This window comes from Triturus cristatus, chromosome 3_2 (assembly GCF_964204655.1).
Source record: "Triturus cristatus chromosome 3_2, aTriCri1.1, whole genome shotgun sequence".
In the NCBI taxonomy this organism is placed as follows: Eukaryota; Metazoa; Chordata; class Amphibia; order Caudata; family Salamandridae; genus Triturus; species Triturus cristatus.
Window position 1 is genome coordinate 519039752 of NC_140584.1, and position 1103617 is coordinate 520143368.

The 1103617-nt window shown below is 46.6% G+C and overlaps 1 protein-coding gene across 5 annotated transcripts; it reads left to right on the top strand.

Annotated features, from left to right (window-relative positions):
- Window positions 1–444173: 444173 nt before the first annotated feature.
- Window positions 444174–972466, top strand: FAR1 (fatty acyl-CoA reductase 1). Of its 5 annotated transcripts, none has more exons than XM_085648214.1 (12): window positions 444174–444361; window positions 597644–597839; window positions 599011–599186; window positions 626585–626764; window positions 663696–663873; window positions 677424–677468; window positions 677567–677694; window positions 750496–750563; window positions 808560–808731; window positions 922030–922159; window positions 957434–957561; window positions 970701–972466. In XM_085648214.1, the coding sequence occupies exons 2-12, from the start codon at window positions 597651–597653 to the stop codon at window positions 970861–970863; spliced, it is 1557 nt and encodes a 518-aa protein (XP_085504340.1). In that variant the 5' UTR covers window positions 444174–444361; window positions 597644–597650; the 3' UTR covers window positions 970864–972466. The 5 variants fall into 5 exon arrangements, with proteins under 5 accessions (XP_085504340.1, XP_085504342.1, XP_085504339.1 ...); XM_085648216.1 differs by having other exon boundaries at window positions 677567–677685; XM_085648213.1 differs by lacking the exon at window positions 808560–808731 and adding an exon at window positions 808126–808297 and having other exon boundaries at window positions 444175–444361.
- Window positions 972467–1103617: the final 131151 nt, after the last annotated feature.

The window sequence follows — 1103617 nt, forward strand, 5'->3', positions numbered from 1 at the left end:
TGGTTGTGCTGGGGTCCGGGAGTGGAGTCCGAATGCAGCATTTTCCGGTTTCTTCTAGGCTTGCGCCATGCTGTCTACCGTCCAGTCATGCGGAGGAGCCTGGCACGAGAACGTTCCATTGGTGAGTTATTTATTTTTACACAGTACATTATATTGATCAAGAGACCAATGCTGAACGCTACACACAGCGGACAGATTGGTTTTGTTAATGTGTGTTACATTCTTAAATTGTTTATTCTTTGTCGCTGTTACTCTACCATTCTGAGAATCTCATCCGTATCTGCCACGAGGCCGCACTGCTTGGTTTCTTTAAGAAGCTTCCCTGCTTTAAGGGAGCTTATCCCGTCTTTCCTTGGTGTGCAGGGGCCGGCGAGACGTGTTTTAAAACGTCTCCTGCGGCTGCCCCGTGTCTACTGTTTTTTCTCCATTTATACTCTCATGTACTATTTCTGCGAAACGGCAAAAATCCCTTGTGAGTTTTAATTTCCACTGAAAATGAAGGTGCCATTTCCTCACATGTTAGCTTTATTTTATTGCACCAACTTGGAAGGGGTCGGAGATTCGTGATTTTTACTAGAAAATCCATATGCATAGAGTACTGTGATCAGAGGGGGCATTTGGGCAAATAGCGCCCCGGGTGAGACCAAATTTGACGTACCCTCCCACATGTTGTCGGTGTGTAGTTAAAATTGGAGGGGTTGTGGGGGGAGTGAGAGGGATAAGAGATAGTAGGGATATGGGAAGGAAACAAGACAGCATGCGGACATGGATGCCAGTGCTTTACACACTTTTCTCTGCAGCCAGGTTAGAGGAAGGCTGCTGCAGGTAGGTCCTGCGTCAAGTGACGTAACGCAAAATGATGCTCCCCCCTGGAGAATGAGTGAGGGGCCCCTGAGACTCCCATATCTCACCGATATTCATTCACCCCGTGCTGAATGCAGCCCCCTTGAACGAATTGTGCTCCACCCCCTTCGTTGCACCACGCAATATGCCTCTTCCTGTGTCCTTCTGAAGATCGGTGGTGTTTGGGCACAGCTCGCCTATGCTAATGGTCGTCCATGACTGGGATTATGGGTGGCAGGCGCGGTGCGCCCACGCACCCGCCCGTGCCCGCAGCTCCCTCGGTGTCTCTGAACTTAGTTTACTTAAGTTCAGAGACGCCGAGGGTGGGGAGAACTCAACTGACAATGCATGTCAGTCAGCATGACGTCGGACCGTGGGCGGTCCGGCGTCATGTTGACTGACAAGCATTGTCAGACCAGGCAGCACTGCAGCACAAATGCGCATGAGTGGGCATGGTGAGCTAGTTTTTAGCCCGTGCCCAGTCATGCGCACTTGTGTTTTTACGGATTTGCGCATGCCCATTAGGAGCCCCTCGGTCTCCTAATGGGCAGGTGGCGGGCGAGGAGTAGGCTGTGCCCTCAGCCAATCCTGGCGCTGCAGCAGCGCCAGGATTGGCTGAGGGGTTGCCACTGCAGTGCTGACGTGACGACGTGCTGTTCAACTTCCATCCAGTTTGAAGAGGGCAGAGGCGGTCAGGTAAGAGGGGCTGTAGGCGCCAACGGACGGACCCGAGGCGGCGCGGACGTGCTGAGGACCTCAGGTAGGATTTAAAAAAAATGTATTTTAACACTCCCCACCCCGCGCGACACCCCCCGTGACATCCCCCCCCCCGCGACTTCCCCCCCGCGACTTCCCCCACCACGCGCGACTTCCCCCACCACACGCGACTTCCCCCACCACGCGCGACCCCCATCCTGCGAGCCGCTACTGTCTAATTTTCAAGATGTACCTGAAGAACATGTCAACTTGTTGCATTTTACTCCGGCTGTAGTATAATCTTGGGGCACGTATTTTGACTTACTACTTTAGTCCACTAGCTGTGCTAACGCCAATGTGCACAGGGTATCAGCTGGTTGCACTTTTGCTTCAGGCGCCCCATCGTGACGGGCTTTTGTGGCACAGTGTATATCCAGTGATTCTTTTATGGGCCTTCCTTTACCGAATATTTCTCAGAGTTAGAAATATATTTTCACACACCACAGCTCTGAAGCAGAACGAGACAAACTTTGCTCGCTATTTCCAAGCTGTACAATTTGAAAATAAAGCGCTAGCTCCGAGAAATATCGGGTTACATGAATTCACTCTGCGTAGCATAGGCACTCGGCTCGGCGCCACGCCAGCTCAGCCCATCAAGATACCACCATCTGTTGCCAATCCGCAGCGCCACTTCAACAAAAGATTTCTGCTTGTGTTGTGGATGAACTCTGATTTATTACATAGGTCTAGTTCTAAATTTTCAACACCGGCTTGAGTCTGCAATTAAAGACGAGCGCAACTACACTTGTTATACCTCACAAATGGCTAATACTTGTCTTCCAAAACATTTGTATAGCTTTAGGGGACTGGGACAATATGAATTGTAACACTTGGAGGAATGTGAAATATAGGTGAAGTATAAAAATAGCAGCGTAAAAACAAAATAATATATAGCAGGAAACTTACAGACTTCCAGGACGCGAAGAGAAGGGAGGCGCGGAGCTGTTTCTGGAGATAAGGCAGATTGTTTAAAGCGCTAGCGCATTCATTAGTGGCTTTAAGGGCCGTGACATTCATCTCAGGTCAGGGCGGTGAGGTAAAAGTGGCTTTGACATTCTGGAAGATTCAGACGCCAGTACTTATAAACAGTTTGGTGAGCAATACTCTAAATTCTCATTTTAACATTTCATGTCTGTTTTCTTTGCTTTATTGATCATTTATGAATAAATTAGATAGCTCTAAATTGTTTTTCAATTGATTTATTAATGTATTTGCTGCTTCAAGTTTATATTCCAAAATGGAAAAAATACCAACTTTTGTTGAACGTCCCGGTATTTGTTAATAACAGTGTGGTGAAAATACTAAGCAGGTGGAACCCCAATTGAGAATAGATTAGGTGAGCACCAGAGCTGTCAAGCTTATACATTTCATGTTTTGTCTTTGCATACTGGTACTCGTAGCTGTGATGATTAATTATACATTTCGGACTACAAGTCCCAGAATGCAAATTACAAAAAAAAATGCTTAGCTATTCAAAAATGATCCCAGGAAACCTGAGAATGTTGTTTTTAACTCTGCTATGGTTTTATTGCTAGAGTAGACCCAAACATTCTCGACTGTAACAAGGATCATTTACTCCCTTCAGGTAATATCAAATACTAAAATGCCTTTAAACAAATAGTATTTACACTGGGAATTTGGTGTGTTTTCGTCTCCGATTTATACACTTTGTAAATAATAGATTATAATGTGTGCAAGAATTGGTTTTGCTCCTATTTGGATGCATTTTGTACATTTAGCGAGGAAATGAAAGTGTCTGGACTAAAACTGGAGTTTGTATAGTTTGCGTTTTACTCCTAGTGTTAAAATTGCATAAACACACAAACACTCTCTTTATGTGTTTTCCAAAGAGATCCTTTTTGTTTGAAATATATAAGGCCTCATGCCACTCTCAAAACATTTGTAGTTGTAAGACACATTTGAATGCTAAGAAGTGTTGCCCCGGATGCGTTGGTGGTCCTTTCAGAGGGCATGGATTACAGGGCGTGTAGTGCGAGGTGGTAGCAATAACTGCAGGGCACATATTAGAGTAAGAATTTGGAGACTGGGGTGAGGCACGGAATGGCTGAAATTAAAAAGTACGGTGTTTTTGGATGGACACCGTCTGACCTGGACTAGAGGGTTTCAGACGTAGGGGATTTTGCGCTCCACCACACATTTTACGCCTCACCACTTTCAAATGTCACCAGCCGCCCCTGATGGGTGGTAATCGCTGTACTTGTGAGAATGACCATTCATTTAAATGCTCGTCTGAGATGAATTTCACTGCCCGTGAATCTGTGTCCAAAATGTCAAGAACTACAATGACTTAATACATCCTGATACTGTGACGAGCTGCTTGTGGTGGTGTGATGTGTCTTGTGATGTTACAAGTTGCCTTGATCTCTGATGTGATGGGCTGCACTGAGCTATGATGCGATGCAGTGATGTGCCTTGAGTTATTGGCAATTTATTGATTCAGGCGATACAAATTTTCAACTGGAGCCCATAATACTGATCGTTTATTTTTACCTTTCAAAGTTATGGATTATTGCAGGAAAACCAATCAGTGGAACATTTAGCATTTTAGGTCCCTCTTCTTTTCTAAGGTCTTACTCCCAATAACCCTCGCAAGGAAGCATTTGCCAAACAAAGCAGTGTAGCGTCCAAAAGACTAGCAAACCCTGCCCACCTCAAACCATGCGCAGCCTTTCGTTTCGTTTCTACCATGCCTCCCTCCATATACAAAAGAAACACACACACACTTCTGTGTGTGTAGGGCTTTAAGCAGTTCGGGCTAGCTCGCTTCGCTCGCTCGCATATTACATTAGGGTACAACATTTTCGCCCCGCCACTATCAAAATCCACCAGCCGCCACTGCCTGTAAGCAGTCTGGTGGATGAGTTCTGTAGAAGTTGTAGTCTTTGCAGCAGACGCTCCTGGATATTAAGGTAAAGTCTGTTGCAATAGTCCAGCCTTGTCATAGTCAATGCAGTCACTACTGTGCGTTGATTTTCCTTTGGAAGATACCGTAGAATTTTCTTACAGGTTCTCAGGGCAAATGTGGTAGCCGAGACAACTGAGTTGACTTGATCTTCAAACTGAAGCCTATCGTCAATCAAAACTCCTAGGTTCTTTACTTTCCTGGAGGGAGTTGGAAGTAAGCCCAGCGAAACTGGTCACCAACTTGCGGGTCCAGAACTTGGGATCATTACCAAACAAAATGACCTCCGTCTTGCTTGAGTTGAGTTTTAAGCAGTTCTGGGACATCCATATACCCACTGCATTCATACAATCATGAAATCGTAGTTCTGTCCCCCTCTCTTGCCCTAGTAGCAGAGACACCACAATCTGAGTGTCATCTGCATAGGATGTCAGATCGAATCCAAATGACCTGATCAGAGGGGCAAGAGAGGACACGTATATATTAAATAGTGTTGGACTAAGACAGGAGCCTTGCGGCACCCCACAGGGCAGAGAAAACGGTTTAGAACAAAAAGTGCCAAGAGACACTGTCTGCTTTCTATCCGAAAGGAAGGACTTCAGGAGTTCCCATGCTTTGCCTTGTACTCCAAATTCCCACAACCGGTCCATCAACAAATCATGATGGACCGTGTCGAAGGCCGCGGACAAGTCCAGCATGATCATTGCGGCCTTGCCTCCCTGATCTAGTGTGGTGCTAATTTCCTCTGTAGATTTTAACAGAGCGGACTCCGTCCTATGGCCTGCTCTGAACCCGTATTGGATTGGATCTAATACTTGAGCTTCCCGTAAGTATGTAGTAAGTTGTGCATTCATACTTTTCTCGGCCAGTTTAGCTGGCAGAGGGATACGCGAGATAGGTTGAAAGTTATTAGGATCCTTCGGGTCCAGGTTAGGTTTCTTCAGTAGAGGCAAAATTGATGTGGATTTCCAGGCTATGGGGAAATATCCTTTCTTGAACATGGCATTTATGATCGATGTCAACGATATCGTAATCGGTTCTGGGGCTAGCTTTAAAGCTACCACGGGACATGGATCGTAAGGAGAGCCTGATTTAGTAGACATCAATAACTTATAAGTCTCACTGATAAGTAGAGGTGCAAATTCATCAAAACTAAAATGTGAGCCTGATCGTAATTTGTACCTCTCTTCGACATCTAATTTCCCATCTGTTGTAGGGCCATTAAATGTAGCGAAAATAGCCTCCACCTTACTATAGAAGAATCTAGCTATTTTGTCGCAGAGCTCCTGGCTCGAGGGGATACTGGGAGTGCCCGGGTATGCCAGGCTGATTACTATTTTAAAAAGTTCTTTAGCTGAATTTATAGCGGAGTTTATACGACTGGCAAAAAAAAAATTCTTAGCTGCTTGGAGAAGGTATTTATAGGCTACTAGGTTTAGTCTATATGCCTCTAAGGCTTTGTATCCCTTTCTCCACTTCCTCTCTAATAGCTTACACTTCAGTTTAAGATCTTTTAATTCCTATCCATACCAAGGAGCAGAGGGCCGTACTCTATTAGAATATAAAACTTTTTCAGGCGCTAACTTGTTACCGGCTGCCTCAAGCCAGTTAGAGTATTGGGTGGTCGCCTCTTCTATATCTATTGATAAGTGAGGAAGAGTAGCGTTCAATAGATTCTCTAGCTCTTTAGCCTCAATTTTATTCCATGCTCTAAATGTCACTTCCTTCTTTGCTAATTTATTCATCTCATGTTGACTAGGAAATGCCAACTCAAAGCATACTGCCACATGATCAGACCAGACCAGGGGAAGCAGGCCAGTAAACCTGAGTTGCGGGTTACTAGAAAAGATCCCATCTAGGGTATGCCCTGCAATGTGGGTAGGGCCAACAACCCGTTGATGAAGATCAACACTTTCCATAAATTTCAAAAGAGTCGCTGTATCAGGGTCAGCCGGGGCCTCTAAATAAAAATGTAAATCTTCCAGCAGGGTAAAGGAACTGGCACAGATACCTCTTTCCAGCAGATTTCCCACTGAAGTTAAAAAAGGCGTCCTAAGGCCTCCTAAGGCATGTATTGACTGATAATTTCTTCCCAGATAAATTATGCTTTTACAGAGGATAGGAGACCAATTGTCCATGCCATGTCCCTGAGTGCTACTACCTCCTTTCCTACGATGTATATTCCTTCCTTCCTTATTGACTAACTCTTTTTCTGCTATTTGAGCAACCACCATCTCCCAAAAATGTTCTCTCTCCCTGTTGAAGGCCATCTCCCTAGGTTGAGAACTATGAATAGGCCCCTCCCAAAAATGTATCCTGAAACCTCTTATAGTTTCCAGAACCCATGGGTAGCTAGTCACTTCTACCAACTTGTATGCAATTGGTTTTAGCCTTCCGGGTACCTTTACTTGGGAAGAAGCAATGCAAACCTTGGAACTTACCTTCATGTCCTGAGCCTTGAGATCTAGCTCTAACCTCTCTGGTAGAATCCTGTTGAGGGTTGGAAGCCTCTGTCATATCCTCTTGTATTCTGAGAGTACTGATTTTCTGTAAAAAAGTGGGACCTTCTAACACCTTGGCGGGCAGTCCCCTCCTGTCGACCTTCCAAAAACGTGCATGCCAAACACACGTTGCATGTTGTATTGAGTCTTCCTCAAAGTTGTAAATGTGTATACATATGTGCCCATAGACTTAATGAAGTCATGACCGGATAGGAGGCCCTGAGGTGGCCTTCCGTGTCCTTATTGGCCAATTTAGCAAATTTTGAGCACATCCTCATAAGGATGGCCTTTTTGCTTTCATAAATAAGGCCTGCGCTGGTGTTACCCTTTAACTGCAACCCCTTGAAAGCTCCTCGTCTATCGCCATGATATTTATATATGCCTCTTCAGTCATGTCTAATATATGTGCCAATGGGCCCAGGATATCTAGAAGTTGGTCCTGGCATTGTTTCAGGCACCACTCTAAGCCCTTTATAGGGAAATTACCTGATTTCAACAGGAACGTTATTAGTGCTGGATCCAGGCTGAGTGTATGATGACACGCCTTATTATCTATTACTGGCCTTGGGCATTCAGACTGCATCAGATTCCCATGCTGCCTCTCTAGGGGGTTTTCTTACCAATTGTTTGATAAATCTTGCCACGTGTGTCAGTAGCCCCCATTTAGAGCTATGCTGATGCCTTATGGCATCTGGGCTAAACATATCCTCCCCCCAGAGATTCCTTGACTGGCTTTGTGGGTGAAATTCCCTGTAAGTCGTCGTCTAGACTCTCAAAGACTTCTGAACATTCATCAGGGTCAAATACGAACTCATCACACCCTCTGTCATCGTTGTTGTCATCAAAAATATCATCCAGGCTAAGAGAGTCCTGGTTCTGTTTTGTGCCGCTGAGTACGCCACTCTTTCTTGTGCCACTGCGGACACCACCATCTCTTGTAGTGCTAAGGCTACCCCAGTTTTTTGTAGCACTAATGCTAACACTCGTAGAGGACATGGGTTCTTCCCTTCTTGTTCCTGACCCATTATTCAAGGGTCTGTTCAGATGCCTCATTTTTTTTAGGGCCTTTCCACCTTTTTGGGGGTTTGTGGGTTTGTCTTCCTAAGAAGCTGAGAAGTACTCCTCCTCTGAAGGAGTGCTTCAGAGGAGGAGGCTTCTTGGACTCAGCGGCCACCACCTCTTCTTTGCTAGAGGTCTTTAGGCCCTCTTCAAATTACCACCTAAACATTTCTTCACTTACCTCTAGTTGAGGGGTTTCTATTTCCTCAGCCATTCCACTCCCGAAAACAACCAGTTATAGACACTATACTGATAAATATTAACTGATATTATTTAATTTTTAAACCTAAATCTATTAGCTATTGTAATAATTATCCAAACTATAAACCCAAATTTACTAAATGTATGAACTATTGTACAATCCTCAACTAAACCGTTTTTTTTGTAATATTTTTATATCCAACCTACTACCTCTGCTACACACTACTTAAATGGACAAGAAAAGAAACAAGCATTTGCAATGCAATAGGTCTCGCATTTACGGAAGTTTGAGCTAATGGCATTGTAAATGGCAATGCCTTCTATTTATGTTTTGGTTTTCAAAACACAAATAAAAGGCATTGGGCCATATGTAGGTAAAATGTGTTTTGCGATTCTCAAATTGCAATTTTTAGGGAATCGCAATTAGAGAATTGCAAAACGCAATGTAGGTAGGATTAGCAAAATATTTTGCGATTCTCACCTATTCCTTATTTGCGAATCACAAATTGAGATTCGCAAATAAGGAATACCTTGCCGTTCATTCCTATGGGCTAGAAGGCCCATAGGAATGAATAGGAAGACATTCTCAGGTTGCGATTCTCAATTAGAGAATCGCAAATTGAGAATGCAATTTCAAGGTTGCAAGGGTGTCAATAGGACACCCTTTTGCACCCCTGAAATAAACATGTGTGCACATGTGGCGCACATACATGTGCTAAGGGCATGTATGTGCGCCACAGGGCACTTTGAAAAATGCAAAAAAGTGCATTTTTCAAAGAAATCGCAAATTACCACCAACCTGAAGTTGGTGGTAATTTGCGATTCCTTAAGCCAAAATCGCACAACTTGGGTGCTTCCTACATTGCATTTAAGGAATCGCAATTTGGGATTCCTTAAATGCATTAGCAAAATAAGGAATCGCAAATTTTGCGATTCCTTATTTTGCATGTGGGTTTTTGTGTGCTACATAGCACACTGCCCAAATTGCGATCGCAAACGCTGAAATTCGACGAATTTCTGCCTTTGCGATCGCAATTTGGCTTCCTACATATGGCCCATTGTCATTTACAATGCCAACAGCTTAAACTGGCGTAAATGCGAGACCGATTGCATTGCAAATGCTTGTTGAATTTAGTATTCGGCCCAAAACAGGAACTAACAGGCACTTAGCTAGTCAGCCACTAAAAGTTAAGGAGGGGGGGAAAAATGCTGTCAACCAAGGGGGACAGGGGAGACAGCATTGAAGTAAGGGGTTTTGCATTAAATTGAAAGTGTTTCAATATCAGAACATTCACACCCGTTCAAACAAGCTTTTTATTAGCTTGTGAAAATAAAACAATGATTAGCGAGAGATGCTATTTGTAGTAGCAAGTTCTGATACCAGGTATGCGCTTTAAAAATATGGGGCGTCATACATTTTGAAGGCAGAAAATAGAAAAATGGTAACACAATGGCACCCCTTTGTTTTGAATCCAGTGCTGCTTCAGTAGTGCAGCACGTTCTACAGTAAATACAACTGCCCTTTATTTCTACCATAAACAGTGACGTTTGGTATAAATATGGAAAGGCATTAAATGAGTTGTGTAACTGAACTGAGAGGAAAGAGACGAAGGCAAATTACTGACCCGCCTCCTTCTATACTACCGACACACTGCCTGATTTATTCTTCTGTCCCTGGGACCACAGAAACATCCTCGAATGTACTTTGTAAGCACAGTTTGCATATATTAAGTGCTTTGTGGCCTTGGTCCGTGGATAAAAGCATACCCATGGCTGTTCCTTAAAATTAAGACAGCTGAACACGCAGGGGCATTTGTACTTTATTTAAGGCATAAAAGCATTGAGGAAGAAAATGCTTTTTAAAATAATACAAAGATGCGGTGCGCGCGGCGGCAAGATGGCCGCGCCCTGAGGAGGCTCCGCAGCGTCGACACTTTCTTTAACACGAAGAGACTACTCACCGGAACCGCACCCGCTCACAAACAAATGTGAGTACGTCGGAAACCGCCAGGATTACGATGGCGAGTTTTTGACCAACGTGATGTAGTATTGGACCTGTTTTTCACGCTTTGACTCTGCTATATTTGCCCGGCATTGCGGCCGCCATTTTGGGCGCGCTCGGAGCGGCGCAGCTCAATTTTCCCTCAGCGCTGCTTACTTCACGGCTGCCACCGGGTGCGCTTGTAACAGCGCATAAAAACGGAAGACAAAAGAATAAAACCAACAGAAACCTTTATCATTTTGTCTGCACAGAGGTTGCAGTTATATCAGCGCTTGGGGCATCGAATTATACTCTTCCTCAGTCATTCTGCAGCATGGCTTTCATTTTGTGGGCACTTGTATCTACGCAATTTCACACACCTCAGCTTAACAGTCATTACAGCTGATTTTGTGTGTGCACTTCAAATAGTATGACCAACCTTACATCAGTTTCACCAACATTGTGGCTGCCATTGTATGCACGTTTTTTCTAAGGCACAATTAATTCTGCTTTATCTCAAATTGCATTTTTGCTGTCATTCTGTACATGCTGGTATTAACCTGTATCAACTTGCAATGCAGCTCACTTTTTAATTATGCACTGAACCTTCTCACGCAGCTCCCTCCTATGTGCATTACGTCTGGATAATGTAACAGCGTTTTGGTGCCTACTAATCTGTTATTCTAATCTTCAACTGGATTTTGGGACCTATTTACTTGCTAGGAAGGCAGAAATTCTTACCAGTCTTTCTCCTGATAACAGTTGGAACTTCTTTGTGCTTGTTTTAGCAACGCCATTTGTCCCTGGGTAGATTCCTACAGCTACTTACCTTATTCCATAAGTACGTACAGTTATGTCTACCATCATATTGACTGTTTTTCAACGCTTTCAGTTTCCACTGCGTCTACTTAGATTACTGGCTTTGTACCTTCCAGAATTATTATTTATTTATTTTCATCAATGACTTTAATCCTTGTGATTCAGTAGACGTATCCTGCTTTTTTTCTTGATTTGTGCCTTTGACATTATATTAATATCCTTTTTATCTTCTCAACATGGATCATACACAATCTAACAAATCTCTTGGGACTTCAGGGACCGCTTCTGGAGGTCGTAACTCTGCAGCTAACAATAGCAAGCGCCTTAAGAAGGACCCTTCCTCTCCAACCAAATCTCCTCTTCCCATCACTTTAGAGGATATCATGGAAGAACTGCGTCTTTTTCGCCCATTCATGTTGGACACCACCACCACCCTTCAAAGAATCGAAGATAAATGGTCCAGGCTTGATATGAGACTATCTGATGTTGAACAGAAGGTAAGCGATGCACAAGATGTCATTGCTAAAGTTGAGACCCTCACTAAGGAAGTTAACCAACTTAAAAAATCTACTGAGGATTTAGAAAATCGCAATCAGCGTAACAACCTACGTATTTATGGAATTACAGAGGGTTCCGAAGATTCCGACAGGATCTCCTTCTTGAAATCTCAGGTCTTGCAGATTGTTGGCCTCCCAAAATCAGTTGACTTTAATATTCAAAGAGCGCATTGACTGGGGCCTCAAAATGCATCCTCTGCCACCAAACCAAGAGGTATCATATCTTATTTTCTGCTATACTCAGACCTTATGGCTATCCTCACTGCAGCCAAACAACACAAGCAGATGTTCTGGTCAGGCCACAAGGTTTTTTTTAGTCAGGATGTGTCTAAACCAACGGCCAGTAGACGCAAAGAATTCCTAGATCTCAGACCGGCTTTAAAATCCATGAACGTTCGCTATGCCCTTATACACCCCTTTTTCTTCAAGGTGACTCACAAAGACAGAACATTTTCATTCGACAATCCAGCTGATCTCCGGAAGTTTATCCATACCCATCTAGAAGAACACATGGAACTTGGTAAACATTGATTGTCTTGTTAATGTTTTCTGATTTATTTTTTTAGTCATGCATATATTGTATGTCTTTGTTAATTGTTTTTTGTCCGTTTTCAGGTTCATCCTGTGCTATGGTTCAGGACTCCTGCTTTCATCATCCGTTTATCTATTTTCTTTGATGTATCCAGTTGACTTGTTCCCTTGTGTCTGGTAAGCTCCCTTTTTTTTGTACTTCCTTTTCATCTGATGTTATATTGTCAATTTCTGTTCTCAGTGCTCCCCCCAGTGGTGTGGTTGTCTTGGCTTTTGCCGTCAACAATGTTATTTGTTCTCTCTCTTTTGACCACCATGACTAAAGCCTCTTGGCTTTCCGTCATCCTTTCTTTCCTAATTTCTTCAGGAGATTATGCTCCCCACTTCCACTATTTTTTTTGTTTTTTCTATTCTCTACACTTACTTTCTCTTTCGCGTTTTCCTCTTGCCCCTCCTTTTTATCTAATTTCATCCTTGTATCCTCAATATACGGTACTTTACTGTTTTCCTTCTCTTCTTTCTTGTGGCCAGTCTACACAAAATCTCTCCCTCTTCTATTCTCCACGCATCTTCTCAACCTTTAATCCACTTCTTTTCTCTAATACCTTTCTTCTTCCTTTTTCTGGCTTGTTTTTATTTTCAAGCCTAACATCAGTTAATTCCCATAGATGAAAGGTTTTTGTGTTGTATCCTGGAATGTCAAAGGTATTCACAACCCTGTTAAGAAGCAACGTGTCCTATCTCACTTAGCAAGATTAAAATGTCAGGTTGCTTTATTACAGGAGACACACCTTAAGTCACAAGAACTATCTTCATTACGTAAACAATGGGTAGGAGAAGTTTTTTGTTCTCCTGCAGTAAACAACAAAAATGGTGTGATTATATTGTTTCACAAATCTTTAAGCGTTCAATTACAGAATGAGTTTCATGATGATAATGGTAGAAGGTTGTTTTTAAATGCTATTGTTAATGATACTCAACTCTCGTTTTGTAATATTTATGGTCCGAATGGTATTGACTTTCAATTCTGGAAGGATTTTTCAACCTTTCTTTCTTCACATGCTGTGGATGATTTGATCTTGGGTGGTGATTGTAATCAACTGATGGATCCTTTCCTGGATCACAAATCACAAACCAAATATGTCCCCAACAAAATCCCAAAACTTTTTCACAAAGCAATTTCCTCTAGAGGCCTTATAGACTCATGGAAAGTCTCTCACCCTGACACAGTGGAATTTTCTTTTTTTTCACCCGTTCACAAATCTCACTCCCGTATTGACTACATCTTTCTCACTCAACAGGCCCTACAGTTTATGAGCAATTCAGAAATTGGCTCCATCCTTATCTCAGATCATGCCCCTATCATTTTAGATATGGACTTTCCTTCACCTTCCTCTACTTCCCGCCGTTGGCGCTTTAATAACTCTCTTCTCTTAGATGCCCAATTTGTTGAACAATTCACACTTTTTATTGATGAATTCTTTCTCAACAACCTCTCTTGTACTTCTCAATTTCACTCGGTTTGGGATGCCTTTAAAGCCACTGCTAGAGGCTTCATTATTGATTTTGAATCCCGTAAGAAGAAAAAAGCCCTTTCTGATTCCTCTCTTATCCATCAAATCAAAGCTCTCGAACATCAATACTTCACCACCAATTCTAACGACACCCTTTCCTCTCTTATTAAGGCTAAAATGCAATTTAACAAACATTCATGGGATTCCGCATGTAATAACCTCCGAAAATTCAATGCTAAAATGTATGGTGGACGGAATAAAGCTTGCAAATCTCTGGCCAATTATCTTAAAATTAAGAAATAGAAATCTAAAATTATTGCTATTACCGATAACTCTGGTGTTCATCACACTGCTGACGATAGAATACTTGATTGCTTTGTCCAGTATTATACTTCTCTTTACACTCCAGAATCCACTCCATCTTCAGTTCAAATTGACTCATTCTTTCAATCCCTCCCTCATGCTTCTAATGGTCCTTTAGATTTTAAGTCATTAGACACTCCTATTTCGGAAAAGGAATTTCTTAATGCTCTTAATCTTCTACCCAAAGATAAAACACCTGGCCCAGACGGTTTCACTGTTCGGTTTTATCTCCAATTTAAAAATTCTCTAATACCTCATTTATTTTCACTGATAAGTTACATTCTTGGTGAGGGTATATCAAAGGGAACCTTAACCCAAGCAATGCTTTGTTTAAGACCTAAAAAGGATAAAGACCCCTCCTTCTGCAAAAATTATAGGCCCATCTCTTTAATCAATACTGACTGTAAAGTATTCACAAAAGTATTGGCCATCTGTATCTACAAAGTGATTCCTGATCTTATTAATATTTATCAATCTGGGTTTGTCAAAGGAAGGTCTATAACCGACAATTCGAGAACCCTCCTTAACATTATTCACCTGCCTCTAAAATGGATTCTCCAGTTGCTGCCATCACGCTCGACGCTGAAAAAGCATTTGATAGGGTGAGTTGGGACTTTATGTTTGGAGCATTGAGATGGCATGGTTTCAGTCCCCCATTCATTCGATATATTCAATTGCTGTATTCTGAACTCTCTACTTCTAAATGGGTTAACGGACATCAATCTACATATTTTCCTCTTCATAGAGGAACAAGACAAGGGTGTCCCCTTTACCCACTTCTTTTTATTCTTGCTTTAGAGCCCTTTCTGGAAAAAATCAGGCGCTCACCTTTATACACAGGTTTTCAATTCCAGAATATTGATATTAAGTTTACTGCTTATGCAGATGACATTCTGCTTTACATCTCCAATCCTTCCACTTCTTTGCCGGCTCTTTTCTCTCTACAACAAGAATATTCATTAGTTTCCGGCTATAAATTGAATATTGATAAATCCGAAGTTCTGCCCCTAAACAAATTTTGTCTATCTCATATGTTCCATGGTTCTGGCTTTGAATGTAATCCCAAGAACATCAAATGTTTAGGCGTCCTTTACGCTAGCACTATTAGAGAAACTGTTAAGATTAATCACATAGATATCCTTAAAAAACTCTCCGTCCTCATTGAGAGGTGGTCCCCTCTTTTTGTATCCTGGTGGGGTAGACTAGCCACTATTAAAATGATGCTTCTCCCTATTATTAATTTTTATCTCTCTATGTTTCCTGTTTCCCTCCCGCTTTACGTTTTTTAGTACCATTAATCGTTCCTTGACAAACATTTTATGGAACAACCGTAAATCCAGGATTTCTCTCTCTCGTCTCCAGAAACCCAAAGATTTAGGCGTCGTCAATTTCCCGAACATAAACCGATATCATTCTGCCTTTACATTAAAGCAAATTTGGCCTTTTTTCTCTGATTCTCCTTGCCCTTCAGCAACGGCTTGGAGTACACTTGAACTTGCTCAACTCCTACCCTTTTCACTCCTTACAGCTACTCATTTATCTCAGCCACCGAAGCATCTTTCCACTCCCATTTTTAACCACTCCAAAGCCCTCGCTCTTTCTTTGTTTCGATCTCATCTTTCCCCTAAGGACTTTTTATCCCAAACACCAATATGGTACAATAAATTCTTAAAGATCAACATTAGAGCACTCTTTTGGAAGGAATGGATTGATAAAGGTATCATTACTCTTGATCAATTAATGAAGGACAATTTGCAGAGGGATTTTTCAGATATTCGAGAATCTTTTGGCATCTCTGACACTCACTCTTTCCATTACCCCCTCTTGACAGCTTCTCCCATTCAAATTTTTTCTCAGTTATCTCCTCCAGCTACTCCTGGTCAGGCTTCATCCTCTCTAATTGATTTTTCTATCCCTCTAAGAGCTGCTGCCATCTATAAATTGCTCTCCCATCCGTTAGCTGATAGATCGAAGACAGTAATAGAATTATTATGGGAGAAAGGCTTAACACAGGAATTTTCTCTACAGCTCTGGGAATCTGTTTGGTCCAAAATACATACCTCTTCCCGTTCTGCTAGTACTACACAAACTCAATTCTTCTTTTACAACTGGCTTTTTTTTACCCCTTCTGACTTATACAAATTCAAATTACTGAACACTTAAAAATGATGGCCATGTCCATGGAAGATAGTGACATTCTCCACATGTTTTTTCACTGTCCATTGATTAAATCCCTATGGTTTCGTATTTGGTCCAAATTAAATGATATTTTGTCCACAAGTTTCACTTTTGACATTGCACATATATTTTTGGGCGGTTCCTCTCCAATATGGGATGCTCACTGTAATGCACAAAGATTCATAGACTTATTTATTGCCATCTCCCTCCAGATTATCACAACTAATTGGAAAGATACCTCCAAAATTTCCTATCAGGCATGGTGGAACTTGTTATGTCATCACCACCGGCTTGATCGTGCATTCGCCACTTCTGTACCTTTACTAATTAAAAAGGATTTATTATGGTCACCTCTTACAGCATACCTTTCTAAACATGTTCCTTGACTATTTTTGTTTTTATTTAAAGTACCTTCTTCTTTTCTCACTATTTGATTACTCTTAACTCTTGCAGAGGTTATGGTTATTGTTTCGGCATGTCTCCTCTTTGTTTCTCCTTCCCTCTCCCCCCTCTATCTTTTTTTTAGGTCGAGGACCGTCCGGTCTACCAAAGGCAGAACCGGAAGTCGGAGATTTAATGTTTCTGAGAGTGGCTCCTTAGCCCGCCTCTCTTTTTGCCTCTCCTCCATTGGCTGGCTTCCTAAACGTAGGCCAGCCATTGGAGGAGAGAGCCATCCCTCCAAATAGGCTCCGTCTTTTTCAGATTCGGGGGCGTGTTTCTTGCTGTTCTTTCCACTTTTTAGCAACGCCCTTTTTTAGGCGTGTTTTTCTCTCCTCCTGCCAATGGCAAGAGAGAAAAAGAAACACGCCCCCGAATCTGAAACCGCCGCTGCGTTTCTCCGAGGCATTTCTTCTTCGCCTCGGAGAAAGGTGGCAGTGTTCATGGCGTCCTCTCCCCCTGCTCATGGCTCCCTGATATCTGCTATGGTTACTTAAAACTGTTTATATTGTCCGGATGCAGTCCGTAACCAGCACGGAGTGAATGACTCTCCAATCGTGTCTCAGAGGATCTAGGTCCTACTCCTATGCATTATTGATATCCGAGACTCATTAGCTCAAGCTAGACTTTCACTCCTATATGTCGTTTCTCGCAACAGATGCAGCCCACAGGACTGAGCAGTCGTATTTAGGCAGTGCCTTGGGACTAGTTTCATTTGGGTATGTTTCAGCGTTTTTTATATCCGGTTGATGTTCCCCTTCCTAGAGGCCCCACTGCCTCTATTCTTACACTACTGTTGGGCTTTGATCCATCTCTGTGTGACCAATTTTGCTGCTTCTACGTTCAGGCTGAGAGAGCAGGGCTATCCCACCCGCTTCGTTACTGCGTCGCAGTGCGCCACCCCAGCCCATCACCCTTTTCGGCCAAAATCATTCCGGTGGTCATGCAGGTCTTCTGAGGCCTGTATATCTTCCACTGCCCCTCGGATGCCTGCTAGGTGTAGCTGAGATCCTCTGTTATTTGAACCCAGGTTAAGCACACAGCTCCCATGGGGATCTCTCGCTCTATCTGCTGCATCACTGTCTCATGCGGACTGATTTTGTGCCCCCGGGGACTCCGGTGTAACTGCCGGGCTCACCTCTTGCCAGCATCTGCTACTTCGTCAGCTCCTGGGTCTCGTTGCACGTTGCAGCCGTAGCACTGCTCACCCCACAGGGGTCCGTCTACCCGTCGGACCATCTCCTTTTACATCAGTCAGCTCACCATTGGGTCACCGCGCAGCGGCCGCCACCTCCTTCGTCCTCGGAGCAGCCTCCGGATCTCTTCAGGCAGTGCTCTGCCGCTTGTACGATCTTCTAGTGGGCATTGGCTGCCATCAATGGTCGTTCAACCCACAGTCATTTTGCAGCTCTTGCTACCCCTCTCTAGGCCCCGGTTTCAGGATCCGAGTTGCAGTCAATAGCGCTCCAGACTGCTTTCAGGGATAGTGGCGGCCGCCCCCACTGGGTCAGGTCATCACCCCCGGCTGACAGCCGACTTTTCCGCTATAATGCACCCGTAGATTCAGGGTATTTCAAGATTATAAGGCCTGGGCTGGTACAGAGCTCTTTCCTGAGCCAGCGAGGTTTCAAAGAAATGTGCAGAGTAGGTTTAAGAGAACAGCGTATATGCATTGACCGAAAATTAATAAGATGCAGAGTTCAGAATTAGAAGCTCACAACCTCACAACTTCACTCTCACTCACTCACTACCTCAATCACTCTCTATCTCACTACCTCACTCTTTCTATCTCACTAACTCACTTTCACTCTCTCTTTCACTACCTCTCTCTCTATCTCACTACATCACAACATCACTCTATGCTTATATATCACTACCTCACAACATCCCTCTCCCTCACTACCTCTCTCTTTCACTCTCTCTATCTCACTACCTCACTCTCTATCTACCTCACTCTCTCTATCTCACTACCTCACTCTCTCTCTGCTAATGCAATAGATATCACATATGCAAAAAAAAGCTAATGACAATGCCATTTATTTAGGGATACAAAAATGATAAAAAAATTATGAGCAATACCAAATGCTCGGGGGAGGATTAAATGAACTAAGCTCAAACACATTCAATTTTGTCCTTTGACAAATGCTTCTCTTTGCAAAGTTTTTCTCCTCTTCCTGGTGCGTGGTGTTTAGGTCACAAGGCGGGTCTGTGGAGACGCTCGCCTCTGCCTTTTAGTCTCTAAACGCTGAAACTGGTATCATCCATATTTCATAAACAGGGGAAGCAAAAGAGACGGCAGAGGGGCTCCTGACTTTAAAAAAAACCATGTATATCGCACCCCTCAGCCGGAGCACACACTTTCATATCGTGCGGTCAGAGCTGTTGTTGCCTTTAGAAGTAGGTTTTTGCAGCAGCTGTCACAGCATTTGCATCTCTGCCATGGGGGTTTAATGGAGGAATCTGCTTGTGACCCTGCGAGCTTCACTGCTATGAGCTGAGGAGATCAAAGCTGGGAAAACAAGCATTTGCAATGAAATAGGACTTGCATTTACGCGAGACCTATTGCATTGCATTACAGACAATGGGGAAGGTGGGGGGGCATGACAACTGGAGTGCGGGCGAGGGGAGAAAGGGACAAACAAAATAGTGCTTACAGTCTGATTAACACAGTACCCTAAAGTGTAACACTCGAAGTAAAGGGGCCAGTAGCCATGGGAGGGTACAAATGACGACATGGACATATGCCGCTGACCGCGGCCCCCGCAGGGGGCCACTCGGCGGTCGGCGCCTTAGTGGCCCTGGGGCCCCGGTCACCCCTCCCCACTCCCTCCTTCGGGGGGGGGGGCAGGGACACAGACTGGTGCCCCCCTCCGTGTCAGGGCCGGAAGTGACGCGCAATGCGCGTCACTTCCGGGCTCAGGTGTGAGGGGGAGGCTATTTAGCCTTCCCCCACCCTCACTGGCGACCTCTTTTGTCGCCCACCTCGCCTTTGGGATCGCCACGCAGCATCGGTCGTGTCTCGTCTCGTTGCTGTGTCCCCCGGATCCACGCCGCATCGGTCGTCGTCTCGTCCGGATCCACGGTGAGTCTTGCTGTTCCCACTCCGCCCCGGCCCTGTCCCTGGGCAGTACCAGGTGACGGGGCCTTGTGGCACGGATAGCCACGGGCGGAGGGGGCGCAAGATGGAGTCACGATTGGCGTCTTGAGTGGGCGGCTATGAGCAGTGCAGTGGCGGAATCGTAGCGGGATCACTGCCCGCACCCCCCCCCCGTTCCTAATAGTTAACCGGGGGCGCAAGCTTCTGCAATCATTCACCCGCCACGCGCTTCCTGGCAAGCCCGGGCTAATCGTCTTCCCCCTCGCGCATCAACCTAGGGTCCGAGGGGGGGGGGGGAGTTTCGATTCTTCGCCCTCCCTGCGCCTCAAGATAGGCCCTGAGGGGGGGTTCGCATACGCTGCATTGTCGATCAACCCATTACCTTGACTCTGGGCGATAGTTTCCTTATGCTGTGTTTGCAGTGCTGCCGATTTGCGGCGCTGATTAGTACCAGCACTTGTCTAGAGCGCGAGAGGTAGCGGGGTCGATGCCCGCACTCTCCACCCTGAAATTGCCACATAATTTAGACCCACGTAATCTCCTCGGTCCGGCCCCGTGTGACGACTCTAAAGCCCCCGCGAGACTGGTGACTGCATGCTGGTGACTGCAAGCCCCCCTCCGGCGTACGGTGGCACTGGGGGGTGCGTCACGGAGGCCCACGCGGGTTTGGGTCGGACAGTTAGCTCCCCCCCTTCGGCGCTCGGGTCTGTCACCAGCGTGAGTGTCGCGTTCCACTTGCCGTCCCCCCCTTAGATGCGGGGCCGCGTGACCGGCTTCGGCTGGGGCAGTGGCTTTATGGCGTGATTGTGCGGGGTTTACCATCTGGGGAGGGGTAGTGCGACCTTCTCTGAGCGGGCAATGCGCCTTGCGGAGGGGGTGCTATGTAAGGTGCTCCAATACCTACGGGTCGAGTTCGCGCTATATAAAATACGCATAAAAGCATAACGTGTACAAGGACCGAACATCGTGTCCGCAAATTCCGAATCTGGTTTGTGTTTTCGCGTCTCGGGGCCTAACGCGCGGTTTCGCGCGGACAGCCCGCCTCACCTGGTGCTCACGGCTGGTCCGTGGGGACCCGCGCCCGTCTCTGGAGCTTCTGGAACCGGGGTCGAACCTCGGAGTCCTGGGTTGATGGATGTATGTTTGGGGTGCTTTCAGGGCTCCGGCGGCTGACCACTGGGTCGTGCACCCGGCGCCCTGGTCCGGGGGAACCGCGCCCGGCTCGATTTTCCAACCGGCGGCCCGCTATGCTCGATGTAGCTCTGCCGGCAGAGCATTAGATATAATGCAAGTCTCTGCTTTGGCTGGCCAGTCTTCCTGTGTAGGGTCATGGGAAGTACCAGACCGGGCACGGTTGTATGAGCATGGAGGGCTTACGCCTCTGAACCGATGGGCTGCGCAGGTTCCGAGGTGCAAAGTCGGGAGTGGGCGGGGTCCGGCGGCTTCACTGCCACCTCTGGTGCAGGAAACCTTGGGTTCGAGCACGCGTCCGCATCCTGTGATTCTGGGCAACTGTCTCAACCGCACCGTGCCTGAATGTGTAATGTGAATACGGCTATGTTAAAACACCCCAATAACTTCGGGTCGGGTTTGCGCTATATAAGTCTGCGTCCGGTGATTCGGGCAACTCTCTCAACCGCACCGCGCACCGTGCCTGAATGTGTAATGTGAATACGGGCTATGTTAAAGCGCTACAATAACTGTGGGTCGGGGTCGCGCTATATAAATATAACAGGCGGCATGCTATGCTACACACGGGGGCGGGGCTCGCGAGATCGGGGACTATTCACGTGCCCCGATGTGTCATTTAAACGGTAATTAGGATCGGGGACATTCGAGCGGGAGATAGCGGACTAAGCCCCCAGTGTCGGAATGCGTGTTTTGAATACGGCGCTCATTTAAAGCGCTCCAACACCTCCAGGTCGGTCTCGCGCTGTATCATCAGGTAGCCTGTAGTGGCTGGCTGCCGTCGGGCACGAGAATTTGGCGCATCACCTTCCTGTGTTCGTGGGCAAATCATTTAATTATCCCTGGGAGTCGAGTTGGCACCGGGTGTAGGGACTGTAGCTCCAATGGCAGAACATCTGCTTAGCAGGCGGCAGGTAGCGGGATCGGTGCCCGCATGCTCCCAATATTAAAAGTGGATCCCCTTCGTTGCAGTCACTAACTAACCACAACGTGGATTGCGGACTGGTGGCAGCGCGGCCGCCCAGGGGGCGCGAACGCAGGTGGGAGCTTCGTGGCTGCGTCCACATCCTGTGATCAGGGGCAAATCACTTATTTTCCCCTGGTAAGGTGTCCCATACACTCGGGCGACCTCGCGTGATGATTACCAAAGCAAATAATTACTATTTGAGCATAGTGGCGCGTCTAGCACCTGTTACCCCGTCCCTGAATGATTAATGTACAGACGGTGACAATGCAGGCAATTGTGTGACACGGTGGGGAGCTCCAGCTCCATCTGCATTCGTGGTGCGCCCCATCCTCGGTGATTTCGGCCGGTATGACACCCCCTGCTCCGGAATGGGCGGTGCTAGTGCCCGGCGCTTTAGGGTTTTCGCGCACAGTACAGGTTTGAAGGAATTTCGGTATTCCCCGCGGATGGGGCGAGCGGGGGCAAGGGGTAGGCGTTGTAACCTGTGAGTTGGCTGTTGGTTTAGGGTAACCAGTTCCGGCCCGCGGGGTTGCGTCCGCATTCGGCCATTACTATACCCCCCGCACCTCACTGGATAATCGGGTGCGGTGCTCGTGTTATCTGGTACACTCGATCACGTAATATTGTATTTTGAATTAAGCGCCCAGTGCCTGGATGTGTAACGTAAATAGGGCACTCATGTAAAGCGCTCCAATACCTTCAGGTCGATCTCGCGCTATATAAATATGCAACATGTAATTGCGGGCTGCCTATATAGGCAGACCCATGACACCAGTGCATGCATTGCTCGCAAGATTTTGCTCCCATATACTCGAGCACGTAGGAGACTAGCGTGGGTTCACGGCCCCAAAACACCAGCACTGCACGGCTGGGAGCTGCCTGGGTCCCCGCTGATCGTGGGAGGTGCAACACATGTGGCGCTCCCTGGTTAAGGTTATCGCCCCCCCTCCCGTCGGCTACGCTGCCATTGAGGGTGGGGGGGCATGCAGTGGGCTGCGTGCGGCAGGCACAATGGACCTGGCACGGGGATCGTTTAGTATGATACGAATCTTGTAAGCTCCCCGTGCTTGAATGTGTAATGTAAATAAGGTGCTCAGGTAAGGCGCTCCAACACCTTCAGCTTGCGCTATATAATTATGCAACATGTATTGCTGGCTTCCTATAAGGCAGATAAATAATACAAGTGCATGCAATTTTCACATACGCGATTACGGGCATTAATAAACCCCCCCGCACCTCAATGGAGAAGCTGGTGCGGTACTCGCGCGGTTCGGTCGGGGAGCGGGTAATATGGTATGAATGTCGTAAACACCCCCTGCCTGAAGAGGTAATATAAATACGGTGCTCATGTTAAAGTGCTCCAATGCCTTCCGGTCAAGTTCGCGCGATATAACTATTCATCATGTAATTGCAGGCTTCCTATAAGGCGGACACATGATACCAAGACATGCCCTGTCCACATCACGCGATTACAGGTATTACTAATCCCCCCCGCTCCTCAAGGGTTAATCTGGTGCGGTGCTCGTGTGGCCGGGCACGGCGATCGTGTTATATGGTACGAATCCCCTATTCTCCCCGTGCCGGCTTGTGTAAGTACGGTGCTCATATACAGCGCTTCAATACCTTTGGCGTCGGGTTTGCGCGACACAAATATGCAACATGTATGTGCTGGCTTCCTATAAGGCAGATACTTGATACAAGTGCAGGCATTGTTCACAAAATTTGCACCAATACCTTCCGGTCGAGCGCGCGCTAGATAAATAGGCAACATGTGGTGGCTGGCTTCCTATGATGCAGACACATGATACAGGTACATGTATTACTCACAAGAAGTTGCTCGTGCCCACTTTCGCGCGCATTAGGCGATCCCGGGCATTACGACTCCTCCTGCACCTGAACGGGTTATTTGGTCGGTGCTTGTGTCCGGCGCTCTAATTATTTGGTGCGCAGTACGGTTTGAGCTAATCACTAATCGACCGTGCCCGAATAAGGTATGTAAATACGGGGCTCATGTTCTGCACTCCCAACACCTTCGGGCGGGTCACGCGGTGACTCTGGCCAGATAATTATTATCCATGTGCCTGATGATGTATGTATATACGGTGCTCATGAACGGCGCGCCATTACCTTCGGGTCGAGTTCGCGCGACATATAAGTGCTAATTACAGTAAGGGTCGCGCAGTCCGATCCTGACCACACGTGACCACGTGTCGCTCGTCTCCAACCTTTTGCTGAAAGGGGGCTTGGGTCGCTCGTCATTGTTGTTGTCTCGTTACCCACCCCCATTGCTTACGGCCTCGCCCTCCCAGGGCATCAGTCCTTGGGCAGGGCGGACCAGTGTGGGGATAGTCCTAACGTAGAACTGTCATTGCCATGTTAGTAACAGTTAAACACGGGTCGCTGCCGACAGTCTAAAAGAGGTATGCTTAAGCCCGCAACTTGGCCCCGCCAACATGCATATGTGGGCCGCCTTCAACGGTCACTGATATGGGGAACTCACACATATCTAACTGTAACCTAGACACCCGGGTGGGTGCCTAGTCGGGCAGGGCAACGCAACCGAGATAGAATGGTAGTTATTATCTAATGCTAAAGGAAGTCTGGATTGAGCCACTAGATGGGTTAGATATGGGTGCAGCTCAGCGCCCCAATCGCATTGAATTCGGGGACGCACTGACATAGCGGCAAAAGAATAAGTGGTCACCACATAGCGCATCACTAGGGCCTAAATCACGGCACAAGGTTACCGGCGTGATTGTCCAAGTGGTTGCGGGTGCGCCGCTCGCGAGCGGATTGCAACCCGTGGTTTACCTCTGTCTCAAATCGACTGATAGTTCATGGTTAAGCCGATTGGCCTGCAGAACACTGAGCTGGGCACCATAACCAAGAGTTAGGCCTGCAGGAGGAGTAGCTGAAGGAACCATATAGGAATAGGTCCAGATGTACTTTGGGGGGCATTCCCCTGCAACCAAAGACAGATTTCGGGTTGCTTCAATGAAGACCTTCCACCCGGCTGGTGGGTGGTATGGTTGTTATATAGCAAGTGTGCGGTCGTTCAAAGTTTGGTAAAGACCACGTAGAGCCCCAGGGCATCAGGGCATTATTGACCGTGCAGCATTCGCTACGTTCAGAATAGGGCCGGTATTTGCACCAAAGTTTCCGGTTGGTTCCCACAGACTTGTCTGCTCCCAAGGTTATCCTCTAGGGGTAGAACTTGAGACTAAGGGGGCATTGCCTGCTTCGGCGGCACAAATAAGCGATAGCTACGCCGGGATGGAGTTACCATGCAGGTCCTGCCACCACTGGGTTCCCCCCCAGGTGATGGGATCAAGTTAGGTGGGACCGCGAAGTCTACGGTTCTTGGGAAACTTCCTGCAGTAGGGCATTTAGCAACAGATAAGGTACCAGCGTGTGAGTATCAGATATCTGCCTTCCAGCAGCATCGTGCCCTGGGAGCACACGCGTTGCCCTAACTCTGTGGCCCTCCCACAAGGGAGCCGGGTAGCAAAACAAGTGAATAGGCTCCTTAGGCGGGCCTCTGGCCTTCAGCTGGGTGTAATCACCATCAATTGGAGAGAGGCCCAGGTAAAAAGGGGCTTTCCGTAATGCTTGGAGGACCATTGCGGTTGGTGGCACTCCCCACCGGAATCACTGGTCGCGTACGGCAGCTGCAGGAGACTGGGATCCTGGTTTACGGACACTTTTACCGCGCTATGGGTGCTGCTGTCCCAATATCTGGGGTGTCAGCGGGGCAAACACAAGGGGACATTATGACAGCGCGCAACGCTTAAGCCAAACAGATTCCCGAAGCTGGTATGCCTAAGGGATCATCACTGAGGGATCCGTAGGGGCATAATTCCTATAAGGTATAAGGGATAGTGGGCAGGGGCAAGAGTCGCCCCTTGCCCATGGTCACGCGCTGGCAGTTAGGTGCACTCCCGTGCCCCAGGTTAACTATCTGAGGGGACTGTACAAATGTTAAGTAACCCTTCTCGTCATAATAGTCAAAGCGGGCAGGCCCAGGATTGTGAATAGGTGTAACCTTCCCGCTGGGGGGCGAATAGTTATCGCACATCTTCACAGGCCCCTCTATTTCAACAGACCCTATCCGATTAGGATAGCGTCTAGGGATTGGGGACATAGATGGGGCCATCTACAACTCCAGGAGCTATAGCTCACTGGTAAGTCTTCGGCCTGTGGTTATAAGGGATCTCACAGGGTTTGAGTCCCGCGAGCACTGTCAAACTGTCATGAGGTGGCAGAATGTCAAACTCTTCTGTCGGCAGGGATGGTTCCCTTCCAGCTAGTTGCAGGAAGCCCTAGATAGGAGAGGTGCAGGTAAGACTATAGCGGGTTGGTGGGGGGCCCTGGCTGCGACGGTTAGCCGCCTCCAGGGCTGTGGCGGAGTTACAGGGCGATCTGGAAGCAGGCCGGTACAAAGGGTACCTCTGCGCGGCACCACGTGGTGCCTGAGCCAAAACGAGGAGCCTCCAGAGAGGTCCCGGAAGCCGGTCGGCGCCCCGCTAGGCCTGCGGGCGGTTGTGGGCCTGAACAACCGGGGGCTTGCTATGCGACGCTCCGCCCCGAGAGGGGGGGTGTGAGTAGAATTTCAACGGCACGTGATCGTAAAAAAGAATCACTTGGGGGGTAGCACTTGCGGGTCGTTCCCGTGCTGCCCGGCTCATCAGGCGGGCAGGTGAAGTAGATGGCCACCTGCCCTTGGATCGCCCGTAAGATAACCCACCTATTACATATACTGGAATTATGTAATAAACCTGCAGCATTGGTTACCCACTTACAACTGTTTCTTGTGTTTTCATTGGGTAACCTAATTTGGGGGAGGGGGGAAAGCGGGGTGCCCCTGGGGGTACTATGCCGCTGACCGCGGCCCCCGCAGGGGGCCACTCGGCGGTCGGCGCCTTAGTGGCCCCGGGGCCCCGGTCACCCCTCCCCACTCCCTCCTTCGGGGGGGGGGGGCAGGGACACAGACTGGTGCCCCCCTCCGTGTCAGGGCCGGAAGTGACGCGCAATGCGCGTCACTTCCGGGCCCAGGTGTGAGGGGGAGGCTATTTAGCCTTCCCCCACCCTCACTGGCGACCTCTTTTGTCGCCCACCTCGCCTTTTCCCTACCTACCGCTTACCCGGCGTAGGCGTGGTTGGGGGGGGTTTTTCTGAGCGTTGTAATGTTTTCCTTTTCGTTGCAGGCGGAGTTACAGGGCGATCTGGAAGCAGGCCGGTACAAAGGGTACCTCTGCGCGGCACCACGTGGTGCCTGAGCCAAAACGAGGAGCCTCCAGAGAGGTCCCGGAAGCCGGTCGGCGCCCCGCTAGGCCTGCGGGCGGTTGTGGGCCTGAACAACCGGGGGCTTGCTATGCGACGCTCCGCCCCGAGAGGGGGGGTGTGAGTAGAATTTCAATGGCACGTGATCGTAAAAAAGAATCACTTGGGGGGCAGCACTTGCGGGTCGTTCCCGTGCTGCCCGGCTCATCAGGCGGGCAGGTGAAGTAGATGGCCACCTGCCCTTGGATCGCCCGTAAGATAACCCACCTATTACATATACTGGAATTATGTAATAAACCTGCAGCATTTGTTACCCACTTACAACTGTTTCTTGTGTTTTCATTGGGTAACCTAATTTGGGGGAGGGGGGAAAGCGGGGTGCCCCTGGGGGTACTAATAAGGAGGGACTAACAAGCCTCATAATCAATCAGAACACAGCATTTACGAAGGGCAAAGACACAAGCCAATGAAAAAATGGGTGGGCAGTGGGCAGATCTTCCCTCATGTAGTGAACTACCACAGATTTTCCCTAGAGCAGCGCTTGCACACAGACTCTAAACTCAATCTAAAAGGGGGGGGGGGATTCAGACCAAGGTTAGTGTAAATATAGGTAATTTTGGTGGGGAAATGAGGGGGCACCACCAACCAGCTGACAGCTTAATCAGTGTGTGAGTAATGACAGTTTGAGAACAGCCGGCGATCGCCTTTGAAACAATCGTATTGCCATGGCAGCCAGTTATGCTTTTCTTGCTCCAATACAAATTGATGGCTAATCTTAGTCCACTTTCTATTGTTCTTTTTCTTTTTATGTCCATACATCCGCACAACTGATAAAATCACAGCTGCAGCCGGACTACTACATCCCTGGGATCGTGCACCTGATTTAATCACTGATGTGAACTCTGATCACCGTCGCGACTGGGCTTCGCTAAGAAGACAGGCGGCACATTTGCTTGCAGCTGGGAGAGCAAGGGATCCCCTCTAAAGTACGAATGAGGTCTGGGAGTAAGAGGGGGCTAACAGAACAATATGTGCCAGAAACAAACTCCCCTTAGACCTATATTATTTTATAGTAGATTGAATCTAGTATGGGTAAACGTGTGGCGAACATCAAGTATTTATAACATCACAAAATAGTTATTTTTAAAGTCCATATTTTTATTTTCATTGATTACTTGTTTCTTTTTTTTCCAATGCATTAAATGTCATTTTTATACATAGAAACATATCTTTATTTTAATTTTTTTTGTAAAAAATGTGTATACATATAAGCAATCATGCAAAAATGAAAACACTTTGATTGGGCCCTAATTTGACAAATATTCTTACAACTCATTCATTCTTCACATGCGTTCACATTCATACAAGACACTATTGCACATCTGGAATAAACGGGAAACATAAGATGTAAATCATTTCCACCAAGATGAAAAAAATTGATAATAAGGACTGGACACACGAGGTCATACATGCATGCTGCTGCCTTTGTGTTTCTGCTCCCAGCCTATTCTCCGTGCACTTCTAGTGTATTGGGAGAGACCGGTCAGGGGGGGTCGCGAACATGTGGGCCTGGGAGCCACCAGGCCAAGACTCTGACAACTAGGAGCGTGCAAGTCGGAGAGGTTTCCAGACCAGTGCGATTCTCGCTGCCAAGGAGCCATATCCTCACTTGAGCGAACCGCTCGCAAGCAACATCATATTTAAATGAAGCCAAAGAGCTGAGTGCTTGAGTTGAATTGCCACATTGGAGGAACGGATTCTGATTGAGTCATAATTGACTCTTTATCCCATGATTGACTCCTAATTAACCCATAAGAATGGCACTTAAATAAGAGCTAGACGTGTAAAACCTAAGAATTACTTTATTAATTGGAATAACTCTTTAAATTCTAATAGCATACATTTTCTAGAAGTATAAATATCTGTTATCACAATATATTCTAATAAAAGAGATACATCAATCAAATAATGAATTCCCAAGAAAAATAAGCGAACTTATCTGTGAGGGAGCAGCTATTAAAAGAGGAAGATGGATGTGTGTCAATGGGTATATAGACTGTATTGTGATTCCAAAATGGAACTTTTGACTTTGTAATGTGTTTAAGTTTTTTAAAGGGCTGCATGTGTGGAGCAGCAATAAAGATTTATGCATAATAATTACAAAGAAAACACAATAGATGCACAATTGTATATTTCCAATGGCCCTGCCCATGCCCCAGTATGTATCAAGAATATGGGCATCGTAGCAAGCCATGCTCTTTTCTCGCAACATACAGAGTTGCCCTATGCTCCTGTATGGTGTTGGGCATAGTTTTGTTATGTCAAATTCGGTCCAGATTCTTCCCTTCAATGGGTTGCACTGTTAATAACTGGATTTTACCAAGCATGGAATTGTCGATGTGCATGTGATGACATCAATGAAGTTATTGGCGATGTATGTCAGCGATTCTTAACCTGAGTCTTGGGAACCTCGGACATCCGCAAAGCCTACTTAGGGGGCTGCGACTGATTTGTGTACTGTTTTGCGGTTCTAATAATCGAAATTGGTTTCGGGGGTCCACAGCAGCAGAGGTTTCTGTGCAAGGACGTCGGGGCTCCACCCCCTTTACATTCAAAGCAATAATAGCAATGCTCATATCTATATGTTGTTTTTTAATTTTAAAAAAATACCCCCTTTTAGTAAGTTTCTAGAACACAGGGCACTGTCTGCCCCACTCACCAACACCACCATTGTATAATGTGAACACATGACTCACTGCATCAACTCCTATCTCCCCAGGCTGAAGTCTGAGCGATTGCCGGGCTAACAATTTCACAGCCCTAAAGCCTGTGAGGTCATCAGCTTGGCAACGACATAGCTTCAAGGCCTAGTCTCCACACCCTGATGGCGTGGAGGTAAAGGTAGCCCCGGGCGTTTTAAATTCAAGCCCAGTATCTCTAAACCTCCATGTCAATGAGAGAGTGGAGAACATTGTCACCCCTACCCTTTCCCAACTCATTACAAGGAGTGGGTTGGACCCCATGGGACCCCACCCTCTGACGAGTTGGGAAAGCGAGTGGCTGGCAGGAAGCCAAGTAATCAAGTCTGCGCAGCATCGACTTGTTGCAAGGCTGCTTGCTGCATGTGAATCTGACCCGGAGAGGTCGTGGTCTGGACACCATTTTATGAATAACTGTGTTGAGGCAGTCTAACACATGATTTACTGATAGCACTGCAGGTTGCAGTTGGCATCGGGACTTGTGGATTTCATGTGCGGTGCTCTCCAGATAAAGCTAAAAATAAATTACAGCTGCTGCGCCCAGGCAGGCACATTTTTAGGTTTCGCCTGAGCAAGCACGCATGCGCTGCTCTGTGAGGCATTAACAAAGGGCTTTTGAGCTCTGAACACACGCTTGTGCGTGTGCTTTTTTGTATGAGCCCGCAATTGGCTTGTGCATGGGTTTTTTGAAACACAGCACGCAATTGGTGCAAGGTGGGTGATTATCCGGCCTTGTTTGTTGGATGGCCTAGGGTCCTCAGGCGCGAGCTTCAACCTTATCTGTCTCCAATTATCGCGTTGGCGGTAATTGGAAACAGATGGTGCTTGCTTTTTTTTTTTTTGTGTACCGTAAGAATGAACCTCGTGGTAGCTATAACCCCGCAATTGGTGATAAACACTGCCTCAGGCTAAGTTTTATTCTTTGAGAATGGAGACTACACCAGGCGTCACAGATTTGGCTGGATTTAGTTATTTTACTTTGGTGTTTTGTGTTTTTACTATGCCCATTATGTTTTGTTTCGGAATTGGTGAATTTGCAATGAGTATTCATCCCATCCCGTCTTTAAGGAGCCCATCCATCTCTTGGTAGGCAGGGTTCCTGTGTGCCCACTTATGCCCCCCTCTTAGTGGCTTAACTGTTAGAGCTGCTTCTCTATACCGAAGTATGTACAGTCTTGAGCAGTGTTCTCCCTACCTAATTGTGCACAATCCTGAGCAGGCTTCTTTCTCCCTAACAAATTGTCTGAAATTCTGAACAGTTTTCACCCATCTAATTGTGCGCAATCAAAAGCAATGTTCTCCCTACCTGTGTACAATCCTGAGTAGTCGGCCTGCTATGTTAGGTGCATAATCCTGAGCAGTGAGGCGGCTATGTTAGGTGCACAATCCCGAGCAGTCAGTCTGCTATGTTAGGTGCACAATCCTGATACGTCAGTTTGCTGTTTCGTGCACACTCCTGAGCAGTTCACCCCTTTTGTTCTGTCCAGAATTTTGAGCAGTTAGCTCTTGTGGGCAATCCAAGGGTTCCACCTATGTTTAATGCACCGTCCTTACCAGTGAAGCCCCTACCCTCCTCTGCCCGGCCCCTATGCACAGTCCAGAGCAAGCACCTACTGTCCTGTTCATTGCTTATTCCTTAAAAGCCAATCCTCTCTCTCTCTCTCTCCCTCTCTCTCTTAATCTCTCTCTCTCTCTCTATCTCTCTCTCTCTCCCTCTCTCTCTCTCTCTCAATCTCTCTCTCTCTAAATCTCTCTCTCTAAATCTCTCTTTCTCTCTCTCTAAGGGCCATATGTAGATAAATTATATTTACAGATTCATAAATACCGAATTTTACCGAATCTGTATTTATGAATCGGTAAATAGTATGTAGGTAAACAATCGGTAATTATTACCGATTCGGTAAATATCGGTATTTATGAATAGGTATTTACCGAATCGGTAATAATGCATCCCTTCCCCTTCATTCCTATGGGCCTGGAGGCCCATAGGAATGAATGGGAAGCCATTTACTATTACCGATTCGGTAAATACCGAATTGGTAATAGGGGAAGCATATTCATGGGTGGCAGGGTGTCACATTGACACCCTGTTGCACCCCTGATTCGTGCATGTGTGCACATGTGGCGCACATACATGCCCTAAGGGCATGTATGTCTGCCACATGGCACTTTTAAATCAGCCAAATATAGCTTTTTGAAAGGTATTCGTTATTTATCATCAACCTGTAGTTGGTGGTAAATACAGAATCCTTACTACTGAAATTCACTCACTTGAGTGCTCCCTACATATGATTTAAGGATTCGGTAATTTACCGAATCTGTATTTTACCGATTCAGTATTTTACCGATCCCTTACCGATTCGGTAAATTACCGAAACCTTAAATCATGCCTCCTACATCTCAAATGCCTAAATACCGGTCGGTAACGGGATATTTACCGATTTTCGGCCGTTACCGACCGGTATTTAGCTACCTACATATGGCCCTAAATCTCTCTCTCTCTAAATCTCTCTGTCTCTCTAAATATCTCTGTCTCTAAATCTCTCTTTCTCTCTCTCTAAATTTCTATTTCTCTCTTTCTAAATCTCTCTCTCTCTCTAAATCTTCTCTCTCTAAATCTCTCTCTAAATCTCTCTCTCTCTAAATATTTCTCTCTCTCTCTAAATCTTTCTCTCTCTCTCTCTCTCTGTCTGAGGTTCTGAAATTTGTTGTTTCTCGATCGTACCCAGACTCCATCTTGTGTTCCCCGCCATTTTAGGTTGCCCTCACTCAGGCAGCTGGTAAACAAGATGTTTTTGTCATTTTTGCCCTTGCGTGTGTTCTGCTTGGGTTTTCGGATCAGATAGAACCCGCTCATCAGAGCCTCTCTAACCCAGCCAGAACGTTACCCTCTCCCTAGGGCCTATTCACAACAAGTAACCACCGATATATACCACCAAAGGACAGGGAATTCCTAATATATATATATATATATATATATATATATATATATATATATATATATATATATATAAAAACACAGGTTGCCCCAAATGAGGATATCGCACTATGAAGGGGTTACGCACACAGCCACCGGTAGCAGACCCTTCAGCCAGCCCTCCAATTCCTGTTGTGTGACTGCCAAACGCGTTTCGAGCATGAATGCTCTTGTTCACTGGCTCTCATCAAATGAAGTATGCAAGGCGGTTTATGGTGGAACACTGATTTATTTAAACTCATAGTCCCGCCCATGTGGGCGTGGCAGAACCGGGCATGCTGGTCAATGTAGTCGCGCCCATAGTATCTGACACAGTTCCATCCAAAACCCGGTTGGGTACCACTTTGCAAATTGAAGAGTTCACTCAAATGTCTTACCCAAGTGGGCACACGAAAAGAAAGGGCCGCTTCCAAGCTCACCAATGTCAATCCAGCAGCTAGGCCCCCTTCACTCCATACAGCGCTCAGCATATTGAACGCCTTGGAACCGCAGAGATGGCGGCGGGACATCCTCGCGGCTAGGCTGCCGCTCTACACAAAAACACAGGTTGCCCCAAATGAGGATATCGCACTATGAAGGGGTTACGCACAAAGCCACCGGTAGCAGACCCTTCAGCCAGCCCTCCAATTCCTGTTGTGTGACTGCCAAACGCGTTTCGAGCATGAATGCTCTTGTTCACTGGCTCTCATCAAATGAAGTATGCAAGGCGGTTTATGGTGGAACACTGATTTATTTAAACTCATAGTCCCGCCCATGTGGGCGTGGCAGAACCGGGCATGCTGGTCAATGTAGTCGCGCCCATAGTATCTGACACAGTTCCATCCAAAACCCGGTTGGGTACCACTTTGCAAATTGAAGAGTTCACTCAAATGTCTTACCCAAGTGGGCACACGAAAAGAAAGGGCCGCTTCCAAGCTCACCAATGTCAATCCAGCAGCTAGGCCCCCTTCACTCCATACAGCGCTCAGCATATTGAACGCCTTGGAACCGCAGAGATGGCGGCGGGACATCCTCGCGGCTAGGCTGCCGCTCTACACAAAAACACAGGTTGCCCCAAATGAGGATATCGCACTATGAAGGGGTTACGCACACAGCCACCGGTAGCAGACCCTTCAGCCAGCCCTCCAATTCCTGTTGTGTGACTGCCAAACGCGTTTCGAGCATGAATGCTCTTGTTCACTGGCTCTCATCAAATGAAGTATGCAAGGCGGTTTATGGTGGAACACTGATTTATTTAAACTCATAGTCCCGCCCATGTGGGCGTGGCAGAACCGGGCATGCTGGTCAATGTAGTCGCGCCCATAGTATCTGACACAGTTCCATCCAAAACCCGGTTGGGTACCACTTTGCAAATTGAAGAGTTCACTCAAATGTCTTACCCAAGTGGGCACACGAAAAGAAAGGGCCGCTTCCAAGCTCACCAATGTCAATCCAGCAGCTAGGCCCCCTTCACTCCATACAGCGCTCAGCATATTGAACGCCTTGGAACCGCAGAGATGGCGGCGGGACATCCTCGCGGCTAGGCTGCCGCTCTACACAAAAACACAGGTTGCCCCAAATGAGGATATCGCACTATGAAGGGGTTACGCACACAGCCACCGGTAGCAGACCCTTCAGCCAGCCCTCCAATTCCTGTTGTGTGACTGCCAAACGCGTTTCGAGCATGAATGCTCTTGTTCACTGGCTCTCATCAAATGAAGTATGCAAGGCGGTTTATGGTGGAACACTGATTTATTTAAACTCATAGTCCCGCCCATGTGGGCGTGGCAGAACCGGGCATGCTGGTCAATGTAGTCGCGCCCATAGTATCTGACACAGTTCCATCCAAAACCCGGTTGGGTACCACTTTGCAAATTGAAGAGTTCACTCAAATGTCTTACCCAAGTGGGCACACGAAAAGAAAGGGCCGCTTCCAAGCTCACCAATGTCAATCCAGCAGCTAGGCCCCCTTCACTCCATACAGCGCTCAGCATATTGAACGCCTTGGAACCGCAGAGATGGCGGCGGGACATCCTCGCGGCTAGGCTGCCGCTCTACACAAAAACACAGGTTGCCCCAAATGAGGATATCGCACTATGAAGGGGTTACGCACACAGCCACCGGTAGCAGACCCTTCAGCCAGCCCTCCAATTCCTGTTGTGTGACTGCCAAACGCGTTTCGAGCATGAATGCTCTTGTTCACTGGCTCTCATCAAATGAAGTATGCAAGGCGGTTTATGGTGGAACACTGATTTATTTAAACTCATAGTCCCGCCCATGTGGGCGTGGCAGAACCGGGCATGCTGGTCAATGTAGTCGCGCCCATAGTATCTGACACAGTTCCATCCAAAACCCGGTTGGGTACCACTTTGCAAATTGAAGAGTTCACTCAAATGTCTTACCCAAGTGGGCACACGAAAAGAAAGGGCCGCTTCCAAGCTCACCAATGTCAATCCAGCAGCTAGGCCCCCTTCACTCCATACAGCGCTCAGCATATTGAACGCCTTGGAACCGCAGAGATGGCGGCGGGACATCCTCGCGGCTAGGCTGCCGCTCTACACAAAAACACAGGTTGCCCCAAATGAGGATATCGCACTATGAAGGGGTTACGCACACAGCCACCGGTAGCAGACCCTTCAGCCAGCCCTCCAATTCCTGTTGTGTGACTGCCAAACGCGTTTCGAGCATGAATGCTCTTGTTCACTGGCTCTCATCAAATGAAGTATGCAAGGCGGTTTATGGTGGAACACTGATTTATTTAAACTCATAGTCCCGCCCATGTGGGCGTGGCAGAACCGGGCATGCTGGTCAATGTAGTCGCGCCCATAGTATCTGACACAGTTCCATCCAAAACCCGGTTGGGTACCACTTTGCAAATTGAAGAGTTCACTCAAATGTCTTACCCAAGTGGGCACACGAAAAGAAAGGGCCGCTTCCAAGCTCACCAATGTCAATCCAGCAGCTAGGCCCCCTTCACTCCATACAGCGCTCAGCATATTGAACGCCTTGGAACCGCAGAGATGGCGGCGGGACATCCTCGCGGCTAGGCTGCCGCTCTACACAAAAACACAGGTTGCCCCAAATGAGGATATCGCACTATGAAGGGGTTACGCACACAGCCACCGGTAGCAGACCCTTCAGCCAGCCCTCCAATTCCTGTTGTGTGACTGCCAAACGCGTTTCGAGCATGAATGCTCTTGTTCACTGGCTCTCATCAAATGAAGTATGCAAGGCGGTTTATGGTGGAACACTGATTTATTTAAACTCATAGTCCCGCCCATGTGGGCGTGGCAGAACCGGGCATGCTGGTCAATGTAGTCGCGCCCATAGTATCTGACACAGTTCCATCCAAAACCCGGTTGGGTACCACTTTGCAAATTGAAGAGTTCACTCAAATGTCTTACCCAAGTGGGCACACGAAAAGAAAGGGCCGCTTCCAAGCTCACCAATGTCAATCCAGCAGCTAGGCCCCCTTCACTCCATACAGCGCTCAGCATATTGAACGCCTTGGAACCGCAGAGATGGCGGCGGGACATCCTCGCGGCTAGGCTGCCGCTCTACACAAAAACACAGGTTGCCCCAAATGAGGATATCGCACTATGAAGGGGTTACGCACACAGTCACCGGTAGCAGACCCTTCAGCCAGCCCTCCAATTCCTGTTGTGTGACTGCCAAACGCGTTTCGAGCATGAATGCTCTTGTTCACTGGCTCTCATCAAATGAAGTATGCAAGGCGGTTTATGGTGGAACACTGATTTATTTAAACTCATAGTCCCGCCCATGTGGGCGTGGCAGAACCGGGCATGCTGGTCAATGTAGTCGCGCCCATAGTATCTGACACAGTTCCATCCAAAACCCGGTTGGGTACCACTTTGCAAATTGAAGAGTTCACTCAAATGTCTTACCCAAGTGGGCACACGAAAAGAAAGGGCCGCTTCCAAGCTCACCAATGTCAATCCAGCAGCTAGGCCCCCTTCACTCCATACAGCGCTCAGCATATTGAACGCCTTGGAACCGCAGAGATGGCGGCGGGACATCCTCGCGGCTAGGCTGCCGCTCTACACAAAAACACAGGTTGCCCCAAATGAGGATATCGCACTATGAAGGGGTTACGCACACAGCCACCGGTAGCAGACCCTTCAGCCAGCCCTCCAATTCCTGTTGTGTGACTGCCAAACGCGTTTCGAGCATGAATGCTCTTGTTCACTGGCTCTCATCAAATGAAGTATGCAAGGCGGTTTATGGTGGAACACTGATTTATTTAAACTCATAGTCCCGCCCATGTGGGCGTGGCAGAACCGGGCATGCTGGTCAATGTAGTCGCGCCCATAGTATCTGACACAGTTCCATCCAAAACCCGGTTGGGTACCACTTTGCAAATTGAAGAGTTCACTCAAATGTCTTACCCAAGTGGGCACACGAAAAGAAAGGGCCGCTTCCAAGCTCACCAATGTCAATCCAGCAGCTAGGCCCCCTTCACTCCATACAGCGCTCAGCATATTGAACGCCTTGGAACCGCAGAGATGGCGGCGGGACATCCTCGCGGCTAGGCTGCCGCTCTACACAAAAACACAGGTTGCCCCAAATGAGGATATCGCACTATGAAGGGGTTACGCACACAGCCACCGGTAGCAGACCCTTCAGCCAGCCCTCCAATTCCTGTTGTGTGACTGCCAAACGCGTTTCGAGCATGAATGCTCTTGTTCACTGGCTCTCATCAAATGAAGTATGCAAGGCGGTTTATGGTGGAACACTGATTTATTTAAACTCATAGTCCCGCCCATGTGGGCGTGGCAGAACCGGGCATGCTGGTCAATGTAGTCGCGCCCATAGTATCTGACACAGTTCCATCCAAAACCCGGTTGGGTACCACTTTGCAAATTGAAGAGTTCACTCAAATGTCTTACCCAAGTGGGCACACGAAAAGAAAGGGCCGCTTCCAAGCTCACCAATGTCAATCCAGCAGCTAGGCCCCCTTCACTCCATACAGCGCTCAGCATATTGAACGCCTTGGAACCGCAGAGATGGCGGCGGGACATCCTCGCGGCTAGGCTGCCGCTCTACACAAAAACACAGGTTGCCCCAAATGAGGATATCGCACTATGAAGGGGTTACGCACACAGCCACCGGTAGCAGACCCTTCAGCCAGCCCTCCAATTCCTGTTGTGTGACTGCCAAACGCGTTTCGAGCATGAATGCTCTTGTTCACTGGCTCTCATCAAATGAAGTATGCAAGGCGGTTTATGGTGGAACACTGATTTATTTAAACTCATAGTCCCGCCCATGTGGGCGTGGCAGAACCGGGCATGCTGGTCAATGTAGTCGCGCCCATAGTATCTGACACAGTTCCATCCAAAACCCGGTTGGGTACCACTTTGCAAATTGAAGAGTTCACTCTTATATATATATCTAGACCTCTTATAATACAAGTGGCGGCCTCGCGATCCCAGACGGACCCAGGACTTCCTACCCAGACGGCAGCCTCAGCCTCACGGTACCAGACGGACCCAGGACTTCCTACCCAGACGGCAGCCTCAGCCTCGCGGTCCCAGACGGACCCAGGACTTCCTACCCAGACGGCAGCCTCAGCACAAGTTCATCCTATGATTACCATAACATACAGCGGGGGAATCAGTTCTACTATTTACCAGATCACACAAGAACTGCCAGTTTGAGCACAACCTGTTCTCTGGTTCGAGGGGTTCCTCTCTCCCTTATTCAGTTACCACTTACCTGATCAGGGTTAACATCTGTTCATGTCAAGTCACAGCTGACTAGAAGAATAGGCTACCCTCTTATACAAGAACACGCAGCACATGTTGATTCACTACAAACTGGATACTTTATTATTTATTATATACGCAATCACACAACATTACTGTGTAACACATAACCTGCAAAGAAAAGTGAAAGATTAGGTTGTACACTCTAATAAGAAAGGGGTCGACATCACCTTAGTCGTGTGTAGCCTGCACTCAATGGTCATCTAGGTTCCCTTCTCGTCTGTGCCTCGGCTCGCCTGGAGATCACACCTCCGTAGCTCCCTTCTCCGAGTCACTGGGACCTCTTCCTCATCGGCTACTCTCTCCTCTCTGGCAATTCTGCTAGAAGAGTATCTGTCTCTCGGTTTTTCTCCGCCTTCAAGTTTGTCATCTGTCTTCCCTGGAATAAGTAGTAGCTTTACTGCTAACGGCTAGATGCCGCCTACGGACTGAAGTAAGTGCCTCGTAACTGCCTCAGACTTTTACTAATATAGAGGTGCATTTCCTCATGGAAAATTCCGGCCCGTAACCTGCCGCCCACCAAATTCTTGTACCTCCCCGTGCCAAGGACACTTTCCCAGCCGGCCGGCCTGATGTAGCGTCTTCGGCATGTAGAAAAATACAATCCTTCGATAAGGGCCGGTCTGAACCGGTTCTCTCCAAGCGAATAACACCTCATAACTAAAACATCCCCTTTAACCTAGAAGCATCTCAAGCTGCCGGAGCAGAAAGAAAGATGGAGTCTCTCCCGTTTGAGGCCTACCAGGCCTGAATTCAGCACGCTCCATGAAATACCCTCACTACAGGGCAGGTTATCCCTAATACTAACGAATCTATCCCCTAGGATATGTGTGCAAGCCCTAATCTATGGGGAAGAACACAGGATCATGTCGAAGTGCCTAGTAAATAGACTTCATTCACTACTCTAACCCTTAGGCTTGAATGGTAAAGAGACTGAAGTCACCCTAATCACCCATCAACACAATAGGGCCGGGAAAATCGAGCAGTACATTTCACCCTTGACTTCAGTCTATTATACATTCATTAAACAGAACTAACATCTGTGGAGGAATAATATGAAACAAAGCTAACTGATCTATGTCTAGTACCAAATGTGCAAAATTGAAGTAGTGAAGGAATACACTGAATAAAGCAACAAATAGAAATCAAAACAGCGATGGTAATTAGAATACCTCCTAATATTCGACGTAACAGATACAAGTCAGGTAACCAATTAAAGAGCCAGTCAAACCAGCCCTGGTCAATGTGTTTTCTAACTTCCTCCGTCAAGTCATGTAGCCTGTCAATGTGAGCGCGAATAGATTGTGTATGATCAGACAAGTTAAAACAACAAAGACCCTCAAAATCGGAACAGTCGTGTCCATGTTTAAGCAAAAGATAATCAATGGCCGCTCGATTTTGCAAGATGGCTCTCCGTTCACCCTGGGCGTCTAACAGCATGTCAGACAGAACTGTAGAAGTATGATTAATGGATTTTACCATCCAGCAGGCCATTTTCTCAATAGATTTAGCATTATAAACCGCCAAAGCAGGAACACCAATAATTGAAATAGCCAGGCTAAGGTATTCAGACTTGGAAAATAAATGCAAAGATGAGTCACAATCCTCCTGTAACATCACTGTATCTCGAATCAGACGAGAATTGGCATTCGGATGTGACGAGAACATCAGTAAGCTGAGTCTCGTAATGGCACAAGGGCCTCCAGAAATATTTGCGGGGACATATGGCCAGGAAGTATTACCACATGAGAAAAGCCATCCGGCAGGTAGTAACATCGTGCGATAATGACTAGGGGTAACTACCAAACTCTTGCAAGTCATATTGTTCTGGACCGAAGCACATGTTTTCGGTGTCCTTTGAAAGCACAAAGTTCGCTCATGAAGGGTGAAGGAAGTAGCACCTTTCAATTTCAGACGTAGACATTCAGAAATTGCACCAGGATTACACGTAAGGAAAAAACACATATCTCCTTGTGTGATATTATAGGTAACTATTTGGGACTGGACGGGGGGTATCTGGTCTGGTAGTTCAGTACATAAGGGGCAATACGCATGGGTGGCAAAATCGCCCAGAAGAACATTGGGGCGAGCCTTTGAAATGTTGAAAATATTAGTTGAAGTTTCCAGCGAAGCAGGGACAGCAACCAGACAGGTCGCTAAGATGTCGTGTACAGATCTCATCGGCGTCAAACAAAAGTGAGGGGCATCGGTCACCCTTTTCGCCAGTAGGGTCCAAAAGTTCGATGACGAATCCCACGCAGCGAGGGAACGCGACACTCGGGTGCGTAGCTCATCCCGGGTTGAAGGGATTCCTCCTCTCTCGTCGAACCAACCCGAAAATAGTCCGACGACGACACATCCTGCAGCAACAGTCCAAAGAATGATCTGAAAGAGAATCAAATACAGGCATTAATCATTCTCGTAAGTAACATTTGTCAGCCGGGACCGCTTCCCAGCTATCTTTCCCTGGTCTCATAACTAAAATGGTGTTATCATGACCGGTGGTGATGACCTCTGCCTGTTCAGAGGGAGTCTTAGGCGACTGCACCCAAACCCTGGCCCCAGGGTTATCTGTGGAGCCAAAACCTTTCTGGCCTCGTACAGTTAGCAAAGTTGAGGCAGTGCCTTTTACCATCCCACCACTGAAGACAGGCATTATGAGTAATTGAGCCACTCGGTCAGTTCGATGGATCAGCAAATCAGCCTCACTGCTATTTAGCAGGAGCACCTTAATCTCTCCCTGATAATCACTGTCAATGACCCCTCCAAGTACCTGAATGCCTTTTACAGCCAGCCCCGATCTAGGGGCGATTAATCCAAAATTCCCGGGTGGTATATGAACACCAACACCGGTCGCGATGATGACCCGATCTTTACCTTTTATAACGGTGTCATCCATGGCATGCAAGTCTAAACCTGCCGACCCTGGGGTCGCTCTACATGGAGCCAAAGCTCCGGGAGTAATCTCCCAGTACATCACAGTCTGTCTGATTTCATTTGGCTGAGCATTAACATTCGGAGGGAACAAACGCATAAGTGGAGATTCAGCATTTAGAAAAGGACGATTATTCAAAATTAATAGCGCTTGGGACAAAAAGTCTTGCCAATTCTTATATTTGTCATCAGTTAATTTACGCAGCTGCCCCTTCAGCAGACCATTCAATCTCTCCACAAGACCCGAGGCCTGTGGATAGTATGGGACATGAAACACCCAGTCAATATTGTTTTCCACACAGAATTCCTGTACCAATCTTCCACGAAAATGGGATGCATTATCAGATTGAATTTGGAATGGCACACCATAATACATGATAATCAATTCCAATGTTTTAATGGTATTCAATTGGGTAGCTTGCTTACAGGGAAGGGCTACCAACAGGCCACTGTATGTATCAACAATAGTGCAAACATATTGACAATTCTTACTCATGGGAAGTGGACCGATGTAATCAATTTGCCAAATTTGAGCGGGCAGTTTCCCGCGATGTAAATGACCTTTAACAATTTGGGGCACTTTGCGCTGTCTGATATGCTGACAAATGGGACAATGTAAAATAACATTCTTGATCAAATCTAGGGGAATATAAATTCCTCGATCAGCAGCCCACCTGCTAGTGGCTTTCTCTCCAAAATGTCCTGCCTTCTGGTGGGCCCATTTCGCCAATCCCGCAATATCAGAATCTTGCCTGTCCACCACTGCCTCAGCAATTTTAGATTTCTCATCTGCAATGTTATGAAAAAATTTGTCAAGAGAATCTATAGGGGTGTGAGCATCCACATGGAAGATTGTAACAGTACTCTGTGGGAGCATCTCCCAAATCTCCTGCCATAATTCTTTTCCCCACAACTGTTTTGAATGCAATTCCCAATTATGGGAATGCCAAGTCGGTAACCAAACTGCCAGTCCATTGGCAGTAGACCAAGAGTCGGTGAAAATATGACATGTGCCGGGTAATTCTTGTTTCAGGACTTGATAAACAGCATACAGTTCAGCAAATTGACTGCTCTTACCTTCACCAGTTGTGCTCAGCAGTTTTTGTGTGATCGGATTATAGGACACCGCTTTCCAGTGCCGTTTCGGCCCTATGAACCTTGCTGAACCATCCGTAAACCAGACATGGTTCCTGTCCTCCGCGGACAAATCATCAAAAGGTCTACCCCACTTGACAGGAGACTCCTGTACTAAAGGTACGGAACATACACTCTCAGTCTCAGTCGATGGCGCTCGCGCCACCTGCTCATGTAAAGATGCAACTCCTTTTTGTCCCACACGTGCCCTGTCTTGTATATACCATTTCCATTTAATCACACTCGCCTCTTGAGCATGTCCAATTCGGTGAGTTTTCGGCGAACTCATAACCCACTGCATGATAGGAATTTCAGGTCGCAAAACTATATCATGACCCAAAGTCAGTTGCTCGGTATCCACCAGAGCCCAATAACATGCAAGTAACTGTTTCTCAAAAGGTGTATAACGCTCACCAGCATCAGGTAACTTTTTGGTCCAGAAACCCAACGGCACTCTACTCCTGCCTTGCTTCTGCCACAAACTCCAATTCGCATAAAGGCCCTGTACAGACACATTCAAATCTACCTCACCATCACGTACGGGCCATAAATCCAAAGCATGTTGAATTGCCTGTTTTGCTAGGTTGAACGCATCTTGCTGTGGTTTATCCCAATCAAATGCATTCTTTTTACGGGTGACACGGTACAAGGGGGCCAATATTTGACTCAAATGAGGAATATGCTGACGCCAAAAACCAAATAAACCAATGAAGCTTTGGGCTTCTTTCCTATTCCTTGGAACTGCAAAATCAAGAATTTTCTGTTTAACCTGAGGGATCACTTCACGGTGCCCTTCATGCCAATTAATACCCAAAAATTTTACAGCCTGGGACGGGCCTTGTAGTTTATCCGGATTGATTTCCCAACCTTTCTCACGCAGGCACCCAATGACTCTGTCCAATTGGGTCTGAACTTCCTCTTGTGTTTCGCCTTGGATCAAAACATCATCAATATAATGACACATCTGAACTTGCGGATGAACCGGTACCTCAGCCAAATGCTCTGCCACCAGCCGGTGACATATCGTAGGGCTATGCACATAGCCCTGAGGAAGACTTCTAAACGTCATCTGACGCCCATTCCACGTAAAACTGAACTGTTCCTGACACTCAGGGGCAATCGGAATCGAAAAGAAAGCATTAGCAATATCAATGGACGCATACCATGTACCTGGATGTTTTTGGATTCTTTCAAGTAGAGTAATGACATCCGGTACTGCAACGGTCAAAGAGGGTGTGTGTTTGTTCAATTCTCGATAATCAACAGTCATACGCCAAGAATTATCACTCTTACGTACAGGCCAAACAGGATTATTCCAAGCAGAAGTAACTGGGGCTATAACACCTGCATCCACCAACTCCTGAATAGTGGTACTAATCTCCTCAAGACCACCTGGAATACGATACTGCTTCTGACAAACCACTTTTGTCGCCTGAGGAACTTTTATGGGGGGCATTCTTAAACGACCAACCCGTATAGGCCTGGACGATATATAATGCGTAGTTCCAAATTGGTAACATCCATCATCTAAATGCAAAGTCATTCCTTTCAAAATATCAATTCCAATTATGAATTCCAAGAGTGGCACCACTAGTACAGAGTATTCTTTTCTAGGGATTCTACCTATTCTCATTTCAAGTAAGGTTTGAACTGCGGGAGTTTCCTTTCCACCTAATCCGGTAATTGTAAAAGGCTGACCTTTAAACTTCTTTGATTTTCCATGAATAAGAGTGGCCTCCGCTCCTGTATCTACCAATGCTCGGGCCCTTTGGATATTACGATGTCTCCAATAAATTTCAATATCTACATAGGGTCTATTATCTCTGTGAGCCCATCTGTGTACTGGAGCTTGACCTATTTCCTAGTCATGTTTACTGCATTCTGTGTACCAGGATAAATCAGGATAAAGACTCTCACGTTTCTTAGGTATCGGTACCTCCTGTTCATATCCATTCCCAGTACGAAATGGATTCGTGTCTTCTGCAGTACACTGCTGGTTTCGATCGGCCAAATTATGACGATCCTCGCTCCTCCTCAACTCAGGGGATTGATCCCTATCATCTCTACGTCTGCTGTAAATATAATCATTTTTTCCCCTCTCTCTTTCCTCTTCTCTCTCTCTGTCTCTCTCTCGACGGGGGGACATATCACGTACATAACGTCGGTCATCACGACGAACAGAGCGCCCACGGCGGTCGTCATCACCGCTACCGTCAGAACCACCACGATCACACTCAGATATCCGAACACGCCGGGCACCCTCCTTCCGATCCAAGCCACGTTTGCGAAACAACTCCCACAAACGAGCAGTAGTCTCACCGTCAATGTCCTCCCTCCGCACACCATCGGCCAGAAGACCAGAAAAGATATCACGTCTAGTAAGTTTATTGTCACCAGGAGTACGAGTGTCAGGCCGGGACTGACGTTCAGGTTTAAACCACTCACCTAACTCACCGAGTTGGCGTACCGATTCCAGTACCGTAGATAACACGTTACCAGTTTGATTAATCAATAAAGTCATCATGACCTGCTTATAAGCAACAGGGGAAGAACGAATAATACGATTCCGCACAGAAGATGTCAACGAACCATCAAGCAACCTGTCAGCAGTACCCAGAAAAATTGCCGTTTTCATCACCTCCTCTTTGAGACGTTGTGCAGCGTCGCGCAAAGTATACCATGGTTTGTCATTCACAGGCCAATCAGACTCAGTAGGGTACTTTATATTACAACCCTCAGTCGCCAATTGAAGTAAAGAAATTTGACCACCACCATTATAGTTACGAAAATGATCCTGTACAGTAGAATCCGAACTCAAGGAACAAAACTTCAAACAATCGCCATTATCTAACATAATGCCAGCAGCGCCCAGTTCATAAAGGCGCACCATCCATGTGAGTAAGGTCTCACCAGCTCGCTGCCGAAATCGCTGCAAAATATCACTAATTTCCTGTTGAGTAAAGTCCTCTAAAGAGTCTAAAGAAACACCCTGCGGAGCAGCGGGAGACTGCTGCAATTTCCGACGAAAAACTGGATGCACCGAGACCGCGGGATGAGCATCACAAGGAGCTCGACCAGTACACGTAGAGGAACAATCAGTGGAAGAAGCATCAACCCCACTCGAAGGACGAGCGCAATCACGGGGTACACCATCAGGGGTGCGAGAAGCAGGCTTACAATCATGGCGGGAGCGAGAGGACTCGCGCTTGACAGATTCCTCACCCGAGGAACAAGAATCACTCGAATTCCAGATATTACCATCCCATTCATCAGGATTCCAATCCAGTCCGGCTTTCGCCACGACCAGACGCACCTTTCGCGTCGAAACCCGACCGCGCCGATTCTTGTATTTATAACGGGCAATTCGCACAGCCGCCCTCTCGGCAATAGTCTGGTAAGTCTCAAGTTTGTCAGCAAGCAACTTATTTTGACACCGCAACAAAGTATGAGAATTCTGAATCTCAACAAAGTGCGCTTCCACATCCTTAAGAGATATCTGTAGCTTCAACAACCTCTCATGCAGAATCCTGTACGCAGACAGAACAATCCAACCTCTGCGCCCCAAAATGGGAATCTCCTCACCCTTCGAGATGGGTGCCTTCTGTAAACAAGTAATCACATTAGCCGGCTCCGCCAGCTCCAAAGAAGAATTCCAATTCTCACTCAAACCAGTAGAATCAGCCCACTCACGGGCTAAGGCTTCATAAGGCGTTGAATCCCATCCGGGAATATCAACGGGCAACTTAAAAGTAGATTTTGACTTTCTAGAAAACATCGTGAAAAAGAAAGAAGAAAAGAAAGAAAAAGAAAAGAAAGAAGAAGAAAAACTATACACACAATTATACCACAAATAATATACAAACAAAACCACGCACACGCCGAAAGCAAACACGAGACAACACGACGCACACAGGTTTCGAAAACGGTTCGTGACGCCAAATGTTCTGCTTGGGTTTTCGGATCAGATAGAACCCGCTCATCAGAGCCTCTCTAACCCAGCCAGAACGTTACCCTCTCCCTAGGGCCTATTCACAACAAGTAACCACCGATATATACCACCTAAGGACAGGGAATTCCTAATATATATATATATATATATATATATATATATATATATCTAGACCTCTTATAATACAAGTGGCGGCCTCGCGATCCCAGACGGACCCAGGACTTCCTACCCAGACGGCAGCCTCAGCCTCGCGGTCCCAGACGGACCCAGGACTTCCTACCCAGACGGCAGCCTCAGCCTCGCGGTCCCAGGCGGACCCAGGACTTCCTACCCAGACGGCAGCCTCAGTCTCGCGGTCCCAGACGGACACAGGACTTCCTACCCAGACGGCAGCCTCAGCCTCGCGGTCCCAGACGGACCCAGGACTTCCTACCCAGACGGCAGCCTCAGCCTCGCGGTCCCAGACGGACCCAGGACTTCCTACCCAGACGGCAGCCTCAGCCTCGCGGTCCCAGACGGACCCAGGACTTCCTACCCAGACGGCAGCCTCAGCCTCGCGGTCCCAGACGGACCCAGGACTTCCTACCCAGACGGCAGCCTCAGCCTCGCGGTCCCAGACGGACCCAGGACTTCCTACCCAGACGGCAGCCTCAGCACAAGTTCATCCTATGATTACCATAACATACAGCAGGGGAATCAGTTCTACTATTTACCAGATCACACAAGAACTGCCAGTTTGAGCACAACCTGTTCTCTGGTTCGAGGGGTTCCTCTCTCCCTTATTCAGTTACCACTTACCTGATCAGGGTTAACATCTGTTCATGTCAAGTCACAGCTGACTAGAAGAATAGGCTACCCTCTTATACAAGAACACGCAGCACATGTTGATTCACTACAAACTGGATACTTTATTATTTAATATATACGCAATCACACAACATTACTGTGTAACACATAACCTGCAAAGAAAAGTGAAAGATTAGGTTGTACACTCTAATAAGAAAGGGGTCGACATCACCTTAGTCGTGTGTAGCCTGCACTCAATGGTCATCTAGGTTCCCTTCTCGTCTGTGCCTCGGCTCGCCTGGAGATCACACCTCCGTAGCTCCCTTCTCCGAGTCACTGGGACCTCTTCCTCATCGGCTACTCTCTCCTCTCTGGCAATTCTGCTAGAAGAGTATCTGTCTCTCGGTTTTTCTCCGCCTTCAAGTTTGTCATCTGTCTTCCCTGGAATAAGTAGTAGCTTTACTGCTAACGGCTAGATGCCGCCTACGGACTGAAGTAACTGCCTCGTAACTGCCTCAGACTTTTACTAATATAGAGGTGCATTTCCTCATGGAAAATTCCGGCCCGTAACCTGCCGCCCACCAAATTCTTGTACCTCCCCGTGCCAAGGACACTTTCCCAGCCGGCCGGCCTGATGTAGCGTCTTCGGCATGTAGAAAAATACAATCCTTCGATAAGGGCCGGTCTGAACCGGTTCTCTCCAAGCGAATAACACCTCATAACTAAAACATCCCCTTTAACCTAGAAGCATCTCAAGCTGCCGGAGCAGAAAGAAAGATGGAGTCTCTCCCGTTTGAGGCCTACCAGGCCTGAATTCAGCACGGCTCCATGAAATACCCTCACTACAGGGCAGGTTATCCCTAATACTAACGAATCTATCCCCTAGGATATGTGTGCAAGCCCTAATCTATGGGGAAGAACACAGGATCATGTCGAAGTGCCTAGTAAATAGACTTCATTCACTACTCTAACCCTTAGGCTTGAATGGTAAAGAGACTGAAGTCACCCTAATCACCCATCAACACAATAGGGCCGGGAAAATCGAGCAGTACAGCGTGTCAGGTAGCTTTTCGTCCCGTGTTTATTAACTAGTGTCAGGGTCTGGCCGAATACACTAATTCATGTCTGAGCTGGATAATCCCCGCCCGAACTGTCTGTTAGCTCACACCATTCTTTCCTCTCGCTTATCTTATCTACTGCCCTTCGCTACACATCTTATGCATTCTCTGGTTTCACGACTGTCCTTCTAGAGCATACAACCATGTTTTCTTTCCTTGTAAACTGTATCATGTGGATTCTCTTTGCAATTTGCTTAAAGGGGCCAGCAACAAACATTACCTGGAACTCGAGTCAGTTTTTAGCTTAAACCATTGTTGGTAACATTTGTCGATGTCTCAACTACTATATGTGTTTGGGTTATCCATTGTATCCATTGTATTTCACTGTATAAAAGCCTGTGCGCCACGGAGTTAAGGGGCAGTCTCTTGTGAATCCATCCCTGTGTGACTTCATGGACAACTGTACTAGCTGCATTATAAAACTCGATCTTTTACGCCAGATGGAGCGTCCAGTGTCTCTGTATTGCAAGGCAGGAGAACTAGAGGATTTCAGGCGTACTCTGCGCCGCTTGGCCCTTAAAGGTCAGGTTCCTCAAATGGCGACCACGAAGGGACGGCTTGAGTGGTAGCGGTGCAGCCAGAAGGTCGTGAGGGGCCCGCAAGAAAATTCCGGAGGAGGCGCCCCCCGTCATTGACCCCTGTATGTCGGAAGTGGACCGAAGGATTTTACGGCGTGGCTTCTCCTTTCAGACGGCTGCTGCGGCTGCTGCCCTGACTGCCGTCGTGCCTTGGCCCCGGTTTTTGTGACGATTTGGTAGAGCGAGACGATAGACGGACCTCCGGTTGGCGTAAGAAGATACTTAGTTAAGTATTTGATTGGTGGGTCGCTCCCACAAATTATTTTTTTTTTTGGGTCTTTGAGTTTTTGTATTTCAATTGTTGCAATAATTGAAGCCAAGGGGTGAGTACGTTTGTGCTGTTTTGTTAAGAATTGACACCCCCCCCTTTTTTTTTAAGTTTAGTCCAGAGAAATAACGATGCCTGGTCTAAGAAAGTTTCGTCGATCTTGTTGCTTAGGTTGTACTAGGGACTCCCAGCTCGAGGACTCTTGTCCGATTCCTCCGGTTGGAACTCCCACTTATGAGCTCTATTCAAAACTTGGTATTGGTCCCATTACTTTTAACAAAACATGGGTCCGATATACCAGAAGAGATGGTGTTTTGCAGTGGCCACAAAATGGCAGTTTTGAGCCCAATATATTAGACAATTTAGAAACCACTTTGTTTAGAAGAAAAGCCCGGCCGGCAATGTTTGACTCGTTCCGCCTTTGGCGAAAGGAAGCCAAACAGAAAAAAATGAAACAAGCAAGAAGAGATCAAAAAGATAAAAATGTGTCGATTTTACAGGCTGCCCAGCAGTTAAGAAATAACGAAGTAGACTCTGCTAGGGAGGTATCAGAAAGACAACATCGCATGGCAGTAGATAGATGCTATCCGGTGTTGCCTACTTCCCCTTCAGAGAAGAGTAAAGATATAGAGGAAGACCCTTTAATGTCTTGTTTGTTGAATTCTCCTCCACCCTATGTGCAAACTCCTAATGCACCTCCTATGGCTCAGCCAGCAGCTGCTCAGCGACCTGCTCAGCCAAATAATACTTCTCTTCTTTCTCAGCCTTTGTTTTCTCCTCCTCCTGTTATTCCATCTCCTTTAAATTCCTCTCTATCCCCTGTTCTGGTGAGAGATTCTCCAGGTACACCGAAGAGACTCACAAATGCTGTCACAAGTTTCTTTTCTCCCTTAATTGGAGCCCGGAATCTGTCTCTGTCTTTTTCTAGACAACAATCTCGTTGTCAGTTTCCTCTTACGGACGAAAAAGCCGTATTAGGTTCCCTCGCCCGTAAATGGATTGAGAAAGGTCCGATATATAGTGCACGGGATATTATGATCACCTTTTGTCAATGGACAGAGCCCATTCAAAGATATGTTTTTGACATAATGTGCGATACTCTCATTAAGGGTTGGGACGATATGGAATTAGACACGGCTCCTATGGAACTGATGAAGCTCCAAGCAGATTTTGATAAAGGTTTTATAGTAGGAGCAGACGTTGAGAAAGCGGTGATTATGCTGATTGAATTTAGGACTTCATTTCTCTCTCTAAAACTCCCCGAAACTGATCTTATTGACAAAACTAAACATTATCCAATGCGTGATGTTCCCCCAGTAAGGAGAGAGGCGGTAGGTGGTGCTCATCCGGTGGATGCTCATTTCCAGCGTATATGGGTACATGAACCTTGGAAAAGAGCCGAAGTTTTAGCCCTTAAACAAACACTTCCAGACCCACGTAAAAATCCTACTGGCTATTATAAGGAGCTATCCCAGACAGTTGAGGCTTGCGTTATGAACTTAGCTGATATTGATATGTTATTTGGGAATGTTGTTCCACAAGCAATATGGGCGAAAATTCGTAGGGAAGATCATGCTGCCGAACTAGGTGGTGTTTGGGCAGCTATTAGAGCTGCTGACACAGCACAAGTTGGCGGCGCAAAGCCTGATGATCTGATTACAGCACTTCCTGGTAGAATCATTAATTTAATGAAGACTCTTATGCCTGTAGTACAAGTAAATTGGGATAAGTTAACCGCCTGTAAGCAAAAGAAGGACAAGAGCGTCTCCGATTTCTTCACTCGTTTTGACTTGAGGAGACCTTTCTGGATCATAGTGGTCAGGATATGAGCACGGAAGGTGGACAACGCTTATTTGTGGACAAGTTCGTATTTAACTTGCTTCCCGAATGATCAAATAAATTAAAAAGTTCCGAGAGTGCATGGGCTGTTTCATCTACTGCTAAAATATTGGCTACAGCACAATATTATGAAAACAGAGACAAGGAAGAGAAAGATAAGCAGGAGAAGAAAAATAAAGATTTAAAAACAAAGGTTCTTTTACAGCAGGCTTATCCTCCACGTCCTGCTCAGCACCAGTCTTTTCAGCCCCCACAGTTTCAGAAAAGTGTTTCAGAAGCCCGAACATTATGTACCCCGATTTATGCTAGGTCCAAACCAATGTGCTTACTGTAATGAAGAGGGACATTTTAAGAGTAATTGTCTAGTTTTGCTCCAACGTAATAATGGAGTGTTTGTCCCACGAGGCCGTGGTAATTTCCAGTCAGTCTCCAGGGGTAGAGGTAGAGGTACATCCCTCCAAGAGAAGCGTTCCTTTCCCTCTCCTAACGCTGTGAATTCTTTTGACCAACAGAGAGTCCAGTCTACACAATATTATAGTGACGACTATTATGTTGAAGGTGGCGACGAAAGTTTCCAAAATGAATAGGACAGCCATAGACAAAGTAAGGGAGTAGTATCAATTCCAGTAGATCAGAATGGTCCTTATGTCACTGTCAATGCTATGGGTATTTCAGAGCCATTTCTTTTGGATACTGGTGCAATGAGAAGTTCTATTATTCATTCTAAACTCCCTGGGGCACCTTTGTCTGGCTTAATAAACACGTCTGTAGGATATTCCGGCGCCCCAGTTCGTAACCCAGTCTCTTGCCCTTTACCTGTTTCGATTGGTCAATATGACCTGGAAGCATCACTTATCCTTACAACTGGTTGTGGTGAGAATCTATTGGGTTTGGATCTGTTGAAAAAGTTACATGCCACGTTACACTGCTCCCCTTCTGGTGTGTATCTTACGCTAGGTAAGAAACTAACATCGTCAATGCATTTGTGTAGAGATAAGTTTCCACCTGAATTACTATCTCTTCCTGAAAGTCTTTGGGCTACGGGTCCGAATGATGTGGGTCGTCTTGCGATTCCACCATATGTTGTCACCCTCAAGCCTAATGTTAAACTGCCACGTATAGCTCAGTATAAGATTTCCAATGAGGGTGAAAAAGCATTATTGGCTATTGTTCAAGATTTGGTCCAGAAGGGTGTGGTGGAAGAAACGAGAGGAAATGTGTGTAACAGCCCTATTCTTCCGATTCTGAAGCGAACTGATCCTTCTCAACCACCCGTCTATAGATTTGTGATTGATCTTCGAGAGGTGAACAAAATTGTTTCACCACAGTTCCCTGTTGTCCCAGACATTACAGCCTTACTGACGATGATACCAGCTTCAGCAGCTTGGTTCACCGTGATTGACTTAAAGAACGCTTTCTTCAGCATTCCGATTGCTAAAGAGAGCAGAGATATTTTTGGATTTTGTTTAGGAGGCCGAAGCTTCCGATTCAAAAGAGCACCACAAGGCTATTGTGAAAGTCCATCCATTTATAGTCAAGCTCTTAAGTCACAGCTTGATACATTCCCTTTGCCTCCAGGAGCCACTCTTATTCAGTATGTGGATGATTTGTTGATCGCGACTGATTCAAAGGATGTGTGTAAAGATGTGACTGTGGCATTGTTGCGGCATTTGTCTGATCTCAATCATAAGGTATCACCTTCTAAATTACAGTACGTGTGCCAAGAAGTTACATACTTAGGTCATCTCTTATCAAAGGAGGGAAGGCGACTGACCCCGAGCGTATTGAAGCAATTACGCACATGCCTGTACCATCGACCCAGAGAGAAGTACGTGCTTTTTTGGGCATTACTTCCTACTGCTGACAATGGATACCTAATTTTTCTTTATTGGCCAAACCTTTATTAGCACTTACACAGAAAGACACGCCCCATCCACTCCCATGGACTGATGAATGTCAGAAGAGTTTTTCTGACTTACGATCAGCCCTGGGTTCTGCTCCTGTGTTAGGTACCCCTGATTACAGTAAATGTTTCACGCTCTATGTCCATGAGAGAGAAGGTTGTGCATTGTCAGTTTTGACACAACAATTTGGAGACAAACAGAGGCCATGTGCCTACTTTTCTGCTACGTTAGACCCGGTAGCTAAGGCGTTACCTTGCTGTCTCAGAGCCACGGCGGCGACAGCAATCTCTATTCGTCAATCAGCTGGAGTAGTGTTGGACCACACACTCACTGTCATGGTACCACATGCTGTGGACACTTTATTGAATAGAACTAAAACACAACCTCTCACGAGTGCCCGGTTGTCTGGTTACGAGTTGACTCTCTCAGCAAGCCAAATACGTATAAAGCGATGTAACACCTTGAATCCAGCTACTTTGTTACCACTCCCAGATGAAAGAGATCCTCAGGATCATCATGATTGCTTTCTTCCAACAGAAGAAGAAACAAAAGGAAGAATAGATTTAAAGGATACTGCGCTTGAGGATCCGGATGGAACCTTGTGGGTTGACGGTTCCTGTTTCAAATTACCCAATGGCGAGACTACCTCAGCTTATGCAGTCACCACATTACATACAGTAGTGGAGACAGCATGCATCAGATACAATTCAGCCCAGGCTGCAGAATTGATAGCCTTGACTAGAGCATGTGTGCTGTCAGAAGGGAAAAGAGTGAATGTTTACACAGACAGCCAATATGCCTTTGGCGTGGCACACAGTTTTGGTCGTTTATGGAAGGAAAGAGGATTCTTTACTTCCCATGGAACGAAGATTCAGCATGGCCAGTTGGTCACTGATCTTCTTGACTCTCTCACATTACCTACCCAAATTGCCATCATCAAGTGTAGTGCACATAAAAGAGTCACAGATAACATTGGTCGCGGGAATGCTTTCGCAGACGAGGTAGCGAAAAACACAGCTAGGAACATCACTAGTCACATGTATGTTGCAGGCCCTGCAAATCAGATCCCGGAAAGAGGAATGTGTGAGGACACAATTGAGAGTGTAAGAACGATTCAGGAAGAGGCTACAGAGAAAGAATTGAGTAAGTGGAAAGAAAGTACGGGAATGTTGGATTCGAATGGATGTTGGACAGAATTGTCAGAGCATCAATGATGGATGTTGCCAGATGCATATGTATTACCTGTAGTGACTATGGCTCATGGACCAGCTCACATTAGTGCTAAAGGCATATGCAAACTCCTGGCTCCAGTTTGGCAAAATGAAGGAATTCCGAAATGTGCAGACAATGTGGTAAAACATTGCATTATATGATTAATGCATAACCCAGTGAAGGGTACTCCAACTCCTGCAGGCCATTTCTCTCCCCCTACGTACCCCTTTGAAGTATTACAGATTGATTATATACACATGGATCGATGCAACAATCTCAAGTATGTTCTGGTGGTAGTATGTGCATTCTCTAGATGGATAGAGGCTTACCCCTTGAAAGATAACACAGCTGTATCAACTGCTAAAGTATTACGGAAAGAGTTTTTTCCTAGATTTGGTTTGCCGCGAATTGTCTGGAGTGACAATGGAAGCGAATTTGTTGGCCAAGTCATGCAAAAAGTTTGTGCAGGTCTTGATATCAAACAAAAATTCCATGCGGCAAACCATCCACAGTCAGCGGGTTTGGTAGAGTGCTACAATGGCACTCTCAAACTCTAATTGGCAAAGATTCAGGCCAGCACAGGTCTTGCCTGGCCTGACGCTTTACCATTGGCCTTACTATCCACCAGAACTACTGTACACTCTCGTATGGGACTTAGTCCATATGAAGTGATATTCGGACGCCCCGCCAACATTTGGGGAGTTCCTCATCCTAGGAAGTACTCAGACATACCGTACCCTATGCTTATTGATTACCTTCATGACTTGACTGCTAAATTAAGTGTTCTTCGTCAACAGGTTCAAAGTGCTCTGCCAGAGGCCTCAACAGACCCAGGTCACTCTATCAAACCGGGAGACTGGGTCTGCACCAAGAACTTTCAACGAAAGAAAAATCTTGATCCTCGCTGGTCACCTCCTCGTCAAGTTCTACTGGCTACGCGGACAGCAGTAAGGATAGAAGGCAAGAAAAACTGGGTCCACGCCGTGCATTGCAAAAAGGTACCCTTGCCCTTGCCTTTTGACCAGTGGGTCCGCGGGGGCATAGGTGAGTCTGAAGGAGACAAGACTCCCCGGTTCGTACCATTTAGTAACGCACGGCTGGAAGACACCCAGACTGAGGAAGAAAGTGATGACATTCTTCAAAGAACCATTCCATTACATCTGCAAGTGAACACTACTAATCCGGAAATAATCTTTCAGGACCAAACGATTCCAACAAAGAAGCAATACAACCTGAGGACCAAGCCTGAAGCAAAGACTTGAACATTTGCTACTTTTGCCACCAATTAACTATTTTTCTTTTTCAATAGTAATTGTGCCATCTGCCCCCGTCGCAGGGTCTTGGTAGGAGTCTTGGACTGAACCTGGTTTATGGTCAAGATCCACTAGGTTCAGGATTATCAAATAGCCAAGTGATTGAGGAAGATTGCCGCGAGCCACAAATTTTTCTAGCCAGGATGGATGGTACATCACGTCAGGTAGATAGGAGATAGAATGTGAAAACCAAATATTGTAAATCGTTTTGGCGTAACCTTGTGTGTGTTGCTGATTCTATGTGTTTTATTAGCATGTATAGGTTGAATTGTCCATGTGTTGCAACTAAAAACTGTTCCTTTATCTACTTCTGTACCTTCTCGTCCCACTAAATTTCAACACAAGATAAGTGCCCTTTCCTCACATGAACAAATAAGAAGGATGGAGTATCAAAATAATTTGTTTATCCAGCTGTTACACCAACACCAGTTAGTTGTCAACATATCTGACTGTTGGGTGTGTGGACTCATGCCTCACACTGCCCATAAAGGGATGCCCTATCTAGTATTGCCTTTCTCATATGAAGGTTCAGCATGGGCTTACCTGACCATGTTTTCGGCTGCCTACCACAACAGACTTCGATATCCGATAGGTACATTTGAGAATGGAATGGATTTTAGCCACGGTACTTTGATAAAGGGTATAGTGGCCATGGCTAAATTCCTAGGGAAGAGTAAGATTCCTTTGGCTGAAAAGAAAGCCTACGAAGGTTGGAAGGTAACTCATTACATTTCCAGTCTTAATAACAAGACCAAACAAGAGAAGTCTTCCCCAGCATGGACTGTACCCCACCAAGGCAACTTTTGCCTCCGAATCAATAGCAAGGAGAATGACACTCAACAAAACTGTTCCCAGATATATGTATTCACGTCTCAAAATAACCCTCCATTGATCCCATCACAAGGAACCTATTTTGTCTGCTATGACAAAGCATATACATGGCTCCCCTCTGACTTTTCGGGAACATGTTACATAGCATTCTTGCTTCCCCCAACGTATACTGCACCCTCAGACCATCACAGACACAGATATGGTAGAGGCGTATTTGATGCCAAAGACACAGCTGGCCAGGAGGGAGGAGATTTCTTCAAAGGATTCATTCCCTTCTGGGGACCAATGATTAACAGCAGAAACATTAGGCGATTAGTTTGCGTGGTTGAGACAACCATCGATGTTACTGCAGGTGCCTTAAGTAACATCACTGCAGAACTCCGAGCGGACCGCCTTATGACGTTACAAAACAGAATTGCGCTAGATGTGATCCTAGCAGACCGAGGAGGAGTCTGTAAATTAATTGGATCGAGCTGCTGTATATACATTCCTGATGACGCCCCGACTGTATATCAGGCCATCTCAAAATTACATACCATCTCCACATCGATCCATCAGGACGAAGGAGATTGGTCCCTCATGGGATGGTTATGGGGATTATTATCTACCTGGGGATGGAAGATACTAACATTCCTTGGAGCAATTCTGGCCATCATATTCTCTTGTTGCTTGTGCATACACTGTGGTCCTGCTATCTGTGGTCTGTTCGCTACCTTATGTGTATCAAGGCCTGTAACCCAACAAACAGAGAATATTAAGATGATGGTCCAGCAACAGTTAAACGACCTTATGGCAATTGATATCGACTCCGACTCAGGCTAACATGAGCCCAGTCATTGTGTTATTGCCTGAGTTATGGCAAAAGGAGGGTCTGAGGTTCTGAAATTGGTCGTTTCTCGATCGTACCCAGACTCCATCTTGTGTTCTCCGCCATTTTAGGTTGCCCTCACTCAGGCAGCTGGTAAACGAGATGTTTTTGTCATTTCTGCCCTTGCGTGTCAGGTAGCTTTTTGTCCCGTGTTTATTACCTAGTGTCAGGGTCTGACCGAATACACTAATTCATGTCTGAGCTGGATAATCCCCGCCCGAACTGTCTGTTAGCTCACACCATTCTTTCCTCTCGCCTATCTTATCTACTGCCCTTCGCTACACATCTCATGCATTCTCTGGTTTCACGACTGTCCTTCTAGAGCATACAACCATGTTTTCTTTCCTTGTAAACTGTATCATGTGGATTCTCTTTGCAATTTGCTTAAAGGGGCCAGCAACAAACATCACCTGGAACTCGAGTCAGTTGTTAGCTTAAACCATTGTTGGTAACATTTGTCGATGTCTCAAATACTATATGTGTTTGGGTTATCCATTGTATCCATTGTATTTCACTGTATAAAAGCCTGTGCGCCATGGAGTTAAGGGGCAGTCTCTTGTGAATCCATCCCTGTGTGACTTCACGGACAGCTGTACTAGCTGCAGCTAATAAAACTCGATCTTTTACGCCAGACGGAGCGTCCAGTGTCTCTGTATTGCAAGGCAGGAGAACTAGAGGATTTCAGGCGTACTCTGCGCCGCTTGGCCCTTAAAGGTCAGGTTCCTCATCTCTAAATCTCTCTCTAAATCTCTCTCTCTCTCTAAATCTCTCTCTCTCTCTAAATCTCTCTCTCTCTACATCTCTCTCTCTCTCAAACTCTCTTTCTCTCTCTCTCTCTCTCTCTCTCTCTCTCTGTTTCTCTAAATCTCTCTCTCTCTCTTAATCTCTCTCTCTCTAAATCTCTCCAAATCTCTCTCTCTCTCTAAATCTCTCTCTCTCTTTCTCTCTCTAAATTTCTAAATTTCCCTTATTCGTTCTCTGTGGTAAGGGTTCGGAAGAACCCGCAGAGCTACAAGGCGCCATACAAATGCAATTAATATCCAGTCAATGAAAGATGGTTCACTCGGGGTGAGCGTTACTCAGCAACAAAGCAGGCTGTAGCTCTCTTTCTCTGGCTGTCTCTCCAAATTCTCAGAGTCGCAAGAACTACAACCTCAGAAGTGCAGAGTAATACCCCATAGACACAGACAAGTAAGCACTGGAGAACGCGCCATCGCCTTAAGGTGACGACAGCCTGACAGGAGCCGGACGCAAGGGTCACTCCTTCGCAGCCACTTTGGGACTCTACTGATGCATAGGTACGTAGGTCTGCGCACCAGTAATTGAAGAAGGAACAAGCATCTGCAATGCAATAGGTCTAAATACACTCCACATAATACCACACTGTGCCACATAATTATATGCTGCATAATTACATTGCACTCAGTGCAACATACACTCCTACTACCACTCAGTGCCACATAATTATACACCACATAATTACACTCTACTGAATGCAACATACACTCCACACTATACCACTCATTGCCACATAATTATTTGCAACATAATTACACTGCACTCAATGCAACATACACTCTAAATAATACGACTCAGTGGCACATATTTACACGCCTCATAATTACACTCCACTGAATACAACATACACTCAATGCAACATAAATACACTCCACATAATACCACTCAGTGCCATATAATTACACGCCACATACTTACACTCTACTCAATGCAACATAAATACACTCCACATAATACCACACAGTGCCACATAATTATATGCTACATAATTACATTGCACTCAATGCAACATACACTCCAAATACCACTCAGTGCCACATAATTACACTCTACTGAATGCAACATACACTCCACACAATACCACTCAGTGCCACATAATTACTTGCTACATAATTACACTGCACTCAATGCAACATAAACTCCAAATAATACCACTCAGTGCCACATAATTACACTCTACTGAATACAACATACACTCCCCATAATACCACTCAGTGCTGCATAATTATACGCCACATAATTACACTCTACTCAATGCAACATAAATACACTCCACATAGTACCACACAGTGCCACATAATTATATGCTACATAATTATATTGCACTCAATGCAACATACACTCCAAATACCACTCAGTACCACATAATTACATGCCACATATTTACACTCTACTGAATGCAACATACACTCCACACAATACCACTCAGTGCAGGAAAAAGTTGCCAGCAGTGCAAGTACAAAAAAAGTAGAAGACATTTATGATGTTAAAATCTTTTTTTAATCAGGTTTTTCGGTTGTATATAATGTCGTCTTCGTTTGTATAAAGTTAACAAAAATGATTCACACTTTTTATTATAACTTTTCAACATAATGCACAGCAGCCACAATGCTCTACGACATAGCCAAATGTTCCTGCTATACACATAAGGTCCCAAAGGCGAGACCTATTGGCTATGCCAATGCTTAGTAAAGTTGTCATTAGGCCCGTATAGAGTCTTGTCACACGGATGGGTGTCGGGGAGGGGAGCCGGTGGGGCATGTGTTAATTTAAATGTGTTTAGTGGCCCCAGAACAGCATGGGGCTGTGCGTCATGCTGCACCTAAGGCTACTAGAGACCCGCCATATCGCTCCTGGGGCAAATGGCCCGCGGACAATTATTTTGAGGCTTTCTCATTGGTGTGTTTCAAACATGGCTGGCAACACAGACTCCGTTTTGCTGGGAATACTCTTTATGTGGTTGGGTTCAGTGTTTATTTTGTTTAAGAATAAGCGTCAGCGCCCAAAGCTCTGCTCAGAAGCTGGAACCTGGCCCTGGCAGGCCGAACCCCAAGGCTTCGTGGTCTGGAATTCAATTCATGCTTCTTGAATCCATTGCCCTTTTACATCAATAATGTAGGTGTCTGCTTTATCTCTTTGTGACAATTTTGTAATCCTTCTCTTTCTCCGTCTATTCCCTCTGTATCCTTTCCCTCTCTTGTTCTCCGTAATGTTGACAATGAAAAATGAGTGGGGGGTTGCCAAAAATGAGTCCTGGCATGGATGGATGTGGGGGAGGAGGGCAGACAGTACAGATGTGTTAATTTAAATGTGTTCAGCTGAGCAGCGTGAAGCCGTGCCCAGGGATTTATTTCCGAACATGATTACAGGTTTTCACTAGGTGTTCAGGTATAATTGTGGGCATACGAATATGCGACGTGTGCGGTAGTTTAGGCCTGTTGTTGCATGTGAGGCATTTGAGGAGGGTTGCTGGACCTGTGATGAAAGTCTGACTATAATGCAATATTTCACTGTCACAGCCTGTGAGAAAACTACTGGATTCGCCCAGAATCCCTATAAATAATTGTGTTGCTCCAAGAAGTTACATTTTGACACATTTTAACCGGTCCACATTTGCTACCTGTATGGAAATATCATATGTGTATGCCCTCTATTGCCTTGCCCCAGAGCTCGCCCGGAAACCACCTGGAAACGGAACATGTCTGTCCAAGCTGCTAACAGGCTGATCTCTCTATGTAACTTTGATCTGCGTTTGACCCATTGGTCACAGGTTCAAATCTCACCGGGCCCACCCAGTCCTTCATCCTTCCAAGATCAAATAATGAGTACCAATGATTTGGGTAGCAAAAACTTCCTTACCTGGCTCTGTTGATTTCTATAGTGGAATAAACTTGCTTTGAATCCTTACCGCAATCCGCCTCTTCACTGCAACACCTTGCAAGACGCGAGGCAGCAGCTGTTCAGGGCCACTTAACATTTAAATTAACACATTTGCACTGTTTGCCCCAACTGCCCTCCTCCCCGACCATGGATGGATGGCAGTTGTGGCAGACAGTGACCATGTGTTAATTTAAAAGTGCCAAGTGGTAAATGGCCCCTGAACATCATCCTGCACCTACTGGAGATTAGACTCCCAAAACATAGTGCTGGGGCAATTGGCATGCAGGCACCCCCCCCCCCCTTCATAAGCCCAGCCCTACCACTCACAAACCTCACCAGCCGTCACTGGTCCATGGAGTCCAATAATGACTCAGGGGGTTTCCCATGTTCCAATAATGATTCAGTGGGGTTACCCGGATTCCAGTAATGATTAAATGGGTGTCCTCAGAAGTCAAAAGGTTACGAATCACTGTCTTATGCGATGTTATAGGTTATATTAATTTTTTAAGGGCACTTTTCAGTATGTATAAATATATGTTCATTTGGTATGAGAAAAGGTAACCACAACTCTCCTTTAAAGATATAATGTGTCAGGATATGTCAAGGATTTGTGACCATGGAACAAAAAGAGAATATTTGTAAAAGAGCTGCTCAAAATCACACAGAGAGTCAGAGGAGAAGAGGCCTCCAATGAGTATGCCCATCACACTGTAACAAAGCATGTCAAAGCTCCAAAAGAACAAGCAGTCAAGAGACAAATCAGAATGTTCAGCATTCAAACTAACTAACATTTAGGGAGTGCAAAACATATAGATAACAACATTATGACTAAAGGAAATGTGTGGTAAAGCACTGAGGAGTTTGAAAGGGTAAGACTGAAGCTCAGTAAGTTGTTTACCTATAACTGCAATCACAGGTGCTCTCTGCAAAAATGCACATGTAGAACATACATGTAAGAGCATGGTTTGTGAAGATGGAAATTTGGGGGCATGATTTAAGATATGGTAAAGCCAATACTCTTAACAGATGATAAACACACCCTAGATTGCCAACTGTGCCTGTGATTTCTGACGATCATACATCAACACACCAGGCAGTAATAGTAAGAGTGGGGAACATAATGCACAGCCAAGTTAAACAGAGAGCTAGCGCGGTATCAATCTTAATAGAGAACAAGAAAAAACAATAAGTGACACTTGGTAGAATGTAAGCACACTTTAAACAAGGAAACAGGGAACTAAGGCAGCAGGTATAGGAAAGCTGCGCAACAATAACTACGGAATTAGGGAAAGAAGGCAGGGACTGTAAGAAGTGTGACTAATGAAAGTAGTGGGATTTCGCGAAATATAGTTCCACTGAAATAACAAGGAAACACAGCAAACAAGAGAAGGTCCAGAAAGCAAGGCTACACTGAAGACGGTGGAAGTTCAAGGCAGAAGGAAATGCTTCTAAACAGTGCAGGTCCAGTAAAGAAGGATGTACTGTAAAACACTGATCTTTTGAGAAACAGGGATATATTGGCTAAAGTACCCCCTGCCATACTCTAAAAGGATATTGCAAGTCACCAGGGAATTTGATGGCCATATAGAGTAACGAGACCGAAGTCTGAGTTCCGTAATATGGTTATGGAACTCTGAGGTGACTTGCATTATGCCTATCATGTAAGGCAGATGAGATGTCACGTTATTCCATATAAGAAATGGCCACACCATTACCTTTCCCACAAATCACTGAAATCCTTAGTGCGTAGCTCTTTTATACCAAAGAGAGAGCATGTTTACAAACATGAAGAATAGAAATAGAATTTCTAGTACAAAATAATTAAACACATCAAAAAAGCTCTTAGATATTTGTTACAAAAAGATATTAGGGGGGCATTGTGTGGGCGATTGAGGCACTCACCTGACGCCCGGACGCTCCGCTGCGCATTTCTGCATCACTGGGGGGTCGGAGACGCTGCGGTCTCCCTCGCACTTGCTGGACGCCACGAAGGAGGACTACAGCCCCCAGAGTCCATAGCGGCACCTCCTACTTCCGCTTTCCTGCGCGCCCGGAGGCGCTTAAAGCTGAGAGGCTCCCTCGGTGGAGCGGGGGCATTGTGTGGGCGATTGAGGCACTCACCTGACGCCCGGACGCTCCGCTGCGCATTTCTGCATCACTGGGGGGTCGGAGACGCTGCGGTCTCCCTCGCACTTGCTGGACGCCACGAAGGAGGACTACAGCCCCCAGAGTCCATAGCGGCACCTCCTACTTCCGCTTTCCTGCGCGCCCGGAGGCGCTTAAAGCTGAGAGGCTCCCTCGGTGGAGCGGGGGCATTGTGTGGGCGATTGAGGCACTCACCTGACGCCCGGACGCTCCGCTGCGCATTTCTGCATCACTGGGGGGTCGGAGACGCTGCGGTCTCCCTCGCACTTGCTGGACGCCACGAAGGAGGACTACAGCCCCCAGAGTCCATAGCGGCACCTCCTACTTCCGCCTTCCTGCGCGCCCGGAGGCGCTTAAAGCTGAGAGGCTCCCTCGGTGGAGCGGGGGCATTGTGTGGGCGATTGAGGCACTTACCTGACGCCCGGACGCTCCGCTGCGCATTTCTGCATCACTGGGGGGTCGGAGACGCTGCGGTCTCCCTCGCACTTGCTGGACGCCACGAAGGAGGACTACAGCCCCCAGAGTCCATAGCGGCACCTCCTACTTCCGCTTTCCTGCGCGCCCGGAGGCGCTTAAAGCTGAGAGGCTCCCTCGGTGGAGCGGGGGCATTGTGTGGGCGATTGAGGCACTCACCTGACGCCCGGACGCTCCGCTGCGCATTTCTGCATCACTGGGGGTCGGAGACGCTGCGGTCTCCCTCGCACTTGCTGGACGCCACGAAGGAGGACTACAGCCCCCAGAGTCCATAGCGGCACCTCCTACTTCCGCTTTCCTGCGCGCCCAGAGGCGCTTAAAGCTGAGAGGCTCCCTCGGTGGAGCGGGGGCATTGTGTGGGCGATTGAGGCACTCACCTGACGCCCGGACGCTCCGCTGCGCATTTCTGCATCACTGGGGGGTCGGACACGCTGCGGTCTCCCTCGCACTTGCTGGACGCCACGAAGGAGGACTACAGCCCCCAGAGTCCATAGCGGCACCTCCTACTTCCGCTTTCCTGCGCGCCCGGAGGCGCTTAAAGCTGAGAGGCTCCCTCGGTGGAGCGGGGGCATTGTGTGGGCGATTGAGGCACTCACCTGACGCCCGGACGCTCCGCTGCGCATTTCTGCATCACTGGGGGGTCGGAGACGCTGCGGTCTCCCTCGCACTTGCTGGACGCCACGAAGGAGGACTACAGCCCCCAGAGTCCATAGCGGCACCTCCTACTTCCGCTTTCCTGCACGCCCGGAGGCGCTTAAAGCTGAGAGGCTCCCTCGGTGGAGCGGGGGCATTGTGTGGGCGATTGAGGCACTCACCTGACGCCCGGACGCTCCGCTGCGCATTTCTGCATCACTGGGGGGTCGGAGACGCTGCGGTCTCCCTCGCACTTGCTGGACGCCACGAAGGAGGACTACAGCCCCCAGAGTCCATAGCGGCACCTCCTACTTCCGCTTTCCTGTGCGCCCGGAGGCGCTTAAAGCTGAGAGGCTCCCTCCGCGTCACGGGACGTGCGCGGGCGGCGCCGGGCTAAGCCCGGGCAAAGGGCGGGCCCTCTGTGGCCCTCAGAGGACCGATTGAGGCCGGGACGGGCCACCTCACTAACGTGTAAGACTTTACAAGACTATATATTTAATTTTACGGTGGGGGCGAGCTGCCCTTTTCATGGTATATCGGCTCCGTAGTATTGGTTTTAATCAGTTCATATTTGGCTATTAGGTATCATCATATGTGTTGGTGTTGCCACATTGTGCGAACGTTTAATTTAAGTTTAATCTAAGTTTTAGGTTCTCCCAGGGGTTTGCCAAACATGGCTAAAGCTTTAGCAAGCAGTAAATCCACGACTACGTCTACGCTAGATAACTACTTAGTCAAAGTAGTCACCAAAATTAATAGCGATAGGCTTAAATCCATAGGACAGGGTTCAAACTTAACGATAACTAGCCCTCTGTTAAATAACACAGTCACCTTATCCTCTCCCCCACCTCATGCTACGAACTGTTTAAATGAGAATAATGATTTATTAACCCTGGGTGATCGACTTCCTAGTGAACAAGAATCGCCTGATGTTAACAGGGACTTAGTAACTGATGTTAATGAGACCGTAGAAGACTCTTCGGACCTGCCAACCCAGAGAGTGCTAAGATCTCGTAAACGCACTCATTTGAAACAGGGTTGCCTACGAAGTACTCATAAAAAGACGGGCCCTGCTTCAACAAATCAGGTCACCAAGGAACTAGCCATCCCTAACAACCCTATGGCCAAGTTAGACTCTCATCAACTTGATTCCTTGTTAGGTCTTTTAGAGTCTAAAATTTTGAAAATTGTTGAACCCTTAGTCACCAAGATTGATGAACTATCTGCTGAGATTGAAGGCCTTCGTAATCTTTTGGCACGTAAGATTAATTCCCCTGGGAATATGACTAGAGTAGCCAAGGGTCTACCTGTTTCTGCTGACATCCCTAGGCCCCCAATGGATACTTTAAACAGTACAGCGCCACTGGTTGTTGAACCCACGACAAATGAGAATAACATTTTACCTCCTGAAAGTTGCTCAAGTAGTAATAACGCAACGGCAAGCACACATCTAGGAGGAGCAAAACCAGATCTTCCACCTGATTGTGCTCCATTTGTCGTAGTGTTAACAAATGTACCCCCCTTGAAGGACGTCGCCCAGAAATCTTTCCCTGAAACCCATGAATCCCTTAAAAATAAATCAGTCTCGTGGTTAAATAAGCATTATGGTTTTCCAACACATTTAGCCCACCAGATTTTGACAACGAGAAGAGTTTCCTGGGTTGGGCGCTCGCGCAAGACCATAAAGGGGGATTGTGTTGTAATAAATTTTAGAAATCCCTACATAGTGCATAATATCTTATCAAAAGCCACTTTGCTCCCCCACACTGACGAGGGCATTACCCTTCACCCATTGGGTTATTTCTACAAACAACAGATACATTTACCCCGCAGTGTCCCACTGGAGGGCAGAGTATGTCATCCTGAAGGCCTGTTTCCTCAAGGTCTTGTTACCTCAAATCGTTTTCAGGCTTTGAGTAACTTAGACTCTAATGATTGACTGCACTCTGTTGGGGCTACTTCTAGATTTATTACGGAAAGTTCATACTCTATAGAGGAAGAGGACATGGTTTCCAGTGGTTCTGTGCCAGTTATAAGTAGAGAGGGCACCCAAAACGTTATGCCTGCGATGGGGAATGTCATTGATGAAAGAGTGGATGATACTGTTGGCGCCCCTCGAATGCCCTCAGGCACAAGTGTCCTTAGTTGGAATATAGCTGGACTAAACAACAAAGTTCATGACCCTATTTGGAGGGATAGCCTATTAGGCCACGAAATTATTGGTCTACAAGAAACCTGGGACACCGAAAACACCTTTTTGCTGGATGGGTTTTCTGCTTTTTGGTCACCAGCGGTGGCCTCTAGTAGGGGGAGGGCTAAAGGCGGACTTTTAACCCTTATCGCATTGACCATTGATGGTAAATATAGTAAAGTGGAGACAGGCTCGCCTTATTGTTTAGCAGTAGAAATCCACTCCAACTCTAATGGGACTTGGCTCATTGTAAATTTTTATAATTCATTTATTAAGAATACGCCAAATGAACACTTACTCAGTCTATTTGATTTTTTAAAAATGTATAATGAATCTTGTAAAAATCCTTATTCGGTTATTGTGCTTGGTGATTTTAATGTCCATTCCTGTTTTAATAACTGTTTTATATGGGACAGTTTAGGTCCACACAATCAAGGAAACCTACATTTTGAACACACACCACAGGGGATATTTTTAGATGAGCTTCTGGTTGGGAACTCCATGGTCTATCCCGTCAATCACATTAATGACATCCCGTCCTACAAAGGAAGTGGCTTAGGTTCCACTATTGACTACATCTTTGTTACATCTAACTTAGCCGATAATGTAAGTCAATATAAGGTAAAATGGTCTGTTTATAGTGATCACAACCCTGTCCAGCTAATTCTCACTGATGATCTCAAAAAAAGAGAATCTGATAATCTTACTGTCAGAACACTGGACATAAGGCCAACTGACCAAACTCGACGCCTGAAATGGTGTCAGTTGGTCCCAGAGGACTTTATTGAAAACTTATGGGGCACGGTTGGGGATGAAATACTTTTGTGTTTACAAGACGGGATCTGTAGTGATGCAGTTCTGACAGCTTATGATAAAATTTGCTGTCAGGTAAATAGTGATCTTAAAAAAGTATGTAAGGATAAACCCAAAATTGGGGAGAAATGGTTTGATCACAGCTGCTCATCCGCCCAACGGAAGCTAATGTCAGCTCTCAAAGCGGTTCCACTTGATAGAGCAGAAATTGCCATTTGTAGGAAGGCCTATAAAATGGCTCAGAAAAAACGTAAAAATGAAATTAGGGATGAGGCATGGAATGAACTCCTGTCCATTGATGTCATTAAAAATAGTGCGAAATTTTGGTCTATCTTAAACAAGCCTTTTTTTAACGGTAAGAGCAATAATGAGCTTGAATGCGGTATCCAAGAGGACAAATGGTATACCCATTTTAAACAGGTGTATGATGGAGATGGCTCGAGGGTGGGGCCTCATTTAACTCTGAGAGCTATACTTTGTCCTTCACAGAACTAGAGGTCACGAATGCAATCTTGCAAATGACAAGTAATAAGGCGCCGGGACCTGATGGAGTCCCGGCTGATCTTTTTAAATCAGATATAAAACTCTGGTCCAAAATCCATTTTAATGTTTTCACAAATGCTTGTCAACTGGGCCTTCCATCAACATGGGCGAAATCTGTCATCATTCCCATTTTTAAAAAGGGGGATAGAGGCGACCCGAGCTGTTACCGTCCAATCTCCCTTATAGATTCCTCAGTGAAAGTACTGGGGAGGGTGGTCCTCGCCCAACTAAACGGTTGGCTAGAGGAATCAGGATAACTCTCTAAGGTCCAGTATGGATTTAGGAAAGGGATGGGTACCACAGACCAATGTTTAAATCTACAACTTTTAATTGGTAAATACACGGTGGCCAAGAAAGGAACCTTGCTGGTTGCCTTCATGGATTTGTCATCGGCCTTTGACCGTGTAAATAGATCAAAATTATGGCCCATGCTCCTTGCACTTGGTGTAGACAAAGATATCGTCCACTTTTTAGCGGATCTACATAGAGAGTTAATAGCTACAGTTCGCTATGATCGAAGGGGTAATTGCACAAAAGATACACCCATATCTTATGGGGTTAGGCAGGGGTGCATTTTGGCACCTCTCCTTTTCACACTGTATATAAATGATTTAGACAATACCCTTATCGCCTCATGTAAAGATATCCCCCGTGCAGGGAAATATTTAGTCCCTGCTCTTTTATATGCTGGCGATGCCGCCCTAATTGCCAGAACGGGAGTGGGCCTTCAGTTACTACTTAATTCATTTGCCGATTTTATGAAGGCTTTGGACTTATCTGTTAACTTTGTCAAATCACATGTTATGGTCATCGGCCCTAAATCTGCCAAATCTAAAACCTTTTTATGTGGGGGTCATCAACTATCCAGGGTTTCTTCTTTTCCTTATTTGGGTGTTCTTTTTGATGATCGAGACTCTGGGGTAACCCAAATAATGGCAAAAAAGATTGTGTTTTCAAGAGCAACTGTGGGTGTTCTGGGCTTCGCCAGAAAACTAGGTGCTAGACCAATGAAGGCCCTTATCCAGGTGTACAAAGCTAAGTGTCTCTCCATAGCTTTGTACGGAGCTGAGGTTTGGGGTATTAATAATGCAAAAAGTATACAGACTGTTGAGGATAGATTTTTTAAAAACCTCCTCTCAGTCCCGATCTCAACTGCCAACTATATCGTTCACCAGGAACTTGGTATCGGTTTTCTAGAAGATAGTATTGCTCTGGCCCCGATGCTTAAATGGATCAGCATTTGGCTTAACCCGGATTTACACCTGAATCACACAATTTTGAGAGACTGTTTGTCGCTTGATCTTGGGCTACATATACCCTGGTTGAAATATATTCGGAACCTGGCGAACAAGCTTGGTAGACCAGAATTGTTTCTTTTTCCTGAGACCCTGGTAAAAGGCGACATTAATTGGTGTAAAGAAACTCATATGTACATATCTACCTCGGTAAGGGAAGAGAAGGAGCTGGGTAAGGGCACCGCTAGGGCCCACCAGCTCTGTAAAACAATACCCTCTATGGAACCTTATCTTGGATATGCAACAAATGCAAATCATCGCTTTCTTTTAACCAGATTTAGACTGAATCAATTACATCTATTGATTGGAACTAAGAAAGACTGGAAAAGGGCGTTGGACCCTGGCCCCTGTTCTTGTGATAATTTTTCCCCCCAGGATATGATACACCTTTTTTTCTTTTGTGAGCACTTTATTGACATTAGGAAACGCTTTTTAATCCCAATATTAAGAGATAAAGGCTTTGTTCAAGTAAGACCTGCTTTCTTGTATTTACAGCTGTTAAACAATGTTTGGGAAACTTTTAATATTGCAAATGTTTTAACTGTGGTAATTCGCACCTTGAAGAAATGAACTGTACCCTTTTAATGTTTTTAATTGGACACGTTACCTTGTTAAACCTATCTGGGTTAATGTGTTTCTTTTTAAGTTTGGTAATCCACCAAAAATGAATTCTGTTTTTTAATATGTATTTATTGTAGTATGCTTTTATGGTTTGCACTTAAACCGAATAAAGACTTTATGACTGACTGATATTAGAATCAGTGTAATACAGTCAAACTTCTTTTTAAAAGGTGCAGTATCTCAGAATGCACATGCTGAAGGATTTTAGCTTTTCCATAATTAGCTAAGGAGTGCAAAAAAGGAATATGTTGTCATAAATATCTATGCTCCGTGACCTAACCTGCCATTCCACTCTGCTACAGGTCTGGGAGCAGGCATTAGGACATCAGAGATGGGTTGTAATACAAGGATTGCAGAATCCTATGTATTATAGACTGATTAAGAGTGCAGGCTCAAGTACCAATAATGCACTATAAAAAGGGTATTCGAGTCAAGAAACAAAAATTATATGTATTGAGATATGCCACGAGGCCAGTGCTTATGGAAAATCTAGTCCTACAGGAGGGAAAGCCTTCTGGCTGTCACAAAGGTCCTACTTGGATCCAAAATGAAAGGCAAGGTCTGAATATTGTCCAAGAGGTTGGAAGTCAGTACAGTACAATGTCAGAGAATTTAGTCCATTATTTTAAAGCCCACCAGGCCCTGCAGTCTTGTGTCTCTCAGTGGTGTGCAGATGACAGCAGGTAGCAACTTGTGACAGCACCACGTTTTCAGTGATTATACATATATAAATGTAAAAAAATAACTTGAAGTGTTAGAAGCAGATTTGTGCAGAACGTATCGGTATTCGGAGTATGACAGGCTGGGTGTGTAAAGCTGGAATCAGGGCAAAATGTAAGAGATGCTGCATTGAAGAATTGCTTCTTGTGGATATTTTGGGCTGCAAGTGGGACTACTGAAGCACAAGAACAGGAAGGATTGGATGGTATAACATTTGAAAGATTGAAATCCATGGAGGAAAAAATGGTAGCATTTAACCAGAAAGTAGGGATTGGTTGTATAACATTGGAACATCCCACAGAGGACAGACACCTAAGTGACCCCAAATGGCGGTGGGTCTGAAACCAAAGCCATTTTCCTGCAACACTTCTACGTATACATCACGGACGTTATGTGTGATTTCAAAGAAGTACAATTTCAAAAGAAGGACTTGGCAGTACCCAGAAACCATGTCACCTAAACTGTTTTTATGGAATTTTCCAAGATGGAATGCATTTACTATTGTAGTAAGGACTCCCTTAATACATACATACATTGTTAAGTTAGCATAACCACGTTAGATGTTAGAAAGCCATCTTGCTGCTTTTGCGCACGACACTGCGTTTACATGTTATTGCTTAAACAAACTGCTGACTCAAGCTTTGCCTCACACGAGAGCAATCTGTTGTTACCATCCCGAGCTCTGCGCAGCGACCTTGGTCTGTACATGATGTGACAAACAGTCTGGGTTGTTAGACAATGCATGTTTTCCACTCTAGGTTGATCGACCCACTATTTAGCCATAACACACAGGCCTGAAAGTTGGTGCTTTTAATATTACAGACATCATGTTTAATATTCAGACCGAAGACAAGCCTTCCTGCGAGAAGACTCCGGATGCTCCTGTGATGTGATTTCACTAAGCTGGTCTTTGAGGTATGGGGTCCCCTATTCAAGCCTAAGAGACCTTCTATTAGCATAATAAAAATAATATTAGCTTCTTAGTAAAGGGAAGGTGGTAGTATCCACTGTCATTATAACATGATCACCCCTTTTATATTCTATGGTATTGTAACGATGCTGATGGTTTTGATTTTAATCATTTGTCTGCTTGTATTAGCCAAAGTACTGCATCTTAGGACACGTGGTCTATAAAAATAAACTCTTTTTATTTTCACTGTGTCTCTGTTGATTCTTGTTGTGGACTGATGTGAGTTTCATATACGAATAGGTATTTCCGATTCCCACCATTCCTGAGAGTATACTGAGTCGCTTGTTCTGGGTTGTCTTTTCATTGGGATTGCCGAGCTAAATCTCGAATAACGAATGGGACACTTATGCTAGCCGGATACTGGGTTCTGAGGTGAGTTTCTGGTACACCACAATTCACTGAGGTCCTGGGGTTCTACGCATAGTTCTGTATATAAGCAGAATCCCTGCAACATGGCGCACCTAACGTTTGGTCTATGAGTTGAAACGCCTTAGTAGTGCTTATATTAGTCCACAGCACCCTCATTCTTGTTTCCGGATAACAAGTCTGACGGATTTAAACCTACCTATTTCTGTTGAAATAGGTTTATTCAAGCTTGATCATTAAAAAGGTTATTGAACCCTTGTGCTACTGAATGCTTCAAGCGTAGCTTGTCCTTATGGCGGTAGATATTGCGGCGCATAGCCGTGCAGCTCTGAAACGTCATTTGACGCAGTATGGGGTGCCGGACACTGGTATGAACGTCATCTTTGTGGTGGGAGCCGATGCGGCTCATCCTTATGAGTTGTTCTACTCTTGGGTGACGATTCCGGCGGTGAGTGGGGATGATGATACTTTTCATTCTTACACTGCCACTGCCGTGCCAGCGAACTATACACCGTATAGGACACAGGAAATACCAATATCTGCTTGGCAGCATCATATTTGGTTTAATGGCGCCCTTCCCCATGTGGTTATACCGCCGAGAATGGGCCCTTTATCAATTGCAGGGGCCACTTGGCCGGTACTAGCCGGATTTACGCCTCATCCCCGTTACCTCACGGTGACGGTGGCTGAGTTGTGTGTACTACACACTGCCCTTATTACGATATATAGGGCGTTAGTGCAGTACGTGTCGCTCAATATGCAGGCGGGGGCACCTGCTGTTGCGGGGCAGCCTACTGACCACCATGCGGTAGTCATTAGTCCTGTTATGGTTAATTCTATTATGGGCAAGCGCCCCCAAACTAGGGATGATTTCCCCTTTTGGCTTGCTGAAAAATTTGACCAAATAGAAGCGGTATACCCGAATACTTCTCCTGTGGAGAAACACAGGATCCTTACCATTAGTTTGCCTAAAGACTTGGTCCCCAACGTAGATGATTGTGTTAACTGGGGTAAGGTCTTTGCAGCGACGTATGCGCAGTGCTTTGGCACTCAGTCTATATTGCAGCTGCCCTCCGTTATTAAACGTGTTCAAGAGAACCACGGTGCGGAGTCTGCGATAGAATTAGGGATGCGGCTCCTCGGACAGTTTGACCTGGTGGCTACCATGATAATGGGTAACCTTAAGGGTGATGCTTTGCAATTCCAGGTTCGTAATGAACTGAAGAAAGTTGCTGAGGAGGATAAGCCGCAGGAATTTGCGAAGATAATCTCGTGTGCATACAGAGATTTAGGTCGTAGCTCTTTAGGAGTTAAGCCTGTGATCAAAACTCCCGATATTAAGCAGCAGGGTAAGGCGGAAGCCTCTGGTAAGGATGACCGGCCAAGCTTTCCAAAACAAAATTGGCGGTCTAAACAACAGGGAAAGCAGCAGCAGAAACAGGGCTCTCGGCCTGCCTCTCCCGTTCAGTCAAGTAGTGAACGCACTTATGATCTGCGAGATCGTGCTACTATTAAGTCTCCTGATAGATTTCAGGTTTCTGAACAACGTTCTCCTCGTTCTTCACAGGAAACATCGGCTTCACAGTCCGGTGGCGGAGGCGGTGGCAAAGGTCGGGGTGCTCCACAAACACGTGACCAGCCCCGACAGACTGAGGGTAAAGGCAAGCAGGACGAATTTGCACGACAAAGACCCCCGTTTCAGAAGAAGAAAGTGGCGGCTCTGACGGCAAGGTATGCCTCAGATAGTGCGGACACAGCTTCGGAACCGGACATGGGCGCTGACGCTACTGGACAGCGCAGCGGAAATTACCATAGTCCGTCAAGCTCTGCGTCCATTTCTGGCAGCGACAGCAACTGATATATTGGTTACTGTTGAGACAGCTGACTCCAGAGTGGCACCCCCTGACAGACTTTATGAAATAGTCTTATTAATTGAGGGTGACATACAACGTACAATAAAGGGGATTTTTTGGGATAATCTGACTACCACCTATGATATCCTCCTAGCAGAGGCAGATTGGCCCCCAGCTTTCATTTTAGAAGCTCCTAGAGGGGAGGAGGTCATCCTCCCGTCCTTTGCGCACACAGTGCCTAAGGACCAGGCTGAAGTGTACGCTGAGGAGTGGGTGCTGGCGCTTGCGCCGGCGGTGTATCGTACTCAGGTGGGATGGGACCGGTTGTCCCCCTGCCATGAGATTCCATTGCGGTCTATGCCCCAGCCTCAACCCCAATATCCCATGCGTCGTGAAGCTAGGCCACACGTCGCGGCGATCCTTGAACAATTGGAATATCAGGGTGTTGTTGAAACTTGTGTGTCCCCTATGAATAACCCTTTATTCACTGTAACGAAGCCTGACGGCTCGTACCGTTTAGTTTTGGATTGCCGGCACCTAAATTCCCATTGCCGGACCTGCGCGGTACAAAATACACATAGCTCGGCTCTTGTCGACAGTCTCGTGCGTAAAAGATTTAAAACGACACTTGACATTTCCAATGGCTTTTTTAGCCACAACCTGTCCACACTAAGTAGCCAGTGGACGGCGTTTACTTCGGGCGGCAAACAAAAACAGTTTACGAGATTGGCCATGGGCTACAAAAACAGCCCTGGCGTCTTTTCCGCTCGCGTGGTCTCTCTCTTAGAGAGAATAGACCCCGATGCATACTCCTATGTTGACGATATCTACCTCACGGATGATGAGCTGATGCCACATCTGTCTCGAGTCGACAATATTATAGTGAGTTTTGCTGACTATGGCTACAAATTCAATTTTGCGAAGTCTCACATCGCGGAATATACAGTGTTGTTTTTGGGCTACGAGCTCAACAATGAGGGTAAGGGATTAGCTCCTCACTTTCTGGAGAAGTGCGCATGCTTGCGCGCTCCTACAACGCTGAAAAAATTACAATCTCTCCTGGGCTTTCTGAATTTCGGACGTACGTATATTCCTGATTATGCCCAGCGTATCAAACCGCTTTATGCCTTGGTACAACCTTCCTTTTCGAAGTCTAGCTGGCAGCTGGAACACTCTGCTATTCTACAGTCTTTACAGGCTGATCTTCTTGCTTCACAATACTTGCTGACGCGTGATAACCGCACTAACCTGGTAATAAGAATAGTGCCAGGCGCCGTGGGTTTCACGTATTTAACGTTTAATGAGGGCGATACAGTCCCCATTGCGTATAAATCACACTTGTACACCTCTGCTGAATTACGTTTTTCCACAGTCGAGAAAGTTCTGACTGCTGTACAGATGGCGATCCTTAAAGAACGCGCACTGTCGCATGGGAAACAGATTCTGGTTGTAACACCATATCCTGCCCTAGAGGCAGTGACTAAAGCAAGTGTACCAAATTCTAAAGCTTTGCATCCACGGTGGATACAATGGGCAACAACTCTGACGTCGCCAGATGTCACTTATATCTTTGACGCCTCATTACAGACTCAAGAGTACTTGCAGTATGAATTCGTTCATCCGGCTCCTCTGTCTTTGCGCCCGCTCAAAGAATACCATTGTGTCATATACACTGACGGCTCGGCGCAGCCCGCGATCGGATCAAAGCACGCTTATTCTGCGGCTTGCGCAATTGTCGTAGGTACATTCGTAAATGGTGAATTCCAATCTGATGCAGTGCATACGCAGTCATTGGGTGATTGTACCGCGCAATAGGCGGAGCTTCGGGCTCTGGTGCTTGCACTGGAGTTTGCTGATCCCCGTGTCACGACTTTAATAGTTAGTGACTCTTTTTATTGTGTCCAGTCATACAATGACAACTTACACTTCTGGTCTCAAAATGATTATCGAGACACCAAAGGTAGCACAATTAAGCATAAACTGCTTTGGGTTCGAGTGGCAGACTTTAAAGACCGTCTCCCACTCGTGAATGTTATTCACACTCTTGGTCACCAACGACTTGGTGTCCATGCTGTCGGTAACAGCTTGGCTGACGAGGCGGCAAAAACCGCAGTGGCTACATACTTAGTGGCAGCAGTTACAAGATCCAAAAGTAAGATTGATGATGACATCTTGGCAGCTATTGCTGCTACAGAGAAGGGAAGTGATTACCCGAAGGGTTTTCCTTCTCCTTATTTTTATCATTTAAGTCCTGATAACGTCCCGTTAGTGAGGATTAACGACGTTGGTAACAGAATTATTCCCAACGCGGACTGCAGACCAGCACTGATTCTAGCTGCACACGAGGGGTTGGCGTCAGCCCACGCCGGCGTGTCCGCTACTATATCTCTGTTACAACAACGTTACTGGTGGTTTGGTTTATATAAACAAGCGCGCGCTTATGTTCTTGATTGTGACATTTGCCAACAGATTAAACCTTCTACTGTTGCGCGCCCACCACAAACACAGTTGTATATATCTAATAAGCCATTTGGTTGTGTTTATTTAGATCACTGCGGTCCTTTTTCTTCTGATACTGCGTACAAGTATATCTTGGTTGCAGTGGATTCGTGCACACGTTTTCTCTGGGTATGGCCACAAAGGAGTGCTGTCTCGCGGACTGTCATCAGGGATTTGCGTGTCTTTGTGGGAACTTTTGCGTGTGGTACCTTCCATTCTGATCAGGGCCCTGCGTTCGCCTCTAAGGCTTACAAGGAGGCTATGAGAAATTTGGGGGTCCTAGTCAAATTTTCGTCCCCCTACCGACCTGAGGGTAATAGTGTGGTGGAGCGAATGAACCGTGACTTAAAGCAATCATTGACAGCACGTGTTTTAGGCACAGGCCGGAACTGGCTAGCCCATTTGTATAACGTCCAACGTGCACTTAATAATCTCCCTAGAAGGTCTCTGGGTGGGCGGACCCCATACATGATGCTCTTCGGAATCAGAATGTTTGTTCCAGACCTTGATGGTCTAGACATGGCGGCGTCGACCGCACCCTTTGACGTAGATGATCACTGTGCTGTTTTGCAGACTCTACAAGAAGCCAGAGACACTCTTTCGAAGGAACCCTTGCCCTCCACGTCTGAAGCTGAGGTTCAGATTCCGGTAGTCGGCTGGCTACCCCGATTTGGAGACCTGGTCCGTGAGAAGGTGGAGAACAAGAAGGAGTTTGGCTCCTCTTATCGTGCACCAGTTCCAGTGCTTGGAGTGCAGGGTACAAGAACAGTCATTTTACCTCCACTTCCTGGTCGAAAGGACAACAGGTACATCTCTATTGACAATGTCAAACTTCAGCGAGTGGCCGATACTTCTTAGCCTGACTCCAGCAGTTTCATGCCAGACGATGCAAAGAAATTCAATGTTGGTTCCTGCTTCTACCACCTTGTCTGATGTTGCCATCGAGATGCAGTCAGTTACTGATCCCCTGTTAATACCACTGGCTGGTGGTCTGCCCGACGAGACTGAGTATGCTTATCCTACAAGTGGTCACTCGCCTGTTTTACAATCTACGGCGCTTGACCAGTCCCGTTTCTCCTTTGACACTAACTCATTGCCCTCCACTCCCCCTTCGAACATTGCTGTTTTTGCTAATTGGTTTAAAAGACATTTTTTGGTTACCCCTTGGACATACATCTGGCTATTGCTTTTCAGTATTTTTTTGTTTATGTCCATTGGATTTGTAATGGTGTTTTTCCGTCTGGTGGATGGCCACTATCTCAAAGAGAGATCAACAATTAGACTTATCGATGGAACTTTGGTCCCCCACTCCTCGTCCCACATCATGAAAAGAGACCAGACTTTTGTGAATATTACTGCCTGGCCAGTTTTGGATGGAATCGCGTGGGATGCTGTTAAATTCCAAATTCATGGACCCACAGAGGTCATCAATGTCCCTAATGTGTTTCGTGTTTCTATGGGTGATGTAGTTAAACAGAACATACGTTCTGATGATTGGGATGTACACGCCATTGAAGCACTGTTTTCAGATTTGGAATATTATGCCGCTTTTGATGCTGAAGATTTATATGAAAATGCGGCTAACTATGCGGAACAGTATTGTTTTCAGCATTATGGCAATCACTTCCTGCATAAAGCGAATACATTTAGAAATTTTGAAAATTTTACCCAATGGGAACACTGTCCCACCCCCTCTTTTGGCAGTTCACCTACATTAGTTGACAAGTATACTTATTTTACTGATTTCAGTGTCTCCGACCCGGCATCCTTTTATTTTAAAGTTATGCCTGAGTATGCCTCAAAGGTTAGACTGACACACACCAAATTACTTTATTCTAAGTCCTTTATGGATGAGTTGTCAATCAAAGGTTATGATCTATGGAAGGCTACTATTGATCTTAAGTCGGTTTGGGGTTCCAAACCGTGGCAGGTTCAGGGAACTGAAGCTTTACACCGTGCCTGTCTCGTACCACATCATATGTTGTTTTTAAATGCAACCATCTTCCAAACCACCTGTTTCGGATTGGCCACTTCTAAAAAACTAAATTCGCCTTCTGTGCCGGATCTGGTCGCTTACCCCAATTGGGATAACCACACAGATCTGTCCCTTCCTGCTTTGCAGTCATTGGTTTCTAATACATCTTTCAATATTTCGACCTTTAGTAGTGAGGGATGGTTAATTTGGCAAAGCAGTTCTGATACCTGTCAACGCCGTTTTCTAGGACTGAAACCGGGGTATACTCAGGAACGCGTAGACCCTCGATTTGAGTCGTCACATACAGTAACTACATACTCTGTAGGGAAATTATGTCAGTCCTGGCTGCGACATTCCACCTTGGCATCTGTCAAAGTTCATTTGTCAAAATTACATGACAAAATAGATTTGAATGATTTTGTTAAAGGTCCTGTGGGTGGCAGATCCAAAAGGTGGGCGTATGCTATTTACAACGAAGTATGGAAATTGTCGCAAATTGAGGCAGCTTCACGATTGAGAGCTATTGATCAGGCTAATATGGAAAAAGTATTAGCAGTTATTGATAACAGCATTAGCACTCTTTCTTCTCGAATTTATACATTAGATAATATTATTTCTTCAATTGTTGATATTGTGCATGATGATATGTCGGTATTGTATCATGGTCAAAACCAGTTGCGTTCTGTTATGCAGTTTGCATGGACATTACAAACGTTAAAGGCAGGGAAGGTCCCCTGGGACTATCTGAATACAACATCATTATTTCTTCCCTTTAACCTTACTGACAAACAGCAGTTTATGTCCATGAAAGATGCTTCATATTCCTTGTTACATATTGAAAAGTTGGAGCCGTTACCTTTCTCTGTGGCGGAATTGGATTCAGCAGTGTGGTTATTACATGGGTTGATAACTCTACCGTTCGCCCTTTTTAAGTTTACATCTTGTATGAAACACTATGCTCTGGGTAGATATGAACAGCTGGGTACCGCTTTCATACATGAGGTCTGGTCCCTCCCTTTTACGTATAGATGTACAAGAGACGGTACTGAGGTTTATCTGAAGGGTGAGGAATGTACAACGACACCTGATCATTCTGTAGTATGTAGGCACATTCAGTTGCACGGTGCTTGTAATGTACACGCCCCGAATTTGGCCTGTGGTGCGGCGCATGGAATCCTGGGTAATTGGGACATCGCAAGGGCGGCATATGACTTCTTGGATATGAGTTATTTGGAAGTACACGCTGGTTGCCCTCTGATGGTGCTAGAGGCTCCGCTAATGGAAGAACATGTATGTTCCTTTTCTTTGATTACCTGGATGGCTGAAACCTTCAGTGGACGTGCCAACGATTTTCTGCTGGAAGCAGTGGCCACGTATGCTGCATATACGTTCATGGATTGAGTGAACTGTTGTCCACTGTGTTTCCTCACGTGTCTTGACCAGTACCTGTGCCTCTGCACTTCTGCCCGGTGAGGCGTTTTTTCATTTTTTTTCTTTTTTCACCCCCCGCTGCACGTTTGAGGTTTTTCTTTTTTCTCTCCACTTTTGGTTTTTTTTTTCTCATTCTCGGACTTTGTCTGAACTGAAACTTGTTTTTTCAATTGGATACGCCTTGTTCTGCTCTGTCGCACTTGAACTCTGCGTTCTCTCTTTTCTTGCATACTAAGTAGTGCTTCGATCAAAGGGGCATGTAGTAAGGACTCCCTTAATACGTACATACATTGTTAAGTTAGCATAACCACGTTAGATGTTAGAAAGCCATCTTGCTGCTTTTGCGCACGACACTGCGTTTACATGTTATTGCTTAAACAAACTGCTGACTCGAGCTTTGCCTCACACGAGAGCAATCTGTTGTTACCATCCCGAGCTCTGCGCAGCGACCTTGGTCTGTACATGATGTGACAAACAGTCTGGGTTGTTAGACAATGCATGTTTTCCACTCTAGGTTGATCGACCCACTATTTAGCCATAACACACAGGCAGCTGTGAATACCTGAAAGTTGGTTCTTTTAATATTACAGACATCATGTTTAATATTCAGACCGAAGACGAGCCTTCCTGCGAGAAGACTCCGGATGCTCCTGTGATGTGATTTCAGTAAGCTGATCTTTGAGGTATGGGGTCCCCTATTCAAGCCTAAGAGACCTTCTATTAGCATAATAATAATAATATTAGCTTCTTAGTAAAGGGAAGGTGGTAGTATCCACTGTCATTATAACATGATCACCCCTTTTATATTCAATGGTATTGTAACGATGCTGATGGTTTTGATTTTAATCATTTGTCTGCTTGTATTAGCCAAAGTACTGCATCTTAGGACACGTGGTCTATAAAAATAAACTCTTTTTATTTTCACCGTGTCTCTGTTGATTCTTGTTGTGGACTGATGTGAGTTTCATATACGAACAGGTATTTCCGATTCCCACCATTCCTGAGAGTATACTGAGTCGCTTGTTCTGGGTTGTCTTTTCATTGGGATCGCCGAGCTAAATCTCGGATAACGAATGGGACACTTATGCTAGCCGGATACTGGGTTCTGGGTTCTGAGGTGAGTTTCTGGTACACCACAATTCACTGAGGTCCTGGGGTTCTACGCATAGTTCTGTATATAAGCAGAATCCCTGCAACACTATTTCACAGAAATCAATCATATAATTTTTGGGGGGGGAAATTACATTTTGCATTCTATTTTTGTAAGGTGTAACTGCCATACATTTTGAAAAATAGTTATCTTAGTTGTTTTTTTCTACTAGGTATACATAAATTCTGTATCCCTATAGCAACTATAAATATTTATGTTTAGCTTTAAGGTTAGTTTTAGTAATTAGACCTTAACATATGTTTCAAACATTAGAAATTTTAAAAAAAACTGAGTTCGAGCTATTGTAACAAAACAAAACCTCACAAAAATTTAAATTTGCCAGTTATGGTTAGGTAAACTAGCTGTCATGCACTGCTTGCACACTCACCATGCGGTGCTTCTGGCCTCATATAGGCTATCACTCGCAACTTATTAAATGACGAGTGGTATTTATTCCAGAATTTATGAACATTCTAGTTCTAATGTAAGTCAAACATTATTTTAAAATGTCTCGTACTGCAGAGTTTATTTAAGTTCATAATGTGCACTGTTAGCGGCAGGCCCCAGGAATAGTCAAAGCGTCAGTGCACTTGGAGCACATCCCAGAAATGCTTTGGACTATCCGAGGTGCTGGGGCAGCTGGCTGACAGGAAGCGGCCATCCAAGACTCTGCCCATGCAGAGTACGTGCTTCAGAGAGGAGTGGGTCTGCTGCTCCAAATGGAAGGCGCAGCCCCCCCAGGCATATATGACCTCTTTTGTAGAAGAATGTGGGCTAGATTGGGTCAAAGTGATTAAGAGTGGCACATACTGGGATTCAGACGAGCGTTTTCTCTTTGCATGGTAAGAATTCTCACATCAAATATTACGTTTAGGTTCTTTTTGAATGGGGTTTCACCAGCCCTCTGGTAAACGCGCTTTACCAAGATAAATTCGCATGTAGTTTATGAGGGCGCGGTGCCACGATCTAAGCCCGTGAATGGATGGTGTACATAACATCACACATTGACAGCCAGAGAAAATAGACTATCGATAAGATGTACAATTCGATTTTGGGAAGACAGGCACTAAAATGTTTTAAACTGGTAGAAGAAAAGTGAAATATTCCGAACAGATACAGTAAAAGGACTTCATGTGTATTTCATGATCAAATATGTCGAAGCCCCTCGTCGTCATAGCTTACTGTGTGTGTGTTAATGTTTTAATTTCTGTCAGAAGTATGTGTGTACTCGGGGATTTATTTCCGAACATGATAAGGTTTTCACTAGGTGTTCAGGTATAATTGTGGGTATACGAATATGCGACGTGTGCGGTAGTTTAGGCCTGTTGTTGCTCGTGAGGCATTTGAGGGGGGCTGCTGGGCCTGTGATGAAAGTCTGACTATAATGCAATATTTCACTGTCACAGCCCGTGAGAAAACTGCGGGATTCAACCAGAATCCCGGAAAATAATTGCGCTGCTCTCAGAAGTTACATTTTTAACATTTTTAACTAGTCCACCTTTGCTACCTATGTGGAAATCTGTATTATAGGTGGATGCCTTCTGTTGCCGTGCCCTAGAACTCGCCCTGAAACCAACTGGAAAGTAAACATGCCAGTCCATGTTTGTAACAGGCTGGTATCTCTATGTAACGTTGATCTGTCTTTGGCCCATTGGTTACAGGCTCAAATCTCACCGGCCCCACCCAGTCTTCCATCCTTCCAAGATCAAATAAAGAGTAACAATGATTTGGGTAGCAAAAACATCTTTACCTGGCTATAGCATCAAGAGACCCTTTGGGGGCCTCAAGGGGTAGGCACTAATCTTTGGTCACAGAGGGACCACAAATATTTGGTGTAAATTGTACACATACTTACTTGCGTTAGTACATCGATTTTTCAGATGTACAATTTACTCCAGAATATGAATTGAGCACATCGGAATGGAACATAACACATCAACTCTGCCAGTTATTCCTCATTTTTTGAAGGGGCGGAAATGACACATCTGTGCTATTTGTTTATGTATATTGTAATCCAGTTTTTAGTGGAAGGTGCACATTGCACAGAAAAAACAGCATTACCTGCAGCAGCATAATCACAGCGGTTAATCCCCCAGCACAACGGGGCTGTATACATCAGGAATACATTGAGTGACTGCTCATTTGCAACAGAGCAGTGTGTGCAAACTAGCAGGTGTGAAATGTGCCACCACGTTTGACTGGGATACTTGGAATGGAGAATAGTGCACTAAAAGCACAGGTTATTTATTCCCCTCTCATAAACCTCTAGAGGTGCGCGAGCCATTGACAGCCGAAGCAAGGCTCGAGCCTGAAGCCTGGCTCTGGCTCGGCTCAACGTTCAGTTGGAACCCCGAGCCCATAAGGAGCCCAGCTTTCATGCTTCTGCCTGCCTACTTCCTGGTTCGCTGGATGTTGCATTACAGTAGAGGTGTCGACTTAGGTTCTGGATAACCAGATTCGAGTCTCGGCGTTGGCTCCTGTGATTCTGGGCACATCTCTTAATCTCGCATGCCTAGAAATAATGAATGGTGATCTTTTGTAGTGTAACTGACTGGTGCTAATATAAAGCGTTCCAATACATTCGGGTCGAGTTCGCGCTATAGAAAATGCACACAAAGCTAAAAACAAGCCTTAACATAAGGACTGACAATTAGTTGCCCATTTAGTGGCTGACTTGTAAAATTTGAAATCAGAAAACCTGTATAGATTGCGGCGTCAGTGCTTAAACTGTGTGATCGTAGGCATACATTTTCTTTCACCAAAGCTCTTTTTCTGCATTATTTCATATGCAAGCACTCTGAGACATGTAAGTTCAGAATGCTAGTTATACAAAAACCTATTGTGTTTCGTTTAATAGACTATAATGTTGCTCTATAATAATCTGGGCCACTACAAGGTTTACATGCCAACTATCTTGCCTCTTACTTTACTAATGATTCATGTTTTCAAACTATCACTTTTAACTAAAGTACTTCTCAGTGCAGTGCTACAACAAGACAAATTAATGTAACAGCTTCCACACTTTAAAGAAATAAACTTTTTTTTAAATTTTGAAGACACTTTATCATTGTTTATGTCTTGTATGATTTATATAACCAACATTTTCCGGGCGCCGCTCGTCCACAGGCTCTGAAATCCGAGCCAGACCCGTGCTCTGGCTCGACTCTCCTTGTTAGTTGGTTGGCCCGCCCATCTCTACAAATAGCGCACGTATGCTATGGTTTAACAGACCATGTGGTGTTTTTGCCGAATCCTAAATATTAAAAAGTTCTATTCCAACTATAGGTATTAAAAGAGCTTGTTCCACAATAATCGGCCTTGGTCTCTGAAACTATGATTGGATTTCTCAGCAGGCATCTTGTTTTGCACTCCGAATTATGGAATCCTGCATGTGACGTAAGTGTGACTTTCAATGATGAGGTGAAAAAGAAAAACAGAAGCAAACCCGTTACCCCAGTTGAGACCGGGTATATATAATAACAAAAAACAATGTCTCAACAGGAAGATTATGTAGGAGAACCATTAGACAAAAGAATTAATCATAACGACCAAAGAGGGACAAGGGAGACCAAAGGGAATGAAAATTGTTATTTGTAATTAGATACACAGCAGGTATGTACAATTTACAGAAACCATAACAATCATGAATATTCTCGTTTGACCGTTATGATCTAAATTGTCCTTTCTGGGATTGGGGGGTTTTAAGGGTGGGGGGGTGTTTTTGGAGTTATAGGGTTGTTTAGAAAAGCAGATGAAGGACAACGAATCCTCCGGGCCGACCCCGACAACCTCCTGAGCCCCCACGGACTTTCGCCGCCCGACCCCAGGGTTGTGGGCTGAACGGCTGTGTAAGCAACTTCCGGGGGGGATCGGAGGGTTGGGTTTCAACGCTCCGGCTTGAGATGTAATGCTGGCCGATTATGTAAAGATTTACTAATTCCTGCAATAAAAATAATTTAAAAAAAAAAAAAAAAATGATCTAAATTGTCCTTTTGCCGCACTACGTTGTTATTTTAACACTTATGTCCCTGCGCCGTTCACTTTTTCACTTCACTATCAGTGCACATATGATTGTTATGGTTACTGTAAATTGTTATATCCATGTATTGTGTAGCACTGGACTTTATGAGTATTTGTTTTGATAGTCATTTCATGGCGCTGGATCTAGCGGTCCAACAAGGCAGACGTGCTTTACGCAAGCTACGGCAGCCGACTCGACATTCTTCAAATTCCTGCCTAAATTGCGCTTCAATATCCCCCATGCATACTCTGGAATTTGGGGTGCACAGAGGGGTGGTGTGGCTGTAGCAGAGTGCTGTGAAGCTGCAGGCTCTGGGGGCTGGCCTTGAGGCGGTATCTGTGCGCCTGAGGCGGCAGCCAAGGGCTATCTGGCCTTGCCCTAAAGAAGCTGGTTGTGGTGGTATCGGTGACCTTGTCGGGCCGCGGCGGTATATGGAGGCCTAATTGTGCTGCCCTTGCTCCCAGCCCTCGTGGTGGATTGGGGCTGATCATCGGGGGCCGCCGGCACTTCACTGTGAGTGGTGGTGCGGGGCTGTTCCCGGTGTGGCCTGGAAGCGATCCGGGCCTTGCCCTTCCCCTTGACTGCAGGAAGTGGTGGTGCAGCTGGGGAGTGCTGTTTCGCTGGGAACTGGCTGCCACTGTTAATCCCACAAATTTGCCTTTACCTCTACATTTTCAAGGAACTGCGGCCTACAATTCAGACACCGCATTGACCCACACATGCTCCAGTGGGCCCCCTCATTAGGAAGCAGTGATGCAGGTGGACTCCTGATTGCAGAGGCCCATCGTTATCCTGACTGCTTGTGCTGCCCCCTTGGAGCTGTGGTTAGGGGGGTCTGGCGGGTTGGAGGTTCCTGCGGCTCTGGACAGCAGTTGGGTATGGATTATGTGCCTGCAGTAGCTTCATATTGACAGAGGATAAACTAACATGTTCCACGGCCACACAAAGCACCATGGATACATTTACAGGGGTTGGGGCCGCGGCAGCCAACTCTGGCAGGGCCCTTGGGGCTGAGCCTGACAAACCAGCGCTCCTGGGCTCCATTACCCAGTCAAGGGACATGCTGGATGCCACAATCAGTGCAGTTGGCTTGGATATGAATTTGCTGCACCCAGACTTACGGATAGCGGTAGAGAGGATCGCTGAGGCCGAGACTAGAGTATCCAGTGTCGAGGTCGCCATGACATCCCTCCAGCAAAAAGTCACTACACTCACAGCCGTGACCAGGGAGCTGATTGCGCGGGTCGCTGATGCAGAGGGTTATGCTTGTCACAAAAACTTATGGTTTGTGGGTTTTCCTGAGGGCTGTGAAGGGGGGTCAATGGGCAAATTCCTCACCCACAAGGATTAGTGCAATTGCACCCTGGGACTCTCTCTCCTCCTGTTTCGTGACCGAATGGGCCCATCGGGCACTGGTGAAACACCCCGCGCATGCAGTTAAGACACATTTCGTTTCGAATCCCACATCATCATGATATTTGCAGATTATACTAAAATGGTTCAACAGCGCCAGTCCTTTGTTGCTGCAAAGAAACACCTACGCAACCTCAAAATACCATATAAGCTACTTTTCCCTGCTCGCATGTGTGTGGTGTTCAATTCTCAAACCATATTCTTCTACACCCCTGAGGAGATCTTTACATGGACAGATGAGACTGTGTCCATGAAGCCCCACACTCTGCTGCAACTAGGCTCTGATTTATCTTTGAGTGACAGATGCTCGCAGCACGCTAAACCCACAGAGAAGCATCGGAACAGGCGGTCCAAGCATCGTGATGATGAACGCTGAGGCTTCTCTGTGACATTAGGACATTGCTCTCGCTCTGCTGCAGTTTGTGGAACTGTCCTTATCTTATATGTTGGACTGAACCTTATTACCTGTGTGCCCACGATGAAGACATGCTTCCATCGGCTGCACTAGCATGTCTCGGACTAAGGCTCTCTAGAGGAGACTCCGGGTTGTTAGCGGGATATGGGGATCCATTGGCAAGCTTTTGGTCCCCGTTGGGATAGGTCATGGGACCTCTACGCGACAGATCCTTCAATGTTTGTGAGGTATTGGGGTGGTGCAGGGAACAGGGGTTTGTTTTAATGTTTTCTTAAAGGCTGAATTGCACAGAGCGGGCATCCACTTAACCGTAACTCCATCTGCAGCTGTTGCGACTATTTCTGTCCCGGTTAGAGATGGCTAATACAGACCCCACTGGCCTCACATGGAATGTCCGAGCTGTTGTAGACAAGGTCAAGCATTGGATGGTGCTAAAAGGTTACAATCTGACATTCTCCTTCCACAGGAGATGCACCTCCTGGGGTCCAAGTTCTCATGCCTGGCTAGATTCAGTTACACACAGACATTCAATTCTGGGTTTGTGAGGAGATTGCAAGGTGCAGCTGCTCCTATTCATCGCAGGGTTCACTTTCAGTCCTTCAAAACATGGATGGAATGCTTTTGTAGCCGGTACAGTTTATGGGGAATCCCTGGTCATCGACAGTGTCTATGGCCCTCGCCACTGGGTCAATCCTTCGCTGACCGCATCATTGGCCTATGTGGAGAGTTGCCAGATGGTCTGGCTGTCGTTGGAGGCACTTGGAACAATGTAATGTCCCCAGAGGTGAATAGAAGGTGCACAGATGGAGGTGGTGTGGGAGCCCAGGGGTCCAGAATGAGGTCTTTAGTGACCGCGCTAGTGTGGGCAGATGCTTGGCGAGCGTATCATCCAGCTGATGCAGGTTATGATGTCAGCCTTGGGGCTCCAGGCGCATTGGGATAGGCAGGAACCACCAAGCAGAGATGAGCTCAAACGTTTGTATTGGGAATGGGTGGACAACCAGGAAATCTGCAAACCCAATGTCTGTTGTTGTGGGTAGACTAACAGCAGAATTTTATTTGCATAAGCAGACTAGATACTTAGAGCCCTTTTTAGACACAATTCAGGTCCCAAGGGACAGGATGTTGTACATCCATTTTAGGTTCGGTACACTTCCTGTTTGCGAGACAACAGCGAAATGGCATCCACCCAATCAGACACCAAAGGATTGCCCATGTTGCAGGGCCCCAATGGAAAGTGTTGCGCATGTCATGCTTGCTTGTTCGGGATATAACATCCCGAGGGCCATGTGGCTAAAACCGATCTTCCAGCAATTGGGCACACGGGACCATCGGGTTGCGCTGTTCATTCTTAGGTCCGACTCCAGACCCTTTTTTGCGTGCTGCATGGCAAAGTTCCTTAGCCATGCATGGCTAATAAGATGAAAAGCCCTGTCAGGAGTGGCTCAGCACTCTACCGAATGAAGCTGAGATGAAACTGCTTTAGGGCTCCAAGGCCACCCATTTAAGCTTCAAAACGACACTTTATGCACTAGCACTTTACATTTGAACCCTCTGTGCTGTTACTTTGAGGGCTGGAACCATGTTAAACGCGTATGATTGGGGGTTTTGACCTGAACCCATAACAAACTTTTTAACAAGATGGATTGTCATGCTGCTTCTTCTTTTCTTTTCTTTCTTTTTTTTATCATATTTAATGTGTGTTCTTATTGACGTAATGTATATTAACTTTCATATTTAGCTGATCCCGGCAACCGCACCTCTCACAGTGGGTGCAACAGTGTATCGCTATGGAATGCCTGTGTACATTACTTTTTAATTTGTTGTTGCTTATCTTGTATTTCTTTTATTAAATGTCTTTAATAGCTTTTATGACACTAGTTGTCGAAATAAAGCTTATACAACAACAGCATACTATTACACAGTCCATGGCTCCTTCTCCCGGCTAGACCACCTGCTGGTACCGGCTGGCCTCATTTATTCGGTATCTGGGGTTGACATTCTCCCTAGAGGGTTATCGGACGACTCCCCGGTGGCATTGAGGCTTCATGTGGGTCCACGGCGCCCTCCCTACAGATGGCAGCTATTGCCATGGCATCTTAGAAACCTGTCTTACAGGGCACATCTGCATTACACCATAGTGGAGTACTTCTCTCTTAACCTCGAGATCGCTTCCTCCAAGATAGTACTGTGGGAGGCCATGAAGCCCACTCTTAGGGGTGTCAATATCAGTTTTTGTGCCAGCGAGCGCAAGCGTCGGTTTCAGGAGTTGTCTCAATTGGAGACGCAGATGCTTGACCTTGAGGAGTGTGGCTGCGACAAGGGTGGCAGAGCAATGAGACTAAAGTTGGGCCTGATCCAACAAAAATCTCAACAGGTGCTCCAAGAGGCGTTCAAGTGCACATGGCAGACTTCCCAGAACCGTATATACCAATGGGGCGAGAAGTCTAGTAAATGCTCCATAGGTTTTGTCATTGTCTCCTCTATTGGTTGCCCTGGCAATGTAGCCTTTGGCTGCCTGGGTCAAGGTAGACACCCAGATGAGGGGCCTTTAAATGGCCTGTGAGTTTGTCAGACAGCATTGCGCTATATGTAGATGTCTTGTTTTTCATGACTGACTCCACGGTTTCGGGACCTCAGATCCACTATGCAAATTATGCAGGTCTGTGGTGAGACTTCTGGACTGTATATGAATGTATGCAAGTCCATGCTGTTGCCGTAGGGCGGGTCGCTAGGCGAAGTGGCCTGGGCATCAAAGCTGTCTCTTGCGGCTGAAGGGTTTAAATATCTTGGGGTGTTCCAATCACCTGTTCGTGCTGTTTCATGGGACCACAATATGGTTCCATTGCTTGGGCGTGTCAAGGCTGAGGTAAAGTCTTGGTCCCCATTGCCTCTATACCTATTTCGCAGATCAGCCATTTTTAAGATTGTCTCATTGTCCCGCCTCCTATATCAACTTTACAATTACCCTTATACTGTCCCTCCTGCATGGTTCCAACAGATCAATACATTACTGGGTTAGTTCCTGTGAAGCAGATGCGCCTCTCGTGTAGCCCTTCGAACATGCTTCCAGTCTACCTATTGAGGTGGTATAGCTGCTGCGTATGTCCAATCATACTATGCCGCCTCTCAAATGCAGATCCTTAATGAATGTTGTACAGTCCACAGGATGACCCAGCCTATGCCACTGAGAGATGGGTGATGGGCGAGGTCTTTGTACTTGACCTGCTGCATAGCGGATCAGATGTGGGTGCCCTCCTCCCATGATTAGAGTAGTGGCACAGGTGTGAAGACTATCCCTCTGCAGAATGTGCTGGTGGGGGTGCATGACACAGAAGACACCGCTGTGGCGGGGCACTCTCCTACCACAAGTGGCTGGGCTGAAGGGCTTTTAGGGTTGGGATCATATTGGCATTTCCACACTGGGTGCCGTCATGCATGGCATCATACTTAAATCATTCCAGGAGCTCCAATCTGAATTCTTGATGCATTGCAGTCAATTTTATAAATATTTGCAATTGCGCCATGCTACTCCCTGTGCCTGCGCACACTTTCGAACCTTTCAGATTTTAATCTGCTCGAGGGTAAACTAATGGGCGATCTGGAAAGCCAAAAAATCTCCAAAATATATCACTCCCTAGTTACTACCAGCTTTACTACGCTGCCTGCCTTCCAAACGGTGTGGCACACTGATCTGGACAAAATGGACGAAGATGATTGGGCAGAGGTCCTGGAGGCACCTCATGGTGCGGCGATATCATCCCATCTGAGATTGATTCAATTAAAATATCTACACAGAATATATTATATGAGAAGCCGACTGTGGCGCATTGGCCTCATGGGTTCTCCTACGTGTCTGCATGGTGCGGCTGAGGAAGACACGTTCAAACACACTTGAGCAGATTTACAAGGAAGTGCCACAGCGCTGCAACGCAAGCTCTTTGGCTCCGCCACTCTGCGGCACTTCCAAAGCACAGGAATGCAACATATTTACAATAATATGTAAATATTATCGCATTTTAGTCGCATTCCTGTGCTCTCCCCTGCGCTGGCGCACAATCTACTGCCATATGCCGGTGCAGGCATCCTTGCACCATGGTGCAAGGATGCCTGCATCATGGGGAGATTGTTTTTGTGCAGCAAGGGATACCTTCCTGCACAAAAACAATCACTACAGGCATTTTCCTCTTTCAATGCGTGCTGTAGGATGCAGCACGCATTGAAAGAGTAAACAACGAGGAGAAATGAAAACATTTCTCCTCGTTGTGCCTCGCTACGCCACCCTATGGGTGGCGTAACATTCAGACGCATTTCCAGATTCACGATTCCTCATATCCTGGAAATGTGTCTTGTTCCATGGGTGTTGCGTGGGAACACCCACAGCAACACTCATGGACCACCCCTTTCACGCAAAGTGCTGCGTGTAAAGGGGCCATATTTAAAAGGACAGGAAAGGCCACGCAGGGGGGCTTTTCCTGTCTTTGTAAATATGGAGCAGTAACATGCGCCACCAGTACGTCACAAAAAGTGACGAACTGGTGGCGCAGGGGGCTTGTAAATCTGCCCCACTGTGTGCAGCTGCAATGTATTGACACATTTCTGGAAGGGAGTGGTGTCTTGTTTTGCGTAGGTTTTTGCATGGGACATTCCATTTGTCCCAAAGCTGCTCCTCCTTCACAGTACAGAGGGGATAGGCGGGAGCCTTTATAAACGCCATTCGTTATTTCTTGGGCTCACACTAGCGAAAAGGGACATCGCACGACAGTGGAAGGCCAGTTAGCCTCTGCATCTGGGTGCATGGAAGTGGGGGATGGACTTTTGCATGGAGTTGGAGGTAGCAGTGTTTCAGGTCAGGGGATGCCCTCAGAAACATTCGAAGTTTTGGCAGAGGTGGGCAGATTATCAAGGCTTGTTCTTGGAGCCAGTACGCACTGCTGAACTACAGCTAGATACTGGAGTTATACACTATGGCCAAGATATACTTGACACTGCGACGAATTTGCAAACTGCAACTGCATAAGATCTTGGACACTGCATTGAGGTGGAAGGGAGGGTGCCAAGGGCTTACTCTGCATGTGTTTTTGTTCTAGACGTTTTTGAGGATAAAAGAAACAAAACGCATATATGGCCCGATTAGGTCCTTTTGTTGGCAAAAAACCCAATAAAATTTGTTGTGAAAAAACCCCCAGTCATTTCAGCATTGAAAAGGGCCCATTCACAAGGACCTATGTATTGACTGTGTACTGTTTAAATTTAGAATGGCTGTTTTAACATGGTGATAATTACTCGAGTTTGGCTGTTAAGAAGCCACCTCTGAAATCAGGCTGTGAACGGCACCCCAGTACTTTACAAATTGCTTCAACTTTGGGATTTCTCTATTGTTTGGCCTTTACTAATTAAGGGAAGGTTGCTGCTCAAAGTCTCCTGGTATTGTCATTTATTTATGATTTTGGTGGCCTGGCTGACCCTAATAGATGTGGAAAGAAACAGAAATAGAACAATGTTGCCATGAAAGCAATTAGAGGCAGGCACGTGCTACACTGGAGGATAGGGGAGGTCATCTAGATCTCAGAAACATGAAGTCAGAGGCACTTTTGGCGAAACATCTGAGATGAATGTGGGGATCTCTAAATAGGGCAGACCATCAACAGCTGGGTCAGGGGAGGGAGAGCCTACATTCCCTCATCCGGTGAAGGCCAGCTGGGAGTATCTTCAGTGAAGAGGAACATTGCCGGTCAATCACACATGCCATGGAAGCATGACTAGCCAGATTCTTTTAATTTGCCAAAGAACGGCACGCAAAATACAGGATTTTGTTGGAATATTTCGAACGGGCAGTACCGGATAGGATACAAAAAATATATGTTTTGACATCACTAGGTTTGTCGTAAACATGTTGGTTCTTCTGATACCACCTCAGCTGGCAGCTTGTCCCAGAGAGATTTTTTTACAATGGTGGAGTGAGGTGTGACTCAGTACTGTTAGACATGTAGTAGTTGTCACAGGATTTGTTTTCTTTTATCTGATTACCACCAACCATGAAATTACCCCTAGACTCACCTTTCCAAAAAAGCACACTCTTCATAAAGTCTCAGCACCACCACAAATCCACGAAGAAATCAATTAATTTCCATGTAACGCTGAGCAGAACATGTACACCCCCAACCACCTGCACCGTCTGGGCAGGGGTGTAGCTTCAGGTGTGGTGTTAGGGGTGTGACATCCCCAAATAAATGCATTCTTGGCTTGGTAGTCTGGGGACCCTGTTTATGATTTGCTGTATCTATGGCGGTTTTACTCTTTGTGAGTCAAGAATGAAAGACATAACAGTGACGTTTGAAGTAAATGGGTGAGAGAGAGAGAGAGACAGAGATACTCATCTGGTGACTGAATTTCAAAACGTGAACCCAGATAGGCTGGAATCAATACCGGCTTCCTTGATTGTCCAAATTGTGTGATCCGAGGCAAATACACTGTTTGTTGCACGATTTACGTGCCAAATGTTTTCATGAAGTACCAATGATTTGGCTTGTGCATGGACCTTTAGAGCCAAGTCAAACCCATGGCTTGACTCTGGATTGAGAAGTCCTGATAATATGCCCATGCGCTCTTCTCTATTTGTGACTGGCGCTTAGTACATGGAGTTGTCAGTCACTTGATAAAATGATTTGTAAAAGGCGATGACTAGAATAATGGAGCCCTGCCCACATGCACTAATTTAACAACTCTACCACCATTGCTTCAGGTAGAAGATGAAGAAGAATGCGTGCAATGAAAATACATGTAAAATAAGTGTTTCCAGGGCAGGTACTCCAGGCCTTTGTCTAGTATGTGACCATAGGTATAAGTTCCCAAGAAGAATGACCTGGCTCAGGTGGGACAGGCAGGGGGGTAGCTTCAGCGGGGTGTTTGGGGTGTGAAACTCCTCAGTAAATGCATTCTTGGTTTGGTAATTGGGTCTGAAGAGCCTGGGTTAGGTCTGGTATGTATGTGTCGGTTTTCCTTGTCATTCTCATTTCACTAAGAGATTTTAACTTGTTCATTTTTTAGAGCAGGATCGGAAATATATATATAGTGACCGGTATACCAAAAACATAGTAAATCTGCACCTCTAGGAGTACTCCTTGAATTGATGCATATGTACTACTTTACAGTAGTAGGTTTCCAGGCACAGCACTGACAATCAAACACCCAAAGGTTGATGGGATGAATCCTTCAGTGGCAACTTTTCTGGGTAGCATTTCAACCCATCATTTTTCACCGATTGTGCTATTCTAGACAGAGGCCACATAATGCAAATCAGTACTGGCCTTGCTCCTCATGGAAACAGTCCATCCGGAACCTTGGTCATCTCATTTTGAGTTTCTTGCCCACACTTCAAAATGCAAGGAAGCTCTGCACACAAGTATGCAAAGCAGGCATGATATCAGAGTCTACCTTCCTTAAAGAAAGTCCAAAACATCTGAACTAGACGACAAATACATGAAGTGTATTTCAGAAACCCTTGCCTCCTAGGAGAGCAACTAAAGGATTCATTTTGAGAATACACTCAGAATGAGACACTTTTAAATGATTCATTTTAACAATGTGCCCCACTGACAGACTGAGTTATTAAAATGCACAGTTCTGGAGTCAGGGGGCTAAGGAATGAAGAAGGGGTGTGACCAAAGCTACTGAGATTGACAGGAGGGGTTGGTATTAGCAAACTCAGATCTAGGGGTATCATACTGAGAAACCGCGGAGGGAAGGTGTAGACCGCCAGCGCGGATAGGCAAGATTTACAAAAAAGTCAGTTTGCTATCTACTGATTCGAAATTAGGAAATCCCAAACACCCATGTACACATGTGTCTTAGACACATTCTGTGATTCCAAGTGGTTCGCAAATAGACCTACCTCATTAATATTCATGAGGTAGGTTTTGCTGTGCGACCCTTTGGGAAGGGCCTGCAGTCACAGGGGTGGTGTCCTGCTGGGGTCAGCAGACCACCATGTCTGTGATTGCTTTTTAAATTAAGCTATTTTTTTTGTAATGCAGCCCGTTTTCCTTAAAGGAACCAGGACTCATTTTAAAAATAAAAATTTAAAGCTACCTTTTCATTTTTTAAGAGTAGGCGGCAGTCCCTGGGAGCACTTCCTGCTCTTAAAAAATGCTGGTGCCCGCATTCACATAGGGAGGGTGGTCCATTGGGGACCCCTCCCCATTTGCTAAGGGGTTATCACTAACTTGAAGTTGGCAACAAAATATTCCTACATACCAGTGCGACTCGCTATTAGTAAGGGATGCCTTTAACACGCCCCTATCTAATAGCAACTCGCAAACCCTATTTTGAGAGACAATGAATCAATCAATAAAACCTTTATTCGATCTCTTTAGAAACAGATCATAAAAGCACCATTTCATCAGACAACCCATAAAATAGACAGTACAAGCAATGTTTTGAAAACATATAAAATCATTAAAATCTTGTCGAGCTTAAAGTGTTTCTTAATCCAGGGTTAGTTAAAATATATACATTTAATTCATGTTTACAGTAATTAAGCCATTAAACAGTCCCACACCTTTCTCTTTCTCATGCAAGCCCACAGAAAGGTGGCTACTGAAAAACAGACAAAGGGGTTGGAAAGTGCCTTTAAAAAATACAGTGCCACCCTACATTGGTTAAAATTGTAGTGTCTTAGAATTGGAAGAATAAAGGCTTCTCTTTCTGTCTGATAAAGCCTACAGAACAGCCCTAAATGTAAGTCCAATTAATGCGAATGGTTATGGCAAGGACATGGGATTAGATCTGAATGTTTACATTTTCTCTCGGGGTACCCTAACATCAAAGGGATGAGGTTCAGGCGAAAACGCAATAGGATGTATCTGTGCTGCGCGATTGTGATGTGGGCTAGGTAGGAGTATCTTTCCTCTGGTCTCGAGGGGATAAGTAAGATCATAAGCAAGGGATGCGTTTTGTCGCTGGTTCTTTTCCCTGCAGACAAGGTTAGCCCTCTGCATGAACACCTCAATTAGTTTCTGTTTGGAGAACCTCCTGCAGGCAGCATGATCCTGAAATAATTCTCCCAACCCAATTGCACTTAGTTCTGCCTATACATATCTAATCCATCCAAACTTATTACAATGATCCAGCTTCAGACAGTCTCTAATTATACATTGTGTTAGATTGATGGTGGCCCTAAGCCATTTGGAGAACCATAAAACAATTGGCGCCAATCTAATAGTGTCTACCATATTAGGTAGCCCTAATTCAAGGTGTAAGATATAATTAGAGACTGAAGGGGGTAACGACACCCAAGATTTAAAAAAGCTGTCTTCCAATATTTGTAATTGGTCAATATGGGCCATCCCCCAGACTCCGGCCCCCAAGGTTACCGCTGCCTTTGTCTTTGCTTGGTAAATGTTTTTAATTGGGACCAGAGGGCTGGTGCCTAGTTTCTTGATAAAGCCCCTAATGGCTTGGCTACTTCTTTCCATGCCTAGCATTCTTGCCACCACCAAATTTACCCATGAGTGTTTTTTGTCAAATATGACTCCCAGATATAAAAAGGACTCTATTATATAAATCAAAGAGAGAGAGAGGAAAAAAGGAAGCTGGTTCAATTCCCCTGAGTACAAATGTAGAAAATCAAAATGAACTAGCCCCACGGTCGAGGGGGATATGTGTATGTAGATATGAAGAAACAGAATAGTCTCTTTAGTCAAGGGAAACCATTTAGGTTTTTAAGAAAGGCCTCACTCACCAACCAAGTTGGTGGCATGCTTCATCATCGGCCCCCACTAGGGGTACCGAGTGTACCCCAAGTGTGCTGCGACGCCTGCAATTGCAGCGAAGCTGGTTTATTGTCAAGGTGAGTGTGCAGCGATGGTGTAGTGCGTGTATATTTAAAAGCTGTCCCTCTGGTCCCAAAAACCAATTAGAATTATTTAATAATGGGCCATGGGCAGCATTAAAAGGAGGCAGGGGATGGCTAAGGAGGTATCAATGGCCGCCACCATCCAGTGGGGTCAACATGTTTCAGCCAGTGCCTGGAAATTGGGGCTGGCTTTCATCAGGACCAAGAAAGTGGAAGGTGAAAGGACAGGTCTAACAGAGTGTGTATAGCCGTCTATGTGCGGCGCACGCTAAGGCGCCTTAACTGGCAGAGGGGGTATTCCTCTTATTTCCAATCCTGTGGGAGGGAAAAGACAAACATGCACAAAACATACCACATATAATGTTAGCCTCAAGCAATATCAAGTAACATGAGTGACATGGTATACCGCGGTGGAGGTGCAGGGCGGTACGGCACGTGAGGCAGCGTCAAAAGCGTGCTATAAGTGGCGGTGCACGCTAAAAATACGCTGTAATGTGTCAAGTGACTCAAGGACACGGTAAAAACATGGTGAACAAAAAAACTAGAATGAACCCATGAATGCTTACACCAAAGATTAAAGGGACAGGCTCCATGAGTCAGGAGTAGGAGTATTCTGTCACAGCTACCATCTGGACAGGGTAAAAAAAGAGAGACAAAGGGACCAAAAGAGGGGGAAGTAAATAAACTTAATCGGCAAAGGAATCAAAGCCGGTCAGAGATTAGATCCCACTTACTTGTAGCTGACAGAGCTCATACCGCAAACCTGTGTGGCCTCTCTCCGACTCCGTGGTTGGAAATGAGCTGAGGAAGCTGAGGCTTAAATAGCACACCCGCCAAGATAGCGCTCAGGTGTGGGGAGCAGCTGCAGGCAATTAACAGGCAGGTGTCTGTAAAAAAAAAAGAAGGAAACAGAAGACAGACACACAGGGACCGGTAAAATACCGGGCAAAAAGAAAAGAAAGACTAAAAGGACTAATAAGACCAGCGCGTCACACAGAAGGTGTGTAACCGCGTATCGGCAGTGAAGTGCAGCTCGCACATGCCAAGCAATGTGGCGAGTGTATTATGAGCATAAGCAGAGAGGCCAATAGCCGGGGGTAAATCGCGCACGTGACCGACAAAGGGGCATGTATGTGTGGAGCCTCCAGAGTGGGTAAGGACTAGCGCGAAGTTGCTTATGTCAACTGCAAATCATAGAAGAAGTCAAAAGTGAAACCAAATATAATGAAAAAAATAAAAATAAAAATAAAATAAAATGAAAGCAAAAATAAAACAGAAGAAGCGCAAGTGTGGAGGGACGATCTCAATTATTCACGATCTCAATTATTGAGACCTTCCACATGGGCCACAGCTTCTGATGGGAAACGCAGTCGAAGGTCGCTGTCAGGTCCATAAAGGCCATATAGATCCTCCCGCCTTTTGCTTTATATATTTGTCTATACAGAGTGAGAGATTACGGCATTGATCTACTGTGCCCTTCCCCCTCTGGAAACCATATTGTTCCTGCATCAGGGCCCATTCCTCCAACCTGGATAGTAAGAGCTGTCCTATGAGCTTGGTGGTTATATCCAGTAGGGAGATGGGTCTGTAGTTCTTTGGACTGCCCCTGTCTCCTTTCTTGTAAATTGGGACTATTACACTATGCTTCCAGGATGGTGGAGGCCCCTCGACCACTAAGCTTTTAAAAAAAATGTTAGTTAGTAGGGGGGCCCACAGATCATAGTCATCCTGACAGAGGTCAATCGGCAACCCGTCGGGACCTGGGGCCTTCCCAGGGACACAGGGCGCCAGCCCTCTTCTTACTTCACAAAGTGATAAATTTAAGGTGCCTGGAAGCGAAGGATCCATCTTGGGAGGAGGGATATCAGGGGAGGTGTTGGAACCAAAAATGCTTTCGAAGTGTCCCACCCATGAGTCCTCACTTACATGTACATCCAGGGATGGATCCTGGAGATCTTTAAAGTAAGCATTTATTACTTTCCAGAACTCGCCACTGTTACCTAAACTAGCCACTTGCTCAAGATCGTCCCAAGCCTTCCCCCTGATTTCCTTCTCTCTTTTTCTTCTGATGGACTTATAATCGCTGCGTAGCGATCTTATCAATGCTGGATCTCTGGGTTAGGTGTTAGTGCATTGACAAGACCTTTTTTTGCTATAGAGCATGGAGAATCAAACCATTGACCGGCAGATAAACCATTTGCCGGCTTGGGATGAGTAAGGGCCAGTTTTAATTTCACTATGAGGTCTCTAAACAGGGATACTAGTAGTGATGGAGGGGTATCCTCGGCCAGGCAGTGTGAGATATCATCCCGTATATGTACTATAATTACAGTGGCCAGATTCTGCTTCTCAACCTGTGCCCACTTTAGCTGATACCCATTTTTCCGAGTTAAATAAATATTTGCTACTGCCTGTTGCTGTTTTGCCACCTTACTGGGAATGCTTAGCTGAAAAAATAGAACGGCATGATTGCTGTAACATGTGAATAGATTATCTATGTGGGACACTTTTTCACTTAATGGGGAGGAAACTAAGAGGAAATCAATCATGGACTCATAATTAATCCGCCTAAATGTTTTTCCTGAGTGCCCTACCTTCATGTTATTAATTACTCCCATATTTCTCATGTATAGGAGTCTATTTAGGGTATCACCATATTCATTATGGGTGAAATGGGGGAAAGGGTTGCCCTGGTAGTCTTCCAGCGCACACACCGTAACATCTTTCTACTTGCATAGATGAGTATTGATGTCACCTACCCAAATGATGTTAAGTGGGCCCTTTTTGGTAAGCAAGTTGATTTTATCTATCTCACTGTTTAATTCCTCTACCTCTAGCTTCATGTTTCCACCAAATTCATTGTTATAATAATTAATTAAAAAACAGACTCCTTCATTTGTAGTCTCCAGTGGGAGTAAATGGAAGTTTGTAATCGGGGAGCCAACCATCCTAACTTGTAATGATAGCGCATTGTTAACATAAGTTAAGAGTCCCCAGTTCGCTCTGCCTGACACTGAGGGCACTGCTGCTGTGTTGAAAGAACGATACCCAGAAACAAAAACGGGCTCCTTGGCCCATGTTTCCTGTAAGCACATAATCTCATGGGATTGCCAGAGTTTGTGCCACTGGTCATTGCCTATCTATGAAGCAATACCTGCCACATTTCAAGACGATAAGTTAATCTTATGTTTATCAACTACACTCAGCGATGGAGAAGTCGCGGTGCTCACCTGTATTAAAGGCAGTGGATTGACTGATGTAATTGCTCCCCTAACAACGGAAAGGTCAGCTGGAATTAGTCAGTCACAGGTTTCCAGTTCTGAGAGAACAGCATATCAGTTATGTAGCCTTACCCCTGGGATACTGCTAGAACCCTCCCCGTATCTCAGTGGCTGGCCTGTCCTTGTCCTGCCCCTCTGTTCGGTGCCAAACAAGATGCCCTGATTATAGAAGTGCTCCAATGATAAAGGGATGATCTGAGTGCTCCTAAGAGAAATTCTATGGAGATTACTTATGAGTAAATTACCCACATGTGCATTGTTAAAAGTTATCACCACACAGTCTCCAGCAATAGATTTGGTAGAGGTAGCCAGCCACCCCACTCTCCTGGCCATAATGATTTGATTAGACAATGCATAACTCCTCATTTCTTAGTCAGTTAGATGGTGTGAAAGCCAGTGCAAGCATTTGTCCATTAGCTGCGTTGTAGATTCAATCTGGTTTTTCTGCAGGGGAGGAACATTAGCCAGGACCAATACTAAGGGGGAGGCAGATGGTGTAAGGTGGAGGAATTGCTGTGAGCAGTGGTCTGTATCTGCCATGAGTCTATCTAGTCTTCCCGTCGGCCGAAGGTCAGTTCTTGTATCCCCCAGTACTGATGGTGCCTGATGAGACAAACCCCTTGCGCCCAGTGGTAATAGAGATGAAGCCTCTAGCAACATGTTGGAATAGCCGGTAGCTGAGGGTTGCGACTCGCAAGTCCGTGTGGCAGAGCTCGATGGAGTAAACAAAATGGTTGGAGCAGTAAAACCCTGCTCGCTGCACACTTGCAGTTGAACTTTTTCCACAGCTAATCATGCAGGCACGGCATACGAAGGATCTAGATGACGCTGAGCAGATATATTCTCAGCCTCTATACCCGCCAGTCGCTCTTCAATCAGCGCTAATTTGACTAAGATGGGGTCCAATAGGGTAGCCATCATTTTGCTTAATCGTGCCCATAGCGCCTCGCCAAGTACTATAGATGGAGGCAGCATGCTTGGGGTGGATGGTCTCCATTGGCACCCTGTGGTGGAGCTCGTGGCCATATTGGGATTTGCTCCCTTCGATTTTGGGACTCGGGTAGGTTTACTTATCTTTGCCTTAGGAATCCCACCACCCCCGCTTAGCTGGAGGGTCATTTGAAGAGTCGGTGTGGGGTGAATGCTCCGGGTCTCTACTAGGTGTATCAGGCAAGGCTGGTATAGCAGTTGAAATTTGCAAATGGTTTTGTGGAGGACTGTCAGACATAAACAATTGTGAGGGCTGCGTGAGAGAGTTGTCCTCAGGAGAATTCCCTAAGGGACTCCCCAGCAGGTAGAGGAGGGGTTCCATTGATAACCGCCTCTCAGTTAACTCAATCTCATGAGTGAACATTTGCTGGTCTGGACAAGAATGCGTCGAGCGTTGCCAGTCCCTCTACCCATTTTCTCGGTAGGCCCGTCCCGCTTCACCATTTTAATAAACAAAATATATAGACAGTACTTTAGGTCGAGCGCTGGTTGTTAGGGGGGCACAGCCCAGCCACCTCCAGGCTCTGATGGGCATGGATGGGCCCGCCCTTGGCCAGGGCATGTACCCACGCACATCCCGCGCCGCTGGCCAGTGTTGGTGTTTTGCCAGCTTTCCAGGCGCAAGAGAGGTTGGGAAATGCAGTCCCCCAGCAGCGGGAAATACGGGTTCTCCCCAGCAGCAGGGACAGCGAGATGAAACTGCCCAGCGTCCAGCAGAGCAGGTGAGATGAGGCTACACATGCCACGGCCCGGCGTTGGTGTTTTGAGCACTTCCCAGGCCCAAGAGAGGTCGGGAAATTCAGGCCCCCAGCGGCGGGTAACGCAGGTTCTACCCAACAGCGGCGAGATGAAACTGCCCAGCGTCCAGCAGAGCAGGTGAGATGAGGCTACACACGCTGCGGGCCGGCATTGGTGTTTTGTGCGCTTTTCAGGCACAAGGGATGTCGGAAAATGAAGTCCCCCAGTGGCAGGTAACATGGGTTCTCCCCAGCAGTGGCGGTGGCGAGATGAAACTGCCCAGCGTCCAGGAGAGCAGGTGAGAGTTGATAATGTCCTATTACTTACCGGTAATCTTCATTACTCCGGGTCCCGTAGTCCTCGACACCGTCATGGACAAGTGAGATGTAACTATCTCACTGACAGAAAAAAGAACGAAGGAATGCTGGACCTACCCTTCCCCCTCCCACTGGGGGTACATAAGGAGTACCGGTCCCAGCATTCCTCCTGAAATACCATGCCCCAATGAAGGCCGGCAGACAGGGAGGGAGGGAGGGAAGTCATGACGGTGTCGAGGACTTCGGGACCCGGAGTAATGAAGATTACCGGTAAGTAATAGGACATTACCCCCAGGTCCCTACGTCCTCGACACCGTCATGGACAAGTGAGAAATACCAAAGCAAACACCGGCATTCATACCAGAAACACAACAAACCACCAGGACAGCAAAAAAAACCAGAGATTCATTGGAAACAAATAAGAAAAAAACACCAGAAGCGAACAGAGCTCAACACCCCCAATGCAAAACCTCCATCAACCCCCAACAGATTGAGGAGCCGATAACGCCTGATGAAAGTAGTAGAAGAGGCCCACGTGGCAGCCCTACAATTTTTCAGAGAGAGGAACACCCCGAACCTCCGCCCAAGAGGGAGCCACCCCTCTCGCAGAACGACCCCGAACCCCCAAAGGAGGAGGAGACCCAGACAGAGAGTAGGCCAAGGTAATGACCTGCTGCAGCCAACGTCCGATCGACACAGAAGAAGCCCAACCCCCAAGCGAAGCCGCTCCAAAGGAGACAAAAAGGGAGTCTGACTTGCGAAACACCGCCAAGCGGGCAAGATAAACGCGCAAAGCCCGGCACACATCCAACAAGGACCACTGGGGACCACTAGGAGAAACCAAAGCAGAGCCCAAGGCAGGCAACACCAACTCCAGGCACCGGTAAAACTGCGAAGAAACCACCGGCACAAAAGAAGAATCAAGGCGCAGCACCACCCCATCCTCCGTGAAGGACAGAAAAGGAGCACGCGCCATCAAGGCCCCCAACTCCCCAATACAACGAGCAGAGGTGACAGCCACCAGAAAAACCACCTCGAGAGTAAGAAACTACAAATCCACCTCATCGAAGGGCTCAAAAGGAGGACCGATCAAGACCCGAAGAACCAACGGTAAATCCCAAAGGGGAAAAGAAGGACGAGGCACAGGACGAGAAATCGGAAAACAGCTGAGAAGACTGCTGCAGATCGGCGCATATAAAATCTCCCTGCTTCCACGGACAGAGTAAATCTACAGTCACACGCACATACATACATCATACGCTAGGGCCCATCACACTAAACTCACGCTATTACTCTATCCACACTGAATATAGGAGAGAAAACCTAAACCAATCTGCATCTACAATGAGGTCAATGTAACCATAAGGTTATTGTCCTGAGTCATGATTTTAAACATAGGAAATACATTGGAAACTCAATAAATGACAAGAAATGAACACCCGACACTGTAATTCAAACAAATGCTCATTTATCTAAATTAATTCAAATGGAAAGTCAATCATTAGCAAAATCATTATTCTCATAGTTACCTATTCTAGCTAAAATGGGTCAGGACAGGTCTCTCGGTAAAGTCTCTCGAGCTGCCGTCCTCAGCATAGGTTCAGGAAGAAGTCCAAAACGCGATGAACCGCAAGGAACACCATGAACGTAATGAACACGAATGGGACAGCAAGGGAACACGGACCCTCTCTAGTCTAGCATATTTATAGGAAATGTTGCGAATAAAAAGTTACAACAAATGTTGAATATCCATTGAGCCGCTGAGCAGAGCGAGCAGGAAAGGAAGTCACCCAGTTACATTTAAGAAACCTCCGCTCAGGAAAAATCACAAAAATAAAAAGACGGAAGAAGGAAACTCGAGTTTGCAAATGTATCTTTCGTAAATGTTCTTTCCTTGATATCTTAGCAGAGCCACCGCAGGCTGGTTATTGTCCATTGTGACTTTATCCTAGTCCAAGGGCAGCTGGAATCGTTCCCAGAGCTACTGTCCTCACGGAAAGTTTTCTAACCAGGCAAAGGCTGCGATCAGGTGACTCTCGACCATATTCAGCAAGGCCTTTCATCAAAATTCAATCACTCGAGTGCAGGCTGTAAAAGGCAGCCATCTTGTTCTAGGCCAAAACGGACCATCTTAACCCCTTCAGTGCCCGCCCCTTTCCCCGCCCAGTGCCGGCCGTTGCATTAGCGGGCGGGGTCTATGACGAGCTGGACTCGTCATGGGCACAGCGCCACCGCGGCCCATGACGAGTCCAGCTCGTCATGGGCACTGAAGGGGTTAATTAAAAGAAACACAAAACAACGTTACCACAGCATAATGATTAAACAGTGTCAATCCCCACTAATACCCATATGTGTATGTAATTATCTAGACTTCTGCAGCACGATAAAGCATTAGTACACGTTATTTTAAAAAGCGTTTGTGCTTTAAACAAATAGCACTTTGCAACATTCATTTAATTAGAACCGCACATTATTATTAAGCAACATATATGCATTTCCACGTGTAGTTCCTCTCATTAGTAATGTTGATTAGTCAAGACTTATAACAAAACTAATAATTAGTCATAAATCAGTATTTTTAATCAAAACATATAAACGAAACTGAAGCTTAAAACCCAATAAATTTTCAACAGAAAACTCTGCTCCAGCAATCCCCCCTTTGGTGATATCTTATCACCACAAAAACCAACCCAAAAAAAAAATTTAGTCCCAATTTTTAGGAGAAATCGGAAATGTCTTTTATAACACAACATTAAACACCAGACTCCCTCACATCATCCCTCTTTGACTCCAAGTAAACACTCTCCCTCAATTCTTCTAATTCTATTTCTTGTGGGTCTCTCTTTGACCTCTTTTGTTTCTTTTCAGTATTTCTTCTAATTATTCTCTTTTTCCCTCCCCTGTTTTTACAACACAAACACCCCAATCTTAGTATCAATAAAGCAACAATTATGCATGTCAAAGGAAATAAAATTTTACCAATAAAGGTACTACCTATTTTAGCAATAAAATTTAAAACAGCAACTATCTTATTAGCTATCTTGGTCCAGACACTTTCAGCTTCCAGTGGTACTAATTCTTCATGCAAATCTGTAATATTTTTTATATAGACCTTTAGGTCTTTGCTTTCGTCAGGAATGTAAGTGCAACAATGTTGAACTTTCAGCATTCCGCAGACTCCACCCTCTTTGGCCAATAGAATATCAAGGGCAAGTCGATTCTGCATAGACATGGCACGTACGGCAATCATCTCCGTATTTACCAAAAGAAACCCTCCAGCGGTACTTGTCGATAAGCGATCCACCACTGTTGACAGTTTCCGAATCCCATATGCATTCAAAGAAATTCCCACTGCTGGAATTAAAGCACCAAAAATATCACCCACTATTTCTGACCAAGTTTCTCTTTTAAAACGTGTTAGTAAATTAATGTGTTCTACATCTTCTATCTTATCTATATGAAAAATCTTTGGAAAAACCAGGCCCACATAACATGTGCCATACCAATGGTCAGGCAACTTGTAATAAGCCTTGTTCCCACAAACATAATACACTCCCGGGAAAACTGGATCTTCTCCACCTTTAAAACCCCATCCTGTTGCAATGAAGTATGTATCATAACACTCAGTAGTCCCAACAAAATGCGTATCATATTGAGACTTCTTTCTGGTAATACATAGTTTACGCCTCTGTGGTGCATCTAAAGCTAAAGTCGGACTAGCTCCATTCTTCAATTCTCTTCCCATTTCAATGTCCCAAATTGTCTCACTCACTTCATATTTCCTTGCCTTCTCATGCAGGCTCATTCTTCTTTCCTCTACCATGTTTAGGAAAGCCTTTTCTTCTTCTTTCAAACTGCAAGTTAAATTGTTTCTAAAAATGTAATCTAATGTTAATTATTCTTTCTCAATAAAAATCTCACCAAAAATGTTAGCTTCTTTAGCTGGATTCAGCTTTTGGTTCATAGGCAATTGCCCAAAAATGTTATCTTTGTTAGACATCTCATAATCTATTTTCCCTAACAAATAAAAAACACTACTTAACGCACTACATGAAATTCCATACGTAGCTGGTAAATGGTGATAAGTAACACCTTCTGAAACGGATGCAGGTAATTGCATGCAGACGTAGCAATCCCTAACTTCCATTGTCTTTACGTATTCGTACAATAGCTTTGAAAAAACATTACTAGAAAAATCATTAATTGACCTATCTTTATGTATGTAAATGTTACTAATTCTAGTTGGAATTACTTTTTGTGAACTCTTCTCTACATTTGTCATATTCTCAGTATGTATTCCAAAATGGTCTATTGTAACTCTGAAAGTAACTAGTAAAGCTAGTACACCCCATAATAGCATTAATAATCCAGTACAGCAGCAGCACATTCTACACCATCTTTTCAAAAAGGCACATCTGCTTTGATTATTTTCTGTGTTAGCCATTTTACTACTTTGGCAGTGTCTTTTGACTTAGCCTCTTCTACTCCACTACTGAGTTTTGGAACTCTAGATTATCTCACACAGTTAATTTCAGATCTTTCTCTTTCACTTTTCCAAGTGATTCCTTTAGTTTACTCAATTTGGATTTTCATCACTTTTCACTTCTTCTTCAGCAACATCAAATTGTATCAGATCATCAACAACATCCTGTGCATCCGACTCTTCTCCAATGTCAGTCAGGATAACTTTCAGGATTCCAACAGATTTTCCCTCTCCCTCAACCACTTTTCTCAAGATCCCCTCCGGATTGTCTTGACTCTCTGCTTCTTCTTCTTCTCCTTCAGACAGTGCCACATAAGACCATTCCGGTGATCTGTACTTTTGGTTGGGTTTTCTAATTCTTTTGATCTCCTCTGGTTCTTTTGATTTCTTTTGCTCCTCTTCCTTTGCTTGATTTTGACTCAACACCTCGTTCACTTGCTCAGCTTTTGATGAATCCACTCGTGTCAGTCGATACCTCAGCCTCTTTATCCTGTTAGGCCAAAGATCTCCTCTTACACTCCTTTTCGGTCTCACTTCTTTATTATTTCTTTCTCTGATCCAAGTTCTCTTTCTCAGAACTCGACCTTCTGATTTCTCATTTTCACTCTCATCCGATTCTGTCTCCTTTGCCTCTTGTTCTTCAGCAGTTTTCTTTTGTTCCACAGTCTTTACCACCACTGATTGAGATTTCCCTATTTCTGTCCCTCCTCGGGTCTCCGACACGCAATCTTCTTGCTGTCTACTTGTCCCTTCACCTAGCTTATTAGAAGTGTTCCCTAAACCTCCTCGGGGGTCTTCCGCAATCTGTCCCTCTCTATCTTTTACTGACCCTGCTTCTTCAGGTGTAATCTCAAGTGGAATTTCAACCTCCTCATCTGATTCGGGAGTATTCCCTGTGGAATTGCTTTTTTCTCTTCTTTCTTCTCCACTGCTTGTTGGAACTTCAGGCACTCTTACAGAATCCGACCTCTCCTCTGAAACTCTCAATGTTTCCCTTGAAGACTCTTTTGGAAGGAAAGAATCACCTGACTCTCTTTCTCCTTCAGCTCTTTCAGGATTCTTCTTCCTTCTCACTGGCTCAGTTTCTTCATCATCACTCGAGTCTGACTCTTCAAAATACTCTTTACCAGTCCCTTCTTTTGGATTTGGAACTCTCAGAGTATGCACCCAGTTTTTCACACTGGCACACTTTACTGCAGTTGTCGTAGTCAGAATAACTTGTCTTGGCCTTCCCCACCTTGGAACCAAGCAATTTCTTCTTCTGTGTACCTTAATCCTCACCCAGTCTCCTGGACTCAGATCATGGGCTTGCTTCTTCTCAAGTGTGGTAGCGTCTTCTCCAACCTGGTGAAACACAGAATGAACTGCGTCAGCCAGGCCTTTACAGTAATCCAAAATCATGTCATCAGTTATTGTCATCAACTTGTTGACAGGCACAAATGCATGTCTCATTGCACGTCCCATTAAGATTTCGTGCGGACTCAAACCTGTGGTTCTATCTGGAGTAGACCTAATAGTCATCAACACTAGATGCAAGACATCTGGCCATTTCATTCCAGTGGCTAAACACATCTTACCAATACGGTTTTTTATTGTGCCATTCATCTGTTCAACGACGCCAGAAGCCTCTGGTCTGTATGCACAATGTAGCTTCTGCTGTATGCTCAATGCTTCACAAATTAAACCCATAAGCTCATTATAGAAGTGTCCACCTCTGTCTGACTCAATTGTCACTGGGAACCCGTACCTAGGAATCAACTCTCTCAACAGTAATTTTGCAACTGTTATTCCATCATTTCTCCTAGTCGGATAGGCCTCCACCCATCTTGAGAACAAACAGACTACCACTAGAACATACCTCAATTTGTTCACTTGGGGTATTTCAATGAAATCTATTTGCATTCTGGTAAAAGGACCTCCTTCTCTGCCTATTGTTCCTAGACTCACCACTGTTTTTTTCCCAGTATTGAACTGCTGACAAATCAAACATCTCTGACAGATGCTTTCTGCAATCAACCTGAACTTTGCATTGTACCAGGTTTGCTTGAATGACCTGATCATTGCGTCCCTCCCCAGATGTCCCTGGCCATGATACATTCTTGCCATTGTCGACAGCATGGAGTTTGGCATGACTGGTCAGTGGTCTACCATCTCTATAGATCCAAACATGATCTGTCTCTCTTGGGGCACAACCTGCCTTGATCCAATCTCTCATTTCCTCATTTCCCGCCTCATCCTGCAATTGTTTCACTTCATCCCACGTTTCTAGGACATTAGTAAACATCACAGAACAAAAAGACATTTCCTTTTCTCGTGCCATATTAATCGAATGATTATTCCTCGCACAATACTGCGCTATGTCATTGGCAAATCTATTACCAAGGGTAACAAAATCATCTCCTTGTCCATGAGCAGCACACTTCACAACTGCTAGTTCTTTGGGCAGCTGTATCGCCTCAAGCAATTTTCCAATCACCTCAGCATTCTTTATTGGAGTCCCACTCGACGTCAAGAAACCTCTCTGTAGCCAAAGCTGTCCAAAGTCATGAACGACTCCAAATCCATACTGACTATCAGTCATCACAGTCACTCTCAGATTCTTCCCAATCTTGCAAGCTTTCGTCAATGCCACCAATTCAGCCACTTGAGCAGATCTCACTCCTTTCAAAGGCGAAGCTTCCATGACTTCTGAAACCTTGCACACTGCATATGCTGCACTCAGCACACCATCATCAGTCCTCAGACATGATCCATCCACAAACAACACATGATCACTCTCAGGCAATGGTAAATCTCTTATGTCCGGTCTTGGTTTTGTGCAGTAATCAAGCACATCCAAACAATCATGATCAACATCATCTCCAACATTCACATTATCAGCATCTGGTAACAACGTTGCTGGATTCACATTCACACATCTCTCAAGAGTCACGTTTGATGCTCCCAGAATGATTTTCTCATATTTAGTCAACCGACTATGTGACATGTACTGAGTCCTGCTTCTTGTCAAAAGAATAGCCACATCATGAGGTACGAATACCCTTACAGGATATCCCATTATTATACCCTCACTCTGTTCCAAGCTTCTGCATGTAGCAGCTACTGCTTTCAGACAACCTGGCAAACCCACAGCTACGGGGTCAAGTGTCGATGAGAAGTATGCAATCGGCCTTCGCAGTTGTCCATGCTTCTGGATTAACACTGAAAGTGCACACCCATTTCTCTCACTACAATACAACTCAAACTCTTTCTCATAGTCTGGCATTCCCAAAGCAGGGGCTTCACACATTCTGTTCTTCAACTCTTCAAATGCTGCCATTTGTTCTCCATCTAATTCCAATGGGTCTCTCACCTCACTTTTTGTCAACTTAATCAGTGGCTTTGCTATCAGGGAAAAATTACTTATCCACTGACGACAATAACCCACCATCCCCAGAAACATCCTCACTTCTCTCTGGGTCATCGGGGCTCTCATTCCTCTGATAATTTTGATCCTGTCATCGGTCACCTTTCTCAGACCTTTTTCAATATTGTGTCCAAGATAATGCACCTCTTTCTTGCAAAATTGCAATTTGGCTGGAGATACCTTTAATCCTCCATCTGCCAGATGATTCAGTAACGCCATGGTATCTACTTCACAAGCTTCACGTGTCTTCGATGCCACTAGTAGGTCATCGATGTATTGCACTAGCACTGAGCTTTCAGGCATGATCAAACTCTCCAAAGACTTTTTCAACAACTGATTGAATATCGAAGGACTCTCCGTATACCCCTGTGGGATACGACACCATGCTAAAATACGCTGGCCAAACCGAAATGCAAAAATCGGCTGGCTGTCATGATGCAATGGAATTGAAAAGAAAGCATGACACAAATCAATCACCGTGTACCACTCAGCATCATGAGGAATCTGATACAAAATCACTGAAGGATTTGGCACAATCGGACAACATGCCACCACAATTTTGTTAACTTTTCTCAAATCTTGTACAATCCTGAACTTTCCATTAGGTTTCTTTAGCCCCATTATCGGTGAATTACACGGGCTACTCAGTATTTCTCTCAAAACACCCTGTTGAATCATTTTGTCAATTATAGGAGTTATTCCCTCAATTATCTCTGGTGTCAATCTGTACTGAGGAATATTAGGATAAACAATCCCTTCTTTCACTGAAATCTTCACTGGATCTACATTATTCATCAATCCCACATCTTCTCCGGTAAAATCCCAGACTGCTGTTTTCACTGTGTGTCTCAACTCCTGAGGCAAATCATCTGGATTAAACACTGCATATGTACCAACAATCTCACTCTCTCTATTATCTAGAGTCATCCGGTACAAAACATCCTCATCTGGTGTCTCAAAAGCTATTCCATCTGGAGTACAGAAAATTGTACAATTCATCTTGCACAATAAGTCCCTACCTAATAAGTTCACTGGACTAGTGTCACAGACCACAAATCTGTGCATATCTGAAAATTTCCCTATTCTTACCCTTACTGGTTCAGTAAGACGAGTCTTAATCTGTGTATTGGCTACACCAACTACTTGGATTGCTTCGTCCGAGAGAGGAAGATTTCTAATATCTGCTGACCTGACAGTTGATCTCGTCGCTCCTGTGTCTACCAAAAAAGTAACACTCTCCCCATTTATTTTCCCATCTACAAATGGTCCTGCCTGGTCTATTTCTAGAGTTGCACCAAGTATGCACTCTTCCTCCTCTCTTCGGCACCGTCAATAGTCCCCTTCAGACTCACTCCCCTCATTTTTTAACCAGTACTGTTGTACCGGGTTAGAACGTCTCGGTTTGTTTACCTGCTCATCATTGTAGAATCCTGAGTCCTGGTTATACTTTTGGGACCCTCTATTCTGCGGCAAAGGCGGTTTTGGCTCTTGGCTCTGCTGTCTGACCACCTTCTGCTGTTGCTGCTGTTGATTACACCCCTCGTTCTGCACCTGTTGATTTAAGGATTTATTTTCATTATTCACTAATGGTGGATTGGTACACTCGGATCTCCAATGCCCCAATTGTCCACAGTTGTGACAAGGGAACTTCTTCTTGGCCTCCTCTAAATTCCCTTTCCCTTTTCCCGCATATCTGGGTCTAATCCCTGGATTATTTGCCTGTTCCATCAACTGTGCTTCTTGTCTCTCAGCAACTTTCACCTGTGCCCACATTGCCTTTTCTTTCAACTTTCTCTGTTTTACTTCAATCTCATCACTGAAGTATTTTGCATGTCTCAAGATTTCATCAATCTTTTTACTCTGCCAGTCCACTGTATGTTCACGTATTCTCTCACTTATTTCAGGTCTCAAGCCATATACAAATCTGTATACAAAATGACTCAAATCCTTGTCACCCAGGTGTTCATCTCCACTAAACTGTTTAAAAGCTAGTATCAGCCTTTCGTAAAAAAGCATGAACTGATTCTTTTGCTTCCTGATGTGTTCGATCTATCTTAACCCAGTCTGTCTCTTTCGGGGGTACCTTATTTTTCAGGAATACAATAACCTGATCATACTTCTTCATAACCTCTGGATCTGGTGCTCCTGTCTTCGGATCTCTTGGATACTCTTTCGCAGGCCAATCTATAACTATCTTACACTCAGCCCACAAGTCTGCTGGAACAATTATATCAAACAGACTATTCAGGTCAATCCAAAACACTTTTGACAATTTCACAAACCTGTCTACCTGCCTATACCACTCGACAGGTTTTTCTCTCAGTCGAGGGAAATCATTCGTAAATGACAAAATATCCTGTCTAGTCCATGGGACATGTACATATCCACCTCCAGGAATCTCTCTCATAGGATAAGCATCCACTGTTTTCTCTTTTTCTCTCATGGGAAAAGCTGAATAAGTCCTGTCCACTGAATCTTCCCTTTTCTTGTACCATCTATCCTTCCATTTTTCTACGTCACCCCATTTTCGCAATAAGGCAATCATTTCCTTAATCTGTCCTGTTCTGCCAGCACCATTTAGATTTTCAATATCCTTGTCGGTGAAATCCATCCTGTAAGACTTCTGCAAAGCTTTCACATTATCCATGTCAACTCCTTGTTCACTCGCTATTGCCCTTAACCTGTCATGGGTACTTTTAGCCCTCCAGGTGATGCTCTTACACATGAATAACAACTCCCCATCATGATGATTTTTGAGTATATCTGTAGGAATTGTTCCTGCAATAAGCTCCTCCAGTTCTATGCGTAACCTGGCTACATCAATTGCCTGTGAATCTTTATCCTTCTTTTGAAGAACTTTCAACCAATCATTCAAATCCTCAGCTGTTATTTCAGTAGACTTTTTCACTGCACCCACTTGTTCTGTCACCCTCTGTGGTTCCAGAATTGTTCCTCCCAAACAACCAGTATTCAATCCTGAATTAGACTGCACATCTAATCCTCCACTATATGTGTCATGTCTTGACTGTCTCAAGTTATTTTCACCAGTTTTCATTCTTGATTCCTCCAAAGAGCAAGTACCAACCAAACCATTTCCAACATAAGGAACTGTCAAACCATTTTCACCCATTCTTTGCTTATCAAAAATAGGCACAACCGGACCAATAGTTACAGGCACCGTAACTGCTTCAAGATTTTTCGTCAGCTCTCGGATTTTCTCAGTCAGCTCAGATGTTGTTCTGGCTAATTCTCTTGTTTTCTCATCACTGACTCGATTCTCTCTCTCTCGCTCTCTCTCTCTTTCCCTTTCCGTGAAAGAGCTATCACTTTTCAGATCTGGTGTCACAACCTCAGTTTTAATAATCCGCAAAGTATCTCTTATCGGAGTAGCAACTGGCGTGCTCTCTTCTGGTTCCGGTCTATATGGAGGTGGTCTCTTGTAAATCATGTCATCCAAGACCTCATCCTCATAATCATTAGCCCCATACCTTCTCACTTCTGTATCAGACACCTTCGCTGCACCTTTCCTCCCTTCCGCTTCTTCAACTGTCCTCATAGGATATAATCCCTCTGACATACTAGCATCTCGCCATCTCCTCATTCGATCATGATGAGTTTCACGATCATATTTCCTCCCAAAAAAGTACCTATAATTACCTCCACTCCTCTGCTTTTCTCGCTCATGCACCTCATCTTCCCATTCCACCAACGCCTCGAACTGTGTCGGCCTTGGTCTAGGCTCTAGACACATCATCTTTTCTCGTAAATTTCTCAACACGGCCAGATTAAATGAACCATGTTCCGGAAACGCTAAGACACCATCATCCTTAGTATACTTAGCCCAGTTATCTAACCATATACAGGTATGATACCCATATTTTGCAACCATGAAGGATGCAGGAGTTCTCGTTGGAGGTAGCAATTCACCCTCTCTGGTTATTATGTTCTTATCCTTGTCGAACCACCTCTTTATTTTACCGAACAAGGATTTTGTCTTCTTTTCCTCCGGTTGGTAATACATTTTAATGTTTACCAATATCCTCTAGTCCCTTCCGTACTGTTGCGGATCTTTTGTCCAATAACAGCGCGACCCACACCAACGCACCAATCCTGGAGCGTCTACATCACTCTGTACTCCTTCCAATCCCTGCGCGGCTCACACTAACGCACCAATCCTAGTGCAAGCACTGTTCTGATCCACTACCCAATCAGAGCGCAGTCTGTATGACGTCAACAGTCGCTGACTGCAGCTTCTGCTCTGTCTCCTGTCACTCGTCTACCCCTCCTTTACAAAGCCTTCTCGGTAGACTTCGTTTCAGACTCTACAAAATCTATTAGTTACAACATATAAACATCTCCATTGTCTGTTTCGCTAACCACAGAATAGTAAATAAAATCCTTTTTCACAAGAATCCCGCTTCTCTCTAGAACAGCGCTTACCTCTGCCCTACCACGGAATTATTACTCTCATTGACACAGTAGCACATCCCTCTACTCTGCCCTTCCAACATGCATCTATTAACTGTTTCCTCTAGGACTGCTCCTAAGAGTCTTACAATCAATTAAATGCTCATACATTCACGCACTTTCACCAGAAAATATAGCACAATCACACAGAATCCTGCCTTTCCCGAGAACAGCGAACAGTCTGTCCCACTACAGAATTATAACACACATTAACCAAGCAGCGCTTACCTCTGCCCAGTCCTTCAGACAAGCTCAGAGAATACCTATTACTCCTCCCGCGATAGGCTTTAACGGCAAACCTTACGGATCCCTGGGACTTAAGACCAGAGTTTCACAGATAACCTTCACTACCATACACACTTCTTTTATACCGAAAATATGTCCCTAATAGTAACACACGACGATGTCACTGATTCCGAACCCAGACAATGTGACGCGCAACTTCAATTGTCACACGTTTTTCCTGCATACGTACAGGTAATTCCAACAATCCCGTCTTTCCCGAGAGCAGCACACACTTCCCTCTGCCCTACTACGGAACCATTACCAGGTCTCAAATTCCAGAAGCACTACATAAAACTCAACACGACGACTTCAACATATAGTATTAGTACATATACCAACATCAATCAATAATCAATAAATCAAAAGCCAATGTACAAGCAATCTAATCAGATCAAGACAATAATCTAACCATCATACTGCTACCAGGAAACTGCTGCAGATCGGCGCATATAAAATCTCCCTGCTTCCACGGACAGAGTAAATCTACAGTCACACGCACATACATACATCATACGCTAGGGCCCATCACACTAAACTCACGCTATTTCTCTATCCACACTGAATATAGGAGAGAAAACCTAAACCGATCTGCATCTACAATGAGGTCAATGTAACCATAAGGTTATTGTCCTGAGTCATGATTTTAAACATAGGAAATACATTGGAAACTCAATAAATGACAAGAAATGAACACCCGACACTGTAATTCAAACAAATGCTCATTTATCTAAATTAATTCAAATGGAAAGTCAATCATTAGCAAAATCATTATTCTCATAGTTACCTATTTTAGCTAAAATGGGTCAGGACAGGTCTCTCGGTAAAGTCTCTCGAGCTGCCGTCCTCAGCATAGGTTCAGGAAGAAGTCCAAAACGCGATGAACCGCAAGGAACACCATGAACGTAATGAACACGAATGGGACAGCAAGGGAACACGGACCCTCTCTAGTCTAGCATATTTATAGGAAATGTTGCGAATAAAAAGTTACAACAAATGTTGAATATCCATTGAGCCGCTGAGCAGAGCGAGCAGGAAAGGAAGTCACCCAGTTACATTTAAGAAACCTCCGCTCAGGAAAAATCACAAAAATAAAAAGAAGGAAGAAGGAAACTCGAGTTTGCAAATGTATCTTTCGTAAATGTTCTTTCCTTGATATCTTAGCAGAGCCACCGCAGGCTGGTTATTGTCCATTGTGACTTTATCCTAGTCCAATGGCAGCTGGAATCGTTCCCAGAGCTACTGTCCTCACGGAAAGTTTTCTAACCAGGCAAAGGCTGCGATCAGGTGACTCTCGACCATATTCAGCAAGGCCTTTCATCAAAATTCAATCACTCGAGTGCAGGCTGTAAAAGGCAGCCATCTTGTTCTAGGCCAAAACGGACCATCTTAATTAAAAGAAACACAAAACAACGTTACCACAGCATAATGATTAAACAGTGTCAATCCCCACTAATACCCATATGTGTATGTAATTATCTTGCCTTCTGCGGCACGATAAAGCATTAGTACACGTTATTTTAAAAAGCGTTTGTGCTTTAAACAAATAGCACTTTGCAACATTCATTTAATTAGAACCGCACATTATTATTAAGCAACATATATGCATTTCCACGTGTAGTTCCTCTCATTAGTAATGTTGATTAGTCAAGACTTATAACAAAACTAATAATTAGTCATTATAAATCAGTATTTTTAATCAAAACATATAAACGAAACTGAAGCTTAAAACCCGATAAATTTTCAACAGAAAACTCTGCTCCAGCAAGACGAGAGACCAAGCCCTCAACAACCGAAACATTCCCCCACGGGGAACGAAACGCCCGAACCGCGGCCCACTGGGCACGCAGAGTAGACACAGCCAAACCCTTCTCGAAACCCTCCCACAAAAATTGAAGCACCACCTGCAAGGAGCAGAACAAAGGGGAGATGCCCAACGCCGAACACCAACGACCAATTTCACCCCAATGCCGATCATAAGCTTTGAGGGTAGAAGGCCGCCGGGAACGCTGCAGAGCCACAGCCAAATGATCCGGGAAACCGCGCCGCCACCAACCCTGCCACTCAACCTCCACACCGACAACCTCAACCGGAGAAGAGACAGGGACGGGGAAGACCGTAGAGGAGACGGAGACAGGGGAAGAAACCAGGGACCCTGCACCGCCAAAAGATGAACCGTCGGAAACCAGAACCTCCGAGGCCAAAACGGCAGGACCGCCACCACCTCCCGAACCAACCGACACAGACGGGCCAGAAAACGGGGAACCAGAGGCAGAGGAGGAAAGGCATAGAGGAGACGCGACGGCCAAGGTAGCGACAGCGCGTCCACCCCCCAGCACCCGTCCCGCAGAAACCGGGAGCAGAAGCGAGGGAGCCGAGCATTATGCCGGGAGGCAAAGAGGTCCAGAAGGGGACGCCCAAACCACCCGCACACAAGCCGAAACGCAACCGGGGTGAGAGACAACTCCAGAGAATCCGGAAAGCAACGACTCAGGACATCCGCCACACAGTTGTCCACTCCCTGAAGACGAACCGCCGTCAGAGACAGCAGATGGCCCGCCGCCCAACAAAACAGGGGGACTACCACCGCATCCAAAGAGGCCGAACGAATCCCCCGTGATGAATGAGAGAAGCCACCGTCACCAAAATGTCGGACCGCACCAACACGTTCCGATCGATCAACAGACCCCGAAAACCCATCACAGGCCGGGACACCGCCGTGAGCCCTCTCCAGGCTGAAGACCGGCGGCTCTCCAGGAGGGACCAACGACCTTGAAGGGAGCGAGACCCCAAGGTCTCACCCCAACCCAAGGCGCTAGCATCCGCCGTCAAGACCAGAGAAGGAGAAGACTGCAGGTACAGACCCAGCGACAGATGACGCCACACAGACCACCACAGAAGAACCGGGAGGACCACCAGAGACACAGGAATCAGAACATCCAAACGCGGGACAGGTGATCCCAGAGAGACAGGAGGTACACCCAAAGGGGGCGCAGATGAAAACGCGCCCAGGCCACTGGAAAAACAGTCGCCGCCATCAGACCCATAAGACGCAACCAAAGGCGTACCGGAAAGGCACCCCCCACCCGGAAACGACGAGCAAGGGACACCAACGTCACAACCCGAGGCTCGGGGAGGAACACTCGGGTCAGATCCGAACGGAAGCGGGCCCCAATGAAAACCATGTCCTGAGACGGCGTTACATTGACACTTGGGCAAGTGGAGCAGGAAACCATGGGCCCGCAACGCCGAGCACACCACCTCCCCGGCCTCCAGCAACAGGACCCGAGACGGTGCATGGTGCAATCAGTCGTCCAAGTACGGGTACACCATCACCCTTTGGAGATGAAGCCACGCGACCAAAGGCACCACCACCCACGTAAACACCCTCGGCGCCGACCGGAGACCGAACGGCAACACCACGAATTGATAATGACGCCCCAGAACACAAAACCGCAGAAACCTGCGGGACCGAGGATGGATCGGAACATGGCAATACGCATCCTGAAGATCCAGGGTACACATGAAGTGACCCGGCAGCACCAAGGAAACAACCATTCGCAAAGTCTCCATGCGAAAAGGAACCCAGGTCACCCATACGTTCATCACCTGCAGGTCCAAAACCAAGCGGAAACCCCCCCGTATGTTTGGGAACCAGAAAGATTAGGGAATAAAGCTCTCCCCATCTCCAAAGGAGGAACCTCCTGAATGGCACCCTTCTGAAGAAGATCCACAATCCCCTGAGAAAGATGAACCCGCATGAAACGGCCCAACGGCCCGGGAGTCGGTCGAACCCCGGACCCCGGAGGCGGAAACGAAACACCAGAGTATAACCCAGGCGAATGATCTCCAACACCCAGACACCGGAACAAGACCGAACCCAGGCAGCCAGGAAGAAGCGAAGAGGCCTCCGACCAACAACCCGGGAACCACCGCCAAGAGTCAGGAACGCGGTTTGGCAAGCGGAGGGGACTTAGCCTCACGATCCCGACCCCGGCCAGACGCAAACCCTCCCTGGCCTCTCACAAACTGTCTATGAGAGGCAGGAGGAAGAAAGACCTGGACTAGAAGGGACAGGAGCAGAAGAGGAGACCTTAAACGAAGAAGAATGCACCTTCCCCCCAAACAGTTTGTGCAACTTGGCCTCCAATTCCCCCCCAAACAACATAGTACCCTGAAAAGGCAACCGCAAAGCGCACGAGTTCTGCGCAGAGCCAGTCTACCAGTCCTTAAGGACAAGACTGCGACGAGCCGCCACACAAGCCCCATCGGACAGTGCAGAAGCACGCACAACGTCAAAGGAGACAACGGACAGAAGCTCCACCTGATGCTCGAACTGCACAAGCAACCCGGAACAGTCAGTGGCATTGTCCACAGAGTGATAGAGCGACGTCAGGTCAGACAGCAGAGACTGCGACTCAGATGTGCCATAGATGCCAGCCTGCAAGGCCAGGTGGGAACCAGAATAAACCTCCCGGAGCGCAACCTCCGCCTACTGGTCAACAGGATCCTACCTCACAGCGTCCACAGCCAGGGAAGCGCGCCCCACCAAACTAGCCCAAAAGAAGTCAATAGGGATAGAATCCGGAAGGGCCGAAGCCATATCTAGCAGAAGATAAAGGCGTGCCATAAAGCGTGGAAAAAATGCGAACAGGACCAGCACACTCCCGCTCCAGAACATCCCAATGAAGGGAAGAACAGGAACATCAAACGTGGCAGCACTCAGAAACTGTCGCAACAATGGCCCCCTAGATGTACACGGAGCGTCCTCGTCAGGGAACCCCATGTCCACCTCAACATGTTACAGAAGACATGGCAATGCGTCCTTGTCCACATATATGCCCTGCAATCCACCGTCCCCCAACCAAGCAGACTCATCGCCAGAAGGGGCCGAAGAAACTGGAGCAGGGCACCTGCGACGGGACCCAACATCACCCATCACGGACAAAGGCTCACGGAACAAGCGCCGAAGTCGTGCATCACCACCAACATCACGGCGTCTGGACCTGGCAGGGGAAGGAGACCTGGAAGCAGCCGTGGAAGAAGAAGAAGAGGAACACCTCTCACGATGATGTCGCATCCTAGAACGTTTACCCATGGTAGTTTCACACAATAAACACCAAAAACGCTACAGCAGAAAACCGCTATGCGGTACTCACCCCACCGGCCCGTTTGGAACGAGCAGCCCACAGCCGGAATCCACGAGGCGCCTGACTTCCGTCCCGCCATCCAAAACCGGAAGTCAGGCATGTCGAAACCGGAAGGGGAAGGAGGCCGCATCCTATCCCGGAGCAGCACACCGGCCGCGCCCCCTAGCAAGCCCGGCAGGCCAGGAGGGGCGGCCATCGGGCCGGAGCAAAGCCAATGCGGTATTACACCGCCGCGCGGCCGAAGAAACCATGTGAAGCCCGCGCCACTCCCCCCAAGCCCGGCAGGGAGGGAGAGGCCTCCAACGAAGGATCGCCGACAGAAGAAGAATCAGCACCTCCGCGTAAGTAACAAAATCCAGCAAAAGGCAGGAGCGCCCCCGCTCCTGCCACGTCCACACACTGTCAGGATGACAGAAAAAAGAACAGGAGGAATGCTGGGACCGGTACTCCTTATGTACCCCCAGTGGGAGGGGGAAGGGTAGGTCCAGCATTCCTTCGTTCTTTTTTCTGTCAGTGAGATAGTTACATCTCACTTGTCCATGACGGTGTCGAGGACGTAGGGACCTGGGGGTAATAGGTTACCGACTTGCAAAATAAGGTTTGTACATGGCAAAAAGCATTTTACTAGTCACAAACAGCCGTAAAAGGCGTCATACATCTGGCCCACAGAGCTTTATAGACTAGGGGGAGAAAGATACAATGAGCACATTAATGAACGGAAATACTGTGTGAATACATTTAATGGTGTATTTTTGCAGCACAGGATGATCTGGACTCAGCCAATCCTGTAGGAATCACGCGCTGTAGGACTGAGCCAATGTACTGTACAGATAGTATTGGAAGTTAAGAAGTTATCTGTGTGATGAAACGTAAAGCAGACACTAGATGGACAGGACGGGAAATTGTTTTCTGACTGAAATGCGTGCCTTTCTGCTAGAAGCGTTTTAATACCCTACGCTGGGGAACTGTGATATGAGTAATGTGAGCACGGGACAAGGGTGGGCAGGAAATTAGAAAATAATCTTAGTGTCTTTTACGACAGTAAACATGCATTGGGGCAAAGAGCAGTGGAGGTAGCCCCGATCAAAATACTGTCATTTCTTTTTAAACAAAATCAGGATACATTTAAAAGGTAAAATATTTCTATCGTGAAAAGTGAACACACTTAATTTTCCATTTGGAAAATGCAGCTACCAACACAGCATTATTGATTCATGAACCATAGTCGGACAGGTCTGTGAACTAACTTGGGTTTAATGCTAGTAATTCCTATCCAGTAAACAGAGAAAACATCTACTGAATGTCATTTGTTATTTCAAACGCTATAGCCCCAGGCTGTAGAGGGATAGTTCATCAGCACAGAAGAGAGTGATTGATCAATGAATCTCATTACATGGAGAAAACGAATTTAATTCCTATTGCCTGGATTTAAGGGCTAATTGCATTGTAAAGCTCCCTGAAGATATGGCTGTTTCCAATGATCTCTACGCTCAAGAGGCTGCCTTTGGTTGAAGGAACCTGTCACCTCCTTACTGCCCATGTAAGTGTATAGACTGAATGTCACAGCAAGACAACTGGGAAATTAAGCCGCGCATTGCCCGAGAGATTTCTGTGCGAGGAGCTTTTACTCGGAGAACAACTGAGCATGAAAAATGGCAATGTGTGGCGGGAAACTGGGAGTAGAAAAATTAAGAGTAAAGCAAAAGTTGAAGTACAGTAAGTGTGTATAGAGAAAACATATTCTAACCCTAGGCACAATGAGGTCTCATGTATATCGTGTCGCCACTAACCCATTTGAAGGCACTTCTAAAGGCTATCTTTATTCTTCCTGCAATTTTTTAAATGCTTAATGTAGAGAATCTGCAGTTCTGGGTTTCATCATAACTTATATTTAATGCCATATTGCTCTTTCAGGCCTAGATTAATAGTCACTGCTAGAGAGGGTGAGATCAGCAGCTGGTGTTTTGCCTTGTTTTGAAAACCATGAGGGTCCCACTGCCATGCAATCCATATCCACTACTTGTAATGGCAGAGGCCTCAATGCAGACCCCTCACCCATACATGAGGAACACTTCCATAGAGTGCGCATCCTTAGACAAGTCTCTCTGCGGTAGCTGAAGGAGTGGCCACCCCTGCAACCAAGGGGCTTAGGCCATGAGACTATAATGAGGTTGATGGAGCCAGCGAGTAAGAAGCTTATTCGTGGATGTATAGTACAGGTGCATAGCCTCAGAGAGTAAATAACTGCACACACGTGGTTAATTGAACCATAGTTTCACAAAATGACTGGGAGAACACATTTCCATGATTTTAAAGGAACTCAACGGTTTTAGTTAAAAAATATTGCATCATACACATATATCCAAGGTCAAGCAGCAACCTACCTGATAGACAAAAACAGTGTTAACCCTCCACCAAGATTAATTCTTCGTACCTCTAACTTCTGAAGAGACCAAGAGCCTTCTTAAATATATAAAAGTGTCAGAGACCTGCTCATAGCTGACCGGGAATTCCAGAAAACAATAAAAGGTCTTTTTAATGTGAGGCAGCAATTCTAGACCACTCCACTTTTTCCATTTCATGGTCTTCAATGTGGCAAAGCCAAAGGCCCTGGTGGGTTCACAAATACATTGCACAAGCTTTACGCAAGAATCCTGGGATTTTTATTAAAGCATATGATCTCGGACATGGGTAATACATCATTGAGCGTCTCAAGGAAGTTATAATACACTATTTTTGTTCAGTGCAGCATTAGTACATTTCTTGACCTATTGGTACTTTTGGTTGTTGGGACAGAATGATGTCGTTGAGAGTGTACCCATCCTAGGGTGGGGCAGGCAGTGACGGTCTGTGCAGATAAGTGTGGTGAGCCGGGGCATTGGAAGAGGGGAGATGTAAGTGACAAATGACGGAATAGGGAAAATAAAATAGATAAATAAAACCACTTACCTTGCGCCTGCCTGCACGGGCCGCTACTGGCTGCAGGATTCTCTTGGCCTGAGTATGTATGGGCCACGTGCTTTGTAGGATGAGTGTTACCCTGGCGGGTCATATCTTGCCGATCCCCAGCATTACCTGTGTGAGTGCTAAATATGTCATGGGTTATCCCTATGAAGTTTTCCAAAGGAGAGTGTTATGGTTGCAATAACTCGGCAGTGCAGATCCAACTGGAGCAGTGCTTATATCCACACTTCCCACTGACAGCCATGCAAAGGATATCTATGCTGGCCTGCAGTAGATGGCTGAAAGGGGAATTGGGCAAGAGAGAGGGAGAGAGAGACAGACACAACCGGTATCCTCACTATGCCTGTTCTTAATCTCAATCTGCATATTCGATATCTACAACAAGTAATACTTTGTTTATTATTTGGTCAATGATATTACAGTTCACTATTTCTACTGTGACATCTGATAAACCTTGTGACAATCTCTGTATGAACCACTCACTGGGGTAGCTGAATAGTCCATGACTTCCAAGAACTGAAAGATATAAATAACGGGCCCAATTCACAGAACTAACTTACTACAAAATCCTAAACAAGGATATTATATTTTATTGCTGGAGTATAGAATCTGTAGTAGCCTGGGAGAGTGGTTCTTTCTGTGGCTCAGGTCTCCTGAAATCACAGGATGCCTCCGATGTGAAGATAGTCAAGGGCTGAGTTGTCCTCTGTAGTTTTCTTGAAGACTGCCACATTCCAGGAAATAATTGTTCATTGAGGGCTGGGGAAGGCCGTACTAGAATTTATACTTTGAGTCCATGTGTGGATGGTGTTAGGAATGCCATTGGTGGAGACTCGGGCATGAAAAGCATGCTGTTCCTGTTCCCAGTCCACACTGGTGTCCCGGGAGTACACTGCCCATTGATCGCTTTTGAGATTATTAAAGAGTAACAAAGAAAAGAGATATACCAATATTACCATAGAATGAAGTGTTATTTAACATAAAAAGAAAAAGAGAAGAATAAGGGTACATAATAATATTTGTATCACATGGTATACCAAGTTAAAATGCATCATATAAAACAATAAGAAAACAGGGAGGGGAAATTCTGAAAAAAAGAAATGCTATAAAATAAGCAACAATTGAGGGTCAGAAACACATTATACAAAAATGGTAACAAAGTAAGCATAACAATAAATGATATTATAAAACCAGCATAGTAAAAAATAATCAGTAATGAAAGACTAACTAATCAAATCAAATCAAATCATATGTTTGTTAAGCGCGACTACTCACCCGTAAGGGTCTCAAGGCGCTGGGGGATGTAGGGGGGGTTCGCAGGTTCCAGTCCATCAAGGAGGGGGTCTGTCGAAGAGCAAGGTTTTGAGGTTTCTTGCGAAGATGGGGAGCGATGTTATCTGTCTGAGGTGGAGCGGAAGGTCGTTCCAGGCTCTGGCCGCGCGGAAGAAGGAGCGGCCTCCCAATCTGGTCTTTCTGGTGCGGGGGACCACGGCGTAGGAGAGCTGGGCTGATCGTAGGGTCCTTTGGGGTGCATGGAATTTGAGTCAGCTATTCAGGTATGCTGGTCCGGTGTCGTGGAGGGCCTTGTGAGCGTGAGTTAGCATCTTGAAGGTGACTCTAGCTTCGATGGGGAGCCAGTGGAGTGTGCGCAGGTGCTGGGAGATGTGGCAGTCTCTTGGCAGGTTGAGGACCAGTCTTGCGGCGGCGTTTTGGATGTTCTGTAGCTTGCGAGGAGGTTTTTGTTTATTCCGGCATAGAGTGCATTGCCGTAGTCGAGCCTGATGGTGACCAGGGCGTGAGTGACAGTCTTTCTGTGTTCGAGGGGGATCCATTTGAAGGTCTTACGTAGGAGGCGGAGGGTGTGGAAGCAGGAGGATGAGACAGAGTTGATCTGGCGGTCCATTTTGAGCTCTGAGTCCAGTATGGTTCCCAGGTTGCGAATGTGGTATGTGGGTGTGGGCGGGCTTCCGTGGGGCAGGGGGCCATCAGGTGTGGTTCCAGGCGTCTGGGTTTGGGCCCATGATCAGTACTTCTGTTTTGTTGGTGTTTAGTTGTAGGCAGCTGTTTTTCATCCATTTGGCAACGGCTTCCACGCCTTCTCGAAAGTTGTGTCTGGCGGTGTTGGGTTCGTTGGATAGGCTGAGGATGAGTTGGGTGTCGTCTGCGTATGACACAATGTTGAGTCTGTAGGTTCTGACGATGGGGGCGAGCGGAGATATGTAGACGTTGAAGAGCGTAGGGTTGAGGGAGGAACCCTGGAGGACTCCACAGGTGGTAGGTGTAGGGTCCGAGAGGAAAGGGGGGAGTCTAACCCGCTGCGTTCTGCCAGATAGGAAGGAGTGGATCCAGTCGAGAGCCTTGTCTTGGATCCCTGCGTCATGGAGTCTGCGTATTAGGGTGCGGTGAGAGACTGTGTCGAACGCCGCTGGAGGTCGAGGAGGATGAGGGCTGCAGTTTCTCCTTTGTCCAGTAAGGTACGGATGTCGTCTGTTGCGGCGAGGAGGGCGGTTTCCGTACTGTGGTTTTTTCTGAAGCCGGATTGGGAGGAGTAGAGGATGTTGTGCTCTTCGATGAATGTGGCGAGTTGGCTGATGATGGCTTTCTCAATGACGTTCGCTGGGAACGGGAGCAGGGAGATGGGTCTGTAGTTTTTGAGGTCGGTGGGGTCCGCCGAGGGTTTCTTCAGGAGGGGGTTGATCTCAGCGTGTTTCAAGTCGTCAGGGAACGAGGCGGTTGCCAGGGAGCGGTTGATGGTGAGGCAGAGCATGGGTGCGATGGTGTCGGCGGCCCTGTTGAAAATGTGGTGGGGGCAGGGGTCCGTGGGGGCCCCAGAGTGGATTGACTTCATCGTCTTCAGTGTGTCTTCAGTGGTGAGGGCTGTCCAGTTGTCGATCGCTGGCTTCAGGGTGTCGGGGGTGGTTGGTGAGGGTTCAGTGTGTTGGTTGTCTTCGTCGAAGTTGTCGTAGATGCTCTTGATTTTGTGGTGGAAAAATGTGCTGAGTTTGTCGCAGAGGTCTTGTGAGGGAGGGATGTCGGTGGACTCGCTGATGGGTTGGGCGAACTCCTTGATGATGTTGAAGAGTTCTTTGCTGTTCTGTGCAAGAGTGGAGATTCTGTCTTCAATCACTTTTTTCCTCGTTTTTCTGATGAGTTGGTAGTGGTGGCCGTTGGTGGCGGCTCTGAATTTGTTGTGGGCTTCTGTGGATTTGGTGTCTCTCCAGGCCTTTTCGAGCCGGCGACAAGTGCGTGGGTGTTGTTGTTTTTCTTGAGGGGGCTATGGTGTTGGCGCTGTCGGAGATCCATCTGTGCATGGTTTGGGCTGCGGTGTTGGCGTCGTCGTTTTCCACGATGGTTGGGGTGGAGTTGCTGAGTGATGAGGTTAGCTGGTCGTCGGTGATTCTGGTCCAGTTTCTTCGTGGGAGCAGGTGCTGGTGTCTGTCGATGGTGGGTGTTCTGAAGGTGAAGTGAACACATCGATGGTCAGTCCATGGGAGTTCGGTGGTGTGGCTGAAGGTGATGGAGTTTCCTGTTGTGAAATATGAGCAAGTAATCACCTGGTTGCACTCTAAGGTGGCTCCGCAGATTGTTGATTGACTTAAAATCGATCGTACGACTCAAGAGCCTAAGGAATCAGTGCATGATTATTACGAACGATTGTTATTGTCTTTTAAACAGCATAGTGGATTGGATACTATTGATCAAAAGGATATGGGACAGTTTGTCTCCAAGTTTGTGTTAGGTTTGAAATCATCAGATGCCCTTGTTCGAAGGGTATGAGGAGTTCAGCCCAGACCCGTTGACATGACGGTGCCTGAGAGGGGAGAAGGACTGCACACTTGGAGCAATCTTGGAGGTAGACCAGAGGGGACCATTTGTAGAAGCAGACGTTGATGGTCACCCTACCACCTTTTTGGTTGATACTGGTGCTACCCGGTCTACTGTGAGATCCGCAGTAGTCCCTAACCTACCCCTCTCGGGACAATCGATCCAAGTTGTTGGAGTAGCAAACAAGAAAATGACCAGTCCACTGACAGAGCCAATTCCTGTGAGAATAGGAACTTTCCAAGATCGACACCAGTTCGTGGTGTGTGACTCGAGTCCAGTTTGCCTGTTAGGAAGAGATCTGTTGTGCAAACTAAATTGCACCATCTACTGCACACCGAAGGGAGTTGAAGTACAGACAAAGGATGATGATGCGACCTTTAAAGTTGCTAATCAGCACTTGTGCATAGAAATGTACCCAGCGCTGACAGCGGAGGAACTTCCCCTTGACTTGAGAGATTCAGTGTCACACGAGGTGTGGGACTTCACTGGAGAAGAGATTGGGTTGATCAAAGGTGCAGAGCCAGTGAAGATTCAGGTCAAGCAAAACGTAGAATTCCCTAGGACGCCCCAGTACACTCTGTCCCCCGAGACTATTGCAGGGATCAAACCTGTAATCGAGTCTATGATCAAGCAGGGAATTCTGAAGGAGATCATGGGTAGCCCATGTAATTCACCTATCATGGGACTACAGAAACCGAGTGGGAAATTCAGGATTGTGCAGGACCTGGAAAGGTCAACACGATAGTGGTACCGACTCCATCTGTGATTCTGTTTCAGATTCCGTGTGAAGCTGAGTGGTTTACAGTGATTGATCTGTGTCAAGCATTCTTCTCAATCCCACTCCATGAGGAGAGCCAATTTCTTTTTGCTTTCCGGCTGGAAAACCATATGTTAACGTGGTGTCGTATCCCCCAGGGGTACACAGAGAGTCTATCGATCTTTAATCAGATCTTGAAGAAGAATCTTGAGAGTCTCGTGTTGCCACAGCACTCCGTTCTGGTGCAATACATCGATGACTTGCTCATTGCCTCAGAAACAGAAGACGCTTGCAGGATTGATACCATTGCTTTACTGAATCATTTGGCAGAGAATGAACACAAAGTGTCCCCGAACAAATTGCAGTACTGTCTGAGTGAAGTGCATTATTTGGGTCACAGAATTGAGAAGGGCAAGAGGAAGGCGTCACCAGATCGCATTAAGGCAATCATGAACATGCCTGTGCCTACCACACAGAGAGAAGTCAGAATGTTCTTGGGGATGGTTGGCTACTGCCGCCAATGGATTCCCAACTTCTCCTTTGAAGCAAAGCCTTTACAGAGGCTGACACACAAGGATGTGAGTGATCCGGTACCATGGGACAACAACTGTTTAATGTTGTTTTTAAGGCTTAGAGAGGCTATGTGTCGTGCTACAGGTTTGGGAATGCCTGAATACAACAAGGCGTTCTCGTTGTTCTGTTGCGAGAGAGAAGGTTGCGCATTGTCAGTTTTGACTCAGAATCATGGAGGTGTCCGTAGACCAGTTGCCTACTTTTCAGCTACTTTAAATCCAGTGGCTTCTGCGTTGCCCGGATGTCTGAAATCCGTTGCTGCAACAGGTGTCAGTATTGAAAGGTGTGAGAGTATTGTCATGGGACATCCACTTACAGGTTATGTACCACATTCTGTTGAACTGTTGGTGACAAGGACCAAAACACAGCACCTCACAAATAACCGATTAACACGCTATGAGCAAGTTATACTTGCCGCAGAAATGTGACGTTGAAGAGGTGTTCTGTTTTGAATCCAGCAACATTAATGCCCATTCCAAATGCAGATGGTGAAGATTGTGAGGATCATGATTGTTTCGATGTGACTGAACTATGCACCAAACTGAGACCAGACATTGTTAATGAACCGCTACCTGATCTTGATGAAACTTTCTTTGTGGACGGTTCATGTTTGAGAGACAAATTTGGTCGATTAAGAGCAGCGTTTGCTGTATGTACCATCACTGGAGTTGTTGAAACTGCTTGGTTAGAGGGAGTACACTCCGCACAAGTAGCTGAAATCATTGCTTTGACCCGTGCCTGTTTGACTGCTGATCAGATTCGGATAACAATCTACACTGACAGTCAGTACGGGTTTGGTGTGGTTCATGACTTCGGACAGCTATGGTCACAGAGAGGTTTCATGACATCTTCAGGTTCGCCCATCAGAAATGGGGAATATGTGAGACAATTGTTGGAAGCATTACAGTGTCCCAAGGAAATTGTGGTTGTCAAATGTTCTGCTCATAGTAGAAGGATTGATTTTGTTTCATAGGGTAATAACTATGCAGATGGGGTTGCCCGTTTCTGTGCAGAACAAGGATGCATATTCACAGGAGGTTACACTGGAGAAAGCCAAGAAAGAACAGAGCTCAGCATGATGATAGCCATGGCAGACACTTGGGAGGAGCTAAAACGATTGCAGGATGAGGTTACCGACCAAGAACAAGATGCCTGGATAAGATCAGGGTGTGAGAAAGGAGATGTGGATGTGTGGGTCTCGAGTGATGGTCGAGCTGTGTTTCCGGAACGTCTGTTGAGCCCAATGGCAAGATTGATACATGGTGCTGTACATCTTGGCAGGGATGCAATGGTGCGAGTGTTTAGACAGACACGGTACAATTCGAAGTTTCGTGCGGTTGCTGAAGCTGTATGCCAGAGGTGTGTCACGTGTCAACAGATGAATGCAGGAAAGAAGACTGCCGTAACTTTGAGTCACATTGGGAGGTCAGAAGGGCCTTTCAATAGAATGCAGTTGGATTTCATTGAGATGCCAAAGTGTAGTGGGCTGAGGTACATTCTAGTTGTGGTATGTGTGTTTTAAGGTGGGTGGAGGCTTACCCAACACGTAGATGTGACACACTCACTGTAACTAAGCTATTGTTGAGGGAGCTCATGCCGAGGTTCGGTTTTCCGACCTCTTTGGAGTCAGACAGAGGGACACATTTCCATAGTGAGATCATGAAGTTGCTCTGTGCTGCATTGAATGTGGATCAGAGGTTACATTGCAGCTACCGACCAGAGGCTTCTGGGATTGTGGAGCAGGTTAATGAAACTTTGAAAGCACGGATGGCAAAAGTGTGCACTTCAACATCTCTAAAATGGCCTGATGCACTGCCCTTGGTCCTCATGAGCCTTCGTAGTGTTTCAGATAGGAGAACGGGGTTGTCACCTCACAAGATCCTGATGGGGAGGGCAATGCGATTACCAGCGATACCTGCTACTGCTCTAATTAGCATCACCGATGACTTAATTCTCGACTACTGTAAGGGACTGGCTGACGTAGCCCGTTCTGTGTCTCAGCAAGTACAAGTAGAAACTGTTCCAGCCTCAAGTGACCTGTGCCACGACCTGTGCCCGTGAGATTGGGTGCTAGTTCGCAAACATGTGAGAAAGAGCTGCCTGTATGTTCGTTGGCGTGGCCCGTAACAGGTAATACCGGTCACAAACACAGCAGTGAAGTGTGGAGGGTTGCTGAACTGGGTGCATGCCTGCCATACCCACAGAGTTCCAGCACCCTTGGAAGAAACAGCCCCTCTCGTAAATGAAAATCCAGCTGAGGTGGCAGGGCCATCTGAGAGGGCAAGTCAAGCTGTGAGGGTTGCTGACGCAGTTGGTTGTGCACTCGATGGAGCTGAACGGGGTGGTGTCAATCAGAGCCCCAAATTTGACTCGGACAGAGAAAGCATTGCTGTGGGTGGAGTAGAGTCAAATTCAGCAGAAGAAGGAAGTAGTGCACAGGGTACCTAGAAGGAGAGCAGAAGAGGTTTGGCCCATGATCCAGAGGCGGCTGAACCTGAGGTTGGCACCTGAAAGAGATCTTGTCCAGTCTCTGAAACGTCTGAATCCGAACAGAGTGACCAAGAGCAAGCCCAAGGTGGTCTGAGGAGATCCAGGAGACTAAGAGTGCCGTGTGAAAGATACGCCTCACCGGAGTGGACATACGCTGTGACTGATGCCAGGAGTGGTGAGCTTGGGGAGGCTGAAGTCCTTGACGTTGGTCAGTGAATTTCCAAACCTGAAAATGGATGTTTTGCTGTTGGTTCCGGGGGTGGAGAATGAAGGAATACTGACTCTCACTATTCCGAATCCTCCACGTCTAAGCAGAATTCGTGAATTAATTTTGGAGAAGCTGGTTTTTCCAACATTTGGCTATGTGCCACCGCATCAGGAATTAGTGTGGCTTCGTCTTGAACTTTTGCAGCATGTTTTAGAGATTCTGGGAGCTGATCTTATTTTGGACTGAAGGTGAACTTTATTGTAAATAGAAGTCTAAAAGAAGATAACCTAAGCCCGAGTTGAAGAAGAAGAAATTTAGGGGCTTTGTGTCAAGACGACGAAAGAGGGCTAGGAAAGACTTTTGTGGTCTTTGTAAACAAGGAACTGAAATTGCAAGGGGATTTCCAGCTTTTGAAGTATCGTTCGAACTGGTTAGCAAGCGACATCTGGAGGAGAAAAGAGACTCTTAATTGTTTGCTGCTGAAACCAAGAACTTTGAGAACTTTGCAAGATCATGAATGCTGGAAATACTCATCGTAGATCCAAATTAGTAGTTGGTACAGTTGTAGGGTTAGTGATAGTTTCTGTAATAGTTGTAGCCTCATATATCGTTTCACATGAGCAGGAAGCGGAGGGACAGGGAACCTACCACTTCTAGCCAAAAGGAGATCACTATAGGAGCTAAAAGAGCTTTACTAATCGAAGAGAGTCGTAGATTTCACATAGATTTGTCTAGAAGTGATTTTAAGCTTAATGCATATGCGAAGCTGCTATATGAGTATGTGGATGTGATGGATGCGAAAGACTGTTATGTGTGCATGCAGTTACCTGCCTCAGTGGACGAGGGTATCAGATATCATCATCTTCCACTGACGTATGGAATTTCCTGCAGCTTGTTGCTTAGTATCTTCCATGACAGAGGTCAGTTTGAGTATTTCTTTTCCAATTATGATGCAGTGCTTCCTGAAGTTCCAGCTTACAAGCATTTGAATAAGTATGATTATTACAAGTCAGAAGACAGACTCCGGAAGTATTTCATACCGTCTTTGGAACTGGATACGGCTTATGCTCATCTGCATCTGCATAATTTGACCTGTTCATTGTCAGATGTAGAGAATAAATTTGTAGATCAGGTAGAAGATAGATATAGAAAACTAACTGGAACACGAGATACAGGAGACAGTCCAATAGATTGGACTGATGAGGAAAGATTACACAGATCCAAAGGGAGTTATGGTCCCATAGCATTAGACAACGAACAGAGAGGGAAGCTGTGTGTGAGACATTATCAGACCTATTATGAAAAGGTTCCGGTAGGCCAGAGTATGTGTGATCAGTCAGTCATAAAAGCTTTATTCGACAATGTGTCATAAAAGCACAATCCAATACACAATAAATGACCAATATTATAAAATTGATAAAACAGGAAATTTTTACTTGGTTAAAAGAAGCCATAAAACAGATAAAAAAACAACAAGAATAAGATTCATGAGCTCGTCTCCAGACTATATAACAATGTGCAAGTAGTAGCAAACAGTTTACATTCATAGGCAGGGTAACATGCATGGGTTAAAGTGCCGCCATCGCTTTTGATCTTATTTTCCATGCCCAACCTAGAAATTTGGCTATAGCTATAAGAAGTGGTAGCCAAGTTTCGGTGCGAATCAATCTGAGGGCAACCTCGCATTTTCGAGTACCCAAAACGCGGCAAATAGGAGCCAGCCATATGCGCCGTGGAATAGTATAAGCAGGGCACACAAATAGTAAATGAGCCAAACACTCCATAGATACATGACAGAAGGGGCAAGACGTATCAGCTGAGGTCCCCCAGTTTGCTGAAAAGGACTTGACAGGTAGTGTGCCAACTCTTAATTGGAACAGGAGCTTTCTATCAAGAGGCTTTGTGATAGTGTCCCAATAGGCTTCAAGCCTTTGAGTTGGTTTAGCCATAAGGAATTGGCCTGTCAGCGTCGATGGGTCACTATTCCTGAAAGTGTTGGCATCCACCCATCCCCAATATCTTTCTTTCAATTGCACTTTGGATGGGAACTGCTTTTTTTCTGGATTCTCACAAAGTTCAGCCATACCAATATTTCCTAGCATCGATCTAAGATTTTGCAACCATTTAATTTTCTTGAATTGGTCAACTCTTATTAGATCTTTAAAACCCTCAGCATACGAGGACAATTCTGGAGTTGACCAAATTCTTCGCCAGTATAATAGAAGTCGCAGTCTGGCACTGTCGGCCAATGCCTTCCTTCCTAGATCGCTAAGTAGAGGCAGCACAGGTGTACTTTGCGGGAGATTAGTGATTTTTCGTAGAAAACTATTTTCAGCAACAGACAATTTAGACAAGTTTTTATAGCCCCATAACTCTGCCACATAAAGAACTGCACTAATGACTTTCATGTTATAAATAGTCAGGACTGGGCTAACTGGTTTTGTAAAAGATGCATTAAACTCAGCTAATAAAGTTCCATCTAACTGTCGATGTTTCAATGTAGCCATATCCAGTTGTTTGCCCCATTTCATATCCCTCTGTATGACAACCCCAAGATATGTATATTCTTTTACCTGCTCCAGCGGGCGTTTATTTAGCAGCAATGTTCCACCAAACGATCTATGGGCGTTAAACCTCATATATTTTGTTTTAGAGACATTTGTTTCTAATCCCCGAAGTTGGCAAAATTCCTCAAAGAGAGATAAAGCACGCTGTAAACCGCTCAGTGTTTTTGCTAATAACAACGTATCATCGGCGAACATAAGAATTGGAATTCTTACACCCGCCAATTTTGGAGCATCCGTTGGAGTATCTTCCAGGAATTTTACTACCCCGTTAATAAAGATGGAAAACAAGGTTGGGGCCATCACACAGCCTTGTCTCACCCCTCTTTCCACTCCAAATGGGAGAGTAACCTGGCCCTGGCATCCCCACCTAATTTTTGCATATGTGTCCTGATGGAGTCTAACAATGAGAGATAATAATGTATGGGGCATCCTCAGGTCTTGTTAAACTCTCCATAATCTATTACGGGAGACGAGGTCAAAAGCTGACTTTAAATCTACAAAGGCAGCATACAAGCTGCCTTTTTCCAAGACCACCATCTTCCAGTAAAGTAATGTAAAATGAAAGGTTTGATCGATAGTACTAATACATGGCCGGAAACCAGCCTGGAAGGGAGATAAAATATCTTGTGCACTAATCCATTCCTGAATTTTATTTAACACCAAACGTCCCATAATCTTCTGTGATGAATCAATTAAACCTATGGGTCTATAATTCCCAGGTAGTGACTTATCACCCTTTTTATAAATTGGAAATATCTCAGCTCCCTTCCATGACTCTGGTACCGGCAAACCTTTAGCAATTTCATTCATTAAAATCAGGAAATAACGGTTCCATTTGAGTTTGTTGGAAAGAAATATATCAGCTGGAATTCCGTCAGGACCTGACGCTTTACCACCCAAGAGAGTACCTAAAGCAATATTAACATCATCTTCATTAAAAGCCGGTCCATCATAATAAGTATGAAGAAGCTCGGGTATCTCCCTGTCATCTAAGCCACCAGCATATTGGGATGGGAAGTGCGTTACCCATTGATCTTGGCTTACATGATTTACCAACTCTGATGGACATCTCTCTCTACCCCATTTTACCACATCCCAGAATACTTTTTGGTTTTTATTTTCACAGGCCCTTTTTAAGACCAGCCAATCTATTTTCGTCCCAACATTTTTTTGCCAGGTCCTGGGCTTTCTTGTATTTCAACCTGGCTAGCCGGATCTTAGGGATATCACCTTCCCTGATGGCAAGCCCCAGAGAACTACGAGCCTCCTTACAATCCCTATTGAACCATTTGCTTCCCTTCTTTTGATGGGTACCCTTATTTTTAGTAGTTTTAAAAAAAATAGGAATGAAGATGAATGAAAAACTCATCATGAAATCCAATAAGCATTTCTGGGGGTGCCAAATTAGCTAAAAGTTCTTCCAGGTCTAATACCGCCTTGCCTACATCTAATGAAATCCTAACTATAACTTCCGGTTTTGCTACTAAATTTACCCATTTTAGACGTCTCATATTATTTGTGGGAACTAAGTCTAAAGTTGTCATGTATGTGTGATCATGTTTTCACCATGGAAGATTCTGCTTACAACTTCCTGCAAGGCTCAGTGCAAGTGATTCCAACTGTTTATTATGTGTGCGGAAGGAATGCCTATGTCAGGTTGCCTGCGAATTGGCATGGTACATGCTATTTGGGAATTATCTTTCCGAAGATTTACCATGCAGAGGATTTGGAGATTTTGGAGAATGGACGACATTCGAGAGCAAAGAGGGCTGCGAGTGCAGGAATCGTGATTGGAGACATCTTTAGAGCAATGATACCGAGTTTGGGTGTGGTTTTGTATGATGTGAAGATCAGAAGACTGGCGACTGTGGTTGATGAGTTGTCAATGAATACAGCGAAGTCATTGATACTTGTGGATGGGGAGATGTTATCGATAAGGACGATGGTTTTGCAGAACCGCCTTGCTTTAGACGTATTATTAGCAAAAGAGGGCGGAGTCTGTAAATTATTGAAAGTTCAGGAATGTTGTACGTATATTCCAGATAACATCAAGGATCTGACAAAATACATAGACAACATTACCACGATCCATTATGAGATAGAGGATTTGACCGAAGAGGGGGTGTTGGAAAAGATCAGTAAAGGATTTGGTCGCGTGGGAAGTTGGTTTGCCAATTTGGGAAAAGGGTTCCTTGGCTTTGTGCTAAAACCCCTCATCATTGTTGTGGTTTGTGTGGTTTGCTTGTGGGGATTCATCAGAGCTTATAAGTGGTACAGGGGAAACAGAGTAGAGAGAGCTCTCAGAGCGAGTGAAATACGAATGGCCAGACTGCAGGACAGTCAATATCAGAACCTTAAGAATAGAGAGACTCCAACGGGGAAGGATGGCGACAAGTACTGTTTAGCTCGGTTCTTTCTCCAAGGGAATTGTGAAATGGTGTGATGACACTAGTCATCAAAGGGTGGAACTGATAGAGCGCCACGTTATTCAGAAAATTGTTGGGGTGCATCATATTTACTGTTAGTCCGCACCCACATATTAATCGAAATTGTATTAAGGTGTGACTTACAAATGTATCACTCAAATCATGTAACCATGTCCTCGAAGTGTTTCTGGGGGGGCGACAGGCACTCTGCGTGTTGGGGGGGGCGGGGGGTTTAGCCCCGTTCTGCAGGGTAGCAGGGAGGGATGGGTATGTTGTGGGATTGAATTTAATGGGGGGGTTGTTTTGCAATGTTCCTCTGCACTAGGTATGCATGCTATCAGTATTCAGAATAGAGTACCAATTGTTCACCTAGGAATGTTCATGCTCCTCTCAGTCACACTCAGTAAGGGTGGGGGCGTGCGGGTGGCGTCATGGAGGGGGTCTGGTTCGGTCGCAATAAGCGGGGTTCACACGGACCGTTCGGGACAGATGCTACTGAGGTCCACTGGAAATGGCTCAGACACTTAGTTTGATGACCTGGAACGTCAACGGACTGGGCGATAAAATTAAGCGGGGCATAGTTCAGAACTACCTACACCGCCATCGTCCGGATGTGGTGCTGCTCCAAGAAACGCACCTCATAGGTAACTCCTGTCACGCCCTAGACCGGAAGGGATACCGTATGGTGGCCCACTCCGGTTTTACCTCGGGTTCTCGTGGGGTGGGACTTCTCCTGCGTAAGGGCTGCCCATATGTGGTACACAACACCCACACTGAACCTCAAGGTCGATATGTTGTCTGTTCGGGACAATGGGAAGGGAAGGCCCTTACCGTGATCTCGGTCTATGCACCGCCGGGCCTTCAGCGCCAGACCCTGGCGGACGTTGGGAAGATTCTACTGACCCTGCCGGAGGGCGCCGTGATTGTGGGCGGCGACTTTAATTTAACGATGGACGATACCATAGACCGTACCCCGCCCCGAGGGACCGCCTCGAGGGGCACGCCACTGGGCAGTTTCGTGGACGCATTCGGTTTGGTGGACGTTTGGAGGTGGTCACACCCCCGAGAAACGCTTTATACTTTTCAATCCGGAGTGCATGGCAGTCAATCTCGGCTTGACTACTTGTTCACGCTCGCGCAGGATATTCATAAATTCACGGATGCCTCGGCGCTGGCAAGGGGGATTTCCGATCACTCCCTGGTCGTGGCTTCCTTTGGGGCCAGCAGCATCCGACAGACGGGCCCCATCCGCATTCAGCCATGGTTGCTGAAAGTCCCACACATTCGAGACTCTCTGCGTCACGACACTGATTGCTATTTTGCAGAAAACGAGGGGTTGGTGGCCTCGGCGGTGATGCTATGGGGGGCCTGAGGGGCAGTTATTAAAGGAAGAGCGTTATCCCTCATGGTGGGGCACAAAACGGAACGACGTCGACGGGTTAGCGAGCTTGAGGCGGAGATACTTCACCTCGAACGGGGGAATGCTCTCGCCTCGGCCCATGACGCCCCACACTTGCTTGAGGTAAAGCGACGAGACTATAAGGAGCTGCTCTATGAGGAGGCCAGCCGCCGATCCCTAGCCGCAGAACACAGGATATATGAGCTGGGAGAACGCACGGTTAAACTGCTGGCGTGGTTGGAACGGAGGGAACTGGCGGCGCGATGGGTGGGGGTGGTCAAAGGGCCGGACGCAACACTGGTCACCGACCCTCAACATATAGCCGAAGTATTTGCTAAGTATTATGAGCAAATTTATACCCCGCCACTAGACTCACAGGCCGGCTGGGCAACGGACCTCCTCGCAACCATCGAGATGAAATGTCTCTCCCAGCAAGATCGAGAGACGCTTGAGTCAGACATTTCGCTGGAGGAAGTTCTGACAGCCATCCGCGATGTACACTCGGGAAAGGCCATGGGTCCCAACGGAATGCCGATCGAACTCCTGAAAAATATGGCTCTGAAGGTGGCACCCCACCTGCTGAACCTCTACAAGGAGTGCTATGAGACCGGCGCCCTTCCAACCGACATCCGCACAGCCACGATAATGGTGATCTGCAAACCCGGCAAACCTGCGGACGAATGTGCTTCATACAGGCCCATTTCCTTGATAGCAGTGGAGGCCAAGATCCTAGCTAAGCTGCTGGCCAACCGACTTCTTCCCTTACCTCGCGGATTTGATTCACCCAGATCAGTCGGGTTTAATGCCGGGCCGTAACACCGCACGAAATCTGCAGCGCGTCCATGGCGCCCTGGGCCGGGCGGCGACACTCCGGGAAGATGCGCTGTTGTTGGCACTAGATGCCAAAATGGCATTCGATACGGTGGCCTGGGAGTATCTATTCGCGGTTTTGGCCCGGGTGGGACTGGGCCCTCGGTTTCTTGGATGGATCCGACTATTATACACCCGGCCTACGGCCTGTGTATCGGTCAATAACCACCGCTCGACCTCCTTCTCCCTGGGTCGCGGCACGAGACAGGGCTGCCCCCTGTCACCGCTCTTGTTTGCCCTGGCGCTGGAGCCCTTGGCGTTCTGGATCCGTAATGACCCCGAAATTCGGGGCCTCAAATGGACAGCGGATCATGAAGACTGCATTTCGCTGTACGCAGATGATATCTTGCTATACTTGGCCTCCCCCGCTCGATTGCTTCGCTGGGTACTGCATATTTTTCATATTTTTGGGGCCCACTCAGGATACCAGATCAACTGGTCCAAATCCCAGATGTACTCACTACGGGGCGATCCGCCGCTTAGCCCTAGGGGGTATACCATACCGGTTGCAGTGCAGGGCTTTCAATATCTAGGAGTTTTCATAACATTAGATGCCACACTATTCTATGTGCGAAACCTTGAAGGCCCTTTGCAGAGGTTCAAATCTGACGTGCTCCACTGGAAAACGCTGCCCCTCACGCTCCTTGGCCGTGCAGCCCTCTTCAAGATGCTAGCGCTCCCCCGTTTCCTCTATGCCCTCTATGTCCCGGAAGCCTATTTCTTACAGGTTGACGCGACACTGCGGGGATTGTTGTGGGATACCGGAACGCTGCGTATCGCAATGCAGAAACTAACTATGGGCTGGTATGATGGGGGGATTGGTCTGCCGGACCTACGTCTTTATTATCAGGCCACACAACTTATTGCAATCAACCAGTGGGTGTTCGGGGCGCATGATGACCCTAGCTTCCTCACCGACCGCTGGCTCATGGGGAAAGGTAGATATAACCGAGCACTGTACTCAAACCCGAAGAAACTGGGTCTTACTGGACCCACGGCCAGAACGGTGGAAATTTGGCATCTCCTCCAGAAGCGAATGGGGTGGTCTGGGCGGCTGACTAAGGCCACTCCGCTGTGGGAACCGGATTGCCTGGGACGGCTGAGCACATGTGTGGGGTTCGATAAGTGGGACCTCATTGGCATCTCCACAGTGGGAGACATGTGGGTTAAAGGTAGAAGGGCGACGTTCGCAGAGCTGCAGATTAAATACCAATTGGCCCCTTCGGAGCAGTTCCGATACTTACAAATTAGCCATGCAATTGACGGCGCCCTGCCCGCTGAGGCCCCGCTTCCAGCCTCCTCACCCTTGGAAGACAGATTGTTGCTTGACCCAATGGACCGCAGGGCGACTTCCCTAACATATAAGAAACTAATCAATAATCGAGAGGACCCGATGCGGAAACTGCGGGCCAGATGGGTGTCAGATGTGGGCGAGCTGTCTGACGAGGGATGGAGAGATGCGCTGGCCTCCCCTCGGGAGGTGGCAATATCAATGCGCCTCCGCCTGGTCCAACTCAAGGTTCTACACCGGGTTTATTTTGATGCGGTCCTGTTGTGCAGGTTGGGTCGGCGCCCAGATGAGCGTTGTATCCGGCAGTGCTCTCAGGTAGACACGTTCACGCATATTCTATGGGCGTGCCCCCCCATACAACACTATTGGACAGAAGTCACCCGCCAGATGGCACGGGCCACCGGGAAGTCGGTGGTCCCCTCCCCTCAGTTATGTCTCCTGAATGTGTGGGAGGACACAGACCTTACCCCAGTAGAACAGGAATGGGCGGCGCAGGGTTGGGCCCTGGCTAAAAGAAATGTTGCCCAGAAATGGGGGGTGGCCACTTTGCCGTCCTTGAGCGCCTGGGCCAAAGATATGGATCTAGCAATGGTGGCAGAGAAGACAGTCTATAAAGACACATTGGGCCCCGGGAATATGTCCGGTTCTCTGGTAGACCCCTAATCAGCTGCTATGAGCTTTGGATCGAGTTTGTCGCTGAACGAATTTACCCTTGTTGTGCTGATGATCGCTAATGATGCCTTTAAATGTACTCTGTAAAATTGCACATTGCCTAATGATCACGATTGCTGTAACTGCTGCAGATTTTAATGTTAATAAACAGTTATTTAAAAAAAAAAAAAAATCATGTAACCATGCTTTTCATGAAGAGCAGTGTCGCAGTTCACTGCAAATGTATTTTAGTCAACGCATAATGATTGTTTTTCATGTAATGCGGTGCATTAGGTTTAAACGTGCACCATATTACAGTCTGCACATGTAGTTTGCTTGTTCATATATAAAGTGTAATGAAGTTAATGCTTATAATGTGACTTTAGAAGTGTGGGTTTAAAATGTGTAAAGGCCTGATCACATATACGTTTAAAGAGAAAGGCCTATTCATTTATTATGTTAGCTAAATGTTGTAGGCCGAGAATGATTTCCCTTGGTAAGGCTTTGGGTTTCAGTACATTAGAAAATCTCAGAGAAGTGGAAAGTTTCTCGTTCCCATGTTTCTGTTGCAGGTGCAAGGACACTGAGCTCGTTAGAGAGACTAACCCTTTGTTTTAGGAGTTAGGACGGTACGAGAAGCCAATATGGGAGTATACTGGAATGTAGGGATGATACTTTCGGCAGAGAAGGTGCCTGGGACCCAAGGTCAAGCTAACCGTCATTGGATGAGAGACAAGTTTTGCTGGAAAAGTACTGGAAGAAGACCTGGCTGAAGAGGTGTGCCGGAGGGCGTGTTCTATGCTTTTGTGATTTTGTATTAGGGACTGTGCCCCAAGGATTGAGCAGTTGAGGCTTAGATGGGAAGCTAGAAGGAGCATCTAAGAGCGAGCTCTGACTAAGTGAGTGCACTTCTAAGGAAGTCTTCACTTCTGACACCTTTTTACTCTCTTGCCTGGAAGGGAAAATGCTAAGTAGGGATGTCACTATAGAGATAGAGTAGGGATAGACTAACTGATTTTTCTTTTAGGCTAATGACTTCTAATGTAGAGACTGGAGTAATTATCGCATTTCTGATGTTATTGTAACTGATTATTCTTCTTATTCTGAGTTGGATGCGACTCCTGCGTAGAATCTCGTTTGTATTAGTGCCAGTTTGTTTTCTTCACCTTGTACTGAGGTGCTTGTATGTGCAGTTATTCTTGGTTGTAATAAATTCCTAAAATTTGAGATTCGGAGTCAGTGGTCCTTTAGAGATTAAACTCAATTTATTGATTATGTGTTAAAATTTGACTTCCTCCCCTCTACACTATTTAGCAGATAAGAAGATCCTGGCGACCTGAGAGGATTCTTAGTGATGGTAAGGTAGAATCCGGCGTCATCATACGTAACATGAAAAACATAGTCAAGTCTAACAATGGTTCATTTTCTCACCATAGGATAACCAGTAGCAAAATGTAACAACCCTCAGGTTTAGATTAGTTCATATAAATGTTCACAAAAAGTTTGTTTCATCAATAATATTCCTTTTGGAGCACTTATTTGTATTGAAGTGTGCTGTCCAACGAGTCCAGCCGATCTGCACATTTGTGTAGTATCCAATGATTACTCAAATACTTAGGTCACTTTACGTGTGTAATAAGGATGCGTCTCTCGAACCAGCAATGACCAATGTATCTTTTGAAACACAAGCCAACGTTGGCCTGTGTCTCCTCTTGCAAAGGTTCAAGAAATTAAATCTTATTTCGTGTTATGCTTTTATGTCATTCCATTTATTCACATGAATGCTACGTGCATGTAATCACAAGTGCACCCCTGTGTCCCAATGTATTTTTGGGGTGATCCTTTTGTCAGGGTTCTATATTTTATAGATTTCACGATGCTCTAAATAGATTGACAAACAAGAAAAGAACAGAGAGAATATTATCAAGACTGTTTTCTAATCTCAGTATGATGAAGCAATATTTATGCTGTTTGAATATTACTTCATCATCTTCAGCTTAGAATGTCATCTTGTTATTACTAGCAATCACAATTTAATTATCATATAAAAACTATAAAGTCCAAATAAATGAAGTAGGTGTAAAAATATTAAAAATGTTTAATGTAAACCAGAATTTGAGAAAAAAAGTGGACACAATCAGAATAAAAAATAGCCTTAACCATTTTACAGTGTAAGTTTTTGGACTTTATGATTCACATATGTTACTGGAAATGAAGAATTAAACTCCACTGGAATCCGTGAGCATTCAAAATAGTTTTTAAGGGTACTGATGGGTCATTTTTCCAGCACAAGTGTTGAGAAGTGGACATTAATGTTAGAGCACAGGCGACACATGGGCTGTTGTTTGGCGAAGGGAAGAAGTAACCTTTAAACTCAAAATAATTTACCATGCTTATCTTAGTTACTGATGGACTGGTTGCTGGTGATATATATATACATATATTACCCAGTAGCGATCGCCACTTGGTAGTAATAGTTAGATCAGCTTTTCCATAGGAAATGTTTTTTTTGTGTTGCTAATAACTTTGGCCCCTTTTGACGAATCTCCATAAAACTTTCTAAAAAAGATGCTATTTTTAACTAGTTTGTGCATGGAAAGATTTGGGGTGATCTGTCAAGTGGGTGCCAAGAAAATGAGGGGTTCTAAAACACAAAATCCCCATGCATTTTCCATAGACTTCTTTAGGAAGCGCTTCCGCAAAAACGGTGGACCAGAATTATACCAAATTGTTAGGAAGCTAGATCTTGGTCTGCAGATATTGCTTTTTGTATCTTTGGTGTAAATCCGTTCAGTAGTTTTTGAAAAATTAAGGTTTACAAATATTTGTATATCGAGACGGTTTGGTCTGTGAGAGTCACTCGAGAGTCTTGAGGAAGAGCCAGTTTCAAAATAGAGCACTCTGATTGGAGCTTTGGTTCCCTTGATCCATCTCACTCCTCTGGTACTCAGACTCCCGCGGGAGTGAGCACTCTGATTGGCTGCCAGCAACATGAGAAAAATGTTGCTGGCAGCCATTACAGGATTCGTGGACTTGGTCCATGCCCTAAAGTTACAAATAAATAAAAGAGCTTTAGGGGGCAGGGTGGTGACCCAGAGGAACCAGCCCTGAGATCAAAATACAAAATAATTGTCTCTTTTTGCCAAGATCCCATGGGATTGCAGCCACAAAACAAAAAAGAGTCCCAGGGCTGCATTGTTTCAATAACGGAAAGGGGCATGTGGCCCCCTCCCTGAGCAATTATAGGTCCCCTCGGTAGCCAACCCCCACAGGGTCGAAATGTCCAGAAAAAGGGAGGGGACTGAGTGGCACCCCTTTGCGAGCCTTCCTACGCCCCGGGGATCCCATTCCCCGGGGCCGATTTCTTTAATTTAGGAGTTCACAGGGCCTAATGAAGCTTGTGGATCGGGGCCACACAGCTCCCTCCCCTTTTCATATAATTATGGCCCTGGGGAATTGGGTCACCAAAGACTCTCTTCCCTTTAAAACAAGCATTTGCAATGCAAAAGGTCTCGCATTACTGAAAGCTTGAGGTATTGGCGTTGCATTATAATGTGCAACGGCAATAGCTAAAACTTTTATTAATGCGAGACCTATTGCATTGCAAATGCTTGTTTTTAATGAAACAGTCGATGGGTTGGATCTGATTTCAGGAGGAAGGGCATTCCAAATTCTTGTAGGATGGTATTCATTAAAGAAGGGTTAGCAAAGACGCCTCATACCACCCGAAGGTCTGTGGCCTTTTCGGACCAATGTGGTGAACTAGCGTCAGAGGCTGTGCATGTATGAGCAAATTCGCCTCTTTTTTTTTAACCAGGGGGAAACTTTATTTTGGGGCATAAAATATCACCTGGGACAACACACTGAATACTCCTTCATCAACATAAGTGGTTCCTTGTAAATTCAGTTAAGTGGGTTATAAGAGAGTCAATTGCTGTTGCATCCGGACCTTCATGTTTTTTATGCTTATATTATGCTGGGCTATATATTTTGTGCAATGAAAAGTTTGCCTTGATCTCTGTCGAAGATGGAATGTGCTTTTCATTTCGAACATATTCCGTGTGTATTACAACATTGATGTATATCAAAAGAAATATCTGGTTTGCCATCAGGCACGCTTCTGCCACTCAAAAGTGAAAGAAGTAATTTCCTTCCTGTTGCATTGCTTCATCCCTAGTCGTGCTCACGTGATGCTACACAAGGAAAGAGACAGCCCTGCTCAATGAGCTTGGGGCGGGGGAGGGAGAAACAGAGGGCAGCCTGTCAAAGGAACCAAAATAGGACAGAATAAGGAAAGAATGTGCAAACGCCTAAATAAACAAATGAGTTTCCAGTGTATGGAAAAAGCAAAGGTAAAAAAAAATAGATCCAAGTAATATTGTGGCTTAAAAACACACTAAGGGCTTTTTTTCGAGGCATGGACCAGGTTGTCAATGACTGACCAAGTATAATTTTGTGAAGACGTTTGTTTTATAATGTTTCATTAAATACAACACGCGATAAAAATACACTAGAAAACCCGGGACATTTTGTTTCTGTCTTATATTTATTGTGGAACAACTGTCCAAATATTATGCTGGGAGGAGAATGAAATAAACGTTACAACTTCCTGAAGTGCAAAATTTGTGTTGTCGCAGATGAAGTTATACTTTTGCCTATTTTAGGACACTGAAAAGAGAAGAACTTTCTAGACTTCATTTAAGCTACAAAATAACTATTTTCTCCAGATTACTGTTTGATTATGGCCACTTTACTCTATAAGTGTAATTATAAGATTCTGGCATTCCCATTCACATTTTACAACAGCAAGATAATTAATTACTAACATGTCGTCAAAACACTGAAGTTAATAATAACATCCACACCTATGAAGTGCACTTTACAAACAGAAATAAATCCAAGCACCAATAACCCAGAGCATGGTACACGCTTCATCCACTTTGGAGGGATGACCGGCTGCGTGGATGACTAGGATTCAAAGCAGTGACCTACAGGTAAACACACAGATATCTGCATTATTGAGCCACCGTAAAGGAAAGCGGCAGCCCCTTAACGCAGTGTAACCCCAAAATGTCCACAGAAGTGACTTATGTGCAGTCCTGGTTATAGGAAAAACATTTGAGCCCCTCCGCGGCCCCGGTGACCTCAGAAATCTCCTCTCCTTGACCCGGATCCATCGCCAGTCCCGGGGGGCAGAGCCGGCACGGCTGGATTCAACCGCAGCCTCCGTGCTTTCTGACGCAAGGAACCAACCTACTACTATGTGTCAGTTTGTTTTGGTTTTTAGAAAACGACCAAAATCAAAATTGTTTATCCTGTCCAAGGATTCCAGTCAAATATAAGGATTTCTCACAGAAAAACCCAGGATGGCTCGTAAGAGATGGCAGGGTTTCGGGACACCAGTGCGATTTCGCGATCGCTATTGTAAAAAAAAAGACGCCCGCGAGTGGAGCGCGTGCCACAGCGAACATGTGCTTTCAATTATCGTGCCCGTGTCTGGGCACGATAATTGAAACCACATGGCCTTTGGTGCGCATAATAGACACCAATAGGCCATGGGCGGAGCAATGCGTCTGCCTTTGGCCTATTGCGTGCTGTCTTAGGAAAAATACGCACGCAAAGGCCAATCGCAGAAGCCAAAAGGAAAAGCACACGCACAAGCGTGTGCGATTCCAGGCTCCGTCTTCAAACCCCGAACAAAAGGGCTCTCGCCTGCGCAAGCAGTGCTGCGCACTGCAATGCTAGGGCACGAGCCCTAATAAATACAGATATACGGCCTCCCCTCTACTTTAAAAAAGAATGCGGCCCTGGGGCATGGGGTCCCCTGGGTCTAATGAGGCTCAGGGAAGGAGATCACATGAAAGATAAATTCTAGGTTCGAGAAAGTAACAAAAATAACTGAGCATGATTCACAACCTGGCCTACGAGTTACACAGTCAATTTTCACAGGCTTAAATGTCTGGAACAATGTTGTTTCAAGCAGGAAAACCCAGGTTATCTGTGGAGGCGGTTCATCGGATCAGGCAGAAGGTGCTTGTTGTGACGAATTTTAAAGGTGAAGTAAATGATGATGAACAAAGCAGAGGCTAAGTCTTCACCAATAGGGTGGTCTGTCCCAAACCTATTTTCATGGTTTTAAGAACAACTTCCATTTGGGAAGCTGTAATCCATTGGTAATAAGTTGCTCTGTCCTCAGTTGTGTTCACTTTGTTACCATGGGTTTTAATTACCAGTCTTTAACAGTGTTTTCAGATTTAGATTTTCATGAGATACGCTACAAAATGAGAAAGTTCTGCCCAGTTATTGTCCTGCAGTCAATACAGCTGATGGCAACTTCAAGCTTCTAAAGTGTGTAAAGCACAGGACGTAGGGTGGAGAGGTTATAAATCCAGACGTTCTATTGGTCTGTCCCAGTGATCACATGGGATGGACTACAAGATGCTTCATTTCTTGCTCAAGTAGGGAGACAATGCACCACAGCCATTAGTCTCTAGGGCAGTGTTCTTCAATCTGTGGGGCGCGCCCCCCCAGGGGGGCGCGACAACATCTCAGGGGGGGCGCGCACTCCACACTAATATCTTCCCTTTGTTGGTCTTTTACTGTCCCGCGTCGCAAGTCTTCACCCATTTCAAATGGGAATTTTTTCATTGTAGAGCTCCGGTAACAGAGGGTTGGAGGGGGAGGGAGGGGAAATAGATAAGGCAGGACTTGCCCGTGCTTTTGTCATGTTGAGAGCTGAGTTAACTGTCCCTGGAGGGGATTTATTCTTAGAGCTGAAATGCATCAGCTGCAGTGGGAGGCAGGGAGTCTCCTGCTAAAAACGAAAGCAAACGAACAGACGTTCGATTTCATAGCAGAGGAGACTCCTTGACTCCCACTGCAGCTGAAATGACTGTCTGTCCCTTGCTTTCAGTTTAGCAGAGGAGACATCCTTCCTTGCAATGCAGCTGAAGCATTTCAACTCTACAAGTTTAACCCCGTCCTGGGAGGGTTAGCTCTTAGCAAAAGGAGACAAAGGGCCCGATTCACAGAACTAACTTAAGACAAAATCCTAAACTTACTACCATTTTGGTATTCACAGAAGGCACTTACTCATTTTGGAATCCACAGAAGGCACTTACTCATTTCGGTATTCACAGAAGTTAGGAGTCCTAACTTTAGGACACCTAAATGCCTTCTGTGAATACCGAAAGTCTTAAAATTAGGATTTTTCTCAGTGTAGTAGTAGTATAGTTACGACTCCTAACTTTAGGACTCCTAAATGCCATCTGTGAATACCGAAAGTCTTAAAATTAGGATTTTTCTAAATTTAGTAGTAGTATAGTTAGGACTCCTAACTTTAGGACTACTAAATGCCTTCTGTGAATACCGAAAGTCTTAAAATTAGGATTTTTCCACATTTAGTAGTAGTAAAGTTAGGACTCCTAACTTTAGGACTCCTAAATACCTGCTGTGAATACCGAAAGCCTTAAAATTAGGATTATTCTCAGTTTAGTACTAGTATATTTAAGACTCCTAACTTTAGGACTCCTAAATGCCTTCTGTGAATACCGAAAGTCTTAAAATAAGGATTTTTCACAATTTAGTAGTAGTAAAGCTAGGACTCCTAACTTTAGGACTCCTAAATGCCTTCTGTGAATACAGAAAGCCTTAAAATTAGGATTTTTCTCAGTTTAGTAGTAGTAAAGTTAGGAGTCCTAACTTTAGGACTCCTAAACTGAGAAAAATCCTAATTTTAAGACTTTCGGTATTCACAGAAGGCATTTAGGAGTCCTAAAGTTAGGACTCCTAACTTCTGTGAATACCGAAGTGAGTAAGTGTCTTCTGTGAATACCAAAATGAGTAAGTGCCTTCTGTGAATACGAAAATGGTAGTAAGTTTAGGATTTTGTCTTAAGTTAGTTCTGTGAATCGGGCCCAATGTTTCTTTTAAATTTACACAGGCAGGCGCGCAACGCCCACAGGGCTTCAAGTTGCCAAAAGAAAAATGCCAGCCAGCCAAGTGTAGTTTAAACAGCTTGCAGATTGATTGTCCTGACACTAAATATGTTTATAAAGAAGTATGCATACATTAGTAATGTGACTTTCCGGTCTTTGTTCCATTTTATTAGCAGTCATGGATCATTCAGGCAGCCCTAGAACACAATTAAAAGTGCTTCTATTTATATTTTCTGTTCAAGGTATGCACATACAAGTGCTGACAATACAGCATTAGGTGACTTATTTTTTATTTTTGTACTGCCTGGGACATCGAACTAGTGATCTGGCAACCCTAATCATAAAACTGGAAGTTTGTTGCAAAATCAGCACATTTATTTCCTCCACCCTGATCCCTGGTTAATGCCATATTAGCAATAGTTTAACTTGTATCTTAAAGCCTAGGCCACGGTCAATAACATGCTGAGTTACTTCAAGTGTCTGGGAATGCACCTTGCATTCAGACAACTCGTTCCTCATTCTCGCCCTTCCCTTTCACGCTCACCTGCACTCAGTGATCACAATGCCACACTGATCCCGATGCACTCACACCATTCACCTGCTTACCTTGTACTCACAGTGATCACTTTGCACTCACAATGCACTTGCGCTGTTCACCCTGTACCTCACCTTGCAGTCACACAAGCACACTACTCACCCTGTACTCATGACACTTCACTCACCTGTCCCTCTTACTGCTCAATCTGCAATCTCACTCAAAGACCATCACTAACCATACATTCATTCGTCCCACACTGCACTTACATCCGCACCCAAATTCATATGTCACCTTACTCACCCTGCCGTCACTCCTCTTACCCTACTTTCACACTGTTGCATGGCTCACCCTGCACTCACATGGGTACTCCTACCACCCACACAGCACAGAGGTTTAATGTGCTTGCTACAAAGAACGTGTACCATGCAGATCAAAGAACTGAGTGTGAGTAAACAATGAGTAGTGCTATAAAAAATTAAATGTTTGCCAGAAAGGTTCTATAGAGGGATGAGTTGCATTGTTGGGGAGTGGTAGTGGGGAAATTAATGGTAGACGAGGAAATGGGGGAGGGGCGCTAGAACAGACCGTTCCACTGAGTGCGACCAGTGCTAGGTCCAGCCCTGGCTGGGAGTGTTCGCCCTCACCCAAAGTTTAGGTCTAGTTGTGCCCCTGTACACAAGTATGGGCATGTCGTGCCCCATCAAGGTTTTCTTCCTAAATTACAAAAGGACACATTTACATGCACTGCAATCCAGCCTTTCAGGGTGCCCACTTGATAGAGGCAGCTCTGTTTTTGCCCTGATGGCCTGGAATAATTCTTAAACAGATTCTTGTAAATACCGTTTTGTTTCATTTCTTTTTAATGTGATTGATGTGAGAGAGTCTATTACTATTTGCAAAGAAATGTTTTTGTTTTATGCAACAACCGTAAAACTGTTTATTTTAGATCAAAACGGATCCTCACATATGAAAAATTGGAGGATATCACAGATATTATTCTCTGTAAAATTTGTGGGCTGCTGCTTTGTTACAACAGTGAAAAAACATCACTCTCTGAATATTAGATGTAAACACTTTTAGAATTTCGACCATAGCGCCTGTGCACCGTTAGTAGCCTGGCTAAAGAGGGTATGGCAGAGCTGAAAGTGAATTATTTAATCTCAAAGCTGTTCTGAACAGGGACCCCCTAAATAGTATTGGCCCAGGGCACCCAAAATCCTTAACATGTCCCTGCCACCACAAAGTCTGTCAGACAACATTGCTCTGAAGTAAAGTAGGCAACATCATTCATTTATTATCAATTCTACTTTTTTTTAAACATAAGCCCAACGTGTCCTAAACACCCACTGCTTCAGGCAAGCAACTTATCGTACCACTAAGGAATTCTCAATTATGTGTTCGGTCAGCGCCCTCTTTCTGGAATTTCACCTTTGTCTTCGGATCCATAACTGGTTGGTGGGCAATTATCCCATTATAATGCTGCCTAAAACGGTTGTTAATGGGGGGCGGAGCTTGCCGGCAACGATGGCGGACGTGTGAGCGCTGCGCTCTCCACCGTAGCCCTCGCATAATCCTTACAAAGATCCTGTCCTGCGGAGCTACATAGTGGATCAGACGGGGGAGTACTTCCTACACCTGACGGAGCGGTGTGCGGACCCCGAAGGCCGGCGGTTGGGCCGTGCGGCGCGCGGACGGCGTGAGGCGGAGCACTGGGTGGACTGGGCCGACATCCCCGGACGCTCCCCGGTGTGCGTGGCGCGGCGTGCGGCCTGGCCGTCGGCTGCCGGCCCGCTCTGCCGTGCTTGGTCGCAGTCTTTGGGTGGACTGGAGGGGCCGGGACGCGGCCCCCCCTGGAGTGCAGTGCGGACCTGGGCGCCTCCACGGTGCAAGGTGGGAGCTCACGACGAGGGGACCCTGGCGATAGGCGGAGCCGGTCCGCGCGCCGCTGCCGACGACGTCCTGGGCTCGGGACAATTTGGGGGCCTTGGTCGGTGGCAGCCTACCCGTGCAGGGGGTCCTTCCAAGGTGGAGGTTGCCGCATCGGGCCTTTCCTCGGAGCGCCGCCACGTGGAGAGGAGTGATCCCGGGGTGCCTGTGAAGGAGGAGCAGCCCCTTGCGCCCCTTGCGCCCCTGCGGAACTGTGTTTGGCGCGCCACCCTCCCTACTACGGCCTGGAGTGAGATCCCTGGCGACTGGCGGAGACGGTGTTGGGCCTGGGCCTGTGGAGATCTTCGGTGAGGTGGCCCTGGAACAGCGCGGAGGCGAGGCCTGCCGGCGTCCCCTGTGTTGGCGCCCCCTTCCCTGCCACTCGGGGGCAGTCGCTTGGTGGTGCGGAGCCCGCGGGAGGACTCACCGGTTGCGTGGATAGGCCCTTGGGCCCGGTCCTAGGGTGTACGCCGAGGCTGGTGCGGGTGTAGGTCCCAGCCTGCCACTGGTTGGGGCCGCTCTTGATCCACGAGGCTGCACGGCATATTGTACAGACTCCTAAGACGACGGTGCCACGGGACACGGTGGGCGCATAGAGACTTTGGACCTGTGGAAGCGCTGACCTACCGCATCGCCATGGGCAAGGGCGACAAGACTCAGCCTAAACTATCCTTTGACCCACGCAAGGCGAAGGGGTCTACAGTCGCGGTGCCGGAGGCGTCCACCGGCGGTGCGGCCTCAGAGAGCTCTATGTGTGTGGACATCAGAGAAATGCTGGCGGCGATGGAAAAGGGCCTGCAGGGCAGTCTGACTGCAATCGACGCCAAGCTGGACACACTCACATACCGCATGGACCGCATGTCGGAGCGGGTGGACAAGAACGCGGAGCGCCTGGACATGGCTGAGAGGCCGGTCACACACGTGGAGGAGGCGCAAACGGAGTGGGATGCAGACCGTAAACACTTCAGCAGACTGCTCCAGGTCATCCAGGACAAGTCGGAGGACTTGGAGGCCCGCTCGCGGAGATCGAACATTCGTATAACTGGTGTGGCGGAGTCGACACACACCGGACGGATGCAACTCTTTGTGGAAAAACTTTTGCATTCCCTGCTGGGGGCGGAAGTGTTCTCTCCCATGTTGGTAGTAGAGCGTGCCCACCGTTCGCTGGGGCCTCGCCCAAAGCCGGGAGCGCCACCAAGACCGATAATAGCTAAGCTGCTCAATTACAGGGACAGGCATGCAGCCCTGCGGGTGGCTAGAGAAAAAGGGAAGCTGCAATTCGAGGGAATGGACATCTCCATCTACCCTGACTTCACGGCGAAAGTGCAGGAAGAACGGAAGCACTTTGCGCCGTACAAAAAACAACTTCGTGACCTCGGACTGGATTATGCGATGTTGTACCTGGCGAGACTTCGGATTAACAGACAGGGCCACTCGCATTTCTTCACGGACCCGAAGGAGCTGCAGAAATCCTTGAAGGAATGGTCTAAGGAACAGCGGAACAGTCCTCAGGGGCAAAATGACACTCTGGCGGAGTCCTCAAGTTTGGAGGAGCGGGCCTAGTCTGCTGCGGGTGGCCCGGCTTGGCATGCGGCCACGCAGTCTGGGTCTGCAGTTTGGGTGGGGGGTGTTTGCGGCTCCGGCAGGTGACCGGAGCGCCTAGAGCTAAACGGACAACCGCGGACGGTAGTGCCGCACACGAGGACTACGCAGCTGATATTTGGTGAGACCTTTCTGATACCTTGAGCATGAACAGTCTCAGTGGGCCTACTTGCACGGAACTCCTGGGGGCGGCTGCGTTGACTCTCACCTGCAGATAACTTGATTGCTCCGAGCTCCCTAGGGCCGGGGGGCCCTACATGGATCTGTTACAGACACTCGCTTATCTGGCCTGTGACTGGGACTAAGAGAGGAAGGGAGGGTTTGTCGCTCGGGCCTCTCGGGGCCAACGGGAAGGTTCCCCTAGGCGTAGGGCTCGGACCCGTACAGGGGTAATGGGGGACGCACCTGCCCTAATGGTGGTGACAGGAGAGCAGCTCGCGCAGTATGACTATTTGGGGGCGGGGAAGCGGGGGCGCGGCGTTACTATGGGTTGTGGACAGGTTGTGATTGTTTCTGGCCAGGTAACCTCTGCCCCAGTGCTGTTGTCTCGCATGGTCCCTATGGCGTTACGAATGCTGACGGCGGCAGCATGACTCTGAGAGCGTTGACCTGGAATGTTAGAGGGTTGAATGATTTTCGCAAACTGAGAAACGCGCTGAATTATCTCCGCAGGCACCACATATATCTGGCGCTTCTACAAGAAACACACCTCCCTCTCACGAGTAACATGCTCTCTGCGAGGGGATTGGCGGGTAGTAGCGCTGCGGCAGGCTTTACTACGCACTCCAGAGGGGTGGTCACATGGGTGAATCCACGATCAAACCTGACACTGACAGTACTGGAAGTGGACCCCGAGGGGCGCTATTTAATTGTCAGATGCGTCGGGAAAGGTCATGACCTAGTGGTCGTTAATGTGTACGGACATAATTATGATAACCCAGCGTTCTACGCCGCTCTGGCCGCGCATTGCAGGCAATACACACACGCTAGTATGGTGTGGGGGGCGATTTTAATTTCACATTTGACCCGACCATAGACCGCTCCTCGGGGCCGCTGCGTGGTCCGGCGGCTGCTGCATCACACATACAAGCGGAACTGACTAGGCTTGATATGGTGGATGTCTGGCGACATGGACACCCTGGGAAAGGGGGATATACGCACTACTCTGCGTTCCATGACGTGCACACTAGAATTGACTACTAGCTAGCATCACAGTCGCTGCTAACGGTGATTAAGGGGTGCGTGGTCTTACCGCGTATGTTGTCGGACCACTCCCCTCTTCTCCTGATATTGGATACACCGGCCAAATGCATCCCGCCGTTCACATGGCGGTTCCCGCCCTACTCACTGTTGGATGAGGTATTCAGGGGCGAATTGGCGGAGGATATAGACACTTTCTTCTAAAAGAATTTGGGTTCTGTGCAGAGTTTCCAAACGCTGTGGGACTCGTTCAAAGCATACATTCGTGGCATGGCTATGGCCAAGCACTCCGGGGTTCTCAAGTCCATACGGCAGAGGCTGAAGACTATGGAGACGCAACTGGCACAGTTAGAAGAGCAACATCGGGTGGCCGCGGACTCCGACGTCGCAGCTCGGATTCGAGCGTTGGTCTCTGAATACAATAGGGAGGCGGATAGGGAAGTGCAGCATATGGGCAAGTATGCTACGGCCCGAACATATGGGGAGGGTGAACGCCCGGGTTCCTTACTGGCGAGGGTACTACGTAATTCCAGGAGGCCCCTGGTCATTGACGAGCTTGTCACCTCTACAGGCACAGTGGTTACTGGAGAGGAAGAGATACTAGATGAATTCAGAGATTACTATGCTGGGCTTTATACATCTAAGTCCTCTCAGATGGAAGAGGAAATAGAGGACTACCTCAGCTATATCAAAATGCCCTTTTTGTCCAACTCGCAGAGGGAATTTCTGATGTTACCAGTGCAAGGGGATGAGATACTGGAGGCCCTGGAGGGAATGAGATCAGGCAGTGCCCCAGGGGCTGATGGACTGACGGTGGCCTTTTACAAGGCCTTTAAGGATAAGCTCCTCCCGCATCTGATTACGCTATTCAACGATATATGCCAGGAAGGGTGCATGCCAGCTACTATGAGAGAGGCCCTGCTCGTCACTATATTGAAACCTGGGAAACCCCCTAATCTGTGCGGATCCTATAGACCGCTCTCCCTGATCAACGTCGACGCCAAGCTGTACGCCAAGGTTTTGGCTACGCGTCTTGCGCTGCTGGCGCCGGAGCTCGTAGCTCCGGAACAGGCGGGATTCATCCTGGCCAGAAACCTAACCTATAATATCCGTACAGTCTTGGGCACCATGCAGCATGTGCGCCCAGAGTGCAAAGCCTTAGCCCTTTTTCTGGACATGGAAAAGGCGTTCGACTCTGTGGAGTGGCCCTTTATGGTGCGGGTGCTGAGGAAGTTTGGTCTAGGTGAACCCTTTTTACAGATGCTCAGGGCATTGTATTACCGACCCACTGCCAGGCTGAGGATAGGAGACCGGGTTACGGAGGCCTTCGACGTTGGCAGGGGTACCAGGCAGGGCTGTCCCCTTTCCCCCCTCCAATATGCGTTAGTGGCGGAACCCTTGGCGTGCGCGATACGGGAATACCACAGTTTAGAGGGTATTAACTTTCCCACCTATAAGATCGGTATATCAACATATGCAGATGACACGCTGCTGTACGTCCGGGACCCGGAGGTGAACCTTTCGTCGGTACTGAGGGAGGTGGTCAGGTATGGGGCCCTGTCCGGCCTTAAGGTGAACTGGAGTAAGTTGTTAGCGTTCCCGCTGACTCCGGTTACTCTGCCGTTCCAGATGGAATATCCCCTACAGTGGACGACGGATTCGGTTCGGTACTTGGGGATACGGCTTCACAAGGATCCGGAGGTTCTCCTTAGGGAAAACTACGGAGTAGCATACGCCAAGCTAGTAGAGGACGTAGAGGTGTGGAATCGGCTTCCCCTGTCACTGCTGGGCAGAATAGCCATCATGAAAATGGTGGTCTTGCCACTCTTCAATAACCTCCCTATAGTGTTGTCCAAGATCTTTTTCAAGCAGTTAACCCAAACCCTAGTCAAGCTGGCCTGGGGTGGTAAACAGCCTAGAATTCGGTGGGAGGTGTTGACGCTGCCATACTAGATGGGGGGGCTGGGAGCTCCAGATCTGGAACGATATTACAGGGTAGCGCAGGCGGCTCACCTGCACTCGTGGATCCACGCCGACCCTGCAGTCCCACACGTCCTTCTGGAGCGACTGTTTGCAGACCCGCTTCCCTTGCCGGCGACGGTTTTTCAGCCGGTTGATCGCCGCGTGGGCAGTTTGGACTCTCTCAAAGCCACGAATCATGCGTGGCAGGCGTTAATGAAAGCACAAGACTGTGCATTACTGTATTCCCCGCTGATGCTGGTGGAGTGGGCGGTTTGGCTCCCCCCTCTGCGAGAGAAAGGGGTGCTGCAGGCGTTAGGACATTTAGGCATCGTCAGGATGGCGGATTTGTTTCTGGATGGGGTGGCCAAGACATGGGAGCAGATCGGCTCGGCACAACCTACTCCCACGCTCCTACAGCGTTTTCAATTCCATAGGGTCCGTAGTGCTCTGTCGGTCCTGTTGGGGCCGGGCACGGCAGAACCCCCGGAAGTCCCGAAGCTTACCTATGTGATTAAAACTGTGACGCCGTCCAAATTGGTTTCGGCCCTTACCAAGATGGGAGACCAGCACACGGAGCGCCAGTGCACCAAAGCGAGGCAAGACTGGCAGATTGACCTACAAATGGACATTTCTGACGAGATGTGGAAATACTGCTGCGCCAGCACCAACAAGGTGTCGCTAAATGGCCGGCACAGACTTGTGCACTTTAAGTACTTACAACGGGTCTATTACACCCCGGAGAGATTGCATAGGTACGGGCTACGCCAAAAAGCGGAGTGTGAACGTTGCCACTTCCTCATGGCGGACATCATGCATATGGCCTGGTACTGCCCGGGAATTGCTAAGTTCTGGATGGAGGTATTCCAGGAACTGAGCCGGATTTTGGGAACAGAGATACTACCCGACCTATCGTTGGCGTTGCTGGGGTACTCCAGGCCGCTCCCACTGGCACTGCGGCGCCTGACAGATATAGCGCTATTAATAGCTAGACGAGTTGTGGCGATATGTTGGATGAGAGGGCCACTTCCCACTAGGAAGCGATGGGCCAGCGATATGCTGTACTGCAGCACACAGGCGGAGACATACAGCGGATTGCTACCGCCGAAAAGTCGCCCCAAGAACTTCTGGGGGTTGTACAGTACGTATTTGACTTCCAGGGTCACTGAGACGGCTGGCCAGGGGGAGGCACAAAGCGAGGGACCCAATGCGCGCACTTTGGACGAGGGTGGCACGGGACACGATCAGGACTCTGGGGGCGTGTGATTGTGAAGGACTCTGGAGTGATTGTTGGATGGATGCTCGCGTATAGAGAGTGTGGACGGGCGTTTGGCAGACCGGAACAGGACGCCAAAGCGGGGTAATTCAGGGGGTGAATGACTAATGCAGGGTTGGATGCGGACTGCTTGCGGGAGGGTGCCGCTGATGGTTGTGCATAGACTATCGGGCTGCGGCCCAGTGTGAATGGGGATGGGAGACGTGTGGAGACAGCCAGCGTACGGTGGGTGGGGTGGGTGGTTGGGGTTAGTGTTCAGTTTAGAACTTCCTGGTCTAAGCCAGGAGTGCAGGCATCGGAGGCTACTTTTAAGCTTCGAATTCATAACCGTAGTCGGAGTCATAGACTGGGGACTGGTGCAAACTCCAATTGAAGCTTTGTTCATGATTGGGCTTTTGTATATGCTGTATTATTGAAACGCCGCCGGTCCTTCGGGATGTCGGCTAAATGGCTGTGTATGTGTTAACCTGACTGCCCAACTGTCAGGCAGAGTCCTCTCACGGCTACGTTGATGGTAGACGATTTGTCCTGTACAATTTTTACAAGTCAATAAAGGTTTTTGAATTTTTTTTTTTTTTTAAAACGGTTGTTAATGGTTTCTAGAGAAGAATTGTTTCTTGTGTACCAACTCTGAGCTAGGGAGTGCTCAAAAAATCTGATAATACTGTCTCGCTTACAGTCACTGTTTTGGCTGAAAATGTCTGCAGAATATTCAGCTTTGAGAGAAACTGCTATCAAAACTCTCTTGCCTTTCAGTTCGTCCTATTTATGTGCGATTGGGTTCTCAGCACTTGCGGTATTAAAGACTAAGTACCGTCAAGACTGGATGTGGAGCACAACCTGAGGATGGCAGTAGCAAAAATCCATCCACAGATTGACAGTCATTGTGGCTGAAAACCGGCACACCCGTCACATTTATGTTGGTGGTGTTATTATTAATCTATGTCATGTGTAAAACAAAGCATCCTAGTTAAAACAATTTGCACACATTTTATCTTGGAAAATTGTGTTTTGAGCTGTGTAATAAGCCTCTGTCATTTCACCACACCCATTCACAAACCTGCAGTTTACTTAGCACTCTTATTGTGTTGAACATTATTTGCCGGATATGGCCCGTGATATGCGTGTGGCGGTCGATTATGTAGTGTACCAGATTCCAGAAATTTCTGTCAGGTGGTGGGGGGGTCCAAAATATAAAACAATTCAGCTGGGGGGGCTCAACCTACAAAAGTTTGAAGACCTCTGCTCTAGGACTTATACACACTGAAGCTTCACCACAACTCTAATGAGAAAGTGCAAGTCTGAAGCTGTTTCTGGGTGGACAAGAGACATGTAATTCTTCCCTGGAAGTTCTATTCCCTTAGAAAGTTTTTCCCTGAAATTTAGTCACCATCTAAACAACTCTATTTACAGCTCAGATAAAATCCATACGGAATGCCTAAGTGGAAACGAGGCCAAAGCGACAACTAAAGCTGTCTCTATTTCAGCCCTGAAAACATATAAAACCACACATGTGCATTACATCCTTTATTTTTAGGGCTGTTTAATTTAAATCATCGCTTCGGTAACCAAATAAATTAATTGTTCAATCAGTCATCTCAAATATACCGCAAACCATTCTTACTAATCCTATATTTCCTGGAATACCCACTCATAAGGAGGGACTGTGTAAGCAGATTGACCTGGAATCCTTTGGCACAATTGAATAGAACATTCACGACAGGAATTTTCCATTGGAATGATGGTATCCCTCTAGTAAACAGTGGACCCTTTTCCCTACAAGGACTATTTACGCCTTTAGGTTACTCGCCACAGATGCTTGGGTATTTGTTTAAAGATTCTAAAAGGAGAGGCACATTATATTTGTCTTGATAAAGGTGGCCATTATTCTGCGAACACCACCAAAACACGTCGACGCTTGGGATAAACTAAATCCAGTGTACCGGCCAGTCATTGTGACATAAACACTTGTACTGCATACATGTCTAGCATTTGAGTTTTTTTACCTGGATTAGTCCACGAACCACTAATAAATGTACTGTCGTATTTGCTGTCTGTCTCTCTATCTTCTTCTTTTGTTTTATCTTTCTTTTAGACTATACATTTTCTATTGTTTTTAATACGTGGATATAGTGTATGTACTATTTGTAGGATTTATATAAGTGATATATTATTTGTTTTTGATACTTGATGAATTCTTGCATCTCCCTCTTGATTAATTGATATGCTGTCTATTTAATACATGAAATTGTATAATGAAATATGTTTTTTATAATATGAAGATTTATGAATTCTGTATAATGAACATTTTTAATGGCTCCAACATTTCTTTAATAAAATATAGGTGGCATTCCATAATTAGTCAGTGGTTGTCTTGTGGCATTGCAAATATGGGTTTATGGGTTTTTTGTATGATTGATATGAATCATTTTCGGTATATTTGAGATGATTGGTTGAACAATAGTTTTATTAGGTTACCAAAGGGAATTTATCTTCTTCTTTGACTAAGTAAAGCCCTTTCTCTTTAGTACGTGAGGCTTCTCTCTCTTTATTGGGTAATTTAAATCATCTGCAGACACATGCACTTGAGCATGGGCCCTCGCTCGTGCTCTCCTTGCAGCTGCAATGTAGCTAAAAGCTTTTGTTCATAAAGAGCCAGATGTACGGCTATCTATAGCAGTTGCAAAAGGAGAATCAGGCCATTTGCGACTGCTAAAATGACTCTTAGGGCCAGATGTACGATACATGTTACCAGTCACAAATGCGACCGGTTAAATTCATTTTTCTATGTACGAACCCTATTTTGCGAGTCAGTAACCTATTACTGACACGCAAATAGGGTTTGCAAACCGCTATTAGGAAGGAACGTGTAAAGGGCGTCCCTTCCTAATAGCGAGTCGACCTGGTATGTATAAAGGTTTTGTGACTGAGAATGCGGTCGTAAAACATTTGCAGGTTAGCGCCAATTTCCAATTGGTTGTAAATCATTCGCAAACGGAAGGGACCCCTTTTCCTTTGTGAATGGGGGCCCCAATATTTTTTCAGCGCAGGCAGTTGTCCGATGTACCACTGCAAAAAAATTAAAAGAAAACTTTTCATTTTATTTTTGTAATACATCCCGTTTTCCTTTAAGGAAAATAGGCTGCATTTAAAAAAAAAAAACTGCTTTATTTAAAAAGCAGTCACAGACACGGTGGTCTGCTAACCACAGTAGGCCACCTTCCCTGTGAGTGCCGGTCATTCTGATGGGTTGCAAATTGCGACCTGCCTCATGACTATTAACGATGCACGTCCTTTGTGACCCATTTGGGACCCGCAACCAGTTTCTGAGACACTGTTGAACATCAGGTTTTGAGTCGCGAAAAATCGCAATTTGCCAGTCGACAAATTAGACTGCCGTACATGTGGTTCATAGCATGCACCAACACTATTTTGCGAGTCTGTAACCTATTACCGACTTGCAAAATAGGGTTTGGGTGTCGGTTTTAGGAATTGGCGTGCCAAGGGCATCCCTTCCTAATAGCGAGTCCCAAGGACATGTATGAATGTTTTGCGGTTGGAATGCGGTCGCAAAACATTCTTATTTTCCCAACTCCACTTCGCAAACAGGAAGGGGTCCCCAAGGGACCCCTTTTCCTTTGTGAATGTGGGAGCTAACATTTTTTAAGAGCAGGCAGTGGTCCCACTGAAAAGGTAGCTTTTAATTTTTATTTTTGAAATGCATCCCGTTTTCCTTTCAGGAAAAAAGCATTCACAGACATGGTGGTCACACTGTAGTACATTGTAAAAATTTGCTAATAGGAAATTGCAAACCCACGATTTCGTACATCTGTCCCTATAGGTTTAAAAACTTTACACTTTCGCAAAGACGCAGACCAGAATCCTTACGAAGTCACAAGACAGTGACTAACAAACGTTAAGGATAGGGGGACTCTTCAATGACCTTTTCTCTGTTTTACCTTAACAGACCGACATGAGCCATTGCTTTGTTTTTACTGAAGTTCGTTTGACAAGCAGACATATTGATGTCTGCTTGTCAAACGAACTTCAAGGGATTCCCTTAGACCGCATTTATTTTCATTGACAGACACGACTCTTGAGACGGGATTAATTCAGTTGAGAAGGGATTTTAAGACCTGTCTCTGGACGCACAACAGTTTAACAATATGGCATAGCGGCGAAGATTGATTATACCTTAAGATACCATAGCCCACAAGGGACAATATTTGGACTTTTTCCACTCATGATCGATCTTTCACGGTAATTGTTTTACCAATTTGTGTGGCCGCATACGCATTTTATCAGCATGTCAATCACCGTAAACGTTTCCTTCCCCCTGCAGAGCGCGCCATTTGCTGGCAACGCAGCCTCTCATTTTCACAATCATGTTCATCAGTTTTGTCTGATATTTGCCTACGAAAGAGACAGTTCGCCTGAAAAATCGCCATTAATACTCTTGCTTTCGAATTTTCCATTTCAGCCCCTGTATCCTTTGAGTTTTAGGCATTTCTTACACCTCTTGGTATTTTTCATTTCAGCTTGTAGATGTTATTATGCAATACCTGTGCTCCATTTACTTTCCACACCTTGTTTCTTACGATATCATTAAGAACACGGGAAAGGCCCTGTGTGTACTGTATTCTTTTGCAACACACATTACAGGATGTGTTTACTCAAGCCCACGGCGACTGGTGCACTGCCTGCTGTCTGCTAACGTTAGCCATCAGTTTTAATTATACCTATGTAGCACATCATGATCTTTTATTATTAGGCCCAATTAGCACTGCCTTGGGCCACTGTCACAATGTAGAGGCCTGACTGCATCGAGACAAGGTAGCTTAAGCTCATCGTACCCAGTTGGCATTACACCTAGAAGTTAGATATCATAATTCCAGTGTGTTCTGTTAGCAGATCATGAGAGCTGTCAATAATGCTTAGTAAGATTGTCATCGTTAGAGGTCATATGGCCACACAGCACACTGTCACCAGTTCCCATAATGCAAGAAAGCACACAACTAGCCTATTTTCCTTGTATCTAGCTGGAACATCATGACACATTACTATTATGCTCATTTCGCATACCAAAATCAGTTGCCACCGTGCAGATTAAACATTTGATGGCCAATTTCCATTATGCCCAGTTAGGACAAGATGGCCACTTTCCATTATGTTTAATTTACACCCTAATACTGGCAGTTGTCGTTATGCTCACTAAACACATTGGTTCTAATTACTATTATGCCACAGGAGAATATCACTTCACATCAGTTTGATTTTTGGTCACCCTGCATCTCTGTGTCAAGTTAGCGCATCGTTGACACTTAACTATTATACCCAATCATGGTGCCACTCTGACTGTCCATTATACCCAATTCTAATACTTCTGGCACGTTTAAGTATGCCAAATCAGCATCTAACCATTCTTCATTATGCCCATTTAGCATCTCCTTGCTTGTTTCAATGATGCTCAGGTAACATATCAAGGAAAGCACAGTTTGAGTGTGTTCAGTGATCACATCACCATCAGAATCCATTATGCCCAATTAATCTGTCACTGTCGCTTACCAATATATCCAGTCATCACATCATGGCCTAATTGCAGCATACTCAGCATAATAGTAAATTATCATTATTATTAGTTAGTACATCATGTGAGGTTTCAAATATGCACAATTCGCGCACCCAGTCCCATTGCTATTATACTCAGCTAAAACATCATGGGTTATTTCATTATGCCCAGTTAGCTAATAATTTTCAGTTACTACGAGGCTTACTTAGTACACTGTGGTCAGTTTTCATTAGTTCTAATTAGCAAGACATCAACAATTTTCGTTGTAACATGTTAGCACATCACTGCTACTTGCCATTATGCCCAGTTAGCACCTCACTGCCTCTTGGGGTTATACCCAAACAGCACAACATGAAGACATTCTATACACCCAGTTAACAAACAATGATTTATCTTGGTCATGTCGCTCATTACTGCTAATTTGTATTGTGCCCATTACACTCATTACGACCACTCACCATACACTAGCCTAGTTACTTCATGACTAGGTAGGCCCTCATGACAATGTACATTATGTGCCTTCTAGCTCCTCATGACGATTTCAATTATTCCCATTTAGCAAATCACGGCCCACTGACATTATGTTCAGTCAGCACATGATGGTAAGTTTCCATTATGCCCATTTAGCAAAAGAACTCCCATTTTACATTATGCACAGTGAGTACATCACTGGCAAACCTATTTATGCCCAGTTGGAACGGGATGTATGACGTTACAACGCACACTTTTACAACGCATGCACTTACAACGCATTTTTTACAACGCATAATCCATTACAACGCATGACATTACAACGCATGACACTACAACGCATTTTTAAAAACTACCTTTACAACGCATTTCCATTACAACGCATACTACCTTTACAACGCATACCATTACAACGCATAATATTAAATTGCATTTAAGGTAAGTATTAGATAGTATAGGGGTAAAAGTTACTTTTCTAACTCCAGGGGGTGCAACAGTAGGGTAAGTGTTGGATAGTATAGGGGTTAAAATTACTATTCTAACTCCAGGGGGTGCAACAGTAGGGTAAGTGTTGGATAGTATAGGGGTAAAAATTACTATTCTCACTCCAGGGGATGCAACAGTAGGGTAAGTGTTGGATAGTATAGGGGTAAAAATTACTATTCTAACTCCAGGGGGTGCAACAGTAGGGTAAGTGTTGGATAGTATAGGGGTAAAAATTACTATTCTAACTCCAGGGGATGCAACAGTAGGGTAAGTGTTGGATAGTATAGGGGTAACAATTACTATTCTAACTCCAGGGGGTGCAACAGTAGGGTAAGTGTTGGATAGTATAGGGGTAAAAATTAGTATTCTAACTCCAGGGGGTGCAACAGTAGGGTAAGTGTTGGATAGTATAGGGGTAAAAATTACTATTCTAACTCCAGGGGGTGCAACAGTAGGGTAAGTGTTGGATAGTATAGGGGTAAAAATTACTATTCTAACTCCAGGGGGTGCAACAGTAGGGTAAGTGTTGGATAGTATAGGGGTAAAAATTACTATTCTAACTCCAGGGGGTGCAACAGTAGGGTAAGTGTTGGATAGTATAGGGGTAAAAATTACTATTCTAACTCCAGGGGGTGCAACAGTAGGGTAAGTGTTGGATAGTATAGGGGTAAAAATTACTATTCTAACTCCAGGGGGTGCAACAGTAGGGTAAGTGTTGGATAGTGTAGTGTAATATTATGCGTTGTAATGGTATGCGTTGTAATGGTAGTATGCGTTGTAATGGAATGCGTTGTAAAGGTAGTTTTTAAAAATGCGTTGTAGTGTCATGCGTTGTAATGTCATGCGTTGTAATGGATTATGCGTTGTAAAAAATGCGTTGTAAAGGTAGTGCGTTGTAAAAGTTGCGTTGTAAAGGTTGTTCCCCGTTGGAACGGTATGGACCTTTTCCTTATTCCTGGTTACTCAATCCTCACATCACATTCCAATCTCCATTATAGCATGTTTTCACATCATGTTGGCCTTTCGTTATGCTCATTTAAAACTTTATGACTTAATTCTAATATGCCTATTAGCAGATATACCAGATGCCAATTTCACTTAAGAAACGTTAGCGCATCACAGCCAATATTTATTATGGCCTGGTTTACTATTGTCATTTTCCATTACTCACAATTATCAGATCATAACCAGTTTTAATATGCACAACTAAAACACCATTTCTACTTTTCATTATATCCAGTTAGCATATTATCGCCTAATAACATTATACTCAATTAGGGTTTCATAACCAGTGGCCATTTTGATGAGTTGGCACATAACCTCAGTCTTATTACAAAACAATTTAATAAACACAAACGTCCAGTCACCTCCTTAAACAAAATCATTTGATACCATAAAGACATAGCTCACCTAAAATCCTGCTCTCCTGAACATGCTGAACCCCTATGAATGGTTGTAGGTGACTCTGGTGAAAAACTTTCTTTCAGAATGATGTTTTTTAGAAATGTTATCCTCTCTTTCCTCAAATTTGTCACACTTAGCGGTACTCCCAGGACATACCTGGTGAATGATAGTATTACTACAGGATCAGAAGGCAATAAGAATCTCTTCTTCCCTGTTCACAGAGCAACCTCCAGACCGACTTTCTTTCTCCCCCCTGTGTACCCTACCCTTGTCTTGTTTGTGGTATGGGGTCTCACATCCCTAACCACTTATCTGTTCTCTTCTATTCATCCCTCTCCATATACAATACCCTACATCTCCAACTTCTACCTGAACTAGACTTTTTCGTTACTTCTGTATTGCAGCTGTCAATAATTTAGAAGATCTAGGGAGGTGAGGGACTGTTCGAGGTCATAAGGGTTTGGTGCCGGGTTTTTTTTAGGAGTAAGGGGATGTGGCCTGTTTTAAACACTTCTGGGAGGATGCTTTGAGTAAGGGAGGCATTGATAGTGTTGAGCAGGTATAAGAGAGCTTCTCTGTTGAGAGCTTTGATAAAGGATGAGGGTAAGGCATCATCTCTTGAGGCAGTTGAGAATGTCAGGAAGATTAGTGAGAGATAGGTCTTTGAAGGCTGACCATCGTGGGATTCCATGAAAGGGGTGGTCTAAGAAGAGAAGCTTGCATAGTGTTGTAAATGTGTTATCAGACCTTCTGTAATTTTCACTGAAAAAGAGGCAAATGGCATTCCATTTGCCTGAGAGTATGGGATAGGAGGCCCAAGCAGGAGGCTTATGCAGTGCTTTATTGTCTTGAAGAGCATTCTGCTTCCTTCTGCAGCTTCATTGATGCTGCTGCTATACTGCCTTGCTTTGACTGGTGGGATATGTTGTTTGTATAATAAATAGAGGGGGACAAATAGTATTAATTCATCAAGGGGTTCTGTCTTTCTTCCATTTTCTTTCCACTCTGCGTATGGAGCTTTTTTTTTGTCAGAAACGTCTTTGGAGAAGCATAAAGGGTCCTGAAAGTTTCAGCTCGCGCTTGAGTGTTTTAGCAGGAATGTGACTGTACACAAAGATTTCCAAAAAATGCTGTTGAAGTCATTTGGAAGGATGCTGGAGGTGGCGGGATGAGTTCAAGTTTTATGTCGTCAATGGATAAGTCTTTGAAGGATCTAAAGGTTTGGGGTTCTCTGCAGGGAGATAGGGATAGCAAGGATTGTTGATGCTGAGTTGATGAGGTCGAGAATGTGGCCTTCGGTTGGTTGACAAACTGTACTATATTGAGTGGGTCATTGAGGTTGAGGAGGATGTCGTCTTGTTTTTTTAGAGCTTGTGTTGTCTGGGAGGTTGACGTCACTCAGGATGGTGAGGCGCATGTTTCGATGGATGAAGTGGGAAAGAGATTTTAAAACTGTCAATGCAGTCCTTGTTCGGCCGGTATGCCTGTAGAAGAGATGAAAGGTGGCATACTGAGTTGCATAGAGTCGTAATTGCCATGTGTGGAGGTCTACCGAGTTGAATCTCAATTACTTGCCTAGGGTGTAGGAACAAGAGGACTTATAAAAATCCATTACCCTGGAAAAGGCCAGGTTTTTAATTTCTTTCTGAATCTACTGTGATTATTAATGAGACGGATATCCAGAGGTAAAGAATTCCACTGGGCACGGCCAAATAAGAAAAAGATCAGCCACCTGTTCTAACTTTCCTTATACGTTTAGGTTTTATGAGGGCTAAATTATGAATATCAAATTCTTCTCTGTCCTGTAAGATCTCGGGCCCGAATTATAAAGGGCTTTATGTTAGTGGCATTAAAGTTTGAAATTGGCTCTTTTGCCCATAGGTAGCCAATGTAAGGATGCCACGCAGGCCGAAGCAGAACTAAATCTGTCCCATATTACAGAAAAGCTTGGCAGCAGCATTTTGAATTACCTGTAATCTTGTGACCAGGTAATCCACTATGCCTACATAGGTTCCCAGCTGTACTCTCTGCCTTCTGTTCATTAGAAAAGAGCTCAACCATTGAAGGGCATGTGAATGTAGGCCAATCTCATAGAGTTTGCTAATCAGAAAACTGTGGGATACAGTATCGAAAGCTGCAGATATGTCAAGTAGGGTCGTGGCCTTGCACTGATCAACTTCTTTTAAGTTCAAAAGATTCTTATTAGACAAGTAAAGGTGTCAATACATAAGAAAACCTAAAACAATAGTGTGGATATAATAGGTGGATTAAAACATGACCATGAAAGTAAACATTAAGTTAAAAGGTAACAAATAAATGAGGCTATATAACAGAAAGCAATACTGGAAATAATATGCAATAAAAATGGAGTATATATAAAAAAAAAAAAATACAGAGGAACAAAAAGGCCGATCAAGGAGGCTTAGAGACCTCCTGCTGAAAGGGAGGCAAATGGGATGAACGTTTAGCATAAATATCAAAGTACAGGGTCACAGGAAGCCAAAGATCGTGCCGCTTCTTGGCTAGACTAAGGGGGTAAACAAAGACAGTGTCCAGCCTGTGATTGTGACATACATTGTACCACCATGCTCTGAAAGAAATATTAGCGAAATCTTTCCAATTTACAGTAATTTGCTGGAATGCAACAGCCAACAACAAGTCAACAATTTGTATATTGGAATCCATATCTGCCCAACAGGGAGAAAGACTTCCTAAAAAAATGTTAACAAAGGAGAAGGGAAATGTAGTATGAAATATGGCATTAATTTGGGCCCAAACTTGTTTCCAAAAATTGTGCGTAATAGTACAAGAAAAAAGCACGTGAAAAAGAGTAGCCTTAGGTGTCGAACAAGACCAGCAAAGCTCGGGAACTGAAGAAAACCTCTTATTTAGCACATGGGGTGAAAAGAGGAGTCTGTTATAGATAAAGAAAATGGTTTGTGTGAGAGATGCAGCCCTAGATGACTTGCGGAGCTTGGTCCACACTTTATCCCAAAGAGAAGTGGGCCAAGAAGAGTCAAAATCGGACTCCCATTGTTCCTCAACCGTGGATTTTGGCCTAGGTGTGAGAACCCTGTGAAATGAGTGGTAAATTGAAGAAGCCGTGGGATGAGAACGCAGCAGGGAGTGGAGGCGCAAAGTAGGATTGGGAGGATAAGATTGAATGGGAGAACGAGAGAATTGGGTATAAGTAAACATAACTGCATTCTTAAGCGTGAGATATTTACGGGCAAAGGAAGGAGGGAGATTGAAATTGTGGCTAAGAACGGAGAAAGGTAAGAAAACGGAGCCAGAAAAAAGATGGGACACCCATATCAAACCCTTCTGTCTCCAAGATTTCCAATAAAAGGGTTTATGGTTGATGAGGATACTATTGTTATACCAAATGGTGGTATTAAGAAATTCAGTTGCAGAAGAAGGAGGGCCTGGGGAAGTGGAAAGAAGAAGTTTGGTAGTGTGCTTATGGATGGGAGTGGAGACAAACTGGGGCTTACGGGAAAATGAGAGATATTCAGCGAAAGTAAAAGGGAATAAAGAAAGACGTTCAATGACAAGCCATAAGGGGGAAGATTCAGCAGGGTCCCGCAACCAAAGGGAAGCTTGTCGCAAGAGGAATGCTTTAAGATAAGTGGGAAAATCTGGAAAATTGACCCCACCTTCTGATTTGGGAAGTCGTAGTCTAAACAAGGACATACGCAGAGGAATGAACCGGCGGAGAAAAGGAGCTCCGTGAGGCTTTGGGTGATTGGCATTACGGTTGAATGCTGCACAAACCACGAGGACTCACACAAGGAGCCTTAGGGTGACCTCATTGAATGAGCTGGCACGCGAGGCCATGGCTCCACAAGGTCCCCGAATGTGACTCTAAGAAGTGTCCCTATCGTGTGCCAAGCGACTGTAGTTGCCCTGACGAAATCGCCACAAAGACTCCTGGCGATGAAACATGTTGGCATATAGGAATGGTATGCATATTTAGCAACCTTTTTAAGCATTGAATTAGGTGCACTCCTAAGGAGGAATAAAGTTTGAACCTATAGAGGGTGTACCTTTTTCACTTTTTATTCTTCACTATTCAGTCGCACCACTTACCTACGAATTTTCCGTTGGCTTTATTTTGTGGACACCTGGTTTATTTGTTTATTACTTTCGAGCGTGATGGCTACCGATGATGATAAGAGTGGGCAGAGCTGACGAGTACCAGCCAGCAGGCTCGATTGGGGTTGCGCACGTGAGGTGCCATCACGTCTCTTTCACATTTTTTCACATTTACTTTTCACGTTTCTCTCATGAAGCAATTGAATTGAGAAACTTCTGGTGTACTATACATGAGTTTTGACACCGTGAGGATCATTGGGGAGACTGCTTGAAGTAAAATATTTTATTAATTTAAAAAGTGAAGGTGGCAAACTTGTTGGTGACTACCCAAAAATTTCAAATCAAGGGGAGTACAAAATACCTATAGGGTTTTGAACCAATTTTTATGGCCAATACACCTTCGTAAACCTAGGTCTTCGTAGTAATAGAATGAATAGGACAAACCAGGGAACCACAGCGTCAATAACAAAAGCAAGCAAGGAAAGCATAAACTCATCAAGAGAACAAGCAAGTTTAAGAACCATTGAACTAGAAAAATCAGCAAACATAAGAAACTGGAATAGCACAGTACAACTTCAGAAAAAGTCACGGTGGGAGAGAAGAGGAAGGACCAGAAAACTCCATGGCAGCCTGGCCGCAGGAATTCAGGAAACTCCGAAGTCACATAGGCTCCTCATATGTCGTAGTCTTATTATCGTAGGTGACTTTAAATAAACAAGGATGGAAAAGACCATGTCTGGCACCAATGGAACGAAGGTCAGGTCTCATGTCCAAAAAGGCCTTACGACGATTTGCAGTGGTTCTGGCGTAATCTTGCGCAAAGAACAAAGTGGAGCCCGACCATGTAAGACGAGGCGAGGCTCTGGCCGCTGAGAGGACTTTCAGCAGGTCTGTGTATTCTAGAAAATACATTATTACACCTCTAGGCTTCGTTGGCGCGGAAAGAGAGGATGAAGTTCGACCAAGTCTGTGGGCACGTTGGATATTGAGTGAGGTATCCTCGGGCAAATGTAAGATCTTAGGAAGGAAAGACTTGAAAAAATTGATGGGATCATTCCCCTCACATCCTTCCACCAGGCCGTAGAGGCGAAGATTATTGCGTCTATTTCGATTTTCAAGTTCCTCCACCTGTTTCTGGAGAGATGAGATCTGCGTGTGCATATGGATGACCTTGGCTGCAGAATCCTGAAGAGAGGAGACATCACGTTCCACAGATGACATTCTTTCATCCATCAAAGTCCCATTGTCAGTAAGAATTTGCAACTTAGCATTGGTTTCTTCCATGAAAAGGCGCAGGGCCCGTATCTCCTCAAGGAGTAACTCCATCGAAATGGTCGAAGAGGACTTAGGAGGTGAAGGTGGATCTTTTTTTAACCTCTTAGGAGTCGTTTTTATTGAAGGCTGTGAGGAGGCTTCCATGTACGGCGTCGGATCACTTGTAGGGAGAGAGTGAGAGGTTTCTAAACGCGCCAATTCCGTGAAAAGCTTGGAATTTTTAATGTAGTTGCGTTTTTGGACCTTGCTGGGGCAGTCAGCCATCAACACGTCCGTGAAGTATAAACTCACTAAGAACACACTGCCAGGTTAGAAATAAAAACAGGCGCTTTGCAAAATCCAGAAAACGTGGAGGGAAGCACTTAAAAAGATTTGACAGGAAGATATGTTAGGCCAATAAAAGAAAATGAGTCATGAAAACCGAAGAGCCAGGAGACGCAGATTAAGGTCCTAAAATGGCCGCCAGGTTTGAGGAGAACAAAAAATGATGATTAAATCCATGAAGAATGCCATAATGGTTGAAAAAAGTCACCTGGAAATGCAGATCAGCTTCATCTGTGCCGCTGGAGGTGCTGGGGATATTACAAGTCCAACGAGGCAGTCCGGAATCCGATGCGCGGTGAAGACGCGCTGCCAAGAAGATCACAGGCAAACAAAAACAAAATGGCGGTCGCGGCCGATGTAGAGCCGCGACCGGGAGTCAAAGAGGCAGCAGGATGGGAAATAAAACTGCCGCAGCCTTAGAAATGCCCTCAGGACATTCCCGACATGTTCCGGTAACGAAGTCTTCCCTCCGCTGCTTGCAGAAGAAGCGCGAACCGCCGGTGAGCTCTGGAATGAACGGAGCTGCTACCCCGATGCCGCCATCCTCCTCGGGCGCCTAGCCACGCCCCCCCACTGATCAACTTCTGACCTGATATAATCCAATACTGCTAACAGTGTGGACTTCGTGTTGTTGTTTGCATGAAAATCCATCTGAGAGGGATCCAGTAGCTTGTTATTTTCTAAAAAATCAGTCAAATGGCTATTCATTGGAGAATTTGAGCATGAAGGGAAGGAGCGAAGTAGTCCAATAATTGGAAAAAATGGGCACATCAATACCAGGTTTTATGGCCAGGAGTAGTAGTGCTGCTTCCTTTCAAATCTCCAGGAACGTTGCCTCTACAAGAGATTTATTAGAAATTTGAGTAAAATGGGACCATAGTATGTGGGATAAATAAGAGTAGATAAAATGGTTCAGGGGTCAAAAAAGGAGCCAGATTCGACCTTCATCATCTGCTGAAGCAACTAAGGGGTCCATTAGGATGTAGGGCGGATCCGCCCTACATCCTTCCCCGCCCGCCACCCATTTCCCCCCGCCATATTAGTATGGCGGGGGTACCGTGGCAGACGGGAAGACCGTCCGCCGATTTTCCGCCCAGTCGACTAATCGACCGGCCGGAAAAGGATTTAATATGGTGGCGGTGTCTGCTAGACACCGCCATCCATATTTGTATGCAGGCGGAGAGCAGCCTTTCCGTGGCGGATGAGGATTCACATTTTGGGGCCCGTTGCAGGCCCCCAGGAAGTTGGGGGGGGTGGGGGTGCACATGGGGGGTACCATAGGTACCCCCTGCATTTGCATGCACAATGCGGCAGGCACCGCACAGTGCCTGCCACTTTGTGCATGCAAATGCACAACATGCATTTTTACCATTGCGGTGGGAGCTGCTGAAAGCACCGCCCGCCGGAATCTTAAAAATGCGTGATGCGCCCGCCAGTGTGGCGGGCGGATCCTAATCTCTCCCACGGGACCGCCGCACTTATGGCGGGCGGTCCCGTTTACCGTCAGGATTTGTCCGCCAGCCATCCTAATGATGCCCTAAGTTTCTGAAAATTGTTCAAAGGCTCCCAGATGTATGCTAGTATCTGGGTGGGGATCAGAAGAAGCCTGTATGTCATCATAGGAAGATTGTTGGATCTCAAAAGACAAATAGATTTTTTCAATTTTCTCTGTAAAATAATTCCCTATGTATTGGTGATTGGTTGAGAGAGGCAAGTGGTCTGTGCGAGCTCCTATACAATCTTGAATAATTATTTCGAAGAGCTATTGTTCTCTTCAATTTTGTGAATGAAAAAATCCTTCTAAGTTCTCCTCAATGACTTATGATATTGTTTTGTTCTTCTTTATATTTAGAGTGATCTATTTTGTTTCTAGAAGACCTCCACTTTTGTTTATTTATTAACTAGACGTTGACAGAAGTAGGGAGACAGAAGGAAGTGATGCCAGTTCCTAAAGATATGGATCCCAAGGATGATGTCACTTTGTATAGAGATGGAAGATGGCGAGTGACTTGCCTGGCATTTTCTTTAAAAGATAGTTTTTGTGAAATATTTTTATTGAGTTTATCAACAACACAGAAAACAAACACCACTCGTTTAGTGCAAGGCATGACATACAAAGGTTACGAGGTATCGCAGCATTGGCAGTACAGGTGTCACAGAGAGGAATAAACAGCCCAATGATATCATACCATCGTTTCCTTCCCCGCCCATCTCCAGCGGTGGAGCCACTAGTCCTGGTCACTGAGATCCGAGTCTGCTGCATCTGGTGGGGGCTCACAAATATTCCCCCTGTAAACATTCCATCCACCCCAGACCTGGGACCATTTCCTGGGGCACCCTCTATGAACATACACAGTTTTTTCAGTCACCATTACAAGGTCCATATCTCGGATCCAATGCGTCAGGGTAGGCACCTGCCCCGATCCCCACTTCTGGGCTATATTACGTTTCGCAAGCATGAGCCCCAATGTCACCCAAAGCTGGGTCACTCTCTTGTGGTCCGTCTGTTCCCAGACATTAAGGAGACACAGCCGAGGTTCCGGCAGCGTGGGAATTTTGGTTACCTGGGAGAGAATACTCAACACCCCTTTCCAATAAGTCGCCACGACAGGGCACTCCCAGAGGGTATGCAAGAAGGTCCCCTCGTGGCCACAGTTCCTGAGACACAGCGGGGACTCCACCCGGTGGAGTCTGAATAGGAGGGTACGGGTCTAGTATGTGCGGTGCAAAATTTTAAGTTGGACCAGTCTTAGCTTGGAAGATATGCCCACCTCCCTGGGGGACGAGAGCGCGGAATTCCAGTCCGTCTCATCAAATTCTCCAAGTTCTGCCTCCCACTTCCCCTTAAGGGCGGAAAAAGGGTCGGGGCGGTTATTTATTATCTTCCGGTACGTTAGGGACGTCGCTCTCTGGAGCAGATGCTCCATGAGGAGCCGGTCTTCCAAGGGCGATGACGCGGGGAGCCGAGTCCCACATGGAATCGCCGTCCGAAGGGCGTGATGGACTTGTAAATATCGGAAGTGTTCGGTGTCCGCCAAGTCGTACTCCGCCTGCAATTGGGCAAAAGTGATCACCTCTCCCTTACGCCAGAGGTCTCCAACCCTGGAGATACCAATAAGATCCCACTGGTGGAACCCCTTGGTAGTGCGAAGTACCCCGAGCTGCCCAGTGTCCCAAAGCGGCATTGCCTGGGTAATCTTTCCAGCCCAGCCCATCGCCCGCTGCGCCGCGTGCCATATCCGGAGGGTATGAGCTGCGGGCCCCGCCGGAACGCGACCCCTTTTTGGGTTGTAAAGGGCTCCCATCACCCCTCCGGGGCCGAGTAGTTGTCGATCCATGCGGTATGCGGGGTCATCCCCCGGCACATGGAGCCACTGGTTAATAATCATTAGGTGTGACGCCCAGTAATAGGTCTTAATGTCTGGGAGGGCTATACCTCCATCATACCAGCCACTGGTAAGCTTGTGGAGGGCAATACGAGGCAACTTGTCCTCCCAAAGAAGACGAGTGATCTCAGCGTTGACTGCCGTGAAGTAAGAGGGTGCAATCGGGAAGGGGGTATTTTGCAGCGCATAGAGGAATCTCGGGAGGGCGAGCATCTTAAAGAGCGAAGCCCTTCCAAGCAATGTCAGTGGCAAGGCGCGCCAGTGTTTGACGTCGGTGCGAAGCCGTTGGAGGGGCTTCATTAGATTTTCCGCGATAAATTTGTCTCGATCGGCCGTGACGTACACGCCAAGATATATGAACCCGTCGTGAGCTACTAGAATGTTACAGCCTCGCGGAAGCCGCGGTGGGGAGCCTCGGAGCATATATAAAATGGATTTCTCCCAGTTTATTTCGTATCCGGACCTACTGCCGTACGATTCACATATGTTGAGGAGACAGGCGATAGAGCGCGCCGGCGAGGCAAGATAGAGGAGCACATCATCCGCATAAAGGGATATGCGATCCTCCCAGTCCAACGTCCACCTAAGGCCACGGATCATCGGATCCTGTCGCACCCACGCCGCCAATGGCTCGAGAGCCATAGCAAAGAGGAGCGGGGAGAGGGGGCAACCCTGCCTAGTCCCTCGACCCAGCGGAAAGGCGTCAGAGACGCGGTCATTTACCACCACCTGTGCAAGCGGCTGAGTGTAAAGCAGCTGGATCCACGCGCAAATCCTGGGGCCAAGTCCCATGTGGCGGAGGACGGCGAAGAGGAAAGGCCACTCCACTCTATCAAACGCCATCTGCGCATCTAACGACAGTATGGCCGCATCTTCCTCGATCGAGGAGCGGCAAGCAATGATGCCATGGAGACGCCGCAGATTCAAAGCGGTGTTCCGGTGGGGCATAAATCCCGACTGGTCAGGGTGTATTAGGGTCGAGAGGTAAGGCTGCAGCCGTGTTGCCAGTACCTTGGCCAGAATCTTCGCCTCGGCGTTAAGCAGCGAAATCGGGCGATAAGAGGCGCACTCGTGGGACGGCTTGTTGGGTTTCGGGATCACCACTATTGTAGCCATCCTCTGATCACGGGGGAGAATCCCCGTCGATAGACCGTCCCTATACATGGCCAATAGGTGAGGGACCACTAGAGCGGAATTTTGCTTGTAGTATTCGATTGGGATTCCGTTGGGCCCCATCGCCTTACCACTGCGGAGGGCCAAAATCGCCAGCGTGATCTCCTCAGCCGTCAGATCCGCCTCCAGGGCCTCGGCCCCCGAAGCGGTCAGCCTAGGCATTGCGATGTCCCTCAGGAAGAGCTCATTGTCCGCAACGGTAGCGGAGGCCTCAGGGGTATAGATGCGTTGATAATGGGCCGCGAAGGCCCCGGCTATGCGCTGGGGCTCCGAGGTAAAGTCCCCTTCGCCCAGGCGAATCCGCGCCACCCACCGCGACGCTCGGTCCCCCTTCTCCAACCACGCCAGGAGTTTGCCAGCCTTGTCACCGAGTTCGTAGATGGTGTGCTGGGTCGCTACTTGTCTAGCACGGGCCCCCTCCCAAAGATGAGACCTATACTCTTGCTGCGCCATATGGAGGGTATGTGCCGAATCTCCATCCCCGTGCAGTGTATGGGATGCTTCCGCCTCAACTATCGCCCGCTCCAGCTCCAGCACAGCGAGCCGCTGGGTCTTCGTGTGGTCCGTAATGATGGAGATGGCATGGCCACGGAGGACGGTTTTAAAGGCCTCCCAGAGGGTTACTGCGCTCCCGACGGACTCAGCATTCTCGGCGAAATAGTTCTTGGTCGCCGTTTTGAGGGTCTTAGCGATTTTAGGGATTTTAAGATATCCGGGGCGGATCGGGAACAACGTGCGCCTACATGGGTCACCGGACGCAAATGTGATGACCACCGGCGAGTGGTCCGAGATGCCCCTAGGGAGGTGCGACACCTCAGTCACCCCTTTGTACCCGGCCGGTGAGGTGAAGATGTAGTCGATACGTGAGAGGGTATGGTGAACCCCGGAAAGGAAGGTGTATTGTCTCTCATCAGGCCAGTATGCCCTCCACGCGTCCACTAAGCCAAGCGCGGTAGCAAAGTCTGCGAGCGTGGAGGCGTCGGCCCCGAGCGCCCTGTGGGAAGACCTGTCCAGTGCAGGGTCCATGGCTGCATTGAAGTCCCCGCCCATGATGAGCTCCCCGGCGGGAGCGCCAAAAGGAATTCACCCAGTGCCCTGAAGGAGGCTTGGTGTAGTGTCGGGGGGATGTAGACAGTAACCAGATTATAAACCCTCCCCTCCCATTGACAGGTGAGTGCCGCGAAGCGGCCATAGTCGTCTCTACGAGAGTCAAGCAGAATCAGAGGAAAACGCTTGTTAACCAGTATGCCCACCCCTCGGGACCCTGTCGTAAACTCTGAATGTGTCGCCATCTTAAACCCCCACCTATCCAGGGCTTTGGTGGACGTACCCACTAGGTGTGTTTCTTGCAAGAGCGCCACCGCGGGCCCCCTGCGCTTGAGATATTGCAGCACTAGCCCCCTCTTAATCTTGTCTCCCAATCCATTAACGTTCCAGGAGAGGACCGCAAAAGAAGGAGAACGCTGCTGAGCAGGGGCACCCGGCAGTGAGTCAGTGGTCGCCCGGGTCAGGCTATGTGACGCCATCTCCAAGGGAGGGTGTGTGAAACGCGCCCTGCCGTGTGCCACCCCTGTGTATCTGTAACTGCCCAATCAGCCGAATGCACCCTTGAGTGGTTGGTGAACCTAAAACAAAACACAAATCAACGTTTAAACGAAATCCCCATCCCCCCACCCCCCTCCCTGCCTCCCTGCCCTGCGGATTCACAACTACCCGCCACCCCAACTCGGCAGAGTGCTTAGTTCCCATAAACTTGGTACGTGCGTATGGGGGGAAGCCGCTCAGCGCACAGCCGCCAATCCCCACACCGTGAGCTTGTCCCCTCAAGCAACAGACTGTCAGATGATAGAAAAAGGGCCCGGGGTCTTCAGCCCCATGTAGGTTCAAGGCCCCCAAGGGCCGACAGCCGCAGCAAGGCCCCAGGTCGCCAAGCGTCCAATAGTCCGGTCGCATCACAGCACCATGCCTCAAGGCACTTCGTCACCTGCCCCGAAACGTATTTCTAATTAAAATTTGTATGCTATCTAGGTACTCAATATCTGTAGTGCCTATCTCACTGTCACTCACTGGTATTTCTGCCACATCAAAGTGAAAAGGTTGCTGTTAAACACTACCTGCGTTTATGTTCACAGGGTGTAACAACAACTATACGACCCTAAATGTCTAAGTGTTTCCCTGCACTGTGGTGCTGTAAAAACCTGCCAGTGATCAAGCCAAGACCAAAGAAGGTAAAAAAGGTGTGATAGGACGGCAGCACCTCACGGAAGCAGCCCCAACGAGGTTTATGTAGACCGGTACTCGCCTACTACCTCCTGTTGTCATCATCGGTCACTGCCGCCCAAACAGAAACAGGAAAGTAAGAAAATGATAAGGAACTCTGGAACCCTCGTGTTAGTCCTAATGACTGGTGTCTACGGGGCAAACTATATAGTGAAGTGTGTTTGATAATCTAAGGAAAAGAGGAAGTGTCGACCCAACTATTGGTGAACTGAGTCTGATCAGGACTCGGGTCACTCCAATTAAAACCGAGCAGCACTACACTGGCTATATGGTACTTTATTCTAAGCTGTGTCGCTGCTCATTAAAACCAACATGTTTCGTTGCCCGTTCAATTTACCGGCAACTTCATCAGGGCTTGGGTCGACTGGTCTCTCTGCAACGCTAGTGTAGACCAGCGATTACTTTTAGTCAGCACCGTCAAAGTGGCTGTCTTTCAGCATACCTGATCGAGGATGAGTCAACCCCCGACGCACAGGCTGACGAGAAACGCAGTTCCGCAGCTCTGGAAGAAACAGGCAAAGGGTCTTTGGAAAACAATACAGATACTTACACACTGAAGGTGCAGGTATGCTGAAAGACAGCCACTTTGACGGTGCTGACTAAAAGTAATCGCTGGTCTACACTAGCGTTGCAGAGAGACCAGTCGACCCAAGCCCTGATGAAGTTGCCGGTAAATTGAACGGGCAACGAAACATGTTGGTTTTAATGAGCAGCGACACAGCTTAGAATAAAGTACCATATAGCCAGTGTAGTGCTGCTCGGTTTTAATTGGAGTGACCCGAGTCCTGATCAGACTCAGTTCACCAATAGTTGGGTCGACACTTCCTCTTTTCCTTAGATTATCAAACACACTTCACTATATAGTTTGCCCCGTAGACACCAGTCATTAGGACTAACACGAGGGTTCCAGAGTTCCTTATCATTTTCTTACTTTCCTGTTTCTGTTTGGGCGGCAGTGACCGATGATGACAACAGGAGGTAGTAGGCGAGTACCGGTCTACATAAACCTCGTTGGGGCTGCTTCCGTGAGGTGCTGCCGTCCTATCACACCTTTTTTACCTTCTTTGGTCTTGGCTTGATCACTGGCAGGTTTTTACAGCACCACAGTGCAGGGAAACACTTAGACATTTAGGGTCGTATAGTTGTTGTTACACCCTGTGAACATAAACGCAGGTAGTGTTTAACAGCAACCTTTTCACTTTGATGTGGCAGAAATACCAGTGAGTGACAGTGAGATAGGCACTACAGATATTGAGTACCTAGATAGCATACAAATTTTAATTAGAAATTCGTTTCGGGGTAGGTCCTGTTTTGATGTATGGTCTTGAGAGGGGGGCTTCCTACCCTTCAAACCCTAGGCTCCTTTTTTTTTGAGAAACTTCGTCACCTGCGCCTGACTCCTCAACGTCCAGGGTATCGTGAGAGGCGGGAAGGCCGCCCGGGGCGCGCTCTCCCCTGCCCCTCAATCTTGCCGGACGCCACCCCTCGAGCCATTCCGAGGCCTCCGCAGGCGATGTGAAGAACCATGTGCGCCCCTCCGCCTCCACTCGCAGCTTTGCTGGATACAACATTGAATACTTTAGCTCTCGAGAGCGGAGGTCTGCCTTAACTGCCATGAAGTCCTTACGTTGCCGCACTACTGTAGCGGTGTAGTCCGGATAGAGGGTGACCTTAGCGTTGTCCACACGCAGCGGGGGGGCGGCACGCGCCGCCTGGAGGATCGCATCTCGGTCGCGGAAGTTGAAAATGCGGGCCAGGATCGGGCACGGGGGGGCCCCAGGCCTAGGCCTCCCACCCGGCACCCGGTGTGCCCTCTCAACCGAGAAGAACTTGGAGAGCCCGCGGGGCTTCAGCTGTTCAGTGATCAGTTTTTCAACAAAAAGGTCTAAGGCCGGGCCGCGTTCACTCTCAGGCACACCCACGACCCGCACGTTGTTGCGTCGGGACCGGCCTTCCTGGTCATCCAACTTGGCCAGCAGCTGCTTTTGCACCAGTTCAAGAGCTTGTATGCGTTTGTGGTGGTCTGTCGTGTCCCGCGTGAGGGTCTCCGTGGTGGCCTCGACCTCAGTCAGTCTGGAGTTAATTTTGGCGACATCCGCCCGGAGGAGCGCGACATCTGTGGAGATAGTGCCGATCGAGGCCTGCATCTGTGTCAGCGTGGCCATGACGTCCGCCAGTGTGTACTCCGCAGGCCCGTCCGGGGGGGACTGTTTCTGATCCTGACAGAACGCGTACTTTTCAAGCTTCGCCTGTGCCCCACTGCGGTGACCCTTCCCTCCCATGGTGCCAAGCCGTCTCCGCGACCACTCCCGGCCGATGCAGGCACAGGGCTACCGCAGGAGTGTCCGACCCACGTGCAGGGCGGGCCCGGGGACGGCGCCGCCAGACCACGGGAGCCGCAGTGGGCCGAGATATCTTCAGGTCGCCCCCACGGCGCGACCGCCGATGTCCGAGGCGCCCCAGCGCCCGCCGCCCCGGGGGAGGCACAGCCCCGGCCAGCCACCGGCAAAGCGACGGTCCCCACAGCAAAAAGTCAGAGTAAAGGCAGCAGGCACAAGGGCGATGCACTGTATCCCACTACAGCACGTGCTGGCCGGCAGTCTCCGTAGGGGCCCCACCCGGGTCAGGCGCTCACAGTTCCCTCAGAAGGCCGCAGAGGGGCCGCAACACACAGCGGCCGGGCGCCGCCAGCACCGCATAGGTCGAATCACAGTCCGATCTCCACTAACCTCCTTGTAGCAGGCGAGTCCACCTCTGCTCCTCCTCGAGGCTGGTCGCCTCGCGGCGCGGGCCGCAGCCCAGGCCTCTCTAGGCACGCAGATGGGTGGGCGGCGGGACACGAGGCCCCTACTCCAGGACGCGATGCAGGCGGCTCAGCTCACACGATCGCTCCGTGGGGCCGTCCCGACCCCGCCGCGGCCAGACCAGTACTCCGCCTCCGCCCCGGCGCGAATCAGCCGAGGGCCACAGAATCCTGCCGCAGGTCGCCCCGGGGACCGGCCCGTCCCGACAGAGCCCGGCCGCACGCAAGGCGACGCAGCCACGCCTCCTGCCTACCAAGCCTCGGGGATGCGAGGCCCAGCAGCGCGCCAGAGTCCCCGCCTCACAGCTCCGGAACGGGGGGCCCCCGAGAGTCGAAAGTCCAGATCTGGGACGCCAAGGCCCCCGGACCCAGAAACAGCCGTCCAGTGATGAGTTATGCCTGAGGGGCAGTCGGATAAATGCAGGATAGTAGGCCGGTGTGGAGGAGCTCCGGGCTCAGGCGGCCATGTTCGTCGCGAGCCAAGCTCCGCCCCCCTAAAAGATAGTTTTTGCAGGAAACCAGTGATGTCACTTCCAGGAGAGCTGGATGCTGGAAAATATAGTGATGTCACTTCCTGTGGCGATTTATGATAGAAAAATGGGGTTGTCAGGCCTGTGTTCTCCATTTTGTTTTGTATCTGAAAAGAGGTAGAACGTTTCCTGACAGTTGTGAGATGGGTCTCGGGCCAAAATACTGATTTACACATTTCACCAGTGTTAAATGCTATGAAATAGGAACTTCAAATATTTATTGAAATTAGAGCATGTAGAGCTGTAGCAATCTTTGATTAAAGGCCTTCATATCTCTAACATTAATGGATACGGACATATTTCTTGCAATAAAATAATTACATTTCTTGCCAAACAGACAAGCTATGTTGTACCTTTTGCTCCTGTAGGCAGGGTCGACTTTAGGGCAGTGCGACTGGTGCGGCCGCACTGGGCGCTAACCTGTGGAGGGGGGCACTGTGACCTCAGGGGGCGCTGTGCGTAGCAATATCTTATGATAGGTGAGATGAGAGGCACTTTTACAGTTGGTTTTGAGAGAATCGAGGAGGCGGTCAAGGGACGTTGGAAGTGCCAAAAGTGATTGTTGCACTGGGCGCCACCAGCGCTAAAGCCGGCCCTGCCTGTAGGACCCACGCTATTCATAGATTACCTAATTAGGAACCTTCAATTAGATGTGCTGATGAATTCAGCTATGTATAATAGAAAAGGAAATACTGTTCAAGGTAAGTTATTATGAATGTCTGAATTTCTAGGTCTGGAATCTTATTTGCGAACTTCTTCAGCAACTTAGAATCAACAGAAGCAGCGGTATTTTTAGCCATTTTAAAAAAAAAAGAACAACTGAACTGTACTTCAGCGCAAAGCTTGTATCATAGATTCAGATTTCTGCTAACCATTCTTATAAATGTCTACCTTCAATTATAGATCTCTTACATAAATGCAGTTTTTTTGATACCTTCTTGTATGCAGGTTTTTAACTGTCCTGATTTAACCTGTTGCTTTTGTTACTTTTTTATTGGAAAAAAAGTTTGAATAATATGAAAAATCATAGCAAATAGATATAAATATAACGTTTTAGCTACAAGTGTGAAAGGTAATTCATAAATCTATAAATTTTTAATTTGTAAGAGGAGAGGGATGGAAATCTAGAGGCTAGATATAATTACAAGGTAATGTACTTGTTGAGCAAAATATAATGAATAATTAATCAAGCACACCTATATTTATGATCATAGACTTATGCAAAGAGGTATTTTAAAGAATCTCTGTAAGCGAGATCGCTCAGCTGTTGGCTTTTTCCTACTTAATTATTATTAAGAGTTCCATCGCACTATGATCCATAAATATTATTTTTCACCATAAAGTCAGCAGATGTGGTTTCTTTAATCCAGCCAGTATTTGGCTATGCAAAGAAGACAAATGAAAATGGCTGCAAAACTGAATACATTCTAATTTGACAAGTATATCTGCAAAATATCCTAGCACCATCAGTTTTTCTATGTGGAAGTGCAGATGGCCCACCAGCAAAACAAGTTGCCTAAACAGCCCAAGAAAGTATTCATGTATATCTTTGGTTCAACAAACATGTGAACAAGATCAGCATCGACAATATTGCATCAACAACAGCAACAGCAAGAGTTAGCTTGACAACCTCATTGGTATTATTTCCATGGTGCTTCAAACAAGCCACGTATCAAAATGTTGCATTATAAGACTACAGTATTGACTAAGTTACAACTTTTGTAATTCTACCAGTCATTTCATAAGTAGGAACAGTTGCCCTGAGTTTAGATATCCATGTTTTGGAAGAGTGTAACAAGTTATCATTGTTTCTCCCATACATCTATTGTATAGCTGTTTGATCATATGCTTACAGTCATCATCAGTACGTGACTTGAATAAAGGAATTTCTGTTAAGCTAATGTTGAATAGTGTAATAGTGTACCGTGGAGTTGAATACAGTGAAATGGTTTAGACTGGCGTATTGTGGGTTAGAGAGAAATAGCATACAGTGGAGTGAGATAGAGGGGAATACCATACAGTACAGGGGCAAGTTGAAGTTGCGTACATTGTAATTAACCCTGGGCGCGACACTACGCTTCGCCCATGTAGTGTACGTAGCGCTGCCTGCTTCGCAGTTTTCGAAGTAGGCGAAGCAGGCAGCGCCTACGTACACTACGTGGGCGAAGCGTAGCTGCCTGCCGCCCACCACCCGCCTCCCGCCCGCCGTACTTTTAAAAGGTAAAATAAATTTGTAATAAAGCAAATTAGGCACTTACCTGACGCGCGGCGTCTCCCGGGGCTCCCTCTTCCTGTTTTTCAATTCTCCTGACAAATGCGCATGCGCGGACGCCCGCGCATGCGCATTTCTCGCAAGAAATGCGCATGCGCGGGCGTCCGCGCATGCGCATTTGTCAGGAAAATTGAAAAACAGGAAGAGGGAGCCCCGGGAGACGCCGCGCGTCAGGTAAGTGCCTTTAATTTGCTTTATTACAAATTCATTTTATCTTTTAAAAGTAGGGTGGGTGGGTGGCGGGTGGCGCGTAGTGGGGCTACGCGAAGCGCGTAGTGTGCGTAGATTTGGGCACACTACGTGCTGCTTCACGTAGCCCCACTACGCCCACTACGCCCACCCTTAATTGTAATAGCGTAGAATAGAGTGCTGTACAGTGAAATAGCATACAGTGGAGTACAATGTTGTGGCGTAGCGTAGAATAGCTTAGAGTAGAACATCATAGAGTGGAGTGGCATAGAGTGGAGTGGTGGAGACTGAAGTAGTGTACAGTGGAGTGTAGTAGAGTGACATAGCATATAGTGGAGTGGCATCCAGTGGACTAGCGTAGAATGGAGTGGCGTAGACTGGAGTGGCGTAGAATGGAGTAGCATATAGTGGAGTGGCATACAGTGGAATAGCATAGGGTGGAGTGGTGTACTGTAGAGTGGCATAGACTGGAATAGCGTATAGTGGAGTAGTGTATGGTGCAGTGGCGTACAGTGAAGTGGTGTAGACTGGAGTGGCTTACATTAGAACAGGGTAAAGTGTAATAGCATTGAGTGGAGTGGCATGCAATGGAATAGCGTTTAATGGAGTGGAGTAGAGTGGAGTGGCATACACTGGCGTGGTGTAGATTGGAGTAGCATACAGTGTAGTGGCATACGGTGGAATAGCAAAGAGTGAACTGGCATACAGTGGAATGGTGTAGAGTGGAATAGCAAATACTGGAATAGCAATAGTGGAGTGGCATACAAGGGAGTGGCATGCACTCAAAAGAGGCGTAGAGTGGAGTTGCATACAGTGTAATAGTGTAAAGTGGAATTGTGTACAATGTAATAGTGTAGAGTGGAGTGGCAAAGAACAGAGTTTTGTACAGTGGAGTGGCGAAGAGTGTAATAGTGTAGAGTAGGGGGTCCAATTGTTTAGCGTAGAATGAAGTGGCATAGAATGGAGTGCCATACACTGGAGTGGAGTAAAGTGGAGTAGCGTATAGTGAAGTGGCATACAGTGGAATAGCATAGAGTGGAGTGGCATACAGTGGAATGGTTAGAGTGCAATAGCATTTAATGGAGCAGCATATAGCAGAGTGGCGTACACTGAAGCAGCGTAGAGTAGAGTTGCATACAATATAATAGCCTAGAGTGGAGTGGCATAGACTGGAGCTATGTGTAGTGAAATATTGTAGAGTGGAGTGGCGTAGAGCAATGGAACGGCATGGAGTGTAATAGTGTTTAGTGAAGTAGCATACAGTGGAGTGGCGCATAATGGATTGGTGTAGACTGGAGTGGCGGACAGTGTCTTAGGGTAGAGTGGAATAGCATACAGGGGAATGGCATTAATTGGAGTGGGGTCCAATCGTTTAGCGTAAAATGAAGTGGCATAGAATGGAGTGCCATACACTGGAGTGGAGTAAAGTGGAGTAGCGGATAGTGAAGTGACATACAGTGGAATAGCATAGAGTGGAGTGGCATACAGTGGAATGGTTAGAGTGCAATAGCATTTAATGGAGCAGCATATAGCAGAGTGGCGTACACTGAAGCAGCGTAGAGTGGAGTTGCATACAATGTAATAGCCTAGAGTGGAGTGGCATAGACTGGAGCTGTGTGTAGTGAAATATTGTAGAGTGGAGTGGCGTAGAGCAGTGGAACGGCATGGAGTGTAATAGTGTTTAGTGAAGTAGCATACAGTGGAGTGGCGCATAATGGACTGGTGTAGACTGGAGTGGCAGACAGTGTCTTAGGGTAGAGTGGAATTGCATACAGGGGAATGGCATTAATTAGAGTGGGGTCCAATCGTTTAGCATAGAATGAAGTGGCATAGAATGGAGTGCCATACACTGGAGTGGAGTAAAGTGGAGTAGCGTATAGTGAAGTGGCATACAGTGGAACAGCATAGAGTGGAGTGGCATACAGCGGAATGGTTAGAGTGCAATAGCATTTACTGGAGCAGCATATATCAGAGTGGCGTACACTGAAGCAGCGTAGAATGGAGTTGCATACAATTTAATAGCCTAGAGTGGAGTGGCATAGACTGGAGTTGGGTGTAGTGCAATATTGTAGAGTAGAGTGGCGTAGAGAAGAGTGTTGTACAGTGGAGCGGCATGGAGTGTATTAGTGTTTAGTGAAGTAGTATACAGTGGAGTGGCGCATAATAGAGTGGTGTAGACTGGAGTGGCGGACAGTGGCGTGGGGGAGAGTGTAATAGCATACAGTGGAGTGGTGTACATTGGAGTGAGGTCACATCGAATACCATAAAATGAAGTGGTGTAGAGTGGAGTTCCATACCCCGGAGTGGCGTAGACTGGAGTAGGGTACAGTGGAGTTGCATACAGTGGAATAGCGTACAATAAAGTGTTGTAGAGTGGACTGGCATACAGTGGAATAGTGTGGCCTAGAGTGCAGTGGATTAGAGGACAGTGGTGCAGTCTCGATTGGTACAGAGTGTCTTGGTTTTGAGAAAAGTGGTGTTGTGTGGATTGGCGTAGATTGCAGTGATGTAGAGTGGCATAGAGTGCAGTGGCATTGAGTGGTGCAGAGTAGATTGCAGTGGCGTACAGTGGAGTGGTGCAGGTTAGAGTGCAGAGGTGTGGAGTAGAGTGTCATAGAGTGCAGTGGCATAGAGTAGAATAGTGTAGGGTGCAGTAGCATGGCGCAGAGTGGAATAGCATATAGTGGAATAGCATCCATGGAGTAAATCTAAAATTTTACAGATACAGTTTATTGGGGGTTTTTTTGGGCTTCCTTGCTAATTTTAGTAGTATAGTGCTACAAGATACAAGATATCACTTAGGGGTCGATTACGATCCAGGTCGAAAGGGCATCGAACGCGATCCGGCCGGAAAAACTACGAGCCGTACACGTGTTTTCCGGCCGACTCGTACAGCTGTACGAGCGAGCAAGTACGTTGCAAGCTACATGAAATTCACCAACCGAGTTGTTTCCGGGTCCGAACCGCTCCGTATGTCTCGGTCGTAAGCTAACCATGGCATGCAATGGATGCGATTCACGACCGAGCCAGTACGATGCACGCGTCGGACAGCCTGTGTGAACCGAAGTCTCCGGCTCGCAAATTGTTCGGGTGGTTGCCTTTGGGGTCCGCGTCGGACCCCCTGTCACCTGCAGCCCTACGACTCGGACACAGGGGTTGACCCATGGGTCTCCCCAACACAGGCATGTACGGTGCGGATGGCACCGACGCAAACTCACTGTAGGGGGCACATTTGTCCGCGACGTACCCATTCAGTCAATGGGAGCCCATGTACGCGTCGTACAACCGGCTCCCATTGACTTCTATGGAAGTCCGACCGAACCGAGTCCGGCAGCATACGGCCGCATCGTACTCTCTCGGTTGGACTGCAGGACTCCGGCTCGGTCGGAAAACACTCCAGATCTGGCTCGGTCGGAGTGCTTTCCGACCCGGATCGGAATCGGCACCTTAGTTGAAAAACCTTATAACTTGAAACATATTTACTTTACTTGCCTGCAGCACCCAAAATGAATCATCTGTGCACCCTAATATCTAATGCTGGCATATTTTAGCAAAATCCGACTGGCTGTTTTTGCACTATGTGAAATACCAAAGTCTATGTAAAGGGCATTACAATTTAAGCCGGTTTGGGACTGCCCTTTTTTCTTTGCACCCACTTGAGCAAACTCCGCAAAACTTTCACATCTCCGACAATGAAAGGGGTGCAACAGGTCTGCAAAGTTTCACAGACATTTGTCAAACGGGTGCAAAGTTATTAAGCGACTAAAATCAAAAAAATCCCTATCTCAGGTGACCCTAACTATAACTACAGAGTGTGTACTGCCACTCTCTGTGTGTGTGAATTTATATATATGTTGCAGATTTCCTATGGAAAATAGGTCCTAACTATAACTACCTACTGGCGACCGCCAGTAGATAATATATATATATATATATATATATATATATATATATATATATATATATATATATATATATTCACTGAAAAAACCATAGGTTTCAGACATGTTATAGTTAGGAATTAGCATTTAAAAAACCTTAGAAATTCACTGAAAAAAACATAGGTTTCAGGGGTGTTATTTATAGTTAGCTGGACATTTCACTCGTACAAAAACATTGAAATTCCTTTGGTATAGTTAGTTCTACTAACTACAACTCGCGTGGCCGCAATCCACTGCTGATGATGTAACATATTACATCATTCATGACATGGTCAGTGACATCACTGATGACATCACTGATGACATCATCGAGTGAATGTGGTTTGGTTCGATATTTAAATATGTATTATATATATAGCAATCTGCATTGAAGAATGAGTGGAAGTGGAAGTGTCTGGATGGAGGATTTACTAGCAGTGTGATTGACTGTTAAAGTGACTAACTTAAAGTGGCTCACTAAATATATGGGATAGTAATTAAACTGTGTGAATATCTGTATCACTCTGTCTCTTGTTGTGTAAACTACTGCATAAGTTGGTTACTAGCTATGTGAAAGTATGTATTAGTTATTGATTAGTTAAGTGAGTATTTTTATGGGAGAGTTAATGTGTGTGTGGTTGGGTGGGAGGTGTGTGACTGTCCAAAGATGTGTACATAGTTGATTTGGTGGGTATATGAGGTTAAGACTGCATGTGGAAACAGTTGTTTGGGTGAGTGAATGTCTTTATGGGTGTAGTGATGAGTAAATATATTTCTCAATGATACATGTCCAACAAAGTAGAAATATAAGGCAGTGTATGTGACAGTTGTTGTATATAAATAAGTATACATAAGACTCAGTGATTCTATGAGTGACTGTATGGAACTGTATACTTGTAATAGTGATTTTATAACACACTAAGTATGAGTTACTATCTATATGAATAAATGAAGTGGTGATTGTATAAGTGTGCAGCTGAGTAAATGTAAGTATGATCAATTGTTTGCATAAGTGAGTAGGACGACTGCATACGTGAATAGGATGTATGCTGGTGTGTAATGTTGTGTAGGTGTATAAGTATATTTGATAGTGTTCTATTGATCTTTGTCAGCATGTATGAGTGAATCTATAGGTAAGTGTTTAGATGTGTGTGTAGATCTAGGAATCACTGAGTGGGTTTTTAGAAACTTATATTGGTGTGTCAATGGTTTCAAATATGGTACTCCCTATTTTATAATGAGTGATGAAAGGTTATACTAGTGTATGATGAGGTGTATCAGATTGTCACATGGATGATGTCATCAGTGATGTCATTTGAGATGTCATCAGCGATGTCACTGACCATGTCATGAATGATGTAATTTGTGACATCATCAGCAGTGGATTGCGGGCACGCAAGTTATAGTTAGTAGAACTAACTATAATGAAGGACTTTCAATGGTTTTGTACGAGTGAAATGTCCAGCTAACTATAACACCCCTGAAACCTATGTTTTTTTCAGTGAATTTCTATGGTTTTTTAAATGCTAATTCCTAACTATAACATGTCTGAAACCTATGTTTTTTTCAGTGAATTTCAAAGGTTTTTTAAATACTAATTGCTAACTATAACATGTCTGAAACCTATGGCTATTTCAGTGAATTTCAAAGATTTCTTAAATGACAATTTTTAAATGTAATAATAGTTATATTCATTTTTTTGATTCTGATTTTCTACATTTTTTAAACTATTTACTTTTACATATTTTATTTTTTAAATTACATTAGATATTTTTAATATAAATGGATTTTTGTTAAATATTGAAACTCTAATGTTTTTTTTGTTTTATATATATTTTTTAATATATTTATATTATTTTCTTTATTGTTTTTTTTTTTCAAATTTTTTTGGGGAGTCGCGCACCCAAAGCGTACCTTTCTCGATCACTGCGCGGAACCTAGCCGTCATTTTTGGATTGTTGTGTGGGATGCCCGTAGGATGTGCGATGGGTGCGTATTTTCGTGCGCGATCACAATGCCACCGGTACGCGCCTCCAGGCGCATACGTGACACATGAGTATTACTTTACGCGACGCTCACGTGCTTGCATGTGAAAATCCCTGGGGGTGGTGGTCCCCGGGGCTGCGGGGGGCCGTGAGCCCCCCCATATATTGTAAAGAAGCCCCGGGAGTGGCGGTCCCCGGGGCTTGGGGGGGCCTTTGTACCCCCCACCCATGAATATTGAAGCCCTGGGGGGTGGCGGTCCCCGGGGCTGGGAGGGCTGTGAGCCCCACATACATAATTTTATAAAGCCCCTGGGGGTGGCGGTCCCCGGGGCTGGGGGGCCCCTCTGGGCCTCTATTCACATAATATTGCCCCCGGGACTTGCCCCCCGAGGGCTAATAACCAACGAAATGCGGGAGCCCGTGCTTCGTTTTTTTTTTTTTTAAATCGGCAGGATCCACGCACCCTGCGCCCATGTTCCCGTTTAAGTTTAAATCTTTTTTTATTTTAGTATAGTAAACAGAGTATCATCAGCGGCATCAGCAGCTTTCGCCTACAACCCTGCGGGCCGGCGGATTACTGCACATGTATGTCAGCAGGTCAATGGCCCCATCAGGATCCCCGTGGTTGAACCACCCCTAAACACAGCATGTCGCCTACAACCCCTTGGGGCCGGCCGCGTCACAAACTGAAGGGAATGGGAGGACCCCCGGGTCCCCTGAAGGCCAATGCTGGACATCCATCCACTAGGTTGAACCCAGTTCAGATATACCATGGAGAAGTAAATTCAAAGGATACATGCCGGAGAAAGGGCGCCACCACTTAGAGGCTAAGACTCCGCTCTGGGCAGAAGGCTCTGCAACCAAAACCAGCCCGTTAGCGCGTCAAACCGCCTCGATACTCAGAAGAAAGAAACACCTTCTGTCCCCAGAAACTCCCCCCCCGAACCCCAACACTCGAACCCCCCCACCCCTAACCCACCCCTCGTCCAGTGCGTGTTGCCGGGTATTCCCAGGGGTCCCTATTGGCCTTTCCCAGGTACCTCGTGTCAAGCTCAGTCAAGAGGCGCCATCCTCCTGCGTGGTAAGCCGCAGCAGTCGAAGATATCGCGGGCAAGTCAGTTCTCTGAATTCCGCGACCAATAAAGCCCGGAATGGCTGCCATATGTCGGCGAACCGTTCCGCGTCACCTGCCACTGCCAACGACATCTTCTCCATACCTAGCACATGCCACAATCTATGGAGCCAGCCCGTAACCGTGGGGAGTGTAGTGGTGCGCCAGTGTATCAGGATGTTCTGGATAGCCGACCCCAACGCAATGGCTATCTGCCTACCTCTGCGGGCTTTTAAGGGATACATCAGCTTGTTCGGGAGGCCCAGTAAGATATAGGCCGGGAGACGCGGCAGCTCAGTATCAAAATTAGAGTCTACGTTATCTATCACCTCCTGCCAATAGGTGTCGAGAAGAGGACAATCCCATAGGATATGCGTCAGCGTTCCCACCCGCCCATAGCCCCTCCAACACGTGGCCTCTTTACTATGGTCCATGGCGTGTATGCGTTCTGGGGTATAGTACCAATATGTCGAGACTTTAGTGAAGGTTTCAGTGAGGCTTGTGTGATATGCCGAGTGTCTGGCTCTATAGGCTATCTGTTCCCATTCGTCCTGACTCAAGGACCTGCCCAATTCCTTCTCCCAGCGCTCCGTTCCCGGATTATAGAAGTGTGACGGGGGCGTTTGGAGAAACTGATAAAGGTCACTTATGAGCTTAGCGTCCGAAGTCCGCGACATGAGCCAGCGTTCATAAGGGAGGAATCGTCTGTCTGCTGTCTCTTGCACTTGAGGATGCAGCGCCCAATGGCGCACCTGCATATAGCGCAACCTCTCAGTTTCCTGAAATGTGTATTCTTGTCGGAAGCACGTGAAGGGAATGACCCCTTCTGAGTGGTACAAATGACACAAAGTCCTGCACCCCGCCGTGCGCCAGTGAGTAAACGCTCCCCTTTCCATCCCTGGGGTAAAGTCAGGATTATCCACCAGGGGTGTCAGCGGCGAAGGAAAGGTCGTCAGGCCGTGCGTAATATTGGTGGCGTCACAAACCCGCAGAGGCACCCTGGTTATAAAGGAGGCATATAGATTGGCGGGACGGTGCACCCTGCGCAGAAACGGCACTTCCTGTAGAGGCCTGCACGCAACTGCCTGATCCTAGAAGAGCCAGTGCTTGTCGGATTCCCACCTTCTCCACTCCACGAGATAGCGCAACTGCGCCACCTGAAAGTATTTGCGGAGATCCGGAATGCCAAGTCCTCCAGCTTCCGGTGCTAGCATTGAGAGTGCTCTCCTCATCCGGGGCTTCTTGCCCTGCCAAATAAAGCGTGCCAGGTCAGACTGCATTTTCTGGGTCCATCCAACCGGCGGCTGCAGCGGAAGCGCCCGAAACAAATACAGGACCTGAGGTAGAATCGTCATTTTAACGGCCGCCACTCTACCCAACAGCGAGAGGGTGTTGCGGTCCCATCGAGCCAATTCCTCCCGTATCTTCCTACCTAAGGCGGTGTAGTTTGCCATGACCATAGCGGGCAGAGTGGGGGCTAACAGGATTCCCAGGTAGGGCACCGGATCCGACGACCAGACTATCGGAACCCGGTGCTGTAAAAGGGTTCTGGTCGCTGATGAGAGAGAAAGATCCAGGGCTACTGACTTTCCCATGTTCATCTTGAATCCTGCGACCTCCGCAAAGGAGGTCAACTCCGCAATACAGGCTGGCAAGGCGTGTAGCGGATCTTCCAGTGAGAGTATAACGCCATCAGCGTATAAGCTAACAGCATGAAAAAAGCCGCCAAACTTCACCCCCCTCACTGCCGAGTTGCTACGTATCCGTTGCGCAAAGGGCTCCATGTATAAAGCAAAGAGTAAAGGTGACAGCGGGCATCCCTGCCTCGTGCCTCTTTCAATGTTAAAACTCTTGGAGCAGTGCCCATTCACCCGCACCACAGCTGTCGGAGACCTGTAGCAATTGAAGATCATGCAGCGGAACTTTTCCCCCAACCCCGTCTTTACTAATACCTGTTCTAGATAAGGCCAGTGAACCCGGTCAAACGCCTTCTCGGCGTCCACCGATAGCAACAGTCTCTCCCCCGGGATCCGTGACGCCTTTTCGATGAGATGAGTAATCCTTTTGGTCTTGTCCACCGTCTGCCTTCCCGGGACAAAGCCCGCCTGATCCGGGTCTATAAGTCCCGGCAAATGGGGAGCCAAGCGCGCCGCCAGGATCCCGGTGTATAGTTTGAGGTCTATATTTAAAAGGGATATCGGCCTGTAAGAGCCGCACTGCGACCTGTCCTTTCCCGGTTTGGGGATAACCACGAGGGACGCTTGTAGCAGGTCCGGCGGTATGGCCCCCGGTTCGGCGAAAGTGTTGAAAAGGCGCGTGAGGATCGGTGCTAGCGTCACACAAAACGTTTTATAAAAGAGGGACGTATAACCGTCCGGCCTTAGGGATTTACCGTGCTTAAGATTAGTGATGGCGGATACAACTTCTTCGACCCGTATCTCCTTGTCCAGACTCTCCGCTTGTGAAGGTGTCAAGGATGGGAGGGAGACCGAATCCAGATATCTCGTTGTTGCGAGGTCGTCTGGGGGCTTCCCAGTATAAAGGTCGGCATAGTACCTGCGAAAGAGCTCCGCTATATGGGCCTCCTCCGTGACCGTCGAGCCCGTGGGGCTGGTGATTTCTTTTACCATCTGTTTCTGTCGTGTCACCCTGAGCTTACTCGCCAGTAGCCGGCCGCACTTGTCCCCCCCTGTGTAATAGGCGTGCTTTAAACGCAACACAGCATATTCCGCACGATCCATGTCCAACGCCGTCAGGAGCTTTCTCGCCTCCTTGAGCTGCCGCCAAATCCGGGGAGCCCCTGTCCTGCAGTGCATTTGCTCCAGTTCACGGACCCTCTGGGTGAGTTCCTCTCGCTTATGCCGCCGAGCGGGATTATCCGCTGAGGAGATAGCGATAAATTCCCCCCATAGCACCGCTTTCAATGCTGCCCACTGGGTCGCTCTGGAGGTGTCGGAGCCCTCATTGTGTGAGAGGTATTCCCGAATCGCGGTCGTAACCTGCGCGACCACTTCCTTCCTGTATAGTAAGGTGTCCCGGAGCCGCCAGACCCGAGGGGGGCAGGAAGTCGGCGGTAAGCAAAACGTAGCCGTGACTGGGGCGTGATCCGACATGGAGACCACCCCTATCTCCGCCGCCGTGGCTAAGGAGCACACAGGCCCCGTGACCAGAAAGTGGTCCAGCCGCGCGTAAGTTTTGTGTGCGTGCGAGTAATAAGAATAGTCTCTGTCAGTAGGGTGCAGGCGTCGCCAGAGGTCATGTAGGTCCATATCTGCCAGCTGGGTTTTGCACCCGGCCGAGAACTCCCCAACCTGCGGGTATCGATGTGCGGACCTATCGAAGGCTGTGTCAAAGACCATGTTATAATCGCCCCGATGATAATATGCCTGTCTTGTGTGGCCGTGACCTCCCCCATCGCCGAACTAAGGAAGCGTTCCTGCCGGTCGTTCGGGCTATATAGAGACCCTATTTTAAAGGAGAGGCCTGCTACTCTGAATCTGTAAACTAACAGCCTGCCCTTCTGTTCCGCTTGTTTGTGGAGAACTTCTCCCCTAAAGTGTCGGGCTACCAAGATCGCCACCCCCGCTGTTTTTGTGTTGCAGGACGAGAAGAACTGTGTCCGGAATGTGTGTGAGCGTAGTCTAAGGCAGTCTCGGGGTAAGAGGTGCGTCTCCTGAAGAAGACAGATATCTGCCCGGGTGCTTTCTAATAGGGATAGTACAGCCCGCCGCTTAACCGGGTTGTTGAGGCCCCTGACGTTACAATTTTAAGTGTTGTGGTCATTTTGTGAAGAGACAGTTGTGGCTGTGCAAGTAGTGTAGTAGACCCCTGGATCGTGTCATGAGCGCCGCCGCCGCGGCCGGAACCCCAATCCCGCACTGGACGACCCCCCCTCCCTCCCCGATCCCCCCCACGCTTCTCCATCTAACCCTCAGACCTCCCTCCCTCCACCACCCCTCCCTGCCTCCCTCAACGACCCCCCCAACTACCCGCCGACCCACCCACCGGCAACATGCCAACAACTCTGGGTCTCCCTTCTCCGGTCTTCCCCTCCCCCCCCCCCGATCCTTGTTCATCATAGTCCAAGTCGAGTCCCACTGGGAACAAGTCTTTGGCAGAATACTCAAGTGGACGTCCAGCCACCGGTCCCTCCCTGCCCGCCACCCCCCTCTCCCAGCCCCCAAACCTGCAAGTTGAAGTTGGCGATAGCGATCTCCCCCCGGAGTGTTTTCATGCTGTCAGTGCCACGTCGCCGGAGCCAGTGTTCCCGGCCACCTGCATCACCGCGTTTTCCATGCTGGCCCTGATGGCGGGCGAGTCCAGCCTCATGGAACGCTCATGGGATCGTCGCCTGGACACCCGCTGCCATCCATCCCTCCCAGAGCTCCCCCGCCGCTGTGCGGTCGTGTCGTCCTCCATCGCGGTGATGCCCAGGACCCCACACGTCTCCTGCAGGGAGCGTAGTTGGTGCATAGTGCCATTCCACCGGAATATGAGTCGGAAAGGGTGACCCCAGGCATAGGGCGTTCCATGTTCTCTCAGAAAGTCAGTAGCAATTTTGAAGGTTTTTCGCTTCTGAAGTGTGATGGCGGATAAGTCCTGGTAGAGGGCAACCGGATGACCCCGGAAAGTCAAGGACTGCTGCTTCCGCGCCTCCGCTAGGATGCGTTCTTTGAGTGGAAAGTCCGGGAGAAAGGCCAAAAAATCCGGGGGCGGCGCCGACGCTCTCCTCGGCGGCCCCACTCTGTGCGCTTTGTCGATCCGGATTGGGAAGTCCGCCGATTCTCCCAAGACCTCCCGAAACAGGTCCCGCAGATAGCCTGCAGCGTCCGCCCCCTCTTCTTTGGATGGGACTCCCCGAACCCTTACATTGTTTCGCCGTGATCTGTTTTCGAGGTCTTCGGCATGTGCCTGGAGGTCTATCTGCTGGTCCCGGAGGCGCAGCACCTCTTGTTGCAATTGTTCAAACTCTTCATCTCTCCTCTGGCCTGCATCTTCCACTGTAGCCACACGTTCTCCCAGGCCATCCACCTCCCGGCGCATCTCCCTCACTTTACTGGTCACCTCTTTTTGCAGGGTTTGAAAGTCTTCCCTGAGGGACCCAAAGAGGGACTCCATAAAGGACCTGGTGATCGGAGGTTCCCCGCTGTTGGCGTCCAGTGATCCCCCAGAGGAGCCGGGCGATGGCTGCCCTCTCTCAGCTCTCTGCTGATTCCTGCCCAGTAGTTCGGGGAGTGTGCGTTCCCCCTTCTTTCCTCCCTTGGTACCTGCCATGTCCGTGAGGGGGTGAGGCCGCCCGATCCGTCCGCGCCGCCCACACCTCTTAAAGGCCCCTGTCCACGTTCGTCGCCTCCAGGTCCCTCCGGCAGAATCCACGCTCTCACCCCTCCGTGGCAACTTCCTCCACACCCGGTGACGCCAAGCACCAGGCCTCTGGATCGCTCCGGACTCCGGCGACCCGGTCCAACGTCCGCTCACTCGTCGCTGCGGCTAGGGCCCCGCACCCCGCTCCGGTCTGTCTGCGGCCAGCTCCGGCCCCCCGTAGGCAGCGCCCCCGTATCTCCACCTGCCAGCGTCCGGGTTCAGCCCTCGTGGTCGGTGCAGGCCTTAGTCGCCGCTGCCCGCTCCAGGCTCCCTGTCTCCAGGTGCCACGGGCCCTTGCCCACTCCGCTGTATCCCACCGTTGCTAGTCCGCTAGGAAGAGCTGCCGGGGGGAGGGGGGGCGCCCCCTCCCCCGCCGAGATCCGGTAATCAGCCCTCTTCAGCCCCGCCACTCCCAGGCAGGCGACCGGCCCCCGACACCCGGTCACGTTGCGGGGACCCTCCCCGGGTCTCTCCTCCACCACTACTGCTCCTCGCGTGTTGTCCCGCTGCCACTCCGTGAGACAGAGCCCACCGTCGTCGCTGCTGCCTTCTCCTGTATCTAGCAGCCCTGCTCCTGAAGGGCTGGGGGCGCGCCCTGGGCCGCCGCACTGCCAGCTATTTGCACCCTACGTCCACTGGGAGAGCCTCCTCACTCGCTGTAGGTGCCGATCGGTGCAGCTCCCTCCTCCGGACGCTCGCTGCCTTTGGTGCTCTGCGCTACCCCACTGTCGGCATCTCGTCCCCTCGCCTCAGCTCCCGGGTATCAGTCGCGAGTTCAATCGCCACGTGTCTCCAGGCCTCTTCGCTATGTAGCGGTAGGCCGCAACTCCAGCCCCGGGCACTCACGTAGATCGCAGCCCAGGATCGTGTCTGTCAGGCTCGGCCTGTCGCTCCGCCTCCTGGCCGCCCCTTCTGTCGTGTGGGCTGCTGGGCGCCGCTGGTGCCCCCCAGGGACTCCAGGTCTCAGCTCAACCCCCACCAGCACTCCGCCGCTTCCTCCGCCGATTCCCCCGCAGAACAGGGGGAGATTCTGCAGTAGAACCGGGTCTAGGGGCTTAGGGGTCCGGGAGCTCGCAGGGAAGACGTCCGCTCACCTCGCCATCTTGGCCACGCCCCCGCATGTTCCCGTTTAAAAAAAAAAATGTTTTGGGGCCCAGGGGGTGCTAGTGGGACGCCCTAAGCAGGCCTAGGGAGTCAGGGTGTTTCTACCCTGCCCCCTTTTTGTGTTTTGCACACTTTTTTCAAGGATTTCATGTGCCTCGGTTCTACCGAGGCACAAAATGGCTGCCAACACTTCCTCGTTTGGAGTGCTGACAGCAAGTTGACAGCCAATTAACATGCAGCTCATGATCGGGAGGGTGCGCTCAGGATGCGCAGAGTTAACCGTGCCCATGGATATATATGTGATTTTACTTTTGATTTTCTCAGGGCCTACTGAACGGATTTACACCATTTAACCAAAAGGCACGATTCTGAACCAAGGGCGACCTTTTTGCCAAATTTGGTGTAATTCCGTTCAGCAGTTCGGGCTGTAGCTGCGAGTAAAGGTTCCTATGGAGAATTGCATGGGGAAAACACGTTTTGGGAAGATTCGTCAACCGGCGCCAAAGTTATTTGGAATAGAATGTTGCGGATTTAATATGGAAAATAGGTCCTAATTATAACTACCTACTGGCGACCGCCAGTAGGTAATATGTATATATATATTCACTGAAAAAACCATAGGTTTCACACATGTTATAGTTAGCGGAAATTTTACTGATAAAAAACCAATGAAATTCCCCCGTTATAGTTAGTGCAGGCAACTATAACTCACGCGACCGCAATCCTCTGCTGATGCTAATACTGTATTTAGACACTTATTTGCCCATGTCTTCTTCCATACATTTTTAGCTATACATATATTACAAATATTTTTTTTTCATAAAGACACATATGTCATCAGCAGAAGATTGCGGTCGCGTGAGTTATAGTTGCCTGCACTAACTATAACGGGGGAATTTCATTGGTTTTTTATCAGTAAAATTTCCGCTAACTATAACATGTGTGAAACCTATGGTTTTTTCAGTGAATTTGCAAGGTTTTTTAAATGCTAATTCCTAACTATAACGTGTGTGAAACCTATGGTTTTTTCAGTGAATTTGTATGGTTTTTTAAATGCTAAGTTACTTTACGCCATTCGTGGCGTGCGCGCCCACTTAACGCAGTTCGTTCCGTGCGCGCACGGTGCGCTTCGCGCACCGTGCGCGCACAGTGAGCACGCGGTGCGCTTCGCGCACCGCGCGCCCACTTTACGCAGTTAGTGCCGTGCACGCACGGTGGGCACGCAGTGCGATGACAAAGCAAGAAAGCACGTCAACAAATCTGTTTCTGCTTTCCTCCGTGACTATGGTATGGGTGCCATTTACCACAACAACTTGCGTTATGACATGCAAGACATTTATAGAGGAGATGGTGTGCACTTCAATGATGAAGGGAACAGAGTCTTCCTCTTGAACCTTAGACTCTGCATCGGTACTTACTTGTAGGTACCACTAAAAAATCATTTCATAAACACAACGGCTCTTTTTAGAGCCCCCTAATATCTAAACACTTAAATCTGATTTTCATTTTTTTTTTTTTTTTTTCCTACCGTACGCTTACCGTAAGCTTACCGTACGCGTACCCCGTGATTTTTTTTAAAATCAATAAATGTTTTCTTTGTACTTTTCTGTCCTTCTTTGACCCCCTTACAAATGTTAGGGGGTCTGTAACTCTCCTCATTGCCCCCTTTCCTTGTTTTCACTCTTTTTTTTCAGAGTGAAATACACAAAATGGCGGCCGTCGCTTCCTGGTTTCGGCCGATTCGAATGTTTACTAAGATCTAAGAGCCAATCAGAATCGCGCTCGCGCACGCCACCGTACGCTTACCGTAAGCGTACGGTAAGCATACCGTAAGCGGGCTCAGATATATATATTGATTTAAAGGCTATTTTCTCAGAATCTACTGAACAGATTTACACCAAACCTACAAAAGGCACTTCCTTGACCTAGGGACTACCTCTCTGCCAAATTTTGAGTAATTCTGTTCAGCCGTTCGGGCTGTAGCTCGTTCTAAAGGTCCTATGGAAAAATGCATGGGAAAAACGTTTTCGGACCCCCTTTTATCTCAGCCCCCGCTTGACGGATCCCCCCGAGACTTTCAGGGTAGGAGCGGAGCGTAGCGCCCCACCTATTTTGAGAAATTCGCGAGGATTCGTCGACCGGCGCCAAAGTTATTCAAAATAGAATGTTGAGGTTTTCCTATGGAAACGTGGTCCTAACTATAACTACCTACTGGCGACCGCCAGTAGGTAATATATATATATATATATATATATATATATATATATATATATATATATATTATCTACTGGCGGTCGCCAGTAGATAGTTATAGTTAGGATCGTGTTTCCATAGGAAGTCTCAAAATTCGATTTTGAATAACTTTGGCGCCGGTTGACGAATCCTCGCGAAATTTTCAAAACAAATGGGGCGCTCCGCTCAGCTCCTACCCTGAAAGTCTTGGGGTGAGTCGTCAAGCGGGGGCCGAGAAAAAAGGGGAGTCCCAAAACACGTTTTCCCCATGCATTTTTCCATAGGACATTTAGTCGAAGGTACAGCCCGAACGGCTGAACAGAATTACTTGAAATTTGGCAGAGAGGTAGTCCTCAGATCAGGGAAGTGCCTTTTGCAGGTCTGGTGTCAATCTGTTCAGTACTTCCTGAGAAAATAGCATTTAAAAGCATATAAATATCTATACGCGCGCACCGTGCGCGCACTGTGCGCGCACGTGCACGCACGGTGCCGTGCGCGAGCGAAATTCTGATTGGTTGTTAGATGTCGGTAAACATTCGAATCGGTCGAAATCAGGAAGTGTCGGCCGCCATTTTGTCTCTCGCACTGAAAAGGAAACAGCGAAAAAAGGTGGAAAACGTGAAAAGGGGGCAGGGAAGAGAGTTCCTGACCCCCTAGCCTTTGTCAGGGGGTCACTGAAGGACCCCCTAGGGGAAAAAAATAATTTAATTATTTTAGAAACAAATCGCGTGGTGCGCGCACGGTGAAAAACCTTGGAAAAAAAAAATAATAATAAATACATAACTTAGCATTTAAAAAAACGTACAAATTCACTTAAAAAACCATAGGTTTCACACACGTTATAGTTAGGAATTAGCATTTAAAAAACCTTGCAAATTCACTTAACAAACCATAGGTTTCACACAGGTTATAGTTAGGTGGATATTTCACTCGTAAAAAACCAATGAAATTCCCCCGTTATAGTTAGTTCAGATAACTATAACTCGCGCGACCGCCACTCTATCACAAGGATGATGTCATCAGTGATGTCATGAGTTATGCCACTGACCATGTCATGAGTGATGTAATATGTGATGTCATGAGCAGTGGATTGCGGGCGTGCGAGTTATAGTTATCTGAACTAACTATAACGGGGGAATTTCATTAGTTTTTTACGAGTGAAATATCCACCTAACTATAACCTGTGTGAAACCTATGGTTTTTTAAGTGAATATATATATATATATAATCATTTCAGAGATTTCTAGCTCGCGGTTATACTAAGAAGGATTTGGAAGCTGCATTAGCTAAAGCCAACACTACTAACCGCAATGATTATCTTGAGTCGATAATCAGGACTACTACCCTTAAATCTACTTCTAAGATTGAGCTAGAGTGCAGCGAACCAAGCTCTATTCGGTTCATTACCACCTTTAGTAATCAGGACAAGGAGTTAAGAAAATTGATCTATAAAAACTGGCCCATAGTGAGAACTGATCTTACTATGTCACAATTAGTGCCTGACTTACCCCAAATTACCTTCAGGAGAGCACCCTCTATGAGGGATGCCCTGGTTAGGACTAGTCCTGAGGTTACCATCACGAGTACATGGCTATCTAACCGTAAGGGCTTTTTCAAGTGCAGTTCGTGCCGAGCGTGCAAGTTTGGCACTAACACTTGCAAATTCATGAGCGCATTTGATCAGACTCCCACTACTCTTAAAGGTTTTTTCACGTGCAAAACTGATCATGCAGTTTATGTTCTTGAATGCTCGTGTAATTTAAAGTATGTTGGTAGCACCAAATTACAGGCATCAATCAGAATTTTGCAACATTTAAGAGCTATTGTCAATTCTGATTCAAGCTACCCTGTTGCCCGTCATTTTAAATTAGTTCACCAGAACAACTTGAACGATTTAAAATACTTTGTGATCGATGCAGTACCTAAATTAACTAGAGGGGGAAACAGGGAAAAGTGTCTTAGGAAATTAGAAACCCAATATATTCTTTTATTAGACACTAAGATGCCGAATGGCCTTAACACAGGGGAAGACATGCTTACTTTCCTTTGAATATTATTCTTAGGCAAACTTTTCTCTGTGTGTTTTGTTGACAATCTCTTATTGCACTTTATACAGCAGTCTTCTTGATGATCTGATTTTATTATTCTAATGCATATATGTGACCTATGTTTTTTAACTATTTGTACCCTTTGGGGTAGACTTGGGTTTTTCTCTATGGTCTTGTGGTTATGGTGGGTTTGTCTGTATAACTTTGGAAGTGCCTCCATAAGGTTTTTATCTTGCAACCCCAGCTGTAGTGAGGATTCTATCCAGTTTGCTATTTATTTCTTCTGGTTATATCCCCCTTCCCTGTTTCCTAATTGCTTTTGCTGCTATACTACTTTGCTATTTGCACATGTTTTGCCTATTTGCACAGATGCACTTGCATTTTATTTCCAGTATAGTTGTTTTTATCAGATACCATCCGCAGTATGGCCAAATGAATATTTAAGGATTATTCCTTTATATCGGTCTGAATTATACAATAATCTTTTTTTGCACTTGCAAAAATTCGACTCATGCCCTATATGCCTAGCAATATTTGCACTGATGCACTTGCACTTTATTTCTGATATAGCCAAATTATTATATTGGGCTAGCATCATCAACTATGCTTTGCGATATTCATCGTATATGCTATGTGCTGTTTGCACTAATGCACTTGCACTTTATATAACTGAATTGGTTTTATTATTATGCGTGCAAATGTGTATTTATGTGTATTTTCATGTGTATATTTATGTCATTCTGTAGTTATGAGCTACATTTGCAAAAAAGGAAAAAAAAAAACTAAGAAAGGGGTTTGTGCCAGATTGTTGACATCGAATTTGCTTCATCTGAATTATGGGGCTTTGATTTCTTTATATTGAATTTATTACTCTGTTTTTTGTATCAACTGTTTTTAGTTGGTTATCCCTCCGTCATGTTAAAATTCATTCCCAATTTGATTGGGTATATTTCTTGTTATTTTTTGGCAATTGTAAGGAAATGCGTGCATAATAACACACATCAGGGTGTATTCAGCTTTGTAACCACTATGGTATAATTGGTTTGGACATTGTCATTTATTTTTGGAAATATGTACAGCATTAGTATTTCTTCCATGATCACTCTTTTGTAGTTTGAAGTTTGTTGTTTTGTATGCCGCTATTCCATTGGCTCTTACGTGAGGGAGGGGACAACATTACACTATATCTTTATTGTTTGGTTCTTCAGGTGTCATGTGATCAAGGCCGTGGTAACGCGGCCGAAACGCGTGATGCCGATCGACTCGAAAGAATAAACCTGCACCAAATACATTTTTCAGCGTGTTGTGGTCTGTACCTGTTCCAGTTATCTGCTGGAGTTTGGGAACTCTTCGCCTTCTATATATATATATATATATATATATATATATATATATATATATATATATATATATTCCCAACAGTCCTGTGCCGCTTTCAACAACACAATCAGGGACAGACCACAAAAGGTGCAGATGAATGTCTCCGTGCTTTATTTCTCCAAACAATATATATATATATATATATATATATATATATATATATATGTAGCTATATATACATATATATGTATGTATGCCTCTGGTCCTCTTCAAGAATGAGAATGGCACTCCACTGTGGATTTCAAAGAATATATATATATATATATATATATATATATATATATTACCTACTGGCGGTCGCCAGTAGGTAGTTATAGTTAGGACCCCTTTTCCATAGGAAAACCTCAACATTCTATTTTGAATAACTTTGGCGCCGGTCGATGAATCCTCGCGAATTTCTCAAAATAGGTGGGGCGCTACGCTCCGCTCCTACCCTGAAAGTCTCGGGGGGATCCGTCAAGCGGGGGCTGAGATAAAAGGGGGGTCCCAAAACGCGTTTTTCCCATGCATTTTTCCATAGGACCTTTAGAACGAGCTACAGCCCGAACGGCTGAACAGAATTACTCGAAATTTGGCAGAGAGGTAGTCCCTAGGTCAAGGAAGTGCCTTTTGTAGGTTTGGTGTAAATCTGTTCAGTAGATTCTGAGAAAATAGCCTTTAAATCAATATATATATCTGAGCCCGCTTACGGTACGCTTACCGTACGCTTACCGTAAGCGTACGGTGGCGTGCGCGAGCGCGATTCTGATTGGCTCTTAGATCTTAGTAAACATTCGAATCGGCCGAAACCAGGAAGCGGCGGCCGCCATTTTGTGTATTTCACTCAGAAAAAAAAGAGTGAAAACAAGAAAAGGGGGCAATGAGGAGAGTTACAGACCCCCTTACATTTGTGAGGGGGTCAAAGAAGGACTGTAAAGTACAAAGAAAACATTTATTGATTTTAAAAAAAATCACGGGGTACGCGTACGGTAAGCTTACGGTAAGCGTACGGTAGAAAAAAAAAAAAAAAAAAATGAAAATCAGATTTAAGTGTTTAGATATTAGGGGGCTCTAAAAAGAGCCGTTGTGTTTATGAAATGATTTGTTTAGTGGTACCTACAAGTAAGTACCGATGCAGAGTCTAAGGTTCAAGAGGAAGACTCTGTTCCCTTCATCATTGAAGTGCACACCATCTCCTCTATAAATGTCTTGAATGTCATAACGCAAGTTGTTGTGGTAAATGGCACCCATACCATAGTCACGGAGGAAAGCAGAAACAGATTTGTTGACGTGCTTTCTTGCTTTGTCATCGCACCGCGTGCCCACCGTGCGTGCACGGCACTAACTGCGTAAAGTGGGCGCGCGGTGCGCGAAGCGCACCGCGTGCTCACTGTGCGCGCACGGTGCGCGAAGCGCACCGTGCGTGCACGGAACGAACTGCGTTAAGTGGGCGCGCACGCCACGAATGGCGTAAAGTAACTTAGCATTTAAAAAACCGTACAAATTCACTGAAAAAACCATAGGTTTCACACACGTTATAGTTAGGAATTAGCATTTAAAAAACCTTGCAAATTCACTGAAAAAACCATAGGTTTCACACATGTTATAGTTAGCGGAAATTTTACTGATAAAAAACCAATGAAATTCCCCCGTTATAGTTAGTGCAGGCAACTATAACTCACGCGACCGCAATCTTCTGCTGATGACATATGTGTCTTTATGAAAAAAAAATATTTGTAATATATGTATAGCTAAAAATGTATGGAAGAAGACATGGGCAAATAAGTGTCTAAATACAGTATTAGCATCAGCAGAGGATTGCGGTCGCGTGAGTTATAGTTGCCTGCACTAACTATAACGGGGGAATATATATATATATATATATATATATATATATATATATATATCTCTGAAGCAAAGGGTGTCCCCAATGGAAAGGTCGCACACAGTAGGGTATCCGCACACCCTCTCCGGCAGTAACCACCACCATGGACATACGCAGCCATCCTGATTGCAGTATGCCAAACGTTTCAAGCCGTAGCCCTTGATCACCGGCCTGCAATCAACACAAAGAGGCATCCACATGGAATAGGAACTTTTTGTTGGCTAATAACAGTCCCGCCCCAGTGGGCGTAAGCAGGCATGGCATTCTGGTAGATGCAGTCCATCTGCTAAAAACTGACGTTCCCTATACACCCCAGTGGATTGGATGCCCCATAGTGTCACAAACAATGTTAACCCAGTTGGGTGGGGGCATGCGTGAAGACCGTAGTGTAGCTCACCAATACAATCCAGAAATGAGGCCCCTTCTGTTCCCGATACGTGCCCGTGATAACGAACACCGGGATTCGCCAAGATTCAGCAGCGGGACCTTTCCGCGGCCGGACGAGCCGCAAAACATCTGAAGCAAAGGGTGTCCCCAATGGAAAGGTCGCACACAGTAGGGTATCCGCACACCATCTCCGGCAGTAACCACCACCATGGACATACGCAGCCATCCTGATTGCAGTATGCCAAACGTTTCAAGCCGTAGCCCTTGATCACCGGCCTGCAATCAACACAAAGAGGCATCCACATGGAATAGGAACTTTTTATTGGCTAATAACAGTCCCGCCCCAGTGGGCGTAAGCAGGCATGGCATTCTGGTAGATGCAGTCCATCTGCTAAAAACTGACGTTCCCTATACACCCCAGTGGATTGGATGCCCCATAGTGTCACAAACAATGTTAACCCGGTTGGGTGGGGGCATGCGTGAAGACCGTAGTGTAGCTCACCAATACAATCCAGAAATGAGGCCCCTTCTGTTCCCGATACGTGCCCGTGATAACGAACACCGGGATCCGCCAAGATTCAGCAGCGGGACCTGTCCGCGGCCGGACGAGCCGCAAAACATCTGAAGCAAAGGGTGTCCCCAATGGAAAGGTCGCACACAGTAGGGTATCCGCACACCATCTCCGGCAGTAACCACCACCATGGACATACGCAGCCATCCTGATTGCAGTATGCCAAACGTTTCAAGCCGTAGCCCTTGATCACCGGCCTGCAATCAACACAAAGAGGCATCCACATGGAATAGGAACTTTTTGTTGGCTAATAACAGTCCCGCCCCAGTGGGCGTAAGCAGGCATGGCATTCTGGTAGATGCAGTCCATCTGCTAAAAACTGACGTTCCCTATACACCCCAGTGGATTGGATGCCCCATAGTGTCACAAACAATGTTAACCCGGTTGGGTGGGGGCATGCGTGAAGACCGTAGTGTAGCTCACCAATACAATCCAGAAATGAGGCCCCTTCTGTTCCCGATACGTGCCCGTGATAACGAACACCGGGATTCGCCAAGATTCAGCAGCGGGACCTTTCCGCGGCCGGACGAGCCGCAAAACATCTGAAGCAAAGGGTGTCCCCAATGGAAAGGTCGCACACAGTAGGGTATCCGCACACCATCTCCGGCAGTAACCACCACCATGGACATACGCAGCCATCCTGATTGCAGTATGCCAAACGTTTCAAGCCGTAGCCCTTGATCACCGGCCTGCAATCAACACAAAGAGGCATCCACATGGAATAGGAACTTTTTATTGGCTAATAACAGTCCCGCCCCAGTGGGCGTAAGCAGGCATGGCATTCTGGTAGATGCAGTCCATCTGCTAAAAACTGACGTTCCCTATACACCCCAGTGGATTGGATGCCCCATAGTGTCACAAACAATGTTAACCCGGTTGGGTGGGGGCATGCGTGAAGACCGTAGTGTAGCTCACCAATACAATCCAGAAATGAGGCCCCTTCTGTTCCCGATACGTGCCCGTGATAACGAACACCGGGATCCGCCAAGATTCAGCAGCGGGACCTTTCCGCGGCCGGACGAGCCGCAAAACATCTGAAGCAAAGGGTGTCCCCAATGGAAAGGTCGCACACAGTAGGGTATCCGCACACCATCTCCGGCAGTAACCACCACCATGGACATACGCAGCCATCCTGATTGCAGTATGCCAAACGTTTCAAGCCGTAGCCCTTGATCACCGGCCTGCAATCAACACAAAGAGGCATCCACATGGAATAGGAACTTTTTATTGGCTAATAACAGTCCCGCCCCAGTGGGCGTAAGCAGGCATGGCATTCTGGTAGATGCAGTCCATCTGCTAAAAACTGACGTTCCCTATACACCCCAGTGGATTGGATGCCCCATAGTGTCACAAACAATGTTAACCCGGTTGGGTGGGGGCATGCGTGAAGACCGTAGTGTAGCTCACCAATACAATCCAGAAATGAGGCCCCTTCTGTTCCCGATACGTGCCCGTGATAACGAACACCGGGATCCGCCAAGATTCAGCAGCGGGACCTTTCCGCGGCCGGACGAGCCGCAAAACATCTGAAGCAAAGGGTGTCCCCAATGGAAAGGTCGCACACAGTAGGGTATCCGCACACCATCTCCGGCAGTAACCACCACCATGGACATACGCAGCCATCCTGATTGCAGTATGCCAAACGTTTCAAGCCGTAGCCCTTGATCACCGGCCTGCAATCAACACAAAGAGGCATCCACATGGAATAGGAACTTTTTATTGGCTAATAACAGTCCCGCCCCAGTGGGCGTAAGCAGGCATGGCATTCTGGTAGATGCAGTCCATCTGCTAAAAACTGACGTTCCCTATACACCCCAGTGGATTGGATGCCCCATAGTGTCACAAACAATGTTAACCCGGTTGGGTGGGGGCATGCGTGAAGACCGTAGTGTAGCTCACCAATACAATCCAGAAATGAGGCCCCTTCTGTTCCCGATACGTGCCCGTGATAACGAACACCGGGATCCGTCAAGATTCAGCAGCGGGACCTTTCCGCGGCCGGACGAGCCGCAAAACATCTGAAGCAAAGGGTGTCCCCAATGGAAAGGTCGCACACAGTAGGGTATCCGCACACCATCTCCGGCAGTAACCACCACCATGGACATACGCAGCCATCCTGGATTGTATTGGTGAGCTACACTACGGTCTTCACGCATGCCCCCACCCAACCGGGTTAACATTGTTTGTGACACTATGGGGCATCCAATCCACTGGGGTGTATAGGGAACGTCAGTTTTTAGCAGATGGACTGCATCTACCAGAATGCCATGCCTGCTTACGCCCACTGGGGCGGGACTGTTATTAGCCAATAAAAAGTTCCTATTCCATGTGGATGCCTCTTTGTGTTGATTGCAGGCCGGTGATCAAGGGCTACGGCTTGAAACGTTTGGCATACTGCAATCAGGATGGCTGCGTATGTCCATGGTGGTGGTTACTGCCGGAGATGGTGTGCGGATACCCTACTGTGTGCGACCTTTCCATTGGGGACACCCTTTGCTTCAGATGTTTTGAGGCTCATCCGGCCGCGGAAAGGTCCCGCTGCTGAATCTTGGCGGATCCCGGTGTTCGTTTTCACGGGCACGTATCGGGAACAGAAGGGGCCTCATTTCTGGATTGTATTGGTGAGCTACACTACGGTCTTCACGCATGCCCCCACCCAACCGGGTTAACATTGTTTGTGACACTATGGGGCATCCAATCCACTGGGGTGTATAGGGAACGTCAGTTTTTAGCAGATGGACTGCATCTACCAGAATGCCATGCCTGCTCACGCCCACTGGGGCGGGACTGTTATTAGCCAATAAAAAGTCCCTATTCCATGTGGATGCCTCTTTGTGTTGATTGCAGGCCGGTGATCAAGGGCTACGGCTTGAAACGTTTGGCATACTGCAATCAGGATGGCTGCGTATGTCCATGGTGGTGGTTACTGCCAGAGATGGTGTGCGGATACCCTACTGTGTGCGACCTTTCCATTGGGGACACCCTTTGCTTCAGATGTTTTGCGGCTCGTCCGGCCGCGGAAAGGTCCCGCTGCTGAATCTTGGCGGATCCCGGTGTTCGTTATCACGGGCACGTATCGGGAACAGAAGGGGCCTCATTTCTGGATTGTATTGGTGAGCTACACTACGGTCTTCACGCATGCCCCCACCCAACCGGGTTAACATTGTTTGTGACACTATGGGGCATCCAATCCACTGGGGTGTATAGGGAACGTCAGTTTTTAGCAGATGGACTGCATCTACCAGAATGCCATGCCTGCTTACGCCCACTGGGGCGGGACTGTTATTAGCCAATAAAAAGTTCCTATTCCATGTGGATGCCTCTTTGTGTTGATTGCAGGCCGGTGATCAAGGGCTACGGCTTGAAACGTTTGGCATACTGCAATCAGGATGGCTGCGTATGTCCATGGTGGTGGTTACTGCCGGAGATGGTGTACGGATACCCTACTGTGTGCGACCTTTCCATTGGGGACACCCTTTGCTTCAGATATATATATATATATATATATATATATATATATATATATATATATATATATATATATATATATATACATATATATTACCTACTGGCGGTCGCCAGTAGGTAGTTATAGTTAGGACCACGTTTCCATAGGAAATCCGCAACATTCTATTTTGAATAACTTTGGCGCCGGTCGACGAATCCTCGCGAATTTTTCAAAATAGGTGGGGCGCTACGCTACGCTCCTTCCCTGAAAGTCTCGGAGGGATTCGTCAAGCGGGGGCTGAGATAAAAGGGGGGTCCCAAAACGCGTTTTTCCCATGCATTTTTCCATAGGACCTTTAGACAGGGCTACAGCCCGAACGGCTGAACAGAATTACTAGAAATTTGGCAGAGAGGTAGTCCTCAGGTCAAGGAAGTGCCTTTTGTAGGTTTGGTGTAAATCTGTTCAGTAGATTCTGAGAAAATAGCCTTTAAATCAATATATATATCTGAGCCAGCTTACGGTGCGCTTACGGTACGCTTACCGTACGCGTACGGTGGCGTGCGCGAGCGCGATTCTGATTGGCTCTTAGATCTTAGTAAACATTCGAATCGGCCGAAACCAGGAAGCGGCGGCCGCCATTTTCTCTCTCGCACTGAGAGTGATGTTTAAAATATAAAGCACAAAAACATGTAAAGGGGCTGTTTAGACAGCTCCCACACACATAGCAATGTTGAGGGAGTCCCCAAAGATCCCCCAAGGCCAAAAACGGAATTTTTATTTTTTCGCTAATTTCGCCGATTACGCTTACCGTACGCGTACGGTAAAAAATTATAAAAAAAAAAAAATTATCCACACTCTCCCCACCCCGTGTGCAATTGGTGCCTGAAGGGCACCAATTTGCTCATGGCTTATTAAAGATGAGTTAAACTAAAATATTAAAAAAAAAAATAATAAAAAAAAAAATTATCCACACTCTCTCCACCCCGTGTGCAAAGGGCGCCCGAAGGGCACCATTTGTGCATGGCTTATAACATATACGAAAAATTAAAATATTACCTTTCAAAACGAAGTGCATCATATGTCCTCCATGTGCGCACGGTGCGCGAAGCGCATCGTGCGTACATGGCCCATCTAGCGTAACGTGGGCACGCGGTGCGCGTAGCGCACCGTGTGCCCACCGTGCGTGCACGGCACTAACTGCGTAAAGTGGGCGCGCGGTGCGCGAAGCGCACCGCGTGCTCACTATGCGCGCACGTTGCGCGAAGCGCACCGTGCGTGCACGGAACGAACTGCGTTAAGTGGGCGCGCACGCCACAGATGGCGTAAAGTAACTTAGCATTTAAAAAACCGTACAAATTCACGGAAAAAACCATAGGTTTCACACACGTTATAGTTAGGAATTAGCATTTAAAAAACCTTGCAAATTCACTGAAAAAACCATAGGTTTCACACATGTTATAGTTAGCGGAAATTTTACTGATAAAAAACCAATGAAATTCCCCCGTTATAGTTAGTGCAGGCAACTATAACTCACGCGACCGCAATCTTCTGCTGATGACATATGTGTCTTTATGAAAAAAAAATATTTGTAATATATGTATAGCTAAAAATGTATGGAAGAAGACATGGGCAAATAAGTGTCTAAATACAGTATTAGCATCAGCAGAGGATTACGGTCGCATGAGTTATAGTTGCCTGCACTAACTATAACGGGGGAATTTCATTGGTTTTTTATCAGTAAAATTTCCGCTAACTATAACATGTGTGAAACCTATGGTTTTTTCAGTGAATTTGCAAGGTTTTTTAAATGCTAATTCCTAACTATAACGTGTGTGAAACCTTTGGTTTTTTCAGTGAATTTGTACGGTTTTTTAAATGCTAAGTTACTTTACGCCATCTGTGGCGTGCGCGCCCACTTAACGCAGTTCGTTCCGTGCACGCACGGTGCGCTTCGCGAAGCGCACCGTGCGCGCACGGAACGAACTGCGTTTAGTGGGCGTGCACGCCACGAATGGCGTAAAGTAACTTAGCATTTAAAAAACCGTACAAATTCACTGAAAAAACCAAAGGTTTCACACACGTTATAGTTAGGAATTAGCATTTAAAAAACCTTGCAAATTCACTGAAAAAACCATAGGTTTCAGACATGTTATAGTTAGCGGAAATTTTACTGATAAAAAACCAATGAAATTCCCCCGTTATAGTTAGTGCAGGCAACTATAACTCACGCGACCGCAATCTTCTGCTGATGACATATGTGTCTTTATGAAAAAAAAAAATTTCTAATATATGTATAGCTAAAAATTTATGGAAGAAGACATGGGCAAATAAGTGTCTAAATACAGTATTAGCATCAGCAGAAGATTGCGGTCGCGTGAGTTATAGTTGCCTGCACTAACTATAACGGGGGAATTTCATTGGTTTTTTATCAGTAAAATTTCCGCTAACTATAACATGTCTGAAACCTATGGTTTTTTCAGTGAATATATATATATATATGAGATATATTACCTACTGGCGGTCGCCAGTAGGTAGTTATAGTTAGGACCCCTTTTCCATAGGAAATCCGCAACATTCTATTTTGAATAACTTTGGCGCCGGTCGACGAATCCTCGCAAATTTCTCAAAATAGGTGGGGCGCTACGCTCCGCTCCTACCCTGAAAGTCTCGGGGGGATTCGTCAAGCGGGGGCTGAGATAAAAGGGGGGTCCCAAAACGCGTTTTTCCCATGCATTTTTCCATAGGACCTTTAGACAGGGCTACAGCCCGAACGGCTGAACAGAATTACTAGAAATTTGGCAGAGAGGTAGTCCTCAGGTCAAGGAAGTGCCTTTTGTAGGTTTGGTGTAAATCTGTTCAGTAGATTCTGAGAAAATAGCCTTTAAATCAATATATATATCTGAGCCAGCTTACGGTACGCTTACCGTAAGCTTACCGTACGCGTACGGTGGCGTGCGCGAGCGCGATTCTGATTGGCTCTTAGATCTTAGTAAACATTCCAAACAGCCGAAACCAGGAAGCGGCGGCCGCCATTTTCTCTCTCGCACTGAGAGCTAGGTTGTTAAATAAAACCAATAAACATGTAAAGGGGCTGTTTAGACAGCTCCCACACACATAGCCATGTTGAGGGAGTCCCCAAAGACCCCCCAAGGCCAAAAATGCAATTTTTATTTTTTCGCTAATTTCGCCGATTACGCTTACCGTATGCGTACGGTAAAAAATGTAAAAAAAAAACACTATCCACACCCACCCCACCCCCTGTGTTTTTGGTGGCCTCAGGCCACCAAATGTGCAGGGCTTATTAGAGGTGTGAAAAACCACAATATTTTAAACAAAAATAATAAAAGAAAAAATTAACAACACTCTCTCCACCCCACTTATAAAAATTACGAAAAATTTAAATATTACCTTTCAAAACGAAGTGCATCATATGTCCTCCATGTGCGCACGGTGCGCGAAGCGCATCGTGCGTACATGGCCAAGCTAGCGTAACGTGGGCACGGCACTAACTGCGTAAAGTGGGCGCGCGGTGCGCGAAGCGCACCGCGTGCTTACTGTGCGCGCACCGTGCGCGCACGGAACGAACTGCGTTAAGTGGGCGCGCACGCCACGAATGGCGTAAAGTAACTTAGCATTTAAAAAACCGTACAAATTCACTGAAAAAACCATAGGTTTCACACACGTTATAGTTAGGAATTAGCATTTAAAAAACCTTGCAAATTCACTGAAAAAACCATAGGTTTCACACATGTTATAGTTAGCGGAAATTTTACTGATAAAAAACCAGTGAAATTCCCCCGTTATAGTTAGTGTAGGCAACTATAACTCACGCGACCGCAATCTTCTGCTGATGACATATGTGTCTTTATGAAAAAAAAATATTTGAAATATATGTATAGCTAAAAATGTATGGAAGAAGACATGGGCAAATAAGTGTCTAAATACAGTATTAGCATCAGCAGAGGATTGCGGTCGCGTGAGTTATAGTTGCCTACACTAACTATAACGGGGGAATTTCACTGGTTTCCATAGGAAGAGAATTTATTGTTTGCCCAAAACAAACGTGTTTTCTCCATGTTAATTTCCATAGGAAACTTTAGACCAGGCTACAGGTCGAACGGGTGAATGGAATTACCCCAAATATGGCAGGGAGAAGGGTCTTGGTCTAGAAAGCACGCTTTTGTTTATTTGGTATTAATCCATTCAGTAGTTTTGGAGAAATATCGAAATGTACAGATATCGATATTTGGGAATTCTGCCATCTGATTGGCTGAGGTGTTACGAGCACGAGCTTGATGCTTATTGGCTGCGAGCTGTTGCAACTAGGAAGTGTTGGCAGCCATTTTGTGATTCCGTTGAAACGAGTATGGGGGAAAAAGGGCGAAAAGAGTAGGAAACAGGAGGATAGGAGCACTGTAATCTCTGTACGGGAGTGCGAAGTGAAGTAGTCACTCCTACTGGACTGAAAGTGCGGTGTTGCTCAGCTGAGATGAGATGCTGCTACACTCGGGTATGAAACCGAGAGCCTAAACCGTGAGGTCATTGCTGTAAAGTGAGGTGCTCTGGTCTTTGTAGCATACCTGTAGAAGTAGTGTTAGTAGGCGTTTAAACCACACAGGGAGTGGGAAACAAACTACTGACCTCTACCGTGCGTTTATACTATACCGGAAGTGGGAAGCGAAGTACTCACGCCTACTGGTGTGAAGACTCGGGGATCAAACCGAGCTGATTGCTGTAAAGTGATGGGCTCTGGGCGCTGTAGCATACTGGCCGCTGTAGTATACCTGTGTAAGTAGTGTTAGTATGCGTTTATACTATACAGGGAGTGGGAAGCGAACTACTCACCCCTACTGGTCTGAAGACTCGGGGATTAAACCGTGAGCTCATTGCTGTAAAGTGATGTGCTATGGGCACTGTAGCATACCTGTAGAAGTAGTGTTAGTTTGCTTTTATACAATACAGGGAGTGGGAAGCGAACTACTCACCCCTACCGGCCTCAAGACTATTGGATGAAACCATGAGCTCATCGCTGTAAAGTCATGTTCTCTGTGCAGTATTCCAATGTAAGTCATAATAGAATGTTAGTATGTAATGCTACTACAATGTAAGTATGTAATGTTAGAATGTAGGGCTGTCATGAGGGGAATCTTGGGGAGTTTGTACACGGTGCTTGAGAAGACGGTTACCTTGCTGTCTGGTCCTGTTGGTGGCTGTTTAAGCTGTCTTCTTTTCCTGCAATATATCTATTTATCGGATCCACTGCTGTCTTCCTCTTCACTACATAAATTTGGCGACGATCGGGAGAAGGTAAAAAGAGGGCAGAACTCACCATGATTTTGAGCTTGCTTGCGTTCTGCTGAAGACCCGTTTTCTTGGTGAAGCTGTTTCTACTCATCCCAGGGTCGTCGGCTCATCGAACTATGTGATCCTACCTCTTGTAGGATTTATATTGTTTGATTTTTGGCTTCCTCTGCCTCTTCACTACAATCTGGTTGCTGTACTACATGTGTGCAAATAGTGTTAGTATGCGTTTATATTATTTCTGTAGTTATGCAGTAACCAATGCATCATGGCCCTATGGAGCGCCACCCCCCAGGCGCAGCTCATACAATGTCCCGGGGTGTGCATCTGCGGGACATTTATGTTTGCTATTACAGGGTGGGAGCATGGCTTCCACCCTGTGATAGTAAATTGTTGTTTGCCTCATTAAAGCGAGAGGAGGAAAACCTTGTATCGCTTAAATAAAGCGGATCCGGATGGTAAAAAAGGAGAAAAAAAATGAAGCGGGGTCTCACCCGTTCATTTAAATGAGCCCACTGGTGGGTAATGTTCCGGGGCCAAACCTATTATTATATTGCGGGGTCTCTGCAGCACTGGGGACCTTAATCTCACATGTAAATTAGGCGCGGGAGGGCACAGAGACGTTTCGCAGCCTAGAGGATCGACACCACCCCGGGTATTGTTTACAAATTGTTCGGGGGGCTTCGGAGCCAACTCAAGACCGGGGATCGGCAACCTTCGGGGCTTTACTTAAATATGCAGGGTGGGCCTCGCCAGTCCTTGAAGCCTCGGTGGACCTAGACAGTGCCTTATTGGTTCTGTAATCACTCGGGCAGTAGTCATGGAGTTATAAAGAGATACACTCATAGAACCCTTGCCGTTGTAGAATTACCCAGGCTTCATTTATGTAATAGTCTGTTGGTTTATATTTGGTAGGTGCACCGCAAAATTACAAATGTTTTCCCTCATAACCTCCTATCAATCGCCGATTTTCACGATAAACTACAGACACGTGTTGTCAGAAAAAGAAGACCCATACACTCACTTATTTATTGGTTAAAAAAAATAACTTTTATTAAAACAACACAAATAAATGGAAACGTAACTTTATTCGAACAAACAACAGTAAAACATTAAAGAAGTGGGTGGGACTCCTCCGAAAGCAGCGTACAAAACCTGCAAGAGAAAAAAGAAACATAAGTATGTGTGCCATGTCCAAGAGAAAAAGAAAGATAGTCAGAATGAAAGGAAGAAAGTGAGAATGGGACAGAGAGCGAGTGGGTGGAAGGGAGAAGGGGAGGGAGAGTCAAAAGAACAGAGGGAGGAGGAGACAGAGCGTCGGCCTACTGCACCCAGCCCTCACTGTTCAACTCCCGTCACCTGTGTGTGTGGGACACTGGGGTCTGTGAGAAACAGTGCGGTCCAGAGATATGAATGAGGCCAGAGATTATATTATTATCTACGGCAACATCGCTTGCCTGCACCTGTGCACCCAGGATGCTGCACTCCTGCGCACTGAGGCTTCACTGCTCACCTGCCACAACCGGTGTGTCCAACGAGGTGCCGGTGCGAGCTCTGACTCCAGGGTGCCTCTCAGGGTGGCACAGCAGGTCTCCGGGGTGGGACGGTGTCTTGATACCAGGATGGAAGGCATCAGAAAGGCCAGAGCATCATTACCGGTTGAGCACCTGCTGCGTGCTTTTTCGTGCAACTAACTTAGTGTCTGAAAAGGGAGAAATAATATAATGGTGGAAACGTCTTAAGGTAAATGAAGGTTTATTTCAAGCTTAAGAGAGCACACCAGTTGAGTGCATCCTTCCTTCTTGAAGTACGATCTACCAACTGTTATTGGTAATCGTGGTTCAAAGAGGAGTTGGAGTGTATGAGAATACACAAGGTTAAATAATAATATGTTATGCCAACATTCACATACAAAGGAACAGAGCGCATGCTAGAAGCATAATGTGCGCGTGCAATGCAGTGGTGCAAGCCTGTGTGCATGTACACTTAGTAGTCAGCTCACTACAGTGCCCCAAAAGCCAACACCACGTGTCTGTAGGGCAGCACTGCCCGTTGGCTCAGGCCTACAGTACGGTCCAGCAGGTCCTTAAAATGAGACAGAGATGTGACTGAATGAGGTCAGAGACCACATCATTACGCACTGCAACATCGCTTGTTTGCACCTGTGCACCCAGGCTGATGCACCCCATCCCTCCCGCCGCAACGCGCTTAATTGCAGCCCCTGTGCACCCAGGCCCCACTGCTCACCTGCTGTCATTGGTATGTGTCCGAACACGACGGCCAGCAGGGTTCAGAATTCAGATAGAGTTTCGATTGCGAGGATGGTGTACACCTCATGGATCCCTTTTTTTAATTGCGCATTGTGATATGCGAGGTGGATATCACCTGAAGCAGTGTGGAAGAACTGGGACATTTGGCGGAGTCGTTATCCTATTTATACATACGCAAAGTGGGCTCGGCTTGCGTACGCCAGGCCAGCGTAGGGGTGTGAATAATTATTCCGGGGACCTAGGCGTTGTTCAGTTCCTGCCTGGGCAGGAAGTGTACTTATGTGTGTGTCCCTGTTGCAGTTTTGAGGTCATACAATCTGCAATTCACATTAATGTAGCATGTACCGGGAGGGCGGCAACTATCGCTAATGAGATGCTATCCGAAAACATTGAATGGACAACATCACATGTCGTTGTCAAGCTGGTGGATATGCGCAAACACGCATGTCAATGGTGTGCGCTATTATTGAAAGCGTTGCTATTGAGAAGCGCACACATGTGAATGTGCTCGGATAGAGGGAGGATCAGCAGTGAGGTTATGTCATACACAGTGATAACGCTCATTACAGTCAAGCAATTCATGTCAAACGTGAAGCTGAAAATCTGACATATGACACACTACTATACTGGTAAAGCCTGACAACAGAGCATACTGCAACACAAATCTACACATTACTCAATACTGTTTGTTACATGTGATCTATGATGTGCACTCTGCCCGTGGCTGATGATACCCCTTAGAGTCACCAATACCCAGGCCGAAATGCAGCACAATAATGCGCGCACACACACACACCAGGGGCATCGTTTAACACACATTTATTTTTGATTGTAATGTTTCAGATGCATGGCTTTCACACATGGAAGGCTACTGTACAGAGCATGATTATTGATCAAGATGATCGTTGCATGTTGTGTGTACTATAAGATATGTGTACACAGCAAACAACTTTTCAAAAAAGCTCTGTAAGCAGAAGAGGTGTCTCTCATCAAACGGTGTAGAGAGAATGAATAAAATGGGTGGGGTCTCCAACTGTTACAATGGGAAATGTTACGAACCAATCAAAAGCTTTTTTTTAAGGTCACATGGCAATCTCGCACCGAGCTTGCAAGGAGGCCTCACCCGACGTGATTTTGAGAAAATATATTTACCATAATATAAGTTTATTACAGTTAGAAATATATAAATGTGGAAAATATTTTAGATTATCGCTTGCTCTCATATACACTTTAAACTTATTTATAGTTTAGTAAATGAGGGAATGGCATACCCGGCGCCTTACCATACATCTATGGTGTAACACAGGGCCTGGCAGCGCGCACTTGTCACATATGGAACGTGCAGCCGGCGCTACCCCATACGTATATGATGTAATGCGCGTATTGGTACCGCGCACCCGTCGCACATCAAACTAGGGGCTGTTGCGACCTTATACGTATATGATGTTAGACGGGACACGGTGATACGAAGCCGTCGGATCCAAAATGCGCAGCCTTAACGAGTTTCACAATACGGTGGATAGGATTCACGTGGTGATGGAGCTTGGTACACTACCGGTACGGTAGTCTAGTTTTAAAAAATTTATATATATACATACATACTTTTTTTTTGAAGATATAAAAAATTACATAATTTTTCAAATTTAAAAAAGAAGGATAATAGAGTTAAAAAATATTACAAAAATAAATAGAAAAAATATAGGTTTTATAAATATTAAAATATGAAATTAACATTTAAAAAACCTTTGAAATTCACTGAAAAAAACATAGGTTTTACAGACGTTATAGTTAGGAATTAGCATTTAAAAAACCTTTGAAATTCACTGAAAAAACCATAGGTTTTACAGACATTATAGTTAGGAATTAGCATTTAAAAACCCTTTGAAATTCACTAACAAAAACATAGGTTTCAGGGACGTTATAGTTAACTGGACATTTGACTCATATAAAACCAGAGATATTTGCCTGTTATAGTTAGTTGAGCTAACTAGAACTCGCGCACCCGCAATGCACTGCTGATGATGTCACATATTACATCACTCATTACATGGTCAGTGACATCACTGATGACATCACTGATGACATCTCAAATGACATCACTGATGACATCACTCATGACATCATCCAGTGAATGTGTGTTTCTGTAAAGCTTAAATATTTTTCATATATATCTATGCCAAGGTGTATTGAAGAATGAATGCATTTACAAGTGCCTGAAGGGGTTATTTAGTAGGTGCGTGACTGACTGTATAAGTGAGTGATTGAACGTGTCTTACTGAATGCATGGGTTAGTGACTACACTGTGTGAAAGTCTGTATTAGTCTCTCAGTTGGTGTGTAAGCAACTGCATGGGTTGCTGAATAGCTACATGAGTATCTATATGGGTTTTTGATTTGCTGTCTGAGTGTCTGTATGCGTCCCTGAGTGTCTGTATGGGTGGGTGGGGGGTGTGTATGACTCTGTGCATAGATGTCTGAGTAGGTGATTCACTTGTTGTATGGATTCAAAAGCGCTTCTGGGAAGGGCTGTATGGGTGAGTTACTGTGTGTATGGGTGTGTTGGTGAGTGAATGAATGTCTCAGTGGTATATGTGTGACTAACTACATATGTTTTAAGGCACTATATGTGAGTGTTGGAGTATATAAATGACTATACATGAGAGTAAGTTATTTGAAGAGTTTGTGTATAAATGAGTGTCTGCTTGTATCAGTAATTGTATAAGACAGTAAATATGTGTTAGTATCTCTATAAATAAGTGATATGGTGTGTCTATAAATAACGGACTTGGTGTGATAACTGTATACATGAGTAAATGGATATGTGATTGATTCTTTGTATTACTGACTAAGTGTGTGAGTAACTCTATAGATGAGCGGCAGAGTGTGACTGCATGTATAGATATATGAGTGCATATTATACTACTGTATTGATGAGTAACTACATGTATAAGTGACTGGATGTGTGTGTAGACCTAGGAAACAGTGAGTGGTATGTAGTATATGGCATTGTTGTGTGTATAGTTTCAAAAATTGTAGTCTGCATTTTAGAATGGGTGTATCAAAGTTTATTTTAGGGAATCAGTATGTGCATCAGATTATCACATGGATGATGTCATCAGTGATGTCATTTGAGATGTCATCAGTGATGTCATCAGTGATGTCACTGACCATGTCATGAGTGATGTAATATGTGACATCATCAGCAGCGCATTGCGGGCGCGCGAGTTATAGTTAGCTCAACTAACTATAACAGGCGAATATCTCTGGTTTTATATGAGTCAAATGTCCAACTAACTATAACGTCCCTGAAACCTATGGGTTTTTTTGTGAATTTTAAAGGTTTTTTAAATGCTAATTCCTAACTATAACGTCTGTAAAACCTATGGTTTTTTCAGTGAATATCGAAGGTTTTTTAAATGTTAATTTCAGATTTTAATGTTTATAAAACCTATATTTTTTTCTATTTGTTTGTGTAATATTTTGGAACTCTATTATACTTCTTTTTCTTTTAACTTTAAAAATTATGTAATGTTTTATATCTTCCCCCAAAAATATGTATATCTTTTTTTTTTGTGGAGAAAACTGCACTCCCATACCGGTAGTGTACCAAGCTCCATCACCACGTGAATCCTATCTGCCATATTGCTAAACCTGTAAAGGATGCACATTTCGTATCCGACGGATTCGTGGCACCGCGTCCCGCATAACATCATATACTTATGAGTTCGCGCCAGCTGCTACATAGGTATCCGACGGGTACGCAGTACCAAATCACGCGTTACGTCATGTATGTATGGGGTCGTGCCCGCTGCGCGTTGCGTATACGATGAGTGCACGCTGCCAGGCCCTTTGTTACGTCATAGACGTATGGTGTCGTGCCGGGTACGCCATTCCCTCGTTTTTTTTATGTCTCAAAACTATATCTAAATTACTTTAAACTATATATGAGAGCAAGCAATAATCTAAAATATTTTAAACATTTATATATTTCTAACTGTAATAAACTTATATTATGATAAATCTTGTAGGGTGCGGCCTCCTTGCGCCCTCGATGCGCAATTGCCATGTGACCTTAAAAAAAAGCATTTGATTAGTTCATAACATTTCCCATTGTAACAGTTGGAGGTCCCCACCCATTTTAGTCATTCTCTCTACAGCGTTTGATGAGAAACACCCCTTCTGCTTAGAGAGCTTTTTTGAAATGTTTTTTGCTGTGTACACATATCTTCTACTACACACAACATGCAACAATCATCTTGATCAATATTCATGGTCTGTACATTAGCCTTCCACGTGTGATGGCCTTGCATCTCAAACGTTACATCAAAAATCAAATGTGTGTTACACGATGCCTCTGGTGTGTGTGTGTGCACATTATTGTGCTGCCTTTTGGCCTGGGTATTGCTGGCCCGAAGGGGTATCATCAGCCACAGGCAGAGTGCACATCCTAGATCACATGTGACAAACAGTAAACAGTAATGTGTACATTTGTATTGCTGTATTCTCTGTTGTCAGGCTTTACCAGTATAGTAGTGTGTCATATGTGAGACTTTCAGATTCACGTTTGGCATGCATTGTTTGACTATAATGAACGTTATCACTATTTATGACGTAGCCGCACTGCTGATCCTCCCTCCATCCGAGCACATTCACATGTGTGCGCTTCGCGATAGCAACACTTTCAATAATACCGCACACCATTGACATGAGTGTCTGCGCATATCCACAACCTTTACAACGTCATGTGATGTTGGCCATTCAATGTTTTCAAACAGCATCTCAAAAACGATAGCTGCCGCCCTCCTGGTACTTGCTACATTAATGTAAATTGCGCATTCTGCGATGTCAAAACTGCGACAGAAACACACTTAAGTACACTTTCTGGCCAGGCAGGGACTGAACAACCCTCAGGTCCCTGGAACTATTATTCACACCCCTACGCTCGCCTGGCGTATGCAAGCCCAGCTCACTTTGCGTACGTATAAATAGGAAACGACGCCGCCACATGTCCCAGTTCTTCTACACTGCCTCAGGTGATATGACCGCATCCACCTCGCATATCACAATGCGCAATAAAAAAAGGGATCCATAAGGCGTACACCATCGTCGCAATCAACACTGCACCTGAATTGTGAACACTGCTGCCTGTCGTGTTTGGACACACAACAATGACAGAAGGTGAGCAGTGGGGCCTGGGTGCACAGGGGCTGCAATTGAGCGCGATGCTGCGTGAGGGGTGGGGTGCATCAGCCTGGGTGCGCAGGTACAAACATGCGATATTGCCCTGCTTAATAATGTGTTCTCTGACCTCATTCAGTCACATGTCTGTCTCATTTTAAGGACCTGCTGGACAATATTGTAGGCCTGAGCCAGCGTGCAGCGCTGCCCTACAGACACATGTTGAGTGCAGTGCTGCGGGAGGGGTGGGGTGCATCAGCCTGTGTGCAAAGGTGCGAACAACCGATGTTACCCTGCATACCGATGTGATCTCTGACCTCATTCAGTCACATCTCTGTCTCATTTTAAGGACCTGCTGGACCGTACTGTAGGCCCGAGCCAGCGGGCAGCGCTGCCCTACAGACATATGTTGAGCGCAGTGCTGCGGGAGGGGTGGGGTGCATCAGCCTGTGTGCAAAGGTGCGAACAACCGATGTAACCCTGCGTACCGATGTGATCTCTGACCTCATTCAGTCACATCTCTGTCTCATTTTAAAGACCTGCTGGACCGTACTGTAGGCCTGAGCCAGCAGGCAGCACTGCCCCACAGGCACGTGGCATTGGCTTTTGGGGCACTGTAGTGAGCTGATTACTAAGTGTACATGCACACAAGCTTGCGCCACTGCATTACACGTGCACATTATGCTTCTACCATGCGCTCTGTTCCTTTGTATGTGAACGTTGGCATAACATATTATTTAACCTAGTGTATTCTCATGCACTCCAACTCCTCTTTGAACCACGATTACCACTAACAGTTCGAAGATCGTACTTCAAGAAGGAAGGATGCACTCAACTGGTGTTCTCTATTAACGTTGAAAGAAACCTTCATTTACCTCAAGACGTTTCCAACATTATATGTTTTCTCCCTTTTCAGACACTGGGTTTATGGAGTCAAAATGGGCGGAGCAGGTGCTTACCCCGTGTTGATGCCCTGGGCATTCAGACGCCTTCCACCGTGGTATCAAGACACCGTCTCCGGACGGAGACCTGCTGGGCCACCCTGATAGCGGCACCCCGGAGTTGGAGCTCGCACCGGCACGTCCTTGGACACACCGGTTGTGGCAGGTGAGCAGTCAAGCCTCGGCGCGCAGGAGCTGCAATTGAGCACAGTGCGGAGAAAGGGGCTGAGATGCAGCAGCCTGGGTGCACAGGTGCAAGCAAGCGATGTTGCCATAGATAATAATGTAATCTCTGGCCTCATTCATATCTCTGTTTCATTTTAAGGACTTGCTGGACCGCACTCTTTCTCGCGGACCCTAGCGTCCCAGACACACGGGTGACGGGAGATGAACAGTGAGGGCTGGGTGCAGTAGGCCGGCGCTCTGTCTCCTCCACCCTCTGTTCTTTTCACTCTCCCTCCTCTTCTCCCTTCCACCCACTCGTGCTCTCTGTCCCATTCTCACTTTCCTCCGTTCATTCTCACTACCTTTCTTTTTCTCTTAGACATGGCACACATACTTATGTTTCTTTTTTGTCTTGCAGGTTTTGTAAGCTGCTTCCGGAGGATTCCCACCCACTTCTTTCATGTTTTACTGTTGTTCGAATAAAGTTACATTTCCATTTATTTGTGGGTGTTTTTTACCAATAAATAACTGAGTGTATGGGTCTTCTTTTTCTGACAACACTGGTCTTTAGTTTATTGTGAAAATCGGCGGTTGATAGTAGGTTAAAAGGGAAATTTTGTTTAATTTTCCGGTGCACCTACCAAATATAAGCCAACAGACTATTACATAAATGAAGCCTGGGTAATTGTACAATGGCAAGAGTTCTATGAGTGTATCACTTTATAACACCATGAGTAGTGCCCGTGTGATTTCAGAACCAATAAGGCACTGCCTAGGGCCACCGAGGCTTCAAGGACTGGCGAGGCCCACCCTGCATATTTAAATAAAGACCCGGAGGTTGCCGATCCCCGGTCTTGAGTTGGCCTCGAAGCCCCCCGAACAATTCGTAAACAATACCCGGGGAGGTGTCGATCCCCTAGTCTGCGAAACGTCTCTGTGCCCTCCCGCTCCAAATTTACATGTGAGATTAAGATCCCCAGTGCTGCAGAGACCCCACAATATAATAATAGGATTGGCCCCGGAACATTACCCACCAGTGGGCTCATTTAAATGAACGGGTGAGACCCCGCTTCAAGTTTTTTTTTTCTCGATTTTTACCATTTGGTTCCGCTTTATTGAAACGATACGAGGTTTTCCTCCTCTCGCCTCAACGAGGCAAACAAGAATTTACTATCACAGGGTGAAAGCAATGCTCCCGCCCTGTAATAGCAAACAGAAATGTCCCGCGCTTGCACACCCCGGGACATTGTATGACCTGCACCTGGGAGGTGGCGCTCCATGGGACCATGATGCTTTGTTTAATGCATAACTACAGAATTAGTATAAACGCATACTAACACTACTTGCACATGTGTGGTACAGCAACCAGAGTGTAGTGAAGAGGCAGAGGAAGCCCAAAATCAAAAAATATAAATCCTACCAGAGGTAGGATCACATAGTTCGATCAGCCGACGACCCTGGGATGAGTAGAAACAGATTCACCAAGAAAACGGGTCTTCAGCACATGACCCTGGGATGGGCAGAAACAGATTCACCAAGAAAACGGGTCTTCAGCACAACGCAAGCAAGCGCAAAATCTTGGTGAGTGCTGCCTTCTTTTCACCTTCTCCCGCTTGTCGCCAGATTTATGTAGTGAACAGGAAGACAGCAGTGGATCCGATAAGTATATTTATTGCAGGAAAAGAAGATAGCTTAAACAGCCACCAACAGGACCAGACACCAAGACATCCGTCTTCTCCAGCACCGTGTACAAACTCCCCAAGATTCCCCTCATGACAGCCCTACATTCTAACATTACATACTTACATTATAGTATCATTACATACTAACATTGTACTGTGACTTACATTGAAATAGTACACAGAGCACATCACTTTAGAGCAATGAGCTCTCAGTTTAATCCCAGAGTCTTCAGACCAGTAGGGGTGAGTAGTTCGCTTCCCACTCCCTGTATAGTATAAATGCATACTAACACTACCTACAGTTATACTACAGCGGCCAGTCTGCTACAGCGCCCACAGCCCATCACTTTACAACAATCAGCTCGGTTTGATCTGCGAGTCTTTACACCGGTAGGCATAGTACTTTGCTTCCCACTTCCGGTGTAGTATAAACACATGGTAGAGCTCAGTAGTTCGCTTCCCACTCCCTGTATGGTATAAACGCCTACTAACACTACTTCCACAGGTATCCTACAAACACCAGAGCACATCACTTTACAGCAATGACCTCCCGGTTTAGGCTCTAGGTTTCATACCTGACTGTAGCACCATGTCACTCGGAGCAACATAGCACTTTCAGACCGGTAGGTGTGACTACTTCACTTCGCACTCCCCACAGAGGTTACAGTGCTCCTATCCTCCTTTTTCCTACTCTTTTTGCCCTTTTTCCCCCTTACTCGCTTCAATGGAATCACAAAATGGCAGCCAACACTTCCTAGTTGCAACCGCTTGCAGCGCTCACAACCAATAAGCAGCAAGCTTGTGCTCGTAATGCCTCAGCCAATCAGATGGCAGAATTCCCAAATATCGATTTCTGTAAATATTATATTTCTCCAAAACTACTGAACGGATTTACACCAAATAAACAAAAGTGTTCTTTCTAGACCAAGACCCTTCTCCCTGCCAAATTTGGGGCAATTCCGTTCACCCGTTCGACCTGTAGCCTTGTCTAAAGTTTCCTATGGAAATTAACATGGAGAAAACACGTTTTGCGACCCCCCTTTTTTCTCCGCTCCCCCCGTGATGAATCACCTCCAAACTTTCCACATAGGAGCTGATATGAACAAAGAATTAGTTTGGAAAATTTCATGAAGGTTCATCAAACGACGCCAAAGTTATAAGCAAAACAAAAAAGCTCTTCCTACGGAAACTTGGTCCTAACTATAACTACCTACTGGCGATATTTATATATATATATATATATATATATATATATATATATATATATATATATATATATATATATATATATATATATATATATATATAGAGAGAGAGAGAGAGAGAGAGAGAGAGAGAGAGAGAGAGAGAGAGAGAGAGAGAGAGAGAGAGAGAGAGAGATATATACATACTTTGCAAAGCAACTTATCTGTCTTGGTGATAATATAATTCCATCATCTGGAACATTGGAACATTGCTACATGCACTCTCTCGTTTTTATTTCACTTTGTTTCATGAAGCTATCCATTTGTGGAAACAATTTAATATTTATGTCTCTACAGATGACTGAGGAACCATCCCATTATGAAATTTCTAATAGTAACCCTGCATATGAGACAATCACTTATATTCCTCGTTTATCTAACTATGATTTTTTACCGTTTTAAGTACTTCTTTTACAGAGTATGGCCACCCTAAATATTGAAGGGAGTTTCATGTCTGAATTGGGTCTATTGGCATGTATGCAATTTCACCCTTCTCCCACCTCGTTACCTGCTATTGCGCCTTGCGCTTCTTGCACAGTAAGTCTCCTGTTGGTAACAGAGTCATGAAGCATTAATTTATGTTTTTTAATTTCCCCAGGCATAAGCCCTTGTCACCTCTATGTCCAATATTACAAATAATGTGGGTATACTGTATATTAGTTTCGTTTTCACCCTTTTCGTTACCTACATGTCTCTGTTCTGGATCCCTTGCACTGTCGACCTCCCGCGAGGCTTGAGGGAATACGTAAGACCAGAGCAGGGACTTTCTCAGGAAAGGGCTGCTGCTTTGTATTTTAGTCACACCTGTGCTCGTAGCTGTGCTTGGCTTCAATTCTCCAGTCGCCCTATCCCTGGCTCCTTGGTATATGATTGGTCTTCGCTCCTCTAAATTCCTGCTGTACTTCAGTGTTGGAGCTGCCGTCCAGCCTTTGTCATCTCTCCAAGACTTCCTGCATTTTCTCCGGTGCTGAGGACGCGGTAACGCGTTGGTGATTTTGCGACTCTCATTGTGCTGCACTCCCTCGTTAGCAGCTGCCCCGGGCAGCCCAAATTGTTTGCTGTTTCGTGCAGGAGCCCCGGTGCTTTCCTGCGGGCATTTCTCAGGACTGGAGAGTCATACACTGGCATTTCACATCTTCATTTCTTGACCTTGTTATATTGGTTATTCCCTTCTTTGGATATTCACCTCTCAACCGCATAAAGGTCAGTGCACTGATTAATGGATTACAGATGTTTGAGAGAAATATCCATGATTGTATTATTGTTTCAACTCTCCCCAAACTCAATGTAGCTAATATTTTTGTTGATATTGTTCCGCTCAAGTTGTGGAGAATTTGTATTTGTGGAGCCATACCAAAACTCATACTGAAAATCATTTCTGGATTTGCGGTTTGTCGAGTGATATTAACTCGTCCTCTGTGATGACTTGCTGTTTGGTTGTGACAGTATCCAAAGAACCCTATCCGTCCAGTGTTGTCCTTCAGTCCTATATCTACCTCCTTTCTCCATGGGAATGGATACCAACACTCGTTTTGAGCCACGTTTTGGGACTTCCCTTAGTAAAAATAGAAAACCAGCACTTGAAATCGGAATTAGAGCAGCACTAATGCCAAAGGGACCTGGGGGGGGGTGGCGCCTGGGGCCTTGCCAAAACGCCACACAACATACATACAACCAGGACATTTTGCTGTACCCATGCCCAACCCTAACATATCCTCTTCCAGGCCTGAAGGTAGTCAGCCAGTGAATGTGACTGTAATGACACCTAGTCCGCATCCATTAGCAGTACCAGAATGGTTTAATGGAGGCAGTATGAAATGTAACATTTTCATGAATCAATGTCATCTTCCTTTTCTCTGTCGTTCTGCAGCTTTCCCTGATGATGTAGCCAAGGTGGCCTAAGCGATCTCCTATTTAGTAGGTAATATGGCCACTTGGGCCATTCCCAGGGTTGAGAACGGTGATCTGATCTTGTATAACGTTGTTCAGTTTAAAGGAAAAATGCGGAGCCCATTCACAAAACATATGTTCATGCAAGCCAGTGATAATGAATTGATGAGTGTAAAGCAAGGTTCAAAGGACTTGATCATGTAGTTAATGAATATTAATAGGCTAGTTGCTGAAACACTTTGGGCAGAGGACAAAAGAATATCTCTCTTTTATCGGGGACTCCATGATGAACTCAAAGATATACTGTCTCAGATAGTGAATCCTCCGGAGGACTGTTCAACCTTTGTTGATCTAGTGGTCAAGCTAGACAACAGGCTGAGAGAAGGAAGGGGAGGAAAATAAAAAAGTGATTCACCACATGCACTAAAAAGAAGGAACAAGTAGAAGGAAGGGACAGCAGTGAGCCCATGCGGATAGGAGGGATGTGTGGCCCCCTTTCTGCTGAAGAGAAGGAAAAAAGGAGTAGGTTGAATTTGTGTTTATAACGTGATAAACGGGGTCATTTTGCTTGGAAATGTCCATTGAAACCTAAGATACCCAGAAAGACTATGGCCCTAGCTAATCAGCATGACGATGTGTCGGAATGGGGTTGAGTTCAGCCCTTCGAGTTCTGGTTATTGTGAGATCTCTCAGTGTTTTGCAAATACAATGGCTTGTTTTCCTAAACCCTTTACCATAACAATTAGCTTAGTAATCGCTACTCAGCTCCGAAAGACCATGCCAATCTTATTGGATTCTGGAGCGACTGGGAATTTTTGGGATATCACCCTTGCCAAAGCATTGGGAATAGCTTTTGTCCCCAAAGAATGTTTTGAACAGGTCAGAACCATCGATGTGTCATCACTTATCGATAATGGACATTCTGAGGTGATTTATTTTGATTTGATTGACGCTCCCAATTTTGGGCCATCCTCAGTATTCCTTAGCTTCAATTGCACAAAGCATATTGATTGGGCATCTTGTACTGTAACTTTGAATTTGCAGTTTTGTTTGTTGCATTGTGTAGCTATTTCTGAATCAAGGCACGGGACATAGGGATGAGTCAAAGAAGGTTTTATTTTATGGAGCACTTGTCTCCTACCTGTAGCCAGTATGTAGGTATAAACGGAAAAACAATTCGCAGGCCTCTTCTGGTTATTTCAGCCTCGTGGTAACAGCTTCCTCAATCACTAGGCGTTCTCTTTCTGCTATTTCCAAGCAGCCGGTTGGTAGCGCCTTTTCACTCAGGAACCCAATAAGGAAGATGAGAACAGCGTATAAGTGCTTCTGTGTTATAGTGCGATGGGAGGGATAGCAAGTGAAGGAGCCACCACAAACCAAACAAACCAGTGTAGCACTTCTATATGGAGAGGAGTGATGGTGTTGGGATGGGGGAAATTCTTATATACAGGGTCCGGTAAGGAGATGCCGCCTCTACACTTCAGGCCTCTCCCGCCTCCCTACCCAGCCTGCGAACCGCTCTCGTACCTGGGTTAGCCATGCTCCTCCTGGAGCGTGGCTGGGCGGAGCGTGTTCCCGGTAGCCTCCTGGCTCTCCCACCATCTCTGGACTCTCCTCCTCCGCTCTTCCTCGGGCTGATGTTTTCTCCGTACTCCTCCGCTCTCCTTCTCACTCTCCACTCTTCGGCTTTCCTTCTCGCTCTCCACTCTGGCTCTCCTCTCACTCCTCTCGTTCTCCAGTGATGTCACACCCCGTCTTCCTGGTCGCTTCTCCTCTTGTTGGCCCGACAGCCGTGACGTTGTCCCCGGGGGCAGAGTCTCTGATCATCGAGTCCCAGTTAAAGGGACCAGGACTGATTTCCGTGGTGTCTCTTCGTGACGGACAACTCCAGGCATCCTGTTGCGGGAAAAGAAGAGGTGTAGTAACGTCTTGTACCTCCCACCAGTCTCTTATCTGGTTTGGTCCTTCCCAGTATACCCCCGCCCCGTGACACATTGCTATCAGGAAGCAACAGAGTAGAAAACATATCTTTGTTGTGTAGCTTCTATGGAATCTCTAAAGTTACCCTCCTTGTATTCCGACTTTCAGGATGTCTTTAATAAAACAAAAACTACTGCTTTGCCACCACACCGCAGTTTGCATTGCAGAATTGATTCGCTTCCAGGAGCTGAGTTTCCCACTAGTAGCGTCTATGCCTTGACTGAACCTGAAACAAAACATTTCAAGAAATATATAGATGATTTATGAGCCTGCCTGTATTGACTATAGAGCACTGAACAAGGCACTTGTAAAGAATAAATACCCCCCTCCGCTCATTCACGTACATTTAGACCCAGTAAAAAAGTCAACCACATACACCAAGTTAGATCTGGGGGGGCTTACCACCTGATTAGAGTAAGAGACAGAGATGAGTGAACTGCTTTTAGCAGTAAGTTTGGTTTGTTTGAATAGTGAGATATGCTGTTTGGGTTGTGCAATGCCAAGGGGGCCTATCAGTTTTTTATCAACAAAAATTTGCGATATTATTTGGATATATTCATCATTGTATATATAGACAATATACTGTTATATTCCCAGTCCAAAGAAGAACGCGTTGATCATGTCAAAAAGGTTTTGTGGTTTTTTAGAGACAACCATCTATTTGTTAGCCTAGATAAATGCGTTTTTCACCCAACCCGGGTTGATATGTTTGTCATTGTATATAGAGACGATGTACTGATGTATTCCCAGTCCGAAGAACACATTGATCATGTAAAAAAGGCTCTGCAATGTCTCAGAGACAACCATCTATTTGCTAAACTAGATAAATGTGTTTTTCACACAACCCGGTTTGAGTTTTTGTGGTTTATCTTCTCACCATCAGGTAGTCATATGAACTCCAAGAAAATTGAAGCCAACCTGCAATGGCCCAGTGCATGTAAGATGTTCAGTCGTTTCTTGGTTTTGCCAACTTCTGCAGGTGGTTATTAACCACTTTTCCGATATAAAATCTTCTATCACTAAACTATTCCATAAGGGTAGTACTTTCAGTTGGTCTGAACAGGCTGAGCAAGCTTTTGCTGTACTAAAAGAGAAGTTCACTTCTGCCCACATATTCATGCATGCGGACTCCTCCCCTTCTTACTTTGTTGAAGCTGCTGCATCCCAATCTGCTGTGGCTGGTGTGTTGTCACAGAGGGATGACAAAAGTGGGAGGAGGCATCCAATTGCCTATTTCTCTAAAATACTAGCTGAGCAGAATTATACAATTGCTGAGGGTGAGTTATTAGTTATCAAGCTTGCAGTTCAGGAGTGGAGCATTATTTGTTATGGGTACCTCATATTTTAACAATATACTCTGACCATAGGAATTTACATTCTTTCGGTTTGCCCGAGTGCTTACTCCTCACCAGATAAAATGGGTAGTGTTTTTTAGCAAGTATGACTTTGTTATCACTTATCGCCCTGGCACAAAACAAGACATGGCCGAGGTACTGTCACCTGTTGGAAAGGGAGTTAAGATACAATCTGAAAGATAACACCTATAATCCCATCAGAACAAATAATATGTGTGTGGGAAGATGAATCTGCTGCATTTGTGAGAGAACTCGTTTTAGTCCTTTGTTCTATACAGTGTCATGAATGGTTGGTTGATCCTGTCAATAGCATCAAAGATGGGATAATGTATCATGCTGACAAAATATATATTCCAACTCCTGAGTTACAACAACAGGTATTGCATTGGTGTCGCTCCACTCCAATAGCAGGTCATCCAGTTGAGGAAAAAACCAAACAATATTGCCAGCAGTGGTTTTGGTGGGACGGTATGACTATGAAGTGTAGGCGTATGTTCAGTCTTGTCCCTCATGCGCACAACAAAAGGCTTACTGTTGAGCTCCTGCTGGGTTATTACAGGCTTTGCCCATTCCTCCCAGTCCCTGGCACTCCATAAGTATGGATTTCATTACTGACTTGTCTCTAGCTCATGGTTCTACAACTATTCTTGAAGTGGTGGACCTTCTTACCTAGATGTCTCATTTCTTCTCCTTAAGAAAATTCCTACAGCCAAAGAATTGGTTGAAGTATTTACTGGCCAGGTGATATTATTTTCTATCATGAAGCACAGTATGTTTCTAGATTCTGGCAGAGAGTCTGTACCGCCCTTCAGATTGACCATAGTTTGTCCTCTGTTTATCACCCACAAACAGACAGACAAACAGAACGAACCAATCAGACTTTGGAGCAGCATTTACGATGTTTATTGATTACCTCTACCAGCAATTGGGCTCAAGCAATTACAGATTCAGAATTTGCAAACAAAAACAATACACATTCAGCAACCAAGATTTCACCATTTTTTTACTTCCTGGGGTATCATGCTAAAGCCATTACTCTGTCTGCACCCCAGTCCATTGTCACGTTGCACACCATGACAACTTAGTTTTGACACAGCCATATACAAATCAGTCTTGACCCTGCTCCAATAGGAACAGTCCAGCCCAAACTGCCAGACCAGGTCTTCCTTGAACCAGAATACAAGTAACCCTGGACCGGTTTTGCCTTAGTTAGGGCTCATCAGCCAGGTATAGCTTGAAAAGCATGTCTCTCAACCCTGCTATGAGGGCTGTACCAAGCGAAGCCCAGGCCATCATTGCCTGACTAGGCCAACCCTCTTTGTCCTATGACTTATTATGCCTTGGGGATAGTGAGACTGGTGCATTCTGGATTAGTGTAAGAGTTAAGGTTTTATTACTGCTGCTGCAATATACACTTGGATTGTTTGCATCACTTCACTAGAATTGATGGATTGGTATATGCAATTGATAATTGTCCTGATATATAATGCTAGTTTAGAGATTGCTTTGACATCAGGGAAGAGATGAGGAATTCTGGTGTCACTGGCTGGCTTACCCTGCTTATTTTATACTTCTTGAGTGCTGCAATGGGTAAGAGGACACCGGTATAGACACAGGGAGTTGTCAAGATGTCAAAACATGCAGCTGAGGATTGCACTTTAAGGGACATAGATGTCTAGATAGAAGAATTAGAATCCATTTTAAATCCTGCGAGAAACAAAAAGACCTCTGGTACGGCTCCTAAAGTAGCTAAGCTGATGGGAATTTGCCCTTTCTGGATCATCACCACAATGTGTTTGCCTCTTTACTGAACACTATTTTAGCTGGCTATAGAATTTTGTGCACTGCATCCGTGCTAACCAGAGGTAAAGTGCCTGTGCTCCTCCTTCAATCATTGTGCAATTGGTATTTTCCTGATTGGCATATTTGACATGCCTACAAGACCCTATTATATGGTATCAAGGTGTGCAGAGGGCCTGCTAAATTTCACAAGTAAACTGTAGCACCCATTGTGCCTCCACTAAAGTGACAACTTATACAAGACTTCAAGCCTTTCACCAGTAGGATGGCTGTTCAAGGTTAGCTGCAAATTCGACCTGTCAAAACAACCCCTTTTCACAGGCCTAAGCCTTCCTTTTAATTATTAATAAGCTATCCATAAGCAGATCGTATTGCCCATAAAGGCAGGCTGCATGGGATTTAAAGTAGGCCATGTAAAAGTTTAATGTTAAACCTGTCTTCAAAGTGAAGTTAGGAGTCCTAACTTTACTACTACTAAATTGAGAAAAATCCTTATTTTAAGACTTTCGGTATTCACAGAAGGCATTTAGGAGTCCTAAAGTTAGGAGTCCTAACTATACTACTACTAAACTGAGAAAAATCCTAATTTTAAGACTTTCGGTATTCACAGAAGGCATTTAGGAGTCCTAAAGTTAGGACTCCTAACTTCTGTGAATACCGAAATGAGTAAGTGCCTTCTGTGAATACCGAAATGAGTAAGTGCCTTCTGTGAATACCAAAATGGTAGTAAGTTTAGGATTTTGTCTTAAGTTAGTTCTGTGAATCGGGCCCTAATCCTTCATCTAATGATTAGAACTAACTAGAAAAACAATTAAACAACTATTTTAACAGTTGTTAAAAATCCAACTCAATGCAAATTCATATTTTTTCTAAATGTTATGCAAAGGTAAGAATTGAAAAGTTACCTTTGCCTTGCCTGAAAACTCTGGAGGCTAAATTTGTATTTTGTACTCCAACTTTGGCCAGTCAGTAATTAGTATTTAACTAGGAGTGAATGAGGTGTGAACATACTCCCATCAGCAAAACAAAAGAATGACCTGAATGGGCAGAGATGACCCCACTGAACTTGCCAAAATATGCAAGGGGGGTCGGAGGACCCTTTTTACATTAAAGTGTCAGTTCCTGCTTAATGCCACATAATGCTTAACAGATCTGTTGGGGCTTTTCATATGTCACATCCTACTTAACAGGTTTGCTGGGGCTTTTCATGACACTTGGGACGTACTTCAATGAGGCCTACCCTGTCACAGGCACATATCAGCTGACACTTGGGCCAGACTCTTTTGTGGTCTTCCCAGCCTGTCAGGCCCTATGCACTGTGGGCCTCTTTTGACAATAAAATGTCACAGCCTATTTGACAGGTCTGCTAGGTTTGCATACAGCATTATGGGCACACTTCAAAGGAAGAAAAGAAAATACCAAAACAATTTGCATGTATCCAATGTCGGACTGCTAAAAGTTCAGATTTGTTATACCAGACTTCTGTCTCTGAGGTTGTTGTGGGGACAGCCACTCCATCAAACTGAATTTTGTGTGCTAGATGTGAAACTGGGATTAGTGTAGGACATTCCCCATGCACAACCCGGCCCTCAGAGCCCAAGTGTAGTGTGGCTAAAGACTTTGGCCATCTTCAAAATGCTCAATGTAGGTAGAGTTAGCCCTGGGAACCTTTACCCCATTGATCATGGCATCTCCAGGGGCCATTGCTTTCCACTAGCTCGTGCTCAACATAAATGTTGCACCTCTAGGCACCCACTTCAAAACACTCCTGAACCTGTGGAAGAGGACTGAACCTCCTGTCTTAGACCTGAGGGGAGCCAAGAAGACTAAATCTGCTCTCCCTCTTGTACCCAGGACAAAAAAAGTTGACTCTAAGGATCATAAAGCTGACCTCATGTTAAAGCTACAGGGAAACAATAAGCTACAAGTGGTCTTTAACTGCAACTGCCCAGCTGACCATTAGCATCTGGGCCTGGACTGGAGCCTTTTGTTAGCCCCTGCCTGCTATTCCCTGAGTCTCTAAGTGCCTGGGGGCTTTAGATGTGTATTCCTGTGGTAGATTGGGACTTAAAGGACTAAAGTCAGACGGTAAAATCTTTGACCACGACAAACCTTCTTAGAGTATCTGAGCCATGCTCTATCGTGGTAAGTTTCAAATTGCGCCTAGGTCCTGTTCAAAAGTGACAATTGACTATCATTACACTTCGGGCATCTTGGCACTATTTCTACTTAAAAGAATTAAAATGCCCTATTCTGAAGAGGGATAGAGCGAGTGTGGCAGCTGGGTTCTTTGAATCTTCTGTGTTGTGTACTGATGCTATTTTCTTTCTGTACATATATGATTCTGTGATGTTCATGTGTTTCTATTCAGTTCTCACTATGCCACTTACCTATGCTGTTTTCTTCCCAAAGATTCAAAGTCTCTTTTTCTCGTTCCATTCACCCTCGCCTCTCTTACTCTCTCTTTGATCTAAAAACTGCTATTTCGATTGTCAGAGATGAAGCAGGAGGAGCTGGATTCCCTTCGGAACCAGAGCCCAACTTGCAGAGATTGTCACAGTGGGGAAACAGGCAGTGCTCCTCCTGGCCAGGCCACAGCCGTGACCCCAGATTCCGTATTTAGGCACAGGCATAGAAGTGTTAGATTCTGGCCCACTAAATTTCAATACCAAAATCTGACCAACTCAATATGGGGGCCTAAATGTCACAAGGGCATTTTTCACCTTGTGTTTTTTAGAGCTTGTGAGGTTTTTCACCTTAGTATCTTTCTTGAACATAAATCCAAAAATAGAAAATCTTTTCACTTCCCAATCGCACATCAGTACGATTTGAAGTCCCCTCTTCCCATTTATCAACAAATCTTTCCATCCCCTTTCTCAACTGTTAAAGTATATGACGGTCCTGAGACAGCGACTATTTTGTTCATTACTCCCTTATCTTTACCATGTACTACAGAGATTTGTTAACATCTTTGCTTCGCTTTCCTTGATTTCCACTATCATTGTCCTCAGAAGTATTGTCTTACACATATTTTAAACACTTTTAACCTTTTAACATATATTCATACATTCAAAATGACCTGATACAATGTATAATGGAATGCATGGGCCATGCAAGCAAGACGTATATAATAAATGATTCACAGTAACTGATCAGCATATAGTTTATTGGCAAATAAACAGTAGTTTGAATGAATTTGCCATTGAGAACGGAGGCTCTTTCAGTCCCTTCTATCCTGTGTTCTGACTTATAAAGGGATGACATTTGGGTTTAGTTGTTAGCATTGAATGTTTCTCTTTTTGCAGCTAAATATGAGGCTTGGGTCCTTGTCTTGCAGGTAGATTTCAGTCTATTTCCAGTAGGTTCGGGTAGGCAAGGCCTGGAAAGGCCAGGTCTTCGCCATTCTCCTGAATTCCAGGTAGTTATTGATGGCTTGTATTTTGGCTGGAAGAGGGTTTCACAGTTTAGCAGATTGGAGGCAGAAGGATGTGCAGCTGATGCTTTTCTTCCTAGAGCCTGGAATGATTAGTATATTGTTAAGGTGGAATGCTGTGTTGTTTTTTATGTATCTCTTCAGGGGCATTGTTCCATTGCTGTAAGATCCAGGCAGGTACAAGTTTTCATCATTTCCTGATTTCCAAATGGTTTCTAATGGGTCGTATCCTTGCTGGAAGTGAGTTCCATAATTTAGTAGCTTTGTTCGAAAAGAAGGTATTACTAATGGCTTTCATCCTGTAAGGTGGTAAAATCAGCAGGATTGCTAATCTGAAACACAATGTCCTTTTCCAAGAGTACCACTTAAACGGGAAACAACCTTTACAACGCGGTTATTACACCGCGATGCGGTTACATCGCAATCGTTACAACGAACGCGATGTAACCACGCTATGCCATTACAACGCAAGTCTTTACATTGACTTGCGCTAGATGGCGTGCTAACATTAAAAATAGTGTAGTTTACTATCCCAACACCTTCCCTACTGTTAAGTGGACTGGAGTTGGAATAGTAAATTACACTTTTCTAATGTTAGCACGCCATCTAGTGCAAGTCGATGTAAAGACTTGCGTTGTAATGGGATAGCGTGGTAACATCGCAGTCGTTGTAACGGCCGCGATGTAACAGCACGCGATGTAACAGCACGCGTTGTTACATCATACATCCCACTTAAACCTCATCTGAAGAAATGCTCATAGCTTTCCATTTATTATCATGTGACTGTGATGTACAGTATCTAGAAAGTAGATCTTCTAGTGACAGAGGGCGAGTGAATGGCCTTTAAGATGAGAAAGACACTCCCAAGTTTCTTACCTCGTTTGAAATTATTGTTGGTGCTCCCATTCTTTCGGGCCAGGTGATCAATCGATCATAGTTTTTCCAGCCTCTGCATGTTAGAATCTCAGTTTCTGATGCACTGAATTTATGCTAGTTTGTTATTCAGAGTTCAACAGTTTGAAGACAATCACCTTGTTTAGAATCTTAGGTTTTCCAGTTTTAGGATTATCTGGGTATCAACAGCATAGTTACAATACGAGAAGTGGAAGGACATATTGGTGGTTGTATTTGATTCTGGGACTAGGAGTGGACTAAAGTATACTCTGAAAAGAAGAGGTCAAATGATTGATCCCTAAAGTACTCCTCTATTGATACTGTCTGAAATGGAACTGAAGGGAGGTAATGAGATATTGTTTGTCTTGTCCATGATGTAGGAGTTGAAAAAATCCAGGATCATTTAATATAAGCCAATTTTTTTTTAGTTTGTGTTGTAGTGTCATGCCACCCGAAGCCAAAGATTGAATGGGCTATATCCAAGCAGCGCAGAACAGGATCGACTGCAATGACCACAGTCACTGCGGAAGCAATTCATCAAGGCTCCATGACAGGGGTTTCCCCACGATCCCTCACTCAGCTGGTGGACCCTAATGACGGGGCTACACTGCTTACTCCTACTAGGCATTCCCTTGAGGTTTCTACATATTGCTCAACTATGTTTTGGCTTCCTGACCAAGTCACAGTATACCCCCAGCTACTTCAGGGCCAGTGAGTAAGAGTATATCCACAAGAGGAGACTGAATCTGGCAGCAAAGAGGGACACGTTTGCAATGCTATCTGTTAAACAGCTTCAAGAATTTTTGATGAAATCCCAAGCCAAACTGGCCACCACATGATTATTTTGTTTTCTTAAAACCAATACAATATTGTGCAACTTCCTATTTTGAAACTTCCTGTTTCCTTTCCAGCACTATGAAAGGGACCTACAAACAGTCCCTCATTACGTCACAACACAGCCAAAGTCATGTTTCTCAACAGTTTCCTCTCCTTGGTTCCTGAATTCAAGTTTCTGCTGGGGTTGTTGAGCACTACAGACTGCTGCTTTTACTTCATTCCGGTTGGTGCTCTCTTCCTAACTATCACTCCTTGAAGAATTTCCTTTTGCCTTACCTGATTCTGTTTCACCATTGCTTTGGATGTTTTTATGCCTTGGAAGGTTTTTCCTCATACCAGGGATCCCTTGTCATAGACACCTAGGGGCATATCAGCAACACCCGGCGATAATTATCGCTCAGCGCTCTTAGCGTGAGGATAATTATCGCTGGGTAACGTGGATTTTTATCGCTGAGATAGCGTGCTATTAGCAACGCTTATCTCCTCAGCGATAAAAATCCTCACGCTAACTGCCTAACTTGAGATTATCGCTGGAAACCCAGCGATAATCTCACGTAGTGTGGCGCTAGCTTGTTGATAGGGACTCACAAACTTAGCCATGATATCCACCTTCCATAGGATATCATGGCTAAGTCAGTCCTGAGGCAGGCGTAAGGAAAGTAGCGATAACAGGGGCTATCGCTACTTTTCCTGACGCTATGCTTCATATCGTGGGGCTTGATGATAGGAGAAATGTCCCTTAGCTGTCATGTTAGGTCAGGAACGCCCACTTTGCATCTCATTAAGAGATGCAAATCTGGGCGTTAGGAATCCCCATGCTAAAGCAAGGTTTCACGCGCAAGCGCCCTTGCTAATTAGGCGATAAAATTATCGCCGGTTTTTGGCAGCAAACGGCCGCAAAAGCGGCGATCATTTTTTATCACCAGCTTGTAAATATGCCCCCTAGATCCTTCACATTCCACAACCGTGAGGTGAGCAAAGTGGCTAATGGATACCATTACCCCTAGCTCAAACAGGCTGGGCTTCCAATAAAGAAGTCACCCCAGTGTCCAACTACTGCTAAATAATGAATGTTTATGTTTATGTTTATATGTTTCTAAAGCGCTCGAATGCCGAGGCATCTTGGCGCTGAGGTGTAGTAGCAGGGAACATAGGAAAATCACTCATATGGTTTCAAAGAGGCGAGTTTTTAATCCTTTCCTGAAAACCTGGAGGTCGGGTTGCAGTCTCATGGCCTGAGGCAAGTTATTCCACAGCCTGGCAGTGCAGTATGTGATCGTCCGACCCCCCCAGCGTGCTCTTCTGATTTTTGGGACTCTAACAAGACCCTGCATAGCTGATCTCAGGGGGTGTTCAGGAACATAGGGTACAAAGAAATTCTCTAGGTCCTCTGTGGCGCCGCCATAAATTGCCTTGTGCACATAAGTAAGCGCCTTGAATTCTATACGTTGTTTTATAGGTAGCCAGTGAAGAGATCGTATCCCTGCTGAAGTTGACTGTCCTCTATTTAGACCCAGCAGCAGCCTGGCTGCTGCGTTCTGTAATGACGTTACAACAAACAAATGATGGACGGAATGCTGACAATGCAGACATTCTCCCCCAGTCAAGAGATCTGGGTTAAATCCATCGTTCTTTTGCCCACTACGCCACCCCAGTTCAGACATGGCCATATGCAAATCAGTCTTGACCCTGTGCCTCATGGGAACAGTCCAGCTCGAACTGCCAAGCCATGTCTTCCCTGGACCGGAATCAAGCATCCTAGGACCGGTTTCTGGCTATCAGCCGTCATCAGCCAGGATAGCTTGACTCCAGTGGCGTAGTGAGCACGGGTCCCACGTCTGGGAATACCCATCCCACTTAGGGCGAAGAGCGTTACAACAAACAAATGATGGACGGAATGCTGACAATGCAGACATTCTCCCCCAGTCAAGAGATCTGGGTTAAATCCATCGTTCTTTTGCCCACTACGCCACCCCAGTTCAGACATGGCCATATGCAAATCAGTCTTGACCCTGTGCCTCATGGGAACAGTCCAGCCCGAACTGCCAAGCCATGTCTTCCCTGGACCGGAATCAAGCATCCTAGGACCGGTTTCTGGCTATCAGCCGTCATCAGCCAGGATAGCTTAACTCCAGTGGCGTAGTGAGCACGGGTCCCACGTCTGGGAATACCCATCCCACTTAGGGCGAAGAGCGTTACAACAAACAAATGATGGACGGAATGCTGACAATGCAGACATTCTCCCCCAGTTAAGAGATCTGGGTTAAATCCATCGTTCTTTTGCCCACTACGCCACCCCAGTTCAGACATGGCCATATGCAAATCAGTCTTGACCCTGTGCCTCATGGGAACAGTCCAGCCCGAACTGCCAAGCCATGTCTTCCCTGGACCGGAATCAAGCATCCTAGGACCGGTTTCTGGCTATCAGCCGTCATCAGCCAGGATAGCTTGACTCCAGTGGCGTAGTGAGCACGGGTCCCACGTCTGGGAATACCCATCCCACTTAGGGCGAAGAGCGTTACAACAAACAAATGATGGACGGAATGCTGACAATGCAGACATTCTCCCCCAGTCAAGAGATGTGGGTTAAATCCATCGTTCTTTTGCCCACTACGCCACCCCAGTTCAGACATGGCCATATGCAAATCAGTCTTGACCCTGTGCCTCATGGGAACAGTCCAGCCCGAACTGCCAAGCCATGTCTTCCCTGGACCGGAATCAAGCATCCTAGGACCGGTTTCTGGCTATCAGCCGTCATCAGCCAGGATAGCTTGACTCCAGTGGCGTAGTGAGCACGGGTCCCACGTCTGGGAATACCCATCCCACTTAGGGCGAAGAGCGTTACAACAAACAAATGATGGACGGAATGCTGACAATGCAGACATTCTCCCCCAGTCAAGAGATCTGGGTTAAATCCATCGTTCTTTTGCCCACTACGCCACCCCAGTTCAGACATGGCCATATGCAAATCAGTCTTGACCCTGTGCCTCATGGGAACAGTCCAGCCCGAACTGCCAAGCCATGTCTTCCCTGGACCGGAATCAAGCATCCTAGGACCGGTTTCTGGCTATCAGCCGTCATCAGCCAGGATAGCTTGACTCCAGTGGCGTAGTGAGCACGGGTCCCACGTCTGGGAATACCCATCCCACTTAGGGCGAAGAGCGTTACAACAAACAAATGATGGACGGAATGCTGACAATGCAGACATTCTCCCCCAGTCAAGAGATCTGGGTTAAATCCATCGTTCTTTTGCCCACTACGCCACCCCAGTTCAGACATGGCCATATGCAAATCAGTCTTGACCCTCTGCCTCATGGGAACAGTCCAGCCCGAACTGCCAAGCCATGTCTTCCCTGGACCGGAATCAAGCATCCTAGGACCGGTTTCTGGCTATCAGCCGTCATCAGCCAGGATAGCTTGACTCCAGTGGCGTAGTGAGCACGGGTCCCACGTCTGGGAATACCCATCCCACTTAGGGCGAAGAGCGTTACAACAAACAAATGATGGACGGAATGCTGACAATGCAGACATTCTCCCCCAGTCAAGAGATCTGGGTTAAATCCATTGTTCTTTTGCCCACTACGCCACCCCAGTTCAGACATGGCCATATGCAAATCAGTCTTGACCCTGTGCCTCATGGGAACAGTCCAGCCCGAACTGCCAAGCCATGTCTTCCCTGGACCGGAATCAAGCATCCTAGGACCGGTTTCTGGCTATCAGCCGTCATCAGCCAGGATAGCTTGACTCCAGTGGCGTAGTGAGCACGGGTCCCACGTCTGGGAATACCCATCCCACTTAGGGCGAAGAGCGTTACAACAAACAAATGATGGACGGAATGTGGACAATGCAGACATTCTCCCCCAGTCAAGAGATCTGGGTTAAATCCATCGTTCTTTTGCCCACTACGCCACCCCAGTTCAGACATGGCCATATGCAAATCAGTCTTGACCCTGTGCCTCATGGGAACAGTCCAGCCCGAACTGCCAAGCCATGTCTTCCCTGGACCGGAATCAAGCATCCTAGGACCGGTTTCTGGCTATCAGCCGTCATCAGCCAGGATAGCTTGACTCCAGTGGCGTAGTGAGCACGGGTCCCACGTCTGGGAATACCCATCCCACTTAGGGCGAAGAGCGTTACAACAAACAAATGATAGACGGAATGCTGACAATGCAGACATTCTCCCCCAGTCAAGAGATCTGGGTTAAATCCATCGTTCTTTTGCCCACTACGCCACCCCAGTTCAGACATGGCCATATGCAAATCAGTCTTGACCCTGTGCCTCATGGGAACAGTCCAGCCCGAACTGCCAAGCCATGTCTTCCCTGGACCGGAATCAAGCATCCTAGGACCGGTTTCTGGCTATCAGCCGTCATCAGCCAGGATAGCTTGACTCCAGTGGCGTAGTGAGCACGGGTCCCACGTCTGGGAATACCCATCCCACTTAGGGCGAAGAGCGTTACAACAAACAAATGATGGACGGAATGCTGACAATGCAGACATTCTCCCCCAGTCAAGAGATCTGGGTTAAATCCATCGTTCTTTTGCCCACTACGCCACCCCAGTTCAGACATGGCCATATGCAAATCAGTCTTGACCCTGTGCCTCATGGAAACAGTCCAGCCCGAACTGCCAAACCATGTCTTCCCTGGACCGGAATCAAGCATCCTAGGACCGGTTTCTGGCTATCAGCCGTCATCAGCCAGGATAGCTTGACTCCAGTGGCGTAGTGAGCACGGGTCCCACGTCTGGGAATACCCATCCCACTTAGGGCGAAGAGCGTTACAACAAACAAATGATGGACGGAATGCTGACAATGCAGACATTCTCCCCCAGTCAAGAGATCTGGGTTAAATCCATCGTTCTTTTGCCCACTACACCACCCCAGTTCAGACATGGCCATATGCAAATCAGTCTTGACCCTGTGCCTCATGGGAACAGTCCAGCCCGAACTGCCAAGCCATGTCTTCCCTGGACCGGAATCAAGCATCCTAGGACCGGTTTCTGGCTATCAGCCGTCATCAGCCAGGATAGCTTGACTCCAGTGGCGTAGTGAGCACGGGTCCCACGTCTGGGAATACCCATCCCACTTAGGGCGAAGAGCGTTACAACAAACAAATGATGGACGGAATGCTGACAATGCAGACATTCTCCCCCAGTCAAGAGATCTGGGTTAAATCCATCGTTCTTTTGCCCACTACGCCACCCCAGTTCAGACATGGCCATATGCAAATCAGTCTTGACCCTGTGCCTCATGGGAACAGTCCAGCCCGAACTGCCAAGCCATGTCTTCCCTGGACCGGAATCAAGCATCCTAGGACCGGTTTCTGGCTATCAGCCGTCATCAGCCAGGATAGCTTGACTCCAGTGGCGTAGTGAGCACGGGTCCCACGTCTGGGAATACCCATCCCACTTAGGGCGAAGAGCGTTACAACAAACAAATGATGGACGGAATGCTGACAATGCAGACATTCTCCCCCAGTCAAGAGATCTGGGTTAAATCCATTGTTCTTTTGCCCACTACGCCACCCCAGTTCAGACATGGCCATATGCAAATCAGTCTTGACCCTGTGCCTCATGGGAACAGTCCAGCCCGAACTGCCAAGCCATGTCTTCCCTGGACCGGAATCAAGCATCCTAGGACCGGTTTCTGGCTATCAGCCGTCATCAGCCAGGATAGCTTGACTCCAGTGGCGTAGTGAGCACGGGTCCCACGTCTGGGAATACCCATCCCACTTAGGGCGAAGAGCGTTACAACAAAGAAATGATGGACGGAATGTGGACAATGCAGACATTCTCCCCCAGTCAAGAGATCTGGGTTAAATCCATCGTTCTTTTGCCCACTACGCCACCCCAGTTCAGACATGGCCATATGCAAATCAGTCTTGACCCTGTGCCTCATGGGAACAGTCCAGCCCGAACTGCCAAGCCATGTCTTCCCTGGACCGGAATCAAGCATCCTAGGACCGGTTTCTGGCTATCAGCCGTCATCAGCCAGGATAGCTTGACTCCAGTGGCGTAGTGAGCACGGGTCCCACGTCTGGGAATACCCATCCCACTTAGGGCGAAGAGCGTTACAACAAACAAATGATAGACGGAATGCTGACAATGCAGACATTCTCCCCCAGTCAAGAGATCTGGGTTAAATCCATCGTTCTTTTGCCCACTACGCCACCCCAGTTCAGACATGGCCATATGCAAATCAGTCTTGACCCTGTGCCTCATGGGAACAGTCCAGCCCGAACTGCCAAGCCATGTCTTCCCTGGACCGGAATCAAGCATCCTAGGACCGGTTTCTGGCTATCAGCCGTCATCAGCCAGGATAGCTTGACTCCAGTGGCGTAGTGAGCACGGGTCCCACGTCTGGGAATACCCATCCCACTTAGGGCGAAGAGCGTTACAACAAACAAATGATGGACGGAATGCTGACAATGCAGACATTCTCCCCCAGTCAAGAGATCTGGGTTAAATCCATCGTTCTTTTGCCCACTACGCCACCCCAGTTCAGACATGGCCATATGCAAATCAGTCTTGACCCTGTGCCTCATGGAAACAGTCCAGCCCGAACTGCCAAACCATGTCTTCCCTGGACCGGAATCAAGCATCCTAGGACCGGTTTCTGGCTATCAGCCGTCATCAGCCAGGATAGCTTGACTCCACTGGAGTCAAGCTATCCTGGCTGATGACGGCTGATAGCCAGAAACCGGTCCTAGGATGCTTGATTCCGGTCCAGGGAAGACATGGTTTGGCAGTTCGGGCTGGACTGTTTCCATGAGGCACAGGGTCAAGACTGATTTGCATATGGCCATGTCTAAACTGGGTGGCGTAGTGGGCAAAAGAACGATGGATTTAACCCAGATCTCTTGACTGGGGGAGAATGTCTGCATTGTCAGCATTCCGTCCATCATTTGTTTGTTGTAACGCGTTCTGTAATGACTGCAGCTTCAACAGTTGACATTTATCAATCCCCAAAAATAAGGCATTGGAGTAATCCAACTTAGAGAGAAACAGGGCCACCATCACTGTTTTTTGAAGTTCTAATGGAATGAAAGGAAAAACCTTTCTCAGAGTTTTCAAGAGGAAAAAACAGGAAGACACTAGACTGTTCACTTGGGCCCCCAGATTAAGTTTGTTATCAAAGAGGACGCACACATTTCTAACCTTCTCTACTGGGGACGGACATAATCCAGCCTCTAATGGCCACCATGATTTATTCCACAGGGGCAAACCTGGCCCAAACTCCATCACTTCTGTTTTATCTGTATTTATCTTTAGATAATTCTGACCCATACAGGACATGATCTCTGTAAGGCAAGAATGAAATCTGCCTGCTATAGCTCCGAGCTGATTGTTGGTAGCTAGGACAAGTTGAGAGTCATCAGCATACGAGACCAAGACAAAGCCATGTTTCCTGACGAGATCAGCTAAAGGTGTCACATACAGATTGAACAGTGTGGGAGATAGGGCTGACCCCTGTGGGACTCCACAAGGAAGGAGAAAATCATCCGATGTCATACCTTCCCAAAACAGCTTCTGCTCCCTGCTACTGAGAAAGGATACCAGAAGAGCCAGGGCTGTTCCTCCTATCCCAATTTCCCTCAGCCGCTGCGCCAGAGCCATGTGGTTGATGGTATCAAAGGCGGCTGACAAGTCAAGGAGTACTAAAATTGCCTTTCCACCACTATCTACAGCTCTGCGGATCTCTTCGGCTGCCTTAACCAGAGTTGATTCTGTCGAATGTCGTGGCCGAAAGCCATGTTGGGAAGGATCTAGCAAGCTATTAGTGTCTAAGGGGCATATCAACAACAACCGGCGATAATTATCGCTCAGCGCTCTTAGCGTGAGGATAATTATCGCCGGCTAGCGTGAATTTTTATCGCTGAGATAGCGTGCTATTAGCAACGCTTATCTCAATAGCGATAAAAATCTACACGCTAACAGGCTAACGTGAGATTATCGCTGGAAACCCAGCGATAATCACACGTTACCTTGTTGATAGGGACAGGCAAACTTAGCCATGATATCCTCCTTCCATAGGATATCATGGCTAAGTCTGAAAATTAGCAGACGTAAAAAAGCAGTGTTAACCGCGGTTAGCGCTGCTTTTTTTGTCTCTAACAGGGTTAGCGACATTCTTGTTAATAGGAGAAATGTCGCTTAGCGACATTTCTCCTATTATTTTACTCTGAAACGCCCCCTTTGCATCTCATTAGAGATGCAAGGGGAAGCGTAGAGTAAAAGGGTGCTAACATGCAAATTTGCGTGTTAGCACCCAGTTGTTGACAGGGCGCTAGTTTTATCTCTGCTTTTTTGGCTTTTAAAGCCAAAAAAGCAGAGATAAAGCCCTTGTTGATATGCCCCTAAATAAGATGTGAGCACTTTATTCAAATATTTCTCCAGAACCTTGGCTTCAAAAGGAAGGCCGGCAATGGGGCGATAGTTATTAACATTGGCCGGGTCCAAGTTTGTTTTTTTTAAAAGGGGAGTGATAGCCGCCCGTTTCCAGATAGCGGGGTACTGTCCAGATTTTATAATTTGATTCAGAATGGGTGTAAGGTATTTACAGATCGGATCAGCTGCTCGGTGCATAAAAGAGGGTGGACAGGGGTCGGTCGGAGCTCCAGATTTCAAAGAGAGCAACATGTCATTAACCTCCTCTTTGCTCATCGACTGAAAACTAATCAGCCTGTTCGAAAGCTGTGTGGGGGGCACCGGCGTATCCCGAGGTTGTATTGTATTTGAAAATTTGTCATAAATTCCCTTAACCTTCTCTTGAAAATGTTCCGCAAGAGCATTACAGAAAATCTGGTCTGGCTTAAAAATACTAATTTTCTGGGGTTTAATCAGCGAATTAACTGTTTTGAACAGTTCTCTAGTAGAATTACCCGCCTCTTTAATTTTAACTGAAAAGAAATCTTTTTTGGCGGCCACTATTGCCTCCTTGTATTCTTGAATGGCGAGATTGTATAAGATTTTCTTAGAATTGTCATAATCTATCCTCCAGAGGCGCTCCGCCTTTCTGCAGGTAATCTTTAAACTTTTAAGTTCGGGGGTATATCACGGGGATGATGTCTTCCCTTTCTGTATTTATACTAACTTTACTGGTGCAGCCTTATCTGCTGCTCCCAGAAGCCAATTGTTGAAATGCTGTATTATAGTATTGTTGTCGCAATTTAACCCAGTAGGGCCTGGTTTCAAGGCTGACTCAAAGACACCTTCCTTTACTTTATCCCAGCGTCTAATAGAAATTTTGGTTGAACTTACTTGTACTGTGGGCTGCCTTTTAGGAATTTTAAGTTTAAAATGAATGGCCTTGTGGCCAGTCCATGGCAGATCCACTAGATTGGAGAGGGAGATACCTACATCATTAGTGAAAATCCCGTCCAGCGTATGACCTGCCATGTGAGTAGGACCCACTATTATCTGACCTAGATTAAAAGCCGCCATGTTATCTAAAAGTCTTGCGGTCTCAGAATTATTGTTTAACTCCAAGTGATAGTTAAAGTCTCCCAGCACCGTAAGAGAGTGAGGATCAGTGTACGATTCCAGGAGCATCATTAGCGTTTGCGCGAAAGTTCCTCTGGGGCCAGGAGGGCGGTATATTAAGATACCCTGGAAGATCTGCAGATTATTGACTTTTCTACGAAATTGCAGCGGTTCTGCTGGAAGAGTCGGGATGCATTCTATGTGACTTTAAGATTAGCTCTGTAGATAATAGCTATCCCTCCACCTTTCCCTGTTCCTCTATTTTGCGAGAAATATGCATATCCATCCGGGACTGCAATATTCCAGTCAGGGGCGGAAGAGTTGTCTGTCCAAGTTTCAGTCAAAACAACAATATCTGGAGTGGAAGAGCGTATGAAATCTTCCACTTCATACCTATGCTTGACCACGGAGCGAGCATTTAACAACACACATTTAATATAATCAAATGTGATTTCCTTAGAGGTAATAGTTGCTTGCTCCGAGGCCCTCACAGCAGGACCTGGCTTCATATAATTATCTGGAGAATTCTCCTCTGTCTTTCCCTTCTGGCCTTTACACTGCCCATATTGTTCCAGTTTAAAATATCACTTTGGACAGCCAACCGCAGCTCTCATGCCTTGAAGTATGGGTAGATTGTGGGGTACGCAGACTATGGGTCTTAAATTCAATAAAATCTGTCTGTCGTACCTTACTGGTCTGTTTAGTCCAGGGGTCCTGGAGCTGGTCGCGCTCCGGGTGCCGACGGGCGCAGACGGGAGCAGACGGGCTTGACTTGGGCGCGCCCGCTGCGCGCACGCTCCAGCGTGCCAGATATAGTGGCGGTGGAGCAAACAACTAGAGCGTCAGCCCCTGGTGCACTGTGATTCCCGATGTACTTCCGGGAATCGCGGGGGCCGAGCGCTCAACACTAGGATATGGCAGAGTATACGTAATCAATGGCGGAACACAATTGACAGGTACGTTGAGCCAGGCTTTCGCAACTTTAAAATGAGCAGTTATTTAAAACACCTATGTTAAAATATGTTTTAAAAATAGACCAGACTATCAGCAGAAAACTGTAGAAGATCAGTTATTGCGTCAGGACTCAAGTGCAAGGCGGTAAATGTGCAAATTACGCAGTAGTTCACCTTCAAATAGCGAGATCAAAGCCCCCGCTATCTACTCGCTGCGCACACACTCCAGCGTGTCAGATATAGTGGCGACAGAGCAAACAACTAGCGCGTCAGCCCCTGGTGCAGTGCGATTCCCGATGTTCTTCCGGGTCAGTTTCTTAATGGAATTTAGGGTTGTGGACCTTCTTTTTGGCTTGATTCATTATATTAGTGTTCAGATTGGAAGATGATTGTTCTGTTTAGGAGATAGAGTTGTATTTGTTTGTGATGAAGTGACCTGCCTTGATCATAGAAATCTTGTGTTTGAGGCACTGATATTGAGGTATATTCTGGATTGGGAATTTGGATAGCATTTTCTGTATTTCTTATGTGGAATATTTGGGGTCACTTGCTGCTGAAAAATCTGTATGAGCAGTGAGATGTATTTGTATTTTTTTAATGGTGGATTTATAGCAGTGTATTTTGTCTAAATTCCTTTTTCATTTGCACCATTAGCATTGAAGAGTGCATAGTTTTGTTTTAATGTTTTTATTGCTACTTTTATCCATTGTCTTCTGTTTTATTTTTGCCTGTGTTAAATGTTTGCGTGGGATAAGTCTATTAAATGCTTTTAATCCACTCATTTTATGTTTTATAGTAGTTACCTGTTGAAGATTGGAGCTTGATGTCAGGAAAGCTTTGCGTTCCTCCATGTTAAGCTAATTCCTTTGTAGGTTGTTGAGTGAGAAAGTGAGATGCTCATAGGTCCTGATGTGATCTTATACATTAAACAAATGAGGTGATGATTGCTTCAGGGAATGGGATCTTAACTGGTTCTGAATGGAGATTGTAAGCTTACAAGCATGTTCTGATGCTATTTGGTGAAAGCCTTTTTGGATGTTCTAGGGACTGAGGATGCAAAGGTTACAGTAGTTGAAAATATGTATGATATGGTGTAAGGACATGTACATGTGAATTCTCCATTATTTAGAGGTGGTCTGTGCAATACTAGAAAGGTGCAGGAGATAGTGGGTAAGGGACTGCATCCTATTGAGAACTGTATAAAGGGAACAAACTGGTTGTGCAGTCGAAAGGCCTTTAGCTGTCATCAAGCAAGTCTGTGTTTGGCTTTGATATCCCACCATGTCTCTCCCAGGTAGGTCTCCATGATCAAAAGTAAGTCCAGTCTTGAGTCATATTTTAAGTCAAAGATATTTAGGGGCATATTTACTAGAAAATTACGCAGCGTGGCACTGCAAGTCACCTTGCTGCACCGAGCTGAGCCATTACAAAAGTGCAGAAATGTGTTGTATTTACATTAATACGACGCACCCCTGTGCTTTACTCTGCAAAACTGGCTGCACCATGGTGCAAGGGTGCCTGTGTTGCAGGGATGATTGTTTTTCTGCAGGAACCCTTCCTGCACAAAAACAATCATTGATGGACTTTTCCTCCTTTTATGTGTGCTGTAGAATGCAACACACATAAAAAGAGTAAAAAACGAGTAGAGATAAAGGCATTTCTCCTTTTTGCGCCACTTTAATGCATCCCCTGGGGAGGCATTAGAATCTGACACATTCCCAGGTTTACAAAACCTTGTCAATCTAGGAATGGGGCAGATTCCATGAGTGTTGCGTGGGAACACCCACAGCAACACCCATGCAATGCCACTTTCACGCAGAGTAATGCATGAAAGGGGCCATATTTCCAAGGCCATGAAAAGTCACGCAGGGTGGCTTTACGTGGTCTTGTAAATATGGGCTGGCACACTGTGCCTGCGGAGCACCACAAAAGTGACACTTCGGTGGCGTAAAAGTGACGCAGGGGCATTGTAAATATGACCCTTAGTCTTTTCTTGCACGTTGTCGCACATTGGGCAGAAGGCAGATCAGATGAGAGTGATGGTATGTGGGGGAGAGGATGGCAATTGAGGTTTTGGTGGAGAAGTTTTAAAAAATTGACTCAGTTGTGAAATGGTGTTGGTGAATGGGGGAGGTATATTGAGTTGGATGAGGAATGCAAGACTTGTATTGCAGTCAAATGGTGGGCTGAAACAGCTTTCTCCAGTACAGTATTTAACTTTGCCCACTCCCACGTACTTTCAAAAGACACCATGGGGCATATGTATCAAAAAAGAGTTTTGCGATTCGCAATATGAGAATCGAAAAATTCAATGTATGTAGAATTTGCAAAAAAAATTGTGAATCCTACATATTCCTTAATTGCGACTCGCAAATTGCGAATCGCAATCAAGGAATACCTTCCCATGTATTCCTATGGGCCTAAAGGCTCATAGGAATAAATGGGAAGGCATTCGCTATTTGCGATTACCAAATAGCTAACCACAATTTGCTAATGCAATTTCACGGGTGCAAGGGTGCCAAAAGGACACCCGGTTGCACCCCTGAAATACACATGTTGCACACATACATGCCCAAGGGCATGTATGTGCGCCATATGGCACTTAGAAAAAAGCAAAAAAGCACTTTTTTCTAGAAAATCGCAAATTGACACCAACTTGAAGTTGGTGGTAATTTGAGATTCCTTAAGGCCAAATAGCACATTTCTGGTGCTTCCAGAATTGCATTTAAGGCATCGCAATTTGCAATTCCTTAATTGCATTCGCAAAATAGAGAATCGCAAATTTTCCGATTCTCTATTTTGTGATGGCCTTTTGTGATGATACATCCCAAAAGGCATTTTCCCATTCGCAAACGGACAGATTCTGAGAATCGGCACGTTTGCAAACGGGAAAAAGGCTTAATACATATGGCCCTATGTGTCTTCCAGCTCTCCTTCACAAAGTAGGTTTCTCCTGGGCCCCTATGGCCCTCTTAATACCACTTCCCTGAGTGCCCCCAAAGATGGCCTGCATTCCATACCTCCTCCGAGACTTCTACCAAGTAGATCTCTGCTCATCTTGAAACTGGATTTTGGAGCAATAAGCATTGTTGCTCCATCTAAATCCCATGCTTCACTACAGCAAGGCCCTCTTATGAACAATCCCTTTAATGTTCCTGTTCCTCTGTGGTTTCCTTTCACTTTCCTGTCTGCAGCGTCACCTTTATGGTTCATCCATCTTACACTGGTTTGAGTCCTCACCTTCAAAGTACAGCAGAAAGTTATGATAATGAAATCAAGACTTATTCTGACAAACAACCTCCAGCGCTAACCATCGCAGTCCCAACTGATGAAGAATGTCAGTACAACTCTATACCTGCACAATCCTCAGGTGCAAAGGAAGGTCAATACGTGCACAAGACATTACATAAACTCAAACACCATGTAGTATGTTCATTGCCTAGGAAACCTGGTGAGTAAGGTGGGAAGGGAATGAGGCTAATATGTAGCTAAATCCAACTGATATAGAGAATTCACATACATACATAAATACGTACATTTTGAAGAGAGCGAAACAGGCAGAAGCAAGGGAAGACTGTATGGCACAAGAGCTCAAAGATAAAGCAGAAGCATCAAGGGTGAAACAGCAAAAAAGTCAGGAAATTGCAAAAGCTGTGACAGTAATTGACCAAGATGCTTCAACTCTTGCTTCTAATGCATGATTTCCTGCCAAAAATGTAAAACCAAATGTATTTGATATTTCATTCTATATTCCATTAAAAAGTTATCTGTCAAGATGTTGCATCTGACATATGAATACTCTTTTATATGCAGAAATCTTGGTTAAATACATTAACAAATCTCGTCGTCTCTGTACCACAGTTACCACTCATCTATTGTGTAGAGTAGTCAGTCCCATCTTGTAATGTAATCAATGGAAAAGACTTATCAAATAGCACTTTCATTCTAAAGAAATGTTAAAAACTGCATGCACTAGGGAGTGTGGTCTGAAAGCCGAACAAGATGGCCGCGAGTCCTTGAAGCTCCGTGCCTCAGCAAAGACCCCTTTCGCCACGGAGCGGCAGCGGCTTCTTTCGGGACAAATGGACACGCGCAGCATGCTGCTCTGACGCGGGAGAGCAAGTAGCTGATTTTTTTTGTATTTTCCAGCCATTTTTCACCTGCTACTCCCACGTTTTGTTTCTCCTCAGAAAACGCTGCTGAGGCCGCCATTTTGCCTGCTGCGAGTCGTTGTAATTGCTGACGGCCGCTTCGAAATGTGCTACGGTGTTTTTTATAATGCTTTCACCTGCCTGCCAATTTTTTGTAATGCACTGACCCGAGGGGCAATTATACACTCCCTGTGATTGTTTTACTTGTTGACTCTATATGCCCTTATGCCCTATATCTTAAACATTAGCACGTGAGGAGGATACAGCAGATTATTAATGTATGTATATGTGCCTCCCTCTGTGGTCGCTTTCGCTGCTTTTCATTGTTCCTTCTCACCTGCCAACACTGGAGTCTTGTCCTTTTACAAATGTTTATGAAGCCTCCGTCTTCCTCTAACCAAAGAGTCGCCCCTGCCAGCATGTCTTTAACTTGTAAGAACTCCACCACTGCTGCGTCTAAGCGTCAGGAGAAAGAGCCTGGTTCTCCCTCTAAATCTCCACTGCCTGTAACACTTGAGAATCTCATGGAGGAGCTAAAACATTTAAAGCCCTTTGTAGTGGACACCAACGCTACCCTCCAGACACTAGAGGAGAAATGGTTCAATTTGGAGTCCAGGGTTGCAGTGGTGGAGCAGAGAATTAGTTGTCAAGACTCACTGTGTGTTTGCCGGAACGTCAGGGGGCTTGAATATCTATCCACAACTTCCCTAATCCACCTACCGCACCCAACAGTAATTAGGATGTCAGAGGTAGTCCGGGGAGGAAGGGAAACACAACAAGTAACAGAAGGAAATGCACTGCAAAGATTCCGTTATGGTTCAGGATTCATCTAAATGGAAAAACAAACAGGAAATAAATAAATATCACAATGTACGGAGGTATCCTATTAACTATTTCTCATTTGTAATTGCCTAGTAAATATTCTATACCTGATCGTTAAATGAAGAGAGGTACGTGACTATTCTTCCCTTCCTTTGTGCTCAGCTTGAATGCTTTTGTTTGACTCTTTATAATGGATGAAATAGTGTTGTCGAGTTTTTGTTTTTATAAGTAAATAAGTCCTTAACTTCAGGTGTCTTCTTTACTACTTGTCTTACAGGTGAAGTAACAACAATAAACTAAAAGAAGGACGAAATCCCGCAGCACCAGAACAACTCAGGTAAGTATAAAGTAAAGGAATACTCAAAAATAAACAAGGTCAGCGCATAAGCGCTGTTACCGTAATGAACTTTGTCTTCCTTCTTTTTGTATATGTTCCTCTGATAGCTGTATAGTCTACCCGGCGGTCACCAGCGCGTTCTCATGCAGGAGGTTGCAGTCAGAAGTCAGGCAACACCCACACCGAGATACAAGGGCACCGTCGCAACGAGGGAGGTAGTTATAGGAAGTTCCAGGACAAGAGACTTGCTGCTGGCCCTGCGCTGTTCCCGGAGAAAAAAACGAAGAAAGCGTCAACGAAGAAGCCGGTAACCCGACACTTATCCAGGAGTCCCAGGAGTCCAAACACCGTGAAGGGAGCGACGCTGCAGACACCGTAGGTAACAGGGGTGCGAGAAATCCAGTAGAGCGCGAAGCACCTGCGGCTACGGGAGGTCGGGTTTTAACGCACGCCCGACCTCCGCCGCGCATGCGCATATTGCGGGTGCCATTTTAGTAGTTCCGTAACACGGAACTCCATCGGGGCAGGTAGTCCTGACATTAGTGATGCTCAGGATGTAATCCCTACGGTGCAAGCTATGTCAAAAGAATTAGCTCTCCTTGGAGTACTTGGAAAATCGTAATAGGCGCAACAACCTTAGGCTTTATGGCATTCCTGAGGGAGAGGAGGGCTTGGACATGATCGCCTTTCTTAAACTCCACATCCCCAAGCTAGTTGGCCTTAAGGAAGGTACTACGCTCACCCTACAACATGCGCATCGTATTGGTCCTACACACAGGGGCTCTTCCTCTTCCTCATCAGTCAGCCGTCCCAGAGGGATTATTTTTCTTTTCCAAGAATACACTGAACTCTTAATGGTCTTGTCTGCAGCAAAACAGAGGAAGCAGATCTTATGGGCTGGTCACAAAGTTTTTCGGTCACAAGATGTAGCCCGTGCCACCGCCGCTAGTCGTAAGGAACTTCTTTCCTTCCGCCGTGCTCTCCGTTCCATGAAAGGCAGATAAGCCCTTGTTCATCCCTGCTTTTTTAAAGTTACTTATAAGGAACGGACCTATTCTTTTGACAGCCCTGAGGATTTAGGACAGTTCATTTCTCGTCACAAGGGAGAAGCAATGGACTGTGGGAAAACCTGAATATCGACTTTTCTAACATGTTTTTGTTTCCTATTTTGCTTAACTTTTATTCAATTTACAGGTTTCAATGTTTTTTTCAGATATTCATTCACCTGTTTTATCTATGAATGTTATATTTGAATCCCCATCTAATATCACCCTCTAACATTTTTGTGTTTTTTTCCCCGCAGATACATCCTGCCTAGTATCGATTCCCTTCCCTGCTGTTCCCTCCTCATTGTGTCTCTCCTCCTACTCCTATCGTGAATAGTACTCCATGTATTGGTAAGTGTTCCTCCTTCCTCAATGCTTATATGTTTATTATATTTGTTCTCATTGCATTTCTTTCCTTTTGAGTTAATCTACCTATCTTGTATCTCTGGCTGCCGCTCTCTATTTTACTATATTCCTTTTTATATACTGATTCACTGGTCTTTCTCGCTTATTTCTGATCTCGTTGGTTCCCGTCTGTCTTTCTTTCGCGGTTCCCCACCTTCTCATGTCAATTCTCTTAATTTCTTTACTCTGGCAATATGTTCTGGTTATTTTGACTGGAGTCTTTCGACTTCTTGTCAATCTGTTTTTTCTCTACCACTTCTCTCTTTTCTTGTTTTTTCTTCTCCTCTCATCTACCATCCTTATCTTTCTTCTGTCTTTCTTTTTATTTTCCGAATTCCTTGAATAGTTCATCTCCGATCATTCTCTTATCCTTTTTCCTTTTCTCTTATTCTTTATTTTTTTACTGCTCCTTTTTTTCTTTGATTTACTGTAGAATATCCTACCTGTCGATTCTAATATTTCCACTTGTTTAATTCTCAGCTCTATCAGTTTTACTATGCTCATGGTGTAACTTAATGTTTTTCCTCCACCACTATGACTGATAATGTTTGCATTATATCCTCGAATGTTAAGGGTTTGCATAACCCTGTCAAGAAATAAAGGGTTCTTACCCATTTATCCAGATTACACTGCAAAATTGTGATGCTTCAAGAGACCCATCTTACCGAAAAAGATGTTAGCCCTCTCAAAAAACAATGGGTCAGGAACGTTTCTTGCTCTCCAGCTAAACACCGAAAGAATTTCGTGGTGACACTATTTCATAAATCTCTCTCTGACTGTAGAGAGGGAAGAGAAAGAGGCTGATGAAAGTTGGCTTCTTTTACATCTCACTATTAATAGTTCCTCTATTTCTCTTCTTATCATTTATGGTCCCACTGGTGTTGATTCACAGTTTTGGTTGTCCATGTCCCACACTCTTCAATCCTGTCATGGTTCTAACCTCCTGGTGGGTGGTGATTGTAATCAGGTTATGGATCCCTTCATTGACAGGAAATCCACTGCAGAGTACATTCCCAATAAAATGCAAAAAACCTTCATTAACACTATTCATTCCAGATTTATAATCCGGATAGTTTAGAATTTACCTTCTACTCTCCCACTCATAACTCTACTTCTAGAATTGATTACATTTTCTTAGGTCCTCATCTTATTCCCAATCTAACTCATGCTAAAATTGGATCCATACTCATTTCTGATCATGCCCCTGTATTCATTCATTTGGATCTCCCTTTGGAGCCCTCCAAACCCCGCAGATGGCGTTTTAATAACTAAAAGACCCCACTTTTATTGAGCGCTTTATAGATTTCTTGTCAGAATTTTTCTTTCTTAATGCGAATCCTGATATCCCCTTCCATACCATCCGGGAGTCTTTCAAGGCAACAGCCAGAGGTTTCATTATTTATTATATTGCTGTTAAAAAAAAAAGAACTTCTTAAGGAATCAGTTTCTTTACTATCCTCCATTAAGCAGCTTGAGCATTCCTACTTTTCCCCCAAAAATGATGATACTCTGAAGAAATGAGTCCAAGCTAATTTGAATTTTAACAGGAAATCGTCGGAGGAAGCCTCTGGGGTGTTACTTAAAATTAATGCTAAATGTTATGGTGGCCGTAATAGAGCTGGCAACCAATTTGCTAATTATTTGAAGGTTAAGTCTCACAGATCCAAAATTATTAATATTATCGAAGATAAGAGCGTTAATAATTTTAAAGATGGGGAGATATTAAACTGTTTTACGGAGTTTTATGACCATTTATACCCCTGAATCTTCTCCTACTGACACTAAATTGAAGTCATTTTTTTTAATCATTACCACCTCGCCCCTCTTCTTCTCCTGATTGCTAGAGAAGGATTTGTCCCTTTCTGGGTTAAAGTCTGCTCCCCTGGTCAGTTACCGAAAGATAAAGCCCCTGGCCCAGATGGGTTTACCACTGAATTTTATTCTTGCTTCTCACAGACTCTTCTTCACTACCTTCTGTCTCTTTTTCAATATTTTTTCTCAAATAAGGAAGCTTGTGGCTCATTTCTTGAAGCTATGATCTGTTTAATTCAAAAGAAAGATAAAGATCCCTGTTCCTGTGCTAATTACCGTCCTATCTCTTTAATTAATTTGGACTGCAAGATTTTGCTAAGATGCTGGCCCTCCGTATCAATCAGGTTATCCCTGATTTGATTGGATATGAACAAACTGGGTTTGTCAAAGGCAGAATGCTAGCAGACAATTCAAGAACCTTTTTAAATATTATACATCTTGCCTCCAAGAGTGACCACTGCGCCTTTCAGTAGGCCTGGTCACCCCCCTGACTCCTGCCGCTACCTGCCCCTGCTCCTGCCGCCGCCGCTGACACCCCTGATCCCGAGCGACCCAGCCACAGCTGAGCCGCCCGGCCGCCAGTTTTCCCGCCGCTGACCACTGCGGACACGCCTACCTCCAGCCCATTGGCCGCCCCGCTCCCGCCAACCCAGCGGACCCGCCCTCCCGTCCCCCTACTTAAGGAGCTCGCCGAGTGTACTCGGGAGTGACCACTGCGCCTTTCAGTAGGCCTGGTCACCCCCCTGACTCCTGCCGCTACCTGCCCCTGCTCCTGCGGCCGCCGCTGACACCCCTGATCCCGAGCGACCCAGCCACAGCTGAGCCGCCCGGCCGCCAGTTTTCCCGCCGCTGACCACTGCGGACACGCCCACCACCAGCCCATTGGCCGCCCCACTCCCGCCAACCCAGCGGACCCGCCCTCCCGTCCCCCTACTTAAGGAGCTCGCCGAGTGTACTCGGGAGTGACCACTGCGCCTTTCAGTAGGCCTGGTCACCCCCCTGACTCCTGCCGCTACCTGCCCCTGCTCCTGCCGCCGCCGCTGACACCCCTGATCCCGAGCGACCCAGCCACAGCTGAGCCGCCCGGCCGCCAGTTTTCCCGCCGCTGACCACTGCGGACACGCCCACCACCAGCCCATTGGCCGCCCCGCTCCCGCCAACCCAGCGGACCCGCCCTCCCGTCCCCCTACTTAAGGAGCTCGCCGAGTGTACTCGGGAGTGACCACTGCGCCTTTCAGTAGGCCTGGTCACCCCCCTGACTCCTGCCGCTACCTGCCCCTGCTCCTGCCGCCGCCGCTGACACCCCTGATCCCGAGCGACCCAGCCACAGCTGAGCCGCCCGGCCGCCAGTTTTCCCGCCGCTGACCACTGCGGACACCCCCACCACCAGCCCATTGGCCGCCCCGCTCCCGCCAACCCAGCGGACCCGCCCTCCCGTCCCCCTACCTACGACGCCCCCGGAGCGACCGCGCAGCGGACGCGCGCAGCGGGAGCGCCGATTGAGCGCCGAAGGTGCGCCAAAGGTAAGCCCGTCTGCGCCCGTCCGTGCCTGGCCCGCGCCCAGCGCCCGAACCCCTGGCCCCCGAGGACCCCAGCCCACCCGCCAGACGTACGACGCCGCCACCCTCAACGCACTCAACACCGGCCGAACCCCGGGATGCCACCAAGCCACCCCGAGACGCACCCACGGACCCTTCAGCTGCCTCGCCTGCAAGTACACCTGCATCCGGACCTGCCCCGCACCAGCACCCGCCAAGCCGAACAACAGCAGCAACCACCTCAAGTGCATCCTGCTCAACACCCGCTCCGTCCACAGACACGCCATGGAACTCTGGAACCTCCTCGACACCACATCTCCAGACGTTGCCTTCCTCACGGAAACCTGGATGAACGACTCCTCAGCGCCCGACATCGCCATCGCCATCCCAGAGGGATACAAGATCACCCGGAGATACCGCGACGACCAGACTGGAGGAGGCATCGCCATCGTCCACAAGAACACCATCCGCATCACGACCAACACCGACGACACCCTGACTACCGCCGAACACCTACACTTCCAGATCCACACCGACCCCAAGACCACCCTCAGAGGCACCCTGATTGCCGACCCCCGGGACCACGCACAACATTCAGCGAAGACATCGCCGACTTCATCAGCCCGCACGCCCTCCCCTCCGCTGACTACATCCTCCTGGGGGACATCAACTTCCACCTGGAGAACAACAACGACCGCAACACCACCACCCTGCTTGACAACCTCGCCAACCTCGGACTCAAGCAGCTGGTGTCCACCCCCACCCACCTCGCCGGACACACACTCGACGCCGTCTTCTCATCCAGCAAAGACATCGCCTTCAGCCACGCCACTGGACTCCACTGGACGGACCACAGCTGCGTCCACTTCACCTTCAGAAGAACCACGATCCACCACCACCAGCAACAGGAGGCTCGAAGAAGCTGGAACAAGATCACAGCCGACCAGCTCGCCGCCTCCCTGAGACAGCACCCTCCAGCCAGCTCAGCGAACCCTAGCCAGGCCGCCGACAACCTCACAAAGTGGATCAGCACCTGCGCGGACGAACTCGCCCCACTGAGGACCCCGCCCAACAGACCCGGCAGCAAGAAGGCCCCATGGTTCACCGACGAACTCAAGAGCTCCAAGAAGAACTGCCGAGCCCTCGAGAAAGCCTGGAGATGGGAGCCAACACCGGACAACATGACCACCCTCAAGCTCGCCACCCGGAAGCACCATCAACTAATCCACGCCACCAAGAAAACTGCATTCAAGGACCGGCTGGACAACAACACACACAACTGCAAGGAACTCTTCAACATCGTGAAAGAGCTCTCCAACCCCAACGCCGGAAACAACGACATCACCCCATCGCAAGACCTCTGCAACTCCCTCGCCTCCTACTTCCACAACAAGATCGCTGACATACACAACAGCTTCATCCCACAAACAACGCCCCCCACGACCGCACCAACGCCCCCCACCACCACCCTCAGCGCCTGGACCCCGATCAACACAGAAGACACCATCCACACGATGAACTCTATCCACTCCGGATCTCCGACCGACCCCTGCCCTCACCACGTATTCAACAAGGCCGACGCTGTCATCGCACCCCACCTGCGAGACATCATCAACACCTCCTTCGACACCGCCACCTTCCCTGAGAGCTGGAAGCACGCCGAACTCAGCGCTCTACTAAAGAAACCAACAGCGGACCCCACCGAACTCAAGAATTACCGCCCCATCTCGCTCCTCCCGTTTCCAGCCAAAGTCATCGAGAAGACCGTCAACAAGCAGCTGGCCGCCTTCCTCGAGACGAATGGATCCCTCGACCCTTCACAGTCTGGCTTCCGAGCCAACCACAGCACCGAGACCGCCCTCATCGCTGCCACCGATGACATCCGAGCCCTGCTGGACAACGGAGAAACAGCGGCCCTCATCCTCCTAGACCTCTCCGCGGCATTCGACACTGTTTGCCACCGCACCCTAGTGCAGCACCTCAGCAACGTCGGAATCCAGGAGAAGGCACTGGAATGGATCATCTCCTTCCTCGACGGAAGGACACAGAGAGTCCGCCTACCACCGTACAAGTCAGAGGCCACCGAAATCATCTGCGGCGTCCCCCAAGGATCCTCACTCAGCCCCACCCTCTTCAACGTCTACATGAGCCCCCTTGCAGCCATCGCACGCCAACACAACCTCAACATCATCTCCTACGCCGACGACACCAAGCTGATCCTCTCCCTGACCAACGACCCCGCCGCCGCCAGAGCCAACCTCCACGAAGGGATGAAAGACGTAGCCGAGTGGATGATGACCAGCCGCCTGAAACTGAACTCAGACAAGACGGAAGTCCTCATCCTGGGCTCCTCGCCCTCCGCCTGGGATGACTCCTGGTGGCCCCCCGCCCTGGGCACCGCACCCAAACCGACAGACCACGCACGAAACCTGGGCTTCATCCTGGACTCCTCCCTCTTCATGACCAGACAAGTCAACGCCGTCTCCTCGTCCTGTTTCAACATCCTGCGCATGCTACGGAAGATCTTCCGGTGGATCCCCACCGAGACCAGGAAGACGGTCACCCAGGCCCTTGTCACCAGCCGACTGGAATACGGCAACGCCCTCTACGCCGGAACCACCGCCAAGCTCCAGAAGAGACTCCAGCGGATACAGAACGCCTCAGCCAGACTCATCCTCGACGTCCCCCGAAGCAGCCACATCTCCGGACATCTGAGAGACTTGCACTGGCTCCCCGTCAACAAGAGAATCACCTTCCGTCTCCTCACCCACGCACACAAAGCCCTACACGACCAAGGCCCGAGCTACCTCAAAAACCGCCTCAACTTCTACGCTCCCAAACGCCATCTCCGATCAGCCAGCCACGCCCTCGCCGCCGTCCCCCGCATCCGAAGAGCGACAACAGCAGGAAGGTCCTTCTCCTACCTGGCCGCCAAGTCCTGGAACTCCCTCCCGACCGACGTGCGCCTGACCCAAGACCACCTCTCCTTCAGTAAGAAGCTCAAGACCTGGCTGTTCGAGCAGTAGCGGCACCCCCCCCCCCCCCCCTAGCGCCTTGAGACCCTCCGGGTGAGTAGTGCGCTTTATAAATGGCTTGATTGATTGATTGATTCCCTGTTGCTGCTATCACCTTGGACGCTGAGAAAGCTTTAGACCGTATTCACTGGCTTTTCATGATGCGCTCATTGAAGTGGCATGGTTTTGGCCCCGTCATTTTATCTTTTATCAATCTGCTGTATTCCTCTTCTACCACATCGGTTTTTGTTAACGGGTCCCAATCTTCTTAATTTACCCTTCAACGAGGCACTCGTCAAGGATGCCCTCTTTCACCTTTGCTCTTTATTTTATCTCTTTAACCTTTCCTCCATTTTCTAAGACATTCTTCTGTATTTCGCGGTTTTACGAACAAGTCCTTCGAAATCAAATTCACTGCCTACGCGGATGATATTTTACTATATCTCTCTGACCCTTCTGTTTCTTTGACCGCTTTCACAGATCTTTTATCTTCTTTTGCTGCTCTATCCGGTTATAAATTAAACTTTTCTAAATCAGAAGTTCTCCCACTAAATAAATATTGTTTAAAAACTATGTTTAAAAGGACTGACTTTAAATGGAACTCTAACTATATTAAGTTAGGGAGTAAAATACGCCTCTTCTATCGCTCAAACGGTTCAGCTTAATTTGGAGGTTGTCATACTAAGACAGAACGCAGCGGCCCGTCTAGTCCTGAAGCACCCAAGGAAAGCACCCTCCAAACTGGCTCTTACTTCCTTACACTGGCTCCCTATCCAGGAACGTGTTCGCTTCAAGGCACTATGTGTATGCCACCGCATTATGCATGGGATCTCTCCAGCGTATCTGCGGAACCTTCTTACCCCCTACACTCCCACCCGCCACCTCAGGTCTGAGGGGCTGGGTTTAGTCTGTACCCCGATGGTGAAGAGAGCCAGGATGGGTGGCCGCTCTTTTCGGTTTTTGGCAGCCCAATCCTGGAACAAACTACCAGTATGCCTTCGTTTGGAACCCATCGAAGGCATCTTTAGGAAGAAACTAAAGACTCTCCTGTTTCCCTCCTGAATAGACCTTAGTGCCTGCTCTTGTTGCCTCACCGCAGCGCGGGGACACACTGTTCTAAGTGTAACCATGCGCTTTATAAGATTCGTTAACATAACATAACAGAATATCTCGTATGGCAGAGAAATGGTCTCCCTTATTTTTGTCATCGTGGGGCAGGCTGGACATTTCCAAATTGATGATGCTCCCAGTTATTACTTTTTATTTGTCCATACTACCAGTGAAGCTCCCCTTAAAATTCTTCAAAACTCTTAATGGTGTTTTAATTAAATTTCTCTGGAATGGCCAGAAAGCTTGTTTATCTTTATCTTCCTTATCTGCCCCTAAGGACAGGGTAGGTGTTCATTTTCCCAATTTTCGTCAAAATCACTCTTCCTTCTTAATCAGTCAGGTTTTACCCTATTTATCTTCCCCTGATGAATCCTATGTACCAGTATGGTATAGACTGGAGGAATCCTTTGTTTACCTGTTTACCTTTTCCTCGTTAGCCAATTTTATCCAGTCTCCTCTGCCTTTTAAGTCTCCTGTTATATCACATTTTATATCAACCTTTAACCCGGTCCTTAGAAAATCCCTTTCTCCTCTGTAAGCATTCCTAAATTCCTCCTTATGGCACAAGTCCATTAAACTTTTCAATCGTACCTTGTTTTGGAGGATTTGGGTGAATAGGGGCACTATCCAAGTTAAACACGGAGGCTTCGGATGATTGCTCGTTTAACGCTTAGCAAACACCACAGTAGTTATATCACCCACCGGTTTATAATAAAATTGTTTAAATGTAGACTCTGAAGACCAATCAGCAGACTTCATACGGTCTTGAATAGTAGAACCTAACATACAAGTTTTAGAAGCAATGGCACCACGTACAGAGTGTGCCCCAAATAGCTGGGTATAAATTCCAGCTTCTTTCATAACAGACCTTAACCATCTGGCTATCGTAGCTGCAGATACTGGCTCAAACGGTTTTTGCAAAGTAATCAATAGTTGTGTTGAACCCTCTGGTCGCAAGGACCTTGTACATTCTCCATGGGCTTTAAGGCATTGCACCACACACAATTTAGCTGGGGAAAGCAGTATATTCAATATTACGTGACAAAGTCTTCATCCTACCAGTAATGTTAAAGGAAACCCCTTCCGGAGTGAATACTCTACCTGTAATGTCCAGAGCTCTCAAATCCGAAGAGCGTCTGCAGGCAGATAAACACAACAGCATAGCTAGTTTAACTGATCGTTGTTTCCTGGATAGCAAATCATTATTCGCCCATTTGTGAAAGAGGCCAAGAACCAATGAAACTTCCTATAAACATGAATATTTCGGTTAAGGAGGGATAGCCACTCTACCGGTTTTCCGTCCACCTGTGTATGTCCTGCCGATATGGCGGATCTGAAGTTATTCACTGACCGATATGCCAAGCCTTCTGAAGCTTTATCAGACAGGAAATTTACAATATGGGATAACTCTGCCCCCACAGGATCCACGTTCCGTTCCAAGCACCAACGTACCCAGCATTTCCAAGCTGAGGAGTATCTCTTTCGTGTGGAAGGGGCCCAGGCTTCCTTAATGAATTTGGAAGCTGTGTCCGAAATGCCTGGCATTTCCCATTGTTGCCGGAAAGCCCCCATGTCATTAGGGACAACTGTTCCGATGTCACCATCTGATGCAGTTGTCCGTGAGTGCCCTGGAGCATCATCTGAGATGAAGGGAGCTTCCTGGGGAAGTCGCAACTCATCTCCAATAGTATCGGAAACCAGGGCTGCGACTTCCAGAGGGTGTCACCAAAATCACTTCCGCTTGCTGTCGGGCTATATGGGTCGTCACTCTGGGTATTAGGATGAAGGGAGGAAAGGCATAATTCAGGTTCATTGCCCAATTCTGGGAGAAGGCGTCTGTTGCTCCCACTAATGGTTCTGGCCTCCAGCGGAAGAACGTTTGTAATTGCCGATTCAGTCTGGATGCAAAGAGGTCTATTTGGCAAGGACCCCACACTGTCTGTTACCAATGGAACAGTCGCAGTTGGCCATATCAATCCTTGTAATCTTTAGTTGCCTGGAATTCCAATCCGCGACAGTGTTCGACTGTCCCGGAATGTATTCCGCTATCACGGATATCTGGTGACTCAGGCGATAGTGCCAGAAATCCTTCGCTATCTCCACTAGCAGAGACTACCTCGTACCTCCCAACTTGTGGATATATCTCACTGCCGAGATATTGTCCATCCTGAGAAGGATGCAACAAGGGACCTGCTTGGGGGAGAGTGTCCGAATTGCAAAAGACCCAGCCAACAACTCCAGACAATTGATATGGAGGGATAGTTCTTGTAGGGACCATCTTCCTCCTGTGGAGATATCTCCGCAGCACGCTCCCCAGCCCCAACGGCTGGCGTCTGATTCTATAATGACTTCCGGTTTAGAGCCGAAGATAGCTCTGCCGTTCCATGCCTCTACGTGGCCCAACCACCATTGCATACCTTCCCTTACATCCTGCGTCAGAGGGACCAAGTCCATGTAGGACAAACCCTTCCTCAGGTGTTGGATCTTTAGTCTCTGAAGGGCCCTGTAATGCAAGGGGCCCAGAAAAATAGCTTGGATTGAGGATGTCAGTAAGCCCACTACTCTGGAGATTGTTCTGAGGGAGACCGTGTGCTTGGCTAACGCTGAGTTGAGTTCCTTCTTGAGATCTCGTAGCTTTGACTTGGGGAGGCTCTGTTGAGCTGTCTGTGAGTCTATGACAAACCCCAGGAAGTTCATCGTCTGAGAGGGACATAAGGCCAACTTGGGTTTGTTTATTACAAAGCCCAAGTCCTGCAGAAGGGACATTGTCATTTGTAAATGAAGGTGGGCTAGAGACTAAGACTGGGCCATGATCAGTATGTCATCTAGATACACTATCATGCGAATAACCTGCTCTCGAAGATGAGCTGTCACCAGCTTCATGACTTTGGTGAAGCACCATGCAGCCGAGGAAAGCCCGAAGGGAAGAGACAAATATTCCATTGAAACTGTAGGAAAAATAGGAATCATCAGGTACACATCCTTTAGATCCAGGCGGACTATCCAATCTCACTTTTTTAGAAGATCTGCTAAGAGATGGATACCCTCCATCTTGAAGTGCTTGTAACTCATGAAGTGGTTGAACTCTCTCAGACTCAATACCAATCGGTGACCACCACCCTTCTTCTGCACCAAGAAAACATTGCTGCAGAAACTGCGAGGCCCATTGTCGCAATAGGCAATCGCGCGCTTCTGCAGCAATTCCTCTATCTCTGCGTCTATAAAAGCACATTCTTGTTGGGGAAAAATGAGTTGCCTTGGGTGTGCGGTTTGGTATGGAGTTTGGTAGAATTATAGATGAAACCCCTGAATGGTCTGTATAATCCATGCATTCTGTGACAACATTACCCAATTGTGTATGAAGAACTGAGAACGACCCCCCAAAGGTAACTGAGATATCTCGGTAACTCTTACCTGTAGCATTTTGGGCTTGGAAGCCCGCCCTGTGTCCGCCTCTATTGAATAGGCGCTTGTTGAACCTCTGTCTTGTGGGGTAAAAGGTGCCTCGTCTGGTGGAGTCCCAGTCGCCTCTACCGCGTCCATAATCTCCTCTGAGAGGACCTTGGTAATACTGACAGCCTGGTGAGAGTCCTCTGCTTCGCCCTGTTAAAAAGGCCCGCCTGAAACGCTCTTTATTCCTGATTGGGCTTTGTCCAAAGACGTGAACGTACCCACGTACTTTGAGGCATCCTTAACAAACCTCTCCCCAAAAAGGAGGCCCTCTGTAAGAGGACCTGGTTTGGCCGAGGCAATACACTAAGATCAGAATCCATCCTCATAAGTATGGATTTGCGTCTTTCTGTAGAGATGGCACAATTTGCGTTTCCCAGGAGGCATATTGCTCGCTGTGTCCAGCCTGCCAAAATGTCTGGATCCACTGGACCAGGTGATTCTTTCGCCTCTAGTGCCATTTCTATAATCTTGGCAAGGGGACCTGCCACATCGAGTAGTTTGTCCTGGCAGCCCCGCCAGGCATGGTCAATACCTTTTTTAGGATCCTTAGCTAATTTTTTTTTAAAGGTTAGGAGGCTGGCGTCAATCTCTGGTGTTTCCGCCACCTTGTCCGGTATATCTGGCATGGGACATTCCGATCGCAATTTGTTGCGCACTTCCTTGTCAAAACCCTTCCTAAGGTTTTCGTGCAAGTACTCCGCTACCTCCGGGGAAGGAGCCCAATCTGAGGAGCGGGGGTGAATAAAGTCTGCTGGGTTGAAGGTGGACGAGGTATTAGGAGTCTGGGGAGTTGTATCGGGCACAAGAATGACCGCCTTCCTAGCCTTCTTCTTGGGGGGGCCTTCACCATCCGATTTCGTCGTGTCAGTGGTGTCAGTTTCTATGTACACCTTTTGCTTGCGCTTCGCCTTTCCACCTTCTGTTGTTGGTGGGGTGGAATAGCCATTTTCGTCTATGGTTGCTGGTGGCAGGTTACCCAATGCACCTGCTTGAGGCCACTGCCTTGCCTTGGGTTTACTTTTGCCCGAGGAGGCACCATCTTGGGGTTCGGGAGGATTCTGGAAACCATGGCGCTTTGCAAAGCTCTCAAGCTGCTTAGTGATCGGTTTCAGTGCTGCTGCCAATGCTTGTTGTAGTGTGTTTGGCACAGTGCTCTCAATGCCCTGTTGACTGACTGCTGGACGAAGCGTCCAGGACATCAACTATATTATCCTCTAAAACAGTCTCCTGTTGCCCATCATAGTAGGGTTCATCTTCATATCTAACCCACTCTTCCATTTTGTTGTAAAATCAAGCAGTGTATTTCTGGTAATACCCAGATAAGATTTAGCCAATTATTGGAGGAGTCAAGGGGGAGCTGACCCACGTGCACCCACAAATAAAACTTTACTTTGCTCTTCAGCAGTGCTGTAATCCACAATTATTGCAGCCTACAAGTCCCAGGGCGTAAATGAGCCGAAATTCACTTTAAGGTAGTGTGCATGCGCATCCAGGCCGACCACTATTGCAGCCTGTCCAGGCGTCTGATCTCTAGCAGAAACTCGGGTAGAAATGACCACCGGAAGGCTCGGGTTCATGCTAGTCATGCATAGCCCAAAAACCGCCCAAAAGTAGCCCAATTGTGCCACGCAAGTCAGGAAGCGTACGGCTCTTCACAGAGGTCAAGCCCGATCGGGGGGCTTCCGACACGAACGCGGGAGACCGTGCTGACCCAGATGCCAGAAATGCGCTGAAACAACCACGCTAGCAAGCGCAAGCAGTATTGGAGGCAAAACAAGTATACAGCAATATTTGTATAAAAAATTAAAGCAACAAGCGACCACGGTCGCGCAATGCAAATATCACAATGGCAACTTATTCCCACCCGCACGAGCGCTTGTGGGAAAAACAGCTGTCCACACACAATATATATATGACAAGTAGAAAGGTATAATGAGAGCACTTATATCCACTGTGAGCAGCAAAGAAAGAGGCTCATGGGATGGAGTTGATGGCTCTTATAGGGTCTGATGGGACGTGATTGGTCTAAGAGCATCATGGGATATGTAGTTTATTTTATGTTGAAATGTTTTTTCATTGGCTGCTGTGATTTAACAGTAAAGAAAGAGAAGCAATAATTCAAAGCCTCCGGTCCTGTAATACAATTCCCAAAATAGAATTTGTTTTTACAATACAGCATGTGTGCCTTTAATTTAATTGGCATGAGATGCACTGCTTTTGTTTTTAAATGCCAAGATAGTGATCTGTTGTTCTTTGCATGTTACTTTCGCTGCATGAGCAGCCATCCAAATGAATGCCCAATTCTTTTCTGACCCTCTTCGAATGGATATTTTGGGATGTTTCTGTCTGGATATACAGCAGGCCCCAAGTTATTTTAATGGTTACTACAAACGATTCTGAGTGTCATGGCTCTGGTGGGTGTGGTAAATGTGCATGCAAACCTACCCATAACGCAGTAAATCCACTCAGTACCGTGCAATTACGAGTTAAGTCTTTTGAAATGGGTAATTACTGCGCAAGGCCGGATTTACCAGAAATAAAAACAAGCATTTGCAATGCAATAGGTCTCGCATTTACGCGAGTTTAAGCTATTGGCATTGTAAATGACGATGCCTTTTATTTATGTTTGAAAAACGAAAACACAAATAAAAGGCATTGTTATTTGCAATGTAAATAGCTCAAACTCGCGTAAATGTGAGACCTATTGCATTGTAAATGCTTGTTTCATTTAGGAGGTGAGAGAGTATTAAATTGCGTCCCCTCCCAAGTTAACATGAACGTACCACGTTTTATTTCATACAGTCTGCTGTGCAAATATTAAAGTCGAAATAGGCTCATACCGAGAGAAAGGAATGGCACAGCACATCTCAAAGGGCATTCCCGGCGAATAAATTGTTAATTGACTACTGACGTGCGCGCGCCTCCACGTCGTATGTCAGCATTCGAAAGTTCTTAGCTGCTGCAGGAATTTGAGCCTTTGAAATAGTTTAGCGCCAAATGCGTTTCTGAAGTGAGACTTTGGGGACTGGGCTACGAAGGCAGAGAGAACAGGAAGATAGTTTTTAAATGGGCAGCGGCTCTAATGTCACATTGCAGAACAGGCTGTTCAGTGATTGCCGCTTCCAGGCCAAGAACACAATAAAGCTATGAACGTTATTTATTGCCACTTACATAACACAGCTCAGTTGTTGAAGCTGTACTTCTAAGAGGGGTAAGAGGGCATTCAATACCCATTAAATACATTTACAGACTGCATAATAAATCGACAAAATGTGTTGCATTACCAGGGGCGGGGGTTGGTTTGGAAATTCAGCTGGGAGCAGATTCGAACATACCTACTGCTTGATTTGTTTGCAGAGAGTATGAGGTTAAAAAGGTGACTCGTTCTCCTAAGGATTAAGACTACCGGAGTTCGGTTGAGTGAAAGAGTTTAAATATGCTTGGTCCTAGTTTGTAATAGCTTAGGCGAGGTCAAAACGATGGAATGGAATGCGCGCAGTGTCGTTCTCAGTGGTTCAGGCTGGCTAGGGCATTTCTAGCCATTGCCTTTGTGCTAAGTGAGTTGCCCTGAGTCACGGAGTTATTCCCAAACATGGGTCTTGATATCATTGTGCCCTAGAGATTCAAGCTGCGCGTCACTGATTAGGATCAAGAAGACCACAAAGTGCCTGGTGTTGTAGCATTCTTAATCGAAGTGGTGGCATAGAAACACATTAACACTGATTTTCTATGCAGCTCAGTGGGTTGGGTCATTGCTGCTGCAATATGTAGTCATCATCAGTTTGCGAGTTGAAACCCTGACTCCTACTCAGAGCTCCATATCTTGAAGTTCAATAAATTATAGCGCTTAGAAAAAGAAAAAAGGCCTGTTATGTAACTCGTTATAAAAACAAGTTATTTGTATTGTTTCTATCTGATTGGTCTGTATGTCATGGCACAGTCATGCTAAACATTTCACGGAAGGGAATATACACTAACTGGGTTCAGACTTATTTCAGCATCTCTTCGCTCCATCAAAAACAGGCACAGTAAGCACCACAACAACTGAATAATACATACATTGCTTGTAAATTTCATCTGCATACAGGCACTAGCACATAGATATCAATGTGTAGTGTCAGATGCACACAGATCAGGTACTTACATCCAGTCTTAACAGAGTCATAGAGACATGCCTTTGACAGCAATCGTCCACGACCTATATGACTGTTGTTTAGGAAATGGGCCATGATTCAATGTCAAAGGGGAAATTACAAGCCAATGATTTTATGACAGGTTAAAATTAAAAAACCAACAGGCTAAAACACATGTTCTTTTGCCAGAACAATGCGAGTAGCTTTAGCTTGGCGTGTGTTAAGAGAAACTGAGAAAGGGAAAAAAGCAGTCCACTGCCCACCCTTCTTCCGGAGGAAGTTTGTTGTGACTTAAATGAAGCGCCAGAAGTGCCCCGGTGATGCCCTGCCTTGAGTATTGTAGTTTTTTGTGTGGGCATGGGGATCCGCTTAGAAATAAGTCAAGTACCCTCGGATAGAGAAGGGTTCGGTTGAAACTGGTTGAAACTGGAGATTCTGTGGAAGAAAAGAGCCTTCGCGGGATTTACACTTTGTAAAGCAAAAGGGACATTTGAAACTCAGTGAAGTACAAACTGTGTAAAGTGATACTGAGTAAAGTGGCCAACTCCACAATAGCGTGTGCATTCACTGTTGTTTATCTGACGCACAAATATGTGAGTTTGAAAACCGGGAATTTAATCTGCTGATATTCTGTAATAATGAACGCGCATTCCGTTCTTTTCCGCCCGGTGTTGTTTTTCACGGCCATGATACGGCACGTGACGTCCTATATTCCTCGGGTCACCTTGAGTGCTCCGGTTTCCAGGGTAACTGAACCCGCGGTGTGTATTCCAATGTGTGATATGTTTCTGAAACACACGGAATCGCTTTCACGTCTTTCAGTAAGAGATGGACGGAAATCCTATACCGCATGCTGAGATGAAACAAGCTTTGGCAACGCGGCCGCGAAGTGACACGAAAGTGAAAGTGATCGCGATGACACATGGCGCTGCGCGCGTGCACGTTCACGTGCACTGACGCTTTAGGCCACGGCAGCACTTTAAAAAGCCTGTATACAAAATATCTCGGCCAGATCAGCGCAAGCGCTGGATCAGACGAGACCTAACAAACAGAATTCCCAATTCTGTGGGATTTAACACTTGTATTTTACATTCTGCTCTCAGCCCAGGGGCGGGGTGGGAGTGGGAGGGTGTGTGGGGCATAGGAGGTTGGAAGTGAAAGTTATGCTCTGGCACGAAGGAGCTTTGTGGAAAAAAAGGGGAATGAGGCTTGACTGCTGAGATTTTTCCAGATGAAGGAAGAAAACAGATGCTTGGACACCGCCCACTCCGAATGAGGCAGAGTGGAATTCCGTACAAAAATTCTGCTGCGCCTCACTAATAATCAGGGCAAAATTAGAGGTTCTCCTTTCCCTTCCTACATGATAAAAGTTGAGTGGCGTCGGCAGAAAAGATGGTCCGGATTTTTATGTACGGTATATGTGCGAAGGCAGAATCGGAAAGTAAAGGAAGAAAGTACATTAGGTTAAAAAGGCTGTCATCTTTGCCAAACAATTGACATCAACTTGTAAATCTTATATTTGCTAAAGCTCTGCAGTGATTCTGCACTTTTCTAACGTGGCAGAGTTCCACCACTTGAACGTCTGAACACTTCTTTTCCTGTCATCTCTTTAAATGAATTTCCTCTGCGTGGTGTTATTTCCTTTTCTGTTTGAGCTCGAAGTTACTGTTGGGTCACGTGGACATGCTGAGTCATGCGGGCAGGGTACGACTAGGCACAGAGGCCGTTCTTGTTTTTTCAGAATTTATGCATCAATCTTGATTATGTGCTCCTTGGCTTGTGCATCATCATTTTGTTTGCATTTCACAAAAGGCGTGGTTTGTGTGCCCAACGTTTTGGGACATTTGAAACGGATAAAACATTTTGCTCCTCACTACGCATATTTGCACTTGGCCAGAGATGCTTGCAGTGGCATTATTTTAAACGACTAAAGCAGCGAATTAAACGCCCCTGTTCATCACAGCGAGCTCTCGCCCCACATCGAAACCCTACTGAACAACGTGTTAACTGGCTTACAAGGCGCTGGCCCTGCCTCACCAGGCTATGAAGCAATAAATAAAGCTGCAGTTGCAAAATAACTAATGAATGTTGCTAGAAGATTCAGTCACATTGGAACTTTTAATGGCAATATGGAAGTGGCACCTAAAATAACAATCGAAACAATTTTTAAACTCAACTGTACAATAATTGTCGTTTCTAACAAGAGACATTGTTGAGCTAATGTTAATTATGAATTTGATTAATTGTGGTCCGGGTTTGCATCGGGAGCTCAGTTCAATGTTCTATACAGATGGTGGAATTATTATTATATTATTATTTCCTCTTCTAAAAATTCCAGAAGGCTGGGAATGTGTTCATAAAGCTATGTTGTAAAATGCTTCCTCGCCCTCACCAAGCTGCTGCTCGAAATAGGGATAAAATAGAGAGAAGGGTGCAGTTCGCCATTAAAACTTTCCCATCGAAAACAATGCGGAGCACTGACGACAAGAATGAATTGCTGTCTCTATTTAAACAAGCATTTGCAATGCAATAGGTATCGCATTTGCAAGAGTTAGGACTATTGACGTTGTAAACGACAATGTCTTCTATGTGCTTTCCTTCACAATACAGTGGCCTTTGGGACCTTATAAGTGTTTAGCAATGCAGTTTATTATCCTGGGTGCAGTCTGTGGTGTTCATCGGTGTAATCGGCTGGTTGAGAATCTAAGCTGTTGTGTGTAATATCAGTAAACACTACCCTCTTCCAGCCTTGAGCATTTTCATATGCTTGCGACCACGTGCTCAAGAGGTTGGAATGCTAAGGTTACACTCGGCGAGAGATAGCCCTTTTAATGTGACCTACCTAAATTCAGTTTGCAAGGCTAACCGCCATGCCTGCCCAGATCTAGAAAGCTTTTTTTATGGAGCTTTGAACATTTAACAAGTTTAACAAACTGTGTGATCCTGAGCAAATCACTGTATCTATTAATGCTGCACTACCGCTAGCTGCTAAACACAGATCCCAAGAAACACGGTAAGTGCAGCATTGTTCCTTTAATTTCGTTGTATTTTAGGGACAGCTGAGTGTACAGATGGAGTGCTAGGTGTACAGAGGGATAAGAAACGTGCTTTCAGAGGTTCTTTAAAGAGTGTTTAAATGGCCTGGTGGCAGTGTGTTGGGAGGTGACAACACTAAGTTTAGTTTAGCCTGGCTAGCGCCAAAGAGTCGGGCAGGAGGCTCTCTCTTTTTGACTGCTGTAAATTATTGTTATGAGGCCTTCTGTGAATCACTGGCACACGTGCAAGTAATCCACGACGAATAGACAGCCAGATTGGTAATCTATTTATTACACCGCCAACACTAAGATGACTGTACCTGCTCTGAGACACGGATACCATTAAAATGTGCATGTGTTGTGCCTCAAACAGTAAAAGGCCTTCTTACCTAACTATAAAATCGATCCTGCTGAAGCACAACTGTTGTGACGCTGAACCAAGCAGAAACTGACTGCTTTCACGGGGGATTCTTCAGACGAAGCACCCCACCTTTCTGGAACTAATATCCAACTAATGTTAGGGCTGAAACCGAACGCCTGACGTTTAGCCAACTACCTGTTGTTCAAACAGATCCTAACAGATGCAATGGAAGCCATGCTGCTTGTAGACTGTCTCTCTACAGTGTGCTGTGATCTAAAATGTTCTGTTAGGCTGACTGTCTCTTATCTTCGCCTGAAGACCCCAGAAGTTTCTTTCTCAGCAACGGATGAAAAGCCTATTTTCCAGGTTCTGTCTCAATGGCCCCTTCTAAGCAACGCACCCCCGTCGTCTGCCTATCAATACATGATATCAACTCTTAGTATGGATTGGCCACTTCACTTACGGGTCATATTAAAGCGACTGCTTTTCGACCCATTAAACTTAACTTTGAATTTAAATATTAATAAATGTAACAATGTGACACCACGGTATGATATTTTTTGTTACCCATTAACCGGTACCATTTCTAAGGGACAAAATACAAAAACATGAAACATGCAAGCTTTTTTTAATATCTGAGGCTTTTACATTCTGACAATGTTAATGCCCTGAAACCTGACACTCGCCATCGGCAGCAGCCCTCCCTGGCCTCAAGGGTGAAGCTGATTGTTGTACCCCAGGCGTAGAGCAGCAGCAGTCCCTTTTAGGTCTCGCCTGAGCCAGCGCATGCGCTGCACTGGCGAGACATTTAGCAAGTATTTTTCAAAGTGCTACCAAAGCGGCCACCAGCTTGCGCCACCCTCCACCTCTGCTATGCGTGCATCCCTCGCATGCTTTGCACAGAGCGCGTCATTGCGATCACTTTCGCTTTCACGGCCGCGCCGCGTTACTTTTACTGCCGCACGGCCAGTCCTTCTTCTCACAGCTAGCCTGGACACAGACCTTCTTTTCGCAGCCAGTTCTGATGTAAAACTGCTTCCCATAACCGGGAGGTACCTTCTGTCAGGGTCCTTATCACAACCAGGCAGTATTTTGCGTTGGTTTGCTTCTCGCTGTCGAGGGTACGCTGTTGCCAGCTTAATTCTTGCAGATATACACTGAGCCCATCTGCCCCTGGAAGACAGTCTTAGCCTCAACCTTGTCCTCACAGTCAACTTTGCTGACAGCCTGTTTCACTCAACCTGCTTTGGTGTCAACCTGCTTCTCACAGCTAGCTTGCTTCTCCCCTCTAAGGGGGTGCTGTGGCGTCAGCGTTACTCCCACCAGTAAGAGGTGTTCTGGTGTCAGTCTGGCGTTCACAATCAGATTTGTTTTCAATCTGCTTCTTATAGAGGGGGGTTCTTTCTGTCAAACTGTTTCTCACACGTTTTGATATAGGGCTGCTTATTACAGACGCACTCGCCTTAAGGTCACCCGACTTCTCACAGCCAAATGGTCCATTGATTGTTTTTTCCTCACAGTCAAGGAGGCCTTCGTAATTAGCTTGATTTGTCCTCAATCTGTTTCTCCCAATCGCGAATTCTCTGTGTCAGACTGTTTCGTACATCCTGGTATTCCGGGCTGCTTCCAACAGCCTGAAGTGCCTTGGGGTCAAGCAACTTCTCAGGGCCAGCCTTGAAGTAAGCCAACTCCTTACTGCCTAAAATGGAAAGGTCACAAGGACTTCAGCCAGTGTAAGACTTCACATTACTACTGCCTCTACCATTTCTATGGGACATTGTTATCTCCCTTACCATGATGCTACGTTCCACCAGCGACCACTGTCTGAAGTCAGACTACACCTCTCAGCAGCCGCGCGTGCAAGATGGATACTGTGTTTCTTTCTTCCGTCTCTCTGCCCCTCCAGCGCCCCCACCCCTTTCTTCCTCCCGGTCAGCCTCCGCACCCCTTCCCCCATCTTTATCTCTCCCGGCTCTCTGTTCTCATTCCTCCAACCTTGTGCCCCTGTCTCCCACAATCCTTCACTGTACTCCATCTTTCCGCCTCTCCTGTTCTTACCCCCTAATTCTCTTTCCCTCTCGCCCTCCTGCCTGTCTTCCCTCTCTATCTTCCTCTAACCGACTCACTCACCCTTTTGGTGAGCTTCCTCCCTTTCTCTGTCTTTTCTGTTTTCCCCTCACTCGCTCACCCTTCTTCCAAGTCCATGCGCGTCCCTGTCCTTCCTCCCTTTCTCCTGCTTCTCTCACCCCATTGTTTCTCCGCCCCCCCCCCTCCCCGTGCTGTTGTTTATTTGGTGGCTCGTCTTTACAAGGTGCCCTTCAGTTCATTCTCTTATAATGCTCCTCCCTTTCTCTTATCAATTTGTATCTCTATTCAGCTGATTCAATAGCACTGTACTTTAGCAGAGTGACAAGTTAAACACCCTCTTCTGAGGCAAATGGATACATTACACCAATGACACGCCTCTCTGCCTCCCACCTCTACTCACATTTCCCTCCTTCATCTCTCCCTCTTCCTCTCTTGTTGTAAGTTAACTCTCTTTACCTGACCAGAGACTAAATCCCTACCCTTCTCTCTAACTTACTTCTCTACATACCACACTCTGTGACTAGATGTCACTTCTCTATACCACCCAATACATTTCTTTCTCTGTCGCACCTTTCTGTCCCATGTCTCATTCCTTTACCTAAACACTCCCTATTTAGCTGTCTATTTATACATGGCTACGTACCTACCACACTATTGCTCTACCTTTAAACTCGCTCTGTACATCACACCTCTCTTTCAATAAACCTCAGTGCCCCACAGCACTTACCTCTCATGACCTCAACTTGTCACCTCTCTCCGATCCTACCTCTAGATCTCTAGCTCTCTGCCCCTCTCTTCTCCTCAAGTGCCTCTCTGTCTACTTTCTCTTCTTTCTGCATCTTGCTGCTCTGTATGCATCTCATCCCCCTTCATTTGTCTTCCATTTACTCCACCTCCCTCTTAATTTAATCTCTCTTTATCTTACCCTTTCTATAATTTTTGCCATCTATACCTTACCTTTCTCTACCTCTCGCATGCCTCTTTCTACCTCACCATTCTCTCTTTCATTTCTCTCTCTGCCTCACAACTCACTGCCTCATCTCTCTCTTCCCCACTTCTCATACACTATCTAGCCTCTCAATTCACCTCACCTATTGGCCTTATATGGCTCTCTTTTTGTTGAGACTCAGCCTCTACACCCCCACCTGCCAGCTCCGCTCCGCAGACCGCGCCCTCGCCACCGTCCCCTGCATCCGAAGAGTGACCGCCTGGAGCAGATCATTCTCCCACCTCGCCACCAAGACATGGAACACCCTCCCCATCTGCCTGCGGCAGACTGAAGACCTTCTGACCTTCAGAAGACTCCTCAAGACCTTGCTCTTCGAACAGTAGCAGCTTCCTCCCCCCTAGCGCCTTGAGACCCCCACGGGTATATAGTGCACTTTACAAATGCTATGATTGATTGATTGATGTCCTCTTTCCCTCACCTTTCCCATTATTGTATTTCTTTTTCTCTACAATGCTCTCTCTACCTCTTCCACTCCATCTATCACTCCCTTTGCTTTCATCTCTCTTTCTATCTCCTTCACTGTTTCCGTTCACTCTCTCTGCTTCCAATGTCTCGCCCGTTTAATACATCTGTCTTACCTCTTTCTCTCTCTCCCTTTTTCACCATTCTCTACTTCTCCTTCGCCCTTCCTCTGTATTAGCCTCATCTCTCTACCTCATCTGCACCTCTTTTCTCTCTACTTCTCATGTCTTTCTATTTTTCCTCTCATCGGCTCGACCTGCATCTCTGCCTCGCTACTTTGTTTACCTGACCTGTCATTCTGTGCTTCACCTTTCTATTTGTGCTATCTCATTATAACTTGCCTCTCTTCCTATCTTATTTCTCTCTAGACCTTGCCCCTCGGGTTGGCACCTTTCTTACCAGCCTATATTTAAAACTGCATGCCAGGCTTCTAAAAACAAGCATTGGCATAGCCAATAGGTCTAGCCTTTGGGACCTTATACGTTTTTAGCCATGCAACAGTTGATGTTATTGCAACTAGGATATTGTGCTGCATAACTAAATACTTATAAGGTCCCAAAAGTGAGACCTATTGGCTATGCCAATGCTGGTTTTAGCTTGGAGGCCATTGCCAGGGAGAGCAGCGGGCCTCTGGAGGAGATAAAGGGAAAGGCAGGCATGTGGAGCGCTGCGTGATGGGGCTATGCTGCTCCCAGTGAACGAGACGCCAGAGCCTGGGAGCACCTCTGCTACATAGAGAAGCAGACAACTGCCCAAACCAGATCACGGCAGCCCCGTGCCATGGAAGGAGAGAAGCAGCCGAGTTTTGGCACAGGATACAGGAGGAAGCTGCCGCACGTTGCACTTGTGCCTTTGGTTACAGTGGTTGCTCCCTGGGCTCGCAAGTACAGTATGGTGTCAGAACCACCATTATTTTTTAAAACAAGGACATCTGGTACCGCTCGGAGCAGATCAGAGAAATATCGAAAACGAGAGCGGCCCGCAATGAGACGCGCGGCCGCTATTTAAGTATGTGAATATGACACTAGATTTTTTAAGTTGAGACAGCGCCCGACTTGCGGGCGTTTGTGCAGGGGGCGGGGAGTTTGGAACACAGCGTATTATGTATGTCTGTGTATGTCTAGATGGGCCACCTGAAATAAAGTGTGATCCTGCTATCTCTAGCGGTTCGCGCATGCCCAAGCCTAGGTGAAATACGTGTGATGGTACACTATCTATAGGGTCCATTTATTTAACAAGTGAATGCATGCACAGCTATATGGACCTGGTGGCACAAGTGCGACATTCATGATATCTACAAGTGCTCGTATTTTAAAAATATACATTAGCAGATGTATAGGTACTAGGTCGTACAAGCGCGTTATTATTAAGCCTGGGCGAAAATTTCCATTCCGCTCACGGAAGTTGCGAAGTTTTGGCATTTCCACGTTCTGCGGAGAAGTCGAAACTTCCGCGACCCGCTGTGAAAGCGGAAGTATTTTCTTGTTCGCGCTTTAAAAATGCATTCTTGCGAGCGTGGTAGCGACTTACCGGATCCCTGCGTTCGCCGACAAGTTTTCCTATCCGTTCGCGTGCGCCACAAGATGTTGGATTGCTGATAGCCGGTCGAGCTATCCCACGAGAGTTTGCGAACACATCATTCGACCCGGAACAGGAAATAAGCATCGCGAGCAAGATGGCTGCGCCCATTAGCGACCGCATGGGCAAGTTAGAGATATATTTCCCCGCGAGCATGTAAAAACACATCGCGAACGGGCGGGAAAAGCAATCTCCGTGTCTTCACGAAAGTTCTACGTGCTTGCGGAGATTTGGAGCAATTTTGCGATAATTTGTGTAGGGTAACCACGCAAATTCCGCCCACCCCTACTTATTATACTATTCAGAGATAACGTGCATTTCATAATATATACATATACATCCATAGCGACCTGGTGGCTCGAGTGTTATATTACACTCTCAGACTCTATTTAACACGTGTACACTAGCACATCTATAGGGGACAGGTGGTACAGGCACAATATAGTAGTATATCAAGGTGTGTATGTTTCACAAGTACATACTGGCACATTTCTAGGCACCAGTAACACGAGTATCCAGAGGTACCCGCATGCCACAAGCAGACATCGGCACATATACATGATACAGCTGGACTACCGTGATGTCACTTTATTCAAAGTCACCCAGGATCGGCAGATGAATGTTAACACTTCCAGGCGTGCACAGTCGAAACGACTTGCAAAAATGCGTGTTCTATAGGGACTGTACCCCCCCTCCCCACACTTTAGCCAGACTTTCCATGTGCACACCTGAAGCCTCACTGTATAGATGTGAAGGTCCCCTCCTGCACCTCTTTTCATTCCAGCGCCTCCTTATTTACAGATATTCGCTTAGCACCTCATTTCCTTTTTAGGCGTACGCGGCGCTTTAACCGGACAGGTACTGGGTAAATACACTTTTATTTGTCAGGGAGAGTGCAGGCACTTTAGGACTGGGCTGCTGTGGTTATAAAGGAGACAGTGTGCGAGCACTGCACCGAGAGTGCGTGCAATTTCATATTTTCATTTGAAACACTCGGCGCATCCTTCTATTTTGGCATGTTTATCTCTGCGCCTCTTAAGAGACCGATCACGCGCCCAGGTTCCATAGTACCCCCAGGGGCACCCCGCTGTCCCCCCTCCCCCATAGTAGGTTACCCAAATGACACACACAAGACAGTTGGTGTTGGGTAACAATGCTGCAGGTTTATTACATAATTCCAGAATATGTAAGGGGTGGGTTATCTTACGGGCGATCCAAGGGCAGGCAACCAACTGGGTCGCCTGCCCGCCTGATGAGCTGGGCAGCGCGGGAGCGATGCCCGCTGATGCTGCCATCCATGTGATTCTTTCTACGATCACGTGCCGTTGGTAACTTCTACTCACGCCCCCCTATCGGGGCGGAGCGTCGCTTAGCAAGCCCCCGGTTGTTCAGGCCCACAACCGCCCGCAGGACTAGCGGGGCGCCGACACGGCTTCCGGGACCTCCCCTGAGGCTCCTCGGTTTTGGCTCAGGCACCCCTTATGGTGCCCCGCAGAGGTACCCTTTGTACCGGCCTGCTTCCAGATCGCCCTGTAACTCCGCCACAGCCCTGGAGGCGGCTCACCTTCGCAGCCAGGGCCCCCCACCAAACCGCTATAGTCTTACCAGCAATTCTAACTAGGGCTTCCTGCAACTAGCTGGAAGGGAACCTTCCTAGCAGAAAGAAGAGTTTGAAATTCTGCCACCTCCTGACAGTGTGACAGCGCTAGCGGGACTCAAACCCTGTGAGATCCCTTATATCCACAGGCCCAAGACTTACCAGTGAGCTATAGCTCCTGGTGTTATAGATGGCCCCATCTATGTCCCCAGAGCCCAAGACGCCATCCTAATTGGATAGGGTCTGCTGAAATAAAGGACCCGTTGGGCCTGCGAAGATGTGCCAAGAACTATTCGCCCCCCTGCGGGAAGGTTACACCTCTTCACAATTCTGGGCCGGCCCTTTTTGGCTATTAAGGCGAGAAGGGTTTTACTTAACCTTTGGCCAGTCCCCTCTGATTGCTAAACCTGGAGCACAGGAGTGCTCCTAGCTGCCCGCGCGTGACCATGGGCAAGGGGCGACTCTTGCCCCTGCCCACCATCCCTTATTCCTTATGGGAGTTATGCCCCTACAGATCCCTCAGTGATGAAACCCCCTTCGACCAGCTTCGGGTATCTGTCTGGCTTAAGCATTGCGCTAGGCATAACAGCTTCGGGAATCTGTCTGACTTAAGCATTGCGCGCTGTCTGTAAAGTTCAAGCATTGAGGGTTGACTAAGTCCTACTTCGCCCCTCCCATCATGCTCCCTAGTACTAGGGTGGCAGGGGGGGGGTGCCACCCCCACAAACCCAGAGCATCCCCAGCGGTGCCAAATTCCTGCTCCGTTGAAGTAGAGATTTAATGCACCCTGGGCGTGACAAGTGTTGTATTGACATAATGTCCCCTTGTGTTTGCCCCGCTGACACCCCAGTTATTGGGACAGCAGCACCATATGTAGGCTGGCAGCACTCCCTGAGTGCGGTAAAAGTGTCCGTAAACCAGGATACCAGTCTCCTGCAGCTGCAGTACGCGACCAGTGATTCCGTTGGGGGATACCCCCAACCGCAATGGTCCTCTAGACATGAAGAAACCCTATTTTACCTGGGCCTATCTCCAAATAATGGTGGTTTCACCCAGCTATGGAACCTATTTACTTGTTTTGCTATTCTGCCCCCCTATGGGTGGGCCTCAGAGTTAGGGCAACGCGCGTGCTCCCTGGGCACGGTGCTGCTGGAAAGCAGATATCTGATACCCACACGCTGATACTTTATCTGTTGCTAAATGCCCTACCGCTGGAAGCTTCCCAGGAACCTTAGACTTCGTGGTCCCACCTAAATTGATCCCATCACCTGGGGGGAACCCAGTGGTGGCAGGACCTGCATGGTAACTCCATCCCAGCGTAGCTATCGCTTATTTGTGCCGCCAAAGCAGGAAATGCCCCCTTAGCCTCATGTTCTACCCCTAGAGGATAACCTTGGGGGCAGACAAGTCTGTGGGAACCAACCGGACACTTTGGTGCAAATACCGGCCCTATTCTGAATGTTGCAAATGCTGCATGGTCAATAATGCCATGGGGCTCTACGTGGTCTTTACCAAACTTTTGAACAACCGCTATATAACAACTATACCACCCACAAGCCGCCCTGGCTAAAGCGCGGGTGGAAGGTCTTCATTGAAGCAACCCGAAATCTGTCTTTGATTGCAGGGGAATGCCCCCCAAAGTACATCTGGACCTATTCCTATATGGTTCCTTCAGCTACTCCTCCTGCAGGCCTAACTCTTGGTTATGGTGCCCAGCTCAGTGTGTTGCAGGCTAATCAGCTTAACCATGAACTATCGGTCGATTTGAGACAGAGGTAAACCGCGGGTTGCAATCCGCTCGCGAGCAACCACTTGGTCAATCACGCCAGTAACCTTGTGCCGTGATTATGGCCCTAGTGATGCGCTATGTGGTGACCACTTATTCTTTTGCCGCTATGTCAGTGCGTCCCCGTATTCAATGCGATTGGGGCACTGAGCTACATGCATATCTACACCCATCTAGTGGCTCAATCCAGACTTCCCTTAGCATTAGATAATAACTACCATTCTATCTCGGTTGCGTTGCCCTGCCCGACTAGGCACCCACCTGGGTGTCTAGGTTACAGTTAGATATGTGTGATTTCCCCCATATCAGTGACCGTTGAAGGCGGCCCACATAAGCATGTTGGCAGGGCAGAGTTGCGGGCTTAAGCATACCTCTTTTAAACTGTCGGCAGTGACCCGTGTTTAACTGTTCCTTAACATGGCCATGACCATTCTACGTTAGGACTATCCCCACTCTGGTCCACCCTGCCCAAGGACTGATGCACTTGGGAGCGCGAGGCCGTAAGCAATGGGGGTGGGTGTCAAGACAACAACAACAGTGACAAACGACCCAAGCCCCCTTTCAGCACAAGGTTGGAGGTGAGCGACACGTGGTCACGTGTGGTCAGGATCGGGCTGCGCAACCCTTGCTGTAATTAGCACTTTTATGACGCGCGAACTCGACCCGAAGGTATGGCAACTCAGTGCATGAGCAACATATTTACACACATATTCGGGCACGGGAGTGAGATCATGAGCCGCCATGTCCGCGACCCTCGGGAACCCAGGCATACCAGGTCCAGTGCGAACCCGATCCGAAGGTATAGGCGCGCAGTACATGAGCACCGTATTTACATACATAATCGGGCACGGGAAGATTAAGTGATCTGCCCGCAGACACAGCGCGACTCGCCCGACGTTATATGGAGCGCAGTCCATGCGCCCTGTATCTACATACATATTCGGGCACGGAAGTGGGATCATGAGCCGCCGAGATTCGTTACCCTCGGCGGCCCAGGTAGACCAGGCCCCGCAGCACGCGTGCATATTCGCGACCCTCAGTGGTCCAGGTGGACCAGGCCCAGCAGCACGCCTGCATATCTGGGCATGGGGTGATCAGTGATTTGCCCGGAGGACATTGGGCACGTGGATAATAATTATCTGCCCCGAGTCACAGAGTGACCCGCCCGAAGGTGTTGGAGTGCAGTACATGAGCCCCGTATTTACATACCTATTCGGGCACGGTCGATTAGTGATTAGCTCAAAACGTCCTGCGTGCGAAATTATTAGAGCGCCGGACACAAGCACCGACCAAATAACCCATTCAGGTGCAGGGGGAGTCGTACTGCCCGGAATCACCTAATGCGCGCGAATGTGGGCACGAGCAAATTCTTGTGAGTAATACGTGCACTTGTATCATGTGTCTGCATTATAGGAAGCCAGCCACTACATGTTGCATATTTATCTAGCGTGAACTCGACCGGAAGGTATTGGAGCAAAATCTTGTGAACAATGCCTGCACTTGTATCAAGTATCTGCCTTATAGGAAGCCAGCACATACAAGTTGCATATTTGTATAGCGCGAACTCGACGCCAAAGGTTTTGCACCACTTTAAATGAGCACCGTATTTACGTTACACATACAGGCACGGAGAGCGTGAGGGATTCGTACCATAGAACCCCGTGCCAGGTCACGCGAGCACCGCACCAGATTAACCAGATTAATTGAGGTGCGGGGGGGATTAGTAATACCCGTAATTGCGTGATGTGAACAGTGCATGTACTGGTATCATGTATCTGCCTTATAGGAAGCCTGCAATTACATGATGCATATTTATATAGCGCGAACTCGACCGGAAGGCATTGGAGCACTTTACATGAGCACCGTAATTGCATTACATCTTCACGCAGGGGGTGCTTAAGAAATTCGTACCATATTACCCGCTCCCTGAACCGGATCACGCGAGTACCGCACCAGATTATCCATTGAGGTGCGGGGGGTTTATTAATGCCCGTAATCGCGTATGTGAACAATGCATGCACTTGTATCATTTATCTGCCTTATAGGAAGCCAGCAATACATGTTGCATAATTATATAGCGCGAACGCGACCTGAAGGTATTGGAGCGCTTTACATGAGCACCTTATTTACATTACACATTCAAACACGGGGAGCTTACAAGATTCGTACCATACTACACGATCCCTGAGCCAGGTCCATTGCGCCTGCCGCACGCAGCCCACTGCATGCCCGCCCCCCGCCCTCAACAGCAGCGTAGCCGACGGGAGGGGGGGCGATAACCTTAACCAGGGAGCGCCACAGGTGTTGCACCGCCCGCGATCAGCGGGGACCCAGGCAGCTCCCAGCCTTGCAGTGCTGGTGTATTGGGGCCGTGAACCCACGCTAATCTCCTACCGGCTCCCACAGCGCAGGGTATGCGGCTTCTTAGCCGGCCGCACCCCCCTTACTTTACTTTGCTCGCGAGGCTGACCGCCATTGCGAAGTATGCCCTGCGGGCGAAAGGCCGACGGACACACGATCACTAAAATGTGTGCTCTGCCGGACGGTAATTGATCACCTTACACCGCACTATAGCTCACCGCGTGCGACGCATGAGCAGGGGGTGACTTAAACCGTGCCCACGAGACCCCCGAAACCTAGGATGCGCGGGGGGAGGGTAAAAGGTACGCCAACGGAAAACCGAATCAATGTAAATTGAACCTGCGACCTTGCGAGCAAGCGTCCCAGGGTCGAGGACCCACGCACGCTCATGACCGCTCCCACCGTGCGCCTGGTGCGCGGCTTATTGGCCAGCCGCTCCCATACCAACTAACGTGCGCCAGGTCCACCGCCATCAAGCAATGCACCCCAGGACCTTAATGGAGCTTTCAAGAATCAATGGGACTTAAACCGGTAACCTTGAGAGCAAAAGTCTCCGACCTTAACCGAATACGAACTATTCCCCCCTTACGGGTCTCAAGGCGCCGGGGGCCACTGTGGAAATGGAGGCCTTGTCCAAAGCCACATGGGGCTGAGGGTGTCACCGGGGCTCGAACCGTGAGCTTTGGGCTCCAAAGTCGGGTGCCAAGGCCGCCGCACCACACCGCTCAACATTAGGCCACAGTGACTGTCAGCATCACGCTGCGGCGACGCTTGGGCAGGGGATAGTTTAATCGAGCCCGCGAAACCCCCCCCCGAGGCCCAGTTCAATGTGGCAGGGGTGAGATCAAGGGTTTTGTGCCGGCTGGCAAGAGTTCCATTCCCACATTCAAAACCGGGAATAAAACACATATATCACAGGCAAATCGGGGAGAGAACGCCTAGGGTTCCGCCTAGCTCCAACCCGTGAAGATACATAGTTCAAATCCTGCCCTTCCCTGTGACAAGCTAACAGAAGGGTTCTTATTGTGCATGTTTATCTAGCGCAAACGCAACCCGAAGGTATAGGTATAGGTAATTTCCCCAGAATCACATCCTGCTGCGCGACCTCGAGACTCGAACCCTGGTCTTCTGCATCAGAAGCGGCAGCGCGGCCGACAGACCACATCCTCTCCCCTCATTGAGAACACATGTATATCACAGGCAGGTTAGGGAGAGCGCGCCTACTATTCACGCCTAGCACCAAACCCGTGAAGACACATAGTTCAAATCCTGCCCTTTTCTTTGACAAGATAACAGAAAGGGTCTTAATGCGCGTGTTTATATAGCGCGAAATCGACCCGACGGTATTGGAGCGCTCTACCTATCACCGTATTTGCATCCCGTTCGGGCACGGGGCGATTAAGTAATTTGCCCAGCATCACGTAATGTGTAAGCGACCTCGAGACTCGAGCCCTGGTTACCGTCACCCGAGGCAGCAGCGCAGCCGACGGACCACCACCTCTCGCCTCATTACGAATAGGTCCAGAGAAGCACCTCGGGCTGTCTAATGAAACGGCTTCATAATTGCAGTTGCCCTAAGTGTGCCTGCCTTCGCGTGTGTAGCACGCAACCTCCTTCATGTTCCCGCATTCGATCTCGTGCACCGATTCCCCGGGAGGGAGGGGGGGTTGGTGAAAGCTCTCCTTATGGTGACCTGGCCCCCAGGGCCCGCGCGCGCATCCCCGCACATTGGCGGCAGCACAGGAGCAAGCGGCCCACACCGCAGCCTGCCGCCCCCTCCCCTCAGCGGCAGCGTAGCCGACAGGGGGGGGGCAATTGCCATCTACATCGCTCGGGCATGCGGGGGCGACCACGAGGGTGGCATCCCCCGAGACGGCCGCGCTCACGGAGCAGCATCCCCCGCCCTCAGCCAGCCTGAGGGCCCCCCCTTTACTCAGCGCTCGTAGGGACCTTTCCCCCAGATCTACCCGCACCCCGGCAATGGGAATTGACACCCGTGGGCCTGCGAGTAGAATCGCAGACCTTAACCATTCATCCGCCGAGACTCTGGAAGTGCGGGCCCCGCTGCCTCGATTCCCCCCCCCCCCCCCCAGCCTCGCTCGAAGGGCAGGGAGGGTGAATGGACGGAAAAACTTGTGCGGGGGCAGTTAAGGAACAGAGACTCCTGAAAATGCCAGGAATTGAACCCGGGACCTCGTCCACACGAAATATGCGCTCTACCACTGAGCTACCTCCCCACGGAACGCAGGGGCCCCGGCTACCCCCATCGAGGGGGGGTCTGCGCCCGCGAACCCAGGGAAGGCGCAGGGGGTGTGATATTAGAATTGCGCACAGCTCATGCCGCCCCACCTCGGCAGCGCCGGCCACGAGCCCAGCAACCGCCCTATAGACAAATCGCCACCAAGCCTAAATCTTTGCGCCCCCTCCGCCCGTGGCTATCCGAGCCACAGGGCCCCGTCAACCTGGTACTGTCCAGGGACAGGGCCGGGGCGGATTGGGGGCAGCAAGACTCACCGTCGCTCGACGAGGCAGGACAACAACCGATGCTGCTGGAGAAGAGGTGGGCGACAAAGAGGTCGCCAGGAGGGTGGGGGAAGGCTAAATAGCCTCCCCCTCACACCAGGGCCAGGAAGTGACACGCATTGCGCGTCACTTCCGGCCAGCCCGAGGAGGGGGGCTCCGGTCGGCGTCCCCGCCCCCTCCCCCTTGTGGGAGGGGGTGGGGAGGGGTGACCGGTGCCCCGGGGGCACTAAGGCGCCGACCGCCAATTGGCCCCCTGTGGGGGCTGCGGTCAGCGGCAAAACACATCACCCACTGGAGAAGCACTAACACACCCCGAAAGCGTCTGGTTCACCCCTGGTTCTCTGGGCGTGGGTTCCAGCTTGGGGCTTTGTCAATACCCCCTGTCTTAAAGACCGAGACATCGAGTTGGGGCAGCCCCCCCACAGGGAGCCAGACGACCTGGCAGTTTCGGTAAGTTGTATGGGGGGGACAAGGGGCACATATCCCTTCTCCGTTCCTGCTTGGGGAAGGTTCCTCACTGCAAAGGCGCCTGCTCTGTAGGTGACACACCATGTCTCTGCAATGCAAGGGCCACTTACCGAATCCCTTCTGGGAAAAAACTGCTCCCCCATTACGCCTTTCATGTTTCAGAAGCCAACTTTATCCAGTTCTAGGAGTGTATAAGGTAGCCTGATGGACTCGTGTGCCTGTAGCAGAGGTATTATTGCCTCTTTCCCATCTCGACGGGTTGACGTACCTTGCCGTCCTGCTGAAGTGTTATCCACAGAATAGCCAGATAAGCACCCCTGTCCGAACTCGAGATCGTATCGGCGCTGCAGCATAGATGGAATATGTGAGCGCTATCAGGTCAGCTGATCAGGGCCTGCTATCCAGCCAGGGATCTGAGGGGGGGCTAAGGTCTGTTAGATAGTCTTGCAGGTGGAGGAGGGGTGGGCATTACCCAGTGGATACCTGTCAAAGTCGATATTTCCCAAAGCGCTTGATTTACCTGCAGTGAAGGGTGAGAACGAGTACATGTCGCACATGCTGTGCTCCCCCCTTTTGGGCGGTGAATGCTCGCGTTGACACTGCGCCACCAGTCATTCTCACAGTGGTGGGACGTTTTCGGTCTGGTTGTGCAGACATGTTACGCTCCTTTCACCTACCTTTGATGCATGGTACTGGAGGCTTCCTCATGCGGTCCTGTGACATGGCCCTTCAAGTGTGCTTGTGTACTTTAACTGTTGGTAACATATAACAGTGTCTCACCAGTTAACAAGAACTTAGATGCAGCATTAACATTATTGAAACACTGCATTAAGTAGATAGTGAACACATAGTGATGATGGAGGAAAAGTGAGCGGCCGATATGTGTTCCTTAACTATCATCTGTTTCTCGCTTGTGGGTGGGCTGAGTACTAGATGCAGAGGCGTTTCCCCTATATTTGCACGGCTCGTGGACTAGTCCTGCTGTAAAGAATGTGGGGGCATATCAACAACAACCGGCGATAATTATCTCTAAGCGCACTTAGCGCTAGGATAATTATCGCCGGCTAGCGTGAATTTTTATCGCTGAGATAGCGTGCTATTAGCAACGCTTATCTCAATAGCGATAAAAATCCTCACGCTAACAGGCTAACGTGAGATTATCGCTGGAAACCCAGCGATAATCTCACGTTACCTTGTTGATAGGGACAGGCAAACTTAGCCATGATATCCTCCTTCCATAGGATATCATGGCTAAGTCTGAAAAATACCAGACGTAAAAAAGCAGCGTTAACCGCGGTTAGCGCTGCTTTTTTTGTCTCTAACAGGGTTAGCGACATTCTTGATAATAGGAGAAATGTCGCTTAGCAACATTTCTCCTATTATTTTACTCTGGAACGCCCCCTTTGCATCTCATTAGAGATGCAAGGGGAAGCATAGAATAAAAGGGTGCTAACATGCAAATTTGCATGTTAGCACCCTGTTGTTGATAGGGCGCTAGTTTTATCTCTCCTTTTTAGGCTTGTAAAGCCAAAAAAGCAGAGATAAAGCCCTTGTTGATATGCCCCGTGGTCTTCTCTGGCACGCAGTTGAAAAGAGGAGAAGCGCAGCTATCCTAGGTGCTACAGTCCACTAACCTCTTTTGAAACGCCCCAGCCTCCATATGATCACAAGTAATTTTCAATACACCCTCGTGCCTGTCATCACTACATGAATGCTACTTTCAGAGATCGGAAAATACAGTATTTGATGCAATGTGCTTCATCAGTGAAGTTGCCATGAGGTTATTAAATGTTCCTCTCAAACATGTTTTGGCGCCAGAACCCCATAACATTGGAAAGTTTGGTTGGTGCTACACAACCTCTCTTAAGTAGGGACCAAATGACTCCATTATGGCGACATATTTAAAGTAAACAATGGTAAAACTTTTTTTACAGTTATCCTGGGTCATAGCAACGCAGGTTTTGATAATTAAGCACCTAATACATTGCTTCCTCATAAGCGTGAACGCAAATTAATGGGGTCCTTCCACTTTTTGACACCAGCTGTGTGCCCTTGGTGTAGCTGTGTTTGTTGGCTGTGACTCCTACGTCAAAATACTGTGTTTAACATGTAAATGCCAGTTAATGGTCACCCATAGAATGTTCTCTTCATCAAATGGAAGCAGTTGCCTCTTTGACATCAATATTTTTGTCTAAATTAATTTACAATTACCTTACAAAGGGATATGGTTAGTTGACCTTACAGTTGTAATAATATTTGTTTGGTTTTGCTGCTGTTAGTGATGTCAAATATTCCCCCTTTACCATCTTTGACAAACATATCACAATTTTGTATGTTTGATGTATGTGTGTCCTAGAAAATAGCATATTTGCTTTATGTATTTCAATTAGACGTTTTTCAAGTTCCCTAACCATACTGCCCTCTTGGTCACAATCATTTTGGATGCATGAAGCTTGTTCTATTTTTTCCTTGATGCCACACCTTATTCTAACGCTCTTTCCAATAGAGACAGTTACGTGTATATCATCAAATCCCAGTTACAGCAATTAGCTAGATCTTTCTGCACCTAGGTGTACCTTGGGGCTTACCTACTTAAACAGATTATAAGGTAGTCCTGTGATTAAAAAACAATATGGACAATATTTGGCCATAAAACTATTCACACTTTCCTTCACACCCAGTGCGTAGTAATTGTATAGCAATTCAATCCCTGGCGGCACAGCACACAGAATAATGTGCTGCTTTGCTAAACACTTATAAGGTTCAAAAGGCGAGGCCTAATGGCTATGCAAATGCTTGTTTGTTATAGTTTTGTATAGTGTGGACTCGGCCTAGTCATTAGAGCAATGTACATGAGCATCAGTTACATTACACAGAATCAAATTCATTTTCATTTTCGGTATAGAGATTAAGGGGTCTATTAGAATGGCGGGCGGTGGCTGGTGGTGCGAAAAAATGCATTTTTCCACTCGCGAGCAGCGGTTCTCACGCCCACCATATTAGTATGGCCAAACATAGCCCATTTCCCGTCCACCGTAGTGCGACGCGCACCGGCATCAAAGTGCGCCCACCACCGCGGCGGCGGGAGCCAATTGAGACTCACCGCCGTGCGGAATGACGTCCGCCACGCTCCACAAATTAGGATGCCCCAATCAAGCGGACGCACCACAGTGGAGAAACCGCCCAACCAGAGACGGCGGAAGCTCGACAGCGGAGCGCGAAACCAGAGTCCCGGTCCCTTCCACCCAGTCCTGACCGCCATGGATCCAGCTCTACACGTTTTTCCGGTGCTGTACCTGCTACATCACCAGCAACTCATGGACCGCCGCAGGTGCGCAATAACACAAACACAACACACAACACATGGACTGACACAGGGTCCAAATCCACATCAGACACCCTGGTGGGGACAGGAACACATCCACAAGGGCACCCACACATGACCCACCTGCCACCAAGTCACCCCTACGCATCCTGGACACACATTTTCCGCTATCATGCAGCAATGTCCCGGTGATGTCACTGCAGCGGTGAACACGAGGGAATACATGCGCACAATGCAGAAGGCAGGGCCAGCGCCAGGCATGGGCAGGGCACAAAGAGTACAGGGCCACACCTCCACCCACCACACACTAGCACACCCCCTGAAGGCACATGCCATGTGCCCCTCCTGTGCACCCCAATGCACAACAACAAGCCAGGTGAATCCACACCCTGCACCACACAACAAACAACCAGGGAGACAGCCACTGCAGGAGTGGCTGCACAGAAACACACAGCACAGTGGCACAGGGCCAGGGAAACACACACACCACAACACTCATGGCAAGAAAAATTAGTACAAGCACCAAATGAACACACATACATACAAGGAACAAACATCCCACTGGACAAACAGCCTGCCAAGTCACACAGACACACCACTTACTGACACACAGACACATACAAACACCACATGCCAACAGCAATAGAGCACCACAAATAGGAAAGCCAAAGTGGGGTGCACACAAATAGAAGGCCATAGAGACAAACAACAAGCATGTGTACATCACATCAAGACAAGGAACAGAGAACAACACCCTCAGACCACCAAAGCACACATGGCTGGCACAGTTAGTGAAGTCAAACCACAGACAGCTCAGTGCAACAACACAGGGAGACAGCAAGGCAAACCATGTATATGCACAAGGATGAAAGGAAGGCCCTGAAGTCAAACTGTGAACAGCCACACATGTATACAACTACTTCACAGGAGTACACCAGCAGCACAACACACAGGGCATATTGACCCACTCCATGACTGCCAAATACCAGTAGGAATCTACACACATACCCCCCTCACAACAGGAGCACACAACACCAGTGTCAAACACACTGAAGGCTGGCAATACTTGCCAGTCAATACACAGACAAACAATCACACACCCTGGGGGTAGCCACAAACATCACACACACACACAGGGATGCCAGAACAAATGTCCGCACAAAAACAACAGACAAACACAGAACCACAACAAGAACAGACATGCCTGGTGCAGCTAAACTGTGGAAAGGCAATGGGAGCACAGACACAACAGGAGTGCACAACCTCATCACTCAGGAACAATGCACAGACAACATACCACAACACACACAAGAAGTGCACCATCACAGAACAACACAGCCACATCAAACAAACAACAGATGCACAGGCAAATGAATCACATAGCAAACACAGCAGGACATCAGGGGATGCACACCAGGTAATGACAAGGCAACATACACACACAGCACTGCATGCACAACAAGCAGTGTGTGCACACCAAGCATACCAGCCACACACAGACATGAGTGACATAACATCAACCCATACAACACCAATCAGCACAGCACAAAGACAACAGCACACCCAGGAAGTGAAGCAATACCAAAACCACATACATCCAACACAACACCAACAGATGCACACGTCTGGGACAGAAAGGTGGAAACAACTTGGACCAGAGGACTGGGCAGCACACACAGTTGAACTGCATATGAGGAACCATGACTGCCAAACAGCACAAGAACATGACATACAACCCATTGGTGAAATGCCCTGAGTGACACATTGATCCTGGCCAAAGAACTGCACCACAAAGCACAGTGTCACAAATGAAGTGATGGGGTGGCACACACACATGTAAACTAAGGGGACAGCTGACATCAACGTGAAGTGTACTGCATGTCAGTAGGGGACATGGCAGGAGTGTACCATACACAAAGACAAGGAGTGCAGACTCACAAAGGGTAGGCATCTGAAGCACAGATAGGGGATGATATGACAACACACACAACATGCCATACTGGAGGCAAAAAGGCACAATGTGACAGCAATGCATGAGAAAACACAACCACAATGGCGGTGTGGAGCAGCAGGTCTGCACAGTGAGTACAAACAGTATCAAGACACATGGATGATCAACACAATACAACACTGACTTGCCAGTCACACACTCTGCATACTCACAAGTGACAAAAACAACAAGTAGGAGTCAGCCAGAACTGCAAGGGCACACCAACACACTGCACAGTGCACAACATACAACTCACACATGTGCATGCAACCACATCCACTGGGCTGAACAATCAAAACAACAGGGAACCAACTCCTGGGTGACACGTGTGTAGTTGACAATGCAGGGGCATGCACACATCCACACTCTCGACAAACTCACCCCTTCACACTGCACACTTCCTGACCCTCCAAGAGCAAACATTGAAATTAAGCCATGGGACTAGGATGATTGGCCATCACAAGATGACCAGACACATACACCACTGGGCACACAGAAAGGAAGAATACACATACATGATGACCCTGACCAGCCTGCCTGCAATACTGTGGATAGAATCCCACTCTGTGTTGGCAGTGCCCCCCAACCTGACATGTGTACAATATTGCCAACATGAACAAATAAAGAACATGGCAACTGCTTTCCATTTAAAACTGACATCATTGCCCACACAAGTATCTGGGTCAGGAAGAGCTGAAGTCCCTGTCACCCCTGTAAAAAATAGAGTTAAGTGAGCCAAGACATTGGCTATGTTGAAGTGGCACACAGACCATGTGGCACAGTATACCATATACACACAGCAAAATAACTTTATTCAGTAAGGACACAGACAACAGGAGAAACATGTCTTTATTCACATATTGCACAGATAGGCACCATGAGATGAGAAGAGCAAGGCACAAAATGCAGAGCATGTCCATGAGAAGCTGCACAGGCAAGGGCAAAGCAGCAGTGAACAACAAGGCCAGTGGCCAGGGCAAAGGAAAGATTATGTCCATGAGAAGCTGCACAGGCAAGGGGAAAACAGCAGTGAACAACAGGGCCAGTTGCCAGGGCAAAGGGCAGAGTATGTCCATGAGAAGCTGCACAGGCAAGGGCAAAACAGCAGTGAACAACAAGGTCAGTGGCCAGTCCAGGGTGCAGAGTATGTCCACGAGAAGCTGCACAGGGAATACTTGAACACAGCAAAGAGCATCAAGGCCAGTGGCAAAAACGAAGTGCAGAGTATGTCCATGAGAAGCTGCACAGGGAATACTTGAACACAGCAAAGAGCAACAAGGACAGTGGCGAAAACGAAGTGCAGAGTATGTCCATGAGGAGCTGCACAGGGAATACTTGAACACAGCAAAGAACAACAAGGCCAATGGCAAAAACGAAGTGCAGGGTATGTCCAGGAGAGGCTGCACAGGGAATGTGTGCGACTGTACCTTTCCATGGTCAGCAACACATTCAGGGGGTAACAATGTGCAGCACAGACCACCTGTGTGAGAGACAGGTGTGTGAGGTGACTACCACTCAGACTTGGCTGTCAGGCAGACTGGGAGCTGGCTGAGTCTCGGGGACTGTCGGGGCACTTGACCAGGGAGAGAGTGGACCAGCTGAGGTAGAGCCATCAGTGGCTTGGCAAGCCGGAGGGCTGCTTGGACCAGGTGGTGTAGTGGCACGTGGAGGTGGAGTCATGCAGACAGGAGACACAGTGTGGCTGGGAGATTGTGGAGGGGTGCCTTTCCACTTCTTGGGGATCCTAAATGGCTTGCATGACTTTGGATCAATGGGAGGTGGTGTGGACACAACAGGCACACTCACCACCAAAGCTGCATCAGATGCAGACACTGGCACTCCCTCTGGTGATGTGCTGGATCCAGCGGAACCCTTTGCCTGGCTTTGCCTGTGCCCCTCCTTCCCCTGTTTAGTAGGTGTTACCCCTGTAGTGCCCTCCTTTCCCTGCTTCACTGGGCTTGGAATGGGAGTCGAGGTGGTGGGTGAATCTGCCTTGGAGACCTTCCTAGGTGTACCCTTGGCATGCACTACCTTCTCAGTGGGCACAGAAACTGTATGCTTCTCTTTACGAGATGCTTTAGGGACAGGAGAGTCCTTGGATGGGGATGCCTCTGAGGCATGTGTGCCTGAGGTCTGCTTCTTTGCATGTTGGCCCTTGGTGTCGCCTGACGGGCTTTTCTCTCTGCGCTCGGGGGTGGCTTTGGTCTTCTGTGGGGATGGTGTCTGCGCCCGGGACCGCTTGGGTTGCTGCTGCTGTGTGCTTCATGTGCTGTATCGTGACTTTGATGTATGTGGACCGCGGTCACTATCGTGAGACGTGGCCAATGCCAGGGGGGTGGACACAGGGACCGGAGCTGGACTGTTAGTATGTGCCTGTTGAAGGGCAGACGTCACTGTGGAGGACAAAGCCTGGACAGTCCGGTGCAGCCCACCCACATCTGAATGTATGCCCTTCATGAAAGCAACCACCTGGGCCAATTTTTTGTTGTGGTCAATGAAGGCATTGAGGAGAGCTGTCTGGCCTACACACAGCTGGTGCAAAAGGTCCACAGACTCAGCACTGATGGTAGCAGGGGCGACAGGGGCAGGGGCAGCAGTGCCAGGGGTGAAGGACACTCTTCCCATCTTACTGAGGTGGACACGGGCAGCACCAGAGGAAGTGGCTGGGAGGGTGGGTACTGGCCGATGTGTGGTGGAAGATGATGCAGATTCCCCGTTCCCTGTGCCCGCCAACATGAATGCATCCCTGCTAGCATCAGATGATGTGGTACTTTGCGTCTCAGGCTGGGATTCCTCCAGCAGACTCCTGTTCCCACTGAGGCGCTGGTGACATCTGTGTCACTGGGCTCCTGTGCAGCTGTTGTGCTAGTTTCATCCCCACTGGTGTCCGTCTCCTGTCCTTCCGTGACCACAGGAGATGCTGCATGAGAGAGAGAGATGTAGGGTCAGGTCAGTGGCAGCAACAAAACAAACATATGCAAGCAATGCATAACAAAAGGTGACCAAATCTACATGTTGCACAACAGCCTGTGCAATCACATCGTGCCAACTCACTATATTGACTCAAACAGTGCGTGGAAACTGGAAATTCAGGCATAAGTGAGCCATGTGATGACCACACAGCACAACACCCTGCTAGTGGCTCCGTTCAACCAGACACACAACTAGCTCTGAGCACACCTAGGGACATGATGGGGGCACACTGACAGATCTGGATGGATCAGGAGTGGACAACACAGACACAGACTACAACATGACATTCCACAATGGCCAAGAGCCTATGCCACCCACCATGTTGTACTTTGGGGCCCAAAGACTGGTGCACATTGTTGTCAGATGTCTAGGCCTCCCAAATCTGAGTGGCTTGCTGCTGATGCTCCTTCAAACGTGTATCCAGCTCAGGCTATGTCATCGCCAAGATGCGGCCCATTAGTGGTGTCATGCTGCGCCATGCCAAATGCCCAGTGCGAGGAAGCTGCCCCAAGGTCATCTCCGCCACGTTCTTTGCCAGCCGGTTGATGTCGTCCCACCTCTTGTGGCAGTCTCTTGTGGCAGTGGATGCGCCGTCAGTTTGAGACACCCAGAGCACGCACCTTGGCCACAATGGCCCTCCACACGGCCTTATGCTGGTGTACCTTGAGCTGCAGGCATGGGAGACAAGAGGGGGAAATGATCAGTGACACAGTGTTATGTACCTACATCTCTCAGTACAGCAGCAAGGGACAAACTCATCACAAATACAAAGATATGTCTAACAGGGACAAGAATACATCTCACATGGTACATCTGCATAGGAAAAGCTGATGTAAATGCATTCAAGTGTGAGGGGGAACACAGTCCCTGCACATCTCACACACATGCAGGATGCCAGCACTGAAACCCCTATGTAGCCTAACCACATTTCCAGTCCATTTTTAGGTTGAGCAACACATACATCACATATCAACCTGTGTTTGGGGGTAGACTCACTGTGTCCAAGACTGCGCAGCCCTCAATGTCCCTGCCCTGTGAATAGATAACTGTGTCATGGATGTCACATTGAGGGACATGATCTCACAAATCAAAAATCCGCATCACAAGGCTGGTCGTGTGCAATCTACAGTGCTGAGATGGCTCATAGCTGGAGTGCAATGAGAAAAGACTGAAGTAATACTCTGTAAGTGAAGTGATGTGTCCTTGTCTTATTGGGCGGGGACTGTGCAGGCCAGCTGGGCTCACACTGAGATGGACAACAGGGGCACACACAGCCATTCAGCCAAGCAATCACTGTCCTGACTCCTGCATGAACAACTTTCTGCGTCACTGTATGGCTGACAACCCAACACAGGTCACTCATACATACATGTGCAGGCAGGGAAACCTGTGGCATTGGGTACACACACCTTTCCCCTGGAGACAGCATGTTAGGTAGTGCATGACACAACCCCACACTCTCAGGCACATACTACATCAGTCCAACTACATGATTCCCCCCCGCCCTCCCCCCCCACTGTTGAGGACTTACCACAACATTTGGGGCACCATGTAGCCTTGGGTACTGTGTGAGCACCTCATCCACCAGGACCTCCAGCTCCTCGCTTGTGAAGGGACTGGCACGGATCTTCTCTGTCTTTGCCATCACTGTGGACATGAGACAAGAGCGGCGGAATTGGATGGTGAGGGGTCACTGGCAGCAGTCCCTGGAGGCAGCAGCAGGTGGGTGGTTACTGGCAGCAGTCCTTGGAGGCAGCTGCAGGTGAGGGGTCTCTGGCAGCAGTCCCTGGAGGCAGCAGCAGGTGAGGGGTCTCTGGCAGCAGTCCTGGGGGCAGCAGCGGGTGAGGGGTCTCTGGCAGCAGTCCCTGGAGGCAGCAGCAGGTGAGGGGTCTCTGGCAGCAGTCCCTGGAGGCAGCAGCAGGTGAGGGGTCTCTGGCTGCAGGCTCTGGGAGCAGTGGAAATGTGAGGCTCCCTCCCACACATATATAGCCCCCTGGGGTCGTTTCAAAGGTGCCAAACTGCAGCAATTGGTGGTCCAGGTCTGCCTCTTTCAAATGCATCCAATGACCGCCTCTGCAGTGGCGGAGCACGCCTACTGCGATTTTCAAAATTGCATCATGCCACCGCAATCAAGGTTCCCATTGGCTCTAAGGGCATGCTCCATGGCGGTGACACACCGCTGGGGCCCGGGGGGCGCTACCGCGATGGTGCATCTTTCAAATGCATCCAATGACCGCCTCCGCGGTGGCGGAGCACGCCTACCGAGATTTTCATAATTGCATCATGCCACCGCAATCAAGGTTCCCATTGGTCTAAGGGCATGCTCCATGGTGGTGACACACCGCTGGGGCCAGGCGGTAGCTACCGCGATTTGGGTGCAATACATTCACATGAGGCACCGCGATTTGGGCGGCGGAGCATACCAACTGCCATTTGGGCATGTCTCCATGCCTATCACTACCGCACCTGTGTAAATGGGGGGTGATGGTGACACACCGCTGCGGCCAGGCAGTAGCTACCGCGATTTGGGTGCCATACATTCACATGAGGCACCGCAATTTGGGCAGCGGAGCATGCCAAACGCCATTTGGGCATGTCTCCATGCCTATCACTACCGCACCTGTGTAAATGAGGTGTTCTGGTGACACACCGCTGGGGCCAGGCAGTAGCTACCGCGATTTGGGTGCCATACATTCACATGAGGCACCACGATTTGGGCGGCGGAGCATGCCAACCGCCATTTGGGCATGTCTCCATGCCTATCACTACCGCACCTGTGTAAATGAGGGGTGCTGGTGACACACCGCTGGGGCCAGGCGGTAGCTACCAGGATTTGGGTGCCATACAATCGCAATGGCCATCTGGCAAACATCAACAGTGCACAGTCCCCACATGGTCAATGGCACATCATTGTGCACACGATGCCAATGTTCCATTTACTCCACTGGTGACTACACATACCATGTTTGTGTATGTGCTTCTGTTGATTGGCCTGTACTCCCTCACATTTTATAAACTGTAGAGAATCAGGAATCAGGAAATATCAAAATCATATTTGATTCTTTCACTGATAGGTAAAATGGCTAGTTTCATAAGAATCTTTCCTAATGTGTCATCACATTTACCCACAGAGAATGGGTAAAAACCCTTAATACATCAGCCCCCAGTTTCTAGTGAGTCAGTATTTATAGTAGGCGAATTGCCAACACCTCAGGCTTTAAACATTCAGTGCAAGGTATAGTGACAAGTATATTTGAAAAGAGCGTTATCACCAAGCATCTGGGATAGTAGTTAAAACATGACACTAGACTTTTGGAAAACATGGAATGCAATTTCACTTGGAATGCTCTGCAAAAAAGGTTCTTTCCAAGTTCAACAAAGATTGGAGTGACATTGTTTGTATTTGCAGTGATTCAGCTACGTATATGAAAAGTTGTGTGATGACCAGGGCCGGACTGCCTACCGGGCGTTTTGGCATGCTGCCGAGCTGGGGCTGATTTCGTTGATGGGGACCTGCGTGTGAAGAACGAAATTCGTTTTGCTTTGTTTATGTCAAAGCACACGCAGGTCTCCATCAACGAAATTAGCCCCCACCGCAGTGACATCAGCCCCCAGCTCAGCAGCATGCCAAAATGCCCGGTAGGCAGTCCGGCCCTGGTGATGACCTGTCAACATTGAAACCTTAGCTGAAGGGCTTCCCTGTAGGAGATCCTTGCCACTTGTTAGATGGTATGCTGAAAGCATCTTTACAATCTTCAGAGTTAATGAAGAATGCTATTGATTTTTTAGTCCATTCTAGCGCACTGTTTTCTTATGCACAGGAACTAAAACGCAAATATTTATCATTTCGTGCTTTGTGTGGCATTAAAGAAAGTCATCCCAACTGTGTCCCTTAGCTGATGGTTCTCAGTCCACGGGGCTATGAATGCTATATTATCCATGTGGCAACTGTTTACAGAATTTTTGCAGAGTGATGATGCCAAAGGTAAGAAATGTGAGGATCTTTGGTCACATATTGATAATGATGTGAAAAAAGCACACTCTACTGCATTCTTAGATTTTTACAGGAAAACATAACTGCTGTAGTGGACATAATAAAAAACTAGAGTCTGAAAAAACCCTTGTCTGCCAAGTGTTCAGCATAATTGGTGTAGATGTGAAACATCTCCTTGAGAGTAGGCTGGGCGACACCTTTAGTGACTTTGAAACTGCAACAAGTTCCGTGTTGGAGCGCTTGCCACTTGGTAAGCAAAGCAATGATAAAGAGCAATTCAGGAACTTTTATTTTACAATATATGAGAAATGGCTTGCAATGATGCATAGAAATGTCCCTTCACCACAAATGGCATTTGAAGTCAATGAAACCTCACTGTGGTACTCTGTTCTAGATCCCTTCCGTTAAGGGGAATTTCCTCAGTAATTTCAAAAGTGCTGCTTCATTTTTGACCGCTTCAACAACTCTGAGGGCATAAGCGCCCAGATCAAAGCAAATGCTGCAGAACCTGCCCTGAGAATGGCAATCTTCAAGTGAACCATATACACTATACTTACACTGTCTATATACCATGCGCTATCAGTGCAGAAAGCAATCAATAATAAAAACGAAACGTTCCATAAACACCGGAAAAACACTGTTTCTGTAGTTTTTAATGGCGCGAAAATGGGTAGCCACTGAAAACCACTGTTTTGTAAAGTATTGAAATCACTTGAAAACACTGAAAAAACCCCACCAGATTTTACCAAAAATAGAAACTGAAAACAGGAAAGCCTACTTATGATATTGATGGTCGTGTACGCAGGACAGTGTTGTTCTGGACTCTACAATGTGTACACATGTCAATGTGTTGAGGTGTAGTGACAATTACAGCAATGTCCGTCTCAATGTATGACGATCTTTTTTGCATGTCCTCTTATGTCTGATCATGCACACAATCGTCGTTTCTGCTCCGACTGTGGTCATTGTGTTGTGGATGTGTGCCAGGTTCAAGTTACGCATGACGGTGTGTCAGGTACAGCAGCTAGGTATGAGACAGTGGGGTTCATTTGTTACACATATGCTGGATGCTATACTCCCAGGCGTGCCCATGGTAAATGTGGCCATAGCCCTATGTGCATTCACATTCACTGAGGTGGTGTTTGAGGTACTTGTTTTGTGTAAGTTGATAGGTGTGCCATTTGTGTAGCTGAAGGTGTCCCTACATGTAAGCTGGTCTGTAACTCAATTTTGATGACAGTCATTGTTGGGGTTGTGTCATCCAGAACGAGAGATGCTGCGCCCATCTCATGATGTATTGCATTGACATGTGTCCACTTTAATCTCAACTAGGAGGAGACCAAATCTGCTTCGTCAATTGACAATGCTGGAGTACATGGAGGATGTGGCGATCATCCGGAAATGGAGCCTGGCTAGAGCCACCCTGAAAACCCTTTGTGATATGTTGGAGCCCCACTTGCAGCCTCACAGGACATATCCCACAGCTTTCACCCCAACTTATAAGGTGATGGCGGCCCTGCATTTTTTTGCCACAGGATCGTTCCAGCACACGGTGGCCAGCGCAGGTGGGATGTCACAACCAATGTTCTGCATGGTGCTGCGTGATGTTCTCTCCGCCATGATGAAATACAAGGACAGATATATCTATTTCCCCAGGGGTCTGGAATTGGCAGCTGTGAAGGGAGATTCCTATCCCCTTGGACAAATCCCCCATGTTGTTGGTGCCATTGATTGTACCCATGTTGGGCTTGTGCCACCACAGGCACGTGAGCACATTTACAGGAATCGTAAACATTACCACTCCATAAATGTGCAAGTGGTGTGCCTGGCAGATATGATCACATCCCACGTGTGTGCCAAATTCCCAGGCTCATCCCATGACTCCTACATCCTGTGGAACAGCATTGTACCCAGCTGATGGCTAATCTGCTTCCCGAGCGTGCATGGATTGTGGGTGAGTATGCCTAGTCGTATGGCGTGCTGGGTGTGTGACCTGCTGCCCTCTGCCTCAGCAACATTGCAATGTTTATTTGTGTTTGTCATACCTAGGTGACTCTGCATATCCCAACCGTGTCTGGTTGCTGAGCCCACTGCAGAATCCCAGGACCCCGGCTGAAGTCCGCTACAATGATGCTCATGGGAGGACACGTCGTGTGGTGGAGGGTACTTTTGGTCTGCTTAAGTCACGTTTCTGCTGCCTGGACAAGACCGGAGGTGCACTGGCGTACTCGCTCGATAAGTTGTGTCAGATTGTATTGGCATGCTGCATGCTCCACAACCTAGCCATTCGCAAGGAGATTCCCCTGCTTCTGGATTATGATGAGGCCCCAAGGCCCCCACCTGCAAACCAACCTGTGTCCAGTGATGAGGACAGTGGAGTTGAGGAAGGTGTTGACCTGCATCAACAGCACATCCCCCGCTACTTCACTTGAAGGTGGGTGACAATGTACAACGTACCCATTGTCTGATGATGTTCCTGTTGTCGTGAAGGGGTATGTGCGAATTGTGACAGCAGGCAGTTGTATACTCAGTGGTGGTTGGAAATGTTTCTGGAACAGGTCATTTAGGAACATCTACAGGATGTGTATGTTGACACTTGTTGCCCATTGTGACGTGTGCATGTTGGATTATCTTGATGGTAGGTGTTGTGTGATGTCTGTGATGCCACACCCAGACCAGTGAATGTTGTTCTGTTGTGTTTTCCTAGGTGCCTTCAACTTCTCCTTGACTACATACATTCCATACTCCTGGTATATTGTGATCATGTTGAAGACTGTAAATCATGCAATAAAGACGGAGCAGACACAACTACATATGTGTAAGGATTTTTTTTTACAATGGTGAAATGTGAGGGGGGTGTACATTTACATTGAGGTGGTGGTGGAGCAGTGAGTTGACAGTTATGGTAAATGAGATAATAGGGTGACCCAGTCCAACAGACAGATGCCATTCACAAGGCAGTGTGGGGAAGGGCAGTCCAAAAAGTCAATGCAGTGGTGAAGAGGGTTGCCATCAGGGCTGGCTCTGTGACTGGCGTTTGGCAGGTGCTTTGCCTCCAGATACTCCCAGGGTTTTCTTAGGACGGCCCCTTTGTCACTTGGCAGGGGGGGGGCTGCTGCAGGGCCAGTGGGGTCTGAGGACTCACCCGTCTCTGTGAGCGCAGGGGAGGATGGTGAACTGTCATCCTTCAGCCCACCAGAAGGAGGTAGATGTGTTGGTTGTGGCGCAGGCCTGTCCTTCAGTACCGTCACTTACTGGCCCAAGAGGTTCACAATTTGTCCCATGCGGGTGTCAATGGACCTCATCAGCAGGATGAGCTTGCGTAACAGTTCGTCCGAACGGCCCGTTCGTCCCTGGGCCTGTTCAAATGCCCCAACTACTCTGGTGATGTGGTCCAGGGATTGGGTTCCAGCCTCTTGTTGTCTGTGGGTGACCCTGCCCCTCCCTCCTACCCTGCTGCCACGGACCTGTTCCCTCACCACTGTGGGCACCCGCATCCTCTCCCTGCCCTCCTCAGTCGGTGGTGTGGGGTGGTCATCCTCTGGGAAAGGGAGGGTGTTGCAGGCAGCACTGGTGGGGGTGGACGCACAGGCCATAACAGCAGGGGTCTGCAAAGAAGTAGTAATTGCAGCAGAGGTGGAGGGGGGACGATGGGGTCCTGGGACCTGTTGCTCCCTGGCACACCAGATGGGCCGGCTTCGAGCTCATCGTCCAGAGAATCCTGGGAGTCAACGTCCGAGAGTCCATGTACCGGGGGGGGGGGAGAGACTGGCTCTGCAGGTTGCTGGTGTTGTCCTCTGCAGTGAGTTCTTGGTCACTTGTGGGTCAGATGGGAAATGGTCAATGTAGTGCACCCCGCAAGCTTTGTGTTAGCTGTGTGCCATTCACTGTTTGTACACTACACAATTGACTGATCATCACATTGTTTTCTATGTGCACTACTGTGCCTCCTGACATGATGCAGTGGTACATGCATTACTTGTCCATGGTGTGAGGTGTCAATACATACAATGCGCCATGTCCATAATTTATGATTACAGGGACCTGTTGACATCTAGGGACTGGCACAACATGTTATTTCATAGAGGACTCTTTGTTGATTTGTCTGACCTGGCAGACGTCACATCTGGCCATGGACTGGCCATTGTCATCTCCTGCATGCCTTTGTCCTGTCATGTGCATATCTGGATTTGTAGCACCAAACATGCTTTCTTATTTTTCGAATGGTCCTTGTGCTCTGGCCCCATGGCACTGTACATGTCAATAGGTGATGTGCATGATTGTGCCCAGACTTTCTTCTACATGTGCATTGGTGTGTCACACTTTGGTAGCTGTGACAGTTTCCTTTGCTTACCTGTGTGCACACTGTGCGTGGCAATGGGGTCGGTGTGCATATTTGTGCAACGAGAGGGCTAGTGTTGTCATATGGCACCATTTCTTTTGTGACGAATGGGTGGGTGCACGTACTGGCTTCTTACCTGTTATGTGCTCACATTTGGCTTTGTTATGTGACACATCTGTGTGTGCGTTGTGGAGGCTTACATCCTACTCAGTGGGGTAACAAGACAGAATAATATGTCTACCTACCTGTTAGTTTGTTTGAGGTGGGCCATTAGATGCCACATGCATCTGGGAGCTCTATCTTGCTGTACTGGGGGACAAGGGTACATGTTGGGAGTTGTGGTACAGGCCTCCCACCCACAAACACCCTCACTGTGAAGATGGCTACCTACCTGTAAGTTTGTTTGGTGTACTGCAATGGCTTCCAACTGCTTCTGGGTGGGGGAGTGCTCCATCATGCTGAGGTGTGGGACAGGGGGCATGGTGGGAGTAGTGGTACAGGCCTCCCACCCACAAACACACTCCCAGGGAAGATGGCTACTTAACTGTAAGTTTGTTTGGTGTACTGCAATGGCTTCCAACTGCTTCTGGGTGAGGGAGTGTTCCATCCTGCTGAGGTGTGGGACAGGGGGCATGGTGGGAGTAGTGGTACAGGCCTCCCACCCACAAACACCCTCACTGTGAAGATGGCTACCTACCTGTTGGGTGGAGGTGAACAATCCAATGGCTGACACATGCTTCAGGGTGGAGTTGGGGGAGGGCTCCATCTTGCTGATGCAGTGGGACAAGGGGGCCTAATGGGAGTTGTAGTGCTGGCTGCCTGTACACATGCCCCATGGTAATGTTGGTAGCTACGTTTGGGGTGAATGGGAGTGAGTGAATGTTGGATCTGTGGGACATGTTTTTGTGAGTGTGTGGTGCAGATGAATGGAATTTGTCCTAGGTGGTGTAGCTTTGTAGTTGTGCACGACAGTACATAGCAGTCTGGTGGTAGTCATTTGTTTGTTCTTACCAGCCTCCACTCCCCCGGCTACTCCTGTGAGACTCTCTGGATGCAGTATGGCAAGCACCTTCTCCTCCCATGGTGTGAATGGTTTTGGTGGAATGGGAGGGCCACCGCCAGTCCTCTCAGCCAGCTCACGGTTCTTGCTTCTCCTCTCTTTGACAACCCTCTTCAAATCATGCCACCGCTTCATGATCTCCTTTTTGGATCGCGGGGTGGTCCCTACTGCATTGACCCTTTCGACTATCCTTGTCCACATTTGTGTCCTTGTGGCTAATGGTGTCTGTTGGACCAGGCTACCAAACAGTTGTGGTTCCACTCTGACTATCTCATTTACCATGACTGTCAACTCACTCTCTGTGAATTTGGGCATTTTATGTGTTGACATGGTGTGTGGTGTGCAAAGTGGTTGTGGGTGCAGGGGTGTGGTTGTGATGTGTATGGTGTGTGATGTGCAGAGGGGTTAGTAGTGCAGATATGGTAGTGATGGTGGTGGTGGTGGTGATGTGTGTGGGCTGTATTCTTCTGCCTTTTCTCTCTGATCTGGTGAATGACCTTCTCTTCTGCAGTATTGCAAAGGATTGTGGTCAGGGAAGGGGCTGGTTTTATACTCTGCGATGTGGGTGTGTCAAAATGGGGTATTGCTGTCAGGTGTGTTGTGTGTGTTGTCCTGGGTATTGTGTTTTTCTTTTTGCCATGTGGTTGTGTCATTGGGATGTGTTTTGTGTTTTTGGGGGGCATGGCTAGTTTGTTGTGTGCACTTTTTGGCCTTATTGAGGGTTTTTTCATTCGTCCGCCATATTTTTCACGGATCGTCCGCAGATGTGGCTATGCTGCAGCTCTTCCGCCGGCTCTCCCATTCATCCCTGTGTGCGACCGCGGCAGTCGGAAACAGCGGTACGTACCGCGGGACCATCGGGGATATTCTAATTTCCCGTGCGGTTTCTCCGCTATACTTGCAGCGGGTTGGTATTCGGCTGCGGTTCCGACTGCCGCGGACAGATTTTGGCCATCTCCGCCCGCTATGGGTGGTTTCTTGGCCCCGTTCCGCCGTGGTCGGTGTTTTTTGGCAGTTGATCCTAATTTGGCTGCCGTTTTTTCCACGATACAGGAGGGCGGTTGTTTTCTGCTTCCATGGCTGTCGGGTGGTTTTCTGACCGCCATCCTAATAGGCCCCTAAGTGATTTGCCCAAAATCACAGGCTGTTGAGCTGACATTGGGACTTGATCCTAGTTTCGAGGTCTGCAACTCTGACCATAGCACAATTTTATGCAACCTTCTCCTCTTCACAACAAGTCCTAATAGACACTGGGGATGAGGTTACAACACTAGGCTGCTGCTGAGGCAACTTCTCTTACTCACCCCCTCGCCAGCCCATTATAGCCTCAGAGCATTTACCTGGCAAGGGAAGTGTCAAAAGCACATTGCTGCTGCTCAAATGGGGGCAGGGGTTGAGAATGGCCCAATAAAACCTGCCCCCTAAAAGTGATTGCCCGGCGGGGGATAACACTGCTTTTGGAAGGGCACGCAAGCGGGGGGCCAAGGTGAGACTGCCACAAAGGCTAAAGCAACATCTGGCCCCCAGTCCCAAATTACAGCAGGGGAGTGACCAAGATACTGGCGCCACATTAAAGTGGCCTTCCGGGGACTGGGAAAGAAAGTCAGTCTCTTGGACGGGTTTATGGAGGCCTCAAAAACACCAGCCCACATGTGACCATGGAGCTCCGGCCCATCGACCAATGCCTGATTGCTCTCCTTCCCAGTCTGAGCCTGCTGTTGCCCCACGCTCCACTGGACACCAGGAGAATAGGAGAATGTAAAAATGTCCCCGACCCACAGGAAAAAAACTCTTTACTCACAGAGACATTTTTCTTTGACTTTTAATCCACAAAATCCTGCCTTAGGGGTCGATCATAAAAAGCAAAAGAGAATGCTGAATAGCCTTAATAAACATGGAAGCCAGTATAGCATTCACCATTGAGGATAGTCAGGGCCATTGAATTATGCGATTGTGTGGCTGTGGCATTTTACGCAAATTCTGAATTTTCCACATAATCTGTCATCTTCTGCATAATCTGCAATTTGTAACAAAAAAAATAGCTTTCAGCTCAAACGGTTCAAAAGTTACTAAAAGGGCAGCAACACGTATTTCCCACGCAGTTGAAGGCCTCTTGCAAAACGTGACTGGCCACTTTTCGGTTGCGTATTGTTATATTTGAGTGTTAAACTGGTACTAAGGAGGTGCAACCAATGCCCAGGCAGTGTTAATAAGTGTAAAAATGAAAGGAGGGAAAGTGAAAAACAATTGCCCAAGATTACTCAATTTGGTAAATTGGTGAAGCTGGGATTAATCCCAGGTTTTCTGGTTTCACATTATTCAATTCAGCCACTACATGTATAGGCTTTGTTTACCCTACACCCACCAATCCCACCCCTTCCCTCCCAATTTCCCTTGCCCAACCACAACCCCACTGGCATCAAAGCGGCCCTGTCACACCACAGATTGATCTTTTTGGGCCTGTGAAAATCTTTGGGTTTACCCATGATTTAGACAGTCTGTAGCGTATGTGGTGAGGAGCTTGCTTTTTCACGCTTCGAGAGTGACTTCCTGCAACTTTCAGTTGCGGCTGAGCTCTTTGATGGCACTCAATGTCTAGCTTATTAAGGGAACTGGACAATGGCATCTGACGGAGCTTTGACACTTGGGAGGAGGTTGGTGTGGCAGCCCTGGGATGGAAATCTGATGGACATTCATCAAGATATATGTCGGTCTGCTGAGAACCGGTGAGCAGTGAACCATAAAAATCTGTTCATCGTCATCTACAGGGAGTGATTTCATAGATCTTCTTGGGGCATAAAGCAGGCGCATTGAGTGGTTGGCACCCCACCAACAAGCACATTCATGTGTCAAGCATGAAAGAGAAAGAAAGCAGGACATAGTTGAAGATGAGCAGAGACAGTGGAACACTTTTTGCCCCAAGTGCCTTTCAGAGCATATTATTGTGTCAGACAGCACCAGGCAGGTAAGCAGATCGTGCTAACAGAGGATCTCGTACGAGGACGTGAAAAAACATTCCAAATATGAAAAAAAAAATCTTTGACTGAAAAAAGGCCCAAGCTTGTAAACCTTACGAGAGTTGAGGTAAAAATGTATCTAAGACCAAAACAGCCAAAAGCAGATATGTCGAAAATGATATGCCACTGCACTGACTCCGTGACTGCCCCGTGTCTAAAATTTGGGATCACTGACATCGACCGTCAAAATATCGAGGTAGCAAAATATCGACGCCAGAATATCGACATCAAAAATATCGACTTCCTATCTACAACACTGTAAGTACAAAAATACATAGAGGAAAAAATATCGACGTAAAAATATCGTTGTAAAAAATATCGTTATTTTTTTAAATGTTAAAAAATTAATCTAAAATACAGTAAACAATATATATAATTAAAGTAAACATAGTTAAAAATATTAAAAAGTATTTAAAAATTATAACTAACACATATAAAGTTAACATAAATTAAACATATATATTTAAAATATAATATATATAGTTAGTCTATAAAAACCAACACTAGGGAAAGCATTGGATAGCGTAGGGGTAAAAATTGCTATTCCCACCCTAGTGAGTGCAACAGTAGGAAAAGAGTTAGATAGAGTAGGGGTAAAAATTACTATTCCCACTCCAGGGAGTGCAACAGTAGGGAAAGTGTGGGGTAGCGTAGGGGTAAAAATTACTATTCCCACTCCAGTGAGTGCAACAGTAAAAAAAGTGTTGGATAGAGTAGATGTAAAAATTACTATTCCCACTCTCAAGAGTGCAACAGTAGGGAAAGTGTGGGATAGCGTAGGGGTAAAACTCTATAAACCCACAACTGGCCACGGTACTAAAACTCATAATTAACTTAAAAAAACATTACTAACTTCTAAAAATGTTATATATATATTTAAAAACCAGTACAATACTTAACAAAAAATATATAACACATACATTTAAAATACATAATAAAGTACATAATACTAATATAAATATCGATATTAGTAAAATCGATATTTTTGCTATCGATATTACTAACTTCGATATTAACAAAAACGATATTTCTTACCTTCTGGTCGATATTCTGGTCGTCGATATTCTTGATTTCGATATTCTGTCCCTACGATATTTAAAACTCGATATTACTGTAGGTCGATATTAAAAACTCGATATTTTGACTGCGCACCTAAAATTTGACCTGGCTGGCATCAACCTAAACACCAACATAACTATGAGCATAATTTGCCTGGCCCCTCAGCAATCCTGAATAATGAAAGTTCTAAGACAAGAGGCAGAGTTGTTAGCTTGCAAACTGCCTCTATCTTCTTTACTTCCTCACACAAAATGGCATCTGACAAACAGACCAATTAGAATAGACTAAGGGGACAAGAAGATATTTTTCCATCCATATTCCCATATGAATGCCTCTGAAGTCAAATACCATAGTCCAAAAAAATGGTGTAAAAAATATCATGGTTCACAAATATCGTGCAAAAATATTGCGATGTCAAAATATTGTGGGACAGAATTTAGAATGTAAGAATAAAGGTGCCGATTCCGATCCGTTAAAAATATTCCCCGTACGAATCGTATCCGGATTTTTTTACGTACGAATCGTACAAGTCCCGTACAAACTGGCAAGTACGATTCGTATGTTAAAAAATCCATACGAATCGCATTGGGAAAATTCCCCGACACGTCCTCGGGTCAGAAAAAGTGTCTGACACGTCCCCGGACAGTTTTACGTACGAATCGGTAAACTGAAGTCCGAGCGCGCAAATACGATCAGTCCCGTCCGTCCGAATGCATAACCGTATGGAAAAAACACCGTACGGAGCGAACTTACGGGGGTGGGGGTACGCCCCATACCTACGGGGTGGGGTGGGGGTACGCACCGTACATACGGGGGTGGGGGTACGCTCCGTACCTATTGGATGGGGGTACGGCGCATACACGTATGGTGCTGGGGTACGGTGCGCACATGGGGGGGCTGTGGGTACGGTGCGGACCTGTAGGGATGGGGGTACGGTGCGTACCGGGCCCCCTTTTCGTCGTGCATCGCGGCGTACTTAGCTTTTCCGGCACTTTTTGGGTCCCGTAAAAATGTTGCCGTCCGAAGTGCTGTGGGTACGAATCGTACTTGCTGATCCGTAAAATGCTGCCTGACTCCGTGCGAATGTCGCGTACGCAGTGTCCCGGATCCGAATTGTGGGTATATTTTAGCCAGTCGGTGTTTTTTACGATTCGTATGGAAATGGTGTTTCTGTACGAATCGTACTTGCGGGTTTGTACGGTGTTTTTCCCGGGTACGAGTCGGACTGAGAAAACGCTCCGTCCGACGGTTCGTACCCGGGTTTTACAGGATCGGAATCGGCACCATAGTATATACTGTCCATATAGTCTATGTAGAATATATATATTTTTTGCAATATAATGTTTTTCAATATAGTTGTATGCTGTTATTCTATCTAAAATAATTGTATAAAATATTGTTTTTCTAAATAGTTTGATAGGGTATTATGTTGTTAGCATTAAAATAATATTTGTGTTTGATTTGTTTTGAAATGTGATGTTTTTTTAAATTAGATATTGTTAGTTTAATGGCAGCTAAAATGCAAATAAGGTGCCGATTCCGATTCGTTAAAAAAAATTACCGTACGACTCGTATCCGTATTTTTTTACGTACGAATCGTACAAGTGCCGTCCCACCGGTGAAGTACGATTCGTAAGTGTAAAATACATACGACTCGTATCGGGAAAATGTCTACGAGACGTCCTCGCAATGTTTTACGTACAACTCGTAAAAATGAAGTCCGAGCGCGCAAGTACGATCCGTACCGCCCTTCCCAATACACAAGCGTATGTAAAAAGTCCCGTGCGGAGTGAACTCCGTACCACTCGTATCCCGGGTAAACCTGTGCCTGGGATACGAGTCGTACAGCCCCCCCCAACCCCCGCGTATGGCCGCACGTACCCCGTATGTCTGCACCGTACCCCCCGTATGTCAGCACCGTACCCCCCCATTACCGCACCGGACCCCAGCCCCGTACTTCTACGTGCCGTACCCCAGCCCTGTACCCCAGCCCCCTACTTGTATGTGCCGTACCCCAGCCCCGTACCCCAGCCCCCTACTTGTACGCGCCGTACCCCAGCCCTGTACTTGAATGTGCCGTATCCCAGCCCCATACCCCAGCCCCCTACTTGTACGTGCCGTACCCCAGCCCCGTACCCCAGCCCCCTACTTGTACGTGACGTACCCCAGCCCCATACTTGGACGCGCCGTACCCCAGCCCCGTACACCAGCCCCGTAAACCAGCCCCCTACTTGTACGTGCCATACCCCAGCCTCATACTTGTACGTGCCGTACCCCAGCCCCGTACCCCAACCCCCTACTTGTACGCGCCGTACCCCAGCCCCGTACCCCAGCCCCGTACTTGGACGCGCCGTACCCCAGCCCCGTACTTGGACGCGACGTACCCCAGCCCCATACCCCAGCCCCGTACACCAGCCCCCTACTTGTACTCGCCGTACCCCCCCATTACCGCACCGGACCCCAGCCCCGTACTTGTATGCGCCGTACCCCTGCCCTGTACCCCAGCCCCCTACTTGTACGCACCATACCCCAGCCCCCTACTTGTATGCGCCGTACCCCAGCCCCGTACCCCAGCCCCTACTTGTACTTGCCGTACCCCAGCCCCGTACCACAGCCCCCTACTTGTACGTGCCGTACCCCAGCCCCGTACTTGGACGTGCCGTACCCCAGCCCCGTACTTGGACGCGCTGTACCCCAGCCCCATACCCCAGCCCCGTACACCAGCCCCCTACTTGTATGCGCCATACCCCAGCCCCATACTTGTACGCGCCGTACCCCAGCACCCTACTTGTACGTGCCGTAACCCATCCCCGTAACCCATCCCGTACTTGGACATGCTGTACCCCAGCCCCGTACTTGGACGCGCCGTACCCCATCCCCATACCCCAGCCCCATACACCAGCCCCCTACTTGTACTCGCCGTACCCCAGCCCCATACTTTTACGTGCCGTACATCAGCCCGTACCCCAGCCCCCTACTTGTACGCGCCATACCCCAGCCCCCTACTTGTATGCGCCATACCCCAGCCCCGTACCCCAGCCCCCTACTTGTACGTGCCATACCCCAGCCTCATACCCCAGCCCCCTACTTGTACGTGCCGTACCCCAGCCCCGTACTTGGACACGCTGTACCCCAGCCCCGTACCCCAGCCCCCTACTTGTATGTACCGTACCCCAGCCCCATTCCCCAGCCCCCTACTTGTACGCGCCGTACCCCAGCCCCGTATCCCAGCCCCGTACTTGGACGCGCCGTACCCCAGCCCCGAACTTGGACGCACTGTACCCCAGCCCCATACACCAGCATCACGTCTGTATGCACCGTACATACGCTAACACGACTCGTACTGAACCAGGACACTGTAAAACAGCACAAGGAGGGTCAATTCCACTTGCACAACACCACAAAACACGTCTACAGGAGAAAATACATCAAAATGACTGACCTGGCACATCCAAACAGGCAAACAGAGACCCAAACTCACAACCACCTCTTATAACACACCCACCCAAATTTCAAACTCAGGGAACACCCACAAATGGACCAATAAAAAGGGCCCTCACACACAAACCATGAGCCTTACCAACAGACTCACTGCAGATACAGACCACACCACAACAACTGCACCCATAGACCTTTACATATTCACCTTCAAACAAACTCCTTCACACATACTCCCTCTCCACCTTCCCACACACACCTTCACATTCACACCCACACACCCACAACCATCCACACCCTCACCCCACACCATGCCCACAGACTAGAATCCAAAGTTCACAAGGGAGGAGCTGGACAACCTTGTCAACGAAGTCATCAGAGTCGAGCCACAGCTCTTTGGAACATTGGTCAGACAGACCAGTATAGCCGAAAAAACACGCATGTGGCAGAGGATCGTCGATCGGGTGAATGCTGTTGCGCCCATCAGAAGGACCAGGAATGAATGCCAAGCCAGGTGGTACGATCTGCGGAGGACAGTCAAGCGCAAAATGAACGAGGACTACTCCCAGAGCAACATCACTGGATGCGGGCTGCCCCGCAGACCGGTACATTACCATCCCTGGGAGGAGAAGGTGATGGCCCTGCTTCTGCCGGTGGGAGTACATGGAGTCGAAGGAGTTGCGGAGCCTGGTGAGTACACAAACAACTTACGTAACATGGGGGTAATGGCATCCACACCCCAACTACAACAAATGCACTCACCTACCCCCAAGCCCTCACTGGACACAACCACACTCAAAAACAACGCTCATGCCACTAACATGTGTATGCCCCATTCACAAAGCAAGGCCATGCCATGTCCCAGGCTACACAAACCACAAACCCAAGACTGGATGTCCGGGATGCTGGGAGGGTGGGGATCACAAAACACATTCTACAACTCAGAAACAGACACCATTGCCCTCAGCCCATATGACCCAGGTACATACCCATGCACCATGCTCAATGCACATGGACTGGCAAAGTACTGACAAGGTAGCTGACACTTGGCCCTGCTGTAGGCAGCACAAGGCCCTCCTGTGACCACTGCAAACTCAAACACAAACACAACAAGCTCAGATATCTAGGACAGGACATCATGACAGCATGCTCCTTGGGGGACAGATACATCACCTGGGAGACCCACTGCCAAATCACACTACACCCATCAGCAGGCACCGTCAATCAATCAATCAATCGATCAGGGTACTTGTAAGGTGTGCTACTTACCCGTGAGGGTCTCAAGGCGCTGAGGGAGGGGGGTCCCACTACTGCTCAAAGAGCCAGGTCTTGAGGAGTCTTCTGAAGGCAAGTAGGTCTTGGGTCAGTCGTAGGTGGCTTGGGAGGGTGTTCCAGGTCTTGGCGGCGAGGTAGGAGAAGGATCTGCCGCAGGCGGTCGTACGTTGGATGCGGGGAACAGCTGCGAGGGCGAGGCTACCGGAGCGGAGCTGGCGGGTGGGGGTGTAGAAGCTGAGTCTGATGTTCAGGTAGGCTGGTCCGGCGTTGTGGAGTGCCTTGTGTGCATGGGTGAGGAGCTTGAAGGTGATCCTCTTGTCGATGGGGAGCCAGTGCAGGTCTCTCAGGAGGGGGGTGATGTGGCTGTGGCGGGGGGCGTTGACGATCAGATCAGTCGTGCAGAGGCATTTTGGAAGCATTGTAGCCGCCGTTGTTGTTTGATTGGGAGTCCTGCGTAGAATGCGTTGCCGTAGTCCAGTCTGCTGCTGACGAGGGCCTGTGTCACTGTTCAACTTTTTTCGGTCGGGATCCACCTGTAGATCCGGCAGAGCATGCGTAGGGTATTGTAGCAGGAGGAGGAGACAGCGTTGACCTGCTTGGACATGGAGAGGGAGGATGCGAGGATCAATCCTAGGTTGCGTGCATGGTCGGTGGGTGTCGGTGCTGTCCCCAGAGCGGTCGGCCACCAGGAGTCGTCCCAGGCTGAGGGTGTGGGTCCGAGGGTGAGGACCTCCGTCTTGTCCGAGTTCAGTTTCAGACGGCTGCTCCTCATCCAGTCGGCGATGGCCTTCATACCCTCGTGGATGTTTGTTTTGGTGGTGTGAGGGTCCATGATGAGGGAGAGGATGAGCTGGGTGTCGTCGGCATAGGAGATGATGTTGAGGTTGTGGTGGCAGGCCACTTGTGTGAGGGGGGCCATGTGGATGTTGAACAGCGTCGGGCTGAGGGATGATCACACACCCCTTACACAAGCACACACCCCCGGGGCAGCCAATGGAGTTACCCACTCTTACAATGGACATGTGACACAACAAGATCAAGCCACAGCCAAAGAAGCATCCAAGCCCAAATTCGACATGTCAAACACTCTGGAGAACATTTCAATCAGTCCCCTGCAACATACCCATCCACAAGTGAACATTGATGTGCATCCTAGGCACATACAACTACCTGGAGGAACTGTGGCAACTAGAATATGGATGAAACATGGATGTCGCGTTAAACAGCATTAACATTGTCTCTCTCTCACACACAGGGCAACGTCATGGATCTCCCCCCAACAATAGGGGGGAAGCACCACAGTCCCAGGCTCAGGAGGAACCTGATCCCACCGGCAGTGACACCTAACAACACTCCGCGGATGACCCCAACCCACCTGGCCCCTCTGGTGTCCAAGCCCCTGCAGCACCTGCTTCAGGTACATCTGTGCCAACCACCACCCCCATTCCTGCCACATCCCAGGAGACACCCAGGAGCCCTGCCCACACTGAACAACTGAGCCAGTCTGACCTGGAGGGACAAGGTTCACCGGGCACCCAGGAGGAGGCAGACAACCCCGCAACTGCCATCCCTCAGGGGTCCCGTAGACCCGATGTGCCCGCAACGGCAGGCCAGGCTTGTGTGGGCAGGGGTGGTGGGAGTGGAGGCAGGCGGAGGCGAGAACCTGACCAGCCAGCTGAAGGGACCGGTATGTCATACCTACGCAACATCATGGAGGCATACCGGCGTGACACCAGGGCCATCAGTCAGGTAGTGGCGACCCTCACAGACATTAAGAATCAGCAAGCCGAGCAACACGCCAGTCAACAACAACACCAAGGACGGATGGAGGCAAGACTGGCTGAGCTCCTGGCGGTGCAAACGGACATGAGCCGTTCACTCCGTCGGATCGCCAACAACATGGGCAACCCTCCCTGTGCCACCAGGCGAAGACCAACACCAGCCACAGGGAGGGAGGAGGAGGAGGAGGATTCGTCCGACGGAGCATCCCAAGCATCGTCAAGGCCTGCGTCTGAGGGTCCCTGGAGGAAGGTGGGTCGTCCACGGAAAAGACCGTGAGAGGCAGCGGACCATCCACATCTCCCAGGTCACCTGGCCTGTCACCTGGCCTGGCACGTGGCCTTCATGCACAACAGCATCACATCATTCACTGACATTCTCTGCCACATGGACTTGCTGGTCACAGTCTGACCAATGATGACCAACACTGTGGTCTGGACTCTGATGACTTCAAATGCCAAGCATCCCATCTCCCCCTGTGAACTTTGGATTCTATGCACCCGGTAGAGCACCTTATTTATTTCTAACACAACACGCACCCCAACGAGAATAAAACTAATTTGTTATAATTAGATGTTGCAGTCATTTTGCATTAGTCCACAACATACGTGTGGGTAAATGTCAAACTATGCCTGAGTGTTGAACTAACTCCAGCCATCCATACCCTGGGATCTTAGTCCGGTAGAGGACACACATGGGTCACAATGTATCATTCGATACAGACTGGGAGCCCAATACTCACCCGTGATGGCCTCAAGCTGCTGAGGGGGGGCTTGCAATACTGTGCGGACAGACCAATCAGGAAGAGGATGATGAAGGCCTAGAGGTCATGGCTCATGTGGATGTTCCTGGGGAGGGAGTCCCAGGTATGTTTGGCCAGGTGGGAGAACCATCTCCTTCATGCTGGAGTTTGGTGGATGTGAAGAATGGTGGCCAGGGCAAGTTTAGATGCATAGAGTTGGCCCAACGGGGTCTTGGATGACAGACGTACAAGGTTAATTTTGGGGTCTGTGGTTGTTGACTGCCTCCTGAGTGTGTGTGAGGAGTGTGAAAGTCATCCTGCAGCACACAGTGATCCCTTGCAGCTATCTCAGGTGGACGTTGATGTGGCTGGTGCACGGGATGTTGAAGCTGAGGTGTGCAGATGCACCCTGGATGTGGACAAGTTTGCCAGGAGTTTGGCTGTACTTGCTCTGTAGGGTGCGGGGCTGTAGTTGACACAGCTGGTGTCGTGGACCTTGGGGATGGTCTGTCTTGCCTTGGAGTGGATCTATCTGTGGATCATGTGCATCATGCGGAGGGTGTTGCAGCATGTGGTACAGATGCTGGTGAGTAGCATGGCAATTGTGAGCATCGAGTACAGGATGCACACCATCTTGTGTGCGTGGTCACTGGGTGCTGGTGCAGTGCCCTGGCGGGTGGGACACAAGGAGTTGACCCAGCTGTAAGGGTACAATCCTCAGATTATAACCTCAGTCCTGGCCAAGTCCAGCCTCATGTGGCTGATGCTCACACATTCATCAACGGACCTCATGCCTACTTGAAGGTTGGAACCTGCAATGACTGTGTCTGTGGTGAGGGTGAGGAGCAGCTGGCTGTCAATGGCATACGAGATGATGATGAGGTTGTGTGCGCATGTGATGGTGGAGAGGGGGTCATGGACACATTGAAGATTGACACGCTGAGAGATGAGCCCTTGGCCATGTTCCAGATGAGGCCACTGTACTACATGCTTAAGGCTTGAGTCCCACTCCCATGGCCTTGCTTGTGAGCTACTAGGTGATTTCATCAGGGTCCATACCCGGGATGCCAGTGTTGGATATGTGTGAGCTGACAGTGTGTGAGCACATCATGGCTAATGCTGTGGAGTGGTCAAGGGGGGTGGCCTCACCATTGTGGAGCAGGGCAAAGTTGTCGTTGTTGTTGGTAATGATGACGTTTGCAGTGGGGTGATTACAGTGGAAGATGGCCTTGTGCAGGTTGCCTGGAGCTCTTTGCGTGGAGGAAGTTTGTCAGTTGCTCGTTGCCTGTCTTCCTGATGACATTTGCAGGCTAGGGAAGCACGGTGATGTTCCCTGAGAGCCTGCGTTCCTGCCGTCCGTTGTCTAAGAAGGGCCTGGGTCACTGCATGCATCTATCTACCATGGAATGTGCCTAACTCCAATGATACATACATGACGTGCTGGATGGGGGCTACAAGGATGGGGAATGATGTGGTTGAGATGTTGTGTGGGAAGGGGCCTGATGGAGATCCCCAGTGGATGTTGCACATGAGCCGGGTGTTGTATCTCCTGATGATGGAAGTGCTAAACCTGAGGGGGGTTGGTCCCGCGTATAATAGTGCGTTCTGCCTCTGTGTGCCAAGGCTTGCATGTATGTCCATTTGCTTGCAGTGGTAGAAAGTAGAAAGGGATTGGTTCAGCCTTGCAAGGGTGGGCTGTCTTGTGGATGGAGAGCTGATGTCAGTGCACTCACAATGCAGAAGAGCTCCTTGATTTTGTGCGCTGTGTTTGCCTCTGAACCTTCTGAAGGATCTCCAATAGTCCTTGAGGCTGACATGGTGATGGTTGTGTGTGCCGTTTGCCCTGCTTGTAAGGCCACTGATGGTTATTTGTGTTGCAAGCTGTGCACAATAGTCCTGCTAGACGTGTATGAGTCCACTAGCTGTGCCTGGGCACAGGTGGCGTAATTATTTATGTGCGTCACAGGAAAGTCCGTCAACGTGGCTAGATTGTTGGATCAGTTGCTGATCCAGTGTGTGAGGTTGCAGGGTGTGGCGGTGGTGTTGGTTCCAGTGTCCCACACAGTATGTCTGTGTTGACTTACATCAAGCATCTGTGGGGGTTTGGTAGTGGGGTGTGTGGCAGTGTGTTACTTGTCAGAAACGTGGATGACAATGTGGATGGACCAATGATGGTTGCAGAAGTTCTGGGCCCACAGCCACATGTATCCTGTGGATGTGAGTGAGTGCGTGCGTGAAGATGGACGTGTTGATGGCTTTGTTGAACTGTGGATGTAGGCTTGGAGATCTGTAGATGAGTGTTACTCTGAGGGTTTGCAGGGGGTTTGTGCCAAACCCGATTAGTGACCCTGAGTGCGTACTTGGGAATAGATATCAATTAATCCCCCGGGATTGTTAGTGTTATCCCTGCGGCTGCTCTTGTAGCCGTCTGAGATGGCAATTAAGAAGTTGTGTGCTGCGGATGCTTTTATCCACGTCACTGTCATGAAGGTGATGTGTGGTCCTGTTGTGTTGAGGAGGTAACAGAGTCCAATGGCGTGCTGTTGGACGGAGCCGGTGTGGAGTAGGAGGGACATGACCTGGTTGGTGTTCCCGGGCCTGGAAGGCAGGGCAGCGCTGTGTAGGCAGTTGGAGTTGCACACTCAGCATGCGAAGGGGTCGTGTGCGCGCTTAGGGCATGGCTGAGAGCATGTGGTTGAATTTTGGTTGCACATTGCTTGGGGGGTGGCTGCAACATGAGACTGTTGTGTGATGTGGGTCATGCAAGACAATGAGTGTCGTGCAATGTGCACGTTGCATGCGCTGACGGTCCTGTCTTTGGCACCGCGTGGCGGCAACAGTGGCACAGACAAGCTGATGACAGCCCAATGAATGGGTGGAGGGAGGAATGGAGGAGCATTTTGGAGGCGTGTGGGTTGCAGAATCCAGGAACTTGGTGGGCCCTTGCCGCAGGACCCGCAGCAGCAGGCGGCATGTACTGGAAACTAGGCCGAAAGTAGCACACAAAGACAAGGAGGTCAGAAAGGACAATTGCAACAGGCGTACGTAAAGGAAGGAGTGTCAGGTTAGTCATGGGTCACCCAGAGAAAATGGCTGAACAATCAACAAAGATGACTGACACAGGATCAGGGAACAGAATGCCGATCTGCGCACAGGAGACACACCCTCAGCAGGCGTGTCTGGCCCGTTGGGGTGAGCAACCTGGACAAAAACATACACACCCATGGACCTCATGCACAATACAGATCATTATCCATGAAGAAATGCATGCATGTTGACGAAATACACATACACTCCTAGGCACAATCTTTGACAACTATGCCAGAGATGACGCATGCAAAGTGGCAAGAGACCTGCATTGACAGAGATGAGGCACTTATAAGTGTGAGGAACACCTTTATTACTCACACTCACACTAAGGGAAATGCATCTATGTGCACAGATTCACAGGTCAATTGACTGAACATGTGGGACCTACACTGGACACCCCCTTCACAACACGGATGTTGTAAATCCAAATGAACTGGCACACAAGTTAAGGGGATGAGCCAAACACCTCCTGCTGCACACGGAGAGGCTGCAATTCCCATTGAGCCTGTCATGGGGATGTCCCACACTATGTCCACCCATAGCATCCCATAGGTTTCAGAGGGTATTTTTACACACATTGATGCCTTCACCTGAATCCTACACCCATTACAGATGACTGTCAGGAAGGGTGACTATCAATTCATGGGAGTCATGCTACATGTTATGTGCCCCATGGTGAGTCGACATGTATGCATGGGAACACAACATGCACAGGAGCAGTACCTACACATTCCAAACACGTACCACCCCAAACATTGCCTTGCTTCAATCCTTACCCAAAATGACCTTTCCCCGTGTCCGTGCATGGAACGCTGATTCACCACACGTTGCAATACTCATGAGGAATAGCAGGAGGACAACGATGACACGAGCAGACAACATGCGCAAGTACCTGGGAATGACAGACACACAAGAAGTCAGCGCAAATAGTTTTCTACATATACATGGTCATTTACTAAACCTGAACAATGTTGTCTCCATGCTAATTTAAAATACAGTGTTTCTGGGAAAATGTGCGGAATGACATCCTCACTCGAGTGACACATCAGAACACACATCTAAGTCACTTAGCATACAGTCAGCTGGACACACACATTGCAACACATGCCACCCAAGGATACAAACGTGCACCCTCAGACCCAGTGACTCACCATTATGAGAAGAAGTTGCGTATGAGCTGACTCCGGATATCCTCCTCCTCGTCACTTGCCTCGTGACCAAGCCCTTCATCCTCCACGGGTGGATGTTCCTGCTCATTAGGATCCAGGATGAGTGGCACTGCCTTCTCCACTGCTATGTTGTGCAGCATGCAGCACACGAGGAAGATATTGCAGACCTTCACCGGAGCATATGGGCGGGACCCGCCTGTCTTGTGAAGGCACCGGAATCGGCTCTTCAGGAGGCCAAAAGTTCTCTCAATCACTCGCCTTGTCTGCCCGTGTGCATTGTTGTAGCGGTGATCTGCAGCTGATCTTGGGTTGCGGAGAGGTGTCATCAGTCATGGCATGTTGGTATATCCTGAGTCACCTACATGGAAACATCATGCAAAAAAGTGGGTCAGGAGATGTCGTAAGCGCAAAAGATACCGCAACACACAGGCAAAACAAAGTATACCCACCAACAAGACATGCTCGTTCGTTGTGCAGCCGCAGCATCATTTGTGGCACCCTGCTACGCCTCATGATGTAGGCATCGTGTGCTGACCCTGGAAACCGTGCACAGACATGGGAAATCAGCATGTTAGCAAGACACACCACAAGGCCATTAATAGAGTGGTAATGTTTACGGTTGCGATAGGCTACCTCCTGTGCCTGTGGTGGTACCAAAGCTACAGGTGTCCCATTAATGGACCCAATCATATGGGGCATCCCTCCCAGGGCATTGAAATCACCCTTGACACCTGTCAACTACTCAGGAGTAGGGAAATGGATGAATTCATCAAGGTGCACCAACATGGCTGCCAAAACATCACGCAGGACACGGCTGAACATTGTCTGGGACATGCCACCAACATCAGCTATGGTGAATTGAAACGTACCGGTGGCAAAATCATGTAGGGCTGCCATCACCTTCATCTTGGGGGTCAGCGCAGTGGGATACCTGTGTCGCGGTTGGAGGTGTGGTTCCAGCTTGGCAGTCAAGTCCTCAATCAACTGTGATGTGAATCTGTACTGTCGGATGCAGTCACGTTCCCTCATGGCACCCAAGTCTGGCATTGGTCGGGGGACAGGCGGTGCCCTGCAGAAAATTGAATTGAATACTGAAGATTTAGAGCATGACATCATCAATGTCAATGAACAGAGCACATGCTAACCTGCTACTACACATCAGATGAAAACAGAGTCTGGTCTGTGCAATACATCCAGGACATGTATGCCAACTTGGTGAGACTCCTACAAAAACCAAGATACATCCCTTGATTGGCAAGTCGACATGACATGCCCTGAAACGAGCTTGGGGCCAGTCTGAGTGAACAGCCAGAGACATCACAGGAGTGACATACATCCACATAGCTGCATTTAACCCCTTGTGTGCCCCGCCCTTTCCCCGCCCTGTGCCGGCCCTTTCATTAGCGGGCGGGGTTCATAAGGAGATAGTCTCGTCATGGGCACAGCGCAACCGCGCTCCATGACGAGACTATCTCGTCATGGGCACTGAAGGGGTTAAAGGATGTCATCTCATACAGACAGCTGACGGCAAGCTCGACGCACAGGTCACATGGAATGTCAAATGTACAGATCCAACACATTGCAATGAAGGGGTACACGTGAAAACATTAACCACAGACATTGATACGACGCAGATATGTCCTCATGTGAAAATGTCATATCCAATGCATACAGACCATGCTTATGTGGGAATCCACATGTGGCATGGTGTGCGCAGATGTGTGCCATGCCCATCTCCACACAGACACATGTTGGATGCAGCAACAGCAGATGTAGTTGGCGGAACACTAACAGCAAGCTCATGGGAACACATGACACACACATGACATAGTCACATCGGGGCACGCTGATCGTGAAATGTCAGTTGGTAGTGTCCCTGTCCATGGCATCAGGGGACAGTTGCGGGTGGTGGTGACTGTGCCATGCCAATGATGCTGTGCGTGACAGGTGTGGAGTACAGGCACACATGTGCAAAGTGTGAAGGAGAAGTGTGCCACATAGTGCCCCATTACACATGACATGTGTACACAGGTCATCACATATCAATTGTGCAACTACATGAGGAGACATGTGCAATTTCACTGCCTGACACACCTAGGCCATGCACACGAACGTCTGCAATGACAATTACTTGATGTACAGCCGTGTGCGAGTCTGATACCTCCATTCCTTTCGTGTGCGCACCCTCTCACCAGTGTAAGCGTGTGAAATGCACCGTACACACACTCTGAGAGCTTGTGTACGGTCCGTATCACTATAGAAGTAGTACCATAGGAGTACACGTGTGTGTACGCTCCGTACACACGCGTACTCCTACGGCACCAGTGGTGCCGTAAGAGTACGAGTGTGTACGGAGCGTACACACACGCGTACTCCTATGGCACTACTCCTATAGTGATACGGACCGTACCCACGACGTGAGTACGGTCCGTACCATGCGTACTCCTACGGCACTACTCCTATAGTGATACAGACCCTACACACGCTCTGAGAGCTTGTGTACGGTCCCTATCACTATAGGAGTAATGCCGTAGGAGTACGCGTGGTACGGACCGTACTCACGTCGTGGGTATGGTCCGTATCACTATAGGAATAGTGCCGTAGGAGTACGCGTGTGTGTACGCTTTGTACACACACGCGTACTCCTACAGCACCACTCCTATTGTGATACGGACCGTACACACGCTCTGAGAGCGTGTGTACGGTCCGTATCACTATAGGAGTAGTGCCGTAGGGGTACACGTGTGTGTACGCTCTGTACACACACGCGTACTCCGTATCACTATTGTAGTGGTCCCGTACGTGTAAGGGTATGTGTGAAACGCACCGTACTTGTGTTTTTGACTCTTAAAATACATAGTGGAGAAGTAGTAGGCCCAAAATGCATGCAGGTTGTCATGGATACTGAGATATCTGTTGCAATGTGCACATCATGTGGGCTGGAAAAGTCAGTTGGGCCAAAAATTACAATGTTGCAAAGTGGTGTTTGCCTTGCTATGATGCTCAAATTTCGAACCATGCAAAATCCTGTCATTGGTGTATGTTTAAAGGGATTGGAGGAAACGTAGGATGCAAATGAGTCTGACCAATCACTCTGTACTCCTGTAAATGAAAGCACCCAGCAAGACAGATATAAGTCAGGCTGAACCCATGAGAGGGCACTTGCCTGCACAACTTTCCTGTCGACCACTGCTGCTGTGTGTGTTTGCTCTGGCACCATGTCAAGGACTGTGGAGAGGGCCCAGCCATTCACCCTGGAGGAGAATGAGGCCCTGCTGGATGTGCTCCTCCCACAGTACCCCAGCCTGTATGGGAGACCAGGGCAACAGGTGAGTGCTGACTCCACTACCTTTGACTGTGCACCTTTTTTGTGACTGTCACTTCTGCCATTGTGTGCAGGTGTGACAGACAATGTTGTTTACAGTGGGTCCCGGGGGGGGAAGGCTTATGTCTCTCATGCTGAGCATGATGTAGTTCAGGTGTGCACTCCTCACTTGCATTGTGCTTACTGTGACATTCACTGCATAGTGCATGACACATTCAGCCTGGCAAATCCTTTGTCCCCTATTTTGTCTATTGTCCTGAGGTGATTCAGTGGTCCCCCCGGTGTGACAGGTGACTGTACCCACAGATGTGTGTGAGTTGAGTGGAGCTGTGGTAAGAGTGTCCAAGTGATGTGTACGCCCCATGGACATTGATGTGTGTGAATGTTCCTTGTCATGTGGGTGAGTGTGTATGTGAAGTGTTGCACCACAGCTGCATGGAGGAGGCAACAGCTCTAACCATCTGATGTGAGAAGTAAGCCGTGCTGTGTGTCTGACTTGATGAGGTAGCCCGACACATGTGACAACCCACAGGCAAGTGGCACATGTGCCGAGTGATGTATGTATCCGCTGTTGCCAATGGCAGGTGATTGTTCTGTGCCTGTGTGTGTCTGTGTACTCTGCTGAGGTTGTGTCAGTGGCCTAGGGCACGTAACTGCTTAGAGGTGCTGTCCATCAGCCTGGTGTTGCATGTGATGCACAGTGTGTGCCATGATCAGGGAGTGTGTGGCACCCCTCCTGCCACCTGCGTACTTTCAATGGCATGTAGTGCATTGGAGATTCCACAGAGGCCAATGGACATATGAGAAATAATAAATTCATTGACAGCATCCGATGCCCTGTCCAACATGTCAAAGATGTTCAAATGTGTGTCTCTGTGACATGGAGCATGTGTAGTGATGTTTTCTCACTTTGTCATCCTCACAGGTAACTGCCTACGAGAAGGGGGTCCTCTGGAAGAGGATCGTCAGGGCCGTGAGGACGGCGGGTGATTGCAGGCGGCGCCTGCCCCAAATCCGGAAACGCTGGCAGGACATCCAGTGCTGGACCCGGCGGATCGCCCGGGTCCAGCTGAAACTGTCACCTCCACGCAAACACGGCGGGCGCCGACGCATGACCCCCCACATGCAGCGTGTCCTGGCGATGGTCTTCCCTGACCTGGATAGGCGGTTCCAGGAGTTACAGCAGCAAGGAGGTGGTAGGTACATGTGTGTTTGTTGTGTTGTGTGTCACCAGCCTTTCGAAGTGCTCTGTCGCCTGGATACACTGCCAGGGTTCATATGTGCAGTGCATATTTTGTTCCCCCAAGTCAAACGGTGCTCTTATTCATCCCTTCCCCTCCTTGACATGTGTACCCTGGTCTGTGTGTAATCACTATTGCACATGGTCATCTGGGCTGCCAGTTAATCCAAGTGCACATTGCTTTATGCATCATGTGTGAGGGTGGTCTGTGACATGTGTTGGTATCTTGCCTGTGCCCTGTCCTCTTCACTCAGTTGGGGGTCCATATTGGTTTGCACTGATGATGAGTATCACCATAGGCGTGTGAGGTTTCCAGTGACCGATGTTGTGGCCTCAGACATGATGTGCATGAGTGGGAGATATGCATGGTGCCAGGACGGTTGCTCATGTTACAGTCAGATCATTCCAGGAACAAGTAGCAGTGTGCACACTACAGTCTCCTGAGACAACCTTGCCTTGTAATCAGGTGTGTCATCCAACACTGTGCCCATTCTCTGTGTGTTCAGCATTGGTTTGCCTCTGTGGCATTGTTCCCTGGCCTTATCATTATTTATCCAAAGTGTGCTACATGTGTTCACTGGACAGGGAGACCCCATTTGGCTTGTGCATACTCACACTGGGCAGTACCTGTGTGGCTATTCACAACTATCTGTTGATGGTTGTTTGTCACATATATGTGTTGGCAGCCTCACGAGGTGATGTTGAGTACATTTTGGGAAAATTAGAGCAAAGTTTAGAAAACACTGATTAAGAGGTGTCAGTTATTGATCTGTCTCAATCACATTGTCTCAGGTATGTGGGGTTTGTGCGGGCGAGGCCTACATGGCCAAACCTTATGTCTCCTTGCCAGCTCTGACCTGTGTGCAATAATTGTCTTGACAGAGACTCAACGTGCAGTGACCCAGTCATGATGTGCGGTGTTTAATGTTTGTGCATTGCAGCATGTGTCAATAGTTTAAATACATGATTCCTGGTCATACATTTTTGGCACCAGTGTGTGGTCCAGATGCTACGTAGTTTTGTCTTTATGTGCTGACGTCTGTGTGGACATTCTGGCTTGCCATGAGGGTGTCTGCTCAGTGCAGGTGTGCCTTTTTACGACCCAATTTCAGGCCCCGCAGCTTTTGCATTGTCCTGTGTTTGAACATGTGTGCCACTCCACATGACAGGCAGTTAGTCAGATGTGTTGCCAACTGTGTCATCAGGGAAAGGATGGCCATGTGACAACTGGCATAATTAAAGTTGTTAGTCAAAAGAGTCTTGTACCTTGGCACTCACTACACTTGTCAACATGTCTTCCAGTTTTCAATGCTTTAGTTTGATGTTTTTGTGTGAAGAACAATAATGTGTATGCATGACAGATGTCTCCCAAGGAAGTGCACAACAAACCACCTTTGCACTTTCATGGAACACGCTGGCACTTTTTAAAAGAAGCCACTGTTCTCATCAGACTGTTTAGCTGATTATACATATACTTGTTCCCAGAGTGTTGTGGAATTTGGGTAAGTGCTTGGTTGTTGGTGATACCAACTTACGAGTGTCAAGTCATCAGGACCTCTGTGGGCCCATGTATATGTACTTTCTGCAACGCCATTTCTTTTGGACAGTGGGTCCTGTGGATAAGGCTGCCAGCTCCTTCAATGACTGGGTAAATGTAGTTTGGTGTGCACCTCCTTTTGAGACATCTTTTATACAGTCACATGTGTGTTCTGTTCACTAAATGGAACATTCCCACATTATTGACATGTCGATTGTGTGAAGTATTGTTATTCCCAAGGGACTAAAGTTTTTGGGGTTACTGTTTGAAATTACTTACAAGGCTCTGAGTGTGGGGACACCTTTAGTATTGCGGTGTGTTAGTTTGCCTTGGGTGCACCACTCGTATTTCTTTCAGGGTAAACAAGAGGTGGCATGACTTCATTGTATTGCTGTGCTCACCTGTTCCCAATCACTAGCTTCTCAGTATATTTCTTAGTCTAGTTTTGGGATGGTGTGTCCTATTTTTCCTTGTGTCCAAGTGTAATGGTGGGTCTACCAACTGGGGAGGACAGGGCTTACATATGTGCGGAGTAATCTAGCTGTTACTCATTAAGCATTGCCTGATATGCACTGTGACCTATTGTTTTTGTACTCATGTGTCAGATGTATACAGGTGACTGATGTTTTTCTGTATCTTCACCTTGCCCACAGCATCATCAACGGTAACCGAGGGAGACACCAGCACAGACCTTGAGGAGGGACCCAGCACCAGTGGCACCAGTGCTGGAGACTCATCGGGAGTCAGTGGCACGGAGGGCGAGGGAAGTCAGTCAGAGGACCTGTCTGGTGGCGACACCAACTATGACGCAGACGGGTCCGAGGCTGACCTCATCGAGGGGGCGGAGGCTGCCACTACACCTTGCAGCAGCCCAACATCTGGTCCCGCCTCCTCCATTCCCATCACCGCCCTCCCAGTTGCTCTGGTCCCTTCTGTCCGTGCTGACCACCACCATGTCTCCTTCGGTCCAGGCACCGCACCCCCTGCCCCTGTCACCCCTGCTGCCCTCAGTGCTGAGTCTGTGGACATACAGCGGCAGTTGCGAGTTGACCAGGCATCGATGCTGAATGTCCTCCATGGCCACACCAGACTGCTGACACAGATGGTGTCATACATGGAGGGCATGTCATCAGCGATGTCTGAGCAACGCCGGTTTCTGCAGTCCATGGACTCTCCACTGACGGTAGCAGTGTCTCTCCTGCAGCGCTTTGTCCCCCCCACCCCAGCCCCATCCACAATTCCCTCTCCCATGCACACACAGACCTTTCCACGCACGCACCACACCAGACACATCCAGCACACCACCAAGAAAGGGCAAGCGCACACATCCTGACACGCACACTCAGGGGGATATAGGCACACCCACTGGGTCTGGGGCACAAAGCCATACATGCAGCCACAGTCTGAGTACGCATGCCTCACAACCCTGTCCCTCCACCAGCACTCCCCTTGGCTTTCCTGCCCCCACTGTGTCACCACCCTGCAAGCGGTCATTGAAGTCCCCGGGCAGGGGAGTTGAGTCCACCCCCATGTCCACCCCCTCCCCCAGGAGCACTGACCCCATCCCTGTGCCCCCCCCCCTCCGTTGTCCCTTCCCGGGCAGGGCTTACTCTTTCCGCCCTTGCAGAAGTGTGCAGCGCCGAGCTAACCACCACCTTTGGCGTTGCCCCACCCCCTGTGGTGGACACGTCCACCCCTGCACCCACCTACCCTTCCCCCTCCTGTCCCTGCGGTGCCTGGTCCTTCCCCACATGATGCCCCCCCCGGTCGACGAACCTGAGGGTTCCAGTGTGCAGGCAAGCTAGGGGAGACATGTGCCCCAGTGTCCCCCCAAGGACTCATATGATGGACTGGCCATTGGCCTTTGTATATAGTCTTATTACTTCCTTTTGTTTAACGCTGAATAAAGCATTTTATTTTTCATTTGAACACTATTGCATTTCAGGTATTGATGTTGGTGCTGAGGCTCCAGGAGTTGAGGTTGTGGTAATGTGTTATTGTTCTGAGAAATGTTCGAGTCTGATGGTGATGAGGTTGACCATAGTATCTGCGTGCCATCACAAGGTCTCTGCCAAGTATCATTTGTAGTGTGTGTTATGATGGTTTTGAGACATTGTCCCAAGGAGTGTTCCTTCCTCTGTGGCACCTGACATCTTCCCTGCAAAGAGTTGCCCAATTGTTGTGCTGACCTGTGTCTGCATTTCCTTTGTTGGTGACGGATCCCTTCAACTATGGCCATGCCTGCTCAGCAATGTCTCCGGCTGCATCGTCTATGCCATCCTTGCTGGTCACTGTACTTGTGTATTGAGTATGTTGAAATGCCTTCATGTGGAAATCCTCCCTTTTCAGCACTATGCAGGTGTGTAATCCAGGCCTAGCACACATCTGATACTTGTTCTGCTGGGTATTTGGGCATGTGACTCACAATTGTGGGCATTGTATCTGTGGAAACTCCACCCTATTCCTTCCATGAGAGAGGACATCTTGGTGGCTGGCCTAGCACCTGTACATTCCTATCATTCCTGGGATGTGCGTGACAATGTGTGTTCCCTTTGGCTCTCTTACTTTAGTAGGCAGTGACATGACTATTCAGTCTTGTGGCATGATCTCAGTGTGTGTATTGTGCTGCATCTGCCAGGGGTGGGTATGCATGTGTCATTTGTCCTCACACCCACATGTGGTGTGTCATGCAGTGGGGGAAAGACAGCCATCCTCCTGGGAGTGGGACACTGCTGTCAGTGATGTGTTGTTATGGCACTATCATCATAGTCAAAACTCAGGGATGCGTACATACACCCATGGAGTCGTGGGCATATGCTAATGATGTACACACCCCCATGTCTATGTCCACTGCTGGGAGTCCTCTGTACCCACCCCCATGTCTCTGTCCACTGCTGGTAGTGATGTGCACCCACCCACATATGTCTGTCCACTGCTGGGAGTCCTCTGCACCCTCCCCTCATATGTCTGGGCACTCCTGGTAGTCCTCTGCATCCACCCCTCATATTGCATGCCACTGCTGGGAGTCATATACACCCACCCACATATGTCTGTCCACTTCTGGGAGTCCTCTGCACCCACCCCTCATATGTCTGGGCACTGCTGGGAGTCCTGTGCACCCACCCCTCATATGTCTGGGCACTCCACCCCTCATATGTCTGGGCACTGCTGGGAGTCCTGTGCACCCACTCCTCATATGTCTGGGCACTGCTGGGAGTCCTGTGCACCCACCCCTCATATGTCTGGGCACTGCTGGGAGTCCTCTGCACCCACCCCTCATATGTCTGGGCACTGCTGGGAGTCCTGTGCACCGACCCCTCATATGTCTGGGCACTGCTGGATGTCCTCTGCACCCACCCCTCATATTGCAGGCCACTGCTGGGAGTCCTATACACCCACCCACATATGTCTGTCCACTGCTGGATGTCCTCTGCACCCACCCCTCATATTGCAGACCACTGCTGGGAGCCATATACACCCACCCATATATGTCTGTCCACTGCTGGGAGTCGTCTGCACCCACCCATATTTGTCTGTCCACTGCTGGGAGTCCTCTGCACCCACCCATATATATCTGTCCACTGCTGGGAGTGAGGTGCACCCACCCATATATGTCTGTCCACTGCTGGTAGTGATGTGCACCCACCCCCATGTCTCTGGCCACTGCTGGGAATAATATGCAGCCACACAGCCACCCACCAAACCCCTTGGTGCTGTACACTGCTCTCCTTGACCTCCACACACCAATATAATGGTGATATGCTGCACCAGGCCATACAACACCATTTGTGGCGTGTGTACGTCTTGTATCCCAAGTGTACGGGTGCCGTAGGGGTACGTGTGATATGGACCGTACCCCCGCATTCAGAGGGTGTGTACGAACCGTACCACGCATACCCCTAAGGCCCCAATCCAATAGTGTTACGGGCCGTACACCCGCTCTGAGAGCGTGTGTACGGCCCGTACCACGGGTACTCCTAAGTCACCACTACAATAGTGATACGGACCGTACCCACGCTATGGATGTGTGGGTACGGTGCGTATTACTATTGTAGTGGTGACATAGATGTACGCGTGGTACGGGCCGTACACACGCTCTCAGAGCGTGTGTAGGGCCCGTACCACGCGTACTCCTAAGTCACCACTACAATAGTGATACGGACCGTACCCATGCTATGGATGTGTGGGTACGGTGCGTATCACTATTGTAGTGGTGACTAGGATTACGCGTGGTATGGGCCGTACACCCGCTCTGAGAGTGTGTGTACAGCCCGTACCACGCGTACTCCTACGTCACCACTACAATAGTGATACGGACCGTACCCACGCTATGGATGTGTGGGTACGGTGCGTATCAATAATCTAGTGGTGACGTAGGGGTACGCGTCCACGTACACTTCCGTTGTTGCGGGACGCAGGGATTGTTGGACACGCCCCCCCGAAGTGACCAGACCCTGGAGGTAATGTATGTACAGAATATAGTCGTTTTTCAATTGGGTAAGGGTTATGTTTCTTGCCCCTCGCCCCTGGGTGCTGTTCTGACCTTCTGCGGTGTGCGCGGCGGTTTTGGTGCACCAGGTCGTAGGCTAGGAGGGCCGGTATGACACGTAGGATGGGGTCCATGGCTGTCTGTCGCGTACCGGGGCTCCTTATTCGCGTCGTACTCAATTTCCCGGGAGTTTTTGGCTGCCGTAAAAAATAAGCAGTGCGGAGTGACGTAGGCACAAATCGTACTTGCTGGTCCGTAAAACGCTGCCTGACTCCGTATGGACGTCACGTACGCGCTGTCCCAAATCAGAATAGTTGGTATTTTTTAGCCGTACGTAGTTTTGTACGAATCGTACGGAAATGGTATTTCTGTACGAATCGTACTTGCTGGTTTGTAAGGTGGATTTCCCGGGTACGAGTCGTACGGAGAATACGCTCCATACGACCATTCGTACCCGGGTTTTACAGGATTGGAATCGGCACCTAAGTGTTCGAAATTTATAATAATTTTGACATAATATGATTTTTAAACCATTCACGTAACTTAAATAATTGATTAATTATTATTGTTAATTGGTTGATCAGTGTATTTAATTATTAACTTGAGTCAATTTAGTTTATATTTAGTAATTGCTTTCATCATATGCTTTCATATGAATGTATTTAATATTAATGTTTCATTTTTAGAATTTTTTATTATTTATTTATTAATATGTATTGTTTGTCAGTGTTTGTATTCTAGTATAGTACTAAGAGAAGCGTTTTAATTTAGATTTTTTTTTTAAAAAAATTATATAAAATGTGTATTTTAATGTAATTGTATTTGTTTTCTATTTAATTAATACATTTATTATTAAATATGTTTTAATTTTTTGGTCTATAGTTAAATGTTTTACTATTAACAAAATAGGAGTGGGAATAATAAATCTGATCTGTATTGCCTTGCCCACTTGCGTAATCTAAACTTACGCACACCACTTACTTACACAGAAACTCCGACACTCCTCTGGAGGTAAAATTAGCTTTATTAGTATAGTAGACAAGGGCAAGAAGTCACTGCAGCTTGTAAGTTCTTAGGCACCAAGTGAAACAATGAATACACCACACTATATATATTGTAATACATACAAATAGGAGGTCTTGAATATAGATATATATACAGTTAATGTACAAAGCACCTCACCAGATGCGTCTGCACCGGAGTCTTCAACATCCCTGGCCAAGCACCGAAAACACCAAGTCGGGAACCCTGTAGAGACTGGGGCACAGGAAGTAAACTCTCCGGGCACCAAAGTCGTCCCGCGAGTGCGTCCACTCCAAGACTGAGTTCCTGAGCTCCACCCCACAGACACCACTTTTTATAGTTAAATCAACACGTTCGAGAACCCTCTAGTAGGCGTTCTCGCCCATCTATCCATCATAGGTGCTGGCCGCATCTCTGCGTCAGATCCACCCATACAGACCTGGCCAGATTCTGCTTGGGTGCGCCGAGGCAAAAGACATTCCTTTCCCTGTCTCCGGCCTTGGAGAGCCTTGCACAGCACATCCTCCCTCTGTCCTAGAGATAAGCATAGAATGCACAAAAACAAGCTCAAGGTACAAAATAACCTCATGAGGGATGTCTCGCACCAGCTCGTACTGGTTTACTTGAAAAACATGTTTATGCTACTGCTGAAGTGTAACTACAGGTCAAAGCAGCACAAAATGGAAATGCAGTGCAACAAAATGGAAGATCAGAGCATCACATGGAATCGAGGTCAACATTCAGTTTAGCACGTGTAAAATGGCGAATGCAGTACACTGATCTATCTAAAGTCTAACACATTTCCTACTGTTACTTACATTAGAGTGTAATAGTAAATTTAGCTCCTCCCAGTCCAAGGCTGACCTTATTGTTGCTTGGATTGGAGTGGATATAGTAAATTTAACCCTCCAATGTCCAATGAGTTCCTTGCTTTTACTTATACTGGACTAAGGTATGGTAAGTCTGACCCCTCCATAGTCCAACACTTTCTCTACTTTTGTTTAGATTGGAGTGGGAATAGTAACTATGACCCCTCCAAAGTATAACACTTTCTTCACAATTGCTGATATCGGAGTGAGCATAGTAAATCTGACACATCCGAATTCTAATATTCCTAATGTTGCTTAGAGTGGGAATAGTAATTCTGACCCCCCTCAAAGCCCAACACTTTCCCTACTTTTGCTTGCTTTGGACTAGGAATAGTAAATTTGACCCCTCCAAAGTCCAACACATTTCATACTTTTGCTATTGTTGGGGTGGCAATAGTAAATGTAACCCCCTGAAAGGTCCCCACTTTGCTAACATTGGAGTGGTAATAGTAAATATGATCCCTCCAGATTCCAGCACTTTCCTTACTTTTGCTTACATTGCAGGAATAGCAAATCTAATTCCTCCAAAGTCCAATACTTTTCCTACTTTTGCTTCCCTTGGAGTGGGAATAGTAAATCTGACACCTCAAGGTCTAACAAGTTCTCTACTTTGCCTATGTTGGGGAAGGAATATGTCAATTTGACCCCTCCAAAGTCCAGCATTTTCCCTACTGTTGCTTGGATTGGACTTGGAATAGTAAATCTGACCAATCCAAAGTTCAGGCCTTTCAGATTCTTTTGCTTACGTGTACTGGTAATAGCAAATCTGATTCCGCCAAGATTTAACATTTTGTCTACTACTCCTTAAGTAGGAGTAGGAATAGTAAATATGTTTTCTCTAAAGTCTAAAAGATTCCCTCCTGTCCCTCAGGTTGGAGTGGGAGTAGTGAATACACCCTGTCCAAGTAGGGACCACAATCCTAGTCACGGTAGGTCCCAACACACCCTAAATTATCCTGTGCTCACCTTTTTGTAGCTTGGCACAGAGCAGTCAGGCTTAATTTAAGAGGCAATGTGCAAAGTGTTTGTTTAACACTTTGAGCAGTAACAAAGCGAAAACACCACAAAAAGACTCCACACCAGTTTAGAAAATAGAGCGTAAGCGTAATTTTATTAATAAAACAAGACCAAAACAGCAAAAGTCCAATGTGTAGAAGTTGAGATCTGAATTTTTAAACATTAAATGCAAAGATAGCGCTCCGAATCAAGTAGTGCCTGAAGAGTTAATTGCTGGACTGGGACAAAGTCAAGTGTTCAGACCGACCGTAATGGGGCATGGGCTGGGGACAGGACCCACGCCGGGCCCACTGAAGCAGGGCCCACTGAGGCAAAGTAGCTTGATCCTGGTTGCAACAACGAGATGCGTTGGTGATGTCCACGCAGTTGGGGTGTTGCGCCCAATTTCTCAATGCAACTGCAGCGATGCTGCAGTTTCAAGTGCGATGTACCGGTCCAGTTCCAGCAACAGCAATGATGTGCTGATTTTGCTCTAGCAGTAGAGGATGCATCAGTTCCCCTGGAGCAAACCCCTAGATCCACCTCCAATGGTTCAGGACTGGGATGGTACCACTTGGCAGGGCAGACTGTCAAGCAGATGAGCACAAGGGTTGGAACAGGAGGGTTCTAAGTCTTTTGTGTCCCTGAGAATTAGGCAACAGGAGCAAGTCAGAAAGCCTTTGGAGTCACTCTGGACTCAAGTGATACAGGTCCAGTCCTTCTCAGCCAGGCAGTGAGAGAGCAACAGGCAGCGGGGCGACACAGCAAAGCAATAGTTCAGCAAACAGATGTTCCAGGAGAGTGGCAGTCCTTGAGCAGCACAGCAAATCTTCCTCTTCCTGGCTGGCAGAGTGGTCACAGGTCCAGAGTTGTACTGAGTTGGTCTGGCCAGATGCCCAGTAAATATACCCGGTTGTGCCTTTGAAGTGAGGGAGACTTCAAAGAAAAAATCTTTGAAGTACTCAGAGTCCCTGCACTTTCTGTCCTAGCTCCAGACTCAACACAGGGGGGCATGCAGAGGGTGGTATGCAGCTCTTTGTGAGGGGACAGGCCATTCAGGTGCAAGTGTCAGCTCCTTTGTCCCACTCTGGCCAGGATGACCCAGCAGGATGTTAATGGCCCATCGGGCACACCTAAGCTCCTTTTGTATGTGGCTGTTTAGATGGAATGCACAAAACCCAGCTGTCACCCACCCCAGACTTGTATTGGAGACTGGCAGAAGGCACAGAATGTTTAAAGTAGGAAAATGTCAACATTCTAAAAGTGCCATTTTTAGACTTTCAATCGGAAATCCAACTTTACCATACATTGTGATTTAAAATTTCAAGTCCAGTGACACCAAACTTGAAACATCTATATTTTCCCAATTGGAAATTTCTAAAATGTAATAAGGTAATCCCAATATTAACTAGGAGAAAGGTGGTATGAGTAATAGGACAGGCGCTGCCAGAAATATTCACTAAGATTATTATGTGTTATCCTGCTTAGTACGGTGCTATAAGGAGGAGAGAACCACCAGCCTCTCCTAATCAGCAGCCTAGGCCGCAAACAATTAGCAACATAAATCCCTAGCACACGTTGATTCTCAATGTTAATTAACACAGTAGTTCAAAAGATACGAAATAAACATGAGACAACATATAAATCAGCAGCACAAATTGTATATCTTGAAGTCTTCACTCTTTAATTCATATGTAGGTTCCTTTGGTTGATATTCTTGTGACTGTTTGTAAGCCCAAAGCCAACACGTGTTTCGTCGCTTCACGTTCAATTAACATGCGACTTTTTCAAGCCTAAGTAAAGAATAGACTACAGTCACTAGCTCAGGACAGAATGGTACATAGTTATATACGTTCTATGACATTCCACCCAAAATTATAGCAGTGACTTTGTGTACATAAGAACTAATAGCTCATGGTATGTGAAAGCATCCATCGGAGTGCCACATACTGCCGATAATGGCACATTACATGCCGCCACCATATCAGTCAAAATTGACTGTGTATACTGTGAACATTAAATCCAACATATTCAATGGACTGATACAAGAGTTTTAAAGAGAGAGGTAGATTTCTGATATTTATAACCATTTGTCAAGGAAAAGAATCAAAATAAGACCCGGTGGTTTATGTGTCCGTTAGCATTTTATTATGTGGCTATTCACCCGTAAATCTATTTCTCCTATTAAAACCAATAACTCCAATGTGCCACGCGTGCACCGTGACCAACATTCATTGAACTAATATTATGCAGAATAGTACCAACCTTAATATTCTATTAAGGGACCGCTGTAAGTAAATTAAGAAGAGAGAGGAGAACTTGTGAATAATTCTCAGCGCCCTAAGGTATTCGGTAAATTAAGGTCCATAGTTATCACCAAAGAATAATAAGGGTACCTACTTTCAGTGTGGTGTTAATTCTGACCCACACTGACCTCTGGCGTGGTTAATTGCGGGCGGGCAGAATAATAAGATTCTTTTAGAGGATCCAAAATCATGAGCCCAGTCTGTAAGACAACAATGGCCAAACTAAATTAAGGTTTATAATAAAAACTAACGAAATGTATAGAAAAATATAATTCTGTAAACATAAGCCGATATAGGTATCCTATGAGTTTAGTATGTGCGGCCCCGTCATCATTAAGGAAGTTAGTTGGGTTAAAAAAAAACGCTCTGGAACAGACGTGATTACAAAATAGAAAAAGTGGCGAGTAATGAACTGACATTGTAGTGACACAAGATTGGTCGGAAACAAATGGGCAGAAACAAGCCAGCGTCTGTCATACAGTGGATGAAATAAATTCAAAGTGCTATGTAAAGTATCATTTTTCTAAGGCTATAGAAGTAGTTATTACGAAAATTAAATGCCTGGTAATGAGCGGACATAGTGGTGACCGGAAATGGGTCGATGACGGACGGGCAGAGAATTATACGCGTCTATCATACCGTGGAAAATGAAAGTTTGAATGCTATGTAAGCTATTATTAGCTAGGGCTATTATGTTTAAAGCAGAACGCGTCCAGTGCACTCACCGATAAAGTCAGCTGTGTCTAATGGTAATCGCCCCCTCACGCCGTATTCCTCGAGTACGAGGAGGACGACACGTCATTTCCGTGTTTTTAAGCATAAGTTAATATCACTTGACCGCGTGTATGCCACGTATGTGGTGTGTTAAACTGGTAATTTCGGGCGCCATCTTAGGTCAGAACACTACGCTACTGTTCCCAATAGGTTATGACAGGAAAATAGTACGTCCTGCAATGATACGAGGCATGAATAAAAACGTGAGTGTGACAAAGTAGAATTAACATAACTTCTGCCTCATCCAGACAGATATTATGAAAATACCCCTGGTAATGTGTAAATATATATCCCGCAACGGAGACTATACTGGCCTCAGCGTAGTAATGAGAATAACTATTGTTGTGCAAATATTCGGCTATATTAAGTGCAATGTACATATATCAGTGTCCACAATTAAGTGAAATTCATGTGAGTATTGAAATTCGATCTCGCCACAGAGAATATATGAATGACCCGAATTCTCGCATCAAACGTTACCTGGTGGTTTTGTTTTAAACTATTAATTCAATCCTACCTCACCTGATTCATTGCGGAAGATTATTATATATCCGTGATTCACGTCCAAAAACGCCTGTTCCAAATATACAATGTCTATAACGACGTGGGGAAATCAATAAAGAGACAGAACGTCAAAACCCTGCATACCAAAATCTTCTTCAAATCAATCATAGGGACATTAGGCCTAATTAGCATTATAAAGAATCCTAAATTGATATAACTAAGCATAGAAAGTTACAACAAGTATCTAGAATATATCTATCAACAAGACTAAAAGGTGGGTGACAAATGAATTCTTATGTGTATGTCTTATCTCGAATTGTTACAATATGTATTACGTCAGTAAAGTGTCCCCACTTGATAACAATTACATAGGTCAATAAATCTTTACTAATTCATCTTCATGATTAGAAACAGTTGGGTCGTCGGTAATAATGAATATAAACATCATATTTACAGAAAAATCCTAAGAAACACAGTGCGTACAGAGTATAGGTTACAACAGGTGACTCGTATATCATTAAGATGGTAACAAGTTTTCATCTTGATCCTAGAAAGTAATGTAGCTCCTGGTCAATATTCAGACCCAGCTCAGTGGTCCGCAATCTTAAGATCCAAGTCGCCTCATTTCTCCTTAATGTCAGTTCCCGGTTGCCCCCCGAGGATGTCTAGGTGTTAACTCAATTCCATAAAACTTGAAGTCCTTGTTTCTACCTTAAAATTTACATTGGGAGATATGTGCAGCTATGGGGTACCGGACGTCACACTGTTTTACAGCCCTTATGTGTTCCCCCATTCTTTCTCTAAGAGTACGTATCGTACTCCTACATATTTTTTCCCACATTTGCACTCAATTATATATACAACATATTTAGTGTTACAGTTTATATTCGTCTGAATATTGTAATGTTTGTCACCTGGTCCTACAAAATCCTTTTTGCCATTGTGTGCCCATTTGCACGCTACACAGTGTCCACATCCATAGAATCCCATAGTTCTTATGGTTAACCAATCTTTATGTTTTTTAGTGATGCGATAGCTGGGGCTCAATAGGTTTTTAAGACAAATGCCCCTTCTGTATGAGATATCTGGTCTGCTTTTGATGTATTTGTTGAGACTAATGTCACCCCTAAGTATGTGCCAATGTCGGTTAAGGCTAGTACCTTAGACAACCGATTATGGTTAGTAACCAATCTTATGGTGTCATTCTTATTTTTCTTCTGTCGATCTGTTAATGTGTCACACCTTTTGATTTTGCTAATCCGTAGCAGAGTCGAGAGTTCGATTGTCATATCCTCTCCTTTGAATTTTTTCACCATATCATCTACACATTCTTCAAATTCAGAGTCCTGGCTACAATTGCGTCTGGCTCTGATAAGTTCACCATAAGGGATGGCTCTAATTTGATGTGGGGGGTGTGCGCTTGAAGCATGTAAGATAGAGTTGCATGCAGTGGCCTTTCTGTATAATCTACTCTGTAGCTTGCCATCTTTGATGTAGATTTCTGTGTCAAGAAAAGAGATCTTGTCTTTACTTTTCTTGTGAGTGAATCTGATATTCATGTTGTTACAATTGAGATGTAAAACAAAATCCTCTAATTTATTGTTATCCCCTGTCCATACCATTAGGCAATCGTCAATGTAACGCCCCCAGTATAAGATGGAGTCATTCCATCGGCTGCCCATGCTGCCCCAGATCCACACCTCCTCAAGCCAACCCATGAACAGGTTTGCATAAGAAGGTGAAAATCTGGAGCCCATGGCAACGCCTTGTTTTTTTGTACCATGAGTCCTTGAAGATAAAGATATTGTTATCAAGGATGAGTTCAATTATGCTAATGATCATCTCTGTGTGTTCCCAAGTGCTCGCTGATCTCCCACTCAGCATTTTTCTGATGGCCTTAAGTCCATCCTCTCTTTTGATGCTAGTGTATAAGGCGGTGACATCCAAGGTCACCAAAGTCATGTTATCCTCCCACACAAGATCAGATAATAAGCCTAGTACATGTTTGGTGTCTCTAATAAAGGAAGGTAAGTTAATCCCCAATGGCTTAAAAAACAGATCAAGATATTCAGACAGGGGGAGGAGCCTAGCGCGCAACCAAGATGGCCGCGTAGGTGCGAGGCTCCCGAGGACCTCCGCGACCTCCTGCATAAATCCTGACAGAATCCTGTCCCAGATGAGGGGACTGTATTTGTGAGCCCGAGCAGAGGTGACGCCCGTTTTCCGTTTTTAAATCGGACCTCGGACACCGGCAGGAGCATCGATTGAGGTTTGCGGCCTTCTCCACACGGGCCCCCCGTACTGGAGTTGTGGGGCGATCCGGACACAAAGTGAACAACAGCGGCGGGCAAGGCTGGGTGACTCGCGTACCCTGCACTTTCACTTTCGCTTTTGCGCCCTCCTTGCTGCCAGGCGAGGTTGGGTTGCGGGGCGGTGTGCGGTGGTGTGGTCTCGCTGGGGTGCCCTGCCGGTCCGCCAGCTGCGGTCCGTCCTGCGGAGCGGTGGTCGCTCCCCCCTGGACCCCTTGAACTGGATTGTCGGCCCCCCCCTTTTTCTTGAGGAGACTGACTCGTCTTGGGGATCGAAACCATGTCCACAAAACAAGATGGCGATCGGGCTAAGATAAAATCGACCCGCCGTGGCGCGGCCCAGCAATCCAACAGTATGGACCGCTACACCCTCCAGAAGGGATCCCCAGAGGCGCCGCGTAGGTCCCCTACGGGCCCGACTGATGCTTCCGCTCTGCCCACGGACCTGACCCTCCGAGACGTCATGGGCGCCATCGCCGAGATGAAGGCCTCGGTGGACCAGCGCTTCGACACTCTGGCCCAGAAGATTGACTCGGTCCTCGTGGACGTGGGCCTCGTGAGGGCTGATTTGTCTAAAACCAACGACCGGGTCGACTCTTTGGCCCACTCTACCACGGGCCTCACAACGGACGTGGCGGCCCTCCAACAGGAGGTGCGCAGGCTTGGCCAGGCGAGCGCCCTGATGAATCGTCGGCTGGAGGATTCCGAGGGTCGGGCCCGGAGGAACAACGTTCGCATTATCGGGGTGCCGGAGGGACGCGAGGCGGAGGCGGCGGATCTATTTGTTGAGGACCTGGTTCTCACCCATCTCCAGCCTCGGGGGCTGAGTAAATTCTTTGCGGTGGAGCGTGCCCACAGGGTCCCCGGGGGTAGGCCTAAGGTTGGAGCCCCTCCGAGGCCTCTCATCGCCCGGATCTTCAATTTTCGGGACAGAGACGCTATCCTACAGACTTCCAGGCTACAAGGGCCGGTCAAACTTGACAATATGGACATCAATTTCTATCCTGACTTCACTCCGGCAGTCCAAAAGCAGAGACTGAGCTTTCTTGGTGTTAAACGTCGCCTAAGGGACCTGAATCTCAAATATGCGATGCTTTTTCCAGCTAAGCTGAGAGTGGAGGTGGATGGCCACACGCACTTTTTTGATCGACCCGAGGTGGCCGGGGACTGGCTAGACACTTTGCCCGGAGATCGGGGCCGGGGGGGTGGGGGGGGTGCGGTTGGTGGGGAGGGCCCGCCGGATCAGGACTGAGGGACTAATGGTAGGCCTTGCTCTGGACTGCGTTGTTGTCACTATTGACTGTTAGGGTAAGTTCCCCTCCTGTGGAGGTCGTGTGGGGTCTCTTGGGGGATCTCCCTCCTCCTCTGGGGGACTAGTTAGTTTTCTTATCTATGGGGCGACAGGCACACTGCACTTTGGGGGGGCTGTTTGGGCTCATGCAGGGGTGCAGGGTGGGGGGAGTTCTGTTGGGTTGGGTGGGTTGGGGTGGGGTGTGGTTCGTTTCTACCGCAAGGCAAACCCGTTATTGTATTGTTGTTTTTGAGATGCTCTGGGGGGGACAACTGATGGCTTCGTTATGTGATGGGGGGTAGGGATTTGACATTGTTGTCCTGGAATGTTAACGGACTGGGTGATAGGATCAAGCGGGGTGTGGTCCTGCAGTATCTGAAACGGATTTCGCCTGATGTGGTCTTTCTGCAGGAGACACACCTTATTGGTAACTCCTTTTGTGCCATGAATCGCCGTGGCTTTCGCTTGGTGGCCCACTCGGGCTTCACATCAGGCTCACGGGGGGTGGGCATTATGGTCAAGACCTCGCTCCCGCTAGAAATAGACGAGGTGCGCCATGATGAGAGGGGACGCTACACTGTCTTGGTGGGGAGGATGGAGGGCAAGGTAGTTGTCTTTGTCTCTGTGTACGTCCCACCGGGGCTACAGTCCACCACCTTTGCAGATCTGGGGCGCCTCCTCCTTGACCTCCCGGGGGGGCTTCTGGTGGTTGGGGGGGATTTCAATGCGGTGGCTTCTGGGACTATGGATCGTTATCCCCCTAGGGACCTCCCCCGGGCACAGGCGTGGTTAGCGGGCCTTTTAGACACACTGGGATTGGTGGACTGCTGGCGTTTAAAGCATCCCGCCCAGCTGCAGTACACCTTCCATTCGGGTGCCCATGGTAGCCTCTCGCGGCTTGATTATGTCCTTGTCCCTGCGGCTTATGCTGGGAGGGTGGGAGAGGTGCGCCATCTGGCGCGGGGTATTTCAGATCATTCCCCGCTCCTATTGCACTTGGGTGTCTTCCCGAGGGGAGAGGGCAGGGTAGCCCCAATCAATGCTTGGTACCTGCGTGACCCCACTATTCGTGCTGACCTGATTAAATCATTGCAACGGTATTTTGAGGAGAATGTGGGGTCCGTTCCGTCGGCTATCTCCCTGTGGGAAGCCTTTAAAACAGTTCTCAGAGGGGAGGCCCTCTCCTTTATCTCCCATGCCCGCAGACGCGCACAGGAGGAGGTGACCCGGGTGGAGGCCGAAATTACTGAATTGGAGGGTGGTCTGGGGAGTGGGGTGACTGACGCGGCGCTGCATGTTCTACACCTTAAACAGGCGGCCTATAGGGCCCTCGTCACGGAGGCGGCCAGGGGCCTTAGCAGAGAGCAACAGGGGCGACTGTACGATGTGGGTGATAAGGCTGGCAAACTGATTGCGTGGTTGGATAAGAAGGAGAGAGCTAGTCGTGTGGTCCCGCTGATTGAGAGGATGGATGGTGTACGAATTACTGAGCCGGAAGGCATTGTTTCTTGCTTCGCGGATTATTTCCGCGAGGTATATTCTCCGGTCTCTCCCTGCTCGGAGGAGGATTCCCATGCCCTGCTGCGGGACATCGCGCTGCCCTCGCTTTCAGTGGAGGACAGGGATTCGTTGGATGCCGCTCCCACCTCGGATGAAATCGCCCTTGCCATACGCTCGGTCGCCTCGGGCAAGGCCATGGGCCCGAATGGCCTTCCTATCGAATTGTACAAGCTGCGACCGGATGTACTGGCACCTCACCTCCGCGCGATGTTCCTTGCGGCCCACTCGCGGGGCTCCCTCCCGCCGGACCAGCGTCTAGCTACCATCGTGGTTATCCACAAGGAGGGGAGACCGCGAGACCGGGTTACATCCTATCGGCCGATCTCGCTCTTGAATGCGGAGCCTAAAATCCTCGCCAAGGTGCTTGCCAACCGGCTGGTCGGCGTGGTGGGCGATCTGGTCCACCAAGACCAGTCCGGCTTTATTCCCCATCGCAACACGGCCCTTAACCTGCGGCGCTTGCACGGGGTGCTCGCGCGTGTTCCATTCGTGCGGGAGCCGGCCATCTTGGCGTCCTTGGACGCCACCATGGCGTTTGACACGCTCGAGTGGCCGTACATCTGGGCGATGTTGGCGAAATTTGGATTTGGCCCGGGATTCATCAGCTGGGTCAAATTGTTGTACTCTGACCCATTGGCGCAGGTGGTGGTGAATGGTCAAGTCTCGGCCCCATTCGTGCTGGGACGGGGCACGCGACAGGGTTGCCCCCTGTCGCCGCTCCTGTTTGCACTGGCCCTGGAACCCCTGGCGGAGTGGCTGCGGTGGCACCCTTCTATCCGTGGTCTCCGTTGGACCCCTGAGTATGAGGACCGCGTGTCCCTCTACGCCGACGACATCCTGTTGTACTTAGCCTCCCCGCGTAAATCACTGATTGTCCTGGTCGATGTTCTGCGCTCCTTCGGCCGTAACTCAGGTCTTGTCATCAACTGGGCTAAATCCTGTGTCTATGTGCTTTCCGGAGAGGCTCCTGTTCTCCCGCGGGGCTGCTCGATCCAGATTGCCTCGCAGGGGTTTCGTTACCTGGGCGTCTATATTACGCTGGACCCAGTGGCCCGCTACGAGCGGAATTTGCTTCCCCCCCTCCAGCGCTTGAAGGAGGACGTCGCGCGCTGGCGGCGCTTGCCGCTTTCGCCGCTCGGCCGGGCGGCATTGTTCAAGATGATGTCGTTACCGCGCTTTCTGTACGCCCTCCAGAACTCGATGGACCTGGTCCCGGCGCGTTACTTCCGTGAGGTGGAGAGTTTGCAGCGCCGCCTGTTCTGGGACGGGAGGCCGCGTATAGCCCTGGCAAAGTTGACGCTCCCGTGGTATGACGGAGGGATTGCCCTCCCGGATATTAAGCGGTATTACTGGGCCTCCCAATTAGCTGCAATTAATCACGGCCTCTACGGGCCCGCCTTAAACCCGGCATTTGAAATGGACAAGATGCTCCTGCCCGGTGGCGATTACAATCGAGCGCTCTACACTAGCGTGCCCGATTCCCGCCTGACGGGACCCACGCGTGTCATGGTGCGAGTATGGCACGCGGCCAATGCAGCTATGGGATGGAAGGACCGTTTGACCCGGGCGTCACCGTTGTATGCGTCTGAGAGGTTGGGCTCCCTATGGACCTCGAAGGGCTTCGATAGGTGGGACACGATAGGCATTAGTACAGTGGGGGACCTCTGGACGAGGGGAGGATTCAAAACTTTCGAGACACTGCAGGCGGAGTTTCAGCTGCAGGGCAGTGAATACTTTCGATACCTGCAGGTCCGTCACGCACTGGGCTCTGTCTTCCCAGACGTGGCCGCCATCCCGGAGTCCTCCCCACTGGAGGATAGAGTGCTAGATGGCCACGTTCCGGACAGCACGATCTCCCTCATCTACAAGAAGTTGATTAATGACCGCTCGGGCTTACTGACTGGGCTCCGCGAGGCTTGGGTTGCCGATGGGTTGGAGCTGGACGACGAGGACTGGATTTCCGCGGTGGCCTCCCCGAAGGAGGTGGCCATCCCGGCTCGCCTTCGCTTCGTCCAGCTTAAGATACTTCACCGGGTGTACATGACGGGGCCAGGGCTTCTGCGTATGGGCTATGCCGAGGATGGACTGTGTAAGCGTGGGTGCGGTGCATTGGCGACCTTTTTACATATTCTGTGGGAATGTCCGAGGGTGGAGCGATTCTGGCGTGGTGTGCATGAGGTCCTGCGAGCGGTTACGCATGTCATGCTGGTGCCTGAAGCGAGGAGATGCCTGCTGAATGTGTGGGAACCGACCGACTACTCGGTTCCGCAGACGCGATGGGTGACGCTGGGTTATATGATTGCTAAACGTGACATCGCTCAACTGTGGGGATCCCAGAGGCCCCCGGCAGTGTCGGCCTGGATAGAACACATGGATTGGTGCATGTTCCGAGAGAAGGTGGTGTATGTGGCGCGGGGTAAGCCTGGGGCGTGGCTGAAGGTGTGGGGCCCCTGGAACGCCTACCGCGGGGGTATTTGCGAGCCGCCATTGTTGCCTCCCGCTTCACCAGCTCAGTCCCCCTAGATGACCCCCTCCTTCAATCCCGGGCACAGTGTTTTCCCAGTCCCAGACCTATTCCCCTTCCCCTCCTTCGATTTTAGTGTATGGTTGGGGTCCCCCCATTTGAGGAGCGTATGTCGTCATTTTCGTTCTCGGGTTGCCTTGCGGGTGTGGTTTTATGTTGTTGTGTTGTATAAAACGAAACCGTATTGTGGGCTCAGAGTCATGTGGCCCACGTTGCTGATACCTCCTGCTTTAGCGTCTCTGTAACGCCAAGTGCCTTATTGTATATATGTCATTTATTTCTGTCATTTTAGCGGCCGGCCGGAAGGTTGTAGGCCTGTACCTGTATATATTTGAGATTGTAATAAACGGTTTAAAAAAAAAAAAAAAAAAAGATATTCAGACAGCCTTTCAGTAGGTCCATCATTGCCCGAAATAATAGGTCTCCCAGGTGGGAATGGTAGTTCTTTGTGGACTTTAGGTAGTGTATAAATACAGGGGTATTTGGGTCGATCGATCTTAAGATAACCCATCTCATCCTCATCAAGTAATCCCATACCATGCCATTTTCCCAAGTGTAAATTGATATGTTCAGATAGTCTCCACATTGGATTACCAACAAGTGACTCATAGCAGGTTGAATCATTTAGTTGTGACATGATCTCTGCATCATAGTCCGTGCTCTTCATCACCACAATATTGCCTCTCTTATCGGCCTTCCTGATAGTTATGTTCTCATCTTTCATTAAGCATTTAAGTGATTCCCTTTCCCCTGGGGAGAGATTGTCAGGCCCCCTCCCAGGCCGTTTATTCTTTTCTTCATATCTATCCAGGTCTGTTAATACCAACCTATGGAAGATATCAATATTGTTCCCCATCAGTAGAGAGGGTGTCCATTTGGATTTCTCTCTAAGGCCACGGGGTATAGGTACATCACTTATCACATCCAAGTCACGCATAATGATTTTAGCACTCACCACCTCATCCTCACATTCAGTCAGTGACATTAGCAATCTAGTATCCAGAATTTCCTGAATAGGGATGTCACTTATCGATTGTTGCTTCTGCCGTTGAGGTAGTTTATTAGTCTCTGTACAAATCTCACTCTGTTTCTGAATTTTTATCCGTCTGATAAATTTGAACAAATCAATTTTTATATCACATACATCCCCTCAACTCTTAGGACAATAACCTAGTCCTTTAGTTAATAATGAGACATCATTACTAGTCAAGTTCTTATTCGACAGGTTCAGGACATTTACATCATTTACTTTCTCTGGTTCCATGAGCGTGTTCTCATGCCCGGTTTGTCTTCTCCTATTACCCCCTCTTTTTCCCCTCCTTGTTTTGGGCCTGCAGCCAGACGTCTGTTCTGCTCTCTGTTCCCCCGTTTGATGCGTTTTACATCCCGCAAAAAACGATTCTCGATATCACCTGTCTCTTCCCCTCTATCTGATTCCCCACCACTAGCTGCTGGTGTATCTAGGGAAGTGGAGACGGAGCTTAGTGAAGTGGCTTCCTTGGGTTTACTTGGTATGTCCTTATTGACAAATTCATCATATTTTTGGGCGAACGTAAAAATCCTAACATTCACATAATCAATTTCATCCCTCTTTAGTTTTCTAGATTTTCTTTGTTTAATTTCTGCTAGATGACGTTGGAGAACATCATTCAGAATTAAATAACTCTTTTCCGTAGCTTCTGGTAAGTTCAGGGTTTTGATTTCTGTTTCTAAGATTTCTATTTCAGTTTGGAATTTACCTGCTTTACGTTCGCAGTTTTCAATCAGTATCCCCATTAGATTGTTGGAGTTGTTGGTTAATTCTAATTCCCATGCAGTTAATAAATCTGTATCTAGATCGTCATATGTGGGTATTATTTGTGAGCGTAGGCCTCTGGGGATTCTCTGCACCTTGATGTACTGGCGCAGAGTGGCCCCATCCCACCATTTTGACATCTCATTTTTACGTAGTCTCTCCAAATGAATACATTTATACCTCAATCCTTCTTTTCTCATAGGATTTGTACCTGAAGTCGTAGTAGTGGCTGTTCTGTTGCCAGTAACGTTACCAAAAAGTTCCTCAGCTTCCTTCTCTCTATTATTTCTTTCAGTACTGAAAGTGTTCATGGTGTTTCTGCGCTGCCGCCTATTTTAGCTGAACTGAATTTAACTAGGAGAAAGGTGGTATGAGTAATAGGACAGGCGCTGCCAGAAATATTCACTAACTGGATCAAGCAAAAATCACCTCGCAAAAATACCGAAGCGCTAAAATCTCCCGTTAGCGAGTGGCAAACAACGAATCCCAATGCATCAACACCAATAGCGAAAAAATAAAGAATCGCTAAAATAATCCCCGTTAAAATAAAGAATTGCTAAAAAAAACCCTGTGAAAATAAAGAATCGCAAAATAATGATTCGGCAATACCGAAAATACAAATAGCGCCTGGCATTAGCGAATCGCAAATAAAGAATCGCAAAAGAATGCATCAAAACTCGCAAATACCGAAAATCTCCAAAATCGCTATTTAGCATGAGCATATTAAGGGGCATCAGAACCAGGAGGTAAAGTTGCAGAAAAAGAAAAAAAATTGCACAAGTCTACCACAGATGTAATCAATCAGAAAGCCATAAAAATTGGGCCTGGAGACCCTGTTTCCTTTCACAAAATGGAAGCCCTCTACGTGTTTGCAAGGAGGATGAGAATAAATGAGGAGAGGGTATTCAGATTGCGCATTACATTGCTGGGCCAAAATGAAGATGAAGTATATGACAAGTACCGTCTCAATCGTGCAACGATAATGCGCCTAATTGCTGACCTGGAACCACTACTGCAGCACCAGACACGTAAGACCAATGCCATTCCTGCTCACATCCAGGTCCTATGCAGCCTGCACCTACTGGCGTCTGGAAGTTTCCAGGGGGTCATAGCGGTAGCGGGAGGCGTATCACAAAGCGCTCTTTCACGCTTCTTCCGTAAATTCATTGATGCCATGCTGACAATGATACATACCCATATCAGCTTCCCCGCAACCCCACAGCAAATGGACCACATCAAACAGGAATTCTACCAGGTGGCCCAATTCCCCCATGTCATAGGATGCATTGACTGCACGCATGTCCCCATCTGTCCCCCCTCTGCCAATGAGTACATCTTCCGTAACAGGAAGTTCTATCACTCCATCAACGTGCAGGTCATGTGCGATGCCAAGCACATTATCACGGACATAGTGGCACAATTTCCAGGGAGCACACACGACTCCTATATATTCAGACACAGTGGCATCCACAGGCGTCTGCTCAATGGAGAATTCGGAGAGGGACTCCTGCTTGGTACGTACTCATACCTATTCATAACATCTGTATCACACATGTATCATCATAACTGCCGCTAAGCCTTTGCTTCCCCCCTGTAGGTGATAGTGCATACGCCCTGCGGGAATATATCCTCACCCCTACATCAACCCAGCTACACCACAGGAGCAACGCTACAACGCGGCCCATATTAGCACAAGAAATGTGATTGAGAGGACATTCGGGATCCTGAAGAGTCGCTTCCGGATCTTACATAAGACTGGTGGTGCTTTGCAATATAAACCAGACACCTGCTGCAGGATTGTAGCAGTATGTGCCATGCTGCACAACATTGCAACCAGAAGGGGGATACCCATAGAGGTGGACAGAAATGACAACTATCGGGATCAACCACCCACACAACACCGACAGTCACACGTTCCAAACACAGCTGAAGGTCAAAGGAGGCGGACATACATCACACAACATCATTTCAGAGCCAGGCAAGAATGAGCCATGACGATATCATTAGGAGTGCTACTGTTTACTTCACATGAGCACTTATGTAAGTGATGTTACATTAACATGCTAATTACAGTTCCCCCACACATTGTGGGCAAAAACATGACGGTTGGCATCACGGGAGTGCTAAGGCAAAATTAAAGTGGCCCATGGTTACCCCACCATGGTCAGGGATGCAGGACTGAATGTCTAGTGGCGCTTCCCACGAACCCCCAGCCTCCTATCGCGTGTCTCCTCCACCTCACCACGCTGTGTCTCTGTGGCTCTGGAGCAGCGCGAACTGCACCTCCTGGTGCAGGTCTCCAGCACCGACACGCTGCTCACACTGGATGCGGCCTCACTGCCCTCCTCCCCTCCCAAATTGCTGCCACTGAATGTCCCTGACTGCAAGTGTTCCACTGCAGTGGTCACCTGGCCTAAGGCCTTTGCCACGTCCCCACAGTAATGGCCGAGGTCCACCTGCAGTGACACGGAGCGGCGGGACAAAACAGCAGTGCTATTGCAGAGCTTTGTGATAGCCCTGGTCGATGCAGTGGTACGGAGCAAGGTTTGCCTATGCCTCCTGCGCTCGCTGTGTTCTCCTGCTCGGATGGCACGGGTGAGCTCCTGGAGGTTCTGACTTATGTCCCTATTGCCCTCTGCCACAACTGTGGTCATGTGCCGCACAGCGTCTGTTAGAGTGCACATGTGTTTTGCGAGTTTAGAAATATTGAGGTTCATTGTCCCCATGTGTCTCCCCTGCAGGCGCTGAACACGCAGCATCTGGGCCTCAACACCACCAGAGATGTTCCTTGGCTGGTCGGCTCCCTCAGCAGTACTGCGCATGGGCCTGCGCCGCTGTGTGACTCTGCCACGTGCTGGTGGTGGGGCTGGCGGTGTGACACGTGTCTGACTTTGGCCACTTGTGGGTGCTGGACTCGGGTCTGCATCCATCACCTGCAGGGAGGGGACATGTGCCCTGCGTCTTGATGGTATTGTCGCTTGTGGTGGTGGTGGTATTGTCGCTGGTGGTGGTGGTATTGCGGCTGGTGGTGGTGGGGATTGACCTCCCTGCGGAGTGTCGCCATCGGTATCTGCCGGTGTCTTGGAGATGATGAGGCGCTCACTGTCACCTGAATCCCCAGGAGATGCAGCTGTGTATGAAACAGTGCATTGTTAGTTTATTTTGTGACTACATCTGTTTGTCATTCTGCATTTATTTCCTACAATGAATTACATGATTTGACACTCTGTTGGCCCTGTACTGCTGATCTCATTTATTGTGCATTGGTGACTATACATGCACACTTGGCTGACATGACTACGACTCCCATGATGCAATACTAATGTGAGGGCATATGTGTTATGCACTTCTCCCTGCACACTGTGATTGACCTGGGGGATGTGGATGGGTATACGATATGCAGCGTATGGGCGCGGGCATGCATCTTACCTTGTTCTGTGGTAGCTGCGCCGGAGGTGTCCATCTGGGTTACTCCGACGACTGCCTCTGGCTCAATGGTCCCCTCAACGAGCTCCTCCAGGGCAGTGTTGGCAGGTACTGTGGATGGCCCCCCTCCTGTGCCAGCTGCCTCCTTGACCCTTTCGACAATTCGTTCCTTTGCCCTCTTCCTGAGGTCATACCACCTCTTCTTTAGGTCGTCGATGCTGCGGAGCGTCACTCCTACAGCATTCACCCTCTATGGGCTTACAAACAGTCACAAGAATATCAACCAAAGGAACCTACATATGAATTAAAGAGTGAAGACTTCAAGCTATACAATTTGTGCTGCTGATTTATATGTTGTCTCATGTTTATTTCGTATCTTTTGAACTACTGTGTTAATTAACATTGAGAATCAACGTGAGCTAGGGATTTATGTTGCTAATCCCAATATTAACCTATGAGAGAGGCAGGCCTTACAGTAGTTTGAAAAACAAATTTGAGAGTTTTTCAGTACCAGGATATGCCAAACGTAGATGTACATGTCCAACATCTTAAATACATTACACCCTGCCCTCTGGATTGTGTAGGGCCTACCTTAGGAGTGACACATAAGTATAAAAAGGGAATGTTTCAGCTTAACTAGAGGTTTATGTTGCCAAGTCGAAATGTCAGTGCAAACTACACATACAGGCTCTGCAATGGCAGACCTGAGCAATGGTTAGAGGGATACTTCACTGGGTGGTACAATAAGTGCTGCAGGCCCACTAGTAGCATTTAATTTACAGGCCCTGGGGACATATAGTGCACTTTACTAGGGATGCTTTAAGTAGATCAAATATGCCAATTGGGGATGAGCCAATATTACCATGTTTAAGGGAGAGAGCACAAGCATTTTAGCACTGGTCAGCAGTGGCAAAGTGCACTGAGTCCTAATGCAAGCAGAAATGAGATCAGAAAAATGGAGGAGGTAGGCAAAAGACCACCCACTGTAAGGCTGTCAGGTCTAACATGTGTCCTCCCTAGCTGAAAGTGGTGCTAGCTACTCATCCTTTTGGAAGTTCTCTTAACTAAGGTGGAAATTCTTGGAGAGACCATCAGCATTGTCGTGGTCTGATCATCTATAATATTCCACAGGGGTGTCTCCTCCACTAGGGCGGAGGAACGTTGCCCTACTGCTTTCCCGCAGTGCAAGAAAGCCAAAACATAAAATGGTAATAACTTTTAGTTATTACCATTTTATGTTTATTTGTGCATTGCGTGCGGGCAGAGCTGCCCGGCAGGATCGAAGTGGTTGCCCACTCCAGAGTGCGCAAAGACTGTTTGGTCGGCCCTCTCATTCCGCCCAAACCAGTCATGCGCACTCTACACTTCTCTATGCAGGCTGCACTGTAGCCTGCATGGAGAACCTGCCATCCCCTACAGCCCCTGGCTGGGTGGCGCCCGACCGATCACAGGCCCCGAACATTCCAGGAGACAACTTTAATTACTCAGAGATGAGCGAAAATTTTCGAGGGTACAGACATGATATATGATATGAGAGCTGGATACTTGTGAAACACAGAATTCACAATTGAATAACATACTGTAGATGCAGAAAACTTCAACAATTAAAAATTGAAATAGGAACATTTCCCCCCAGCGTACCCCATCCATTCCCCACACAATACCTTAAAGAACACTGAAGCATCCATCGCAGACTTTATACAGATCCCACCGAAACGGGGGTGAGGGCCGATAAAGTCCAACATTTACCCCCCAAGGGTCCCATCCCTAATGCATGTTCGTGGGACCTGTGAAGGAGTCTGTTACAACGTAGTAGCCTTTGTTGTTGCTAATGTGTAATCATATTTGTATTGAAGATTCCGCAGTGTGAGTGTAGTTCAGCCATATGAAAGTCTGACTTCCTTAAGAGTCCGGCTGCTGGGTTCCGAGTTGTTTATCTCCACGGGAGCGAGAGCACCAGGAGGACCTTGATCGGTGCCACCATTTATCTATGGAAGTTATGTTCTTGTGCAGGTGTGGGTCTCCGGATGAGAAATCCGAGTCTCGGGGCGGCGGCGTGTCAGACTTGACCAGCAGACGCTCATCTATCCATTGGAACACCCCCTCCGGGGTATCGGAGAACATTGAGTTGTTTTTATAGTTGACTCTGAGTCGTGCCGGAAAAAGAAGCATACAAGATATTTGCAATTCGCTGAAGCGCGCCTTAGCGGCCGTAAATGACTGTCTTGTTGTACAATTTTGGTGCAGTCTGGAAAGATCATAATCTGGTGAGACTCGAAGGTCAGGGACTTTTGATTTCATGCTTGTCTCAGGATTACTTTACAGTCATGATAGTTGAGGATCCGCGCAATTACGGGACAAGGGCGGGCCCCTGGCGACAGTTTGGCCGCGAGTGCTCGGTGCGCGTGCTCCAGCAAGAAGCAGGAGGACAGGGACTGATCTAGAATCCAGGATTTGAGCCGACGGTGTAGTGCACATGTCGGAGCCCTTACATCCCGGGACCCCACAAAGCGCAGGTTATTGCGTCGGGCTCTTCTTTCTGTATCTTCAGCTCGAGAGGCCAGCCCCTGTGTGAGACCCTACAGGGTACGGACCTTGCCCTGCAATGTTGTAATGGCGTCCTCCGCCCCTGAAATTCTGCTTCCGGCCTGCGTCACACGCTCCATTGCGTTGCAGAGATCCTGCCACAACAGCATAACATCTGCATCAACCGCACCAATCTTGGCATCTCATGTGTCCCTTGCTTGTGTGATTGCAGCAAGAAGTGCAGCATTGTCTGGTATGATGGTGGATGAATCAGTGGAGGTGGTATGACTGGCGGCGCCTGCAGTATATTTATCCAGTGTGCTCCGCTTTGAGGCCTGGCCGGACGTCTGGCTTTTGGACATGATGGTGGGTCTGAATATTGTAGGGATGAGCGATGTAGGAGCAGCAATATATGGCTAGGAATGCTGGGGACCCGAACCGTGAACCGGGAGAGTGCACAACGGGCGTGGATCCCCCCCACAAGCCACACTGGGAACTGGCCCAGCCGCCTCTGCAGTGGGACTACTACCCAACCTCTAACGGAAGCCTCCCAGGTCGTTAGAAACCAGCGTAGCCTCGGCCGCTTCACACAGGCCTGGCTAATCCTCCACAGGGTCTAAGTGCAGCCTCACATTCAAGGTGGTGGGCAGGGATCACAATGGTCTATATAATTACACGGGTCCTTCGTGGCCAGTAACTTTTAATTGAATGCGCTGCCTCTGGTTTGGACTCCTAGGTATGGCCTGTTGGGGTGCAACAATGTTGGCCTGTGTCCTGCTGGCTCACACCCTGGACGACGCAGTTAGCTATATGGCATTAAGTATTGGGCCTCCTCACATGCTGTGTCTTGTCTGTTGATCGTGTCCCACTCTGTGAACGATAGGTGAATGAGGGTGCCCAGCAGCACCCGCGTCTACGCGCCGCGGCTGGGCAATGCCTCCGCCCTCAGGCGCGGCGCAGGCAGCGTTCGGGAAACACCCACTGTTAGAAATGGGGGTCTCTAGTTGGCAAGGGCTTGCACCTTTGTCCAAGTAGGGACCCTTCTTCCTAGTCAGGATAAGGGAGTTTCACTCCTAAAATAACCCCTGCTCAACCCCTTGGTAGCTTGGCACGAGCAGTCAGGCTTATCTTAGAGGCAGTGTGTAAAGCATTTGCACATAACCAACAGTAATACAGTGGAAACACTATAAATGGACACCACACCAATTTTTTAAAAATATCCAATATTTTTTATACTTAGAACAAGACCAACATGATAAAAATCCATAAATCAGTACTTAAAAAGGTATACTTTGCAAGAATACGTGAACAACACAGTTCATACGAGTCAGTAGCTCCATCAGGGGCTACAGCGATGCTGAAAACAACAGAGTCTAACAGTTCCAGCCGACCGCGTCTGCATGGGCCAGCGAAAGCATGAACGGACTCGGTAACAGTACCTTTCTCGTGGCGGCTGACACATTGGTGCGAGCTGGTTGTAGCAACGGTTGCGTTGCAAAATGGAAGCCGTGCAGGGTGCGGTTGCCTCTCGATGTGGTGCAGGTAACGGCTCTTGACGATCGTCCAGACGGCGTCGGTGAGAACAAGGCTTACGGTGCAGGGTGAGACAGTGCTCGTTGCGGTGCTGGCAGGTTGGGGTGCACGCGACAGAGCAGGTTAGCGGGAGCTGGCGTTGGTCAGCGCAGACGGCAGTGTGGGACGAGGCAGTGCGTTGTGAAACTTATGAGGGGTGCTGAGCTACGATACGGTCACGGGTGTCAAAATCAGCGGCGGTGAGACCACAGGTCACGGTGCAAGCAGTGGCATGGTGGCGGCGGCAGCTGTCGTCGATGAGACCATGGTTGCGGTGCGAGATGCGGACGGTGCGGTCTGCGGTGCCGTCAGGACACAGAGCCAGCAACGGAGTCGGTTGCGTTTCCCTTCTCTGTGGCAGCTGAAACAGCGGTTCCAGAAGAGGTACCCAGAGGTTGGTGAATTCTTTGCCATCCCTGAAACTTCAGAACATGAGGCAAGCTCTACTTCAAGCCCTTGGAGATACTCAGCACCAGTAAAAGAAAGTTCAGTCCAGTCCTTTCACTGCCCAAGGCAGAAGCAGCAACTGCAGGCCAACCCAACAAAGCAAAAACACTGCAAAGGGGCAGTACTCCTCCTGGCAGCTCTTCTTCTTGGAAGGTTCCTCGATTCCAGCAAGTTCTAAAGTTTAGGGGATTGGGCCCTACTTTTTATAGCCCAAACTCCTTTGTCCTCTCAGGCATAAAGTGTCTGTGGCCAGCCAGAAAAAGTTCTGTCCTCTCTGGTGCAGCTTCCTGGCAGGAGGTGGAGACAGCATTGTAAGAGGCTGACCAGGCCCATTCAGGTAAAAGGAAATAACCTCCCCCTATTATAAATGCAGCCCAGGTCTATTCAGCCCATCCCTGACCCATCCAGACTCTCTGGAGCCACTGCTCCTCACCAACCCCTGTCATCCCAAAGCCGGACAGCCAATCCACAAACCCAGCAGAGGCACACTGGATGGCTGAGCAAGAAAATACCTACTTTATAAAAGTGGTATTTTCAAACACAGAGGGGCCGATTGCGATGGCCGGTCGGACAGCTGTCCATAGCCTTACCCTGCGACCGACACGTACCCGGAGCCGGTCCATCCTGTAGAGTAAGTACGATGCGCATAACTGCCAAAAACACGACCGACACGTAGGCTGTGAATCAAGACCCATTCTCCGTCCGAGCCGTTACTCCCAAAGAGGAACTGTGTCGCCCGGAAGCAGTATCCATAGCAGTTTCCGGCATGACAAGTACGATGCGTACTTCCTACGCGCCGGACGGGTCGTCACGTACGGCACGTCACAGCATCCGGAAAAGAAGCATATCAGCTAAGATTCGCGCCACACATCAATACACGGCTACAAGACGGACCAGCTTGCAGCGGGTACGAGACGGAGCAACAAGCAGCGTGTACGACACCAACACAACATGAATCCCATCGTGCAGGTCATACCAGTACTCTACATCCATGACCGGATCAGTAACCGATGCCGACGGCGCAGGCGGTAAGTCAGACACCTACCACATAAACAAACGACACGTACCCGCAAAATGGCACACACACACAGGGGATCCATATCCGGGCCACTAACAACAGCCCACCATAGGGGTTGCATGGCCAGCACCCCTTCCACCCCCAACCATAGGGACTATGTTGCCCATCATCCCTGCCACCCCCACTCACAGGGGACCTGTTGCTCATCACTACTGTCACCCCCACCCATAGGGACTATGTTGCCCATCACCCCTGCCACCCCACCCATAGGGCTTATGTTGCCCATCACCCCTGCCACCCCACTCACAGGGCTTATGTTGCCCATCACCCCTGCCACCCCCACTCACAGGGCTTATGTTGGCCATCCCCCATGCCACCCCCACTCACAGGGGACCTGTTGCCCATCACCCCTGCCACCCCCACTCATAGGGCTTATGTTGCCCATCACCCCTGCCACCCCCACTCACAGGGGACCTGTTGCTCATAACTACTGCCACCCCCACTCACAAGGGATCTGTTGCTCATCACCACTGCCACCCCCACCCATAGGGCTTATGTTGCCCATCACCCCTGGCACCCCCACTCACAGGGGACCTGTTGCTCATCACTACTGCCACCCCCACCCATAGGGACTATGTTGCCCATCACCCCTGCAACCCCCACCCATAGGGCTTATGTTGCCCATCACCCCTGCCACCCCCACTCACAGGGCTTATGTTGCCCATCACCCCTGCCACCCCCACTCACAGGCCTTATGTTGCCCATCACCCCTGCCACCCCCACTCACAGGGGACCTGTTGCCCATCACTACTGCCACCCCCACCCATAGGGACTATGTTGCCTTTCACCCCTGCCACCCCCACCCATAGGGCTTATGTTGCCCATCACCCCTGCCACCCCCACTCACAGGGGACCTGTTGCTCATCACTACTGCCACCCCCACCCATAGGGACTATGTTGCCCATCACCCCTGCCACCCCCACTCACAGGGGACATGTTGCCCATCACCCCTGCCACCCCCACTCACAGGGGACCTGTTGCCCATCACCCCTGCCACCCCCACTCACAGGGGACCTGTTGCTCATCACTACTGCCACCCCCACCCATAGGGACTATGTTGCCCATCACCCCTGCCACCCCCACTCACAGGGGACCTGTTGCTCATCACCCCTGCCACCCCCACTCACAGGGCTTATGTTGCTCATCACCCCTGCCACCCCCACCCATAGGGGACTTGTTGCCCATCACCCCTGGCACCCCCGCTCACAGGGGACCTGTTGCTCATCACTACTGCCACCCCCACCCATAGGGACTATGTTGCCCATCACCCCTGCCACCCTTACTCACAGGGGACCTGTTGCACATCACCCCTGCCACCCCCAGCCATAGGATGGGTGATGCACAACACATTCAGCATGCACAAACATCAGGTATATCCGCAAAATACATCCCCCACAACATCATGACAACAGTGTGTAGTCTGTGACAAATGCCCACAACGGTGAATATGGCTACGAGCATACAATGTAAGTAACAGCACATGTGTGACCAACACATGGGTGTGACATACACAAGGCAAGCATCACCATAGCACTGTGGCAATGTAAAAAGAACACCCCCTCACTGTGTAGAACAGAAGTGGAGCATTGTGGTGATGGGGACTAAACCCCCCTCATCACAGTGGCCAAAAGGTAAGTGTCATCATGGTCAAAGCTGCAAATAACAAACAGCATGTATGATCCCTGCTCCCAACACATAAAACACTTCTGGGGCAAACTAGTGGTTGTGTCCCATACACACAGAGATGTGGTGAGGCTAACAGTGCTGTGAAAACATAACACACTCTCGGCCATGTGCAGACAAGCACCACACATGGGGGCTGACAATGCACAGAGCGTACAATGACACAACAGCAGAAGTGACCATCACCAAGCATGCACACATCTCGAAAATAGACACACCAAGCAAAACAACATGTGTAGACTGTAGGTGTCAGCTCACTAACTCACATTCCATGCCAGCAATGGCACCCAACAACCAGGATGAATGTGCACAATGATATGAAATGACTCACAGGGACAGCATGCAAAATCACAGAAACAGCATCCAGACAATGGCCCACAACAGCAATACCAATGCACTGGTGCAGATGCACAAACACAAACAGGCAAACTCACACTGCACATCGGACACAACATGTGTGTGTGTGTGTCACAGTATCCCCAGGCAACTACACAACACATGAGAGGGGCTGAACCACGGTGACACAGATGTGGACACAGTGCCATACAAAAGTAAACCATAATTGGGACACCCTCAGTGGGCAATCAGGCGTTGGGAGATGAGAAGAAACACAACAGACACATGTGACACTAGCTGGAATGAACACCAAGTAACACAGCAAGAGACTGACACACAACAGCACAATCCCCAGGGACAAGACATTGGGGTGACACAAGCATGCATGACACCTCCACTGTGATGACAAAGGCAGATGTCGTAAAAACTGGGAAACCCAGACATGTGTCCTGTGCCACAAACGTACATCACACATACACAAACACAAATCACTCAGCATGGCCCCTCATCCATGAACAAACGGGAGCTAGGGGACCATCCATGCAACATTCACATCAGTCCACTATCAACACCACACACATGAACTGCAACAATGTGTATCTTTGAATCCCACATGGACAGGTGACATTGCACATGCCCACATGACAAACACAGGAATGTTGGCAGGAACTAAGGTGCACACACACATCACAATAGGACTGTTTACAACCCTGGGGAATGACAGACACACTACACAGTATGCGGTACATGGCCATGACCTCAAAGCTCACGTGACCTGCCACAGTCCCAGGACTATGCAGATGCCAAGGAGGAATACAAGGCACCCATGCTGACACCTGCCAGCACCGCTGCCGTGAACCCGACAAGTGGGAGCAGTCACACACACATACAAATGTCTCAATCACTGAAAACTACCACCTAGGGACAACTACATGATATTGCGAACATACAAGTGCCTTGAGGAACCCTCACCGTGTCCCATCTGTGTCTGACAACATCATCAACACTCAGAACTGACAAATCACAATGATGACACACCAATTAACAGTAGTGAGTCATGCACCCACACATCTGGTAGCCCATTGGAAAAGTAGTGGGATTAACCCAGTACCACTCAGCAAGCATCAACAACAGGAACATATCAAGGGAACACTGTCTGTGTATGAACAGGGATGTGGACACACACACATGCACAGACAGCACACACCATGGGCCCAGGCCATGTCACTGGACAACACACTAACTTGAGGGGACACAACTCCTGTGGGAGCCCAGCTGTGCCAAACATATTCACCGCAAGTCCCACTCATGTCTGCAGAACAGTCAGCCATCAGTTACCACACAATGAAGGCTCCGGTCACAACATCCTCAGTCAGCTGCATATACCCCAAACATATGTCTAGCAAGTTGCACAGAGGACCCAGTTTCTCCTATTACAATGATGCCCACACCTGTAGGGCCAGTAGTGATGAGCACGAAGGTAGTGGAAGTGACAATTTGGACAATGGGAAGCACATCATATGTGCAGGGGTGCAAACCACAGATGTGACCATGGCAATTAAATGCTCACAGAGAGATGTACACAAATAGTTGATCCAGACACACCCAGTTTGCTGCAAAGGATGACATGGATACCCACCAGAATAGGATACATATCTCATGGACCACAGGGAGTACCTCACATAAACACATCAGTATGCAACATTGTAAACCAAGCATTACTGTCACACCTTGCTTGCCTGCACTGCTACGGACCGGGGTCATCCCCTCGGAGGGGCATACATGGGGGAAGGCCAGGAACCGCAGGGACAGAATCAGGGCACAGCAGACGGAGGCAACTGCAGTGGAGATGACTGAAGTGGTGGGTGCTGTCACAACTGTGGGGCACAAGTCAGATGGGGTGGGTGCCGGAACACCTCCAATGGGCAGGTCAGATGGAGTGGATTGGCTCACCACTGCAGTGCCAAAGTCAATCGGGGTGGGCGTGGACTCCAAAGTAGTGCCTACATCCATGGGAGCGGAATGGGGGACAGGTGAGGTCTGCAGGGCAAGGGGTGGGGACACAGTCCCCACATCAGTGGCACCAACTGTCTGACCAGGTGTGGAGGAGCAAGTGCTAGGGGGGGATGGCCTTAGCATTTTGGGGATGGTGTATCTGTGTGTGGGGGAGCCCGGGGCAGGGAGTGGCGAGGGGAACCTCTGGAGTGGTGGCCTGGGGGATGGAGGACGGAGACTTTGCCTTGGAGCTGCGTGCTGGTGGGGGGGTCTGGCTCTTCTTGCGCCGAGGGGACTTGCGGATGGGCGTCTCGGTCTGAGTGCGCCTGGGGGAGGGTATCCGGGTGTGAGGGGCACTCCCTTCTGTGTGTGGGGGACTTCCTCTTCCCCTTGTAATCAGGATCTGCTGGGTCGGTGGGGAAGAGGCCAGTGTCACAGAGGAAGAGCTTCTGGGAGGATGGGGTTGCAGGTGAGGCAAGGGAAGGGGACTGGGAGGGAGAATTCTCGGAGGACTGTGGAGTGGTTGTGGATGACTGTGTGTGTGTCAGCAAACCAGCCCCTGTGAGTGTGGAATCAGTCCCCTGCTTGTGTGCACGTCTAGCCCTTGGTTTGGGGGTTTCTGTGCTTTGGACAGGTAGTGTGCTAGGAATTGTGGGTGCTGCAGGGGTAGGAGGGGTGTGGGACTGTTGGAGGAGGGACACTGCTGCCGTCAGGGAGGAGGCCATGGACTGTTTGGTCCTCTGTAGGGCAGACATGCCCAAGGAATTGCCCTCCATGAATGACACCAGTTGTGTCAACAGACCTGTGTGTGCATGGAGGACCTTCAGCATCGACGTATGCCCTACATGCATATGTCTAAGTAAGTCCACAGACTCCTCACTCAGGGCAGCAGGGGACACAGGGGCAGGGGGTGCGGTGCCTGGCACAAAGGAGACATGCTCACGAACACGGGAGCCCACAGGGACCTCTGGGATGGGAGCCGATGGGAGGGGGGTGGTGGTGGTGGTGGTGGCGGTGGCGGACACAGCCTCACTAGCTGGGGTTTGGTGGCTGCTGACACCCGCCTCCACAGGGGAGTCATCCTCAGAGCTGCTGTGGCCTACAGCTGGGGGGGATGGTGCTGACGACTCCTCTGTGTGGCTCAAATCGCCCTCCGTGCCACTGGGTCCACCTGACTCCTCTCCTTCTGTCCCTGTAAGGCTCTGTGGCTCCTCCTGGTCCGTGGAGCTGTCCCCTCCTGTGGCCGTGGATGTATCTGGATAGGAATAGGAAGTAAGAGAACAACATCAGTCACCTGCACGGACTGCACACACCACAGTGAGTACATCACATCACAGGGCAAGCCCTGGCATCATCAGCTGAACACAGCTCAAAGTGCCAACACTGTTTAGAATAAGACAATTGTCATTTTCAACATCAACCATGGCACACATATCCCTCCTTGACTTGCACACATATGTCTGTTGCATGTTGGATGCTAATACCCCAATGTGCCAACATGCACCACCCACACATTAGTTGTACATGCAAGTGAACATGTAGGAGTATGTCACTAGACCCACAGTACATCTCTTGGGACTGACTCAGCACAGGTGTCCGGATGAAGGGATGGGCAGAGACTCATTTCACATGCTTGGGATGCATGCCAGCAACACACACTATGATGTACTCATGTTCTGATGGGCAAGGCCACAATGGGGTGCATGGTGCACACTTGAACACAACGCAGGCTCACTCATAGCAAGTTCAATGCCATGGCACTGGGATGCCCTGAAAGTCAGTCAACACTGTCTCCTGTCACAGGGGCAGGGCATCCAGACAACAACAATATGCACTGACTCACAATCCTAGCTCAGGGGCAAATCTGACTCAGCAGATGACCGGCGCAATAGCCCATCCAGGACCCAGAAGACCCCACATCATGAAAACCAGACATATGAGTCTCAGCAAACACAAATCCATATACATTAACACATCACAGTCTGCCATGCATATAACCCAGCTGCATGAGGGACAGAGTTGCAAAAACCATTGTGCGCTGTCAGATGATCACACACCTATATGTCACACAGGTCTTGTCTCCCACTGTCACATTGCAGATGTCATCCTGACCCTCTGAATCATGGACACCCCATGTAACATTTCATAAAATAAAAGATGAGTCCTTGGGTTGCAGTATCCAGATGTAGGTTTATTCTCATTAATCAAGAATCAATGTACAGGATACAGGCCCCAGTTAAGATCCAGTTAAAGCTCAGTTAAGGCCCAGTTTAAAACGCAGTTAAGCCCCACCGGGAGCAGCTGCCCTGCTGCTCAGCCTCAGATCTAACTGGCAGTAGAATCAAACATACACAAAAGGAACTCTTGGGTGACATCACAGATACAGGCTGAGGGGCTTAGAACAAACACAGAAGAAGGACAGAGAAGAAGGAAAATCAGGATGTAACGCATCTCCCTCCTTGACAGAAGTAAGAGACAGATGTGAAATAGAACATACAGCAGAGATGAAAGTAACACAACTTTACCTTTAAAAGAAATTAGAGACATACGAAAACGACAGAAAGAAGAAAAGTAAATGATAGAACAAACAGCACATAAAAGAAAACCCTCTTCCCCAAGTAAGTGAAAGAGGATAGGGATCAAATGGAAACATTTACAAAATATTCATAAATATAACGACATTTCAAATATAATGCCATTTAGATGAAATAATCACCATGGCGCAATGGATTAGCATTTTCAAATATAACACCATTTAGATGAAATGATCGCCATTCCCCTCCCTTGGGAAAAATCCAATAAAACATTTCCGACTCAAGTTCCAAAACTTCTTAAAATATTGGAGAACACTGCTCCCAAAACCTCCTCATCAATTGAAAATGAACACCTCTAAAACATTAGAGCACATACGTGGTTCATATATAAACAACACGTAATTGCATTCCAGGAAGAATAAAGACGTCATGGAGGAGCTCGAGCAGGACAACTTTTAGAACGCTGGAACTACTCAAAAAATGTATCTTCTCTCCAGATGTAACAACCGTCACTAGATGAGGTAAGAGCATCGTTTATTCAATATACTGTAAGCGATGCTCTTTTGTTGTTATTTTAAATGTTGCAAAATCCGCCCAAAATGTGCTGAGAAAGTTCAGCTAACATGAGGAGCTCACCGGCTCCCTTCAGTGGTACGCAGCGAAAAGCAGATCAACCAACAGTTCTCAAAACCAGACAAAGCTTCCTTTCATGCCGTCTGCGAACACTTAATAAAAAAAATGAGCGATCTCGTTTCCAGATAAGTAAAAGTTTGTAGAATTTGAAGAGTTGGTAGATTAAAGTACTTTAAGTAGAGCGCACAGAGTTCAGGTAATCACATACCCTTTCAAACACGTTGCAGTAAGATTCAAAGCTGATACAGTGAAATCACCTCATTTTCAAAGATGTGAGTAAGGCGGAGAGTCTCAAAATCAAGGTGCAAATTCCATGTAAAAGTAGATTTCAAAAGCAGGTGACATCTAACGTTTTGGCATACTTTAACATGTCCCAATTTCAACTTACTTCAGGCTGTCAGTTGTTGTAGACACCGGTGGGGCAATCAAAGGGTTGGACATGAGGTTCATTTAATTTCTTCCAGGTTCTCTTGTAAAATTTCTTTGATCACGTGTGGTTTCTTGCTTCAAATCGTCGCCAGTGTAACATTTCATAAAATAAAAGATGAGTCCTTGGGTTGCAGTATCCAGATCTAGGTTTATTCTCATTAATCAAGAATCAATGTACAGGATACAGGCCCCAGTTAAGATCCAGTTAAAGCTCAGTTAAGGCCCAGTTTAAAACCCAGTTAAGCCCCACCGGGAGCAGCTGCCCTGCTGCTCAGCCTCAGATCTAACTGGCAGTAGAATCAAACATACACAAAAGGAACTCTTGGGTGACATCACAGATACAGGCTGAGGGGCTTAGAACAAACACAGAAGAAGGACAGAGAAGAAGGAAAAGCAGGATGTAACACACCAGTTGTATGTAGCAACAAGCCACACCTTAATGACACAGAGGTACACACCTGAGGGCACATGTCACGAAGCACAACCTGCAATTTCACACACAGTGGGATTACAGAGTGTTTCTGAATGCCCTTGAGGGGGAAGGACTGGGCAGGACTAAGTGAACCAGTGCTTTGCCCCGGACAGTAGTCAGGTGGCTAAGCAATTGTGGCATACTTGCTATACCTACTCCTGATGCCCAAAAAATTGGAGTACCCTGCTGCATAGTTTTGTATTGAATACCCCAGAAACATGTTGCGAGTCAGACCAGCAATTGGTACACATCTCAAGGGCACACACAGTTCACATGTCAGATCTCAGGCATTGTGTAAACAATTGACCCACCCATGAAACACACAACAGAGTCACGGGAACTGATGCTGACAGGTACCTGATACATAGCTGACCTCAGGGACACAGTGCCCTATTGACACAAGCAAAAGACTGTAGGGGCCACACCTGTGGAACAGATGAGGAGGGTGCATCACACAGATGAGGGACCTGCTTTTGGGACTACAAGACCTACGTAATGTGGAAGTGTGACCCGGACAAAAGACTGCTATTTGCATGTCAGACATAGTACACAAATCAGGCATGGACTTACCCCCTTCCTGCTGCTGTCTGGCCTTCAGCTGCCTATCCAGGTCCGGGAAGACCACCGCCAGTATCCGGAGCATGTGTGGAGTCAGGGTCCGGTGTCCGCCCCTCCTGCGTGGAGGTGACAGCTTCAGCTGGACTCTAGCTATCCTCCGGGTCCAACCCGAAGGTCCTGCCACCTCTTCTGGCAGTTGCGGGTGCGGCGCTTGTAGACCCCCACAGAACGAACAGCCCGGGCGATGGTCAGCCAGATCTCCTGCTTCTGGTGGGCATCAACCTGTGAGGAGGACAAAGTGAAAAGTACATTAACACACATGCCCCAGATTTGTGCAGCACACAATTAGATATACATGTCATCATCACAAAGGGAAATTAATTACACTGGTAGTGCAACCCTGGGGAATGATAACTCACATGCATGTCTGACATGTTAACAATGCCTGGATAGTTTAAGCTGGCAAAACTGCACTTTAGCAGCAGGAAAACTATTCAATACATGTACCTACACACTTTGGGGGATGAAAGTAGTCAGTGAGAATGCTTGCCACTACTGTACACACTGCTAGTACTGCTAGTCAGACAACATGCATAATTAGGAAGGCAGTGGACAGCACACTCACCTGCTCCCCTGGTGTCCCATAGAGCTTTCTGTACTCTGGAAGGAGTCCGTCCAGCAGGGCCTGGTTCTCCTCCTCAGTGAAGGCTGGGGCCCTCTCCAGTGTACGTGCCATAGCAGGAGCCAGAGGATGCATAGACAGCAGCAGTGGTAGCAGGGATGTGGTCCAGTAGCATGTGGTGCAGGCAAGTGAGCTCCCTGCGGTCCAGCCAGCCTTATATCTGTGCTGCAGAGGCAGACTCTGTGCCATGTGTCCAAAGTGATAGGTCCAACACGGTTGCATTCTATGAATCTGGCCAATCCATTCAAAAGTACGACTCGTACACGCCTTCCACATCGTTCAAATCTTCACCTTCATGGAACACTTGAAATTGCAGCATTGTTGTAGGCATCCAACTGAATTTCCAGTGCACAACTCGTACAAGTTTTGAATCCGCATCCGTCTCCATGACAGTCCTGAGCCAATTGGTGCGCCCGGCTCGTTCAACTGACTGTACAACGCGTATTTTGAATGTACACATGCACCCATCTCCATACGATTCAATGTCCAAGGCGTACGCCTGTCCCGGACCATGCCTGTCCGACGCGTATGCATGATAGTCACCCATGTCGGACCTCATTGCATTCAATGACAAGGCGTACGCACGGCTCGGACATGACCCGTGCAATGCGTGCGCATTGTTACCCGCGTCGGACCTCATTGCATTCAATGACAAGGCGTACGCACGGCACGGATATGACCCGTGCAATGCGTATGCATTGTCACCCACGTCGGACCTCATTGCATTCAATGACAAGGCGTATGCACGGCTTGGACATGACCTGTGCAATGCGTACGCATTGTCACCCGCGTCGGACCTCATTGCATTCAATGACAAGGCGTACGCACGGCTCGGACATGACCCGTGCAATGCGTACGCATTGTCACCCGCATCGGACCTCATTGCATTCAATGACAAGGCGTACGCACGGCTCGGACATGACCCGTGCAATGCGTACGCATTGTCACCCGCGTCGGACCTCATTGCATTCAATGACAAGGCGTACGCACGGCTCGGACATGACCCGTGCAATGCGTACGCATTGTCACCCGCGTTGAACAACATTAGTGTGACTATTAGACGGATGCAACACACATATACTGGCCATGGACACTTGCACACACCTGCCACACTATAGCATTGGCCACACTGTGTCCCATGGCATGTGAGGCTGCATTCCCTGGGTGTTTGAGGAGGCCACAGCAGTTTTATTGTCTGACACTTTGTGCAGCCACTCCCTGGCTGTTATCTTGTACATGGGGGAGAGTCCTTTGTGTGTTGTGCACATTAGAACTGTGATATGCAATTGGACAGTAATTGGCATGAGTGAAGGCCACAGTGTCAGTTTGGATATGTTTGGGGTATGTCACATACACCCTGAGTCCTGGGGGTGATGGCATGTACGTCACAGTGATACCTGTAGCCCCAATACTGATGTGCACCCACAGTCTGTGTGCATGTTGTGTCTCAGATGTGCCTGATCACATGTTACCAATGGGTGACAGTCTCCACATCCATGTGGCATATGCATCAACCTTGATGAGGTGTGTGTCTAAGAGACGTACATGTAGGGCCGGCATGAACAACAGTGGCCACTACCTGTGGGACTTACGCTTGCCTTGTGGTGTGTATGTGCTACGCCATGTCCTTTGCTGTGTTGATGAGGCAATACAGGGAGCCTGGGTTTCTGCATGGCAAAGATCTGTGATGCCTGGGAGACATGAGTCCTCATTAGTCACTGGGGTGGGTTTTTTGAACGTTGCAGCAGCACATAGGTTGGTTTACACAGCCAGATGAGTAGCCCATTGCACTACATGGCACTCATGTGGACATGTGGAATTGAGATGTGAGGTGGTGGTCTTGTAGGTGACATATGTGTCCATGACCAACAGCACACACCTCAGTACATTGTGTAATGTCATGAACTAGCATGTGAGAGTGATCGTGGTCATGGCCACATGGGGGATGTACTGACAATCTTCCTTTGTGCATCTCTGTACTGCAGGGCACCAGCTGTCCATCGTCCATTCCCAGACCTTGCAACCAAGCAGGAACGAGACAGCATCAGACGGTACCGCTTCACCAGGCCACTGATTGAGGAGTTGGCGGAGCAGTTGGCGCCACCTCTGCTACCTGGCCGGACATACCCTACAGCACTGACCCCAGAGGTGAAGGTGATGGTAGCCCTGCACTTCTTTGATACTGGTACCTTCCAGTACACTGTGGCTACTGCTGGTGGGATGTCGCAAGCGATGTTTAGTCGGGTGCTACGCGATGTCTTGGAGGGTATGTTGCAATTCCTCGACCTGTATGTCAAGTTCCCGAGCCAAGATGAACTCCCTGAAATTAAGGATGCCTTTTCTACACTGGGGAGGATGCCGAACGTCATTGGATCCATTGACGGGACACATGATGCCCTGATACCACTACGGGCACATGAGCAGGCATACCGTAACAGGAAGCACTACCATTCGATCAATGCTCTGGTGGTCTGTCTTGCTGACATGTTGATCACACATGTGTGTGCACGGTTCCCTGGTTCTGCGCACGATGTCTACATTATGAGGAGTAGTCACATTGCAACGCTGATGTCACAGATGCCAGCTCAGCGTGCCTGGCTTGTCGGTGTGTACTGACTGTTTCTCATTGTGTGTGTTTGTCAGTGTTGTATTCTGCACTCCCACAAAACTCATCTACTTGTTCATTTTTGTGTGTGTAGGTGACTCCTGATACCCCAACATGCCGTGGTTGGTGACACCCCTCAGGAACCCTGTGACACCAGCCGATCTGCGCTACAATGAGGCACATGGTCGGAGCAGGAGGGTGATTGAGCGGACATTCGGCCTCCTGAAAAGCCGCTTTCGCTGCCTGGACAAGACCGGAGGGGCCCTCCCATATGAGCCTGCAAAGGTGTGCAAAATAATACTGGTCTGCTGCATGCTACACAACATGGCGGTGCGGAAGGAGGTGCCTCTGATCCAGGATGAGGATGACGACGACCAACGTCCGCCACCTGTGGAGGATCCCGGCCTGGGCCAAGATGCCAGTGATGATGAAGATGATGGTGACGTCCGCTCCCAGCTCATCAACAACTTCTTCACCTGAAAGTGAGTTTCCAGGGTGGTTATGTGAATGTATGGAGGTAGCCAGGAATGTGTTGAGCTAGCTCTGTTGCTGTCTGAGTGTGTCTGTGTGCCACTTGACTGGATGCGTGCTGTGATGTGTCTATTCAGCGGGTGTGTACTCCACAATAGGGTAGTACTGCTAACTAGTGTTTGTGTAGGTGTTTTGCAACATGTTTTGTGCATGTGTATTGCATTTCTCTCCTGTTCGTCTGTGCTTTTGACTCCTGTTTGTGGCGTGTGGCTGCCGCTGCCTTCTTTCACTCGACTGACCCGGTGGCCGGGCTTGGCTCCACCCCTTCACCGACGTGCTACACCGCACCAGGAGGCGCTTAAAGGCAGTCTCAGCGTAGGGTCTAGCGGGGCGCTACTGAATCCTGTTTGCGGCGTGTGGCTGCTGCTGCCTTCTTTCACCCGACTGACCCGGGGGCGGGCTTGGCTCCGCCCCTTCACCGACGTGCTACACCGCGCCAGGAGGCGCTTAAAGGCAGTCTCAGCGTAGGGTTTAGCGGGGCGCTACTGAATCCTGTTTGCGGCGTGTGGCTGCCGCTGCCTTCTTTCACCCGACTGACCCGGGGGCCGGGCTTGGCTCCGCCCCTTCACCGACGTGCTACACCGCGCCAGGAGGCGCTTAAAGGCAGACGTTGCCCTTCCTCCCACGAGGACACGCGCGGGACGCGCCGGGCTGACCCCGAGCAGAGGGCGGGCCGTCTGTGGCCGTCAGGGGCTGGCCGAGGCTGGGCTGGGCCTCCCCCTTCGTGGCTGGAACACAGGACCCAGGACCGGGGACTTACTGCCGTTTAAGGAGATGATGTGCTGACAGTGACTCCGGGACTACACAAACGCAAGTTGGGCGAGGGAGGGGTATAAAGAAGAAAAGCCCGTAGAGTGGTCAGACCAAAGAGGGAAAGGGGACACAGGTGTGGCTGTAAAACACATATATTGCATTTTGTTTTTGTTCTGGGTGGGGGGCACTAGGTTCACCTGCAGGTAGAATGGTGGGCAAAGTGGCAACTCGCTCAACTAAAACCAAACTAAACCCCCCCCCCCCGTGCCACATAGGCACATACAGGAGATAGGCATACTTCCTCCTCCAATTGTCCAGCCTACTGCCATCGATCGCATGTTACAGAAAGCGATTGGGGCAGTATCAATCGAAATCGAACGCACGGAGAGACATCTATCTTTGACCCCACTTATGGAACCCTCTAAATTAACCCAGGAATCGCTGGTAGAAATAGTAGATACCTCATCTCCCTGCTCACAAGAAACTAGTGAGTTAGAAATCCCGTGTGCACAACAGGACCAGGGGGGGGTGAGGGTGGACATATATTAGTGAAGCCAGCCCCGATAGGTAGAAAACGGAAACCGCGCATAACGAGACCCAAAGCTAAGAAACCTAGAACAGATACTCTGCCTGATAGAAAGGGTAGGCAAGGGGCGGAGGGGAGTAATGAACAGCTACCACAATATACAGTTCCTCCAATTTGGCTGGCTCAAATAATAGCAGAACTGCAAACACATCTGGAAATGTTCATTACAAGCCAAATAAAACCACTTGTCAGTAGATTGGACAAAATAATGAATGAAATAAAGATCAGGGATAGGGCAAGGGGCCCATCACCAAATTTGCCCAATACCATAAATATAATTGATCCTAATTTAGCCCCAGAAAAGAATGGGTTCCCATGCAGGCACAATGAGGGACAAGCAATAATTACATCAGGGGCACATTCGGGGCAGCAGGACAAGGTCACATTATTAAATGAGAGGGACCCACACAATAGATTGGAAGAACAAAGCACCCCTCTGTTAAGGTCCACTCAAATAGGCCCACAGAATACAACATCAAATATTAAAGTAGTGAACCAGCCCGAGAGTACACCCAAAACCCCACCCGCTATGACATTACCTACTATCAACTTACCCCCCGAGTCGTGCCCCTTTGTAGTAATTTTCACAGGGGCTCCAGAACTAAGGGCCGAGCAGAAAGAATCACATCAGGAATTGAAAAATAAGACTATACACTGGCTGAATCAAAATAAACCACTGCCAAGGGACATAGATGGTGAAATCTTACTGGTGAGAACGGTAAATTGGCTCGGCAATAGGAGAAAAGATATTGCCGGTAATTGCATTGTCGCTAATTTTAGGGACAGGAACGTTGTGACACATATCCTTAATGAAGAAACAACGAACTTTGCAAGCAATATAAGACCTTTGCCCTTAAGCTATTTTTACCCGAGTCAGCCCAGAGCACAGGGGGTTTTGAATCACACGGATGACCGAAGGGAGGGTCACCCGGTATATCATAGGAGGGGTTTGAACCAATCGGGAGGGTGGATGGGGTTCAGGGATGGTGGACACCCTAGTTGGAGAAATAGGTTTAGTCCTCTGGTGGCCCTATGGGATAATGACTGACTAACACCCCCCCCCCCCACAACAGAGGGACAGTATAGAAATGAGGGAAAACCACACAACTGGGGGGCAGCAAGTGGAGTACAGAGAAAACCACTACAGGAAACATCCCCTAAAGAGAGTCGACCTATAGAAAAGATAGAATATCAAGGGATACGCGGGCGCTGTGGATGGCAGAGACTATAGTCCACCCGGTAATAAGTAATGATCCAAGATCTCAAAACAACTTAGGTGGAAGGGGTTTAGCGGGAGACACTACACAGGATATGGGGGCGGTAAGGAGGCACACACTACCCTTAGAAGGAGGCCTTAATGTAGTAACAAGTAGTAGAGGCCTTACAGACAGGGGCCGCGAATTAATAGTAAAGAGAGGCCTGAGATTTATTTCATGGAACACGGCTGGTTTGGCAAGCAAATTTAACAATCTGGAATGGAGAGAATATATGGGGCAGTTCCAGATAATTAGTTTGCAGGAGACATGGGTGACTGATAATACTCCCTTTCACATTTTAGGCTACAAATGTTTTTTTATTCCTGCCACGAAATCTCGCTCAGGTAGGGCCAAAGGTGGGTTGTCCACATATGTAGATTTGGAAGTGCAAGGTGTATGGACAAACATGACTGGGTCCTCCCAGCACATTCAGTCACTTGGATTTAGATCCAAGGGATTTAGGTTAACTATGCTCAATGTCTATAATATAGGAGGAGGAGGGGAGAACAACCCCATCCTTAGGGAGCTAGACTCTTGATTAAGACATGAGCATCCTACAACAGCAGGGGCAAGGACCCCTTTGTATATAGTTATGGGAGACTTTAATACCCATTTGTGCCCTCTTTTGTCTCCTGTTGAGACCGAATGGTCCAATTGCCAAGCTAGGATAGGTCCCCACTTTGACCACACATTGGAGGGGAGGGCCTTGAGCAAGATCCTGGATAAGTACGACCTGGAGCATACGGTCAATATGATGACGGTGGGGAGTGATGGCTCCCTCCCTCCCACCTTTAAGAGAAGAGGGTGTGCATCAATTATTGATTATATTTTAGTCTCCAGCCTTCTAAAAAACTGGGTTATGTCAGTGGATATTGAGTGGAGCCCATTCAGTGACCACAATCCCCTTACAATGGAGCTTTTTTATCAGACGGAAGGGAGAAAGAGTCACACGGATGAAATTACCATGAGTGCGACTGACCAAGGAAGGTGCCTCAGGTGGTCAAAAATAGATGGCACAGAATTTTATAGGTCCCTAATGGTCCAGGGAAAACAACCGATTGTAGATTGTTTAGACCTGGACGTCGAGGGCCCCCAACTAATGAAAGCATTCAGCTATTTAACCAACTTGGTAGATGGGCTACTGTCAACAAATGCGCCTAAAAGAAGGAGTAATCAGCAAAGATGGTTCAATAGTGAGTGCTCACGAGCCCTTAGAGATCTCAAAGGTACTCTGAAACTTAAGCCGAGGGATAATAAGAAAATAAGGCAGTGCAGATTGGTATATAAGAATGAGGTCCATAAGAGGAAACTTGCACTGCAGGGTGCAGCATGGGCAGACCTAAGGGAGGCGGCTGAAAAAAAGGATATCACCAAGTTTTGGAGCTTAATAAACAACCCATGCTTTCAAGACAACGCCCCTGAGATTGGACCAAATATTTTGCCTGAGCAGTGGCTGGCACATTTTCAGGGTCTGTACAACCACTGCAAGGACCTCATTATAGAGGAAGAAATGGTTATCCCAGATGTACAGATAGTGGATTTTTCCTTATCCGAAATTAGGGTGGGCATTGAAGGCCTGACCTAAAACAAAGCTCCGGGCCCAGATGGGACCCCCCCGGATCTATTTTTGAGTAACGTAGACCTATGGGCTCCAATTATTACAAGGGTCATAAATACCGCAATTATATGTGGTCTACCCCGGTCCTGGTCTACGCAGTTATAGTCCCTATCTTTAAAAAGGGTAACAGGGACAACCCCCAATGTTATCGGCCTATTTCGCTGATCGACGTAACAGCCAAAATTTTAGGAAGGGTCATTTTGAACCGACTTACTGAATGGTCTGAAGACAATAATATTGTCTCAGACACACAATATGGTTTCAGATCTGGTAGATCTACTAGTGACCAATGTCTGAACCTGTACATGCTGGCCGCAAAGTACACTAAAACGAGCAATGAAACTATTTATTTAGGGTTCATGGATCTCGCGGCCGCTTTCGACCACGTAAACAGGAGTAAACTCTGGTCAATGCTGAGCAAGTTGGGAATAGACCCAGGGCTGATTAATATACTGAGAGAACTACATCGAGACACTACAGCCAGGGTACGTTACAACACTGATGGGGGACTAACAGAAACCTTCGCATGTACTAGTGGAGTAAGGCAGGGGTGTATCCTTGCCCCTTTTTTATTCTCCCTCTATATCAACAACCTAGAGCAGTGTTTAATTAATTTAAACACTGACTGCCCAAAAGTAGGATCGCGTGATATTCCGGTTCTATTATATGCCGATGACGCAGTGCTGCTAGCCCGCACCCCGAAAGGTCTACAGACACTGATTGATGGCTTTGTTAAGTTTATGGAAGCCTTAGACCTGTCGGTTAATCTTGGTAAATCTTATGTGATGTCAGTAGGCAATAAATCACGCCCCAACTTTGTGCACAGGATTGGGGGCCACATATTAGAAAAAGTGAAGTCCTTCTCCTATTTGGGGCTACGTTTTGATGAGACATTAAAATTCTCCCCTCTAGTGGAGGAACGATGCGGAAAATTAATCGCATCAAATGGAGCAATAGCGAGTTATGGGAGGAGATTGGGCAGATGGTCCCCGGAACAAACCATGAACCTCTATAGTTCTATCTGTTGCTCAAAAGCCATGTATGGTGCGGAAGTGTGGGGACATGTAAATATGGATCAGCTGCAGCGCGAGGAAAATACATTTTTCAGGTCAGTCTTAAAATTACCCCAGAGTATCCCAGCTGTTATCGCGCACAGAGAATTGGGGAGGCCCTATATTGAAGATATGGTCAAGTTTAGACCCATTTTAACTTGGCTTAAAATCTGGACAAATCCAGAAGCCGCATTGCGTAGGCTCATTTTAAAAGACTGCTTGACAAGAGATAAAAGTATGAATATCCCATGGCTAAAATATGTTGAGTCTAACCTGGATAGCTTAGGCTGCAAAGATTTGTTTACAAACCCAGAAGCAATTACCACTCAAGATAAAATGACACTAAAGAGATCCTTCATGGCCCAAAGAGACACAAGGAGAACACTATGGGAAGGGAACAAAGGTGTGGTGATTGCTTACAATACGATTAAGACCACCGAGGGGATGGAGCCCTATCTTTATCTCATGCACAATGCCCAAGAGAGGTTTTTAATGTGTCGTTTTAGGCTCATTCTTTTACCACATTTACTGGCAGATCCGCCAGGTTTTACAGTGTCAATTGAGCAGAAGGGTGCCTGCGGCTGCGACAATATGTCTCCGCAGGACACCCTTCATTTTGTATTTTTTGGCCTTTTTATTTAATGCCACGGCGGAAGTTTTTAATAGAAATTTTAAAAAAGGCAAAGCTGACACAAGCTAAATCTGCTTTGCTCTTTTTACAAAAAGCTAACGAGCCGTTGACATTATGCTGTATGATGAATTTTATTAAAGTCGCGCTGAGACTAAGAGAAACTAGAGGGGAGGCTTTAATGTGATTATTATGGATATGTGTGGTCTGATTTTTCCTGTGGTCTAACGCAATATGATTTTAGCTAATGGTCCGAGGGTGAGTCAACTGTGTTTCCCCTGATGAATTGTAATTCCAGTCAGGGTTCTTAAGATGATTTAATTGTGTTTTTAAGGATAAACTGAACTGTCTGTACTTATATGACTTTTATGGTGTTTTTTAATCACCGAATAAAGAACTACTGAACTGAACTGAACTGAACTGACTGTATCTTGTCTGTCCTTCCCAGGGTCCTTTGCCTGTTGTGTGGTCAACACTGACCCCCAACACCCAGAAGCCAACACCAGTGTTGAAGTTGACAATTCCCATCAACTGATGTACCACACATCCCTGGACTTCCATTCTCCAACACATTGTGAGCGTGTGTCCACTGTTACATAGAATTACCGTGCAACTATTGTGGAATAAACGTGTTGCTGATGTGTAATGAACCTGTGCTATGCTTTTATGTGCGTTGTCTGTCTTCCCACATCTGAGTGACATCTGCTTACCTCACCTGTGGACTTGTTACCACTGACTGTGCTTGGTGTTGTGTCTGTGCATGCCAATGTGTTTCAGGTCAACATCATTGTGTGTGATGAGTAACATGGCCACAGTGAGTATGTTTTGTGTTGCCATAGTGGTGTGTCTCCCTCACATGTGTCACATCCCCATGACTGACCTTACGTTGGTCACATTGTTGCAGTATGTGGCATGCACTGTGTTGTGTAGCAGATCGACTTCGACCTGAACATGACAAGTTTGAATCACAACAGAGGCAGAGTTTATTTACAAACATGTGTGAGTGAGGTGCACAGGATGGTGGGTGCTGTACAGTGGTTTGGGAATCCAAAGTTCACATTGGAGTTGGAAGTGCTGGTAGATGAAATGTCCAGAGTAAAGTCCACAGTCGTCTGCTACATTGGCCCAACATGAATCCTCCTTGTCATGTGGGCGAGTTGTGTGCGATTAGACAAGGTGAACGGGTTGCGCACAAAGAACATTGTCCAGAACAGGTTTAGAGGCCCTGGGGGATGTGCTGGGACATCTGCCTCTCACATGTCCTTCTTCGGATGACCCCTCTTCTTCTGGGGGGGGGGGATCCTCATGTGCAGGCCTCTCCGTCTGCCAGAGTCCTCCTCCCTCCCTGTGGCGCTGGCAGATGGTGTTGCGACAGATGTTGTGGGCACATGGGGGGGTGGGGACAGGTTGGTGTTGATCTGGCGGAGGCATTGTAGTATGTCCCGATGTAAGGGCATCCCACTTTGCCTCCATGCGGGCATGGTGGGCGACCTGCTCGTGTTGAATGTCCTTGAAGATCCCCACTACCTGGCCAAATCCTCCGGTGCTATCCTGGTACCAGTTGGGGGTCATCATGTAGTCCAGACCCCTCTGCAAGGTGTGCCCTTTGCCTCCCACCCCACCCAGCACCCCTCTCCACACGGGCAGGACCAGCGGCGGTACGCACAGGTGACCCTGGGACCCCTTGGGTGGTGTTGCTGGTGGTGTTGGCTGTAGCTTCCGGGGGGGGTCCTGTGTCCCTGTGCTGTGGGTGTTGATTGTCCCTGGTCTGTCCGTGTTGGCGGGGGTGCCCTGTCGGTGTCCAGATGGTGGAGGCGTGGGTACAGGGGGGGCAGATGTTGCTGCTGCTGCATGATGGCTCACACCGGAGGGGCCAGGTTGGTCATCGTCATCCGAAGAGGACAGTGAGAGAGTCAGACCAGAGAGCTCAGTGTCCAACAGAGTCTGGGTATGGGTATCCTCGTCATTTGTCACTGGGTGCCCAGCACGAACTGTGTTTGGAAGAGACACACAATGTGATTTATGTTTCTACATGCATCGTTGGTTCACAAACATGACATTTTCTACTTTTCTAACAGATGCCTGCCTGTACACTGCTTTTTCCCAGCTTGTCACAGACAGAGTTTGATCTTGTTGTTGGCCATTTGCCAGCATGGCCTTGTGCTCCCCACAACAGAGCCCAGTGTCAGACATCTTGTCAGTCCCTTCCCACTCGCTGTGAGGCGAGTATGTTTCAGGTTGATCTTGCTGGGCCATGTGGGTGGGTGTATGTTGTCTGTAACTGCGAGTCCCATTATACTCTTGGCTACACCCCCTTCCCAGCATGCCCAAGCTTCCTCCCTCTTGACTCTGCTTCCCTGTGAGGGGGTGTGACAGCAATGGCAAGATAGATGGCTGACTGTGAAATCCTGGTGTTTGTTTGGCTAGCAGGCCCAGCATGGCCTTGTGCTCCCCACAACAGAGCCCAGTGTCAGACATCTTGTCAGTCCCTTCCCACTCCCTGTGAGGCGAGTATGTTTCAGGTTGATCTTGCTGGGCCATGTGGGTGGGTGTAAGTTGTCTGTGACTGCGAGTCCCATCATACTCTTGGCTACACCCCCTTCCCAGCATGCCCATGCTTCCTCCCTCTTGACTCTGCTTCCCTGTGAGGGGGTGTGACAGCAATGGCAAGGTGTCTGACTGTGAAATCCTGGTGTTTGTTTGGCTAGCAGGCCCAGCATGGCCTTGTGCTCCCCACAACAGAGCCCAGTGTCAGACATCTTGTCAGTCCCTTCCCACTCCCTGTGAGGCGAGTATGTTTCAGGTTGATCTTGCTGGGCCATGTGGGTGGGTGTAAGTTGTCTGTGACTGCGAGTCCCATCATACTCTTGGCTACACCCCCCTTCCCAGCATGCCCATGCTTCCTCCCTCTTGACTCTGCTTCCCTGTGAGGGGGTGTGACAGCAATGGCAAGATGGCTGACTGTGAAATCCTGGTGTTTGTTTGGCTAGCAGGCCCAGCATGGCCTTGTGCTCCCCACAACAGAGCCCAGTGTCAGACATCTTGTCAGTCCCTTCCCACTCCCTGTGAGGCGAGTATGTTTCAGGTTGATCTTGCTGGGCCATGTGGGTGGGTGTAAGTTGTCTGTGACTGTGAGTCCCATCATACTCTTGGCTACACCCCCTTCCCAGCATGCCCATGCTTCCTCCCTCTTGACTCTGCTTCCCTGTGAGGGGGTGTGACAGCAATGGCAAGGTGTCTGACTGTGAAATCCTGGTGTTTGTTTGGCTAGCAGGCCCAGCATGGCCTTGTGCTCCCCACAACAGAGCCCAGTGTCAGACATCTTGTCAGTCCCTTCCCACTCCCTGTGAGGCGAGTATGTTTCAGGTTGATCTTGCTGGGCCATGTGGGTGGGTGTAAGTTGTCTGTGACTGCGAGTCCCATCATACTCTTGGCTACACCCCCCTTCCCAGCATGCCCATGCTTCCTCCCTCTTGACTCTGCTTCCCTGTGAGGGGGTGTGACAGCAATGGCAAGATGGCTGACTGTGAAATCCTGGTGTTTGTTTGGCTACAAGTCCCAAGTGAGCCCCTGTGTTTCACACAGCAGCACCCAGTACGGGGTATCTTTTGCTGATATTTCAATGAGGTGTGTGTCAATGCATTGTACCCGGTGAATTGTGTGGAGTTTGTGTTGGGGGGGTGTCTCCCCATGCTGATTAGTATGGTCAGGGCTGTCAATCCTCCTTCCCATCATGATACGTGCTTCTATTGTAGGGCGTGCAAGTTGTCTTTCAGGATGTCAGTCAGTGGTGTCCTGCTTCTGATTTGCGCACATGCCCTAGCAGGGCGTAATGCTCCCCACAGCAGGACCCAGTGTCGGCCATCTTGTCAGACATTTTCCACTCCCTGTGATGTGGGCATGTTTCAGAGAGGTCTTGATGAGCCAATCAGGAGGGGGAGCATTATCTGTGACTACAGGCCCCATCATACTTTTGTCTACACTCACTTCACCTGCATCCCCACTATTCCTTCCTGACAGTCAGCTGCACTGTGAGGTGGTATGTTTGTGGGGGCAAACTGTCTGGCTGGATGTATTTGGCTTAGTGCCAGTGGCTTTCTCTATTTGTTTGTAGGTTGGTGCATGTCATGACACAGTCCCCAGGCACTATGAGATGGCAGGTATTGTGTTTGTGTGACTGGCATACACATCTTGGGTTGATTATCTATTGGTTAGTGTAGGTTTTCTTGGGGTGCATGGTTTCACTGTCCCCTTGCCACACAATCTTGGGTATGTTGTTTGTGTACTCACCAGTCTCTGGGATGTCTGTTAGGCCATGGACGCTCTCTGGTGGTAGCATGTCCCGCACCTTCTCCTCCCAGGTACTGAAGTAGACTGGTTTGGCAGGAGGGCCACCGCCGGTGCGCTGACTCAAGGCGTGATCTTTCTCGATGAGTTTCTTGACCCTCCTGCGCACGTCATACCACCTGTTCTGGATATCGTCCTTTGTGCGCAACGTTGGTGCTTGTGCGTTCACCTTGTCCACAATCCTCGCCCACATCTTGGTTTTCTGTGAGATGGGGGTCCTTTGAACCAATGTAACAAACAAATGTGGCTCTACTCTGATGATCTCGTCTACCAGCACTTCTAACTCACTATCTTTGAACTTTGGATTCTTCTTTGGGGGCATGGTGATGGGTGGTGGTGAGGAGGGATGTGTGTGTGAGGGTGCAAGTGAGGGTGGTTTGGTGTTGGTTTTGCTGTGTGTATGTGTGTGTGCTTTTGTATGAGGTGCTGATGGTGTGTGAGTTGTGTGATGGGGTGAGTTGTGAGTATGTCTGTGGTTGCGGTGTACTGGTGTTTGCTGCTGGCTGTGTCTTCTGTTTGCAAGGGATGATGGTAGTGATTGTAGTCCTTTATATAGTTGGAGTTCTGGGTGTGTCTTTGTCCAATTAATTTGTGCTGGGTATTTATTGGCTTAGTCATTGCTTGTTTGGTCCTTTTTTTGTGTTTTTTCCTTTGTGTTTTGTAGGCATGTAGGAGACGTTCATGTGACGGAAATGGACGCTGCTGTTGTCTCGTGCGGGCTTCTCCGCCTCGTTCACGCTGCCTGTCTTCTGTGTTTGGTAGGCGTCGTTCGCGGCGGTCTCTATTGCTTGTGTGCTGGGTTGTCTGTGCGTGTCGGTCATGCGGCTTGGTCTCCGTGCGAGTCGGTCTGGTTTTACACGCATTGCATCGTACTGCGCTAATCGTATATCGCGGGTATGGGTCGGTCGGGTTGATTCCGGGTTCGTGTTGGTCGGAGAAAATCGCGTCGGTTTTCCGTCCGGATCACTATTTTGCCTCCGGCTCGGTCGTACGGCTTGTATTCCGTACGTGTCGGTTGTAATTCACTCGCGTTGCATCGTACTGCACGGGTATGTGTCGGTCGGTATCCGGTCCGGGGCCGTGTCGGTTGGTTCGTTTTCGGCCGGAATCGGAATCGGTCCCAGAATGTAAAAATCACCTTCACTAAAAGATGCATCTTTAGATTCTGATTTCAGGCATACTAAACTTTATTTCTCTACCTTGTTCCCAGGGCCAGTTATGTTTATAAGACATTATAAACAAATTCCCCATTCTATCCTATGGGAACAGGTAGCATTGCAATAGTGAAAAACAAAATTGGCAGTAATTCACTATCAGGACATGCCAGACTCACCAGGGCATGTCCTACCTGTTACCTACACAGCACCCTGCCCACAGGGGTACCTTAGGGGTAACTGACATGTAAGAAAAGGGAAGGTTAGGGCCTCGCATGTGGGTGCACTTGCCAAGTCGGCATGGCAGTACCAGACTGCACACAGTCTCTGCAATGGCAGGCCAGAATTACATTTACAGGCTGATTGTACGGGTGGCACAATGTGTGCTGCTAGCTCAACAGCAGCATTTGATTTACAGGCCCTGGGTACACATGGTGCACTGTACTAGGGACTGACTAGTAAAACAAATCAGCCAATTGTGGAAACACCAATTCATAATAATAATTTACAACAGGAGCACTTGCACTTTAACACTGAACAGCAGTAAGAAAGTGCGCAGAGACACTAAACCAGCAAAAACCGGGAGGTCAGAAAGCAAAAAGTCCGGGGAAACACACCAAAAGATTCCAAGTCTAAAATATGTCCCATCCAGCTGAAAGTAGGGAGAACTACCCAACTTCCTTGGAATTCTCTTCACTAAAGAGGAAGAACCTGGACAGACCATCTGCATTGGCGTGTTCTGTGCCAGGGCAGTGTTCCCTAGTGAAGTCCATTCCCCGTAGGGAGATGGCCCACCTCAACAGTTTTGGGTTCTCACTCCTCATTGCATCAACCATCTGAGGGGCCTGTGGTCTGTCTGAACTCGGAAGTGAGTCCCAAACAGGTAGGGTCTCAGCTTCTTCAGTGCCCAGACCACAGCAAAAGCTTCCCTTTCTATGACACCCCACCTTTGTTCCCTGGGGAGTAGTCTCTAAGGGAGACTACAGGCTGGTCTAGGCCCTCTTGGTTCAGTTGTGAGAGTACCACTCCCACACCATGCTCTGAAGCGTTGGTCTGCATGACGAATTCCTTGGAGAAGTCGAGTGCCTTGACCATGGGCGCCGTGCACATGGCGGCCTTCAGGGCATCAAAAGCTTTCTGGCAGGATTCAGTCCAGATCACCTTTTTGGGTTGCTTCCAGGAAGTCAGCTCTGTTAAGGGGGCAACAATGGTGCCGTAGCCCTTAACAAATCTGTAGTAGCCGGTGAGACCTAAGAGGCTCTCACCTCTGTATGGGTCTTAGAGGGGTTCCCAAGCCAGAATGGTGTCAATCTTAGGCTGTAGTGGCGCCACCTGGCCGTTTCCCTGGTGTTCCAAGTACACCACAGAACCCTGCCCGATCTGGCACTTACTGGCCTTGATTGTGAGGCCTGCCTTCTGCAGAGCCCTCAACACTTCCGTGAGGTGCTGCAAGTGTTCTTCCCAGCTGGAACTGAACACTGCAATGTCATCCAGGTAGGCGGCACTGAAATCCTCCAGTCCAGCCAACACCTGGTTGACCAACCCTCTGAAAGGTGGCAGGGGTATTCTTCAATCCAAAGGGCATCACCCGGAACTAGTAATGTCCTTTTGGGGTTGAGAATGCTGCCCTCTCTCAGTTAAGGCAATCTGTCAGTACCCAGACATCAAATCAAACGTGCTGAGGAACCTGGCAGCTCCCAACCGATCAATGAGCTCATCAGTTCTGGGGATGGATGGGGTGTGTGTCAGTCCTGGTGATGGCACTGAGTCCACGGTAGTCCACACAAAACCGAAGTTCTGGAGTGGCACCGGGTGCAGCAGCCTTTGGTACCAAGACCATTGGGCTGGCCCAAGGACTGTTGGAGGGGTCAATCACCCCTAATGCCAACATCTTAGAGACCTCCTTTTTGATGCTGGCCAGACCCAGTTAGTCAACCTGTAAATGTTTTATTTTTACAGGAGGACTGTCACCAATTTCCACGTCATGGGTACAGCAGTGAGTAACACCTGGGGTCAGAGAGAACAGTTGGGCAACCTGTCCCAACAACTGGTGACTGTCACTCTGCTGCTCTGGGTTCAGTGTAGGGAAGAGGATCACACCTTCCAATGACCCATCGTGCTCCTTGGTGGACAGGAGGTCAGGGAGAGGTTCACTCTCCTCTTCCACCCCTTCATCTGTTGCCAAGAGCATGCTCATTCCTGACCTCTCGAAGTGGGGCTTGAGGCGGTTCACTTGGAGGACCCTCAAAGGGTTCCTGGGAGTCCGCAAATTCACCAGGTTGGTGAAGTCACTTTTGCGCTCCACCACCTCAAAAGGTTCCACTGGGGCCATAACCCACACTTTTTGCCCAGGTTGAAATTCGACCAGAGTGGCATTCTGGTCATACCATTTCTTAATTTCTTCCTGGTTTGCTTCCAGGTTCGCCTGAGCGAGTTGCCAGAATCGGCAGTCTGGTTTCTGAAGACCAGCATGTAACTAAACACATCCTAGGGAGTTTTCCTGGGAGCTGCCTCCCAGCCTTCCTTCACCAAACTCAGAGGTCCTCTCACCGGGTGACCATACAAAGGGACTGAACCCAAGAGACTTCTAAGGCACCTCCTTGTATGCAAAGAGAAGGCATGGCAAGAGGGCATCCCATTTACGCCTCATGGGTTCTGTTAGACCCTTAATCATGTCCGTCCAGGTTTGGTTGGATCTCTCCACCAAACCATTACCTTGTGGGTTGTAAGGAGTGGTGTACTTGTAGGTTACGTGCAAAAACAATAATTGATGGACAGAATGCAGAACAATGTCATACATTCACCCCAGTACAGAGATCTGGGCCTAAATCCATAGTTTTTTTGCTCACCATGCCATTCCAGTTTGAACCCAGCCATATGCAAATCAGTCTTGACCCTATGCCTCATGGGAACAGTCCAGCCCGAACTGCCAAGCCAGGTCCTCCCTGGACTGGAAACAAGCATCCTAGGACCGGTTTCGGGGTTTCACGCCTCTTCAGCCAGGATAGCTTGATTCCAATGGCAGGGAGAGCACAGGACTCACGTCTGAGCATACCCGTCCCACTCGGGGTGACAAATGCAAAAACAATAATTGATGGACAGAATGCAGAACAATGTCACACATTCACCCCAGTACAGAGATCTGGGCCTAAATCCATCGCTTTTTTGCTCACCATGGCATTCCAGTTTGAACCCAGCCATATGCAAATCAGTCTTGACCCTGTGCCTCATGGGAACAGTCCAGCCCGAACTGCCAAGCCAGGTCCTCCCTGGACTGGAAACAAGCATCCTAGGACCGGTTTCGGGGTTTCACCCCTCTTCAGCCAGGATAGCTTGATTCCAATGGCATGGAGAACACGGGACTCACGTCTGAGCATACCCGTCGCACTCGGGGTGACAAATGCAAAAACAATAATTGATGGACAAAATGCAGAACAATGTCATACATTCACCCCTGTTCAGAGATCTGGGCCTAAATCCATCGTTTTTTTGCTCACGTACTTGTAGGTTACACCACACTCCTTCCACATGGATATCATATACTTCGATATGAAATTGGTTCCACGGTTAGAAACCACCTCTCTGGGGAAAACCATGGGGAAAAGATCCCCATTAACGCCCAGCCCACCCCTGGTGCAGTCGTTTTCCTGAAAGGGATTGCCTCCGGCTACCGGGTAGCATGGTCCACCAAGCCCAGGATGTACCTGTTGCCCATGGCTGGCTTGGCATCCAGTGGCCCCACAATGTCCATCCCTACCCTTTCAAAAGGGGTTCCAACAACTGGAAAAGGTTGGAGAGGAGCTTTGACCTTCCTCCCACTCTTACCACTTGCCTGGCAAGTTTGGCAAGACCTGCAATGTCTATCTGACTGCCTTCACATTTGGGGCCAGAAGAAGTGAGTGACAAGCCTGTCAAAGGTCTTGTCCTGCCCCAAATGTCCTGCCAAAGGCACGTCATGAGCCAGACCCAGTAGGAAGGGCCTAAAGCGCTGGGGTACCACCCGCACATGGGCTGACCCAGGATCAGCGACATTAGGCTCTCTATACAGGAGACCAGTCTCCCAGTAGATCCAATGTCATCTAGACTGATCACCAATTGCCTGGTCTGCAGCCTGCCTGTCGCAGACCCTCCAGAACTCTTCCGTGGTGGGACCACCTTCTTGCTGCCACTGGGTCAGCTCAGAGATGTCCCTCAGTTCAGCTACCTGCTCCCCTGTAGGTACCGGGGAACTTCAGGGGCCGGTTTCCCTTGCCCTCTGCCCTTTCTCTTGGCAGAGACCTGGGCCACTGTTTCAGTCTCCAGGTCCTTCTGATTACCCTCTCTGGCCGCCATTGACGGAGTGGACACACATGCCCTCTCTGGCAACCCAAGCATCTCCAAGTGAGACTGGAGCTCAACTTCCTTCCACAAGGACTGCTCCAGGTGGTTACCTAGCAGACAATCTACAGGCATGGTAGGGCTCACAACCACCCACAAGGGACCTGAGACCCCCCATTCAAAGGGAACCTGCGCCACAATACACTGGCGCTCCGAGTTGTCTAAAGCAACTGCTTGGTGGAATGCCCTGGGGACTACCTGCTCCTCAGAGACCAGGTGACACCGGACTGAGGTCACACTGGCTCCAGTATCTCTGAGAGCCTATAGCCTTTTCCCATTGATGTTCACCCAGGCGCTATATGTCTTTGTGTTAGGGGGCACCTGGTTTCCTGGGACCATCTCACTGTCCCCTAGTGAGACAAGGGTCATTTCTGCAGGATCCCCACCTTCCAGTGGGTACCCCTACTCCCCAAGCACTACACCCGCCAACACCTTGGTCTGCCCACCGGTGGGTGGCTGTGCCCAATTGGGACACTTGGGGTCCCCCTTCAAGTGACCCATCTCGTCACATGACACTTGCGGGGGCCGATCTCAGCAGGATTTCCTGAAGAGACCCCTTGTTTCTTATCTCCTGGGGGATGGAAACCTTTACTCTGGATATTAGTTTGGGGCCCTTTAGAGAACTCCTGTGGTTTAACCCTTGTCCCCCCTACTTTTTTGCTGGGGACCCTGCCCACCTTTGGCTGAGTCTCCCCTAAACGCTTTCTTGTGGACCCTGGTACTCATTCAGTGGTCCGCCTCCATTGCTTCCTGGGATCAGTCAGTTTACTATCAACCAAGTGCTGGCACAGCTCGGCAAAACATAAACTAGACAAGTGCTCCCATGCAGTCAAATTGTAGAGCCCCTGAAAACCTGTTACATTACTGCCTTTCACCCAGCCATCCAGAGACCTGTAGAACAAATCTACAGATTTCAACCAAGTGTTGGCATCAGAATTCTTACTGGACCTAAACTGATCCCTGTACTTTTCAGGAGTGAGTCCATACCTGGTGAGGAGAGCATCCTTCATATCAGCAAAGGTTAGGTTCTGCCCCTTACCCAAAGCTATCAGAGTATCCCTAGCTTCTTCTGGAAAGAAAGGCCTCAACCCTGTCCCCCAATTCCTTTCAGTGACCCCATTCATGTGAATAGACGCCTCGTATCTCTGGAACCACCTTTGTATGTCATCCCCCTTCTTGAATTCCTTGCCTACATTCTTGGGGATGTGCACAATTCTGTCTGACTGCCCTGACTAATTGCTGCCACCATCTGAGCCGGTTCTACTCCTTAGCTCCAGCTCCTTAAGACTTTGTTCATGATCTAAAATCATCTTCCTTTCTTCCATGGCTATTCTTTTGTCTACCCTTTCATTTTCTATCCTTAGTTTTTCCAACTCAAACTTCCTTGCTTCACTCCTGTCCTCCAGCTCCTCTGGGGACAGGCCACCGCTGCCTGGCCTGGAGGGTTCCCCCTTCCCAAAAAGCACATCCACCCTAGGAATAGGCTCCTCCGACTCTCCACTGAGATTTCCAGACTGCCCACTGGCATGTCTGGCTGCTACCCAGGCCCTAAGTGCCTTTTGTAGCTCCTTCCTGGTGAGGCCTCTGTCTTCAACCTTTGGGTTTTTGCAAATAGCCTTCAATTCTTTCACATTGTAGGATTCCAACCTTTCCTCCTCGAAGGCCACTTCCAAAGATGGAGCAGATGATGCTCTTGATTCAGGCATGATAAAGTAGCAAGTTCAAGTTCTCAGAAAAAACTGTCAAGATCAAAAATGGGCCAAAAAAGAAAGAGAACCAGTATGTAGTACGTAATGGTCTGCGATATGGTAGTAGTGCACACCAATCACTGTAAGTCAAGTGCAAACACATATTCTATTCTCACTGCTGACAACCAATGTTAGAAATGGGGGTCTCTAGTAGCAGGGGCTTGCACCTTTGTCCAAGTAGGGACCCTTTTTCCTAGTCAGGATAAGGGAGTTACACTACTAAAACAACCCCTGCTCCCCCCATTGGTAGCTTGGCATGAGCAGTCAGGCTTATCTTAGAGGCAGTGTGTAAAGCATTTGCACATAGCCCACAGTAATACGGTGAAAACACTACAAATGGACACCACACCAGTTTCAGAAAAATATCCAATATTTTATATACTTAAAACAAGATCAAAACGATAAAAACTCACAATACAGTACTTAAAAGGATATACTTTGCAAGAATTCAGTTCGTATGAATTGGCCGCTCGGTCCGGGGCTACCGCGATGCTGAAAACAACAGAGTCTAACAGTTCCAGCCGACCGCATCGATACAGGCCAGCAAAAGCGTGAACAGACTCGGTAACAGTACTTTTCTCGTGGCGGCTGACAACGTTGGTGCGAGCCGGTCATGGCAACGTTCATGTTGCAAAATGGAAGTGGTGAAGGGTGCGGTGTCCTCTCGATGCTTGGCAGGCAGCAGCTGGGTGACAATCGTCCAGACGGCTTCGGTAAGACCAAGGCTTACGGTGCAGGGCGAGACGATGGTCGATGCAGTGTTGGCAGGTTGCGGTGCAGGTGACAGAGCCGGTTAGCGGGAGCTGGGATCGGTCGACCCAGATGGCTGTGTGGGATGAGGCGGTGCATCGTGAAAATTAAGAGTGGTGCCCCCAGCCACGATGCGGTCATGGGTGTCGAAGTAAGAAGCAGCAACCGCGTCGGTGAGACTAGGATGGTGAAGTGTAGCGAGGCGGTGCGGGGTGTAGTGCCCGCAGGTCACGGTGCAAGCAGCGGCTTGGTGGCGGTGGCAGCTGTCGTCGGTGAGACCAGGGTTGCAGTACGAGATGTGGGCGGTGCCATCAGTGCACAGACCCAGCGACGGTGTCGGTTGCATTTCCCTTCTCTGTGGCTGCTGAAACAGCGTTTCCAGAAGCGGTACCTAGAGTTTGGTGAAGTCTTTGCAGTCCCTGAGACTTCAGAACAGGAGGCAAGCTCTACTTCGAGCACTTGGAGATACTCAGCACAAGTAAAAGAAAGTTCACTCAAGTCCTTTCACTGCCCAAGGCAAAAGCAGCAACTACAGTCCAACCCAACGATGTAAAAACACAGCAAAGCGGCAGTACTCCTCCTGACAACTCTTCCAGCTCTTCTTGGCAGGATCCTTGATTTCAGCAAGTTCTAAAGATTAGGGGTTTGGGCCCCACTTTTTTATAGTCCAAAATCCTTTGTCCTCTCAGGCAGAGAGTGTCTGTGCACAGCCAGAACCAGTTCTGTCATCTCTGGTGCAGCTTCCTAGCAGGAGGTGGAGACAGCATTGTCAGAGGCAGACCAGGCCCATTCAGGTGAAAGGAAATCGCCTCCCCCTACTCTAAATACCCCCCAAGTCTATTTAGCCCATTCCTGACCCATCTAGACTATCTGGAGCCACTGCTCCCCCCAGCCACTGTCATCCCAAAGCCAGACAGCCAATCTACAAACCCAGCAGAGGCACAGTGACTGGATGGCTGAGCAACAAAATACCTACTTTCTAAAAGTGGTATTTTCAAACACAGAATGTGAAAATCACCTTCACACAAAGATGCATCTTTAGATTCTGAGTTGAGGCATACTAAACTTTATTTCTCTACCTTGTTCCCAGGGCCAGTTATGTTTATAAGATGTTATACACAAACTCCCCATTCTCTCCTATGGGAACAGGTAGCCTTTTTTTTATTATTATTAAGGGAGGCTTATAAAGCGCTTGGTTACGCTAGGAAGGTGTCCCCACGCTACAACTGAAAAACTCAGAGCAGTAGTGAGGAGTGAGCCCTCACTACTGCTCTGAGTTTTTCAGTTGTAGCACGGGGATACGCTTCCTAGCGTAACCAAGCGCTTTATAAGCCTCCCTTAATAATAATAAAAAAAGGCTACCTGTTCCCATAGGAGAGAATGGGGAGTTTGTGTATAACATCTTATAAACAATAGTGAAAAACGAAATTGGCAGTAATTCACTATCAGGACATGTCACACACACCAGGGCATGTCCTACCTTTTACATACACTGCACCCTGCCCACAGGGGTACCTTGGGCCTACCTAAGGGGTGACTGGCATGTAAGAAAAGGGAAGGTTAGGGCCTGGCAAGTGGGTGCACTTGCCAGGTTGACATGGCAGTACCAGACTGCACACAGGCTCTGCATTGACAGGCCAGAGTTACATTTACAGGCTGCTTGTGTGGGTGGCACAATCTTTGCTGCAAGTCCACTAGCAGCATTTTATGTAGAGGCCCTGGGAACACACGGTGCAATGTACTAGGGACTGCCTAGTAAACCAAATCAGCCAATTATGGAAACACCAATCCATAATAATAATTTACAACAGGAGCACTTGCACTTTTAACACTGAACACCAGTGAGAAAGTGCACAGAGACATTACACCAGTCAAAACCGGGAGGTCAGAAAGCAAAAGGTCATGGGAAACATGCCAAAAGATGCCAAGTCTAACACCCACAGAGGCTGAGGCTGAGGCTGAGGCCGTGGCATAACAGGACTCAGGGAGCCCCTCTCGCCCAACAGGATTACGGGCGTCGTCAAGTCTCGGCCTGAGAGTCCAAGAAGATGGGAAACTTAAGAGCTCTGTCTTTTAGCTCTAATGTTTACTGACAGACCTCTCAAGTTATCAGTTAGACCTATCAGCCTTAGGGTAATCTTCCCTCAAATGTTTTGCCTTACTCCTCCATATTTTTCTGAACTCGTTTTGTTGGCCCTTAGGACTCTCTACATTTCACCAATGCTGACAGTGCTTAAGTGTGTTTGCTCACTTCCTAAAACATGGTAACATTGGCTTATCCCCAATTGGCATATTTAATTTACTTATAAGTCCCTAGTAAAGTGGCATGACGTACTAGGGGCCTATAAATTAAATATTACTACTAGCCCTGCAGCACCTGCCATGCACCCAATTACGTAGCCTTGCAAACATGTCTTAGGCTTGCTGTTGCAGCCTGTGCATGAAGTTTTAAACTACCATTTAGACCTGGCAAAATCAACCTTTTGCTAGGCCTAAACCTTCCTTTTTAATATATATAAGTCACCACTATGGTGAACAGACCACAGGGCAGGGTGCAATGTATTTAAAAAGTAGGACATGTACCTTTACTTTTTACATGTCCGGATAGTGATTAACTCTTAAATTCGCTTTTCAGTAATGTAAGACCTACCTTTCCTCTAGGATAACATCGGAGTTACCTTATTATATTTAACATGGATAACTTCAAATGGGAACTGATAAACAGTTCATGTTTTGTATCTTTGGCTGAAAAATCTTCTTTTATGGTAAAGTCTGATTTCAAATTTCAATTTTGAAAATGCCACTTTTAGAAAGTTGGCATTTTCCTGCCTTAGCCATTTAGTGCCAGAAGCCTATCTCTGGGTCACTTGACTACATAACATAACATGTGTATTTGTAAAGCGCACGTTCACCCGTAGGTATCTTGGCACTGAATAACAGATGTTTATTGTTACCCAACTCAATGGTACTCATTTTATCGACCACAGATGATGAAAGGCTGAGTGGACCCGCTGTGATTTGAACCTGTGACCATGAGGTTGAACACAGGCCCCTACAGTGGATGCATTAGTCCACTGAGCCACCAGACCCAGCTACTAGGTGTAGTTGTCAGTTGGTCATTTTGTGTTTCTCCCTGACGGCAACACACAATAGAGAGCTCAGGCGTACATGGATGGGCCATTCCTGGCAGGATCAAGAGGCGGAGCTGGGCACAGCCCCATGTACTACTAAAAAGGCCGTGCCCTGCCTTCACAGAAAGGATTGCTTACCCCCTTTAGTTAGTCTGCAGCCAGGGCAGGAGAGGCAGAAAACCTGAACATTTCAAATAAAATTCTCTAGAAGCTTTTCCCACTTCAAAGAAGGCACCAGGTATAAATATTGGACCTCAGAAACTAACTCTTGAGATCACTTCTGGAGCTGTGGACTATGCCAACAAGAACAGTCCAGCTGTGCAGTCTGCCTGGCTGACCTGCTTTACTGTTCAAGGACAGCTGTTGCCACACCAAGACTCTTCTGCTGTGACCTGCCCTGCTGAAAGCACCCTGCCTGTGTCTCCCAGGACTCCAAGATCTCCAAGGGTAAGTCGGCTGAACTGTTCTCAAGCAACAAGGACAAAACAGGATTCTCTGCACCATGCATTTTAAAAGCAGGACCGTGCATCACCTGGACAGCTCTGCAAGCTTGATCCAGCGCGTAGTATCTGTACACTGACAACGAACAAGTTACTTACCTTCGGTAACGCTTTTTCTGGTGGATACAGTATCTGCCTGTGGATTCCTCACCTTATGAATACCGCCTGTGCCAGCATTCCGCGGGAAATTCCTTCCTGGCTCTCCTACGTCGACGAGGACATCACAATAGCACGGCTCTGCTCGCGACACTGTATGACGTCATCGGAACCATTAAAGGACCTCGTCGGCGTGCTGATGTCAGTTCCACACATTTTTTCTGCGCCACCGAGGCAAACGGGCGGACCGACACATTTCCAAATGCAAACATAGCATACCAAATATATACACATATATAAATTCACAAATGCATAATCAATAAAGACATAGAGAAATAGCAATTGAATAAGCATTTCTCATTATTAAAATATCAACATGATTAAGACATATTAAAACAAACCATTTTTTGGTAGAAACAGGTGGACAACGGGGAGGTGGGCGGGACAGTGAGGAATCCACAGGCAGATACTGTATCTACCAGAAAAAGCGTTACCAAAGGTAAGTAACTTGTTCTCCTGATGGATACTTCTTCCTGTGGATTCCTCACCTTATGAATAGATTCCCAAAGCAGTACCTCTCTCCTGGAGGAGGGTGTCCACCTGACTAGACCAAAAGATCTTGCAAAACAGAACGAGCAATATGGCCATCCCTCCTAACCTCAGAGTCCAAGCAGTAATGCTTCGCAAAGGTATGGAGGGAGGCCCAAGTTGCTGCCTTACAAATGTCTACAACAGGAACACCTCCAGCCAAAGCAGAAGAAGTAGACTTAGCTCTGGTGGAATGAGCTCTGATACCTTCAGGATGGTCAGTCTTGGCCAAGGCGTAGCAGATCTTGATGCACAAGACGATCCACCTGGAGAGTGTCCTCTTGTGCACAGCCTTGCCTTTCATCTTCCCAACATAGCCCACAAAGAGCTTAGGGTCCAAACAATGCAGTCTCTCCTCCTCCTTGGAAGGGTGAGGATAGAAGGTAGGTAGAGTAATGGGTTGTCCCAAATGAAAAGGGGTAACCACCTTGGGAAGGAAAGCAGCCCTGGTCCTTAAGACCAACTTATCCGCATGAATGGTCACAAAAAGAGGTTTCGGACTAAGAGCCTGAAGCTCACTTACCCTCCTAGCCGAGGTAATGGCAATCAAGAAAACCGTTTTAAAAGAAAGAAGCCTCAACGGGCAAGTATGAGAGGCGTAAAGGAGTTGTGAGCTCCAATCCAATTGAAACGCGTCCCCAGCGCTCCCTGCATCGGATACTGGAGACTGCAGAACAACGGGCAGTGCGCGTTCTCGTGAGTGGCAAACCGTTCCAACCGAGGAGACCCCCACATCTGAAAGATGTGACGGACCACCTCCGGATGAATCCCCCACTCGTGATCGGCCGAGTAATGCCGACTGAGACTGTCCACAGGAACATTGAGCACACCGGCCAGATGATTTCCAAACACACAAATCCGATGGTTCTGAGCCCAGGTACAGAGTCGCAGAGCCTCTCGACAGAGACAAAACGACCCTACACCTCCCTGTTTGTTGATATACCACATCGCGGTAGTGTTGTCCGTCAGGACCTGAACCGACTGACCGCGAAGAGAAGGGAGGAAGGCCTTTAGTGCCAAACGAATTGCTCGCAATTCCAGCAGGTTGATATGAAGCAACCTTTCCCCTGGAAACCAAAGACCTTTGACGTCCAGATCCCCCAGATGAGCACCCCACCCTAGAGTGGAGGCATCCGTGATCACTGTGGCCCCCGGTGGAGGAAGCTGAAAGGGCTTTCCATGAGACAGGTTGCCCTGCACACTCCACCAAATCAGCTCCGCTGCAGCTTCTCTGGAGATCTTGACCTTCTCCCCGAGATCTCCGTTGTGCTGATACCACTGCCTGCGGAGGTACCACTGGAGTGCCCTCAGTTGCCAGCATGCATGGTTGACCAACAGAATGCATGACGCGAACAGACCGAGCAGGCGAAGAACCTTCAGGACTGGAACAACCGCATCATCGTGAAATAAAGGAATCATCTCCTGTATGTCGAGAATCCTCTGCGGAGGTGGGTATGCTCGACACACAGAAGTGGCCAGTATTGCCCCTATGAACAGGCTGCGCTGAGAAGGCACCAGGTGAGATTTGGGTACATTTATCGAAAATCCCAAATTAAATAACAGATGAGCTGTTACCTGCAAGTGGCACGAAACCAACTCTGGAAACTCTGCTTTCAACAGCCAGTCTTCCAGGAGGTAGGGGAAAACAGGAACCCCTAACCTTCTGAGATGAGCCTCTACCACTGCCATCACCTTTGTAAAGACTCGAGGTGCGGAAGTAAGACCGAATGGAAGAACCGCAAACTGATAATGTTGCGACCCTACCGTGAACCGGAGATACTTTTGATGCGACCTCAGGATGGGGAGATGAAAATACGCATTCAGTAGATCGATGGACACCATCCAGTCTTCCTGTTGCAGCGCAAGGAGAACCTGAGCCAAGGTCAACATTTTGAACTTCTCCTGTCTGAGGTAAAGGATCAAATTCCTGAGGTCCAGAATTGGCCTTAAGCGACCGTCCTTTTTGGGAATCAGGAAATACTGGGAGTAACAACCCTGACCCCTTTCCTGCCCTGGAACCACCTCTATCGCACCTTTCTGAAGCTAGGTAAGAACATCCTGCTGTAAAAGCAGTAAGTGGTCCTCTGAGCACCAACCCTGGCGAGGAGGGTAAGGAGGAGGAAACTCCAAAAAAGGGAGGGCGTACCCATTCTCTACAAGATTCAAGACCCAACGATCTGACGTGATCAGTCTCCACTCTTGTAGAAAATGAGACACCCGACCTCCAACCGGACCAACATGTTCTAACATGGGGAATCTAGAACTGCTTTCCTGATGTACCAACGGTGGCGGGAGGGGAAGTAGAGGAAGAGGAGGAGGATTGTTGTCGAGCTGCATCCCTGAGGCCTCTTTTATTCCTCCCTCTGTACGACTTGTATAAGGGATTCTGCTGTTGCTGGCCCTGTTGAGATTGCTGACGGCCATGAAAGGAAGCCGATCTCCCAAATCCACGATACCGCTTGTATCCGTATCCTCTGGACTGCACCTGGAGGCCTAGAGACCTTGCAGTAGCCCTGCTGTCCTTAAAACGCTCTAAGGCTGAGTCCGCCTTTGAACCAAAGAGTCTTGACCCATCAAAGGGCAAATCCAGCAAAGTCGCCTGAACATCCGGCGAGAAACCAGACGAACGAAGCCATGCCTGCCTCCTTGCAGCCACAGAAGAACCCATGACACGAGCTACAGAGTCAGCTGTGTCCAGGCCTGATTTAATCACCTGACGTGCAGCAGCCTGCGAATCAGAACAGACTTCCATGAAATTAGCTTGATCCTCCTCAGGCAACTTAGGAGCTTGCTGCATGACTGAGTCCATTAAAGCATGGACATACCTTCCAAGAAGACAGGTAGCATTAGTGGAATTAAGAGCCATACTTGAAGAAGAGAATACCTTCTTTGCTGCCTGCTCCATCTTTTTAGAATCCCTATCACCAAGAATGGTAGGGAAAGAACTAGAAGACTGCTTCGAACAAGAATCCTGGAGCACTAGACTCTCCGCTGTCGGATTAGAGGACAAAAAAAAACGGATCACCAGGAGCAGGCCTGTACCTCCCAGCGATGGACCGAGAAACCACAGGAGCAGACAAAGGCTTCTGCCACACCTCCATTATAGGCTCCGTCAAAGCATCCGTGAAGGGAAGCAATGGTTCAGTAGTAGAAGAGGAAGTATTAAGCACTTCCGTGAAAATGTTAGATTTCACCTCAGCAGAGGGAAGCTGCAAAGCAAGCAAATCAGCCGCCTTCCTTATGACCACATGATAAGGAGCAATGTCTTGCACAACACCAGCATTCGCAGATGGGAGATTATACTCAGGAGAAGTGTCCAAGCCACTAGCCTCACAGAGGCTATCAAACTCATCCATAGAATCAACGATCGCCCCTTCCTCCTGATTCTGTGCATATTCATCTCTTCAAGGATCCTCTGCGCCTCTCTCCTAGAGCGATGTTTAGGAATAGGCATCGGCGGCGCCTTGTGCGATGTCGGTGAAGCCATCATCGACGGAGGAGCATCAACTTCGAACCTCGATGCTGGTCGAACTCGAGGCGGAGCCGAGTCAACAGCTGAAGGAGTCCGTGGAGCCGGAGTGGAGGACCTCAGCGCCGGGAAATGCCAAGCCAGAATCGACAGCAAGAAAGGCATAAAGGGTGCCTGAGGATAAAACTGAGGAACACCCAAGTTGAAGGCAAAGGACCCACGGGGCCCAAAGGCGCACCGGATGGAGCAGAGGCTCTGGCAAACATGCCACACATCGCATTAAGAAAATGCGAAGAGTCTGACCCAGGAGCAGGAAAAGCAGGATAAGGATCAGTACCTTCCTGAGGTCGAGCTGGAGGTTGCGGAGCCGGGGACGGTGCCCGCACAGGAGAAGTCACCCCGTCTGGAGTCGATCCCCTAGGCAACATCGATGTTTTCTCAATGCAGGAAAGCAAGGGGCCTTAGCATTGCTCTGCAACTAGGATGTAAGGTACTCTTGTTCAGCGGGCCTAACTGGGTCTCTGTAGACGGCCCACGCTCCATCATGGTCAGCCTGAACTTGTGATATTGTCCTGGTCCGGCGGCACCACATAACAACAGTTGGCACTTTGTGCTTTTTAGTGCTATATTAACTGAAATCTTTAAAACTGTATATCTCTGGTTCTACTGATTGGAATTTGGTTGTTCTTGTGCAAATTGTTTCTTAAAACTTAACAATATTGCACTTTTCACTCTATTTAGGTGTGGGTGTAGTGTAGTCCCAATAGTACCCTGTCATGCAGGACCTACGATGTTTACTGATAACATATACTGTGGGTCTGGTGGCAGACTGACTCCGTACACCCCGCCGCATATATTAGTCTATGGTTTGCATTAGCTAGCTCGCAGTGCCACTAGAATCTCCTGCTATCAGAGAGATTCTTTTTTGGCAACCTTAGAACACAATAACCTCAGACTCGTGGAAACAATATATTACTTTTCAGCTAGGAACTCGTGCTTCGTCCTTTGAACCAAAGAGTCTTGACCTATCAAAGGGCAAAAACACAATAACCTCAGACTTGTGAAAACAATATATTACTTTTCAGCTAGTCACTCGTGCTTCCTTGTTTTTGCTCTCAGAGAGATACAGAGAAGAAACAGCTGAACGTGCTTACCTTACAATAAGAATTTATTGTACAGTAGTTCTTCTCATGTAGAATATGTGCACTGTTACAACTGTAACACAGTAGCAGAGATATAGAACAAGCAGTACAGTGAATAAAAAGAAATAGTATTGTTCTACCATTTTTCAATAGTCATGAACATATACGTGAATAAGAAAATGCATTTATAAAATGAAGTGCATACCCCTAAGATGCCTGACTAGATGTACCTAAGTGTACCTAGCATGTGAGTAGGTGCTATATAGCCTAAGCCTAAGAGCCAAGAATCCCACTAGGCTTTAGTCAAAGGGTCATACCTGAATAGTGAGAGTGTGGGACTTCGTCCTGGACTTGAGCTGGACACCCCGCAAGGGATCGTCAGACCACTGTGACCTGGAGCGATGGCATGCCGGAGCTGCTGTGTCTCTGGTCAGTGTGTCGGCCGTGAAGTCTCGGGTCCCACCTGCTTTCTGATAGCAAGAAGTGCTGTATTTATACAGTCTATGTACGTGTGTTACCCATTGTTCAATATGAGGATGACGTTGGGGATTAAACCTTGTGCGTCAATGGGAGAGGTGAGTCTACTCATCAATTATTCATATGTGATAGAATGATGTCTTAGCAATATCGATTGGGAAAAACCCACCCTCGGCATGGAACTAGGTGAAAGATTTAGTCCATAAAAGGCTGCAGTCCTTATAAGTCGTGATGTCCGTATAAGGCATTCTGTCCTTATTTGGAGTTATGTCCTTATAAGGCTCGTTCATATGAAATAACGGGAGCTTATGTAGGGAAAGTGTACGATGTTCCCTGGACCTATATTAGGGTACCGATATGAAATATAACACCCACTCCACCTTATACTTAACAATAATAATACACATCCTTGAACCACATAATTATAACAGTGTAAGTGCATAAAATTATCAAGTAGACATTTAAAAAGTTTCTAAAAACTTTAAAAAGTCATTTAAAAACAGTTTAAAAAACGAAGAAAAATGTTCTTCGGTAATGTTTGACATTGTTGTCAAGATCCGCAAATCTCAGTTCTAAACAAGTTCGATCATACAAGTTGAACTACAGTAAGCGTACTTAGAAGGCCATGCTTTGAGATAGAAAGTGCCAATTTGAAAAAAGTATTTTAAGAAAAAATGAAAGGGAAGGAAAAGTTCCATATTCGTTCCCAGCACACAGTGAGCCAGATTCAGATTAGAAGTCCTGGCTGGGAGACATAACATTATCGCTGCCTGCTACAGAAGGGGCCAAACATTGCAGTACCTCGCATAGCACGTCAAGTGTGCATAGATGTAACCCCTCTTTGCCAGTAGTTGGTTTGTAGCCTTCCGGTACCTGATTCGAAACCTTGGTGTCAATGCTGGAGCTGAAATTTAATTCAGTTGTGAAAGGCACCTGTGGCTCCTCAAGAAAGGGATGCGTCAAGATGGGAATACGCTTGGGACAGAGCCGTGCATAGGACCACAAAGGTTCCAGCCTGGATTCTAAGTCCACTGGCGTCTCCGTCAGAGGTGCCAGACAGATGTCCAATTCGCATTCGCCTCCACAGAACAGGTATCGGAAGACAGGAACGATGCAATTCTCAAAGACTGGTCTGAAGGATAAGAACCAAGAAGCACTTAGTTCTCGTAGGCGAGGTGCACCGAGATGAAGCTCACGGTAATGTCTTTCCAGGAGAGCTTTCGCAATCTCGCTGACGAATGGTCCGTCCATTGCGCAGCAGGTGGACTATAATCAGGATTCCAGCTACAGCAAGCAGTATCAGAGATAGGCCCCCGAAAATGCTTCCAAACACAGAGTGTATGAAGTTAGGGATAACTCCGAGGATAGTCTGGAATGTGCTAAGGAATTCGGACCCTATGGTCTTAAATAGGTGAATAATGCCACTCGTATCAGACATGTTAAAGATACGTCCCACCATTTCTACGAAATGGTGGGAGCAATTTGTTCGAATTAGCGCCTGTATCTCCGTCGAGGTCCTTTCAACTTGAAGTTCAAAGGTTTCTCGAGTGGAGGTCAGTGGCACGGTTTGCTGTAAAAGCATGGCTTTTATTCTGCTCAAGGCATCAAACTGTATCAACGAAACATTCAGTGAAGGCCATTAATGGCGCCTCCCTGACTGTATTTGTCGGAGGAAACAATACTTGCATACAGCAAGTAACCCTAGTGTTCAAGGTGACCAGATAGACAATGCCTTGAAGCATGCCACAGCAACCTTGATCGTTCAGCATCAAGTAACTCCTATTCGAAAGTAACTCGAACACTGGCGATAAGACGGCAGCTGGTATTCCTTTCATGTGGCAAGACAGATTTGAAACTGAACTATTACAGGCTCCGTGCAAAACGATATCTTGGCACATGAGAGAATCGCTCAAAGCGTTCTTGCAGTTAGTACCACTAAGAAACACTTCTTGATCCCCACTCCGGCACCAAAATCTATATGGTAAATCCCAGGATTTATTAATGTATTCTTTACCCAATTTTTCATATGTACCTGCCTGCCGTTGCTCAAGGCAATAGTGAAACTGAAATGTAGAGAACGGGAGAGTGATTTGGCCGTGGATCAGCCACTCAGTTATGTTATGTTATGTTATGTTATGTTAAATATTTTTATAGCGCGCAATAGTTACTCCGAGGAGTGTCCCAGCGTGAAGCCAAGGGAGGGGGGAGAGCCAAAGTAGAGAGCTAAAGGAAATTTATGGAAACAGATAGGTTTTAAGGAGATGCTTAAAACAGACTGGGTCCTGAGTATTACACAGGAAAAATGGGAGAGCATTCCAGGCAACGGCAGCTTTGACAGCAAGCGAGCTGCCCCCAATCCTAGACCGGGAGAAGCACGGAACCCTAGCAAGTAAAAGAGCTGACGAGCGAAGTGCTCTAGTCGGAACATAAAAGGCAAACCGCCTCTGCAGATAGATGGGACCCAAATTATGTAGGGCCTTGTGGGCGATGACCAAAGCCTTGAACTTAACCCTCTCAATCAGGGGCAGCCAATGCAGGGCACAAAGATGAACGCGAACACTACAACTTCTAGCGATACCAAGTAGGAGCCTAGCGGCCGCATTCTGGATCACTTGTAGTTTATTCAAGGAATAGCCGGGCAGGCCAACATATAGGGCATTGGCATAGTCAAGGCGGGACAAAACCAATACCCGAACAACCGTTTCCTTAGCCGATCTAGGGAGAAGAGGGAGAAAACTCCTAAGAACCTTAAGAAGGCCAAAACAACCGCCCGAGATCTTCTTCACCTGGACCGAAAATGACAGATTGTCCTCGAACCAAACTCCAAGGTTTTTGGCGGAGCTCCCATTAGAAGAGGGAGGGGGAAAATCCGGGGGCCAAATCTTACATCTAAAGTCAGAGGGGAAGTTACCATAAAGAAGGATCTCCGATTTGTCTTCATTGCACTTGAGTTGAGCCCTGGCAAGCCAACCAAATACCGAAGACAAACACTTCTGCACAGGCAGGACAGAATCATCCCCCTTGCCCCAGGTGAAAAGAAGCTGGGTGTCATCGGCATAGGCTATCACCTTAGCCCCCAACTTCTCGGCCAGAGAGACCAACGGTGTAACGTAGATGTTAAAGAGGAGGGGGCTAAGGGACGAGCCCTGGGGGACGCCTGTAGAGACCTCATGCTGGGCTGAGGCTGCGGGAGGCAGCCAAACCTGTTGGGTACGACCCTCCAGAAAGGACCTCAGCCAGGCCAGAGCCAAGCCAGAGACCCCAATCTCGGAGAGGCGGGAAAGCAGTCTGGCATGCGGCACCGTGTCAAATGCAGCTGACAGATCAAGCATCACCAAAGCTGCTCTGCCACCAGCATCTAAACAGTCCCGAATAGCCTCCGAGACCTCAACTAGCACTGAATACGTGCTATAAGATGCCCGAAACCCAGACTGGGCTGGGTGCAAGGCCTCAGATCTTTCCACAAATTCGGAGAGTTGTCTAGTCACTGCCTTCTCACAAACCTTAGCAAGGCTGGGGAGAAGGGAGATAGGACGGTAATTTCCGGGCAGTGAGGGGTCAAGGGACGGTTTCTTCAGTAAAGGAAGAATTTTGGCCTGTTTCCATTCCGGTGGAACCCAAGCCTCCCCAAGGGAGAGGTTAATAATAGCATTGACCTCCGAATTAATGGTCTCTGCGACTGCTGCCAGCAATCTAGCTGGGCAGCAATCCGAGGGCGAGCCGGACTTGAGGCCCTTAAGTAATTTGAGAGTGCTAGCAAGATCGACAGGAGAGAAGACCGACAGGACGTGGTTCAGGGCCCCCTGAAGAGGCACAGTCCGTCCATCTTCCATCCAGGAAGCCGCACACACCGGCAGGGACTGCTGTATCAAACGGATTTTATCCGAGAAGAAACAGGAGAGGGTGTTGCACCAGTCATCCGTGGCCGGGCCCGAACACTTAAGAGCGGCAGGGGATGTAAAACTCTGGACTATGTGGAAAATCACCTTCGAATTATTACCAGCCTGCTCATTACGGTCTGTAAAGTATTGTTTTTTAGCCTGGAAGATGGCAGAGTAATAGATCTTTTGCCTGGCTCTCAGAGCGACCTTGGCCAAAGGACAATACTTTTGGCGACGCCAAATCCGTTCCAGCTTTTTGCAATCTTGTTTGAGCAAGTGTAGCTCAGGCGAAAACCAAGGTTTAGATGGCGAAACTCTCGAGGACCGAGAGGAAGTAGGAGTAGCCAGCAAGGTCATAGACTTGTCTAGCCAGTTAGTAAAGCTAACGAGACTCTCCACAAAATCACCAAAATCACCAGTAAGGGTCGGCCTGGAGGCCGCCAGGGCCCCAGCCAAGGAAGCGGGATCCACCTTCTTAAAGGCTGGTTTCCGCGAGATCATCAATCCATCAGTTGATGGTAATTCAGCCACTAAAATGGTAGCCTATCCAGTTTTTCAATTTGCAGCATTGTATATTTAGCTCCCCTTCGTGCCATTTAAATCTGTTTATCAGTTAGATTGTATTCTGAAAACAGAGACGTACTGCTTATAAAATGCAAAGATTGCAGTGTCCAGCTCAATAACATGATAAAACGTAACTGTTATTGGCCTTGTTGTAATATGGCTAAATCTTGTTCAATTATGTCAATAGCAGAAGATACAATGTTACCCAATGAATATACTCTGGAGGTCAAAGTTGTTAACCCATTATCCACTAGAGCAAAAGCTTTTTCTAGGTTAATACGGTCGATTTCCCGTATTCTCTCTGTCGCTTCTTGTTGGGAAATTTTCCAGATTTCATTATAGGCAGCGTAAATGCCTGCATATATGAAACGTTTTTGAAGTTGTTTACTAGGGCCTAGTAAAAAGTCCCTAAGATCCATGTCTTGTGAGAGTAAAGATAAGTGTTGTTTCACTTCTGCAAGTGTTGAGGTCTCTAGTCATTGTAGGCACAACTTCCCAACACTTTAGGATGTCACTACCCCTGGATGTTCTCTCTGTACATAACGTGGGTCTGGCCTATGCATATTGAGTCCCTCGGTGATGTGCAGGAACCGTTTATGACAAGTGTTGGTGTCTAAGGCCCAAACCGCCCACTCCTTCCAATTGGGATCTGTTCTATTGTACTTTAGTATGTCATCAAGTGTTGCTCCTTCCTTTGTAGAAGAATTCTGCCACCCATGGTTTGGTGCTGGAAACTGTTGTGGCTCACAGGAGAGCACTGACAGCCCGAGGCACACGGGAGAGAAAGAACTACAAGTCCCGGTGCGCATTGCGTGATGACGCTCCAACGTCATCACGCACGTAGCGAAGATGCAGAAAAGGGAACATCCGGCATCGAGCGGGTGCCGGTTATTTTGGTTCCAGGTTCCCGCGAGGACGTGTTCGAGTGAGGATGATTGGCGTGCTGGTAGGGGTGCTCTGCACCAACCTTGCATTTGCGCTGATTGTGTTACATTGTAGCGAGTAGTGTTCCCGGTCCTTGCGAAGAGCAAGTTTGTGACTTTACCGCTGCGGTTCCGTTGGACGCCTTCCGTGGCATTGCGGAACCACTGTGGCAGTGTAAACTACTGATGATGGTCATGTTTAGTTGTACTTAGCGACTCGAAGGAGCAGAGTCGCCCCTTGTTCATGCAACAGTGAGAATCTTTCCAGGGGAACAGTGCAAGGCACGCCCGCTGGATTATCGGAGGAATTGCCCCCGAGACGCTGAGGGGATTTTGTCTTTGGCTAGCGCCCTCCCAGAAGTATGGGAATAGCGCTCTGGGTTCGTGCAGAATCCGTGGAAGTAGCGGCAGGCAGCATTATGGTCTGACGCTTCGCTGCACCTCAATTGTTTCTTGTCTTATAAACAGGGGCGGAGAGGAGACTTCTGGCATACGTCCATCCCCTCCCCCTGTTATACCCGAGGTTCCAGATTTGTGGTATGTCCGTTTGTTCTGGGAGAGGACCAGAGGGCTGTTGCCTATAGGGGGTATTCGCAGGCTAAACCGTGTCCCTTTCTCTAGGTTCTGAACAGTCTTGATCCTCGGCTCTCCGGGTCCGCCAGGCAGGAGTGCCCTCTTTAATTTACAGGTACAGCAGGGGAAAGATAGGGAACACGTGGAGTAAGGGGGTTTTAGGGGTTGTCCTAACCAAAACGCTTGTGCTTTCTCTTTCAGATCTCCCTCCCCGCAGTTCCCTTCCTTTCCTTCCCTCGCCTGATCACCCTTCTGTGTCTGTCATACAAATACCAGACCAAGGGGTTATCAGGAGGTGGACCCCTTACAGCATCGTGCGACCCTGAGGACGTTGGACTGCGACAAAATAACCGGCCCACGAATAGTAGTCCTCCCAGTCGCACGGTGGGATGGCCACCTTAGAGGACGTATTGGCTGCTTTGGCCCTATTACAGGCCGAGGTAGTCGCCTCGAGAACAGAAACTGCCACACTACAGGCGCAGGTCAACCGCTTGGAGCGTAATCCCTTTGACGCGGGCCCCCCCCGCTCAACCCCAGCCGCCCCTGTGGTGGTTGAAATCCCCACGCCTGTTCCACTAGCCACCCCCGAAAGGTATAGCGGGGACAGCGGGAAATTACAGGTCTTTCTCACACAGGTGATGCTGCATTTCACTTGCAAGGCCAGGGCTTTCAACACTAACCATTCGAAAGTCGCCTTCTTGTTGTCTTATTTGTCCGGAGACGCTGCACAATGGGCTGTTCCCTTGGTGAGGAGAGACGACCAACTCTTATATGACTGGAACACCTTCTTGTTTGAATTCGAGAAAACCTTTAATCGACGAGCGGCCACGCTCTCGGCCGACAGAGATCTCCTGGAGTTGCGACAGGGCAATAGGGATGTCATCTCCTATCTCAACGACTTTCGGAGACTGATCACGGAAACTGAGTGGCCTGAAGGGAAACATGCAGCCATCTTTCACCAGGGTTTGAGTGAAGACATGAAGGATGTGTTGGCTCAGATCGACCCACAGCCCACCTCCTGTGAAGCCCTCATTAGTTTAGTCCTAAGACTGGATCATCGCATGAGCGAAAGAAAAGGGGAACACAGAAGGAGGGAGAAACCCGTGCAGATTGCGGACTACTCCAGATCAACAAACTCTGCGATGCCGAACAAAACAGAGCCCATGGAAATAGGCGCTGTGCGATCCCCACTCTCAGCGGAAGAAAGAGACTACCGGAGGAAGCGAGGGCTGTGCCTGTACTGTGGGCGAAAAGGACACTTCATACGGGAGTGTGGCCTAAGGCCAAAGGTCTCCCGACCAGAACAAAAGGCCGCGGTAACCCGATCACAAGGCTCCCCTGTGGGAAACGACTTGGCTTAAGGGAAGAAGAAGGGAGTCCTTTGAGCGTCATGCATATCCCTTCTTTGGAAGACGTACAATTGCACAACAAACACCATCTCTTCGTCGAAGTGCACCTCCTGGTGGACGAAGAGTGGATCCCGGTTAACGCATCGGTGGATTCAGGGGCCACGGGGTGTTTTATGGATCAAGCCCAGGTAGGAAGGCTCGGAATCACTTTGCAGGAGAAAAGCAAGCCTGAGATGGTTTTCGCCGTGGATGGGAAGATGTTGGATTCCGGTCCAGTGAGATACCATACGGGGCCTTTAACGATGAGACAGGGGACTGCGCATCAGGAACTTCTTTCCTTCAATGTCATACCCGCACCCCATTACGGATTAATTCTGGGATTGCCGTGGCTATGTCTCCACAACCCGCTCATAAACTGGCAGGAGAAGACCTTGTTATATTCCTCAGCCTATTGCTTAGCAAATTGCTACGTCTCACCCACGAATCCAGCCACCTCCTTGGCTATCTGTTATCAGGTGGCAACTGCAGTGGAACATGCTGTTACCTTGCCACAGGCATACAAAGAATACGAGGACGTCTTTAATGAAGACAAGGCCGAGGTCTTACCGCCGCATCGATCGTACAACTGTCAAATCGATTTAATTCCCGGAGCAGTGGTTCCCGCTGGACGAGTATATGCCCTGACGGAGCCCGAACATAAACATCTCAAGGAGTATCTGGAGAAATACTTGAGCTTGGGCTTTATACGAGTGTCAAAATCTCCCGCGGCGTCGCCTCTTTTTTTTATTCCTAAGGCGAACGGCGAGCTGCGCGCGTGCGTGGACTACCGGGCCTTAAACGCCGTTACAGTGAAGAACCGGTACCCCCTTCCCTTAATCAATGTCCTGCTGGAGCAGGTAAAGGAGGCGGTGATATACACGCGCCTTGACCTAAAAGGGGCTTATCATCTGGTCCGTATGAGGAGAGGAGACGAGTGGAAGACCGCATTTAAAACACGCTTCGGTCTCTATGAATACTTGGTGATGCCGTTTGGGCTGTGCAACGCCCCAGCGGCCTTTCAGTTTTTCTTGAACGATGTTCTACGGGAATACCTGGACCACTTCGTCATATGTTACATAGACGACATCTTGATTTACTCTACGGACACTCAAGCTCATACACACCACGTTAAGACCATTCTCCAAACCCTGAGACGACATCACTTACTCTGCAAGATCAGTAAGTGTGAATTTGGGGTAACATCGGTGGAGTTCCTAGGAGTAAACCTCACCCCCTGGGGCCAGGAAATGTCGGAAAGGAAGGTGCTGGCTGTAAAAGAATGGCCAACCCCCCGGAACCTCAGGGATGTACAATGTTTCCTGGGGTTTGCTAACTTTTATCGTCGGTTTATTGACCACTTCTCGGACTTGGCGACCCCTCTTACGTTGCTCCTGCATAAACAGTCGACGTTTCAGTGGACTGCCAAGGCCCAAAAGGGGTTCGAAGAGCTAAAGGAAGCCTTTTCGACAGCCCCTGTGTTGGCTCATGCTCATCCGGAATACCCCTTCATAGTGGAGGCAGACGCGTCCGATACAGCGGTGGGAGCCGTCTTGTCACAAAGACATTGCGAAACAGGACGCCTACATCCGGTGGCTTACATGTCCCGAAAATTGAACCCCGCTGAATGCAACTACAATATTGCAGAAAAGGAGCTGCTAGCCATCAAGAACGCCTTCAGTGAATGGAGGCATCACTTGATGGGTGCCAGACATGTGGTTACGGTTTACACCGACCACAGGAATTTACAGTTCATGACGGCTGCCAGACACCTCACACCCCGTCAACTGAGATGGACCCTCTTTTTTGCAGGGTACAATTTTATTGTCACTTACAGACCCGGAAAGGATAACAGGAAAGCAGACGCGTTATCCCGGCAAGCATCCCAGGACAGCGCCGTAGCGGGTACTACAGGAGCCATCATCAGCCCCGATCATGTCATAGGGGCTACGTGCACGGATCCGTTCTTACGGAGTGTAGCATTGAACTGTCGAACAACTAAATGGAAGAACTGGCTGCACGAAAATCCAGAGTGGAAACAGGTACAGGAACTCCCGCTACGAGGAAAACAACTGCTCCTTCCCATCAGATCGTTAAGGCTGCAAGCGTTCAAATGGTGCCATCACCTGCCCTGCGCTGGCCACAATGGCCGGGACAAAACTCTTGACAGGATCCTAAGACAGTTCTGGTGGCCTTCGGTAAGGAAAGACGTGTTCACATGGGTCCAGGAATGTGGAGTGTGCAATCAAATGAAGGCAACCCATACCAAACAAGCTGGCTTACTGCAACCTCTCCCCACACCTGACCTCCCTTGGGAGAACATCTCAGTAGACTTTATAGTGGGCATGCCTCGGGATAAAGGATGCACGGTGATCACGGTGGTGGTGGATTACTTAACTAAAATGGCGCACTTCGTCGCTTGTAAGACGCTGCCCTCGTCAGGTCAGTTGGCACACTTGCTCCTGGAGAACGTGGTACGCTTACACGGATTGCCAAGGAAGATTGTCTCAGATAGAGGCGGACAGTTCACAGCCCATTTCTGGAAGGCCTGGTGTTCAGCCTTGGGAATCGAATCCAACATATCCACCAGCTTCCACCCGCAGACGGATGGACAAACAGAGCGGGTTAACCAAACCCTCAAGCAGTACCTGAGGTGTTACTCCAACGCTTCAGATAACGAGTTGGTGGATTTCCTATGGTTAGCGGAGGTGGCATATAACAGCGCTTCGCACACGTCCACCAAACTTACGCCTTTTTTTTGCTCTTATGGGTTCCATCCTTGGTTTTCCCCCTTCCTGAACCCAGCACACGTTGCAAAGGTACCTGAGGCGCAGAGTAGGATAGACCGCATACGGGCAAATCTACGAATAGCAAAGAGCAATCTGAGGGCCGCAAAACGCAGCTACAAGGCATCCGCAGACAAGCACAGGAGGTCAGGGCCTATTTATAAAGTGGGGGACTACGTGTGGTTGTCCACAAAGCACATACGTTTCAAACGTTTCAGCATTTTTAATCCCAAATTCATAGGTCCCTATCGAGTGATCAAACTGGTGAACCCGGTGGTGGTGAAACTATCCTTGCCTTCTACGTTACGCATCCATCCTGCATTCCATGTCTCCCTGGTGAAACCTGCTCTAGTGGGGCCCACTCGTAAACCAGCCCCAGTGGTAGTGCATAGCGAAGCAGAGTATGAGGTGCGGAGGGTGCTTGACTCCAAGATATACCGCAACAGGCTATGGTATCTCCTTGCTTGGGAGGGATACGGTGAGGAAGAAAACTCTTGGGAACCTGCATCCCAGGTCCACGCGCCTAGGCTTGTTGCCCTGTTCCACAAAAAACATCCCACGAAAGCTTGTTTATGTCAGTGCTCTTCGGGGGAGGGATGTACTGTTGTGGCTCACAGGAGAGCACTGACAGCCCGAGGCACACGGGAGAGAAAGAACTACAAGTCCCGGTGCGCATTGCGTGATGACGCTCCAACGTCATCACGCACGTAGCGAAGATGCAGAAAAGGGAACATCCGGCATCGAGCGGGTGCCGGTTATTTTGGTTCCAGGTTCCCGCGAGGACGTGTTCGAGTGAGGACGATTGGCGTGCTGGTAGGGGTGCTCTGCACCAACCTTGCATTTGCGCTGATTGTGTTACATTGTAGCGAGTAGTGTTCCCGGTCCTTGCGAAGAGCAAGTTTGTGACTTTACCGCTGCGGTTCCGTTGGACGCCTTCCGTGGCATTGCGGAACCGCTGTGGCGGTGTAAACTACTGATGATGGTCATGTTTAGTTGTACTTAGCGACTCGAAGGAGCAGAGTCGCCCCTTGTTCATGCAACAGTGAGAATCTTTCCAGGGGAACAGTGCAAGGCACGCCCGCTGGATTATCGGAGGAATTGCCCCCGAGACGCTGAGGGGATTTTGTCTTTGGCTAGCGCCCTCCCAGAAGTATGGGAATAGCCCTCTGGGTTCGTGCAGAATCCGTGGAAGTAGCGGCAGGCAGCATTATGGTCTGACGCTTCGCTGCACCTCAATTGTTTCTTTGTCTTATAAACAGGGGCGGAGAGGAGACTTCTGGCATACGTCCATCCCCTCCCCCTGTTATACCCGAGGTTCCAGATTTATGGTATGTCCGTTTGTTCTGGGAGAGGACCAGAGGGCTGTTGCCTATAGGGGGTATTCGCAGGCTAAACCGTGTCCCTTTCTCTAGGTTCTGAACAGTCTTGATCCTCGGCTCTCCGGGTCCGCCAGGCAGGAGTGCCCTCTTTAATTTACAGGTACAGCAGGGGAAAGATAGGGAACACGTGGAGTAAGGGGGTTTTAGGGGTTGTCCTAACCAAAACGCTTGTGCTTTCTCTTTCAGATCTCCCTCCCCGCAGTTCCCTTCCTTTCCTTCCCTCGCCTGATCACCCTTCTGTGTCTGTCATACAAATACCAGACCAAGGGGTTATCAGGAGGTGGACCCCTTACAGCATCGTGCGACCCTGAGGACGTTGGACTGCGACAGAAACTTTGGAGTGTTCAGTTCCTTTATCTTGGCTATTCCAAGACAGGATGTCTGTTGTACAGCATCATTTAAAAAGATCATCTGCTGTGGAAAGAGGCATGCTCTAAATAGTGCCGCTGTACCCTGGACTTGCCAGTCCCTTGAACCCCATATTGATTTTGTGTCAATTTCGTCTTGCCATAGGTCGAAACCCTTTTCAGACAATTGGGCCAAAAAGGAAGCAGAGTAGATCTGTTTAGTATTTGTTAACATAATTTTCAATGCTGATGTTGGTGCAAGCTTATAATAAAATGAGGTTGGATCTGTGATGTTAAACCCTGAAAAGTATGTAAATTTGTGTGCAAATGTTTGTGAACTACTCTTTGGTGGTGTTGGGCAATGTTCCCACTGATTGTACTCAAATACATTCCTAGGTGAAATGGATTTGGGCAGAAAATGATTACCAAAATGTTGGTAACAGTACAATTTGTCATAGTCTGATGAACCCTCTAACATTTCATTATTAGAAAATGGAGCAGTTTTTTCTAGATCAGACAACATGTTATTAACTGTTTCAGTGACCCAATCATCAGAAAATGTACTGGAGGTAATGAAATCACTTAATGAAATTTTAAATACATGATTAATTTTTTAATGTTCAGTTGGTCCGAATATGTTGAAATCAACCTTGTCCCATACTATACCATCTGGTATAGGAACAGCTGTGATGTTCACTGATGACAAGTCTCTTTGTTCACGATGTGATGATGGATGTGGCTTCAGTAGGATGTTGACCTTTGGGGCTGTGGAACCTTGTTGAAGACAATGTCCATTAATAAGCATAGTAAAAGTCAGTACCAAACCTAGCCATAAAAGAAAAACGTTATCTCAGAAATTACCCAAAGTTCAATACAAGGTGATACCAGGTATGCCTTTTGAAGAGAGATAAGAAAGTTCTTTGCTTGTTGCTTGAATGGTGTTTTGGCTGGCGTCGTTTCCGGTTCGCTTGGATCCAGAGAAAATGTATCAAAGTTAACGAAATAGCCAGAAGCAGTTTGATCAATTGTTTGAATTGCATCGGGATTGGATGAAATGTCCTTTTCCTCTCGACGAGGCATGTTGATGTAGACATCAGTGTTTGGTCTAATTGTAATTTGTGAATTAGTTTGATTTTCATTTTGAATTTGAATGTTTTGTTCAAGTGGAACAAGTTCCATAGCATTGTTACTTAGTCCTTCATTCCTTACAGGTGGCTCTTCAAACATGATGAGTCTTTCTGTTTGAATTTCTTGGATAGTAGCTAGAGGAGGGCGTCTGCTACAGCGGAGTACACTAGGCCTACTATTTAGTATCGACCACATAATGTGCTTTGATTAGGTCAATTGAGACAAATCTTTTCTCCTTTTTTCCAGCAAGAGGCGGGAGTAACACAGTTCTTGTTTCGTGTACTGCAAGGACAGGTACAGGTTTTCTGTAGGAAGGTCCAAATTCCTTTTTGTCCGCAATTTTCTCTCTGACCAGATCCCCGACTTTTGGGATCCAGACAGGTCTTGACATGACTACCTTGACTTCCTCAGTGGCGGTCTGCTTTAGACGGACATTGGTTTGTTTTGTCCTGGATTCATTCAGATCCTGTGAAACAGCCAAAAGATCATGGATATCAAATGCTTTTTCTTCCGCCACTGCGCATTCACAATCAAGATCAGGTACCCATATTCGTGTCCCAAAGAGGACCTCATATGGAGTGACTCACCCTAGAGAGCTTCTTGGCTGGTTATTTAATGCCCGCTGAACCCCATACAGGTGTGTGACCCAACTACCGCCCTTGCCTAATACCCCAGCTGTTAAAGATTGCTTTAAGTCATGTTTTTTTCTCTCCACAACTGAATTTCCCTCAGGATGATACGGAGATGAGAATCGCAATGCTACGCCCATTCCTTCCATGGCCTCTTTGTAAGCCCGAGAGCTAAACGCAGGGCCGCGGTCAGAGTGTAACGTGCTAACTGCGTATGTACCGATAAAGACTCGCAAATCTTTTATAACATTTCGAGCATCAGCAGAACGCTGAGGCCAAGCCCATAGGAATCTTGAGCATGAATCCACTGCAACCATTATATACCTGTAAGCGCCATCAGTTTGTAAGGGGCCGCAGTGGTCCAAGTATACACATGCGAGAGGCTTGTCTGATTTTACTATTGGTGTCTGTGCCGGGCGTGCGACGGTGGAGCCTTTCATCTGCTGGCAGAAGTCGCATTTCAAGACATAGTCTTTAGTTTGCTTGGATAACCCAGGCCACCAATAGCGCTGTTTCAGTAAAGAAATAGTCGCAGCAACGCCTGTGTGCGCAGAGCCCAAACTCTCGTGTGCGGCTAGTATTAACCCTTGGCTACGATCCATATTTAGTATAAGTCTATCCCCCACTCCAGGAATCTGAGCATATGGAATGTTTTGTGCATCTAACTTGTAGGAGTATCTGAGTAGAAATGTTTAGGTACTGTTGTGCTGCCTTTGCGTGATGCATTGCCAGCTACCATTATATCTCCGTCTATTCTCGTTTTTGAATGAGTCAGCGCAGATACGGATGCGGTGCGAACAGCCCCTTTTGTGGCCTCATCAGCCAATGAATTCCCTTCAATGTGCACGCCATCACGTTGATGACTCAAGTGTATGAATCACGTGAGTCCTTGGTAGTTCGGATTTCAATTCCCCTACCTGTTCCCATAGCATTTTGTGCTTTATTGTGCCACCTTTTGCATCTTTAAACCTGGTCTGCTCCCAATGTTGTAGGTACTCATTGTACGACTGTACGCAATAAAAAGAATCACACACGATTAATGTGGGGAAATCGTGATTCGTATTTTTTAGTGCAAGTATCAGTGCTTTTAATTCTGCCAACTGAGCCGTGCAGTCTCCTGGAGATTGCGTTTTTGAGCAACTAGGATGGAACTTGCCATCATGCATTCGACCTTTTACGATTGCACACGCTGAAAAATATTGTTGCTTACTCCCTATGGCCGGTTGCGCAGATCCGTCAGTGCATATAATATATTCATATTGATCAAGAGGCAAGATTTAATTTGGTAGAGGATATTCTTGTCCACATTGCAGAAATGCCTGAGTTTTTAAACTGGGATCAAATCTGTATTCAGATGTTTAGGAATAGGCATTGGCGGCGCCTTGTGCGATGTCGGTGAAGCCATCATCGACGGAGGAGCATCAACTTCGAACCTCGATGCTGGTCGAACTCGAGGCGGAGCCGAGTCAACAGCTGAAGGAGTCCGTGGAGCCGGAGTGGAGGACCTCAGCGCCGGGAAATGCCAAGCCAGAATCGACAGCAAGAAAGGCATAAAGGGTGCCTGAGGATAAAACTGAGGAACACCCAAGTTGAAGGCAAAGGACCCACGGGGCCCAAAGGCGCACCGGATGGAGCAGAGGCTCTGGCAAACATGCCACACATCGCATTAAGAAAATGCGAAGAGTCTGACCCAGGAGCAGGAAAAGCAGGATAAGGATCCGTACCTTCCTGAGGTCGAGCTGGAGGTTGCGGAGCCGGGGACGGTGCCCGCACAGGAGAAGTCACCACGTCTGGAGTCGATCCCCTAGGCAACATCGATGTTTTCTCAACGCAGGAAAGCAAGGGGCCTTAGCATTGCTCTGCAACTAGGATGTAAGGTACTCTTGTTCAGCGGGCCTAACTGGGTCTCTGTAGACGGCCCACGCTCCATCATGGTCAGCCTGAACTTGTGATATTGTCCTGGTCCGGCGGGACCACATAACAACAGTTGGCACTTTGTGCTTTTTAGTGCTATATTAACTGAAATCTTTAAAACTGTATATCTCTGGTTCTACTGATTGGAATTTGGTTGTTCTTGTGCAAATTGTTTCTTAAAACTTAACAATATTGCACTTTTCACTCTATTTAGGTGTGGGTGTAGTGTAGTCCCAATAGTACCCTGTCATGCAGGACCTACGACGTTTACGGATAACATATACTGTGGGTCTGGTGGCAGACTGACTCCGTACACCCCGCCGCATATATTAGCCTATGGTTTGCATTAGCTAGCTCGCAGTGCCACTAGAATCTCCTGCTATCAGAGAGATTCTTTTTTGGCAACCTTAGAACACAATAACCTCAGACTCGTGGAAACAATATATTACTTTTCAGCTAGTCACTCGTGCTTCGTCCTTTGAACCAAAGAGTCTTGACCCATCAAAGAGCAAAAACACAATAACCTCAGACTTGTGAAAACAATATATTACTTTTCAGCTAGTCACTCATGCTTCCTTGTTTTTGCTCTCAGAGAGATACAGAGAAGAAACAGCTGAACGTGCTTACCTTACAATAAGAATTTATTGTACAGTAGTTCTTCTCATGTAGAATATGTGCACTGTTACAACTGTAACACAGTAGCAGAGATATAGAACAAGCAGTACAGTGAATAAAAAGAAATAGTATTGTTCTACCATTTTTCAATAGTCATGAACATATACGTGGATAAGAAAATGCATTTATAAAATGAAGTGCATACCCCTAAGATGCCTGACTAGATGTACCTAAGTGTACCTAGCATGTGAGTAGGTGCTATATAGCCTAAGCCTAAGAGCCAAGAATCCCACTAGGCTTTAGTCAAAGCGTCATACCTGAATAGTGAGAGTGTGGGACTTCGTCCTGGACTTGAGCTGGACAGCCCGCAAGGGATCGTCAGACCACTGTGACCTGGAGCGATGGCATGCTGGAGCTGCTGGGTCTCTGGTCAGTGTGTCGGCCGTGAAGTCTCGGGTCCCACCTGCTTTCTGATAGCAAGAAGTGCTGTATTTATACAGTCTATGTACGTGTGTTACCCATTGTTCAATATGAGGATGACGTTGGGGATTAAACCTTGTGCGTCAATGGGAGAGGTGAGTCTACTCATCAATTATTCATATGTGCTAGAATGACGTCTTAGCAATATCGATTGGGAAAAACCCACCCTCGGCATGGAACTAGGTGAAAGATTTAGTCCATAAAAGGCTGCAGTCCTTATAAGTCGTGAGGTCCGTATAAGGCATTCTGTCCTTATTTGGAGTTATGTCCTTATAAGGCTCGTTCATATGAAATAACGGGAGCTTATGTAGGGAAAGTGTACGATGTTCCCTGGACCTATATTAGGGTACCGATATGAAATATAACACCCACTCCACCTTATACTTAACAATAATAATACACATCCTTGAACCACATAGTTATAACAGTGTAAGTGCATAAAATTATCAAGTAGACATTTAAAAAGTTTCTAAAAACTTTAAAAAGTCATTTAAAAACAGTTTAAAAAACGAAGAAAAATGTTCTTTGGTAATGTTTGACATTGTTGTAAAGATCCACAAATCTCAGTTCTAAACAAGTTCGATCATACAAGTTGAACTACAGTAAGCGTACTTAGAAGGCCATGCTTTGAGATAGAAAGTGCCAATTTGAAAAAAGTATTTTAAGAAAAAATGAAAGGGAAGGAAAAGTTCCATATTCGTTCCCAGCACACAGTGAGCCAGATTCAGATTAGAAGTCCTGGCTGGGAGACATAACATTATCGCTGCCTGCTACAGAAGGGGCCAAACATTGCAGTACCTCGCATAGCACGTCAAGTGTGCATAGATGTAACCCCTCTTTGCCAGTAGTTGGTGTGTAGCCTTCCGGTACCTGATTTGAAACCTTGGTGTCAATGCTGGAGCTGAAATTTAATTCAGTTGTGAAAGGCACCTGTGGCTCCTCAAGAAAGGGATGCGTCAAGATGGGAATACGCTTGGGACAGAGCCGTGCATAGGACCACAAAGGTTCCAGCCTGGATTCTAAGTCCACTGGCGTCTCCGTCAGAGGTGCCAGACAGATGTCCAATTCGCATTCGCCTCTGCAGACAGGTATTGGAAGACAGGAACGATGCAATTCTCAAAGACTGGTCTGAAGGATAAGAACCAAGAAGCACTTAGTTCTCGTAGGCGAGGTGCACCGAGATGCTGTAACATGCGCTCACGGTAATGTCTTTCCAGGAGAGCTTTCACAATCTCGCTGACGAATGGTCCGTCCATTGCGCAGCAGGTGGACTATAATCAGGATTCCAGCTACAGCAAGCAGTATCAGAGATAGGCCCCCGAAAATGCTTCCAAACACAGAGTGTATGAAGTTAGGGATAACTCCGAGTATAGTCTGGAATGTGCTAAGGAATTCGGACCCTATGGTCTTAAATAGGTGAATTATGCCACTCGTATCAGACATGTTAAAGATACGTCCCACCATTTCTACGAAATGGTGGGAGCAATTTGTTCGAATTAGCGCCTGTATCTCCGTCGAGGTCCTTTCAACTTGAAGTTCAAAGGTTTCTCGAGTGGAGGTCAGTGGCACGGTTTGCTGTAAAAGCATGGTTTTTATTCTGCTCAAGGCATCAAACTGTATCAACGAAACATTCAGTGAAGGCCATTAATGGCGCCTCCCTGACTGTATTTGTCGGAGGAAACAATACTTGCATACAGCAAGTAACCCTAGTGTTCAAGGTGACCAGATAGACAATGCCTTGAAGCATGCCACAGCAACCTTGATCCTTCAGCATCAAGTAACTCCTATTCGAAAGTAACTCGAACACTGGCGATAAGACGGCAGCTGGTATTCCTTTCATGTGGCAAGACAGATTTGAAACTGAACTATTACAGCCTCCGTGCAAAACGATATCTTGGCACATGAGAGAATCGCTCAAAGCGTTCTTGCAGTTAGTACCACTAAGAAACACTTCTTGATCCCCACTCCGGCACCAAAATCTATATGGTAAATCCCAGGATTTATTAATGTATTCTTTACCCAATTTTTCATATGTACCTGCCTGCCGTTGCTCAAGGCAATAGTGAAACTGAAATGCAGTGACCGGGAGAGTGATTTGGCCGTGGATCAGCCACTCAGTTATGTTATGTTATGTTAAATATTTTTATAGCGCGCAATAGTTACTCCGAGGAGTGTCCCAGCGCGAAGCCAAGGGGGGGGAGAGCCAAAGTAGAGAGCTAAAGGAAATTTATGGAAACAGATAGGTTTTAAGGAGACGCTTAAAACAGACTGGGTCCTGAGTATTACGCAGGAAAAATGGGAGAGCATTCCAGGCAACGGCAGCTTTGACAGAAAGCGAGCTGCCCCCAATCCTAGACCGGGAGAAGCACGGAACCCTAGCAAGTAAAAGAGCTGACGAGCGAAGTGCTCTAGTCGGAACATAAAAGGCAAACCGCCTCTGCAGATAGATGGGACCCAAATTATGTAGGGCCTTGTGGGCGATGACCAAAGCCTTGAACTTAATCCTCTCAATCAGGGGCAGCCAATGCAGGGCACGAAGATGAACGCGAACACTACAACTTCTAGCGATACCAAGTAGGAGCCTAGCGGCCGCATTCTGGATCACTTGTAGTTTATTCAAGGAATAGCCGGGCAGGCCAACATATAGGGCATTGGCATAGTCAAGGCGGGACAAAACCAATGCCCGAACAACCGTTTCCTTAGCCGACCTAGGGAGAAGAGGGAGAAAACTCCTAAGAACCTTAAGAAGGCCAAAACAACCGCCCGAGATCTTCTTCACCTGGACCGAAAATGACAGATTGTCCTCGAACCAAACTCCAAGGTTTTTGGCGGAGCTCCCATTAGAAGAGGGAGGGGGAAAATCCGGGGGCCAAATCTTACATCTAAAGTCAGAGGGGAAGTTACCATAAAGAAGGATCTCCGATTTGTCTTCATTGCACTTGAGTTGAGCCCTGGCAAGCCAACCAAATCCCGAAGACAAACACTTCTGCACAGGCAGGACGGAATCATCCCCCTTGCCCCAGGTGAAAAGAAGCTGGGTGTCATCGGCATAGGCTATCACCTTAGCCCCCAACTTCTCGGCCAGAGAGACCAACGGTGTAACGAAGATGTTAAAGAGGAGGGGGCTAAGGGACGAGCCCTGGGGGACGCCTGTAGAGACCTCCTGCTGGGCTGAGGCTGCGGGAGGCAGCCAAACCTGTTGGGTACGACCCTCCAGAAAGGACCTCAGCCAGGCCAGAGCCAAGCCAGAGACCCCAATCTCGGAGAGGCGGGAAAGCAGTCTGGCATGCGGCACCGTGTCAAATGCAGCTGACAGATCAAGCATCACCAAAGCTGCTCTGCCACCAGCATCTAAACAGTCCCGAATAGCCTCCGAGACCTCAACTAGCACTGAATACGTGCTATAAGATGCCCGAAACCCAGACTGGGCTGGCTGCAAGGCCTCAAATCTTTCCACAAATTCGGAGAGTTGTCTAGTCACTGCCTTCTAACATACCTTAGCAAGGCTGGGGAGAAGGGAGATAGGACGGTAATTGCCGGGCAGTGAGGGGTCAAGGGACGGTTTCTTCAGTAAAGGAAGAATTTTGGCCTGTTTCCATTCCGGTGGAACCCAAGCCTCCCCAAGGGAGAGGTTAATAATAGCATTGACCTCCGAATTAATGGTCTCTGCGACTGCTGCCAGCAATCTGGCTGGGCAGCAATCCGAGGGCGAGCCGGACTTGAGGCCCTTAAGTAATTTGAGAGTATTAGCAAGATCGACAGGAGAGAAGACCGACAGGACGTGGTTCAGGGCCCCCTGAAGAGGCACAGTCCGTCCATCTTCCATCCAGGAAGCCGCACACACCGGCAGGGACTGCTGTATCAAATGGATTTTATCCGAGAAGAAACAGGAGAGGGTGTTGCACCAGTCATCCGTGGCCGGGCCCGAACACTTAAGAGCGGCAGGGGATGTAAAACTCTGGACTATGTGGAAAATCTCCTTCGAATTATTACCAGCCTGCTCATTACGGTCTGTAAAGTATTGTTTTTTAGCCTGGAAGATGGCAGAGTAATAGATCTTTTGCCTGGCTCTCAGAGAGGCCTTGGCCAAAGGACAATACTTTTGGCGACGCCAAATCCGTTCCAGCTTTTTGCAATCTTGTTTGCGCAAGTGTAGCTCGGGCGAAAACCAAGGTTTAGATGGCGAAACTCTCGAGGACCGAGAGGAAGTGGGAGTAGCCAGCAAGGTCATAGACTTGGCTAGCCAGTTAGTAAAGCTAACGAGACTCTCCACAAAATCACCAGTAAGGGTCGGCCTGGAGGCCGCCAGGGCCCCAGCCAAGGAAGCGGGATCCACCTTCTTAAAGGCTGGTTTCCGCGAGATCATCAGTCCATCAGTTGATGGTAATTCAGCCACTAAAATGGTAGCCTATCCAGTTTTTCAATTTGCAGCATTGTATATTTAGCTCCCCTTCGTGCCATTTAAATCTGTTTATCAGTTAGATTGTATTCTGAAAACAGAGACGTACTGCTTATAAAATGCAAAGATTGCAGTGTCCAGCTCAATAACATGATAAAACGTAACTGTGATTGGCCTTGTTGTAATATGGCTAAATCTTGTTCAATTATGTCAATAGCAGAAGATACAATGTTACCCAATGAATATACTCTGGAGGTCAAAGTTGTTAACCCATTATCCACTAGAGCAAAAGCTTTTTCTAGGTTAATACGGTCGATTTCCCGTATTCTCTCTGTCGCTTCTTGTTGGGAAATTTTCCAGATTTCATTATAGGCAGCGTAAATGCCTGCATATATGAAACGTTTTTGAAGTTGTTTACTAGGGCCTAGTAAAAAGTCCCTAAGATCCATGTCTTGTGAGAGTAAAGATAAGTGTTGTTTCACTTCTGCAAGTGTTGAGGTCTCTAGTCATTGTAGGCACAACTTCCCAACACTTTAGGATGTCACTACCCCTGGATGTTCTCTCTGTACATAACGTGGGTCTGGCCTATGCATATTGAGTCCCTCGGTGATGTGCAGGAACCGTTTATGACAAGTGTTGGTGTCTAAGGCCCAAACCGCCCACTCCTTCCAATCTGTTCTATTGTACTTTAGTATGTCATCAAGTGTTGCTCCTTCCTTTGTAGAAGAATTCTGCCACCCATGGTTTGGTGCTGGAAACTTTGGAGTGTTCAGTTCCTTTATCTTGGCTATTCCAAGACAGGATGTCTGTTGTACAGCATCATTTAAAAAGATCATCTGCTGTGGAAAGAGGCATGCTCTAAATAGTGCCGCTGTACCCTGGACTTACCAGTCCCTTGAACCCCATATTGATTTTGTGTCAATTTCGTCTTGCCATAGGTCGAAACCCTTTTCAGACAATTGGGCCAAAAAGGAAGCAGAGTAGATCTGTTTAGTATTTGTTAACATAATTATCAATGCTGATGTTGGTGCAAGCTTATAATAAAATGAGGTTGGATCTGTGATGTTAAACCCTGAAAAGTATGTAAATTTGTGTGCAAATGTTTGTGAACTACTCTTTGGTGGTGTTGGGCAATGTTCCCACTGATTGTACTCAAATACATTCCTAGGTGAAATGGATTTGGGCAGAAAATGATTACCAAAATGTTGGTAACAGTACAATTTGTCATAGTCTGATGAACCCTCTAACATTTCATTATTAGAAAGTGGAGCAGTTTTTTCTAGATCAGACAACATGTTATTAACTGTTTCAGTGACCCAATCATCAGAAAATGTACTTAATGAAATTTTAAATACATGATAAATTTTTTAATGTTCAGTTGGTCCGAATATGTTGAAATCAACCTTGTCCCATACTATACCATCTGGTATAGGAACAGCTGTGATGTTCACTGATGACAAGTCTCTTTGTTCACGATGTGATGATGGATGTGGCTTCAGTAGGATGTTGACCTTTGGGGCTGTGGAACCTTGTTGAAGACAATGTCCATTAATAAGCATAGTAAAAGTCAGTACTAAACCTAGCCATAAAAGAAAAACGTTATCCCAGAAATTACCCAGAGTTCAATCCAAGGCGATACCAGGTATGTCTTTTGAAGAGAGATAAGTAAGTTCTTTGCTTGTTGCTTGAATGGTGTTTTGGCTGGCGTCGTTTCCGGTTCGCTTGGATCCAGAGAAAATGTATCAAAGTTAACGAAATAGCCAGAAGTAGTTTGATCAATTGTTTGAATTGCATCGGGATTGGATGAAATGTCCTTTTCCTCTCGACGAGGCATGTTGATGTAGACATCAGTGTTTGGTCTAATTGTAATTTGTGAATTAGTTTGATTTTCATTTTGAATTTGAATGTTTTGTTCAAGTGGAACAAGTTCCATAGCATTGTTACTTAGTCCTTCATTCCTTACAGGTGGCTCTTCAAACGTGATGAGTCTTTCTGTTTGAATTTCTTGGATTGTAGCTAGAGGAGGGTGTCTGCTACAGCGGAGTCCACTAGGCCTACTATTTAGTATCGACCACATAGTGTGGTTTGATTAGGTCAATTGAGACAAATCTTTTCTCCTTTTTTCCAGCAAGAGGCGGGAGTAACACAGTTCTTGTTCCGTGTACTGCAAGGACAGGTACAGGTTTTCTGTAGGAAGGTCCAAATTCCTTTTTGTCCGCAATTTTCTCTCTGACCAGATTCCTGACTTTTGGGATCCAGACAGGTCTTGACATGACTACCTTGACTTCCTCAGTGGCGGTCTGCTTTAGACGGACATTGGTTTGTTTTGTCCTGGATTCATTCAGATCCTGTGAAACAGCCAAAAGATCATGGATATCAAATGGTTTTTCTTCCGCCACTGCGCATTCACAATCAAGATCAGGTACCCATATTCGTGTCCCAAAGAGGACCTCATATGGAGTGACTCACCCTAGAGAGCTTCTTGGCTGGTTATTTAATGCCCGCTGAACCCCATACAGGTGTGTGACCCAACTACCGCCCTTGCCTAATACCCTAGCTGTTAAAGATTGCTTTAAGTCATGTTTTTTTCTCTCCACAACTGAATTTCCCTCAGGATGATACGGAGATGAGAATCGCAATGCTATGCCCATTCCTTCCATGGCCTCTTTGTAAGCCTGAGAGCTAAACGCAGGGCCGCGGTCAGAGTGTAACGTGCTAACTGCGTATGTACCGATAGAGACTCGCAAATCTTTTATAACATTTCGAGCATCAGCAGAACGCTGAGGCCAAGCCCATAGGAATCTTGAGCATGAATCCACTGCAACCATTATATACCTGTAAGCCCCATCAGTTTGTAAGGGGCCGCAGTGGTCCAAGTATACACATGCGAGAGGCTTGTCTGATTTTAGTATTGGTGTCTGTGCCGGGCGTGCGACGGTGGAGCCTTTCATCTGCTGGCAGAAGTCGCATTTCAAGACATAGTCTTTAGTTTGCTTGGATAACCCAGGCCACCAATAGCGCTGTTTCAGTAAAGAAATAGTCGCAGCAACGCCTGTGTGCGCAGAGCCCAAACCCTCGTGTGCGGCTAGTATTAACCCTTGGCTACGATCCATATTTAGTATAAGTCTATCCCCCACTCCAGGAATCTGAGCATATGGAATGTTTTGTGCATCTAACTTGTAGGAGTATCTGAGTAGAAATGTTTAGGTACTGTTGTGCTGCCTTTGCGTGATGCATTGCCAGCTACCATTATATCTCCGTCTATTCTCGTTTTTGAATGAGTCAGCGCAGATACGGATGCGGTGCGAACAGCCCCTTTTGTGGCCTCATCAGCCAATGAATTCCCTTCAATGTGCACGCCATCACGTTGATGACTCAAGTGTATGAATCACGTGAGTCCTTGGTAGTTTGGATTTCAATTCCCCTACCTGTTCCCATAGCATTTTGTGCTTTATTGTGCCACCTTTTGCATCTTTAAACCTGGTCTGCTCCCAATGTTGTAGGTACTCATTGTACGACTGTACGCAATAAAAAGAATCACACACGATTAATGTGGGGAAATCGTGATTCGTATTTTTTAGTGCAAGTATCAGTGCTTTTAATTCTGCCAACTGAGCCGTGCAGTCTCCTGGAGATTGCGTTTTTGAGCAACTAGGATGGAACTTGCCATCATGCATTCGACCTTTTACGATTGCACACGCTGAAAAATATTGTTGCTTACTCCCTATGGCCGGATGCGCAGATCCGTCAGTGCATATAATATATTCATATTGATCAAGAGGCAAGATTTAATTTGGTAGAGGATATTCTTGTCCACATTGCAGAAATGCCTGAGTTTTTAAACTGGGATCAAATCTGTATTCAACGTCTATTGCAGTTAGAGAATTTGCCCATTGTATCCACCTGGGATGTAACGCTTTCGCATTTTGGACACTGGCCTTTGTAACAGCTTCTAAAGCTCGTAATGGAGTTACGACAATGATGCGTTTCCCCTGAGCCAGTGCTCTTTCTCTTGCTACGGCAGTCTGAACGGCGGTCAGCATTTTTTCTGTTGAAGTGAAACGTATTTCTGCATTTGTGTACAGGTGTGATTTGTAAGCGATTGGTACAGTTTCTCCCTCATTAAAGGTCAAATATGTGTACCCGCATTGACCCGCAATTATTCAGATCACTAAATGGCGTTCGTTTACGCGTGTTTGTAAATGTTTTGAAGTAATCATGTCTTCCTGGATTAAACAAAGAATATTAGTATGTTCTTGTGTCCAATCTTTTGCTGAAAAGTCAAGTTTAATTCATTCATAGAAAGGTTTTACCCTTTGTGGTAATCTAAAATGTATGTTCTGCCGAAATTTAGGAACCCCAGTATTGATTGTAAATGTTGTAATGATTTTGGAGGCTGGAGCAGCACACACTTTTCTAAAAAGTTAGCTGCCAGACTTTTGCCTTCACTTCACAGCTCATATCCCAAAAATAGGACATTGAGGTGGGCTATTTTTCGACGTTTTAAAGTTGAACTTATAGCTCTCTGCGGCAAATCCCATAATAATGGTGCTTACCCTGGTCAAGTGCCTCATCAAGTCGTTGTCAGTCAGATAAATATCATCCACATATGACAACGCTTCTTCATCAAATTTGTGAAATAACTCTGTTACTCTTGCTGAAAATACACATGGGCTCTTTTTATACCCTTGTGCCAAACGACAAAATTGTCTCTGGGACCCTAGCGCACTGAAGGCGGTCAGATACCTGCTTTCAGGTGCTATATTTTGGCAGAAAAATCCATTTGAGATATCAAGTGTGGTTTTGTATTTTTTGCGCACAATGTTATTCATTAATGCGCACTGTGTGCATTTTGGAGAGCAAATGTCTTTGTGCAGGAGTTTAGATGTCTGTAATCTAAAACTAGACGATATGTATTTTCGGGTTTAGAGACGGGAAACAAAGGATTGTTCATTGGAGAGATACATTTTTCAATGACTCCCTGGTATTCAAGTTGATCTAAGATCTCCCTGACCTGTTTTTTAGCTTCTTGCTTTATTGGGTATTGTCTCAGAGCAGTAGGTGAAACTTTTAACGGGATCACGTGGTAGGTTGAGTTCTCATCCTACCCTGTGTGATTTTTGTACAGTGCTGGAGCTTGGGCTACTGCCCACTCCTGTGCATAAGCATGTTTTAAGTGAACGGGAACGTAGTTGGAAAATGCAGGAAAAATTATACTTTCTTCCCTGGGGCACTCAATGACGAATGCAGGCGGCCAATCTTGTTCTGCTAACAGGATGTCATAACCAGATGATAAGTTCTTTCAAAAAAGAGCTTTTATTTTCCTGTGCTTGTCCCCCTCCAGCCGGAGTGTTACTTCATATAACCTATGTGGGACGCTCACCCTGGTGTCTGGTGATTCCACCATGATGTAATCATTCAACTCCGCAGTCACCAGAAATTCCTTCAGGTTCAGGAGAGCTATTGCTACTTCTGGCGCGCTGTCTAGCATCGTCAGAGCCCATTCCTCGTTCAGAAGTTGTGTCCTCAGAATTCTGGGCATGTCTGATTTTCAGACCAGCAACTTTCTTTTTCTTGAATTGAGGTTTTAGATTTTGCTTCTCTTCTTTTTTAGAAGTAAAGTCTTGAGCGTGCTGCTTGTCTCTGGACTGTTTGCGCTCCTCTCTGTGTTCTGACCGTCCTTCTCTTTCTGAGTCTTTCTTCGGGCCCTGAAAGGAACGAGAGGAACGTGTATCAGTATCCTGATACCTGTCAGGTTTTCTAATATTATACCTGTTCCTAAGGTTGTACCTTTTTTCAGAGGGCTCCTGTTGAGGAGACCTACCTCAGGACTGAGATCTTTTCTCTTTAGAGTTGTCTTTTTTATTATCCCACTTCTTTTTAGAAGACGTAGGTGTCTGTTTAAAAGTGTCCTTTTCAGGACTGCCCTGTAGTTAAGGTTTTAAAGCTTTCCCCCCCAAACTATCCCTGCCTAATTCTGCATACACAGTTTCAATTATTTTGGGTAGTTTATTTTCCTGTTCTGATGGAGAGAACTCCCTTAGGCATTGACGGATTGCCACTGATGCTGCTTCCCCTTTAATGTTAGCTAGTATTATGGCTGATACCTGGTCATAGTTGTTTAACAACTTCATCCCTAAGTTCAGGGCAGGTTCTGCTCCATAGTCATTTTGTATTTGTCTTAATACATCTGGTACTACTGCTAATGGTGGAATACCTTGTGTTCTGGTATATATGGCAGCAAAGACTGTACCCCAAGAGGTGCAATCCTCTAACTGTGGTGTAATCCCCATGTGCAAACAGATTGTTAACATTCTGTGTTTTTCAAATGGTGTTGTATTTGGAAAAACTGCTTCTAACTGGGTTATTTTTTGAGCAACCCAGAAAGGAATTTGTTCACGTTTTGTTGGCACTTTGCCCATTACCGCGTGTAAGGTTTGTGGAGTAATTTTAGTCCCCGAGCTCTGTGTAGGAGCTGCAGTTGGTGTAATTACTGTAGGTTAGACCACGAGTGTCCTCAAGACAAAGTGGGTCATGTTTCTGTAGAGTTTTATCAAATGTTTGTGTTGAACAAGTATTTCATCCTGTGGCATTGTGTCAATGTCTGGATGTGGTGCATAGGTCGCTAGTATCGGCCATGTTGCTCCTGGAATCCCTAAAGGACCAAGCCATGCTCTTGTTCTTATGTGGGGTAGGGTGCCATTAAATTAGAAAATACGTTCCTGGAAAGTAAGCGGAATCTCAGTCTCCTCAAAAGGAGTGTAGTCCGCTGGAATGTCATCATGTAAGTAATAATGAAAAGTTTTTGTTACAGCATCTGCTGCTGGGAATATAACCCATGAGTAGAATACCTCTGTTTTGATATCTTTGTGTGCCTCTATCACGAATATTACTACACCTCCTCTAGGTGGTAACCCATGTTTGAGTAGTTTAACTGTTAAGGGTTGTCTTACTTTGGGTGCAATTTGTATTGCATTCGCATCTTCCTCACCAGACTGATTAAGTCCTCGGGCTAGATTGTCTAAATCTCCCTCTTCAACCATTGTGATATGAACACAGGCCAATTGTCTAAGGAAGTTATGGAAAAGGTGTTATGCAAAGGTTTTATGCACAATTTTGCGAAATGTTCCTTTCAAGCTTGATTTAACCTACAGCCAATACATAGGATATCTCGCCTACTCAGCAGTGGCAGAGTTTTTCCCACTTACTCCAGACGTCTCTGGGTTTTGTAGGTAGGGTCTCTGAGAATAAGAAGAAGCAAGACTGGGCTACTCAGATTCTACTGTTGAGTAAGTGCGCCTTCAATATACAATGTTGGGCGCCATGTAGTGTAGTCCCAATAGTACCCTGTCATGCAGGACCTACGACGTTTACGGATAACATATACTGTGGGTCTGGTGGCAGACAGACTCCGTACACTCCCGCCAGATATATTAACCTATGGTTTGCATTAGCTAGCTCGCAGTGCAACTAGAATCTCCTGCTATCAGAGAGATTCGTTTTTGGCAACCTTAGATCACAATAACCTCATACTCTTGGAAACAATATATTACTTTTCACCTATTCACTCGTGCTTGCTTCATTTTGCTCTCAGAGAGATACAGAGAAGAAACTGTTGAACGTGCTTACAATAAGAATTTATTGTACAGTAGTTTTTCTCATGTAGAATATGTGCGCTGTTACAACTGTAACACAGTAGCAGTGTTATAGAACCAGCAGTACAGTGAATAAAAAGAAATTGTATTGTTCTACCATTTTTCAATAGTCATGAACATATACATGAATAAGAAAATGCAGTTATAAAATGAAGTGCGTACCCCTAAGATACCTGACTAGATGTACCTAAGTGTACCTAGCATGTGAGTAGGTTGTATATAGCCTAAACCTAAGAGCCAATAATCCCAATAGGCTTTAGTCAAACCTCCATACCTGAATAGTGAGAGTGTGGGACTTTGTCGTGGACTTGACCTGGACACCCCGCACGGGATCGTCAGACCACTGTCAGCTGGAGCGATGGCATGCCGGAGCTGCAGCTCTCTGGTCAGTGTGTCGGCCGTGAAGTCTCGGGTCCCTCCTGCTTTCTGATAGCAAGAGGTGCTGTATTTATACAGTCTATGTACGTGTGTTACCCATTGTTCAGTATGAGGATGACATTGGGGATTAAACCTTGTGAGTCGATGGGAGAGGTGAAGTATACCCCATGGAGAGTGTACTCATCAATTATTCATATGGGCTAGGATGACGTCTTAGCAATATCGATTGGGAAAAACCCACCCTTGGCATGGAACTAGGTGAAAGGTTTAGTCCATAAAAGGCTGAAGTCCTTGTGATGTCCGTATAAGGCATTCTGTTCTTATTTAGAGTTATGTCCTTATAAGGCTCGTTCATATGAAATAACGGGAGCTGATGTAGGGAAAGTGTACGATGTTCCCTGGACCTATATTAGGGTACCAGTATGAAATATAACATGGGACTCTTCTTGGTTTTCATTTTATTACTGTTTGAAGTGCTGCATAAATAATTTACACATTGCCGCAAAGTTAAGCCTGACTGCTTTGTGCCAAGCTACCAGGGACTAAGCACAGATTAATTTGGAGGTGTTTGTGACTTTACCCTGACAAGGATTGTGATTGCGGTTGGAGTAGGTAAACACCCCCCTCAACCAGTGAACCAATTTCTCATATTTTCCATTTCCATAACTGAGTAGCTGACCCGATACTGGTATTTTCTCTGCATTTATTTTGTTTCAAACCCAGGACTAGAACCCCAGGGCAGGGTCAGACCAGCCTTTAGGGCAATCAGCAGGTCTCCTATGGGCTCATCTGACGGGTCCATGTGTGGGTCGTTTTTTGGCTGTTTGTGGGTCTGCTTTTACTGTTGATGTCCCTGATATTAAAACAAGCATCGCCTGCAGCACACTCAAATCAATGCAATCTTCCTTACCTTGCAAGGCATTTACACAGTGCTACTACCACCAAGATCTTTACATGTTCATAACGGCCCCAATTAGCAAACTTAAGCCACTTTTTTAGCTTTCTAATTTACTAAAGGGGCAACTTTTATTTTGGTGTCTGGCATACTTTCTGTCCAAGTCCGACCCTGTCCCAGGAGGCAAATCTTAGGGCCCTAGAAAACTCTCTGCACAAATGAATAATACAATATGACTGAGCTCTATGTTGCGTCTGTTTCGATAAGGTAGGAAGTCACCTAGTGAATGAACGCCAGTCATATTTTATACGTTTTCAAGGTCAGACTGGGAGAAAAAGATAATCCCCGGCGCCAAAATAAAAGTGGCCTCCATTGGTGAACCAAATACCTAAAATAATGGCCCACATTTGCAAATCAGGCCAGTTTTGAATTTGTAACGATATGCTTTATAAGTTGTGGGAGACTACATACATTTGTGTTTACTGCACTCTATGTTTGTGGTAATATCAGGAAAATCATCTGTAAAAACCAGCCTACCTGGCCATACAACAGGGTCATACATTTTTAAGAAACCGCCCCACACAGTTATCTGTCAGACCAGCTGTTGTAATGGAAGATACAGTACCCACCAATAAAATTGAATAAGATCCAGGTTGGTGATTAATCTTTTATTTAGTGGTAAAGTAACAGGCCCCACAGCTGATACAGCCAACACCTCAGACAGCGAGGTAAAACTGACTTAACAGGTGCGCTGGCTACATCAGGAAAGTTCCACATTACAAATCACACTAAAACATATACTGTAGGTGCGTGAAAAACAATTCACAGCACACGAGAATAAGCCCTCCAAATAATAACAGTTCTAAACAGGGCACAAGTCCTAAAAAAAGAAGTGGGGGAGACTAACCTGGTTAGGCAGTATGCAAGTGACATAATGGCGTGTGACATCATGGCGCGCACACCGTGCAATATCACAGTGCACAACATCAAGGCGCATGACATCACTAATGGCATCACAGGAATTGACATCACAGAAAGTGGCATCACAAGCCACAACTTTACAGGAAGTGGCATCACATGAAGTGACATCAGATCCAAAGCTCTAACATATATGTTTAGCAGGTCTATCATGTGTACGTTTGAGTGAATTAAGAGGATAATAGCACAGTGAGCTATGAAAGATGATTTGTGACGTCTACACCTTGCAATCCCCCAGTTTTATGTAACACATACTGTACATTCATTTACAAACTTGTCGGGTGCACGCGGGTTACCCTCGCGTGTTATGTGTTCTCCTGTTCTTATTCTGTTCCGCGAGGTAGGCACGAGTATGGCACGTGTGTCAATGCTCGTGGCTTCCTCGTGATCAAATATTGTTTATGCTTGAATATTGGTGGTTGGGGAGATTTCGGTTGGGAGGTGGTAACGTTATAATAAACTGGACCTGGGACTGGACGGACGTCCACTACAAATAAAGATGGATTCCTTCGATATCTGTTTCCTGCCTATTCTTTCTTGTGGATGACTACAACAGTGTATTTCCCAACACTGGCGACGAGGATGAGATGGAGCCCTAAAATGTTCAGCACCCCAAACACAAGGTTCCCTCTCTATGACAGAGCAATGCTTCTCTACATCTCTTAAAGCTCTAGATGCGTAGGCCACAATCCATTCTTACCCATTGTCCCTTTGGATTAATACTCCCCCCAAACCAGTACTGCTAGCATCAACCATAATAATACACTTTTTCCAACACACAAAAGGTTTTAAACGAGGGGCATTCACAACAAATTCTTTTAAAGTACTGAACGCAGTTGACATATCATTTGACCAAGCAAATTTCAAATTTTTCTTGGGAAGGCACCTGAATGGGTGTACTTATTAGGAATAAACTTGGCATAAAATTCTGTAAGGCCGAGGAACGCCACAAGTTGTTCCTTTGAAATGAGAATGGTAGCATTAATAATATTTCTTACGTGATTACGTTTGGGTTTAATGCCCATACCACTAATAGTGTGTCGCAAGTATTCCACTTCAGTTGCCTTAAATTTGCACTTAACAAGACGAATGGTAAGACCCTTATTAGATAAGGCAGAAAACACTTGTTTTAAATTACTGTCATGTTCGTCAACATTCATACCATAAACAACTATATCATCCTGAAAAGCTATTGCACCTGTTAACCCCTCCAGAGTTTATTTCATCAGCCTCTGAAAGCTGGGACTGGACGGACATCCACTACAAATAAAGATGGATTCCTTCGATATGTGTTTCCTGCCTATTCTTTCTTGAGGATTACTACAACAGTGTCTTTTCCAACAAAACTTATATAATTTATTGTACATGTAATATGCACTTGTTGATGTAAAGCGCTCTGACAACCTGCATTGGAATGAGGAGGGCTATACAAGAAAAAATAGTGGAACTTCAATTATTTCAATGCCTTCTCAGAAGAAGTAAGCTCTACATAAATGCAATTTGCTTTGTGTAAATACTGGGAAAGACCAACACATCTAATATTCTTACAGTGCATGCATATCTCCTTAACAGGGACTGAACAAAGTGAAAAGCTGCCTCTCTTAAGTATGTGTGAAGTGCTAACAAGGTGTGAGCCTTTGTTTCCCCCTGCTTCATTTGCATCAGGTGTGAGGCTTCTGGCTGCTCCTAGCCAAGAGACTTGAACAAAAGGAGGCCTGACGACCCCTCAAATTAAGACTTTGGTATGGGCCCAGCAGAAATCTTTAATAAGAAAGCCAGTCCCAGCCTGCAGGGTGTTGCTTGTTGCAGATGGAAAACCGACAACGTGCAGGCGCTGCTGAAAGTGTCCCGGTGTTTGAAATTACACTGGGGCGAGTTCAGCACATTATTCAGTGGGGCCCAAATTCTTTGCAGGATGGATGGCGTTCACTCTGTGAAAAAAGTGGGTGGACGAGTCCACCCGCGTGTACCCCCGACTCGTGCCCTGGTTCTAAAGATATGCAATGCCTCGAGCCGCTTTCAACTGCACACGTTCACAAACTCGAGAGCGACATGAGACATCCCATAACAAAACTTCAGAAACCCACAGGTAGAACACATTCCTACTTCTAACAAACACAGAAGTTTACAGATTCAAGAAACAAAAATAAACCTTGTACTTGGCCAGCATACCCACATTCCTGGTATTCCGTACATGCCGGGATGGCACCCCACCCAAAGGCACCGGCCATCCGTAAGTTCCTGCACAAAACAATGAAGTATAAACCTGGAACCAGAGGTGCTAACTGTGGTGTAGCGGTCTAGCTGTTCACGCACACTACGTGTGGCGCGGACGGAAGTCCGGCGGCGGCCATGTTTGGCCATTAGAACGCGGATTTCGGCGCGAGCTAATCACCACTCCGGCGCTCCCGAGTGAAAGTTAATAAAAGTTAATTGGGCACAATTACTGGGTGCAAGAAGTTTATTTAAGCACCACACTTGCTGAAAACGACCACCTTTATAATGGCGACGAGGATGGGATGAAGAAGCACCCTGCACCCCACCCAGAATCCCTTGTGAGGCCACGAGCACAGGATTGCCCACCCACTAAGCAAGTCACCGGGAGCGCGGCAGAGCAGCGGTGAGTGCGCCACAGTGCCGGCGTCGTGCCACACCTGCGCAGGATAGGGACGTCACTGTCCGACCCTCCAGGAGCCGGTACCCTTGCTGGCGAAGGTCCCCGGCCGACTTCCATGAGCTGCCCGAGAGGAAGGAAGGCTCACCAGCCACGTAACCCCGGCAGGGGCGTCCTGTACCCTGGCGCAGCCAAACGACGGCCAATCGGAGAGCGGGGAGTCCAGCCAGGAGGACAACGGGAGTCCAAGGGACGCACTCACAGACAGCCCTACCAATACACGGAGACGGGCCACTAACGGGGAGAAGATGTGTGCGCAGACATTCTCGTTGACGAACCCGGTGCCATTCTTGGCAAAAGGAGGAGAACCCGAAATGCCATGGGAGGACTGGAAACAGTACTTCCTGAACTACCTCTCGGCGCTAGAAGAGGAGGGAGAAGCTGAGTTCACGAGCGCCCGGCGGAAGAAAATCCTCCTCCATCACTTGGGCCCGGCGGGACAAAGAGTATACCTGTAAGACCTGGGGTCTCCAGGCCCTAAGGGGGTAACGTGACACGAGCGGCTGGGGCACCCAAAGGCTTGTGTGTAAAGCGACCATACAACACGCACATCCACTGAAGCCAGGAACGCACACAATAAGGGACGCCACACTGTAGATATTTAGGCAAATAACTCAAGTTTATCCAAGCAGTTCGAGATAAATGCAGTTCATGAGATAACAATGCAATTCATAAGATACAAATGCACTTCATGAGATATTAAATGCAGTTAATGAGATATACGTGCAGTTCATGAGATGACAATGGCAATTCACTTATGTCAGCGTTTAATCCGCCAGCACCATATTCACCAGTATGATATTCACCAGTATGTTTCCTGCAGGCTCTAGGCCACCCTTGTATATCTTACGCCCCGTGGTAGGGTTTGGGGACTGTAGCGCCACTCGTGATAACTGAGCCCTGGACTTCTGAGGAGAGCCTACGATCATACGCTCCTCGTAACCTCTAATTAGGGAATCCTTCAGAGCAGAGCATTAGAACATAGTGCCACTCGTAACCAGCACGCAGTGCATACTTCAGAGCAGAGCATTAGAACATAGCGCCACTCGTAACCAGCACGCAGCGCATACTTCAGAGCAGAGCATTAGAACATAGCGCCACTCGTAACCAGCACGCAGTGAATACTTCCGAGCAGAGCATTAGAACATAGCGCTACTCGTAATCAGTAAGCAGTGAATACTTCAGCGCAGAGCTTTAGAACATAACGCTACTCGTAATCAGCAAGCAGTGAATACTTCAGCACTGAGCATTAGAACATAACGCTACTCGTAATCAGTGAGCAGTGAATACTTCAGCACTGGGCATTTAGAACATAGCGCTTCTCGTAATCAATAGCGATGAATACTTCAGACCGGAGCATTCAGACCATAGCGCTACTCGTAATCAATAGCAAAGAATACTTCAGAACGGAGCAGTTCACGAAGCACAACGATTCTTACGGAGCGCGCCTCTCGCACTCCGGTGCAGTTCGTGGGTCACAGCGCTCCTTGACAGTCTTGCAGAAAAGGGGGGCAATCCCTCGGAGGGGTCACAGTTCTGGGTTAACGGGGGACTCCCACGGAGGGGGAACCAGGGTCTCAGGGTGCGGTGCTGCTCCTGGTCGATAGGGGGCGCACCGGGGTCTTTCCCAAGCCTCCCGGCTTACCTTGATGACGACGTCTTGCGGCGTCCAACCCAGCTCCGGCCTCCGCAGTTGCTCCTTCCACGACGGGGGCAGGCCACGGCCTCACGCACCTCTCTCAGCAGCTGCGACGGCAGCGACGGGGCCCCTTTGCTTCTCCGCGGGCCTCCCTTCGATGAGGGGGCACAATTCAGGCTTCCGGGACGCGACGGTGAGCGCGCTCTAGCCCCTCGCGACAGAGGGGGGGGTCAAATTAAGCGGAGAGTTCCGTGCTCAACGGGGCTTGCTGCAGGGGATCCCAGGCCAGGACATGAAGCGCAGGGGTCACAGCGCTAACACCTGGTCGATCCCCAGCAATTTTACAATCAGCTTGATATCTGGTTTCAGTGTTCAGTCTTGACACGAAGTCACAGCATTCAGTTTCAGTATTCAGTTGTTCTATAAAGTCTTAATGGCGCAGATGTCTCTGGTGCCCTTGGGGGTTCTGTTCCTGGGGGGTAGGGAATGAGTTGGCGACTAGGTCCTTCCTAGTCAGGCTGGGCAGAGGTTCTCTGGGTCCTCCTACTGCTGGGCAAGATCAGTGGGTTTCACAGGATCCCTTACTCACTTAAGAGGCAGCACCTAAATCCTGTCACTCTCAGAGGCATAAGTCCCTGGCTAGGCCCTACCGCCTACACTCCTGCGTGGTTTCTCCAGCTCTGCTTTACCCCACTGGCCAACTGACTAGAAAAAGTTCCCCCCCTCGCTTAAGTAGCCCTAGGTCAGGTGACCTCTAGCCAAGGCGGCAAAAGTAAAACCAAACCTCCCTTCTAGAAGGTTCCAGCACATTCCAGGAGCTTCCCCATTCTACCTATGGGACAAAAAAGGCGGGCTGGTGTCGCAACATTGTTGTGGGGTTCCAGCTAGCTCCTGGCAGCTAGGGTGCTACTATGAAAGACCACTCTGCAGTAGCAGGGGTCTGTGGCAGCCATCTTGGGAGAAGGGAGCACCTGCACCTTAACACTGATTGGCAATGAAAAGGCGCCCGGAGACCTAAGTCCAACATCAAAATGAGGGTGGAAAAACATGAGGCACGATCAAAAATAGATGGGGACACCACCCTAGGGCTGACAGGTCCAACACGCGTCCCCCCCAGCCGAAAGAGGGGAGAGCTACCCAACCTCTAGGGAGTTCTCATCACTAAGGCGGAAAAACCTGGAGAGACCGTCAGCATTGGCGTGGTCAACTCCGGGCCGATGTTCCACCCGAAAATCCATCCCCTGTAGGGAAATGGACCACCTCAACAACTTGGGGTTTTCGCCTCTCATCTGCATGAGCCAGCGAAGGGGGCGGTGGTCGGTCTGAATGAGGAAGTGAGTTCCAAAGAGATATGGCCTCAACTTCTTCAGAGCCCAGACCACCGCGAAGGCTTCTCTCTCAATGGTGCTCCATCGCCGTTCCCGAGGGAGGAGTCTTCTGGATATGAAGGCCACCGGTTGATCTTGGCCCTCGGTGTTGATTTGCGAGAGCACCGCACCTATGCCGTGCTCTGAGGCGTCGGTCTGCACAATAAATTCCTTGCTGAAATCTGGTGTTGCTAGTTCTGGAGCGGCACACATCGCATGTTTCAGCGTGTCAAAGGCTTCTTGGCATGCAGCTGTCCATATGACCTTGCGAGGTTGCTTCTTCGAGGTCAATTCCGTCAAGGGGGTTACGATGGTACCATATCCCTTGACGAACCGGCGGTAATACCCAATGAGGCCGAGGAAAGTTCGGACCTCTGTTTGGGTCCTGGGGGGCTCCCAAGCCAAGATGGTCTCTATTTTGGCCTGGAGGGGTTGCACCTTACCTCCGCCCACCAGGTGTCCCAGGTACACGACAGATCCCTGTCCAATCTGGCACTTGCTGGCTTTAATTGTTAGGCCAGCACGTTGCAGCGCCTGCAATACCTCCTGGAGGTGTTGCAGATGGTCCTCCCAGGTGCCACTGAAGACAGCTATGTCATCCAGGTAGGCCGCCGAGAAGGACTCCAGGCCAGATAGTACCTGATTCACTAACCGCTGGAATGTGGCCGGAGCATTTTTGAGCCCAAAGGGCATCACTCGGAACTGGTAGTGGCCCTCGGGGGTGGAGAATGCTGTTTTCTCCCTTGCTCCATCGGCCATGGCAATCTGCCAATATCCGGATGTCAGATCAATGGTGCTGAGGTACCGGGCTGCTCCCAGCCGGTCCACCAGCTCGTCTGCACGTGGGATGGGGTGAGCATCTGTCTTCGTGACAGAGTTCAACCCCCGGAAGTCCACACAGAACCGAAGCTCCGGCGTCGTACCCGGTGGGGCCGCTTTCGGCACCAACACCACTGGACTAGCCCACGGGCTGCTGGAAGGTTCTATAACCCCCAGCTCCAGCTCCAGCATCTTTGCCACCTCACGCTGGATGCTATCCTTCACTCGGTCAGAGAGCCGGTAAGACTTGTTCTTCACCGGGGGGGCTGTCCCCTGTGTCCACATCATGGGTACACAGATGAGTGATTCCAGGCGTGAGGGAGAACAACGAGGCAAACTGTCCCAGGACATTGCGGCAGTCCCTCTGTTGCTCTGGGGTCAAGGATGGGGAGAGGACTACACCTTCCACCGAACCATCCTTCTCTTGTACCGCTAGAAGGTCAGGAAGAGCTTCACTCTCTTCCTCTTCGCTCCCATCCGTCACCATCAGGAGAGCAAGCTCTGATCGCTCATGGTGCGGCTTCAGGCGGTTGACGTGGAACACCCTGAGGGCCTGTCGGGGGGTCTTCAAATCCACTACGTATGTGGTCTGGCCTCGTCGCTCCACAATGTCGTACGGACCAGTCCACCGGTCCTGGAGGGCACAAAGCTCCCCAGGTTCCATGACCCACACCTTCTGTCCAGCGTCCAACTCGACCGTCCAAGCGTTGCAGTCATACCATTCCTTCATCACGGTCTGGCTAGCCTCCAGGTTCTCTGAGGCCGCCTTCCACAGCTTGGCCATCTGGCTGCGGAACGCCAGCATGTAGCTGACAATGTCACGGGGAAGCTTCTGCGAAGTCTTCTCCCACCCCTCTTTCACTAAACTGAGGGGACCCCTAACGGGATGGCCATAGAGCAACTCAAACGGGCTGAACCCGACTCCCTTCTGCAGTACCTCCCGGTAGGAGAATAACAAGCAGGGGAGGAGGACGTCCCATTTACCCCTCAAGCCTTCTGGCAGGCTCCGGATCATACCCTTCAATGTCTTATTGAAGCGCTCTACAAGTCCGTTAGTCTGGGGGTGGTAAGGAGTGGAGAACCGGTAGGTCACCCCACACTCCTTCCACATGGCCTGCATGTAGGCCGACATGAAATTCGTGCCCCTGTCCGACACCACGACCTTGGGGAATCCCACTCGGGTAAAAATCCCCAATAGTGACCGCGCCACCACCGGTGCAGTGATGGTCCTCAGAGGAATAGCCTCTGGGTACCTTGTGGCGTGGTCCACCAAAACCAGAATGAACCGGTGTCCCGCTGCGGTCGGAGGGTCCAATGGCCCAACAATATCAATACCGACCCTCTCAAAAGGGGTCCCGACCACGGGGAGCGGTTCCAAAGGGACTTTCAATTTAGTCCCAGTCTTGCCACTTGCCTGACAAGACTTACAGGTCTTACAAAAGGTGTCTGAGGCGATTCTCATCCTGGGCCAATAAAAATGAGGGACCAACCGTGCAAAGGTTTTGTCCTGACCCAGATGTCCGGCTAAGGGTATCTCGTGCGCTAACTCCAGCAGGAAGGCCCGGTAACATTGGGGGACCACTATGACCCTCGAAGATCCATGTACCGGCACCCTGGGCTCACTGTATAGGAGACCATCCTCCCAATACACATGATATCCTCCCATCTCCTGACTGGCCACTTGGGCTTCGGCCTGTCGCCGCATGCCTTCAAGCGTGGGGCACGCCCTTTATGCCTGACAAAATTCCCCCGGGTAGGCCCTCCTCCCACATGCCAGTCAGCAAGGGTCGGCAAGTCCTCCACGGGAACGACATCCACCTCCACGGACTCCGGGGGCGCCTCTGCGGCCTCCCCATCCATCTCACGGGGCGTGTCCTCTACCACCTTCTTCTTTCCTCTTCTGGCGTTGGGTTGGGCCATGATTCCAGGCTCCAACCCAGGGTGAGTTCCATGCTGGGCAGCCATGGACCGCGTGACTACGCAAGTCCACCCTGGTAATCCCAGCATCTCGGTGTGAGCTCGAAACTCGACATCTTTCCACTTGGTGTGCTCCAGGTCGTTCCCTAGCAAGCACCCCACAGGCAAGGCAGGGCTCACCGCAACTCTTAGTAGGCCTTTGACTCCTCCCCACTCAAATGGAACACGAGCCACGGGATAGTGACTCACACTGCCGTCAGCCAATACGGCCGGATGGAACTCCTCGGGGACTACTTGGTCTGGGGACACCAGCCGCCTCACTACAGTGGTCATGCTGGCACCTGTGTCCCTCAGAGCCTCCACCTCCTCCCCGTTAATTCTTACCCTCTGCTGATATTTAGCAGTGTTCGGGGGCAGGGACACTACGGGGACTACCTCTATCCCCGAGTGAAACCAGGGTCAGGCCTGTCCACTCCCCTTCCCTATCTAAGGGCAGCTCCACCCCAAGCACTATACTACTCACCCCGGGACTTTTTCCCGTCCGTTGGGGCTGGGGGTCGCTTGCGACACTTGGGATCTCCCTTGTAGTGTCCAATCTCCCCACATTCGTAGCACCGCACAATCCTTGGCTGCTGACTCCTGTCAGGGTAAGTGGGTCTTGTGGAATTGGATGGGTGTGGGGTTCCTACTCCCTTCCCAAACTTATTTTGGGGGCCTTTAGAGAACTCCACCTTTTTATCTCCCCCCTCTTTCTTCTGGGGGAAACCCTGTCCGCCTTTCGAGCCATCTCCCCCGGGGCCCTTGTGAGACACCCGGGTGCTCACCCAAATATCTGCCTCCGCCGCAAGCTCACGGGGATCCATCAACTTGCGGTCCACCAGATGTTGGCGCAGCTCCGGAAAGCACTTATCCAAGAGGTGCTCCCGTAAAAAAAGAATGTACACCCCTTGGTAGTCCTGCACCTCGCTGCCACGCACCCAACCATCTAGTGCCTTTCTCGCATAATCAAAAAAATCTACCCATGTCTGTGTGGACAGCTTATGGCTGCCACGGAACTTCTGCCTGTACCTCTCGGGGTTAAGACCAAATTTTTTCAGTAAAGCCTCTTTCATGGGGGCATACCTGACCTGATCCGCCTTGGCCAAATATAGCAGGGTGTCCCTGACATTGGGAGGTATATACCGATATAAACCACCTCCCCAATTACTCTCGGGTACCCCATGGGCAGTCAAGGCTACCTCGTATGCCTCCAACCATTTAGCAATGTCGTCCCCCACTGTGTAATTGGCAATGACTTCCTTAGGTAGGTAGAATTTTGACTTGTGAGATTCTTTAGGTATGCTGCCACCATTGTCCTTATTGGACGCATTCAATTGGAGGGTGCGCAGCTCCAACTCTTTCAGCTGAAGCTCGTGCGCCAGCTTCTTTTCCTCCATTGCCCATCTCTTGTTCTCTCTTTCTCTTTCATGTTCCAATTTCGCTTGCTCCTACTTTAATTGCCTCTCTTCCCTTCTGTCTTCGTACTCCTCTGGAGACGCGCTCCTCCTAGACCCTGTCCTACTACTGGCCCCAGAACGTCTCCCTGGGGGCACATTTTCAGACATATCTACGTTAAGTATGTCTAGTACTTCCTGGGCGCTCTCCTCCTGAGGTGCATCCGGCACCTCCTGTCCCTCATCCTCTCTCCCTTCTGGGTTGGCCTCTACCCATGCCCTTATGGTGGTACGGAGTTCCGGTCCTTTGGCGCTCCGCACCCCAGGCACCCCCATCCCCTGCCCGAACTCTCTCAGTTGCTTCACCGAGTACCCCTCGAGGTCAGCTAACCGGAATTCCATCTTGACAGGTGGGGACCTAGATACTAAGGAAGAAATTCCTAGGATATGGGTGACAGTTACCAGCTAACCAGGATTCTTTTACACTCTCAGCCTGGAGAGTGGAATCAATAAATACAGCAAATAATAGTTGCAGAGCTTTGAAACAACAGGCGTTTAATTGTGGCGCCCTCCGCTTCACGGAAGGGTGCTGTATGGTCACAGGTCCTAATATCCCACCGCTCGCCAACAATGTAAGACCTGGGGTCTCCAGGCCCTAAGGGGGTAACGTGACACGAGCGGCTGGGGCACCCAAAGGCTTGTGTGTAAAGCGACCATACAACACGCACATCCACTGAAGCCAGGAACGCACACAATAAGGGACGCCACACTGTAGAGATTTATGCAAATAACTCAAGTTTATCCAAGCAGTTCGAGATAAATGCAGTTCATGAGATAACAATGCAATTCATAAGATACAAATGCACTTCATGAGATATAAATGCAGTTAATGAGATATACGTGCAGTTCATGAGATGACAATGGCAATTCACTTATGTCAGCGTTTAATCCGCCAGCACCATATTTACCAGTATGATATTCACCAGTATGTTTCCTGCAGGCTCTAGGCCACCTTTGTATATCTTACTCCCCGTGGTAGGGTTTGGGGACTGTAGCGCCACTCGTAATAACTGAGCCCTGGACTTCTGAGGAGAGCCTACGATCATACGCTCCTCGTAACCTCTAATTAGGGAATCCTTCAGAGCAGAGCATTAGAACATAGCACCACTCGTAACCAGCACGCAGTGCATACTTCAGAGCAGAGCATTAGAACATAGCGCCACTCGTAACCAGCAAGCAGCGCATACTTCAGAGCAGAGCATTAGAACATAGCGCCACTCCTAACCAGCACGCAGTGAATACTTCCGAGCAGAGCATTAGAACATAGCGCTACTCGTAATCAGTAAGCAGTGAATACTTCAGCGCAGGGCATTAGAACATAACGCTACTCGTAATCAGCAAGCAGTGAATACTTCAGCACTGAGCATTAGAACATAACGCTACTCGTAATCAGTGAGCAGTGAATACTTCAGCACTGGGCATTTAGAACATAGCGCTTCTCGTAATCAATAGCGATGAATACTTCAGAACGGAGCATTTAGACCATAGCGCTACTCGTAATCAATAGCAAAGAATACTTCAGAACGGAGCTGTTCACGAAGCACAACGATTCTTACGGAGCGCGCCTCTCGCACTCCGGTGCAGTTCGTGGGGCACAGCACTCCTTGACAGTCTTGCAGAAAAGGGGGGCAATCCCTCGGAGGGGTCACAGTTCTGGGTTAACGGGGGACTCCCACGGAGGGGGAACCAGGGTCTTAGGGTGCGGTGCTGCTCCCGGTCGATAGGGGGCGCACCGGGGTCGTTCCCAAGCCTCCCGGCTTACCTTGATCACGACGTCTTGCGGCGTCCAACCCAGCTCCAGCCTCCGCAGTTGCTCCTTCCACGACGGGGGCAGGCCACGGCCTCACGCACCTCTCTCAGCAGCTGCGACGGCAGCGACGGGGCCCTGGGCTTCTCCGCGGGCCTCGCCTCGATGAGGGGGCACACTTCAGGCTTCCGGGCCGCGACGGTGAGCGCGCTCTAGCCCCCGCGACAGGGGGGGGGGTCAAATTAAGCGGAGAGTTCTGCGCTCAACGGGGCTTGCTGCAGGGGATCCCAGGCCAGGACATGAAGCGCAGGGGTCACAGCGCTAACACCTGGTCGATCCCCAGCAATTTTACAATCAGCTTGATATCTGGTTTCAGTGTTCAGTCTTGACACGAAGTCACAGCATTCAGTTTCAGTATTCAGTTGTTCTATAAAGTCTTAATGGTGCAGATGTCTCTGGCGCCCTTGGGGGTTCTGTTCCTGGAGGGTAGGGAATGAGTTGGCGACTAGGTCCTTCCTAGTCAGGCTGGGCAGAGGTTCTCTGGGTCCTCCTACTGCTGGGCAACATCAGTGGGTTTCACAGGATCCCTCACTCACTTAAGAGGCAGCACCTAAATCCTGTCACTCTCAGAGGCATAAGTCCCTGGCTAGGCCCTACCGCCTACACTCCTGCGTGGATTCTCCAGCTCTGCTTTACCCCACTGGCCAACTGACTAGAAAAAGTTCCCCCCTCACTTAAGTAGCCCTAGGTCAGGTGACCTCTAGCCAAGGCGGCAAAAGTAAAACCACACCTCCCTTCTAGAAGGTTCCAGCACATTCCAGGAGCTTCCCCATTCTACCTATGGGACAAAAAAGGCGGGCTGGTGTCGCAACATTGTTGTGGGGTTCCAGCCAGCTCCTGGCAGCTAGGGTGCTACTATGAAAGACCACTCTGCAGTAGCAGGGGTCTGTGGCAGCCATCTTGGGAGAAGGGAGCACCTGCACCTTAACACTGATTGGCAATGAAAAGGCGCCCGGAGACCTAAGTCCAACATCAAAATGAGGGTGGAAAAAATGAGGCACGATCAAAAATAGATGGGGAGACCACCCTAGGGCTGACAGGTCCAACAATACCAAAACCTGGTGAAAAAGGAAAGAGCAGCTACGGATGTAGATGTCTTCCAGCACACATTAGAAGACCTTGATGACCACTATCGCCCGGTGGTATGCACAGCGATAGATAGGTATAACTTCTACCACAGGAAGCAGGAAAAAGGGGAATCGGTGGATGAATATGTAGCGGCGTTACAAAAATTAGCCATAACGTGCAAATTTGGAACCTTACAGGAAGAATTGATAAGAGATCAAATCATCATGCACACAGTGAATTCCTCCATACAAGAGAAGCTGTGGGTCAATGGCGATGCACCTTTGAAGCAAGTAGTGGCGTTAGTAAAAAAAGCAGAATTGTCCAAGAGGTGCGCGGAAGCAGCCAAGCACGAGAGCAGTCAAGGGCAAGCAGTGTGCAAGGTAGTGGACAGAAAGACAAGTGACCCTAAACAACCACCAGGGCAACAGGGGGCAAGGAACTACAAAAAGTACAACACAAGAGCCCCAAGACCACAGGGACAACGGAATTGGAGCAGGAACTCATGCTATAGATGCGGCAGCAACACTCACGCGGCCAATGACAAGGGTTGCCCTGCATTCGGTGCCAAATGCTCATACTGCGGACTGTTAGGGCATTACGAGAAAGTGTGCAGGAGGAAGACCCCTAGAAGTGAAGTAAAGTATGTGGCACAAGAGGAGCACAAGGAGAACGAGGAAGAGGACGAGGAAGATGAAGATGGAATCCTGATAGTGGAAGAGCAGGTCCTAGGCATAGAAGGCACCACAGACAAGAAGCCAAAGTGTGAGATGACGATAGGAGGAGTACAAGTGACCATGGTGGCTGATTCGGGGTCACCCTACACGATTATCCAGAGAAAGATATGGGAGAAGGAGTTTGTGACAAGGACAAATTATCAGCTAAGGCCCACGGACATCCACCCAGTGACATTCACTGGAGAACCTATCCCCATGGTTGGATTTTGCCCGTTGTCATTCGAGTTCAAGGGCAGAACGTGCGAAGGAAAATTATACGTGGCCGAAAAGGGACCATCGGTTCTAGGCTGGAAAGATCAAGGAGCCCTGGGAATGAAGTTAAATCCGGGGGGGGCACACGCAACTCCTCATGACAGAAGAGGGACCAGAATATGCAGCCCAACGATGGAAGGAAGAGTTTCCGGAAGTCTTCAGAGAATCTATAGGACGCATGGCAAAGTTCACGCATAGAATTCATCTGAGAGAGGGGGCACAACCGGTGACCCACAAAGCACGTAACATCCTGTTCCGGACCAGGACAGCAGTACAGGAAGAGTTGCAGAGATTGGAAGATAATGGAGTGATAGAGGCAATCGACAGAGCGGAATGGCTGGCGCCCTTGGTCGTAGCGCAGAAACCAAATGGGAAGCTGAGACTCTGTGTCGACCTAAGAGAACTTAACAAAAACATTGTGGTGGACAAGTTCCCTCTTCCCAGGCTCAACGAGATGCTAGCTAAGACCCAGGGAGCAAAGTGGTTCTCCACCATCGACCTGACATCAGCGTACCACCAGATTGCCTTGCATCGATCCTGCAACCACCTTACATCATTTATAACACCCTTCGGATGCTACAAATTCTTAAGGATGCCCTTTGGATTGGCCTCGGCGGCTGCGGTTTTTCAAGAATTGATGCACAGGTTGTTCCACAAGAAGGAAGGCATCCAATATTTCCAGGACGACATATTGGTGATGGGGACATCCAGAGGGGACCACAATATGAAGTTGAAAGAGGTACTAACCATATTGATGCAAAATGGACTCACCGCTCAATGGGAGTAATGCAAGTTCGGAGTGAACAAAGTCACGTATTTGGGGAACGAGATAAGTCAACAGGGAATCGAACCGAAAGTATCCAATGTCACGGTGATCAGAGATGCCCCCACACCCAAGAACAGGGAAGACATCAGGACTTTCCTGGGGATGGCAGAGTTTTATAGTAAATTCGTGCCACACTTTGCATCTAAGACCCATCACATGCGAGTACTACTAAAAGATAAATCCACATTCCGATGGACGGAAAAGGAACAACAGGAGTTTGAGGACATGAATCGCAACATCAGTGAGGCAGTGCCCATACATGGGTTCAACCCAGAGGCGCAGACCATTCTAACCACAGTCGCTAGCGATCGAGGATTAGGGGCAGTGCTCACGCAACAATCCACAGAAGGAGCGAGCACTACGATCAGCTTCACCTCCAGAGCATTGGCCCCCAATGAACAAAAATTTTGTGTCATTGAGAAGGAGATGCTAGCGGCAGTATGGGCGATGGAGAGATTCCGGCAGTTCCTGTGGGGAGGAAAGTTCCTTCTGCGTACAGACCACAAACCCTTGGTGAAAGTCCTCACGTCAAGCGGGCACGAGCATGCCACTCAACGGATAGCCAAAATGACACTGAGGCTACTCGATTATGTGTATGACGTGGAGTACTTACCAGGACACAAGAACAAGGTAGCAGACTTTTTGAGTAGGGCTGCATCCAAAGAAGGTGCGGAGGACCAAGACGAAGGTGGATGGGAGGAGTATGCGGTTGCCCTCACAGGAGACCCAGAAAAAGCCATAAGCGCCACGGAATGGGAAAACGAATACGACAAGGACGTGAAACTTCGTGCAGTAAAAGCATATGTGACGAATGGGTGGCCGGACAAGAGATTGTTGGAGGAAGAACTGAAACAGTATTGGGAAATCTGCAAAGAACTATCAATAGGGGACAAACCCTGGTTCTTGCTGAGGGGCACCAAAGTCATCCCGCCGTACACCCTGAGGGATCACATCGTAACCATCACACATGAGGGACACTTGGGGATCGTGAAGACTAAATGGAGGGCTAAGAAGGTTACTGGTGGCCGGGAATGGATGTGATGATAGCGAGATATGTAAGGGCGTGCGAACAATGCAGCAATGCGGACAAGACTCAGAAATTACTACGCCCGCCCCTAGGGAGATACGAATGTCCGGAAAACCCATGGGAAGAGATTTCCATAGACATCCTAGGACCCATACAAGACACACAAGGCACTCAGAAATATATCACGGTGGTCATGGATCGATACTCCAAGTGGCCGGAGATAGACGTGTCTGAGAACACCGAAACCGAGACAGTACTGGCCTTCTTAACAGACTTCTTCATAAGAGAAGGGATCCCCAAAGGGATTTTGAGTGACAATGGCCCGCAATTTACGTCAACTAAATGGGAAACCTTCATGGAAAGGAATGGAATTGCGACACGCCATACGCCAATATACCACCCGGCAGGGAATGGATTAGCAGAGAGGTTTAACCGGGTGATCATGGGATCGATCCAGGCGGCGATCAGCCAAGGCAAGAACTGGGAGAAGGAACTGAAACGACTGATGTGGGCATATCGGATAACACATACCACCACTGGGTACAGTCCATTCAGAATCCTGAGGAAGAGAACCATTTACAAAGGATAATGTGGCGTGGAAACGCCTCATGGTGCAAAGCCACTGGTCTCCAGCAGTGGTGCGCAGAAACTTGGAGAGAGCCCAGACAGTGTACACAGAGCACTATGATGCCAAACACAACACCAAAGAGGTCACACTCGAGAAGGGCGAATGGGTGAGAATCAAGATGCCTACACAGAAGAAGAAAGGAAGAGTAAATTCACACCCCCTCTTCAAGTGATGGAACCATATTCTAGGTCAGCGCTTCTCAGCGATGGGAAAATATGGTCTCAAGATAGAATGGCGAAGTGTAATTCAGCAGGTCTGAGCAACACCATAGAAGAGACAGCTAACATCTTACCGAGGAAAGGAGGAAACCCCGAATGTCCCAAGGAGGAGGGGAGTAGTCCACCACCGAGAACATCGCTAAGGGAGAGAGAGGAGATGAGAGAACAAGCGTTCAGCACCCAAGAGAGAATAGATCTGGAAAGCGGTATAGAAACAGGAGGCATGGACGGTGGGGACACACCCGAAGTGGGACACCATGAGTCCACTCCGAGCACAAGTGGTCTCAATAGTCGGACACGAAGTGACAGAAGAGTCAATCTGCCCAGGAGGTTTGGAGATTTCGTAATGGACAGCAAGTAAGACTGTACAGTTTCTTTGGGTTGTTGTTAATAGGGAGAGATGTGGTGTAGTGGTCTAGCTGTTCGCGCACACTACGTGTGACGCGGACGGAAGTCCGGCGGCGGCCATGTTTGGCCATTAGAACGCGGATTTCGGCGCGAGCTAATCACCGCTCCGGCGCTCCCGAGTGAAAGTTAATAAAAATTAAGCACAATTACTGGGTGCATGAAGTTTATTTAAGCACCAAACCTGCTGAAAACGACCACCTTTATACTAACCTCCGGCGTAGTGAAAACAATTCCCTGCTGATCCCCACGAAATCGTATTGTATTCAAGACACACATTCACACCTTTCACATCCTGAATTTTCTTGGTTAATCCTCAGAAGTCCCGATGCCATCCTCGTCGCCAAATGTTGTAATGGAATATACGGGCCTCACCAATTAAATCGAATGAGATCGAGGTTGGTGATGAATCCTTTTAGAGGTAAAGTAACGGAACCCACCTCTGACACAGCCAACACCTCAGACTACCAAGTAAAACTAACTTAACCGGTGCGCTGGCTAAATAAGGAAATCTCCACATTTCAAATCACAGTAAAAAATAACAATTCTAAAGATATGTATTGCCTCGAGCCGCTCCCAAATGCAGGCGTGCACAGCCTCGAGAGCGACACGAGACATCCTATAATAAAACATCAAAAACCCACAGTTAAAACCCAGCCGGTCGGGCACTGCCTGATTTACTCTATATGCCAGACTGACCCTCTCATGTTTCATTTACGTAACTACACCACCTTCTTTCTATAGATTCCAAATTGGCTTTGCTTCGCAACACTACAAACATGGCGTCGACCACAGCGACACATTAGAAAACTAGCACTTCTAGTTTTTAAAACATAGCTCACATTTGAAAAGCGTATGACGAATGTAAAACGTCTGGTTGCACTTAGTAGCTCATAGCCAAGATGGGAGAGCCTAGCTAAACTTGCTTGGCAGGTGGCGTGTCTCGATCGTCAGCGACCAGGGGTGTGGCTTCCGAGACAAGAGCGGAGGGCGTGGGTCAAAAGAACATTGGGTGGGCAATACGAGCAGTACGAATAGCGTCCACTTTACCCTGACACATATTTACTTTAGAAAAATGCAGGTACCCCGGGGGCACTTTCTTCATTTGGTACCCCAGGGGTGACATTGCGACCGTATTATCGTCCTATGCGGCGCGCAGCCGTATTTCCAATAAGGCCTGCTCCACCTCCGGCACCTCCCACCACTAGTTTTAGTTCTGGCTGCTCTGCGACACATCGCGCTCTGTGCAGTCTTTCAACCACCCTCTTACCGGTCCTTGTTGCTGCCTGGGTGCGTCTCCTATCTCACGCACACAGCAACCGCCGTCAATTCAGCCTTATATCCGCCGCAGTGTGCACCTTCCCCGCATCCAAACGGTAACAATAATTACATTTTCCTTTAAATCCGTTGTCAACTCCGTGTATGTGTCGGCCTAACGGTCACGTTAGCTGTGTAGTAGGTAACGGGGCTTCCTCGGTTTTCGTGGGTGTGTCAGTAACATCTTGACATTTATATGCCTCCCTGTGGGGCCTATATTGATGTCATTTTGTTACTTCTCACTCGGGGTGTCAAATAATTCGTAATTACGGCTGTCATGCAGCTTTCTACAATTAAAATCTCGGTTGGGAATGGATGGCGGGTGTCGCGGAAGCAGATGCAGGAAGAGCCAACCATCGCCAGTGCTATTCCACACGTGGATGCCAAATAATATCCAGTGCACTGAGTGGTGCATATTTTTATCGCTCACAGAAGGGTGAAATGATGAACTTATACTGTCAAGACTTAAGTCCGTGACAGCCATGTTAGACTTAGCCGCAGATTTACAGCAGGCACCCGACTCTCCGACCTGTCGTAGTGGCCTGTCAGTTTGTGGACCACAGGATGCTTATTTCAGAGAGATGTACAATATCTTGCGACGGGCAACGAGGCGGGTGATAGGTTAACAATTCCCGTGCGGATATGCGTACAAATATGTCAGATTGGGAGGGGGGGGGGGGGGGAGGGAGGGGGGCTTAGTTTTGTATTGCTGTCGAATTTAAATAAAATAGAAGGCAAGGCTTTGTGAAAAGGAACTCGAGAGACACATCATATCTCATTGGTGATTTAGTCCTTTCGCCCAAAGGATGAAACCATTCTTTTTATTTATAAGGTAGATTATGCGTCTGCAATATCAGTTTGGTGAAATTGAGACTTGCTGTAACGAGAGAAGCTAGAATAGTGTGGGTAGTGGACGTCGTGTATGTTTACTTACCTGGAAACACTTTAGCAGCCTATTTCTTTTGTTAGTATGACATGGTTAGCGAGTATTTATATTTAGGAACTGCAGGGAATAGTTACGTATACGTGTTAGACACCCTTCCACGTTGGTGTTTTTGTCCCTTGGCCGTTGTAAAAACCTTTTATTTCGTTGCTAGTCGAGCTATTGAACAGTCCCTCCCCCAATTATCTCTTAACAACCTGTGGTTTCATTGTATATGAACATTAGCCCTTCTGCCTCAGGCTATACCAGTTGTTAAAGGCCCTCTCTCTCGTTATAGGCTCGAGCCGGGGTTGAGGGCCTTTAACAACCGGTCTAGCCCTCGGCAGCAGGCTATAATATATGGTCACACAGTGGGGTTGCGCGAACCAAAAGTAACTGCTAATCATTGAAATCTTTGACGGGCTAGCACATTGGAATATATTTGCCCTCTTGCAAACCTTTTGTTTTTACACATTGTAAAGACACTTATGTTTTGTCTGGCTAAGCAATAACGGAACGTTATTAGCAACCTTCGTCAGAACGTTTTTCACACTAGCATTTTTAGCAATGCTTGTTAAATTTTGTTTGATTAATGTACAAGTGGGGGTAGAGACTGATTTATAGGAGTTATCAGCTACATCAGATTTAAAGTAAGAGTGCCTGCCAAATGTTAGAATAGGTTATACTCGTATATTCACGCGTGCCCAGGTGGGATTTTTAAAAGTTAACCACCCTCTGTATTAATGATCATGCTAGCTATATAGTAGGTAACGGGGTGTCCACGGTGTTCGTGGGTGGGTCTGTAATATTGTGGCATGCAGATGTCTCTACAGTGATTTCATTTTGCTTCTCCTCACTCTGGGTCTCTAATATTTACCATAGCTGCCATGCAGCTTTCTACAACTAAAATTCCGGTTGGAAGTGAATGAGGGGGGTGACGCGGATGCAGGAGCTATGTGAGATGAAAACAATAGGAAAAAGCGTTGTTAATAAGGATGGCTCTCTCCATTTTTGATGAAAAATATTCGTCTTGTTTTTATTTCTCTATCTCCTTTTTCAGAATTTAGCAACAACGGTTACTTTTTGACCTTTGACTATAGGTTTTGATACAATAGATCTGTTTACTAAAATGTTAGATCACGTTTTTGAAAAGTGACAGTACTTTGTTCCGAATATGTGTTTGTTTTGGCTTAGCAGAGTTACAGTTTCCTGTCTAATTTGAATGTAATGGGAACCCGGGTCAGTGTCTCTTACACATTTTGACCTGTCAAATTGTATTTTAACAACTATTTAGGAGAGTATGTAAGGTAAAAATGATGCAAATTAAGGATTGTACTTTTTAATGATAAATCTTTTATTTTGATGCTTGCGAAAGTGGCTTTCAGTTGGCTGGACCTTGATTACCTCTCTACCATGTCTTAATTGGCTGGCATCTCTTCTTCCACTGCTTGCTTTCAAGCACTACATTTTAGGTCGAGCCTAGGCAGTACATTTTTTTTCTGTTTAAACATTTTTTTATTATTTTCGTACCAACATCCCAATACAATTCCCACAAGAGCCCCAGCACCCCACCGAAGAGCGTTACATACGACATTTCAACTGTGTATACATGGGAAAGGTTACCCTTCCCGCTTGGGCTCCCCCTCCCACTCCCTCACGCAACCCATGTCAGTGCGCCCCCGTCTGCCTATCCTCCCCCAGATGCGGCCCCCCCTATTACTATGACTCGTGCAGGGGTATTCAAACCTATCTCTGGCAGCTTGGGCTTTCCCCCAGCTTCAGCCGCTTCGGATGCGTCCTCCCACCATCGTGACCCCCCTCCTACTCCCCGCTTATCGCTTAAGCCTAGGCAGTGCATGCGCTGCTCTGCGAGGCATGCTGTATTGTAGTAGGGACTTGAAGCTCCGCCCACATTTTTAATTGGCTTGTCATTATCCACTGTAAACTGTGGCTTTTCATTGGTCAAAAGGCTTAGTAGTCCCTCCTTAGCACCGCCTTGTGCCATTTTGTAACGTCCCATGGCAACACCCTCTGTTACGTGTGTTTTGTTGCCTGGTAGGCTTTAATTACAGCCTCCAAGCACTATCTTCTCAATTAGCGTTGGCAGGACATGCTCTCTCCTAACTCTTTTAAAAAATTTTATAGCATGCATTTGCAACGCAATATGTCTCGCATTTGAGAGCCTTTTATCTAATTTAAAACCAACTCATAAATAAAAGGCATTGTCATTTACAATGCCAATAGCTCAAACTCTCATAAATACGAGACCTATTGCGTTACAAATGCTTGTTTTCTTTCATTTTAAGCGCTCAATGCGAATGCTTGTGTTCCGAGCTGTCTCCCTTGTGTGCTTCTCTCCCCTTGCACTCCGTGATGCTATTGTGCCTCTCCCCGCCCCTTCCTGCTACACTTGCACGTGTGAATCTCCCCATTGCTTCACCCACCCGTGTTCTTCTCTCTCCCATTTGTTGCTGCCCGCCCGCCCACTCGCTCAGTGTCATGTTCTCCAACCTTGTGCTACTGCATTCTTTAACCTGTCTCGTCTTCCCAGTGTTGCTTCCCTGTCTCCCTTGCGCTCCCTGCCTTCGTCTAATGTTGCTTCTGCTCTTCCTACCCACTTAAAAAAAAAAAAACAGCTTTTGCACATTAAAAAAAAGTTTATTTATTTTTTAAGTTACAAATCCAACTTGGATGGGTAACTAAAAAGGAAAAACTAAGCAGCTGTGCCATTTTATTGGCAGGTGCACTGACAAAATAAAGCGGGCTGGGCATTAAAGGCTTGTTTTTATTTTTTAAACTTTAGCCATACTGTGCAATGAGGCTAATCACCATTGGCGAAGCCAATAGTTTCCAAAGGCGAGACCTATTGGCTTTGACGGTGCTTGTTGTAGTGGTCGGTAACCTAGATTTTGGATCGTCTTAGGGTGCATTTTATTTGGCTAGGTGGAGCTCTCTAGGCTGTTTTCATTGTACTTGCACTCGGGAGCGATAGACGTCCAGTACCTGCAGGCACAGGCCAACTTGACAGCGACAGACACAAAACTTGATATGAAGCTATCTTGGTATGTAAGATTTACAGTAAATGGGTCTTAGTGCACATTTTGAAGCTCTGTTCGTTTCAGAACTTTTGACTTGGGTGAACCTTGTTACATTTTGGAAGGCTTATGCCCCACACTCCTTAATGTGTTAGTATTATCCCAGCATAGCTTTGCTTATTCTGGGACAAGTGGTTGCACCCGGCTGACTCTTACTGTTGCAGAGTTATCATGAACAATATATTTTGTATAATCTTTTTGAAGTTGACGGCCCAGCCTACAAGAAAATAATGAAATGGCGTTCTGCACTGTGTTCGATGCCTAAGAAACATTTTGGTCTGTTTCCTATTGAGTGCTTTAACTGGATGTGTACATAGTTTTTCTTCTAAGACCTGCCGGATGTAGTAGGTTAGTCATAGGAGTAGAAGGAGGAGTTAAAACATATAGATATCTGCATATCACCAGTGTAGTTGAAGGTGTTGTGGAGCACGATGTGCACTTACCCGCGAATGGGTGTTATTCATGGACGACCCAGCATTCTACATGGTAACATGTAACAAATAAACAAGATTAGAGTTGGAGCAGTAGTCAAAACTGATGACTTGAAAATGAGCCATTAATGATTTGAAGGTAGCGATGGACCCTACTCTCTGTACTTTTTCATGCCTCATGAGCAAGGTTAGAATTGGAAGATCAATCAAGGTTGGCAAGCTCAGGAGCAACTACATAAACGTTTTAGCTCTCAAATGTTACCCCCTGCTTGGTCGATTTAATGATAACTTTCAGCCGATAGTTGATTTTTCTCTCATGCTTCCGACGGCAGGTAATCTGTAGTCGGGCAATCTCTTGTCCGGTCATGGATGAGACCAAAGCCAGATTGGCTCTCATTATATGTGACCGGTGTTTGCTCTACCCTGCCAGATGAAATTGTAGTCGTCCCACCCGTGTTACCTTCCGTCCTTAATCCTACAAGGATGTCCAATACTTTCTTTTAGCTTGCTCTTTCTAGTTTAAATGAGGGGCATCTTCATGCAAACTCAAAATGTTCTCATAATTAAGTTACTAACAGGCAATAACATTTACAGTAAAAAACGGTGCGACAACGTGAAATCCAACTTACTTTTATTGATTGGTTAAGTACACTATATGGCATAGATTTAGCAGAGGGCTCATTTTTATCACCATTAGCCTAGATTTTCTTTGAGTAGGAACAGAGGCTGCAAGAATGTCTGCATTTTTACACGAGGAGTCAAGGAATTGACACAATATTCTGGGGGGCTTCAGGCACTTGATGGATCCTCCAGAACATGATTATAGACACAAGCTTAAATGCAGGTTAATTCTGTCGAGACCCTGGCTGTGATTCAATGAATACTGTGATAACACAACCTTTCTTTTCTTCGAATGCTCTTTGCATCTGTACCTTACCCTTACTATCCCCGGTGTCTGTCATTTTTACGAACATTGAGGTCATCTGAAAAATGAGTGCCAGGACTCGAGAAACAGTTCACTAGTCTGCTGCCCCTGCGATAACCGTGCCATAGGTGTAAGTGGACTTCGATGAAATAATTTCACTCTACAAAAGTCAATTATTGCATATTTTATTTTTCAGCGACTCCCTACCTCTCCAGAAGGAAATTAAACCAATGTTTTAATGTAAAAATAAATATATGCAGCGGTTTACTCTTTTTGCATCCCCGTCATACTTCCAGTAGCGGGTATCTGGTGTGGGGGGGGTCGGGGGTGTGTGTGTGTGTGTGTGTGTGTGTGTGTGTGTGTGTGTGTGTGTGTGTGTGTGTGTGTGTGTGTGTGTGTGTGGTCGGCCGTGGTTGTTTTTTTGTTTGTTGTTGCTTCTTTCAAACTTGCACTTAAAAAGGCTTTCCTTCGATTTAGTCTAGTTAAATTAGTTAAAAAATGGGCTAACCTAGAACTAATTAATTGCAATACAATTTCTGTGAGTGGACTGTTACTGAAATTTTTCCGTAGATGGTGAAATGTCTACCACCACTCTATCATGACGCGTTAATCCAATACGGCGGATTTTTCAAAATGGCTGCCCATTATTTGAGATATAGGGTATAACTGTTTATATGCCCATGTGTGGTATCATTTTATGTTTTTAGGGACGGGAAAGTCAAAAATAACATCAACAATTGTTTCTGATGACCATAATATCAAATTGGGATTAATACAATAAACAACGATTATTATATGTTAATATGCCAAACATAGTTTTGACATTATTTTTTATTTACATTTTTTTAACATCATTTAAAAAGGATAAACAAATTTCAACTAGATAATATAGCACTTCTCAATATGACACTGACAAATTGTTAAAGAGAGAAATTCAAACAGCACTCCTCAGTATAAGAACAGTATGATTTCAATCATTGTCCACTTCCATGGAATTGCAACAGCTTATTCCTCGACAATCCGTGCACGTATCCTGGAACACTGTTGCTGAGTAGATGTGCGATGTTCAATAAAATATCCAGGTTTGCAGATGGGTCACTGTACGCGATTACCTTAATGGTGTTATACTTTAAGAAACGCATCCCACTGGCCTGTGAATATGTTTTTATTGGGATTTGCCCCATCCTCCTCAGTTCTTCAAATGAAACTTGACGTTTCTTAATGACCGTTGAAAATTTTCCAGTTGGAGTCACAGTGGCGATAATGCCTATCCCATGAAAAGTACCATGGCTATCTATTTTAATAATATTGTGATCAATATTATCAGCTGCATATTGAACGAATTTCGGAGGACTTTCAGAAGGTTCCACAAGGACAGGTATAGTATTTCCTCTTTGTGCTCCAGCTGAACATTCAAAACGAAGAACTTCTGAATAGGAGCTGCAGAATCCCATATGATTTACTGCTTCAACTACAAATCTCGAGCTTGTGTTGTCATGTAATTGAACTGCCAGCCGTAACTGCAACGGTGAAACTAAGACTCGTGGGCGCACAGCTTGCATAATTGCCTGTCCTATAGAAGCTACTTTTCTCTCTGTTGGTTTTATCAGTAACAAAAACTGGTAATAAGAGCCTTAACGAATCGGGAATATAGCTCACATTATAGTCCACACTACTCATGTTTTCAATGGGTGGATATGTTTCTGGTTCTACAGGGATGTCTTTAATATCATTTCTTATTATTTCAGCAGCTGCCATAAGGAGATTGTTTCGATCCTCTTCAACATCTTCATGGCTATGACTGTGGTACTCTTGCAGTACATGAGCAGCTGTACTTTTAAAAGTAACAACATCAGCAGTCCCTGCAACTCTTCCTATGAAGATTTCATCTTCAAAATGCTCTGAGTTTTTGTTTCATATACTTCGAACTGTATGGTTCGCTATCTTCTGGCAGTAATTCTCGCATTTGAGTAACAAGTTCTTTAACAGTAGTTTGTTCTTCATCATTTGCCTCCATGTATTTAACTACTTGAAGAAAAGTTTCCTGGCGAACTGAGTCCTCTGGTTGACCTGAAGATATTGGAGGGTTATCAGTGAACTACCCGGGAAATGAATTTTCCAGTAGAAATATTGACGTAACTGTTTGTGGTAGCATGCATCAACAGCATGTAAATCAGACACATTTTGGATACATCTCTTTACTTTGTCTGCCCATTCATCATTGCATTTGTTGCATTTTTGTAAAACTGATGATTTGAATTTAACTGTTCGTGCATTAAACCACGCATTTTTTTTTCCTCACCCTGAAGTATACACTTAGCTCAGTACCACAGAATTTTTTTTTTTCTAAAATCAAACTGGGTTTCACGCGACCGTAGAACACGAAGTTGTGGGATCTAATTCTTTCTCCTGGAACGGAGTTTTCAAGTTAACAAAATGCGCTCTACATTTCTTGTGAACTTTCTGCCCAACACAAACGTGAAACTTAGATATTTTTCTCTCCTTGCATGTTTTTTGAATTCCAGTCACTCCTCTTTCAGTGAGTACAGATACATCGTCATCTTCTTGAAACACCACATCACAAATGAAACACTTTTTTACGTCCATTTTCACTGTGTCTCACAGTAACTCGCAAGAACCTGTAACACATAAATGAAACATTTTTGATTAACAAAAAAACAAACGATAACAACAAAGATACAAAACACAAACCATAGCAAACTTTTTATTTCAAAAGTTAATTGTAATATTCACGTTCCTTCACACTTTGTCATATAAGTCAACGAAAAAATTATACAAACTTTGTCTATCTGACATATTCCGCGATTATTTGATATTATGGTCATCAGAAACAATTTTTGATGTTGTTTTTGACTTTCCCGTCCCTAAAAACATATAAAATGATACCACACTTGGGCATATAAACAGTTATACCCTATATCTCAAATAATGGGCAGCCATTTTGAAAAATCCGCCATATTGGATTAACGCGCCATGATAGAGTGGTAGACTTTTCACCATCGTTTTCTATGGAAAAATTTCAGTAACAATCCACTCACAGAAATTGTATTGCAATTAGTTCTAGGTTCCGCAAGAAATTGACTAGTCTAATTCGATAGTGCCTGCTTTATTCTGCATACTTCCCACTTGAGTTTTCTTCTGTTTGGTTGATTTTGAACGGTGATTACCACCACCCAATTTGAATGTAAATGACTTAACTTTTCTTTTCATCAAGATGGCAATTTGTATCTTTGGATAAAATTGGGAGGGCACTGCTTTATTTATGATGTATGGTAATACCATAGTTAAACACATTGAGACATACTGCCTTTGAGGAGTCGAGATATATAGTTATATAATATTATAGTTTAAATCTGCAGTATTCTTTTACTTTCCAGGTATGTTGACCTCGGGGACTTAGGTTATTGTAAAATGAGGACCAGTTAGAAAAACCTGAAAGATGTTGTCAGTATCAGGATAGTTTTGGAAAGAAATTAACTACTAGTGGTAGAGTCTGGGGGTCTTAAACTTCCTTCTTCAAATTTTGCAGTTTTTTTTTTTTAACTCTCATTTTGAAATATTTTATGCATTGAAAGTGGTGTTAGTGTATATAGATTAAAATATGTGCTTTGTAGATTCCCAATGAAAAATTATATTTAGCTTTATATAGGCTAGTTGCAGGGCGAACATCCCCTGCGTCAATCAAACATCTTCTCAGTATCAAACGGTCACTTTTTTTTTCTTTCTTTTAAATACCCATTTAGATCCTTGGCCCCTCCTGTTTTCTTCATTTGTAATGCTTAGCACTTATTGCAATGGCTTTTTATATTGTTTTTATTTTTGCACTTACAGCCCATCGTATCAAATACCTTGCAATATCCTGGGTTGATTTGGCTTTCCAGTCTATATATTGATTAATGTTGTAACTGATTTCAATGTATACTTTTTAAATTAGTTTGCCCTATTGACTTAGAACATTGTTTTCTGTTTAGGAAATGAAGTAAACGTTAAACAAATCTTGGGCCACATTATAATTTTGCTTGAAGCTATGTAGAGAAATGCACATTCCTTTTTGTGGTCAATTTGCAATGCACCCTGTTTAATCACATTTGCAATGTTTGTACCTGAGGCTTTTATAATACCACATCGTAAATATTCTGTCAGCAGTGATTAGTTGGATTAAAAAGTGACTGAGGCTGACTTACAATTTTGTTTTCAAAAGTTTCTTTACTTACGAATAGCCTCCAAGGAAGACAAGCAATGGATGCAATAGATCTCTCCTTTTGGGCCTACTAACTTTGCCAGTGCTAACTAGCATTGGCAAAATAAAAATCAGAGCATTTTTATGTGCATGCGCGTATCCACATTGTGATGCTATAGTGACTCAGGGTGATGTGTGCAAATGACACAACCACCATGTTTACCTTTTTACGTTATAAGTGCTGAAGTGATGGTGCTTTCTTCCCCTACACCTGTTTGTTATATTTAATTTACCTCTTTGTCTGTTGTAAAGTGGTAAACCATATACCTAGGGCCTGCAAATTAAATGCTACTATTGAGCCTGCAGCGCTTATTGTGCCACCCACACAAGTAGCCTTTCAAACATTCAGGTGTTACATTGCAGAGCCTGTGTGTTTACTACTACTTTGATTTGGCATTTAAAAACAACTTGCCAAGTCTTAACCCCCCCACCCCCCTTATCACATACACACCACCCCCTAAGGAAGGTCTTTGGTAACCCAGAGGGCAGAGTGCTATGTAAGTAAAATGTAGGACATGTACTTTTAAGCTTTACATGTCTTGGTAGTGACAAATAGCCTATTTCGTTTTCCACTACTGTGAGGCCTACTCCTCTCGTAGGCTTGCATTGGGAATTCCTGAATACACTTTTAAGCTGATCAGAGAGGAGAGGATTAGCTTCTTCATATTTCACATGTTTGGATTGACCTTTATAAATCTTCTTTACTGGTGAAGTTGGATTTAACATTACTGTTTCAGAAATGGCACTTTTAGAACACGGACAGTTCTCTGCTCCTAGCTCTTTTGTGCCTTACAGCCTGTCTCCAATACACATCTGGGTTGGGTGACCGCTGCATTCTGTGCAGTCGCTCTAGACCGCCACAAACACAGGGAGGTGAGGCTCCTCTGAGCACTCATCTGCATTCTGATGGGTCTTCCTGGGCGAGAGAAATGGGAGGGGCTGACATATGACACACCATTCACAGAACACTGATTTACCCCCAGGGTTCGCCTGGCAGACAGGTCTGGGCTGAAAGAAATTGTGTGCACTTCAGAGGCCAGTCTTTTCTTGTCGCCTCCACTTCAAAGGCACTTTTGGGTAGAAGTACTGGGTCCCTTACCCCCACATTTTGGACAAATCTGGACTCTGTCAGAAAAACAGCTGTGCTGCACCAATGACTTCACTGACTGCTGATCTGGAAGGCCTGATTTTCTGTTTGTTGCCTTGCTACTCTCTGACTCTGCTGAAGGAGAGCTGGGCTTTGCCTTCTTCCAAGTGATCTCCTAGGGTTTGTTGGCTTGCTTCCTTTTGCCTGAGACTCGGGGAAATCAAAGTCTCTACCCCTGCTCCTGTGCCTGACTCGCTGGAAGTTGCCCAGAAACTTGCAACATGGATTTTGACGTATCTCCTTGTCTGTGTGCAGCAGAACTGGCGCATCGACCCTGTTGCAGGAGTAGAGTCGGCGCATTGCTTCAGACCCAGCACTTTGCCTGCAGAGATCAATGCATCAGAGAGCTGCCACTTGGTGAGATCGCTGCATCACCTTGACTGCGTGGCAGAAACCGGCACAATGCTCGACGCCTCTCGAATCCAGCATCACGCTGCTTTCAACCAGGAAAGATACTTTGTTCACCGGGGCCTGTGGGGGTCCTAGAGCCGGCTGATGCTCCTTCGCGGTGGGCCCGAACTTTGACTTTGCCCCGGGCAAGTGCCATCTAAAGTAACCTTTTTTAGAGTTAATTGCTTAAGAGCTTTACTACATTTCTTCAAAATTCAATATCTCGACTTCTCCACATTGGATTTTTTTGGTCTTTTGTTCATATAGTGATCTATTTTCCTAACCTGGTGTGGAGCCTTTTTGTGGTGTATTTACTGTTATATACGTTTTTGCACAAATACTTAACACATTGCCTTCTAAATTAAGCCTGCCTGCTCTGTGCCAAGCTACCAGGGGGTGAGTTGAGGATAATTTAGGATTGTGTTGTGACTTATGCTGACTAGGATTGTGGTCCTTTCTTGAACAGGGTGCATACTTCTGCCAACTAGAGACCCAATTTCTAACCCCTCTTATTTGGAAAAGAACAGATTTATTGACTTCCGAAAAGGGTACAGTAAGACAGCACTATGCTTACTTGATGAGCAAGGATTTGAATAAGCAATACATAACACATTGGTGTCTGTTTAAATGGTGCCCATGCTGGGAACTGCTCTTCTGAATGTGTGACAGATTTGATGCCCACTGTAGACCAGCAGATTGATGTAATTGGAGTTTGAACTCTCATTTAATGTCACTCTGCCGTGGCTTGCCAGTGATGCTGCTGGGATGTGGGATGGCAGCCCAGATGTTCCTCTAAGATATGTCATCCTTGGCCTGATAAGATGCACTTCTCTCTTAGACTATACGGTTGTTTTGATGCCAAAAGCTAAGAATATGACTAGTGATTTCCACTGCTGAGGCATAATCTTGAAACTGTCTCTATTTTGTTTTCATGGACTGTTACCCTCTTTGAATATTATTCTGAAGTCCATGAATTTTGCCCCAATAAGTTAAACTATAGTCACACATGTTATTACCAGACCTATGTAACTGCAAACTGTGCTTCAAGCACTATATAAAAAGCAGGGTATACTTACTAATAATGATTTTGTGTGATGGCAACACCACTTACTCACATTCTATTGATTCAGCGAGCTTGGTAATTTCTAACCATTTCCCAACCTTATCAAACTGAAAAGGCTACTTAAACCCGTTATTTCATGACTTGGGTATGGAGTTTAGCCATCTACTGCACATATACCAACTGTGATTTTCGCCTTTGCTTGTTGGCAATAAATACATGGTCTTTGCACACCTCTTTTGGGCCCCTTGTACCTAGGGACTATCGAAATAACCATTATGTGGTGCTTTTTTAGGCCAAGCATAGGCAGCGCGCAAGCGCTGCTTTGGTGATGACCTCTTGGAATTGGTCTGTACTTTTTTGAAAACTCGTGCATGTACTGCACTGTTTCTAATGAGTATTCGTGCATGTACAGCATCCACCTTGCGGGAGCGAGCAGCTTCGCCATCTGTTTCCAATTATTGCGCCCGCGCTTGTTTACATTTGCCTGTCTCGCGGTCGCGTTAATTGGAAACAGATGGAGTTCACTTTTGCGACGTCGAATTTCAAATGGCACCTGTGTGGTTTGTGCATAGGACGCTTAACTCTGGTACACTTGTGCCATCTTGTGGCAATGAACAGAAATGGTTGGCGGCTTTTCGTCAAACACAGGGCGTTTTCAAATCCGACTTATATCTTGCAATGTGTGTTCTCACTCACTATTGGGAACAGGTTGAAACTGCATGTTGGTTCTGTGCAGTTAGGCGCTGCACTAATCGGCTCTGAATGAATAATATTACACATGAACTTTTCCGAAGATCCTTTGATTTCGAGGCTCCTGGAAAAAAAAAAAAGCTTCATAAATCTAGGTGCTAATGTTGGAACGGCGCAGTGCCAACTTAAAAGGAAAAAGTTTTCCCTTAGCACCGCCATGTGGACACACACAACACCAAGTAACCTATTTCTAGAAAAAACAAGCATTGGCATAGCCAATAGGTCTCGCTTTTGGGACCTTATACGTATTTAGTTATGCAGCACAATATCCTTGGTGCAACATCTGTTGCATGGCTAAACACTTATAAGGTCCCAAATGTGAGACCTATTGGCTATGCCAATGCTTGTTTATTTTTAGTTACCAATCAGATCTATACATAAAAAAATTGCCTGCATCACGGTGTGCATGCCTACAAAATTACACTAGTGGCCGCGTCCTAGGCTTTTTTGTAATTCTTCTTTAGCTGTGCTGCACAGTTTCATAGAGGCTGCACAAACCATTGGCAAGTCTAATGGGTCCCAAATGCGAAACATATTGACTTGTTACAGCAGCTTAAAATAACAAATTACCTTTGTGAATAGTGTATTACTTAATCAGAGTTCTTGTTTTCCTATAGTTTCCATTCAAGTAGCCTGTGAAAAAAGTACATCGACCCAGGAACTGTCCCTAAAGTATACAATCCTAGTTAAAGCAAAATCACTGTCCAAGAAGAGATTACATAACAAACATTGAAACTTTTACGCCAGACAAAGGGGAAGCTGCCCTGATTTCACCATATTTCAACCTGTTCAAGCATAGACAATCGCTAAACAACAATTGCTCTGTTTTTGCAAATAGAAACATACTGGTTCAAAAGATCCCTATTCCTTAACCACCCACTCTATTTTCATTCATTCCGTATGATGTCCAAGGGAGTGGGAACATCCCTCCAGCCTTTGTAATGCATATAAAAATAACAGGCAGCATCCGAGTTTGGTATTCCTTTTAACATTTTTTTTTTTTAAATCCATATGGGCGAAAGCCAAACGTAAATGTTTTCTCGGCTATGCTTTTTTTTTTTTTTTACTGCACATAGAATCTTAGCATCCTGCAGCCTGCCATAATCGTGTATATCGCTGTATTTGCAAACAGGATACATTTTATTTTTACTGCTAAATAGCCCCCAAAAATACAGGTAACATTATTTTTGAGGAGTGAAGGCTGATGTGCATGCCTCCAGTCACCTTATTCCTTAACGATGTTAAATAAAAGTAATGGATGCATCTAGAGTCTAACACCACACACCCTTTAAGACATTCTTCCTTAATTTACTGTCAGAATCCAAAATTCAAGCCTCTCTAAGAGCCCGAGCTTGAAACGCACTTTCACTGTGATACTTTGGGGGGGGGGAGGGAGGAGGGGGGTGAAATATATATATACACATACACATTGCATACATGTAATACTGTCATAATAAAAAATGCCCTAGCCCTTTATGTGATTAAATGATTGTGACCAGTCAGAATAATGTTAATGCTAAATTGTACCCAGTATGACATAAACACACTGAACAATACTATCCTAAATCTGCATTTATTTAAACAGGTATTCTTTCTCCATGTGTTGTGCTAGGTTGTTTCAATTTTAAGTAAGTTTATTCGTGGCCTCATCTTCACTCTGTGGCAACCCAGCCATCAAAGTGATTCATGTTTCGAGATTGCTTTTCCTGAAATGAAACCACCACCAGGTGGCACTTGGGAAGCATACGTAGGCATATGCGCTCCAAGGAGCAGGCTGTCAAGATTGACCTGAGGTGTGCTCAGCTGCTTATCCAAGCACAAAACTGTGTGGGGGGGGGGGGCACGGCACAGTTAGCATACAGCGAAGAGCTAGGCATTCCTGAGGGTACGCTGTAAACGTACTACTCCATAGAATTTGGGATACGTGAAATATATTTAAACTTACTCTCAAGGAACACGTTTGGTGTGAAATGAAATAATGTAAACACTGATTGCCTGAATCGCGTATGTTTTATGCCATTTAAGGCTTTCCCTAGAGGCAAAGTAGTGGAACGAGGGCAGTGAAATACATTGATTTTATTATTATTTTCTTTTAAACAAAAGAAAAATAAGCATTTTTTCTGATGAAAGTTTTATCGTTTACTCTTAGTTTCAAATATCTAGCATTTCATCACATATGTATCTAAGTTGGCAAATTATCGGGAAACCATTCCTGTACACAATTTTATATACAACACGTGTTCTCTGCTTTGCAACGCTAAAGCTATTGAATTATTTCATTAGAAGTACACATTTGCGCAGAGCGGTAGCCAGGACATGAATTCTTGCAGACCATAAAATTGACAAACGGATTCAGCTACAGACTTGTCCATCGAACTAAATCTCCCAAAATGCTCTTAACTATATGGAGCTGCTGGGTGCAAAACCTAGAACAGGTGACCCAACTCTACCATGCACACCACACGAGATATGATTCCAGCAGGATGCATTTATTTACTGCATCTCTCGACTGAAGGCCAAGCCATAACCTTGTAGCTAGGCATCTAAATGTTAATAGCAGGGTGTGTCTACAACAGTCGCCTTTTAACCAGTTCATGGCTGCCAATGTTAACTGCTGTCCTACGTTATGTCGCCTGTAGACCGCTCCCTGCGGAGTGCGGCTCATGCTGCTCGTTCACACCACTGTATTTGCCCTCCTTAACATTACCCCGAGCACTCTTACTTGCAGCCCTCTCGTGCCCGTGTATACCAGAAGAATGCACGCGCCCATGGGTCTCCGCAGGTATATGCAAATATGTGAAGACCCTGCTTGCTCAGTTTAAAGCAGAAACGTCAGGTGGGAACCCAGTTATATTGATTATACCAGGTTGTATATTAGGAGAACACTGCCTACGGAATATAAATCGGAGCATCTAACAAACTGTATGAGAGAAACAGTTGTACAAAAACAGAAAATAACAGTAATCGCACAATTCAGGTTTATGCGCGGTTAAAACTAACTAATGCCACCTGAGTTTACAGAGTTGCACCAGATTCTTTGCTACTGTAAACTCTGAAAAGCTGCACGCGAGCTGTGCTTGCATTCACATGCAAAAACCAAAATGCGCATCACTGAAACAAACCACAGCCAGGAGTTGGAATGTATCAACTTTTCGGCAGGAGACTGCGCTTGCATTTGAATTAAAAGCAACTTTCTAAACTGCCGGTTTCATGCGGACTTCCAGTGGCCTTTGACTTAAGCACTGTGCGCCACCATTATTGAAAGAAAAGAGGCAAGACGTACAGACACTTAAGCACTGTGCGCCACCATTATTGAAAGAAAAGAGGCAAGACGTACAGACACGGAGGCGGCAGCGCACCTTGTCACACGGAGCCGGTGTAGCGATAGTAACGGTCGTCTTACCCTTGGTGTGCAGGACAGTAGTATCAGCAGGGACACATGGAGCAGCCAGCTGGGCTCCTCCAGCCAGCCCATCGCGGCGGTGGCACGGTGCAGTACTGCTCGCTTCCCTGGGCGCGCCTGCTGTTGCTCCCAGCTCGTTTCCTCACTTCATGCTGCGGCGGCGGTGCCTCGAGATGCCTGGGAGGAGAATGCACACACAACTGTTATTGCTGGGCTCTGCCACCCAGGGAAGGGGACCCAGCCAGCACACCTCGTGGGGAGGAGCACCGCTCTTCTCCCGGGCTGGCTCACCTCTGGATGCAGAGTGCAGCTTTGTAAACACTTGGCAGCATATACCCTCGCACCGGCTCTTTAACCCCTTCCTAACTGCAAGTGGCGCACGCACAGGCTGGGGAAGGGCTCGAGGCTTGTTTTACACACTAATACTATGTCCGGTTGTAGCCCGTGTCAAGGGTGCACAGACTTAAAATAGATTATCGAAACTCAGTGTGACTATACAAACACATTGTATAGTATTCTCTGCCATTTATGATGGAAACCTAAGTGCAGGCCTGTGTTCCACTTCACAAGTAATATGTGCTACATACAGCACAAGGTGCACTCCACTACTACAACAGCAAGCAAAACTGTGAAAGCGACGTGGCCGTAAAAGTGAAAGGCCAAAGCTAATAAAAAAAAAAAAAAACATATGGCCCTGCGCCCCTTGTGGGAGCGTGCAGGGGCACCATCTGTTTGAAAGTTAATTACAAACAGATGGTTTCAAAGCTCGCTCCCGCAAGAGAATCGCCAAACGTGCACGCATTGCCATTGAAAGCAATGCAAAGCGTGCACGTTTTTGGCCGAAAAACTGAATCGATTCCTAAAGGTCTCCTCCTGGGCAGTACATGCGCCCTGCGTAGGCGAGACCTAATAAGGAAAGTTCTACAGCTCAGGTGCTTTTCGGGCGGTCCTTGTAACTTCCAGAGCGGCAATACCCCCCCTTCCCCCCCCCCCCCCCCCCCCCCAAAACTACAGTTCCCAGAGGTGTCGGAACAATTTTTGTGAATGGGTTTGCTGGTCATCGACACAAGGTCACTAAAACTAGTGAATAATCCTAGTGCTACTTAAAGAGGAAGTGCATCCTGTAAATTGAAGCCTAGCGCAAGAGTGTCTGGAAGAACGGTAGTGTTGTGGTGCATTTTAAGGTGTATTTTCACAATGTATTGCTAAACCAGGTGTGGTAGGGTGTTGTGATTTACACAGCACGTCCATCAGCGAAGTTACCTGCCCTAATCATTTCCCACAATTTCTGATAGTGTGTTAACGACAGACCCCGGGAGCTGTGGTTTAGGGACAACTACTGCCACTGTCGCGTGAACCGTTCTTCTCTATTGTTTGCTTGTTGGAGTGGCCCATCGGGAAACCTTCCTCACCAGGTCGGTGCAAACGGAAGATTGTTTGCTTCGTAGGGGTTGGTCTTTCTCCCTCACTCTTGTTTTCTCTCTTTCTCTCCTATCTCTCCCACTCTCTACTTCACTTTCTTTGTGCTAATGCCATTGGGAATGTGATAAATAAATGACACTATCTCATTGGATGCTTCTCAGGCACGGCCATCCAGCCCATTCCAGTCTTAAACAACATACTCTATAGTTCTAATCTGGAATGATATCAAACCCCTCGATGCTGCACTACAGAGCTGGCCTTCTTGAAACTGTGGGTAAAGACCGAGCATCTGAACACAGTGCCAGAGGCTGGTGCGAATAAGCAGCTGTGTGCCCCATGCCATGCAATGCTCTATAAGTAGATTTTCCAGATTCTGCCATGTGGAAGGAATACCTCAATTCCATTTTGTTTACACGTAATTGATGCCAGGAGCGTAACTGCAGTTCATAACGCTTGAAAGCAAAGCAGGACTGCTAGTCAATATATTCGCAGAAGTGAGCCCAGGTGATGTTCTGCTGACACGAAGCAATCGCACAACCCCAAACATAACGCTGCAAAACACAGGTAAAGTCATTGCTGGCAGACCCCTTCAGCATCAAGCAAATACAGGGCAGAACCTTAACTCCCTGCCCCAACAGAACCACACTCGGGCGGGATACCTGCACACCAAGAAGTCACGTGCAGACTCCTGAGCTTCACCCATACTGCCACTCACTAAGCCACCGAAACATCCCCTTTCTGAGTGAACGGCGACACATGAATGTTCATTTCATAAAGTAACTGTGTGAGCTATCAAATATACTTGACTTTCAACTGTGTCTCTCTTCATTGTAAAATTGTGTACTTCTGGTCACCTCAGAATTGTTTTGCTGGTAGGATTTAAAACCTATTTACGATAATTCATCCTAAAGAATTTGGCATTTCTAGAGAATATATTGATAAGCACGGAGTTTGGTAGGTGCTACGTCCCTGAAGTTATGATTAAAACATACAACTCAAGCAGTGCGAAGATGAAATGTAATAACCAGGAGATGATGCTCACCTAGCATTTGAGGGCCACCTAATGGCACAGGAGTGTCATCAGTTAATGCGCTTGTCGCATGCACCAAGCAATATAGTCAACACAGAATGAAACCTAAGGTGAAAACGCACTGAAAGAAACCTACAAGTTTCAGGTTGCTTAGACCTATTGGCTTTTAACCCAGGATGTGCTGCATGGCTAAACACTTAAAAAGCCAAAAGGCGAGACCTATTGACTATGCCAATGTTTGTTTTTGATCGGCTCTGCTTTATCTGTCATTCATTTGTATGCCAATAAGTGGATTTAAACTTGGGAATGGAAGATTTACTCTCTAGTTTACTCCTTTTGGTGTGCACACTGCAGCAGCAACACCGGACTAATTCTAAGGAAGTCAAGGTGACCCCTCACTGTTTCGAAAGTGATGCAGTTTTCTGATTTAAAACCGAAATTGAGCGAGATGGGCAATGACATAACAGCACATCCTTTTGAGATGAGGGAAGAAACACACTTTACAACAACTGAAATTCCTAAAGTTGCTGGCAGCTCCTGTGGATGGGTGCAATGGACAGGAGACCGTTTAGAGGGTTTGGAGGAAAAGCTAAGATTTGTGCCTATATGGTAGGAATGATTTACTCCTGTCAAACGTGGAGATCAGCATCTAGGGTTCATGTAGATCAGTATTAAAATGGGTAGTCTGCAGATCCGGTGTCTTGTTCTTAGTCCCACAGGAATCGTGATTGAGACGCACAGCCCAATTTCGAATTCAGATTAATGCAATAATTGACGTACACATTTTGGATCATAAATGATGGGCAATTGCTGCACAACGTGAACAGCCAGTCATTGTTTTGAACGAGACTGGATGTAATGAGATTAACATGTAAATGCACCTGATCTAAAACGGTAATGCGAAGTATTTTAGGAACACAACGTACAAAACGAATTTAGTTACAAACCTTGCTGACCTTTTTATAACGAATGTAGAATGCAAGTTAGTTTTCCTGCGTTAATTGTACCTTTATTTCATGACCCTTTATAAATACTGGTGATTTATAGTATTTTTTTTTTGTGTACATTTTAAGCTACTTTTTTTTCCTAAATTGAAAATTTAGTCTGTGTGTTGCTGGTTTCAGTGATATTTTCTCCTGTGTTGACTGACGCGCCTCTTTATGGTTCTGATTAGCTTTATTTCTTATGTTATCTTTACACCAGTGCCCTCATTGCTTTCCTCTCACTCTGTTATCACTCGTTACATTGATAAGCATTTAAATCTCATATGCATAATCTTCAGATTGATGTGTGGATTTGAGTGGAGATTGCCACCGAAAAGAAACCCATTAAGTAGAACTTAATACAATTCCGTTCTTGAATTTTTTTGCAAGTCCAAACTTTTCACGTTGTGCTGGGCATCTGCCCACCATGAGTGTCGTCTCTGAAGCTGGTGAAACGCCTCTTGCTTCTTGAGTAAGCAGCCATGAGGTCTTCCATTTTAAAGCTTGATATGGGATTGAGAGTCCACTGTCTCAAATTCTTATTTTTTTACACAATAAAAGTAGATTTTCTTTACCTACATGTGAGAATGTATGTTTCAAACAGATCTTCAACTCCTAGACCACTTGGATTTAGTTTCATGCCACCCCAAATTGCCGTGTTATAATTCTTTTTCAGCTCTATGCCTGATTCCAAATGATACACATTATCTCTTTCCTTACATGCAGGACGAGTGGGCTTGCAGTTTCTAAAGGCAACAACTGCTCCAAAGCTGATGAGCATCTTGAAAATCGGCCTGACCTTCAGTGGCGACAGTGAAAGCTGGCCCAGCTTTTAGAGCTATACATTTCCTGCAGAGTAGACCTCATCCTTCACTGTATATTGTGTATTTTTCGTGCCTGACGAATAAGTGAACAATATAATGTACTAATGTTTTAGTGCACTTGGTGCCACATATAGTCTTGTAGATTCGAACCCCTGTTTTAGTACGACTCAGTTCAGCTGTACTAATTGCACCAACCACGAAATGAAACAAGCATTTACAATGCAACGGTCTCGGCATTGTTAAAGTTAGAGCTATTGGCATTGCTCATGACATTTTTGTTTATGTGCACTAACCTGCTGAACTGTTTTACAAATTATCACCAACTTGACATGAGAAGGGGAGCAAATCAGCATTTGGGGTTCGGGCACATGTATCAATATGCTGTTCGGAGTCCACAATATAAGCTGTTTTAAGACAAACAATAGTGTGGCAGGTAATGCTGCCGGCGGTTTGTTCTAGCCGAGTCCTAAAGAACGCGGAAATATTACCTCTACATCGTTATCTACTAATATTAACGAATTAATATTAAAAAGTATATTAAATCGGCGTAATGCTTCTAAAGGCTCCAAACACAGGCAACAGGCATTAACTTGTTCACATATTACATACATAAGTAACAAAATAGAGAATTCACTTTTACCTCTAAAGGTGCGCGTCATCATGTTCCCTGCCATCAGTTGTTACAATGCAATGGTCTCGGCAATATTATAGGTAGAGCTATTGGTATTGCTTATTATTTTTTTATTATTTTTGTATCCCTAAATAAATGGCATTGTCATTTCTATTGGCATTAGCTTTTTTTTTTTGCATATGTGATACCTATTGCATTAGCAGAGAGAGAGTGAGGTAGTGAGCTAGAGAGAGTGAGGTATTGAAATAGAGAGTGAGGTAGTGAGATCGAAAGAGTGAGGTAGTGAGGGAGAGGGATGTTGTGAGGTAGTGATATATAAGCATAGAGTGATGTTGTGATGTAGTGAGATAGAGAGAGAGGTAGTGAAAGAGAGCGTGAAAGTGAGGTAGTGAGATAGAGAGTGATTGAGGTAGTGAGTAAGAGAGAGTGAAGTTGTGTGGTTGTGAGCTAGAGAGTGGGAGCAGTGCTTCTTTCTAGTGGCAGGGGTGTCCCTAGAGCGGGGCATTTATCTAAAATCTGTGTCTGTAGTGGGGGAGTACTTACAATTACACCCCGATGTGCTTTCAAATCCGGGGGTGGGGTGTCCCCAAAAGGCCTTCCTGAAGTTATTCCAACGTCACTGCCATGATGGACACTCGGGTGCAGTCAAGCACTGACGTCAGAGCTGGTTTCACGTGGAATCAAACACTGCGCTTGAACGAGGGGGAGGCACAGAGGTCACCTTTTTGTGCAGTTTGACCAGGCGTCCCGGATTTGCAGGGACAGTGCCGGGTTTTCACCAGCTGCCCCGGCAGATTTCGTGAAATGTAGGCAATGTTCCGTTTTTTTAGACCGGGTCGATTTAAAACGGTGGCAGGTGCCTTTTTATGTTTTTCAAAGCAGCGATATGCAAGCAGCTTTTAGAAGAAAGTGGTTTAATTAGCAGGCATGATACTGGCTTTAAAAATTGTATTTTAATGATGTTCTTATTGCCTCATCTGTAATTCTATGCTGAAGAGCGGTGTCATTCTGCGAGCCCAGTTAAAGTAAACTTGTAGTCCTTCTTCTGTTTTAGTGAAATGTCCCGGTTCTTGGCTTGAAAGTTCTGGTCACCCTACTTTTGGGGTACACCAGAAGCGTCTCGTGCCAGAGCCCAGAGGAATGACACGTCTTGAATACCCAGTCTACAGCGGGCCTCGAGCTCCTTGCTGCTTAGTCAGGCCTGCAGTCGGCGTTCACACTGCTTCAGGGAGCCTGACTTTTAATCACTAGCTCCATATGCAAAGTTTGAGGGAGACTTCGCACGCTTTGGTGAACAGGAACCCTTTCATCCGGATTGTTTCCAGCGTATTTGCCTTTTTGTTGTTAGTGGTACATAGGATACAACGGAAGCAATAAAGCCGTATAGAAACGACACGGTCTGGCTCCACGTTTGCCTCTGTGTGTCTCCTTGCGCAGCGCCTTGACTCTTCGGAGCCTTTATTGCGCTACAAACATCCGCAAAGTAATATGGGAGGTCTTGAAAGTTACCAACCAACACAGGCCCGAGGGTGATACACACATGCCTTATTAATACTGCCCCCTGCGCCTGACCTACGTAATATCCCGCCCACTCGAAAAACATGAAAGAGAAGCGAGGGAACAGTTCGCCTGCAGGCACAGCTGCCACAGAAAGCACCTTGTGTCTTATACAACTTCCACGTCACTCGGAGACGGGTGTCACTTGATTTGCAACCACGAGGGGTGGGGACAGTTGCACGAGCGCCCTGGAGATAGCGTTTAACGTCAGTAGAGTCGACTATAAATATAAGAGCACACATTGTCGCCGCCCGGAGGCCGAGCGCCGGGATTACACAGGCACATTCAAGCCCTCTGTGTCACATGAATTGTCTGTTGTCGCACCAAGGAGCCGTGACGAGGGACTGCAGGGACACACGTCTGTCGGGTTCACAGAGTACTCCCAGGAAATGAAGCGCCCGCGGACATTTACAGTAAAGAGAATTGTCAGAAGCCAGTCTAAAACCCTGTCAGTGCCTTGAAAGACGGCTACTGTCCTGGGCGAGCAGCCAGGCCCCGCCCTTCACTGGCCCCTCAGGCGATGCAGAGCCGATGCGACACACGCAAGCTGCACAAAAAAATTCACAAGATTACAAACTGTGCTGAATTTTAAATCGGTGTCACAAGAGGTCTACTTTTTCATATACCCTGTGTCCTTTCACGATAATTATTTTTCATTAGCTTTAGCTATTTTACGGACTGAACGATAACGAGCATTAACAAGCACACCACTGTCTAAGCACACCACTGCCTTTCTCTGAGGCGAAGCAGAAAGGCAGCGGCGTTTTCGGATTCGGTGGCGTGTTTTTCTTTTCTCTCCTCTTGCCATTGGCTGGAGGAGAAAATGAGAAAAGTAGCAAAAAACACGCCCCCGAATCCGAAAAGGACGGGGCCTGTTCAGAGAGACGATCCTCTTCTCCAATGGCTGGCCAGCATTCAAGAGGCCAGCCAATGGAGAAGAGGAGAGAAGAGGGGCGGGTTCAAGCCCCTCTTCTCCAAAACATTAAATCTCCGGACTTCCGGTTCTGCCTTCGGCAGACCGGATGGTCCCTCGACCTAAAGAACAAAGTCATAAAGGCCAGCGACCAGCCCCTGAAGGGGTCTGCTGGTGACAACGCCCCCAACGTACCTCCAGCGCTACCTGAAAGACAGCTCAGTGGGTTCACGTGCCTGCTGCCCAGATATGTGTGTGTAGGCTACTGATCACAGGGGCTGACTCGTTCTTTCATGCTCCCAGGGACCTTCAGAGCTGAAGTCCTTGAAAGGCACAGACGGCAGCTCGGTTTGCAGTGTCTGATCTTCAAATTGTCGAGGACGTCCCCAAGGTTGCAAGGATGCAAGGGCTATCGTTTATTTCTGCAGTTAATAATGTTTTATCGTAAGAGATACACTCAAAGTGATTTGTTACAATGCTCGTGGTCACGCGGCGCTTTATAAGCACGTAAAATAAAACAAATACATTAAATCTCCATGAGAGCGCTTAGAGGCTCGTCCCACGGACAGGCGCCGCGCTCGGACAGTCACACGATCGGCTTTGGGGTGCTGCTTGTATTTCTAATTTTTGGTCCTGGAAATGTACGCCTTCTACAATTCATTTTCAAGACATTTGCTATTTGGGCGCCTTGAGTCCTCGCTTCTAGGCGCTCCGTTGTTCTCCCGAGATCTTTGCGCTGTAAATGTTGGCGCTACATGTGCACTTTGCGATGGCTTTGGTCTTTGGCGCAGGAGTGTCGTGCGCTCCATCCCATCCCACCTCCTGTCCGAGTGCCACGACCGATGCCTCCTCGCAGATTCCCGCACACCGACACCTGCCTTCAATCCTCTACCCAAATCACCTCCGTGAGCTGCGCACTGAGCGGCCATCGCCTAGAGGCGGCCGCCAAACTGAACGGCACGTTTGTTTAGCGCAACACAATGGATAAAACAGCTGAGGCGCTATCTCACCTCGCGTCTCCTGAGCACAGATGGCGCAGGGGCTGAGACCTCGTCCTCCCTGAAAACCCTGAAAAGGGGGAGGGGCGAGCCTGTAATTGAACAGAAGGGGGGGGGGGGGCGCTCCTTTAGGTGGGGGATGGGCTCGACCAAGATACCAGGTCCTGCTCTCACCTCACTAATGGGGAGTGTCCATGCCAATAACACCAGATTTTGGAAGACCAAGAGAAACGCATTCTTCACACGCCAAGATCACACACTGAGGGAAAAGGAAGCTGGGAAGAGGGCACCAGAAGAGGGGAGGGGCAGAAGTGGCATTTGCGGGGTGGAAGAAGAGGTGCCAGCAGTGGGCAGCAGGCCAGACGTGCCCGAAGGATGACCACAAAGACGAGGGCACCGGTAGAAGGGCAGCGAAAGAGGTACTAGAAGATGGGCAGCAAGGGAGAGGTGCCAGCAACGGGGAAGGAGGGGAGAAGGTGCCAGCAGAGGGGTAGCAGGAGAGGTGCCAGCAGAGGGGGAGCGGAGGGGTAGCAGGAGAGGTGCCAGCAGAGGGGCAGCAGAGGGGTAGCAGGAGAGGTGCCAGCAGAGGGGGTAGCAGGAGAGGTGCCAGCAGAGGGGGAGCGGAGGTGCAGCAGTAGGGCTGCAGGAAGTGTTGCAGCATGGGGTAGGGGCAGCAGGGTAGAAGGTGCACACCACTGCCTAAGCACACCACTGCCTTTCTCCGAGGCGAAGCAGAAATGCCTCGGAGAAAGGCAGCGGCGTTTTCGGATTCGGGGGCGTGTTTTTCTTTTCTCTCCTCTTGCCATTGGCTGGAGGAGAAAATGAGAAAAGTAGCAAAAAACACGCCCCGAATCCGAAAAGGACAGGGCCTGTTCGGAGAGACAAAGCCTCTTCTCCAATGGCTGGCCAGCATTTAAGAGGCCAGCCAATGGAGAAGAGGAGAGAAGAGGGGCGGGTTCAAGCCCCTCTTCTCCAAAACATTAATTCTCCGGACTTCCGGTTCTGCCTTCGGCAGACCGTATGGTCCCGAGACCTAAAAAGGTTGATGCCACCCAATTGTGTTTTGAACCTATGCTTTGCAGGTGGTATACAGATCAACACTGCATGTATATTAACACTTTGAGATGTAGTTGTTCTTTTGTAGCAGCAGTGAGTGATTGTGCTGCTGAGATTATTGTCTCTTAACTACTTCCGCCACAAAAAGGCTGCATATTTTGGTCACTTGAGTGTCACAGACAAAGCTTCATTCTTAGTTATTAAACGGTGGTGATCTGTATGCTACGTTTACACAGATGGTGTTGCTACGGAAATTTTCATCCCTAACAGTCACTGTGGGATTTAATGAGTTGGTTTTGATTTGGCAGCACTGAAATACTGGCTTGCAATAAACCAGTGAAAAATATGAACGAAAATATTACATTTATGTTGTGTAATATGGTATTTTGCAAGAATGTGTTGCATGGAAGGTTGCCTAGGTAAGTGCTACAAGTGTGAGTTGACACCAATCTTAAATGAGAACTGCTTTTATATTTCTATTTGTTTAGATGTCGCAGATGTTTGCATCTGTGTTCATAGTCGTCATACAGCCTATATGAATGGTTAGTATATTTAATTCTGTCCAAATACTGTTTTGTTTTTATTGTTTACAACTCTCAAAGCTTTCTCTCGCCCTCGCCGTTTATAATTCAAGGGTGCAAGTTATTCTATGCATGTTAAGGAGAATTCCAGGAAGTGCGTGTTTGGTAACAAGCTTCAGAAACAATACCTACTTGATCCACTGGTTCCGAGCCCTCCGTTTGACCAGTTCAATATTAGGCATATTTTGGAACTCCATTGTGGCTTGAAAATCGTACCTTAAGTCACAAAACAGACGATTTAGTTTTATTAAAATTAGGTCATTAAATACAGACACAAATCCATAGTTCACCTGATTAAAAATAAATATCTGATAGGAGTTACCTGGTATTTGATATATTGTTTTAGGAGTAATTTGAATCCTTTTTTTTCCCCCTCCTAAGCCTGTTTCCTGGTCTAACCTAACAGTTGATGGCCAGTGAGATGACTTTAGGGTACGTGTTTTAAGAGGTTTACATAATGATGTTGAAGAAAAACAGGAAACCATGTGTTGATGCTAGGATTCACATGCCCCTTTTTCATATTTAGTTCCCATGGCCTCTCTAAATAGACCCCAAAAATCAAACTGCTTCTTTATGGTTCTAAAACAATTCTCTTAAATTGTGTATTTACTGTGTAGTAGTGGTTGTGGTTGTGTGTGTGTGTGTGTGTGTGTGTGTGTGTGTGTGTGTGTGTGTATAGATTTGTGTGTACGTATATATTTTTCTATCGGTCGTATTTCCTATTAATCCTTTTTAGGTCTAGCTTTAGCGGCAGCGTGCATGTGCTGCTCGCTCTCCCGGACATGCAGTAGTAAAGTATGGGGGAGACAAGCTGCCTTCACTCGCCACCCAAGTTTTTCATTGGCTTCTGTCTTTGTCCTTTGTAAATTCTGTCTTCTGATTGATTGAGTCTTGTTAGTCCCACCTTATTATGGCCATGTCGTCATTTGGAAACAACATCAGAACTTCTCCAAAACTATCATATAATCAATAGCAATCTGCCCATGATACATACAGACCGTTCTATAACGGGCCAATGGTTTTTAAAGTTTATCCAAAATACATATTCAGTCTTTTTTCTTTTGTATATGAATATTCGTTATACATAACCAACAAGAGGGCAGATGCATATTAGAGATTTTCATGTAATACATTTGGGAGCTCCCACAACAACACTAATTAAACATTAACATACAAAACCTAAAGTGACACAGTGCAAATGACAAAACTCAAACCATCTTAAAACTAAGACCGTGCAGAAACAAGTGAACAATGAACATACAAGGCAAAAAGAAACATTCACAGAAGAAACAAACAACAATTATTAATTGTATGCTTATGTTATGAATTAATTCAAATGTTCAACGTTAGTGTATTGATGAACAGAAGTGCTCCGACGCGCGTTTCGGAACTGACTGGAAGATGAGCATATCCTTCATCAGGGCGCTGTCTATATGAGATGTTCAGTGGCAGAAAGCCATCTGCAAAGGATGCGCGGGTGCTCATGCACAACTTCACAACCAAAGGTCTGGAGAACAGGAAACATTTCTTCTTTTTTTTTTTTTTATATAAACTAAATAAATACATTAAATACTGTTATACGAGAGAGGGCACTGTTGGAGCCAAGTGATATATAGAATTGTCATGCTTACTTGCCAGTCGATAAGTGTCTAAAGATTAGGAACCAGATGTGCCCAATGATCATGCTATCTCACCGAGCAGTGTACATATAAGATTAGAAGCAGGATAAACCCAATAGTCATGAAGGACAGAGAAAAACAGAGTATCATGTATTTCCTGTGAGTAAGACACCGTTTGTTACTACAGTAATAATATAACCCCTACTGGTAGATCACATTCATAGTCTCACAGAGTGAATGGCACGTGGATTAAGAATCCTAATAACACTCTAAGGCACAGAGATGGAGGGTCACTCCTTGTCCTTCATGACTATTGGGTTTATCCTGCCTCTAATCTTGTATATACACTGCTCGCAGTCATATTACAAGTGAGTGCATCCTTTGCTGATGGCTTTCTGCCACTTTTGCCTTGTATGTTCATTGTTCACTTGTTTCTGTACTGTCTCAGTTTTAAGATGGTAATGAGTTTTATCATTTGCATTGTCACTTTGTTTTGTATGTTAATGTTTAATTAGTGTTGTGGGTACTCCCAAATGTTTTACAAGAAACTATCTCTAATATGTATCTGTCCTCTTGTTTATGTATAACGAATATTTATATACAAAAGAAAGATTTATTGAATATGTATGTTTGTATTTTGGATAAATAAACTTTAAAAACCATTGGTCTGTTATTGCAATTGATTATATGATAGTTTTGGAAAAGTTTTGTTGTTGTTTACTGTTATTTCCCTGCTTCCTTCTCCAAACACATCCAGACGAGTCAGGCACCCTCTTTGTTTCTTTATTCACGTTGTCATTTGTACCCTCCCATGGCTATTGGCCTCTTTACTTCGAGTGTTACACTGTACGGTACGTGTTATTTAGAGCACTATTTTTCCCCCGCCCGCACTCCTGTTGTCCTTGCCTCTTCCCCCTGCCCGCACTCCCATTATCGTGCCTTCTTCCCCCCCCCCCCCCTCCCCTGCACTCCCATTGTCCTTGCCTTCTCTCCCCCTGCCGGCCCACTCGCACTCCCGTTTGTAATGCAGTAGGTCTTGCGTAAATGCGAGTCCTATTGGATTGCAAATGCTTGTTTAACACAACCTGTAGGAAAAGCATAAATGCAGTTGAAATGTAAAGATATATAATGGCAACTGTTTGTGCTGAAATAATGCTATGGCTGGATCACAAAAACTAAAAGTCCGCTCAACAATGAAAATGCAGTTCTTTCCAGTCTCTTCCCCCCCCCCCCCCTCCTTCCATATACGCTAACACCGATTAATCTGCTTAATTAGTCTCACCACTGCTCACGCTGACTTTCAGGTACTTATTAAAAGCAAATGTTGCCAGCGTTTTCTTCTTTGTGTTGCTGTCCACCATCCCCTCTCCGCTGCTCGCACTGTAATTTAGAATTTTAAAGGTTTATTTTAACTGTTTTGCTGCCCCACCCCACCATCCACACTTGATTAAAGTGTAGCCGCCTTTAATCGGCCTCCATTTTCCAGTGTTCTTGGCGCCTAGCATGGATGACTAGTGGACTGTTATGAGGACTAGGGATTCTGTTGCTACAAACAGCATAGCTCTGCACCACATCTCCGTATAGTGTATCGAAGTCAGAGGATTCCCATGCCGCCGACTGAATGGGCAGGCGAGCACTGAGCATCGCATCTCTCTCCGCCCTCGGGAGCAGGCAAGACATGCAGCCAGTTCTCTGCAGGTCGGTGCTACCCTGAGGAAAGAAGCCAGAGCAAAGTTGCCCCCCCCCCCCCTTCCCCCCAATGGATCGGCACTGCACCAGCCTGCCCTCTTTGTGGCTAAGGCTGGAGCTGTGTGTGATAGCAGTGGTGCTTTATAAGAATTAAGTGGCATAAGTGTGTGCTGACTTGGTATCTCCTCCTCCGGCTCACCGGGGTACATCACCTTTGGAATCAATCTGATGGGGGGGGGGGGGGGTTAGCTTTAAATTCAAAACTCATTGGGTTTGTTTTTGTCTTGTTTTTTTTTTATAAAAACTTTTTATTGTTTTTGTTGTGAACAAACCAGCAAGACGACTTGAGTAAACATTTTGCTCGTATCTTTTGACAATACAACACCCCAATGTTTTTGTAATTTTTAAAACCGGCCAGGTTGCCCATAAAATGCAGTTCTTTCCTGTACAAATTGCCCAAAAAGTGCAGTCCCAAAGTTACTGTAGAGTGAAGACCCTCCCAGCTTGCATGTCATAACGTTGTACTAGCTTTGTTGCTAAATATGCTCCCATCCCCCACGTTTACATGCAAACCCTTCCAGAGCAGATTCCAGGACACGCCATTGTCCAATGTCAGTTAGCCTGTCTCTAATGAACTTCTCAAGACTCGCAGTCCTGGGTCATTGAAGCCCTATGTACTAAAGAGCTGGTAATCTACCCTCCTCTCTACCAGTGTGTTCACTCCTGGGATGGCATGTTTACAACTGTAGGCACATTTAAGCCACTGTCATATAGAATCAGTGAACACAATTAACTCCTACATTATATAACTGCAAAAAAATGATGTGTAAATGGCGTTGCAGAGGGTTGCACCGTATGGGTTTGTTTTGAAACGTGACTAGCTAGTGTACCCGTTGGAGGTATACACCATGGATTTGGTGTGTATACTGTGCACCAGTTGCATGCATAGGTTAATGGAGAGCAACAACGCTCCCACCGGACACACTTTGCTTCTAATAAAATGGCCTATGTTGCATTGCTGCACTAGCTGTGAACTGTCTGCAGTGTGATTTGCAGCACTACTCTGTACTGTCTGGACTGAGATTTGCTGCATGGTTATGGTATGCACACACCACTAAAGAGAGGATCAGTGCGCTAGGGTTATGGTAGCACATTTGTATCCATTGTATGTGTGCTTTCGTGTGCATGTGTTCTTCAATACTTGCTCTTTGGCGTAGGACTTCTTGCGCGATTTCTGAACCGGGTTGCTTCTGTGGTGTGCTGCTTTTGACAAGTTAGTGTTAATTATACACACCGGTCCACACCAAACAATTCAGCACCACGCATTTCCAATCCACACCACATAATTCAACTTAACTACACAATTCTATGTCAGGACCGGAGGCTTCGGATTATGCTAATCTCTCTTCGCTTTATTAGAAATAACAAACACACAGCAGCCAGAGAGATACGTAAATATCAGTGTAAAACCATATAAAAAAACTACAACTCCCTACAACCAGGGATAAGTAGAGTACATTAGTCCATCAACTATTTCCATAACATCCTGTAAAGTCCTCTGTCCGCTCTCATTCCTCCTCTTTCTTCGCTGCTTCGCAGCCAGTTAAGTGCTCATGCTTTGTTTACATTGTTTAATCTTTGTAACTGTACTTTTGGGATAATCGGCAGATTGCTTTGCTTGCGCGCGTTTGTATCTCTCTGTTTTTTCCTACAGAGCCCCAACCGGCCGCGGGAACGTTCTCGCTCCTCACGCGGCCGGCTTCCCTGCTGTGCGGCTTCTTTGTACGCCGCTGGGGGCGCTCGACCGCCTTGTGACACTCGCGTCGCGTCTCCTCAGACGAGGAGCGCGCCGCGAGTTCAACGGACGGTAGAGCCTGCCCCTGCTGCCTCTCCTTCAACGTCCGCAGCGCGGATTGTATTTGTTCCCCTTTCAGTAATAAACGCCCTGCTGGGGTCTGTATTGCGGTTCGAACCGCGACGAACGCGCTGGTTATTCAGCGTTGTATGCACTTCAAAACACCACGCTTCTCGCGGGCGGTGTTAACTCCATTTGGGCATATATTCCGCTTTGTGGACACATCAAACAGTGAGTTTCCAACGCGTTTGGAAGGCAGCTGCCCTGTCAGGTGAATCCTGAGGGCGTATGCGCGTTGGGGGCCTGGTGCAGCCCCATTGTATCCCTCTGGGCTACCCAAATTGCGGCCTCAGGCCTGAAAAAATTTATACTACCTGCTGATTGGGTGACCGCCTTGTCCGTCACTGACAAGTACTTACCTTTGCTACAGATATGGCTGGGCAATCCGAATATTATGAGGAGGAAGTCCAGGAGTACTTACCTTTTAGCGATGATTTCTTTGAGGCAGTTGATGACTCTATATATCGAGTAGTTAATGAGGTAGTGGGTCCGATGGAGCAACGTCTCTCGGATAGAATTGTGCAGGAATGCCAGCGATTGGCGGCGGCCCGCGGCAGTGCGACGCCGGTCCCAGGGAACCTCGCTGACGCGGTTCCTCCCCCCCCCCAAAAAACAGCGTCCTGACGGGGTGGATGCAGATGCCTTTGCGCGCCTTAAAACGGCGTTTTTAGCAAAGACGACCCCTTGTGCCCCCCTCCCAGCGGGTGACCAACCTCTAGATATGCCAGATCCCCCATCCCCGGCGACTGATAATGATACCCAAGCTGATACCGATGATGACGCGAGTTCTTCCCGTCCTTGGCGCCCGGCCCCGGCGACCGCTTCTGAGGCGCCGGAGGAGGATGCTGATATGCTGAACCCCGATGAAATAATGCATCCCCGGTCTTCCGCTTGGGTCCCAGGGGATAAGTTCGTTCGATTCCTGGCCAACCGTCTGCGTAAGCCTCTGGAGAAGGAAGCACGGAGTTGTTTGAGGGCGGAATGTCCCCGTCCCTCCTTGCCGGACAAAATCGCGCTTACTCCGGAACTGGACTCTAAAATGGCCACCTTCTTGGCGAAATTTGTGAAAGACCCCCGTAAGGGCATTGATAGATCTTGGCGGTCCTGTCAAGATAAACTCCTCGATGCCGTCGGTCCCATGGCAAAGATATTAGACATGGCGGAGGAGGCTAAGGTGACTGGTTCCACGATTTCCCCTGAGGTGTTATCAAATTGGGCCCAGCGGGCCCTTATTTTTATAGGAAACGCAAATTGCGCCCTTTCAACGGAGCGTCGTCGTTCCTTGTTGATTAAATTGGACCCCAAACTAGGAGATTTGGCTTCTTCTGAGGCCGGGGCGGTTGCGCAGGGGGGCCTTTTTGGCGAACCCTTTGTGAAGGAATTGGGGAAGTTCGTGTCTACTTTTACTTCCTTAGACAAGGCCCAGTCTGGTATTAAGAAAGTGTTTACCCAGCGGGTTTTCCGCGGGGCCGGCCGAGGCAGGGGCCGCTCGTCCGGCAGTGGGTTCCAACAAAACCCTAATAAGGGACAAGGCTCTGGTCGTGGTCAATACAATTCCACCGCAAATTACACCAACTTCTATCCAACGCGAGGACAGCGTTTCAGAGGTCGTGGAGGCTACAAGTCCAACTCTGGAGGCGGAAGCTCTAGCGGTAAGTGTCCTTTCCGCATGTCACATACAGTTAGGGGGGCGGCTGGCATGTTTCAAAGAGGCTTGGGCGGCGTTAACGTCCGATGCATGGGTCCTTCAGACAATTCAGGGCTTTCATGTAGAATTTCTGGACAATCCTCGCCAGCTGGCGCGGCCAACTCCATTACAATTCAGCCTTCAGGACGCACGGTTGATCGACGAGGAGGTCGCCGACTTGCTTCGCAAGGGCGCCATTTGTCGCGCATCTCTGCATCCTCATGGTTTCCTCAGCAATATTTTCCTCGTGGACAAAGTCGACGGAGGTCGTCGTCCGGTAATCAATCTCAAGGAATTCAACACGTGGTTGGTGTACCGCCATTTCAAAATGGAGGGAATTCATCTCTTGCGCGATCTCCTGCGTCCTTCCGATTGGTTGGCGCGTTTGGATTTAAAAGACGCCTATCTCGTGATTCCGGTGCACCCGCCCCACAGACGATTCCTACAGTTTTGTTGGGGGGGTCTGATATACAAATTCACGGCCCTTCCGTTCGGGCTTTCCTCGGCACCATGGTGTTTCACCAAGGTGCTTCACCCCGCGGTAGAGTTTCTCCGGGCACGGGGTATACGCATGATCGTCTATCTGGACGACATTCTCCTAATGGCTCAGTCTCCCCAACTCTTGTTGGTGCAACTCCAGCAAACTGTTTCTCTTCTGCAGAACCTAGGGTTCGTTATCAACACGGCGAAATCGGTACTTCAACCTTCGCAGTCAGTTACCTTCCTGGGCTTTGTGGTAGACTCCGTTCAGGCGACGCTGAGCCTTCCCTCTCGAAAGATGGCAAAGATTCGGCACGAATTACGCCAGACGGTATCCAGGCCCTCCATTTCCCTTCGTCGCTTGGCCAGGATTGTGGGCCTCCTGTCGTCCTCGATTCAGGCGATTTTCCCGGGCCCATTGCACTATCGGGCATTGCAAAGATTGAAGGCCTATCACCTCAGACGGGGTCGGTCGTACGATCACGTGGTACCACTTTCGGCAGAAGCCAAAGAGGAAGTTCAGTGGTGGCTCACTCATATGGAGGCATGGAACGGTCGAGCGATTTTTGGCTCCGTTCCGGATTTGGTCATCGAGTCCGACGCCAGCAAACTGGGTTGGGGTGCTCGATGCGGGGATTTCTCCACCGGAGGTGTTTGGTCAGCAGACGAACAGGTCTTTCACATCAATTGCTTGGAACTGTTGGCCGGGTCTTTCGCAGTGCGCTGCTGGACCAAGGACAGGGTGCAATCGTGTGTCCTCCTGAAGATGGACAACATCTCTGCGGTCCGTTACGTCAATCGGTTGGGAGGGCCCCGTTCTCGGGCTTTGGCCAACCTAGCGAAAGACTTTTGGGGCTACTGCCTAGACCATCATATATCGGTGACAGCGGAGTATCTCCCGGGCCAGCACAATCAAGTAGCGGACTGGCACTCTCGTCATCTCTACGACTCCAGCTTATGGAAGCTGGACCCTCCGGTCTTCCTATGGTTGAACAATCTCTGGGGTCCCTTCTCAGCGGACCTGTTTGCCTCCCGTTTGGACAACCAAGTGCCCAGATTCTTCAGTTGGAGACCGGATCCGATGGCTCTTGCCACGGATGCCTTTCTCCAAGACTGGAGGGCGGAAAACGGATACGCGTTTCCGCCATTCTCCATGATAATGAGAACAACAGCCCAGATCCGACGACAGGGTGCGGAGCTGACCTTGATCACCCCTCTATGGAGGTCTCAAGTTTGGTTTCCAGTTCTTCTGGAACTTTCCTGGGATTCTCCAATCCTACTCCCCCTGTATCCTCAACTTCTTCGGAACCCAGAAGAGAACCTTCATCCCCTGATTACTCAGGAGACGCTCAGACTCATGGCGTGGCGTCTTTCAGGCGCAGATGGTCGCTGCCGGGACTTTCGGGACAGGCTGAGGCCCTCCTGTCAAAGGCATGGGCAGACAGCACCACGAAACGTTATAGATCCGCGTGGTCACGATGGGTTCGTTGGTGTCTTCGACGGGATCTGGATCCCGTGGTCGCAGGAATCGTTCCCCTCTTGAATTTTTTCGCCGATTTGGCGTCGGACGGTTTGGCATATCGCTCCATTAACGCTATCAGATCGGCGATTTCTGCCGGTCACGAGCCTCTAGACGGAGCGCCTGTTGGGGAACATCCGATGGTCTGCAGACTTTTACGGGGCGTGCGTTTATCGTTACCCCCAGAACCTCGTTACTCTGTCCTTTGGGACGTCAACAGAGTCTTGAATCTGTTTCTTTCCTGGCAATCTAATCGATACCTCTCTCTGAAAGAATTGTCTTCCAAGCTTGCTATGCTTCTATGCTTGGTCTCTTGCAGACGGGTTTCCGATGTTCGTGCGCTAGACGTCTCGGCGCGGGTTTTCTCCCCGGAAGGGGTTGTTTTTACGATCGGACGCAGAACCAAGTCGCATTCACGTACAGTAACGTACCCGGCTTTCCGGGACTCTCCCAAACTGTGTGTGGTAGATTGTTTAAAGTCATATGAAGATTTAACGCAGGAACTCCGCCCGCCGGGCGAGCGACAACTCTTGATAGCTCTCAAGAATTCACACAAAGCAGTCTCTTCTCCCACCATTGCCAGGTGGGTGAGATGGGTTATGCAAGAGGCTGGCATTGATACAAAATTATTTGGTGCCCATTCTGCCAGAGGTGCTATGGCCTCAAAGGCTTTCGCGCTAGGTGCGCGTTTGGAGGATTTAATGCGAGCAGCGGACTGGTCGTCCGACTCTACCTTCAAGAGGTTTTATTTTAAGCCAGTCCTTAATGTTGCACAGTTAGTGGTAAGTAAGCTTTGAACTAGCATAATCCGAAGCCTCCGGTCCTGACATAGAATCGGAATTTGCCTAGTAACATGACGGTAAGTTCCAATTCTATTAAGGACACGGAGGCGAGGATTATCCCGCCCGGGGCACCTTTGGTGCGAACCCCCCCGTATGGCAGTAAGTACTTATTTTCTCGACCTTGATTGGCGGGACATGCTTGTTTCATTTGATGTGTTTTCTACTGTGACCTTGCGTAATATGCACGGTTTGGTTCGCACGGTTCTCACCTCCCTGCTTGGTTTCTTTTAGGCAATGACGGATCCAAGCAAGACCAATAAGGAAATGGCGTGACTTGCGCGAAGAAAGAGGAGGAATGAGAGCGGACAGAGGACTTTACAGGATGTTATGGAAATAGTTGATGGACTAATGTACTCTACTTATCCCTGGTTGTAGGGAGTTGTAGTTTTTTTATATGGTTTTACACTGATATTTACGTATCTCTCTGGCTGCTGTGTGTTTGTTATTTCTAATAAAGCGAAGAGAGATTAGCATAATCCTCGCCTCCGTGTCCTTAATAGAATTGGAACTTACCGTCATGTTACTAGGCAAATTCCGATTCTACAACACACCACGTACATTCAATCCACACCACAGAATTTCACATCTTGCCACAAAATTCGACAGTGCACCTTATAATTAAACTTCACTACATACCCCTCCACTACACAAAATAACGTTCCACATAATTGCACTCCATAACACATGATCTCACTCCGCAGAACTCCAGTACACTCACTACCACATACTTAATATCCACAATTCCACAGCACACCATGCCACATAATTCCACTACGCAAATCCACACCACTTAATTCCATGCTACACAATTCCGCAACTAACAATTCCAATCCAACCCACATAATTCCACTACACACCACATACATGCACTCCATAATACGTAGGTAAAAGACATTGTCATATACAACGCCAATAGCTCTAACTCAACCAAATGCGAAAGCTATTTCATTTCCAATGCTTGTGTTTTGCAAGGAAATGAACAACTCCTAACTTCCTTATGCCCATCATCAAATTACCGTTACAGTTTAAAATACAGTATTAACAGTATTTCTCCATTTTGTGTATTTTTAGTAGGTGGTTGAGGCATTTTATATGCTTATTTTTTTATTTTGTGTTTTATTTTTTATGTTTAATCAAAGTGATTGTTTACTTTTTAATGCTTTAGGGTTTTGGGTATTTAATGCGTCATGGTTTAACGTGCCTCTGTATCTTATTTCACTAAAACTTTTTCATCTTTATCGCGTATAAAAGCACTTTCAGATCTATAAGTTTAGACTACCAGTTGTAAAAAGAAAAAAACTCATTAAATATGTAGTTCAGTACAGTGCTATAATGTGCCTATTAGTGTCAAAGCTTCTTTGTTAAAGAAATGCACTTTTTGAATTTTTAAGAGACTTTATCATATTTTCATTAAATGGCACAGAAGCCCATCCATCCTTGGGTGTGTGATGCCTGCCGTTCCCATGAGGCACAGGGTCAAGACTGATTTGCATATGGCCATGTCTAAACTGGGGTGGCGTAGTGGGCAAAAGAACGATGGATTTAACCCAGATCTCTTGACTGGGGGAGAATGTCTGCATTGTCAGCATTCCGTCCATCATTTGTTTGTTGTAATGCCGTTCACCGGTAGCACATGAAGTAACTGTAGATGTTTTAGCACTCAGGATAATGTGCTGCATGGCTAAATACTTATAGGGTCCCAAAGGCGAGACCTATTGGCTATGCCAATGCTTGTTTGCTCTGTCGTCACACTTTACCTCCCTTTGCTCATTCTCCTCTTTCCAACCATGTTTCCACCCTTTTTGTTTGTTTTTCATTTTATGCGGAGTCCTGTCTCGTAGCATTAAAACACTTCCAAAACCTTCTGCCCTTATCCTATCGCTAACCTTTTGCCCTATTTACCACCCAACTTGTCAGATTTTTCTTTTGCCTAATTATTCTCTTGTACTCCAAACCATTTGTATTTCATATCATTGGCGTTGAGTTTGTAATTCAAAGAAAATTATTTAAACTATTCACTGGCTATCTTCTTGGCCACCCATATTCCTGGCATTTAGTTAGAGTAGAGGAATGACTTTACACTATAATAACATTAAGGTAGTAATTGTGCGTTTTCCTCTCAAAGTATAAGTAGGTGGTAAGTAGTAACACAGAAGTCACACCAGGCAACACATACAGAGAAGCCGTTGTAAACTATGGCAAGAGATGGTTGGGAAACACTTTGGGAACTGGCGTCCTTTTATTGCCCATGTATTTGCTGCCTTTTGTTTGGAGAGCAAGCAATACTTTTTTTATTATGATAAAATCTCCTGATGCTCTTTCATTAACTAATTTTACTGGGAGTAAATTGTACAGAGAAAAATGAGTTTGGAGGTATGTAGAAATTAAATTCATTTTATATGCAACGACTTTAGGTTCCAAAGAAGGTCAACAGTCGATAGTTTCTTTAGAAGGCTTCACTCCATGCCGGATACTCTATGCGAATCGTCCATAGTAGGTGATCAGAGACGGAAGCTTCTTTTTGTGACAAGCAACATGTCTTCAGTATTTTTACTAGGATTGTCTCTGGTTTCTAGTGTACCTTGACTGAAATGCTTAGACCATTTGTGATTGTTCTGTATGGGACAGCCCGCGTTTTGAGCTTAATTTTGCCTTGGCATGCAGGCAGACCTAAACTAAGTCAAATTCTTCCACTTTGTGCAGATGGGGACAATATTTATAAATACAGGAGGCTGGGAAGTTCATTTAACCTCACTCTTGTTTCATTTGCTCATGTATGTGAGGTGGACACAGCGCTGGCAATCCTGATCCTGGGTGCATTTTCACTGATTATCATTGGCTTTACTAGTGTTTGTGTTGTGCCTGGTTGCAGTAGGGGTGGTGGCAGATCAATGAATTATATCGTGTGAGGCAGGTTGGTGCTCTTGGTAATACCCATACGTGCACAGGTATTAATATTAGCCTTTAGTATGCTAAAATAATAAATTATATGAAGAAAATATACATATAGGGTTGTTGTGGGGAGAGGGTAAGATTTTGGTTGCAGAAAAAGTAAATTGGCCTGCCAGAAATGGCATCGTATTTGGGCAAAAATGTTGTTCTTAAACAACCACTGCCCCTTGCCGGCAACCTCCCTTTTAATCAAAAACGGCTGTTAGAAACCTTGCAATAACAAACTTTAGGCTCGTCCTATCTAAAGTGGCTCTAATGAAGGCATCCAGAACGGCATACCAGACACACCTGCGGTTGGTTTTTCAAGAATGTTCACCTTTGTGAACTTGTTAAACCTGAAGACTCAAGCACACAGTAAATGTGGCCTGGGGACAAATGCGCTTTTTCTTAACATTGATGTCTTTGTGCTTTTGTGGTTCTAGTTCCATATACTTTCTTTCCAGCTCCGTTATCAAAGGCTGTTTTGAGGAATGCATTTATGACTCGTCTAACTTTTTCCTTTTAGTTTTTCCGTCGTTTTTGACGTTTTCTAATTGATTTGACGCTGGGTGAAGGTCAGCTGAGAGATGTTATTAACAGGTCATCCAAGAGGATTCTGATGGGTCACAACGAGTGACTCTAACTGATTGCTAAATTACACAGATCTTCAGTTGACATGGGTCGTCACTGAACTGCGCAGCCGTAAACGTCCGTCTGTTTGGAACGGTAAAGCTTGTGGATCGAAAAGTTTTCAGGGTTGATGCAGTGCAGGGCGTCTGTGATGAAAGTAGTGTGGTCTGTGCGTAAGAAACTACAAATACTGACAAGATCTCCAAGCATTACTATGTTGGATGGATTTGTGGTTTGAGAAATGCTTTTTAGGTTTTGCCTGCACAACGCTTGCTCTGTGCTTGAGAGAGCTGTTTTTAATATAAACTTGAAAGGGACTTAAATCCTGCCTCCTCTTTTTCTGGCTTCACCTTGGTTCCTGTGTGTGCGCCACTTACCTTTCCTCCATTTCTATTGGCTGTAGCTTATTTTCTTGCTTTTACCAATGATTGTTCCTCCTCTGCTTCTCATTGGCTTCCCACAGCCGAAGTACTGTTATTCTGGCTTGTACGTTTGTTCCTGCTTGTTCACTATAGAAATGACACTATATATCCAGGTAGTTTGCTCAGAAATGAATCAGTTCCATTTAAAAGCCATACATTTGGATATTATGTTGAACTACCTCACATTGACAATTACTTCAAGGCTACTGGTACATTTATACTGAACTACCAATTTCCCCAATATCGTAGCCCAGGCCTGGCAGTTTTTGTATTCCGAAATCCTGTCTGTAGAGAGTTTTGGACTTGCATGGCTCACTTTGCTGATGCAGGAACTTTATTTCCTAAACACGTTGATCTGGTCCATACACATGCACAAAGCACAGCACAGTACAGCCATGCATACGAAATGTTTCCTCTTGAAAGTCGGCCAGAGTGTCAGCATCGCAATTGCTGTGTGCAAAGAGACATGACACTGTATGAATCGCCTTTTTTTTGCAATGAGAAAAGTAAGATGCAAATGCTATGCGTTCAACCTTCATTATTATGATTGCAGTTAGTAGTGCCCCACATATCCCATAAGAGTAAGGAGCAACTTGAGCTAAAAAAAAAACACTGTAAAGAAAGGACATCCTGGAGAAGGGATTAACCCTGATAACAAACACATAGTCCCAGATAACCTGTAACATTCATATTCGAAATCAAGCACGGATAAAAAAATTGGGTCTTGGAACATTCCACACCAGCGGTGATTTAATGAAACCAAGCAAATGTAAACAGTTGTATAATCTGTAAAATGTTATTACGTTTATCTGTCTCTGGAACTACATACAACACAGTTTCATAACCAGCCAAGTGGGAATTGTGTATAAATAGAGAAACAAACAAGGGACTCACTTAACCGTGATCAAGACTTTTTGTCGAAACGCGTTGGTGATGGTGTGCTGTGTGGCAATAGATGGCCACTAAATAAACATTAATGCATATTTAAACTCCTGGCGTGCGGCGTAAAACGTTTTTGTGGAGAATGTGTCTGTCCATCCAAGGTTGCCTGGAGCAATTGAAACCCTTTGACAGTCGCTCACGCGTGTTATTAAAATAATTTAAAACTCAAAGGAGTGCATGTGGTATCCCAGGTATTATGAGCAGATGCAATTTGATACATCTATATGTATGTATGTTACTACTCCAATTTAAAGAATAAATCTGCACTTGGGGCGCAGGTTTTACATTTCATTTATTGGCAAGAAACTCAGCAGCTTGAATACGCGATTCAGCTGTCCCTGCAGCCTTTTTCAACAGGTAAGAGTGCCGGTGTTCTTTAATATATATAGCTTACACGTTAGTAGAGTCAAACTAAAATAGTAAAAATACTTAATTTCTCAACACTCATACAATTGCTTAAGTAAATCATAGACCAGTGTCTCTTTAAGTAATTCTTTGAACAGTGTCTTCAAAGTGTGAGCAGAAATAAACCTCACTGTACAAATGTGCCATGGTTTGTAAAACCAGCATTCATTTTCTGTTCACTGCTGTTGTAAGTTTTTTAAATCTATTTCAGTCTCACCAGCTTTTATTTATTTCTTGCGCCCTCCTCACAAGGCAGCTGCCTTCTGTGGCCCCGGCTCTGAGAATACCTCTGTCATCAGGACGAAGAACACTTATTTTTCTTCCGTCACTCGGTAATGCTTTGGGGGCACTCTGGCCTCACACTTTGTGACCCTTCCCAATTGCGGTTATGCCCAAGTGCCTGCCTATCTATCTCTATCCCAATATCTTTGCGAAAACTTTCACAAATAAGGGCCCACTCACTTCAGCTACTGTTTGGAAGTTTCGGAGTGATTAGTTGAGCGGGGGCAGATAAAAAGGGGAGGCCCCAAAACGCTTTTTCTCCATGTTAATTTCCATAGGTAATTGTTGACGCAGCTACAGCCTGGAATTGCACCAAATTTGGCAGAAAGGTAGCTCTTGGTCCAGAGTGCACTGTTTGTTAAATGGTGTAAATCCGTTAAGTAGTTCTGAGAAATATTTCTCAAATCAACGGATATGGCCGCGGAGGATCCGCAAACCCTCCCAATCTCAAGCCTGCAATCTGATTGGCTGCCAACACTTCAAACCAGGAAGTGTTGGCAGCCATCTTGTGACACTGTTGTACCGAGTCATAAGAAAAAAGGTAAAAAAACATTAAAAAAAATTAAGAAAAGGGGCAGGGTAGAAACACCCTGACCCCCAAGGCCTGCTCTGGGTAAAAAAAAAAAAAAAGCGTTTAAAAAAAAGTTTTCGGCAGGATTCACGTTGGATCAGCAAATCCGGCCCAAAAAAACAAAGCCTGCGCTTTGTTTTCTTAAACCCCCTGGGTGGGCCAGGTCCCGGGAGCAATCATTAAAACGGATGCGGGCCCCGCAGCCCTGGGGACCGCCACTTCCCTGGGGCTTTGTTTTAAAATGAATGCATTGGGGACCTCAGGACTAAAGTGGAATTCACCCCCCAAGCAGCAGTGCATCAAGAGGTGCGTTTGCAGAGAGGTGGAGATGGGGGTGTGGCGTCTGACCACCTCCCAGCGGTCAAGCTGTGTGAGGCTTACTGGAGTTAACAGGAGGGCTAGTTGGCCTCTAAGGACCCCCAGCAACGAAGGGGACTTCATCCTCCAACCAAGAGCTCGTCAGGAAGTGCGTTTGCAGAGTGGTAGGCAAAGGGGGTGTGGCCTACTACCAGAAGTCCGCAATCCTGCTGTGTGTGAATTACTGGAGGTAATAGGTGGGGTGGTTGGCCCCCAAGGACTTCCTTGGGAGCCAACTACCCCTCCTGTTACCCTCAGTTAGTCCCACACAGTAGGATTGCTAAGAGGTCTTTTGAGGCCACCCCCCCCTTTGTCCACCACTCTGCAAATGCTCCTCCTGGTTCAATCACTGACAGAAGCATGCATTCATCTACATAGCCACTCTCTTTCACTCACTCGCGCATACAGTCACTCATATACCCTGTCACTCACTTGTATTGCCTTTTACATGCTCAGTTACTCACCCATAGGGACACATGCACTCAATCGCCGACACAGCCATACAGACTCACTCACCCATACAACTTCTCACACATGCAACAGTACCCCATACAGCCACTGACTCACCCACTCACTGATCCATACAGGCAGTCACACACCTACTCACCCACAGACACCCAGACAACCATAGACAGTCAGACAATCAATCCCCCATATAGCAATACACGTACCCACTACCACACTCATACACCCACTTAGACATCAACTGACCAATATTCACACAACCAGTCACTCACCCATACATTCACTGAAACACCTAATCACTCACTTGGACAGTCATTCACATGCCCACCGAGTCATTCATACAGTCACTCATACACCTACTGATTCACCAATACACCTTGGTATATATATTGATCACTCATCAACTTTTAAAAAACACTGGTGCTGGATGATTTCATCACTTATCAGTGATATTATTTGAGATTTTATCAGTGAGGTCACTGACTGTCATGAGGGAGGTCATAAGCAGTACTTTACAGGGACACGAGTTATAATGGCTTACTTTCTGTGGTTTTGTACGAGTGAAATGTCAGACTAATTAAAACGTCCCTCAAACCTTTGTCTTTTTTTCCGTGAATTTCTAAGGTTTTTTTCAAATGCTTATTTCTAACTATAATGTCCCTGAAACATGTTATTTTATCTGTTTGGGGGTGGGGGAGGAGGAATACATAAACACTTTTGTTTTATTATTGTTAATTCCACACTCCTGAGCTGTCAACGCCTCCTGAGCTTACATGAGATGCATCCTGGACCCTAATAAATAACCCATTGACATTTTTAGACTTTGCTATTGACCTTCAATGAATAAAGCTCATTCATGATTACTAAAGCCTTATAGCCCGTCATAGCGGGCTATGCCAGCCATTAAAAGCACGCTCCAGCATGCAAGGGCCTTTAACAAGGGATTGGGTATTTAATGCAGGAATAGCCCAGCTATAGAGGGCTATAAGGCTATTGGAACATTCCACCACTAGAGGTCGAAATTCCCTCCGGTTTTGTGAGGCATTTGTTCATAGCAACAGTTGTGAAGGACAATATCTGAATGTAGGAGCTCCGGACTTCTACTGGCCATTAGAAGCCTGGAGCGCTCCATTATTTTCAATGGAGCTCCTAACATTCCAATGTTCTAATAGTCCTTTGATACATGGGAAATAATTTCCCAAACTTTATAGGCTCCTTCCCAGGCGGTAGCTGTGTTTGTTTGGAGAGAGCTGTATACTTGCAAGATGCATTCTGCTGACACAGGGGCTGACTTAGCCCAAGTACGGTGATCTGGCCCGTTCACATACACAAAGGAGATGTGCTTTCACAGCGCACTTGTGTATCATCTTTTTTTTTTTCTGTACTTTATAAACGTTTTCCTTTGTGAGCAGGAGTGAAGTGAGCGAAAAACTAGTGGTGTGCAAAACAGGTTACTTTTACGTGATCCTCATTTTCTTGAAAATTCCCCCCCCTAATTACGCAAATCTTTCAAAACATTCTCCTTAATTACGCTAAATGCAAATCTCTAATTTCACAAAATTTTTAAATGAAATGCATCCTCATCAATTTCTTTTTTTAATTTTTTTTTTTTTAAGCATGAAATGTGTATGTACTTCTGTCCAAGTGCAAAAATATAAAAGCACTGCAAACAGCTCATTCACATTCTACTCCTTTGCCTTAAATCTACACAGAATGGCACGATGTGTAATTTCGTGAATTACATGTAATGAGCATAAAGCACAATTTCTGAAATACCTTTAATTCCGTCAGGGTAATTTAAATTTTGCCTAGTCCTAGTTACTTGCTAGTGTCACTGATATGACTTTAGTCGCGGTTCATATAAATGTCGTAGTTTAATAGATTCTTAAGAATGTTTCTTAAGCTACACTAAATACGATACTGTCACCTTTTTATAGTTCTTTGTTAAGAAGGTAGAACTTCATAGTTATGTTGTATTGTGTCTGTGTAACATGCAACACAAGCCCATCTACAAGGCACATGGAAAAGGAAGACATACATAGATCACATAGTTAACATGACCCCATGCAGGCTTCAAGAATTGCATAATTCTTCGCCCTCCTAATTTCTAAGTTTCATGTCAAATTCAATGTAAAGCATGAACCACTGTTGCATTTTATTGTGTGAGCCTGTGTGCATCTTTTGTCACAATCTGCTAGCATAGGTATCAAGTGTGATCAGTGACCTAAATCAGTTCTTGTTGTAAACGCAGTAATATTCGAATGTTCATGTGTAAACAAATACGTTGGCAGTGACTCTGATTATCTTTAAGAAAGGTTAGAATGTTAATGCCATAATTAAGTTCAGAAGCCGTATTTTCATTGTTTTATTTTTTATTTTTATTTTTTAAATGTTTTCTTTTTATTCTAACAAAAGCGCCCGTCTGTTAAACCAACCTCCCTCTGCTCCTCTCCTGATTGCGATAGCAAAATGCTTGCCTGTGCTCAAGGTGTATGAAATCACATTCATGGTTTGTGGTTTTTAGTTGACCAGTTTACTTAAATCTGAGACTTGTGTGAAACACACAGGTATGAAAAATATACCTAGTAGAACATCTGCACAAGTTCAGGTCGAGACTCTTCCACGTAATCTGGTCCGGATGTCTTCCAGTGTAGGAGTGATTGTTTCTGGAAGCCACTATGTGAAAGGCAAGTGCCCTTGAAGCTGCCAACTTCTCAGGAGGAAAAAGCCAAAGGCGTAAAATTCTTTTTGTGGAATAAAATTTGAGAGAATTGAAGAACATCAGGAGTCCAGAATCTAACCGTGCGTTACTTTAGGAGTTAGGATCAGCAAGTGGAGGAAGCGAAAAAGCAATTGCGGAACACAGCTTTGTTGCAGTGCACTCTCCAGCCAGACTGAGGCATTTAAATCGTAATAGAACAGAAAAAGTAAATGACTTCAAACACCACAAGATATGAAGCAAAATTGATTGTGGAAGGTCAGAAAGAATTAGACGGAAGACCAGTCATGATAGAAAGGGAAAAGAAAATAGAAGGAAAACCTGAAGTTGACTATCTGAAGAGTCTCCTTTAAAAGGCAGATTCAAACCCTTCAGGCTGGTGATTTCCATTTTGCATGTGAAGGAACAGAGGAAACTGGCCATGTTGAGACCCACCCAACCTGCAGCTGCAGGCTTTGAATGGTGTCTTCTGAGGCCCAGGAACCGCAGGACCTTTTTAAAGTTCCACAGCTCATGTGTGCTCAGGTGGATGAGAAGCCACGGACGCCTTAGCACATGTGACATAATTCGGGCAGTGGCCATGAAATCTGTCTACTTTCTCTTCAATTTTAATTTTTCATTTTGTTCAAGACCTGTATTCCACAGATAATCTACAATTGTGCCAGACCTTGAATTTAGTTATTGCCTGTATTCTCACCATTTACCATCTAGCAGCTATTTGGGGCTGGGTAGCATACGAGATTAATTGTTTTATAGGGGCTAGTAAAACATTTCAGAAAGAGCGCAATATCCTGAAGTTAGTGGGAAATTAACATTTAATTGCTTCTACAAAGTATGAATTTAATGAAGGTATTTGCTTGCTTATTTTCAAAATTAGTTTTTTTGTTTATTTGCTCAAAAGTTCCCTTGAATTAATGGCTTGAGATGAACTGTTTGTAATAGTTGCTGATTATTGTATGCTCATTCAATGTGTTAACAGTTTTCTTATAGCCAGTTATTTCTTATTTATGTATAAACAACATTAATGAACTGGTGTTGCTAGTAATTGCTTCCCTGGCATGCTTTTCACTGCTGGATCTTTGCAATATAAGTAGGCATGTACATTTTTGAGAGATTTATTTTTCTTCACTCTGTAGCGCTTATCTCTTGATTGTAAATCCCATACGTACAGCCAAATCATAGGTGGCATGGCTAAAGTTCTGAAAGGGGTGGTGTAGGGGCGCAGGACAGCGGAAGTTAAAAGGGGTAAGATTGTCTGGGACCATTAGATTTCACTTCTGTGAATGCAAAGACCTAGACCACTGTCCCAGAATTGGCAAAACTAACAATCGATGAAAACAGTATCATTGTTGTGTATGTGAACTGAAATCATCAAAAATAAGAAAACTGTGCAAGTGATTGTGCACCCAAGTTTTAGAGTCTTTTAAGATTCCTATCCATTTTCACTCATGCTAGTCGATACGCATATTATGTTACATGCTTTCATACCATTGCATTCATGCTCAGCACCATGTTTGTTTGGAAGCTATTTTACACTTGCCTAACTATATACATTGTATTGCTGCTGGCAAAATTAATTTGTTCAAATCCTACAATGTCATATTTTTAGGCCTCCTTATTAAAGTAACTCTTAGAAATAATTCTTCCCTCTCACAATCTGAAAACATTTGTCTGATCCTACACCTATTTGGCCCACCATCCCAGGCCGGTACACAGTATGTATCTACACTTACCGGAAGTCCTTAGTGACATTTTGTGGTTGCGTAAGATTTTCGGCCCTCTGGTGAAAACGGACTGTATCAAAAGTTGATGGGCAGATCACTGTATTGGTAGTTTAAGAACCTTAGATTTGCACCAGTTAGTGTGGATTTCCTTTAATGCTCCTAGTTGTGCTCCTAGTTGTGCATTTTCTAACCCAGATCATCTTGGCTCTCTGAGCTGAGCTTTCTTGCCAGCTTGAAAACTACATTGTATACTTCGGCTAAGAGGAATACAATCGGGTTTATTGCTCTGACTATTGGTGAGGGGAAAACCCTTGCTATTGTGCGCAGTGTCTGTAGTACCTTTCAAAAAAGATTAGTATTGGAGATGCTGAGAAAAGCCCATCAAAGGAAGCTTCACTATTGTTTGAAGACTGTTTCCGGACCTCTGTGCGAGTTACTACGGCAGTTCAATAAAGGTGAGCCATCTGCTGTGGTACTTCGCCAAGAGATTTTTTTCCTAACTATTGATGCTGGAAAAAAAAATGGTTTATCTTGCACAATTGGTAGTGAAGAAATTCTGAGGAAATTCTTTGTTATTTTGAGATCCAGCCACGTAAAAAAGACACGTAAAAAGACAAAGCCGCACCAGGTATGGCCAGGGTTTCACCTCTCATGCTTCTAATTGATTTGTCACACTTGCTTCTGATCTGGTGCTTAGGTGTGACTTCCACTCCGAAGGTGCACCTCTTTTTTTTTTTTTTTTTTTTTTTTCCTCCTAGAATCAAGTTTGCACCTTGTTGGGTGAACCATGTGATAATTTGGGAACTGCCCTCAACCAATGCCAGCTACCAGATCTCAGCTGAGATTTTTCCTCCATACCGAACACAAAGGCAGATGATGATTTGCATGCCTGGGTGCATACCTGTGTTCCTCAGGTGGAGCACTTTGACTCCCTGATGAGCGCACTCAGTTGCCACGGTTCCATTAAAGTATCTCTTTGGATATCTGTAGTGCGTTTTTAATATTTTTCAACTGCCTTTTCTTTATAGACTTGTACTTTCAGACTAGTGGAGGCATCTCTTACCAAGATCTTTTACTCTACATTTCCTTTACAAACCTTTGGTAATTTAGCTAATGATTTTATTTCTTTAAATAGTTTTTGTTCGGTATTAAGTATTTCTTTAAGTTTGGCTTGACAGCAAAACTGTTTGTAACACCTAGTGTTACTAATACTTTATAATATGTATACACACGAGTAGGTCTCTCTCACCTTATGCTGTTGCCTGCTGTATCATTCCTTCTTTAATGAAATGTTTACCTTAGTATCCAAGGAATATCATACTTTTCAAAAGTGCACTAAATTATCGCTCATTTAGTTTTCTCCTTAATGCGTTTTATTTTTTAAAGTTCTATTCTAGACTCCAAATGCAACCCAGATCTTTTGGCTTTTTCAGTACTTGTAATGAATTGCGGATTATGATTCCCAAACTTTGCACTACCTTTGTCGGTACTATTTCCCTCCCCAAAACCAATCCTGCTCTCGTTCAACCAGTGCTGTGATTTGGAACCAAATAGAATTTCAAGGCGGCCTTACTGACCGGTCTGTTTAAACCTGTTGATGCTAGCTTAGTGAGTTATGTTAAGTCCCTAGAAGCCCCCGTCCCCCAAATTCTTGCAGTTGCATTTAGTAGAAACATCCCAAATAAGGAGGGTAGATGCATGAAAGGCAGCATTGCCTCTGCCACATATCACTACCTCACCAGTCCTATCTTCGGAAATAAAAACTTGTACAGGGATTTTTTTTTTTTAAACTGGTCTCTTTAACAGACATGGAAAAAAATGACTTTTGGCTTCTTAATGCTCAGAGATACGAAGCTCCTGTTTGGCTCTCCTTTGAGACCTATTGGCTCGCTCTGCCAATGCCCTTCATTCATGCTTTATAGCAGCAGCAAATCATTTGATGCTATTTGGCAAGAACAAAAGGTGGTTAAAAAGGCAAATTGACATGGCTGCCTGCAGATTTTGCATTTGCTTGGTGCACACGTGACACCATATCTCCCCATCGTAAATGGATCAGCAAATATATTTTAACCCCATTGTAAGTTCTTGCTAAGCGGAGTATTTCTTTTTCATCCAGACAGTTTGTGTGGAGGTTTCAGCGCTAGCCGCATTGCTTTGTCTGCACAAAGTGAGAGCAAAAGAAGATTGAATGTCACATGCTCCAGAAGAGGGTCACTGAAGGCCAGTGACGAGGGCCCACAACAAGGAGGAGTTTTGATGCTGGGATGGAGCGCATAAGCTGTTAAAGTCTTTATAACACAGCATGGCTAAAGGTCCTAAATAGGACCATGGGCCTCCGCAGTGAGGAGTCGAAGTTAATTATTTCCCCATTATGTACATAATTTAAAAAGTGTATTCACCTGCTTCATTGGGTTTGCAGCACAAGGGTACAGTTTGGGATTACAATACTCAAGAAGGAGCGTCAAATATATGTATAAATTCCACAATCAAATATTGAAGTTCAAAAAAAGGAGATCCTTATGATGTCTGCTTCATTTTCTGTTCTTTATTTTGCATAGTCATGTCATCAATATCAACCAACTTCAAAACAATTAATGATTTACACAGCCAACGCGTTTCGTCCCCCTCAGGGACATCATCAGTGCTGTTCAGTAAACCCAAGATCAAAATCCATTACACAGTACAAAATCAAAAGGTAAACTAACAGTGTGAGAACAGTACTACCAGAACAATTATTCAGGCAATCTACCTATTTGACAAACTAAATACATAGAAGGAGAAATCTCGTCAACTAATGTCCTGTATTCTGATTGATATGAATTAGAAAACACAAATGTATGCACATTACATCAGGAAAATGATAATGAAACACATGTACTCTCGATGGCAGATCTGAAATCCTCCAAATATTCATGCATGTAGCAAGCTCCCTCGGTGTGGCGTAATTATTCGTACTGCTTAGTAAATTACCTGAATCAATTGAGTATTATTTCTCTCAAATTTGTGGTTCCTTGACAAACTAAATCACAACCACCCTCTATACTTATGAGATGTTATTAGATTTCTTCTACTTTCTCAACTTCATTACAAAAAAGACTTATCTGACTAATGACTGAAATTTGAACTTCTCACCTTAAATCTGTAAAATTCCTTATATCCTCATCCTATTCTTGAGCGAACAACCCGTATTGCATTGCTTCCACCGTATAGAATCTGTCAAAAATCGATATAACACAAATAAACAAATTAGACTTTGTCCAAATGGTTCCTTCTAAAGAATTTTTACCTTTAACCCCAATTATATTGTATCTCATTGTCTAAGCCACACTGTTCTCATCTCTTATCAAAAATCTTTGTTTCCGAAATAGTTTTCAGAAAACCAATTCCCTTCAGAGTAAAGTCTTCTCTTTTTTTTTTTTTTGATAAACACGTTTTTATTGTTTTAAGTGACACAACAGAAAAACATTGAGCCTGTCGAACCACCAGCTTACAACCGCACAGCACGGGACCACTCCACCCCCCCGCCCCCCTCCCGAAACTCTCCCCCCGCCCCCTCCCCCCCCAAACAGCATGTTCACAATACATTGCCCAACCATTTCCCCCAGACCCTACGGTACTTCTTAAGACAGCCCCTTGCCTGGTAGAGAGTCTGTTCCTGTGCCGCGCACCAGTCCACTGTCTTTTTTAGTATCAATTTCTGTGATTATTATTTTTTTTTAAACCAAATTTCAGTAATTAACCCCTTACCGAAATATAGTTACTAGTATCGCATCAGAATCCTCTAATTATATAATATTAAGCTGCCAAATAATCCCTGATTCCGTACCTCATACCACAGTAGTTGTACTCCCAGTATATCTAAACGTCCTCAGTCTGGCCCGATAAATCTGAAATGAGCCGAAGAACCCGCAAAACTCCATATTTAAATTGCTAATTACCCAATCTGGTGCGTGCATTTAAAATCGAAATATTACCATGCGTAATTGGTGTTCACCCCCTGGTCCGCCCTCAGACAGCCCGGACATCTACTATGTAACGACGTGGAAAAAATCCAGCAACCCGGAAAAACATTACGTGTGTAAAAACCACCTGATATTTAGAATCCACAAACCACCTCGTTCATATTCTACAAGTGTGTCCTCTCTGGTCCGCCGGTCCATTCCCTATCGGCACTCAACTTTCACTGGAATATATCCGCATGAGGAAGTCCTCCAATCATATACTGTCTAACAGTTTTAAGTTGCCAATCACAAAGCTGCTATCTGCAATTCCTCAACTATCACTCGAATCCTATATCGTATTACTGATTTCTCGGTAGCGCATTTGCCAATGCTAACCAATTCAAACTGCCAAGAATGCACTCGCAGAGAACCAGGTCTTTATATCACTCGTACAAACAAAACCTAACCTTTTCCGTATTTTCTAGCATTCTAACGTCTTTTAACCGGAAATACTAAAAACATGTCCGTTATCCAGTCGGATACCTGACTGGAATTCTACCAATCCTTGAACAGTATACAAACCGTTGCCCAATTATACACCGTCCACATCCTAATTACCGTTTCGTCCTTCACTAGTCTGCTAATATATATTCTTATACAATATAGATCAATTATGACACGTCCTACCTAATTACAGTGCAACCTATGATTTTGTTATATAATGGTATATGCCACAATTCTCACACCCTATTTCAATACGATGTGTATCGGGTCACTTTATATTTTCTTAAATAAATGCCAATCCCCTAAGACTGCTAATATCAATACCCGTATGGGTTGCTGAAACTAACAAAATAACTAACTCTAGATCCCTTGTCAATGTTCCCTTCGGAACACCTACGATTGAACATGACGTCATCCATATATATATATATATATATATCAAAATATATATATCAAAAGAATACCCTTTCAGGCATAGAGTGACGAATATATTATGCAAAAAAAGAAGCAGAGAACTCTGGATAGTTCTCAAGTTTAGGTGGAAAGCAGCTCCTGTATAGAGCACTCAACACCAGCGACACTCTAGATCTGCTCACCTCAAATGTCTGCTTTTCTATCAAAGTTTTTAAGCTTAGGATTAGCACAGTGCTATCCACGCCGAGATAGAAATGGACAACGTTTCTTGCCATTTCTACAGCAAAGTCTTTAAGCATAGGACTAACACAGTGCTGTCCTTGCCGAGCTGTAAAATGACAAGCCATTTACCACTCCAGGCACAGTATTACAGCTTTGAATTAGTAAAATGCCAACCTGAAATGAGTAAAAGCAACCCCTGACAGTGTTTCGCTCTAATTGGAGCTCTTCAGAGAGGTATAGCTTTGTCCAGACACAAGGGAGCACCCAGTATAAGTCAAAAGAATACCCTTTCAGGCATAGAGTGACTAATAAATTATGCAAAAAAAGAAGCAGAGAATTCTGGATAGTTCTCAAGTTTAGGTGGAAAGCAGCTCCTGTATAGAGCGCTCTCAACACCAGCGACACTCTAGATCTGCTCACCTCAAATGTCTTCTTTTCTATCAAAGTTTTTAAGCATAGGATTAGCACAGTGCTATCCACGCCGAGATAGAAATGGACAAAGTCTTTTGCCATTTCTACAGCAAAGTCTTTAAGCATAGGACTAGCACAGTGCTGTCCTTGCCGAGCTGTAAAATGACAAGCCATTTACCACTCCAGGCACAGTATTACAGCTTTGAATTAGTAAAATGCCAACCTGAAATGAGTAAAAGCAACCCCTGAAACAGTTTTTATATATATATATATATATATATATATATATATATTACCTACTGGCGGTCGCCAGTAGGTAGTTATAGTTAGGACCACGTTTCCATAGGAAATCCGCAACATTCTATTTTGAATAACTTTGGCGCCGGTCGACGAATCCTCGCGAATTTTTTAAAATAGGTGGGGCGCTACGCTCCGCTCCTACCCTGAAAGTCTCGGGGGGGATTCGTCAAGCGGGGGCTGAGATAAAAGGGGGGTCCCAAAACGCGTTTTTCCCATGCATTTTTCCATAGGACCTTTAGACAGGGCTACAGCCCGAACGGCTGAACAGAATTTAATGAAATTTGGCAGAGAGGTAGTCCCCAGGTCAAGGAAGTGCCTTTTGTAGGTTTGGTGTAAATCTGTTCAGTAGATTCTGAGAAAATAGCCTTTAAATCAATATATATATATCTGTGGCAGCTTACCGTAAGCTTACCGTAAGCTTACCGTACGCGTACGGTGGCGTGCGTGAGCGCGATTCTGATTGGCTCTTAGATCTTAGTAAACATTCGAGTCGGTCGAAACCAGGAAGCGGCAGCCGCCATTTTCTCTCTCGCTTCCTGAGTTGGGCAGCAAAAACGTACCCCAAATATATGTAAAGAGGCAGTTTCATGAGATCCTAACCACCCAGCATTGATACAGGGGTCCCCAAACCACCCCCAAGCCCAAAAAAAAAAAAAAATTTTTTTTTCGGAAACTCGCCGATTACGCTTACCGTACGCGCACGGTAAAAAATTATAAAAAAAAAAAAAAAACTATCCACATTCTCCCCACCCCGTGTGCAAATGGTGCCCGAAGAATACATTTCACAAAGATGCGCAAAATATGTCCCCCATGTGCGCACGGTGCGCGAAGCGCATCGTGCGTACATGGCCCATCCCGCTTAACGTGGGCACGCGGTGCGCGCGACCACTGTGCGTGCACGGCACTAACTGCGTAAAGTGGGCGCGCGGTGCGCGAAGCGCACCGTGCGTGCACGGAACGAACTGCGTTAACTGGGCGCGCACGCCACGAATGGCGTAAAGTAACTTAGCATTTTAAAAACCTTGCAAATTCACTGAAAAAACCATAGGTTTTACACATGTTATAGTTAGCTGGACATTTTACTGATAAAAAACCAATGAAATTCCCCCGTTATAGTTACTGCAGGCAACTATAACTCGCGCGACCGCAATCTTCTGCTGATGACATATGTGTCTTTATGAAAAAAAAATATTTGTAATATATGTAAAGCTAAAATTTAATGGAAGAAGACATGGGCAAATAAGTGTCTAAATACAGTATTAGCATCAGCAGAGGATTGCGGTCGCGTGAGTTATAGTTGCCTGCAGTAACTATAACGGGGGAATATATATATATATATATATATATATATATATATATATATATATATATATATATATATATATGATAGTTTAGTGCACTACTTAAAATACAGTTCTAATGACAGCTACATAGCACTAGAAATTATAATTCATTCAAGTAACTAAATCCCAGCGGGCACATTTGCATATAAAACTAAATAGCCTCTCTACCTAACATTCATTCAGCTGCAAATCCACACTACATGATGCCATAAAATCATGTCCGGTGAATAACAGAAATTACAAATAAAGTAAAACCTCACCAATGTCTAACGATCCAGCCCTCTTAACTTACCATACTAAGAAATGATGGAGTTCCGTATCGGTATTTAGCCCTAAGGAAACCGCTCTGCACTTACTGATCCATCTGGCTTCTTCCTGTCGAATTCTAAATTCCCAATCTCCTCCTCTAATACTGGGAATTACCTTATGAATACCATGAAACCTGAAATCATTATGCATGTTATGATGTTCCTTAATATGTTGGTACAGTGGTGATCTAATATCCTGATTTAATATGGAGCGTCTATGCTCCAGGATTTTTATTTTCAAATCCCTTTTAGTACTGCCAATGTAAATGTTTTTGCAAGCAAAAATAATTACATAAATTACACCAATGCTGTTACAATTGATAAATTCCTTAATGAAATGGCGTTTCTGGGTATTATACATAAAATCTTTTGTTTTAGTCATGCCCAGCTTACAAACATTACATGATCCACAAACATAAAAGCCTTTCGGCTGTTGTGGCAGCCAATTGGAATCCGCTGTTCTCAATGGTTGAATATAATTCCTAGTTACCATTTCCTTAATAGTGGAACTTCTTTTGTAGATCACCCCGGGTCTGTCCCCTACCAGATCTAACAAACCTGGCACTCCCTTTAGTAAATTCCAATTCTTACCTAAAGCTTTAAATATTTTATCCTTCTGTGAACAATGAGTGGTAACAACTGCTAAGTTCTGATAAGGATTTTGGAACTGAATTTGATAATCTTCAGAATAGATTATTGGACAGGGGATACAATCCAAGGGATTTGGAGAAAGCCAGAGCAAGAGTGATGAAAGTAAAAAGGCAATCCACTTTGGTTCAGAAGGAAAAGAGTCTAAAGAACGAGTGGCATTTGTTACCACTCATTGTTCACAGAAGGATTGTTTTGGGAGGAATTAGGAGAATTGAAGGGCTATGTACATGAATGAGAGAAGGGTTTACCAGGGGTGGTACCAGTGACACAAAAGTGAGAAAGATCCCTTTGGTTGTCAGGAAGGAAGTTAAACGAATGTCAAATTAAATGATGGAGGGAGTTCTAGAACCGGTGGAGACTTCAAATTTGATTTCACCTGCAGTCTTAACACAAAAGGCAGATGGCTGATTGAGGTTCTCTGTTGACTTGCTTGGTGTGAATTGGAATACAATTTTCCCTTACCGAACATCAGTGAGTTTTTATTGTTGAATGTTGGTAAGTTCTTCTCGAAGTTTAATCTGAAGTGCTCAAATTTGGTGACAAAAGAATTCCAAGAACCATACAGCATTCATTACCATAGAAGGTACATTTGGTTTTACTAGAATGTCGTTTGTATTATTTTCGGCAGCTCGTGTATTCCAACAGATTGTGGTTGTTTTAAAGGCTTAACAAATATCATTAAGTTTCAAGATGCCATTTTTATCTATGGAGCAATGGTGTAACAGCATAATCAAATGGTGAAACAAGTTCTGGACAAATTGTTGAAGGCCGGTCTTACCCTCCGCAAATAAAAATGTTTTCTCATATGAAGTGTGTGTATTTGTGTCACACAATCACAGGCAAAGGGGTGTAACCATAGAGAAATGTTGGAGGCTATTGAATCGTCCCCTCACCTAGAAAAAAGGACTTATTAAGGTAGTTTATGGGTTTGATCGAATACCAAGCCAAATGTTTTAGAGAATGTTGCTGTTAAGAACGGGAAATTAAAAATGTTGCTAAGGAAGGGATGTGCATTCAGTTGGGGTGAGGAGCAGCAAATGTGTTCAGAAGGAATTTGGATTCCTTTTGATGTGATATTAAGTTCTATTTTTGACTGTTGATGCCAGCGCCACTGGAATCTGTGCTGTTTTGTCTCAGTTGCACAATACTGTGGAGAAAACAGTGGTGTTTACTTCATGTTCATTGACCTAGATGGAGCGGAATTATTCTGTAATTGAGCGTGAAGCGTTGAAAGTTGCCTGGAGTGCTGAATATTTTAGAATTTACTCGCGGGGTGTAAGATTCAAGTTGCGCACTGACCATAAGCCTCTGGTGAAAGTTCTGATACTGGGGGTGCAAGCAAAGGCTCTGCCAGATTGGTTAGGCAAGCGGCCTGTTTGCAAGAATTTCAATACACCATTTAATATATTCCTGGATGGTGAAATGCTCTAGTGGATGTCCTCTGTCGATTACCTTTAGATTGACATGTGGACGTGGAGGCAGTGATGGCCAAAGAAAATTAAAGTGGCATGGGTGTAGTGGCATGGTTTGCGAATGTGGTTCAGAGTGGTGGTGGGATATTTTCAAAGGAGGAGTAGGTGTAGGAAATAGAAATGGACTGAGTGCTGAAGGAAGTGTGCGCTATGATGGTAGAAGGTGGACGCAGAAAGAGTGCTGTTTCTTCATTGGTAAGGCATTTTGTCAAAATCTTGGATGAATTACCTTTGAATGGTCAAAGTGTTTTGATGAGGGGTGGTAGGTTCCAATCAAATCCTACAACTAGGACATAGGGGGTATTTGGGCTAAACTATGAAAAAGAGGATGGTCAAAGTTTTTGGTGACCAGGTATTAATATTCCGATTACTCAATGGGTAGAGAGGTGCTTGGAGTGCAAGGACAGTGAGAAGAAGCTCAAAGTTGGCTTGCAGTCTGGAATGAGTCATAGTCAGGATCCAGGAGAAACATGGCACAGTGCCTGCATGGAGTTTATAGGCCCATCAACAGGAGTGGACAAGGACTTTAGATTTGCAATGGTGTTGGTGGATGTTTTTTTCGAGATGGGTGGAAGTCAAATTTACATGTGAAATCTCCACATAGAGTACGGTTTCTGTTTTGGAAGAGATTTCCAGGACAAAGAGTTTTCCCAATACACTAACCACTGATAATAGTATTGCACTTGAGCCATTGGAGATTAAGAAATTCTAGAATAGCAGTGGTATTACAACCTTGTATAACTCTCAAGCCAATGGTATTGCTGAAAGGAAGAACTGTATGGCGAAAAGTGCAATTCAAATGGCAGTACAGAATGGTTCTAGTGTGCGCACTGCTGTTAATGAGTTGATATGGGCACATCGCACTACGTTAAATAGGGTGTTGCTACTCTCGCCATTTGAGGTTGAGATGTCAGACATAAGAACAAATTTGTGCCAAGTTGGTTGGAGGTACGTAGTGTAGAACAGGAGTGTCTCATTTGGCATGTTCTTGTGCCATGTGCAGCTGAAGCAGGAGATTGGGTAGATATGTTCAACTAGTACTGCTCACTGCTGCCCAGCAATTCTGATGAGGCATCTACAAGCTCTCTAACTCCATCCTCCCTAAATGATATTTCCTTAACCAACTATCTTGTGAGCAAAAAATAAATGTGAACCATGAACCAATCGCAATTAAGTTGTACCTTAAATTTGCCATATGTGTTGCAAGTTTTCACTGTTAATTCTGTTATGCCTCTCTTGTCCTAGTAATAACGCACATGCTTTGTTCTGGTGTCTAGAGCATTTGGGTTCCAAATTCATTTAAACTCCCTCCCCAAAGGAGGGACCGCTCTAATGGTCTGGTGACTTTCTGCTGTCAGAGAATAACTACCACACAAAGCAAGCAACTCGTTCAACATCCTTTTTGACATGAAAACAAAATATTAGAAAAGGGTATTGGAATATAGGAAGAATTGGCGCTCAGCAAATTTGCGTGTAGGGTATATGAATGTACAAATAAATATGGTGCTAAACAGGAAGGGGAAACCCTAAAAACCCCTTAATGTGTGTAGGGGAAACCCTACGACAAAACAAATTTCAAGTAATCCTGTGCACACATATAAGTAAAAGTCAGTGAAGACAACAGTAAGAACGATGAAATATACACAATTATTAGGATGAAAACAGATTTTCTTTAATCTTTAGAGAAGCGTAATCCTTTTTGACATGATTTGTTTGAACCCATGTTAGGGCTGTGGTGATGAAAGATTAAGTATAATTGCTGCAGGAATTTGCCAGGTAATTGATGTATACAATTTATATTGCAAAATATGAAAGTACTAATCTAAATTCATAATCTGGTTTGGTGTCAATTTACTTTGAGTGCTTAATGCTGAACTGCTGTGTGGATATGCATTTAATGTTTTCTATCTCCTGGATCGACTAATGGTTTAATTTTGTACGAATTAGCATGTGCATGTTTAAATTGAACACCTTCAAGTGGAGAAGGTTCCCGCACAAGTCACTTCGAAGTTTAGATACAGAATAGTGATTGTAGCTTTAAACTAGCTGCTAGAGTGCACTAAGATTAAGTACCATGCCAGGCTTACTAAAGAGGTGGGCTCTTCTCTGACTAGTTATGCTATGCACAAATGATCAAGGCACCTTATTGTGACCAATCTGGTCTAGTGTACCATGCCACCGTTTTGTTGGTTACCCAGATTTCTTTAATGGGAATAGCACTGTTAATGAATGTCAATGAATCTCCTTAGTTTAGGTTCAGATGCAAGTCAAGCCAGTAAACCTTTGGCTGGTTTATAAGACCTGTCTGTCAGAACACAACAGTCTGGTTTGAGGGCTTCAACTACCGTTGATATTATGCTGCCTGTAGAACTGGGATTCCCTAGTAAGGTAGGTACCTTAGGCCAAGTAGGGACCCTCGCTTCCATGTCAGGGAAAGGAAGGACTCCTTCTCAGATAGCTCCTGCTCACCCCCTCGGTAGCTTGGCACGAGCAGCCAGGCTTATCTTCAAGGCAAATGTGTAAAGTATTTGCAACCACGCTCTCAGTGACCCAATGATAACGCAAAAGGACGCCACACGAGTTTCATAGAAAAACAAGTATATGTTTATATTAAAAGATATACAAGGAGACCACATGATAAAAATCCAACATATGCGTATTTGTAATATTCCTTCTGGCCGGTTATTAGGCCAGCCAGCCCTTGTAGGTTCTGGCGGTATTAATGAGCAATTCTAGATGATCCAATGCAGTCCTAATGCAATGCTATGCAGTTCGTAATGCAAGAATCTGGCACTTTGTAATGTAAAAATAATGCAGTTCATTATGCAACAATCCAGCAGTTCGTAATGCCAAAATAATGCAATGTGTAATACAACAATCAGGTAGTTCGTTATGCAAACTAATGCAATGCGTAATGAAACAATCAGGCAGTTCGTAATGCCGAAACAATGCAATGTGCAAGGCACTTCGGCACCGATCACGGTACTTTAGACGGTCTCTCTGCCACTCGTACTGACTCGCTGTGAGCCTCCCCCCAACCTATGCCCCCAACACGGGTATGGTGTAAACCAAGGTGCGGCTCCACACTCTGGCCACCATACTGCCACTCCTTGGCAAGTACAGGTCGCGATACGAGCTGTAACAGAGGCTCGCGCTGCAAGTATGGGAGAGGCCGAGAGAGTCTTCCTCCGAGCCAGCACCCCAGGCGGCGGCGACATGTTACCTGGGGGGTGCGACCTTGCTCTCCTCTCCTCGCGAATTGGGCCTCCGATGCAACTTGGTTGATTCCGGGCTGATGGCGATAAAGAAGACCTCGGGCTGCAACAGGGCACACACACAGCGTCGCTGAGACTCCCTTGAGCTGCGGGTGTGCATGGTCACAGGGCAATCCTCACGAAGGTCTCGGGCTGCACGAAGCACACGCCCACAGCATCGCTGAGACTCGCTTGGACTCCAGGTGCCCACGATCATAGGGCAATTCTCACGAAGTTCTCGGGCTGCTCAAAGCACACGCACACCGCATCGCTGAGACACTTCTGGAAACTTTTGTGTTCCTGAGTTTCCACAACAGGGAGCCAGCTCTCCTTGTGCCCTTGGGATTAAGTTACTTCAGGACACAGCAAAGCAAAAGTCCGTTCAAGCAGGGGGACACATCACACAGCAAAGTCCCTTTTTAGCCTCTCCTTGGTTAAAGCAGCAAACTGCAGGCCAGCCCCAGAACACACAGCAAGGGTCAGTCCTTTCCTTCAGCCTATTCAGCTGTTTCTTCCTTGGCAGAGGTTCCTCTTGACCACGAAGTAGTTTCAATCCTTTTCAGTCTTGATTAATCCAATTCCAACGTTCAGGTTGTACCCCTCAATGTCTTTGAAGTCTTTGTGTTCAGGGGGGCACTGACCCCCTGTCCAAACCAATTCTGGGTGTCTCCCTGCCAGTGACCTCATCTTCCTTTGATAGTGGGGGTCTGAATCCTTAATCACTTAGCAGGAGATGGAGCTATTGTTTTATGGCAGCAGCCCAGGCCTCTTCACCTCCAGGGGCCACTCCAGATGCAGGTCAGCCTGTTGCTGTCTCGCCTCCTCCCTGGGTCAAGACATTCCCCAGATTCTATCACTTTCAAATTCAGACAGTCCATTCACAAGCAGGCGGAGACACAGAAATGTTAGAGCACAAAAACCCAGCCACTTATAAAAGAGTGGTTTCTAAACACGCAATTCACAAACCACCTTCACAAAAAGATGTGTTATTAAATTGTGAGTTCAGGCACACTAAACTTTACCTCTCCATCTTAAGCCTTTGGGAAGATAGGCTGGAAACATATTGTACAGCCTTTCCCATTCTGTCTTATGGGCAAGATGGCCTTTCAACAGTGAAAAACTAAATGGAGAGCATTTCACTGTCAGGACATGGTACACACCTTAGTACATGTCCTGCCTTTCACATACACTGCACCCTGCCCAGGGGGGTACCTTGGGCCTACCATAGGAGTGTCTGATGTGCATAGAAAGAGTAAGGCCTGGCAAGTGGATGCACTTGTCAGGACAACATGGCAGTTTAACAAACTGCGTGCAGGCACTGCAGTGGCAGGCCGGAGTTCTCTTTAGTGCTACTTGTGTGGGTGGCACAATTAGTGCTGCAGGCCCACTAATAGCATTTGCATTACTAGCCCTGGCACACATAGTGCACTTTACTAGGGACTTTACTAGTAAGGCAAACATACCAATCATGGACAACCAATTACCATTACACTTTTACACAGTGAACACTTGCACTTTGACACTGTTTAGAAGTGGCAAAGGGCCCAAAGCATCTAAGTTGGCAACAACATGTCAGAAGAAAGGTCTAGGGGGCAAGCAAAAAGTTTAAGGAACTTTAGCCAAAAAGAGCCAATGTAGTGAGGACTCCCTTAATACGTACATACATTGTTAAGTTAGCATAACCACGTTAGATGTTAGAAAGCCATCTTGCTGCTTTTGCGCACGACACTGCGTTTACATGTTATTCTTTTAAACAAGCTGCTGACTCGAGCCTTGCCTCACACGGGAGCAATCTGTTGTTACCATCCCGGGCTCTGCGCAGCGACCTTGGTCTGTACAGGGTGTGACAAACAGTCTGGGTTATTACACAATGCATGTTTTCCACTCTAGGTTGATCGACCCACTATTTAGCCATAACACACGAGCAGCTGCAAATACCTGAAAGTTGGTGCTTTTAATATTGCAGACATCATAATTAATATTCAGACCGAAGACGAGCCTTCCTGCGAGAAGACTCCTGATGCTCCTGTGATGTGGATTCACTAAGCTGATCTTTGAGGTATGGGGTCCCCTATTCAAGCCTAAGAGACCTTCTATTAGCATAATAATAATATTAGCTTCTTAGTAAAGGGAAGGTGGTAGTATCCACTGTCATTATAACATGATCACCCCTTTTATATTCTATGGTATTGTAACAATGCTGATGGTTTTGATTTTAATCATTTGTCTGCTTGTATTAGCCAAAGTACTGCATCTTAGGACACGTGGTCTATAAAAATAAACTTTTTATTTACACCGTGTCTCCGTTGATTCTTGTTGTGGACTGATGTGAGAATAATATACGAACAGGTATTTCCGATTCCCACCATTCCTGAGTATGTACTGAGTCGCTTGTTCTGGGTTGTCTTTTCATTGGGATCTCTGAGCCAAATCTCGGATAACGAATGGGACACTTATGCTAGCCGGATACTGGGTTCTGGGTTCTGAGGTGAGTTTCTGGTACACCACAATTCACTGAGGTCCTGGGGTTCTTCGCATAGTTCTGTGTATAAGCAGAATCCCTGCAACATGGCGCACCTAACGTTTGGTCTAGGAGTTGAAACGCCTTAGTAGTGCTTACGTTCGTCCACAACACCCTCATTCTTGTTTCCGGATAACGAGTGACTGATTTAAACCTACCTAGTTCTTTTGATATAGGTTCCTTCAAGCTTGATCATTAAAAAGGTTATTGAACCCTTGTGCTACTGAATACTTCGAGTGTAGCTTGTCCTAATGTCGGTAGATATAGCGGCGCATAGCCGTGCAGCTCTGAAACGTCATTTGACGCAGTATGGGGTGCCGGACACTGGTATGAATGTCATCTTCGTGGTAGGAGCCGATGCGGCTTAATCCATTTGAGTTGTTCTACTCTTGGGTGACGATTCCGGCGGTGAGTGAGGATGATAATACCTTTCATTCGTACACTGCCACTGCCCCGCCAGCGAGCTATGTACCGTATAGGACACAAGAAATACCAATATCTGCTTGGCAGCATCTTATTTGGTTTAATGGCGTCCTTCCCCATGTGGTTATACCACCGAGAATGGGCCCTTTATCCATTGCAGGGGCCACTTGGCCGGTACTAGCCGGATTTACGCCTCATCCCCGTTACCTCACGGTGACGGTGGCTGAGTTGCGTGTACTGCACACTGCCCTTATTACGGTATATAGGGCGTTGGTGCAGTACGTGTCGCGCAATATGCAGGCGGGAGCACCTGCTGTTGCGGGACAGCCTACTGACCACCACGCGGTAGTCATTAGTCCTGTTATGGTTAATTCTGTTATGGGCAAGCGTCCCCAAACTAGGGATGATTTCCCCTTTTGGCTTGCTGAAAAATTTGACCAAATAGAAGCGGTATATCCGAATACATCTCCTGTGGAGAAACACAGGATCCTTACCATCAGTTTGCCTAAAGACTTGGTCCCCGATGTGGATGATTGTGTAAACTGGGGCAAGGTCTTTGCAGCGACGTACGCGCAGTGCTTTGGCACTCCGTCTATGATGATGCTGCCCTCCGTTATTAAACGTGTTCAAGAGAACCACGGTGCGGAGTCTGCAATAGAATTAGGAATGCGGCTCCTCGGACAGTTTGACCTGGTGGCTACCATGATTATGGGTAACCTTAAAGGTGATGCGTTGCAGTTCCAAGTTCGTAATGAACTGAAGAAAGTTGCAGAAGAGGATAAGCCGCGGGAATTTGCGAAAATAATCTCGTGTGCATACAGAGATTTGGGTCGTAGCTCTTTAGGAGTTAAGCCTGTGGTCAAAGTTCCCGATATTAAGCAGCTGGGTAAGGCGGAAACCTCTGGTAAGGATGACCGTCCGATCTTTCAGAAACAGAATTGGCGGTCGAAACCGGGAAAGCAGCAGCAGAAACAGGGCTCTCGGCCTGCCTCTCCCGTTCAGTCAGGTAGTGAACGCACTTATGATCTACGTGATTGTGCTACTATTAAGTCTCCTGATAGATTTCAGGTTTCTGAACAACGTTCTCCTCGTTCTTCACAGGAAACATCGGCTTCACAATCCGGTGGCGGAGGCGGTGGCAAAGGTCGGGGTGCTCCACAAACACGTGAACAGCCCCGACAGACTGAGGGTAAAGGCAAGCAGGACGAATTTGCACGACAAAGACCCCCGTTTCAGAAGAAGAAAGTGGCTGCTCTGACGGCAAGGTATGCCTCAGATAGTGCGGACACAGCTTCGGAACCGGACATGGGCGCTGACGCTACTGGACAGCGCGGCGGAAATTACCATAGTCCGTCAAGCTCTGCGTCCATTTCTGGCGGCGACAGCAACTGATGTAATGGTTACTGTTGAAACAGCTGACACCAGAGTGGCTTCCCCCTGACAGACTTTATGAAATAGTCTTACTAATTGAGGTTGACATACAACGTACAATTAAGGGGATTTTTTGGGATAATCTGACTACCACCTATGATATCCTCCTAGCGGAGGCAGATTGGCCCCCAGCTTTCATTTGAGAAGCTCCTAGAGGGGAGGAGGTAATCCTCCCGTCCTTTGCGCACACAGTGCCTAAGGACCAGGCTGAAGTGTACACTGAGGAGTGGGCGCTGGCGCTTGCGCCAGCGGTGTATCGTACTCGGGTGGGATGGGACCGGTTGTCCCCCTGCCATGAGATTCCATTGCGGTCTATGCCCCAGCCTCAACCCCAATATCCCATGCGTCGTGAAGCTAGACCCCACGTCGCGGCAATCCTTGAACAATTGGAATATCAGGGTGTTATTGAAACTTGTGTGTCCCCTATGAATAACCCTTTATTCACTGTAACGAAGCCTGACGGCTCGTACCGTTTAGTTTTGGATTACCAGCATCTAAACTCCCATTGCCGGACCTGCGCGGTACAAAATACACACAGCTCGGTTCTTGTCGACAGTCTCGTGCGTAAAAGATTTAAAACGACACTTGACATTTCCAATGGCTTTTTTAGCCACAACCTGTCCACACTGAGTAGCCAGTGGACGGCGTTTACTTCGGGCGGCAAATAAACCATTTGGTTGTGTTTATTTAGATCACTGCGGTCCTTTTTCTTCTGATACTGCGTACAAGTATATCTTGGTTGCAGTGGATTCGTGCACACGTTTTCTCTGGGTATGGCCACAAAGGAGTGCTGACTCGCGAACTGTCATCAGGGATTTGCGTGTCTTTGTGGGAACTTTTGCGTGTGGTACCTTCCATTCTGATCAGGGCCCTGCGTTCGCCTCTAAGGCTTACAAGGAGGCTATGAGAAATTTGGGGGTCCTAGTCAAATTTTCGTCCCCCTACCGACCTAAGGGTAATAGTGTGGTGGAGCGAATGAACCGTGACTTAAAGCAATCATTGACAGCACGTGTTTTAGGCACAGGCCGGAACTGGCTAGCACATTTGTATAACGTCCAACGTGCACTTAATAATCTCCCTAGAAGGTCTCTGGGTGGGCGGACCCCATACATGATGCTCTTCGGTATCAGAATGTTTGTTCCAGACCTTGATGGTCTAGACATGGCGGCGTCGACCGCACCCTTTGACGTAGATGATCACTGTGCTGTTTTGCAGACTCTACAAGACGCCAGAGACACTCTTTCGAAGGAACACTTGCCCTCCACATCTGAAGCTGAGGTTCAGATTCCGGTAGTCGGCTGGCTACCCCGTGTTGGAGACCTGGTCCGTGAGAAGGTGGAGAACAAGAAGGAGTTCGGCCCCTCTTATCGTGCACCAGTTCCAGTGCTTGGAGTGCAGGGTACAAGAACAGTCCATTACCTCCACTTCCTGGTCGAAAAGAAAACGGGTACATCTCTATTGACCATGTCAAACTTCAGCGAGTGGCCGATACTTCTTAGTCTGACTCCTGCAGTTTCATGCCAGACGATGCAAAGAAATTCAATGTTGGTTCCTGCTTCTAACACCTTGTCTGATGTTGCCATCGAGATGCAGTCAGTTACTGATCCCCTGTTAACACCACCGGTTGTTGGTCTGCCAGACGAGACTGAGTATGCTTATCCTACAAATGGTCACTCACCCGTTTTACAATCTACAGTGCTTGACTGGTCCAGTTTCTCCTTTGACAATAACTCATTGCCCGCCAGTCCCCCCCTCGAACATTGCTGTTTTTGCTAGTTGGTTTAAAAGACATTTTTTGATTGCCCCTTGGACATACGTCTGGCTGTTGCTTTTCAGTATTTTTTTGTTTATGTCCATTGGATTCGTAGTGGTTTTTTTTCCGTCTTGTGGATGGCCACTATCTCAAAGAGAGATCAACCATTAGACTTATCAATGGAACTTTGGCCCCCCACTCCTCGTCCCACGTCATGAAGAGGGACCAGACTTTTGTGAATATTACTGCCTGGCCCGTCTTGGATGGAATCGCGTGGGATGCTGTTAAATTTCAAATCCATGGGCCTACAGAGGTCATTAATGTGCCTAATGTATTTCGTGTTTCTATGGGTGATGTGGTTAAGCAGAACATACGTTCTGATGATTGGGATGTTCACGCCATTGAAGCACTGTTTTCAGATTTGAAATATTATGCCGCATTTGATGCTGAAGATTTATATGAAAATGCGGCTAACTATGCGGAACAGTATTGTTTTCAGCATTATGGAAATCACTTCCTGCATAAAGCGAATACATTTAGGAATTTTGTAAATTTTACCCAATGGGAGCACTGTCCCACCCCCTCTTTTGGTAGTTCACCTACATTAGTTGAAAAGTATACCTATTTTAATGATTTCAGTGTTTCCAACCCGTTTTCCTTTTATTTTAAGGTTAAGCCTGAGTCTGCCTCGAAGGTTAGACTGACTCACACCAAATTACTTTATTCTAAATCCTTTCTGGATGAGTTGTCAATCAAGGGTTATGATCTATGGAAGGCTACTATTGATCTTAAGTCGGTTTGGGGTTCCAAACCGTGGCAGGTTCAGGGAACTGAAGCTTTACACCGTGCCTGTCTCGTACCAAATCACATGTTGTTTTTGAATTCACCTTCTGTGCAGGATCTGGGCGCTTACCCCAATTGGGATAACCACACAGATCTGTCCCTTCCTGTTTTACAGTCATTACTTGCTAATACATCTTTCAACATTTCGAAGTTTAGTAGTGGGGGGTGGTTAATTTGGCAAAGCAGTTCAAATACCTGTCAACGTCGTTTCCTGGGACTGGAACCAGGGTATACTCAAGAACGCGTAGACCCTAGGTTTGAGTCGTCACATACAGTAACTACATACTCTGTGGGGAAACTGTCAGTCCTGGCTGCGACATTCCACCTTGGCATCTGTCAAACTTCACTTATCAAAATTACATGACAAAATAGATTTGAATGATTTGGTTAAAGGTCCTGTGGGTGGCAGAACCAAAAGGTGGGCGTATGCTATTTACAACGAAGTATGGAAATTGTCGCAAATTGAGGCAGCTTCCAGATTGAGAGCTATTGATAAAGCGAATATGGAAAAAGTCTTGGCCGTTATAGATAACAGCATTAACACTCTCTCTTCACGAATTTATACGTTAGATAATATTGTTTCTTCAGTTGTTGATATTGTGCATGATGATATGTCTGTATTGTATCATGGTCAAAACCAGTTGCGTTCTGTTATGCAGTTTGCATGGACATTGCAAACGTTAAAGGCAGGGAGGGTCCCTTGGGACTATTTGAATAAAACATCTTTATTCCTTCCCTTTAACCTTACTGAGAAGCAGCGGTTCATGTCCATGAAAGATGCTACGTATTCCTTGTTACATATTGAAAAATTGGAGCCGTTACCTTTCTCTGTGGCGGAACTCAATTCAGCCACGTGGTTAATCCACGGGTTGATCACTCTCCCGTTCGCGCTTTTTAAGTTTACGTCCTGTATGAAACACTATGCTCTGGGTAGATATGAACAACTGGGTGCCGCTTTCATACATGAGGTTTGGTCCCTCCCTTTTACGTATCGATGTACAAGAGACGATACTGAGGTTTATCTGAAAGGTGAGGAATGTACAACGACACCTGATCACTCTGTCGTGTGTAGGCACATTCAGTTACACGGTGCATGCAATGTACAAGCCCCGAATTTGGCCTGTGTCCTAAAAAGGTGTCCCAGTGCCTGTGATTACGCCTTCTTTCACGCTGCTTGCAAACGGTAGTTATTTCATTTTGAATAATGAAGCTTGCTGCGGGATGTTAGTGGGAATCCCATATATAGTAACTGTATCGCAGAGGGTTGTCTGCTGCAATAATGTTCTCTTTCCACCCCCGCATGGGCGGCTGGATGTTTCCATCTGGCCTTCGATTCCGACCTTGAAAGCAGAGTTCAACAAGATGAGCAGAATAAGAGCTCTATTGTCCCAAAAAGAGGTGCCATTGACTTCCTCCCGTGAAATATTTGTCCTTCACGTTGCAAATACGCGCACTGAGGTACAGGCGCTTTTGAATACTGACCTCCCCCTGCATTTTGGAGCTTTGATCGAAACAATTTTCAATGCCTCGTCTACAACCGGCCTGGCTCATTTTTTTTAAACTCGTGGGCTCAGGCCTCGTGACCTCTTTCCAAACTATTTTTGGTGTAATACCGGCATTTTTCCATTCTATTTTCTCAAGCGTCTTTGGAGGTGTTCCGCTGATTCTGGCGCTGGTGGCAGGTGTGCTGCTTTTACTTTTCATACTAAGGAATGGCTGCTCTTTCTGTGCCACACGACCACCTGTCCCGTCTGCATCTTCTTCGTGACAGGATGCTTGACTTTTATGGTACTCTGCCATTGGCGACTTTGAGCCTGGCATATGGATTATCCTTCAGGTATTCCTACTTCACCTGTGTGCAACCTGTCTTTCACTGCCTGGATTGTCCCTTTGAATGGCCTATGGATTTGTGCTTAACCAACACTGTGTCTCCGGTGCCGGATTTCGATCGACTGATGAGGCCCTTAGTGTCTCACGAGTTTGCCTGTTCTGGTGTTCGGATTATGGCCTGTGGTGCGGCGCATGGTATCCTGGGTAATTGGGACATCGCAAGGGCTGCCTGCGACTTCTTAGCTATGAGCTATCTGGAGGAACAGTTCGGTTGCCCTCTGATTGTGCTAGAGGCTCCGCTTATTGAAGAACATGTATGTTCCTTTTCTTTACTTAATTGGATGGCTGAGACTTTTAGTGGCTCTGCAAACGATTTCTTGTTGGAAGCAGTTGCCACGTATGCTGCATATACGTTCATGGATTGAGTGTACTGTCGTCCACTTTACCTGTGCCTTTGGACGGCTACTCGGCGCAGCATTTCTTTTTATTTTTTCTCTTCCCGTTATTCGTTTGAAGTTTTTTGATTTTTTTTCCCCTTTTCATTTTTCATTTTTTCAGACTTTGCCCAATCTGAAGGTTTAAATTGGATACGCCTTGTTCTGCTCTGTCGAAACTGAACTCTGCGTTCTTTATTTTTCTTGCCTATTGAATAGTGCTTCGATCAAGGGGGCATGTAGTGAGGACTCCCTTAATACGTACATACATTGTTAAGTTAGCATAACCACGTTAGATGTTAGAAAGCCATCTTGCTGCTTTTGCGCACGACACTGCGTTTACATGTTATTCTTTAAAACAAGCTGCTGACTCGAGCCTTGCCTCACACGGGAGCAATCTGTTGTTACCATCCCGGGCTCTGCGCAGCGACCTTGGTCTGTACAGGGTGTGACAAACAGTCTGGGTTATTACACAATGCATGTTTTCCACTCTAGGTTGATCGACCCACTATTTAGCCATAACACACGAGCAGCTGCAAATACCTGAAAGTTGGTGCTTTTAATATTGCAGACATCATAATTAATATTCAGACCGAAGACGAGCCTTCCTGCGAGAAGACTCCTGATGCTCCTGTGATGTGATTTCACTAAGCTGATCTTTGAGGTATGGGGTCCCCTATTCAAGCCTAAGAGACCTTCTATTAGCATAATAATAATATTAGCTTCTTAGTAAAGGGAAGGTGGTAGTATCCACTGTCATTATAACATGATCACCCCTTTTATATTCTATGGTATTGTAACGATGCTGATGGTTTTGATTTTAATCATTTGTCTGCTTGTATTAGCCAAAGTACTGCATCTTAGGACACGTGGTCTATAAAAATAAACTCTTTTTATTTACACCGTGTCTCCGTTGATTCTTGTTGTGGACTGATGTGAGCATAATATACGAACAGGTATTTCCGATTCCCACCATTCCTGAGTATGTATTGAGTCGCTTGTTCTGGGTTGTCTTTTCATTGGGATCTCTGAGCCAAATCTCGGATAACGAATGGGACACTTATGCTAGCCGGGTTCTGGGTTCTGAGGTGAGTTTCTGGTACACCACAATTCACTGAGGTCCTGGGGTTCTTCACATAGTTCTGTGTATAAGCAGAATCCCTGCAACACCAAGTCCAACACAACCCCCTCCCAGCCGAAAGCCAGGGTAGACCAATAAATTACTTTGACGGACATCCCTGCTTGGGGCAATTGAACACGGACGTAGCCCCACTACTGCAGGGACATCCTACTGTTCTATGCCTTCCTGACCCCAGTGGGCTCTCTTCGTCACTACTCTCTGGGCCAACTATGCTGCTCCGTGGGTACTTCCTGGCACTCGGGCCTCTCTTGGGGTGCTGGTCCCTTGCCAACCCCCACCTAGAGCGGTACCCCTGGAAGACCCATACTATCCCCAGTCATCCTGCCCTCCAGGTTAGAAGTGGGTTTACCCTGGTCAGTTCTAGGGGACCTAGCCATACTTGCACTTTGAAACTGTTCAGCAGTGGCAAAGGGCCCAAAGCATCTAAGTTGGCAACACCATGTCAGAAAAAAAGGTCTAGGGGGGAAAGCAAAACATTTAAGGAATTTTAGCCAAAAAGGGCCAAGACCAACACTGCCAAAGCTACTTGTGGGCTGCATCTGCTTTTGCCTTGAATCTTGGTGCTTGCTCTCAGCAAATGAGTTATTATTGTGTAGGGGGTAACCCTTTAAACCTAATAAAACACATGTTTGTTAGGTTACAACACACTTAACAAAGTAAATTCTGTTGTAGTCTAGCTCCCCAGAGTTGTGTAGATTAAATCGGTTATACACAATATTAAAATTGGAATACAATGCAAGTCTCAAGCCAATATAGATGGCTCAAGAGAAATGTAATAGGCAAAACATTGTAAAACTAGAATCTTATAGTAACAGGAGGATAGTTTTTGAATAAAATGTTAAAGCCCGTCTCTTTGAAGAATTTGAGCATAAAGTCTCTATTACTCCTTAACCAGAAAAAGTCTGAGGTAGCTCTTGCACCAAAATGAGAGGAGAAAAAAAACCGTTACCTGGAAACTTTTCTTAAGATAAGGGTAACATGAGTTATCTTGTTTGCTTCCTAGTGTTCTTTTGTGGGACTTCATTCCGAGTCACGCTGTCTTCTACAACGTGGAGTCTGTTTCGGGATGCTGCCTTTAAAGCTACCAGGGAAGGCTCCTGTTCTCTCTCAAGCTAGCACTAACTTATTCTAAGTGTAGTTCACTCTGAACATGGCAGCTTGCTCTCCCACACAGATTGGTGCCTTTTTTCTTTAGGAGTTCGTGTCAGTTATAGCGGCCAAGTCAGGCGACACTTGAAGAGCATTTCCAGTCCCTGGTTCAAAGGAGACCATGACATTCCAGGTTTTTGCACAGGATGGTCACGCAGTATTATTCCTTCATGTTTCTCTATATCCAGGAAATGTTAAGAACAGTAGCTTGGGGCAGGCCGCAGTCAATGTCTGAGCACTTTACTCAGTGCACTAGTGATTGGAGACCTATCACCAAAACTACTCCCTTTTTCAGTAGTTCTTATTTCATTTGATTGTACACTTTCTCTAAAGTAGAGGCCAAATTGGGAGAAGAATGTACACTTTCTCTAAAGTAGAGGCCAAATTGGGAGAAGAGACTCCCCTCCAAAAAGCTCTAATCCTCTTTCGACAATTTGTCTCGGTATAGATGAGGATCCACCAGATCTTACTGATTGCTTAAACTTAGGATGTCTCACTTTTTTCCTTAAGCATCTTTCTTTCTGGGTTTACATAGCACGCTTGGGGTGACTTAGCCAAAGTATAAAATTAGGTTATCTTCATGGCAGAACTCTTCATTGTGATATGCTACTGCAGGATTCTTAATCCCAATGGTACGCAGGGAACCATATATTTTTACATATATACATATGTGTCACTATTTCAGATGTCAACTACTCCAAATACTTGTCTTCTGAACAAATGTTCAGAGATATTGTATCAGCAGTTAGGCAGAAATCATCCCTGACGAGAGTGTCATATACATGGTCTGTTTAGGAGGGTGAGGTATGTGATGTATATGTTCATTAAAGTGAAAAATAAAAAGCATTTAAAAATCTCAAAGGAACAACAAAAACATGCAAACCTCGCAGGAAACTTAACAAAAAAAATCTTGCAATGAGCCAATGTGTTTGGTTAAATAACATTGAAAAAGTAAAAACCTCCTGGAATTTGACATGGGTAGTGACAAAAGCACACACTGGTCAGGATTGCAATGTCTATATAAATTGCAATAAAGTGCTCAGCGGATGGTGCTAGCCTCCGAGGTATCCGAGAGAAGAAAACCCAAGTTACGATTCCTTGATGAGAATGTAGGGAAGCAACAGATTTGTAGATGGTACTTTATCTCAGTATCTGGTACTTTTCAGGATATTTTGGGCATTTTGAGATTCGGACTGTGTATTAACACGTGCCCTTTGGTGATATTTGAGAATCTGTGATTTATCTTCCTGATGGTCTTGTATCTTTTTTTTGGCCTGTGTGTGTTCATTTCCTGGAACTCCCAGAGACCGACCGACAGAAACCCTCCTATCTTAATGACTGATTGAAATGGCGTGCATGACCGATACCTTATTACCTAAAGACCTTCCTAGATGGAGCTTAAGAGCAGAGTCGGCGGTATCTGTTTCCAAACTCCGTCCAAGGTGTCTTATTGTTGTCTAGTTTTGTAGCTCTAAGGGTGCCAGGTTGGGCCGTGTCAATGGAGTCCATACTGAGGAGTATGTTTAGAGGGTGTCTCTGAAAGTGTTGGCAGCAGGAAAATCATCGGCTCAGGGTCTCTTTATCCTATAAAAATTCATCGCAAGCAGTTCTCCTGACTGCTCTTCGCTGCTTCATTGTCTTCACATCTCTTGCCTTACTTCAGAGTCCACAATAAAAGTGAATTACAAGTACTCCACAGTATGGAATTGGAAGGATTTTGCGCCGATCCTGTGAGAAACTTCATAGAGAAGGTACTTTTATCTGTGCTCCAAGGCCAATCCTTACAACCCAAATTAGGATGTTGTTCAAATGATCGCCGAATAAAGTTGGGTATAACCCTAGGACTGACTAATGATTCAATTGGCAGAAATGTACAGAAGAATGGATGACAATATTGGTATCACACCTGGTAAAAAAGGTTGTTGTATAAAACGTCGTGCCATACTGCTCACCCCTCAGACACATGTAGCTCTAAAGTGTTATAAGCAAGGATCGTTGCACCTCTTTGATTTTGTTTCTCCTGCAGGCCACATCAACACTGCAGTGCTAAGGTGTATGCTACTCTGATGGCCAGAAGCTGGCCTGCTGCTAGAGGCATAACCATCCGCTTCAACCTCTTGTCCTGCAAAGACTGTTATGTACAGAAACCTCTAGCAAAAGGAAAAGGCTGCCAGTATGGGCCCAGACCAGTATTGCGGCATACCCATAACTATGACCAAGCTACCATAATCTGCTCATTTCTAGGTCGTGGCCTGCGATGGGATGTGGCAGATGTTGTGAGGGGCTGGAACTAGCTGATGTTGATAAAGCTGCTGCTTCCACTGTTTCTTGTTTCTTCCAGACAGTGTCATAACTCTGACTCTCTGGACTCCTTATGATTCTCAAGAGTGGTAGACATAGTGCATGGGGGTGTAGCTGTCTTCCTTTTGTTGGATTAACGCTCTCAATATGTGAATCACCTGTGGCTATGGCATCTTTATAGTAATGTTTTTGCTTGGTTTCTTCTACCTACTTTTTATGTCCCATTCTCACCCTCCTTTGTTTGTGAATTTTCATGGGAAGAATGTGAAATTGTTGCCCAATTCTTCATGTCAGGGTTGTTGCAATGTTGTACTAGATATTACAGAGAATGGTCTTCATATTGCTCGTATTTTCTGCAAGGTCTTTTGCTGTTTTATCTCCATCGAGGCTTATTTCAGCCATAGTTTGCTGGTTACTGAACTTGCTTTACTTGTAATGTTTATATCTTATATATTTCAGAAATTGCCCATTTGCCTGTATTTTCACTGCTAAGGATTCTGTCTTTGTGCACTCACGGAGTTCTCAGTAGATCTGGGAATAAGTACCCCTGCCTTAAATTTGAAGTATATTTAAAGTTAGAGTAGTTCTGTGAACATAGAGAAATTAGACTGAAAACTGATTAACTCTAGGTGACTTTCAATATCCTTATGTAGGACAGAGGGTACTTTATTCCTTATAATATATATTCACCTCTATAACCTTCCCGCAAATTGCTTTAATCCTTGGTGTGTTGCTCTTTTATAGTAAAAAGATAGAATTTTTGCAAAAGTAGAATCTGTAGTGCAAAATTTAACATACCAAAAAGTTGTTAGATATTTGTTGAAAAAATGTATTATAATCTGGTTAATAAAAAGAAGCCTGTTACCATAAATATCTCCTTTCTGCTGATCACTACAGAACAGAGGAGAAGCCAGGGTTCGTTTTCTAAACTGTATCTTTAAGTAAATACCATGGTCTAGCTTTCACCCCTGCTCCTGCCAGCAGGCATTGTGATGTCTCCTAAGATACTACTGTTGAGGGGACTATGTCAATTCTCTATTACAGGTGAATTCATATGTTACAAGTCGCCTGTAATAAGGAAGTTGGAGACAGGCTTTTAAATGGGGATTGCAGGCTCCCAGGTATTATAATGGCATATGTTTTAATGACAGACAACCATAGTGTATCTGTCTTATTACTGCTTAAAATGTTGCTGTAACTGTGACTCATGCAGAACACCCCTTTTCTCTTTTGTAATGCATTATTAATATGAAGATACTTCTAAAATGTATTTTGAAATAACTAAGCCTTTTAAAAATGTCTGTGGTAGGCTTCTATAACAAAACTATAATGTGGCTACAATATCCTAACCCAGCCACTGACGAACGCATTATTTAAAACGGTCTTCTTTTCATGCCTGTTCCGCCGCTCTCATTTCGTTCCTGATGCCATGTTAATGGTGTTATTTGTGCAATTCTGTTATTGTCATCCTGAACCTCCTGAGTAAATTAAATTGCATTGATTTCTCAGGTTTGACAGACTCTCACAGCATGGCCTCCTGTTCTCTCATATGGCGCTCAAATTAACCTACATCGAACCAGATGAACCCCTCATGGGGGTTGGTCTCTTCAATGACTCCTTCGATGATGCAAAGCATGAGCCGAGGGTAGGCGGTATTGTGGGCATTTCCATAGTGGGTGAAAGGCACCAAGAAGTGGGTGCAGAGTTGAGTGTCCTATTGGTTTGTGAGTATTTTAGATAGATGCAGAAGAAGAGCCTGCTTCCACCTTTGTGTTGAGGTTTGGTGGGTAACCCTTTGAAACCTTCACAGACAATCATAAATACCCACATAATTTTGTCATGATGCCAGAATTGTCTATGTAGTATCCTTCAGCAGGGTTTCATACTCCTTTCTAGGCAGCCTCTATCTCTAACAGCGGAGTGGTTTACTTTGTTTTAATATTGTGTAACCTATATTGGGAATCCAAACGTTATGACCAAGCCTTCATTGCCTCATCTAACTGCGGTTGATTTAGAGCAGTGGTTTTTAACCTGTGGTCCGGGGATCATTGGGGGTCCTAGAAACCTTCACAGGGGGAGGTGGGGGGAGGGTGGAAGCAACAGCTGTTTAATGTTTTTTTTTTTAAGTAACTTATAATAATTTATTAAAGTGCTTAGCTTGGGTCCCTGCTTTCCAATAATGACTTGCTGAGGGTACCCGGATTTCAATAATGATTAGGTGGGAATCGACAGAAGTCAAAAGGTTAAGAACCACCGATTAATGGGATACTTGGGGAGAGTATGGATTGTCCTTGAACCCGTTTTTGAACAGGAAATTTGATTATTTTCATGGTTTTATTGCAACCGCCTCTATTGTATGTGCTTGTAAGATTCAACTTTTATTTACATTTTTTATTCGTTACTGAATTCAGTTTCGATGAACGTAAAATATTAGGCAGAATAAATTCTCAGCAGCTAATACTCCATGGCGTAAGGTGAAGCTCGTTCACTGTTAATCTTTGTCCCCATTCCTCTTTGCTTTCATTACGTGTGGTGCACTTTGAAATCTGTTACGACATGTCTCCGTGTAATGAATATAGTAAATAGGTAGTGATCAAGGACTTTATGTTGGGAACAGGCCGAAAAAGGAAAAAGTGGGCTGCGTGCTTTTTTTGGGGGGGAGGGGGGGGGGAAATAATGACTGCTCATAATGGTAACTTTATATTCGGCGTTACAGTGACTTCTGCATTACGGTTTCCGATTTTGCCTTTTGAGAAATGTAGCTGGGCAACCCGAGAATAACATGTTTTGTCTAGGAAATTGTCCTACTTGTGTAAGAAGTCCAGAGACCAGTTTGGCCCGATACTGCACTAAACTAGTCGAGATGCTCCCCGATCTGTTGATGAGGCACATTCTGGGCAGCCGTTCTCTATTGAACCTGGAAAGAATAAAGAATTAGCAACTTTTTGTGCTGTTGGATACAAAATGTAATTTAAAAAAAATAATCTATAACCAAGCTATCACCTCCTTGCACTCTTTGTATAACCAAACAAAACGGAGCTCTTCCGGCTCCGTGGTTTAAATCTTTTTTAAAAAAAAATGTTATGTCAATTAATCAGTAATCTTATAAAGTGCAACTACTCACCAGTGAGGGTCTCAAGGCTGAGTTGGGGAGGGAGGGGGAAGAGGTGTCTTCGAGGGGATGATTCTGCGGTTCAGTCGAAGAGCAAGATCTTGAGGTCCTTCCTAAATTGCGATGGTGATTGCCTATCAATTTATTCTCCTGCATAGAAGTAAGTCATCTAGGAGGATCAATCAATATGTAAAATGCCGTTCTGCAAGTAAGAGTAGTGAGTTTAAAACTTTCAGGCGCCATTGAGCAGCTAATATGTTTAGAACAGTGTTCAGTAGTGCTTCCTTGCAACAAAGGAAATCTATTTATTTCAAGAGCTATGTTTTTAATTTAATGTGTACAGAGCCTTCTTGTAAGAAATGTTTGTAAGAAATGTTTTACAAAAAATGCCTGGTGTTAAATCTTTTAACTGTTACAATTGGAGCGTTTCAGACTTAGCAAAAACATGTTTTTTTTTTTTTTTGTAGTTTTCATCGAAGAAAGTGATAGCTGAATAAGTTTGAAGTGCTTGAGGAGGCATCCGTGCATTATCCAGTAGCAGCTGCTACTGGGCCCTGGTCGTGGTGGTGGTGTGGTGGTGGTGGTGGGGCAGGCAGGGAAGGGGGAGGACTTTTTTTTTTTTTAAACCCACTTACCTGTAACGGACGGCCACCGCCCCTCCTCTGTCATGTTCCTTCTTGCAATTCCGGCTAGCAGCAGGAAGAGCCCAAGCTCCTCGGATACACTCACAATGTGTTGTGTTTAGTCGGAGCGCCATGGTTTGCTCAGAAGTGGAATGGGAGGCTGGGCATGTTCAACACCAGGCTGTGTAATGCAGCCTGGTGGGAAAGATGCAAGTGCGCAGTACTGTTTGGCTGACCCAAGAGGGCTGGCTAAGGAGTCCCGTGCACTTGTTATATTGTTTTGTAGAGCGCACAGCTACTCAGCCGAGTGTCCCGGCGCTAGGCAGTGGGAGGACAGACAGGCAACTGGATTAGCTGTTACAGAGGCAGGTTTTTAGTTCTCTTGAAAATATCCAGGCTGGGAACTAGCCAAAGGTCTAAGGGGAGTCTATTCCAAAAGAGCGGTGCTAGATAGGAAAAGGATCTCCCTCTTATTCTGAGACGACTAATGCGGGGCACCCTTGCCAGATGCGCAAAGGAAGAGCGAAGGATGTGAGCAGGGATGTAAGCATTCTTGGGGCAGGATTCTGCACCACCTGCAGGCTCTTAAGCAGATAGTCTGGGAGACGGAGGTACAGAGCATTCCCATAGTCTGGCCCGGACATAATCGGGGCCTGCACTACCTTTCTACCAGCATACTTCGATAAGAGGTAGGAATGTTCGAAGCAGGACCTGGCTAGGGCTTGAATCTGAGGTTGGAAGGAAAGGGATTTATCTATTTTGATTCCTAAATTATTTATGCATTTTTGTGGGGAACCCAGGTGTGACAAGTCGCTGGCCAGCAGGTTTCCAGAAAATTGTGGGGGACATCTCAAAAGGTCCCAATCTCTGTTTTGTCTGGGTTTCATTTCAAGTGGTTCAAATCCAGCCAGTGAAACAGCTTGGTGAGACACCGTGAGATCAGCTTCCCATCTAACTCCTTGCCCTTATCGCAAGCAAACAGCTGCGTGTCATCTGCATAAGAGAGTACTTTTGTGCCAAGGGACTTCATAAGGATTGCTAGGGGCGTCAGATATACATTGAACAGAGTGGGACTGCGAGAGGAGCCCTGCGGCACGCCCACAGTCAGAGGTCTGTCTTGTGCGGTGTAAGGCGGCAGCGAGACTTCCTGAATCAGTTTGTCTTGCAAAGATGATAGCTTAAGGCCGAATGTCTGATCCCAATCTCATAGAGGTGCTCAAGCAGCTTAAGGTGAGGCACAGTGTCAAACGCCGCCGTGAGGTCCAGCAGTATGAACATGGCTTTGCCTCCGGTGTCTAGTGTGCTCCGAACCTGCTCCACCACTTCAAGAAGAGCGGTCTTTGTGCTAAAGTGGGGGCGGAAACCGGATTGAGGGGATTGGAGTATTCCGTTGTCTTCTAGATAGCTGGCGAGTTAGTGGTTAACTTCCTTCTCCAGGATCTTGGAGGGAGCAGAGTGAAGGGAGATGGGTCTATAGTTTGCTACTTGCATGCTGAAGGTTTTTTTTTTTTTAAACACAAATGACCCTGCATTCGAAAAACACCAGTAGACTATTTGTAAATGCGATTATTGTCCATAATGTGAAAACAGAACAGAGTATAAAGAGATTGCTTCCCAAATGAAAGAGCAAAGAGGTCGTATTTTTGATTGTAGAAAAACGTTGTCTTTATTCTCTTAATCCATAAACCTTTTCTTTAAAATACAAATACACACTGGACAAGCCTGCAAACGCATTTTGTCCCTCTTTGGACTTCTTCAGGGCTCAAAAATTCCGTATTTTATAATTCATATGTAATATTCGGATCAGCAAAGATAGCAATGAATGATTTATCTTTTTTCTTTTTATTCTGAGTCACATATCTATAAGCAAAAGGAGCCAGAGATCCACAAGACGCACTGTACTATGCTCCTGATGTGAATATATGGGATAAGTATCTCACCCCTCCCCCCGCGTGTGTGCGGTTGTCCGGTTCAATGAAAATTGAAAAGCCGCTGTAGCAGTTTGGCCTTTTTCCACGCTATTGAACCACCCCTGTTGCTAGTGAGATGTTAAATATGTGGTTCATAGTGGTGTTGATACAAGGTGCCACCATCTGTAGTACTGCGATAGGGCAGGGGTCAGTGGGGGAGCCAGATTTTAAGCTCTTTAGAGCGGCAAGAGACTTCGAGTATGAGATGGAAGTGAATGCGTCTAAGGAAGAATACGTAAGAGGAGGTGCCGGTACCCTGTGCACCATGCTCTGTCATTTGGACGGTCAAGCCTTATTTTGGGAGCTCTTTTGAATGGTCTTGATTTTGTTCGTGGAAGAATGTGTCTAGTTTGTCATACCACTACGCTGTTGGGGTGCAGGCTCTAGAGGTGACCACTTGGGGGGGTGTAAACCACTCCTCCCCGTGCTCTGGCCAGCCCCAGCGAGACATTGACTCAATAGGAAGTGAGTGCAGTGAGTTGGAAAGCGCTGCTGTTCTTTAGCTCGATAATTATGGAAATACCGAGCCACTATCTAGACAGAGTTAAAATGATTCATTCGAAAATGTACAGATGGGCCTTTGAACATGTACCGCCGAAGCAGTGCCTGATCTAGTTTCACATTGTTCTTCTGATGCACAATAAAGTTAAATACTAGTCAATTCTTAGTCTAATTTATTGGCTTGTAATGAGGATTGTGTGTCATGACTGCTCCAGAAGTTTTTGGTATCCTCTAGCAGTGTGACCTTTTAAGCAGGTAGGCTCCTCTTTATTTGGAAACCACATATGTCCTGCCTGAATACGTTCTCTGCGATGAATATGCCTTGAGCCCTTCAACCCCCACATAACTTATTTTGATATCCTAGCAACCCCATTGGTACTTCAAGAACCCAATGATTCATGAAGTTGCGCAGAGGCCAGTAAACCTTTGTCAGGTTTAAATAAAATAATTACAAAAATAAACTTGTATGAAATAACCTGTTTTTCAACAGAACTTGGGTCAACTTCAAGTGTCTTTGGCATAATATGGTTAACTGGTAATCTGCTCCACATATTTGAATGGAATTTGGTGTGTGTTTGTTTGTATGTGCGCGTGTGTGTGTGTGTGTGTGTGTGTGTGTGTGTTTGTTTGTATATATGATAGAGATATATACAGATATACATAAACACAATTGATACACACTTAGCTTACATATTATAATGAACACATTCAATATATATTTATAAATATATATGTATATATATATTGTATTTATATGTATACTTGCACACACCACAAAAACGGAAAATGTTCACTGAATAACCGGTGCTAAATATATAAATTTTTATGAATAGTAAAAAATTATAAATATATTATGTGTTAAAGTGTGTGTGTGTGTGTGTGTATGTGTATATATAAATACATATATAATCTACCTAGGACCTATTTTCCATAGGAAATCCGCAACATTCTATTGAGAATATCTTTGGCGCCGGTTGATGAATCTTCGCAAAATTTTCCAAACTTTTGGCCAGCTCCGCTCCTACCCGGAAAGTTTCATGGTGATTCGTCTAGCGGGGGCCGAGAAAAAAGGGGGGGGTCCCAAAACGCGATTTCCCAATGCAATTTCCCATAGGACCTGTTGTCGCAGCTACAGCCCGAACTGCTGAACGGAATTACACCAAATTTGGCAAGGAGGTAGTCCTCAGTTCAGACTCGTGCCTTTTGCTTAAATGGTGTAAATCCGTTCAGTAGTTCCTGAGAAAATTAGAGTTAAAGTTAGTGATATCTATTGCCGGGGAGGATCCGCGGATCCTCCCCGAACCCTCCCGAGCACGAGCTGAATGCTAATTGGCTGCCAATACTCTGAATCAGGAAGTGTTGGCAGCCATCTTGTGCCTCGTAGAACCGAGGCACAAGAAAGCACAAACAAAGGCGCAAAACGCGACCAGGGGGCAGGGTAGAAACACCCTGACCCCCTATGCCTGCTCAGGGGGGTCTCACAAGGACCCCCAGGGCCCAAAAAATGGGCGAGATTCGCGCACCCAGCGCGAATTTCGGCCGAATAAAAAATAAAAAACAGAAGTGCCGGGCTCCCGCGCTTCTTTGGTAATTGGCCCGGGGGCAGGAATAAAAGTGTGGGGGGGTCCCAATCCCCCCCACACTGCCCCGGGGACCGTCACCCCCGGGGCTCAGATACTATATGGGGGGGCTCATGGCGCCCCCCCCAGCCCCGGGGACTACCACCCCCCGGGGCTTATAGAAAATGGGTCTCGCAGGCCCCCCCTGCCCCGGGGACCGCCATCCCTGGGGCAACTTGTCCGTGTGGGAGGGGGGCACGGCCCCCCTCCTGGACCCAATGATGGCCCTGGGGACCGCCACCCCCCAGGGCCGGCTCCTGCAGTGTCCCGGGGTGCCCACCCCCGCGACACTGCTGTTTGCAATGACCGGGTGGGAGCCTCGCGGCTCCCACCCTGTCATTGCAAACTGCTTTGCTTCATTGAAGCGAGAGCAGGGAAACCTGCTCTCGCTTCAATGAAGAAGAGCTGATTGCTTTTCCACATGGGGAGCGGCATGTTGGCTGCTCCCCATGTCGAAAAGCAAGGCCGGCAGAAAAGATCGGGATCGGGCCGGAGGCCACGCCCCCCTCCTTACACCACTCGGCAAACACGCCCCCTCGCGCGTTTGCAGAGGGGGAACTAATTCCCATTGAATACTGGGGGTCCCTGGGGCCCAACTAGCCCACCAGGAACCTCCAGTATGCGCCAGGGGGCTGCGTTGCAGAGGTGTTATGAGGCCACACCCCTTTTTACACCTCTCTGCAACGCAGCTCCGTGGCACTTTCTGGAGGTACCTGGTGGCCTAGTTGGCCGTTAGGGGACCTCAGGATTCAAGGGGACTTAATCCCCCAACTTAAAACGCGCCACGGGGCCGGTGACCTAATTCCAGGTATCCTGATGCATATCTCATATGAGCGACATGCGTGGGTTCCCTTCCAAAAGGTTTCCTCTGCCCGGGGGCCGCACTATCTCCCCAGAGGTCACTGCATAATTTTTAAGGTTTTGGGACCCCATTCCTGGACCTCCAGTCACATTATGGGAGGAGCACAATCTCACAGCCATCAGGTTGCGGTGTACCACTCCCGTGACCTGGAAAGCAGGGCACACACTGCAGATGGACTCCCTGCCCACATGGAGAGGAGGAACATGCTGTCTCTTTGCTTGCCAGTATAAGCCAGTGAATGCCCCAGGTGTGACCAGGGCATCCAATATAAAAATTATACTTTGAGTGGTAGCTCAAGAGTGGCTCCCGATGCAGCCTGAAAAAAAGGCCCTGACTGGGACTGGAATGCAGAATATTAAAATGCCTGGACTACTATAACTTATGGCCTCACTATGCAATGCTTATGAAATTACATCATTTATTAAATTTTCTAGACAATCATTGATAAAACTGGTGATGACCTCAGAAATGATATTATTGATGACCATACTCTGCTTGCCGAGGGTGCGAGTTAGTTAATTCAGCTAACTATACCAGGTGAATTTAAATATTTAACTCACATTCTTACCCAACTATAAAGTTACTCACCTTTTTTGTTTTTTAATTTATATTTCAGTGAATATACAGAGATGCAGATATCTGAAGTTATAGATAGAAATGTATCTGACATAGATATGCATATTATACTTTCACAATATTAATAGTAACTAAATTAAAGGAAAGCACAGAAAGAACCCAATACACTAGTGCAATTCTATGTACAATGAACCAAGAGACTGAAAAAGATAACGTTAATCCCATGTGGTTGCAGCTACCTGTTAAAGCAAATGTTTAGCATTATACACAAATTAGATCAGGACCCCCATGCGAAGCACATATGCAATGTTTCTGGCATTCAAGCTTCACAAACATTAAGCGATTTACAAAGAGTCAAAACACCAGTCCAGTACAGTGTGTAGCTAGTAAAACAAAGTTTACAAATGCTCCTAGCACCACTTATGTTAGCCTCCCCGTGTCAAGATTATGTTTGTGCTATTTGCGTTAAGGGCATACATTTCTTAAGGAAAACTTGCTATCATTGTGAGTACTGCATGACAAAGTGAAAAGGTAAAGGCCTGTGACTGCCCTACCAACTTCGTTCTGTTCAAGTGTCAAGAACGTATCTTCTTTGTACAGTTGTCTTAACAATGATAAGCTCACCCTCTCCAGAAACAGTCGCAGTACTTTACCTAATCAAAAGGAGCAAGGGATTAAGGATCAATCTCGTAGGATGGAGTCTGCAAACTCATGGTTTGCCCTCTTACATATTTTCCATGTCCAGCATGTGGTTGCTAATGTGGTCACCACTGTTATAGACCTAGGCAGTCTAATGGGTAGAATGATTTGCATAAGACAATATTTTATTTGCTCTCTTTCAAGTGTTGAGGTGGAACACCAGGTCTCTTGTGTAGCAAGTGCCTTGCAAAATGTCCTTGTGCTGGTATGTAGTAGGATTCTATGTCTGGAACATCAAAGTAACCTCTTTCATAGAGCAATATTTGAATCTCCCAGTAATGTGGTCATTTGCTCACCTCCCACCACTATTTTGATCTAATGTGCAGCGATTGAAGTTTAGAAAGAGCACTTGTTAAGCAGGATGGATAAGTACATACATTTGAGAAGCACCATCTCGATGTGTGATTGTTCTTTCTCTGTTAAGTACAAGTTTATTAAGTGTCTACATTGTGTGTGATTTTATCTAGAACCAGTCCCTAATTAGTGTTTAAATAACTTCCCAGAAGATCACCATTCCCAGGCACTTTTCCATATCTTCATACCAGCAGATTGGGAATTTCAGGTATGGTTTTCTGGTAGTCTACTTTAGTATGGAGAACTCAGATTTTCCCAATTCCTGAATAGCCCCGGAATATTTCTTTGACTAATGAAGATAGGTTTGCTGCGGCCTGTGTCACAAACAGATTATCATCTGAGTAAATTGAAACGACAATAGTCTTCCACAACCTTCAACCCAGTGGTTCATGACTTATGTCCATGTAAAATAACACTAAGCAAAATGCAATGGGAGCTACAGTGTTGAGAGTGCCTGAGGGAAGGAGACGGGAAAGAAGCTGTGAAAAGGGCGGCTGATCAAGAGTACATGAGAGCAAGTTTGAGGTATGCCAACATCTGGATGTCGTGATACAAAAGGACAGCCACACACAACGGATCACAAAGGTCACAGGATCTCGCTAGCTCACTAGCCCCTGGTTTGTTGATCCTCCGTGGTCTAGGTGGTCAAGGGAGCATAATGAAAAATGTAAACCTTGCTGCTGAGGTGGGTTTGATATCAAGGCAGATTCATCAGTGTCTGTTGTATTTGCAGCAGTCTATTGCTCTTCCAGTTCTCTTTGTTGCTAACAGCAGGTTCTAGGAACTCTGCAGATCTTTATTAACATAGGTTGGCTACATTCGTAGTTCAGCAACCTGTGTGTGTCCCTGTGGAAGGTAGACCTCAGAGAATGGCTCTGGAGCACGTGCGTAGGTGTAAGAGTTAGGAAAATTGAAACCAGGAATCAGCTGGTGAAAAGGATCTGGTTCCACTTGGTGGCGATCTGTAATGGTGTGGATTGTTGCTGGTCCAAGGGTGTTGCTTAATGTGTTGGTGCTGCTGGGTCTTCCATTGCAACAGCATATGAAACCTATTTTGTTGGTGTTGACTGTAAGGTGATATCAGAAGAAGCTGAATCTGCCATAATTGGCCTCCTCACTCAAGTGTAGAGTTGCCTGCCTGACTCATTTGCGAGAGTGTTGTGGCAGGATTTACAGTAGTTAAGCTACTGTTGTGGTCCTGTGTATGTGTTGTCTATAATACTCCAGAAAAAAGTATGCAAAATACGTCTGGTTTCTGTGACTGTTTGAGCTATTGTGCAGATCGGCTACCTGTTGCATGTCGAGAGTTTTTAAGAAATTGCCATTGCTTGTAAAATGGATAAATTAACTGCTGACTGTTAATTCGTCGTGTGATTTCCGAGGAATAACATGAAATAAATGATGGCATTACTGCTATAGATTAAAGTACTTGTTTTAATGCCCAATAAGGCCTGCCTAATGAACTGAGAGTATATCATGGAAACTCCATAGAGTACTTCCTGCTAATCCATTGTGGTTGAACGTGTTTTTTAATTGCTTATTCAGTATAGCTACATTTGCTAGGGCAATAACATTGGATTTATGTCTACGGTTGTTACCACTGTCATCATCAGAAGGTATTTTTGGCACAACAAAGCGCTTCTTCAGTGAGCACATTTCTGGTATTGAATGTGGGTGGTTAGTGTCATTGGTTGATTCTGATGTGGAGCCATGAATGATTGTTTTTCAGTTTTAGTTGGGGGTCTTTATCATTGCGTTGTTTTTGAGAGGCGTCTGCCAATGAATATTGTTGCACACCACTACTGGAAACTAACTGGAAAAAAACAAGAACCATATCATTTCTGCATTTGACCACTTGATGGGATCCATTGGTGAATGAAAGGTATTCCGAGGTGTGTCACAGAACTGTTTCTGCCCTCCACTCCACCAGGTTTCTAAGTTGGAATGCTAATTGGGTGTGTGAGGTCCTTCATTTTTACTCTGAGCATTTTTAAGGTCTGACGTTAGCTAAAGCCTTTTGATTTTACTGAAAGCAGATGTATAATAGTCCTATACAAGCTTGCACCTAGCCCTTCTCATCGCTTGATCTGTTGCAATTCACATTTTGTTCTTCCACCAACTACAGGACGGGCAGTGGTTCAGTCTACTTAAGTCATTGGCTAAATTCACTGTGAATGACTGGATTCTGTCTTTACAAAAGGAGTTCACCTACACACAAGTTAATTTTGTAGACTGAGAAAATATTTTTGTTTTTAGTCAGTGTCTGTTTTCTTTTCTGAAGATGGGCCCAGCAATAAAGATATGCAAAAACCATGACAAACAAGCATTGACGCCAACATGCTAGCAGCCAACAGTAGACCTATATGCTTTGCCAGTGTTTGTTTAAATATTGCCTTTCCAGTGTGAATATCAAGTCTGTGACAATATATGGCAAAACCATAGTTTTTTCAGCGATTTGGGAAATACGTCTTCTGTCCCTTAAGTCGTCTAGTAGGATGGTTCCCCCAGTACTTAGTCCTTCTGGAGGAAAACGTCAACCTGCTATTTTTTTTTAATCAACAGAATAATTCGAGGAAGCTCCTATTACAGTAAGTAATAACCGTTTTATTCAGGACCGTGGAATATCTTCTCGTGTTTCAGAGAGACAATAACATTTCTAAATAATTGTCTTCCATTGCATGCGGTTGAAAATGTATTCCTTGTTTTTAAAGAGCATCTACAAGCCTGCCATCCTTTCAACATTAGCCAATTACCTTTTGATTTTTACAAAAAATATATGTAATATTTTTACTTACAGGGCTTTCAGCCAAACATTTATCCAGTGTTTTTTTCTGTTAAACGTGTGTGTCTGTATATCGCTGTGTCTGTATATCGCTGTGTCTGTATATCGCTGTGTCTGTATATCGCTGTGTCTGTATATCGCTGTGTCTGTATATCGCTGTGTCTGTATATCGCTGTGTCTGTATATCGCTGTGTCTGTATATCGCTGTGTCTGTATATCGCTGTGTCTGTATATCGCTGTGTCTGTATATCGCGTCTAATATTATTATTATTATTATTACTTTATTTCGGCCATTTTGGCCATAAAAGTCACATACATACATTAAAAAAAATCTAACTGTAAACATAGCAGCAATTTAAGAGAATAGTGCACAAAAAATGAATACCTTTTACAATTCATCTCATTTCAAATTTTTAAAAATATATAAAAATATTAAAAATGTAAGAGATTTGTAAACATATACATATTTCCAACTCAAAGTACCTGTCCTTGTTTCTTACGAGTTATGTAGGCAGAGTATAGAAATTTACTTATGCTAAATACAATGTACTGGGTTGAGTTACTTTTCATGATCCTAAAGGCTATAACGCAGGACCTGGTTCCCAAAAGGTTGCACATTGGTTTTAGCCATTTCTTTCTAGCATTCATGTAGGCGCTACAGACAAAAAACATATGAGCTTCATTCTCAGAACAGACATTGGAACACATAGGGCAACACCCCTTTTTAACATTCGCTTCTCCCATTCTTTTTTGTGCCCATCTTTCGGTGTTGTAATTAAGCATAAGTATCCCATATCTGAACTTTAGATAAAGGGTTTTTGCAATAGGAGGCTCTATCTCGTCCAGGAATGGTTCAAAACGAAACTCATCCTTAAATGACAAAAAGAACTGGACTGCGGAGCCTACACTAATTCCATCCACTAAATTTCTGTTCGTGTGGGTCCAAAAAGCTCGCTTAACTATTAGTTTAGAAGAGGTGGGCAATTTGTCGGGAGCCTCCCACATGGAATATAAGCCCAGGAGTGTAAACCATTTTTTAATATGCACTAGCCATTGGATGGAATTAAAAGAATCAAGGGTCATCAGTTCATGTAGACCATTTCTATATTCTATCAATTCCGGGGTGGACCAAAGCCTAACCCAGAATATTAATGGTCTTAAGATAGCTAGGTGGTCTGTTCTCTTAAGGTTCAGGTCAAGTTGGAGAGGTAAAAGAGGTGTACTATTAGGGACCCTTACAGAGGCACGCATGAATTTGTTGTCCAGATTTTGAAAGCTATTCTTGGCCCATGCGCCCCATATCTCTGCTCCATAAAGCACAGCAGATTGTATTTTGAATTTAAAAAGTTCTAAAACCGGGGTTACACTTTTACTCGTGCTAGTATTCATTTTACATAAAATTGGCTTAGCATTTTGGGCATATGTTATCTTGCTTTTCTCGATTTGGGCTTTCCAACTAAGTTTGGAATCAAGCACAACACCCAGATAGGAAAAGTTTTCCACAATATCTAGTTTTTGGCTATTCAGGGTTAAAGACCCTCTATCTGGCATACTGGGATTTAATGACATGCATTTTGTTTTGTCAGCATTGATTTCCAGGCCCTTTATCTGACAATAGCGACTGAAGGAATTAAGGAGTGCCTGGAGGCCCTTTTTTGTTTGAGATATAAGTAATGTATCATCTGCGAAGAGCAACGCAGGCACCCTTTCACCATTGAGCCGCGGCGAATCGTTAACACAGACATTCAGATAAGCAGGAGCATCATTAATAAACAGCGAAAACAAGGTAGGGGCCAGGACACATCCCTGGCGAACCCCGCGTTCAATGGGAATATTACGTGTCAACTCGCCATTAGGGCCCCACCTAATGTTTGCAAAGTTATCAGCATGTAGCTCGACTATTTGGGCTAGGAGGCATCCCGGTAGACCCATTTCTCTTAGAGTTTTCCAAAGTAGACTGCGTGGGACAAGATCGAATGCAGCCCTCAGGTCAACGAAGGCAACATACAGGTGACCTTTTTTAATGTGCACATACTTCCAAATCAAACAACAAAATCGAAAAATTTGGTCAATAGTGCTGGTCCTACTCCTAAAACCAGCTTGAAATTTGGAAATTATGTTCGAGTCTTCCAGCCAGTCGTTGATCCTGAATAGCAAGTGTTTAGCATATACTTTTTGGAGCGTGTCCATCAGACTAATGGGTCTGTAGTTAGAGGGTGTCAATCTATCCCCCTTTTTAAATATTAACACAATCTCCGCTGCACGCCAACTATCAGGAAAGTTGCAGTTTGATGATAAAGCATTAAAAAGGCGGTTCACATATGGGGCCCAGACGTCAACTTCATGTTTGTAAAGATCCCCCGGTATTTTATCAGGACCAGGGGCTTTGGTGTTTTTAAGTTCGTTGATCGCCCTTACTGTCTCATCCAGTGTAAAATTGAGGGGTTCAATAATGGGAGAATCAATAAAGGGGGGGCACCTTAAACTCGCTTTACTGTCGCCATCGTATTGTTTATAAAGATTTGTAAAGTGAGTTACCCAGGTCATCTCATCCAGGAATGCATCTTTCACAGCTCTCCCAGCATGCCCCCCATTAGCCACCAGCCTCCAGAAGCCAACATTATCATTAATTTTTGCTGCAGCTAACATTTCAGCCCAAATTGATTCTTCCCATAGTCTTTTAGATGTTTTAAGTATACGTTTGTATTCAACCCTTGCAAGATTAACTTCTTCTTTTGTCTTGTTTTTAATGGCAAGCAATAAGTTTCTTTTAGCAATCCTACACGAGTGGTCATACCATAACTTTCCGTGATTAGCCACTCTTATAGATTGTTGTTTTTTTCTCGGCATATCTGATAGATACGTTTTTAGTTCTGAAAAGAAGATTTTGTGGAGATCAACAAAATGATCAAAATGTTCAGGTAAGAAGGCATGGTCAACTGTGTGTGCAAACGTTTGCTCAAAAAGAGAGTATACCAATGCTAAGGCCTTACCATCCGCCAGAACACGTGACCATCTTACTGCACGTCTGTTGTTGTTTATATGGACGTCCTCACACGTACTTACAGTTGATGTTATGGAAGTATCACTAAACAAATTCATATTGATGTAAAGTTCTAAAGGATAGTGATCGCTTTCCCCCCTGCTTACTACTTTCAGATCGATCAAAAAATGCCAGATGCTAAGAGAAACAAGAACAAAATCTAGACTACTTTTAGCTTTAGAGAAGGTTGGTTGTTTTTGCAAGTCCGATGGGAGACGGCCGTTTCCTGCTCTAAGGCCGTGGTCTGCGGTGAGTCTTAATAATTGGCTAGCCAATGTGGAGTATTTTACAGATTTTGAGGTACCAAGCTGAGGGATATTATACGCTTGGTCCTCATCTTCAAACACATCAGAAATGCCCAGAACAGGTTCGTAATTACAATTTAAGTCTCCTCCCAAGATAACCGGGATGTCTCCAACTACGTTTTTCAAGAGGAGATCCAGGGCTTCAAATGTTGGTGAAACCTTGGAGTGGCCAATCGGTCTGTTATAAACATTAATTATGTAACATTTGTTTCCACAGGGTGGAGTAACCCTTAGGGCCAAGATATCCGGAGAGCCTGTGTCAACAAGATCAACCTGCATGGGCAAGGTGATTTTTAGCCAAATTAATAGGCCCCCCGATGGTCTTCCTCGAATGGACTGTACTGCCTCAATGCCATAAGTTTTAAATCCTACCCGATGTGGAACTTCTATCGCCCAAGTTTCTTGTAGCAGACACATATCACAGATGTCAATATAGTCTGCCCAGTCAGGGTCTTTTAAGTTCTTACAAACACCTGCGATGTTCCAAGATAAAATAAGTAGACGAGGTGATAGACTCTGGGTGACATTGGAGGGATTGACTACACACTGTTTAGATAAAATGCCTAGCTGTGAATTTAGCATGTCTTTCTCTGCATCCCTGACTCTTTCTTTCACTACGGTATTAGATCCCCCAGCCGGGCCACCCTTAGCTTTACTATAACATACATCTCTGGCTTTGTAAGATAGTTCCACGTTCTGGGGATTTGAGACCGTCCTATGCATCCTAACCTTAATGGTCTGATCTTCATCATGCAAATGTAGTACATTTTTTAGTTTGGTATTACCTTTATCCATGCTACAGAAGGTGTCATATAAATTAGAGATACAGTCAGGCATAGTGGCAAGTCAATCGACAGCGTCAAGGCAACTAAATCTGTTGGAGGTGGTAATGCCAGACCACATATTATAATCACCATGTCTAGCCAAATTGGGAGCACTGCCATAATAATGGTTGACATAGTTCCACTTGGGGACATGATGAATGGGTCTAGGTAAAGGGTAAAAAAATGGTAAGGGTCTAGCTTCGATGGAAGGATTCACACCGTACGATTTCCAATTGCATATTAGTTCAGCACTTTGGGGTTCTTCGAAGGATATGACAATACAGTCACCCGTGGTTGATTTGGCCGTTGGCCCTACCCATGGTACCCTCCTAACCATAAGAATCTTACTTTTCATCTGGTTAGGAATGGGTTTATATTTGTCTAGCCAAAAAATCACTTTATTTTTTAAAGATTGAAAATTTTCTTCATATTGGCTATCCAATTCTGGTACCCCTGTGAGGACGACTACAAATGGACTAGCGTCTGGGGGCAGATCTATATACCCTCCTCTAAAGTTACTATGCGTGTGGCTAGACTGATGGTTTGACTTATGAGTAGTATTTATAGAAGATTTATCTGGCAGGGATTGATTGCTTACAGAAGGAATATGGGAAAATGCAAGCGGATTAGGTCGAGATTTATTTGGGACTAATACGCTCTGGTTGGAGGAGTGGGTAGAGGGAACAATTGGCATTTGAGAAGTCTTACTATGTACCTGCTTTTTCTGAAAAGGATTACTGGTAGCATTTACAGCAGTAGAAGTTGAGGGGGTTGAATTAGGTTTATCTTTAGTACTACTAATTGGTTGTTTGGCTTTAGTATTCCCTACTATCCCCTCCTTTTTTTGCTGCACAATCGATGAATATGTGTTTATTGTTAGGTCCGGGGCGAGAACTGGAGTTTGTTGGATGGCTCTAGGCACATCAGTACAGTTAAGGCTTAAACTTGACAAAGTGATAACACTTTTCTCAACTTCAAGAAGTTGGTTCTCAATGTCAGTAAGCCTGACTTCTAGTGGTTTAAGTAATCTCTTTAGGGTCTCCCAAACTATTTTTAAAAATTCTTCTCTTCCACCATCTTGTTCTGCCATATCAGACGAGACTCTTTGCCCCTCACTAGCTGAGTGATCAGACATGCTGATAAAGATTTGTTCATCTGTGATAGCATTAGTATTTTCTACAGTTGCTGGGGCTACATCGTGTACAATGTCAGTTGTTGCAATAGGCATACTTGGAGCTCCCCCCGTGATATTATGGCTAAGAGCTACTTTTGCTTTTTTCCTAGCAAAAGCGGTTAGGTGTTTGCGTTTTCTTTTGTGTTTTGGTGCAACCTTGGCAGATGACTTGCCTTTATTAGACTCTATCTCAGCTAGTAGCTGACAGGTCTCCTCATTTACGATATCCTCAGCACTCTCCTTTGGAAAATTCAGCAGTGATAGGCTTCCAGTTTCGGCTCTAACAGAAGGCCCAGGAGGTTCCTGATAATTAAGAGGAGTTATTTCATCTGCTGTTGAGTGAACCTCAGCCGAAATTATAATTGGTTTTGTGCCAGTAATGCGATCAGGCGTTTTAGAGGTTGCAATACTGCCTAGAGAAGATTTTTTTCCAAGCGCAAATTCAGATGAGAGCCTCCTAGCACTCTCAAGTTCTACTGAGACTTTGTGCTGAAGTTTAGTTATTTCATTATCAATTGAGAGATTGGTCCTGGTGATAAAATCATCTAGGGTGCCTGTAGCCTTTTTGGAGATCTTAGTAGCCTTACTCCTAGTTTCTCGCGAGAACATTGTGTGAGAGGGGTTTTACAATTGTGTGTGAGTAGGGAAAAAAGGTCAACTAATGTGACACAAAACTTAAAAGCCAAGAGGAATGGCCCGGTCCGGTCTTACACGGTCTCTAACGGCCTAAAACGGCCCTGTCTTTGCCCCGTCTTCGCCCGGGCTGCGTCCCGCGCTGCGGGAGTAGGATGTTGTTATGAAGCCTCAGGAGGGCGGGGGGCGGGCCAGCAGGGAGAGCGGACCGGAAGCTCTCCGTCGGTCTAGCAGGGACTTCTGGGAATTGAAGTCCCCGCACGCTCGCAGCCCTGCTGCAGCCACACGCCTGATGCCGCTTTTCCTCCTCAGTACTCCTCGCAAACGTCAGGTGTGATCCTCTCCTCAAGACGGGCGAAGGGGCACCCGCGAAGCGGGTGCGCCGAGAGGTGGAAGGGCGCCGAGTGAGAGACAGGTGAGCCGGCAGTTGGCAGTGCTAAACTCCTCCGTTTAGTGTCCAAACAATTTGAGCAAAGTGTCCCACTCGTTTAGCTGCAAACAGGTGTTTTGAATCCTCAGGAGGGCGGGGGGCGGGCCAGCAGGGAGAGCGGACCGGAAGCTCTCCGTCGGTCTAGCAGGGACTTCTGGGAATTGAAGTCCCCGCACGCTCGCAGCCCTGCTGCAGCCACACGCCTGATGCCGCTTTTCCTCCTCAGTACTCCTCGCAAACGTCAGGTGTGATCCTCTCCTCAAGACGGGCGAAGGGGCACCCGCGAAGCGGGTGCGCCGAGAGGTGGAAGGGCGCCGAGTGAGAGACAGGTGAGCCGGCAGTTGGCAGTGCTAAACTCCTCCGTTTAGTGTCCAAACAATTTGAGCAAAGTGTCCCACTCGTTTAGCTGCAAACAGGTGTTTTGAATCCTCAGGAGGGCGGGGGGCGGGCCAGCAGGGAGAGCGGACCGGAAGCTCTCCGTCGGTCTAGCAGGGACTTCTGGGAATTGAAGTCCCCGCACGCTCGCAGCCCTGCTGCAGCCACACGCCTGATGCCGCTTTTCCTCCTCAGTACTCCTCGCAAACGTCAGGTGTGATCCTCTCCTCAAGACGGGCGAAGGGGCACCCGCGAAGCGGGTGCGCCGAGAGGTGGAAGGGCGCCGAGTGAGAGACAGGTGAGCCGGCAGTTGGCAGTGCTAAACTCCTCCGTTTAGTGTCCAAACAATTTGAGCAAAGTGTCCCACTCGTTTAGCTGCAAACAGGTGTTTTGAATCCTCAGGAGGGCGGGGGGCGGGCCAGCAGGGAGAGCGGACCGGAAGCTCTCCGTCGGTCTAGCAGGGACTTCTGGGAATTGAAGTCCCCGCACGCTCGCAGCCCTGCTGCAGCCACACGCCTGATGCCGCTTTTCCTCCTCAGTACTCCTCGCAAACGTCAGGTGTGATCCTCTCCTCAAGACGGGCGAAGGGGCACCCGCGAAGCGGGTGCGCCGAGAGGTGGAAGGGCGCCGAGTGAGAGACAGGTGAGCCGGCAGTTGGCAGTGCTAAACTCCTCCGTTTAGTGTCCAAACAATTTGAGCAAAGTGTCCCACTCGTTTAGCTGCAAACAGGTGTTTTGAATCCTCAGGAGGGCGGGGGGCGGGCCAGCAGGGAGAGCGGACCGGAAGCTCTCCGTCGGTCTAGCAGGGACTTCTGGGAATTGAAGTCCCCGCACGCTCGCAGCCCTGCTGCAGCCACACGCCTGATGCCGCTTTTCCTCCTCAGTACTCCTCGCAAACGTCAGGTGTGATCCTCTCCTCAAGACGGGCGAAGGGGCACCCGCGAAGCGGGTGCGCCGAGAGGTGGAAGGGCGCCGAGTGAGAGACAGGTGAGCCGGCAGTTGGCAGTGCTAAACTCCTCCGTTTAGTGTCCAAACAATTTGAGCAAAGTGTCCCACTCGTTTAGCTGCAAACAGGTGTTTTGAATCCTCAGGAGGGCGGGGGGCGGGCCAGCAGGGAGAGCGGACCGGAAGCTCTCCGTCGGTCTAGCAGGGACTTCTGGGAATTGAAGTCCCCGCACGCTCGCAGCCCTGCTGCAGCCACACGCCTGATGCCGCTTTTCCTCCTCAGTACTCCTCGCAAACGTCAGGTGTGATCCTCTCCTCAAGACGGGCGAAGGGGCACCCGCGAAGCGGGTGCGCCGAGAGGTGGAAGGGCGCCGAGTGAGAGACAGGTGAGCCGGCAGTTGGCAGTGCTAAACTCCTCCGTTTAGTGTCCAAACAATTTGAGCAAAGTGTCCCACTCGTTTAGCTGCAAACAGGTGTTTTGAATCCTCAGGAGGGCGGGGGGCGGGCCAGCAGGGAGAGCGGACCGGAAGCTCTCCGTCGGTCTAGCAGGGACTTCTGGGAATTGAAGTCCCCGCACGCTCGCAGCCCTGCTGCAGCCACACGCCTGATGCCGCTTTTCCTCCTCAGTACTCCTCGCAAACGTCAGGTGTGATCCTCTCCTCAAGACGGGCGAAGGGGCACCCGCGAAGCGGGTGCGCCGAGAGGTGGAAGGGCGCCGAGTGAGAGACAGGTGAGCCGGCAGTTGGCAGTGCTAAACTCCTCCGTTTAGTGTCCAAACAATTTGAGCAAAGTGTCCCACTCGTTTAGCTGCAAACAGGTGTTTTGAATCCTCAGGAGGGCGGGGGGCGGGCCAGCAGGGAGAGCGGACCGGAAGCTCTCCGTCGGTCTAGCAGGGACTTCTGGGAATTGAAGTCCCCGCACGCTCGCAGCCCTGCTGCAGCCACACGCCTGATGCCGCTTTTCCTCCTCAGTACTCCTCGCAAACGTCAGGTGTGATCCTCTCCTCAAGACGGGCGAAGGGGCACCCGCGAAGCGGGTGCGCCGAGAGGTGGAAGGGCGCCGAGTGAGAGACAGGTGAGCCGGCAGTTGGCAGTGCTAAACTCCTCCGTTTAGTGTCCAAACAATTTGAGCAAAGTGTCCCACTCGTTTAGCTGCAAACAGGTGTTTTGAATCCTCAGGAGGGCGGGGGGCGGGCCAGCAGGGAGAGCGGACCGGAAGCTCTCCGTCGGTCTAGCAGGGACTTCTGGGAATTGAAGTCCCCGCACGCTCGCAGCCCTGCTGCAGCCACACGCCTGATGCCGCTTTTCCTCCTCAGTACTCCTCGCAAACGTCAGGTGTGATCCTCTCCTCAAGACGGGCGAAGGGGCACCCGCGAAGCGGGTGCGCCGAGAGGTGGAAGGGCGCCGAGTGAGAGACAGGTGAGCCGGCAGTTGGCAGTGCTAAACTCCTCCGTTTAGTGTCCAAACAATTTGAGCAAAGTGTCCCACTCGTTTAGCTGCAAACAGGTGTTTTGAATCCTCAGGAGGGCGGGGGGCGGGCCAGCAGGGAGAGCGGACCGGAAGCTCTCCGTCGGTCTAGCAGGGACTTCTGGGAATTGAAGTCCCCGCACGCTCGCAGCCCTGCTGCAGCCACACGCCTGATGCCGCTTTTCCTCCTCAGTACTCCTCGCAAACGTCAGGTGTGATCCTCTCCTCAAGACGGGCGAAGGGGCACCCGCGAAGCGGGTGCGCCGAGAGGTGGAAGGGCGCCGAGTGAGAGACAGGTGAGCCGGCAGTTGGCAGTGCTAAACTCCTCCGTTTAGTGTCCAAACAATTTGAGCAAAGTGTCCCACTCGTTTAGCTGCAAACAGGTGTTTTGAATCCTCAGGAGGGCGGGGGGCGGGCCAGCAGGGAGAGCGGACCGGAAGCTCTCCGTCGGTCTAGCAGGGACTTCTGGGAATTGAAGTCCCCGCACGCTCGCAGCCCTGCTGCAGCCACACACCTGATGCCGCTTTTCCTCCTCAGTACTCCTCGCAAACGTCAGGTGTGATCCTCTCCTCAAGACGGGCGAAGGGGCACCCGCGAAGCGGGTGCGCCGAGAGGTGGAAGGGCGCCGAGTGAGAGACAGGTGAGCCGGCAGTTGGCAGTGCTAAACTCCTCCGTTTAGTGTCCAAACAATTTGAGCAAAGTGTCCCACTCGTTTAGCTGCAAACAGGTGTTTTGAATCCTCAGGAGGGCGGGGGGCGGGCCAGCAGGGAGAGCGGACCGGAAGCTCTCCGTCGGTCTAGCAGGGACTTCTGGGAATTGAAGTCCCCGCACGCTCGCAGCCCTGCTGCAGCCACACGCCTGATGCCGCTTTTCCTCCTCAGTACTCCTCGCAAACGTCAGGTGTGATCCTCTCCTCAAGACGGGCGAAGGGGCACCCGCGAAGCGGGTGCGCCGAGAGGTGGAAGGGCGCCGAGTGAGAGACAGGTGAGCCGGCAGTTGGCAGTGCTAAACTCCTCCGTTTAGTGTCCAAACAATTTGAGCAAAGTGTCTAATATGTATATGTATAAATGTATGTATATGTATATGTATAAATGTATGTATATGTATATGTATAAATGTATGTATATGTATATGTATAAATGTATGTATATGTATATGTATAAATGTATGTATATATATATATATATATATATATATATATATGTATTATCTACTGGCGGTCGCCAGTAGATAGTTATAGTTAGGACCCTGTTTCCATAGGAAATCCGCAACATTCTATTTGGAATAACTTTGGCGCCGGTCGACGAATCCTCGCGAAATTTTCAAAACTAATGGGGCGCTACGCCCCCGCTCCTACCCTGAAAGTCTCGTGGGGTTCGTCAAGAGCGGGCTGAGAAAAAAGGGGGGTCCCAAAATGCGTTTTCCCCTTGCATTTTTCCATAGGACCTTTAGACACAGCTACAGCCCGAACGGCTGAACAGAGTTACTTGAAATTTGGCAGAGAGGTAGTCTACAGGTCAAGGAAGTGCCTTTTGTAGGTCTGGTGTAAATCTGTTCAGTAGGTCCTGAGAAAATAGCATTTAAATCAATCTATACATCTGTGGCAGCGCACCGTGCGCTTACGGTAAGCTTACCGTACGCGTACGGTGCCGTGCGCGAGCGCGATTCTGATTGGCTGTTAGATCTTAGTAAACATTCGAATCGGTCGAAACCAGGAAGTGTCGGCCGCCATTTTCTCTCTCGCACTCTGAGGGGGGTAGGAAAAACAAAGTTGGATAACATGAAAAGGGGCAGGCTAGACAGCTCCTAACCACCTAGCCATGGTTAGGGTGTCCCAAAAGAACCCCCAAGGCCAAAAATTCAAATTTTTTTTGTTTGAAAAAACGCAGATAGCGCTTACCGTACGCGTACGGTCAAAAATAAATTAAAAAAAAAAACAATATCCACAATTTCCCCACCCCGTGTGCAAAAGGAGCCCGTAGGGCACCTTTTGTGCATAGCATATATGTTAATTGAACATTTAATAGATAACCTTTCACAACGAAGCGCATAATATGTCCGTGTGCGGACGGTGCGCGAAGCGCATCGTGCGTACATGGACCATCCAGCGTAACGTGGGCACGCGGTGCGCGTAGCGCACCGCGTGCCCACCGTGCGTGCACGGCACTAACTGCGTAAAGTGGGCGCGCGGTGCGCGAAGCGCACCGCCTGCTCACTGTGCGCGAGCGGTGCGCGAAGCGCACTGTGCGCGCACGGAACGAACTGCGTGAAGTGGGCGCGCACGCCACGAACGGCGTAAAGTAACTTAGCATTTAAAAAACCGTACAAATTCACTGAAAAAACCATAGGTTTCACACACGTTATAGTTAGGAATTAGCATTTAAAAAACCTTGCAAATTCACTGAAAAAACCATAGGTTTCACACATGTTATAGTTAGCTGGACATTTCACTCGTAAAAAACCATTGAAATTCCCCCGTTATAGTTAGTGCAGGCAACTATAACTCACGCGACTGCAATCCTCTGCTGATGCTAATACTGTATTTAGACACTTATTTGCCCATGTCTTCTTCCATTAAATTTTAGCTATACATATATTACAAATATTTTTTTTTCATAAAGACACATGTGTCATCAGCAGAGGATTGCGGTCGCGTGAGTTATAGTTGCCTGCACTAACTATAACGGGGGAATTTCAATGGTTTTTTACGAGTGAAATGTCCAGCTAACTATAACATGTGTGAAACCTATGGTTTTTTCAGTGAATATATATATATATATATATATATATATATATATGTATATGTATGTATGTATAAATGTGTATGTATATATGTGTATGTATATATGTGTATGTATATATATATATATATATATATGTGTGTGTATATGTATATGTATTATTATTTAATATTTTTTTAAATTTAAGGGCATGGCAGCTTCCACAAAAATAGTTTTGTAAAATATTGATGCACAAAAAGCAAGTCTTGAATACGTTTAAAGGCTGGCAGCAGACTCTAGACCGAACAGTTTTAGCAATGCTTGTTGCCAGGTGACCCACTGAGTATTCCCACATAGTGTAAATACACTTGTGCCTGGGATCCAGAGGCTTAGCATAGCAAGGCGTTCTATTTTAGTCTTCTGTATAAATAGGCCAACAGTTTGTCAGAAGAAAAGTTCTAAGCGGTAGATATACGTTGGTACAGGGAAGACTGGCTTAATCGCAAACCGTTCCTCAGAATTCAGGCTCAACTGCCCTCAACTGGTCTCTAGCTAATAAGGATGCAAGCCCTATATCACCCTGTCCTAACTTAAAGCCGAACCTGCGCTCTGGTGAAGCCTCTGCATGCTCTCTCCCGTACATGACGCAGCAGCGCTACCTCATCTCACAATCCTCCATCTGCCTTCTTTCCCCTTGCATGCACTCCCCAGACCAAGCGCAATTATAAACCAGCATTGGTAAATGCATTGGGTTTCGACTGTTGGATTAAAAAGCCTGTGCAAAATCTATTAGCTTGGTCTATTTTTTTTGCATTTTGCAGGGCATTTGAGCTAATGTGCAACAAGGGTTGAAGTTAAAATAAATAAATAAAAATAAACAGCTTTTTTTTGCCTTTTTCAGCCATGTTAAACAAGTTGTGCAACATAAAAAAAAGTACGCAAAGCTAATGCATAGGCTTTTTCAACATACAGGCGAAACATAATGCATTTACCAGTGATTGTTAATATAGCAAATCTCTTGTATCCCGACACAGAACCACTATGGTGCATTCATGTCTGTGTGACCCCAATGCTGACTCACAAGCCTAGAAGCCCCATGTACACTCTTGGCGGAAAGTCCAGTGTGGGGGTTAAGTTATCAGCGCAGCAGGAGCAGTGTCACCGAGCCCCAAGGATGTAATGGGCCCAGTGCAGTCCTAGTTACCCAAGAAAAGAGGCCTGTGTAGCTTCTCATACTCGTGAAAAGTTGAAACCGAGTAAATCTATTTGTCTGGAACGTGTGACTGAGCAAAAGTGAGACCGGGCAGGATTTGCACACCAGTGAAAGGAACTAGCTTTAAAGTCTCCACTGTCGTCTTCTCCACCTTTGAAACAGATAGGCCTCAAAACCTAGGAAGCCAGACGTCATCAGTGGAACATTTTGAAGTCTTATTGATGGAGACCACTGCATGGACTAGGCGAAAAGAATTTGCATTGTAATTTATATTGGATGACTGTTTAAGGTCACTTGACAATCTGCAAAAATTTGAATGAGTTTTGAGTAATCGATTGTCTAAAATTATTTTAATGTAAAGTTCACTTTACCAGCCTGCTTCTCTGCAATACATCTGATACGGAATGAGGTGCATATATTTTCAAAATGACAGTAACAACTGAACACATTTTGACGTGTACACGAGCACTTGGTAAGGCTCCATTAATCGTTGGTAAGGCTCAATAATGGTGCACGCTGTGTCTAGTACAGACGGAAACATCTGCTGCCATGCCCTCATTGTGCCCCCACATGCCTGAGGGCTGTTGACACGTTACTAGGCAACACACATCCGTACCTCCTAGAATGATGTATCGTTTCTGAAACTCGCCTACCTATTTGAGAGATATTGGTATTAAATGCATGAGATATATACACGTTACAAAGGCAGACCGCATGTTCCTTGAAGGGCTTTTATAAAAATTAACGCAGGCCAGGAATGCTTTCTTACCGAGTACTGATGCCACTTATAGCGCTGCTTAGCATGCATTAAAATACCTAAGCCGAAAGGGTTAACTCTACAGTGGGACAACATCTAAATGTACAATCGTGACTATAGGCACCTTAAAATAGGCCACAGGAGAGTTTTCCCATGACTTGACTAAATGCCTGATGTACATTCTAATTGAACTTCTGTGGCATGCGAAAGAATCCATGCACTCTGTTTTAAGTCAACAAATGTAACAAAGACAGATTGGCGGTTTGTTCATGGTTGTGACAATGTTTGTGTAGCCATTCACCGGTGTTCATAAAAGGATAAGCGGGGGAGGGAGATGAAGACAGCTGATTAGCCCATGGGTGTGAATATGAATGTGTTTGGGTTTCACTACAGCACTAAAAAGCTGGTTTAAAGCTGCTGTACAGCGCCATCATAGACCACCGACAAGAAAATAAGCGAGTCTGTCGCAGCAGACAGAGTGAGCAGCTGGCATCAGAGGGTGCGAGTAGGGCAGTGACGTAAGGGCATGTGCGAGCAGGAGGCTTTAGAGAGTGCAAACGGTCAGTGAGATGACTGCACTCTAGTCAGGCTGTGATATGATGCCTCGTAACCAGGACATTGAATGGAGGGCACTTGAGTCGGACAGTGCTAGGGCACGTTACACCAGCAGGCATGGAGTCCAGTGCTAAACAGGCTGAGGCACTGATGTGACCGCATGAGAGCATGTCTGTGATGTGGACTCTCCGCAACAACATGGAGTGGGACTCCTCCAGCGATGTCTGCATGTAGAAATGGGAATTTTGTGTATTGCATCAGTGCAGCGACGCCCTCCGTCTACGGGCTCATTAATGAGGATCGACACTGGAGTGGAAACAAAATAAAAGTTTATTACACTCATGAGTGGGCTCTGTCTTTAGACACTGCAAGTGTCCGAGAGGGAACTACTAAGCATATGTTTCAACACGCTTTATACAGTCTTGGTGCAGCATGACACTCACTGAAACTCCTCTGTCCCGCCCGAATGTAAAACTTCTAACTCCTGATAAACTCCCACCCACGTTCTTTCCATAGATAGATGAGGAACGTTTACAGGTGTTGGTGGGTTTGTAGATAGGGACATCTGCGTGCTCGGGGCATTTCAACGGGGCCAAGCCTTCATTCTTGCACACAAGTATTATCAGCACAACCAGTCTTTGGAAAACACATAACTCCCCATCCTCATAAGGTCCCCCACAGAAACACATAATGGATGTTCACAGACAAAATGGATGGCAGCAAAGGCTAATTTAGCATGGTATATTTTTTACCGTTAACAGTCCCTCCTTTTAGCCTATGCTAAACACATGTTGTCTGATCAGATGGAGAGGTAGTACAATAGTAGATTTAGGTGCTTGGAAACATAAGGCGCATCAATAGGGGTGGTGAGCAAGGTTGGGGTGTGTGATTGTACTGCGATAACTAGGGCCACTTCACCGGCATCATCACCATTTTGACTTCCTATATCTATACTCATGAAATAGTCTACTTGTTGCTGAAACACAAGTGGTCTGCTAAAATTGTGGTTATTTATTTTCTTAGGGATACAGGACATACATAAAGAGGTTCAGAGGGAGCATATATTGGGCATACACTGAATGCAAAGGCAACAGCCTAGGATAGCACCCACTCCACACGCCATTACAATGAGTAATTTCCATCCCCATGACATAAGAATACCAAGAACCAACTAGACCAGGTCCATGTTCCGGTGGTTTGGTGCATTTCGGCTACTATCTTATGCAACTTAGAAATAGCCTGATAACGCACCTGCTGTTTATCAGGTATGTAAATGCAACATCCGGCACCTATAATGCGGCATACACCACCACGATCCGCGAGGATGACGTCCTGAACCATACGGTTCTGCAAATCCACGAGTCTAGTAGCTTGGAGCTCCTCAGTAATGTTACCGATAGCTATTGTGGTCTGATTAACTACTGCTTCAACTACCCTGGTGAGTCTTCGTATGTTCCTACTATTGAGAGGTGGGCCAACAAAGAAAAAGATACCTAAATTTACATCAACATACTCTTGCAATGAAGTGTCAGTCTGAACTACTGCACTGACTTCTATCATTCTTTTGGTCCGAGCTAAGAGAGGACCGTGAGGCAGCAGTCGTGTTCTGTGAAGAAGGGGCCAGATAGATGGGAGGGAGGAGAAAAGACACATAGCATGTCCCCGACCATCCTTGTGGCAGTAAAAAAATAACCCTTAGTCCCACAAATATAATATGAATTATGGGATGCTTAAAAGCTACTATGATTGGGACTCATCAACGTCCGAATGGTGCTACAGTTGCTATTCCCTATGGGAATAATAGCCATTCCTTACACAGAGGGGAGCTCATGTTTCTGTTACGGTTCTAACCGGAAACCCTTTTTCCAATTTCGTTCGCATTTTCCGTGTTGCAGAAAACATACTTAGCGGTAGGATATTCCTCAACTTTTAAGTCCGATCCCTTCGCCTGGGGGTTGCCATTGTCATCTGGGTAACATTGCGAATTTAACTGTTTATTAAGACTCCCTACATCGAAACTAGAAACATTGTTGACATATGCTGCCCACAGGACTCCGGCCCAAGCTGCGCAAGAGCCATTGTGGGAGAATGGGAGTGGTATAAGAGGCATTCCCCCTTCCTTCTGATGTGCAGGTAACCGTCCGCATACCCAACAGTTATAAATGTTAGCAATGCTGTGGGTATGGTGCAATATTTGAATGAATTAGTTATTTTTGTAAGAAAGCCTATGCCTTTCCTCTAGTGCCGGAAGGGTGAAGGGATGTTCTGGAGATATGGGTGTCGGGAATACAAGCATGTGCACAGGAAATTTCGCATGCAAAAACCAAGCTATCACAAAAATACTTATAACCCAAAGGAGACCCGCTATTAAACAAATAATTGTCCGCTTATGCTTAATCCACCTAGATGTGGGGTGGCGAATATTCAGACGATCTTCCTCCATGATAGGCATTTACGTCAGATTGGAGTGTCTCTAACTAGGTCTTTGCCTATAACTTGCAGAATTAATCTGTAAATATTCCTTCTCAAACTTTGCAGTCTATGCACAGTGCATATGTTATTCAGTGGGGAAGATGAGAAGAAAAACAAAACATCTGAGGCAAACAGACGCAATTTAGGCTAGACGGACTCCAAAGGCAGGAGCTGAACAAAATCGTTGGAACTTGCAGCCCAGGGATGATTTTGGTGATGTAGACGTATATTCCATCTGGTGTCCTTTTAACAATGTAGGTTAGTATCTGGATTATTTGGAACGTTTAATCAGAAAAAGGTCATCCACAAGTTCATCTGCAACAGCCTGAAGGACCGTAAAGTATATTGCACTCTTCAGAGGGTGCAATTTGGGTCCTGTATAATATCCGGCCAGGTACCAGTCAGGGAACCGATGCTGTGGTCGAGGCAGTCAACGGCTATTTTACTTTTCACCGGATCCCTTGGCCAAGTGGTGGAAATTTTAGATTCTATTTCCAATCCTGGACAGAGTATTGTAATGCAAACACTAATCGTGCCAGTAGTTTTGTGCACTGTGAATCCTCTTATTCTCTCCATTCAAATATTGTGGGACAGATACCACAAATCTAGGAGGGATGTTGAGTATCAGGATATTTTTACGGATTCAGGATACTCGGGCCACAAACCGCACCGAACCTAGTTCGGCCGCTTCTGTGACAGTCTCCTGCCAAGTAGGCCTTCTAACTGGGACAGGACTCGCCAGACCCCTTTTTTTCAAAGTCTCTGTTCAGTTGTTATTACAAGGTCTCAAGTTGTATCTGTCTCTTCCTGCTGTTGTTGGATCTGCAAAGAGAAGTTCCCCAGGTGTGGCAAAGTAGTGGTCCGTGTTTTCCTCGTTGCTGAGAATGTTTTGTGCGACTCCTGCATTCCCAGTTTCCGTCGTCTGAACCAGATCTGTTGGCATCTTTTTTGCAGTGCAAAGCGTGGATCCAAATTTTTCTGTTAGTGACCCGAACGGCCGTCCGTGTGGCCAATAGTGCTTGTTCAGGCCCCTTCCAGCAAGGTTCCTGGTTCTTTGAGTCCTGAAAGTTGTTGGTCAAAACCCAATCACCGGGTTGCAACAGGTGCCCAGGACCTTCAGAGTTGTCAGGCAATGAATCATCTACCTGTTGGTGAATCAAAGAAAGATTGTCTGTCAATTCCCTCATATAATGTAGCAAAATAGGATACTCAAGCTCTTATTTTCTTGGTACATGGAGGACCTCATACATTCATTGGTCTCCCAAAACCTATTTCATAGGGCGTGAGACCGGACTTGCTATGCGCAACAGCACAGGTCGACATTAGTGGTAAAGGCAGAGCATCTGGCCATTTAAGTCCTGTTGATGCCTGTATTTTGGCTAATGTGAGTTTCAAAGTTTTATGTATTTCCACTAACCCCGTGGATTGTGGATGATTAGCAGCGTGAAATTTCTGGCGCATGCCCAGACTGTCAGTTAACAATTTGATAACTTGTCCAATGAAATGAGGCCCATTGTCACTCCATAAAACTCAATTCAAAATCTGGAGAAAACGTCTTTCAAGAGAATTTTAGCCGTGGTGAGTGAAGTATTATCCTTTGTGGAGTAGGTCTCAACCCATTTACTGAAAGCACAAACTATTACCAAAACATATTTCAAATTATTACATCTTTCAAGTTCAATGAAATCCATCTGTAGGACCTCGAATGGTGCACTGGGTAGGGAGAACCCTCTTTTCGAGGTGACTACTCCTTTCCCTGGGTTATGTTGCAAATAAATCATGCAACGTTTGACATCATGTTTACCTGTCCTTTTGATGTCTGGATGTTCCCATACTTGTTCTAATTGTGTAGCTACGCTTTTTGCATTAACGTGGGCTGAGCCATCGTTAGGAATGGCAAGACATTGGAACTAGGTAATTTCCTCCGGTCCTTTCCGCCAACAATTTTCACTATCCAAAATTCCTGTCTTTTCCCACTGTTCTATTTCCTTTCTTGTTACCATCTGTTGGATCTCCCTGACGATTATGTTTGCAATTTTCTCTGCAGTAGAGTATATTAAATTTTTCCCTGCTGGCTACGTGCTGTTTCTTTCGCCGCGCTGTCTGCAAAAGCATTGTCTCTACCTACATCTAATAGTTTCTGGTGCGCACTACACTTAATTATGGCCACCTGTTTTGGTAAGGCTAGTGCAGCCAGCAAGTTTTGAACTAATTCCTTGTGTTGTATCTTACAGCCATGTGATGTCAAAAAATCCCTCTTCTGCCATAGGCATCCGAAGTTGTGTGCAACTCCAAAGGCATAGTGACTGTCTGTATAGATGTTTACAGACAGTCCTTGGCTAAGCTCGCAACCCCTCAAGAGTGCAATGAGTTCAGCTGCTTGTGCGGATTTATAGGGTATTCGAGCTGTCTCCACAATTGTTTGCAGTGTAGTGATAGCGTAGGCTGCGGTGGTGGTGCCATCGGGTAGCTGAAAGCAGAGTCCCTACATCTAGGTCACCTTGAGCGTCAGGCAGGGGATATCCGTAAAATCTACTCGCCCCTTCGTTTGTCTTTCAGTAGTGAAAATGCAATCCTGTATGTCACTAGGCTGTTTGGAGGGTGATGGCAACAAGGTAGCTGGATTCAAGGTCAGGCAGCGTTCAAGTGTGGTGCTATCAAGGAGAGTTTGTACCCGGTGAGGCGAGCACTTGTCAGGTGTTGTCTTAGTCTGATTCAGCAACAAATCAACCGAGTGGGGGACCCGAACCCTCAATTTGTGGTCCAGTACAAGTCCTGCTGATTGTCTGACTGAAATGGCAGCTGCTGCCACAGCTTTCAGGCAACCAAGGAGCGCCCTGGCCACAGGGTCCAGAACTGCAGAAAAGTATGCGCATGGGCGTTGTTTGCCCCCGTGTGGCTGTGTTAGGACAGACCGTGTGCAACCTTTTCGTTCATGTACGTAGAGAAAAAATGGTTTCATATAATCAGGTGTTCCTAGTAAAGGGGCAGAACATAGCGCTGCTCGAAGTTGTTGGTATGCACTTTGACACACTGAGGACCAAGGCAAAGGGGATGGGGTAATCTTAGTCGTGAGGGCAAGGAGAGGTTTGATAATGAGGGAAAAATTCGGAATCCGGTGTCGACAATAGGATGTTATGCCAATCCATGCCCTAACCTCCTGTGTTCGAGGAATAGGTGTGTGTATGTTAGCTTTGATTCTGTCTTTGGTCAACGTTCTCCCCTCCTTCGACAAGAGGTGACCTAAATAGGTAACCTCTGGTCGACAAAACTAACTTCTTCTTTGACACTTTGTGGCCCAATTTAGCAAGGTGATTCAATAACATCAACGTAGCCTTAATACAAAGTTCTGTGTTGTCGGCTTTTATCAGTAGATCATCGATCTATTGTAACAAAGAAGCGCCTGGGGTTAACTGTAAGGCATCAAGTTGGCGTTTGAGAGCTTGGCTGTAGATGCTTTGGCTCTCTGTATAGCCTTGGGGAGCACGACAGAAGTCGAAGGGCCACCCCTTGATGGAGAATCCAAACAAATACCTACTAGAAGGCGCAATGGGAATAGAAAAGAATGCGTTTTTAAGATCAATGAAGGTGGCATGGGATCATTGTCAATAGTGTAGTAATGTCTGGAACTACGGCAAACTGTGGCACTACTATTTTATTAATTTCATGCAGGTCAATGACAAATCAATTGACTTTTTTTTCTTTCATATCATTTGAGGTGGAACGTTTTAAGGCCGGTAAAATAGGACTGTTACAAATATTGCTGTCAATTTCTTCCACCACCCCTTTTTCAATGAGGTCTTCTATTATTTGGACTAATGCGCTTTCGCCTTCCTGCTTTATTCAAGGCAGAATGGCATTCTGTTTAACCTGTATGGGTTCAATGGATAATAAACTAACATCAGTATCGCCATCCGCCCACACAGAAGGTGGTACGGTGGACAATTCATGTGACAATTCATTGGTAACCTACTTCTCATTACAACTAGGCTTACCAAACGTAATATAAATACCATACGGTGAACAATAAATACGTGCATAGAAATGTTTGAGTAAGTCTAATCCCAGCAGATTGTCGGGGCAATTTGGTGTGAGGAGGAATGGTGTGTTGGTGGTGAAAGGACCAATAGTAAGATCTAGGTGCTTGGACACGGGACTAAGTGAAACCTACAGATAAGTTGTTCTAGCCAGACTAGGGAGTCCCAGGGATCAGTTGTTGGGAAATTGCACTTCTTGTAGCCCCAGTATTTACCAGAAACTGTTGCAGGGTCCCCAATATTTCAGCAGTAACATACGGGCCTGCCTAATCTACCGTTATAGAAACTGATCCCTCCACTCGTCCTACACATCCTAGTTGAAATGCATGCCTGTGGCATCTGATTCGCTAAAGTCATCTGTATAAGTTTTTGTCGGGGCATTGTTATCAAAGTGGTTCCGTCTGTCGCTAACCAAAGGTCATTGTAATGGACCCCTTGTCATTCCTCTTCCCATTCCTCTAACTTGTTGGCGGAGTAATGGGCATTCAATTTCCTTCCTTTTTACAGTATGCACATTGGTTCGGTCCTAGTGGGTCAGATGTCAAGGAATTTTGCACAATCCTCCTTAGAGGGTCAGCCTTGAAAGCCCCTCGGCCCCTACCTCTCTGCAACCCATAAATCTGCTGGAACAATATTTTTGTTTTTAATTCCTTATTTTTACCTTCTTTCTTGACCCAGTATTACGAAAACCAAATTAATGACGAACGAGACATGACCATAGTTCTAGTTGGAGTGGAAGTGGCCCATGTACTCTCGGCCACTAGTAATTTTTGTGAAATATCAGGTATCCGGTTGGCTACAAATGTATCTATAAATCAGTGTTTGCCTGTGTCAGAAGCTGTGTCCTGCCCACTATAATCGTGGAGTCACCTCAAACCTGGTAAAGAAATCTGGGACCGACTCCTCTTTCCTCTGCTTACAAGCCGCTAATTTTGCCCATGATATCTTCGGGGGTACCACAGTCTTCATATAAGTAATTAATTATATTATCTGGCAGATCTATAACCTGTGGTTGCTTCTCCCCTGGTTTCCTGTCTATATCAGCAGCTTCGAATTGTGTCCAGGTGCCTCAGAAATCTGCTTGGTCCTGTCTACGAACCATGCGCCAGAAGTCAGGGGGCAATATAAGTCCAAAAAACATGTCCTTTTCTGCCAGGCTCATGACACAAGAAGTCAATGTAGCACTCATTTCTTCATAGAATGCACTTGGGTTTTTTCCTAATATCGGGCAAGGAAGCTTTAAGGGTCAATACGTCAGATCTTTTCCAAGGGGAATAAATCCATTGGAACTGAAACCGGGCCGCATTATCACCCTGACCATCTCCTCTCGCTGGCTGAAAACACAGGAGCCGCTTCCCGCATAGGGAAAACCCTAGTTGTACCCGGCATGATTTTCTTTAGTCTCTTATTATGAGTAAAAATATTCTCCACCGCTTGTTTTAGCGGAACAGTAGCACATGTGCCTTTTTTCGACATTCTCCATATTTTACCCAAACCTTTGAGGGCCTCCTCACGAGTAGTAGTCTGCCAGTCCCCTATTATCGCATTGGCCATTTCCACCACAATATATTGCCGAGTCATTTGTGGGTGTTGTCAGGTACGCAAGAACCTTGTCCAAACGTTTGTCATCATCTCTGACCCAGTCATGGGCCCGATTCGCCAATATTAATTTATCGTGTTCTGTAAGGGCGGATCTATGACTCAGTCTATGAGAGATGGGTGTAAGTACTGGTGTGGTAACCCTACTGTCGGACACAGGAGTCGTGACAGAAGTAGTGGGTAATTGGGGATACATCGGCGGGAAAGGTGCCGTCGGGGCCACAATATCCCCATCGGGATTCAGCACATAAGGGTGTGGAAATGGTCAACAAAGTAATTCTACAAGTTCTGAATCTTCGTCATCTAGACCCTGATTTACCTTTCCATCTCTTGCCACATATACCTTTTGCATTTTAAGTTTGAATCGTCTATCTTAACATTCTATATTTTCTTGTTCTTTTAGTTTTAATTCGCTTTAAAATCGTTTGTTCTTCGAACTTCTTCCGCCTTAATTTGTTTTCTCCACAATCCTAGGGCGTCAAACATACTCTGTCTACTTTTTCTCTTAGAGTTGCTCCTCTACATATTGTAATTTATTTGTCAAAAGTACCATTTAGTGACCTCTGCAAATTGTTATCAGCCTTCGTGTATTTATTCCATAATGTACTGTACAATATGGGAGAAATACCATGTTTAATGTAAATTTCATAATTTGAAGTATCCTCCATAGGCGCCGGCTGTCTATCTTCCAACACTCTATTTTTGTCAACAACACAATGCACGAAGAGTGCTAAAAACAGGCATGTTTGTCAATCCCTTAAATGTCAGACTCTTAAACCAAACCTAAAACGAGAAATTCCTCACATTTCTTGCCTAAAACATTTGCAAATGTTTTATCGAGAGTCAAAAAGACAACCATTTCGGTCCTACCTTTCGACCATTTCGATCGTAATTCTTCAACTCCCACCTGCCGATCCTCAGATCAATAGATCACCATCAAATATCAACCAAAGAGCCCCAGTTGAGACCCATGGCTGCCACGAAGGTCTGGTCGATCAGCTGAAAAATCCCCTCGGCCGCGAGAATAAGTCTCCTTTTGCGGGGCGCCCCTCGGTGTTTCTGTCCTTTCAAAGCGATCTTTTTGGTCCAGCCACGGCCTTCAATGGGTCTCCACGTTGGGCGCCAATTGTAGAAATGGGAATCTTGTGTATCCCACCGGTGCAGGGATGGGTTTATTAATGAGGATCGACACTGGAGTGGAAACAAAATTTTATTACACTCATGAGCGGGCTCTGTCTTTAGACACTGCAAGTGTCTAAGAGGGAACTTCTAAGCATATGTTCCAATACAACATTTATACAGTCTTGGTGCAGCATGACACTCACTGAAACTCCTCTAACCCGCCAGAATGTTAAACTGCTAACTCTTGATAAACCCCCACCCACGTTATTTCCATAGATAAGGAACATTTACAGGCGTTGGTGGGTTTGTAGATGGGGACCTCTGCATGCTCGGGGCATTTCAACGGGGCCAAGCCTTTATTCTTGCACTCGAGTATTATCAGCATAACCAGCTTTTGGAAAACACGCACCTACTCCTCCTCGCAAGGTCCCCCACAGAAACACATAATGGATGTTCACAGACCAAATGGATAGCAGCAAAGGCTAATTTAGCATGATACGTTTTTTACTGTTTAACATGCACGCTCGTCTCCTAGGACAACAGCTCCTGCAACTGGAAATCAAAGCCTTCTGTTGGCGCCATGCAAAATAGTCCGGCGCCCCGGGGTAATATCAGTAGCAGATCTCAAACGGGGAAATGCTAGGGTGCCAAAACTTCACTGCAAAGAAGCAGGGGGAAAAAACGAGCAGGGGAGAGGATGTGGCCTAAACTAGAGCAGTCCACCTGAAAGCTGGAAACAGGGTTAAGTCTCGGCAGGGACATTCCAACATCCTATTATTCTGGGAAATTCACTTAATCTCCCTGTGCCTAACACAATGAGTCTGTCCCTCTTTAACGTGACTGGTGCTCATTAAACTGCTCTGAAACCTTCATTTGGAGGTTGCGCTGTATACAACTAAAAAAAGCAAAAAAGCAATTGACTGATGCTTTGCAGAGGGCGGGGCTCAAAGCAAGGCTTGGAGCATGATTCATTCCAAGCCTCGTGTAATAATAGAGAGCAGAAAAAACAAGCATTGGCATAGCCAATAGGTCTCGCCTTTGGGACCTTATGTGTTTAGCCATGCAACAGTTGCATAACTAAATACTTATAAGGTCCCAAAAGCGAGACCTATTGGCTATGCCAAGCGGCCGTTAAAGTAATCGCGGTAAAGCGCGGCCCGCGCACATGCACTGTAGCTCTAGGCTGGCCTGGTAGCACTTTTTGGAGCCCTCTCAATAAGTCTCGCCAGACCAGCGCATGCGCTGGGTCAGGCGAGACCTAAAAAACAGCCGGCATGCACATTTCAAATGCTGCAGCCAGGGGGACTATGATTATGTAAGCCGCTGAGAAGGATCAAATGGAAGTGGGAGAAAGGAAAACCATGGCAAGAGTGATGGAGGAAGGGGGATGATGGCACCATGGCAAAGAGAATCGCTCCAGAAACATGGATGGAAACAGCACTTTGGCGACGGGGAACTGATAAGAGAAGCACAAGAGTCACATAATTGGTAGGTGCAGGAAACCGTACGCTACAGCCAATAGACATGGAGGAAAAGTGGTAAGCACAGGAACTAAATGAAAGCAAGGAGGTGGGGTGTAAACCCCTTTTCAGATTTATGTTACAATAGATTTCATACAAACCACCCCAGTGCTGTGTAGGCGAAACCAATCCTAAAACAATATTTGGACAGAATGGTGTGGTTGAAAAAGCATGTTGCGGCATAACTACACCAGTTCAGATATTTCCATATATTTTTGTCTCTGTATTAACATAAGGATTCTTATTAAGAAATTGTATATGTTCACTAACCACTCTGATGAGCACACATAATTGCATTTGGTAGCTCATCATCGGAGCATATTCCGGGATATGCACATCTGTCTAGTTCAAAGGCCCTTTGCCAAGGGGCCACTCACCCCTCCCTGGTGCTAGTGGGTGGATCTGTGCTTGGGGATCGCCCTCCTGGGGTGATACCAAAGAATGGAGCCAATAGGGAATGTACCATTGGCCCCTTTCCAAATTATGCCTTCCCATGTGTTTCGGTGCTCGGGGGGCTGAGATAGCCCCACAAGCACCGAAACGGTGAAACAAGTTTTAGTGTAGTTTTCGTTGTAATGACAGCGTGCCATGCGTGCAATCGTAATTACAAGGAAAACAAAAAAAACAGGCCACGGGAGGTTGCGGAAGCCCTCTCACACGACCCCCCCCCCCCCCCCCCCCAAAAGCAAAAAAAGGGAAATCCCTCTGATGTCTGCAGCAGAGGGATTTTCTGCACTTGTACTCATGATGGAATGGTTCCGTCATGAGCACAGGAGTACTGGTGCTCATGACTGAACCATTCTGTGATGAGCAACCAAAGGGTTAATTAATATTTATTTGGCAACCTTCATTTCGGAGTTGTGCAGCAGTACATCTGCTTCAGTTACTTTTGGATGCTCCAGGAGAACCACTTATTGAGTCGAAAGACTGGTATAGGTCTCTTAAAGTTTAATTGGGTGCGATTGACACAGAACGCTTAAGAAAAGAGGAAAAGGGTAATTTTGTAACACTGCGTGGGGAGACCATGCCAACGTACATTTGAACACCTACCAACTTGTATCCCGATGTGTTTCGAGTAGCTTGAGCTGCATTTAGGTGCTCAAAAGAGCATTATTTTATGATGGTTTACATTTTTCTACAGAGAATGTCATGAGTCCGTTAAAATGTATGAGGAAGCTCTGAATCCCATCAGCAAGCATGAATTGGAGAACTTCACTGACTAACTTTTCTGGTATCAGTTGTTGTCAGATGGCATACCAAGTTCTTTCAATAAACTTAAGCTCACTGCACCCATTGAGGCTACTAGCAATATAGAATCCTCGCAAGAAAAAACTAGGATTATAAGAAAAAACTTTGGTAGCAGTTATTTCAAATAAAGAGTGATTTTGTTTTACCACAAAACGTCTGTTTAAAAAAAAAAAAAAAAAAAAGTTACAAATGAACTTGCTATGCCAGTAAACAAGCTTCGAGGATGTTATTGTGAATCTACATGTGGTCGCTTCTTTCAAGTTTTGTCCATCAGTAAAGAAGAGTTGCAATATTTGTGGATCCATGGGGCCTTTTCAAAAGTGTGCATTAAGAAAAAGTTACAAGTTAATGAAGAGGATCCGGATTTGCAATCCTCGGAGTATTGTAATTTCAACCTTGAGTCCATTGATCACTCTTTATGACAGTCACTCTGCTGACCTCATCTTAGGAGAGCCTCCAGTAATTTTGTTGCTGGAATCGAGCCAGTTGTTACGTGCGAAACCCATGAGAGGTTTTGGAAGAACTAAGATATAATAAAAATGAGGCATTTCAAGGGATCCAAATTTGACCCTTTTGGTCATCTTACCATACTTATTTCTTTTCTAGGATGTACTATAGTTGGGAAAGTATGTCACATACACAGGAAAGAACCATTTAGGTTGGGTGCATCAAGGTTTACCCGATGTTATTTTGCTAAGTGGGAAACCCAAAGAGGTTCTAGGTTTCCACAAGTATGTATTGAAGGAAAACGAGTTAAACGTGAAGCAAAGTCTACTGAAATGTCCCATACTGCATGAAAGTGTAGTAACTCAAATGCCTAGTAATGTACATGATCTAGTAAATATGTATCCAGAGCAGTTTAATGATTAGTTACATTTGCTGGAAAATTGTGAATCGAGTTTAAGGAAGGGGCAATCCCTGTGAAACACAAGCTAAAGAGTGTTCCTGTTCGTATATGACCAGAGTTATCACAGTCCTCACTTCATTTTCAGGAAGCACGAGTAATGGAGTCTGTAAAAAAAAAAAAAAAAAAAAATCTTTTCTCCCATTGTAGCGAAAAAAGAAAAGAATGTGTATTGACTTTAGGACACTCAATAGCAACATATGGATTGATGCTCACCCACTACAAAAAAATAAAGGATTTGTTAGTCAGACTTCATGGTACTTTTATTTTTTTTAGGTTGGATCTCCGGTTAGCCTGCCATGGAATCACTTTCTTTCCTAACTTTCTTACAGCTTTTGTAGCACATGATGGTGTTTTTCAGTACAGAAGAATGACATTTAGACTGGCATTCACAGGCTTTCTTTCAATGCCTCCTGGATGTTAGATGACTTGGATGGTTTCCAAATGTTCCAAAATGATGTGATTAGTTGAGGGTAATAATTGGCACAATCTCAAGAGACTGGGTACAGTATAGGCCAATGAGCTGCGTTTAAGGTGAGACAAATGCTTGTTTGGGCAAAATCAGTTGGAGTATTTTGGCATTTAGTCCATGCCCAAGGAATTGGTCCTAAACCTACTTCAATTAAAGTTATAGAAGATGCCCTAGCCTAATACCAGAGATTAAGTTATGTATTTTATTGACATATGTGAATGAATTTTATGCTAGATTCCTTTCAAATTTTGCCACTGTTGCTAAACCAAACAGCAATCTGTGTAAAACAAAAATTGAGCTCATTTCGGCTAAGCAACTAGAGGCATTTTCACGTTTCAAAACTGATATCATAAATTAACCTATTTTGCAGGTTTATATTCCAGGGTTACCTTTCGACATCACTGTTGAAGTTGAAGAGGTTGGGTGCTGTGGTTACACAAAATGCTTTGTAAAAGGATAGTATTAAGTTTCCTCACGGGTATCGAAAAGGATGCTGGCTTAAATACAGTTTTAAAAAGATGTGAATACTTATTGTGGGGCACACAATTCGTTATCAAAACTGATCACAAGCCACTGGCATGCATTTTGAGCAGAAGTGGTGCACACACTGAGAATCTTACAGCTTTGCCTCGCAATCAAACTCTTAAGAGTACAATTTTAGTGTGAGTCATGTTCCTGGTTATACAGACCGAAGGGCTTTGGCGGGAAAAAAAAAAAAACACACACAAAAAATTGCATCTCAAGAGGAAAATGGGGAATGCATAGTTGCCTCAATTAATGATGCTTTCCCCATAAAAAGAGGGGGATGCAAGCAGCTTTTTTTTCTCAAAGATTTCAGTTTGCCATAAGTGGATGACCCAAAGAGGAATTGGTCTACATATCTGCAATTGTTTGCGAAGATTTCTTCCAAAGTATCGTTTGAAGAAGGTATCCTGTTCAGAGGTGAAAATGTGACTCACCATGCTCACTTGGGAAGAGGGTACTCGATGTGGCATTTAGGTATGGCACTGAATAAGAAGAGCTAATACAATATGTACTGGTGACCCAGAATTTATTCAGATGAAGAATTGATAGTTGGAGGTTGTGAAATTTGTCAGAAAGCTGATTAGCATTTATTTACCAGAAATCCAATATGGTACCTGTGAATCTGCCAGCGGCTGTTTGGGGAAATAGTAGCTTTGGTTGCTCTAGGCCCATTTCATAACTGTGAATACAAAATTAGCACTAGTTGCAGTTGATTACAGATCTAAAAGGGTTAAAGTAAACATTTGTAGCCAACCGACTACAGTCGCAGTGAGTTTTTGCAAACATTTTTGCACTAGGCCTTCACAAAGTTTTTGTTACGGATATCCATGTGCTATTCTCGTCTTTGAGGTCATGTTTTCTTATCAAGACGTGTACTATACACAAAAGAACGAGTTTGTATCACGCCAGCATAATGGACTTGCAGAAAGAAATAACAGACTTATAGGAGACCATGGTTATCTATCAGAAAGGGGGCGATTAACCACACAAGTCTTAGAAGTTTTTGTCTCAAAGACCCTCAACCACACGTTCCGACTTCAGTGTATGTATGTATTCGGTTTGGGCGATTCATGCAGGAGCACTGCCAAGGATGGTTTAAAGCCAAGCTTAAACCCCTGTCCTACATTTCTCTACACCATGATTCAAATGAAATGCATATTTGTTATAGGCCTAAAGACCATACCTATAACCACGTTCTGTCTGGAGCAAAGTGTGCTCACTGACTAAGACTGAGTGCTCCACCCACTAATAACACCATCTGGGAAGCTCTTAAGTAAAAGGCCTTAATATTTTTTTTGATGGTCCTGACGAAGGCCATAGACCCGTAGGGACTATTCCAGGCCAAAAGATGTCAACCTGACCACTAGGTGTCGTGGACCAGTGACTCCTCCACTAAACACCACTTTGTTTTTAGACTTATCCCTATCCTACTCTTTTCCCCCAATCAAGATCCACTTAAAGGATCAACATCCAGACAGTCTACCTCCTGGTGGAGGTTTTGATTTCACTTGTTGAACTTGTCTTGGTGACCAGACCCAATGACTATCCACTGGGCCACACTAAGCAGAGATTATAAACACACCAAACTGAATGTGTGGTTGAGTGTCTCCGAGACAAAGTTCTGAGACTCTGGTATTGAAACTTATTTAGTTCATTCCCCCTTTCTGATAGATTACCAATACCTCTTTGAAGCGGAATGACCCTCTGCTTCTTCCGCCCTCCACGTTTTTGATCTGTCTGATTGGCTTTGACAAACCGATTGAATGGTGATAAAACGGTTTAAAACATGTTGACCTTCTGTCATGCATCTCCTTATTCAAATATAGGAGTTTTTCCATTCTTAGCTCTCAATTGATACAAACCCTACACTGTAGCTGAGCCTCATTGGACAAATCTGGATAGCTTAGGCATGAGATGTGAAGATTGTGAGAACCACATTATTAGACAGTAGTTATCAAGCAGGATAGAATGTATGCTAAATAACTTTATGAAGTGTGTTCAACAGAGATGCTTTAAGATTAGAGATTTGGTCAGGCTCAGACGCCAGAGCATCGTAACTAAGGTTCAGCCCCAAATGTTGTCGAGAGAAATTGGTGTATCCAAGCCAGATGTTTCTTAACATGATTGGAAGTGGTGGAATACACCAGTTGTTGCACCAACATCTTCAAACCAGGGTGGAGATGGAGGTTTTGTCATTTACAATTCTTTTACCTTCAAGGTGTTTAGTTTCTCCCAGCCCTAGTATGGCATCATCCAGTCGGAGGTGGTAGTGAGGTTCAAACTTCTTAGGGTGGGAAATCTCATAAAGGTGCTACCTGTGTGGATGTAGGACTACAACAGGAATGTTAAGGCAAGACATTTTTTTAATGAGACTGTTTTTCTCTTACATGTTTAGTTCATATTTTGTATTCCGACTCGTTTTGTAGTTTGTTTGCAGCATTGCTTTACTCATTTTATTATACTATATTCTTTGATTTTTTGTTTAAAAATGGAAGATGTGTTCTCGCAGGGGGTCTGCAAGGTCAACCTTGTGTTTGTCACCAAGCGCCCATGAAGCCTGGTTGTCTTAGCACCACCCTGTTGGCTGTCTGAGGATTCGGAGTGTGACTATATAGTAGAGAGGCAGCTGTGCTGTAGCCGCTGTTGGTTGTTCCAGGCCCTATGTTCCTTTGTTATGCAAATAAAGGATACTTCTACTTACCTCTCCTCAGGAGGTAGCCTGATTTCAGACCCCCAAGGCATTTAAATTACATGTTTTGCCCTAATGTACATTAACAAGCTGAATTTGATTCACAGCCCTCATTGGCTTTCCCAAGCTCCTTCTCTTCCCAGAAATAATTCTTCCATTTACCACCAATAAACATTAGACTACACCCAAAATACATAATCTGAAACGTACTTTTCGATGCTCACCATGCAATGTTAGCTCCCTGGCCAAACCAGTGGTTGTAGGTGATCATCCTGACCCGCCGTTCTGTTGCTTGCTCTTTAACATGCTCGTTTTCCTCTCCTTGAAGTGTTAGTCCCTAACAAACCAACAAAACTGAAGTGAAAATGTGTGGGAATAAATAAAGAATGCACTTCACACAAACCAGCAAGGGCTTCTGAAATTTTAAATATAAAGTTTTGAAGAAATATGGAAGATTGAGTACACCAGCCCTAGAAGGGCATTAGCCTGCAGACCATTTTGTCACCCCTGCATTTGCATGGTTATTAGAGTTTTTGCACTGTTAAGAGTAGGGCTCCCCTTACATGAGGGTGTCTACTGCTTCTACCATTTGGAAGCTTGAAAAGGACTTAATGTGCGAGCCCTGTATCAAAATATGTGGTCAAAATTTCCTTTCACCTCAAGTAGTGGTTGTGCCCATGTAACCAACTTTAATTGCTGCTTGCTTTGCTTATTATCTCGCTCTTGTGCCAAGTATGTGCAGTGGTTGGCAATATCCTGCTGTTTGAGGTTGCACAAATTGTGCGCGTCACCGTCAAATTACTGGACATCAACATTATAAATTAGATCGTACACTTTACACATTTAAATGTCTGTAAAACATAGCATATAGTTTGTCCTTGGGTTGCCCCCAAGAGCAGTTGACACAAGATCCAGTATAAACAAACATTCAGCAGAACAAAGACTGAAAATCTCATGCAGATCAAACCCACTTAGAGATGCCACTTTGACTGGTGATTAGAGGTAGTCTAAGAGAATGTTAATGACCTAGGAACTATGTAAACAATTATCAAGCGTTTGGATTTGGTGAGATAAACACTAGGTAACAGTTCACCAAACATGGCTGTGCCAAACAGTGACAGACCAGAACACAATGCGCAAAACATTAGGATGATTCAGATTCTGGTCTGCAATTGAGAACCCGGAATGGCATGCTGTTGCATCCCAAACATCTCATAGGTATACTGGGCCTGACTAATGGTGTGCATTATACCAATCAGCACCAGATATGTACACATTATGCCAGCAAGCCGTTTCTCTGGAACCAACTGGGAGGCAATAGTCTCCAAAAGCGAGTTAACTGGCAAGAGCCACCAAGCACTTGTGGATTTTACCAATATAAGTAATGTTCAAGAGAGTAAATAAACGTAGCAAACATTGCATGCTTTGTTTTTTAAAATTTTTTTTTTTTTTTAGGCTAATGCCTACACTGCTTTTCTAGGTGGGATCAAGGGGTTAACTTTGTTTCTTGTAGCCTACTTTTAGTCAAAACTGGGCCTCTCGTCATGAACCTTTTCCTTTCAGGAACCTTTATTTGACTCTACTGCTAATACATGGTTTCCTTTGCACTTTATTTGCTTTTAAGAGACTCTTAACAGCATCCTTTCCTTAAAGTAATTGAAATGCTTGTTTATTTTTGGCAGTAGTATGCTTTAATTTCTCTTTCAACATAGACTATTAGATGTCTTTTACTCCTTGCACAATAATTGCAATTTGTTTTTTTATCAAACTCTCTTCATGGAGAGCAGTAAATTAATATGATTTTGCTGAAAGCAAAAAATATCCCCGTTTCAAAATTCTGGTTGTGTGGAAATGGAGCACTGCATTGGCTGCCTATAGCTAGACTATTTAATATTAAGCCGCACTGTATTGTTCCAACAATATTCCCAAGATGGAAAACTGCTCAAAACTAGCGTCCCACCTGTTTGACCAGTTTAGAAGAAAAAGACAGTCTAATAATCCTCCTCAGTACAGGCAGTAAAACTCAAACTCCTTCTTGCTAAACTATAAAACATACAAGATTGCTTAAAATTCAGGAACACAATGAGAAGATCAGGATTCTGGGATACTGGTTCCTATGTCATCAAATAGCCCTGTTCACTCCAGAACACTGCTATAAATATACGGTAAACACTACAGTCAGATCAGCCCAACCAATGCAGCACGTTCACATCAGGACCCTCTATTTAATGCTGTAATCTAATTGATACAACACACTGCAGCGACTACTTAAATCCTGAATAGCCACATTAAAGCTCTCTATTTAATCTACTATTACCAATACGTGCTTCACAACAGGCTTGACAACCAGTTATTTGCAACTGCACTGGAAAGCTCCACTTAGACTGTATTGAGGCCAGACAATTTGGAGCTCTAACACAAGTCTTCACTACCAGAGGTCACCTGGCAGACTGTAGTCTGCACATGCTGAACAACAGTAGCAGCGGATACTGAACGGGGGTTGTGGGCGGGGGTCGAAGGAGCGGAGGGGGATAAAAAATTAAATGACTTGGGTGAGTTTTGCCGGCCGCTGCCTCTCCTCGTCTTCTCCACGCTGCAACAGGAAGCACACCAGCCTACCAGAATCCCCTGGCCAATGGTCTGAGTGCCGTGGTTTAGCGCTCAGACGGTGACTGGGAGGCTGTGCATGTTCCCCACCAGGCTGTGTAATGCATCCTGGTGGGGAACATGCATAGTGTGCAGGATGGTTTGGCTGGCCCAATAGGGCTGACAAAACAGTCCTATACACTTTAATAGTGTGCTTAACACTCCTCTGCCTGGCCGCTGTTCTGGCCAGCCCAACCTCACCCGCTCTGCACAAAAGCAGGAAGGAAAATTAAAATTATAATATTTGTTATTTTAGTTTTCCTTTTTAAACTGCTCGGAACACAGTCTGGCATGTCTCCTCCACCTTAGCCAAGGAGCCGCGGCTGCTGTAGAACACCTCTTCAACCTGGCAGTCCTGATAAATACTTGTATCAAACCACAGTTGCACCTTGACACTCAAAATCTCGTATGGTATTCTATACCCCTCCTTACCTAACCATTTAAGACTAGAACTGGAAGTGAACCAGCGATTGAAGAGATCTGCAGCATATGGTTGCCACTGGATGCTCGATTATACTCCGTCCTTGAATGTCCCAACTACCACATTGAGATGTTTAAGATTGGTTGAAGAGAGTCACAAAAAAGGACAGTAACTACAGACCATCCAGGCATATCTTTGTCCTTTATGAAGAGTCTTGTCACCCCTGTTACAGTAGCCTAATAGAAACTGAAGTCAAATCATATTGAAACTTTGACCGTGACAGCCTTTTTTCCTCCACAGTAATTCTTTATTGGTTTATAAAAGACAATGTCAACAAGAGTCCTTGTACATCCTAAACGTGGGATATATTAATAACCATCTGCCAATGCAGCTTACATCACAGTGCAGGGTGTCATCCTTATTATCCAACTAATACTACACTGGAGAGTATAAATGGTAGTAAAATAATTTTTAAAAAACTGGGAGGGAAAACTCAAAATTGCATGCAAACCAGCTGGTGTTGTGATGGTACATATATCATAATTGCAAATAAAGCATTGAGGGGATCAGTCTGTATATCTCGGTTATCAGTACAGCTTAGGATAAGTGACAAACTGGGGAGGGTGGAAAGACAACTAGAAAATTCCAATATCTAGCGTGTGTATCGCTGAGATCAATTGGGCTCCTGCGACCCGCCACCGTAGCGTGTCATGTTCAGGCATTATCTCGAAGCTGTCCATGAAGGTGGTCCATCATCTGTTCTGACCTCTGCCTCCCTCAAATTCTTCCCACTGTATCAGACTTGGTGTACGTCCCATGCTGTTCGTGTGTGCATCGGCATCCTGCTCTGATAAAGGGGATTTATGCAGATCTTGAAGCCAGCCTACTAAAGGAGGGGCTAGTGTGGATTTCCAGACTATCGCTATCCAGTGTTTTTCAAGTACAAGGGCGAGGTTTAAAAATCTTTGTATGCTTTTAGTAGCTTTGATGCAGTTTGCCATGCTTAGTAAACAGTGCATGGGGTCTTTAAGAATCTGCGTGCCTGTGATATCCGTTAAGTGTGCCATCACACCCCAGTTTACCATAATTAGTAGACTGAGCCCCACACCACATGGTAGAAGTCTGCATCTACTTCTGCAGCTATGGGCAACCTCTGGGTACATCCACGTAAGGCTGCCACGGGTTAAGAATTTGCAGTGCAAGTAGATAAACTGAATTTTAGACGAGAATTCCACAAGTTGCCCTTAACCATAAGTAAGCAGCTCACCCACTGGTCATCTTTCAAGCCTTGTCCCGTATCGCTCTTCCATTGTCTCTTCACCGTAGCTCTTCCCGCAGCTTTCAGCGCACCATATGCATGTTTCCGTCTTCCTGTTGGTCAATATGGCTTGTAGCACCTTGATTTGTCACAGGAACGTTATGTGGTTTGTTTCGGACTACAGTTAGTTGCTGTGTTAGTGCTGAATGCAGGAGGAAGCCCCCTCTAGCAGTCCCTCTGCTGTCATCAGCTCTTCAAACATGTGTAGCAGCCTTTCCATGAAAAGGATCACCCCATTTAAGAAGTCCCACATCTGTTTAGGATAGGATGTTGTGTAGGGCACGTAATTCCCCACAGCCAGGGATCACCTATAATGGGAAGTCCGGGGCGTGTTGGCCTGTAGGCCCAACTTCCAGTAAAGGCGGCTAAACACAACAGTGCATTCTTTCGCACCGGGGATATCGTCTGGGTTGAACCCCATTAACCACTCTGGTAGTGGGCCTGTCAATGGGACCTGAAATCAATGTTTGAGTTCCTGTAGGCAGTCCCCATCGAGCCAGAGCGAGGGCCATTGTAATTGGGCCACTACGTGGTGTGTCCTGGCAGGGCAGAGATCGCTGAGAAGTACAGCAATCGAAAGAGCATCAACATCTTGGTAATTGCAGTAAAGCTCATAGGGGACAGTGATTGTTTAAATCAGAAGGGAGTCGAGGTCCTCATGACAGTCAGTGCCCTCCCAAGATTACGAGCGATCACGTCTCCTTCTGAGACTTGAGGTGCCAGGGGAGAGGAGTGCTAAGTGGCGGCCGCTTCGCAATGGGGGTGGAGGGTAGGGGAGGGGAGGTGGAGTGACGGGTAAATGAAAAACAAACTGTACTTACCTGCATGCCAGCCAGCCGCTTTCTCTCCGTCCTATCCGGGGGAGTCCAGGAGCAGGAAGGAAGCGGGAACCGGGAAGCTCCCAGTCTTGCCCAGCCAATCACAGTGCTTCCTTACAGCAGCATTGTGATTGGTCTGAGCACCGTGGTTCGGAGCTCAGAGACGGACTGGGGGTCTGGGCATGTTCTTCACCCAGGCTGGGTTGAGAACATGCAAAGTGTGCATGAATGTTTGGCCAACTGAGACAGCCGGCCGAACATTTATGCTCACTTAAGAGTGCCACCACTGTTCCAGTGATGTGCAGCCCTCCCTGAGACACAGATGGAAAAATAAAGTGATAATGGAGAGGTGTGGTGCCGCGACCAGGGCAGTTGACTTCAGAGCACAGGGTTCACGGTTCGATCCCAGTCTCCGGCAGCAGCTCAGCACCATGTGACTCTGGGCAATAGCTCACTTCATTTCCACGACGGCCCCCAGCGCTTTGAGACCCGTAAGGGTGAGTAGTTTGCGCTTTACAAATACGGATTTACATTTACATAATAACATCTATTATCATTTTATTCTTTCTTTTGTCAACTGCTCACAGAGCAGTGGGGGGGACGCTCCTCCACCTTAGCGGAGGAGCCGCCCACGGGTGTGCTTGTATTGTTTAAGGAAATAAAATGGAACAAGCATGACAGTTTAACCTCCGACCTGAAACCTTGCCGAAGTCCTCTAGGAGAGCGATCATGTGTCCTTGCAAAGATCTACTCTGGCATCATCTGCATAAAGATTAGTTGCCACCTCCAGCCTATCTGTATGCCCAGTCATGCCCACAGGCTTGCAGTACGCACTCAAGCAGTTCATGGCTTATGCAAATATAATTGGTGAGAGAGGGCAGCCTTTGTTGGTGCCTCTTTCGATCGTAAAATGGGCAGATATTTGTTCAGTTTTCACTCTCGCGGTTGGAGTGGAATAAAGTAGTTTGACCCAGGAGAGATATCTTGCTCTTATGCAGAATCTCTGGAGTACTGCCATGAGGTATGGCCAACCCAGAGGGTCAGAGGCTTTGACTATATAGAGCGGTGCCACCCATGGGTAGGTTCCTGAAGTGCATGCACAATCCATAGCTATGAACAGGTGGTGTACATTTTAAAAACTGCTTTTGCCTGGTATAAAGCTGTTGTGGTTTGGTGTCCGTGGTCCAGATGCTAATGCACTCTGTCGTTAGCCAGAACCATACTCAGTATTGTCATTACATTTAGGAGTGATAATGGGGCGGTATGATCCCACCACCAGTGGGTTAGACTTTAACATCCTTAGGGTGGCCTCCCCCAGACTTTTTGCCTTCTCCACTTATGGTTAGCTGAAATTAGTTTGTTGGCTTTTGCACTTTGCCACTGCTAACCAGTGCTAAAGAGCTTGTGCTCACTCCTTTAAACGTGGTAACATTGGCTTCCTCTAAATTGGCACATTTAATTATCTTAAGGCCCTAGTAAAGTTGTAGTACATGTATCCATGCCTCTAAATTAAATGCTACTTGTGGGCTTGCAGCACTTATTCTGCGATCCACTTAAGTAGCCTTTTTAACCTGTTCCATGCGTCGGATGTGCGGGAGTCATCCGATGCAAAAGTGCTCATGTGTGTCCGATGCCATGGCACTGGAATTCCTTATGGTGCGAGCACCAGAGGGATTTCCCCATCATCCCCCCCCCCCCCCCCCCCTCACCCCCGACCCCTCCAACAGCCTCAGGAGTTGGGGAAGAGCTTCCCCAGCTCCTGAGGTGGTTCCAGTGGTTTGTTTTTTTTTTTTTAAATGACGATCAGCGTGAACGTCTCACTGACGTTCTTTCAGAGAACTGCAGTGAGCTCATTTCCGTTTCACTTTCTATGTCCTCAGGGGGCTATCTCAGCGCCCCCTAGCACTTAGAAAGATAGAAGTATCATTGGATAGGGGAGAATCTCCCTTTTCCAATGGCACCCCTCCCTAGTGGATCCCTGCTTGGAGATCGCCCAAGGAGGGCGATTCCCCAAGCAGGGATCCACCCATTGGACACCAGGAAGGGAGAAGTGGCCCCTAGGGCAAGGGCTTTTGCTTCCCCCATATAAATTCTGGCACGACCAGTCTTTCTGCCCCCTGGGGAGGGGGGGCAAATGGGGTCAATAGCCCCCATCTGCCCCCCTGGGGGGGCGCAGCAAGCGCACCAGGGATATTTTCTTATATGTAGGTGCTGCCCAAAATGGGCATGCCAATGCGCCCACACCCAAACAATTTTCCACAGCATTTCTGCCTCCACTGGCAGGCAGATGGGGGCAATAGCCCACGATCTGCTCATACAGGGGGCAGAAAGCACACTAGGCACCAGGGATTTTTTTCTTTTTATGTATATGGGGGTGTGGGCTGCCCAAAATGGGCTTGCCAATGCCCCACCCCAAAAAAATCCAGTCTTTCTGCCATCCCCAGGAGGCAGATGGTGGCAATAGCCCCGGATCTGCTCCTCTGGGGGGCAATAAGCCCATTAGGCACCAGGGATATATTTATGGGCATACCAGTGAGGAGCCCCATAGGCAAGGGTCGCTCCCTTTTTTTTTTTTATGTACACATTTGGCTGTTAAGTAATATTTTTAGTCTCATCTGCACATAAGCAGGGGCAGACAACCACTAGAAACCAGAGAGAGAGTGAGTGTGTGCTGGAGTTTGGCTGATGCTCTGCGTGTACTGACCTTTGGCTGGCATTTTGCTGGGGGTGTGTGTGGACCTGCAAATGGTGTGGGTAGACTCGCGCTTGATGACGGTGTGTAGATTGGCGCTTGCCTGGTGGTGTGCGTGGAGTGGCGCTTGGCTGATGGTGTACGTGGACTGGCGCTTGGCTGGCTGGGAGCGCGGGTGGTGCATGGCTGCAGGGGCAAACTGGCCATAGCGGTCACCTGGCATTTCCCGGTCTCCTGATAAAAATGGTACCTCACTTGTGACGGTGGGTCAAATACCGGCAACAACCAAGGGCCCAAAACGTATTGTGGAGACATCAAAATGACCTATCACAAAATGTCCTGGTTTTGCAGGGGGTGGGGGCACATGGGTTTTTGGCCACGGTCTCGGCGGCCATCTTGGGAAACCTACCACACCCACACATTTCAGAAAACTAGACACCCTGGGGTGTCCAGGGAGGTATGGTTTGTGTGGATCCCCAACGTTTTCCTACACAGAATGACCTGCAAATGTAGCTGAAAATATCTAATTTTTCTTAAATTTCTGTTTGGGGAAAGTTGTGGAATCACTGGGCTGACACACATTTCTTACCACCCAGCGTTCCCCCAGGTCTCCCGATTTTAAAAATGATACATCACTCTTGACTGTGGACCAAGTACCCGCGACGGGCCCAAAACGTATTGTGGAGACATCAAAATTACCTATCGCAATACGACCTGGTTTTGCGATGCGGGGCACCCGGGTGTTTGGCACCGGGCTCGGTGGCCATCTTGGGAAACCTACCAAGCCCACACATTTCTGAAATCTAGACACCCTAAGGAGTGCAGGGAGGTATGGCTTGCGTGGATCCCCCAACATTTTCTTATAAAGAATCACCTGTAAACCTCAAGCAGTATATTGCTTTAAAAAAATCTGTCATACTTAGTCACATTATCTTCAAGCCTCCCACAATGTGCTGCATGTTCTGTTTGAAATATGGAATGCACAATGAAGGCCTTCTGCCTTTAGTTACAGACTTAATTTTTTTAAATTTTTTTTTTTTTTAAACATTCTCAATTGGAGATATTGTTTTGTATAATGTATGTTAATCAACCTGGCTTCAACATATGCTAGTTGTCTGTATTAGTGTTTAGGATTATTTTTAATCGGTTATTTAACAAGCAATTGATTAATTTCTACTCCAGTACGTTTTATAATTTATAAATAATAAACTAATCGTTATCACACAGGGGTGAACGGAGTTCCTCCAGGTCATCTGTGCAAATGGGCTGAGCCAGGCCTGGCACTGGGGGAGCCCTTTGTGCTAATTCTAACAGCTTTCTTTTTAAAAAGATTAGGAAGAGTTTGTGCGACATTGCTTTGATTGGTGGTGGCGGCAAAAGCTTCATGAAAGTTATGCTCTTTGTGTTCAATGGATCTGCTTGGTTCTCCCCCCTAGGTTACGGGGGAGGCCAAAATCATTACCTCTCTCATTGCCTAATATTTTCATTCTCAAAGTTCACTTTTGTGAAAAGCATTTGTGGGTGGTGATTTTGCTGCTACGCTACGTGTTTTAGCACAGGTTTTGGACTGTGCTATGTGCATTTTGTGTAGTAGCGCAAACTATGCATGCTCCGTGAAGTTAACCCAGGGTTACTTAAAAGCATATTTTGTTTGCAGGAGCTGCAAAGTGGATGCCAGTTGATTCACACGTTGCAATAGATTGAGAATTGGGGTGTTTATTCTCTGTGGACAGTGTGTGAAAGAAACAGATAAAAGATTACATTGATTCATTTTGCGTGTCCGCGAAGTTCGATAGCCTGCTGTGAAAGATAATCCTAATAAATGGAAAATGTTGTTTGCAGATGTGGAAGTACTAAACCTTGCAATGTAGGGTTATTTGTTTTTGCCACAAATGTTATGACTGTTACATTTGCTGGCACAAGAGAAAGAAAATTAGAATATATTGTGACTGTTGTGGGTATGAAGTCTGACTAGGAATAATGAAGCTGAGGTGCAAAAAGCAGCGCAACAGAGGCCCAAAATGAGCGCAATAAATAACAGATAATTTCACGCATATGTAGGTTTGAGAAACTCCTCAATTGCAACTTTCCGATTCTCGGCACTTACTGGCCCTCTGATAGTGGTCATTGTGCATGACGTTGAATTCTGGAGACCCTCCAGTGAAGAATATAGTAATGCAGTTGAAGCTGGATGTACACCATTTCAGTAACTTCTTAAGGTTTTATTTTCGTTAATGTGAGTGCCTTTTCATCAACATGAACGCTTTTTATCATACGGTGTTACAATTCATTCATATTTTTGGGTGTTCTATTGTGATGTTTGGTATAATCAGTATTAATTGGGACCAAATTACAGGTGCTGCGCTGTTTAACTCCCGGACCGGGTCACTCACGTTAACGATTAATGAAGTTAAAACTTGGCGACCTTACTGTATGGTCTTAATCCGTTAAAAAAACAGTAGCAATCACTCTTTGAGCAAATGTACACAGTCCCCCCTCCCCCCCCCCCCCCCCCCCCTTATCAATTGATTTGTGTGTTCTGCATTCAGATCACATTACTGTCGCCTTTCACACAGGCTCGTAAAGGCGTAACCATTTCCATTTGCTTTACTCCTCCGCTCAAAGGTCTTGGAAACACAGTATAGTTGCTAGATTCACGCCCTGGACAATTGGCTTCAGATTTACGTATACTCCCGAGGTTGGAAGCCGGTGAAGTTGTGCATTGTTTTGTTAAAATATTTTTATTTCTATTCTAGAATTAGTGTGTTGTCTGGGGCCTAGGCCCACATACTGGGTAAAGAACCACACAAACACGTTAGTACTATACTGAAACTGGCCCAGGGCACGTGCGCCCAGCCCCTTTTTTATTAAGTGTCACCTGACCGGTGACGCCTGTGGTGGGTGGGTGTTAAGTGTGGGTTAGCACTAGGCAACACTAGAACTTTTCCAGCCGGACACTACATCCCTCAAACTTTAATGAAAAGAAACAAAAGTCCATCCTGTAAGAAAAGGAAAAACAATACACAACACCAAATGAGTCTCTTAAGGTTGTCAGCCAGGCAGCGCTGGAGCTTTGGACCGCAGGGTCAGGATGATTTTGTCCGCCTTGGCGATGTATTTCAGACCGGCCTGGTCTCGTGGTGTTGGAGTCTATTTACAAAGTTTAAGTATCGGTGCATCTGGATCGGTGGTGGAGTCCACTCTGGAGATCTCACAGGCGCTCAGGTTCCGGTGGACGACAAACCTACAGCTGTTGAGGATGATCTCGGTGTGTGAGGCCTTTCCTTGGAGGCTCAAAGGTCTTTCAAGCTCCTGACGGCCGAGCAGCTTCAGACTTGCGTCTCTCTCGCCTGGACATCTCTCACTGGAGCCTCCTGGAGGGCCTTCCTACCGGGCTGCCATGGAACCGTGTGGACTTCGTGTAGGCCGCGCGAACGCGTCGCTGAGGAACTGCCAACAGGACTCACAGCCAAGTCACTCATGTGGCCGCAGAGGGTGGTGTTTCCGTCTAGGTGTTCTCGCTGTCGGGATTCCGGTTCTGTGCCTTCCTCTGATGGTCTTTGGGTGACCAGTTTTCGACTGTGATCTTCATGCTTCCTGTGCCGGTCGTGGAGCTGCTGCCGACACATCTCTCCCATTCGGATTCTCCTCTCACAGGAACTCCATTGAGGCCCTTGCCCCTGGATTGCCACGTGATTGCGTGGGCTGTGCGGGACTTTATGTAGGCCACGCTGAGGGGTTGCTGCGGGACTCCCATCAGGGCCACGGCCAAGTCTTGTGTTATCCCAAGGGTGGATATGCCAATGGGCGGGTATGCTCTACTTTTGGCAGGCTTCAGGTTGATGGGGCAAACAGAAGGTTCCTGGGTGGCTCGCCTCGTTGAACTTCGGTTGTCTGGAGTGCGGGGATCCACTCTGGTGGTGCTATGGTCCTTGGTGGTGATGCACCTGGATGATGAACATGGTTATTTTCTATCAGTTGGGCAAACAGTCGGCGATCTATGGCTTTAGGTAGGTCACCTAAAGCCAGAGATCGCCGCCTGTGGTAGTGAGGAGGACTGGAGTGACTTCGCAGCCCAGTCTTCGTCTTGCTGAGGCTGTTCTTCACCGGTGGCATCTGCGGTGAGAAGCAGGGATGCCGTCTGACTTGGACTGACTATGCTTGGGACTGGACAGTCGCGCTGGGAAGCGTTGGAGCAAGATGCGGTTCGAGCTGGCTGCTGCTTACATTTGGTTCTCCCATTGGGCTGTCTCCAGGGACGTCGGTCTGGCTTGATGGCTGTCTGGTGTCTCTGGGTGCACTCATCTAGTGGTATGAGTCCTCTGTCCTGACGCTCTGCTCCTTTTCCTCCTGCGCGCCTGTGGTGGTTGTCTGCCCTGTGTCCTTGTGCCACTGTTCTTTCTCCCTTCGCAGAGTGGCGTCCCGCCACTCTCCTTTCCTCTTTCCCACCATGTCCTCACTTGGATGTGGCGTCTTGCCACATGTGTCATGTTTGTGCCACATGGACATCACTCTGGTCGCGTCCAGTTTTGGGATGATCTTCACTGTCCTGCAGACCTGTCGCAGGTCTGTACTGTCAGGACTTGCTTCTTCCTCCTGGGTACCTTGCACGGGCACCATCTCCTCTGGGATTTCGCGGTGCTCCTCTTCACTCGAGGGCGTTGTGCTTGCGCCTCGAATCTGTGCCATCGTGGCACTTGATCCTGCCTCCGTTCAGGCATGCTTGGTGGTGTTGGTCACTTCGAGTGACGTGCTCCATGCTTGCTGTGTGACTGTGGCATTCTTCCGCGTGTCGCCTGACATCGGAACATACGTTGTGGTGGTGGCTTGCCACGTGGAGGTTGCAACTCCTCTCTTGCCTGTCTTGGGTCACCGACGACTCCGTCTTGAGGCAGTGCGAGGAAGGACACTGTGCTGTGTTTGGCCCACTCCGGGCTTCGATTCTGCAGTGGAGATGTAGAGGATCTCCCTGCTGTCTTCAGTAGTGCTTCTCTGTGGAGGTATCTTGTCCTCCTGGGCGCCTGCTGGTGCTGTCACCTTTGCTGGTGCGTTTTCCTGCGCCCTTCTGGCTTCGTGCATTAGGTGTCTTCTCGGGCGCCCTTTCCTGGCGCTTGAAGAGCTCGATTTCTGGCTTGCGGTGGTGTCAGACAGCTTCAGAGGGGCACGTGCGCATGGCGCCTATTGCCCGCGTGACTTTCGTAGGGTTTGCTGCTTTTCGTTCAGTTTCTTTGGCTGGGCAGCTCCGAGCTCTTGGGGCTCTGTAATGGGGTTCCCCGTCTCTCCCCTCTGAAACACGATGCAGCCTGCCGGTGGTGTCACATTCTTGCTAGTCTCTGTGTGGTGGCATTTTGCTGAGTCTTCCACATGTGGCGTCAGTCTAGACTTGTGCTGTACACCTGGCCTTTCTCTTGGCACGGGGTTTGTGCGAAGGTTAGTGGTCTGTTCTTTTGGAGCTGTGACCTTTCACTTTAGCTGCTCACGCACATGTCTGCATGGGCATATTAATGTCCTCCGATTCGGTCTTGCCTCATAGGGGAAGGCTTGTGCTAGGTAGCAGTGCTTCTCTATTTAGATGCGGCACCACTCATTGTCCCTGGGTGGCACTGTAGGTGAGTTGCGAGAGACTCGGCCATTTCTTTCTATGCTCCTGTACAAAGCAGCAGCTCCCGGGTGGCTGGCCTGCAATATCCTTCACACTGCAATGGCCGGCAGGTGGCCTTTAGGGGTGCTCGATGCGGGTATTCCTGTCCCCGTCGTCTGTCTCTGATCAGGGCCTCCCATGTGTCCCAGTCGGTAATCTGGATACGAGGGCAACGGCTGCCCGTCCTATTCTTCCCTCAGTGAGAAGTAAGGTGAGAGGGTAACGTTGGCAGCATTCATGTGCTTCTGCATGAAAGTCCTTCGGCGTGGCTGCCTTGCACGGATAATTATGAGATGCGGTGCACACGTGCGACCGCTGGGTTGCGTAACAGCTGCTTTTACTTTTCTCGTGCTTATTGGCTTGTTAAGGCTGTGTCTGTGCGCCTGACATTGGAGGCGGCCTTTATGTGCAGAAGTGCTTTTCCCACCTTCCTGCACCCATATCTGAAGAGTCCGGGTGCCATGTACTGAGCCGCAGATGAGCGGTGCTGTGAACACCCACTGCCGTCGCCATTGGGGATGTTACAGCCGTAGGGCCGGCAGCACGAGGGAGTGCAGGCTTCTCTGGGGGCAAGCGGGGACACCCACTCTTCGGCTTTTCCGCACAGTGGTCTCGCTTGGGCAGCATCAGTACGTATTACTGCCATTATGTCAGTTTGATACACCACTGACCAGTAGCTCTGTGCCATCTCTGGCAGGCAGTCCTCCCCACTATGGGTGCTGGTTGCTTGCTGCTGTTGCGAGGGCCTTAAACCACGGGCTTGCGGCCTTGCTATCTTCTGCTGCTGGGGAGTGCTTCTGCGTGGCTGGGAGGGTCGGTTTCATGTGGGCTACACCTTTCCCCGACCTCTTCCCTCCCCGGAGCCGATCAGTACAGCAAGAGATAGCCGCTCATGTTCGCGTGCCTCACTGGGGGTTTGCCTGCTCGGCTCTCTAAATAGAGCGGGCGCACCTCACCCCAGGGACATTTGGCGGTAGGATCAATCTAAAGCTCTGACGTGCCGGAGCTGTAACAGCGCGCTTCAAGCAGTGCGGGCGCCTTATGACCCCTTTTTGTTTTCGCCACTCACTCCTTGTGCCTGCCGTCTCGTCACAACAGCCTGGGTTGCAGAGGCATGAGGGCAGCAGCAAGGCCCTGCTGGTCAGCGCAGTTGAGCACCTTGGGTGACTACTCCTTGCCTAGTGCAGCTTAAGACTGTCACGCTGGCAGCCAGTTGTCAGATGCATCCCATTATGCACCTTCTTCATGAGTAATTGCGGGCGGCAGCACACGCGGGTCAGACCCGCTCGTCACCAGTGTGGGCCCTAAGCCCTCATACTGAGTAAAGGACCACACAGACACGTTTGTACTATACTGGAACTGGCCGAAGGCACGTGCGCCCGGCCCCTTTTATTAACAGGGTCACCTGACCGCTGACGCCTGTGGTGGGTGGGTGTAAAGTGTGGGTTAGCACTAGGCAACACTAGAACGTGTCCAACCGGACACTACATAAAGCATGTATAATATCGACAACATCCCTTTAAAACTGAGCAGACCAGCAGAGCATATACATAAGCATAATCTGTTAAATTCACCAGAAAATGCATATGTGGCTATTACACATTACTAACTCTTACTATCCCTGTTAATTGGAGATCTGTTGTTCAAGGAGGTCTGGTATCTGGCAGTTAAACTAGATTCATAGAAAGGTCTCGCCATATTTCTAGATGTTCTCATTTTGACAATTGTTTTAGTAGTCTTGGTAATTTCTTCATAATGTCCTATACTAGTGTTAGTTATTTTTTATGCGTTATTCAGTCCTTCACTTTACGACCGCCAAATAGTGTATTACAAGCAGAGGTGTAAGGCGCTGTATAAATGTACTTTCTTTTGCTTTTTTTGCCATACTGGCATTGATACCCAAAAAGCAAACCTAAGGACGCATCTGTATATTTACCTAAAACGGTTTCCTACTGCTCCCCAATATATCGACAAAATGGGACAATACTATGCCAAATTGAAGAGGTTGCTTGTTTGCATTTTGGGCAATTAGTCGCTTTTGAGAGGTCTAATTTATGCAGCATTGTCAGGGTTACATATGTTCTGTATAATATTTAAGAGTAGAAAATGAAATCTTGATTCGCTATTTACCCGATATATCAATAATACCCCCCCTCCAGTTGCATATCTTGAAAACCATTCCCCGCAGCCTGCTTCCTAACTAATCACTCCAGTGTGTGTGAGGACGGAGGTGGTGTTTATAGTTTCCCATACCTGAGGAACTGTCCTAGTGTCAAACTGGGCTGTACAGAACAGCTTTAACATTAAACGTTATTTTCTAGTGTGAATAGTGCATTTGTGTCACACAAGTCATCCGCTGTTCATTTTTATTTTTTTAATTGGACAAATTATGACAGTGCGCAGAGAGGTAACTGTGTGATTTAAGGTAAATATCATGCCCCTCCTGTCCTGGAGTAACTTTCAAACTGGCTTCATCTTGTTAATAAAGTACAGTGTAATTTCCTTTGGGGCCTTGCGTGTGGGAAAAAATAGTCCGCAGTTATTCCTCTGATAGCCCTTCAAAAATTCTTTGTGCTCTCATCCTAGTCAGAACACCTGAGCGGTTTCAAAAGTCAGTACCTGCCAGGGGAGAACTCCTTCTTTTTTTTTTTCCCTTTGCAGTTGGAGGAAATAGTTCTTTCCTCGAGGTTATTTGCTTTTGAAACTGATGTGCATGGTCCACGCCATAGCGGGTGAAGCACTGGTGATTATACAGCTCTGGTTTCCATATTCGGGTGTGTGGGAGGGGTGAGGGATGTGCACCACGTCTATGGGTATGTACTATTTTCCTGATTAATTCACCAGGGTATATTAATTTCTTATGCAAAAAACAACAGTTGATGGACAGAATGCAGAACAATGTCATACATTCACCCCAATACAGAGATCTGGGCCTAAATCCAATCGTTTTTTTGCTCACCATGCCATTCCAGTTTGAACTCAGCCATATGCAAATCAGTCTTGACCCTGTGCCTCATGGGAACAGTCCAGCCCGAACTGCCAAGCCAGGTCCTCCCTGGACTGGAACCAAGCATCCTAGGACCGGTTTCGGGGTTTCACCCCTCTTCAGCCAAGATAGCTTGATTCCAGTGGCATGGAGAGCACAGGACTCATGTCTGAGCATACCCGTCCCACTCGGGGTGCCCAGACGTGGGTCCCGTGCTCACTACACCACTGGAGTCAAGCTATCCTGGCTGAAGACGGGTGAAACCCCGAAACCGGTCCTAGGATGCTTGATTCCGGTCCAGGGAAGACATGGCTTGGCAATTCGGGCTGGACTGTTCCCATGAGGCACAGGGTCAAGACTGATTTGCATATGGCCATGTCTGAACTGGGGTGGCGTGGTGAGCAAAATAACGATGGATTAAACCCACATCTGTGACTGGGGGTGAATGTTTTGCCAATGTGCAACATTCCGTCCATCATCTTGTGTGTTTTATATTCATTTCTTGGCATGATCTACTAGCCACTTAATTCACACTCCTGTGGACCCAAGATGTTCCCCCATATCAATTTCTCACTGATGACTCTTGTCTCCCTATTTCTGGGTCGAAAGCAAACCAGCAACAGAGCGAATTCTTCCTTGTGGTTTTGCTTTACTGGTGACACCATACACATTATTACGTTGTAACTTGTGATTGTCTCATTAATGTTTTTGTATTTGAGTACCAACAGATATGAAAAATGAATTTAATTGCAAAATGAATTACTGTGGTGATCTTGTACACTATTTCGTAGTGACTGTGATTATAGCATTAAATCCATGAGGCTGTTTAGCCCACTAAATCTATTTCTGTGATACCTAGGAGAGCTATTGCTTACATTTAGCAATCCTCTCCACTGAAACCACCTCCAACAAATTGCAACTGAGCAGTCGCATGCTAGTAAACTTCCTGTTCGGGGGATCTGTTCACCTTCTTTATATTTGCATTGTATTGTTAATCTTTACCCTACTTTTTCTTTTAACCCCATAGCAATCCAGTCAATGCGGACTAGTGTCTTGAAGCTTTTCTGTATGATTCGGTTATATGCTTCATTGGTATCTATAAACATCTGGGTAGTAATAACACCTTGGTTATCAATATTATTCCTTCCACGGACAACACTAAGGATATCCACAATCTATCTAATACAGCAAATTATTAGTGTTTAGCTCACACCACCCCTTCTCTTAGTGTGATGTTAATACAGAGTTAGTGGAGTGAAGCATATACCCACTGTATTCCCACTTCTGGTAGTTCCCAAATTTCTGTTGATGGGGAAAAATCATCTGACTTTTGAATATTTATCTTCAGATTAGACACAATCTTCCATCAGTCACACCAAAATCTCCAGTGATTCAGATGGCCTTGTCAGATGTACTCATAAATCAATTTACAGTGAGATTATATTGTTGCAACCATAAATCTGTTGCCCAAGCCCTTCACTCGCTATGTAACTGGCAGGCCAAAGGGTCCACTGCTAATGCAAGTAGGAGTGGAGACCAAGGGCACATCTGCCTCATGTCTCTCAATCGCTCCTTCTTCTGAGATGGCCTTGTAGGTTCTGACTGTTAACAAACCTTTGCATACAAAAGCTTGCCAATTTTACTAAATATTGTACCAAAGTTTATGGTTCTTCACATGGCAAGCAAATATTCCCTTGTTACTATGTGGAAAGCCTTTTCTGAGTCCAAAGCTATGAGCCCCATCTTCTCAGCATTACCCTCTTATTCACCCATACCATGTATCAGGCGCTCAATACTAAGGGTGGCCCTTCTGTCCAAGCACCAGCGTCTTACCCAGAATCTTATTGTCTGTGTCATGTAAGGACGTTGGCCTTGATGCTTTACAGTTGTAAGGGTACTTACAGGTTGCCAGTAGCATGATAATGGCTCAATTATAGATTAGTCGATTCACCAATTTCCAAGTATGGTATATCTGCATTAATTGTCACTCACTGTAAAACTGATATTATTGTGCGGGAAGGCCATCTCACCACAATGTCTTATTCTTTTTTGAGTTCATGTATAGTTCTGGTGAGTTTTTTCCAGTCTATGTTGGCTATGTGGTTCTTTATGCTCATAAGTCCACTTGTGAATACCTTGTAGCATCACAATACAGAGGTTAGAGTGTTTCTCTGGTTGTAATGGTCATGAGTACAGTTCATTATAGTACCTGTAGAATACATACTTGATAGGTTCCTGTGTCTGTGCAACCTGCTCTTCCCTTATGTAGGGTAAACATGTGGGGGTCGAATTTCTCTTCAACAATCAAGAAAATATAATTTTTGCCACAATCTTTTAGAGCAGTGCTACGTAAAGAGTAACAAAAAATCCCTTTTGTCCCTCTCTTTACATAGTACTGATCTAAAAGACCTTGGCCCTCATTTTGAGTTTGGGGAGTCCTGCCGTCCACCATGGGGAAGAAGTTAATGCTCTCTCTCCTCTCTGGTAGACTACCACAAGCCGTATTTAGAGATCTGAAAGAAACACGTTAGTTAGATTCCTCACCTTAGAATATCCCCAGGCGTCAGACCGGATCCGGAAGATTTTTTCGTCAGCAATACCCCTTGCGCGTCGCTAGGCGTCGTCTGCGGCTCCGCGTCCGTCATCTGCGTCGTGCGCCGGAATGACGTCGTCGGAGTACTTAGATGCCGCCCTCGCGCGCTGACGTCGGTTCTTCTTTTTTTTTTTTTTTCCGCGCCAGTAAGCGCAGATCCGGGAGAGCTACCATTTTTAGTCTTTTTTGACTACGTTTTTTGATCCTTTTTGATCTTGTCTCGACTCCGGTGCCGGTAGGATGCCTGGTTTCAAAGCCTGTGCTGACTGTAACCGCTTGATGTCGGTTACGGATCATCACCGCCGGTGCCTTTACTGTTTGGGCCTCGACCACGACGCGGAGTCGTGTTCGGACTGCAAGGCCCTGACCTCGAAGGCTAGACGGGAGCGGTCCCATAAGCTCCTCGAGATTCGCCACTCAGCTCCGCGCCCCTCTCGATCCCGGTCCAGGAGGAGTTCCAAGGATCGGTCGCGGAGCCGCAGCCGACTTAATCATCGCTCGTCTGGCTCCAAGTCTTCGGGTAAGTCGAAGCACTCCACGAAGTCCAAGAGGCGACACCGCTCTTCGGACTCCCCTCGCCGGTCGCGCCACTCGGCCGAGGGTCAGGGTGGTTCCACCCCCGCGGCTCCAGCGGCTCCGCAGGCGCCGCGCAAGTCCCCATACCCGCCGGTCCCTGGGATTGACGCGACGCCGGCGGAAGTCAGTGCCTTCCTCTCGGCCATGAGGAGTCTGGCTCTGCCGTCGACGCCCGCTGGCGTGCCTTCGGGCCCCGCGGACCCGACTGGGCAACCTTGCATGCCGGCGGCTCCGTCGCCGGCTCCGGCCCCGACGCCGCAGGTCCCCGAAGGACTCGCCCCAGAGTCCCCGTCGACGCCGGTCGACCTAGTCACGCCTCCTCCGCCGGCGTCGACACCGGTTCCACCTCAGACGCCGGCTCCACTCGGCGTCGAGCCCCGCTCTGGATCCGGCGCCGTTGCGGCGTCAATGGACGCCGCGTACGGCGCCGTTAGAGACACATTATGTCTATCGTCCGGCTCCGCTCCTTCCTCCTGTTTACCAGAAATCGGATGACGGGGGCGAATGGGAGGGGTCCGAGGACCCTATGGCCGTTCAGGCTCAGCTGTCACAGGACTGGGCAGATGAATTGGGGGAGGCCAGTGGTCTGGATACCTCACCAGACACTGGATTCATCTCTCCTCCGACTGTGGCTTCGGAGGAGGGTGCTGCTTTCTCTGTGGTGCTGCGCAAGGCGGCCGCAGCCCTTGGGCTCGAGCTGCCTGCCGTGGCTGTGAGGACTAACGTCCTCACTGAGGTGCTTCAGTCTGCAGCAAGCTCCACTGAGCCTCTGCTGCAATTCAATGAGGCACTCATTGACGTTCTGCAGGGCACCTGGTCCAAGCCCTCCACAGTTCCTCCTGTGGACAGGAACGTCGCCAGGCGCCACCGCCCTGCTCCGGGCGACCCCAGTTTTCTGTCCCAACACCCCACCCCCGAGAGCCTGGTTATCCAGGCTTCTACCTCCCAATCCTCCTTCCCGACCGCTCCGCCGGACCGGGATTCCAAGAGACTGGAACAGTTTGACAAAAAGCTGTTCTCCTCCCTTAGTTTTGGTCTGCGGTCCTTGAACACCGCCTGTCTTTTGGACCGTTATTCCCACTCTGTGGGATACGGTGGAGGACGTGCTGCCCCTGTGCCCGGAGGAGGCCCAGACACGACTTACCCAGGCTCTGGCCGATGGGAGGGACGCAGCACGACATGCAATCCGATGTGGGCTTGACACTACGGACTTGCTGGGTAGGGCGATTTCTACCACGTTGGCGCTTAGACGTCACGCCTGGCTGCGGTCCACGTCCTTTTCGGGGGATGTCCAGAGCACTCTCATGGACATGCCCTTTGATGGCACTCGCCTTTTTGGTGAGAAAGCGGACAGTGCGCTGAATCGCTGTAAGGACTCCCGGGCTACGGCCAAGTCCTTGGGCCTCTCGGCCCCACGGTCGCAAACCTCCGCCTTTCGCCCATTTCGTGGCCAAGGAAGGGGTGCCTCCTCACGTCCGCCTAGCCACCGGCCGCAGAACCAGCCTGCACGCGGTCGCGGACGTGGTTTCCGCCGAGGCGGTTCTGGAGGTCGACTCGGTCAGCCCACATCCACCCCGGCAGCATCCGCCTCCAAGCCTTCCTAGTCCGAGCTTTCCGGCCCATTCCTCACCAGTGGGCGGCAGAGTTCGCCATCACCTGCTCCACTGGCGTACCATCACTTCGGACAGGTGGGTGCTGCAGATCGTCCGAAGGGGCTACTCCATCCCCTTCGAGACGACCCCTCCAGCCATGCCACCGCAGCACCACCGTATCTCGGAGGATCATTTGAATCTTCTGCAAGAGGAAGTTTCGGCCCTCTTGGCCAAAGAGGCCGTCGAGCGCGTTCCGAGCCCAGAAGTAGGTCGTGGTTGTTATTCCCACTACTTTCTGGTTCCCAAGAAGGGCAAGGGGGGCCTACGCCCTATCTTGGACCTCAGGAACGTCAACGGTTCAAAATGTTGACTTTGGCTCAGGTTCTATCTGCCCTAGACCCTGGAGACTGGATGGTAGCGTTGGACTTGCAGGATGCTTATTTCCACATCCCCGTCCTGCCGGCCCACCGGCGTTATCTGCGGTTCACGGTGGGCCAGGAGCACTTTCAGTTCACCGTGCTCCCCTTCGGCCTCACCAGTGCCCCTCGGGTGTTCACGAAAGTGATGGCGGTGGTCGCAGCTCATCTGCGCAGATCAGGGTTTCCAGTCTTCCCCCTATCTCGACGACTGGTTGTTGAAGGCGGGCTCGCCCCAGGCAGTCGTCTCCCACCTCCAGACTACGGCGGATCTCCTGCATTTGCTGGGGTTTTCCATCAACGTGTCGAAGTCACACCTGAGTCCCTCTCAGAAGCTCCTCTTCATCGGAGCGGTTCTCAATTCGGCGCAGTTCCGGGCTTATCCTCTGGAACAGCGGGTCCGGGATATACAGGCCCTGATTCCCATATTTCGGCCTCTATCCTGGGTTTCGGTCAGGCTAGTGTTGCGGCTTCTGGGGCTGATGGCCTCCTGCATCCTACTAGTGCATCACGCCAGGCGGCGCATGCGGGCTCTGCAGTGGGACCTGAAGTTTCAGTGGGCCCAGCATCACGGCAACCTGTCCGACCATGTCTTGATCTCGGAGGGCACTGCGCAGCAGTTGCAGTGGTGGCTCACGGACCGCGATTGGGTTATGGGCAAGAGCCTCTCCCTTCCCCAACCGGAGCATGTCGTAGTGACTGATGCGTCCCTCCTGGGATGGGGTGGCCATATGGGAGAGGCGGAGATCAGAGGCCTCTGGTCTCCGGCGGAGTCTCGTCTCCACATCAACCTGTTGGAGTTGAGAGCGATCCGACTTGCACTGAAAGCCTTCCTTCCCTCTGTCAGGGGAAGTGTCGTGCAGGTGTTCACGGACAACACCACCGCCATGTGGTATTGCAACAAACAGGGTGGGGTCGTGGACCCTTTGTCAGGAGGCTCTGCGCCTCTGGACATGGCTGGAACACCAGGGCGTCACCCTAGTGGTTCAACATCTGGCGGGCTCTCTGAACGCCAGAGCAGACGAACTCAGCTGCCGGTGCATGATGGATCACGAATGGCGTCTGAACTCCGAAGTGGCGCAAGGTCTCTTTCAGCAGTGGGGAGAGCCTTGGTTAGATCTATTCGCCACCGAAGAGAACGCGCAATGTCAGCGGTTCCGCGCGTTGGAATTTCCAAGGCGGCACTCGCTCGGCGACACTTTTCGTCACGAGTGGAGTTGCGGTCTGTTGTACGCCTTTCCGCCTATACCACTTCTGCCCAGAGTGCTGAAGAAGATCAGGCCCGACCGGGCGCAAGTCATCTTGGTGGGCCCGGACTGGGCACGAAGGTACTGGTATCCCGAGCTACTCAGTATGTTGACCGATCCTCCGATCCGTCTGCCCCTTCGGGAGGATCTTCGGTCGCAGCAGCAGGGAACGGTCCTCCACCCGAACCTGTCCAGCCTCCACCTCCATGCGTGGAGATTGAGCGGCGGCAGTTGATGCCATTTGACTTGCCTCCTGAAGTCTGTGATATCATTCTGGCAGCCAGGCGTCCCTCCACAAAGACGGTATACGCCTGCCGGTGGAACGAATTTGTGGCATGGTGCACAGCTAAGGCTGTGGATCCCCTTTCCGCCCCTCTTTCTGAGGTTCTCCTCTTTCTCTTTCTTTGGCCCAGCAGGGCTCTGCCCTGGGCACCTTGAAAGGTTATCTTGCTGCCATCTCTGCCTTCTTGCGGCTTCCTGATCAGCCTTCTCTTTTCAAGTCCCCTGTAGTTACACGCTTTCTAAAAGGCATTACTCACACGTTCCCTCCTGTCCCTTTTGTAATGCCTCAGTGGGACTTGAATCTTGTTCTCACATTTCTAATGTGCGCTCCCTTTGAGCCTCTTCATAATTGTCCTCTTCGTCTGCTGACGCTTAAGACTGCTTTTCTGGTAGCCATCACCTCTGCTAGGCTTTATCATCAAAGCCTCCTTTTCTCTCTGTTCATCCGGACAAGGTTGTCCTTCGGCCTCGTCCCTCCTTTCTTCCGAAAGTGGTGACCCCCTTTCATCTTGGGCAGTCTGTCACCTTGCCCACCTTCTTTCCGCCTCCGCATCCTTCCAAAGAGGAAGAGAGGCTCCACCGTCTGGACCCAAAACGTGCGCTCTCCTTTTATCTGGACCGCACAAAGCAGTTCCGGGTGGACGACCAACTTTTCGTTGGATACGTGGGTGCTCAGAAGGGGAAAGCTGTGCACAAACGGACCATCTCTCGGTGGGTCGTTTTGTGCATCAAAATTTGTTATTCCTTGGCAAAAAAGGACCCTCCTGTTGGGCTGCGCGCCCATTCTACTCGGGCCACAGCGGCTACTACTGCTTTGGGACGGGGTGTCCCATTGCAGGACATCTGTCACGCGGCAACGTGGGCTTCGCTACACACGTTTGCCAGGCATTATTGCCTTGACAGCCAAGTCCGGAGGGATGGCTTCTTTGGCCGTTCTGTCCTCCAGGACTTTCTGGTGTGATCTTGGTTCGCAGACCCACCACCGGGGATGGTATTGCTTGGGTATCCATTCTAAGGTGAGGAATCTAACTAACGTGTTTCTTTCAGATGAACAAGTTACTTACCTTCGGTAACAATGTATCTGTAAGAAACGTTAGTTAGATTCCTCACCGACCCACCCCTCCTCCCCGTTCTGCGAACTGACATCTAGGGTTAAGGCTATCCCTTTCAGGGCCCTAGAATTTTTTGGCACCAGTGTCGGTATCTTGCATGGCTCTGCGTTCCTGGCGCGGAAGGCTATGTACAAGAACTGACATCAGCGCGCAAGGGCGGCGTCTAAGTACTCCGACGTCATTCCGGCGCACGACGCCGACGACGGACGCGGAGCCGCAGACGACGCCTAGCGACGCGCAAGGGGTATTGCTGACGAAAAAATCTTCCGGATCCAGTCTGACGCCTGGGGATATTCTAAGGTGAGGAATCTAACTAACTAATGTTTTTTACAGATACATCGTTACCGAAGGTAAGTAACTTGTTCATCTCTGCCTCCATAGTGCAGATAATTTGCTATCACGGTGACTTCTCTGAAGGCACCGAGAGTTTGCTGAGCGGTTGCATTGTTTCATGTGGCAGCTCGCCAAATTAATTTGTTTTACAAAAACAAACTGCCAAAGTGGGAGATTTCCTTTTTTGTGGGGGTAAAAGAACATATTGAACCTGGCCACTGGGAGTTTTCTTCCAGCGTGTGGGAGCCTTTCGCCCCCCCCTTTCGCCCCCCCCCCTTCCCCCTTTCGCCTTCCCCCTTTCGCCCCCCCCTCCCCCTTTTTTTCGCGCCCCCCCCCCCCCCCCCCCCTTTTTGTCCCCTTCCCATGTTCTGGATCACAGGAAAAACATGGCATTCCCAAACAGAAACATAATAGAAAAATAGTATGTCAGAATGTCTCTTTTAGGTGGGGGTAGACGGACTGAGGTAGTTACACCAATATCCATTGGCCCTTTGGTGTGAGGTTTCTACCGGTAGAGCAAGCATGGCACCACTGGCTTAAATATGTGGTCCACCCGACTCTAGAGCAGTTTGTTTTCATCTTTTACCTCTGTCATAAGGGTTTGTATTGTTTGCCCGTCAGTGATCCCCAGTCTCTCAAATCTTAAGGGTTCCTTTTCTTTTAGGGTGTATGTACATTTCCAGTGTTTTTTTTTTAAACCATAGACATAATCCTAGACCTGCCAAAGCCCCCTCCGTGTGCCATGCGTCTGGTCAGACCCCTTTTAGATCTGGGCACCGGGCAGATTGGGGTTTATTGTACCCCTACCATTCTGTTTCAAGTCATTTGCAGCTGAGGTCTGTCGTAGTGTGGCTCTGCAAACTGGACCATGTACAAACCTTTCTATATTTTACTGTTTGGTTAGTTGGGGTGAGCAATTGCAGGCTTCTGTGTGTGGTGGGGGCAGCATCTGTGAACTCAAAAGTTAACCAGCAGACGCAATAACATAATTGGTCAGCGCATTGCTGTTTCTTTTCTGGAATAGAAAACCCTTTATAATCCCCAGAAAAACTAAATTCTACAGCGATCAATGTAATACTGCATTTGAGTGAGGTCCTATCCACCTCATCTCCCTACTTATGGTGCTCTCCCTGGGTCAGGATCCCTTGACTACAGTCCCCAGCAATCTAAGGGCTCCGGCATTGATAAGTTCAATTTCTTTCGCCCCTCTAGAAAGTCTCAAATGCATGTACTGGACTTTTCTGCGCATGCAAATCTGGTGCCCCAGGCACAGGCTAGGTCCTGTGCTTACCAGCCTGTTGTAGGTACCTTGCACATATGTATGGTTCTAATAATGCCAATCCAAGTAGGTACTCAAGATGCCCTGCAGCCTGAACATGAAGATATTAACAATTAAATATGAAGAATCGTTTACTCATTTTCAGTCTTTAGCACAGCAGATTTGCGTTTGGTTACTCTGGATAAGGTAACTGCCATCCCAAAAGCAAGTAGAACGGGGAGCACCCCCAAAACAAATTGCCTACTAACAACGAACTATTTTTTTTTTTTTATTATTTTTATTTTGATGAAAATACAAAGAGTGCACCAATGCTCCAACAGCATAACAATAATCAGAGTGAAAGAGCATCGGCACATCATCAATCGGTACAAATCTCACTGGTTAATTACTTTGGGGCAGGCAGGCAACGCTAAAGAACAGATGGGTTCGAGCATCAATGTGATCATTGAAACTAGGCGACATGGGTCACGTTATCATCCAACTAACTGTAAAGTTGGACCTAATTATTGGTCAAAGCTGAGATTATTTTAGTCACTAACAGCTATGTTAATTGGTTTGTCTTAGAATCATGGCAAGGGTCAATTTCACAACTTATCTGAAAGGACACAAAATAAAACCCAGCAAACTACTGCCTTATCACCCTTTTAGATATAGACATAACATATCATGCCTCATTGTTGGAAAAACGTACTGTCTGGGTCATGGGTTCAAAGATTCTACCTTGGTAGTCTTGGCTTAATGCCCGATTGTGGGAGTGTTGATAACCTTATAACCCTATCATTAATAATTAACAGTAGTTTTAAAAAAGTGGGTCAATTGAATGTGTCTTTTATAGGCTTCAAAACAGACTTTGATGGCACCAACAGAGGCTAGGCCGGGCCTCTTCTCTTGGACTTGACTTCAACTGGTAGGTAAGAGAATGGATACTCTCGGTCGGGCAGCGCAGTCTCATACTATGTGCACTGTGAGAGTGAATATTCACATGCACTCCCACCCCTCCTTGACTTATTTTGCGCTATACATAATTTTTTCATTATTCTCCTATGTCCTTTTTAATTTTCTCTGAGAAATGAATTAATTATCAATATTTTTTTAATAACCTTTCTAATTGATTTTAACCTTCTGGTGGTGATGCTTTGTTTGCTTTTGTCGACCTGGGACTTAGGACATTGAACTTAATTGCTTTTAGTCCTCGTTTTCTCACCGCCTGATCTGGTTTTTCATCTAATGGAGAAGGGGAAAAGGAAGGCTCCCGTTAAAACCACATATAAATTCTGAAACCGTTCAATAAATTAACAAATATTTTGGATGAAGGTAAACTATTACTTAGTGTTATATGGCTATGAAAGATCAGGTGCTATCCCATAACGAAAGCCAATGTACTCGGTCTTAAAACATGGAGGAAATCAGCCTAAATTATTATTAGAAAATGGAAAAATAAATTGTGTGTTGGAGAAGCAGTGCTTTCTCCTCTAGATCGATTCAAGTAATGTGCATAGCCCAATCTGGAGGACCTTAATGTGAAACTTAAAACAAAGGGACTCCTTGTCATATCGGAGTCTGCGCTAGGCAAAACTTAAGATGCCCTGCTGGTCCTTCCACAGAGTGTGCCTTACATAATTGCATCAAATGGAGCTGTTGTGGGTTCTTCACTGCAGACCATGCATTAGCTGTCGCTGCAAGGGGTATTGTTTACAATAAAGAGCTTGGAGAATGCCCATTGCTTAACATTCATTGTTGGTCTTCTTTGTTACTGCCTAATTGACCAGCGCTTGCAGAGTGTCCTGTTCTTTCGCTGGAGCATGGCCCAAGCACTGATTGATTCCTGTTGATTAGTTTCTTTCTGTTGCTCATGCTGTGATTGATGTAGTATTTCTTCTTCTCCTCCCACTCCCCCTTTTCTGTGGCACTTCTTTCCCCTCACACATACCACTTCTCCATGTTGCCACTCCCCCACCCATCACCCCTTCCACCAATCTCTTCCCGTTGGCGTTACCTGCCTGTACCCACTCGCCCTTCTTTGCTTGGCCATTCTGTCTGGAAAAAAACCCCCAAGAAAACTACATGCCATTTTTTTAAATAACGTTAGTTTTAGATATGCTGCTGTACAACAGGGCTAACAGTCATTGGCAAAGCCAGCAGCTCTCGCGTAAGCGAGACCTGTAGGCTTTACCAAGGTTTGTTCTTGTTCTCGTTTGATGGGGCTGAGTACAGAGGTCAATGAATTGTCTCACAGGGTTAAAACCGTGGAAAACATGTAGACTGAATTTATGGCATGACAAATACACTGAACAGTTAGAGCGGTCAGTGACTGTGTAAAATAGCCTGTGACACCTATATTTTTTATGTTTAGGAATCAATTTCTAGTTATATAATGCAATGTTTTTCAAATTGTGCAATGTTTTATGATCTATAGTAGGTGGTGTAATTGTTATTTCTATATTACATTGCTAACCAGCACACTTCATTCATGTTAACCTAGTTTTCATGCTAGATTACATATGGGCCAGTATCCTACAAGTAATACTGTTTTGAGCTTGTTCAATATACTTTGTTTATTCTTCTGATTAACTTCGATGTGCAGTCTCCCCCATCTGTAGATATTCAGAATTCCCTCTGTGTAACCATGATACATTCTATCCCAGTCAACACCAGGTGGTGAAAGTTTGAAACCGGAACCATAGAAAAGGGAGCTCATAGGGTGCCTCCAAATCTTTTTTTCCATCAGATGTTTGTCACCCCATACACCTTCATGCAGTTCCCTGCTCGGTGGTATCCATGATTTATAGTGTCTGTTCCTTAAACAAAAGTAAAGTACGTTTTTAATTTTTTTTTTAATCCGTACAGTATGGCATTGACGTGTTGCTTAATATCATCAGAGGTGGACTGGCTAAACTAATTAGTATTTTTTAAATTTCACCTGTTAGCGCATACGGTCAGTTGCGTGAAGAATTGCCAGTTGGCATGGGGCTTAGATCCTGCTCACTGCTTAACATTGGTTGGTTTTGTCACTCATGTGCTTGATTCTTATTCATTAACTTATCTGGGATTCAATTCTTCTTTGAGAGGTTGTTCCTGCCTTGGAACACAGATGCATTACTTGTGCACTTCCACTGCACACTTTTATGTATTCTATCTATATAACGATGGATTGGTACCTTCGTTATTCTACTTTGGATTAACTGTTTTTTTATCAAACCATTGGATGACAATTAAGTTAGAGCTGTTACTCTGGTTGGATTTTCCTCCCCAGATTGAGAAATGTTTTATTGAATTCTGGACGCTTCTATGGTTTTGTTTGTCCGGATGATGACCGTCCATACCTACAACGGTGGAAACGTCGTCGACAAATATGTGGCCAGAATTAAAGAAGGACGCATTTTTATGTTCTGTGTTTCAGTTTTGTTCTGGACTCCCTACTTATGCAGGGATGTGGAATTCCTATAGCCCGATGCCCGGGACATATTGTTTGGGGTTAAGGGCAAAAGGTTTTAATGTCTATTTTGTCCTTGGGACAAGTAGGCCCAACCCCCTACAGCACAAACCCTTTAGCTGCCAGTTTACAGTACCACATTATGGATCCAGGCAGGGCATTGTCTACAGTTAAGGTAATGTGTGTCCTTGTGTTAACACTGTCCAAACTTGTGTTTATGGTTCATTAATGCAAAGCCTTTATTAATAGGGTGAGCACTAAAAGTAAATGTCAGCTCTGCCTGAACTACCGAAGGTGGTTCCAGTATAAACGTGGTCACACGTTTTCAAAGTTTAGTAATATGTATAATGCTCCCAGAATGCTCTCTGATTATATGCAAATATTTGCAGAAGCTTGAAAGCAACAGTGATGATTCTTTGCTTTCAAAACAAAATGTTCACAAATAATTTGCTAAACTACTGTAAGATTTTAGGTACCATATCTTTGCATCATTTAGTAACCTGTTGATGTATGCTTGTATTTCCCAAAAATTTTCATAATGGAAAATCAGTGTACCCATTTAAACGATTGTGGGAAACAAAATTAAACCAGCATTGGCAAACCCAGTGGGTCTGAAAATGGTGGTCAGGCTTTTGGTTTTGTCAATGCGGGACTTGTTTAGGCATGGTTTTTGTAAAACCGTATCTGTATGGGATCTGCAGGGCCCTCGCCATTCTAACCAGCATTGGCAAAAGCAAAAAACTGTTTTTGGTCTCAAAAGCACACATTGCCACAGCAGTTCCAGGCACTGAAAAAAACTACTTTGTGTGCCAATATGCTCCTTGTAATAAAGCAGAATACAGTCACTCTCAGTGAAGCCAGCTGATAGACCGAGAGAAGGAGAGAGAGACATAATTTTACTAAACACAAAAGGTCATGCTTAACCCCAAGCCTAATTAGAGGCCCAATTATTAAAGAAAGTCTCAAAAGTGCATCCATGGTATATATATCCTTGCAGTAAGTGTATATATACAGTCTCTGTGAATTTACAGAAGTAGGCCAAGATATAGTACTCCTAGAAAATATTTGTGAACTGCATTTTAGCATGAGCAATTGTGCATGTGTAGATTTGCTCATGTGAAAATCTGAATGTTTCAAGTTCACTTTTCCTCCAACCACTTTTTTCCCAATCCTGAAGAAGTTTTACGTCTGCCACTGCCAGGAGTAAATTTCCAATCTTTTTCAGTATGGGAAAAGATTAGAAAAGAGTTAGTGAAAACCCTTAAAACATGCAAGTTAGTAGGTTTGCACAGACTCAAAAGTCAATTCCACCCCTTGAACTATTGCTTACCACTAACTTCAGCCCCAGTATGGAGACCTGCAGAAACGTTGCAACATAAGGAAATTGCTAGTATTAAAACCATACTATGGTACAAGCAGTGGCATAACCAGAGAGGCTTTATCAGAACTCTTGCATAATGAGATTGCTGCCGTAATTTGTCGACACATTACATGGCACAAAAAGGACAAGTGGATTTTATTACAGAACAAGTAGATTTTTGAGGCAACCTGCCCCATGGACAAGTACATATTTTATTAAATTCCACACCCCTTTTATGTATAATCCCTTGTAGCCTCTTGTTTGATTACACATTGTATTGTTGTTTATTTTATTGTCTGTTTACCATGTTGAGCGCCTTGTCATATATTTTAGTATTTCTGAAATTTGTTAATAAATTTTCTAAGACTTTATATTTGCTTTTGTCGTACATAGGCTTCTTGTCCCTTTTTTGTCCTTTTTCTTTTCGATTTGTTAAAATGATACGTACCTTGACAGTTTAATATACAGTTTGTTTTTTGATGTATGTATTGTAACTTTGAAACATTGTTAGGATTCCCTTATAAGTTATGCAGCAGACTTAATATATGATCATTTGAGGGGGAGACAATCAAGGTCCAGAAATAGGGGTGTAATGTGACCGTTCCTACGTTTGTTAAAGATCAGTTTGGCTGCACGATTCTGAATAATCTGAGGTCTGTGCAATTGGTTTTTAGGCAGTTTTCAAATGAATTGGCATGGTCCAGTCTGGAGGTTATTGAAGCCATGATCACTGTGATTAAGGCAAGTTCAAGGAAATTGGTTGAGCTCACTGATCCGATCTGGGGTTTCAAAGAAAGCGGACCATCCATGGTAACACCCAGGCACATTTTGTTTATTTTATTTTTTTTACACCCATCACTGAAGGCCAAGCGAAAGGCTTTGATGTCAGTTTTTTTTTTTAAATTCAAAATACAAATTTCCATTTGTTTGGCTTTGAGTTTCACGAAATTGCTGCCCACCTAGTCCCAAATTAAGTGCGTAAGTCATTGAAAATTTCTCTGAGATGGGGGAAAATAAACTGGCGAGTCTGAAGAGAATCGTCCACGTAGTTATAAATTCTGCAATTCATGTAATCCAGAGCCTGGATGAGGGCTCTAATATCGATTTTGAACAATGTGGTGATAGCGAGGGGGCCCTGGGGGACCCCACTTCAGCTGGGCCACTGGGGTTTTCAAGGAACTGAGTGTGATCTTTCAAGACAAATCTCGTCCAGTCAAGAGCAGGACCCCGTAGTCCAGCAACCTATGCACATCCACAAGCAACAAGTGATTAACCATGTTGAAGGCTGCTGGGAGATTTAACAAGACCAGAACAGAGATGAAAACCTTTGTCAGGCCTGGTCTCTAATACCGATGACACTACTCAGTACAGTGTAACGGCTGAACCCCCAACTTGATGCATGTTTTAAACAAGCATTTGCAATGCAATAGGTCTCGCATGTACGCAAGTTTGAGCTATTGGCATTGTAAATGACAATGCCTTTTATTTATGTGCACCACTTGCAGGTTTTTAAAACACAAATAAAGGCATTGTTATTTACAATGCCAATAGCTCAAACTCTCACAAATGCAAGACCTATTGAGTTGCCTGATGAAAGACATACCTTATATATATTAAAACTTTCCTGTAAAAACGAATGTTATTAGATACAAGTGACAGAAAGAATATGCGAAAATAAAGAAACAGCATTTTATTTTTATGTACAATATGTTTGATCTGATAACAAGTAAGATTTTAAAGGGGCCGCTACGATAAAATCACCATGCAGAGGTATACCACTTATCAACTATGGCTAGAACGTCATAAGGCCTCCTTGCATGGCACATTTAGTTTTGCCCTTTACTTTAAGTTCTGTTAACACAAGCTAAAAAATCCATTTAAAACCAGCTCATGTTCCATATTTGGGATGGTATACTGATTAGGATTTTTACTCTCTCCCTTTTGGTAAACCTATATAGTGCCCTCTAGCACCAAATATTATTTATAAAGTTAATATGGGTTGTAGGTTCCTTAAAGTAAGCACTATGAAATGCTTGGAGATAAGGCATTTCAATAACAAGCATGAGACATTAATGTACATAAGTATAAGACATTAATGAATAGAGAGCAACAGATAGCATTTATTTTTTTTCTGGCTAATTGGGTTCTTTTAATGGTTTATTTCAATTTGGTTTTAGTTTACATTCTGTAGTTTTTTATCGCACTTGTGAATTAGTCTATTGACCAACAGTTTTACTTCTTCAAAGTCTTATTATTTTAAGGAACTTTGTTTTGCTTGTCGCACCTTGACAATGCAACAGTGAACATGATTAGTGGGACTGTCATCAACGTGCAGCAACTGAGTGACAATAACAGCTCACGAGAGCAGGCAAGCTGTTTAAAGACTGGTTATGCAACTAGAGTTGACTGTTTCATGCACAGCACAGGATTTCAAGGTGCCGCCTTTGGATAAACCAATTTTATTATTTTCTTGGGATATTAACAACAGGGAAGCTGCCCTTGACCACCCGTTACATTTTTGGGGGGTGTTTTTAACAATAACGTTTCGATTTTGACTATCTAAATAAAAAAGACGTTTTTCATGAAGTGGTGATGTGCGCTAATAATTGTTGGTAACTTCAAGCATTATTGCTTTCTTATAAACATCTCGGTTGTTTGAAACACTCTAGAATACTAGAATAGAGTGCCCCCTTTTGCCTTGTAACTGATTTCCATTTATAGCAGTGAGTGTACCTCTAAAAGTTAAGTCTCCTGTGATCATACATATTGTGTTTAGCGGCAAGAGGCCAAGGGTAGGTACAGATATTTAATACAAATATAAGTCCAATACGGGGGCAAACACTTGTTCGCTGCCCATGGGTCCCACACCTGCTCAGGACGCGGCGCCTCGGGTGACTGCTTTGCCCGTCAATGGCGGGGGCCGCAGAGAGCAGCTCAGCCCAAGCCTCTGCTTCCGTTGTTGCTGTCGGGTGACGTCTCAGCCCATTGATGGCGGGGGCAGCGGAGAGCAACTCCGCCTGAGCCTCCTGCTTCCGTTGCTGCTTTTGGGGCCACAGCACCAACGCAAAAACGAGCAGATCAACGGCTAGCAGAAACTACGAGCCTGTAATTATATAAAAAAATGTAATGAAAGCAGGGGTGAGCCTTCTGCTTCCGTTTGCTGCTTTTGGGTGCCTGCTCTGCCCACCAATGGCGGGGGCCATGAAGAGCCACTCTGCCCGAGCCTCCTGCTTCCGTTGCTGCTTTTGGGGCCACACCACCAGCACAGAATGGAGCAGATCAACAACAAGCAGAAGCTACGGGCTACAATTGGCCCCTGATCCATGTCCCACCACGGGACCTGCCGGGCGGCACGGGGGCTCAGGTGCCATGGTTATAAAAAGAATAACGATGAAAGCAGGGGCCGTACTAAAATATAAAGGGCGTCGCCTGTTTATGTTTCACTTATGTGCCTGGCGTCCCGTGAAGTGGACGCCAAGATGAAAATAACAAGCTTTCGCCACGCGGCCGCGAAAGTGAAAGTGATCACGATTGCGATCGCCGCGAAAGTGAAAGTGATCGCGATTGCGATCGCGTGCTGCGGAGGAAAGACACATGTCGCTGCGCGCGTGCACGTTCACGTGCACTGAAGCTTTAGGCCACGGCAGCACTTTGAAAATCCCAACTATAAAATGTCTCTCCGAGCCAGCGCAAGCGCTGGGGCTCAGCGAGACCTAAAAATGGGAGTTTTCAAGATGAGTGCACAGGGCCTGTGCCACGTGAGCTAAGAGTTTGGTAGGAAAAGGCAACAAGGAAATAGGTTGCTAGTTTTTCAAACGTTGGGATCTTCACCTTGTTTTTCTGAAGAGGTATTACAACTGCCTCTTTATAGGATTTCAGAGCTCTTCCTTGTGACGACGAGGTATTTAATAACGAGAAATATGCTCCCAAAATTACAGAAAACGATTATAAAACCTTGGGGACAAGGATCATTTGGTGAACCGGACTTTACCCTGAACATAAGCTCAATTAAGCGCTCTTCTTCAAAGGTAGGAAAGCCTAGAAAAGTAAAAATTCCTGTCCGATGAAGATTTTGATTGCTCCGTATGTCTAAGTTGGATGCTACCTTTGATAGTTTTTATTTTGTCAATAGAATGTGAATAACTTATTACAGAATTTTTGATTGGGACAGTGATCGGGGGCAGTATCTGGCTTAGAAAATTCAGTCACTATACTTGTATTAGCTGAATGCGTTTGTTTTCTAGGTTCAGAATGATTACCATACCTGAATTCTATGAAGGAAAGAATGTTCTCATTACTGGAGCAACTGGTTTCATGGGGAAGGTGCTTTTGGAAAAACTGCTACGCTCATGCCCTAAGGTGAAAGCTGTTTATGTGTTGGTGAGACCAAAAGATGATCAGAAGCCTCAAGAAAGAGTGGTTGAAATGATCAACTGTAAGGTAAGCATTTAAAATTGCTTTGTGCAGTGTGCCACTAAAATATTTTTGGCTTTACCAATCTTACATTCCAGGCTGAAGCAGAATTCTACATTTGCCATTAAAACGACCTCAGTTAGGATTTGTTAAATTATTCTAAAATGTTCTCATCCTAGGAATACATTGTATTGTATTCAGAACGAAATGGAGTAGATAGTTTTAAGTCAAATTACATCTTGTATTGCATTAGTTGTGTAAAGTACATTTCAGGAAACTTAACTGTCCATTTTTTATTACATTTCTTTAAGAACACAAGCCATAAAAGAATTCCAAAGTTTATGTACAAGAGCCCCTGTGTAGATCGTATCTTGCATATATTCTTGTAAGGGAAATCCCTTGTTTAATAAAACCAACAGCTTGTGTCTGCTCTCCAAAAAACAAATGAGCATCTCGATTAATTTCTCTAACAAGGAAATTATGCAAAAAACGGGAGCTAAGGAACAGGATGTAAGGCAAACTATAAATCATTCTCTCTATATACAGGCATCTCTAGACCGGAAACCTATATAGAGAGCAGCTGAACAATGGCATGTGTAGACTGTGCACTGTGTTAAATGTGCAAGGTACCTAAATCTGGGGAACTGTAGTAACCTTAACAAGCGTTAATGCTACCTATCTAGAAGGATGCTCTGCAGTAAAAACCGAAGGGTTCTTAGTCTTGGTAATTAGCAAGAGATGCAGAAATCAATAAACTTAAACCCCCACAATCGGGGTTTTTTCCCCAATTAAAAAAAAAAAAAAAAAACCTAATCATCCCTCTCTACAGGGACTGTTTGTCCATACCTGGTTCCATGGAAACCTGCATTTGGTTTATCTCTCTGCCGAGTTAGAAAATGTGTACGTTTGTATCACAATGCTGCTCTCATTGTATGCGCAGTGTTTTGTTAATCAAAATCAGCATTTGTTTTTTCAACGTGGTAGACTTGGAAAATGTTAACAATGGGCATAGATTTGATCATCTAAATCTCTGGAGGAACGATCAAGTTGACAGGATGGAGCAAATCACAAGTAACTAATAGCACATTTACCTACTTAAAACACAGAAGTAATTTCCACATTCCCTATCAAGTGCTGGAGGTTTGTTGTCTTTTGACCAACCAATTTATTATAGCAATGTATTATTTTTCTGTTTCAGTTGTTTGACCGGTTGAGAGCAGAGCACCCAGACTGCGCAGAAAAGGTCATTGCAGTAAGCAGTGAACTAACACAACCCCAGCTGGACCTGAGCTTGGAAGACCAAGATACACTTATAAATTGTATTGATATTGTATTCCACTGTGCGGCTACAGTCAGATTTAATGAGTCTCTCCGGTGAGTGCTGGCATTCCGCATCGAAAATCCCTTCACTCTTAGTTTGTTGGTACATGTTTTCACTGTAGTGAATCGATTTGTTACTGTTTTTTCTGATGACTACCAGTTTTAGCACCGTAATGCACGTGCATCAAACGGGCCTCGGTGCAAAAGACACCCGAGTGTCTGCAACATTGAGAAGCTTTGTGGTTCTGATCTACACTAAAGGGCTGCTAACCAACTATGCGTCCTAAGGAAACCCAACCACTGCACTATTATACCTCGGCAACACTAACTTATGCCCTAGCTACCATCTCCACCATGGCGTTGTTCATTCTAGGAATTTTTACCTACTTTCCCACACTGTTTTCTTTCTCGGCACACTGACCAGCCGCACTGCTTTTACAGGCTATTGACCCAATAGGGTTGTTTTGTAACCCATTAATGGGTTCAGTACTTTTAACTGTAAATACAACTGTTTACTCTTAAAAATTATTGCACAAAAGATTACATTTTTGTGCGAGTAATTTGATCAAATATGATATTCCCAGGGTCTGAGTATCAGGCAGCAGAAGTTCCCGCGTAGGAAGCAGAGAATTTCGTTGTCGAAGCGGAAGATGTTGGAGTCAAAATATTTAATAGAAATGTAATTAACATTCACATTTAAAAATCAAATTGCAATTTAAAAGGCTGCAGACTTGCTAAGGCCGCCCATCGTATGCAAGTAATATAGGTGTCGCCGGAAGACACACAACGGATGCAAAGTATTCTATCAAGTGCATGATTGTGTATAACTAAACGCAGTGCAGAAGTTTGACTGTTATATTTTCACATACTGCGTGCATGAATGAATGCGTTCAATGAGGATGTAGAATTAGTAAGGGCCTTTGTTGATATATGTGCACATTTATGGAAATTATGAAATAGGGCTCGGTTATATACTGGAAGTGTATTGCTTGTACTTCATTGCCACCAGACTGATAGTAAGATGCTGCGTTGACCTCTGCCCTAGGTTCATAGCAGGTTGATATTTATGTTGACACCTGAAAATCACTATCAAAACCCCATTAACGTAGGATTCTGATTGAGGTTGACAGTTAATGTCTATCTGTTCTCGGGGGCACCCTAAGCATATCTTCCCTGTGCATCTTTATGCAGTAAATGTGCAAAAGACCCAAACAAGCAGCATAGTCCTTAATAAATCCATTGCAGTTAACCACACAACATACCAATAATAGCAACAACAAGCATTATAGACCATGTTGGCAACATTGGGTTTCACAACCAATACCACCGTAAAGTAGTATTAACCTCTGTAATAGTGAAATTGTGTATAAAATAAAGACTAGCTGTAAATCGGGCGGTATAAACATTTATGTTGTAGTTGGTCCCAGGGCATTTAAGTGAAGAACTTCCTCGTCTACCCACCCTCCCTTCCATTGCACGACTGTTCAGATGATGGAAATTTCTTTTTTGTGCAGATCCCTAGCAAAAGCAGTTTGGTGACACGTGCATGTCCACTGGTTGTCTCTCCTGTGCCTAGTATCTAGTATTCAACACAGCCATCGTGTTCTAAAAACTGCAGTTCATTCGTGCTGTTCAGATAAATGTTCAACTTCCATCGTAAATATTTAAGTGTATTCCTCTTGCACCTCAGTGTTATGTTTTGTCTGAAATCCTTCTTTAGCCTACAGGTTTCCAAGCCCTTTCTGGACCTTCCATTCATTTAAAAAAAAAATTAAATATATTTTGATTTTTCCATTTGTAACATCAACTAGTAGCACATTAAACTTTAGCATTCAGTAGTATCAGACTTTTCATTAGCAGTAATTACATAGGGCCTCATGTAAGTAGCCCAATACCGGTCGGTAACGGCCGATTTTCGGTAAATATACCGTTACCGACCAGTATTTAGGCTTTTGCTATGTAGGGGGATAATTTCTGTAGTCGGTAATTTACCGAATCGGTAAAATTACCGAATCGGTAATTTTACCGATTCGGTAAATACCGAATACAGAAATGAGATGTAGGGGGACTGTGTGGTGGGTGTGGGGATTCGTTATTTACCACCAACTAATAGTTGGTGGTAAATGACGAATAGGTGTGAAAATGCATTTTTGTGCACTGTGAAGTGTGCAATGTGGCAGACATACATGCCCCTAGGGCATGTATGTGCGCCACATGTGCACACATGGACGAATCAGGGGTGCAACAGGGTGTCAATGTGACACCCTGCCACCCTTGAATGTGCTCCCCCCATTACCGAATCGGTATTTACCGATTCGGTAATGAGGCATACCTTCCCATTGATTCAGTAATTACCGAATTTCTCCGATTCGGTAACATTTACCGAATTATTACCTACATACACTTTACCGATTCTTAAATACCGAATCGGTAAAATTCGGTATTTAAGAATCGGTAAAGTGTATGCCACCTACATATGGCCCTTAATAACAAATACTAGTTTAGTAGGCAGAGCTACGTGTAGGCGCACTTAAGCTTCACATGCCTAGGCTCATAATGCCTGTCCGAGGTGATGAGCTTGGTATACAGTTATATCATGTAATGAGCGACATATGAGGAACAGTACTGTTCAGATGATCCCTATGAGTAACGCGTTTGACAAAGTGGGGGAACGGGGCTTAAAAAAAACTTGGGGCAGAGTTGGAGAATCTCATGTGTCTGAGTGTTTATGCGTGCGTCGCCTATTGCACCTACACCTGCTGCACTGTCAGCTGTTCCCTGATGAATGCATGTCCCGGGGCTTCGTCATGTGGCTGGTAACGACAGGTCGAGTGTCTTTGGGTGACTTGGGGGTACAGGGTGCGTGCGCGGCATCACTTTGATGGATCAGGCGTTTGCGGACCCAAGTCTGTGCTCTGTTGTAATGCTGTCAGAATTGCTTCACAGTTTACGGATATTGCTATATTCTCTGCCCTAGCTCATGCAAGGGTGGTGTGTCTCCAAGCATGTATGTGTGGCGGGTCGGGTGCCTTCCACTTTTTCGTGATTCATCTTTTAGCCGCCACTATGCCTAGGTCTAAAAACCTGGAGGTTACCTTAGTGTTTCGTGTTCTACGGAATTTATGCAGCAGGTTTGTCGGCCAGTCAAAGGGTACGTCTCTCTTGGTGCAGGTGCGATGTACATCCGCCACCGCCCTCCAATATGCGCTGAGGCTGGTGCAACTCCAGAGCATGTGCACGAGGTCAGCATCTGGGACTGCACATCTGGGGCAGGCAGAGTCGGTACGGTGGAAATATCTGTTGATTTTAGCAGGTGTGAAATACGCTCTCTGCGTAATAGAATACTGTATTTGTCTGAATGTCACATTCCTTTGAATCTGTACTGGGCTGGCCAGCACTTGCGCCCATTCTTTGCCTGAGAATTGCTGGTCCAGGTTGTGTTCCCACTTGTGCCAAAGGGGATCTAGGCTTATCGCTGTATGTTGTTTCCGTGAGGCTGCGAACCACCGCATAAGGCGTCTACCTTGTACTATGACAAGCAAGTATTGCACAGTGAGATGCATTTGCGGCTCGGTGGTGAGGTTGCCCTATTTCACCGCTAGTGTATCTATCAGTGATCTATGCAGGAGGAATTGCACTGCAGGGAGCCCTTCAGCTTCTATTGGTGTCGCATAGGAAAACAAGCGAGCCATCGTGATAGGTCCCCTAAAGTCTGAATTCCTGTCTCATGCCAGTGTTGCAACTCAGCAGCTGCAACTACCGCCTGGCCCCTAGGAATGTATTTTAAAGGGAGCACAGGGGCGTAGGGCGTTATCCTACGGGTTGTATAGAGAGGCTTCTTAGATAGCATTTATATGCCACATTCAGCATCAGGGGCTCCGGAGGCTGTGTTCGCGCACCATGGTTGAAAAGCTTGAGCTGGGGTAACGTATACGGTGGTCGCGCGGTCGCCGTGTCGTCTCGCTGACAGTCTGCCATCCACCTGGCGATCCACTGAAGTTGGGCTGCCAGATAGTAGTGCTCGAAACAGAGTGCTGCTAGGCCTCCTTGGTCCACAGATAGATATAGCTTCTTTACCGCCACCCTGTTTTGACTGGGGCCCCATATGAAGTCCCTGGTAACCTGCTCTAGAGTGGTGAAAAGGAGGTGGGTATATAGATAGGCAGGTTGGCGAAGTAGTACAAAAACCTTGGCCGTAACAGCGAGTGGGAGCGTGCTCCAGAATTGCATCTGGGATCTGATGGCCAGTAATGCACTGCCTTGGTTACCATCAAAGAGATCCAGCGGTTGGCGATATACAGGTATACCTAAGTTACGGAATGTGCCCTCGATCCACCGCACCCTCTTGCCGTTTAGCACCATTGAGCTCGAGCCCGGGGTCGTGATTCCCTTAGCCAAAGGCGTATTGTTTAGATTTGCAGACATTTACTTTCAGTCTTGATATGGTCGCAAATTCTCAGAGGATCGGTGCCAGTCGCTCCAGCACCAGCTGTGTCCCTGAGATAGACCAGTAGGTCATCGGCATACAATGACACTGTGTGCGTGCCATCTCCTAATGGGATGCCATCATGTAGGCGTGACCTTATTGATTCCGCTCCATCGCAAGGACTAAGAGGAGGGGGGGGGGGACCGTGGGCAGCCCTGTTGCATCTTTCTTTGCACTGGGACTATGTCTGATATGTATGGTTCCATTTTCACCCTTACCACTGGATTTGTGTAAAGTAGGCGGGTCAGTTTCAGGAAAGTGGGACCTAGGTTGTATTTTTCATGAGTGGCGAACATGTAATCTCGTTCAAGAGAATCAAAGGCTTTTTTGAGATCAAGTATGAGGCAGCCTGCTCATGGCCATGGGCATGTAGAATAGGCTGCAACTCGAAAGAAGTGACGTAGATTGAGAGGTGTTTCGGGATGGCACAAATCCGTTTTGGTTTGTGTGGACCAAGGTGGGAACCACTTGCGCCAATCTGTTTGCCAGGACTTTTGCTAACAGTTTATAATCTGTGTTGAGTAGGGCGAGGGGTCTATAGGAGCTCATGTCTGATGCGTCCCTATCAGGCTTGGGCAGTGATATCAAATGAGCCTCGCACAGTGTAGGAGGGAGCTGCCCCATTTTCTACAGCAGCTGCCCCGTTTTCTACAGCAGCTGCATAGAGGGACTAGTGATGCACTATACGCTTTATAGTATTCCACCGGGCCCATCGGGCCCGGGAGTCTTCCCTGTGGCCAGGGACGATATTGCTTCCTGGATAGCCTCCAGTGAGATCGGCTCGCTCAATATCTCATTATGCGCCGGCATTACTTCAGGCAGGTGTATTTGACCTAAGAAAGCTACTAGGGGATATGAGTCGCAGCAGCTTTGGGATTGATACAGTTGACTGTAGTGTTGTCATAGCTGCATGAATGTCGCGCTGCAGATGTACTAGGAGCCCTGTGCTAGTTCGCAATGCGCCTTACAATTTATGAGCATGTTCCTGATTAATTAGCCTGGCCAAAAGGTGGCCCGCCCGATCAGCGGCAGCTCGGGCCGCGTGCGCGCGTGCAATAGTTGTGGAACCGAAGGTGTTCTAGGAGTTCAATGCGCTCTGTGCGCAGCGTCTCTAGGTGATGCACATCTCTTCCCCCTTCTTCCCCGTCTGTTTCATATTGCAGTAGCTGCATTTCTATTTTGCTTAGGCTAGAGTCTAGCTGCTTACGTATGTTCCAGGTTGCACCCAACAATGGCCCCTTGTAACTCTTAAGGCTTTCCACCCTACTAGTGTACCCCCTGCTGTGGTTTCATACCCTCCAAATATTAGAGTAGTGCTGTTCCTAATGTTGAGCGAAAAGCTGGATCCTCTAATGCTGCCGTTTGGAGTCTCCATGTGGGGCTTTCGGGTTCCCAGACAAGTTGTAGTATTTGGGGATTGTGGTCAGAATGTGTCCTGCCTAAGTACTCTGTCCGGTTGACAAGGAGAAGCAGGGCAGGGGATCCTACTATTCGGTCTAGGCGTACTTGCAATCAATGCACCGCTGAGTGGTATGAGTAGACCTGGGTGTCAGAGTTAATGGTGCGCCATAAGTCTAAGTGTCCAGTGTGTTAGCCAGTCTGCGAGGGCCTGTGCGTTGGATGCCACTGTAGTTCTGGTCAGGGGCGGGAAGGACCTGTATATGTTAAGCACAGAATTGAAGTCCCCTCCAAGGAGCCAAGGGATCCCAACCCATTTAGTTGATATCTTGGTTAGGTTGTCTAAGAAGGATGGCTGACTGACGTCTGGGGCGTAGATGGAACCGATAGGTATCTGTTGGCCGTTAAGTCGCCCACTAACTAACATGTACCTTCCTTCGGGGTCAATTAGTACATCCTCGCTTATGAACGGGATACCAGCTCTCACCCAGATGAGGACACCTCTCGCATGGGCCGGATAGCGTGTACCATACACTTGGCCTCCATCTGCTGCGTAGTCATTCTAGTTCTGTGTGGGATGTGTCTCTCTTGGAGCAATGCTATACCGGCAGCCCTGCGTTGCAAGGTGGAATAGATTGAGTATCTACGTGCCGGCGTTTGTATACCGCGCTCATTCCATGCAACTATGTTGACCTGTGTCATGCTACTTCTTTACGCTGGTCAGGGTAGCTTGGGGAGGGCAAGGCGTTGCGGCTTATGGTGTGTGTTGGTGTACTCCAACTCAGCGGTGTTAGCAACAAGGTAAGAGTGTGAACTAAACCACGCATAACTATCAAGGGCAAGATCCAATTGGATATTCGTCCAAACTTAGATGCCAAAGTTATGGCAAGAACTGTGTCAGTCTGACGTGTGGTATGCGACGAACTACGGTTGTTACAACCCTCTGTGTCTTGTTCAAGTTGTACGTCACCCCAGCTAATCCTTCGCATGTGGGACAAATGCGCGCCGCAGTTGACCTATATTGTGGTGTTCGGAAAGGACTGCTTGTGGCTGTGAGCTGGGCGACGCTATTTCTTGTTTAGAGGAAGGCGTATAGGCAAATGATATGCATACTACTACACAACATTCTGCTAGGCTGGCAGGTACTTGTGTGTGCTGTTTTCTATAGGGCACATTAGACCACAGAAAGTCATAAAATGTAAGTTGCCGTCTGCGGCGTGATCTCAGGCAGTTGAAATTCTTCAGGGTCGCCAAGCCTGGAGGTGGCAGTGGCGGAGAATCTGGAATGGTTCAGGTGGTGGTCGGAATTTTGTGCCATAGCTCCCAGCATTGCAGCCACATATATTGCCTCCTGTCTCTCCAGTCTCTGGACCTTTCATTCATGCTACAAATGCAGGGGTGGCTCCCCCGTTTGAGCGAGGAGCATCGCCCCACTGGTTAAAATGTCCCACCATGTCCCAGAAGTAAAAAACATAAAATGGTAATAAAGTTGTTTTATTACCATTTTGTTTTTCAATATAACCCCCTCCTGACACTCGCATCAGAATGGGGCGGGGCCTCTGAGTGAATGCAGCAGGGAAAAGTCTGGGTAGGCTGCCTCGACAGTTTTCAGTGTGCGCATGTCTTTCTGATCTGCCGTTTTGCTACAGCCAGACATGCGCACTTTGAAACCTCAAACCCAGCTGTCTTAATACAGCTGGGTTGGAGTAAGTGCAGGGCTTCAGTGTCCTTGGGAGTGGTGAGACTGCTTCCTCCAATCAGGGCACTGCTCTCACAGCATGAGAGCAGTGCCAGGATTAGTTAAGGCGCCTTTCAAGCGCTTGCGCTGCGGGAGGAAGATGTGCAGCAAGGAAGGGGTTGGAGTCAGATGTGTTGCGTTTTTTTTCTTTTCATCCACCTCCCATTGGCTCGCACACCACTCCCCATAGATGCTAGCCGCCACTGGACAAGTGACCCATCTAATTTCTTTGTCCTTACATTTTATAGTTTTCAAAAGCTGACCATCACTTCTTACTAAAGTAAATAGGACCTAGCCATGCCAGCCACACTATCTGGGGCTGCACTAAAATCTCCTACCCCCACCAGATGGGATTGCTGAATCAGTTTATTACTGTTGAAATCAGTGGTGTGTTCACAACTTGGCTCAATGTGTTTCACTCTGGCGCTTTGAATTAGTTGATGAAATCTCCCAAGGCATGATTTAATAGCATTTAAGTCATTGGCGCGAGAATTGTTCTTTGATACCTGAATAATATGCTGTTTGTGGATTTGATACCCTAATTTGAGTTGAGCCGTGCTATTTGTGTTATTTAAGCATGTTAGTCTGCCTGGATTGAGTAATTTATTTTGTATTTATTTTGCTTCCCTCTTCTGCAACTTACTCACTGTGGTTCGTAGAGTTAAATCCAGAGTATAACACCTAAGCCATAACAAGATTCCCATCAACTACATGTAAAGGCAGTTTCATTGATAGGCAGACTATAAATACAATTGTTATTTCTAGGGTCTTCACGGTCCGAGTTAGTTCGTGAATCAAATTCTATTTTCACAGCCCCCTTTTTAGGTCTCGGCCTGACGTAAGCAGCGCATGCGCTGCTTTAGTCATGCGAGGGCTTCTTGGAATCAATAGGATTCCAGAAGCTCGCTTTCTGCTCCGCCCGTGTCTTGCATTGGTGCGCGTCATTTTGCGTCACCAATTATGCAAAGCCGGGTGTTCTGATTGTCCAGGAGGGTTTTTAGTCCCTCCTCCTTACCACCCGGTCTCCTTTTGGCCCTGCCCACCGGGATTTCATCTTTTACTGGCGACGGGAGACCATGTATCCTAATTGGCCGCTTCGCACTTTTTTGTTATCATTCGGCTTTGGCAAAGGCAGCCGCGTGTTTATTTTTGCATCGCGCTTTCACTTAAAGTGAAAGCGCGATGCAATTCTAAACAAACTGCTGCCTTTGCCAAAGCCAAGAGCTTGTTGTCCTGGAGACTGCCTACTGGCAAACTTTTCAGGATCTGTGCAACCACCGGCTCTTCCCCCCCCCCCCCCCCCTCCCCCCCGCCCTGCTCCTGTGTATGCTGATTCTTTATTCACTGCGCACAGATAGGCGATACTCGTGCAAGTGATACTAGTGTGTGGGGCGCTCTTTGTGGTAGCTGTGTGCAGTAGCAGTGGAGGAGGCAGGACACGCTCCCCGCTCTGATCCTCTCAGTGCCAGTCAGTGGTACTCGCAGGGACCTGGGGCACTTTCTGTGCAGGGCTCTTAGTGGGGAGCAGCCAGACCACTGTACCGGGAGTCCTCGGCACCTCATGGAAAAAGGGAGCGCCCGTCTTGCTGGCCAATGTGCCGGCTTGTCGCTGCTGCAGGTCACCCGGCAGGCACTTTGTGGCACAGGGTAGGCAAGTGCCGCCCGGAGGCCAGGAGAGGAGTTCGCACTGCCGCCGGCCTCCCCAGAAGCTGATGCGCATCCCCGGTGGCGGGCAGAGCATCAGTCCGCCTGGTGCCCGGTGCGTCGCCCACTCCGATCCCGCAGGAGGGACCGCAGTCCGGGGCATAGGCCGGCAGCTTTCTCCGGCATGAGACTGTTCGCGGGCGCTACCTGACTACAATGCTCGCAGAGTTTCTGCCTTCTGTGTGGAATGATATGGACCTCCTCTGGTAAGAATGCAGGAGATTGCTCAGATTTTAACTGTTGACTGCCAGTGCTACTTGATGCCTGTTTTTTATAATTCAAAATCTGTTAAAGTGGTGACTGCGCATATAGTAGTCCGCCTCACTAAAGGTCGGTAAAGTAGTGTGCATGCCTGTTTTGGGAACCACACAGCAGAGGCACCCCACGGGTGCTGTTAATTACAGATTACTTTGCAGTGTTCCAGAAATAAAGACGAGGGCCGTCACATGAATATCCAGGCTAATGAAGCACTAAGTTGGCCAGGCCCTTTATACTGACTTTTAGCAATGGGATGGGCCAGGACCACTACTTTGTGATCCCGAAATTAGAAGAAGCCTAGATGGGAAATGGAAAACGGGGTATTGGATTCAGTGGGAGATTCATATTAAAGTCTGGCTATGCCTAAAGACCCTGTTTCAGAAATGCACTGATTACACACTCAGACTTTGCAGATTTGGTCACAGATAACACGGTTTGTCATGGGGAAACTCTTGGATCACCTTCTAAATATCAACACTGCATGAACTCATTCCTGTATGTGAAGTGCCATGGCGAATTTGACTTTAGGTTTTAGTGGCGGGTTCTCGGATGTTTGTAGTAAAGAGGTATACAAGCTTAAGTGCTTCGGGACTAGCACGAGGAATGGAAGCGCTATATCAACACCCTTTCTATACAATGCCCCAACTCTAGAAGGCTCCAGCGAGATCAAAGGAGCTTTACTCAGACAATGCTCCTTATTGCCTATCAGCACTTACGCTTTGTGCGTGTCTGGAGGAGTTGGTGGGAGGGGGACGCGACAGCCCTGCTTTGATTTCCCGCGAGGTCGTGTCTGCTGAGAGCTGAGTCTGGGGCTCCAGCAGCCCGTTCAGCAGTTCTTTCATGTTTCCTAAGGTTGTAATTAAACCCTATTTTATGCAGGAAAATGGCAGGAAATCTCCCCCTTCCTACACTGTGCGAAGCAGCCTGCCTCTGGGAAGCATAGATGGAGGTCCTTCCCTGAAAGGACACATGGGACGGAAATCACTCGGAGATGGCTGAATGCTAGAAGCCTGCTTTGAAGATGAAATTAGCGAGAGAGGCATAATTGCCCCGTTGCAGAGTGGTGAAGGGTTTTAAATCATTGTCGTGCGTGCCCCCTCCCAGCACCTGTCGCTTCCTCTTTCTGTGTTTATCTAGCTAGCTCCCAAATCATCTGCAGCTTCCCCCGTGTCCTACAGGCTGAGTGACCTTTGACCTGTTGAGATGTAATTTATGCAGGCCCTCAGGAGGAAAAAAGGTAACCACCAACCTGCCATGAGGAATAAAATCGCTGACTGTATTTTTGAGCGATTTAAGCTTCCGGATAATGTTACCTTCTTCCACTTTTGCGCCTATCGGCGTTTACATAAACCTTAAGTTGTCCCTTTTAAACCGGATCCTATTGCCACTTTTGGCTTGTTAAAGCTATTGTGACATCACTCATTAGATGTCCCATTTAAATACAGTTCTTGGACATATGCTAGCCAAGTTCAGGACGAGTGACCAAAGGCCGAAATTAAAGACTGGCCCTCCTACATAGTTCAGACCACAGTCCCTGATAGATCCGAATCTGCCAACAGCCTGGTCAGGGAGAAGTGGGGACCCAGGCCCTATATTCTACACTGCCATGCCTTCATTTGGAAAACTCGCATGTTGTACGTAGGAAATGAAAGGTTTCCTAGAAACAGCAAGGAGGCGAAACTCACTCGCATCCTGAAGAAAATATAGGAAACAGCAAAAACATGTATTTTCCAAATATGGGGTCTCTGATACTAGAGAGAGGTGTCCCCGAGCCAAACTACAAACAGTGCCTTGGTGCAAGCAAGAAAAAACCAGCATTAAAAATGCAATAGGTCTCGCCTTTTATTAACTTAAAGCCATTTGCTTTGCTGTACAATACCATTAGCAAAGCAAATGGCTTTAACTTAATTAAAGGCGAGACCAATGCTTGTTGATTTTAAGTAAGCATTCTTGCAGTTTGATAGGACATCTCTTCTACCGCTTTCATTTACTTCCCAGATTGTGTGAAAGATTTCTTAAGAAGAAATAGTGAGACAAACATTAAAGTGGTTCACACCCCTTCACTTTACTCCTTTTCGGGGATCTAATCTTTATCACATCTTCTCACTTCAATGATACTAGTGGGATTGCTTCATGGATGAGCCCTCTGGACAAGGCCAGTTCATTATCTGGGTATCCTTAACACCATGCCTGAGCTGTACTCTTAGGGTAGTGGGCCCACGGTCTCTTGCCACATCTTACACCTCTTATCTGTTGCTTCACTCCAGTAGGGCCTCATGTCTGCAGAGGTCTGCACTACCCCGTTCACAGGCTCCTTAAGGGAAAATGTCTTGCTGCTTTCCTTAATATTTAGTAAAATACATTATCATGAATGACTACGTTAAGGAGCTTTTAAGCCGTCTTTATGATTGCCATCTCCTCATACTCCATTGCATGTTTCTCAGTGGTGATTCCCTCCTCTACCAGGTTTTCAGCCTCATTATTTTGGTCTGTTGTGATGATACTGAAGCAGCATTGGGATAGAAATTGGGCAAGAAATCAATTTATGAGATGGAATTTTTATAATCTGTCATGGATTTGCTAGAATGGAATGTAAAACTACGAATCCTACAATACCATGAAAGAGATTTGACCCTATTGCTTTCCACCAAATCACTTACAAGTTCTTTGATTACGATCAAAGAAGAAACCCTTTAAAGCTGTTTAGAGTGACAGAAGTCCATATCTGCCCTCTATTGTCTAAATCAGTTGACTGCAAACTAAGAGTACTGCATGTGTATCTTTCCACTTACCAGTAGATTCAGTTGTTATTTTGCATACTTTGACCACATGGTATGGACGCCTTTTACGTATGCCCCTCCTGACATTAAATCAAAGTACAAAGATTGCATGCTATATACTAGTGATCCTTTTGGGGGAAAAAAAAGTAAAAATCCTATGAGTTTAGGAGCCAGTTTGCAGCTAGGTTAGTGGGGGCTTGGCAGACATCTGTTCATAGTTTTTTCTTTCATAGTCCCAAGAATCTTGCAACTAGAGTGAGGGCTCTGGTTTCATCTGCAGAAAGTCTGGCATGTCTGTACTGCTCCTGTTGACCTCTATGGAGCAAAAAAAGTTGCTAAACTTCATTTTAATGACACATATCTTACCTCACCTGTCAGGAGGCTTTCACATTGCAAAGGTGAGGTGATGGCAGCTATGTTTGTCATATTTACAAAGCTTCCCCTGCCCTCCCCAAGATGGTTCAGTTTTTCTAGATAACCTTTAGCAGGATCAATCTGGACTAAATGGCAGATATTGTGGTCATGCAATTTTATGAAATGTTCTCTCATTTGGTTTTGATATGCTTTCTCTAGGCAACATGAGTTATTCAGGTTTGTATTGGGTCCATAAGTATTTATCAGAAGGTTACCAGTGGTTTGCACAGAATCACATGATTATCAGTCACATCACAAGGCTGGAATTTAAAAAAACAAGTCTCCCAAGGTCAAAATCTGTCAGCTAATCCATTAGATGCATTCTCTTTCTTTAAAGACCAAGGTTTCCAGTACCAGCTAGGGACCCTTATCTGGATGATCTTTGAAATGGGGATTGAGGTAGATTTACGTTGCTATTAATAGCTCTGTGTTACAGGATTCAAGCCAGATGCTTCTGAAAGAATTTTAAATCTTCCTTTCTCTGGCAACCATCTTTTTGGATTACATGTAGTAGGCTAAACTCAGTGCTTGAAGCCAGAGCTAGAGATCATTAAGACACTGGATTTGGAAGAGTAGTACATAATATACCAGCACTGGCATTATTGACGACTGATTTCACAACAGAGGTTTCAAACACCTCATTTGTCCGAGCAGCACCAAAGAGCTCAAAAGCGGCTGGGCCAACTTTGTAAAGCTGCTAAGGAGAGAGGCTGCAGAGATCCCACGTTGCAGTAGCCCCTCCTCCATCCCCCGCCCTCCTTCCCCTCCCCCTCTAACTTCTCCATCTTCCTTTCATCACCTTAGTAGGAGAGGGGAATACATAAGCAAATATCTGGAAAAGTGGAATAATATAGCAATAGACAGATGAGTCTTAAATATTGTGCAAATTGGTTATTTCCGGAGGATGGCTTAATCTCCATTCGCGATTCCCTCCAAAAAGTCTGTCCAGTACCATAAAACGTTACTTCAACCAGAGGTCAGCACTCTTCTAAGCAAAAGAGTTGTGGAAATGGTCCCTCAATTTGAAAAAGTAAATGCAATATATTACTGTTACTTTCTGGTTCGTTTAGAGAGCACCAAGCAGAATTACAGGGCTGTGCTCTGTTTACAGAATATGAAAAAATGCAAAGAAAGGTTACATTTTAGAAGACAATCAAGTCTTCATCAGTTTTACCCCAAAGGTCCATCAAGGGGATTGGTTTTGTGGCGCAGGACGCTTAAATCTACATTGTGCAGAAAAATGTATGGTACTTTAAAAGAAAGGACTATGTTCTGGTAGTAAACATTGCCCCATATGCACCAGACTCCAGTCATCTGCAAGGAAAAATATCAAAGTGCAGTGCTATAGTCTCTGCATAATTCATGAAAATTAATTTGGTTTGTGAGACTGGTCTACAGAAGCAACTACTTTTGAAAATCGGCTTCAATCCCTGTCCAATTCATCCATTACCAGTGAGCAGTTCTGGACTTCCTGACAATGAGAGTTTATTCTTCGGAGGAGAGATCGTCTTCTACCTGTCTGCAGTGTAAAAAAACTCAACATATTGATAGACCCATCATTTTTCATACTTATGAATTTCCATTCCATTTGACACCTTTGTAGTTCTGACTGCAGATGGAAAAAATTGGTAAGCCAATATCCCCTTTTGAGCCTGGAAAATAGTATCCACTGAGGTAAATGGCCTCCAAGAGGATAATTAACCGATTGAATTATAGTAACTGGCCAATATTTCTGCATCTCTAAAATGGAACACAGCAAAAAAGCTGTGCGAATTAATAAAGCAAAACTATGCACAGGCAAATCACCACAAAGTGAGTGGAAAATAAAGGAACGGGTGTACAAAAGTAATGGTATAGCAGTCACTTAGTGTATATTGAGTGTCAGACGCAAGATGTTCAAAATAAGTAAACAATGGGTTCAAATAAAGTAACACATCTATCCTGTGTATTAGTTGTACATTATTAAACACAATCCATTTGTAAGACGAATGTGTGTCAACTCTACTCTTAATTGTAGGAACAATCTGCCAAGCACCCGCGGCCCGTGCAGGTAAGAGCGGTGGGGCCGGGTTGTGGGGGTTGAATTTCGACAGACTACGACCGAAAATTACCTGCACGGGCCGAGGCTGCTGGAGAGTGTATTCCTGTGATTGTTAGTCTCGAAGTGGTGGAGTGTACCTCAACATTTCGTCCTTCTATTGTACTAGATACCCGTGAGTCTAATTGCATTTGAAGATGGTTGTAGATCCCTTGTTTTTGGTTTACTCTGAAGTGGTGCAGTGCTTATCAAGGAATCCTGCTTTTATTGGCAAAAGTGGTACACAAAAGGATAGTCAGTGTAAATTATTCACAATTGTCTGCCCCTGTGATAAAATCTACATAGGACAGACAGCGCAAAAGGTTAAATGTCGAATACTGCAACACTGCAGTAGGATAAGATGCGGAACCATGGGGGCCCCCTTGGTTGATCGTTTTCTAACACGCAACCACCCACCTGAATCCATGAAATGGCTGATCATTGAAGCAGTCACACTGGGTATTAGGGGAGGGGATTTGGGATCAATCCTAAATACCAGAGAATGTAAATGGATGGACCATTTCAAGTCTGTACAAAATGGCTTAAATGAGCTAGATGCTACATATGCCCAACTGTGCCTATTAAGTGGCCCATAACACTTGGGGCTCACTCGCATCAATCAGTACTTCCGAGGCACTTGTGTCCATCACTCAGTACCAGATATGGAGAGAACACTGCTCTGCACACATGATTTAGCTGCTGTGCACTATACCCAACCCCTTTACATATGCTTGGCATGGTTCAGTCAAACCGACGACATTAACTAACCTCCATGCTAGAGTTGATACGAACACAATTGCTCTATTTGTATTGTGTAAATGTCTTCTACCAATGCGCTGCTAGATTGTGCGCTAACTATGTTAGACAGCCACATATATTTGGCTACTCAAACGCGATTTCATCATTTAAGTTGGATGTGCACTAGTTTTGTATTTTGTGTTGACCATTACTCTTGGTTGCCGGTAACAATATATAGTATTTTGTATCTTTTATTCGAATACGCTAGGCAACATAAACTTGCTTGTTTATACAGTGTTATTAGAATGGTTGGCGTATCGCTTTAACACGAGCCTGTCATAACTCTGTGATCGATATCCTGCCCTTTGGAATCGATCGGCAGAACCACAATCCTCCTTGCAAATACGTGAATGACTTGCACGCTTTCACTCGGCTACTTAACATGTCACGTGACACCAACCGGGGTTAGCTGTCAGATGCATCGACGCTTCCCTGAGAGGTAAGTCACGTCTCCACTGCTCGGCCTTTAAGATCTAACGCGCACATGCTTTTATCCACGTAAAGACTTTCTACCTTGCTAACCAATTTAGAGCCACGGTTACAAACTGGTTTTGCGCACATAATTATTTTCTTATCTTTTTAAGCTCCAATGCGAACCCGCCCCAAATAGATTCGCGCATATACGCTGCCCCCTCTTGCAAAGGTCACTGTCTTCATGTATCACGCATCGTTTAGTTTAAACAATCAACATCTTCAGGGTTTGATGCTCTTAAATACCTGTCTTCCGGAACGACGTCGGAAGGCTTTTTATGTATTTCTCGTACACTGTCCTTCAGTGTAATTCGGGAGTTAACACACAGTGCTTCATCACGCAAACTCTCTCCGTACCAATTAGCTTGGCCAATGTTTTAAGCACACCGATGTGGTGTTCAGACTGAATTGAACGCTACCTTATGCAGCTCTAGCTCAATATACATGATTTGACACGCGTTTTTAATACCAGTGTACATTTCCCTCAGAAAAGGTTTTAACGAGAATGTTCCCTTCCTTTCTCCTCCTGACACCCCCAGACACAGGTTACTCATGAACCTAGTGCCACTGAAACTGTTTAACTCAGTCGACCATAGACAACTCTGATCCTATGGTACCCAGTCTACCCAATTCTCCTTGAGTATATAATGATTGGTTTTGCCTCAACCTGTACTCCTATCCACTAGTGCAAACCATGATCCTAGTGGTTTCTCTTGTTTTCTGTCTCCCCCCCCACCCTGTAGGAGCCACGCAGGCCCACAACTTTTATTTTCCAGCACGAAGTAATCTTGCTGATGCTGGTAATTGATTCTCTTGAGTTTGTCAATTGAATTAGTTCCCCCCCCCCCCCCCTCTTTTGGACACACCCCATTAATCTTGTACTATTGTCCATAGGTGCCCCCCCCCTCACTCGCCCCCCCCCCCTTGATCCTGATGAAGACCCCACCTCCAATACTTTCAGTTTGTTGGTCCCCATAGGGGGTCGAAACGTCGACTTTTTCTCTTCTTCAACATCAAACCTGAATGACAGTGAATTATTAACTGCATCAGTTATTTATGATTTTACATTAATTGTGTGCCAGGAATCTGGCTGGATAGGTCTTCTACTATTGTATGTTGATGTATATACATGCACCACCTTTCCACTGCGCATCACTTGCACTGATCCCAGTTTTCGCACTTGTCACCATGTTATATGCACCTGTTTTTTGAAAAATTGCAGAATGATATACAGTCTCTTATGAACCGTTGATATATTGACAATCTCTGCCTAATCGATTAAATCCTATTCATTTACTGTATGACATTTTTTGGTGTCAAATTTCTTTTTCCATTGACCATGTATTGGCTGTTAATACTTTGTGAATAATTTCCACTGTGACTATCCTTTTGTGTACCGCTATTTACCCGAGTCCAGTGGTCTTTCGGGTTACCCCATTGATACATAACTCTTTATTGGCAAAAGGTCACAAGTTCTGGAAGAACCCTGATACTTGGAGGGCCCAGACAATGGCTCCAATTGTTTTCAAGAAATACCACCCCTATGGAAAGAATCTTGACTCGGACGCGGATACACAGGAAAAGAACAAGATTGTTTACTGGCCCCAGAGTTCTGTCTCTCAATGCATACAGAAATGGCTGATTAACGGGAAATCTAATGTCACTGCCATCTGTCTACCTGGTGTCCAATGAAGAAGCAACCTCTCTCAGCAGGACTCTTTAAGAAAATCATGATTGAGTATTAACTGACACAGTGCTGAAAATGTTTTAAATTTGCTAACCGGTGCATCTGATGCAAACCCAATTTACAAAAGGAACAAAATGCTCAAATTATGCATCTAGATTTTACATGTAGGGTATCATGTGGAAAACCCTCTTCATAAGCTAGTTGAAGTTTGTGTATACATTTCCTCTGATATCCCCCAATTATATCTGTCAAAGCTTGGATGCTATTGTTTACATTGAATGGCTGGTTCCCTGACCTTCCGATTCAAGTTTGAGGGGACAGATTATGCACCCAAATCTTGTATCAGTGAGCTTAGCAGCTTGGCCCCTGATTTCTTGGAAATATGGATATTTAAGTTATCCATAAAATTGTATCGGCATCTTTAGGGAACCTATATGTCCATCCAATAGGACATTCCTATTTTGAGCTCCTATTTGGACCCAGTGCAGGAAGCACCCGATGTCCCTCAGTACATTGATGATGAGGAAAGGGACATTTTTTCCCACTCATCACACTGGCAATTCATTCTTTAGTGCGCACCAAAATGCCAGTGAGCTAGACAGATTTTCTGAAATCGAGCTAGACTGGGCACCTGGGCCATCCGTGGAAGAGGATTCGTCATTTTTAATGGTGGTTAGGAGTGTGAATGAGACTAGAGTTCCAGTTTACCATTATAGAGATGAAACAAATGTGATGACTAGGATTCTTCACCTAGGGCCAGATTTCTGTGACCTTTACTACTGTTTAATGTGCCTTACTGATACTCATCTGGCTACATGGTATGAGCCACGTTCCTGCCCACCAGTCACTTGAACTGTGGCTAAGCAACATAGGTTGGGTCTCATCAGACATCCTCGCCATGTACCCTGCGCGGGGCAACTTCAGTAATCGAGGTTAATCCAAGTTCCTTTCTACCAAATTTTCCTGATGGATTAATATCTTTGGAAAGAAAAGTTTTCTTCAGCTAGTTGGCCTTCAGATCCATTAACTGAGATTACCTTCTTGGGAGGTACATCCATGCACTATCTGACCTAGCCAGTGACGACTTGCGGCCATTCCGAAAAACATCCAGGCCTCTAATGCAAATGTTACACGGTGGTCATGATGTAGCCAAGTATATTCTCCTAGCCGGACAGTATACTGCAGACTGCCTCATTACAGTAGTCCTGATAAGAAATACCAGCTGATCCTATCCAGGCTTGCCCTTTGAAGACCTGCAAGCATCCTTAATGAATATGCCCTATGATGGCTCCAGACTGTTTGGCAAAAAGGCCGATTCAGTGATAGGACGATTCAAGGACATTTCCTACCACAGCACAATCATTGGGACTATTGACACCAGTTATGAACCCAACAATACAGAAAATGTGTGAGTCTATTCCATGGGGCTAACTTACATATGCCAGCCTTCTCAAGCTGTCCCATAGCAGCCAGTGCATTCCTTTCGAGACGGCATGTGTGGCACTCACAGAAATTGCTCTAATCAGCAAGAACAGCAATCCTACAGTTCTTCCTACTCTACTGATGCAGATTAATCGCATTAGACAGATGGATATTGGGTCATACAGATTGTGCAAAAGGTCTTTGTCCTGCCAGTCACATCCTCCCCACTGTACCTTTCTCCCACCCCGTGGTGACTTTCGGCAGACTATTTCGTAATCCTGATGCAGGAAGTTCACCTTCTGTTGTCCAAGAAAGTCATACAGTGGGTGCCGAAATTGGGGAAGGGGCATTGATGCAATTGGCTTTTTTTCCTCAACCTGAAGGAAGGTGGAGGCATCATTAAGATTATGGTCCTGTGCCTGTTAATGTCTTTCTGAGGAAGGACCTGTTTAACATGCTTAATCTGGTTTAGGTCCTTTCAGGTCTAACCCCATGAGATTGGAAGGCGATCTTGGGCTTGCAGGATGCATATTTCCATATTCCCATCCTACCAACATTATATGCAGTTCAATTTGGGCCAGGAACCCTTTCAGTTTACTCTGTGCTCCCCTTGGCTTTAGCTCTGTCCCTTAGATGTTCACAAAAGTAATGGTGGAAGTTGCTTCCTGTCTTCGAAAGTCAGAAGTAAACATATTTCCATAACTCCACAACCTGCTGCTAAAAAGGCAGGCTCACTGCACTCCGCCTCACTGCAGTTATCCGTAGACCATCTCCGAACGATGGCTGAACACCTCATAATGTTGGGTTTCAGCATCAACAAGCTAAAGTACAACCTGAATTCCTTGCAGAGTATTCAATTCAATTAGGTAATTCTGGAGAGGTTGTTCAAGGCATTCACTCTGCCGCAGGAGTCCCGAACATGAAGTATATGATCACAATGTTTCAGGATATATCTTGGATTTTGGTGTGGACCGCTCTGCAGTTTATTGGTCTTCTGATGACATGCTTCCTTTTTGTCCAGAATGCCATGTGGCACATGCAGGTCATGCAGTGAAATCTTAGATCCCGGTGAACCCAGCATCAGGGATGCCTCTCTGACTCCATCCAGATCTTGAGGGAGGCAGTGCAGACAGACACAACCTGACTTGTGGTAGACGTCTCTCCCTCCCCCACCAAAACATCATGGTAGTGACAGTGCTGGGTTAGAGGGGGGCTTCCTGAAAGAGGTGGAGATCTGTACCATTTGGTCTCCAGCATAGCCAGCTCCAAACTAGTCTTCTGAAGCTTTAGGCAATCTATATGCCCCTGCAAGCCTTCCTGACAACCATCTAAATGGGACTGGTGCAGGTCCTTATTGACATTACATCCTCCATGTGGTACTGCAGCAAGTTTGGTGCAGTGGGGTCTTGGATCTTGTGTAAGGAGCCTCTGGAGGTTTCTGTATAACCGGAACATTTTCCTGGTTGCGAACTACTTTAAGCTCTTTCTTTGAATGCCAGATTGGACAAACTGAGGAGGTTTCTTCTGGCACCCCAGGAGTAATATCATCATCCCAAAGTGGTGCTGTTTGCCTTTAAGCAGTGGGGTACACCCTTGCTAGATCTATGTGCCACCTTAGAAAACAGAGTATCCAAAGTTCAATGTTATGCAGTTTTGTCTGGAGCTGTGATTAGGAGACGCATTCTGACTTGAAAGGCACCTGTACTCATTCCCACTGATTCCTCTCCGCCCTTGAATTTTGAGGAAGATCAAGACAGACCGGTCCCAAGCCACTCTCATTGCTCCAGAAAGGTCGAGGAGAAAGTGGTACTCAAAGCTCCTGACTCTTTTGGCCTCCACAACTTTATCCCTTCATGCTTAGAAATCGAGCTGTGGTAATTAAATGCAGACGATTTGCCGACAGAGGCAGATGTCATCTGTTTAGCCAGGCTACCTTCCACCAAGTTAATAAGCTCCAAGACCAATGTTTTGCCAGAAGTGGTGCTTGAAGAACCAACCACTTACAAACCTAACTGTTCTTTTGTATGTTATTTAATTAGCCCAAGTAAAGTCTTGCGGTGGACACAAAGAAATGTTATGTGTCAGCGCTTACTGTGTTTGCCTGACTTACTTAACTCACTTTAACAGCTGATTGTGATGCTGTTTATAAAAGGTTTGATTCAGATATATTCTCCCAAACCATTTGTCAGTGGGACTGAACTTGGTCTTGACATTTTGTTTGTTCACACCCTTCAACCCTATGTAGCTGTTGTGAAGGGTCTTAAAGATGAAAACTGTCATTTCAATCATGTCTGCACTCTGTGTGAATGAACTGGAGGTGCTTTTGATGTAACTGCCCTTCACTATCTTTTTTTTTTTTATGGCTTAAATTGGTGCTGATGAACCAAGCAGTCGCCTTGTCAAAGATTGTGACTCTTCGATATTGGCCAGTCCATCTCTTTGCCCATCCTCCACTCTTAAAAGTGTAAGAAATACTCTATTGTCTTAACCATAAGAGCGCACTAAGTTTTACATCAATTGCAGCTAAGAACCGTTGCATGCATGATGAGCTCTTTGTCCAATTCTCTGGTGCAAAGAAAGGTAAGCCGGTGCATAAGAAGACTTGGTCAAGATGGATAGCCTCTACCTCAAAATATGCTACATACTGCCAAAGAACCATCCCCCTGGAGACCTGTGGGCCTGGTAAATTGGGCCAAGGCGCTACAACAGCATATACACGAGCGATCCATTTTCCAGACACTTGTCAGGCTGTGCTTTGGGTATTGGTGCATATGTTCATGAAGCATTGCTGCCTGGACAGCCAGAGCCGACCGGCAGGTCACCTTAACTTTTTTTTTTTTTTCTAACACACATTTTATTGAGTTTTGTATTTATGATGAAAATTACAGTTCAGTGCATTTGTGTATACAGGTATATGATGAGTCATACAATATTTAGCGAATATTGACAAGGTGTTATGACATTTAGTCGGACTACAATGATTATGGCAGGTCACCTTACTAACTTGGTTCTGCAAGACCACTTTAAAAAAATTATAATTAGAGCCCACTCTCCACCTTTGGGAGGTACTGCTATGGTGTCTACTACAAAGGTGAGAATCTGCGGATAGAAGTGTCCATCAAAAGAACAGGTTACTTACCTTCTTTCGGATGGATATTTAGTCTAACTGCAGATTCCTCACTGCTTCCCCACCCCTTCAACATTCAAAAGTTTAGCAGATGAGCATGTTGTTTCAGACAATTTTGTTCTACTGTTCAAAACGGAGTGTGGAAGGAGAAGGATACAATAAATGTTTTTCCCGACTGCAGATTTTATAAAATGTAGGCGAATCTTGCAAAGAATGTCCAAAGTCACTAGAGTTTTCTCCCAAAGATAGTTTTTAGACAACAATGCCAGTCAAACTGTTTTCGACTATCTTTTTTCCAGAGTCCTGTCTCTACGGCAGAGAGGACTTTCCATTCTGTAGATGTTAAAAGGCTATTACAGTTCCATCTTGATAGGGTCAAGCATAGACTTCCTTCGAATTGTTTACATTTCAGATCTCTAAAGTTGTCTCTTGAAGGTCGGTGTGTACTTTTACTTGACATTTTCTGGACTCTGAAAACAGAGTAGATGCCCAAGTGAGCCAAACTTTGTTATGAAATCTTTTTGTGTAGTGTGTTTTCTTATTCTCCTTTCTCCTCCTTTTATAGTGCTAGGGAATGGTCTTGGTACTCTGTTCTGTGCTTATGACTGTAAATGAAGATCTCATAGATGAGAAGGAATAGTTACTTGTAATCCTAATTTTCCTACAGGGGAATATACATTAAAATCATAAATAACGGTTCCTCTTCCCCAGAGAAGTGACCAGGAAACGTACCCACTGTTCTAGCACTATCCTTGATTCCCATAAAAAGAACTGCCGTAATTGACACTGACAAGGCATGGTGGACTATGTTTTGACATTCAGGGCTGATGATTGATGCCCTTTTGATTACAAACCCAAGGGGTTCGGATGTAGTTCACATATGCACCCACTCACGTTATTGGGTGTCTTCTATGGGCCATTATGAATTTAGTGTAAGTAAGAAAAATCTGCCTGCCCTCTGGTGGAAACATGAAAGTAGACCTGAGCTGATTGTACACAGTATGTTTTAAAGGCATGCATAGATATACAGGTAGTCCATGATTGACGTGGATACCTTTAAAACCCACCCACATGTTACAAGTTCCATTGGTGGTTTTCTTACAAAGGAGTGAACCCACTTTGTGGGCGAGGTTGAGGGCCTGATACTGTTCTTACCTTATATACATATCACACAGCCACACGACAAACTACACATGGGGGAACAGTGTGAAAGTTACCAAGATGGTATGTATTAAGAGAAGCTAGCATTCTTGGGTAAAGCCCTATTTCTGTGTGACTCATCATTCAAAACTATAAAAGCGAGTTCAATCCCCTCAGACTAGCAGCTTTTGTACAGTGTAGCTAGATTGCACTAAGAGCTCTTTCACCCTGGGCCCGCGTGTCTGCTGATGTATATGAACATTTTGTTGCTTTTTGCCTGCACACTTTGCTGCAGTGTCAGAGTGCAAAGATGTTAAAACAAAATAATACTCTAATTGGGAAATAGTTACACTGTGCTTCTTGTACAGAAAAGGCTCATACTATCATCATAGCAGGGCAATGAAGCAAAAAGGTATTTCAACACCCTTGCGCGCTGGTTGACTCCGTGTGACTGCGTCGTCTCAGGCCATTGTAACCTCCGCGTCGCCTATATAGGCACCACCTTGGCACGCTGACATCAGTTCTTTTCTTTCTGCGCCAACTAGCTCAGATCCAAGAAGAGAGCTACCCTTTGTCACTTTCTGACAGGTTTGTTCGACGTTTTGTTCAACATTTTTTGGTGTATAGGTTTTTTCCAACATGTCAAAGAAGACTTGTCGGTGACGGATCCACACTTGATTTGTTCTTTGGTGCCTGGAGTACGACCACGACTTGAAGTCATGCTCCGACTGCCAGGCCATGGCTCTGAAAGCTTTGAGGGAGCTCGGTGCTGGGCAGTTGTTCGCCTCAGTGGTCTTGGTCCCTGGTCAAGAGGAAGGTTCGGACACTGCTCCAGGAGTCCAAAGTCCTCGTCCTCCCCCTTGAAGTAGTTATGTAGGTCAGGTAAGAGGCATAAATGCAGAAAGTTGAGGCATGCTTCGACTTCTCCCTGTTCATCGGCTGACGTGAAGGCGGAGTCTCTGTGCCCTAGACCTAGGTCTACGGACTTGGCCCTGGACCAGCTCTGCACTATCCTGCCTGCCCGGGACCCAGAGCAACCCACGCCCATCTCAAAGAATTTTATGATGCCATGTGCCTTCTGTTTGGGTGGCCTGACTCTCCTGGTGCTTATTTGGGCTCTGGTTGCTTAGATGGGGGTCCATCGGGTTACACGCTGGCGGCTCCAGCCCTGGCGTCGATGCCCCCAATGGATCGGAGGGAGGATCTGAACCAACGCCGTCCACGCCACTGCGACTTTCCCTGGCGCAGGCCCATTTGCCGAGACTCCCTGCGCCCCCCAGTAGTGCTAATCCTATTCTTATCAACCTTTGGGTCTTATGTCTGTTCCTCTGCCCAATTTTGAAGGGCTAGGAATGGAGGAAGATTGGGATGGGTCGCTGGACCCTTTATAAGACCAGCCTGAACATAAAATGCACTGGTATGAGTAGGAGGCCAGTGGACTGGATACCTCGCCAGATTCTAGACTTTCTCCCCCTACTTAGCTACAGAGAAGGGAGCTTCATATGCTATGGTGGTGAGAAGGGCAGCTAAAGTCCTGGACCTTCAGCTCCTTTCAGTGGAAGTTGAGGCAAACATCTTGACGGAGGTCGTGCAGCCGGTTGTCTCCTCCTCGGAACCCCTCCTGCCATTCAACGTGGCCTTGACTGATGTCCTTTTGGTAACCTTGTCCAAGCCCAGCACAGGGGCCTCTGTGAATAGAAGAATTGCCTGCTGCCATCGACCTGTAACAGGTGACCCAAATTTTCTTATCAGCTACCCTCCCCCTGAGAGCTTGCCTCCCGCAACCTCCGCCTCCAAACCCCCTTTTTCCAGCCCTTATAGATCATGGGCAGCCAGTTGGTGGTAGGATCAGCCACCAACTCAATCACTGACAAAACATCGGAAAGGTGAATTCTTTAGATAGACTGAAGGGGCTACTCCCTGCCATTCGGTACTACCCCTCTCTCCATGCTTCCAACTTATGACCGGCTGATGGAGGATCACCTGACTTTGCTTCAGGAGAAATTCACGACTCACTTGGGAACCATTGAGAGGGTTCTGGTTTCAGAAGTAGGCTGTGGTTGTTATTCCCACTACTTTCTGGTCCCGAAGAAGGAAAAGGGCTTTCGCCCTATCCCAGATCTGTGAGCCCTCAACTACTTCCTCAAAATGGAAAGTTCAAGATGCTTACTCTGGCTCAAGTCTTGTCTGCCCTAGACCCAGGATACTGGGTTTCACCTGGCAGGTTCTGGTAGCACCAGGCGAGACTAACTAGGCAGTCTATGCCTAGCGGATTGCGAATGGCATCTTTAACCCTAGGTAACACAAGGTGTCATTCAACAGTGGTTAGAGCTGTTCGCCTCTGCTGAGAACGTGCAATGTCAGCAGTTTTGCGTGCTGGCGTTTCCATGGCCGCTCTTGCTTGAGTGGAGCTCAGACATTCAATATGTCTTTCCACCCATATCACTCCTGCCCAGAGTGTTGAAGAAGATCAGAAGCGACTGGGCCGAAGTCATTCTTGTGGTTCCCGACTGGGCACGGAGACTCTGGTATCCCGAGCTTCTCCAATTGAGCATTAATCCTCCTATCGGTGCCCCTGCACGAGGATCTTCTTTCACATCAGCAGGGGAGGGTCCTCCATTCGTACCTGTGACCTCTAAGACGCCTTGTGTGGAGATGGAGTGGAGGCAGTTGATAGCATGCAACCTTTCCGTAAGTCTGTAATGTTATTTTGGCAGCCAGGAGTCCCTCTACCAAGACCACGTACGCCTACAGGTGAAACAAATTTAAAAAATATTGTACAGATAGATCTATTTAACCTCTTTCTGCTTCCCTCTCTCTAGTTCTGCTTTTTATTTTGACACTTGCCCAGCAGGACTCCGCTCTGGGCACTCAATGGGTACCTTTCGGCCCGTTCTGTTCTTGAGGCTGCTAGTCCAACCTTCGTTATGTAATTCTCCTATTGTAAATAGATTTCTTGAAGGCTTGTACATATGTTCCGACCTGCCCATTTAATCATTCCTCAGTGGGACCTTAATTTTGTCCTCACCTTCCTGATGTGTGCTCTGTTCAAACCTCTACACAATTGCTCCCTCTGGCTGCTTGCCGTCAAAACAGCCTTTTTGTGGCAATACCTTCTGCCAGGAGGATGAGCGAATTGCATGCTCTGTCATCCAACCCTGATTACCGAAAGTGGTAATACCGTTTCAAGTGGAGCAATCGGTTACCATGTCTACTTTCTACTCTCCTCCTCACCCCTCTAAAGATGGACAAGTTACTTACCTTCGATAACGTCTTATCTGGTAGAGACATGATCTAGCCACAGATTCCTTCCCCTTCCTCCCCACAATGTGGACAGGATTTTAGGGTCAAAGTTGATCCTTTTCAGAGCCCTAGTTGTTCAAAACACATCTATGTCTGTGCTCTTCATGGCTCTGCGCTCCTGGGATGGCGAGTTGTGAAACGTAACTGGCTTCAACATGCCAAGGTGGCGCCTATATAGATGATGCGGATGTCACAGCAGCAGAGACGACGCCAATGACTACACGCATAGCCGACGGACGTCACCTACTGTAGCACAAGGGTTTTATTCGAAGAAAAATCTTCCGGATAAAGTCTGACACCTGGGAAATTCAAAGGTAAGAAATCTGCGGCTAGATTGTCTTTACCAGATAAGGCATTGCCAAAGGTAAGTAATTTGTCCGTTGGGTTCAAAGTCCAGTAAGTGGTTCCAGTGCATTGTACATTTGATTTAAAAAAAAAAAAAAAAAATGGTATTTAGGCTTTCTCAACAGCTGGCCACAAATATAGTTTAAGGAATAGAACTTGTTATTTAGGTTTCTGAAATTCAGAAATTTTGTCCCTTTTTATTTGTGAATAAACTTATTTTTGAACGTTATCTAGATATCGTTCATGTTTTTGTTATAGTTTCCTTTCATTTAGTTAACTGTCTATTCTAATCCTTTCCTTTCAGAGATGCAATGCAACTAAATGTTATTGCTACTCGCCAGCTCGTTCTTCTGGCACAGAGAATGAAAAAACTGGAAGTCTTCATTCATGTGTCAACGGCATATGCAAACTGCAACAGGAAGCACATTGAAGAGTTGGTGTATCAACCACCAGTGGATCCTAGGAAGCTGATTGATTCTTTGGAGTAGGTGTTTATTTGATTTGTTTTGTTTCCCAGGTGCTTTCCATTACTGGGTCATAAACAATTAGAATGTATACACCTTTTGATTATCTAATTGTACATTGTCACAATTGAGTGATGGGAAGCCATGCCGTTTTATTAATAATTTTCTCCTTGTGTCCTACAATACTGTCGCTATCCTTCCAAACCGAAGTCTTGTAAGCAAGTCAATCAGCCTTATATTGTGCTCTGCTGTGATGTAAATTTGAACTCATTCTGCTTTAGGCAACAATGAGGTAGGTGCTGGCCAATGCCATTCTTTCCTAAAATCTGCTTTCGACCTGGTACCGAGGGACAAACTGGGCAATTTTATCAGACATGGGAGTCCCTGAGTACCTGTGTCATCAGCTAAAAGGCCTACATGAGGGTCATTTTGCCCAAATTAGATATGGCAAAAATGGCGAACTCTCATCCCCCTTGCCCATAGAGAGAGGTGTCCACCAAGGTTGCGTCCTCACACCGATCCTCTTCTGCCTCTTTATTAATGGCTTAATAGATGCATTGAATGCTGGGATAAACATCGATGCCCCTAGGCTGGCGAAGTGCAAAATTCCAGCCCTGATGTTTGTAGACGACCCGCTCCTGCTTGCAAAATCCCCCATGGGAATCCAGAGGACCCTCGATTAATTTTAGTGCCTTTTTGTAAACATCGGGGACTAGAGATTAATCTCCAAAAAACAAAGTATATAGCCTTCAACGTAGGTAATTCCACCCGACCCAATCCCTGCCTGGACGGCAGACCCCTGGAGAGGGTAACCATCTTTAAGTATTTGGGAATCACACTGCCATAGAGAATGGACTGGGGTGCCCAAATTAACAAAGCAGGGCTTAAATTATCTCAAACAGGGAGTATTTTAAAATTATACAGGAGCTGCACTGAAAAATTGGTCAGTCAAGTGGTGGAAATCTAGAAAGTCCATGCTAGGAGCGCTGCTCTGTATAGAGCAGAACTATGGGGGAATTGTGCATCTGGTTTCGTACAGAGAATGCATACATTAGACATATTATGGGCCTCCCCATTAGTACACCCCAAACACCTCTCCGTATGGATCTTGGGATCAGACCCATTGCTGATGAAGCTGCTCTTACACCCCTTCTCTATTGGCGCCGTCTGTGGAGCACCCCGGAACTAGCTGCATATAGGGATGAATTGATTGAAGTTATGGGGCTGCGAGGTGCAGGGAAACTACCATGGTTGGTGTACATCAAGAGTATATGCGAGGGCTTGGGTAGGGGTAGTCTATGGAGCAAAGCAGAAGAAACCTCCCAAATAACTCTAGAAAGACCTTGGTAGAGAGTTTTAGAGATCACAAACTCAACGAGCTTGATAGGCGACCCACTGTGGGCTGTCTGACTTCCGAGTTCTTGGAAGCAAAAAATAGTTGTAGCCTAGAATTGGTGCTGGACGACATTCAGCTACTTCTCGCTAAAAAGCTCTACTTACAATTTAGATATGGAGTCCTTCCGCTGTGTTCAGTCACCCAAAAATGGGAGGGCTCCACCAATGGGGAGTGCCCGGCATGCAATAACTCGAATGAGACGGAGCTTCACGTGATATTTTTTTGCCAGGGCTATAGGAGGGCCAGGTCTGGTTGGTTACTCGAACTTTGTAGGAACCTGGGGTCTAAACTCTGTAGTGAAGTGTACAGGCTCCTAAAATCTGACACACATATGCACGTTGTCTTCTCTATTTCACTTTTTCTATTCACCTTGTGGTGCACCCGCAGAGCCATCCTAAAAAAGATGGCCAATTGGAATGGCAATCACTTATGATCACCTCCTGACTTAATCTCCCCACTGTTGAATTTGTTTGATTGTTTTAATTCTTTTTATGCTAATTTGCTTGAACTGTTGCATTGAACTACTCTCGTCCGCTCCAAATACCTTACATATTGTGGCACTTATGGCTATTGCTAATGAAAGTGTTTACACCGCCATACTTGGGGCAAATTTGATGGATAAGTAAATGTTGTTACTCTCTGGAGGATTAATATTTTCCCAATAGCTTTTTTTAAAAACAACTCCTAGCTTAAAGAAACCAATAGGAGGTTTTGATAGACTACTAGCTGCAGATTCCTTCACCGGAAACTTTTTTGCCACAGCATCCCTGCCTGCCAGGGTGTGGGGCGACACCACGTGACTCCGCCTAGGCATCGTCCGCGTATGTGACGTCAGCGAGGTCACAACCCCCACCCTGGCGCGCCTACGTCAGTTTTTTCCTTTTCCAAGTGCAACGCGGATCTGGTCTTGCTACGGGCCTGTTTCGGGCCCTTTTTTCTTCATCATTGTCCTTCTCTAGGTGGAACAGTGTGCGAATGTCTTCAGGCTTCAAAGCTTGCACGTCGTGTGGGAGTCTTACGTTGGCGACGGATCCTCATCGCATTTGTATGTGGTGTTTGGGGGAGGATCACGGCACCTCGGATTGTGAGGCGCGTCAACAGTTGAAGCCAAAGTCGTGGCGGGAACGCCGAATGAAACTTCTCTCGGCGCGTCTCTTCAGGTCGGCCTCCTCCCCTCGATCTGCCTCGGCAGACGGCTTCAGATACGGCCGTGGTCGTCATCGCCCTTCCCTGAGGTCGCGAGAGCGTCACTCACCAGTGGGTAAGTGTCGCAGTTTGTCCCCGGGACCTGGTTTTGGCCTGCCGGGGGCGTGGACTCTCCACGGGTGATGCTGCCCCGCGTGTCCTACCCACTGTTTCCCGGTCATGAAGCATCGAGAGTCCAGATGGAGACCTACGCGGCGGCTTTACAGGCCTCTCTGGCGTCTCCTCCTCCTTCCCCTTCTGGGGTGTCAGCGGTTCCCTTGCCTTGCGCGGGGCCTTCCGCTGTGCCTCCGGTGCCTACTGGGTCGGATCCAGGATTGGAGGATGTGGTGCTCTTGGAGTGCGGCTCCTCTGGGTCCCTCCTTCACACCACGGCATCTCTGCCTTGCAGCAAACTCCCGCAGGAGTCCCTGTGGTGTTGCGTGAGGTCGCCGGAGCTCGGGTCGCTTCCCTGAGCCCCTCTCAGTCCCTTGACAAGGTGTCTAAGGCCGAGGTGATGCTGCTACGGCGCCGGCAGCTGCACCCCTCTCCCTCCTCTGGGACTTTCTCGTCGGAGGGATAGTCGGAGGTGGTGTCGGCCCTGGCGGTGCCGCATGGCTCGCTGGACCACCTCTGTTGCTTACTGGGCTGAGGCTGGCGGAGGGCTTCGTGTCACTCCCCTGTTCCTTCTCGTCCCTCCACGCAGGCAGCTGCCCTGGCGGAAGTCGAAAAGCGTTACAACAAACAATTGATGGACGGAATGCTGACAATGCAGACATTCTCCCCCAGTCAAGAGATCTGGGTTAAATCCATCGTTCTTTTGCCCACTACACCACCCCAGTTTAGACATGGCCATATGCAAATCAGTCTTGACCCTGTGCCTCATGGGAACAGTCCAGCCCGAACTGCCAAGCCAGGTCTTCCCTGGACCGGAATCAAGCATCCTAGGACCGGTTTCTGGCTATCAGCCGTCATCAGCCAGGATAGCTTGACTCCAGTGGCGTAGTGAGCACGGGTCCCACGTCTGGGAATACCCATCTCACTTAGGGCGAAAAGCGTTACAACAAACAATTGATGGACGGAATGCTGACAATGCAGGAGGTCGAGTCGGTGCCATTCTGACGCTGCCCCTTGTCCACTGCGACTCCGGCCCCGGTCCGGTCCCCGGTGCAGTGTGACTTCGAGGAGCCCTATCCAGCGTCTCCTTCGGCGCAGGCTGGTGTTACCGCTCTGCCTCAGGCGGCAGACTCTACGGCTCCTGACAGGCGTTGAGTTGCGGATTTGTCTTCGGACGATCCCTCTTCTCCGGAGGCTGCTTGCATATTGGTGTTGTCCTCCCCGGAGACTGGCTGCCGAGTGGTGTCTTTTTCACCGGCATCATCGAAGGGTGGCTCCCCGCCGTTTGAGGCTGTGGTGTTTGCCGGAGGAGCGGCAGGTCCCCCATTCCTCGGCTTCTCCTATCTTCCAGGTCTGGCCCCTACCCGTCCCGCTAGGCTTGGGGGATGGCCGCCTTAGTCTGCAGTGGCCGCCCACGGAGAAGCTGCTTTCTCCGCCGCGGGGCCCTACAGAGGCGGGTGTGGCCTTTGCTCACACGGTCTCACGGCTATGGATATTCTGCGTATGGGTGACCTGTTTGCTCATTTTCTGAAAAATCATCTCTTGGAGGTTGTCCACCAGGGCTCTTGTGGGAGGGAGATCTTGCATCCCTTTAAGGGTTCGCTCCCTTCGTCCCTGATGGGAGTTTGGGGCGTCTGGCCTCGGGGGATCCGGTTCCTCAGCACCTTCTACACTGGCACCTTCCGGTGCAGCGTGACCCTGCATGTCTTTCCCTCCACCCCTCTGCCGGCAGTCCTCTTTTGCGGACTGCCTTTCCCTCTTTGCTGCCGCTGTTGACTCTGCCCTCCCGTGAGGCCCGATGGCTGGACTCTTGGGGGTGCAACATGTTTGCCTCTACCAGCGCGGCCCTGCGGGCCCTGAACACCTTGTGTGTCCTGGCTAGGGCCTCCTCTTGTCTGTGGGACTCTGAGTCTTTGGGGTCCGCAGCTTCTTAGCAGACTGTTCAGGTGGACTTATGGCGTCATGCGTTGGATGGCCGGGAGCTAGCGGCGTTTATCCTTCACTCCGCTCTGGACATCTCGGAGGTGCTGGGCCGGGCCATGGCTTCCTCAGTCGCTCTCCGTCGCCATGCTTGGCTTCGGGTTCGGGAGAGGCTCTGTGATCTCCCTTTTGTTCCATGCCCCAGCTGACTCCGCCATCCAAAGGTTTCTGGCGGGGCTCTGTCCTCTTCCTCTTCCTCTTCCTCTTCCTCTTCCTCTTCCTCTTCCTCTTCCTCTTCCTCTTCCTCTTCCTCTTCCTCTTCCTCTTCCTCTTCCTCTTCCTCTTCCTCTTCCTCTTCCTCTTCCTCTTCCTCTTCCTCTTCCTCTAGGAATTGAGCTGGTTCTGGTCCTTCTTGGGACGGTCGCTCTTGTGGTGGATTGTGTTTTGGCCATTGAGTCCTCCTTGTGGGGACTTTGGCAGTGTTGGCTGCTGGACGGCCCTTGTTCGCTGTGTGTGTGTTTTGCGCTAGAACTGTTACGCAGACTTGACCCAGAGATTAGGCCTTCTGTTTTTCTTTGGGCTGATTGTCAAGCCGTTCGCGGGGTGTTTTCCCTGTGGCTCTTTTGTTTTTCCTCTGTTGTGGCAGTTCTTCCAAAGAGAGTTCCCATGTCTTGGGACTTAACATACCCTATGTGGGGTAGTGGTAGCTGTTATATAGCTAGCGCTCTGCTGGGGAGTTCTGGTGGCCCTATGGTGCCTGTTCTACGTGCCGTTTCTGTATCTTGCTTTGCTTCTTGAGGGCGTGTGCGCGGCCCCTCGGGGGGGAGTGTCCGGCCCTTTCCTCTTCTCCCTGCTTGGGATAATTCTGTGCCCTCCCTTGTCAGGTGTGCCCACTTAGTCTTCCTGGGGCCCTGGGTTGTTTTTCTGTTCTGGCTGCTTGTCTGTTAGCGCTGCTCCGGTTGCCTTCCATCTGGTGTGGCTTAGCCTTCTTTTCCCTCGTTTCCTTAGGCTCTTTGGGCTCTCCCCCTGCCTTTGGAGGGAAGCTTATTGCCTTGAAGGGGTGTGGGGTACTTCGACCTCTCTGGCCTGGCCCTTGGTTCCTCTGTCATGAGTGTGCAGGTCCCACCCCCTTTTTTTCTTCGCTATCCCTCTGGGGTCGGTGGTGTTCTGTTTGTGGGGGGCTCCTCCTTCCTGGGAGGGGCCGGGTTATTGCCTGGTCCCCTGTGTGTGACCCTCTCTCCTGTTATGGCTGGGGGGGTCCTTTCGCCGACCCTCCTTCCCTGTGGGTATTGCTAGCGTATCTATTCTACGTGAAGGAATCTGCGGTTAGTAGTCTCTCTATCAGATGTACGAGTTCTTACCTTGGGTAACGATGTATCTGGTAGAGACGATTCTAGCCACCGATTCCTTCACGGCCCGCCCTTCCTCCCCGTTCTGCGAGGACCCGTGGGTTGGTCAAGGCACTCGCCTCCTGGTGGTGGGGCTGTGTCTCTTGGGAGTGCATTCCTTTTGCTCTTGGCGGGTTGCTCTGTCTTGTTGCTGTTCCTTCCTCCCCTTGGTTCTCTGGAGGATGGGGTTATGGTGCTTCTGTGCCCCGCTACTCGGGCTGCTCCAGGTTTTGGGGAGGGTTTTACCTTTAATCTCTGCCCTCCCTCTTGCTGCTGGGGTCCCTGCCCCTCTGCTGTCCTTTGTCTGGGGGTCACCTGGCCATGCCGTGCCCTTGTTCCCTGGAGGATGGTTGCCCTCTGTGTCGGGGTGGCTTGGAGGGTTGTTGTTGTTGTCCTGTCTGTTCTGGGGCTGGCTCCCCTTCCCTATTTCTGGGTGGGGGTTGTAGGCCTGGTACAGGTGTCCTGCCTTTACATATGTTCCCTGTCTCTGGAGGAGGGGGGGGGGGAGGCGGTTTACATGCTGGCAGGGTGGCTGCTCAGGGCTTGGCTCTGCTCCTTATGGTGTCGCTTGTCTCCATTCTTTGTTTCTACTCTTTCGCACACTGTTTCCCTGCTTCCACAGTTTGCCTGGTGGCTCTGGTTGCGGTGCGGAAAAGTTCTCAAAAGAAAACTGATGGCATGCCGGGGTGGGGCTTATGTGACCTCGCTGATGTCACGTAAGACGCCTAGGCGGAGTTGCGTGGTGTTGCCCCACCCCCTGGCACGCAGGAATGCCGAGGCAAAACAAAAATTCCGGATCCAGTCTCGCGCCTGGGGATAATTCTACGTGAAGGAATCTGCGGCTAGAATCGTCTCTACCAGATACATTGTTACCGAAGGTAAGTAACTCGTACATTACTATGAATACTGTCTTGCATAGTCATAGACCTTGTGTTTACTTGCCACAACCCAAGGTGCTTCGCAAACTGTAAATATATTACACAAAATGGGCCAACAATGACTGTTTGAAATAGCACATACTAGCACTACGCGCAAGTAATTCTGTGCCCCACACATAATTAAGGCAGAAGTGGGAAATAGTTCCCCCAAGAAAAAGGAATATGGATTATTTTTATATTATCTTTTATATTGTGTAAATGGAATGTATTTTAACTGTTGTTTTAATGATGCTTTTATGGCCATGTGTGCCGAAATAAAGTTTTTATGAACTGAACCATTCTTTCCAAGAAGACTGTGAAAATGTGGTGCTCACCAGTTGACTATTTTTTAATGTGTTCGAAAACTGCACTGTTCCAGAAAGATAAAGTATACACATTTGCAGATGGCTTATAAGGTCCTACATAGGCTTGAGCACCATGAGCAGATTTTCTATTTTGAGATTCTGGTCATATGTTTTGTCGAATACACGGACTACAGTGCTTTCATGTGTTAGTTCACTGAGTTCCATGACCACAATGTCTGAAGCTGTCACAACATGGAACTCTTCTCCATACTTTTCAGGTCTTACCTAGCGACGCAGCGCATGCGCTGCTCGCCTTGGCAAGATCTATTGTCGTCTGTTTCTCTTCGGAAGGGGAACAGGAGATGTGCATGCGCGTCTCTTATGCTCGCGTTCGCACAATAGACAGCAGATTGCGCATACTGAGGACAGTAGATGTGCACGCGTACAGCGCTGCTTCCCACATACCATCAACATTGATCACGTCGCTTCGGTTTAATGAGCTTAGATTCCTCCAAGAAGTGTTTGTAGCTCAATGCATGGCTGCTGCAGCAAAATTCAAGTTCATCAAGAGTAGTTCGTTCACAATTCTTTCATATTTCAGTATTTGAGGCTAAGTAAAGCAGGTGTTTGTGAAATAATGAGCCGGAGAAAGGAAACGCTCTAGTTCTGAAGTTTATATTTTTAAAAAGTGAAATCAATCGCTTGCTGATTAAATTTTGTTACTAATAACCCAAGTCATACTGCTGAAAGGAAGAGAAATCAAGGAAAGAGACCGGGCATCTCAGTTTTTTTGCTTTAAAAGGAAAAGAACTGAGCTGTAACAGTCACAAAAGTCTGCAACAGCTTTCAGTGTGGATTTATATTTGTGAAAACCGAGGACACTGTGAAGAGACAGGAACATGAAAGTGGTGTGTGCTAGAGATTAGGGGTTATTCTGCAATCATGTGCCATCAAAGTGGTCACAGTAGTCATTGCTGCATTGTCTATGTAAAAAGTCCAGGTTATGCTACTAAAGGCAAAGTGAGAAAATGGTATAGATTGCTCTGTGTAAATAAACATTTGCAGTGCAATAGGTCTCGCATTTGCGAAATTTGAAGCTATTGGCATTGCAAATAACAATGCCTTTTATTTATCTGTTTTCAAAACCAACACATAAATAAAAGGTTTATTTACAATGCCAGTAGCTCAAAGACTCGCAAATGTGAGACCTATTGCATTGCAAATGCTTGTTTGACCATCCTTTAACACAGCAGTGTCCAGCATGGCTGCATTAATGCCAGATATTCAGGATAGCAACTTAAAACAAATTACAGATAATGAATCTAGATGAAACAAATTTACCTAATTTGACATTGATGTAGCATTCTAAAACCTCATTGTACACACCTGCTTTAGCCAGATACTGTGAAGGGGTGTGGTCTCTTAAGCAGTGTTCTCAAGAGCCAGAGTAATCACCTATCCTGTTAGTTAAATACAACTTTGAGAACTCAAGGTATCTGGCACAATGAAAATTGTTTATAATTATCGTGTAGGAAAATTTCATTTCTATTAAGGACACAGAGCTGAGGATTATGCTGAACTCTCTATGCTATATTAATATAGCAGCCTTTTAAAAAATATTTGCTTTCAACTTCTTTCAACCATCTTTAATCTTTCTTTTTGAAAAGAAAAATACGCAGAACAAACAGTCCCATGAGTCTCTGGGAGGGCACACCCAAAACGGCCAACCGCAACACAACAGTAGTCTATAATGGTGGCCAATCCAGATGCTTCTGTGCCTGTAATAGTTCTTCCTTGCCTCCTTCCACCCCTCCCCTTTCTGCACATATGACCAAAAGAGGAATCGGGTCGGATCTTCATATTCGTGTACAGATAAGATCATTACAGTTTAGTGGAAAAAGCATCATCAACCAATTCTTAAGAGCATCCATTAACACCTTCTCCCCAGGTGGGATAATCCTCGCCTCTGTGTCCTTAATAGAATTGAAATTTTCCTGCCCAATAGTTAGGAACAATTTTCATTCTGTCTGTTCTGAAGACTATGATTATGCTGGTTCAAACCTTGCTCACCACCAAATGAGCCATATCCAGCACCAGTTTGAAGTAAAAACTCTTAAAATTAGACTGAGGACCAGTCCCCAACGCTAATAATGTCCTCTATCTCGCCCCCAGGGAGAAAGCTTTGGAGGCCATAGCCTCTTTGGCGGAATGTTCTCCGAAGGCGGTCAGGTCGATGCCTGCCTCTTGTATAATCCACTGCACCCATCGTCCAATAGTGAGAGAGGACACCCATGTATGTAGTTTCCTCAGTGTGATCAAAAGTTGCCTTTCACCCGGGGGTCGAAACTCTTCGGACATTTGCTCATAGGCTTTCAGACATTGAGACACAGTTTCGGAGGAATCCTGAAAAACTGGGTATTTGATAGTCCTTGTATTGGATTTTGTTAGTCTACAAATCATCAATTCCCCTCCCAGAGGGGAAAATATCCTAGCTGTTTTTATCAAGGGCTTGGATATCCGAAAGTAGGCTTAGTAGTATTGCCAACTTGACAGAGATAGACCTGCTTGGATGCAAAGACAGGAACAGGTTGAGCACTTGGTTGACGTCCCAAAGCACAGAGTATCTCAGAGACATTCTAAATCCTCTAAGGAGTCTGCAGACAAAAGGATGCTCTTCCACGGTGCACATTCAACCAGAGTGTGACCGGCAGAGATGGTGGAGCGGAAGGTGCTGATAGACCTATATCCCAAACCTGCAGTGGCTAGGGCCACCAAAAAAATTCAATATCTGAATGACATCAGAGACCATGCCATCCAAACCCCTTCGTAGACGGTGTCCATCGGGTCAAAGGTGACTTGTACCGTTTGACTGTGCTGTCTGCCCACGCCTTTGATAGGAGTTTCTCTGCTTGGTACAAGAGTCCTAGGATGGATCATAGTCTCCTCTAATCCGCCATGCCATCAAGAGGAGGGAGGCCTCCATTACCAATTTGTGGGGAACCCGATCTGGATTGAGAAAGTTGTGAGGAAACTGAGGAAGTCTGATTGGAGAATCCCAGAAAAGTTCCAGTAGAACCAGAAACCACACTTGAGACCTCCAGATCGGAGTGGCAATGACCACTTCCACCTGTTGTCTCCAGATCTGGGTTAATTCTAGTGGTCATGGTGAAAGGGGGGTGGGGGCATATCCCTTCTCCGCAGCACAATCCTTTAGCAAACAATCCGTCGCAGCTGCCTGTGGGTCTGGTCTCCAGCTGAAGATCCAGGGCAACTGATGGTCTAGACTGGATGCAATTGGTCCACTGAAAATGGGCCTCACTTTTCTTGCAACTGTGCAAATATTCCCGCATCTAGTTGTCAGAGGCTAGAATCCTGCAAATGGTGGGAGTGCCAATCTACCACCTGGTTTTCCTGGCCTAGCAGGTATTCCACTGTTACCGAGACCTGGTGGTCCAGGCTATACTGCCAAAAGTTGGTTGCTAGTTTCGAAAGGGCCTTGGAGTGCGTGCTTCCAAGATGGTTTTAAAAAAAATTAATAATAATTATTGGCATGTCAAAGATGTAAAGACATTGTATACATTACACGAATAACATCAGATTAATATCTAATAGTCTTAAATACACATGCGGTTTATTAACTCCCTCATTCCTCCCTTCCCCATGTGCCCACCCCTGGCTTTGTTAACCTAGACCTTGTGTAGGTGACTCCAGACTAGCTTGTACTTGGGGTAATCCCTGGACGACCACGCTTTCAATCAGTATGTCATGATGTTGGGTAATCAGGCCTCGTGAGACCCCTGATGAGGTCTAACCACACTTTTGCAGCTCCAAACGCAGTCTGCCCCCCTTGATCTACATGGATATCTAATCTGGCGGTGTCAGTAGTTCGTCAGCATTGCCGCCCAAGCCTTTATATCCTCACTCACTCTTTTATCCCTCCAGATTGCCTTCATATGACATCCCTCTGCATTAATCCACTCAGCCGTATCTTTAATCCAATCCTCTACCTTCGAAAGTCTGGGGGACTTCCATCCAATTACAATTCTGTGTTTGGCCAACAGCCCCAACACCATGAATCGTCTGCTTAGCTGCTTTTTCTTGCGAAATGGTATTAGCCCCAATAAGCACTGTGACGGATCCCTAGGGATCCCATGGCCATGTCAAGTTTCAGAAGGCCGGCCTGCCAGGACTCATCAATATCAGGCAGCTCCAAAGCATGTGTAGGAAGTCTCCGGGCTGCCCCCTACATCTAGGGCACTCCAACGAGCGCAACGGATATATGGATTGCAGCCAACTGGGAGCCAGGTATACCAGATGTACCACATTGTATTGAAGGAGCTTAAATCTCACATTTGTGGATATGTAACCTCTTTCTATTGGTGGTGTGGGAGAGCTTATCAAGTCTGTCCCAAGTTTCCAGAATTTCGGCCTTGCACTCCTGCAGACTCTGGGTTCATTGTATCCAGTCTTTCTCTAATGCACCTAGACGCTTCTCAAGCCCATCGTGGTCGCTGAGGAGTTGTTGCTTAACACCATACGTTATCCTCAGAGACACCCCTCTCAATACCACCTTCATGACATCACAGGCCATTGCCCTAGATGAGGCACGGCCCCAGTTAAAATTAAATAGCCATCCAACACCCCTGTTAACTCATGCACAAACAGCTGAGCTGATCTGATAATGCATCCACACTCATTCTCCACAGTGGAACCACAGGTGTCTGCACCTGCATACTAATAGAAACCAACAGTGATCTGAGAGAGAGCGAGCCAGATACGAGGATGCAGTAACCCATTGCATCACTCCATCCTATACCAGACAGTAGTCTATCCGGCGAGATGTGCCTGCGGCAGGCACATGACGCGAACACTCCTTACCCAGGGTATGGCATACCCTCCAGACATTGTGCAGCTAGTAACTAGTAGCGGACGTGCGCAGATGAGACAGAGGCTCGTTTGTCTGCTTGAAAATTGAATAGTGTGCCTTTTGGATTCTGTGACTCGTAATAATTTTAACCTTTTTAAAAACGTTGCCACTTTTATAGCGCTGATATTATTGTATTGCTATTTGCACCTGTGGGGATTGAATACCTGTTGGCTGCTCAGTTGCCCCTCCCCGGTCCACCACGGGTGTTGTCCCGATTGTGCGGAGGGAGAAAAAGGCAACTTCCGGTTTCGGGAGGTTAGCGCTCTAGCGCTATTCACCCCTTAAAACCGGATGCTCTGGCAGACGTGCAGCGGGCGCGCCGGCGGCGCGCCAAAGGCAAGCCCGTCTGCGCCTGGACGGGCCCAGGGGCCACTAACCCTGGCGGTGTCGGGTTTAAACACCTTGCTTACAGCTCCTATTTTCTTCACTCGCTTCGCACTAATAATCTGGAAAATTGTAGGCATTCTATGAATGCCTCGAGTGAAGATGTACAATGCTCTCATTGTGGCTTTGCCTTCTCGCCTGTTTCTAAAATACCTGAATGCCTTGATACTCTTTTCTCTTTAAAAATGTTTTTATTGAACTGCAGATCTGTTTCTAAACATACCACAGAACTTGCTATACTGCTGGAAGATCTAAAACCTGATGTTCTCTTTTTAACGGCGACATGGCTCCATAGTGAGTTAGACCCCACTCTTTTGCAAACCATTCCTCCTGATTATACTGTACATAGGATTGATCGGAAAACCGGTAGAGGAGGGGGTATAGCTATTATTTTTAAAAGTACCTTTGACTGTCGCATTACCGCTGATCCTCTGTCTGACTGCGAGAGTATGGCCTTCTCTTTGGAGATTTCCCCCACAAGCACTTTCTCGGGCATCCTGGTGTATCGCCCCCCAGGTAATGCTAAAAAATGTATTAATGCATTACCTACTGTAGTGGCAGAATTAGCTATGGGACCTGCGAATTTTTCTATATTAGGTGATCTTAATCTTCACCTAGATAATCCCTTGGACAGAATGGCCCTGGAGCTGACTGAGAATTTGTCCGCACTTCAGCTCAGGGAGAAAGTGATGAAGCCGACGCACTCTAAAGGGCATCTTCTGGACCCAGTTTTTAGGAACTGTAGTGAACTCACGACAGGACTTCCGGTCCCCCTTCCTTGGACCGATCATTTCCTGATCCCTCTAATATGGGAAACTTTTAGACCTGACCAATCTTCCAACAAAACCTTGGTATGCAGGCGTAATTGGTCTAGACTTCCAACCGGCCAGTCGGTCCTGGAAAACAGTAGACCATCTGGTGAGGGCAACTCTAATTTGGGGAAAGCTAATGAGAAATTCAACTCCTGGATCCAGGGTTCCTTGGATATCATACTCCCAAAAAAACTTGTCCCCATATTAAATAGGCCGGAAACTGCTCCCTGGTTTACTGATAATCTAAGGGAACTTAAACAACGTTGCAGACAGCTTGAAAGGAAATGGAAGCTGGACTACTCTGATCCTAGTAAAACAGAATATAGGGAATATATTAAACACTATAAATCCGTAATTAAAGCTACTCAAGCTACTTTTTATGAGCAGAAAATTGTTCTAGCTGCCAATTCCCTCAAAGAAATGTTTTAAATTGCTAGAACCCTTACCAAACTACCCTTGAAATCCCCCAGATAACGTGATGCCTTGGCACACTGCAATACTCTGGCAGAGTTCTTTCACAAGAAGATCCAAATGATCTATCGGGCATTCTTACCTTCTCAATCTACTAGCACCATGATTGCTCCTGTTGAATCGATGGTAAGGCCCCATACTCTTTTAGCACAATTCCCCCTTCTTGATTTAGCCTTGTTGGGTCCCATTATGGCCCACATAAAATCGGGCTCTCCTATTGACCCTGCTCCTCCCCAGGCTCTCATTCTGGTAGTCGATACTATTGGCCCTATAATTTTGGACCTTGTAAATTCTTCCATTTCCACTGGCTCAGTCCCGTCGGCATGGAAATGTGCGATGGTTAAAGCCCTGTTAAAAAAAACCTAATTTAGATCAGGACAATCTGGCTAACTATCGCCCCATCTCCCTTTTGCCATGGGTGAGTAAGATTCTAGAAAGGCATGTAAACAGCCTGGTAGCCTTTCTAGAAACTAACAATCTACTTAACCCCTCTCTGACCGGGTTTCGTCTCCAAATGGATACCGAGACGGCCCTCCTTGCAGTGACTGAGGTATCCAGTAGGATTTTAGACCAAGGGGGCACTGCGGTTATTATCCTTTACCTCCATGCTGCATTTGATACTGTCAATCATGCCATATTGCTCCTTAGACTTATGAACTTGGGAGTGTCTGGTATGGCAGTAGAGTGGCTTCAATCTTTTCTTACTGGTCGCTCTTTTAGGGTTTTTGAGGGAGACGTCTCCGATCAGTATCCCCTTAATGGCGGGGTTCCTCAGGGCTCCGCCCTGAGCCCCACGCTATTTAATATATATCTGAAACCTTTGGCAGAAATCGTCCATCCATTTGGCATAAAAATTGTTTCCTATGCAGATGATACCCAGCCCGTGGTAGCCCTTAACCACCCGGAAGGGTCATCTAGCACTCTAGCCTGTTGCCTGGAGGAGGTTGCCAAGTGGATGGAACAATCATGCCTTAAGCTTAATCGGGATAAGACGGTGCTCATGCTTTTGGGTAATTCTCCTGTTTTTAACCCGACCTCCTTGTGGCCAGTCTGCCTAGGCCCGGCTCCGATCCCTAAAGATCAAATCAAGAGCCTAGGCATCTGGATTGATCATTCTGTCATTTAGTCACCAGGCAGCTAAATTCTCGGCTATCTGCTTCGGGCTACTAAGGATGCTGCATAAGATTCTCCCTCTTCTCCCTTTCCACGCCAGAAGGATTATCGTTCAAGCACTGATCCTTTCTCGCCTGGATTAAGGCAGTGCTTTATATCTGGGAGCACCTCAATACACCATCAATAAGCTCCAAGTAATACAGAATTGCACTGCCCATAGACTTCTTCAGGTTCCTCGCTGGAGCTCTGCAAAACAGGCATTAAAGAGCCTGCACTGGCTGCCGATTAGACAAAGGATCCAGTTTAAGGCTATGTGCTTGTCCCACAAAGCCTTCTGGAGGAAGGGCCCCCTCATTCTTCAGTCACTTATCATCCGAAGAAAGATCTTCGGTCATCTGGATCTTTTCTTGCCCTTCAACCCAGAATAAGGTCCAGATTTGGTGGCTGCTCCTTTTCATATAATAGTGCCATTGGATGGAATGCTCTTCCACTTCAACTACGTAAGGAATCTTCTCTTTTATCCTTTCGCAGGTCATTAAAAACCTGGTTGTTTTAAGCTTCTTTCCTGTCTCCTGCTTCTTGCCTGTCTGTCCGCAGCGCTGGGAGGCCTATGGGTAGCCAACGCGCTTTATAAATCTCATTTCATTCATTCATTCAATCTGTTCCAGTAATGCACCGGTCATTGCTGGTTTAGTGTCCACTTTAGGGGGGAGCGATCTACTGTACCATTTAGCAGACAGTTCAAGCCTCCTGCCAGGATTACTGCAGGCTGTGTGTTCCATAACTGTTCCCAGGATTCCACCATAGAACGAAGGATCCTCATTGGTTGGGCCTTACACGTTCACCAAGCATATATACCTTGCATCCAGCGTACCAGGGACAATCACATGCCGGCCTCCCAGGTCTATTTTAACCTCTCGCTGCACAAATGGAACCCTAGGTGCCAACCAAATAAACGCTCCCTGAGCATAGCTAGAATACATGGTTGTGAAGATTTGCACCTGCCATCTGCGTCATAGGACAGACAAGCATGCTCCCCATGTATGTTTCTTGCAAGAATGCCATTGATACACCATACCTGCACAGGTAAGAGTGTGTTTGCATATGAGCTGTAGATCATATGCTTTAGTATAGATCGCCACCTGGTGTTGGGTCTGGATGTTTGCACTTTGTTCGAAGAAGTCTTGTATTCACGAGGTAGGTGGTGACTCCTTTCGGTGATAGTGCGCATGGGCATTGACTCCATCCTTAGATTGTTTTTATCTGCCATCTGGTTCAGATGTGTATTGCTGCGCTCCGGTACCGTTTTCGGGCCCCTTTGACGTGCAATCCACTATCCTCGACGGTATTATCGATTGCGGTTCCTCATTCAACGCGCATCGTCTCCCTTCGAAAAAACTTTCCAGCGGAAAACTCTAGGCAGGCCGTCTGGTCTACCTGTGCCGTCCGTGCTAGCAGTCGATGGAATGGACTCCATTTAAGCTATGTCCCGGTTGTCGTGCTAAATTTCCACGCACCGCCTTGCACGAAGTCTGCAACCTCTGCTTATCCCTGGAACACAGCGAGAAGGACTGTGACGCATGTCTATCATTCCGATCGAAAAAGACACTTGGTTATAGTCGGGCTCGATGCCACGAAAGGCAGCACCAGAGCGACTCTATTCCGGACTTAGTCAGAGAAGATTCTGGTATCCAACATCCAGCTCAAGAGACAGAGGAAGAAGAGCAGATCTCGGAGTCTGAGGCAGACTCCTATGTGGAAGAAGAGGACGACATCACTGCAGGTCAGTGTACTGTGAGTACAGATCCCCCTGTGCCCATTCCTTAAAGGCCAAGGCTCCGGTCACTCTTTAGCCCTGGAGTCCAGGTTGGCACCGACAGTTTCCGATTCCCCGCCCTCCGGCCCTCCTCCGAAACAGAGAAGCCTTTTGGCTCTGGCTCGAGCCAGCCCCACTCCGATGCCGAACCAACACCTTTGGCAACAAAACTTAAGATGCCTTCGGGACCGAAGATTCCACCTTTGACTCCAAAAGTCTCGGAGCCGAAGCACTTCAAGCCCAAAGATTTGGAGCCGAGACATTCCAAGGCTAAAGACTCAGAGCCAAAATCCTCAAAGGCCAAAGACTTGGAGCTGAAACACTCCAAGCCCAATCATTCAGAGCTCTCCCCCAACGAGCCTCCATCTAATGAACCAACTTTTGACCCAAAACAGAAATAGCTCGTTATAAACCCTAAAACATGACATGTTCAGGCAACCATTTCAAAGAAACGGAAAGCTGACTTGCCATAGGACTATCATATCCCTCTTAAGAAGAAGAATGTGGGCACTAACCCCTCTCCTCTTTACATTCCACCTCCTAACTTACTTATTACACCATTAAATTCACCACCAAGGCCTATTACACCTGACCCACAGGATGAAGGGGATGGGGATGAGGATCAGGACACTGATGCTTGGGAAGATTACCAAACAGATCCAAATACAGATAATGACCCTGATTTGTATCCCTCCAGACCTTCCCCACCTGATGACCACATTGGCTATCTCGAGCTCCTTAACAGGGCTGCTCATTATCATGGGGTAGAACTTCATAAAGAGCCTTTAGAAGAGGATTTCCTCTTTGAGACACTTTCTTCCTCACAAAGAACTACTCATTCTTTGCAAAAAGGCATGTTAAAACACACTAGGTCTATAAGGATGCTGTAAGGGCAAGAATAATCACACCTGGGGTGGATAAACAATATAAATCGGCTCCTACCGATCCTATTTATATTAAAGGACAGCTGCCCTTAGACTCTCTTGTAGTCCCCAAAGAACTCGAGAGCTAACTCGCAGGCCACAGTTAAGACCCCTCCTTCTGATAAGGAGTCCAAGCTTATTGATGCCTCATGCAAAGGGGTAGCTTCACAAGTGGCAAACAACTGGCGCATTGGCAACGCCCAGGCACTGCTAGCTTGTTATGACAGGGTTCATTACGATGAGCTAGAGAAACTCATGCAACACTTGCCTGACCAATACAAATCGAAGGCCAACGACCTTATTCAGAAAGGTAAACTTATTACCAGCACCCCCATTAAATGTGCACTAGACGCAGCAGACACAGCATCTCGTTCAATTAACACCAGTATATTAATACGCAGAAACGCTTGGCTCAATCTCTGGATTTTAGCCAGAGGTGCATACTGCCATACTTAACCAACCCCTTGACAGAGAGCATCTTTTCGGACCAGCTGTTGATAGCATGCTGGAAAAGATGGAGAAGGACACAAAGTCCATGGGGCTTTACAGTTACCTACCAGTAAAGGTTCTTTTTGCCGCTCATTCTACAGGGGTGGCTCAAACAATATCTCCACTGACAATGCCTCCTCCCCTTACAACGGCATCAATCAATCCCCCTTGTCAAGAGGTCATTCTAAAGGAGGTTTTAGATAAAACTACGATGGGGTAAGAGGTAGGGTTAATTCCACACACACTTCCCCCCCCCCCCGCAAACAACCAGTGACTTCCCTCCGATACCCCCCCACCCACCCCAATCATTCCACTCCTGTCTGTGGACGTCTCTCCCAATTCCTACCTGTCTGGAATTCAATCACCTCAGACAAGCGGATACTACAAATTATCCAATATTGTTACTGCCTGAAGCTTACAAGCACTCCCCCAAATATTCTTCCAAGAGCACATGCAATGTCACTGGAACATCTCACCCTCCTAAAGAAAGAGGTTCTATCTCTGTTAGAAAAACATGCTATAGAGCCTGTCCCGTTAACACATCAAGGGGCTATACTCCCTGTATTTCTTAATTCCCAAGCAGGACAGCTCTCTGGCCTATACTAGACCTCAGACCGCTAAATCTATACATAGTCGGACCACTTCCACATGGTCACACCAACAGGTTCTCCCACTACTTCAGTCAGGTGACTTTCTATCCACTCTAGACTTAAAGGACGCCTATTTCCATATTCCCATTCACCCTGCTCACAAAAAATATATCCGGTTTATGGTGGACGGACAACATTACCAGTTCAAAGTTCTTCCATTTGGAGTAACTACAGCACCCAGAGTTTTCACCAAGTGCCTAGCAGTAGTCGCAGCTCATCTAAGAAGACAGCACGTTCATGTCTTCCCTTACCTAGACGACTGGCTGATAAAAGCCAGATCACAACAAGCTGCCTACATCACACTCAAAGAACAGTCCAACTGCTTCACGACTTGGGGTTCACTGTAAACCTCACCAAGTCTCACCTCCAACCATCCAACACACAAGTGTATCTAGGAGCCACAATAGACACTCGCAAAGCTCTAGCATACCCCAACCCAGTCAGGATTTGCAACATGCAAGCTCTAATATGAGTTTCAGCCTCAACACTCATTACCAGCCCGAGTGTTCTTGCATTTTAATCGTTCCCTACGCAAGACTTCAAATGTGTCCCCTTTAGTAATGCTTAGCACGTCAGTGGAACCAGGCTCAAGGTCCGTTATGAGATCTGGTGTTGATAGATGGCCGTACTCATCGCACTCTGCAGTGGTGGAACATGCAAAAGCTTTCCAAGGGGTGGCCATTTCTCGATCCGGTTCTACAGATAGTGCTAACAGCAGACGCATCCTTCACTGGTTGGGGAGCAGATATGGGTAAACCTACCATCCAGGGCATGTGGACTCTGCAACAAAAACAACTCCACATAAACTTATCTCGAACTGCTAGCGATTTTTCTAGCATTGTAAGCTTTTCAACTTCATCTAGTAGGCAAAGCTGTCCTGGTTCGCACAGACATGACAGCGATGTAGTACATACAAATGCAAGGGGGCACGCACTCCAACTCTCACTGCTAGCACAGAGCATCTGGAGATGGGCCATACCTCAAAAATATCTCCTTGCAGAACATCTTCCAGGAGTAGACCATTTAGTAGCAGATCTGCTCAGTAGTCAACGACAGTAGATGCACAAATGGGAACTTCACCCTCAAGTTCTCCTCCCGTTCTTCCAAATGTGCGGCCTCCCAGAGATGGATCAGTTCGCCACCCACCTAAACGCAAAATGCCCAAACTTGGCGTCCAGGCATCCACACCCATTATCCAAAGGCAATGCACTATGGCTGAATTGGTCAGGGATATTTGCTCACGCCTTTTCCTCCTCTCTCACCCATTCTATCAATGGTTCGGAAACTCGAGCAGTATTCCCTGACGCTTATCCTAGTTGCTCCCACATGAGCCCGACAACCCTGGTTCACAATTCTGTTGGAGCCCTCTGTAGTTTCCCACCAAAAACTACCTCTCCCCAAGGTTTATTACTCCGAACCGTGGAGAGATAAGACATCCAATTTCCAATCAGCTCAAACTTGCGATTTGGCACCTGATTTCCTAGAGTTTGGCTACCTTAATCTTCCGCCAGACTGTATGAATGTTATCAAAGAGGCTAGACGCCCTACCACAAGAGCATGCTATGCAGCAAAGTGGAAGAGATTTGTTGTATATTGTAACAACAATCAGATCGATCCACTAGATGCTTCAATACAAGACATCATTTGTTATCTATTACACCTGCAACATTCTAATTTAGCGTACACATCCATACGCTTGCATCTTGCTGCAATAGCTCCATATCCGCAAAAATAGACAGCACTATTAAAGCTTTTATGGAAGGACTCAAAAGACTCATTCCTCCCAGACTTCCACCTTCTCCAATGTGGAAGCTCAACGTAGTCCTTACAAGACTCATGGGTCCACCATTTGAGCTGTTACAAAAATGTGAAATACAATTTCTCACCTGGAAGGTAGCCTTCCTTCTAGCCATCACTTCTCTAAGAAGAGTCGGTCAGCTTCAGGCAATAACTATAGAGGAACCATTTTTGCACATACATTAAAGCAAAGTGGTTCTTAGAACTAACCCCAAATTCTTACCTACAGTGATCTCTGCCTTTCATATCAACCAATCTGTTGAGTTGCCTATATTCTTCCCTCAACCAGATTCAGTGGCAGAACGTGCCCTTCACACATTAGATGTTAAGAGAGCATTACTTTACTACATAGATGGAACAAAACGTTTTAGGAAAACCAAACAACTTTTTTGCTTTTGCTCCACCACATTAAGGTAATCCCATATCCAAATCAGGCATTGCGAGGTGGATAGTTACGTGCATTCAAATATGCTACATTACAGCTAAACGCACACTAACCATTCCTACTAGGGGCTTCTATGGCATTCTTAGGAAACATACCCATAGATGACATCTGCACAGCTGCAACATGGTCTACACCACACACATTCACAAAACATTGTGTGGCTGTGTTAGCAAAACAAAAAGCTAGTGTGGCCAGGCAGTTTTAAGAACACTATTTCAAACCACTGCAACAGCTACAGGTTAGCCACCGCTTCAGAAATAACTGCTTTATAATCTATGCTAAAGCAAATGATCTACAGCTCATATGCCTTGAACGGAAAATGCTACTTACCCAGTATGCATCTGTTCTTAGCATATAGAGCTGTAGGGTTATATGCACCCACCCGCCTCCCCGGTTACGTTTACCTGTTGCAGTGATATCTTACTTGGATACAATTTACATGAACATCTCCTATTACGTTACTAACTACATCACCCTTTATGGCAAAACAATCTATGGATGGAGTCGATGTCCTTTCGGTGATAGTGTGCATGGGCCTCTTAGAACAAAAACCAAAGTGCAAACATCCGGACGAAACACCAGATGGCGATCTATGCTAAAGCATATGACTCTACAGCTCTAAATGCCAAGAATAGATGCATACTAGGTAAGTAGCACTTTCCATTCTCTGCCTCTTAACACATCTGCCCAAACCCCAGACATTCCTGGTCATACATTTCCAGTCAGTGGCCATCAGTGCTGTTATAGGCTGTAGGCATCTCAGGATTCCCCCTTCCACCCCCCCCCCCCCCCCCCCTTCCTGTTAGTCCCCTCACTGTTTCTCACACTCTGGTATCTTAACCGGACAGTCAATCTGAGCTACAAGTTCCCCTACAAAACTGTAACAAACCCCAAAATGCCCCCCCCTCCCTCAGGCAGTGTGCCCCAACTGGAGAACCCACCCCAACTTAGCCCTCACGCAGGATACATTGCCCCCATACCCCCTAAAGAGTCAACGGCCTCCGTGTCATCTTCCGCTATTAGCAGAAGACCCAAGTTCTGGCGAGGCCCTCAGCCCACCCGTCGGACCATTGGCCCACTTAAAGCATCCTGCCGATTAGAATACATATTGCCCTGTTACAATAATAAATACCTCCTTGTTAGCTGACTCATCCTTTAGCTTCCCTCCCAGAACTACAGATGTTGTGTGAATACTTTTAACGATTTACAAAAAACATCCTGTCCGTGATCATGCTTGAGAATTGAAGGAAGTGAGCAGTTAGGCCCCCCCCCCCCCATTCCCTTCCCCTTGTCCTAGTGAGTCGGTCACCGCTCATTCTTCTTCAGACATTTCCCTTCCTCTGCACTTGGTCTCTCGGTGTGGCTGGGGAGGCTCATCCGTGTCTGGAATAGTTGGAATCTGACAGGGTGCCACTCGATTATGATGAAGTTAGATTACTTTTTGGGACGCACTGTGTTCAGGATCCAGTCTTCCAAAAAGAGTTCCATGGACTGTCCCTCCACCTTTTCAGGGATCCCAACTATGCAAAGGTTATTCCTCCTTGATGGCCCCTCTGAATCTTTGACTTGTTCCTCCAGTCGAGCGGTCCTAGACCGGCGTTCAGTCAGTCTTTCAGTGAGGCCAGTTCTGATTGTATGGTTTACAATTCACCCTGCATGGCATTGACCTTGTCAGATATCTTCCAGGCATCTGTGCAAAGCAGCCCCAACTTCAGTGCAACAGTGTCCATCTTACCTTTGGTGAGGTCTCTGATCCCTTAATTTCAGCCAATAATTCCGCAAGCGTGGGGGCCTCCTGTTCCACAGTAAGGGCCTGCGGGCCAGCTTCCCCCGTCTCCCCATCTGTTTGCAATGGCATGGCAGTTATTTATTTTGTTGGTCTGCACATTCTTGCATCCTTTATCCTTGGCCATGACCTTGCAGTGTCAGCACTCCCGCTTTGAGGCCCTAGTATTTCTGAGGCCCAGTAAACCACCAATCCCTGACTGCTTCTTCCCTGTGGGAAGCCTCGCCTTATAGTCCCGGCCCTGGGCGTTGGACCTATGTTACTGCCTCTGATCCGGGCCCTCTGACCCAGGTCTGTTGGGGCCCCTAAACTATTTACTCACTGATATGGTGTGCTGTTGTCCCATATACTCAACTCTGAGGGCTGGAAGGTTTCCGGTATATTAAGTGTTGTACTCCTTGTGCCTTGGCCAGGCCTCCCAAGAGCTGCTAGTCTCCACTCTCCGCTTGGTCTCCACCCGACCGGGTTCTTAACCTCCACATGGCTAGCTGTGTTGTACTCCGGCTCAGATCTTGCTGCAGTGGCCTCCCCTTTCTGACAGCAATTTGAGGCAGTCCACCGCTTCTCCTGGTTAAGGCGCCACGTGGTGAACCCTTTGTATGCTGTTCAATGTGTGCGATCGCTTCACCTGCTTCAAGGGCCAGCTGTCTCTCCCATTGTTCCCAGCGATGGTGGCCTGCCTCCATGTGGCTTGATCTTGGTTAAATCAGCTGCACTTTATTATCCTGCACCGGGTCTTCAGCCCTCTCTCAGGGTGACTCCCTGAACACCACCTTTCCTTCCTCAGCAGTCCTGACTTTCCTTGGGCCTTCCGAATTGGCTTTCGGGGGGCAGCCTGACAGTTTTTGTTTCAGATGGGCGTTCAAAGGATTATGACTGACTTCATTATCAGCAGGAGCTCTGGGGTTCTGCATCTAGGTCGTTATGTTGCTTAGCCATGCCCCGCCGCCAAGATGTTTGATGTATCTGACTGCTGACACATTGTTCATCTTAAGCAGTTCACACGACTGGGCTTTTTCCCTTGTCCAACATCTAACCGTGAAAGAGCTGGCAAAAAGCTTTAAAGTAATTGATGTGCAGTGACTGTTCCTGCGGAGACCACAATCCTTCTGTGGAAAACGTTCCACAATGCGCTTCACAACCCGGACCTGCTGGCATCTGACTAGATGAGGAGGTCTGGGGCTAATCCGCAGATCGCCCTCCAATTCCAGGCCTCCATGTGTGAGAGCCACCACCAAATCTCGTCTCGCACGTCATCTGTAAGTTTGACTGTTTGAGAGTAAGTAAGACCATTGCGAAGGTACGGTGGCTTGAGCCGTTGTAAGACCCATTAATGCAAGGAGCACGGAAAAATGGTCTGGATGGCGGAAGACCGCTTCCTGAGTAGACCGGCAATCTGGTTAAAAGTACATGGTTTTGCCAGTGTGCTGTAACTCGTGACTTATCTTTGTAACCTTCTGTGACAGGCTGAGCACATCAGTCAAGGAGATGAAATGGGACCCCCAATGTTTTCTTGGACGGGACTGGAAGGGATCTTCCCTAGTTTATTATGAACCCCAAACTTTCCAAGAGGTGTATTGCTGCTTGTAAAGGGAGAGACAGCTGCTGAGGGCATAGGGCTATGAGGAGCATGTCACCCACATAAACAATGAGGCAGATGGTGCGAGCTTGAAGGTGCGCCACCACTGGTCTGAGAACCTTGGTCAAGCACCAAGGAGCGGAGGACAGTCCGAAAGTAAGGCTAGGAAATTTAAACTCCTGTTGGCGCCAAAGGAGCTGAAGGAAACGCCTGTGTGATGGAAATATGGGAATCCCCAGGGTCGCGTCCTCTGTCGAAACGCACCATCCACACCAGAGGCCAAAGAACATCTTGCAGCAGGTTAATATACCCTCCATCTTGATATGTTGGTACACTAGCCACTCATTAAATTCCCGCAAATATGTAACTGGGCGCTGACCCCCATTGCCCTTGTCCACAAGAAAAATGTTGCTGGCAAAACCATGGGGCTGGATGGCAGTCGACTGGATCGCTCGCTTGGCCAACAAAGCCTGGCTTTTGCATCTATTAACTCTGCTTCTGTGGCAGAGAATTGGATCGGGTGCGGCCTGGTTGCTGGGAAGGAGGTCCCATTAAACTCTGTGGTCTGCAGGCCCACGCGTCTGCCGTTTGCACCAAGCATGCGTGAACAGTGGAAGCCTGCCTCCCACTTGTCCCCTGGAAAAGGGGTGAACACTCACCGGAGTTGGTGTTTGCGGCATGTCCTCTGGAGCCTTTCCTCTGAAATTGCTACCCCCTTGTGGGGTAAACGTTTGTGAAGCTGGATTGGTCCTGGTAACCTTAGCCTTGCCTGGTGCCTTGCCCTCTGGGTTAAGATGCAAAGCAGGCTGGCTGAAGCAGCCCCTACCACGGTCAGCCCCTTGGAAAACCCGAGAGGGGAAAACCTTTTTGAGGTCTGGGCCTTAACTAAAGAAGTGAATGTATTGAACTTCCTGAGTTGTTTGACAAAGGGGTCTCCGAAGATACCCCCTTGAGCCACTGTTGCTGCCTCCGAGACGGCCAGGTCCCCAAGCTTTGGGTCCACCTTAATCAGCAGAGACCATCTGTGTTCCATGGACAGAGCGCAGTTGAGGTTACTCAAAGATATCTGCTCTCTGTGCACTTCCTGGTTTCTGGGGAGATCATGGCACCCAATGCTTTACTGTCCTCCGCCATGTCAAGTATCTTTGTCAAAGGGCCTACAGCATCCAAAAACTTGTCCTGGCAAGCTTGCCAGGAGCAATCTATCCCTTTCTTAGGGTCTTTAATAAACTTGGCCTGGAATGTATCCATGTGTGGGTCAATTTCAGGCGTTTGTACCACTTTCCCCTCTAAACTGGGTCTAGGGCACTCCGCTCTAAGGTGACTATGCGCCTCTATTTCTAATGGTGTGCATAGGGGATTGGCCACGTAATGCGCCACCTTGTCGCAGGGAATTCATTCAGCCGACTGTGAATGTAGGATCTGGTCAGGGCCTAGCATGTCCGACTGTAGTGTTCCTTAAGGCACTTCACTGGGAGGTTTGCGCGGGAGCTATGGTCTAGATGACCCTACCTCTTCATCAGAAGGAGGCTCATCATCCTGGGGTTCTGGGTATAAATGGGGGGAGGATTAGTAGCTGGTGTTCTAGGGTTGATGGAGGTAAGGCTGAGAGGCTCTTCGCCATGAAGGCGTGTTTTAAGCGCTCAAAGGCGTCTAGGTAAACGCCCTCGTCCCGGGGGCGCTTCGCCAGTGCAGTCTGTCTCCATTGAGGCTAGGTGTACAGAGGAAGGGCCTGGCACATCTAGCACTCTGTGGTCTCTTGGTGCACTCGCGCGCGATGAGCTGCACGGGGTGCTCCTCCATGGGGCCCATAGCCTAATTAACTGCCCGGTAGATGGAGGCATCCACCAGATTATTAAAGTCATTGTCCCAAGGGAGCTATCCCAAAGGGTCCTCATAAAACTCATGCTTGTTCCATGAGGAGCAAGTATGTAGTATTAACCCAAAGGGAAACCATATAGGGTAGTGTAGACTTACAAAAAGGTGCTACTCGTGCAACACACCCTGCACTAGCGGTATATGGACAGACTATGGCTGCTGATTAGGTGCAGTCACAAATTTGTTTTGTGAGCAAAGCCGCACCATAAGGTTCCGCATCCCAGGAACAATCCCCCAGGTCCCAGTGGTATTAGAGGGGTTATTGGCCTGGGAGTATGTTTCCTCAACTGGCCTGTGTGGTCACTGCCAATATACAGACCCCAGCGGGGAGTCAACAAACTCCTAGAAGACTGACCCTGGTATTGACGACACAGGTGTCTGCCCTTTCAAGCAGAGAGCAGGATTTAATTCAGTACGGGCCCCATACGCGGGGTGTCGCACTCTAGGCATGGCTCTGGCAGGCTGAACACCCAACGCGCATCGGATCCTGTCAGTATCGTAACTGAAAGTAATTGCGCGTCGGAGGGCGAAGCTGCCGAAGACACAGCGCTATCTGGCAGGCGGATGACAGCAGCGCTGCACTGTAATTACCGGCCACAAAAAAGCAGAAAGACACTCCCTGTCAGCTCAACAAAGTAAATTAACAACCAAAATTAGCATAACATTAGCGCTCGCATTCCTCAATCGGGAAACAAGGAAAAAATGACTTAACTGTAGGCTGCGAGGAAAGCGGGATTTCACAGCCAAGGAACAGGAGGATCCGGTTTGGCCACCGTTGTGGACTACTGTTGTGTTAGATTGGTTGTTTTGGGAGTGCCTTCCCAGAGACTCATGGGACTGCTAGTTCTGCGTGTTTTTCTTTATATAAAGAAAGATTAAAGGTGGTTTTTCGGTTTTTTCTTTTCAAAAAAGTTTAAAGCAATTTTTTTTAAAAGGCTGCCATATTAATATATCAGAGTTCCGCATAATCCTTATCTCCGTTCCTGACATAGAATTTCTGAGCAGATTACACCCAGCTGTTATGGTCTTCCAGGGCAAATGAGCACTGAATTGAATTGAATTGAATAGGGAGTTCCAGGTCTTGGCGGCCAGGTAGGAGAAGGATCTTCCTCCCGTTGTTGTAATTTGGATGCGGGGGACGGCGGCAAGGGCGTGGCTGGCTGATCGGAGATGTCGTTTGGGAGCGTAGAAGTTGATGCGGTTGTTGAGGTAGCTGGGGCCTTGATCGTGTAGGGCTTTGTGTGCGTGGGTGAGGAGGCGGAAGGTGATTCTTTTGTTGACGGGAAGCCAATGTAGGTCTCTCAGATGTCCGGAGATGTGGCTATGTCGTGGGATGTCGAGGATGAGTCTGGCTGAGGCGTTCTGGATCTGCTGGAGTCTCTTCTGGAGCTTGGCGGTGGTTCCGGCGTAGAGGGCGTTGCCGTAGTCCAGTCGGCTGGTGACGAGGGCCTGGGTGACCGTCTTCCTGGTCTCGGTGGGGATCCACCGGAAGATCTTCCGTAGCATGCGCAGGATGTTGAAGCATGACGAGGAGACGGCGTTGACTTGTCTGGTCATGGTGAGGGAGGAGTCCAAGATGAAGCCCAGGTTGCGTGCGTGGTCTGTCGGTTTGTGTGCGCAGCCCAGGGCGGGGGGCCACCAGGAGTCGTCCCAGGCGGAGGGTGAGGAGCCCAGGATGAGGACCTCCGTCTTGTCTGAGTTCAGTTTCAGGCGGCTGGTCGTCATCCACTCGGCTACGTCTTTCATTCCTTCGTGAAGGTTGGCTCTGGCGGGGTCGTTGGTCAGGGAGAGGATCAGCTGGGTGTCGTCAGCGTAGGAGATGATGTTCAGGTTGTGTTGGCGTGCGATGGCTGCAAGGGGGCTCATGTAGACGTTGAAGAGGGTGGGGCTCAGCGAGGATCCTTGAGGGACCCCGCAGATGACTTCGGTGGCCTCTGACTTGTACGGTGGTAGGCGGACTCTGTGTTCTTCCGTTGAGGAAGGAGCTGATCCAATCCAGTGCCTTCTCCTGGATTCCGACGTTGTTGAGGCGTTGCACAAGGGTGCGGTGGCAGACAGTGTCGAATGCCGCGGAGAGGTCTAGGAGGATGAGGGCCGCTGTTTCTCCGTTGTCCATCAGGGCTCGGATGTCATCGGTAGCAGCGATGAGTGCGGTCTCGGTGCTGTGGTTGGCTCGGAAGCCCGACTGTGAGGGGTCGAGGGATCCATTCGTCTCGAGGAAGGCGGCCAGCTGCTTGTTGACGGTCTTCTCGATGACTTTGGCTGGGAACGGAGGAGCGAGATGGGGCGGTAATTCTTGAGTTCGGTGGGGTCCGCTGTAGGTTTCTTGAGTAGAGCGCTGAGTTCGGCGTGCTTCCAGCTCTCCGGGAACGTGGCGGTGTCGAAGGAGGTGTTGATGATGTTCCGCAGGTGGGGAGCGATGACAGCGTCGGCCTTGTTGAAGACGTGGTGAGGGCAGGGGTCGGTTGGAGATCCGGAGTGGATGGAGTTCATCATGCGGACGGTGTCTTCCGTGCTGATCGGAGTCCAGGCGCGGAGGGTGGTGGTGGGGGGCGGTGGTTCGGTCGTGGCGGGCGTCGGTTGTGTGCTGAAGCTGTTGTGTATGTCCGCGATCTTGTTAAAGTAGGAGGCGAGGGAGTTGCAGAGGTCTTGCGATGGGGTGATGTCGTTGTTTCCGGCGTTGGGGTTGGAGAGCTCTTTCACGATGTTGAAGAGTTCCTTGCAGTTGTGTGCGTTGTTGTCCAGCCGGTCCTTGAATGCAGTTTTCTTAGTGGCGCGGATCAGTTGGTGGTGCTTCCGGGTGGCAAGCTTGAGGGCGGTAATGTTGTCTGGTGTTGGTTCCCCTCTCCAGGCTTTCTCGAGGGCTCGGCAGTTCTTCTTGGAGCTCTTGAGTTCGTCGGTGAACCAAGGGGCCGCCTTGCTGCCGGGTCTGCTAGGCGGTGTCCTCAGAGGGGCGAGTTCGTCCGCATAGTTGCTGATCCACTTTGTGAGGTTGTCGGCGGCCTGGCTGGGGTTTGCTGAGCTGGCGGGAGGGTGCTGGCTCAGGGAAGCGGCGAGTTGGTCAGCTGTGATCTTGTTCCAGCTTCTTCGGGCAACCGGTTGCTGGTGGTGGTGGATCGTCATTCTTCTGAAGTTGAAGTGGATGCAGCTGTGGTCCGTCCAGTGGAGTCTAGTGGCGTGGCTGAAGGCGATGTCTTTGCTGCACGAGAAGACTGCGTCGAGTGTGTGTCCGGCGAGGTGGGTGGGGGTGGACACCAGCTGCTTGAGTCCGAGGTTGGCGAGGTTGTCGAGCAGGGTGATGGTGTTGCGGTCGTTGTTGTTCTCCAGGTGGAAGTTGATGTCCCCCAGGAGGATGTAGTCAGCGGAGGGGAGGGCATGCGGGCTGACTAAGTCGGCGATGTCCTCGCTGAATTGTGTGCGTGGTCCCGGGGGTCGGTAGATCAGGGTGCCTCTGAGGGTGGTCTTCGGGTCGGTACGGATCTGGAAGTGTAGGTGTTCGGCGGTTGTCAGGGTGTCGTCGATGTTGGTCGTGATGTGGATGGTGTCCCTGTGGATGATGGCGATGCCTCCTCCCAACTGGTTGGCGGAGCGGTCCCTCCGGGTGATCTTGTAGCCCTCTGGGATGGCGATGGCGATGTCGGGTGCTGAAGAGGCGTTCATCCAGGTCTCCGTGAGGAAGGCAACGTCAGGAGATGTGGTGTCGAGGAGGTTCCAAAGTTCGACGGCGTGCCTGTGGACGGAGCGGGTGTTGAGCAGGATGCACTTGAGGTGGTTGCTGCTGGTGTTCGGCTTGGTGGTTGCAGGTGTGGGGCAGGTTCGGATGCAGGTGAACTTGCAGGCGTGGCAGCTGAAGGGTCCGTGGGTGTGCTTCGGGGTGGCTCGGTAACATCCAGGGATGCCGCTGGTGTTGAGTGCGCTGAGTTCGGTGGCGTTGTAGGACAATCGGGTCGTCTTCCGTCTGTGGGGGCCAGGGGTCCTGGCACTGGGCGCGGTCCAGGCGCGGACGGACGCAGACGGGCTTACCTTTGGCGCGCCTTTGGCGCACAATCGGCGCGCCCGCTGCGCGTGACCGCTGCGCGTTTGCACGGTCGCCATATATGGCGAAGTGCGAGGGAGGGCGGAGCAGCTGGGAGGCGGGAGCGGGGAGGTTACAGAAGAAAAAGGGGCGTGGTTAGCGGCGGTGGCGGGAAGCGGGCAGGGAGGACAACGAGAGACAGGGGGACCGGCGAACAACGAATACAGAACAAATTAACAAAGTAAATACCACAATTGCACACAGAGAAACTCAGCAGTCAGGGGGCACACAATAGGAGACCAAGGTGCAGGAGCACAGCGCTATCGCGTAGGAGACCATGCCGCTCGGTGGCAGGGGGCGTGGTCACACGGCGGTAGCAGGGGCAGCGAGGAGGCACACACAGCAGCTGGTGGCCGTGCGGCGCGGGGTGTCCTAGATTAGGTCACACTCACCTGCGTCGCACGGTCGCCATATATGGCCAAGTGCGAGGGAGGGCGGAGCAGCTGGGAGGCGGGAGCGGGGAGGTTACAGAAGAAAAAGGGGCGTGGTTAGCGGCGGTGGCGGGAAGCGGGCAGGGAGGACAACGAGAGACAGGGGGACCGGCGAACAACGAATACAGAACAAATTAACAAAGTAAATACCACAATTGCACACAGAGAAACTCAGCAGTCAGGGGGCACACAATAGGAGACCAAGGTGCAGGAGCACAGCGCTATCGCGTAGGAGACCACGCCGCTCGGTGGCAGGGGGCGTGGTCACACGGCGGTAGCAGGGGCAGCGAGGAGGCACACGCAGCAGCTGGTGGCCGTGCGGCGCGGGGGTGTCCTAGATTAGGTCACCTTATAGAAAACCGAATTTGCTAGTTAAAGTATATCACCCATAAAATATAAAAGCAGGATAGAAGTTAACAGCTTGTTAAACACTAAACCCTGTAGGTTTATTGCCTGTAAAAAATTCTACCAGTAACCTTGATCATGGTATTAGCCAAATGGTATTTCCTAGCGGTCTGTACATAGGAATCAATCAATGTCCAATTGTTAAGATGCTGTTGTACACTTGAGGACCCCAATAATTTGAACAGGTGCAGCACCGTGACTGGGAGTGCAATGATTGGTATGCGTGCATGCTTTAAAAAAAAAAAATATATATATATATGACTTTTTTGAAGAGATTGGCACCTGTGTTCCTGTCTATACCATAGGTACTTGGATGTTGCTTTGTTTATCCAAATAACAGCTTCTTGGAAAACCAAAGAATCCATGATCTCCATTAACCCCTTACATTTGTCGGACGGCTGGGAGCCGTCCGACACCTAGGTGCCCGTGTGCGTCTGACAGCTCCCGGCCGTCCAAGCACATAGCACTGGAAATCCCTCTGGTGCAGGAACCAGAGGTATTGCCTTTCCCCCTACAACAGCCTCAGAAGCTGGGGAAGAGCCAACAATTCCACACAGTCAGTTTCATGTCAGCCAGCTGTTCCTCCTCCCCTTGCTGCTTCATATGAAAGTGCCTTCCCTGGTGTAAATCTCAGGTGTTACATGAGTCGTCTGGGGCGTTAAGGCATATTTTAGAAAGAGACAGACCAAAGAATTCGAGACTACATGGTGCCTTTAATTCATGTTCGTGTGTACCATTGTTTTATTGTTTTGTTTCTATTTTTTTAAACTAAAAGTTCCTTAGCAGAAACACCAATAGTGTGCCCGTTTTTCTGTGGCAAAATAGAAGTTATATCAGGTAGAATAATCTATGGGTGTGTGTCACGGTACCAGAAGCACCTCATTGTTCCAGGAGTGCTTCTGCCACGCTATGGGTAGCACCGCATTCTTTTTTAAGTAATGAATGTAACAAGCCTTGGGCGATCGGGCATTTTTATAGTGTGTGTGCAAGAATGTTAGTACTGGATATGCGGTCTTAATTAACAACGTAAACAAACAGCCCCGCATGCTTATAAATATCAAACGTGTAAAGTACATAAAAAGTAAGCTCTAAACAAAAACTGTTTTCCCAAAGAAAAATCGATGTCATCTTGCGTTTTTAGATTTCATCCTTTATTCATTTTTCTCTTTTTTAAAAGCTTTTTTTGCAACTGCAAACGCGTTTCGTCCACAATCTGACTTCTTCAGGGCTCACAGTATATGCTTGGCGCGTATTTCAAATGACCACTGCAAATATTTTCAAACCAATTGATTTAAAAAAATATCTGAGCAGTAAAGTTGTCTCAGAAGCTTCTAATAATACATGTATGTCGGTGAATAAATGCACCTGTCTCCGCACGTTCGTCTCGGCTCAAAATGTTCCCCAACATACGGGTATTATTGGAAGCTTCTGAGGTGACACAACTTTACTGCTCAGATGTTTTTTAAAATCAATTGGTTTGAAAATATTTGCAGTGGTCATTTGAAATACGCGCCAAGCATATACTGTGAGCCCTGAAGAAGTCCGATTGTGGACAAAACGCGTTGGCGGTTGCAAAAAAGCTTTTAAAAAGTAGAAAAATGAATAAAGGATGAAATCTAAAAACGCAAGACATAGATTTTTTTTAAAAAAAAAATATTTTTTTTTCCTTTGGGAAAACAGTTTTTGTTTAGAGCTTACTTTTTGTGTACTTTACACGTTTGGTATTTATAAGCGTGCGGGGCTGTTTGTTTGCTGTATGGTATTGGGGAGACTAAGTGGGTTGTCTTTGCTTTCTCCATGTTGGGACCTAGGGGATTGTGTCCCAAGCCCCTTTTTGCACCTTTTTTCTGTTTAAAAAAAAATAGGGACTGGTACGGGTATCTATGCTTTGATCCACAATTTTGTACGATATATTAATTAATAAAGTGGTTGGCAAAGAAGAGAATGTAACTAATATGCCTAATAATTGGGTTTTAACTGTGGAAAGCAGTGTGACCAAGCAATGGGTCAAAGTATATTTTTGGTGCATGTGAAGTGAATGGTCATTGTTTATTTGGGATTACTCATAACTTCATCTGATATTGCATTCATTGAAAGGTGGAAAGACTAGCATTTAATTCTGATGTCGACCCAAAATATTGTGAGATTTGAGTTGCAGATGATGGGTTATTTTAATGCAACCTTAGAGTTTAAAGGCAGAGCTATTGAAACAGAAATGGATATTTTGAATTTCAAATTATAATTTGAAAATAGCAAAATAAAACTTGTGTTGCAATTCAAGGAACGGATATATACCAAAATTGGCTTGGTGTAGTCTGCTAAGATCCGGCATGCTATTATTTGTGAAAATATGTTAAGGGGAAAAAAGTGGTAGGGGGTGGGGAGGGGCAGTTGGGGAGTTGTTTAGTAGTCAAACAAGTTGTTTTCCCATTTTAGCCCTCAATTATGATTGCTCACACCTGAAGCAAAAACGGCATAATATGTTTATACCAAGCTTGGCATGAAAGTTGAAAATTAATTGGTAAGCATTCTTTCATTGGTCTGGTGTATGCCCGTATAGTAGTTTCAGATATTAAAATGTTGGTTGCTGAGCTTAAAATGGTTAACTTCTTTATCCCACAGTTGTTTAACATGAAGGGGTTTTCCTGCCATATTGAAATTCGTAGTTTGGGGAAAAAAATGAAATTTCAGATTTTTCTACAGCATTTTGGGGAGGAGGTATGAGGAAGTGCTCCAGTCCATGGGTGTGATGAAGGGCACTGAGAAATGTGGAGCAAATGCAAACAAAAGAGAAAATAAATGGGTTGGCTGTTATTAAAATTGTGATTTTATTGTAAATTGTGATATTATGGCTGCCATTTTATGAGTAGCAACAAATGAGCTATTTTGTACTGTAAATTACGATTTCAAAATTGAGAATTTTCAATAGAATAAACAAATAAAAAAAAGAAAAATTCCAGCTAAATAAAAATGTGGGATAAAAATACGCTGTACACAGCCAACAGATAGGCGTGGCAGGGATTGGCTGCCCCACATAAAGGAAAGCTTCAGTAGTGTGGACATCCATTATAAGCATTGCTGGGCTCAAAGACAACAAGGTGTGATTCTCATTCTGCATCTTCATCCTAATATTTGTGGAAGTTCATTGAAAGAAAACATTTGGCTCTCCCTTCTAATTAAAGAAAATCCTATCTATGTGATAGATGCTTATTGGGGGTATTTACGCTCACTTAGGTAACGCATCAGTGTAGGGTCCGGAGTGGAGTAACTGGGTCAACTGCATCATCCCCTTGCTGCTGCGAATGATCCGTTTTAGTCCCTCTTCCTGAAGGATAGGGACGTTTCTTATTCTTGTTGAAAGCAAACTGTAGGACAGTGATACATTACCTCCTACTTCAGTGATGTATAAATGCAGTGTAGAAAATTGCAAGATCTGTTGATGTTAACCATCAATGCAGAAATGATTTGAGCAGAGAAGCATCTACCCCAAAGTGATCAGTAGCAGGTCAGCAATCCTCCTCAAAGTGTTGTGTAGAGGGCAAATGACAACTAGCCTAATCAACTGCTTTGTGACTTCTAGGTTGGCTATGTTTCATATCTTTTGCCAGTGGCAGAAAACGCAAAATAACAAAACTACTTCTAAGTCATTTGTTTATAGCCAGGGTCTGCAGTTCAAGGGTGTGAGGAAAGGAGATATGACCTCTTAGAAACTGAAGAAGAAAGTATCGGTTTTCCTGTGACCCCCTCTAATTGTATTTAGCATTCAGTAGTTCAGACTAGATCAAAATGTTGCAGACTTGAGTTATGGCAGTGATGGTGTACAAACCTTTTGCAGTGAACATTGGTAAAATGTTTCCAAGTAAGTTATCAACCATACTTGGGGCCTGATTATGAGTTTGGCAGTGCGGCGGCGGGACAGCCCTGCCACTGCATCACCAAAACGTGTGTGCACTGCCGCCATATTAAGATTTTTTTTATGTCGCTGGAGGGCAGTTCTTTTGCATTTCCACTGTTTTCTATGAAATAGGCACCACAATGGGAACCTCAAAGATAGTACCTACACAGCATGAACTGGTGCAGTCCATGTCGTGCCAAGCATATTGCGGCCTCATGACCGCCGTGCCACCGTCTTGGATCTCTGATCACTGGTGGTGCAATGGCAGTCGGAAGAGCGACAGCACTTCGCCCCGCGAGTCTAGCAGTGCGTGGACCGCCAGACTCTTCATTAGGCCCTTAACCTCTGGAGTGCAGTGTGCGTGTGGGCTAAGGGGTACATGAAAATTGTTAAAAGGTTCTGCTCTGCAAACCACTTTTTCTCAGCTTCGTAGTGCAGCTACTGAAGTATTTCAGAGTTGATGTATCAACACACTTCCTGAATAGTTCCTGCAGTGATAGTTTATGCAGATCTGTTATTTCCGGAAATGCTTTTGTTTTGGGGTAAAGTTTCTTCTGAAGTGTCAATAAATAACGATTGACCACGACCTGTTTAATTTCTCAATCCAGTTCCCTGAAGTATTCATTGAGGATGTCAGTCTCTGAATTTTTGGTCTTTTTGATGGACATTTACCTGTGTGTTAAAGGGTAAATCACATCTCATTGAAATAACTATCGTTGACTTTCAAGTTGCACTGTTGTCTTTGGATTTCCAATCCACCTTCATCATCATGTTTCCAGGTATTTTTTCAAATGAGCGAGAAATTTAGCATGAACTATATATGGCTGATACTGAAAGCCTGATGTGTGGTTCCATTGGGAAAGACTGAATATGCAGCAAACCTTTACTTTTTAGCATTTGTTATAGTCCTTCGGCCAGTTATTTGAGATTTGCGTTCCAATTGGAAGGCGCAGTTCAGAAAACCATTAATGGGTAGTGGACGAATTACTTAAAGGGTCATTTTAATTTTGAGAGTATATAGCGAAGTTTGGTGGTGTATGCACAAGTATTGTTTAAACCATACAACGTTTGAACTCTCGTATTCAAAAGCAGCAGCGACCTGTCCCCTGCCAAAGTGGTGAGACAGGCAGGAGGAGGGAGCTGGCGGGGTGGGGGTGGGGGGTGTTCAGGTTGGGGGACAAAATAAAAATGATTAAAATTACCTGATCGCTGCCGCCTCTGTAATCTGCTCCATTGCGCTCTTCCTGCTTTTGGGACAGTCTCCCAGACTGCACTGCGGCCAATCATGAGGCTGCCTGAAAGCAGCATCAGGATTGGCCTAAGCGCTATGACTTTGTGCTCTCAGGGACTGGGAGCCTGTCTCTGCTTTGTCCAGCCCCAGCAACACGGCTAGGGCTGGAGAAAGCTTCACTGCGCATGAGATGTTTTGTCAGCCTGAAACAGCTGGCCAAACACCTCATGCGTAGCAAAGGGCAAGGGAGTGCACTACCACTCCCCCTCCAGTATCATCCCCCTGGACCTGCCCCCAAGACTCGTCAGAGTCCTGGGGGCAGGTACAGGGGGATTAAAATAAAACTGGTTAAAAACCCGTTTTATTTGCGGGTGGTGGCAGAGAGGGCGGCGCTCCTACATCCTAATGTAGGGGCCGCTGCTGTTCAAAATAAGTTTTCATGACTATATGACTGAGTAAACCATACATATATATACATGTTTTTTGTTTTCCTATTTGTAGATTGCTCGATGTATATGGCATTGTCGGTCTAATGATTTTTGTTCGAAGCAGTAACATTTTTTCTCTTTTCCTAATTGCTTGCATTACTTTACATATATGCTTATGTGACTGTTTGTAGGTGGATGGATGACAGTCTTGTAAATGACATCACACCGAAGCTGATTGGAGACCGGCCTAATACATACACTTATACAAAGGCCTTGGCTGAGTATATTGTTCAGCAGGAAGGTGCAAAACTGAATGTGGCAATAGTAAGGCCGTCCATTGTTGGTGCAAGCTGGAAAGAACCTTTTCCTGTAAGTTTTACAAAAATGATTGTATTTTCAGTTTAATTACATGACCTATGGCATAGTAAAAAATTAAAGCATGCTGCTGTAATTAAATGTTAGCGATTCACAGGTTAGTGTACCAGTATGAGATGTGTACTAAATTGCGGAGCATTCTAGTGTCACAATACGAATGTGCTAATTATACTGTTAACATATGTTAATTATGTTGCTGGCACAAGTTTTGATTGCAGTGAAATGGCCAACGTGTTTCTTCCATCCAACCAATTTCTCAAATCACAAGTTGTTGTAGAGAGTAATTTCAGTCAGGCCCGTAGTAATTAGCATAGCCTCAGTGGCTTAGGAGGTGATTTATTATGACCAAGTGTCTATATTGTTCGAAACTGCAATGCAGTAGTGTTGTCAGTAGCACTTTTAATGGCTGGGTGTTCTAGATCATTCGGGGTGAGGAAACAGTATAGAAGTGGACAAATGGTAAAACATGCCACAGAATGGTAGGGCAGTTTGGTTTACATGTATTCAGTAATTGATGAGGTCTGATAGGACCTGAAATTAGATTTCAGTTTGGGGCTTGAGGGGAATGTTCAAGAACTCTTGCCCAGTGGCTGCAGACTGACTGCTTTCAACCATCAGCCGCTTTACTAACCCCATGCACCAGTTACACCACCCATCTTCACCCGCTCTTTCTCACCCACCCATACCCAATGGACTCCTTAGTGATCAGACATTCACCCTTCACTCTGTGGCCCTGCCATTTTCCTCACACGAAGAGCTCAGCAACATTTTCTAATTGCTGCTCCCCCAGGTTGATGGTGGTGCCAGTGCACAAAACTCCAGTCCAGCACCCTTAAGTATAGGTATACATAGTGTGGATGTGTAAAGTGCTGTCGGAGAGATGGGCATTTGGGTTACAGTGAATTATACTGGAAAAGTTGGTTTACCACCAGTCATGATCACTATAATACACAAGTGTGCGTACTTTCGCATGCACAGATATATGCCATGACCTCCTACTCGACAAACCTGCCTTGCAACACAAATGTTACACCCACCTCTGCCATCTTCCTCTTCGTTGGAGAAGCAGTGGCTCTTGGGGGGCGGGGGGGGGGGGGGGGGGAGAGAGTCAGCCAGGAGAGGCAGCAAGCACACTAGTTTCTTTTCTACAGCCTGCCACACCCATGAGGCCATTCCAATGCGGTTACTTCATTACGCTTGGATGCAGTTCCAGTTCCAGATGCAGAGTAGGGAATCCAGTGTTTCATACCACATTTTACCAGCCTTTTTGCTAACATGCCTGGCTTGATACTTTAATGCTTTCTTTCAGTCAAATCAGGGTAGCAGCTGTTAAATCTTGCCATTCTGCTGCATTTTACGTGCTGGGGGAGATGGACAATAGTATGGATGGTTTCTTCTGGCGCAGATCCTCCATTGCAGTTCATGTGGAAATTATTTGTCTGGGAGGAGGACATTCCAAGGCAACCTGGGATCACTAGTCTCCAATTGTGACAATTGGACTCTTCTACCTTCTGTGTCCTGGGACCACTCGACTGAGTAATAGTTACACCAATGCTCCTGCTAGTGTTTACAAACACTCATTGGCAGCTACTTTGCTCTGAATTTAAATGAGCATGCTCCACATCAGTACTTGCAGCTCCTCTTGACCCATAAAGTAGTGAGGCAGAACAGTCCAAGACTTACGAAGGAGTCAAACTCATAACTGCAAAACACAATAACAATAAGTCAATGTGTAGCAAGTGCTTTTATTTTTTTTAAAGAAAAATTGTCATACGGCCCTAAATACTAAACGTTTGCAAATGTACTTATTGAACACCTTATCCCTGGAGACTCTAAGGGACTTAATCTGTGGAAGGTCTTGTTTTTGTTTAAAAATGTAATGCTCTTCTGGTGATTTCAATGTAAAAAAAACTTTCTACTCTATTTGACATGATGTCCGCATGTGCAATGTCTCATTCAGTTAGGAGCATTGGAACTACTTAGGTGGGCTAACCGAATTCCTGCCCAATGAAGATGGTGTTAGGAAGATCTACACCAGGACGGAACTAAATCCTTTCTCAAAAAACGTCTTTTAAAACACTTTTTTTGTAATTGCATAATGTCTGGCAGAAAGATATGTGTTCAAGCCAGTTGTAGAAAAGACCAGTGCATATATTTAAATGTTACTTCAGCCCAGTCTATACCACCATTTGGGCTATCCGAAATATTGTTGTTGCAATTTCTTTCCTCCAAAGTGGAAATCAAACGGATTAGTTTAGGTTTTCAATACAGTTGCTCACACAGAAGACTTTTATTGGAGACCTCCAATGCTCTCTGAAGCCAACTTGACTCAATTAATTTAAACTGTTAGCCCGGAAAACTGTGGAGTTAGCTGCATCATCTAAAGGAAGATTCCAATTGACGTTTTCAGGGGGAATTCGTTACCCGTTTTTTTTACTTTAGTGCCCTTTGGCTGCCCGCAACGCCGCATCTGCCACAATCTTAACCACTGGTGGGATGAGGGTCCCAGGGGTTGCGCGGACATTCGAGCACCGCCTGCTCTGCTCTATACACTCTGGGGAGGACTACAACCCCCAGAGTGCTCTGCTTCAGCCCACAGCTGCCAAGAGTGAGGGGGAGGCGTAGCCAAAGCGCTTATAGCGCAGCTTCTACCCCCGCGGGACGCAGCCCGGACCAAGGGCGGGCTCGTCTGCGCCCGTCCGCGGAAGGCTGGGCCTAGGAGTAACATCTTACCGGTAAGAAGTTGCCGTTATAAATCATATAAACCTGTGAAGTACATAAAAAAAAAAAAAGTAGAGCATGGGCAAGAGAGAATTAGCGCCAAATGGAGGAAAGACCACCGCAAAAAATGTACAGATCACTAACTTTTTGAAAAGTGCTGTGGGAATAATAAATAACAAAATAATTCAGGTTGAAGAAGAACTTGCTTCTACAAAAGATGCTTTAGATGCAGCAATGAAAAAGTCGCATCCAGAGGCTGGGAGTATGCAATCTGTCTCTCTGCTTACAACGTTAAAGGGTGACGATAAGGGTCGTGACAAGGTCCCTGTGGTTGAACCGATCAGCCTTTGCGAAAGTACCACAGCGAATATTACAGGCTGGGTAAACCCCTGCGTTATGACGTCCTCACTGGAAATTTCGGCGCTGTCTGAGTCTTTGGAAATGGTTTCCCCACCGGCTAAAAAATCGAAACACCAACCTCCTAAAGAAAAAGAAACACTGATGGCAAATCAGCAAAAAAAGGACAAAGCTAAACCGACAGTTAAGGAGCAAAAAACAAAGGGGTATACATATAGATAATACGGCTAACCATGCTCAAAAAACACTAAATTTTGAAAATCTTTTTTAAAAAACTGCATGGGAAAATGGACAGTATTGAACGTCGACTGATGTCCGAGATTGATTTAGTTGAAAAGGATGTCACGCATTTATTAGAACTGGTTTCAGAATTATCATAATCAAATTTATCAGAAAAAACACTGACGTCAAAGTCATCTGCTGAGATATGGAAAGAATACCCTTTGACTCAAACTGCAGTGGGTAAAAAACAGTTAAGATCCATGCCTCAAGTACCATCATACCAGAATGACTCGTCATCAAGTCAACCAATAAGCCTGGACAAAGACTGTCTTATAATTGCAGCTAAAGTAAATACGTTGGAAATGACAGAAGGGCCAAACCTATTAACTAATAACCTGGTTCAAGCTCTGCATTTACCCCCACAGGCAACCCCCATGTGATAATTTTGAAAAACGTACCAAAAGTGAGGGGAACCAAAAGAGAATCATATGACACATTAAAAAAAATCAGGTGGTGCATTGGATCTCTACTAAGTCTAAATTTAATACTAACCTACTACAGCAAAACATTTTAATGTTGAGAAGAGTGAGCTGGGTAGGGAATTCTAGGAAAACATGTCAAGGAGATTGTGTGGTAGTACATTTTCGCAGTAGGGAATTGGTTGATAACTTGTTAATTTCTTCTGTAATTTTTCAGCACAACCCACTGTATATCCGGCCAATTACTTTACCGCTGTGTCACCTGGATATTTTTACAGGCCAAATAAAGAGCATTGCTATATTGAAACAATTAATTTAGGAAGGGTTGATGTAATGGGGATTACTCCCACACCTAATAGATACATCCCATTAAGTCTGTGTAGCGATATAGATTGAAAAGTAATGGAAATTACTGGGCTACAAACAGATGACCAGAAAGTTGTTTCGGAGTATAATAGGATTCTGTACAATGAGTATTTATATCATGAAAAAGATAGTAGGATTCTTGCCCAAGAGGTCGGTGCTAGAAAACGCTTCTGGAACAGAGGCCTCTAGTTTTGTGAAAAGGAAGTGATAAATACTAAACTAGTGGATGGTGTATGCCAATTTCCCCAAGAAAATCTAAGTATTATGTCATGGAATGTGGCAGGGGTAAAAAAGAAATTAAATGATTAGGAATGGCTAAAAAAAATTGAGAACTGTGCTTTAATACTGTTTCAAGAAACGTGGCACATTGAATCATTTTTTAGAAATGGCTACCAAACTATATGTACACATGCCATACCATCTAGAATGGGACATGCAAAAGGTGGCCTAGCATCCGCAATTTTAGTATCTTCTCCCATCATTTTAAAAAAAATCACATATTACATCACAATTTTATCAACTATTTTATATTACAGTTGAGGGGAAACAGTCCATTGTTGTAATTAACTTCTATACCAATATCTTTGATAATACAAGATCTAAGGTAATTGTCTAGAAGAGGATCTCAATGGTTTCTTAAAAGGGTTGGGGCTTGACCATATGCTCATTTGGGCCTGCGATTTTAACATTAAAAAATGTGAAATCCTAGTAGGTGAACAATGTGGCCATCTAAATGACTATGGAGAGCGAACCTCGCACTTTCCCCATGATATTTATGGAGAAGCTATTAATTCTGCCATCCATAAATATAATTTGGTAATTATGGAATTAAAAGATGTTGATGATCAGTCACCCACCTATACATTTGTTGGTGCTAGATCGTCTTCAACTATTGACCTTTTTATTGTCTCAGAACAATGCAGGGATTTAGTGTAATCTTTTACAGTTCATGTACGTTTTAGTGATCACCACCCCTTAACCTTGACTATGAGAAATAATATATCTCGGATTAAGAGGGAGGGTAGCCGATGCGAACATCGTGACCCAAGGTAACAACTGAGTCTCGTTAAAATGGTCAGGAGTAAATCCTCCTTTGTTTATGGAAAATCTTACAGGGAAAAAACAGCATGATATTGATACCTGTTTAGGTAGATCATCAACCAGTTCAGATATTCGCGCTTTCTCTAACATGATTATTGAAATAGCGGACGATTTAAAAATAAAACAAAAGAAAAAAGTATATAATCAAGAACCTAGATGGTTTAACCAGGAATGTTCAAGGTTAAACAAGGAACTGAAAACTACCCTAAAAATAAAACCTAGGAACAATTCTGAAATAAGAAACCTAAGGAGAAAGTATAATATAGCTCTGAATATTAGGAAAACTGAGATCCGAGAAGAGGGTTGGGATAAATTAATACAAGCAGCAACAACTCTGGATACCACCCTATTTTGGAAAACTATCTATTATCCCTTCTTCAGAGATACTTCAGTGGTAAAGATAGATGTTTTAGTGCCTATAGAGGACTGGGTAACACATTTTGAAGGTATCTTTAATCCAGGAGGTGTAAATACCCCGCAAAAGGAGAAAAATAACTTTATAATAGTTGAACCTGTAGAGATACCTCGGATAACGCTAAAATAAATCAAAGGGGCACTAAATAAAAGTGCTAGTGTTAAAGCTGCTGGCCCTGATGGGGTCCCAATCTACGTTTTCAATCAGGATACTGAATTCTGGTCACCTATCCTATTGAATTTTTTATCACAACCTTTGATGGAAAGCTGCCCACATCTTGGGTTGAAAGTTTTATAGTTCCTATATTCAAAAAAGGGGCTAGAGGGAATGCCAAGTGTTATCGACCCATATCTCTCCTTGACTCTACCTCGAAGTTCATGGGGAGAGTCTTGTTAGGAAGACTAGAAACCTGGGCCTCTGAGAATAATATTCTCTCAGAGGTCCAGTATGGCTTTAGGTGAGGTATTGGGACGATAGAACAATGTGTAAACGTTGATCTTTTGGTGGGAAAACATACTTTAGCAAAGTGGGGGTCCCTACACCTTTGTTTTGTAGACCTCACCAGTGCTTTAGACCTGGTAAACCATGACAAACTGTGGCAAACACTGGTTGAGTTAGTTGTCCCCAAAGACATTGTTTGTTTATCCCAGATTTATACTTTTTTATTATCCAGAGTTCGATTTGGCTTGAAGGGAGAATGTGTGCCGGATTTTAGGGTAACTCTTGGGATAAGACAGGGGTGCGTTTTAGCACCCCTCTTATTATCACTATATATAAATAACGGCGACTGTTTTTTACAGAACCTCAAGGCTGACGCACCCAAAGTAGGACCTCGCCCCACCCCAGTGCTTCTTTTTACAGACTATGCCGCCCTTATTTCAAGGACGGCAAATGGCCTGCAATGCTTGATAGAAAAATGTGCCCATTTTATGACTGAAAAGGATTTAAAATTGAACCTAACCAACACCTTTGTCATGACTTGTGGCAAAAATAGTAGAATTAAAAAACACTATGTGGGTGGTACCGCGATTGATAGTCTCAAGTCTTACTTATTTGGGCCTATTGTTTAATGAAAATGGTACATGGGGTTCGCATATTAACTTAACAAATTTAAAATTTACACAAACCATAGAGGGTATTTTTAGAGTCTCAGAAAAAATAGGAAATAAACCCAAAAGGGAAATGCTCACCCTATATTGAAGTAAAGCAATTTCCACTGCATGCTATGGTGCAGCACTATGGGGGAGAGCTAACACTGTAACCCTCCAAATACAAGAGAACACGTTTTTAAAACTTTTGCTAGCAGTCCAAGTTGTACATCGAATTGTTTAGTTCACAGAGAATTGGCAGTTCCCTATATCAGTGATTTTATAAAAACAGCTGGCTTAACACTATGGCATGGGATTTGGACGAGAGAAGAAGCAAGGTTCACTAAGATTATAATACTTGACTGCCTGGCTCTAGATAATAGTAGGAAAATATCGTGGCTTGAACACATACAAACTTTATTAAAAATCTGCAGTTAAACCCTAGAGCATAAAGAACCTATGTCTATCCAAGAATACAGTAAAAAAGAATTGAAAACCAGGCTTACTACTGCAATGGACCTAGTAAGGGAGGGCGAATCAAGTACAAAACGAAGTATCATCTTTTACTATGAGCGCCCATTTTTTTATGGGCTTACAACCCTATCTTCTTATAGTTAGAAATGTTCAGTACAGGTTCTTTTTGACTAGATTAAGACTTGGTAACTTACATTATTTAGTTGCATTCCCCAAGATTAGGAGAAGGTACCTCGTTTTGCCAAATTGTCCATGAGATGGAAATTCTCCTCAAACCACGTTGCACTTTTTAATTATTTTGTGACTTTTATAGGGACATTCGTAAACTTGCTTTGAAACCTCTTTTTTTAGCAAATACATTTTATCACTAAACAAGCTTTTAACTTTATCTGTAGCCTAGAGAATGAGAAAATTATGACTGCTGCTTGCAATTTTATTCAAATGTCTATTAAGAAAAGAGACTTATTCTTATTTGGAGGCTTTAACCTATGAAAATTATGAAAACTAAAGACGGAATTATAATGCCCCCTGTTTTAATTGCATGATATTTAGAATCAAACGCACTTTACGTTTTGCTGAGAAGACCGGTTTTAAGATTAATGAATTTAAAAGATTTTTATGAATTTTTATTAAACTGTTTCCTCAGATCATTATCTAAAAATGGACTGTATCTGTAAAGTAATAGTGATTGTGTAAATAATGTGCTTTTTATCCTTGTTGTTAGTATGTTTTTATGGTCATGTAAAATGTACCGAATAAAGCTTTTTTTGATTTGACTTTTTCAGTGGATACCTCCTGATAGGAAAGTCAATAGTGGATCCTATAGACCCACATTTTGATGTCTTCTTCACCACTGGGTTGTGTTCTGCACCAGAAACAGTACTTTCTTTAAATCTAGATGCCTGCTGTTCTGGAGATTCCTCCTATTGTGTATACTCTTGCAAGATGTAACTGGTTCCTAAAGTTAATTGTTCACAAGGCTTTCTGCGTCTCCATACTGTTGTGTGCTAGTTGTCTAATAAGACTGTTTATCTGACTGATTTCCTAGGAGAAGCCATAAATGATATCAAAAGGCAACATCGTATCTGAGTGACTTGCTTGTCCTAGACTAGCTACCCCAGATAAGGAACAGAGTAAGCCACTATGCTGCGACCACAGCTCCATTGTGAGGACCTTGGGAACCCAACTAAAGATAGCCAGCCGAACCAGCTAACCACTTCCTAGGGGGAGGGGGGGGGGTAATATAAAAACTGGCACTGGTATAATTTCAGACAACCGCACGTTTTCACGCCCACACCCCTTGCCCCCATCCTTTTTTTTTTTTTTTTTTTTTTTTGGACTACCACCATCTGTGATTGGTCACGGCTCTTGGAAGTCATTGTCCAGCCCATATCCTCAAGAAAACTCTCCATCCCTGTACGTCAAATACACCTTCACAGTATACAGTATGTTGCATTCAGGACATTTAGGAAAGGAATATCAAAAGGAGACTGAAAGGAGAGCCGTAATGGAAGGAACAGGGTTTTTTCTTTAGAATCTAGTAAAGTATCGTGTCTTGAGTGGATGCAGATGTCTGCACCCCTATCCTTCACATCCATTGTCTCACCCAAAGGTGATATAGTCTAGAGGCAAGAGAGGCTAAAGCCCAACTTCAGCCCTTAAGAGATGCCGTCTGAGCCAATCAGAATATTAAGTATCCGTCCTCCGTCTGCGCAGCCCGTCAGACAATGTGTTCATGAGAAAATAATCCCAATTCTGGTACTCAAAGGCAGGATGGGCATCATCCAGGGAGACTTTACGACAGCCCTGCAATGGGTATTAAACCTGCAGAAGTGCCTTCCCTTAGCGCTGCCTATTCCGGAAGTTAACCTGAGTTTCACATGGACAAGAAGCCCTGCAGTGAATTATTGCTCATAGTCCACACACAAACGTCGTACTAGGATTATTCGCAAAGCTGAGAGCTAAAATCACTGACATAACCACTAACATAATGTCACACGTTTAATGCCTGCAGGATAGCCAAATCTGAAATCAAGAACCACACAAACTACGTTTTACACAGTCAGCTTTCACTTTAAAAAGTAAATCTTGCACAAACTCCTTGGAATTCTCAAAATGCAGCATTTCTGACAAAATCCATCAATCCCATTCTCTGGCGATCGAGACGAGTAATTCCAAGCAATTTAAAACAATTAGTTCCACAGTAGACCAACACAAACCAAACCCCCCATTACAGGGAGTAAGTGAAGTAGTGAATCATATGTCACCTTGCAGGAGATTGTCTTGAAGAGGAAGAACCATACGGGCATGGTCATTGTTTGCTAGTAGATAAGTTGTAAAATGCCCGAAGGTCCACTGCAAGGATTAAAGTTGCCGAAGAAGCACCTATCAGTGAAAAAAGTTTGGTCCCTTCTAAATAACTCCATTAAATTTTTTTTAAATGTTATCGTCACTTCAACATCAAACATTTCCACCTCAATAGCAGCTTTACAGGACCTGTACTTTGAATCATACAGTATGTGAAACTATAACTGGTCCATGCAATGCATAACACAAAATTGCTCAACATAAAAATAACTGCAGTGTAACACCCCACATTGTGAACCCTGGCCCCAACTTCGGTGTGTGACCTCTAAATAGGGTCACCATTCTCATAAGCCCATTGCAGTAGTGACTACGTTTGTGTGGCATCTCCAGTGCTCACCACTATTGTGGGTGCATAGGAATCTCCACCAGTGAAGTCATGCATCATGGCTCTCCACGCTAATAGGTCATCCAGCAGTCTTACATCACTCCTCACTTTCTTCATATGTGCTTCTTCCACGCCCGCACATTTAGTCACATCTCGCAAACAATCAGTTGTCTGGGGAGGGTCTCTGGTTGACCCACCTAATAGCTATTTGGCGTTTGACAAGCGTCAATCCAAATATTACAAACTTCCTACTAAGTTTCCTCTTCTTCCTAATAGTGACTAATCCCAATAGGCATTGCTTTAAGTCCTTCGAAATTAGCTACCGCGCAACAGTGTAGATGTCCCAGAACAGCGTCCCTATAACTAATGATTGGGGGTGATGCAGCGGAAGCGGTGGGGAATTTAATTTCACATCCACACCAACCACTATACAATTATTGGAAATGTAACTCCAACGACCGGCCCATAAGTAATTTTCACTCAGATAGCAGTATCAAAGGTCCTCCTATCTTTGGTAGAGCTAAAAGGGACTAAATAATGAAACCGAATGCTATTTCCTCATGAGGATCTGCAATGAAGAAATGTGCTAAACATCTGTAATCCTCAAATCCATGTCAAAATAATTCAATAACTCATGAATAAGACAAACACTAATTCTTATCTTCTTTCTTTTGTTATTTCTTAAAATGAATGGTCCAACGAAAGTACACAAATTAGAATGGCATCTTTGTTTACAATGATACAGTAAAATCACAAACCTAATACGTCTTATTTCAAAATACATCAGACCGGTATAAAGGAGAGGGAGAAAAATATCAGTGCAAAGACATACGTAAGACTATCACTTCTCATACGAACCTAAGAAATCGAAAATACTAATGCACGTCGTGCAATTAGTCTGAAAGCTAACCGCTCGGCCGAAAGGGTATAGCAAAAGCAGCATCACCAGCTGATGTGCAAAGTCGTTTAAGTAAGAGTCTCTTCAGGATTTGCAGGAAATAAGCCAGCTAGAGATTCAGGATTAGTATGACACGCCACGCACACTCTGAGAATGGGCTCGGGAACGGACTCTGTCGCAGTTTTTCTCACAATCTTCTTTTATAATAATTTGTATCATTAAGTTCTTCTTACATTTCATTGGTCACTCCACATGAGGTGACAGTTTTTCGCGCTTACTTTGTGAAGTCGTTTAGTAAGACTATTGTGAAAACTACATTACATCCCCTTCCGAGGAAGGAAAAGGAAATCATTGCTACAAAAAGTATATACTTGTCCTTCCTAAACTACTACTTGTTACAAACGTTGAAGCAATTATATTAAAAGAAACTTCATCTCTTGTCTACACAGGAAAAGCCTAGACAAATTCATTCAGAAAAAGACTGTTTAGCATCCTAGAAACATTAGAAACATTTGACGGACAAAGGAACATCCTCTAACATCTAAGGCTTACATTATTTTAGCAGCAAGGAAATAATTTCTAAAGGGTTCATGCAGTCTTTCACGAAGGGAAAATCACTTTCTTCAGAACTTGTCATATTTTCTGCATATTAGGAGACATGAATCACACTCGTTAGATAGACAAAATAAATCTTCATTAAACATTTATTACTAATTGGCTGTTTCCAAGCATTATGCAGGTTACTTGTTCCTCATTTTCTGAAAGACATCTCTTTTTTTTCCATTACGTTTGACCATTTTTTCATTTTCTCTGCATTTAGGAAACACTGTCGAGTTTCCTCTGCACACTTTCACGTTGTACACTATATTTTCCATGTTGGTACATCTCATAATTGGTAAATTTTCCTGGTTAATTCACACTCATGGACAGATTAGATTGAGCAGATTTTATTAGCAAAAATCATACTCCATCAGAGGACCGCTCCACATGACGTGAAAGAAGTCTGCCAGTGTGTCTGCAACGCGTGCACCCCACATCTCTAGTAGGATATATTGTGTGTAGCTGTTTAGGCGAGTGATATGTATGTGATATGTATTATGATGAATTGAGTACGTTTTAAGTGTGCATTGGCCGAGACCTCTCGCACCCCTGGTGTATTTTTGCCCTTTCCATAGTTTTGATAGGGAACTCACTTAAGTCTTTGCCATGTGTCCTCCACTTTAAGAGAAGTTTGGGTCTCAGCTTGTGGGGCTCAGTAGAAATGGGTGATGAGGTGTCAGTCGACCACCTGCAACAGTCAGCAATGTAACAAGTGTCTGGTAGCATCAGGGGCATCTGGAGACCCAGGCCAAATTCCCTAGGCTAGTGCCGACATTTTAGGATATTGGAGAAACTGCCTATTTTCTAAATTAAAAGTATCTGCTGCCTCCTGCAGTATAATGAATCGGCCTGGTGGGTAGAGGTCACCAAAGTTGGTACCCCCCTCCTGCCACCTGACTACAGCCATGGTGTGGGCAGTTTGTACAATGGGCCATATGCACCATACCTCCAGTTCCAGGGCATACAGTATCCTACATATTACCACCTGCAATTCCCCCTCCTTTAGTGTGCACACCAGTCTTGGGATGTGTGGTTGTGATGCAGGCATTCTGCTGCCACACAGACAAAAGGGAACCTGGTTCTCTGCCCACAGTGGTAGCTGCCAGCAGGAATTTCTCCCAGTTAGGTTCCTTGTCAAACCAGTGCACAGCGTGTTGTAAGTGGGACGCTAGGTAGTAGAGTTTGAGTTCTGGTACCTCCATTCCCTCTATCCCATTCCAACTTGGCCAGTCCAACCCGATGCTGCCTTTCAGCCCACAGTAAGTGCACCAGGAGTTTGTCCAGTTCGTGGAAAATGCTCAGGGGGATCTAATGCATCGTTCCTTTCAAGAAGACATAAAAGCACTGGGACAGTACAACCATTTTGGTTAAGGCCATCTTCCCCATCAAGGTAAATCTAAGAAAGTTCCAAAACGTACTTGACTGCTTTAGGTTATCTAGCACGCGTCCCACATTTAGTGCTTGGCACTTTTGTTCCCCATGTGACCTTTAACCTTGTATTTAGCAATGTACCTGGAACCACATTTAGGGAGATCCCTGCTATCCTGTGGAACAAACTATTCAGGCTAAAAGAAAAAGTGGTCATATGATCTGCAGACTGAAAGGGTGGTATCTGTGAAATACTGTGGATACCTGTTGTAATGCGTGGTGGTCGGCAGTGAGGCCAGCAACGTGACCCGCTTCCTGAGAAGAGCCATATCCCAAGATGTTTTGCCTCTAGTTTGAAGCCTTTGGTGTGACTTGCGGCAGTGGAAGGTATGAACATCAAGGAAGCTCCCCTTTCACCTTTAATATACAGCTCACATGCTCGAGGGAACCAAGCGAATGCTTAAGCTTTGTAATCACAGGTCCATATTTATGCACTTGTAGTGCATAATCTTTTGATTCCCTCACCACAATGTATTGTATGTGTACATCCTGTTAGTCCTGCTGTATATTTGTTTTTTGTGCTTTTTTTTCTTTTCAAAAGGCAACTGTTGCTGAAAGCAATAAAAATGTGTAATCTTCTTTTCCATTTCACTGGTTAATGTACTGTTCGTTGTATACTTTATAGGCAAAATTTTGGTAGTTTCTAAGCCCGACACTTTTGTATAAATATTATTAAACATTTCTCCTTTGTGTTTCTGTGCAGGGATGGATAGATAATTTTAACGGACCAAGTGGACTTTTTATCGCTGTAAGTATATTCCAAATAAATGTTGCCAGTAGTAGGTTTGAATATAATCTTACGCTGTATAATTGTCTGAAAAACATTCTTTTCATTTTTTTTTGTAGGCAGGAAAAGGAATCCTTCGTACAATGAGAGCTTCCAACAGTGCTGTTGCTGATCTAATTCCCGTAGATGTAGTTGTTAATACAACTCTTGCAGCAGCTTGGTACTCGGGTGTTAATAGGTATACCAGGTGATCACTGTAGTTTATTTTGATAGCAATTCAAGTGTGTATTCTTTCTTTCTTACTGTCTTCGAATGTCTAAACTTTAATGAAATAGTACAAACTGTGGTTATGGACTACCAACCTTCCTTGTTAGCTACACCAGTGTTTGCGTGGAGCTGTTAGATAACCCTTCTTGATAGCCCCTTCATGTTTACATGAATTGCTGTTCTTTGTTTTTCCCCTGGAAAACAAAGAAGCAGAGGATAATGGCATCCAATTTGAAGTACATTTTTTTTTTTGGAAAAATTATTCCTTTTAAATTGTTTCATATGGTGGAATGTTATCTGATACCCCGTTTGCTGCCTGTCCCTAAAGTTGAGGAAGCACCCCATCCTGTAAGAACATTTATGCCACATCAAAAGCACACTAGATTATTAGACACCACTGACTTCTACCACATTCTCAGACCAACAGTGAATAAGAGAAATGGGAGTGCATCCGACTGAGCCAGGTTTTAGGTCAGTAAGAGGATCTGGAATGAGTAGAATGCAGTCTCTTTATCAGTTTCTTCAACACGCAGACCTATGCTTTTTCACCTAGAGGAAACTGCCTGGTAATTACCGTTTTTTTGTGTTGAATCTGTTCTCTTAGGTTTACATTAAAAGCTGCAGCAGTGTCTGGGACAGTTTGTTAGCAATCCTTGGCATTATCTTATAGCTTGAGGTCCTTAGTGTGTACCAACTCGACATTTACAAGCATTTTGCAGAAAGACTAATGGCTCAAGGTCTCCACTTCACAACCATGTCTACAGTGTTTCCAGACATGCCACAGTTCCTTCAGTTTCTGGGGTTACAAGGCAACCATATCAAATGAGCATCCAGAAGCAGTATTGGAGCAGTATTACAAACTCAAAATGCTAAACCTTTTCCTGTCGAACAGATACTTCTCACTGAGATGTTGATCTCGGAATACGACTCTCCAACGGTCTCGCGTCTTGTGAAGAAAAGGCATCACATCTTTGATTCTTGTGTTGATCAGAGTTTTCCTTCATTCCGCCTAGCCAGTGTTTGCATCTCTGTGGGAGCTCGGTGGGTTAACACATTGGTGCTTGGTGCAGAAATGGTGTCCACGCCTTTTTAGTGGAAGGGTAGGCATGACGAGCCTTAAATGCATATCCAAGATGCATACCTTTCCAGTGTTTATTGCTTGACATTCCCAGTCCGTTCAATATGTTGTGAGCTTTTTTTTCTGGTGATATATTTTACTGCATAGATCATACACAAGAAGGATTGCGTTGGAGGAGGATCCGTCACAATGCATTTGTTCCTCTGATTTTTCATTGTGCTGATCGCCCACTCTGTTATTTATTTTTGATCTTTTTCTGAGACTGGAATATTCTGGTACTTTATTTTCATGCACTATCTTATGCTGGGTTCCTTCTCGGCCCTCCTTTCACACTCACTTTGGTACCTAGCTTTAAACTACTGCATCAACTGTAATCCCTAATTCCCAGTATTGCCAATGAGTTGTGAGTCTCTTAAGGTGCTACTTGAGACTTTCACATGTGTATTGCTGTGCACGTTGGCATCGTGATTTCTGGGAGGAGGTAACCTTTTCTTCGACAATCAAGGAGGAAACTAGAGAGACCTTTAATGTGTTCAGTCGTGACAGTTCTCTTAAAAGGACTCTGCATCAAACTCCTCGCAGCTATTACTGCTTACAGAAATGACAGACCTCTTTTTTAGAATCCCAATCATTAAGGACTTTCTAGATGGGCATAAGTGTTACCTCCAGTTACGAGACATTCCACTGCTTGGAAGATTAATGTAGTCCATTCAAAATGTAATCCATTTGAACCAAGCCACATTACCTTCTTGCAACCTACTTGGTGGAAGGTTGCATCAGCATGTATGGTTAGTGAAATACAAACCCTGTGCGTCCATGAACCCCACACTGTACTACATAAGAATAAGGTTGTCATGTGAAAGCATCCAGATTTGCTTCATACGTGATATCAGACTTTCTTCTGAATCAGTCCATTTTACTAACACTGTTTTTTCATTCCTCTCCCTCCTAAATATCGTTAAACAAATTGGTGTTTTTTTTTAAATAATGGGCTTTTCCGTAACTTTTACTGTATTCCAAGCTATCCATTTGGGAATTCCTGATGGAATGTCTCTGGTATCTGTGTTATTAGAAAGGCAACCATTACTTATGAGGCACACCATAAGCAAAGTTTACAATAGGAAATGCTTCAACTACTACTTCATTAAGAAACGTTTCAATCAGGGTCCTAAGCGCGCCTACCCACCTGTGAGTGTCTCAAGATGCTGGGTGGGGGAGGGGCTGTGTTTGCAGTTCAGTCGAATAGCTAAGTCTTGTGGTTCTTCCTGAATTGCGGCAGCGATGGTGATTGCTTGAGGTGCAGAGGCAGGGAGTTAAAGGTCTTCGCAGCAAGATAGGAGAAGGATCTTCCTCTAGCTGTGGTATAATGGCCAGGGCTAGTTGGGCAGTGCGGAGAGGTCTGGTGGGAGTGTAGGAGAGGCGGTGGTTGAGGTATGCAGGTCTGGCATTGTGGAGGTTTTTGTGAGCGTGCAGGAGAACCTTGAAAGTGATTCTCGTGTTAACACATCAAGTGACTGATGATGTGTTTGCAGCATGGGATGTTCAAAATGTGTCTGGCAGAGGCGTTCTCCAGTTGCTTGTGTTTTTTTGGGCTGTTTCTGTGTGGTACCGTCCGCGTGCGTTGCTGTAGCAGAGTTTACTGCTCACAAGTGCATGGGTGAATGTTTTCCTGAACTCGGTGGGGATCCACTTGAAGATCTTACGAAGGATACAGAGCGTGTGGAAGCAGAAGGACGAGATGGTGTTGATTAGGCGGTTCATTGAGAGTGAGGAGTCCAGGAGGACTCCGAGGTTTCCTGCAAGGACAGAAGCCGAGATCTCCAGCAGGATGAGGGCTGCAGTCTCACCTCAGTTGAGGAGGGTATGGATGTTGTGTGAAGTAGAGAGGAGAGCGGTCTCAGTGCTGCAGTTGCTTCTGAAGCCCGGTTGGGAAAGGTCCAGGAAGTTGGTTTCAATGAACTTGCAGTTGGATGTTGATGGCTTTCTTGATGACTTGATGGCTGGGAAGGGGAGCCAAGAGATGGGTCTGTAGTTCTTGAGGTCCGTCTGGTTGGTAGGTTTCTTCAGCAGGGTGTTGATCTGTGTACTGCCAGTCTCCTGGGAAAGTTGCGGACTCGATGGAGCAGTTGATGGTGCGGCAGAGTTTGGGTGCGATGGAGGTGCCCGCCCTGTTGAAGATGTGGTGGGGGCAGGGATCCGAGGGGGCTCCGGAGTGGTTGGTATACATGGTCTTGGAGGTGTTGTCCAAGGTAATCCAGTTGGTCAGGGTCTGCTGGGGGCTGGAGCCATTGGGTGCGGTGGTTGCGGGTGGGGTGGGTGTGCCTTGGGTTGCGAAGCTGTCGTAAATCTCTTTGATCTTGCAGTGGAAGAAGGTGAAGGTTGTCGTAGAGGTCTTGGGGCAGGCGAAATGTCTACTTTCTCTGTGATGGGCTTGGCCAATTCTTTGACTACGACAAAACGTTCTTTGCTGTTGTGTGTGTTGGCGTTGATGCGTTTCTTGAAGGCTGCTTTCTTTGTTGTTCTGATGAGGTGGTGGTGTGCGGTGACGAAGGATTTGAAGACTGTGTGGTCTACCGTGATTTTTCTGCTCCTCCATCTCTTCTCGAGTTGTCTGCAGGTGCCCCTAGACTCTTGGACAAAGAGAACCAGCTGTCTTTCTTGGAGAGCTGCTTGCCTGAGGGTTTCTTGAGTGTTGGCACATTCGGAGATCCAGCTGTGGAAGTTGTGTACTTAGGTGTTGGTGTCCGTGGATGTCAGTGGTAGGGCTTGCCGAGGGAGGTAGTGAGCTGGTCTTCGCTGACCTTTTTCCAGCTTCTGCGAGGAACGCAGTAGGTGTGGTGGCGCATGGTGAGTTTGGCGAAGAAGTTGACACAATGGTGGTCGGTCCTGTGTGGCTGATGGAGATGCTGCTTGTGGCGAAGATGGGGTCGAGCGTGTGTCCTGCTGAATGGGTTGTTGTTGTGACTAGTTGTTTGAGTCCGATGGTGGCGAGGTTCTCCAGTAGGGATGAGGAGTTGTGGTCTTCGAGGTTGTCCAGGTGGAAATTGAGATTGCCAAGGAGGATGTAGTCCATTGAGACGAGCATATTAAGCGATAAGTTGGCTATGGCTTTGCTGAAGTGGGGTGGGGGGCGCGGGCGGTCCAGGAGGTCTGTAAAAGAGGGTGCCGCAGAGGGTGTTAGGGTTTATCTGGATCTGTAAGTGGAGGTGCTCCCTGTTGAGTGAGTAGTCATCCGAGCAAGTTGTGAGACAGTTTTTCTTTCTGTACAGAGGCAATGCCTCCTCCCAGTCGGTTGATGCGGTCCCTGTGGATTACTTTGTATCCGTCGGGGATGTCTGTTGCGATGTCTAGGGCTGAGCTGGAGTTTATCCAGGTTTTTGTGAAGAAGGCAACATCTGGGGTGGTGGAGTCCATCAGGTCTCAGATCTCCACCACGTGTCTCTTAAGGGAGCAGGCGTTGAGTAGGATATATCGGAGGGAGTCGTGTGGTCGGTATGTCTGGTGGGCCCGTGCTGGTGCAGGTGCACAGGCCTTTGGTGTTCTTCAGCGACACGAGGTGACGTCCAGTGTTGAGGGCGTGGAGTGTGCTGGAGTTACAGCGGTGGATGGCCTGAGAACCAGGGTCCGTGATCCGGGATTGCCTTTGGCTACACAGCAGCCTCCATTAAGTAGTGTGAGGGGGAGGGCTGAACAGCTGGTAGGGGGGAAATCTGCACTGGAGGGGGTGGGGGAGTGAGCAGGGACTCTGAAGGAAAAAAGTGCAAAAAGTGAAGAGACAAAAGTGAAAAAGTGACAAGTGGAACAGATGAGATGAAGGAATATGATCAGAAGGAAGAGAGACAGAGGGCAGAGCAGAGAGACTCCCCACTGGGCCTCAAACTTGCAGACCTGCAAGGGCCAGGGGCAGCAACTACCAGGCAGAGGTGTGAGGGAAGGGAAGCAGTTCACCGACAAGTTCTTCCATAATAAAAATCGGATATTCTGACGGACCTCCAAGTAGCACTCTCTCTACCTGGATTATTATAAGCAAGCACTGAATAGAGTGGGAGAAGGAGAATTTACCTTTCTGTAATCTGTCGGGGAAATTTATTTTGATTTTTAAGTAACCCCCTCCCTCTTCCACGGTAGAAGTAGAAAGATTGATTACATTTTGGGCCGGATTCCAATCCTCCATATAAAGGGACCTGGATCATCAGCCACTGACTAGGTTTGATGAGATACTTGTTCTTTCTTCTTACCTCTTTCCCTACTGTGGTGTTTTGCAAATCGCAGTTTGAATTTTTTTTAAAACCCTGTATCTCTTTATGAACTAATGCAAATATACAGTTTTTTCAGCACATTCATGGCATTTGTTAATGCGAACTCTTCAACAATATATCATAGGCTGGAGATGCCAAGAAAAAGATGTGGAGCGTTTAATCTTGTTTTTATATTTGCTGAAAATAGCGTTGAAGGTTTCAAATGGAAAAACACAAATCCTGTGATGCCGACCAAGGAAGTATTTCCCTGAATGCCTGGAGACTAGCAATAACAAGTATGCGTGTGTTTTCCTAGGGAAGGTAATCTACATAATGAATTGGGGATGTAAGAGCAGATCATCAAGAATGACTGGTTATGGTTCCCTGGTCATTTGGTGACCAGTACTGAATTCAGGAGTATATGGATAGTATGTGGAATTTTTTTTTTCGATTTCTCTACACACTGGAAACCAGTGGTGCACGTCTGATTTTCCTTGCCAAAAGTGTCTAGAAAAATGAGCAAAAAATGGCATTTGTGAGACGTTCAATCGGTTTCTAAAACATGGTAATTTCCTCCAGTCTCCCTCATGCAAGAACATATCCTTCCCAAGGCTTGACCCACATCAGTCATTCCCTGGGTTTCCTCAGCATCTGGCTACCAGATATGTATGGCTTTCTATGGGTTTATGGAGCCAACCGGCAATAAAATGATTCTAGAACCTGCTTTGGGTCTGCTCTGACTCTAGAGCAGACGTCACACCCAGCATCTTAATCTATGCCATTTCCTACCATGTCCATAACAGTGCTGATGCTAGAGGAAGACTTCATTCCCAATGTTCTGCCCACCTCCAAGCCAAATCCATCTACAAATTGGCCTAAACTGTGTTCCAGGATAGGCCCTAGTGCACCTGGCCCCCATACACCCTGACTCTGTTAAGTCATTACCTTTGCTTAGGCGCCACCCTTTAGTGCTCCAACAACTCTTCAGATTGCACTCTGACCAGAGCCACCCTGATTTGTTGATTGTGAGGGACATTTTCTCCCCGTAATATGACAGTTTGTATCTGAATCTACAAGAGGCCAGTGGCACATGGCTGGTTACCCCCTCCGACCCTTCCATTGGAGAGTCTGATTTATTGGCCATGGTTATTAGACGAGTGCCTCAAGTCTCAGATTTGTAGTTACCTTCCATGAAGTTAAAAAAACAAGGTCCTCGCAGAGGGCTTACAAACTGAACAATCCTCAGCTGACGTTCGTGAAGCACTGACTGATTTCCTTATGGGTACTTGGGATAAACTCTGCTATTGCCTACTTGTAAACAGACCCACTCCAGGTGTGACCCTGACTTTTTAACGTAGCACCCTAATCCTGACAGCTTTTCAGTACAGGCCTCCACTAGCAAGGGTAACACCAATTCTTACCCTACTACTCTTAACCACCACCCCCCCCCGCCCCAAACAAGCCCCCTTCGAGAGAGTTGAAAAGAATTGAGACATTTTGGAGAGAATGTTTTCTTCTGCTAGCCTCGCCCTCCGGTCCATCTATGCCAGATGTTTGGTGAGAAAGGTACACCTATGTGTTACAATACTCAGTTGCTGAGCTTTTACCTGCACTCCCAGAAGAATTTTGTGCCAGTTTGGTGATGACCATTCAAGATGGCCAGGATGCAGCCAAGTAGTGGTATACGCTAGCATGGTGCTTCGATGCCACAAATGGATGAGATCCAGAGGCTTATCTGGTGACATTCAGGTGTCCTTCACAGATCTTCTTTTCTACAGTTCTCGCCTCTTTGGCAATAAGGCTGAATCTGCGCTTGAGTGCTTCAAAGAGTAGCGCCATTGTGCACCTGCAGGCGCTGTGTAATTCAAGGTGGGCCACAAGCATTTTCAGTTTGCTGTGCTCCCTTTTTTGCCTCCCCAGTGCAAAAGTGATGGCCATGATTGCAAGATACCTTTTGAGGTCTGGGGTACCAGCCTTCCCCTCCCTTGACAACTGGTTGATGAAGGGAGGCATGCCGGAGTCTGTTGTGAACCACCTCCAGACAATGGTGACTGTACATAGCTGGGGCTGGCAATAAGTGTCCCGAAGTCTCACCTGATACCTTCGCAGAGGCTCCCATTCAGCGGAGGTAACCTGGATATGGTGTACTTTATGGTCTTTTTTTTTTTTGTAGCCGTGAGTCATGGACATTCAGGCTATGATCTTGATGCTTTAGCCTCTGTCCTGGGTCTTAGTGAGGATGGCTCTGAGGTGTTTGGACTATTAGCATTCTGCTCATCAACCATGCCTGGTGCCATATGCGCGCTCTGCAGTGGGATCTGAAGTCTCAGTGTGCCCAGCACAAATGGAAACAGTCAGTCCATTCAGGTCTTGGCGAAGATTGTAAAGGATATGCAGTAGTGGATACTAAACCAGAGTTGGAACATTGACCAACCCCTCCTCTCCATTCCCTACTCAGAGCTGCAGTGTTGATTGATTCATCTGTAAGGGGTTGAGGAGGTCGTCTGGAAGAGGTGGGGGTCAGAGGTCACTGTTCTCTGGCTGAGACCCATCTCTACATCAACTTGTTGGAGTTGTGCACCATTTGTTTTGTATTGAAAGCCTTTCTATTGTCAAAGTGTCTGATTAAGGTCCTCACGCACAACGCCACCGCCAAGTGGTATTGTGAAAGCAAGTTGGCGTGGGTTCCAGGGTCCTGTGCTTCTAGGCTTGGCTGAATTGTCTGGGAATTTCTTGATCATTCCCAACCAGACAATCTGTAAATGTGAGATCAGACACACACTGGCGGAGATGCCTATCTGATCACGAAAGGCAGTTGCACCCAGTGGTGGCACAGTGTGTCTTCCAGCAATGAGAAGAAACCTGGCTCAATCTCTTCGCCACAGACTAAAACACGCAGTGTCAAACCTTGTGCACATTTGAGAACCTGAGAAGGCTGTATCTCTGAAATGCATTCTGCCTAGAGTGCAGCATAGAACTCCTGAATGCCTTCCCACTGCTACTTATGCCCTGAGCTCTGAAGATGACCAGGAAAAACTGTTTCCCAGTCATTCTAGGTGGATCTGGATTGGGCCATTAGAGTGTTGTGCCCAAAACGTGAGCATGAGCATCTGCCCTCAGATCATTCCACAGCTATGAAAGGATCTTCTATTATAGTAGCAGGGCAGGGTCTTGCACTCCGGGCCTACTCAATCTACACCTCCATGCGTGGAGTTTGACCGGTGGCACTTCACTGCATCGATCTTCCTGTCAAAGAAATTAATGTCATCCTTTCAGCAGACCTCCTTCTACAAAGTCTGTTCATGCTGGAAGCTGGGGCAAGTTTGTGACTCTGTGCAGTACTAGTAATACGGACCAGTTGCAGGCCAAATTATAGCATATCTTGTTACTGGTGTTGTCTTTAGTCCAGCAAGGACTTGTAGTGGGCACAGTTAAAGGTTATCGGTTTGTTTTCTTTTTGTGTTTATCAGGCCAACTGTCCTTGTTTACATCACAATAGGTGATTTGATATTTGAAAGGCTTAATCCATGTGCTTCCTCCTACACCCTTAGTTATGCTTCAGTGGGACCTCAGTTTGGTTCTCACTTTATGTGGGCTCCTTTTGAGCTGCTGCACAGCAGTCCGCTGTGTCTCCTAACTCCGAAGACCATCTTTCTCATTGGAATAACCTCAGCTGTTCGCAAGATTGAGCTTCAAGCTCTTATAGGTTAATCCACCACCTTTCCGAACAAACTGGCACTTCGAGTCGTTACATGTGGAAAGGTCCATTACACTTCTAATATTATATGCCCTACCTCACCTCTCAAATGAGGCAAGATTCCATTGTTTGGATCCCAGAAGACCATTGAGCTTTTACGTCCGTCGTACTATAAGCAATCAGTTGACAAACCTGTTTGTGGGGTTCTGTGGGGCAAGGAAAGGCAAAGCAAGAAGAGTATTTTATTCATGTGGATAATCCTTTGCATTAAGATCAGCTACACATTGGGCAAGAAGCAGACCTAAGAGCTATTGAGTGCCCACTCCATCAGAGCCAAAGCTACTACCACTCTGCTGGCGCGTAGAGAGCTTATCGGGGATATTTGTGAGACTGCAACTTTGGGCAGAAGTTCACATGTTGATGGAACACTACTGCCTTGCCAGCCAGGTTCTTCGGGAAGGGCATTTTGGCCATTCTGCTCTGCAGGACACTTGGTCCGATTCATACCACAGACTCCCAACTGGAGGAGGTACTGTTTTAGTATCTGTTCTAAGGGTGAGGAGTCTGTGGAACAAGGTACTTGCCTTTGGTAATGCTCTCTCTAACCGCAGTTTCTTCATCCCCCTCTTTCCATGCCATTATATGTAATGGACTCTTTTCACATCAAAACAAATCCTGAATTGGAGATTTGTAGAGTGATGCAAGTCATTGATCCTTTGAGCTCTGCGTATGAGAGCATGGGCATCCAAGTAAGAAACTGACCACAGTGCACTTGGGTGAAGTGTACATATAGTACCAACCATCTCTTCCAGTGCAGAGATGGATCGACGTGAAGGCACCTACTGGTGCACATTGTCTGTCTGGAAAATCTTCTGCATCCATTCTAGCACCTTGGGCCTATTAGAATGGAGAGGAATCTACTGTTCTAGTATCCACCAGTAAGGCAGTTAACAAAGGTGTATAATTTGTTCAACATGACCTTTGTTGACTTTTAGCAGTTGTTTCCCCAAGTATGGTGGTCTGAGCTTGAAGGTATGAGACATGTGGTTGTTTTATTGGGTTTGAGCAAGGATAAGCAGACTAAACACTTGGAGATTCTGTTGATTAGGGGAGCGTCCATGGGAGATTTGGGCTAGGTTTCGGTCAGCACCAAAGGAAACCTACCAAACTCCTGCATTGCTGGCAACTAGGGACCAAGGAAAATTTACTGTGCTGTGGCTTACTTGGATCCCAACTCATTTTATTACCCTGAATTTCCTGCACATGTTAAAGTATGCACTATTTGTGTGTTCTACAGTATTGAATCTTTCATAGATCCACATGCTTGAATCTTCCCTGTCGTCCTAGTGGGAGTCCCACAGTAACAATAATAAAGTAATGCTATACCTACCTTGAACCAGGACACTAAGCGTTTTGACTTGTTTCTACCTGTCAGATTGAGTGTTTCTTATATTATTTAATATAAGCAAGTTGGCGTTCATCCAATGGGGACTGCGCATGGTCATGTTTAAACTGATCCTGTAGATTGTCTAGATTTTTGTCTAGTCTGAGGTTGGATGGAACATCAAGATAGGCAGAAATTCAATCACTTGGCTTAAAATTGTATGCCAGTTGTGCAGCATAAATATTCAACTTCATAGGGCCCATGCAGTTGTTGCTTCTGAAGGCTTAGTGAAAAGGAGCAACAAGTCTAGTCTAACTTTGATTCCAAAACTCAAGAGTCTGTCTTAGAGAGTATTGTGCTAAGGGCAACCGAAAGATCAAATAAAATTAAAGCTGTCACTGCTCAAAAATCTAGTATCATTCTGATACCATTGGTATCAGTATAGTTTCAATGTCCCTGTTTGGGCGGAAACCAGATTGGTGGGCATTAAGAACATGACGCTCTTCCATACATGTAGACAGCTGTTAGTTAATAAAGCTTTTAGTGGTCTTGGCCACCAGTGGCAATAGTGAGATACAATGATTATTCAACATAATTGAATGGTTTTTGGTGGGCTTTCTCAAACACAGGACGATAAGTGCTTTTTCTGTGAATCTGGTGCTATGCAAAAACACAAAGATGAGTTGGAAATCGTCGTATGGTCTGGTGTTCTTGTTGGAACAACTGCTTCCACTCTTGGCAGGGCATGAATCAAATGGTGATCCTTAACACATGGATTTAAGTTGAGAACAAATGTCTCCTAGGCTGAGTAAGGAAAAAGAATCCAGTGATTAGTTAGGGTGATTTGCCTTCAGAAAGGTCTTCATTTTATGCGACCTAAATAAGACCTTTGATTTTGAAAAAAACGACTTCAGGATTTTAGAGATCTCTTTCATGGATGAAATCATAGTTGAGAACACAGTAACTGGGTGGGTACTGCAGAGGTGGATGTTGCAGATGCTGTCTATTATTGAAAATAATTTGTTGGAAGCACTTTTTGGTGACATAATATGATTGTGGCAAAACTTGGATCTGGCTTGCTTAACACGTTTCTGTGTAATTCAACTCTGTAAGATTCCCTGTGTGCAGGAGAATAAACATTTCTCCTTTAGTGTTCAATTCTCATTCAGCTTTATTTTGCCATAGAAAATTCTCTGCACACTAATGGGCAGCTGGATAGATCCTGTGGGGGTTTGCTCAACTTTGTTGTTATCATAGCATCTAGTTTATTATTTAATAATTGAATACATTTTGTTAGTGCTAATGATGACGTCCTGATGAAGTATGGGAGCGATGCTTCTAGAATAGATGTCGGGTGCTGGATGTGTAGCTTGTTCAAAGGACAATAAGACTGACTGCATCATAACAATGGGGGATCTCTTTATGTAAGGTGGAAACAATAGCCTTAAACGGAATCATTTTTTTCTACCCAGGTAACCTTTAAGTGTAACTGCAACAAATGATGGATGGAATGCTGAATGATTCAATCATTCTCCCACAGTCAAGAGATCTGGGTTAAAAGTATCGTTCTTTTGCCCACTAGGCCTCCCCAGTTTTGACCCAGCAATATTCAAATCAGTCTTGACTGATTTCTATTCAGCAAGTGCAGACTCTTGACCAAAGGACAGAGGCCATCGTCCTATTTTCAATCTCTTTCCCTTTTAACGCATTCTTGCAGAAGGACAAATTGAAGATGCTATCACTGACCCAGGTCTTGTTTGACCTGGATTCTGGAGACTCGATAGAGCGTATCTCCTATCCCTGTTCTGCAGGCTCACAAGCCATTGCTTGTGGTTTTTCAGGAGCGGTTTCAGTTTGCCGTGCTCCCCTTTGACCATACCAGTGCTGAGGTTTGTGGCTAGGTACAGCACCCATCATATTGATCCGCCACAAGCTAAAATGTCTGAAGTGCTGTTATTTGTTTTGATGGCCCATCAAGGACCTGCGTTGGACACTGTTAAAGGATGTTTTCTTTGTTTAAATGAGCAGTTGTGATGAGATTTCTTAAAGATTTACAACATGTTACAACTGAAGACCTGTGATGCCACAGTGGGACTTAAATTTGGTCCTCCCTTTTCCAAAGTGAACCTTGTTTGAGCCCATGCACATCTGTTAACTGAGTCTCTTGACCCTGAAAATGTTTTTCTGGTCATGATCACATCTTCACAAAAGTGAACAGTGGTATTTGCAGCGTGTCTTAGGAGATCTGTTGTACGAGTCATCCCATACCTCAATGACTGCCCATGAAAGCGGACTCTCCACAACCATGGACCACCTCCAGATGACTGCAATCCTCTTAACATTGTTGGGGTTCACTATCAACTGAAGTTATAATTGGCTTCTTTGCAGACAATCCCTTTTTTTAAAGCTATCCTTGATGCGGTCTTATTAAAAAAAAAAAAAGAACGTATATATATATATCTTTTTTTTTTTACTTTTGTATCATTACAATCATTACATTTGAAGAAATAAAATGGAGGGCATTGCATCATATATTGCTGTTTTAAGGATGGGATCTTATTCAATCAGCAGATCTTATTGTTCACACCACTCTGTCACCAATCTATGACTGTAATAAAACTTCGGGATCTTTTACTTTCTCACTTCAACTCCCACCTGTACCCTTGCCTCGTGCTGTGTCTCTCAGGTGGCTCTAAAGGTTTGCCATGGCCCCCACACCTTTCCCCACATCTGCTTTTGCATATCACCTGTTTTGCATTTTGGCACCAATCGAAGTCTGCCAACCATTGCCGTATCATAGGAGGGTCTACTCTTCCCCATGCTCCGTTTCTTTTCGCTACTCCTAGGGCAAGGGTCACCCATATTTGCTGGTACTTCGGCCGAGGGGCCTCTCCAAATACATTCAGTAATATTTCTTTGGGGTCCATCTGGATGGTGCCTGCTACAACTTGAGCTATGTCAATAATCCCCTTCCAGAAGGCTTGAATGATTGGACAGTCCCATAATGTGATAGAAGGTGGCCTCTTGGCCGAAACCCCAGAGACACAATGATGTGGATGTTTTCCTGATTTTGAAGAGAAGGGTACGGGAATAATAGGAGCAGTGGTGGATTCGTAACTGGATCAGCCTAAATCTGGTCCCATTGGCTGTTTCTCTCTCTCTCCCTGTAGAGCTTCAGTGCATTCTTCATCTGTGATGTTCCCTACATCATTTTCTACCCATTTCTGGCATAGGGAAGCCAGAACCTCCGGGGAGTTATTTAGCAGATTCTTGCATTTCAGGGAAATACCTTTATTAGCCATATGGTCTGCTATCAATCTATCCTTTATGGGAGAGAGGTCTAGCACCTCAACCTCCTCTTATGCGTCGTCGTAGCACATGGCCCAACTGTAAATACTTGTACTGTTCTGACTAATAGATCATATTCTCTTGCTAGGTCTTTGAAGGTTAAAATTGCCTGTCCCCTCCAGATGTCGTCTAAGTGCAGTATTCCCAGTATCCCCCTTTGCTGAAAGCACCTCAGTCTTCTAACCTCTTTCAGTGTATCGCTGCACCACAGGGGAGTCCTTTCTGTCAACGTATTACTCCACCCTATGTAGTGGTTTGCCTCTCCATGCTCTCACTACCGATTGTGTATGCTCTGGGAGGTTTTCTCCCCCTTTCTTCTGATACAGGATCAGCTCATAATTTTCCGAGCCCTTCGCATGTCTGTCCACTCTATAGGCGGGCGTCTGCTGGTCTACATATACCCAGTCGTTCATTACTATTCGCTGCGTTGCCCGATAGTATAGTTGGGCGTATTGGATTCCCAGACCACCGTCGTACACCTCCCTTTGTAGTTTTTGCAGGGCTATTCTGGGAGCCACTCCCTGCCACAGTAGGACTTACACCTTTTGTTCTAGTTTTTGAAACGCTTCCGGGGGCACCCTGAATGGTGGGTTCTCCCACAAGTAGATCAGGCGTGGGAGGGACATCATCTTGTAAAGCGCAGCTCTTCCTGGGAGGGTTAACAGCAGCATATGCCAGTGAGTGACGTCATTGTGGAGTCTCTCTAACTGTGGGTTGAGGTTTAATCCCAGGAACTTCTGTAGGTCTTGAGTGATGCGGATCCCAATATATCTGAATCCATCCTCCAAAATCGTGGCCTTGCAGTCTGATGGGACCTGGGGGGTGAGGGGGGCGGGGTTCTCCCCTATAGTGGAAAGGCCAACGATTTGGACCAGTTTATCCTGTACCATGAGTGAATTCCCCCAGAATTTGTAATGGTCTGCTCCCAGAGCGGTGTGGGCAGGTGACATACAGTAGGATGTCGTCTGCATATAGAGATATACGCTCCTCCTGGCATTGGGATTCCCCATATCAATTTGTCTCCTCATACCCACGCTGCGAGTGGCTCCAGTGCTAGTGCAAATATTAATGGGGAGAGAGGACAGCCCTGGCGTGTCCCCCTTCCCAGCTGGAATGTTCGCTAAGTGGTACCGTTCATTCGTACCTGAGCCAACGGTTCCTGGTATGATATCTGGACCCATTAACAGAAATTTGGCCCAAAGCCCATCCTTGGCAGTACAGCGAAGATGTATTTCCATTGAATGCCATTGTTGCGTCTAGCGCCGTCATCACTGCCCTGTCTGCCAACGTAGTCTCCTTCTGTCTCAGGACTCCACATAGACGTCTAAGATTTAGTCGGGTGCTGCGTTGCGGCATAATCCCAGTTTGGTCTGGGTGGATTCATTTTGGGATTCCCCTCAGTCTGATCCCTCTGCAATTTCCCTTCCTCTTAGGCTTTTAAAAACATGTCTAGCATCGGTTTTGTAACTCCTGCTGCACTTATTTTGAACAGCTCGGGGCGAGTCCAGCCGCTTTTCCGGATTGCAGTCCCCTTATTGCCCCCATCACTTCCTCCATCAAGTCAGTCAAGTTCCTCCCTGTCGTCTCAGGTTAATATATGTGAGACTAGAGACCCTAGGAGTTCTGTGCTGTCTAACACTGATTCTGGGACTGGGGGGGGGGGGGGGCTTAAACTGTCTTAGTATGAGGCAAAAGCCTCCGCTATTTCCGAATTCGCTGTATAGGTTGCCTCGGTATAGTCTTTAATTTCTAAGACCCATGCTTTCTCCCTATCGTTGCTTTCCAGCCAGGCCAGGAGTTTGCCATCTTTATCCCCCACATCGTATATCGGGCATACACAGTTGCTCTATTCACCGCCAGGGCGCGGAGCTCATACTGTTTTAATATCAATTGGTGAGACAATGCCCTCGATGCTTCCTGTCCTATCCGTTTCTCTAGCTCTAGGATGTCCCTTTCAAGGTCCTCTTTCTTGTTTTTCCTCCTTTCGTCCCTCCTCCCCCCCCCCCCCCCATAGGGGCCAGTACTTCACCCTGCAGCACTGTTTCATATGTTTCCCATAGTGTGCATGGGGAGTCGACTGCCTTGATTATCTTCAAAACATTGTTTGGTGACCTCTCTAATATTCTCCTTTATTTCCCTCTCTTGGATACACCAAATATCTATTCTAGGAATCTGCGGCCTATGTATCTGGCGGCCTGGAAGTGCAATCCCACTGGTGAATGATCTGAAATGCCCCTTGGAACTGATTAGCAGAGATCATGAGGTCAGGAGGTAATCTAGTCAGGTGTAACAGTTATGTGCCGGTGAGAAGTGTGTGAATTGCCTGGCTACTTGGTTGTGTTGCCCCCAGAGGTCTGTCAGTCCCATAGCTTCTGCAAAGGATGCAAATGTACCTCGTCTGCCAGTCAGACCTGCCTGCTGTTGCAGGGATTCTGCTCATGCACAGAACTATGCGCAGGAAACCAGGACCTCAGTGAATTGTGGTGTACCAAAAAACTCACCTCAGTACCCAGAACCCCTATCCGACCAGCATCAGTGTCCCATTCGTTATCTGTATTATCTCGGAGGTCCCAATGTATAGACAACCCAGAACAAGCGACTTAGAGTATTCTCAGAAATGGTGGGAATCAGACATACCTGTTCGCTATTATTCATATATCAATCCACAACAAAGTAATCAGAGACACTGTAAAGTTTTAAAGGTTTATTTTATAAACTACGTGTCCTAAGATGCAGTAGTTTGGCTAACATAAGCAGACAAATGATTATAATTAAAACCATCAGCATTGTTACAATACCTTAGAAAATGAAAGGAGAAATCATAATATAAATGAGTGGAATACAGTCACCTTCCTTTCGCTAGTAAACTAACATTATTAGACTAGTAGAAAGTCTCGAGGCTTGAATGGGGAACCCCATACCGTAAAGATCAGCTTTATGTGGATTACATCACAGGATCAGCTTTGCTCTGCGCCTGGAAATGTTCTTCTCCAGAATGTGTTTCAAACGCATGCAAACTGTAATATTAAAGGGTTCGAGGCATGTGGGCTGCTGAATTCATATCTGTGCATAGATCGCCGCCTAGTGTTGGGTCCGGATGTTTGCACGTTGTTGTCCTGGAAGAGTCTTCGAAGTATCCTTGGATAGGTGACTCCTCCCCTGGACTACAGTGCGCATGGGCATCCTCTCCATCCTCAGATTGTTTTTTTCCGCCATTGGGTTCGGATGTGCTATCTTAGCTCAAGTTAGGAAAATATTTTTTCGAGGCCAAAAGGCCTTTAGTTCGCGTCGGTACTGTTTATCGATCGGGTTTCGATAGAATTTGTTAGTTTACTAACTTTCAGCACCGACTGCTTTCGCATTTACCTGTCCATCGACGACTTCGACGATGGAATCCAGGACGCCGTTCAAAAGGTGTCCGGTATGCAATGCGAAGTACCCACACATCGACGTCCATCCGGTGTGCAACAAATGCCTTTCGCCGGACCACGACGAATCAACATGCATGGCCTGTGCCCGGTTCCGCTCGAAGAAGACTCTGCGGAATCGACGAGCGGCGAGACTCGAGGCGCAGCACGCGGCACCGGCCCCGACAGACATCTTCGGCGAGGCCGAGGACGTCGAGGAATTGGAAGTCTTGCCCTCCAGTCCCGTTTCCGAACACGAACCCGGATCGGACGAGGAAGACGAGTCACTCTTCCACAGAGGTGAAGACGACACCGAGGTAGGAGACGACGAGGAGGCCTTCGGGGCCGAAGAAAGTAGCTCCAATGATGAACAAGGCCTACCTGTTCAAACCGTTCAAACACCAGTGCCACAGCCTATGGCTCCGGTCGAGGGATCGCCTTCGGGCCTTACCCGAGACCCATCCCGCAGTTCTTCGGCCCCGCCCTCGGGCCCGGCCTCGGACGTTCAGCGGCAGCCATTACTACATAAACAGGCTGGTTTCCCTATCACAAAACCGAAACCGAAAGCTGCTCAGGTTCCACCGAAACCGAAACTGAAAGTAGCGCTGGTCGGATCGAGGCCTTCGACGCCAGCGCACCGCGTCGGCACCGACCGCACCAAGAGGGACTTCGGTGCCGAACTTGAGGCGGGCGACGTTGGAGTCGACAAACGGAAAAAAGCCATCGGCACCGACAAACCTGCTCGGCTACCGGCACCGACGACACCAAGGGCCGTACCGCCTGCTGTGTCTCACATCGCTCCCTCGACGACACCTAAGCCTCAGGTATCGAAGACTTCGACGGTGATCTCTTCACCCCGACTCGATGACCCTCCGGCACCGAAAAAATCTACGGCCGCCTCTACGAGCCTGGCCGGTGCCAAAGCCTCGAAGGCGCCCCAAGTACGACCTGGTGTGACGCAAGGCAGCAAAACCACACCTGTCCTCCAGGACACGTCGGGCTCCGGTTCGGTCGGAGCTCCCGCAGCCTCTTCGGTGCCGACCAACATTACCTTCGGCTTGCCTCCGTCAACAATCCCAAAAATGTTCCAACTCAGGACACGGGTCACCCAACCTACGGTCACACCTGCTGAGACGTCTCCAGCACGTATCATCGACGCCGGCACTGGTAGAATGATTCTCCAGGACCGAAGGATAACTTCGGAGCCGCCATTGGACCCTTTCAGGATCCCACTAAAAAGGAAGTTGCCTGCAGAATCGGAACCTCTCCTTTATGAACCCTTCCATTCATCCTACCAGGATCCACACCGGTTCTCCCCCACACGCTCCGATACAGACGCATTGGAGGACTACATGGCTGACCAAGTCCCCTACCATGTAGACACGGACCCTGATGACCAGCAGGACCCTGATCAAACTTGGGGCGACCCTGCAGACCCCAGTGCACCTCTTGATGCACAGGATCCACAACTCTATGGGGCAAAGACATCTCCTACGGAGGATACTGCAGCGTTCAATGCTCTTATCGAACGTGCTGCCAATAACCATGGGGTGCAGCTTCACTCTGATACCATCGAAGATGACTTTCTAATGGACACCTTTGCATCCTCAGAAAGACATGTAAAGACTCTGCCAATGTTGAAGGGGGTCCTCAAACCAGCCAAGGACATTTTCAAAGAACCCACCAGGGCACGAGTGATAAACCCCAGGATTGATAAAAAATACAGATCAGCACCTGGGGATCCTACTTACATCAGAGGACAATTACCACTCGACTCCATCGTCGTAGCGAATGCACGCAAGAGGGCACACTCGCAAACAACAGGTGACGCTCCTTCCCCGGACAAAGAGTCCAAGGTGTTAGAAACCTCTGGCAAGCGAGTTGCCGCCCAAGCTGCCAACATATGGCGCATAGCCAACACTCAGGCGCTCCTTGCTCGCTATGATAGAGCGCACTATGACACACTTGAGCAAATATTCCAACATCTCCCTGACCAGTTCAAGGAAGGCGCAGAAATGCTCATCAGAGAAGGACAGCTACTAACGAACGCTTCCATCAAATGCGCACTAGATGTTGCAGACACAGCTGCCAGAGCCATAAACACAAGCGTCATGTTGCGACGACATGCCTGGCTACGGATCTCAGGATTCAAGCCTGAGGTACAAAACAATATACTGAACCAGCCCGTCAACCCCGACTATTTATTCGGGCCAGAGGTTGACACCACCCTCGAAAAGATAAAAAAGGATACGGACACTGCAAAGTCCATGGGCGCACTACAAACTCAGTCCTTTCGGAGCGGCTCCTTTCGTCGCCCCGGAAACAAGGGAGCAGGTAGAGGACAGGGGTCACAACAAACATATAACAAAGGCAATACACAGACCACCTATGATAAAAACACCCGAGGTGGATATCGTGGCTCCAGCACAAAGGGCAGAGGACGCGGCTACGGCAACACCAGGTCCTCCCCCAAGAACAAGCAGTGACGCCCTCTCCCTTCCTCCCGACCACATAACACCTGTCGGGGGAAGGCTACAAAGGTTCCTGTCCACGTGGAATTCCATCACCACGGACAGGTGGGTCAAAGATATTATAAAATACGGTTACTGTCTGGAGTTAACCTCCACTCCACCCACAATACCACCAAGAAGCCGTCCTATGTCCTCAGAGCACTTAACGCTCTTACAGCAAGAAGTGCAAAGTATGCTTCTAAAAGGCGCTATAGAGGTCGTACCCATCCACGAGCAGGGTGCGGGAGTGTACTCCCTCTACTTCTTAATTCCAAAAAAGGACGGGTCGCTCAGACCTATATTGGACCTGAGACCCCTGAACCAGTACATTCTTTCAGAGCACTTTCATATGCTCACTCTACAGCAAGTCCTTCCGCTTCTCAAGCAGGGAGACTTCCTAGCCACACTGGACCTCAAGGATGCGTACTTTCACATACCCATCCACCCCTCACACAAAAAATACCTCAGGTTCACTGTTCAGGGGCAGCACTATCAGTTCAAAGTCCTCCCCTTCGGCGTGACAACAGCGCCCAGGGTTTTCACGAAGTGCCTCGCTACGGTGGCAGCACATCTACGGAGGCAGCATATACACGTCTACCCCTACCTAGACGACTGGCTCGTTCAAGCGAAGTCAGCCCAGCAATGTGCAAGCCACATGTCCCGCACCATTCACCTTCTTCACAGTCTGGGATTCTCACTGAATTATCCAAAGTCCCATCTCCAGCCCGCACACGTACAACAGTACCTAGGTGCGACTATAGACACTCTGGCGGCCACAGCTCAGCCAAATTTAGTGAGGATCGACAGCATACAACTGCTGCTCTCCAAATTCAAACCCAATCACTCACTTCCAGCGCGAGTGTTCATGCAGTTGATAGGCATGATGGCCTCCTGCATCTTCATAGTCCCGCACGCGAGATTACATATGCGCCCACTTCAGGAGTGCCTAGCACGTCAGTGGAATCAGGCTCAAGGACAGTTAAAGGACCTAGTGTTGGTGAGCGGTCGGGCATACAACTCTCTGCATTGGTGGAATCCACAAAACCTTTGCAAGGGCCGACCGTTCCAAGAGCCTGTCCCATAAATAGTACTGACAGCGGACGCGTCTCTCCAGGGATGGGGAGCTCATGTACTCCACTACACAGTGCAAGGACTATGGACAACACAACAAAAGAAGTTGCACATCAACCTTCTGGAATTGATGGCAATCTTCCTAGCCATGAAGGCGTTCAAAGTACATCTATGCAACAAGGTCCTGTTGATCCGGACGGACAACATGACCGCAATGTACTACATACAGAAACAGGGAGGCACACACTCTCCACAGTTGTCTCATCTGGCTCAGAGCATGTGGAAGTGGGCCATTCAAAGGAACATGTTCCTCATGGCGGAACACCTCCCTGGCAAGGACAACCAGATGGCGGATCTGCTCAGCAGACACAGCCATCAAATGCACGAGTGGGAGTTACACCCATCAGTACTCCAACCGTACTTTCAGCAGTGGGGTCATCCGGAGATAGACCTATTCGCGACAAGCGAAAACGCAAAATGCCCAAGCTTCGCCGCCAGATTCCCACATCCGCAGTCGCAGGGCAATGCGATATGGATGAACTGGTCCGGCAGATTTGCGTACGCTTTTCCCCCAGCGCCATTGATACCGCTAGTGGCCCGCAAACTCCGACAACACTCCCTGACACTCGTCCTAGTTGCCCCCACGTGGGCACGCCAGCCGTGGTACACCACCTTCCTCGAACTTTCCGTGGTGCCGCATCAAAGGCTGCGGATCAAACCCGCGCATTTGACGCAGAACCATGGAGAGGTTCAGCACCCAGATCCGCAACAGCTGAATCTGGCGATCTGGCTCCTGAAGTCCTAGAGTTTGGCTATCTCAAACTGCCACCTGACTGTATGGACATCATCAAGGAGGCCAGGAGACCCACTACCAGAGCTTGCTATGCAGCCAAATGGAAAAGGTTCGTCATTTATTGCGGAAATAATGACATCAACCCGCTGGACGCATCCATCCAAAACATCATCTGTTATCTCTTACACCTATATCGATGCAATCTGGCGTACACCTCTATACGTGTCCATTTGACCGCAATATCAGCCTATCTGCAAACCAGGCAGCACCTCTCTCTATTCAGAGTGCCTGCCATCAAAGCATTCTTGGAGGGGCTCAAACGAGTCATTCCACCTAGTCACCCACCGGCTCCAATGTGGAACCTCAACTTGGTCCTCACACGCCTGATGGGTCCACCCTTTGAACCTCTACACTCATGCGAGATTCAATTCCTTACCTGGAAAGTGGCCTTCCTAGTAGCGATCACTTCCCTCAGAAGAGTTAGTGAACTCCAGGCACTAACCGTTCAAGAGCCATTTATTCAGGTTCACGCTAACAGGGTCGTACTACGTACCAACCCCAAGTTCATGCCCAAGGTAATATCACAGTTCCACATGAACCAGACTATTGAACTGCCCGTTTTCTTCCAAAACCCACAAACTGTTGCAGAAAGGGCACTACATACACTAGATGTACGGAGGGCCCTCATGTACTACATCGACAGGACTAAACCATTCAGGAAGACAAAACAACTGTTCGTTGCCTTTGCCCCACACCACAAAGGTAACGCCATCTCCAAAGCAGGGATAGCCAGATGGATAGTTAAGTGTATTCAAATCTGTTATCAAAAGGCAAAACGCACATTAACTATTCCACCACGAGCCCACTCAACACGTAAGTTGGGGGCTTCCATGGCCTTCCTAGGAAATATTCCCCTGCATGATATATGCAGAGCAGCCACATGGTCCACTACACACACATTTACAAAACACTATTGCGTAGATGTGCAGTCAAAACAGCAGGCAGCTGTAGGACAGGCTGTTCTCAAAACACTTTTTCAGACCGCTGCAGCTGGCACGGGTAGCCGCCGCTAATAGAGGGCACTGCTATGTATTCTATGCACAGATATGAATTCAGCAGCCCACATGCCTCGAACTGAATATGCTACTTACCAGTATGCATCTGTTCTTGGCATGTAGGGCTGCTGACATTCATATCGCCCTCCCTCCTCCCCGGCGCCTGTCGCAGCTGCAGCTCTCAGAATTACTGCAAGCATGGTCATCACTTTCTGTATCTACTCCATCACTGCCACAATGGCGAAAAACAATCTGAGGATGGAGAGGATGCCCATGCGCACTGTAGTCCAGGGGAGGAGTCACCTATCCAAGGATACTTCGAAGACTCTTCCAGGACAACAACGTGCAAACATCCGGACCCAACACTAGGCGGCGATCTATGCACAGATATGAATGTCAGCAGCCCTACATGCCAAGAACAGATGCATACTGGTAAGTAGCATATTCACTCTCTACATTCAGGTATTTGCAGCTGTGTGCATATTATGACTAGAGAGTGGGCCGATCAACCTGGATTCAAAAACATACATTGTCTAGCGGCTCAGAGTGTTTTGCACATTATGTTCAGACCAAGGTCGCAGCGCACGTCTAGGGAGGTGAACAACAGACCGTTCTCATGTGAAGAAAAGGCAAGCAAGCAGTTCACAAATATGTCTCTGCAGTGTCGTGTGCAAAAGTGGCAAGATTGCTTTCTAAAAGCTAACTCGCTTATGCTAACATAGCAATGTATGTATCTAAATCGCTACCTTCACTACACCTTCCCCCTTGATCGGACCACGAACAAATAGGGATACAAAAAGGAACGCAGAGTTCAAGTTCTACAGAGCAGAACCAAGTGCATGTATTGGAAATCCAAATAAAGAGCAGTGAAAGTTCGAAAAAACCGTTAAAAAAAAAAAAAAAAAAAATGGAGGGGGGAAAAAATGGGAAGTCAATACACCATGCAAAAGCTCAATGAGCCCAGATGTAGGAACACACAAAAAAAAGTGTGGATTGTGCAAGGGAATCTGGACGATAATGAATTTAATCCATAAACGTGTAAGCACAGTACGTAGCAACAGCTTCCAAAAGGAAGTCATTAGAACGAGTCGCAAAAGTGTCCGACATCCAGTCTAACAAGGTAAATCAATCAATCAGGACATTTGTAGAACGCGCTACTCACTCACGAGGGTCTCAAGGCGCTGGGAGGGGGGTGCCGCTACTGCTCGAAAAGCCAAGTCTTGAGGTGCTTCCTGAAGGAGAGATGGTCCTGGGTCAGTCGAAGGGGGGTGGGGAGGGAGTTCCACGTCTTGGCCGCCAGGTAGGAGAATGATCTTCCGGTGGTGGTTCTGCGAATCCGTGGGACGGTGGCGAGGCTGGCAGAACGGAGCTGGTGGGTAGGTGTGTAGAACGTGAGGCGGGTATTGAGGTATTCGGGGCCCGCGTCCTGGAGATCCTTGTGGGTGAGGAGTCTGAAGGTGATCCTCTTGCTGACGGGGAGCCAGTGCAGGTCTCTCGTGAGCAGAGATGTGGCTGTGTCGGGGAATGTCCAGGATGAGTCGTGCAGCTGCGTTCTGAATGCGCTGGAGTCTTTGCTGTAGTTTGGCGGTGGTCCCAGCGTAGAGGGCGTTCCCGTAGTCCAGTCGGCTGGTGACGAGGGCCTGGGTGACTGTCTTCCTGGTTCCAGTGGGGATCCACCGGAAGATCTTTCGGAGCATGCGGAGGGTGTTGAAGCAGGAAGATGTAACGGCGTTGACTTGCTTGGTCATCGTGAGGTAGGAGTCAAGGATGAAACCCAGGTTGCGTGCTTGGTCCGTGGGCGGTGCCCATAGCAGGGGGCCACCAGGAGTCGTCCGAGGCGGTGGGGGATGGTCCGAGGATCAGGACTTCTGTTTTGTCTGAGTTCAGCTTCAGAGGGCTGAGCTTCATCCATTCCGCGACGTCTTTCATTCCTTCCTGGAAGCTGGCTCTGGCGGTGGCGGGGTCGTTGGTGAGGGAGAGGATCAGTTGGGTGTCGTCGGCGTAGGAGATGATGTTGAGGTTGTGTTTGCGTGCGATGGCTGCAAGGGGGCTCATGTAGACATTGAAGAGGGTGGGGCTGAGCGAGGATCCTTGGGGTACGCCGCAGATGATCTTGGTGGCCGCTGCGCGGAAGGGCACGAGACGGACTCTGAGTTCTGTCAGAGAGGAAGGAGGGAATCTATTCCAGGGCCTTCCTTTGGATCCCGGCGTGGTGGAGGTGGGTGGTCAGGGTGTCGAATGCGGCCGACAAGTCGAGGAGGATGAGGGCGGCAGTTTCACCGTTGTCGAGCAGGGTCCTGATGTCTTCGGTGGCTGCGATGAGGGCGGTCTCGGTGCTGTGGTTCGCTCGAAATCCGGACTGCGATGGGTCGAGGGAGCCGTTCGTCTCGAGGAAGGTGGTCAGCTGTTTGTTGACGGTTTTCTCGATGACTTTAGCGGGGAAGGGGAGGAGCGAGATGGGACGGAAGTTCTTGAGGTCTGTGGGGTCCGCGGTGGGTTTCTTCAGGTGGGCGCTGATCTCTGCATGCTTCCAGCTCTCCGGGAATGTGGCGGATGTGAAGGAGTTGTTAATGATGTCCCGGAGATGGGGTGCGATGATAGAGTCGGCTTTGTTGAAGATGTGGTGTGGGCAGGGGTCGGCTGGGGAGCCGGAGTGGATGGTGTTCATCATGAGGGTGGTGTCTTCCGTTCTGACGGGGTTCCAGGTGCACAAGGTGGTGGTGCGGGGCGTTGGTTTGGTGGCTGGGTATGTAGTCTGAACGCCGAAGCTGTCCTGTATATCGGCGATCTTGTGGTGGAAGAACGTGGCGAGTGAGTCGCAGAGTTCTTGCGATGGCGTGATGTCGTTGCTGGCGCTGGGTTGAAGAGCTCTTTGACGATGCTGAAGAGTTCTTTGCTGTTGTGGGTGTTGTTGTCCAGTCGGTCTCTGAATGATGTCCTTTTGGTGGTGCGGATCAGCTGGTGGTGTTTGCGGATGGCGTTTTTGAGGGCTGTCATGTTTTCTGTTGACTGGTCGTGGCGCCAGGCTTTTTCGAGGGTACGGCAGGATTTCTTGGAGTCTTTGAGATCGTCTGTGAACCATGAGGCTTTCTTGCTGTCTGGATTGCTTGGAGGGTTCTTCAGTGGTGCATGGGCGTTGGCGCAGTTGGTGATCCACTGTGTGAGGTTGCGGGCTGCTTCGTTTGGGTCCGTAGTGTTGGTGGGTTGGTTTTGGCTCAGGGAGGTGGTGAGCTGGTCGGTGGTGATCTTGCTCCAGCATCTACGGGGGGCTTGCTGCGGGCGGAGATGAGTCGTGGTTTTCCTGAAGTTGAAGTGGATGCAGCTGCGATCGGTCCAGTGCAGTCTGGTGGAGTGGCTGAAGGAGTTGTGGTTGCTCGAGGAGAAGATGGGGTCAAGCGCGTGGCTGGCGTAGTGGGTGGGGGTGTTGACCGGTTGCTGGAGTCCGAGGTTGGCAAGGTTGTCTAGCAGGGTGGTGGTGTTGTCCTTGTTGTTCTCCAGGTGGAAGTTGAGGTCCCCTAGGAGGATGTAGTCGGAAGGAGGCGAGCGGGCTGATTAAGTCTGCGATGGCTTCGCGGAATTGTGTGCGTGGTCCCGGAGGTCTGTAAATGGGAGTCCCTCTGAGGGTGGTCTTGGGGTCGGTGTGTATCTGGAAGTGAAGGAGCTCGGCGGTGGTGAGGATGTCGTCGGTGTTGGTCGTGATGCGGATGGTGTTTCTGTAGACAATGGCGATGCCACCTCCGGCTTGGTTGACGCGTTCCCTCCGGGTGATCTTATAGCCGTCCGGTATGGCTATGGCTATGTCGGGGGAGGAGGAGGCGTTCATCCAGGTTTACATGAGGAAGGCGACGTTTGGCGCTGTTGTGTCGGAGGTCCCAGAGTTCGACGGCGTGCTCGTGGACGGAGCGGGTGTTGAGCAGGATACACTTGAGGTGGTTGTTGTTGGCGCCTGTTCTGGCGGGCTCGGTGCAGGTCCGAAGGCAGGTGAACTTTCAGGCGTGACAGGTGAAGATTCCATGGGTGCGTTTCGGGGTGGCTTGGTAGCAGGCTGGCTGTCGGTTGGTGTGGAGGGCGGCGGTGTCGTATCTCCGTCGGGTGGGTTGGCTCTGGCGAGGGCCAGGGGTCTTGGCACTGGGCGCGGTCCTGGCGCGGATGGGCGCAGACAGGCTTGCCTTTGGCGCGCCAGCGGCGCGTCCGCTGCGCTCCCGCGCGGCGCCCTCCATAAGAGGCGAAGTGGAAGGAAGGAGCAGCTGGAAGGCGGGAGCGGGGCGGCCAATGGGCGAGGGCACAGGGTACAGAAGAAAAAAGGGGGCGGGGTCGCGGGGAGCAGCGGCGGGAAGCAGGAGGGGGGGGGAGGAAAAAAGAATAACAGCCAGAAGGGGGAGAAAAATGCAGAGCAAAAAACAGAAGCGCGAAAACAGGTACCAGGGGCACACCAGCGTCGAACCCTAGGCAGACACGGGCACCAGGAGGAGCCATGCGGCGTGGGGAGTGACCCGAGGTCGGGTCACTAAATGAACATACATGTTCTTCGACCACTGGAGCCTCTAGCACGTTCAGAGGACAACTGGCGTGTTCTTCTAAATAACTTTGTGCCAAGAATTCATACGCTGCCGTTCCGATGTCCCAGTTACCAAAGACTCCATGTGCTGCTCCACAGGCCATAATCCTAACACCAGAACAGTCCAACTCATGAGCCACTAATGGACTCATTAGTCGATCATAATTCGGGGCAGGAGACACCGAGTTCGACGAGCACAAATCCAGAGCTCATTCGAAAGGACAATCTAGGCAATGAAAAACAGGTTGTACGCATGTAAAGTAGGCAGACCGGAAGGATAATCCATACGCTATGCTCAGGGTTGCCAGTGGTAAAGTTTCATAGTATTCAAGCATCCGGTTACAAAGATGGAGCAGCCGGGACAGGCTGTTGCGAGACAGTGTGCAGCCATTGCGCAGTACGTAGACCAACAGCAGCACGCCAGCCACGAGGGCGAGCATCAATGGGAGCCCTCCAAAGACGCTGGAAAAAATAGAATGAAAAAAGGCCGGTATCGCACCAAAAATAGTTTGGAAGGAGGTCACGAGGCCAGAGCCCACAATTTTGAAAGAATGCACCAAGCCAGTTGTTGACGAGGCGTTAAAGATAGTTTGAATCAGGGCACCAAAATGAAGTGGGAGATCAGTATTCAAAAGTGCCTACACCTCGGTACGGGTGTTAGCTACGTGAAGGACAAATGTTTCACGGGACGAAGTCAGAGCGACTTCTTTTTGAGACAATAGAGCCCTTATTCTGCTCATCTTGTTGAACTCTGCTTTCAAGGTTGGAATGGAAGGCCAGATGGATACATCCAGCTGCCCATGGGGGGGGTGGGAAAAGGACATTTTTACAGCAGACTAATCTGTGATAGTCACAATGTAGGGAATTCCCACTAGCATTCCGCAGCAAGCCTAGTTATTCAAAAGCAAATAACTACCGTTAGCTAGCAACGTAAAAGAAGGTGTAATAGCTGGCACTGGAATCCCTTTCAGGACACATGCTAAATTAGGCGCTTGCACATTGCACTCGCCATGCAATTGGATGTGCCTACAGACTACAGACTACAGAATGATCAGGTGTGGAAGAACATTCCTCACCTTTCACATAAACTTCTTTACCTTCTCTCATACACCTGTATGTAAATGGGAGTGACCATACTTCATGCAGGAATGCAGAACCCAATGGTTCATATCTGCCTAGGGCATAATGTTTCATGCACGAACTGAATTTAAACAATGGAAATGGCAATGTGATTAACCTGTGGATAAGCCACACAGGTGAGTTCAATTCGGCCACTCAGAAAGGCAAAGTTTCTAACTTTTCAATATGCAGTAATGAGTATGTTGCATCTTTAATGTACATGAATTGTTGTTTCGCAGTTAGATTAAAGGGAAGGAATATTGATGAAGTTTTCATATAGTCCCAGGGGACTTTCCCAGCCTTTAACGTTTGCATTGTCCACGCAAACTGCATTATAGAACGCAATTGATTCTAACCATGATATAAAACAGACACATCATCCTGCACGATATCAACAACAGATGAAACAATATTATCTAATGTGTAAATTCTGTAAGAAAGGGTGTTAATGCTATTATCTATAACCGCTAGCACTTTTTCTATGTTGGCTTGATCAATAGCCCTCAATCTGGAAGCAGCTTCAATTTGTGACAACTTCCAAACCTCGTTATAAATAGCATACATCCATCTCCTGGACCTGCCACCCACAGGACTCTTAACAAAATCATTCAAATCTATTTTGTCATGTAATTTAGATAAATGAACTTTAACAGATGCCAAGGTGGAGTGTTGCAGCCAAGACTGGCATAACTTCCCAACGGAGTAGGTAGTAACCGAATGAGAAGATTCAAAGCTGGGGTCTACACGATTCTGCGTATACCCAGGCGTCAGACCCAAAAAACGATGTTGACAGGGATCTGAACTCGTCTGCCAAGTCAACCATCCTTCAGAGTGGAACTTAGAAATATTGAAGGATGAATTAGTAATGTACGACTGCAACGCATCAAGGGACAGATGTGTATGATTAGCCCAATTTGGGTAAGCACCCAGATCTGGAATAGACGGGGAATTCAGTTTTTTAGTAGTAGCCAATCCAAAGCAGGTGGTCTTGAAAATAGTCGAATTCAAAAACATGTGGTTTGGGATGAGGCAGGCATGATGCAAAGCTTCTGTTCCTTGTACCTGCCATGGTTTAGAACCCAGACAGATTTAAGATCAATAGTATCTTTCCACAGATCATAACCCCTGCCCGCTAAATCATCCATAAAGGATTTGGAATATAATAATTTAGTGTGTCAGCCTAACCTTCGAGGCAGACTCTGCTGCCATTTTAAAATAAAAGGCGGCAGGTTTTGAAACACTGAAATCAGTAAAATAGGCAAATTTGTTCAACAATGTGCTTGAGCTGCCTAACATTGGCGTTGGACAATGTTCCCATTGTGTATAATTCACAAAATTACGATACGTATTGGCTTTATGTAAGAAATGATTGCCATAATGCTGATAGCAAAACAACTCTCGGTAATTAGCAGTGTCTAAATACAAATCTTCCGCATCAAAAGCGGCATAATATTTCAAATCAGAAAACAGTGCTTCTATGGCCTTAACGTCCCAATCATCAGAGCGGATGTTTTGTTTGACCATATCTCCCATAGAAAAACGAAATACATTTGGTACATTGATAACCTCAGTCGGACCATGAATCTGAAATTTAACAGCATCCCACGCAATCCCATCTAACACAGGCCAGGCAGTAATGTTCCCAAAAGTCTGGTCTCTTTTCATGATGTGTGATGAGGAGTGGGGGGTCAAAGTTCCATCAATTAATCTAATTGTAGATCTTTCTTTTAGGTAGTGTCTGTTCACAAGACGAAAAAATACCACCACAAATCCGATGGACATAAATAAAAAAAATACATATGAGCATCAGCCAAATGTAAGTCCACGGGGGAATCAATAAATGTCTTTTAAAACAAACAGCAAAAATAGAAACTTTTGATGGGGTTCTGGAAGTCCTAGTTAGTATCAAAGGAGAAATGTGACTGTATAACTGCGGTTGATTGTAAAACGGGTAATGTCATATCTGCAGGATAAGCATTCTCAATATCTTCAGGTAGACCACCAGCCGGTGGTAGCAATAAAGGATCAGTAACTGTATGCATCTCGATGACCACATCAGGCATGGTGTTAGGAGCCGGAGCCAAAACAGAATTTCTCAGCATCGCAGGGCAAGAAACCGCTGGAGTCCTACTAAGAAGAATCGTCCACTCACTGTAGTTTGACATTGTCAATGGAGATGTACCTGTTATCCTTGCGACCAGGAAATGGAGGTAAAATGACTGTGCTTGTACCCTGCACGCCAAGCACTGGAACCGGGGCACGATAAGAGGGGCCGAACTCCTTGTTCTCCACCTTCTCACGGACCAGGTCACCAACTCGAGGTAGCCAGCCGACTACCGGAATCTGAAGTGCAGCATCAGATGTGGAGGGCATGTGTTCCTTCGCGAGACTATCTCTAGCCTCTTGTAGAATCTGTAACACAGCACAGTGATAATCTACGTCAAAGGGTGCGGCAGACGCCGCCATGTCTAGACCCTCCAGGTCCGGGACAAAAAATGTTATGCCAAGGAGCATCATGTATGGGGTCCACCCACCCAGAGACCTTCTAGGGAGATTATTAAGTGCACGTTGGACGTTCTACAAATGGGCTAGCCAGTTCCGACCAGTGCCTAAAACCCTAGCTGTCAAGGATTGCTTTAAGTCACGGTTCATCCGCTCCACTACACTATTACCCTCATGTCGGTATGGAGACTAAAATTTGACTTAGACCCCCACATTTTTCATGGCTTCTTTGTACGCCTTAGAGGCGAACGCAGGGCCCTGATTAGAATGAAAGGTACCACATGCAAAACTTCCCACAAAGACACGCAAATCCCTGATGACAGTACGGGCATCAGCACTCCTTTATGGCCATCCTCACAGAAAACGTGTGCACGAATCCACTGCAACGAAGATATACTTTTACGCAGTATCAGAGGAGAAAGGACCGCAGTTATCCAGATAAACACACCCAAGTGGTTTATTGGATATGTACAACTTAGTTTGTGGTGGACGTGCAGCAGTTGAAGGTTTAATCTGCTGGCAAATGTCACAATCAAGAACATAAGTGCGAGCTTGTTTATATAACCCGCGCCACCAGTAACGTTGTTGTAACAGAGAAACAGTTGCTGCAACGCCGGCATGGGCAGACGCCATACCCTCGTGAGCTGCTGATATCAGATGGTCTTCAGTCCGCTTTGGGAATCAATCTGTCACCAACGTCATTAATTCTCACTAATGGGACGTTATCAGGACTTAAGTGATAATGGTAACGAGAAGGGAACCCTCTCGGGAAACTACCTCCCTTCTCTGTAGCAGCAATAGCCGCCAAGATATCATCATTGATCTTACTTTTGGGTCTTGTAACTGCTGCTACTAAATATGTCGCCACTGCTGTTTCCGACAGCGTGGACACCAACTCGCTGGTGCCCAAGAGTGTGAATTACATTCACGAGAGGCAGATGTTCTTTAAGTTCTGCCACTCGAACCCAAAGCATTTTATGCTTAATTGTGGGACATGTAGTGCATGCACTTTCACATCTATACACAAGACTGTCACACTTAATACCACCTTCGTTTGGGAATTAAGGTCCCATACAAATTGCAACACATCCAATTGTATCTATCTTTTGATTTGTCCCTGTGATCTCTATTACGTGGGGATGACGACTCGCCCTATCAAATTGCGCATTTCTGAACACCGCAGCAGTTTTCGCTGCCACAAGAATAATACCAAATTATGCGTGCACTTCCTTGAGGGAACATTCACCAGACTCAGTCAAATGGCTGATTTTAGAAGCCAACCCACATCTTACTAAATCAAGTCTGTTCGCGAGAGAACAGAGATGGATACACCGCCTGTCTTTTGACGTTGGTGGTCTGAACGATGATATCCCCTGGGGCTCAATTAAAAATTAAAAACTGAACCACTCTACATGTCATTCCTTGCCCCTTATGCCATACGACATAGCAGTCCTATTACCATACTTACTTTGGACTAGCATTCTGTCCCACACCCTTGTGCACTAATCACATTGCCCTCCCCTTGTGGGACTCTGATGATTATGAGAACTTCTTCCATATACGAGTTATCTTATACTGGGCTTATATTCCTGACAGGATTATTATTGTTTCTCAACCAAAATAGTCACGCATCAGCCCCTCTCTAAGATGGCCGCCACAGTAACAAACACCACTGACTTATCGGTCAACTCTCTTTCCCTATCCATGATGTCTGCCATTTCCATCCACAACGCACGCATGCGCATGTACCGACCCCATCCGAGGTCACATGACAAACGTCTCTAAACTTAAGTCCTCCCCCGTTGTCGAGCGAGTCACCTTCCGGACTCTGTGGTGAGGGTAGGTCTAATTGGATGACATGAGCTACGGAAAACGTGAGTATTCCCGCGCTCTCCCTGAAGCATTCTTGTTAGCGCGTGATTTCGTTGTTTTAAAACATTTTTAAACCCTGAATGTACCCTATATAGCTAGCGGACCAGCAGCGCTCTTATGCATTAGCCGAGCAGCCCTCGTCTTCATTAAATCGCTGTACGTTACACGAGCTCACTTACTAGTCAGTTTCGAGCTCCCTTTCATTCACCGACAGGCAGATTAGTTCATCACTTATTAATACATATGCTGACACGAGTGCGAGCCCCCTTGAACTTTCCGCCTGGTTTCACGGGCTTGGAGGCCATTCTTACCATACACTGGTTTACACCTACTGGCCACCGGCCTTACACTCCTTCAGTCCTACACCTCAGTTGGTCTTTGCATTTGGGGACACTCTACACGCCATGCCCCACACGGTTTTACCGTCAATGCTCTGTGCTCCTTGTTCACATGAGGGATTTATTTTTAATCTTCCCTCCGTCACAGTTAACCATTTATCAAACGCCTTTTGCAATCGCACAGGCGTCAATCTTGTATGATAACCAGCTGATCTTTGCACACTCCACCATTTTCCATAGATATACATCTGTTTCTATTGAGTAACTGCTTCTAATTTACATTGGCATTTTTGACTAGTTTAACATCGCATTTTCATATGAGATTTACGTTTACAGCTATTTACTTGCTGTGAATTTGTGCTAACATGTTTGATGCTTCTTTTTATTACAATCATGTCTCATTTATGTTTTACCCACTCCATTACTTGGTCCCATGTACAGTCCTACTTTATGAGGAATTATTGCTCATGTTGCACCCACCGAGTACTGTTGTGGTCTGGATTGATACTAAATAGGGTGAGTCCTATGAGTTTATTTCTTGCTGCATTTTAATGAATTCCACACAGGTGAATAGTCACTTTAGTACACCGTGGGAATTCACCACCAACGAATGTGTTCTGATGCGTTGCATAGCATTAGAAGCCACCACCATTTGAGTTAAAGAACGATTGAAGAGTCACGTCTATGGCTGTTTTTGAATTATCCTGGTTATTGTACTCCTTTTAACTGGCATCACCTACCTTTTTCCTTCTACAGGTAATACCAGACACCAACATGTATTTTATTAGGAGATACTTACTCGTTACACACCATTCAATTGAGAATACTAGTAGTATTACATTTTATCCATTTGTAGATAGTTTTTTCATACGTCCTGAAGAATCGCGAGTGTAATAACTCTAAGCGAGAAACATGTTGACCATTATAACATAAGCCACTCCCACATGAGACATTATACTCTGAGTGCTACACCTTCACGTTTTTAATCAGGGAAGGAGGCCCCCAGAATAAAATTAATTCCCAGCTGGCACTCTCAACCCTGTTTTAAATCACTTAGTCACATCTACAACTCCCAGGCCCCCACACCCGCACTTCACCATACGGCAGTTGGATTGAAGATCTCCGATAAAGTGCCCCTTATTAAGGGAGCCCGTTAGGCATTGCACCACCGGCCCGACGAGGAGCAGCCCATATGATGAAGCATGACACCTGAAAGGGTGTGTGAGGGCATTATTCTCCAACAAATGGATTACCAACTCTAAACATATATTGGATGTAGTTGGTTCCAGCCTCTCATTTGACTCTTCTTCTTCCTCTTCTTTCATATATTGAGGAACAGCAGGAATACCCTTCTTTGGTAATGTGGATCCCTGGGGCATCCCTTCTTGCTGGACCTCCCGCTCCCTTGTGAGCGGAAATAGCCCCTTCTGTCCCTCTTTTTGTAGTTCATGCTTAATTGTGCTACCTTTGGAATTACGATATTCATTTTGAGACCAAAAGAAAAGATTGTCGTTAAATGACTGAACACAGTAAAACGAGTCACTTACTATAAGAGTAGTGACTCGAGGATCAGCAAACTCCAGTGCAAGCACCAGAGCACGTAGCTCCGCCAATTGTGCGGTACAATCACCCAATGACTTCGTATGCACGACATCAGATTGGAATTCACCATTTACGAAAGTACCTGCCACAATTGCGCAAGCTGCTGAATAGGCGTGCTTCGATTCCGTCGCCGGTTGCGCCGAACTGTCAGTATAAATGACACAATGGTAATCTTCGAGCGGGCGCAAAGACAGAGGAGCCGGATGAACGAATTCATATTGCAAGTACTCCTGCGTCTGCAATGAGGCATCAAAGATGTAAGTGACATCTGGCGATGTCAGAGAAGTGGCCCATTGTATCCAACGTGGATGTAAAGCTTTTGAATTGGGTACACTGGCTTTCGTAACCGCCTCTAGGGCAGGATACGGTGTGACCACCAACATGTGTTTTCCTTGCGACAGTGCTCGTTCTTTAAGAATCGCCATCTGCACAGCAGTCAACTTTTTCGACTGAGGAAAAGCGCAGTTCAGCCGAAGTGTACAGGTGTGATTTGTATGCAATGGGGACTGTATTGCCCTCATTGAACGTTAAGTATGTGAAACCCACTGCGCCTGGCACAATTCTTATTACCAGGTTTGTGTGGTTATCACGCGTCAGTATTTCGAAGCAAGAACATCAGCATGTAATGATTGCAAAATAGCTCAATGCTCTGGCAGCCAGCTCGATTTGTAAAAAGTAGGTTGTACCAAGGCATATAGCGACTTGATACGCTGGGCATAATCGGGAATGTACGTACAACCGAAATTTAGGAAGCCTAGTAACGATTGTAATTTTTTTCTGTGTTGTCGGAGCACGTAAGCATGCGCACTTTTCCAGAAAGTGAGGAGCTAAACCTCGACCCTCATTGTTGAGCTCGTAGCCCAAAAACAACACTGTATACTCTGCAATGTGAGACTTCGCAAAGTTGAATTTGTAACCGAAGTCTGCAAACATAACAATAATGCGATCAACGCGACACAGATGCGGTCACAACTCGTCGTCCATGAGATAGATATCAACATACGAGTACGCATCCGGGTCAATGCTCTCTAACAGAGTAACTACACGTGCGGCTAAGACACCAGGGCTATTTTTATAGCCCATGGCCAATCTTTTAAATTGTTTTTGCTTGCCGCCCGATGTAAATGCTGTCCCCTGACTACTAATAGAGGACCGGTTATGGCTGTAAAAGCCATTTGATATGTCAAGTGTGGTTTTAAACCTTTTACCCACAAGACTATCAACTAGGGCAGAACTGTGGGTATTCTGTACCGCGCACGTCCAGCAATGAGAGTTTAGGTGCCGGTAATCCAAAACTAGGCGGTACGACCCATCAGGCTTTGTTACAGTGAATAAAGGATTATTCATTGGTGACACACATGTTTCAATAACACCCTGATATTCCAATTGATCAAGCATTTCCGCGACGTGAGATCTAGCTTCGCGGCGCATGGGATATTGGGGTTGTGGTTGAGGCAAAGACCCTAAGGGAATCTCATGGCTGGGTGACAATTTATCCCAGCCTACCTGAGTACGATACAAAGTCGGTGCAAGCACCTGAGCCCACTCCGCGGCAAACCTTTCAGCATGCTCCTTTGGCACAGTATGCGCAAAGGACGGGAGGATAACCTCCTCCCCTCTAGGAGCATCTAAAATGAAAGTCGGGGGCCAGTCCGCCTCCGCCAAGAGAATGTCATAGGAAGAGGTCAGATTATCCCAAAAAATCCCTTGTATTGTGCGTTGTATGTCACCTTCGATTAAGAGGACTATATCATAGTCAGTCAGGGGGAGCCACTTTAGTAGCCGTAGTTTCTACAGTAATGAACGTGTCAGTTGCTGTCGCGTCCAGATATGGACGGAGTGCTTGCCGCACTACTGTAACCTCCGTTGCGCTGTCGAGCAGCGTTATCGCCCATGTCAGGTTCCGAAGCTGCGTCCGTACTATCTGTGGCATAGCTCGCTGTTAGCGCAGCAACCTTCTTCTTTTGAAACGGGGGACGTTGACATGCAAATTAGTCTTGCTTGACTCTACCTTCAGCCTGACGGGGTTGCTCACGACCTTGCTGGTCACCCCGACAGACTGCGAGGCCAATGTTTCCTGTGAAGAACGAGGAGAACGTTCAGTAACCTGAAATCTATCAGGTGACTTAATACAAGTGCGATCGCGCAAATCGTATGTGTGCTCACTAGTTGGCTGTGTGGGAGACGCAGGCTGAGACCCCTGCTTCTGCTGTGGCTTTCCCTGTTTCTTTTGTCGCTAATGTTGCTTTGGAAAATTTGGACGATCGTCTTTAACAGACGAGCTCACCTTAGTTTGTTGTATCAGGTCAGAAATGACTATAGTTGGTTTAACCCCTAAACCACTGCAGCCAATTGTTCTATACTATATATGGCTTATCGAGTTCATCGACGTGGGCTAAGCCATTAGCCACTTGGAATTGTACCGCATCTCCCTTGAGGTTACCAAGGACAAGAGAGGCAATTACGTCGAACACTCCGACAAGTTGCATTCCCAACTCAACCGCCGCCTCCGGACCGTAATTATCTCTAACCGGTTAATAACGGAGGGGAGCACGGCCATGGACGTAGTGCCAAAGCACTTCGAGTAGACCGCGGCAAAAACCTTACCCCAGGTGTCACAATCGGACACTTCTGGGACCAAGTCTTTCGGCAAACTTATGGTGAGGATTCTGTGTTTCTCCACTGTCGTAGAGTGTGGAAACACTGCTTCCAGTTGGTCAAATTTCTCGGCAAGCCGATAAGGCAAATCGTCCTTATTCTGGGGTCGCTTGCCCATCACCGAATTAACTATGACTGGGCTAATAACCGCAGGATGACCAGCTGGTAGACCCTCAACAGCAGGTGCCCCCACCTGCACATTGCGCGTAACGTATAGCACCAAAGCCCTATATACTGTAATGAGGGCTGTATGGAGTGTACGCAATTCATCCACCGCAGTAGTCAAATAGCGGGGGTGAGGCGTAAATCCGGCCATGTGGCCCCTGGAATCGACAAAGGGCCGAGTCTAGCCGTTGCAACCGCATGGGGAAGGGCGCCATTAAACCAAATGCTATGCTGCCAGGCTGAAAGTGGAATCTCCAGCGTCCTGTATGGCGTATAATTTGCTGGAACCCGTGTGTGAGTATACGAGTGAAACGTATTATCATCCGCATTCACTGCTGGCAGCGTCACCCAAGAGTAAAATAACTCGAAAGGGTGTGACGCGTCCGCACTCACCACAAACATTACGGCCATCCCATTGTCCGGTACCCCATACTGCGTCAAATCGCCGCAAAGGCGTACGACTATGTGCTGCAATTTCGACCACCATAAGGACACAGAGGAACAATGGATTTTACAGTAGCACTAGGGTTCAGAAATATAAAACCTTTTTAATTTACAAGCTTGTATGAACCTATTCGGTTACTAACAGGTAGGTGAAATCCGTCACTCCTGTTATCCAGAAACAAGAGTGAGGGTGTTTGGACTAATATAAGCACTACTAAGGCGTTTCAAATCAAAAGACCAAACGTTAGGTGCGCCATGTTGCAGGGATTCTGCTCATGCACAGAACTATGCGCTGGAAACCAGGACCTCAGTGAATTGTGGTGTACCCAAAAACTCACCTCCGTACCCAGAACCCCTATCCGACCAGCAAGCGACTTCGAGTATTCTCAGGAATGGTGGGAATCAGAAATACCTGTTCGCTATTATTCATATATCAATCCACAACAAAGTAATCAGAGACATGGTAAAGTTTAAAAGGTTTATTTTATAAACTACGTGTCCTAAGATGCAGCACTTTGGCTAACATAAGCAGACAAATGATTATAATTAAAACCATCACCATTGTTACAATACCATAGAAAATGAAAGGAGAAATCATAGTATAAATGACAGTGGAATACAGCCACCTTCCTTTCACTAGTAAACTAATATTATTAGACTAGTAGAAGGTCTCTAGGCTTGAATGGGGAACCCCATACCGTAAAGATCAGCTTTATGTGGATCACATCACAGGATCAGCTTTGCTCTGCGCCTGGAAATGTTCTTCTCCAGAATGTGTTTCAACCGCATGCACACTGTAATATTAAAGGCTCTCGACATTCAGTTATTTGCAGCTGTGTGCATATTATGACTAGAGAGTGGGCCGATCAACCTGGATTCAAAAACATACATTGTCTAGCAGCTCAGAGTGTTTTACACATTATGTTCAGACCAAGGTCGCAGCGCACGTCTATGGAGGTGAACAACAGACAGTTCTCATGTGAAGAAAAGGCAATCAAGCAGTTCACAAATAATGTCTCTGCAGTGTCATGTGCAAAAGCAGCAAAAGTGGCAAGATGGCTTTCTAAAAGCTAACGCGCTTATGCTTACATAGCAATGTATGTATCTAAATTGCTACCTTCACTACACCGCTTAACTTATCTAGGGACGCTTCCATTACATCGTTTTCATCTCCCCCCAGTATTCGTGTACCAGCTGGCAGGGCCAGAAGGGTGGTGCCCAGATCCGGCAGAGTTCCCGCATGGTCTTGGGCGTAGGTCACAGCCACGAATATTCCCTGTGGATCAGTCTAAGTACAGTGTATTGTGTAGGGGATTGATTTTTTTGGGAGGAGTATGCCTACCCCTTGTGAGTCTGTTGTGAAGGCTGCATGGGCTAGTAAGGTATATCTGAACCAATCTGCTGCCGCTAAGGTGTGTCTCCTGGAGCAACACAACATCCGGGGGTCCACCACCGAATGTGTTGCAGGACCAGAGTCCGCTTGGTCTTGTGGCCCAGTCCATTTACGTTCCATGACCATACGTGCAATTTTTTAGTTTGCATGTGATTCATTCCGTAGTGTAAAGTGTTTGTGTTGGGCCTCTGCTCGCCCTCGACAATATTGCTCCACCTTCCATAACCTGAATCTGGAGTATGACCTCCTCCAACTGCCATCCCTTCCTGTCGATAGGATGCTTTGATAGTCTGAACATAAAACATTAGTCGAACAATTTCCCTCAAGGTTCCCTCGTCCACACTGCTATGCTGCTTAATGAGCTACAACTTGCCAATCCTGCCAACTTGCAGAGTGCCTTTCGCCCAATACATTTTGATATTTCTTCAGTGGAGGCGGGCCAATCACCAGCCCAAGACTTATCTATCTTGTTTTGTCAACATTTACTTTTATAGGTAGAATCTTAGTGCAGCGGGCAACCTTATTTGACATTTTCTCAAGAAGGAATTACCGCGCCCTCCCTGCCATCCCCATCCCCATCCCCTCCCCCCCGGAAGGTCCTGTTCACTGGATTGTTATAAAATGGCTGGTGGGTAGCCCAGTTCCATATATTGATGTGTTCGAGGCATGTGGGCTGCTGAATTCATATCTGTGCATAGATCGCCGCCTAGTGTTGGGTCCGGATGATTGCACATTTTTGTCCTGGAAGAGTCTTCGAAGTATCACGAGATAGGTGGCTCCTCCCCTGGACTACAGTGCGCATGGGCATCCTCTCCATCCTTAGATTGTTTTTTTCCGCCATTGGGTTCGGATGTGCTTATCTTAGCTCAAGCTAGGAAAATTTAGTTTAAGGCCAAAAGGCCTTTAGTTCTCGTCGGTACTGTTCCCGTTCGGTATCGACCAGTTTCGTTAGTGCTTTAGCACCTTCTTCAAGCTTTTCGGATCCGCTTGGTCCGAACATCGAACTTCGATCGACGATGGAATCGAGGACTCCCTTCAAGAGATGTCCTTTATGCCACGCGAAATACCCACACATCGACGTCCACCCGGTATGCAACAAATGTCTCTCACCGGATCACGATGAGTCGAAATGTATGGCCTGCGCCCGGTTCCGATCGAAGAAGACTCTCCGGAATCGACGGGCAGCGAGATTGGAGGCGCAGCAATCGGCGCCTGCCCCGGCCAACATCTTTAGCACCGAGGATGAAGACGCCGAGAGCGTGGAAGACGTAGACTCCAGCCCCGCTTCCAAACACGACTCACAATCGGAAGATGACGATGAGGTAATCTTTCAGGGAGAAGAAGTCGTTGAAGAGGTAGGAGACTACGATGAGGCCCTTGGGGCCGAGGAAGATAGCTCCAGCGAAGAGCTAGGCCAACCCGTCGATACGGAGGCCGAAAAACTTAGTCGTCATAAGGCTCAGGTCGAGGGATCGCCTACGGGCCTTACCCAAGACCAATCTCACGGTTCTTCGGCCCCGCCTCCAGGCCCGGCCTCGAACATTTCACAGGAGCCATTATTATCGAAGACGACTGGCTTCCCTTCAGCAAAACCGAAACCGTCCATCGCACCAGTTCCATCGAAACCGAAAGTGAAAATGGTTGCGATCGGCTCGAAGCCCTCCACTCCTTCGACGCCGGCAAAGGTCATCGGCTCCGAACGCGCCAAACGAGACTTCGGTGCCGAGCTCACCGCAACGGATCGGGGCGCCGAGCCGAAGAAGAAGGCCCTCGGCCCCCACACAGCCCCTCGGCCTCTGGCACCGAAGATTAAGGCCCAAACCACCAAAGTCAAGGTGGCAAACCCGTCTGCATCGACGTCGAAGACGGCGGCGCCTGCCAAGTCATCGACTCCGACGAGCGTCGATACCTCCCTTCGGATCGACGACCCAAAGACTGCATAAAAATCGGATGCCGCTTCGACCCCTACCTCTAAGGTGCCGATCGGTTCCAAGGCGCCCTCTGCGTTCACCGTGCAACAGGTCTCAGAATCGTTGCAACGCATCAGGGACCGGGCAACCCTCCACTCTACGTCGGGCCCCGAAACGCACGAGCGCAAAATCACCCTCTGCGCCGGCGAACATCACGTTTGGATTGCCGCCACCCACGGCGCCGAAAATGTTCCAGATTCGGACACGTGTCCGCCAAACACAGTCCCCATCCACTGGACAAACCGATATCGAGCCTTCATGGGCACACTTTATCGAGGCCGACACTGGTAGGTTGATGCTCCGCAAGCGGAAAATCACGCCAGAGAGGGGATTGGACTCCTACAAAATTCCTCTCAAACACAAATTGCCGGCAGGATCAGAACCAGTGCTTCATGAACACTTACAACCCTTCCATCAGGATCCACCGTCCTTTTCTCCTACGCATTCAGAGACAGATGCAGGAGAGGACTATATAGGGGATGATAACACCTACCCTGGGGATATCGATCCTGATGATCACTTGCAAGACCCAGATCAGGCATGGAAAGACCCCACCGACCAGGGTACCGCACCAGATATCCCTGACACGCAGCTTTATAACATAAAGACATCTCCCACAGAGGACACTGCTGCCTTTAATGCCCTCATAGAACAGGCTGCTGCCAATCATGGAGTGGAACTCCATTCTGACACTGTAGAAGAAGACTTCTTAGTGGACACTTTCGCCTCCTCCGAAAAAACTGTCAAAACTCTGCCAATGTTAAAAGGAGTTCTAAAACCTGCAAAAGACATTTTTAAAGAAACAACCAGGGCACGGGTGCTCAACCCCAGAAATGAAAAGAAATACAAGCCTGCACACGGAGACCCTATGTACATTAGGGGTAAGTTACCTTTAGACTCCATGGTTGTTGCTAATGCTCGCAAGAGAGCCCACTCACAAACAACGGGTGATGCTCCTCCCCCAGACAAGGAGTCCAAAGTGCTGGAGACATCAGGCAAACGGATTGCAGCGCAAGCGGCAAACATCTGGCGCATTGCCAACACACAGGCACTCCTGGCCCGTTATGATAGGTCCCACTACGACACACTAGAATCACTGCTACAACATTTGCCAGATGAATATAAAGAGGCAGCGGAGCTCCTTACCAGAGAGGGACAACTCCTTACCAGAGAGGGACAACTCCTTACCAATGCATCCATCAAATGCGCACTGGATGCAGCCGACACTGCGGCCAGGGCAATCAACACCAGCGTCATGTTGAGGAGGCACGCATGGTTGAGAATCTCAGGCTTCAAGCCTGAGATTCAGAACAATATCTTAAATCAACCGGTCAACCCGGACTATTTATTTGGCCCTGAAGTTGACACTACCCTCTAAAAAATTAAGAAAGACACTGAAACTGCAAAATCAATGGGGGCTCTCCAAATGTAGCAGTTTCGTAGTGGCTCCTTTCGTCACCCCGGGAATAGAGGAGCAGCTAGAGGTCAGGGGTCACAGCAGCAGTACACTAAAGGGGGCACACAAAGTAACTATGATAAAACCACCAGAGGTGGATATTGTTGATCCAGCACCAAAGGCAGAGGACGTGGGTACGGCAACACCAGGTCCTCCCCCAAAAACAAACAGTGACGCCTTCTCCCTGCCCCCGACCACATAACACCTGTCGGGGGGGAGACTACAACAGTTCCTGTCAGTCTGGAAAACCATCACCACAGACAGGTGGGTCAGGGACATTATCCAGCACGGTTACTGTCTCGAATTAACGTCCACTTCACCCAACATACCGCCAAAGCACCGTCCTATGTCCGTAGAGCACTTGGCATTATTGCAGCAGGAAGTGCTAAGTATGCTGCAAAAAGGTGCAATGGAGGTCGTGCCCGTCAACCAACAGGGGACAGGGGTGTACTCTCTGTACTTCTTAATCCCAAAAAAGGACGGTCCGCTCAGACCTATACTAGACCTGAGACCCCTCAACCACTACATGCTCTCAGAGCATTTCCATATGCTCACCCTACAGCAGGTTCTCCCGCTACTCAGTCAGGGAGACTTCCTAGCCACACTGGACTTAAAAGATGCGTATTTCCACATACCCATACACCCTTCACACAGGAGATATCTCAGGTTCACTATTCAGGGGCATCACTATCAGTTCAAAGTTCTCCCCTTCGGAGTAACGACGGCACCCAGGGTCTTTACCAAGTGCCTAGCAACAGTGGCTGCACATCTACGGAGACAACACATTCACGTCTTCCCTTACCTGGACGACTGGCTTGTTCAGGCAAAGTCAGCCCAGCAATGTGCCAGCCACATGTCCCTCACCATTCACCTTCATCACAGTCTGGGATTCTCACTAAATTACCCAAAATCACATCTCCAACCCGCACACGTACGACAGTACCTGGGCGCGACCATAAACACTCTGGCAGCCACAGCTCAGCCAAATTTAGTGAGGATCAACAGCATGCAAATGCTGATCTCAAAGTTCAAACCTCAACACTCCCTTCCTACGCGAGTGTTCATGCAGTTGATAGGCATGATGGCCTCCTGCATCTTCATAGTCCCGCACGCGAGACTACATATGCACCCGCTTCAGGAGTGCTTGGCACGTCAATGGAATCAGGCTCACGGACAATTAAAAGACCTAGTGTTGGGTGAGCGGTCGGGCATACAACTCTCTGCATTGGTGGAATCCACAAAACCTTTGCAAGGGCCGACTGTTCCACGAGCCTGTTCCACAAATAATACTGACAGCGGACGCCTCTCTCCAGGGTTTGGGAGGTCATGTACTCAATTACACAGTGCAGGGACTATGGACGACACAACAAAAGAAGATGCACATCAACGTTCTGGAACTGATGGCAATCTTCCTAGCCATGAAGGCATTCGAAGTACACTTGTGCAACAAAGTCGTGTTGATCCGGACGGACAACATGACTGCCATGTACTACATACAGAAGCAGGGGGGAACGCACTCTCCACAGTTGTCTCATCTAGCTCAGAGCATGTGGAAGTGGGCCATTCAGAGGAACATATTCCTCATGGCGGAACACCTCCCCGGCAAGGACAACCAGATGGCGGATCTGCTCAGCAGACACAGCCACCAGATCCACGAGTGGGAGCTACATCCGTCAGTACTCCAACCGTACTTCCAACAGTGGGGTCATCCAGAGATAGACCTATTCGCCACAAACGAAAACACAAAATGCCAAAGCTTTGCCGCCAGGTTCCCACATCCGCAGTCACAGGGCAATGCGATATGGATGAACTGGTCCGGCAGATTTGCATACGCTTTTCCCCCAGCGCCATTGATACCGCTAGTGGCATGCAAACTGCGACAACACTCACTGACACTCATCCTAGTTGCTCCCACATGGGCCAACCATGGTACACTACCTTTCTAGAACTTTCCGTGGTGCCGCATCAAAGGCTGCGGATCAAACCCGCACTTTTAACGCAGAACCATGGCGAAATTCAGCACCCAGATCCGCAACAGCTGAACCTGGCAATCTGGCTCCTGAAGTCTTAGAGTTTGGCTACCTAAACCTGCCACCTGACTGTAAGGATATCATCAAGGAGGCCAGAAGACCCACTACCAGAGCTTGCTATGCGGCTAAATGGAAGAGGTTTGTCATTTACTGCAACAACAATGACATTAACCCGCTGGACGCATCCATTCAAACCATCATCTGTTACCTCTTACACTTATTACCGATGCAATCTGGCATACAACTCAATACGTATCCATTTAACCGCGATAGCAGCCTATCTTCAAAACAGGCAGCACCTCTCTTTATTCAGAGTGCCTGCCATCAAAGCCTTCTTGGAGGGACTCAAACGAGTAATTCCCCCAAGACACCCACCAGCACCGGTGTGGAACCTCAATGTGGTCCTCACCAGATTAATTGGTCCACCCTTTGAACCTCTCCATTCATGTGAGATTCAATTCCTCACCTGGAAAGTAGCTTTCTTAGTGGCAATCACTTCGTTAAGAAGAGTGAGTGAACTCCAGGCACAAACCATTCAAGAGCCATTCATACAGGTTCACGCAAACAGGGTTGTACTACGTACCAACCCCAAATTCATGCCTAAAGTGATATCGCAGTTCCACATGAATCAAACTATTGAACTGCCTGTTTTCTTTCCAAGTCCTCAAAATGTCGCAGAGAGAATGCTCCATACACTGATGTAAAGAGGGCCCTCATGTACTATATAGACAGAACTAAGGACTTTAGGAAAACAAAACAACTTTTCGTTGCCTTCTCTCCACAACACAAGGGCAACGCCATTTCCAAAGCAGGGATAGCCAGATGGATCGTTAAATGTATTCAAATTTGCTATCAAAAAGCTAAACGCACATTAACGATTCCCCCACGAGCCCACTCAACACGAAAGTTAGGGGCGTCCATGGCTTTCCTAGGAAACATTCCTTTACAGGAAATCTGTAGAGCAGCCACATGGTCCACTATACATACATACATTTACCAAACACTACTGCATAGATGTACACTCAAAACAGCAGGCAGCTGTAGGACAGGCTGTTCTCAAAACTCTTTTTCAGACTGCTGCAGCTGGCACGGGCAGCCGCCGCTAAGGGAGGGACTGCTATATAATCAGCAGCCCACATGCCTCGAACTGAATATGCTACTTACCAGTATGCATCTGTTCTTGGCATTTAGGGCTGCTGACATTCATATCGCCCACCCTCCTCCCCAGCGCCTGTAGCGGCTGCAGCACTCAGAATTACTGTATAAGCATGGTCATCACTTTCTGTATCTACTCCATCACTGCCACAATGGCGAAAAACAATCTAAGGATGGAGAGGATGCCCATGCGCACTGTAGTCCAGGGGAGGAGCCACCTATCTCGTGATACTTCGAAGACTCTTCCAGGACAACCATGTGCAATCATCCGAACCCAACACTAGGCGGCGATCTATGCACAGATATGAATGTCAGCAGCCCTACATGCCAAGAACAGATGCATACTGGTAAGTAGCATATTCAATCAGCGGGGTTACTGCCCCATTTGTAATAGCAAACATAGGTTCTCTCTACACTGTATCTTTAGTGAATGGCTGATTTTGTTCACGCTGATTTTCATTTCGAACAGTCCATGCCCCTCAAGTCTCCGAGTCTCTTTAGTTCCTGGTCCATTTCTGTGGACTGACCTCAAGCCCTCCCCACCCAGCAGTTTCCGGGGTGTCAAAAAGCCATGTTCTGCCTTCGCAGATTCTTTAAACTGGCTGGATAAAGCATCATATATTTTGTCTTTGCCCCGTAGAACCCTTTTCACTGTGTCGAAGAGACTTATTACTGCATTGTCTATGCTGATGTCGCCATGAGTGCGCGCTGCCTGAAGGATCGCGTCCTGATCCCTTTAATTGAATACTCTTGCTCTGATTGTCCCTGGTGGGGCGCATGGTTTTGGATGGGGTCCTGGTGTACTGTGTGAACGTTCTATTATAAAATATTTGGAGAGCCTCTTGGGACACAGTTTCGAGAGAATCCACTCTTCCAGGAACAGATTGACACTAGGTCCCTCCATACCTTCTGGCACTCCAACAATTCTGATAATATTGCGCTGTGACCTTCCGTCTTGGTCAGCCACTTTTGCTGCAAGGGCCACATTGTCTCTTGAGAGGGTCTTTACTTGCTCCTCCAGTTGCTTCGTTTTGGATTGGAGGCCGGTTATCTATGACTCCGTCATCTAACTTTATCTGCTATGCCCCTGATATCAGCTCGAAGGAGATTCAGGTAAATTGTCACTGTCTATTTTGGTTTTCAATGTCCCACATAGGTCTCTGATTGCTGCCATGATCTCACCCAGGGTGGGCTCCCCCTCCTGTGCAATGGAGGGACCCTGCCCTTTACCGCTACAGATGGGGAAATATCGCTCCGCAACGCCATTGGCACTGTGTATTTATCAAGTCTGTTCAGAGCGGTTTTGCGCCTCAATTCCTGACCATCTCCTCACCACCACTCCGGCTCCCCTTTTTGATGTCTGCTGCCGAATCCATCCTCAATCCCAGAGTTAACGCAGGAACGCCAGCCTCATTTGAGCGGTCTGATTTACACTATATGGCGTCTGCAACTTCGGCTTTCCAGGTCTCCAAGCCCATTCCCCTCCATTAATCAATGCAGGCTTTTCTCCAACCACTTCTCTAGTTGTTAAATCTCTGGGGGCGAAACTTGGAGGCGGAGAAGGGTGCCGAAGCGCAGATGTTGCCCCAGCGCCAGGGATGTCAGGCGGGTTCAAGGCATCTGCACCAGCAGAATCACCTGTTCATGTTCTCCCCTCAGTCATCCAGTCCCCAGCACAGCTACCAATTGCAGTGGGAGGGGAAGTTTCTTGCCGTGATCATCAGCGCTATTGCGGTCTGTCCATAGAGGTACATTGTAGGCGGCCTACTCTACAGCCAGGTCGAGCAGTCCTTTGTGAGTAATGGACCGATTTACTGTCTGCCTTTTCCTTCCCAGGTAGGCACAGCCAAGACGGGGGCCTCCCCCGCAGGTGCTATCCCAGTGGCTGCCCCACAGGCTTGGGGCTTCACCGGAAGCACTCTATCTCCTTCCGCTCCCCAGCCTCCAACTCAAATGCCTACGGTGGGGAAAAGGGTTCCCTCCCGCCACCACCGATGTGGCGGTGTGGAGGGGTCTCCGATCCAAGTCGCCCACGGAGGTAGGCCAAAGCCGCTCTCTATCACTCCCTGTTACAGCTTTTTACTGGTGGGGACTTCCCAGTTTCTTTCCTTTACTTCCCAGGCTGCAGTAATTGGGTAACTGGCGAGGGAGGGGGAAAAGAAAGGGATCCTCTGGCCCACCCAGCACCAGCGACTTTGGTTCTGTGGCTGGGCCTCTCTCATCCTCTGTGGCCCAGTCACCTCTCACCTCATTCTGTTCCCTCAGAGCTCCCCTCTGTCCTTCTGTGTTTCGGAGCGGGCCTCCGAGTCCAGCACCGGCTCATGTGAATCCCCGCGGGCACTCTTCACCTTGTGTCGGTCTCTTGAGGAGAGCCTCTGGATCAGGTGTCAGACCGAGGGTGTCGCCGTGTCTCCGGCCCTACTGCAGCCTCCTCGCCTCGTGGCCACCATGTGCCCGGCCCCTTGACTAGGTCGCCTTTCTTCCTAGTCGCTCCTCCCCTTAAGGCCAATAATGTTTCTTCGTTCCCCTCATGCCTTTGGGGGTCATGTTACACTGCTGCTCCGTTCGGATGATGCCTGATTTAGGAGATTATGTCTCAGGTGGCTGCGGAGCTCAATTAAGTGTGCTGCCATCTTGGCTGGCGTTTAGCCACTCCCTGTCGATGCAGTCTTATTTTGTGCCTTACCACCCACCCCACCCCCACCAAGAATGGAGCATCCCAGACATTCGGGCAATGATACTTCTGTTTCAGTTTCTGTTCTTAGTCTCAGTGAGGATGGCGTTGAGGCTGCTGGAACACCTGGTACCCTGCATCATCCTGCTTACCAGACTTATGGGCTTCACAGTGGGATCTGAAGTCCCAGTAGGCACAGCAACAAGGGAATGTATTGGATTACATCCAGGGTTTAGTGAAGACTGCTAAGGATTACAGTGATGGCTGCTAGACCATGATAAGACCAGTGGCAGAACCCTCTCCTTACCTCATACAGAGTGAACAGTGGTCATGGATGCATCACTATTGGGCTGGGGAGGCCATATATGCGAGGTGGATTTCAGAGGACTCTGGTCACTGGGAGAAACCTGTCTCCATATGTTGGAATTGCGGGTGATCCGCTTTGCAGTAAACACCTTCCTTCCATCCATCAGGGGGAGGCTAGTACAGGTACTGACAAGACACCACCACCATGTGGTACTGAAACAAGTAGGGTTGTCGATTAGTTCCTATAAACCTATATAGGATCTGTGCGTTTAGACAACATACACTGCCGGCTTGGTGTTCAAATTGATTCCGGACACCCCCTCCGAGTAGGCCAGCCTGTATACCAGCTAGCTCACAGTGCCACTAGAAACGCCTCTTACCAAGGAGAGAATAGTTATTGGCAACTATCGAACATGACAACCCTGATCCCTTAGAATCGTGTAAACAGGGCAACTAGTCGCTCAGTCACTCATGCTCACTTTATCTTGGCGAGAGATACACAAAATTAACAATGGGGACGTTTCTCAATAAGTATTTATTGAACCAGCGTCATTCTAATGTAAAATAGGTGTGCTGAAACAACCATTAGACAGTAAAAGATATAAATGATTATAAGCACTAACCGAGTAAAAGGATGGTAGATTTCTACCATAGTGCTATAATGATAAATACAGGCATGCATAAAAATACATGACAGTAAAAAAAGCGTACTCCTACGATGCGTTCCTAACTAGATGTACCTAGCATGGATGTGGGTGTAAACCTCTAGGATAAAGTCAACCCCATTACCTGAAGTGAGAGACTGTGGGACCCCGTTCTGGGCTCGAGGTGGACATCCCGCAAGGGATGTCAGACCACTGCGAGCTGGAGTGTCTGCGTGCAGGAGCCTCAGTGTCTCGCGTCAATGTGTCTGCATGGAAGTTATTTTCTCATCTCTCTACCTTAGCACGAGCTGGTGTATATATAACCAAAGTGATACCCTCTGGGACTATACCTCGCTGTGTCATGTTGAACAAGGATGACGGAAGGAATGACACTTGCAAATAGTTTTTATGCAGGAGATGTTCGGCATGCTGTTCAGCTATGATTCCATGAATCCTCATGCATAATGAATGAGGCTTAGGCCTTTCAGAGAAATCCCCAGGTCCGCTAGTCATTACCTCAGCTAGGTAAAAGGTCAGTCCTAAGAGCCGTTATGTAGTGCAATATGAGGGCAATGTTGGTTGAAGGTGCATGTTGTACCTGATCCGATTTTGGGGTACCTATATGGAACATAACAGGGGTGTGTTTTTGGGTCCAGTACATGAGGCTTTGTGCTTCTGCAAGTGTCTGACTCACCAGGGCATCTCTCTGGTCATGAACCACCGCGTGGGATCTCCAGTCGCTATCGCAGACCAAGTCTGCTGTCAGTGCCTCTCAGCTCACAAATGGCAGTTAGTCCCGGAGGTGGAACAGTGTTTTTAAACAATGGGGAGAACCCTGTTCAATCTTTTTGGCATTGCTGAGAACTTTTAATGTTAGCGGTTTTGTTAAATGGAGTACCCAAATAGGCTCTCTTGGAGACTCGTTCTTCCTAGATTTGAATTGAGGACTCGGGTATTCCTTTTTGCCTCTAGCTCTCTTTTTTTTTTTTTTTTTTTTTTTTTTGTGTCCTCATTTTGCCCTTGGAGAGTCGCATAGAAACTCTAGGAGAGAACAAAAGATACGATACACTGTCACAGATAAACTGGTAGTGCTCTCACATACTAGGATAGCACTCAGTGTTGTTCATAAACTCTCCAGAGTAAACACCGCGAAAAGTTAATCCATATAGGGGCAATGTTGCTGCTGTTAAGTAGCCATATCTGGGTATATCCATATATAGGAGGGAGAGCCGACCAAGCAGCGTTAATCATCGGACAGTGTGGGGAGAAAAAAAAAAAAAAAAAAAAAAAACCCCAAGCACATACTTAGGCCCAATTCAGGAGGTGCCAAAAGTCTCGTTTTTCGGGATTACCCGATCTTACTAGATCTATTTTTGATGTACGTAATACTGATAAGCGCCAGTCCAGCAAGGTGGGAGGCAGTGGATCCTTCCATTTCCTACATATCTCTCTTCTGGCAAGTAGGATACAATAAAACAAAAGCTTTTTAACCGAACCTTGAACTTCCAGTGATGTTCCAAAAATTACGAACAGTGCATTAATTGAAATTTGATGTCCCACAGATGTTGTCAACAGTGTACTAATAGCATCCCAAAAAGGTAACACCAGTGGGCATTCATAAAACATATGTAGATCCGAGGCTGCTAACAATCCGCATTTAGGGCATGCCACAGTGGATTCATTAGAAAATTTAGATAGCCGCTGTGGAGAATAATAAGCCCTGTGTAAAGTAAAAAGGTGGTTCCTACATAACCATGATGGCTTCACCGTATCCCATAAGATTTTACAAGAGGAATACCAGATGTTCTCAAGGTCTTCCCCTGGGAAAGAGGAACTCCATAATGTCTCAGGTAAGGCAAACTCCCCGTCGACTTCATCTAGTAACAAGTTGTACCAAAACGAAATCTCTTTAGGTGCAGGGGGTCTATCCATCAACAAGGTCACTATACTACTCTCACCACCTATTTCGAACCTACCTCTGACAGAGCTCTGCATACGGGCCCAACTTGCTATCTGTAGATATTTAAATTTAGAGAGACCTAGCCCCACTCTAGCTAGTATGTGGTCCCAAGATAGAAAAACTCCATCACAGAAAAGATCTCCCCAAATTTCCAGACCCGCCTCTCTCAGAGGTACTGCCAAGCTGTCAAGAAGCCACACCGGGGAACCGGGAGAGTTCCATAATGGTGACCTGCCTGAGAAATAACCCACCTTTATTGCACCTCTAATTTTGACCCATGTTCTTATGAAACCCAACAAAATCTTCAACTTAATCTTTTTAAAAAACTTGGGATCCCCAAATTTAAACAAAAAACCATTCTGGTCTACTCCCCCCTCCTCTCAACAATGCAGCAAACATGCTTCCTATACCCACATTTGTTGGCATCTTGAGCAGCATCCTGGCATGGGAAAGTTGGAAAGCATATAGCTGTAAATCAGGTGCTGCTAATCCCCCCTTTTCTCTGCGGCGTCTAATCTTTTTCCATGCTATCCGAGGTGTATGCTCGTTCCAAATAAACGAACTAATATAACCTTGCAGTTTTTGTAAAATAGAAGGTTCAAAGTACAATGGAATGCTGTTGAACAGAAAAGAAATTTTAGGTAAAATAAACATCTTTACTAAATTAGCTCTACCCAAGATGGAAAGGGAGAGCGAAGACCACGACCTCATAAGCTTTCTACAATCTCTTGTCACTATGTCTAGATTCAGCGGTACAATTTTGTCTATATCTCTAACGATGGTAAGTCCGAGATACCGCATGGAACAGTTGGGCTGGACCCCTACCACTGGCTCAGCCTCGTTCCATATCATCATCTCTGTTTTGGATGCATTAATCTGGTATCCTGACATCTCACCATAATCATTGGCCTGTGCAATGATCGCGGGTAATGCTGTACTCAAGTCAGAAGAAAAAATGAGAATGTCATCCGCATACAGGGCTACCTTCCTCTCCCATCCCCTATAGATAAAGGGCTTGATATTAACATCATCCCTCAATCGTTGGGCAAAGGGCTCGATGTATAAATCAAATAGGAGAGGGGAGAGTGGGCAGCCCTGCCTGGTACCCCGAGTGATATTAAAGGGATCTGACAATTCACCATTGACTAATACAGAAGCTGTTGGATTCCGATACAGCAAACCGACCGCTCCACGGAAACCCTTGCCAATATTGAACTTCGCCAAGACCCCCGACAGGAATGTCCAATTCACCCTGTCGAAGGCCTTGGCGGCATCCAACGTGATAACAGCTAAGGGCAAGGAGTCCGTAGTCGCCATGTCGATAGCACCCATCAGATCATAGGTCAACTCAAACAGCTGGCGACCCTTCACAAAGCCCCGCTGATCCTGATGTAGAATAGAGGGTACCACCTCTCCCAACCTTTTAGCTAGGACAGATGAAAAAAGCTTGTAATCTGAATTTAGAATAGAAATTGGTCTGTATGACCCACAGCTGTCAGCCTGTTTACCAGGTTTTAATATCAAAGTAATAGAGGCTTCGTTCCAAGATTCAGGAGGATACACCCCCTCCAAAAAGATCTGATTAAACAGCTGAGTTAAGAAGGGAAGTATTGTTGGTAATAAAACCTGATAAACCTCCGAAGGGAGGCCATCCGGACCTGATGCCTTGCCCTTCTTACTACCTAAGATAGCTCCAGTTATCTCTTCTTTTGTGATTGGTCTATCCAAGGCAACTTTCTGAACAGGAGAAAGAGAGGGAAGAGATACTCCACTCAGCCAGTCCTCAACTTGTCGTGCATCGATGCTCTTATCCTCATGATATATGTTCTTAAAATAGTCACGGAAGGCATTTCTGATTTCATTATCCGCTGAGTGGACCGTACCTTCTGCCGAAATTTGATCAATATTATTTCTAATACGATCCGTTTTTGCTTTCCAAGCCAAAAGCTTTCCAGCACTTTCCCCATATTCAAAGTGGGCCATCTTACTGGCCTCCCATCTCTGAAGAACTCGTAAGTTCAGTATGGAACCCAATTCCCCCTTTAATGTAAGTATTTTATTTTGCCATTCTTCTAATATTTCTGGAGGAGCGACAGGATGTAACAAGATATTATCCTGAACCATAGCTAAATCTGCTTCCAACGAAATGACCGTGTCTCTATAAATTTTCCTTTTATATGAGACCTTGTTGGTAATTAGGCCACGCAAAAAAGCCTTAAATGCGTCCCATACAGAGCCGGATGAAGCTGAGCCAGTGTTGTTTTCAAAAAAATACTGCGTTTCAGTTCTTAAAAAAGAAATATCATCTGGAACATTAAGGAACGAGCGGTCAAACGACCATGTTCTGGCAGTGGCAGTGGTTTCCGACAGCCCAACCAGCTCAAGGCATAAAGCAGCATGGTCAGAGAGATGAAAGGGGAGATAGTAGACCTTTTGCACCAGTTTAACTAATTCCTGACTTACCAATGCTAAATCTATCCTCGACTGGTGTTGGTATTTGTAGTTCCGAAATGAGACGCCCTGTCTTAGACCAGACTTAAGCCTCCATACGTCCACATATCCGAACTCTTTCATTTTTTCAAGTAAAAGAGACCTAGTTTTAGATGAAGATATAGGTCTATTAGATGAAGATTTATCAAGGAGAGGATCTAAGACCACATTAAAGTCTCCAGCCAGGATGATCGGTTCTGGATAAAGAAGAAGATGGGAAAAGACGGTACTTAGAACTGATGGGTCATCCTGGTTAGGCCCATAATAGCCTACTATGGTAACTCGAGCCCCAGCTATAATTACAGAAACAATAATCCACCTCCCACTTGAATCAACAAGTTTTTCAACTAACCTGGCTTTTAATGATTTTTTAAAGATAATCACGACCCCTCTAGTATTAGAGTTTTGTGTAGTAGATACACAAAAATCGACCCATCTGTTTTTTTTAACTAAAGAAAGCATTTCTTTTTCCGTAAGATGCGTCTCTTGTAATATCAATATTTGAGCATCAAAATCTCGGAGATACTGCATAATCTTCCATTTTCTTGGGCTAGAGCGAAGGCCATTAATGTTCCATGAAAGAACTCTAAGCTTATCCATAGAGACAAGTTCTACCCCCCAACCAGATATTCACCCCATAGCTACAAAAAGAAAAACCTATGCTAATGATACTAATAATACTAACTTTCTCTTGCAGAATCATGATTCTCCATACCCAAAGAATGTAACAACGGGCAAAAAAAGAGGACTTTTTAGAAATTTTTACTTGCACCCCCCCCGTGCCCACCCAGGCCTCCCCCCCTCCCCATGGGAAACCCTTACTTTATCTATCTGGAAATTCCAGTAGATAGCACTCCTACTGAGGTCCTGTCCTGTTTTAATCTATCTTTACTATCTTTACTGTCTTTACTGTTACATTTACATTTACAAATACGCCCACAAGATATGAGAGAGGAGAGAAAGAAATGGTAAAAAAGAAAAGTAGGAAAAGAAGTGTATTATAGATCCTTCCGTGCCCCCAAAAACCCCTTTTTTTTTTTCCTTTTCGCTTTTTTTTTTTTTTTTTTTTCCTTCTCCTTCTTCCTTTCTTCCTTCTCTACTCTTTAAAAAAAAAAACAACAGTACTCTACATCACTCTCAACTGCACCTAATTAGAGCCCCCGTTATCCTTATTCTTCTCTCTACTCTTCCCCAGAGAAGCTAGGAGTTCATCAGCCGCCTGCACTGATCGAATGTTGTGCATAGTATTATTATGCATAACCTTCAGGGTGGCTGGAAATGCTAGCTGAGCCACCGCACCAAGACTCCTAAATGCCTCCAACCTCCTCCCGAACTCCCACTGCTTATCCGATGTGGCCCTTGAGAGGTCTGATCTAACCTGGAAGTTAAACCCCTTCCCGCTCAATGACTTCTGCTTTAGGGCCAAACCCAAGATAGATTCCTTCAAAGTATAAGTACGGAAGTTCACTAATATTTTCCTTGGTTTTTCCCTTTGAGGGTTTCTCCTGAAGGGGTCTCTGTGGATGCGCTGGATGTCAACAGATAGATCCTCAACCGACTGATCTAATCTCAAAGAGTCTTTTAGCAACTGAATGATATATTGCTTAATATCTGACCCCTCGCTACCTTCCGGAATATTAAGAATACGAAGGTTATTGCGGCGTGCATTATTCTCCAAAGACTCCATCCTCTCAGCCAGCATCAGATCTTCCCTTTTGAGCTTATTGATATCCAGTTTGGTCTCGTCCAAATGCAAAGACATAACAGTCATGTTATCCTCCAATCTTTCTGTTCTTGTCGCGAGGTCAACTAGTTTACTATCTAGAGATTCGCAGTAGTTCCGAATTTCAGACTGGATAGCTGACGAGGCCTCGAAGCCTTTTTTGATGTCTGCTGATAGGGATGAAAACATCGACTGAAGATAAGAGGCCAAAGATGGATCAACCCCACCAGCTGAGCATGTATCTGGGGCAGAGGTTATATCCCTTTGACCATCCTCTTGTGGTAAGTTGCTACTATGAGATGACCCTGTTAATGAAAACCCGAAATTGGAAACCGTTGATAAGGGCTTTATAGCCTGATGTTTTGGGGATAACAAGAGGGTCGGAGACTCTAAGGGGCATTGGTGATCCATTTGGCCTTGTAATAAAGAAACCGATTGACCCGGAGCACTAGGACTCTTAACAGGGGGGGTGGAACCTTGGGTGGGAAGGACTGAGAGACTACCGATGTTATCCGTAGTCTCAACATCTTCATCTGCATTTGTATCAATACTCTCAACCTGGAGCAACGACGCGTTTGTTTTAGCCGGAGCTGGCCCCGGTACTGACCCCGAAGAAATAACCGGGTCTGTACCTGTAGCTAAAGAAGACTCAAAATAGCTCTGTGACGCCATCATAGAAGAGGTACTTTCAAATAGTTGCTGATCGGGAAGGCGCAGAACCTGCGGGATAGCCTTAAAATAAGACCGCAAGGACGGCGTTATCCTAGACTCTATATTCTTGGCTGTATTCTTAACTGCCTTGATGTTTCTGGCAGCCTTAGGATTTTTTGCTGCTTTATTAGTAAAAGCGCGTTTCGCCTTAACCTCACCCGAAAGATAAGAGGAGACTCTTGTCTTTAAGACAGATCCTTGAGTGGCAGTCTGATATGGCTTCGATAACCCTTCAGAAGATGACAGTATCTGATCTCCCTCAGGTGATTCAACAATTGATTGAACAGTTATTTTAGTTTCAACAGTATCGTGCACGGGGGGCAGCCCGGAAACAGGGCTATTGAGAGAGACGTCCAAACAAACAGGCACAGGCACAGGACCCCCTGGGTCTCTTATCCTGCCAGAACACCTTTGTAACGGTTCTGCTACCTCAGAGAACTCCGCCTGAGCCTGAGCCTGAGCCCGCTCACCTCTCCATAAATCTTCTGTGGGTTTGCCCCCCCCACTCTCCCCCTACCCCTCCTACCGAACTCAGAAGAAATGTGAAATTCCTCCCTGCGAGGCCCCTGGAGAAGGCTACGAGCCTTCCTTCCTCGACGGAGCTCCAGTGCAGCCAGATGCCACAGTTGCAAGCCGAGAACGGCCTGCCTCGGAACTCGGCAATCAACCAAGCTCCCTGCCCTCTCGTCCGCCGTAGCCGAGCCAAGCCTGGAGGGAGGAGCAAATCCAGCAAACAGAGCGGCAGCAACTTCGCGGGAATCAACCCGCGGACTGATGTCTCCAACTACGGCAATGGCGATGTCTCGACACCTCCCGTCTCCACACATCTGGTATCCAGGTATTAACGCAGAGCGGCGTACCTACAGAACCGCCACACCGCGTAAGTGACTTCGCATATTCTGCTGTTAGCGCACGAACAGGGAGCTCAGTATGGAGTGCTGCGACAGCTACCTAGCTGCCGCCATGTTTCCCCCGACAACCATTAGACAGTAAAAGATATAAATGATTATAAGCACTAACCGAGTAAAAGGATGGTAGATTTCTACCATAGTGCTATAATGATAAATACAGGCATGCATAAAAATACATGACAGTAAAAAAAGCGTACTCCTACGATGCGTTCCTAACTAGATGTACCTAGCATGGATGTGGGTGTAAACCTCTAGGATAAAGTCAACCCCATTACCTGAAGTGAGAGACTGTGGGACCCCGTTCTGGGCTCGAGGTGGACATCCCGCAAGGGATGTCAGACCACTGCGAGCTGGAGTGTCTGCGTGCAGGAGCCTCAGTGTCTCGCGTCAATGTGTCGGCATGGAAGTTATTTTCTCATCTCTCTACCTTAGCACGAGCTGGTGTGTATATATAACCAAAGTGATACCTTCTGGGACTATACCTCGCTGTGTCATGTTGAACAAGGATGACGGAAGGAATGACACTTGCAAATAGTTTTTATGCAGGAGATGTTCGGCATGCTGTTCAGCTATGATTCCATGAATCCTCATGCATAATGAATGAGGCTTAGGCCTTTCAGAGAAATCCCCAGGTCCGCTAGTCATTACCTCAGCTAGGTAAAAGGTCAGTCCTAAGAGCCGTTATGTAGTGCAATATGAGGGCAATGTTGGTTGAAGGTGCATGTTGTACCTGAGCCGATTTTGGGGTACCTATATGGAACATAACAGGGGTGTGTTTTTTGGTCCAGTACATGAGGCTTTGTGCTTCTGCAAGTGTCTGACTCACCAGGGCATCTCTCTGGTCATGAACCACCGCGTGGGATCTCCAGTCGCTATCGCAGACCAAGTCTGCTGTCAGTGCCTCTCAGCTCACAAATGGCAGTTAGTCCCGGAGGTGGAACAGTGTTTTTAAACAATGGGGAGAACCCTGTTCAATCTTTTTGGCATTGCTGAGAACTTTTAATGTTAGCGGTTTTGTTAAATGGAGTACGCAAATAGGCTCTCTTGGAGACTCGTTCTTCCTAGATTTGAATTGAGGACTCGGGTATTCCTTTTTGCCTCTAGCTCTCTTGGTTCGACTTCTAAAGAATATCAAGGCTGGCATGGCACAAGTCATCCTGGTGACTCCAAATTGTGCTAGGAGTGTGTGCTGTATCCAGACCTCATTGGCGAGAGCATCTGTCCTCCAATCAATCTGCAGCTTTGGGAGGATCTACAATTGAAGCAACAGGTAAGAGTGTTGCTTCCTGGTCTTCTGCACTTTGTACCCACATGCATGGAGATTGAAAAACAGCTTGTCTCCTTTGTTCTTAGTGAGCTCATTAATGTGATTCTCGAAGCCTGTTCATCAACAAGATCCATATACGTCGTCTCTGGGACAAGTTTCTGCCTCGGTGTAGCACCCATCGGATTGAGCAGTTATAAGCGAAGATGTCGGATTTGCTGCTGTTTGTTTTGTTGGCCCATCAAGGACCTGCGTTGAGCAGTGTTAAAGGCTGTTTTTTATCATTGTTTAAATTGCCATTTGTGTTGAGATTTCTTGAAGGTTTACAACATGTTCACACTGAAGCGATTTGTGATGCCACAGTGGGACTTAATTATGGTCCTCCCTTTTCTAAAGTGTACCCTATTTGAGCCCATGCACAGCTGTCCACCAAGTCTTTTGATGCTAAAATTGTTATTTCTGGTTGTGATCACATCAGCTCATCGCATGAGTGCACTGCAGGTCTTCTCAGTCCCAGCTGCAGTGTTCTTGCCAGACAAGCTGGAGAAAACAACTCAAGTTGCTGTTCTGGGAAGGTAGCAACACTTTTCCGTACTGGGCATGCTAGCACTTTTCTGACTCTTTCCCCTTCCTCGCCCCTCGAAAGAGGAGGTGACACTTTGTTGGGACCCCACAAGAGCCTCCTGTTTTCTACATTTATATTACCAAGGACCATCAGGTGGATGCTCAATTTTGTAGGGTTCTCTGGAGCAAAGGAGGATAAAAAAGTGCAGAAAGGAACAATCTCTAGGTGGACAGTTTCCTGCAGCGGAGCCAAGGCTGCTACTGTTGCACTAGCACGTGGAGTGCCTATCCTGGATTTCTATCTGGATGCTACCTGTGCATCGGTGCACATGTTCAGGAAGCACTATTGTCGTGGCAATCTGGTCAGTTGGGATGGACATTAGATATATTTTGTATATTGGTTCTTCAGGTCTTTTTAGTTTGAAACATTCAACAGAGCCTCCACCTGGGACGTACAGCTATGGTATCTATTCACAAGGTGAGGATTATTCTGTGGTTAGAAGTATCCATCAGAAGAACAAGTTACTTAAATTCTGTAAGGCTCTTTCTGGTGGATACTCTAACTGCAGATCCTTACCGAACTCCCACCTCCCTGTTCTGTGAAAAGGACTCTTTTTCCTATTAGAAAAGGTCTCAACGTAGAGATCTGCCATTTAATAATGGGCTTTGCATCTGAGGGTGTAGACAAGCCTTAGAAAGCACCTGACATCAGAGCACCTGGGTTGTATATACAATCACTCTAACTTCTGGAACTGAATGATGTCTGCGTGGAGCCACACAATGCCACCTACACGTGTGCATGATTACTGCTTTTACGTTTTCAGGTCCAGTCTAATGCCTGGGGGAAAATTAAAAAGGTGAGGAATTTGCATCTAGCTAGAGCATCCACGAGAGTGTTAACCAAGTAAGTAACTTCTTAATCTGAAATTTGATGTCTCCAGAAAGATTTGGGCACAAGCAAACTGCCACCCACATCTCCTCAAAAAGAGTTGATTTTCTTCTATCTGAAGGACAAAAGATTCTGTATAAATATATAGGTCTTGGAGACATCCTTTCATGAAACGTCCTAAAGGAAGCCAAATGATCAATGGACCAGTGTCCGCTACTTTTCTCACTTTTCCTTTGACATTTGTAAATTAAGATTGGTTCTGTTTTAAAATAAACAATTTGGCACCAAGGCCTGTAGTTAGGCTGCTAAATCTGAGATAGTTATATATATATATATATATATATATATATATATATATATATATATATATATATATATATATATTCTCCTACTGGCAGTCGCCAGTAGGTAGATATAGTTAGGACCTATTTTCCATAGGAAATCCGCAACATTCTATTTGGAATGACGTTGACGCTGATTGACTAATCTTCGCAAAATTTCCCAAACTTTTGGCCAGCTCCGGTCCGCTCCTATCCTGAAAATTTCACGGTGATTCGTCAAGCGTGGCTGAGAAAAAAGGGGGGTCCCAAAATACGTTTTCCCCATGCATTTTCCCATAGGACCTGTTGACGCAGCTACAGCCCGAACTGCTGAACGGAATTACACCAAATTTGGCAAAGAGGTAGTCATCAGTTCAGACTCGTGCCTTTTGCTTAAATGGTATAAATCTGTTCAGTAGTTCCTGAGAAAATTAGAGTTAAAAAGATAGATATATCTGGGCGGAGCCTAACCACACATCTCATCGCGAGATCTGATTGGCTGTCAGTACTTCATCCAAGAAGTGTTGGCAGCCATCTTGGGACCAATATACATGATAGCACCTCATTTAAAAGCATTGCAGTTAATAGAAGGTTTTAAGACTTTAGTTACATTATAAATCATTTGTTGATGGTACCATACTCATTTTAGGAAGTGTGGTGTGTTCTAAGGTGATTTTACCATGTGAAAAAGCCTTCTGCTGTGATATGAATCATGTTTGAGAGAACTATTTTCTCATGCTTTTCCCACACAGGTTTGGAAGGTGATCTATAAGCTAAACTGAGAGCATATTTTCTGTAAATTCACATTAGCTTTCTCAGTCATGTGAGAATGAAGTGTGACATTCTCAGTAAAACATGTACATCCAACAAGGGCAGAGACTGTCTGCTGATTACTTTGTGTTCTACTGCAGCTTCCCAGAGTGTTCTAAAGAACAACTAGAGCGCTAACAGTCCTACTTATGACAAACGTATTGCACACCTGAAGCCATCTTGATTGGAATAAAGTGGTAACTCTTAAAAATTTAATTTAAAAAGGAACATGAGGGGGTTCATTTTGCCATAGAAAGTATGATTAGTGCTGCAGAAAGAAATTAGGGCACATTTTGAGTGACTTCTCAAATCCTCTTCGATTTCATTAAAAAATTCTGACATGCAGAATGAAACAAGCACTTTCAATACCAGCAGCAGACTTCCCTGGTGAGCAGTAGCTTTACTACAGTGATCTAATGAGCAAAAAGAGTGCTAGCATTCTGAATTTATGGCAAATGTGTGATACATCTGAATGCCTACTTGATGGAATCAAAATAAAAAACTGAAAGTATTTCCTACTGAGGAGACTGTAGTAAATGAGGAAATTAGGAAACATCATAACAAACAAGTCTCCCAAGATGGCCATCAGAGACAAAAGAGCCCAAATGTAGCACAAATATCACCCAGATGTAGCCCACATGTAGCCCAATGACAGAAGTGTGCAAAACACTTATTTCTTTTGTATTTGAAGTTTTATATAGTGCAGACTTGTCAGGTATTGGAGTGCTTTACATGAGCATTGGTTACATCACACAAGATCAAATTCATTTGGTTTGTAGACATGGGGAGATTAAGTGATTTGACCAGAATCACAGAATGTTGAGCTGAAGCAGAAACTCCAACCTGGTTCCCCAGTTGCAAAGTCTGCAGCTCTGGAAGTAACACCACATCCTCCCCCCTAGGTGCAACATTTAATCAAGTGGTCAACTGGATAAAAAAAAAATATGTCCTCATTTTAGTTTTTTAGAGCACTAACCATGATTTTGATGCAAAGAAGACCCTCTCATATATGTAATTTCCAAAGGAAATGCTCTAGGTATTAGTTTTGATTACATCAAGATGACATCAGGCGTTCCACACTTTCGTAATAAATATAGAATGTTAGCAATCTAGTTGTTCGTTGGGATACTGTTGAGAGGCAGAGGCCAGGGGCACGGACTCTGAAAATTGAAGGCAGGTAGGAGAGTGCAGAGGCAACAATTTGACCACACTGGGCAAGCAGGAAGGGCAGTGGCAGCACAACAGACTATGGAGGGCAGTGGAAAGGGGGCAGTGGCAACAAACCAACAATACAGGACTGGCAAGAGAGGCTGTGGCAATATAATAGACCATTGTGGGCAGAGGCAGTGGTAATACAACCATACATGCCAACAGACCCGTTTCAGCCAGGAAACGTCCAATGTTTTTAAGCTCAAATGGGCTTTATTTGATCTGTCTACTGTCTACAATCTCCTCTTTTTCAATGTAACTCAAAGGGGAAAATCAATACCCCAGTTTTTTTTCAAAATCTCCCTCTTACCAAGTTCAAAATGTTCGCAAGTATGGTACATTGGATCATGGTAGGCAGGAGGAATTGGGGTAGGGACATGGACTCGGATAATAGAGGACAGGAGGGACATGGAGAGGTGCACCAAACTGACCCTACAGGGCAGGCATCAGGGTTTGCAGCAGCACAATACATCACACAGGGCATGCGGGACGGGAGTGCAGCACAACAATCCGTAGAAAGTAATAGGGAGGGGACAGGACCATGCACATGGACAACAGAGAACAGAGGGGCAAGAGGCAATGGTAGCTAGCTGACCATAATGGACAGACAGGAGAGAAAGCTGCAGCATAACAGACCATAAGGGGCAGGAGGGACGGATCAGGGGCATTACAATGGAACAGACCAGCCAGGAGGGAGGGAATAGGGGTCTGCACATGGAAACATAGGGCTGGGGGCACGGGGGCAGGGCAGGAGCAGCAAGATGACCATGGAGGTCAGGCAGGATGGGCACTAGAAACAAGACACACCATGGAGAGCAACAGTGAGACTATGATGGCATACACACAGACCATGGAGGGAAGGTGGGAGGGGGTCAGGGGCAGCTAGCTGACCACACAGGGAAGGTGGGAGGGGCCGTGGCAGCACAGAAGACCATGCATGGCAAGCGGGAGGGTTAGTGGCAGCACAATGGCTATGATGGGCAAGAAGGAGGGTGCAGAAGCATGCACAAAGGACCATGGAGGATAGAAGAGAGGGTCAGGACCCGGGCATGGACAAGAGAGTTTAGGGGAAGGGGACTCACAACAGACCATGCGCGGCAGGCAGGAGGAGCAGTTGCAGCACAGCAGACCAGGGAGGGCAGAAGGGTGTGGCAGTAAAATGGACCATGGAGGACAGGAGGAAGGGGATGGGGGCATGGCATGTGGACAGGCAGGGTGGAGGTGACAGGGACAGGTTACTGTCATCTGACAATGCTAGGCAGGTGGGAGGGGAGTGGCAGCTCAACAGAACACTCAGAGTAGATAGGAGTGGCAGGTCCATGGAACATAGTGGGCAAAAAGGATGAAGCAGGGGCATGCACAAAGACATCGGAGGGCAGGGGGAAGGAGAATAGGGGCAGCAAGCTAAGCACAGAGTTTAAGCAGGAGGTCAATGATGGGGCATATAATTGGGCAATGGAGGGCAGGAGGAGGGGACTGGTACATCATACTAAATTGAGGGCAGTGGCAGCACATCAGACCATGCATGGCAGGAGGGAGGAGGCTAGTCCATGGATTCACACAACAGAGGATAGGGAGGAGGGGTATGGGGCAGCAAGCTAACTTTTCAGAGAAGGCGGGTATTAGGAACTTTGTTGTTTTTCAAACGTGTGTCTGTGCGAACTACTTAAAATATGAACAAGTATGCAGCATAATCTCACTTTTATTCAGGAAGAAGAGGACGTTTGTGACTGACTCCGGGCTCTCTTGGCAGAAACACCCCCTGACCCTCCACCCCCTATCGCAAAATGTAATGCCTGTGAAAAGGGTAGGTGAACACAGTGTTATATAGAACATAGTCCTGAGAGCACGATTGAAAATGAAAACTAGATATAGTGTATGGTATAAACTATGCACCAAAAAGTGTGATATAAGATGAACCGGGAGTGAAATATAATATGCAATACATTGTGCGCAATGACCGATTCATTGGAGAGTGCGAGATAGCACAGGCACTAGCGCTTGCTATGTGATATGCGCCTTGGAGTGTAATATGCACAGGGCAGTGTTGTGTAACCTAACTAGTCTCTAAAGTTGTAATATAAAATATGTGCTGGGGAGTGTAACGTTGCATATGCACTGTGACAAAGATATGGATCCCAGATTGTAATATGTATGGCATAGCGCTGTGCTTTATAACATAGGCATCGAGGAAGGCACGTTAGATGGGGCAATATAACCCGTGCGAAGGCAAGTGTGGCATGACATATTCACGGGGTGGTGTTACAGTGCACATGGGCTAAAGAGTCATAGCATACGCACTAGCTGGTAGAATACAACACAGAGGTGTGTGGCACTCGGCGGGCACTGGTGGGTGTAACACAGCATTGGGCTCAGCCAGGAGCACGCTGTGACTCTCAAGTGAGGTTTGTCTCCTTTCCAGAGAGTAAAATAAAAAGTATTACACATCCGGCGGTGGATGTGTGTTTTATTAACCGTGAGGGGGTTTCTTGCATAGTTTTGGTCGAATTTTTGTCGAATCCCCTTTGAATGGCTTGGTGTGCATGTGTATTAAATGTGCCCGTCAATAGCTACCCATGTTTGTATAAATAAACGACAAGGGTGTCTATTGGAGAGTACCCACCAGCGGGGGCGCCGGGATTAGGCACGGTAGGGTGTCAGACATGTCAGAGCTTCACTAGCGGTGTGAATACATTCTACGTGGATTCATTGTATGCATAGTCGCCTTTTAATGAATATCACGCAAATCGTCATGGTGATAGGTACTTACGGTTTGTCCAGCATGTCCTAGGTGTTTCTATAAATATATATATTTTTTTTAAAATAAAAAACAAAGGCTGGCCCCGGGGGATGGGGTCCCCGGGGCCATAAGTGGCCTGAGGAGGGGGGCAACACAGCCCCCCTCCTAAAGAATAAAAAAAAAAGGCCATGACCTGGGGGTTGGGGTCCCCGGGCCGATTAAGGCCTTGGGAGGGCCAAATTAATTTTTTTCAACAAAAAAAATTAGGGTGCAGGCCCTGGGGGATGGGGTCCCCAGGGCTAATAAATTAGAAAAAGAAAGGGGCCACACAGCCCTCCTTCTTAAAAATAAATAAAAGACGGGCATCGCGCCGGAGGCCACGCCCCCTCCTTGCAGCACTCTGCAAACGCGCCCCCTGGCCAGTTGTAAGTTGAGGAATTAATTCCCCTTAAATACTGAGGGTCACTGAGGGTCCCTGAGGGCCAACTAGCCCAACAGGTATCTCCAGTATGCGCCAGGGAGCTGCGTTGCAGACAGGTGTTCTGAGGCCACGCCCCTTTTTACACCTCCATGCAACGCAGCTCTGTGGCGCTTACTGGAGGTACCTAGTGGGCTAGTTTGACCCTAGGGACCCTTGAGGATTCAAGGGGACTTAATCTCTCAACTCAGAATGCCCACAGGCCCTGTGGCACGTTTTTAAGTTGGGGAAATAATTCCCTTTCAATCCTGAGGGACCCTGGGGTCCAATTAGCCCACAAGGTGCTTCCAGTAAGCGCCACTGAGCTGCGTTGCAGAGAGGTGGTGCAGGCCGTGCCACTTTTTACACCTCTCTGCAACGCAGCTCTGTGGCGCTTACTGGAGGTACCTAGTGGTCTAGTTGGACTCTAGGGACCCTCGGGATTCAAGGGGACATAATCTCCCAACTTAAAACGGCCACAGGGACACAGTGGGGAAGTGAGGGGACGGACCATGTCATGAGTGATGTAATATGTGACGTCATCAGCAGTGCGTTGCGGGCGCGCGAGTTATAGTTAGCTGAACTAACTATAACGGGGGAATTTCTATGGTTTTGTACGGGTGAAAAGTCCAGCTAACTATAACGCCCCTGAAACCTATGGTTTTTTCAGTGAATAAATATATATATATATTTTTTGCCTGGTATATGCTGGTCACTAGTTATAGTGGCCACATTGCACCAGTACAATTCGACTCTTATGGTAGATGGGTTTAAGACAACCTTTTAAAAAAAGCTATCCTAGTGGTGGCTGTGGAGAGCAGCCTTCAGGCTAAGTCTCTGAGGAATGTAAAGCAGCTTGTTTTACCTTATAATCTCTTGACTTACTAAATGAAAGGACACCACACAGGTGTGTGCTAAAAAAAGGTATAAGAAGAACGACTTGAGAAGGCCTAAGGTCTTCAGTAGCGCTGGGGCCTCACTAATCCACCCAAGGCAGGTAAGTAAAGGATCCACGGGAGACGCATGCAGTGTGAGAACACAGCCACGGATCCCAATAGACTTCAATGGAGCAAGTCACGGTTGGAATTTTAGAGTTTTAGGATACTTCGGGAGAGTCTACAAGCAAGTCACTTACTGGGTAAAGTAGTTCTAGAGCCAACACACACGGGAGCACCGGTTTGCATGAGTTTCCTCACCCTGGGAAGCCGGGTGCATAGGTGTCATTTGGTGTTGGGTCGCGGCGTAGTTTTCAATGGGAGCCAAAGAAGACTTGCTGCTTGTGAAGACAGAAGTGGTGCCCGGTGGAATCCAAGGATGGATTCAGAAGAAAGAAGACCTGAAAGCAGAGGAGACAGTGTTCAAAGTGACTTGCCCGGGTCCAGGAAGATGGATGTCCACAGTTGTCTGTGATTTGAGGTGATCACGGCTGTCTTGACTCTTCAGCCACGAGGTCCAGGAGGCGTCTACGACCATGAGCTGGATTCGGCGTGTCCCATGAAGTTTGCAGCTTACTGAGGTGTCTGCAACCGGATTGGAGCCAACAAGCCTTGGCAACAGCAAGTCTCATGGAAAGTGAAGAAAGTCAGTGGTGCAATGATCAAGGTCACTTTTTGACCGAAACGCGTTAGAGGAAATAAAATCGCACTCGCTTCATATATATATATATATATATATATATATATATATATATATATATATATATATGTATATGTATATGTATATATATATATATATATATATATAGTTAGGACCACGTTTCCATAGGAAATCCTCAACATTCTATTTTGAATAACTTTGGCGCCGGTTGACGAATCCGCGCGAATTTTTCAAAATAGGTGGGGCGCTACGCTCCGCTCCTACCCTGAAAGTCTCGGGGGGATTCGTCAAGAGGGGGCTGAGATAAAAGGGGGGTCCCAAAACGCGTTTTTCCCATGCATTTTTCCATAGGACCTTTAGACAGGGCTACAGCCCGAACGGCTGAACAGAATTACTTGAAATTTGGCAGAGAGGTAGTCCTCAGGTCAAGGAAGTGCCTTTTGTTGGTTTGGTGTAAATCTGTTCAGTAGATTCTGAGAAAATAGCCTTTAAATCAATATATATATCTGAGCCAGCTTACGGTGCGCTTACCGTACGCGTACGGTGGCGTGCGCGAGCGCGATTCTGATTGGCTGTTACATCTAAGTAAACATTCGAATCGGTCGAAACCAGGAAGCGGCGGCCGCCATTTTCTCTCTCGCACTGTGAGGGAGGGGCTGTAAACAAAGGGAAAAAACATATAAAGGGGCTGTTTAGACAGCGCCCATGCACATAGCCATGTTAGTTGAGTCCTCAAAGATCCCCCAAGGCCAAAAACGGTAAATTTTTATTTTTTGAAAATTTCGCCGATTACGCTTACCGTACGCGTACCGTGCGCTTACGCTAAAAAATATATATAAAAAAAAAAAAACGCACTCTGTGCATGGCATATTATTGTCATCACTTACAAATTAAATTTAACAGATTACCTTTCACAAGGAAGCGCATAATATGTCCTCCATGTGCGCACGGTGCGTTACGTGGGCACGCGGTGCGCGTAGCGCACTGCGTGCCCACCTTGCGTGTACGGCACTAACTGCGTAAAGTGGGCGCTCCTTTTCCAAATTTAGACAAATTATTCACCAAGTGGGTAGATGTGAGAGCCTGTTGCCACCTGCCCCGCTTTGTTGCTGTCATTCGTGAGTGCGCTGTCACCATCCTGCATGGCGCCAGCACTTCTTCCTTCCTATTATTCAAACCTCAGCTTTGTGCTCGAAGGATCCGCTTTGACACGGTGGGCCGATTTTCACGACCGGAGACAGCCGTCTATAAATCCAAACTTACAGGTTTCCCAGCAGAGAATGGTAGCGCTATTGACTCGCGCACAATATATTGGAAAAGGAGCGCACCCACTGTGGATAACTGATAGCGCACTACGAGACCCAGAAGGCCGTGTTTTCGGCCACGCCCACTGAGGCAGGTTTTGAATATATTGTGCGCGAGTCAATAGCGCTACCATTCTTTGCTGACAACACGCCACAGAAGAAGGGACCTTTGATTCCCGAAACGCGTCTGGCGTATGAATGTTTGATGCGGGACTTTGTTCAACCATCTGCTTGCATGCTGCCATTAAATGCGATGAAAAGCTGATCTTCCTGTGGCCTTTTTTCAAATGGGAAACCTGTAAGTTTGGATATATATATATATATATATATATATATATATATATATATATATATATATATATATATATATATATATACATGCTCCACTGTTGCTTTCACACACAGAAAGGTCCAGCACTCCGGTATTCAATCCGGTAAGGGATTTATTTCGGTGCAAACTATAACAAAACGACGCGTTTCAGCCGTAGCCTATAAATATATATACCTATATATACCTATATATATATATATATATATATATATATATATCTCCAATCACATATCAAAAGGCCTTTGCTGGCTGGAATGACAATCTCGCTGACGGAGGCTCAATGGTGATTCTGTTGTGGGCGATTAGAGATGCTATCCCCCAACTACAGACTCAGTCTTATACACTTCAAATTTCTACATCGCATCTGCAGAACAACCCTTAAGCGCATTGGGACTCCGTCCAGAGGCCAACTGCTCGAGATGTGCATCTCCAGATGCATCCTTCTTGCACATGGCCTGGAGTTGCCCGGATATCAAGCACTTCTGGGCTATGATAATGTAGTAAATTAACAAAATACTCCCGACCCAATTGTCCCCCTCACCCAAACTATGCTTGTTGGGATATGTGCAGGACGTCCCCCCGGGTCACCGTCTGTTGCTGGCTATGCTTTTACTCCTGACCAAGCGTCTGGTCGCAATGCACTGGGACACAACACCCACCTTCTGCGGCAACCTGGGTGCTGGATGTCACATTCTGCCAGGAACAACTGGCTACCTACTGGGAACTCCTGCCTCTGGCATCTTGACCCAAAGACATGTGGGGACCCTTTCTATCCTGGCTGTCAACTCGTAACATAGACACCACACACAACTCGCAAACTCCAATTACAACCCATTGATTACCAAACATTGATTACAATCGCTGGTCACACAATGCTCTGGCCTCTCTGCACTCCATACAATTATTCTACTCTTGCCTTTTGTAGTTTTTGATCTCTGACCTGTATGTGTTGATAATTTCCTTGATTTCCTAATACAATAATGTATCATACAAATGTGCCTTTTAATGTGATGCTTTTGTTTTCGGATTAATGGTTATTTGATTTATCACTATCTTTTTCACCAAATACTTGTGCATTATGTGCTGACTGTACTTGTTGCATTAAATGCCAATAAACAAATTAAAAAAGTCTTCATAAATGCCATTCCCACTTGTGTACTTTTTATATCTCAAGAGGATGATGAGATCCAGAGCATGAAGACTGCACCACACATTAAAGACATTTAACCTCAAGAAGAAATAGTATTTTCTCAGGCCTGTTTCAGAGAACTGTTACCATAAGCACATCGTTCATACAGCTTCTGCTTAGTATGATCAGTCTGTTTTTGATCAGGTCTCCCAACTGGAATAGTGGTCGTCTACCATCAACCTTTCTTCCCATCTCTAAACAATAACTCCATCATTTCTGCCTCCAGGTTTCCCCTCTGAAAAGAGGAACATTGCCCCTGTTTCAGGTGATGCCCAAATAGTGTCAATTGTAAAATTAACATAGTATGAATAATTGTTCCCCGTTGTGGTATTAGGTTCTGCTTCCAAGCACTCCACCTACAGGATCCAAACATTTACATCTAGTCCGCCTGCTTTGATTAGTTCCATACTGTGAAACAGCAACAAGTGAGAAAACCATGGACATTCTGAATGTTTGCTCTGCATCCAATGTTCCCAAAATTCCACTAAGAAGAACATGTGTATTGGTCTGCAAGATGTATAATATCACATACCATTTTCACACTGGCAAACACACAATCTGCAGTACATTAATTTCTTTTCTTAACTATCCAGATGTTCAACAAGATTTTCAACTAACAACCATAGAGCCTTGTTTAGAATAACACTTTTGTGGAGGAGCGCTATACTTCTACAGAAGGTGACAAGTTGCAGCCTTAACAGTGGCAGATATGAAGAATTTTTTTTCTGTCTTGTAAAATAGTCCATGTACCAATGGAATACAGGCTTTGCAACAGTTATGTTACATTAATGTTTATTTGATTGAACACACCTGAACCATAGGTTGCAAGGTGCTGGAGTGATCATTTTAGCTTGCTTTACTTGAAGGGTTCGAGAAAGGAACTAAAGGCTGATGAAATGGCATGTTGCTCTGTATGGTGTCTCATACCAAAAAGCAGCTCCCTCCCACCTGGGTGCACTTGTAGTCAGGGAAATTGGAGTTTATTTAGCAAAATAATAGTCCAAAAACAGCAGCTTATGAAGAAAGGAGCATGAATAGGCAGAGTGATGATGACCCTGTCTGAGTTAGTGTAAGCTAATCAGAAGAGTAAAAGAGTGAGAGGATTGCTAATTCCAGTCACCAACCTTGTTTCTTTGTGTTTTGAAAGGTTTGGAAGTGCCTTAACAAATATTTCAGATTGCTGAGGTAGATGACTCTAAGAAGAAAGGATATTAATTGTCCCCCTCTATTTGGCTCACACTGCCAATGCTCACATCATATAAGACAATTTGCTTTTGAAACATCTGGTAAGATTTTTGGGTGGTATTATCATATAATGTAGGGTTACAATCAAACAGGCTTTGTTATTATGGGTCCTACACAAAATTAATTTCAAAACAGTGTTTCTTTGAGCACATCCCTTTTTTTCTTCGACAGTTGATACTAAATTCCCTCATAAATGTCTTTCTTACTTTCAACTTACTTTCAAATCCATCTTCCGAAGGCATATGCTGTGACGAGGTTGTTATAAAATGGTCCTTGGCTATTTATTCAAAGTGATCTAAAAGCTCTGGTTAAAAATAACTATTTTGTTTTGGGCATGTCGAAGCTACCACCGTTACAGGCAAGGTACCAGTTGCAGACAGTCTAAAAAATTGCCATATTGCCAAAACATAGTGGAGTTTATTTCTGGAGATCAATCAATTCTTACATTCTCATGACACTACCACCTGCACTCTATCCAAATGGGTCATGTATCTGTAGGCAATCTTTTTGGTTAAATTTCTAATTGCCTTCCTTAGTTTTCAGAACTCCTTTTCACTTGGCCTTCACACTTCCAAGTTTTAGGGATGTGCTTGCTAAACATTGGAGATTTCATGATGCTCAAGTAACTTACTTTATCTGGTTATCCATTATTTCAATAGTTGAATATTTAAATATTTATAAAGTAACCCCTAAATCTTCTCTTTTTATCCCTTGCAATGGCTTAGGTCTCAATGTGTTATCATTAGTTGGAAATGGCTTGTGCATATTCATATTCAAAGCCATGCGGGTGGAAGATATGTGCTTTAAATGTGCTGATAAAATAGTTTTCAATAAAAAAAACCATTATCGCAGTATAATTTACATTTTCCTTCAAGAACTTTGATGCACATCGGTTTACTTTTATTTTTACCTTTGTTTGGGTATTTGGTGTGTATGGCACATAACATATATAGTTCCCTTTATTTGTTTTGTCTATTTAGATGCCATTTGCCTAGTGTTTTTCCCCCTTTGCCTCACTGTTCCCCCATTATGTGATGGCGCAATATTTGAATCAAAGTTATTCCAAAGATTATTCTGTTAGCAAATTTGTTACTTATTTCTTTGGAACTAGTAGATGAGGAAAAGGCAAATTTGATGATTAGTGCTTCACCTTAGTACTTGCTTTCCAGAAGTTATATCCCCTCCTGTTAAAAGTATTGCTTGTTTGTAATTTGAGCCTGGCAAAGCTTGTGCCTCATTTGAATACTACAGTTATAGATTGTATAAAGATGTGTGAGGCATCCTTGGCAGACATTAGAACACATGAAAAGTTATAAATCAAGATGTTCAATTATTTTCTGGTGGCGAGAATAACTCGCTGTGAATTTTTACTATACAATGTTGATAACCTTTCATAACCCACCTGTTATTAATTTAGACCAGGTTTATGGTTTTGTCATTGTCTATGTTCGAATTGGCACTTTGTTGTTCTCTCAGTTTTCTGAAACATTTCTGCTGCATAGACTCGAAAGGATCCAGGAAATAAATGCTTTTATGGTGTAAGATTGCCTTACCTTTGTAAATTGTATATTTAAATTTGTTATTCTCCAATCCTTTTTCAGACCGAGGAACATCATAGTGTATAACTGCACAACAGGTGGCACCAATCCTTTTCACTGGGGTGAAGTTGGTATGAGATTTATTTCTTTCTTCAAGCTATTTTATGTCTAATTTAGTTTTGATGAGTTTATTGATTTTTAACTTGGTTGCACAAAATGATGTATACTAAAGCATATTAGTATTTTTAACTATAAAAAGCGTGCCTAAAAAGTTGGAAAAATTGTCTTTTTATGCGAGTGGATATTCTTTACTTGTGCCTGCTAAAATAGGAAACGTCTAAAAAAATGTAATTACAGAAGTATATTAGGTCTTCCTTGATACAGTACCTAGTTGTAGAAATGTCTTTAAGCATGACGCCCGTTCCAGCTAACTTTTAGTTTTTGCTTCTCTGAGCAAGTCCTCCATGACTTGAATACTTTGCTAGAGACTCCTTCAGATAGTGTACGTTAAACATACTTGAAAAATATTTATTCTTAGATAAAACATAGTAGCCAAAACGTTGTTACTATAGGGTTTCTTGTTATAACTATAAATAAATGTTTGTTGAATGTGTAGCTGTAGATATACATGCTCTTCATACTCCTGCCATCTAGTGTTGGGCTTGGACATGTACAACTTGTTTTTCTTCGAAGAAGGCTTCCCAGTCACGATGTATAGTGACTCCTCCTATGACTGGTAATTTGCATTGGCATTGACTCCTCTCTTCTGCTGTCAGAGGTAAGATGTGCTTCACCGGGATTCTGAGTCAACACCGTGGTGTTCTTCATCTGGGCATCTTCAGTCCTCTATTCCCAGTAGCCTTAGACAGTCCATCGAATCTGCGTCTTGGGGTTCTCGCCCTTCTGAGGCCTCTCCCGTTTGGTCCCTAATACAAGAGTGTGAGCACTGTGATGGAAAAACCCCCCTTTGCTACTGTCCAAAGTGCTACTCTAAATACTTGTGGGCAGATCCACTTACATTTTTCAACCTCTGTCTGTGGGTGGAGCATAACGGTCTCCTGCTCCACCTGCCTTCCCTTCTGCTCTAAAAAGACCTCCCAAAATGTTGTGATCTACTTACTCATCACATCGTAGAACAGCACTGAGACAACAATACCCCTGACATCTTTGGGAAAGACGTAGTAGAAGAGTAAGCAGAAGGAGAAGCAGAGTTTGAGCAAGTAGCGTCCTTACGCACAGAACCCAATTTCCGCCTCGGTCTCAAAGGGCCCGGGACAGCATCAGAAGACAACTGTGCGTACTAGTTCTCACCACCAAGTTACTCCCTGCACCTCCGGGGGCCAGGTGTTGAGCCCACATCGAGGACACAGCCTCAGTTAGGTCAGCTGGGTCAATTAGGTTGGTTGTAACCTACAGAAGGCCTTAGAGCTGACTTCGACCCTGCCATCGAGCCTCTGGGATCTTGGCACTGACGGATACCTCGGAGCCATAATACTGGTTGATGTCGAAGACTGCACCGAATCCAAAACAGCCTTTGGTACCCAGTTCGCCTCTCATGGCAGACTCAGAGGAGCTGATGATTCTTTAACGCCCTTCAGGAGGAGCTGGATTCTCAACAGCTTGGACTGTTCTTTCAGTCCCAGATGGAGAGAGTAATTACAAAGCCTCCACCAAAGGTGCAGAAGACACTCCCTCGCAAGAACAAACTGACTTTTGAATAACCACTAGAATTTAATTACCAGTCCTCTGCCCTCAACACTTCCTCTTCTTCCTCCTATATTATCCTCCACCTACATTATCTCCCCTTCCTCCACCACCACATGGGCCACCACCTCCTTCCCTGGAGGGTTCTACACATTCTTCGTTTTGGGGTGGGAGGCCCTCAGTACTTAGAACCTTATGATGCTCTCTGACCTGGAACCCCAGGATGACCCATGATACAATTATGGGAATGTTTCTACAGGCGACAAAGACCCACATTTTATTCTGCCAAACCTTCCTCGCCTGACCATTCCACTTCTTACCATGAGGTAATCCAGAGTCTCCACCTTTCAGAAGATGGACCTACATACAATTCCAGAAGAGGAGCACTTTCTGGTGGAAACAGTCTCCCACACCCAGAAATTATTGACCATGCATATATGGATCCTTAAGCCTACGAAGGAGGTCTTCAAAGACCCAGTCAAGGCTGGGGCATATCCCCAAAGGTTAACAAGAAATTGAAACCCTCCCCCTATGATCTGTCGTACATTAGAGGCCCGCTTCTACCAGATTTCTTGGTGGTGGACACTGAACATAAACAGACAAATACACAGGGTACTGGGGATGCCCTGCTGCTAGACACAGGGTAAGATGATTGATGTGGTGGAGAAAATGGTTGACTCACAATCTGCAACTTATTGGCTGGTTGCCACTCTGTGGGATTGTTGTCTATATATGACTGTGCCCAGTGGGACGAAGTGAGAGACATAATGCAGCATCCCCCCTTACCAATTCAAACAACGGTCACAGGAGATTGTAGCTGAAGGGCAAACATGCTTCAGCACCACCATCAGGTGTGTTCTCGATGCAGCTGACACCGCTGTCAGTCATAAATCCAAGCGTCTTATGTCGCAAGCCAGAAGTCCAGCAGCATTTGATCAACATGCTGTTTAATGGGGAACACCTCTTTGAGCCTCAAGTTTATCATATGCTCAAAAATGTCAAGAAAGACACAGAGCCAAAGGAATGGAAACCCTCCAGTTTCATCGCCCTGTGTGACTTCATCAGTCACAATTCTGTGTCGGTGGTAAGACCACCTTCCCAGAGGCCTCCATCTTCTACCAGAAGCAGCAGCACCAACCACGAGCTTCTTGGGTGATTCTAAGGGTGCCTAAAGGCTAAACTGTTCCAAAGGCAGGCAAAGTGGTGATGTGGCTAACAGAGCCACACGCCTAAAGCAGTGACCTCCATTCCCCCAATGCAAATGTGTCTGGGGTGGAGGGACATTTATTCCTTACAGAATGGTGAAATATCACCTTACACCAGTGGGTTCATACCCCTTTCACCCTATCCCCCAAATGCACCCTTTCACCAGAATACCAGAGGCTCCTCCAGGAGGAGATGGGCACTGTTTTACTTGAGGGAGCCAGTGCTCTCGCTACAATGCTTCAAAGGGCTGTGCTGCTTCTACTACCTAATTAACTGGAAAGACAGGTCCTTCAGGCCCATACTAGATCTCCGGCCCCTGAACAAGTACATCAATTCGGCGCATTTCCTCATGGTCATGCTCCAGGATGTCATTCCACAATTGCAGCAAGGCAACTTCACGGCCGCCCTTAACTTGAAGGATGCCTATTTCCATATCCTGATCCATTCAGCACATCGCCGATACCTCAGATTTGTGGTAATTCTTGCAATTCAAAGGTTCTGCCCTTCGGCTTAACCAAAGCCCCCAGAGTTTCCACATATGCCTTGCAGTGGTACCTACTCCGCCTGGGGTAGTGGTGTCCACAGCTTACTAAACCTTGACGACTGCTGATGAAGAATGCAGGCAAACAGTAATGTTTGGCTTTTTCGCAGATCACTTTGCATCTCCTTCATGATCTGGGTTTCACCATCAACGTGGACAAGTCCCAATTCCAACCCCTACAAATAAGTTGTTCCTACTGGCAATCCAGAATTCTCTTACTGGGGAAGTTTATCCCAGTCCCACACGGATCCAAGTGTTTCTGCTCCTACTGTCTCTTTTTCAGCCAAATCAGCTCACAGTAAGAAGTGATGCACCTCTTCTGCATGGTGACCACCTGCATCGCCATTGTTTCACCATGCCCACTTAACACATGCTTCTGCTCCAAAGGTTACAAGCGCAGGGTCTATTGTATGATCTAGTGTTGATTTGGGCCAGCAACCATCGCTTTTTGCTGTGGTGCAACAGCAGCAACTTGTTTCGGGCATGCCTTTTTTAGACCCAGTCTTCCAGGTGACCATCGCGCTGGGCATCTCTCATGGGCAGGGGTGTCCATCTACAGGACATGACTGTTCAGGGTCTGCGGACACACCTTCAACAGACCTTCTAGATAAACTATTTGCAGTTCTTGGCAGTTCAATCTGAAGGCCTTCTGCCGCATAAATCACAAGGCAGTCCTCATCAAAACAGACAACTTGACTGCCACATACTGCCTGCAATAGCAGGGAGGCACTCCCAAACTCTCGGTATTAGTGCTAGACATTTGATGTCGGCAATCCACTATAGAGAGTACACCTTCTAGCGGAATACCTTCCGGGAGTGAACATTTGCTTCACCTACCTGCTCAGGAGGATGTAGCAACAAATCCATTATTGGGAACCCTACCCTGAAGTCCTGCTACTCTATTTTCTATTAGGGGGCCAATGCACTATGGATAAACTGGTCAGGGTTATTTGCATACCCTTTTCTACCTCGATATTTGGCAGACCTCCCTCACCCTCGTCTTAGTAGCTCCGACGTGGCCAGGCATCTAGTTCACATTCTTCCCAGAGTTGTCTGTAGTCCCTCTCTAGGGCACACTTAGAGCTCCTAGAGTTTGGTTACCTCAGGTTTGCCTCCTGACTGCATGGCCATCCATCTCACTACTTAAGCTTGCTATGTGGCAAAAGGTTTGTCCACTACTGTTGCCCAAACACATTAATGCACTAAAGCCATCACTGAAGTCCATTGTCTTTTACTATTTCATTTGCAAAGTTGAGGCCTGGTTACACAGCCATTTGTTTACCATTGGCTGCAGTGGCAGCATACACAGTCCCAATTAGTAAATCATTTATGTAAGGACTTGAGGGGTCATCCCTCCCAGGATACCCCCAGTCCCGTCCTTGAATCTTAATGTAGTCCTCACTAGGTTCATGGGGCCACTTTTCAGCCCCTTCATTCTTGCCATCTCCAATTTGTCTTGGAAAGTAAAGTTTCTAGTCACGATTATTTCCCTCATCCGTTTGAGCGAGACACAAGCTCTCATGCTGCAGGAGCACTTTTTCAAAGTACACACTGACAGGCTATTCCTTAGAACTAACAGAGTTTCTACCCAAGGTGATCTCTCATTTCCACCTCAACCAGACAATTGAACGCCTGGTGTTCTTCCTACACCCAGACTCCATGGTAGAGAGAGCCCTTCAAACACTTATTGAGGAGGGCGTTCCTCCACATGCTGCACTTGGCATGTGTATCTAGAGCTACACATGCCACCAATGTAAAATATTACCATGCTTGCATCTGTTTGTGGTATGTAGTGCTGTAGTTTCACATGCCACCCACCCCATGAAGCCTTTGGTTGTTGCAGATATCTTTTTTTCTTTAACTTTCCTTCTTTCACACCTTTTCTACTTGCTTATCATAATAAATTTTCATGCTCCGTCTCCATCTTCACCCGCCCATCGGGGAAACTTTTCAACTATAGAGTCAATGCTTATGGGTATTACCAGTCATAGGAGGAGTCCCTATACCTTGTGACTCGAAAGACTTATTTGAAGAAAAACAAGTTGTACACGTCCGACCCCAACACTAGATGGCAAGACTTTGCAGAGCATATGATTCTACATCGCTGTGGCATGAACAGATGCTTAGAGGTTAAGTAACGTTTATCTTCTGCATTATAGGATCTTTGTTGGTAGTTATAAATGCTGCAATAATTCTGTGCTGCATGCCTGGACCCAGGAGCACTTTTTTTTATAGAAATATTGTCCATGAATATAAGCATAGGTTACCCATGTGTGTATGATTAGGGGTCTATGAAAGGTAAATTTGGTTTCCGGACTATAGTCTTTAGAACTGAAAATAAACTATTACAAGTTTGCATTGTAGTATCTTAGTTTTAAAAGAGAATGAAAATGTAAAAAAAAAAGGAAGAAATTCAGCTTGATGGGTCCACAATGAAAGGTGAGAAAAAAGTGCCCTGTCCCATTAAGATTCTGAGATTCCCCTGCCCATGATGCATTGTATTGGCAGTTAACATTACAGAGCCAATCTTTTTTCAGACTCATGTGAGTAAGCTCTCAAAGCATATATGAGGTTTCACACTTCAGTTTTTACATAACTTTCAATCTGAAAGAGGCACGTTAGTTATAGATTCCTTACCTTAGAATATCCCAAGGCATCAGACTGGATCCGGAAAGTTTTCGTCGGCAGTATCCTTGCACGTCGGTAAGCGTCGTCGTGCGGCTCTGCATAAATCTCTGGCATCGTAGTCGCTGAGATGACGTTGTCGGAGCTACTTAGACGTGCCCACGCGCCCTGAGGTCAGTTCTTTCTTTTTCCGCTCCATAAAGCGCAGATCCGAGAGAGCGGTACTCCTAGTTAATCTTTTAACTTGGTTTTTGAGACTTGTTTCGTCGAGTACTCGACTCCTGGTGCAGTAGGGATGCCCGGGTTTAAGTCCTGTAGGGACTGCCGTTGGACGATGTCGGTGGCGGACCCACATGACGTGCCTCTCTTCTGCTTGGGGCACGCCCATTACCCCGAGGCGTGCCCCAATTTTCGGGCCATGGCGCGGTGGAGTGGGCGAGTGGTCACTCCCTCGCGGCTCCAGTAGAGCCTCCGTTGCCTGCGGTCTACCCGACTTTCCCGGGCCCGTACGCGACTTCTGAAGAAATACAGGTATTCCTGTCGGCCATGCGCAGTTTGTTTCCCACATAGGATCCCTCCGGAGCGCCTTCGGGCCCCGTGGACCCGTGGGGTGGTTCTGCCCCCGTGCCGCTGCCTTAGGCCCTGACTACGCTAGCAAGATACCCTGTGGTGCCGTCTACTTTGGCGCCGGCGCGGTTGGCTTCAGCTTCGGCGCCGCCACAGGCGCTGGGCCTGATGCCAGACACGACACCATTGCCTACGGGGCCGGACTACGTCTACCCTGGATTGGTCTATTATCCTCCGATTCCAATTCCAGGTGGTGAGTTTATTCCCTTTCCCTGGGCCCCTAGTCCTTACCGGCCTCTTACACAGCCGGTGGACGAAGGGGAGTACTGAGAGGGGTCCGAGGACCCTCTCGCAGCTCAATGCGAGGATGAACCGGAGTGGGAAGGTGATATGAAGGTCCAGACGATCTGGATTTCTCTCTACATCCTGGTACACTGTCCCTTGCTTCCGTCACTGCGATAGAGATTGGGACTTTTTCTGTGGCATTGTGCAGGGCGGCTGAGGCTCTTAGTCTCGAGCTCCCATATGTGCCTATCAGGACCAATCTCCTGACCGAGGTGCTGCAGCCAGCGACGGGCTCTGCAGAGCCGCTACTGCTCTTTAATGATGCGCTTACAGACATTCTGTTAAGCACCTGGACCAAGCCTAACACAGTGGATCCTGTGGATAAGAGTGTGGCACAACGTCCTTGCCCGGGCGACCCCAGTTTTCTCATGCAACACCCAACGCCCGAGATTCTGATTGTCCAGGCCTCTGCCTCTCTGAGCGCGTTCCCTTCTGCACCTCCGGACAAGGAATCAAAAAAACTGGAGCAGTTTGGGAAAAAGATTTTCACCTCTGCCAGTACTGGGTTGCGGGCGGTAAATACTGTGTGCCTGTTGGGACGCTATTCCCACTCTGTGTGGGAAGCAGTCACACAGGTGCTACCTCAGTGTCCAGTGCAGGCTCGGGCGGTGCTCTCCCAAGCTATTACCGAAGGCAGAGATGCTGCGAAATTCACTATCCGTTGTGGTCTTGATACAGCCGACTCCCTCGGCAGGGCAACTTCCACAACGGTGGCGCTACGCCGTTACACCTGGCTCAGAACTACTGGCTTCTCAGGGCATTCCAGAACACTTTGTTGGACATGCCCTTTGATGGCACTCGCCTCTTTGGTGAATCCTTAAAGCGCTCCAAAGTGCGCTTTAAGGATTCCCGGGCTACGTCCCAGTCCTTGGTTCTTGCCCCCACGCGCGCTCCCTTGGGTTCTGCTTTTTGCTCCTTTCGAGCCAAGGGGGCCATCGAGCGTGTTCCGACATCAGGAGTAGGTAGTGGTTGTTATTCCCACTACTTGATTCCAAAGAAGGACAAAGGGCTGCGTCCTATCTTAGACCTCCGGAACGTCAATCGCTTCCTCCGGAACTAGAAGTTCAAGATGCTCACGCTTGCTCGGGTCTTGTCTGCCCTAGACCCACAAGACTGGATGGTGGCGTTGGACTTGCAGGATGCTTATTTTCATATCCCCATCCTGCCGGTCCACCGGCATTACCTACGGTTCACGGTAGGCCACGAGCACTCTCAGTTCACCGTGCTCCCTTTCGGCCTTACCAGCGCGCCTCGGGCGTTCACGAAAGTGATGGCGGTGGTCGCAGCTCATCTACGCGGATCCGGGGTTTCAGTCTTCCCCTATCTCGACGACTGGCTGTTGAAGGCGGGCTTGCCCCAGGCAGTCGTCTCCCACCTCCAGACTACGGCTGACCTGCATTCGCTGGGGTTTTCCTTCAACGTGCCGAAGTCGCATCTGATTCCCTCTCAGAAGCTCCTTTTCATCAGAGCGGTTCTGGATACGGCGCAATTTCGGGTTTATCCTCACGAACAGCGAGTCCGGGACATACGGGCATGATTCCGATCTTTCAGCCCTGGTCCTGGGTTTTGGTCTGGAAGACCCTGATACTGCTAGGCCTCATGGCCTCCTGCATCCTGCTGATCAATCATGCCAGGTGGAATATGCGGGCTGTGCAGTGGGACCTGACGTTCCAATGGACGCAGTATCAGGGAAACCTGTCCAACTACGTCCAGCTTTTGAGGGCACTGAACAGGATTTGCAGTGGTGGCTCACGGACCAGCATTGAGTCAGCGGCAGATCCCTCTCGCTTCCCCCAACCAGAGCACACAGTGGTGACGGATGGGTCCCTCCTGGGATGGGGTGGCCACATGGGAGAGGCGGAGATCAGAGGCCTCTGGTGTCCGGTGGAGTCCAAGATCCATATCAACCTTTTGGAGCTCAGGGCGATACTACTTCCACTGAAAGCATTACTTCCCTCTGTCAGGGGAGAGTAGTGCAGGTGTTCGCGGACAACACCACCGCCACGCCACGTGGTACGGCAACAAGCAAGGCCGGGTGGGGTCGTGGACCCTATGTGAGGAGGCTCTGCGTCTCTGGACATGGCTGGAACCTCAAGGCATTTCCTTGGTTGTTCAACACTTGGCAGGTTCTCTGAACGCCAGGGCGGACTAACTTAGCTTCAGGTGTATGTTGGATCACGAATGGCGTCTTCACTCAGACGTGGCGCAAGGTCTTTCAGCAGTGGGGAGAACCTTGGTTAGATCTATTCGCCACTGAAGAGATCGCGCAATGTCAGCAGTTCTGCGCGTTGGAGTTTCCAAGGCAGCACTCGCTCGGAGATGCTTTTCGTCATGTGTGGAGTTTTGGTCTGTTGTCCGCCTATACCACTTCTACCCAGAGTGCTGAAGATCATACTCAACCAGGCCCAAGTCATTCTTGTGGCACCGGACTGGGCTCGAAGAGTTTGGTATCCCGAGCTACTCAGTTTGATCGTGGACCCCTCAATCTGAAAGACACGTTCAAGATGGATTCCTTACCTTAGAATAATCCCAGGAGTCACTGGATCCGGAAAGTTTTTCCGCTAGCAGTACCCCTGCGCGTCAGTAGGTGGCGTAGTGCGGCTCCGCGTCCGTCGCTGGCATCGTATGCGCCAAGAGGACGTCACAAACTAATTAGGTGCCACCCATGCGTGCTGACGTCAGTTCTTCCTTTTTCCGCACCAGTAAGCGCAGATCCGGTTAGAGCATGTACCTCAGTCACTTTTTGACTATCTTTTTGAGACTTTGTCTCTTGTTAGTTGCTACTCTGGTGCACGTAGGGATGCCTGGTTTTAAGTCTTGTGGGGCCTGTGGTTGCAAAATGTCTGTGGCGGACCCCCATGACGTCTGCCACTACTGCCTGGAGAGCGACCACGACTCCCGGACCTGCATGGACTGGTTGGCCATGGCCGAAGGCTTTACAGGAGCGGCGCCGGAAGCTGTTTGAGGTCTGGCACTCCTCCCTGCGCTGTTTGCAGTTCAGGGGCCGCTCCAAGGATCGCTTGCGGGGCCAATATCACTGCTCCTCGGGCCTCTTGTCTTCACCCTCAGATTTGGGTAAGAGAATGCACAAAAAGGTGAAGAAGCATTGTCGCTCTCGGACATCCCACCGTCGATCTCCGGATGCGTACGAGGGGGACTGGGGTTCTGCCCTTTCAGCTCCTTCGGAGCCCGGGAGTCCCGCGGCCTACCTGCCTTACCCGGGTCCGTCAGCGACTCCTGTTCAGATGCAAGAATCTCTTGCCACCTTGGACCACCTGTTTAGGCCTCGGGCTCCCGCTGGCGTGCCTTCGGGCCCTGCGTTCCCGTGTCCGGATCCTGTCGGCGCTGGCAGCTCCAGCCCCGGCACCGCAGGATCCTACGCCGCTGGCTCCGGCCACAGCGCCACAAGGTCCCGCGCTGCCGGCTCCGGCTCCGGCCCCAGCGCCGCCCTCTGCTCCGCCACCGCAGTGGGTACCATTTGTCTCGCCCCTGCCCTCGGACACTTTTGTCCCTGCCTGGGATGCGCACTGTGCCGGCGCTGCACCGTCCGGCGCTGCACCCGACGCAGTTTGTTCCTTCTCCGGTCCCTGCCCTGCCGCCGCAGCCTGACCTGCTTGTGGCAGAGGTGGAGGATGACTGGGAGGGGTCCGAGGACCCTCTTGCTTGCCAGTGTGACTCCGGGCAGGACTGGGCGGACGAGTTAGAGGAGGCCGGCGGCCTCTATCTCTAGTCTGACCTGGGGTTTGCCTCTCCTCCGCCTACCATGGAGGAGGGCGCCTCGTACACGATTGTGCTTCGTCGGCCCGCTGAGGTCCTCCACCTTGATCCATTTATGGTGGCCCTGAAAACTAATCTCCTCACAGAGGTGCTCCAGACGGCGTCCACTACGTCTGAGCCCCTGCTGCATTTAACGATGCCCTTACTGAGGTCTTGCTGGGTACTTGGTCGCGGCCAGCTACAGGGGCCCCGGTGGATAAGAATGTCGGCAGGCGTCATCGCCTGGCGCCGGGTGACCCTGCCTTTGTGACCACTCATCCTACGCCCGAGAGTTTGGTCATCCAGGCTTCGACGTGCCAGAGTGCCTTTCCCACGGCTCTGCCGGATAAGTACTCTAAGAAGCTGGAGCAGTTTGGCAAACGATTGTTCTCTTCGGCCAGCTTAGGGCTGAGGTCAGTGAACACCACCTGCCTCTTGGGTGGCTATTCGCACGCGGTGTGGGATGCCGTTGCACAGGTGTTGCCCTAGTGTCCTGAGGAGGTCCAGGCTGTGCTGTTTCAAGCTGTTGCCGAGGGTAAGGATGCAATTCGGTTCGCCATTCGGTGTGGTTTGGACACCGCGGACTCCCTGGGTAGAGCCATTTCTACGACTGTGGTGCTGTCTCCACGCCTCGTTGAGGTCTACCGGGTTCTCGCCAGATGGACAAAGCTTGCTCATGGACATGCCCGTTGATGCCACCTGCCTGTTTGGCGATAAGGCCGACAGTGCGCTGGAGCGTTTTAAGGACTCGAGGGCTACGGCCAAGTCCTTGGGTCTTTCAACGAAAAGCCCAGCCGCTCCTGGTTTTCGTTCCTTTTGTGGCAACGGCAGGGGCACCCAGGCACACTCCTTCAGCAAGCATGTGCAAAAGCAACCGCAGCGTGGCTGCGGACCCGTCTTCCGCAGAGGCGGGTCTGGGAATCAGCGTGGGGGTCAGTCCACCTCCGCCCCCGCTACTCCTGCCTCCAAACCTTCCTAATTCGAGCTTTGGGGGAGCACCCCATGCCAGTGGGTGGCAGGATCCGTTATCACCTCCCCTACTGGCACGCTGTCACTTGGGTGCTGCAGATCATCCGCAAGGGTTACTCCCTTACCTTTCAGTCCACCCCTCCAGCCATGCCACCTCAGTACCACCGCTTGTCGGGGGAACACTTGGTGATTTTCCAGCAGCAAGTTACGACCCTCTTGGCCAAGGGGGCCATTGAGTGCGTTCCGGGGCCGGAAGTAGGGAGTGGTTGTTGTTCCCACTAGTTTCTGGGCCCCAAAAAGGACAAAGGGGGTGTGCGTCCCATCGTGGACCTCCGGAACGTCAACCAGTTCCTCCGGAAGGAGAAGTTCAAAATGCTGACTCTGGCTCAGGTCTTGGCTGCCCTCGACCCTGGTGACTGGATGGTAGCGTTGGACTTGCAGGACGCATATTTTCACGTCCCCGTCCTGCCGGCGTTACCTGCGGTCCACTGTAGGCCACGAGCATTTTCAATTTGCCGTGCTCTACTTCGGCCTTACCAGCGCCCCTCGGGTGTTCACGAAAGTGATGGCGGTGGCCGCAGCTCATCTGCGCAGGTTAGGCGTGTCAGTCTTCCCCTACTTCGACTGATTGTTGAAGGCGGGCTCGCCCAAGGCAGTAGTCTCCCACCTTCAGACTACGCCCGACCTCATGCATTTACTGGTGTTCTCCATCAACGTGATGAAGTCGCACCAGAGTCCCTCTCAGAAGCTCCCCTTCATAGGAGTGGTTCTGGATTCGACGCGGTTTCGGGGTTATCCTCCCGAGCAGCGAGTCCAGGATATTCGGGCTATGAATCCGATCTTTCAGCCTCTATCCCGGGTTTCAGTCAGGATGACCCTCCAGCTTCTGGGCCTGATGGCCTCCTTCATCCTGCTGGCGCACCATGCTAGTCGCATATGCGGGTTCTGCAGTGGGACCTGAATATCCAGTGGGCTCAGCATCAGGGCAACCTGTCCGATTATGTCTAGATCTCGGAGGGCACTGCATGACAATTGCAGTGGTGGCTCACGAATCACGATTGGGTTGATGGCAGATCCCTCTCCCTTCCCCAACCGGACCACACAGTGGTGACGGATGCATCCCTCCTGTGATGGGGTGGCCACTTGGGAGAGGCAGAGATCAGAGGACTCTGGTCCCTTTTGGAGCTGCGGGCGATCCGACTAGCACTGAAGGCATTCCTTCCCTCTCTCCGGGGAAGTGTGGTGCAGGTGTTCATGGACAACACCACCGCCATATGGTATTGCAACAAACAGGACGGGGTGGGGTCGTGGACCCTATGTCACGAGGCTCTGCGCCTCTGGGTATGGCTGGAACATCAAGTCATTACCAACACCTGGCAGGTTCTCTGAACGCCAGGGCGGATGTACTCATCCGCCAGTGCTTGATGGATCACGAATGGCGTCTGCACTTGGACGTGGCGCAAGCTCTCTTTCTGCAGTGGGGAGAGCCTTGGTTAGATCTATTTGCAACTGAAGAGAACGCGCAATGTCATCAGTTCTGCGCGTTGGAATTTCCAAGGTGGCACTCGCTCGGCGACGCTTTTCGTCGTGAGTGGGGTTGTGGTCTGTTGTACGCCTTTCCGGTTATACCACTTCTGCCCAGAGTGCTGAAGAAGATTTGAGGCGACCGGGCCCAAGTCATCCTTGTGGCTCTGGATTGGGCACAAAGATACTGGTATCCTAAGCTACTCAGCATGGCAATCGATCCCCCATCAGTTTGCCTCTTTAGGTGTATTTTCTGTCGCAGCATCAGGGGACGGTCCTCCACCCGAACCTGTCCAGCCTCCACCTCCATGCATAGAGATTGAGCGGTGACAGTTGACAGCTTTCGATCTTCCTCCCTAAGTCTGTGATGACATTCTGGCAGCCAGGCGTCCGTCCGCTAAGATGTTGTATGCCTGCCGGTGGACCAAGTTTGTGGTGTGGTGCACAGCTAAGGCTGTGGATGCCCTTTCTGTTCCTTCTTTCTTTGGCCCAGCAGGGCTCTGCTTTGGGCACTATCAAAGGTTATCTTTCGGCCATCTCCGCCTTTTTACGGCTTCCAGATCAGCCTTCTCTTTTCAAGTGCCCGGTTGTTAACCGTTTCCTAAAAGGCATTAAGCACACGTTCCTCCCGTGCCGTTCCGTTCATAATGCCTCAAAGGGACTTGAACCTTGTCTTGACATATCTGATGTGTGCTCCCTTCGAGCCCCTTCATACCTGTCCTTTGCGTCTTCTCACTCTCAAGACTGCTTTCCTGGTAGCTATCCCCTCTGCCAGAAGAGTGAGTGAGCTCCAGGCTCTTTCTTCCAAACCTCCTTTCTGTTCATCCGGACAAGGTGGTTTTGAGGACCCATCCTTCTTTCTTGCCAAAGGTTGTCACGCCCTTCCACATCGGGCAGACCATCACTTTGCCTACCTTCTTTCCACCTCCGCATCCTTCCAAAGAGGAAGAGAGGCTCCACGGTTTGGACCCAAAACGTGCGCTCTCGTTCTATCTGAAGCGCACACAACAGTTCCGGGTGGATGACCTTTGTTGGCTACATGGGTGCTAAAAAAGGTTGGGCCGTGCACAAACGAACCATCTCTCGGTGGGTTGTTCTGTGCATCAAAGCTTGTTACTCGTTGGCTAAGGAGCCTCTGGTGGGGCTGCATGCCCATTCTACCAGGGTGATGGCAGCCACTACTGCCTTGGTACGCGGCGTTCCCTTGCAGGACATTTATCAGGTAGCAACGTGGGCCTCGCTGAACACGTTCACCAAGCATTACTCCCTTGACAGTCCAGTCCGGAGAGACTGCTTCTTTGGCCGTTCTGTTCTCCGTGACTTTCTGGTGTGATCTTTGTTTGCAGACCCTCCACCGGGTTTGGTATTGCTGGGGTATCTATTCTAAGGTAAGGAATCTATCACTAATGTGTCTCTTTCAGATGCACAAGTTACTTGTGTAATAATATATCTGTAAGAGACATTTAGTTAGTGATAGATTCCTTACCACCCGCCCATCCTCCCCGTTCTGTTCTCTAGGGTGGAGGTCATCCCTTTCAGGGCCCTAGTTCTATTGCACCAGTAGTTGGTCTCTGGCATGGCTCTGCGTTCCTTGCGCGGAATAGTCATGGGCGTGTCTAAGTAGCTCCGACTGCGTCATATCGGCGACTACGACAACAGCGACGTACGCGGAGCCGCACAACGGCACCTACTGACGCACAAGGGTACTGCTAACGAAAACTTTCCGGATCCAGTCTGACACCTGGGGATATTCTAAGGTAAGGAATCTATCACTAACTAATGTCTCTTACAGATATATCGTTACACAAGTAAGTAACTTGTGCTTCAAGTTTACAGTCTTTTGCACTTTCTCTCAATTCCTCTCTCGAGTGAAGTGATTCTTTTCCCTGCTTCTCTATTTCAGAAGTTTCCCCCTAACTCCGAACTAAAAAGGTGGTCTCCACCCCAGTCAAGGCCTGGGCATCCTGCTGCCAATATAAACATTCTGTGAAAGGCTGAAGGTTTTCTATCTCTTCTTTCACAAACACAGAAGAAAAAGAAAAACAAAAGCAATTCAAGAATTCCTCAGGCCTTACCAATGCCTGTCACTGCACAGACTCCTCTTTTGCCATTAAGGCAGTTCAAACCTAACATCCCATTTGAGGATTCTCCACATGAGCCGGGGCAGTCTTCGCAGCTTTTCCCACCAACTGATTGCCTTGATGGCCACATGAACTTCTAAGATGGGAAGAATTAAGAGACATAATTGCCTCCTTCTGGTCCTCAGTCTTTATCATGGGATACAACTCACAAGCCAAAGATAAGAAGAAGGTAGAGATTTCAGGCAAGATCTAGAACTCCCATTTGTGACTGAGATATTTCACATTCATCCTATATGCCCACGTCTCCTACAGCAGGTTCCTTGTGTCTCATCTACAGAAATTACCACCTTTCATGAGGTCTTGGCCCGAGGAACTTTGAAGCGTAATATCATTCTGAAAACTCTTCATCCTATGGTGTCAGTTACCTTTAAGACTTTAAAACTGAGACCAGCTATAAAGCCCCTTCCTCCATGGGTCTCAGGACGATTAAGCAAAGCAGAAGAAAAATTCCACATACCTGCTACTGTTAAAGCTGCATCTCCTCCCTTCTACAGAAGAGTTCTATACTTCTGTAGAAGTTTTATTCTAAACCAGGCTCAATGATAATGTCAGTGAAACGCAAGCTTATTTTAGTGGCAGAGTCCACTGCGCCCCCAGAAAAAGAGTAAAAGGCTGAGGACGATAGGCAGAAAAGTTTGCAAAAAAACTGCAACACATCTGAAAATTGCTAGATCTGATAGACTACTAGCTGCAGATTCCTTCACGTAGAATTAACCCCAGGCATGAGACCGGATCTGGAAAACACTTTGCCCAGCATCCCTGCGCACCGGCGGGACGGCATCATGCGACTCCGCCCAGGTGTTGTCTGCGCACATGACATCAGCAAGGTCACATAAGTCCCACCCCGGCACGCCTACGTCAGTTTTTTCCTTTTCCGCGTGCAACGCGGATCCGATTTGTGCTCAGGGCCTTTTTAGGCCTTTCCCTTCTGCTATTGCTCCATGTATGGGAACAGTGTGCGAATGCCTTGGGGCTACTTGCTTGTCGTGTGGTCGCCTCATGTCGGCGACGGATCCTCACCCCATCTGTATGTGGTGTTTGGGGCAGCACCACAACACCACTGATTGTGAGGTGTGCCAGCAGATGAAGCCGAAGTCCCGGCGTGAGCGCCGGATGAAACTTCTGTCTGCTTGGGTGTCCAGGTCGTCATCTCGGCTGTCTCCTGAGGAGGGTTCTCGGACCTGTTGCTTCCCTCACCGACTTCGATCTTCTCCCAGGTCGCAAGTGCGCTGCTCACCTCTTGGTAAGTGTAGCAGTTTGTCCCCGAGGGTTGGGTTCTAGCCTGTCGGCGTGGGCTCTCAGCTGGTGGTGCGGCCCCACATGTCGTTGCCTTATCTGCCGTTTACCGGCGTGAGGGCGACCAGAGCCCCGATGGAGATGCATGCGGCAGCTTTGCAGGCCTCGCTGGCTTATTCTTCCCCTCCTGGGACGTCAGCGGATCCCTTGCAGTGTGCGGGGCCCTCCGCGGCGTCGCCAGCTGCTCCAGCGTTGACTGGTTCAGATCCAGGCTCGGAGGATGTGGTGCTGTTGGGGTGCGGCCCTTCGGGGGGTCCCTCCTTCAGACCACGGCGCCTCTGTTTCGCCGCAAACTCGCACGGGAATCCCTGTGGTGTAGCGGGAGTTCGCTGGGGTTCAGGTCGCACCCCTGAGCCACCCTCTGTCCTCGGGACAGGCAGCGGCCTTGTCCGAGGCCACGCTGCCACGGCACCGGTGGCTGCTGGCCCTGGCAGCGCCGCAGCGGTCGGCGGAGAGCCCTTCTCACCCGAGCCCCTATCTGTTCTCGGGACAGGCGTCAACCTTGTCTGAGGCCTAGGTGATGCCGCTACGGCGCCGGCAGCTACTGGCACTGGTGACGACACCGGGGTCGGCGGAAGGCCCATCTCGCCCTATCATGAGTTGCGGCTGGCGGGGGTCTCCTCATCTCTCCCCGGGCTCTTCTCGTCCCTCCGCACAGGTGGCTGCCTTGTCAGAGGTCAAGTCGGCGCCGTCCCTTCGCCACCCTGGCTCCGGTCCAGCTCCGGTCTCCTGCGCCGGGTGCTGTCTCGGAGACCGCCCTGGCGTCTCCTCTGGTGCTGGTCGGTGACTGTCCTGCCTCAGGCTGCGGACTCTTCGGCGCCGGGTCGACGTCGGGTCGTTGACTCTTCTTCGGACGCTTCCTCTTCTCCAGAGGTTCGGCGGTTGCTGGTGTCATCCTCGCCGTAGATGGGCCGCCATGTCGTGACTTTTTCCCCAATGTCGTTTAAAGGAGGCTCCTCGCCGTCTCCACGACCGCGGTCTTCACCGGATGAGCCGCAAGTCCCCCACTCTTCGGTTCCTCTTCCTTCCTTTCGGCCTTGGCCATTCCTTCCTCCGGTTGGCTTGGGGGATGGCCGCCTTAGCTTGCAGCCGTCACCTAACGAGGAGCTGCTTTACCCTCCGCAGGGCTCTACGGAGGCGGGTGCAGCATTCGCCTGCGCTGTTTCCACAGCTGTGGGAATTTTGCGCATGGGTGATCCAGATACCCATTTTCCAGCAGATTATCTTCTGGAGGTTCTCCATCAGGGCTCTGGTGGTAGGGAACTGTTGCTTCCCTTCGAGGGTTCACTCCACTCTTCTCTCTTGGGGCCGTCCTGCCACGGGGGACCCGGTGCCCCGGCACCTTCTGCACCACCACCATCCGGCACAGCGTGATCCAGTGTGCCTTTCTCTTCACCCTTTGACCAGAGGCCCCCTTTTGCACTCTGCCTTTCCTGCTTTGCTGCTGCTGTTGTCTCCCCCTTCTCAGGAGGCCCGCTGGCTGGACTCTTGGGGGCGCAATATATTTGCCTCAACCAGTGCGGCTCTGCGGGCCCTTAACACACTGTGTTTTGGCTAGGGCCATTTCTTGCTAGTGGGACTCGGCAGAGTCCCTTATGTCTGCCGCTTCTCAGGAGGGTGCTTGTGTGGATTTGAGACATCACGTCTTGGATGGCCGGGAGCTGGCGGCGTTTATCCTTCGCTCCGCTCTGGACATCTCGGAAGTGTTGGGTCGTGCCATGGCTTCTTCAGTTGCCCTTCGTCTCCATGCCTGGCTTCGGGACAGTGTGTTCCCGGAGAATGTTCGAGAACAGCTGGTGGACCTTCCCTTCGATGGTGCTCTTTTGTTCCATGCCCCTGCAAACTCGCACATCCAGAGGTTCTTGGCGGGGCTTCGTCCTCCTCCTCCTCCTTCTCCTCCTCAGTGACCTGCGTGTTGCGCTGGTTCTTGGAGCTGTTCTTCCGTTGGGGTGGGTCGCCCCAGTTGTCTGGCTGAGGTTGTGGTTCTGTTGGCTGCTGGCCAGCCCTTTTTGACTGTTTTTCCTTTGGGTTTTTCACAACATGCTGGGCCTGAGATTGGGCCTTCTGCGTTCCCCTCTGACTGCTTAATAGGCCTCCTGCGGGGTTTTTTGCAGCAGGTCTTTTTTGTTGTCCTCTGCTGCAGAAGTTTCTTCCTAAGACCTTCCCATGTCTTGCGATCTGACATGCCCCATGTGGGGCAGGGTTGGCTGTTATATAGCCCTGGCTTGTGCTGGGGAGTTGTGGTCGCCTGCGGACTTCTGCTCTTCATGGCGTTATGGTATGTTGCGGATGCAACCTTCTTCGCCTGTTTGCTTTGAGTGTTCGTTCTATGGTGTCCCTGGCGTCTGGCAGAGCTTGCCAGTGCCGCTCTCTGGTTCTTTCTGCACTGTTGTACCATTTTGGGGCTTTAGTGGGACTGGCTTATCCGCTGCTTCCAGTGGGCCTTGCACTCTGCTTTACCTCTTCTCCCGGTGGAGGGGGATGGTCCCTGACTTCTGGACCTTCTTGCGTGCGCAGTTTGCCCCTGCGGGGTGTTGGACGATTCTTCCTGGGTGACCTTGAGTTCCCCTTTTCGGCTTCCACCTGCTCCTTGCCGCCGGCGCCATCCTGTCTGGGATTGCCTTTGCTCTTCCTCTTCTCCTTGGAGTGTCTAGGTTGCTCTTCTCCTTCGGTGCTCCTTTCCTTGCCTTGGGCGGAGGTTTTGTTGCTTCACGTGGGCGTGGGGTGTTTGGCCTCTTTGCGCCTTGCCTTATTTCCTCTGCTGAGTGGGGACTGGCTATCTTCTTAACTTGGTTTCCCCTTGCCTGGGGGATGGGGCTCCTCGTCCTGTGTTGGACTCGGTCCCCGGGCGGTCCTCTGTCCTGCCCCGGTGGGTGGGGTCCTCTCGCAGACCCTCCTTCCCCTTGTGTATGGCTAGGGTATCTATTCTATGTGAAGGAATCTGCGGCTAGTAGTCTCTATCATATGTATGCGTTACTTTCCTTCGGTAAAGATGTATCTGGTAGAGACTATTCTAGCCGCAGATTCCTTCACGGCCCGCCCTTTATCCCCGTTCTGCGAGGGCTTGTGATTTGGTCTTTTGCACTTGCTTCCCTGTGTGTCTTCTATGAGTACACTCTTTCCCTCTTTCTGCCTCGCTGCCCCTTTTTCCTCCCCGTTGTCACATGGGAGGATAGGTTTGTTGGTGCTTCTGGCTCTTGGCGACCCTTAAGGTTGGGTGCTTCTGGCTGTGCCTCTGCCCTTGTTCCTGATGGGGGTTGTCACACTCTGTGATGGGGATGTCTTGGAGTTTTGTCGTTCCCTGTGTGTCCCCGACTGGTTCCCCTTCCTTGTCTTTGGATTGGGTTGTAGTTCTGTTGCATGTTATCGTGACATTTTTACATGTCTCTTGTCTCGGGTGGGTGGAGGGGGCGGCTGTCTCTGTATTGGCAGGGTTGCTGCCCTGTTCTTTTTCTCTTTCCCTGCCTTTGGTTACTGCAGTGTCGGGTGCTGCTCTTTATGGTGGTGTTCCTCACCATTCCCTTTTGCTGCTCTTTCGCACACTGTTCCTATACTGCCACAGTTTTGTCTGCTGACTCCGCGTAGTGGCGCAGAACGGTTTTCCGAAGAAAACTGACGTAGGTGCGCCGGGGTGGGGATGTTGTGACCTCGCTGACATCATATGCGCGGACGACGCATGGGCGGAGCCACGTGATGCCGTCCCCCGGCGCGCAGGGATGCTGGGCAAAGAGTTTTCCGGATCCGGTCTCACGCCTGGGGAGAATTCTACGTGAAGGAATCTGCGGCTAGAATCGTCTCTACCAGGTACATCGTTACCGAAGGTAAGTAACTCGTACTTATGCGGCTTTCCGGGGTAGATACCAGTGAAAAAACATGGTCAGCGTGAAATTGTTTAGAACCAATTTGTCAGACTATGAGCAGCAAGAATTAAAAAAAACGGAGTTCTCTGGTTTTCAACCATATAATCAGCACAGCTGATGTCTCAGAGCTATCTTCCACTGCTTGCTGCCATGGGATTTCAATCGGAGGCTTTTCATTGCTCGGTTTTACCAACAAAAATCCAAACGCCCACTTAAGGTATTGAACCATCTTTTCTCAGGGTCATTTCTATTTGCTCATCATGTTGATAACAAAATGGTCAAAATGAAAAATAAAGCAAAGACCCTCAAGGCAAGACCCGCAGCTGAAGTTAAGCTGACTCTCTTTCTCCCCCCTACGACAGAGGAAGTGATGGAGATGTTCACACTTTGCAGATCAGGGTCCCCGGAAGATTCCTGTGCACCTCACATCCTAAAGACCATAGCCTACAATATTGTCCCAATTTATCAAGAGGAGTTTACGTGTTCCCTCCACTCAGGTGTCGTACCTGATTCCTGAAAAGGGCAAACATGGTTCCCCTTAAGTTAATGTGGATCCTGAAGTACCAGCAAACTTTAAACCGGTTTCCTTATTGCCAGCAGTAGCAAAAGTCCTGGAAAAGTTGGTGAATTGTCAACTCGCCACCTTTCTGACAGAAAATCTCTTGCATCCATCCCAATCTGGCTTCAGAGCCCATCACAGTACAGAAATGACGCTCCTTGAGGTCTCTAAATCCATTAAACTTAGTTTGGACTCTGGCCTTAATGTGACTTTGGTGCTGTTGGACCCGTCAGTAACTTTTGATATGGTGGACTACAGCACTCTATCACAAAGGCTAGAACATCTAAGAGTGTCGGGCCAGCCCTTCGCTGGTTGTGTTCCTTACTGGAGAACCGAGAACAGTTTATCTGGCTTAACCCCTGCTCTTCAAGAGCCAAATAATTGAAATGAGGTGTCCTATAGGGATCCTCTTTGAGCTCCACCCTTTTAAATGTGTATATGAGCCCACTGGCACAGCTGGCCAATTTTGGGGCATTAAGATAATGTCCTATGCGTAAGATACGCAGCTCCTGCTCCCTATCAAGGGGATTCAATATCTGGCTTCAGTATTATATATTGCAATGCAACCCAGACAAAACAGGGATCCTTCTGTTTGGGTTAAACCCCTCTTTAGGGTGGACTTGAGCTTGGCCCAGTGAGGTTTCTCCTCTGCCCTTACCCACAGCAGTGGCCAGAAACCTGGGTGTGATGTTTGACTCCCAACTTTCCTTGAAGGCCCAGTTTTCGATGGTGGTTGGATGTAGTCTCTGGATCCTCCACATGCTCAGGAAAGTTCTAGCTCTTCTCCCTCACGTATCTCAAGTAAAAGTGATCAGGACGTTGATCTTGTCCCGATTGGATTATGTCAACGTCCTGTATCTGGGTCTTCCTGACTTAGTCATGCGTCTACAAGTAATATAGAACATGGCAATAGGCAATACACCTCATTTTCAGGCTACCTAAATATATGCCTTGGAGAAACTTCATTGGCTTCCAGTGCGCAAGCGTGTAATGTTCAAAACTGGCTCTAGCCCAGCAAGCCCCCTACAATAGAGGTCCTGCTTACTTAAATGAGAAGATTGCGTATTAACCAGGACGACTGTTACGATCTAGTAGCGCTGGCCTGTTAACAATCCCCCGTTTCCGAAAACATCTGAGAGGGGGGTCCTCCTTTTTGATCAGAGTAGATCGTATGTGGAAACAGCTACCAGTCATGTGAGATCAATAACCGAGGAAGCTCTCTTCAAGAAGGCCCTCAAGACACGTTCTTCTATGCTGTGCTCGGGGTAGCTATATAAAATACATTCAGTCAAGGCAGTGGGATTGGGAAAAAAAAATCTTCAGGCATCAGTACAAGGCTAAAGCCCTTAGATAGTACTAATAGAGAGCTCAAGCCCATCTGAACCAAACCAGGGGTTACCCATACCAAAGAAAGCCTTCCAAAACTAAGACCACATCAAAACCAACAACCCCTAGAAGAAGGCATGCTTCAGGGGGCAGAAAAAGACAACCTTATTACCCTCGCTGTTCTCCAGTGTAATCGATCGAGTTGTTTCTTTGCACATGGAAGAGTGGTCTGCAATTGCCAGATACAAATATGTGCTAAATTTTGTATCTCATGTACTTTCTGGGTCTCAAGGCCATTTCGCTGCCAGTTGCGTCTAGACCATCAAAACACCAGCTTTCAATTCTGATTAGGGAAATATCTGTCCTACTTTAAAGAAAAAAAAATGTGACAGCAAATACCCCACAAACAGGAAAGCCTAGGGATCTACAACTCTTATTTTAGGTTTAACTTTGTTTTATTAAATTTTGGCGTAAAAGCAAATACATTACAATGCTCATCTGTTCCTCTGCTGATACATTGCGGATGAACCCCGGGCACCCTCCACCACCGCTAATTATAGCAGTAATTTATCAGTCTCGAGTGTCCATGGGTGTAAGCGGGGTCGAGGTTCCCACTGCTCATTCGCTCCCCCCCCCCCCCCCCCCCCCGAAACATCAATCCAGAACAGCAACCCCCCCCCCCCCCCCTTCCCCCCTGGGAGCCTTCCCCCCCCCCAACCTGTGTGCCATATCATACCTATTGAGGCCCTCACATGGGAGCACCACCCTCTATCGAGTGTCAGGAGTGTCTCTGGAGGCTGGTGTGTCGGTAAGGCGCAAGAGACGGAGTTACTTGGGGCAGGTGACTTCTTTAAATTCCGTTGATAGGAGTGATAGGATAAGTTGCCAGACCGTGTGAAAGGATGCCGTAGACTGCGTGAGGGTTGATTGTATGTGTTCCATTCCCACTGTATACCATAATCTATGCAGCCAGCCCGTGTGGGTAGGCTGTGTTCATGTTCCCCAGAGCGAAATTATGTGCTGAAGAGCTGTGCCCATGACCAGACCCATCTGTCGCCCCCTGAGAGACTTCAAAGGGAATGTGAGTGCGTTGGGCAGCCCTAAAGTGTATAGGCAGGGAAACGGGGAATTGCGGTTTCAAAGTGTTTGTCAATGTCATTAAGGACTGCTGTCCAGTAACCCGTCACTTTACTACATTCCCATAGTAAATGGGTCAAGGTGCCCTCCTCATCACATCCCCTCCAGCAGGTGGGACTACGGCTAGGGTTGCCCTTATTTAACCTAACCGGATTCAGATACCAGTAAGTAACCTTCACTGCGGTTTCCTTGCTGGCAGTGTTCCTGGCTGTATGTTTGGCCCTATAATATATAGCCTGCCAATCCTTTACTGAGAGCATTCTCCCCAACTCTCGTTCCCAGCGCTTTTGACCGTCCAAGGGGCGCGAAGTGACCATCGGGCAGATCATCTTGTACAAGTTGGTGATCAGCTTTCGGTCTGACTCTCTAGTAAGAAGGCATTTTTCAAAAGTGGTCAGCTTTCTACCGACTAGAGGGCGTATTTCGGGCTGAGTCAACCAATGCCGAATTTGAAAATATTGATATTGTTGCGGAGCTGTGATGCTGTGATACCGTGAAAGATCACTAAGCTGAATGAGGCCCTCAAGGTCGAACAGATGGCCCGCGGATCTACATGGGGACGACCACCACTGCTGAAATGCCCTCTTCTCTAATCCCGGGGTAAAATTAGGGTTATCTAATAAAGGTGTAAGTGGCGAAGGAAAAGTGGTGAGCCCTCCCCGAACCGCTACTGTGTCCCACACCTGCAATACTGTGCAAGTTATGGGGCACTTCTGGAGGTAGGCTGGCCTATCTGGGCGCTTTAGGAAGGGTATCTTCCAAAGCGATGTTTGCGCCATCGCCCTGTCCTGAAAGAGCCATCTCTTCTCCGACTCTGGTCGGCTCCACTCTACCAGGTATCGCAATTGCGCTGCCTTAAAGTAGTACAGTAGGTTCAGGATCCCCAGGCCTCCCTCATCCGGAGGTCGGTAGGAGAGGTCTCTGCGCATACGTGGCCATTTCCCTGCCCATATGAAATGCTGCACTGCTTCTTGTAGCTTTTGTATGGTGCCCAGGGGTGCAAACAACGGGATGGTCTGAAAGATATAGAGAAGTTTGGGTGATATAGACCTCTTCACTGCAGTGATACGACCAAGCAAGGAAAGGGGGTTGCTTCTGCCATCTCCTGAGGTCACCCTGTATTTAGGAGGTGATATTCATGTAATTCAGAGTGACTGTCCGCTCGGTGGATGGGGTTAGAACTATCCCCAAGTACGAGATTGAATCCTGAAGTTGCAGACCCCCCCCTATTCGGTAGATGCCTCACGGACTGCATATATGTTACCGCCCAAAGGGAGGAGCATTGACTTCTCTTTGTTCATTTTAAACTCCGATACCCTTCCAAAGGCCTCCCTCAAGAAGGCAGGCACTGACTTTTTCGGTTCGTCTAGCGCAGCCAGGATATAATCTGCGTATAAATTAAGGGTATGATCTCTCACCCCCCCCCCCCCCCCCAAGGCGATGCCGGTAATGTCAGGGTTATCTCGGAACCTCTGTGCCAAGGGTTCGACATATAGCACAAGGAGGAGGGACGAAAGCGGACAACCCTGTCGAGTGCCTCTCCTGATGTCGAAGGGCGTAAATATTTTAAGATGCAGGTTAAGTAGGGAAATAGGCCTATAAGCGGCGCATTGGGTGGCGTCTTTACCTGGTTTGGGTAGTACCGATCAGCGCTGTACAACGATGCAAAAAATTCTTTAAAGGCTCCAGCAATTTGGTCATCGCTGACCAATTTCTCTCCTCGGGTGTTATAAAGAGTTGTGATTTTCGACCGCTGTACCCGAGCGCGCAGGCAAGGAGACGTCCCGTCTTATCGCCCCCCACATAGTATGCATGGCGGAGCCGCAGGGCTGCATACGCTGCGTGATCGAGATCAAGGCCAGCGATTTGCGCCCTGACAGTCTTCAGTTGCCTCCACACCCCGAGAGCCCCGGTACGGCTGTGCACCCGCTCGAGTTAGACCACGTGAGCCATTAAGGATTCTCGCTTCTCCCTACGCTCTTTAACTTCTGCCGCCAAGATTGCTATCCGTTCCCCCCCCTTATGACTGCCTTTAGCGCCCCACCAAACTGCTGTCAAGGGTGTGTCCGGTGTATCGCTAAGTGTGAGGTAATCAGTGATGCTTTTGTGCAGCTGTTGGGCCACCCCTTCTGTTGTAGGGCCTCCCGCAGGTGCCATCTACCCCCTGTTGTCTTAGTCCGGAGGACATCAATAGTTACTACCACTGCGTCGTGGTCCAATACGGCAGCAGGGATAATATCTATGTCCCTTACGAGCGGTTGTAACTCCAAGGATCCTATAAGGTGGTCTAGCCTGGCATAAGTGTGGTGCACATGCGAGTAGAAAGTGTAGTGCGTACTGTGAGGGTGCACCTCCCTCCACAAATCTACCAGTCCCCTTTGAGCCATCCGCACCCGTTGAACTAAAGCGGTGGCCTGATCTATCCGACTCCCCATCCATGACTAGGTTGACGTCGCCTCCCACTAGGGAGTATCGGTCTTGAGAACTTAAAATCTCTGACAGAGCATCTTTGAGAAATGGTTCTTGACCAGAGTTGGGAGCATATAGAGACCCTACTGTCATGGACAAGCCGCCCACTCGTATGTTGTGAGCGAGTAGCCTACCTTTGATTTCAACTACTTTATCTCCCACCTGGCCATGAAAATGCTTAGCAACTAATATAGCGACCTCTGCTTTCTTATCAGGGGTAGAGGAGTAGAGCTGTTGAGAAAACGCCCGAGAACGCATCCGGTGCCAATTATGGGACAAGGTGTGTTTCCTGCAAAAGACAGATTGAGGCAATGGAGTTCTCTAAATATGATCAAATGGCGCGCCATTTAACGGGATTATTGAGCCCTCTCACATTCAGGGTGATTAACTTTCAAAGGGGCCTGCCCCTACTTAGCCTCTCACCTGAACCCCCCTTCCATATGGCACACCGGCTCCCTCCCTCACTGCTCCCAGGCGCCCCCCAACCACCATCCCCAACTCCTACCCCCCACCGAACCTCCCATACCAAACTTTTAACCATTACCACTCCTCCCCCCACCCTAGCCCCAACTGAACATTCCCAACAGAGTACCATAGTCCAAACCCGCCCCCTCGCACTGCAGGTTTGTAGTGTAGTTACCGATCTGAGCGTGCGACTCCGGCCCCTCGCCCCAGCCAGCTAACAGACCATGCGTATGCGTCCCCACTGTATAGCAAATTATTCTGTAGGTGAGGTGTCTCTACTCCCCGTGTTGTGGGCCACAGCCCGTTCTTGCGATAGTCGTGAGGCCCGGTTTCAGTGCTGCTATAGGGCGGCGTTTGCGGCCCACTCTGTGCCATCCATCTCCCGGGGGTTTTTGCGAGTGAGTAGGGGAGGCCTCCGACTCGCTGTGTTCACGACCCAGCAGAGTGCATGCCTCCTGAAGAGATTTCAAATGGTGCAGCGCCCCATTCCATTTGAAAATCTGCCAGAAGGGATGACCCCAGGCATAGGGTATCCCTTTGTCTCTCAGGAACGGGTGACTTCCCTGAACGCCATCCACTTTTGGAGAGTAATGACAGACAAATCCTGGAAAAGCGCCACTGAGTGTCCTTGGTATTGAAGAGGCTGTTTCAGGCGCGCTTCTCATAGGATCCGCTCCTTCAAGGGAATGTCCGGTAAAAAGGCCAAAATGTCCGGGGGGGGGGGGGGGGGAGGGGGGGGTTTGGGGAACAGGCGTACGCCTCGGCAGACCCACTCTGTGCGCTCGATCGATTCGGACATCAAAGTCGGAACCTTTGCCGAGGATCTCAAGGAAGAGGCCCTGAAGGTATTGGTTGATATCCGCTCCCTCTGCTGTCGGTGGAACACCCCGGACTCGTATGTAATTGCGGCGCGACCTATTCTCTAGGTTCTCAGCATGCGCTTAGAGGTCCACCTGTTGGTCTTTGAGGCGAAGGATTTCTTGTTGGGGGAGTTCCAGTTCCTCGCTTCTGGTGTGGTCATTATCCTCAACGGCTGCTACCCGCTCCCCCAGTCCCTCCACCTCTCGGCGTATCTCTCGCATTTCCCCCGCCACCTCTTGTTTGAGCGAGTGGAAGTCTTTTCGTAGGGAATTAAATAGTGTCTTGAGGAACGCGCAGGTGATCTGCACCTCCCCATCCCCATGGTCCGTGTGTTGCTGTGAGGGGTTTGGGGAGGGAGGCCCTCTGTCGCCTTAGTTGGGGCCCTTGAGAAGCATGTCTGTCAGCGTGTGCTCCAGACGTGTGGAGGCCATGACTGGGCCCCTCCCACCCTCCAGTGGGTCGCCGCTCTTGCTACGTGGTGATAGTGCAGACAAACTTACACCTGAGGCCGTGGTTAGTTGGAGTTGCTGCTTGTCCCTCCTCCGTGCTTGTATAGGATCGATAGTCACTTAACAATGCCAGGCATATGCACTTTCTTGGGGGAGATGACTCAAAGCACCCACCACCCGCTGCGTCCAGAGCTCCTAGGCACTCGAGAGGATGAGACCTGTGATATGCATGTTGTAGGGTCACCACACTTGTAAGAGGGGCAGCAGAAACCCAGAAGCACGGATATGAATGTTCAAGGCTCCCCTTAGCCCCTTATCACGGGTCTCAGGGCTCTCTGAGGGAGATCATGCTGTAGCTCCTGTCAGGTGGCAGAGAAGGCCATGTCGCCCCGGTACTCTCCCGGTTCCCGAGAGGGTGGTGATGGAATGCTGTATGGGCACCGATGTCTGCACTGAGCAGAGTGCAAGGGGAGCCTTGCTAACGGCCGGTCCGGATGGGTGCCTTTTCGTAGATCCGGACCCTGGACTGGATCAAAGGTCTCCTAGCCAAACGAGGCTGCCGGCACCGCTGACAACAAAAGCCTCGTACCTCGTAGCTGCTCTTTGGGCAATTTTGTGCAAGTTTGGGGACTCTAATGCACGTAATAGCGGGATGAAGGGGTAAGGAGCGAGGAGCCACGAGAATCCACGTCTGCTTAGGTTGCCATCTTGGCCACGCCCCCTTCTACAACTGTTATTTTAAAGGAATATAGAAGGGTCCAATGTTAGAGTTCAAACTGATATCAGATCTACGATTCAACATTCATAAAAAAAGAACTTTTTAATGCTCTACCTAGATTAAGTCATTCTGCGTCTAAGAATTGATTTGTGCATTCGATCTTTAAGATGAGTTTTTTCACATACTAATCCGTCACCGACACAGGAGGTACTTAATATCCGTAGTAGTAGAAAATCACTATCCATGCATGTTCCTGCCATTAGGTATGGAATAAGCTCTTTGCACGTTTGTGAAAGGTGTGGCAATAGTAGCAGCCTACCTATGGAGTGCCTTCATCTATTCTTACCTGGACCAGGGGTTGCTGAAGGTCCGCGCTTTGCGAAAAGTGAAAGAGGACCTCTTTGTAAAATCCAGCCTGCTGTTCAATTGCTGCTGTAGATCAATTACCAAAAATCAACTCTTCAGTACAAAGGCTGTCCTACCTGGGAGGAACTATAGACACCGTAAAAGTGTTTGCTTCGGGGCAGAGCACAACCTCTATACTGGACAAGTTAACTTACTGTTGAGAACCACTGGTCAAACAGCCAGGCTTTTCTCATCATTCCAAGTTCTATGGCAGATTTTATTTACATTGCAGCCCACCTATTGGGGAAAGGGCATATTGTAAATACGTTGACATACAGTGAGTCTTCTCTGGACAGGACCTCTTTTCAGAAGAGGGGCACCTCTACAAGTAGTCACACATGCATCTGACAGGTTGGGTCACTCACTTGAATCCTCTATCAGTTCAAGGACAGTCCACAGAAAAATAGAGATAAATATAACATAAACCACCTCAAGTAAAGAGCAGTCCACCTGGCCTTCAAAGCATTCCTTCCTTCTCTGCAGACAGATAGCTCTACCACCATACATTATATCTAGAATCAAGAAGGCACCTGGTCGCAACTGCTACTCTGGACGTGCAGTCAATTTGGCATTGGCTCTGGCCATGGACCGATCTCTAAAAGTGACCCATATCGCAGCAATGATTAATTTAAATGCCAATTTTCCCAGTCAATTTTATGAGGAATACCATGAATGGGTCCTGGATGACAACTTTGAAGAGTGGAACACACTTTCTTTAGACCACTTTACAATAGCACAAAACAAAATATGTGAGATTTCGCATCCAGATGACCAGAATAGGGATCAAGGGGCAATGCCCTTTTGATGACTTGGCCAGATGGTTTTCTGTACTCCATTTCTACAATGATTTTGGTCCCATCAGTCGTTGAGAAAGTATCCTGGAAAGATGACTTTGATAGCCCCAAAGGCAGCAATACAGTGATAGTAGATGGACCTACAAATGTCCATCAAACCGCGCATGAGGGTGCTTCCTAAGCAGAGTCTGGTGATCAGACTTCAGGGGCAGGTTCATTCAATTCAGTTTGCCAGCATGGCTCCTGAAATATACACAGCATGGGCATGTAAATTTTCCCTCTGCTTACACGATGATTTTAGACAAGGCAATACTTCTTTCCACAAGAGCTTGCTATTCAGTGAATTGGAAGCAATTCCATTTGTGCTACCAAAACAATGGACACAGCCCTATTGCCTTTTTAAGAGGACGTTTCCATACCTTACATGCAAATATGGACACTGGCACACAGCATTGAATTATTCAAGTGTTTGACTTCAATGAAGGATTCTTACTATGCAGACCTGAACTCTAAGTGACCTTTTTGTTTAAAACATTCAAATTATCTTAGCTTATCTTGAATCCGTTAACTTAGTTTTTCTCTTTTGCTGTTTGTTACCTTAAACTCTAAAAACTTGTACACATATAGACACAACGTTGCTTTAACATAGTAGTTCAATATACCTCCAATTAGTTTGTTCTTGATGATCTACATCTCTGCTCTTGGCATAAAGGCACCAGCACATAAGTAATTTGAGAGACAGATTTGAAAGGGAACCAGATATTTTGACAGGTCTCTGGTGGAAAATAGAGCCAGGGACCTAATAAAGGTAAAAGGCACTTGTCACTATAGATATATAGATAGAGATATATCCACACTGCTTGTGCATTTCCCACCGTTTCACCATAACAGAGGGCGTGTCGACGTTCTGTACTTCCCAAGTACGGTCCAATTTAATTTGCCACTCGACCTCCCACAGTAAGGATGTCTAAGCCGTGTCTTTGACAAAAATAGATTTAATTGTTGGCTGTTGTCGGATGCGTTTCGCCTGCCCTGCAGGATTGCTCACCAACAAAACATTCAAGTTTTTCAACCATTTTAAAACAGTGTTACGAACGTGTCGCTTGGAAACTAGTACTACAATGAAAAGTGAAGACAGACTGGTAGTTTCTCATGGTTACTGTTACAATTCATGGTATTGCTAGAATCAATTCGATTTTAAATTCATTTTAAATTGTGTATTACATTATTTATAAACTGCATTAAGCTAATCGTCTCACGTAGCAAACTTAAAAACATGCTTTTTCACCGTTCATTATTTCAAACCCTAGGTGGGCATTTTGTGCAGAAAAAACGGTTGATAATAGAAAAAGTATGGTGAGTCAAAAATAAAGCCCCATTGGGCTATTTCAATTTCCTTGCAGCAAAAAACTTATTTTTAACCTTCATGCAATACAATATACATTGTATCCTTCCCAAGTGGGCCAAGTAACCACATCATTAACCCTCTGTCACAAAAAGTGCTCGTGCAAAAGATTTTAACTCACAACTACATAAAAACTGTTTATCTCCGAGAATATGAAGGGGCAGCACATAAATACCAACTACAAATGCGTATGGAAATACTGTTCCATATTGAGGCCTTCCGGGATCTTAGTATTTAACTCTATAATATAACAAGATTCAAGTCTTCTTAATTTTTTCTCTCCGTTCGTACCTCTTGCATTTAGTGAAAAGCATCAACTACAAAGTACATTAAACCATTTGTGTCTTTGCTATGATGTTGCTCAAAGTTGTGCGTCACTGGGTAGGATTTATCTCCATTTTTTTATAGCTCTTAAATGCTGAAAAACTCTTTCACAGGTAAAATAGTGCTGCCCACATATCTCAGGCCACAAGTGCACTGAAGCACGTTGACCGCAAAATCAGTTTTACATGAAAATTGTCCTTTTATTTTTTGTCTGTCTTGGAAAAACTTGAGTTGTGGGTAGAGATATTTATACCATGTGCACAAGCTTTGCAGCTGGTGCGCTTGATAAAGCCATCTGTCCTGCTAAGCCAGGATGGACCAGAAGACATTGGTGAAGATGTAGGTAACATATAACTGACAAGTGTATGTTTTAGGGATCGCGCCCGTCTGAATGTAATGTGGGTCTTGCGCTGTAAAAATTTGCCTAAAATCTGGTCATTTCGAATAATATGCCAATATTTTTGTAATATGCACCTTAAGCTATCCTGCTGCTTATGTGGTGATCATTCTGCACTGGTTCTTATTCTCTTTGTCCGATCTTTTAATCTTTGTAGTTTCATTGAAGGGAATTTCTTCCCTGGTCTTTTTGCTTGCTTTAGTGATGGCTGAATCTATACAGGCTTGTGAATAACCTCTAGTTCTTAACTGTGTTCTCAGACACTGCAATTCTTCAATATTCTTTGCTACTGCAGTTTCTCATAGTGCGAAGACATTCCCCATAGGGAATGCTTCTTATCAAAATTTTGGGGTGGAAACTAGTTGCATGCAGCAACGTGTTTCCAGCAGTTGGTTTACGATAGTTTTGTTTCTAATTTGCCTTTATGTACAAATACAGTTAAATCAAGGAAATTTACTACTGTTGAATTTATAGTGCTGGTGAATTTAAGATTAAGATTGCTGACCTGAAGTTTTTTTACAAAATGTCTCGCATTTTTTTCTGAGCCTTTCCATACGACGAATAGGTTGTCGATGTAACGACTCCAGTGCACTAGGTTCTCCTGCCACTCAACATAAAAAAAGCGACTGGACCACCTGCTCCTCCCACCAGCCCAAATGCAAATTAGCAAAGCGGGGGGCGAAGCAGGTGCCCATCGCTGTACTGCACGTTTGGTGATAAAATTCTCCATTGAACCGTAAATAGTTGTTTTCTAGGCAGGTAGATCATTGTTAATAGCATCTGTGTGAGATACCACAATTTCAATGGACGACTCCCCAAATAAGATTTAATTGCCCTAAGCATGCCTGATGCTGGTATACAGTGTGGTTACATCTATGGTTACCAGCAAGAAATCATCCTCCCATGGGACATCGTAGACTTTCCTTAACATTTCCCCGGTATCTTGTATGTAGGATGGGAGTTTTTTTCACAAATGGGCACAGTAACGAATTATAAACTTGCTACGCAAGTCGATTAGCTTAATGCAGTTTATAAATAATGTAATACGCACCTTAAGCTATCCTGCTGCTTATTATATGTGGTGATCATTCTGCACTGGTTCTTATTCTTATTGAATTTAAAGTCAAATTGATTATAAGCAATACCAAGAAGTGTAACAGTAACCATGAGAAACTACCAGTCTGTCTTCACTTTTCATTGTAGTAGTAGTTTCCAAGTGACACGTTCGAAACACTGTTTAAAAATGGTTGAAAAACGTTGTTTTGTTGGTGAGCAAGCCTGCAGGGCAGGCGAAACACGTCCGACAACAGCCGACAATTAAATCTATTTTTGTCAAAGACACGGCGTCAACATACTTATTGTGTGAGGTCGAGTGGCATATGTGTGTGTGTGTGTGTGTGTGTGTGTGTATATATGAGTGTATTTTTATTATTTGGGTAAAATCATCTGATCAGGTAACACTACAACTAGAAGACACTCCGTGGAAAAATACACTCCCACTAACCAATAAGAGAAAACAAATGCTGAGGGAGGGCTGTTCAGTAGAGTGACAGAGTGCAGGGTTTAAGTGAGGTCTGGTGGTAAAGTAGACTGAAAAATGTTAAGTTTAAAAATAAAGGTAGAGTTTGGAAATTTGAGGATTCATTAAAAAAACAAACATGAATCCTTGGTTTAACGTGCTCTATTCTCGCAAAGAATACTACTTGCTAATCTGTTTCTAAGACTGAGCAAATCTTGCTAAATGCTTGAATTCATGCAGTTTTAATCTGTTAGGATGTCTGCCTTTACGAATGCATATTATTCAACTATTACTCACCTATCATTACACTTACTGAAGTTTTTAACAGTTGGTGAGACATGGGTAAGAAGGGGATGCAAGTTAACGATGGGTACCAGTAGTACGGAGTCCATCCACAACCTCGTTTGCAAAGAGTTGGTATAAAATAATAAGTATGCTAAGGATCTTGCACGTACCAGAGGTATATGTGAATGTTTTTTTTCTTTTTAGTAGCTTTTAAAATCAGCTTTTTATTGATTTCGAATCTAACTTTGTGTTGAATATTTTAAAGATTTCGTAAGGCTGTGTAATCGGTTATCCTAACCGATGTACCTCATTTAAATTTGAGTTACTCACCCATGCAGGTTGGCACAAAGTGAATAGAGCCTTCTTACTCTGTTGTGTTCAGATTAGTCTGTACATATTGCATGCCCGCCCAAAGTCCCACTGATAAGAGCCAGGCTTCTCGCATTACCCAGGTCAGAATTTGCCAAAACTAAAATTAGAAGTATGCCCATGGATGTTGTGTTATGTTACGTTAGTAAGACTTTAATAGCGCACAGCTACCCTAGGGTGTCCCGGCGCTTGCTGCAGTCCTCCCAACAACCGAATCAGAAAGAAAATCAGAAAAGCCATGTTTTGAGCACTTTCCTAAATGACAGTAGATCCTTGGAGTTTCTCAAACTAAAAGGAAGCTCATTCCAGGCCTTGGCTGCCCCCGCGACAAAACTTCTACCACCCCATCTAGCTTTCTTTATGATGGGAAGTACAATTAGTTTTACTCCTAGAGAGCGCAGAGATCTTCCCGGCACATACCACCGAAACTGTTGTTTCAGATGCAGTGGACCTGTGTCCTGAAGGGCTCGGAAAACTAAACAAAGATTTAAAAAGAATCCGCTTCTTTACCGGCAACCAGTGAAGTTTTTTTTATTGAGCCGGAAATAGAAGCAAATTTCGAAGTTCCCGTGAGCAGCCTAGCTGCTGAGTTCTGGAGCATTTGAAGTTTTCATAGATTGCCCTCCTGCATGTTCAGATAAAGGCTTTTACAGTAGTCAAGTCGAGACATAATCAAGGCCGTAACCACTGTAAGCTTACAGTGCCGGCAGAAGAGGCAACACCTTCCTTAAAGTCCTAAGGATATAGGAGGTGGCAGAGACCACGGCATTCACTTGATCACACATAGTGAGATGTTCGTCCAGTACTACATCCAAATTCTTAACTTTTCTGGAAGGAACTGGAAGATTACCCATAGTCTCTGTCCACCAACTAGGAGTCCAAAGATTAGCATTATTGCCAAATAAAATCACCTCTGTCTTACCAGCATTAAGCTTTAAGCAATTTTGCGTCATCCAGCCTCCCACTGCTCCCATACAATCATGTAGCCTTTCCCCCCCCGACGCCTTCTCCTGGCCTGGTTGCAAAGAGATTACTATTTGAGTATCGTCTGCATATGAAGTTAAACAGAAGCCGAAAGACTCGATCAGAGGGGCCAAAGGAGATACGTAAACATTAAAGAGCGTGGGGCTCGGGGAGGATCCCTGAGGAACCCCACAAGGGAGGGAGAAAGGTTTGGAGACCAACTCACCCAGAGCAACTGTCTTGACGTCTGTCAGAAAGGAAGGATTTAATGAGAGTCCAAGCTTTGTCCCTTACTCCGCAAGCCGACAAATGGTCCCTTTTAAACCCCCAAAAATAGTTTTCAAAAGAAAACCAGCTGGTTCTTGGTGGTGTTTATTCTGAACACGTTACTAGTTTTCTTTCATCAGCCAGAGCAGAGTACACAGGTTTACTTACATGAATATTTGTGTATTCTAGTTCTAATGAATTCTATTACCTCTGCACATTCTTCAACTTTGAGAGGTCCCAGTTTGCGGCTCAAGATCAATGTGAAAGATATTACACACTGTATTTGAGCAGTGTGGTGCCTCATGTCTTTCATGGTGTTGCAGTGTCCTGGGGTGACAACACTAAGTTTATCACAGGCTGTGCCCTGTTTTAGCCCCTTCATTTGCCATTTCCACTTCTGGGTGTTAGGACTCGCAAAGAAACTTGGGAGCTGAGTTTATAGTACCAACAGTCATGCACGTTTTTAATATTTTTTTATTTTTTTTCCCCAGTTTCAAATTTTGTATGATTTTGGGTACCTTTGCCACTACGTCAAAACAGTATTGTTTGAAGAGCTGCAGCAGGTGTAAAAGTTGATATTGTAGACTTAGTTTCCTTGCTGTATGTGATGTTTGGCCGATCTGTCATGTCAGCTGGAAATGTAGATTTTTTTTCTCTTTTTTTCTCAGCATTACTTTTTAGGACTAAGTACTCTAGGAAAAGGAAACTATCAGCACATATGACAATCTTGCTTACCAAAAGCCAGAGGGGATACTTAGAGTGCAGAGCAGTCGATCATGCCACGTTTGGCTTCAAGACACACAAAGGATTAGTTCTAACAGGCCATTTCCCAAAAAGCACAAAACTGGTTGCATGTCCCAAAGGGAATTCACTTCATTCATCCGGGACATTCCTCAGGAAAAAGACCAAGACAAATACTTGACCAGGATATTAAGCCCAGGGCCTGTGCTGGTAGTTTGGCAAACTGCTTGGGAGCAGCTTCCTAATAGTGCGTACAGCAGCACTGAAGTCTTCTCGGGTACCCACAATGGCACTTTTGAGTCATTGAAGGTAGATATGTTCCAATGCTGACCTAGATGAATGAGAGTTGCATCTATGCATGTAATGTAGCACAGATCTGGTCTACAGCAGTCCGTAGGCTCTACATGTTAGCTTATGTTTACTGTTGATTAGCTGGCTTGGCACAACATCCATCAGCTTAAGTCATATTAAGTAGTATCAGCTAAGAGTATCATGGTAGATTATTGCATAGTGTTGATCAATGGCATCAGGGGAGATCTAGTATGTGTCATGTAATGGTTCCTTCATGGACCATTATGTGGGGGTTTTTTTTTACGCAGCTGTTGTCTGCAGCCCCAGCTGCTTTGTCCAACTCAGTCTAGTGAGAAACTGATTTTACCTTTTGTTATGGATGATGACTATTGACTCTCAAAAAGGCACTTTAATATTGTGGACTGTGAGTTTACTGTGAGGAGTTCAAACCTTTCTTAGTTGAACAGCAAGACTGAAGTTGGCGGAGATGTTGCAGGGCTTGGACACTTGCAGTATGCAAGTAGCCTGGATAGTTAACTGAACTGTGTGTATTGTGAATTGCTCCCAGACACATCATCTGGTAAATATAGTGCCTCTGTAGCTTATGAGGAAAATCACCTTCAACCTGAAATCACCTAAATCTTACCTAAGGAGCCTCAATGAGTGTTTTTCTTCCTTTTACTGAGACACTTGAAAATCCTAAAGATGATTTTGAGGTGAGAACATGATCTTTAGTTATGATAGCGATCATTTTGAGGCAATATCAGCCAAAACTTGATAATCCAATTTATTTGGTACAATAACTAATATGTAGGTGTGGCAGGCAGTCAACATAGGTAAGCTTTAAAAGAAATGGCCTGTGGATTTCAGTTGGATGATACAGATTGGGACAGAATGCTAGCACACCCTCAGAGGTTCCCATTTAATCAAATCAGATTGATAGAATTAAAAGTACTACATAGAGTATATATTGAAAAAAATAATTCTGAATTCCTTTTTGAATTCTTCTTGACAGGGACACAAAGAATTAACATGTTGGCAAAGAAGGTGTTTGTGTTAGGATCTTTGGCTGTTCTTAAAAAATTATCTTCGTAGTTTAGCCAGGTATTTGTTCTCACTTAGGCAACTGGTGAACCAAATGGAAGAACATTTATCTGAGGACTAGACGTAGACTCTAAAGTGGGTGGTTGCAAATGAAACTCCATGGAAATGATTCAAATATAGAATTCTGTTGCAAGAGTAATGGCAACTTCTTTGTACAGGAGTTGTCATTTTTGGCTAATGTCAAGTTTTTCACTTGACCTTCATTCAAGGATTCTATAAACTGCTTGTAGATAGAAGATAATTCCCTTAGAAAGATCTAAAATGAAAATCACGACAGCCAGCAAGACTTATAATTCTCATGCAGCCCGAAGTTTTCTTTTTAGCTCAGCAGTATGACACTGGTATGCCACACAGAAAAAGGTTTACTAAAGGCCAGAGTTTTGAAAACACCCAAGATTCAGGAGCAAGGTATAGGTTATGGGTTAGACGCATCGCAGTTTTAGCTCAGTCATGCTGCTTTGCCTGAAAGATCAATGGGCGTGAATGTTGATGAAATTATATCTAGAATGGGAGACACTGATCAGACTTGTGGTTCTCAAGTTTGTGAAGAAATGGTAGTTTTCAATGCATTCATTTTCCAGTTCCATAGTGGACAACCTTGAATACGTTGTAGCGTTAGTTTAGAGGAGGATCCAAAACAAGAATAGAACTTGTGATTCAAGTGCAAATACTGTCTTGGCTTTTAAAGGCAGTCAAAGGTTGAAGACTGTCATATAGCTGGCAACACTCGACGAAGTTCAGGGTAGTATTAGAACCACTAAATGAGGTGATTCTACACTTTTCAGGATATGTTGGTGACAGATGTTCATATTAGACAAATCAAGCCCTCAAATCATTGATTTGTAGTAGATGGCAGATATGTAGTTTATAGACCTTTTAGTCTCATGGCAGCATGCCACAAAGGAGTTACAGGAGGTGACTGCATGTAATACTGTGTTTCCTTATCTGTATGAATGTGCCTTAAACCTGGTCTCCCATAACAGGTTGGCCCAGTCTTTGCATTTAAAATGTGCATCTACTGCACAATTTGAGTTTGTGTTTTGTACTTTTCGAAATAAACAACAAGAGATCAATTTATAGGAGCTGCTTTGGACAAATCATAGAAGTAATTTCAGTGTTTCTATATGGTTCTGGGTATGAGAACAATTTAGGTAGTTCTGATCATAATTTTCTTTAATCATGGCATCTTGCATTATGTTGGTGTAACAGATGAGACTCATAAAGAGGTTTTTGCAGGAGTTGATGAGAACCAAGTGATCACAAAGTTGAGAGCTATTCAGGAATTGTAGACCGGTTCAGATGTTCAGCACAATGTTTGGCGAGCTTACATTGGGGTGGGGTTTCACGAGAAGCATTTGTTGAGGTGATTAGGTTTTAGTTCTTCCACTGCAGATTCTGTTGGTGATAGATGCTTCTTTGTTGGGATGGGCAGAATATGGCTGCACATTTGTCAATCTGCTGCTGTAAACTACTTCTATTCCATGTGTGCTGGGCAGTCCGGTGAAGCTCTAATGTTGTGGCATTGTAAAGTCCTAAGCAGTATAGATGTTCAGGTTCCTTTATTATTATTTTTTTTTACTTTCTTTATTGATTATCTCAAAAACATTATGTACATGAGAGAGTACATGAATGTCAGTCAGTGAATCAAGCATTATAAAAGAAAAAAGGACTCCAGCACAATATTGACAATTTGTAGATGTACATAACCATAGCAATCATGGTTGGGCCACCAGGAACCACCTTACTACACCTGGAACAAGCAGTCAGCACAACATTTATACATACCTCCCCAAACCCTCCAATCTTAAATACAGTGGCACAAGAAACATCAAACCAAATATCAGCCAGACCCACTGGAGGGGTGTTATGTCAGCAACCAGCTATGATCAGGGGGAGAGCCACCAAAGTGAGGGAACATGGTAAGGAGAAAATTAGTGGCTGCTTCCGGTCTCCACTGGGTGCTCCAGAAGGTATCTTTTAAGTGGATCCCAAATATCTCGAGGTCTAGACAAGAGTGGGAGCACCTTGGCATAGGTGCTGGTCTGATCTTGCCAAAGTACTAGATCATGAATCCATTCCTTGAACTTGTGTGCGCGACCGCGAACCCAACGGCAGGCCAACCGTCGCCGGGCACGGTGAGTGAAGGAAATCAACTTGCGGTGTGCCACTGGTATCTCCTCTGCATACCCCAGGATTGCGAGAATAGGGGACGTGGGGCGTCTCTGGGAGGTCATCAGTTCCAGCGCGGTAAGAACCCACTGCTAGTACATGAAAACTGCGCTACAGCTCCACGGGAGATGCAGAAAATCAGCCTCCAACTTGCATCTGTTGCATCGATCCGTCTCATGCAGTTTGTATTTATGTAGTTTGACGGGAGTGTAGTAGATGCGGTGTAATAATTTGTAGTGTGTAATACATAGCCTGCTGCTGGAAGACACCTGTTCGGTTTGCCTATAGCAGTACAGCCATTGGTTGTGACGTCATGACCTAGTTCAGCCGCCCACTTATCCTGGGATGCGCAAGGTGTGTACGTTATCTCTGTATACAAGCTATGATAGTGTGTACACCAGCTGGGAGGAGCTGTCAGTACGAAGCACGTGATGCAAGGGAGCAACAGTAGTGGGCTCTTAAGGATAGGAAGGAGTATTTGCCTTGACACTATGTCTCAGGCGAATATAAAGGAAGAGATCCATGGCAGATGGTGACGTGTCTTTAATTAACTGTTGAAGTACGGAAGTTGCCATTAAGATAAAGGTCCCCCCGACATGTAATATTATGTTTAGCTTTGGCTTTAAGGAAGACACCTTCCTGCAGTATGGACATCTTGGCATGGTACGTAAGCGGGAGTAACGGAGAATATAAGATGGGAGTTTGCAAGTGACAAGCAATGCAATTCCACGACAGGACCGTGCATTCAACAGGTGTTAGAGATGGTTTTCGCGGTGGAACTACAGTCATTATGGCCCCAGTGAGTGCAATAGGATCAGTCGCAACATGAGGTGTATATCGGAGGATGGAACCAGTAATGGGCATAATGCTTCTGTGCACATATATAATAAAGTTCGAAGTTTGGCACCTCAAACCCCCCCCTGAGAATAGGGCCTTCTAAGCTTATCCCCCTCCCCCACCCCCCACCAAACTAACCTTATGAGCTCCAAGCAGAGCTGGAAAAAAATGATCTGCCCAGGTTATATGGTATATTTAAAAATAGGTATAAGAGCTTGGGTAGAATAACCATTTTAATGAGCGAGATCTGTCCCGCCATAGTAAGGGGAAGGGCGTTCCACCGTGTGATACTGCTGGTGATATGATCCAATGCGCACCGATTGAGCCTCATCAACTCGTCACGATTTGTGGTGACATGTATGCCCAAATACTTCATCTCCGTGTCACACCATTCTATGGGGAAATCGGTAGGAAATTATACTGCAGCTTCTGTGATTGTGATTTAGCCCAATTGATATGAATACCAGAGACCTCCAAAACAAACAAATTCCCGGAGGATCGGATTGAGATTCTGCTGGGGATTTTTGATATACAGGGTGACCTCATCGGCATAAAGTGAAATAAGGATGGGGCGGAGAAAACACCGCAAGGCTTTTTCCTGTTGATGTTGCTTAACTCTTGCCACCAGTGGCTCCATAGCAAGGGCAAACGAGTGGAGACGGGGGACAACCCTGGCGAGTTCCACGAGTGAGGCGAAAGGAGGGAGAAGCATGCCCGTTAAATAAAACCTTCGCAGTGGGAGAGGCATAAAGCAGACTAATCCATGCTATTAAAAAAAACAAGCATTGGCATAGCCAATAGGTCTCGCCTTTGGGACCTTATAAGTGTTTAGCCATGCAACAGTTGCATAACTAAATACTTATAAGGTCCCAAAAGCGAGACGAAAGTGATCGCGATCAAACATCAAAGCGGCCGTACGGCCGCGAAAGTGAAAGTACATGCACTGTAGCTCTAGGCTGGCCTGGTAGCACTTTTTGGAGCCCTCTCAATAAGTCTCGCCAGACCAGCGCATGCGCTGGGTCAGGCGAGACCTAGCCATAGGGGGCCCCATATTTTGAAGAATAGTAGAAAGGTAGTACCACTCCACAGAATCAAAGGCCTTCGTAGCATCCAAAATAACTGCAACTAATGCCAACTTGGGGTCCGCAGGACGGAGAAAAGAGTACAGAGGTTATGGGAAGTAATTCTACTGGGAATGAAGCCTGCCTGGTCATACAGTACCACCTTCGCCATCAATAAGCAGAGGCAATTGGCAAGGAGTTTTGCAAGAATTTTCCCGTCTGTATTGATTAGGGAGAAGAGCCTGTAGGAGTTCCAGCGATCTGCTGGTTTTCCAGGTTTGAGGAGGGAGATAAGTGCTTCACGCATTGAACCGTTGAGAATCTGAGCCTCTTGAGCCTCCATATACACCTCCTGCAACACAGGGATTAATTGTTCAAGATAAGCCTTATAGAAATCAATAGGGAGGCCGTCGGAGCCCGAGGCTCTACCTGATTTTATTTGCATGATGGCTTCTCTGAACTCGTCGTCTTCAAAGGGAGCTGCCAAAAATTCCCTTCGATGGTCACCTAGCCACCTTAAGGTGATATCTGCTAGAAACGAGGCAAAGTCGGAGGGCTTAGTTCTTTGGGAGCTGTAAAGATTAGTGTAAAATTCAGTGAAGGTGTGTAATATTGCAAGACTGTCCCTGTGATGCGTCCCTGAGGCATCTACCACATCAAGTATATAGTTGGAAAAGCGGGGTGGACGGATCTCCGTTGTAAGATTGTAAGAGCCCTGCCGGGCCGTTCACACCCCCCCCCCCTCCTCCCCCCCCTCCCGGCGTGCGGTGAAGTATTTACCTCAAAAGCGGACCTCACGCTCCGCTGTATCAGTATAGTCTGAGTTTATCTCAAAGTGCAGTTTTCGGAGCCCCCGCGGAATCCCTCCACAGATCTGCTTCCAGTAGTTTTATTTCCCTTTCGAGGCACCGCAATCTGCGAAGAATATCCCTGAGAACTCCAAAGCTTTTTGCAATGCACCATTACTTTAAAAACGTCCCAAAGGGTACTCATATGAGTGACGGAGCCTTTATTCCGAATGAAGAAATCCGATATCTCTTCCCCAAGCTCCGCCTTGAAGGCAGCGTCCAATAGCGCCTCTGGCACTAAACCGATTCGAGGGGATGTTATGAGGCACAATCGTCATACACACCAGGGCATGAACCGAGTGATTTCTGGCCATGTTATCAACTGAGTGAATCGAAGGAGCCACACCTCGGGATACTAACTAATAATCGAGGCGCGACCAGGAGGCATGTGCTGTAGTGTAGTATGTGCCTTTTCTCGCCTCCAGGTGCACATGGCGCCAGGCATCTATCAGCCCGTGATCAGAAAGCAAGCGTGCTAATGTTTCATGAGTTGTAATGTAGTGATGAGAAAGAGGATTGGACAGGTCAACAGCAGGGCATAAAGCGGTGATCAAGTCCTCCCCTCCCCCCCCTTTCCCCCCCCCCCCTCCCAATGACGTGTGGAGCCCACTTGAAGAATGTGCCCCCAAAGAGTTGTAAACTAGTCCGGGTCATCAATATTGGGCCCGTAACAACAGACAAGCGTAACTGACTGCATGCCTAGTGTGCCACCGAGCATGCAGCTCCTACCAGAAGGGTCGGTGAAGGTGCTGCCCAGAATAAAGGGTGTGTTTTTTTACTAAAATTAAAGTACCACGAAAATAGGATGAGAATACCCGCTCCGCAGCCCATCGGCTACCGAAACGCGGAGAGTGGCGTGGGTAGACATGCATCTCTTGAAGCATAGCAATATGGATCTGATACCTTTCCAGGTATGCAAGAATTTGCCTGCATTTACGGGGGTTACAAAGACCTCTGACGTTTCAGGTGAGTACGTTTAAGCGAAGCTGTTAAGGAGACGCAGCCATCAGTCTGGAAGAGAAAGGTGAATGCTTGGAGCAGCATAATGGTGTGTTCTACATGTGTCTACATCAATATACTCTGGCAGAATGTTCTGGTGAATCTGCAACAACAATCCCCATCCCTCCCCTACCCACAACAGCACCCCAATTGTGCCGGTAAGATATTGCCCGCCCCACTGCCCAGGAACTTGCGACATAGTCCAGTACAAGTCCAGAAAATATAAAAATCCAGTATGTTAGGGGGGGGGATCCTCCCATAGAAGGGATGCGCCGGTAGGCCACGGATCCTCCAGTCTCTCGCAATCTGCAAAGCAGCTAACCACAGGAGTGGGGATGTTATAAGAGAACAGGAGGGTACTCTGCAGGGAATCAGAACTAGCACTCTAAACATACATGACAGCCATTTACCCAACAGGTGGTGAGCACATAAAGAAGGTTGCACTGATCTACCCATTCTGTGCTAAAGCCATTCAGGAACTTTGGAGACAAATGAAATAAAGTCACAAAAGCCAGACCTAATTTCGCTTCAGCGTCCGAATGTCTGGTAACAACTGTCCTGGCAAGGGGCGTAAAGTGCAGAAAAGATACCCCAGGAAACGAGGACCTCTTTAGGATCAGTCCTCCGCAGGAGATAAAGCTCTAGATTCACGGGAGGTTGGAGTATATTTCGGTGATCTTCGGTTGATGGATTTAAGGCAGTCCTCCGCTTGCTGTGGATTGGAGCAGATGGTGTGCTTGCCCTGGTAGGATATATCCGTAGGCGCGCTGGGTACAGGAGGGCATACTCCACCTGCGCTTTGTGAAGTTTTTGCTTGACAGCCAGGAATTTACACCTCGCCTCCTGCACAGCCACCGTGAAGTCTGGAAAGATTGTAAACTCCAAACCTTCATGTCGCAACGGTTTCTGCTCTCTGGCCAGTCGAAGCGCAGCATCACAATCTCTTTAGTTAAGGAGGCGAGCCACAATGGGACGGGGCGCCCCACCCAGTGGTGGAAGTGGGCCCAGGAAGCGATGTGCCCGTTCGACAAGCTGCGACGAGAAGGCCCCATCACCACACGCTCCCCGCAGAAGGTGCTCCGCAATGTCCTCCATGTGGCCCATATTGGTGCTTTCCACAATGCCCATAATCCGTATGTTATTACGGCGACTGCGAGCCTCCAAATTCTCATTTTTGGCTGCAATAACCTTGCGCAGTCTATCCATTTTCGACACTTTGAGCTGTAATTGCGAGATGGTGTCCTCTGTATCTGAGATACGCCGTTCAGCTTCTTTAATCTGCTCATTGTGTTTGTCGACCAACTGTATTAAGAAGTCCAATCGGCTATTCATAGTATCCATCTTGCCAGAAAGATCAGTAAGGCTGTGCTGCATTGTGAGGAGCAATGTTTTGACTTCCACCCCAGGCTCCAGAGACTGCATCTGTACCTGCTTGCAGCTGGATGGGGCCGAGTCCTCCGAGTTGGAGCGCGTGACCGCCCTCTGGCTTCAAAAACCAACTTGGGCTGGCGGCCATCCGACTTACCCATGATGGCAGAGACACCGCCCCCGCAATTGGCAAGAATTAGCACCACCAGCCACGCAGGGGGATGATGGAATAGAGGATAGACGTAAAGCGTAGGTGTGCAGGCTGAAGGAGTCTGCAAAAGAGCAAGGAGGGCAGTCCTGAAGATAAAAGGGTTGTGGCCTGTGGAGGAAGGCTCAGTCCAAAGCCCAGATGTAACCGCACAGAGCGGCAGGGTCCAGCCCTCTCCTCAGATTTTGACCTGGAACTGTGTAGGTCTGGAAGCAAAGTACAGGGCGGCACAGTCGAGCAACCCCTCCAGAAGAATGGAATTCCACACGCAGGAACGAGACCACAACACAATAAGGCGGAGGGCAGAGCACCGCAAGCACCGCCCCACAGGATGGCACCCAGTGAGGTAAGTAATAGGTCCTCAAGGAAAAAGTCCCAAAATGGCAGTCGGCAGAGAAGCCCAACCTTCCAGCCACAGTGATCAAAAGACCCGACTGCTTCTCAGGCTTGCAATCCAAAGCCAGCACCGCACATGGAAGCATTGAGGGCTGCAACGTGGGAAGCGCAGGCTAGCAAGATGAAGAGGCCCCACGGACGTCCAGTTAACCCCAGAGCACAAGTCCGCGATGCCCGCCCAAAAAAATACACCCGGTAGCTCCAGGTATGTGCAGGTAGGCTGCCGCCGCGCAGCAGTAAGGCAGCTCTCCCCCGACTCACTGGCCCGCTCGGATATAGTAGAGACGCCTCCCCAGGCCATCCACCCAACACTGGGGGAAATCCAGAGGCACAGGAATGCGGTCGGTCAGCCGACCGAAAGACAGCACAGGCACGGCAGGCAAGGACCGTGGGGGAGCTCTTCGCCGAATCCGCAGATCTCAGGCAGCACTTCGGGCGAAGCAGGAGGGCAGCCCATCACACTGCCCACAGGTCACAGGCAGCGCCTTAGACTATGGCAGTGTGCAGCTCGTCTCAGCGTGTGCAGGAGGCGGGCAGAAGCTGCAGGACAACAGTGATAAGATGGCTGCAGTCGGGCCCGCTACCACGTGGGGCTTGCATAGATGAGGAGTTTGCACAGCTCAACAGGCAGGGTAGCCACCGCACCTCCCCACGAAGCAGATCCGCTCGCAGGAATGCTGAAAAACGTCAAAGAGCAGCGAGCAACCCACCGGAGTGATTACAGCCCAAGAGCGTAAAGCGGCATCACTGTTACAGCAACGTTGGTGAGGTTTAGAGCAGGAAAAATGTAATATATGCTGCCGAGTGTCCAGAGCCTCACTGGTGTGCGGCAATATTGGTCGTGCGCCACCTAGCGCCCCCTGATGTTCAGGTTTCTTATTGTGTAAGGCCAAGTGATGCTCTTAGGAGACTCGAACAGTCCGTGCATGAATGAAGTCCTCATTTTCAAAGATGTTTGATATCTGGGTGCATTTGCAGGTTGCTCTTTTCACAAGGTTCTTGATTTCAAAGTGTGTGATATATATTGTTCACTGTGGTTTCTGAAGAAGCGTGCTTAGAGACTGGTTGCTAGGAATTATCAACTGTTGTATGTTTTTCCTCCATCTCTGATCATTGAAGTAGTACTGTGAAGGTTCAGAAAGTTTCACACAACCATGTTCTTAGTGGCTCTGGATTAGCCTTGGGGCTCTGCTATTTAGATCAGCTACGTCTCTCACTGGGAATTTGGTCAGTATGCTGGTTTTTAAAACTCTGGAATAGGGCACATGTTTCACCCAGATCCAGCCACTTCGCAAGTTGCAATGTTGGTGGCTGCAGTAGTTTAAGATCTCCTTTTGTATGCTAAATGTTTGAGCACCAGGAGTCTTTCCCAAAAAGATTGAGGTTTTTGAAGATGGTGATATCAGAAGCTGATGGGTACTTCTACCTTCAGTTTGCTCACCTTCTGAATCTCCTGAAGTGTCCCCATACAGTAGGGCGGAAAAGTTGAGATGGCTTTGTTGCGATGGCAAGCAGTGACACTGCTCTATCTCAGCTCTGTGCCTGCCTAGATTTGATGTCACAGAGCCATATAAGCACCACTTTGGTTCTCAGATGTCCAGAATACTGTTCCATAATGTAAGTAACTTGTTCATCTGGATCTGCCTGTGTTATTGGATTTGTCATGTAAGTTGCCTAAAAAGGTTTGCAGGTCACATTTGACTGGGATTAGTATTTATTTTTAATTTTTTTTTTTTTTTTTTTTTAAAGCAAGCGTGATTCTTCTTTTTTTCAGATAGTTGCTTTAGATTTCCTAAAATTGTTTGTGAATACCTACACCTTACCTTATGGCATAATGGATGTACATTTAGTACTAGTTCAGTTGATGACTTCTCTGTTGAAGCCTTTGCACAGTTGTCAAATTCCCGACCTTGAAGATGCCCTATATTTTAGTAATTTGATCTAGAATAATCGCAGCAGACATACCATATGCAATCGTTTCAATAGACCAAGTGCTTTTTGAGCAAAAAGTGGTCTTGCTGAAAGTGGTGATAAGATATAATTTGCATCAATTAAACCTGTTGTCGCCTTCCTTACTCATATAAGCAGAGCAGATGCTCATAAGAGCTACCCACGGAGGATACATGACCTTGAAATTGGCAAGCATGATTGCAGTATGTCTAAAGGTGCTATAAAGCAAATTATATCTATATGGATAGTGTTGTAAAGCAGCCAACAATACTCCACCTGAAGCAATTATTGCACATTTTATCATGACCATAACTAAGACTAATGCATTTTTGAAAGGGGCACATATACATGAGAATTGCAGAGCAACCACTTTATCTACTCTCCCTTCATTTCTGAAACATTTTTGCATTGACTCGAATGCTAAAAAGATATGTTCGAGGCATGTGAACTGTAGATCACATGCTTTGCATTCTTCTGCCATGTAGTGTTAGGTCCAGATGTTTGCAAGTTGTTTTTCTTCAAAGAAGTCTTTCCAGACACGAGGTAGGTGATGACTCCTTTCGGTGATGGTGCGCATGGGCATTTACTCCATTGTTTTGATTGTTTTTTTCCGCCATTGGTTTTGGACGTGTATTGCTGCGCTCTGGTTCGAAACAGTTCCTCGGGCTCCCCTCGGTCTGCTATTCACTTACCCTCGACGGTATTGTTGTTCGATCGCGTTTGGCATTTCTTCACGTATCGATTTCAGAAAAATCTTTCAATCGGAAACTTCATGGAAGGCAGTCGGGCCTAGCCATGCCGGGCCACCTCGCACCGAAACAAAACAAACTAGTCATCAATCCCAAAACTGGACATATTCACGCAAAATTGCCATCAAAACGCAAACCAGAAACTGAGGACACTTACCACATTCCTCTTAAGAGAAAACATGTTGGTACTAACCCTTCTCCTCTAACACCTCCTTTCCCACCTAACCCAAATTTGTTGATAACACCAACAAATTCACAACGACCACAAACACCTGACAACCAGGATGACGTGGACGGGGTACATGATAAAAGTACTGATCCATGGAACGATTTTAACACAGATATAAACACGGATAACGATCCAGATCTATACTCTACAAAACCCTCTCCACCTGATGATAATGCAGGGTACAGAGAACTAATAAATGGGGCTGCTGAATATCATGGAGTTCAGCTTCATCAAGAGTCACTTGAGGAGGATTTTCTCTTTGAAACACTAAGCTCTTCCCAAAGATCCACTCAAACACTGCCTATGCTTAAGGCTATGCTAAGACATGCGGACGACATAAGGGTATGGTAAGACATGCGGACGACATCTTTAAAGATCCGGTTCACACACAGAATTTTACACCAAGGGTAGATAAGTATAAATCTGCACCATCAGACTCACTTTACATTAAGGGTCAATTACCATTAGATTCCTTAATAGTTTCTAATGCCGGTAAACTGGCAAACTCCCAAACATCGGAGGATGCCCCTCCTCCAGACAAGGAATCTGAACTAATAAATGTCTTTGGGCAAAAAGAGTAGCTGCACAGGCAGCCAATCACTGGCGTTTTGCCAATACCCAGGCTCTCTTAGCTAGATACGACAGAGCGCTCTACGACGAATTGGAACAATTGCTCCAATTTCTACCTGATGAGCTTAAGTCTAAGGCACACAACCTAATTCAGGAAGGAAAGCTAATTTCAAACACATCTATTAGAAGCGCTTTAGATGCAGATGACGCTGCGGCTCGTGCAATCAACACCAGTGTCTTGCTCTGAAGGCACGCCTGGCTTTGAATTTCAGGGTTTAAACCTGAAGTACAGGCTTCTATCTTAAACTTACCTTTTGATAAAGAGCATCTCTTTGGTCCTGTTGTAGACACTTCCTTAGAGAAGATGAAGAAAGACGGATGTTGCAAAATCTATAGGAGCCCTACAGTCACCATCCAATCAGGCTTCTTTTTGTCGCTCCTTCTACGTGGGAGGGGGGGCTCCAAAAACATATCTACAGACAACACTTCTACATCGTATAAAGGCAACAGTCAGTCATCCTCTTCAAGAGGTTACTTTAGAGGCGGATTTAGAGGCAATAATGGCAAGGGAAGATGTAAAGGTTCAACACCCTGCACCTCCCCCTCAACAGTGACTTGCCTCCCCTTCCCCCGATCATTCCACACCTGTTGGGGGATGTCTCTCTCAATTCTTCCCTGTCTGGCATACAGTAAGTTCAGACAGATGGGTTCTAGGAATTATTCAATCTGTTTATTGCCTGGAGTTTACCAACAATCCCCCAGACATTCCTCCACATTCACACAAAATGTCATCAGAGCATCTCCACCTCCTCAAACAGGAGGTTCACTCTCTTCTGCAGATGGGAGCTATAGAGCCTGTACCATTGTAATATCAAGGATCGGGCCTGTACTCCCTATAATTTCTCATACCCAAAAAAGACTTCTCTCTCAGGGCTATATTAGACCTCGGAGAGCTAAATCAATATATTCACTCAGATCACTTTCATATTGTCACTCTTCAAGTGCTCCTACAGCAAGGCGACTTTGTCTACTCTAGACTTATAGGACGCATACTTCCATATTCCAATACATCCCGCTCATTGCAAATATCTCAGGTTTGTGGTAGTGGGGCAACACTACCACTAGAAAGGGCTTCCATTCGGAGTCACCACTTCTTCACCAAATGCCTGGCAGTAGTCGCTGCTCACTTGCGAAGACAGCATATTCATGTCTTTCCATACTTAGACGACTGGCTCATCAAAGCCAGCTCTTACCCTAAGTGTCTCCAGCACACTCCAATAACACTACAATTACTGCACGATCTGGGGTTCACAGTAAATGTGTTGAAGTCCCATCTCCAACCCACAAACCTATTTGGGAGCCACTCTCAATACTCAAAAAGCTCTAGCCTGACCCAATGCAGCCAGAATCTGCAATGTTCAGGCTCTAATCTCAGATTCAGCCCGACCAGTCACTACCAGCTCGAGTATATATGCAGCTACTGGGAATGGTGGTTTCTTGCATCATGATAGTTCCCTTCAAGAAAGCTTAGCACGTCAGTGGAATCAGTCTCAGGGTCAATTGTCAGATCTAGTGTTGGTAGACGGCTGGACCCATTGCTCTCTGCTGTGGTGGAATCCACAAAACTTAACTGAAGGGCGGCCCTTCATCGACTCAGGTCCACAGACTGTGCTAACAGCAGACTCATCGCTCACTGGTTGGGGAACTCCTCTCCAAACTCACACAGTTAAATGTTTGTGGAGGCAAAAGCAACTTCATATAAATCATCTAGAGCTGCTAGCATTATTTCTATCGCCCAAAGCCTTCCAGACTCACCTTTCAGGCAAAACTGTCCTGGTCCACACCGACAACATGACAGCCATGTATTACATACAGAAACAGGGCGGACACACACACTCTCCAGCTGTTACACCTTGCACAAGCCATTTGGAGGTGGGCCATACATTACAATATTTCTCTCCTGGCAGAACACCTCCCAGGAGTAAACAATCAAATCACGGACCTTCTCAGCAGGCAGAGACAACAGATTCACGAGTGGGAACTTCACCCTCCAATTCTCCACCTTTCAAATGTGGGGCTTTCCACCGATCTGCTCACCACACACCAAAACGCAAAATGTTCAAACTTCGCCTCCAGGTATCCACACCCATTTTCCAAAGGCAAAGCACTATGGATTAACTGGTCGGGATATTTGCCTACGCTTTTCTGCTTCTCCCACTCATTCCACTAGTGGTTCGGAAGCTCAGACAAGCATCTCTCACACTGATGGCTCCCACATGGGCCCGTCAGCCTTGGTTCACTACCCTGTTGGAGCTCTCAATAGTTCCTCGTCAAAAGCTAAGTCTCCAGATCCCAAAGAACTCAACCTAGCGATCTGGCACCTGAAATCATAGTTTGGTTATCTGAACCTTCCACCAGACTGTATGAACAACATTAGAGGCCAGAAGGCCTACTACAAGGGCTTGCTACACAGCTAAATGGAAACGATTTGTTATATATTGTAATAACTAAATCAACCAGTTAGATACTTCCATTCAAAATGTAATTAATTACTTCCTACACTTGCAGCAGACCAGATTGGCTTACACATCCATGCGCTTAAATCTCATTGCAATAGCTGCATACTTCCAAAATAGACCGCATCTGTCCCTTTTCAGAGTATCTATTATCCAGGCTTTTATGGAAGTACTCTAGAGTTATTCCACCAAGACTTCCACCTGCTCCGTTGTGGAATCTTAACATTGTCATTACCAGATTAATGGATCAACCCTTCAAGCCATTGCATAAATGTGAAATGCAATTTCTCACTTGGAAAGTTGCTTTCCTCATTGCTATAACATCACTGAGGAGAGTGGGTGAGCTTCAGGCACTAACCTTTGAGGAACCATTTTTCCAACTCCACAAAAACAAAGTGGTTCTTCGCACTAACACCAAATTCCTACCCAAAGTGGTATCTGCCTTTCACATCAATCAATGTGTTGAGTTGCCTGTGTTCTTTCCCCAACCAGATTCAGTGGCAGATTGAGCTCTACACGCTTTAGATGTTAGACTAGCCTTATTGTATTACATAGGACAAAACCATTTTGTTAATCTAAACAACTTTGTGGCTTTGCTCCACCACACAAAGGCAATGCTATTTCTAAATCAGGTATTGCTTGGTGGATTGTTAAATGTATCAAACAATGCTATGCAAAAGCAAAGAGGACTTAGCCAATACTCCCTAAAACTCATTCCACCTGCAAACCAGTCTTTCTTAGGAAACCTCTCCATAGCTGACATCTATAAAGCTGCAACATGATCTACACCGCACACATTTACCAAACACTATTGTGTAGATGTGTTAGCCAGACAACAAGCTAATGTAGGCCAGTCAGTTCTTAGAACACTCTTTCAAACAACTGCAACAGCTACAGGTTAGCAACCGCTTTGGGAGAATACTGCTGTATAGTCTATGCAAAGCATGTGATCTATAGCTTACATGCCTCGAATGGAAAATGGTTACTTACCCAGTAAGCGTCTGTTCTTGGCATGTAGAGCTGTAGATTCACATGCCCCCAACAGCCTCCCCGGGTACCTATGCCTTTTGCAGTTTCTTACTTCTATACATACGCATGAACATCTTTATTCTACATTTACTAACTCCATTCTCACACTCTGCGGGAAAACAATCTAACAATGGAGACTATCACCAAAAGGAGTCGCCTACCTCGAGACTGGAAAGACTTCTTCCAAGAAAAACAACTTGCAAACATCCAGACCCAACACTAGATGGCACGAGTATGAAAAGCATGTGAATCTACAGCTCTACAAGCCAAGAACAGATGCTTAATGGGTAAGTAACATTTTCCTTCAGAAATAATCGCTCCATGCTTTTTCTGAGGATTAGACCTGTTTAGGCGTAGCCAAGGTACCCTTACATATTTCTGGTCTGTTTCTGGGTAATCTTTCAAAGATAAAGAATCTGCAGAGAATAGTATGCAATAGAAAAAAAGTTGCATTCTTTTCTTATTGCCCACCTGCCTCTCCTCAAAGTCCTTAAATCTTCTAAAGTTTGCTGTTTTAGAATAATTCATGTGGTTCTTCTCACAGATTGCACACTTTATGAATATTGTTCATGCCGTTGACTGTATCAAACTTTCTTCAGCTGTAGCAATCCACCATGACCACATGATGCCAGGTGGCCTAAGTCATGACTCCGCTCACCCAGAATGTGACATCAGAAATTTTAAGACATCAACTGGGTACACTGGCATTAGTTTCTGTTTATCTGCTCCTGATTGACATGGGTCCAGAGGTCTTCTCAGGTCTTCACGGTCAAAACCCTTCAGCTTTCAACAGCCTTTAGGGCAATTGTCTCCTAGGTTTTCGGGGTTTTAACCAGATGCCAGAAGTTGATCTTTATCGGACCCACATAACATTTGCACATGGTGTATGGGTCCCATGCGTGACCACTGCTGCGATGCTTGTTCCTTTATGTATCCAAAAGTCTTCAAGATGGGAGATCGGAATGGTTTCAATTATCTTCAGTTTAAATCTCCTCGCAGGTAACAATCTTCCCTTATAAACCTCATGACAAGGAAAAGTCCTCTTCCTCCTCGAGGATATGGTCCTATTCCCAAAACCATTCCTTGTCCATGTCCCGTTCCATGGTATGTTAAGTGTTCAGCATACACCTACAGACTGGGTCATGCCTTCCCCCTCTGATTCTCCTTAAAAGCAAGTCTCTATGTTCCCTTCAAAGTGACAAATACAGGCGCATTGAAATTAATTTTGCCAGAACTAATGCCAAATCTAACATTTTGATACTGCAGCGGATGGCTGCTAGATTTTGGTCAGAGCATCTGCGGTCTTTGAATGAGGCACTCTAGCAGCCAATTCTAGCTGTCGGTAAGAACCCCTTTGTAGGACTTGAAAGTCACATGTAGGGCACTAGAAGAGATGAGCCTGCACTGTGTGACCCACAATGTTTGTTGTCTCACCCCTCTCTGTAGAGTATAATGGTCCAGGCTTCCTCTTCTAAGTTAAGAATGCCTTTTCTATAGCCCCTCAAGACTGAATCTAAGAAACTCGACTCCATGAGCCTAGAAGTGTTTTCTTCGTGCAGGGGTTGCTTAGGAATTGGTGGGTTGAAATGCAGACATCGAGCCCCCCTTTCTCCAGTCACTGACCTGAATAAATTAGTCCTCGAGAGGCTCTAGGGCTGTGCTCAGGCCAGTCCGACAGGCTTGCAGGTGTATTTCACCAGTAGGATAGTGCAACATCTCTATTCAAAGCACCCACACCGCATGGCTGATTTTTACACTTGTCACCAGACTGATACACAATTGTCACACAAGACTGAGGCTTGTAGAAGACTCCTACAAGTGTAGCTTATCCCTTGCTTCGTATTGTGAGCTGCTACTGTTGTCATGAGTTTGGGGCAGAGAGCTTGCACTATTAGAGACAGGATAAAAGCACTCACTGCAAAAACAGTGTGGAAATCTATCAGGTTTCTCTATTTGATAGAAGAGAAGGTGACATTTCCAGCTAGAGTACATGCTTGGGTATCATTAAACACCTAATCTGCCCCAGAAATTCAGCCGAGGCTTCCCGCGATCTATCAAGGAGCAATTTTTTAAATATCGCCTGTGGCTGTTACCCTGCATATCTCATCTTCCCTGATGGCTGGGAGCATCGACACCAAATATCTGTCAATTCTGTGGAAAGGACGCAGAGTATTTACTAGACCTGCTATGCACCTTTGAAGATCTGCTGGAAGAAAGAAGACCAATGCTCAAAGCTCCATTCAACCAAAGAGGTATTCGCTCACGAAGACAATCCGTGATGGCCTGCTTTGCTGCTGATGATCCACAGTTGAACTGTGAACTTGTAAAATTCCTCGCATCGGCGCGCAGCAAAACTTCCAAAGGACACAATATGCTGAAAATCAGACTCTAAGCTCTTCAGCTTGGAGCCAGGGCACTCTGTGAGGGACACCAGCGATCACCCTAGTCAAAGTATCCCTGTTCAGGGCTAAGACCTGGCTTTTTGCATATGGCACTTTCTAATCCCCTGCTCTTTTCGCACATGGGTACTGAACATAATCCCACTTCAGCGAAGGAGCCTTCAAGTAGATCTTTCCCAAATCTTGCCTTTTTTTTGTTGCACATAGGTGTCCCATAATCTCTGCATTTCTTTTACATGGGTCCTGAATCCAAGCCGGGCAAGGGTTTCTGGCTCCTACCTCGTGTACAGCTGCTTTTAATTAGATTCCCACTGTCTTTCAGTATCGGCTCCTACACATGACACCTTCCTCTTTGAACTACTGCAAATCATGGTTTATCTCCGCATAACCACCACAATCTATTTTTAAGTACCCCTATTGGATACAGTAAATGAGAAGGTTTATTCTAATATCTGAGACAGGTTTTATCCTACCAAGTGTATTATAGTATTGAGGATGTTTTATTGCTGTTATTTATTGCAATGGTTTAAAGTAACTATGCAAATAAAAATAAACTTAAACACTCACTGCATAAGAGTACATTTCTCAGTGCACCAAACCTGCGACGTTCCAGAAGCAGGATGTACTATCGATGCACCCTTCTGTTGACGTTTTTCTGGCTCCTGGTTGGATGTTACAAAGGCTGTGAAAAGGAGTCTGTGAGCCAGTCTTTGTAAATAACGTCTCCATAGCCCTTCACAAAATCCATATAGCTTTGAGCAGAACATTAAAGGAAGGTGGAGGTCAGTTTCCGTGTGAGGAGGAGCACCACCTGCTGTCACAGACCATGTTATGCTATCTGACTTTGCCCCCATATCTTTAAAACCTATGTAGCTTTGATAATTTTCCTCCCAACCCTGCCCCCTTCCACAGCAGCTTATATTAATAAGGACACTGGCATTATACATTAGGCCTCATCCATCTCGGGTGCAACTGCAAGGTCTCTCTTGTAGCTTAAGGGGGAGTGAAACTACGCACAAGCGCAGTTGCACCCCACCTAAAGAAAAATGAGTCCGCCAATGCAGCCAGCCCTTGTGCTGAGCTGCTCATGTGTTTCACCCTTCTCTTCTGAATGGCATGGTACATTCACCTAACTCGCATACAACAGCTGGCCTCTGGTAGCCTCTCTCTTCACACACTGACGCTATATAGGTCCTCTATCAGTATCCTTGGGAGATGGCAAAATTGACCGCTATCCTTGGTCTAATAACATGAAAGCCTTTATCGATGAAGGTTTTGGCTTGCAGTTAGGCGGTTTGGGTAAAGGATAGGTGTTCACATGGTTGTCTAGAAAAATATTGAAGTCGTTTAGAAGAGTTTTAACACAGCATATGATATATTTGCATACCTTTGGGATCTTGTTAATCACAAGGTTAATTATTAGAAGAGGAGGGAGGTAGTTCAACATGAAGGTCTATATCCAACGCCCTACAACTTGATGTAGTCAGTCTACAAACTAGCTTATTGACTACATTCTTGCCTTTTATAAATCTACTGTGCTCCACTGCCTTTTGGGTCGTTTTGTGCTATATACGAGTACCACATATATATCTACATACATACACACACAATGATGGGGCATTGTAAAAGTACTGGGAACTGAGAGGGTGCTAGTTGGCCCCTTGAATTCGCCGATGTTGTCACTTTCTGGGTGGTCAAAGTCATACTTTAGTGCACTGGAGGGCTGTTGCGCTAAAACTTTCCTGCTCCAGACTAGCAATAGAAGAGGATCATAGTGAGGACTCTGCAGGAAGATATGGTATCCTCGAGAAACATAGTTACCAAAGAGAAAGCAACTTCTTGATTATGCTCGTGCAACAGTTTGGTGGCATTTTTGCACCACAGGTTTGTTTCACATGACACTATTGCACACCTTGTGACCTAAGCAATGCCACCAGGAACCGCAACAGCATGTCAGAAGTTCTATGGGGTTCTAGTTTGTGGCTGGTGAATTTCAAGGAAATAATTTACAGAGGGAGCACAGGATGGAGCAGAACCAAAGTTACTAAAGGTTGTAACTTTTTCTTTTGGGTGAATGTCCCATAGTGTGCTTAGAAAATGTTTTACCATTTATTATCAATTGCTTACTCTTAATATGACTTTATGGTTTACCTCCTGTATCTATAGTGCCAGTAATGCATTTCATTTAGTGTACTCTGCATGTTTCATACTGCAGGAGCTTAAACAATTGCAACAAAACTTTGGGTTTAAAATGTTCAAGCTCCTTAATCATATCGCATTGAATCCAAAATTTAGTCAACAAAGAACCGTCCTGTAAAATAGTTCTTGAACGTGTAAATAGTTGCAGTAGCATATTAATGTTCCAGGTCAATCAGTAAAGTTGTTCTAGAAGATAAATGGCTTTGAAGAGTAGATATTTATGGACCTTTATTATTTGTTGGTTGTCTTGCTTGTATAGCGTCTCTTATCCGTGTTACAATAGAATATATTCAGATTAAAAGTTTACATTTTTAATATCTGGTCTATAGCAAAGATCCTTAGTTTTCGTTTAAAAATATAAAAAGTCTTACTAATCTTTTACGTTCAGACATTGTAAATTATTTATATTGCATTTTTGGCCTAGTTCTCTCCAACATGTAAATGTGAGAAGAATCTGAGAGGAACAGAAAGACAGATGCTATTGTCAGTGACGTACAATATAAAATCAGACTACTGCAAAAGTAGAGCTGAGACTATCAAATAACAAAGTGGTGGCACCTCTTTAAGACCAATGAATTAGTACGCTTATAGTTGATTTTATTGTCACGGTTGTTAATTACAGGTATCAGTGCATGACTTCTGTGCAATTACATTTCCACAGTTTAATCACTTTTTTTTAAAACATTTTTTTGATGAAGCAGTGTATTTTGTTTAAAATATGATTGTCATACACATTTATTACATGGTGATTATCAAAGCTGTTTGCACCACTTTTCTTTCTCAGAATACCATGTAATTTCAACTTTCAAGAGGAACCCTCTCGAACAGGCCTTCAGACGGCCCAATGTAAATCTTACATCCAATCACCTTTTATATCACTATTGGATTGCTGTAAGCCATAAGGCGCCAGCATTCCTGTATGATATCTACCTCAGGATTACTGGAAGAAGCCCAAGGTAATGGTGACTAGCTCTATCTTTGCTGTTCCTCTGACATTGAAAGAAGCACATACTTAACAGGAAATGACTATTGAAAAAGAAGTGTTTTGCTGCAATTTAATACTGTTAAATGCAATATTATGTCTTGTGTCTTCTCATTTTTGTAAGGCAAGTTATAAGTATATTGTGTTTCTTAGTAATGAATTCAAATACTTAATGTATGTAGGTTTTTTGTTTGCATACATTACATTAAATGTTTGGCCCTTATTTTTCCCCACAGAAAATTGTGTAAATATGACCTTCAAGATGCATCCTTTAGAGCAGGCACTCAGGCGCCCCAATGTTAATCTTCGTTCCAACCCCCTTTTGCATCATTACTGGACAGCAGTCAGCCATATAGTACCTGCCATGTTGTTTGATGGCTTTCTAAGGTTAACAGGTCAGAAACCCTGGTAAGACAGTTATGGTAAAAAAATTAACCGAAAAGCCAGGTGCTGGTAAATGGTGGAGGCTTGCTTGGGAGGCGCAGGCTCAGTGGCATGGGTTTTAGTTTTCTGCTTCTGTCAATATGTAATAACTAGATCTCTGGCATTTATTTTTGCTGAAGTGGGTAGAGATCATGCCTGGAGCGAGAGCATAACCTTCAACATGAAAATATTTTAAAGCTATTCATAAATATATCTCGTATATAAAAATGAGGACAACAATCTTACACCAAGCATTCATTTATCAATGTCCTCTTTCCACACTGGAAAGGACTTTGAGAAACCTCTGATCAATGGATGTTTTGTCAGCCTGCCAAGCACTGGCAATAACATTGAAATATACTAAATTAATGTCCCACTTATGTCAGTTTTCAGAACAATAGCATATCGAAAGAAGCAGTACTACCCCATTGCAGTAACAACATGCCAGCTGCCTAACTCTGTTCCTTGCAGCTTTGGCCTCCTTTCTGCTATTTTTGCTGTATAATCATTGATATAGGGATTTGTATGATTTAGGATTCACTCCTTATTTAGAACAGCTCAGCGCCTCTGTTTTTCATGCGCTTTTGCTTCATTTCTCTTTTTGGGCCCTCATGTTATACCCAGGTTAAGTATGTGTATGTTGCAACATTTAATGAAAAAAGTATGTTCCTTAAATATTAATTTGTTATTGTTTTTCTCCTAAATTCTACTGCTTTTGTAATTTTCGTTTTGGTGTTAAACGATTTAAAGTTCAAGGTTCCTTAACTGAAAAACATAGCTGTAAATCTGCTTAGTATTTATGTAGCATCTTTTGAGTCTGTTTACAAAGTAGATGGGAATTTTGAAATGTTTTTGGTAACTGTAATTGATTTTCTGTCTATTGGAGCAAAGACCATGAAACTCCATGCATGAAGAACGGTCAACAAGCGGTAGTTATTAGCTCAAAGCTTGCCTTTGAGCGGTATTTAAGTAGTCGTGTTATGCTTCCTAACTAGGAGAGCCAGAAGTCGCCTAAGAAGAGCATAAAGAATATAATTCGGCCATGGCATTCTCTTCACAGATTCCCAGACCTTTATTTACAACGTTCAATTCGCTCTGTCTGAACTTGAAACTTTACAATACGACACACAGTGACTCAACATAGCCATAATTTGCTCAGCTTGCTTGTTCAGTGAGCGGAACATCTGAAAAACTGGAATAAGCTTCTTTTTGCAGTTGTCGTGTTATTGCTGGGATTTTCATATTTTTTTTTCTTTAATTTAGTTACTGATATGCTATCTCTGCATCAACAATAACAGATTGCATTTTGTTCTGTAAACATGTCATTTTCTATTGCTTGACGTGCACTGTTTAGCTTCTGCTGCACCTCCAGTTTTGCGCTAGTTTGTTCTACCACCGTATTAAGCCATCTCGTCTTGCACATCTTTTTAATTGGGGTTACATGTCTGGATTTTCTTCACTCAGTTACTTATTTCATGTCTACAAACCTCTTGCAACTGAAACACTCTAGAGGTATGAAGAGTGTGTGCAGAAGGAGGGTCCAAATACCCTGTTAGTTGATGCAGTAGTACTATTTGGACACCGTTTTCCTTTTTCAAATCTGTTTTACACGTAATATCACTGTTCCAGGCGTATGAGCTGTAGATTCTATACTTGTGCATAGATCGCCATCTGGTGTTGGGCTCGGATGTTTGCATTTTGTTTTTGTCTTTGAAGAAGTCTTTGTAGTCACGAGGTAGGTGACTCCTCCTTAGGACAATAGTGCGCATGGGCATTGACTCCATCTCCAGATTGATTTTTTCCGCCATCGGGTTCGGATGCGATTTGCTGTGCTCCGTGTCGGTTTCGAACCCCCCCATCGACACGCAATTCCTCTACACTCGACGGTATTGTCACGATCGAGTTTCCCTTTAAACGCGCATCTTTAAAAACAAACTCCTCTATCTCGATCTTTGACGCAGGCCGTTGGACCTATCCTCGCCGACCACGCCTGCAGACAATGGAAAGGACTCGTTTAAAAAAAAAAATGCCCCGTGGTGTGAAGTTCCCATACATTAACTTGCACGAGGTTTGTAACCTCTGCCTCTCCCCGGAGCACAAAGACAAGGACTGCGAGGTCTGTTCATCTTTCAGGTTGAAGAAAAACATCCGTGATCGTTTGGCTCGATGTTACGAAATGTTCAGCGGAAGCAGCTCGATTCCGGACATCTTCGGAGCAGATCCCAATGTCCAGCCGTAACAACAAGGTGATGAAGAAGACATCTCCGTCTCCGAGGCCGACTACTCCGATGTCCAAGAGGAGACACTCACCACAGCTCAGCAGTCAGTGAGCACCGAAACCCCTCTCCCAAAAGACAAACCTAAGGCCCCGATAACACCCTCGCCCTCGGGTCGACACCAGCAACATGTCTCAGGCGCCCCGCCCTCTGGCCCGGCTATGAAACCTAAAGATAAGCCTTCCAGCTCGGGATCGAGCCAATCCCATTCCGGTGCCGAAAAGTCACCTTCGGCACCGAAGCACAAGACCAAAGATGTGCCACCCCCTTCTTCGTCGACACCGAAGACAGCTTAGACGCCGAAGCCCTCGGCATCGAAACATACCAAAGACAAACATTCGGAACCAAAAATATCTTCTGAGCCGATAAAGGTCTCGGAGTCAAACTCCTAGAACAAAACCTAAAGAGTCCAAGACCCCACAGAAAGCCTCAGACTCAGGCCAAAGAACATTTGACCCAAAATCTTCGGCACCAAAAAAAAATAATCCCACGCAACCTGTACCTGATTTTTTTGGATCCAAAACAAAAAACTTTCTATTGATCCAGAGACTGGATAAGTAATCGCCAAGCCTCCAAAAAAGAGGTAACTGAACACTTCAGAGAAATCTGAAATACCCTTGAAAAGAATGGAGATGAGCATTAACACATCCCCTCCACCTTCTCCTCCAGCTGATCCAAATCTTATTTCTCCACCACACTCCCCACAACATATCGTATCACCTCAAACGTCAGATACTGAGGATGATCATACCGATGGGGGTGGGAATATAGATCCACATGAGGATGATGATGCACATACCATCCCACACGACGTAGACCCTTGGGATGACTACAATACAGATCCTGACCCACATAATGACCCGGACCTCTAGCCATCTAGGCCATCACCACCAGATGACAATATTGGGTTTGCGCAACTTACCAATAAGGCTGCCCAATACCACAGGGTACAGTTGCTTTCTGATCCCTTAGAGGAAGATTTTTTACTTGAAACGTTTGCACCGTCGCAAAAGTCCATGCACACCCTGCCAATGTTAAAAGGCATGCTCAAACATGCCACAGAAGTTTTCAAGGACCCTGTCGGAGTCAGGATTCGAAACACCAGGATAGATAAAGTATAAGGCAGCTCCTGATGACCCAATATACATTAAAGGTCCGGTCCCTTTGTATTCTCTTGTGGTGTCTAAAGCACACGAGAGGGCAAACTCAGAGTACAGGCGACCCCCCCCCCCCCCCTCCTGATAGGAGTCCAAACTAATACTCATCTGGTAAACGTATTGCATCACAGGCTGCAAATCATTGGCGGATTGCCAATGCCCAAGCTTTATTGGCCAGGTACGACAGGGCTCACTATGACCAGCTTGAAAAGCTCATTGAACACCTTCCTAACCAGTACAAACAAAATGCCAATGACCTTATACAAGAGGGGAAATTGATCACAAACACCTCAATTAAATGTGCGCTCGACGGCGGCTGATACCACATCTCGCACCATTAACACTAGCGTTTTGTTGCGCAGGCACGCTTGGCTCCGAGTCTCCGGATTCAAACAGGAGGTACAATCTGCTATCCTAAATCAGCCCTTTGATCAAGAGCATCTTTTCGGGCCCTCAGTTGGAACATGTTTAGAAAAGATGAAAAAAGATACGTAAACTGCTAAGTCCATGGGGGACTAAGAATTCCCTTCCCCTAGAGGCTCTTTTCGCCGCTCCTTCTACAGAGCTGGCTCCGAAACTGTTGGCTCAGGACTTCCCTCTTCAGCTGCGTTCGACACAATCTCTCACCAAATCTTGCTCCGGAGATTAGAGGAGATTGGATTTAGTGGCTCTGCTTTTCAGTGGATGACTAGTTTTCGGTCTTCCCGCTCCCAGATTGCCAATCTGGGTCCTTTTCGGTCAAAGCCTCTGGAATTGACCAAGGGAGTTCCTCAGGGCTTGTTTGAGCCCCACATTGTTTAACATCTATATTGCTCCCTTGGCCAATCTTCTTAGATCCTGTGGCTTCACGCCGATTCCTTATGCTGTCGACACCCAGCTCCTCTTTTTGTTCAACAAATCCTCCTTGTTGGCTGAGTCCTCTTTCTCAGTGGGTATGACAGCTGCCGCAAATTGGATGAAAAGCAATTTTCTCCAACTTAATGCTGAGAAGAGGGAGATTATGCTATTCGGTGAGGCTCCTTTGCTGTGGACACCTGATTGATGGCCGGCAGCACTCGGTTCTCCCCCTTCCCCGAAGGCTCTTGTTAGAAACCTGGGCATTCACCTCGATCGCGCTCTGTCATTAAAGGAGCACGCTGCCTACACTGCCAGCGGGTGCGTTCATGTGCTGGGTTTGCTTTGTCGAGTCTTTCCGCTTCTCCCGGACTCTACTCGCAAAACCCTTGTTCAGACCATGGTTATGAGCCGGTTAGACTACTGCAATGCTCTCCTGATATCTGCTAATGAGTCCTCGCTTAGCAGATTGCAGGTGGTCCAACGGCGGCACGTCTTGTTATGAATGCCCCGCCAAGAACTCCCTCCCTTCCCTTGCTTCGATATCTACACTTCTTGCCTATCCGCAAGCGGGCTAAATTTAAAGTTTGCTGCATTGTTTATAAGGCCTTGCATAACAAAGGTACTTCTTACATTTCCAGGAAACTTAAGCCTTATGTCCCTATCAGGTCCCTTAGGTCCTTGTGGTCCCTCGGGTGAGTAAAATGAGGCTAGGCAGGAAGTCTTTCTCCTACCTCGCTCCCTTCTATTGGAACCAGCCTCCATTCGACTTGAGACAGTGCCCGGGCTATCTGTATTTTAGAAAACTTCTCAAAACTGCTCTATTTCCTAAGGTCGCTGTCTAGCGCATATCCTTAGCGCAGAGATACCCCTTCGGGGGTGATTCAGGTGCGGTATAAAACCTATAAATAAATAAAATATAAGAGTCCCACTCAAACGTCCTCCAAAGGATACTTTCGTGGGGGCTATAGAGGCAACAATGGTAAAGGAAGAGGTTGCTGCAACATCCACACCTCCTCTACCACCAAACGGTGACTTCCCTACACTTCCCACCCCCAATCATCCCACTCCTGTTGGGGGATGTCTATCACAGTTCCTACCTGTCTGGAATTCAATCACAACAGACAAGAGGGCAAGACCAATTATCCAGTATGGTTACTGCCTGGAACTCTCCTCTACCCCCCAAACATTCCTCCCAGACAACATCCGATGTCGTTGGAACATCTAACACTTCTCAAACAAGAGGTTCTCTATTACAAAAACATGCAACAGAACCAGTCCCCTTGCCTCACCAAGGCACAGGAGCTGACTCCCTCTATTTACTAATTCCAAAAAAGGACGGATCTCTCTGACTACTAAATCTCTACATTCAATCGGATCACTTCCACATGGTCTCTCTCCAACAGGTGCTCCCACTACTTCAACAAGGCAACTTTCTCTCCACTCTCGATTTAAAGGACGCCTTCTTTCATATTCCCATTCACCCCGCTCACAGGAAATCTCAGGTTCGTGGTAGATGGTCAACACTACCAATTCAAGGTTCTCCCATTCGGGGTGACTACAGCACCCAGAGTCTTCACCAAGTGTCTTGCAGTAGTTGCGGCCCTCTTAAGAAGACGGCACATTCATGTCTTCCCTTATCTAGACGACTAGCTCATAAAAGCCAATTTACACAGCAGCTGTGTTCAACACACACACAAAACAATCCAACTGCTTCACCACTTGGGATTCACGGTAAACCTCATCAAATCCCATCTCTAACAGTCCAGTATACAACAGTATCTAGGGGCTACAATAGACACTTTAAAAGTTCTAGCATACCCCAACCCAGTCAGGATAAGCACTGTACAAGCTCTAATAGCAACATTTCAGCCTCAACACACTACCAGCGCGCATGTTCATGCATCTAATCGGGATGATGGCCTCTTGCATTCTCATCGTCCCGTATGCATGACTCCAAATGCATCCCTTACAGGAGTCTTTGGCACGTCAGTGGAACCAGGCTCAAGGTTAGCTAACAGATCTGGTGTTGGTAGACTACCGCACCCATCGCTCTCTGCAGTGGTGGAACACCCAAAACCTTTCCAAAGGTCGGACGTTCCTCAACCCGATTCCACAGTTAGTGCTAACAGCTGACGCATCACTCACCGGCTACGGCGCTCATCTTCAAACCCATACCATTCAGGGCTTATGGACCCCTCAACAAAAACATGTCCACTGGAATTGTTGATCTTCCTAGCGTTGAAATCTTTTTAACTCCACCTCCTAAACAAAGCTGTTCTAGTCCGTATAGACAATTTGACAGCAATGTATTACATACAAAAACAGGGAGGGACACACACTTTGCAGCTTTCACGCCTAGCTCAAAGCATATGGAGATGGACCATTTCTCAAAACATATATCTCCTTGCAGAGCACCTCCCAGGAGTACACAATCAGATTGCAGATCTGCTCAGTCGTCAAAGACAGCAGATCCACGAATGGGAACTTCATCCTCAAGTTCTGCTTCCATTCTTTCAAATGTGGGGCCACCCAGAGATAGACTTGTTCGCCACAAACAAAAATGCAAAATTCCCAAGCTTTGCATCCAGGTATCCAAACCCATTGTCCAAAGGCAATGCGCTATGGATGAACTGGTCAGGCAAATTTGCTTACGCTTTTCCGCCTCTTCCACTCATTCCGCTAGTGGTTTGGAAACTCAAACAGCATTACCTCACAATGATCCTAATTGCTCCAACATGGGCCGGACAGCCATGGTTCACAGCCCTTTTGGAACTATCAGTAGTTCCTCATCAAAAGCTACGCCTCTCACCCAAGCTTCCCACTCAGAACCATGGAGGGATAAGGCATCCAGATCTCAGTCAACTCAACCTTGCGATCTGGCACCTGAAATCTTAGAGTTTGGCTTCCTTAATCTCCCTGCATGAACATCATTAGAGGCTAGACTTCCTACCACTAGCGCTTGCTATGCCGCAAAGTGGAAAAGATTTGTAATTTACTGTACAAATAACAAAATCAACCCACTAGATGCTTCTATTCAAGACATCATCTGTTACCTTTTGCATCGACAACAATGTAACCTAGCGTATACATCCATTAGACTACATCTAGCGGCGATAGCAGCCTATTTCCAAAACAGACAACACTTGTCTTTGTTTAGGGTACCAACTATCAAGGCATTTATGGAAGGACTTAAAAGAATAATTCCACCTAGAGTTTCACCCCCTCCAGTATGGAACCTAAATGGGGTACTTACCAGGCTCATGGGTCCCCCATTTGAACCTATGCATAAATGTGAATTGCAATGTCTCACCTGGAAAGTAGATTTTCTGGTTGCGATCACCACTCTGAGTCCGTGAACTCCAGGCATTAACCATACAAGAACCATTCCTACAAATCCATCATAACAAAGTGGTTCTTAGGACTAACCCAAAATTTCTACCTAAAGTCGTCTCTGCTTTCCACCTTAACTATTCTGTAGAACTCCTAGTGTTTTTCACTCTGCCCGACTCAGTAGCAGAACGGGCTCTTCACACGTTCGATGTAAAAAGAGCGATATTTTACCCCATTGAAAGGACAAAGTCCTTTAGAAAGACTAAACAACTTTTTGTGGCTTTCTCCCCACCTCCATAAAGGCAATCCTATCTCAAAAACAGGGATTGCAAGGTGGATTGTTAAATGCCTCCAAATATGCTATGCTAAAGCCAAACACCCCTTAACCATTCCCCCTAGAGCTCACTCCACATGTAAACTAGGGGCATCTATGGCATTCTTAGGGAACATTCCCCTAGATGACATCTGCAAAGCAGCAACTTGGTCTACACCACACACGTTCACAAAACACTATTGTGTAGACATGCAAGCAAAAGAACAAGCTAGTGTGGGCCAGGATGTATTAAGAACACTTTTTCAAACCACTGCAACAGATACAGGTATCCACCGCTAAGGAGGTAACTGCTGTATAGTCTATGCACAAGTATACGATCTACAGCTCATATGCCTCGAACGGAAAATGCTACTTACCAGTATGCATCTGTTCTTGGCTTGTTTAGCTGTAGATTCGTATACATTACTATCTTAGATACATTACACATGGACATCCTTTTCTATTTCTTACTGAAGCCATCATAACCCTCCATGGCAAAACAGTCTGGAGATGGAGTCGATGTCCATACGCACTATCGTCCTAAGGAGGAGTCACCTACTTCGTGACAACAAAGACTTCTTCCCAGACAAAAACAAAGTGCAAACATCCGAGCGCAACACCAGATGGCGATCTATGCACAAGTATACGAATCTACAGCTCTACATGCCAAGAACAGATGCATACTGGTAAGTAGCATTTTCCTTTTTTTATACTTTGGAGTATACAAAAAGTGATGGATGGAATGCTTGAATTAATCTCAGCCACCGGTAATTACTTGGGCCACAGTCGTTTTTTTAGGTCTCGTTGGCTATCGCGTAAGCGATCGCTCAGCGAGACTCTAGTAAAGGGGCTCCCAAAAGTGCTCCCAAAAGCGGATTGCATGGCGAGCACGCGCACAATCACGTGCATCGTGCCGCCATGCAATCCGTTTGGCATCCTCCTACTTCAAAGGGTCCGCTCCCCAGCCTGGAATGCGCTCCCCCGCGCCACGCTCCGCCGGGCTTGTCTTGTTTAAATTGCTTCTGTCCTTTGACACAAATAGAGTGCGCGCATCACTGCTTCTGCTATCCCCCCCACACAAATACAGCGCGTGATAACAGAAAGGTACGCCCTCATTTAGTCAATGGCATACTGCACATTCCGTCGCTTTCAGTAATGTTTTCCTTGCATGCATACTCCGTTGTGTTTATTTTTAATTGTATTAGTTTGCGTTTGCAGCCGCGCTGCTTCTTCTGCTATTATGCTGGGCACCTTCTTTTCGGAGATACTACTGGTAGCTGGTGATATGGAATTTACAGCAGAGTATTAAACTTTTAATTTTATTTACTAAGCCTGCAGCCTCCACATTCTTTGCATCCTCGCAGAGAGCATTTGGGAAGGAAATAATAAGGGCTATTAGCGCTATATAAAACTGCATGAGAACTTGTGCTTCAAACAAGAAGGGTTGAGAAGTGCACGAAAACGAACGTTGCTCTCGTTTATATTGTTAATTGTGACGACACCAAGCTTTGTCCGGAGAATGTTTTGCTTCATTGCCCCTTTAGTTGGGTATAAGAGAGACCCTTCACGCCCACCATCTCCACTTGCCCCAGAAGAGCAATTACCTTCAGTGGCAGGGCGCCATTCACTGCTACTTAAATGTGTCAGCTAGAGAGCAACCCGAGCTCCTTTTGCTGGCAGGAATTCCTTTACTGTTTTTGCACAGTCATGCCAAGTGTTTCCTCTGCACCGTTAAGTCTGTGCAGTTATACTGCTTTCCGCCCAAGTGCCTTTGTAAATAACAAAAATCCAAAACAAATCCAGTAGATCTTTGTGGCATAGCAAATAAAAAGGTATGGGCTGGCAATTCCCATTGCGAATATCAAAGTGGACTGAATTTTAACACTTGTACAATACATTGAAACCTGGAAAATGCTTCCGATATCTGTACCTCTGAACTGTGAATGCCCAGTGACACCCATTGTGGTATAAATCAAAACATGTATTTAATGGTTGTTTCAAATTTTCGCTCATCTCCTGTGAGGCTTTATTAATTTTTTACAACTTCTATTATTTTGATCCACATATATTCATATCGTAAGCCTTTCAAATGTCATTTTCTTTGTTTCTTTGGTTAAAAAAAAGTATCGTAACTCATATATTGCACACAACTCTGTCTCTCATACTCACTACATCACTATCTCGTTCTCTCACATACGAATCCAGCATTTATACTATTAGTTCCCTTCATATCTTCCCACACACTTTCAATACCATAATTTACAAATAATAACCAAACACACACTCTCCTCCTCTTCTTTCACTATCTTCTACTTACACAACCACAGCCTCTTTATGCATGTATAACATTATATCCCCTTCTATCTCTTTCTTACACACTATTTATAATGGGTTGTCTTCAGTTCATTTACCACTTCATGCACAAACTACCTATCCCTCTCATTCTTACTTTCTAATGTATGCACCTTTCACCCCATCCAATCACTATACCACATATTTACTATACACATACACTACACACCACAAAATTCCATATCTGATTCGAATTCAAAGCACATATTTCCACAACATACATCTACTCCACTGCAAAAAAACATAAATAAGAAAGAAAATAATTTACAATGCCTAAAACTAAAAACTCACAAATGCGAGACCGATTGCATTGCAAATGTTTTTTTTTGTTTTTTTTGTACACCATGCCACCTCAGTTTGGACCCAGCGGTATTCAAATTAGTCTTGACCCTGCTCCAATAAGAAGAGTCCAGCCTGAACTGCAAGGTGGCATGGTGTGAAAAATAACGATGGACAGGTAAGCTTCCCCGAATAATTACCAGTGGTTGAGGTTAATGCAAGCATTATCAGCTACTGCCACACCCCAAATAATATTCCTTTGGGCAGACCTGACCGGTCTGGGACAGAGTGCTGAAAATTAGCTTCGGAGTCTAGCAGGCAATTCATACCAAGCAGAAGTGAAAATACCAAGCGGCACATGTTCTAATCCTACTGTATTGTATTAAGCCATGAAGGGACAAACAGTAGGAGCAGGTGGTCCCACTGATGCATATTTTTTTTAATGTTTATTTTCTTAAAGCCTTTACATTTGTATATCGTCAAAATATCTGCCAAGATATCTATATTGTTTTAGATTATAGGCAGGTGGTTGTAGTCATTTTAATGTTTTCTTCTTTGATGGCTGCATGTTTCCTGCAAATTCAGACTATGGCTATGACTGCAATGCCAGGTCGCACTTTCGGGCATCCTGAGCATTAGAGTAACCTTATTCAAGGTATTTGTGCACCACCTCCAGCCACTTCAATTCTTAGTGATCTAAAGCTCGTTTGAATATTGGCTTTAATATAGATGCCCCCGACGTAATCCAGATTCTATTACAAGCCAATCTTTACCGAAGTCTAATGGCGATAGTTCCAGATACAGTCCAAATCAGTTTAGTCACAAACCATGCCCTTTTGTTTAACTAGAAGTTATTCTTTTTTTGGCTTGCTTTAATCCCTTTAAGGCCATCCTGCTTAAAACCATCCTGACCAAAAGGGCCCAAAGCATTACTAAAAGGTGAAGCTGATCATGAACGTTTCAACGTTATTCCATATACCTTTAAAATATTGGACTAGAAATCTTGCAGTTGGTCATCACCCTTCCCATTGAACCCTTCTCCCATGGCTGATCTTTAAAAACCCCAAAATGTGACGCTCAATGACTTTCCATTGAAGACCATCTTCTGCGTCACTTTCGGGGAAATTCATGAGGTGAAACGTACATTTTTTTTTATGAGATGTATTAAGTCCAAAACCTGACTTTTAATCAATCCTCTTATGCTCAATAAACTCACACTCCACTTTATGAACCACTGTCCTAAGTCTAACTACTCTTGTGTTGCACATTTTATAGGGAGACGTAGGTGTATAACTGGCACAATTTGTTAAACCATTACTTTCCTAAGATATTATGATAGCCCCACTGTTTTTATATTCTATAGTGAAAGCACCCTTACCAATATTATCAACATTTTCAAAATAAAATGTTCGAGGCATATGAGCTGCAGATTGTACACTTAGCATAGATCGCCATCTGGTGTTGGGCCCGGATGTTTGCAGTTTGTTTTTGCTCTTTGGACAGTCTTTGGAAGTCACGAGTTCGGTGACTCCTCCTTCGGTCCGTACTGCGCATGGGCTTCGGCTCCATCCTCAGATTGTTTTTTTCCGCCATCGGACTCGGATGTGATACTTCGTGCTCTGGCTTCGAACTTCTACGGTTCCAGCCTCGACGGAAAATCCTCGTTCTTCGAGTTTCTTCATCTCTCGAAGCGGCACTTTTCTCCATTCCGCACATCGGCACCGGCCTTCGGGCCCTCCTTGACTCCGGTCCCGGCCGATGGAAAGGACTCCGTTCAAAAAGTGCCCAAAATGTGGGTCTAAATTTCCCCACACCGACCTCCATCAGGTGTGTAACCTTTGCCTCTCCCCAGAACACGAGGCTAGAGACTGCCCCGCCAGTAAGTCTTTTCGCTCCAAAAAGACCAACCGGGATCGAAGAGCTCGACGCACCATGGCGCACTCATCGACCGCGGCTCCACCGGACATCTTCGGAGACGACACCGGAGCTTCGGGGCAACAACACACCGAGCAGGAGGAGGACGTTGTCAGCGCTTCCGAGGCCGACGACTCCGACGTGGAGGACATCACACCGGCGCAGAGGGTCGTGAGTACTCTACCCCCTCCCACCCCCGCGCCCAAAACCAAAGAGACTCAGGTTACACCCTCGCCTGCAGGCCTGGGTAAAACCAAGCACACAGCTTCTATCACCCCACCTTCGGGCCCGGTGTCGAAGTCTCACGGCAGCTCGGGCTCGAACCAGCCGACGCCTGGTGCCGATAAACATCGTCCGGCACCGAAGAAAGTGACGCCCAGCTCGACTCCGAAGCCACCGGTGCCGAAGCCTGGACTCTCGGTGCCGACTAAACACAAACACAAATCCCTCGGCACCGACGCTCCGGCGCCGAAAACTACTTCGACGCCGAAAAAACCGGAGGTTCCGAAAAAGCATGGCACAGACAAACCATCAAAATCCTCGGCTCCGAAAACATCGGCGACAGCGGACGATTCGGTGCCACTGGACCTCTTTACACCAGATCCTTTACAAAAGACCTTATTTAAGGATCCAAAGACTGGGCTATTGACTTTAGTTGTCAAGAAAAGGCGTCTTGACACACCGGCTCCTCCTCCACCACCCAAGCGGAAGGACTCTGCTACTTCTCCTCTCAGAGTGCCCTCCCCACTACCACCTCCTCCTCCCCCTCCACCTCTTCCACCCCCTCCCAGGTCTCCGCCACCTTTGCCTCAGCATTCCCCGACCCCGTCCCCAGATCCGGATTACGGGGATCCAGATTATGACCCGGCGGACGCCCCCATGGACCCCACTCCACCGGGGACCCCAGACCCATGGGAAGACTACCAAAACCCTGACATACCGGATGTGCCTCAGGACGACCTATACCCATCCAGGCCGTCTTCCCCCAGAGGACTCATTAGGGTTTCACCACTTAGTGCAGAGAGCAGCACACTATCATGGGGTGGAAATGCATAGTGATATCCACTTAAAACAGGGGTACCCCAATCTTGATAATAAGGAGAACAATGGGGGGAAAAGAACGTCAATAACTCAAGAAAAGTAGCTCTACCTTAACGTATATAGGTGGATCAAATGAATCTCACTGATATGTCACCCAAGTCTGATTGTCAGCAGCCACATCATATGGAAAAGAGCACAAACACATAGATAGAAATCTAGGGTTGAAGATAATATTTTTTTATCTTTATTATTTTGATACAAAAGTTCAACTAGTGAATCTACAAATGACTCATGGGTTAAGGATGAACAACACAACAACATTTTTTTTGATAGTGATATGTTCAAAAAATCAAAGTGGGCCCCCATCAGGGAATAGAGAGAGTATATGTACAATTAAATAGCAATCATATTATCAGGCACACCATACATTCGTACACAGTCAATCAAAAACATAAAGCATACATTAACTCTTCATTAAAAAATAAGAGAAAAAGCGGAGGAAAAGCCTCCTCACAGTGTGAGGGTGTCTCAGGTGTTAGACACCACTAGGTCAATAAGGGGAATACGCCAGATCAAAACAACGGGACACGCCGACGCGCGTTTCGGTGCAATCACCCACTCAACAGGGTGCCACCTTCTTCAGGGCGTTTTCTCTAATTACAGGGGGCCTGCAGATAGGTGAGAATAGAAAAAATAAAATATAACAAAGGAAAAAGAAATTATATAAGCAATAAAAGATCAAATTGAAAACTAACATCATTGATAATCAAAAAATATACATTATAATTAGCAATGTTAGGGTAAATCACATTTCTTAATGATACAGATTAGTTCACAGGTCACCGATAGACCGCAGTTTAGTGGCATGCAGACGCTCAAGTTGGGTTTAAAACAGAAAAAATGGATGCTAGACATTAAGACCAATAATTGGTAAACAGCTTGATGTATAAATCTAAAGTCAACTGCACGAAGTTGGTCATCTCTCATGGGATGGGTAGCCCATGAGGAAACCAAAGACAGAAATCTAAGAAACTAAACGCAAATGGTACGGAAAAACATACAGATAGGAAACAGTCCATACTTGAAAGATATGATAATTTAATTAAAAATAGTGAGTTTTAAAGTCTCACCCAGCTCGAACTTCAGCAGAACCTCATAGAGGGTGGAGGATCTATAGCAAGAGAGGAGATGGATAGATCCACTTGAGATTGATATCCTAAATGGTAAAAAACAATTCGACAAAGAAACAAAATAAATAGTTGTTGAGCCTGCGTGGTGTGGGATCTTAAAACAGAATCGCCGGTCCAATGAAAATCCCGCTTGCCTTTCAAATTGAGCGGCGGAGTTTATCGGCAATAGAATCTTCAAGGCTAATGGAAATGCCCCAATATTTGTAGATGGAGACAGTTAACTTCGTTGATACCTGGGAGTTAAGAACAGAAACAAAATGGTGCCAATGAAAGTACGGGCTGAAGATAAAAGAATGAAAGACTTTAATTCACAGTCGATAATAGAGTAGGTAAAATAAAATGTGGGTTGATCGGTAGGTCGGTGTTTGAAACTAGGCAGATTCGCTGAATGCTGATGATTTCGAATGGATAGTCAGACAAATCAGTCTTACCTAGAGGTTGGTGCTACGAAGGTCAAGAGGCGACTCGATGCTCGATGTAAAAACTCTTCAGGGCTGAAGAAAGTGCCCCCCCGTCTGGTAGTCGACACGGTTAGTTCCGGTGATGGCTAGGGAGTTATACAAAAAAACAAAATAGCGAAAATGAAAATACGGGCTGGAGGTGACTAACTGCGAAATTCCACAACGTAGCCGACAATGGTACTTAGAATACTAGCAAGTTGCCAATAAGCTCTGGTGAATAATTAAACAGTTCAGTCGTACCTTGCGATTGGAGGTACGATATTCAAAGAGCAACAGTAATCGTGTTCGGGTCGCCACAAGATGGATACACAATAAAACCTGGGAGCGGCCACTCAATAGAAGATAGAGATAATTGTCGAAACGGTGAGATTGTGGCTAAAAAGTAAGAAAAAAGAGAAGAGGAAACAAAATAGACCCAGTGGAAGACGACTTCTTACTGGATACATTCGATATTCAGGACAAATCCACAGCTATCTTGCCCATGCCCATGCTTAAGGGTGTCACCAAGCATGCTGCAGAGGTGTTCAAAGACCCTGTCAGGGCCAGAGTCTTAAACCCTAGAATAGAAAAAAAGTATAAAGCGGCACCCACAGACCCTACATACATTAAGGGCCCTGCTCCCTTAGATTCCCTAGTTGTGTCCACAGCTAGAAAGCGGTCTAACTCCCAGTCCTCAGGAGAGGCCCCACCGCCAGATAAGGAATCTAAACTTCTAGACGCGTCTGGCAAACGCACCGCCTCACAAGCCGCGAACATACACAAGCGCTGCTTGCGCGCTATGACAGAGCACACTACGATGAACTTGAGGCTCTTATACAGCACCTCCCAGAAAAACACAAACGCAAAGCTCATGACCTGATACAGGAGGGTAAGCTAATTACTAACACCTCCATTAAGTGTGCCCTCGATGCAGCCGACACTGCTTCTAGAGCCATAAATACCAGTGTCCTGCTTCGTCATCATGCCTGGCTCAGGATCTCAGGGTTCAAGCCTGAAGTCCAGGCGTCCATACTAAATCACCCCTTTGACCAACAAAATCTCTTCGGGCCAAAGGTAGACTAAGCGTTAGAAAAAATGAAAAAGGACACAGACACAGCAAAGTCTATGGGGGCATTGCAATCTCAAACCCCTAAACGCTCCTTTCGACGCTCATCCTTTCGTGGCACAGGCAGAGGCTACTCCACCGATAGCGCCTTTACCTCCTACAAATCCCCTCCTCAAAATACCTTTTCAAAGGGCTACCAAAGTGGTGGTTACAGAGGCAACAACAATAAGGGCAGGGGCAAAACTAACACCACCCGTTCTGCCACCCCGCCCGCACAATGACTTCCCTCCGCTCCCCCCAGACCATCCCACTCCGGTCGGGGGCAGACTACAAAACTTTATCCACGCATGGGAATCCATAACATCGGACAAATGGGTGACCCAAATTATTCGGTCAGGGTACTGTCTCGAGCTAACATCTACCCCTCCCAATATCCCACCAAGGCACCGTCCAATGTCTCAAGAACATTCCACACTGCTCAAACAGGAGGTGCTCTCCCTCCTCCAAAAACACGCTATAGAGCAAGTCCCCCTCAATCAGCAAAATCTAGGGGTCTACTCTCTGTAATTCCTAATACCGAAGAAAGACGGGACCCTGAGGCCCATTCTGGACCTCCGGCCTCTAAATGCGTACATACATTCAGACCATTTCCACATGGTCACCCTACAACAAGTCCTCCCGCTCCTCTGTCAGGGAGACTTTCTCACTACCTTGGATCTGAAAGACGCATACTTTCACATTCCAATACACCCTTCTCACAGAAAGTACCTCAGGTTTGTGGTGGACGGTCAACATTACCAGTTCACAGTTCTCCCCTTCGAGGTCACCACTGCACCACGGGTGTTTACCAAATGCCTAGCAGTTGTAGCAGCACACCTCAGACGTCAACATATTCACGTCTTCCCTTACTTAGACAACTGGCTCATAAAAGCCACGTCCTACAACCAATGTGTGCAACATACCAACAGCACCATTCAACTGCTCCACCAGCTAGGCTTCACGGTGAACTACCAAAAGTCCCACCTCCTACCATCTCACACAAAGCAATATCTCGGGGCCACTATAGACACCTCCAAAGGTATTGCCTATCCAAACTCAGCCAGAATCGCAAGCATACAAGCCTTGCGCCAAACATTCCTTCCTCAACACTCTCTTCCAGCAAGAGTGTTTATGAAGCTCATAGGGATGATGGCATCTTGCATTTTCATAGTGCCCCATGCAAGACTCCACATGCGTCCACTCCAAGAGTGCCTAGCACGACAGTGGAACCAAGCCCAGGGTCAGCTGACGGATCTGGTGTTGGTGGACGGCCGCACCCATCACTCTCTGCAGTGGTGGAACACCACCAACCTTTCCAAAGGGCGGCCGTTCCTGGACCCGGTTCCTCAGGTGATTCTAACAGCGGACGCATCGCTCTCCGGCTGGGGAGCGCACCTCTTACACCTCACAATGCAAGGTCTATGGACGCCACAGCAAAAGTCGCTCCACATCAACCATCTGGAGCTCTTGGCGATTTTTCTAGCCCTAAAATCTTTTTAAAAACAGATTTCGGCCAAAGCAGTCCTCATTCGCACAGACAATATGACTGCAATGTATTATATCGAAAAACAGGGGGGGACACACTCTCCCCAGCTCTCCCGCTTAGCCCAGAGCATATGGAGATGGGCAATTCCTCAAAACATCTTTCTCCTGGCACAGCATGTTCCAGGCGTACAAAACACCATGGCAGATCTGCTCAGCAGACAAACGCAACAACTACACGAATGGGAACTGCATCCACAGGTTCTTCGCCCATTCTTCCAAAAGTGGGGGCATCCTCAGATAGACCTCTTCGCCACCCACGAAAACAAAAAATGCCCAAGCTTCGCCACCAGATACCCACACCCATTGTCCAAAGGCAATGCGATATGGATGAACTGGTCAGGCAAATTTGCATACGCCTTTCCACCTCTCCCGCTAATTCCATTAGTGGTAAGGAAGCTACAACAGCACTCCCTCACACTCATTCTGGTAGCTCCAACATGGGCCAGGCAGCCGTGGTACACCACACTACTACAGCTCTCAGTGGTACCACATCAAAAACTGCACCTGCCCCCATGCCTCCTAACTCAGAACCATGGAGAAATCAGGCACCCGGACCCAGCTCAGCTCAACCTTGCGATCTGGCTCCTGAAATCTTAGAATTTGGGTACCTTAACCTTCCCCCTGATTGCATGAACATTATCAAGGAAGCCAGACGTCCTACCACTCGAGCATGCTATGCCGCAAAGTGGAAGAGATTTGTGGTTTACTGCCGTAACAATACAATCAACCCTTTAGATGCATCCATACAGCACATCCTATGCTATCTGCTCCATCTTCACAGGTGTAACCTGGCATATTCATCCATACGCCTACACCTAGCAGCGATTGCTGCTTATCTACAGAACAGACAGCATTTATCACTCTTCAGAGTGCCCGCTATTAAAGCCTTTATGGAAGGTCTTAAACGAGTAATTCCTCCCAGGGCACCACCTTCCCCTGTATGGAATCTAAACGTAGTTCTTACAAGGCTAATGGGTCCGCCCTTCGAACCAATGCATAAATGTGAGCTACAGTTCCTCACCTGGAAAACAGCTTTCCTCGTACCTATCACTTCCCTTAGAAGGGTTGGTGAAATACAAGCGTTCACTATACAGGAACCCTTCTTACAAATACATCACAGCAAAGTGATACTTCGTACAAATCCAAAGTTTCTGCCCAAGGTCATTTCCCCCTTCCATCTCAATCAATCGGTGGAATTACCTGTCTTTTTCTCGCAACCTCAATCTGTTGCGGAAAGGGCCCTACACACACTTGATGTTAAGAGGGCTTTACTGTACTACATACAAAGGACACAACCTTTCAGGAAAACTAAACAATTGTTTGTTTCCTTCTCTCCACCACATAAAGGCAACCCCATCTCTAAATCAGGGATAGCTAGGTGGATTGTAAAGTGCATACAAATTTGCTATCAAAAGGCAAAAAGAACATTATCTGTTCCACCTAAAGCCCACTCTACTAGAAAGTTAGGGGCTTCTATGGCTTTTCTAGGGAACATACCCTTAGATGACATTTGCAAAGCAGCCACATGGTCAACACCGCACACCTTCACAAAACATTACTGTGTAGACGTGCATTCCAAGCAGCAAGCTAGTGTGGGCCAGGCTGTACTAAAACACTTTTTTAAACCGCTGCAACGGATACCGGTGGTCGCCGCTAAGGTTGGGTACTGCTATATAATCTATGCTAAGTGTACAATCTGCAGCTCATATGCCTCGAACGGAATATGCTACTTACCAGTATGCATCTGTTCTTGGCATGTAGAGCTGCAGAGTTGTACACGCCCACCCGCCTCCCTGTATCCGTTCCAGTCCATCTTATTTAGATACAACACTTGGGTTTCTCACTGTTATTACTACGCTCCATCATTTCCCTGTTGGCGAAAAACAATCTGAGGATGGAGCCGAAGCCCATGCGCAGTACGGACCGAAGGAGGAGTCACCGAACTCGTGACTTCCAAAGACTGTCCAAAGAACAAAAACAAACTGCAAACATCCGGGCCCAACACCAGATGGCGATCTATGCTAAGTGTACAACTCTGCAGCTCTACATGCCAAGAACAGATGCATACTGGTAAGTAGCATATTCCTTACACTTTTAGGTTTGCAGGTTCTGAAAACATCTAGTAGATAACCCAGACTTGGACACTTGTCATGCTTCAGATTAATATTTACATTTATGAATCATCAGTCCCGGCTCATACTAATATTTTCCTGTGGTAATGTGGGCAGTTGCAGACCGGAAGAAAATGCATTTGCTTTAGTAAAATAACACAATCCTATTCATATAGTTTTTGACAGAACGAATGAAAATGCTTATTGCTTTTAGATGGACCAGTGCAAGAAATTCACATTTTAACCAAAGGCTTGCAATCTTTTATTATCTCTCTGCTTGCGTAAATGATGGCTGATGATTTGCCAATATTTTCTTTCACATTTGCCATTCTAATATAATTTAAATAGAGAACATTTTAACTTCCTCTGTAAGCTTAGTTGTATTGCACTAAGTTGTCATCTTTTACCTCTCATGGAAATATTTTTGCGCTGATTCAGATGTGAATCCTATTCAGTTTTTCTTCTCCTAGACCTCATATTGGTGTTCTTCAGAATTCTTTTTGTGGAGGGAATAAGATGTTCTGTTTCCTCTGAAATACCACCTGTAGACTGCCAAACAATGTTTGTTCCGTTTTCCTTTTCGAGAAAGCTTCGGCCATTTTAGTTGATTTAGTGTCAAAGCTTGAGGTGTGTATTATGTGTTTTTGATTTATTACATGCTACTCAAAGAGTAGCAGTTTAATCAGACGGCTGGACCTGGAGCCCTGGTGTTCCCTACCATTCTGGAATTCCATCTTTTGAATCACTGATCTTGAAAGTTAAGGCAGATTTTTTATTTGCTCTGAGTAATTGGTGTGTAAGGTTGATGCTGTAGGCAGCATAAACGGGTGTCGTTTTTGGGTTTGCATTAAAGTTAAATGCAGATGTGAATGTACTGTTTCTGGTGAATTATGTTCTTTTAATTTTTATTCTACATTTGAAGGGGGTTTTGGCTTTACTTTATATTCATTTTATGCAAAGGAAATCGGGAGTTTGTGGTTTATTTCCAGTGCCGATTTGGTGCATAGATGGAGTTGTTAGCGTCAGTATATATTTTTTCTTTTATGGCAAGTTTCAGGTTAGTACACTAACGAGTCATGTTGCATGTTTAAACCACCTGCTCGAGGTAGGGCATGCTGGGAACATTGCTGATGACATGAACCCTAAAGCATTTCCTTCCTCTTGCTCCATCCGGGCATTTTGAGTTGGGTGTGTTGTGAAAGCCATCTTTATTTGACTGCTGCCAGCCCCTCCTTTCTCGTGATGAAGATTATTTCTGTGGCAGACTTGGGCTTCAGGTACTGTGAACCCCACAAATCTCACAGCGGCATAGTTGTGGACATAGATAAAGCTCTAAAGATGTGTGAAGATAAGGTTTTAGATCTAGTTGACTCACTAACCAGAGTTTTTGGTAAGGCTGGAGAAGGAAAGGGTAGGAAAGTGCCTGTAGATCGGAATCTAAAGAAGAATGGCCCAACAAGCCTTTTGCCTGCTGTCCAATTCAAATGCAAAAAGAATAGTTGATGGACGGAATGCCAAACAATGTCAAATATTCCCTCCCCCCACCCCCCCGTACAGAGATGTGGGCCTAAATCAATTTTTTTCTTTTGCTCCATAGTGCCATTCCAGTTTGGATCCAGCCATATGCAGATCGGCCCTGGCCCTTCCCCTCATGTGAACATTTGTCCGGAACTACAACGCCAGGTCCTCGCTGGACCAGAAATAAGCATCACATACGTGGGTCCGATGCCCACTATGCCACTGGATTCAAGCTAGCCTGGCTGATGAGGGGTGATACCTCAAAACCGGTCCCAGGATGCTTGTTTTCCTGTCAGGGGAGGACCAGGCCTGGCTGTTCGGGCTGGACTAGTCCCATGGGGACCAGGTCAAGACTGGTATGCATATGGCGGAGTCCAAACTGAAGTGGCATAGGGAGCAAAATCCGATGGATTTAACCCAGATCTGTGACTGGGGGTGAATGTTTTACAATGCTCCACATTCTGTCCATCTTTTTGTGGTGCAATTCAAAAGTGGCATTATTTGGCAGAGTGAATGCCTTCTTTGTTAACTCCGATTAAACCAAAGTCCATTGAGCTGGCCATGAAGAAAACCGGCACGGAGGCAAAAGCTCTTCGGGTATGATTTGGTTACTAATATTTTGAAATGTGAATATTTTCACCACTTTGGATAAAGTCTATAACAATGTGCAGATATTTTTGGAGGTGTGATTAGTAGGGCTGGAGGAATTTGTAGAGGATAAGGCAACGTCTAACAGTTTTATTTTTTAGATCCACACCAACCACATTTAGTAAACCTGAAGGTTCAGGGTAAGTTTTAGAAGTCCCTCCTTAAAGCCCAGTCTTTGTGAGCAGCGGTTTTATTGCAGAGGACAATATTAAAGGATATGACACCAGTAATACATTTCCAGTAGGTAAACAGATGCTGGTCTAGTGTTATTTTGGATTGAAGGGAAAACCCTCAATTATCTCCCAGATACCACCCTAGCACCTCTTAGAAGTATCCTGCATGCAGCTGCTCAGCTCATCCAGGACTGGAAGGATTTCAGCCCCCCCCCCCCCCCCTTGTTATATGTCCAAATTTGGCCCCATTTCCCGCCTGGATTATCTTCAAGATGAGTTGCCTCAATTTTAAAGCCCTCAGTACCCCAGCTTACCCGGTCAAAAACCTAGCCACATCTGGGAGACAATCCCAGTCCTGGAGTTTGGATATTTCTAGACTGGAACAGCATCCCTATCAGCATCCGATCAGCTCGCCTACAAATCAGAAAAAAGATGAGTACCTTTTTAAAAAGCACTACTCCTAACTCAACAGCCTGCCCTTGACTTTCCCACTATAATTGTATCTTACCATGTACCATGCCTCCTTTTCACCACTCAGTTGCTCTCAAGGTAGGTTTGTCCTCTATAAATACCAACAATAAATGGAAAGTAGGTACATTTTGTGTCCTCAGAATTTGATGGGCAGGTTAGGTCTACACGATGTGTACTTTTCGCTCCCAATTCAGCCCAATACACTAGTTTGTTTGGGGAGCAGTGTGTCTGCTGTTTAATCTGAACAGCATTCTAATAATGTCAAACAGGAAGGTTTTGGATTAATATTTGCTTGTGACATTAAAGGAGAAGTTAAGATTGGGCTTTATTGTCAACAAGTGGAAGTCTGTGTTGGGTCAACTTAGGTGGTGGGGTTCTAAAGTTTTAGGTCCATGTGGTGAAATCAGTTGTGTATGGAAATGATCAGAAGGGAGTTATGGCTTTTGTTGCTAAATGCTCTGAGTTCAGGAAGCAAGTAAAGTTGATATGTTGTCTTTGATTCAAGCAGTTTTTCATTGTCCCTTGTATTTGTAAGTGTATGCTTTGGTATTGTCTATTGGTGTCAAATGAATAGAGGATTTGGTTTTAGTAAAAGGCAAATTTAAATATCTGATACATTTTATTGTACTCCTTCTGATTTGATTTTGGAGTCTGTACCAGCAGGATGGGTTGGGGAGTACCTGGAAAGGGTACAAAGGAACTGGTTGAAAGTGGTCTCTGGAGGAACAGATTTTACATAGCTATTTGTGAACAGTTCGAAGGAGCTTTTGCAGTCCGATCAGTTTTATTGAGGCAGGATAATTTGTTGCCGATGCAGTATATAAACCGATTAGGGGGCACCAGTTAAAAGAGACCATCTTTGCAAAGAACTTGGGAATTAGTTTCTGGATCACAATATTTCTGGTCTGAGAAATAACGTGGCTGATTTGAAATTCTGGTTTCCTCAGGATTAGAAAATAGATATTGAATTTGAGGATTTTCTAGAAGGTAGAGTGATTATGAGGCCTTTTCTCAATGCATCTGTTTGGAAGAAGGTTCATTGTTCAGTTGCCACAGTTTTCTATTGAAGAGCAGAAGGTCTGGCTTTAGACATTGTTCTGGTATGCTCAAAAGTTTGGGTGGAGGGGAGCATTGTTTTTCTTTGATTCTGAGAGTAAATCTGCAGTATGAAAGTTGATGAACTCAGTCAAGTTGGTGCATTTTGTGGTGTCTGATTCTTGGTATGAGAGTCTGAGAGTCTGCTGTAGATGTTGATTGAGATGCTTCCAGTATATCTAGATTTCTTGAAGCGTTTGGCTGATTATCTGCATGACCATTTTATAGCAGGTCATCTTTATCTGTTTTGGAGGAGTTCAGGTAACCTAGTTTCCCCCCAGTCCTTTAGAGATAGGCTTCTGAGTTGGCCAGTCTATCTTGGGTAAGTTGAAGCATCATTCAGCTTGGATAAAAGGGGTTGGCTGATGTTTGGGGAGGTAAGTGTGGATCCCATGCAGTTGTCGGTAGTTGAATTTGTGAATTCCTTTTGTAGATATACATATATATTTTTTAATATAGAAAGCATTACAGTATAAATATGCAAAGTTAGATCTTTCTTCAATTGCGTTGGTCATGTCTTGGTGTAGTTCCTATAAACCTATATAGGATCTGTGTGTTTAGACGAAAAACACTGTAGGATTGGTGTCAGACTGATTCTAGACACCCGTGCTGGGTATGTTAGCCTGTATACCAGCTAGCTCAGTGCCACTAGAAACCCCTCTCACCAAGGAGAGGATAGTTCTTGGCAACTATGGAACATGACGACCCTGATGCCTCAGGATCGTGGATACAGTGTATTAATTTTTGGTCAGTCGCTCGTGCTCACTTCGTCTCGGAGATGCACAGAATAAACGGTGGGGACGTTTTTTCAAAAAGCATTTATTGAACCAGGGTCATTCTGGTGTAAACCAGTTGTGCTGAAACAACCACTAGACAGTAACCGATATAAATGATTATAAGCACAAAGAGTAAAAGCATGGTAGATTTCTACCATCGTGCTGAAAACAATTAATAGAGACAAGTATATAAAATACATGACCGTATTTTGTACTCCTATGATGCATCCCTAACTAGATGTACCCAAGTGTACCTAGTATGTATGTGGGTGTAAAAGCCAAGAATTATCTCTAGGATAAAGTCAACCCAATTACTTGAAGTGAGAGACTGTGGGACCCCGTTGTGGTCTCGAGATGGACACCCCGCAAGGGATGTCAGAACACTGCGAGCTGGAGTGTCTGCGTGCAGGAACCTCAGCGTCTCGCATCAGTGTCTGCATGGAAGTACTTTTCTCCTCTTTCTACCTTAGCAAGATATGGTGTTTATATACCCAAAGTGGTACCCTCAGGGCTTCTACCTTGCTCTGTCATGCCGGACTTAGGATGACGGAAGAAATTACCCTTGTGCATAGTTATTATGCAATAGATGGCAATCCTGCTGAGTTTTCAAAGAATCCTCATGCATAATGGCTGAGGCTTTTTTTTTTCAGGGAAAACCCCACGTTGTGTAAGCAGTACCGTAACTAGGTAAAAGGTCTGTCCCAAGAACCGTTATGTAGTGTAATGGTAGGGGAGAATATAGGCAAATGGTTAAGTTGCTACCTGAGCCTAAATTGAGGTACCTATATGAAACACAACACCCACTCCTCATCCGAGGGATGACATACAAAAAATTTGAACGTACAGCTAAATGTTGTACGCAAAGTATTAATAAGTTCATTAAAAATAGTACTTAATCGTAAAATTTCAAAAAATGCTAAAGAGAAATATTGCATGCGATAGAAGTCTGTACTAAATATGTCTGTGTATATAGTGCAAGCAATGAGTGACTGAAAGCCATGCAGTTTAGAAAGTGTTTTGTTTAAAAATTCCAAATTTAATTGTTTAGAAAAAGGCCAAATGTTTCCCAGCGAATGATGAGCCAAGTGTTAGTGTCCTGGCTGGAAGACGCTACATCAATGTTGCTTGCCATCACAAACGACGATCCCTGCAACACCTCGCATATTAGGTCAATCAAGCACAGATGTTCTTCTGCACTATCCACAGACAATGCTGGGGTATCCTGTGTTCCATCCAAGTCCTCCGTATTTGTTGCCATAACTGCACCTCCCTGACTGTATGGGTCATTGGAAACAGTACTTGCATACAGCAAGTAACCCTGGAGCTTACAGTGACAAGATATGCGATACCCCGGAGCATCCCACAACAACCTTGATCATTCGGCATCAAGTATCTCCCATTCGAAAGCAACTTAAAAACCGGATTAATCACAGCAGCTGTTGACCCTTTCAACTGACAGGATATGTTAGCAAACAAACCATTACAGGCCCCGTGAAGCATGATCTCCTGGCATATGAGAGATCCACTTAAAGAATTCTCGCAGTTGGTACCGCTAAGGAACACTTCCCTACCCCCATTCCTACATCGAACTCTGTATGGTAATTCACAAGATTCCTTGATTAATTCCCTACCCATCGCTTCATATCTGCCTGTCTGTTGTTCAAGGCAATACTGAAACTGGAAAGTTGTGACCGGTAGTGTTATATGGCCATGGAGTAACCATTCTGTGGATAGACTCTGCCACAGTAAAAGGTAATTTGTCCAGTTTTTCCAATATTCAGCATTGTATATATTGCTCCCCTGTGTGCCATCGTCTCTGCTTCTCTGTTAGATTTTATACAGGACATAGGGACATACTGTTGATAAATTGCTACGGCACATAACCAGCGCACAATGATTGCAACGTCCAGCTTAATAGCATAATAGAACGTAACTTGGATTGTCTGTGCTGTAGTATGGACAAGTCTTGTTCTAGTATATCTATAGCAGAAGATACAATGTTGCCCAGTGAATTAATCTTGGAGGTTAATGTAGTCATACCATTGTCAACTACAGCTAACGACTTTTCTAGGTTAATTTTTATCTATTTCACGAAGTGTCTCCGCAGCTTCTTGTTGAAAGATCTTCCAGATTTCATTATAGACAGCGTAATAGAAACGTTTGACGTGGCTTTCGGGGACCTAATAAAAAATCCCTTCGATCCACCTCATCTGAGAGTAAGGATAAGTGCTGTTTCACCTGGGACAGTGTCGGTTTTTAGCCTGTCGGGGCACAACTTCCCAACACTATATGATGTCACTACCCCCAGATGTTGTCTTTGTACGTAGCTTTGTTATGTTATGTTATGTTACAGCGTTCTTTTATAGCGCACGGCTACTCGAAAAGAGTGTCCCGGCGCTTTCCACCTGCATCTCCAGCTTTGGTCTAGCTTTGGTCTAGCCTATGTATACTAAACCCTTCGGTGGTACCCTAAATCTTGACTGACATCTGTTTGTGGGCCAAACTAACAATCCCCTCCAATGAAGTATTATACTGCATGATGGACGCACATCGAGACTTTCACAACCGCCGTGAGGGAAACGGCTGGCATGCTGCACCCTTCCTGATCCTTTCAACTGCCTGACACTTTCGCCAGTAGCGCCGTGAGGGGAACGGCAGAGTGAGGTCTAAACCACATCCCCCAGAAGCCCTAGCGCGCCTGACGCCATCGCGCACCACGTGGACCAGCTGGTAGCCCTTATCTGGCCGGGGCGCCTCCCGCAGCGCGGGACGCACATCGAGACTTTCACAACCGCCGTGAGGGAAACGGCTGGCATGCTGCACCCTTCCTGATCCTTTCAACTGCCTGACACTTTCGCCAGTAGCGCCGTGAGGGGAACGGCAGAGTGAGGTCTAAACCACATCCCCCAGAAGCCCTAGCGCGCCTGACGCAGTCGCGCACCACGTGGACCAGCTGGTAGCCCTTATCTGGCCGGGGCGCCTCCCGCAGCGCGGGACGCGCGCGGGCAAAGCCCGGGCCAAGGGCGGGCCCGTCCTTGCCCGTCGGAGCCAGGAGGAGACAGGACAGGGCTCCCCCTCTAACATCTGAGGCCACGAGCCACAAGGTACTGTGTGTTGCACCCCTGATAATTTACGAGACTGGAGCACCCCGAGGGATGTGTTACGTAACTGTTACTTCGCGCTGATGTTCCGTTCCCTGTTGGTATAGTTCAATGGTCATAGTGTTGTACAATTGCTTCGGTGTCCTTAGAGAATATAGTTATTATTGCTACTGCTAGAAAATGGGTAAGAGAAAGGCAATGGAGGGCGGGGGCCCCATAGGAAGCAAAAAGGGCAAAAAATCGAAGTCTATAAAGCATGCTGCCAGTAACTGTGTTATGGACAGAATTGAGAACATAGTTTTGGATTGCGAGGACATTCTGGGTGGGAACTTCATTGGGCCTGTTGTGGGCAATGTGGAGGGGTTGGGGTAAAATTCCCCAAAAGGGCATACCTTCTATGTTTTTAAAAAGGAAAACAAATTCTAACAAAACTGTTATACATCCTAACCCAATTTCCCACAGCTCACTAATGGAGGATACTAGATTTACCTCAGCTTTGGATTCCCCCGCTCTCCGACCTAAGTCTCCAGCTAAAGGAGACCATGAATCCAAGAAAGCTTCGAATGAGTCCTTACAATCTATCCCCTGCTCTAATCGCTTCTCAGTGTTAGAACCCGCATCAGAGATAGTTGACTGTAGTTTGCCCTCTTCTCAGCAGATGTTGTCACACTGAGCAAGCGGCCCCTCTGCCGCCCCCCTGTACCTGCAAAGTACTCTTTGAGAGCCTTATGGAGAAAGTCGATTCGCTCCAGGGCATAGTGATTGTACTTAGCAAGACCATTGAGACTCTTAATGCTAAGCTAAGTTTTGCCTTGCCTCTTGATACCGCCAAACCCTCATTAACTATTCACTCCGTAGCTGCACATACTGCTAGCTTACAGACCGTTTCTCCCCAACTGGTTCCTTCTAGAGGACCTTGCGGCCCGCTTTAAGCACTCCTTCCTCCTTGCCACCTCGCCCTATTCTTAAGACTAGCTATGCGTAGAAAGTAAGTGCATCTAGATCTGCTCGTCCTATTGAAACCTACAGGGGGGGCATTCCCAGGGTTTCTCAAATTAATCTTCCCGCTAAGCAGGACGCCCCGGTAAATACTACCAAGACTCCTGGTGCACACCACTTGGCCCCAAATCATAAGAACACAGTATTCTTGGTCAAAGTTCCCAAACTTTCCTCCAACCAGGGATTTGAAGGGAGCGTATCACTTTGTAATAAGGCTATACATTGGTTGCGTCAGGTTCGTGGCTGCAGATCTATTATTAGGGAGGATATCATCAGGGCAAAGAGATTATCGGCCCACAATTCCCCGTTTGATTGCCTAGAGCTAGAACTTGTGGATGTAAATCTGGCTGAAAATTTAGTGGCCCTTGAATTTCGCTCTTCTTCTCCCGATTTTTCATCCATCCAAATTAGGCGAACACCGTTATGGCCCCCACTAGGAGTTAAACCCCTTATGACATCGGGGGAAACTGGGGGGGAATCTGGCCTGAATAGGGTGGACTGACTGCTAACATCATCCAGTATTTGTCTTAGTACCTTAAACACCCCCTTTCCCCAAGACCAACATGAGACTGGGGTTATTCCTTCCAACCTGACACCTCACGCTATTACAAATGTCCTTGGAATCTTGGCTGCTCCAAACACTTCCATACTTCATATTATTTCTTGGAATATAGCGGGCCTGGAGAAGAAGCTAGCCATCCCCGAATGGAATGCCCTGGTTGAAAAATACGAAATTTGCTTATTCCAGGAAACCTGGAGCCTGAAACCCCTACACAAGTCAGGCTACACTACCTATTTCTACCCGGCTGTTAGATCAAGAAAGGGACGCCCTTCTGGAGGCCTTCACATATGGGTTAACACTTCATTGAACTGGTCAATCTCTTCCCATAACTGCACTTCTCTCGACATCTTGCATTTAACAGTAGGTGGAGTACATAATAAACCCATATTGGATCTCTTTAACATCTACGCTAGGGGATCCAAGGGTACCTTGGGATCCGCAACTATATCAACATTGGAAAGTATGCTCTCTGGTATCTCCCCATCTTCGTATATCTTTATAGGGGGCGATTTAAATTGTACTTTTGAACCGCTCGGTGAGGAGGACTTTCTGGGCACTGCCGAAGTGGATATTAAATGGAACATCCCCACCCTCAACCTACCTCCCGTTGGAAAGTGGTCCCAGAGGGTTATTCAATTAAATGCCCTCGTTCAAGAGTTTAACCTTAGAGCTGTAAATGGAAGATCCATTTCAGATCTTCATGGGGCACCTACTTTTAATAGGATCTGTTCTCCATCTAGGATTGATTACATTCTGATAGATGTCAGGCTATGGTGTGACCTACTAGATATGGAAGTCAAACCCTCTACAGATAGCGATCATAATCCCTTATGCTTAAGACTAAACCATGTTTGGCAAGCATCTGGTGCTGATGCAATTAGCCGACCGATCCTGTCCACTAGAGAAGTCGTCCCTACTAATTGTTGTAGACGCCTCAAATGGCAGAAAGTTGTCATCAAGGAACATAAATTGGCAAGTGTAAAGGGTACCCTAGAAGAGGAAATTGGCAACTTTACAAATTATGCCAATTCCGCTTTGCCTCTATCCAATTTTCATAAAATCTATCATGACTTTATTTTTCATTTGAGTGCCTTTTTTACAACTAGAAGCAAGGTTAGCTCTGGAGGTAAAGGCTGGGAATCCCTGGTACTCTATCACATGTAAGGAAAAAAGGGCGGCACTTATCCTTGAAGTTAAGAAAAAAGACTCCTCCGTAGTCACTAGAGCTAGGAAGGAGTACACCAAGGCACAGAGGGAGGCTAAGAAAAGCTGGGATGAGGCCCATTGGGCCAAATTAAAACACGCATCAACCAAGAAAGACTCGAAAGGCTTTTGGGATTTAATTAACAAGAGGGCCGGTAGCACTAACCCCCCATTGTCCAACCACATATCTGCCAGCCAATGGTTGCTTCACTTTTCTAAACTGTACACAGAGGATGTTAATACGCCCTATCCCCTCGAAATGGCTTATTCATCCCCCACTAGAGCTACCGGCTATCACCGGGATCCTTTGTCCTAAGTGAGGTGATGATAGCAATCAAAAGTATAGCCCCTGGCAAGGCGGCTGGTCCAGATGGCCTCCCTGGAGATTTGCTTCTACATTTCGCTGAGCTTTGGGCAGTTCTTATCCTTTCTATCCTGAATTTGATAGAGGATCACCAGTGCCTGACTCTTGGAAGGGTGCCGAGGTGGTCCCCATTTTTAAAAAGGGGAATAGGGAAGACTCTGCCAACTACCGACCGATTAGTTTAATCGACGTGATCCAGAAAGTGGTTGGCAGCGTCTTACTATCTAGGTTAGGTATTTGGATGGAAGACAACATTCTCTCCCATTTTCAAGCAGGTTTTAGGACCAAGATGGGAACAATCGACCAGGTTTTCAGATTTCTTATGATCTATTGGAAGAAAGTACTTCTGGGTAGGGGCAGCTTGTATCTTGCTTTCATAGATCTGAAGACCGCTTTTGATCTGGTGCCTCGGGGGAAACTTTGGCTTACCTTACAACGACTTGGCGCTCCCCCTTTGGTCTTAGACATGATCCAGCGCCTACACCAAGGCAACTATGCCAAGGTTAGATGGGGGTCACAGGGGCAATTGACTGAGAGAATCGCTGTGAACAGGGGAGTTCGACAGGGATGCGTTCTGGCTCCCACCCTGTTCTCTCTTTACATCAACGGGGTGGTTGATTTTTTTAGGTCAGGCTCCATCACTGGCCGGGGAGAAGATCCCGACTCTCTTGTTCGCAGACCATACTCTCTTGATCTCAAAATCCCCGGGGGGGGCTCCAGAAACTTTTGAATAACTTTGCCACCTTTTGTGATTCACATTGCCTGATAGTTAATACCACCAAAACTAAGACCATGTGCATTAACCCGTCCAAACGCTTCAAAAACCACTTTACCTTAGATGCTGTCCCGCTGGACAATGTCGGGGGTTTTGACTATTTGGGAATTTCTTTCGCTAAAGACATGACTTGGGGCCCCCACCTCGCAAAGATGCTCTTAAATCACAAGAGGACATCCAGCGCTATCCTGAGAGAGCAGCGTCTTACTGGGTGTAGGCCTGTGGCCCCTGTCCTTGCGGTCTATGCCGGCAAAGCACTCTCTTCAGCCCTGTATGGCTCTGAGCTCTGGGGTTTCCAGAATGTGAGTGATCTTGTTTTGTCGGAAAACAAGTTTATGAGAGATATGCTTTCCTTACCTTCCTCGACGCCCCTGAAGCCCCTATTTTTTGACCTAGGGAGATACTCCAAGATATAGTACGGTTGCGTCCCCTTCTGTTTTGGGCCCGTATAAAAAGGACTGCCGAACTCTCCCATTATGCTGCAGCTTTCGACGAACTTGTTGCAGCAGACTCGGGGAGTAAGATAAAATGGCTAACAGATCTCCGAAAACTTCTAACTGCTATTGGTCTAAATGAGGCCTGGCGCTCCCAGACACCACCCACAAAACAGGTTATTAAAAAATTGTACTGGGAATGGGTTCAGTTACAGGTCATTCAAAATCCTAGACTGGGGAAATTGGCGGAGGGCTTCTTCCAACATAAACACACTTGCTCATTGGAACCCTATTTGGATTTCATCCAGACTCCCAGACACAGGGTATTATACATGAAGCTGAGATTCGGGACTCTTCCGACTAACCACTTTGTTTCACGCTGGAAAGGGCCAACTATGACACCTCTACCCTGTCCGGGCTGTGACCATCGCAATGAGTCGACGGCACACCTCTTGTTTGCTTGCCCGGCGTACAGGCTCCCTAGAAAGAGGTGGCTTAAACCAGTCTGCAAACTATTGGGCCCAATGTGCCATCGTAATGCTCTCCGTATCCTTTGCACTGATACCTCTTCCCTTACCCTGATATGTGGGGTGGCTAAATTTTTGGGATCAGCCTGGCTAATCAGAAGCAAGTTACTGGCTAGGAAGCCTCTTTGCCTAATCAGTGTAGACACTGATGGCGACCAGCACCCACTTAGCTAAGGCTTGAGGCTGGGGTCTCTCTCTCATACAGGGCTTACATATTTTAGTTTTAGGTTTTTTTAAGGCCCTTTTAAAAATAACAACCAAATTATGAATTTTAACTTGCTGTGGATAATCCATTATATAAGCTGTGTCAGATGACGATTTAATGACTTTTTAATTATTTTATTTATGTAAATAATGTGTACATTTGGAAATGTATTGCTTTTATGATATTTTTTATATCGAATAAAGCTTATATACTTACTGCATGATGTCATCTATTGTATTCCATCCACGTCCTGTACAATTGATGTGTGAAGGTGTGGGAATCCGAGGTGTGTTCAAATCCTTGTTCTTGGCTAGTCCAAGACAGTCTGTTGCACAGTTTCATTCAGAAATATTAACTATTGCGGAATGAGGCGCGCTCTAAATAGTGCTTTTGGTCCCTGAACTTGCCATTCCTTAGAACCCCAGTCTGATTTTGTCTATAGTGTCCTTTCAGAAGTCGAAACCCTGTACAGACAGTTGGGAAAGAAAGGATGCAGAATGAATCTGTTTTGTGTTAGCATATTTTTCTGTGCTGTTGTAGGTGCAACCTTCTAGTAATATGATGTTGGGTCAGAAGTGTTAAACCCTGAAAAATAAGAAATTTTCTGTGCAAATGTCTTCGAACTACCTTCTGGTGGTGTCGGGCAATGTTCCCATTGGTGGTATGTGAAGATATTTCGTGGGATACTGGATTTGTGTAAGAAGTGATGACCATGATGATAACAGTAAATATTGTTAAAATCAGATGTGTCCTCTAACATTTCATTGCTTGAAAATGCAGCAGATTTTTCTAAATCAAACCACATATTTAAAGTTTCAAAATCACAATAATCAGAAAATGTACTGGAGGTCATATCATTTAGAGAATTTTTAAACAAATGTGATATTTTCAAAAGTTCAGTGGGGCCACACACATCAACTTTGTCCCAAACTATACCATCAGGAATTGGAACAGCTGTAATGTTCACGGAAAACAGGTCTCTTCACAATGAGATGATGTATGAGGTTTCAGAACAAAGTTAACATTTACTATTGCAGAGCGTTTTGGGAGATATTGTCCATTCAATAAGCAAAAGACAGTCACTAGGCCAATCCAGAACAGAAAAAACAAGCTGTAGCCAAGATTAAACTAAGTAAGTCTTTTTCATAAAAGTGTAGATTCACAAATTTGTTGCTTACGGGAAACTGGAGCTGGCGTTGTCTCAGGTTCACTGGGATCAAGAGAGAAGGTATCAAAATCGATGAAGTAGCCAGATGCAGTTCGATCTATTCTTGGTAGCTCAGCAGGTTTTGTTGAACTGGTAGGTGTCTCTTGTCGAGTCCTCTTGATGTAGACATCGGTATTAGGCCGAATTGAAATTTGTGTTTCATTTGTGCTTTGAAGTTCTGTTTCCAGAGGAACGAGTTCCATTTCATTGTTGGAATTTCCATCACTTTGTATTGGTGACTCTTCGAATGTTATGAGTCTTTCCATCTGAACTTCCTGTATGGTAGCGAGAGGAGAGCGTCGGCTACCCAGGAGCCCACGAGGCCTACTATTCAGTATCTGCCACATAGTGTGGTTTGATCATATCAATGGAGACTAATATTTTCATTTTTGCCGGCAAGAGGCGAAAGAAGTACTGTTCTTGTTCCTTCGACAGCCAGGACAGGTACAGGCTTTCTGTATGATGGCCCAATTTTTTCTTGTCCTTGATTTTTTTTTTTTTTTTTTTTTTCTCTCTGACCAGATCCCTGCCTTTGGGATCCAGACCGGTCTTGCTGTGATTGATTTGACTTCCCCAGTGGCAGTGCGTTTTACTTGCATGTTGCTTAGTAGTGCCCGGGATTCATTCAGATCCAGTAAAACAGCCAAACACTTATTGATATCAAATGGTTTTTCATCGGCCACTGTGCTTTCATAATCGAGATCAGGTACCCACATTCTCGTCCCAAATAAGACCTCGTAAGGACTGACACCCCCTAGAGAACTTCTTGGCATGTTGTATAGGGCTTGTTGTACCCCATATAAGTGATTGCCCCAGCTACCTCCCGAACCTAATACTCTTGCTGTTAGAAATTGCTTTAAGTCTCGTTTTTTCCTCTCCACAACCGAATTTCCCTCGGGATGGTACGGAGAGGAGTAACGCAATGCTACACCCAAACCTTCCATGGTTTCCTTGTAAGCCCTAGAGCTATACACGGGGCCACGGTCAGAATCTAATGTGCCACCTGCATATGTCCCTATAAAGACTCGCTAATCTTTTATAACCGTTTGAGCGTCAGCTGAGCGCTAAGGCCATACCCATAGGAATCTAGAGCATGAATCCACTGCCACCAAGATATACTTGTAAGCCCCATCTGATTGTAGGAGGCCGCAGTGCTCCAAATAGACACAAGCAAGTGGTCTGTCTGATATTAGTCATGGTGTCTGCGCTGGACACGCCACAGTGGAACCCTTCATCTGCTGGCAAATGTCGCATTTTAAGACAAAATTCTTCGTCTGTTTTGTTAAACCAGGCCACCAATACCGTTGTTTCAGTAAAGGAACTGTTGCGGTAACTGTTGCGTGTGCAGAACCTAGACCCTCATGTGCAGCTAATATTAAGCCTAATCTGCAATCCATGTTTGGTATTACTCTATCCCCCCACTCCTGAAATCTGAGCATACGTAATGTGTACATCTAACTTGTAGTGGTACTTGAGAGGAAAACCTTTCGGCAAGGCTGAGCTGTTTTTGCATGAAGCAATGACAGCTACCATTATCTCTGTTCTCGTTTTTGAACAAGTGATTGCAGCTACAACAGCAGTACGTACTGCCCCTTTTGCATCTTTATCGGCCAATGAATTCCCTTCAAGGGGAATGCCATCACGTTGATGACTCAGCGTGTGTATCACGTGAGCTCTTGGTAGTTCGTTTTTCAACTCGGCTACCTGTTACCATAGCATCGTATGCTTAACTGTGTCACCTTTTGAGTCTTTTAACCTATTTTGACCCCAGGAGTGTAGATATTCGTATGACTGGACACAATAAAAAATCTCACACAATCAGTGTAGGGAATTCTTGATGCTTATTTATAAGTGCCAGCAATAGGGCTTTTAGTTCTGTCAGCTGAACTGTGTAGTCTCCTAGAGACTGTGTCTTCGTGCTGCTGGGATGGAACTTGCCATCCTGCATACGACTCTTCACAATTGCACATGCAGCTCTATTGCTGTTTACTTTCTATGGCCGGCTGAGCAGATCTGTCAGTGTAAATAATAGATTCACACTGATCTAGAGGCATTATTTCATTTGGTAGAGTATATTCTTGTTCATATTTCAGGAATGCTTGTGTTTTTAAACTAGGGTCATATCTGTATTCTACATCGGTTGCAGTGACCGAATTAGCCCATTGTATCCATCATGGATGTAAGGCTTTAGCATTAGGAACGCTTGCCTTTGTAGTGGCCTCCAAGACCGGTACCGGAGTTACAATTATTCGTTTCCCCTGAGCCAGTGCTCTTTCTCTTACTACAGCAGTCTGTACGGCTGTCAGTATTTTTTCTGTAGAATCAAAGCGCATTTCAGCGTTTATGTACAAGTGTGATTTGTATGCTATGGGTACTCTTTCTCCTTCATTGAAGGTTAGGTAAGTGTACCCAGATTGAGCTTCTATAACGCGGATAATCAGGTTGAGGACATTTACGCGTGTCTGCAAATGTTTTGAAGCTATCATGTTAGCTTGTAGGTAACAGGTTATCTGTGTGTTCCTGTCCACTGCCAAACTGAAAACTCAGGTCTTAAATCGTAGAAAGGTTTTACCCTTTCTGCGTAATACGAAATCTAGGTTCTGCCAAAATTTTAAAATCCCAATATGGATTGTAAATTTTTCAGCGATTTAGGAGGTTGGAGCAGTGCACACTTCTCTAAAAAGTTAGCTGCCAGGCATTTCCATACACTTGATAACTCATATCCCAAAAATAAGACATTAAGGTGGGCTATTTTTGATTTTTTTTTTTTTTTTTATGTTGAATTTGTATCCCTCAGCGGCGAACCCCAGAATTTTGTTGCTCACCCTGGCCAAGTGATCCTTTAAATCATCATCTGCCAAATTGATATCCTCTACAAAGGACAATGCCTCTTCATCCAAATTCTGAAGTAATTCTGTTACCCTAGCGGAAAACAACCCAGGCTATTCTTATACCCTTGGAAGAGTCGAGAAAATTGCCCTAGAAAACCTAGCGCTGAGAATGCTGTCAAATACTTGCTTTCAGGTGCTATATTTTGGCAGAAAAAGCCATTGGAGATATCTAGTGTTGTATTATTTCCGCACAATGTTATTCATTAATGCGGCACTATGTGCATTCTGTACTGCAAATGTCTTTTTGCAAGTGGTCAGATGTCCGTAGTCTAAAACTAGATGGTATGAATTATCGGTTTTCATTACGGGAAACAAAGGATTATTCATTGGAGAGGTGCAAACTTCTATTACACCCTGGTATTCAAGTTGATCCAAGATCTCCCTGACCTGTTTTATTGCCTCTTGTTTTATTGGGTACTGTCTATGTGGAGTTGGAGTAGTTTTTACTGGGATTACATGGTCTGGTGACTCGGCATCCCACCCAACATGGTTGCGATATAGTGCTGGAGCAAGGGCTACCGCCCACTCCTGCGCATGTTTTTTTAAGTAAATTTGAATGAGTTCTGAAAAGGACGGTAAGATTACCGTTTCTCCCTTTGAGCAATCCATAACCATTTCAGACGACCACTCTTTTTCCGCTTAAAGGATTTCATAGCCAAAAGTCAGGTTCTCCCAAAAGAGACCTTTAATATTCTGGGTTTGGTCCCCTCCATTTGGAGTGTTATCTCGTGTAACTTATGTGGGACACTCACCCTTGTATCCGGTGTTTCCACCGTGATATGCTCATTTAACTTCGCTGTCACCAGAAATTCCATCATGTTCTGGTGAGCTATTGTTACCTCTGCTGTGCTGTCTGGCACCGTCTGAGCCCATTCCCCGTTTAGAAGTGGAGTCCTCTGAATTCTGGGCATGTTTAACTTTGAGACCTGCTACTCTCCGTTTTGATTTTGGCTTCTCTTTCAGAAGTATAATCTGAAGTGCGTGGAGTGTCTGGACTTTGTACGCTCTTCTAGTCTATGTTCTGACCTTCCTTCTCTCTGAGTTTCTTGGTGAACCCTGAAAGGAACCAGAGGAACGTGTATCAGTATCCTGATACCTGTCCGTTTTTTTTTATGTTCTCTCTATTCCTAAGATTGCATCTCCTTCTGCAGGGCTCCTGTTGAGGAGACTCACACCTGGATTGAGATCTATTCTTTTGTTTTTTATTATTACCCCATTTCTTCTTGGAAGAATCAGGTGCTTGCTTGATGTTATCCTTTTTAGGACCACCCAGTAGTTGAGGTTTTTTTGCTCTAGCTCCTAAACTATCTCTACCTAATTCAGCATAGGTGTCTTCAATATTTTAGGTAATTCACGTTCCTGTTGTAAAGGAGTGAACTCCCTCGGGAGTTGGCGTATTGCCACTGCTGCTGCATCCCTTTTAACGTTGGCTAGTATGATCGCTGATAACCTGGGCAAAATTACCTAATAATTTCATCCCTAAGTTCAGAGCAGGTTCTGCTCCATACTCATTCTGTATTTGTCTTAATACATCTGGTATTACTGCTAATGACGGGATACCATGAGTTCTGGTATATATGGTAGCAAAAACTGTACCCCAAGAGGTACAATCCTCCATTTGGGGAGCTATCCCCATTGGCAAGCATATTGTTACCGTTCGGTTTTTCTTGAGGGCTTGTGTGGGGAAATACCGCCTCTAGCTGTGTTATTTTCTGAGATATCCAGAATGGCATTTGCTCACGTTTAGTGGGCATTTTAGCCATAACTACGTGTAGCGTTTGTGGTGTAATTTTAGTTGTAGATCACTGAATCTCTCTTGTTTGTGTAGCCCTTGTTGGCTGAAGTGTGAGTGTTCTCATCATGAACTGTCAGGTTTCTGTAAAGTTTTATTATTTCTTTATAAAGTGGACATGCGTCTGCCACTGGCATTAAGTCAATGTCTGGATGTGGTGTGTAAGCTGCTAGGACTGGCCAAGTGGCTCCATCTCTTGCGAGTGGACCTAGTCTTACTTTGTCTTTTTTTTGGGGAGGGCACCTTTAAACCAGTGTATGTGCTCCTGGTAGGTGAGCGTAGCTTCAATGTCCTCATACAGACAGTATTCCTCTGGCGTTTCATCTTCTGTGGAAGAATGAAATATATTGGATTGTGCATCTGCTTGTGGGTGTTTAACCCATAAGTAGAATACCTCTGTTCTATATGATTCGTGTGCCTCGATCACGAATGTGACGGTCGCACCCCTAGCTATAACTCCATGGTATTCTAGTTTTAGAGTAAGGGCATTTCTAACGTTTTCTGAAATGTTGATTTCATTTTCCTCTTCTTCCTCCCTGACTACGGCACGTTGTGCTCGCATAGCGGCATCTTTGTCAGCCATTGTTGACAAAGGTTTCTCAAGGAAGAGTTTCAAGGAAACAATGTTTTATGCACAATAGGAATAATTTGTCCTTCAAGCTTGATAAACCTACAGCCAATACATAGGATATGCCTACTCAGCTGTGGCGAATAGTTCCCTTCCCACTCTCGACGTCTCAGGGTAAATGTGAGTAGGGGTCTCTGAGTAGCACGACTGAACTACTCAGATTTGACTGTTAAAGAAGTACCAAACCAACATTTGCGCTGCCATGTCGTGTAGTTCCTATAAACCTATATAGGATTTGCGAGTTTAGACAACATACACTGTAGGATTGGTGTCAGACTGATTCTAGACACCCCTTCCGGGTATGTTTGCCTCTATACCAGCTAGCTCACATTGCCACTAGAAGCCCCTCTTACCAAGGAGAGAATAGTTCCTGGCAAGGAAACTATCGAACATGACAACCATGATCCCTCAGGATCGTGGAAACAGTCTATTACTTTTTGGTCTGTCACTCGTGCTCACTTCGTCTCAGAGAGATACACAGAATAAACGATGGGGATGTTTTTCAATAATCATTTATTGAATCGGCGTCATTCTAGTGTAATATAGGTGTGCTGAAATAACCACTAGACAGTAACCAATATAGTTGATTATAAGCACTAATAGAGAAAAGGATTGTAGATTTCCTACCATTGTGCTGAAACAATGAATACTGGCAAGTATATAAAATACATGACAGTAGAATGCATACTCCTACGATGCGACCCCTACTAGATGTACCTAGCATGTATGTGGGTGTAAGCCAAGAATTATCTCTAGAATAAAGTCAACCACATTACCTGAAGTGAGAGACTGTGGGACCCCCGCCTTGGTCTTCAGATGGACACCCCGCATGGGATGTCGGACCACTGCGAGCTGGAGTGTCTGCGTGCAGGAACCTCCACATCTTGCATCAGTGTGTCGGGATGGAAGTGCTTTTCTCCTCTTTCTACCTTTGCAAGATATGGTGTTTTTATACCCAGTGGTACCCTTAGAGGTTCTACCTTGCTGTGTCATGTCGGACTTAGGATGACTGAGTCCTGCTGAGTTTCCAAGAATCCTCATGCATAATTGATAATGCTAGTTTTCCGGGAAAACCCCACGTCCTGTAAGCAATACTGTAACTAGGTAAAATGTCGGTCCCAAGAACCATGATGTAGTGTAATGGTAGGGGAGAATTATAGGTACTCCTACTCATTTTTGAATACCTCTCTCCCAGCCATTCAAACATATCACACTGCCATCAGTCCCCGAACCCCCCAGCAATACTACCCCCAGCCATCCCTGCGCACCAATCCTGCCTCCCCCTCTTATCAAGCTGAACTGGACTCACTCAAAACCTACACTAACCTCACTTTCCGGAACCTACAAAACATAATCCTAGAAATCGGAAACATCTTGCAGAAAACTCTCTCTAAACTCAATCATCTTCAAAACTCTCTAGCTGCAGCTAACAACGTGATTAACCCTATCCCACTGCCTAATCGACTTTTACGTTCACGGAAACTCCCCAACTACCTATCGAACTCAGAAATCCAAAATCTACTACATCTCTACGAAGCTCCTTCCTGCACCATCACAAATACGGAAGATCTCTCTATTCTTACAGCCCCCATCAACCCAAACCGAACATCCCAACCAAACCACAGAACAATAAACCTGAATAACCTTCAAACCATAACCCCTACCTCCGAAAATCAAGAGCCTTCCTTAGAGAATGCCTCAAACCAAATCTCCTGCCTCTAAAACAAGCCTCTGACATAGCCGACCTCATTCTAAACCTGAAAATGGACATAACTATCCTCACCGAAACATGGCTCACAGAATCATCCTCGCCTTGCCTAGACCTACTAGCCCCCCCCCTAAACTACAACATCATAAGACTAGACAGACCTAACAAAAAGGGCGGAGCCATCGCCTGCATACATCGATCCAACATCACAATCTCGAAGTTTCACTCCGAACCCCTGGATTCTTGTGAATACTTAGGATTTCCCTAAAATCCTCAGACAACCACTCACAAACTACATATACTTTACCATCCCCCAGGTAAGAATTCACAGACTAACTTATGGAAATCATCACAACTTACTTTACTCTCCCCCCCTCCACCCCTTTCAAATGACATACTCCTTAGCGACTTTATTCTCCATTGGGAAGACCCCCTAGACAAACGGGTCAACGCTATCAAAACCTTCCTAGCTGACCATTCCCTGATCCAAGCCATCTCAATGCGCACTCACTCCAAAGGTGCTACACTTCACTGGATCATCTCCAAAGAAAAAGTATTGAATCCATTTCGATCACCCCTTGTGATTGGTCAGACCATCACATTGTTAACTTCATAATTCCCCCCGCTTGAAAGAAAACCTCCCACATGTTAGACGTCCATGACCTCACTGCTCACTACAACTCCATGATGACCTAAGTCTTTGGCCAATTAGCCCCACCAAAACTCAAAATAAAACTGGACAAAGACAAAAACCCATGGTTCAATGGAGCCCTGAATGAAGAGAGACGCAAACTAAGATTAACTGAACGGAAATGGAGACATCCCTCCCCCCTCCAACTAATACTACTTGGGAAATCCAGAGATTCCTATAACAAATGTATTCTACAATCAAAAAAGACTTCTTCAGCGCTGAACTAGATAATGCCAAAAATAGACTGACGAAACTCCGAAATGCTAAAACAACAATCTAACAAATTGGCCAAAACCGCACTCCTGACCCCAAAGGCACAGCTTAGTAGTGATTACTTTTCTTCATTCTTCACAGCAAAAACAAATTCCCTCCAAATCAAGCTAAGGACAGCAACAATCAACTCCGCTAACCTAAAGAACACACAAGCTGAAAATCCTAAACATCTCGATCTACCGATGCCCAAAAATAACTCATTAGTCTATCTTTAAATTTTACGATCTCAGTGACATCACCAAAAACCTTGGCATCTATCAAACCCAACAACCACTTTAATGGCCCTGTCCCCTCAAACTGCCTACCCCACATCTACCATATCATGTCCCTTCTCTGGACCAAAATCATCAATGCCTCATTAGCGCAAGGTCGCTTCCCGGATTGCCTAAAAATTGGTCGTCACCCCTATCCTAAAAAAAACAACCTGACTGTAAACACACTTGACCCTGATAACTTCCGACCTATAACCAACATTCCCATGCTAGCCAAGGTCATAGGAAAGTGTGTTCAGCAACAACTGAATCAACACATCACAGATTTAAAACTACTGAACGGCTTCCAATCAGACTTCTGACCCGGGCATAGCACAGAAACAGCGATTCTGCATATAGATGACGCCCTCCTCGCTCTTGACTGTAATGAAACCTGCTTACTAGTCCTGCTCGACCTCCCCTCAGCCTTCGACACGGTCAATCACAACAAAATTCTAAGACTGGAAAACAGGATGGGTTTATCCGCACAGTCCTTCAGTGGTTCAGATCCTTTCTGGAAAACAGAACGCAATTGTTCATAGTGAATAAAAACCTCTCTCCCTCTTCACCCAACCTAATAGGAGTACTACAAGGATCAACCCTATTCCCTGCGCTATTCAACCTTTGTCGAACCACTAATCAAACTACTACAGCTGATGAATCAAGCTCTCGACGACCGTCCACTGGCTAACGACAAACTTTTTCAAGCTAAACTCACAAAACACAGAATGTTTCTTAATCTCCTCCACTAAAAACTCTCTGGAGATAAAGGAATGGACCAAGTTCATTATTGCGCTAAATTGCAAACCGAATCTGGTGGACTCCACCAAATTGCTTGGAGTTACACTAGATAAGAAACTTAACATACAAACTCACATCAACCTTATGGCTAAGAATGCAGGTATCTTAGAAAAATTAAACCATTCATCGAAAACCCTGACCTCAAAACCTCAGTTCAGGCTTTAGTCATCTCTAGGTTTGAGTACGGATGTATCACCCTCTCGGGTCTTCCCAAAATCTCAACAGCCCCTTTAATGCCTGTCTCAACGCAGCAGCAACACTCGTAACAGGTTCTAGGTAATTTGACCACTTTTCGCCACACCTGAAGGAGCTTAACTGGCTACCCTACGAAGCTAGAATCCACCCAACGATGGCCTGCATCACTCATAAAGCTCTACATAACAATACCCCCCAGTACTTTTCCCAGAAACGTAATCTATCTGGAGGAAACAGACACTCTAGGAACTCCGACAACCTACTCCTGAAACCCTCTCGCTTCAGCAAGAAAAAAACTTCTGACAGAGCATTCTCCGGAGTGACACCATAAATATGGAACTCGCTACTTATAAATCATCTCTATAATCGCTTCTGCTACCTGACGAACCCTGTTTAAAAATGCTAGGTTTACTTTCTCTGCTATGTTTTTGCAAACCCCTAGTTGTAAAATGTTGAACTGTGAATTTCTTTTCTAGCCAAGCAGGTCTTTAGATTATTGACTCTTCCTTTTTCAAATGGGTCTCTTGTATAACAACAATATCTAATTGTATTCTAGATGGATACATAATCATTTGTTCATGACGTGTGTTGCTGTAGATACACATGCACTGCATACTCCTGCCATCTAATATTTGGCTCAGATGCTTGCAAGTTGTTTTAATTCAAAGAAGTCTTTTGAGTAGCTGGATAAAATGGGACTTCTCCCCACACCAACTCCATGTTGGATTGTTTTTTTCCACCATCTGGTTCGGATGTGTACAGCTCTCGGAGGTGGCCTCTTAATTGACCTTCGACACCAGAGAATGTGGGTCCTTACACGGTGATGGAATGGATGCCATTCCAGTAGTGCCACTGGTGCCACTCAAAGTACCTGTGGTAAGATCATCAGAAGTTTTTTAACCTCTGCCTCTCACTGGACCATGACAATACATGTGAAGTTTGCCCAGCATTCCTTTAGAAGAAAACTTAACAGTACTGAAGGTAGAGGAGCTGAGTGCACAACATGATGCACCAGCAATCTGCCACTGGCTTCCCTGACCACTTCAGCGAAGAGACTGGGCCTTTCAACATTCACTGCACCAAGCCGGCTGCGCACAAAGGCCATCTCCTCCAGTGCCTCCAACCCAGTGTAAGAAGAGGGGGTTATACTGCACTCCATCTACACTGCCAGTCTGGTGTGAGGGGATCCTCACACTACTTTTCTCACCCAGTCAGCCTCTTTGGCCGAACTATTTTATGATACACCTTCAAACCTGGGCCCACAGATGGGACAATTATGATTGATTCCCGGGTGCTCCAGACCTCGATCCCTACCCTGTTAGGGGCATTTCCCTCTAACGATACCACAACATTCCATTAGGTTATCTAAAGGGAAGCTGCCATTCACAAGGTGGACATGTAGGTCCTGCCTTAGTAAAAGGATTTCCTTGTCAAAACACAGTCCATATCAGAGGCTATGGAGCACTTTCTGCCTATTCTCAATGGCCTGTATAAATTCTCCCCAGACAGTCATGAAACCTTTGAAGGCACAGGGGGAAGCAAAAACGTATGCCTTGCCTTACCCCAGTGACTCCACCTACATCAGGAAACCATGAAAGAGAAACTAGTCTCTAGTCTAATTTGTCGATCATGTGTTGACTCATTTACAATGCTAAATGGGGTTAAAACATATACAGTATTCAAACATAAACATTAATTACATGTGACTTGTAAATACAGTGAAGACAATGCCCAAGAACAAAAACGATTTTTGCATAAAAAAGTATATATCCATTTTTATTTATTACTATCAAAGATGCACATCCATTTTAAAATTTGTTAAAAGTAAGTTAAAAACAATCCATCTTTACAACATGTTCTTATTGATTATCTGAACAAGAAAACAAGTTTACGCGGCGTTTCGGTGCAATTTGGATCAACCACCTTCTTCAGGACTACGTTTTCTACAAATTTTAGAGTTAGACAATACAATAGGTTATATATCTAAATTCAAAAACTTTTTTTTGACAACACAAAAATCAATGAATGAATTAATTACTATCCATCCACAAGTCTACTTAGAATCCACAACTACATATCGTTCATTACAATGTGCCCCCAGTTGGAAATACAGATTCTACTTCATCTACGATGAGTACACAAGAACACATGATCCATTTTTCTTATAACCTACCTCATACATTTCAACTCTGTGTCCCCTGTATGATTCAAAAGACACATTCTTCCAGGTGCGTTAGTGGAAGCGATACCAAAAAGTAACCTACAATAGAGTTAAGATATTACTCCACATTCTTACTGAAAACATGGAAATCTAAGTAATCTTATATTAAGCATCTTAATAATGCGTTCACTATAGCGTACCTTTTTATGTGGTACTATGTTCTTAAGCGATACATTCGTAGGAGCCACCAATACCATTGTTCACTATATATGAGAATCCTTCAAAAATAAAAATTGAATGTCAATTTCTATCTATACATTTTTTTATTAATGTGGTATTAAACAAAGGATATCAATGCTTACCGCTAAAATCAATTGGATACCTTCATCCACAAGATAAATGATTCGTGATTGGACTTCTCCATCTGGTACATGCAGTTTTCTAGATTTTAAAATTGCACTGTACGACAAAGATAATATACCTAATTAATCTCTCAAGTAACATGCATTTTACTCGCATTTCTGGAAGTACGGACTAAACCATTACCTGATGGTGTTGCTATCTTTGCATTGCAACTCGGTAATTAAAATCTGTAACGGTAAAGAAAGGAGAGAACAGCCTTTTATAGTGATATATTTAAAAGCTTTTTTACCTACTCATCTATTTATGTGGTATACTATTAGTTTAGCACAATCCAATGTGATTGGTTGTGCAAAGATGCGGTATGATTAGTTTGGTTAACCGCATTGTCAACTCTCATCCACTCCTGTGGCATGTTGTATTATTTCGGCACAATCCAGTTTATTAGTTGTGCAAAATGCTGTATGATTAGTTCAATTGATTTTATTTTCAAACATTTTATACTCCTTTGTATTCGACACACTCATATGTAATTGATTAGGGTGGCCGTTATGAGTTTCAGGAGTATATTCGTAAACTGACACTTTATTAAATATAGCATGCATTTTGTCGGTATTAAGTGATGGACTAAGTTAGAACTACCGCTTATATAAACGATAAAAATGCAATTTATCTCTTGTACAGTTGTGTTAGTGAACTTAATATTGGGCCGGGATCCTTAATGAGGTCTCTTTACCATCGCCGATAGTTATACTACATAACTTAAACACGACAATATACTTACTACTCAGTTACTCAATTAGGGAAACCACTTTAGTGCCTCCAAAATACTAAAAGGACAGATTAATAAAAACTAAAGTCTAGCCTGGTCGGTATTTATGTCGGATGTAACAAAAAATCAAACACCGTGCGGGTGTGTCAAACGCTGTCCGTCTTACCTGATACAGCGTTTCCGGCCTCCCTGCTCACTACGAACGTATTTCCGGGTCAGGATCAAGACCCAACTATGGGAAGTTCTTAAATAACCTTTTTTTTTTTTTCGATCACATGATCCATAGCTCGCTTTATCATAAGAGACTCTCAATTATTTCACCATATCTCAAATTTCTTTAAATGAAGGTTGTATAATACAGGTTATATTGGAGTTTTATACAATCATTCGCAGTTACACATCTATTAGAAAAACTCACTTTCTTAGATATTACATCTTTGTAATGGCGGCAATCTTTAAATGTCCGATGGTTGAAGGTACGTGAATAAACATCTGGTTTGCCAACCCTAACGTCGAATAGGTTTACAGAAATTCGTAGATAAATATTCAAGACTAAGCAACTTATTTGGGTGTTGCCCATATTAAGTTTATCAAACGAATTGAACTACTTATTATCAATATCGAAAGAAGGGTTTATTTGATGACAGCCCTCTTTATCCGCTGTTAATAATCAATATTTGTTCAATGACTGACACTCCATGAAGATCATCAGAACTTTATTAAAGGTTATTTTGCTCTTATTCGTGTTCTACTCACATTCTATCAGCGTGTGATAGGTGTTTACATAAATACACGTGACCCAGTTCTGTCCTGTGGCCGCCATCTTTGACTGTTATATTCCCCAAAGCATATAAAGAATTAGAATTACTGGGAAATTGAGGTGTATATATGGTTGACATATATCATGCATACATTTACATAATTAAGAGTACATTTACATACTTAATGCCAAACTTTCTATAATTGCAGATTGGGTGTCGATTAAGTTCAGGAGGTATACCTAAACCTTCTATTATCACAGCGAGTTGTCTATTAAGATCACAAATCGAAGTTACAGATCAAGATATCAATGCATATTGCGAGTGGCAAAGGTTGCTCTTTTAGATAAGTCTCTCCCACTTACATCAGGCCAGCCCTCTTCCGACTCCCTTTTTTCTAGTTGGCCTTTCCTCAAGCCACAGTCAACCCCACCACCTCACAAACAGCAAGAAGCTTGACACAGTGGGGAAAAAGGGTGCCATATGGGCAGTTACTCACTGCCACATAGCTAATTCCATAGCTTCTCTCCAACTAGGACAGATATCAGCGGATGAAAATTTAAGTGTTCTTTTTTAATCTTTTATTTTAACTCTCCCTTAGGTGTTCAGATTAATTGGGGACAAGATAGTGTCTGAGGGCAAGACCATTTCCTATATCTGCTGTGCCCTTGTTGCCAGGGAAACAGCCTTCTAGGGTGGAAGGGGTGGTCAAAACCAGTATCCTCCTCAGACGCCATGCCTGGCTTTCACATCTTTGATTTTAAGCAGAAGGTGCAGAGCATTTTCTCAATCTACCCTTTTGATAGGGAGGACCTATGTGGGCCACCATCCAGCTCCTATTAGAGGCAACTGCAATCATTCCAGCAGGGTCTATACCAGATGTGCCTACAGGGTCAAAAACAACTAAGGTAGTTGTACAGGAGTTTCCTGTAAAGGGGCCTCAACCTCCAAACACTGACTTGATTTGCCCCCACCCCCTAGATATAATGTAATTTGTTGGTGTTAGACTGCAAGATATCCTCACCCCCCAACGGGAGATCACTTCAGATCCATGGATCCTTGCTGAGGTCAGTCACTGCTGCTGCCTATGCCTCCTAACACCCCCACTACCCACCAGCAACCTACCTTGCGCACATACCCTCAGCAGAGAACATCTTCACCTTCTCTAGGAAGAGTTGCAGGCACTTTTCAAGGGACAACAAAGAAGACGCTCCCTCACCTCCGGGCAAGGGCATTTAGTCTATGCTTCCAAATTCTCAAGAAGGGCGGCTCCCTCAGACCAAACATGGACCTCCTGCCCCCTATCAAATACATCCTGTCTGAACATTTCCACATGATAACCCTGAAGGACGTCCTTTCTCTGCTCCAGAAAGGTGACTAGGATTGTTAGACCTAAAGAACTTACTTTCATATAGCCATCAACCTATCCCAGGTACTGCCTCTGCTTTGGGGCAAGTTGACAGCACTGGCAATTCAGACTACTGCCATTTGGAGTCACCAATGCCCTAAGAGTTTTCACCAAGTGTCTGGTGATGGTAGGTGGTTATCTAGGTATTGACAAGGTTCATGTGTTCCCTTACACGCTAATTGGCTGATCAAGAGTGCCCGTAGATAGCATTGCCTAGCCCACACTCTAGCTTTATTCTCTCTGCTTCACAGCTTGGAATTCCCCTTAAATGCCTCAAAGTCTCCCCTACAAACCCTGCAGGTATAGCCTTCCTTGGGTCTATTCCTAAAGCCATTCAAGGCAAAACCTACCCCAAACACCCGAGGGTGTTGGCAATTCAATCAATCAATTAGGGGGTTTATAGAGCACACTACTTGCCCGGGAGAGTCTCAAGGCGCTGTAATTTAGTAGCTGCTGTGTCTTTTGCAGACCAATCGTCAGACAAGTCAACACTAAAAACCATAATGCGCCTCTTGGGTACGATGGCCTTGTGTATCACTATAGTACCAATGCTCAGCTCCATATGCGCCCATTGCAGGAGTGTCTCTTGGCGCATTGGTCACATGCAGAGGGGCATTGGGAGGATTTGGTGTTAAAGGCCAGCACCCATTGCTCTCTGTGCTTGTGGAACAGCAACAACCTCTTGCAGGGCGAGAGTAAAAGTTTTGAGTTGATTTGGATAAAATATCCAATTGATGCAAGTAGATCAGATGATGGTGGTGAGATATTTGTGCTTTTATTTGTCTGCTAGAAAAGAACAGAGATGGCACAGCCAACACGTGTTTCGCCCTCTAACTGGCCATCAGGCCTAGGGCTTCTTCAGGGCGGGTTTGCAAAACCGCAGAAACCGACCGAAACCTGGCATTAGCCGAGACCGGAGAATCGTCGGGTTTACAAACCCTTCCATTTACTAAGATACCCCATACGTGACAAACCCGCCCTGAGGAAGCCCTAGGCCTGATGGCCAGTTAGAGAGCGAAACACGTGTTGGCTGTGCCATCTCTGTTCTTTTCTAGCAGACAAATAAAAGCACAAATATCTCACCACCATCATCTGATCTACTTGCATCAATTGGATATTTTATCCAAATCAACTCAAAACTTTTACTCTCGCCCGGACACACCTAAAAAATCCTACTTCGAATTAGGGGGATAGGGGCTTCTCCCCCTGTTTCTGGGCCAGAAACAGTGCAAGAACGATACATGCTTATTACATGACTAGTAAGGGATGAGGATCTTTTTCCCCTCACCTACATGCAACAATCTATCTGCAAGTCCAACTCCCATGCCATAGTGGGTATCACTCAAGACCAATGCAAAATGCCCAAACTTTGCGTTCTGGTACCCACAGTCCATGAACAGTGCTCTTTGGATTACCTGGTATGGGATATTTGTCTTTGCTTTTCCTCCTCCTGCCACTCCTTCTCTATTTGGTGAGGAATATGTGGCAGTGCTCCTCAATGCCCACCAGCACCCACAATAAGCACCCTGATAGGCCGGACCTTTTCTCACACACAACTACACACATCAGGCATCCATACCCTAAACTGCTCAGCCTAGTGATCTGACACTGGAGGACCTAGAGTTTGGCAATCTCAGTCGATCGCGGGTGTGCATAACTATCCTCCATGAAGCCCGCTGGCCTACAACCCATTCAACAAAAAGGTTTGTCCGCTATAGTATCCCTCTAAAGCTGACTTCCATGACATCCTTTTCTAACTCTTGCACCAACAAAAGTTAGGACTCACCTATTCCTGAATGTCGTTGCTGCCTACATACGAAACAGGGAACATTATTCCTTATTTAGGATCCCTATCATTATGGAATTTATTGGGGGCCTTAAGAGGAGCACGCCTTCTATGGTGCCTCCAGGTCCTGCTTGGCACCTGGAGGCACCTCCCCCTACCCCCCCACCCCCTCTTTCCCAAACCCCTGCATTCTTGCTCTTTGCAGTTCCTCTCATGGTGGCCTTTACTCACGCACATTATTGAGTGGCATGAACTTACCACTTAAGAACCTTTCACTCAGATTCACAGGGATAGCTTATTTCTCAGAAATTATCTTATATTCCTTCCAAAGGTTGTGTCCCCTTTCTACCTCAGCCTTACGAAAGAGCTCCCAGTCTTCTTTCCACAGCGAGACTGTCACTGAGAGAGTCCATTTACTCCAAAACAATAAACAGGCTCTTGTGCTGTATTGATGGGGCTAAGCCATTTTGCAAGTCTTACTACTTTGTAGCCTTCGCTTAACCCCACAATGGCTATCCCATCTCAAAGACTGTCATAGTAGGTGGATAAAGCCAACGCAATAAGGTGATGGTGCCTCCCTGTCACTATTAGATCTGGTTTGATACCATCATCTTACTTTTGCTCACTTCGCCACCCCAGTTCAGACCCAGCTATAAGCAAATCAGTCTTGACTGTTCCTCATAGGAACAGTCCAGCCCAAACTGCTAAGCCTGGTCTTCCTTGGACTAGAAACGAGCATCCTGGCACCGGTTTCGGGGTAACACCCCTCATCAGCCATGAGTTGTGGCAGTATGTCTTCTAGCAAGGCGGCTTCAAGCCCTGCAGTCCCTGTGGACCTGCATCTTGTTTACCTTTGGTGCTTCAAGCACAACCATGATGTAAATACCTGCGGCAACAGCCACGCCACGAATCCAATGGCTTTGAGGGAGCAATCCTGCAAGCTCCTGGTGGCTCGATGTGTGACGCAGTGACTGTCGCGTTCCCAGTCGAGATGATGCTCCAGGGGAGTTGCGGAGAGCATAATCTTCGTTGCAGTCGAAGTAGTCATGTCACTTTGGTAATTCCCACTTTAAGAGTCGAAGATGTTTTTGAGTTCACCTCGTCTGTTGCCCGATGAGATAAGGGAGCTTTTGCATTCAAACCTTGGCTCAGCACTATCTTAAGTTTCCGGGAACAACCTCTGCTCAACTTCACGAGGCCATGCGCCTAATTTGGCGTGGACTCTGGTACAGATGTATCGGTGCCGGTTGTACCACCTCGACCTTCCTCGAAGCTGATCCTGATGCTTCTGGCACCGCCGGCCCCAGCCTGATTCCTGACACAGAGCCTAATGGGCATCGCCCAACTCTGGCAATGACTGGAGCCACACCATCGAGGATGAACTGAAGCCCTATTCTCATGGGGTAGAACTGTGGGAGGTTTGGAAGGGGTTATGGGACCTTGAAGAATGCTAGCCCTTGGACCCAAACTTGGACTGGAGGGAGGATTTGGCGAAAACCAAAGGAGGGGACACCTCTCCTGATAACTGGCATGCTTTTGCCCCCTTACCATGGCTTTGAAGGAGGGAACGTCATTTGCAGTAGCAATGAGGAGGGTGGATCAAGTTGGACCTTAAATCTGCCCATTGTGGCAATCTAGATTAACGTCTTGGCTGAAGTGCTTCAATCAACCTGGATTGTCTTCTCCCCGAGAACTGCTTCTCCCTTTTAATGAAGCCCTTGCAGACTTTCTGCTCTGGACTTGGTACAGCAAAAGACACAATTGATAGACGGAATGCAGAACAAATCAAAACATTCACCCCCAGTCAAGAGATCTATGTTAAATCCATCATTCTTTTGCTCACCATGCCACCCCAGTTTAGACCTGGCCATATGCAAATCAGTCTTGACCCTGTGCCTCATGGGTACAGTCCAGCCCGAACTGCCAAGCCAGGTCCTCCCTGGACCAGAAACAAGCATCCTAGGACCAGTTTCAGGGTTCCACCCATCAGCCAGGATGGCTTGATTCCAGTGGCACAGTGCGCCCGGGACCCATGTCTGGGCATACCCGGCGCACTTAGGGCGAGAAAGCAAAAGACACAATTGATGGACGGAATGCAGAACAAATAAAAACGTTCACCCCCAGTCAAGAGATCTGGGTTAAATCCATCATTCTTTTGCTGGACTTGGTACAGGCCCAACACAAGGTATCCAATTAATAGGACCATTCCCTGCCACTGCACCGCTCCAGGTAAACCAAATTTCCTCACACAACAACCTACTTCTGAGAACTTGGTGGTCCAAGTCCCCACCTCCCATGGCGTATTCCATACTGAACCCCCGGATAGATATTTTTTCCACCAGCCTAGCATTGCGGTCTGTGAACACTGCATGCTTTCTGGGCTGCTACTTCCACGCTCTGTGGGACATGGTTGCACAGTTGCTGCCGAGAGGACTCCTGGCCAGCGTTCTCCCAGGCCGCATCTGCTGATGATCGAGATGCAGCCACGTTCATCATCCGTTGTGGTCTGGATACCCCTGACTTGCTGGGGAGAAAGGCTTCATTGGCAGATGCCTTATGGTGCCACGCCTAGCTGAGGGCAACTGGCTTTTCTGGGGCTGTCCAAGCGCTGCTTATGATCATGCCCTTTGATAGCTCCTATCTCTTTGGAGACCAGGCAAATTCAGAGCTGGAGTGCTTTAAGGGTAGCAGGGCTACGGCCAGGTCCTTGGGCCTCTCAATGGATCCCGCTCCCCCATCCACGCAAGCTGCTCAGCTTCTGTGTGGCTGAGGACAGTTACCCACAGACCTCGTGGGTCACGCAGCCAGAGTTCAGTCCAGTACACCCCTTCTTCCCTCCCCAGCACCCATAGCCTCCAAACCCTTAGTCTCACCTCTTATCATCATTGGGACACTGTGGGCAGCAGGGACTGCGATCGCCTGCACCACTGGCCCTCGATAGCATCGGACCAATGGTGAGACTGACGCTGAAGCTGCTGTGCCTCATGGCCTTCTGCATCCTGCTGGTGACACATGCCTGCTGGCATATGCCGACTATGCAGTGGGACCTGAAGTTCCAGTGGGTACAGCATCAGGGAAATCTCTGAAGGAATTGCTAATCTTCTGCAGTGGTAGTTAACAAACTGCGATTGGGTCAGCGGCAGACCCCTCTCCCTTCCCAAACCAGATCTGACAGTGGTGACAGATGCGTCACTTCTGAGATGGGGTACCATTGGGAGAGGTGGAGATCCGAGGCCTCTGGTGAAATCCGCACTCCACATCAATCCACTGGAGCCCAGTGTGATCAGACTATCCTTGAAAGTCTTTCTACCCTCCATCAGGGCTGGACTGGGAACAAAACCGGCCCTGGCAAAGTGGATAACTGGCCCCCCGGGGGTTGGGGGTGCGGCTGAGTGGATTGTCGGGGCCGATTTTGTTACAAGGGCGGATATTGCAGCTATGCTGCAAAAATGGCCCTGTAACAAAAACGCCCCCCCAGGGGCCCAAAACTGACCCCACCCTGGCAGCCCACCGCAGAAATGCCCGTTACGGCCAGTCTGGCCATGCCCTCCATCAAGGGAAGGTTAGTTCAGGTGTTCACGGTCAACACCACCACCATGTGGTACTGCAAAAGTGCGGGGTGAGGTCGTGGGCCTTTTGTCTGGAGAACCTGCGTCTCTGGACATGGCTGGAACGACAGGGTATTTCCTTGGGGTTTCACCGACTGGACCCAAAAAGAGCGATGGCATTCCACCTTGACAGCACAAAAGAGTTCCAGGTGGACGACCAACTCTCCGTGGGATATGTTGGAGTTAAGAAGGGAAAGGCTGTGCAGAAATGGACCATCTCTTGGTGGATCGTGCTCATCATTAAAGTCTGCTACGCATTGGCCAAGAAGCAACCTTCTGAGGATTTGCATGCTCATTGAACCAGAGCCAAGGCTGTGACTGCTGCATTAGCACGTGGAGTCCTGATCCTAGACATCTGCAGGCTGCAACGTGGACTTCCGTGCACATGTTCACAAAATGCTGGTCCCTTGATAGTCTGGTCCGTAGGTATAGGCACTATTCCTGTTAGGTCCTACAGGACTTTTTGATATGAAATTGTTTTGCAGAACCACCTCTGGGGAGGTATTGCTTGGGTATCTATTCTAAAGTAAGGAATCTGTAGCTAGAAGTCTCTATTGGATGGACGCTATATCTGGTAGAGACTCTAGCTGCAGATTCCTTACCGACCCACCTATCCTGCCCACTCTGCGAGCTGATTTCTAGGGTCTGGTCTTTCCCTTTTCTGTGTCCAAGTAGCTCTGTGCTCCTTGTGTGGAAAGACACAAAAAGTTACTCACATTAGGGCGCTGGGGTGGCGCCAATATAAGCACCATGCACTTCACATCGCTGTGTACGCTACCACCATTTGGAGCCGGTCGACACCCCCCCCCCCCCCCCCCCCCCCACCTCCTAAAGGTGCACAGGGGTACTGCATACATTTAAAGAAATGAAGATCCAGCCTGATTAGTGGTGGGCGGAATGTGCATAATCTCGCTATGCAAAGCTCTGCAAAATGGTAAAAAAATCTCTGAGCACGCAGAGTTCCGCAAACACGCGGAATTGCTTGTTCCACCCGTTCGCGAGTCAGCGCGCTGCTCGGAGAGACTTTAGTAGGTGAGTTTTCAAAGTGCTGCTGGCTGGCGACAAGCTTGCGTTCACGCGCGCGTGAACTGCCAACCTTCAGCGCCAGCTGTCTTTCCTCTTGCTTGCTCTCTGCCTCCGCCCCTCCCCCCCACCTTTGCGCTTACAGGCAACTCGCGCACATGCGTGCAGCGTTTGGATGTCTGCTTGTTAAAAGTTACTGAAATGTCTGTGTGAGGCGCGATTTCCATCACTTCAGCTACGGCAGTTCGTGAATTCCAGGGCTGGTAATCGATATCAGTGTATTGCTTTTACAAATTCTGTCTAGTTGCTGCTTAAGATCCCACGAGGACCCCTGCTGTGGACACCTCCAGTCAGCCTTCCTCTTGCCACACTGCCCTCCGCATTCAGGGATGTTTTCAAACTTCTCATTCTATTCACTGCATTGAATATCACATGCACCCTATAACTGTGAGTGGGAAACACGTGACGCTTTTACCAATAAAGCACCCAGATGTTCAAAAATATGTCTTCATAATAAAGATTCTTAATACACTTTTACAGTACATACTTGCACGATATGTTATGAGTAATTTATTGGTTTGTGCAAATTATTTATTGGACAATTTAAGCGACACTTCTATGGATGGCTTGGCTCAAGCTTAGGCTCTTAGAGCCAGGCCAGGCCGAGGCTCGGCTGTGCCCATGACCTCTCTGGCAGCACAGCCCAGTGGCACTGCACGCGAGGCGAGCATGGATGGTTGACACTGAGGCCCGGGCCTCAGCCAGCTGTGCTGGGATCTAGGGCCTATCGTCGCAAAGTAATTCAGCCTGGCACTTTCCCTCTGCACCGCATCGCTTTCAGCAGGCCTCTTTCATCCGTTCCTGTTACTTATCATACACATCAGGGGAACAGCCTTGAAGTAAGCTGCACATGATTGGCTCAGCTGGACAAAACCTTTGGGAAATAAAGGTAGTTAGAATTCATGGGTACGAGTTGGTTGCCTACATGAAGAAAGTTACATCTATTGTGAACATACTCCCTTATATCCTTTCCCATCCCATGTTTTTGCGCTCTTTCCTCGAGCGCATGCTCTTCCAATCAGTTTTCCACTGCACTATAGTTAAGGTTTTTATTCCAACCAAAGCAGCACTGCTCTCAGTTCTGTGTGTGATCAACTCATCCAGTTCAGTTTTTTTTCTTTACATTCTGGTACATGTACTTCTATATTTAAAGGGAATAAACAGGACTACTGATAGCAGTAGGCAAAGAAAACCAGCAGTGGCATAGCCGATATGTCTCGCCTTTGGGACCTTATAAGTGTTTAGCTATGCAACAGTTGATGTTGTTGCACCAAGGATATTGTGCTGCATAACTAAATACTTATAAGGTCCCAAAAGCGAGACCTATTGGCTATGCCAATGCTTGTTTCAAGGGGTGGGCAGAATTTGTGTAGTGTCGCTACGCAAAGCTCTGCGAAATGGTAAAAAAATCTCCGCAAGCACGCAGAGTTCCACGAACACGTGGAATTGCTTGTTCCGCCCGTTTGCGATGTTTTTGTCCTGTTTGCGAACACGGTTTGCGTGCTTGGGGGACAATATCTCGCAAACGCGCATTTTGAAAGCGCGAACAAGCAAAAACTCAGCAAAGCCGCAGATCGTGCAATTTTTTGGAAATTTCGCGTTCTCCGCGGAACGCGAATTACCAAAATTCCGCGAGCGGAACGGAATTTACCGCCCAGGCCTAAGTCTGATGCCTGGGGATAATTCTAAGGTAAGGAGTCTGTGACTGGATAGTCTCTATCAGATAAGGCATTACTGAAGGTAAGTAACTTGTCGGACAGTGTGGATATCAGAGATGTCTGCTCTCCCATGGAGAAGCTTAATCTCACCAGTCTTTTGAAGATGTGCACCATCCATCAGGCCCTCAAGGCCTTTCTACTTTACTTCAATGGCATGTTGATCCACATGTTGACAGAAAAGCATGACTACCCATGTGGTTCTGCAACAATCAGGGTGTAGTTTGGTCCCTTACCCTCGATGCGGAGACTGTGCAAAAAGAACAGATGATGGAATGCTGAACCAATCAAACATTCATCCCCAGTCACAGATTTGGGTTAAATCAATCGTTTCTTTGCACGCCATTCCAGTTTAAGCCCAGCTTATGCAATTCAATCTTGACCGTGCACCCCATTGCAAGAGTCCAGCCCGAACTGCCAGGCCAGGTCCTCCCTGGACTAGAAACGTGCATCCTTGGACAAGTTTGGTGGTTTCACCCTTGAACAGCCAAGCTAGCTTGAATCTGGTGGCGTAGCGAGCATGGGGACTGTAGAAGAAAGGTGTCTCTGATGTTCTGTCACCTGCCGGAATCTTTCAGCGTCGGGGCAGATGAACTCAATAAGCTTAATCACTGATAACAAGTGGGGTCAACATCAGTATGTGCCTTAGACAATTTCCTCCTTGTGAGTCTGTAGGAGATATTGTGCCTTGAAAGAGTGTCCTACTCACGCTTCCGCCTCTGCTGTTGATCATATGGGTCCTGAAGAAAGTCACGATGAAGTGCACTTTATACTGGTGGCCCCAGATTGGGCCAGGAGGGTTTAATAAACCGAACTACTGATCCTTCACATCTACAGTCTCCATTTCTTCCTCTTTGGGAACCTAGCAACAGGCCCGGGTTTTGGCCACGAAAGGCAGTCTGCATCTCCATTAGTGGAAGCAGATGAGAGGTTTTGATTTTCTGTCAGAGGTAGTTGTCATGTTGCCTGCTTGCTGCACGTCCACTAAGTAGATCTACTCAAGCCATCGTTCCATGTTATTTTATTTAGTATTATTTAAAAAAAATTGTTTAGCGCACCATCACCCGATTGGAGTTGAAACTAAGAGAAACGCTGACCAAGATGGAATTAGGGAACTTAAAAACCGTTTTTTAAAAGCCACTTTTTAGGTTTTCTAAAGTGCAACAGTGATGGTAAAGAATAGATTTCAACAGGAATAGAATTCGGAGTAGTGGCTGCCAGAGCCCTAAAAGAGCAGCCGCACACTTTGTATTTTGAACTGGGAATGAGGAGTTTTGGTTTAGAAACGGATCTTAAATTACACTGTGTTTTTAAAACATTTTGGTGAACCGAACAGGAGTTAGAATGTTATAGATCTTGTACGTGATGCAGGAGGTTTTAAAGATTATACATGTCCTTATAGGCAGTCAGTGAAGTTTCCGAAGATGGATAGCCACTCATTCAGATTTTTTGGACCATATATAGACCAATAGGGCATTTAGGATCATTTATAGTTTTCTTATTTGGTGTTACTGCTTAAAACAATCAGTTAACATAGTCAAAGCTTGATTGAACAAAACCATTGGCCTCTTTGATTTTATGAGAGAAACGTATGAAGGGAGTGTCTTATACGTAGTATTTAATATAAACATGACTGGGTGACCTTGGAAGTCTAAAGTTCCAGGTTAAGGTCAGTGTTTTCACCTGGTGTGAGGAAATGCACATTTATCCTCTACAGGCGAAGTGGTTTGAAAGTCATTCGTCTGTACAGTCTTTGATACCGCAAGGCTTTGCTGTGGACATTTAAAGGTTTTTACAAGCCTTTTCAGCTTTCCTTCATTTGCCTGATCAGCCCTCTTAATTAAAATCACCCATTGTGATATATATTTTTAAAAGGGACTTTCGCATGTTTCACCCTGCACAATTCATTTTGCCTCAGTGTAGATCCTGATGTTTATCCACAGTTTAGTGATTGCTCCTTTTGAGTGCTGCAGAATTGTACCGTGAGGATCCCAACTTTGAAGACCGCTACCAATTGCAGTTTCTTCTGCACTTTGCAGTGCAGTAGCTGCAGACATGGTCAAGTCCAGTCTCTGAACACTACCTTCTTCCCTAACAAGTCGGTGCTCATGACCTGTTTATCCTTTCTTCTTAAACCCTTCCATTTGGGTTAGTCCATAACATTGCTTGCTTTCTTCGCTTTGCCACATTCCTCTAAAGACGAGAATAATCTGCAGTGGGCCTTTAATGTCCACATTGATGGAACTAAGGAGTTCCTAGTGGATGATCATCCAGTAGATGGATTGGCCAGTGCAAAGAAAGGAAAGGTAGTTAAAAACCAGACCTGATCATGCCTAATTGTCTTTTTCAGCAAACGTTATGCCATGGTCCAAAAGTTTTTTTCTTCTTGAGGGCCTTATGGTTCTTTCCACTAGGACGAAAGCCAAACCTACAGCTTTCCTGTCTTTAGAAATCTGCAAGGCAGCCAAATGGGCATTCATCTGTCCTTTCACTAGGCACTGCTGTTTCAATTCTCAAATCTGCAGGTTGAAGCACTTTCTCTGCTCAATGTTGCATGATTTTCCTGGTGTAAATTCCCTCTTTAGAGTAGGCATTGTTTTGCTGTTAATCTCTAAGGAATCTGTGGTTAATAGGATCCTTAAGAATGCATTTCTTACCTTTGGTAATGGTCTTTCTGGTGACTACCCTATCTAATCACAGATTTCTTCTGACCCTCATTGCTCACCATTCTCTGGAGCATACTTAGCGGAGTCATTAATGTCCCATCTTGGATTTGCACATGGTCTGTTTTTTAGATTGCCAGTTATGTTGGCATAACTGGCAACAGACCAGGCGGAACAGACCAATGAATAATCTGTTGTCAGCGGGCAGGTATTCTGTCTATATGCGGGATACAGGTAGTGCAAAGTCACTCAAATAAAATCTATAGCCATTTATTTTATATATTAAAAATATGAAATAAAAATCGATTAAATACATGGATCTACTTTGCTATTAAAGTAAGTTTTACATTGATACGGTCTCCCCTTCAGACCCAGAAAATGGAACGTGTTAGGAGACCAACAATTTTATGTGAAAGGGAAAATTGCCCTGATTTAAAGCAGCCAAGTGCCACCTCAATTCCTTCATGCATCAGTGACTTTGTTCTACCGGAAGATCCCCAAGTACTGGTGCTGGTCATTTCGGCTTTGTTTAAAAAATTGATTTAGTGAAATGAAGTTCTACTTCATGATCTCTTTATCTGTGCTTATTCTCCTTCAAGCTTTCCATCTTTCAGAGGTTGTTTTTAACAGGATCTTTTTTTCAGGACTGGAGCATTCTAAATATGGCTATCTCTGCATGCTCTTCTTGTGGGATTGATGTCTAATGGTAAATGTCTTCTCAGATAAACATTTTTACCCTTTTCCATTTTCGTTATAACTTTTTTTTTTCTGATCCGTAACATGGCACATTCAGCAAATTGACTGTGATGCAGTACCCTGCCCCTATCTCAGTACTTGCTAAACCTTAATGGTCCCTGAATATCTTCAGAGCAGCATTGTGTGATGGGTAAGAGTATCTTTTTATGGGTAACCTACCTGTGAGAATGTTGACTAAGGCTTCTTGACTTTGATATTTCCTTTTAAATTTGACCATGCTTTGTGAGGGACTACAATAAAACTCCAATACCTCAGCGATGCAGTATAATCCCTGGAGGGCTGGATTTTGGTATGGTTCAAAGTATGATAGGGTTTCCACTCAGATTGTTGTAAGTGAGCGCATCAGACCTTAGAATTGAGATTCATATCCAAGTACATTTGCAGTGTGGACATCAAAGTGCCTGCATTTTGACTTCAAGAAGTGTAATTTGGGACCACGATTGCTGAGGAGGTAATATAGAATTTTTAATATGAATATGCCTAGAGATCGCTGTGCATACATCTTTGCTTTTCATAGCATTGTTGTATATTTCTCAATATATTAGGCTGCAAATTGATATAATTGTTGCTGTTGTATGCAATTTTCCTTAGGGAAGCATTCCTATGAACTCCTCTCCAAAAGGACAGATCCTAATGTTGATAGCATATGTGGCTGAAGAAGCACATGCTGTGCGTACTCCTGCCATTTAGTGATAGTCTCAGACTGCTGCAACTTGTTTTTGTTTGAAAGTCTTTTGTGTCACTAGGTAATATGTCATTTCTCTCTTAGCTGTGTGGATAGTCTCCAACTGTTAGATTGTCTCCACTATCTGGTTCATGCATGTTAGTTGGTGCTCCCAGGCTTGTAGTCTCACTGCTTGTTTCTTCTGTCTCACACCGTCAAGTCTTACACTTTACAGAGAAGAACTTATCAGCAGATTGTCCCTTTCCACTCCCTCAAAATGCTTCAGACACTCCCGTTCAAGACCAGGTCCCCGACTCTCGGGTTGCTTCTGCTCTTTCGGGAAATCCCCCTCCGTGCTACACTAAAATCCCCTGGGTTGACATCCGCAAGGTTGTCACTCACCTGTCCATTACTATGCCACCTGCACCTCCTGCTTGGCCTTTCAGTGCAAGAAGACTCTTCACCAATGGACACAGCTACTCTGTGCCCACATCGGTATGAGGCAGTCCACCAAAGAGTTACCAGACATCTTTGGCAAAGCCGACCCGATTGGAGACTGCGAGGAATACTGGTTGGCAGGCATCTCTGCTACCAGCCCAGTGCTGAGGTCATAGACTCTGGCTTCTCAGAACCAGAGGGAGAAGGGGACTTAGATGTCCTGTCTGCTTTGCTTAACACCTGCCCTCACACACGGTTTACCCCAAGAGCCATGAATATGCTTGAAGCAGAAGCACAAAAACCTGCACACGGAGGCAAAGCACCATCATTTGAAAGGGGTCAGGCATCCAGCTTCATGCATAAGCCGCTGTCTACAGGTACTCCGTCGTCCTCAGACTTTGGTTGGCACCGAAGCTTAATTATAGTCTGGACTGGATTCAACCAGTGCCTTGTACCCACATCAGCTTTCGAGCCCAAACAAGCCTGCCACCACTGAGGCACCGAAATATTCTTCAAGGCTGAAGGCTCTCAGAGCTAATGGCTAGCTTGGCACCCAAGCCACCATCTATGTCCAGGCCTCCTATCGCCTAGCTCTGAAGGCTCCAAGTAAATCCTTCTCCAGAAGGCGATCATCAAGCTGCAAAGGTGGATTATCCAGTATTAGGGTATCTTTCATAGATTCACATGCCTGAATCATTCCCCGTCGTCGGGATGGGAGTCACCGGTAAATAACAAAGCAATGTCTAGAAGACATATAGAGTAACAGGCCCCAAAGGGCCCTAGCTTAGAAAGCTATCCACGTCCTTATGTAAAAAGGACCAAAGTTTGGCCAGTAGCCAATCAGCTAGCACCACCCTCTAGAACCCTCCTGGAAGGAGCTCTAGTCCCTCAGATTTTCTACCACACGTCGTGCTAAGGGAGTCTCCACTGAGCTCTGCTCATTGCTTCTGGTTTTCCAGTGTTTTCTACTCAAAACTTTCTGATTTGTCATGGCTTATACTCCTAAGAAAGGACTCTTCAGATCCTGTGCTTCCTGCACCTCAAAATCACCAAACGGGCACTAACACCGGCCCTTATATCACCCAGTCGGGTCCCTACTTTGCCACCTGCTCAACTTTTCGAGGAGGAAAATTCAGAGGACGACAGTATGTTCCCAGCTGCGACAAGCCCTTCACAGCTACATGTCAAATACCAAGATACATCTGACTATGAGGACTTGGACCAGGATTACCAACCGGTTCCACCTCCACAATATGTGCAGCCACCACCTTCTATGGTTTGCCTGCCTGCATCACTGGTCACGGATCTCCAATTCCTGATCACGGACTACAAACAGAGGTTTCCGACGCCGGCGCCTCCCCCGACACCAGTTGCGCCACCAAGGCCAAGACCGCCACCATTGGTGCTGCAATCAGAGCCTATTACAACTCCACTTCCTCCCACAACAGATGAGGAAGAAGAGGACGAACCTGAAGAGGGAGAACTTCAGGAGATCCATTCTCCCCAGGACGAATGGGATGATTATATCCTTCCCTGTCCGACTTCTCCTGCCCCCACCACGGCCGACTCGCCTCCAGAGGATATTGGCGGCTTCCATAACATTATAGAGAGCGCGGCCCGGCGTTTTCAAATTCCGATGCCCTCGCATCAGCAAGACTGCTTCCTTTATGACTTTAAGGAACCCTTTAAGAAGTCCGTACGAGCAATACCAATGATAGACTATATTTGGGAACAGGGAGTTAAAATTATGCAACATCCTTCCTCTGTCCCCCCCGTGTTACCACGCCTGGACAAGAAATATAAAGCGCCGGACACAGCTCCGATTTGTCTCACGGGCCACCCGAAGCCGGATTCGGTCATTACGCAGGCCGCACAGAGGAGGTCAAGCAACCCGGCTGCTCTATTGACAGCTCCACCTGATAAGGAGGGCAGGCGCTTAGACACCATTGGCAAGCGGTTCTCCTCCATGTCGGCCTTGACGGTGAGGGCCTCTAACGCCCTGGCTCTTTTGGGGCGTTATAATCGCCAAATGTGGGCAGACATTGCACCATACATGGCAGACCTGCCAGAGGAGTCCAAAGAAGATGCAAAAAAGATCTTGCTTGAGGGAGAAAGATCGGCCTCGGAAATAAGACTGTGCAATGGATATTGCTTCTACTGGCTTCCGGCAATTAGCGGGCGCAGCAGTTCTCCGACGCCAGGCTTGGCTAAAGGCAACCTCCTTCAGACCGGAGGTCCAGACTAAGGTGTTGGACATGCCTTACGATGGCCAACTTCTTTTTGGCACCCACATTGATGAGGCGTTACAGGGGATTAAAAAAGACACGGATACTGCCAGAGCGTTGGGTACTCTTACAATTCCGGAACCCTTCCTTTCGGGGCCCATGGGGAAGAGGTCAATCCTCTGGTAGGGGAGAATTCCACCAACGCTCTTCATTCTCCTCCTCCCAGCAATACCGGCCGCAATATCAACAGCGGCTACAATCCACATACACGAAGTCCTCCTTTCGTGGTAAAGGTGGACGGCAAAAGGGAACCTCCAGACGCCAATGACTTACAACTACGGCCGGTCTCCACCTTCTCGCCACCCTCCAAGATTGGCGGCAAAATTTCCCACTTTCTCCAAAATTGGCGAAGAATAACTACGGACCGTTGGGTCCTACAATTAGTACAATTCAGCCATTCCCTGGAATTTATACAAATCCCTCCTCCCACCTCTCCCCGCCCAACACTTCACAAAAACCTACGTCTGTTACTCTTGGAGGTGAAGACTATGCTCCAAAAAGGAGCTATAGAGCGAGTTCCCACAAATCAACGGGGAAAAGGGTTCTACTCCCGCTTCTTCCTGATCAGGAAAAAGGAGAAGAAATGGAGGCCGATATTGGACTTACGGAATCTGAACAACTATCTGAAACAGCAGTCGTTTCGTATGGTCACCATTCAGGAGGTATTACATCTGCTCAATGCGAACGACTATATGGTGTCGTTAGACCTGCAAGACGCCTATTTCCATATTCCAATACATCGCAACCACAAGAAATTCCTACGATTCGTGGTGGCCGGCAGACATTACCAGTTCTGGGTTCTGCCGTTTGGCCTCAAATCGGCATCCCGCATTTTTACCAAATGTCTAGCTCCAGTGGCGGCCTACCTACGCCATCACCATCATCAGGTCTTTCCCTATCTAGACGACTGGCTAGTCAAGTCTCCATCTCTTCAGGGCGCGTCCAGGTCTTCAAACGCCTGTCTAAAGCTCTTCGATTCACTAGGCCTAACGCTCAATCGAGAGAAGTCCGTCCTTCAGCCGTCTCAGCGCATGAACTTTCTGGGCGCTACTCTGGACACTGTACTACGGAAAGCTTTTCCATCGAAGGAACGGAAGGACAAGCTGCAGGCTTTAGCTTTCAGGATAATGTCCGAAAGGACGCTGTCAGTGCGTCTCTTCAAATCCCTTCTCGGGATGTCTTCTTGCATTTTCTTGGTCCCACATTGTCATCTCCATATGCGACCCCTTCAAGAAGAACTGTCGGATCAATGGGTACAGTGTACAGGATCCTTCGACGACGTCATCCAAGTCACACTTGTGATCAGGAAGGCCTTACGATGGTGGGTGTCTCCCCAGAACCTTTCAAAAGGCTTGCCTTTCTTGCTTCCTGCAGCACCCCACATAATCACCACGGATGCTTCCCTGGAGGGCTGGGGAGCCTTCCTTCAGGAGCTTCAGATAAGCGGGAAATGGTCCCCTACAGAGAGGGCACTTCATATCAACCTCCTGGAGCTGCGCGCCGTCTACCTGGCTCTGGTGGCTTTCCTCCCAAGAATCAAGAACTCCATGGTGCTTGTCAGAACAGACAACACAACAACAATGCACTATTTGAACAAGCAGGGAGGAACACGCTCGCTGACACTCTCTCGAGAATCACAAAAAATTTGGAGTTGGCTACTCACTCACAACATCTCTCTGCGAGCAGATTATGTGCCAGGCGTCCACAACGTGTTGGCAGATTCCCTCAGCAGACGGCAGTCAACTTGCCACGAGTGGGAACTGGACCAACAAGTCCTCAACAGCATCTTCGATCAATGGGGCACCCCTTCTCTGGACCTATTCGCCACCCAGATCAACGCCAAATGCCAACACTTTACAAGCTGCAATCAATCAATCAATCAATCAAGGACATTTATAGAGCGCACTACCTACCCATAGGGTCTCAAGGCGCTGGGGGGAGGGGGGTGCCGTTACTGCTCGAACAGCCAGGTCTTCAGCTTCTTCCTGAAGGAGAGGTGGTCTTGGGTCAGGCGCAGGTCGGTCGGGAGGGAGTTCCAGGTCTTGGCGGCCAGGTAGGAGAAGGACCTTCCTCCTGTTGTCGCTCTTCGGATGCGGGGGACGGCGGCGAGGGCGTGGTTGGCTGAGCGTAGGTGGCGTTTGGGAGCGTATAAGTTGATTCGGTTGTTGAGGTAGCTCGGGCCTTGGTCGTGTAGGGCTTTGTGTGCGTGGGTGAGGAGGTGGCAGGTGATTCTTTTGTTGACGGGGAGCCAATGCAGGTCTCTGAGATGTCCGGAGATGTGGCTGGTTCGCGGGATGTCGAGGATGAGTCTGGCTGAGGCGTTCTGGATCCGCTGGAGTCTCTTCTGGAGCTTGGCGGTGGTGCCGGCGTAGAGGGCGTTGCCGTAGTCCAGTCGACTGGTGACGAGGGCCTGGGTGACGGTCTTCCTGGTCTCGGTGGGGATCCACCAGAAGATCTTCCGTAGGATGTTGAAGCACGCCGAGGAGATGGTGTTGACTTTCCTGGTCATGGAGAGAGAGAGGAGTCCAGGATGAAGCCCAGGTTGCGTGCGTGGTCTGTCGGTTTGGGTGCGGTGCCCAGGGCGGGGGGCCACCAGGAGTCGTCCCAGGCGGAGGGTGAAGAGCCTAGGATGAGGACCTCCGTCTTGTCTGAGTTCAGTTTCAGGCGGCTGGTCGTCATCCACTCGGCTACCTCTTTCATCCCTTCGTGCAGATTGGCTCTGGCGGCGGCGGGGTCGTTGGTCAGGGAGAGGATCAGCTGGGTGTCGTCGGCGTAGGAGATTATGTTGAGGTTGTGTTGGCGTGCGATGGCCGCGAGGGGGCTCATGTAGACGTTGAAGAGGGTGGGGCTCAGCGAGGATCCTTGAGGGACGCCGCAGATGACTTCGGTGGCCTCTGACTTGTACGGTGGTAGGCGGACTCTGTGTTCTTCCGTCGAGGAAGGAGATGATCCATTCCAGAGCCTTCTCCTGGATTCCGACGTTGCTGAGGCGCTGTACTAGGGTGCGGTGGCACAGTGTCGAATGCCGCGGAGAGGTCTAGGAGGATGAGGGCCGCTGTTTCTCCGTTGTCCATCAGGGCTCGGATGTCATCGGTGGCGGCGATGAGGGCGGTCTCGGTGCTGTGGTTGGCTCGGAAGCCAGACTGTGAGGAGTCGAGGGATCCATTCATCTCAAGGAAGGCGGCCAGCTGCTTGTTGACTGTCTTCTCGAGGACTTTGGCTGGAAACGGGAGGAGCGAAATGGGGCGGTAATTGAGTTCGGTGGGGTCCGCTGTGGGTTTCTTGAGTAGAGCGCTGAGTTCGGCGTGCTTCCAGCTCTCAGGGAAGGTGGCGGTGTCGAAGGATGTGTTGATGATGTCTCGCAGGTGGGGTGCGATGACAGCGTCGGCTTTGTTGAAGACGTGGTGGGGGCAGGGGTCGGTCGGAGATCCTGAGTGGATGGAGTTCATCGTGCGGACGGTGTCTTCGGTGCTGATCGGAGTCCAGGCGCGGAGGGTGGTGGTGGGGGGTGGTGGTTCGGTCGTGGTGTGCGTTGGTTGGTTGTTGAAGCTGTTGTGTATGTCCGCGATCTTGTTGTGGAAGTATGAGGCGAGGGAGTTGCAGAGGTCTTGCGATGGGGTGATGTCGTTGTTTCCTGCGCTGGGGTTGGAGAGCTCTTTCACGATGTTGAAGAGTTCCTTGCAGTTGTGTGCGTTGTTGTCCAGCCGGTCCTTGAATGCAGTTTTCTAGGCGGCGCGGATCAGCTGGTGGTGCTTCCGGGTGGCAAGCTTGAAGGTGGTCCTGTTGTCCGGTGTTGGTTCCCTTCTCCAGACTTTCTCGAGGGCTCCGCAGTTCTTCTTGGAGCTCTTGAGTTCGTCGGTGAACCATGGGGCTTTCTTGCTGCCGGGTCTGCTGGGCGGGGTCCTCAGTGGGGCGAGCTCGTCCGCGCAGTTGCTGATCCACTTCGTGAGGTTGTCTGCGGCCTGGCTGGGGTTCGCTGAGCTGGCAGGAGGGTGCTGGCTCAAGGAGGTGGTGAGCTGGTCGGCTGTGATCTTGTTCCAGCTTCTGCGGGCAACCTGTTGCTGGTGGTGGTGGGTCATCGTTCTTTTGAAGGTGAAGTGGACACAGCTGTGGTCTGTCCATTGAAGCTCTGTGGCGTGGCTGAAGGCGATGTCTGTGCTGGATGAGAAGAGTGCGTCGAGTGTGTGTCCGGCGAGGTGGGTGGGGGTGGACACCAGCTGCTTGAGTCCAAGATTGGCGAGGTTGTCGAGCAGGGTGCTGGTGTTGCGGTCGTTGTTGTTCTCCAGGTGGAAGTTGAGGTCCCCCAGGAGGATGTAGTCAGCGGAGGGGAGGGCATGCGGGCTGACGAAGTCGGCGATGTCCTCGCTGAATTGGGTGCGTGGTCCCGGAGGTCGGTAGATCAGGGTGCCTCTGAGGGTGGTCTTCGGGTCGGTGTGGATCTGGAAATGCAGGTGTTCGGCGGTGGTAAGGGTGTTGTCGGTGCTGGTCGTGATACGGATGGTGTTTCTGTGGATGATGGCGATGCCTCCTCCCATCTGGTTGGCGGTGCGGTCCCTCCGGGTGATCTTGTAGCCCTCTGGGATGGCGATGGCGATGTCGGGTGCTGAAGAGGCGTTCATCCAGGTCTCCGTGAGGAAGGCAACGTCAGGGGCTGTGGTGTCGAGGAGGTTCCAGAGTTCGATGGCGTGTCTGTGGACGGAGCGGGTGTTGAGCAGGATGCACTTGAGGTGGGTGCTGCTGGTGTTCGACTTGGCGGGTGCTGGTGCGGGGCAGGTCCGGATGCAGGTGAACTTGCAGGCGTGGCAGCTGAAGGGTCCGTGGGTGCGTCGTGGTGTGGCTTGGTGGCATCCTGGGAGTCGACCGGCGTGGAGTGCGCTGAGGTTGGCGGCGGTGTAAGTCAGGCGGGTCGGACGGGGTCTTCGAGGGCCAGGGGTCCTGGCACTGGGCGCGGACGGTCGTAGACGGGCTTACCTTTGGCGCACAATCGGCGCGCCCGCTGCGCGTTCGCACGGTCGCCATATATGGCGAAGTGCGCGGGGGGGGCGGAGCAGCTGGGAGGCGGGAGCGGGGAGGGTACACAAAGAAAAGGGGCGGGGCTAGCGGTGATGGCAGGAAGCGGGGAGCGGGGAGGGATGAGACGGGGACGTGAAAAAAACGAAGGTGAAGTCAGGCACAAGTGGGGAAAGAAAACAAATCAACAGCAAACAGCACACTACAAATTAGCAGATCACTATGGCAACAACGGGGAGACGGGTGCGTGAAGAAAAAACGAAGGCGATATCAGGCACAAGTGGGGAAAGAAAAACAACAGCAAACAGCACAATGCAATACAATACAAATTAGCAGATCACTATGGCAACAACAGACAGGAAGCTGGCACAGACCACGCCGCTCGATGTCAGGGGGTGTGGTCACGCGGCGGAGCCGGGGCAGCGAGGCAGAAGGCGGGGAGGCACACGCAGCAGCTGGTGGCCGTACGGCGCGGGGGGTGTCCCAGAACTGTTGCCATCCCCAACAAGGGTCTCTGGGGAATGCCTTTTCGATAGCATGGTGCAACGTCTTTGCGTACGCCTTTCCGCCGTTTCCCCTAATTCCCAGGGTGTTACGGAAGATGAAAGCGGAGCCCTGCACTCTGATATTGATAGCCCCAGCTTGGCCACGTCAGCACTGGTTCACGGAGCTTCACATCCTCTCCCTGGAACCTCCAATCAAACTGCACCCGTTTCCATCTCTGCTAACGCTGCACAATCAACAGGTTCAGCATCCGGATCCAGCGTCTCAAGTTATCTGCATGGCTCCTGAGTACAGAGAATTCCAGGGCTTAGACTTTCCTCCGGATTGCAGACAAATACTAGCTCGAGCGGATAGCACCAACAAGACATATTCACTGAAATGTAAACGATTCTGCATATGGTGCAAAACAAACGGGTTGCACCCTCTTTCTTCGACCCCGGAACAGATTTTACCGTATCTCCTGCACCTCGCAAAATCCGGTCTAGCTCATGCCTCCATCAAAGTACACCTAGCGGCGATATCTCGCTTTCGGACGTCCTCTACAGGTCCATCTTTGTGGTCTCACAGACTTATCAAACAATTTCTTAAAGGGCTGTTTCGAACTTTTCCTCCAGTGAAGCCTGTACCACCAGCTTGGCATCTTAACACTGTTTTGGCTCAGCTGATGAAACACCCGTTTGAGCCAATCCACAGAGCAGATCTTAAGTATGTCTCCTGGAAGCTTGCACTCCTGCTGGCCCTTACCTCGGCATGACGGGTTGGAGAACTACAGGCGTTCTCAATCCAGGACCCTTTCATTCAGTTCAAACGGGACAGGGTCATTCTTCGGACGAATCTGAAGTTTATCCCTAAGGTTCCGACTCAGTTCCACCTCAATGAACCTATCATACTACGTTCATTCTTCCCGAATCCACACACCGGGGCAGAAAAGGCTCTTCATTCATTAGATATTAAGCGCTGCCTCAAGTTTTACATTGAAAGGACTAAAACATTTCGGAAGTCTAATCAACTTTTTGTGGCATACAGTAGGCCTAGAAAAGGACTACCGCTCACCAAACAGAGTATTTCCCGCTGGATCTCTTCAGCCATAACCTTCTGTCACCAACAGGCAGGACGTCCACTGCAATCAGCAGTTCATGCCCATTCTACAAGGGCGAGGTCTACTTCCATGGCACTGTTTGCAGCAGTGTCCATGGTGGATATTTGTAGAGCGGCCACATGGAAGACGCCGCATACATTCACCAGGCATTACTGCCTGGACACGGAGATCAGGAAGGATGCTGCAGTGGGGCAAGCTGTACTCCGTCATCTATTTCAATAGAGGTGAGCCCTTTCCTTTTTCATCCCACCATCCTGGTCTCTTTACGCACATTTCACACTGTTATGTTGGCATTACCTGGGTTATGGTTCTTTGATACTTTATCTTTCACATGGATATGTTATTATCTAGTGACTGTATATTTACTGTGCCTGCCGAAATGTGCTTTGTATTGCTTACTATTCTGATTCAGGCATGTGAATCTATGAAAGATACCCTAATACTGGATAAGGAACGCGTTACTTACCTGTAACTGCGGTTATCCAGTATTGGTATCTTTCATAGATTCACATGCAACCCACCCACCTCCCCTGGAAGGGCTCTCTTGGATCTCTCAGTGATACAACTACTTAGCACTGTGCTTACGAAAATCTGAGGGACTAGAGCTCCTTCCAGGAGGGTTCTAGAGGGTGGTGCTAGCTGATTGGCTACTGGCCAAACTTTGGTCCTTTTTACATAAGGACTTGGATAGCTTTCTAAGCTAGGGCCCTTTGGGGCCTGTTACTCTATATTTCTTCTAGACATTGCTTTGTTATTTACCGGTGACTCCCATCCCGATGACGGGGAATGATTCAGGCATGTGAATCTATGAAAGATACCAATACTGGATAACCGCAGTTACAGGTAAGTAACTCGTTCCTTTTCATCCATACTTCGAATTGGGAAAATCTCGGGTACCACAAGAAAAAGAGGCTGGCCTTCGCAGATATGCAAGCACCACAGAACGCTCCTCCATCTGCACCACCGCTGAATCCTAGAATCGATACTATTGCTCCTCCGTCCACATCCTGGTGAGGTCTTCCCTTAACACTCTCCCTCCCTCCCACCATGGACTGCAGCGTACCACAGAGTTATACAGAGTGCAGCTTCATACCATAAAGTAGACATGCACATCACACCTGCGAACAATGACTCCAAGACAGAGTTCTTTGTCAAGTTTGTCTTGATTTCAGGGGGATGCTGGAGACTGCCCTTGACACTTTTAATGGAACTTGTTCTGAGGTTGGTTATATACAAGATAGGAAAAAGTTCCATTCTACTCACTATGACCAATAAGGGTCCACCACTCCCTGGTGGTACATACTTTACACAAATGTGCTGCTGCTCAATTGACAGACTACGCTCCCCCAACCTAACAGGCAGTGCAAGTGCATAGATGCAGCGGGAAAACGGGCAGGTGTTGGGCCTTAAAGACATTGCACTCGGAGTGCCACTTGCCCCAGCCTGGGGCAGGTAGCACCCGGAGCAATATTGTCCTTACCATGCTCATGGACCCTCCTTTCAAATGACTACTGTCTTGCCTTTTACATTTCCTCTCATGTAATGTCTTCTTCCCCCAGCCCGACTCAGTAGCTGAGAGGGCACCACCCTTGTTTGAAGTCTAGCATGAACCAATGAACCACCTTGATAGGTCCAATTTCTTTTGTACAACACATCCACTTTTTGTTGCTTTTGCTGAACCTTTTAAACATTGCTCTATATCGAAGGCCGGTTTAGCTAGGTGGATTGTGAAATGTATCCAGACCTGCTATCAAAACCAAAAGAGCCTCACCGGCCCATCCACCCACAAGTGAGTTGGGCAAACTGTCCCTGAAATTTTGTCTCAGACATCTACACCATCAACTGGCTTACCACCGCTTAGGAGAGTACTTTATAGAGTCAGTGCAGAGCATGTGTATGTACAACCATGCATGCTACAAATGGAATATGTTACTTAACCTGTAAGCATCTGTTAGTTGCATACAGTGCTGTGGATTCACATTAACCCGCCCTCATCCCTGGAAGCCTGTGCTTGCTACAGTTAACAACACCCTTAACCTTCTGTATCGCCTATACAATGCATGTATGGACGCCATAGTCCCCTACTACTCCATACTTACTATCACCTGCTGTGTGGGAAACAACAATGAAGTCAGTACCCATGCACATTGACAACTAAGGGAGGAATCGCATGCTACCTCGTCACATTTCAACGTATAGTCTGAACTAAAGTTGTAACAGTCCGTGCCCTACTCTAGATTGCAGGAGTATACAGAGCATCTGAATCTACATCACTACAGGCAATCAAGAGATGCTTACAGGGTAAGTATCATATTTGTTACATTATGTTATCGCTGTCTTTCTCTAGTTGTCTGAGAAACCACAGATATTGCTTGAAAGTGCTATCTGGAGCTGCATTTGGTCATGCTACTACTTCTCCTAATTCAAACAAATGTTTGTGTGATGGGAAATGCCAGCGATTTCTTTGAGAACCAGCATTTGTTTACTTTTGTGTATCATTTTCAAGGAGTTTTGAAGTAAAGCTGATTGTTTTAGGACATGTGAGTTTCCATGAAAGCTTGAGAAGAAAGGGGGATTTCTGCAATTGTGTTAAAAAAAAAAAATGCAAGACTTGCAGCTCAAATTGAAGCCAAATCTATCAGCTTTTCCCCCAATTTACCAGTATCCAGCTAGAACATGAGGCTCAGATTCCCTGTCTGGCATAGTCTTGTGCCAGCGCAGTAGTGCATTAATCTAGGTAATTGGAAATCATAAATTCCTCTTCATCATCTCCACATTTCTAGTCTGATATGAATATCCGTGTTGTAGATTCTACCTGGCTTAAGAGACTGCTACGTGGCTTCAGTATATTTAAGTGGACTAAGGCACAACCCCCATGTCTAGTTTAAGCTGAAGTCATGGGTCCTGCTGCAATTTCCTATTTTAGTAATTTTACCTCACAAAAGCCTTTTCATGCAATACAAGGTTCAGTGTGTAGATATATTTCCACAAGGGGGTGTGGTGTAAACTGATTTTTGTTTTTCTTCTGATGGATACGTCTACCTGCAGTTTTTTCACTTCTCCAGTATTGAATCTTTCATAGATTCACATGCTTGTACCTTCACCGTCGTCATGGTGGGAGCCTCACAGTAGTTAAAGTAGTACTATAAGAGTACATTATAAACCACCGAAGGGAAAGGAAAACTTTAACATTCGTCAGCATCTTTATGTAGGTCCAAACTTTGGCCAATCTGAGATGAGCCCTAGACCTCAACTCCCCAGCAGCGCCAACAGACCTCAGATTCCTACCCGCTCGACGTGTATAACGGAGTCTCCCAGAGCTCTGCTCAATTTGTCAGTGAGTGAACTGTTGACCCTGCTAGAATTCACCTCAAGGTACTGTTTTTCTACCTTCTTTGCTTCTAAAATGTCAGAGGGATCTAAGAAAAGGCTTTTTAGATCTTGCAGGTCTTGTGGGAAGGTAAGACTTTTCTCTGAAGACCCCCCCACAAGGACTGTCTTTATGGCCTTTGTCCCAAACATACAGCCAAGGACTGTACATACTGCAGGACTTTTTCAGTCAACACTCTAAAGGGTCGAGAAGTCAGATTGTTATGACTCCAGAAGAAAAAATATAAATCTGGATCTGATGTTGAAGAGTCCTGGGCCATCCTCAACTGAGAGGAAACGTAAAAATGAGGGCTCTACCTCATTAAAGGCTGATCCTAAGATTGAAGACCGAAAAATCATCCTCTGCTGATAGTGTCCCTTAAGCAAAAAGACTCTGGCCTGAAGAAGTCTTCTGCTGCTTCTCTGCCTGTCACACCTCTAAGACTTAGTCGTAAAAAAAAAAAGCTGTTGACTGACCCGTCGTCGAACTTCAGCCAAGCCCCCATTGACGTCTATGGCAATGACCGCATCCACGATGGCTGTGGTGACTGCCTCGTCAACAAATACGGTGAAGACTATTTCCTCGTCGATGGCATGGTCGCAGGCATCGACGACTATAACTATGTCTACTATTACGTCTACTACCTCGTTGACGGGTACTCCGTCAGTGTTTAAATCACCCTTGACTGCTGATATCGACTATCACATTGACGTCTACAGTCGGCGGCGTCGATGGATCAAAAAAAGCCTTCAGTTTATCCATAAGTCTCGGGGTTTGACCTCTCTATCCAAGATATCACCTTTGCCTCCTTCTCACCTTCTTGATACGGAGGAATCAGGAGATGGGTTTGTTCGGATCAGCATACAGCCCTTCACAGCTCAGGGTTAAATGCCAGGACACAGACTAGGAAGAAGAGACGCATATGCAGGACACATCAGAGTATATGGAAGGGGATTACTCATTAAGGGTTGTCCAAGGGCCCAATGATTAGATTCTTTCCAAGAACACTATCCGTATGAGGCTTATGAGGAGCGTCAGGAGGTACGAAGGGATTCCATGTTGGTGCCAACCTCCCTGGTCACCGACCTTAGACACATGCTCAATGATTATTATAAACAAACAATTTCCAGACTCATGCTCCAGTTCTGCTGACGCCTGGGGGCCCGGGCATTCAAGTTAATCCACCACAGTCAGTGGTTACTCCGCCGTCTGTTGCGCAGGAAGAGAGACAGGCTCCTCGATGCATTACTATTCAAGACGATTACATCGAGGGTAAAGCTGACGATCAGCCTGAGAAGGGTGAGATCAGTTAGGGTCCAGACTTAATTGGCCAGGAATGGAATGATTTTGTCGCTCCTCCTCCAGCGAGTTCCCCCCCGGGGGATATCGGGGGCTTCCAGGAATTACTGGAAAGGGCCTCTAGAAGATTAGTTCTGCCTTTACCTGTAGTGAAAACTGAATGCTTCATTTATGGTTTTAAGGACCCAGCTAAGAAATCGGTTCGATCCATTCCAGTTGTGGATTATATATGGAACGAAGGTTTGAAGATTATGAGGAATCCGGCATCAGTTCCAGCTGTGCTGCAGAGAATGGAAATGAAGTACAAAGCACCTGATTCTGCTCTGACTTGTTTGGACATCCTCGGCCAGATTCAGTTATAATGCAAGCTGCACAGAGGCGCTCCAGGAATCCGCAATCCTTGTTCGGTGCCTCCAGACAAAGAAGGCAAGCAGCTTGACAGCATTGACAGACGCTTTGCTACTATGGCCGCCACTTCATCAAGGCCTTTAACACCTTAGCGATTTTAGGACGATACGACCATCGGTTATGGTCGGATCTCACACCTCTTCTCGAACATCTTCCCGAAGAGAAAAAGAAAGAAGTGCAAGACGTCCTACAAGAGGGCGCTTAAGCTTCTTCGGAAGTAATTGTCTCCGCAATGTATTTGTCTTCGATTGATTTCAGACAAATGGCAGGTGCCGATGTCCTCCGTAGACAGGGCTGGCTTAGGGCGACGTCCTTCCGCCCTGAAGTCTAACCAAAGGTTTTAGACATGCCCTTCGGGAGAACCTGTTTGGGATACACATTGACGAGGAGCTACAAGGTATCAAAAAGGATACTGAGACGGCACACTCATTAAGCACGCTGCAACAGAGGCACTTTCAGTCCTTTCGTGGAGGTAGAGAGAGAGGACAGTTCCAACTGAGATTGTCCTATCAGTCCTATATGTTCCAACCGTATTCCCAACAAAGTTATAAACCGCAATATGGAGGACAACAACAACAGCACTTTCGTGCTTTCAATGTGTCATACAGTCTGCAATCAGCCAGACGCAAGCCTTCATCGCAAGGAAAATCGCATGATTCCTCTAGATGGCAGTGGCGTTTTTCATCCGCCAGCCACCTCATCTCGACTTCAGCCCCTGCAGTCTCATCATCTTTCTCCTTTTCTGGGCCAATGGCAGGCCATTACAAATGACAAATGGGTTCTGGACATCATCCATCGGGGCCACAACCTAGAATTGTCCACAAGCCTCCTCGAAATCCACCCTCAAGAAGGATACATCATAATCTTCTTTTGTTAAAGCAAGAAATCTCGACCTTGCTGAAAAGGGGGGCAATAAAAAGGCTCTTTCAGTCAACTAGGTAAGGTCATCCATTCCAATTTCTTGCTCGTAAAGAAAAAATGTGGAAAATGGTAACCGGTCATTGACCTCAGACAGCTGAACAAATACATCAAGAAACAATTATTCAGAATGTTATCCCTGCAAGAGATTATCTTATTGGTGAACAAGGGAGATTTCTTAGCGTCCCTCGACCTCTTTGACGCATACCTCCACATTCCCATTCATGCAAAGCATCGCCAATTCCTGAGGTTTGAGGCGGCTGGGGATCACTACCAGTTCAAGGTTCTGCCCTTAGGCCTTTGCTCAGCCCCCAGAGGTTTCAAGAAATGTATGGCTCCAGTAGCTGCGTTTTGGAGAAAGCAGGGCCACTAGGTTTATCCCTACCTGGATGATTGGTTGGTGAAAGGGCCTTCGTTCCACTCTGCAAGAAAATCTACACTGACTAGTCCACGGCTGTAAGTCTCTAGGCTTGCAGCTCAGCGTAGAGGAGTCATGCCCAGTTCCAAGTCAGAAACGTATTTTTCTCGGAGCAAATCTGGACACCAGGCTGATGAAGGCGTTTCCCACTACAGAACAAACTCAAAATAATACACTTAGCAGCCCTTCTGCGCTCAAGAGAGTCCACTTCTGTAAGAGTGTTCAAATCTTTACTGGGGTTGCTGTCATCATGCATCCCGTTAATTCCGAATTGTCGGCTGCACATGAGGCCTCTCCAAGAGCAGTTAGACATGCAGTGGATTCAGGCGCAGGGCTCCTTCAAAGACACCATCCTTATCTCTCAGGCAATAAAACAGGCTCTGTCTTGGTGGGAGAAAGAATGCATTATCTCTCCTGGCCTCTCGTTTCAGGCAATACAGCCCAGTTACGTTATGACAGCGGGAAGCCTCAATGGATGGTTGGGGGGGGGGGGGCGCATCGTCAGAAGTTGCAAATCCATGGAAAATGGTTTGTGCAGGAAATGCAACTGCGCATTAATCTCTTGGAATTGAGAGCAGTCTTCCTGGGACTGCAGGCGTTCCTTCCGAGGATCCAAGACTCCTCTGTTTTGGTAAGAACCGACAACACCACAACAATGTTCTGTCTGGCCAAACAATGGGGCACCAGGTCTCTCACGTTATCGGAGCAGACCCAGGAAATTTGGAGATGGCTAATTCAGCACAATATAGCGTTGCAGATAGGGCATGTTCCAGGCGTATACAACGAGTAGGCAGATTTTTTAAGCAGAACCAATTCCCAGTGTCACAAATGGGAGTTAGATTGAACACTCGCCGCAGCGGTTTCCAAACTGTGGGGTACTCCAAAGCTGTGTCTCTTCGCAGCAGCAAGCAACAGGAAGTGCCAAAGGTTCGCTAGCAGGTTTCCTCAGCCCAACCCATAGGGAAAGCTCTGCAGATGCTGTGGACAGGGATGTTAGACTACGCTTTTCCGCCGTTTCCCCTCATCCCAAGGGTGCTGAGCAAAATGAAAAAGGAACCATGTCATCTCATTCTCATAGCTCCGGCATGGCCGAGGCAGTTTTGGTTACCAGAGCTTCTATACTCTATCTCTGCACATTCAACCATTGACAACAGCCAGATTGTTCATCCTCAGATACAATCTGAGTTTATCAGCTTGGAACCTCACGACTATGAATTCCCAGAACTAGACATCGCTCCAGATTGCAAGTCCATTCTTCAGCGGGCTAGAGCTTCTTCCACTCATAGGGCATATGCTGCTGAATGGAAGATTTTGCCACTGGTGCGTAGAAAAGGACATACATCTTTTACTCTCAACCCGGAGCAAGTATTTCCTTACCTACTTCATTTAGTAAAGTCAAAAGTTGGCTCATTAATCAATCAAAGTACACCTGGCTGCAAAACCAGAGAAACTTTAGCTGTGGTCGACGAGAATTGTTAGTTTATGAAGGGCCTCTTCAGAGTGTTCCCACCCTTAAAACGCCCGGCAGTTCCTTGGGAGTTAAACACAGCCCTGGCCCAATTGATGAAATCGCCCTTTGAGCCAATCCACAAAGTTGGCTTAAAATGCGTGTTGTGGAAGACTGCTCTTCTATTGTCCCTCACATCGGCTAGAACAATTAGTGAGATTCAGGCTTTCACTGTGACTGAACCCTTTCTTCAGGACAAAGTAATGTTAAGAACAAACCCTCACTTTATACCAAAGGTTCCAACTTCTTCTCACTTGAATGAGCCGGTAGTGCTCACAACGTGCTTTGAAAATCCTTCAACCCCTGCTGAAAGAGCGTTGCATTCTTTAGAAATGAGATGCATCTAATTCTACATCCATAGAACAAAGCCTTCGAGGAAATTGGATCAGCTCTTTGTATTTTTTACTTCTCCGAGGAAAGGGCAGCATTGCACGTTGGATCTCTTCTGCAATTGTTTTCTGCCTTAACAAAGCTGGAAAGCCTCTGTCCGCAAAGTTGTCTACACACTCCACAAGGAAGATGGCAGCCTCTACAGCTATTTTTGCTGGGGTATCACTCCCAGACATTTGTGTAACGGCGACCTGATCCTACGTGCATACGTTCACCAAGCACTACTGCCTGGATTTGGCATGGACAGCAGATGCGGCAGTGGTTCAAGTCCTGAAGCATCTGTTCACTTGAGGGGGGGGGGGCGTGTGTGTGTGTGTGTGTGTGTGTGTGTGTGTGTGTGTGTGTGTGTGTGTATATTGTTCATTTGGTATATCAGATTTATGTTTATAGTCATTGACTTGGTTTTTAGTGGTGCATATAAATCTATATGGTTTCGTATGTTTTTAAATGGTTAGTTCATTCTCGGTGCATACGAAGGTCTTCGCCTAGTCTCAACGATTTAAAGAATGGCACTGCTATCTACTCTGATTCAAGCATGTGAATCTATGAAAGATTCAATACTGGAGAAAAGACAAGTTACTTACCTGTAATCTGTGCTTCTCCAGTATTGATATCTTTCATAGATTCACATGCGGAACACCCTCCTCCCAGTCTAGACTTGCCACTTCTTACCTCATGATACTCTTAACTTTAGCACACTTGTGCGTGAAATCTGAGGTCTGATGGCTCTGCTGGGGATTTGAGGTCTAGGGATCGTTTCCGATTGGTCAAAGTTTGGGCCTACATAAATATGCTGACGAATGTTAGTTTTCCTTTCCCTTCGGTGGTTTATAATGTACTACTTTTCTAACAACTGGGAGGCTCCCACCATGATGGGGGAAGATACAAGCATGAGTCTACGAAAAATATCAATACTGGAGAACCATTCGTGTACAGGTAAGTAGCTTTTTAGGTCTCGCCTAAGCAGTGCACATGCGCTGCATGGGAGGGGACCTCTTGAAATCGATCCACTTTTTCGGCCAAAAACGTGCACGCTTTGCATTGCTTTTAATGGCAACGCATGCATGTTTGGCGATTCCCTTGCGGGAGCGAGTGGCACCAACTGTTAGCAATTATCGCGCTCGCTCCCGCAAGGTAAACTCTGCGCGTTCCTGCTCTCTGCCGCACTCCCACCCCTCCCACTTGTTTTTTTTTAAAAATCTTGTCTTAACTTTTCGTTTTTGCTTCTACTGCAATATCGCACGTTTTACATTCTTACTCGCACACTGTTAGTCATTCTTTGGGCACATTGGCATGTTTTTATTACCCTAATAACTTGTGTTTTAACCCTACCTGTGCACACCAGTATATTCTGTAATCATCACTTTTTTTGCTACAGTTATCAAATATTTCTTCCACAAATGCTGTCCAGTGTTCTTTCTGCTTCTCTCGACCCCCGCAGCACTGAATGCATATAAGGGGTGTGCTTTATGGCTCTAGCACGACACATTTTTATTTTATGTATACTTTGCATATAATTACACTTTTAAGCCTTTTATGCTTTGCGTTTCTGCACATCTGCACACAGTGTTATGAACTGTTTACAGTTTATACTTTTCTCGAGGCACATGTTCGCCCTTGTTTTTATATTTACTTTCAGTTCAGTCCTTGTTACTTCCGTTATGCTGGCTGCCTCCATGTGCTGATACACTTTAACTGTCTTATGTAAGCAGCATGTTTTGCATAGCGCTGACATCCAACATTTCAGACACGTCAAGGCGCTTTGCTTAAATCACAGTGGCCTGTGGCAAAGAGACCTTGTAAACACGCGCCGGCGGTGCCGTGTACATTGTCAGTGCTTGAAATTCAGGGGTTGGTGGGGCATCTGTGGTCTGTATTCAGTCAAGATACAGGACTGCCTACTGAGACAGGTGGAGTTTAGAATGGTTGTTTTCTGTGCGCACCAATAGTTTTGCTTCTCTAGCCCATAGGTATTTCCTTTATTCACAGTGCCTTGAACCACTTAGATTATTGTTATTATTAAATTACATGGTTGTAGGCGGAATGCGTAACGTAATAACCAAAATAAAACTTATTCTTTTCACTTTTCTGTAAGATTACATTATTTTTGTTAAGCACACACTAGGATGACTTGGTTATCTTTCAAGTGCCTCTCAGGCTGACCTACAGACACATCCTTTGTGTACAGTGATGTTGCTCACAGCAGGAGACCTCGGCACACCCACAACAGGGCACAATCAAGAGAAAGACCTTCCTGAAGCAGCAATCAGGGACAGACTAAAAACAGGCCTTTCCCAGTAACGACCTCACCTTTTAAACCAGCATTGGCATAGCTAATAGGTCTCGCCTTTGGGACCTTATAAGTGTTTAGCCATGCAACGGTTGATTTTGTTGCACCAAGGATATTGTGCTGCTCCTGAATGAACAGATGTCTATATATCCAATCTCCCACGAGGTCTGCCTGAGGCCGAAGCATGACTTTAAGTTGTTCTAAAAGCGCGCACTTGAGTACATGAAGGCCATTTAGGGGGAGGTCGAACTCTTCTTAGCTCGTGGTATGACTCGATGTCACACCTTAACCGACCTTCCTTCCTTCCTTTTCTTCCTATTACTTATTGCTCTAAGTTAGGTTTAGCATTTTCCCATCTCACAAGATTTTCCAGTCATTCTTTAAACTTCAAGCCAGCGCAAAAGATTAAGGTTACTATGTTGAAAGCGATACATTTCTGCGCCATGAAAGTCCACCACAAGTCGAGGCTTATTATGTTTTTGTTGCAAAAATGAATCATTCAAATATCACACCTTGAGACTGTACAATCGTTGAAAAAATCAATTCATTCAAGCTACAAAGTGACAATTGGTGTGAGATTATTTTATTATGAAGTGTTTTGGCTTTTTTCCTGTTAGAAATTTAATGTACCTACTCCATGAAATCATTTAAACCTGCTCTTTTATTTTAGTTCTACTATCCCTTGGAGCTGTTAATTTTGCTATATTAAATGTGCTAACTGTAATATGGTAAATGTGCTAACTGTAATATCATTTTAAAATGATCCACAGTATTGAAGTGAGTGCATCTGTTGCAAATTTACTTTGTGTTCATATTATAGCACAAAATTGTGTATTCAGAGAATCTTTGCAATCCCTTACTAACTCGTAACCCCTCCCCCCCCCCCCCCCATGGCAGAAAAAAGTTGTCTGACTTAACAGTGCTAAAGAACCTGGAACTACAGTTTAATACAGTTTTGCACGAATATTTCCTTTGTCGTGTATGTGCTGTTTTGGCTATTTCCTTTGCATGCCCATCTTCTTGGTATTGTGATCTACGAATATGGCATGTCTACAAAACATGCCAAGCCCTTGTAAATGTGATACTATAGCTGGCTATGTAATTGTTTGTCCTCAGAATGCCTAATTTCATCCGGATTTGCCAAATGCTGTGGACTGAATGTGAACTGCAATCATATGGCTTAATACATGTCCAAACCAAAGTCTCATTTATTTATCTTTTTATTGCTAGTTTTATTTTCAAACCTTAACCGCTTGGTTCGAATTTAGAACTCACTCATAAAAGGGTTTGTGGCGAATGTACTCTCAACAGATGCTCTTAGACCATCAATTGTGTAGCCACTTGTACTCCACTAGCAATTGCCTGATTAGTATACAGACTGCTGGCCATCTCAGTAATCTGAGACATCCGATGAAAAACACTTTTGAAAATTACTTCAGAATACCTTGGTCTCTATTCTGTAATATTTGAGACCTACCCTAAGTTGGAAGAAAAGACTACTCACTGAAGACAAACCTGGAAGTTGTTTAAATTATGAAACGTGCCTCAAGGAACACTACCTTCTCTTCACAAACCATCTGTTAAAGCGTTGTGGGCTTCTTGCTTTTTGTTGGTGACAGCTGACTTTTGTATAATATGACGTTTTACAACCTTCCCAGGAGTGCTTGGTGTTTGGGTAGTATCTAAATATCAGGCGCACTCCCCACACCACAATCTTTTGGTGGCAGATCACCATGGAACATCCTTACTAATCAATAGACTCCTGAGGATTTCTGTGGGTGTGGTTAAAGTACAAACCTATCTTTCCTTCTTACAAGTAGAATGAGGTTCTATGATAAGATGACGACTTGTACCCAAAGAACACACACCTACCTTGGGGGCACTACCTGTGGCCCATTCCCTCACCTCTACAGTTCTATGCAGATGCCTCAACACTCTTTCCTTATTCTGAGACATTGACCTTTCGGGTGGCCTAAAGCATCACTGTGCACTCATCTAACCTGCAACTTATAGGTGTGAAACCAGAAGAACAATAAAGTATGCTGCTTACTTTGAATTAAAGTACTCTGTATGGTTAGAATGTGGATTTAGAGATGCATCAGATAAAAACAACAGCTTCTATCCAAAATGCATTGGATCTTGAAAAGGAAAGGCAGCTCTAAATGTCTCACAGCATTCTCACCAGCAGTTGCAATTACAAGAAAACCTCTGTCCTACATAAGGTGATGGAAGAAAAGAAATCTGTCGCCTTGAAAATCTACTAATTTCAGTAAAATAACCCAACCACTGTACCTAGCCGCTCCTTCAGACGGTCCAAATATTTATAGCATACATGATGGACTTGTAAATGAAGATGCACCTGACCTATCAGTGTGATTTGCCTGAGCTTTAATCATGTCAGATTGGTACCATGGAATAAAGGGTTCTTTTCAGATGGCATTCAAGTAGTGGAAGCCATGTTTTCAATTTTTGGTCACCATTTCAGTCTTTGACCAGACCAATTCCATAAGAGAAAAACGTTTGTTTCTTACTCTTGTTCTAAAATCAATGGTCAGATAGTTTTATTTTTATCTATTCTGTTACCCATTTCCAAGTGTATGAAGTATAGAATTTACTTTTCACAGAATGTGAGCTCATAATGCCCAATGTTCGAGTTTGGCGGACAATGTAATTGTATTTCATCTTTGTGTTTGATAAGGTACTTGACATTTTTTTTAAGTGCCATTATCTGAATGGTGATTCTAGGTCTGGACAGCATATGCCGGACTTTAAACCTGCAGTTATATTTTAGCTGTTGCGATTGCCCTTACCTCTGGGGTTTCTTTAAGCTTTGTTTGTCTTAATCGACTAGCTCGGGGACTCGTTCATGATCAAATAGTTTAGGGAAAACACTTCAACTAAAACAGTAATTTAATGGAAGATCGAGCTCTACAATTATGATGGAGAACATTAAGCAGAGTTGGGTTACTCACATTCGGGACATATCTTACGCCTTTTTTTGTCTTTTTTTTTTATATTTTACTAACATTTTGAGTACTACACTACTAGTTCAGCCTAGCTCTTACTAATATGAAAAAGGGAGCGCATGCTGAGGTCAATCGGCACATTTAGTTGCCTGATCTCAAGCATATCAAATATCCTTTTTGCCATGAGATGCACTTTCAGTATTTTTTTGACGCCTCACCATTGAGAAGGTTCACAATTCTACCTGTTGTGTTTCCTCTGCATTCTCAGAAGTCTTCACTTCACTCTGCTCTTTTGTTAATTTCTAGCATCTGAAAGAAACACGTTAGTTAGATTCCTCACCTTAGAATATCCCCAGGCGTCAGACTGGATCCGGAAGATTTTTCGTCAGCAATACCCCTTGCGCGTCGCTAGGCGTCGTCTGCGGCTCCGCGTCCGTCGTCGGCGTCGTGCGCCGGGATGACGTCGTCGGAGTACTTAGACGCCGCCCTCGCGCGCTGACGTCAGTTCTTCTTTTTTCCGCGCCAGTAAGCGCAGATCCGGGAGAGCTACCCCTTTTAGTCTTTTTTGACTAAATCTTTTTGATCATTTTTGATCCTTGTCTGTCGACATCTGGTGCCGGTAGGATGCCTGGGTTCAAGGCTTGCGAAGATTGTCATCGACTGATGTCGGTGACCGATCACCACCGCCGGTGCCTCTACTGCTTAGGCCTCGACCACGACGCGGAGTCGTGCAACGACTGTCAGGCCCTGACTTCGAAGGCTAGGCGGGAGCGGTCCCGCAAGCTTCTCGAGCTTCGCCACTCGGCTCCGCGTCGTGCGCGATCCCGGTCCAGGAGGAGGTCCAAGGATCGCTCGCGGAGCCCTAGCCGACGCCACCATCGATCGTCGGGCTCCAAGTCGTCGGGTAAGTCCAAACACTCTAAGAAGTCCAAGCGGCGACATCGCTCTTCGGACTCCCCTCGCCGGTCGCGCGACTCGGCCGAGGGTCCAAGTGGTTCCACCCCCGCGGCTCCGGCGGAGCCGCAGGTGCCGCGTCCGCCCCCATACCTTCCGGTCCCTGGGGCTGACGCGGCGCCGGCGGAGATCAGTGCCTTCCTCTCGGCCATGAGGAGCCTGGCTCCGCCGTCGACGCCCGCTGGCGCGCCTTCGGGCCCCGCGGACTCGACTGGGCGACCTCGCGTGCCGGCGGCTCCCGCCCCGGCGCCGTCGACGACTCCGGTCTCGACGCCGCAGGTCCCCGCGGGGCCCTTGCCTGGGCCCCAGTCGACGCCGGTTGACCTTGTCACTCCTCCACCGGCGCCGACGCCTGAACCACCGACGCAGTCACCGGCGCCACCGACGCCTGTGACGCCGACGCCCCAGTTTAGCCCTCATCCGGACCCGACGCCGGCACGGCGTCCGCCGACGCCGCATCCGACGCCGCTTGAGACCTACCATCTCTACAGTCCGGTTCCGATCATTCCTCCTGTTTATCAGGAATCGGAAGAAGGGGGCGACTGGGAGGGGTTCGAGGACCCTCTGGCTGTTCAGTCACAGCTTTCTCAGGACTGGGCAGATGAACTGGGGGAGGCCAGCGGGCTGGACACCTCGCCAGACGCTGGATTCACTTCTCCTCCGACCGTGGCTTCGGAGGAGGTTGCAGCATTTTCTGTGGTGCTGCGCAAGGCGGCTGAGGCCCTTGGGCTCGAGTTGCCTGCCGTGGCTGTGAGGACCAACATCCTCACTGAGGTGCTTCAAACCTCAGCAAGCTCCACTGAGCCTCTGCTGCCGTTCAACGAGGCCCTCACTGACGTTCTGCAGGGCACCTGGTCCAAGCCCTCCACAGTTCCTCCTGTGGATAGGAACGTTGCCAGGCGCCACCGCCCTGCTCCGGGCGACCCCAGTTTCCTGTCCCAACACCCCACCCCCGAGAGTCTGGTTATCCAGGCCTCTACTTCCCAATCCTCCTTCCCGACCGCTCCGCCGGACCGGGATTCCAAGAGACTCGAGCAGTTTGGCAAGAAACTGTTCTCGTCCCTTAGTTTGGGCCTGCGGTCCTTAAATACCGCCTGTCTCTTGGACCGTTATTCCCATTCCCTGTGGGATACGGTGGAGGACGTGCTGCCCCTGTGTCCGGAGGAGGTCCGGACGCGTCTTACCCAGGCTTTGGCCGATGGGAGGGATGCAGCACGGCACGCCATAAGATGTGGGCTTGACACCACGGACTCGCTAGGTCGGGCGATTTCCACCACGGTGGCGCTCCGCCGCCACGCCTGGATGCGGTCCACGTCATTTTCCGGGGATGTCCAGAACACCCTCATGGACATGCCCTTTGATGGCACTCGCCTGTTTGGTGAGAAGGCGGACAGTGCGCTGAACCGCTTTAAGGACTCCCGGGCTACGGCCAAGTCCTTGGGCCTCTCGGCTCCGCGGGCGCACACCTCCGCTTTGCGCCCCTTTCGTGGCCAAGGAAGGGGCGCCTCCTCACGTCCGCAAAGCCACCAGCCGCAGAACCAACCTGCGCGCGGACGTGGCTTCCGCCGTGGCGGAAATGGAGGCCGACGTGGTCAGCCCACATCCACCCCGGCAGCATCCGCCTCAAAGCCTTCCTAGTCCGAGCTTTCAGGCCCATACCACGCCAGTGGGCGGCAGAGTTCGCCATCACCTGCACCACTGGCGGTCCATAACATCGGACAGGTGGGTGCTGCAAATCGTCCGAAGGGGCTACTCCCTCCCCTTCGAGACGACCCCTCCAGCCATGCCACCGCAGCACCACCGTATCTCGGGGGATCATTTGGATCTTCTCCGCGAGGAAGTTTCGGCTCTCTTGGCCAAGGGGGCCGTCGAGCGCGTTCCGAGTCCAGAAGTAGGTCGTGGTTGTTATTCCCACTACTTTCTGGTTCCCAAGAAGGGCAAGGGGGGCCTGCGCCCTATCTTGGACCTCCGGAACGTCAATGCCTTCCTCCGAAAGGAAAGGTTCAAGATGCTTACGTTGGCTCAGGTTTTAGCTGCCCTAGACCCTGGAGACTGGATGGTAGCGTTGGACTTGCAGGACGCATATTTCCATATCCCCGTCCTGCCGGCCCACCGGCGTTACCTGCGGTTCACGGTGGGCCAAGAGCACTTTCAGTTTACCGTGCTCCCCTTCGGCCTCACCAGTGCCCCTCGGGTGTTCACGAAAGTGATGGCGGTGGTCGCAGCTCATCTGCGCAGATCAGGGGTCCCAGTCTTCCCCTATCTCGACGACTGGTTGTTGAAGGCGGGCTCGCCCCAGGCAGTCGTCTCCCACCTCCAGACTACGGCGGATCTCCTGCATTTGCTGGGGTTTTCCATCAACGTGCCGAAGTCACACCTGAGTCCCTCTCAGAAGCTCCTCTTCATCGGAGCGGTTCTCGATTCGGCGCAGTTCCGGGTCCATCCACCGGAACAGCGGGTCCGGGATATACAGGCCCTGATTCCCATCTTTCGGCCTCTATCCCGGGTTTCGGTCAGGCTAGTGTTGCGGCTTCTGGGGCTGATGGCCTCCTGCATCCTACTAGTGCATCACGCCAGGCGGCGCATGCGGGCTCTGCAGTGGGACCTGAAGTTTCAGTGGGCCCAGCATCACGGCAACCTGTCCGACCATGTCTTGATCTCGGAGGGTACTGCACAGCAGTTGCAGTGGTGGCTCACGGACCGCGAGTGGGTCAAGGGCAAGAGCCTCTCCCTTCCCCAACCGGAGCATGTCGTAGTGACGGATGCGTCCCTCCTGGGATGGGGTGGCCATATGGGAGAGGCGGAGATCAGAGGCCTCTGGTCTCCGGCGGAGTCTCGTCTCCACATCAACCTGTTGGAGTTGAGAGCGATCCGGCTTGCACTGAAAGCCTTCCTTCCCTCTGTCAGGGGAAGTGTCGTGCAGGTGTTCACGGACAACACCACCGCCATGTGGTACTGCAACAAACAGGGCGGGGTGGGGTCGTGGACCCTTTGTCAGGAGGCTCTGCGCCTCTGGACATGGCTGGAACACCAGGGCGTCACCCTGGTGGTTCAACATCTGGCGGGCTCTCTGAACTCCAGAGCAGACGAACTCAGCCGCCGGTGCATGATGGATCACGAATGGCGTCTGAACTCCGAAGTGGTGCAAGGCCTCTTTCAGCAGTGGGGAGAGCCTTGGTTAGATCTATTCGCCACCGAAGAGAACGCGCAATGTCAGCAGTTCTGCGCGTTGGAATTTCCAAGGCGGCACTCGCTCGGCGACGCTTTTCGTCACGAGTGGAGTTGCGGTCTGTTGTACGCCTTTCCGCCTATACCACTTCTGCCCAGAGTGCTGAAGAAGATCAGGCGCGACCGGGCCCAAGTCATCTTGGTGGCTCCGGATTGGGCACGAAGATACTGGTATCCCGAGCTACTCAGTCTGTTGACCGATCCCCCGATACGTCTGCCCCTTCGGGAGGATCTTCTGTCGCAGCAGCAGGGGACGGTCCTCCATCCGAACCTGTCCAGCCTCCACCTCCATGCGTGGAGATTGAGCGGCGGCAGTTGATGCCATTTGACTTGCCTCCTGAAGTCTGTGATATCATTCTGGCAGCCAGGCGTCCCTCCACAAAGTCGGTATACGCCTGCCGGTGGAACAAATTTGTGGCATGGTGCACAGCAAAGGCTGTGGATCCCCTTTCCGCCCCTCTTTCTGAGGTTCTCCTCTTCCTTCTTTCTCTGGCCCGGCAGGGCTCTGCCCTGGGCACCCTGAAAGGTTATCTTGCTGCCATCTCCGCCTTCTTGCGGCTTCCTGATCAGCCTTCTCTTTTCAAGTCCCCTGTGGTTACACGCTTTCTCAAAGGCATTACACACACGTTCCCTCCTGTCCCTTTTGTAATGCCTCAGTGGGACTTGAATCTGGTTTTGACATTCCTGATGTGCGCTCCCTTTGAGCCTCTTCTCAATTGCCCTCTTCGTCTTCTAACTCTAAAGACTGCTTTTCTGGTAGCCATCACCTCGGCTAGACGGGTGAGTGAGCTCCAGGCTTTATCTTCAAAGCCTCCTTTTCTATCTGTTCATCCGGACAAGGTTGTCCTTCGGCCTCGTCCCTCCTTTCTTCCTAAAGTGGTGACTCCATTTCACCTTGGGCAGTCTGTCACCTTGCCCACCTTCTTTCCGCCTCCGCATCCTTCCAAAGAGGAAGAGAGGCTCCACCGTCTGGACCCAAAACGTGCGCTCTCCTTTTATCTGGACCGCACAAAACAGTTCCGGGTGGACGACCAGCTTTTTGTTGGGTACGTGGGCGCTAAGAAGGGGAAAGCTGTGCAAAAACGAACCATCTCTCGGTGGGTCGTTTTGTGTATAAAAATCTGCTATTCCTTGGCTAAAAAGGACCCTCCTGTTGGGCTGCGCGCCCATTCTACTCGGGCCACGGCGGCTACTACTGCCTTGGGACGGGGAGTCCCTTTGCAGGACATCTGTCAGGCGGCGACGTGGGCTTCGCTACACACGTTTGCCAGGCATTATTGCCTTGACAGCCAAGTCCGGAGGGATGGCTTCTTTGGCCGTTCTGTCCTCCAGGACTTTCTGGTGGGATCTTGGTTCGCAGACCCACCACCGGGGATGGTATTGCTTGGGTATCTATTCTAAGGTGAGGAATCTAACTAACGTGTTTCTTTCAGATGAACAAGTTACTAACCTTCGGTAACGATGTATCTGTAAGAAACATTAGTTAGTTAGATTCCTCACCGACCCTCCCATCCTCCCCGTTCTGCGAACTGACATCTAGGGTTAAGGTTGTCCTTTCAGGCCCCTAGATTTTATTTTTGGCACCAGTGTCGGTCTTTGCATGGCTCTGCGTTCCTGGCGCGGAAGGCTATGTACAAGAACTGACGTCAGCGCGCGAGGGCGGCGTCTAAGTACTCCGACGACGTCATCCCGGCGCACGACGCCGACGACGGACGCGGAGCCGCAGACGACGCCTAGCGACGCGCAAGGGGTATTGCTGACGAAAAATCTTCCGGATCCAGTCTGACGCCTGGGGATATTCTAAGGTGAGGAATCTAACTAACTAATGTTTCTTACAGATACATCGTTACCGAAGGTTAGTAACTTGTTCATTTCGTAATCTAGTCTATGAAGGTATGGCAGTTTTATCTTCCTACCGCAGTTGTATTAATAGCCGCCTTCTGTGCAGTCATACAGGACAGCTGTTTCATTTAAGAGTATCCGTTCAAATCTGTATTCAGGAAATGCATAGCTATACTGCCTTTGCACCACTGAATAAATGTTTCTGGGTCTCTATAGCCATTATTGATGTTTCCCCCTGTCTCCTTTCTGGAAAAGCCTTTTCCACATATGCCGGTTAATATTTTAAGTTTGAGTACTGAGCAATTGGTGAGCAATGCAAGGTCTTGAAATCAGGAAAGAAGTAATTTATCAGGTTTGGAGTCAAACTTGCATGCATTGCACCGTGTAGCAGATCTTTCAAGGCTAATACATTTCAGAAAGATATTGAAACCTTCTGTTGTCTCTAACATTTTCAATCTGGTTTCCAGTGAGTGAAATTATTTTTTGTGCTAAATGCTCTGTTTTGCTTATTTGTGCTTTGAAGATGCCACTGAGCTCTAAAGTGGTAGGCATATACAGCTTTACAGTGTTAATTGTATGCTCTAATCTTTGAAACGTATTCTTCTGCATAATAGGATCTTCATTGATCTAAATGCTGAATATTCCACGCTGCTTGCGCTGATCCCACCTTTAAATATATTGTCCTTTAGGAAATGAACATGGTAGAATGTTCTAAACCCAAGGTAATTTCCTATTGAACTTCAGTGTTACTCTCCGAGATGCTGTTTACTTTGTGAATGCTGTTAAACGTTGATGAAAATGAGTAACTTGTGTTAGAATCATCTGCCATGGAAAAAGGACACCTTTCAACATGAAAATCATAACGTGATAATGCAGCCTTTTAGGCTTGCATTGACAGAGGGGAAAAAAGACTGTCCCTTTAGGAACCTAGGAGGAACTTCTAACCCCAATGCCTTGTACTGGCAGTTCCCTGGGGGTCATTTCTTTTTTCCGTGTCTCTGAACACTAAAGGTGATTATCACATCTCTTAATAAACAATTTCTTCCAGCAAAAATGTTTTTGGAACCCGGTTTACTGAACATATCCCTACTGTTGAGTAAAACAAATTTTCCATAAAGTTAACATTCATTTCTTTTCTGAATGCCGTCTGTTTTTATAAACTGTCCTTGTGTAAGGACGAAGGCAAGTTATGATGCACATAAAGTCTGTGTGATATGAGTATCTCAGACATCTAACTGATTATTCCTCAGCTTAGAATTATCCCCAGGCATCAGACTGCATCTGGAAGTGTTTTTCGTGAGCTGTACCCCTGCGTGGCAGTAGATCGTGTCATTCAGCTCCACTTGGTGTTGTCGGCGCCTTAAGTGACCTGCACGGTGTCTATGTAGACGCCACCCCAGTGCGTTGACATCAGTTATGTTCTTTCTGCACCATTCAGCACAGATACAGAGCGCTACCCCAGTCATTTTTTGACTGCTCTTATTTTACATTTTGTCAATGTTTTTTGAGACTCCTCTAGTGTGGCAGGGATGTCTACGTAGAAGGCCGGATTCAAGCCCGGACGGACCCGCACCATGTCTGCCTCTGGAGTCTCGAGCGCGACCATGATGCCAAGACTTGTTGCACAATACACCCCAAGGCCTTGAGGGAGCGATCCCTCAAGCGCTTTGCCACTCGACGTTTGCGATGGTTGCGATTCTGATTGAGAGGAAGGTCCAAGGATCAGTGGAGTAATCGTTGATCTTTCTCAGTCAGTCGGCCTACTCCTGTAATTCCCATAAGAAGATTAATAAAAAGTCAAAGAGGTCTTAGACTCCTTCCCCGTATGTCAGTCATCCAACAAGACAAGGGAGCGTCGTCACTAGAGTCCTAGCTGCGGTTGACCCTGTGCTCTCTGCCCCATCCCAAATATCAGAGAACCATAGACATGCCACTCAGCTCCAAGAGGCTGGGACACTTTGGACAACATTTTGTTTTCTTCTGTTTGCCTGGCACTCCGTTCTGTGAACATTGTGTGCCTTATGGACCTCCAAGCTACTTTGGGATTTACTTGCGCAGGTGCTGCCCATGGTCCCAGTGGAGACCAGGGCAATACTCTCCCAAGTTATGGTAGACAGGAGCGACGCAGCGAAGTGGACTGGACACGGCCAACTCACTAGTCTGAGCATTTTCGTAGTCACAACTGGCTTTTCAGGGAATGTCAAAGTTTCATTTATGGACATGCCCTTTGAAGGCTTCTGTCTCTTCGGAGACAAGGTGGACTTGGCGCTGGATCGCTGCAAGGTTAGCAGAGCTACAGCTAGAGCTTTTGCCTTTCCATAGCTCCCTGCCAACCCCTGTCGACTGGAATCGCCTTCTGTGGTTATGAAAGGCGCTTCCAGGCGCGTCTTTACCGGCCCAGTCACCATGTCATGCAACATCCCCAGCCTCAGTGTGGCCAAGGGCCAGTACCCCCAGACCCTGTGGGTTGGGCAGCCAGTCTTACCTCCCCACCCCAGCTGACACAAAACCACGCCATCCAACTATCATGGGCAACCAGTAGGAGTAAGGATACACCTGCACCACTGAAGGTTGATAACCTCAGACCGCTGGATTATCCAGATATTCCGAAGGGGTTACTCACTCTCTTTGACTACCTCTCCACCGAAGCCACCCACTTGCAACAGGCCTACTGAAACTCTCCTTACTCCACCAGGAAGTGACGGCTCTTTTTGGCTAAGAGAGCCATAGAGAGGGCGCCGACGTCAAAAGTAAGTTGTGATTGTTATTCCCACTACTGTCTGGTGCCCAAAAGGGACGGAGGCCTTTGTCCTATCCTAGACCGGTCTCCTCTCAACTTGGGAGGCTTGTAGGTAGCGTTGAACTTGCAGGACACATACTTTCACATTCCTGTCTTGCCTGCCCTCAGCTGTTACATGTTGTTCACTGTGGGCAACAAGTACTTTCAATTTGCTGTGCTTCCTTTTGGCCTAACCAGCGCCCCTCGGGTGTTCACCAAGGTGATGGCGGTGGTTGCAGCTCTTCTGCAGTAATCGGGGGGTACCAGTCTTCGCCCTATCTCGACGACCTCTTACACTTCTCAGGGTTCACTATCAAAGTTCAGACACTCTTTCTTCAGAGCTGTTCTGGACGCGGTGCAGTTTAGGTCTTATTAACACCCTGAACAGCACATCAAGGATATTTGAGCTATATCTACGTTTCAACCTCTATTCTGGGTATCTGTGAGGCTGACTGAGTCTGCTGGGTCTCCCGGCTTCCAGCATCCTGTTGACACATGTCCATTGGCATTTGCGGGCTCTGCAGCGGGACTTGAAGTTCCAGTGGGCGCAGAATATGGGTAATCTGACATGTTCCAAATCTCAGAGGGAACTGTAAAAGATCTGCAGTGGTGGTTAACAAACTGCGATTGAATCCGCTGCAGACCCCAACCAGATGTGACAATAGTGACAGATCTGTAACTCCTGGGATGGGGCGGCCATCTGGGGAGGTGATGCCTCTGGTCTGCAGCTTAATCAGGAATACACATCAACCTACTGGAGCTCCAAGTGATCCGGCTGGCATTGAAAGTCTTTCTGTCCTCCAAGAGAAGGCTAGTGCAGGTTAATCATCTTTCTGCCCCCCGCCCCATCTCAGTCCCTTCTCTTTATTCTTTCTCTTGCCCTGCCGGGCTCTGCCTGGCGCATCTTAAAGGACTATCTTTCTGCCATCTAAGCCTTTCTGCAGTTGCCAGATCAGCCAGCCCTGTTTAAATCCCCTGTTGTGAAGAGGTATTTGAAAGGTCTTTAACACATGTTCTCATCTTCACCCTTCATTTTGCCGTGGTAGGCCCACAATTTAGTACTCACCTTTCTGATGAGCGCTTCTTTTGAGCCACTACACAAATGTTCTCTCAGGCCCCTTACCATCAGGGCGGCCTTTCTAGTTGGCCATAACATCCGCCCAGAAATTCCATGAATTTCAGACTGTCATCTAAGCCTCCCTACCTCAACATCTTCCCAGACAATCTGGTCATTCACACCTGAGCTTGCTTCCTTCCAAAGGTGGTCTCTCCTTTTCATGCAGGCAAGTCCACCACATTGCCTACCTTTTGTGCTCTGCCGCGTCACTGTAAGGAATAGGAGTGACTCCACTGACTGAACCCAAAAAGAACGTTGTTCTGCCTTTACCATGAAAAAGAGTTTGGGTGGATGACCAACTCATCGTAGGGTATGTCTGAGCAAAGAAAGGGAACACAGTGCAGAAACAGACAATCTCCTAATGGATCTGCTTAATCCGGACTCCACATCAACCTACTGGAGCTCTAAGCGATCCGACTGGCATTGAAAGTCGTTCTGTCCTCCATCAAGGGAAGGCTAGTGAAGGTGTTCATGGACACTGCCACCATGTGGTACTACAACACACAGGGCGTGGTGGGGTTGTGGACTTTTTTCAAGAGCCCCTGTGCCTCTGCACATGGCTGGAACATCAGAGCATATCCGTGGTGGACCACGTAAAAGTTTGAGTGGATGAAAAACAATTTGTGGAGTATGTCGGAGCAATGAAAGGGAAGGCGTTGCAAAAACAGACAGTTTTCTGATGGATCATGATCTGCCTTAAAATCTGCTATGTGTTGCCCAAAAAGCAAGCCCCGGAGACTTTGCGTTAGCATACAGAGTTCCATTCCTGGACATCTGCTAGGCAGCAGTGTGGGTGTCTCTAGACACGTTCACCAAGCACTACTGCCTGGACAGTCCAGTCTGTCTGGGCAGTCGCTATGTCCCTTCTATCCTGCAGGATTCTTTGGGGTGAAATTGCTTTGTAGACCTGCCTCTGGGGATGTATTGCTTGGATATCTACTCTATGGTAAGGAATCTGCAATTATAAGTCTCTGTGAGATGAACAAGTTACTTACCTTCAGTAACACCTATTCTATCTAGCCTCCGATTCACTGCCGACCCACGCATCCTCCCCTATCTGCAAACTGATTTCTAGGGACAGGCCTTTCCTCTTTCGGAGCCCTAGTTTTCCACACTGGTGGTCATTGTTCTTAATGGCTCCGCACTCCTGGCGTGGAAATTCGCAAATAGAAGCTGACGTCAGCGCCCTGCATGTCCCTTCAGACGTAAGCGACGCTACATGGAGCTGAATTACTTCACCTACCGGCGTGCAGGGATACTGCTCACGTAAAAAAAATTCCTGATCCAGTCTGACGCCTGGGGGTAATTCTAAGGTAAGGAATCTGTGGCTAGATAGTCTTTACCAGATCAGGCATTACAGAAGGTAAGTAACTTGTTCAGCATGATCTCGTCATGCAAAAGGGTGTGACATTTGCAGTAAAATGACAGAAAATACTCAGAGAAGGCATCAGATTAAGAGGTCTGATGCAGGATATGAGCACTGAAGAAGAGTAAAAGATTAGATGGATCTGCTTCTAGTAATACTTCCATCTGGCTATGTGGATTTAGGTTTTTTTAATGTATGGGCGTGTGACCTTACTGTGTAATACACTCACAAAAACTGTCTTGGGCCCTGTCAAAACCTCTAGCTTAACCCTGGGTAGCTGTGGCTTCGAGTAGCCAGGCTTAAACTAAGGAACTAGTGCAAAGCATTAAGAAGAACGAAACAACAAAATAAGGAAGTCTCAACACAAAAGAAATCCAACGCAATATATATACAAATAGATTATATTTTGATGAATTTTTAGAGACCAAGATGAGCAAAATCTACCAGTGTGTTCCAGAGAGATAGATTTTTAAAGAAAATGTCATTCTCAGTTCAATCGCAAACAAGCAATGTTAACAGTAAAGTTTGTAAATGTTTGAAAGGGTTGTGTTTGACTACTCCGTCCTGAGTTGACTAAATCTGGCAATTAGAAGGTCAGGGGGGCCCATTATGGAGTTCTGAACATTAGAGCACGATCGCCATAGTCTTAAAGTGGAGTGGTCCTGAAGCTGAGGATGCAGGAAAGGGAGGATGTTCTGGGTGCTGTGCAGTGGATGGTGGTGTCCTTGCAGCTACTCCTCGGTCCATGGGTTCGGTGGGGAGACTTTGGCCACAGAGGTCAAGGTCCTTCAAAGTCCTCTTTGAGACAGTAGAAGGCCAGCTGCGTCTGGGCTCTGGTCACTGTGGATCTAGCAGCATCCTTTGGTGGAGGCTAGTGGCCCTCTTGGACAACCAATCTGCATTCAAGATGACACTCCTGGATCTGGCAGGTTCAGATGCAATTTTTGGCGACGATCCGTCTTTTGGGGTGCCTTGCGACTGTCAGCGGCGATTCTCCAGCAGTGGCTACAGACTTGCCAAGTTGAACAACTCCAGCTTTGATGGCCCTGGTGCTGGTTCAAGAAATTCAGCTGACTAACCCTTGGACAAACGTCTTTGGTCTGGGGCTTGGTAGCGACATTTCTTCAAGCTAGGAACCACAGGCATAGTCCTCCCTTCACTAGCCCAAGGAGTGGCAGGTGCAGCCCAGCAGATGGTGCAGCCGCTCTTTGACTTGTCCAGGGGTCAGCAGGACAGTCCTTTTTCGTTTTTTCTCCAATTCTGTTGTGATCTGAGGTTCAGGGTGCCAGGGGTGCCATATTTATGCCCAGAAATTACCCTGGGGGGGTGTTGATGTTACTAACCAATGGGCTACCCCAATCCCTCTTTTTCACTGTGATGACGTCAATCTAGGTGTGGCAACTAGCAATCCCAGGGTGCGCTATTCTGCCCCCTCCCAAGATGTCTGAATCCTTCCTTGATGATGGGATCGGCAGCCCACCATATAGGTGTGACTACCTGTGCTCTGCGCGCCAATAGGGAAACCGGTTTGGGCACTAGTCTCCCCTCAGAATTGTGATCGCTATTTGCCCACCAAAGGCTTCTTCCATTTTGATGCTCGCCTTTTGGGCCAACACCCTGAGTGGCTTCCTGCGAGGGGGAGGTAACATCTCCCTCTGTAGCGAGCTAAATTTGTTCCCAAGTCTGGAAGTCCTTCTCACTACTCCCCAGGAGGTCAGAAAGTGGTCTAGTGTCCAGCAACCATGTGAGGCCACTGGACAAACTAGGCTACAGAGTGGCAACTTACTAAAAGTAGCTTTTTCTTAAAAGTGACAATACATTTGTCTTGGGCATCGTCTGGTTTAGCTACATGATTAATTTTGATAACTTGAAGTTCCCAATTTAGCATATGTCCAACTTAATATTATATAGCTTCCTGCTTCAGGGCTCCATAGGCCTTTCACAGGGGAGACTTCTATATATTGTTGTTGGAAATGAGGGCTTTGCCTTTGGTTTAAATGGAAAAGTCAAACTAGCAGTTTAACACTGCTCCTACAGGGTGCAGTGGCAGACTGGGAGTAATTTTGTATTTTGTCTGACACAAGTTGGTATAAACTTTGCTGCTGCCCGGCAGGGGTGGGGGTTGGAGTACGGGGGTACATTCTGTCCTACATGCCCTGGGTAAATTTGATACCATATCAGTAAGTCTGCTTATGCCAGTTGGGGGCAGCCAATTTAACATACTTTGTTACCAGTTAGAACACTGGCACTAAGGTCTGGTTTGCAGGCCTCAGTGTACTGAGTCAGAAATCCAGCAGCATCTGTCGTAAACTTTGTTAGTGATCATGCAGAAAGAGGCATTTCCTTACAATTGCAAAGACTCCAACAGTTTGTCTTGAAGACAGTCCTCTGACATCAAGACCAGTGGCATTGCCTTTGAGAGGTTCAGCGCTGACATGCTCCCTCTTGAAAGAAGGGTCAACATCGGCACATCACTGTTGCGTTCACTGTCATAATCTGCTTTGAGACTATCGGCATCTCTAGCGATGAAGACCATCAGCTCTTTCATCTCCGCTGAGCACTAGTTTGACTTCAACATTAACACACGACAAGAAAAAGGCATAGATCACTGTCACAGACACAGTCTGCTGCAAAAAGGCCTTATACAATGTTAAATCCTTCTCCCTCGATGTCCAGAATTTCGCAAGTGGTAATCTCTTCTTCACCAGGGTGGTCTAGATTGCCTTTCTCCTGTTCTACAGTATCTCAAGCATCCTGTGATCCAGTTACTCAAATAGATTAATCTTCATCTGTTGAGAGCAGTAATACCTCTAGAGGATCCATTGCAGGCACACACTGGTCCCTTTGTTCTCACCATTTAGAGCATTGAAGTCAACTTCCATGTCTCCAATCAAAGTGGAACCGTCCTTCAACAATTAAGTTAACACTATCAAGAACACTCACAGAAGGGATGCATCCAATGCCTGATCAAGATTGCTATAGACTGATTTGATGCATACTTCCTATACTCCAAAGTCCCACCACAGTCACTATCCAGAGTATCCCTTGTAGATGATTTTCTTACCTTTTAGGATGCTTTAATTAGAGGAGTGACTAAATTGAACATCAATATAGGCATGCCTCAACCAACTGTTTGTCATCCTTGAAAGTCTGTAGCCAAGGCCAGCTCCGAAGCCTCTTCTGCCTTTTTTACCAAGTCTGTTGGGCATTGTGGAAGAAAATATTCTTAACCTGTCCACCTTTAAAGCAGCTACTCCAAGACTTCTTAAGAAATACAAGCCACCCCAACAAGATCCTGATTTTCTAAAAATGGATCCTAAACCTGATTCAATTCTTGTTACAGTGGTTAGACTGAAGCATGCTTCTGCTCCAGAATCCACAGCTGCTCCCTACAAAGAGTAAAGAATGAGCGCTACAGGGAAATACATCTGCAGTTCGGCTTCCACTCACCTTAAAAATGCCATTACAACAGTTTCTGGAGAGATATCACAGAGATGAGATATTATGAAATATTTTGTATCTGGTCTACCACCACATAGGCAACACAATTTTTGTTTTTAGAGATGGTTAAATAAATCTTTTTATTCTCAAACCAGTCCATCAGTGCCACAGTTGATTCAGTCTGAGCTACATCATTCTGTCATGGGATTTCATTTGGAAAATTGTCTTGGCTTCATTTTTCCTCTTTAAAACCTGATGTTTAATTAAAACTCGCAAATTGACCTTTACCAAGTGCCTCACTCTTCGGGCAACATACTGAGGAAGAGCTGGTCAGGCTGAAACAAAGCGGAAACGCTCAAAGCTGTTTTCTTTGGAAGCTTATTACCTCATGCCAGTTTTTGGATAGCTTAGATTATTTACCTATACAATTAGTACTTCACTCTTTAAGTTTTCATTTTTAGGAACAGGGCTTTAAGTTGGCCAACTCCCTGCCGGTCTCAGACTTGTAGTAATTAAAAGCGGGCATTGAAACCGGCCTCTATCCAGCCCTATATTCATGTCCTTACCTGTAACGGCAAGATCTCTGATTGATTTATGAACAGTGGTTAAAAAAAAAAACATTAGGGTAATCCGTCAGTGATTTAGTTACTCTATAGTGCGTTTTAATTTTGCATTCCCCAAGAGTGTTGGCTATATTCGATATGATTCTGTATTGTGTTCATGTCCGCATATTGCTCTTGAATAGTCACCTCCAGGTATTAACTGGCTTGAAAGCTCTGGAGCTGAAACTGAAGGCAGTACTAGTTTCCCACACTGCCTACCAGTGGATCAAAAAGGGATCTGCAGAGCATAGAGAGCAATGTTTATGTATTCCAGTTGCAAATGTCATTCTGTGCAAATGTGTATGAAGCAGTTAAACAGATGACAAAATATTGACTGGGCGAAAATAAAAGAAAATGCTGTACATACAGATGAGAGGGCACATGGTGTGTTTGGTGGTGATGAAGTGAAGGAGATGTGAGGAAGTGCATTCAGGAAAGTGAAGAGATGGTACTGAAGAAGTAAGAAATGAGGTGTAAGATAGGCAGATGGACGTGATGTGAAGAGGAAAAAGGGTGTACATGTCTAACAAAGTGAACATAACCTGATTGACGGGCACTTTGAAGACCTCTGCCACTTCCCTAGGTCTCAGTACAGTTTAATTCACAATTACAGAATTGAAACCTATTCAATTTCAATAATTTACAACAAAATCGTTCTTGTTACCCTCTATTAAACATCTAACAACTATTGACAGTCAGGTGTATGCCAGCTATGTGTTGTATATCTGGAGCTGAGAGCGAAACCCAAATACCGGTCAGGTGGTACACTATAAAAAGCAGCAAAATGTTTAAACCAAACTCTTAATTACCTCGGTCACACCATTTTAGAGCCGCCCCCAATTTTTTTCATCCCACTTAAACCCCTTCTTTGGAAATATCATTGACACATAAATGTGTCTTAACAAGTATTTTTCTGATCTACTTAGAAGCCATTTGTTTGTTAATTGATTATTTCAGGAACTAATGGGTCTTTTTACAAACCTAGACCTTGCTTGTTGTTTGCATCCTTGTTTTTTTCCTACTAGGAGCTACAAAGCGCAAAATCAATTTGATAGTGCACGCTTTGCAGAAGTTTATAACCCTAGGAAATTTTGTTTAGTTTTTGCATTATCCAATTTGTTTACTTTGGTGATATAATGTAATTTTGTAAGACTAGCATTAAAAATCGTATCATGCAAACCGTGTGGAAAAGCCATTTATAGTTTGATTACAAATGTTTCCCACTTGCTGGTGTACTCATTAGTATCTTCGCTCTCAAACACATGGTGTCTGAGCAAGACTTCCTTGCTTAAGATTGAAAATGCTGCTGATTGTGTCCGTTTCCAGATTTTTATAAATGCCTCTTAGATCATATGAAGGAGTCTAAAGCAGACCCATAATGCAAAATACATCCAAAGATATAAATGGTGTGCATGGTCTTTTTATTCTAAACGTTCTACTACATTAGGATGAACATTATAAATGTTTGTTTCCTTACCCGGTTTGTTCTTTTAAAGAAAATAGATGACCTTGGCATATTTGTTTTTAACATGGAAAGACTGACGAGAAATCTATCTACCCATTCATATCGTTTGTCAAGGAAAATGAATCGGCCTAATGGGGGTACAAAGTGTTTTTTTTTCTTTTGCAAACTCAGTTTACCTGGAAGGTTTGCCCAGCATATGTTTCAGGGCATTACATGATCCGCGACATAAGAATCATCTAGTTGTTTTTTCCACCATGTAACTTGTCACTTTTTTCTTCTATCTTAAACAACTAGAAATGAACACTTAAAACCTACCATCTGTCTCCCATATGCTGTTTATTACTCGGCACATTTAAAGTGAGTGTGCGTCCACGTTCACAAACTCGCACACTGACATATTTAAAGCAACTTGTGCGTCTCATCCTCTTAAATATCTGATTGCAAGGATCCAGAAAGATGCCACCTGCCAAGTGATAACTTTCAGCTGTTAAAGGTAGAATGAAGTGGCAGAAGTCACATTCTAAATAAGGATTAGCAAAACCAGTAGGTCTTGTCGTGTAATTTCCACTAATCAGTAGGAACTATGAGTGTGTGAACATCCTAAATTTAGGATGGTGCCAGACTGGTTCCATGCACCCTTGGGGTTATGTCATCACTTGGACCAGCTAGCTCACAGTGCCATCGTTGGACCCCCTAACCTAGACAGGGAGCGAACAGTTCTGGCAACTACTGAACATGACAACACTGATCTCTCTGGAACCGTGGTGACCGATATAGAACCTTTCGCTCACACTCGTGCTCTTTTGCTCAGAGAAATATACAAAGAAGACACGAAGGGACGTTTTTCAATATTTATTGACCCAATGTGATTCTTGCATAGAAAATGTGTGCTGCAATGATCAATAGACTGAAGCAGATACGTTATAATAAGTGTCAAGACAGTGAATAAAACTAGAGGTTCCACCATCTTGTTGAGGCAACTTATATATACATTCATATACAGTATTAGAACAGTCTAGCGTACTCCTACGATGCCAACCCTAACCTACGTGTCTAAGGTGTAAATGTATGGTCTGCCAAGAAACCCTCTTCTGGATGAGCTAACCCCTTTACCTGGTGGGTAAGAGTGTAGAACCCCGTCTTGGTCACAAACTGGAAACCCCTCACGGAGATGTCAGTCAGCAGCTGGGAGAAAGCTTCAGCGTTTAAGGACCCTTCAAAGTAAGCGGAAGTGTCTCCTATAATTATACTTGGGGAAACAAAAGGTCTTATATAGAAAAAGGCATACTTGACTTGTGCCAATATTGTGATCAGTCTCCCATTGTTTGAATTCCACAGATAGGTGTGTCGCCATATGGACGAAATAACAAACACATTTGTATAACTTATGTGAGGACCTTGTACACATTGCCAATACAGTCCGATAGTGTACTCACAAAGTTCTCCGTGTTAGCAAGGTCGATGTTTCCCAAAACTAACCCAAGTGCCACTAACGCAAATGTGCGTCAACAGTCGATGTCACAAAGTGAAGGCAACTTTAGGAAATCATCATGTACATAGTGCAATTTCTCTATTTCCTACCAGGCCAACCATGGGCACATGACACCTACTCCTCATACATAGGTTTGCTAAGAAGTTTTCCAAAGCAAACTAATTTCTTCTTTAAAAAATGCATCCGCATATATAGAGGACAATACAAAAATGTATACAGTAAAAGGGTGATAAAAATTGCTTTACAATCAGGTACTCGTGCAATTTAGAGTTCCAAAGCATAAAGAAAGTTGATAGCGGTTAAAAATATTTTATTTTAAATAAAATATAAGACAATTTTAAACAAATTTGAAGTTAAAAACAGGCCAAATCAAACGTTCCCACCACCATGCCAAATCTTTATATGTTCCAAGCGGTAGATGAAACATTGCTGTTCCAGCAAACACAGGCGATGATCCCAGAGAGACCCCGGAGCACATTGATAGCATAAGTATGTTCCCATCCAATCCCCTCAGTAGCCGCTGAGGAAGCGAGGTCCCCCACTCGATGTTTCGTTGAAACAGAGCCTAGATACAAACCACCAAGAAAGCTCATAGAACGTGGCCAGGAGCAGTTGAATCTGCAAGGGACAGTTTGGCCTTCAGCGGGTCCATTGGGATGTGTATGTCTGAAGGTTCAACCAATTGCAACCCCAAGCACAAGTCAGCACACTTGTGAGTGCACAAGAGGCAGCGGAGCACAGGCTTTAAGCAATGAAGCCATGCAGGCCAAAATGACAGGAAACCATGCTCTTCCAGCTCTCGAAGCAAAGGCGTGCCAAAGAAATGCACCATGCGTTCACGGCACAACAGGACCAGAGTAAGTACCAGCTCCATTCGATTTTGAAGTGGGACATCTATTGCAGAGATAATTTTTTAAAAGTAATATCCCTGCCACTAGGAGCGGGACCAGCGGAAGACCTCCAAAAATGCTTCAGAGGATGGAGAGGACAAATGATGAAATAACTCCAAAACACTGTCTGGAAGGTGCTGAACAACCCAGAGCCAATGCTCCCAATAAATCCTACAATTCCAGTTGTACTAGATTTGTTTAAAATACTATGGGCCAGCTCCCCAAAATGTTGTGGGGAGTTGGTACGGAGAATCACCTGTATCTCCGAAGAGGAAAGCGCCACCTAAAGGTCAAAGGTCTCCCTGGCTGACGTGAAGGCCACATCTTTTTTTTTAAACGAGGCTTTCAGTTTGCTGACTGCATCAACACGCACATTGGTATGATTAATTGAAGGCCAATGCGTATCCTACCCAACTACACAGGCAGGCAGAAACAGGACTTGTGTACAGCATGTAACAATGGAAGATACGGTCACCTCATAAGCAACTCCTGCTTTCAATCTGCAGCAACCTTGACTGTTCAACATCAGGTTACTCCCATTCAAGAACAATTTTAAAGTCTGGTATATCATGGCCGCCGGAGACCTTTTCAAGTATCAGGACAAGTTTGCCACAGACTATTTGCATGTTCCATGCAACAAAACGTCCTTGCATACAAGGAGCCCACTTAAAGAATTCTCGCAGTCAGAACAGCTGAGAAACTTGAGTTTCCTTATTCTGACACCAGAATGTGAAAGGAAGCTCCCATTGTTCTTATATGTACCCTTCACCCAATGCTTCATATCTGCCCACTTGCTGGTGTTGTAGACAGTACTGAAAGTGGAAAGTCGAGACTGGTAGTGTAATGTACCCATCGATTATCAAATTCGAGGATGCTATCATCAACAGTAAAAGGTAATTTATACAGTCTTTCAATGTCAGTGTATTTAGCAACCTTTCATGCCATAGTTATCTGTTCTGAAAGGTGGTATTGTGAGACATTTGTGATGTTTATATGTTGCCATGGCACGTGTCTGTAGTGTCCAGCTTGACACTAGAATTGACCTAAGTTGGGACTGCCCATGTTGTAACGCAGACAAATCTTGCTGAACATCTATCGTGGATGAGACAATGTTACCTTAAGAATACATTCTAGATGATAGGGTAATCATACCATTGTCCACTACTGCAAGAGCCTGTTTGAAGTTTGCCCTGTCAATCTCACACAGCCATTTCAGCAGCCTCTTAAGATGTTTTCCATATTTCATTATAGATGGCATAAAGGAAGCACTTTTGACTTGTTTTCCGATTACCCATTAAAAAGTCCTGTAAGTCCAGGTCATCAGATAGTAGGGACAAGAGCGATTGTACCTGAGGCAGTGTCAAGGTTTTTAGCCGGCCAAGTCACAGCTTCCCAACACTGTGTTGTTACCACCCCTGAATGTTCACTCTGCACATCAAGCCAATTGGCTTTAAATCCCCTTGCTGTTACCTAGGAATCTATTCTGACATTTGTTAGTGTCTAGTGGCCAGACTAACCATCCCTTCCAATTGGGAATCTGATGAGTTGCGCTTACTCTTACGCAGCATGCTATCATTAGTGTTTTCATTGTATGGTGTTCACTCGTGCCAGTTGTCAAAACAAGTAAGAGTGGGCACCTATGGTGTGTTCAAATCCTTCATCTTGGCCAAGCCAAGACACGTCTGTTACAGTTTTATTCAGAAAAATCATTTGTTGTGGTATTAAACAGGCTCTAAATAAAGCCTCTTTTCTATGAAGCTGCCTATCCCCAGATATATTTTATATCTACTGTATCCTTCCAAAAGTTTAAACCTTGTACAGAGAGCAGGGAAAGGAAAGAAGCAGAGTAAATGAGTTTGGTGTCAATTAACATATCTTTGTTTGCAGGTGACGGTGCAAGCCTTTAATAAAATAAGGCTGGGTTAGACCCATCATAACCAGAAAAAAAAAGTCTAACTCCTGTGCGAATGTTTTTGAACTACCCTTCCTGGTGTTGGGTAATGTTCCCATTGTGTAAAGTTAAATTATTCACGAGGTGTACTAGCCTTGTACAGAATGATGACCGGAATATTGAAAACCGAACATCGCATCAAAATTAGCTGTACCATCATATAACTCATCGGAAGAAAACAGTGGAATTTTTAAAATCTTTTATAATTTCATATATTGTATCAATGACCGAATCACCAGAAATAGTACTAGGGGTGATAATTTCATTTAAGGAAGTTTTAAACAAATGCAGAATTCGCAAAAGTTCCGTGGGACCATACACCTCAAACATACATTGTCCCATACAATCCCATCTGGAACTGGAACAGCTGAAATGTTCACCAGCGACAAGTCTTTGTTCGCGGTGTAGTTTCAGAACCAAGTTTACTATGTGTACTGCAGAGCGTTCTGGGACAAAATGTCCATTCAGGTAAAAAACAGAACAGTCACAAGACCAATTCAAAGGGCTAGGGAAAGTAATGCAAATGTAATCCAAATGTGTAACCATGGTGAAACAAGATGTTCTTTTCAGCCAAAGATAGAGAACACGCACCTTCAGCTCAAAGGGGAGGGGCGGTGGTGCTTCCGATACGTGGGAAGAGAAGTCATCAAAGTCTATGAAGTATTCAGAAACCATCTGGTTTATCTTGGGCAGTTCGGAAAGTTGGTTCGAATTATATGAAGCCTCGATCTGTGGTACATTGACGTAGACCTTGTTCTTTTCAGGATTCCTCATTTAGATCTGTGTTTATGTAATTGACTAAACAGTTGTCGCTTTTGAAACGGGTAGACAGATTTCACTGTTTATCGTTGTCTCTTGTTGAAGATAGCAGGCTTCATTTGTAATTAAAGCTTCCATCTGAACCTCCTGTATGGTAGCAAGAGGAGATTGGTAGCTACCCAGGAGCTCCTACGGCATTACTGTTAAGAATCGTCCACTTAGTGTTGTTTGATCAGGTCAATAGAGACAAACAGTTTGTCTCGCACCTGGCAAGTGGCGGGAGAAGTACCTTCAAAAGCCATGACAGGCCCAAATTCTTACTTGTTCGCAATCTTTTCTCTGACCAGATCCCCCATCCTCCAGTATCCAGCCTGTCCTTTGCTGGAACAACTTTCACTTCTCCAGTGGCAGTGCGTTTTACTTAAACTTTGCTTTGTTCGCCCCAGAATCATTCAAATCCTGTAAAACAGCCAAACGTTCATTTATGTCTAACGGTGTTTCTGCTGCCACTGTGCTGGCGTTATAAGATCTGGAACCCACTTCTTAACCCCAAACAGGATCTCATAAGGAGTCCGACCATCCAGGGAATTTCTTGGCATATTGTTCAAAGCCCTCTGGACCCCATATAGGTAATGGACCCAACTGCGACCCAAGCCTAATAACCTTGTGTTAAAGACTGCTTTAAGTCCCGGTTTTTCCTATATATGACCATGTTTCCTTCGGGATGGTATGGAGACGAGAAATGCAGGGTCAAACCCAAACTTCCCATGGCCTCTTTGTAAGCCTGTGTGGTAAATGCTGGACCCTGATAAGAATGTGTGCCAACTGCTTATGTCCCAATAAAGACTCGCATATTCTTTACAACAGTTTGGGTGTCAGGAGATCGCTGTGGCCATACCCCCAGGAATCGAGAGCAGGCATCCACTACCACCAAGATATACTTGTATACCCCGTCAGGTGATAGGGGATCACAGTGGCCCAAATAAACACAAGCCAAGGGCTTGTTTAAAATCAAGGTGTCTGGGGTGGACGCGCCACTTTGCCCTGAGATGCAACATCTGTCAGCAGATGAAGAGTTCCGAAGTCCTTGGTCGGTTTGTAAAGACTCTGCCACCAATAGCGTTGCTGCATAGTGAAGATGTAGCAGCCACCCATGTGTGTGCAGAAGCGAGACCTTGTGCAGCCAGAATTAATCCTAGTCTGCGATCACTGTTTGGCATACTCTGTCCCCCACTCTTGGAATCTGAGCATACGGTGTGTTTTGTGCATCTAACTTGTAGGAGTCCTTGAGTTGAAAAACTTTCAGCAGGTATTTGTCATTGCATGCAGCATTGACGGCCACCATGATGTCTTTCTCTAGTCTTGTACTCTGAGTGATTGCAGCAACTGTGGCAGTGCGAGCTGTTACCTTTGCGGCCAGTGAATTCCCAGCAATGTAAATGCCAACACGTTGATAGCTCTCTGTATGAATAACATGAGCCCATGTATTGTAGTTTTGAATCGCACCATGAATAGTTGTACATGCTACTGGTTTTAGATTTTAAATGTGATAATAAGATATGCCTTTCTCTTTTTATAATATAGTGTTACTTGGCCTTCATATTTAAATGTATATATCATATATTTTGAAGTAAATCTGCCTACGGTTGCCCTGCGCTAGGCGTTTCCATTAATAGCAGGGGTTCACGATTTTCATATTATGATCCCGTGGCAAGCATTCTTTCAGCTGCGTTCCCTGTCCCCAAAGCAATTTGTGCTTCACTGTGCAGCCTTGCGAATCCCTTAATCCATTCTGACTTCAATAATGAAGATACTCATTATATGACTGTACACAATAACACATCACAATACATTTGGGGAATCCAGCACCTGTATTTTGTAGTGCCAGTACCAGAGCCTTAAGTTCTGCCAGCTGTGCCATGCATTCACCTGGCGACTGCTCCTAGGTTTGTTCACGATGGAAAGTTCCACTGTGCATACGACCTCGTACGACTACGCATGCAGCTGAAAATTGGTGTTGGTTCTGCTCAGCCTGCTGTAGGGAACAATCCGTATAAATGACTGACTTAGTCCTAGACATCTAGAGGCATGATTTCATTAGGCAGAGAATATTACGGCTCGTACTGGAGACGAGCTTGTTTTCGTAGTGTAGGGTCAAATCTGTAGTCTACATCTGTTGCAGTGAGGAAATTTGCCCATTGTATTCATCTTGGATGAAGAGCTTTAGCATTCGGAACGCTTGCTCTGGTAACCGCCTCCAAGGTTGATAACTGTGTCACGTCAATTTGTTTCCTTGAGCCGGGGCACAAGCTCTCACTACAGCAGTTTGAACTGCTGTCAGTATTTTTCCAGTAGGTACAAAACACATTTCTGCAGTGGTATAGAGATGCTATTTATATGCCATCAGTACGGTCACCTTCATGTGTACCCTGATGTACTTGTGATTTCACTGATCACCAGGATTGTATTCACACGTGTGTACAAATGTTTGGAAGCTATCCTGTCCGCTTGGACGGAACGTACATTTTCCGTTTGTTCTTGTGTCCAATGTGTGCTTGAAAAGTCTGGACAACTGAGATCGTAGTATGGTTTTACCCGTTCTGCATAATCTGGAGTTTATGTTCTGCCAAAATTCTGAATCCCTTATGTGGATTGTAATCTTTTCATAGTCGTTGGAGGATGGAGCAACGCACATTTTACGCAGGCTCTTGCCCTCACTTGACAGCTCGTAAGACACTGAGGTGGGCGATCTTTGAATTTTTTTAATTGAATCTATAGCCCACGTGAAACCCAAGATTATGCAGTCTACTCAGGTCAAGTGTTCCGTTAGGTCATCGTCCATTAGGTATATGTCATCTCCATAGGACAATGCCTGATCATCAACATTTTCAAGTAGTTCTGTAACTCTGCTTGAAAACAGCCCGGGGTAATTGTTATACCCCTGTGATAAATGTCAAAATTGTTAGAGAACCGAGCACCCTGAAGGCTTTCAAATATCTGCTTCCATGCACTATATTTTAGCAGAAAAATCCATTAGCGATGTCTAGTGTTATTTTGTGTTTCTTCCACACAGTGTTATTCATTAGTGCCGCACTGTGTGCATTTTGTACTGCAAATGTGCAAGTAGCTGAGTTTAGGTGTTTGTAATCTCATACTAGATGAAATGAATGATCTGGTTTCATTACAGGAAATAGAGCATTATTAATTGAAGAGTTACAACTTTCGATCACACCTTGATATTAAAGTTATTCTAGGATTTCCAGAACCTTGTTTTTCTGTATCCTTTATTGGATATTGTCTTTGAGGTTGTGGGGTTGTCCTCAATTAAATGTCATGATATGGTGCAGTCATTCCAGCCCACATGGTTGCGGTATAACACAAAAGCTAGCGCTAAAGCCCACTCCCTGGCCTATGAGTGTTTAATTGATTCTGGAATGAGGTCGGAAAAGGCTGGTAGAATCAGTTTGCACCTTTGGGCTACCCATTGCGAAGTTGGGTGGCCAATCATTTTGGCCACCCATATCATAAACTTGAGTGAGTTACTTCCAAAAGAGGCCATAAATTTGGGCACATCCACCTCCAACCGTAGTTGAACTTTGAATAAACAATGTGGAACGGTTACCCTGGTATCCAGTGTTTCTACCATGATATAATCACTCCATGCTACTCCCACCTAATAATCCATCAGGTTCAGGCGAACTATCGTGACTTCTGCCGCGCTGTCCAGCATTGTCAACACCCACACCCCTTTCAGAAGCAGTGTCCTCCCAATCCAGGGCATGCCTAATCTGGAGTCCAACTTCCTTCTTTTTAAATTGAGGTTATGATATTTTAGGCTTGTCTTCAGGTTAAAATTATGTAGTCAGACAAGCATTGTGACTCCTTTCTTGGTTTCACGTGCTAGTCTCATCTCGGACTGTTCTCCTCTCTCCAAACGTTTATTGAATGAATCCTGAGAGGAAAGAGGGGAATGTGTATCAGTATCCTGGTACCTATCTGACTGTTTGACATTATCACAGTTACTTTAGTAGTAACGGTTTTCAGTAGACTACTGTGTTGGAGACCCAATCCGTGGTTTTGTTTTGTCCTAGTTTTTCTTATTGTCCCACTTCTTCGTTGAATAGTCGGGAGCTTGCTTAGTTATCCTATTCAGAATTACTCTTCAATTGCAGTTTTCCTGGTCTGGCTCGCATATTATCTCTACGCAACATAGATTAGGTTTCTTTGATAATTTTAGGGGATTCGTGCTCCTGTTTTGAAGGAGGCAAATCTCTTAGGCGATGGCATATAACTGCTTCCCCTTTATTGTTACTCAACATTGTGGCAGATACTGCGACAAAATTCCCCATCAGTTTCATTCCCAAGTCCAAAGCTGGTGCTGCCCAGTGCTCATTCTGGACCAGTTTTAATACTTCAGGTACGACCGCCAAAGAAGGGGTACCATGTGTTCTGGTATATACTTCAGCATAGACTGGGCCCCAAGTGAGACAGTCCTCCACTGGGAGAGCCATCCCCATTTGCAAGCAAATTGTTAGCATCCTGTATTTTTCCTGCAGGCACGTAGGGGGAAATACTGCTTCAAGCTGGTTTGTTTTCTGTGGGATCCAAAACTGAATTTCTTCCCTTTTGGTGGGAACATTTCCTATAACTACATTCAGTATTAGTGGGATAATGTCTGGTGTAGCTAACTGTGGTGCTACCGCTTGAACAGTCTGTGCAGGTGTAAGAGTTAATGTTTGCATCACAAATTGGGTGAGGCTTCTGTAAATTGGTACTAGATTATTTAATCACGGCAGCGTGGCCTCCGGTCAAGTTGTTGAGACCGGGATGTGTTATGTAACTGGCTTGGACTGGCTGTTGCCCCCTCATTGCTGAGTGGGCCCAGTTTCACGTCTTGTATATTATGGGGGAAGGGCACCTTTAAACCTATTAACATATTCTTGGTAAGTGAGGGGGAACTTCTAACTCCTCATATGAAGTGCATTTATCTGGTATTTTGCCTACTTCATATTCATGAAATGCCTGTGAAGCCTCCTCTGCAGCAGAGCATGTAACCCAGGAGTAAAATAACTCTGTTGTATGTGCCTCGTGTGACTCTACCTCAAAAGTAACCTCCCCACCATCTAGTGTGAGGCCATGTTGTAGTAATTTTTGAGTGACTGCATGTCAGCAGCTTTCATAAATGTTTTGTGCCATGATATGTAAGAAATGAATTGCAGAACTCTGCTAACACAGTAGGAACTAGATGTTTTCATGCTTGAATTTACCAACAGCCAATACATAGGTTATACCTACTCAGCTGAGGAGGATTTTCCCTACCTTCACGGATGTCTCCGATTTAAAAGATGTGTAGGGATCTCTGAGGAGGCATGATTGAACTACTATGTTATCCATAAAAAATAAGAAACCAACCAACGGTGGTGGTGCAGTGTTGTGTAGTTTCCACTAATCAGTTGAAAGGGAGTGTTTTTGGGCGCCATAAACTTAGGATGGTGCCGGACTGATTCAACGCACTGCAGCAGGGTATGTTGTCTCTTGGACCAGATAGCTCACAGTGCCACCATTAGCACTCCTAACCTAGACGGGGAGCGAACAGTTCTGGCAACTACTGAACATGGCTTCCCTGTTCCCTCGGGAATTGTGGCAACCGATGTAGAATCTTTTGCTCAGACACTTGAGCTCTCCTTCACTCAGATAAATATACAACGAATACACGAAGGGATGTTTTTTAATATTCATTTAAACAAAGTGATTCTTGTATAGAAATGATGTGCTGCAATGATCAATAGACCGAAGCAGACAAAAGTTATAATGGGTATCTAGATGTGAATAAAACGAAGAGTTCCACCACCTTGTTGAGGCAACTTGTATATGCATTCATATGCACTAATATAGCAGTCTAGCGTACTCCCATGATACAAACCCTAACCTATATACCTAAGGTGTAATTGTATGGTCTGCCAAGAAACCCTTATCTGGATCATCTATCCCCATTACCTGGTGGATAAGTGTGTAGGACCCCGTCTTGGTCATGAATTAGACACCCCTCACGGTGATGTCAGTCAGCTGCTGGGGGAAAGCTTCAGCATACCGGGGCTCCTCGAAGTCAGAAGTGTCTCTTCTGATTATACTTGGGAAACAAAAGGTTACATATGGAAAAAGGCATCCTTTCCTTGGGCGGAGATTGTGATCAGGATGCCACTGTTTCTATTCCACAGATAGCTGTGTCGCCACCTGGACGTAATAAACGCATTTGTATAACGCACGTGCGTGCCTTGTACACAATGCCAAGTCAGTGTTATAGTGTTCTCACGAAGTTCTCCATGTTAGCAAGGACTATGTTTCTAAGAAACGTAACCAAGTGTCACAAATGCAGATGTGTGTCAAAAGTTGATGTGACAAAGTGAAGGCAACTTTAGGAAAGAACCGTGTACATGTAAAACCAGCACTATTTCCTGCCAGGCCGAACTCAGGCACATGATAGTTTGATGTGGACAGTCAGCATATCCGCTTTGCCAATGATTTTTTTTTTTTTTAAACATTTTTGTAAAACATTTTTATAGAAGCATTAAAAACTGGAGCCTTTGTGCTCAAACACATGCGCAAATAGAGGCTGTTTTTTACAAAGACATTAAATGATGGCCATCTGTGCATGTGTGCGCGCTCACGGAGGCCAACATCTTTGTAAGTTTTTGTCAATAAATATAAACAAAAACATTCTGAGATGGCTGCATGTACATGCGCATTCGGGTGACCATTTTGAAATTAGTTGAAAGTCCTTCAAAGATGACTGCTGTTGCGTGCACATTCAGAGGCAATCCTTTTAGGAATGGATAAAAAGCCAGTTACAAAATGTGGCCTCAACTGTAAATGGTATGTGAAGCGCAGCAGGTGTGCGATGGCCTTGTAGCAGTGCCTAGAGCAGATGGCCCTCAAAACTTAAATATATAAATCCACAAGCCCCTTGTGCTGAAAAATAAAAACCCCTTTCTTTGCGGGTGACGACGTTTTGTGCGGGCAGAACAGCATCGTTCATTAAGAAAGAAAACAATTGCTCATGTGTGCTCACCCATTGGCAATGTTGTAAGCTATGCTAGGCGTAAACAAATGTGAATGCCTATTGAACAGTCTGGTGCATTAGGAGGACTTGCTGAAAGCCCCTCTTAGCCTATTTTTATTTATTTTTTAAAAGAAAAAATGCAGCAAACCGGTGTGTGCCATTCAGTGCCCTAGAAAAAGTGTGGGGTGAATCTTTTCCCCAACAGCCTTCCCCCCTCTTATCCACCCCCCCCCCCCAGGACAAAAACAAGCAATTAATCGAGAATACTGAATTTGTGACCGAATGAATTATTTTTTTCTAATATGTTTATGGAGCGATGATGCAGAACTATTTCAAATTTTCCTGCTTCATAGTCTTTGTTATCTCGTTTTTTATGGGTTGCTCGGAAAGTCATCTTGCCCCCGGTGCATGCCCAGCGTCCATAATAGTCTTAACTACTGATTTATGGCGGCTTATTATTTTCTCTCTACACCAGATGAGGTAGGTTTCTTTGTTAATGTTGTTATTCCTGCTTCACATAAAGGATGATGAAGACAATAACCCGACTCCACAGAGCTATGATGTTGTTAGAGTACTTCACAAGCAACTCGTGGGTGTGGAACAACGAGAATACCAATATGCTAATGAGCCAGCTGAGCGCGGAAGATAAAAAGGCAAGTATAACCTTGTTAAAACATTAAATTGGCTACATTGTCTTTGTAAAATAATTTTAAATGCAAACATATTTATGAGGCAATATGAAGGTGCACTCGTAAATCGTTATTTTTTAGGTCTTCTATGAAATGTGGCAATCATTGCTTCAATGTCTTTTGTGTCACATGTTCGTTAATATAATTATCGTGCGTAGTTTTCAGTTCTAAGGAAAAGCGTTCATTAAGGAAATGTAAAGTTATTTCTTGTTTTTTTAAAGTGATGAAGAATAATGACAAACCTTGAAATAAATTGATATTTTTTTGTGATGTCATATGTCTGGTCCTATGGCTAACTCCCATTGTTCACATCTGAAGGCAGAGTATCGGTACCTGTGGCTACTGTCATAAGTGTCATTAGTGATGACATCTGTAAGGCCATAAGCAGTGCTCAGACGGAAGCCATTTATGGTTAGTTTACCTAATTAAAACTGGCAAATTTCAGTAGTTTTTATGTCTTGCTTTATCACCATAGCTCCACTTCAAAGTTTTTTTGGGAGACTTTCTAAAGTTTTTTAAAAAATGTATGTTCATTTCTCACAACCAAAGCGAACCATAACATCACTTTAATCTTCGTTTTTTCCCCAGTGAATTTGTGTTTTTTGCTCTACCGCATCAATGTGTTCCCAACCACCTTTTCTGATAGATTCTTCTAACTGCATTCCTCCCCTTTTGAATATTCCCAGGTATTGGACTTGATACAGAAAATCTTCACCAGTACCCCTGTGCGCAGGTTGGTGGTGTTATGCGGTTCTTTGCTTACGTTATTTTGCTCCGAAAGTGACGTGCAGAACCACATATAAGCCCCACCTATGTACACTGTCAATTCCTTTCTGTCCACGCCTCCAGATGCAGATCTGGAGCTATCGCATGTCTCTTTGAGACCATTTTCTATTAATTTAACTTTACATACCAGTATGTAAAAAATATATCACTCCCTAAAACCACACGGTTCAAACCTTTTAGGGGCTGTCGCAAGCATATGTCCTTGACAGATCCCCACCAGAATTGTCTTTGGTGTTTTGGTTCAGACCAGGACTCAAGACCTGTAGTGACTGCGCCTTTATGAATTTAAAAGCCATACTGGACCTCAAAGTAAATCTGTTTAACGCCAAGCACCGGAACTCTCCACACTATCACCAGTCGAGGATGAAGGAATGGTCACTTTCCAGCTGCCTAAGTCTTTCTGCAGCAGACAGTCATCATGGTCAAAGCTCCCAGGTAAGTCAAAAAAGAAGCATAAGAAGTGCAAGAGGGACTCTGCCCACTTTCCGACACTCTCAAACGCCTGAGAAGGCGTAAGGGCATAAACATAAACATGCCTCTTGGTCTTGCTCTCAAACTTCCTCTCTTACGGAGCCCATTCCCACTCTTGTAACAGTGTCCCAAGTTTCTAGGTCACTCCGCGGCACCGCAGAAAATCAAAGTTCTGAGGAATTATGCTGCATCTCTTTGACATGCTTTCTGCTCCCTCTGATGTGCCTCAAGGCCCCAAGGAACCGCAACGACCTCCAACAGATCTGCCCTCTGCACCATCTGGAACCTCGGGACAAATTACGAGCCTTTACTGGCTTCAGCGCCAACATCGGTCTTGGAACAACAAACCAGACCCTGAAGTATCGATTCCAGTGCTGAAGGACACAACAGATGATGCTTTCTGACTCGTAGCTGCCTCGATTTTGACTACAGCTGCACCCAGATCTCACTGAATTGCAGCCTTCCAGCAACCTGTCGGACTCTGATGGTTCGGGCTTGCCTCAAAATAAGACCCAGATCATCCACAATGTTTAGGCACAGACTCAGATAATGTCTGAGGATTATGGGAATGACTTTGCTCAACGATATAGTGAGGACAACTGGTATGATGAGCTACAAAAATGCCAGTGGGCTGGATACTTTTCCAGACATTGATTTATTTTCTCCACCTGGGCCTTTGACAGAAGAAGGGTCCTCATTCTTGGTGGTGATGCAAAGGGTTGCTGAGGTTCTTGACCTCCAGTTGCCTACTACACAGGTGAAAACCAATGTTTTTACCAAAGCCTTCCAATCCAGACAAACTACTGCTGAGCTGCTGCCTTTCAGTGACGCCCTCAGGCATACCCTGCTTGAGACATGGGCAAAACCATGTTCCAGACCAGTAAATACGCAAGTAATGAGGGGTCGTGGTTCTACCCTAGTGACCTGACTTCCTTAAAGTAGCATTTGACTCCAGAGCGTGGTGATGCAAACATCCACAAGCAGGGTCAACCTCAATGCGTTTACTTCCACTCCACCAGAAAGAGAGCCTAATCGCCTCAAAACCTTTGACAAATGCATGTTCTCCTCCACTAGCTTGCCATCATTTCCGTCAACACCAGCTGCTTATTTGGTGTCTATACTCATGGGTTTTGAGTAGTACCTGCTGTAGCGGAGGACTTGCTCCTTTCACTTACACAAGCCTTTCAGGATGGCCACAACACTAAGCAGGAGGATTCACTATTTGCTGTGGATTGGACACTACTGATTGTGCTAGTTGAGCAATTGACAACAGGGTGACACTTAGGAGATATGCCTGGATGAGGTATATGGGCTTCTTCCTGAAGGACATGCTTTTTGATGATTGTCACCTAAGGCTCTGAAGTGGGATTCGAAAATCCATTGTTCTCAACATCAGGGGGATCTTTCTGACCTCATCCAGATTTAGCAGGGGACTGCAAACGACCTGCATTGGTGGCTGCTGGACCACGACAAGGTCAGCGGCAGAACTCTCCTTTTTCCAAACCGCAAACTGTGGTGACCGGCCCATCGCTTCTTGGTTGGGGTAACCATTTGGGAGAGGAGAAGATCAAAGTCATCTGGTCTCTGCAGAGACCAGGCTTCACATCAACCTCCTGAAGTTTCAGGCCATCTGCTTGGCGTTGAATGCCTTCTTGCCAGCCATCAGAGAGGCTGGTGCAGGTGCTCGCAGACAACACCATTGCCACGTGGTACGGTAACAAGCAGGGTGGGGGTCATTGACCCTGTGTCAGGAGGCGCTATGCCTTTGGAAGTGGTAGGAACACCAGGGGGTTTTCCTGGATGCATGCCACCTGCCAGCATCTCTAAACGCCGAAATGGTCGAACTCAGTTGCTGACGCCTAGCGGATCACGAATGGGAGCTGCAACTGGAGGTAGCACAAGGTGTTCGAGGCATGTGGGCTGCTGAATTCATATCTGTGCATAGATCGCCGCCTAGTGTTGGGTCCGGATGTTTGCACGTTGTTGTCCTGGAAGAGTCTTCGAAGTATCCTTGGATAGGTGACTCCTCCCCTGGACTACAGTGCGCATGGGCATCCTCTCCATCCTCAGATTGTTTTTTTCCGCCATTGGGTTCGGATGTGCTATCTTAGCTCAAGTTAGGAAAAAATTTTGTCGAGGCCACAAGGCCTTTAGTTCGCGTCGGTACTGTTTATCGATCGGTTTTCGATACTCTCTGTTAGTTTACTAACTTTCAGCACCGACTTTGTTCGCATTTACCTGTCCATCAACTACTTCGACGATGGAATCGAGGACGCCATTCAAAAGGTGTCCGGTATGTAATGCGAAGTACCCACACATCGACGTCCATCCGGTGTGCAACAAATGCCTTTCGCCGGACCACGACGAGTCGACATGTATGGCCTGTGCCCGGTTCCGTTCAAAGAAGACTCTGCGGAATCGTCGAGCGGCGAGGCTCGAAGCGCAGCACGCGGCACCGGCCCCAGCTGACCTCTTCGACGACGCGGACGACGTCGAAGAAGTAGAAGTCTTACCCTCCAGTCCCGTTTCCGACCAAGAACCCGGATCGGACGAGGCCGACGAGTCACTCTTCCACAGAGGTGAAGACGACACCGAGGTAGGAGACGACGAGGAGGCCTTAGGGGCCGAAGAGAGTAGCTCCGATGATGAACAAGGCCTACCTGTTCAAACCGAGAATTCACCAGTGCCACAGACTATGGCTCCGGTCGAGGGATCGCCTTCGGGCCTTACCCGAGACCTATCACGCAGTCCTTCGGCCCCGCCCTCGGGCCCGGCCTCGGACGTTCAGCGGCAGCCATTACCGCTTAAGCCAGCTGGTTTCCCTTCTACGAAACCGAAACCGAAAGCTGCTCAGGTTCCTACGAAACCGAAACTGAAAGTGGCGCTAGTCGGATCGAGGCCTTCAACACCTTCGACGCCGGCGCACCGTGTCGGCACCGACCGCACCAAGGGGGACTTCGGTGCCGAACTCGAGACGGGCGACATGGGAGTCGACAAACGGAAGAAGGCCATCGGCGCCGAAAAACCTGCTCGGTTACCGGCGTCGACGACACCGAGGGCCGTCCCGCCTGCTACGCCTCGCAGCACTCCCTCGACGACACCGAAACCTCACGTGTCGAAGACGTCGACGGTGATCTCCGCACCTCGGCTCGATGCACCACGGGCGCAGAAGATATCTGCAGCCGCCTCGACGACCCTGGCGGGGGCCACGACCTCTAAGGCGCCCCGAGTACGGCCTGGCGCAATGCCAGGCTGCAAAACCAAGGCTGCCCTCCAGGACCAGTCGGGTTCGATCGATCCAGCGGTTTCGTCGGTGCCGACCAGCATTACCTTCGGCTTGCCTCCATCCACAATCCCGAAGGCGTTTCAACTCAGGACACAGGCCACCAAAACTGCGGTTACGCCTGTCGAGCCGTCTCCGTCACGCGTCATCGACGCCGACACTGGCAGGATGATTCTCCACGACCGAAGGATAACTTCGGAACCGCCATTGGAACCTTTCAGGATCCCGCTAAAGAGGAAGCTGCCTGTGGACACAGAACCTCTCCTGTATGAACCCTTTCATTCACCCTACCAGGATCCACACCGGGCCTCCCCCACACGCTCCGACACGGATGCATTGGAGGACTACATGGGTGAACAAGTCCCCTACCATGTGGACACGGACCCTGATGACCAGCAGGACCCTGACCAAACTTGGGGCGACCCTGCAGACCCCAGTGCACCTCTTGATGCACAGGACCCACAACTATATGGGGCAAAAACGTCACCCACAGAGGATACTGCGGCGTTCAACGCTCTGATTGAACGGGCGGCGAACAACCATGATGTACAGCTTCACTCTGATATCATCGAAGATGACTTTCTAATGGACACCTTTGCATCCTCAGAAAGACATGTAAAGACTCTGCCAATGTTGAAGGGGGTCCTTAAGCCAGCCACTGACATTTTCAGGGAACCCACCACGGCACGAGTGATAAACCCCAGGATCGATAAGAAATACAGATCAGCACCTGGGGATCCTACTTACATCAGAGGACAATTACCACTCGACTCCATCGTTGTGGCGAATGCCCGCAAGAGGGCACACTCGCAGACAACGGGTGACGCTCCTCCCCCGGACAAGGAGTCCAAGGTGCTGGAGACCTCCGGCAAGCGAGTTGCCGCACAAGCTGCAAGCATATGGCGCATAGCTAACACTCAAGCGCTCCTCGCTCGCTACGATAGGGCGCACTATGACACAATGGAGCAACTCCTTCAACACCTCCCTGACCCCTACAAAGAAGGTGCAGAAATCCTTATCAGAGAGGGACAGCTACTCACAAATGCTGCCATCAAATGGGCACTAGACGCTGCTGACACGGCTGCCAGGGCCATCAACACTAGCGTCATCCTACGACGTCACGCCTGGCTACGTATCTCAGGATTCAAGCCTGAGGTACAAAACAATATCCTTAATCAGCCCGTCAACCCCGACTTTTTGTTCGGGCCTGAGGTTGACGCCACCCTCGAGAAGATAAAAAAGGACACGGACACTGCAAAGTCCATGGGCGCCCTACAAACTCAGTCCTTTCGGAGCGGCTCCTTTCGTCGCCCCGGAAACAAGGGAGCAGGCAGAGGACAGGGGTCACAACAAACATATAACAAGGGTAATACGCAGACCACCTACGATAAGAACACCCGAGGTGGCTATCGTGGCTCCAGTACCAAGGGCAGAGGACGTGGCTACGGCAACACCAGGTCCTCCCCCAAGAACAAGCAGTGACGCCCTCTCCCTTCCTCCCGACCACATAACACCTGTCGGGGGAAGGCTACAACGGTTCCTGTCCACGTGGAACTCCATCACCACGGACAGGTGGGTCAAAGATATTATAAAATACGGTTACTGTCTGGAGTTAACTTCCACTCCACCCACAATACCACCAAGAAACCGTCCTATGTCCTCAGAGCACTTGACGCTCTTACAGCAAGAGGTAGAAAGTATGCTTCTAAAAGGCGCTATCGAGGTCGTACCCGTCCACGAGCGGGGCACGGGGGTTTACTCCCTCTACTTCTTAATTCCAAAAAAGGACGGGTCGCTCAGGCCTATATTAGACCTGAGACCCCTGAACCAGTACATTCTTTCGGAGCACTTTCACATGCTCACTCTACAGCAAGTCCTTCCGCTTCTCCAGCAGGGAGACTTCCTAGCATCACTGGACCTCAAGGATGCGTATTTTCACATACCCATCCACCCCTCACACAAAAAATACCTCAGGTTCACTGTTCAGGGGCAGCACTATCAGTTCAAAGTCCTTCCCTTCGGCGTGACAACAGCGCCCAGGGTTTTCACAAAGTGCCTAGCTACGGTGGCGGCACATTTACGGAGACAGCACATACACGTCTACCCCTACCTAGACGACTGGCTCGTTCAAGCGAGATCGGCCCAGCAATGTGCAAGCCACGTGTCCCGTACCATTCACCTTCTTCACAGTCTGGGATTCTCACTAAATTACCCAAAGTCTCATCTCCAGCCCGCACACGTACAACAGTACCTAGGTGCGACTATAGACACTCTGGCGGCCACAGCTCAGCCAAATTTAGTGAGGATCAACGGCATACAAGCGCTGATCTCCAAGTTCAGACCCAACCACTCGCTTCCAGCGCGAGTGTTTATGCAGTTGATAGGCATGATGGCCTCCTGCATCTTCATAGTCCCGCACGCGAGATTACATATGCGCCCACTTCAGGAGTGCCTAGCACGTCAGTGGAATCAGGCTCAAGGACAGTTGAAAGACCTAGTGTTGGTGAGCGGTCGGGCATACAACTCTCTGCATTGGTGGAATCCACAAAACCTTTGCAAGGGCCGACCGTTCCAAGAGCCTGTTCCACAAATAGTACTGACAGCGGACGCGTCTCTCCAGGGATGGGGAGCTCATGTACTCCACTACACAGTGCAGGGACTATGGACGACACAACAGAAGAAGATGCACATCAACCTTCTGGAACTGATGGCAATCTTCCTGGCCATGAAGGCTTTCAAAGTACATCTGTGCAACAAGGTCGTGTTGATCCGGACGGACAACATGACTGCCATGTACTACATACAGAAGCAGGGAGGGACACACTCTCCACAGTTGTCTCATCTGGCTCAGAGCATGTGGAAGTGGGCCATTCAGAGGAACATGTTCCTCATGGCGGAACACCTCCCCGGCAAGGACAACCAGATGGCGGATCTGCTCAGCAGACACAGCCACCAGATGCACGAGTGGGAGTTACACCCATCGGTACTCCAACCGTACTTCCAGCAGTGGGGTCACCCAGAAATAGACCTATTCGCGACAAGCGAAAACGCAAAATGCCAAAGCTTCGCCGGCAGATTCCCACACCCGCAGTCGCAGGGCAATGCGATATGGATGAACTGGTCCGGCAAATTTGCGTACGCTTTTCCTCCAGCACCGTTGATACCGCTGGTGGCTCGCAAACTCCGACAACACTCCCTGACACTCGTCCTAGTTGCTCCCACGTGGGCACGCCAGCCGTGGTACACCACCTTCCTCGAACTTTCCGTGGTACCGCATCAAAGGCTGCGGATCAAACCCGCGCATTTGACGCAGAACCATGGAGAGGTTCAGCACCCAGATCCGCAACAGCTGAACCTGGCGATCTGGCTCCTGAAGTCCTAGAGTTTGGCTATCTCAATCTGCCACCTGACTGTATGGACATCATCAAGGAGGCCAGGAGACCCACTACAAGAGCTTGCTATGCAGCCAAATGGAAACGGTTCGTCATTTATTGCGGTAATAATGACATTAACCCGCTGGACGCATCCATCCACAACATCATATGTTACCTCTTACACCTATACCGATGCAATCTGGCGTACACCTCTATACGGGTCCATTTGACCGCAATATCAGCCTATCTGCAAACCAGGCAGCACCTCTCTCTCTTCAGAGTGCCTGCCATCAAAGCATTCTTGGAAGGACTCAAACGAGTCATTCCACCTAGTCACCCACCGGCTCCAATGTGGAACCTCAACTTGGTCCTCACACGCCTGATGGGTCCACCCTTTGAACCTCTACACTCATGCGAGATTCAATTCCTTACCTGGAAAGTAGCCTTCCTGGTAGCGATCACTTCCCTAAGAAGAGTTAGTGAACTCCAGGCACTAACCGTTCAAGAGCCATTTATTCAGGTTCACGCCAACAGGGTCGTACTACGTACCAACCCCAAATTCATGCCCAAGGTAATATCGCAGTTCCACATGAACCAGACTATTGAACTGCCCGTTTTCTTCCAAAACCCACAAACTGTTGCAGAGAGGGCATTACATACACTAGATGTACGGAGGGCCCTCATGTACTACATCGACAGGACTAAACCCTTCAGGAAGACGAAACAACTGTTCGTTGCCTTTGCCCCACACCACAAAGGTAACGCCATCTCCAAAGCAGGGATAGCCAGATGGATAGTTAAGTGTATTCAAATCTGTTATCAAAAGGCAAAACGCACATTAACTATTCCACCACGAGCCCACTCAACACGCAAGTTGGGGGCTTCCATGGCCTTCCTAGGAAACATTCCCCTGCATGATATATGCAGAGCAGCCACATGGTCCACTACACACACATTTACAAAACACTATTGCGTAGATGTGCAGTCAAAACAGCAGGCAGCTGTAGGACAGGCTGTTCTCAAAACACTTTTTCAGACCGCTGCAGCTGGCACGGGTAGCCGCCGCCAATAGAGGGCACTGCTATGTATTCTATGCACAGATATGAATTCAGCAGCCCACATGCCTCGAACTGAATATGCTACTTACCAGTATGCATCTGTTCTTGGCATGTAGGGCTGCTGACATTCATATCGCCCTCCCTCCTCCCCGGCGCCTGTCGCAGCTGCAGCTCTCAGAATTATTGCAAGCATGGTCATCACTTTCTGTATCTACTCCATCACTGCCACAATGGCGAAAAACAATCTGAGGATGGAGAGGATGCCCATGCGCACTGTAGTCCAGGGGAGGAGTCACCTATCCAAGGATACTTCGAAGACTCTTCCAGGACAACAACGTGCAAACATCCGGACCCAACACTAGGCGGCGATCTATGCACAGATATGAATGTCAGCAGCCCTACATGCCAAGAACAGATGCATACTGGTAAGTAGCATATTCAATCTTCAGCGAATGAGAACCTTGGCTCAAATTATTTATTTTTAGCCACTGCAGTGAATATGCAATGTCACCACTTTTGTGCAATGGTGTTTCCCAGACGGCTCTATCTCTGAGAAGGTTTCTGACTAGAGTGGAGCTCAGAATTATGTGCTCCTTTCCGACACTGTCTCTCCTACCCCTGGTTCCGAGGAAGATCTGGAATGACCATACTAAAGTCATCCAAGTGATGCTGAATTGGGTCAGCAAGTGTTACCTGAAACTCCGGGGCATGAGCATCGTCCTTAGATCAGGTGGGGCTTCTGTTGCAATAGCAGGGCAAGGATGTGTTTTTCCAGGCTTGTGCAGGCCTCACCTCTCCATGCTTTGCAATTGAGCAGTGACAGTTGACTACATTCGAACATCATCCTAAGGTTGTGGATATCCTCTTGGTAACTAGTCGCACCTTCACTATATCGATATACTCTAGAAGTTGAGACAAATGTGTTGCTTGGTGGGGTACTTAGCCGATCTATCACTTTAGGCCAAATGTCCTGAAGAGTTGCTTTTTGTGTTTGTAACCAAGCAAGGATTTGCAATGAGCATAGTGAAAGGTTACTTTTCGTTTTTTTTGTGGTTCCCGGATCAACCCTCTTTGTTTAAATCACCTGTTGTGATGCATTTTTGAAGGGTTTGCATCAGAAGTTTCTGCTCACTCCCTTCATTATGCCTCAGTAGGACCTAAATTTTGTGCTCACATTTCTCATGTTTGCCCTTTGAACCTTAATGCAACTATCTATTGCAGCTTCTCATACTCAAGACTCTTCCTCATCGCCGTAACATCGGTGTGACTTATAAGTGACCTGCAAGCCCTTTCTATTAATCCTTCTTTCCAGACAAGTTGGTCTTGAGGACCCAAGTCTCCTCTCTCCCCCCAAGAGTTGCAACTCCGTTTCATGTTGGTCAAAGCATCCCCTTTTTCTGCGTACTTTGCTTTACCTCATCCATCTGTGGAGATGTCCAATCAGTTACTTCCTAAATGAGCTCTGTTTGTACATTGATCGTACCAAGCCTATCGGTTGGACGTTCAGCTCTTTGTTGGATTCACTGGTTTGATAAAAGGCATGACACTGCAGAAGAGAACCATCACACTTTGGATCATGCTCTGTATCAAAATATACTATGCTTTGGCCAAGGAGCAACCTCCACAAGGCGTACAAGCTCATTCTACCAGCGCCAAGGCTTCTGCCACTGAGTGAGCAGGCAAATTGCTTTTTCTGGATATTTGCTAGGCTATTATGCAGGTGTCCCTTCATACGTTCACAAAGCTCTACTACCCGGCAGACAGGTCTGCCTGGAAGGGCACTTTGCCCGCTTTGTCTTGAAGAACCTTTTTCTGTGGGCCAGTTTACAGACCCACAACCAGGAGGGTGTCGCTTTATTTGTTCAAAAGGTGAGAAATCTCTGGTTAGAAGTATACATAAGAAGAACAAGTCTGTAATGCTCTTTCTGTTGGATACTTTATATAACCACAGATTCCTCACCGACTCTCCGTTCTGTAAAATGGGCTTCTTTTTCCCCATCTAAAGCAGTCTAGACATCTGCAAACTGGTTACAGCCAATCTGGTAAAAGGCTCTGTGCCAGGGGTGCGGGCAGCTTAGAAAGCATTACACGTTGGCGTGCGCGGGTGGCGCTTCGATGTGGCTCCACACATCACTTTTGTAGCTGACTGTGCAGAGGTATTGCTTATGATTTTCCAGATCCAGACCTGAGGAATATTTAAAAGCGGAGGAATTTGAGGTTAAATTAGAGCATCCACCTGAAAGAGCATTACTGACGGTAAGTAACTTGTCCTTTGCAGCCAACTCCCACTGCATTGGCCTTCTGCCAGGCCCTGTACCCACTGTGGGTAGCCAATTCCGAATGCACACAGCCAAAAGCCATGTGAAGAGGTAGTAGACCAGGCACAGCTGTAGTGCCCCAAGTCATTTTTTCTTTTGTTTTGTAAATTCTGGGACTAAGGGATGGTCCTCTAGATTCGTGAATCCTTGACAAAATTATTATTTTAATAATACTTCCCTGAGTAAAGTTGTATTTACATGCCACATTTTGGGTAATTCAGTTCAGCTGTTTTTCTTGAGCAAAAAATCCTGTTCCTGGAAATATCCGTTTTGGGCCTCCCCCTCGCCAATTTCCTGTACTGTATCTACTCTACATAGGCAGAGCATGCTAAAACAAATTGTGTGGAATTAGGAACACTCCTATAATTCAAGCGTGCGAAACATATTGGGTCTTAACATTGTGAATACCTTTATCATACCTTAACCATACCATTAAAATGGTATCCGGCATTTGTTACGTTTCGGAAGAAAATAATGTGGATGCAACCTTGAGTGATGAACAAGTGGGACTTAACGTTTTTTATCTGCATCTAAGCATTCCTCAGTATGTGGTCTCAGTATTGCTGTAAGTAAATGAATCTGTAATAGGAATGCTTTCACGTAGAATTAATGTTCCGTAGTTACCATGTGTTGCTGTTATAGGTGGTGATGGGTCCCAGACCGCAACACGAGATCCTTGCCAGGACTGCCTTCAATCATCGAAACAGGAGAAAAGCTTCCATCACTCTGCCAAGTTTTAGAATCCATGGTTCGCTGGGCATTCCAGTGAAAGCAGGTTACAAGAAACGCACATCCCCTACAACTAGTAGCCCATAAGGTTGTTCCCAACACTGAACGACCCTTCCTAAACAAACTACTTGAAGGACGGGCGTTCAGCACCACATAAACCAGCGGCCCATTATAGCCTTATTAAAGCCTTGATATTGCGCCAGGCCGTTGTCCGGACAGTCGTCAAGGTACCAAGCACAGTGACGGTGCACCTACCTGTAAGCTGTTCTCAATGTGGCGTAGATGCAGTTCAAAGCACCAGCAGTAGATGGTTTTTATACAAAATCATTGGGAATCAATCAATCAATCAAAGACATTTCTAAAGCGCACTACATACCCGTAGGGTCTCAAGGCGCTGGGGGTAGGGGGGGTGCCGCTACTGCTCGAACAGCCAGGTCTTCAGCTTCTTCCTGAAGGAGAGGTGGTCTTGGGTCAGGCGCAGGTCGGTCGGGAGGGAGTTCCAGGTCTTGGCGGCCAGGTAGGAGAAGGACCTTCCTCCTGTAGTCGCTCTTCGGATGCGGGGGACCGCGGCGAGGGCGTGGTTGGCTGAACGGAGGTGGCGTTTGGGAGCGTAGAAGTTGATTCGGCTGTTGAGGTAGCTCGGGCCTTGGTCGTGTAGGGCTTTGTGTGCGTGGGTGAGGAGGCGGAAGGTGATTCTTTTGTTGACGGGGAGCCAGTGTAGGTCTCTCAGATGTCCGGAGATGTGGCTGGTTCGTGGGATGTCGAGGATGAGTCTGGCTGAGGCGTTCTGGATCCGCTGGAGTCTCTTCTGGAGCTTGGCGGTGGTACCGGCGTAGAGGGCGTTGCCGTAGTCCAGTCGGCTAGTGACGAGGGCCTGGGTGACTGTCTTCCTGGTCTCGGTGGGGATCCACCAGAAGATCTTCCGTAGCATGCGTAGGATGTTGAAGCACGCCGAGGAGACGTTGTTGACTTGTCTGGTCATGGAGAGGGAGGAGTCCAGGACGAAGCCCAGGTTGCGTGCATGGTCTGTCGGTTTGGGTGCGGTGCCCAGGGCGGGAGGCCACCAGGAGTCGTCCCAGGCGGAGGGTGAAGAGCCCAGGATGAGGACCTCCGTCTTGTCTGAGTTCAGTTTCAGGCGGCTGGTCGTCATCCACTCGGCTACCTCTTTCATCCCTTCGTGCAGGTTGGCTCTTGCGGCGGCGGGGTCGTTGGTCAGGGAGAGGATCAGCTGGGTGTCGTCGGCGTAGGAGATTATGCTGAGGTTGTGTTGGCGTGCGATGGCCGCGAGGGGGCTCATGTAGACGTTGAAGAGGGTGGGGCTCAGCGAGGATCCTTGGGGGACGCCACAGATGACTTCGGTGGCCTCTAACTTGTACGGTGGTAGGCGGACTCTCTGTGTTCTTCCGTCGAGGAAGGAGATGATCCATTCCAGAGCCTTGTCCTGGATTCCGACGTTGCTGAGGCGCTGTACTAGGGTGCGGTGGCAGACAGTGTCGAATGCCGCGGAGAGGTCTAGGAGGATGAGGGCCGCTGTTTCTCCGTTGTCCATCAGGGCTCGGATGTCATCGGTGGCGGCGATGAGGGCGGTCTCGGTGCTGTGGTTGGCTCGGAAGCCAGACTGTGAGGGGTCGAGGGATCCATTCGTCTCGAGGAAGGGGGCCAGCTGCTTGTTGACGGTCTTCTCGATGACTTTGGCTGGAAACGGGAGGAGCGAGATGGGGCGGTAGTTCTTGAGTTCGGTGGGGTCCGCTGTGGGTTTCTTGAGTAGAGCGCTGAGTTCGGCGTGCTTCCAGCTCTCGGGGAAGGTGGCGGTGTCGAAGGATGTGTTGATGATGTCTCGCAGGTGGGGTGCGATGACAGCGTCGGCCTTGTTGAAGACGTGGTGAGGGCAGGGGTCGGTCGGTGATCCGGAGTGGATGGAGTTCATCGTGCGGATGGTGTCTTCGGTGCTGATCGGGGTCCAGGCGTGGAGGGTGGTGGTGGGGGGTGGTTGTTCTGTCGTGGTGTGCGTTGGTTGGTTGTTGAAGCTGTATCTGTTCAAATAATTTAGGTAGTGATTTCAAGTAGAAATGTAATTCACAGTGAAAGCATTCCTATTCATAGACTTATTTTAATAGTAGAGTCCACTCACTTCCATGAATGCACCCTTTCACCACGATATTACTTGCTCTCAGTAGTAGAATGATCCTTCCTAGTGGCACCGAGTTTGCAGGGCCTTAATAGTATGATATGCATTGCTACAAAAACTTTTTTTTTTAAACCCCCCAAAAAAACCTCTAAAATCGAAACTATCTTTTGGTTGCATAGATCCATTCAACGAATACGAAGAATGTTTTGGCAAATAACAGGTTTTGTGAACGACTCCTCTAATTTGAACCAGCTCAGATATTACAAATGTGCCAACTGTTTCGCGCTGCAGCGTTCCTTTTGGGAACATATTTATCTGTTGCGTTGGGTAATTTTAGCCAGCATTTAGTTTATTCGAAAAGATGGTGACCCCCTTTCATTTAGTTGTTTTTTTTCGGTTTCTTTAGTTATCTGGTTAGATGTATACATATCACTTTATGCACTCTTAGAGTGAAGCGGTGGGCGAACAGGCTTTATCGCCGACATTGAACAAACTATACAATTCAGCAGTACTCTAGGCATTTGGCTCTGGTCTGTTGGTAACTTTCTATTGATTCATATTACCACAGACCGGACCTCACCTACCACCCCCCCAGAACCCTCTGTGAGCCTTACAACCAAGCATCCCATAAGCCAGAGCCTTTTCTTCGTGTCGTATATACAATGGAGGTAATTGAATTGTCTGAGCTTCTGACGAGTTGAAATGGTGGTGTTCCCAAGAGCCTCCAAAATTGCCTGAGCATCTCGGTATTCCTAGTTTTTCTGCTCGGAGCGGTGTCTTCGGAGCAGCACTTTCTGCCATTCAAAACTGCTACTTTTGAACCATCCCTAAAAAGACTTGAGGGATTTATAACTTTCCCCAAAATATTCCAGGACTGTAGTTGGAATACTAGTAAGCTGCCTGTAATATTTTGAGAACATTGCCTCTTTTCCCAGATATTCTAGGACTGGTGTTAGAATAGTAAATTTGACTTTCCATTGTCCGCCACGCACACTACAGCCCTGAGGGCACAGTTTAGGGCAAGAAACACAAACAAGCGCTAATCTCTAGGGTCAAGGTCTGCCTCCTATACCTCTTTAGAAGCAGTGAAACATGCCAGTTGTGTGTATCTATGTTTTTATAACTGCATGTATCCTTTTTTCAGGTAATTCAGACTCCGCTTCCAGCAGGTTAAATTCACGGACGTCATCTTAGGTGGCCAAGTAGGGTGTAAGTGAATGATGAAGCTGTAGTTATCTACACAGCTTGAACGGTACAGAACAGAGCTTTCAAATGATTTCATCTAGTTATGTCATTTTATTGCTAGGTTTTGAGATCCCTTGTTATATCACAGCCTTCGATGCCCTTCAAGAACATGACCTGAGGCACAAATGAACTTTCCAGAATGGAGTTTACTTTGTTAGTTTCTTTGTCCAACCAATCATGTAGGGAATCCCTCCATGCACCCAGTAGAGTTTGGGGGGCGCTTTGGGTTCCTGCCGGTAATCACCCGACCCCCATAAAGGAACTGTAACAGTGTGTCAACACATTGCCCACTGTTTACTATTACAAACTGTGTCCATTCCAGCACTGACATTCTGGCCATTGTTGACTGCTAGGTGGGATGCATGGCTGATTTTATAGCCTTCAACCATACCCAATGTGGAGGTCCGATTATTTCATAGTTAGGACCTGATCATGGAGGTTAGGCATCTAAAGAGGTGCGACAGTATTTTGTTGGGAATATTCTGCACTATAGGTAGCATCCTTGGGTACCACTTGCCACATAAGGGATGACCGCATCAGTGTCCAGTGTAGAAGATACCTTATAAGTGTGTCTCAGTGGAGATGTATAGCTGTCTACTCTTGTGGTTGAGTATTTGTTGCAATTATCACAAGGTATGTCATACCATGCATGACAACTTTCAGCTGCGAGTGAGCGGCCCACTCGGAGACACCTCCTGCCCTTGTTATGGCATATAAACAAGATATGGTCCAGGTCTCAACACTGACCCCCTCCAATTCATTTAAGATGCACTTTGTGTGTCAGGACAGGAGCTCTGTCAGTTTTTCTCTTTCAGCCGCTACGGCACCCTGTCGTTGTGCACACAAATGATGGCAGTGGTCATGCCCCATCTTCGAAGTTCAGCCAAATCAGTATTCCTGTATCTTGACTGGTTTGATGATGGGCTTTCTACTGTCAGTTGTGGACCACCTACAGACTACTCAAACCTCTTTATCTTTGGGGTTCCTGTCCCGCCTGTCACATTTGTCGAGGCTTCCATTCATTGGGGGCAATCTTGGATACTGGAATTCAGGGCCTTTTTCTCTGCTTTAATGTCCAGGACATTCGGGCTAGGATCCCAATGTTTTAGCTAGATTCTGGATTATGATGAGTTTATCTCTGAGCCTTCTTGGCCTGTTAGCGTCCTGCATCCTCCTGGTCAGCTATGCCAGATGGCATATGCAGGCTCTGCAGTGAAATTAGAAGTTCCAATGGACCAGCGTCAAGCCAGTCAGACTGATTCTACCCAGGTCTCTTAGGGGATGGCTCGAGATTAGCAGTGGGGGCTGCTCTAACTTGATTTGTCCAGTGGCAGGCCCATCTCCCCTTCAAGCCCGCAGCAGATGGTGACGGTCGCCTCCCTGATGGGCTGGGAAGGTGATCTGGGGAGGTGGAAGTCAGAGGATTTTGGTGTCCCACAGAAGCTCTGCTCCACATAATTTGTGTTGTGGGCTGTTCTGTGGCTGTTAAGGCCTTCCTGCTGTCCATTAAGGGGAGGCTGGTGGAAGTTCTCACAGACAGCCCCACTGCCAAGTGTTGCAACTAACAGGGCAGAGTGGAATCCTGCGTCAGGAGTCTCTGCACCTCTGGTAGAGGTTTAGGGCCAGGGCATTTCCGTGATCATGAACCACCTGACAGGGTTTCTGAAAGCCAATGTGGACAAATTGAGCAGGCACCGTCTGGTAAGTCACACGTGGTTTCTACTTTCCAAGCTCGTGCAGGACATCTTACGGAAATGGGTAGAACCCTGGCAAGATCCTTACACCAGCATGGAAGGGTCAAAACAATTTTGTATTGAAATTTCCACAAGAACATTAATTAGAAAATGTATTCTTGCTGGAATGCAACACAGGACTCCTTCAATTCTTCCCTCCCCTTTATCTCTTGCCCAGAGGTCTGAAAAAGATGAATGACCAGGCCTATGTCTTCCTAGTGGCTTCTGGTACCTTGAACATGCTTTGAGATTGAGCTGTAGCAACTGACTCTTTGACCTGTATCCGGAGGTGGTGGATGTCATCCTTGCTGCCTGATGTCCTAAATCAATTTGTGCCCAGGCATGGGTAGTTCTTGTATAAGTTGCGGCTTGAATTAGACCTGGAGCAGCATGGAACTGCCTACCTGTGCACAGTAGCATTGCTATGGAGAAAAGTTTTGTGGATGCAGGCTGGTGCCTGAAGTCTCTTAAAATGAGGAATCAGTGGCCTAATATCCACGAGAAAAAGCGTTACTGAAGATGGATAACTCTTCTGTCTCGAGACTGTCAATTCCTTCTGCTCATTGTACCACTTCTGCCGAGTACACTACAGGCCCCAGCTTCTCCTAAACCGCGCCCCAACTTATCGGTACATGCCTGTGCCTCTTAACCATTGAGCTTGAGCAGGTAATGCAAGGGGTGTTAGTAAATGCAGGATGTATGAGCCCAAGACTGGAGCCTCAATGGGATGTATCAGCCATGTTGGTTGGTGAGGACATGACTCAGTGTACATGTGGTCTGACACCTAAAACATAGTAATTTACTAACACATGTGATGTTTAAGGTAAGTCCACAGTACACATGTAGATAAACACACAAGTGGCATAAGTCATCTTGTATCTCTTATTAGTTACATTGTGGCTTTGCATCATGACATTCTTACAACATAGAATCAAAATATTAACTGCACCCTGATGCTCTGTAGTCCAAATGATACAGTTATGTTAGCACATCAGAATACAAAGCCTACTTGAAGTGTGAGTTAAAAAAAATTGGAGAGTTCCTTCTGAATCTCAAACATTTGCTTTATTCGTTGGTACAAATCCCAATCTTTTATTCAACACACAGATCTTTATTGGTGTCAGAATTCTTTTGCTGCGGTTCGTGACTAGGTCGTGTCCTTGCTCATGCCCAGTTGTGGTGTGGTCTTGGTCATACTCCGTGTGTCGTGGTGATGGAGGTGAGTTCCAGTGGACATGGGGTTGTTGTCGTCTCCTGCCTCTTGATCTGCCTCAGCTGCTCTAAAAAAAAAAAGGTGCGTTTATAAAAAGTGGTGCAGGTTTACCCCAGGGTGTAGGCATAGGTGGCCACCATTGTTGTGGTTAATAAGGTTCTATCCTTATACTCACTTATTAAATTAAGTCGTTTTTGTAACGAGGCCCGTGGTGATCTAGATTTCAAGCCACATGTAAACTGATCTGGTGACCAACCGATAGCGAATCAACGTGAAGACTACCTTTCCCATGTGGCCTGGCACCTCTGTAGGCTTTCGTCCTACTGGACACGGGAAACTGGCAAGGACGACGTCAGCTACTTTAAAAATGGAAACCGCATGGCAGCCGGTTCCTTCGGACTCTGCGTGCATCGCTGCCCATGAGCAGTTACCACTGGCGAGTCTTGCTAGTAATATTGAATCTAAAATGACAGTTTATCTGAGTGACGTCCGAGTGACCTCCCACAGATGTAGACGCCGTAATGTGATATCTGGCTCAGCGGAGCTATAAAAGACTAATTCATCAACACTTTATTAGATTTGCTGGTGCACCAAGACCGGCTCGGCGACCCCAGTATATTAATAATGGGCCGATCCTAGTCTGAATACACATCACAGCGCTCCTGAGCTTTAAGGATAGAGAACATTTGATAAGTGGATACTGATCATTATCTTTTTTGGCTTAATATAATTCAGATTGCTTTGCAATATAAAAGTGCAACACATATAATGGACGTCCTTGAGAACTCATACACTGATATGACCTTAATGACTGGCTCTATGTCCGTCACCTACTGCTGGTTTTTAACACCTTTGAAGTCCTCACACCAGGGCCTGAGCTGAGGCCTAGTGGGTAAGCCTTAAACAAACTCCATGTATGTTCACCTGTCCCCATGGTTGGGCATGAGGGCACAGTTTCTGTTACATGGGTGATGTATACACGATGTTCATACATTACAATCCCAAGATTACCTAATTGGTTGTGGGATAGTTGATTGAGAATTGGGTGCTATCCTTTTCTTCGCATGTGGTATATATTATTAATCCTATGTACAATCTTTTGCAGGAGACAACCATTGGGTCCCTAGTTTGGGCATACAATCGGACCATTGGTGGGGGGGCACTAGTGAGCCTTAAGCAAGATGGCCGCACATTAGTGCAGCTCTGCCGGCCACTTGATTAATATCCGCCTAAAATCCGCCCATCCTACGCCCTCCTATACAAAAAGAGCTTCCTGCAGTGCACTGAGGTGATATATTAATCCTGTGCTTGTGAAAGGCGAGAACATTGCTGTCCACTGTAGGCGATCGGGGCTGCGGAGTGGGCCGCACTGGACTGGGTCTCTGTCTAGGACATCGCCGTGGACCTGCTGGGACAGCGGCGCAACTGCATGTTGCCTTGAGTACGTGACCCGAGGGGCTTTACCCGTGGTGTGTGCCTGGTGGTGGAGGCGCCGCGGACTTCCGGTTCGAGGTGATCTCTGCTGCTGGTGTGGGCTGTGGTGCGGGCTGCACCGCTTGGAGTTCGCTGGAGGCCGGGTTGCGCGCCGTCCGGCACCGCTGCAGGGAGAGACGAGAGCCGGCCGCATTCCCATCTACTGCTGCCCCACACATGTGGCATCAGGACTGCTGTGGCTGGGTGCTGAGGCCTGACCGGAGACATGGGTGCCTGGCCCGCGGCTTCATGCTGCGAAGGCTGCTTGCGCGAGTGGCGCTATATTGCTGCTGTTGGGTGAGGGCTCCGATCCGGTGAGGTAGGAACAGTAGCGGGGCTACAGAGGACTGCCCACTGAGCTCTGGGGGTGGGGGCTCACCCATGCAACTCGCAGGTGCCATATAAACTCTCTGGGATGGTACATCTTTTATCTCCCCCCACCTCCCCCCCTGTTTCTCTCCTGACTGGACTTTTGTATTTGACCTATGCCCACATGGACATTTGTTATAGGTGTGGCTGAGGTGGGCTGCGAACGGCGGCTGCGTCTTTAAAAGTGCACGCCCCAGAGTCAGGATCAACCATGGAGACCGTTGGTGCAGCTGTGGACTGTGTATACCCAAGTAGGCCTTTCTCTTGCTGCTGTCCCCCGGCCCCTTGCTACAAAGCTCACAGCCGCCGTGGACAGACCTAGACTACTTATACGATGTTACAAATTACACCAGTGCGGCTCGGTAAGCCACAATTGGCAAACCCGAAAAGAGCCAACCACGCCTCACCTTTGAAACAAAAAAAACGTTGATCGGCACAGAAGGACCAGCGGGACTCTGAATCTGAGCCTGACCCCAAGAGCTCTTCGCAACTTGCGGCAACACTGCAGGCTATGCAGCAGAGCCTCCACTCGATCGACAGTAAAATAGACGCCTTAAATCAGCGTATGGACATGTCGTTGGCTAAATTGGATAAAGAAGCCTCCAGGCTCTCCGAAACTGAGCAGCGGATTTCCACGGCGGAGGAAAACATCCAAGCTACGTCTAGTAAGTGCTCAGAGATGGAAGAACTCCTCAGCACTATCCAAGCCAAAAACAAAGCCTTGGAAACACGCTCATAGCGCAGCAATGTGCGAATAATGGGCATCCCAGAAACTACAAATACCGGCAGGATGGAGATATATGTGGAACAAATGCTCACAGAACTCTTATGCCCGGAGAACCTCTCCTCTCTCCTGGTGGTGGAGTGCGCCCACAGCTCATTGATGACCAGGCCGCCTCTAGGTGCACCGCAGCATCCGGTCTTTGTTAAATTATCGCGACCGAGATGCGATCCTCCGCATGGCCCATGAGAAACCAGACCAACTACCAAGGCTTTCGAGTTGCTTTCTACCCTGATTTCATGGCAATGGTACAGGGGGCTAGGGGGCAATACGTCATGGTGAAGAAACGGCTGCTAAAGGCAAACATCACCTATGCCATGTTATACCCGGCCAGACTACGGATTGACTATGAAGGCCGCAAGGAAATCTACAACACCCCGCAAGCCATGCAGGAATTTCTCAAAAGAATCGCAAAGGCAAAGCGCGTACAGCGGTGCCAGGATGCAGGGGACTTAGATAAGCTATCTGTGTGTAGACTGTGTTAACGTGGCTGCAAAAGCATACTTATGCTGCATGGGAACTGCTCAGGTTCCTCACCAGCATGATTGTGCAGGAAAAAAGGGACACTGGTGCCTGTTTTGTCTGGCCACCTCTGCCAGGGGAATTTCCTGGCTCCTGGCGACCCCCCAACAGGAGATCCCCATCTGCCTTGCTGAATACTGTTCACTGTTTGGGGTCCTGGGGTTTTGGGGTCTTTGTCAGCATGGTTGGGATGGCGGTGTGGGTGTGAAGGGACAGGGGGTTGGGCATTTGGGAATGTTGCATATGGCTTGCTGTTGCTCAGGAGGCTCTTTTTCTACTGTTATCTTATTCCTCCTCAGGATGTTGTACTGGGATGTTTAGTTAGGTGATATGGGAGGGTGTCATAATGTGAAGCTCTCATTCTTGACCTGAAATGTGCGAGGGCTGAACTTCCCCAAGAAAATCAGACAGGTAATCGCTCACCTAGATAGGCATAATGTTACAGTGGCAATGCATTAAGAAACTCACCTGGCGCAACACATCGATTCCAGGGTGGGCTCCCACTGGGCGGGGTTCATACTTGCATCCTCCTACTCCTCATACTCAAGAGGGGTACTCATATTAATAAAGAAAGGCGTCCCGTTCATGGTGATTCAATCCACTGTAGAGGAGAACGGTCGGTACACCATGGTGCTTGCGAAATTGCGTGGGACACTCATCACCTTAGTTAAAGCATACAGTCCAAATACGGACGAGCCTGGGTTCTTTGCAGGCATACTCAAGGTGCTGACAGATTGGCCAGAATCAGTAATTTTATGGGGCAGCGACCTCAACACACATCTGGACCCTGGTAAGGACAAATCCAGTCCAAAGGAAGGACACTCCCCCAAGGCGGTACATGTCCTAAAGGGTGGTATTTTTTAGTTTGACCTTCTTGATGCATGGAGGGTGCGCAATATGGATGGACTGGAAGGCGCACACACACACATCCACTGCGCACGGAAGCTGGTCGTGATTAGAATACTGGCTACTAGGCAGGGGGCGAACATCTGGGTGACGGATATTGGTAGACTACATGGAACCTTATCAGATCATAACCCAGTCAAGCTTACACTGCAAATACCGGGTAGTATCCCTCGTCGGTTCACCTGGAGATTCAGGTCAGAGACCCTCCTCAACCCAGCCTACAAAGAAATAATCGGGGAAGCCATCTCGCAATACTTTACTATTAATACAGGCTTGGTCAGTGAAGCGGCGACACTGTGGGAGGCCTTTAAGGCCACAATCAGAGGAACGTGCATTAGCACAGCAGTGGGCATCCTGAAAGACATTAGGAGGAAGAACGCACGGGTGGAGTTGGCACAAGCCACTTGCGCAAGAACAGGAAGTGAACCCGTAAGCAGATTCTCTAGTGAGAATGAAAGAATTGTTGCTGGAACACACAGCTTGCACTACTTGTCAAAAAGGCATGATGCCTGGGGATATGGCGAAGGTGGGAGACCAAGTCACAACCTAGCTGCAAAAATTAAGGGCAGAAATGACCAACATTACATACTAAAAATTACAGACGATGCAGGGGTAGATCATTGCGCACCGCAAGAAATAACACAATTCCAGAAATTGTATACAGATCTGTACGCTTCAAGGGGCGAGACAGATCCCAGGGAGCTCGATGAATACCTAGATGACATCGGGATTGCCTGGTTATCGAACGGGCAGTGCGGATACTGGTGCCAACCAATTGCAGCAGCTGATCTACGCGAAGCAATTTGCACCCTCCCAAATAGAAAAACCCCGGTGCAAGATGGGCTCAGGTGCGAGTTTTACAAAGAGTACACCGATGAGCTTAGACCGTACATTCTAGATATGTATGAGGAGGCTTATGAGAAAAGTAGACCACCGTCCATGCTTAGGGAAGCCCTAATAATTACCCTTCTAAAAAAGGACAAGCCGCCGTCACGTTACAAGTCATACCGACCGCTTTCCCTCATTAATATCGGTGCCAAAATATTGGCCAACTACCAGACTGTAGCCCAATGTGGCCCTCCCAGACCAAGCTGGGTTTATGCAAGATAGGTCCACATCGCATAACCTGCGCTTGATATTTGCCATGCATCTTTACTTGAATCCCGACCCCCAAGCAGTTGCAGTCATGCTAGATGCTGCCAAAGCATTCGATTCCATAGAGTGGGGCTATGTTCAGTATATTACAGAGAATAGGGCTACCAGAGTTCTACTGCAGATGGGTTCAGCTACTGTATACAGACCCAACGGCGAGACTTGGGGGGACGGTCTGACATTGGAGCCCATACGGATCTGCACGGGAACGAGACCGGGATGTCCCCTCTCCCCCTCATTGTTTTCCCTGATACTCGAGCCACTGGCCTGCATTATTAGGCAGCGCCACAGTCGGCACTGCGCTTCGCATTGCGACCCATATATGCCAACGATATGTATTCCAACGATATGATGCTGTTTGTCAGAGAACCTCAGCGTCACCTGGCACCACTACTTCGCGAGTATACCAGGTTTGGGCGTTTTTCTGTGCTTACAATAAATTGGGGTAAATCTCTCATAATATCCCTGAGCGCACGGCCTCATATGACCTTGAATACCCATTCACCTGGTCCACAGACGCTAGGGACATGGCTTTCGGGACCCCGAGCTGGTACTGAAAGAAAACTATGGCAAGGCATACACGAAATTGAAGCAATTAATATCCAGCTGGATAAAACTAACGCTCTCACTCGCTGATCGAATTGCTCTGATTATAATGATCGTATTGCCAAGTTGTTTTTTATACTTATGCAATATAACCATAATTCTGTCCAGCTAGTTCTTTAAAAACGTCCGCTGTCAACTGGTGAGACTGGGGGGATGGGGGGGAGGGGGTAGGCAACCCAGAGTAGCGTGGGATACACTCACTCTGGACTATAGGAAGGGAGGTTTTAGTGTGCCAGATCTGCACCTATATTATCTCTGCGCTCAAGCGCAATATGTGCATTACTGATACGGCCACAATAACTTCAAAGGGAGGGAGAGGGAAAATATCACTCTTGTACCCCCTGTTACTGGTACGGCCCTCATGCATTTATTCCGCATATAGTGGTAGAAGACGATGGTGCGCACCCAATCCCACTACACAGCATCCTGACTCACTCTAGACGGGGGACACTCAGATCCGAAACAAACACTATAGACTGTACGATCTTCGCCTGGCAGACCATAGGGCACAAAGCAGATAAGCTCACTCTATATGCCTGATGCTCCCACTAGCACATCATGCAGCCTTATCTGTCCTGCAAGAAACGGGAGCCATGTCCACTCTAAAGCGTGTAGGCATCACAAAAATGCAGGACCTATATCCTAATGGTAAATTCATAACTACAGAAGACGTACAGTATATACAAAACCCCACTGTTTATGTTCACATACCATAGGCTTCGGATGGCCATTCAGGCCTTGTACCGCACCCATCCAGAAGAACCACCGACATTGCAAAAACTACAACTGCTCTTAACCAGACCCACCCGGCATAAACTAATCACTAAACCATATAGTGCGGCCCGAAACAAAACCATTATAGACACTAGTAAAAGCTCGCCCGCTGGAATGAAACAATCAACCCTCACCTTACTGAAGTGGAGTGGGAACACTGCTGCGTTGAACGGAAGCTCTCACTTCGAACGGCAATCTGCGCATCATCCATTTTAAATACTTACACCAAGTTTACCACACACCCGCTCGGTTGCGCAAATATGGAATCCGGTTATATGACTAATGCAAAAGATGCAGGGCACGGGGGGCGGACTTCATACATCTAGCATGGGACTGCCAACGTATTTACAAGTTCTGGACAGTGGTAATAAAACACTTGCAGACAATGACTTCTGTCACCATACAGTACACCCCTCGCATTTGTCTACTGGGTCTGACTCCCCATCTAAAATGTGTAAATTTGTAGTAATTGCGCTGGTGAGAAGAAGAGTGTTGATGCACTGGGAAGGTAGGACGTCTCTGCTGCTGGAGCAGTGGATAAAGGACCTGGTGTATTGCAAAAAGAATTTGGTAACATATGCTGAACTACCAGCGACATCGTGGCCTAAGAACGTATGGGTGCTGCTTATGGACTACCGCAGACAAAGGGACCACTGGTGTTGTATCGTCATTTATAGTCCGTGCTCCTGTCTCAGCGTGGATGATTGCAAAGAGAGACCAGAGAAATTATATATATATATATATATATATATATATATATATATATATATATATATATATATATATATATATACATACACACATATACACATATACACACATATACATTACTTTGCTCCATAGTCCACCTTAAGGCGCAGCTGCACTCTTCACGACGGGTTGCAAGCACGCACGGAGGTGGGTCCATGCCAAATATCAACGCTCCAGTTTCAAAGAAACTTGCTGCACTTACGGGGTCCCTTTAAAATAACTTTATTTGCAAGGACGCGTTTCGGCTGTATGCCTTCTTCTGCTTGCTTCATAAATAAAACGTCACTGGCATGATTGTGCTATCTGAAAGAAACACGTTAGTTAGATTCCTCACCTTAAAATATCCCCAGGCGTCAGACTGGATCCGGAAGATTTTTGTAGCAATACCCCTTGCGCGTCGCTAGGCGTCGTCTGCGGCTCCGCGTCCATCGTTGGCGTCGTGCGCCGGAATGACGTTGTCGGAGTACTTGGACGCCGCCCTCGCGCGCTGACTTCAGTTCTTCTTTTTTCCGCGCCAGTAAGTGCCGATCCGGGAGAGCTACCCCTTTAGTCAATTTTTGACTAACTTTTTTGACTCTTTTTGGTCACTTTCTCGACTCTGGTGCCGGTAGGATGCCTGGTTTCAAGGCCTGCGACGACTGTCACCGACTGATGTCGGTGACCGATCCTCACCGCCGGTGCCTGTATTGTTTGGGCCTCGACCACGACGCGGAGTCGTGCTCAGAATGTATGGCCCTGACCTCGAAAGCTAGGCGGGAGCGGTCCGGTAAGCTTCTCGAGCTTCGCCACTCGGCTCCGCGCCCCTCTTGATCCCGGTCCAGGAGGATGTCCAAGAATCGGTCGCGGAGCCGCACTCGACATAGTCGCTCATCTGGCTCGAAGTCTTCGGGTAAGTCGAAGCGCTCCAAGAAGTCCAAGAGGCGACACCGCTCTTCGGACTCCCCTTGCCGGTCGCGCGACTCGGCCGAGGGTCAGGGGGGGGGGGGGGGGGGGTTCCACACCGCGGCTCCGCCAGAGCCGCAGGCGCCGCGTACGTCCTCATACCCGCCGGTCCCTGGGACTGACGCGACGCCGGCGGAGGTCAGTGCCTTCCTCTCGGCCATGAGGAGCCTGGCCCCGCCGTCGATGCCCGCTGGCGCGCCTTCGGGCCCCGCGGACTCGACTGGGCGACCTTGCGCGCCAGCGGCCCCGGCGCCGTTGGAGGCTCCGGCCCCGACGCCGCAGGTCCCCGAGGTCCCCGAGGCCTAGTCACGCCTCCTCCGCCGGCGTCGACACCGGTGCCACCTCAGACGCAGACTCCAGTCGACGTCGATCCCCGGTTCAGCCCCTGTCCGGTCCCAACGCCGGTGCGACGCCGCATCCGAGGCCGCTAGAGACACATTTTGTCTATCGACCGGCTCCGATCATTCCTCCTGTTTAACAGGAATCGGATGACGGGGGCGACTGGGAGGGTTCCGTGGACCCTTTGGCCCTTCAGGGCCAACTTTCACAGGACTGGGCAGATGAACTGGGGGAGGCCAGTGGTTTGGATACCTCACCGGACACTGGATTCATCTCTCCTCCGACTGTGGCTTCGGAGGAGGGTGCAGCTTTTTCTGTGGTGCTGCGCAAGGCGGCCGCGGCCCTTGGGCTTGAGCTGCCTGCCGTGGCTGTGAGGACTAACATCCTCATTGAGGTGCTTCAGTCTGCCGCATGCTCCACTGAGCCTCTGCTGCAATTCAATGAGGCCCTCATTGACGTTCTGCTTCAAGGACTCCCGGGCTACAGCCAAGTCCTTGGGCCTCTCGGCCCCGCGGCCACAAACTTCCGCTTTTCGCTCCTTTCGTTGCCAAGGAAGGGGCACCTCCTCACGTCTGCCTAGCCACCGGCCGCAGAACCAGCCTGCACGCGGACGTGGTTTCCGCTGAGGCGGTACTGGAGGACAATGCGGTCAGTCCACATCCACCCCGGCAGCATCCGCCTCAAAGCCTTCCTAGTCCGAGCTTTCAGGCCCATTCCTCGCCAGTGGGAGGCCGGGTTCGCCATCACCTGCTCCACTGGCGTACCATTACTTCGGACAGGTGGGTGCTGCAAATTGTCCGAAGGGGCTACTCCCTCCCCTTCGAGATGACCCCCTCCAGCCATGCCACCGCAGCAGCACCGTATCTCGGAGGATCATTTGAATCTTCTGCAAGAGGAAGTTTCGGCCCTCTTGGCCAAAGAGGCCGTCGAGCGCGTTCCGAGCCCAGAAGTAGGTCGTGGTTGTTGTTCCCACTACTTTCTGGTTCCCAAGAAGGGCAAGGGGGGCCTACGCCCTATCTTGGACCTCAGGAACGTCAACGGTTCAAAATGTTGACTTTGGCTCAGGTTCTAGCTGCCCTAGACCCTGGAGACTGGATGGTAGCGTTGGACTTGCAGGACGCATATTTCCACATCCCCGTCCTGCCGGCCCACCGGCGTTGCCAGCGGTTCATGGTGGGTCAGGAGCACTTTCAGTTCACCGTGCTCCCCTTCGGCCTTACCAGTGCCCCTCGGGTGTTCACGAAAGTGATGGCGGTGGTCGCAGCTCATCTGCGCAGATCAGGGGTTCCAGTCTTCCCCTATCTCGACGACTGGTTGTTGAAGGCGGGCTCGCCCCAGGCAGTCGTCTCCCACCTCCAGACTACGGCGGATCTCCTGCATTTGCTGGGGTTTTCCATCAACGTGCCGAAGTCACACCTGAGCCCCTCTCAGAAGCTCCTCTTCATCGGAGCGGTTCTCGATTCGGCGCAGTTCCGGGTTCATCCGCCGGAACAGCGGGTCCGGGATATACAGGCCCCGATTCCCATCTTTCGGCCTCTATCCTGGGTTTCGGTCAGGCTAGTGTTGCGGCTTCTGGGGCTGATGGCCTCCTGCATCCTACTAGTGCATCACGCCAGGCGGCGCATGCGGGCTCTGCAGTGGGACCTGAAGTTTCAGTGGGCCCAGCATCACGGCAACCTGTCCGACCATGCCTTGATCTCGGAGGGCACTGCACAGCAGTTGCAGTGGTCACTCACGGACCGCGATTGGGTCACGGGCAAGAGCCTCTCCCTACCCCTACCGGAGCATGTCGTAGTGACGGATGTGTCCCTCCTGGGATGGGGTGGCCATATGGGAGAGGCGGCGATCGGAGGCCTCTGGTCTCCGGCGGAGTCTCGCCTCCACATCAACTTGTTGGTGCTGAGAGCGATCCGACTTGCACTGAAAGCCTTCCTTCCCTCTGTCCGGGGAAGTGTCGTATTGCAACAAACAGGGCGGGGTGGGGTCGTGGACCCTTTGTCAGGAGGCTCTGCGCCTCTGGACATGGCTGGAACACCAGGGCATCACCCTGGTGGTTCAACATCTGGCGGGCTCTCTGAACGCCAGCGCAGACGAACTCAGCCGCCGGTGCATGATGGAACACGAATGGCGTCTGAACTCCGAGGTGGCGCAAGGTCTCTTTCAGCAGTGGGGAGAGCCTTGGTTGGATCTATTCGCCACCGACGAGAACGCGCAATGTCAGCCTGAAGGAAATCCTGGCAGGAAACGTCTACATAGTCGACAGTCATACAGACTGTTGGAGTTACGGCTATCTACCGACTCCTGCGTGACGTGCTGAGAACCCTGATGGTCGGACGAGGGATCCCGCAAGATAACCGTCACCACAGCGTTAATGGCCAGTACAAGAAAAAGAGTGTGTTTATTCACATGGAGATTTGTGTGCTTCGGAGGTGCCCATCTGGGGGCGCAATATGAAAAAGAACATTGGCATACAGCTTAAGAACCAAATATTTAATAACTCCGAAGTACGCGGATGATATGTAAAATCTGAAATGGGGCACTGCCATTGGCCCATGATCATCCAATCCCCTCTCCTGTCACTGTGCAGGGACCAATGAAGATCCAGGTATGAACTTAAAAGCACAATCATGCCAGTGACGTTTTATTTATGAAGCAAGCAGAAGAAGGCATACAGCCGAAACGCGTCCTTGCAAATAAAGGTATTTTAAAGGGACCCCGTGAGTGCAGCAAGTTTCTTTGAAACTGGAGCGTTGACACACATATACATATACACATGTACACATATAAACATATATATATATACATACACACATACACATATACACATATACACATACATATATACATATACATAGTTTTTTTTGTTAAATCACTGAGCACTAGCATTTGCTATTTTATATAGATAGGCCCTGATGAATGCTGCAAGGAGAGACGTAGGCAGAAACATGTCTACCTACTTTTTATTTAAAAATGCAGCGGATGTGACTACGCCCTGCTGTTCCCTCACTACAACGTGCTCATTAGTAAGGTATTTATCATACCTCCTAAAAACATCCCTGAGCTCCTCCCTCTACTGAGGGTGTTGTAGCCCGTACCGTGACTAGGCATCACAGTGTGAGGAGGTTGACTATGAAAAAGCATGCCACCTCTGGTGGGTGAGGGAATCCGTCCTTGAAAAAGGAATACTCCACATGTTTTATGTACACCAATTATTTCCTTCCTCTTTATTCTCTCTATTCAACCCAGGCTTTTTTGTGGTCAACTTTTGGAGGCATACACTTGGGTACATTTGACCCACTAATACAAGCTTTCTTTGTTTTTTATTGTCTGGTGTGGTTTTCCCCAGACTTAATAGTAGTATTGATTGTCTAGGAGAAGGAACATGCATAAACATTAAGATAACCTGCTCCACCAATTTATTCAAGCAATACTCCCAACTCTTATTTACAATATAGTGTTTGAAAGGGTATGTAACCGTTTTCCCTTGGTTTATACCTTGTGTGCCATTTGTCCTGCAGTCTTTACCAAACAGATAAGTAATACGCAGGTAGGTGAGGCTAATGGGTTTTGTCCTCTACCCCACTTTACTGCGTGGTACTTTACACCGTAGGCAAGTATTTTCTTTAAAAAAAATTTTTTTTTAATAAAATAAAGAAAGGGTTACAAGTGTGCGTTAGTTAAAAGTGCGAGTAAGGGTGGTTGTAGGGATAGGGGTGGGTAAGGAAGATTTTAGGGTTACTGGGTGGGTCGAGGTATAGGGAGGAAAGACTAACTTAAGGGTTAAGTGGTAGGCAAAGTTAAGTAAGCCTAAAGGTAATTTTAGGGTTAAGAGGTGGGCAGAGGTGAAGGATTTGTTAGAGTTCTAGGACAGGTAGAGGTAAAGAAAGGTGTAAGGTTTTGATATCTTCAGGTGTGGAAATTTTCAAATATAATTGCGTGTCATCCATGTACATGTGTTGTATGAAAGACATCTACCCTGGGGCAAGCCCAAGCAATTACTGGCTGGAGCAAATATTTCAAACTCAGCCCCGCTTTTGAAGGCAAAGCCTCCCTTGTCAATTGAGTGATATTATTTGATGAATGCAAATCAGTATTCCGTCAAAAATGATTAACTTGTTAGTGTGTTAAGGAATGTTTTCTTCACATGGTTTAAGTTTGGGAGTAGCTGTAAAGTGCACATGCTCATTTAGTTTGTTTTGCAGTACATCAATCTGGTTCCAGTGTAGAAGCATGTATGCTTTTTTCATATCTAGGTATAAAATAGCCTATCCTTGACACTGTTCCATGGACCGCTGAGCAACAAACAAACCACAGCTGCCAAACCAGTAGAGTACTGCTTGCTATTACAGTGTTGTTGTGGGCAACTTCAGCTGTCTCCAGACCGCATTGTAACCAAAATTTAAAATATACTTTTGTCAGCCCCTTTTCATGATAACGTTTTTATGCCCATTTCAATTCCGTGCTCCTGATAACATGGCTTTCCTACCCATTCTTTTGTTTGTCCCGCCCATGGAGCATTTACCTTTCACCTTGATTTATAATTGGTTCAGTGTATCCTTCCACTACTGATATCAGGGAACTACTTTTTTTCTTTCCCTTCATTTGCAACTTCGCTTTAGAATGTCCTTCTTTCTCGCTGTCCCTCAAGCTGGCACCCTTTTCCTGTGCGACCCTCTGTCTCCTCCCACTCAATCATCTGTCCCCAACCCCCATCATCTGTCCCCAACCCCCATCATCTGTCCCCAACCCCCATCATCTGTCCCCAACCCCCATCATCTGTCCCAACCCCCATCATCTGTCCCAACCCCCATCATCTGTCCCCTAATTAACCAGCATTCCTCTTTTCCTAATACACCAAGCACTGCTGCGGCTTGGTGCCCCTCCTTCGTCTTTTCTTTGATTGTAGTGGTGGTTGGCCATACTTGCAATTTTATTTATTAGGCTTCAAGCATGACTATCATAGCATTGTGTCGCTGCAACAGGAGAGCCATCTTGGAAGTATAGAAAATAAAGCTCCGCTATCTTGAAACTTTATTTGTATATTTCTGAGATGGTCATCGCATTGTGTAGAGACTCAGTTCGGCTGCCATCTTGGGTCTGTATTTTCTGTACTTCCAAGATGGCTGCCACATTAAAAGTACACATAACAGTAGAGAGTAAGAACTACATTTAGATGTGTTGAAAATGGCCGTTTCTAGGGTGCTTCCAAAGTGCTGTGCTCGTCATACATACTAGTTATTGGTGTATATATGATTCACTGATTCGAGTCCCTCTGGGGGTAAGGCATATACCCAGGGCATGTACCTCAAATGCTTCTCCATAGGCCTGCAACACTGGTTCTGCCATCCACGGAGGTAGCTCATTGATGGTGCCACAGGGTTGCTTAGGTGGGGCATGTGTGCACAGGTTGCCGTTTCTCATCTTGGAATTTAAAAAGCTACATGCCAAGGGTCTGAATGTCTCTTGCTATATCGGAGTTCTCACTGGTGACAAGGTGCAGTGTTGAGAAGAGGTAGAACATGTGCGTGTTACATGTAAGGTTTGTGAATGGCACCTTTGGTGTGTTTGATACAACGGGACCTGCTTCTCTCATTGGATTGTCAAGGAGGAATGTAGAGAAAGGCTAATGAGCAGTATTTCCTATGGGCAGAATAATAGCAGTATAGTGTTGGATATCAATGAGTTCGTAATGGCAAATCCTCTCCTGTAGTGTGAGTGAATCCGACATTACTTGGGTAGAAATATCCCTTTGGGGAAAAGGGCATTGCAATACCTGTGGCTTTGTTTGCCTGTCTCCAATTCCCATCTGGGCGCTGGGAGGACAGCTACATCTGGCATTCCTGTTAGAAGGCGATAAACTAGTGGCTCAAGGAAAACTGCAGACCTTGAACGCTAAGGGCCCTTTCTGGGATGGTAATGTGGCGGTAAAATTGGCACCTGCATTCCAAGGGGCAGGGTGTTGGCTCCACTAAAGGAATTAGCAAACCTCCCATAGTAGGATGGCACAGAGGACAACAGAGGGGACCTGTGCATTTCACAAGTGGCCTTTTGAACTGATTGTATCTTCAAAGGCCATTGTGGGTACAACTACTAGGGCTCTGGCCTCCGAAAGAAGATAACCTTTTGGATTTAGAACCATACAATGCTGGTTCGACACTGGGACATTGAAAAGGGGAATCATTAGGGCAGGAGGTACTGCAACTGGATTATCTGCAGAGTTGTGGTGGCCTAGAGATTGTCGTGCTCCAGGAAGAGGACTATCACTTGGTGGATTTTGCCTGGCCTACAGGTAAGTGCCAACTGTTGTGGCCTGGGTCCCCAAATACACTCAAAGGGCCGGTTGGCTGGCCTCCTGTCCACGAGATCCTAGGGACACAAAAGATATCCTTGTTTCCACGAGATCATAAGGAATGCGCAGGGTGCGTTGTAAACGGGTGGAAGTGATTGTTGGTTTGGACAAGGACCATCCTGATATGTGCCGTCATCACACTATTTAGAGGAGTTTGCTTGTGAAGATCAGCAGCCACCGTAGGTGCCGGGACAGGAGGAGTGTGGGGGGGGAAAATGCAGAGTCCAAGTGACCCGTGCTTGCTACCACGGGATCTCTGCTAACTTGCATTCTGGAGCTTGTGTCCTATGGAAGTTGAAGGAGCTTGAGCTGAGACTGTCTTCGACTTCCAGATCTGGAGGACGACCATGCCCAATATTATGGGCTTCGTCCAGGGTCTCTGGCTCCCTCTCCCTGGACCCACGCCACATGGTATTTTGTTGTGTAGAACATTGACGGTGCTCAAGGGGTTTCATTGTGCTTTGTGTGCACCTATGGCTGGCTGTCGGGAGCTACTGTAGCTCGCACCGCCGCCTGAGAGAGAAGCATCTCTTGAGACATGGAAGCTCACCAGCTTCCTTGGTGACAACCATTTGTCAATGGGGTATATCGATCTCGTGCGGGTGCCTCTGATTGCCTGGAGGTCTAATCCAGATGGACAAAACTAAGTAACTGTTTCTTTCCGTTTTAGGTTGCTTTGACAATCTAATCAAGGTGGCGCCAGCAGGGGCAGCATGTAACTTTGGCTAATGTAGTTGAATGACTGAGGGGCTGGGTCATGAAGCGTAGACTAATACCTGTGATTGCTTGACCATTGCAACTGTTGGGGGTAATGCAATGTTGGGGAATGTCGTGTAGGTTGAATACCTCCGATTCGGGTATTATCTTCATGCCGTTCTGCTGCTAATAGGAAAGTTCGACAATTGCATGTAAGTGTAAAGTGTATCTACAATGTGTATCTGGTTTTGATTTCAGTGTGTCTGTGTGTAATACAAAGACCAGTGTTTTATACATGCAGTGTTTTACCAGGGTGGTGTGCCAAACTTGACACTCTGGCCCAGAGGATAAGCCTGACTGCTCGGTGCCAAGCTACCCAAGGGTGAGCACAGGTTATTGGACATGTGTATAGTACTCATCCTATCTAAAACTGTGGATTCTAACTGGCTTTGATACATCCCAGCCGGCCGGAAACCACTGGGTCTAACACAGTGGATACAATCAATAAGCACAGGCTTATGCAGTAACTCAAACTGAAGGGAGTCAGTGGGCTGACCCACTGTCCATGCGAACTGCTTTAGTGCGCGGAATTTAAATCTGAATGACAATTTAAAAGCCTAATGGATAAAGTCCTCTGACAAAAAGCACCTTAATTTATGTATATTATGTATGCCTTTTTAACCCCTTCCATGCGGGGCGGATTCCCCCGCGGTGCTGACCGTTGCTTGCGCGGGCGTGGTCATGACGGAACGGTTCCGTCATGAGCACAGCTCAACCGACGCTCATGACGGAACCGTTCCGTCATGAGCACCGAAGGGGTTAAATGTACCGCTTTGTTTTGTAAAATGTAGAAAGTAATGGTTTTAGGAATGTAAAACTTGGAATTTTACATTGACAAAAAAATGAAAGGCCTTTCATTGCAATGTTTTGATAAATTAGGAATGTGTGTTCTGAGCTGGTAATTTCTGCATACTAATGTGGCCTGACCAGGAAAAAAAACGTGGATTAATCTAGCTATCTTGTAGCAAAAATCTGCAAGTAGGCATAATAAAAATGTGTGGCTGAGGATGTGGCACTGGTTTAAAACCTCATCACTTGAATATATTTTGAAGAATCATTGCACCTTTATCTGTTGGTGTCATGATTTATGAATAGTGCCAGAGATGACTGTTCTTTATGTATTTAGATGTTTATGTACTTGTGTAGAAAATGTTAAACTTATCAACTCGTTTGTTTCTCAGACGTTCAATTTTGATGTGAGGCAGCTCCACTGGGCAGAGTATATGGAAAACTACTGTATGGGAACTAAGAAATATGTACTGAATGAGGAGATGTCTGGGCTGCCTGCAGCCAGAAAGCACCTAAATAAGTAAGATTGTTTTTATTTCAACTTTTAGTATGTCTAAATATACAATGTACATATAACACTTAACTCTGTGCTTTACATTTAACCTATTGCAATGGACATGGGCCATGTTCATTGTAGTCCATCAGACTAATCGTGTAACTAACTTCCAGATCTCTTCTTTTCCTTCCCTTATTGTCAATACTGTAACAGTCACTGTATAGCAAAAACATTAACGGCTAATGCATACAGAAATAATAAAAATGCATTAATCTTCGAGCGGGATTACCCTGGCAGTATCTGAATATGAAGAAACAAGGCATTATGCTTTTCCTTTGGTCTTTCTAATTATTACCTGGTAGCACATGCAGAATATGTAGTGCAATGGTTTTATCACAGACTCCGTCACAGTAGGTAGGAATAGAAGTAGCAGAGGGTAACCATGACATAATGAAATACAAAGATAGACTTTTACGTTCTGAAATGATTCCAGATTGTGACCCAGGGAAGTGAATGTGGTTCACCATAGCAATTGACCAGAGAATTTGATTGAAAAAAACCAAATGTAACTAAAATCTTTATTCTGACTGGTCTCGCGATTGTACGGATGCTACCCAGCAAACACCCCCCACCCCTCCACCAACTATTGTGAATCTGATTTACGACAAACATCGAAAGCCCAACTGAAAGTAGCAGTACCTCTATTCAAGACATAATTTTTGTGTTTCACGCGTGAAAGGAAGATGCCTCCCCAAAACCCATCACTACCCAGAGAGTAGATTTGTTCATTATCCTGTGAGCTATCTTTGTAGATAAGCAGCATCCCACTTGCCTCTGGGATTCTGGAGTGAGACTGGTAATGCTGAAGATGAGATCAAAGGCTGCCCCGGGGACCGCCACCCCCGGGGCTTTAAAAAAAAAAAATAGTAGACCTGTGTGGGGGGCTCGAGACCCCCACACGCCCCGGGGACCGCCACCACCCCGGGGCACTAGTACTTAAATTCGGGGGTCTGTAATGGACCCCCGACCCCGGGGATCACCACCTCCCCGGGGCTGTGCAATTGTTGGGAGGGGGGCCGAGCGGCCCCCCTCCTGGAGCCCTTTATGGCCCTGGGGACCGCCACCCCCAGGGCCGGCTCCTGCAGTGTCCCTGGGTGCCCACCCCCGGGACACTGCTGTTTGCGACTCCCGCCCTGTCATTGCAAACTCTGCTTTGCTTCATTGAAGCGAGAGCAGGGAAACCTGCACTCGCTTCAATGAAGCAAAGCAGAATTGCTTTTCCATAAGGGAAGCTGCATGTCAGTAGCTCCCCTTGTGGAAAAGCAATGCCGGCTCCCACAGGATGCGGGGAGCCGGTGGGACCGTGGGAGGATTGGGGACCCCCCCACGGTCCCCAACGGAGAGGGCCAGCCACGGGGATGGGGTTCTGGGGGCTATTAGTGGCCCGGGAGGGGGTCCCCCTCAGAAATAAAATAAAAATAAATTGAAAAAAAAGGCCAGCCCCGGCGCCATGATTGGCCTAAGGAGGGAGGCTACACAGCCCCCCTCCGAAAACTTTTAATAAAAATCAAAAAACGGCCAGGCCCCGGGTAATGGGGTCCCCGGGGCCAATTATGGCCTCGGGAGGGGGGGCCACATGGCTCCCTTCCAAAATTATAAAAATAAGGGGTCAGGCCCTGGGGGATGGGGTCCCCAGGGCCAAAATATTAGGAAAAGAAGGGGAGGCCACACAGCCCCCTTCTTAAAACAAGAGAAAATAAAAGACCAACATTGCGCCGGAGGTCCCACCCCCTCCTTGCAACAAATTCCCCTTGAATACTGGGGGTCCCTGGGGGCCAACTAGCCCACCAGGAACCTCCAGTACGCGCCAGGGGGCTGCGTTGTAGAGAGGTGTTCTGAGGCCACGCTCCTTTTTACACCTTTCTGCAACACAGCTCTGTGGCGCTTAATGGAGGTAGCTGGGGGGCTAGTTGCACCTCAGGGACCCCCAGGATTCAAGGGGAGTTAATCCCCCAACTTAAAATGCGCCACAGGGCGCGTTTGCACAGTGGTGAAGTGAGGGTTCGGGGCCTAAGGTGACATGTGTGCAAACACACCCTGTGGCGCGTTTTAAGTTGAGGAATTTATTCCTCTTCAATCCTGAGGGTCCCTGGGGCCAACTAGACCAACGGGTATCTCCAGTATGCGCTAGGGAACTGTGTTGCAGACGGGTGTTCGGAGGCCACGCCCCTTTTCACACTTCTCTGCAACGCAGCTCTGTGGCGCTTAGTGGAGGTACCTAGTGGGCTAGTTGGCCCCCAGGGACCCTCAGGATTCAAGGGGACTTTATCCACCAACTTAAAATGCCCACAGGGCGTTTTTGCACACATCACCTCAGCCCCCCCACCCCCCTCCCTTCATCAGTGTGCAAACTCACCCCGTGGCGCGTTTTAAGAGGTAGTTTTAATCCCCCTGCCCTATTATATATTAGAGAGGAGGTCATGCTAAACACAAGGATACCCCCAACTCAGTGTTCCCTAGTGTATGTAGGTGTTTTACCTGTATTCTAAGTGTCTTTTAGCATAGCACTGGCTCTAGGACTGGTTAGTCAGTTACCACCAGTACCCGTCTGAAAAAGTTGAGGATACAGGATGATTTTGCAACAAGGCTTCTATCTGCTCCTCTGTTTGTTCTTTCTGCACGTCTTCCTTCTTCCTGCACTTCTCTTCGTCTTTGAGGAATTCTGTTGCTTCTTTCTGCATTTTATTTTTTTTCTGTGCATTTTTTCTTCTTTCTTCACATGTCCTAACTCTGTAGGCATAGTTAGAAACTAGCATTTAAAACACCTTAGAAATTAACTGAAAAAACCATAGGTTTCATGCACGCTAAAGTTAGAAATTAGCATTTAAAAAAAACCTTAGAAATTCACTGAAATAACCATAGATTTCAGAGGCGTTGTAGTTAGCTGGACATTTCGCTCGTACAAAACCATTGAAATTCACCCGTTAGTTCAGCTAACAATAACTTGCGCACCTGCAATGCACTGCTGATGACGTCACATATTACATCACTCATGATATGGTCAGTGATATCACTGATGACATCTCAAATGACATCTCTGATGACATCCTTGTGATAGAGTGGCAGACCTCCTCTCATCCTAATTTAACCTTCGATACACATACTCCAAAATAGAAACTAACATTTTCATTACAACACACCTATTTAGTAATTCCAAGATCTACACATACATCCACTCATTCACCGACAGTCCAGATACTGTCACTCATACATGTACTCACTCATCATATGTAGTCATATACCTATACATTCTGTTACACACCACCACTCATCCATAGTTACTCACACACATAGTCACACATGCAAACAAAGTATCAAACATCCATTTACTTGCATATACAGTTATACACACACTACCACACTTACTTCTACAGAAACTTACACATACTTACTCTCAAACAATCACTTATAGAAACACATACTTATTTGTACAGGAACTCTTCCAATCTCTCACATATACTCACTTATATCCACCAATACTCACATATACTAGTTTAAAACTTATGTAGTTACTCATAAAGACACTATTGAGACAGTCATTCACTCACTAACACACCCATACACACACTCATCCACCTATACAGTCCTGCACACATGCTGTCTTCAACACATACAGTGAGTCACTCATTCATGCATCTATGCACTAAGTAATACCCCCCACCGAACCATTCAGACACTCATACTGATACTCAAAAAACCAAGTAACCCCTATAGACACTCATGTAGCTACTCACCAACCCATGCTGCCGCTTATACACAAAGTGAGAGACTGATAGATATTTAAACCTTTCTCACTAACCCATGTATTCACTAAGATGCACTTAATCAGTCAGTTATACAATCAATTTTACAAAAAAAATCATCCATTTAGACACTTGTATACCCATTTATTCTTCCATCGGCCTTGAGATATACATATATAAAACATTTAATTTTCTGAAAAACACACATTCAATGGCTGATGTCATGAGTGATGTCACTGACCATATCATGAGTGATGTAATATGTGATGTCATCAGCAGTGCATTGCGGGCGCGCGAGTAACTACAACGGGGGGGGGGGGGGGGGGGCGGAATTTCAGTGGTTTTGTACGAGCGAAATGTCCAGCTAACTATAATGCCCCTGAAACCTATGGTTTTTTCAGTGTATGTATATATGTGTGTGTGTGTATATATATATATATATATATATAAATATATATATATATATATATATATATATATATATATATATATATATATATATATATATATATGTGTATGTATATATATTATGGCTGCGACACACAAAAAGAGAAATTCTAGCTGCCCAGCAAACTTCAAACACACCCCCCACCCCCTCCACCAACTATTGCGAATCTGATTTATGACTAGCATCAAAAGCCCAACTGAAAGTAGCAGTACCTCTATTCAAGGCATGATTGTTGTGTTTCACGTCTGAAAGGGAGATGCCTCCCTAAAACCTAGCACTACCCGAAGAGTAGATTTGTACATTATCCTGTGAGCTATCTTTGTGTGTGTATATAGATAGATAGATATATACACACACACATTGGTGTTTATATATGTTTATGACTTTAGTGAGGGTTTCTATGATGCAGAGCCATGAATATGGTAATTAAAATAATGATGTTCCTCTGAGCTGAGTCAACATGTCAAGCCAATGGCTGAAGTTTTAAAGTAAAAAGTAGCCAATAGTTTAAAGGGGAGAATCCGAAGCCCATTCTCGGTATATTAGAGACAGTTGGTCTGTTTGACAGCTGTGCTTTTAATACTCCAACTTGAAAAAAGATATATTTTAAATCCAGTGCCTGTCTTACTGAGATGAAACCCAAGATACGTTATAGCTCGTAAACAAATTGTGTTGTCATGGGTGAGGATGTGTTCAAGAGGAAAGTGGCAAAATAATAGTATGACGTTATGTAAAAAAAAAAAGTGAAATGGCTCCACGAAGGACCAAAAAGATCAGTCTTTAATTGAGCCTTAAATAAATGTACCCTTTAACAGCGGTTCTTAACATTTTGACTTCTCTGGACCCAGCTGAATCATTACTGTAATCCAGGGAACCCCACTGTCTCGTCATTGGAAACTGGCCTTAGCAGTTTCTATTAATAGTACTTGAAAACAATACACAAAAATACAAAAACCGTATACACAAAACCAATGTTGAATATTTTGTTTATTCAAAATCAAATATAGAAAATGTTCACCTTTTAAATTTTTCTTATTTCTATGTACTTTATTTATTTTAATGTTATTTAATTTTCTAACAGTCCCAGACCTCCTGAGGAGGCCGTCAAGGCTTCTCAGACCACTGCGCTATGAACTCCATGTGAACTTAAGACTTCGATCTTGTTTAAGCTCCCTCTCCTACTTCACATTTCCCCTCCTAACAATGTACCAGGCGCTAAGAAAAAAGCCCCTTATTGGCATGTAGGAGAGAGCTTTTTGGCATAAAGTCAGAAACCGTTTTGATTTTAATTGGATTTTTTTAAACTGGAAAAATGAAAATGGCTATATATAGGGGTTATTTCTGCCATTGCTCATTTCAGTCGAGCAATGGCAGTAAAATTTGCCTTCCCAAAAATCTTGAGACATTTACTGGAATGTTTAGAAGGCATTTTTGTAAGCATAATCACTCTGCACTTCGAACAGAATGGAGGACATATTGAAAATAATTATGCAATCCTGATTGAACTGCTGTTTGTCATCCGACCTTCACAAGTCAATCAAATCTGAGGAAAGGATATTTTTCAATGCTATGTCAATCGTTGTAATCGGGTATTGCATTTTATTTTATTTTGGCATGAAAAGATGATGGGAGAATCGCATAAACACAGAGGGAAAATATAAATCGCTAGATCACAGCAGAAGAATCTGGTTAAGGAAAAGTGAGTCCCACCCACTTCTGTTTGTAATTATTACTGTCCTGAATACTGAGGTGGGAGACAGGAAAAGATTTGCAAGGCAAGGTGGAACAGTTGCCAGACTCCCCAGTACACCTAGCCGCCTCATCCACCTTCCCGGCTGTTACGGTGTGCGAGTGAATGCTCTACTGGCTTGGCCTAGGCGATAATATACAGTCCATGTACTACTATCAGAATTGAGGCTTGCTGGGTAGTATATGCTCTCACTCTGTAGTAGCCAAAAAAGACATTGTGTGAGTATTATGAGCACCTTTCAGTGCACCACTGCTACAGATGTGGCTTCATAGCATCTGTTACACTTTTCTATTGCTTTAAATCTGTGCAACAAGATATGGAACTGTCAGGAATAGCCATATCGGGTATTTAGTGAGGTTACCACACCAGACCTGCTGCTATTGCTAACATTTCCATCTGTCTGAAAAGGACGACAACTTATTTACACACACAATCAAGGTTCAAACAACGAAGACGAGAAAGCTCTTATGTAATCCCCTTCTTTATTTGTGCTCCTCTATAGAGTAATCAATCTCTAGGAATCCTTTAGCAACTGCCCTCCATCAGTTAAACATCAGCATTCCCTATAGAGCATGGAATCTTTCCCTCATCGTTCCATTCTTCTCAACCAAGACCCAGTACATCATTTAAGCAGAAACATGTTGAACTATTAAAGAAGTTAGTCTGGAGTGATGCCTTCAAACAAATATTACTCAGAACTGTACAATATAATCATGAAATTTAAGTGGAAGTTTACAAACCAATTGAACTTCAGCATTAACCGCCACCAAACCATCCCTCCTATCCTATTTGCATTGACCTTCTGATTTTCTTCTCGCCTAGATTTCCTAATAAGCTTACTGTCTTTGATGAAGTACTGACAATTTCTCCTTATTCCATAATCCGCCATTGTGATATTGTAGAACTGCTTTTCTGACACGACTTAATTGAAACTGAAAATTTAGAGTTACCTTTGTGCAAAATGCCTGGTACTTACTCTTACCCAGTTGCCCATATTAACTGGTTATTGGCGCTTTCTTTTTCACTTCAGTGTACTTTTCTTGGGCTAAGGACCTCTTTGTACGAACATCTATTATTTTCTCAAACAGAAGTTGTAAGTTACCAATCGGTAGTCTAACCGGTTTGGAGTCGGTAATGTCCTCGCATCAAACATACCAGTGTCGCCCTCATCATTTCAACTTTTCCATTTATCTAATTGATTGACAGAAGGCAACTGCAGGTTATCTTTGATCGATCTGTTATACATTTTCACTAAACCAGTAATTCTTAACCTGTAGTCCGGGCACCCCTGGGGTCTGCGACTTTGTTACAAAATTATTATTAAAATGAATACATTAAAATTAAAACATTATATACAAATAAATTAACAAAATTGAAAATGTGAAAACCTTTTTCTATATTTGATTGCGAATGAAGCCAAATATTTGAGCATTTGTTTGGCGTATACTTGATTTTGTATTTTTGTTTATTGTTTTGATGTTCAAAATATAGAAATGACTTAGGCTGGGTATCGCCAGCATCCAAAAATGACCAAGTGTGGGTCCCCAGATTTCAATAATTCAGTGGGGGCCAACAGAAGTTAAAAGGGTAATAACCACTGCACTTAACCATTACTGCAGGGATGGTATAAAGAGGTCTTGGCATGTTTTATACTCATAGCTGTAAAATAGGCTTAAAATTTTTTTGACGCAAAATCTGTTCTATTGTTCACTATGTTCTTGAACACCCTCCCTTCCAAATATATTCTCTATGTAGCCTATAATGTGTTTGGGGGTTATACCGTTCACAAACTTAACTTCCAGCCAATAGGAAAAATAATCCACTGCAACCACACCAAATGTGGATACAATCTTCCTCATATTGATGGGTCCTATTTAATCCAATCCTCATTCAAGTCTTGTCGGGAACTGGCACTGTTCAAATGGGCCTAGTACTGAGGTCTTGTGACTTGTCACAGCTGGCACAAGAGAAACTATCTTTCACAAAGTGTTCTAGGGTTCTATCAATTCCTGGCTACCAAACGGTCTCTGCTTGTTTTTCATTGCCTTTTTTACCCTTGTGTCCTTCATGTACTAACTCGATGACTCCACTACCAACTCCATGGGCATTACCAAGAAATCAATGAGATAACCTTCATGAATTGAAAGTTCATCAGCTACTTGAAAATGGTTTCATTTCTTCCAGTAGTTTCAGATGAGGCCAGCCTTGCCAAAAAAAAAAAAATAGTCTTACTTAATAACTCATCTTCTCTAATGTCTCCATCCTATACATTCTTAGCTAAACCAGATGCTGTTACCGCCATTATGGGGCACATAGCGACAGATTCTAGGTCTTCATCATCACTTACGAAAGGAGAAACAGCACTAGGTAATACGTGACAATCTGCTGAAGTTCCTTGCACCAGGAATATATTGCATTTTATACACATTCTTGCAACCTGTACTGCCGTTTGCTCTTCTTGTTGCCTTTCCTGCACTTTTGGTTGAGAATACATCAGTAAGGGGTTTATGATTAACCCTAATGGTGAACTCGTTGCCACATAAATAGCTTTTATAGGAAGTGACTCCCCACAACAAGCTAGTGCTTTTTGCTCAATTACTGAATATGTGGCGGTGGTGGTATAAGCTTTATTCGATATAAAAAATATCATAAAAGCAATACATTTCCAAGTATACACATTATTTACATAAATAAAATAGGTTAAAAAGTCATTAAATCATCCTCTGGAAAGCTTATATAATACAAATTCCACAATTAGTTAAAAATTCATGGTTCGATTGTTAAAAGAAAAAAGACTGAATCTAAAGTATGTGGACTAAAATCCAATATATGAGAGGGACAGGTGTTCGCCATCAGCGTCTACAGGCTTCCTGGCTAATAACTTGCTTCTAATTAGCCAGGCGGATCCCAAGAATTTAGCTACCCCACATATCAGAGTGAGGGAGGAGGTATCAGTGCAGAGGATGCGGAGAGCGTTACGATGGCACATTGGGCCCAATAGTTTGCAGACCGGTTTTAGCCACCTCATCCTGGGGAGCCTATACGCCGGACAGGCAAACAAGAGGTGAGCCGGCGTCTCGTTATGGTAGGCACAACCCGGACAGGGTAAAGATGGCATAGTTGGCCCTTTCCAACGCAAAACAAAGCTGTTGGTCGGCAAGGTCCCGAACCTTAGCTTCATGTATAGTACCCTATGGCTGGGGGTCTGAATAAAATCCAGATAAGTTTCTAGTGAGCGAGTGTGTTTGTGTTGGAAGAATCCCTCCGTCAGTTTCCCCAATCTGGGATTTTGGATAACCAGCTTCTGGACCCATTCCCAGTACAATTTTTTGATAACCTGTTTTGTGGGTGGTGATTGAGTGCGCCAGGCCTCCTTTAGACCAATAGAAATTAGAAGTTTTCGAAGGTCAGTTAGCCATAATATCTTGCTCCCAGAGTCCGCTGCAACTAGTTCGTCAAAAGCTGCAGCGTAATGGGAGAGTTCTGGAGTCCTTTTTATGCGGGCCCAGAACAAAAGGGGGCGCAAGCGTACTATATTCTGGAGTGAGTGTCTCCCTAGATCAAAAAATAGGGGCTTCAAGGGCGTCGAGGAAGGTAGGGAAAGCATGTCTCTCATAAACTTATTTTCCGTCAAGACAAGATCACTCACGTTCTGAAAGCCCCAGAGCTCGGAGCCATACAAGGCTGAGGACAATGCTTTGCCGGCGTAGACCACAAGGACAGGGGCCACAGGCCTACACCCAGTAAGACGCTGCTCTCTCAAAATAACACCAGACGTCCTCTTGTGATTTAAGAGCATCTTAACAAGGTGTGGGCCCCATTTCATGTCTTTTGCAAGAGAGATTCCCAAGTATTCAAAACCCTCCACGTTGTCCAACGTTACCCCATCTAGGGTGAAGTGGTTTTTAAAACGATTGGACGGGTTGATGCACATGGTCTTAGTTTTGGTGGTATTAACTATCAGACCATGTGAATCACAAAAAGAGGCAAAGTTGTTCAAAAGTTTCTGGAGCCCCCCCGGGGATTTTGAAATCAAGAGAGTATCGTCTGCGAACAGGAGAGTCGGGATTTTCTCCCCGGCCAGTACTGAATATGTGTATTCTGCACCATATCTTCTGGAAGCAGAGACTATAACTTGATCCTTGTCATTTTTTATGTTGCAAGAGAATAGCCACCAAGACCACGTTGTTGGGCATTAGTTACAACAATGCAACAGTGACACTTATCACAACGATTGGTTGTGATAACGATGGGAATTGCTGCTGCCAGTTCTCTTGACAATGGAAAACTCCTTCTTGCATTCTTTACTTCACACAAAAGTAGCGTTTTCTTCAATAGCTTATACATTTTGTTTTTTTCAGCACATTTAGAGAGGAATTCAACAGAAAACTCAACCATTCCAAACATTACCTTAACTGACCTTTTGCAAGAGAAGAAGGAAAGTTTAATATGTCCTTCAATACATTTCCTTTGGGTTCCAACCCATTGTAAAATTATCAAAATCACAAGTTCTCAACACGAGAAACACAGAATTACATTTTTGTTACTTTAACTTCATACCTTTGTTTCTTAGTTTGGTCAATGCTTTGGCTAATGTCTTGCCATGGTCATTCTTTTCCTTAGTGTAATCTAACACATCATCTTGAAAGCATGCAACCCCTGTAATACTTTTAAATAAGCTTGCCACTGAAATATGGCCGATGCCAGACCGAGTGGCATGCGTTTGAATCTGTCCGCACCTTCATGGGTTATAAATGAGGTGAGGTGTCATGAGTCATGGTGCAAACCTACCTGATGGTAGCAAGAGGCCAGATCTAATGGCATGAAATGTTGCCTTTCCTAAGGTGGTCATCATTTCATTGATATTGGGAAGTGGCTGGCGATCCATCACTGTGTTGTCACACATTCTTAAGGCTTCATTAGGTTTATGTGCTAAGACTATTAGTTATAGCCATTCTGAGCGTTCAATTTGTTCTATGTCTTTATCACACAATCTTGTCAATTGTGCCTTCATCTCTGGTCTTGATGCCAATAAAACCTTGCAAACAGTGTGCATGGCTGGTTTAGCCTCCTGCCTTTGATTGGATAAATTGGGAAAGTACTTTGAGTTGCCCAAATTATCAGACCTAACATTAGGAAAATGTGGTTGACAAACATTATCCTCACATTGCATACCTTCAACACATTGAAGTTCATTGAGATAAACGATATTTCCTTTGTTCCAACCACTTAAGTAAACATGAACAGTTTTTCACTACATACGCCATTCCATTAACATTTCCTTTGAAATAGACGTTGGCTTCAAATCAAATTCTCCTAAAACATCACTAGGTTTTGCTCCATTTGCAATTGGCCTGCCATTAGAATATCTTAATGGGATTCCTTTTAACTCGTTTCAATCCTCTGTATACAGTAATGTGAAAGATACAGAATCTACCATTATCTTTAGAAGCATGCCTGATACATTACTCATGGAATAGGGTCTTTCAGTTAAATATCATGGCATAATTTTGTACAGTTCCCCTTTAATGCATGGATTTGTGTATGAATCTCCAAACCACATCGTTATCACTAGAGTTAGATTCTTCTTGTCGATCTTGTGAATAACTCCATGTTGACAATTTTGGCCCTTCTATTAGTACTTGACCCAACATTCTTTTTGAAAATGTCCTTTCCAACTAAATTTGTTGCAATTTGTTTCTAAAACATGGCACTGAAGCATTTCTTAGATGTGTATTACCACATCTATAACATTGAAGGTCATTTGATCCTCTGGAAACTGTAATTTTTCTTCGGTTTGCAGATTTAGGATCACTGGACGATAAAGAATTTTCTGCTGTAATAGTGCTTTCGATTCCAATAACTATTTCAAAGCATTGTCCAATGTTAAAGCTGATGTGGGCAACAATTTTTCTTGTTTCTTACAAAAAAAGTTAGTCCTTGTTAATTTCTAATTCAAACTTTTTGTAGTCTCGTGGCAGCTAAAATATGTAAAGTTCCTACCAAAGACTGTAGCTGTTCACCTGTACTTGGCACCTCTTGTAAAATGTGTGCCTCTCCATTATGAAGTTTTTCTGTACTTGATTTCTGTTAAGAATTTTAATATCAGATTGACATTTATCAGAAGCATCTTTTTCTGCTAAAACATAGTCCCTCAAAGATGCTTTAGTACTTTCCTGCCTTCAGAATCTATGCAGTGGTGTATGAAGGCATATTTAATATTTTTGAGTAAAATCTTCCCTGTGAATAGCCTCCAAATAAACCTTGAAACCTTCTTTCCGTTATTGCCATACAATACATGGGATCTGCAGTTGGCAGAACACCTGTAGCTTTGCGTACGTGGGTTTACTGGTTACTCAGGACGCTTTACCCATGAAAAGACGAGGAAACTGGTATACATCCCTTCGTTTTGTGTACATATGTGGAGCAGCAAGTCTCCAGGAACCCTCCAGCAACTGTCCTCCTGAGTTAAATTCCAACATTCCCTATAGAACATGGAGCCTTTCTCCCATTGTTTGATACTTCTCAACCAAGATCCTGCAAATGTCTAAATGTAAAGCAAATAAATGTTGTTCTAAATGTATTGAACAGTTAGCATGGTTCATATTTGCTCAGAATAAGAAGCGGATGTAGAAACGAGGGTCGCATTCAAGTGACAACTGTGGCTTTCGGACATTCAGTATTTTGTCTCCTTCATTAATTAACGTAGACCCACACCCTTTTCATTAATTTGTGCCTCAGTAATTGTGTGAATGTCGAATGGAAACTACTTGATTTGGTGGTGGGATGAGCATAATTAACCTTTTATAAAGTAACTATATATTCCCTATGTACTTTATGTAAGCCAATGGGATCTACCTCCTAAAATATTCAGTGGTTCGATTGAAGTGCCTTTCTCATAAATGACAAACCTTGTGGTTAGGTAGTTGGGAAATAAGAGTATTAGATGGAAAAGAAGATTCACCACTGGCGACACGTTTATTGTACAGTTTTAGAGATCACTTGCAGTATATGTAATTATGTGTCAAATAAAAAATGCACTCCAATTGAGATGGTCTTTGTGAGGACCATGCATAGCTAATAACATGCCTCCAATTGTTTATTGCTATTATTGTAAGTGTTTACTGGCAATTTACTAACCTGCATTATTTTTCCTTTGTAGGCTAAGAAATATACGTTATGGCTTCAATACAGTTCTGGTGATTTTTATCTGGCGTATATTTATTGCAAGATCACAAATGGCAAGAAACATCTGGTACTTTGTGGTTAGTCTGTGTTTCAAGTTTCTCTCTTACTTCAGAGCATCCAGCACTATGCGATACTGAAGAAAATTATTACTGCATTAGACATCTATGCACAGGGTGGCCTACCTGCACAAATCCGTTTGATGTTCTCAACCATTTCGTGTTCTACAGAGACCTAAAACCATCTCCGTTCAAGAGTGTGGAAAACATTTACGATGTATTTTTTTTTTCTTCATTTTGTGCACTCATATTCATGTTACATACATAAACAAGCGTTAGTTTAGAAACTGATGTTTGACAAACTGGACTTTGCTTTTTGTGTATTGGATGGCGAAAAAGGTCAATTTACCCTACTGACTTGTATGTGGACCTAGTTTGCAGGCATGATGGCTTAATGTTGTGCATGTTCTGCTTCCTAGCCACATCAGGGTACTTTCTGGGAGTTTAACAATGGCAAAAATGTCTTCATGAAGTCTAAAATCACTTAACTCTCATTGCCTGTCAATTGGATTAATACAGCTTTATTGATAATGAAGACAAGTGGATTTCTTTCTTCCAGTGATTCATCTCCCACTATAGGTTTATGTAGGTTATTTGCTTAGCTCTGCAGCACAGGCAAGGAGAATGAAATGAGAAAGATATGTCAATCATCTTTAAATGAAAATCCTTTCATGTAACACACTTTTATAAAAAATATTTGTCACAAAACACAGCCCGCAATACAAAATATCACTCGCTGTTTTGATTTATACATACTCATGATAGATATATTTGTAATTTTCTATTGGAACATTTACATAAAATATATCCTACAAAAGCCATAAATTGGGCATGAGGTAATCTTATCAGAAAAATACTTTACACATATCGATTGAAAATTGGAGAGTTTTTGTGCTTAACTTTTTTGAAGTGTTATGATTATACAGCACTCTTTTGAAGTGAGAGCACATTTGTTTCCTTGAGGAAGAAGCATGATCAAAATGCTGTGAAATAGTTAAAATGGAGAATATAATGAAGAAACTATTTCCCAGCAATTATCAGCAAATAGTTGACTACATTCTTAGAAAGTTTTCCGCATGTCAACTTTACTCTAGCTGAAGAAAATTTATTTATAACTTAAATACTTATTGCAAGAAAAAGTAGAAATTGTAGTGTCACGTTTGTGAATGACTTGCCCTTAAACGTTTTGCACAGAATGCAGCATTGCTCTAGTTTTATTTTTCATTTGAGAGCCCCTTTCCACGGCATGTGTCCATTAGACTGATCGTCATACTACACCCAGTCCTAGCATCAGCATATACAGTTTATATTAAATATGCTTGATGACATCGTTGTTGAACTACCTGTACAAATGTTAAATAAAACATGTGACACTTGTTTCTTATTTGATTTAATTCTGTGCTTACAGAGTTTAACGTTTCTTATGAGTAAAAAAAGGTAACTTGCCAGGGAAACAACTGCCTTAAAGCAGATGTTCATCTAATATTGAAACTTTTTAAAATGCTTCCTTGAGAAGCTACTGTTTTCTGAATACTATGGTTATTTTAAAATAATGTATACTCTGTACAATTATACTAACGTTATTGGTCTAAGACCGTATCATAAATGTATGCGAGAAATTTAATACTTGCCGAAAAAATTGTTTTTGTTTTTTTAATAAACAAGCTCAATCATATAACACCAAGTCAGTGGGTTCTGTCTTTTGTGTGTCTTTTCGTCATGATTGACTTTATATTCTTAGCTTCTTGCATAGTTTTTAGCTTTGCCTGGTCTGTTTGCTGTCTGTGAAGTAATCTCATTGAAAAAATTGTTTTCTAAAGCTGAAAAACCTCAGGAAAAGGGGAAATCCATGATTATAAACATAAAATGAATTTATCTGTTAGCTTGCAATATTGTTTGTAGCCACACAAACACCCTTAGATTTAAGATTGCACAACAATATTCTGACAGATTAACCTTTAAAAATATAGATTTATCAATTTCATAGTAGAAAATTGCCTCAATTTAAAATTAAGTCGGTACAGTCCATAGTATTGTTAAAAAGCAATATAGCCTGAGGTTTGTATTTTGGGCATTATATGGGTAACTTACCATGAACTAAATTGGGCTTGTGTCCTGTGTCCCATACACTATAACTGACTACGATCTCACACAATATGTTCAGGACTTGTTCAAGTCACTTCTGCAGGGCCCCAACAACATTACAATTGAACTTGATTGCACGCATAGTGTATTCAACGAGCACCAAAGCAGGAACAACCTCACAGATGTCCTCACCAGAGACCTTCATTTCTGTCAGAAAGGTGAGCTAATGAGAGGTCAGATACGTTGACTCAGTAGTGTTTCATAGCTGGGCTTTGGCCTTCTACCAAGATCTCTGAACTGATGCTCGCTAAAAGAAAATCCCTAAAAATTGCAGCAGTCTATCTAAAAGGACATAAAATATATTGGTGGGGTTCTCCAACACGCCTATTATTTCGTAAAGAAAAACCTGCCTTGATTTGCACACGTGAAGAGGCACTTGCGCAATTTCACATGGAGGACGATCAACATACTGTGGAATGGGGACTGCATTAGTTATATAAAGCATAACGATCAGATGCGCATAACAATCGCCATGACCCTCCATCTCCTACTGGGGATGACCCTTATACCTGGGTCTGACTTTCAGTCTCACAGAGAACGTCCCCCCTCATCTAGTATTTGTAATAATCCCCAGACATCTTGGAACACTATGTGATGTTGTTACTCCCCTTTTGGTAGAACGTGATAAGCACTCTATCCATTATCAGCCTGCAAGGGCCTGTAGTTACGAAGCCCAGTGGGACAAATACACCCTCTGGCCCTACAGAGCTAGCCCCACTGTAGTAGATTATTTTCCAGTTATTTTTGTCCCCCCCCCCCCCCCCCCCCTCCCTTCCTTCCCACTGATAGCCCACAACAGCATGAATTGAGCATTACATTTGGTTGGGGTGGGGGACGGTATTTGAATATTTTACTATTTTGTGTTATTCTCCAGGCTTGGACATTTACTTTGCAGTAAAACATACAGTTGCGCTGGCTGCCCCATTGGGTGCCTCTTATGGGGGTTTGGGGGTGGGAGGGAAGGATTGGACATATCCTGGGTTGTGGCCTCTCCACATCCCAACCTGATGCAGGGTACACCACAAAAAATAAATATTTGTCCAGGGCCTGAACTCCCCGGTCAAGGGAAATCCCCGTTTCATGGGCATCACATAAAGAGGGCCATTATAGTTCTATTTCAGGAATGTCGCCACCTAGCTAGTGAAGTTGGGCGCTGTTTGTCACAGTATTTTTCACTACAGTTCCATTTCACTCCCACAACTACAACAAAAGGGGCACGATCCTAGTAGGAGCAACTGTCTACTTTAGATAAATTTCAACACAGTGACTGGGGACGGGAGGCTGATTATGATAAATGGTACTGTGGGGGGGACTGAGGAGAGCCTCAATCTTCAGCCCAAACGAGAACAAAGACCAGGTTTTCTCTTGGCTCTCCCCCTTCTCACACAACACTCCAGCGATCATCTTGTGGTGGGAGGGGATGTCATTGTAGCATTGGATTCTAGTTTAGATAAGTCCCATCCCTCCTTGCAAATGTTGAACACCCGTCTGCCCTTGCACTAGATAACATATTTATAGACATTTGGTGGGGAAAGGGACTACACTTTTACTCCAATGTACATTGATCACACTCCAAGATAGACTATATTTTTGTCTCCTCCGCAGTCTACCTATTGGTAGAATCTTCCACAATTGGCCAGAGTCCTTTCAGACCATGCACCGGTAACAGCATCATTCCATATAGGCCCCCACAACCCCCAGAAGACCTTCTCTACAGCGCTTGGAAGTAGATTGAGATGGCATTCGGAATCCTGATCCTTAGGGAAAATGTTAGTCGGCGGAAAATTATTTTAAAGGGAACAAGACTGACAAACTGCCATGGGCCACAATATGGATGCTGCAACAGCGGTCATTAGGGCAGGATTCATTAAACACACTACTCCCTCCCCGAGGCTAGCCCAGACTAAGCGGCTAGAACTACAAGCGGATATAATAAAACATGAGACAGACCTAAAGACCAAACCTAGTGGAACCCAGAGAGCTGTGTTTCGAGGGAGAGGAGAACTAGAAGCAGTCCTAACTAAAGACGCCTCCCACAAATTTTATGAAACAAAGCAACTGTACTGTGAGGGGGGGGCAAAACTGGCAGTTAGTTGGCCCACATGATACAAGCGTGTGGACTTCAGAATCAAATGCTCGGTTATAAACCATCGGGACAAACTACAAAAGTCAGATTGAGCGGTCCTGCAAACATTTACATTTTATACCTCTATGGATGAGGATATTGCCCTCCCAAACTTAAAGGGGGAATATTTGATAGGGATTTCTGTTAGAGCTTGACCCAGAGGTACCCATCTAACTAAGATGTATAATTTGTTCCTAGTCTCTTGGGAGGTAACTCCAGCTATAATGCATTCCATCCTTCCATTGATTGCCAAACCAGAAAAGGACTCCCACATATTGCCCGGGCACACTAGAGATATGAAGAGCTTTACCAAAATCTTGGCTACTCTTCAGCAAGGGTTTGACTGAAGCTTATTAATCAGGCTTCATCAGGAACAGACACTTGAGAGACAATATTTGACTTCTCACTAATGTAGTCAAAGCTAGTGCTACTGACACTCACATATCCTTTCTCTCGCTAGCTGTGGAGACGGCCTTTGACTGTGTGGATTGGGAATTATTTTATTAACTTTCGACAAGACCCTTTTGGGCCCACAGTTCAAATGATTTTACATTAGGGAATTATTTTAGGGCATCCACAAAACTTAGGATACACTCCTACCTCTCATAGCTCATACAGCTGATCTGGGGCACTTCGGCAGGGGTGCCCACTCTCGCCCTTGATTCCTCCACCATCCCCCACAATAGAACCTCTGTTCCGAGTGATGGCCAACCCTCTGATCGAGGGCAGATTAAAATGACCAACTCCTCCAGATCTCTTCCCGAATTCCTGACGGAACTTGTACACTTCTGTGCAACAATTGTGTGTCTTTCACTTCCGTTTAGCAGCAGGATTCAGGGTCAGTTACCAAAATTCCACAGCAGTGAGGTAGGACCGAAAAGATAGCGAAGCGGCAAGATATGGGCTACAACTAGCGCCAAATGGGATCAAGTACCTGAGTAGTTATCCCTCCTACCACAAACGATGTGTACCAGAGTAATGTACTCCCTCTTGTGTAAATCCTTTTCAAGTATCTCTACCGGTAGGGCAGGTTAGAAATCTCCTGTATGGGATGGATAAATGTTGTGAAGGTGAACTTCATTCCTAGACTTCTATCTCTTTTCTTGACTCCTGGTGCTCTTCCCTGCCGAAGTCCTCAAAACTCTTATCTGGAAAATGTGGGCCTTTATATGGGGGGTAACTCATTGTTATATGGCAGCAGAGGTACAATAGTTCACCAGACTCATCCAGTTTCTGTTGGCAAGACTGACTAATGGGTATATACAAGTTGAAATTCCAGATCAGCGGCTTAGCCTTCTAGATATAATTTGATTGGACATACAAATAGAGGATGACATACTGCGTACTATTTATGTAATGTTGTGGCTGAATTTGACTAATGAATAGAACATTCTCTTGCCTGGGATAGATTGGCTGCAGGAGTTTGTTTGGAATGTTCCACAAGGACAGGATGTAATATTGCCTTCCATTTCTGTTCTTGTCCCGGGGGAGGTGAAAAAACCATATGCTGCAGAATAGGCTCTCGCGCAGGCCCCAGCTATACATCAGTCAGGCGAGTTGGGATAAAGACTCACCTGATGTTATACCTATGAGTTCCAGCCCACAGGTGAAAGCACAATATCCTATTAGCCATGAAACACCCAGTTAGGAATATTCTATCACAATTAGTATATCAAGGCGTGCTTAAGTCATGTGTCTCCCCTATGAATAATCTATTATCTCCAGTGCTTAAACCTGATCGTTCTTATTGTATAGTCTTGGACGATCAACATTTAACCCCTTCGCCGCGGCACGAATTCCGCCGCGGCGCTGGGGGGGTTCGGGGTCAGCGCGGCGCCGCCATGCTCGTGACGGAACCACTCCGTCATGAGCCACGGGCGCGCTGTGCTCATGATGGAGTGGTTCCGTCACGTCTCCGCCCACTCGCATTAGGCGGGGAATCAGTGCCGCGTGGGTGGAACGGCCGCAGCAGGACGGAACCACTCCGTCATGAGCACACGGCGCCCGTGGCTCATGACGGAGTGGTTCCGTCATGAGCACGCAAGGGGTTAAACAGTCGCACACAGACATTTGTTGTAAAGAATTTCCACAGCACTGGCTTGATAAAATAATATTGTTCGTAAAAAATAAAAAACTACATTGGACATATACAATGGGTTTTTTCACTATGTGACGCCTGAAAGCCAGAATGTGATCAGTTTCTCCACATTGTGAGCAGAGCACAACAACGATTGTTATCTCCACAAGGTTATCAGAACAGTCCAGGTTTGCTTGGTGCTCGAGTGATGTCAATTTTACAAGAGAGACTCCGAAGCATTGTCTTGCCTTGATATTTACATCACAATCGATGATTTAAACTTGCATTTTGGCCAGGGTAGAGAAAATAAATCTGGGATTTGCGGACTATGGCTATAAATGTAATTTTCAGAAACCTAAAATTGCCTTTCTCAGTATTCTGTTTTTAGGAAATGAATTATCGAATGAAGGCAAAAGTCTGGCACCACATTTCTTCCAGAAATGTGCTCTGTTGCAGGCTTTCCCCAACCCACTAACAAAGCCGCACCAAGACCCAGCATCTAATGGAGGTCCTAGTGCATGATACGAAGCAGTGGCCCCTCAAACTAAGCCCACAGAAACTGTCCAGCCACCCCGCACATAGAGATGCATGGAAACCAACCGGATGGGGCTTCTACTCAGATCAGCCCCCAGCATAAATCTCGACTGCCCCACTTTCACATAATGGTCTAAAAAAGTGCTGTTCTGGAGGTGGCCCCAGACGACTCCATAGTATGGTGGGAGATGCTCCTAAGTCCTTTTGATCTGATGCAGGACCTGCCGACCTGCCAACCGACCAACTGCTCATCCCCTACTTTAGTCTCAAAACACAAATATAGCACCTAAGGCTCTCCCATTAAACTCCCCATGGGGGCCTGAATTTTCTCGGTGGAAGGCTCCCATGCCAGATAACAGGAAATCTTAACCCACAGAACCCTCCCCCCTCCCCCCCCCCCCCCCCCCCCCATGCTCAGAAGGGTTCCAAGATAACGCAGCAGTCACCTTACCAGTTCAGATGGCAAGGCCACCCCTAGATTCACCAAACCACTCACCAGGCACAGCCATCTTGCACCAGCTGTTGAGCACCATGGAGGTGATTTTGTCTGCATTATCATACTATGCAGACAATCTGGATAAACAGTCAACATATTCAACGCTCTTGCATTCCATGTGTAGGGAATTGATCATAAAATGCAGGCACCGAATGCCATGATAAGAAAAGTACAGCATGACCCCGCTACAACTTACCATTCATGCCAATGCTCTTTCACCAAGGACACTCTTGCCACTGTCCCCACAGCATATTCAGAACTATTGGAAGAAGCTACGGCCTCTCAAACCAGACCCTCCTCCAGCAACTAGCAGTCTACTACTGAGCAGTGTCGCCCCATGAGCCCATCAACAGGAGCATCACTCTTATTCTTCATACATGAGTTGCCAGAAAACAACTTATACCAGCAAATGGGGGCATCATCAATGAATGGATTAGATACCTCCGTCAACACAATCAGCTCCCCAAGAATAGCTGGCCGTGGTTCTGCCACCCACAAGTTCACAAACTTCACTCTCAAAGAGGAAGCACAAGCCGCTGAGAAAAGGAAGGAAAAACAAAGGTGAAAAATTAACTAACCAAGCCTACTCCGCACAAAACCAAGCACACCGTAGCTACTCCGAAAAGGCCAGCGGGCAGGTCCAAGACACACCTCTTATCGCAACTTTCCTGTTAATATGGCTGCCAAAGGAGCGCACGCGAGCCATTGATCCAGCCACTGCCATCCTGTCAAGGGGAAATTCTGTGCCACAAACACCGGAGCCTCACAAACACAGGTGCCAACATAGCTCACTCATCAGTATTTCTTCGCGGCAGAGAAGTCATGTTAATTAGATCATACCCAGTAAGTGCACAGGGCATCTGTGACCATACCAGCCCTAAAAGATTGCTCTCTTGACAGGACAGAGTCTCAATACAGTCATTCTCTAACCTCAGGGGGAAGCAATGCTCAAAGATGGGTTACTGTGGTGTCCCCTCACTCCGAAATCCAAAGAGAGCCCCAGACCAACCTCCCAGTCATTCAAGCCTCACACACCTGGGCACTGCCACTCATCTTGCCAGCCGCAACAGCCACAAGATGAGAACAGCACCAGGGGCTTGGCAGCACAAATCAGGAGAATGCAAAGCTCGAGTTAATCCCTCGTTGCAAATCCAGGGGTCACTCTGACATCCTAAACGAAATCGCAGTTCCAAGGGTACTCTATGCATCACAAGGCCTAGATCATATCCGGTCCAAAAACATAGAAGCAGTCGAATTGTTACCCAAGCCAAAACAACCAAGGAACGAAATTACTACCATCATTTGGTCTGATAAAAGCATTGCATCCTAAGTCTGGCAGCACAGGGAAAGATTTACAAATCTACTCTACTCCTCTACTCCCACCAACGTCGGGTCTGTATAATGGGACTATCAACCTAGCTCACCCAAAAGCATCCAGGAAAGGTCTTCATATAACAAGGCCACTATCTCCACCTAGACCAACACATCAGACAGCCAACCTTGACTGCCACCAGCAAGCATGGCCCTACAGTACCATTAGAGGCGCATGAGGGCCGCATCCAACTGCCCCGCCGGCCCACCCCCGTAAAATCTGCTTCCAGAACATGAATGGCCTTGGTAGCAAGGTAGGGGATAAAGACTTCTTATCCATCCTGCATGAAATAGACTTCCTGCTTCTGCAAGAAAACTTGCAGCAGGCGCCAACACCAATTATGGGCTTCAAAGAATACCACAACGCAGCAATAAAAGAGGCGAAGACAAGGCTCAGATGTCAACCCCCCCCCCCCCCCCCCCCCTCCCTTCAAATCCTGAAAATAATCAGAATCCTGGGCAGACGCAACCACCCTGGTAGGACGTGCATAACGGTCCTCAAAGCCCTGGGCTTTTACACAGTTAACCCCTTGCTGCTAGTCCTTTTTCCCCCTTGTGCTAAGCTTTTTTTGGCTATTAGAGGTAGTTCCTGCTTAGGCCCCTGTAACTTTTTGACCACATAAGGTATCCATACCAAATTTGCGTCCTTTTCTTCCAACATCATGTGGATTTTAAAGGTACCCAGGGTTTGTGGATTCCCCTGGAGGGGACCCAGAAGTTAGCCAAAATACAGCTAATTCCTATTTTTCGAAAAATTGGATTAAGGGCTACAGATGGAAGCGTCTGGTTTTTCCCCTGCAAATGGTATCAACAAAGTGTTTGTGGTGCTGAAATCACCATCTTCCCGGCTTTTAGGGACAAGCAGACTTGTCAGAAAACCAAACCTTTTTACACAGTTTTCGCATTTTACTGGCACATAGCCTATTTTTGCTATTTTTTGTCTCCAGTGCCTAGCTGTAGATTTTGAACCCTAGCTTTGCCGGCACCTATGGAAACCTAGCACACCTATACATTTTTTAAAACTAGACACCCAGGTGTATCCACGATGGGGTGACTTGTCAGGATCTCACCAGGTTCTGTTACTCAGAATCCCTTGCAAACTCTCAAACTTTGCATGGATCCACAACATTCCACCCACTCCGCATTCCCAAAAGTCTTCTGAGAAAAATGGTACCTCGCTTGTGTGGGTAGGCCTGGAGCCGGAATAGGAAACTGCCCAAAACACGTCGACACACCACCTTTTTACAGTGAAAACGGACCCCTTTTTTGCAAAGTGCCTAGCTGTAGATTTTGAACCCTAGTTCTGCCGGCACCTAGGAAAACCTATCAAACCTATACATTTTTGAAAACTAGACACCCAGGGGAATCCAGGATGGGTGACTTGTTTGGCTCTCACCATGTTCTGTTACCCAGAATCCCTTGGTTAACCTCAGGTTATGCTGAAAAAATCAAATGTATTCATATTTTTGTGTTAAAGTTGTAGAATCACCGGACTGACACAAATTTCCTACCACCCAGCATTCCCCCAGGACTTTGGATAAAAATGGTACCTCACTTTTGTGGGTTGGTCAAATACCCGCAAGGCAAGGGCCCTACACATATTGAGGAGACTTCAAAATTACCTATCACAAAATGACCTGGTTTTGCAAGGGGGGTCACTTGGGTTTTTGGCCACGGGCTCCGCGGCCATCTAGGGAAACCTACCAAACCCACATATTTCTGAAAACTAGACACCCTGGGGAGTCCAGTGAGGTATGGCTTGCGTGGCTCCCCCAACGTTTCCCTACCCAGAATCCCCTGCAAACATCATTTTGCTGAAAAAAAATCACATTTTTGTTTGGGAAAGTTGTAGGATGACCATTCTGACACACAAATTTCCTACCACCCAGCGTTCCCCCAGGTCTCCCGATAAAAATGGTACCTCACTTGTGTGGGTAGGTCAAGTACCTGCAACAGGCAAGGGCCCTAAACATATTGAGGAGACTTCAAAATTACCTATCGCAAAATGATTTTTGCAGGGGGGCACCTGGGTTTTTGGCCCAGGGCTCGGCGGCCATCGAGGGAAAACTACCAAACCCACACATTTCTGAAAATTGGACACCAGGGGGAAGTCAAGGGACGTATGGCTTGCGTGGATCCCCAACGTTTTCCTACCCAGAATCCCCTGCAAACCACACCGCCTGCTGCGGGCCCATCACATACAACACTCACATCAGCAGATAGCACCATTCAAAGGCCCATCACTTTCACATGCCTGACACAGCAGACAGACCAGATGACGGATTGTGTGGACTGGCATTTGACTACCAGTGTGTGTAGAGACCAGCAGCAAGTCGCTACACGCACCACCAGCCAAGTGCCAGTCCACGCACACACCCAGCCAAGTGCCAGTCCACGCACACACCCAGCCAAGTGGCAGTCCACGCACACACCCAGCCAAGCGCCAGTCCACGCACACCCCCAGCCAAGCGCCAGTCCACGCACACCGCCTACCAAGCGCCAGTCCACGCACACCGCCTACCAAGCGCCAGTCCACGCACACTGCCAGCCAAGTGCCAGCCATCACATTTAGGGGTTTTTTTTATACAAAAAAGAACACAAATTGTAAATGGATACAAATGTATTCACGCAAAATCTGAAACTAAATACATTGCACTAATGGCAACCTTGAAACTGAACCAACATTTTTAAACAATACAGACCAGGCAGTTCACTTTACCACTCCTGGATGCTCCCAAAAATTATTTTGCGTGTTGTACATTCTAAAACAAGCAGGCGCGCACACAGCGCAGGGTTAGGACACTCGGGCAGTACATACGAGTCTCCTTCCGTGTACTTCTTCACCAACAGACTCTCCACCTCCTACTGGGAAAGTCTTTTGAGGGCGTGGGAGAAATGTGATCAGGGAAGTGGCGATCTTTCAATCTAGCCACATCGTCCACCACTCCAACTGCACAGCAGTGTAGAAGTTATCTACATATAAATGGTGACCTTTGTTAAAAAGTCCTCTACCAAGTTCCCACACAATTTTTCAGTCACTCCAAAAGTGGACGGACAACCAGGGGGGTCAATTCTGGAATCCCTACTGGTGTACACCCTGAAATTAGAGACCTATCCAGTCCTACTGTCACACAGCATATTTATCTTAATTCCATACCGTGCCCTCTTGCTAGGAATGTATTGCCTTAAAACCAAGCGGCCCTTGAACAAGACCAAAGACTCATCCACTGCTATTTCTTTCCCTGGAGCAGGGATCTCAGAAAATCGATCTACAAAGTGATCAATGACAGGCCGAATATGAAAAAGATTATCACAATCGGGGTGATCTTGTGGCAACGCTAAACCATTATGGACAAAATGCAGCATCCGAAGCAAATACCTATCATGACTCATGACAGACAAATATAGCCGTTGCCATCAAGGAACTAGTAGACCATTATGACCACATCGATGGCTTCCTTAGCAAGCCCATCAAAAAAGTTAAACCTAAGAACTTCATCTCTTCCAGATTTGTGGGAGTCCAACTGGTAGCTCTAGAGTGAGGCCTAAGGCTGGCACTGTTGTCCGTCAAAAACTGTTCAGCATACAAATTAGTCTGCTCAACAATCTCTGCCAAAAATGCATTGTCCATAAACTATTGAAAAATATTTATAGGCAAAACGTTTTCAGTATCCACTCTACACCCTGGAACACCAGTAAAGTCTGGCCATGTCTGCTGCACCTTGCCTGGGGCAACCCAGAGGCCAATCTTCCAATGGGAGGCCTTGCAGCCCCGGCTGCAACCCAGCTGCCTCTTGCTGCACTATCTTCACATCAATGTCCTCCTCTAAGACCGGCACTTCATCTGTACTGAATGGCTTAATCATCCGATGATTCCTCGTGGACAGAAACCTCACTGCCAGAATCTTCCACTGCCTCCTCTGCATCAGATGCAGAGTCAGTCTCTGAACCATGGTCAGAGGAAGACTCAAAGCATGCCAACAACCTGCTGAACAGTAATCCTGCGGCTAGCCATACTCCTTACAAAGAAAGGAGACTTCACAAAAACGTCAACAACAACAAACTGTGCAAAATAAGTAATAAACTAAGTGTGGCTTTAGCACAAAGATCTGTATACTCAAAAACAATGACTCACTTGCCAAAGATAGCTACACTCGCCAACACCTACTCTGCAGAGACACAGCAAAAAGCAACAATATCCCACTAGAAAGAAGAAACAAAACAGACTACTCCCAAGATAAAATAAATTGAGCACAAATACAAAGATTTTGACACTCAAAAAAACAGAAGCCAAACATACTGCTATTACACCACTTGCAAAAAACACATTCATGCAGGGAAATGAAACTCACTTACATTGTACAAAAAAAATTCTCTTACCAAATACATGCAACTACACAAACTGCAGAGCCACCAGTAACGAAACCGCAACCTGGAACAGTCTAAAGAGCAAATGCCTTTAAATAGAATAACAGGAAATAAAACAATTAACATTATAACGGACTGTGTCACTACCCAAATGGTCAATCTGCCAGATGGGCCTTTCAATAAGGCCGAGAAAAATGGTGGGTGATCAGGTGAGGTTTTCTGCCAGACCGATCTGTCCCACAGGTGGGACCGAAAAAAGCAGACTGAAATTTGCTCCTATCGCAAAATAACTAGATCCCTGGTGCCTAGTAGGGGTTTCAGCCTCCCGCCTAGGGGCAGAAAGGCCAACAAAAAGGGGCAGATATGTCCCGGGGGGGGGGAGAAAATAAATAAACCTAATTTAGCCCCTTGGAAGCGACCCTTGGCCACGGTGTTGCTTCCATCTACAATAAAAAAGATTCCCTGGTGCCTAGAGGAGATTTCTCCCCCTCCCACAAAAACAAGCCAATCTGCCCGCAGGGGGTGGGGGGGGCAGAAGAAAACCTTAATTTGCCCCCTTGGAAGTGACCCTTGCCCAAGGGGTCGCTTCCATCTGCAATAAAAAAAATCTGGTGCCTAATGCAGATTTTGCCCCTCCCCTCCCTAAAGGCCAAAAAAAGGGGCGTTGAAAAAACATACCCAATATTTAGCCCTTTGGAAGCATTACTCCAGAACGAATCCCTGGTGCCTAGTGGGGGCATTTCTGCTGCATGATCGCGACGCTGTGCGCGATCGTGAAGCAGAAATTCCCTGCAGAGAGACATCAGGGGAGAGAAAAACTCTCTCCCCCAATGCCTCTGTGTGTGCTGGAAACACCTCCACCGGAGCAAGGAAACCTACCTGCTCCGTTGGACGCCTGGAAGCAAATGGCTTCCAGGGTGTCCGGGGCTTCCTGATGACGTCTGTGTGCGCTGACGTCATGGGATTCCCATGGCTGGGTCAGGGGTGGCAGCGGAAACCATTCCCCTTATTGGGCTGCCCGTGGGGAGAGCGCCAGCGCTTCCCCCAATGGGCAGGTGCCATGACGGAGCAGTTCAGTCTTGGCTCATGACGGAACTGCTCCGTCATGAGCATGGAAGTGGTTAATGGGAAGAGCTCATCGGACTAACCAGCAGCCTTCATTAGAGTGACAGACTGGGCATATTCCACCTAAGACTATGCCTTGGCAGACGCCAACTTATTCAAGGGAATCACCCCCTTTTTAATAACTGAGGCCAGACAGCGATCATTTCGGTGAAACATTTACACTAGATCTTACTCCACCCCAGGCCCCTGAAGCAAAAGGCCTGTCCTCGGCCTTCAAGCTGTTCAACATGAGGCAAACGTGACTTTGGCCCGATCAAGGCTGAATGGGTCATCTCACAATTGGGGTTCATGAAAAAGCAACTCAACGGGGAGCTCATATGCGCCCTCCCATTGACCAGTCAACCCTGTCAGGACTCTATATTTTAAAAAGTCTGCAACATTAAACAAAGCTACAAAAAAAGCCATTTGGTCCGCCAAACTCAACTTCACAATGGGTCTGTGTACTAAACTGCTCTACACAAGCAAGCAAAAAAACTCAATCTTTCTGGGCCAATATCAACTAATTGGCAAATAGATCTCACCATAATGCCGCATCATGGAAGAGGCCTGGACAACACACATTGTCACAGCCTATAATCAGGCTGCCCAAGACCATTCCCTGACAATGTATGCAGAGGCCTGCTGGGAGGCCCAACAAGCACTCACTCCACAGAGGAGGATCATCTATTGATAGGCCACAAACAGGTTGCCCAAACACTGAAAAGGTTCAGGTCTGAGGGGGCTCCAGGGCCCAACGAACTTCCAAATGCATTATTCAAAAAGGACTCCATCCCCTCCACCTCCCTGGACCTCATAATTAACCCCGCTATTCAATTAAACCATGTCAACAAACACCATCCCAGATTCCTGGCGAGGCAGCATCCTACAGCCTATATATAAATCTGGCGAGCACTCCAATCCCACTACCTATAGGCTAATTGCTTTATTCGACTTGGAAGCCAAGATCTACGCTTCCAGCTTGCACATCAATCTACAGCACTGGGCTAGCTGATCAAACATAGTCCGGAAAACGCAGACCGGTTTCAGAGCAAGAATGAGCACACTAATTAGCCTGCCGGTGGTAACCTTACTGGCCGATTAAGTAATTGCCAAATCGAGCTAGCTCTTAGTCTGCTTCATCAACTTAAAGGCAGCCTTTGACAAAGTGCCAAGGGCTCAGCTGTCGGAAAAAATGTCTTGGAAAAGGAGTCCGGCAAAACTGCTGTAGGCAATCAATGTCTACTCCAACACTTGGGTACAGATCAAGATAGGTGACTGCCAAAGAAACACTCAAAAATGTAACTCCAACATCAGCCTAAACAACCGGTGCGTCTTGGCGCCCTGCTTGTTCAACATCTACATGGCTGATCTTGATGGCACCTGGCCCAAGTGTGTGTCGAACGACCCCCAGGCTGTGTAAGAAACAAATTGGAAGTCTGGAATATGCAGACAATATTGTCATACTCAGCAAAACACCAATCGGCCTGCAGCGGTTGATAAACCAATTATTGGGTTTCACACCCAACCTACAGCTGGGCATCAGCAAAACCAAGCTACTTTGTTTCATGAGTATAGGCAACAACAGGCAGCCTTAATTCACCTGACGGGCCAACGGCAATGCCCTTGAGCTAGTAAAATCCTACAAGTACCTTGGAGTCTTTCTAGACTCGCACTTAACTTACAAAATGCACTCTCAATCAAAACGAGCCATAACGAACAACCTGTAGTTCACATTTAAAACCTACAGCGAAAGACGCAAAACGCCTCGACGCACCATCTCCTCCAGATCGTTAGTGCCAAATTTATGCCTTCGATATCTATGGCTCAGAACTGCTCCAAGGGAAAGATGTAGTAACCTTAAACACCTTACAATCGAGCCTCTTCACAAAACTTTGTGATTCGGCAGCACATCTCTCAAACCCTAATCCGGCTCAAGTTCATTCTGCACAATCGGGGACCAGTCAGGAATGGGTCCTTAGTGAATTTTTGCTGGAGGATGAGGGCAGCCGAAGTGAACTCGCTCTCACATCAGTGCTGGCTGGAAAAGCAATCCCACGAAAAGAAATCCATGTTCTCTTCATTATAGTTGTCAATCTCAGTGCTGCAATTAGACGTAGCTTGGCACACCCCAATGGAAAACGCCACCTTCAAACAAATCACCAACAGAGAAGCCAAGCTTTTATCACACATCACAGACAAGGCTGCATTAGCAAGCAAACAGCAAGCGTGGGCAGTCATGGCATTGTATGCTGCATGTGGTCCCCAGCCCTACCCGTCTTAACATTTCTCAGAGGCCAAGACACATGATCTGATGCTAATGTGCCTCTGTCTTTCCATCAAAGAAATTAGTGCCCCCTTGGATGCAGTCTTGGCCCACCACTCAGCACCTTCTTTGCAGATATACTTCTGCTTCACTTACTGTGTGTCTACCCGGCCACGTAAACCTATAGGCATAAACTTGAATGTCCAGCTTTAAGATCTTTGCAAATCAGTTCCTGCCGCCTAGCTGGAATAGTCTTACTTGGAGGGGACCCGGTGCATCCATCATGCATGGCCTTAAAGTTCATCAATCTTGCCTCAAAAGAGCTAGAAGAGCATAGCACCTGACTTGACTCGCTCCTCCCAGCTGATGGTCACTCAGTACAATCGGCATCGCACTTCATTCACCATTAAGAAGCTGGAAGAGCACAGCACTTTGCTCTCTTGCTCCTGCTTTTATAGTTATGACCTTACACACATACCTGGATTGGTCGGTTCCCCAACAGCTAAGTTCCCAGCTCCCTGTCGCTTTAGTACAGTCAACACCACACTCCAGCCACCTATAAGAAGCTGCAAGAGCACAGCATTTTACTCCGTTGGTCCTGCAGTTATACTTAAATTTTTAGACTCTAACCTGGGCTAGCGGGCATCACTACATTACGCACAAAGCGCCATGTACTTTATCCCACAGTTTGTCCTCTATTTAGGAACAAATGAGGTTCTTAAACCTTTTATCATTGTTTGCCTATACATGTAGTTTTTATTTTTTAATGCTTGTATCCTTTATTGATTGCTTAACCGTGGATATTGAAAAGATTTAAATTAATCTATCAATAAAGATTTACTTACTAATTTAATACATGTATTGTCCGGAATTTACAGGCAGACAGGCTTGACTCAACGTTTACATACACATTAACTCTACTAATTAATGATTCTCATAATTGCTGTTCCAGTGGTTGCACATGTTTTATTTATTGAGGGAGCAATTGTGTTGATTGCTTATAAATCGCATTTATATTCCAATGCATTTTGCATTGACAAACTCGTTTACTGCAGTTCAGGCGGCTCTTTGAAGTAACGTCCATTGGCAAAGGGGAGATTTAGAATTATGGCATCTCCTGTTCTGGCTCTAAAGGCCTTCACCAAGGCTAGCATTATAAATGCAAAAGCTTTGCATCCAAGGTGGATACAGTGGGCCTCTTCCTTGACATCTACTGATGTAGATTATATTTTCGATCCTAATTTGAGAACACAGGAATATCTCCAGTATGAACAGGAATACCCAATATCTAGTGAAATTAGTCTTTAAATGAATATGCTTTCATAATCTATACTGATGGTTCAACCCAGTCGCCGGTTGGTACAAAGTACAAGTACTCAGCTGTGTGTGCTGCAGATAAGGGTGTCATGAAAGATGGAGCTTTTCAGGCACAAAGACATATACAGAAACTCTGGGTGACTGTACCTCTTAGCTGACTGAATTGAAAGCTTTGGTTTTGGATTTGCAGAATACGGGTTCAAAATTCCCCATACTTAGTGTGTATGATTCCTATTACTGCATCGAGGTCTTTAATGATGATTTACCTTATTGGTGCTTGAATGGATTCAGAGATTCTAAAGCAAATACTGATGAGCATAAGCTTTCTGGGGGGAAGTGGCAGCTCTGAAAGATGCTTTGCTACAGGCTCATGTGATCCAAATATTGTCTGCAGCGTGTTGGTGTACTTATTGCAGGGAATTCATTGGCTGATGAAGCTGCCAAGGCAGCTGTTCAGATTGTATTTGTGGCTAAAAGTTCTTAGTTGCATACGAGAATAGATGATTACATTATGGCTGCGTTCACTGCTTCAACTGGTGGCGAGCCCTTACCTGAAGGGTATTTAGCTAAGAACTCCTATTTGTTGAGTGCTCAGTGTTCGCTTTGCCCATATTCATGGGATGGGTGATTGAGTGCTGCCCAACCGGGACCGCAGGTTAGAGTTGATCATAGCAGCTCATGAGGGTTTGGCATCTGCCCATGCAGGTGTGGTGGCTGTTTCTTTGTTACAGAAACAATACTGGTGCCAGGTTCTTTCTCAGCAGACCAGAAAACTTGTAATTTGCTGAGACATTTGTCAGCACATTCAAGGTTCCACACCCACCGAAGACACCGCATGTAGTTTCAAATAAGCCATTATAGTGTGTCTATTCAGAAAATTGTGGACCACTCCATACAGATGGTGCCTACAAATGTATCTTAGTGGCAGTTGATTCTTTTTTTTTTTTTTTTTTTTTTTTTTAAATTTTTTATTGAAACAATAAATCAGTTACAAGCATGGGCCTACAACCACCAGGGCCGGCCGCTAGATTCAGAAAGGATCGTACATTAGTTAAGGCAGTAGGCGACACCTGGGGCCCAGCCCCGTAAATGGCTCAGGATAGCTCGAGAGAAGCAGGAGACATACATTTAACATAAATAACAACAAAAAACAAAAGGCGAGGCATACGGGCAAAAAGCGTGGGTCAGGCTACATCCGGGGGATTTTTACTCCAAAACTTCAATTAGCTATCAACAGGAGGGAGTACTGAAAGATCGGGGGGGGGGGGTAACGGGAAAGGAACATCTATATTCGATTATCACAATCAGTTGCAAGGAACCATCAAGGGTCAGGGGGACAAGGCAATATCGGTGTCCACTAGGGGGGGCGTACAGATACCCCCACGATACACGTTCCATTGCCCCCAAATTCTACCCCATGCCCCGGGTTTACCGCGGGCCACATATACAGTCTTCTCCCTGAACATACACCAGTCCATGTTTTCCTTCCATACTGACACGGTGGGTGGCCGCTGGGAGCCCCAAAGCTGCGCTATATCCCTCTTAGCAATCATGTAGCCCAGGGCCGCCCACCGAGTCTGCGCCGCGTTATAATCATTGGGCTCCCACACATTCAAGACACAGCGACGCACCTCCGGCAGCAGCGCCACCCCGGTGACTTGTCCCATGACCCCATGAACCCGACGCCAGTATTCCGCCACCTCCCGGCACTCCCAAAGGATATGGAGAAAGGTGGCACTGAGCCCACACCCCCGCCTGCAGAGCCCATCTTCCGAGAATCCCATCGAGACCAGACGGGGGCCCGTCACATACACGGCAGTTGATTCTTGTTCTTGATTTCTATGGGTGTGTCCACAACGATCGCCTGACAATTGAACTGTTCTTAAAGATTTGCAAAACTTTATCGGTGCATATGCAATGGCTGCATTCAACTCGGACCAGGGCCCAACTTTAGTTTCTAATGCATACCGGGACACAATGGTCACCCTGGGTGCTGCTGTGCATTATTCCACCGCCCATCATCCTGAGGGAAATTTGATAGCGGAACGGAAGAACCCGGACTTAAAGCAATCCTTATCAGCTAGAGTATTTAGGTTCAGGTCGTAGTTGGATTCTCCACCTGTTTGGTGTACAGAGAACTTTAGCATATCTGCCGAGACAAATGTTGGGTGGTCGTACTCCATATGAAGTTTTGTTTAAGGTTCCTACATTTGTACCAGATCTTGGTAACTGGTGCAGTGGCAGAGGATGCTCTCTCTGACGTAAATCAACATTTCACTGTATTACAGGAATTACAAGACTTCTGAGATAAACTTGAATTTAATTTATAAACAATGTATCACTGACTAAGTTAATTTGCAACCAGTGGTTTCTGGTTGGATTCATAAAGTTGTGGTTCTAATCTAGGAGAAGATTACAGATAAAAAGGTTTGGCTCATCCTATCGTGCACCTGTCCTTCCCATTCAAGGCACTCAAACTGTGATTTTACTACCGCTTGCTGGTTGTAAACAAAAATTACAAGTGTCCATTGATTTCGTCAAGTTACACCATGTGGCCAGTTCTCCATAGTAAGCCACAAGGCTCTCTGGTAGTTCCTTGTCACCTCTCCCTATCCTGCAGGAAATCCCTCTACATGTGATGAGTAGTCTTACTGCTCCCCAGCTGGGGTCTTCAGATGCCGAGAATTTCAATCATATAGATTGATAATGAAAACACAGGCAGGGTGTGTTTCTGATGTGATTTTGTAGTTTTCTACTGCTTCTCCTTGTGATGAGGTTGCGTATTATCAACCACCTTTCGAGGCGTCTACCTGCTCTCTGCAGAATACAGTCCCTGTTCTTACTCGGGCTGCCTCTGGTTATTTTGTCGACATTTATGATTTGTCTTCAGGCTCTTCGCATACCTTCATGCATGGTGTTTATGGACTATTCCTTTGGCTGAAACAAAAACCTGATTCCTTCTTGGTTCTATTGTTGGATTTTTCTTTCAATTTTTCTTTGCGTTCTTTAACTTGGATTTGTTACTGTCTTCTTTCTGTTTGTTAAATGGACATAATCTCCATGATCGTACTGCTCCAGAACTGGTGGCTGAGGTGCTTCCTCCCCTTTTTTTCCTCACATAAGGTCCAGAAAAACTTGTCCCTTGTGAACATTACTGCTTTCCCTGTCTATAATGGTATTGTATGGGATAAAGTTCCCTGTGTTATTTTCGGTACCACAGTAACATTGCATTTTCCGTATGTAGTTAAAATTTCTATGGATGACATTGGCAAGTTTGTTAATTTCACAGACTAAGAACTTCAATGAAATGGTGCAGAATGGAACCTACAATTCTTCAATTTCTGGTTCGGCTGGGTGTTTTTTATGGCAATTTGATACTATTGGGTGTTATGCAAATTTAGTGTTTTACCTCTTCCAAAGGATTTAAGGCAAACAGGACGGACCCCAGGTATGCACAAACACTACACTCTGGGGTCATCGCTACATATAGTGTTGGGAAACTACCAGCAATGGTTAGAACACTCAAAATTGTCAGCAGTTAAAAAACACTTATTTCTCCTTTTAGATAGTATGGATTTGCAGGATTTTCTGTTGGGTCCAAGATCTCATCAGTCTAAACATTTTCTTTGTGCCAGTTATAATGAAATCTAGAAACTTTCTCAGCAAGAAGCAGCTGAACGTTTGGGACAAATTGAAAAGGAAAATTTGGACTCATTTTTGGCTGTTTTTGAAAATGCTATGACCACTTGTCAAATCGTATTTACTCATTGAATGATATTGTTTCATCTGCATTTGTTATCATAAAAATGACCCGGGTGTTTCAACATGGCCAGAGCGGATTGATATTGCAATTGAGTTAAACTTTTGAAATCGAATAGAGTGCCATGGAATTATTTAAATTTAATGCCATATAATTTGCCGCACATGTGGAAAATAATGGCATAAAGAAGCCACTCACACCATGCTTAATATCAAATGCCTAGAAGAGGTACCCTTTTCGGTTGCTGAAACTCCATCTGCGGTTTGGCTTATTCATGGTTTAAGTTCTCCTCTGATTTCAATGTTTTATTTCACATCATGTCTTATGCATTTTCAAGCAGGAAGATATGAGGAATGGGAGCAATCTTTACATGAAGCATGGTTTCTCCCTTTTCAGTGGGAATGCATACACGAGAACAAAGTGACTTTTGTTAGTCCTCGCAATTGTGGAACGTCTTTGGGTCACCCTTTAGTTTGCAAAGAGATTACACTTCATGGAGTTTGTAATGCCTCTATAGCTAATTTGGTATGTTTTTTAAAGAGTTTCCAGTATGATTGATCAAGACTGAACTGTTGCTGCTTTCTCATGGTAGCTATCTAATTTTAAATGATCAAAGTTGTTGTGGGATGAAACCAGGTGTCCCTTATGTTGTAACCATTTCTAGTGTTGTAATTTGCTCTACGCATTTTATATTCTTCCACACATACTACCAGAGAACTAACTTTGTGGCCCAAAGTCCCCGTAGATATTATACACTTTGATAAATTTAGCAGACTGAAAGCCTTATTGTTTCAAAAGAAGTGGCTCTTAAACCCTACCGGAGAGACAAGTTTGATCTCTAGATAGCACGTTCCTCATCAGGGGTGCAGTCTCTTTTACGAACTCAATTGCCACAGCATTTCAATGGGATTCTGCACTGTATGTTTTTATGCATCTAACACTGCTGGAGTGGCACACTTTCTTTAAGGGATTGGATCTGGACTAGTTTCTACTTTACTAGGTGTCATTACGTCCTTCTGCACTTCTGGCACTATCGCCTTCGTCATCCGATTATCTTAATCACTTGGTTCTTGATCTTCCTGCCTTTTTTGATATGTCAGTGGGTGCAAGTTAAATCCTGGGCCCTAACACTCTGGATATGGATGTTGTGGACAGTTCAGAGATGCCATTCTCCACTTTGGATGCCTTTTAGACTCCTAAATTGGCCTTTTTTAAAAATTTCGTAGCCTATGTGGTTTTTCATTGGCATTTTTTATGTTCTTTGGGTCTGCTTATGTTACTGAAGTGTTCATATGAAATGCAAGGCTTTTTACACAAACTTAATGCCAATCATATTTTTTTAATATAATTTTAGATTTCTGACTGCAGGGGCGTCGTAATAGGGATTATATTTTGCTTTTTCCCCATTTTAGTTTTCCTTTTTAATTTAGCATCTTTCAAAGATGGTGGTTGGAACATAGTTTTCACTAACACGCTAAAATAACATGCACACATTTATTATAGTTGAACATTTTTGTTCTGTAGTCTGCATTGTTAGTTTCAGGGACACATACTTGAATGTGATGTCCTTGCTTTGTTTTGTGCTCCTAGGAGAGGATTCTTTTAACCAGACTAAAGTTGTTTTTTGTGACTCTTGCAGAATGAGAGAAGGGTGGTGGTTTATTGTTTAAACAGCGTTCATTTTGAATTCATGCGAGAGGCACTTCACATTGAAGTTATCATGGTTGCTGTGGAGAGCTGTGAATGAGGTGCAGCTCTGTAGTCACGACACATTCTAAAAAGGAAGATAGCTGCGCTGGCAGAAGTGTGTAGGCTTGCACACTAAGATGGAATCCATTTGTTAATACTCTGATGCTGGGTTCCTGAGACATTACAGCAAGGTATGGGTCTGGATCATTCCACCTTGGTCTGGACGTTCTGGCTAGTATAGGTGTATTAGGTATAGATATGAGAAATACTAGGAATTATTAACATGGTCAAATTATCCGTACTTTTTTACCAATCTAATAATAATGCTTATAACAATGATGTTTCATCTGTCTAATAATCGCAGTTTGTTTTAATTACAAGTATTAGATCTTTTCTATAAACATTTGAAAATGTATTATTGTCTCTTCTCTTTGTGAAATCTTGGGCATGCAAAAGTGATATAGGAAAGCGTTAGATCTGTTTCCGCAAATTTCTTGGGAATAATGGTGTTCATGTTTGAGGTTGCCGACATATTCTATAACTCTGGAGGTTTAGGTGTTTAGATGCAGTACTGTGAGCTAGCCGGACCAACATTTATTTAGGATTTAAGAACACTCAGTCCCTCTGTTATGAAGTATTTTTGATCCTATCCACAGTCCTACTCTATTTGTAGGAACCATGTAACATCATCCCGGATAGCTATGTCCCTTCTGCTGAAAAGCCCAGAAGGAAGAGGCATGGGTGATCCCTATTTTGAGTACTACATCCTAGCTGTACAGATATCGCCATTACTGATTTGGTGTTCCCAGACAAACCTTGGTGTCTCCTTCAGCAGGAGTATAGCACACATCCCCCTCAACCACATCCTGTATTTGCCTGAACGGGCCTTTGGTCCCTTACATGCACTTAGATGGTTGACTTTGGTGACCCTACACTACTGGTCAATATCTAAAAGGACATACAGTGGCGGCTCCTCCATTTTATGTTTCTGCTTCTCGCACTGCGAGAAAGCAGAAGTGCCTGGTTGGGGACGGGAGAGTGGGCGGTTGTTGTAATCTAGTTAGAATGTTATTTCTAGAATATAGAGATGTCATATAGAATGTTAGTGGGGGAAGGTTCAGACTGGAGCTGGGGGTCGTGATGAACGGAGACTGTTGATGCCTTTCCATTCTTATTCCTGATTAAACATCAGATCAACACTATTCAACGTGTAAAGAGCTTATTTTCAACACTGGCGACGAGCGACTATTTTACTTGATTGGGGACAAGTGAATTTAGGCATCAATTCCCCTGAGGACTTATCAACCCACGAATGAATATCGGCCTGACTTCGACAAATCAGACTTCGAGGGAAATGTATTTGGACTATTTCGAGGTGGCTTAGACCTACAGACTTTGGTGAGTGTTGTCCTCACTCGGATCTCCGTGTGTGTTTTTTTTAAAAAAAAAAAAAGAAAGAGTGAGAATATGTCTCCGTAGCACTTACGATTGCCGTTGCAAATTCTGCCGTTTTTTTTAACTGTGTGACATTCTTCGCTCGCGACGATTCACTCGCGAGGCTCTGCGTATTCCCAAATATGCAGATGTAAGTGATGTCATCACGCAAAGGACACGCACTACGTTTCTACGTGTCGGCCATTGTTTTTTATTCTTTATTCACTACGGAAGTGAAGTAAAACACGGAGACTTTTGAACTAGAGCGTAATCGGAAAGTCGACGATTTGTGGCATCTCTTCATCAAGTACTTCCAGTCATATATGGACCTGGGATAAAACTAACAATTTGACTGTGAGTTGGTTTACATATATTTTCAACAACTCCTTAACTGTAGGAATATTAAGATGGATTTAATGAAACCTTCTGGACAACGGTGACTACTTTTGTTGTGTTAGTTTATTATTTCATATATCATTCAAGACTTGCTTTCATTTTGTCTATATTATTTAATTGCTTAATATAGATTAGGTTGATAATGGCTTCTCCAACCAGCATGTCCCAACCACCGGCATTTTTATCAGAGAAAGGAGATCCTATTTTACCCTGGAAGAGATGGAGAAATTTATTTGATTCATATATTGTTGCAATAGGAGGAGAAAAGTTTTCAGCAGTAAGAAAACAAGCCATTTTACTGCATAATTTAGGAGTTGAGGGGCGTAACATTTACGATAGTATTGATCTCATTCCGGTAGGATCAGCTGAGGGTGAAGCCAGCGATGTATATGAAATGTCCATGGCAATGCTGGAGGGGTACTTTGGTCCACGTATAAATGTGGTACTTGAGAGACACAAATTCTTTACCAGGACTCAAGGTAGTAATGAACGTGTCAAGAGCTATGTAGCCTCTCTCAAAACCTTGGCCAGAACTTGCGAGTTTGGTGACCTTTCTGATTCTTTGGTTAGGGATCAGCTTGTGAGGTGCACGAATAGCACACGTGTACAAGAGAAGTTATTGTCAAAGAATCCAACCTTGGTAGAGGCAGTTTCAATAGTGGAGGGGATGGAGAATACTACCTCTTGGGTGAAAGAGATGAATGTGAGGGGTGAGGGGAAGAAAGTGAATACGAGTGATGTTCATGCCTTAACGGGGGAAGAGAGTTCAATAGATTCAGAAAATGTGGCTAAGATTAAATTGTCTGAGAAGTATAAGACCTCTCACAAGGATACAAAAGCTGCTGGTGGTGTGCTGAAGAATTTTCCTGCAAAACAAGACAGTGAAGATCGTTTAGGTTCTCACGTCACTAAGAGTGATGGGGAAAAGGGTAGTAGGGAGATACCCAAAATAAAGTGTTATAGGTGTGGAAGCACGAGTCACTTTTCTAACTATCCTCATTGTTATGCAAAGGACTCCATTTGCATGAAATGTGGGGTCAAGGGTCACTATGCTCGTGTGTGCAAGTCTACCAGAGTTGGGGAAAAGAAAACTGAGGTGGTGCGTACTATAATCCTAAATGTTGATGAGGAGAGTGGTGGAGTGGATGCTGGAAAACTATCTATGCCTGAATGCAAGATCCTGGTGGATAGTTATGAGTTCTTAGTACTTGCGGATTTGGGATCACCTTTCACGATGATTGGAAACAAACAATGGGATGAAGTGGTAGGCTTGGACAGTGTCACGCTTTTCCCCCCAGATATTAATCCAGTCAGCTATGGAGGTACTAAAATCAATGTTTTAGGATATATTGAGGCTTGTATCAGATTCAAGGAACGTGATACGGTGGGGAAGGTGTATGTGGCTGAACGGGGCGATAACTTGTTGGGATGGAGACATCAAAGGGATTTGGGGATTATGCTCAATCCCAATGCCCAATATCCCAAAGACCAGGTCATGTTGGTTGATGATAAGGATAGGTGTGGGTTTGGGAGTGAGCAAGGTAATGAATGTATTAGGAGGTTTCCTGAGGTCTTTACCGATAAGTTGGGCTGCCTCAAAGGGTTTGAACACCAGATCATTCTTAAGGACAGAGCCACGCCTTGTGTTCATAAGGTGAGGAGGGTACCCAACATGATGATGGGACCCCTCAAGACTGAACTCGATAGATTGTTGAGTCTGGGTGTTATTGAGGAGATTGAAGCCTCAGAGTGGTTGGCGCCTGTTGTTTTGGCCTCGAAGGATGGTGGTGCTGGGGTCAGGATGTGTGTTGACCTGAGAAGCCTGAATGAGTGGATCTGGGTGGACAGGCAACCCTTGCCAAATATTTCTGAGTCGTTGAGTATGCTTAAGGGGGCGTGCATTTTTAGTGTGTTAGACTTGTCCTCTGCATACCACCAGATTCCTTTGCATAAAGACTCGAGGCATCTCACCTCGTTTGTGACACCACTTGGAGCCTATCGGTTCTTAAGGATGCCATTTGGGTTGGCTTCAGCTGCGGCGTGCTTTCAAAGGATAATGAAGAAAGTGCTGGGTGAGGTGAAGGATATATTGTTCTTTCAAGACGATATATTGATTTATGGTAAGGATATAGAAGGACATAATAAGACCTTGACGGAGGTTTTGGAGAGACTTAAGGAAAAGGGGTTGACTGTGAAAAAGGAAAAGTGTCGTATTGGTGTTCACACTGTCACATATCTAGGTCATTTAATATCGGGAGAAGGAATCCAGCCCAAGCTTGAACTTGCGCGGAGTGTGGTTGAAGCTCCTGTGCCAAAAGATAAGGAGCAGGTGAGATCGTTTCTGGGGCTTGCTGAGTTTTACTCCAAATTTGTCAGAGGGTTTGCGAGTGTAACTGAACCTATCAGGGCTTTGCTGAAAAAGGGGTCGATCTTTGCGTGGTGGGAGGAGTGTCAGGAAGCTTTCGAGGTTGTCAAAGGGGAGATTGGAAGGATGCCCACTCTTGGTCATTTCGATGTTAATAACAAAACGATCTTGACTACAGATGCCAGTCTTAAGGGATTGGGAGCTGTTCTATCCCAAGTGGTTAATGGTGAGCAGAGGACGGTGGCTTTTGCCTCAAGAGCACTTAGGGATGCGGAAGTCAATTATTCGTGCATAGAGAGGGAAGCTTTAAGTGTGTTCTGGGCTGTTCAGCATTTCAAGTTTTATTTGTGGGGATACCATTTTTGGTGAGGGCGTATCATCGCCCACTGGTACAGATCTTTTCTTGCAGACATAGCGAACATATTACTCCTAGGATAAAACGATGGAGTGAGGGGTTGCAGGAGTACAATTTTGTTGTGCAATATATACCAGGTTCCAGCAATAAGACTGCAGATTGTCTTTCTAGATTGCCAGTTAACACAGTAAGTGGAGGTTGTGAAAGCGACGTTGTGTGTTGGGTGGTTGAGCCATCCTTATCTTTGGAATCTTGGATTGAGGGGGTTAACAAGGATAAAACCTTGGGGTCACTAAAAGACTGGGTGACTCAGGGTTGGCCTGACTGCAAAACCTTGGATTCGGAAATGAAAGCTTACTGGCTGATAAGGGATGACTTGTCTTTCACTGGGGGTAATCTCATGAGAGGTGAGAGGGTGATTCCTCCAGTTGAGTTCAGGGAGAGAATTGTTAACTCGGGCCATGAAGGCCATTTGGGGCGGAGTCTTACGAAGGCTAGAGTGAGAGAACGGTACTGGTGGCCAGGGATGGATCGTATGGTTGAGGAGGTGGTAAGAGAGTGTGTATCCTGTGCCATTAGCGATAAGTCACATGTCATTAGTAAGGCTCCACTGTCTCCTGTTGTGGTTCCTGATGCGGTCTGGTCAAAGTTAGGTTTGGATATTGTGGGCCCTTTTGAGTTGCTGCCATCTTATGAACGTTTTGTTATCTTGCTGGTAGATTATACCTCTAAGTGGGTGGTTACCAAGTGCGTGAGTTCTGTGACCACGAAGGTGGTTATTGATTTTTTGAAGGATGTTTTCTCATCGGAGGGGTTTCCAAAGTTTCTTGTCACGGACAATGGTGTGCAATTTGTGTCCCATGAGATGGCTGAGTTTCTCAAAGATCATGGTATTGTACATCAAAAGACAGCATTGTATGCTCCACAGGCTAATGGGTTATCTGAGAGGATGAACAGGATGGTGAAAGATTGTGCTCAACGGGCATTGACTTCGAGAGTCTCGTTCAGTGGGGTTTTGAGAGACACGTGGTGGGCGCACCGTACCACACCCAATGCGGTTACTCAGGTCTCGCCATTTGAAGTTTTGAGGGGCAGAAAGGCTACGTCGAAACTTAATCTTTTTTGGTTGCCTGTGTCCTCTGGGCCTGTGGCGAGCAGAGAGGATTGTTGTAGTAAAGTCTTAGAGTATCAGCATAAGTACAAGGCTGATTATGATCTGAGAATGAGGGTTAAGTGCAGGAAGTGGAATGTAGGGGACAAGGTGTTAGTGAAGAATCCTAGACATTGTTTGAAAGGAGAGTCCTCTTTCCTTGGTCCCTTTACTATTGTGACTATCAGGAAAAATGTAGTGAGAGTAGATTCTGGTGCTATGTGGAGTATGTCCAGGTTAGTGAAGTATCGCGGCAACTCTCACTGCGTTGATGTAAAAGGGGGTGGTTGTGAGAATGGTGTGGAATCTCGAAGTGGGATTCCTGAGAGTGGGGGTGCTGTGCCATTTGGCGTGCGTCCTTCAAGAGAGAAACACATGCCAAGGAGATTCAGTGATTATGAGTTACAGTAATTGTGACTCTGGGTTGTATCTCCTTGGAGGGTTTGCCCAGGTTATGCTAAATTGACAGATGTTAGTGTTGTTTGATTGTATTTTTATTTTTATTGCTTATTTTCTGCATTTCATTTTGTAGTATGTTCATGGTATACATTGATTACTATTTTCTCTAAGTAGGGGGGGATGTGTTGTAATCTAGTTAGAATGTTATTTCTAGAATATAGAGATGTCATATAGAATGTTAGTGGGGGAAGGTTCAGACTGGAGCTGGGGGTCGTGATGAACGGAGACAGTTGATGCCTTTCCATTCTTATTCCTGATTAAACATCAGATCAACACTATTCAACGTGTAAAGAGCTTATTTTCAACAGCGGTCCTGCTAGAGGACGGGGGGGGGGAGAGTGGCTTACCCACTGTTGGGGGTACTGACTGTTTGGTCGGCCCCTGGAGCCGACCAAACAGTCAGTACCCACAACAGTGGGTAAGCCACCTGCCCTCGAGCACGACCGCCCACTCTCCCTTTCTCTCTATGTTGGAGAAACTGGCATGGGTGAGTCGCTCTCCCCTGCGCCTCCCCAATCACAACGCTGCCATTGCAGCATTGTGATTGGGGAGGGGAGGGAGGCTGCCTTTCCAGGTCACAAGGTGAGCTGCAGGACAGCGGGAGTCGGACCTATCTAGAAGCGGAGTAAGTTATTTGATATTTTTATTTCATTAAACCCCGTCCGCCTCCCCCACGACGATCCCCCCCCCCCCCCCCCCCCTGGTAATGCCGGCCGCGACTGAGCACACCACAATCCGGCCTCAAGAGGTAGGTAAGCAGAACAGCCTGAGGAGCCTACAGTGCTCACGGGGGCCGCAAATCAGTAATCACAGATTTTAGGGGGGGGGCTATCCACTCATTCCAGTCAGGCCCGAGACTTGAGGCAATGCAGGCAAAACGACTCCCAGCATGACGGGCCCACTCAGGAGCCCTGGCCAGTCGGTCACTTCAATGGCAGGAGGCCCACCCGGTCAAACAATCCGCCCGTAGTGTACAGGACCGAAAGAGGGACGCAGGCCCGACGGACCCCCGCTCTCTCGGGTGTCTCCAGACCTTCAATGAGGCGGGGGTTGTCTGTGGGGGCTTCACAAGCAGGCTGGGCTTGTACTAAAACAACATGTGTCAAGGGAGAGAGTCTAGCAGAATGGCGGGTCCTCGTTACCTCTAGATCCTCCTTTAATGTAAGTTCCTTCCAGACATCTGTACCGCTCAGTTCCAGGCCTCCTTAAATATTTGGCCGTTTTAAAGTGCCGATTCTGGGACGGTGAAGCGCCCTCGGAGTCTGAATAGCCTGGTCTGTGTCTCGAGGACTGTGGCTAGAGTAAAAGTGATGTTCTGCCATTGTCAGTGTTCGAGTAAAAATTGTTTCATAGGGCCCATGTGATTGCCACAATTAAGTTCCGCGTTCTCTATTACGTCAAGATCGGATGTATAGTGGATGCCCTGTGTCTCGTCATATTTTTGCCTTTGCCGTTTGGTCTTTAACTTTGTATATTAACTATTCATATGCGGCCATGTATGCTTATCAGAAAGCAATGTGCGGTAGGGGGGTGGCATGTAAGCTTTCTAGTGGTGTAGTATTTCTCCTTTCGCCTCCGTCAAAGCTGTGGACAACCAGCCATAACTCTTTACATTTGTCTAAAGAGAAAGCCTGCAGTACACTTTATATAGCCATGCCCTTTAGCTGCGTGAAATAAATTATTATAGCTTTGATGAGAAACTTGTACTAGCAAAATAATCTACCCTGCAGTCTTATAAAACGGTTTCTTAACAAAAATAATGGACGGCACAAAATCATTTTTCTATAAAGTGTAGTGAAATATGAAGATAAGAGCTTTTTGTTTTGTTCTCCCCGTCTGCGATGTTGGGATGTACTTTTTGAAATAAGCCCCTTATGTATCATTCGCAGTACAAAAATCTTGTGTTTGTGTAAACCACCTAATGCTCTGTTGGTGTTGTTAAATTGTGCCTTCTTTTGACTGTTCCAAAATTAATCTTTCACCAGTCCTATCCAGCGACCGGAGTTCCCAGCAGGCAGAGAGTTGGAATTTATATTTCCTTTCAGGCTAACCTCTCGCCCGAACTTTGTGTGATCTCAGATCCAAATGTAAATTCATCATACATAAGAAACCCTTCTACAAATCTATTCCATATGTTCAGCGACAGGAATAGCCCTCCATGTATCAAGAAATAGCGCCGTTTGTGCCTAGACACCGAATGAGGGAGAGGATAGGAAACGTGTTTGCTGTCTATATCTGCCTTGCAAAGGACTGGAAATTGCCCTACTTTGTATGAAAAATAACTGTGTGTGCCTAAAGATAGCCTGTCTGTAATTCGGAATAATTGTGTGTAGAAAATGGAGGGTGACTTTGAGGCCCTGCTGCCATGGTGGAGTACCTTGTTGGTTTGGTTAGCCTTTGAGGCCCTGCCTGCCGGCGCACACTGATAGGATATTAAAAGATAAAAATGGTGTAGCATGCAAACCTTTCATTGTGTATTTCAAACTAGTAAAAGTACGGAGAATTCTCCGTACGTTTTAAATACTCTTGCAAGCTTCACCATCTTTAGCGTTAAATATCCGATCACTGTGCGCTGGCAGGCAGGGCCTCAAAGGCTGAGAATGCCAGGCACAGGAAACACAATTCGTGCACCTGCAGAATTCTAAAATTGTCTTATTTTAATGCATAATTGTTTTAGGCTAACAACTTCAAGTCTTGCACTTATGTTTTTGAGCTTAGCAGATATGCACATTATGTATTGCAACGCCACACTGGATTATGTATGCAGCATGTATGTATGTCATCCAGGTACCATCCATTAAGTTACCCTAAGCAACTCCATGTGCCAATCTCATCAAGACTGAGACTGACATTTGCTCCCTAGAGCATAAACAGAAGTGTGTCTTTCCCACCATTAAGCTCCCACATTATGCATCATTCACAATCTGGTTTACCTCTTCATAGTTGCATCTGTATTCATTTGGGTGAAATACTGTTTTCAATGTGGCAAACCAATACTGAAGTATTCAATTATTTTAGCTACAAAGGTAAAAAAAAAACACACACATATTGATTTCACTAGACTCCCTCTTTTGCACTTGAACCACCCTAAGCCACCCTTCTGTCTGATCCCCAGTTCTAGACAATCACATCAGCGCACACTGCCCATTCAGCATGGCAGCTTGACTCCAATAAGCACAGCGAGGACTGACTGTCTCCAGCGCAATGACGAATGTCTACGCTTCCAGGCACATAAAGTAAGTAAATAGGTCTGGGTTGTGACTGGGTCACTTCTCTCACCCCAGTGTAATTTACAACTTCGTTTTTGAAGTCATCTCACACAGGTATTGGATTGGATTTTTCCAATGTACAGTATACAGGCTCTACAGTCTCGTTGAATGCAACTTGTTTGCGATTATATTTGCAACATGACCTGATTACAAACTGCTACATCAAAGACCGGAATATTCCAAAGCAAAGCATACATCTACACTGAAAAATGTAAAATAATTTGCGAGTCCTCGTCCAGGAAACGTCCTGATGCCCAAAACAAATTCATATATTTGTCTGTCTTGATTTTATTAATGGGGCGTGTGTGTCTGTATGTGTACGACTATGCACTCTCAAGAACCACATAATTGAGCATGGATAGGGTTTAGCATCATATGGAGAAGAAAAAGGAGGGAAAATGTGTAATATCTACCCCTGAAGTTATTTTCGTCACACAGATCGCACAGGAAACTACAGAGGCAAAACGCACACATGCTAATTTATCTCAAGATATTGCATAAAGGTGATCGAGGTATGTAACTACGAAAATTGGTGTTCATTTTTTAACGTAGAGTGCCTTCACTCTCAAAATATAGTTTTCCAAATCAGTTATTCATAAAAACGCTATGTTTGGATCCCCTTTTTTTCTCAACAATTTGCAGTAAATATGGGGTGTAAAAACCACAAATTTGAATCAATTTTTTTCAAAACTTTTCTTGCACCCGCACCCTCCTTTTGCAGTTCAGGCTCGCTCACTTCGCTCACTCGCTTATTACATTTGGGTACAACATTCCCCCCCCCCACCACCACTTTCAAAATCCACCAGCCACCACTGAAGGACAAGAGGGATTAGAGACTACCCTTCCCTCTGACTATTCTGGTAGGTAATCCGGACTTTTCACCATGACTAATGCACAAAAATTACCTTGGATGATGGACAGCGAAAGTGTATGCCTGGAACAGCTACATACTGGAGGTGCTCCCAAGATGAGGGATCAGTGTGCCAGTACCTTTGTACTGGATCCGAAAGACCTGTATTGCGTCACACATCTCCTATACTGGGCCAGACAACCCGCTGTATGGGCACATGGAGTGCAGGATACCACAAAGATCAAGGACATGTTCTCGGAAGGAGGCACCACTAGAATGCGATCTCACTTGTACAAGGTATTAGACAGAACCACCCCATGACACAACTTCCATACACAATGATATGGGCAGAAGACCTAGATTTAAAACTGATTTTCAGACTGTATCCAGAGATGAAGACAGGCAGCACAGTCATGTATATGTCTGCAACACAGGGGAAATGCATGTAAAATTATGCTTACCTGGCATTTAGCCACCTTAAAGCAATTACCAACGACCCATTTGGTTCTTGGAGGAGACATACCTACACATGTGTTGGGAATGCCTGCAAACACAACAGTTTTGGGCCGAGTTTCTGCAGGTAACAAAAATGACATTACAAATGTAGCTCTAACAATGCAGCCTGTCAAATGAGGGGTTATGCCCCCATTTACTCACCCACAACTAAATTACTGCCCTTCCTGCTCCTAGAAGCTCACCTAGCAGTGGAAGAACCCCACACCATCATCACTGTGTATGTGGTGGACTAAAAGATGGAACATTCATCAGTGGAACTACTCCTTGTGGTGTTATGAGGTACCATGTGCAGTTAAAAGACTCCATTCTATACCTACGTCATATGAGATTGTGGTGGTACCCAGACAACCTGAACTAGTTCACCTAACTGAGAAGATAAACTTGGACCCTCTGGAGTGATACAGATATACCCCCATACATTACAGTGAGGGGGACTACAGTGTTTTAGCTCATGTGGAAGGTGACAATGAGACTTACTCCAGTGCTACTGTTAATTCAGAATAACTGGTTGTACGTGTTGAATGATTGGACTGTAATGAGTCGCTACACCAAATTCTATATATAATTGCTCTTTGCTCTCGCCTGGGGTATAAAAAAGTTAACGTTGTTAAAAAAAAAAAAATAAACAAAGCTGGGCACAGGCTGTCTCATGTCAGGGGCTTGATCAGTAACCTACCAGTATTTCATTAGAATTGAATTGTGGCAAAGTTAGTAACTTACCATGTACCCCTGTATAGCCAACTGACACCAGTCTAACAGTACTGCTTCTACTGATTAAAAGAAAGAAATGCATAACAGACTACATGGTTCACCTATTAGACACTCGGTGAGCTGTTTCCTAAGTATGACGCATTGTCAAGCTCAGAAAAGCGTTCTAGGGTCACAATGAGCATGTGCAATGAAGGCATGGACAAATACAATGATAACAAAAGGGTATGTTAGTAAAGGAAACTTTATAACACTACATGTCCAATAATGTTTATTTTGGAAGTTAATTGTGTAGAAGATAGGATTATGAAATCCCATGAAATTGCCAAAACTTGTTGGCCATTATACATTCTGTGGAATAATTGCAATGCATTCACCCACAAACCTTATAAGCAATTGATGCACGAACCACAAAAGAGAATCATTGGAGACTCATGGCGCATTCAGTTATCCTGGCGTATCCAGAGGATTCGGCTCCACTTTGGATTTCCTTGGCCTTCATCCCATAGAAATCTGTAAGGATTGGTGCATGCGTGCGGTTCTGATATTTCTCAAACAATTTCTAGTGTGAGCTAATACAAAACAAAACTCTGAATTCGAAAACCCATTTAATGACATTGCACGGGACTTACGCACTATATGAAATAGGCTTCTTTTTTCAAAGAGCGAGTAATATTTAATATTTGCATGTCCTAAAAAGACTTCGGATTTGAAAGAGGAGTTTGTTCTGTCAAGTAACAGGATTCGTATGTTTTTTTTTCGTCTTGAGATATTTCTGGATCAGCATTTCCGAAGTAAACCGGTTATGTACAGATAAAACATTTTTGTTAAGACACTTTCTAGCGTAATATTGGGTACATATTACTACGGTTGCTTAGTGTTTTTATTCACGGCTGTGAAATATCCTTGAAAAACAAACATTTCTTTCAGCTCGAGAGCTGTAGAAGCAGCAGCTCGATACATGTTTTCACAATATTGGACAGGAAAACAAAGTAAAATAATTATTTTCTAATGTCCTTCTCAGAAGGGATAAGTCTGTTCTTCATTATTTTAGTCCATCCCTATTCAAACAAGGGACTAAAATACGTAAACTAAGGTGCTCTATGCAGAAGGCCTACAGTTTGCTCATTATTTTACCACAATTACGCTCCCAGCTCTCCAAGTTTACCATTCGACCTCCTATCCTGACTAGTAGGGTGATTACAGTGTAGACTGGTGTAATTTGAGGTGCTGCCAATCGGTGCATGGTTATATTATAATGCATTCGAGCATCGGGATGGGCACGGCAACAACCCACGCTTGCAAACCAGATTTGTTGCTCCATGGTGCTTTTTCCGGTTGCCATAGAGCCTTACAGGGCCATTTTGTAACACCGGTGGTTGCAAGCAGTCGAGGCTGCTTCATGAGTAGATTTTCTACTCCAGAAATGGCTAAATCAACTCAAAATTACATTTTCGAGAGAATATTCTACTAGAACGGACAGTTCAGGTAGTTTCTTTTGTGCAAAAGCATTTATTTTTTATTTTTCAAGAGGAAGGACGTGCCACAGACTCCAACTTCCCCTTCCTGTCTAGAAGGCTCCTCCCAGGGTTTTGTCCATCTCCTGGGCACTTTTCGTTTTGATTTTCAAGGTGAAAGGATTACTTTTTGTCTGCAATTCCTGCTGCATATACACCATTGGATTTTAAGGACTTTGTTTTTGGGACATCACAACTAGTAAGTTCAAAAAACATTTTAGATAAGATTGTTGTTCGATAGAGGGCATGCACCAGTATATATTTGTACCTTTTATTCAGTTATTAAATTTGATTGTGGTATGTGCCTGGAGTTGTGGTAAGAGCCTAGTTTTTGGCATTCCATTTTTTAGTTTTCATAAGGGAAAAAGGTTGCACAGTTAAGTACATTTTCTTTGTGTTTGTGAAATTTGCACTATTTATTTAAAATGTAGCCTTGCATGCCCTTGGGCCATCCTGCCATTGCAAGGCATAGAGTAAATGAAGTAACTGTTTCTGGGGTCTATGTTTTAAAACCTCTATAATTTAGGCCAGGCATGGCATTAGATTAAATGCAACATGTTTTATATTTATTTTTATTTCACTTTCTTCTTTGCAAAAAGTGTATTTTAGTAGGGTAATAATATTTTGATGCTTTGGAAGGATGTGTGTTGGCAAATGTTTATAGCTAACTTAATTTTAATTTTTGGCATTGCTGAATGAATTGTATTTTTATTTATTTAAACGGTTTTATATAGTGCTGGCTAGACTCAAGGGTATCAGAGCGCTTTACAGGGGATGGAAGTGGAAATACAATGCAGTATTACATTCTTACAAAAAGGAAAAGCAAAATATATGAACAAAATGTAAAGAACAATAAATACATAGACAAGGAAATAAGTGACATTTAGTCTATAACCAGGATTTAGATAGCTGTGCAAGAGTGGTTAGCCAGGGGTCGTGGGGGGAAGGTATGGGCGTAGGGTGGAGCCGGGGAGGGAGAAGGGAGAGGAGATAGCATGTAGGAGTATGCAGTGAATATATGAGAGCTGGTAGGAGGATGGAGGAATATGTGAGGGGGAGAGGCGGGGGTAGAAGGTCATGTATAATGCAGTGAGAAACATAGCACCATAATGGGCAGGTTGAAAGGCACCTGTAAGGTGACGGGATTAAGGACCCCAGAATTTGAAGAGAAGGTGTCGCTTGAGATCGTTTTTGAAGCTGAAGTATGAGGGGATGCTGCGTAGATCTTTGGGGAGTGAGTTCCAGATGGTAGGCGCATTACCGGAGAAAGAGCATGATTGGGTAGATTTCTTGTTTACCAAGGGAGGTACCAGTATGAGAGCATTGGTGCTCTCATTTCTCTAGAGCAGCCCGCTTTGCGAAGTTTTTGTGAGATACAGTGGGGTTTGAAGATGCAAGGCTTTATGCGTAATGCACGCGTTCTTGTAGATGGATCTGCCTTCGAGGGGAAGCCATTGGAGATCTTTGAGGATGGGGGAGATGTGATCGAACCTCTTACAATCGGAAATAAGTCTGGCCGCGAGGTTCAGGACAGACTTGATAGGGGCTAGGGGGACTTTGGGTGTTCGAAGAGCAAGGCGTTACCATAGTCTAATCTGGAGAGAACTAATGATTGAACAGCAGATTTAAAGTCATCAACGGGAATGAAGGGTTGGATTTTCTTGAGGTGATGTAGGGAAAAGAGAGCGCCTTTAGCTGCGTTTTTTATGTGGGAAGAAAGGCTGATGTTTTGGTCAATGCTTATTCTGAGAGATTTGACTGAGCTCGAGGTGGCCAAGGAGCAGTTGAGAGCTTTGAGGTCAGAGAGCCAGTGTTGAATGGGGAGCCGGTTGTTTTTAGGGGCGAAGAGAAGGATTTCAGTTTTTTTAGGGTTGAGTTTCAGGTGAATGTTATGAAACCATTGTTGAATCTTAGTCAGGGTGTTATTTAGGTGCAGAATGTCTGCATAGGATTTGATTTTATAGTAAAGTTGGGTATCGTCCGCATAGAGGTAGTAGTTGATACCTGCTTTCTTTAGAATGAGGGTGAGGGACTCCATCAAGAGGTTAAATAGAGAAAGAGAGAGAGAGAATAGACCCCTGGGGAACACCCAAGGAGACAGGCATAGGTTTAGAGAGGCAATTTCTGATTTTAATTTGTTGAGGGTCTGTACTGAAAGAAGGAGGTGAACCATTCGAGAACGGGACCATTGAAGCCAAACCGATCTTTGAGGGTGTTGAGTAAGGCAGAGTGTCTGACGGTATCGAAAGCAGCAGAAAGGTCAAGAAGGATGAGAAGGGAAGCCTCCCCTTTGTCGAGGGAGTGATGGATATCATCAACAATGTTGAGCATCGCAGTTTCTGTACTACAGCCCTTTTGGAAGCCTGACTGTAATGCGTCAAAAAGGTTGAATGAGTCAACTTGTTTGTCCAGTTGAAGCAAGACGCATTTTTCGAGGGCCTTGGAAAGAAGAGGCAGATTAGAGATGGGGTGCAAATTTTTAAGGTCGTTAGGGTCAGCAGTAGCATTTTTGAGGATGGGAGAGATTTGGCCAAGCTGGAGGGAAACAGGGACACAACCAGAGGCCAAGGAGGAGTTGATGATGGTAGTCCAATAAGGTGAAATGATATGCTTTAAATCTTGAAGGAGGTTGGCGGCAAGCGGGTCAAGGGTATGAGAGGAGGGTTTAAGCTTAGTGATGATGTTGAGGACTTCTCGTTCCGTAACCGGGCTAAAGTAAAGCCAAGATGCGGTATTTTTGAGCTGTGAGCTGGGGAGGAAATGTTCCAGAGGGGCGATGGTGTGCGGGAGAAGAACAGAGTCTGGAGGGGACGAAGGTGAAAATGGCGATTTGGGAGGGAGGATATGGAGTTTGAGTTTGAGTTTGAGTTTAAAAGCACTTTTAAAGCGCACGTATACCGGCGGTTTCTTGGCGCTGTAGCTAGTGGGGACTGAGGGTTAAGAGCAGGGAGAGAGGAATGGGCATTTATTCAAAGGATTTTGTGAATAGGTAGGTTTTAAGATTTTTGCGGAATTGGGGATAGAGGGTGATGGCACGAAGATGGAGGGGAAGGGAATTCCAAAGGGTGGGTGCTAGAATGGCAAATTTGGAGCCGCCCCACTTCTTTCTCCGGAAGCGAGGGATGGTGAGGAGGGACTGAGAAGAAGAACGTAGGTCCCTAGAGGGGACATAGGGAATAATCTCAGAGGAGATGAAGGCAGGTGCCAGGTCCAATCGGGCCAGGAAAGTGATGGATGCGAGTTTGAATTTAATTCTAGCCCGCACTGGGAGCCAGTGGAGAGATTTCAGAAGTGGGGTGGAGTGGTGGAATTTGGGAAGGTTGAAGGCTAGGCGGGCCGCCTGGTTTTGGATCTGTTGAAGGCGGCGCAAACTGTATGCAGGAATACCGGCATACAGAGCGTTCCCGTAGTCCAGGCGGGACACCACCATGGCCAGAATAATAAGTTTGAGAGCGGAAAAAGTAAAGAAACGGGACACCTTGCGAATAGTACGCAGTGAGAGGAAAGAAGAAGATACCACAGAGCTAACCTGGGAGTGGAGGGTGAGTTGGGAATTGAGCTTAATGCCTAGTGTTTTAACAGAGGAGGAGGGGGCAGGAGGAGAACCAAGAGAGGGAGGCCAGCAAAGGGGGGACCAGGGGCTGGATGAACCGCCCGTCAATACCAACTCGGTTTTGTCCGGGTTAAGTTTGAGGTGATTGTGGCTCATCCAGTCCCTGATGTGGAGCATGACAGTTTGGAAGTTGAGGACAGCAGAAGGAGAGGAAAGATCAAAGACCAGCTGGAGGTCATCCGCATAGTTAAATACGGCGACCTCCATCTGTTGGAGAGAAAAGATAAGAGGGGCGATATATAGATTAAACAGAAGAGGGGAGAGAGATGAACCTTGAGGAACCCCGCACTGGACTTTCCGGAAGTCCGCTGTGAAGTCACCCAGGCGAACAGCCTGGGTGCGGTCGCTCAGGAAGGAGGACAACCAGACCAGGGCAGTCCCCTCGATCCCCGCCGATGGAGGGGTGAGGAGATCTGTGGTGGGGGAGTTACCGCAAAGGAAAGATCAATCTTGGCAATTTTTTCAGAAAAGAAATTCGCAATTTCTTCACATCTTTTGGTAGTGGCGATCAATTTGGGGACGGGGCAGAAGATGTTTGATTTTTGATAATGTTGAATAGTTCCCTAGGTCCATTCTTAGCTCGGTTGAGTTGCATGTGGTAGAAGGCCTTTACATTGTGGATGTTTTTTTTGTAATTACCCCTAGCGGTTCAGAGGAGGGCAAGGTTTGGGGGAGGGATGTTGTACCCATGTGCGTTTGGTCATCCTAAGCGCGTCTCTCATTGTTGAGATCAGCATTAAAGCAGGATTTGGCGGGATGTTTCTTTGTGATTTTAATTTGGCTGTGGCAATTTGGTCAAGGACCTCGTTGATGGATTTGTTGTAGTATTCAGTGAGATCGTTAGCATTTTGTGAGGGAGGTGGAAGTTGAAGTTTCACTTTCAGTTTAGTCTCCAGGTCGCCTGGAGGAATAAGGTGAAATGTTCTGGTTAACCCCTTCCCTGCTCATGACGGAACCGTTCCGTCATGAGCCACGGTTGTCGTGTGCTCATGACGGAACGGTTCCGTCATGACAATCCTGCCGGCGGCCGCTCCGCCTGCGCGGCGCTGTTTCCCCGCCTGTGCGGGGCGACAACGCAAATGGGCGGAGTCATGACGGAACCGTTCCGTCATGAGCACAGCTCAACTGTGGCTCATGACGGAGCGGCTCCGTCATGAGCACAGGCCCGCCGCGCTGCCCCCCTGCCCCCCCCAGCGCTGCAGCGGAATGTCCGCAGCAGCGAAGGGGTTAATTTCTTATGTTTTATGTTTTTGGGAGAAGGGGGATGTGTAAAGCTGTTGATCGTGAAGAGGTAAGGTGAGGGTCTGACCAATCAATGGGGACAATGTGCGAAAGGGAAGCCAAATCTTTGCTAGTAATGATGGCGTCAAGTGTAGCTCCTTTGTCGTGTGTTGGGGAATGGCAAAGTTGATTCGAGTCTGTAACGTCAAGGAGGTCATTGAGGATACTAACCGAGGGATCAGTCTTATTGTTCCAGTGAATATTGAAGTCTCCGAGGAAGATGTTTTTGGAGTTGGAAATCAGGTCAGACAGTTCCTCCGCAAAGGGTCACCAGGGGGATGGTAAATGTTATGTAGCCAAATAGCAGGGGCCCCCTGAACTTTAAGTTTGGCTACCATGTATTGTGGCTTGATCGGGGTTCTTAACAAGGGAGAGTGGTAGTTCATCTTTATAAATTATGGCTAAGCCTCCCCCCGATTTTGTCAAGCCTATCTTTTCTGAGGATAGAGTAACCCGGGGGGGGGAGAGTATGTCAAGAATAGATGAGGAGTGAGCCAGGTTTCCGTAAGAAAGGTGATGTCAATGGCTTCACTGAGGATAGTCTCCGAGATTTCTGTAGCATGTCGAGCAGCCAATTGACAGTTGACCAGCATGCAGTTGAGGGGTTTGTGGTTGGTATCAGGGGAGCATCCAGAATGGATAGTGGTGAGTTGCGGGGGAGGCCTGGGCGAGCCAGGGTAGGTAGGGGTGTGGCTTATCCCCAGGATCACAGAAATAGTGGAGTGAAGTGTAGGAGGATCCATAGTCGTAGTGAGTTGCGGAGGAGGCCTGGACAAGCCAGTGGCGGTAGGGATGATGCTTCTCCCCAGGGTCACCGGAATAGTGGAGTGCGGCATGCGAGAGTCAACAGTCATGGAGCTGGGTGGGTAGGAATTATTTAGGTCCCCAAGGTCTGGGGAGGAGACATAGGTCGGTGCTTGGGATGGGATAAGGAGGCAGTTACCAGGGAGTCCCTCGGGTGGGATGCCATAAGGGGTGGTACATCTTTTTGGAGGGAAAGAAGTGTTGGTATGAGCGTCGCCGACTGAGACGGGATGATTGGCAGGTTTAGTTTCAGAGAGGGCATTAAAGTCTTTCCTGAGAGATGAAAGTTCCAACGTCAAGATAGAGAGGTGGAGTTCAATGTTAAGAAGCGATTGGGTTAAAAACGTGGACGGTAAGGAGGAAAGGGGGTCATTGGGGAGAGGGGCATGTTCCACATTAGCCAGGGAGAGCGGAACGGGAGGTGGACGTGGAGGGAACCCAGGAGGCGGGAAGTGAGGGGTGTTTCAGATGCTAGACTGAGGAAGGATTGTAGTGTGAGCGCCACATACCCAAAGACCTGATGGTTGCTATGAGAGGAAGAGGGGGAGAGGAGCAAGTGAAGAGAGGTGCTCTCATCTCCGAGGTTGGGGATCATTAAGATAGGACTGGATTGGTGTCCCTCGTGGGGCGGTAGGGGTGATGGTGTGAGGGGACTCGGTGTGTAGGGGGGTCGGGGAGGGGGATCAGACAGGGGATGGGAGGACTGAGAGGTAAGAAGGGAGTGATTGGGGTAGGGTGGGAGAGCGTCAATAGGAGTGGAGGGGGTTTGAGTGGCCGAGAGGGATGATGGAAACTCAGGAGAAGGTGGAGAGGCCAGTGAGGAAAGGGGAGAGAGGATTTGGTTGGCTAAATAAGATGAGGAAGAGTCAAGCGAGGGAGAGGATGCTACCGGAGCGGTGGGATTGGGAGACTTGGAAGATAGCAGAGGAGTCAGGTAGAGGTGGGGTTGATGTCAGAAGAAGTGATGTCGGGAGGACTTCCTGTGATTGTGTGGCTGTAGAACTATGAGCAAGAGAGGTTAGTAGATCATATAGGCTCAAAGATGGTGAGGTGGTTTTCTGAGGCTTGTAGGAGGATATTTCCGGATTTAAAAATAGAGATGTCGATTTTGCCTGAGAAAGTGGGGGAAGGAGTGGTGGACAGCTTCAAGCCATACGGGATTTTGCAAGATTTCTTTATGGGGAGGTGGTGGAGGAAGATACTTTTCCATTTGGAGGGGCGTCTGGAGTAAAAGATGTAGTTAGTTTTGATAATGGATGTGATGCTTAGGTAGTTGTCAACAAATAAGGTTTCTTGGTGACGAATTAGTAGTTTGTTTCAGGTTCTTCTTGGTATTTTTAGAGAGGTTGGGAGGGTATAGGATGGTCCATGAGTTGGAGCCAAACCTTGTGACTAGTGTGTCCGGTGCAGTGAGGGTGTGATTGGGGGGAGGCAATCTCATACCACTAGGATGATCGAATGAGCGGGCTGGGGATTTGCGGGAGGCAAAATGGTGGGGAAGAGTGGGAGAGGGGTGTGGGCGAAAAGTCTGTGAATGAAAAATTGGTCCCAAAGCTGGGGCAAGGGCCTTGTATTGCAGTGATTTGAGACAGAGGTGTTTGAATACGGAGGGATATCCAGAGGTAGCGACTTTAGTTTGTGTCTGCAAGATAGAGAAATCGAGGGTGACATAGTGATCGACTGGGTGGGAGGACCACACAATAGAGATAAATGGGAGGAAGAAGTGAAGGGTAAGAGGGAGATCCGAATATTGTTAAGGGGCAGATTGCTGTGTGCAATTATGTGGATAATAAAATAGAATCTAGATGAGGAAGATCAGTTTGGGCGTATGAGGGACATTTGACCCAGGAAAGTCAGGTCACAATTCAAATAAAATACAGTTTAGACTAGCAATAGGCAAAATCACATTTGAGATAAATGGCAACAAGATTGGTAAATGAATTAGGGTGTAAGTAGCGCAAAAGGATTACAAATACAGAGGACATAGCAGCAGGTAACAATACATTGGAGATGTAAGCGCAACAAGAAGAGAGAATTATTACAGATTGTCAAGCAACAGGTAAGGAGTGCATATCAAAAATTGAAGCATCACATTGAGGTAGATAAAAATAAAAGGGGGGCACATTGCACATTAGGTAGAAAACATCATGGAGTTATAGGAATAAAATAAGAGATTCTTTAGCAGCAAGAAGAGTAACTTTTTTGATAAAACAATCGTCCTACGAGGTAGTTCAGTTTTAATGCAATGGGCGAGACGCGTCTGGTTGGGAATGGGCATAGGAAGTAATGGCCATTAAATAAAATAGCATGAGAAACATTATGGGAGGTGAATTAGTTCAAGGATAGTGTATGGAACTCAAGACCCTCAGAGCTATAATGCACAACATGAGAGGAGGGATGGCTGGAGCGGCTTTTGAAGTGAAGCGTGGCATTTCAATCCGACGTGTGGGCTCATATAGTGGGGGCGGGAAATTTTGATGCATAAAGAGAAAAATAAAGATAGTATCTTGTAGCAGATCAGGCAGCGTGACTTATCTTATAGTGGTAGTAAGCTCAGTTCCAAGATGGCCCCCAAAGGAGTGCAAGGGGGCAAGTCCTTTTTCACTTTCACCTCTATGACCGGATTAAGGTTTAAAGGCGCGGGGAAGCGTCACTTAGCTTGAGGGAGATGTACAAAACGGCGGTCAAGCCTCGCAACAAAATGGGAGCCCAGTTGAGAGGCTCTCTGTCCAGTCAGGGCCCTCTGCATATGTCTAAATCCACCACACGAAAACATCCACTGAATTGATGGTAGTGTTTTCTTCTATGTTTACTATAACTCCTTTGTTTGTTGGCCAAGTGGCCATTTATTTGTCTGGCCATTGTGTGTGTATTTGCCATAGGCCACCATTTTGTCTTTGTAGTCCATGCCTTGTGACCAGTGGCCATTTTGTGTAGTCAGTGTCCATGTGCCTGCATTTGTTCTTTGTTGTCCATGCCTCCTTGCTTGTTGTTTGAGCTTGTGGCCAGCGGCCATTTTGTGTAGGCAGCCAGTGTGCTTTTTTTGCACATAGGCCTGCATATGTTCTTTGTTGTCGATGCCTTCTTGCTTGTTGTTTGAACTTGTGGCTGGGTGCCATTTTGTGTAGCCAGCCAGTGTGCTTTTACCAAAGGCCTTCATGTGTTCTATGTTGTCCATGCCTTCTTGCTTGTTGTTTCAACTTGTGGCCGGTGGGCATTTTGTGTCGCCAAACTATGTTAAATCCTTTCATTTTCAGTTCTCTATCCATTTTCTAGTGACATTGATTGATGAGGGCTCAGCCTTTTTTATTTTTTTACTTTTTTCCCTGATGTCTGTTTAATGTGCTTGCTCAATCAGGAGGTTTGTAAAGAGCACTACTCGCCCGTTAGGGTCTCAAGGCGTGGGGGTGTTTGGGGTCATTCAAAGAGCCAGGTCTTGAGGTCTTTCCTGAATTGGTGCAGTGTTGGGCTTCGCTGGTGGTGAAGGGGGAGCTCATTCCATGTCTTGGCTGCAAGGTAGGAAGAAGGACCTTCCTCCTGTTCTGTTCCTGTAGAAACGTGGGAGGGGGGCTAGGGAGAGGTCTGTTGAGTGGAGGTTTCTTTTGGGGGCATGGAAGGAGAGGCGGCTGTTGAGGTATTGTGGTCCGATGTTGTGGACGGCCATGTAGGTGTGTGTGAGCAGCTTGAAAGTTCTTCTTTTTTCTTCATGGAGCCAGTGGAGGTTGTGGGTGATGTGGTTGTGTCTTGGTATATCAAGGATTAGTCTGGCTGTGACATTCTGGATGGTCTGGAGTTTGTTGAAGAGTTATTTATTGATTCTGGCTTAGAGGGCGTTGACGTAATCCAGTCTGCTTGTGATGAGGGCGTGAGTGACCTTTTTCTTGGAGTCGGAGGGTATCCATTTGAATGTTTTTTGTAGTATGCAGAGGGTGTTGAAGCATGCGGAGGAGATGGCGCTGATCTGGCAATTCGTAGTGAGCAATGAGTCCAGTATGATGCCGAGGTTACATGCATGGTCGGTTTGGGTGGCGGGGTTTCTGAGGGTGGGGGACCACCAGGTGTCATCCCATAAGGACAGGGTGGAGCTGAAGGGGAGGGCTTCTTTTTTCTCAGAGTTGAGTTTCAGGCAGCTGTTCTTCATCAAGGTTGCGACAGCTTTCATCCCTTCTTGGAAGTTGTGCCTGGTGATGTCGGGTTCTTTGGTGAGGGAGAGGATGAGTTGGGTATCATCGGCGTAAGAGACTGTTAAGCCCCTGGTTTCTGATGATGGTTGCGAGGGGGGGCCATGTAGATGTTAAAGAGGGTGGGGCTGAGGGAGGATCCTTCGGGTACTCCGCATCTGGTCTCTGTCGGTTCTGAAGGAAGAACCGTAGTGTTGTTCTATGTGTTCTGCCTGTGAGGAATAAGAATATCCTCTCTAGGGCCTATCCTTGGATGCCAGCTTCATGGAGTCTGGTGGCTAGTGTGCAGTGGGAGACGTTGTTGAAGGCTCCTGAAAGGTCCAGGAGGATGAGGGCTGCCATTTGACCTTTGTCGAGGAGGGTACGGATGTCTTTTGTGGCAGCGAGGAGGGCGGTCTCGGTGCTGTGGTTGCTGCGGAATCCGGATTGGGAGGTTTCTAGAATGTTTGCTTCAATGAAGTGTGCGAGCGGGATGTTGACGGCCTTTTTGATGACCTTGGCTGCAAACAAAGCAGTGAGATGGGCCTGAAATTCTTGAGGTCCGTCAGGTTTGCGGAGAGCTCTTTAGTAGGGTGTTAACTTTGGCGTGCTTCCAGTTGTCAGGGAATGTGACGGTCTCGAGGGAGCAGTTGATGGTTCGGCGTAGCTTGGGTGCGATGGCTGTGGCATATGTGTGGCGGGCAGGGTCTGAAGTTGCTTCATGGTCTTTAGGGTGTCTTCTGTTGTGAGTGGGGCCCACATGAGTAGGGTCTGTTGGGTGGAGTCGCTGGGGGCTGGGTTGGGGTGGTGCAGAAGTCTTGGTTATCGAAGTTGTTGTAGAGCGTCTTGATCTTGAGGTGAAAGAAGGTGCTGAGTTTGTTGTGGAGTTGTGGGCGTTTGAGAGGATTCTGTCTTGGAGGAACTTCTTCTTTGTAGATTTGATGAGTTGGTGGTGTGCCGTGGTGGCTGTTTTGTAGACGTTGCATGTTTCTGGAGTTTTGCTGTTTCTCCTTGTCTTTTTCAGTCACCGGCAGGAGTAATTGGATTCTTGGACTGCCGTGGTGAACCAGTTTGCTTTCTTGTTGTGTCGTCTTGTGGTCTTCTGGAGGGGGGGCGAGTGTGTTGGCACAGTTGGCGATTCATTGGTGGAGGTTGCTTGCCGCTGTGTTGGCACCTGTTGTAGTTGGGCGTGGAGTGTAGGTGAGGGCGGAGGTGATGTGTTCTTTGGAGACTTTGTTCCAGATTCTGGGTGGGGTGCCACGTGCATGCTTGTGAGCGGTGGATTTTCTAAAAGAGAAATGGATGCAGTGGTTGTCAGTCCAGGGCTGTTCTGTGGTGTGGCTGAAGAAGATGCGGTTTCCTCCTGCGAAGACTGTGTTGATTGTGTGTCCTGCTGTGTGGGTGGAGACAAGTTGCTTCAGTCCTATGTTGGTGAGGTTCTCTAGGAGGGCGGTGGTGTTAGGGTCATTGTGGTTGTCTAGGTGGAAATTTAGGTCTCCGAATAGTATGTAGTCTGTGGAGGTGAGGGTGTGGGGTGCGATGAGGTTGGCGATGGCATTGGTGAATGGGGCGTGGGGCTGGGTGGTCTGTAGACGAGGGTTCCGCGGGGCATCGTTCTGGTGTTGGTCTGGATCTGGAAGTGAATGTGCTCCATGGGGAACGAGGCACCATCCGAGTCGGTAGTTGTTGTGCAGAGGTAGCTTTTGTGGATGATGGCGATTCTTCCTCCGTGAGTGTGGCGGTCTTTTCTCGGTATCTTGTATCCGTTGGGGATGGCGGTTGCAATGTCTGGTCCGGAGCTGATGTTGGACCAGGTCTCTCTGAGGAAGGTGACTTTGGGCCCGTGAGTGTTGAGGAGGTCCCAGATTTCTGTGGTATCTGTGCAGGGAGTGCACATTGAGGAGGATGCAGTTCAGTGTTTTGTGTGCGCTGGAATCCGGTGGGCTGGGGATAGCTGTTGGAGTCCAAAAGTGGGTGAATGTGCAGCAGTAGTGTTGGCAGATCGGGCCTTAGGCTTTGTTCACCGTCAAGAGCTGGCAGTTGTTGCATCCGGGATTGAGAGCGTGAAGAGTGGCGGGGTCATAGTGGCTGGGGGTCAGGGGACCAGGGTCCCTGGCACTGGTCGAGTGGCGGACAGGTGCAGAGGGGCTTGCCTTTGAAGCGCCGCAGCACGCGGCTGCCATTAAGTAAGGGTTCGGGGAGAGAGATCAGCTTGGAGGCAGGAGTGACACGCTGGAGGGACGGGCTGCAGGGGCTGCAGCGGGGAGCACGGGAAGAAGAAGCAAGAAGGGCAGAAGGGAAAACAGGCAAAAGAGAAAAGAGGCAAAGAGAAAAGAGGTAGAAAGAGAAAAAGAGGCAAAAAGAGACCAGAGAACACAGAACAGAGCGGAGTAGCAGAAAAGCAGGGTGCTCTTCCACTAGACCTACAGGGATTAGGCACAGGCAGGAGCCTGCGGGTGGAGTAGGACCTCGAACACCTACCTGGCAAGGAGGTCGGGTTTAAGTGCAGTCCCTTAATGGTGGAGCTGCACTTGGGAGAGCAGTGACACTGCCCAGAAAGGTCACAGGTCTTGCTCTTCTTGCCGCACTGCTACTGCCATTAAGTAGGGGTTGGGGGAGGGCGATCAGCTGGGAGGAGGGAGCTGCATGCTGGGGCTGCGGGGGCAGCAGCGGCGGGGAGAGCGGGAAGAGGGAGTGAGAAGGGCAAAAGAGGCAAAATGAGAAAAAAAAAGAGGCAGAAAGAGAAAAAAGAGGCCAGAGAACAGAGAACACAGAACAGAGCAGAGTAGCAGAAGAGCAGGGTGCTCCTCCACTAGACCACCAGGGATGAGGGGCAGGCAGGAGCCTACGGGTCGAGGAGAGCCTCGAACATATATCTGGCAAGGAGATCGGGCTCAAGGGCAGCCCCTAAATGGTAGAGCTGCGCCAGGGTAGAGCAGTGACACTGACCAGGAAGGTCAGAGGTCTTGCTCTTCTTGCCACGCAGCGGCCACCATTAAGTAGGGGTTAGGCGATCAGCTGGGAGGCGGAAGGCAGGAGTGACACGCTTGGGGGAGGGGCTGCGGGGGGCAGTAGCAACGGGAAGGGTCGGAAGAGGGAGCAAGAAGGGAAAAGAGAAAAGAGGCAAAAAAGAAGGAAGAGAAAAGAGCCAAAATGAGGCAGAAAGAGAAAGATGCGAAGAGAAAAGAGGCACACACCAGCATTATTTTTTTTTAAGTATTATTCAATTTTCCCTTACACCTCTTGCCTGCCATAGCTCTCTTAGGCCATAAGCTTACATCACACTTACACATACAAAGACTTACAGTGCTGACACTGACAACTGACACACCCAGGCGTATAGCATTGAAGTCACCAATACACCCATCCAAACACTAATGCATCCAATAAGACACCCAGGCATACACTGACGTATACACTGACACACCCAGGCATACACCAAAGCAGACTTTGACATACCCAGGCATACACCAATACAGACACTAACCCACCAAAACTAACTCTAATGCATCCGATAACACACTCAGACACACACTAATGCATACAGTGACACACCCAGGGTGGTACTGATGCATACAACGACACACCCGGGCATAAATTAATGCAGACACTGACATGGCCTGGCTAAACCAAAGCAAACACTGGCACACCCAACCACACACTAATACATCCAATAACACACCTATGCATACACTGATTCACCAGATACACTGACTCTCATACTGATGCAGACATTGACAAAATTAAAAAGCGTTAGCTCTTTGTTTGACTAGATAGTGGTTCTAACAAGAACCCTTTCTTTTTTATGGAAGAGTTTTTTAACTGTTTTAAAAAATATATATTTTACAATTGTTTCAACAAAGAGTGAACAGGGCGTAACAAGCATGGCATAGAGAATACATCTCAATTTTGCAAACGTTAGAGCTATTGGTGTTGTAAATGACAATGACTTCTACCCATTTGTTATGGAGTGGAGTGGATGTGTGTGGAGTGGAATCATGTGGGTTGGATTGGAATTGTTAGTTGTGGAATTGTGCGGGGTGGAACAGTGTGGCATGGAGTGGATTATTGTTGTGGAATTATGCGATATTGAGTGTGCTGGAATTATTTTAAATGGGATTTTGTGTCATGAGTGTAAAAATATGGATTGGTATTTGGTGTTGTGGAGTGGTATGTAGTGGAGTTTATGATGTGCTGTTGAATGTGGCATGATGTGGAATTTGTTGGTGTGGATTAGATGTATGTGATGTGTTTAATTGTGTTGAGTTGGATTATGTAGTTTGTCGAATTTTGTGGTGTGTAATGGAACTGTATGGAGCTGAATTGTGTGGCGTGAAACTGTGGCATTGAGTGAAATTATGCTGATTGGAATTATGTGAAATGGTGTAGAATGCATTTATGGGGCTTCTTGCTATGTGGCATTGAGTGGTTTTATGTGGGGTGTATTTATGTAGTAGAGAGTGTAATTATTTGGAGTTAAATCATGTTTTGCTAAGTGGTATTATGTGGCGTGTAATTATGTTTGGTGGTGTTGAATTGTGTGGCGGTGAATTGTGTGGTGTAGAATTGTAGTACCACAAGGTACCCAGGTGAGTGGAGCGATTCTCTTTATTCCGCATAATTTTCAGACTATTCAGTTAGGATTCACCTTAATGAAAATTACCGGATTTGCCCAAGATTACACAATGTAGTCAATTGAGCGAGTGGGGATTAAAACCTAAGTCTACTGGTTCCACAGTCAACAATATAAGCTCCAAACCTTTTATAAGAAATCAAATGTATATATGGCTGAATTGCGTCCTTGTGTGCACCTAGATTAACTTTTTTTAAAACAAGTGTAAATTTTGTGTGTGCATTTAGCTTGGTGTTTATTAAAAAAAACACTGATCAAAACAGTAGTTTATTGTTAGATTATGACATAAAAAGTGCTATTCAAAGATTAGAAGCAATGGCTTCTGTGCTACCAAAAAACAGTTAATATGTGCCCATCCAGTTCTATTAAATGTGCCCTGGAGTTCATACAAGCTTTTTAAAACACTGTTTTATGCAAGTAGCTATTACGATTTCTCACCATGTGCTTGTGTCTTCATAAGGAAAGAAATTGCACGCTGGATATCGAACAAGCGTACTGAGCAACGGGCTCCCTGACGTTTGATCAAGTCTTTGCTGCAAATGGCATGCAAGACGATTTACATCCCTCTTTACACAAATGCTCAGCAGAGTGAAAACACAGAGCACTCACTTCCAAAAACTTGGGCTGGGCCTGCAAGATGCCCACCGGTTTCAGATGGCTGTAAAGGAATGGTTTGGGAATGTAGTAAATGCATCTTGCAAGTATTTAATTTCTTAACTTTGTTTGTAATTCACGCTATTTCAGCCATAGGAGAGCATGCTAAAGAATGGAATTTGAAGAGGATCACATACTTTGTTTAAATGATCGGGGATTAGAACATATGCTTAGTGGGACCCCACTACCACCACACCACTTTATATTATAAAACTAACCATGTGCATGCGATCTACACTGTGGGCGAGGAAGCAAAAGACACAAATTGATGGACGGAATGCAGAACAAATCAAAACATTCACCCCCAGTCAAGAGATCTGGGTTAAATCCATCTTTCCTTTGCTCACCATGCCACCCCAGTTTAGACCTGACCATATGCAAATCAGTCTTGACCCCGTGACTCATGAGAACAGTCCAGCCGAACTGCCAAGCCAGGTCCTCCCTGGACCGGAAACAAGCAACCTAGGACCGGTTTCGTGGTTTCACCCCTAATCAGCCAGGATAGCTTGAATTCAGTGGCTGAGTGAGCCCTGGACCCACGTCTGGGCATACCCGGCGCACTTAGAGCGAGGAAGCAAAAAACACTGGAGTCAAGCTATCCTGGCTGATGAGGGGTGAAACCCCGAAATCGGTCCTAGGATGCTTGTTAGCAGTCCAGGGAGGACCTGGCCTGGCAGTTCGGGCTCGACTGTTCCCATTGGGCGCAGGGTCAAGACTGGTGTGCATATGGCTGGGTTCAAACTGGAATGGCACGGTGAGCAAAAAAAGATGGATTTAGGCCCAGATCTCTGTACTGGGGTGAATGTATGACAACGTTCTGTATTCTGTCCATCAACTGTTCTTTTTGCATTTGTCACCCCGAGTAGGACGGGTATGCCCAGACGTGGATCCCATGCTCTCCAAGCCTCTAAAGTCAAGCTATCCTGGCTGATGAGGGGTGAAACCCCGAAACCGGTCCTAGGATGCTTGTTTCCAGTCCAGAGAGGACCTGGCCTGGCAGTACAGGCTGGACTGTTCCTGTTAGGTGCAGGGTCAAGACTGATTTGCATATGACTGGGTTGAAACTGGAATGGCATGGTGAGCAAAAAAAATTGATTTAGGCCCAGATCTCTGTACTGGGGTGAATGTATGACAATTTTCTGCATTTTGTCCATCAATTGTTCTTTTTGCATCTACACTGTAGCATCTTCTAGTCGCACCTTTCTTTATCACAGCACATTTAAAAAATGAGCACTGAGTAGGCACATGAAACGCTGGTTGATGCATGTCTGAATCTGCCTTCTGGTTAAAATGTTTATCTGGAGGCTATTTTTAACTGATAGAAAATGAGAGGACCGATACAGTCCTCAGCGGGGTGAAGTACCTCTTCTTTCAGCTGTAGTTAAAGCTCATTGTGATTTATGCCACATCCTTCTCATTTAGAACACCAAGGTAATGTCTTCATTTAAAACATGACCTGGCATGCTGGTTATCTTCTGAATGGGCTGCCTAGTGTAAGTTGGCATCTGCAGATAGGATGCTCCGAGCTGGAAGTGCCTGCTCAACATTAGCACCATTTATTAAAAGCTTTACAGGGAGAGTCACAGGCAGTCTTACAACAAACACTTCTCTGTACATGTTTTGTAATTACATTTTTTAATTTGAAACCCATTTTCCCAATCAGCTCTATTCAGGGCTGGTTGCTGAGGGCACCTTTGGGGGTTTGTTCACCATTGCAAGGAAAGAATTTCACATGAGGGCCACCAGGTTGTAGGGAATAGTCTATGCACACAAAATGCATAACAAACATGCCCACTTTGTACTGCGCAACTCTGCCTAAACAACAAAACCTGGACAAATGTAAAAATGAAAAGGGGCAGAATGTAGGCATTGGTGTCCAGGGAGGTAAAGACGCCTTCCTGGGTGTCAGCTGGGCTTATCTGGGGCAACTGGAGTATGCTGTGTGTGGAATAAACTTCCCTGGGGTGAGCCTGGAGGAAAGAATGAGAAGTATTTCAGAATTGAACGAAGGAGCTGCTGTTTCTTAAAAATAAAGACCTATTCTCACTCAGTTTGGGCAGTGCTTCACCAGTGAATGCATTTTAACAGATGCCTGGGTGCAGAGTTGTGTTAGTAGTGCGGTGTAACAAGCTCATGTGTTTTTTGCACTCTGTGTTCCGAACTTGCATAGATTATACCACTGAAATTTACTGCACGGAATTTAACCCTAACATTTATGTATATACCAAATCCTGACTTCATGCACATGCAATCCACTTCACAATGATGAATTTAGAAAGATTTAGGGATTTAAGGATGGCCTTAGAAATAGATGTGGATATGCCTTCAAGCTCTGCCTACGACAAATAGTGAAGAGGCAGCCTGAGAGAAAGTGACCTCATTCTGCCTGAAGAAGCACAGTCTAACAACCCGACCTTGGATGTCGGCTCTTATTATTTGCAGCATAGAAGCACGGGGGACGTTGCACACCGGCATCTGCACCGCTGCCCAAACAAAAGCACTGCATGCATACAGCTGCCATGCCCTAGTCACAAATATGCTGTGCCAAGGAATCAACAACCAACCTGCTGTACCACGGCTAAAGGGAATGGGAGAGGGGGCAGTTGGAAGCTCGCTTCCGGTCCACTTACCTTGATGCACAACAGAAGGCATATCAGGGGGGTAAATCATTAAGCTGCCTTGCCCCTTTTGCCAATAACTGGGCATAGACTTAAAATGGCAGCCATTCAGCTCAGTTTCAGCTCCAAATGTTAACAATAGTGAATTTCAGCTTCAGCATCACTTATTTTGTGGTTGTTTGAATGTCTGCGCTTCAACATAGTGTGCCTGTGGTAGGAAGAGGCAAGGATAAGTGCTCTCCAGACCACCTGCCCTCTAGGAAGCATGCTCAGCTGGCAACACACTGAAGCAGCCAGGCTCCTCTGCTAGTTTCGGTGAGCTACGAGATAACACAGCCCTGTTTACACAAGTGAAAACAAAGAGCCCTCGCTTCTAAAAACAACCTCTGGGCTGGGCGGGCTGGCCTGAAAGAAAAGTAAACAAGCCTAGCCTGGGAGCTACCTTTTGGTAGGGTTTAAAGGTGGAGCAGATGTTTGAGGAACCACAGGGAGAGGAGGGCAACATTTTTTTTTTTTGCAAAAACTATTTTTATTGCATAACTCAGTTACAATTACCAACAACAATGGTCATCATATCAATGGTCATCTCCCGCGTACAGGGACCAGCGCATAGCGCAGCCTAAACCACTTCCAACTACAATTGCACTGTCCCCCAGCACTCCCCTATGCAAGTGCACCCTCCCCCCACCCTCATGTCAGTGTGCCATAACATCAGGTACCAGGATAAGTCTCTCTTTTAAATAACCGTGTTAGCGGCTGCGGGCTATTCCCCCATCCCCATAGCCAGGCTCAGAGCAGTAAGGAGAAGGAAAGCCCTCCCGCCCCCATGCGTAGTCTATCAGGTACCTCTCTACTACTACGCCTCTGCAGGTTGCTCCAGTGCTTCAGTGGAGAGGAGGGCAACATGGGGATGAATGCAAAAGAATGTCAGCGACATGGAAGGAGGTGGGAGGGATGAATACTACAATAAAATGCAAGCAGCTATGGACCTGAAACTAAACATGCATCCACAGTGTAACATGAGCAGGAAAGAAATAAGAAAATAGTCCACCAAAGAACAGATAAACGACCAAAGCGTAAAGATACAGAACATAGTCCCTGCTCTATGGGAGGAATGAAACCGGAAAAGGAGGGACAAAGAGGCAGGACTGACCACTAGCAAGCAAGGATACTGAAAGAAACAAATGAAAACATGGGAATGGTTTCAAGCCTACAAGAGTATATACTAAAGTATATACAAGAGGTATCGAATGCTCGACCTAAAAAGGGTAAGGTTGGGGAATTGCAAAGAAGAAACTGGCTTCAGTCTTCAAAAAACATGCAGTCACTAAAAGAACAAAAAGAAACTAACAATGATACTGCTTCACAGTATCCAAGAATGCACCCATAGAAGACGTTTTTAAAGCGACAGTCTTGTGGCATTTCGAGCAGTGAATAACCATGTCACTCGGTTCTTCTCAGGCGGCTAGTAGGGTTATTGTAATGGCTGCAACTGATGATGGTTCTCCCAAGGCTGCTGTATACGTTGACGGTCCAGCTGTACCTGCTTTCTCTTGCATCATCTGGTTGTAGACCCTTTCATGAATTGTTTTTAGGTGCTTCCACATGGAACTTGTCCCATGTGAATACTTCTTTGCAGTGCCTCTGGATAACTCTGTCGCAAATATTGCACTGCACATATTTTGCTGTTACCTTCTTTTCCCCTGAAGGTAAAGTGAAGTGCTTCCACACATCACTTAAATTTCTACGAGGTGGTGTCTTCTTCCTCTTCCTCAACAGGTTGTGAATGCTTATCTTGGACAGACGATGCATCTTTGGCCATTATGTAAAAGCAGAGCACCACTGGTTCTCAATCCTCCTTCTAGAGACTTCATTGGAGAAGTAATTGCATTTGGATGTGGTTTTCTACCTGCAAGGGTGGGGTCTTAATATATCAGAAGACAAGGTCTGGGTGTGCTTGAGAGTGAATTCACGAATCTGGTTCATAAATTTGCAGATTTGTGGAAGTTGCAAAATGGATAACTTTCTTGAAAAACAGATATAGGGTGGTTTATATATACTTGTAAATATGTTCACACTGATAAATGACAATGGAGGGGTGTACATATTTGCAGTAATCTATAAAAAAAACAATCCGCGGATTTAGACTCCGCAAAAAAAAACGTAATTAGGATTAAAAACCATAGAGTAGTAGTCCGTCTTTATACAAACCAGCGAAGATACTGCGTAGCCCAATTTTTTTAAAAAAATGTATCATTTGTTTAATTACATCAAAAAAATTCATACGCTTTACATTAACTACATATGGGATTTTGATGTTTTTAACCCCTTGTATGCGCACGACGGCTCCCGGCTGTCATGCATCACGGTGGGCGTGTGCGCACGACGGCCGGGAGCTGTCGTAATCCCACCCACCGTTTATTTCTCCCGCACAGCGCGGGAAATAAACCCGCACCCCAGGGGTTAAAAGTATAATGAGTATTATTTTAAACAGTGCAAAAAAACTAAATTAAAAATCAAACTCTATTTTAATACACTTAGTAATAAACCCCACTAATTAACAAAAAAACTAAACATTAGAGGGACATAATACTTTAGAAATGGAATTTAAAAAACCTTTGAAATTCGCTGAAAATAACAAAGATTACAGGCACGTCAGAGTTAGAAAATAGTAATTAAAAAACCTTAGTAATTCACAGAAGAAAACAAAGGTTAGAGATGTTCTAGTTAGTCTCAGATTTCACTCATACAAAACCATAGAAATTCAACAGTTATAGTTATCTAAGCTAACTGTAACTTGTGCCCCCACAATGCACTCTTTATGAACTCACATATTACATCACTCATGACATGGTCAGTAACATCACTCATGAAATCACTCATCACATTTCAAACTATATCACTGATGACATCATCGGTAATTGTGAGTCTATGAATAGTTTGAGTGTTAAAGATATGTCCTAAGGTACTCCCAAAAATAAATTAGTATACTTTGTGTGCTAGTAATGAGTAATACTATTTCTAACATATATTATGTAAGTAGCTATGGTTTGTACAAGCGAAATCCGAGCCTAACTATAACGTCCCTGTAACCTTACACACACACACACACATATATATATTACCTACTGGCGGTCGCCAGTAGGTAGATATAGTTAGGACCCTGTTTCCATAGGAAATCCGCAACATTCTATTTGGAATAACTTTGGCGCCGGTTGACGAATCCTCGCGAAATTTTCAAAATAGGTGGGGCGCTACGCTCCGCTCCTACCCTGAAAGTCTCGGGGGGATTCGTCAAGCAGGGGCCGAGAAAAAAGGGGGGTCCCAAAACGCGTTTTCCCCATGCATTTTTCCATAGGACCTTTAGACACAGCTACAGCCCGAACGGCTGAACAGAATTACTTGAAATTTGGCAGAGAGGTAGCCATAAGGTCAAGGAAGTGCCTTTTGCAGGTCTGGTGTAAATCTGTTCAGTATTTCCTGAGAAAATAGCATTTAAAAGCATATATATATGTGGGCGGAGCCTAACCACACATCTCATCCTGAGATCTGATTGGCTGTCAGCACTTCATCCAAGAAGTGTTGGCAGCCATCTTGGGACCAATATACATGATAGCACCTCATTAAAAAGCATTGCAGTTAATAGAAGGTTTTAAGACTTTAGTTACATTATAAATCATTTGTTGATGGTACCATACTCATTTTAGGAATTGTGGTATGTTCTAAGGTGATTTCACCATGTGAAAAAGCCTTCTGCTGGGATATCATGATTGAGAGAAAAATATTTTCTCATGCTTTTACCACAGAGGTTTGGAAGGTGATCTATAGGCTAAACTGAGAGCTTATTTTCTGTAAATTCACATTATCTTTCTCATTCATGTGAGAATGAAGTCTGACATTCTCAGTAAAACATGTACATCCAACAAGGGCAGAGACTGTCAGTTGATTCCTTTGTGTTCTACTGCAGCTTCCCAGAGTGTTCCAAAGAACTACTAGAGCGCTAACAGTCCTACTTATGATAAACGTATGGCACACCTGAAGCCATCTTGCTTGGATTAAAGTGGTAACTCTTAAAACATTTAATTTAAAAAGGAACAAAATGAGGGGGTTCATTTTTCCATAAAAAGTATGATTAGTGCTGCAGAATGAAAAATTAGGGCACATTTTGAGTGACTTCTCAAATCCTCTTCTATTTCATTAAAAAATTCTGACATGCAGACTGAAACATGCACTTTCAATACCAGCAGCAGTTTTCCCTGGTGAGCAGTAGCTTTACTACAGTGATCTAATGAGCAAAAAGAGTGCTAACATTCTGAATTAATGGCAAATGTGTGACACATCTGAATGCCTTCTTGATGGAATCAAAGTAAAAAACTGAAAGTATTTCCTACTGAGGAGACTGCAGTAAATGAGGAAATTAGGAAACTTCATAACAAATAAGTCTCCCAAGATGGCCACCAGAGACAAAAGAGCCCAAATGTAGCCCAAATATCACCCAGATGTAGCCCAAGTATAGCCCAATGACAGAATGTCCCAGAATGTTCTTAAAAACAACTAGAGCGCTTACTGTCTTCATTATGACAAAAGTATGGCACACCTGAAGCCATCTTGATTGGAATAAACTGGTAACACTTAAAACATTTAATTTAAAAAGGAACACAATGAGGAGGTTCATTTTGCCATAGAAATTATGATTAATGCTGAAGAAAGAAAATGAGGGCACATTTTGAGTGACTTCTCAAATCCTCTTCTATTTCATTAAAAAATTCTGACATGCAGACTGAAACATGCACTTTTAATACCAGGAGCAGACTTCCATGGTGCAGTAGTTTTACTACAGTGATCTAATGAGCAACTAGAGTGCTAACATTCAGAATTTATGGCAAATGTGTGACATATCTGAATACCTTCATGATGGAATCAAAGTAAAAAACTGAAAGCATTTCCTACTGAGGAGACTGCAGTACATGAGGAAATTAGGAAACTTCATAACAAATAAATCTCCCAAGATGGCCACCGGAGACAAAAGAGCCCAAATGTAGCCCAAAATCACCCAGATGTAGCCCAAATATAGCCCAATGACAGAAGTGTGCAAAACACTTATTATTTTGTGTTTTTGCAGTGTTATATAGTGCAGACTTGTCAGGTATTGGAGTGCTTTACATGAGCATTGGTTACATCACACAAGAACAAATTCATTTTGGTTGTAGACATGGGGAGACTAAGTGATTTGACCAGAATCACAGAATGTCGAGCTGAAGCAGAAACTTCAACCTGGTTCCCCAGTTGCAAAGTCTGCAGTTCTGGAAGTAACACCACATCCTCTTCCATAAGTGCAACATTTAATCAAGTGGTCAACTGGATAAAAAAACATAAAGATAACAAATAATTTAAAAGTGCTTTGTCGCTATTTGAAAACTCAGAAAATATGTCCTTATTTTAGTCTTTTAGAGCACTAACCATAATTTTGATGCCAATAAGACCCTCTCATATATGTAATTTCTAAAGGAAATGCTCTAGGTATTACAGTTTTGATTACATCAAGATGATGTCAGGCGTTCCACACTTTTGTAATAAATATAGAATGTTAGCAATCTAGTTGTTCATTAGGATACTGTTGAGAGGCAGGGCACGGACTCTGAAAATTGAAGGCATGTAGGAGGGTGCAAAGGCAACAATTTAACCACACTGAGCAGGCAGGAAGGGCCGTGGAAGCACAACAGACTATGGAGGGCAGTGGAAAGGGGGGCAGGGGCAACAAACCAACAATACAGGACTTGCAAGAGAGGCTGTTGGAGGGAAGATCTATTACGGGTCAAGGAAGCTAGGGGTGGTCCCCAGATCCCCGGGAGCCACCACAGAACTGAGCAGGAGAGTGAGTCAGGGACAAAAGGGGCACCTTAATTTGAGCCGGGGTGCCTAGGAACGCTTGCTCCAAAAATGAAGAAAACAGACATATGAGACATGGAATTGGAGGCAGAATACAATGGCAGTTTAATGAGAAGATGCAACTTCAAAGAAACCGCAGAATAGAGACATAAAGTACAAAATACAGAATCCAGATAATCATACAGCTGTCATAATATTCTCTGTATCTCAATTAATGTACTGACAGAGAGAGAGAGAGAAAACACATCTATAAATGCATCATGAGAAACAAGTTACAACAAGGAAAATGTTACCTAGGAACACTCTCGTTTACTCTTAGAGCAAGCATTCCTGCAATTACAATACAAAATCTTTTAAATGCAAAAGTAAAGAGAACAATGGTTAAACATAACATAACATTTCATATAGGTAAAATAGAATAAGATACTTCAAGCAAAGCAGAGCAAGACATTTTAAGCAAAGGAAGACAAGAGCTCCCAGCTCTTGGGGAAAACCTGCACTGCCTGTTAACCTACATACAGACGGCGAGGTAGTCCGTCGATATCTGTGGGTGCTCCCTTTTTATATCATTTTGTGGGCTCCTTTGCACGCTACATCTACCTACGTATGCTACCCAAAAGCTTCGTCTGCAGATTTTACCAGACATTTCGTCATTTACCCACTTAATGCTGACAATGGACTGGGTGAAAAGGTCAGTCTCTCAGGCCAATCGCTTATCGTAAGTTCCATAGAGCAAGCAGAAAATAATGGGTATTGTACGGGAATTCAATATATTCATGTATAAAATCTCCTCAGTTCTCCTAACTTGACGCTCTGCGGTTGCCACTTCCTCAAAAGCGGGAAACCTGCCCAGGAAGCAAGTACCAGTCCAGGATGCAGTCTACTGTATGTCGACAGCTTCAGGGGGATGTTGAACTTTGATACCGAGCACGGAGCACTCGGGTAGGGTGGGGGCTACTAGTTTGGATCAGAAGGCCTCGCAGACCTGCCTTCAGACTGCTATACACTAAAATTGCAGAGCTATGGTCAATTTAACAAAGAGGCCTACATATTGAACAGAAGGGCCTACACAGGGGTTTTATGCTGGCTGAGTGGTAAGGATGTCTCAGGATAATTATATAGCAACACAGGACCCGCTGGTCAATTTAATACGGCCTACAAATGCAGCTGGCAGGGCAAGGACAAGGGTCTCATACTTCAGGTGTGGACAGAACGGGCCAGGGGCCCCCTGTGATACAAAATCTACCCTCCTTCAAGGCTGTGGCAATGTAATAGACCATTGTGGGCAGAAGGAAGAGGCAATGGTAGTACAACCATACATGCCAACAGACCCGATTCAGCCAGGAAACGTCCAATGTTTTTAAGCTCAAATGGGCTTTATTTGATCTGTCTCCTGTCTACAATATCCTCTTTTTCAATGTAACTCAAAGGGGAAACTCAATACCCCAGTTTTTTTTCAAAATCTCCCTCTTACCAAGTTCAAAATGTTTGCAAGTATGGTACATTGGATCATGGAAGGAAATGGGATAGGGACATGGACTTGGATAACAGAGGACAGGAGGGACATGGAGAGGTGCACCAAACTGATCCTGCAGGGCAGGCATCAGGGTTTGCAGCAGCACAATACACCACACAGGGCATGCAGGACGGGAGTGCAGCACAACAATCCATAGAAAGCAAGAGGGAGGGGACAGGACCATGCACATGGACAACAGAGAACAGAGGGGCAAGAGGCAATGGTAGCTAGCTGACCATAATGGACAGACAGGAGAGAAAGCTGCAGCATAACAGACCATAAAGGGCAGGAGGGACGGATCAGGGGCATTACAATGGAACAGACAAGCCAGGAGGGAGGGAGTAGGGCTGGGGGCAAGGGGGCAGGGCAGGAGCAGCAAGATAGCCATGGAGGTCAGGCAGGATGGGCACTAGAAGCAAGACACACCATGAAGAGCAACAGTGAGACTGTGATGGCATACACACAGACCATGGAGGGAAGATGGGAGGGGGTCAGGGGCAGCTAACTGACCACACAGGGAAGGTGGGAGGGGCCATGGCAGCACAGAAGACCATGCATGGCAAGTGGGAGGGTTAGTGGCAGCACAATGGCTATGATGGGCAAGAAGGAGGGTGGAGGGGCATGCACAAAGGACGATGGAGGATAGAAGGGAGGGTGAGGACCTGTGCACAGACAAGAAAGTTCAGGGGAAGGGACCTCACAACAGACCACACGGGGCAGGCAGGAGGAGCAGTTGCAGCACAACAGACCAGGGAGGGCAGAAGGGTGTGGCAGTACGATGGACATGTAGGACAGGAGGAAGAGGATAGGGGCATGGCATGTGGACAGGCAGGGTGGAGGTGGCAGGGACAGGTTACTGTCATCTGACAATGCTAGGCAGGTGGGAGGGGAGTGGCAGCTCAACAGAACACTCAGAGTAGATAGGAGTGGCAGGTCCATGGGACATGGTGGGCAAAAAGGATGGAGCAGGGGCATGCACAAAGACATCAAAGGGCAGGGGGAAGGAGAATAGGGGCAGCAAGCTAAGCACAGAGTTTAAGCAGGAGGTCAATGATGGGGCATAGAATTGGGCAATGGAGGGCAGGAGGAGTGGACTGGTACATCATACTAAATTGAGGGCAGTGGCAGCACATCAGACCATGCATGGCAGGAGGGAGGAGGCTAGTCCATGGATTCACACAACAGAGGATAGGGAGGAAGGGGATGGGGCAGCAAGCTAACTGTTCAGAGAAGGCGGGTATTAGGAACTTTATTGTTTTTAAAACATTGTGTCTGTGCGAACTACTTAAAATATGAACAAGTATGCAGCATAATCTCACTTTTATTCAGGAAGAAGAGGACGTTTGTGACTGTGACTCCGGGCTCACTTGGCAGAAACACCCCCTGACCCTCCACCCCCTATCGCAAAATGTAATGCCCGTGAAAAGGGTAGGTGAACACAGTGTTATATAGAACATAGTCCTGAGAGCACGATTGAAAATGAAAACTAGATATAGTGTATGGTATAAACTATGCACCAAAATGTGTGATATAAGATGAACTGGGCGTGAAATATAATATGCAATACATTGTGCGCAATGACAGATTCATTGGAGAGCGCGAGATAGCACAGGCACTAGCGCGTGCTATGCGATATGCGCCTTGGAGTGTAATATGCACAGGGCAGTGTTGTGTAACCTAACTAGTCTCTAAAGTTGTAATATAAAATATGTGCTGGGGAGTGTAACGTTGCATATGCACTGTGACAAAGATATGGATCCCAGATTGTAATATGTATGGCATAGCACTGTGCGTTATAACATAGGCACCGAGAAAGGCACGTTAGATGGGGCAATATAACCCGTGCGAAGACAAGTGTGGCATGACATATTCACGGGGTGGTGTTACAGTGCACATGGGCTAGAGAGTGTCATAGCATATGCACTAGCTAGTGGAATACAACACAGAGGTGTGTGGCACTCGGCAGGCAATGGTGGGTGTAACACAGCATTGGGCTCTGTCAGGAGCACGCTGTGACTCTCAAGTGATGTTCGTCCCCTTTCCAGAGAGTAAAATAAAAAGTATTACACATCCGGCAGTGGATGTGTGTTTTATTAACCGTGAGGGGGTTTCTTGCATAGTTTTGGTCGAATTTTTGTCGAATCCCCTTTGAATGGCTTGGTGTGCATGTGTATTAAATGTGCCCGTCAATAGCTACCCATGTTTGTATAAATAAACGACAAGGGTGTCTACCAGGATTAGGCACGGTAGGGCATCAAACATGTCAGAGCTTCACTAGTGGTGTAAATACATTCCACGTGGATTCATTGCATGCATAGTCGCCTTTTAATGAATATCACGCAAATCGTCATGGTGATAGGTACGTACGGTTTGTCCAGCATGTCCTAGGTGTGTCTATAAATATATATTTTTTAAAAATAATAAAAAACAGTGGCCGGCCCTGGGGATTGGGGTCAAAAAAATATAATTAGGAGACTGGCCCTGGGGGATGGGGTCATCAGGGCCAATAAATTAGAATAAGAAGGGGAACCAAACAGCCCCCCTTCTTAAAAAACTAAAATAAATAAAAGACTGGCATCGTGCCGGAGGCCATGCCCCCTCCGTGCAGCACTCTGCAAACGCGCCCCCAACAGGCATCTCCAGTATGCGCCAGGGAGCTGCGCTGCAGCCAGGTGTTCTGAGGCCAAGCCCCTTTTTACACCTCTCTGCAGCGCAGCTCTGTGGCGCTTACTGGAGGTACCTAGTGGTCTAGTTTGACCCTAGGGACCCTTAGGATTCAAGGGGACTTAATCTCTCAACTTAGAACAGCCACAGGGCGCGTTTACACAGGGGTGAATGGAGGGGACGGGGCCTGAGGTGACGTGTGCAAACACGCATTATGGCACGTTTTAAATTGGGGATATAATTTCCCTTCAATACTGAGGGCCCCTGGGGGCTAACTAGCCCACCAAGTGCTTCCAGTAAGCGCCACTGAGCTGCATTGCAGAGAGGTGGTCCAGGCCGTGCCACTTTTTACACCTCTCTGCAACGCAGCTCTGTGGCACTTACTGGAGGTACCTAGTGGGCTAGTTGGACCCTAGGGACCCTCAGGATTCAAATGAACTTAATCTCCCAACTAAAAATGGACACAGGGCGTGTTTACACAGTGGTGAATGGAGGGGACGGGGCCTGAGTTAACGTGTGCAAAAATGCCCTGTGGTCTGTTTTAAGAGGTAGTTTTAATCCCCATGCCCTATTATATACTAGGGGCTTACAGAGGAGGTCATGCTAATCACAGGGGGACCCCAACGCATAATGTTCCCTAGTGTATGTAGGTGTTTTCACTGTATTCTAAGTGTCTTTTAACATAGCACTGGCTCTAGGACTGGTTAGTCAGACTCAGTTACCACCAGTATCCGTCTGAAAAAGTTGAGGGTACAGGATGATTTTGCAACAAGGCTTCTTTCTGCTCTTCTTTTTGTTCTTTCTGCACGTTATCCTTCTTCCTGCACTTATCTTCGTATTTGAGGACTTCTGTTGCTTCTTTCTGCACTTCTTTTGTTTCTTTCTGTGCATTTTTTCTTCTTTCTTCACATGTCCTATCTCTGTAGGCATAGTTAGAAATTAGCATTTAAAAAACCTTTGAAATTCACAGAAAAAACCATAGGTTTCAGGCACGTTATAGTTAGGAATTAGCATTTAAAAAACCTCAGAAATTCACTGAAAAAACCATAGGTTTCAGGGGTGTTATAGTTAGCTGGACTTTTCACTTGTACAAAACCATTGAAATTCCCCCGTTATAGTTAGTTCAGCTAACTATAACTCGCGCGCCCGCAATGCACTGCTGATGACGTCACATATTACATCACTCATGACATGGTCAGTGACATCACTGATGACATCTCAAATGACATCACTGATGACATCATCCTTGTGATAGAGTGGCAGACCTCCTCTCACCCTAATATAACCTTTGATACACACATTCAAAAATAGAGACTAAAATTTTCAAAACAATGGACATACCAATACCAGTTACAACAACCTCTTCAGTAATTCTAAGATCCACATACACATCCACTCATTCACCAACAGTCCTATACAGTCACTCATACATGTACTCACTCATCATATGTACTCATACACCTATACATCCTGTTACACAATGCCACTCATCCATAGAGTTACTCACACACATAGTCACTCATGCTAATAAAGAATCAAACATACATTTACTTGCATATACAGTTATACACACACCACCATACTTACTTCTACGGAAACTTACACATACTTAGTCTTTTAAACAATCACTTATAGAAACACATACTTATTCATACAGGAACTCTTTCAATCTCTCACTCTCACATATACTCACATATATACACCAATAGTCACATATACTAGTTTAAAACATATGTAGTTACTCATAAAGACACTATTGAGACAGTCATTCACTCACTAACACACCCATACACACACTCATCCACCCATACAGTCCTGCACACATGCTGTGTTCAACACATACAAACAGTGAGTCACTCATTCATGCACCTATGCACTACGTAATACCCCCCACCGAACCATGCAGACACTCAGACTGATACTCAAAAAAACAACTAATAACCTATATAGACACCCATGTAGCTACTCACCAACCCATGCAGCCACTTATACACAAAGTGAGAGACTGATACAGATATTTACATATTTAAACATTACTCACTAAGCCATGTATTCACTATGATACACTTAATCAGTCAGTTACACAATCAATTTTTCAAAAACAAATCATCCATTTAGACACTTATATACCCATTTATTCTTCCATCGACCTTGAGATATACATATATAAAACATATTTAATTTTCAGAAAAACACACATTCACTGGATGATGTCATCAGTGATGTCATCAGTGATGTCATTTGAGATGTCATCAGTGATGTCATGAGTGATGTCACTGACCATGTCATGAGTGATGTAATATGTGACGTCATCAGCAGTGCATTGCGGGCGCGCGAGTTATAGTTAGCTGAACTAACTATAACAGGGGAATTTCAATGGTTTTGTACAAGTGAAAAGTCCAGCTAACTATAACACCCCTGAAACCTATGGTTTTTTCAGTGAATATATATATATATATATATATATATATATATATATATATATATATATATATTCACTGAAAAAACCACAGGTTTCACACATGTTATAGTTAGCTGGACATTTTACTGATAAAAAACCAATGAAATTCCACGTTATAGTTAGTGCAGGCAACTATAACTCACGCAACCGCAATCCTCTGCTGATGCTAATACTGTATTTAGACACTTATTTGCCCATGTCTTCTTCCATTAAATTTTAGCTATACATATATTACAAATATTTTTTTTTCATAAAGACACATATGTCATCAGCAGAGGATTGCGGTTGCGTGAGTTATAGTTGCCTGCACTAACTATAACGTGGAATTTCATTGGTTTTTTATCAGTAAAATGTCCAGCTAACTATAACGTGTGTGAAACCTATGGTTTTTTCAGTGAATTTGTACGGTTTTATAAATGCTAAGTTACTTTACGCCATTCGTGGCGTGCGCGCCCACTTAACGCAGTACATTCCGTGCGCGCACGGTGCGCTTCGCGCACCGTGCGCGCACAGTGAGCACGCGGTGCGCTTCGCGCACCGCGTGCCCACGTTACGCTAGATGGGCCATGAACGCACGATGCGCTTCGCGCACCGTGCGCACATGGTGGACATATCATGAGCATCGTTGTGACAGATAATATATTAGTTTTTCTTGCCTTTAATATCGGTGGGGATAGTGTGGATAGTTTTTTATTTTTTTAAATATTTTTTACCGTACGCGTACGGTAAGCGTAATCGGCGAAATTTTCGAAAAAATTAAAATTGCCTTTTTTGCCTTGGGGTATCGTTGGGGACTCCCTCAACATGGCTAGGTGCTTGGGAGCTGTCTAAACAGCCCCTTTACATGTTTTTGCCCTTTGTTTTTCAATCCCCGGTCAGATTGCGAGAGAGAAAATGGCGGCCGCCGCTTCCTGGTTTCGACCGATTCGAATGTTTACTAAGATCTAACGGCCAATCAGAAACGCGCACGTCACCGTACGCGTACGGTAAGCGCACCGTAAGCGCACCGTAAGCTGGCTCAGATATATATATTGATTTAAAGGCTATTTTCTCAGAATCTACTGAACAGATTTACACCAAACCTACAAAAGGCACTTCCTTGACCTGAGGACTACCTTTCATTTAACTCTGTTCATCCGTTCGGGCTGTAGCTGTGTCTAAAGGTTCTATGGAAAAATGCATGGGAAAAACGCGTTTTGGGACCCCCCTTTTATCTCAGCCCCCGCTTGACGAATCCCCCCGAGACTTTCAGGGTAGGAGCGGAGCGCAGCGCCCCACCTATTTTGAAAATTTGGCGAGGATTCGTCGACCGGCGCCGAAGTTATTCAAAATAGAATGTTGCGGTTTTCCTATGGAAACAGGGTCATAACTATAACTACCTACTGGCGACCGCCAGTAGGTAATATATATACACATATGTTACCTACTGGTGGTCACCAGTAGGTAGTTATAGTTAGGACCTAATTACCATATAAAAAACTTTTTGGGGCTTGCTTATAACTTTGGAGCCGTATGAAATATCTTCTGAAATTTTCCCAAAAAGTGGCACAGTTTGGCTAGTTCTGCATTGAAAGTTTCAGAGAGATCTATGAAGCAGTGGCCGAGAAAAAGGGGGGGGGGGGTCAGAAAATGTGCGTTTCCCATGCAATTACCCATAGAAATGTTGAACATGATCACAGTCCGAACTGATGGATGGAATTACACCAAATTTGGCTGAGTGGTAGCTCTTGGTCCAGAAAGCGCCCTTTTTTGTGATTTGGTGTAAATCCATTCAGTAGTTGTGGAGGTATTAAAGGAAAATCAAAATTGTATATCTAGGGATGTGGACTGTCTACAGATCCCTGGCACTAGATCCGCAAAGTCACACGCCACCAGCAATGCCGTGATTGGCTGACGACGAGGTTGTGGTTGTGATTTTAAGGCTCAGAAAGCGGCCCGGATATTAAAATTAATCTGCAAAGTGATTAGAGGGGTCAGGGTAGATGTGCCCTGACCCCGTAGCTGTGTTGGAGTAGTGTCAGAGGTACCTATGTTGGGTACAAAATTGAGTTATATCGTATTTTATTTTACACTTCGGGAATACACGGCTTCCCTGCAAGGCATAGGGTGGCCCCCCTGTAATTCTGTAACAGATGTGTGAATCTTGATGCACTTTGAAAAAAACATTTTCAAACCCATTCCGACTACCTGAACGGTGCTCACATCCATTTACAGACCTGTACAGACAGTCACATACCCACTCACACCCCCATTCACAGACCCACACAGGCATTCCTGCATGTACTCACAGACCTGCATTGAAGCTCACAGACCCATGCAGACACTCATAGGCACTCACAGACCCACACAGGCAGTCACAGACCCACTCACAGACCCACAAAGCCACTCACACACCTATCCAGGTACCTACAGATCCCTACACGTACTCGGAGACCTACTCCCACATAGGCACTCACACACATACTTAAAGACCCACTCACAGACCCATGCAGCCACTCATAGGCCCACTCATAGATCCGTGCAGGCCCTCTCACATCCACATACTCACAGACCCACACATCCACTCACACAGCCACTCTGGCACTTTCACATACACCTACTCACAGACCCACACAGCCACTCACCGACCCACTCACAGACCCACACAGGAAATCACACAGCCACTCAGACTCACACAGCCACTCACACAACTGCAGGTAGTCACACACCCAGTCACAGACCCATCAGATACCCACTTACAGACCCACACAGGTACTCATAGACACACTCATCCACTGACACCCCCCCACTCATCCACTCACAGACCTATGCAGTCACTCATTGAGACACTCGTATACCAATACAGGTACTCGCACACCTACTCACAGACCCATGCATTTACCTATGCACCCACTTACAGACCCACACAGACACTCACACACCCAGTGTCACAGAGCTATGCAGGCACACATACATTCATAGATCCAGAAAGTTACTTATACATTCACTCAAAGACTCACACTTCCTCAGAGACTCTCACTCACTCAGACTCACACACAGACACACTCACACAATAGGATCCACAATTGAACACACACCCACTCACACTTCTCCTGATAAACCCACACAGGCACTCACACACCCACTCATAGACTCACATCGATACTCAGACACTCACGGAACCCTACAGACACTGACAGACCCTCACACACACACACACACACCCACAGACCCATACAGGCGTTCACAGACCCACTCGCAGAGCCATACAGGCACTCCACACCCATTCACAGACATATGAAGTGACTCATGGACCCGCTCACAGACCCAGGCAGGCACTTAAACACCCATTTACACACCTATACACCCACTCACACTCTCAAAGGTTACAGTTTACAGTTAACGAAATACAATTTAAAAAACCTTTGTATTACACTAAAAAAAACAAAGGTTACAGAGACGTTATAGTGAGGAAATACCATTTAAATACCTTCAAAATTCACTGAAAAAAGCAAAGGTTACAGGAACATTAAAAGTTAGGAAATAGAATAAAAAAACATAGAAATTCACTTTAAAAAAAACAAAGGTTACAGGGATGTTATAGTTGGGCTCAGATTATACATGCACAAAACCATAGAAATTCAGCAGCTAGTCACCTGAGCTAACTATAACTTACACCCTGCAATGTACTGCTTATGACCTCACAAATTACATCACTCATAACATGGTCAGTAACATCACTGATGACATCTCAAATGTGTGTATATATTTATACATAAATAAAACACTTACCTGTGAAATACTTAGATTTTTGTTGTGAAGGCATGCATGGTAAAGGTATATTTGTTGTAAAATTCTGCATGGTAAAGGCATGTGTGGTAAAGACTTTTGGCGAAGGCATGCAGGGTTCAGATGCTGTTGGAAAGGCTTTTTCATTGTTTTTAAGTCTATGAACCGTATTAGTGATCTGCCTCATCCTAATTCTCCAGTCCAAATATTTCCAACCTTATTATCTTCTTCAAAACTTATTTGATAAGTAATCTGTTCACAGACTCTTTTGAAGTGAGTATTTTGCAGTCCTTTGGAGTGGGATTCTTATCTGCCTGTAAATAGGTAACTCTGAACTTTAATTTATTTTGCTTTAGTATCAAGCCTGTTTGTTTTGCATGCGCTCTGTTATCATTTATTAAAATGCCTTTTAAATGTACCTTGATATACTCCCATACATCTATTACACTTCTGGTATTTATAGTCATCTCAAGAGTCTTGTATCACTTGTTTACATCGTTCCTGCCTGGCAGTCAGAGACGCATCATCTCACCAAAAATATGTCTAATAGTGTTGGAGGTCTTAACACTGGTTAGGTCACTGTACAGATATCATTGCAACATCAGACAGGACTGTAGGTATTATCTCAGTTCACTTTACTGGTGTTTGCTTATCTGGGCTGGGATGGTGTTTGGTTCGTATATGGTCATGGTATTTTAGGCTTTATTGATGAAGGTAGGGCACGTACTGTACTGCTCGTTGCTCTGTGCTCTCCCCCATACGACATGCCTATGCTGCCAGCACAAAAACCATTAGTAGGATTGCAGGTTTGAGGATGTGTGTGACAGTTCCTGCTAATCAATTCCTTTTTTAGATTAGTAGGTTGAGGATGTGAAAAGTTCTTGGTGTTCCATAGACCTCTGGTATCTTTCAGCTTTAATGATAACTTTCATGCCTCTGCCAATAGATCTAAAGAAGCAGAGGCCTCTATGGCTCAGAACTCTGATGCTCCTGGAGTAGGGTGGAGAATTGTAAAGTAAAAAAGGAAAAACTCCATCTGCCTTTAGTGAAGAAGGCAACAAGAAAGTATTGACCTGGAATGGACTGCAGCAGAATGAATACATATTGTATTTTATTGACCAATCTGGAAAGAAGTGATTCCTATTATGCCAGAGTTCTTCCTGTTCCCTCTGGGTTTACAGTTACTTGTTTTGTATCTATGAACATTTTTAGTTGGTTAGCTTTTCATTCACTGCTTTTGATACAGACGTATTACCATGCATAAGTGGATTGTTTTTATCCCTGATTTTTTATATATATATATATAAGACATGGCTTGGCAGTTCGGGTTGGACTGTTCCCATGAGGCACAGGGTCAAGTCTGATTTGCATATGGCCATGTCTGAACTGGGATGGCGGAGTGGGCAAAAGAACGATGGATTTAACCCAGATCTTTTGACTGGGGGAGAATGTCTGTATTGTCAGCATTCCGTCCATCATTTGTTTGCTGTAACACTTTTCACCCTAAGTGAGATGGGTATGCCCAGACGTGGGTCCCGTGCTCACTACGCCACTGGAGTCAAGCTATCCTGGCTGATGACGGCTGATAGCCAGAAACCGGTCCTAGGAAGCTTGATTCCGGTCCAGGGAAGACATGGCTTGGCAGTTCGGGTTGGACTGTTCCCATGAGGCACAGGGTCAAGTCTGATTTGCATATGGCCATGTCTGAACTGGGGTGGAGGAGTGGGCAAAAGAACGATGGATTTAACCCAGATCTTTTGACTGGGGGAGAATGTCTGTATTGTCAGCATTCCGTCCATCATTTGTTTGCTGTAACACTTTTCACCCTAAGTGAGATGGGTATGCCCAGACGTGAGTCCCGTGCTCACTACGCCACTGGAGTCAAGCTATCCTGGCTGATGACGGCTGATAGCCAGAAACCGGTCCTAGGAAGCTTGATTCCGGTCCAGGGAAGACATGGCTTGGCAGTTCGGGTTGGACTGTTCCCATGAGGCACAGGGTCAAGTCTGATTTGCATATGGCCATGTCTGAACTGGGGTGGCGGAGTGGGCAAAAGAATGATGGATTTAACCCAGATCTTTTGACTGGGGGAGAATGTCTGTATTGTCAGCATTCCGTCCATCATTTGTTTGCTGTAACACTTTTCACCCTAAGTGAGATGGGTATGCCCAGACGTGGGTCCCGTGCTCACTGCGCCACTGGAGTCAAGCTATCCTGGCTGATGACGGCTGATAGCCTGAAACCGGTCCTAGGAAGCTTGATTCCGGTCCAGGGAAGACATGGCTTGGCAGTTCGGGTTGGACTGTTCCCATGAGGCACAGGGTCAAGTCTGATTTGCATATGGCCATGTCTGAACTGGGGTGGCGGAGTGGGCAAAAGAACGATGGATTTAACCCAGATCTTTTGACTGGGGGAGAATGTCTGTATTGTCAGCATTCCGTCCATCATTTGTTTGCTGTAACACTTTTCACCCTAAGTGAGATGGGTATGCCCAGACGTGAGTCCCGTGCTCACTACGCCACTGGAGTCAAGCTATCCTGGCTGATGACGGATGATAGCCAGAAACCGGTCCTAGGAAGCTTGATTCCGGTCCAGGGAAGACATGGCTTGGCAGTTCGGGTTGGACTGTTCCCATGAGGCACAGGGTCAAGTCTGATTTGCATATGGCCATGTCTGAACTGGGGTGGCGGAGTGGGCAAAAGAATGATGGATTTAACCCAGATCTTTTGACTGGGGGAGAATGTCTGTATTGTCAGCATTCCGTCCATCATTTGTTTGCTGTAACACTTTTCACCCTAAGTGAGATGGGTATGCCCAGACGTGGGTCCCGTGCTCACTGCGCCACTGGAGTCAAGCTATCCTGGCTGATGACGGCTGATAGCCAGAAACCGGTCCTAGGAAGCTTGATTCCGGTCCAGGGAAGACATGGCTTGGCAGTTCGGGTTGGACTGTTCCCATGAGGCACAGGGTCAAGTCTGATTTGCATATGGCCATGTCTGAACTGGGGTGGCGGAGTGGGCAAAAGAACGATGGATTTAACCCAGATCTTTTGACTGGGGGAGAATGTCTGTATTGTCAGCATTCCGTCCATCATTTGTTTGCTGTAACACTTTTCACCCTAAGTGAGATGGGTATGCCCAGACGTGGGTCCCGTGCTCACTACGCCACTGGAGTCAAGCTATCCTGGCTGATGACGGCTGATAGCCAGAAACCGGTCCTAGGAAGCTTGATTCCGGTCCAGGGAAGACATGGCTTGGCAGTTCGGGTTGGACTGTTCCCATGAGGCACAGGGTCAAGTCTGATTTGCATATGGCCATGTCTGAACTGGGGTGGCGGAGTGGGCAAAAGAACGATGGATTTAACCCAGATCTTTTGACTGGGGGAGAATGTCTGTATTGTCAGCATTCCGTCCATCATTTGTTTGCTGTAACACTTTTCACCCTAAGTGAGATGGGTATGCCCAGACGTGCGTCCCGTGCTCACTACGCCACTGGAGTCAAGCTATCCTGGCTGATGACGGCTGATAGCCAGAAACCGGTCCTAGGAAGCTTGATTCCGGTCCAGGGAAGACATGGCTTGGCAGTTCGGGTTGGACTGTTCCCATGAGGCACAGGGTCAAGTCTGATTTGCATATGGCCATGTCTGAACTGGGGTGGCGGAGTGGGCAAAAGAACGATGGATTTAACCCAGATCTTTTGACTGGGGGAGAATGTCTGTATTGTCAGCATTCCGTCCATCATTTGTTTGCTGTAACACTTTTCACCCTAAGTGAGATGGGTATGCCCAGACGTGGGTCCCGTGCTCACTACGCCACTGGAGTCAAGCTATCCTGGCTGATGACGGCTGATAGCCAGAAACCGGTCCTAGGAAGCTTGATTCCGGTCCAGGGAAGACATGGCTTGGCAGTTCGGGTTGGACTGTTCCCATGAGGCACAGGGTCAAGTCTGATTTGCATATGGCCATGTCTGAACTGGGGTGGCGGAGTGGGCAAAAGAACGATGGATTTAACCCAGATCTTTTGACTGGGGGAGAATATCTGTATTGTCAGCATTCCGTCCATCATTTGTTTGCTGTAACACTTTTCACCCTAAGTGAGATGGGTATGCCCAGACGTGGGCCCCGTGCTCACTACGCCACTGGAGTCAAGCTATCCTGGCTGATGACGGCTGATAGCCAGAAACCGGTCCTAGGAAGCTTGATTCCGGTCCAGAGAAGACATGGCTTGGCAGTTCGGGTTGGACTGTTCCCATGAGGCACAGGGTCAAGTCTGATTTGCATATGGCCATGTCTGAACTGGGGTGGCGGAGTGGGCAAAAGAACGATGGATTTAACCCAGATCTTTTGACTGGGGGAGAATGTCTGTATTGTCAGCATTCCGTCCATCATTTGTTTGCTGTAACACTTTTAACCCTAAGTGAGATGGGTATGCCCAGACGTGGGTCCCGTGCTCACTACGCCACTGGAGTCAAGCTATCCTGGCTGATGACGGCTGATAGCCAGAAACCGGTCCTAGGAAGCTTGATTCCGGTCCAGGGAAGACATGGCTTGGCAGTTCGGGTTGGACTGTTCCCATGAGGCACAGGGTCAAGTCTGATTTGCATATGGCCATGTCTGAACTGGGGTGGCGGAGTGGGCAAAAGAACGATGGATTTAACCCAGATCTTTTGACTGGGGGAGAATGTCTGTATTGTCAGCATTCCGTCCATCATTTGTTTGCTGTAACACTTTTCACCCTAAGTGAGATGGGTATGCCCAGACGTGGGTCCCGTGCTCACTACGCCACTGGAGTCAAGCTATCCTGGCTGATGACGGCTGATAGCCAGAAACCGGTCCTAGGAAGCTTGATTCCGGTCCAGAGAAGACATGGCTTGGCAGTTCGGGTTGGACTGCTCCCATGAGGCACAGGGTCAAGTCTGATTTGCATATGGCCATGTCTGAACTGGGGTGGCGGAGTGGGCAAAAGAACGATGGATTTAACCCAGATCTTTTGACTGGGGGAGAATGTCTGTATTGTCAGCATTCCGTCCATCATTTGTTTGCTGTAACACTTTTAACCCTAAGTGAGATGGGTATGCCCAGACGTGGGTCCCGTGCTCACTACGCCACTGGAGTCAAGCTATCCTGGCTGATGACGGCTGATAGCCAGAAACCGGTCCTAGGAAGCTTGATTCCGGTCCAGGGAAGACATGGCTTGGCAGTTCGGGTTGGACTGTTCCCATGAGGCACAGGGTCAAGTCTGATTTGCATATGGCCATGTCTGAACTGGGGTGGCGGAGTGGGCAAAAGAACAATGGATTTAACCCAGATCTTTTGACTGGGGGAGAATGTCTGTATTGTCAGCATTCCGTCCATCATTTGTTTGCTGTAACACTTTTCACCCTAAGTGAGATGGGTATGCCCAGACGTGGGTCCCGTGCTCACTACGCCACTGGAGTCAAGCTATCCTGGCTGATGACGGCTGATAGCCAGAAACCGGTCCTAGGAAGCTTGATTCCGGTCCAGGGAAGACATGGCTTGGCAGTTCGGGTTGGACTGTTCCCATGAGGCACAGGGTCAAGTCTGATTTGCATATGGCCATGTCTGAACTGGGGTGGCGGAGTGGGCAAAAGAACGATGGATTTAACCCAGATCTTTTGACTGGGGGAGAATGTCTGTATTGTCAGCATTCCGTCCATCATTTGTTTGCTGTAACACTTTTCACCCTAAGTGAGATGGGTATGCCCAGACGTGGGTCCCGTGCTCACTACGCCACTGGAGTCAAGCTATCCTGGCTGATGACGGCTGATAGCCAGAAACCGGTCCTAGGAAGCTTGATTCCGGTCCAGGGAAGACATGGCTTGGCAGTTCGGGTTGGACTGTTCCCATGAGGCACAGGGTCAAGTCTGATTTGCATATGGCCATGTCTGAACTGGGGTGGCGGAGTGGGCAAAAGAACGATGGATTTAACCCAGATCTTTTGACTGGGGGAGAATGTCTGTATTGTCAGCATTCCGTCCATCATTTGTTTGCTGTAACACTTTTCACCCTAAGTGAGATGGGTATGCCCAGACGTGGGTCCCGTGCTCACTACGCCACTGGAGTCAAGCTATCCTGGCTGATGACGGCTGATAGCCAGAAACCGGTCCTAGGAAGCTTGATTCCGGTCCAGGGAAGACATGGCTTGGCAGTTCGGGTTGGACTGTTCCCATGAGGCACAGGGTCAAGTCTGATTTGCATATGGCCATGTCTGAACTGGGGTGGCGGAGTGGGCAAAAGAACGATGGATTTAACCCAGATCTTTTGACTGGGGGAGAATGTCTGTATTGTCAGCATTCCGTCCATCATTTGTTTGCTGTAAAATACAATATAGCCAAGACATATTACTCAAAGACATAAAGTGTATATATAAAAATGTTAGTCTAAAGATAAAGATAAGCATAAAACGGAAAAATCTCATTTAGGCAAGGACAATATATGAAAATATCTTTATGATCTATTAGAGAAAGTTGTGGAGGACTTCCCCAGTGTTTAAACATCTAGGGGACTTGGTGTCCAGTTCTACTATGTATCGTGACTCCAGCTGACGAAGCTGTTTCTCTCTGTTGCCTCCCCTCTTGTTTTGTCACGGCATCAATGACAAAATATTGCAAACAGTCCAAATTGTTGCTATGTATTGCCGTAAAATGCCTGGCCACCGGGTAAGTTTGGTCAGAATTCACTATCGCTCGAAGTTGTTGTAAAATCCGCACATATACCTTTAGTTTGGTACTGCCCACGTAGCACAAATTGCAGCTACATTTAAATATATATACAGTATGATCAGTTCTACAGGTATAGTGGGATCTCAGTGCGATAGACTTATTCGAAAATGGTGTAGAATAAGAAGCTGTGTTGATTACAAACTTACAAGCTCTACAGCAGATAAATCTAAAAAAAAACTTTTCGGGGGGACAACCAATTGATAATTTCAGTATTTTCTGGACTGTTTTTAACCAAATAATTGCGCATAGAGTGAGCCCTTCTGTAGGTTACAGTGGGAGTAGTTGGAAGGACCTCTTTTAAAATTTGGTCAGTTAAAACTATAGGCCATTCCTTTTTGACAATTTGTTTAATGTTTTTAGCTTGTCTTCTATAGCCTATAACCAATCCCATCTCTGCATTTTCACTGTCTTGAATATCATTGACGGCAACAGTAGTGGACTTCTCATGTCTATTTGGATCGAGTAGAGCTGTACGATTTAAGGTGTTTGCCTTTCTCATAGCAACATCTAGTCTACTAGATTGATAACCTCTAGCCTCCAACCTCTTTTTAGCCTCCATTTGATGGTATGTATGGGCTTCAGGTGTACTACAAGCTTTATGTATGCGAACAAATTCGCCATATGGAATACTAGCTATAGTGCGTTGAGGAAGAAAGCTTTTTGCATGTAAGACAGTGTTGCCAGAGGTTGGCTTCCTATACAGACAAGTTTCTACTCTACCATTGAGATATATGTTCCTAATTTCTGAGACAAGCATAAAGCCAGACACTGTATGTGTTGTGTAATATTTCACTACAGGGGCATCTACAGTGCTATATCTTGGGTGAGCCTCAAAATGTTCATAAGCAAAAGACACACAATTGCTCTCCATGCCACTGGAATCAAGCTATCCTGGCTGAAGAGGGGTGAAACCCTGAAACCAGTCCTAGGGTGCTTGTTTCCAGTCCAGGGAGGAACTGGCTTGGCAATTCGGGCTGGACTGTTCCCATGAGGCACAGGGTCAAGACTGATTTGCATATGGCTGTGTTCAAACTGGAACGGCATGGTGAGCAAAAAAACGATGGATTTAGGCCCAGATCTCTGTACTGGGGTGAATGTATGACATTGTTCTGCATTCTGTCCATCAACTGTTGTTTTTGCATTTGTCAGCCCGAGTGGGAAGGGTATGCACAGACGTGGGTCCTGTGCTCTCCATGCCACTGGAATCAAGCTATCCTGGCTGAAGAGGGGTGAAACCCCGAAACCGGTCCTAGGATGCTTGTTTCCAGTCCAGGGAGGACCTGGCTTGGCAGTTCGGGCTGGACTGTTCCCATGAGGCACAGGGTCAAGACTGATTTGCATATGGCTGAGTTCAAACTGGAATGGCATGGTGAGCAAAAAAACAATGGATTTAGGCCCAGATCTCTGTACTGGGGTGAAAGTATGACATTGTTCTGCATTCTGTCCATCAAATGTTATTTTAGCATTCAAAATGTTCATAAGACACTGTGGTTTCCAGATTCATGACTTGCATTCAGAAGTTTGTTCTTTGGTCTAAAGTTGAATATTAGAGCTTGTGTATTAATACTTGTAGGTTGTTAGTCAACAGACAAGGTACATGCTTATAAGGTGATAGGACAGTGACATAGAAAAGTGAACATGTTGTGACAGGTGGATTATTTATTGGTAATCTTTGCATAGAATGCAACTATGGTTAGCATTATTTCCCTCAGAAACTTGGTGTGATCACTAAGCTAGCTTGATCGAGCTTCGACCATGCAGACCTACAAAGTGTCCGCAATCAGGGTTTACACTAAGAAAAATGAATCCCTATGACCACACTGAAATATGTGGCCATATGATTTAGAGAGCTCTGCCTGGATGTCGAGTAATCTGCAGCATATCAAAAAATAAATTATTTGCTGGCTGCGGGCTAGTGGAACTTGATTCAATCAATGCAACAATTGTTGTGCCATATACTGTGTTCTAGAGGTCAGTGTCCATCCAGGGTATCTTTCAGTCCTTTGCACTGGTGGTCCAATGAATCATGTCTCAGTCTATAGAGGCTTATCCCTTCTCTGCCAAGTGATAATTGCACAGTAGAGTGAGCTATTAGGAGTCTGCCGGGCCCGCGAGGAGCTGCTGTCCAACTGTATATTATGAACTACATGATTGCCTCCTAAGTGGCCAAGTGGACATTGGCTTCCAGATTAGGATGGAGCCCAGCGACTCGCAAGTTACTACTCACCAACGGTCCCAGGATAATTTCAGGGGCATTTTGTACTTGTAGTATTACTGATTTAAGTGCAGGTAGAGTACTTTTAGTTCCAAGCATGTCCAGTTAATCTTGATACCGTATTTGAGGCATATCCATTTGGTTAATAGGAAGCTATATCTGTGTAGTTGGCACTTTACTTTACTTTAGAGAGAATCAATGTAATTCCAAATTGGTGTGTGTACTACATCTTTGCTGACTCTACGGGAAACTGACATTCCTACATACCATATGGAAGTATGAATCATATATGAGGTAAAGATGGATGCATCTATTGTGGGAAGAGGTTAGTCTCATAAGAGCATTTGAGTGTTCTTGAGCATTAGATCTGTCACAGGTTTACATGCTTGAATAATTCCTGGTCGACAAGGTGGGAATTCCCTATAATTTTAAATAGCGGTGAACAATGCTAAAGTGGCTATAAGCCCAGCAACAGTGTTTTTGTTTAGGAGCACCATCCACCTTATTTGAAATAACCCAAACTTCAGCCAGTGAGGTTTAGGTGCTGAGCTTTCAACTCCTCCGAGAGGCCACCATAGTTAGATTTCTTAGTGCATACCATTGAGTCCACAAGAAAAGTTCTGTTCTCACATATCTTTGATATTACATTTTCTACATCTTGTTTTTCAGAATTTCAATTTTCTGGCCCAGGGTGACACTAGTAACTGTCCCTATAGCAGTGGAAGAATAAAGATCATTCCCAGCCCTGCTCAGACTGCAGACAAAACATTTATACGGATGAGTCTCACAATCAGTGCATTTATTGGTATCGTCACAAGGCATCAAGTTGTGACATCTTTAACCTTGCCTACAAAACACTTACAAGGAGGGATAGGAGGTTGGCTGTCTGTTTTGAAGAAGAAAATGTCCTCTTCCTAAGGGCATGTCCACTTGTCTGTCGATGACTGTGAAAAATGCTCTTCCAGGTACTTACACAAAGGTAGTGCAAAAAAGATAACATGTGGAACTTCATCTGGAAATCTCCTTGGAAATATCTGCCTTCTCTTAGGACATGATCAAGACTTCATTGGAAAAGGTATTGAAAAAGGTATGGAACTATCTCAATCAATCAGGATTTATAAAGTGGCTAATCACCCAATAGGGTATCCGGAGACTTATTCGATCAGCCAGGTCTTGAGGGCCATTTGGAATTCCGGAAGTGAGGTGATGGTCTGGAGGTGCGTGGGGAGGCTGTTCCAGATCTTTGCTGCGATCTGGGAGAAGGAGAGTCCTCCACTTCTGCTTCGGTAGATGCAGGGAGTATGGCCAAGTGAAATGAGGTGGACCATAATCTCCTTGATGATTGGTGGAAGTTCAATGGTGGTTAATGTAGGCAGGTCCTTAGTTGTGTAGAGCCTTGTGTGCATGGGTCTGCAGCTTGAATTCACATCTTTTCTGTAGGGAAGCAAGTGGAGTTTCCTGAGGTGGGATGTGATGTAGGTTTGTCGAGAAGGCAGAGAATGAGTCTGGATGCAGGCGTTCTGTATGGACCGAAGTCTCTGAAGGTGTACGTTTAGTCCTGTGTAGAGGACATTGCCGTAGTCTAGTTGGCTAGTGTTGAGGGCTTGTGTCACGGTGCTTCTCTTGTATAGGGGTAGACACTTGAAGATCTTATGTAGCATACGCAGGTTGAGGAAGCAGGCGTAGAAGACGGCACTGATCTGTGATATCATGGTGACCTTCTTGTCAATGATGATTCTGAGGTTTCTGGTGTGGTTGGAGGGAGTAGGTGTGGGTTCTAGGCCCGATGACCACTAGGAGTTATTCCATGTGTTGCTGTTGTTGCCAAAGATCAGTACTTCCAGCTTGTCTGTCTTCAGCTGCAGGCAGTTGTTCTTCATCCAGTCGGCGACATTTGTCATGCATCTGTGGAAGTTGGTTCTGGAGGTGTAGGGGTGTCGGTGAGTGAGAGGATGAGTTGGGTGTCTGCACAGGAAATTGTTGATCTGGCAATGTTGGCCAGCGCGGTCATATAAGTGTTGAAGAGCTGGGGGATCTCCTTGGGTTCAGAGGTGAAAGGTGGGAGATGGAAACTCTGAGTTCTTCCGGTAAGGAAGGAGGTGATCCATCTGATTGAGTCTACTCACACTGATAATAGCTTTAAAAATCCAGTTCCTCTGGCACCATCAGTAGTTCCACAACTGTTGTTGATGACAGTCTTGCTAGTGACGTAGTGCACCCTAATGTCCAAGAAGATCCCATTGATGATACAGTTGATGACAAACTTGTCAACTCCAACCTGGTCAACAGCAACTTCAGTGGCACCCTCGTTGGTGATGACCACACAGTTGACAATTGTACAGTTGATGGTCCCATTGACAGCCCTATTGCTGATGGATGAAGTAGCATTTTAACAGCATTAGAAGCTCACTTGTCCTATTCTCATTCACTCTTGAAGATATGTACTCAATTGCCAATGCATAACTTGGATTCTGAGGTAGAGTCAATGGCCAAGAGCAAGCTTTAGATGCTGCATATAGTCAGACGCATCTGGGTATGTACTACATTCCAGAGCACAAGAAGTAGGCTTATAAAGACGAACGTGGGGGCATATCATCAACAGCCGGCGATAATTATCGCTAAGCGCACTTACCACTGGGATAATTATCGCCGGCTAAAGCCGAATTTTATCGCTGAGACAGCGTGCTATCAGCAACGCTTATCTCAACAGCGATAAAATTCCAGGCACAAGCTGCCAAATGTGCGATTATCGCTGGAAATCCAGCGATAATCGCACAACATTTGGTGATAGCTTGTTGATAGGGCAGGGTGGACTTAGCCATTATATACACCTTCATTTGGCTATAATGGCTAAGTCAACCCGAAAGCAGGCATAAGGAAAGTAGCGATAACCGCAGTTAGCGCTACTTTTCTTATCGCTATGCTTGTTAGCGTGCCCTTTGATAATTGGAGAAATGTCGGTTAGCGACATTTCTCCAGTTATTTTGGGACGGAACGCCCACTTTGCATCTCATTAGAGATGCAAAGCTGGGCGTTAAGGGAAAGGACGCTAAGGCAAGGATTCACGCGATAGCGTGACCTTGCTGATAAAGCGATAAAATTATCGCCGCTTTTCGGCCGATAACTGCCGCAAAAGCGGCGATAATTTTATAGCGCCGCCTTGTTGATATGCCCCGTGATTTGGACTGATTTCTCAACCACAACATCTCTACCCTCTGCCAGGTCCTGTCAGGACTACCGTCCCCACCACCTATGCCATGTCAGCTGACATTGAATCACCGCAAACTCAATCCACTCAAGCTACCCACAGTGCTTCATCCCATACGCTCAGTGTCTAATGGCATGGGAGATGAGGATTTTCCTCATATCCGGGTCGTACTTAGATGAGGTGAAGTCAAGAAAGAAAGGCAGAAGGAGGATGGTGATAGCCAAGATGAGAGAGAATGGAGGGACTTCATTCTACCAAAAAAACGTCACCAAGAACCCTCTACAACCAGACTCTCGACTGGATGACAATGCCTTTTTCATGCCCTACCAGAACGAGCAACAAATAAGTTTGACCTTCTAATTTCCTCAGTGGAGCAGCAGTGCTTCATTTATGATGTTAGGAAACATTAAAAAAAAAAAAGTCTATCCCTATCCTAGATCTTATCTAAAAAGGACGGCGACGAATGCAGAAACAGATCATTGTATAACCAATGGTATCACGCTTCAAAAACAAATACGCAGTACCAAACTCTGCATCAGCATGTTTACCTGGTCATACCAGGCCAGATTCCTTTATTGCAGCAACGTCATATATCTCTGGGCTCTCTGCTCCAAATAGGGATGGGAGATTATTCGTAATTTAGGCCGCAGAGTCGGTTCCATGGTGTTGACATCCATCACAAAAGCAAATGCCTTGGCGATTCTAGGCCTCTACAGCTGCCGAATATGACACAATATTTCCCCTCTCCTAGAGCTAATCACTGAGAGCAGGAGAGAAGAGGCGAGCCCATTGTAACAGAATGAACTAACGCCCCAGCTTCCCTCATAGGGGCAGCAATGGATGTCTCGAATGCTGGTTTCTGTTACATTGCAGGAGCAGCGTCCCTGAAAAGACGAGGTTGACTCCGGTCCACTCCATTCTATTACAAAGTGCTGGCTAAAGAACTCGCAATTCCAAAGGAGGAGAGAGAGGAGCATCCATACCTTCCTCTCTTTTAAACAGACCTAACGCTGAGGGGTGTAGCCCAAAAAAGTGATTCTCCAAATAAAGTCTAATATTCTGTGAAACACTACAATGGGGATAGAGAATGGACGTGACGCTTAACTCAAGGCCCTAAAGCATCAGCATAATCATGCCACAAATGTCACCTGACCAAGAAGAGACCTGTGAATCCATCACCTCCCGATGGCCCAACTACGCGTATATTGTGGCTTCCAAACATACTCAAGCAACATGCAGGGATAGAGAACTAAACTGGCAGCCGATTACCCTTTGCACAGTAGTCGCATATGGAGGAATAACATTCCCTTTACGTTTTACTTACCTTTAAAATAACACTTGTAGGAGAGTACGATCTGCACTTATGTTGCCCCCACTTTTTTTCTGATGTTTACACTGGTTTCTGGCTATAGTCTGGCTGGGTCCCTGCTAATCAGGGCCCCAGCCTCTCTGTTCTCTCTAAACAACATGGAGTGCATATTAGATGCACTAGTGATTGGATACTGTGGTACCTTATGAGCCCCTAGTATATGGTACCAAGGGCATAGGTACTTCACAGGCCTACCAGGGGCTGAAGCATGTATTGTGCCACCCCTGGGAAGCAAACTAGATCTGACACCACAGGCCTGCTACTGCAGCCTGGGTGAGGTTCCCTATATCTCACCTTACACACACACATAAACCTCTCAGTCACCCCTAAGGCAGGCCCTATCAATCCTGAGGGCAGGGTGCTTGGTTTCCATGTGAGGGGGTGCCTCTGCCTGAGCAGGGCCCCTCTGCAGCTCTCAGAGTCCATTCTCTGTAGCGGTTTGTGGATGCGGTTAAACCATATACTCTTAAGTGCATTATAACCTAGCGGTAAACGCTAACTTTGGGATGGCTGCATCAAAACATGTTGTGTTTGGTGTCAAACGATTTGGAATCATACTCCCACACCAGTAACTGGTGTGGGAGTATGATCCCACCCTTCTAGAGGGATAGACATGTACCCACTGTGGAAACACGGTAGAATCCTGAAGAGCCCTGGCATCACAAAACGGATGCCACCAGCACAGACACTGGGCTGCCCTCCTGCCGCTGACAAACTCGCAGTGGAGGAGGCCCAACAATAGGCATCCTGTCAGGGAGGTGTAACCACCTTCCAGAGAGGATATAGTGTATTAGGGCTGGGTGGGTGCACTCCTAGAGTGCTTTGAAGTCCTGCACTGGGGGAGCAGTAGGCTCCTCTGTGCATATGCCAGCTCAAACAGGTTCAGGGGCTACCAGCCCCTGCTCTGGCGCGAAACTGGACCAAGGGAAGTGGGTGTAGCCACCCACTCCCCTGAACATCCCATAGGAGTGGTCATAGAGCTAGTCCCTCCCTTCGTTGTAGTATAAGTTAGGGAACCCTTGCCATTGCAAACTAGATATCCCTGGACGACGCTCTGAAGAAGAATCCTGGACCTTCGACGTTCCACTACCTTTGGAAGACTGAAGAATCTCCCTTGGAGTCAAGGTGTGACTCCTCTGCTTGGCAGGCACCAAAACTTTGCATCAACGGTCGCAAACTTTCCCACTCCTGCCGGAGTCCGAAGTCCCTGCAGCCCCGGAAGTAGATTTCCTGACTTTTCCAAGGCCATCGTGAGTCCCCAGCGAAGCTGAGGCAAGTGGACCCAACGAGTGACGAAGAACAGCAATACCCGGGTACTGTGCACTATTGTCGAGTGCAACCCCTTCACGACGTTCTATGAACTTGTGCTTTGGACCACGTGTGTTCCAAGCCTCCAGCAGGATTTCCTCTGAAGATCAGAGGCCTACCTTGTCCCGAGTGACCGTGGGCTCCTGGTGAGTGAATCCTCCCGAGACATCTTCGCGATCCCTTGCCGGCTGGCTTGTGTGTCCCCAGAAGACTTTTCTACAGAGCCAAAGGGCTCCCCTGGTTGCTCCAGGCCTGCCCTGACTTATCCTCACTGGGAGAGTCCCTCAGACCTTGCTGGTCTGCACCGCTGACTTTCTTAACTTTCCACAAGACTTGCTGTTGCCAAGGCTTGTTGGCTCCAATCTGGTTGCTGACACCTCTGTAAGCTGCAGACTTCGTGGGACACGCCGAATCCAGCTCCTGGTCGTCGTCGACACCTCCTGGACCTCGTGGCTGAAGAGTCAAGACACCCGTGATCACCTGAAATCACCCAACTACTGTGGGCATCCAGCTTCCTGGCCCCGGGTCACTGGCAAGTGACTTTGAACACTGTCTCCTCTGCTTTCAGGTCTTTCTTCTGAATCCAGCCTTGGATTCCACCGGACACTTCTCCTGTCTTCACAAGCGGCAAGTCTTCTTTGGCTCCCATTGAAAACGACGCCGCGACCAGACACCAAAAGACACCTATGCACCCGGCTTCCCTGGGTGAGGTAACTCCAGCACTACGGTGCTCCTGTGGGTGTTGGCTCTAGAACTACTTACCCTGTAAGTGACTTGCTTGTAGACTCTCCCGAAGTATCCTAAAACTTTAAAATTCCAACAGCAACTTGATCCATTAAAGTCTATTGGGATCCGCGGCTGTGTTCTCACACTGCATGCATCTCCCGTGGGTCCTTTACTTACCTGCCTTGGGTGGATTAGTGAGGCCCCAGCGCTTCTACAGGCCCTAGGCCTTGTCTCTTCTCAAGTCAATAGTTCTAAACCTCTTTTTTAGTATATGGTCTGGTACGCCCCTAGGGCCCCAGCCATATATTTGCTTAACTTGTTGTTAAATGTTGATTTGTGCATAAGTCCTTGACTTCTAATCTCATAAAGAGATTTGTAGAGTGTGTTAGAAATAAATACATATATATTTTATATAGTATACCTGTGTGGTGTCCTTTCATTTAGTAATTCAAGAGATTATAAGGTAAAACAAGCTGCTTTACATTCCTCTAAAGACTTAGCCTGAAGGCTTCTCTCCACAGCTACCACTAGGATAGCTTTCTTAAAAAGGTTGTCTTAAACCTATCTACCATAAGAGTCGAATTCTACTGGTGCAAGGTGCCACTTTAACTAGTGACCAGCATATACCAGGCCAACTTCTCACAACACTCTGCTCTGGTTGCTTTTGACAGTGTTTAATTATAGGATGTTGTCTAACCCTATCTATCTATGGGGGTTTAAGAATACTTAACATGGGTAAGACAGTAACACAAAGCGACACATATACTATGTTGTAGGCAGAATGAACTGTGTGCGTTTGCAGTGTTTTTTCCCTGGCCTTGCATATTTGTTCATAAAAAACAATGCCCAATACTCGTCAATTTAGTTTTATCTTTACATGTGTCATCTGCTCTAATTTATTTTCATAGGTAATTGCAGTTCCAGTCTTCATAAAATGAAACTAAATCAGCGAATAATACTGTGCGTGTTTTTCATACATCTTGTAACATATACACTGTTCAGGGAGGCTGGGCACAAAATAGTTTTTTTTAGTCCTGGCAAAGACCACTGACACATGTGAGCTTCAGAGAATGGCTGAAACATGTCAACTTTAGATCCACACTTTTGTTTTGAACTTAATCAGTGAAACCATCTTTAAATCAGTTTTTTTCCATGAGCCACTAGGTAACTTTATCCCATCCACATGCTTCCTACCTAAATACATTTAAGAGCTCAAGCTCTGTTGGTGAGCCCATTCAATCATAAATCTGTGTTGGATATGCACAGGACCCTATGAAGAAGCATTCCAGACGTTTAGTAAATGCAAGGTGGCTAGGTGTCTATAAACAGATGGTTTGACATACTAACATACTAACAGAGGAACTTTTTTAGTTATAAACCTGTCTCTTAGATCTTTAACATGCCTTTTGGAGGACAAACTGTGTTTGGTAAGCATATGAATGACGCTTTGCAAAGTAGACAAGCATTGGCATAGCCAATAGGTCTCGCCTTTGGGATCTTATAAGTGTTTAGCCATGCAACACTTGATGTTGTTGCACCAAGGATATTGTACTGGATAACTAAACACTTATAAGGTCCCAAAGGGGAGACCGATTGGCTATGCCAATGCTTGTCTTTTTTTATAAAGGACAAGCAGTGCTATCAGGCTCCGGCTGCCACTTAGTCAACCGCATCCCACGTAGACGCTGCAGCCATCTTTGAGAGCGGTAGAGAGAGAGAGGTAGAGAGAGGGAGAGAGGCAGAGAGAGAGGTAGAAAGAGGCTGAGAGGCAGAGAGAGAGGTAGAGAGAGAGGGGTAGAGAGAGAGAGGTAGGTAGAGGTAGAGAGAGGGAGGCAGAGCGGTAGAGAGAGAGGTAGAGAAAGAGAGGTAAAGAGAGAGAGAGAGAGGTACAGAGAGGTGTAGAGGGAGAGAGAGAGGTAGAAAGGTAGAGGTAGAGAGAGAGGGGTGTAGAGGTATAGAGAGATAGAGGTAGAGGTGTAGAGGTAGAGGTAGAGAGAGTGAGGTAGAGAGAGGTAGAGAGAGAGTAGAGAGGTAGAGAGAGAGGTAGAGAGGGGGAGAGAGGTAGAGAGAGGTAGCGAGGTAGAGAAAGAGGTAGAGAGAGGTAGAGAGAGAGGGGGAGAGAGGTAGACCGAGAGAGGTAGAGCGCGAGAGGTAGATAGAGCTGGAGAGAGAGAGGTAGAGACAGGTAGAGAGAGAGGTAGAGGTAGAGAGAGAGAGGTAGAAAGGGAGAGAGAGAGAGGTAGAGAGACAGTGGTAGAGAGAGGTAGAGAGAGAGCTAGAGAGGTAGAGATAGGGAGAGGTAGAGAGAGATGGAGAGGGAGAGTTAGAGAGAGGGAGAGTTAGAGAGGTAGAGAGAGGGAGAGTTAGAGAGGTAGAGAGAGAGAGAGGTAGAGAGAGAGAGAGGTAGAGAGAGAGAGAGGGGTAGAGAGGCAGAGAGGGGTAGAGGGAGAGGGGTACAGAGGTAGAGAGAGAGGTAGAGAGGTAGAGGTAGAGAGAAAGAGGTAGAGAGAGAGGTAGAGAGGTAGAGGTAGAGAGGTAGCGATGTAGAGAGGAAGTGAGAGAGGAGATGTAGAGGTAGAGAGAGGGGTAGAGAGGTTGAGAGAGAGAGAGGTAGAGAGAGAGAGGTAGAGAGGCAGAGAGAGGTAGGGAGAGGTAGAGAGATGTAGAGGGAGAGCTGTAGAGGTAGCGAGAGAGAGAGAGGTAGAGAGATAGAGAGAGGTAGAGAGGCAGAGAGGGGTAGAGAGGAGTAGAGAGGTAGGGGTAGAGAGGTAGGGGTAGAGAGAGAGAGAGAGGTAGAGAGAGAGGTAGAGAGGGGGAGAGGTAGAGAGAGGTAGAGGTAGAGAGAGGTACAGAGAGAGGGGGAGAGGGGTAGACCGAGAGAGGTAGAGCGCGAGAGGTAGATAGAGCTGGAGAGAGAGAGGTAGAGAGAGAGGTAGAGGTAAAGAGAGGTAGAAAGGGAGAGAGAGAGCGGTAGAGAGACAGTGGTAGAGAAAGAGCTAGAGAGGTAGAGATAGGGAGAGGTAGAGAGAGATAGAGAGGTAGAGAGAGAGAGGGGTAGAGAGAGAGAGAGAGAGGTATAGAGGCAGAGAGGGATAGAGAGAGAGGGGTACAGAGGTAGAGAGAGGTAGAGAGAAAGAGGTAGAGAGAGAGGTAGAGGCAGAGAGAGGTAGAGGTAGCGATGTAGAGAGGAAGTGAGAGGAGATGTAGAGGTAGAGAGAGGGGTAGAGGTTGAGAGAGAGAGAGGTAGAGAGGCAGGGAGAGGTAGGGAGTGGTAGAGAGATGTAGAGAGGGAGAGCTGTAGAGGTAGCGAGAGAAAGAGAGGTAGAGAGATGTAGAGAGAGGTAGAGAGGGGTAGAGAGAGGTAGAGAGGCAGAGAGGGGTAGAGAGGAGTAGAGAGGTAGCGGTAGCGAGAGAGAGGTAGAGAGAGGTAGTGAGAGAGAGGTCGAGAGAGAGGGAGAGAGAGAGGGAGGGAGAGAGGTAGAGCGGGATAGGTAGAGAGAGAAGTAGAGCGGTAGAGGTAGACAGAGGGAGAGAAAGAGAGGTAGAGAGAGAGAGAGAGAGGTGTAGAGAGAGGTAGAGAGAGAGAGAGAGGTGTAGAGAGAGGTAGAGAGAGAGAGAGAGAGGTAGAGAGAGAGAGGTCGAGAGAAAGGTAGAGAGAGGTAGAGAGAGAGAGGTAGAGAGGGAAAGAGGGCTGCGAGGTAGAGGTAGAGAGAGAGGTAGAGAGGTAGAGAGAGGTAGAGGTAGAGAGGTAGAGAGAGAGGTAGCGGGAGGTAGAGTGGGGGAGGTAGAGAGGGAGGCAGAGAGGTAGAGAGAGAGGTAGAGGTGTAGAGAGAGAGAGGTAGAGAGAGAGGTAGGGAGAGGTAGAGAGGTAGAGGTAAAGATAGAGAGGTGGAGAGAGAGAGAGAGAGGTAGAGGAAGAGAGAGAGGTGGGGAGAGGGGGTAGAGAGGTAGAGGTGGAGAGCGAGGTAGAGAGGTAGAGAGAGGGAGATAGAGCGGTAGAGAGAGAGGGAGGGGTAGAGAGAGAGGTAGGGAGAGGAAGAGGGAGAAGTTGAGAGGTAGAGAGATAGAGATATAGAGAGAGGTAGAGAGTGAGGTAGAGAGGTAAAGAGAGGTAGCGAGAGAGGTAGAGAGAGGTAGAGAGAGAGAGGTAGAGTGAGAGAGGTAGAGAGATAGCTAGAGAGAGAGAGGTAGAGTGAGAGAGAGGGAGAGAGCGGTAGAGAGAGAGGTAGAGAGAGAGGTAGAGAAGTAGAAAGAGAGAGGGAGAGAGCGGTAGAGAGAAAGGTAGAGAGAGAGGTAGAGAGAGTGGTCAAGAGGTAGAGAGAGAGGTAGAGAGAGCGGTAGAGGTGGAGAGAGGTGGAGAGGTAGAGAGGTAAAGAGAGGTAGCGAGGTAGAGAGGGAGAGGTAGAGAGAGGGGTAGAGGTGGAGAGGTAGATGGAGGTAGAGAGAGAGAGAGGTAGAGAGAGAGAGGTAGATAAATGTAGAGAGAGGTAGAGAGAGAGGTAGGGAGAGGGAGAGGTAGAGAGAGGTGGAGAGAGGGGGTAGAGAGGTAGAGGTGGAGAGAGAGGTAGAGAGAGGGAGGTAGAGTAGTAGAGCGAGAGGTAGAGAGAGAGAGAGGGGTAGAGAGAGAGGGAGAGAGAGGTAGAGATGGGGAGATAGAGAGGTAGGGAGGTAGAGATATAGAGAGAGGTGGAGAGAGGTAGAGGTAAAGAGAGGTAGCGAGGTAGAGAGAGAGAGCTAGAGAGAGGCGTAGAGGTAGAGGGAGGTGTAGAGGTAGAGAGAGAGGTAGAGTGAGAGAGGTAGAGAGAGTGAGGTAGAGCGAGAGGTGTAGAGGTAGAGAGAGGGAGGTAGATAAATGTAGAGAGAGAGGGAGAGGGGTAGAGAGGTGTAGAGAGAGAGGTAGGGAGAGGTAGAGGTAAAGAGAGAAGTAGAGAGAGATGGAGAGAGGTAGAGAGAGAGGTGGAGAGAGGGGGTAGAGAGATAGAGGTGGAGAGAGAGGTAGAGCGGTAGAGGGAGGTAGAGCGGTAGAGAGAGAGATAGAGAGAGAGAGGGGTAGAGAGAGCGAGAGATAGAGGTAGAGATAGGGAGATGGAGGGAGAGGTAGAGAGATAGAGATATAGAGAGAGGTAGAGAGGTAAAGAGAGGTAGCGAGGTAGAGAGAGAGGTAGAGAGAGAGGTAGAGAGAGCTAGAGAGGGGCAGAGATGTAGAGGTAGAGAGAGGTGTAGAGGTAGAGAGGTAGAGTGAGAGAGGTAGAGAGAGGTAGAGAGGAAGAGAGAGATGTAGAGAGGTAGAGAGAGAGGTAGAGAGAGAGGTAGAGGTAAAGAGGTAGAGAGAGAGGTAGAGAGAGTGGTCAAGAGGTAGAGAGAGAGCTGTAGAGAGAGGTGGAGAGAGAGAGGTGGAGAGAGAGAGGTAGAGAGAGAGAGGTAGAGGTAGAGAGAGAGGTAGATGTAGAGAGAGAGGTGTAGAGGTAGAGAGAGGTAGAGAGAGAGGTAGAGGGGTAGAGAGAGAGGTAGAGAGAGTGGTCAAGAGGTAGAGAGAGATGTAGAGAGAGCTGTAAGGAGAGGTGGAGAGGTAGAGAGAGGTGGAGAGGTAGAGCGAGGTAGAGAGGTGTAGAGGTAGAGTGAGAGAGGTAGAGAGAGAGGTAGAGAGAGGTAGAAGTAGAGAGAGGTAGAGAGAGAGGTAGGGAGAGTGGTCAAGAGGTAGAGAGAGAGAGGTAGAGAGAGCGGTAGAGAGGTAGAGAGAGGTGGAAAGGTAGAGAGAGAGGTAGAGAGAGAGGTGTAGAAGTAGAGAGAGAGGGAGTAGAGAGGTAGAGAGAGAGAGGTAGATAGAGAGAGAGGTAAAGAGAGGTAGAGAGAGAGAGAGAGAGTGGTGTAGAGGTAGAAAGAGAGGTAGAGAGGGAGAGGTAGAAAGGTAGGGGTAGAGAGAGAGAGGTAGAGCAAGGTAGAGAGGTAGAGAGAGAGCAAGGTAGAGAGAGAGGTAGAGAGGTGTAGAGAGGTAGAGGTACAGAGATAGAGAGGTAGAGATAGAGAGAGGTAGAGAGAGAGGAGTAGATAGAGAGAGGTAGATAGAGAGAGAGAGAGGTAGAGAGAGAGAGGTAGATAGAGAGAGAGGTAGAGAGAGAGAGGTGTAGAGGTAGAGAGCTATCTAGAGGTAGAGAAGGAGAGGTAGAAAGGTAGGGGTAGAGAGAGAGAGGTAGAGGTAGAGCAAGGTAGGGAGGTAGAGAGAGAGCAAGGTATAGAGGTAGAGAGAGAGAGGTAGAGAGAGAGGTAGAGAGAGAGGTAGAGAGAGAGAGGTAGAGAGAGAGGTAGAGGTAAAGCGAGGTAGAAAGGTAGAGAGGTGTAGAGGTGTAGAGGTGTAGAGGTAGAGAGAGAGGTAGAGAGGTAGACAGAGGTAGAGAGGTAAAGCGAGGTAGAGCGAGAGGTAGAGAGAGCTAGAGAGAGGCGTAGAGGTAGAGAGAGGTGTAGAGAGAGAGGTAGAGAGAGTAGAGAGAGCGAAGAGAGAGGTAGAGAGAGAGGTAGAGAGAGAGAGGTAGAGAGAGAGAGGTAGAGAGAGAGAGGTAGAGAGAGAGAGGTAGAGAGAGAGGTAGAGAGAGAGGTAGAATGAGAGAGGTAGAATGAGAGAGGTAGAGAGAGTGGTCAAGAGGTAGAGAGAGAGAGGTAGAGAGAGCAGTAGAGAGGTAGAGAGAGGTGGAGCGGTAGAGAGAGGTAGAGAGAGGTGGAGCGGTAGAGAGAGGTAGAGTGAGAGAGGTAGAGAGGTAGAGAGATAGAGGGAGTGGTCAAGAGGTAGAGAGAGAGAGAGGTAGAGAGAGAGATGTAGTGAGAGCGGTAGAGAGAGGTGGAGAGGTAGAGAGGTGTAGCGATAGAGAGAGAGGTAGAGAGAGAGAGGGGTAGAGAGGTAGAGAGAGAGGGGTAGAGAGGTAGAGAGAGAGGTAGATAGAGAGAGGGAGAGCGAGGTAGAGAGAGAGGTGTAGAGGTAGAGAGAGAGATAGAGAGAGGTGTAGAGAGGGAGAGGTAGAGGTAGAGCGAGGTAGAGAGGTAGAGAGTGAGGTAGAGAGAGGTAGAGAGGTGTAGAGAGGGAGAGGTAGAGAGGTAGAGGTGTCGTACTTTAATATTCGGGACCGCGTAGGGGACAGGGCCCTACCCCTGTCTATCTTGGTATTAGCGAACCGCAAATGGTAAATGCGGCATGTACGAGTGCTTTATATACCGTTCTAGCTATGAATGCACTGTGTACACGTTATTCCGCTTCACTACGCGGGTTCCATTTTGGAAGCAGTGGCCATCTTGTCATTGCCCTCACATAGGCTATAATGGAGTAAATACGGGCCTCACAGTACATGGGCTTTCCCTCTGACTTCTCTGTGACCTGGGCAGCTGGCTCTGCTGCCCCAGGTCAAACCGGTCTCACGAGCTCCCCTTCCTCCGTCCACCTGTGATTAGCATCAGGGCTTGACCCGTCATAAAACCCTTTCATTCTACACAATCCCCCGGCTAATCTCTTCCACACCTGCTTGTTCCTGCTTTATGACTTGTTTTCCAAAACAGGAGATGCTCATGTTTATTGGGGGGCCTATTGACATACGATGTGGGATCTGAACCTTACTGTGTAAATCATTGTGGGCTGGCCGAACTGGAATGTGGGATGGTCATCCTGACTCTGCTTTTTCGTTTGTAATGTATACCTTTATATGGCCATATCGTAAACCAAGGAATGTGTGCCTGGAGCATGATATTTTGTACTTAAGGAGAAGTCCGTTCCTATGATTTTCAGCAGTCTCCTGAGAACATACACGCTGTTGTACTTCTAGGATACCTGTCATTGGTCTGCAGCCAATAAACGATTCTTTGACTTCACCCAGAAGACTCTGTGTTTCTGTAGGTCTGGAACAGGGTGAACCCAGAAGTCATAGGGTGTGTGCCCCTGCACCGCTGGGTCTAAAATACCCAGTACTTCAGTTTGGCGCCCAACTCGGGACGATTTCAGCGGTACCAGTCCAAGCCAGAGGTTCGTGAGGAGCTTCGTGTGGAAATTCTGGAGGAAGGCCGCCACTTCATCGACCCCTGCATGTCGACGTTGTCCGAAAGTCTTTTCTGCGAGGTTCTCCGCGTCCCGACGGCTACGAAGGACTGCTGCCCTGATTAATCGACCTGTTTTGGACCCTTGACGAGTTTTGAGAGAGCGAAACAATCGAGAGAGTCTTCTGGTGACGCCATCGATCAGCAATATTCAGTTAAGTATAAGTGGAGCGTCTCCTATTTGTTTTTGGTATCCTTCGGGATCGTTTGATTTGGTAATTTGGTACTTTGGAGTTTGCAAACGCCAAAACCAGAGGACTCGTGTATTCACGAGAATATCGTATTCGATAATCCTTTGACGTTTGGATCTAGACTAGTGAGCAAAGATGCCTGGTTCTGGACTATTTGGTAGATTATTCTGTTTGGGTTGTGGAAAAGATTTCCAGCTAGAGGAATCATGTCTGGTTCCTCCGGTTGGAACTCCAACTTATGAGCTCTATGTAAAACATGGCGTAGGCCCCATTGCATATAACGAAGTGTGGATCCACTACACCAGGAAAGATGGTGTTTTAAAATGGCCCCAAAATGGTAGTTTTGATACCGATATTTTAGATAATTTGGAAATTAAATTGTTTAAGAAGAAAGCCCGGCCGGCGATGTTTGACTCTTTCCGCTTATGGCGAAAGGAAGCCAAACAAAAGGAAATTAAGCTAGCGAAAAAGAATAAGAGAGAGAGAGGTATGTCAGTAATGCAAGCAGCTGTACAATTTAAAGACAACGAAGAGGAGCAAATGAATGAGCAATTGCACAGGCAGCATAAGTTAGGGATTGACAAATGTTACCCAGCTTTACCACATTCTAAGCAGAATGAGTCAGAAGAAAAGGAGAAAGATCCCCTGATGTCACATTTGTTGAGTTCGCCACCCCCGTATGCTCAAACTGCCACGGCGCCTCCCCAGCTTGTAAATATGCCACCTCCAGTGCATATACTGCAAGCCTTGCCGCAACCGCCAGTTGTTTTGCAGCCGGTTCCTATCCCTGTAGCGCAGCCCTCTCAAGCGCCGCCAGTTGTGCTTCCAACTGCCCCCGCACTTCCTGCGACTTTGCCTAATTCAGCAACTGCCTCCCCTAACACTCTTCTTTCCACCACTCCAGTACCCGTCTCTACATCCTCTTTTCTTCCCTCTGTTTTTCCCCCTGTTCTCGCCTCAGCTTCTCCTTCAGCGCGACAGCGCTTAGCTAATGTGGTTACTACATTAATGTCTCCTCTCTTTGAGTCACCTGGTGCGACTCCTGGTTTACAGCGTAAGCAGTTGCGCAGCCAATTGCCTAACCCCGATGAGAAAAAGGTAATAGATAACATGGCGCGTAGATGGATTGTTTTCCCTTCACTGTATGATGTGGAATCAGTGGTCAACGTTTTCCATCAGTGGGATGCCCCAAAACAGAGATATGTGTTTGAGAAAATGTGCGAAATTCTCTGTGAAGAATTGGAGGATAGTGGTAAAAATCCGAACCCGCAGGAATTGTGTAGAGTGAGGTTCGATTTTGGAACTGGTATAATTGTGGACCGCGAAGTAGATAAAGCAGTTGCGGTTGTATTGTCCTTTAGGAATGATGATTGCCAACAGTCATTGTTTGAACAAGAGGTCCTTGTGGGGAAAAAGGCAAAAGCGCGCCAATACCCTATGAGAGAAGTTCCCCCGGTATGGAAGGAAGCGGTTGCAGCTGCCGGTGGTAACCCCGCTGTGGCAGCGCATTTCCAGCGTGTTTGGGTGCATGTTCCATGGAAGCGCTCTGAGGTGTTAGCGCTTAAGCAGTCCTTGCCTGATCCCCGTAAAAACCCAGCAGGTTATTATAAAGAGTTGTCACAGACGGCAGGGTCATGCATTATGAATCTGGCCGACATAGACATGTTGTTTGGTAATGTTGTTCCACAGCCTCTATGGGGATCAATTCGTAATGTAGATCACAATGCAGAACTAGGGGATACATGGGCTAACATTGCTGCTGCTGATGCTAGACAAACTGGTGGTGCGAAACCAGAACCTTTAGTAGCTGAATTGCCTGGTAGAATCATCACGTATATGAAGACAATAATGCCTGCGATGCGCGTAAATTGGGACAAGTTATCCGCATGCAAGCAGAAGAAAGATGAGACAGTGTCAGACTTCTTTACTAGGTTTGAAGAAACGTTTATTGACCACAGTGGGCAAGATATGAGTACTGAGGGTGGCCAACGGTTGTTTGTGGATAAGTTTGTGCAGAATTTACTTCCTGACCTGTGTAAAAAGTTAAAAGATTCAGAAAGTTCTTGGGCTGTTTCTTCTTCAGCGCAAATACTGGCTACTGCACAGTATTATGAAAACAGAGATAAGGACGAGAAAGATAGAACAGAAAAGAAAACGAAGGAACTGAAGACAAAGGTCCTTTTACAGCAGGCCTATCCGCCACGTGGAGGTCAGAATAATTATAGGCAACCCCAAGGTGTCTATCACCAACCCCAACAGTTTCAGAACAATCAGCAAATGAATGGGTATTACCAACCACGTGTCCCTGTAGGTCCCAACCAATGTTCATACTGTAAAGAGGAAGGTCATTTTAAATATAGTTGCCCTAAATTAATGCAGCGGAACGGTAATATGTATGGCGCAAGAGGTAGGGGTGGTCAGCAAGCTCCTAGAGGCAGAGGGCGTGGAAGTGTTCCCCAGAACGCGCGTCCTCTGCCGCCTCAAAATACCATCAATAGCTTTGATCAGCAAGCTAACGCGATTAGTAATACGGCCCAGTATTATAATAATGATTATTATGCAGAGGACGGTGATGCAGAAAGTAATGATTACTAGGACAGCCATAGACAGAGAGAGGGAGTTGTTTCAGTGCCAGTGGATCAGAGTGGACCGTATGTTGAGGTGACTACAGCAAATGTAACGGAGCCTTTTCTGCTAGACACTGGTGCTGCAAAGAGTTCAATCATGCATTCAAAACTCCCTGGCGCACCTTTGTCTGGCGATATAAATGTTTCAGTAGGTTTTTCTGGCGCCCCGGTTAGGAACCCGATTTCCAGTCCCATGTCACTTTCTGTTGGACCTTGCGAGCTGAAAGCACCCCTGATTCTGACAACAGGTTGTGGTGAGAATTTGCTGGGATTAGATTTGTTGAAAAGATTGCACGCTACACTGTACTGTTCTCCTTCAGGAGTACAACTTACATTAGGTAAGAAAGTAATTTCCCCAATGTATTTGTCTAAAAATACAATGCCACCTGAATTGTCATCCCTTCCGGATGCCCTTTGGGCTACTGGTCCCAATGATGTGGGCCTCTTGGAGATACCGCCATATGTGGTGACTTTAAAGGCTAATGTCAGACTGCCACGTATTCCCCAGTACAAGATCTCTAATGAAGGGCAGAAAGCATTGTTAGACATTGTCAGCGACTTGATTAATAAGGGTGTGATTGAAGAGACAAGAGGCAACGTTTGCAATAGCCCGATTTTACCTGTCTTAAAACGAACGGATCCTTCACAGCCACCTGTTTACAGATTTGTGATCGATCTTAGAGAGGTTAATAAGATTGTTGTGCCACAGTTTCCGGTTGTCCCCGATATAACTGCCTTGTTAACAATGATTCCAGCCTCTGCGGCATGGTTTTCAGTGATCGATTTAAAGAATGCTTTCTTTAGTATCCCAATTGCAGAAGAGAGCAGAGATATTTTTGGTTTTAGTCTGGGAGGCCGAAGCTTCCGCTTCAAACGCGCTCCCCAGGGCTACTGTGAGAGTCCATCCATATACAGTCAGGCTTTGAAAGCGCAGCTTGATGCACTTGTTTTACCTAGTGGCGCTATCCTGATTCAGTACGTGGACGATTTACTGATCGCCGCGGATACTGAAAAGATTTGTAAAGAAGCCACATTGTCATTGTTGCGCCATTTATCCGCTTTCCATCACAAAGTGTCTCTCTCCAAGCTGCAATATTGTCGACAAGAAGTGACCTACTTAGGTCATCTCTTATCGAAGGTGGGAAGGAAACTGACCCCAGAAAGAATTCAAGCTATTGCACAGTTGAGTGTGCCAAAAACACAGAGAGAAGTACGTGCTTTCTTGGGCATTACTTCATACTGTAGGCATTGGATCCCTAGTTTTTCTTTGTTGGCAAAACCTTTGTTAGCCTTAACATGCAAAGACACACCGAATCCTATCCCATGGTCTGAAGAGTGCCAGAAAAGTTTTGTGGAATTGCGTAATGCATTATGTTCGGCTCCTGTGTTGGGTACCCCCGACTATAGTAAGCCTTTTACATTGTATGTTCACGAGAAAGATGGATGTGCGTTGTCAGTGTTAACACAGCCTTTTGGCGATAGACCGCGCCCATGCGCATATTTTTCATCAACCTTGGACCCTGTAGCAAGGGCATTGCCAAGCTGTCTGAGAGCGACAGCTGCTGCAGCGATGTCTATCCGACAATCTGCTGGTTTGGTAATGGACAACACATTGATCGTTATGGTTCCACACGCTGTAGACACATTATTAAATAGGACCAAGACACAACACTTGACTAGTGCGCGGCTATCAGGTTATGAACTTACACTGTTAGCTAATCACATACACATAAAAAGATGCAATACGCTGAATCCAGCCACATTGTTGCCAATTCCAGCAGACTCAGATGAGATTGAGCAACATGACTGTCTGTTCAGAACAGAAGAAGAGACGAAAGGGAGAGTAGATCTAAAAGATACTCCCCTGACTGGGTGTGATGGCACTTTATGGGTAGATGGGTCATGTTTCAAGCTCCCTAATGGTGACACGACTGCTGCATATGCTATCACGACTTTGCACACGGTCGTGGAAACTGCACGAGTGCCACATAATTCGGCCCAAGCAGCGGAATTAATCGCCCTCACGAGAGCATGTGTGTTGTCTGAAGGAATGAGAGTAAACATATACACAGATAGCCAGTACGCCTTTGGCGTGGCTCATAATTTTGGGCGTTTGTGGAAGGAGCGTGGGTTCCTGACATCGCATGGAGCTAAAATTCAGAATGGCAAGTTGGTGAATGATCTCCTTGAGTCACTGACCCTACCGTTGCAAGTTGCGATCATGAAATGCAGTGCGCACAGGAAAGTCACAGATGATGTTGGACGTGGGAATGCGTTTGCTGATGAGACCGCGAAAGAAACAGCACAGAATGTGAAGACTAGAATGTATGTTGCAGGCCCCGCAAGATGGGTTAATGATGTGGGAATGTGTGAGAACACAATAGAGAGTGTGAAGTCGCTTCAAGCTGAAGCCACAGAGGAAGAGTTAAGCAAGTGGAGAGAAAGTATGGGTAAGTTGGATGAGAATGGTTGTTGGATTGATCTGACAGAACATAGGCGATGGTTGTTGCCTGATGCATATGTGCTTCCAGTGGTTACTATGGCACATGGAATGGCACATATCAGTACGAAAGGTATATGCAAGTTGTTGGCTCCAGTATGGCAGAATGCTGGGATTCCCAAGTGTGCAGAGAATTTGGTCAAGAATTGCATAGTATGCTTGAAGTATAACCCTGGTAGGGGAACCCCAACTCCAGCTGGTCACTTTGCACCCCCATCATGTCCATTTGAAGTTTTGCAGCTGGACTTTATTCACATGGAAAGATGCAACAACCTGAAATATGTATTGGTGGTTGTTTGTGCTTTCTCAAAATGGATAGAGGCTTATCCTCTGAAAGAGAACACTGCCCTATCCACAGCCAAAGCCCTTGTGAAGGAGTTCTTCCCTAGGTTTGGGATGCCAAGAATGGTGTGGTGTGATAACGGAAGTGAGTTTGTGGGTAAAGTGATGAAGAATGTATGTGAAGGGCTAGGGATAAAGCAGAAATTCCATGCTGCAAATCACCCCCAATCAGCTGGATTAGTAGAACGCTACAATGGAGCCTTAAAGCTCAAGCTGGCAAAAATTCAGGCGAGCACCGGTCTTAAATGGCCTGACGCTCTGCCTCTAGCACTCCTGTCCACCAGAATAACCATACACTCACGAGTGGGACTTAGCCCTTATGAGGTCGTCTTTGGCCGCCCGGCTAATGTATGGGGCGTGCCAAGACCGGCGAAATTTAGTGAAATAGAACATCCAGTACTGCTCGATTACCTGTATGATTTGACTGTTAAACTGCGTGATTTGCACCAACAGGTACATGATACTCTTCCCCAAGCCTCTGAACCTCCTGGACACCCTATCAACCCTGGTACGTGGGTGCTAGTCCGAAATTTCCAGCGCAAGAGCAACGACGAGCCTCGCTGGATCGGCCCTCATCTTGTTCTTCTTTCGACAAGATCAGCAGTGCGAGTGAAAGGGAAGAAACACTGGATTCATGGTACCCACTGCAAAGTAGTCCCTTTGCCTCTGCCATATGACCAGTGGGTCAAGGAGGGTATCGCCGACTCAGAGATAGACATTGTACCTCGCTTTGTACCATTCAGCGACGCACGCATAAGAGGCACAGTTTCAGACCAAGAGGGTGACAATATTCTGCAGGAAGCTGTGCCACCATCAAGTCGACTGGACACCACTGAGCCTGAACTTTTGTTTCAAGACCAAACAGCACCTGGCCGTCTCCGCTATAATTTGAGACCTAGGCCCATGGACAAATAAAGATTTCCTCACTATTTCTTTTTTAACATTTTTTGCTCTCCCATCTGAAGGACTTTCTTGATTTTTGTTTTTCGAACTACCATCCGGGTTCTGCCGCAGGGTCGCGGTGCCAAGACTTTGGGGTACAGGCCGAAGACGCTAGGTCAACGGTTCTGGTTGGTCTAGGGCGTTTCCCTGGACTGACAGGCGTACCCCTCAGCAGAAGAAACTCATCCACCGCGAGCGGCCCGAGTAGAGGATGGAGTTTTTTAAGATGGAGAGACCAATTGAGGAAATGAACTTTAACGCAAGGATGTGTAGAATTGTGAAAAGTAAATGTTTTGTCTTTTTGTGCCTTTTTACACTGTGTAGTATCATAATGTTTATTGTAGGATTTGTGTTTTTCTCCGCTCAAAAGCCCATTGCACCCACTGAACAGCCTATACCTCTTTCTACTGCCTCCTCTCACTCTTTTCACCCTTTGCCTGAGCACGAACAGACCAGACGATCAGAGTTCGTAAATAACTCGTTTATCCAGCTCTTGCACCAGCACCAACTGGTAATGAATACGACCAATTGCTGGGTGTGTGGGTTAATGCCACATACCATTAACAAGGGTATTCCCTACCTGGTGCTGCCGTACAGTTACAATGGATCGTCATGGGCATTCCAAACCATGTTTCTCTATGCTCTAGATACATATTCCCCTCGCCAACCGCGTTCCATCAGACCCATCACCAATAATAAGGCTTTGATGAAAGGAGTTGCCGATATGAGTAGGGATATCGATGCATACTCATCCATTCCCAAAGAAGAGTTGAGACCTTATGTAGGATGGAACGCGACGGGATATAGTATTAGTCTGGGTGAAAGACAGCGAAAAATCTCATCTCCAATCTGGGTCGTGCCCCACATGGGTCGGTTCTGCTTACAGGGTAATGGTCAGAATCCTAGAGCTCAACTGGAAAGAAGTGACTGTACTGAAACGTACACCTTCCCGTCACAGTTTTCCCCTGCGTTTTTGGCTGCTAAGGGCACATATTTCATCTGTCATGACCGAGCATATACATGGCTGCCCCCTGATTTTTCGGGCACATGTTATATTGCGAACTTGCTACCGCCGACATTTACTGCTGCCTCTGACTATCACAAGACCAGAGTTGTGAGAGGTGTGATTAGTAAGGAGGACACTGCCGGTCAGGAAGCGGGAGACTTCTTCTTGGGTTTCCTGCCGTTTTGGGGACCTATGGTCAATAGTAGGAACCTGAGACAGCTGACACGTGTGGTTGAATCCACTGTCAATGTAACGGCTGGTGCCCTTAGCAATCTGACAGCTGAGCTCCAAGCGGATCGCCTTATGACTCTGCAGAACCGCATGGTTCTAGACGTTATTCTTGCAGACCGCGGTGGGGTATGCAAGGTCATCCAATCCAGTTGCTGCATTTTCATACCAGATAATGCTCCAACAGTGTATCAAGCCATCTCCAAACTCCATAAAATATCTGAAGCCATACACGTGGATAAGGGAGATTGGTCACTGGTGGGGTGGTTCTGGGAATTGATATCTGCCTGGGGTTGGAAAGTTCTGATGGTCATTGGAATGATCTTAGCCATTCTTTTCCTGTTCTGTCTGTGTATACAGTGTGCTCCCGCGATATGTGGCCTCTGTGCTACCCTATGTGTAAGGAAACCTGTATCGAGGGACGAACTAAGTAATAGGATGATGCTACAGCAACATCTCCATGACTTCGTGAACATTGACCTAGACTCGGATTAAGATGAGTATAGTGATTGCCTATGTAAGGGCAAAAGGAGGGTCTGTCGTACTTTAATATTCGGGACCGCGTAGGGGACAGGGCCCTACCCCTGTCTATCTTGGTATTAGGAACCGCAAATGGTAAATGCGGCATGTACGAGTGCTTTATATACCGTTCTAGCTATGAATGCACTGAGTACACGTTATTCCGCTTCACTACGCGGGTTCCATTTTGGAAGCAGTGGCCATCTTGTCATTGCCCTCACATAGGCTATAATGGAGTAAATACGGGCCTCACAGTACATGGGCTTTCCCTCTGACTTCTCTGTGACCTGGGCAGCTGGCTCTGCTGCCCCAGGTCAAACCGGTCTCACGAGCTCCCCTTCCTCCGTCCACCTGTGATTAGCATCAGGGCTTGACCCGTCATAAAACCCTTTCATTCTACACAATCCCCCGGCTAATCTCTTCCACACCTGCTTGTTCCTGCTTTATGACTTGTTTTCCAAAACAGGAGATGCTCATGTTTATTGGGGGGCCTATTGACATACGATGTGGGATCTGAACCTTACTGTGTAAATCATTGTGGGCTGGCCGAACTGGAATGTGGGATGGTCATCATGACTCTGCTTTTTCGTTTGTAATGTATACCTTTATATGGCCATATCGTAAACCAAGGAATGTGTGCCTGGAGCATGATATTTTGTACTTAAGGAGAAGTCCGTTCCTATGATTTTCAGCAGTCTCCTGAGAACATACACGCTGTTGTACTTCTAGGATACCTGTCATTGGTCTGCAGCCAATAAACGATTCTTTGACTTCACCCAGAAGACTCTGTGTTTCTGTAGGTCTGGAACAGGGTGAACCCAGAAGTCATAGGGTGTGTGCCCCTGCACCGCTGGGTCTAAAATACCCAGTACTTCAGAGGTAGAGAGAAAAAGATAGAGAGGGAGGTAGAGGTAGAGCGAGGTAGAGAGGTAGAGGTAGAGCGAGGTAGAGAGAGAGAGAGGTAGAGAGCGAGGTAGAGAGGTGTGTAGAGAAAGAGGTATAGAGAGAGAGGTAGAGAGGTAGAGAGAGTGGTCAAGGTAGAGAGAGGGCGGTAGAGAGAGCAGTAGAGAGAGAGGTGGAGAAAGGTGGAGAGGGAGAGACAGAGAGAGGTAGAGATAGAGGGGGTAGAGAGATAGAGAGATAGAGGTAGAGAGAGAGGGGTAGAAGTAGAGAGAGGGGTAGAGGTAGAGAGAGAGGGGTAGAGGTAGAGAGAGGGGGGTAGAGGTAGAGAGAGGGGGGTAGAGGTAGAGAGAGGGGGGTAGAGGTAGAGAGAGGGGGGTAGAGGTAGAGAGAGAGGGGTAGAGGTAGAGAGTGAGGTAGAGAGAGGTAAAGAGGTGTAGAGAGGGAGAGGTAGAGAGGTAGAGGTAGAGAGAAAAAGATAGAGAGAGAGGTAGAGGTAGAGAGGTAGAGCGAGGTGGAGAGGTAGAGAGAGGTAGAGAGAGAGAGAGAGAGAGGTAGAGGTAGAGGTAGAGAGATAGAGAGGTAGAGAGCGAGGTAGAGAGGTGTAGAGAGGAAGAGGTAGAGGTAGAGAGAGAGGTAGAGAGAGTGGTCAAGGTAGAGGACGGGCGGTAGAGAGAGTAGTAGAGAGAGAGGTGGAGAAAGGTGGAGAGGGAGAGGTAGAGGGGTAGAGAGAGGTAGAGAGAGAGGGGGGTAGAGAGATAGAGAGAGAGGGGTAGAGGTAGAGAGAGGGGTAGAGGTAGAGAGAGAGAGGGGTAGAGAGAGAGGGGTAGAGGTAGAGAGTGGTAGGTAGAGGTAGAGAGAGAGAGGAAGAGCGAGGTAGAGAGAGAGAGAGGTAGAGAGAGAGAGAGAAAGAGGTAGAGAGAGAGAGATGTAGAGGTAGAGATAGAGGTACAGAGTGGTGTAGAGGTAGAGAGATAGAGAGGGAGAGAGAGAGAGAGAGAGAGAGGTAGAGGCAGAGAGAGAGGTAGAGAGAGAGGGGTAGAGGTATAGAGGTAGAGGTGTTGCAGGGATTCTGCTCATGCACAGAACTATGCGCAGGAAACCAGGACCTCAGTGAATTGCGGTGTACCAAAAACTCACCTCAGTACCCAGAACCCTTATCCGACCAGCATCAGTGTCCCATTCGTTATCCGTATTCTCTCGGAGGTCCCAATGTATAGACAACCCAGAACAAGCGACTTAGAGTACTCTCAGGAATGGTGGGAATCGGAAATACCTGTTCGTTATTATTCTCATATCAGTCCATAACAAGAGTTATCAGAGACACAGTAAAGTTTAAAAGGTTCTGAAATGCAGTACTTTGGCTAACATAAGCAGACAAATGATTAAAATTAAACCATCAGCATTGTTACAATACCATAGAAAATGAAGGGAGAAATCATAGTATAAATGACAGTGGAATACAGCCACCTTCCCTTCGCTAGTAAGCTAGTATTGTTAGACTAATAGAAGGTCGCTGTTAGACCTGGCACCTTGGCGTGAGTCTCCCTTCCTTTTTTTGTCGCTGTGCCTCATGTGTTTTTATGGTGTTGGCCGCTCAGCGCGCTGTGCCACTGCCAACCAGTGTCGCGGTGCGAGTGCTCCCTATGTAAATTGTATATGTTGGTTGGATTCCATGATTGGATTGTTTGATTTACTATCAGACCCCAGTAAAGTGCGCCAGGAGCGCCAGGGCATGTAAAGGCAAACACCGCTGGTGGGCTTGCAGCACGGGCTGTGCCACCCACAGAAGCGGCCGGTAAAATATGTCTAAAGTCTGCCATCGCAGAACCTGCGTGCAGTCTGGTACTGACATGCTGACTGGCAAGTGCCCACACTTGCCGGTCCCTAAAACCTTCCTTTAACTTCATGTTAGTCACCCCTCTGGTAGGCCCACGGGCAGGGTGCGTTGCAAGCATAAGGTAGGACAAGCCTGGATGCGTGGCATGTCCTGGTAGTGAATGACCGCCATTTTGTTGTTCACTACTGTAAGGCTACCCTGTTCTCATAGGCCAGTATGGGCGGCTTGGATTGTTACACCCTATGATCCTAAACGACCCAGGGAACATGGTAGAAGATCGAGTTTAGTATGCCTGAACTCGGAATAATAAGGTACATCTTTTCGCAAGGTTTATTTTAATATTCCGGGTTTGCAAATGCCGCTTTTAGAAAGCTGGCCTTTGCTTGCCTAAACATTTCAGCCCGCCTCTGCGTGATGTGTATCTGATGTCTGGCTGGTTTGAGTGACAGGGCTGGGGGAACCCAGATGGGCAGGGCTAGGTAGCCTGGTGGTGAATAGGACGATCGACAGGTAGATGGGTGGGAGGAGTGCCCCTAGGCTCTGAATAGGACAGTGCTCTGCTACCTCAATGCCGGCTCCGCCCCCTGTGGAGCGTCTGATGGCTCTGCCCTGCACTCTGAAAGAAGAAGCCTGCATCGCGTAAACAAAGTGCTCAGAAACCGGACTGGACTAGGCAAGGGCCCCCCTGGCCTGGGAGAACAAAAGATTTGCCGTATAAATGTAGGAGCCCAGCTCCTAAGAAACTAGATCCGCTTTTGACCAAGAAGAATCTCTGCCTGAGGAGGAGGCACTGGGAAAGCTGTAGGAGGAAGACTGTCCCTATCCTGGGGGATTGGCCTGCAGTGGTGACCTTGCTGCCAAAGGGGAGAAGAGAAACTGTTGCTGAAGACTTTGCTTTATTTTTACTTTCAAGACTTGTGCTTTTCCAAAACGATCTCCAAGGGCTTGGAACTGAGCTTGCCCCCTGAACTGAGCCCCAGGACCATTGGGCTCTACCTGATCTTCACTCGCCTGCCGCTGGACTGTGGTGTCCTTTCCCTCGCCGGAGCTGTGACCCTCGTGCCCCAGTCCCTCCTTGAGCCGTGACCAGGACTGCTTAGCCGCCCCCGCCTTGGGAAGAGCCTCGCTCGATCGGAGCCGCTCCCCCTACGCTGTGCTGGGCTGCCCCTGTCACCTCGCTCGCTGGAGGCTCGCTGTGCACCTTCACCCTCCCGCCGGAATCGGCGTTGTGAGCATCTCCAAGCCTCGGATGGCCCGGACGTAATCTGCGTGCCCGGCTGCCCCGCTTTGCTCACCCGCCACCTGCAACACCCCGCTCTTGTCGTGAGCCTGAAGATCAGACACCCATCGTGAAGTGTGGGGGCCTCGGACGCCGCCTTGCTCTTCTGTCGAAGAGCCGCTGAAATCCCGCACCCGCCTTCGCGTCAAGAAACAAGGTACTGTACTTACGAACTCGACCGCGAGCTCGCATCGGATCCAGGGTCCGCAACGTTCTGATTTCCTTGTCATCTGTCGCGTGCTTCCCGGACGCCGCCTCAGCACGAAGTACGCTGAGGCCCACAGTTACCTTGTGCCCGCCTAAAGAACTTTCCGTAACAAAGAGAACTTTACCGTATTCCTAAGAATTGTGGCCCCATCAGTTCATCGTTACTGGGCCTTGTATTTGAATCTGCTGAATCTACATAAAAGCTTATTTTTATATACTACCTGATTGGTGTCCGTTTGTGGTGCATGCAAGGGGTTTACTGTATGTGTAATTGCATTTGCTTAACCGTGTACGCCTGAGACTTAGCCTAGACTGCTCGCGCCACGCACCTAGAGGGTGAGCAGGGGTTATTCTGGGGAGTCATCCTTCGCCCTGACAAGAAGTAAAGGGTCCCTGCTTGTTGTGGGTTCACACCTGCGTCAACCAGAGCCCCCTCATTTCTAACATTGGTGGCAGCGGTGAGGATTTACGGATTTGCATTTGTGGTTTGCGTGTAGTGAATCACTGATCACCACGTAGTGAGAGCAGACCAGTAACACAGCCACAAGACTAGCGATTGTTTTTGTTTTGCCGAGAATCTCCGTTGTTAAAGCCATGCCTGGTTCACTTCCCGCCGGAAGGACAGCTTCTATAATCTCTGGATTTGAGGACATAGATTGGGAAGAAAGCGCACTTCAGGATCATACCAATGAACTGTTGAGAGGTTTTTGCTCCAAGTTCAGAATTGCCCAAACTGGATTGAAAAAGAAGGACCAACTCGTTAAGGCGCTGAGGGCCTGGTATGAGTCAAAGGCACCAGAGAATCAGGTGGAAATGGTTCCACCAGAAAGTGTCCATGAGTTTGGCAGAGGCCTGTCGCCAGAAGAGTTGGCAGACAGGGCAGCAACCCGGGCACACGAGGTGGAGATGGCAAAACTTCATGGGCAGATAGATATGGAAAAACAAAGATTAGCCATGGAAGAAAAGAGACTACAATTAGAGCATGACATGAAGCTGAGGGAGCTGGAGCTGAAAGCAAAAAGTTTGGAGCTTAATCCCTCTGGTGGCAGCACACCGCCAGTACCGGCGGAACCAAGAGTTTATATTCCCAAGGATGTAGTGAAGGAGTTCTTCAAGAATGACGACATCGGGCAGTGGTTCAGAGCCTACGAGGTAGCCATGTCTTCCCACCGGGTCCCTGAGAGAGATTGGGGAGCGGGGTTGTGGGGACGGTTCCTGAGTGAAGGGCGGGACACACTGTTAGATTTACCTGCTGATGTTCATAATTCTTATGCCCATATGAAGGAAGCATTGATGGCTAGGTATGGGTTGACCCCTGAGTTATATAGACAGAGGTTCAGGGGTTGCACTAAGATTCCCAATAGTACGTATGTGGAGTATGTGACTTTCTTTTGCGGAGCGCTGGATGGTTGGGTAAAGGGTAGTAAGGTAAATGATTATCAAGGGCTTCTTGATTTAATGGCATGGGAGCACTTGTCCAGTAATTGTTTTCCTGAGCTACGCCAGCACCTGATAGATAGTAGGCTGACTAACCCGAGGAAGCTTGCTGAGGAGGCGGACCGCTGGGATTCCGCCAAAGGTGGGCAGGGTCCCCAGCAGAAGAGTGGGGGGGACAGGGGTAAACAGAAGCAGTTCCAAAAAGGACCCCAAAGTAGTCCCCAAGGGAAGGGTTCTCAGCCTCCCCCACCCCAGAAACCGACCGGGGCCCCGACAGGTCCTCCTGTTCAGAAGGGGCCCGTCAGATGTTACAGCTGTAACAATTTGGGGCATTTTGCCTCTGATGTGAAGTGTCCATTGTTTGGTAAACCAGCACCCACTGGTGCTCCACCCCGGCAGGTGACTAGTGTAGCCTTGGGGGAGGAGAGGGATGTCCAAGGTGGGTGGGGTCCCGCAGAGATGTCCCTGGTCTCGCTAGGAGACCGTGAAGTGGTCCCTCCAACCCAGCTGCCTGAGAACACTAAGAAGTACAGGCAGTGGGTGACCATAAATGGCCATAGAGTGGAAGCTCTTAGAGATACAGGAGCCAGTGTGACAGCTGTCAGGTGTCACCTGGTGTCTCAGGAGCAGGTGGTCCCCAATGCATTCTATCCCGTTGTTGCCGCTGACAACACAGAGAGGCACTGCAAGGTGGCTCAGGTTCCCTTCAAGTGGGGGGGGGGGTCTCTGGTACTCTTCAGGTAGCTGTTAGGCCCGCCATGCCTGTAGACTGTTTGTTAGGGAACGATTTGGAGAGCTCACCTTGGGCTAAGGTGGAGCGGAGTGCTCACCTGGAGATGTTGGGTATGCCGGATTGGGCGTGTGTCACCACACGGTCCATTGCAGCCAGTAGAGGTACTCAAGAGGTACTGGAGCCTGAGAGGGAGGCCCAGGAACCGGCCTCAGAGAGAAGGAGCAAGGGGCGCGGGAAGCCGGCCCCTGAAGTTCCCACGGTCCAGGAGGAAGCAGACCTTGAGGGGGATGCCCTGGAGCCTACAGGGGAACAGATAGCTGAACTGGGAGACCTGCCAGAGCTGACCCATTGGCAGCAGGAAGGGGGTCCCACCAGGGAGGACTTTTGTAAGGCACAGAAGGAGTGCCCTTCTCTCGTGGGTATGCGGCAGCAGGCTGCAGACCAGGCCGCAGGTGATCAGTCAGGATCACATTTCGTTTACTGGGAGAACGACCTCCTATATACAGAGCCTAAGGTTGCTGAGCCTGGGTCAGCCCGTGCGCTGGTGGTACCCCAGGACTTCAGAGCCTTCCTACTGGGGCTGGCTCACGATGTGCCATTGGCAGGGCATTTGGGGCAGGACAAGACCTTTGAAAGGCTTGTCACCCACTTTTATTGGCCTCAAATGCGCAGGAGTTCAGATACTCACTGCAGGACATGCCAGACTTGCCAGGCAAGTGGAAAGAGTGGAAGGAAGCAGAAGGCTCCACTCCAACCATTCCCTGTGGTCGGTACCCCATTCCAGCGAGTGGGGATTGACATTGTAGGGCCACTGGACCCCAGGACAGCGATGGGCAATAGGTTCATCCTGGTCCTGGTGGACCATGCCACCCGGTACCCGGAAGCCATTCCTCTGAGGACAGTGACGGCCCCCGTGGTGGGACGTGCACTGATGGGAATTTTCTCCCGAGTGGGATTCCCTCTAGAGGTGGTGTCTGACCGAAGTACCAATTTCATGTCCAAGTACATGAAATCTCTTTGGCAGGAGTGTGGTGTAACCTACAAGTTCACCACGCCTTACCACCCCCAAGGAAACGGGTTGGTTGAGAGATTCAACCGAACCCTCAAAGGCATGATAATGGGCCTAGAAGGACCCATGAGGCGTAAGTGGGACGTCCTCTTACCATGCCTTCTCTTCGCTTACCGTGAGGTGCCACAGAAGTCTCTGGGGTTCAGTCCCTTTGAGCTTCTGTATGGTCACCCAGTCAGAGGACCTCTAAGTCTGGTCAAGGAAGGCTGGGAGCAATCTCCCAGGAAACCTCCCCAGAATGTATATAGTTACATGCTGGCCTTCAGGAATCAGACTAGGCGTTTCAGGCAACTTGCTGAGGCAAATCTGGAAGCCAGCCAGGAGGAGATGAAGCGGTGGTACGACCAGAATGCCACTCTGGTAGAGCTTCAGCCTGGGCAGAAGGTATGGGTCTTGGCCCCCGTGGAGCCGTGTGCGCTCCAGGATAAGTGGACCGGTCCCTTTGAGGTGGTGGAGCGCAAGAGTCCTGTTACCTACGTGGTGGACCTGAAGTCTCCTAGGAACACCTTAAGGGTCCTACATGTCAACCGCCTCAAGCCCCACTTGGAGCGGTCCCAAGTGGGCATGCTCTTGGCAACAGATGCTGGAATGGAAGAGGAGACCGAACCTCTTCCTGACCTCCTGTCAGCCAAGGAGCAAGATGGGTCAGTGGATGGTGTCATCCTCTCTTCCACCCTGACCCCTGAGCAACAGAATGATTGTCGCCAGTTGCTGGGACAATTTTCTGATCTGTTTTCCCTGGTCCCTGGTGTCACTGATTGGTGCGTCCATGATGTGGACACTGGGGATAGTCCACCTGTGCGGCACAAGGCCTGCAGGGTGCCTGACAGGGTGAGGACATGCATCAAGGAGGAGGTCTCCAAGATGTTTGCACTCGGGGTGATTGAGTCTTCTAGCAGTCCTTGGGCCAGCCCCGTGGTCTTGGTCCCGAAGGCTGCAGCGCCGGGAGCCACACCCGAACTCCGGTTCTGTGTGGACTACAGAGGACTCAATTCAGTCACTAGGACTGACGCACACCCCATCCCCAGAGCTGATGAGCTCATCGATCGGCTAGGGGCTGCCAACTACCTCAGCACGTTTGATTTAACGTCTGGGTATTGGCAGATCGCCTTGACCGAGGGGGCCAAAGAGAGGTCAGCATTTTCCACCCCAGATGGGCACTACCAGTTCCGGGTGATGCCATTTGGGATGAAGAATTCCCCTGCCACCTTCCAGAGATTGGTCAACCAGGTGTTGGCTGGGCTGGATTCATTCAGTGCAGCCTACCTGGATGACATCGCGGTGTTCAGCTCCACTTGGGAAGAACACCTGCGACACCTCTGGGAAGTGTTGATGTCGCTGCGCAAGGCAGGCCTCACGATCAAGGCGAGTAAGTGCCAGATCGGGCAGGGTTCAGTGGTGTACTTGGGACACCAAGTTGGGAGTGGCCAGGTGGCACCCCTTCAGCCCAAGATAGAAACCATCCTGAATTGGGAGGCGCCCAAAACCCAGACAGAGGTGAGAGCCTTCCTAGGTCTCACTGGGTACTACAGGAGGTTTGTCAAGGGGTATGGCAACATGGTTGCCCCCTTGACAGCGCTGACTTCGAAGAAGCAGCCCAGGAAAGTGATTTGGACTGACACCTGTCAGAAAGCTTTTGAGGCCTTGAAAACTGCTATGTGCACGGCGCCCGTGCTCATGGCTCCCAACTTCTCCAAAGAGTTTATCGTTCAGACAGACGCTTCAGAGCATGGTGTGGGGGCTGTTCTTTCACAGATTAATGAAGAGGGCCTAGATCAACCCGTAGCCTTTATTAGCAGGAGGTTACTTCCACGGGAACAGAGGTGGAGTGCTATTGAGCGTGAGGCATTTGCTGTGGTCTGGGCACTGAAGAAGCTAAGACCCTACTTGTTTGGGTCTCACTTCCGGGTTCAGACGGACCACAGGCCCCTCAGATGGTTGATGCATATGAGGGGTGAGAATCCAAAGCTGTTGAGGTGGTCCATTTCCCTACAGGGTATGGATTTCACGGTGGAACATCGCCCTGGCACAGATCACGCCAATGCTGACGGTCTGTCCAGATTTTTACGCCTTAGTGATGAGGAACTCCCTGGGGTAGGGTAGTTCTCCCCACTTTTCAGCTGGAGGGGACACGTGTTAGACCTGGCACCTTGGCGTGAGTCTCCCTTCCTCTTTTTGTCGCTGTGCCTCATGTGTTTTTATGGTGTTGGCCGCTCAGCGCGCTGTGCCACTGCCAACCAGTGTCGCGGTGCGAGTGCTCCCTATGTAAATTGTATATGTTGGTTGGATTCCATGATTGGATTGTTTGATTTACTATCAGACCCCAGTAAAGTGCGCCAGGAGCGCCAGGGCATGTAAAGGCAAACACCGCTGGTGGGCTTGCAGCACGGGTTGTGCCACCCCCAGAAGCGGCCGGTAAAATATGTCTAAAGTCTGCCATCGCAGAACCTGCGTGCAGTCTGGTACTGACATGCTGACTGGTAAGTGCCCACACTTGCTGGTCCCTAAAACCTTCCCTTTACTTCATGTTAGTCACCCCTCTGGTAGGCCCACGGGCAGGGTGCGTTGCAAGCATAAGGTAGGACAAGCCTGGATGCGTGGCATGTCCTGGTAGTGAATGACCGCCATTTTGTTGTTCACTACTGTAAGGCTACCCTGTTCTCATAGGCCAGTATGGGCGGCTTGGATTGTTACACCCTATGATCCTAACCGACCCAGGGAACATTGTAGAAGATCGAGTTTAGTATGCCTGAACTCGGAATAATAAGGTACATCTTTTCGCAAGGTTTATTTTAATATTCCGGGTTTGCAAATGCCGCTTTTAGAAAGCTGGCCTTTGCTTGCCTAAACATTTCAGCCCGCCTCTGCGTGATGTGTATCTGATGTCTGGCTGGTGAGTGTGACAGGGCTGGGGGAACCCAGATGGGCAGGGCTAGGTAGCCTGGTGGTGAATAGGACGATCGACAGGTAGATGGGTGGGAGGAGTGCCCCTAGGCTCTGAATAGGACAGTGCTCTGCTACCTCAATGCCGGCTCCGCCCCCTGTGGAGCGTCTGATGGCTCTGCCCTGCACTCTGAAAGAAGAAGCCTGCATCGCGTAAACAAAGTGCTCAGAAACCGGACTGGACTAGGCAAGGGCCCACCTGGCCTGGGAGAACAAAAGATTTGCCGTATAAATGTAGGAGCCCAGCTCCTAAGAAACTAGATCCGCTTTTGACCAAGAAGAAGCTCTACCTACAGAAGTATGGTACATCAATGGGGAGCGTTTTCGCTCCCAGCATAGCGGGCCTGTATGTTTTCAGCTTCGAGACCAAACATCTGCTCAGCAACAATCAGCCACGTATCCCACATATCAAGTTCTACAAGCGCTACATTGATGACATCCTCCTCATCTGGGAAGGTTCGAGCGAAACACTCATCACCTTCTAACTTGCGCTTCACACACAGTTTTGACAGATACCATACCACCTTTCTGGATCTCGACATCCATGCAGTGGCAGGAGGACTCATGAGCAAAACACATTTCAAACCTACTGCACGCAACTCCCTCCTCCACTTTTCCAGCTTCCACCCACGGGCCCTCCGGGAAAACCTCCCGTATGGCCAATTTCTGCGACTTCGCAGAAACTGTAGCGATCCCAAAGACTACAAAATACAAGCCCAAGACCTCTGCCAGAAACTGCACCAACGCGGCTACCCAATGCACATAACCAAGACCGCAAGTAAAAGGGCTAGAAATCAAAACCGAGACGGCCTACTAACAACGTACCCTAAAGAACCAACCCCCCCTCCACTCACATGTGTCACCACTTACAACACAGTGTCCAACAAGGTTGCGCAGATCATTAAAAAGAACTGGAAGATCCTCAACACAGGCCACCTGAAATGGGAACCTCCCCTTCTTTCTACTAAAAGGGCAAGATCCATCAAGGACACTATTGTGTCTACTAGACCAGGGGTCCCAGTCAGACCTCCCAACACGGTACTTAACGCCTGGGGCCTCCCCAACATCAAGGGGCACTACCCCTGTGGTAACTGCAGCGTATGCCACATCACAGAGACAACCAAGCACCTGAATTTGGAACCTGGGAAGATATGGGAGTTACGAAAACACACCAACTGCAACACAGAGAATGTTGTATACCGCATCATATGTCCGTGTAATCTGACCTACATTGGGATGACCACCCGCAAAGTTAAAACCCGTATCTGTGAGCATCGCAGCACCATACGCTGCAAGAAAAACACCACTAAAATGACTTCTTGGAAAAAGGCCACACGACTAATGACATGAGATGGGTGATACTTGAAGCCTTAGACAACAACATTCCCAACATCCAGACTCGCCTCCTAGAACAGGAACAAAGATGGATATATCGTCTTTCGAGCCACATCACTGGTTTGAACGATAATATCCCTTGGAACTGCCTAAGAAAGTCCTGACAACCTGAGACCACTCCATTATGCCTTTATCCATAGGCTTCCCCACGGTTCGTTCCCATTTTGGCTCATCTGGCCATCTTACACCCCCCATTTCGCATAGGCCCTGGCTCCTACTCCACAGCTGTCCGTGGATGCCTTTGCCACCTCCCGCGCCACCATTCCCGGGCACTGAATAGTCTTGCCTTTTCCCATTTCCAACCAGGCTCGCACCCAAGTGTGGGCACTTGGTTTCTGTGTCAACTTCCTGCACTTTCCAGTAATCCTGGGCTCCTTTCACACCATCCGCGTCTGATTCCATCACGCATGCTCGCTAGACGCTGTCTACTCTTCCGAGCAGGCGCCCCTAACCTCTGGCGTCCTTTCGCGCATGCGCGCTAGCATCACGCTACTCCTACACGCATGCGCGTTTAACTCAGTAACGCCCTAGCTTGCCAGCAGGAACGCACGTATACAATGGCGCTCCTCCCTATTTAATCTCCTCCCCCCCCCGGGGTCCGTCAGCATCCGGGACTTCGGGAGGCCACAGTAGGTGCAAGGCGATGGTAGCTTCACAACCAAGTAAGGTGTCTCATATTCGCTCTAGCAGGATACCGTCTCCTTCCTGCCTGCCTCGCTCTCTAATCCTGTTATTTCTTTTGCCAACAGATCTGTTGTAAGAAGCGCCCCCCTCCCGCTTCCTGCATAGCGCCTTCACTCAGCCATAGTGTAATTATCCTTTCCCCCTGCTATTTCGCGCATTGTTTTATCGAGCCTGTGCCCATCACTTACCTTTAGCGCTTGGAGGCTACATTCAGCCCCTCTCCTTCAGCGCATTTTGGGCCTCTCACTTTATACACACCTCATTCTGAGGTTCCGCAACCTTTGCCAGCATAATCACTTGGCGCTGTTCGTGTGATTTTCACCTGTAGTCCTTTGTAGTGCCGCGGTACCTACCACTTGGCACCCCTAGTTCACAGAGCGCTTTGCGTACTACCTAGCATTCCTAATGATCTTGCCTCCGCTCTTTTGCATAGCAGCATGATACACTTCATATGTATGTGTGTCACCCACGGTACGTTCATTGAAGACAGGTTTGATTATTCACAGCACATTAAATCTATTTGTATGTTGCCTGCCATCCAGTGCACCAATGTCGATTTCTCATGTGTATCGTGTGCTGTCTTGTTTTCTTCCACAGGTTTGCGCCGCAGTGTCCGCTATTGTGTTGACACCGCGTTCCACACACCTTAGCGAGTGTGTAGGTAACTCATATTTTTAATTTTTTTCACCACGTGGCACTTCACCTTTTGCCACTCACTTCACACTGGTCCTGACGAAAGCTCCTTACTACTTTTATTCGTGAGCTGAAACATGTAGACCCACCACATAGCCAACTAACAGATAATTATTTCTCCATTTAGTTGCATCACATATCTTTTTAACCAATACCCTGAGCCGCCAATAATAAATCTTCCAATGGCAAGGATTCTCAGCGGTATTTTTTAATTATCACCACATCACATTTTTGCACTACACCAGCTCCGCTGTAGTCAGGCGTCGCAGCACAACCGGGAGGCATTCGGCCACCCGGTTGGGGCCCCAATGATGAAGCATGACACCAACTAGGTTGGTGTGTGAGGGGTCTTTTAACTCACTTGGTGGGTTCCCAAACATTGCTTCATTTGACCGTACCACACTACATTGGGTGTGTCCACCTTTGACAAAGCTTATCTAAATCCAGGGGATACGGACACAACCCCCCTAGTTGTCCCTAGCTCTCCCTTTTGTTCTTGACAGAACAAAAGATTTGCCGTATAAATGTAGGAGCCCAGCTCCTAAGAAACTAGATCCGCTTTTGACCAAGAAGAATCTCTGCCTGAGGAGGAGGCACCGGGAAAGCTGTAGGAGGAAGACTGTCCCTATCCTGGGAGATTGGCCTGCAGTGGTGACCTTGCTGCCAAAGGGGAGAAGAGAAACTGTTGCTGAAGACTTTGCTTTATTTTTACTTTCAAGACTTGTGCTTTTCCAAAACGATCTCCAAGGGCTTGGAACTGAGCTTGCCCCCTGAACTGAGCCCCAGGACCATTGGGCTCTACCTGATCTTCACTCGCCTGCCGCTGGACTGTGGTGTCCTTTCCCTCGCCGGAGCTGTGACCCTCGTGCCCCAGTCCCTCCTTGAGCCGTGACCAGGACTGCTTAGCCGCCCCCGCCTTGGGAAGAGCCTCGCTCGATCGGAGCCGCTCCCCCTACGCTGTGCTGGGCTGCCCCTGTCACCTCGCTCGCTGGAGGCTCGCTGTGCACCTTCACCCTCCCGCCAGAATCGGCGTTGTGAGCATCTCCAAGCCTCGGATGGCCCGGACGTAATCTGCGTGCCCGGCTGCCCCGCTTTGCTCACCCGCCACCTGCAACACCCCGCTCTTGTCGTGAGCCTGAAGATCAGACACCCATCGTGAAGTGTGGGGGCCTCGGACGCCGCCTCGCTCTTCTGTCGAAGAGCCGCTGAAATCCCGCACCCGCCTTCGCGTCAAGAAACAAGGTACTGTACTTACGAACTCGACCGCGAGCTCGCATCGGATCCAGGGTCCGCAACGTTCTGATTTCCCTGTCATCTGTCGTGTGCTTCCCGGACGCCGCCTCAGCACGAAGTACGCTGAGGCCCACAGTTACCTTGTGCCCGCCTAAAGAACTTTCCGTAACAAAGAGAACTTTACCGTATTCCTAAGAATTGTGGCCCCATCAGTTCATCGTTACTGGGCCTTGTATTTGAATCTGCTGAATCTACATAAAAGCTTATTTTTATATTCTACCTGATTGGTGTCCGTTTGTGGTGCATGCAAGGGGTTTACTGCATGTGTAATTGCATTTGCTTAACCGTGTACGCCTGAGACTTAGCCTAGACTGCTCGCGCCACGCCCCTAGAGGGTGAGCAGGGGTTATTCTGGGGAGTCATCCTTCACCCTGACAAGAAGTAAAGGGTCCCTGCTTGTTGTGGGTTCACACCTGCGTCAACCAGAGCCCCCTCATTTCTAACAGTCGCTAGGCTTGAATGGGGAACCCCATACCGTAAAGATCAGCTTAGGTGAATCACATCACAGGATCAGCTTTGCTCTGTGCCTGGAAAAGGTCTTCTCCAGAATGTGTTTCTAACGCATGCAAACAGTAATATTAAAGGCTCTCGACTTTCAGGTATTTGCAGCTGTGTGCGTATTATGGCTAGAGAGTGGGCCGATCAACCTGAACTCAAAAACATACATTGTTTGGCGGCTCCGAGTGTTTTGCACACATTGTTCAGACCAAGGTCGCAGTGCTTGTCTAGGGATGTGAATAACAGACTGTTCTCATGTGAAGAACAGGCAAGCAAGCAGTTTTCAAATAATATGTCTCTGCAGTGTCGTGTGCAAAAGTAGCAAAAGTGGCAAGATGGCTTTTCTAACATCGAACGCGCTTATGCTAACATAGCAATGTATGTATCTAAATTGCTGCCTTCACTACACCCCCCCTTGATCAGACCATGAACAAATAGGGATACAGAAAGGAACGCAGAGTTCAAATTCGACAGAGGAACCAAGTGCATCTATTGGAAATCCAAATAAAGAGGAGTAAAAGTTCGAAGAAAAAAAACGTAAACAAAAAAACAAAATGAAGGGGAAAAAGAAAATGGTAAGTCAATACATCATGCAAAGGCTCAACAAGCCCAGATGTTGGAACACACAAAAAATGTGTGGTTGTGCAAGGGAAGCTGGACGATAATCAAGTTAATCCATCAATGTGTAAGCACAGTACGTAGCGACAGCTTCCAAGAGGAAGTCATTGGAATGATTTGCAAAAGTGTCCGCCATCCAGTCTAATAAGGTAAACGAACATACATGTTCCTCGACAACTGGGGCCTCGAGCACAATCAGAGGACAACTGGCGTGTTCTTCCAAATAACTTCGTGCCAAGAAGTCATACGCTGCTGTTCCGATGTCCCAATTCCCTAGGACTCCATGTGCCGCTCCACAGGCCATAATCCTGACACCAGAACAGTCCAACTCATGAGCCACTAATGGACTCATCAGTCGATCATAATCCAGGGCAAGAGACACCGAGTTTCACAAGCACAAATCCAGAGCCCATTCTAAAGGACAATCTAGGCAATGAAAAACAGGTTGTACGCATGTAAAGTAGGAAAACTGAAAGGATAATCCATAGGCTATGCGCAGGGTTGCCAGTGGTAAAGTTCCATAATATTCAAGCATCCAGTTACGAAGATGGAGCAGCCGGGACAGGCTGTCGCGTGAAACAAATTGTGCAGCCATTGCGCAGTAAGCAGACCAACAGCAGCACACCAGCCGCGAGGGCGAGAATCAACGGGAGCCCGCCAAAGACGCTGGAAAAAATAGAATGAAAAAGTGCCGGTATCACACCAAAAATAGTTTGGAAGGAGGTCACGAGGCCGGAGCCCACAATTTTGAAAAAATGCGCCAAGCCTGTTGTTGACGAGGCATTAAATATAGTTTGAATCAGGGCACCAAAATGAAGTGGAAGATCAGTATTCAAAAGTGCCTGCACCTCGGTGCGGGTGTTGGCTACGTGAAGGAAAAATGTTTCACGGGACGAAGTCAGAGCGACTTCTTTCTGAGACAATAGAGCCCTTATTCTGCTCATCTTGTTGAACTCTGCTTTCAAGGTTGGAATGGAAGGCCAGATGGATACATCGAGCTGCCTATGCGGGGGTGGGAAAAGGACATTTTTACAGCAGACTACTCTCTGTGATACAGTCACAATGTAAGGAATTCCCACGAGCATCCCACAGCAAGCCTCATTATTTAAAAGCAAATAACTACAGTTAGCTAACAACGTGAAAGAGGGTGTAATAGCTGGCACTGGAATCCCTTTCAGGACGCATGCTAAATTAGGCGCTTGCACATTGCACGTGCCATGCAATTGGATGTGCCTACAGACTACAGAGTGACCAGGTGTGGAAGAGCATTCCTCACCCTTCAAATAAACTTCTTTACCTTCTCTCATGCACCTGTATGTAAATGGGAGTGACCATACTTCATTCAGGAAAGCAGTACCCAACGGTTCACATCTGCCAAGGGCATAATGTTTCATGCACAAACTGAATTTAAATAAAGGAAATGGCAATGTGATTAACCCGTGGATAAGCCACACAGCTGAGTTCAATTCTGCCACTGAAAAAGGCAAAGGTTCTAACTTTTCAATATGCAGTAATGAATATGTTGCATCTTTCATGGACATGAATTGTTGTTTCGCAGTTAGTTTAAAGGGAAGGAATATTGATGAAGTTTTCATATAGTCCCAGGGGACTTTCCCAGCCTTTAAAGTTTGCAAATTCCATGCAAACTGCATTATAGAACGCAATTGATTCTGACCATGATACAAAACAGACATATCATCCTGTACAATATCAACAACAGATGAAACAATATTATCTTATGTGTAAATTCTGGAAGGAAGGGTGTTATAGCTATTATCTATAACAGCTGGCACCTTTTCCATATTGGCTTGATCAATAGCTCTCAATCTGGAAGCAGCTTCAATTTGTGATAACTTCCAAACCTCGTTATAAATAGCATACACCCATCTTTTGGACCTGCCACCCACAGGACCCTTAACAAAATCATTCAAATCTATTTTGTCATGTAATTTAGATAAATGAACTTTAACAGATGCCAAGGTGGAATGTTGCAGCCAAGACTGGCATAACTTCCCAACAGAATAGGTAGAAACAGAATGAGAAGATTCAAAGCGGGGGTCTACGCGAACCTGCGTATACCCAGGCTGCAGACCCAAAAAACGATGTTGACAGGAATCTGAGCTCATCTGCCAAGTCAACCATCCTTTCGAATTTAATTTGGAAATATTAAATCATGTGTTAGTAATGTATGACTGCAACGCATCAAGGGACAGATCTGTATGATTATCCCAATTTGGATAAGCACCCAGATCTGGAATAGAGGGAGAATTCAGCTTTTTAGAAGTAGCCAATCCAAAACAGGTGGTCTGAAAAATAGTTGAATTCAAAAATAACATGTGGTTCGGGATGAAGCAGGCACGATGCAAAGCTTCTGTTCCTTGTACCTGCCATGGTTTAGAACCCCAAACAGATTTAATATCAATAGTAGCTTTCCACAGATCATAACCCCTGACCGCTAAATCATCCATAAAAGGATTTGGAATACAATAATTTAGTGTGTGTCAGCCTAACCTTCAAGGCAGACTCCGCTGCCACTTTAAAATAAAAGGCGGAAGGTTTTGAAACACTGAAATCAGTAAAATAGGCAAATTTGTTCACCAATGTGCTGGAGCTGCCTAACATTGGCGTTGGACAATGTTCCCATTGTGTTTAATTCACAAAATTACAATACGTATTGGCTTTATGTAGGAAATGATTGCCATAATGTTGATAGCAAAACAACGCCCCGTAATTAGCAGTGTCTAAATAAAAATCTTCAGCATCAAAAGCGGCATAATATTTCAAATCAGAAAACAGTGCTTCTATGGCCTGAACGTCCCAATCATCAGAGCGGATGTGTTGTTTAACCATATCACCCATAGAAACACAAAATAGATTCGGAAATTAATAACCTCAGTGGGTCCATGAATTTAAAATTTAACAGCATCCCACGCAATCCCATCTAACACAGACCAGGCAGTAATATTCACAAAAGTCTGGTCTCTCTTCATGATGTGTGATGAGGAGTGGGGGGCCAAAGTTCCATCAATTAGTCTAATTGTCGATCTTTTTTTTAGGTAGTGTCCGTTCACAAGATGAAAAAATACCACCACAAATCCGATGGACAGAAATAAAAAAATACATTTGAGCATCAGCCAAATGTAAGTCCAAGGGGGAATCAAAAAATGTCTTTTAAACCAAACAGCAGAAATAGAAACTTTTGATGGGGCCCTGGAAGTCACAGAGTTAGTATCAAAGGAGAAACGTGACTGGGTAACTGCGGTTGATTGTAAAACAGGCAATGTTACATCTGCAGGATAAGCATACTCATTATCTTCAGGTAGACCATCAGCTGGTGGTAGCAACAAAGGATCAGCAACTGTATGCATCTCGATAGCAATATCAGGCATGGTGGTAGAAGCCGGTGCCAAAACAGAATTTCTCAGCATCGCAGGGCAAGAGACCGCTGGAGTCATACTAAGAAGAATCGGACACTTGCTGTAGTTTGACATTGTCAATGGAGATGTACCTGTTATCCTTGCGACCAGGAAGTGGAAATAAAATTACTGTTCTTGTACCCTGCACGCCAAGCACTGGAACCGGGGCACGATAAGAGGGGCTGAACTCCTTCTTGTTCTTAACCTTCTCACGGACCAGGTCACCAACTCGAGGTAGCCAGCCGACTACCGGAATCTGAAGCGCAGCATCAGATGTGGAGGGCAAGTGTTCCTTCGCGAGACTGTCTCTGGTCTCTTGGAGACTTGTTGCACTCCTTTGTGGCCATACCCAAAGAAAACGTGTGCATGAATCCACTGCAACTAAGATATACTTGTACGCAGTATCAGAGGAGAAAGGACCGCAGTGATCTAGATAAACACACCCAGGTGGCTTATTAGATATGTACAACTGAGTTTGTGGTGGGCGCGCAGCAGTTGAAGGTTTAATCTGCTGGCAAATGTCACAATCAAGAACATAAGTGCGAGCCTGTTTATATAACCCGCGCCACTAGTAACGTTGTTGTAACAGAGTAACAGTTGCTGCAAAGCCGGCATGGGCAGAGGCCATACCCTCGTGAGCCGCTGTTATCAAGGATGGTCTGCAGTCCGCATTGGGAATCAATCTGTCACCAACGTTGTTAATTCTCACTAATGGGACGTTATCAGGACTTAAGTGATAATGGTAACAAGAAGGGAAACCTCCTCTGTAGCTGCAATAGCTGCCAAAATGTCATCATCGATCTTACTTTTGGATCTTGTAACTGCTGCTACTAGATATGTCGCCACTGCTGTTTTCGCTGCCTCGTCAGCCAAGTTGTTGCCGACAGCGTGGACACCAACTCGTTGGTGACCAAGAGTGTGAATTACATTCACGAGAGGCAGATGTTCTTTAAGTTCTGCCATTCGAATCCAAACATTTTATGCTTAATTGTGCTACCTTTGGAATCACGATATTCATTTTGAGACCAAAAGAATAGATTGTCGTTAAAAGACTGAACACAGTAAAACCAGTCACTCACTATAAGAGTAGTAACCCGAGGATCAGCAAACTCCAGTGCAAGCACCAGAGCACGGAGCTCTGCCAACTGTGCAGTACAATCACCCAATGACTGCGTATGCACGACATCAGACTTGAATTCTCCATTCTCGAAAGTACCCCCTACAATTGCGCAGGCTGCTGAATAGGCATGCTTTGACCCCGTCGCTGGTTGCGCCGAACCGTCAGTATAAATGACACAATAGCTATCTTCGAGCGGGCGCAAAGACAGAGGAGCCGGATGAACGAATTCATATTGCAAGTACTCCTGCGTCTGCAATGAGGCATCATAGATATAGGTGACATCTGGCGATGTCAGAGAAGTGGCCCATTGTATCCAACGTGGATGCAATGCTTTTGAATTGGGTATACTGGCTTTCATCACTGCCTCTAGGGCAGGACACGGTGTGACCACCAACATGCTTTTTCCTTGCGACTGAGGAAAAGCGCATTTCAGCCGAAGTGTACAAGTGTGATTTATAGGTAATGTGGACTGTGTCGCCCTCATTGAACGTTAAGTACGTGAAACCCACTGCGCCTGGCACAATTCTTATTACCAGGTTTGTGTGGTTATCGCGTGTCAGTAAGTATTTCGAAGCAAGAAGATCAGCCTACCAAGAGTGCAAAATAGGTGAATGTTCTGGCAGCCAGCTCGTTTTGGAAAAAGTAGGTTGTACCAAGGCATATAGTGGCTTGATATGCTGGGCATAATCGGGAATGTATGTACGACCGAAATTCAGACAGCCCAGCAAAGACTGTAATTTTTTCAATGTTGTAGGAGCACGCAGACATGCGCACTTCTCCAGAACGTGAGGAGCTAATCCTCGACCCTCATTGTTGAGCTCGTAGCCCAAAAACAACCCTGTATACTCTGCAATGTGAGACTTCGCAAAGTTGAATTTGTAACTGAAGTCTGCAAACATAACAATAATGCGATCAACGCAACACAGATGCGGCCACAACTCGTCGTCTGTGAGATAGATATCATCAACATACGAGTACGCATCAGGGTCAATGCTCTCTAACAGAGAGAAAACACGTGCGGCAAAGACGCCAGGGCTGTTTTTATAGCCCATGGCTAATCTCTTAAACTGTTTTTGTTTGCCGCATGAAGTAAACGCTGTCCACTGACTACTAATAGAGGACAGGTTATGGCTGTAAAAGCCATTGGATATGTCAAGTGTGGTTTTAAACCTCTTTCTCACGAGACTATCAACGAGGGCAGAACTGTGGGTATTCTGTACCGCGCACGTCCGGCAATGAGTGTTCAAATGCCGGTAATCCAAAACTAGGCGTTACGATCCATCAGGATTCGTTACAGTGAATAAAGGATTATTCATTGGTGACACACGTTTCAATAACTCCCTGTAATTCCAATTGCTCAAGGATTTCCGCGACGTGAGATCTAGCTTCACGGCGCATGGGATATTGTGGTTGTGATTGAGGCATAGACCGTAAGGGAATCTCATGGCTGGGAGATCATTTATCCCAGCCCACCTGAGTATGATACAAAGCTGGTGCAAGCACCTGAGCCCACTCTTCGGCAAACCTTTCAGCGTGCTCCTTTGGCACTGTGAGCGCAAAGGACGGGAGGATTACCTCCTCCCCTCTAGTAGCATCTAAAATGAAAGCCGGGGGCCAGTCCGCCTCTGCCAAGATTATGTCATAGGAAGAGGTCAGATTATCCCAAAAAATCCCTTGTATTGTACGTTGTATGTCACCTTCAATTAAGAGGACCATGTCATATAGTCTGTCAGGGGGAGCCACTCTAGTGTCAGCAGTTTCTACAGTAATGAACGTGTCAGTTGCTGTCGCCTCCAGATATGGACGCAGTGCCTGCCGCACTACTGTAACCTCTGCTGCGCTGTCGAGCAGCGTTCGTGCCCATGACAGGTTCCGAAGCTGCGTTCTCACTATCTGTGGCATACCTCGCTGTTAGTGCAGCAATCTTCTTCTTCTGAAACAGGGGGAGTTGACGTGCAAACTCGTCCTGCTTGCCTTTACCGTCAGCCTGACGGGGTTGCTCACGTCCTTGTTGGGCACCCCGACCTTTTCCACCTTCTCCGCCACCGGACTGTGAGGCAGAAGTTTCCTGTGACGAACGAGGAGAACGTTGTTCAATAACCTGAAATCTATCAAGTGACCTAATACTAGTGCGATCGCGCAAATCATATGTGCGTTCACCAGTCGCCTGTACGGGAGAGGCAGGACAAGACCCCTGTTTCTGTTGCTGCTTCCCCTGTTTTTTTGTTCGCCAATTTTGTTTAGGAAAAGTTGCCCGATCGTCTTTGACAGACGAACTCACCTTAGTCTGCTGTATTAAGTCAGGAATGACAATAGTCGGTTTAATCCCTAAGCTACTACGGCCAATAGTTCTATAAGCTTCCGCAATAATTTTAGGCAACTTTTTGGGCTTGTCGAGCTCATCGACGCGGGCTAAGCCATTAGCCACTTGGAATTGCACCGCATCTCCCTTGAGATTACCAAGGACGAGAGAGGCAACTACGTCGAACACACCGACAAGCCGCATTCCCAACTTGACAGCCGCCTCCAGACCGTGGTTATCTTGAACACGTTTAATGACGGAGGGAAGCACAGCCATAGACGGGGTGCCAAAGCACTTCGAGTAGACTGCGTCAAAGACCTTACCCCAGTTGTCACAATCGGACACCTCTGGGACTAAGTCCTTCTGCAAACTAATGGTGAGGATCCTGTGTTTCTCCACAGGAGTAGAGTGCGGAAATACTGCTTCCAGCTGGTCAAATTTCTCAGCAAGCCAATAAGGTAAATCATCCTTATTCTGGGGGTGCTTGCCCATTACCGAATTAACCATGACGGGACTAATAACAACCGCGGGTTGGCCAGCTGGTTGTCCCGCAACAGCAGGTGCCCCCACCTGCACGTTGCGTGAAACGTATTGCACTAAAGCCCTTTATACTGTAATAAGGGCTGTATGAAGTACACGCAACTCATCCACCGCAACAGTCCGATAGCGGGGATGAGGCGTAAATCCGGCCAGCACCGGCCATGTGGCCCCTGGAATTGAGGAAGGGCCCATTCTAGCCGGTGTAACCGCATGGGGAAGGGCGCCACTAAACCAAATGCGATGCTGCCAGGCCGAAACGGGAATCTCCTGCGTCCTATACGGTGTATAATTTGCTGGGACCCATGTGTGAGTATAGGAGTGAAATGTATTATCATCCGCATTCACTGCCGGAAGTCACCCAAGAGTAAAACAACTCGTAGGGGTAAGACGCATCGGCACTCACTACAAAAATAACGGCCATCCCATCATACGGCACCCCATATTGCGTCAAATGACGCCGCAAAGGCGTACGGCTACGCACCGCAATGTCGACCGCCATAAGGACACAGAGAAGAACAACAATGGATATCACAGGAGCACAAGGGTTCAGACATAGAAAAAACCTTTTTAATTAACAAGCTTGAGGGAACCTATCATACAAACAGGTAGGTCAAAACCGTCCCTCTCACTATCTGGAAACAAGAGTGAGGGTGTCGTGGACTAATATAAGCACTACTAAGGCGTTTCAAATCAAAAGACCAAACGTTAGGTGCGCCATGTTGCAGGGATTCATGCACAGAACTATGCGCAGGAAACCAGGACTCAGTGAATTGCGGTGTGCCAAAAACTCACCTCAGTACCCAGAACCCCTATCCGACCAGCATCAGTGTCCCATTCGTTATCCGTATTCTCTCGGAGATCCCATTGTATAGACAACCCAGAACAAGCGACTTAGAGTACTCTCAGGAATGGTGGGAATCAGAAATACCTGTTCGTTATTATTCTCATATCAGTCCACAACAAGAGTAATCCGAGACACAGTAAAGTTTAAAAGGTTTATTTTATAAACTACGTGTCCTAAGATGCAGTACTTTGGCTAACATAAGCAGACAAATTATTAAAATTAAAACCATCAGCATTGTTACAATACCATAGAAAATGAAGGGAGAAATCATAGTATAAATGACAGTGGAATAAAGCCACCTTCCCTTCGCTGGTAAACTAGTATTATTAGACTAATAGAAGGTCTCTAGGCTTGAATGGGGAACCCCATACCCATACCGTAAAGATCAGCATAGGTGAATCACATGACAGGATCAGCTTTGCGCCTGGAAAAGTTCTTCTCCAGAATGTGTTTCTAACACATGCAAACAGTAATATTAAAGGCTCTCGACGTTCAGGTATTTGCAGCTGTGTGCGTATTATGGCTAGAGAGTGGGCCGATCAACCTGAACTAAAAAACATACATTGTTTGGCGGCTCAGTGTGTTTTGCACACAATGTTCAGACCAAGGTCGCAGTGCACGTCGAGGGATGTGAATAACAGACAGTTCTCATGTGAAGAAAAGGCAAGCAAGCAGTTTTCAAATAATAACATGTCTCTGCAGTGTCGTGTGCAAAAGTGGCAAGATGGCTTTTCTAACATCCAACGCGCTTATGCTAACATAGCAATGTATGTATCTAAATCGCTGCCTTCACTACAGAGGTAGAGAGGGAGAGAGGAAGAGAGGTAGAGAGAGAGGGAGAGAGCGAGGTAGATAGGTAGAGGCAGAGAGAGAGGTAGAGGTAGAGAGAGAGGTAGAGGTAGAGAGAGAGAGAGAGAGAGAGAGAGGTAGAGGTAGAGAGAGGTGTAGGGGTAGAGAGAGAGGTAGATATGGAGAGAGAGGTAGAGAGAGGTGTAGAGGTAGAGAGAGAGGGGTAGAGGGAGAGTGGTAGAGAGAGAGGGGTAGAGGGAGAGTGGTAGAGAGAGAGGTAGAGAGGTAGAGGGAGAGAGGAAGAGAGGTAGGAAGAGAGGTAGAGAGAGGAAGAGAGGTAGAGAGAGGGAGAGAGGTGGGGAGAGGTAGAGAGGGAGGGAGAGAGGGAGAGAGGGAGAGAGAGAGGTAGAGAGGTAGAGGTAGAGAGAGGTAGAGAGAGAGTGGTAGAGGTAGAGAGAGAGGTTAGAGAGAGAGAGAGGGAGAGAGGTCGGTAGAGCGAGGTAGAGAAAGATGTATAGAGAGAGGTAGAGAGAGAGAGGTGTAGAGGTAGAGAGAGAGAGAGAGAGGTGTAGAGGTAGAGAGATAGAGAGGTAGAGAGAGAGAGGTAGAGAGTTAGAGGTAGAGAGAGATAAAGAGAGGTAAAGAGGAAAAGAGAGGTAGCAAGGTAGAGAGGAAGAGAGAGAGGTGTAGAGGTAGCGGGGTAGAGAGGAAGAAAGAGAGAGAGGTAGCGAGGTAGAGAGAGGCAGAGAGAGGTAGAGAGAGAGGGGTTGAGAGGTAGAGGTAGAGAGGTAGAGGTAGAGAGGTAGAGTGAGAGAGGTAGAGAGAGGTAGAGAGAGAGAGGTGTAGAGGTAGAGAGAGAGAGAGAGAGAGAGAGGTGTAGAGGTAGAGAGATAGAGAGGTAGAGGTAGAGAGAGTTAAAGAGTTAGAGGTAAAGAGGAAAAGAGAGGTAGCGAGGTAGAGAGGAAGAGAGAGAGGTAGAGAGAGGTGTAGAGGTAGAGCGAGGTAGAGAGGAAAAGAGAGGTAGCAAGGTAGAGAGGAAGAGAGAGAGAGAGGTAGAGAGGTAGAGGTAGAGAGAGAGGTAGAGCGCGGTAGAGAGGTAGAGAATTAGAGGTAGAGGGGAGAGGTAGAGAGAGATAAAGATAGAGAGGTAGACAGGTAGAGAGGAAAAGAGAGGTTGCAAGGTAGAGAGTAAGAGAGAGAGGTAGAGAGACAGCGGTAGAGAGAGAGGTAGAGAGACAGCGGTAGAGAGGGAGAGGTAGAGGTAGGGAGAGGTAGAGAGGGAGAGAGGTAGAGAGAGGTAGAGAGGCAGAGAGCAAGAGGTAGAGAGGCAGAGAGGGGTAGAGAGGTAGAGGTAGAGAGAGGTAGAGAGAGTGAGAGAGAGAGAGAGAGAGAGATAGCTAGCGAGGTAGAGAGAGAGAGAGAGGGGTAGAGAGAGAGAGAGAGGTGGCGAAGTAGAGAGGGAGAGAGAGGTAGTTAGAGAGGTAGAGAGAGAGAGGTATCTAGGGAGAGGTAGAGGTAGAGAGAGAGGTAGAGAGAGAGAGGTGTAGAGGTGGAGAGAGGTAGAGGTAGAAAGAGGTAGAGCGCGGTAGAAAGGTAGAGAGTTAGAGGTAGAGAGGGAGAGGTAGAGAGAGAGGTAGAGAGAGATAGAGAGGTGGAGAGAGGTAGAAAGGAAAAGAGAGGTAGCAAGGTAGAGAGGAAGAGAGAGAGGTAGAGGTAGAGAGTGAGGTAGAGAGAGGGGAGAGCGGTAGAGAGGTAGCGAGAGAGAGGTGTAGAGAGAGGTAGGGAGATAGAGGTAGAGAGAGAGGTAGAGAGAGAGAGGTAGAGAGACAGAGAGGTAGACAGAGAGCAGTAGAGAGAGAGAGGTAGAGAGAAAGAGGTAGAGAGAGGTAGAGAGAGAGAGGTAGAGAGACAGCACTAGAGAGAAAGAGGTAGAGAGACAGCGGTAGAGAGAGAGGTAGAGAGAGAGAGAGGTTGAGGTAGGGAGAGGTAGAGAGCGAGAGGTAGAGAGGCAGAGAGGGGTAGAGAGGTAGAGAGAGGTAGAGGTAGAGCGAAAGAGGTAGAGGTAGCGAGGTAGAGAGAGAGAGAGGTAGCGAGGTAGAGAGAGAGAGAGAGAGAGAGGTAGCGAGGTAGAGAGAGAGAGGTATCGAGGTAGAGGGAGAGAGAGAGAGGTAGAGAGAGAGAGAGGTAGAGTGAGAGAGAGGTAGAGTGAGGTATCGAGGTAGAGAGGTCAAGAGAGAGGTAGAGAGAGGTAGAGAGGTAGAGAGGCAGAGAGCGAGAGGTACAGAGGCAGAAAGGGGTAGAGAGGTAGAGATACAGAGAGAGAGGTAGAGGTAGAGAGAAAGAGGGAGAGGTAGAGAGAGAGAGAGCGAGAGAGAGGTAGCGAGGTAGAGAGGGGTAGAGAGAGAGGTAGCGAGGTAGAGAGAGAGAGGTATCGAGGTAGAGGGAGAGAGGTAGAGGTCGAGAGAGGTAGAGAGAGAGAGAGAGAGACAGGTAGAGAGAGAGGAAGCGAGAGGTAGAGAGAGAGAGAGGTAGAGGTAGAGGGGCAAAGAGAGCTAGCGAGGTAGAGAGAGAGAGAGGTAGAGAGAGGTAAAGAGGCAGATAGAGGGAGAGGTAGAGAGAAAGGTAGAGAGAGAGGGCTAGCGAGGTAGAGAGAGAGGGGTAGATAGGTAGAGGTAGAGGGGTAGAGGTGTAGCGGTAGAGAGAGAGGTAGAGAGAGGTAGAGGTAGAGAGACAGGTTGAGAGAGAGGTAGGGAGAGAGAGGTAGAGAGAGAGAGAGAGAGAGAGAGAGAGAGGTAGGGAGAGAGAGAAAGGTAGGGAGAGGTAGGGAGAGATAGAGGTAAAGAGAGAGTGGTAGAGAGAGAGAGAGGTAGAGGTAGGGAGAGGTAGAGAGCGAGAGGTAGAGAGGCAGAGAGGGGTAGAGAGGTAGAGAGAGGTAGAGGTAGAGCGAAAGAGGTAGAGGTAGCGAGGTAGAGAGAGAGAGAGGTAGCGAGGTAGAGAGAGAGAGAGAGAGAGAGGTAGCGAGGTAGAGAGAGAGAGGTATCGAGGTAGAGGGAGAGAGAGAGAGGTAGAGAGAGAGAGAGGTAGAGTGAGAGAGAGGTAGAGTGAGGTATCGAGGTAGAGAGGTCAAGAGAGAGGTAGAGAGAGGTAGAGAGGTAGAGAGGCAGAGAGCGAGAGGTACAGAGGCAGAAAGGGTAGAGAGGTAGAGATACAGAGAGAGAGGTAGAGGTAGAGAGAAAGAGGGAGAGGTAGAGAGAGAGAGAGCGAGAGAGAGGTAGCGAGGTAGAGAGGGGTAGAGAGAGAGGTAGCGAGGTAGAGAGAGAGAGGTATCGAGGTAGAGGGAGAGAGGTAGAGGTCGAGAGAGGTAGAGAGAGAGAGAGAGAGACAGGTAGAGAGAGAGGAAGCGAGAGGTAGAGAGAGAGAGAGGTAGAGGTAGAGGGGCAAAGAGAGCTAGCGAGGTAGAGAGAGAGAGAGGTAGAGAGAGGTAAAGAGGCAGATAGAGGGAGAGGTAGAGAGAAAGGTAGAGAGAGAGGGCTAGCGAGGTAGAGAGAGAGGGGTAGATAGGTAGAGGTAGAGGGGTAGAAGGTGTAGCGGTAGAGAGAGAGGTAGAGAGAGGTAGAGGTAGAGAGACAGGTTGAGAGAGAGGTAGGGAGAGAGAGGTAGAGAGAGAGAGAGAGAGAGAGAGAGAGAGGTAGGGAGAGAGAGAAAGGTAGGGAGAGGTAGGGAGAGATAGAGGTAAAGAGAGAGTGGTAGAGAGAGAGAGAGGTAGAGAGGTAGAGGTAGAGAGAGGTAGAGAGGTAGAGGTAGAGAGGTAGAGGTAAAGAGAGAGAGGTAGAGAGAGGTAGAGAGAGAGAGAGAGAGGTAGAGGGAGGGAGAGGTAGAGGTAAAAAGAGAGAGAGGTAAAGAGAGAGGAAGAGAGGTAGAGGTAGAGAGAGGTAGAGAGAAAGGTAGAGAGAGGTAGAGAGAGATAGAGGTGGAGAGAGAGTTAGAGAGGTAGAGAGAGAGAGGTAGAGAGAGAAAGGTAGAGAGAGAAAGGTAGAGAGAGGTAGAGAGAGGTAGAGGTAGAGAGAGAAGGGTAGAGAGGTAGAGGTGGAGAGAGAGTTAGAGTTAGAGAGAGAGGTAGAGAGAGATGGGTAGAGAGGGAGAGAGAGGTAGAGAGGGAGAGAGAGGTAGAGAGAGGGGTAGAGAGAGGGGTAGGGAGAGAGAGAGAGAAAGAGGTAGAGAGGGAGCGGTAGAGGCAGAGAGAGAGGTAGAGAGAGATGGGTAGAGAGGGAGAGAGAGGGAGAGAGATGTAGAGAGATAGGTAGAGACAGGGGTAGGGAGAGAGAGAGAGAGGTAGAGAGAGAGGTAGAGAGAGAGAGAGAGAGAGGTAGAGGTAGAGGTAGCGAGAGGGGTAGGTAGAGAGGTAGAGAGAGAGAAGTAGAGAGAGAGGTAGAAAGGTAGAGATAGAGAGGTAGAGAGAGGTAAAGAGAGTGTGGTAGAGAGGTAGAGAGAGGTAGAGAGAGAGAGGTAGAGAGAGAGGTAGGGAGAGGTAGAGAGAGGGAGGGAGAGGTAGAGAGAGAGGGGTAGATAGAGGCAGAGAGATAGAGGTATAGAGAGGTAGAGAGGGAGAGAGGTAGAGAGAGAGGTAGAGAGGTAGAGAGAGAGAGGTAGAGAGAGAAAGAGGTAGAGAGAGAGAAAGAGGTAGAGAGAGGTATAGAGGGAGAGGTAGAGAGAGAGAGAGAGAGAGGTAGAGAGAGAGAGAGAGAGAGAGGTAGAAAGGTAGAGATAGAGAGGTAGATAGAGAGAGGTAGAGATAGAGAAAGAGAGAGAGAGAGCGAGCGAGGTAGAGAGAGAGGTAGAGAGGTAGAGAGAGAGATAGAGAGAGAGGTAGAGGTAGAGAGGTAGAGGTAGAGAGAGGTAGAGGTAGAGGTAGAGAGGTAGAGAGAGGTAGCGAGAGGTAGAGAGAGAGGTAGAGAGGTAGAGAGAGAGAAGTAGAAAAAGGTAGAGAGAGAGGTAGAGAGAGTGGTCAAGAGGTAGAGAGAGAGAGGTAGAGAGAGGTATAGAGAGAGGTAGAGAGAGAGAAGTAGAGAGAGGTAGAGAGAGAGGTAGAGAGAGAGAAGTAGAGAGAGGTAGAGAGAGGTAGGTAGAGTGAGGTGTAGAGGTAGAGAGGTCGAGCGAGAGGTAGAGAGAGAGGTAGAGAGGTAGAGGGAGAGGTAGAGAGGTAGAGAGAGAGGTAGAGAGGTCGAGAGAGAGAGGTAGGGAGAGGAAGAGGTAGAGATAGAGAGATAGAGATGTAGAGAGAGAGAGGTAGAGAGGCAAAGAGAGGTAGCGAGGTAGAGAGAGGTAGAGAGGCAAAGAGAGGTAGCGAGGTAGAGAGAGAGAGAGAGAGGTAGAGAGGTAGAGGTAGAGGTAGAGAGAGGTAGAGGGAGAGGTAGAGAGAGGTAGAGCGGTAGAGAGAGAGGGGTAGCGAGGTAGAGAGAGAGGGGTAGATAGGTAGAGGTAGAGAGGTAGAGGTAGAGGTAGAGGTAGAGAGAGAGGGAGGTAGAGAGAGGTAGAGGTAGAGAGAGAGGGGTAGATAGGTAGAGGTAGAGAGGTAGAGAGAGAGGTAGGGAGAGAGAGAGGTAGGGAGAGAGAGAAAGGTAGGGAGAGATGGAGGTAAAGAGAGAGTGGTAGAGGTAGAGAGAGGTAGAGAGGTAGAGGTAGAGAGAGGTAGAGAGGTAGAGGTAGAGAGAGGTAGAGAGGTAGAGGTAAAGAGAGAGAGAGGTAGAGAGAGAGAGAGTGGTAGAGAGAGGTAGAGGGAGGGAGAGGTAGAGGGAGGGAGAGGTAGAGGGAGGGAGAGGTAGAGGGAGAGGTAGAGGTAGAGGTAAAGAGAGAGAGGTAAAGAGAGAGAGGTAGAGAGATAGAGGTAGAGAGGTAGAGAGAGAGGGGTAGAG

What these genes read in the sequence shown, in the direction of transcription:
- FAR1 (XM_085648217.1), top strand. Translation starts at nt 597,627, where the DNA reads ATGCGTTTGTTTTCTAGGTTCAGAATGATTACCATACCTGAATTCTAT. An exon ending in AAGCTGATTGATTCTTTGGA is followed by an intron (nt 626,765 to 663,695) that starts GTAGGTGTTTAT and finishes GACTGTTTGTAG; the next exon opens with GTGGATGGATGACAGTCTTG. An exon ending in CAAGTGGACTTTTTATCGCT is followed by an intron (nt 677,469 to 677,566) that starts GTAAGTATATTC and finishes TTTTTTTTGTAG; the next exon opens with GCAGGAAAAGGAATCCTTCG.